Raw genomic sequence first — 1,044,770 nt, 5'->3', positions numbered from 1 at the left:
ATGGAAAGCTAAAGGGGAATTTACAATGGTTCGATACAGCATAAAAGGAATCTACACATTTCTTACTTGGACTTGTTTATTTAAAGACATATTGGTATTATTTACCAAAAAGTATTTAACAAAAATTGTTGCTTGTGGTAGACTCAAGGGAGATCTCCTTAAAAAAACAAAATCAAAGGTCAGCTAAGTTTAGTACCAGGAAGTGGGTACTCAAAATGGGTGGGATGGGGCCAAAGGCAAAGAGGTAGATGAATGAAGAGGAGACGGGTGACAACAATGAAGTTTATATCCTATGAAATTAAGAAGCATGAAAGAAGGATGGAGGGATGGGTGAGAATGTTGAAAGGGGTGACTCCAATTAAGATATATTGTATTCAGGCTGGGAGTTTTGCCTAGTGGTAGAGTGCTTGCCTAGCATGCACGAAGACCCGGGTTCAATTCCACAGTACCACATACATAGAAAAAAGCCAGAAGTGGTGCTGAGGCTCAAGTGGTAGAGCTCTAGCCTTGAGAAAGTCCAAGGACAGTGCTCAGGCCCTGAGCTCAAGCCCAGGACTGGCAAAAAAAAAAAAAGATATATTGTATTCACTCGTTTGTACAACTACTTAAAGATAATAAAAAAATTAACATTCTGCTCTTCATACTTTCAGGGAGCTACAGGGTTTAGAAGCTGTTTTTCCCTTTGAAATGTACTAAATTTCCCTTCAGTCTTCTTCCAAGAATTTTTTCATCATTTATTTTCACATCCATCTAATAAAAGCAGAGCTAGACTTTTGTGATATCCTGGTCAATAAAGGTTTCAATTTCTGTAAATACGTCTTCTTGGGGAGAGATGAAAAGAGAGTCATCAAACATACTTTAGCAAAATTCCCTGCCACACTGCTGCCTGGTGGAGGGTGTTGGGGTCGGGTGGTCCCTAAGTATGGCTGTCCCCGCAGGATCACGAGTTGTCTTACCCTTACAGTCCCACAAGCCAGATCTAGGCCTTGACATAAGTGTGTGTGTGTGTGTGTGTGTGTGTGTGTGTGTGTGTGTGTGTGTATAATGTATAGACATCAGTGCTTATGATTGTGTAGTAAGTTAGGAACTTTAAACTGACGGCATGAGAGCTGAAACAATCTAGACACGTTTTAATCCACTTGAAAATGTCATATGTAATTTTTTTCCAGTCTTGGGGCTAGAACTCAAGGCCTGGGCACTGTCCTTGGACTTTCGCAAGGCTAGTGCTCTGCCAATTGAGCCATAGCTCCACTTCTGGCTTTTTCTATGTATGGGGTACTGAGGAATCAAACCCAGGGCTTCATGCATGCTAGGCAAGCACTCTACCACTAAGCCATACTCCTGGCCCCATAATTTTTTTAATAGGTGTGCCAGTAGCAGGTTTGAATCAAGAGCCTTCCATTCTCACAAGGGGTGCTTGCTCATGACTGGTGTTCTGCAGCTGCCTCTTCTCATGTAGGGAAGGGTGGGGGCTGCTGGTTTCCCTGGACACTAAGTGTCCACCTCAAGTAAAGGAGGGTTGTGTGCACATGTCCCCCACATCCAGCCAGAATTCACAGTATCCCAGAGGAAAGATGGTGGTCATGAGCTATTGTGTCCCTCTGTGAAGGGTTGAACTAGTGACCCTGAGAAAGAGGAGGTTACTTTTTTCCAGTCCCACAGCAAAAACTTGAATTGTTTTTTTTAAATATTTAATACTTTATGATCTTTAAGTGACAAAAGAGTTGCCATTCAACAAGGCTGTTGATGAAGATGGCATTCCTTGACCAATGTCATAACTTTTAACATTCTTACCCACCCCTTCCCTCACTTTTCTTGATTTTTGTAGGCTATGCATTGAAATTTTGACTGTTGCCCCCCCACCTTACCTTGCATTGAGATAGACAGATTTTATAGGTGGTACTGGAAGGAAGTGGGGTGGGCAAGGAGGAAGGGGGGAATGGAGCCCCACCCCCAGGCAAACAAGGATCATACCAGGCACCCAGAGTGGCCTTGTTCCACAGGGCTTAGGTTCATAACGGCATGTATAAAGTTACACAAACCAAGCCAGAAGCTGGTGGTTCACAGCTGTCATTGTGTTTTGCAGTCAGGCTGCAATAAATGAAGAGAAGTGGTGTGTATGATGTGTGGGGGGGAGCAGGGGAGGGAGATGCAGTCAAAAACTCTATGAATTCTCTTACAAAATTTAGAGAAATGAGGGAAGGGTGGGTTGGGAGGGGGGGTAGGAATGATGAGGTGACATTGATACAGACACAACTGTATTTATAAACTGCTTTGTTAGATGTCCACCTCCTTTGGACAACTACTTAAAGATGGTAAAAACATTTTTATAGGAAAGTCTGAGATTCTGTTTTCAATGAACCAGTAAACATGAATCATTGAGATTCCCATACCTCCAGTGTATCATGTCTTTCATGTTGAAGAAACGTGGATCCAATACAGTAGATTCCTAGCCTGGGGAAATGGGAGATGGAGGAGGGGAAATGGCCCTGGAGGGGAAATGACAGGGAAGGGGAGAAAATTAAGGTGAAGTAGGGAAGTGGGAAAGACTCCACTAGAAACACATGTTCCTTGTGGCTCTTTTTTCTTTCTTATTTTTCCCCCTCAAACAAGTCTGGCAAAATTATTAATAAACCACTTCACTCTTCTTTGCTGTAACATACAACACCAAGCTAAATGGTGTTCCAATCTTCTTGGAAATAACACTAATGCCAAGCTAAATGGTAGGTGCCATCTTAGTTTAGGTTCCTAATATTCAATGATCAGAAGCAATGACATCATCTGGATCTAGGTAAGAAAAACACACTTTTGTTCCCCGGCACCTGGGTCTTAGAATCACCCCACACTGGAATCTGCACGGCCATCAAATGTGCAGCCTTCAGACCACAGCACACTGTCATGCACTAGCTTTGAGTTTATAACTCCTCCCCTCTCCCTTTCCTCTTGTTCTCTCTCCCTTGCTTCTTTCCTCCTTTTCTTTTTAAAATTTGGATAGTAGTTAAATTATACATGGACCCAAGTCTCCTAACTCTTATTCAGTATTGGCAGTAGAGTTTTAAATCCTCTCCCACAGGATTCAGAAGTTCAGAAATGCAGAAAAAGGAAAGTTCCTTCCTACCCTGTGTCCCTTAGACGGAGGGAGGAGGATGCCCAGCCAAGAAGTTCGCAGCAGGAAGAGTGACCAGCCTTTTGAAAGGGAAGCATATTTATCCTTTTTATAACACAACAAAATGGATGCCAGGTCTAGCCCAATCCCATTGCGCTGTGATTTATGGCAATTTTCCTGCCCACTTGCTCTTCCCTAGCCATATCTTTACCTCTCCATTTGTGAGGATCCATGAAGATTAGAGTCTGTCCCATCCAGTACACTTATTTGCTCTCAGAACACCACATCCTTTGCAAAAGTAGTCAGAGAACCACTTTAAAAAAAAGAGAGAATGAAAATGTTCAATCCCTTAAAGCGGAAATAAAACTGCATTTCTGCAAAGATACTCCAAAAGGGTAGCATTTGCAATCACTCTTGCGTGCGACTCTAGATTGGGGAAAGTGGGGTCATTTGGAACTCAGAAAAGGACAGGAAGGAAATACCCCCAGAGGAATTACATTGCATGAAATTGTAGCATCACACCTAGTTAGCAGCCCCTTACAGTAATGGAGCCCCTATAACAGCAGGACAACACAAAATTACTCAGGAGGAAAGGAAGTCGTTCAATACCCTAAGAACAAATCAAAGATCTACAAAACCTTCTTTGGAGAGGTCGGAACAAAATGTTGCATCCTTAACAAGATTAAGTAGGTCTCACATTTGAAAACTCAGATTAATAGTCTATCAGCATACTGTTGGTGAGATTCTTTTTCTTTTTCCATCCTGAGAGTTGGTTATAAAAATCCAAACTGGAAAAGAACTAGGCCAATTCATGTCTCTGACCATTTTTCTCTCCCTCAGTCTATTTATTGCTAAGCATCACTGTAATTGAAAAAGTATCTATTGCTAAAAGATGCTATTAACTAGAGTGCATTCATAGAGTGTTATAGCACTAATAGACTGAGGTCATATTCTTTAATCCTTTTAGCAAAGCATTATTTTGTGGTCCTCTTGTTCTGTAGATTTTGTTCCACTTAAAGTCAAATAGAACGAAAGCACCACAGAACTTGTTCAGACTATTTTTATTACTATTTTAACTCTATTACATGGCACTTGCAAATGCATAGCAATTTCCATTTGTTTTATTTGATTATTTGGGGGTCTATATCAGAGGATATATAAATATTCCACAAGGCATGGCTTGGGATGTAAATAAAACTTAGATATTCTAAGTCCAAATATTTTTTAAAAAATCTTTTGTTTTTCCTTTTGGTGTTACTGGAGATTAGCATTACTAGGGTCTTTGGCTTGTAAGACGGGCATTCTACCACTCGATCCATGCTCCCAGACCTTTCTGTGCTCGCTCTCTCGTGCGCGTGCTCCCTCTCCCCCCCCTCTCTCTCTTTCTCTCTCTGTGTATTTGTGCCCACCCTGGGCTTGAACTCCAGGCCTGGGTACTGTTTCTGAGCTTTTGTGCTCAAGGCTGGAGATCTAAACTTGAGATACAGCTCAACTTCCAACTTTCACTGACTGACTGATTAACAGAATCTCACACTTTCCTATGCATGCTGGCTTTGAATTGTAACTCTCAGATCTCCATCTTCTAAGCAGATAGGATTACAGACATGAGCCACTGGTACCTGTCCTAAAGTCTACTTGACTCTACATTTGTGTAGACTTTAGTTTGGGAATTAAAATAAGAAATATAGACAACTCTTAAATAGAATGGAGAAAGAGTAAAAACTGTTGGTGCAAAACTATTGAATATTTGATGTTGTACTAAGAGAAGAAAGGCTACCCATGCCACTGCCATTATGCTAAGACACATACCAAGTATGATATTCCACTCTTCCCTTTAAGATGTCATATTTGGGGGCCAGGAGTTTGGCCTAGTGGTAGAGTGCTTGCCTAGCATGCACAAAGACCTGGGTTTGATTGCTCAGTACACATACACAGAAAAAAAGCCATTAAGTGGTGCTGAGGCTCAAGTGGTAGAGCTCTAGCCTTGAGAAAGTCCAAGGACAGTGCTCAGGCCCTGAGTTCAAACCCAGGACTGGCCAACAAAGATGTCATATTTGGACCTGTGCATATTAAGAAGGATAAATAATATACCCAGTACCTGACGAATGTAACTGTAGCCCCTTTACACATTACCCCAACAATAATATATAATTTTAAGAAAAAGCTATCCAATCCTGTCTGACTACTTATCTCAAAGCCAAGCTTTGAAATGAAAAAGGTGGCACAAGATGGCAGAGATGGACTGAAGTGTTGTCTTCCTTTAGCATGTCTTTTCTTTTCTAATAAACTTTGCTACCACCTTAAAACAAGCAGATAAAGCTAATTCTGCTCTCAGCACTCACTGGCCTCCACATATCAATTCTTATGTCACATAAAACAACAGTAGAACAAACTGGGACAATTACATAAAAATTCGTAACATCTTCAAGTTTTGGTGAGTTAGCATTTGGGACTAGTTTACAGTAGTTGGACAAGTTATCCTACTTATTCGGAAGAAATACACTGAAAAAAAAAAGAAGACAGAGAAAAGCATTGAAAGCTAAGAGGCCCAAGTTGAGAGTCTGGTAACGTAACTGTGATCTTACTTAATCTTCATATCAACACCATGTCATCAGAACTCAAGTTCAGAAAAGTTAAAATAACTAACCTAGATCCCTAACTTTCTCCTCTCTCCTTTCCTCCCTCCCTCCCTCCCTTCCTCCCTCCCTCCCCCCCTCCCCCCTCCCTCCCTCCTTCCAAAAGAAAGAGGAAGAGAAACTGGAGTATACATCTAAATGCAGACAACTATTTGTGAGGGGCAATGTCAACTCTCAACTGTATCACATGTCAACCTGTGGGTTGTATTTGAACCCATGGCTGTATGTTTATGTATAGTATGCACTGCAGCCACAGACCAATGTGAAGTTGATCCAGGTTTGTGTTACAGATTCAGTGAAGGAGAGAGAATACACGTCACTCATCTCATTAAGGAAGAGATGGAAGGGAGGAGGCTTCCGATGGAAGATTTAAGAATCCTTCTATGAAAGAATTATTAGGAAGGACAAAGCAAGGATAAGGCTGTAATCGCTGTAAGACCCACGTCCACTACTATGCAGGCTGGGTGACCATGTGGCCACTCTTGGAGTTGGAGATGCTCTTGTTTCTGTCACCACAGAGGGCCCTGGCTTTGTCCTGATGTACCTTGCTGAGCAGGCTCTGGCTAGTGCCCGTGTTCCACAAAATCCTCCCTACTCCACAAGATAGGATCAGGGTCTTTCTGCTGGTACTTTTTTTTCTTTATTAGTTACAAAGGTCAAATCTCATTTTGAGGGCTCTAAGCCAGATGGGAGAGGTGGACAGTGATGTAATCTTATAACATTTTGTCCAGAAAGAAACATTTGCTAACTAGGAACTTGGCCTGGCAGGTGCTAACTGCAGAATATTTGGTGTGTTTCTGGGAGCCTGTCTGACAGCTCTCCCTCTCAGGTTTAGGATGCAGAGAGCAGCACTGGGTACATACCCTTCTCATCACTTTGGGCCATGTTGTAAAGGATTCTTGGATAATAAGACCACAAGTTCCTCTGTGGAATACAGTCAGATGCATATAGACTTTAGAAAATCAGAACCTCAGATCAAGGAAGTTATATACATGATACTATTACCAACATTGAAGGAGAGGGAGAGGGAGAGGGAGAGGGAGAAGGAGAGGGGAGAGAGAGAGAGAGAGAGAGAGAGAGAGAGAGAGAGAGAGAGAGAGAGAGAGAGAGAGAGAGAGGTGTAAGAGGAAGAAAAAGCACAACAATAATAAGGAAAATAAGAACAGCATAAAAAAAGAAAGAAGAGGAAAAGAGTCTTAGCAGAGCAGGTGTCTGCAAAGATCATACTCTAAAACTGGGCATGGTGTCACCTCTAATCCCAGCATGAAGGAGGCTGACACAATTTTGAGGATCACAATTTTGAGCCCAGTCTGAGCTACTTAACGAGCTCCACATCAGCTTGGGCTGCACAGTTTAACTCTACCTAAACCACTATCATCCCAGAAAATCATGTTCTAACACCACAGCGTGGAGTTGGGCTGTGTTTTCATCTAGACTTCATATGAGCTATCTGTGTGGCTTTGGATAAATCCTTAACCTCTCTGAGCTTAAGTTTCTCCACTTTTAAAATGAGACAATAATATATATACAGTATAGTTTGGAGGTTTAAACTGATATGCTTGATGAATGTTGGCTGTTGCAATCAGATATTTATTAGTGTGCTATCAGAAATAGCACTGACATACAACCAGTTATGAATTATTTTGGTAAGGAAGGCAAGAGGGAAGGGTGAAGGAATTCTCTGGTCACAGGAATCTGTGAAATCAAACTCTTGTGGTCAATGTCTAGACATGCAAATGGAAAGACAATCAGGCAGAGCTCAGTGGGCTTCCACCCAGTTTTTCTAGAGAGAGAATCTCTGGGCCAGGAGTGTAGCCTAGTGGTAGAGTACTCACCTAGCATGCATGAAGCCCTGGGCTCCATTTAGTTCTGTGGCCCAAGTGGTAGAATACTAGCCTTGAGCAAAAAGTATCCAAGGACAGTACCCAGGCCCTGATTTCAAGCCCTAGGACTGGGGTGGGGGAGTGAGAGGTGGGGGGAGGAAGAGAGAGAGAGAGACTCCCACCAGTCTCCAAACTTTCTGTTTTCTCCCACGTATGGATCTTAGATCCAAAACACAACTTCCCACCTGACCACGCACAGAGACACATGCTTATCTACACAGTTTGATCCACTGAGGCACAGAACACACAGGAGTGAATCTCCATGAAGTGAACCTAACAATTAATGGACAATTTAACAAAATGAATGTCAGAACCGGAAATACGATTAGAAGGAGAGGGACTCATGGGAGGGGGTGGAAGAGTAAAACAGACAAATGCAGTGTGCACATGTGATCCAGAAAGTGGGAAATGTGAGATGAGCTGGGATGCAGGAGGAGGTGATGGCAGGAAGAGGATGATAGAAGGGGGTGATTCTGAGCAGGGAACACCGGACACTTAGATGGTCACAGGCCCTCACTGGGACTTCTACTTTGTACTGCCTCCCCTCTGCCCTGCAGACTCTCAGAGGCACCATGTTCATCTCCTGGTCCAGCACAGGCCTCACCTCTCAGATGGAAACCAAGTCAGGACATGGGAATGCCAGGACGCCCATGGGTGATAAAAGCCAGCCCAGGGGAGAAAGATCTAGAAGGACATTGGAGGCTTAGGGGGAGGCCTTCCCTCAACTGGAACTGCTTCTCTTTAGTACTTCCTCCATGTGTGACCTCCAGCAAGCTGCTTAATCTTTCTCCACTCACACAGTTTTGTCATCTGTAAAATTGAAATGAAAATGGCACCTCCTTCCTTAGGCTGAAGATTAAGTTTCCTAATCCATGTAACTAAATTGCATGATGGCAGTTTCTGGCACATAATAAACATTCAATGTATTCAGTCTTTTTTATATCTTTGGAGGAAGGTGGAGGCCACATTGGTGGTTTCAGGTGATGTCTCGTACGACAAGGGGCTGAGATTCTGAGCCTTAGCCAGGAGCATTTCCATGTCTGGGGCAAGAAGAAGTGCAGTGTCCAAAAGAAATGTCCGAAAGGCAGAATCAGAGGTGGAGCCATGCTGACAACATCTCCACCCGTGTCTGCTAGGGCTCTGTGGATGGAGGTTGGAATGGGGATAATGCCTCCAGCTGTGCCTGGCTCTCACCTGAGGGAGACAGAACCTGGCACTGACAAATATGCAGGCATGGGTGAGCTGTAGTGCATTAAAAAAAACATTAAAGAAGAATGAGAGAATCTGTATTTCCAGACTGGGAAGCAGAACTTCCAGGAAAGTGCTTGGTCAAGATGATGTTACCCAGGAAGGAGATCCACGGCTATGTGGGAATTTGCCTACGTGGTGTGGTGGAGATAAGTGGGGATGAGCCTCCAGACGAATTTGAGGTTTGAGTCAGGTCCAGATGCCTCACACTCAATGCTTTGGCTTAAATGGTAGTGTAACAGCTTGAGCAAAAAACAAAAGCTAAGGAACAAGGCCTTGAGTTCAAGCCCCAGTTCAGCACCAAACACAAAACAAAACAACCAAAAAAGTTTTGGTGAGTTTTAAGTAAATAGATGTAGACAAATGAACTGTAAAAATACAGACTATGTGTTTGCAGACAGAGACACGAGAGAGGAGTGATCTAGCCTTCGGGGTTCACAAGTAGCAAATGACTATTCAGTGAGCAGTCTGGATTTTATGTCTTTTCTTGCAGCTTCCAATGATCTGAGCTGGCTTCCTAGCAGATCTCTGGGCCTTGCCCCAAGGAAACCTATGCTAGCAGATGCTGGTCCTAAGAGCTGGGATTTGAGTTCGACCTACTACTAACTGTGCGTGCTGGCCCTCCTCTTCTGAAAATAGTTTATTCATTATTTGTTCATTCCTTCCACTTATGCATTAAATTCTCACTGTGGGGGCTAGGAGTTTGGCCTAGTGGTAGAGTGCTCTCCTAACATGCACAAAGACCTGGATTTGATTCCTCAGTACCACATACATAGAAAAGCCAGAAGTGGTGCGGTGGCTCAAGTGGCAGAGTGCTAGCCTTGAGGAAAGCACAAGGACAGTGCTCAGGTCCTGAGTTCAAGCCCCAGGACTAGCAAAAACGAATAAATAAATAATAAATAAATTCTCACTGTTAAATTTCACCTATTGTCTAACTAATTCACTCATTCTCTGAAGCTAGTTATTGAGACCAGATATGGGCACTGAGTCCCTTGGGTGTACAGCCTAGCGAAGAAGATCTGTCTATTAAACCAAGTGTTTAAACAATGAATTGTTTCAGAAGATCCACTCAAGAAAGCTCTGAGGAACTTACAGGAAGTGGGACTCTTATTTTTTTTTTCCTGTCCTACTTCCCTTAGTTGCCCCATTCAAGAGGTGATGTTTGTAAATACTTGGTCCTACTCTTCCAAAACCACTTTTAAGGCATATCCTTCATACTGAGCAAAACAAAAGGAGATCCAACCAAGATGTAGTCCATGATTAATGGCTTGGAGATTGGAGGCTAGTTGTGGTCATGAGCAGTCGCTATGGGAGGAGAGAGGACAATCAGTGCTGATTAGCCTGGGGTTCTGATACTCTGAATCCTGGCTGGACTGTTCAGGACTATCCTTACCCACTTTGTCTCTTGGCCTATTCGGATCCTGCCCTAATGACTTTGTGCCCAGGTTCCCAGCGGCCATCACAACTTCCTTAGGTAACAATGGATAAATATCAGCTTGAGAAATCCCAGCTCTGTATTATTTATGAAGCTGCAATTCTCCTGTAAATAACCCAGTTGTTAAAATGATATGTATCTATGTAATTGAGTCTTCTGTATACAAATAAATAAGACTTTATTGCAATGTCAGAAGTTAACAGACCAGTCAATAAAATCAATAACTCACTTTTTCTTGCTTATATATCTAACTTTTCTCCACCTTTCCCATGTCCTCTGTTTGTTCTGGTTACATATGATGGCTCAAAAGAAAATACAGCTCTTATATTACTGTTTATGAAGTGCTAGCTGAAGAGGAAGTCAGCAAACAAAGACAAAAAAGAAAAACACAAGAGCTTCTACCTATGGGGTGCCTCAGATTGCACACACACTTAAGGAAACTGAAGACAAGAGCAGTATCTGCTTTTTATAAGCAAGACACTTTTATTTTCCCTAAGAATGAGCCATTGACGGCACAAAAATCAGATGAGAGCCATGCACTTAATTATATAAATTACACACACACACACACACACACACACACACACACACACACACGGTTAGGATGGTGTTAGTATTTCCCTTGCGGATCCTCAGGTTTCAGGGTCAGAGGAGAACAGCTCAGCTAGAAAAATGTGCTCTATGTACACCTTGATGTATAATATCTCTGAGGTAGGGAAGAGATTTAGATAGAGTTGGTAGACTTGGTTTTTTAAAGTCATTTGTTCAATGGAGTTTGAACCTTGTTGAGCTCTCTAAAAAACAATTCAAAGGGGCTTTAAAAATATATTTCCCCTTACTAGGAAAATTCAATTAAATAAACTGATGTTGATTCAAATTTTTCTGTACCTTAGCAGGGAAAAACAACAAAGTAGAGGAAAAGAACAATTAACAGGTTAGGTCATGCTATTCTGCACAGTGATCTGGTTGCTGTACAAATATACCCGGGATTTATTACAACAGAGATTAGCCTGTTCTTTATCAGACACATGCATGAACTTGTTTCTCTTCACTATCTATCAAAACATAGAGGCCCCTAACATCTACAAGCTGTGATAGGGAATTCAAGGGTCAGCCTGGACTTACAGGACTTTAATCAGGTAGTTGGAGTACTCAATTCTGGGCTTTGTTGTTGCTGCTGTGGTTTTATCTTATGTAGCAATACTAGAGTTTGAACTCTGTGTTCTTCCTTAGCTTTTTTTTTTTTTTTTTGCTCAAGGCTGGCACTCTACCGTGTAAGCCACATCTCCACTTTGGGCCTTTTGGTGTTTCGTTGGAAATAAGAGACTCACAGGCTTTTCCTACCTGGGCTGGCTTTGAACTCAGATCTCCTGAGTGGCTAGGATTGCAGGCGTGAACCACCAGGACTCTGCTTGCAGTATTAGATTCTAATCCCATGGCAGTGTTTCTCCTTATGTGTGAAGCATTGCATCATAATTCATATTTTTATACCACATTATATAGTATAATAATAAATTCTAGCCCTAATTGGGGATTATGACCTCTTTGACAAATGGATGCTACAGGAGATAATTCCCTGTAAGAATTCTTGGTATCATCAAGACTAAGAAAACAGGAGAATTAATGGTTTAAAAGAGACATAGACTGCTACTATTCAAAGTTTCAGAAGTAATTATTTTATCTCTATATTTTTGCTGGGATAAGCTTCAGGCTTGGACATATGTGTTAAGTACCACCTAAGAGACTGCTAAGGAGCTGTTGAGACTAATTGATGTTCAGGGACGCAAAGGTAAGTAGAGACATAGTCAGAACAATGAGAGAACGCATGATCCACAGAGTGGATGAACTCCAGGAAAAGGAGGGTTAATAGAACAATGACTTAAAAGACTTACTGTTGGAGAAGCCCCACAGTTTACAATTATCTTAGAATGGAGAAGGCCAGGACTGAAGCCGAGGAGAAGCTTTCAATGAGATCAACTAAGAATGTCAAGTTCACGGTCATCAAATGGCCTTGCCAGGAAAGATTTTTGGAGAATAGCTTATCTGCTCATTTCAATTGCTTTCTTAAGGTCAAATGAAAGGACAGAAAGATGTGCTAATATGTTTACATATACTAAGAACTTAAACATTATTTGGATGAATAAATGATTGCATGGGCAGTTTCATTGGAATAATGGGAACTGTGGAAGAACAATGAGTGGAGGTGAAGAAGCATCCATCTTGAGTGGCAATAGGCAGGATCTTTCTCATCCTTGATTTTCAAATGTTGGGTGAGAGGTGGAAGTTGTTTTGTGAACGGTTCTGTTTAAAAGAATAGAATAATAACGTTACAGCAGCATGGAGCAAGCTAAGGTAGAAAGTAAGAGAGTACTTAAGCACATTAAGGACAAAAAGTATTTCAACAGATTTTCATTTTTGTTATGTGGTTATTGTTTATGGGTGGGCCAAATTCTGATGCAAAATGCATTCTGTAGTGTAAGTTGAAGTCACCAAGTCTGTAATCCTCTGCATTCTACAGCAGAAATAGGAGAGTGCAGAATTAAGCATTTTGTTTTTAAGGAGTTATAATCTAAGGTCTTAAGAGATAGTTAAGAAGAAGTTAAAACATCATTGAGAAAGCAGTAGTTCAGTAAAGAGAGAAGGGAAATCACAACTAGGACTGGAAGGAAGTCAGTGCAAAATAAAAATACAACATCTCTCTCTCTCTCTCTTTATTTTTATTTTTTTAATGGATTGGCTGGTAGTGTGACCTAGTGGTAGAGTGCTTGCCTAGCATGCACAAAGCCCTGGATTTGATTCCTTGGTACCACATACACAGAGATGGGCTATATACTCTGTAGAAATGTTTTATTACATAGATTAATATGTATCTATAATATACAAACCCTCAGCTTAATTTTAACTATGCTCTAATATGTATGTGTCAGTGATTGCTAAACATGACATTTGAAATATGATGTAAAAATCAATGTTAATAAATTTTAAAAAAATAAATAAAGAAGAGAAAAAGCCTGAAGTGGCACTATGGCTCAAGTGGTAGAGCTCTAGCCTTAAGAAAGTTCAGGGATACCTTGGTTATCTCATATTGTTACAGTATTTTTTTAGGTAAATTTTTTAAATATTTGTTATTGTAATTAATAAAAGGGTTACATGATATTTGCCAGATAGAAGGTGCATTAATTCACATATATTGATACCCTTTCACATGTCTTGGTTCCCATTACCCTCCCCTCAACCCCCCCCCCCCCCCCCGTCTTGGTCTTCCCCCCTTCCCTATTGTTACAGTATTTTTACCTTGTTATCTGATATATTGTATATATGTGTATTTGGTTATTTGCAATAGGATAGGGAAGCGGGGGAAACAAGATGAGGGGCAGGAGGGGGGAAATGGGGACCAAGACATGAGAAAGGGTATCAATGTTTGTGAAGTAATGCACCTTTCTATCTGGTGAATATAATGTAACCCTTCTATTAATTACAATAAAATTATATGAAAAAAGAAAGCCCAGGGACAGTGCCCAGGCCCTGAATTCAAGCCCCATGACTCCCTCCCCCCCAAAAAGGGATTAATATTTCCAGACAGTGATAGAGGATTATTAAACTAAGTGTGGAGCTCTTCTGATCTCCAGACCCTGGCAATTATATTAATGACATCTTTGTGGTGCAGCCCTGACCCAGGAATGCTGATACAACCAGATACAACCAATACTCAAGTCGTGTTTCCTTTCAGTCCTAGGGGCAAGATGTCAGTACAAACCTAAGCTAAGCCCTAAAATCATGGAGGCCTGGTGGAGGCAAAAACTAGTACATAAGTATACTGCAATGTTAGCTGCCTGCTTGCTAAGCATGTAGACTGCAAAAGAATTCCTCTATGGTGTTTTGGTTGCTTTGAGATGGAGCTTGGCTCAGGCTTGTCTCAACATCATTACTCTTGCCTTGGCCTCCCATGGGCTGGGATTACAGGTATGCATGACCATTCACAGCTTCTCCTCCATTGTGTCCATATTGGATTGAAATTGAGGGGTTGGATGGGGTTGGGAAAGCTGGGGGAACATGACAGAAGGGATGACACTGATCAAAATGCACTGTACTCATAAACAGACACGTTCAATGGAAACCCCTTTGGACAACTACTTAATAGCAATAAAATTATAATTAAAAAATTTTAAGGAAGGGGAGGAAAATAAAAAGACGATTCAAGAAGGGGCTATTCTCCCTCCATTATATGCTTATTTTCTCTGACTACATTTTGCATAACAAAACTAATTATCTCATTATCTACATAGCCTTGCCATTGAGAATGCATGCTAGCTTCCCTTAGCTCTTTTGTCCATGTATTTTTAAAAAAATCATTTATTATGAAGGTGATGTAGTGGGGTTACAGTTACATAAGTCAGGCAAAGGGTATATTTTGGGGACAATATCACCCCTTCTCTTGCTCTCTCCCAGTTCTTCCCTCCCATATATACCCACAAGTTGTATAGTTAATTTTTAACAGTGTCCAGTGAGTACCACTGCTGCTTTGGCTTTAGCTCTTTTTTTTTTAGCACACGCACAGGTGCACACATGTATGTGCACACACACACACACATTCATGTGGGATTATTTACCTTGGTCTTTGTGCTGCCCTCCAGTAGCAACAACTTACCTATTGGAATTATAGCCATTTTGCCTCTCCAGTGTCCTCTAAATCTCAGGCTCGGATTTTATCCTTCTGGGGAGTTCTCCATTACTAGGCTAGCCTCCCCCAGGCCACCCCTCCTTCTGCTACTATTGATCTCTTTACAATTGGGCAGCACTTTTAATTTTTCAAAGAGCTTTCACATACATTTTCTCATTTGACCCTTACAACTATCCTGTGAAGTAGTGGAGCAAGTATCATCCCCATTTGGAAGATGGGTGGAGTGAAATACAATGCACTTAAGTGGCTGGCCTTAAGTGATAGGATGTGCAGCCAGACAGGGCCCAAGGGACCACCCACTCCCTGTCAGTTCTGCCAACTGTCCAGGAGACAAAGAGTGATTCTAACTGAGGCCGTGTTAATTTTTCACTCTTGAGATTTCCTGTAAAGAGCTCTCTTCATTAGCTCTCTCTGTATCCTAATCACAGTATGTGACCTGTAGGTAGCCACTCAGGAGGCTGAGATCTGAGATCTGAGGATCACAATTCTAAATCATTCTGGGCAAGAAAGTCTGTGAGACTCTTATCTCCAGTTAACCACTCAAAGCCCCAAGCTGTGGCTCAGGTGTTAGCGCATTGTTTGCAGCTGAAAAAGCTCAAGGGCAGCACCCAGGCCCCAACTTCAAGCCCAGGACTGACAAAAAAAAAAAATAAAAAGGAAAAGAAAAGAAAAGAGTGGACTCTTAGACCAGCCAACTGCAATTGCAAGATCCTAGATAACCCAGAATCTTCCAAGTGAAAAATCTGTGTTTTAGAAACTCCGTGTGGTCTCTGTGTATTCAAGATTGTGAATTGGTGTTATAGATCACACACATATGTGGAGTGTGTGCATGCACATGTGTTTATGCATATGTATGTGCATACACGTGTGTATATGTGGCTATACATGTATGTGCAATCTCTCTTGGCCCCAAATATCTTCAGTATCACATCAAAGATTCACATTGGCTTCTCACTGCTAGATTCTTCTAAATACTTCCCAGATGCTACTCACTGAGACCTCGCCACAACCTGAGCTAGGAGAAGGGAAGAGGAGCACACTGTTTATATTTTACAAAGGAGGGAAGCCCTAGATGAGAGGTCATTTTGCCTTAGCAAGGCATAGTGGCAGAATTGGGACTTGAATTGGAGCAATATGACATCAGCACACATATTCAAGGTGTCATGCTAATTCTCTTTAGTGATGGAACTAGGGACTCCCTTTGCCCTGAAGACAATCATCCCAGCACAGCAGCCATGGCTTTAGTTTGTCTTCATTGACCCATACAGCTATGATAACATGGAATAAAATTATATTATCAGCGTGTAATTATAAATGCAGCTGTCTGTCTGGAGGTCAGTGCCCCAAAAATACAAGCATCCAGAAAGACAGCAATTGAAGATCTACCACTGATTTAAAACAAAAACAACCAAAAAACCCCTCATCTTTTTCATTGAGGACAAGTACCTTTTACTCACCTAATATAACTCAGATGAGAATATTCAAGATAGATGCTTGATCAGCTGATCTTGGGCATTTCTGACATGCTATGGTGGGACAGAGCTAGCTGGTAAGGGCAACTTTTCTTTGATCACAGTTGTAATCAGAAAGGAAATGAGCAGCAGGCAGGGCACGCAGATGGGTGTCCTCTGTCCAGAGAGGCCTGGGAAAGGGAGGGCACCCCAGAGAAGGGAAGCAGCTTCAGCTGCCCACTCCCCTCAGAGACCTGACATTGGATGGGGTCATGCTCGTTAGTGGTCTGTTTGCTGGCCATGGTGGCTCTGAACTTGGCTGCTGTGATTCTATGGGCTCATAGGATGGACTTTTCTGACTCACCTCACTCTTGCCAAAATCACCAACTCTGTAGACCTCCAAAGTGACAATCTGTGACATTAAAATTTAAAACAGCACATTTTCCAGGTTATCGGTTTCCCTATCTTTGGTTTAGCTTTCAAAGTATATTTAACGGGAGACTTCTTCATATAATTTTCATTACACTACAAAATACTGTAATGTTTAGAAAGGACTAGTTCTTTTGAGACAGAGTCTTGCTATGTAGTTCACACTAGCCTGAAACTCATTATGTAGACCAGGCTGGCCTCAGAACTCACAATTGTCCTCCTGTCATAGCTCCCCTAGTGTGCTGCGATTGGAAGCTCTACCAATCCTGATCACTACTGATCAATAATGACTACTTTCTGAATCACAATACCGAATGTAAAAATTAATACATATTTATTTTATAGGGATGTGTAGAAGAGAGAGAGTCTTGTGGAAAATGACTGAAATGGTAGAGGAATTTTCTAGCAAATAGGACCTTGGGTTCAAGCCCTGATACAGCAACCCACACAATGTATTTATAAACAAAAGCAGGAGGATGATAAAATGGTTACAGTTACAGTAGATAGAGTTGTAAACCCTGAAAAGAAATGGATCAGGTAAAGCTGTAACAGAATACACTTTACAGTTTCAATTTATGTTTGCTAATGCAGATTTCTAGGTACTGAAGTATGATAACATATTATGTCTTTTCTAATTAGAGAAATCAAATTTTAAAGTATAGCCTCAATGTAGTAACTTTTTAGATAAAATGTTGTATCAAAATTATTACCAATTCAGAGATACCTCTCTCTCAATTGGAGAATGTTAAAAATCTGAGAAGAAAGAAAAACAGAATTTTATACTTGATGACATCAGACTACTGGAATCTGGTTGAATGTAAAGCAAGCTACTGGCATCTTTATATAAAGGTCCCCACCTCCCCACCATGGAAAGAGGTGGTGGGTTAGTTAGACACTGTCAATTTTCTCTCTCTCCCCCTCTCTCACCTTCTCTTTCCCTCTCCTTCTTCCTCTCCCTCTCACTTTTCCTCTCCCTCTTCCCCTCCTTCTTTCCTGCCTCCCTCTCTCTCTCTCTCTGGTGGTACTAGGGCTTAAACTCTAAGCCTTGATCTGGCTTTTGGCCTTTCTTCCTGGCATACCTTCAAACTATGATTGTCAGATTTTCTTTCTTTTCTTTCTTTTCTTTTCTTTTCTTTTCTTTCTTTCCTTTCTTTCTTTCTTTCTTTCTTTCTTTCTTTCTTTCTTTCTTTCTTTCTTTCTTTCTTTCTTTCTTTCTTTCTTTCTTTCTTTCTTTCTTTCTTTCTTTCTTTCTTGTCCTGGGGCTTATACTCAAGGCCTGGGCACTATCCTTGAGTTTTCTCAAGGGTAGAGTTCTATCCCTTGATCCATAGCACCACTTCTGGCTTTTTCTGTGTATGTGGTACTGAGGAATCGAACCCAGGGCTTCATGGATGCTAGGCAAGCACTCTACTACTAAGCTACACTCTCACTCCAGTTTTGTGGTTTTTCTGGAATCTTTTTATTTTTAAATAAATTCCATTCTTTACATTGATGAAAATGGTGCATTTTAACTGTACTTTTTGACTTTTATTCTGTAGTACAACAATGTCTTCCCAAGTTTTAACAAACAGAGCATGTTGATTTAACTTCTTCATGCTTAATGTTAGGAATCCTAGTATATTGAGTTTTTGATGGTATTCAGAAAACTTTGATGCTTCAGAATTTGAAAATGTGTTATTTGTTGCTAATGTAAGCTGTAGGGTGTGTGTTTTTATGTATGTGTTTTCTTTTTAACTTTTCTTGGGTTCTGTGCTCATTCATGAATGAAAGAACATTTCAAAACCAGGACATCAAAGTTACCATCAGTCAGACAGCTATAGAGCAGAGATGATCAAAGAAGTATATTTTGGAAAGAAAAAGCTTCCCCTGTCTTCTTTCTCCACCATTGATTGTCCTACTGGTCTAATCTGCGGAGCAAGCAGCCATTCTCCAGATACAGTTCACTACAGGGGGCTTTGTGAGTACACTAAGGAACCTTCCATTCAGGCAATGTCAACAGCATTCCCATTGTCATTAAATTAACATGTCTAAGACCTAAGGTTTTCCTCAAAACCAAACTTTGGGATATAGGGGGAACCAAAATAGAGCTGCTCTGGGAATGTAGGCAAGCATTCTCTCTGAATAAAACCCTATTGCTTAAGTCTTGCAATACTGTGAGCCACTCTTTTATCTGTCCAGAACAAGTGGATGCTTTTCCTGAGCATGTGAGAAATAATAATTATCTTCTAAATCATTCATCGTTAGGAAAAATAGGGATATGTTCAAAGGACAAGGGCATGAGATACTGGAAATAGCTGGGTACGTTAAAGTGAGATCATTAGCTCTATGTCTAAAGGTATTTATCAAATATTGATTGCATGGATTATCTCATCAACTTCTACATCAACTTTCCCCAGTATTACTGCTACCACCACCACTGTTACTATTTAATGATTTCAAGTTCATGGATAGTTAAACAATCGAGAAGTTAAGCAACTTGCCTGAGGTTATCTAGTCAGTGGAAAAGCTAGGTCAAACTCTAGACACAATCTACTTTATCTACTGCCCACACTATCTGTTTATAGCTGAGTTTTCCACTATGAAAGCAGTCAGCTTTGTGTGCCTACTGAGCCCTGGAAATGTAGCGGGCTGAATAGAGATGCACTTTGTATACAGACACATATACACACACGAGATTTATAGCCCTTAGAATGAATATATATATATACACATATATACATATACATATATACATATATGTTGCCTGCTATTAGCACTGGTCATTCTTGGTATATAATAGGTTAATTAAAAGGGTTTTTTTAACCTCCTCATGGTGGATATTAGGAAATTTGAAGTCACAGCTGTGATTTGCTTTTGTGGCTCCTATCATGTGTTTAGTGGACAGCTTTCCTCTGTAGCACTGACAAGGGACATGAGCCACAGGCACACTGGGATTTTCCAGCTTCACTTCTCTGAAACATGGCAACAGCAACTCAACCTCAGATATAATATGCCTAAGTTTCCTGGATTACAAATGCTTGAAAAAGAATGATATGCTAATTATGAATCACTTTTTCTATATTAGATTCTGCAGACTAATGCAGCTTATATATGTATAACATTAGATAGGTACATAGACAGACAGATAGATTTAGCCACTCAATTGACAATGGTATTGAACTCTTAGAGAAGTTTAGGCTCAAAACAATGTTTCATGGATAGTTGACGACAACCTGTAGAAGATGAAATGTTAAAAGTAAAATATTAAAAATAATGCATCTGCTGGGTGCTGGTTCTCACATCTATAATCCTAGCTATTCAGGAGGCTGAGATCTGAGGACTGAGGTTTAAAGCCAAGATAGTCCCTGAGTCGCTGGTCTTCAATTAACTATGAAAAATCTAGACGTGGCATGGTGGTAGGTAGAGCATTAGGATTGAGCACAAAAGCTCAGAATAATGCCCAGGCCCTGAGTCCAAGCTCTGGGACCTGCACAAAATAGGAAACAAGGAAAGATGCATCCCCAAATTAACAGTATTATTGTAAAATGTTTATACCAATTATTTGAACTATGTGAACACATAGGTATAAAGAGAAAGGGAAGATAAGTCATCAAAATGTTAACTGTCTCTTGGCATGATAAGGTCCTGATGACTTTCTAATATTTCTGATATTTCCCCCCGAGTGGAAAATGTTTCATTTATAAAAATGTTTTCTAGGAGCTGGTGGTTCATATGTATAATCCTAGCTACTCATGAGGTTGAGATCTGAGGACTGAAGTTCAAAGCCAGCCTGGGCAAGAAAGTCCAATTAATCACCAGAAAACAGGAAGTTTCACTGTGGCTCAAAATAGTAAAGCACTAGCCTTAAGGGAAAAAAAAAAAAGCTCAGGGGAAAATGCCCAGATCCTGCATTCAAACCCTACCACTGATTCCGCCCTCCCCGGCCACCCCCCCAAAAAATGTTTTAGCAAACCCAATTTCATCTGCTTTTTCAGAAACTCTCTGTTCTCTTCTCTCACTCTAAAACAAATAAAAACCCCAAACGAACCAACCAACAAGCAAACAATAAGGTGATTGTGAAAGTTGCCTGATGACCTTGGTAAAAGCATGAAGGATGGTCAGTTCAATATAAGGAAGTTTCTCTTGACTTGAAAACTTTTTAACACTTAAGTGTGTTGAAAGGTGCGTGATTTTCAGAGAGAAAATTGAGTTGATAGTGCTGTTGTTTCAAGCAGGGCAGAGGCCAGGTAACATCTCTACTCATATAAGAATGCACAGAGATGGACAGACATGGTATCCCACAGCTAAACACTCTTAAACTTGGATTTCTTGCTGGTTACTGCTCTAAGCACAGCCATTAACCAATTGAAGGATTATTTTTGTTGTTTTATAGTTGAACATCTTTTAAAAAAAACCTAACAGCTTTTTTTTTCGTTTATTTTTTGATTCATCTTTTTTTAAAAATTCACTGTGAGATATTTGCCAGGAATGTTTAAGAAAAATCTAGATCTAAGTAACAGACAGCTTGCAACTTGCAGGTTGATTCCCAAATTAAGATTGGCCTATGCTTTCAAAATGGGAAATTCTGCCCTTAAATGTAACTCCTAAACCACTGTGATTGAAGAAAAGTGCTTCATTTTAGTTATTTTCTATGAGAACTCAGAGGAGCATTTTAGAGCAGAACTTATAGGCTAACTACATACACTGTGAAATTCTTCTTGGGTCTATGTAAACTCCACTTAAATTCATTCAGCTTTTGTGTTTATATTTGTTGAAAAGTCATCAAAATAGTCAAGAGAAAAGATGTTTAATGAGGATTCAGGTCTTCACTGTCTGCTTGTACTAATACAAGTTTATAATTAAATAATAATACTACAACATGGAAATGCTATGGCCATGCTTGCAAAGCCAAGAAATTGGGAAATTTTTAGTTTGCCTAGCTATACAATTTCATTCATTCATCATAGGCCTAACAAATTTAATTAAATGACTAATACATTTTATATATAGCAAATAGTTTGCAAGGACCTTGGGCATATTTTTTTCTGTACTTTTTTCCTTTGAAAAAGATGCACAAAATATAACAATATACATTGCAGCCAACATACCCCTCCAAAGTCATAAGCAGTCAAAACATATAGAAACTAAACAAAAATCGAAAACTAATAGAATATTTTACCCTGAAACCTAGCTTTATCTTCACAAAATGGGATGTAACATTTAAAAAAATGTTATTATGATTAATAGAAGGGTTACATTATATTCCCCAGATAGAAGGTACATTTCTTAAAAATCATTGCTACCCCTTCTCATGTTTTTGTCCCCATTTCCCTTCCCTACTCCTTCCTTTCATCTTGTTTTCCCCCTTCTGTATCCTATTTCAAATAAACAAATAAACATATATACAATATATCAGATAACAAGATAAGATGAGAAATAGCATAGTACATTAAGAACAACAGTCACATCTTATATGGCTCTTGTTTTTATATCCTGGAGGTCCTTTCATTTAGCCTCATCCTATGAGGCCTTATGTATCTAGGTTTTGCCCTATTGTAAACCTCTGCTAGGAGAAACTAAGGTCTATACTAATTATGACAAATGAGATAAACCATTGAAAATGGGATGTAACATTTTAAGAGTAGTTTTTTGTTTTTAATTTTTGCTAGTCCTGACGCTTGAGTTCAGGGCCCGAGCACCGTCCTTGGGCTTTCCTCAAGGCTAGTGCTTTATCACTTGAGCCACAGTATCACTTCGGTACAGTATGTGGTACTGAGGTATTGAACCTGGGTCTTTGTGCATGGTAGATAAGCACTTTACCACTAGACCAAACTTCCAGCCCGGAGAAGTAGTTTTTATCACAAACTATATGGCTATTCTGTTTAACTATGTCTCAGCTCATACATCTACTTAGCAAGCCTAACAATTCTCTTCTGAAACCAGTTATCAATGCAAAATAGCATTAAAATGTTAAGGTAATAAAGAAAAAAATAAAAGAAGTTTCAAGTCATGTAAGAACAGTTTTCTCAGTGAATAAAAAATCAGGGCAGGGAGTTTAGCTTAGTGGTAAAATGTTTGCTTAACATGCATGAAAACCCAGGTTCGACTCCTCAGTATCATATACATAAAAAAAAAAAAAACAGCTGGAAGTGGTGCTATAGCTCAAATGGTAGAGCTCTAGCCTTGAGAAAGCCCTAAGACAGTGCTCAGGCCCAGAGCTTATGCCCCAGGACTGGAAAAAATAAATCAGCAGTAAACATTAAGTCAATAACAGTGTAAAAAGTAGACATTATGTTGAACATGAACTGTACAACTTGTGGGCTGGGACAGGAAGAAAAAAACTGGGAATGAGCTAAGGAAGAGGTAACATTGCCCCAAAAGAAATGTGCTCATTACCTGATCACCTTAACAATAACAATTCAATTAAATGCTGGATCGAATCAGATCTGAGCACAGTTGCTGGGAGCCAGATCAAACTCTTCTGCTGTTCAAACTGCCTCTCTCATAATTTGCATTCATTTCAGTCTACATTTGGTCTTAGGATACTGTTCTAATGCACAACTCAATTAATTTCACCATGCAGGATGGAGAAACATAAAATGATGTTCTGAGGTAGGGCAGCCTGTCATCCATCATAGGAGACAACTCTGGGATACAGAAAAGCATTGCATTCTCAGGGCAAAATGCAATATAATGACCATTGCTTTGAAATGGATCAATCTGGCGGGCTTGGCACAGCTGCCCGCATTCAAAGCAGCAATCACCCTAGCTCTGGTGTGGTAGTTTTCATTCCCACTGTCTTCTCATTTTATCCCCTCAGAAAATGGCAGTGGGGACAAAAAAAAATGCAAGAGAGACACGTCAGGTTTCCCTCCATCGTCCTTTCTATTGTGTTAACAACTCTCAATTGGGCTAGCAATTTTCCACTGTCTTGTATTAGGAATTACATTGGCACAATTTGCTCTTCTCCAGTTAAGCCTTCACTGGGCATTCACCCCAGACCCATTTCCAACAGGTCTGCAACTCAGTCACCACCATTTACTTTAGGCCAGAAATGGGAAGAAAGAGCTCGTGACCAGTCGGTTTTATATATTGCTTCACTTATTGAAGTCTTGTTCCTTTATTAGAGTCAGGATTTTCTGTCTTATTTTTTTGTTTTGTTTTGTTTTGGGCATGCAGAATAATGGCTGGTATGAAGGTTGTGATTGTTGGGATAGTAGAAGGAATATTGAAATATAAAGCTGGCTTATCAAATCTATAGAAACATTTGATTATCTTAGGGACTGTAGACAAGCCATTTAAAACATAATAAGGTCTGTTCCAAACCTCCTTAGGCCAAGATGGGGCTGGAAAAGAGAGCGCAGAGATCCCAATGTGTATACAAGTTGAAGGTTGTTATACAAATGTCTCCATGACAGATAATAAGAAGACCTTCTCCACCTTTAGACGGGACATCTAAGCTTGGTGAGATCACGGGTGTAGGCCAGCCCACAATAACATTCTCCATCCCAGGCAGAAAAGTTCCATAGGACTCTGTTTCCAAATAGAGAAGTTGGATGTGATGATTTATGCCTGTGATCTCCGGATAGGAGACCTGAAAGTAGATGGAACACACACCATGGGTGCATGCCTGGACAGGAAGGGAGACCCTGTCCTAAAATAACTGGTTGAATGACACAACCTCAGGCATAGCTCAGTGGTTTCATGGCAGCCTAGCCAGAACAATGACCTGAGGCCAAACTCCTAATACTGCTAGAGGAGGAGGAGGAGGAAGAGGAGGAGGAGGAGGAGGAGGAGGAGGAGGAGGAGGAGGAGGAGGAACTGAAGTGAGAACTTCCCTAGACAGATATATAGATATTCCTGATGTTTTGTGGAAGAAAAGGAAGATTTAAAATAATATACATAGGTTAAACCTAGTATAGAGCAAAGATTATATTAATATACACTACATCTTTATATCATAGGTATTATAGATACTATAAATTACCTATTCACTCAAGTTTGAATATGTACAAAAAGGCTTAAGTATTTCAAACCAACATATTCCAACTGTTCATTGGCAAATTGACATGAAGTTTGAAGGGAAGCATGAGGGAAGATATCTATACTATTTGGATATGTTACAAAGACCATGTATTATTTTGGAATAGTTTAACAAAAATTGCCAAGATTTTAAGTTTCTCTCTTAGTAAAGGAAACTAATTAACTATCATTAGTCTGCAGGGAAGTCCCATTTGAGGTTGGGATACTGCTAGCCATTCAGATGTCTCCTCCTAGAAGTGGCCTCTCTGTCTTCCTAGGGGGAATTGAGCATTCCAGAACTAGTCTGGTGTGCCTAACAGGTCAGCAGTCATAAGCATATCTAGAGTAAACAAGGACCAATGAGGGTTACAGAGTACAGAAAAGCTTCTGAGGATCTTGGAGGTGAAAATGGTAGGCACAGGCTTCTGGTGTCCTCGGCACATGGTTTTTCTAATGACCAGTGAGACATCCAGCTTTCACAGACAATAAGAGTTAGGTCAGGCTGACACTTTGGCTCTGTCAAAATTGATACCCAACTAGCCTCTTCCTCAGCACATCTGCTGTCTCCAAAGGACCATTTTGCAATGAGTGTCTTACAGAACATGATTTCCATGGAAACAACCATATGTGGAAGAATAGTTTCCAGAATCAAATAAGTTTGGAAGATAGCAGGTCAAGTCACGCTGGACTTGTTGGGGAAGTCTCCCTTTATTATGTAAAATTTCCTGAAGACATTCGTTAAGAGATCCAAGTAACTCTTTCCAAAGTTAATTTTAATTGTGGAGCCAACCAAGTTTTCCACAGTGGAATAATAGTTTAGAAACTTGGATCTAAACATGGTAAAATGTCTCAGGTATCTGCAGACAGGCTCATCTGTTCATTTACCACTTTGACTAGCACTGATGACAAACTCATTGGTGTCAGACATTGTGCTAGGCATGAAAGATGTGATGATAGAACAATCTGGTGGATAAATAAATACAAACCATTTAGGGTGGGGAGGTACAGTGTCAAAGTTATAATAGACATATGGCAGAAACACAGAGAGTGATACAAAATAAAACCCAGTGGTTGAGAAAGGGGGAGAGAAAGACTAGACAGAGGATTTCTGTAAGCTCAGATTTGTCATCACCAAGCAAGAATTGTCACAAGAAGCATTAAGCAAGGTTGATATTGAGAAAAGCTACACTCATTTATACTTTTTCAGTTCAATAGTCGGCTATAATCATCACTCAGTTAGTATGTTTTTCCTTTGGACTTTTATTTCCCCTTGGGCCTCTATTTAGAATGTTTTCTTTCCTTCCTTTTTTTTTGTAGGTTCCCAGGCTTCTTTTCTATATCAGCACGAGTGTCTTTCTCTCACAGGAATCAGAGCCTTGAGAATCCTTATCACAGTTTTATTAACAGTTCTTAATCATCAGATATTTGTGCTTCAATTTTCTTTATCCAAACATTATACAACCACATTTTATGGTTACAGATCAGCATATTAACCCACAAAAGAACATCAACCTGACAAATGATATTTGATATTTCAACTGTTCAGTGGGAGTAAATTCTTCTTTGGCCTTTGAAACAATGAAAACTATTAAAGAAGTGTCAGTCTGGCCTCTTGGAATCCTTAGGGGCCCTAGGCCCCTTGCAAAACATCGTTCTTTTAAAGCAATTAATTTTGTAACTGGTTTAACTTTCATGTAGTGGGAATAGTTTTTCTCACATAATCTTCTGTTGAGACTGAGGGCAAAAAATAGGCAACTTTGGAATGTTGAACATGGTTATTATATTAGAAACCTGCCCTTTTGTAACTTACTTTATAGCTTTCTCTTCTCTATACCTAACAATGTTGGGGGGGGGGGACAGAAACACAGAAGATTTTGTAGATGTGGACCAAATGTTTTATTAATTTATTGTTTTGTTTTCTGGCATTATGATTAAGTTCAAAGCTTTTCACTTGCTTAGCAAGCATTCTACTATTTGAGCCAATCTTGGTATTAAAAAAATATGTATTTAAGCTGGGTGCGGTGACTCACACCTATAATCCTAGCTACTCAGGAGGCTGAGATCTGAGGATCAAAGTTCAAAGCCAGCCTGGGCACATAAGACCTTGAGACTCTTATCTCCAATTAATCACCAGAGAATGAGAAGTGGGGCTGTGGCTCAAGGGGTAGGGTAGTAGATTTGAGCTGAAGAGCTCAGGGACAGTGCCCAAGCCCAGCGTTCAAGCCCCATGACCCACAAAAGAAAAACACTGTATTTGATAATCACTAATATTACTAAAAATTCACTTCATGATGAAGACGCCATGGTATGAAGTTCATAGTTTTTGCTCCAAACTGTTATCATTTCCTGAATTACATTAAAAAATTTTGCAGAAATTCAGTGAAATCCATCCAGTCCTTAAAGCTAGACTACTTATTTAAGCTATGTGGCTCCCTACTTTCTCACTTCCAAAAGAAGCTGCACACCCTTTCCCAGTGGGTGTGATTAGGAAATTACACACAAACACAAAACACTCATGTATGAACACAAAGTTCTCATGTGCTTGACGTACTCCAAAGGTGTACAGATGTTAGGGGATCACTGCTCTGCCTGAAGTGGAATGGGGGTAGATTAGCTAATCCCCAGGTCGCTAGGCCCTCATGTTCAATGAGTTTTCATCTCATCAGCCACATTCTGATGTACCAAGGGTTAGTTAACGATGGATGGTAAGTCCCATGTGGAGTGGCCCTCCATGAGAGGTTCTGGGGGGAAGAATTTGTATTTTAATCAAGTACATTAGATTACAGCCAGGATGAAAAAGCCTTATTAAAACATTGAATGGTGCCTGGGGGTCATTCTGGGCTGTGATCTCCCAGAAGAAGGTGGGGTGGGGTGGAGGGGGAAAACACCATTCTCATAGATCCTAGTGAAGTTGTAACCTTAGGCAATATAAGCCCTTTGCACAATGTAAATACCTAAGCCAAGGATAAATTCATGGTGTTAAGATTAATGAGAAGAGCAAGATACCAATCTGGCAAACAAATCTCCACAAAGAGGTAAGATGCTATCCAGTGCTAGTGGCTCATGCCTATAATCCTAGTTACTCAGGAGACTGAGATCTGTTAATCATGGTTCAAAGCCAGCCTAGGCAGTAAGTCCATGAGACTCTATTTTTTCATATATTTTTATTGTAATTAATAGAAGGGTTACATTATATTTGCCAGATAGAAGGTGCATTAATTCACATACATTGATATCCTTTTTCATGTCTTGGTCCCCATTTCCCTCCCCCCCACCCCCAGTCCATGAGACTCGTATATCTCCAACTGACCACCAAAAAGTGGAGCTGTGGCTCAAATGGTAGAATACTAGCATTGAGAACAAAAGCTCAGAGAAGCACCCAGGCCCTGAGTTCAAGCTCCAGGACTAGCATGCATGCCAGTCCATTTAGATGCACATGCATGCACACACATAACACACACACACACACACACACACACACACACACACACACACACACACACGTAGATAGGCTTTAGCTCTCTTTCTCATGTTCATCTGCCTTCTTTGTATATCGGGTCAGATCAATGTCCTGTCCCCTGCTCCCCTATGCTGAACCCACTTATGTAGGAACAGTTTTTGTGAACTGCTGGTCTGATTCAGTTCAAGCTCTGATGGCCACCAACAGCCTCGGACTGTGTCTGTTTTCTCAGCCTCCAATCTCACCTTGCATTGTGCCCAGTAGGAATCTGGACTTGACAGGCACAGAGCCGCATTGCTAATGGGGACCTAAGAAACCAATGGCTTCATATGTTGATCCATATTTTTCAGCTCATAGCCTCCAAGGGGTGAAACACAGTCAAATAGACGGGACTTGGAGCTCCAGGTCCATTCCAACAAATATACTCTTATTCACTCGTCAGAAATAAGTTTGCTGAAAACATATGCATGTGGGTAAAAAAAATCAGTGTTTTACGCTACTTAACATTATTATTTACTATTTATTTTTAAATTGACACAGATTATAAATATTTATGGGACACAATGAGGTTTGAAAATATGCATGCATCATAGGATTGCTAAATCATGCTCATTAACATGTGCTTTAGCTTGTGTACTTTTTGATGGTGAAATCTACCTGGTATCTATTTTCAGGTGTGCAGTATATTGTTTTCAATTATGTTCACCATATTGCATGATGGATCTCTTGAACTTATGTATGCTTCCTGAGATTGAGAATCCTTTCAACAACATCTCCCCAGTTCTCACTCCAAGCCCCATTCATTCCTGCCTCTTCTTCTGGTAACCTGTGCCTGATTTAGTTGTTTTAACATAATTTCCTCTTGATTCATTTATGTTGTCACATATAAAGTTATGTTCTTCCTTTGAAGGACTAGACAGTGTTCCATTATGTATATATGGCCCATTTTAATTCATTCACCTCTCAACAGATATTTAGTTTGTTTCTATTTCTTGGCTATTGTAGATTGAATACTGCAACTAACATGGCAGCATACTGGTTTCATTTTCTTTGGGTACATATTCAGTAGTAAGACTTCTTTAGCAAATACATATATATATATATATATATATATATATATATATATATATATATATATTGGTCAGTTGTGGAGCTTGAACTCTGGGTCTGGATGCTGTCCCTGAGCTCTTCAGCTCAAGGGTTGCGCTCAACCACTTGAACCACAGAGCCACTTCTGGTTTTTTTTTTAGTTAATTGTCGATTAGAATCCCATGGACTTCTGTGCCCAGGCTGGCTTTGAACCATGATCCTCAGATCTCAGCCTCCTGAGTAGCTGGGATTATAGGCCACTGGCTCCCACTAACCATTATATTTTTTCCATATATTTTTATTGTAATTAATAGAAGGGTTACATAGAGTATGTTTGATCACATCCTCATTAACACATCATATTTATACAATGTCCCTGATTAAGAAACAGGGGTTAAAGTAGAGGGAAATAGTGAGACACAGGAGTCCTAGGGGTTACTTTATCCACTCTCAGTTTCCCATCCACCAATGTAGATGGTGACCCGGAGGCCAGGTTCTATAGCAGAATTTACTCAATGCTTAGATTTTTTTTTTTAACATTAGTGTATGTTTTAGAGGAAATGCTTTGTTTCTTAGAAAGTCTGAGACATACTAAATGCTGTCCCCCTTTACAGATGTACCAGCAAAAATGATACATTAAAAAAATCCCATTTTAAGAAAAATCAGACCACTCAATTTCATATCTACCCAGCTTCTTGGACCCCAGAAACATAGCTCTGAATGTTGGCTATGCAGAGCCTGCTGAAATGTTGGGCCATAAAGCACGTTTTAGGCAAGCTGGCTCCATGGAACATGCCAGTAACTTACTATGTTAGATTAATACATTTAGTCTAACTTGTTAAATGAAGAGAATCTGAACTTGGAAAAAAACAAAACTCAGACATGACAAAACCTCATTGTGTGAACAAATTGGAAGACTTATTCTCTTCAAAATTAGCTACTATTTTGGAATAAATAAAACAATCATGTTTGTTGGCCCAGAACAAGTAGAAGTAATGAGACCTTCTCAAGTTGGCATACAATAAGGCTTGAATGCTCAACAAATATTGCATTTATTTAACTTATTTAATTTATTTTGTCAGTCCTGGAGCTTAAACCCAGGTCCTGAGCCCTGTCCCTGGACCTCTTTATACTACTTGAGCCACATCTCCACTTCTGCATTTTTTCTGAGTAGCTAGTTTATTGTACATAAGAGCCTCATGAATTTTCCTGCCCATGCTGGCTTTGAAGCACAATCCTCAGATGTCAGCCATCTGGGTACCTAAAATTACAGGTGTGAGCCACTGATGCCTGGAATATGCTACTTTTTTATACATTCTTTATTGTTACATATTTAGATGTAAAGAAAGTCCTATTTTAATGCAATGCACTAAATCTTATTTGCACTATAATCTTCCCTTGACTGCTTTCCATATTATTACATGGCTTCATTCACCCTATTTCTCTCTTGCTGCATGCTTATCTATGGTCTGTAGCAGCTGCAGATTTTCACCAATAGTCTCAGACCATGTGTCTTATAAAACTGACTGCTGGTTACCATGGGAACTATGAGAGATTATAGTTGGATTAGCAAAAACACAGAGAGCAAAACTACCCCACACGTGTGTCGGGATGGTGGTGAGCCAGGAGGCAACATTACTAGACCATGTTAAGTGACAGTTGGAGAAGGTAACTTGGGTACTAAGCTGGATGACCAAGCATAAGAAGAAAAGCCAACCATTTAGTCCCTCTCTCTCAAAGTGAAATTGACCTAAGCAGGTGTGCTGTGTGTCTTGGATTATCTATTCATCTTTTCCCTTGTGGTACTAACTTGTTATCATGATACTCTGGGAAGTAAAACACCATCAATGGCAACATGAGCCAAATAGTATGCACATAGCTTTGCTCTATGTACTTCGAAGATATGTCACTAGTCTACATGGGCCAGTCTGAAATTAGCTACTTGAGCAAATCACTCATCCTCTCTGGGTTCCAATTTTGTGAATTTACATCTGTAGCAGTAAATCTGTCATATAGCAATCTGTCTTTGGCAGATTGTAGAAATACCTTCAGTTCTATGACTCTACTAGGACCCTAGCAGATATGAAACTGAGAGCTTTAGGCCCTTTAGGCTACCCTCTTTCTCCACTTTGGGGACGTTGTCCTATCCTGCATTTTCTGAGAATTTTGACTTCTACTTCCCAGTCTCCTTGCTTAGTCCAATTCTGTCCACACAAACAGAGTCATTAGATCAATATGGCAGCACTGTCATGAAAGAACTGGAAGGAATGGAAGAGAGATAGAGGAGAGGAGAGGAGAGGACAGCTGTACGATCAGTCATTTTAGCTGTACAAGCCATTTGTCAAAGAAATATATTGAAAACATGCATTGTATTGGATGGATGAAAGGGCAAAATCTTGAAGAGGTTTCATTTACCAAGTGAGTATAACTATAAATTAGTTTCTTGCAATCATTGTTTATTAATATTTAATATATTTATATGAAGGATGCTACTTCACAATTCCCTATACATTCAGCATTTAATAATCCCGAAACAGCTTATCTTCTTTAACTCATGGAGACTAGATTTGCAATAACTGGTAATGTTAAATGTATTTTTTTAAAAATCAATAATAAATAAATGCATAAGCACTTCCCTCTAGAATGCTTCTGATGTTATTTACGAAATTAAAAAAAAGATGACAGATCCACAAGGGACTTTATAACCATTTCATTACCAGCTCCCTAATTGCATATGGTAGACCTCTGTAATCTGTTTATTGAAATTGAAATCTTTGGAACGGATCCTCCCCACAGACATTAACAATAAGCATCTCAAGCAATAACATAGTACTTAATGCAATATTAACATTATATGCACCAGGCCTTTACCGCTCTCTGGGTCTCCCACTGGAATTAACACATTTTTAACACTCTTTGCTCTGCCTTGGCTTTCAGTTTTATATCCAGTTTACAAGCTGTAAAACACAATCTGCACAGATTACAATAACTACAAAGAAGTTCTAAGGATATGCCTGGTGATACTGGAATAAGAGAGACTTACTTTGAACCAGATACGAAAGAAACTGCTTGGAATTTTGCATTTGTAAAACTAAACTGGTGCATTAGATTGTGTCTGGACAGGTGAAACAAAACCATCACTTGGACATCAAGTGAAGCTCCAGGCCTAAAATCATGTCCTTCCTCAACTTCCCTTTCCTGGAAAGGTCAGCAGAGAGGAGGAGACAGCACTAGATGGGGACTTGAGAGAAATATTTTAGTCTTGAATCTTCATGAATGATCTTTCATCATGATGAGCAGGTTATCCAAACTTCTCTGTACCTTGAGCTTCTCATCTTTCAGTACAGAAGATGGACTAGCTCACCTTGAAGATTTCTTCCAGCTATGAAACTCCAAAATCCCAGGACTAATCCTTCATGTGTAACAAGTACGTTGTAAAGCTCATTATCCTTGAATCAGTAACACTCTGTGCTAGCTCCTTTCTCAGTATCTGAGCAATTATAGCAACATTCATTTCCTGCTATATAATTTCTTAATCTCTTCTTACATATTTCCCCAATTAATCCAAGCAAGCACTAGATATAAACTATGAAGATGTGATAAAGACTACAGACAGAGCTAAGAGAGTAAAATCACATGAAATTGCTAAGTAACTAAGTAACTATTGAATAATAGAAAAGCATCAAAAGTCAATAAACACTCAGCTAATTCTTCCATAATCAGTCAGCTAACTAAATAATTGAATGTGGGTCTATGGTTATTAATGGCCTTTGTGGGGGGGAATATATCTTTAACTATGATACTACAATCTTCGAAACTCACACACAGCATTCAATTAAATTTTTAAAAAAGTATTTTAGCTCCAAGACCAAACTTGGTACCTAACCAACATGTATGTATGATTTGGTATGTCTATATTAGGCAAGAAACTTCTAGTCTGGATTTTATTTGGTAATTTGTAGCAATGATAGGGATATTTCCTGAGATCATTCTGTCCTTAGAAGCTAAAATGTATGTTTAATCTCTATTTTAGACAAATATCTAATTGCTAATAAATAAGAGAAACAATATTACCTATCAAATTTGTGGTGAGCGTCATATTTTAGAAGTAGAGATGAGTCCTCTCAGAAACTTGCATTGTTTCATTTTATAGGGGGTTGGTAGACTAGGGCTTGCTATATTTTTATTTAAACTTTTTATTTGACATAAACTAGCTAAATATTCACATGGGAAATGAAAGAATAGGTTAGATCTTTGTACTTTCCTTTATCAAGTATATCCTTCAGAAAGAATAGGTGACAAAAATTAAAATCACTGAATTACATTGTGAATTACTAAGTTGGATTCTGTCCTTTCTTCAATTCAGCTTCAGCTAAAACATCAAGTTACCTAAAAAAAGCAAATCTCAGCACCCAGTAATCATGAAAAATAGTTTAAGATAAATACTGGATGGCACATGTGATGCAGATTTGTTAGTAAAGGTTTTAAAAAAAAAACAAAAACAAAAAAACCCAACCCTTCTGTTGTCTCAGAGCTTGCAATTTACAAGTTGAGCTCTCCTAAGTGAAAATTATACTCTTCCAGAATAACCTTCAGAAAAAGCATCTTTTTATTCTCCTTTTCTTCCTGAAAATGAAAACTATTCACCCTGGCTCCGCCCCTATTTTCATAGAAATTTAGAAAGCCATACATTTTGGTTTAGAGGAAACACATTTGTTTATAATGTCCTTCCTACCTCAACCTTCTTTTTCCCCTTCCTCTCACAAAACTTTGTTCTCTCTACTAAAAGGAATCTTCTGTACTGAACTAGAAGAAAAATCAATAATAGCCAGAGAAATACACTGGTTTAGAATGATCATTTCTTTTCCAAAGTTGCTCACTTCCTTTGAAACCTCCAAATACTTTTACTTTGGTCAGATCTTGTTTTGTCTAGGTGGGTCTGAGGCCAGTTTATCATTTACTGTATTACATTGCTTATTTAGGGAAGTCAGCATTTGATTTTACATTCAGAGGCAGGATTTTTTCTTCAGGGGCAAGAAAGAACCTGTATACTAGGGTCATTTTATCACACATGGCCCCCTCTCTCACACAACTCCAAGTGTCCTGCCAACTGAAGCACAAACAAGCACAGGACATCATTTAGACAGGGGATGTTGAATGACTTCCTTGTTTCGTTGCCCTGAGATCATTATAGAAACAGACCAATGCCTTCATTCTTGTGGTTCTACTTGGTTTCACAGCAAATAGATGGAGTGACAGCCACACAGTGAATCAGGACAGCCACCAAGTACCTCATTCAGCAGAAGTACTCTCTTCCCTCGTCATCACCTGCTTTCCAACTTGACCAGGATCCCCACCACCATGCCCAGAACCTTCCTCCTAAGCCTTGAATTGTAGCTCACCCAGCCATCAACACTGGAAAACAGTTCTACCCAGAATTTCTAACCAAATTAATTATAATAAAAGATCTCAGCTATTAGCAAACTACCAAGTCCTTTAGAAGAGACCTAGATTTAAAGGCCCATAGGGTCTTTCAGAGGATGCGACAGTAGTAATAGTCGGTTCAGTAACACTTCATGTAGCAGTAACCAAGCCAAAAAAACTGTATATACTTTGGCACATTAGATTCTATGAAAATTTTATGGGGCTTTATTATTCTGGGCTCAAGAGAGCTGATATTCCAAAGTTGTAAAGCGAGGTAGAAACTGGATATGAACTCAGGCTGATCTTTGCCTGAACCCCACTCTCTAACAACTCTCTTACTCACTTTGTGTAATTAAGGGACCATCTTGAGAATATTGGGGTGACTGGGGAGAGTAGGAAAAAGGTCTGATTTTTAACAATTTCACTCTGGTGACAGAGCTCACAAATACTGTGTGATATTCAAAAAGAAATGTACTCTTTACCTGACTTGTGTGACTCTAAGCCTTCTCTGTAAGTGACCTTTATAATAATAATAAAAAACCTAAATGTGTGATATTTGCATCTTTTGTGTTCAAACAAGCCACCCAGATCAAAATAATCTGCCTTTTTACTTGAAGTCCGTGATCCCCATAGAATACTCAGATTTCTAACAGGTATTATTCCCATTTATGTATACTCTCTTCCTTCTTGAGAACACTGGACAAGGAAGGGTAGGTGAAATTTGTTTTCACTTTTCTTACTTCCATGGCAAGGGTTCCCTTGTGGTCTCTTGCCTTCTTGACAACCTGGCTGAAGACATTCGTCAAAGTGAGATCCCTGGTCCCAACAGCCAATCATGGTATAGCTTTCTCTTTTCAAGATAAGGGACTCAACCACTGACTTTGATGTTCACTTTTACCCTACAAAAGCAAGCAGCACATAAAGATGAAGGGGAAAAAGGGAACTATACAAATAGTAGGGGAAGTTGATTTGACTTGGGGAAAACAAAACAAAAACCTCATCACCTTGATTGCTGCATCTACTCCTTTTTTGTAGCAAATTTTCAAATACGGCAGCTATGAGGAAAACGTTGATTTTCTTTCACTGACTTAACCAGAAATACAAATGCCTCAAAACCCTTTGTTGCACCAGGCGCTGGTGGCTTATAGCTATTATCCTAAAAGGATCACAATTCAATGCCAGCCTGGGAATTTACCACTAAAATACAACAAATAGAGATGTGGTTCAAGTAGGAGAGAGCTACCTGTGAGCAAAAAAGCTCAGGGACAGAACCCAATTCCAGAGTTCAAGCCCCAAGACTGGCACACACAAGCAAAGCAACAACAATTACAAAATCTTTGTTGGCATACGGAATCAAAAGATACAAAAAAAGATGTTTTGAAATGATTCCTTACATGGCTCCCTTATTGTCCCCAAAGGATGGGACACAAATATCCCATAGCAAAAACATTGAACCTACTGTGTGATCAGGAGCTTTGATCAGCAAACCAGCACAAGAGACGGTGCTAGGTGTGTCACATTTAATCTCAGCTCGCCTTCCTTAAAGAAATGCCATATCAGTTCAGATACAGATCAATCTATATTTAAAACAATAGAAACAGACATTATTGCGGTCTAATGCTCAGAATTTCTCTTCAGCCCTCTAATCCTCATCATATACATATGTATACATATACATCACATATCATATATATCATACACACACACACACACACACACACACACACACACACACATCTTCAATGGCCTTATATTGGATGCTAGTTTTGACATGAATTCCTTCCAAATCACTTTTGTCCACTGCCCATCACTGGAGAAAACATTTCTTATTGGCTAAAAGCAGATAAACCTGCCAAAAGGCAATGCTTATTGCTTTCCCAAGAGAACACACATGAGTAAGCGTAAGAGACTATAACTGTGTGTATTTTCTTACCCAAAGTGACAGGCAGCTGTGAACACCAGACCTCTGCTTCTTCACTCAGCATTGTGGATTTGGACCATTTAAGTATATAGAAAGGTAGCACTTGGTAGATATGGGAGCTACATTTTATCAAGTTGTCACATTTCCAGGGTTAACTCTTTCACCATCAATTCTAGGTAAACTTGAAAATGATTCTGATGGTAAGACATGCAAACCTTACTTTCTCAGAATGTTGTAGCAAGTCACTGGAAAAATAGCTGTAGAGTCAAAATCAGATATTGAAGTGTGCTGAGTGAGTCTCCCAGGCAGGGAGGGGCTTTGTGGTGGAGAGCAGAATCTAGTAAGGGGGAATCAGCATGATTTCTGTTCTGCCAGAAAATCCTTACATGATCTTGGGGAAAGAGATCTCAGCCTTCCCAGCCACAGAGCAGATTACACCTCTGGGGTTCTCACCTCTCACGGATTTGCCCCCCACCACTCCTTGGGGTGCTCTGACTACTGGAATGGAAATGAGGACTAGGGATAGGAGGGCTGGACTCAGTACAGCACTGTACTTTTGTGATTCTCTCACACCTGTCCAGGGCTCAGGAGATGCAGGAACTCTGGCGGATAATGACATAAGCAGTTGTCATCATGTCGTGATGAACCCCTAGAAGTCAGATGGGGCTACCTTTAACCCCCCACCATCCCATGTGGCTATATTGCCCCTTGGTTGACTCAAGGAATGTCTGAGAACTATTGGACATTGTATTGTTTGGGACCTGGTTTTTGACTCCAAACATCCAGTCATAGGAATATCTCTGAAAGTTTTGACTTCAATTTCAGACAGAGCACTTCCCGACTGAAAGCCATAGTTAGATGCATTTTCTAACAGTGCATTAGTACCACATTTTGTGTGTAGGTGTGTGTGTGTTGATCTTGAACTCTGGGCCTGTGTATCGTCACTGAGCTACTTAGCCCAAGGCTAGCACTGGACCACTTGAGCTCCACTTCTGGCTGTATTTTTTCTTTGATTTGTAAGTAGTTGTACAAAGGAAGTTCCATTTAACAAAGCAGTTTATAAGCACAATATATCTTGACCAGTATCATCCCTTTCAACCTTCTCATCTATCCCCGCTTTCCCACACTTTCCTCACTCTTCTTAGTTTTGTAGTATATACGGGGGATTCTTGATTCATCCACCCCTCTCTGACTCCACCCCACCTTTTTCAAGTGTCTGCTTCCTGATTTTTGGTGGTTAATTGGAGATAAGAGTCTCATGAACTTCTCTGCCTGGGCTGGTTTTGAACCGTGAGCCCAAGAACCTAGGAAACCCCTTCAGCATTTGGGTGCCCCATTTTTAAATAAACATGGCAGCCAAAAGCCTTTCTCTATCATGTATTCTCCTGCTTCCTGAAAGAAGAGAAACACTCAAGTCTAACTCCCTCAGGACAATCGAACCAGCCAGAAGGTATGAGGAGAAAACTTCCTTTGAGAAACCTTGTTGCTGTATGTTAAGATGATCACTCACAGTCTCATTTCTTATCTATTCCAGACTCCCAAGTGTCTGATTGGGAAGCAGTGGAATTGAAATGCTTTCTCTTCTCTTCCATACCCGCACAATGTTCATATGGTGAAGGATGTGAGATTGCTGACAGAATACATCATTATCATAGCATTGCATTGTAAGGGATGAAATGAATGAGGCCATTTCAAAACCCATTGTCTTGTCTTACTTGAGAATGAGGAAAAAGTATAATCACAACAATGGCCAAAGATATGATTCTGTTGCCAGACAAGTGATACATCCTAGATATTGCTGTACAACAAACTCTCTAAAGCTGCATGTATTTACTTCCAGAGGAACAAGAAATACGTCAGCTCAACAAGGGTTTGAACTCGCAGTCTCAAGGATTTCTGGCCTAATGAAGTTGACAAGATGACCAAGTTGTCACCAGCAGCTAATGGGTCCCCAGAGAAGATACATGTGATCTGAATGATTTATTGATTAATGCTGACCTCTAAAACTACTTTAGAATGGGCCTTGGAAACATAAAACCACTTTTATTATGCAAGGGCTCAGCCTGCCTTTACTCCAACTTTGTAAAATGCCATGATGGACTGAGATCAATCACTGCTCCATCTGTGGTTTACAGACTTCCATCTGGAAAAGAACTTTCCAGAAGAAGCAGAAAACTCATGTTCAGTAGCAGAGAAAGCAATGCCACATTAGCAGGTATTTGGAATCACAGTGAGAACCTGAAAAGGCAGAGCTTCTCATGTCCCAGAGAAGGGAACATGCCTCATATGGACATAGAAAGAGTTGGCCCTACGAAGTCTTGGTGGAATTGAAATGCCATCAAATTTCCAGCCACTAGACAGACAGACAGACATAGAGACTCAACTTTGGGCTGATCAATGAGGATTGCATAATCAGTAATCCATGGTAAAGCCCATTTATGTCTGAAGATGATTGCCTTGCTTGGAACCTGAGATAGGCAGGAATGGAATAAAGCAAATACATCACAATATATGGACTGGCAACTAGAGAATGATCCAGCAAGAACCCAGATACTCCTCAAGTCCCTTCTCAGCCTCTAGCTGGTGGTAAACTCCTTCATCATGAATCCCCTCTCTCATTCAAGACTCATTCAAGACTCATTCAAGACTCTACTATCTAAAACATAAGATTTCATTCTTCCCAAAGGCTCCTTCCCCATGTACCCCTTCTATTTGTTACTGAAACACCTTCAATATTAGCAGCTACAGGAGCTCCATCAAATTCCAGGTGGTATTGTGTTCTTAGTGATTTCGATGAAACAGGATCTCTGGAGTAAGATGCAACCTTAGAATGCCAAGGTGTGCGTTTCATTGGCTATGTTAAGTTAGGCCAATATCTTACCCTCTTCTATTTCTCTTGTAAGCTTGGATTGAGGACATTGCTCCCTCATATAATTGCTAGGTGTCTCCTATGATTTAGTGATGTGTCTGTGGAGAGCACTCGGAGGTGGCAACTGTTATCTTCACCATTGTTATAATTCAAAATACTCCTGGGACAGACAGATCGATGACCAGTGCTGACCAAGGAGTATACAGCAGGGCAAGCCACAGGTCATGCCAGAGAATTACCACAAGAAATGTGTGTATTGTTAGGGATTCCATGACCTTCCATGTCCTGGAGAAATTATATTAGCATCTGGCTTTCTACCTCTGTTCCCATCCCCTAGCAGCTAGTTATTATTCTGAGATTTTTTTGGATCCACTGTGGCTATAAAGACTCAAATGTCTTTAAAGCTGGCACAGAGGTGCCAAGAGCAGTAAAAGTGAAAATGAAAAATGCCGCCAAGAAGCTGGGCACCTGTGGCTCATGCCAGTAATCCTAGCTATTCAGGAAGCTGAGATCTGAGGATTGTGATTCAAAACCAGTCCAGGTACTAAAAGTCTGTGAGACTCTTATCTCCAATTAACCACCAGAAAACTGGAAGTAGAGCTGTGGCTCAAGGTGTAGAGCACTGGCCTTGAGCTGAAGAGCTCAGGGACAGCACCCAGGCACAGAGTTCAAGCCCCATGAAAGACAAAAAAAAAAGCCATGAAGAGTAGACAGTGTAGATCTGTCTGTCTGTCTATCTATCTATCTATTTATCTATCTATTAATGTCTATATAGGTATAGGCAGACATAGAGTATAGGCATAGATAGATATATAGACAGATAGATATAGTTATAGTTACACACACACACACACACACACATATATATAGTATTTGCATGTATAAGTATGTATACACACACACAGATAGCCTGGCACGTAGGTTTTGTGTCCAAAGAATATGTGCAGTGAGGGTAGCAGACAGCATGAGCACAGCAGAGGTATAGATATAAACCAGGATTCATAAAATCAGTGCCCTCTGCTTCTTGTATTACACATGAGCAAACACAGTGCATGGAAACATCCCTAGTGCCTCGACTGTCTAGTGCTTTCATCCTGTCTGTGAACTTAACCTTCAGCCATTGCTAAGGGGACCAGGAAAATGGGATGGCTTCTCAAACAGAACTGGCTACAGACTTCTCGATGCCCAGTGCACAATAACAATGCAAGCCCACTGTTCAAAATGTATTAAGCAGTTTAAGATGAGGACTACAGGGTACTAAATCAAGCAGGAGCCCTTGTGTGCACAGGCCTGTGTGACTGACAGTGGTTGCCTGTGCATAGAGCTGAACCGGAAGTGAATGACAGCTCCCAGTCTTGACAGGTGATAAATGATAGGTTCACTGGGTTGGTCAAAAGGAATCACAGTAGGGAGACACTCAGACTATGACTGTGACTATGACATGAGAAAGAAAGATGGTGTACCAGTCAGAGTACTGCAAATAAGAGAATTCTCTCAGTGAGGTGTACATATGCCTAGCATAGACCTCACACTGCTGCAAACTTGTATTAGCTCATTAAATTCTTACTCGTCTGCTCTCCTTAGGAAAGAGGAGGAAATTAGGTCTTAGGGCTAAGTTTTTCTAAGGATTTCAAATACCTAAACGTCCTGTTCGACTTCTTTTTCATACTGCTCCCTTCCATTTCATAAACATGCAGATAAGTATGTTGCTTACATTAATAGCAAACTATTACAGAGCATCTATTCTTATGACATGTGCTGGTGAAGAAAGCCCGTGGCACTCACCCACGCTGGCTGTGGCTTCTCTTCATGTGATGGTGGGTTTATGGATTTCCCAGGGCTTTCCATGCCTCTCACAGGAACTTCTGAGTCAAAGGCGGCACCATATCCTCCTACCACATTTAGCAGCATGACATTAAAACAGTGGAGACTGATGTGCAAACGCTGTAGTGTAAGTTACCCAGAGAATGTTACATAACACAGTGTTAGAAAGAGACACACATGGAGTTTCTAAAGCTGACATTCATTGAGGAATTCCCCAATCATTTACAGAAGTGAGCATTGAGTTAGGCATAAAACCACATAAAGAATCTTGGTTAGCTATCTTTGTGACAGTTACTAAAGTGAGTTTTGTGATAATTAGGCAGAAATATTCAAAACTTAAAAAGTTTAAACTATTTTCTACGGGCTCACCCAAAAGAAAACATTCCTAATAAATCAGTGTGTTTCTATCTGATTTTGAGTGTGCACACTGATTAAAGATGGATCTATATATGTGACCTTTTAAATCCTATAAGTTAACTATGTTAACAATATGTTATTATACTTTTTAATAATTGCTAAAAATATTTTGGTTTAGAATAAAGTCATAATTTATTTGATATGTTCCTTGATTTGTTTTTTTAATTTATTGTCAAGGTGATGTACAGAAGGGTTACAGTTACGTAAGTAAGGTAATGAGTACATTTCTTGTCAAATCTTGTTACCCACTCCCTCATTTTCTCCCAATCACTTCCTCCCCAATCATTTTCTCCCAATCATTTCCTCCCCAATCACGCCCCCAAATTATAACGTTCATGTCTGTGAGTATTATTGCTGCATTAGTTTGCTCCTTCTCCTTTATCTTACCATCTTGTTTTCTTCCCTTTCCCAATTCAGATAAACATATATATAAGACACAGGATACCAGAATCAAATACAGTGACAAAGGGGGATAAACAAAAGGAAAAAATGAAAGAAAAAAGGATTAACTTCACACAGTACATTAAAACAACGAGAAAAACTTCTTGTTTTCATATCTTGGCGTTCACTTAGCATCATCTTATATAGTCACTTGCTCATAGTTATTGAGCTATTGTAATCCTCTTCTAGAACTATCCTAGACACATACTAATTATTACAAATGAGGGAAACCATGGGGTCTGTGTTTCTTTGAATCTGGCTTACTTCACTTAGTATGATTTTTTTCAAGTCTTTCCATTTCTTTATGAGTGTGGTAGTGTCATTCTTTCTGATGGAAGCATACTGTTCCATTGCGTATCTCCTTGATCCATTCATCTACTGAGGAGCATCTGGCTTGGTGCCATACCTTAGCTGTGGTAAATAATGCTTCAATGAGCATGGTCATGCTGGTAGCTTTAGTGTGCCTTGTTTGTGGTCATTTGGGTAAATGCCCAGAACTGAGACTTGAACTTCAGGTCTCAAGCTCCTGCTCAACTTTTTTGCTTTACCACTTGAGCTCCACTTCTTGGGGCTGAACTCTGGGCCTAGGTGCTGTCCCTGAGCTCTTCAGCTCAAGGCTACCATCCTACCACTGAGCCACAGCCCCACTTACCATTTTCTAGTGATTAATTAGAGATAAGAGTCTCTCAGTTTTTAGTGCCTGGCCTGGCTTTGAACCTCGATCCTCAGATCTCAGGCTCCTACGTAGCTAGGATTACAGGTGTGAGCCACCACTCCTGGCCTATTTCTGGATTTTTGCTGGTTAATTACAAATAAAAATCTCATAGATCTGCCTGACTGAGCTGTTGCCAGACAGATCTCAGCCTCCTGAGTAAGCAGGATTACAGGCATGAAGCATCTGCACCACACTTCACATGTCTCTTAATTACCATCACTTATGTTGGTTTGAATTGCAATGCTCCCATTAGCCAAGTTACACTCTTACAAACTCACATTCACTCTTAAGATCCACACCTCTGAGTATTGCCTCGTAAGATTCTTTGGGGAAGAAATAGTTGAGAGTCAAGAAAAGATCCTTCATTAGATATTTTAAATTGATTGGTTTTTTTCATATAATTTTTATTTTAATTAATAGAAGGGTTACATTATATTCACCAGATAGAAGGTGCATTACTTCACATACATTGATACCCTTTCTCATGCCTTGGTCCCCATTTCCCTCCCCCCTCCCCAGCCCCTCATCTTGTTTTTCCCTCTTCCCTATCCTATTTCAAATAACCAGATAAACATATACAATATATCAGTTAACAAGGCAAAATGCTGTAACAATATGCGCTAACCAAGGGACAGCAAAAGAGATGAGAGATAACCTAGTACATTAAGGACAACAATCACTCATTATATTTAAATGGATTATTTTGCTAGCATATTAAACTGGCTTTTTAAAAACTTTTGTTGTTGTTCCAGTTCCAAGGATTGAACTCAGGGCCACAAGCTCTTGCTCAGCTTTTTCACTTATCGCTGGCTCTCTACCATGCCTGTCATTCTGTACATTTGCCTTCTTAAAATGTCCGGCCAATTTGTGCCCAATTTATCAACATACTGGCCACGTTAGCCTCCAGTTCTTCCATGTGGCCATAACTTTCCACTGCAGGACTTTGGTATATACTTGTTCTAATCATACTGCCTGAAATTTTCACATTATTCTAGGACCTGTTTCAGAATCATTTGTAAATGTTCTTTGATTTGACCATTAGCTCTAGTTTTTAAACCAGCATAACACAATTTAGTATCTGGCAGAACAAAAGCTACTCCATTATCCCCAAATCTTCACACTATTTTAAATTTTATATTTATTATTCTAGGTTTTGCCAAGCCAACCAGGCTGTCTCAGATTGATCTTGAATGGAATTACAAAAAATATTAATTCAGGAAAAAGAAACATTTTATTTTATGGCACTGCCATCTAAGAATGTAATATGCATTTATTCAAGTCTTCTTTTATATTGCTCAATAAAACTTTGTAGTTTTTTTTACACTGATGTCACACATTCCTTGACAATTCATAGCTTTATATTTTCTCATGAATTCATTGTTGTCATATAGAAATGCCACTGATTCTTGCATATTTATCCTGCAGGCATTCATTTGTGATGAAGTTGCTTATTAGTTCAAAAGATTATTTAGTTGTTCCCTTGGATTTCCAAGGTGTGTCTAATAATACTGTCATGATAAAACCATCATTTTCTCTTCTCTTTCTCTAGTTGTTCTTATTATATGGTTTATTTTATTTGCCTGAACTCTCAGACAATGCTAAATAACTATGAAGAATAGTTACACATCTTTTGTCTCTGTTTTAAGTGGGAATACCTCTACTGTATTATAGTGAAGTATGATGTTTGTTCTGGGTTTCAGCCATCCTTTTTCACAGTAAGTACATGGCCTCCTGTTCTTAGCATTCCAACACATTATTTTACTGAGAATGGATATTTACTCTTATTGGCTGCCATCTCAGCATCTAATGAGAGTCACAGACTTAGAATTAATGACCTTGCTAATTTTGAGGGAGTAGATCATGATCATCTTAGAATTAAGTACAGAAAAAAAGGGAAAAATAGAATTAAGTATAGAAAAATAATTTGCTTAATGGGCTGTTGGTCATAACTTTCTAATCTCATTCTTACTTTCTTATATCTTTATTTATAGATGTAGTTTGTCTCTTCCAAGCAAGTTATTTTCCTGCTTGGACTCATAGCAGATAATCTCCATAGGATCTGGATATTGCATCTGTTTTGAATATTTTACACTACTATTTTCACTACCTATCACAGTGTCTGGTGCCTTGTAAGCCTTGATAAAATATTTTCTAAGTTACAGAATATTATCATCTATAAATCAATGATCATAATTACTTTCTGGTATGATGTCTATCATTAAGATTTTCCTATTTCATGGCATGTATATATTTGTTCAGATACTTACCAGAAAAACTACACAATCTTATTCATGTTCTCTCGATCTATTTTCTGAATTGAATTTTTCTTCCTATTTACTTTTAGTTCACAACTGAATTTTATTCTTGTCTCCATTTTTATTTCAGTCTATACATTTTCTTTTATCATTTCCTTTATAACTTTAAGCTTTTTTGCCTACCTCATTTATTTTATTCATCCTTCTTTTATTATGAAAGATTAAACAATTATGAACTTGTCTTTGGTGATTATCTTGCCTGCATCTCATAAATTGGGAACTTAGTGTAATCGCGAATCTTGCACAATCCATGAAGATTTACCCAGAATCTATCAATCTGGTGCTTGTGAAACAGATGAACAGATGTGGTATTTTCTGAGATCCCCCTGGGTGATTCTAATGTGAGCCAAGATCGAGGGGCATGAGTCTGATGTACCAGGCTCCTACACACAATGTGGGGATGGGTAATGCTTATAGCTTAAAGGTAATAGCTAACAGCACTCTATGAGTAGAGTTGGATCTTGAGTTATGAATACAAGGAATCATTAGAAGTCTGTAATAAGGAGGCTGGGAGCATGGCTTTGGTGGTAGAGCATGTATCTAGCAAGTATAAAGTTCAAACCCCATCGCTAAGGAAGGAAGAAAGGAAGGAAAGAAAGAAGTGTGGGAGGAAAGAAGGGAGGGAGGGGAAGATCTGTAGCAAGATTCACATTTAGATCTAACCTTTAAAACTTGGAAGCTTCCTATGGAAGAATAAAGAAGGACTGAGAAACTGACACCCACATCACCTCTCTTTATCATTAATAGCATTATGATCATGGGTCTCACAGCTATGACCCTCAAAATCCAGTCCCAGAAGCATCATCTGAGAAAGAATTAGAGCGATTTTGAGCCTCACTAACTCCAGACCTTCTAAACCAGGGACCAGGTGAGTAGAACTCAATGGTTCGTTATTACAGGCCTACCAGAAGGTTCTTGTGCATGCCTTCTATTTATTCATCCGTTGGCAATCATGTGTGTGGTATTTTCTGTCACTGTAACATAAGAAAAATCCACACCTTTATTTCAAAACGTATGCTGAATATCTTCTATGTTCCAGCTCTTTTGGGGAGGTCACACAGAACTAACACAAGCTGCACATGGTAGATATGTGAAAATATCACCCTCACTCCTGGTAGTTGTGCACTATTTGCCAAACCACACCTAAGACTCTGCCCCTGGGTGGGCATTAGGTTGAGAGTGCAAAGAACAAGACAGGTAATGTCTATTAGGGAGAGAGGGATTAAACAGCAATTACACACATACTTAAATGTAGGAGTGCATCAGAGAAACCAAATAGATAAACCATAGGAAAAGAAATTTCATGTTCAAATCCTAGAGTGCATTCATCAATGCCTCCAATATTGGGAGGTGAGTGAGTAAAGAGATGGAACCTTTGTTATATATTCCTCTCTTGACTATTCATCACACATGCAATGCCCTGAGACAGCCTGGTTCCCTGTCCTACAGCACATCAGCAACCACGTGGCCACCCTTGACTCCAACCACAGCACACGGGCTCCTTGGCATGGGGGAATTCCATATGTGCTAGAGGCAGATCCTCCAACATTTGCCAATATGCTTTGGAGCCATCATGAGAAATGGCATGGCCAGGCTCTCCTGGCCTCAAGAGTTAGAGATGTGATTTGATTGGATGCAAATGTAGAAAACCTCCTCAGAATGTGTATTTAACAAGCAGACCCCTCTTTACAAGCATTGGGATAGATGAATGGCATGTTTTATGAGTTTGATTGACTTATTTCTCTTCCCACAAGAAAAGATAACATATCTGTCAAAGAGATAATCTCACACACAGTGGAGATGCACAGAACACAGAAGGATGTAAGTATGGCATCCGATTTTAACTCTAAATGAGATAATTAGTTTCTCTTCTTCCCTGACAGCAGTGGAAAAGCAAGGTGAAGATTCCCAAACTGTGTTGCGTCAGAGTGAAGGACTGAATGGTAAAATGGGTTTACCTTGGGGGAGGAGCCAGAGAACAAGGTAAGAGGGTGAGAGAAGCTGAAAATGCTCAATATACCTTACAGGCAGAGGTGTACATGGAACAATGAAACTTGTTGAGATTTGTTTAGAAAGCAGGAGGCAGGGTGAGGGTGGGGGTGGAAGGGGTGAGTCTGTCAAGATACCTGGAGTGTATATACACACATATCCAAATGAACTCCCTTGTACAAGTAATTGGTGCTAATAAAAATATGAGGAATATGAAAACAAACAGAACAAAGCAAACCACCACAACAAAAATAAACCCAAATCATGCATTAAGGAGACTAAAACATGCATTAAGTAAGTAAACAGCAAAAAAAAATCATATTTTCTTTTCCCTCTTTCCCCGTCCTCACTTCATGAGCTCATCTGAACGCTTCAGGCTACTTTTACCCTTAACTCCATTTTTGTCAGATCAATGACAAGTCACATTAACAGTGGTGTTTAATTCTATCAATATGTGACCAATTGTGTTAGATTGTTTGGCTATTGATTTCACTTAGTACTACAGTTGAGTCTGAAAGGAACCACTTTTTCCTTTGGTCTACCCCACACAGTGACAAATGCCCAGCTCTTTTGCACTGCAGGCTCATCTATCAAAGGTCAACAGCATGATATGCATATCAGTTCTGAAATCATCTTCCACTTTGATTAGCCTCAAAAGAGAACAGGGCCCCAAATAAACAAGAAAAGAGATATGAGAACGTATTTGAATAATAACAAAACGAAACGCTTTTAAAAACCAAAACAAACCTCAAATCTGAGGGCGTCAAAGGCCAGCTGGACATCCATACAAAAACAGTCATGAACAAAACAAAGTTCAGATTGTGATACTCTCCCATTTCCTCATGCCTACAGATTTCTAACACAGTCAGCCTGATTATCTATGAGGTAGAAATATATGATCATTTACTGCTTCTCCAAATGCTCTAAGTCCCCATTCCTATATTACAACTTGGATTCCAAAATGGCTGTCACACCTAGGTGGAAGAGCAAGTCTGACTTCCTGTTGTTCCAGTCAGAAGAGAAAACCAGAGGATGACAGCAATTTCCTAAACAGTAACCGAATCCTCCTGCATTAGTGTATTTCTTATAATGCATTTATAGCAGTTAAGATGCCTCTTCCAGGGGCCAGAAGTCTGGCCTAGTGGTAGAGTGCTTGCCTAGCATGCATGAAGACCTAGGTTTGATTCCTTGGTACCACATACATAGAAAAGAGCCTGAAGTGGTACTGTGGCTCAAGTGATGGAGCTCTAGCCTTGAGAAAGCCCAAGAACAGTGCCTAGGCCCTGAGTTCAAGCCCCAGGACTGGCAAAAAAAAGATGCCCCTTCTTTCTATCCTTGTGGACAATGAGAACAGACCTTTAAGAGTCAGGACATCTCAGTTGTTCAAGGTGACCTGAGATTTAGTCTCTCTCTCTTCTGTACCACCCAAGTCACAAGCCAGGGCTCTTCAAGGTGGTGTTCGGAACCAAGAAAATGTAGTAGATGTAGACAATAGTGTTTTACTCATCCATCAGTTAGAATAATAGCATGCCATTTGCAGGGAATTGAATGGACCTGGAAAAAAAATATGTTAAGTGAAGGAAGTCAGACTTGGACAAAGAGCTCATGTTTTCTCTCCAGTGAATAAGTTAGATCTAAACTATAAACATAAAAATCTACTCATGAAATCCCCTACAGGGTCACACACACACCTTCTCAAACAAATGGATTACCGTGTGGTGTACACTGGGAAGAATTCCATGGGTGCAATCCCTACGAACAACTAACTTACAGTGCAACAAAATGAACCCCAAGGAGCTGAGGCTCAGGAGAGGGGTCCCAGGTGAATGGAGGGAGAAAGGATGGGCCAAACAGTCCCAAGGAAATCAGCATGAGTGGAGTTAGGAGAGGTGGCAGAGAACAGCGGAGAGCATGACATCCATCAAAATGCATTGTATTCCCAACGTAAGGTTGGATTGAAACCCTTCGGTACAACTGCTTAAAGACAATTAAAAAAGGAATAATTAAAAAGGAAACAAATGGGTGGCCCTGATGAGTTTGGATGGACAGAGCAGGCGCTACCAGGCCCCAGTGAGCAGCTAGCGTTCTGCAGGCCCACCCGCAACCCTCTGCTTATCAATTTACTTGCAAATGGCTCCCTGAAGTATTAACCCAGGTTAATTATTCGTCAAATATGATTATGCAATGGTAATGTAAAAAATCGGAAATGCAGGATGGAATTTTTCACTCCAGCGGTTTGGCAATCGTGGCAGCTGGTGGAGGAGCTGGAGTGATTACCAGGCCACCGGGTAGATCAGAACTGGGGCTGAGAAGGGGAAGGGGGGGGCAGGAAGCAATAAAAGAGCTGAAGAGCGGGAATCTGAGCCGTGCCAATCGACGTGGGGAAAATTTCACAGCTGCTGGTGGTGATAAATGAGAAATGGAGGCCCTGCTTCTAATCAATACATGTAAATGCTCCTCATTACAGCCCTTCTACACACTTCTCAATTAGCCTTTCCTCCCACCGGTAACAAGGAATGTCATGCTTTCTGGACTGTGAAAGTGGCTGGGCGCCGGCTTCACCTGCAGCCCAGAGGCGCAGCCCCCATGCGCGGGGCGCCAGGCAGCAGGTGGGAAGGGAGCCAGGGCTGCGGCTCCAGGCCCACGCGGGAATCCCAAGCGGGGGTCCTTTTCATTAAACACGGCCTTTCCATGGGCCGCTGGCTCCCTGGGCGTGACTGGAGCCCGCCCGGGGCTCACCCAACTTGAGAAGCAGTTGAAGACATGGTCCAGCAGAGATGGGTTTGCCAGACATTATTTTGGCCCTATGAGCAACAAATGCTGGGGGGGTGGGGGGGCGTGGGGAGGAGGAGACCCCACTGCAGTGGAGGCCTCCCTGGAAGGCAGTTTGGAGATGCCGCCGCAAAGCCAACGTTTCTCCGTCTTTGGAAGGGTGAGGTAGGGGATGCGAAAGAGTGGACCAGGGGTGAATGAATACACGCTGCGGAAAACGAACGACCGAACTTGTGCATGGGGACGCGAGGGAAAACGGGAGGATGCAGATGGTTAGGTGTTTTGTTTTTGTTTTGACCGATTGACATGCTTTCCCTAATGATCCAGCCATACCACACTTGGGCATTTACCCAAAAGATCGAAATAAGGACACAGTGAAAACATGTGTACATACACGCTTACTTGTTGCACTATTTGAGATAGCCAAGTTATGGAAACAGATCAGAGGGCCTTCGAGGAATGAGTGCATCAATTGTGTGCGTGTGTGTGTGTGTGTGTGTGTGTGTGTGTGTGTGTATTACTGATCCATCTTTATTACATCACTTTCAAGGGACCGGATGGATAGAAAAATTATTAAAGCATTTACAGGATGATATGCACATAGACATAAACATATTGTCTAAAACATGGCATACAGAGGCAGCATGTTTAATGGTGTAAGTAACTCCTTCAGAAGCTTATAGTTTAACAAAATAAATGGCAGGAAGAGAAACTCATCTTGTGGAGGTCACGCAGAGCAGGGAGTAGACAAGGGAGAGAGGAGGGGTGAGTGAATACAGACATTCTTACATACATTGTACACACACAATAATGGAATTGAGCACTGGAGGGATGGATGGGGTTGGATGAGATGGGGCAGAATGATGAGATGGTGACATTGATCGAGATGCTTTGTGCTCATAGACTGACGTGTTGAATGAAAACCCCTTTAAATTACTACTTAAATATAATAAGACACTATCTTCTTTATTTTTCTTTAGTGGATTTTCTGAGGAATAATATTCAATGTGACTTAGCAATTTTCCCATATGTATATGTAGAATTACCAGCCTAGGCAATAAAGTCTGTGAGACTCTGTGAGACTCCAATTAATCAGCAAAAAGCCACACGTGGTTATGTGGCTCAAATGGTAGAGCCCCAGCCTTTAAGGGACAGCACCCACACACCAAAAACTAAAGCACAAAAAGTCAGATGTTTATTAATTTACCCTTCTCCTCGCTGTCTATATATTATCTCTCATCCGGATACCTAAATTTGGGGCACAAGTTTGAGAATGTTTTTCCAAACAACCTATTAGCATTATATAACACAGAATTGCCATTAAAATCAAATTTCTAGTCCAATCAAGTCCAATCCTAACTGGAACTGGTCAGCAGGCCAAAGACAGTGGTAGACAAGACAAACACAATTTCTGCTCTCCCAGAACATGGCATTGTCACTGGCTTCCTTGAGATGCCTTCCAAGGAAAAAACAAGTTACCCATTCTCCAAAGAAAGCTGAGATGTGATGTCCAGATACAACTTAGACAGTTTTTGAGCCTGTGTTAAGAAATGACCCCTTACCATGATAAGGAGATTCTCCTTTGAATCTCCCAGAGCCTTTGATTCCGCCTGCACTCCTGAGTCTGCATGCTGCCTTTGCAGATATATTTATTTTCACCGTGATATTCCACAAGCAATATTGCCTCTTATCGTGACCTGGATTTTCTCCTAACCACATTTAGAGAGTCTTTTACTAAACAAGGATGTGGCAAGAGATTTGTTCTTAGACGCCAATCGACTTCTACAGAATTTCATTCGAATTTCTTTTCAGAAGTAAACATACTTCTTCACTGGGCAGAAAACTGAAATCAGAGAGCAGGAATAACTTGTGATTCTAATAGGAGATAAGAAAAAGCTTATTTTTATATCTAGCTGCCAGGCTGCCTGAAAACACATGACAATCATAGATCCCAGCCACCAGATGGTTTTAGTTTTCTTTCTTGCTTCCTAGTAAGACAGGCATTCAATAAGAATAAAACACTACCAGTTTCATCCCTGTGCACATGTGACACTGGGGATAATCAGATTTCTGTGGAATAACAGCCAGTGGGCTGGAATAGTATGTATATCTACACACCAAGGAGTCTAAACCAACAGACTATATGTATAAATATCTCCTGAGAACAAATCTTTAAGACAGACATTCATTGTCTGTGTATTATTACCACTTTAGGTGTAACAATCTAGATGTCATAGCTCTTGCTATGTTCACACTAGCTGCTTCATCTTGGTACTTGACCACAGTTCAGCTCCCCAAGGTCTAGGAGCAAATGTCATGCTGAGTTTCTTGGAATTACAGTCTTATTAATGGGGAGTTCAGAAATGTCATTTTATCTCAACTTGAATTTAATCCTGGCGAGATCATATACAGGGTTCAAAAAGGAAATGAATTCATGGAAAAAGAAAGAAAGTTATAAATGATGTTGCCTAGAATAGTTCTTCTCAATGGGACATTCCCATAGGTCACCTCCCACATTGCCTTAGAACTTTCCAGTAACTTTCCATCCTGTTTATAAGTCTTTCTAATGGCCCACTGGGCTTGTTCAGACAGCTAAGTGATGCGTCCTCTCTGTTCAATCCCAGCATCCCTTTCTCACACACCTATGAAGCCACTTCCAATCTAGCCACGTTGTCCCCATTACTCTCTTGTGTTTTCTTCTGCTCTCTTTTTCCTCACAATCCTTGTCTCCTTTTCAGGGATTGCATATTTATGTGTCCCTCCCTCTCCCCCTTCCTTCCTTCCTTCTTTCCTTCCCTCACCTCCCACTGGAAAATTATCTCCATAGCTCATCTGTCCATTTCTATACAATGTCCCTGTTGCTTACTGACATTTCTAGAACATGATACACTTTAAATTCTGGTTGAATGAATGAATAAATATTGTTTGCTTAAGCCAAGAAACTATGAAGATCTCTTTGTATTATTTTAAAATCTCTTCTGGGTAAGGAACCAAAGTTTTCTATGAGTCACTATGTCTGTTCATCCTCTGTGGTCTGTTAAAGCAGCCACAACCACATATGGTCAATGGATACTTAAAATGTACCCAATTCAGGTAGACACCTGTGGTTTATGTCAATAATACCAGCTGTGTCCTGGAAGATTGTGACCTAAGGCCAGCCTGACTAGAAAAGTCTAGACACTCCATCTGCAAAATAACCAGCAAAAAGCTTGGCTGTAATCATGGCACAAGTGGTATAGCACCAGCCAAGCAAGCAAGCCAAGCATGCAAAGCAAGTGGGCAACAAACCCTGAATTCAGCTCGCCCATAAGACACCAAATCCCAATGAGATGTACTATCAGTGTGTACATAAAAGAAGATTCTTGGATGAGTGTCTCAGGTGGCAGAACTACAACCTTCCATCTATTTCTCTAGCTTCCTGGTCTAGCCTTCAGGTCCTCCGGGTCAGCCCATGTGGGGATGGAGGATACATATCTATGTGTATTTTTATATTCATTTAAGGGAAGCCGCCCATGTAGTTGATCTTGATTTTCTCATATGAGTGGTAGCATTGAAGTGAAGGACTCTGCATCACCAGGCCTTTCCTTTCTTTTGCTTTGTTTCTCTCTGACCCTTTTATTTTTTTTCTGCATGAATAAAATGATATTTTATTGTAATTAATAGAGGGGTTACACATATTCACCAGATAGAGGGTGCATTACTTCATACACATTGATACCCCTTCTCATGTTTTTGTCCCCATTTTTCTCCCCCACCCCTCCCCTCATCTTGTTTTCCCTCTTCTCTTTCCTATTTCAAAGAAACAAATAAACGTATATGCAATATTCAGATAACAAGGTAAGATACTGTAACAATATGAGAATAACCAAGGAACAACAAAAGAGATGAGAAATAATATAGTAGAATCTCACATTTTCTTACATCAATTTATTGAACAGTATTGACATGGGTGGAAAAGTCCCACACAAATTCTGTATTTCTTTCATGAATTCACTCAAGCCCCGTTTTCCTAATGCCTATAGACAAATATAACATATGAAGTTGTAAATTGTGGAAGTGTTATTTTCATATGTATACATACACATATACACACGCATACACATGCATACATTCACACACATGTATATGCATGTGTATGTTCTAGGTGTGTATATGTATATAAAAACACAGCCATGAGAAAATGTTTACCTGCGAGTTTCATCCATTGGAGCAGCTTAGCCTACAGTAAGCAGTGCCTACTGGCATTGTGCTGGTAGAGCAGTTCTGAGATGAGACTTGGAGTCTGTGTTACTATAATTTCTAGGTGATCTCCATAGAACTTGATCCACTTACATTTAAGACCCAGGTTAGGTATGTTAGAAGCTGGATTAACACTCTTGGGGCCATATAGTATTATACCAAGGTGGTGTCTTTGGAACCAGGAAGCTGTAGTTTGCTCCTGATTCTGTGCTTTCCCAACGATGTGGCCTTGAGCAAACTACTTAACTATTTAGTGCTTCAGTTCTGAACATACTTACATGAGGTCATTAAGAGTGTCTGGAAGAATTTTGGGGATGTTAATAAAGGTGCTGTGTAAACAAAAGTGGTCTCTGCTTGCACATACTGCAATTATCATGCTGAAAAGAAGGTAAAATTGACTTATGGTAAAATTTTCTAAAAGATAATACAGAATTCTCTCATCTCTCCCTGTCCCATCCCCAAGGTTTTATGCCATTCCGAGAAACCTAGGATGAGGCTCTCTGTCCTCAGTTAAAGAAAATAGGTGCTGAGATAATTCCTGAAAAAGAAGCTAAGATCTAACCTAAATTTAAGGATTCATATATTAGATGCTCTCTCAAATCTTGAATCTTTCTTGAGGTTCAGAATGAACTAAAATCCTGGTCATTTGAATTATCATCAAACCTCATCCTCCCCCATATATCAAGGTTCTGAATTTACACCAGCTATTTTAGGTTGTTTGGATGCTGAAGCCTTTAAAAGCTCGGCTGGTCCATACCACTCCTGGGCATCCACCTTGAGCATCATCACCCTCCCTGACCCTTTTAGATGTGAGAAAGTTTGCGGTCTCCCCCACTGTACTAACCCCTGCATTACTGGATTACTGTTACTACCTTACAGCTTAGCCAAGGCTGGCTTTGGGGTACATTGCTGCAAAGGTGAGCCCTCCTGCACAGATAAAGATGTGTACACTTGCTGGCTCGTGTTAGAGCTGATAATGAGCCAGGCAGAAAGGCAAGCTGTCACTTTGCATCGCATCAGAGTGACTGGAGCGATGTAAAGAAATTAAAAGCTCCCGGTGGTGGTGGCTCCAGTTTCTGTCATTAGCTGTGTGGGAGCGCCTGGCCCCATTCAAGAGGCTGGAAGCAATGAGAGCATCTGGTCCTCAGGGAATTTGCTATGAGTGCTGCCTTATGCCCCACTTCCTTTTACTACACAAATTGATACTCTTTGTTTTCCTAAAAATCATTATTTAGGTCCAGCTACCACTATATATGGACAGGGAGAAGAAGAGGGAACACGACAAAAATAAGGAAAGAAAAATTCAATGCATTAATCCAGTCATCAAGCTTAGAATCCAAAGTAATACTCCCAGTGAACGTACATGCAAGAGTATATTTGTGTGTCCATATGAGAGACCTTATAACAAAATGAATACAAAAATGTGATTTCTTTATAATTTTTTCTTTTTCTTGCTCTCTCTGTCTTTTATTTTTTGAAGCTGGCCTGCTGAAAATGAATAAGACTAGCAAACTCAGGACTGATTCTTATTTCAGGCTCAGAAATATGAAAAAAAATGTAATATATTTTTTAACAGAAAGTCTCAGAATATATGCTTCAATCTTGGAGTTTCAAAAAAAAGGCAGTGAATCAGGCAGAAGGACAGAAGGTTACAGATTAGTACTGGTCATCGCTCACAGTATGGGTTATAAATAATAAAAAAGGAAAGGGGCAAGGACACTCGAATATAACTGGCACCCACAATGGAATAATCAAAGCAGCGAATCTAATTTCAGCTTTAAAAAATACCATCTAGTATGGGATGCTCCACATAGATACAAAACAGGCTCAAGCTTCAGGATTTTAAGATCACTACTGAACTACTGCCAGACTTTGAGTTTTACCCATGTGGAATTTTCTTCATTTGTAGAGAAAATAAGAATATTTTCAATGGAAGTCAAGATATGATTAGAAAGAAGGAAAGGGAAAGGAAAAAGGAGTAGAGGAAGTCTTCATTTTTTTCTATCAAGATCCAAGATCTATCCTTTTTCATATTGTGTAAATTCATAACACAGACATTTTAGAAGACATATAACACAGAAAGCCTTCTACATATGGGAATTATTTTGTACAATTTATCAACATTTCCACAGGCAATAAAATTGTTGTGTTCTGCCAAACACCATCTGCAAAGAAAATACAGAGAAAGGAAGAGAGGAAAACTTAAGCCTGATCAAAGTGTCAAGATCCATTTATACCCAGCTAATTGTCTCAAATAAGCAAATGCGACTTCCAAAAGTACGACTTGCAGTGAATTTCAGAGACAGAATAATTGTACAATACATGTCTGTTACAAAGGGGTTGTATGTGAGTCACATGATGTAAACTCTCTGAATGTGGTTACAAGTACGTTGCTGTAAGATTCAGCCTAGGCCAAAGAAATTTAATATTCGTGAATGTTGCTATTATTTGGGTTAAACCTACATTTCTAAAATGAGGGCTTAGTGTGAGCCCCTTATAGTATAGAAGCCTCAAGTAGGAAGAGAATCACTTGGAAAATTAAAGTCAACTGCTTCTTACTGAGTGACAATAGCTAAAATAACAAAAAGCAGTTTTGTATGCACTGTCTAGGAAGTTACTCTTATTTATTTCAGAACACAATTGACAATTTCCTAAAAGAAAAGTTGCTGATCACTTTTTCTTGCTACAATTCTGTTATGGAAAATGCTCAAAGGTAAATAGAATTTGTGTTATCAGAAAAAGATCGAGTACCGTAGCAAACTAACCAGAAATATAAAATGGTCTTCGTTTCAACTACCCTTCATTCCTAGAGTGGGAAACAGGATTTAATTCATGAATCTGTACTATGTGCTCATGTTCATGACTCAAGACTAGCCTATGCTCGTGAACTCATAGCATAAGCCTGTAATCCTAGCTACTCAGGAAGCTGAGATATGAGGACTGTGGTTTGAAACCAGTCTGGGCAGGAAAGTCCATAAGACTCATTGCCAAAGAACCATAAAAAGCCAGAAGTGAAACTGTGGCTCAAGTAGTAGAGCACTATATTTGTGACCAAAAAACCCAAAAAACAAAAAACCGAGAGACAATGACCTTGCCCTGAGTTCAAACACCAGTACTGTCATTAAGAAAAAGATTAGCCTAGTCAAGTTGAAGCATGGAAAGCTGGAGCACATTTTTGCTTCTTTAGGCTTATGTAATCAATGTGTAGAGACAATTTACAACTAACTACTTCTTTTTGTTGTTGTTTTTGTTGTTGTTGTTGTTATTGTTGTTGTCGTCATCTTCAGTCGTGAGGCTTGAACTCTGGGCCTGAGTGCCGTCCCTGAGCTCTTCAGCTCAAGGCTACCACTCTACCCCTGGGCCTGGGCATTGTCCCTGAGCTCTTCCGCTCAAGGCTACCACCCTACCCCTTGAGTCACAGCACTACCTGTTTTCTAGTGATTAATTGGAGAGAAGAGTCTCATAGACTTTAGTGCCTGGGCTGGCTTTGAACCTCGATCATCAGGTCTCAGCCTCGTGAGTAGCTAGGAATACAGGCATGAGCCACTGCACCCAACTTCTAACTGCTTCTTAATTTCTACATTTCAGTTATTTGACTTTTTTTTCCTTGACATATGTGAAGCTGCTGAAATGTCAGTGTGTACAACTGTAATAAAAGAATAAAACATAAAACAAAGGTCAGGTCGATGAAAACTAGACCTTCTCCAAGCAACTGGGAGAGGCCTCAATAATAGAGGTCTTAAGAATGTCCACAAATTTCTGAAAATGAGGAAGAGGTAATAAAGCTATTATTAATTCATTTTAAATCTTGCCCATACGTTCAAAGACAGTATTTTGAAAATATCCCACATTAGAAGGAAGTGATTCTCTGATAGTTCAGCAAATTATGTTTAACAATCTGGGATTACAAATTAAGAGGGATATTTTGTTGATTACTACACAGGAGGCTGAGGATCATAGTTTAAAGCCAGCTGGGCAGAAAAGTCCACGAGATTCTTATGTCCAATAAACTACATCTGCTGCAATGGATCTGTGGCACAAGTAGAGTGGTATCCTGAGTAAAAGAAGCCCAGAGACAGTGACCAGGCCCTGAGATCAAGGACTAGTACACACACACACACACACACACACACACACACACACACACACACACAGAAGATGTTTTAATTCAGGTCTAAGTCAAAGGCAATGGAAAGTATTATTTTCATAAGCATTCAATCAAACAAATGTGGTCTTTACTCTCCCTGTGTATGTCTGCTTCTTTTTCTCTGAGGAAGCAGATAACCTTCTGGTTTCCTAGGGGGCGGGGCATGGGTCCTCATTTCTTGAGGACTATGTGCCCATTACATATCCCACAATGAAGCGACAGCTTCTGCGGCCGGGATAATGAATCCATCTGCATCACTTGAACTTTGACTGAGGATCTATTACTCTTGTCAACCATGGTAGCCACTGATGTACACACAGCATCTCTCATCAGCTCCATCCCTGGATGTGGGTCAGTATTTACATATGAGGAAACTGGAAGTTCAGAGAAGTTAAGGAGCTCACTTAGATCACCCAGCTTGCCTGTATGGATGATTCTCTCAGTGTGGGTTCTTCATCAAACCCCAAGCAGATTGGCCTAAGAAGCAACTTATTTAAAATAGAAGGGAAAAGAAAGGAAAGCATGAGGGGAAGGCAGCTGTCTTGCAATTATATGCATCCACAAGCTCTCTTTTTTATATTTTAAATTTTAATGTATACTTTTTGCATGTTTTTATGGTCTGTAATGATGGTATTCAGAGATGTTATAGTTTTTTATAAGTCAGATAAGAGTATACTTCTTTTTGAACCATGTCTACAAGCTCTCTTTAAATGTATTTTCAACTACTTATTCTGTATGAGACCAATGCTAAATACCTTATAAAACTGATCACACACAGAGGCCTGTGAATATGCTCTATCAACCTAAAGGACTTTCTAAGTTTCTTTAGAAGTCAGTTTGCCTAAGATTTCCCAGAGAAGCTAGGCATTGGTAGGTGTCAGGGCTGCTTCAAACCACACATTATATTTTTTTAATTGTCGGGTAAGATATAGAGGGGTTACAGTTACATTAGTCCAGGTAGCAGGTACATTACTTCTCACACATTGATACCTTTTCTCATGTTTTTGTCCCCTTATCCCTCTCCCACCCCTCCCAATCATCTTGTTTTTACCCCCTTTCCTTCCCTATTTCAAATAAACAAATAAATGTATATACAATATACCAGGTAACAAAATCAGATATGGTAACAACATGAGATTAGCCATAGGGGGGGAAAAGAAAAAAGAAATAACATAGTACCTTAAGAACAACAGTCACAAAGATAAACCTCTTTCCCACCACATATTATGTTCCCTGCACTGTCTGCCAGTCATGTGACTTCTGGAAATCACTCACATTCTCTATCCCTTCAAAGTAGGTTATGGAACAACTTTCAAGAAGTGCTGAATCCTTATGCAAATTTCTAAACACAGATAGGCCAACCAAATGAATAAATTAACTAAGAAAGTGGCCAACCTATCGTGTGCATATTATAAGATAATGAATGAAGAAAAAGAATGAAAAGTATGTGTTCTGGCAGAGAAATACTAGCCAATCTTGTCTCATCATTTGAGCAAAACATTTAGAAATGATGAGTCTTAACTACGTTCACTGAGTGAGAGATAAAACTTTCACTAGAAAATATTTGGTACTTCATATCTAGGATTCTCTAGCAGAGAATCACTATACCTCAAAATCTATTTACACATGGTTATACAGGGTGAGACTAAACGAAATGGACTCTAGGTTAATGAAACAAGAGGTTTATCCTTATTATTGCTGTTCTTAATTTGGTATGTGAAGTTATTTCTTTTCTCTTTTGTTTCCAATTATGGTTAATCTCATGTGGTTACTGTATCTGACTTTGTTACACTTATTTGTTTATTTGAAATAGGGAAGGGAAGGGGGAAAACAAGATGACTGGGAGAGGGTACAGGGAGGGGAAGGGGGACAAAAACCTGAAAAGGGGTATCAAGGTTCAAGAAGTAATGTACCCGTTACTTGACAAATGTAACTATAACCCTTCTATACATTATCCCGACAATAAAATATAATAAAAAAAAGAAAATATTTGGTACCAAAACCAATGCTGAAGACTTGTTAAACCTACTTAATAGAAAGTAGTACCTAATCCAACACTGAAAATATTTGGTACCAAACCAAACATCATTGAAGACTTGTCTTCTTGAACATCAACTGGCTAAGAAGGGAGACATAGATGGTTGCTCACTAGAAAGACCCACAGAAAGGGGATCTTAACCTGGCCATTGAACACATGAGCAAATTGAAAGTGGTTTGCATCCATGGACACAGTTGACTGGTACAGCTAAAGTCAAAGTTGGGGCTGGCATGAGTCAAAGCGGTGGTCTTCACTAGTGTCACTGTGATTTTTTCAACCCTTCTGATGGCAATCTCTCTCATATATACATATAATCCACACATAATATTTATATCCTAAATAATATTTACATATATAAACTAAAAGCAGTTTTACAGGATAGCATCCTTATGTCTTATTCATGTACTATGCTATATGCTGACCCTTTTTTTCCACTGTGGAAGTGATGGGGTTATATCTGTGTTGGAATATCTAGCAGCCTACTAGAAGTTGAGCAGGGAAAGGGAATGGAGTTCTAACTTTTATACACCCAACTCCTTCTCAGAGCCTTTATGTTCAACCCTGTGGGCTTCTCTCGCTGGAACCAAAACATCTCTGTCTCAGTTCCTTTAATCTGGGAGAATCACACACCATCCAAGAGAGAAATTGAAAATGTCTAGGGGTCCCAAGTGTTCCTTGGAAGTTCTTCAACCTATCTTCTTGCCTTGAGCAGGACTCTAAGGATCCCTACCCCAGGGTACCTGGCTCCTTCTTTCCGGCTTCACCAGCAGGGAGAAAGGAGGCTCACCTGTTCTCTGCATCCGTCACTGATTGCTCATCCCTCCCCTATTCCAAAAACTGTGTCTACACGTGGTGTTCAAGGTCATTTCCTCCCTTTCCCTCTCTTTCCTTGTAGATGTCTATTTTTCCAGATCCCATTATGGATATGTTTATTGGCTTTCAGTAGGGATTGGAGAGAAAGGGCATCTATTCAGTATCCTATATTTAACTCAAAGCCTACTTTTGTGAGTTTTTTTGGGGGGGTTTCTGTTTGTTTGATTTTTTTCTAACTCTGGATGGTATCAGTACAGGAATTGATTTCCTGGGGAGGATAAGGCTGGAACTCAAGTTTGCATTTCCTTTGGGAGCATTCATATTTACTGTTTCCCTCCAGCTCTGTTCCCCCATCTCTAGCCCAAGCTTTCAGCAACCACAGGGAAGATTTATTATCATAATGATTTACTGTGTAATGTGGAAGCAATAATTCATTTCCTATTAAGTAATTTTCTGGGTACATACTGCTGAATTCTTTTGAAACATACCTATCTTTCAAAATGTATAAAATTGATATGCAACACAACCCATGGGGCTCTTGTCTATAATTCACTTCAAAATAGGAGCTTTCTTAGGCTCACCATGCAGAGAAGGTGCCCAGCACAGAGAATCATTACAGAGAAATTGGAACAGGTTTTTAATTCACTTCTGAACTTCTCCAGAACCTACCTACCTGACACATTGCCTAAAATTCAACTCATTTTAAATGATCTTTTCCTTGAGAGTTTCTCTCCTTCGTGTGTATGCCCTGTTGGGAGATGTTAACATAAAACATCTCAATGTAATCCAGAAAATTAAAGACTTCTGTTTGGAGGGAGGATGGGTGTCAGAGAGACTGACACTGGAGAAAAGAGGGAATTGTTTCCCAAATAAAGGAAGGAGGCTGGTAAAAGAGTAAGAAGTCATTCCATACCCAAAGAGCGAGGTTAGCACTTCAATGGCTAAGAGAAAAGGGTTTGAGGAAATCTTGAGATCAAATCCTGATTCTCTCATGGATTGGCTGTGTAATGTTAAACAGTCTCTTTTTCTGGTCTCTTCATCTGCAAATGGGTATGAGAAGACCTATTTCAAAGGATTGTAAGAATTCAATGAGATATATAAAAAGTGCTCAGCAGCGTGTTGGGCTACTTATGGCAACTTACAAAACACTCAGCAGATAGTCAATAATAAGAGCAATCTTGGCAAGGATAACCTGTTTCTGAATTTCAAAAAATGATGCCCAAAGTACACACCCACAGACCTACAGAGCAGTCTGTTCTCGACCCCTACAGGATGAAAAGTGGTTTGTTTCATCTCTGAGCAGTCTCACCAGGAGATGAGAACATACATACACACACACACACACAACACACACACACACACACACACACACACACACACAATTGAACCTGATGAATTATAAAATAAATAATTCCTTAACTTAGGTATGAACAGTCACTTCTGGAGCAACTTATCTACATACAAGGTGATTTCTTAAAATATCCTATTTCGCGTTATTCTTCCCAAGAGCTATCATTCTTCTCTGTTAAAAAAATGGTTACATTCAGCTGCATGGGTAGTAGAGGGAGGAAGACATTAAGTTCAAGACCAGCCTGGACCATGTAAAAAACATCAAAAAATTGGTAGCCTACTAAAATACCAGGCTTGATACCAGACTTAAAGAAATTTTGAGGTGACTGATTTTTACTTTTGGCTGCCAGATCACAGATGCCCCAACTTGAAGTGTCTATGATTTTTTTTTTTACTTCAGCAAATACAGAAATGTTTCTGTTTTCTTCTGTGGAACCCAAGGAATCTTTATGCATCAGTACGTCCTGGCTTGACTTACAAAGCCATGAAGAAGTTTTCTGTGTGAGGAAAGTGGTAGGCTCTGCACCCACACAGGAACCATGGCAAGATGGGGAGATTGGAAGATCCCTTGCTTGGAGCCCAATGTATGGAAAGAAAGGCGCAGAGGAGGACTGAGATGAAATGTAATTTGTCAGTACCTACAAAACAGCTTGGAAAGTGTTCAGGAAAGCTGTGCTAACTATTAAGACAAAGAATACAGTTTTACCTCACACCTTGAGGACATGGCCTACACTGTAGCTGGTCAGACACCAGAAGACCTGGCCAGCTCTGGTTCTCCTCAGCATCTGCAGTGTCCTGAGTACTAATCCAGCCCATGTAGTTCCTGTCTGTTAATGAATCATTGGCTCGCAAGCTCAAATATTTGCTTATCCTGCCTGTCTAATGGAGAATTATCTCTTCTGTCTTTTTATAACTGTGAATGTCAGTTATAAATGGTATTTTAGCTATCTAAACCACTGTGATTTAAACATATGTAATTCAAAATATATGTGTGCATATCCTCTCAGCATGCACACACATGTAAGTACATGAATATTTTTTGTGCTCCAAATTTTAAAATAAAATTTGTAACTCCTCTTCAACAAATGTATATTGGATAATTTCTCCAATGAGCAGCACCAAAATTATTATTCAACATCAAAAGGCAATAATCTTCCTTTGGTATGAGATTTAACACCTTCATTTTTTTTTTTTTTGCCAGTCCTGGGCTTGGGCTCAGGGCCTGAGCACTGTCCCTGGATTTTTCTCAAGGCTAGGGCTCTACCACTTGAGCCACAGCACCACTTCTGGCTTTTTGCTATGTATGTGGTACCTAGGAATCAAACCTGGGTCTTCGTGCATGCTAGGCAAGCACTCTACCACTAGGCCAAACTCCCGGCCCCAACACCTTCATTTTTATGGTATTAAAAACTATAATTCTGTACCTTACCAATGGCAACTCGTGAAATGATATTCTTTGTCTCTAATCCTATCAAAAACCAGTTTCACCTCTTTTTTTTAAAGAAAAATCAACTTTTCAATAACTTGAAGCAATGATTTCCATGTGAATGATACTGTTTATCTGTATGTTTCCCATATTTGACCTTATTTCTCTTAAGAACTATGGAATATTGCTTTAGGCTTTTGAAAGAAAAAGGAACTGAAGGAGGATTCTATTTGAATAATCTCCACCTAGGGAGGTTTTGAGACTCATGCACCCATTGACCCATGAAGGGTAAATGCTAAATTCCTTATAGTGCAATGTTCTTTCTAACCCTGCAAGGGGATGGATGCGCTTGCCTCTTATTTAAATTATTGAAAAGTAGATAAGATTTTTCCTCTTAGTTGGAAGGTGGCGGTCATGATGGTCATTACTTGGCTGTGAATAATGACAAAAATACCAAACATTTTGAGTCACTGAATCATTCCCTTCCCAATCTTTATCTGTATATGGCACTTTTTCCATGCCATTTCACATCCATGTTCAATGTATGTTTCTGTGTACTATAAATACACTGGCACATTCATCTTTTCTTTCTTTTTGGTTATAAACTTTAGAGTATAGCAGGCTAAAAGCCCTCCCCTCCCCCACAAAGCCAAACAGCCTCAATTCTTTATTTTTCTATCTCTTATGAGACACACCCACTGAGCTCTGAATATTGAAAGTACGCTTGGGCCTAGCCAGCAGGCATCTTTCTTGACATTTTCCCCTCAATAGTGACAATGCACTTATTCCTTTTTCTCTACCCTGGCTTCCCCTCAATGAACCCCTGTGGCCTACAGTACTTACCCATGTGGGAAACAGATGTTTTGCACAGTGCTTTGAAAAAATGCCTCCATGTGGTGTGCATGTAAGTAAGTTTGGTGTGGAGTATACTGTGTGGAAATGAGGCACTTTCCCAGTTCACAGAAAGTTGAGATCAAGTATTTCTAAGACTGTCCAGGAAGGACTGTCCAGGAAATGTTAAGGGGCCAGGAGCATGGCCTAGTGGTAGAGTGCTTGCCTAGCATGCATGAAGGCCTGGATTGGATTCCTTGGTACCATATACACAGGAAAAGCCAGAAGTGGTGCTGTGGCTCAAGTGCTAGAGCTCTAGCCTTGAGAAAGCACAAGGACACTTTCTAGTCCCTGTGTTCAAGAAGGAGGAGGAGGAGGAAGAGGAGGAGGAGAGGAAGCAGCAGCAGTAGCAGCAGAGGAAGGAGAAGAAGAAGAAGAAGAAGAAGAAGAAGAAGAAGAAGAAGAAGAAGAAGAAGAAGAAGAAGAAGAAGAAGAAGAAGAGGAGGAGGAAGTGGAAGAGGAAGAGGAAGAAGAAGAGGAGGAGGAGGAGGAAGAGGAAGTTAAACTTCAAAAATGTTAACTGTCATATAAAAATCAAGAATAGTTGATTAGGGGGTTAAAAATACCTAATCCATAAACATCTAATCCATAATGGCTGAGAATGGTAGAATCTTTTCTCAGGGGAACAGAAACTTTAGAAATCTGATTAGCATTGCTAATCAACACAAACCCTTTAAACACATACTTATTACATAGCTACATAGTCAAGTCTCATTAATATTCCAGGATGCCAGTCAAGTTTCATTTTTATGCATTTGATCTATGAACTTTTCAAGTAAAAACAGTGATTGGGTGACTATAATTGGTCTCAAGGGGGGTGGGTATATTTTTTAAAGTAGCGGGGAAAAAAACTCAATTCTTACAGTCTAAGTAATTTCATGTAGGTATTTATGAGGTCACTTGACACGATAACAGAGCCTAAATACCTTTTTTTTTAAAGAAATAAAATTTCCTCCCTGTCTTGCCCTTATCTTTGCCTATAGAATAACTGTATTGAAAAATGAGTCAACGAAAGGAATTTGTGACAACATACACCAAAATACTACCTACATTTAATTCAGAGAAGAGGTTTTGTGCTGTGTGCTTCTTCAGGTATAGAGGAACTTGTTGGATGTACAATCACTTCTTTGACCTGGACACCTGTGATTCATGTCTGAATCCCAGCTACTTTCTAAGGAAACAAAGGGGTGGGGGAGAGCTAGAAGGGAGGGGAGACTGGCGAAAGGGGTGACATCCACCAAGATGCATTGCCCTTAAAGCTGACTTGTTGAGGGGTAACCTCTTGGTACAGCTACTCAGAGATAATGAAAAAATACATATCACTAAGGAGAGATCTACCTGGATTGGCAAGATTCCTCTCTGAGCTCTCTGGAATCATCAATTCATATTGGAAACATCTATCAAAATGCCTTCATCTAGCTCAGGGACAGTGCCCAGGCCCTGAGTTCGAGCCCCACATCTGACAAAAAGTTGCTTCCATCTGTGCTGTCACCTGTATCATGGACATTTGCTACTCCATAAGAGATGTACTCGGTCTATCGTGCTAACATTTACCCTAGGTCATTAAAATTCAAGATGGACTAAGCAATTCTACAAAAAAGAGGAAACTGAAATGTTCGGTTTGCCGGGGGAAGGACTGTCTCATTGTATGTGTGGTTACATCATATTAATATCCATCAGAACTATTTTCTTCCTTTACAGATAGCATCTTAAACTAGAGAATAGCATCTTGGATCAATATTAAGAAACATAAACGTAGTAATTTTGTATTTATTAGTATCAATTGGTAATCATAATTCTTCATTCATAAAATCATAATTAGTGCAAAACTAGGAATTCCAATAGAGGGTAACTAAAGATGTCCAGAAAATCATTTTTAACCAATTATTCATTTGACATCATCTTCTGGTTTTGACTAAAATCCTCTTACACTAGTGACCCAAAAGTAGATATCTTTTTGCTTTCATTGCAAATTTCTAGAAAGTGTAGATAAATCTATGTATTAGCCAAGCTCTAGTGGTTCATGCCTGTAATCCTAGCAACTCAGGATTCTCAGATCTGAGGATCATGGTTCAAACCCAGCCCAAGCAGGAAAGTTCATGTGACTCTTATCTCCAATTGGCCACCAGAAAACTGGAAGTGATACTGTGGCTCAAAATGGTAGAGCACTAGCCTTGAGCACAAAACCTCAGCTACAGTGTCCAGGCCCCAAGTTCAAGTTGCATGATCAACCAAAGAAACAACAGTTATGTATTATCCCATCTACAATACACAAATCTCTCCACCTATTTATTTTGTTGGGTTAATGATTTGGCATTAGGTTTCTTTAGAAAACAAACAATGAAATGAAAGTATGTGAATAGATACGAGAGTAATCTCATGCAGTTATTACTGCAAGAACAAGGGAATGAGGATGCATCTGTTATATCTGATCATTCCTCTGAACAAATAGAGGAACTGCTAGGAAAACTCCCTGGGTGACACATTCCCCAATGCCAGAGTTGGAACACTGCTAGGCCAAAGCAATAGGAATCTCAGCGATGACTCGGGTCAGAGGTCAAAGGTAAGAGGTAATGGACACACAGGGCAGCATGCTTCTATCCTGATGCATGATGGCAACTCTCTCCATGAACTCTCCAGCCGAGGATTGAGAAAAAGGATAGGGTTTGGCCCCTGTTAATTTATAGTGTGGGTGTCCAGTCATATCTCCAGTAGCATCCAGGGTCTAAGTGGGAACTATTAAAGTAGTAGGGCAAAAGAAAAGAGAAAGAACACATCTGAGCTTCTTTAGACATCTCTTGCATCACAAGTGCATACAAGCTAACTATGCTGCATGCCAAGTTTCTCCAAGTGCTTTAGTTCAATCATCACCACAGGCTGATGAGATGAGTCCTAACCTCATGTTCCAGATTTCAAGATTAAGCACTAAGGAACTGTCAAGTGGCAAGCTGGGGCATTGAGATTGATTTTTAGATCATGCCTTTATTCCATTGTGCGGAAGCCATTTGTCCCTACAGGTTATATTCCAGACTTTATCCCATTGCTCTGTCTTCCAGGAGGTTTGCCTACATGGATTATTTCAAAGCTGTTTCCAGCCCTCCATTACCAGTGGGTTTTTTGAGGAGTGGACCATGCTTTTCATTTTTACTTTTCCCATAAGGGCTTTTTTGGATGACTGCAGCTCTCAAAGGTGATCCCTTATATACAAAGGTGAAAATGAGGGCTCATGGGTAATACGGAAATTGTGTCATACATTTGGGGTGAGATTTCACTAGTGTTTGTGATTGATTCTCTATACTCAAACTTCATAAATGTCACTAGTAAGCAAATATCCCTTGCTTTACCCAATTTTAGTATTCCAGCTCTTCTCTTTCAGGACGCTGCCTGACTGAAACCATTACTGAGCTAGAGAGGTAGCTCAGGGGCAGAATACAGGCTTTGGGTTCACAAGGTCCTGGGTTTGATTCCCAGGACCCATACTTAAATGTTTTGCCATATATAAATATGTTGTTTGTCTTTGAAAACTATTTATTAAGAAACAAACATTTTCCCACTATCCTTTTGGCAATGTGCCTTAGCAGTGCTTATCTAACAGAAGGCAAAAGTATTGAAAAAAATCAAAACAAGTAATAAAGATCATGAAAATAAAGAGCAAAACAGATTCCCTAAGAATAGAAATCAAGAATAGGCAATCCATAGAACAAGTAACATTCACACAGAAGTTATTTAAATCTCATTCATAACGGACGATAAAGCATTATTTATCATCTTTTAAGAATAAAAATAATGATAAGAATCTGATTTGAGAAGGAATAGAAGATAAATAATCTCACTCAGCACTGATAACTCACATGTATAATCTAAGCAACTTGCTGAAGTATGAGGGGTCCACAGTTGATGGCTACTGGAAGAAAAGTTGGTGAGATCTTTACTTAATAAGAGCTGGGTGGTGGCATGTACCTGTTATCTATAACACAAAATCTAAAAACAAGTATATGATGGCCCAGTATGAGAGTTCAGGCAGAAAAAGAGATTCTATTTTCAAAATAACCAATGCAAAAAAAGGGCTCAAGGCAGGATACAGGCTACAGCCTCCACTTAGCAAACACAAAGCCTTGAGTTTAAACTCCAGTATTATTAAAAAGACAAGCCCTTTCAAACATTGTTTATGAGTATTTAAATTTGAATTCACACTTTTCTGGAAAGCCTTAAAACATGCAATGTAATTGATCTACTGATTTGCCTTCCATTAATTTGTCCTAAGGAAAGAATTAAGGATGTAAATTAAGTTCTGGCTACAAAAATGTTCAATTCAAAAAGTTAGTAGCAGTCTAACTGTCCAATTATGCTACATTCATATGATAAAATACTTCATAATTATCTTAGGTATTGCTATAAACTAGGCTTTTGGCATAGAAAAAATGTTTTCCATGCATAGTTTCCATATAAACATTGTAAGCACAGATAAGCAAGCTATAAAACTGCTTTATTATAGCATGGCTATAGATTATTCTTACTAATAATTATTATTCTAGATAATAATCCATGGCTATAACTTTAGGTTTTAGCATCATCTGTGTCATACAAATTGTAGTTTGGAATTTGAAGTTTATTCTATAGTCACCAAAAGTTACCGTAAGGTTTTAAGCCCTGGAGAAAATCAATTGCTGTTAATTCTATACACTCTATGGCACAGATCTGGCGGGCAAATATTGATGTGTCTACCTTATGAGATGTCTATGAAGAATTATGCTTTGAAAATTCTAATCCATGCAATCACCATCACTCTGTGAAGAATTATGCTTTGAATATTCTAATCCATGCAATCACCATCATCAGCTTGGAGAAAAGAATTCAAAGCTCAGTTCATGAGCCTTCCAGTCTGGCCACTATTTGAATAACACATAGCAAGTGAGTAACTTGTACTTTGCTGAGTTCTAAAACCAAAAAGAACCTCAGATTGCTTGTGTATCCCTCGCTCTAAAGTCCCAAGAGTATTTCACTCTTCCTTGTGATGACTCCCTCTTTGTAGAAATTCTATTACATTAGGGGAAGTAAAATCAACTTGTCTAAAAATTCAGGGGACTTAAAGAGCAAATCTTCTGGATATGACCCAACAAAAAGCATTTTCAGTTAAAACAATCTTCAGATGTGGAGTTTATTTAATTTTTTAAAATACTTTTTTTTTCAAAAAATGTGTTATAGGTATTCTTCTAAGATAACAATCGTTACTTGAACTACCTTCAAACATCCCAACCTGCTTTGGCTGGTTTATTCTTCTCTAGGCTGCCTAGTGGTGGACATAAAGTCTCAGAAATGGTTTATTATAACTGAAATTTCTGCCTGTTATTACCAAAGAGAAATGCACTGAACTTAATATGTTCGGTTTGGGAAATCTACTTTCATTGACTATAACCAATGGTCTGTCATAAACGTGAAGAGATTGAATTCCACCTTCCTTCCTCCATCTGCTCCAGATATCCTAGAACTAGACTGTCTTTTTTCATGATTATTGAGGAAACACCCAGTTCCCCAAATCTAAACTATTTCTCTTGATCCATAGGAAGAAAATGTAACAGATGAAAAAGAAAGGTAATTTTCAGTAGAACTAAACACCCAAATATCTAGATGATATTAAGCTCTGTTCATTACTGAGCAAACGTCCTCCATTTAACTTTGCCTCAAACAATATCCATTGCATTATCACTGCAATAATAAGAGGATACTCCCCAACACATGTACTCATTTTAATCAGAGAGAAAAGGGATAGAAGGGTAGGTGATGTAGTGATAATACTACCTCTGTGGTGATGTAAAAACTTGCCCATGAATTTGTTGACACTGCTCTAGTCAAAATGCCAGAGGATAATTTCTCTCAGTCTGGAACAGCCTTAAAGATTTGATTTCAATGAATAGAAACTAAACTTGCTATTCCAAGGTAAACTCTAGTTTCTGAAAGCCGGATTCCATTTTCTGTTCTATGCTCCTTTCTGCCCTCTTTCCTCTGCCCTCTCCTCTCTCATCTCTTCTCTCCTTTCCTGCTTCTCTCTTTTTTTTCAATGCTCATCCTTGCAACCCATAGTTTCCACAGTGAGGAAGCCCAGCTTCCATGCAGAAGCACCCTGTGGCACACCCATCTAACTAAGGTTCCAGCCAATCCACAGTATCAACCCTCAGAAACAGCCTTCATGTGGTTGGGTATTTGACCTAGTGGTAAGAGTGCTTGACTAGCATGCACAAAGACCTAGGGTCAATTCCTTAATACCACATACATACAGAAAGCTAGAAGTGGTGCTGTGGTTCAAATGGTAGAGCTCTAGCCTTGAGCACCCAAGGACAGTGCTTAGGCCCTGAGTTCAAGTCCCAGGACTGGCAAAAAAAAATTAACAGCCCCTATGCAATTCTAGCCCCTGACTTTGAACAACTTGCACTGACACCAAGTAGAAGAAAAGTGAATTTAGCCTACCAAGCCCTCACGAAGTAGCAACCAATTCACAAGGTTAACAATCTTGTGTATGTCTCTAAGTGAGAGTGTGAGTTGGCTCAGCAATACATTAGGACAACAACTAACTGGAACCAGAGTATTGGTAGATCAAGAGTCAGCAGAATCTCAAAGGACATTTAGTAGAGAACACTTGGTATTGGGGAGGAGGGGGCTCAGGTTGGGAAGGAGGGCGAGCACAAGCATGATGAGAGGTAGCTCTCAAATTTTAAGTCTACATCATTTCCTTCCAGCTTGTGCCAACTTGGCAAATTGAGATGGCAGACATCACCGTTTGCCAGTAATACTGCTGGCCTCAAGCCCCTTTCCTCCCTGGAAGGGTTAAATCTTTCATCACCATTAGGGAAAGTTGTGGCTGACCACAGCTCTTCTCACCGTGTACATGCCAAGGTCTTGCTCCATGAAGATCTTCTTGCACCATTTTCTGAATAGCTCGGATTATACATGTGCATCACAACACCAGCTTATATCCACTCTGCTTGGCGTGTCTCAACACATCCCAGAGATCATAAACATGGCAGCATAGGAATCTTCCCTTGCAAGTGACATGAGTCTACTGTAGCATAGTAGTAAAGCACAAAAGAGTATGCTGCAAGGACTTGGAGTAACTCACAGAATCAAGGAAAAGAATTTGGTTCTCTGTCTCAAGCATGAAAGTCTTGGAAGCAACACCATAGCCACCTGTTCTTGCCATTCTTCAACCATTGAACCACCAAGTTCAAGAATTACCCTTCTAGGACAGACTACACATTTGTCTCTGTACAAAGTTGTGGTTTTCCCTCTGTTGCTCATTCCTACAGTATCTGGACCTTCTCATGGAAGTGGAGGTGTGGCCCAAGTGGTGCAATGCCAGTCTTGGGTGAAAGTAACTGAACCCTGAGTTCAAGTCCTAGGACTGGCACCCAAATCCATCCATCCATCCATCCATCCATTCATCCATCCATCCATCCATCCATCCATCCATCCACGTGTTTCTTTTCAAAACATGTTTTATAATGGTAAGTTTCTCCATTTCTACACAATCACGAGTTAGTATTTGAATTCCATGTTATCTATAAAGTCCATGGAAACAGGGATCAGTTCTGTCAGACTTAGGATCATAGTCTCACAACCTTGCATAATATTTCATACGGATATATCCAATCAAGACTTTTGGCCCATGTTAAATACTTCTTTGTGCTTGTTTTGTTATTAATATTTGCTTACACACGCACACATGCATTCTTCCTTCTGTCCTGAGGTGGATAGTAGACTCCTGTGGGTAGAGTATATTTTCCTTTAATATTCAGTAAGTATTTACCAAGTGTGGATGATGTCCAGAAACATCCAATTCAAAAGCAGTTCAATTCAAAAAACATTTATCTGGCACTTAATATATGCGAGATCCATTATCTGTCCTCTAGGGGCCTGCTTCCCAGCCCAGGAAGCAGACAAATGTGCAAGTCATTATAATACCAGGCAAACACTGGAAGTGACTGCAAAAGAGGTGGGGGAAAAATGAGAGAATAGTTGGAACCCAAGGGAAGACAAGATTCATTGCAATGTAGGAAATCAAGGAGCTTAGCCCAACATTTTGGCTACAAGAAGGAGGCAGAGGAGGGCAGGCTGTGATAAGCTGGTGTGTGTTCATTATGGAAAAAATTAACATCTCAATGCATTTGTTATAAGTGACTCTGAGAACAACTAGAGATATTAAATGATGACTCACAGCTGGTCCCTTTCACTTCATTGTAATTGGGATGATATTGGCTAACAATGTACTGCTATATAGATCCTATAGATTTTTCTCTAAAAGGTTGCCAGTTGATAGGGGGGAACACATCTCAGCAAGAGCAAAGGAGGAAGACCCAGATGTCCTTGAAAAGGTAGCATACAATTTTTGCTAGTTTCATGGGAAAATGTGCTTAATGAAAACTGTAGCAGGAACAAGACTGTTTGCATGCTTCAAGTAAAGAGGGGAATGGTACAAACTCTTCAGATTTTATTTTAAATTGCTAAATAATCAAATGCATGCATTTATGGAATGCAATATATTGCTCTGACACACACATACACACCTTCATATATATATATATGTATATATATATGTACATATATATAATGGAAAGATTAGATTAAGCAAATTAACACATTCATCACCTCCATTAAGGCTCTTGTGGTAAGAACACTGAATGTCTCTTTGGTAATTCTGAAATATACAATTGGGTTTAATCTTCAATTAACCACCAGAAATCTGGACGTGGGGCTGTGACTCAACATGATAAAGCACTAGCCTTGAGCGGAAGAGTTCAGGGACAGCGCCCAGACTCAGAAGTCAAGCCCCTAAAATACATAGCTAGACCAAATGACAGAGGGAAAGGAACCCTATACATTCAGATGAAAAGTTAAAACAGTATATGAAATGAGTGGGTTTTGCCATGGCTTAATGAAAAATTGGTCTCTTCTACTTAATATTAATATACACATTTACATTAATTAAAAGTGACAGCATGGATTAAGTTTTCAACAACACTTACTAGTTATTGAAATGGATTGACATACATTATATAAGTTGTTTTTGAAATGACAATACTTTCTAAGTAATATGCATGGAGCATGAATCTATCATTTAAACATCGCCATCATAATAACAACAGAAATGTTTTTCTCTTGACAGAAAGGACCCTGAATACTCTGGTATATATAAACGGAAGTAAGTTTTCATAATCTTAATCTGAACTGCTAAATGTCCCCATAAAAGTAATGACATGCCTCCTTCCGAGTATGGTTTCCAGTATAATTAAGCAACTTAAATATTCAAAGCCATGTTCAACTCTTAGAAGTGTGACATTGATAGATACATTTTTAAGACTGTAATCTTTTTGTTTGTTCTTTAAAAATATGAAGTATTCATTCATAAAGATTAGAAAAATTCTAATTGATCATTAATTATAAAATTTTCCTAAGGAGATAATACTCCTAATGCCTAACAAGGAACTAAGCCAGGGAGAGAAACAGAAAGGAGATCTAGCTGCTCTGGGTTGAAAGAAAACTCACAACCTAGTGAAATTCTCTTCATTGAAGCAAAAAAATATTTTCTCCATCTTGCTTCTGATGTGGCTTTTATGGGGGACACATGGGGAAAACAGTTATTATCATTCAAAATGTCATCCTTGTCTGAGCACTGATATCTCTCTGATTCCCATTTCCTAGAGGGTCCTCACCAGAGAAACTGGAAGCTCCAAAGCTGTCAGAGTAACTGGAAAAGATACATAGATCTAACAGTTAGGGGAGGCACTTCCTGTGTGTGGCTGCCTCCCTTCCGCCTATCATCTTCAACACCTAGCAACTCTGCTATTACAGAGGAAGAAAGCTGGAACAGGCTTGGGCAGAGAGCAATGGCTTCTATACCTGAACAAGAACAACGAAAGTACTGTCATTCAGAGGAAAGTATCTCCAGAATTTTCTTTCCTTTAGCCAAGAGATCCCTGAGATTGGAGATCCTTTATGGGTGTAAACAATGACTTTTGAACTTTTGGTGTTGGTTTTCTGCTTCCTGTTGCTATAGATAAATTAATTTGTTTCTCAATATGATAAATTAATATTTAATTGTTAATAATGTGTGGGTTTTGTTCAATTCCAAGCACTTTGCTTCCACCTTTCAACCTAGAAACTATTCTACACCATAATGTCATCCATCAAGAAGTTGAGAAGCTGAGGCTTTGTTGCATTATAGACTTTGCCCAGACAAGAGAAGGAGCAAGGCTCAAATCCATGTAGTCTGAACTCCAAAACATTGATGCACTAAGTTGCATTATGAGATGACCAGCAGTTTGGGAAGAAGACTAGGGGTAGGTGAAACAGGGAGGGAAAAGATCACTGTATTTTGTGCTTTCTTTGGACAGGATAAAGAATCAGTGACGAAAGCATGGCAGATACGTTTCACAATAGATGTACTAACTCTATGGTAAAAAATGTTGTGAATGTGATTGGCCACAGATTACTTAATAATCTTTTCTTCTCTCCTTTTTGGGGGTGAGTGGCTTATTTGTTTTCACTTTTTTCTCCAGTTGAGGCTTCTGAGCAATGAACAACTTCTGATATGGATAGCTTTGAAGATTAAGATTTCCTGAAGAGGGCTAGGTATGGTATCACCTCAGCTATAGAACAAGTAGAAATAAGAGGATCGCAATCCAAGCCAACCTTGGCCATACGTATGAGACCCAGCCTGAAAAGAATAATTGAAAAAGCAAAAAGATCTGGGGAGTGGCTCAAGTGATAGAAACCAAGCAAACAGGGGGCCCTGAGTTCTAATCCCAGCTCCCACTCCACAAAAGAAAGGAAAAGGCAAAGTTTTCCTGGAAAGATACTAAAAGCAATAAAGTAAAATGAAATATCAGTAGTCAGTACGTGATGTTGATTGTGGGCTATTGAATATTGGGGTGACCGATTACGTCCAGGTGCATTTTTCTTTCTTGGCTCCTGTCGCAGTGGGAGAGGAGCACTACACACACTGTGTGATGAGTCTCATGTGGAATTCCTCAGGAAACAACAGAACACCAAGCCAGAACAGGTATTCCACTGGAATCTGTTGGATGGGTGAATTCATTGTTGAATGTTGCGTACATGGAATGGATCAAACAGAAGAGAAACATGAACAGGGCAAACAACTGGTTTCCATTTCTATTACATACCATAATTTCACTGGACAACACTATAATTCCATGAGTGCAACTGACCTAGGAGTAACAAAGCTGGTTTTCCAAAGCAAAGATGAGAAAAATGAGAAGTAGAGACACTGAGAGTTGATGAAAATTCCAAAGAAAAGTAATTTCAAAGATGCAATATAGACACATTCCCAAGATATCTTTGTCTTGTTTTCATCAATTGTTTTATTTTGAGAGGAAGTTTATTCTTCTGACTTCTGTAAGTATGTCTCCAGTCTCCCCCTACCCCCCAAAAAGAATGTTTCTTTTGCAGCTTTGTGACTATTAGAGAATAAAAGAGGAAGTAAGATGAATTGTGACAATGAATAAAAGCAATAATAATAATAGCATTTTCCTTATTTAATCTTTAGAACCCTCTCTGGGTACTAAAAATGGTATATGCTGAGAAATACAATGGCATCGTAATTTCAAAGAGTGCAAATTTGATAACCATTGTAAGAGAGTCTCATAATTGAATTTATATTGAAAATGTCGTCACCATTCATCTATATATTTAATATGTGAAATCAATTTTTAAAGTATTTTAAAATAATCTTACATCCTCCGTATGTTTATTTCACCTGGTAGGCATTAGTGCTTTTTTTTGCTGTTTACATTGCATTGAACATTTCCATTTACTTAAGTGCTAATTGCAAATATTGTTAAGCTAAAAGCTTTAAATTAAATTTTTTATGTTCACTGGCTAAATGTTCAGATATGGCCACATTAAAACAAACAATGTCAGCTTTCAGTCCTCTTATTATTTTTTTTCTGGGCTGCAAAAGTGTATTACCAAATAAACTGACAAGCCATCTCAGCAACTAACATAAACGTGCAATTTTAATGCCTTCTAATCACACAAATCAATATGAGATTTTTGTACTTGTGTGCATGACCTTCCACAAATTATCCCCCCCATTTTGGCTGAATGGGAGCGAGTGTGAGCTATTTGATAAAACATCCTAAGTACATGAAATAAGGGGCCTGGCTCCTTCTGCCAGAATCGGCTTGTCAGAATGATGATAGAAGCGTTACATCCCTGTGAGAGTAAATGTAAACTGACAAGAGATGAGCCTTTAGATGTTGAATATAATCTTGAATTGTGCTTGAAGTGTCTTATTATCTTGTCTTTTGATGTCTGAAGGGGTGGCTCATTGTTAGAAAAAGGAAAAAACCCAGCTCATCTTTGCCATCTTTAAAAAATTGTTTGGCCTTTAACAACTGCTTTTCCAACTACTAATGTCCATTTCTCCTGACAATAAATATGGCAGGTCGTCAGCAAAGTGACAAACGATTTACTTTACATGCCACACTTTTATGGCTTTTGAGAGTTCATGTGGAAGTGTATTTTTAAAAGCCCATAGAAATTAGCAGTATTACAAATGGTAAGGGGCCTAGATGCCAACTTGCTCTTCCTGGCTCTTCCCTGCAGTTTCTGGTGTGCTGTCTCACTGGTGCCAGATTCACAATTCAAGTTCTTTATCTACCATTGACTAAAAATAGCCAGAGAAAATGAAAAGAGCAACAATCAATTCTGACAGATTCCAAGGAAGGAGATACAGGAATACAGATTTTCCATGGGTCTTAAAATATTCAGAAGCTTCTATAAACAAAATCCTGCTTCTAAGGAGGATGGGAGATGGAGTTGGTCAATCGACTGGCTGAATTGTACCTCCTATCCCAGACCCTTCCACCTTTCTTAATTTCTGCCATCACTCTGGGCATCCCTTACCTCTGGCATCTACCATTTGCCCTATGCTTTTTGTTTTTAACTTAAAAGTTTAATGACGTGCTCAGTCCATCGGATCCCTTAGCAGCTAAATCACAGTCTGTCTAGTGTGCTGTCACCCAGCCAGATTTGGTGAAAGCTTTCACGGTCTTTTCCTAGACCTCCCTCACTCTAAGAATCCATAAGAATTCTCAGAAGGCCCATAAACCGTTCCAAGGTTCAGGTTATTGTATCATTATAAAAACAGATTGATACACTATAGATGACAAGACTTGGGACTTCTGCTGTGGGGCAGTAGCAGACCATCCTAATGCCACAAGGCAGCTCCAATCCAACCAGCTCTTAAGCAGGCAACAATAGACATGAATCCCTTTAAAACAGGATATATAATTTTTAAGGCTTCTCTGATTGCCTGAAGATTACAATGAGCTCAACCAACATAAGTATGAATACACCGTATAAGGAGAAAAGTAAAGATTTCAAACTAGAGACAAGAAATGAACCAGTGTACCTGAAAGACTTCTTAGGTTCAGCTTAACAGGAAACCCTACCTGAATCTTAGGAATTGAGAACAAAACGAGCCAATCAATGCTTAAAAAGGAATATGGACTGCCTCTCAAGAGTTTGTGAAAGTTATCTCACAAAGACAGTTTTTGTCACAAATGCTTATCCATCCCAGACTATGTTGTCCTGTACCGATCTAATTAAATACAGCAATTAAAATGATAACTTTAGGTAATTTTTCTTTCTGCTTCTCCTTTTGCAAATTGTGTATTTCCTCACCTAGATAAAATTCCTAGTTCTTTAAATATTTAATAAATTTTATTTATCTCTTTGGAAAAAAATTGTGTTTCCTTTTTGATACATTCCCATTCTGGGATTGTTTTTTAGGAAATGAAATAGATATTTTGAAGAAAAATACTCCAGTTTGGAAAGAGTACAGTTCAATCTGTGCATTAGTACTGTATTTTGCCTATTTCAATACAAGAAAGTATTGTTGCTTGATTTTTAAAATTCTTTTCTACCTTCAGTTGGTTTTGGCACAAAAGAGTCACTCTGCAATAATAATCTTTCATACATTTTAAATGGCTTCAAATGTTTGCATTTAAAAATCAAATTAATCCCTTTATTCTACTCAAACCATGATTCTTTCTCCTACCGAGTTACCCAAATCATTAATTTATAAAAATAAATCTTGTCATATCAGTATCAAAACATAAACTGTCCCCTACATGGCCACCAAGAATTGCAAGAGAAGATTAATTATGCCACACTAATCTAATAGTAAATGATTAAAAAACATTATTTCTTCATTAAGTATTCCATACCATGTCACCTTGACTTAAATATGTGTAATATGGTCTTCAGGCACATATAATTCTTGTAATAATATCTAGCAAAAATTGTGCTTATTAGTAAATAAATACCTTTTAATGAAGGATAGATGTTTCAAATATTATATATATACATACATATGTTATGTATATACATAAATGTATGTATCCTATACCCATAGATACATATTTAGACTTAAGTTTAGGTCAGGTAACTTTTATATGTTTAAATATGTATGTTTATTTTCTGTAAATGAAAAAGTACAGAAAGAAAAAAATCTAAAAGTTTTACTGAGTTACATTAAATAAATTCTGAGAAATACAGAATTTCTGTCACTGTGTTGTAAGAGAATCAGAGAAGGTTCTGGAACTTCTACTCCACACATAACTAAAGAAGCAATACTATCATATAACTTATTGTCCTTTATGGGCAAACTGTATAATTTTGATAAATTTATCTAGGAACTATTTTTTCAAATGAACAAAAATAGAGGTGAAGAATATTTAAATGATATATGGATAGCATAAACTACTTAGCTTACTGTTATGTTAGCCCTTATTACTTTTGTGTTAAAGGAAATGTACACAGCCTACAAATTTAGAAAGACAACTTGAAACATCCTATAAGAGAAGACAAGAAGAAAAACATACTATCAAACTCACAAATAATTTTCCAGGATAACACTACTCACATCCATGGTATATTTACAGTACCTGAGAGATATATTATGGGGAGCAAAAATAAAGGATAAAAGTCAAAAGAATATATCGGATATAATTGTATTTGGTTATCTGAAATTGGATAGGGAACGAGGGAAAACAAAATGAGGGGTGGGGGAGGGGGGAGGGAAATGGGGACCATGACATGTGAAAGGGTATCAATGTGTGGGAATTAAGGCACCATTTATCTGGCAAATATCATGTAACCCTTCTATTAATTACAATAAAAAATATATTAAAAAAAGTCAAAAGAAATCAGACATCAGCCATTAATATTTTAAAATTCTAAGTGGGATATTAGTTTTTAAATACAGATTTCTTCACATTCACAAACTTGTCCCAGCCCAGGGACTTTTCTTCTCATTACTAGAATTAAATTAATTTGATACAAGGTGTTTAGAAAGTCACATTAAAAAAACCCTGGTTATTTGTTAAGTAATTTCTTGTCAGCTCATTGGTAAATTAGAAGTGTCTCAGTTTTAACCATTTTAACAAATGCAGATTTCCTAATTAAATCTATTTCTAGTGTTGGTCAGTAAACAGAGCTTGTAAGTATTTCATTTGTTTACAGTGGCATTAGTTTCCCTAACTGGAATTCAATGATTTTTCCTCATATTTTCAAGTTGTTTTGGTGGAAGTCCTCCAAAAAAACTGATTTGGTCAAATTAGTTACATTTTTCTAGGTAGCCAATTTTAATATAAAGAATTATTGTCTTATTACATATACAACCTTAAAAGCACTTAACAAGGAAAGACTGTTAGAAAAGTGTGAGTGTGGAATTTCTTTCAGGAATTGCCATAAACTATAAACATACATAGGATACCCCAGGAATAAAAGGGAATTTACCCCTGCTAGCTACTGGTGGCTCCTACCTGTAATCCCAGCTACTCAGGGGGCTGAGATCTGAGGATCACAGTTCCAAGCCAGCCTGGTCATTATTATCTACAATTAACAAGCAAAAAGCTGCAAGTGGAACTATGACTCAAGAGGTAGAGTGATAGCCTTGAGTTTAAAAAAAAAAAAAAACAAAACTTAGGTCAAAGGGTAAACAAAGTCAGCAGTCATAGTCACTAGACACCGTGTAGGAAATGAACTGTACAACTTGTGGGGGAGGGGGTTCGAGATGAGAAAAACAGGAGAAAATGAGTGATATTGTTCAAAACGAAATGCACTCGTAGCCTGATGTAGGTCACTGTAATCCCTTATACATCACATTAAAAAATTAAAAATTTTAAAAATCAGGGACAGTCCCCAGGCCTGAGTTCAAGACCCAGGAAACACACGCACGCACACACACACACACACACACACACACACACACACACACACACACACCAGTAGCCCCTAACTATTAAAAAGAGATCGCAGGGCTATGCATCTTGAGTGGTGGTTTAAAATCTTTACCTCTGACTGTTTACAAAAAAAAATATGTTTCTTTCCATTTCTCTGAGAATGACAAACTTTCTTTGCCAAAAGAAATAGAATGCTATTTTTTTTCCTGACTTGTATTTCAAACTGACCAGATTTAGTTCACTTCACTTAGGTCATGATAGTGTCTGGACATAGGTTACTGTAAGTCACCAGACAAGACAACCCATGCTTCATAGTGTTGTTAAATCGGACTCAGATAATCTATATTTCCAAGATTAAGAGTGGGATCAGCATGCTTAATCATCACGTGCACATATTGCCAATACAAATAGTCCTTTATGAATAAACCTGTAATACAAATATTACTTGAAGGTGTTCCAAAAGAGAAGTCCAGCCTTGAGAGATTTACAACCTCATATCTTGTTAAGGTGTAAATAGCATGGAAAAATGAAATATCATAGACAAATGAAAACAAAGTTTGCTCATTGGTTTTCTTCCCAAGAGGGAAAAAAAAGTGTTTTAAATCTAAGACAGAAATGGCATACAAGCAAAACCAAACCAAACAAAACACCAGCAAAATTCAAAACCTAGGAAAAGCCTAAATAAGAGAACTCCAGAGATGATGGATATTGAAGAGAAACCATCCACGAGAGAATTGGCAGTTGCCACGGGAGGCTTTCATAGCTACTTCTGCCTTTGGATATTCCTTAAAAATTTATTAACCTGACAGCAGGATACTTTACAGAGGTTGCCCCCTGACAGGGTACCCAGTTTGGTATAAACACTTTGCTATCTTTCTCTTTAGCATAAAAAATATCAAACCCATGTTAAGTGGAACCAGGTGCCTAGCTAGAGAAATGATGTGCTTTCTATTCCTCAGGCCCAGGGAATGTCTGCTCATCAGTAGCCCAGTAGCAGAGCTGAACTCTACCCTGCCTCTTCACCTCTACTTTCTTTTTAATGTGGGAATGTCTGATGTATTATTAATTCCCAAACATAAAGCAGCAAGGTCGTCAATCAAAGAGAGTACTAGTTTTCTCACAAATTGTCTGTTTACTGTAATAACAAACAAGTGAAATGGTCCACTTCAATCTTATTTCTGAAGTGGGTGAAAAATTTCACTTGGTCAGTTTTTTGAAAAGAATCATGCTAACTCTATAGTTAAACTGGTTAATTAAGAAAGAAAGGAGGACTAAACCCGTCAGCTGGAGGCTGTCATGCACCTCTATTTATTAATTATGATATAAACCACAGTAGTTCCAGGTAACCTTTCATTCAGAAACATCCAAGACATTCAAAAGACTAAGATGGATCCTTTAAAAAGTGATGGTGTACAGATGAATTTCAAATTCTTTGTCTTACTTCTTACTGCTTATGAAGCCACAACAACACTTTTTGACTTGGTACCACATGACCCACCACTTAGCCTCCCTGGGCACTTGAGTAAGAAACTTTCTTCCTTAAGCTGAGGCCAGCCCTGAGCTCCCCCAACATAAGGCAGAGAATAGGGATGGAAAATACCCTCAACCTCCCCACTGAATCTTCAATCTTCTTCTGCCGCCCGCGGAGCACTGGTCTCTCTGAAGTGCCTCTTAGAAATGAGCATGGCTTAAAGATGGATCTGATGAGAACTCAGAACACCACTGCCTTTCTAGCTAGATTTATTTGTATTCCAAAGTTTTTACTTGCATGCTATTTGAAGTCAGTTTCTTTACAATACAGCATTACAATGATTTTCTGGGAGTAGGGAAGCCTTCCACTGAATCAAATTTGTCTAAAAACAGACCCTCAGTATACTTAGACTTCCTTAATATAAGGAACACATTCCCCCCGAAGAGGTCAGATAACGGTACACGAAGGGCTTGTTTGACTATTAAACCACAATTGGTATCTGACAACTATCTTACCATACATCTCACTTTCTTGCATAAATACAGGTTTGTACTCTTCTCTGTCAAATAACTGTTGGGCACACAGTCTATCACTCATATTAATTGATTGATCTTAAAAACCGGCTGTTTTAATATTGTCTTCTAGAAAAAAATACACATAAAAGGCACGTGTTTTTTAACTGACATAGAAGAAACTTTCACAAATGTCAGCGCATGGTCTCTATTTTAAATAAAGACTTCTCTCCATAAAGTTTCCTCTCATCTTCCAGCTCAGTCCCTCTGGGGCTTCAGCCCTCTGCACTGATTATTGGTTCCAGCATATTTTATCAGAATGTTCTGAACAGCTAAGGTATTGAAACCTGGAGAGACATGTTTAAATAAAGTAACGAAGACAGTGATCTCACAATGAAGGGCTCTACTTATGCTCCGCGTCTCCCCAGAGAGCCCTCTCACGCGGCCTGCTGTGACCTCCTTGCTAACCTGCAGAGACCACTGTCTCAAGGGGTGACAGACAATTTAGTCCTGTATTCTTTTTGTCATTGAAAGTGACTACACTGCCATAAATTCTAATCAAGTCAAACTGGATGGCAATTTGGGAGGGGGGAATCTTATCATGTATATTTCTGTGAGAAAGATCAGCTAACGGAAGAGAAAAACAATAGAGTATATTTTCTAAGATGAAGAGTCACTGGCCTAACATTCAGCCCTTTTCTATTAGTTCACACATAAATGACATTAAAAGCACCCATTCTCACAAATATCATTGTATGCAATTTCTTCTAACCTAGAAAAAAGCAATAGCATAGGAAAAAAAAAAACCTAACCGTGACTATTTTTTTTAAAATTCCAGGTACAATGTTTATAAATACTTGTTGTCTTCTCCTCTCAGTTCAAGCTTTTGAGCTCTGTGTCCAGTACCTATACAGGGCCAGTACACTAAACCCCTCAGTCACCCAAGATAGGCGGAACTTGAAGAAAAGCAATTGTGAGATTTAACTTGAAACAATAAAAATTCTCCCAGGAGAAATACTGTTCATAATTCAGCCTTCACATCTCAAATATATACGGGGGAAAATATTTAGGGTGTGTTTTATGAGGCCTCACTTCTTTGGCAGGGAGTGCATGGACAAACTTTACTGCAGACATCTTTCCAGGGATTATATATTACTTTTAAAAAAATCACTCCAGTCAGCAGCCATCTTTGGTGCTACTATTTGAATTTTAGCATCCAACTTGCCTGAATGTGGAACACTGAATTCTTGATGGGCATAACTAAAAGTGAAACACCACATTGACATGAGTGTCATAAATGTCACTAGAAAAACACAGCAACGTCTGCTGGCGATGGTTTGCCAAAGGCCAGTTTGGAAAATAGTTCCCAACAGGTACATCACCAGTGCGGCATTAACTCATTAGATCCCATGCTATGGCACCCTGAGACCCAACTCCTGATTCCCCAAGAATTTCCCCTCCCTAATATTTTAGCTGGGCTTCTCCACAGCATTTCTTGTGGCTCAGACCTTAGCACAGTGCATGTATGAGCTGAAAACCAAGCTAGTTAGCTTTCCAAGAATAAATAATGTACCACTTGATGTTATCCTGGGCAACTACCACATGCTTCTCAATGAAATGTGGATTTATCTCTCTTAAGTGTACTTTAGATTCCTTGGCTGTACAAGTTAAGCAAAATGTTACCTCTGATGTAATTACTTCATAGAAACACAAGGTCCCATTTCCCTGAACTTTCTACTTAAGCTGGCATATAGCTTTCTTCTTCCTCCTTCTGGTATTCTGAGCAGCTCAGAGCACTGAAACACTGGTCTCAGTATGTTTCCCTTTGGATGCTGTTAAGTGCAGAGGTGCAATTTAAGGAGAGACATAAAATGCCCAATGGTTTCTGGAATTTCCTTTTGTTTATCCATAGAGGGCATCAGTATTAGCCTTTCTCCTGCAGTGTTAGGCTGAAGGTGTCATACTGTGAGAGAAACAGGTTTGTACCCTAGACTGCTAATTTGAACAAGACACAGATAGGTGAATAGGCTGCAAAGAAATCTATTTGTTCTGAACTTTTAGGTGCAATGGGAAATCTGGGCTCTTCTTACGGCTTGTTGTTGAGTAAGTCCTCCCCAGGAAACTGAACAAATCAAGATGCACACAACTGGCATAATCTAAACCTTTCATTAGAGCAGTATCCTTGTCAATAAGCCAGCGTGGAAGCTATAGGAAGGAAGGCTCATTATAGTATACATTATAGGGGAAATCCTACATTCTCTCACTAATTCAGGAAGAACACAAATTCTCCTTTACAATCACAATTCTATCTAGCAGCAAAAGGTAAAGGCCTGCGCAGATATACATCAAATAAAAGAACACAGGTAAGAAGTTACATCACCCAAATGGCTACAAGTTCAAAGAGAATTATTCTAGAAAGTTTTAGTCAATTACCTAAACGAGAAATATCATAGCTCAGTTAGGAAATTCGAAGTAAGAGCACAACAGACCCTGTGCCGAAATCCTACAAAAGCACTGGGGTGATGCCTCACTGTTCTTCCTACCATCTCACTCTAACACTAGCTCCAGGTTCTCCCTCAAGTTTCTGAACATTGTCAATCAGCTGACTTGTTCTCTACCTATTTGGAAACTGGGTAAGATTTTCCCTGGTGTTTAGAAAGTGGGGCAATCAAGTCAATATCAATACAACAACTCTGACATGTAAGGCCAGTTTTGCTGGTTTCAGAATCTCAAAATGAAGTTTAATACCTTCTAAACCCAGCTATAATTTTTAAAATTAGCAACCCAAAGGATATGGCATCCTACGAACTATATTATCAACGAACTTTTGATTCAGATTTCTCAGACCCTGTCAGATTTCTCAAAGATGATTTTTCTATACATGTAAATTAATAAGAGTAGAATACCAAACACAGTCTAGAATGGTTTTCCACATACAAAAATCTAAATATAGGCTAAGAAGTCAAACGAATCATTCTTCAGTTGTTTTACTATAAAGAAAACAAGCTGAGGATACAATAAAGCCCAAGTTTACAAAATGTATTTCCTTATTTTTAGAAGTGCACGCAAAGTTTGCAACAAATAGTTTAGTAATTGAAGCTCTGTGCAACTCACAATTGATTACTTTCTTAAAGTCGAAGTGTTAACTTGCTACACGCAACATCAGAAACTGGGCTCAAGCCCGGTCTTCATATAATTCACTATTTTATCTGATTTATCTCACTAGCCTCCAAAAGCAAAATGTGTGTTTTAGGGTATTCTTCCTATATAGATAACTTATACAAGAAGAAAATATTTCTTGGGAATGGAAATGCTCCAAAATTAATACCTATGTTTAGGAAATTTACATCAGAGCAATCTGGCATTTAAAGAAAAAAGAAAGCTTGCAGAATTTCTTGATATGGGAGACAGTCTACCCTCCAGTATAAATCCTGATTTTTACCAATGGCAAATGTAAAGAATATCAACTCTCTGCCACACTTCTCCGATATTTGGCTAAATCAACATTTTAAAATTAGCGAGATTCTCCCCTGTTGAAAGTGACCAAGAGTTACCCAGCTGCAAGGCAGCTTTCTAAAGGCAGTTGGGTTTTTTTTTTTTTTAAAGGAATAAATCCCATTTCTTACATTAAATTAGCAACTTTCTTATGAATGCAGTGATGTTGTTAATCTGAAGTTCAAGCCCTTGGCTGTCTTCAAACATTTACATCAGGTTCGTGTGTGTATACAGATAGGTGTAAATATGCACCGAGAAAGGCACACTTGAAAGTAATTAAAAGCCAGTGTTTCCTGGGCAATTGAAGTGCTTGCCCAGCAGAGAATCCTATCAGCAGCTATCACTCCACCACTGGCCCTTCTGGACTAGTGTCATGAGTTTGAATGACAGATGTCTTTGCTGGAGTGGCACTCTGCTTGTTCTTGTTTTGTTTATGAAACAAAGCATCCTGAAAGGTCCTGGAGCTGCTTCTGCATTTAGCAGGCGATTCTTAACATAATGGGAAAGGGAAGGGGGCTGAGGGCGGGCGGGCTGGGGGAGAGCTGCCAAGAGACCCACTCTCTACTCGTCCCCTCTTGAAGGAAGAAACATGCCTGTGGCTCGTGATGACACTGTGTTCTTTCTCTGAGCAATTCTCGGTCACCACCTTTGTTTACCTGGCGTAGCCTGACTTCCATGGACACTTTTCCGTTTTCTTTTCCCCTCTCTGTCTTTTGACTGCAGATAATAACTCTTTCTGCTCTGTCCCCTTAACAAAAGGCTGCGAAGCAACCCGAAAACGAGTCGATAGTTATTCAATAAATGTTAACCAATTCTCACAATGCAACTGATTTCCTGATTATTATTTCCTCTCTTCTCTCTCTCTCTCTCTCTCTCTCTCTCTCTCTCTCTCTCTCTCTCTCTCTCTCTCTCTCTCTCTCTCTCTCTCTCTCTCTCTCTCTCTCTCTTCTTCCTTCAAATCCTTTGCATTCTGGGGCAATTGCCTCCAAATATTTGCCAAGTCAAAAAAGAAAGGGGGGGCAATGAGTTAAGTTCCTTGCTGCTAAAAGTTTTGGAGGACAGCCTCAGACCTGCCACCTGCCACCGACCGGGATGGCTCAGCCCCCACACCATGCCAAGCTCCTTTTCAGCACTTAGAAGAAAACTGAATGAGCCACAGAAGGAGGATAACGAGGCCGGTGGTAGAGGAGGGACCGACCCGGACACCACTATAGGACTGAAATAAAATACCTAGACAGACTTACCGAAAAGCTTGCTGGGAGTGTCCTCGCTGTCATTTGATTCCACAGGCGCAAGCAGGGGCTCATTGAGCTCGCTTTCTGGAGTAGCAGCCTGCTCCTCACCTCTCAACTCCGCATTCATTTCACTCTGAACTGACAGCACCGGCTTACTGACTTGTCCACCAGCTATCATTGGATCCTAGGATGGGTGGGGGGGAAAGGGTGAAAGGGAGGGGGAAAAAAAAGTAGCAGCTTTAGAGTGTATGTCCTCTCTCTCTCTCTCTCTCTCTCTCTCTCTCTCTCTCTCTCTCTCTCTCTCTCTCTCTCTCTCTCTCTCTCTCTCTCTCTCTCTCTCTCTCTCTCTCTCTTATCTCTGGCTGCTCCTGCTGTTATTGCTCGCTGCAGTCAAGTGAAGAGCTATTACAGATCGGAGGAGTTCTCCATTACTCCCTACCCTATTAAAGCTCAACTAGCATGTGAGAGATTCAGGAGGCTTCCGAGCATAGACGGAAAAAAATAAAAAATAAAGAAGAAGAAGAAGAAAGAAGACAGAAGAACTTCTTTGAGAGAGCAACCTAAGCAACACGGCTTTAATTGTGGGCTAAGCTTTTGTGAGGATGTTTTTACACCTTGTTCTGTCTCTAATGCAGTAAGGTGGGGGGGAAGGAAGTGCAGTGTTTGTACCTTAGCAAAGTACCTCTTCAGAAAGAGCCCCTATAGAGGAGCCACGGGCTATTTTAAGAAGCCTTCTCCCTGGGGGAGAAGTAATTAAGCCCTATCCCCAAAGCCCAAAGAGACCATGAGACAAGAGTTTTAAAAAAAAATCCCTCTTTCAAATGGAATAAAAGATAGATCTTATGTAAATTCTATAAGCACATTTAGAAGTTGACTTTACTGGTATCATATTGGTGACTAAAGCTGACCCCTAAATCAAATGAATATTTGAAAGCAAACAACACACAATAAAATACACAAATATTGCTTTTTTCAAACCAAAAACACGTAAAAAGGAAGTAGGCAAATACTTACAAACTGTTCAATAATTCGGATACCTAAAGCCTCATACGCCCACAGCATTAAAGATAAAGAGCACAAAAATCACTTCCAAAATAGAAATCAAAATACAAGGCCATCTCCCTCCTCCCTCAGAAATTGAGATCAGATTTATCTTCAGCTTGGTAAGATGAGCATGTGAGGCTGAGAAGTGTTAGTTTTCAAGAATAATCTTTCATTCCATTTGCAAACTAAGATACATACTAATGCTTTGGCACAAACATCGAATTCAAAAGGGAAGAAAATACAAAGAGTGCCCTTTCCCCCGTGATCTGGGAGCTATTTATTGCCAAGTTCATGCTTAAATGGTTCCTGAGCAGGAAACAGGTGACCAGCGGAGGAGCAGGTGAGTAGCCTGAATCACCACTGTTGGCTGCGCTATGCCTGTGGGCTTTTTTCTTTTTAATGTATTCATGCCTGAAAAGTGAATTTGATATGACACATGATAATCTATGAAAATGTTAATCAATACAAATAGTTTAAGCTGTCATCAAATGCACTTCTTTAGTCAATACTCATAGCACTGAAAACAATGTCACTGTCACCAGGGCTTAATTTGCACAGCACTTAAATATTGGAGTCTGTGCATCAATGCACTTCTTCTTCAAATACTGTAGGTAAACACATTTTCTCCCTATTTAAGGCTGAGGCACTCAGCACGCATTTAGCTGAGCCGAATCCTCCCTTTTGAATACCTTGATAGGTCCACTGGAGGGCAAAATTAATACTTAATTGAATCTCACAGTCATCAAAATAATCAATACTTTTTTATTATTTATTCTTTACAGTCTGTTGACTGTTTCAAACCTCGAAGGGAATGGTGGAAAGGATTCATGGCTTTGAAACACTGTCATTTAACAAGGTAATTTTCAGTGGGGTATTAGGGGTTGTGAAACATATAATAAAACAAAAATGGTGGCTTATAATAGGAAGAAAGAAAAGAATTATATTTCTGCCATCTAACAAAACAGGATAAATAAAAAAAGAAGCATGTGGGGAGAGAGAGAGGGAGAGAGAGAGAGAGAGAGAGAGAGAGAGAGAGAGAGAGAGAGAGAGGGGGGGGGGGATAAGGGAGAGAGAAAGACTGGCTTTTGAAGGGTTTTATCATATCAAGAGCAGAGCTGAGCTTTCATAATGCTGACATTTCTCATCCTGACAAACCTAAACAAGAGGAAAGGATGGGATCGCAGATATCATCTTTCATCACATTCCCCAGCTTAGGAACCAACATGACAGCTTCTCTCCCCTTTACACTGTTAATTACTAAATAAAATACTACTCTCTGTCAACATCAGATTATTGCAGATAGCAGCCACAAACATTTCTCCATTGTTTCCCCTTCGGTAACCCGTGGTACCTACCTTGAACTCTTTAGAAAATACATTAGGCTTGTCTCACTCTATTGTAAATATTTGAAATACAATCAATGTAATCAATGCAGTCAATTCACAGCATTGTCAGCCTAAATTTGCTGGTGATAGATTAGCATCTCCTTTACTGGATTTGATAGCAGGGATTTTTTGGGGGGAGGTGGGAGGTTGGTGATAGGAGTGGGGGGGAGTAGATGAGGGAATGGGAAGAAAACAGAGAGGAAGAGGATGCACAATTCTCAAATTTTCCCCTAGTTTCTTTCCTACCTATTTAAGAAAGACGGCAGCTTTTAATCCTTTTGATTCAGCAAGTGGGCTGGATATAGAAGGAAGTAGATTTTTTTTAATCTGGTTGTGTCTTGAGTTACACACATGACATGGTGCAAAAGCTGGGTTTTAATTCTAGAATATTCTTTCCTTTTTTTTTCTTTCTAAAAGCTTGCTTTTGAAACACACAGTCTGGCTGCACTGCTCATTGGAGCTTTTGTTTTAGGGCAAAGTGAATGGTAAACTTCTGTTAGAGAATTACCATTCCCAGGATAAGCCACACATGATTATTCCTGTGTCATTGAATATCTGGGTAGTAGACTCACAAAGGAATATTCTCTAGCTTTTTTTTTAATTTGTGAAGGGCCAAAAGGAAAAAAAAACAACGAAATCTCGCATCACACAGAGGAGCAGAAATGAACCTGCTAAGTTCAAGAGCACTTAGATCTTTAAGATGTTCAATCGGGCTGACGTGTGCAAAGCGTGGACTGGCATATGGGATATATTTACTGACCATTAGCTTTTCTTTTTAAAATTCCTTTTATGTACCTCCTGCCTGGTTCCAGTTCCTCCCAATGACTTAAGCTTAGAAAATCTAGAATCTTGTCATTCAAGTGTTTGTTTGATTTTTCATTTTTACAAAACACTTTCTGGTTTTCATGAGGCAGTTGTAGCATGTGAGTGTGTGTGTGTGTGTGTGTGTGTGTGTGTGTGTGTGTGTGTGACATGTTTAAACAGCAAAGCCCCCAGTGAGGCAAAGAATAGACAGCTTTTAATCACAGCTGTAACCACTGGGGGTCCATTTTGAAAATGTGTCCCGGGCAGTGACCATGGAGTGCAGTGTTGAGTGACAGAAGAGCATCTTTTTTGGAGCATCAGCTTGGAAAAGGCTCACTCCCTGCAAAGAGTGATGGCAGTCTGTGAAATCCCTTCTTGCTGGGAAGAAGACAAGCTTTTCCCAATGTACACTGGCAGAAATGTAAAGAGAGCTGCAATTTCCTCTTGCACATGGATCTAGGCAGCCACAAACAGAAGCAGAAATTGCTAAATCAAGTTGATGAAGACTTTTTATTTTTTTTAAAAAAACAATCTGAAATTGTTAATACAAAGTAGAAGAAAACGAGATTTCTTTGCCATATGCATATGAACTTTGGTAGGAGGCAGTGACTGATCCAATGAAAGAACAGAATAAAAGCTCACACCTGCCAATGCAAGACACTCTCAGGAATCAGCAAAGACTCGAGAACCCAGGACAGCAGAAGGAGAAAAGAGGTCCATTCCATTACCAAAATCTTAAGAAAAAATGTCACCATCTGTGATTGTGAACAAGAGGACAGAAACCAACATGGAAATAACACATTTTTTAATGTCCTTTAGGCAATTAAAGAATTAAAATTATCTCAGTCATTAGATTCCTCTATCAGACAAAGACATCAGAAGTCTCTAATGTCACCCAAATTGAGTAAAATTATGATCGTTTAAGAGACTGAGGCTTGGCCGAGAGTTTGGCCTAGTGGTAGAGTGCTTGCCTAGCATGCACAAAGACCCGGGTTCAATTCCTCGGTACCACATACATAGAAAAAAACCAGGAGTGGTGCTGAGGCTCAAGTGGTAGAGTGCTAGCCTTGAGAAAGTCCAAGGACAGTGCTCAGGCCCTGAGCCCAAGCCCAGGACCGGCAAAAAAAAAAAAAAAAAAAAAAAAGAGAGACTGAGGCTCAGACTTGACCCAAAGATAAATAAGTGGCAAAGCTATATTTTGAATCCTAGTAAATTTAGCTCAAAGATCTTTTTATACTGCACAGTAGGCATTGAGTGAAACAAACAAACAAAAAAAAACTCATGCACTTTCTAACTCCTGGCATTTGAATTATGGACCAATGACCCAGCCTGGCTGTGGTTAAAGCCTGAATAACCAATTCACAGAGCGGGCTGTGTATCTTCTTTCCTACACAATGGAAGATAGAACATGTCTCTAGCTGACTCTGCCTGGGTCAAATCTGTGTGAAATATCCACAGGCTACAGGATATATCAGATATTACCCAGTACCTAGCACACACTGCATTCAGCTTACCCCTCTAGATAAACATAACAAGTCACTTAATGGCTGTTGGCCTAAGTTTTCTCATCCGCAGGATGAAAGGTTGGGATAAAACTGTATTTCCTAAAGGGTATGTTATAAAACACTTGTCCCAGAAAGCTATTTCAGAATAAGAGTTGTGTATTTGTCCTCATGTGAACAACGGCAGGGAAATAAACCTATCTGGGAGGAAAAAGGTTTTCACATTGCTCAACATTATGATTCACCAAATCACCTGATTAGGGGAGGTCTCCTTACAAACATGTATCCTAGCATTATCTGATAGGTCTGGACCATGCCAGTCTAGATTCTCTATAAATCACAGCAGTCCTGTTTAATGATTCTACAACAGATGAGAAGATTTCTGTCTGCCCAGGGCTTTTCACATCTCTAACAATTTTATGTAACTAACATTCCTTAAAACTTCATTAATGATTAAGTGCCCGTAGTTCACATTTGTAAACCTAGCTACTCAAGAGGCAAGATCACCAGATCACAGTGAAGATCTCAGTTCAAAGGCAGCCTGTGTGGGAAAGTCTGTGAGACTCTTACCTCCAATCAAATACCAAAAAAGCCAGAAGTGGAGCTGCGGCTCAAGTGGTAAGGGTGCGGGAGTAGAGAGGAAGCCAAGTATCAGACCTTGAGTTAAAACATCAGGACTGACACTCACACACAGAAGAGATCATTGATGAACTGTATTTATATTCGGCTTATACTAACTATGCATGTTCTCATATGAATTTCTGAGACCCTTTAATACAATTTGAAATTAGAAATGTCCCACTGTATTCGTGTGCAGACCCTTCACTGGAAGAGTAGACACAAGGCACAGTATCAAAGTACCAAATTCCACATATGAGGCTAAAAATAATTCCAGATAAACAAAGGTATAATTTAGTTTAAGGCTTTCAATAATTTAGCCAACATGGATTTGTAAGCATAAGCATTCTCATTTTGTAGTCAGAGAAGCTAGAGATATCGAAATTTTAACTCAACAAAGCATCCATGTCCCCTGGCAGTCACATGATAGAACTATCTACACACCTCTCAGTGGAACTTGAACTTGGTCCAGCATATTTTTGTAGACAAATCAAATATGAAACTGGTTAATAGAACAGCATTGGAGTCAAATGGAAATAAGATAGGCAGACTTTAAAGATCCAAGAAAATAAGGCATTCAGTTATGGGCAATAAGAAAGTTAAACAATTGCTTCTACGTTTAGGATCAAATAATAAATTGATATTTATTATAAGAGGAAGAAAAAAGCCAGAGGCTAGTAGCTCATACCTGTAATCCTAGCTTTTCAAAGGACTGAGATCTAAGGATCCCGGTTTGCAACCAGACTGGCTAAAAAAATTCCTGAGACTTTATCTCCAATTATCCACAAATAATAATAATAATAATAATAATAATAATAATAATAGGCTAGAAATGGAGGTGTAACCTAACTGACAGAGCTCAGCCTTGACCAAAAAAGCTGGAGCAGGCCCTGAGTTCAAGTACCAACACACACACACACACTCGAATTGTGTCATTTCTTAAAATGCTACCTTTCCATTTTGTATAAAGAAAAAAGTATAAACAAATGACAAGAGCCAATTTAAGATTAAAACACAGCATTCTATTTAATATTTAATTTCCTCCACTGACAAGAAGTAAAATGAAAATTGTAGAAAATTAAGAGAAAGAAACTATACCATCAGATTAAAAGTGAATTTTGTTACCTTCATTGTAATCAGCTTATTTTTCTTTTATCAATTGCCAAATGTTAGGTAGTTTCCTTACCAATATACTTTTTTGTACTAGTGACTATTTCCACCACATGGGGGCCCTGTTTAAGAGTCTCATGTCCCCTCTTAGTAGAACCTCAGGTAAATACCTCACCCACCCACTGGTATTCATCAATGTCTTTATTCTCCTCAATTAGACCCAGTTGTTTGTAAACACACACACGCAAATAAACAAGCCTAACAGTTCAACGCAAACCTGTCAATTGGGATAAGAAAACAGCAATCCATAAATCAGGAGTCTGTCTGCTGTCAACTGTTACTATCTAGCATGTATGCATGCAAATACTTTGCTTGACACATCTCCTGGAACCTCTACAGCTTCTTTGCTCCCAAGAGGCTAAAATGACTGCATGGACATTGTGTCACATCTACTTATCGGGGAAGAAAGGGAGACACTGGTATTGGCAACCTAATAGCATCACCAATTCAATTTCTTCTGCCTTTGTGTAAAAGCATCAATAAGAGTTCAATCCAGGCTCATCTAGATCTAGTCTTTGGATAATGGGGTTACACCGCAATATTGACACTGCATATACATACCCTGTATTCAGACATTCTTCATAATCTGATGGCTTCAAATAGGTATCAGGACTCAACAAACTATAACTCAGATTAGAGTGAATTTATATCGTACACGTGGAATGTACACTTGCTCAGGAATTTCTAAGAGAGATCACCTAATTTCTGCCCTAAATAGTGCTTGTTTCTGGCATTTTAAAATGCTAGCAGAGGATCTCTAGTAATAGGGCTCGTGAATGCACGTGTGTGTGTGTGTGTGTGTGTGTGTGTGTGTGTGTGTGTTCTCAATATTGGTAAACTTTTGCAAAAGCGAATGAGATGGGCAATTCTCAGAGTGGGAAGAATCTGTCTCAAGTGACAAGGTTTCTAAATTTAGCACTAAGAAGCCTTAAGGTTTACACAGAGTTGCCTCTAGGACCTCAAAGGGAAGCAGGGAAAGCCCAAAGTGCATAGTCTTGTCATAGTCTTGGTCTTTTAAAACCATCCTGGTACTTCTCTTCTATTTTATATGGATCCATCAGCATAGGTGATAAAAGGGGTTTCACAGTTGGCTTATATTGGGATTTCCAGTGCATTACAGATTGAGTAAAATCATAATCATCTTCTATATTAGTTAATCATTTACCAGTTCAAAACATATTGGTGTTAGACCTTACAGCTGGGATGTTTGAATGTTTAGGATGCAACTACATTCCAGAATCTCCAACAATGGGGCAGGCACTGTATCTAGTACAAAACAGGCTGTCAATCAGTCTGACTGATTGGTGGTGAAGAAATGAAAGGAGGGAGGGAGGGAGGGTCTCCATCTTACCAATGGGAGCCAACCACACAGTGAGTTCCTCTCCAGCCTTCTCCTGTACAATCTAGAAGTACATCATCAAACACACATGGCATATGTGAAGTATGATGCTATTACAAATGTTCTAGTTCTGTCGTTTAAATACTATGTATGCCTCTAATTCTATCCTGAGTGAGAAAGGATGTACAGTTGGGGACAAAGATATTTTCCTCACAGAATATGTGGTTACTTGTAGTTTCAGATTTCAATAAATAAGCAAATAAGTCAAAAACTGCCACCCTGCCTGCTGCTGATAGACTAATATTGCTAAAATGCCAGTTTGAAACTTGACTGGGTCTTCAAAATCTTTTTTGTTGAGTCCAAATTCCCAACTAATACCGTAGGCCCTGTACATTCAGGCCCAGGTTTAGCTTTCCTTAGCCCTAAATACCCACTTGGGCACTGCACAAATGTAGAGTTCAGGCTAATGATTGTAAAATTGCTAACATGATTTTTTTTCCTGGAAGATGGCACTTATGTATCTGGAAGATACTCTGTCTAACTTATGCACAGATACCCTTTGACCTCTTGTGGGCTGTCTGCAATCAGTCTTTCCCTGGATCTTGTGAGTCTCTACTTCCCAATCTCTGGGTGCGAGGGGTGAGTACTTAGGCCCTGGTGCCTGAGAGTCTGTGCTTAAGCCTGGTGTGCTTTCAACTCTCAGAGTGGCCTGGAGCAATGGAGTCCCATCACTCTGAGCCTCCAATTCTCCAAGAGGAAAATGGGGTTAATAACCTGGGCCTCCAGGGATGGGTTTGCAAATGAAATAAAAAATTCACAAATAATGCTCAGAGCACACTGGCTGTGGAGCAGGAGAGCAATCTATATTTCTTGGTCCTCTCTCTTTGTCTATGATGCTACAATAGTGTGGATGATATTTAGCTTTATCAGATTTTCAGAGGCATTCACAACGCACTTCCCTGTCCTCCCTCCAAACTCAAGACAAAATATAAACCACTGCTAAGGAGCCCTGGCTTGTCCCTCTGTGGGCCTAGTCTAACGTTTAGGACAATGCGTAACACATCATAATCCCTCACTACATAATTATTGATTTTATTTGAAAAACAAAAACAAGAATCAAGGTTTATAAAAGATGAAAGGTTAAAAAGAAACTCTCCATTGAGAAGGAATTTAGCCATAAATCACAAAGCCTTATTATTATAAGGAATAAGTAACTGTCAAAGGGCCATAAATCCCATCGAATTTTTATCTCCGAATTAAAACAGAGTCTGGCTTTTAATTTCATTTTACATTCTGTAAAGGAGCCATCCCACTCTGTGCAAAGGCCGTTGCCTAATTGATTTCTGTAATACATGTTTTTTCTTCCCTCAACTTCCAGGTTCCAACAGCATGGCTGGAGCGCTATTCTTGCAATGGCTCTGGGAAGCATCCTCCTCTCTTGCAGGCCTGAGGTCTCCTGTCTTTCTCTGCATTAGGTCTGCCCTTGTTCTGTACGTGGCAACACCCAACCTTACCTGGCTGCTTCTTGCTTCCTGTAATCCACTCACCTTTAATATTCCAAGAGTGACCCTTCACTGCCCCTTGAAAGCTGCCCCAATTCAAAAGGCTTCTGGGCTTTAAAGATGAACAGATAACATCATTCCAAGGAGATTGTGATGAGGAGGGAGGAAGTATGTGAATGGAAAGATGAGCTAACGTTTCTCATTCCCACTACATGACATGAGAACTTTAATGCTACAGATTCTCTTCTCTCGCCTCAACTACTTTTTATTTCTTTACTTCCCTTCAAAATATTTCGCAGATTTCTTTGTGACCTGAGCTATAAACAGGCTTATCTAAATATCTCTTTAAATATCTGGTCTTTGAAACAGACTTTGGAATCAGGCCAGACTTTATTAATATTTATTTAGGTCTTCTTTAGTTTACACAGATTGAGGATGGTTCTGAATCCAAGCCTGTTGTGAGATTCTTCTCTCCAATTAACCACCAGAAAAACCATAAGTGGTGTTGAGGCTTAAGGGGTAGGGTAGTAGCCTTGAGCTGAAGAGCTCAAGGACAATGCCCAGACCCAGAGTTCAAGCCCCACAACCGACAAAAAAAAAAAATATTTGCCATCATTAACAATGTCACCAGTAGGATGTCAAAGGCTCATGCCTGTAAGCTACCCAGGAAGGATGTAATCAGCAACTGGTGACCCATAAGCCCTCACTCTGAAAAATCACACCTAAACAAGTTGTTATGGTGGTCCCCTGTGGGGGTGGGGTCTAGCCATCAAGAGCTAGAATGACCATGGTGTTAATGAAATATTTGAGGGACTATCGTCAATAATAGGTCTTTAGCAGGAACTGGTTGCTTAATACCCTGACATAGCTACCATATGTAAAATGGCTAATGTGTTGTCAAATGGAACACAGGCCTACTTTTAGGAACATGTCAGAACCATGTTCCTAATAGAATATCCATGCACTAAAGGTTTTATTAACTATTGGCTCTTTTAAGTGGATTTAGAGGGTTTGACCCATCCATACCATTCCTGCTACTCTACTGCCTTCGCTCATTCTACTCCATTGAACTTCTGCTCTGTTTCCATGTGTGTCTTTGTGAAAAGTTTTCTGCTTCCTCTTCTAGATAGATGAAAAATGTGATCATATTGGGTTTTCCTGCTTTTTCATATACTCCAATGACCAGGGCCCATGTATCTGCTCTCCCGGGTGTTGCCTAAGATGAATCCCTACAACTCACCCTGTGGGATTCTGCTTTGGCTGTGAGACTTGAACTTGGATTTCTGATTTTATGGAGGGGGGGCACCTGTGTGAACTATTTCTTTACTGGGTTAAAAGAATCTCTAATCAAACATGCAGAATACTGTAAAAAAAAACTAGCAAGAAATCTTTTGAGTAGAAGTATATAGGAAAGTAAATTCAGATAAATAGAGAGATAAACTAGGGAGCAAATTCCTAAGTTTTTGATATAAAACTATGGAGTCCATTATAGGCTATTTTTAAATGTTTGGAAAACATTTTTCATAATTCAGCTCAATTTATTGTTGCAGAAAGGTGAGTAGGATTTTTTCTTTCTTGTTTAATTTTGGTATTCATAGTGGTTTTAATTTTTTTCTATTTTATTCTTTTATTCAACAAATAAATAAGTGGTACATTCACCCACTCTTTTAGATGATAGAAGTATATTATTGAGAAAGACACATTTACCTCACGACTCTTTCATAGCTGAAATTATAGTGAAGATGACTAACTTAAAAACAAGTTAAATAATGAAGGAAATATCTCAATGTGTTAGTGATAAATGCCATGAACTATAAACTCCCCTGCTATAAAAAAGGATATAAGTTATACTGTGGGATTTGAATGTCTAACATATGCAGTGGTTCCTCTGAAGCTACAACGGATTAGTTCCTAGATCCAAATCCACAGATGCTCAAATCCTTTCTGCAAAACCCTTTGTGTAGAACCCACTCGGGCTTTAAATTATCTCCAGATTAGTTAGGATGATTCATGGGTTGTAAATGCTATTTAAATAGTTGTTATTCTCCATTGTTTATAAAATAATGATATAGAAGAAAATTTGTGCAGGTGCTTTTTTATTTTAAAAAATTCAAACCTGCAGCTGCTTAAATGGAGAATATAGAATTTCATTCCAATATGGGAGTCTAACTATATCAGGTGACCAGAGTCCAACTATATAAGGTGACCAGAGTGGTCTTGAAGAGCGGGAACACGGGGGCAGAGACTACAGTGACAGTCATCATACTGACATAACAGGAACAAGAGAAAAAAGCAGTCCCCTGGGAACCTCTGGGGGACTCTCTAGGGACCAGAGGCCCAAAAGAGGCTGAGGAGTGATTTGGCCTGTGTGTCTGAAAAGTGGCCAGGAACCCCTAAGATTCTCAGCACGTCCATGTCTGGGCAGGCTTGCCTCTCCTGGGCCTGCTTTGTAGAGAAAGCAGAAATGGAAACACTTGGCCATTTAGGCAGTAGATGACGTTTTAATTAAAAATACATGGTTGCAGAAGTTCTCCTGGGCCACAGAAGAGTTATTCTTCCAGAATCATTGAAACAAATCTCACCACAATGTAAGCCATGCTGGTTTTTATTTATCATCTTACCCCACAGACTTGAAAAAACAACTTAATTTCTTCTGAGAAGTGAATCAGATGAAGCATCTTTCATCCCTACGTACCTTTCCAAAGCCACCACTGGTTGCTTCCTTCTTGCCTGTTAAGCTTAGTTGGCTAATTGCCAACAGGCCCTGGGCACAGGCAACTGGTTAGGAGAAGGGAGCAAATCTCTTAACTCACTAAAGCCCATTCTTATTGACACTTGACAGGCTCTGGATGCCGTCTTAGAAAAGTCATTTAGCTTCTTCAAGTATTTCCTCCGGCTGAAATCCTGCCTGTCAGTTCCCTGTGGGCTTAAGACTCATACACAACTCGGTGCAGGGCAGGACTCTCCAGAGAGGATGATTTCCCATAGCTGGGCCTTGTCTCAGCAGGGCTCTCTGCTGGGCTTCTCGGAGAAAGTCTCCTCTTGAACTTGCATTCTGGCCATTTTGACCTTGTCTCCCATGATGAAAGGCCCTGTTCAGCTGTTCCTCGCTTGTCCTGACCTTGGTTTAGGGTCTGCTGCTTTTAAGAGCCCCCATCTCCATGCAGCTATGGACTAGCAGTCACTTCTGGCAGAAAGAATGTGGCTATTTTAAGCCCCAACTTCAGAACTCGTCTGTCTAGTGTGATTCATTCTAGCCACTCAGACCTGCAGTGGCCAATGTCAAGTATGCTTGGTGTTCTGTACTATACTTCTCTCTGTGATCTTCAGATCTTTTAAGATCAGAGCCACCTGTGGGGAGGGAGTTAAGTCATAGATTCCTGAACCCTTCCTCAAAGCTGCTCCCTCAGAATTTCAGAAGAAAAGTCTCCATGATCTATTCTTTATACACATGTTTCCACAGTGCTTATGAACACTGACGTGTGAGAAATCCCATAGCAAGATTAAGAAGGAAAAGTCAGCCAACCTTCCCCAGAACCTAGCGGCACCTAATGGCAACACATAGATTCGAATTTACATAATAATTTAAATAAGAGAAAAGTTTACAACTTCCTCTGATTGCTCAGAGTTACAAAATTTGGGTTCTTGATATATATTTGCATTTTCTCTGTATTTCAGGCTTAATTTTCAAAACTGCCATTTGATAAATGTATTACATTCAAACTCCTTTCTAAAACTCATATGTGCCGGGGTGGGGGGGAGGGTAATGGGTACCAAGACATGTGAAAGGGTATCAATGTATGTGAATTAATGCACCTTCTATCTGGCAAATATCATGTAACCCTTTTATTAATTACAATAAAAAATTAAAAAAAACTCATATGTGCCTTGATTTTAGTTTAGGATTGGAAACTATGTAGAAATTCCTGAAACATACACATAGATAATGTATATATATACATGTATGTATATTCCCATATAGTACACACATACACATATGATCTTTACCTTAGTGTTTACAAAATTAAGTTGCATGTGTAAATTAGTATTTATATTGTATTATGTTATTTCTCTTAAAGCAGGTCTCCCTAGTAGCCCAGGATGGCCTCACACTTACAATCCTACTGCTTCAGCCTCCTGAGGGGTAGGATTTCAATTTGTTTTTCTAATTCTTTGTTATTTGCATTTTAAGAAGTAAAAATGCAGGGTGCAAAAAGCCCTACAATTTTTGAAATATACATACATTAAGAGCACATGGTAAAAGAACTACAAAGGCATAAATATACATATGCTAAGAATACATGACAAAAGTTATTTCCATTGGTGAGTGTGGATGATCAGAAAACTATGGTGTCTCTTGATTTAAGATGTGTCTAATTAGCCACACAAATATAAAATTGTGACAGTCTTAAATACATTCTCAGGAATTAAGTTATAGGTTAAAAGGATCATTATCAGGTTATAAGTTATGGGACTATTACCAAATTGTCTTCAAGATCACATCATGGAAAATTTATGCTCTTAGTTCTGGAAAAGCCTTTCTTATGTACTGTATTCCTATTTTTTCTAATTTATTACATGGAAAGTGAAATTTTATTAATGTATTAATTTACATCTCATTAGCAAGGTTAAAATCTCCGAATTCATTGGCTAAGTTTCTTTTTCCATAAATCACTCAACTCATTTGCCTGTCTTTTTACTGTGAGATCTAAGTATTTCTCATTGAGTTTGGTAGAGATAAAGAAAAGAAGTTATTTTGAAATACAGTAATTGACAAATATTGTGTGGACCACTGAGTTGTGGTAGGAATACATATTTTATTTTCAGGTTGCTCAACACCCATCTGAGTTGTTTCTCCCATTTCACTGCTGATGACATTTAGAATAATGGAGTAGTTTTATTATTATATCCAGTGTAATTTTAACATAATTTTTGATTATTGTGCTTAGTTGGGTGAAGTTGTTTACTTGTGTCAGTTGAATGTTGTGTTTGTGTTTATAATGATCTTTGTCAGAAATTTGGAAGCATTAGATCTCCCATTTAGTTCTTCAGTTGGTAAACCTCTTAACACATAGACTTAAATGCTGATCTGTGCATGCCAGATTTTCGGTTTTCATTATTAGAGCCAAGAATAGAACACTTAAATACATCTATGATGTTTCCAAAGCATTGGATTTATATAGCTTTACACAACCGCCAGCACACACATTGCTCTAAATCTCCAGATTGTACCCCAAATGTATTATTACTATGAAAATACTATATTACCCTGAAACCTTCCTTTCAGCGCTACCCATTCCTTAGCTAGTTACCCATTACATAGTCTACTCGAGGTTTCTATTTGATGACTTCCAGAAACCGTGGTTTACTTCATACTTGTCCTTTCTACAGTCTTCCTTCACTCATTTGCTTGTGTGGCAGATTATGTAGCTGATGGGGAATTGAATCCTTGTCTATATGATTATGCATTTCTGTTTCCCTCACACATCAAATGCTACATTTCTCATTTGTGTTTTTTGATTACAAACTTTACAGATGCTTTAATGTCGACTGGCATTTGTTTATAAGTAGGAATGTTTTGGAATTAAGCTTGATTGTTGTTCCTTTGCAAATAACATTCTTTTGATTCTGGCTTCATGCTTATAAAACAAATGGTTTTCAAAATATAAATATATACATTAGCATGTACAGGATCATATGTATGCATATATATAATAAATCTGACTCAATTGTGGATGTATAGACATGTGTGAGACACCCTGATGAAACACCTTTGCATAATTAATGTGTATTAACAAAAAAAGAATATTAGTAAGTTGAAACAGGTCTGGGGTTTGGCATTCACAGGAGGGGGCAGAAAAATGAGGAGGTAAAAGGAAGGCAAATACAGACAAAATACTTTGGGAAAGGGGAGACTGGTTTGAGAATGGTAAAGAGGTAGTTATAATTTTTACAAAAGCATTATATACATCAGCTGACTTGTTAAAATAATCCCCCCTTGTATAACTAATTGATGTCAATTAGAAAATGCTTAAGATATCTCTAAGGTGAATCTCTTCATTAATTTTCTTAAAAATAAGAACTCTCACACTCTGAAGTTCTCAAGGATCTACCCCACACCTTCTCTATCATCCTCTCACTGCTACCCAACCTCTCAACGGAACATGTTTTACATTCCTGTCATTAGTGTTTTCAATGTGTATTAATTGCACAGAACAGTTTCATGAAGGTGTTTCACGGTACTTTAAACATGTATATTGTTTTCTATAGTTAGATTAACGCCCCCCTCCTTGCTCTTGCTTTGTCACTGCCCCAACCAAATATTCAATTGCTTTCAGTGAGAATCTTTATGTCATCTTCACATATATACTGCAATGCATCTATAAAATTATCTTTAAATAGTTGTACGAAGGGGTTTCAATTTGACATGTCAGTTGATGCACACAATGAGATGCAATGTATTTCAGAATTATTTACCTCCCCTCATTTTCCCATCTGTCTTCTCCCTCTCCCTTGACTCTCAAATTATCCCACAACCACAGTTACAACGATGTACTCTCCCTACCTTTCACTGTTCCTATTAACATTTCTAATTCTGTGACCACAGGCTTGTGTTCTTCCAAGTAGGCCAAGGAATTGGCCTAGAACCTTCTTCTGAGCTGTAGTGTAAATTATATTGCGAGGTTTCCTGTTCTCTTCTTTGTTTACTCTTTTTTTTCTGTAGCAACGCTGTAAAGGTCCAACAATTTTTTCCCAATTTATCCATCAGAAGAAAACCATCCAGACTGTGTTTGACTAAGCTAAAAGGGAATCCTAACCCTTTTATAGCAGAAGCATGCATAAGTGGTTCACTAAATCTCATTCTCAGATCCATAGTGACAACCTGTTAGTTTGCTCTGTATTCCTCTTAGTTTTATGCCCAATGTCTCTCCCCATTTTTCTCTTCCAATGAGTTTTCCCTTCCAGAACACCATCACACTAAAGAGTAAGCATCAGGTAAAGTCTTATCATGTGTGATTTCATAGAACTAGCATCCGTTCCTTTTTTTTTCTCATTCTGTCACCTGACTTGTTGACATTCTGATATTGTATTGAGAAAGTACAGTATGCAGGAAGCTAATTGTAGCTTTCCACTTGCACACACACACACTCACACACACACACACAGTGCCTTTGTGACGACTGACTTCTTATGTCAGGATAGGATGGATAAGTGATTTCTGCATTCTACTCTCTATGTAGCAATAACAAAGTTGAAGAATAGGAGTGCAGAAGAGAAATGAAAACTAGATGTGTTCAAGCTGCTTCCAGATACATTGCTCCATGAGAAAAAGCAGAGCTTATAATGTTTTTCATTCAACAGTCCTCAAAGCATGCTTTTGCATATTCATGAAATCCTTCAGACTTCCAGGGAAGTCTGAGGGTCAAAATTGCTCTCATTGCAATAGTAAAATAATACAATGCTGAGCGTTTCATAATAAAACTTAAGCATTATTTGCTTTTTTACTGTGTTAATATTTGTACTCATGATACAAAAGCAACGGTGGATAAAATTGCTAAGGTCTTGATGTCAATCATAACAATGACATCAAATGACACTTGTCATACTCATGAACTCATAGTTAAATTTAGAAAGAACAAGCAGTCGGTTTTACTTTACAAATCTGTAGTGGAGTGCCACAAATATTAATTTTATTGAATCGCATCCTTGAGTACATTTTCAAAAATGTTCTGAACTGGGAAATGCACATGAAGGCCCTGGCTGCATGCCAAGATGCCAGGATTGTTTCAAGAAAAGAACCTTTGAAATTGTTCAAGTTACACATAGGGGAAAAGAAATTGCAGCCAGTTTCTCATCTGTAATCCTAAAGACTCAGAAAGGCTGAGATCAGGAGGATTATAGTTTAAATCCAGCTAGGAGATAAAAATCTAAGAGACTTCATCTCTAAAATAACCAACAAAAAGCTAGGTTGGAGGCACGGTTCAAGTAGTAGAGCACCAGCAAAACATGCATGTGCAAAGGCCTAAGTTCAAACCTCAGTACCAGCAAAACAAATGAGCAAACAAAACTCAAGAGAATAGTAAACACCTATTTATGCCTCTAATCATAAGAATAACTTATTCTCTTAATACTTTGTCAATATTGGAATCATCTAAATCTACTACATGTAATTCCAACTTTATCTCTAATTTCTGATTAAAGTAACTATTAATAACCTTAAATGACTATAAACACTAGAAACAGAATGAAGACTAATAAAAATTTTCAAAATGTCAGCAGGAATGTACAGCCATGAAAATATCAGTGACTAATCATAAACTGGAATTACTGGGAAAGAAAGGTTTTCCATGGTCATACCGGGAAATGGACTTCCACCCACTGAAAAGCTTCATATGTAATATGGGAATAAATTCAAATAGAATTAAGAGCTATTTCTAACCCCCACCCCTCCCCACCACCCTGAAAGAAAAAGACTGCAAAAAGTAGAACTAAAATGTGAAAACTAAATTGTGGAAGAGGGAACTACTTTCCAAGCATGGGAACTATTTTTCTAAGGAAGTAGAAGATTATAAAGAAAAACACCAATATATACAAAATTAGTGACCTTCTATGTGTCAAGCCACAATAAACAGTAAGAATGCCAATAGTGGTACAATGGCAGCCAAGCAGACACACTGTAAAAAAAATAGAAACAGCACACTTAAAGATAAGCTGAGCACCCAGGTCTCATACCTGTAATCCTAACTACAGAGAAGGCTGCTATCTGAAGATCATGGTTCGAAGCCAGCCCAGGCAGGCAAGTCTGTGAGACTCTTATCTCCAATTACCTACCAGAAAACTGGAAGTGGCACTATGGTACAAACTGGTAGAGTACTAGCCTTGAGTATAGAAGCTCAGAAGACAGTGCTCAGGCCCTAACTTCAAGTTCCCGAATATTCACACAAATAAATAAAGATAAGAAGGAGAGCAGAGAAAAAGTTTTTTTTTTAAACCAAGGAAATCTTAAAGAAAATGTAATTTCAATTGAAACTACAATCTTCCTTTTTATTTCTAATCAAATAAAAACTCAATTATGCTTGATCTTAGAATGCTGCTATAAACAGACATGAAAGTGCCATTTTCAGCCACAGACAAACCACAAAAAAATCAGCAGTGACACAAAGGGAGCAAGAAGGCCTTCCAACAGGGGGAGCCACAACTGCAGAACCCCGCAATATTACCAACACTCCTATTTAAGGTCAAAACCAATCATCGTTAGTTTTCACCAGTGGATCAAGAAGGCTACAGCTGACAGAGATATGAATCTTCTCTGAGTCTTGTTTGATTCCAATGAGAAGAAAAGATCACAGAGGCACGTTAGATTTTTTTCAATCAGTCTATTAGTAAGACAACAAAAGAAAAAGTACCTATAGTGTCAGCTTGTGATCTATCCTGAAGTACCAGTCTTCATTGATTGGTTGGGAATGTGTGGTCTAAATGATCATCTTTATAGAAGGAACCACCTCTATATAAAAATAGTATAAGAAAAATGAAAAAAAGACAACTAAGAAGAAGGATCGTAAGAACAAACTTTTGCCATGAGGCAGTTTCAAGAACTCTGTTATTGCGCATCTTTAAATGTAATGACACAATACCTCTCTAAGCAAGAACACAAAGCAGAGATTTAAGAGAGAGAAGACCACAGAGATGAACCAGGAGTGAACTGAGCACACGAGTAAAGACAGTAAAGACAAAATTAAAGCAGCAACTAGATAGACAGACCTTAATGAAGCTATGACGGGCTAGATGAACAAAACTCAAATGAAAGTAAATGCCAGTAAAGAGAAGGGGTTGTGTGAATATCGATAAGTAAGGGATTGAGGCAATAAAAAGCATTCAAAGTGAATACTTTAAAAGAACCCAAATACCTGGAAACAAATAAAACACAAACATCCTAAGAGCCACATTTTCCTCTTAGTCTCTACCCACACTTTATTCTCCAGTCAAATCCACTCATTCTCCTGGCTGTCTTTAGTCTCTACCTTCCTCTGGGCCCCCACTACCTACTACTTGGAGTTCAAGTCCCTTGCAATTCACTTCATCCTTGATGGTACTCTCTGAAGGCCTAAGTAGAGGAATAGGATCATCTCTCCAATATCCCAAAGTTTTCCTAAACGAGACAACACAGAGCACAGGCATCCTTCCTAACAGTTAGATCTGGAGCAAAAAATGGGGTGTGGACTGTTGGTGTTGAGTGACATCACTGTTATAGATGAGTGACTCTACTCTCCTGGATGTCTTCCCTCACCTGTAGGATTTAGCCCCAAATCCTGGGGCTTCTTTTGTGTTTGAATACAGAAGAATAAAAACAAATTATGTTTCCTAACTTCTGGACATCTGAGGGCCATCACAGAGCTCTAGGTTGGGCTCGCATAGCTTGAGCTTGGCTTTGGGGAGTAAATGAGTCACCCAAGATGCTGCTGCTTATAGGAAGGGGAAAGTCAAAGGGGAAATCTGAGATCTGAGGAGAGGGCAGGGAAGAAAAGTCTGGGAGACTCTTATCTCCATTTAACCAACAAAAAGCCAACAGTGTGGCTCAACTCTTAGCAAGTCTTGAATGAAAAAGCTAAGGGGGAGCATCAGGCTCTGAGTTCGAGTCCCAATACCAGCAAAGGGAAAAAGAGAGAGGGGGGTAAGGGAAATATCAAATTTATAGGACAGATCTCCAGCTGCTGGGACTAGAGGTAGGAATGGCAACTAGATGCAAATGGACAAAAGGAAACATTCTTGAGTGAAGGAATGTCCTGACACAGGTAATGGTCAGCCACTCTAACAAATTTACATTTACAATGAATGCAATTAGAACCTGAAAATGTGCCTCCATAAGGATTTTTTTAATGTAAAGGCTATTTCCAAAGTGAGAATACAGCTAATAATGTAAAGGTATTCACAAGAGACCAAGATGCTTTTCAGCCAATAAGCAGGAAGCAGCCAGTGCCACGAAGCATACACCATTCCCTGTGCCTGGCATCTTGGCAGGAAGAGAACATAGACCTCTAACGAGGCCTGGACACTCTGCCTTTTTCATCCTTGGCCAAATGAAGCCTTAATGCTATGCAGAATTCAAGGACAGGAAGAGAAAGCCCAAGGAACCTCCTCTGTCTCCCATTGGGTCCTTAGCTGACCAGAGTACTGACACTGTCTCAAGAAGCATGGACAGGTGTGAGCTTGTGATAAGTATTGCTGTAGGGAATTGAGGAGTGTATGATATCTGGAATGTAGCCCCCATGGAAGATGAGAACCATTGTATTGGAATCATCCAAAGTATCTTCCAAGTTGTTTGCTTAGTTTAGTTCTCTTCATACCTTGTCTCCAGGCAGAAGCTCATGAAGTACAGCCCTCCTGAGCCATCTGTGCAGTGTACAGAGCTGGACAGCTTTCAAGTGCCTTATGGAATGTCACTGGAACTGGGGAGCAGTAGAATAAAAATTCCCTGAATGAGAGTTCAGAAAGAGCACAAACCATTGTGCCTGGAATCATAGTAGAAACTCACTTTCTGAGTCTTCAAATACAATGGAAGGGTGCCATGCAAAGTGGTTCAAACATGTAATCTTAACTATCTGGGAAATAGCATATAGAAGATGACATGTTCAAGGCCAGCTGAGAAAAGCCCATTTGCTAGAGTACAGCTTGATCATTGAATGGCTAGTTGCAGTGATTGTTTGAGGCATAGACAGGAGACTCACAGTGCAGACCATCCCAGAAATAAAGCAAGACACTATCTTGAAAATAACTGACATGAGACTGGGGGAGTGGCTCAAATGATAGAGCACTTGCATACAAAGACTGGGCTTTAAGCCCCAGAATTATTTTTTCTAAGTAACAAGAACTGATGGTAACAGGTTACTAGACACTCTTGGCCGAATGAGTGTTACTATCTACCAGCCAGACATAATTACCAAAAATATCATACCATCCATGAAACATTATATGTTTTCTTTCTGAATGCTGACTTGAGAAAGCCTTTTTTCTGCAGAAAAAGACTCATTTACCAACTTACACATGGGCTCCATCAGTAATTTGTAGCCTGTGAGAAATGGCATTCTATAATGGTCAAAACAACTTGTAAGAGGAGAAACAGATTTCTTATTTAATTGTTTGCAATATCAGTCAATCTGAGGAAACATTTATTATTGCATGATACAAAAGGAAGTATTTCAAAAGTAGTTTTGTTCATTTATATTTGTTTCAGAAAAAACTAACATCTTTTTTAAAAATTCATATGAGGCATAGGCTTTCTTTTTTCTTTTCCTTCCTTCCTTCCTTTCTTTCTTTCTTTCTTTCTTTCTTTCTTTCTTTCTTTCTTTCTTTCTTCCTTTCTTTCTTTCTTTTTTCGACAGTCCCAGGGCTTGAACTCAGAGCCTGAACACTGTCCTTGACCTTTCTCAAGGCTACAGCTCTAACCCTTTGAGCCACACCACCATTTCCTGGCTTTTTCTGTGTATGTGGATACAAAGACTTGAACCCAGGGCTTCGTGCATGCTAAGTGAGCATTCCACCACTAGGCCAAATTCCTGGTCCTTAGGCCTTTTTCCTTTACTCCCAAGTTGCTAGGGTTTACTACACACAATAATCTGCAGGAATGTTTGTTTGGAATGCAATTTTCATGTCTCTGCCCCGCCTGGACCCATGCAGGGCCCACCAAGCCAGTGGTTCCCACATAGAGGGAGGAAATCACTGCTTCTGACTTCACTGACTACTGTGCTTCATGAGCTTCTGCAGGTAGGCAGGGTATGAGAACAGAAAGGCTCTCAACTAAACCAAGCAAACAACTTGGAAGATACTTTGGATGATTCAAGCACAATAGTTCTCATCTTCCATTAAGGCTACATTCCAGTAGACTCATCATAAACCGAAAATATTCTGAACATATATTTAGTATATCCAAGCTATCAATCGAACAACGAAACTTAACCTGGCCTAACAATAACATGCTCAAAGCATTTATGTTAGCTACAACTGGGCAAAATCATCTAACACCAAGTGTTTAACATTTCATGTCATTTAGTGAATACCTCTACACAAACACCATTGGCAAAACAGTATGCTATGATCATATGCCTGGGAACTGTGGCTCTGTCATCTCTCATATTGAAGATGAAATGGTTCTGGCATATTGCTATCCCAGATCAAAATCCAGACATTGATGTATGGATTCTACTGAATAGTGGTTACTTTCACCTCATTGTAAAGTAATGATTGGAGCATACTAAATCAGGGAGCATGTATAAGCAAACTCAAACTAAAGCTAAATCAGCTAGCATCTGCACCTTTTTTTGAGTACTCAAGCAGGACAATTGCTAATAATAACTCCCTGATGACTGAACCACCATAAATGCTAGGCAGACAGAGGAAGCTGTGTGGGCACTGCCATGTTCTTTTCTGGTCATAAAATCCAGTTGGTCTGCAATTACTTCAATGTGACACCTTGTATAAGCTAGAAATCATGTCTTCACTTTAAACATTGTAAATCAATAAAATTACATTGTAGCCATTGACAACATGTACAATTTTGCCTGTTTGATGCCCTATTACTGCAATAGCACTCGCCTTGGTTTGGAAAGGAGTCCCTTACTTCCCTGAGGGGGTATTACAGGGTACTGCTCCCCTCCCCACTCTTCTTGCATCCAGGGCATATTTATAGACAGAGAAATAATGTCACACCAATTGCACTCACAAATAGTTCTTGATATTTTGCAGCACTGAAGCCCATTTTTAAGCAAGATGGTGAAATTTCCAAGAATTTTCTACTTTTTTCCCTCCCAAAGTGTTTTCTCGCCATTTAAAAAATACAAAATGGCAATGGAGTTCAGAACTAAATATGTCACATTCAACACAGGAATGCACAAAATACACTTGAAACATTGCTCCTATGAAACATGTCAAAAATTCCTACAAGAAACGCTATCAAGGAAAGGTGTTTGGTTTTTTTTTGAAAGGTGTTTTTTTTGTGGGACACTAGGAAGCTTCCATCTCCAGTGATTATAGAAAATGTGCATTGTGGATTCCAACTTACAGAGAACATGCATGTATCAGGACCCATTTGTCCTGGTATGTACAAACACCATGGAGTTTTACTCAGCCATGAGGAAAAATAGAATTATGTCATGTTAAGAAAATGGGTAGACCTAGAGGTAATCAATCATGTGAAGTGAACTAGGCTGGTCCCTGTTTTCTCCTATGAGTTGGGAGAAGTACGAGGACACTGCTGGAACTGTGGAAGAGGAAGGGGAAATGGCAGAGAAAACTGAGGATAAGATGATCAAAGCACGTTTTCTAGATTTCCACATTTTCTAGATGACCCAAGTATATTACATGCATATATGGGGTATGCCCTAATGAAATGTCTTTGTATAATATATACATACACTAATTTTAAAAGCCATAGGGCTTGAACTCTGGGCCTGGGCACTGTCCCTGAGCTCTTCAGCTCAAGGCTAGTGCTCTACCACTTCAACCCACGGCACCACTTCCAGTTTTCTGATGGTTCAGAAAGAGTAAGAGTCTCAGGGACATTTGTGCCTGGGCTGTCTTTGAACTGCGATCCTTAGATCTCAGCCTCCTGAGTAGCTAGGATCACAGGTGTGAATCACTGATGCCCAGTCTGGAAACAATAGTATTTCCTGCTCATGTTACATGTGCAACACATGCTGTTCCACACAGTGCCTCAAGAGAGTGTGCTAACAGCAGCTGCACTGTCATACTGCCCAGGATCACTGCAGCTGAAGGTCTCACAGGCTCAGCCAGGTAGAAACACACATTATTGCTCCTTACAATCAGCTGTCCCAAACTCATCAACCAGCTCTTCCCAGCTTCCAAGGATGGAGAGATGCCAGCCTCCCATGAATCAGACAATGACCAATATCGCGAGTGGTATATGGCTTCCATGTTTCTCACTGCCGAGTACTCACAATATAACCGCTCATTTCCTTCCTCATCTTCTACTGTCTATTCCTCCTCTATAACAGGTATTAGAAGATTCTTCTACAGAAATGGCCATAGGGAGAATGTGTTCTCTCCATTCTCCCACACCTACTCCTCAAATTCTCTCTCATAACTCAGAGTCTATGTCCCAGAAGCCAAAAGCTGGTGGCATAGGAAACTATAGCATTCAATATTATGCCTACACACTTGAAAATCTGGCCGATTATATAAGTACTCAAGATTCTTACAGTTCAAATTAGTCAGTCTTTTTCCCATGGGGAACAGTAAAGATTAGATGATTTCAATGCTAGGTCACTGAATGGGAATGGAGTTCCTCTTTTAAAAAAATAGTGGAGGGAGCTGAGCACAGTGGCTCACACCTGTAATCCTAGCTGCTCAGAAGGCTGAGATCTGAAGATCAAGGTTCAAAGTCAGCCCAGGCACAAAAAGACTTGAGACTCTTATTTCCAATTAACCTCTAGAAAATGGGAAGTGGGGCTTGGCTCAAGGGTAGGGTGGTAGCTTTGAGCTGAAGAGCTCAGGGACAGGGCCCAGGCCGAGTTCAAGTCCCATGACCCTCCAAAAAAAGTGCAGGAAATGTGAAAACATCACCTAACGACTTCATAGAAACTTAGATCTCACTAAGCAAAATTTTAACCCTTATTAGAAAAGAGTAGCCTTATATTAGGAAAGTGTCCAATAGACATTAGAAGTCTGTATGATTAGCCTTACTGGTACAGAAACAATATTGTGATTATTTTGCCTTTAAGACTCAGAAAAAAAAAACAGCTAACTTACAATTTAACAAAATAAATACCCAGAAGCTGGAACTTGAGGTGTCAAGTGGAGAGACAAGGTGAAGGGAAGGGAAGTAGATGAATGGAGAGAAGAAGAGTAGGGTAAATGCAGTCATAATATTCAATGTGCATATGTGGAAATTGAATGAAGAAGATTGAGAGCATGGGTGGGGTTGGGAGAGATGGGAGAGAATGATGGACAAGGGGTGAGTGAGGAAGAAGCATTGTGCTTTCAATGTGCGAGAAATAATGTACCCACTACCTGACGAATGTAACCCTGACCCCTCTATAATTACCCCAACATAAAAAAAAGATGTGTGTTTAGTCAAGTATGGCTCATGGCTGTAATCCTAGCTATTCAGGAGGCTAAGATCTGAGGCAGAAAAGTCCCCTCTCGAGACTCATCTCCAATTAATCACTCAAAAACTGGGAGCTGCAATTGTGGCTTAAATGGAGCACTAGCACTGAGCACAAAGAGATTCAGGGACAGCACCCAGACCCTTAGGCCCAGAACCAATCCCCAAAAATACACGTGTGTGTTTTTTGTGTGGGAAAGTGGAAACACTGGAAAATATGCCAGAAAGAATAAAGAGAAAGTAGCCCAGGAATGGGGTGGGTAAGAGATAAAGAATCGGAATTCAAATCGAATACTGGCATAAGAAATTTTTTCTTATGTTAAGATTGAAGTGCCTATTATTATGAAAGAAGTATGTGATTAGTATAGAAGAATAGCAATGAATAGTATAGAAGAACGCAAATGAAAACTTTCCCATAAGAATTGGATGTTGGTGGCTCTCACCTGTAATCCTATTTAAGTGCCTAAACTCTACAGGTTTGAAGTTTAAAGACAGCCAGGGAACAAAAGTCTGAGAAAATCCATCACCAAAATAACCAGAAAAGTCAGTGCTGTTGATATGGCTCAAGTGGTAGAATGCCACTTACGCAAGCAAGCTGAGCCAGGACAAGGCCCTGATTTCAAGCTTCTAAATATTCAACTTTAGAATAACCATTTTTACTATTTTGCTGCAGTATCTTCTATGTATTTTCCTTAGGAAAATGTAACTGAGGATTTGTAGAATCAAGTTTACATTTTATGAGCAATTTCTTTTCTTTGTATAAATATTCCATTTCTGTTATTTTTCTAGGAAATGATATTTATTGCCTTAGAAGAACCATTAATTATTAATGAAAAGTAAAGTTTCAAAATAGGTCTTAATGAATAGGAAAGTAGATTATATTAAGGGCAAATCAGGTTAGTAGAGTGCCACTAAATTCTGAATTAGATTTAAGTTCTTTTGTGTGTTTTTTTGTTGTTGTTGTTATGGTTTCTGTTTTGTTTTTGTTGGTCATGGGGCTTGAACTCAGGGCCTGGGCCCTGTCCCTGAAATTTTTTGCTCAAGGCTAGTGCTCTACTACTTTGAGCAACAGTGCCACGTCCAGATTTCTGGTGGTTAATTGGAGATGAATCTCACAGATTTTCCTGCCTGGGCTGGCTTTGAACCACAATCCTAAAATCTCAGACTCTTAAGTAACTATGATTACAGGCATGAGCCACCAGCACCAGCTTATAGATCATTTCTATGGCAGTAGAGATAAAGGTATGCTAAGATATTCCTTGTATTTGTTTATTTGAAATAGGGTAGGGAAGATGGAAAACAAGATGACTGGAGAGGGTCGGGGGAGGGAAAGGGGGACAAAAACATGAGAAGGGGTATCAAGGTTTGAGAAGTAATATACCCACTACCTGACAAACTGTAATCCCTCTATACTTTATCCCAACAATAAAATACAATCTCAAAAAGATATTCCTTGGGCTGGGAGTTTGGCCTAGTGGTAGAATGCTTGCCTAGCATGCACAAAGACCAGGGTTCAATTCCTTGGTACCACATACATAGAAAAAAGCTGAAAGTGGTGCTGAGGCTCAAATGGAAGAGCTATAGCCTTGAGAAAGTCCAGATACAGCACTCAGGCCCTCAGCTCAAGCCCAGGACTGAAAAAAAAAGATATTCATTGTATATTTTCCTACATATATATTACTTTCCATGTAGAAAACTATTTTCCCTGTGAAGCTTGTAACAGAAACAAAAGAGTGGAAATTGGCAGAGTTAATTTCAGATAAAGGAGTTAGAGGTAAATAAAGAGGTCTTCAAGGATAAGTCAGGATGAAAAGCGATATTAGAAAGAAGTAAGGTCATTAATAAATAGAAAGAATAACAGAGTTGGTAGTGATTAAAAATAGCAGTGTTACCAGTGGCCTACCATGGAATATATGTATATAAATATCAAACTTTAACAACAAAAATAAAGCAAGCCAGTGCAGACATCAGGAAGTAATAGAGATCTTGTCGAAACAGCAAGTGATAAAACAGCAGGTGAGGACATTTACTATAGCCCACTTAAGCCTGGGATTGCAGACCCCTGAGTATATGAGGATGTGGAGTCACCTCATTGAGCTGTCTCTAATCCTGTATCTCACCAAGTTGAGCCACAATCAAACTTCTAATTTCCTAATGCATTCCCTACCTAACCCTCACCCATTGCTCAAAAACTGCAAATGTAAAGTTTTAGTCCTCTTTTTCATGAAGTTCTATTCAGAGATGTCTCAGAACCCAAATCTTGGGCAGGTTTTATATCTCAAGGCATTGCTTTTTACCTTGGGCTATGCTAACTTGCATGCTGATGAATTTTTCCCAACATATCCCCGAGTCTAAGCTATTTAAGTGATTGATAGAACTCCAGTATCCATTGAAGTAATTAGGATTTCTTGGGATTGCTATTGTGCCTTTCTTTTCATTTTGCAATTGTAAAGAATGTCTATAGTGAATGACAAAGAAAAAAGTATAGTCTTTTCTTTTTGCCTTAACCAAATGCAATTAGTTGATGTATCCTCTATAAAAGGGCTTATTTATACTTAATAAAATTAAAGATATACTCATTAGAGGACATAGATGACTAGGGGAAAAAAGTCATTTCAATGGCAATTAACTAAATAAAGTTTCTCCATTATTGATTCCTTTTCTTTTAATAAATTCCGGAGCACAAGAATCAAATGAATCAAATGTGGCTAGTATCCCGGAACTTCTTCTACCTACCATACTCAAACAGAACTTTGGATACTGGTAAAACAGTAAGAGAAATGTCAAGAAAACCAGGTAGAGAGTAATGGAATCATGGAACCAATAAACTGCAAATCAGTAGAGAAAGAGACAACCCAGAGGCCCTAATCTGGACTTGAGTCAATATTGTGATACAATTGTCCGACAAAACTTATGTGAATTCAAACTGGCTTGAATCCCTGCCCTTTTATCCACGTATTCTTCCCAAAGAACTAAAAGCATTTTACAAGCAGCTTTGTCTTCCATTTTCACCAAGTCCCCAAAGTTCCCCTCTTGTTGTGTCATATGCTGACATGCTTTCCCCATTAACAGAAAGGAAATTTTCTTCATCTGTCCAACATGAGCCACAAAGATGTAAATGTTACTTTCAAGGAGGCATGCTATAGCCATCAAAATTTGAGCATAGAACTGAGTTAATTGAAGTTACAAGGAAAATGAAAGCAAATATAATTCATAAAAACAAAGATGTTTTAAAAGGCATTTAGCTGCACTGCTAAGGAGGTTTTAAAGGGATCCACCAGAAAGAATAAACATTGCTCTTAATTTCAAGGTTAAAATAAAGTTGTCTCATTGAAAAATAGGAAGACATTTCTCCAAGATTCAATTACCTCAAGGCTAAAGTTTTAGAGATGTGTGGTTTTTTTTTTTTGTGCGGATGAGGAAAAAACCTTCTGGTTGCTTCTCTTCTTTAAAACTAATTCAGACTTTTTAGGAATTTAGATACATTGAATTTGGCAAAAAGAAACAATCACCTTCTATGAAATATAAAAGTCTTCAGATTTCCCCAGGAATATTCAAATTGCTTAGTAGTAGCCAACCATATTTTTCATGAAAATAAAGGCAAATTTTCATAGGCAGAGGGAGCTCAGTGACCCACCTGACTTACATACAAATGTAATACAATCAGCCATTCATCTCTATAACCTCATCTCAGCCAGGCTTAGATCAAAAGTCATCTGGCTGGCTCAAGAGACAGAGTGTTTTCCTAGCATATACTAGGCCTAGAGATTACCACCAGGTCCAGGATACCAGTACAAGATTCCCAGATTACCAAAAGTAATTGTAATGAGCATGTGCCACACTTTTCTTGTCATTGTTCCCTGAAGGTCATAATATAAACTACTACTTATATAATATTTACAGTATATTTAGTACTATAATGCATGGAGAGATTATTTAAGTATTTGAGAGCCTGAACATCTGTTATGTGCAAAGACCATGACATTTTATCAAAGAAACTTGAGCATTTTGGTCTTCTTATCTGGAGGGGGCCTTGAACCTAACCCTTGCCAGACCACAGAATAACTATGCAAAAGAACATGGTGTATTGAGTTTTACCCACCTTAGGGTGGGGCAGAGTAAGTCCTTCAGACAGTTCTTTCTAGAAAAGTCTGATCTGATGCTGCAGAAGAGGGTCTGTAGCACTGGTAAGTACTTGTTCCTGTAACTCATGAATGCTTAGGGAGAGATAACTAATCCCTGCAATAAGTTACCTGGGAATGTTAAATATTCCAGAACGGGCTCGACTCTAAAAGACCATCAATGCAAATCTACTGAAAGGTTGAGCAGCTAGACATGAGAAGTGGGGCAATGCAGAAGGAACTGAAAGAAAAACGGGGGATGTGATCACAAGGTCTCAGAATATATTCTTAGGAAACTTCCTGACTCACAGGTAGCCTCCATCTGGATTTAGGGGCAGGCCTTCCTCACAGACAATCTCAACCCCAAAGACCACTGCTGCCCTCACCCTAGTGACACATGCTTTCAGTCTAACATGTATTTGTGATGAGTACTTCAATTGTCGGGCCTGGTTTCTCTGTGGCCATTGTGTGCTTGTCATTGTTCTAAGCCATTCTCTCCCAATCATCTTGAGTTCCAGCAAAGACAGATCTGGTGGATAGTACCTTCATGACAAAGGACTAGAATTGTCCTTTAAAGCAACAGCAGAGCCTTGCAGAACACATCACCCTCAAATGAGAATAGCTACCTGTGAAGACCAGCCTCCACCTTAGGGCCAGATTGCTCTCATTGAGAAATGCCAGGGATCACAGCTTCTCTGGAGACCCAGAATTAAAATGATGACTGTCCAGGGGCAGGGCAGAGACTCTTAAGCTGTGTGTGCTTCTGTGCTTTGACTCTGCTCTCTCCTCGACTCAACCTAAACACTCATGTCTGCATTCCAGAGGTGGGTGAAGATGAACTGAAGTGCTATCCTCCTCCACAGTATCATATTGTGCAATCTCCTTTGTGCATGCACAAAGACTTGAGTTTGAGTCCTCGGTACCACATACATAGAAAAGGCTGGTGTTGTGGCTCAAGTGGAGAGCTCTAGCCTTGAAAAGGCCCAAGGACAGTGCTTAGGCCCTGAGTTCAAGCCCCAGGAAAGAAAAAAGAAAACACAACTAACCAGAAACTTGCCCCCAAAATGCTAAGGGGGGGGCAGTGTAGGGAAATGGACAAGCATGGGTTGGTACTAGAAACATAGCTAAGGTCCCTAAATGAAATAGAAAACAAGTGAGAGCAGAAAGAATGCTTATAACTACCTCATTCATTCATCTTGCACGTGGCTAGACATACAAAAGACAAAGCAAACATAACTAGGAAAGAGAATTTTTCTCAGAAAGAGCCCCCAACAGATGTCTTTTCCAAAGAGAAAATGAAGACAAAGCAGAGGGCAGCTGTCATCTCCACAATTAAAGAAACATCATTTGGGGACTAAGGTAGAAAACCTGGCTCATGAGCAGCACACCTGGATAGCAATATGAGTGTGGTGATGTGGCCAAGGTCCAGAGACCCCGGGTCTGCTGTTGAGTACATGAGCATGGCATAAGTTAGAGCAGCAAAGGGGACACTTTAATTTATGTGCTCAATTTTTCTGAGATCTCAAAAAAAGAAAAGAAAAAATGAAAGTGGGGGAAAGGGATGAATGAGGTTAATTTTCTGGGTGGCACGTTCAGGGATGCTTTGGAGATTAAGGGTTTTTCCATTACCTCCGTGTCCTGATCGGAAGGGAAAGTGATTTTTGTAGCCAGAGCATCACTCTGACAGTCTTAATTCACACTCCACCAAAAGGCCCCCAGGTCTTTCTTTTAAGAGGAACTAATTTTCCAAATTCATTTTTTGCAGATGAGGAATATGTAAGGGAGATTTCAAAATCATAACCAATGACAGATACTCTGTCATTTTATCATGGACCTCACACGTAAATGTATTGAGTTAAATGGATAAAGTATCATAATCTATAAATAACAGAAAAAGAAAAACAAGAGATTCAAATACAAAATATTGCAAAATGTAATGATATATAAGGTAAGGTCCACTTTGCTAAGTATACCATTTTTTTTTTCTATTTACCAGGATTTTTTTCATGGAGCACTGACCCTGAGTTTCCAAAAGAAAATGGATGTCAGGAAAAATTTAAGCATCCAATTCTTTTCACAAATAAAAGTACTCCATAAAGTAAGAACCACAATCAAAAATTTTCAAGTTCTCCCTTCCTCTAATTACGTTGTCTTAGTATCATGGAGAATTCCTCTCCCCAAAGTCAAATTATGTATTTGTACAATGTAACAGAAATGTATATGGAATGATTCATGTTAACTAATTATAAACAATCCATCCTTTGCATACATTGCAGATATTTACATGTTATTTCAGATTCCTAGGGGTTAAAGTTCTACGTAATAGAAATAGATTTAAAATGTTATTTTGTGGCTTACTTTTTAGTTGTTTGGAGATTATTTGTTAAATAAAACTCAGATAACAGAGTGAAGAAGAGCTGTAATTACTTCTAAAGATAGATGTTTGGAAGAAACTTCTTGAGTAAGGTTGACAAACCAATCCCAAACTTTACAACTTGTCACACACCCATGTTTGGGGTAGGGAGACAGCCTATCCCAGCTTCAAGCGTCCTGCACACAAGGTCTCACAGACAGAAGCCTTTGGCTTGTTTCAGAACACTCTCTTCTCTATCGCACACTTCTTATGCTCTGGGGTTTCTTCCAGTTCAGTAAGTAAATTTAAACCTTTTTTGGACCTGTCCTCCTGTCTTCTTTTATTTAATTGAAATCCTGGCAGTTCAAATTAAATGAACTTTGAATGAACAGGTAGGCTGTAATTTAAAGAAGAGAGAGGGGGAGGAAAAACAGTAATAATTCAGTGGTAAATATGTTTCAACTTAATGAAAGGTTAAATATAAACTTCTCTAGCTTTCTCTTATTTAACAAGGATATGTTTTCTTCATCTAGTTTCCTTAGTTGATAAGAAGCCTGATTTCCAGGAAGAAATGAAGTTTGACTCTAAGCCAAAAGTAGAATCTAGCCACAGCCTTGAGGCCCTTCCCATGGTACCAAAAGAAGAGGAACTGACATGTTCCCTTCAAGCCTTTCTCTAGCTCTCACTACCTTCTGTCCAAACAGAGCGTAGCAGTAGATTCGCTCTGTAATATTTCCTAAATAGCCTTCCAGCATTTCGGTAGCCCTATGACATGATAGAGAGACCCCAGAGAAGAGCCTTTGTCAGCTCTGGAGCTTTGATTCTGGTAGAGAAACTGCACTTACAATTGATCCTTTTAAATAGATTCAGCTTGCCACAACAGAGAAGAAGACTTAAAGCATCAACAAGAAATCAGAACATACACACACACACCTTCCAGTCATTTTCCAACTATAATCAGCTTTCAAAAATTATTTTAGAAATTGATTTAAAAACATACATTAGCCAATCCTTCTATCAACCTTCCAAATGGCAAAGCTGGATGTATGTGTCTGTGAGAGAGAGAGAGAAAGAAACTAGAGCAACAAATTAGAAAGATTGTGGTTTTAATAACTCTTTTGTTTCACTTACAAACATTTCCTTTTGTTTGATTGACTGAAAATAGCAAACATAACAGAAACAGACACAGAAAACATGCAATCACCAGATGACTCCAAATTTGGTTGTCCAAATAAAAGGATGGCACACTTGAAAGTAGCACTGGCAGACAGATATTCTGTAACCCCTCTCCCATCTCAGATATGAACATAAACAACCCATATGCCTAGCAGTCTACATGTGCTCTAAAACACAGACCAACGAAAATTGAAGCTTTGGACTCACCTCGCAGTGTCCACTTTAAATAGAAAAAGCGCACATTGATTGCATGAAACTCAAGGCTCATTTTGGTCCATCGATTCCCCTAGTGACCTTCAGTAGCATCAAAGCTCAGAGCGAACCCAATCTGACCCCGACTTTATGTGCATTATTATATCAACAGACAAGAGCTACTTACGGTCCAGGCCATTGTCTCCAGAGACATGTTATAAAGTATTCTAGAGCTGCCTGTGCCCAGAACACCTCTGGTGCATGTCATTTTCTTCTCTCTCTTCCTTTCTCCCTTTTCTCTCTCTTGCTCTTGCAAAGAAACGTACACACACTGTATAAAATTTCAGTATATAAATTCTCCCTTCACTGAGTGTCTCTTCCTTCTTGATTCAGAACTCAAAAAGCAACTTCACACTTTGACTAATACTCACATAACTCACCATAAACAACAGCCTTCCCCCACATCCATAACTAATAATAATGCTCTTTATTAGAAGCTCTTCTGTGAAATAATATGTGATACGAAGCTCCTCTCTGCACTGTTTTAATTATAATAAATCACCTTCATTATCAATATAACATGTCGGCTGTTTAGCTACCTTGGTTACTCCATAATGAGATGACAAGAGACATGTATGCCTCAACGAAAGTTATTTACACCTACACTGAAAAATTCCATAGCATCTCCTGGCCTCACTAAAATGAAGAACAACAACAACTTTTATCTTACCTTGCTGTTCAAATATCACAGGTTTGAAGACAAGGGGAGGAAAGAAAAAAAAACCCACCACGTCTGAAAAAAACTGTTTACACAAATAACAGTACCCTGACTATATCCACCAGCATGGTGAAATAAGTCCCTGCTGCAAACCCCTTCTGTAGAAATGTATGAAAGTATTTTACTGCCCAGTGCAACAAATCTGCAATGAGACGGCAGGCTGTCGTGTGCAAGTTCCAAGGGACTGTGTGTCAGTCAACTTCCTGGGTAGTCCCCTGAGAATGCACTAGGCACATTCTCATGAAAGGTGTGAAAATCTGATTTTCAAAAATGGATCAGTAATTCTCTATGAAGGGGGAGAGGATCGATAAATCTTTGCTAAGTAGATTGTAAAGGAAAAATTATTCTTTCAGTGACAGTACATTAGGCTCCTCCAAACAATCTCAATAAACTAAAGACATCCCATTTCTCCACCAGCTCCTTTTGACTTCTGATATATTTTTGTAATCTCGGATCATTCCGCAATGCACACACATTGATATTTGCTAAGCAATGTTCCGCATTGATGTTGATTTATGGTTTGTGCCATTATAATGTTTGCCTGTGACTAGAAAAAGAAAATTATGAGCTGCTTGTAACCCAATAGATCTGATACAAGGAAATGTCATTATAGCTGTACACACATAGGTGTATCTAGTTTGAAAGTAGCCACACGATGTGATTCTGGTATTTCTCAGTCACATGTGTGTGTTGTTTTGGGGTTCATCAATATGTAGCAGAAATGTTCCCAGTGCCTGAAAACACTCAGCGTGGGCTCTGCCTGGAATCACGGGATGTTGATGGTCCTTCTAGGAATTTCACTCCCCCAAGGCAAAGACCAGGAGAACCTCACATTCTTTCAATGACATTGAACGAGTGTCACTCTCAGCTCTTCCACACAAACATATTCACTACATGTTTCACCACTGGGGATTCAGGGGGTCTCACTGCTCTGAGGCTGGAGAAGCCTTGCTAAAGAATTTACACAGAAGATATGTGTCAGGAGAAAACAAGCCCAGGAATGGACTGGGAAGTCCCACGAGGCTCTGCGGTTATAGCATCTCGAGCTGTGTGTGGCTGAGATCTCCCCTGCTCTGTGTTAAAGGGGTTATTAAAAAATATGGCCTGTGTGCTAGCGAGGAATTTCAGGGGTTTGAGAACAAGCTTAACAGCGGTGTCCTGTAATACTGGGTCAAACAAAGCAGCAGCTCCACACTGGATTTCTCTGTGCTTATGCAAGCAGAGATCAGAATTTACTCTAGGAAAGGAAAGCTCTGCCATTGGAGGTAGTATTTGAATGTATTGCTTTCTGAATTTAAAAAAAAAAAAAGGAAAGAGGATTGGTATGTTAAATTAGAACAAAATCGATATAATGAATACCTGTAAACCCTGTTCTCCTGAAGGCCCAAGGTAGGTTACAGTAACTACATTCACCACTGTTTTTACAGAAATACAGGTCACATGTCAAAGTTTTTATAAAATGTTTTCATTCCCACTTTTTTTTTGGTGCCACTACAGGGGCAGGGGGTTTCACTCTTGCTTGACATTTTTGTTCAAGGCTGGTGTTCTATCCCTTGAGCCCAAACCTCTACTTCTGGGTTTTTACTGGGAAACTGGAGATAAGGGACACAAATTTGTCTGCCTTGGATAGCCTCATATCAGGACCCTCAGATCTCAGCCTCCTGAGTAAGTAGGATTACAGGCATGAGCCACCAGCAACCAGTGAACTATAATATATACAATAAAATATAAATGCCAGGAGGTAAATATAATCTAGGGAACATGAAGAAAAAATCACTATGACTCTAGTCTCACAACATTTGCTTTTGTGATTCCTTCTGGCTAGAGAATACAAGAACTCTAACACACTCAAGTTTCTATAAATCCAAAGAAAATGCTCTGGGGATAGTTGTGAGCACAGCAACCCAGAAAAGAGTTCTTGGCATCTGTAAACATTTGGAGAAATGAGCCTTCTCTTGACCATCTAGAACAGAGCATTGTTTTACAAATAGTAAGTGGCATATTTGTTGGTTCACAGGTCAGGGTCCCTGAGATGCAATCATTGAAATATGAAAATTCAGATTCCTCCAAGCCAGAATTTATAATAGCATAAAGTACATGGACTACCCATCAAAAGATGAGCACAATTCTAAGAAAGCTTAATGATGGGAGGGAAGAAGTAAATCAGCTGAGGGGGGAATGGATAGATAAATAAATGAATGACAAGGAAGATGAAAGGAATATAAGACTCTATCGCATAAACAGTTTTAACTTGATATTATCAGGCATTTGCAAAATAGGTATTTGTTGTTTATAAAAGACACACAAAATCATAAAGCTATAACAATTAAGAAGGTTTGCAAAAGTATATGCCAGACATGTACTAATAAAACAATCAAGGCAAAACTTACCAGTTAAGACAAAAAAAAAATCCTTAGGAGGACAAACTGTATTATGGGAGATAGAGATTACCTTTAAAAATAAAGGATTCACTCATTTAAAAGCATTTCTAGTCAAAATAGCTTAATATATTATATATCTATATATACTATATAGTATATGTATTATATATTATATGTAGCAATTGAAAAGTTTATACTGTACAGTTATGCACATGCAATATTATCCTATTACTCCATTGGTAAACATTAATGGACAACCCTCAATGTTTACTAGATATATGAGAATAACTATGGCAAAAATTCAAAAGAATCGAAAAGAACAAATGAGTGAAAAAAAATTCAGGGATGAGAAGAAAACCTTAAAATTAACTTAATTAGTTTTATGGGAATTTTTTAGCAGTTGTTCTTATCTGTTGAATGAAGTACAATAAGAAAATAAATAAGGATTTGTGAAATACCAACATGTCCTTTTTGACATTTGAAAGCCTGATAGAATGGTAGATGGAAAAAAATAAAGAACTTTCTAGAATCTGGAGGGAATGGCAACTAGAAAATGTAAAATTTTTCAACAAAATCAATCCACAAGAATCAATATCTGTCTCTGTCAATTCCAGGAATAAGTCAGTAAGAATAGAATGTGAGAAATTTGTCAAAGGAATAAGAGAATGAAATTATCCAAAGTTTAAACATACCAAGCAAAAGAAGGCAAGTCCTGATTTTAAGATTTCCATCTGATGCTGAGCTGAAAGAATAAAGACACAAAAACACATTTTTTTTCTGAAATTTCAGAGCATCCAGATTCTACAGAAGATCCTAAAAGCTTCCAAAGAAATTACATGTGTCTTTAAAGAAAGAAAGGCTAAATTGGTTTCAGACAGATCGTGAGAAATGCTGGGTGCCAGAAAATGTCAGCCTTCAGAACTTCCGAGTAAAAAATATATTTTGAACCTCAAATTCTACTCAAATTCTACCCTCAATCAAGAGTAAAGGCAAATGAAAGTCACTTTGAGACATTCAGGGACTTGAAACTTTATCATCTGAAGATGTGATCTTAAAGAATTATTTGGAAATGTATCTGAATCACGACAACAAAAATAAAATCTGAGAGTAAGGGACACTTAAGACTCAGAAACTATAGATCAAACAGGCCCTAGAAATAACAGGAAGCTAGGCATTTCTGATGGCTTGACCTGTCATCTTAGCTTAGGCTAGGATTTGTAGGCTTAGATTTGTAGGTCAAAGGTTCAAAGCCAGCCCAGGCATAAAAGTCCACAAAATCTCATCTTAACTGATTGGGAGACAAGAGGAGGGGGACAGGGAGAGTCCCCACCTGCCATCCAAACTATTATGAGAATCTCATCTCACAAATAGTCAGAACAGCAAAGGGCTAGAGCTGTGGCTCAGTGGTAGGAGTGACTGCCTTGTAAGCACAAGGCCCTGAGTTCAATCCCCAGCACTGCCAAAAGGAAAAAAAAAAAAGGAAAGAGAAGAAGGAAATGCTAGAAAGACAATTGTGAGTGGCTAGCCTTGTGAAGAATAATCTCAAGAGACATAGTTATAGAACTAAATTGTGTGTGTGTGTGTGTGTGTGTGTGTGTGTGTGTGTGTGTGTGTGTGAAAATAGCATAATGGAACCAACCATAATCTTAAAAGAGGGCTGAGGAGGGGAGGTGGTTAAGAAAGAATAAAATACATGAATAAAATGAATGTGGTGAACTTGATCAAAGTACAAACTGTAACTATCACAATGAAACCACTTTTGAGCGATAATTTATGCTAAGTAATTAACCATAAGAAGAGAAAAAATACTTAAAATTAAAATGTTCTCTTTTCCCTTCCCACTTTGAACTTTTACTGTCTCTACTTTCAGGGGTACTGACTTAATGATAACCAGATTGAATGTCTTAACATGAATGGCTACTTTATTTCACAGAGAATATTTCATGTCCCGTACTTTTTCCATTTAACTAACAGATAATTAGAGACAAATTTTTAGGCTCATGATCTCCCAGGAAAGTTCAGAAGACATGAATCAGAACTCAAAATTTAGAGACTTCACAAAAGCAATACAATGCTTATGTTATGTATGAAATGACACCTCTAACACATTCAGGACCATCAAGCTGTTTAATATGTCCTTCTCCAAAAAAAAGACATTTGACTTTATATCAGATCAGGTCAAGTTTTATAACCAATTAATGAATTTCAGATGGTTACTGGAAGTATAGACCATTTGAGAACCTGATCTAGAAAACTAGTTGAAGAGTAAGTTTGTAGCTTCAGCAATATCCGTTGTTCCAGAGAACCTTTCTGATCTTAAACAGATACAAATAAAGGTGAGAGACAGAAACAAAGAAACAAACCAGATTGAATTACTAGAATCTCCAACTTTGCCTCTGCTTTAGACAGTCCACCATGGACAAGGCTAGGTGAACTAGTCACTTCTTCACAGAGCCTGATTCCCATTTCTGTCACTTGCAACTGAAAGAATAAGACTAATTCTTCATGAAGCACAAATTACTACAAGACTTCTCAACAGACTGGGAAGAAAGCCACGATGTCTGCTACCTCCAAGAGTTTCTTATATTGATTCAAGAATGTTAGCCTGAGAGGGCCACAAAGGCACAATGCCATATAAAATAAAATTTATCAAAATGAACTCCAAGAAATTGAGACAACAGGCTTTTGCCTTTGTTGTTGTTGTTGCTTACTTTTTGTATTTTTGTTTGTCTGTCTTGGGAGGGTAAGAGAGGCACAGAAATGGAGAGACAAAGACTGAATAAATGTAGCAATAGTACTCACTAGACACTATGTGGAAAATAAACTATAAACTTGTAGGTACAAATAGGAGGGAAAAACTGGAGACAGGGAGAGAAGAGAAATCTACTCTTTTACCTGATTTATGTAGCAGTAACCCTTCTATAACCTTCCTACAGCTCTAGCCCTTCTGTAACCTTTATAAGAAAAATAAAAAATAAAAAAGAATGTTAGCCAATTCAATAAGAACAGAAATAGAAATTAGGTAAAACAAAATATCAAACCCATTAGAAACATCTAAGAATAAACTGAAAGTGTAACACTTCCAGTTTAGGAAAGTACTTGGGGAGAGAGAAGAGAAAATTTAAAGTCTCTGAGGTAAGAATCTATGTGTCAAGTTTGCTATCTACAAGACTGTTCACTGTGACCACCAGAGATGACAAGAGAACTTGATATAAAAGAAGGAGAGAAGACTAGTTGTAGAGAGGTAGAAGGTTATATAGGTTCTTATTGGCAATTGTAAAAGTTTGGACTTACTCTGGGTGTAGCCCCTGAGGGTTTCAAGTCAGTACTAAAACAATCTTCTTTAGGTTACCATAATATTGCTTCGGCTACTGCCTGGTTGACAAGAAACAATGTAATGACAAAGAATAGTTTAAAACAAAACCAAACCAAAAAAGCTTGTAATGACTCACCTAACAATAACTCCAGCAAAAGATGACAACTCAGGCCAAAGTAATAGCCATGGAATTAATACAGAATATCAGATCCTACATTGATAGCATGAATTAAACAGTTAATAAGTATACTAGTTAAGGTCCAAAGATCCCTGGAATATACCACAAAATAATGTTTTATTTCTCCTCACAAAGAAAAAAACAGATCCTGGGAACTTTATACTTGTTTCAAAAACAAAATCCTGTCAGAAGGGAACAAAATGTTCTACTTCCATACCTCAAGTTTTGTATTTTCAGCCCAGTTAATCTTGAATGACCCTAGAGGTGGGAATATATGGGGTAGATTCTGACTGAGGACTACAGCTCAAGCTTATAGTGACTTCACAGATCTATGATTGGTTAGTTGTCTGAGGCCTTATTTGCATAGGGTACAACCCATCAGAGTTCAGCATAAAGTGCTAAGGGCAGGGCCAGCTCTGGGCATCTGCACCCTTCCCTGCTCCCATGGTAATCATAAATTCAGTGCTTTCCACCACCCCTTGGACTGAGTCAGAATCTCCTCATGGCTGAATCTGGGCCAGACTCAACTTCAAAATTGGTACTGTCTGGCTCAGTTTTATTGCTCTCTGTGTCTGCTTCAATGGCTCAGTCTTCTTCACATCCCCATCAGTTAGATTCCCTCCGGCCTCAAGAGCAATATTTAGGCTGTGCAGTAGTTGAGAGAATCTGTCATCATCTTGGTCCATCCAGCTCCTGCTCCTCTTCATCCTTGACTCCCAGGTTTTAGTCATCAAAAACAGCCCTGCTCCCCAGGATGTATGGTCATACCTCCACCTTCGCAGGATATAGATTCCTTTTGCTATTGATTAGCTAGACTTTTTTCTACTGTTAGAGGACAGAATCATACTAGTTTTAACTCTCATAAAATCCCTAGAACCATGCTTAGCACACCATAGGGATTTGATAAATATTTGTTAATGAGATGAATTAAGCTAATGGTCATTATATTAATATTACTTATTTACTTTAAAAAATACTGCACTGGACGCGGAGTTTGGCCTAGTGGTAGAGTGCTTGTCTAGTATGCATGAAGACCCGGGTTTGATTCCTCAGTACCACATATATAGAAAAAGCCAGAAATGGTGCTGTGGCTCAAGTGGTAGAGCTTTAACCTTGAAGAAGCCCAAGGACAGTGCTGAGGCCCTGAGTTCAAGCCCGAGGACTGTCAAAAAAGTACTAAGCCCTAAGCCTCCTAAGGAGAAAATCATGCGTGGTTCATTTTTATCTTTTATCTTCAGCATCCAACAAAATGCCTGCTTCATAGCAAAGGCTGAACAAACACCTGTTGATTAATGAAAACATAAGCCAATGAATGAATCAAAGAGAAAATGAACTTTATAAAAGTCTTTCTAAAACTAAGTTCTGCTTGTAAACTGAAACTTTTCCTACTTTATATCACATTATCATCATCATCATCATCATTTGGGTTTTGCTAGTACTGGGATTTAAACTTGGGGCCTTAACCTTGAGGCTGGTACCCTATCACTTTAGCCATGCCTGGCTTGTTACAAGTTAATTGGAATTAAGAGTCTTATGATTTTGTCTGTCTGGGCTGACACTGAACCATGATCCTCAGATCTCAACTTCCTAAGTAGCTAACATTACATGTGTGAGCCACTAGTTCTTCTCTCTCTCTCTCTCTCTCTCTCTCTCTCTCTCTCTCTCTCTCTCTCTCTCTCTCTCTCTCTCTCTCTCTCTCTCTCTCCCTCTCCCTCCCTCCCTCCCTCCCTCCATCCCTCCCTCCTCCCCTTCCTCTTTTCTTGGCTCTCATTTCTTGCTAAGCACATAGGCTACTGTTAACGTATACCCCAGCCCTCTGCCACAATCATATTTTGTTTTTTAAAAAAAGAAAGGAAAAAAATCCTAAAATAAGACATTGTTGAGCAATAATCCTTTTGTTAATTCCATTCTTGAACCACAGAGATTATTTTGACATAATTCCTAACATAATTGAAAGAAATGTAATAGTGTTTTCTTTTTAATTTACAAGTAAGTGCTAAATATTCTTAGTGGTCACCTAAACAGAAACCATACTAGGGAAACAATGTTCATAATATTGCATCCTTTCTTCAAAGGCTCTTGAAGTCAAATAGGAGAAAAGAAGTGTCAATAGTCCTGGAAAAAGGAGGTAGCAGCTCCAAGGACATAGTATGTCTTTTGCCAAAAGGAATGTATGAAAGAGGAGCATCACTGTCTAAAACAGGGGCATATTTCTACTGTCTCCTGTGAAAAAGGAGCTCATCAACATTTGTAAAAGGATTTTCCAAGTCCTTCCAGAGAGGAAAAAGTCAGAAAAAGAACAGCAGACGAGGCAGGAGAGAGAGATTCCTTCCCAGGTCTGAGCAATGAGTACACTTGGCGAATGATAGCCTAGGGAAGTGCAATGCCTCTGTCATTCAGCTTTATCTGAATCCATGAGTCCGTATTCTGCTGGAATACATCAGGTGAGTTCACACTTGTCCTTCTCCCTGACTGCTCATTCCACTCAACAATGCCTTTGTGATTTCCAAAACATGCCATAAAGGTTTTCTTGACATTCAAAATCGCCAAAGAGTGCACTATGAATGGCTATCAATAGTCAATCTCCCATACAATAGGTCCCCAGTACAAAGATGTAGAATTTTATGTGACAATATTTTTTAAAGAGCATGAAAAGGAGACGAGGGTAAAAAAAAATAAGTTGCTGAACAACATCTGAAATTTTATCATTTCTATAAAAAAAATCGATTGTATCTACATGCTTTTCCAGTTAGCAGGCAAAGAACTCCATCCACCTGCCAGTTAACACAGACCCATCTGGAATCATCTCCAGTAGGAAGTGTTTGCTTATAACTGAGTTCCAGAACTGCCAACATTGGATGCTGCTGCTCTCAAAGTTCCACAGCTCAACCTGAGCTTTCAACCAAGTGTTTACGTACACTCCCAGGAGATGCATAGCTAACAGCTCCATAATGAGTTGTTTTTGTTTTTTTTTTTTTCCTGGCCAGAACACACATTCCCACTGCATTTATATTTGATTTTCTGGACAACACATACTTGCCTGAACTTGAGCCAGTATTTGCTGATTCTATGCTTATATTTTTGTAATTCATTCAGACAGCTCAGGGAGGAAATTTTCAAAAACAAAGTAATCTGACAAGCTGAGTACTTGAATTAAGTGCATAAATTCTTCACAAATAGGGCTCCAATTAAAGTACAGAAAGTCATTCTATAGCACATGCAAGGTGTTCTCTTTTTTAAATAAATGAAATGATGTTGGAAAAATGATATTTCAGAATTCTTTTCCCCAAAGAAGTGAGGAGAAAGATGTATTCAATGTAACTATGCAATAAAATGTCACCCACAGAGATACAACTAACCAGGAATGAACTAAGTAGAAAAACTGGCATCCAATAAGCTTAACCTTTAGGAAAAAGCAGCAAATTAGACCAAAAGGAGATTCCTTCACTAAACCAGAAGGTGCATGGCAATGTTTCCCTTTGATTTTGTACAACTCAGAGATTTTACACTTGGGCAATTTCTTATTGGTAGGCATTCTGAAAAGTTATAATATCTAAAGAAGAACGCTCACCACTTTCCTCTGAGTCATCGCAAGAACATCCATTTTTTTCCAGTAAACAACAAACAGGATAACACAAGTCAAAACTGTCCATGCCTAGAAGAAAAATCTCAATACTTTTATGTAAATTATATCATTGCGAGGAAATCTCAGCTGAACGGATACAAACTTTTTGTAGAACTTGGGAGATGGAACACTGGGCCATAGGGTTCTAACTCCAATGCAACTGAAGCTATCTGTAGAGCCACAAGATTAAAAATAAATAAATTTAAAGTGAGTTCTCTGACATTCTCTCTAGATAAATAATTTAGAAGATGTGACTCACTTGGTTGATGTTCAAATCAAAATGAAGGAAAAGAATCCTGGAAGTCTCTGTTAATAATCAGAGTGCAGGACTTAGAAGTGTGATCAGATATAACATACTTGCACAGACCTTGACTCTGGCTGTTTTATGTCTTTACTTATTATTTTCATTTGTTTGTGTCAGTACTGGGGCTTGAACTTGGGTCCTCATGGGTTTTCTTGCATTTTTTCTCAAGTCTGGCTCTCTACCACTTGATCCACACTTCTACTTAGTTGAAGACAAGAATCTTACAGACTTTTCTAGCCAAGCTGGCTTCGAACTATGAGCCTCAAATCTCAGCCTCCTGGGTGGCAAAATTATAGTGTGAGCCCCAGTGACCCTGGCTCTTTTAGACTCAACTTTCCCTTATCACATTACAACAGCATACTATGCCTTGTGAATGCATATGAATGTTGGTGAGAATGGCTCCTTTCTGTGATGTTTCTTTTACCAATTGATGCCAAAATATAATGAGATCTGCGTGCTTCTGAACAGAAACAAAATTGGCTAAGTTTGGATGAATTTTTAACATAAAGCATTCCTGGCATTATGACCAATGACTTGTATTAGGAAAATGTAGAGCCACACACAAAAAAAATTTCAGACAAAACCAAAGCAAAAAATAGTCCATTTTCTTCCATTTATTCTCTTATATCATCAGATCAGACTCACTTGAGGGGCAAAATAACACAAATCAAAACAAAACAAACCTATCATGCAGATCAAGATTACATCTATCAACCAAATCACACACACACACACACACACACACACACACACACACACACACACACACACACACTTGCTCCCCATTCTTGGCCTCCAAAAACATTTCTAGTAGATATCCATCAATACAAAAGCCTCCATTTTTCCTACTGCTTTTGTGAGCTGTGGCAGGAAGCAGTTGTCAGCTGCTTTGGGGAAAAAATAACATCAGCAGACACTGACACACCAGCCACAATGTTTCTGTGGAAATCAAACTCTGAGAAATTTTTTAAATGTTTTCAACACATCAGCATGAAGCATCGACCTAGTTGGAGTCACTTAGATCTAAGGCAAATGCACTGATTGTTTTCACAGCAGGCTTTTCTTCTCCCAGCCGAAACAGGCACACAAGCCAGGGTTGCATGGCAAGGTTTGCAGCCCCCTGCCTTGGTCTGCTATAGCCTGTGACACAATCAATATGGGGTGAGTAGTGCAGGAAGCTCAAAGAAGATTATGAAGATGAGGCGAGTGACAGAATTACCTTATAGGATTTGTTCTTTCTCTCACCTTGAAATGACATCAACCTTGGGCAGCAGAGGTGGGGAACAGACCCAAGAGGAGGCAGGGAGAGGAGGGATGTAGGGAACTAGAGGACATCTATGACAGGAGCCAGAACACCGCCTCTCTGCCTGTGATCTGCAGGAGGAGAAGGCCAGTCCTGTGGATAGCAAATCACGGTTGGGGGTGGGGGACACGGGACACCCTGATGAATGAGAAGACAAACACCAGCGTCTCTCACAGGCCTGGAGTACAGCAGGTACACGGTGTTGCTAGCCTTGGTGTTTGGTAGATTTTTATTGAAATTAATATGGGTTCTGCTTGTCTTTTCAGTCCCAGAAAACTACTATACCTATGAATAGCATGCACAAAGGACCAGCTTGCCAGGTACAGCTGTGGAATGGAGGATGGAGAGAATTAAATGTGCCCTAGAGTGCCATCATTTACCTCCTCGGTGTTTCCAGCCAGGCACTGTAAGAACACAGTTCAATTCCCCCTACTCCATCCATGGTCCAGCAATGCCTTAGCAAATGGGTTGTTTTATCTACTGAGGCTGATCTTGAAGCTTAATTTGGGCATCTTCAAATGTCCAGAATGGAAACAAGCAAGCAAACCTTTCAGGAAGCTCTTCTGCTCACTCTTAGCCTGATTGCACTGTTCTAGAACTTGAGCACAATGGTCAATGTGTCTAATTATCCTATTAGCAATCACAGGCCCTGATAGGCAAAACATGACAACTTCTTTCCCAGGAACATTCCATAACCATGTGTGGGTCATACTTATTCAGAGAAGAGAGAGATGACTGTGTCTGTTTATCAATGTCTAAATCTGCTTTCAACTCCAAAACACCTGGAACTTTATATTTCCAGGACCTAGAAATTTGCTGAACAAATACTCATAAGCATTTGTTGAAGGGATAATTTTCTCACTGTCCAAACAAAATTGACTATTCTGAGTCTAGGCTCAAGACTATATGCTTGTGCTTACAGGAGATCGATGGCAATGGAGGAACTCATAGAGGAACACTAGAGGCCATTGGCAAGGACAAATAGAGGAAAGTTTACAATACTCTTCCTTCCAAGCACAGTATGAATGCTGACAAGAGTTGAGCCATGCTCTGAGCATTCAGAGGAAGCCATCTATATTCAAGAATGCAGGAGTGGATAAAAAGTAAGATCTTTTACTTATTTGCTGTCCCTTAAAACTCCAATAAGAATAAAACAAATGCATGTGAGAGGTACCTTCTTATTTTTTTTATTAATGTAATAATTAAATAATAGGTGGTGCTCCAATGATATACTCTTCTATTTCAACCTCATGGCTGTGATCTATAAACAATAACCCAGCCCAAAACATCAAGAGGCAAAACATTAGATGTTTAACATTTCCTTTAAAACTCTATTTCAGAAAATATTTTGATCCTACTGAGAAGAAAAACCCATCAAGAATATTGGAGGAGAGATCCTGAACCGCTTTTCTTATCATGAAAACATGAGGAAAGATTCGAAGACCCTAAGGTACAAAAACACCTCATGACTGTGTCTACTATGGTGGACTCAGCATGCTTTTCATGTTCTCCCACCAGGATCAAACCAGTTCCTCACACTGCTGGGCCTTGGTCAGAAAGTACTGGAACTCAGCCTGGCCATGTGATCAATGACCACGTGTCCTCCCTTTGATTCAGAATGGTCTCTGAGAGGAGGGTGGTAGGCATGGAGAAGTTGGGAGAACATGACATTAAAAACCTGACTAAAGGATTGTTGCCAAAAACAAAGCCGAAAAAATACAATTCACTCTCATTACCAAGCATTCCCTTCCAATATTCCACAACAGTAAGTACTCCTCTGTGAAAGGATATGGCTGTTCATTTTACTAAGAGTATTTACCAAATTATTTCCCAGCCATACATCCAATGAGCTCTGATATAACTAAATTCCTTCTGATAGCTGGAGGACATAATTAAGAGTAAAGTTTGGTTGGAGCTCCATCCATAACACATACACAAACAAAATTAACATCTGGTGAAAATTTCAAACTTTTGGGTGGAGAAAAGAATTTTTTCCATTTTGCATATAGTTAAAGAAACAGTAGAGCAGAATAAAAAATTAATCTCAAAAGAAACAAAATTGAAACAGAATTGCTGCAAGATGAATATTAAAAATTTCCCATGTTTGAGTTAGGAAGTATGTCTTTTTCTTGTAGAATCCCTGACTTCTCATTGACATATCCTTCAACTGGATCAAAGATTATAATTAGTGCCTAAAATGGACTGGCTGGAATAGAGCTGAGATTTTGGTTAAGAATGGAAAGAAAAAGCAAACTTCAGGCAAATGTAATAATCTGATTGCAGGTTCAGTTCAAACTCTACAATTTGGGGGTAAAGGGAGTAAGCATGAGAAAATGAGGGATGGGGTAACAGTGTGTAAAAACCAATGTGCTCCTTACCTTACTTATGCAATTGTAATCACTGTTCATCACCTTTTCTTTTTTTTTTTTTTTTTTTTTTTTGCCAGTCCTGGGCTTGAGCTCAGGGCCTGAGCACTGTCCTTGGACTTTCTCAAGGCTAGAGCTCTACCACTTGAGCCTCAGCACCACTTCCAGCTTTTTTCTATGTATGTGGTACCGAGGAATCGAACCCGGGTCTTCATGCATACTAGGCAAGCACTTTAACCACTAGGCCAAACTCCCGGCCTGTTCATCACCTTTTCAATTATAATTTTTTTTAAAAAGTTAATCAGTTGAAAGACATACTGTGTGGGTGCACGGCCCATAGGTAAAAAAAGAAAAAAACTGTTGGTCAGTTAAAAGTTAAGTGGACTGGGGCCAGGAGTTTGGCCTAGTGGTAGAGTGCTTGCTTGCCTAGCATGCACAAAAACCCGGGTTCGATTCCTCGGTACCACATACATAGAAAAAAGCCGGAAGTGGTGCTGAGGCTCAAGTGGTAGATTGCTAGCCTTGAGAAAGTCCAAGGACCATGCTCAGGCCCTGAGCCTAACCCCAAGACTGGCAAAAAAAAGAAAGTTAAGTGGACAAAAGTGTGTCTGAGATTATTGAACTCAACTAGTGAAGCGCCATCAGAATCATGCTAATGTGACTACTTTCAAAATGTCTCTGAAATTCTTTGTGGGAATGTTATTTCACCCACCCACAGATCTTGTTTTAGGTTTGCTCTGGCTGAAGGCACAGAGGAACCACCCCTCTGAGGACAGTGTGACTCTTGCTCAGTTAGGAGCAGATCTTCTGATGTCACTCACATGTCTGTTTAGTTTACATGTGCAGTGTCTATTTTAATATCTTTCATTTTATAAAAGAGACACCTTAATCGAGCATGGTGGCTCACACCTGTAATCCTAGCTACTCAGGAGGCTGAGATCTGAGGATGAAGCTTCAAAACCAGCCTGGTCACAAAAGGATCTGAGACTCTTATCTCCAATTAACTTCCAGAAAATGGGAAGTGGGGCTTGGCTCAAGGGTAGGGTGGTAGACTAGAGATGAAGAGCTCAAGGACAGCGCCCAAGCCGAGTTCAAGCCCCATACCCACAAAGAAAAAAAAAAAAGAAACATCTTTCAGGCTGCCTTGACACATATATATTGATGGTAACAATACATTTCTAGTGTACAAGAAAGGAAATAAATGGGTCATAATCTCTTAAAACAATGGGTGGGGCTGGGCACAGTGGCTCTGGCCTGTAATTCTAGCTACTCAGGAGGCTGAGATCCGAAGACCAAGCTTCAAAGCCAGTCTGGGCACAAAAGGACCAGAGACTCTTTAACCTCCAGAAAATGGGAAGTGGGGCTTGGCTCAAAAGTAGGGTGGTGGCTCAGCTCAAGGACAGTGCCCAGGCCAAGTTTAAGCCCTAAGACCCACCAAAAAAAAAGTGGGGGAAGAGGAGGAAAAAGAGTAAAGGAAGGAAGAAAAGAGGGGAATCACTGAGATGTTTTGTAAGACATTTTATTAATTGAAGATTATTACTAAGTGTGATTTTGTTCCTTTGAATATTTTTTGTGTGGTTCTTGGACTTAGAGCCTGGCACTCTTGTTTAACTGTCTTGCTCAAGGCTGGGGCTCTAATGTGTGAGCCACTCCTCAAGCCAATCTAGCTTTTTGCTGGATAATTGGAGATGGAGTGTCACAGACATTTCTTTTATTATTTTTTTAAATGTGGCTACAGTTACATTCATGATGTAGAGAGTACATTACTTCTTGAACATTATTACCCCTTCCCATGATTTTCTCCTACTTCTCCCAATCCCCCACAAATTGTAGTTATACCCAATCTCTTGTTCTGTGAGCATCACTGTTATATTGGTTCATCCTTTGTCATTTATCACAGCATCTAGTTTTTCCCCTCCCTTCCCTGATTCACATAAACAAATAGATGTACATACAGTTCACCAGGTACCAAAGTCAGATACAACAACAACAAGGGATAACTTCACTTAGTATGCTGAGAACAACAAACAAAAAATAAATTTCTTGTTCCCCTGCCCTGCAGATCATTTTGCTTAGGCTCATTCTATATGGCCATTTATACATAGCTTGCAGCTATTGCATTCCTCTTCTAGGAGAATTCTAGATGTATACTAATGATTACAAATGAGGGAAACAATGGAGCCTATGTTCCTTTGGGTCTGGCTTGCTTCACTTAATATGATTTTTTCCAAGCCTTTTCATTTCCTTACAAATAGGGCAATGTCATTCTCTATGATGGCAGCATAGAATTCCATTATGTATAAATACCGCCATCTTCTTGATCCATTCATCTACTGAGGGGCATCTAGGTTGGTTCCATCTTAGCTATGGTAAATAAAGCTGCAGTGAATATAGTTGTTCTGGTAGGTTTAGTATGACCTTGCTTGTGGAAATTGGGGTAAATGCTCAGGAGTGGGATTGCTTGGTCATAGGGGAGCTCTATGTTCAGTCTGTTGAGGAACTGCTGCTGTACTGCTTTCCAAAGTGGCTGAACAAGTTTACATTCCCACCAACAGCCTAACAGCATTCCCTTCTGCCACAGATTTTTCTATCTAGATTGACTTCAAATCAGCATCCTACAAGTTTCAGTCTCGTAAGTAGCTAGGGTGACACCAGCACATCTGTGTGGCAATTTCACTATATCCATATATGTATAGAAGCTATGCTGTTCAGTCATCATTGCTTTTGTGTTCAATCTACATGGCCTTAATAGTAACTATTTTTTTGTTTTTTTGCTAATCCTGGGCTTGAGCTCAGGGCCTCAACACTGTCCTTGGACTTTCTCAAGGCTAGAGCTCTACCACTTGAGACTCAACACCACCTCCAGATTTTTTTTTCTATGTATGTGGTACCGAGGAATCAAACCCGGGTCTTGGTGCATGCTAGGCAAGCACTCTACGACTAGGCCAAACTCCCAGACCAATTGTATCTATTTTAACTTTGCTTACTTTTTATTTGTATGGGTACTGGGAAATAAAGCCAAAGCTTATGTATACTTTGAATGACTAAGTTTTACCCCCAGCTCTTGGAAAGCTTTTTCAAAAGCTGCTACTGGGGCCAGGAATTTGGCATAGTGGTAGAGTGCTTGGCTAGCCTGCACAAAGGCCCTGGTTCAATTCCTGGGTATCACATACATAGAAAAAAGCTGGAAGTGGTATCATGGCACAAGTGGTAGAGTGCTAGCCTTGAGAAAGCCCAAGGACAGTGCTCAGCCCCAGAGTACAAGCCCTGGCAAAAAAAACAAACAAAAGGCTACTACTATTCCGATCCCACCTAGAGAATATGAGTCAGACTTTCTAGAGATAGGTCCTGTACCTAGTACATTTTCAAATGTTGCCCCTGATAGTGAGCCAGCACTGGTGGCTCACACCTGTAATCCTAGCTACTCAGGAGGTTGAGACTTGAGGATCACGGCTCCAAAGCCAGACCTGGGCAGGAAAATCTATGAACTGCCAGGAAACCAGAAACAGCACAGTGGCTCAGGAGGTAGAGCAATACTCCTTGAACAAAATAGCTCAGGGACGGAGCTCAGGCTCCGAGTTTAATCCCTATTACCCACAAAAGAAGAAGAAAAAAGTGCAGCCAGGTAGGCAATGTGATTGAGAGAAACCATGTACTTTTGAAAGGACTCTTTGAGTTCAAATCTTTCATCTTCCACTCACTAGTAATATGACTGTGATGTGGGGCCAGACTCTACTTCCAGGAAATGGGAACAATTTCCACTTACTAGGAGAGCTACAACAATGTGTTCTTGGTCCTGGGGCTTGAATTCAGGACCTGGGTGCTACCCCTGAGTCTCTGTGTACTCAAGGCTAGTGCTGAGGCACAGCACCACTTCCAGCTTTTTCTGAAGATAATAGTCCTACAGGCTTTCCTATCTTGGCTGGCTTCAAAATACAATCCTCAGCTCTCAGCCTCCTGAGTAGCTAGGATTTGAGACTTGAGCCACAGCTGCTTATCAGCAATTTGCTCTTGACAGACAGTTTCAAGGTTCAAGAAAGAAGCCAGCTACCCCTAATACACGGGCATGTAAACAGAAGAAAAGAAAACATTTTACCCCCACCTAGTAGGCAGATCCATGTAGCTCAGTCTGGAAATTTGCACAGTGAAACATTTGCAATCATCTCACCCTCCTCCATCTCAAATGTAAGATTTCTGCACCTACTTCATTTTCTTCTTCACTTATGTGAGGTAATTTGATTGGGATAAATGAGCAGAGACATATCCTAAAAGAAATATAAAACATAACTTCTAACACTTTCTCTTCAATATTCAGTATATGTTTTGTCTTCCCTCTAAAAACACCAAAGTTAGTAAAAATTGAAGAGCGATATCTGATCCATTTTTATTTAGCCCTTCTCCAGGCTGCATTATTTAACCTATGAATCAGAATTGAAACATTAGCCTGACAACATGAAATATGGAAAATAGAAATTTAACTGACATTAATTACCATAAATTTTTTCTGGTTTCTTTTTCACTAATCTATGGAGACTGGCAGAATGGTGTATTGGAATCATAGATCTATGTCAATTATCCAAATAAATATTATTGAAGCCCATGAAGCCAAAGAGGTTATGTATTTTGTTCAGTTTAGTTGTTGGCTTGAAACAATATAGAGGTTTCAAAGTCAAAATGTATATGGCTGAGATCTGCCCTTTTATGTAATTCTCTCTTCTTCTTCCCTCTTTACTATTAAAGAGGATAAGGTGATCTCCATTGTGATTTTAATTAGCTTGAGTGTTCAACATATCCATATCTCTACTCTGTCATAAAGCTGTCCTTTACTCTAACTTTACTTTCTCTTATTTGTGAGTTCTTCAGGAAAAGCAAATTCTATTTGAAGATTCTCCAATCTATTGTGCCGAAAAAAGTGGAGGAAAAAAATCTCTACTTCTTAGACTAATGACTGAGGTAAATTTATCTTTTCTTAATGAGATGCTCATCAAAAAAGAAAGAGTTAAATGTGAATACTGACTATAAATAAAAACAGAATACTACAGAGAAGAATGCACATTTAGAGCTGGGCACACACTCCTCTAACCCCAGCTAATCTGGAGGCTGAGACAGGAGTATCTCTCTAAATCAAGGAGTTTCAGGTGAGCCTGTGGAAAATATTAAAACCTTGACTTTAAGAGAAAGTAATGTTTTCAAAAAAGAGAGAGAAGGGGCCGGGAGTTTGGCCTAGTGGTTAAAGTGCTTGCCTAGCATGCATGAAGACCGGGTTCGATTCCTCGGTACCACATACATAGAAAAAGGCCAGAAGTGGTGCTGAGGCTCAAGTGGAAGAGTTCTAGCCTTGAGAAAATCCAAGGACAGTGCTCAGGCCCTGAGCTCAAGCCCAGGACTGGCAAAAAAAAAAGAGAAAGAAAACAAAAGTAAATGAGGGAGGAGGTAATATTGTTCGAAAATACATGTACTCATTATCTTACTTATGTAACTGTAACCCCTCTGTTCATCACCTTTACAATCCAAACGAAAAAAAAACAAAATAAATAAAATATGAAAAAGGAAAGTCATGCAATACATTTAGAGTAATAAGAGAAGACATTCAACACTGACCCTTTAAATACACCAGTAAGTTGCAAAACCCTATGGTGAACATGAATTGTGTAAGTATTTTCCAAGTGTATACATAGAACAAATGTCTTGGCATAGTCCAAAAAGTAGGGAATGGTCTAGCACATTGTTGTTGTCTGCCAGTAACATGCAAACCTGGTTTTGTAATTTTTTCAAAGTGTACCTTGTAGCTTTCCTAAATCATAAATTGTGTCTGTGTTCTGTGAACCTGAAATTTTCTCTGGACTTTATTCAGTTACTCTGCTCTCTTAACTGAACTGTCTGTTTCCATTCTATTTGACAGGGAATTGAAGAAAGGAAGGAAACTACCTCAGGTGATATGTTTTAGCATGTGGCCATACATTGAATGTACACCATAAACCAACGCTTCCCTCCCCCCTGGTTTTGTAAGGAAATATTCACAACTTACCCTTTGCAGAATACTGATTCATGATGGACTCAAATTCCTACAATAATTTTGATGAGGAATTTTTCTATTCTCTTTGACAATTTAGTTGGTAAGAATACTTTCAGTCAGCTGGATACAGGTGGCTCATGCCTGTAATTCTAGATATTTAGGAGGCTGAAATCTGAGGATTGCAATTCGAAGCCAGCGTAGGAAGGAAAGTTTGTAAGTCTCTTACCTCCAATTAAGCACCAAAAGAGCCAGAAATGGCACAGTGGCTCAAGTGGTAGAGTGCTAGCCTTGAGCACAAAAAATGAAAGACAGACAGCATCCAGCCCCTGAATTCAAGTGATGATGTGTTTGCCTAGCATTCACAAAGCCAGAAGTGGTGCTATGGCTCAAGTGGCAGAGTGTTAGCCTTGAGCAAAAAGTGTCCAAGGACATTGTCCAGGCCCTGGATTCAAGCCCCAGGACTGGCACACACACCAAAAAATACTTTCAATCATTTGCCATTAAACTTTTCATAGATTAAATTTACAAAAACTTAGAAATATCTTTAGGGTATTAGCAATTACATAATCAAGTGGTTTTTAAATATGCTTCAAGAGTGCCTGTGTATGGTATGTACATTTGAACTACTTTAGCCTCCTTTTAATACTTACTCTGAATCCTTTAGTCTCTGAAAATTTAAATATTAGTTTGTTTACAAGTGAAAAAAAGTTTGCAAATAAAATCATGAATTTAGCTCATAAATGTTCTACTAAAGAGCAAAGAATGACTGTTTTGGGTTTAAGCAACAATGTCCTTCGCTTAGAAAAACCTTTGCATTTTACTGTCAACATCGCTTGTATCAACAATGCTAGGCACATACCAAGACATGCACCCTGAAATATGTAAAAGATTAATCTACAAAAGATTTCAAATAGAAACGAGTAAAATTCAAAGATCTAAGACACAGAAAATGATTCGGGCAGAAATTTCCCACTTAAAGACATTTCGGGCCGGGAGTTTGGCCTAGTGGTTAAAGTGCTTGCCTAGCATGCACGAAGATCCGGGTTCGATTCCTTGGTACCACATACATAGAAAAAAGCCGGAAGTGGTGCTGAGGCTCAAGTGGTAGAGCTCTAGCCTTGAGAAAGTCCAAGGACAGTGCTCAGGCCCTGAGCTCAAGCCCAGGACTGGCAAAAAAAAAAAAAAGACATTTAAACACTATCTGTGGATGTGGAGAGAGGAGATTTTTCAAATGTGGGGTATCTTTATTACAGCCAAATTCCCACAAAATCTCCTATTTTCCCCCAAATTCTGACCTGGAGCATTTCATCTTAAAATTACCACCTCTGCCTTCCATTCAACCAGCATCTTGTCAAATCTGGCTGCAAGATTAAGTTCCCCAATTCAGAATTCAATATTGTAACCCCAAGGATATAAGATCCAAGCTGGAACATTCTGACTTTTTTTTTAAGGGATAAAATTGTTTCAGCCCAGAGACCACAGTTTTCCCTGACCACAAAGATGAATCACCAGGGCTGACACTAAGTGAAATGCGTTTGGTGTTCTCGGCTTTATTCATTCACATTAGGTTGCATTTTACATCTGTCCCATCTCCCAACCTTTTGAAGAAAAGGTTGAAAAGTCTTGTTTTCTTGTATTATTCAGGGTGGACAAAATTAACTAGCTCTCTTAGAAACAAGCAGAGTGGGCTGCAGCCTCGTTGGCTCCATCCCTATCCATGGAGCCTTCAATTCTGGAGAAATGGTGCTGACATTCTAAGAAATTATCATTTTTATGTCTGTATATCTTCAATAATAATTAGGATTTCTGATAGACAAGCTTCTGTGTTAGAACAATATTTACCTCTCTCGGCAGTAAAACATTTTATTTAAAAATTGCATACAAGCAAGACACTGATGGCTCATCCCTATAATCCTAGCTACTCAGGAGGCTGAGACATGAACATTGCAGTTCAAAACCGACCCAGGCAAGTAAGTCCATGAGACTCTTATCTCCAAGTACCACCAGAAAACTGAAGTGGTGCTGTGGCTTAAGTGATAGAGCAGTAGCCTTGAGCTGAAGAGCTCAGGGACAACACCGAGGCCCAGAGTTCAAGCCCCACAACTGACCAAAAAGAAAAGAAAAAAATCCCATGGGAATTCTGCACTAAGATCTAAATTTGGTATAAATGATTTCATTGTATTCTTTTAAAGAATATAATTATTATAAATGCTAGAACACCTAACATAGACATTTAATCTTTAAAAAGTATACTTAAAAAAATTCTTAATATTAGCAATAGATGTTTTTTAGTATTCCATGTTTTTATTAGATTTGAGAATAAGTAAAGTTAATCAATTGGGACAAAAGTATTTTAGAACCACCCTGATCTCTGGAGTGGCAGCAAGACACTGCCTGAGGACCAATCTTCAGGATAATAATAAAATTCTATTATCTAACTCCACATGATATCCTGTGAGTTACACACACTTAGACATTCCATTTTACATATAGTTTACCTCAAGAAAGGACCTATGATAGTGTAATTTCTTGATACAGAATTTTGAGGAAAAAATAATCACTCTACCTCATTTTTAACCAAATATCAATTTGCTTTACTTTTGATGAAGGCCAACTTGTAAAGTTCTTTCCAATCCTGAAGATCACTCCAATATTGACAGAGCTCACATGATACTCAAAAAGTGAGAGACAGTTCTGATTCCAACAGATTTACCATAATTATTTTGGGTCACTTATTGGCCTGAAATCTGGTCCTGCATTTTCACATGGATTCCAGGCTCTATGTGACTGTAGGAATTCACCCTCAAAGATTCACTCTCATGCCTGTAATCCTAGCTACTCAGGAGGCTGAGATCTGAGGATCAAGGTTCAAAGCCAGCCTGGACACAAAAGGACCTGAGACTCTTATCTCCATCTAACCTCCAGAAAATGGGAAGTAGGGCTTGGCTCAAGGGTAAGGGTACTACCTTACCCTTGAGCCAAAGAACTCAGGGAAAAACACCCAGGCCTAGGGGTAGGGTGGTAGCCTTGAGCTGAAGAGTTCAAGGACAGCACCCAGGCTGAGCTCAAGCCCCATTACACACACACACACACACACACACACACACACACACACACACACACAATTCACTCTCAGTGGGTTCAGTTGTCAAGGTGAAGCAGGAACAAAACCTAAAACAATTGCTAGGGATGGGCAATATACACACAGTCTCAACTACTTGGGAAGTTGAGAAAAAAGGTCACTTGAGCCTGAGAATTTAATACTAAATCCACCAGCACAACAATATTCATTGCAGCACTATTTACCATAGCAAAGATATGGAACCAACCTAGATGTCCCTCAGTTGATGAGTGGATCAACAAGATGTGGTTTTTGTACACAATGGAATTCTATGCTGCTGTCAGAAAGAATGACATCGCCCCATTTGTTAGGAAATGGAAAGACTTAGAAAAGATCATATTAAGTGAAGTAAGCCAGACTCAAGAACATAGGCTCAATGGTTTCCCTCATTTGTCATAATCAGTAGAAACCTTGGGCTCTCCTAGCAGAGATTTGCAATAGAGCAAAACCTTGATACAAAAGGCCATATAGTAGGACACTAAATGAAAGGATCTCTAGGATATAGAAACATAAGCCATATAATGAATGATTGTTGTTCTTAAGGTACTATGTTATCGCTCTTCTCTTCTGCTGTCCCTTGGTTATCTCATATTGTTACAGTATCTCACTTTGTTACCTGATATATCGGATATATTTGTCTTTGGTTATTTGGAATTGGATAGGGAACAGGGGAAAACAAGATGGGGGTGGGGGGATGGAAATGGGGACCAAGACATGTGAAAGGGTATCAATGTATGGGAATTAATGCACCATCTATCTGGCAAATATCATGTAACCCTTCTATTAATTACAATAAAAAATATATGAAAAAAAGAGATATGGCTCAAGTGAAAGAGTGGTAGCCTTGAGCAAAGAAGTTCAGAGACAGCACTCAAGACCTGAGTTCAAGCCCTTTTTAGAATTTATTAACATTGACTTTTATATCATATTTCAAATGACGTGTTTAACAAACAAGTATTCAAGAAGGGAATCTCTATATACAATCACAGGCACTTAGTTTTTAGAACATAATCAAAATTAGGCTAAGGGTTTGTATATCATAGATACATATTAATCAATGTAATAAAACATTATGTTTATAGGAATAGATGTTTTCTTTAAAAGTTTTTCTTATCATCAGAACTTAAACTTCTGTGGCAGGGAACCAATGGTTTATTCCCATAATTCTAGCTACTCAGGAGGCTGAGATGTGAACATCACAGCTAGATTCCAGTCTAAGCAGATAAACTCAAGAAACTTTTATATCCAACTAACTAGCAAAAAGCAGAAAGTAGGGGTATGGCTCAAACAGTAGAGCTCCATGGGTCACGAAGATGTGGTATTTATAAACAATGGAATTATATGTTGCCATCAGAAAGAATGACATTGTCCCATTTGTAAGGAAATGGAAATATTTGGAAAAATTCATATTAAGTGAAGTAAACCAGTCCCAAAGGAACATAGGCTCAATGGTTTCCCTCATTTGTAACAATTAGTACAAACCTAGGACTCTCCTAGCAAAAACTACAATAGCTCAAAACCTAGATACATAAGGCCATATAGGATGAGGCTAAATGAAAGGATCTTCAGGATGTGGAAACAAGAGCTTTGTACTATGTGATTGTTGTTCTTAATGTGCTATGTTATTTTTCTTCTCTTTTGTTGCCCTGTGGTTAATCTCATATTGTTACAGTATCCGACTTTGTTACCTATGGTATATTGTATATTTATTTATTTGCAATAGAAAAGGAAAGGGGGGAAACAAGATGATTGGAAGGGGTGGGGGCGGGAAATGGGGACAAGAACATGGGAGGGGGTGTCAAAGTATGAGACGTGATGTACCCTCTGTCTGGCAAATGTAACTGCGACCCCTCTATACATTACAATGAAAAAAAAATAGTAGAACTTAAGACTTGAGTGAAAAAGCTAGGCAAGAGCACAAGGCATTGAGTTAAAGCCACAGCACTGGCACACACATGCATACACACACATGTGCACACACACACACACACACACACATTGTAAAATATACAGATCTTGTGAAACAATTCTTTGTTATTGTCTGTTTGTTTTGCCAATCCTGGGACATGAACTCAAGGCCTGGGTGCTGTCCCTGAGCTTCATTGTGTTCAAGGCTAGCACTCTACCACTTGAACAACAGCACCACTTCCAGCTTTTTTTCTGAGCGGTTTATTGGAGAGAAGAGTCCCATGAACGTTTTTGCACAGGTTGGCTTTGACCCCCAATCCTCAGATCGCAGCCTCCTGAGTAACCAGAATTACACCGCCACTAGCTCCAAGCTTTGTTAAATTCATATTGGGGGGGGGAAGAATATTGATTCCTTGAATTTTGAAATTAGTCTTTGATGTAAACACTGAGGATTTTCGTTGGGGCTTTATTTCCTATTGTCCTGGAGTACAAATAATCTTACCCTTTATTTGTATAATATCAATTGAGAGGCAAGATGAAGTATGCCTAGAAATTAGCATAAGTTCAAACTAAAGAAACAAACGAGTTGGTCAATGGTCAGCTACATTTTTGCTGCAGGTTCTTAAGGTTGTGTCTTTTACTCTAGTGTCCTTTCTTCCCTGGGTATTCTACGTTCATTCACTTTTCACTTCTTACTCCTCATACCAGTGCTGAGTGACAGAGAAAACCAAAAAATAAGCTGATGGGGAAATGACAGTGAAGGAAGGAAGAGCAGAGAATACCAGAGGCAAGGCCTTCCAGAGATTCAAATCTCTCTATTAGTGATGTCAGTGCAGTCATTTGTATCTTTGAATCCCTGAAAAGAAAGCTAGGAACTGTTGGGCTTCCCTTCCCACTACAATAATTGACCTCCTAAGATGGAATACATGTGTAGAATTTAGACTATGCGGTTGCTCCTATTTCTTCTTCCCCTTGATCTTATGGGTAGCAAAATGGCTGCATAAAGAGAAGAGTTCTGTGGCTCACTGAAAACAAAACCAAGCACCCTCAAGAGCTAATCCCTGGTGGAAAGAGTCCTTCATATTACAGGAGTTTTAAAGCTAGTGAAAAAACAAAAGCTGTTCTGTGGAGACCAGCTGACTTGAAGAATGAAGTGTTCAAAAAACTAGAAAATATCATTAAATATAAATCATCACAGATATTTTTCAATTATTTTGCCACTACTTATAAACCATGATTTTATATTTATAAAGTTAGCTCTGAAGTAACAATATAGCTGTTTGTTTGCACACAGGAAAATGAAAATAACACAATCACTGGACAACCTGAGAAGGAAATGTATGAAGTAAAAAAAATTAAGGAATTTTCACCATAATTGACTTTCTTTATAGGACTGGGATGAACAAGAAAATGATGGAAAGGAAAATGAATCCTTACTGAAATGTGACGACAGTGTCTTACAATATTCCTACAAACTGAGATTCAGAAGAAATGCATAAATAGCAAAACAGGTCAAAATCTTGAGTATAAGATTGGATCCGATTAAGAAAATAAGGTCCCACAGAGTAATTTGCTTGAAAGTGGAGGGGAGAGAAAGGTTTGACCCAGTAATTTGTTTCAGAAGGAGAAAGAGAAGGGAGGTAGGGAGGGAGAGGGGGGAAAAATATAACTGAAGGAAAAGAGGGAGGGAGGGAAGAAGGGAGGAAGGGAGGAAGGGAAAGGAGAAAGGGGAGGAGGAAAAAGGTAATGGTTGGTTTGATTTTATATTTACAACTGGTTTATCACCCAAGTAAATGCTTGGCCATAAATATAAGATAATTTAGAAGTTGTATAATTTGTATTGTCTTCCACAATTCATATTTTAGCCTTGTTTTAATATTCTTTTAGTCATACCTTTTTAATATTTAAATTTGAATTCCAACTTTGCTCTTGATCAAATGCCAGATAAAAGGCTTTATATGCCATAAGGAGATTGAAAACTAGAGTCATGTTAAATTCTCATTCTGATCAATGTTGAACTGTTTGGGAATTTGCAGATTACAAACCCAGGAAAGCACCAGTGAGGAAATGCCTTCTTCTGCAAACTTCCAGTAGATGCTTTAGTTTCTACATACTGGAAGCAAACTGCCTTCAAAAATACTTAAAAATCAAAGCAAGGGCCTGGAGTTTGGCCTAGTGGTAGAGTGCTAGCATGCACAAGGACCTGGGTTCGATACCACATACATAGGAAAAAAAGCCGGAAGTGGTGCTGAGGCTCAAGTGGTAGAGCTCTAGCCTTGAGAGAGTCCAAGGACAGTGCTCAGGCCCTGAGCTCAAGCCCAGGATTGACAAAATAAATAAATAAATAAATAAATAAATAAATAAATAAATAAATAAATAAATAAAATGAAAGCTATCTTCCTATGTACACAAGAGAGAAGAATCCAGAACCTTTTTACATTCTTGACACTATGGAAACAAGATGGGGTTTTTTTGGTACTGTTTGCCCTTATTTATTTCTTTTTTCCTTTGGTTTATTCACTGATTTTGATTTCTGTATCCTTTCTCTTAGATTAAAGTTTATCTGACCTGGGGAAGGGAAAAGGAAGCTGAGAAATGGAGGGACAAAAGAGTGAACTAATTCAGCAGTACTCACTAGACACTATGTTGTAAATGAACTTTAAAACTTGCAGGGGGAGGGGCAGGGTGGGGTAGGAAAAAAACAAAAAAATTAGTAATAATAAAAATTAAAAGAAAACTTGAACGGGGAAGGGGCAGGAGGGAGAAAAGTGGTAGAAAATGAGGGAGGGGTGATACTTCAAAAAGAAATGTACTCATTACCTTACTTATGTAACTGGAGTCCCTCTGTTCATCACCTTTACCTTTTCTAAATTAAAAAAAAAGAGAACCTGACCTTTGAATTCCATGGAGAGCTTAGAAAACTTTGTTTTAAAACCTGATTCCAGAAAGGAGTGACATAAATCAAGATACTTATAGACTGATTTGTTGAATGGTATGTTGAACAACTACTTAAAGACAAAAATACAATTTTTTACAAAACCTGATTTCATGTACTGCTTGTATAGTATTTATTAGCAACATTATTGCATAGTATTATTACTTGATACCATATAGATAATTTTACTTTAATTGACAAAAATTGCTTTTTAAAATTTAAATGCATACTTCAATTAAAGAATCCTACAAAAAATAAAGATAGCCTAAAGGTAATAAAAATGGAGTAGATTTGATAAAACATAAAAGCTAACATCAGACACTTGTAAATCTAAATGAATTCTTAAGTGAAGTACTGGAGACTAGTAAGAAATACACAGAATAAATTTAAATTTGATGAATCCAGCACTTACAAAATTACTACTGGAACAATTTTCTATTCAGAAAGGATAAACCTTAATTATTTTTTTTGTATACTGATCATCTCATGCCACGCACCAAAAAGTATTCTATGATTAAAATCCAGCCTGGCCAGAAAAAGAAACACTTATCTCCAATTCACCACTCAAAAATCAAAAATGGCACTGTGGCTCAAGTGGTAGAGCTCTAGCCTTGAGCACATTAGAGGCTCAGGAACAGCACCCAAACCGTGAGTTCAAGCCCCACGACCAACAATAAAGAAGTATTCTCAATTAAATTCAAGCAGTTATAAATCTCTATTCCCAAAATATATAAATGTATTATATGAAAGTCACTTATCAGGTTCAAAAAATACACACCCAAACTCATAACCATGACTTTTCTTAGCGTATGTAGGACTTACACATCCATAAAGAAGGAATGGTTGTTCCTAAAATGTATTTCTTATGTAAAGACATGAACATCCAGCTAAATGGACTGAGGGTTTTAGTTACTTCCAGGGCCCCCTTTTTCCTGGGCAGCTTCCATTTTTCATCAGTTTGAATATATTCTTGGTAAGTAAATTATTCTTAGAGTCACATTGCAGAAAACAATGGAGAATATAATCTATAACATGCAAAATTAATTATTTTGGTAGAACAGTAGATTTGGGGGGAGGGGTTCACACCAGAGCAGGAAAGTGAAATCTCTCTCTCCCCCACCTTTCACACACACACACACACACACACACACACACACACACACGCGCGCGCGCACGCGCGCGCGCATAAATTATTACAAGCCAAATGCACCTGAAGAAGGAACCTATGGCCTCTGCTGAGCCAGTCCCAACACATAGACTAAGCACTGTCTTAGTCACCTGTTTGGCTTTGACTATACATTGTCTATATCTACTTGGGGAAAGGCCCATTGTACAGGTAAGTAAAATTGAAAACAGCTTTCAATTACTCTTGTGATGCTACTGGAACATACAATGCTTAGTCTGTTTGTGCTTCTACTAATACTTTAGCAATGTGTACTTATTTTCAGCCATGGCTCTCCTACACCTGGCAAACTCTTAGATAAGCTTCATAAATATTTTAATTGAATGTCCCTTATCTATTGTTTTGATTAACACCTAATGTAATATCCTCTGTTCTGTCATGTTTACAAGAGATGGTCTGTAGATATACATATCTAGCCAGGACCCCTCAGGCTTGAATGTCAAAATGGTTAGCCTAGCCAGGTCCTCTGGGGACCAAAGCTCTAAGAGTGGACAGGATGACCTATCTGTATAAAATGAGAAACAATAATAATAATAAAACAGAATGCCTGCAAAACTGATGAACTAATCTGTCATTCACAAGCTCAGATCTAAAAAAAAAAAGCTAGAAACATTTAATCACCCCGAGAAGTGCAAACACAAACCTTTCGTTTTAAATGATATCAAACCCCTACCTCCTCTAATGATCAGCTTGGATGGATTTGGAAATCAACTGAAGGGTAAAGATAATCCTTCCTAGAGTTAGGGATGGCTATAGAGAACCCTCAAAATCCATTCTGATTTCCAGAAACTGGAGGAAGAACCAGGTTTCTTTATCGTGATAAACTAGGCAGGGAATTTGTTCCTTCAAGTATTTGACTGCCTAATTGCTTGCTTGAGAGAGAAAAAAATCCTAGGGCAAAGGCAAATATGAGCAATCTCTGTCCCATGAAGCCAGTGAGCTTCCAGACTCGATCTTGCCCAGCAGCACAGACGAGTCTGCTCTTTATTCCAGTGACACAACTGTAGATATTTGATCCTAGAGGTGAATGAAAAAGAAAATCCTACAAATCCTGTTTCATGGGAATCTTCCAGCATTCTGAATGGGAGCTGGTTATTTGCTATGCAACTTAAAGCCATAGAGAAACAGGAATAAGAACAGGAAGGCAAGTACAAAAGTAAGTGTTATCGTAATATGCATTAAGGGGGAAGAGAGAAAGCCTTCTCAATACCAAATGGGGCTGTTCACGCACACTGAAGAGATTTATGATATCTAAATCAACACCTGGAAATTATACCACGTCTCTCAGGTTAGGAGTAGCTGAAAAGCAATAACAATTATATTCCCTTTATTTTTCCCTTAGTTAGAACTAGTCCATTGAGTGAATGTTCTTACCTATGTTCCATCAAATAAAATTAATTCACTTCAAATGTGCACTCCTCTTTTATTTTTATATTCATCCATGTAGATCAAATTTAGATTTTCTGATTTTTATGGTAAACACTTAGTACTACATCCTGTTTTTTTCCCTTTTAAATACTTAATGTTTCTACTTCAAATAAAACTAACCTTTCTAGAATGTGTATTTTTAGCACTGACACTTTTACAATCTTCAGAACCGTTGCTTTTATAATTTCTGTATTGACAATGGGCTTTTAAAACAAATAATTTATTTAAAAAAAAGATCAGAAACCATGTGACTACTTAGATAAAACTATTTACAAAGTGTTTATAACATGTCATCAATATGTATAGTTTCTGGACATATGGAATCTTGTCAAATGGTTTAAGAGTCATATTGAACTATGTAATAATAAGAATTAATTTCAAAGGCTGACAAATTAAAAAGCTAGTTATGTCAACTATATAGTGAGTCCTTTTAAAACTATATCCCTGAACTTTTAGAATTGATTTCCAATGAACAATTTTGAATAACAAACTAAAAGCATTTTCTTTGATTTTTCACCAGAAATGTATATAAAAGGAAATTCTCTTCTGTGGAAGAGAGGTGTAGTAATTTTGCATAATTTTGAATACCATCACCAAAACATAGAGAGAGGAAAAACATAAAGGTGGAAAAAAGTTTTATTAAACTGAACAAGACAGTTATCGAGGATTCAAGCTTGATTTACATACTAAAAGGCCACCTGCTTGATCAGGTATTTTTTAATACTATATACCACCATCATCTGAGCTCAATGTGATATATTTGTTCATCAGTGAACACTTACATGGAAGCAGGCATTAACAGTATATCAAATCAGTTTGTATATTTTTGCCTGAAAATGTGCTCACAGACTTGACTTTCTGTCAATAGAACCAACTTGTGAGTTCTAAAACACATTTTTTTCTGTTGAAGCAAACATCTACTTCTTTTAAAATAGTGTGAGCCTGTGAAAACACCATATTATATATCTGACATTTTCCATCTAAAAATACATTATGAGGCAAGCTGGTATTAATAAACCATGTGCTTCCAGCACCCTGAAGTGATTTGCTATAATTTTGTAGAAAACAGAGCAAGATGGTATACTCTCCACTATGTTATTAACATACAGCAAATACATTTTATGCCAGCATCTTGGCAGCTTGTCTTGATTAGAAAGTGGGCAAAAAGAAAAAAAAATAACTTTTAAGAGTTCATAAATATTCGTAACCATATTCTGATTTATGAGTTAACAATTCTTAAGTGAGTATAATTGTGAAATTTCCCATAAAACATATTGTAGAAAACAATAAAATCTCCAAACCTATATATATATATATATATATATATATATATATATATATATATATATTCCCTTTCTCTTCACCCCACCCCCATCACAGTCAGAAAAAAAAATCACCTTCCTGCTGCAGCCACTACTATCATTCTTCTCACCAGTTCAGTTATTGGAAGGCAAATGAAAATACCACGATCCTTTCCTCTTCTCCTTTAGCTTACAAGGCAAACATTTAAACACAATCGCAAAGTACCGATTTCACGGAAAGCAGGAGAGAGAGAGAGAGAGAGAGAGAGAGAGAGAGAGAGAGAGAGAGAGAGAGAGAGAGAGAGAGAGAGAGAGAGAGAGAGAGAGAGAGAGAGAGAGAGGACTCACTGACCCATTTGGAAGACAAAGACGATAGACCAGGAAAGCTCTAAAAATCAGCTGGGGAGGCCTCTGAGAGATATTCTCCTGGCATTTCATCACTGCAGTCCAGACGAGTTCACCTCCCTGGATACAAGGAGGAGGAACTACATAGAGCTGTTTATTAAAGCTGTTGTGCTGGATTGCATTAGGAACTGCGAGCAGACCACCTGGACCTTCAGATTCTGACAGTCTTTAATTTGCAGCCTGCCCCTCTCAGCAGCCAAGAACATGACTAGTACTCAGACTCAGCCACACATTGCCAGGACCAAAAGTAAATATACTTGTATTTGCATATTTAGATTTTCTATTGGGAGAGACAGAAGAATATAATCCAAATTTTTAATTACTGAATAACACTTTAAAAATTTTAAACTACCTAGGAAGCATAATCACTGGATTCTCTTCTCGCACTTTTATTGTTTTTACCAGAGATCACAATCTAAACAGGAAAAATATTCTTAATATGCACTTAAAGAAAAAAAATACATTCAGGCTAAATGCGTGATTAGACAGATTCTTGGATTTTTTTTTGTAGTTGTTGATGTTGATTTTGTTGTTTAGTTTTTGTTTAAGAGCATTGAGTTGAAGTTCTAATCTGAGCTCTCGTGGCTGGACTTAATGGGTGGCTTCTGTCTTCTGCCCTTTCAGCACTACCCTGGCAGGTAACTGAAGATACAGATAGAAAGATGGTACAGTAAATATGAATTATGTGAATCATATGGTGAGACCCTCGTGGAAAAAAAAAAAAGAAGCAGGGAGTTGAGAAATGGCTGACTCCATACCTGACCAATTACAGCATGCATGGTCCCAGGGTCCTGCCGAGCTGGGAGATCGAAATCCATCATATGCTGGCTTTGAAAAGGAGAATGGGGGTTTCTGGCATGCATCTGTCAATCAACTTCTGCACTCACAACCATCACCAAAAGCAAGGGGAAAAAAGTCAAGCTGCTTCACCAAATCCGATGAAACCATCATGTGACCTCCGGCAGACACGCACACACAGTCACTACCTCCATAAAGCGTAAGAATTTTCTGTAGATACGAAATGACATTGACAAATATCCAATACCAACTAAATAAAGTGAGACAAACAGCTATTCACCAAGATGAGCGTTGGCTGTAATCTTCTGCTAAAGGTTTAACAAAACTAGGAGGATTTTTTTTTCTTTAATGCCCCAGAAATATATGTTCAAAACAAAAACAATTAACTATTTCATGTGAGTGGTGATTGATATTGTGGTTTTCACAATCCAATAATTTTTTTAAAAAAATTACAATAAGCCTACTTCTTTTAAACCATCTCTTAATGTTTTTTTGTTGTTGTTTTCCAAATGTCTAAATGACCTTTTGACAATAACAGTCAGCTCCTCGGCTTTCTATAAAAATCACCTTTAGAGCAAAGCTTGAAATGTTAACCAGGCCCTAACACTGAGGCTTTAATATTTGTTGGTTGGAAATGGATATATACAATCATTTGTGTAAACCGTGATGACCATTCAAGTATAAAATATTCAAAGTGTGTAAATACTACTCACTAAACTTTTCGTCTTCTAAAAGGTTAGGAGATGATTTACTCCCAGCTTATCCAAACTGCTGCACCGTGATGACAAATATTTTTTACTTTTTTTTTCATTTATTTTGAGCAATTTGATCTCACATACTGCAGGACAGCCTTGTTGGTGTATTATGGCCACTTATTCTAAGCCATGAGCCTAGCATGTTTTTAACCCTTTCAAGATTAACCGGCTTCCAAAGCAACTTTACAAATTGCGAAGTCAAACCCAAAGCCATGAACAGTATCCATTCATTGAGAGATTTACCATTGTAAATGCAAGCTCATTAGTGTATGGTCTGTAACTGTTCAAAAATACTTATGAGAAAATGTCGTGCTTCCTGAATGGGGATCCTTTTCCCTCCAAGAATCAAGCTGGAGGTAGGGGGGAAAAATCAAGAGAAATATGCCATACAGAACATGCATTCATATCTATTATAATGCTGTGCAAGATCACTGCTTGAATTAAAAACGAATGCAAATAAGAAAAAAAAACCCAATAGCGTACTGTTTGTAACATTTCTAGAAAAAAAAATAAAAGATTGAAGTCTCACAGATTTAACTCATTAAGAGTCGTTGCGTAATAAGAAAACTGCGCGCGCAGCCCGCAGGGAGACTGGACCCCCATCCTGGAAGATGACCACCCCCCAGTGCTCGGGTCGCCCCGAGGACACTCCGTGCCAGCCTGGCCACCCACACACCCCGCGCTGTCGCCGTGGTCGCCCCTGGTCCAGCCCACCGCCTTCCGGCCAGGGCGGCCGGATCTCTTCCTGGGACCCGGGCCCCGCAGACCCCGGACACACCCGCACTGCGTGTCCGCAGCCAGTCGCGGGGAGGGCGCAGAGCCGAGGGCGGCGGGGACCCGGCCAGCCCAGGCACGGCCCGGGGGCCTGAAGGAACGTGGGGACCCGGCGGGCGCCCAGCGGCGGGCGCCCAGTGGCCTGCTGCCCCAGGCTGTTGGAGAACCGGGGCGGGCTCAGCCTGGCAGCCCAGTTCCCCCAGCTCTGGGGCACCCCACCCCTCCAGAGGCCCTGTGACGCCACCGGAGCTAATCTCCAGGGACGTCACAGGTGGGGGGTGCGACAGGAGGAGGCAGCCTGGGGGCAGGAGGGGAGGGGAGGGGAGGGAAGGTCACGGATGGGGTGTAAGAAGGGAAGAAGGGAGCTGCAGTGATTCAAGGACAATGTTCTTTGCGTGTGTTGTGTTTGTGGAGAGGGTTATCTGGCTTATATTCATTATAGCTGTTTTTGAATCCAAATCTCTAGCACAGGTGAGAGTCTGTGCTAGGCACTGCTGTTCAACACAGCCATCACTTTAGCTCACTAAATCCACAGAAGAACTCGAGAAGGGGGACCATTACTTGCATTTTACAAACCAAACCAACAACAAACCTGCTCAAAGTGATCAAGGATGTGATTTGAACCTGCTTTGAAGCTAAAGGAGACTTTCCCTATAAAATCAGGTAACATATTCAAAATAACTGTTACCCTGTTTTAACTCATTTAACAAATAGGTGGGGGGTTCTGTTCTTAGGTAGATTAATGTTGCCAGAGGTCTAGTCAAAGCAGTTCACATCGCTTTAAAAGGCATAATGGGAATAAACTAAGCACTTAAAAGATTCATCTTTGGGGACTGTGTGCTTGAGGCTGGTGAGAAGCAGCAGCCAAGGTGCAGGCACTGTGTGGTGAGGTTGCCTCCTAGGTCGTTGCCCAAGATTGAGCAAGGATCCACCTTTCTGAGCTTGGAGTTTCTGTTTTACAGGAGAGAGGATTCCTTGAGGATTCTGGGAGATGATGGTAATAAAAGCTTACTGAGTTACATACTTGGTTTATACCCCCACAACTATTAATTACTCTTCTATATGAGAGGCCTGGAAAGAGAGAGAGAGAGAGACAGAGACAGACAGAGACAGAGACAGAGAGACAGACAGAGAGAGAGGGAGACAGAGACAGAGAGAGAGAGACAGAGAGAAACAGAGACACAGAGACAGAGACACAGAGAGAGAGACAGAGACAGAGATGAGACAGATGAATTCTGCTAAGGAAATGAGGACCAGCCCATGCAGATGGCAAGGATTTGAGTTGTGATATAAAGAAAGCAGCCATCTGCTCTCCATCAGTGTGGGTGAAAGACGATTTCAGAATTTGAGCCATGGCAAACAAATAGGATAGAATTTGGAAAGTCTACAATAGAATTTAGCAAAGGAAATTCCTTAAGTGGAAGAAAAAACCTCCATAGCCATCATCCCTGCTGCTCTCCTGTCTCCATCCTAGTTACATACAATTGGATATTTTCATGTGTTCTAAGTCTTCTTCCTGAAGAAGCTAGACATACCTTGAACTCACCCTAGACCATCTGGTACACAAGACAGCAATGTCAGCCAGAGCGCACCATAAATTAGACCAGAGGGCCTCATCATTGTCCCTAACTCAAGCCACGACTTCTCAAGAAAGGATTGTCCTGCATTTATGAACACTTAACCCCAAAGGACACTGGGAGATAAAGGTGACACAGATATATCAAAAGTCTAGGTCATGTCTGTCTTTGCATGGGTTCAATGAATGCTTTGCAATCTTTGGAGCTAAGAAGGTGTAATAGCTTCTGGATGCTTCTTCCATGTGAAGACCAAAAATGTAAGACGGTAGAAGAAGGTTTTAACCATAGTTAGATGAATATTTCAACCAAAGTCACTAAGGAGAATTCCCTGACCAGCACATTTCTACTTACATGATCATCTTGTGTGTGTGTGTGTGTGTGTGTGTGCATGCGTGTGTGTGTGTGTCTGTGTGTTTATTTCAGCTCTGTGTCATCTGTCCTTCTGTCTGCTGAAACCTATTTCTTCTTTCTGCTGTAGTTTCTTCATTTACAGGTTTTCTCTATTTTGTTCATTTTCTGTTCTAGTCCTTGCCTTTTCAAACAAAACAAACCATACTTTTCCTTCTCTGTAAAAGATTAATTTCATCACTTCTTTGATTTGGGTATTGTTTCCACCAGATCCTTTAACTCTGTAGTCCATTTGTTCTTTATTTCTTTTTCTTGACCATGTACCAAGGCAGAGCACTTTCTCCACTGTAATTTGTCACCTGGCTGGCTGGCGCTGACTGTATGAGTTTTGGGGGATCCATGAGGACAAGACACCACGTAATGGGAACGGATCGACACCTCTAGCATCCTCATTGACCATGGACTATTCTGCTTACAGTCTTTACTTTAAGCTCTTTTCTTCTGCCCTCTTATCCAAAGTCAGTTTTTCCAAGTTTGTTTTTGCCTTATCCCCACCTCTGGAATGATTCATTGCTTTCTCTGTTTTCTTACCACTTTTCTGCTTCCCACCAATGCTACCTTTTTGTTTAGACTTCCATGTTTTGTAATTTCCCTAGAATGACCTTTTCAATCACTAGCAATATTAGATGGCTATGACCTCCATAGGACATTGATGAGCATAATGAAGCTGTACCATGGGATCTTTTGTTGTTCTTAGTTTTGTATTTCTAGAGAGACAGAAAAGATAGCAAGCAAAAGCAGAATGATTGTTTTTTTAAAAAAGTAGAAAAAGAGGAAGAAAGGAAGGAAGGAATACCAACACATTAAGTCTTTGGGATTGCAGAATTGTGAACGGCTTGATAATGTTCAGACACTGTTAACTGGGAGGATCTGTGCTTTACAATGTGATTTAGGAGCGCCGGGTGTCCCCCTGAGAAATAGTAATACAACGCCTTCACAATGATCATCGGAAAAGTTCAATAGCTTCATGACTAACAGTTTTCACTATCCTAATGCACTACCTGATCTCCGACCATGATCTTTCCTACCACATTGACTGAAACTAGTCAAAACAGAAAAATGGGAGTGTGAGAAACTAATTCGTTGTCATCGTTGTTGTTTTCATTTCCACTGGACTCTTCCATGAAATGTTTTCTTTAGTCACAGTTAGGCATTTTATATCCTAGGATATAATTTTTTCTGCCAGAGTATGTTCAGGAAAAACATAGAAATAAAATAAATACTAATAAAATGAATAGTCCTAAGTGTCACTGTACTTATAGGAGTTTTGGAGTCTCAACTTTAACGCTAACAAATAACTCCTCGTGGTGGTATAGATACACAGACTGCTTCCTTCCAGGCACAGTACACGAGGGAGATTTTTGTCTTCTTTATTTCATGGTTATTTCTTCATGTACCTGAGAAAGCAAAGTAACACTGTCATTTTATTCCTGTGTTCCTGGCACATATACCCAGTCCCAGCATTGTGAAGACAAACGTTTTTCAAAAGATGTCTGAAGGGAACCAGAGCATATCACCATTTCCAGCTCTGATTTTGGAAAATCCATATAATTGTAATCCTTCTGTGTATCACCTTTATAATAACAATGAAGTAAATTATTTTTTTAAAAAAACATTGCTGTTTGACCATTATCTGCAATCACCACCAACATCAGAATCATCAGTAATAATTATTACTGTAAGAGTGGTTCTCAAGGTGTATTAGGGACTCACAGAATGTAACAAGGCCCAACTTCTTTCAAAATAGTAAAAAACTAAGCTAGCTTCCAGTGGTTCATGCCTATAATCCTAGATACTCAGGAGGTAGAGATTTGAGGATCATAGTTCAAAGCCAACCTAAGGAGGAAAGTCTGTGAAATTCTCCTCTCCAGTTAACCACCAAGAAGCTGGAAGTACAGGCATAGTTCAAGTAGTAAAGCACCAGCCTTGAGCAGAAATAGCTCTAGAGAGCAACTAGGACATGAGGTCAACTCTAGTACATATTCTCTCTCTCCCCCCCCCTCACACACACACACACACACACACACAAATAAATAAATAAATAAAAAGCATAAATCTTCTCCAATCCTAAGTACTACTGTTGCCTCTCTGAGGATTTTAACAAATAATTGTAAGTTACTATTTGATTATTTATTCAAAGAATAATTTATGTCCATTACTGAGTAAACACTATGTTAAATGTTGAGTACAAACTATAACAAAGATTAAAAACACTTGATCCCTGCTCTCAACCAGACACAAGGTGGAATCAGATCTTAAACCAACAAGCTCGCAGAGAAATCTTTAAATTAGCAATTTTAAGAAATGTTCTACAGGGAAATAAGAGAATCTGAGAGAATATTAGGCTATTCTAGCCATAACTTGACAAAATCACCCCAGGTAAGGTATTCCTGAGGTTGTAAATAAGTTTAAAATAAAGAATAAGAATAGGTTTTCCTTGATGTTAGAGAGAAAAAAAGAAATCTGTCAGCATTTAGAGTCATCCTGTCCATTAGCTTACGTTGTACACTGCACAAGTGCAGAGAACACGACTTAACATAGATTATCATAGGAACAGAACTCCCAGAGAGGCCCAAGATAGTGACCCTGCAATGTCAAGCAAAAGGAACCCTCTGATCCCCAGTGATACTCTGAACAAAGGTATATACATATAAGTGTGTATCACTTATATAATACTGTTGCACTAAGGTATTAGTACATAATATAAACAAAGTAGAACTTAGTAACTTTTTATTGGTTCAAGAAATGGATGCTTCTTTGATATGTTTTACTGTTTTGTGAACACACACACACACACACACACACACACACACATCACAATCAAAAGAATAGAATTTGCCAGTATCTTGTCACTAATTTTTTGATTAGAATTAGATTCATCTGCAAATAAGTGACATTATTACTACAGTCAGTCACCGGTGTAAGATCTACCCATTAAGCACTTTTCTTGCTTTGTGTTTCTGTAACATTTCAATAGAAAATTCTAATTTCCCTTTCATGATGCCTTTGCAGCTCTTCCTGAAGTTTCTTCCAGGTGGGTTTTGCTTTAGGTTCTGATTGGATCTTTTTTTGAGATATGTAAATCTTGACCTTTCAGCTGTATCATGCTCCTGTGAACTCTCCAAAATACAGGATGGAAGCTGTTCTAGTCTTCATCCTTTGATTCTCTGCTCCTTAACTCTGACTAATCTACATTGCTCAGTTCCTATCTAGAGACCTTATATCAAAACAAAACCTTTGATAGTTTCTGATTTTTTTGAATTGCATTCCAAGAAACAAGTTACACTGTGTTTGAAGTTGCTGATACGATGCTGAAATAAAAAAAAAACTCTGATCCAAGACATCTCTTGCTGTCTGTATTTATTCACTTATTGATATAAAAAGCACATTCACTTATAAATAGCCCATCATTATCATGTTCCTCCAACTAAGGCCTTGTTAAGAATCCCTGGAACAAACATTTCACTGGGCTTTCACTTTGAATAACATAATTGCATTCGACTTCAGCTTCTTTAAGTAGATCCTGCCACGAGTATTTCTAACCCCTCTTCCTCTGTGCGCACAGTGGTGTCTCACAGAGCAGCAGGCTGAGTGCTTCAAAGAAAAGTACTGTTTAAACAGTCCAATCCAGTGAATTGAATGTCAAGAAATCTTAGTCTAGCAATAGCTAGACAGAGAAAATACCTTTTTTTTCTAACTATATATGAGATTGTGAAGGTGAATATTTTCTATGAGAGAAAAATATTTGCAGTTTCAAGTAGCTTGTACCCTGAATGTTGAACATGAGAAAGAGTAAATAAAAAAATAATTGGGGGGAGGCAGGGGAAGAAGTCAAGATGGTGAAGTAATGACAGGACCTGAGCTCTTTATGATCAGAGGAACAGGGCCTCTAGTATAGAACTCCACTTGATCAGACCACACCATTTTGGAGGCAAATCAACTCCACGAGTTGGGGAGGTGAGAGGTGTGGGGGGGGGTGGGAAGGGTGTGTCTAACACCATAAACAGTTTCAGCAGGGTCAGAAGACAATCCGTGGGTCTCCGCCTACAGCAAGCAGATACAGTAGGGCCTCTAACACACTTGGGGCCTCTAACACTGGAAAAGACCAGTGGATCTCTAATGCATTGTATATCCAACCAGTTCTCCCTGTCCACCCCAGCCCCAAAACTGTCCATCTCAGAAACAGCAATCCCAAGGTCCTACAATTCGATGGAACTGAAAACATCAGATCGGAATCTCTGGGATGCAGCAAAAGCAGTGTTGTGAGGAAAGTTCATAGCTCTAAGTACACACATAAAGAAAAGAGGGAAGGGTAATAAAAAACTGGTGAGATAAGGGGCAAAGGTGAACCAGTGCCACAGTGATACTCACAGACATTATGTTGGAAATGAACTTTACAACTTGTCGGGGAAGGGAGTTGGGGGACTGAAAGTAGAAGACAATAAGGGAGGGGTGACAGCTCATTACTTTAGTTTTGTAACTGTAACCCCTCTGACATCACCCTTACAATTAAATTAAATTAATAATCATATTAAAAACAAAACAAAAAAGAAAATAGACACCACTCAAGTAAATAACTTCATGATGCAGCTAAAGCTGCTAGATAAACAGGAACAAACCAACCCCAAACAGTCAGACAAAGAAATAGTAAAGATTAGAGCAAGAAAGCAATGAACTAGAGAATTAAAAAACAAATTGATAGATAAAATAAAACAAAAAGCTGGTTCCTTAAAAGGAATTGAGGTCTAAGAATATGGCTTAGTGGTAGAGTGTTTTGCCTAGCATGTATGAAGCCCTGGGCTCTATTCCTCTGTCCCACATACAGAGAAAAAGATGGAAGTGATGCTGTGGCTCAAGTGGTGTGCTAGCCTTGAGCAAAAGAAGCTCAAGGACAGTGCCCAGACCCTGAGCTCAAGCCCCAGGGCCAGCAAAAACAACAACAACAAAAAGAGGAATTGATAAAATTAACAGACTACTAACTAACTTGACGCCCCCCCAAAAGTAAAGAGACTCAAAATCAACAAAATTAGAGAAAAGGAAACATTACAACAAACATCCAGGAAATCAAAAAAATGAAGGACTGACTGCTTTCCAATCCTTTCTTCAAATAAGATAGAAAATCTTATGGATACATTTCTAGAGACAAACGAACTGCACAAGCTGAACCAAGAAGATATAAATCACTGAAACAGTCCCTTAACACACAAGGAGATTGAGGAAGAATAAAGAATCTTCCAACAAGGAAAAGTCACAGTCCAGATTCAGAGATAATTCTATACAACTTTTAAAGTTGAAGTAATACTGGCACTCTTCAAACTTTTCTGTGAAATAGAAATAGAAGAATCAACTCTAAACTTATTTTATGAAGCCAGCATCCCATTCATCCCCAAACCAGGTAGGCATCCAGCCAGAAAACTAGATCAATCTCGCTCACATAGATACAAAGCTCCTCAATAGCCTACTACTAGCCAACAGAACTCAGCAACTAGTAAAAAAAAAATCATACATTATGATCCAGTGGTCTGGAAGTTCAAAGCATGAGCAGTCATTGTTTTCTCTGGGGGCTTCTCTCCTTGGCTATTGTTTGTGATTTCACATGGCCTTCCAGAATATGTGTCTATGCCTAATCATAGGTGACTAAGGTCCTGTCATATCCTATTCTTTAATTTAATTAACTTCTTAAAACCCTATCTCTAAATATACATTTTAAGAAATTTCAACATTTAGTTTGAAGAGGGGGAGAATGACACAATTCAATCCATAACAGTTTCCTTTCATTTTAATGCTCCCACTTCCCAGGTACCTGAGGTACTCTCAGGGGCTATGATGTGCTTTGCCCTCAATTCATCCCTCTTCTAGAATGTTCTGCCTTCATGGCATTGTCATACTCCTTACCATTCTTGAGCTATTAACTCTTTTCCAAAGAGCAAAAACCAAATTAGACCCTCTTCTTTCACAGGCCATATTACCATTTGTACAGATATACCATCATTCAATAATATTTCTTTTTATAAAGTCACCATTCAGTAGCATTTCTAAAAAGACTTTTGAGGCTTTTTGCTAGCACATAGTTCAAAAAAGGGAGATTTTACTGGGCCATTTTCATATAGGCATAAAATACACATCAAATGTTATTTGAATTTACATTTCCTTTATAGCTAAGGATGTTAAGCCTTTCTTTGTGTATTTGTTAGCTAATGGTATTTCTTCTAAAAACTGTTCGATTGGTTTTGTCCACTTATTAACTGGGTTATTTGGGGTTTTTTTGCTCTTTATCTTTGTGGGATCTCTCTTGTACATTTAGAAGAGGTTTTTTAGCTATTGAATAACTGGCAAAGATTTTGTTCCATTTTGTGAGTTGCATGTTGGTTCTGGTAAATGTTTCTTTTCCTCTGTAGGAACTTTTTGATTTTATGTAATCCCACATGTTAATATCCTGAGAACATATGGTCTTATTCAGAAGAACATTACCTGTGTCTAGATCTTCCAGCATTGTCTCAGTTTTTCCTTAATAGTTTCAACATTTCAGGCTTTACATTAAGATTTTCAATCCATCTGAAACTGATTTCTGTTCAAAGTGAGAGACAGGGGTCTAGTTTCAGTGTGTTGTACATAGATAATGAATTTCTCCAGCACTATTTTGTGAAGAAACTATTTTCCTGGGTCTTTTGTCCAAACTTAGATGATCGTCTGGTTGTGGCTTTATTTCTGGGTCATTGAGTACATGAAGCACATCTTAGCAAATGTGAGACAATTGAAATAACTCTTTGTATTTTATCAGACCATAATAAAATTAGAATAGAACTTAAAAGGAACCACAGAATATATTCAACACATGGAGACTGAACAGCACATTGTTGTTACGTGACCAGTGGGTCATTGAAGAAACAATGAAGGCAGGGAATCCAAGAATTCGAAGAATCTACTGAAAGTGGAAACACAGCCTATCAGATATTGGGGATGCAACAAAAGGAAAGGAAAGCATATAGCTAAAAACATCTATACCACAAAAACAGAAAAATCTCAATACCTCATGCTTCTAAAACAAAATGAAAAAAAAAGCAAACCCAATATGAAGGCTCAAAGTAATGAAATAGAGGCTAAGAAAACTCTAGATTTTAGAATCAATGAAAAAATTGTTAAAACATCGTTACACTGGACAACATAAAGGAATGGACAGCTATACAACTATACACAGCCTTTGAGAAGAATTCATCAAGATTACAAGAAAAAGTAACACTCTTTAGCAGAAGAATTTTAAGAGAAAAAGTTAAACTGTCCAAGCAGTAGAGATGACAGATAAGCCAGAAATAAAGTGAAAAATTAGCAAGTCCCTTAAACAGGTATTCTGCTGGATAATTATTTAAAGCATGAAGGTGATAATTTAGGCCTAAAATGTCACCACCATTAATTCTAAGTTTTATTGTAGTCTGTTAGGGACAGACTCTCTAGAGAGTCTGCACAAGTGCTTCTTGAACTAGAAACTCTGCAAAAAACAACTCATATTTCTACAAGCCTTGAAGAGTAGAGTTTGGAGAAAAACGGCTTTTGAGGAGCATTCTGTGCATGGGTATCTGAAGAGCTAATATCCATCCTTGCTTCATGTCTTGCTCATTAATCAACTCCCACTAAAGATAATGCCACATGTGTAATTATGTGGCATTGCATTCTGTTAGATATTTAAGACTGTGATATTACACCATACATTAGCTATAGTAATAGATTGCCCCAATTTGAGTACATCTCAATTTTTCATTGACTTTCATGTAGATTCATGGCTCAAGAGCCTGTAGCAAATTAATAACCAAAAGAATATATGAAATATATGCTATTTTTTGCCAGTCTTGGGGCTTGAACTCAGGGCCTGAGAATTGTTCTTGAGCTTTCCTCAAGGCCAGCTTTCTACCACTTGAGCCACAGAACCACTTCTGGCTTTTTTTTTCTATGTATATGGTACCCAGGAATCAAACCTGGGTTTTCATGCTTGCTAGGCAAGCACTCTACCACTAGGCCAAATTCCCAGCCCAGATTCTGCTATATTTAAGTTCATGCTTCTTATTAGTCTAAATATTCTGTAAAAACATACCCAGCCTTCTAAAATTGTGCCTAACTGGTTTTCTAATTGCCCTATTTTAAAAATTAGATATGTAATCTAATTACATATGATATTCAAATCATAATTGTCATCTAAATAAACAATAAAAGAATTAAAAAACAAAAAACATTGCTTCACTGGGGCCAGGAGTTTGGCCTAGTGGTAGAGTGCTTGCCTAGCATGCATGAAGACCTGGGCTCAAATTCTTGGTACCACATACATAGAAAAGCAGGAAGTGGTCTGTACTAAAGTGGTAGAGTGCTAACCTTGAGGAAAAAGCCCAAGGACAGTGCTCAGGTCCTAAGTTCAAGGCCTAGGACTGGCAAAAAAAAAAAAAAGAGTTGCTTCACTGAGAAATAAACAAGATTGATAATTTTCTAGACATTGTGATCAAAAAAAGGAGGGAGGAGACTCAAAAAAATACCAATAAGGGTCCAGGAGTTTGGCCTAGTGGTAGAGCACTTACCTAGCATGCACAAAGATCCGGGTTTGATTCCTCGGCACCACATCCAAAGAAAAAAGCAGGAAATGGTGTTGTAGCTCAAGCGATAGAGCTCTAGCCCTGAGAAAGCTTCCAAGGACAGCGCTCAGGCCCTGAGTTCAGGCCCCAGGGCTGGCCAAAAAAATATCAATAAACCTAAGGATCATGACAGAATACCTTTTGGTTATTGTGTCAGTATTGGGGCATGAACTTCTGGTCTTCTGCTCCCTCTTGGCTTTTGCACAAAGAACTAGTGCTTTACCGTTTGAGCCACATTTCCACTTCCAGCATTATTTTTGCTAGTTAATTAGAGATGAGTCTCATGGTTTTGTCTGCCTGGGTTGCAACTGAACCTTTATCCTCAAATCTTAAACTCTTGAGCAGTAAAGATTATAGACATGTGCTACCAACTCTCGGCTTGTAATGAAATACTTAGAAAACCTATCCTCAAATAAACTGGAAATCTAGGAGAAAAGCTTAACTTTCCAGATACATTTGGCCTATCAAAATTGAATCAAGAGGCTATAAACCACTTAACACAGACCTATAACAGCCAATGAGATGGAAGCAGTAATCAACCAAAAAAAAAAAAAATACGGGATTTAATGGATTAACTGCTGAACTCTACAAAACCTATCAAAAAGAACTAACACCAATACTCTACAAACTTTTCCATGAAATAGAAAAGAAAAAAATACTACCAAGCCTATTCAATGAAGCCATTATAACACTATACTAAAACCCTAAAAAAACAATAAAAAAATTAAAGACCAATTTTCTTTAATGAATATAGATGTAAAGTCTTTTAACATAATAATTGCAAACCAATTTCAATAAAACACTAGAAGATGTGACTATTAAATCCAAAGAGTACAAGAGCAAGGACTCAATACCTGCATACCTAATGCTATGGACATGGTAATGGAAACATACCTGTATAGATATAAAAACCTATGACTCCATAGACATAATGTTTTATTTCATAAATTAATATGTTTCTATGATATACAAACCCTTAGCCTAATTTTGATTAAGTTTTAAATACTAAGTCCCAGTGATTGTAAATAGACATTCCCTTCTTAAACCCTCGTTTGTTAAACCTGTCATTTAAAATATGATGTAAAAATCGTTAATAAATTCTTTAAAAAAACAAAAAAAATACTAGAAGAATCCTACTTTATGATCAAGTTCATTTTATCCCAGGAAAGGTTCAATGTATCTAAATTAACAAATATATGGGGGTGGGGGAGGGAAATGTGGACAAAAACATGAGAATGTATATCAATGTGTATGAAGTACTGCACCTACTATCTGGTAAATATAACTATAACCCTTCTATTAATTACAATAAAAATATAATAAAAAAAACAAATATAATACAGCACGTAAACAGAATCAAAAACAGAAAAATCACATGATCAACTCAATTGACACAAATACACTTCTGACAAAAATTCAACATCTTTTCATGGTAAGCTCTCTGAGGAAAATAATAGAAGGAATATATCAACATAAAAATGGCTATATATCGAAAACTTAAAGCCAAAAATACTAAGTATGGAAAAACTGAAAGTATTTTCTCTAAAATTTAGCACCAAGACAAGAACATTTGTTCTTCATTTCTTACTCAATATAATACTAGAATTCCTAGCCAGAGCAATGAGGCAAGTAAAAGAAATGAAAGTGATTCAAAAAAAGGTAAGAAGTCAACTTGTCTTTGTTTATTGATGGTATAATCTTGTCATGAAAGACTCTAAAAATTCTACACGCACACACACACAAGTATGGATTTATTAAACACTTTTGGCAATATTGTAACATAAACATATAAAATTCAGTAGTTTTTCTGTATACCAACAATAAACAGGCTGAGAAATAAATCAATAAAACAATCCATTTCACAATAGGTTCAAAACAATAAAATAGCTCAGTAACCAAGAAGGGGGAAAAAAAAAACCTCTGCAATGAAAACTATAAAATCTGAGTCAGGAAACTGAAGATTGAAGTTGAAGCAGACACCAGAGGATGGAAAGACCTACCAAGTTCTTGGATTGGCAGAAGATCGTCAGCTATACTACCAAAAGCACTCTAAGATCCAGTGAAATGCCCATCAAAATCCCTACATCATTCTTCACAGGAATAGGAAAACTAGTTCTAAAATGCATAGGGAAATCATAAAAACTAAAATAATTCTGAGTGCAAAGAGCAGCATATCAGAAGAGAGATGTTTTACTGAATTAAGACCATATAGATTAAAAATAACAGTGGCTCATGCCTATAATCCTAGATAAATGGGAGGCTGAGATTTGAGAATCAAAGTTCAGGACTAGCCCCTGCAGATAAAAGTAAGAGATTCTTATCTCCAATTAACCAACAGAAATTCCAAAGTAGAAGCATGCTTCAAGTGGTAGAACACTAGCCATGAGTCAAAAAGGGGAGTGAGATCATGAGGCCCTCAGTTGAAACTCTAATACCAATTCAAAAATATTTACAATATTAAGATATTCAAAAATATTTTGCTTCTGCCTAAAACCCTTCCTTTAGGACTTCTTATGATACTGGTCTCATGGTAATAGTCTCTCAAATTTTATATGTCTGAAAAGTCTTACAAGTTTTTATAAGGGCACTAATCATAATGAGTTAAGGTCTTGTGTTTTGTGGATAACCAATTCTAGATTTATCCCATTTTTAGTACTCTTTTATTCTAATATCTATAGATATGTCTTTCATTCATTCCTTCCTGATGATAATATTTTTAAATTTTTCATTCTTTTTCTTAATCTATTTAGAAATGCATCCAGTTTGGTTCTTTCAGTGAACCAACTTTGGTTTCCACTGATTGCATTTATTCACTTTTTCGTATATTTGTGGTTCACATCAGTTTCTGTTTATTTTGATAGTTAATTTGTCTCCTTTGAAACTTCTGATAATGGGGACTTTTCTTCTTTCTCAAGATACAAACATTCAGAAACAGAATTTTTTCTGTCTCCAAACTTGTGTTGTATATATCTCATAGTAGTTAGTATGTTGGATTTCAATTTCATGCAAATTATTTTCTGATTTCCCTGTTTCTTCATTGAGCTATGAGTTATCTCAAATGTGTTGCTTAATTTCTAAACTGTTAAAAGATTGTCCAGAATTCTGGAAGGAGGTTGGGGGGAGGGATTCCTGACTTAATGTTGTTGTTGTGAAAGATCATACCTCATATAATTTCAGTCTTCAATATATTCAGAATTTTTATGGCCTAGTAGACTTGTACCTTGATAAGCCTTCCATGTGCCCAAAACACCAACACTCATTGTGCAATTGTTGAATGTAGTGTTCAAATGTCAAGTTAATTTGGATATAGTTTTGCTCAAGTCTTCTATATCCTTCCTGATCTTTTTGGACTACTTACATTTTCAAGAGACGATAATTAAAATCAACATTTACAATTGTGGGTTTGGCACTCACTGCAATATTTTATGTACCTTGAAGTTCCATTAAGAACATACAAAAGTCTTAACACCAGTAAGAATATTTCTTCTCTAATGTTATTCCATACCCACTCATCAGGGAAGAATGATTTTTGAAAAAGAAACTATATAAGCAATAATAGTTCCCTCAATATAAAGAATTTTGAAAAAAAATATAGAACAAAATGTTAAAGCCCCTCAACTTTCACCTTCTTCTCCTTTCTCTGCTTAGATACAACCTTGTCAACTTTTTGATGAAAAAAAAAATAGTCTTTAAAGGGAGCTTTCTGAAGTTCCCATCTTCAAGTCATACTTTTGATCCAGGGGCAATTTGAGACAGAGATGTGTGTCTTTGTGTGATGCTCAAAGTGCTTACTTTCTGTGTCCAACCATGGACAGAGATGTAAAGAGGAGATGTGTCACTTTTAGGGTCACAGAAAAGAAACTAAAGAGGTCCTAAATCTAATGGGCCAAGATTTCAAAATATGTTTTAGCTATTGGGTGATATGTAGGCCTAAAAAAATATCCTGGCTGTCATATGTGAAAGAAAATATACATGAATTTTTCTATTAAAAGACACTTAGTACCACACTTCTCTTATGCTTCTCTTATGAGTAAACATGACCTGGATTTGGATATTCTATCAATGGACTCAATATTTCTCCAATGATGAAGGCATTAGAAATACATACATATTTTAAAAGACCAAGGGAAAGTTTGCTAAGTATTTTATATTCTACCTTAAAAATTTATTTTCTAATGCTTTTTCTATCCACATTTCAACCAAAATTAGTCCAAACATATAAATTAATCATTATTGAAAATAGATTTCTTAGATGGTTATAGCTCATCTTCACTTCTACTCTGTAATTTCACCAATATAATTTATTTTCCTCTTCTCATAGCAAAACAAATGGTGTAAAATATTTCCCACAAGAACCTAGATACAAGTTCTGAGGCACACACACACACACACACACACACACACACACACACAAATAATGTAAAAGGTTGCTTTGCACTCCTAAAGACTGAATGCAGTTCTAACCTGTGGTTTAATCTGACCTCTTCTTTTCTTTAAAATGGTTGGGGGAGGGGTGCTGTAAGAGAATGGTATGGCCTTATAATTATCAGACCTCAGAAATTTTAGCTTCCATTGTTTCATATATGGGCTCTAGAAGAATACATTTATCTTTTGAATCTGTGGTCCATTTTTATGAGACAAATGTCAAGTTTCAAAAAGAAAACTTCTGATTCGCATGGACCAGAGTTTGGTAAGACTAGTATTTTTGTATATCCACCAGCCTTGAGTTACTATCTGCTTTAGTACACAAATAATAAAAATTGATATTTATATACTACTATTTCATTTGTGATATCTAATTGTTTCTACATTTCAGTATATTCAAAATCAGGATGCATCTTATTGCTGATGGTGTTGTATTTTCATGGACTATATGTATAGCATTTTTTTCTTTCCTTGACATTCAATATTTGATGAAACTTCCTCCATAATTCAGTGGTATTGATTATGTAAAACAAAATGAAACTGGGCTGGGGGTTTGGCCTAGTGGTAAGAGTGCTTACCTAGGTTTGATTCCTTGGTACCACATTCATAGAAAAAGCTGGAAGTGATGCTGTGGTTCAAGTGGTAGAGCTATCGACTTTGAGAAATCCCAACGACGATGCTCAAGCCCTGAGTTCAAGCCCCAGGACTGGCCAAAAAAAAAAAAAAAAAGAAACAAATATCAAGAAATACACTGGTAGGTTTCAATCTACATTTATTTATTTATTTATTTATTTATTTATTTATTTAGTGGGTCATGGGGCTTGAACCCCGCCTAGATGCTGCCCCTGAGCTCTTGGCTCAAGGTTGCTACTCTACCCTTGAGCCAAGCCCCACATCCTGTTTCTAGAGGTTAAATGGAGATAAGAGTCTCAGGTCCTTTTGTGCCTGGGCAGGCTTTGAACCTTGATCCTCAAATCTCAGCCTCCTGAATAGCTAGGATTACAGGTGTGAGCCACCCACCACCCAGTTCAATCTACTTTTAATCACTATTCACTTCTAACTAGTTCTGTGTCCTTCTATCCTTCAGACTTCTGAGGTCTTTCTTTAATATCTGAAATAAAATTGTAACAGTCTTTCTGACATGTCTCATATCAGAAGGAAGTTCAAGCCTTCCTCAAGATTTTCAAGGGTTCCCAGAGGAAGCTTCCCGATTCAGGTGCCTCTCCCATTCTGGATTTACACTCCTGAATCCTTCACTGGACATTCACTGGACAATGCCTGGGCTGCTGTCATTTCTAAAGGATTTACCCCATCCTCAGTGCCATCTCTCTCCCCTTATTTTCTCAGAGGGCCACTAAACACCACATTCTCTATAGCAGACATTTTAAGGAAGGCTTAGACTAACAGCAGTGAATTATGTACAGACAGGTTAAAATCAGCAACCCACATAAAATCGAATATTAGACATCTCTATGCTAGGATCCAAACGCCATCTCTATGCAGATTATTTTGTGTGATCTTTTCTCCTTTGCTTATAAATGCCACTTTCTTCCATTTCTCTGGCTCTCTGCTCTCAACCATAAAAAATCTCCATCCTTCCTATTTTTTTTTCTTTTTTGCCCTGGATTTCAGACTCTAAGCTTGGGGCATCAAAAAGACTCCCTTGATTCAATAGGGGGCACATTTCTTTTACTTTATAATGCAAAGTAATTCATTTTTTATTGTCCTGGATTTTTTTCAGAGTGTGCCCTACAGACTACTTCAGTAAAATAGACTATTATACTGTATGAATGAGAAGTTGTTAACCTAGGGAAAAGTCTCCCCTTTCTCTTACTTCAATCAGTCTGTTTAGGTAGAGAAAGAAAGAAGGGAAGGAAGAGAAGGAAAGGAGGAAGGAAGGAAGGGAGGGAGGACTACATTTTTCTTCTTCTAAGTAAGAGTATATTTAACCAGGTATGGATGTACATTCCTGTAATCTTGGTACTGAGGAGATTGAGGTACACTGGTCAATTTTGAAGAGGAAAATATATTTAACACAGAAAAATACTCTAATTTATTTTTTTCATTTTCTCTCATTTGGCTTAATTGCTCACATCAGGCACTTTACCACTTGTGTCATACCTCCAGTTCAGCTTTTTGCAAGTTAATAGGAGACTTTTGCTTAGGCTGGCTTTGAACTATGATCCCCTCATCTCAGCTTCCTAAGTAGCTAAGGAGTACAGATTTGACTTACCAGCACCTGATTGTGAACTCATTCTAAAATTCTTCCTGGATATTATTTGGCGGAACCAGAAATGTTATAAAACTGTATAATCTTATAGTCCTGTGTTATGATTGCTATAATTTGTTTAAAAATACTTCAGCAGAGACAGCATGATACAAATGGATGCATGTGTGTTGGTTTTACTCTACACTCTAGGGGATGCCACTTATCTAAGTCAGAAATTTACTCTCAAAGTGGAATTGGCTAGCATTTAATTTGGAAAGCCCATAGCTTTGAGGTGATGGCTATTTTTATCTTCATGCAATTATGTAGTTTCCATATTGAGTATTGAGCAGATTTGTGTTTGTCAGATTACTAGTGTAGTAATTAATGGAAAGAATAGTAGAAATGACAAACATTGGTTAATGAGTGAAATTATTCTATTATTTTTGGATTGAGTAAATTATCTTACCTCTATTTTTGTCCTTAACTCTGTCTGCAAGCTTCTAACATGGTGCCTAGGACAAGATTTCAGTCTAAAATTTATAGGCTAGCGGTTGTTGGTTGCCAGTGGAAGTCTTTCTCTGGACTGTTGTTATACTTGCTTGAAGTGAACCTTTCATTCAAGGTGTTTATACATCATACAAAAGGAACAAGAGCTCAGCTTTCCTGAAACCTACAGAATGAGTCAAATGACAATCTATGAACTTGCCTACAAAAATGATCATCTAATAATTAAATGTATAGGCTGTAGAATTTGTTCTGTAACTTTGTTTTCTTAGGTTTGATTCCTTGGTACCACATACATAGAAAAAGCCAGTAGTGGTGCTATGGCTCAAGGTGTAGAACTCTAGCCTTGAAAAAGCCCAAGGACAGTGCCCAGTCCCTGAGTTCAAGCTCCAAGACCAGGGGGAACAAAAAGATTACAGAGGATTAGCTAACAGTAGAAGTGTTGATTTTTTATTCTTTGCCAGTCCTGGAACTTGAACTCAGGGCCTAGGCACTATCCCTGAGTCTCTCTCAGCTCATGAATCGTACTCTCTCACTTGAGCCACAGCACCATTTCCAGCTTTTTCTATTTATGTGATACTGAGGACTTGAATTCAGGGCTTCATGCATGCTAGGCAAGCACTCTACCACTAAGCCATATTCCCATCCTCTGAAGTACTGATTTTAATGGCTAAATATCTGCCTAAAAGGACCTAATAGTTGTGTATGGTTAATCTGATTCCGATGAGATCAAAGCCATTTGGCAGCCAGACCACAGCTATGACAGCATCAACATATGTTCCCACAGCATCCTGTGCTGGAATGGACATGTAGTATTGCTTGATAAATGAAATGAATAATTAGGGTATACCATAAGTCTAGCTAGGCTTCTTGGGAGATAGGAAGTCATCTTCCTATGTGGGTCATATGACCCATATGACCATGGGCCTCATTCATTCACACAGTCACAGAAATCTGCATGTGAATGATCAGGCACATAAAACTATTTTATAAAACTGAATGTTTGAAAGCCGGGCAGGCACCACAACTATGGGATTTTGCTTTTTTTTTTTTTTTACTGGGAAGTAAAAATCATATGAGCCACCATGTGACATCCCAAGAAAAGATCTAAAAATGTATCTTAAGAGAAAAACAAGCCAAACTAAGAAAATCACGAGTAGTAAGGAAATAAACAAGTCAAATGTTTGGCAGACAGGTTACATCCTTTCATTTTATCTATCTCTACATTAACGACACTATTAGCAACAGAACACAAAGATAATAGTTGTTATGGCTTAGCTATAAAATGCCCCCAAAGGCTCATGTATTGAGGGTTTGGTCCCCTAAGCAAGCAGTGTTGGGAGCTGTTTGCAGACAAAACTGATCACTGAAGAATGATCTTAATTTGAAAGTCTGCCTTCATCAATGAGTGAATCCATTGACAGACTCAACATTTTGAGTAGCTGACTGGGAGGTGGTGGAGGTGAGAGGTAAGGAAGTATCTTGGAGGAAGTAATTTACTAAGGATATATCTTTGATAGCTGTCTTCCTCAGATCCCTTCTTGCTTCTATCTCTGCCTCTGTCTCAGCCTCTCCCTCCCTCCCTCCCTCCCTCCCTCCCTCCCTCCCTCTCTCTCTCTCTCTCTCTCTCTCTCTCTCTCTCTCTCTCTCTCTCTCTCTCTCTCTCTCTCTCTTTCTCATCTGTCTCTCTGTCATTCTTTTCTGTCTCTGTCTCTCTCTTTCTGGCTGCCATGAAGTGATCAACTCTGCTCTGCTTCTTGCCACCTCCCATGTTCTGGATCTCACCAAGGGCCCAGAGACAATGAAGACAAGTGACCGTGAACCTAAATCTCTTCAACTGTCAGGCTGAATGTATCTTTTCGCCTTTTGAGTTGTTTTCTCAGCTGTTAGTCACAGCAATAAAATGGCTGACTAACAAATTTCCAATTGTGTTAAAAAAAATGTCTTTCTCTAGAAAAATTATAACCTAAATCTTGGTACTGTTATATTTTGCCAGCCGGAATGTAGAATGTCAATTTAGGGTAGTGTGTGTATGTGTGTGTGTGTGTGTGTGTGTGTGTGTGTGTGTGTGTGTGTGTTTTATTATTCTTTCTCTAAAGACCTACTAAAATGTCATACATTTGTTGGTCAAGAAGCCGAACTCTCATTGCAATGTCCTTTACAGATAATCTGCTGTACTTTGTACATATTTTTTGTGCCTGTTCTAAGCACTGTCCCTTAGCTTTTGTGCTCAAGACTAGCACTCTGCCCTTTGAGACACAGCTCCACTTCTGGCTTTTTAGTGGTTAACTAAAGATAACTATTTCACCAACTTTCTTACCTGGGCTGACTTCAAATCCCAATCCTCAGACTTCAACTTTCTAAGTAGGTAAGATTCCGTGTATGAGCCACTCAAGCCTAGCAGTATATGATGATCTGAGTCATAAATCTTGATATTTAAGGTTTGTTCTAAATTATCTCATCTCATATCTATGTTTAAATGATTCTGTGCAGTATTGTTTCTCAGAGCTCTTATTATGAGCACATTATGTTAAACCTGATGGACATTTTTAAGCATCCAAAGTGTACCTCTACACAAGAAAAGTCTTAAACTTACCAGAGAAAACTTGGTTCAGTTACACAGCACGTAGTTATTAGGAAATAATCTAGTTGGTAGATAATCTTGTGTTGAACTCCAAACCTTCATTCATTGAATCAAGAGTTTAATAAATGCTCCTTTGGGATCAGAACTGCAATTGGGAATGAAAAAATAGTGTAAATTTTAGAGATGGGCTGGCTGGAGTAAGACAAGGAAGGGACTTTTTTTTTTTTTTTTTTGCCAGTTCTGGGCTTGAGCTCAGGGCCTGAGCACTGTCCTTGGACTTTTCTCAAGGCTAGAGCTCTACCACTTGCGCCTCAGCACCATTTCTGGCTTTTTTCTATGTATATAGTACTGAGGAATCGAACCCAGGTCTTCATGCATGCTAGGCAAGGACTCTACCACTAGGCCAAACTCCTGGCCCCAAGGAAGGGACTTTCTTGAGGATGCAGGTGTGTTGGATCTTGTAGAACATGTAGAACATGTAGAACTTGTAGAACACATAGAACATAAGAAGGTGAGAAGGTCATTCTCCGTTCAGGCCATTGCAAGAGAAAAGGCAGAGGGTAATAATGAAATGAAGACTGTGATGGGATGAAATGAAAGTAGGGACACAGGAACCAAATGATGAATGAACCCAACCACAGAGAAGAGAAATCACACTTCAGGTCGATATATTCCTGACCCATTGAGGTATCATAAACATTTAGATGTTAATACCCTCATTTACTGAAGAGTCTAAAGATCATATGTAGTTTCTCCCATAACAGGAATTGCTGAAACTTCTCATTCAGGGAAGACATAACTCTTGCTTCAGTTTGCAGAAAAGTAAACTGTTCTCTTTCAGAACAAGGCACCACAGAGGACTGATACAAAGGAGCTATGTGTCTTGTCAGCATGCTCTCTTTGGCTCACAAATTCTACTTCTGTTTTTAAATTCCGTAGTTGCCCCCATTCAAATCACAGGACATTGGATATACAAATTCCATTTGCATGGTCACCTTAGATCTGCATTCCAGTGACACTGGCCTCAGAAAAGAAGGGCAGCAGTCATTTCTGGGGAGGCAAATCCTCTCCAGTCATCACAGTGGTGAAATCACATCACCATTTTTTGCCAACAGCCTGGGACCTTTGGGTATTTGAATTTGCAAGTACTACATTAAGATAATCATTTTGAGGGAAGGAAATTAAAGAAGAAAAGTAAAAGAAGTAACTTTTCATATACGTATATATACTTTTACATATATACATGTATATATATATATGTCATATATACATATGTATAGTCTCCCCCCAAGGGTCTTTTGTCCTCAAAATCCCTTCTAGTCCTCAAAATTCATACTCTACAGAAATAATCCCTGAATATAAAAGAAGCCCAGCCCTCTGGTCCAATGTGGTCCTCTCCCTGCAAAATTAATCTTAAAATAGCTGCCCTAGAAACAGATCAATTGGACAGATGTCTATAAAGACAGTGCACGTGAACATGAGCTAGAGTTGTCTCATTTCTAGCTTGCATATGTTGGACTCACAGTCTACAAGGGGACAAAATAGCTGGGCCACAATCACAGCTGTACCGTAGAGACAGCGCTGGAGACCTGGCACGTGTATAATTGTACTGTTGTTGTAATGGCATTTTCAGCCTTAGAACAGAAGAGATTGTGATTTTTTTATTTAGAAATGATATAAAATTGTTCCATGGATCTTCAAAGTGACTTCAAAAGGCATGTGATATTACATTTTATTCCTAAAACAGCTAGTGTAAAATGCAGAAATTGTCACATACAACAGTTTCCTAAAAGCTTTGAGTGCATGCTCTAGTCAAAAAGACATGTATTTTTGTACATAGAATCGTTCATTTTCTCTTCATCACTAAAAAGCATGTTTTAGCATCTGATTAACTCTATGCAAGGCACTTTACAAAGTGAACTGCCTATACTGGGCAAGGCACTAAGGAAAAGCTCATACCCATAATCTTATGCCGTGAGAAAAAGAAGAGTACAATTTTGATAGCACTGAAATTTTTGTATGGACAGATATTGTCACGATTATAATCTAAGACAGACATTTATTCACTAACTCACATGTATTAGAAATGAATTCAGCAGTGTACTCAATAGATTATTTTGAAAATGAACAATATACAAATTGTCAGTAGGAATATGAGGGAAAAACTGGGAGAGAGCAAGGGAAAGGGTGACATTGTCCAAAAAGAAATGTATTCTTTACCTGACTTATGTCACTGTAACCCCTCCGTACATCAGCTTTATAACAATAAAAAATAAAAGGAAAAAATAAATGATGTGTTTTATAAAATAAATAAATGATAAATAAGTAAATGTGCTTTATATATATATATTTTAAATCTCTGCTTTTAGAGCCTTGATGGCAGCCAGTTACAGATGCCCTGGCATTGTTTTTAGCTCTTCTCCTGCCATTTAAATCTCACCCAGTGATTGCAAATCTTAGTTAACCTCAGTCCCCTTGCTCAAAATGATATTCTGCACTGGTCTTCTCTACAATGAACCTGACTAGATTCTACACAATAAGTACTACTTGGCCATTCCCTAGAGAATGTGTTCAAATACTTACCAGTGTTTGTTGGATGTTCACATTTCAAATGACATTTACGGATAGCTCACACCTATAATCCAACCTACTCAGGAAGCTGAGATCTGAGGATTGTGATTCAAAGCCAACCTGGCCCACACCCCCAGAAAAAAATCCCGAGACTATTATTTCCAATTAACCAGCAAAAAGCCCAAAGTAGAAGTGGAACTCAACTGCTAGCATCAGCTTTGAATAAAGAAGCCAAATGAGAGTATTATACCCTTAGTTCAAGCCCCAGTATCAGCACACACACACACACACACACACACACACACACACACACACACACACACACACAAATAAATAAACCAAGGCAGAAAAAGTGAATGTTGGTCAACAAGAGTCTTATTTCATTAACGGTTAATTCTATTCTTGTGCTCCTATCCCCACTCCAATTAAGTATAAAATACACATTTCAACATTTGATGCCAAACCATAAAGGCTGGAGACAAGACCTGCCACCAGCAGTAAATATTAAGGGAAAGATTTAATGTAAACGGCAGTGTATGGCAGTGTTGATGATTTCTCATAAACTACATGGACTAATTTAGAAAGAAAAAAAAGGCAGAGAAGCCTTCAAGGAAGTAATAACCCAGAGGTAAAAAATATTGATTAGGGAAAAATATTATCTTAATCAAAATATGTCTCTTAGCTGGAAGTTGTTTAGACTCCAGAAAGAGAAAACAAAGTAGATTTCTGTGATGCCTATTTTTCCTTATGGTAGCTGCCCAATAATAAGCATAGCCATCACTCTTTCTGAGGCCTTTGGCTGTGTAAATCAAAATAAAGGCTTTACAAATTCTCTAGGAAACCTTATTTATTAGTCTGATAAACACTCAGCAATAGTAACTATTTTAAATATCTCAATAAAAACCTTTGACTTCTGGTTATTTCTTCATGATATATTCTGATAAAGTTTACAAGGCCAGCCAAAAACTATATTTTCTTCTAATGAGAACTTGTTACCCCTGATCTTTTTCATATGCCTTCCACAAAAAGTGTTTTATCTTCATCATTTAAATACATTCTTTCTAATTTCCTTCCAAACTCAAATTCGACTTTTTACACATGACAATTACACAGTGTTAGAATATGTCACATTTTGGTTTGTATTTTAGGATTTATCAACTCAAACTGAATCTGAATCAAGTAAGTAAAAGCAGCCTCAAATGCAGACACCTCCTCTACTTCCCCTAAGTATTTTAATGCATGACTGTTCTTAATTTTTTATATAAGAAAATATGGATGTGGTATTAGGTGGCTTTCTGGAAACCAGGGAACTTCCAGGTGTTACATTCATATGGTAAATCTCAGGTCATTTATACAGAATAAGGCCAGAAAACAATAAGACAATAAAGCCATTGTCTGATGCAAATCAAGGTACAGTTTGATTTCACTCTGTCTCCCAACAAGAAACTATCTTCCCATTCTGCCCTCCAAGCCTGAAGTAGCCCAAGCTATGAGATGTGGGAAAAGCAAAATTAGAGCCTGGTTTTCTGACTATTCACTCTGTGTCCACATACACAAAGTGAGAAATTGATAAATTGCCCAATAAATTTACCCATTAGAGCCCAGAAAAGTTCGGTGTAATTGATGATCAATGACCCAAATCCTTCAGGGACCGAAGTCCCTTGGAACATCAAATATCCATTTTATATATAAATACTGATGCTCCCCCAGGCCTACTTCCCTGACCTCTGCAGTTGCTGACTTCAGTTCGGAACGCATTTGTGTGTGGGGGGGGAACCTTTTGTACGTGAGAACTACAGCCTTTTGCACCTGAAGTAAAAGAAAAATGAAACTGAAGATTTCTCCTCTCTTTTTTCCCCCTCATCAAAATATGTAGAGAGCACCCCCTATTGGCAGCCTAGAACCAAACACCACACTGCTGGGGAGCCTTGTCCTTAGCACACAAAGAAGCCATTGCAATTTGGACTCGTGTATCAAGGGGAGAGGAGGAAATCAATATTTGCTTAATGGAAAAAGGCAACATTGTTAGGGAAGGAAGTTTTACTCACAGGCTTTTAATAGGGGATCGCAAGCAAGCATTGGGAAGGAAAAGAATTCTTTTCCTTTCTCTTTTGAAAGCTTCAGACTGCTTGCATTTTCCCTGCTAGATGAATAAGAGGTTTTGAACAGAACTGTCAACAGAAAAACCTGAATTTTACTTTCTTTTTCTTAGTTTCGTTAGGTTGTGCCTTTCTTCTACTCAAATAAGGGCTAAAAAAGTGCATGGTAAATTCCAGACTCCTTTTCATATTTTCAAGTGACCCATAAAACGGGAGAAATGATTAGGAAAATAATGTACACATACATATGCGTGTACATATGTATAGGCCTATATGTACACAAATGTATACACACATGTGTATATGCAGAATGAAATCCTGCCTTCCTGACATATGTACGTATTGCATAAATATAAATATACATGTATGTATATTTATAAATTTATGTATATTTATAAAATATGTCACTACTACACTGTTGGTGGGAGTGCAAACTCATTCAACCACTATGGAAAGCAGTGTGGCAGTGCCTCAAAAGGCTAAACATAGAGCTCCCCTATGACCCAGCAATCCCACTACTTGGCATTTACCCAACCATCCAGAATCTAGGGCATACTAAATTCACTAGCACAACAATGTTCATTGCAGCATTATTCACCATAGCAAAGATATGGAACCAACCTAGATGTCCCTCAGTTGATGAGTGGATCAACAAGTTGTGGTATTTGTACACAATGGAATTCTATGCTGCTGTCAGAAAAAACGACATCGACCCATTTGTTAGGAAATGGAAAGACTTAGAAAAAATCATATTAAGTGAAGTAAGCCAGACTCAAAGGAACTTAGGCTCAATGGTTTCCCTCATTTGTCATAATCAGTAGAAACCTTGGGCTCTACTAGCAGAGATCTGCAATAGAGCAAAACCTTGATACATAAGGCCATATAGTATGAAGCTAATTGAAAGGACCTCCAGGATATTGAAACAAAAGCCATATAACGAATGATTGTTGTCCTTAATGTACTATGTTATCTCTCATCTCCTTTGCTGTTCCTTGGGTATCTCATATTGTTACAGTATCTCACTTTGTTATCTGATATATTGAATTTATTTGTATTTGGTTATTTGAAATTTGATAGGGAAGGGGGGAAAACCAAGACGGGTGGGGGGTGTGGGAGGGAGGGTAATGGGTACCAAGACATGTGAAAGGGTATCAATGTATGTGAATTAATGCACCTTCTATCTGGCAAATATCATGTAACCCTTTTATTAATTACAATAAAAATATTAAAAATATGTATATGTATAAATATACATGTATGTATATCTATGTATATGTATGTATGCATAGATAGTTTCATTTTGATATCTGGTATATCCTTACAGAATAAAAACAATATCCTTTATGTATTTTTGCCAGTCCTGGAGCTTGAACTCAGGGCCCGGGCACTGAACTTGGGTTTTCTCAAGGCTAGTGCTTTGAGAAACATAAAGCCACAACATCACTTCCAGCTTTTTCTGTGTATGTGGTACTGAGGAATCGAGCCCAGGGATTCATGCATGCCATGCAAACACTGTACCACTAGGCAACACTTCTGGTCCAATATCCTTTATATTTACCACAGGGGTTGTATGTCTCCAATCCCATCTAACCTCCCTGCTAGAAAACTTAAAATCTGGTTTTATTTGTCTATTGGGGAGCATAGATTTTGAAATAAAAATCTATTTTGAAACAAAATCTATGTTTCCCTATAGATGAGTCATAGAAAGGAACAGATGGATTGGAAAATATTGTAAACATGTATGGAACTGGAGGAATGAAATCTCTCTTGGTGTAGAACTAATGTGAACTAATAATTTAAAAACTACAATAGTATTTTTGTTCAAGTAACTGATATTTTGTCTCAATTTTTCTCCCCAGAAAATATCTTAGAGCATTTAAATATTTGTACTTTTATTCTTAATGATATCACAGTATAACCTTAAATTTTAAATCTTTGATTAGTGGTTACATGGAAAGAAAACTAGACTAGCCATCAAAGGAGACCTCGAGCAAGCATCTTCTATCCCTGTAACTGTGTAGGCCTCTTAAACTCCCTACATTCGGTTTCCTCATCTGAGCACTGGAAGTCAATTCTTGAATCATCAACTCAAGATGCATGGGATGTTGCTTGTGTGTGATTCAGTTCTGGATGTTCTTCTAAAGAGGGAGTTATAGTAGTAACTGCAAACTCGGATTGGTTTTCCTTATGTCCTTGCTGCTGTGACATGATCTTCAGTGATGTGTAGGAGCTAGCTCTGGTATCAAATAGACTATGTCCCATCATGGCAGCCATTCTCCATGCTAGTAACTTTGGAGAAAGTAACGAGTGTCTCTGAAACTCAGTTTCCTTGTATGGAAGCATTGGGGACTAGACAGGACAAGCATGCACTCAGAAAGGGGAATAGTACAAGTGAATGTATTGACATGCTACTCACATTTATTCCTTTATGTTCCATTCTACTTTTAGAGGGCCTAGGATGGCACACTGAACAGTTTGGACTTTATTTCAAGGATAAAGGAGCAATAATGCAGCACTTTCTGTTGAAATAGAACACGGTTTGCTGTAAATAAACATATAACACACTTTTATACATCCTTACAGTTATATTTATCAACAGTGGTTATATAGAGTCAAATGCTTTATGTATATCTGTGAAAATGAACCAATGAAGTGTGTGATTGGTTTAGGAAAGAGGGGATTGTAGAAAATGACGTAGTGGTGTGACTGATTACAGTACAGTTTAGGCACACACGGACATGGCAAAGATGAAAGCCCTGTTTTTACAAATAATTTATGCTAATAAAAATATGGGACAGAAAAAAATTTAAATAAAAATTAAAAAGTTATCCAAGAGACTGAGGAAGAAAAAAAAAAGAATAAGAACGAATACTTTCTGATACCAGAATTGTGGATGAGGATTTTGTGTAGGTCTTGTTTCCATTCATTGTCAGTATCCAGTTAAAAATGGTACTGTAATATTTTTATTATTATTATATTTTGAAGTTGATCTTTTTTGTCCATAGGGTTGTGGGAATTGAACTCTTGGCCTGGACACTGTTCCTGAGCTCTTCAGCTCAAGGCTACTGCCCTACCCTTTGAGCCACAGAGCCACTTTCAGTTTTCTGGTGGTTAATTGGAGGTAAGAGTCGCCCAGACTTTAGTGCTCAGGCTGGGTTTGAAGCATGATCCTCAGATCTCAGTCTCCTGAAGAGCTAGGATTACAGGTGTGAGCCACCAGTAACCACACCTGGTTGAAGCTGAAATTTTTACAAAGTGATTCTTCAGGTTTTTTTCCTTGTTTTCATAGGATCCATGTATTCAACTCTAACAATTTTAATATTTGTGTGCCATATTCTTTAGAATTCTTTTCTCAGTCATTCAGATCACTGGCTCTTTTGGGGGGTTCATTATTCTTGCAACTTGCACTTTAAGGAGAAAGTTTTGCTATATAATATCTGTGGGTGTTTTTTCTTCATATATATTTAGTCTGTGTTTGTGGAATTGGATAAAAAAAACCAATAATGTATTAAAAAAGTGTAGAAGACTCACATGATGTCTCTAACTCTAATGGTAAGCCATTGTGTTCTAATGTGATGTCCTTAGGGGCTAAAAGGAGATGAAGTCCCTACAAAAGATCAGACATTGGAAAGTGAACTAATGAATTAGTGGCCATAAGTAAACCTTTGTTATTTCCAGCCACTTCTCTTCTCTCTTTTTAGGCCTCTCTCTCTCTCTCTCTCTCTCTCTCTCTCTCTCTCTCTCTCTCTCTCTCTCTCGCTCTCGCTCTCTCTCTCTCTCGCTCTCGCTCTCTCTCGCTCTCTCTCTCGCTCTCTCTCGCTCTCTCGCTCTCTCGCTCTCTCTCTCATCTCTTTCTCTCCCTCAGTCTATCTGTCTCTGTGTGTATGTGTGTCTGTTGGTCTGTTTCATTATCTCTCTGTCTCTTCTGTCTCTCTCTTGTTTTCCTAGATTCTAAGAAAAGCCTGACAATTGTGTACATCGACGTGGAAAAATAGTCTCTGCTCTCAGAGGCACTAAGGTTGAGAAGCCAGATTTTTCCAGTTGAAAATTCTTCCTCCAAATTCAGCCTGAGAATAGGCCCCATGTCACTGCCAGATGTGTGAAGCAAGTAGTCAGGTTGTAACATTGATGTCTTAAAAGAGAACTGTACGTTCAAGGTAGCCATAATGCAAATACACATTTACAGTGGCATTTTAAATTCAATATCCTTTTCTTGACAATCAACAGAAAAAGTCTCACTTAATATAACATCTGATGTGTTAATATATTACCAAACATTGTGCCAGACTTCAGGCACAATTCCTGGTGCATTTAGCTCTGAAATGTATCCTTTAGTTCGCTTTGGGGCTAGGAGGCAGGAGGGAGGGAAGCTGTGGCTGCTATGGGAGCTCAGTGCAGCAATTGAAGCTTTTCTTAGTCTGGGTCAGAGGTTCATAAAGGCTTAAGATCCATCAAAAGAGCTTTCTGAATCCACAGAAGGAAAAGAAAGAATGTAGAAGACCATTGTTCAGGGGACTACTCTGCCTGTGATTAAGACGCCATCATTTCAATTAGTAACTTTTCTGTAGTGTAATTACCTAAACTACAATTGTCTTCTTAAGTCTTTAGAATGCTATGCAATCTTTTCAGAGTAGACTATTTTTCCATTTGTGAAAAATTCATTGCTCATCCATCCCTTCCCTAATAAGGGCAGACCACCTCCTCCAGAAAGCCCTTTGGCTCCATTTTAACTACCTTGGTAGGTGATGGCCTGTTTTTTTCATTCCTCAAAACCTACAAAAATACTCTCTACCTTGGAAGAGGCTCTTGGCTCAAAATTCTATTTCTTTAGAAAGTCTCACTGAGAATAAGTAGAAGGAGGGGGGGGGAGAAGGAAAGAAAGAAAGAAAAAAAACAACCACAAAGCCATGTACTTAAGCAGTCTCTTTCAAGCACCACTTAATGGTGTTGAGCTGAGGCAAGGAGATCAGGATTTGACGTCGGACGTTGTCACAGTGCAGCTCCTTAATTACCAGTTGCCCAAGGGTAATACGGGGACTGGGGCGCTAGGTTAGCCTCAATTATTGAAGACATTTGGAGAGGAAGAGAGGAAATCAGAAGGGCAGGTTATTTCTGTAAAGAGGAGAAAATTAATGCTGCCACTGGAGTGGAAATTGTGAGGAAGGAAACTGCCATCTGGATGGTAAAGTCAAGTGTGAGAGGAGAGAGACCCCGTGGGAAAGAGGAGAAATGACCAGATACTTGCAGTAGAATTTATTTATCAATGGAGGAAGCAGTGCTGGGATGATCTATAGACTTACACAAGTTATAGACTGAAAATAGAAAAGCTAAGAGAGAAGGTAGTAGAAAAGTTAGTAGAAAAGCAAGCACAGGAATGTGGCCTGTAAACTGATATAGTTGGCAGGATAGGCTGATATACCTAAAACCGCCTAATCATGAAATGGGGACAGGGGCTATCAAAGAATGAGGAAGCAGCTGAGCACCCGTGGTTCAATAAACTGAGTAGCCTCATTACTGGATGGTAGAAATCCTTTACCTTTTAGTGGGTGTCCATATTAGATTTCCTCAGTGTAGTAGGTAATATTAAAACAAACAACAACAACAACAAAAACAAAAAAAACCATTGAGCCTGGGTCTAGTGGCTCACAACTGTAATCATGGCTAATCAGGATGCTGAGATCTGAGGATCATGGTTCAAAGCCAGCCCAGCAAAAAACTCCATAAGCTTCTTATTTCCAATTAACCAGAGAAAACCAAAAGTGGCGCTGTGGCTTCAGGGGTAGGGTGGTAGTCATGAGATGAAGAGCTCAGGGACAACACCTAGTCCCAGAGTTCAAGCCCCATGAGTTCAAGCCCCATGACTGACCAAAAAAAAAAAAAATAAGAATGGAGAAATAAGACAGAACACTCAATCTTTGGTCTTTGGCATCACAGTTGTACGGGAAACAGAAAGGAGACCCAATAGTCAGAAAGCCATCTTCAAGATCTCCAATTCTCACTGTTTAACCTAAGGTCAATCTCTGTAACAAGAAAGATGACACAAGATAGCTGAGATGGGTTGCAGTCCTGTGCTATAGGACCACATCTGTGCCTTGTGCTCTCTTTTCTCCAGCTTAATTCTTTCTGATCACTTTTACTGTGTTTGGGTCTTGCCTAAATTCTTCTCTTTCCAAGGGTCAAGGTTGTTTAGCTGCCCTAAACTTTTTGAGAACATAATTTGGTGCAAGGTTCAAAAAGTGGGGATTAAGTATGTCTTTTCTTCACTTGGCCTTACCAAAATGTAACAAGATGTTCTTGTTTATATGATTTCTTTTCTTTTCCTTTTTACATTTTTAATCATTATTTATTAGGTGTCTGTCAAAGACTTTTTCGTTGAGGCATTTTTAAAATTCTTCTGATATTTATAGTCAAAGAGCTCTAACGGATACACACACACACACACACACACACACACACACACACACACACACACAGTGGATTTCTCCTGGAAGCAATATTTGTGTTGTGTCTTCCCTGCCCTTTGTCCTGTTATAAGTGGGCTCTGGTAACCAGGGAAACCATCTTGGATCTCCTCCCTAAGGGATTAAGGAAAGGTATCACAGAACAGATAGAAATGGGGCAAAGTCTCTATGCTTTGGGTTATGCATATACTTTCCACTTCATCTACCCCCTTCTCCCACCCCTGACATGTTTCTCTGTGGTAGTCACAGTTAACCATTCTTCTGATGATGGCTGAGTTATAAAGCAGCTGATTTAATTAGACCTTCTTTGGGGAGGTACTGGGACAAAAAGACTATGGAAGAAGCTTGGAGTGGTGTCACATGCTCACCATCTCATCTGTGACACCAAGTGTAAATAGGCAGATCTGGATCCAGACAAGAGCCTGGGGCAAGTGAGACATGATCTCACAGATACCCAGTGCACATAGCAGGGGGATAGTGTGGCTAGAGACACATATGGGGGCAAAGCATTTGCTTAACAAGCATGAGACCCTGAATTCAAGCCCTAGGAAATATGTTGTGCTATGATATCTAGCAGGGAATAGTTTGACCTCTTTCTCTCTAAATTTCAAGTCTCAGACAAAGCATAAGATTGATACAGCATATTCAGAAGTGGAGGGGATTCAGAGTCAGCATGATGAGCTGGGAGGGAGATAGAGCCTAGGAAAAGGGTATTGGACTGATAATCCAATAAAAGTTGACAGCCACATACCAGAACTACATAAAATGGGATTTCCCTGTGAGTCAGCTTGTAAGAATGATATGTCTGGTGGGGTAGTCTGTAGGCTCCCGACTACAGACTACCCCATGAAAGGAAGAGTGTTTCACATGATCTTGGAAGCAACAGAGAGAAGAAATGGTAGGAAGAGAAACTTAGGTGGCAGAGAAGACCATGATTTCTCAGCTGGAGTTGCTAGGCCTTTGGTTTGGGTACATGTCTCCGGTAACTGTGAAACCATATAAAAATATTGATATCTCTTAGCACTCACAGAAGATTTGTTCTAGGGCACTGATAGATGCTCAAATGTCTAGATGCACAATTTCTTTATATAAAATAGTCTAGTTTTGGATGGAATCTGGACACTTCACATCATTTAAATTACTTCTACATTATTTGTAATAGCTAATACGATGAAAATGCTATGCTACATAATGAAAATACATTGCAATTACACTATATTTTGGGAACAGTAATGACAAGGAAAATTCTATGTGCTCAGAACTCTTGGAATTACTTGATATGAGCCTGGTGGAGCCTGCAAATGCAGAACCCAAACTGGGCCACATTCGAGTCTTGTAGGGCTTATCTATGCAACTTCTTACTCTTGGCTTCATTCTCCAGTGTGGTATTAGCTTGTGTGCTCATTTTATGACCGATTTTCTTATGTTCTTGGGTCACTCCCTTTTTCAAGAGACACAACTTCTCTAGGATTGGTCAAACATTTCTTCCTTAAAGCAACCATCAAAAGGCTCTACACTTTATTTCTCAGTCACTGTCTTGTAACTAAGGTTCTGTTTTCTTATAACATTGTCAGAAATGACAGATAAGCTTCTTGGTGGTCATAGTCAACCCTTGCTAGTCCAAGAGATGTCAGAGATACTCCCAGAAACACAATAAGATTAAAAACTGAGTTCAATGACTCTCATTTGTAATCCCAGTTACTGGGGAAGGTAAGATTGGACATAGTCCAAAGACAATCTGGGAAAAATAAAAGAAGCTCTAACCAGTGCCATCTTGGCCATATGGTGGATGACAGGGCATGGGGTTTAACTGGTGCCATCTTGTCCTCGTGGTGGAGGCAGGGAAATCCCACCCCAGGTGATGAGTGTGCCTGACTTGTTGGAGGCAGGGGCAGGGACTTTGACAATAGGTTACTGTTCCTGCCAGTCTTGGGTAGTGAACTCTCAAGTTCCCTGTAATCCTGTCTCCTGACCTGACCCTATGACCTCCTGACCTGGCCCAGACCAGCTCAGACTTGGGTCTGCCATACCATATGTCTCCTATTTGCTCATGTTCTGTCTCCTGGTTCTCCTCTGGTCAACAAGGTGTCCCATTTCAACTCTCCATTGGAGCCGATCAGTTGGTATTGTCTTTCTTTCCTCTTCTGCTCTCATGTCTCACTGTATTCACGGGGCTGTAGGTCTTTGTGACAAGAATCCCCCTGCTTTCACTGGCCTTCTAATAAAGATTCCAGATTCTAACTCTCAAAATGGAGCTTCTCTGTTTTTTTACCGTATCATAATGTTAAATCTTAGAACATAATTGAGGATTGCCATTGTTTTCAGCACAGCAAAGTCTTTCCTTTTGTCCCTTCTTCCTCAACTGTATCAACTTTTTGCTGCTGTCTAAAGGATTCAAGATACATGAAACATACCTTGAAATTGAAAAATAGACCTTGCTTCACAAACCATATTTAGATCCAAGGGCAGAAATGCTTAAGTATTTTGTTTCAAAATTTTGATTGAAAATGAAAGATGTGGAGGCTAAGAAATGAGGATCATGGTTCAAAGTTAGCCCGGGCACTAAAGTCCTTGAGACTCATTTTCAGTTAACCACCAGAAAACAAGAAGTGGCGCTGTGGCTCAAGGGGTAAGGCAGTAGCCTTGAGCTGAAGAGCTCAGGCACAGCACCCAGGCCCAGAGTTCAAGTCCGACCACTGCCAAATACAAAAGAAAAAGATAGAAAGATGTACTTTGGAAACAATACATTTTCCTTGATTCTGAAAAGATAAGTTAAAAAATTAGTATTGTGCTTCTCTATCAAAAATATGAGAAAAGATTACAAGCAAGTTGGTTACTCATTTGTCTGAAGAGCAAATAGATGGATTTGAAATACTTGTTAGAAAAACATATAGCATGAATTCAGAAGATGAATAAAATTCAATAGTTCAAAATCACTGCATTACAAAGAACTTTCATGATAACTTCCTTCCAAGGCTACTATGACCAGCTTTTCCATTTCACCATAGTAAGGGGGTGTAGTAATGCTAATTATTTATGCTCAAATCATACAAAAAGAATAATTATATGGATTATAATTTTTTTCATAGAATACAACTATAACCTGTTAAAATAATGGTTTTTTTTTCATAGAATGAAGCTATAACCCTTAAAATGCTGTTTCAGGACATATTTTATAATGTTCTGGGAGGTGATCTTGATATATAACTAAATGAAGAAAGCAGATTAGATAATTTTTGTGTGTATATGCCAGCTTTGGGGCTTGAGCAGGGCCTGGGCACTCTCCTTGGTCATTTTTGCTCAAGGGTAGAGCTCTATCAGTGAGCCACAGCTCCACTTCTAGCTCTTTTGGTTGTTAACTGAAGATAAGAGTCTCAAGAACTTTCCTGCCTGGGCTGGTTTCAAGCTGTGATTATCAGATTTCAGCCTCCTGAATAGCTAGGATTGTAGGTGTGAGCCACTGACACCTGGTTTGGTGATAGAATTTTTGTTGGAAAAAGTAGAAAATCCAGAAGGGTCCAGAGTGAATAGTAAGCATCCAGGGGCTGGGAGTTTGGCCTAGTGGTAGAGTGCTTGCCTAGCATGCGTGAAGACCAGGGTTTGGTTCTTCAGTACCACATACATAGAAAAAAAGCCAGAAGTGGTGCTGTAGCTCAAGTGGCAGAGCATTAGTCTGGAGAAAGCCCAGGGACAGTGCTCAGGCCCTGAGTTTAAGCCCCAGGACTGGCAAAAAAATGGTAACCATCCAATTTAGCTTACATTCTCGTGAGGAAGTTGGGAAGTCACCCAGCAAAATCTGTGTGACAGATGGAAGGGCTACATCCCTTGAAGAATTTTTGGGAATGACCCTACATTTAAACCTAGGGATCTCTGGCTACCAGAGAGGAAAAACAAAAGATAGGAATGTCATCAATGGCCTTGGGAATAGTCACCAGGAGGAGGGGCTGATTTGTAGCCTCAAGGCATCATTTCTTTTAAGGCTTTTGACAGAGCCTTAGCAATGACTGTTTCATAGACACAGAACCAAATTCAGTTCTCTAGCAGAAGATACAGCTTTGTTGGCTTCAGAGGTGACATGAGGCTAATATTCAAGATGCCATCCCACAAGGAGAGATAGAAGCCAGCATCTTCCTCAAAGTGTGAAGGCCTCAAAAGTTTAAAGGGCCATGCACTGTTGGAAAGAAAAAAGAATTATCACAGAAAAAAAGCAAAATCTTGTTTTGGATTTCAGTGGCAATTTCTGCAACATTTAATCACTCTTTTTTTTTTCCTGGAGGTACTGCCTGGTTTTGCCTCTCCAAAATAAAATTGAGCAATAAAACAAAAAATACCTTGGGGCTAGGGAGGGGGAGACACCATAATAATCGCCTATTTTTCTTTTCCTTCCTTATCCTGATCACGTCTGTGTTTCGCCAAAGCAGAGGAAATTGTCAATTTGAAAAAGCTGTAGGCCTAGAAGTTTCTGGGTAGATCTAGCTAGTAATGGAAAAAGGAAATTGACAGTTTGTGGAGAAAGTAGAGAACAGCTAGGCTTATTTCTACTTTTTTTTTGAGACTGCTTAGAGTCTTTCCATAGAATCTTTGCTATACATATGTATCTTTCCAGGGCTTGGGGTTCATCTTAAGCAATGTTTATTCCTTTGTTGCTTCACAACAAATATGAGAAACTCTTAGATTGACAGGCCAAACTTCTGTCTACTGGTGATTTCCTATGCATGCCTAAATGCTTCAGAGTTTGTGTACCTTCTATGTCCTGTGGTTGGGAGATTAGCAGCCTGGAAAAGTGATCCCAGTAGAGTATGGAAATCATTCAAGAGAAGACAAGTGTCAGAAAGACATCAATGATCTGGTTCCTGAACCACAGAGAAATCAGTGGTTCTAGGCCACAGCTAGAGACTTGGAGAAACAGAATCCTGAGTCCATGTAGCATAGGAAGTCAAAACAGGCACAGAGTCATCTGTCATAGGCTGCCCTTTGTGAAGCACTCTGTGAGTAGCCAACTACTCAAGTAATTGTAGAGTAGAAATGTCTGTTTCTGGACAAGACATCACAGATTACTGAGGAATTAGAAAAGAGAGCTCATGATGACAGTGATATAGTGGTTTTACAGATCTTATAAATCATGCTTATATTTTATTTCAATATTTACCTGTAGATGGCAAATAAATAATATAGATTGTTAAAACTTCAATGTTTGTATGTCAAAAGAATGTTTTTATTAAGTAGCCAACAGTATGATTAACTATTATGTTGGCTTTTAAATGTAAAAAAATCACTTTACAGGGTTGGGAGTTTGGCCTAGTGGTAGAGTGCTTGCCTAGCATGCACCAAGACCTGGGTTCGATTCCTTGGTGCCACATACATAGAAAAAAGCCAGAAGTAGTGCTGAGGCTCAAGTGTCTAGCCTTGAGAAAGTCCAAGGACAGTGATCAGGCCCTGAGCTCCAGCCTAGGACTGGCAAAAAAGAAAAATCACTTTACAGTCACTTACTATACTTAGGAAAGGGCTTGGGGTAGGCAGTGGTAAAAATAAGCTGAGCAGCCTTTGATAAAAATGAGTTTTTGCCATCAGACAAGACCAGATTCTGACTCTAGTGTGACTCCTGGGACACGGTGTCCTTTCCTACAAATGGGGATAACGAAAAGGAGTTGTGGAGGGGTCTAAACAAAATAAATCCATAAACGCCACCCATAAATCAGGGGCTTGCTACTAGAGTATGCGCTTAATAAATTCTATTGTGACCACAAAAAGCAGATCAATAACGGGGCAAATCACAGCATCAGCAATGGTTCTGTCTGCATTCTCCAAAGCCATGGTTATTTTTGCCTTCTTCCAAAGCTCAACTACTTCTCCAAGCTAGACGGAGTGGCCGAGGTGGGTGCGGCTGAAACTACATTTCCCAGCAGGCTTCCGGCCAAGTGCCAGGGCTCCTTCACATCCGGGTAGGTCATGTGATTCTCCGGTCTCACCATGGCGGAAGCTGAGGAGCAGGTAAAGGCTGCGGCGCTGGTTCTGAGCATAAGGATAGGGTAGACCCACTGCAGACTGGGCATGGGGCCTCGGGCGGAGGTCAGCTGGAGGACGAGGCCGACCTGGAGCGGGACGGGGGAGGGCGGCAGAAGTTCCTCACCCGGACGGGAAGGGTCTGGGGGAAGCGCCCCGCCTCCCGGTCCGGAACCGGGTCCCCAGGTCCCGAGCGGCCTGCCCGCGGTCCCGTCCTCTCCTCGGCCCCGTCGTCAGAGCCTCTGGTGTCAGTCAGTCGTGGAGCCAGGCCCTGCCATCCCGGGACCTCCTGTCTAGGGGAACAGTCAGGGATGGCAGCAGGTTTGACGCCAGGTGACTGAAGTTGAGTTGCTTTCTACTTCAAGCACCATGACAGAGGGGAGAGGAAGTGCCGAGTGTTGTCTTGTACCTGTTGGCTTTAGGTCTAGCGCCAAGGTGGGTGACGGGAGGCGAAGCAGGGATTAAGTACTGATTCTGGAGCAGAAATGCCTTGGCTTAGAGCTGGTGCCCACTCTTAAGAAGGAGGAAGAAGAAGGTGTGAGTTTGAATTTTTTAGCTTTCAGATAAAAGGTGGAGATAATATTTGCACTGTCTCAGGGAGGATGTTGAGATGGAATCTGTTTATAAAGTGCTTAAAAGGGCTGGGCCCACCGGGCACTGGTGGCTCTTGCCTGTAATCCTAGCTACTCAGGAGGCCGAGATCTGAGGACCCAGGTTTAAAGCCAGCTTGGGCGTGGAAGTCTGTGGGACTCTTATCTCCAATTAACCACCAGAAAACGGGAAGTGGCGCTGTTGCTCAAGGGGTAGGGCCGTAGCCTTGTGCTGAAGAGCTCGCGGACAGCGCCCAGGCTGAGTTCAAGTCCTATGACCGACCCTTCCCCCACCCCCCTCCCCCCAAAAGGGCTAGGATCAGTAAAAGTTACATGAATGTGTTATTGTTGCTATTTTTTACATTAGATACATTTACAACTTATTTCCCCCTTTTCCCTCAAGCAATTTAAAGTTTGTTCCCTTCTTCCTTTATTTTCCCCTCCACAAGCCTCCCACCACCTTCCATTTTCTTCCCTTGCATTATTTGGTGCTTCAGGACATCACATGGCAATGTCCCGTCAACAACTGATGACATAGCACTGGAGATGTTTAATGAAATATTGTGTTGTTTTTGTGCAGTGACAATGGTGGCCACACATTAGATGAAAGGACAAAATGAAATCAAGATGTCAAAAAAAGAGAATACCTAGGCCAGACCTCGGGAGAGATCACTGAAGTTTCCATTTTCAGTATCATTTCACTTTAAAACAGGTTTCCCTCACTCGTCCATTAGTGATTGCTTCTAAAAAGTGATTTGGTGGTAAGCCACTTAGTATCAGACATTTACTTATTTAGTCACTTTTACCATTTGCCTAATACTTTATTTTGTAATGAAAAATGCCATATATACACTTTATATACAGTAATAAGAAATTTAGCCAAGTAAAAGTTTGGTTTGGTTGGTCTTTTTCATAACAAGAAAATCTCAAACATTTTGCTTCCCCTGTTCTATTCTGGGCACATCAAAGGAAAATGCTATGTGCAGGTGTGTGTGTGAGATAGTGTGGTTTGAACTTATAGCCTAGAACTTCCTAGGCAGGCAATCTACCTACCATTTGTCACTCTACGAGTCTGAAGGAAAATTCTGAGAATATACTATATCCTGTTATTGTTTAGTTTGATTAGTGATGAGATTACTTTTCACTTTGTTCTTTTTTTTTTTTTGCCAGTCTTGGGCCTTGAACTCAAGACCTGGGCACTGTCCTTGGGCTTTCTCAAGGCTAGAGCTCTTCCACTTGAGCCACAGCACCATTTCTGGCTTTTTTCTTTGTATGCAGTACCAAGGAATTGAACCTGGTTCTTCGTGCAAGCTAGGCAAGCACTCTACCACTAGGTCAAACTCCCAGCCCCACACGTCATTCTTCTTTATAATCATATTGAGTTGTAATTGTTCATGCTTTTCTATAAAAACACCCCCTCCAATAAAAACAACAAAAAACACAAGTTCCTTAAGTTCTTAAGATATAATGTAGTAGAAATGGAAAGATTTGCCCTTGGTGTTTACCACTCTTAAGCGGATGACAAATTTGCAATGCTGTCTAATGTGAGATATAGCTCTATCACTATCTTTATGTATCCATATAATATTAAGAGAGGATAATGTTTCCCTCATTTATAGCACTTTAAAAGCTTAGAACTCCCTTTCACATTGCATTTGTTTCTGCCCAAATAGAGGCAGATGTTTGCCCTGGTATGTAAATGAGATCCAATACTTCCTGTGCCCAAACCTTTCAGTGCTTTCCCATCCCATGCAGAGTAACTGCCAGTGTTCTTCAAGTAGCATGCTTGGCTGGAGGGCTTTGTCCCTGCCACCTCTTACACCACATTTCTTATTTTTCACTATGTTCCTCCTCCCCTCTTGTCACTGGATCAGCCACACAGTCTTCCTTCAACCAGGCATGTTCCTACATAAGGGCCTTTGCTCATGCTAGTTCTCCTTTAGGAGACGGCCTATCTTCGGGACTTTCTGTCATTTCTTGATTGAGACTACCTGGTCAGTCTTTGAAACCTCCTGCCTGCATTATTTTCCCCATAATAATGCTACTATTTGATATACCATGTTTTAAAATTTCTATTCATTTCTTGTATATTTCTGTAGATTCTGGCAAATTTGGAATTTTACTTGGTACTTAAGTTGTGTTTAAATGGCTACTTTTCACTCAACTTGAAGAATTTATTGAGGCTTACATTTGTAGTAGATTTTAGTCTTCTATCTCCAAAGCTCATGATTTTTTTTTTCCTACTATGGCACCCTGCTTTAAAAGTATGTAAGAATGAAACCTCTTTTGTTTTCACTGTTTATGAAATAGAATTAACTCCTGTGACCTTACTGATTATCCTTCTAGACATTATTTTACCTTTGATGTGTGTATAAGCAGCTGTACATGGCTGGCTAGAGTGAGCACTTGCCTTCTATTTAGTGTCAATGTCTTTCTTAGAAAAGACCAGGTAAATTGCAGAAAGAGACTGACATCCACATATTTTTTTTTTTGGGTGGGAGGGGGCACAGGAGCTTGAACTCTGGGCCTAGCGCTATCCCTGAGCTCTTCAGCTCAATACTGTCCCCCTATTCTTTGAGCCACAGTGCTATTTCCTGTTTCTGGGTGGTTAATTGGAAATAAGAGTCTCACAGACTTTTGTGCCCTGGCTGGCTTTGAACTGTGATCTTCAGATCTCAGTCTCCTGAGTAGCTAGGGTTATAGGCATGAACCACTGGAGCCTGGCTTGTTTTTTTTGTTTTGTTTTGTTTTAAAGGATAGTTAACACTTAAGTGTTCTTATAATGTTAGTCCTTTTAAGGTTAAAAATAGTTTGGCTTTGCTTACTGTGTGGTATGGGTGTATTTTGAATTTCATAGATGAAAGTTATTAAAATCTGATAGTAGGCTTTTGTTAATTTTTTGAAGATTAAAAGTGATGGCAGTGGAATACAGAAATTTGCTAATGGTTCTATTCTGGAAGTCATGACAGTGATACCTTTTTTCCTCCTCCTGACTGTTTCAGGCATTGTGATGTATAGTAAACGAACTCTGATGACAAGATTCCAAGGGCAAAGGAAGCTATTTTCCTTGGTGCCAAACAAAAACAGGACCTGTCAACACTGACTCTCCTGAGTTGTATTTTTTGTGATAGTTTCCTGCTTTTAGTTTTTGAAATGACCCAAACAGTGATATCTGCAGTAAGTTAGCACACTTACAAAAAAAACTCAAAAATGCCGGCCTCATGGCCTGTATATCTACTTAGGAGGTTAAGATCTGAGGATCGAGATTCAAAGTCAGCCGGGCATTAAAAAGTCTTGTGAGAGGCTGGGAGTTTGGCCTAGTGGTAGAGTGCTTGCCTGGCATGCACGAAGACCTGGGTTCAATTCCACATACATAGAAAAAAAAAGCTGGAAGTGGTGCTGAGGCTCAAGTGGTAGAGCTCTAGCCTTGAGAAAGCCCAAGGACAGGGCTCAGGCCCTGAGCTCAAGCCCAGGACTGGAGCACAAAAAAAAAAAAAAAAGTCTGAGACTCTTATCTCCAATTAATCACCAGAAAACCAGAAATGGCACTGTGGCTCAAGGGGTAGGGCAGTAGCCTTGAGCTGAAGAGCTCAGGGATAACACCCAGGCCAAAGGGTAGGTTGGTAACCGTGAGCTGAGGAGCTCAGGGACAGCACCCAAGCCCAGAGTTCAGGTCCCACCCACGACTGACCAAAAACAAAACAAAACAAAAAACCCTCATCGAATCTAAAACTAAAGTAACTGAGTATGAATAGATGTTTTAAAGCCATTGAGGAGTCCTTGCTTTTGCTGAATATATGAGGAAGATTGCAAGTGTTTATATTTTAAAGTCCACAGGAAGAACGAATACACTGCATTATGACAGGAAATCTTCTAACCAGCAGTTTAACTTAGCTCCAAAACGATTTATAGTTGGCCTTCATAATCATGGATGTCCAACAGAATTATTCACTTTTCTCATGAATAACGCTTAGCTTGACGTCTAGCTGTTTGTATATTTGTCTTATCTTTCTCCAGGGATTGCTGAGACCTCAAGAATTAAGGACTAGTGCTTACTCAAGTCTATGTCTCCCACAGAGCTGGTGGCTTTCCAAATTCTAGGTGTCTAAATGCATTCTCATGAATAACTCTTAACTGTCAAATTATAAATTAGGATTAGTTTAATTTAGGTGGAAATATTTTCTCTGACTTGAAACTAGAATATTAATAATTCAAACATAATATAGGTTACATCCTCTACATCGTTTTGCAGCTCTGGGTATCCTTTTTAAATGAGTATCTAATTATTTAATTAATTTAACTTTTAATAGTTGTATGCAGAAGTTTCCTTTCATTTTCTGGGCACAAGGAGCCTTGAATCCAGCCTATTACAGTATTTGTGCAAGCATGTAGTCATGGGCGAGCTTCTACTTTACTTCTCATTTTAGAAATTAATTTAATTCTATGTTTATTATATATACTTAAGGGTAATCCTGGAGCATATCCATGGTCATGCATACTCCCTGTTTATAAAAAATAAAAGTTAGGTTATATGTATTTAAGTGCCTCAGTTTTCTTCCGTCTAAATTAGGAATTTTACTAAGACTTCTAAGTATGAAATATGATAGAGGATGTTAAAATGGTTAGTTTATGGTTTGGACTTGGCTAATATATGTACAGTTATCTCGGCTTATATTTAAGACTTTTAAAATAATTTTACTACTGGGCAACAGTGGCTCATGTCTGTAATTCTAGCTGTTCTGGAGGCTGAGATCTGAGGATTAACTTTCAATGCCACCTTGGGCAGGAAAGACCTGTGAGATTATTATCTCCAATAATCATCAAAAAGCCAGAAGTAGAGTGCTAGTCTTGAGTGAAAAAGCCTAGGGACAGTGACAGTGTTCAGGCCCTGAGTTCAAGCCCTAGGACCAGAAAAATAATTTTTAACAGTAAAGGAAAAAGAAGTTATAAAAGCACAGGATCAGCAAATTTTTCTTTATCCTGTTATTAAAGTGTAGTCTCAAGTTAGTCTGTACTTAATGCTTTGTAAATTTTTCTAGTTCTTGTGGATTAGCTGAAGGCCAAGATTGGTTGGAGGCTCATGTTGTGCTTCTTGGTCTCCCTAGTACCCTCCTATGTTACCACTATGGAGAGGTAGCACCTATCTGATTAGTGCTTCTGTGTCTGGTTCAGGTCCCCTTTCTTGGTGGTTCATTCACACCTGCCTTGATCTGTTCCTGATGTCCTCCTTTGTGGTTTCTGTTAACTAAGCTGGGCTCCTTATTTTAGACACACTGAATCGGAATCTGAAGTATACGAGTGGATATGAATTAGCTTATCCTCCAGGGTGAGTTGATTGTAATGTAGAGTGGCTTGTCCCTTTCCACACTGGGGCAGATCACAAGGTCTTTGTTCCTTTGTACAGTAAGATGCATGAACTAGTGGATTGAGTGCACTGTACTCTTCTGTTTTTTTGTACTTTTGCCAACTCCCCATGTACTCCCATTATCTTTCCTACTCAGCTTGCCTAGTCTTTGTGCACACCAAAAGGCTCCTTTGAGTTTTGAAAAGTAGATCTTATGCTGGGAACTGGAGGCTCATGCCTACAATCCTAGCTACTCAAGAGGCTGAGATCTGAGGATAGCAGTTTGCAACCAGCCTGGGCAGGAATGTCTGTGAGAGTCTTTATCTTTAATTAATCACCAGAAAACCTCAAGTGGGAAACAAAAGTGGCCTGAGCCTTCAGTTTTATTCACAAAATGCATTTAAAATAGTTGTGATGAGAATAAGATTTGATATTAGGTGGTTTTAGCTGAACAGTCAGAAAAAAGAAAGGCCACAGGACACTACAAGCCTTATGCTTGTAGGCTGTACACAATTCACTGTAGGAGGCAAGTTCTAGGTTGGGCTGTGAACGAAGGTGAGCATTTAGAAATAGCTAGTGGTTTTTCAAACTTTAAACCTCAGATTGGTAGCATGAGAACATGAAACAGCTGGCTTGCCTGGCAGCATCCTCCCTGAGAGTTGGATCCATGAGTTAGCACAAGAGCTAAGATGGACCATAGACTGACTGGGTGGAGGGAATGAGGTCAGAGAAGCTTTGGCAAAGATCACAAGTTCAGAACAGCCGGTGGTAATAGTAGGAGTGGATTGTCTCCATATGAAATATTGGGAATGGCGGTGAGGGATAAAATACATTCCATCGCCAGTATAACTGCTAAGTTATAAGTGAAGTACAATGGAAACTGCATAGAGATTTTATTTATATATTTACATGGAGCCAAACACAATACCTGTGCACCAACTCCAGATCCCACCCAGGCTGTCATTTTGCTACCAGGTTGGTATAGAGATACAAGCAGGTGGTATCTCAATGAGAAGGGCACTTATGGCAGGAGGCCCATAGGTTTGTGGAAAGAGTACAGAGAAGAGCCAAAAGTCACTTGTGATCTGGATGCATTTGACCTTAGCCAAAAGGCTGAGGAGCAATTGGGGTCAGACTACCTTGCTGGGAAATCTGAAATCTGTTCTTCAGACTGAAGACTGTGGAGGGCTCTTTGAGGAAAGGCAGCGGTCAGCATAATCTGTGCTTTGGAAAGATAATGCTGGTGGCAGCTGATAAATATGATGGGGAAGTTGTATGTTATAGTACAGAGATGAATAATAGATGATTTGAGTCTGATAAATTACTTTGCAAAAGAAAACATACCTGTTTATACAGGTATGTTTGTTTCACTGGAAACCTTTGGCTTAAGCCTTACTGTCATAACTGGAACGATAGAGTTGCATGCCATTATACCTAGCCTCTTGCATTCAGATGGTCTCTCAGTGACTTTTCTCAGTTTGGGTTTGTACTCTTGTTCTCAGCCTTCTAAGAAGCAGCTAGTTCAATCCTGGGGATTGAATTTAGGCCCTGAGCACTATTCCTTAGCCCTTTTACTGTAGGCTGGTACTCTTCCACTTGAGCCACAGTTCTAGCTTTTTCTAGTGGTTAATTGGAGACAAGAGTCTTACGGACTTTTCTGCCCAACCTGCAATCTTCAGCCTCCTGAGTAGCTAGGATTACAAGTATGAGCCATCAGTGCCCAGTTTTCTCACTGACATTTGATACATGAAATAAACATAATTTTTAACCATTAGAATAGTTCAAGTAAATTGTACTTATCTTGCTGTTCAGTCCTAAGTGAGCAAAAAAAAAAAATGTACCCTTTTAAAAAATTTTTTTTTCGCTTTTTTTTTCCCTCGAAGAAATACTGAATCTAATTTGTCCTTGCCCATTTGTTTTTGTTCCTTCTTCCCTCATCTCATGGATTGTTGTAAAATGCTTACATTCTGTGTCAGCATATTAGCAGTAACCTTTTATTGCTATTGATATCTATAAATACGTTAAGTAAATCTTCATCTTGCTGACCTCTTGGAGGACGCATGGTGTCAGCAGATTCTGTCTTTCAGTGGACAGGTGAGAGATTAGCAAGATCAAGTCCATTTTTCCCTTTTTGCTTTGTTTCTTTCACAGCAGCAAGATTCATTGTCTAGCCAGAGAGGAACTCTGCTAAATGGCAGGATTTGTCTTGGAGCTAATGGTTTAAAGTGTTCATGTAAATTGCTCAGTCCTTTGATGCAGTAGCAGATAGGTGTCAGTGCAGGGAAGTTTCTTTATAAAAACAGTTTAAGCAAGATAGTTATTTGGTTCAACTACATTAACAGCATAATGATGAGTAATTTAAAAACATCTGTATAAAAATGGACTTGTGATAGTCTGTTGAAGGTTTTCTCCTCAAGGTCAGTAAGGCTACTTAGCTAGATGAAATGGTCATCAGGTGTGGAATTTCTGGGGAAATTTGTTTACCTGTTTATAGCTTGAAGAAAATGGAAGACCCTTGAGGCTGAGACAGCCCCAAAGTGTGGGTGATCCAAAGAGGTGTGTAGTAGGCCCGCATGCATGGTCCTCTAAAGTGCAGTTACAGATGCTTTCCAGAAAAGGGCAAGTGGCAGTTAGATGCTGGACACAGGCTTTTTTCGTCTAGGAGATGTGTTTTAGTTTTTCTGTCTTCTGACCATTTTCTTCTCTGTGCTTTATAGGACACTGGATCTCTTGAAGAATCCACAGATGAGTCCGAGGTAAGGTCTTCTGATCTGCCACTAACCTCATAACTGGTCTTGCTTTCCTTTACTAAATTTTGTATTCTCAAGGGCTGGGCTGGACTGGGCTGGGCCGGGTGGGTAAAGTAGGGCTATGTATAGAGAAGAACATGCTAGCTGTTTTTCAAGGTATTATATGGATTTGCTTTAAGAAAGAAAGAAAAAAAGAAAGAAAGAAAGAAGCAAAGAAGCCTGTAAAGAATCAAAACAAAAGTTTAATTTTTTTTTTTTGATCTGTCATAGAGCTTGAACTCTAGGCCTGGGTGTTGTCCCTGAACTCTTCAGCTCAAGGCTACCACCTTACCCCTGGAGCCAGAGCCCCACTTTCTATTTTCTAGTAATTAATTGGAAGTAAGAGTCTTACAGTCTTTAGTGCCCAGGCTTGCTTTGAACCTCTATCCTGACGTCTCAGCCTCCTGAGTAGCTAGGTTACATGTGTTAGCCACTGCACCCAGCTAAGAAACAAAATATTTTGTCTTTATCTTGAGCAATAGTGTAATTTGAATCATGAGGACATATTGGAAATTACTGTAAAGTTTTTTTTTTCTTGGTTAGTCTTGGGGCTTGAACTCTTGGCTTGGGCACTGTCCCTAAGTTCTTCAGCTCAAGGCTAGTGCTTTACTTCTTTTGTTTGTTTGTTTGTTTTTTTCTGTTGGTTAATTGGAGATAAGTGTTTCATGGACTTTTGTGCCCTGGCTGGCTTTGAGCCACTATCCTCACATCTCAGCCTCCTAAATAGCTAGGATTACAGGTGAGAGCCACGGACTACTGCAAAGTTTTAAAAGCAAATCTTGTCACTTTGAAAATGTTTTTTAGTTGTTTGTTTTTAATGTGTCCACTACAAATTTTACAGTATTTATTTCTCCTCTCTTCTACTGGATTGTGGATGCTGGGTAACCATGGTATCATTGGGCTGTGCTTCCAGACCAGCTAATGAAGAATATTAATTCTTCATTCTTGGCATGAAGAGGACATTCTCATATACACTGTATTCATTGTACTCAATAATAATTCCTGAATCACTGCAGTTGTAGTTCCTCCCTCCTTCCCTTCCCCTTCCCTCCCTCCCTCCCTCCCTCCCTCCCTCCCTCCCTCCCTCCCTCCCTCCCTCCCTTCCTGTCTCCCTTCTTCCCTTTTTCCATTCCTCCCTCCCTTCCTTCCTGTCTGTCTGTTTCCACATCTCCCCTCTATTCCCCTCTCTTTCCTTCTCCCCACTTCTCTACTCTTCCTCCTCTCTCTCTACTTTCTTGGTGCTGATAACGGGGGGGGGGGGGGGGGGGGGGGGCTGACCCTTAGCAAACTTAGGCCTAAATGGTGCTGCTTCTGGAGGTCAGGGCAGCACCCCTCAGACTTGGTGGTTCAGGGATGGAACAAAGACCAGGAAACTGGGTGTGACCAGATAAAAATGCCATCATAAGACCAGGAAACTTGCTGTTCCTCTTTCCTGTCACTCAAAGCAGATGCAGCCTAAAAAGGTACACTTCCTTTTAATGACAACATAGAAGCCTGATCTACCACCCAGACACCTGGCTCCATCCTTGTCTATAGTTGTTTCTAGAAAATCTCAGATATTTCAAAATGAATCGAAATGGCAGGAAACTTCTGTACAGAGTTTCTGGACAAAGCATACACAGAGGACCTAGCAGAAAATAATAATAAACATTCTATAAGTAGATGAGTGTCTTCAAGCATTTGCTAGGTAGACCTGGTGGCATATACTTGTGATCTCAGCACTGAGGAAACTGAGGCAGGAGAATCACATAACCTCAGGAATTTGAGACCAGATTAGGAAAATAGTGAGATTCTGTCTCAAGGCACCAAACAAAAGACAAAATTTGTAGTTATGATCAGTTACCTTCAATCTGAAATGCAAAAATTTAGAATAGAAGTGACAAAAATAACAAAGCAAGTAGAGATGTGTATTAACCAATGTCAGTAAAGAAGTTGGAAGAAAAGTTTGTTGTTTTAAAAATTGAAGAGACTTAAGTTCAATAGCTCAATTAACATAGTAGTTGTGACTCAACTACTCAGGAGGTAGCAATCAGGAGGAGATTTATTCGAAGCCAGTCTGGATAAAAAGATGGCAACACCTGTTTCAGTCAAGAAGCCAGTCATGGTGTTGTATACCTGTGATTCCAGCTGTGTAAGCCCACGACTGCCTGGGCAAAAGTATGAGACCCTGCCTGAAAAAAACATAAAAGGGCAGGAAGTATGGCTCTGGTAGTAGAATTCCTGTGTAGCAAGTGGGGGGCCCTAGTTCAAAATCTAGTACCACCCAAAACATAGCTGGATGTGGTGGCTCAAGTTTTTCATCTTAGCTACTTCAGAGGTGGAGATCATGGGTTTCCAGTTTGTGGCCAGCGTGGGTATAAAAGCTTAATGGATCCTACTTTAACTAATAACAGGAGTGTGGCTTGTGCTTTTGTCCTAGTTCCCGGGGAAGCATAATGACTCCTCTATCATCTCCAATGACACTTCGAAGCACAAGTAAAAAGATCAAAGTCCGGGTCATCTGGACATAGATCAAGTCCCAACCCAAAAATGAATGGAAAAAGGGGCTATTGGTGTGGCTCAGTTGGTAGAGCACCTATCTACTAAATTTAGGTTCTAAATTCAATTTCTAGTACTACCAATAATGAGTGAATGAATAAATGATGAAAGGACCAAAGGAAAAAGGAAAGGAAAGGAAAAGAGAAGAAGGGAGAGTAGCGAAGGGGAGGAGAGGAGAGGAGAGAAGAAACTGAGATCGGAGGATGGCCTGACTCTATAGTATGCATGTAGTACATACTAATTAGCAAAAGTGGGTTCCAGTTCTGGGCTTTTCTGTTTTGTTTTATTTTGTTTTTGGTTGCTTTGCCTTCTAGCTCTGATGCATTTTTCAGATGGTGTTCCAGAATGGACCCTGCCCTTGGCTGTCATCTGTACTTTGTGTGTGTGTGTGTGTGTGTGTGTGTGTGTGTGTGTGTGTGTGTAACTTGAACATAACTTGAATATAACCCCCCTGTTCTATAGCTCCTCGTGTGACAAATAGGCTTACAGTCTTGCTGTAGGGTTGCAGTGAGGGTTAGATGTTGATAAGTGATTGTCAACAGCTTATAGATTGCCTTGCACATAGGTAGTATCCCATAAATGGTGGTGGTCTTCAGCTTGTATTGTAGTTGTGGGGTTCTGAGGGACTCCCCCACTCTATGGGAATATTTATTCCCTCAGATGGTGCTGTTTCGAGGGAGTCCTTGTCCCAGCAGTCAGCTGCTGAGAGACCAGGTTCAGGTTGCTAAGTCTGTTCGCATTTGAACCTTGGGAGCCATTTTCTTGGGTTTCTTTTCTCAGTTTGATCACATTTCAGTTCTGAGAGTGAAATTTGGAGGCATCGTTCAGTCTGACCAGGAAATCTGTTATCCTTTTCTCTTCTTCCTCTGTATCTTCTTTCCATTAGCTTTCATAATTTTTTTTCAGGGCAGACATTTCCATTGTATACATCATCCTTATTCAAGTGCTGGGATAATTTCCATTTCTGTGAACAATAATGTATACTGTTTTCAACCATGTGTCTAACAATTTATCATTTCATTTTATGACATCATTTTATGTATCTCATATGAACTGGGCTTTTATATTATATCAGGAGAGTTATAGTTACTTTAGTTTATTTCATGCTGCACTTTTAATGTACATTTCAGAAAAGAATATTGTCCTCAATCGTCCATGTTTTTCACTACTCTTGAAAACTGCAATTAAATTAAGTGAACTAGGCAAGAGAAATAAAATTAATATAACTGAAAGTGCTATATGTGTCAATATGTAAAATATGAGATTTTTTAACTTGCATTTTGTAGTTGAAGTAGAAATTCAGAACTGGTATTCCAACCAAGATAGCTAAGTATGGCGAAGAGACTCCATTGAAGCAGGGTTGATCATATCTGTTATCCTAGCCACTCAGGAGGTTGAGATCTGAGATTCTTGGTTCAAAGCCAATCTCAGCAGAAAAATTTGTGGAACAGTTATCTCCAATTAATCAGAAAAAATAAGAAAATAAAGGCCTAGTTAAGGAGTAGATAGAACACCAGCCTTGAGCAGAAAGAAAGCTGAGCAAGAACATGAGGTCTTCACTTCAGACCCCAATAAGAGCAACAAACAAACAATAGACTTTCTTATTTAGGATCCTGAATTTATGTTAAACTTGGGTTAGTGGTGCCAGATTTGTAAGCTGTAGCTAAACTGGTCCTCCTGTCTGAGTCTTTAAATGCACATGCTGTATTTATTATAGTTTGATGATGTTTTGTTTTTGGAAAGCATAATAAAGAAGTAAATTTATCTTTAAAATGTTTTCTACTTCCACTTTGAAGCAGTAAGATCTTTCTGATACTGACTGTTGTGGTAATGGGTGTTAGCAGGGCCAGAAAATGGAACAGTTTGTCAGGAATGGTTTTAGTCTTGAAATAAATATGTCTGGATCTTTTGAAGATGAATATGTCTGGGTCCTTCGAAGATGATGTCCATTTAAATCTGTTTTAGTTCTTCCAGATACCACAGTTTCAGTTATTAAAACCGAAATACTGACAGCGATGTAAAATAATCCTATGTGCTTTTTATGTTAGCTAAGGAATTAATTTTAAATAAAATGCAATTTCTAGTTCATTAGCCTAAGGAAAATTTCCCCCATTTTGTTAAAATAAACCCAACCCTTTGGTTTGGGTTTTTAAATTAAATTTAAAAAATTTTTGGCAGGATATGTAGCCTAAGCTGGCCTTGAACTTACCATGCTCCTGCTTCTGCCTTCCCAATTCTGGATCACAGGCGTGCACCACCATGCCTGGCCAGAAGATAGCTTTTTAATCAGAAAATATATCACACAAAAATTGTTTCTTTCACCGATGGGCAGAACATTATGAATCATTTATTGGATCTTAAATTGATTCTTTACATGTATTTTAATAAATAAAGTTATAGGAACTAGTAACTAAAATGGTAATTATCTTGTTATGAGATTGATTGCTGAGAAAAATGGAGCATAGGATTAAATATTCTATCTTTCCAGATAGCTTTTAGATTAAAAACTTGCTCTTTTATTTAATGAGCCATTAATATTTACAGGTTCAGCTGATTATTGCATCATTCAGGCATAGATAAACATTCCTTTTGAAGCCTGTATTATAAAGATTATCCCATTGGAAGCTTGGTTGAAACTTTATGGATCCAAGGTGTTTTTGTTTTTGTTTTTGTTTTTGAGATAGAGTCTTGCTATTGCTACATAGTCCTGCCTAGCCTGGAACTTACTATGTAGTTCAGGCTGTGTTTGAACTCACACTCTTCCTGCTTCAACCTTACTAGTACTATTACTAAACATGTGCATTCCACACCTGATGTGGAGCTAGCATTTTAAAATCTCTATTTCTAGCATTCATTAAGAGTGAAAGGATAAACATCTCACTCTTTACAGTGTTTTATAATGTTATTGCCTAGGACAAAATGTTACTTTAGGAGGCTCCAAGATTGATTGTTTTATTCATTCAAGAAATATTATTGACTAGTAAGATGCTAGAATACATTAGCATAGATGAGAAAGGTGGATGATAAACAAAAAGCAGTTAAATATATGACATGAACTAGTAATACACATTGTAGATTTTAAAAAACTACATTGACAATGGGCAGTATGGAATAGGCTGAGGAGCTGTGAGGACTCATTGTGAGTCCTCAGAGAAGGCTTCTCTACTCTGGTGACATTGCAACCTTAGTTTGCAGATGGTGAGTCTACTGCTTTGAGAATGCCCTCTGTCAAACAAAAAAGAACCTCTCTTGGTTTCTGGGCTCAGACTGAGAATTGTGTGATTCTACACTGTGTCCTTAAAGTGAGCATGACTTAATTTTGAAGCCAGCGAGTGAAATTGTGCCTTAGCTTTAGGATTGTCTTTAGGCATCTGACCCAACAGCCCATCAGTCTTACCTCCAAAGATATCTAAGTCCTCATCCCTCAAACTTGTGAATGAGGTGTCATACAAAGGAAGGGACAGTTAAGGTTGCTAGTCGGATAGGTTATCCTGCAGCATCTGGGCAGGAGTCTTTGCAGGTGGATAGGAGGCAGAAGGAAAATGAGTGCTCTGATGGGGGAAGGACGCAACCTGCTGTTGCTTGCTTGGAAAGTGGAGAAAGGGGAGGAGAAGGATTCTTCCTTCACGCTTCCAGAGGTTGCCATCCAGTGCCATCTGTCATCTTCCCTACATAATTATAAGACAACAACAAAGTTTTATTTGTTTCAGGCTGTGAAGTTTATAGTTATTTTTTAGTAGCAATAGGAAACTAATGACAGGAAATTATTTGATTGGATGACCTTATCCCCTTTCAGCTTTTGTTTAGCTTTATTTCTCAGAGTTTGAGGAGTCAGTTTCTGCTGAGGGGGAGGGACTATATGTATAGAGATTGGTGTTTCTGTTTCTGATTATCATTCTCAAATGCTTAAATGATGATTTTATTTGTCAGATGGGGCTCAGTCTATACTGTTAAGGCTTTAGGTCATTCCTCTTTTTGTAGGATAAGAAATGCCACACAGATCTGAATAGCACACAGGCTTATTTTATCCACAGGCTACTTGACTTTTTAATATGACCAGTTTTAAATACAGAGATTCCTGGTCATTCATGGTCTTGCGTTTCTTTACTTTAGAATGTCGCTTTGCTCTAAAGACCTCAGTGGATTAAATAAATCTCTTAGAATGGTATTAGAGAGAGATGAGAGTGGAGAAACCTCTGATAAAGCCTGAGGTTTTAGTCTGTTGACATTGTTTCCATCACCAGGGATTGGGCAGTTGGAGGTATTGGCCTTTTAGTCTTCATAAGCATCTGGAAGTGCACTTGGATTTACCAAGCCAGAAACTGTAATATTTTCCTTCTCTTTCCTAATGAGAAGATTCAAAGATGCTTGAAAGTGTTTTTTAGGGGTGCTGAGAGTTGAACCCCAAGATTATGTATGTATTAAACAAGTCTTTATACCCAAGCTGCACCCTAGCTAATAGCGTTCTTTCTCTCTCTGTCTCTGTCTCCGTTTCTATCTCTGTCATTCCCCCCACCATAGTACTAAGGTTTGAACTCAGGACTAAGTGCATACTAGGCAGGTGCTCTACTACTGAGCAACATCTGGCCTATTTCTTCACTGATTCTTTTAAGGTAAGGTCTTGCTTCTTGTTTAGGCCTGAGGCTGGACTGAGATTCTTCTGTTTTACATTTTCTACCATAGCTGAGATGACAGTCATGTGCCACCACATCCAGCTTCTTCCATTTACATGCTGCCTCCCAAACTATTTTCCTCAGATTGGTCTAGAACTGATATTTTTCTGATCTCAGTCACCTTCTGTATAGCTCCTGCTGGGATGACAGGAGTAAACCACTGCACCCTGCTAAAAGCATTATTTAAATTTTTAATTATTATAAAAATGATGTACAGAGGGGTTACAGTCAGGTAAAGAGCACACTTCTTTTTAGAAAATATCACCTTTACTATCGTTTTCTCCCTAAAAGCATTATTTTTAATTATGTAGTAAAATCAAAATGTTTATCTTCAGTTTTTATAAATATAAAGCAAAAAATTAATTAGAAGTGTTACTATTTATTCAATTTTATGTGCTGGTGGTGTGATAGAAAGTTAACTTGGAAGGAAGACTGCATTCTGACATTTAAACTTGAGGTTGGAACACACACAGGGTAATGTTTTTAGTGACTGACATTCACTGGGTAATACTATATTCTGTGCTTTGCATTTACTTACTACTTTTAATTCTTGCAGAAATCCTCTAGAAGTATGTACCATCTCAGAAAGAGTATCCGAAAAAGTGAGACAACTCAGGTTTTAAATAGCCTGACTAGCATTTGTGGATTATGTATGGTGCTCTGACATCTAAACATTATTTTGTGGCTTTTTTTTTTTCCCAGTCATGGGGCTTGTACTCTGGACCTGGGTGCTGTCCCTGAGCTCTTCTACTCAAGGGTACCTCCCTACTCCTTGGCCTGGGAGTTGTCCCTGAGCTCTACAGCTCAAGGTCACAGTGCCACTTCTGGTGGTTAACTGGAGATAAGAGTCTCAAGAACTTTGAACTGTGATCCTCAGATCTCAGCCTCCTGAATAGCTAGGATTACATGCATGAACCACCATGCCCTGCTATTTTGTGACTTCGAGATGGATTCCAGTTGAACTTTGGATAAAGCAGCCTCCCTCCCTCACTTACCTAGCTGTGGTTTTTAATCTTCATTTCTGCTTCTGCCCTCTTTTGGATTAAATGACAATAGTAGATTTTATTAAGACATTTGACCATTTTTTCTCATGTCTCTTACAACATCTCCTGGATTATTTCTGTTATTTGAGTACTTCCTTGAACATACCTTTATTGTAGGATGAGATATTGGGCCATGGCTCTTCTGGAGCCTTGTGAAGTTCCCTTTAGAGCATTTGCATAGAAGGTGGACCTGGGAGGGAATTTCCTGTTCTGATTGGGCTCATAGGAGCTGAGGAGCAAATGCAGCCAGGCCAGTCCTCACCCTGGCAATTGGGGCTGGAGAACCTCAGGAATCAGGTAAGACTCACAGTGTCATACCTGTTGAACCTGAATCACTTCAGCTATGGCCCCAGGCAAGGTCTTTACTCTTCCTCCTGACTTCAGTTGCATCAAGGGGGCAACTTGGGAAATGTTTTCTACCATCTGATCTCTCCCTTTTCTCATTGAGGGGAAGGGCCAGCTTATTGTCTTTCTTGACAGAACCTGTCTTGCTCTTTCCATATTCATAATGCTTTTACTGGTAGTACTTTGATGGTGTTCATTTTCTCAGTTTATTCTGTGGTTATCTTAACTATTTTTTTGTTAGTTACCTGAGGTAAGCCAGGCACTGGTTCTCAGTCCTATTATCCTAGCTCCTCAAGAAGTTGTGATCTAAGGATCAAGATTCCAAGTTAACCTGGGCATACAAATCTATGAGACATTTACTCCAATTAAACAGACAAAACAAATAAAAAGTAAGCTGGAAGTACAGATGTGATTCAAGTAGTAGAATACCTGGTAAGAATGAAAAAGTCCAGCAAGAGTACAAGCCAAAACAAACCAAACAAATAAAAGAAGCTCTGGGATCATGGAATTAAAAGGAGGAAAGGTGACATTGCTGATGGTTTTAGAAATGTCAGTTGGCTGTGTTCATGGCCCGTGGCTGCACAGTAGTGCCAGTGTATGACAGAGGAGTCTGTTCAGTTAGGAAGTGAAAAGAGTGTTTGGAGTCCTATGTTCTAACTTTAAATCTTCTTAATAATGATTTCAAGAACCTGAACATTTTCCTTATTCATATAACAACATGCAAATTAGAAAGAACTATACGTTTTTCTGAATATGAAATTTGCTAGTACTGCTGGAAGATGCTAGAACCGCATGTTTGTGAACTTTCTATAATTCCCACTTGACTGTTACCCCTTTCTTCTGTCTTGATGCCCTGCCTCCACCCTCACCTCCCACCCCTCTGTGTCCCCTGACAGGGTTTACAGGAGCTTGGAAATTCTTGATGCTAGACTGATTTGGAGTGCAAAGCTAAATGAGAAGGTGTTAGGAGAACTGCTTAGCAAACTTGGTGTGCTGTTACCCCACATGTTTGTTTTCACTGGTCTTATTAGGTACCTACTGTTTTGTTAGGTGAAGTTCTGAACAATGAAAAGGCATAAACCCTGCTTCTTAGGCCCCTGTGATCACCACCAGCTATTGGGAAAAAAGGAAAAGAGGGTTATGTTGGCTTTAGTGGCGGAAATTGTCCACCTGAATGGCATATCTTGGAGATTGGGGAGTTTATTCCATATGGCTGCAAGGAAATGAAAAGCTTATTTGCTTTTCTCATTTTTCCCCCTCTTCTCTATATTCTTATCGCTTTCCCAATATAAAATAAATGATGAGAGTTGATCCTGTTTATGGTATGTGGCTTAGGGCATGGGAACTTTCACCTTATTCTTTTTCCTGCTTGAATTGAACATGAAATTCTAGTACTATGGGCAAAGGAGAGAGCAGGGTTTATGAAGACTGCATATCTTGTGAATCTTAAGTGCAGCTCTCCAATTATTATAGGCTCTACTTTTCCTCACTTTTCTCAGTGTATTACTACAGTGAGGAAAGCAGCTCTGAGAGATAGGGATCTCTTAGTTCAATTGATAGAGTTATGAGAAGGATGTTGAATAGCATTTATTTGGATTTTTATAAAAATAACATTTTTGTAATATGACACATTGGTTTCAGAAAATTTGGGAAATTGGATAATATCTTACTAATATAGTTTATATTTGCTCTGTGATGGTCAGAGTGATCTGTGATCAGGAGCCTGTCATCATCCCTTCCCACTTAGGAATGAAGAAGCTGAAGCTTAGGGAGGTTACTGATTATTGTGCTGTTTATTCTTAGTACTCCATTCCCATTTTTTAACAAAAAATAGGATCATGCTGGGCGCGGTGGCTCACACCTGTAATCATAGCTACTCAGTAGGCTGAGATCTGAGGATCAAGGTTCAAAGCACCCAGGACACAAAAGGACCTGAGACTCTTGCCTCCCATTAACCTCCAGAGAATGGGAAGTGGGGTTTGGCTCAAGGATGGGGCAGTAGCCTTGAGCTGGGACAGCACCCAGGCTGAGTTTAAGCCCCATACCCACCATGCAAAACAGATTTTATGACTTTCTTGGGGCAGGGGACACTCCTGGGGCTTGAACTCAGGGCCTGGGCACTGTCTTTGAGCATTTCTACTCAAGGCCAGCACTCTAGCACCTGAGCCACAGCACTATCTCCTCTTTCTCTGTGTATATGGTACTGGTACCAAGGAATCAAACCCAGGGCTTTATACATGCTAGGCAAGCACTCTACTACTATAGTAATCCACACTCCCAGTGCTATGACTTACTTTTTACCTAATGACATCATGAGCACATTTCCTCTTGCTATTTAGTCATTCTTCAAAACACTTACAAAAATGGGGCCGGGAGTTTGGCCTAGTGGTAGAGTGCTTGCCTAGCATTGCACGAAGACCCAGGATCCATTCCTCGATACCACCTACATAGAAAAAAGCCAGAACTGGTGGTGAGGCTCAAGTGGTAGAGCTCTAGCCTTGAGAAAGTCCAAGGGCATTGCACAGGCCCTGAGCTCAAGCCCAGGACTGGCAAAAAACAAACAAACAAACAAAAACACTTACAAAAATGTTTTCTTTTTTAAGCTGGAACCAGTGGCTCATACCTATAATCCTAGCTACTCAGGAGGCTGAGAGCTAAGAATCCTGATTCAAAGCCATCCTGGGTAGGTAGGAAAGTCTGTGAGACTCTTATCTCAAACTACTCAGAAGAAGTTAGTTCTGTGGTTCTGTGGTTCAAGTGGTAGAGTTCTACCTTGAGCAAAGGGAAGTTCAGAGACAGCACCCAGGCCCAGAGTTCGAGGCCCCAGGACAGGCCAAAAAAAATTTTTGTTTCTCTTTGAAGTTTCATCAAGAATTTATTAACATATCAAGCTTATAAAGTAGGGAAAAGGGCAGAAACATTTCCTGCTCCCTACGTAAGATATGGGAGCATAAGACCTCTCTAACAGACCCAACTGTGCATGTGATATTTTTTCTTAGGAAATTCTGCTTAATTAGGGATTCTAACTTGGGCACTATTGGCATTCTGGGCTGAATAATTGTTTTTGCTGTGGGGATGTCCTGTGCACTGTAGGTTGTTCAGCATCATCACTTGAAAAAATTAATAATTTTTCCTTAATAGCAACATTGCTTGGAAGTTACAAGTTTAATGAGTTCATTTGCATTCATAGAGAATGCAAGAACATAGCTGTCAGCAGTCTCACAAAAGGCAGCCTGGGAGCTTTTACCACTGTAGTTTGAGTGGAGATGAATTCCATTATCTCCATGTCACTTTCTTTAAAAGTTTGGTCATTGAGGCAGCTATAATACCTGTGTTCCTAATGGAAACCAGAAGTTACTCTTTCAGCCTGCTTATGTACTTTTCTTGATATGTTTTGACACTTCAGAAGGATCTGTAAAGCCATCTTTTCCACCAGATACTCATCTTTTCGTATAAATAAAGTGATCTTTTTGTGGTAGAACTGAAGCATACAATTACTAATAGTCACAGCTATCCTCTTAAGGAAGAACACAGTGTGTACTGGGGAGGGGCACTGCTACAGCAACGGAAAGCCACTCAGATCATTAGTCCTTCATCCACACTGAGCCTTACTTGCAGGCCCTTTTTCCCTCATCAGGGTTCTCTTCTACCCTTTCTAGAAAAGTTCAGGTTCAATATCCTGAATTTGAAGCTAACATATTTTGTACATGTACATTTAATGATAACAGTATAGTTTCAAATAATTATGTATACTCCATAATATACTCCATAATAAATAAGTTTCTTCTTCTCATGTTGTCTTTATTGATGAGACCCAGATGAGACCCAGCAGCAGTGGTTAGAGCTATTGCTTTAAATATTGTTATGTTCCTTTTTCTTTTTCTTTTTTGCCAGTCCTGGGGCTTGAACTCCGGGCCTGAGCCTCTCCTTGGGCTTTCCTCAAGGTTAATGCTCTATCACTTGAGCCATAGCGCCACTTCTAGTCTGAGGACTTGAATCCAGGGCTTCATGCATGCTAGATGAGCACTCTACCACTAGGCCACGTTCCTGGCCCTTCATTAAATTTTTGAGTGTCAAAGTATGTGTCTTTAATGACTTACAGGATTCTTTTTATTTATCCATTAAATTTACTTTTGTTTATACTGGAATTATTTTTCATTTTTTCTGTTCTTCCTCTGCCTTCTCTAATAAATGGTAACTGAAAAGAAATATTTTGTTGGAAGGTAGAGATCATGATTTGAGGCCATCCTGAAGAAAATGTTAGTGAGACTTTGTCGTAACCAGCAAGCCTAGTGCTGTGTTTCAAAGCTGCAGTCCCAGCTATTATGGAGGATCTTGGTTCAACGTCAGCCTAACCAAAAACTTACTGAGGTCACAGTCTCAATCAGCTGGATATAGTAGTGCATGTCTGAAGTCCCTCCCTAGGGGAAGCAATAAGTGGAAGGATCTTGATCTGAGGCAGATCCCAGGAAAATATGAAACTCTACCTGAATAATAACTAAAGGAAAAATCAAGTTGGGATGTGGCTCAAGTGGTAGAGCACCTGTAGATATGTGGCTCTGAGTTTAAATCCTCATGATGGATCTCCATTTCCATTAAAAAGGAGAGGAAAAAAGAATTTATATCATAGGGCTTTAATGAAATGGATTACTTGTAGTGAAAGAGAATTTTTAAAATGCAAATTCTCTAAATTTCAAATGCTTAACATTCCATTTTGATAGCTATTTTTTTCTATTGTTTTGTTCTATTAAATGTGTAAGATTGACTGATTTTGAGTATTTCAGTTCTCTTGGAGGTAATTAGACTTTTAGAGAGAATGTCCTAGAGGAAGCAAGCCTTTATTTTATATCTTCAGACCCATGCTTGATTATTGATTTGCTTTTTATTAACAGTTTTTTTTGTGGAAGTTCAAACTGCATGAAAACTTTGTTTTAAAACAACGAGAATTTCTTTTGAGGATGTTATTGTCTCCCTATTGTATGGAGCTTTCAGAACATTGGATATTTATTAAAAGGATTTGCCCCTGGTCAGATGTACTTGATGGCGCAAAAGCAAGCAAACCACTCATGATTAAAATGGCTGATGCTTTAGTCCAGGTGTTTCTTGAATAGGAAGCTGGTTGGGGAAAGGCCATCTCCCCTGAGAGGCGGTGGACTGTCCAGCAGTGGTCACCTCCACTGTTGTCCCTCCCCTGGCCTTGTGTGTTCTTGATATGGTAGCTCTTTTTTTTTTCTTCAGAGCAGCTAGTACCCTTTTATTTTGTCAAAACCAAGCAAAACTGAATTTTAATGAAGAAATGGTATCCAGAAACAAATACTGGATGAATAGTAGCAGCAGTAGTACAGATTAGGGTTTTCCTGTCAGAGCCTCTAGCATTTATGTTGATACTTTGAGTTAAAATTCAAGTTCTTATTGAACTGCAACTTCTGTATCAAAAATGAGAATGTGTGGATGAAAGGTGCTGATAATATTGAAATAGGATGAGGAATGTGAAAACCATTGGCTAAACATACATGTGCACATACAAATTTTAAATGACTTTGTATTTTTGATGGTAGAAAAGCCCACCTTCAGCAGCAGGGTTTCCTGGAAATTTCGTCCAAGGGAACAAATAAACCAAAGTTACAAACTACCGAACAGTTTTTCCACAAAAGTCATTAACTGATACCCCCCCCCCCCCATTAAATTCAAACGAGTGGTCATGATATGACATTTATTTTCAGGTAGTGTTCTAGAATTTTATAGGGCATTTAAAGAATTTGTCTTTAATTAAAAGTGCTATACACTTAGTGAAAATCCATGTTCGTTGAGGAATTGATCTTCTGAAAGGAAAGCTGCAAGGTTTCCTTGCGTGGGTAAATGTCACTCCGCTCATATCTTCTCTTAGCTGCAAGTCAGGACTTGTTCTGTTCCACTGGGTTGTCATAGTAACGCCGTTAGCTGTCATCTCAACTCAGACCGTTGATGGTTTTATTTGTAGGTTTGTAAGATTATTAAAATTTAACAAAAATTATTGATTTGCTTTTTATTAACACTGGGTTGTTTACCATGGTAGTTCAAACTGCATGAAGGTCTTTCTTCTGTTTAAATTTTTTTTAAATTAAAGTGAACCTATATTAAATCTGTCTGATTTTTTAAGTGTTATTTTATATAAAATGTGATATCGAGTCTGCAGCGGCAGAATAACCTCTGCAAATTGTATTTTGGAGCCACTTGCTATTTTCTTTGTTTGTGGCATGGAGGGGAAAAAAAAATCTCAAAAACTCACCTTTAGCCTGCTTTTAACTTAACATAAAAGAAAAGTGTGAAATGGTACATCAGGTGCCTAATATTGGAGTTTTCATTTCATTTATGGTTTTTCAAACCTTGCACGAATGCTTCAGTGAACTGTGTTGTGAAAGTATTTATTTTTGTATATTTATGTGAGAAATTATTTTGCCTTTCACTTATAAATAAGACAGGCAAACCTTATTTCTGGTAACTTTATCTAATGGTCCGTGGATGAGTGCTTTTATGCAAAATAGTCAAGAGGCTAGAATTAACTTCACAATGGATGCACATTTGATGTCCAGACTTGAGCAACATGTGGCATCTTATTATAGAGCCCATTGCTGGGGATTTAATTTGTATTTAACACATTGACTACAGAATGCACACATCTTCTGTGTTACTTACGTTAATTTTGTGGTATTTTCTACTTCTTCCCTGAAGATATATAAGTAAAAGTGTTTTTTTTTTTTTCAGGATTGTTCTCCTCCTCCTCCTCCTCCTCCTCCTCCTCCTCCTCCTCCTTCTCCTTCTTCCTCTTCTTCTTCTCCTTCTCCTCTTCCTCCTCCCCGTCTTCCTCCTCCACTTCCTCCTCCTCCTCTTCTTCCTCCTATTCTCTTCCTCTCTATTTTTGCTTGAACTGAGGGCCTGAGCACTGTCCTTGGGCTTTCTCAAGGCTAGAGCTCTGCCACATGAGCCACAGCACCATTTCTGGCTTTATTATGTATGTGGTACCAAGGAATCAAACCCTGGTCTTCATGCATGATAGGCAAGCACTCAACCACTGGGCCAAACTCCGGCCCTATGAGTGATTCTTATTTTGGTTTGGGATGTAACTGGTTCTTGGGTCATCATATCTTTTAAAAATTGAAACTTAAAGCATCCTTACTTTTGTTGTTATTAGTTCTTAAAATATTACTAGAAAGTTAATATAGATATACTACCTTTGATTGTAATACTATTACTAAGTAGCTAATAGCTTTTGTGTCCTTGGATTTGATTTATCACTGTTTATGGAATAATGATTTATAAAAATTAGGTTTATTGTTTCTAATGTTTTACTACTGTTTTTTTAGCTAGATAACCTATTCATGTCCTTGTGTCCTTCTCTCACATATTGGAATCACGGCTGACCTCTAGGATCAATACATTAACCTAGAAATGAAGTGTGTAGTCTCAGGCTAGAGCATAAGGCTTTTGTTTTGTTCTCTATTGGGTCACTCTTTTGGGTGGTTAGAGGAGGAGAGTCTTGTATGTCTTTGTCTGAGAATACATAAACAAATCTATGGAAAGGCCTACCAGCAGGGAACTAGAGCCTTCACCAACAGCTGGCACTATCTGGCCAGCCTTTTGAGTGTGCATCTTCAGAGAAGATACTTTGACTTGAGTTAAGTCTTCTCATGATTGTATTTTCATCTTACATAGTGCCTACAATACTGTGAGATTTTAAGAGAACTGCCTTTGGCTATAGTTATTGATATCGGTTTGGGTGAAAAACCATTTCTTGTTGCCCTTTAAGAGGTGTCGTTAATGAGTTTTTTAAAACACCACAGTGATAATCATTTTTCTGTGCTTTTCATGCAGGAAGAAGAGAGTGAAGAGGAACCAAAGCTGAAGTATGAAAGGCTGTCCAATGGAGTGACTGAAATTCTTCAGAAAGATGCAGCCAGCTGTATGACCGTCCATGACAAGGCAAGTTGACACTTTCCAAGCATTCTTGTTTTTACTCTGTACTTAAGAGTTTCAGTGCTCCTGATGTTTGTGTGTATATGTGCCATGTTCTATTGTATTTTGAATGAAATTATATTCCCCTGCCCTTTTCCCTCTCCTCCCATTCCAATAAAAATGAAACAGACTATTGAAAATATTTTTTATTGTAATTAATAAAAGGGTTACATGATATTTGCCAGATAGAAGGTGCATTAATTCATATACATTGATACCCTTTCACATGTCTTGGTACCCATTACCCTCCTCCCACCCCCCAGACTATTGAAAATACTTATGCCCATATATTTACCCAAGTACATTCCACACAGTGCATCCTAATGCCATATCAAGTTGACTTTAGGTAGTGATTGTTGTGAAAGATTATCTGAATTTGGGAACCCATCACTTAATTTCTTACATTGTAAGTATTATGTTCAAGACACTGTGGGCCTCAGTGCTTTCATGAGGGTAGGAGAGATTACATTCTTGATCTTGGGACTACATGTTAACTATATATTAAACAATGAATATGTCTACCTATATCTTGGTCCTTCCTTGCTATGGCAACAGTCCCCCTATCAGAATCCAGGCTAGCCTTTTTTAGACCAGAACTGTAGGTGTTGTGGTCATCACAGTGGAGGCTCTGGAGTTTCAGCCATTGCTCTCTGTTTTCCTTCCACAGAAGGCCACTTTCCCCTGGGATCCACCAGCTGGCTTGATGCTGTGTTACATCATTCTGTCCTTCCTCTTTAGATAATCATTCATTTTTACTTCAGATTTTGTTCCATTGTAAGCAGAATCCTTTTCAGAGTACTTCAATCAAAGATCTGGCCTCTCGTTTATCAGAAACCAATCCTGGAGGCTCTGCCCTTTGACTGCAAACAGCACTGTGTCAAGCCCTTCCTATTGCTTCCATACCTGGGTTTCCTGATACTTCCCTTCACTCAATGAAGATTGGCCTTGCAGTTCTTCGGCCTCATTTAATGTCAGTGATCTTCACCTCTTCCCTGTCTGATTTTCTACTCTAAGGCCACTCTGGATGATATCACTTGCCAGATCTTAAGTATCTTCTTTCAAATTCATTTAAACTTTTGTTCAAACTGTCTGTTCACGTCTATGTGAACTACCTTACCTCTCTGTCTTTTCATTGTGCCGGACAACCATACTCAACTCTGAGCTACTGCTGTCATAACCCAGGCAGCCATGTTGTGGTGTGCCAGGTAAATTTCTCCCTTCAAATTTCCCTGGTTTACTCATTCTTTGTCAGTCCTATAAGCCTCAATAACATTCTTTCTCTAAGATAAGGTCTCATTAGGTAGCCCAGTTGGCCTCAGACTTACCACCCTCTTGTCTCAGCTTGAGTGCTGTGCTGGAGTTCCAGCATGTACTCCATTTTCAAAAATGTCATTTCTCTTCATGAATATTGGAACTATGAGTCAGGATCATTTCCTTCCCCCTTTCCATCTGTATAGATCCACACCCATCTTTACCCACAGAAGTTTCCTCCTTCTCCTTCAGGGATAGATTTGTCCAAGTTTGTTTTAAGCTTTATCTCATTTCCTTCCTTCTCTCCTAGAAGTACTTTCTGTGTATGGGATACACCAGACTTAACCAGTTTACTTTCTGTCTCTATAGACTTGCCAATTGGTACATAAAGTTACATGGTATTTGGCCTCTGGTGCCTGGCTTTATTTCTTTTCTTCTTTGCCTTTTTTTTTTTTTTTTTTTTTTTTTTTTTGGAGCTTGAACTCAGGGCCTGGGTGCTGTCCTTGAGAGGTTTTTTTGTTTTGTTTTGTTTGTTTTGTTTTGTTGCTTTGCTCAGGGTGAGTGTTCTACCAACTGAGCAGTAGCTTCACTTCTGGCGTTTGAGATAGTTAATTGGAGATAAGAGTCTCATAGTCTTCCTGCCCAGGTTATTTTTCTATTTTATTATTATTATTTTTTTGCAAGTCGTGGGGACTGAACTCAGGGCCTGAGCACTATCTTTGGGTTTTTCCTGAAAGCTAGAGCTCTACCAGTTGAACCACAGCACCACTTCTGGCTTTTTTTCCTGTGTATGTGGTACTGAGATATCGAATCCAGGTCTTTGTATATGCTAGGCAAGCACTCTACCACCAGGCCAAACTCTCAGCCCCCCAGATTAGTTTTGAACCACAATCCTTAGATCTCAGCCTTCTAAATAATTAGGATTGCAAGTGTGAGCCACTAGCACCTGGCTCATTTCATTTTATTGCTGAAATTGTATTCAGAACTCATAGGATGTACCAATTTTGTCCATCCACTCAGCAGTTGTGGATATCACCACTTTGAAAACTTAATCACCATAACAGTGTCTTTTTTAACTTTCTTGATAATGTCATGTTCCCTGTTTTTCTTTCTTCCCCTCTTTTTTTCCCTCCTTCGTCTCTCACTTTCCTTTACCTCCGCCTTTCCCTGGCATGCTAGATCTGCCATCATCCCACATTTCTTTTTGATTTGCACTTCTTTCACTTCACATTAAACCCCATGATTTTTATCACTACACACATGCTGACCCTCAACAGAATGCTGTGTGTATCTATCCAGATGCCTCCTAAACATTTCTATCTTTTGTTCTCCTCACGTGAGTCTCTGCATGCCTGTATCTGTAATGAGTTCATCTTATTTTCCTCTTCAGTTTGCTTCTACTGCTTAATCTGCATCCATGTGGTAGCTTCGCCATCTCCTTTGTCACCCAACCCAAAGGTGACTCCTTCCTTCCCGTGCAGACTCCTCCATTTTCTTTCTCCTCTGCTCTGATGGTGGCCCTCACCTTCTGTATGTGCTTGGTAAATAGGGACATCTCTTATGATTCTCATTTTTGATCTTTAAACCCATCCCATCTCCTGGTTACCTGTATATGATTTTCGTCATCTACCAAAGTATAACATGGGAAATGGTTGCCTCATTTACACCATACTTAAGTTGGACAGAGAGCCTGAAAAAAGGGAAAATCAGTGTTGACTTTTGGACATGCATTCTTTTGTGTATGTGGGTGGGAGGTGAGGCTTGAACTTGGCCTGGGCACTGTCCTTGAGCTCTTCAGCTCATTTTCTAGAGGTTAATTGGAGATAAGAGTCTCAAGTCCTTTTGTGCCTAGGCTGGCTTTGAACCTCTATCCTCAGATCTCAGCCTCCTGAATAGCTAGGATTATAGGCGTGAGCCACTGTGCCCAGCTTAGCACAAGTATTCTGAATTTCTAAGGTTCATGTTTCTGTTAAGAGGATTCTGATCCAGTTGAAAGTGTTTTAGTTTTTAATTTTATTTTTGCAGTGCTATGGATGAATCTAGGGCGTTGTACATGCAAGGCAAAATGTTCTGCCACCAATGAGCTATACCTCAAGCCTATAGTTCAGTTTTTAATTCTGTCCCTAACCCTGGACTGTCTCCAGGCCAGTCTCATCAATTGCCAGAACTTGTTTCCTCATGTGTAATTGAAGACCATCCCTGTTCTAATACTTGGAATACTGTCACACACTGGGAGGATGGAGATGATGTTATGGGGTTACTACCTCTTCTGTAGTTTTCCTGCATGCAGTCCAGCCTTGCAGAGTGAAAGCATGTTCCTGGAGGCCCAATCTGAGAGTTTATAAAGCAATCAAGTTTCTGTAATCAAACACTTAAGGGACCAATGCAGTTGTATTTATTTGTTGCTCAGCCTAGACTTTTAAGTACATTCAGGATCCACAAAGAAATGCATATGATTCAACAAATGCAAGTTAATGGCTAGAAGAATAAAATCTGAAGGGTTTAAAGTTATAGTCTAAAATAAAGTTAAAATATAAACTGAGGATCTCTAGGATATGAAAACAAAAGTTTTATGTGACTGTTGTTCTTAATGTACTATGTTATTTCTCTTCTCTTTTTTTGCCCTTTGTTTAATCTCATATTGTTACTGTATCTGAGTTTGTTACCTGGTATATTGTGTATATGTTTATTTAAAAAAGGAAAGGGAAGGGGAAAACAAGATGATTGGGAGGGAATGAAAAAGGAATATGGGGACAAAAACATGAGAAGGGGTATCAATGTGTGAGAAGTAATCTGCCACCTACTACCTAGTGAATGTAACTGTAACTCCTCTATATATTATCCCAACAATGAAAAATAAAATAAAAAACAACAAAAAATAATTTATATGCTAAAAAAATATAAACTGAATGTCCTGTCTCTTATGGCCAGTTTGACATTTTCTATTTTCTTCTTGTTTTTAAGGAGTCAGAAGCTTTAGTACATGAATATAACTCAACCATAATTTAAGCTATTACATATGTATGATCATTTCATTTACTTACTTTGAACAGCACCTACTTGCTTATTTCTAAGAGTAGCCGTAACTAATATTTATGATTAAACGTTCTAAATAGAAGGGGACTCATCATAAAAATCATAATGAATTTAAAAGATTCTAAAGTAATTGTACCTTTAGTTTACAAGTATGAAATAAAAATTACTTTGTTTTCCTTCTATCTTAAATATTAAGTAAATAAAATGAGTAATTTGGAGGAGGTTAAAGAGAAGGAATATGTGAGTAAACACCCTACATAGACTCCTTAAATCTCTCATAAGATGAAATGAGATTAATTCAAAGTGTTCTTCACAGTGGTATCCAAGAATGACATAGTGTTAAAGTATTTTAAGGATCCAAGCTCCCTTAGTTTCCTAACAAAGTAAATGCAGTATTTATGAGGAAAATCAATGCTGTGAGATACTTGGGGTGCAGTGAGGTTTTATAACGCATTCTTTTTACCACAGAGAGCCATAGCGTAGCGTATCATGTGTTTTTAGTTAGTATTTTATGTGATGTTTTTCTATTTAAATATTGTGAGAGTGTCACTGTAGAGATAAAATTACAACCTTTTGGGTCCTCTAGTTGTGATTTGCTTTGGAGGAGCCAGTCCTGTTGGATTTACATATCCAGACTAATTTCCCTCCAGATTTACCTCTACCCCTTTCCCTTCCAGGGCCCGAGCATCCTGTTTTGACCAGGCTTGCTGTCTGCCCTGGATGACTAATCGTCATGGCACCCAGTGCATTCAGGCAGGCCTGTGCAGCAGAATCGTCATACCTAGTTATGTCTGCACACCTGATGTTTTATTAACCAGTATTGATTTTCTTCCCCGGGGGACTTTTTTCTTCCTGAAAAAAGGCAACCTTGCAGGAGTGAAAGACATTGCAGGGAGGAATTTCTAATGAGCCCCTTCTTTCCCTTTTTGTGGCTACTCTTTAATGTAGCTTCAGATTTTAAGTGCCTGAACTGAAATTTCATCTTAAGCAATTCCATTTTGATAAATCCTTTTAAATCTTGACTTTTTCTAAGGTTATTATTACTATTTTTTTTTTTTTAGATTGTGCTGCTTGACTGAAATGCTTAGTAGTGCCAGTAATTTTGAGCATTTCATTATAGGTTGCAATGAAGCATGCTCACATGCAATGAAATGCTGCAAATTCTGGACTATTTGAGCAATGCTTCAAGAAATAAAAAGGAAGAAAAAGCTCTTGTCATATTTCAGGTGGTCCTCAAGCTTCTGGTTTAGGATCAGCCTGACGAGTAATGAAACCATGGGAGTTATCTCATAAAATGAATATGTAGCTCAATAGTTATTTAGTGACAGAAAAGGAGGTGTGGTTTTTTTTGCATCAGAATATAACATTTATACTGAGTATTATATGGTAACTTTTATGAAGGTGTCCTAAAGCTAAGTAACAGTACAGGTACATCTGAGGGATTCATTCTTCAATATGGCAGAGCTTATCCACTCAGAAAATAATACTGTGCTGTTTGTATGCATTTTTCTTGTGTTGAACTTACATGATAACATAGATTTATACATTTGCCAAAAATTAGAGGGAGTTTCTTAATCATTCCCCTCTGACTTTTGTTCAACTGTAGGTTGGTTTTGCTTTCCAAGCTGCATTTTTAATTTACTGCCTCAGCCGTCAGGCATTGTGTACAGACTGCATACACACTATTAGCTGTCAGTAGATGAGGGTCCTCATGAGTCATTCTGACAGCTAGCTTGCACTATCACAATAAAATAGGTCCTGTTCTGTCATTTCCCTGAAGCCAGAAACAAGCCTTCTCCAAGGAATGAATATCTCTGAGATACTGCAGATCATTTACACATTAAGTGTCTTCACTTTCAAAGGGATTTTATTAGAGATTCTGTATTCCTAAGGATAGCATTGATTAACTGGCCCCTCTCTTCTTTCCACAGTTTTTGGCACTGGGCACACATTATGGCAAGGTTTATTTACTTGACGTCCAGGGAAACATCACTCAGAAGTTTGATGTGGTAAGTATGTGCTGGAACGCAATGGATGTGTTAAACTACATGTTGAAAATTTGTGCTATACAATACTAGGGTTAGGAGCGGTGGGAGGGAAATGGGGACCAAGACATGAGAAAGGTTATCAATGTATGTGAAGTAATGCACACTCTATCTGGTGAATATAATGTAACCCTTCTATTAATTACAATAAATTTGTTAATATACTGTCTATCAAATAAATGAGAGTGCTGAATATATATGAACACACTTAAAGATGAACTTAAAGGAGCCACACACAATCTATACACATGCACACACACACATAATCTATATATCTGTATAGATTGATACAGTTTAACCAATACCTTGTGTGTGTATGTGTATATATGTAGATTTATAAATTCCATGTAAAATCTAGTTGTATAACTGTTTAATTGAAATTCTTTAATTATAATCATCCATTAGACTTTTAAGTAGCCCATTTACCATGCTATGTGTATTCTTTTAAAATTATAATTCTATAGAATATCTAGGTGAATTGTAATTAAAAGAAAGAAATAATGTTTTTTGTTTGTGATTCATGGTACTGATTTACTATTCTGGGAATTCATTGACTCCCTCGTTTGATGACTAAAATCACTTGAAAGTACATGCCTTGTCATCTTATTGAGATGCCAGATTGTAATTGAAAATTGATTGATCACCTTACTGGATCAGTTGATCCCTTCAAAATATATAAAGCTAATACATTTTGGGTGAATATTTTGATGCTTGGCCTTTTAGGAGATTACATTGATTAAAAGCAAATAATCAGGCTTTTAGTTTTTTAAATTGTGATTTAGAATCATTGAGGAGGAAGGAAATGTTAAATTTAAAGTTGAATTTTGAACTTTAAGATATAAAAGTGTAAAGAGTTTCCATTTTTCTGTGAACATGAACATTTGGGATCATTGAAAACCTCAGCGTGTGTTCCAAGATTCATCATAACTTACTGGTGTAGTTTACAAAGGAAACTGTAGCTTCTAAAGCTGACACATTGTGTATGAAACCTAAGGGATGCCTTGTTTCGCTGGAAAGAAATGGATCCACAGGAAGATGACAGAATCGTTGGAGCAGCCCAGAAAGTGAAGTGTATACTCTAATCACCCTGATCCATCAGAACAGCTGTGGGCACTTCATTTGCTTTAGCATCTCTGTCAGGCAAGAGGAATCGACTTGTGGTCTCCCTTCTTCACCTCCTAGACACTAGAATGCATGTTGGTGACCTAAGCATTTGTTCTTGCAGTTGCCGTCCATTCACCTGTATCCATTAAGTTAGTAAACTGTGCCTGACTCCTGTTGACTTTAAGTAGGACACTTAGATATTCTTGTGTGTATTCTTTTAAAATTATGCTGTTATACGTGTCTCCTCATTTCACTTTGTTTCTTTTCCTTTTCTTTCTTTCTTTTTTTTTCTTTTTTAATACATGGGATGTCATGCTGGCTCAGCTTGCTTTCTTGCTTGTGTTGTTGGCACTCTACCCTTGAGCCATGCCTTTAGCTGGCAGTTTGCTGGGTTTTTGGAGATGAAATTTTGTAGACTTTCATGCTTGGGCTAGCTTTGAACTGTGACCTCTGGGTCTCAGCCTTCTAAGTAGCTAGTATTACAGAGGTATGCTGCCTCAGTCCAGCTGAGAAATGACTTCAGGTAACAAATTTCAGATTGTCACTGTCTTTTTTAAAAAAGAAGTCTCAACCTCATCTCGTCTATGATGAGATATTTTTTCATTATTCTTTCCTGTTTGACATGAGGTGGTCATTTTTGTTAGCTCTGGATCATCCCTCTTCGAAAGGAATTCTGTCAGTGCTAAAAGCATCATTATGTCTTGACTTTGCCAGTTTTCTTAGAATGTAATGACTGCCGCATTGAATCAGAACTTTCATTAGAAACACAATGAGAGAGAAACAGGACTTCACTTTATTTTCATTTATTTTTTGAAACAGGGTCTTGTTGTATAGCCCAGGCTATCCTCAGACTTACTCTGTAGCCTAGCCTGACCTCCAATTTGTTATCCTTGTGTACATTCCTCACAGACTGGATAGTCTGCAAATTTTGGAATGACAGATGAATACCACCATACTCAGCAGAAACAAGAATTTATTTAAGATTATATTAATGCTGATTTTCACATCATATTTCAAATGTCATGTTTAACAAATAAGTATTCAGGAAGGGAATCTGTATACGGTCCCTGGCACATAGATTTTAGAACATAATTAAAATTAAGCTGAGATGAGCTGGGAGTGTAGCCTAGTGGTAGAGTGCTTGCCTAACATGCACGAAGACCTCAATACCACATACATAGAAAAAAGCCAGAAATGGTGCTGTGGCTCAAATGGTAGAGCTCTAGCCTTGAGAAAGTCCAAGGACAGTGCCCAGACCCTGAATTCAAGGCCCAGGACTGGCATGCATAAATAAATAAATAAATAAATAAATAAATAAATAAATAAATAAAATTAAGCTGAGGGTTTGTATATCATAGATACATTACATATTAATATATGTAAGAAAACATTATAGCCCATCATAGATTTTTATGTCTATGTGGTTATGTTTATATCTCCAAGACCATATCCATAGCCTTGGGTGCCCAAATATTGAGTCATCGCTCTTTTGTACTGTTTGGATCTAATATCCACATATTAAGGATACCATGCACCTTTTCTTCCTTTGGTCTTGACTTTTCTCATTCAACATGACTTGCTCTAGATTCATCCACTTCCCTGCAAATGCCATTATTTTATCTTATCTGTTGGCTGTGTAGAATTCCATGGTGTGTGTGTGTGTGTGTGTGTGTGTGTGTGTGTGTGTGTGTGTGTATGTGTGTATATATATATATATATATATACATATATACATATATATCATATTTTTTGTATCCCTTCATCTGCAGGCGGGCATCTAGGTTGTTTCTATCGCTTGTGTATTGTGAATAGTGCAGAGATGAACATGGCAGAGCAGGTATCCTTATCATATCCTGGGTTATGATGCTCAGTGTAGATGTCCAGGAGTGGTATGGTAGGATTGTAGGGAAGGCCTATTTTCAGTTTTTTTAAGAAACCTCCAAACTGCCCTCCAAAGTGGCTGAACTAGTTTACATTCCCATGAGCAGTGCAGTAGTGTTCCTTTTTCTCTACAACCCCACCAGCATTTGTCATCTCAGTTCAGGATATTTGCCGTTCTAATTGTGGTAAGGTAGTATCTTAGGATTGTTTTTATTTGCATTTCCTTTATGACCATGGATGATGAACATTTTCTCATGTTTTTCTGCCATTTTAACCTCTTCTTTTGATAAGTGTCTCTTTAGTTCCCTTGCCCATTTAGTGATTGGTTTGTTGGGCTTGGGGGGGGGATTAGTTTCTTGAGTTCCTTGTAGATATTGGATATTAAGCATTTGTCTGATGTATTATTGGTAAATATTTTCCCCCAGTTGGTTGGATGTCTTTCTACTTGAGTAGCTATGCCTTTGTGCAGAAACTTTTTATTTTTAGGTAGTCCCATTTGTCAAGTCTCTCTCCAATCTGTTGTGACCCTGGGACAGGGACAGAAAGTTTTTGCCTGCGCCTATGAATTCCAGTGTCTTTCCTACTCTATCATGTAGCAGTTTCAGAGTATCGGGTCTGATATTGAGGTCTTTGATCTACTTTGAATTAATGCTTGTGCATGGCAATAGGCTGGGACCCATTTTTAGTTTTCTGCATGTGGCTGCCCAATTTTGCCAGCACCAATCATTGAATAGGCTGTGTTTGTTCCACAGTATATCTCTGGCTCCTTTGTCGAATATAAATTGATTAGAAACAAGAATTTTTAAAATATTAATATTAAAATATTAATCTGATTTTAATTTTCTTCTCAAGAATAATTGAAACAAATTAAGATTGGCTGAATACCTTATAACTGCATAACTTTCCTTATTCTCCCAAGAATTAAATTTTCTCTCCTTTCATTATTGCAGGTAATTCTGATTATAGCAACAGATTTATAAGTTCCTAAGTCTCAGTGATTGGTAGATTTCCTTTGACAAAGGGCAGGGCCATCAAGATTTCCTAGGTGATTCTGATACTTGGGATGAGATAGAATCATTATATCAGAGTCTAACTTTCCTTTAAATATATGTGCTATATGGGAAGAAAAAAATCTCAACAAATGATTCTGCATGTTGATTAAAGTTATTTATTTTCTCAATAATACTTCAGGAGAACTGCTATTTGGTAGAACTTACTATAGCTGAGTATATGCTATCTAATGAACCAGCAGTTGCATTTCTAAGTATATAGTCAAGAAAAATGCATAGACTACATATGTCTATCCAGACTTACAGAAGGTAGACTAGCAGCCAGTGGCTTAATTCACAAGCCCACGCTAGAAGCAACACAAATGTTCATTAGTAGTAGAAAAGACAGATGGATTGTGATGGAGATAAAAGATGATCAGCATATGCATACAGCAGCATCACTGTATTTCACAGACTTAATGTTAAGTCCAAGAAGCCGGATACCACTGTGCAGTTGTGTGATAACTGTTTCTGTGGTGGTTAAGGAAAGATAAAACTAAGCTATGATTAATAATAGATGCCAAATAATAGTCTCACCTGGGTAAGGGCACATGGAAATCTGTATTGCTGAAAATGGTGTTATGATGCTTTCCTAGATATAAAAATATATAAATATGTAATAAATATTTTAGAATCATTGAACTATACATGAGGTTTGTGAACATTATCCTATGAAAGTTGTACATCAATAATCTGTATACACACACCCATACATGTACCTTCAGTTGATTTTGAGCAAAGCTTGTCTATTACAGCAAGCCTTTTCATTAGTCTCATATATACCACACAGTTTTCTGGGTTGGTGTCCTGTGCTGAGATCTTTATATCAATGAATTGTGGGACTGAGGTTAGTCCTCTGACTGGATATTCATCTACAGTTACAGAAAAGGTCGATAAAGCAGATTGTGTGTTATCCAGCTGCCTATTGTGAGCTGCTAAGAGTGTCACTAAAGGTGATGCCTTCTTATGCATCTTGATATTCAAATTCCAGTATTATGTTTGAAAAAAATACCCACATATACATTAATGAAAATGTTGTAATCACAATTGTTTTGGGGATTATGTCTAGACATAGCTGTTAAATAACTTCTTGATAAAGCTCAGTTTTATTTAGTTCAGAGTAACAGAAAAATATGCCTCGCTTATCACATGCAATTCCTGAAGTTACTAAGAGATAATAGTAATAATATCAATCAAGATCTATTCTTCTTGGGGCCGGGAGTTTGGCCTAGTGGTTAAAGTGCTTGCCTAGCATGCATGAAGACCCGGGTTCGATTCCTCGGTACCACATATATAGAAAAAAGTCGGAAGTGGTGCTGAGGCTCAAGTGGTAGAGCTCTAGCCTTGAGAAAGTCCAAGGACAGTGCTCAGGCCCTGAGCTCAAGCCCAGGACTGGCAAAAAAAAAAAAAGATCTATTCTTCTTGAGCTGGGAGTTTGGCCTAGTGATAGAGTGCTTACCTAGCAGGCACAAAGACCCAGGTTCAATTCCTTGGTACCACATTCATAGAAAAAGCTGGAAATGGTGTTGTGGCTCAAATGGTAGAGCTCTAACCTTGAGAAAGCCCAGGGATAGTGCTCAGGCCCTCAGTTTAAGCCCTAGGACTGATAAAGAAGAAGAAGGAGAAGGAGAAGAAGAAGGAGGAGGAGGAGGAGGAGGAGGAGGAGGAGGAGGAGGAGGAGGAGGAGAAGGAGAAGGTGAAGGAGAAGAAGAAGAGGAGGAGGAGGAGAAGAAGCAGAAGAAGCAGAAGAAGCAGCAGCAGCAGCAGCAGCAGCAGCAGCAGCAGCAGCAGCAGCAGAAGAAGAAGAAGAAGAAGAAGAAGAAGAAGAAGAAGAAGAAGAAGAAGAAGAAGAAGAAGAAATTCTTTTAAACAGTGGTTGTCTTGACTTCTAAAGTCCCTTTAACTTCCCATATGGTATTATGCCCAGATAATGTCATTAATTAAGATGGTTAACTTTAATATTATTTATTTTCTTTAAGCAAATTAATTTAAGCTTAACAGAGTACTTACTTTGAGTAATTACCAATGATGAAATTAATGTGCTCTATGTAATGTTTTGGAGCATTGTATCATATGCTTTAAATTGTTTTATGTTATTAGGATTGCAGTGATCAATAGAACTGTACTGAATCAAACCAAAGTGTTGATTGAAATGCTATGGCAGGAGACATTAGGTAGATACTTTTTAAATGAACAGTTGACAAAAGCATAAGAAAAGAAAAAACAACAAAAATCAGCTTTGGGGCATTTTATGTTGGTCATATTCAGTAGTAATCTGTAGAATAAGGGGTGGCTTAAAGACTCTTCATAAATACCAGGGAATTTTTTGTTGTTGTGCCTATTTGTGTTATGATTAAATGTAGCAGTTTCTACTGTAGTCATGATTATATTAAGATAAAAACCCAGATATCTATCAGTTTTCACAAGATTGCTGGAGAGTTCACTCTTCTAGGAGGTGCCTTTGTTTCTGGTCACCCTCCCTACCTTTCAGCCTAATCAATCAGTGTGTTTTCAACATTCTAGGAACCTTCTAGGCCTCATCCTGTCACTTGTAACTGAAGGTGTTACCGCCTATCTTACTCTGCCTCTCTTCTCCCTCTTCTTTCTCTGAGGTTCCTTTTTACCCAGTAGGCATATATGGACATACACTGATAGTTACGCTTTGTTTCTCTTTAACCTTTCTGGAAGCCATTGCTGTCTTGTGTGTCATTTACTTCTCAGTTCTTCATTGTATTAGAACTGCCATTTGTATATCACAATCTGCTATACACTGAATTCTCTTCCTCTTTTCCTTAATTCTTATGTTCAAGTCCTGGGGAGTGACTGTTCTCTGAATGAGCCTTTGGAGCATATATAAAAACTTAAAGCTATCTACCCTTTAACCAAAAAAAATCCCTGCTTCCCTATTTTTCTAATGATTCCTGCTTGTATGCCTTGATGGCATTGGAAGGTACTGGGTTACGATAAGCTCATGAAAGGGGCCAGAGGTCCTAACAGGATTAGTATCCTTATAAGAAGAGACATTCAAGAGCACCCCTTAGGCCTTAGGCCCCAAAACTTTGCAGTCTGTAAGCTAGGAAAAGACTTCCCATCAGAATCTAGCCACACTGGCATTCTCATCTGGTACTTCCAGCCTATAGAATGGTCAAAAAGCAAATTTATGTTTAAGTCCTCATCTCTCCATCTCTTGGTACTAGGATTTGAGTTCAGGGTCTCAAGTGTTCACATTGAGCCATGCCTCCATTTTTCTTTTTTGTTTTCCCCTCTCCTCCCCTCCCCTCCTATACCCTCCCCTCTTCTCTCTTCCCTCCCCTCCCCTCTCCTCTCCTCTTTTTTTGATAGGTGCTATGTTTTTTGCCTATGAAATACTGCTCCTGGTCCCAGAGTGTGGCATATTTTGATGGAGATGATCTAATAGATGATGTGGATCAAATTGCTGTGAGAATTTTACAAAATATGCATAGTTTAGAATCTCATACCTTAAAGGATTGTTGTAGTATAACAGGTGCCAAGTAGTTGTATATCTTTTGAGGGAAAGTCGGCATGAGCTGTTCTGGATAAGGGTGTGTATTTTTTTTTTTTTCCTATCCACTCTCAACCTCCTCTTGTGGTGCACAGAAGCCCTTCCTTATATGTCTAGACATTTTTGCCAGGTCATGTCCCTACTAGGTTTCAAAGGACATTTTTATGTCCAGCTCCTTCTCTGTGAATGATTATGCTTTTATTTCACTCCCTGGACTTTGGGATGTGGTCACCATTTGTTCCGCACTCCTGACCTTTTGTTTCTTCTTTGACATCAAAAAATTATCTCCAATATAAATAGACTTTGCTGTTCCATGTATTGATCTATAAATGTTGTTTGAGGAGTCACCCATCTTTTCATGTTTCAGTAAAGAAAATGCTTATCTTACTTCTTCCTTATCTCTCCTTGATAGTCCCCAAACTCTCATGGTCTTTTTAGCTTCTTAAGTTGCATTTCTAATAGTTACACCTGTTTTATGTTTTAGATATCTTGATCTTTTCTGGCTCCACTTGCACAGTTGGCCCACTGAGGTTATTTCCCTAAATTCACTCTCCCCATAGAGTGCTAGATTGTCGAAGATAGTATCTTTTATACTTTTTCTTCATTTCCACAGTGTGCAGTATAAAACTTGCTGAAAGTGATAGTAATTGATAAAAGTTGTCTGATTTAATGCAGCCATATGCCACATGAGGACAGTTGAGTTAAGGATGGACTTCATAGGCTATTTGGTCCTGTAAGGTTGTATCTCTTGAAGCTATGCTAGCCAACCTAGTTTATCAAAGTGGATTTTGTAATGTTGAAGCTGACATGAAGTTGCCTAACAGAATACCTCTCACAGTGTGCCTCCATTATTAGTGACACGTGAGTGTTCATCTCTGTGAGAGTTAACTGTGTGTGCTCGTTATTTCATAGAGCAGCTCGAGTATTTGTGGCTTCTTCATCATGTGGCTGGTGTCAAATTGAAATGACTTCTCATTGAAAGAATCTTTAGCACACCTAAAAGCCCTCAAGCAAAGAATCCCTTCTTTCCTATGGGTCTGACAGGACCTGCTTAGCAAATACCATCTGTAATGTACTATTATAGATGTGGCATCATTAATTGAGAAGCAATTCATGGATCTTCTGATATGATCAGAGTGGTACATTGTTGGCCCAAATATGCCAGTGCCTGTAATGCTTGTCTAAGGCTGATTGACAGCTCTCAGTTTCTCCTGTGCTTAAAGGACATGTTTTCTATATTTGAGTCCAGTATTTGAGTGATAAGAGATATGTCAAATGAGTTGAGAATTACTTAAATGAGAATTGCTCAGGCTCCTGATAAATGATTCCAGGTAATTCATTCTTCCAATTTTTCTGCATTGAAAAGAATCGCATTTGTGAATTAAGTGTCTTGATATCTTCAGGGGCTTCTATTCATCTAAGTGGCTAAGAAAATGTATACAGTGTTAATGTTTCTCTCATTTGGAGTAAAGTATCACCACAATTGTAAAACTGCATCTAACACTGTTGCGGGGATCATTCTTGAGTAGCTATTCCTTAAATAGCTGACGTTCAATATTTCTTTACAGAAGGAAGTTTCCCTGGCATTCTACTGATTCCCAAGTCAGAGTTAGAGTAATCAGAACTTTGTAAAAAATGACTCTAACCATAGCAGTAGACTGAGACTTTGGTATTCACAGTCTGTAGATTTACTTCCTTCTGCTCTTGAGGGTACCTTGGTACTCTTTGGAGGGTACTACCTTCTGGTGGTTATATTCTGTAGTGCTGCCTAAGAGCTTGAGAGAGATAGTAAGAGGGAGAGTCTGAACACATAGAAGGCGAAACAGATGAGGGCATTTTTGGTAGCTCAGTGATGGAACATGTGGGTCCCACACTAAGACAGAGCTGTCTTCTCAAAGAAAAATGTGGATCTGTTATTGCTCAGTGGCAGAGCTGCTCAACAGCCAAGATTTCTGTGTTCCCGCACCTAAATCCTAGAACAATTTGAGAGTGACATCCTTGGGCAGGGTAGGAGATCTTGTGATAGGTTGTTTTTTTCCCAAATAAAGTCAGTGAGGTCATTTCCCATTGAGACTCTCCGGTAATTAAGGTTCTACCAAGTTATAGTCATACCAGCACCATTTGAAAACAGAGTCCTTTGTCTCATCACCAGCATTAGCTGTTATTTTTCAAAGCTTCATTGCAAATGGAAAATATATTGATTTGGTTTTTCTGGTTACTACTGACACTATTTAGTCTTGAGGGTTGTTTGTGTACTTTGTCACTGTCTGTGTATAGTTCTAATTGATTTGTAATGAACAAGTTCATTATCTACAAGCAGAAATGACAACATTAAAAAGTAGCAACATTGATTAGAATAGCTTATTTGATAACTCAAAATCAGAAAAATTAAGCCACGAGTAACTTAAATTTATCACTCACCCATGTTTTTACTATTGAAGACAATACTCACAATTTACTTCTAAGAAAGTATCTGCATTTACATCAAGTTAATAATCAAAATGTCAACTTTATTATTTTCAATAGTTTATACAAATTAATTTCATTATTTGGGAGGATTAAGTATCTTTAATTACACAATGAAATAGTATTTAAGAACTTGTTTACATAGGTAATTAGGTTTTTACAGTGGGACCAATGTAGATCTTGTTTGTGAGTTAAGAAATTTCTTTTTTTTATGTCTATATAGTTATGTTTATATTTCCATTACCATGTCCATAGCTTTGGGTATGCAGTTATTGAGTCCTCGCTCTTGTAAAGAAATTTCTTTTTAATAGAGACATTATAACTTGGTTTATGAGATGCTTTTCTGGTTCTGGGAATTGAATTCAAGGACTTAGGATCACTTGACTTACTTGCAGGGCTGGTGCTCTACCACCTGAGCCCTGCTTCCAGACTGGCTTTTGCTGGTTGTTTTGCAGATGGAGTATAGCAGATTCTATTGCCTAGGCTGGTCTCAAACCTTGATCCTCCAGATTTCAGCCTCTTGAGTAGCTAGGATTATAGGGGAGAGTATATATAGATTAGATTGCCTGAGAACACCTAGGATACAATAAGCTACTTAAAAAGTGATCTATCTAGAAGTTAGTAATTGTATATAGAGATTCCCTTTTTGAATACTTGTTTGTTAAACACTTTGTTTAAAATATGATGTAAAAATCAATGCTAATAAATTCTTTAATAAAAAAAATCAAAAAGTATAGCTTTGAAAAAAGCCCTTTTTATTCCAGAGAGCATTTATAAGTCATTTTTATGTGAAAGTATAACTAAGTTCTTATGTTAGAAAAACAGGCATTTTTCTCTTTGTTTTACAATTTGGTTTCAGTTATTTAAACTAGTTATCCCAACTCTTTTTAGTTAAGTAGTTTTTTCTAACTTGTAGAAAATAAGGAATTTGCTTTCTTGTAGAGTATGTTAGCATTACTGCTGCTGTTGAGTTCAAAACAGAAGTGAGAAATGTACTCCTAACAGACTTCTTCCTTTATCATTGACAGAATGGTTAACTTGTGGAGTGAGAAATTAAACAGTGGTGCCTGTGGGCATCTGCACTGTTGAAGGTCTGGGGTTGTGTTTGTTAATGAAGTTCATCCTCAGAGGTACCCCTTAGGACATGAGAGCCCAGGGGCCTCTAAGACCTAATTGTAAATTACAGTGATATGTTCATGATTCCTTTTATACTTATCCGGTCTACTTCCCATTGCCTAACTCTCACACACACAAAAAATTATTTTCTAGTTAATGTTCTCTGGAAGAATGAGATTTTTGTTCTGGAACTATAGCATTAGACAGTTTATTCTTTGGGAATCTTGGACCCTGACTGGCTTCAGAAGCCATATATCTGCCATGTCAACCTTTCTCCAATCGTATTTTCATGTTAGAACATTTTGTTACTTTAAATAATTCAAATCAGGTGGGTCATCTGACTCAAAAATGTGTATGTGCTGGGAGTTACTGTTGGGAATGAAGAATGAAGAGACAGTGTTGGGCCTTCTCTGCTTAGTGCCAGTCCACAGGCAAAGAATATAGCTTCTTGCAGGCTCTTTCCAAAGGATAGCCTTTTAATTAGATGAAAAAAAAATTGTGTTTTCCTGTTCATTTCTTTTCTTTCTTTTTATGCAGTCCAGTATACTTGTAAAACAAGGTCTCCTATCCTTTCTTAATCTAATTATGAAAGCCAGGGGAGAAAATAATTCTGCGTAATTGCTAAGACCTGGTCTTTGCAGGCCCCCAGTAACTGCTCTCTCTCCCAAAGACTCCATTCCTTCTGCCTTCTGTGTTTACTTCCAGCTCTGTGGCTTTGATCTTTGTCATCTGCCTCCATTATTCTCTGTATATCTGCCTGATGCTCTTTTAGCTTGTACTTTCCTCCGATGGTTCTGTTTATTGCCACCACCCTTGTTCAAGTCTTTATTGAATCTCACGTGGGTTATTGCAGTAAAACCTGACTGATCTCCCCACTTTATGTCTTTGCCAATCCATCCTTCACATAGCCGCCCCAGTAATCTTCCCCAAGTGGTGCTGGGATTTTGTTCCTTTCCTCACTGAAAATGCTCCAGTGACTCCCTGCCACCGGTGGAATAAAGCAGCTCTCGGGTGCCACTTGCTGGACTTCTGCCGCCGGCCCCAGGCTGCTTTGCACCACAGCGCCCTCTGTAGCCACACTTTGCCCTTCAGCTCTGTGCTTTCCTGTCTGCCTAAAGTCTCATTCGGAGTTTGATTTTCTCTGTGATGTTGTCCTCCTTTTTGACTTCAGCCAGAAAAATCCCCTCTCCCCCCCCTTTTATGTTTAAGAGTTGCTTTTTTCCCATTTAGCAAATAGTCTCAGAACATGTGCTAGGGAGGTAAGAGGAGTAAAACCAAGCTCCTATTCTTGGTTTGCTCATGTGTACATCTAGTCATATGAGGGCCTGGGGTGTAGTATGCTAATCAGAAAATAGAGGGGTCACAGATGGTACCCACAGATTTCTTGGAGGTGGCAGGGTGTTTGTCCACTTTGTTACATTCTCTTCCTGCTACTAAGGGTGTTTGGTGATATTTGCTCCTTTTTCGTTACATGCAGTATTTAGAGAATCTCTTTCCTTCCCTCAAAATAATTTCATGACAGCCTTTCTTTTCCTGTCATTTTCCCTATATATCTTTGATGGATGTGTGCATTTATCTATATATCTATCTGTAAGCTTCATCTCTAGATTTGATATTCATCCATCCACCTAACTGCAGAGGACAGTCATAGAGTTTGTGGTACCCAAATACTATTTATGATTCATGGGCTTAATGAGGTCAAGGTCCACAGGTACTTGATATACCATCAGGTTCCTGGTGTACAGCACAGAACTGTGATGCTTTTTTAGCATTACCTGGTGGTGTACACTGTAAAGAAAAAGTAGTGTGTTATACTAATAGCCCGTTCTTCTCTTTTCTTGAAGAAATTAGTGTCCAGATTGTGAGTAGCTGTCTCCAGGACAGTTATGGTCTTGTGTTGTATACAAGTTACCCTCCTACTGTTGTCCAGAGGGTTGTGGCAGGCAGAAGCAGAGATGAAGTTTAACAAAAGGAAAACTGCTCTGGGAATCAGCAGTGTGCCAGCTTCTTAGGAAGCAATCCTTTCCAAATCCTCCCTGTGCGTTTAAAGGTTGTTAGGATTTAGAAAACGAACATCCATCTAATAAGTCTTCTGCAGGCGGAAAGGCCTCTCTGTGCCCGGCTTCTGCTAAGGTTGTAGTGTCCAGGCAGGGCAAGCAGCGGGTGAATGGCTGAGCCTTCTCCTAGCCAGCCATGCACTCAAGGCTATACTGGTGTTGAGTACAATGTAGTCTCGTGGGGTCTTGGCACAGGGGAGTGAGATGGCTAGTGCCTTTGCTTGTATGTTCTTGGAGGGCAAGAGGTTAAACATTTTTGATTACAGAATACTTTTAAAAGCTAAGAAAAACAAAAACAACCGAGGTGTATCTGAGTGACTAGCAAAAACTGATGTTAAGCATTCTCTTAAATGTAGGACATGTAAACTCAGTCATTAAACAGTGATGACATAATGATTGGGGGAAATGGTTTTATATTCTTTCCTAACAGAATGACCCTTTCTCAAAATTTCTTTCCATTTCTCTTACTTCCAGATAAGTTTATTTGGTTTAAATGCTTTTCAGGATATTAATTTGAATTGAAATGTTTTTCTCATGAGTATTTTGATTTTTAGATCATTACATTTAAGTGGTAAAATAAAGACACCTAACAAAGTTAATTGTTTCTTCAAGCAAGTTAGAATATTTGTTAAGGCTACCTAGAGATCTGTATAAATAATTGCAGTGTGTACATACTTTAACCATCTGTGTTATTCACATTAATTTTGTAGCATCAGGGGACTGCTCTTATGAACCATAAAGCTGCTTTGCTTGAAGCACCTCAGCTTTGAAAGCGCTGGGAGGGAATTGTGTACAGTTGAGTAGTTGTGATATTTGGGAAGCATTTGTGAATTCTTGGATTAGCAGCGTGGCTCACATCTCCCAGTGGAAGACATGTAATGTATTAAAAAGGCAATATTGAGATGCTCAGTTTTTAACTACGATGTACCTTAACGTAAGTACTTCTCATTTAGAAATCAGCTTTCCTTACATATGTAAGAGTGAACTTCTGAAAGGATAAACTGATGGTAGATGATGAGTGCTTGTTCATGAAATAACAGGGCATTTCAGCCACATCACCACACACAATTTTAAAGGTAACGCAACCAGCTATGCCATATTTTACAATTCATTTGTTCAACATGTTGGTGGGAAATAAATGACTATTCTACTCTATGGATTTCCTAGTTATTTCTCAAGTTGGAATGGTGAACTCTTGGTAAAGAAAATACTGTCCGTATCTGCAGAAACAACAGTTTCTGTTAAAAGCCAGATTACCAGTTCAAATTTACATCAGATTACCTCAGATTTACATCCTTATTTAAGTCTTTAAACATGGTCTTGAAAACATCCTAAGAGGACACCTGCCTTGAATATTTGTTTCAGTTAGGAAATTTCCTTGTAGTGGTGTGGTTGGCAGAGTAGACTGGCAAGTTTTCACCAGCTACTTGAGAATCTTGTGGCCCAGGGGGACCAGGGCCATGTCACCCATGGACACTTTTTTGTTGTTGTTCTTGTTGATAGTGGGACTTGAACTCTAGACCTGGGTGTTATCTCTGAGCTCTTCAGCTTAAGGCTACCACCCTACCCCTTAAGCCTCAGTGCCCAACTGGCTTTGAACCTTGATCCTCAGATTTCAGCCTCCTGAGTAGCTTAGGATTATATGGGTGGGCCACCAGGCCTGGCCCATTTACTCTTTGTACTGAACTTACTTTGACGTTTTACTAGTCTTTAATTTTTAATTATAGTTAGGAAAGCATTGCAACAAAATTGTTTCTGTTTTCATCTGTTCTCCTCATTAGTTGTCTTCCAGCTCCCATTTACTTATTTAGCAAGTTGTGGTAAACTGTGAGCTGAACCTCAGAATAAAAGACTCTTTCTTACTCATTCTTTTGATCATCCTCACTGAACTTTTAGATGCAAGCTACCCAGTTTATGTTGACTCTACAGAAAGAACAGGAATTTTCTAGGAGGGAGAAAGGTGGAAGAGGGATGCACCTAGCCTGTTCTAGGCCAAGGACATGGAGCTAAAGAAGATATTTCAAAGAATCAGGGTGGTTCATATCTTTTGCATCTGGCTAGAAATGAGCCTGGAGAGGTAGGTGGAGCCAAATAATGAATGGCCTTGCCAGTAGAATCATCATGTAATCTTTTAAACCAGGACATGAGGGTGAAAGGGGTAGCTCTAAATTATCCATAGAGCCTAGGAGTGTAGCTCAGTGGGAGTGGATCTGCATGGAATGCTGGAAAGTCCTGGGATCAATTCCTAGCACCTATGTGCGTATGTGCAGACGTGTGTACACAGACACACCACACACCACAGTTTGTTTGCTTGTTTGTTTTTTAAGAAAGGTAAGTGATCTTGAGACAATAGCCCCACACAGACACTGCTGAGGAACAGAGAGGTGTGTGGCTGCTTTGTTCAGGAGTTTGTGCTTTATAACTCAATTGCAGAAGGGTGATTTTAGGGTTAGTGGTATAATGAATGGTGTGTTGGAGGTAAAGTTTGGGAATCCAGGTGTGTGTAACTTGTTTAGGAAAGTGACACCTGCTAGGAGACTATCTGCTTCAGGTATATGGCTATATCATAATGTCTCAAAAGAGACATTGAAGGGGCCAAATGATAGGACTTGGTGACTTGTTTTCAAGGTAGAGTATTGCTTTATTGGTGGACTGTGATCCTCCTCCTGTACTTCTCCATGTTGCCAGAAGGGACAGGCACACACCATTGCCCCTAACCATTATGTTTGTCCTGTATCTGGGATAACAGGTGTGTACTACCATGCCCAGCTGTTAGTTGAGCTGGAGTCTTGAGAACTTCTTTTTACCTGGCTATCCTTGAATCTTAAGTGAGAATAGTTTTTTCTTATACATGAAGCAGTGGGCTCATGCTCTCAGAGCCTATTGGGGGAATGGAATTGATGTGTTAGATGAAGATGACTTTATTCAGTTTTGTCATTGCATCATTAATCACAAAATGGTCCATATTGTTTGTTTCTTCCTTATCCAGCAGTGTTTATATCACCTATTTGTGATCAGTTCAACAATGGATAATGGGTTTGTCACTATCAAGAGACGAGAAAGTTGGAAGGAAGCAGTGGTCAGCAATGTCCATTTTCAAAGCAGTCAAAGCTGGAAAGGCTGAATGAGCTTCTTATGCATCTGCCTTAGGAAGGTCTCGGTGACTTTGGCAGGAGCAACTGACTCTTTAGAGGTGTCCTAGTACAACTGAGCAACCCAGGGACACAAACCTAAGGATGTGTAGTCAGCTCTTTTGAGGACCCACCTGGAGTCCTTACACATCTTCTCTTGTAATACTAAGCAAGTAGTAGTTTGGGATGTTCAGGAAAGCTTCACAAAAGTTTTCTGGTTTCAAAAGCCATATAATGAATGATTGTTGTCCTTAATGTAGTATGTTGTCTCTCATCTCCTTTGCTGTCCCTTGATTATCTCATATTGGTATAGTATCTCACTTTGTTATCTGATAAATTGAATTTATTTGAATTTGGATATTTGAAATTTGATAGGGAAGGGGGGAAAACCAAGACGGGCGGGAGGTGTGGGGGGGGAGGGAAACGGGTACCAAGACATGTGAAAGGGTATCAATGTATGTGAATTAATGCACCTTCTATCTGGCAAATATCATGTAACCCTTTTACTAATTACAATAAAAAAAAAAAGTTTTCTGGTTTCCAGATTGCTTGATGGTTGTTTATCCCCCATCTTAAATCGAAGAAGAGTTTAATAGTAGAGATGAACTCTTAGTGAGAGTTTATAGTTAAAGATTGGGCCCTGATGGGTTTTTTAAATTAAGTCAGGGAGAAAATCATCATATTTGTTTTTGTTTGCTGGTTTGTAGAATACCTATGATCCACTTCTCTATCCTCATGGGTTCTTGCCAGCCCTCCAGGGTGTATTCTCAGTAGAGAGTAAAGTATGCTGAAAGATGAGCTTCTTCAAGGACAAAGGGACAGGCATTTGCTTTTCACACTTAGAATGAAAGTGTGGCTTGCTCACTAACTGTGACTAAACAGCATGAAGCTGCATAGGCAGCTGACTTAGGCCTTGAGGTTGCTAACCAGTGGATCTCTGAGAGCAGAAAAATGAAATCCTGTCTCCTGTTTCTTATTCATTCCACTCTTTGTCCATGGGGATGCAGCATTTGTGAAGGAATCAATTATCCATTTGTTAGTCAGAGGAGCCTTACAAATTATACATTAGCAGATTGATTTCTTAGGTCACAGTTGGGGGCCCAATGGCTTAGGTGGGATGAGGGGCAGTGGGGGGGAGGGGGAAGAAGTTGCCACAAAGAACACTATTAAAAGTAGCTTTTCAAATGACCATGAATTTATTCCTAACTGAAGAGTTGGCATAATCCATACTAAGTGTGTTTATTTCAAGCATTTTTTATTAGGTAATTGATTATCACATGAGGTGTACATGTTTCTTTAAGAACTTGAGACCACCTGTAGTGGAGTTGGATTTAGTGGTATGTGCTGGCTCTCACTCCTCCTGCTTCCTCGGACTTCTTTCTTTATTCCATTGAGGAATATGTTCTATAGTGTCAGCTTGACATTATTGATTTTTGAACAGACTCCCTTATATTGTCCAGAATTCCAAACATATCTCCATTAGGAACAAAACTGTAGCTAATGGAAAGTACAGCTGAGACCATTTCTCTCTAGTCTTCTTTGGTCACTTTCCCTTTTCTATATCTGCTGCAATGTTCCACCTTTGCAAATGTGCATTTCAAATTGTGTGTTAGGTGTGACTGTCTGCCCCTCAGCTGTTATAGCAGACAATCAGGATCTCTGTCTGCCAGGTTTATCTTCAAGCTTGTGGGCATCCTGCTTCCTTTCTTGTGTGTGAACCTTTGTTTCCAGATACAGATGAAGCAGATATGTCAGGCAGTTGTTCTTGTGCATGAAAGCAATGATGATGGATGTAGTCTGGTTGCAAGTACCACTGACAGTTATAATTTAAATCTTATTATTTATTAAATCTTATTTATTAAATGTTAGAGAATTTTTATATAAATGGAATATGTATAGTGATGACTCAAAGTAAAAAATATGTGCTGTAGTTCCCTGGAATGATGGCTTTAAAAATTCATCTTGATTTTTGTTTCTTTTTGTTGTGGGAATTAATGAATTTGCTACTTAATCAGGTTTTTGAAATATTTATCTTCTGATTAAAAACACCATATATACTTGTAGAGCACTAGCAGAACATAGGAAGGGGAAACTTTACAATCAGATATAACTGGTGCTAATATTTCAGAGTGTTATAAAGAATACATACATAAGCAAGGTAGTATTTGTAAACATTGGGTCACACACTCAATCTGCATCGATCCTAACTTCATGATTTGAGAGCACTGTTCCTCGGTGATCAGATTCAGGACATGCTGGCCTCATGGAAAGCTCTTACACTTTTGTGAAGGTTGACTTCTGGGCAAGGCTACAGGTCAGAAACCAGCCAAAGAGCATTCTGGATAAATTTTGTCTGAAGAAGCAACAGGAATTGCCTACAGATCCAATGAGCATAGCAAATAAGATTAGGAGTAAGAAATGTCTCCAAAGTTTTTTGTTGTTGTTTTTTGTTTTGTTTTTCCCCTAAAGAAACCAAAAAGATAAAAGGCATTAACTCAGATGCACAACATATTCACAAGTCTCTCAAGGTCCTGGAGGTTGTGGCTTAAATGATAAAAGTGCCTGCTTAGCAAGCATAAGACTCTGAGTTCAAACCGCCATACTAGGGGGAAAAACAAACCAAAACAAAGAACCCCTCTATGAAGGAATGTGAGAATTTTGGTTTTAGGAAACATTTTAATTTCAATGCTTGCTAAGCAAGCATGCAAGACCATAAATAAAATCTCACATGTTGGTCAGGAATATTGAAAGTTCAGTTAGGAGCTAATGGTTTAGGACTCATTTCTGCCCTCAAGAAGAGTACTATTGTTGAGTATAGGTGTAAAATATAAGGAAGATAAAGACTAGACTGCGATAGAGGATCAGAGATAAGGACTATCCAGGAAAATGACTGAGATGGAATGGCCAGAAATTTCAAAGGACAACCTGACCCCTGTGGCATCATGTCATGAGGCAAAGAAGAGGAATTCCCAGCAGTGTTACATGATCTGATTGGATAAAAGAAGTTAGAAATCAGTTTGGACCATCAACTTGAGCAACACTGGGATCATCTTCTCTTAAACTTTCGTAGAGGATTAAAAACTTGAGAAAAGCTGAGGAAACTATGAAAACTGGCCAGGCCTCATCTTACTAAGTGCCATGATGTCTGTATACATATTGTATAATTAATTCACTGCGGAACATGAAAACTAAGAAAGACTAAATTTGGAGCCCCCTGCTTGCTAGGCAGGCATTCTATCTCTTGAGACATGCCTCTAGCCCCTTTTTGCAGATAGGGGTTTTCATAATGCCCAGTGGACCTGGGCTGCAGTTCTTCTATTTGTGCTTCCTGTGTTTTTACCTATCCCTGTAGCTGGGGTAATGGGCGTATGCTATCATGCTCAGTCATTGATTGAGATGGAGTCTCATGAAATTTTATACCTAGTCTGATCTTGAGCCGACCTCTGCCTTCCAAGAAGCTAGTATTATAAGATTGAGCCACTATACCTAGCAGAGAATTATCTCTGTGTATGTAAATATTTATTACATGATAAATGTTTTTAGGAGTAAGATAATTATTAATTAGTGCTAGCCCAAATGCATATCTGTTTACAAGAAAATAAAATGATTTCTGAAAAGGTTTAAGACTTGAATATAAGAAATAAGGTAAACCATGTGACAAAAATATAGAAGACCACATATGTAAATAATGTCTGGGTGAACATAAAACAAGAAACATATTTGTAAGGAAAAATGGGCAAAAGATGTGAATGCGCATTTTATACAAGAACAAATTAATTGGTCAGTAGACATAGAAAAATGTTTATTAGTAGTCAGGGAAATGAATCAATAAATATTGATCACTAACAGAAGAAAGTTTTTTAAAAATCTGTTGCTAGTAGAAATGAGACAAAGAGGATTGTTCTATCCCATAGTTATGATTTGTTTTAGTGTTGCTAGTATGTGCTACAAACTTTTTGTTCCGGGAGCATGGTGGTGTAATGATGTTTGTCCTCAAAATATTGTATGGTATAGCCACAAAGTGTTGCTGTGTTTTTGGACGGGATGTCAGGACATCCTATCTATTCTGTAGTTTCATCTAGATTCATTTGCCTTATTGGGAGGTAGGGATGCCATCCTGAGAGTACCACTGTCTTTAGAAGGTACATGCCAGGTCTTTGGAAAGGATACAGGGTGATTGAGACAAAGTAAGGACAGACTATGAACCTTTTGGTCACAGAGTCCAGGAACAGAGTAATTACATTCTGATACGTGTATGGAAATGAAATATCCAATGTAATCTGGAATGATGAAATACTCAAAAATGTAAGCTGGAATGAAGAACTTTGCACTGAGCATTCGATTTCTTTTTTTTTTTTGGTAGGTCATGGGGCTTGAACTCAGCCTGAGCACTGTCCCTGAGCTCTTCAGCTCAAGGCTATCACCTTACCCCTGGGTCTGGGCGTTGTCTCTTAGTTCTTCTGCTCAAGGCTACTGCCCTACCCTTGAGCCAAGCCCCACTTCCCACTTTCTAGAGGTTAATTGGAGATAAGAGTCTCAGGTCCTTTTGTGCCCAGGCTGTCTTTGAACCTTGATCCTCAGATCTCAGCCTCCTGAAAGCCAGGATTACAGAAGTGAGCCACCGCACCTGTGAGCACTCTATTTTTCTTTTTCTTTTTCATTTTATTTTTTATTATTGAAGTAATGTATAGAGGAGTTACAGTTACATTCATCAGGTAGTAGGTGCATTACTTCTCACACATTGACACCCCTTACCCCATCTTATGTTTTTGTCCCCATTTCCTGCCACCACCCCCTCCCAATCATCTTGTTTCCCCCATTCCCTTTCCTATTTCAACTACACAAATATAAAATACCAGATAACACAGTCAGATACACTAACAATATGAGATTAACCAAAGGACAACAAAGGAGAAGAGAAATAGCATAGTACATTAAAAAACAATCACTCAAGATAAAGCTCTTGTTTCCCTATCCCAGACATCCTTTCATTTAGTCTCATCATATATGACCTTATGTACCTAGGTTTTGCACTATTGTGATCCTCTGATAGTGAGCACTCTATTTTTTTGTCTGTATTCTGTAGCACTGTACAATAGATTTCTCTGCATGGAGAAGATATTCTGGGAATTTTAGCTCCTAGTCACATATGGTTGTTTTAGCTCCTAGTCACATATGGTTGTTGAACTACTGACACATGTATTTCAACTGAAGAACTGACTTTTGAAATTGGCTTAATTGCATTAAGTGTTTTGGCTTACAATTTAAATAGCCATGCCTGTACAATACCCTAATCAAAGGCACAGGAATTCCAGACTATATATACCAAAGCTACATTCATATTTATGTTGAACATAGTCCATGTTTCTATTTCGATTTGCAAAACAAAATATGTCATGAACTCTGGCATGTAAACAAGCCACTGATTCAATCATGTAAATATTACAGAATGAAACAATTATTGTTGGTACATGTTTTTCCTGAGGTTTTACATGTCCATTTGGTTTTTGTGTGTTTTTCAGAGCCCGGTGAAGATAAACCAGATTAGCTTGGATGAGAGTGGAGAGCACATGGGCGTGTGTTCCGAGGATGGCAAGGTATGGTTTGAGGTAGTCCCACTGCTCTAGCAGTGACACCAGTGACCATGCCTGGCCCCAGGTGATCAGAACTGCACTCAGCTTCCTATTCCTCTGCCTCAAGAGAACCTTGATTATTCTCTTCGAGTATCGGACTTGCTTCCGATTGCTCATAATTAAAGTAAAATATATTTTGCACAAATGTGCCTTAGGAAAAGTAATTACAAGAATGTCAATAATCTAACTAGTATTAAGCTGATTAACAGCCATGGCAGCGTGACGTGTCACCTTAATCATTACTGGGGTGCCACTTAGACTTCAGTGACTGGCCTGCAGCTCCTGTAAGACAGTAGTTTAATTCCTCTCTGCCATAAATCCACAAAATTGGATTTTGTGGGCATGATTTCTGTGGGCTGGTGGTTTTCATTTTCGCACTGAAGTTATGAATGTTACTCTTGAATTATAGAATCTTTTGATAAGCAATCATAGTTTATCAGAAGAATAAAGTGTCTTACAATGGCCACATTAAATAAATGTAAAATCAATATATGTACAGTTTTCTAAAATCTTGGCACCTACTTCCATGGCTGAGGACATACATCATTTGCACAGTGTATAACTAACAATTATCAGTGCTTCTTGCTGATGTTGAGTTGTGGCATTTAGTGCTTGTGGTGATTGATTTTCCACTTAGAAGAATGTCTTTTTTGTTTTTAAGTCAATGGAAGTCTTTTGTAATGTTAGTTTGCAATGATAAAATTCTAATGCATAGTGTATTAAGGCTACTTTTGTAGAGTAACTATTTAAGAAGAGATTGCATTAAGTATCATTATAGAGCCTCACATACTCCTTACTGAAGAGAAATTCCCTAATCTAATAAGTATATTTTAATGTACTCCAAAGTCAGTGGACCATTAAGGTAAGTAAATTAAAACAGTATACTCAGTGTAAAAGCGATGCCCATTCCTCTCTGTTCATAAAAGCAACACAGAGTCCTCCTGACACATAAGAAATGTTTTCTATATCTCAGTCTAGTGTAGCCCAGAGAGTCTTCTAAAGAGTACCCAGGGCACCAGCGCTTTTATAAAAGCACATCAGATTGTACAGGACTTTGTAAAATTCTCAGGAGAGCGTGATAATGAGGGAGAACCTGGTTTGTGTAGAAATTGAGAAGAATCAATCACATTCTTAAAACATTTTTTTTTATGTTTCTAGTATTTAACTGCAAGGAAATTTAATCTCAATTTTTTTTTTTAATTTGAGGAACTTCTTTCCAGAATGATACCAGGTTAATTAAAACAATTTAACAAAGGAGAATATTTTTTATGGGGTTAAAAACACATTTTCCTATATAGACTATACCCTCATTAGTCCAGCCCCCTCTCACTGATACTTACCTCCCAACAGAGCCAGTTTCTCTCTCCTTTACCCTAGCTCTTATGGATAACAGCAGTGGTTGAGGTTGTGCATGCTGCTTTCACACGTAGTTGCCGTATAGCTCAAAATTATTCACCCTCTTTCTTCCCTTCCCCTTTCCCTTCTCCTGAGTGGTCCCATAGACTCTTGTTCTGTCTGTCTATCTAACCATGTATAGAGGTATACTACATATATAGGTTCAGGTCCATGAATTCTCTTTTAATTGTTAGCTTCCTCATTGTTTTGTTCAATATGATACCTTCCAGTTCCATCCATTTTCATGTAAATAACAGAATTTCCCTTTTTGTATGGTTACATAATATTCCATACTATTTTTTTTTTTACCACATCATCATCATCCATTCATCTACTGTTGGGCACAATGGCTGATTCCATAGTTTGACTGTCATCAACAGTACTGTGATAAGTATATGTGTATTGGCATCTTTCTTTTGTATTGATTTACTCTTCTTAGGATATTTGCCAGTACTGGAGAGGTCCTAGGGTAGTCTATTGTTAGTTTTGTTTGTTTTTTTTTTTTAAGAATATATTTTGATGGGGCCAGGAGTTTGGCCTAGTGGGAGAGTGATTACCTAACATTCACAAAGACCCGGGTTCGATTCCTTGGTACCACATACATAGAAAAAAGCTAGCAAGTGGTGCTGAGGCTCAGGTGGTAGAGCTCTAGCCTACCAAGGACTGTGGTGAGGCCCTGAGTTAAAGCCCAGGACTGACCAAAAAAAAAAAAAAAAAAGAATATATTTTGAAAAAACAACTCTGTCATATATTTTATTAGCATTAGTAGAGCTGAAAATCTTGCAGTGCACATATTTGTGTAAAGGGTCCTTAACCACAGGTCAGCCATTATTGTGAAAATTGAAGAGCTCATTCAGACAGATGTAGACACAATGGTAGTGAAGATAAAGTCAGAAAGGTCATGGTCTCCTGATCTAATATCCAGAGCTTTCTTTTCTTATTCTTGCTTTCCAATACACCTTTGAGGGGCCATTGTAAGTTGTACTTGTTTGGTATAGTAAGACTCATGAGCAAACAGTTGTCAGTATTCCAACAACTTTTGATGTTTGCATTCATTTGTAGAGTTATAATTCTAGCATTTGATTAAATTATAGTTTACTGAACTGGTGCTCACTTGTGGTCTTTTTCTCTTATAACTTTTCTCTGTTTGAGTTCTAAATTGGGGGATATACAAATGCATACATTGTATACATTGTATACATTGTATGTGTATCTGTGTATCTTCAATTTCACCTAACATATCTTTATAAGTAACCTTTCAAGTTCAACTTACTGACATATAAGTAACCATTCAGATTTACCATCTACCAGATTTATTTCTCATTTTTCACATATACTACTTTTATATATAAAGTAGCCTGTAAAATTCTGGGGCCAGGAGTTTGACATAATGGTAGAGTGCTTGCCTAGCATGCATGAAGACTTGTATCCGTGTATCCATACATGGATACATACATACTCAGTACTACATACATAGAAAAACAAAGCCAGAAGTGGTGCTGAGGCTCAAGTGATAGAGCTCTAGCCTTGAGAAAGTCCAAGGACAGTGCTCAGGCCTTGGCTCAAGCCCAGGCTGGCAAAAGAAATAAAAAATTTTAAAAAAATCTGGTGGGAATGGTTTCAAAGTTTGGGAGATGATGTTCACTTTTTTCTGACCCTTTGGAGACATTTCTAGTGTAGTCTGCTGCTTTAAGAAATCTCAAAAGTCTGTATGCAGCTTACACAGCAGCATTAATAAATTCTCCTTATAATTGTGGTTAAGTTATGACTAGTTTTGGTCTTGTCTCGAATGCAGTGAGTCTTTTTGAATCATATACTGAGATATTGTTTACTTCAGTTACAATTTTGGTTATTATTACTTCAGTTCCATGTGTTCTCATTTCTTCAAAGGAATTCAGTTCAGTAAAGCCAGAGGCAGTTTCGCCCAGAGGCAAGAGTGTAGTCCTGTGGGTTTTTTTTTCCATTTATTTTTTATTGTAATTAATAGAAGGGTTACATTATATTCACTAGATAGAAAATGCATTACTTCACATTGATACCCTTTCTTATGTCTTGGTCCCCATTTCCCTCCCCCCACCCTCGCCCCTCATCTTGTTTTCCTTCCCTATCCGATTTTAAATAACCGAATATGCATATATCCAATATATCAGATAACAAGGTGAAATACTGTAACAATATGAAATAACCAAGGGACATCAAAAGAGATAGGAGATAACATAGTACATTAAGGACAACAATCACTCATTATATGGTTTTTGTTTCTATATCCTGGAAGTCTTTTCATTTGCTTGGCTGGCACCTGCTCAGCTGCCCTCCTTATCTCAGCAGGCAGTGGTTGGCCCACCCAGGAGCATATCAGCTGTTTTTATCACCATGTAAAAATCACCTCCATTCTGATGCTTGTAAGTGTGTGAGGTTTATTTTCCTGTAGTCAAGCAAGGAGAATGTTACTTAAGCAGTCATAGAAGTTAGCTTCCTTGTTTTCTGGTTGGATTTTGTGGTTGGTTGTGTTTTTGTTTTGAGATAGCATCTTGCTGTATAGCCCAGTCTGGCCTCAAATTCTTGATCTTCCTACCTCAGCCTCCAGAGTACTGGATTAAAGAATATAAGCCCAACTTTGAGCTCATTTTGTTCCCATCACCAGATACTCTTTGGGTTTTGTCTGTTCTTTTCATCATTTTTACTTGATTCGACCTGCCTACTGAGAGCGGTTGTGGGGCCATTCTCTTTTCTGTTCCTTCTTCTGTGATTATGTCTTACTCTCTTATTGTCTACTGTTGTGTCTTCCATGTAAACTCATGACTTTTTGTTGTTGTTTTTTGTGGGGCTTGAACTATGTATGGGCTTGGGTTCTGTCCCTGAGCACTTCAGCTCAAGGCTAGCATTCTACCACCTGAACCAAAGCACCAATTTCAGTTTTCTGGTGGTTAATTGAAGATAAGAATTTCATGGACTTTTAGGGGCTGGAAGTTTGGCCTAGTGGTAGAGTGTTTGCCTAGCATGCACAAAGACATGGGTTCAGTTCCTCAGTACCACATACAGAGAAAAGCCGGAAGTGGTGCTGTGGCTCAAGTGGTAGAGTGCTAGCCTTGAGGAAAAAGCCCGAGGCCAGTGCTTAGGCCCTGAGATCAAGCCCCAGGACTAGCACCAAAAAAAAAGAGTCTCATGGACTTTTATGCCTGGGCTGGCTTTTATGATCCTCAGATCTCAGCCTCCTGACTTATTAGGATTACAGATATGAGCCACTGGCACCTAGCTAGACTCATGACTTTTAAAGGGACTTTCATCCCTGGCAGTTTATAATTTAATTTTCTCCACTTGTCTCAGTCCTTTTTTCTAAAAATTACCCTTACTGTCTAGAGGCAGAAGGCAGAATAGCTATATAAATGAGTAATCTGCTTCATTTAGTTTCAAATTCTGTCTTGAAGCTTTAACCTCAGTAGTTTGGCAGACAGTTAAGACTTTTCTTTGTTATTCTTTTCTGCTCTTTTAATCCTTCATGTGGAATGATGTCTTTCTTACTTGTAAATTTTAGGCTGTCTTATATAAAGATCTCTTGTAGAAAAAACAGGCTTTGCTGCTCACATATCTTGTGATTACAGTTTTTCGGACCTTAGGCAAGTGGTTTATTTTCTACAGAATCATCCATTAAGCAAACATGGCAGTGTTTGCTACTGGCCCTCACCATGGCATTGTGAATGTCCTATGAGGACCAAGGTCAGCAGCTCTGGTTGAGCACTAGGGCAAATGAAATCATTTAATTTGTCTAGGGTGGGGTCCAGCCCTTAGTGTTTGAACCATGAATATAATCAGAGGTGGAGCTTGTTGAAGCATTTAGTTAGAGATGTAAATTAGTAGTAGTCTAAGATTTCACCCAAGACCTGTTGTGGCATTATGGATGCTAAGAAAGACAGGTTGTGTTAGCATAGCTGAATTTTTGAATTAAGCGGGAGATCACACTGGGGTCTGTATTGCTCTTGAGTTCTTGTGTCTTGCTGGTAAGAGTATAAATTACTTAAAACCACTTCATGAAATGGTTTGTTCTCTATTCATTTGAAAATCTTCATAAATTCTGATTTAACATTTCTTTCAGTAGTTACAGCCCTGTCATGAGTGTGTATGAGTAAGTAGGCCAAGAAATTGTAAAGAGTGTTTATAGCACTTCTATTCCTAACAGCCCCAATCTGGAAACACGGAGGTAGTTGTCTGTGGAAGGAATACATGAATTGTGATGTAGTAATACATTGAAATACTATGTAGCAATGATAAAGAATGTGCTACTGCTATGTGCAGCAATATTCAAGGAATATGTTCAATACAGGAACCAATGAAATAATATGTGATTCTATTTATATAAAATTCAAAACAGTAGCATGGCTTATTTGTGGTGATAGATTGCATGGCATTGGTTAAGATGAAGGTGTTGTTTCCTGTAGAGACACCAAGGGATTCCTAGAATGTACTTTATATACTGGACTGGCCTTGAATTCACAGTCTTCCTGCCTCAGTGTCCCAGTGCTGGAATGCAGGTGTATGCTACTGCACCCAGTTGGATTTAATTTGGCTGATGATTGAATGGTTATATTTGTATCATAAACATGTGCTAAGATGTATAGAAAATATATCTGAAAAAATAGCCTGAAATAGCTTTAAGGTAGGAATTTGTAAGCAGGAAGTTACATCTTTCACTGATCTACTCTCAGTATTTTCCACAAAAGATTGTAAATGAGTTCATCTCATCTCATACCACATTGATCCAGGTGCCTGAGTTAGATATGTATGACTCAAGAAAGAAGCTCCCTTCTCCTTAAAGGGTGGAAAGAAAAGATTGCTTTGAGGATAACCAATGAAATGTTCATTCAAAGAGTATTAATAAGCTTTGCATGCCTGTGTGATTTTTAAACGCTGGCATCCATTTATTAAACCAGATCTGTAAGGTAGCAGGACCTCCTCTGTCCATGGAATCCTATAAAATCCTAATTGTAGTGACCTGCTCTCTCCCTGATGGGGTTGAGTTCATTGGCTGTGCAGTAGTGGATACAGGAACTCAGAATTATGACATGTCCCACGGTCTTCCTAAAATTATTGGTCGTGTTCTGCTGACTCAGCAGCTTTTACCTTCCTGTTGTGATGAAACACTGTCTGTTTACAGGTACAGGTTTTCGGACTATATTCTGGAGAAGAATTTCATGAGACTTTTGACTGTCCCATCAAAGTAAGTATTTGCAGGCTTTATTTTTTCTAAGAATTTCTCAACTAGGTGATTGAGATTACAGTCATTCTATTACTACTAGTCCACTCATCACTAATACCTTTGACTAGCGTGAGTGCTGCAGGAAGCATGTGATGACACTGTGCTCTCAGGCTGTGCTTGGAGACTTACAGTGGGTGGGGGGTGGGGTTTCACTGAGAAGTAGACTTTCTCCATGGAAGAATAGAAGTGCAGAAGCTGGAAGTTCAAGCTATGTTCAGAAAGTAGCAAATGGTGTTGTTTAGATGTGGCATCAAGCACTGATTTGGCAAGACAACAGTAGAGGAAGGTGGGAGCTGGCTCTGTATCAGCCTGAGAGATTTGGATTCCATCTGAGGGGCATGGAGAAATTGACAAGTGTTTTAAGAACAAAGAGTGACATAAACTGATCTAAGCTTAAGAAAATAATTATAGTGGCTGTATGCAGTATAGATTGCAGAAGACCAGTTTTAAGTAACTGTTACACTGAAGTATTAGACTTGTTAGAGGATAGGGACCTTGTTGTTAGTTTTCACTTGTTTATTCAAACATTTGCTGACCTTATGTAAAGGAGAGATAAGATCTGAGATGTGTGTTAGAAGTCTGGATAGAGGGTGGTTTATATATGAGAGGGATGGGAGAGAAGAGACCATCTAGTACCTGTGAAACTCCACACAAGGTGTTACAGGAGCTCGATTAGAAGAATGATGGCACATGTTCTAAATAGAGTAGAGTGCACCAAGAGAGCCTTGCCTTTGTAAGACTTAGTGATGGCCTGGCTCAGTGTGATCGCAGATGGAGTTGCTGAGGGTGAGGCAGGTGCTTGCCTGTGTGAGGGGATGCCATCCAGTGGAATAATGGACAACTCGTGTGGACTTGAGTTTAGATTAAGTAGTGTATCCAATAGAGATGTTAGAGTTTTAGGACCTCATGATGGAGAGTCTCCCTTAAAGACAAAGTGGATAACCACAGCTGAGTAGGATGGGGACATTTTAAGGATATACCCAGTTTTTGAGTATAGAATGATAAAAAGTTCTGGAGCACTCTGCAGACTCTTAGGTGGAAGAAACAAAAAATGGAAGGGCCAGAAGACATTCAGAGATCAGTGTAAAAAGAGACCAATAGAGAGGTTTCCCATAGAAGCAGCAACAATGCCAAAGACAGTATGGAGGGTAAATGGCAGGAAGACAGTTCAGGGGTACACTATCTGATAATTACCAAGTTACTGACCCTGTAACTGAGGACATCATAGAGTACATTGCAGGTCAGGGAGGTGAAACACCACTGAATATGCTTCCTTCAAAAAGTCTTATTAATGAGGCAGAACAATACCTGGCAGGTGGCAAGGAGAGGAGTGATGTAGAGGTAATTTTTGTACATTGTGTTTGATTGTCAGTAAGAATGAGTAGAGGTGGAGTAAAGGAGAGGGAATACTTCTGGGAGGGAAGTGCTATGCCTCAGAGCTGGAGGGGGGGGGGCAGGGTAGGAGTTGAGGCTCAGCCCATCTCCAGTGCTGCAGAGAGGATCAGGCCCTGAACAGGAACACTCTGAGCATTCTGAGCCAGCTTTTCCTACAGAGGGGAAGGCTGGTGTGCTGAGGCAATGCAGAATGTTGCTACCAGGGCATTGATGATGCACATGGTGCTTCTGCCGGGACTCTCACACCAGGCCCTTGTTGTCTTGTAGATCGTTGCTGTGCACCCCCACTTTGTGAGATCCAGTTGCAAGCAGTTTGTGACCGGAGGAAAGAAGGTAATCTCAGTGTGTCTGTACAAGGGGTGTGTATGTAACCTTTGAGCAGCATTTTGTTTTTTCTCTGATATATCCCCAGTGGTTTTCAGGTCTCAGTCCTCTTCTTATTTTGACAGTAGTAAGGTTTGAACTCAGGACCTCATGCATATATAGGCAGGCACTCTACATGTAGTCTAGCCCTTTTTGCTTTAGCTGTTTTTCAGATAGGATCTTTTGGGGGGTTTTGTTGCATTTTTCTTTTCCAAAGAGCCAGTCTCAGATTGAGCTCCTCCAAACCAGTGGGGTCACACTTAACTGGGCTCACAAGAATACAACAGCATGCACAGTTGTTTGTAGATGTAGGTTCTTACTAATTTCTTTGTGGCCAGTCTGGCTTCAAACCATAATCATCATCCTGCTTCCCAAATAGCTGGGATTACAAATTGTGCTCCACCACAACTGACTATAGTATCTGATTCTTTTCTAGAAGAAAGTTTGAGAAAGTGACAGGTAATGAAACTACAAGACTATCCTATATTGGAATAGTTATAAAAATGTCCGTAGTACTAGTATATGGGACTCAAAGCCTTAACCTTACATTCCTGGTCCTAGATTTACAGCTGATCCTCTTGTGTGAGTGACAGCTGCTCCTCCCTGTGTGTCAGCTGATCCTCATGTGTGAGTGACAGCTGATCCCCTTCTACATAGATGACTGCCTTTCTTTTCTCTGTCTTGGGAAATGATAGCTTTAAAGTTCCTCTTGTATTTCTTTCTTTTTAAAATTTTTTTATATATTTTTTTTTAATTTTTGCCCGTCCTGGGCTTGAACTCTGGGCCTAGCACTGTCCTTGGGCTTTCTCAAGGCTAGAGCTCTACCACTTGAGCCACAGCACCACTTCTATGTATATGGTACCAAGGACTTGAACATGGGTCTTTGTGCATGGTAGGCAGGTACTCTATCACTAGGCCAAACTCCCAGCCCCTCTTCTTGTGTTTCTTCATCAAATAGTTTTTGGTTTGGAAGCATTCATTCACTTGGCTGGAATAGAAATCAATGCATTTTCATTTAAAACTGAGAATAGAGATTGGTGAGGTGTCACCACATGAAAAATAAATGCATTTGTGATACTTTGAAGCAAAGCAAAGTATCATCTGGTTACACATGCCAATGTGATATTAAGTCATCTTTTAGATTATTTTAATATCTTCATTGGTAGATAATTTGTATGCTATAAAGTCTAGTGGTTTTTAGTATATGTTCAATATTGTATGACCATCACTGTCATCTCCTGTTAGAACATTTTCATCACCCCCAAAGAAGTCCTGTGTCTAATAGCCATGACTCCTTCCCTTCCACCCTGCAGCAAGGACTAATCTATCTTCCTTATTTGTGCTGGCTATTTCTTAAAATTCTAAATACTTTCTATAAATGGAAGCATGCAGTATGTGATCTTGAGTCTGGCTTCATCAAAGTTTTCTGGGTACATGTATGTTTTAACATGTATCAGTCTATCATTTCCCTAAGTGGGTGCATATTATTCCATTGTGTGGATCTGCCATAGTTTATTAGTTCAGAGTTTGAGTTCTTTCCAACTTCGGTGACTGAATAAGTTTTCTTTGAACATTTATTCGTAACTTTGATTGTATGTTTTCATTTCTCGGGTGAAATTGTGTTTAGCACTTTGAAATGTTGTCATTTTGAACTTTAGCATATGTAGCTGAGGGTTTGGACACATCCACAGCCCCCACGTTCAATAGATCTGCCTTTTTGCTTCCAGCTGTTGTGGTGCAGGCTCACTGTAACCCAGTGTGGTTCTGACTTGAATTTCCTGCTGACTCACAGTGCCACGCACTCTTCCTTGTCTCACTTGGTCACTTCCTTATCTTTTTAATTTATGTGCTCTGGATTTATATTTCTTATCAGAAAAATGACTTGTTAATATTTTTGCAGCCTATGAATTCCATTTTATTGATAGTATCCTTTAAAACACAAAAGTTTTTAACTTGGACAAAGTTCCATTTATCTTTTTACGCTTACACTGTTGTATAAAGAAATAATTGCTTAATCCAAGGTCATAAAGATTAATGCTGTGTTCTCTTTAAAATATTTGGAACTGGCCCTCCCCTTTACTTTATCTGTGCTAGGGAATGAATTCAGGGACCAATGCTGTGTGTTCTACCATGTAAGCCACGTCTTTTTCTTTAGTTTGTTTTTCAGGTAGGAGCTTGTGCTTTCACCCCTTTGTTGAAAATCACTTGTCATAAATATCAGTTTGTTCCTGGGCTCTCACTTGTATTCTCAGTTCTTATGCATGTTCTTCCTTTAGGCTTTAGGACCACTAAGTGTTTGGTAATTATTTATGGGATGATATGTTACTGTTTTTAAACATTTTTTCACATTTTTCTTTTTATGAGCTATTATAAGGCTGGGCACAATGTCTCAAGATTACATTTGTAATCCCAGCTGCCATGGAAACAGATTGGGAGTCCTACAGTTTGTGGCTAGCCTGATCAAATTTAGATAGACCCATCTCAACAAAAACCTGGCATGGTAGAATATACTGTAATCCCAGTAACTCAAGAGGCTAAATAAGTAGGGCCGAGAGTTTGGCCTAGTGGTAGAGTGCTTGCCTAGCATGTACGAAGACTCAGGTTCAATTCCTCAGTACAACATATATAGAAAAAAGCTGGAAGTGGTGCTGTGGCTCTAGTGGTAGAGCTCTAGCCTTGAGAAAGCCCAAGGACAGTGCTCAGGCCCTGAGTTTAAGTCCCCAGGACTGGCAAAAAAAAAAAAAAAAAGTGGCATAAGTAATAGGAGTTTGGTCTGGGGCCTGCCTGTATAAAAAGTGTGAAACCCTATCTAAAAAATAGCTAAAGCAAAAGGGCCTGGTAGAGCACTTAACCTGTCAAGTGCAGAGCCCTCAGTTCAGACTCTGGTACTCTTACCAATTCGGCCCTCACTTCAAGCCTCAGTACCACTATAAAACATAAAAAGCACTGGGCACTGGTGTCAAATGCCTGTAATTCTAGTTACTCAGAAGACTGAGATCTGAGAATCACATTCAAAGCCAACTAGAGTACTAAAATCTTGGAGATTTTAGCCATCTGAAAGCCAGAAGTGGAGTTGTAGTTCAAGTGGTAGAGCTCAATCCCAGACCCTGAGTTCAAGCCCCAGGACCAGAAGAAAACAAAAGAAAAAGTTGTTATAATTATCCCAACATGTTAGAAGACTTATAAATATGTAAATATAGCCTCTATTTAATGATTGATTTCTTTGGATCCATTGAAGTTTATTATGCAATATGTATATATATATATATATTAAGCACTAAAAGTAGCATTATTTAGTACACTAATGTACACTTAAGTGAGATTTCAGAAATAGGCACTAGGTTGACATGGTTTGAAGAACCTTGAAACTTGTCTCTCTCTGTATTGCATAGTCCTTTTTTTTATATGTATTTTTATTATAATTAATAAAAGGGTTACATGATATTTGCCAGATAGAAGGTGCATTAATTCACATATATTGATACCCTTTCACATGTCTTGGTCCCATTACCCTCTCCTCAACCACCCCCCACCCCGTCTCGGTTTTCCCCCCTTCCCTATCCAATTTCAAATAACCAAATATAAATAAATCCAATATATCAGATAACTAAGTGAGATAGTATAACAATATGAGATAACCAAGGGACAGCAAAAGAGATGAGAGATAACATAGGACATTAAGGACAACAATCATTCATTATATGGCTTTTGTTTCTATATCCTGGGGGTCTTTTCAATTAGCTTCATAATATATATATATATATATATATATATATATATACACATTTTTTTTTTTTTTGCCAGTCCTGGGCTTGAGCTCAGGGCCTGAGCACTGAGCACTGTCCTTGGACTTTCTCAAGGCTAGAGCTCTACCACTTGAGCCTCAGCACCACTTCCAGCTTTTTTCTATATGTGGTACCAAGGAATCGAACCCGGGTCTTCATGCATGCTAGGCAAGCACTTTAATCACTAGGCCAAACTCCTGGCCCTGTATTGCATAGTCTTTTAAAGGTCACTTAGGATAGATGTTTTTGACAATAGTACGTGCTGCATATTTTGAATGGATTTAGTTAAAGATATTTTTAATGTCATAACAAAGAATTTATTTTTGAAATCAAAGATTTGCATTATTATTATAAAGGTGATATACAGGGGGGTTACAGTTATACAAGTCAGGTAAAAATAATAATAATTGTTGTTGTTGTTATTTATCCATCCTAGGGCTTAACTCAGGGTCTGGGCACTGTCTCTGAGCTCTTTTGCTCAAGGTTAGCACTCTACCATTTGAGCCACAGTGCCACTTCAGCTTTTTCTGAGTAGTTAGTTGGAGATAAGAGTCTCAGGGACTTTTCTGCTCCGACTGGCTTCACACCAGGATCCTCAGATTTCAGCCTCCTGAGATGCTAGGATTACAGGCATGAGCCACCAGTGCCCAGCAAGAGTGCATTTCTTTTGGATAATGTCATCCCTTCCTTTTCTTTCTCCCAGCGTTTTTCTCATCCCTTTCCACAAGTTGTATTGTTCATTTTCTAGTTGAAGATATTTTAACAAATGTTTTACTAACATCATTGAGAAAGAGGGCTTTGATTTTCAAAACTAAGAAAATACTTGCAAAAGATTCTACTAAACAAAGGGGATGATGGTGAAACAGTTACTGTTCTTGTAACTCAGCAGTGGACATTTGTACCTCTGAAAGATGAGATTTTAAACAAAGACTACATTGGCCCACTAGCAACTCTCACTATTTCAACTTCAGTTTAAACTAACACCATAAATAAACAGAAGAGTTGGCTCAACATTTCCCTGTAGTAATCCTACGTGGTGAATATAAGACTTTCTCCGCAGAGCACATGGCAGATCAACCACAAGTGACATAGAACTGAGAGGTTCTGACCTTCTGATTCTAAGAAGTAATTTCAGCCACTCTGAGGCTAGAGCAAGGATCACCCAGATGGAGTTGAAATGTGGAGTAGAGGCAGCCTTGCTTTAGTCTTAGGAATACTGATGTATAAGCTGACCTACCTATGATCCTTGAAATTCTACGAAACTTCTGTAAGCACATGTCCAGATAGGGAAGTGGATGAGATAGATACTCATGATGCTCATAAGAATAGCTGGGAGATAGGTATCTCATTTAATGTTTTAGCTACTTTTTCTGTTTGTGAACATTTTGGAGTAAATAGAAGGTAAATTTGAAAATAATGCTACAAACTATAGAAATGCAGCAGAAAAACCATGAAACTTAGACACTTTTTCTTAAGGTTCTAGATTCTTCAGTCTATAGAGAAAGCTTGTTTAGGCTATAGCTGTGTCTGGTGTAAACTTCTGTTTTAGCTTTTCAAGGTAAGTTCTTAAGAGCTGAATGTGACAGTTGGATTTCAGGACTCTAGTGCTTGACACATGAGCATAAAAAGCTTATTCTAAATTCTGTTTTGTTTCTATGTTGAACTTTTTAAAAAGAAGGGAAAAATGAAAATACACATCTCAGAGTTGCCATTGGAAAGAGAGCTTTAAAAACATAGGAACCAGTGCCCTCTCTCTTTTATTTTTTGTAATGTAACCTTGTATAGCAAGAATTCCAGTCATGAGCATAGCCAATGAAGTTTCTGCTTTAGAAATAAACCTGCCAAGTACATCTTGTCTGGAGTGTTGCTTTCTAATTGTACAACTTTCTTTGTCAGCAAGATAAACTTGAGTTTCCTTATGACCTTTACCTTTGACCTTTGCAATATACTTCATAATCACTGAGTGCACTACTGTGAAAATTATTAAATTGTCACAATGCTGTGTATGGTGCAGTTTATTTTAGGAACAAGATAGTCAGCTGTTTGGTGGTAGTATGGAACAGAATAAGGAGGCCTGGCTTCAAAGACGAGTTGCTTTGTAATCTAGGAAACAGCAGACGGCAAACACGGAAGGATCTCGTGAATAAACTGAGGACAGCAGTCATTGTTGAAGGCTGGAGCCATGTTGGAAATTTACCTGGAGGACGGGTCTGGTGACAAAATGCTCGCCTATGTTTCTCTCTATAAGACATTCATTATGTATACTGAACACAAGATATACTCTTGGAAAACTTCAGTTATCCCCTGTGGTATTCCTGTCTATACTCACCATACTGGACATGAGCGCCCCTAGAAGTCAGCCATCTTTCCATTCTCCCACCCCTAGATGAAAAAATTTTTAAATTGAAGTTGTCAAAAAGAAACTTTCCGTCCTCTGTCTGACACTTGCCTCTCCAGGATCTTTCTGTGAGTTGTCAGGTGCTTGTTCCTGGGCAGCTCCTGGTGCATACCATCCTCACTGTCCTGACCTTTGAACCCTTCAACTGAATCCAGTAAACATGTTTTAATAAGTAAAATCACGAAATTGTTCCAGATGTAGGGAAAACTAGCTTGAGGAATGTGTCAGGGCGAGTTTAGTAGGAGAATATTAGCTTTTTTTCCCTCTCATAACTACACTCCAGATAGCTCAGTGAGTGTTTCTAAGAGTTAAAAAAAGCTGGGTATTGGTGGTTTACGCCTATAATCCTAAGTGCTCTGGAGGCAGTTTGAAGCCAGCCCAGATGCACAAAACCTTGAGACTTTAACCTCTAGTTAGCCACCAATGTAAATGGTAAAGCACAAGGTGCCAAGTTCAAGACAACACACGCACACACACACACAAACGTACACATGCATGCATGCAAAAATCTACTTTAAAATGTGATTTCCTAGACAGTTCAATTTTAAATCATAGGCAACCACCAAGTTCATGTTCTAATGGTTGTATGTTGGAGTGACTGTAGAAAAATATCTTCACGGAGCTCCAGTTGCACAATCGGTTACCACACGGTACTTATAACAAAAATATCTTCACATTATTTTTTGGCATACTGTATTAAAAGTTGTTGTTTAGTTCATGCTATCAGTATACCTAAATTTAAATACTACCAACTAATAGCAAGCAAAATGCAAAATAACCCTCAGAAAACCCTTACACTCAAGCCACATCTGGTTATATTCAAAGTTGTACTCTTAGTCAGGGCACTATGAGTAGGTTGCTGGCTGCTTGTTCTAGGCTTCCCATTGTGGCTAGGATAATACACATGCACGGTGTCCAGATCTCCATTGACAGCAACTCTAGAGAACTTTTCTGCTCAGGGTAGCCTTTAACTTTTCAATCCTCCCAACTGTGACCTCCCAAGTAGCTAGGATTATGGGTACCCAGCTAAACTTGGGTATTTTAGTGAATCATATTCTGAAGGACCAAAGACTAAACCTAGGATGAAAGTTGTAATTGGTCAAGAAATAGCAATCTCCCTTTTTAGCTACAGTGTCAGTATTAAAAAGTGTTCTCATGTAATTATGGAATGGTCTTATTTTTGGTTATGGAGTGTTCACATCTGAGTGTTCTGTGAGGTTTGCATTCCTCAAGACAGCACCTTTTCCTGCTGTGAATGTCAGCATAGCTCATGGATATGAGCTTTTCACTTTTTCATTTGGAGCAAGAAGAATGTCCAATATTTGCTAGATTGTTTTTTCTTTTTTTTTAATTGTAATGTATAGAGGCGTTACAATTATATCTGCCAGGTAGTAGGTACATTATTTCCTATACATTGATACCCCTTCTCATGTTTTTGTCCCCATTTCCCTCTCCCACCACCTCCCAATCATCTTGTTTTCCCCCCTTCCCTTTCCTATTTCAAAGAAACATATTTACAATATGTCAGGTAACAAAGTCAGATACTATTACAATATGACATTAACCAAAGGGCAACAAAAAAGAGAAACAGCATAGTACATTAAGAACAACAATCACTCAAAGCTCTTATTTCCATATCCTGGAAATACTTTCATTTAGCCTCATCCTATATGACCTTATGTATCTAGGTTTTGAGCTATAGTATTACTCTGCTAGGAGAGTCCTAGGTGTGTACTAATTATTACAAATGAGGGAAAGGATTGAGCCTTATGTTCCTTTGGGTCTGGCTTACTTCACTTAATATAATTTTTTCCAAGTCTTTCCAGTTCCTTACAAATGGGGTGATGTCATTCTTTCTGATGGCAGCATAGAATTCCCTATTTCAAATTAATAAATAAATGAATATACAGTATACCAGATAACAAGGTAAGATACTATAACAATATGGGAATAACCAAGTGACTACAAAAGAGATGAGAAATAACATAGGACATTAAGAACACCAATCACACATTGTATAGCTCTTGTTTCCATAGGATTATGAATATTCTTTTTATCTTTTTTTTTTTTTGCCAGTTCTGGAGCTTGAACTCAGTGCCTGAGCACTCTCCTTGTATTTTTTTAAGGCTAGAGCTCTACCACTTGAGCCTCAGTACCATTTCTGGCTTTTTTTTTTTCTATGTATGTGGTACTGAGGAATCGAACCCAGGTCTTCGTGAATGCTAGGCAAGCACTCTACCACTAGGCCAAACTCCCGGCCCCAATTTTCTATCTTTTATTAGCATTTGTCTTTATTTTTCTTGTAGTTAGTAGTCACTACTAATGGTAATAGTAAAAGAATGTATAAAACTTCAGCTGTTTTAGGTGTTAGTTATAACTTCACATTGTGCAGCCTAGGAACTGTATTACTGAAGTTGCTAGCTCAGTGTTGTGTAGTAAGTTCAGTGGCTGGCAAACACTATGCTGTGGCTAACTGGAGATTTTTTTTCTTTAAATTCTAATTCATTAATTCATGTTGATTGTACTAGATTTCACAGTTACACGTGCATAAGTGAATATATTGTGCTTTGATCGTGTCTACCCTCCCTTCTCTGCTCTCTTAGCCTTGCCTCTCCCTTTCTCTTCTCTCTGTCCCTTTCTTCCATTTCTGTCTCCTGAATCCTGCTGGCTCATGCATGTGGGACAAACATGCATGCAGTGCATGTATTTCTGTGTTTGTCTTATTTCATTTAACATGACATCCTTCAGTGCTACACATTCACCTAAAAATGCTGAGTTCATTCTTCATTATGGCTTGTTTATATATACTGTACTTTAAAAAAATTATCTCCTTGTGGGCACCAAGGCTTATTCATAGTTTGAAATAAACATGAGTCTATGAGTATTTTGTGTGTGTGTGCTAGCTTTGTTTTTTTTTTTCAGTTATGTATTCAGGTGTGGTATAACTAGATCAAATCCTAGTTCTATTTTTAGTGTTTGAAAGAATTTCCGTAGTGACTTGATTACTTTACATTCCCACCAACAGCCTGTTGGGTTTTGGCTCGCACGTGCTGGGCAGACCTTCTACCATTTGAGCTACACTTCCATCCCCTTTGACTTCCTGTTGGTTATTTTCATGGTGGGTCTCACTTCATGCTTGAGCTGCTGTGGGCTGTGATTCTCCTCTCAGGGTCATAAGGACTGACTGTTCACTTGATATTTATTTCCAGTTTGAGCACAAAAGATTGCTATTTATTGAGTGGTCTGCAATCTTTTCTCCACGTGAGGATAAATCTAAAATGATTATCCTTGTTCCTAGGGAGTCACCATATAGAAGTCTGATTGAAACTTTATGTAGACACTGAAGTGCATAAGGAGAACATGGGAAACAGAACTATTAATAAGTATGTCAGTCATTTATGAAGTCAGGTTTGCAGTTGTAAGTTTACATATGCAGAAATTAAAGAATGAAAGTTTAAATAACCTCAACTACTGGGTATAGCTGATTGTATAACCCGTAAAAGTGACTAAGTAGGTACAGAGACTTATATATGTTGTGTCTAATTGTTTTTCTTAGTGTGTATGAATTGTGCAGACTAGTGGGTTTCATTGAGATGTTTTCATACATTTGTATTGGGTACTTTGATTGTATTCATTCACTGATGGCTGCCTAAGCTGACCCCAAGGCTTATTAGCTCTTGAGACTAGTGTTGGTATGAGCATGGGTGTATAGATAGTACTGGATTTTTAATACAGAAGATAGTGACCCTGGAGTCTAGATCTCTTTTATGCTAATTGACTCTCCTTAGAAATAGTAAAATTATTGGTAATGTGTAAGAGCTATGTTTTAACTTTGTCTTAAGCAGAGAGAGGGCTTTTGCTGGTCCCTTGGGTTCTTGGCCACACTCACCTCTGTCAAGGTCCCAGGCTCCTCTCTGCTGAGAGCCATCCTCCAGGTCTTCTGTATACTTACTCTTGCATACTTCACCTGACTTCTTTGCTCTTTTCAATTTCATGCTGGATTCTCTCCAGTTTTGAATATTTAAACTCCCCCTTCTATGACAAGAATTCATGATGCTCCTTGTCTGCTTTTTCCCTGAGATTGTCTTACTGGGTTCTAATTTGCCTGGGTTTATGCTTCCTTCTTTATTTATTTTTATTAAGTCTAGCAGTATTCTCTTGACTTAGCAGAGGTCATCTTTCATAGATTCTTCCTGCATAACCATGTCCTAGTGTCTAAGACCTTGTGTGGCATTAATGCATCTACCTTATCTTTCCTCCTTCTTCCTTGTTGTCCTCATAACTAGCAGCATTGCTGGTATTGAGGACACCTGGAAGAATCAACTTGAAGTACCACAGATGAACAAAACAGGGCCAGTCATGCTCTTTTCCCGCATCAGGGAAAAGTTGATGATAGGTGATGACAGACACTGGGCTGCCAGAATCAGTGCCTTTATTACACAGGGTAGAAGACTCTTGAGATGTACATCCTGATGCCTTGTGCAGTGTATGAAAGCGCTGGATAGATTTATCAGTACAAAACATAGGAGAATAAAGTATGTTGCTGGATATGAGGGCTCCTATTGAAATATAAGTACTGAGAGTGCTGACTGCCAGAATGTGGATTTATGGGAAATAAAGCCTGAAAATACTTGCTCTAAGAAAAAAAAAATAGTCTTCTTGGAAAGGGCTTTGGTTCTCTATGTACTTAGCTCCCATCGAGCTTAAATTGCTCTCAGTACTGTGATAATGACAATTCAATATTACAGGATGTGGAAGATGAACCAAATAAATTAGCCAACTGCTTTTAAGGGTGGTTCGTTCAATGGCTTACCCCTAAAACGCTTTGTAGGACATTTGTGCTCAGTAGGTCTCTAGGCAGTTTTATATCTAGAAGAAAGAAATGGATTTTATTAAATGTCAGTGAAATAGAGGTAGATAGCTTTGTGGTAGTTAAATTAGTGTAGAATGTTTGTGAGAAAAGTCATTTATCTTTTCTTAAATCACCAAAACACAAGGTTCCTTGGCATTCTTGCTAGAGACTGTGTTTCTGCCTCACTTTTCCATAGGTTAGGATACAGAAGCAAATAGAAAACAGATTGTTGACCAAGATGGGTGGGGGGTATGGGGGGGGAGGGAAACGGGTACCAAGACGTGTGAAAGGGTATCAATGTATGTGAATTAATGCACCTTCTATCTGGCAAATATCATGTAACCCTTTTACTAATTACAATAAAAAAAATAACTTTAAAAAAAAAAAAAGAAAACAGATTGTTGGATCCTTCTGCCTGTTTTGAGAGGCTCTATGTCCCCTGAAGTAAATATCGTATGTCCCCTAGAGTAAAGTATCTCATCTGAGGACATGGAAAACAAGCTAACATTCAAAGCTTCACGTGAGAGTGGGAAAACCGAACTCACAGATGGAGGGTTGGAAGTAGACTGTGGAGGAAAGACAGAGTAAATGTTCACATGATTCACAGTTCCATCCATAATATGAGGTTGTGTCTTTGAAGAAGTGTCAGCTCCTTTGGCTCTATTTCAGAGCAGGGTCTACAAGATGTTTTGAAATCAGCCTTCAGATTGACTGAGTTCAGAACTCATCCCCTTCCTTTTCTTCCTGCCCTCTTCTGGAAGTCTTCCTGGGACCAAGGGCAGGAGACACAGCAAAGCAGAGCCTGGCCTGCCTCAGCTTCCTCCCTTGACCAGAAACATGCTGTTTGCAACACAAGGGCCCTGTGAAGTGAGGCTGGATCTTGTTTGAATTACAAGTGGGTTTTATTGACAATTTTCTAAAGAAATTAATGTTTTATTTTAAAACAGCATATTGTTTATGTAAATTAATGGTTAATATATATACCATATGCCTCAAACATTTCCTTAAGCTCTAGTGTTATTGTTTTATTATTTCGTTTAAACCTTTTACCTAAATCAGCCTGATTGTTAATAAGAGAAGGAATGGATTTTCATCCTCATTCTTGAGAATTGAAAGAGCACATTTGTTCAGTAGAGGATGCTTAGAAATATAGTCATAAAAATACCCTGTCACCCACTTTTAGAATTATGGTCACTTTGCAATGTGTTTTTCATATTTTATTATATTTATATATGGATGTGTATCCATGTTTTATTTAAGAGGCATCACTCTTTATTTAATATGCCCCAAATGTCTTTATACTGATAAATATACATATATAAAAATGGGTGTATACTCTTCACATGTCCAACTCTGTTGCATTGTGTCAATCATCCTCAGTTCATTATAGCTCTTATTCACTGCTCTGATTGTTTCTTAGCTTTATTTTGTAGATATGGTTTTCCTAAGGTCATTTCTTTTTCTTTTTGATAGTACTAGAGTTTGAAGTTAGGGCCTTGTTCTTACTAGTGGGCATCCTACCACTTAAACCATACCCCTTACCCCATAGGTCTTTTTTTATTTTTTTTTTCCAGTCCCAGGGCATGAACTCAGGGCCTAAACACTGTCCTTGGGCTTTCTCAAGGCTAGAGCTCTACCATTTGAGCCACAGTACCACTTCCAGCTTTTTCTATGTATGTGGTGCCAAGGAACTGAACCTGGATCTTCGTGCATGCTAGGCAAGCACTCTACCACTACCTGGTCATACTCCCAAGCTTGTGTTATTTCCTAGCTAGCTTGAACTACCATCTGATTTATGTTTCCTGCCTACGTGGGCTGATATGCTTCATTTTTTTATTAGTTGAGATAGGGTCATGCAAACTATTTTTGCGAGGCTAGCCCTGAAGCACTATTCCCAAGTGACTGGGAGTACAAGCCTGAGCCCATGCCCTTCATGGGGTTATTCTTCAAGTTTCAGGACCAATTGTTAAGTGATCCTCTAGGAAAATAGTCCCAGTGGTTTGAGGGCTGCTGTTTCCTACCTATCCCTCTCTCTACCTCCAGACCTGATGGCACTGTTTTAACTCATCTCTATCTGCTGTTTCTTTTCTTTCTCTTTCATCTGTTAAATCTGATATCTTTGCTGTACTGTTTGACTTGGCTGTTTTATAAAATGTCACGTAAATCCACCCACAAAATGGCTTAATTTGTTAAAAAAAAAAGATTCCTGGTATTTAATATTTTGTTCATATGAAATTTTCACAGTTCTGGATTTTCTTTGCTGCTGATAAAATTCCAGGATAATTTAGTGCAATGTAAGCTCTTCAATCACTTTTGGGTCTTACTACCCAGGAGCATAATGTAGCTTTCTATTTATTTAATTCTCTTTTTACAAACCCCACTGATTTGTTTTTAGGTTTGTCACTGGCCAGCACAGCTGTAGCTGATTCTTCCTCATTGCAGCCTTTGAGATCTGTGGTCTTCCTCTGCGTTTATATCTGTAGTATGTATGGGTGCTCTTGTTCCAGAGTCCTAAGCTTGTACTTTGATTTCCTCTTACAAAGGGTTGAAAGAATTTTTAAACTTCATGATGTTGCTCTCCTTGTCCTTTATTATTTATAAATAATGATGAGTAGATTTTTCTCACTCCTAGAGTGGGAGATTTTCTTCTTTCTGGAGTGGTTTCTGTTTGTTTCAAATAGAGAAGCTTTCCATGGATGCTCTTCTGTTTTCAGTCTGCCTGCTTTCCTTCCCAGCTGGGCTCTGCACCTGGCAGTTCGAGTGCTGGCAGCCCCCACTCTGTCCCCCACTCTCCCCCCCCATTAGTATTCACTTAAGGCTTCTTGCTTTCCAGTGACTTCTCCCATGAACAGTCCTGTTTTGGAGTGTGGGAAGGATTTTGCGTTCTGGCATCTGATTGGCCAGCTGCTTCACAGGCTGGGTATTTCTGAGGCCTTATTTTTAGCTGTTTTTCAGGATTTTTAACTTGAAAATTGGAGTATGTTTAATTTTCTTAATGCATTTGTTGATTATTTCTCCTCCTTGAATGCTGCTTGGTTATTTCTAGGCAAAATTGGTAAGGTAGAGGAGTGTAGTGCCAGGTTCTACCAACCAACCAAGCAACCAATTCCTTGGGATTGATCAGGCTCTTGGGATTTATCAGGCCCTGTCCATTTCTAACAAGCACTTCTTCCAGACTCAGCCCACATTTGAAAGATGTTTTCATCTTAGCACTTCCGTCTCTTTCTTTTAGTATTCATTAGCTGCCTGGTTTTAGTGACTTCTTTTCTATAGCAACACCTGTCCTCAAACCTCAGTTCCTTGCTTATGACATTATGCTGAACACATTCATCATCCCTCTGCATTTACCTGGCCACAGTGACTTCTTGGCCCTTTGCTCTGTGTGATAACAGAAGAGGCTAAATCAAGGCTCTCTGGCTGAATAGCAGATGTAGGGAGTATGACACCTAAGTGGGAGGGCGAGAGAAGTAACAGGCCTTCAGCAGTAGAGGAGGTATCTAAGATCTAATAGGAAGACTGGGCAAAAGGTGGTTGTGAACATCCCTGATTCTAGGGAAGGACTCTTGCCGCTATGGAGATAAGGACATCTTACTCAGGAACAGTGAGAGCTTCAAATATTTATGGCATATTAAGGAGACTAACTGTATTTAGTTGTGAAAGTAGATACTCTGTAATTTTAGGGTTTATTTTCTTTTGTATTCTTTCTGATTGTAGAAGGATAAACTTTGAAAAATATTTATAGGAAGTACAAATAAAATGTGAATTTACTCATCCTGTGTTATGTTTTCTTCTCTACTTTTCTAGAGCCAAGAAAATGTAGAGTATGTTAAGGTCAACCAAATTTATCTCTAAAGATAGGAGTCGAAAAATTCCCTAACGGGATCTATTATTAGTATTTGCTTATAAAGGAAAAGCACATGTTTTGGGGTTATATCCCTTGAGTTATATGTTGTACACATGTATTTTCTTAAAGAACTTAAGTGGGATGTACCAAGAAAAGCATTTTATTGTGTATCTTCATCAGTACTAAGGTTTTGGCCAGTTACATTTGCATTTAAATTTTGCCGTTTTGTGGGTTTTTAATAAATTCTTCCTTTAAAATAAAGACCCTAAGCTGGGTACTAGTGTCTGACACCTATAATCCTAGCGATTTGGGAGCTTAGAATGGGAGGAGCACAGTTCAAGACTAGCCTAGTCAAAAAAGTTGGAGGCTCTTTGAAGCCATATGTGGGCACAGTGGCATGCTTCTGTCATCCCAGTCTGTGTGTATGGGACAGATTGGGAAGACTGTAATGCTAGGTCATTCCAGGCAGGACAGTCCAGGAGACATGCCAACTCCACAGTGATAAACTGCACAGAGTAGTGCATTTCACCTAGAAATAACCAATGTAAAGCAGGCATGGCGCAATGGTGTCATGCCAGCCTAATAAGTGCAGGGTCCTGAGCTCAAATCCCCAATACCATCAGTCTCTCCTCTGGGGGGCGGGGGGAGCAAGTCCCTAGTTATAATGAACTTTTTTTTTTTAATGCTAGACTTGGGTCTTGCATTCCACCTGGCACTGTCCCTGAGCTTTTTGCTCAAGACTAGCATTCTACCACTTTGAGCCACAACACTACTTCCAGTTTGCTAGTGGTTAATTGGAGAGCTGTCTCATGGACTTTCCTTCCCAGATTGGCTTTAAACTTTGATCCTTAGATCTCAGCCTCCTCAGTAGCTAGGATTACCAGTATGAGCCACTGGTGCCTGCCTGTCCTACTATGAACATATTTTTTTTTTTTTTGCCAGTCCTGGAGCTTTAAGGCCTAAGCACTGTCCATGGGCTTTCTCAAGGCTAGAGCTCTACTACTTGAGCCACAGCATCATTTCCAGCTTTTTACTATGTATGTGGTACTGAGGAATTGAATCCTGGTCTTCATGCATGCTAGACAAGCACTCTACCATTAGGCCAAACTCCTAGCCCTTACTATGAACTTTTTAAAGAAGCTTGATCCCAAAGCAAACATCTTTTACTTTGTGATGCAAACAAACTACAGCTCAAAATTCACCGTCAAATTGTTTATTCTAGGTTAAATGTAAAACAGATGCTTCTAATTATTACAATTTAAACTGTGAGTAATAGTGAGTTTCAGAAGCACTGATTTACCAATTTATACAGTGAGTTAGTTTCTAGGCAGTCATCTGAAGAACTTTCTGCAGTCTGACTCTTGTGATCAATGTCTATTCTGTTCTGTGATTCTTGATATTTTGGTGCCATCTTGTGGCTTGGATTTGTAGTAATGTCAACACTCTTGATTTTTAGACCAAATCCTAGACAACTTATGATGTGCTGAGAATTTTTTCCAAAATGCATATGAACCCCATACACAGATGATGACAAATGTATGGTTCTGAATCAGTGTTTATGCTGTTGGTTCCTAGTTGCTGCTGTTTGAGCGGTCCTGGATGAACAGATGGAAGTCTTCAGTTCTGCACGAAGGGGAAGGGAACATCCGGAGTGTGAAATGGAGAGGCCATCTAATTGCATGGGCCAATAATATGGTAAAAGTCCATCTCTGTGCTCCTAATGCTTGTTCAGGGTTAGAAGTGTGGCCAGATCAATAGCTCTTCCATAAAAAAAAGATGAGCCCTGTGGTGCTCATTTCTGAATATGCAGATGTCTGTTCATAATATACCTGGTAGGTTAGAAAAGCTGTATTGATCTTAGTTTTCCTAGTATAGAAATTCCTAACATACTCTTTTTTTTTTTTAATGCCAGCCAGTCTTTAGGCTTGAACTCAGGGCCTGAGTGCCAGCACTAAGCTTTTTTGGCTCAAGGTTAATGCTTTAGCCCTTGGGTCATCGCTCTACTTCAGGCTTCTTGGTGGTTAATTGGAGATAAGATTCTCTTGGACTGGCTTTGGACTGTAATGCTCAGATCTCAGCCTCCTGAGTAGCTGGGATTACAAGCATAAGCCATTAATGCCCAACTCCTAATATATTCTTGACTGTGTGTTATGTTAGGGTTCGAAGCCTGAAGCAGAGGGAATAACCAAACAGACGCAAAGCTTAGTTATTGAATGGCTGCCTGAGAAACAGAGTCTTCCAACACCACTGTCTACTTACTCACTGAGGACCCGTGAAGAGTATTTGTGTTTTTTCTTTATTCCTATTATAATCAGGCAGAAACATAGGTCTCCCTTTTAGAAAGTAGGTAACAAATAATTTTCCATGCTATACTAATTTTAAGATTTATTAAATATGAGTTGGGACCCACAGAAAATTTAAAATCAGGTCTTTTTCATATCTCATATATCCTGAAATTTCAAGATAACACTTTTGCAAATCAATTCCCTCTAGTTTTAAACAGGAAAAACAGCAACAACAACAACAACAAAAACCTCCCCAGAATTCATATTGCAACTAAGAACTTTTCTTCTCCTAGTTACACAAAAAGTAAATAAACCTTTAGTCTTGTAGTTAGCTACTTGCTTCATGCTTCTATTTGAGAACTTTAAAGTGCCAAATTTTTTTTATATAGGTGGGTTTTCAAAATCAAAACTTTTCTGCAAAACAAAGTACATATCTTGGGTGGAACAATACAATTTGAAGTGATACTTGCCTGACATTGTGGAAAAAAATTTTATCTGTACATTTTGCATTTGTATTGGATTTGAATCAGCTGTGCCACGCACTGACTTTGGCTCTCATTAGGTGTATGTGGAGCTGGAGCATTCTTTGCATGTTTGCATGGCTTCTAGCTGTGTCCAGTAAACACTGTCAATATTTTGTAGCTTTGGCTCTTGGTGGCAGGTAGCCAGGTCTGGTCATCCATTTGTCTCTATTTCTTTCCCTCTGAGTAAAGGATGTCTTGTGCTTTTTTTTTTTTTTTGCTTTCTAGGGTGTGAAGATTTTTGACATCATCTCTAAGCAAAGAATCACCAATGTGCCGCGGGATGATATAAGTCTACGCCCAGATATGTATCCTTGCAGCCTCTGCTGGAAGGACAGTGTGACACTGATTATTGGCTGGGGAACCTCTGTCAAGGTGATGTTGCTGATCCTTATAAGTCTGTGTTGTTATAGGTGTGTTGAGAGAAATCTAAAAGAGTGTCAGTTCATATCTGGCTTCCCAGACCCCCAATATTTTAGTCTAAATATTATGTGTTCACTGTTGAGTGCCCAAATTAATTTTCCTTGTGTATGTTTTAAGACACATTTCTTTTTGAGTGACCATATAAATCTGAACTTTCCTATGCTCACAGTGGCACTGTCTCTTTAAATCTTCTGTTGATACTGTTATTTTTAATTTTCCAGAGCCCAGTTGCAATGCCTTAGCTATTTGTAGAACATGTGAATTAGTTCTGTTGGCTAATCAGGTTTCCCACTCTGCTATTCTTTCTATTTCCCTTAGCTTTGACCCTTGGCTTCTTCATCTTGAGTTATTGATGCTGGGGAGAGAAGGTTAAAACTAAATCATCCTGCTTGCTTGGTTAATAACTTGATGGAAGAGAGGCCTGGACTTATTATCAATAATAAGATTTGGGAATCGTTTCTGGCATATAATTATCCAACCCTGTGTGCTTGAGTGAATGAAATTCATTTCTTGTACAAAAGAGGTTTCAGAGCTCTCGTGCCCACCAGTGCTTCAGTTATTGTAAATATATTAGACTAAAAGTTGTTTGCTTCCTTTTATAAATATATTGCTTAAGTTAAATGAAATGAACTGAAAAGTAAGTGAAATAAAAATAGTGTGAAGAGTTTGGAGGTATGGCTTAAGTGGTAGAGCACTAAACTGACAAGTACAATCACAGTACTGCCAAAAAATATGGAACCTATGGAGCCTTACATGAGCTTCTGTTTTCCATCAGGCAAAGTGAGTTCTTTCTCATGCATTTCTTGAGTTGCAGCAATGGTATTTAAACAAACTAATAAGGAAACCTGAAGTGTTTTGCTCACTGGATCTTTATCCTAAGGAAGCAGAAGTCCTGAAAGTTTTGTATTTGAATAGAGTGTGTTTAGACTTATAATGAAAGATAGATTGAAATTAAAAACTAAAGCTCAAAAGGAGATCCATCAAATCACTTGTACTTTCCTATCATAAAACATTAAGGTGAAAGAATATTTAAGTAATGTGCTATTTGAGTAAGTAACAGTAACTACATAGAAAAGAATGCTGGTTGTGATATTGTCTGTGCTGGGACACTAAGTAATGTCTATTTTCCTTTTCAATTTTTATCTTAGAATTTTCTGCGGTGTAGCTGTATTTAGGACAACAGCTATAAAATATCACTAAAAGAAAAATAAAATTGGAGGAACAGGGGAGAGTATGGCCTAGTGGTACAGTGCTTGCCTAGCATACATGAAGACCTGGGTTAGATTCCTTGGTACCACATACACAGTAAACGCTGGAAGTGGTCCTGTGGGTCAAGTGGTAGAGTGCTAGCCTTGAGAAAGCCCAATGACAGGGCTTAGGCCCTGAGTCCAAGGCCAAGGACTGCTCCCCCCCCCCCCCAAGAAAAAAAGGAGAAGAAAAATAAAATCAGCTCACAGACAACTTCTGAGGATTAGTAACTGAGACTCAAGTTCAGTCTTGCTGAACTTAAAATTTTCTTGTTTGTGTTTATAAAATTGAGTAGATTCACTTGAGAAAGTACAGCACAGAAGGTAGAAAATATTCAGTGTTGCCAACCTAAACAAATGTTGCTAACACACATGTGTTATTTGTGTTTGTGTGAAAGAAGTAGGAACAGAGGAAAAGTAGACTTATTGAGCCAGAGATTGGGGTGCTTTATGAATGTACCGTATGTGTTTATTTCTACCCCAGCTTCATACAATGCAATTTAAAACAAATCAGTAAACTTTGCCTGTATTTTTCTGGTAGGAAAAATAGTCTGTAGATCACCTACCATTCTGCTGTTTTCTTCCAAGATATGTAGAAATGATTCTTCCTTATGGGCCATTATAGAAACAGGTTAAAAGCTGGCTGGTAGTTAAATTATGTAGTTCACTGATGATAATATACATGAGCTAGAAGGATGTGTGCCACTTTTGATCTAATGTGGACATGCTTGCTATCTGTAATTCTGCTTGAATGGTGATAGAAGTACTAGCAGGGATAAATTCTGAGAAAAGCATCATGGATGATTTGTCATTGTGTAAACAAAACAGGGACAAAGTTCTATGGCCACAAAATCACTAGACAGTAGAATATGTAGGGACACATTATTTTATGTGCCCTGTTGTTAACCTAAACATTATTATGCTGCACAGAACTGCAGCCCTTAACTTGAACTTCAGAGAATGAGTCAATAGAAACACATCAAAGCTACCCTAAAGTTTCGTTTTTTTCTTTGTCCTTGAAAATGACTGCTAGTTGCCATAATAATTTCTATCATTTAATTCATAGGATAGATTGTGTGTTTTCATGTCTGTGTGGCTAGTTTAGCCACATTCACATTGAAGAATATCCCCTGAGATGCATAGAATAACCTGTGCATTTGTCTTCCAGATCTGCTCAGTGAAGGAACGACATGCTAGTGAAATGAGGGATTTGCCAAGTCGCTATGTTGAAATAGGTATGGCTTCTTTACATGTCCTCTGTGAGTGCAAACTTACAAAGATTGTCCATTTTGTCAAGTAAAAATCTAACCCATGTAGCTCTTCATGGCAGCTTATCTCTGGGTACTTTGATAAAGCAGATCCAGAAACTTTCAAGTTTTGAAACTTCATTCTAGAAACCTCTTTTAATACAAAACTAAAAACAATTGTATTTATTTTCAGACATAAATTTTGTAGTTGTCTTTGAAGTCAGGTAACTTTGAGTTTGAGTTCTGGTTTTATCATTAGTCACCTGGACTTTTAGGACAGGTTTCTTCAAGCATCTGTTTCCTTCATACAATGTGAGAGTGACCATGTCAAAGGGTCATTGTAAGAGGTGAGAAGTACTAATCATCTGACATAATACCATCAACTGAGCCTTGGAAATAGCCTTCTTCGTCAATGTTGGCCTGGACCACTGCGGCCACCTCCTGACCAGTTCCCCGCTTCCTCCACTGTGAATGACTTCTTATTGCAGTCAGAACACAGATCAGATTGTGGCTCATCCTCCAGCTTCTCCCATTGCTCTGAGATGAAGGGAGTAATGTCCCTAGTGTAGACCACTGAGCTCTGAGGTGGTCTCCCTTGTCTATCTGTTACTACCACCAAGCTCCTCCTTGGTCTGTGCACTGTGGCTACATCCACTCTTCTCTACCCACTCATGTTTCTCCTCCTGTCTGCCTAGAACATTCTCCTCCTTTTTAACCTTGCTAACTCTTTATTTGTTACTTTCCTAAGGAATCCCATTGGATCCTCTTGCCTGGGCCTAGCCCTTCATTTAGGCACAGATAACATTGTATCTCCCCATGGCCATGCACTTGCAGCAATCAGGTGGTCATTTGTGCATTTCTCAATCTTCCACCAGACTATCACTTCATTGTAAGCACATGGTCAGTCTGTTTACACTCACTATTTATATCAGCAGTGTCCATCACAATGTTTGTCATGTAGTAGTTACTATTAATTGAACGAGTCAGTGACTTCGGCAAACAACTATTAGGAGACATTTACCAAAGACCATGTACCATTACTCTAATGGAAGTAAAAAAAAGTTTTGACATACTGTAAACTGATTGCTACTTTGAGGATGGACAGTACATCTAAATTTGATAGATCATTATAACAAGGCAAAGCTGAAATCAGTGATTGGTTCTACATTAGCCTCATGACTAGTATAGTTACAGTATTTAAATCTGGGCTGTTTCATACTTGAAGAGCCAAAATTGATATTAAAGTTTTCTTTTTTAATCATTTTAAAAGTGTATATTAATTGTACAAAAAATTTCCTTGTGATTTTCTATGTATTGTAATGTGTTTTGATCACATTAACCCCTTCTAGCAAATCATGTTTCTGATATTTAAAAAAAAAACAAATATGTGTGCTGGGAGTTTGGTTAGTGGTAGAGTGCTTGCCTAGCATGCACGAAGACCCGGGTTCAATTCCTCGGAACCACATATACATAGAAAAAGCCAGAGGCTCAAGTGGTAGAGCTCTAGCCTTGAGGAAGTCCAAGGACGGTGCTCAGGCCCTGAGCTCAAGCCCAGGACTGGCAAAAAAACATACAAAAAACCCCAAATATAGTATCTTTAATTGAAACCACAGTTTTTAAAACATATTTTAAGTTTATAGTACTGACATATATTGGCTTTCAGGAACCCTTTTAATGATGTGTAAATGTTTTCCTTTGGAGAGGGATATCTAAATGTGTGTGTATGTGTTTGTGTGTATACACATCTGATATATATATATATATGTATACATCTGATATACATATATCAGATTAATCAGTATAAACAAAATAGGTCCAGGGACCAGATGATAAAGACTGGTAACAGGAAGATAGAGGTGTTATTTTAGTATCGCTCGTCTTTTTGTCACTCTTGTCTCCCAGGAAAAGAGAGAAGGAGAGAGAGAGACAGACAGACAGACAGACAGAGAGAAAGAGAGCTTTGTATACATCTCAATACCTAGGATCCCAAAAGATAATATACAGATAAGTTAAAAATAGATTTTTAAAAGTATACAATTACCAGGGAAGTATAAGAAGGTCCTGTTGTCTCTTCTAGCTGGTACTTAACTGTATACATTCTGGATTTGTGCCATGTGTCTCCTCCACGTGTGTTCACTTCCGTCTCAGAACATACCTTTCACACGCAGGCTCTGAGCTTCCTCCTCTCTAAATAACAAAATGAGGGTCAGGGAGACAACCATAATCTTACTACCACACTGTTAAAGAGGATGGCTCCACCTTTGCACAACCAGAAAACTTCCAGGGAAGTAAGGTTGTTTGCTGAATCTGTGCTGTCTTGGTGAGGTTACTTAACCTTCCTGAGTTCTTCCCATGTGTTAGGTCACGGTAATCATGTCTGTCTCAGCATGATTGTGAGAATTAGACATGACAAAATTATGTGCCTGACCTAGTGCTTAGCACTGTGAGGTGCTTACTTTCAAACATGCATTTCAACTCCATCACTGCTCATAGCAGTCCCTATGGAAATTCTATTAGCCCTACCTTGAGCCTTATGATCATGGTATCTAAGTAGAGCCCATCTGTTCTATAATTTATGTGAAAGAGACTCTGCATGGGTACCAATAGTATCACAATACTGACACTTTACTGGTATGGTTAGTGGTTAAGTACTATTCCCCTCTTCCTCCTTCAGTCAGAATCTTCCAACAGTGTAAACCATTTTCACAGCAGAAGTTTTGGCAAGAATTCTTGAGTAGGATAAAGAAAAGAAATAATAGTCAGAGGTCTGGATTTTATATTGTAAGCCATTGTCCTTTAATAAATGAACTTAAAGTGGCATTGAAATTGAATAAATATATGTAGTTCTGCATTTTTAGAGATGTTTTTGTTCTTTTCAAATCACAAAAGTAAGACTAAAGCTATTCCTGTTGTTTAGATATTGATACTAGTGAATGAAAAATAGTGATGATAATAAAGAATAAGCCTCTTGGCTGGTCACCCACCCCTGAAGTAATCTCTGAACATAGGTATTTAGATTCTCTGTCCATTGGGTTTTAGTTCTGGATCACATTGCTAGTGGTGTAGGTCTCATGGTCCATATCTACCACATCAACTTGGACCTCACTTGAATATCTTGTATTTGCTCAAGACTTCTGATACTTTCCATCTAAGTCCTTCAGGGTTTCTGGGAAATTGTAGTTGGAGTTGCATTCTTGGTAATTCTCTTGGTGTCATTCTCTGGCTGGCTGTCATCAGCACAGGTGACTTATATGCAAGAAATTAATCATTGACTTCCTTGTTTCCATTTCATATGGTGTGGGGCACATCACATCGGGAAAATGGGCTCATTTCCTGGTCTTGAGATCCAACCTGCCTGTCACCTTGTTGGGAAGCTTGGCTGTGGTTTGTGATGTAAAGTAAGGCTACCTCTAACTCTGGGATTGGCCCTGCCCCCCTCTCGGACAGCACCTACCTCCCCCTGCCATGCCTACCTCTATGCTGATAGGCTCCTGCATCCTATACCTACCCATTGTATTTTCCCAATAAATGAGTCTTACTTTGACAAGTCTCCCTGGTGCATCCTGAGTGTCTTCCCTCCGGTGAGGGAGGGCAGGGTGTGGGCCGCCAGTTGGCCCTAACCTTTCTCGGTCTAGTCTTAGTCCGGGCATGTTCTCTCTGTCCCTCTTGCGGGTCAGGAGGCAAGAAGGACTAAAAACCCTGACAATATGGGAGTTTTTTAATCTTCTTAAAACTTAAATTATGGGCCAGGAGTTTGACTTACTGGTAGAGTGCTTGCCTAGCATGCACGAAGACTTGGGTTCTATTCCTCAGTACCACATACATAGAAAAAAGCCAGAAGTGGTGCTGAGGCTCAAGTGGTAGAGCTCTAGACTTGAGAAAGTGCAAGGACAGTGTTCAGGCCCTGAGCTCAAGCCCAGGACTGGCAAAAAAAAAAAAAAATATATATATATATTTTAATTTTATTATCTGTAAGGAGTTGAGGCATTGCCATTTAACAAAGCAGTTTGTAAAGACAATGTGTCTTGAATGTAATTGTTTTAATTGAGATAAATAACTACATAGGAATCTGTATAGAAGGACAGAGAAGCCAAGGAAGCTGGACTTTTATCATGACATTGTTTGCCTCCTCTTGACTGATGCTGGGAATACAGTGATCTGGAAACTGAACCTAGGTGCAGGAGAGCTGGGAGAAATTCTTAGATCTAAGTATGTCTAATGAGTACATGTTGAATGCATAGTGTTAAGTGTTTCCATCTTAGACTCTTATTAGAAGGGACTGAATCAGTGTTAGCCTCACTCAAGGTGCTTTTATTTCAGAATCTAACTATGTATAACTTCTCTTCTGCTATAGTTTAGCTGGCTCTCTAAAATCTATTACTTGATCAGTATTTCATCATGAATATATTTTAGACATAGAAAAGCAAAGAATTTTTTATTAAAGAATTTATTAACATTGATTTTTACATCATATTTCAAATGACATGTTTAACAAACAAGTATTCAAGAAGGGAATCTCTATATACAATCATTGGCACTTCGTTTTTAGAACATAATCAAAATTAGGCTAAGAGTTTGTATATCATAAATACATATTAATCTATGTAATAAAACATTATGTCTGTAGAATCATATGTTTTTATGTCTATGTAGTTGTGTTTATATTTCCAATACTATGTCCATAGCATTGGGTATAAGTCCTCTCTCTTGTACTTTTGGATCTAATAGCCACATATTAAGGATACAATGCTCCCTTTTTTTCCTTTGGTCTTGACTTGTCTCACTCAACATGATTCGCTCTAGATTCATCCACTTCCCTGCAAATGCCATTATTTTATCTTGTCCGTTGGCTATGTAGAATTCCATTGTGTATATTTATACCACATTTTCTGTATCCATTCATCTGTAGTAGGGCATCTGGATTGTTTCCATCCCCTGGCTATTGTGAATAGTGCAGAGATAAATATAGCTGAGCAGGTGTCCTTATCATATCTTGGGTTATGATGTTCAGGGTAGATGCCCAGAAGTGGTCTGGAGGGATCGTAGGGAAGGTCAATTTTCAGTTCTTTAAGAAACCTCCACACTGCTTTCCAGAGTGGCTGAACTAGTTTACAATCCCACCAGCAGTGCAGTAGGGTTCCTTTTTCTCCACAACCCCGCCAACATTTGACATTGTCTGAGTTCAAAATCTTGGCCATTCTTGTTGAGGTAGGGTTGTTTTATTTGCATTTCCTTTATGACCATGGATGATGAACATTTTCTCATATGCTTTTCTGCCATTTTAATCTCGTCATTTGATAAGTCTTTCTTTAGTTCCCTTGCCCATTTAGTGAATGGTTTGTTGGGTTTGGGGGGGATTAGTTTCTTGAGTTCCCTGTAGATACTGGATATTAAGTATTTATCAGATATATTATTGGTAAATATCTTTTCCTAGTTGGTTGGCTGTCTCTCTACTTTTGTGGCTATGCTTTTATCTGTGCAGAAACTTTTTACTTTTAGGTAGTCCCATTTATCAAGTCTCTCTCCAATCTGTTGTGACCCTGGGAATCTTTTGTCTGTGCCTATGAGTTCCAGTGTCTCTCCTACTCTTATCATGTAGCAGTTTCATGGTCTCCGGTCTGACATTGAGGTCTTTGATCCACTTTGAGTTAATGCTTGTGCACAGCGAAAGGCTAGGGTCAATTTTTAGTTTTCTGCATGTGGCTGCCCAGTTTTGACAGCACCAATAATTGAATAGACTGTGTTTGTTCCACTGTATATCTTTGACTCCTTTGTCAAATACAAGTTGACTATAAGTATGTGGTTCTATTTCTAGATCTTCTATTCTGTTCCATTGATCTTCTGGTCTATTTTTGTGCCAATACCATGCAGTTTTTGTTATTGTCTCTATAGTAGAGTTTGAAGTCTGGTTTTGCAATACCACCAGCATTACTTTTTGCCTAGAATTGTTTTGGCTATTCTAGGTCTAGAAAAGCAAAGAATTTTATAGGAAATAATTTTTCCATATCTGTTAACTCTCCATTCTTCCTCCTATAGGCAGGTGTAGAAACCGCCACATGGTGCTAGAACGAGATGGTTTGTGTTAGAAATAAGGTTTAGCCGGGTGTGGCGGCTAACGTCTTTAATCCTAGATACTCAGGAGGCTGAGATCGGAGGATCAAGATTCAAAGCCAGCCCGGGCACAAAAGGACCTGAGACTTTTATCTCCAATTAACCTCTAGAAAACAGGAAGTGGAACTTGGCTCAGGGTAGGGTGGTGTCCTTGAGCGGTAGAGCCCAGGGACATTGCCCAGGCCCAGGGATAGGGAGGTAGCCTGGAACTATAGAGCTCAGGGACAGCGGCCAGGCCAAGTTCAAGCCCCATGACCCACACCCAGAAAAATAATAATGAGGTTTACAAATATTCTTCATAGAAAGTAGGATTAGAAATCTGGAACTTGCTGAACCCCAATGGCTCACACTCAGCTACTCAGGAGGGCTGAGATTTGAGGATGGTGGGCAAGAAAGTCTGTGACACTGTTACCTCCATCTAATCACTTGGGGAAAATACCGGGAAGTGGCACTGTGGCTCAAGTGGTAGAGCACTGGCCTTGAGCAAAAAAAGAGCTCAGGCACAGTGTCTAAGTTTTGAGCCTCAGTATTGGCCCCCCAAAAAAGGGGGAGGAAGGAAGGGAAGGAGGGAGGGAAGGAACACAGTGTGTTCAGTGTCAGAAAATATGAAACTAAATTGTAAATTCAGCTTGGCCAAAGCTGGCTTCTGCCCTGTGTGCTGCTGGCTTCTATCTGAGTTCAGTTTTTCTGTCACTTTGTCCCTTAGTCAGTCTCTTCAGTTTCCTTCCATATATTAGGTCATTTTACAACTGGTAGAGCAAGTGTCATACTCATTGTTATTGCAGGTCGATTTAATTTTCTTTGTGGTGAAATTTTTGAAGTCTTGAGTTTTCTATACTGATTACTTTGAAACCCAGGGGACATGTGACTACACCTCCTTGATGTTCGTGGTCTTTTAATTGGGATAAAGCACAGCACTGATGGGGTGTAATGTGACAATTCAGTGCCTATATACAAGGTATAGCAATCAAATCAGTGATTTACCTCCCCATGTCCTTTTAAAATGGATCCATCAAGCATGCCCAGTTGATGTAGATTTCTGTTTGGATGCTGTTTTTGCTCCTTTTAATTGTGACTCTCCTTTCCTTTTGCTTACAGTATCTCAGTTTGAAACAGAATTCTACATTAGTGGACTTGCACCTCTTTGTGACCAGCTTGTCGTACTCTCCTATGTCAGGGAAGTTGCAGAAAAAACGGTAATTCTTTTCTCCCCAGTACTAAGGCAGGTGGGGCTCACGTTTTAACGTTACATTCAGAACATGCCAGTGCTTCAGAGCAGTCTGCTGTAATCCCAATGGCACTTTTTGACCTATAACATAAGAGTGACACAGATTGCCCTGTAGACTTAACATATTTACCTTCAGAAAGTCTACTTGTTGCCTGCCTATATTCCTTTAGCTCAACAAGGAAGATAGTTATACATTCCCCCCTCCTCTCCCTTTTTTTTTTCCATTGGCCTCTCAGTCTTTCAGTTGAAAGGCATGAAGGAGTCCTCTTGCTGAAAGGCAAAGCAACTAAGCTGACACAGTGCATTAGCAGAAATGACAGCAGTGATCGGCTGCAACAGCTGGGGTCCCTGCGGTCTGAGGGAACACGGAAAGGGCAGTTCATTATTTCTTGTGGTCTAGGCACTTATGTTTACTTCCCAGTGGCTTGATGATTGCTTCAAAAGAGGTTGTTGCTAACTCTCAGCCATCAGTGCAGATAATGGCACAGTGAAATGTGTGGCTAGTAGAAAGCATCAGATGATTAAATTTTGCTGTGGTGACATTGGAAAGAAGTTTACAGTTCAGATCGATGGAGGGGCATCCACACCCAGTGTCCCTTTGAAGCCTGGGGCAACCTTCTTCCCAGCTCATTTCACTGCTAGAGTCCAGGGGTCCTACCAGGAAGGGTATAGGGACAGCTTTAAGGCAGACACAGAGAGCTTATTATAAAGGGCTTGCCTCCTCTTGGATGTTGTATATAAAAGTAATTGCAATTGATTCTCTAGTCCTTTATAGTAAGTAGACAAGTATGCTCTCCTTGTTTTATCTTCTTTTTTTTCCTTCCAAATGGCAAGGAGTGAAATGGGGAGAGAATCCCTGGGAGCCCTTGTTTTGAAGTGGTAGCTGCACTGGAACATTTCTCTGAGAGAGCACTTGCATTAGGAAGCCATCACTATAGTAACTAAAGCTCTGGGTACCCATGTTGCTAGGCAATGAAATGCCTCAGACTTAAGTGAACACTCAGACCTCCTAAAATCAATAGGGTTGGCTTCTAGCCCTATTGTAGGACATCAGTTTATTATTATTTTATTTATTTTTTGAAAATAAAGAAAAGCAGTGGCTCCTGAGGGAGTAAGTACAATGCTTTTTGATGAGGAATGCGGGAAGATTGAGAATGTGATCAAAAGAAATAAGGAAAGAAGCAGTACATTGAAAAAAGAGAAGCCTAATAAACAACTGATGGTGGGGGGCAGGGGAAGGAAGGAAGGAATCCTTTGTTAATAAAAGGAGAGATTGGAAAGAAATAAAAGCCAAAGAAAGTTCAACCTTATGGGACAAATTAGAAAATGGAGTCTATCCAGAGGAAAAAGCCAGGGTATAGTGCCCAAGACACACACACACACACACACACACACACACACACACACAAATTTCAAAGAGTAATGAGGTCAGCTTCGGGCCATCTTCTTTCTCTCTTCCTTTTTTTCTCATATTGAAAAGGTGTTTAACCACATTAACTAAATTTATTTTGTCATTCCATGTTATATACAAAACATAAGGCCTTTGTTGTTTCACTATGTGTGGTTTCTGTTTTACTATTAGGTTTGTGTTTAGTAACTGTGTATTCTTCCATCCAGTTAACACTCTCTGGCTACTGAGCCGTTCTTTTTTAAATCATTTTCTTTTGGGCTGGGAGTTTGGCCTAGTGGTAGAGTGTTTGCCTAACATGCATGAAGACCCAGGTTCAATGCCTTGGTACCACATACATAGAAAAAAAACCCAGAAGTGGTACTGAGGCTCAAGTGATAGAGCTCAAACCTTGAGAAAGTCCAAGAACAGTGCTCAGGCACTGAGCTCAAGCCCAGGACTAGAAAAAAAAAAAATTGTTTTGCTCTCCCTCATTAATAAAGCACCTACATGTTAAGAACTGTGCCCAGGCGCTACAGATTACAGAGCATCAAAACCAAATTCCTGCTCATGAGAAGTTCATAGTAGGAGAATACTAACCAGTTCTGAGAACATGAGCTTGAAAAGGAAATGAGTCACATTATTGATAACTTGCTTCATCTATACAAAGAATTTTTTATTCCTATGCTGAGGATTGAACCTTTGAATCTAGGGCTTCTGGCATGCTCTGTATCCAGCTTACCACTCATCACCTTCCCAGCCTTGAACAGTTTTTTATATGGTCTTATGAGGTGATTTCAGTTTTATTTTGTGTGAATATTTTTTTCACTTTGCTATTCTGATTTTGATTTTCTGACATTTTTACAGCAGATAACTTTTTAAATAGTCTAATGTTTGCAGTTTCTCATCCATTTTTTTCTGTTTTAAAATTGAGAAATTTCCCATTTCTCTATGTTTTGGCAAATTTCTCTAAATTTGCTATATGTTTGCTAGTTTTTTTCTCTAATCTTTTATGCTGCTGTTTTATTTTTAGAATTCAATCAGAATATTGAATACAAAGAGAATGCAATTGTTTTTTTGAGGACCTAACCAAATCGATTAAAGAAGTTCACATTTACTATTTCCTTTACAAAATTTATATAGCTAGACATAGTTGTAGATTCCCCGCCCTCCGCCCCAGTGTAATTCCTTTCATCTGTATCTTCTCCATACCAATATCAAAATTCTTTAGTTGTTATTAGTTTGCATAAGTGAATTCAAGTGTAGGTCTTAGTCTGTAATATTAAATATTAAAAAGCAGGGCTGGGAGTTTAGCCTAGTGGTAGAGTGCTTGCCTAGCACATACACAGAAAAAAGCCAGAAATGGTACTGTGGCTCAAGTTGTAGAGCTCTAAGCCTTGAGAAAGCCCAAGCACAGTGCCTGGGCCCTGAGTTCAAGGCCCAGTACTGGCAAACAAAAGTCAAAAAAAGGCATGAACTTGAAAAATAGAATAGACTTGACCTACAAATCCAAGGTTTGCTGTTATTCTTAGTTTTCTTATATCCTTTACCACAGTCTGAGTCAACCTTACTCTCAGTTGACTTTTGGATTATCAGTTGCTTTACTTCTAAAAATTAATAAGGCTTACATTGGACTGTTGGTCATTTAAGATCTCAGCCAGAGTAGTTTGCCACATAGTCTCCTGCTGGGTTTGCTGAACTGTCACAGGTCCTCAGCAGGTATTGGCTAATCCCTCTTCGGGCTTGATCTATAGCTTCCGTGTAAAAACCTGTCCACACAAGATGTATATGACTGCTTAAAGTTTAACTAACTAAAATCAAATATAAAGTGGAGGTTTACCATCACAGTAGCCACATATCTTATGCTTGCCAGTCACCTGTGACTAGTACGTGCCATGTCGGAATGTCAGACATCTGCCAGAGTGGCTCTTAACCTGGCTTTTCAGAATTTCTGGGTAATGTACTGGTACCAGCAGTGATAATGACCCAGACTGACATTAACATTCATGTAGAAGAGATATATAAAAATTTTCCTGATTGCTATTGGACTCCCATTCTCCTGACACTGAACAAGAGGTAGAATACCCAAATGACAGGGTCCTATTGATCTTACATAAAATACCAGGAAAATACAGACAGTGTGGGGGGATCAGCTGGTAGAAGGGTTTCTCTATGCTAGCAAGTGTGATAACTTGAGTAAATCTATATAAATTATGGAGATGTGATTAATATGAGTCCTCTCCTGTCTTTTCCTCCCTAGGAAAGAGAGTACTGTGCCAGGCCTAGACTGGACATTATCCAGCCGCTTTCTGAGACCTGTGAGGAGATTTCATCTGATGCTCTGACAGTCAGAGGCTTTCAGGAGAATGAATGTAGAGATTACCATTTAGGTGAGACATATCAGAGAGCTGGCTTCTGTGATTTCTTAGATTTATGCTCTTTTCCCTTCCAAGAGAGAATGGAAATGGAGGTGCTGAAAAGCCTCTTCCATTGCATACCACAGCATCCAGGCCCAGAAATTTTGCAGAACTTGCCTAAGCACCTGTTGCAGAAAGGCTACTATAGCAAAAAACAACAACAACAACAACAACAAAAAGTCCTGATGGAACTGGGACTATGATGAGAAATAGGCTCTTCCTTTTTCAGTGTAATTTTCTGTTGTCTTAACTATGTATGTGACACGTAAGTTGAGGACAAGCTTCATGACTCTGTCATTGTCATATTGCCACCGACTGTATCCCCAGAAGGTTTGCTGCTTTAGGATGATATGAGTTGTCTATGACTAACCAACTGCTTAAAACTGAGAGGAGCCCCACCAAATTACCAGGCCTTAGATGAATATTTATGAAGTGAATATCTTCATTTCTGACTGTTCGGAAACAAAAGAGATCTTTGCTATTGAGTCATGCCAAGGAATATGTGTTTAAATGTTCTCAAATCCTTGTAAAATATATTGAGGAAAATTTAGCAGGTAACCTTCTTAGAGGTTCTCTCTTGCTTTAGAAATACTTGTCTTTTTTTTTTTTTTCAGGACATTTTGAGTTACTATTTTGGCCAAAGTAGTGAGTGAGAAATACTTCGTTTATTTGATGCCTCTACTCAGTTAAAAACCTGCGGGAGTCTGAGAGCATGGCCTAGTGATAGAGTGCTAGCCTTGAGAACACCCAAGGACAGTGCTCAGGCCCGAAGTTCTAGCCTCAGGACTGGCAAAAGAAGGAAAAAAAAATGTGAGAGTCTATCTGGACTTTACAGAAGTGACTGAAAGCATTCAGTCTTGGTACTTTATTCAGAGCAAACTCTGCTGCACACTTAGAAGCCCGTCAGAACAGGTTTTGTAATTGAATTTGGTGGGAAACCCTCACTATTAGCACTGTACACAGCATGCTGAAATGACAGATCATATCCCCAGGGCTCAGGTGGCTGTCATTTATGCTTTAGATGACCTTGACCTTGATGAGAAGGAACCATTTATCACTGTGAGGTAATTGTTCTGTAAAAATAGAACAGTAATGTAGAACATAAATAAAGTTTATATGTAGTAGTGGATTCCAATATGCAGTAGACATGGGAAATTCTGGACACTGTTTCTGTTACCTGAAGTCATAATGTCAGTGTATTAAACAGAAGTTTAAACCTATCTTATAAGTTTTATTTAGTATTTTCTTCCTTTCAGTCTCCTTTTTTTCCCATTCTTTCTCTCTTGTTTCCTTCCTTTATAGGTAATTTTGCACTTAAATATATTTGAAGGCACTGAAATATATTCTGTCATTCTCTACCTTATCTTTCTCCTTTTTTTTCCAGCAGAATCAAGTATACTTGATTGCAAAGGTAGATAGTTTCCACTCCCTCTGAAATAGGAAGGCTCACCAGGTCCCTTGAAAGCATTGCCATGTTGGTCATGCCAAGTCACCCAAGTGCTTCTCTCTTCTCCCCCTGCAGTTTACTCTGAAGGAGAATCACTCTTCTACATTGTGAGCCCAAGAGATGTCGTAGTGGCCAAGGAAAGAGACCAAGATGATCATATCGACTGGCTTCTTGAGAAGAAGAAATATGAAGTAGTTTTGATTTTACATTCTTGAAAGTATTGAATTAGATATAACAGAGAAGATAAAAGATCTTTGCATTATATCTTTTATATAGTTGAGTTAGAGTGCCACAAGCCAAAAACATGTAGGAAACCAGTAACTTTCCAATGTCTATATCAGAAATTTAGAAACAAAAAGACTACAAACAGTTAAGTGGGAGGGTTGGTGGGAAAGGGAGGGAGTAGATAGGATCTGGCCTACTAAACATGTTGTTTGGGGATTTTTTTTTTTTTATAAAGCAAATGAAAATAGAACTAGTATTTTAGAGTGTCTATTTTGGCTCTTTAACTGAAATACAGAGCTAGCAGCTGTCACAGTGGTTTGAATTAGTGGTTTGTATAGAATGATGTCACCAGTGAATCTTACAGAAAAACTTCAATAGGTAATGCTCAAACCTGACTATTTAGGAGGAAAAACAAAATATACGTAGGAGTGGTAGCTAGGCTTTTTTTTTTCTTCTCTTACTTTGTAATTACCTGAACTGACCGGGAGAAATTATTTTTATGTATATTTTATTTAGAGTCAAGTATTTGTACCTGGTTCATGGTCTAATTATTACAACATTCCTTTTTAGATCAAGTAATTTCTTAAATAATTTTATGTATTAAATATTTATGGTATGCTACTACTTGTAAGCTTTCTAAAATAAAAACAATGGGATTTTCAAAAGCTTAATTGTAGATATACCAAAATATATGCATACAATTTACTTTTATTCAAAAAGAAAGGAAAACTCCCCTTATCAATATAAGTAATACAGATTTAAGCCTGGCCAGGTGGCTCATGCTTGTAATCCTAGCTACTCAGGAGGCTGAGATCTGCGGATCAAGATTCAAAGCCAGCCCAGGCACAAAAGGACCTGAGATTCTTATCTCCAATTAACCTCTAGAAAATGGAAATGGGGCTTGGCTCAAGGGTAGGTCGGTAGCCTTGAGCTGAAGAGCTCAGGGACAGCGTCCAGGCCAAGTACAAGCCCCATGACCCACAAAAAAAAAGAAAAATTATATTTATATATATAATATATATACATATATATGTATACGTATATGTACGTATATCTATGTATACGTATATATCAAGTAATACAGATTTAGAACAACAGAAACCTTGTTTTATTGAAATCTTAAGAGCTTTGATTTGTCTGTGAAATGCGATTCCAGTATTCTAATGTATAAATTAATTCACATGGAAATAGCAAAAGTATTCATTTTAGATGCCTACATCTGCTTTAATTCAGTATAACTTTTGAACCAGTGTTTAAACTTCCAGGGCCATGAGCAGAAGCCACAGGAAGGGAGGCTTCATTCATGTAATCCAGATAATGAAATTACCGTCAACATAGTGCTAATAGCTACAGTAACTTTCTCTCCATCTCTCCTTTCTCTCCCTCTCTCCTGCTTGTTTTACCATGTCTGTGTACACATAGGAAGCCTTGATGGCAGCTGAAATTAGCCAAAGGAACATTAAAAGACATAAGATTCTGGTAAGTATGCAGTTTCAATATTTAAACCTTTCTTTAACTAAGTTATAGCTAGACTGAAAGTACTTCGGAAAGTGCAGAATCTTATCTTTTCAGAGAAACATTTCAAATTCTCTCACCTTTGAGGTCAAAGTGTTTATCTTCATCGAATCAGTTTCTGCTTGTAAACAAGAGAATTTTACACCTGCTGGGAGGTAGTTGAAGATAATTTGGAAACTATATTTGTGAAATACACTTTCAATACAAGACTTGCCAGTTATATGTATGGAAGTTTCTTTAAATCATAGGTAAAATCACATTACCACAACACTTATCAAAAGAGGGGTTTCTTCAAACTAGATTGCTCTGATATCTCTGTGATAACAAACTCGGTTGATTTTGTTATGGAGACTAACCTAGGATATCAAATACATTTTTATTACATTTTGAGTTCTGGAAAAATGCAGTGACAGGAAGCCCATTTCATCGCAAACTGTGGCCACGACTGTGCAGATGGAAAACAGACAAGAAATCAATCCTGCTGCGTGCAGGGGCCCCCAGGGTAACATGTGGCCCTCTTCCCTTGTCTGTAGACAAAAACTAGAAACTATTTGTGTTGCATCACAAACTGTTCTGCCCTAGTAAAACTCCATGTTGAAAATACCAAGAAAAAGAGTCAGATGCAGATGGGGGCCAAGAAAGAGGCCAGCTGAGGTGGAGACCAGACCAGACCAGTGAGGAGATGCCTAGTGGTCAAGTGGAAACTGATGGTTGGGTGGAGCTCTGCAGAGGTGGCAGGAATGGGAGACCATCTCATGGGATCTCCTGGTGCAGCTCAGGAAAGAAATTTGAATTTGAAAAACGAAATTGATTCTGTAAAGCTAACAACAAAACGTCAGTCAAATGCTTGAATTTGGGCCAGAGTCTAAGTGAGACAGCAAGAGGGAGTGAATGTTGCTGTCGGGAATGTTACTGCCAGCAGTAGGCTGTTTCCTGGGAAAGGAGAGCATGCAGGGTACAGAGAGTTAAAAGCTGACCTGGTTGAGGTAAGAAGGTAGAAAGTGTAAACAATTTCAGCTCCTCGGGTACACAGGACTTGGTAATATGGATGTACCCAGTGAGTTTTCTGTTGATAGATTTTTTTTTTATTCTCAGTGTATTAAAGGGAATAAAAAAAATGTAGGTGATGATAGAGTTGAATATAGATCATCAGGTTTGCTGTGAATAGAAGAGTATAAAAGCTGGAGCTAAGTGCCATGCAAAGAAGATGCTTAGGCCTGCCTGTACTCAGAGAAAAGAGATAAAAGAGGACTGGCACTCAAGGTGCATAGAGCAGGAAGCGGAGGACACAGTGATTACACAAGGCAGTATCAGGATGGGCCTTGAAACGGGTTACAAAGGTCTGTGCAGAGAAATGGTATGGACACCCTTCCTTCACTCATGTTCCTACAGATATGCAATATGACTTCCCACATAGTCATTACAGAAAACAATGCAATAAACACTATGTCCCTCCACTCTTGAAACAAGCCCATCCTATACACTGACTCTGTGTAGCACTATGCCATTTCACACCAGGTGTGCACAGAGGAATGGGTTTCTTCCATTTCTGTCATCCAGGAAGAAGTTCCATGTACACCTTTGGTACATAGAGACATTTAAAAACCCAAGTTTTGTTTCTTATACCAAAATAATGCTAGAAACACTTCTTTGTACTAAGGATCTGGGGAGATCAGCAAAAATTATCTGCCATGTCTGCAGTGGCACTGCCACCGCAGATATTTCCAGAACCCAGAGGCATGAGTGAAACCACAGGAACACTCAGAAGTAGTCCTCCCCTGCCCTCAGCCCAGCCTCTGCATCCATGAACTTCGAGATCTGAATGGCTTTTTTTTTTTCTGAATCAATTTAGTTTAATACTTAATATTTTCTTTTAATCTGATAGCTGGTCATTGCATTTGTGTTCTTACAAGAGGTATTCAAATCTGGGATAAAGGAGATATCCAGATACAGGCCTATAAACAAAAATTTGTACTGAATGACAACATGGAAATGTTAGACCATGTTTTTAGTGTTAAAGATTTCCTTTGCAGAAAATCTTAGAGGGCAGCAGATTAGATTTCTTTTTAAGGTCATGAGATTTGAATTTTGAACCTGGGTGCTGTCCCTGAGCTCTTCTCCTCAATGATACCCTCTACCCCTTGAGCTACAACACCTCTTCTAGTTTTCTGGTGGTTAAGAGTCCCATAGACTTTCATGCCTGGGCTAGCTTTAGAAGCCTTTAAAATAGTAATACTCTGTGTGTGCGTGTGTGTGTGTGTGTGTGTGTGTGTCTTTTCTCAAACCAAATATTAAAATATATTTTTAAAAGAACAAGTACATTTAAATAAATATGCTACACAATGCAGCAAGCATAATTACATAAAACAGCAAACATGAGCAGGTTCCAGACTAGCAGGACAGGAATCCAGTGTCATACAAGGCTCAATTTTCCAGCTGAATTATGAAATCCTTTCATTTGATTTTTCCTAGGATATCGGTTTGGCATATATAAATCACCTGGTGGAGAGAGGAGACTATGACACAGCAGCACGGTAATGATATTCCCACGATTATTTATTAATATTAATGTGAATAAAAAGAAGCCACTCTTTGCAGCCTACATTTGTTATAGTATGTTAACGGTTCCAGTCACAAAACATATTCCCAAACACACACACACACACACACACACACATACACACTTTCTCCAAAGGAAAACTGATTCTCTGATGTTTTAATGAGAGGTGTGTCAAGAAGAAAGTATGTGACATTTCCTGTTGATAAAGTCACAAGGTAGCAGGTCAGTTTTGTGATTCTGCAGATAACATGACACTGGAGTCAGACCTAAGGGATGTCTTGGAAGCTGACATGGCCAGCACACTCCTGCCCCAAAACTAGTAGCCAGTGGATTGGCCTGAACTCTAGACTCGCATTCCCCACGTCTTATAGCACAGAGTAGTGTCCCGCTGGTCCTGCCTGTTCATGGCTGGTGTTTCTGGATAGGAACCCTGGTTGCAAGACGTCTTTTATCCCATCCAAGTACTAACCAAGCCCGAACCTGCTTAGCTTCCGAGATCAGACAAGATTGGGCGCATTCAGTGTGGTATGGCCGTAGATGCAGGACATCTTTTCTAATGGGCTGCTCTGGAAGAATTCATTACCCTCGTTGCCATTTGCCTGGATGGGGACATTGTGTTCTGGAATGTCTTAGACTGTTTGTATTATGCACACCTGGACAAATCATGTCAGAGTTCCAGGAGAATTACCTCCCAACCAGAGGGTGGCAGTTAGATGGAAGAGCTCAGATCCTCAAGTCCTGAGCTTCAAGGGTCTGGGGTTGGCAGGAAGTATGAATGAGATAGTGTATCCACCGAGAGCCCCTGGAACTGCAGTATGTACCCTGAAAGATGCCTCAGGGCTGCCTCTTCCTAAGGGGATTTTTTTAAAAAACACACGTTCCTTCCTGGAACAAATAAGGTTTCACTCACATCAACAGTTCCTGACGTTTGATTTTGTGGCCCATGCTCAAAACCACTCAGGAAGGAGCTGATTCTTGAGGGAGGGTGAGTTTTCTTCCAGACAAGAAGGGCCCCAGTGATTCTCTGCAGAAGTAGAAGCTACAGAGAGGAAAGTTATTGGAGAAAACTAATTGTAGTCTTCTGAAAGATACTCATCATTATACTAAGTATTTTCTGTAATTTTCATTGTTGCTGTCACCCTCTGGAACCAAAGTGAGAGACAGTGACATTTGTTGATCATGAGTGCTGAAGATAGAAGGTTGTCAAAACTCTTAAAGAGGTTAATCTAAACCACAGTGGAAAATGTCCACTTATTCTGACTCAGTTTTTAAAATATATACTTCCTTTCTCTTGGGGATGTTTTTACTGCCAGCAAATGCCAGAAAATTCTTGGGAAAAATGCAGCACTCTGGGAATATGAAGTCTATAAATTTAAAGAGATTGGACAGCTGAAGGTAAGCACAGCTTTATGTTTAACTCATAATTTTTATATGTAGTCTATTGAGATAGAAATAAAATCAGTAAGCTGGGCACTGATGACTTACACCTATAATCCTAGCTACTCAGGACGCTGAGATCTGAGCATCATGGTTCAAAGCCAGCCTGAGCACAATTCAAAGCACAACCTAGTCTGTCAACTCCAGTTAACTACCAGAAAACTGGAATTGGCACTGTCGCTCAAGGGATAGAGTGGCAGAGTGACAGAAGAGCTCAGAGACAGCACCCAGGCCCAGAGTTCAAGCTCCACGACTGACAAGAAAGAAAAAGAAAGAAAATCAGTAACAGTTTTATACTGTGGAGTATTAGCAAGAAATAAAAACTTTTAGAAATTTGTTTCAGAGTATGAAATAGTTTATATTTGATCTGTAGAAAATACCAGTATCTGCATACTTTTTACTTATATGATATGTTCAATTTCTTGGCTGTTTCCAGCTTTCATTGTATGTGGATGAAGTTTTCATGTTTATTCTAATGACTTGGGGAAATAAACATACTTCCATTTAGTAGATTGTAAAATATAAGATTTCAAATTTGTAGAAAAATTACTGTATTTTTTCCTGTGGTGCTGAGAATTAATTCCAGGCCCTCACATATGTAAGGCGGAATACATTTGTTAGCTCTGTTTTCAACATTCAAATAATATTTACCTACTAGAAGACAAGTGACAAAACTTGACTGCTTGGCTCTAATGAATAAATTGCCTTAGGATGTAACATATCTATCAATCAATAAAATACACCAGGCTGGGCTTTATGGTATACGCCTATGATCTCAGCTAATCAGGAGGCTAAGATTAGGAGGATCGTGATTTGAGGCCAGCCCAGGGAAAATATTAACAAGAGCCTATTTTAATGAAAAAGCTAAATGTAGTGGCAAGCTCCTGTGATCTCATATCCAAAGAAGACATACGTAGGAGGACGCCATGGTCAGAGGCTAACCCTGGCACAACACAAAGCCCTGTCCCCAAAATTAAACAATAAAAAGTAGGAGATAAGGCATATTGGGTAAAGTGCTTGCCTAGCAAACATGAGGTTCTGAGTTCAAATGCCAGTACAACAAAAAGCTTAAAAAGCATATATGTATATGTTTAAAATATAAAAACTTTTTTGATGTTATAGACATGTTAACTTTTTGAATATTCTCTTCTGAAATCATATTTTTTATTGTTTTGATTTTTTTGATTTTTTTTTAATTTTTCCTTGGATAGATTGCTGACTGCTAAGTCAGATTAGAGCAAATCCACATTCTGTGGAGGTTTGATCATTCTCCTGAACTTGTGATTATGACATACTGTATGCTCATTTTCCCACTGTAACAGTCCTAACCACTGTTGTTGATAAGAATGTGTCACTCCTGCCACCAACTCTCCAGTTCTCCATACTCCACATCGGTCCCAATGGGTCCTCCTTTTCCTTCGGGAACCACTGCTCCTACTCTTCTGGGAGCCATTGCAAGAGTCTCCTAAGAAATCTCTGGACAGTCCAGAGTCATTGCTCAGAATGTAAATCCAGACTCTAGCTTCTACTGACTGTTACTTCCCTCCTACCTACAGGGTAAAATTGGAATGTCTCCCTTGACCCCATACCCCTTCCTGACGTCAGTGACCTCATCTAACATCTCTGGGGCACTTGGGCTTCCCGGAGCACATGGCTGCATGCCTGTGCTCCTGTGGCTCCTGCCATGTGCCTTCACCTTCTTTGCTGCCCTGTAGAGTCCATAACCTTGGTCCATAGAATCATCCTATTTAGCCCTATGTCATTGCTCACCACATCATACTGCCACTGTCTCCTTAAGTGTCTGCAAGTCTTCTGGGGCTGGGAGCTCCTGTCCCCAGCACCAAGCATAGCGATGGGTGACATGTAGGGTATGAGAGGGTCATTGGGCAGGATTTGGACATCACATTGGAAATATTTGATGGCACAGATATATTTTTCTTAATTTCAAAAAATAAGATTGAATTGTTAGAGATGGATGCAGTGATCACTAAGGAAAGAAAAAATGGCCTCTCCTCAGATTACTGAATTGTTGGCCCTTGGTCTCCTATTACTGAAGATTTTTCATTCATTATCAGGAAAGAAGAAAAATAGACACTACCTTAGCTATTTTTTTATTCATTGATGTATACTTATGTTCATGTAGGTATCTGTGTATATGTGTATACTTTTGAAAATATATTATAATTTGTTGTTAGAAAATAAAGAGTTCTTTTGGATCTTTTCTGACTAATTTACCAAAGAAATTTCTGGTTAAAAAATGTACTTTTGCTAGGTGTGGTGGCTCACATCTGTAATCTTAGCTACTCAGGAAGCTGAGATCTAGGATCAAGGTTCAAAGCCAGCCCAGGCCCAAAAGGACCCAAGACTCTTATCTCCAATTAACCTCTAGAAAATGGGAAGTGGGGCTTGACTCAGGGTAGGGGTAGCCTTGAGGTGAAGAGTTCAAGGTCAGCCCCCAGGCCAGCCGAGTTCAAGCCCAATGACCTATGCTTGCCTAGCATGCACAAAGACCTGGGTTCAATTCCTTGGCACCACATAGAAAAAGCTGGAAGTGGTTCTGTGGCTCAAGTGGTAGAGTGTTAGCTTTGGGAAAGGCCAAGGACAGTGTTCAGGCCGAGTTCAAGCCCCAGGACTAGCAAAAACAAAAATGCACTTTTATGTTTTCTGCATAATTTGAAAGTTTTGTGGTGGCACTTTTTAAAGGAATTTTTCCTTCCCTTTCTTCCCCTAGGCCATTAGTCCTTATTTGCCCAGAGGAGATCCAGTTCTGAAACCACTCATCTATGAAATGATTTTACATGAATTTTTGGAAAGTGATTATGAGGTATGGCATATGAAAGATGTTTAAAAACATAGAGATTTGACATGTATGATTTTGTCACAGTTCTTTCATATGATTTGACTCAGGCTGTTTAAAATCTCCTGTCACCATTTATACTACAGATTCCTGTCATCTCTGAAAAACTTTAACAAAAGTAAAAGAAATAAGTATAACTCCAATCTGAGGTATATAATCTTTTGCTCCTGAATATTTTAGAGTATCTGTCTGGTTAGCACTGTTAAGAAAGTTACTGATACTTTTTATTGTTTGTCTTGTTATAAATAATTCATCCTTTAGTACCTATTAGTCTGAACTTACAGTTTGATTTTGAATTAAATTACTGCAAGAAATAAAGAAACAATATTCATTCTATTACAATTTTGGTAGTATATAGATGAGAATTTTGTGCTGATAGCATTAAAAAATCAATTTATAAAATATATAAACAACCAGAAAACAAACCAAGCTAGGAGTAGTAGCATGCAACTATAATCCCATATGCTTGGAAGGCTGAGGCAGGAAAAATATGAATTTGAGAGCAAATTAACAAGACCTTATCTTTTTTTTTTTTTTTTTTTTTGGTCAGTCATGGGGCTTGAATTCTGGACTTGGGTGCTGTCTGTGAGCTTGTGCCCGGCTCAAGACCTCATCTTTTCCCAGCCACTCCTCCCAGATCTCCCTGAACCTGCCCACTTCCCCAAAATAAAGAGTCCCAGTTTGTCTTCCTCAAAAGGATAAAAAGCAGCCAGTCGCAGTGGCGTGGCGTATAATCCTAGCTACTCAGGAGACTGAGGTCTGAGGATCACGGTTCAAAGCCAGCCCCGTTACTAAAGAACATGAGACTCATCTCCAGTTAGCCACTAGAAAACTGGAAGTGGGGCTGTGGCTCAAGGGGTAGAGCGGTAGCATTGAGCTACAAAGCAATATGATTTTCTTACAGGCAGTGATGCTTCCTGGTGTGTTTGTATGGTGTTCCCAACCACATAGCTAGCTTCCAGGCTTTGCCTATCAATGTATAACCTAGCAGAATTGTTTTAAATTATTAAGTTTTGTTTTCATAGTATTAGTGATATATGTGTGGAGTTAAGAATGCTCTGCTTTCTGTGGCATTTCTTTTAGTGCACACTTCTTCACCTTTGACTTACTGTGACAGGCATTAAGGTATTCTGTTCCTTGCCTGCTCTGTCTTTACATTTCTTTGGCTGTGTCCTCCAAATACTCGTTATGGCCATCAGTTGATGGTGGCAGTATTTCTTACCTATCACTTATATTCCTTTTATTCTAGGTGCGTGAAGTTAATTAAGCAGGACAGAAGCCTAGTGTGCAATGGTGACCATGGAAATCACACTCCCTCATTATTCATTTTCATTCATTTTGCTTTATTTCCTTCCTTCTTTTTTCTTTCTTTCTCCCTTTCTTTCTTTGAACACAGGATCTGGGTGCTGTCCCTGAGCTTTTGTGCTCAAGGATAGCATTCTACCACTTGAGTCACAGCTCTATATCAAACCTTTTGGTGGTTAGAGATAAAAGTCTCACAGATCCTCCTGCCTGGGCTAGCTTTGAAGTACAATCCTCAGATCTCAGCCTCCTCAGTCGGTAGGATTGTAGGCATGAATCACCAGCCCCTGACTTGTATTAGATGATGAGGTGATATGTGGACGGGAAGAAGAGAAAGCAGAGCCAGACTTTGTTCTTTCCTTGGGCAGTATTGTTTCTAACTTTCTGGACTATTGACAGTTGCCCATTTGGTTTAAGTCTTTACAGACTCTTTCTTCATATGCATTGCAAAATCTTAAGAGAAGATCAATTTCATCTGAAGTAAGAGTTTTGTAAATATTTTATGTTCTGATTGCATTTCCTCCCCAAGGCTGTAGAGTCAAATTACAATCCCGCTAACATGCAGAAAGGTTGTGGTTTAAATGGCAAATGCGTATCTATTACTATTTCTCTCCGTCCTTCTCAGGGGTTATCTTAGTTGAAAAATTTTAGTAGAAACAATCTTCTTTTATTTACCAAATCCTGATTTCTTACAGAAACAGCTTCAGCCACTATGTGTTCATTTTCTAATATCATTTAAATGACTTCACTAGTTACTGACTAAAGAACTAGTAGAATTAGTTAATATTAATGAGATGGTTCTGTTCAGTAACATGGATGTTTTTGCCTTTTTTGCTGACTTTTGAATAAGTCTAATTAAAAAAAAAAGAAAGACTAGTAAATTAACTCCAGAAGTTTTTACCACATGAGCACTTCAGTTGGGAGGCAGGAAGTGGCAGATGCATATAGCCTGCTTGCCAAGACTCAGCCATGGGAGGTAGTATCAAGTCAGCGAAGCTGGGGTTTCTCTCTGAGTCATAAAATTTGGGATCCAAAGACAGAGCTGGGGGTTAAGACTTAAGCCATAGTTGTAAAACCCAACAGAAACCAGAGTTAGAAGTCACAGCAGAAGGAAAGCAAAACCTGTAACTTGTTAAAGGTTTGGGGCCACTGTGGGAAGAATCTGTCCCAAGCAGGACCACCCAGCAGCCCAGACCTAAAGTGCATACAAAGTGGTGGGAGGAAGCTGACTTAGATAATATCTGGAAGATATGAGCAGTATCATCCTGGTGAGGTAGTCCACAGTGAGACTAACCTCTGTGTGGGCAGTGGCACCTGCAGAAGGAACAGGTGCATTTCCTTGTCATGCATTCATCAGGTACAACTGGATGCCTGCCTGCCTCTTAGGAGCAGTAAGTGGAGTTGACTATACAGTGATTCTCCAGGCCTCTTCACGCAAGCTCAGAGTCTAAAAATTAGTGAGCTGTTTATTGACCAAAGTTGTAATTGTACATTTAACAATCCATCACATGAGCACTTCTAAGCATTATTTATTTGGGTTGTATCCTGTTTTTGTGTTGGAAAAATACTATTTTGGTCTGTTCTCACACCATCTCAGCATAGAAGACTAGTGGAACTCAGAAGTGTGAGGAGGTTTCTCCAGAAAGCAGGCCATCAGTTTTGCAGCAAACAGTAGCCGGACATCTGCACTACACTTTAGTTCTGGCACAATCGATCTGGATTAATGTTTCATTCCACAGATTAACCACCAGCCTCTCCCCTGCCAGGTCAAGCTCCCGGCTGTTTACCTGTGCTTCTTGATTGGCTTTACATTGAGTTTTCCACAACCTTCCCCAGGTTTGATTAACTCAGGCCAGTATGTTCAACACCACAGATATGAAAAGGAGATGCAGAGAGCAAGGCATGTACATGGGGCACAGTGCTCCTGCGCCCTCTGTAAGGGCACTGCCCTCTGAGAATGTACCCATCTTTGCTGACCCAAAAGCTCTGATGGGCCCTGCTGTATATGGGGTTTTTCATTGAACCTTCTTTGCCTGAATATACCAGACTGCAAAGGGAAACCTTAGGCCTACCGGGTAAGACTTCTCAGCATACCATAATGCCCTCTTCTAGGTGCTGATAATCTCGCACCCTGGAATGAGGAGGACTTACTCTGAATTTCTTTACTTTTTCTTTTCTTTTTTTTTTTTTTGCCAGTCCTGGGCCTTGAACTCAAGACCTGAGCACTGTCCTTGGGTTTTATCAAGGCTAGAGCTCTACCACTAGAGCCACAGTACCACTTCTGGCCTTTTCTATGTCTGTGGTACTGAGGAATCCAATCCAGGCCTTTGTGCATGCTAGGCAAGCACTCTACCACTAGGCCAAACTGTGACTGAGTTTCTATATATATCCTGTCCTGACAAGGTATTACAGGTGAAAACCAAAGTGTGTGCATCCTCCCGTCAGACCTGAATGTAGTATTCTTTTCTTCTGTTGTTTCCTTTGGTTAGGGTTTTGCCACACTCATCCGAGAATGGCCTGGAGATCTGTATAACAATTCCGTCATAGTCCAGGCAGTGCGGGATCATCTGAAGAAAGACAGTCAGAACAAAACATTACTTAAAACTCTGGCAGAATTGTGAGTATAATTTCCTGCTGCTTTTCTCAGATCAATCTACAGTGAAAGGTTTCTGAAGAACGAAAGTATCTTTTGTTACCATTTTCCTACATTCACTCTTAATTTAAAAAACCTTCTATAAATCTCAGTTGACTAGAAGGTAAGGACAGTGGGTGAACTGTTTCCCCAGGAAATAGTTGGTTTCTTGGCCTTCTCCATTGGAGCACTCAGCATTTCTCTTGGAAAGGTTGCTCTAGATGCCCTGTGTTCTATAGCACTGCTAATAAGGAGCTAAGGGTACAATTTCTGTTCCCTTGACTTCCAGGAGCTGGCTTAGGAACTTAATGTGAAAAACATCAATGGAAAAACCACATTTCAACGTTTTATAATTCCCTTGCAGATCAGCCTTTGGAATACAACCCATTTGTCAGCTGAACAGTGCTGACAAATAGCAATTGATTTTTTCTATTTCCTAAAATGAATATTTTTGTCATTCTGATTTGTAGCTTCATTTTTTGGTATGTGGATATATAGAAAATCAATATAGAAACCAAGCACTGGTGGCTTATGCCTGTAATCCTAGCTACTCAGGAGGCTGAGATCTGAGGATCAGAGTTTAAAACCAGCCAAGGCATGAAAGTCCATGAGACTCTTATCTCCAGTTAACCACCAGAAAACCAGAAGTGGCACTGTGGCTCAAGTTGTAGAGCACTAGCCTTGAGCTGAAGAACTCAAGGACAGTGTCCAGGCCTAGAGTTCAAGCCCTACAACTGACAAAACAAAAACAAAAAACATGTATATGGTCAAGCCTCCAGTAAAGAAAATTTTTAACATTGAGTATTATAAATGTTCTGAAATTTTGATCCAAAAAAGGCAAAGTTCTGAGAAAAATTAAATCTCAAGGAATATTTTTCAAGATCTATTTAACTTTTCTCAAAGCAACTTTCACTTTTCTATGTATAAAACATAGGGTATGCATGATTTAATTAGAATTGTTGAGTATTAATGAAAAAAAATTCTATTGCCAGGTATACTTATGATAAAAACTACGGCAATGCTCTGGAAATATACTTAACATTAAGACATAAAGATGTTTTCCAGTTGATACACAAACATAATCTCTTCAGTTCTATCAAGGACAAAATTGTCTTATTAATGGACTTTGACTCAGAGGTAAGTTGCTTGTTATTAGTACTGACAATCTCTGTTTCCTTATTAGACATCTCTGGACCAGATGGGTCCCTCCCTATGCTCACTGACCATGGCTAGACATGCCTTCCCTTGCTGAATATTGATAAGTTACTTTTTTCCTTGCATTCAGGAATCCTTTCTTTGATTATTCTTTAAAAGCAATATCTTTTGACGTGGAACTTACCAAAGGTATGGCTGTCTCTATCTAAGTTTTAGCTAGCGATATGCTTCGACAGGAAAGTCCCTACTTAGCAAGCATTGCACCCTGAGTTTGAAGCCCCAGTGCCCTCCAAAATTTCTCAAAGTAATTTTTAGTAGAAAATTCCATATATTTCATAGAATCCAAGAAACTTTGTGTATGTTTTGGGTCATTTTGCCCTCTCGTTTCATGTCCCAGAATTTATATTTAAGTGAACCTCCATCCATGTAGATCCTCATGTTGCTGCTTTGTTTCATGGCACTCACAGATCCAGCATATGTTATTTCCATTAGTCTTGGTGATACTAGAACCTAGGAAATACAGGATGGTATTTTGTCATAGTTTAGATTTGAATAGTGGGACCCCACTCCACCCTTCATAGTTCAGTGGTTCTTACAGAGTGATACTCTCTCTCATTCTCTCTCTGTCCTTCTCATTTCCTTTATCCCTCTTCTCTCCCCCGCTTCTCCCTCATAGATAGTCTATCTTATTCAGGAACTAGAAGTTTTAAAGTTAGAAGCAGAAGCCCCAAAGCTCCTAGAGGCTTACTGCATGTTTCAGTTGCACCGCACATTCTAGGACTGTGATGTCCAGTAGTAGTCATCTGTTTAGGCAGCTCAGTGAAGGTTCAGGAGGAGAAGCTCATTTTGTGTTTATGGTGATGAGATACTATTGAGAGACACAGAAGAACTGACAAAGGTACCTGAGGAGGCTAGACTATGGCGCTGTTTTGAATGTTATGATATTTTCTATTTAGCAAGTTACAGCCAAACATCATCTTAGTATATGCAAATTGTGCAGACCTCAGAGTGAAACACATTTGGAAATACATATTTCTGTAAATGTCACAAGAGCCATCATAAAGCTAAGTGTTCCTCCAGTATAGAAACCAAGCATTTGCCATTAACTGCCATTGTACGTGCACTGTATTATGTTAGTTTGTTTTATGTAGCAGTTTTCAGTGACTATTTTCTTATATTTCAGAAAGCTGTCGACATGCTTTTGGACAATGAAGATAAAATTTCTGTATGTATCTTGACATACATTTTTATATCTATAAGTCCATTTTTTTTTGTTGCTACTTAAACTGTAACACATGCTGGGTAACTTTGAAAGACAAGTTGTTTATCTTGAATTAATCCACTGATCCAAGGTCAAGGGGATGCATCTGGCAATGGCCTTCTTGCTGTCACAAGGCCCTGCAGGATGGCCCTTGGCAAGAAATGTGGGGCAGGGGTGGGAGGAGGAGACAGAAGAGGCCCAGCAGTACTCTTGTAGAAGAGAGAAGTCTTACTGAAGATAGCTGGGAGGGACAACTATGCATCTTTTATCTTTAAAAGAGCTATAGTCTTTTTATAACTATCCCTCTTGTGGCACCTACTTCACTTAGAGATTACCATTAATCCTTTTCCCACCTCTGAAAGATTCTACCACCTTTCAAGACCGTTATACTAGGGAAGCCTCCACATGAGCTTTGATGGTAATAAATGACACTTAAGCCATTGCTTGTACTCCTGAATGAGCATGTGAAACCACTTGCACTGGATTGAAGAGAATTGTTCACTGGGTAATTTTTCTACTGTAACTGTATCTTGACAACTCTGTATTTAATTTATGTCTTCCTTTTTGTTTTCTTCAGATTAAAAAGGTGGTAGAAGAATTAGAAGACAGGCCAGAGTTGCAACATGTAGTAAGTATTACTGTCTTCTTTGCCTTGGTTTTAAAGATTTTTTTCTATTTTAAATTACTATATATTAATTGCACAGAAGTATTGGTGAGAATGCAGGGAATGGGGAGAAAATAACCTTTATATATTGCTATGGGGACATAATATGGCCTCTATTTAAGTCAGTGAAGTCTACAGTAGAACTAGCACTCTTGAGGATCTATCTGAAGGAATGTAAGTGTGCAAACGATAGGGGAACTTGCATAACCACATATACTCAGTACTGTCTTTCTCTCTTTTCATGGAACAGTAGACCAAAGTGCCTTTCAGTATTGGTGAGAGAACTCTTTATGATGTGAACTTCTCATAAAGGTCACTGCCCAGATGGGTGGTCTGATTGCAAACAATATGCTGAAATTGCTAAACCATGGCAAATACTAAGAATCCAAGGCTTAATTGCAGAACAGGCACACAAACTTTGATTTATAATTGAATAGAGTCATTTTAGTGTTCCATACTAAGAATCTAGAAGTAGGCTCATTCCCCCATAGATGGCTGTTAACTATAACCAGGTCAAGAGTTAAAATAGAAGCCACCAAGCATACACTGTGGATACAAGTCATCCAGCCGAGGAGACCCACACAGCCTTTCTGCACTCAGTGCCACAAAGTGGTCAAAGAGCAGATCCTCGTTTCTTCCTCACATACATGGCAGTGGCTAACCTTTGTCCCAGGCAGTCTTGGGGGCTCTGTTGTGGAGGCTCATCAGTCTCAATATCTTTATGACCACTTAGATTCCATATGGTGTGCCATGAGGAACTAGAGCAGAAGCAGCTATTTTCTGTGTCCTTAAAACTAGTATGAGAAGAGCTTCCAGTGGCCATGGAAATCTAATGTCAGCCACCTGGCACACTCCTGGCTTTCCCCCGTTTCCTTTCTTTCCAGGAGTAGGGTGGGATGGGGGAATAATATTTAGTCAGAAGTCAGTTTCTTTTCTTTTTTCTCACATTTATATTTAGAGCTTATCTTTGTCCTTGTAGTATTTGCATAAGCTCTTCAAGAGAGACCATCATAAGGGTCAGCGCTACCATGAAAAACAGATCAGTCTTTACGCCGAATACGATCGACCAAACTTACTTCCATTTCTTCGAGATAGTACCCACTGCCCACTGGAAAAGGTAAGACACAGACATTCCCATGTGTAAACTTTACAAGTATTTGTCATCATGGATGTGTCATTTGTCATCCTTGGCTTTCTCTCCCTTTTCCATCCCTGTTCAAGAGGGAGACTGCTGCTCATGCTCTGAGCTGGTTCTCTGCCAGGCTTACCTGAGCCATTCTGATGAGAATGGATTTGATGTTGATGAAGAGCCCAGGAATAATGTTTTCATCTCCAGGATACAGACCTTGGTAACCCTAAACTGAAGTGACAGCAGAGTTGGATCTGTCATCCAGGGTTTGGGAGGTGTCTCCAGCAGAGCTTGGAGCAAGACAGACTGTCCACAGCAAGCAGCAGTTAAGCCAGCCAGGCACTGATTTGCTAAGCTAGAGCCAATGACCTCAGTTCCGTACAGTGTCTGCTCTAACATTCCAACAGTTGCATTATGATTGTCTACTTACTAGTCCCTTTCCCACTCACCTGTACATTCTTCAGAGGAAAGCAGTTTGTCTTACCTTTTCTGGTTAGAGAATGAGTCAAAAATCCACATTTCTACAATTCTGTATAAGGTCACTGATTTCTTCATTAGAAAATGTTTTCTGTCATTGTCCTCCATGGGAAGTCTGTACATATCAAAAACATGTTACTCCCTGCTTCTGCAAATACCCAGAGATGTTCAGGACTTGCTGACTCTTAAAAGAATTCCATTTTTTTTAATTTATGTTTTATTTTTTATTTTTTTGCCAGTCCTGGGCTTGAGCTCAGGGCCTGAGCCTTGTTCTTAGACTTTCTCAAGGCTAGAGCTCTACTACTGGAGTCTCAGCACCACTTCTGGCTTTTTTCTATGTATGTGGTACTGAGGAATTGAACCTGGGTCTTCGTGCATGCTAGGCAAGCACTCTACCACTAGGCCAAACTCCCAGCCCCTCCATTTTTTTTCTTAAAAGAATTCTCTCTATATGTATTTAATCATCTTAGAAACTATTTCCATTTGGGTTTAGTTGTAACAATAGGAAACTACCCTTGTAAGCAATTCATAAATGACAAAGTAGATTGGCTAGCAGATAGCATCCCACACATCCCAGCAAAAGTCTAGAGTAGAAGTCTATCTAAAGATAGATGACAGCAAATGTAATAACCTGTACATTAGAAAATTCTCTGTCTTTCTCTTCATTGGATATTTGCCTTTGCTGGAGTTGGGCAGTGGTTAAAAGGAGGAGTGATTTAAATAGGCAACTGGTTGAAATCTTCAATAACCAGATTGAGGCCAGGAGTGTGGTCTAGTAGTAGAGTGCTTGCCTAGCATACACAAAGCCCTGAGTTCAATTCCTCACTGCTATGTATACAGATAAGGCTAGAAGTAGTGCTGTGGCTCAAGTGGTAGAGCTCTAGCCTTGAGCAAGCCCTAGGACTGACCAAAAAAAGAAAATAAAAAGGAACCAGATTGACCTGACTTTGAACTGATGAAACTCCAGAGTCTTGAGAATTAAAATCACCACAATTCTTAAATTTAAAACCAATCCCAAGTTTTGTGTTATTTTTAAGTGAGTGTAATTTTGTTGTTTTATTTTTTCCATTTTTTTAAATTTTTGAACATTTTTTTATTATTAAGCCAGGCACAGTGGCTCGTGCCTATAATCCTAACTACTCAGGAAGCTGACATCTGAGGATCGCAGTTCAAAGCCAGCCTGGGGACTACAGACCCTGAGACTCTTATCTCCAATTAATCACTAGAAAAGGGAAGGGGGTCTATGGCTCTAGGGGTAGGGTGATAGCCTTGAGCTGAAGAACTCAAGGACAGTGCCCAGGTCCAGAGTTTAAGCCCCATGACCCACAAAAAAAAAATGTTACTAATATTAAGTAATTGTACAAAGAAATTACAATCCTATAAGTAAGGTTATGAGTACATCGCTTCTTACTCAATGTCACCCCTCCCATCTTTATCCTACATGGTGCTCACTGAATACAACAACTGCATTTAACCAAGTATGTCTTTATTTATTAAGTAGTATACAAAGGGTTTCAGCCTATAGGTGCAGAAAGTCTTTTTCCCTGTCACTCCTTTGCGTTACCTTCCCCCATCTCTCCCAGCCCCATATATCCCCTCAAGTTACTTGTCTTGTTCATTTGAGAATGATCCAGAATTTGTGGGAATTTCTAACAACTACAGCAGTCTTTAAAAGACAATAAAAATCCTTCAAATTACATGTACTCTTTCATGTACATGGTTTCATTTAATTTCTACAAAAGCACAGACAGGCAAATGTTGGGTTGCTGACTGAAGCAGCCTTTGGCCTAAAACTGAGAAGTCAAGGGCCCAAGACATGGATCTTTGATCTTATAAAGTGAGATCTTATCTTTCCAGTAAAAAGAATTCTCTTTTTTTTTCCGAGCTTGAAATTTAAGTAGAAAGTAGGAGCTAAAGCATTCCTTAGTACTGCAAACACTGTAGGAAATGCATTACTGTCCTTTTTCCTGCAGTGTAGACATGGCCCTCGGGGACAAGTCCTACATTTGTAAATCTGATTTGATTGTGCCTCTGAATCATCAACAGCAGAGTACTGCTTCCTAGCCTTGGCAGATTTATTCCTGAAAGTCTGACCTCTCTGGATCTAGTCACATTCTCAGGGTGGCAGCTCTTATGAATTTGGAGAAACATTCTGGAAAATACTATTCAAAGATTTTTTTTCTCTCTTTTTTTTAAGTTTAAACAAGAATTTATCTTAGATGAACAAGATTAAAGTAGGAAGGAAAGGAGAAAGAAACACTTCCTCCTCCACTTGCAGAGGAAGTTAAAAATTCCTGTTCACAGATTTTCACTGAAGAATTTTAAAAGATTTTTGACTAAGAGTCAAAGCTAGTTTGAAGTAACTTGAAATTACACTTGATAAGGTTATTACTCAGACTTCCAAGTCTCGTTCCTACCTTTATTAATTAGAGAAAAGAGAATTAAAATATTTCTTTTATATAACTTTTTACTCAGTTTGTCATGATTCTACTCTTTTGCTTTTTTTTTCCTTTGCATATAGGTTTGCTGTAGGAACTTGAGGTTCCCTTCTATTGCCACTAGAGGGAGCACCAGATCCCGGGAACACTCCAGCATGCTCACAGGTCTCACTGATTCATAGCAGAAAAACTGGACTCTAGAAATTCCTTCTTTACTATAATATTTCTAGAAATTTCTACAGTCTAAATTACTTATAATCATTTCAGATACAATTAGCAGCTATTCATAAACATTTAATAATCTAGGAAATTCTAATTTATTTCTTTTGTTTGTTTGTTTTTGCTGGTCCTGTGGTTTAAACTTAAAGCCTGGGTGCTGTCCCTGATCCTCTTGTGATATAAGGCTAGTACTTTACCACTTGAGCTACAGCGCCACTCCCAGCTTTTTTGAGTAGTTTATTGGAGATAAAGTCTCATGGGAACTTTTCTGCCTAGGCTGGCTTTGACCCACAATCCTCAGATCTCAGCCTCCTGAGCTAGGAATACAGTCATGAGCCATCAGCACCTGGCTGGAAATTCTAATTTCTGAGGTTACCCTTAAATGTGACATATTTCCCTTTAGGTGTGTTACAGCAGTAACTCACCACACCCATGTTCTGTAGGTATACAGGGAGGTGAATGTGTACGAACCTGCTGCTCCTACTGTGGCTGAGTGCTTCCCTGTGCCTAGAACTTGAAGTGTTATTTCACTTCCATCTGGTTGAATTTGTCTAGACACGTAGAGCATGTAGCCACTGTGTCAGACACCTCAGACAAGGCTGCAGACTGCAAACACTCCTGAGTGTCAAGCATGTCTTCAAGCAGTCACATGTCCTTGCCAAGGAAAAGGAAGTATTCTTCTGGGTACTTTTGAGTTGCCCTTTAAACTCTTAGCAGAGGCAGATCGTCCATCCACAGAAGGTTGGGATACAGGGAGGGTAATGGAGACATGATCACATGCAACCCCATGACTGGCAGACTGTGAGATGTCTCATGGGGAAGACATTGACTCGAGTGGACCTTTGCACCAAGCTCCCAAAAGAGACAACCCCTGAATATAGTGCAGGTCCTTGAGGCAATCTGTCTTCTAGCTTCCCAGATCCCCTTCTCCTCTCATTTCTCTCAGGTCATCATGTAGGGGTACTCTTGTCATCACCTTTGCCCCCCCTGTCAACCTCACCCTCCAGCACCCAGCACAGGGTAGAGTGATGCATTCCCATGCAGTTAGCATTACTGGCCTGTCTTCACCACAGGATATGCTGTATCATGCAGCCCTGCCTCTCTGTACTCAATCTCCTCTTTTATCCTCCTTCATCATCGCATGTGTGTGTTCCTCTCATGCGCTCTGAGCTGGACATAGAAGTATGCCCCCTCCCTCCCTTCTTCTTTTTCTCCCCCACCCTCTCTCTTCCTCCAACAAGTGCATCTGGTGTCGCTCAGTACTGGGAAAATACAGCAGTGAGTAACATCCCTTTACTAGAATGTCAGAGAAGGCAGTTTAAACAAATGACTATAGTCTGAGTGAAAAGAAACAAGGTAGTGGTGCATGCCTTTAATTCCAGATGTGTGGGAAACAGAGAATGGGAGGTTCATAGCTTGAGGTCAGACTTATTACTGAACAAGCCAGGTGAGGGTGATCCCTCTTGTAAGTCCAGCTACTTTAGAGACACAGGTAGGAGGATTGTAGTCCAAGGTCAGACCCTATCCAAACTATCACTACAAATACGAGAAGAAAAGGAGGGGCTAGGGGAGGAGTCAAATGATGAAACAACAGGCTAGCAAGCATGCCCTGAGCAAAGTCAAAAAAAAAAAAAAAGAAAGAAAGAAAAAAGACGCCTAACCTAGCATAAAGAGAGCTTCATGGAAAGAGCTTACTTCACTCATGGTTCAGAGCCTTCACTCACAGGGTTCTGAACACCCCACATCTGCTCCAGGGAAACTGTGGGTGCAGTGACTTTCCAGGGAAGTCCAGGGTGGTTGCTAGCAAGATGCAAAATTGCCTTTTGATTGCCCACTTTGTCATGTTGGTAAAGAAAAGCCATGGAAACATTCTTCCTAGTTGGTAAGTTTTGGTGTGCTCTTGTTTGATGGCCCCTGCTGATGTTTTTAACCTGCTTTCATTGAAGGCACTGGAGATCTGTCAACAGAGAAACTTTGTAGAAGAGACAGTTTATCTTCTGAGTAAGTACTTTCGTTACTTTTCATCCCCATAAACAAATGGAATGGCATTGTGATATAAAACTGTTTAAGTATGGGTGTTGGTTCCAAAGCAAAAAATAAAAAATCACTCACACCAGATTGTATAAAAATTTAAGATGTAAAGAAAGAAATTTTGTAGCACAATACAAAAGGAAGAGTTACTGAAAGAATACTGTTGAAAAAACATACAAGTAATGTGGACTAAACAAAAGAAACAGCCAGACACTATGTCACATCTCAATTCAAAGCCAGCTCAGGAAAAGTCCAATTAACCAGAAAAGGCCAGTAGAGCACCAACATTGAATGAAAAAATGAAAAAGCCAAGTGAGAGTGTAAGGCTCTGAGATCAAGCTCTAGTACCAGCACAATGACCACAAAAAGAAATGAGACACACAAAACTCTCACACCTTACCACATAGATTAAAATTATAGGTGGAGTAATCATTTCTTTAAAATTATAATCAGCCACAGGAAGACTGTACTTCAGTACATCTTCAACTAGCTTCCAGGATCACAGACATGAGACTCCTTAGGGAGAATGGGGTTGCGGGGACAGGGAGAGAGAAAGTGAGAAAGATGCATAATCAAACAGTCCCAAGGCCCAGACCAGTCAGAGGAGCCCAGAGCTTGGGTCCAGTGATCTCATAATTAGGCATATGGGGATTTGTTATAGTAGGGGTTGACAGCTAGCATGTTGTCTCATACTTACCATATCCCAAGATGGCTACAAAATGACTGCAGGAGAGAATAACCCAGGATAAAGGTTCTAGGGACAAAATGGAGAAGTCTAGATGCCTAGTCATTCTCTGGTTCTAATTAACTCATGGGCCCAAGTCAAGTCTGTGTTGCTTTGCAAAATAAAAAGTAGTTTTTAAGTTGTTCTTACATTACAGATAGATAATAATGCTGGCTAACAGTAGGAACGTTCATAACCCCTAGACCTTGTTTAAGACAAGGGACAAGGATGAGGTGAAGCCCACATCCAGCCCTCTCCTACATAAGGCCTTCAGTATAAACTGTACTGACAGCTGACGGGAATGATTAAAACCATTGAAATGCCAGTAGATCCATAAGAATAGTGTATACAAGCTAATAGAAGCATAGTTAATAAATACTTTTATCTCATCAAGGTTGTTGAACTTGGAGGAGGAAGGAATTAGGGGGCTTCTTATAGGTCAGTCTACAGTTAGATTAGAAGAGTGATAGGCAGGGCAGGGAGTTTGGCCTAGTGGTAGTGTGCTTGCCTAGCTTGCACGAAGACCCAGGTTCGATTCCTCTGTACTACATACATAGAAAAAAGCCGGAAATGGTGCTGAGGCTCAAGTGGTAGAGCTCTAGCCTTGAGAAAGTCCAAGGACAGTGCTCAGGCCCTGAGCTCAAGCCCAGGACTGGCCACAAAAAAAAAAAAAAAAAAAAAGAAGAGTGACAGGCAAAGACACCTTCAAGGGGCAGAATGATTCCCAGGGCCCTTAAGACTGAATTATATCTGAATAGGAAGGGATTAAAGTCTAAAAGAAATAGAAATCTTAAAAAAAAAAAAAAAAAAAAACACAGGTGCAGTGGCCTGTAATCCTAGCTACTCATGAGGCTAAGATCTGAGGAACCAGGTTCAAAGCCAGCCCAGACACTAAAGACTGTGAGACTCTTATCTCCAATTACCACTAGAAAACTGGAAGTTGTGCTTGTGACTTAAGGTATAGGGCAGTAGTCTTCAGCTGAAGAGCTCAGGGATGGTGCTCAGGCTCATAGTTCAAGCCCTAGGACCAACAAAAAAAGAAAGAAAAAGGAAGGAGAGAGAGAGAGAGAGAGAGAGAGAGAGAGAGAGAGAGAGAGAGAGAGAGAGAGAGAGAGAGAGGGAGAGAAAGAAAGAAAGAAAGAGAGAGAACGCGCATGCGCGCACGCTTTCAGACAACAATCCAGTAGGCCTAGGCTCAGATTCAACTTGTATTATTCAGTCACTGCGTGATCTAGTTACTACCATTTCTGTTTGCCCTCGGTAACTTAGGAACATTGATAGATGGTCTCACTTCAGGCTAGAACGCCACTTAAGTGGTACTTTGGCAAGAGACACCAAATGACATCTCTGCACCCACTAAACAGGGGAAGTTCTCATGCTGTGTTACAGGGGGAAGGAGGGAGTAAATGTGAGTGTCACGGTTGTAAACAAAGATAGGCTCTTTCTTTTTATAAACATGGTGTCTTTCTCACTTCCTCCCCCTCCCAGGCCGGATGGGTAACAGCCGAAGTGCCCTGAAGATGATTATGGAGGAATTGCACGATGTTGATAAAGCTATTGAATTTGCCAAGGAGCAAGATGATGCAGAACTGTGGGAAGATCTGATTTTATATTCCATCGATAAACCACGTAAGCAGAGAGAGAAGTCAGCTTTGAATCAGCTTTTCTTTCAACACAGCCACTTGTGGCTGGAGTGAGAATTATCTAGGGATGTGCTAGATTGAAAATGTGGCAATATGTGTGCAGTAAAAGACCAGTTCCCTCATAGAGAGAGGACTGGAACTTCTCCCCTTCATGTTGCCTGAGAGAGATAAAGAACAAGTGGCCAAACAGTGTATTTGTTCGGACCCCAGGAAGCATATGTTTTACCTTCTGTAACCACACTAGATAAGGGGTGTCTGGGTAGGTTGGAGTGGGGTTAGTTTCATTTGTATACTGAGGCCTTTATTGTAAAAATATAAAGTCCTTGTCATTCTCCTTTCTTGAAAACATATAACTGTTCCATGATGACCATGGCTAGATATTCTCATTGTAGTGTTTAAGTTCTTTTCTGGCAAAGTTTTACTGTCACAGTCCCAGAAGTATTTGTTGCCTTCAGGTTGACATTTCCATTAGGTCTCCTTTTTGGAGAAACAAACTAAAGGAATAATCTTAAAGCCACCCAAGTTCTCTTTGGCAGACCCAGAAATAATTCAGAGACTAGCAGCCATGGTTTAAAGTCTTCTGTAAGTTAAGAGGGCTTGATCTGACATTGACGCTGACTTTTTCCTCTTCAGTAACAAAGAATGTAAATTACAATGATAAAGTCATGTGAGAATAGCCAGTGCAAATATTAAAATACATTGGGAACTTGATCTGGCCTGAGTCTGGATTACCTACTTCTGGCTTTGTGGCTCTGGCTAAATTAAACACCCTGTTTCCTGGTCTGTAAAATATAAATACCTCACATTCCAGCCTTGCACAGTGTTGAGAAGTATTCGATAGCTGAACCACTGGAAGCTCTTGGCTATATTAAACCCATTCCACAGTATAAATGATATTTTGAAGGTAGGAGTAATATAGTGCTTTCTTTAAATTGTCTCCCCTCTCTTACCTGGAAATTGAGTCAAGGGCCTGCACCTCTCTAGCCAAGCACTCTTCCACTTGATCATCACTCCAGTCCTGGGAAAATTGTTCTGCAGAATTGAGATGCAACTGAAAAAACGATTGGTTCTTCAGAGCTCAGAAATCCAATGGTTTTTAACACTTAGCTGAAAGAAATAATGTTTTTACATCCTTTTGGTCTAAAATTGCATTACATGCAAATATAATACATTCTAACATCACCTTCACATTCACTGTTTTCTGTGATATTTGACAGCGTTTATCACTGGATTATTAAACAACATTGGCACACATGTTGACCCCATTCTCCTGATTCACCGCATTAAGGAAGGAATGGAGATTCCCAGTCTGAGAGATTCCTTGGTTAAAATTCTGCAAGACTACAATTTGCAAGTAAGTGTCCTTCCTTAGTCAAATGAGAATGCTGAGCAAGAGTACTTGCTGTATATAAACACTTCTCAGATGGATGTTAGGTGTCTGTCAGACATTTTTAATGTGGTAGCTCTATTTCCTTTGGAAAAGCATTGCAAGAGAGCATGGAAACGTTCCTGCTTATTGCAACACACCGTTTCCCGCATTTTCTGTGCATGTTGAGAAGGCATGTTAACGTTTGAGGAATGTATGTAGCAAGTGTGGTACGGAGGAGGTGAGAGGAATTGGCTAGTTGTTAGGTCTGGCCACTCACCTGTTTATAGGGAAAATCAATCCTGTGTCCACCTGGAGGTAATATACACTGTGTCTCAACAAGTTTAGTAATTTTTGTTGAAGTCATTCAGTCATGCCTGAATCATGTTCAGTTTTGAGGCTTTCTGTTCAGCCTTTGATTGCTAAAGTAATAGAACCTTTGTTATCTGATTTAATGTAGAATTTGTGATATGAAAAAGGAAGTCATTATTGTCATAAATAATAAGCTAATTATCAGGCATCTTAATTTTTTTTAAAAGACCTGAGCAATTGCTGTTTTTCATAATGTTGATATCTTGTCCTTGAAACTATTTGACACACATTATCTTAAGTATTCAGACTAGCTTCCTTGAAAATGATTTTTGCTTATAATAGAAGCAGTTGCTTTCTGGAAACAGTTCAGTTTTACAGGTAAAATGAAAAGGTAGCTTCTTAGGAGGAGAATTCCAAAGCATGGTTTTTGGGCCCTCTGTCAGTATGAAGAGTGCAAAGAGAAGCCAGCCTGCCTCAGGGCCTCAGCCTGAGAGGCTGCATGATAAGCAGGTGCAGAAGGAAGATTCATGGCATGTGACGGAGGCCAGAGCTCAAAGTTGAGAGGTTGTTGCCAGGGAGTGTAAGACTCACTTTAAACATGTTCGGGAATGGGGTACATGTTGGAATTGGTCAGGAAACTGGAGGCCACAGCCAAATTGACCTTCAGCATAGTCAGGCTCCAGCATCCTCGGGGAAATGGAATGTTAGCAATGTCCAATCCACATAGACCTGTGGGGAGCTGGGTGACCACACTTGGAATGAGACGCTTTCCCTGCCTGCCAGGTGAATGGTTTTGGAGTCTTCGCTGAGGAGGGTTTGTGGGAAATGGGCTTTGTGAGAAGCACTTAAGCCAAAGATAGGGAGGATCTGTTCTGTGAAGAGCAGGTGGACAGGTGTTTTTTGTTGTTGTTGTTTCCCCCCCACACCCTGTGGGACTTGGAGATCTACAGATGACCCAGGAGAAAACATTACTGAGCTCCTAAGGCCTTCTAGCCTTAGGAGCCTGAGGGCAGAGTCACAGGTGAGGTAGAAGCCCCTGCTCTGAGAGCCTCCACTCACTGGGGCTTGAATCGACTTCAGTGTGAGTGTTACAAAGCTCAGAGCATGAGTGACCTGAGCAGTGACCAGCACTTTGGTCCTTACCTCCTGGGGCAGGCAGGGTGTGCTCAGAGAGCCACATTGAGAAGTCATTCCATCCTCTCCAACAAGTCAGCACACAGCTTCCACAGTGTCTGCACACACACCAGCAGAGCCAGGCCCTAAAATTAGTAGATGCAAAATGAATGCATAAGCATAAAAATGAGCCACTACAAATACTGTTTAATAAGTATTTTATCCTCTTAACTATATTTAAAAATATACCAAGAACTTCTCCTTGCACTGTGGAAGCTGTTGCTTGATGATTAAAGAGGCCCAGAATTACTTAGCCATCAGGCCAGTGATCCACTGCTGCCTATAAACTCTCAACCAAGGTGTAGTTTTGCAAGGGACAGGAGGGGCTCAGAGGACAGGTGGCAGAGATTGAGGACTCCTCACTGGAATCTATTGTGAAGCCTCCTCAGAAAATTCCCTGGACTGCTTCCCTCTTGTAAATAAAAGAAAGGGTTTGGGATTTTTTTTTTTTTCCTGTGAGAAAGGCTGCTCTTTCACACTGGTGGCTGTTTATTCTCTTTCTCAAAACTCCTTTTAGAGACCATAAGAAAAATTAACTTAGAGCCAGGCGCAGTGGCCCACATCTGTAATCCTACTGATATCTGAGAATCTAGGTTCAAAGCTGAGGTTCAAAGCCAGCCTGGGTACTACAAAGCCATGAGACTCTTATCTCCAATTAATCACTAGAAAATGGGAAGTGGGGCTGTGGCTCTAGGGGTAACCTTGAGCTGAAGAGCTCAGGGACAGTTCCCAGGCCCAGGGGTAGGGCAGTAGCCTTGAGCTAAAGAGCTCAAGGACAGCTCCTAGACTCAGAGTTCAAGCTCTATGATCCCCCCCGCCACTCCAAAATTAACTTAGGATTCACTGTAAAGACTTACACAGTTCCCAGGGGCTCCATGTACATGTTTCTATTTGATTTTGTTTTGTCCTTGTTTATGTTTCATGAAATCACACAAAGTCAACATATTCATTTATGGGTAAATAGCATTTAGATCAGTGTCACCTCTTTATCACTTGCCCACCTCCTCCTCTCCTTTCCCCAGCCTTTCACGTTGTGCTTGCTTGTTCCATTTTCAGATGTGTATATGGATTCTTAGGACTGTATTTCCCTCCACTCCTCTTACCACCCACCCAATGCTTTCCCCACCCCAATCCAGACATGTTTCAACTTCTTAATGTTATTGTCACATTGCTTGTTCATTGTTGTAACAAAGAGTACCATGTTTTAGTCAGGTTCATTGTGAATGTGTGTGTGTGAATGTGTGTACTTAGCTCGAAGGAAGCTTGGGCTACACAGTTAAGACTGTATCATTGAAAAGTAGGGAAAGAAGGAAGCACTTTTCCATATGCAATTTCTCAAATACAAGAATTCTCAAATCATGTAATCTCTTGATTGTCAGGACTAGAGAAGGCTGGTGTAGAACTATATTATAGACATCATGTATATTTCCTGAATGTTTGCCTTGATGTACTTAGGATGTGGTACTGCTCTGGCTAGATTCTCCCAAAGCCAGTGTTCTCAGGGATTTAAAGAAATAAAACTGCTGTACATGACTGCCCTAGACAACTAAGATTGGTTACTCCCTCCCTTCCCCTTCCCAGGGTGTGACTTCACACCTGCACAAGCAAATGGCTCTTATAGGTATACTGTGGAGAGTGATGTCACTAAAGAAAGTGAAAGTGAAGCCCAGATGCACAGCCACTCACAGGCACATGCATGTCTGTTCAGCTTCCCAGCCACACAGTGTGTCGTGCCATGTGGACCTGGCACACATGTGTGTGGCAAGGAGATGAGTATAAGAGATTCATGGATAGGGCCGGGAGTTTGGCCTAGTGGTTAAAGTGCTTGCCTAGCATGCATGAAGACCCGGGTTGGATTCCTCGGTACCACATACATAGAGAAAAGTTGGAAGTGGTGCTGAGGCTCAAGTGGTAGAGCTCTAGCCTTGAGAAAGTCCAAGGACAGTGCCCAGGCCCTGAGCTCAAGCCCAGGACTGGCAAAAAAAAAAAAAAAAAAGATTCATGGATAATGTAGGAGGTGTAGGGGTGACAGCTTTTCTATTCTGGACAAAAATCTTTGGCCAAATTTCAGAATTCGTACTCGGTTTTACAAGTAGCACAAGAGACATAGTGCAGTAATAAAAGCTAAGTAAATCGCAGCAAGAAATGACTGAGTCAGGCCTGCAGAGGTGTGTCTGGTAACCGTAAAGAAGGAAGAGGATACTGAGCCAGGGGAACCAGAGAGGCTTAGGGAGTATTTCAAACATACAACTTCTCCAGTTCCTCTACAAGACTCCAAGACTCCCTTCTCCCCTATTTAAAATGGCTTCTTTTTTTTTTTAAATATGTGCATTAGATTCTGCTTCGTGAAGGCTGCAAGAAGATTCTTGTAGCTGACTCTTTGTCATTGTTGAAGAAAATGCACCGAACTCAAATGAAAGGCGTCCTGGTTGATGGTAGGTAAGGTTAAAGGACTCAATATGGCACAGTATGCCTGGCTTTCAGAAGACACTGAGCCGATATGGACCCTGCTTAATCCCAGGCCTGTGTATTTTCTTGCAGAGGAGAATATCTGTGAATCATGCTTATCCCCGATCCTTCCCACAGGTAAGGAAGCTCCCTTCTCAGATGTCAGTGATGGCTGCCCTTCAGATTTTGAAATTAACTAGTTCCCATATATGGAATGGTATTGCTTCCATAATAACTCAGCTTCAAGAAGGCTCTGCTCATAGTCCAGTGCACCCCAGTGGGCCAGGCCAGACAGTAGTGTACAGTGAACAGTGTGCACAGTGCAGAGCCTGGGTGAGCCACAGTGCAGGTCCACTTAGGGTCTTCTGTGAGTCCAGGCAGCACCTGAGAATACACCTTACTTACAGGTTTCTGGCCATGCTGGTGTGCTGGCTTAAAGGCTGTTATTTAAGAAAGGTAGTTTTAGGGCCAGGAGTTTGGCCTAGTGGTAGAGAGTTTGCCTAGCATGCACAAAGACCCAGGTTCGATTCCTCGGTACCATATACATAGAAAAAAGCCGGAAGTGGTGCTGAGGCTCAAGTAGTAGAGCTCTAGCCTTGAGAAAGTCCAAGGACAGTGCTCAGGACCAGAGCTCAAGCCCAGGACTGGCCAAAAAAAAAAAAAAAAGGTAGTTTCACAGCAAAACAAGCTCAGAGGAACAGTTCACTATCCACAGCTTATGCCCTGGGTGGAAGAGCCATAAAACCATGCATGTGTCTGGGAAACATCTCATGGGAGCTTTTCCTTAATTGCCTTGAAGCTGTGTGGGGACAGGGCACAGATGGCACACAGCTTAGGACTGTGCGTGACCCTCCTGTTGGTGGATTTATTTATTTATTTTTACCAGTCCTGGGCCTTGATCTCAGGGCCTGAGCATTGTTCTTTGGACTTTCTCAAGGCTAGAGCTCTACCACTTGAGCCACAAACCACTTCTGGCTTTTTTCTATGCATGTGGTACCGAGGAACTGGGTCTTCATGCATGCTAGGCAAGCACTCTACCACTAGGGCCAAATACCCAGCTGGATTTATTACTCTTAGTTTTGACCAAGAGTGGTCAAAAAAAATTTACACATTTTTTTTTAAGTTCACAAATGTTAATTTCCACACGTACTTTAGTATATAGAAATAACTGTGATCCACTTCACCTAACTTCTTATAGATAGGATTTTCCTCATAGTCATAAAAGAAAAAAAAAAAGTAAAGAACAGAGCACTTCACTGCTGTGCTGCACTCAGTGGTGTCTCATCATTGTGATTTGTTGGGTCCCCTCCATCTTTGATTTTGTGAAAATATGCTTTCCACAAAGCAGACAGTAATCCGAGGTAAGTAAGTGATGTCAGTCCTTCCAAACCAGAAAGAACCTGGAACGTGATGTGCTAATTGAAGTGATAAGTCATTGAGATTTGTTGGAAGACACTAAGCATGTCCATTGCCGAAGCTGGACAGGTGAGGGAAAAGAATAGCCCACAAGTCAGTGGTAGAGCACTTCCTCTGCATCCTGCGTCTCTGTGGTTGTCCTCATCAAGGGCCTCCTTACAGCTTTCTACCCACCAATATCAAGAAGCTACTGAACTCAATGGCTAACTAGACAACAACACTTTTTTTTTTAATGTATAGAGGGGTTACAGCTATATTCGCCACATAGAAGGTACATTATTTCTCACACATTGATACCCCTTCTCATAGACAACAACTCTTTAAAAGATAGAAGCTGGCCAAGAGTTTGGCCTAGTGGTAAGAGTGCTTGCCTATCATGCATGAAGACCTGGGTTCGATTCCTCAGTACCATCTACATAGAAAAATCCGGAAATGGTGTTATGGCTTAAGTAGTAGAGCTCTAGCCTTGAGAAAGTCTAAGGACAGTGCTCAGACCCTGAGTTCAAGCCCCAGGACTGACAAAAAAAGTTAAAAGATAAAAGCTGTTGTTTGCTTATTTGTATCATGCATAATTTTTTAAAAGCCTCTTAAGAACCATTAGAATGTGAGAACAGGAACTTACATAATTAGAAACTGAAGAATAATTGTTGCATTAAAATGCTGTCTTTCTAAATGCAAACTTGGCATGGAGATGTGCTAACTATTCAGCTGAGCTATAGGCCATCAGTTCACACCTGCAGTTCTCACAACTCAGAAGGCCGGATCAGAAGAGTCACAGTTCTAAGCCAGCCTGGGCAGAAGAGTCCATGAAACTCCATCTCCAGAGCAACCAGCCAAATGCTAGTGGTATGGCTTTAATGATAGACACTGGCAGCATAGCAAACAAGCCTACCAATCTCAAGTCTCTGAGTTCAAACCTCCGTGCCACCAAAAGTAAAGCAAAGAAGACTCCACTGACCTACATTGACTTAGCATTACAAGATTCTTTACTAATGGCACAAAAAGTAATTCTGCTTAGTTTTTCTAGAGGAAGCAGACTTGAATTTTCACTGCTTTAGGGAAAGATGTGGGCTCTTATAGGTCATGTTCTAAGACATCGACCCTGTGTATCCCTCAGCCCTGTGTGTTTGATTACCCAGGCCAGGGCACAAAGCAGGGGCAGGGCAGGGCGAGTGCTGTTCAAGCAGGGGTGCAGTAAAACACAGACTCACAGCCTGGGCTTCGGACCCTGCCCTGGCAGTCCCAGGTGACCTGGGAGACATTTTTATGAACCACAGGCTAGACTTCAGCGTAGGGTATGTTGGGTCGAGTTGGGATGCACAGAGGTGCATGCACATACTGATTATGAGTGGGTTCTGTTTGTTGTTTTTAATGATTACTGCTGCATTTGCTCTGAAATTGTCTCCTCTCCTCATTTTGGCGAGTGACACAGAGGCCAAGCAGGTGGCCTCTGACTCCAGATCATGCAGCACAACTGCAGTGCCTGCTCTGCATCAGGTCACCTCCCCCAAAGGCTAGACCTATGAGCCAGGGCTTCCCTTAGTCAGGTTTGCATGACCCGTGTATTTGCTGATTGCACTGACCTGCCCTTTCTTCTGCCCACTCCCACCCCTCCCAGATGCAGCCCGGCCTTTCAGTGTGGTGGTCTTCCACTGCCGGCACATGTTCCACAGAGAGTGTCTGCCCGTGCCCACCATGGTGAGTGGCCGCTGGCACCTGCCAGCCAGAGACAGGCAGGGAAGGAAGACAGGGCAGTGTTTGCCAGTGGATGTCTGAATGTGGTGCCATTTTCCATAAGGTTCTCAGCATCTCTGGATTAGGGTGTCACTGAGAGGTCCTGGAACTGCCTGCTTCAAATACCACAGGATGGCTGTGCTGTCACATTCCGTGACAGACGTTAATTCATTGGTGTTTAGGTGCTAGTGTGTGTCACACACTGTAGGAAGCATAAAAGCGTACCCAATTAAGTGAATTCACCAGGAGACATTGGTGGCTCAGGCGGCGCTTCAGTCCCGTGCAAAAAACTATTTTAGCTCCTGCTATTATCCTTCCCCATGAAGTCCCAGGCCCAGGCCACACAGCATGCCGGTCCTGCCAAGGGAAGGGGCGGGGGAGGCCCCTTGAGTCACAGGGTGAACCCAGCCTAACCTCCACAGGAGTGACATCTCACTTTCAGAGCCTCCCCCACTCCCAGCCAGCGCTATAGTAATACTGCGATTGGGACAGGAGAGATAAGACACATTTCTAAGCTGTGTTTTAAATTCCATTCCAGAACTCTCCAACTCAGCACTGCAGCATCTGCAGCGCTAAGAACCGTGGGCCAGCTGGAGTGGCTCTGGAGATAAAGAAGTAGCTGGTGCCCATCCATCTCACCCCCACATGTTCACAGCCGTCTGTTCAGAGCCATATCTGTGTCCTCTTGCACTGGGCTCTGAGCAGTTTCCCCTCTGCTCCTACCTTCTCCAGGTTCTTCCATGCTGGTGAATGAAGTGGGGGCATTCTCTAGATTTTGAGCTCAGGGCCAAGATGACTCCTTGCCATTGAGCAAGCAACACACATAAGAGTTGGAGTTAGATATAAGCATTGTAGACCTTGTTGATCCTGGTAACTGAAGTGGACTGCTGAGAATTGCCCCAGCCAGCCGAGAGCATAATCTACTACAGGAGCCCCGCAAGCTCCTGCCACAGCTCTCACCTCATTTCCACACGCTCTGCCAGGATCATTTCTGGCATTCTGGCCTGGCTGTTTTGTATCAGGAACTGTGGTTATCTTCCTAATAGGCTTTTTATGAAACACTGCACATGGTCACCATTCAGCGACATGTGGGAACAACCAGCAGGCTTACGTCCGCAACTTGCTGTGTATTGATCCTGGGTCCTGTACATTCTGACTGGTCAGCGTCTGGCCCTGCCCAGTTCTCTGTTTATCGTTTTAATAAATATTTGTCCTTCTCATTGTAAAAGACATGGACTGCGATCAACATCTGTCATGAAGTCTGTGAGGCACTGAAGGGAATTGTCTGATGGCTTGTGAGTAGATTTTCCCCGCAAGCAGCACAGGAGTACCCTGTCAATCCAAGCGTGGTTCCCAGAAGGGATGGCCTGATGGCAAAAGTAGCAGAGGATGGGCCTCCCCAGGAGCCTTTTCATACAGCACGAAATTCAAGCGTGTCTTCCAGTCATTGGCGGGTCACACGGCCACACTGGCTTGATGACTCACACTCATTCCTGCTGTTGGTCGCATGGATGGGAACCGAGTGGTGGTGTGCTCTCTGGAGGAAGGACGGGATGCAGATGAGCATTGGGCACCTGCAGACCCAGCCTGCATTTGCCACTCCCCCAAGCTGCTTCTCGCTAGCACACCCATACCCATGAAGACGGTACTCGTTCATTTAAGATAAAGGAACAGAACACAGAGGTGTGACTAGTGTCCCAGAGGAGACTGCCTTAAATCTAGGGCATGGTGCCGAGGGTGGCACCATGTGTCTCCTCACAATTTGTTAGATTTGTTAGTCATGAAAATTGACTGTCTTCTGTTACTGCTGAGTTGACCCTTCTGCCTTCTGATCCCAAGACCGCATTTTTATGCTTCACTGCCAGATTTTGTTATAGGAACCCATCCTTCACAATAAGCACAGTTGTTTTTTTTTCTGTATAGCGAGACCACTCCTATCACAGCTTGCACGCACACACGCATACTCTAGAGGCAGGAGAGAAAAGAGTCCCTGGGCCCATCAAGAAGAGCCTGATTTATCCAGGTTTACAATGAACTCAGATTAATGTCATGCCACTAGAAAGTAGTGAAAAAGAGGCTGGCAGTGGTTAGTATGGGAAACCCACTCCTGCCAGCTGATTTGCATTGTCTCTTTCGTTATACTAAAACATGTACTTTAACACCATCACAACCAAATTAAAAACTTACTGAAAACTTTTCAATATCAATAGGTTGAGAATTCCCATAGCCAAAAAATAAAAGCAATCTAAAACTAAGCTGCCCAGGCACCAATGGCTCACACCTGTAATCCTAGCTACTCAGGAGGCTGAGATTTGAAGATTGAGGTTCAAAGTCAGCCAAGCAGAAAAGATCATGAGACTCTTCAAGTATTATTAGTCACCAAAAAAGCTTCTGTGGCTCGGGTGGTAGAGTGCTAGCCTTGGGCACAAAAGCTCAGAAACAGTGCCCAGGCCCTGATGAGTTCATGTTCCAAGACCAACACACAAACATGCTATTCTCTCTTTTTCCCTCCCCCCTCTCTCATACACACACACACACACACACACACACACACACACACACACACACACACACAAACACACACAGCTGGCACCATGGCTCACATCTTTAATCTTAGCTACTCAGGAAGCTGAGGTGGGTTAATCATCCAGTGAAGAGAGACCTTGCACAAGAAAGCAAGAGCCCTTGGCTCTGACATTACAGCAGTATCATGTATCTGCTCTGTCCTTTAACTGAGCAACAGTTCTGGCAAATTACTTACCCAGCCTTGCAGCCTTTGCTCTCTATATAGAACTGGTAAATGGTCATAGTACCTCCTTGAGACAGTGGTGACATCACTCAGTGAGGTGGTACAGGAAGAAAGCATGGTGCAAGCATGTACAAGATCTGCATCCAAGAATGTCTGACTGATGATCCTGCACCTCTACAAGTGTCTGCCCGTGAACAGCAGGGTGCAACAACAAAATTAGTGCTACATGATTCCCAAGATTAGATAATAAGGGGTAGCCAGGTGGTAGATGGAGAATGCCCTTGGTGAGGAGCTGACACCCCACAGACAGACATGTGAGAGGGTCTAGGAGCAATCCTTTCAGGACCTACTGCAACTTTATGAGAGACTAAGCTAGAACCACCAAGTTACTCCTGGACTGCTGAAACCATATGAGATAAAAGTATCATGTTTGGGGCCAGGAGGGGCCTAGTAGTAGAGTGCTTGTCTAGCATGGACGAAGCTCTGGGTCAATTCCTTGGTACTGCATACACGGAAAAAAGCTGGAAGTGGTGTGGCTCAAGTGGTAGAGTGCTAGCCTTGAGAAAGCTGTGCTGAGACCATGGATTCAAGCCCCAGGACTGGCAAAAAAAAAAAAAAGTGTCATGTTTCAGAAGGGGTGCTGTGTTTCAAAGTGGTAATCACTAACGTTGACCTCAGGGACAGTTCCCAGGCCCTGAGTTCAAGCCCCATGACCAACTTAAAAATAAAGTTTCTTGTGGCCCGGAGTTTGGCCTAGTGGTAGAGTGCTTGCCCAGCATGCACCAAGACCTGGGTTCAATTCCTTGGTACCACATATATAGAAAAAAGGCAGAAATGGTGCTGAGGCTCAAGTGGTAGAGCTCTAGCCTTGAGAAAGTCCAAGGACAGTGCTCAGTCCCTGAGCTCAAGCCCACGACTGGCAGGAAAAAAAAATAATAATAATAAAGTTTCTTTTTTTTTTTTTTTTCTTGCCAGCTCTGGGGTTTGAACTCAGGGCCTGGGCACTATCCTTGAACACTTTTTGCTCAAGGTTAGTGCTCTACCGCTTGAGCCACAGCACCACTTCTGGCTTTTTCTGAGTAAGTGTACTAAGGAATCAAACCTAGGGCTTTGTGTATGCTAGATGAGCACTTTACCACTAGGTTTCGCTCCCGGTTCCAAGTATCATGTTTTAAGTTGCTACGTTTGAGGGTACTTAGTTATATACTTACAATTCATACAAGTGCCTAGTAACAACAACTATCCTGCTTGTTATTATTCAGCCAAAATATGGAATGGACCATCAGTGAAATATCTAGAAACATCTGTGTGATTGTAGGGATTCTTTTTCCTATTTATACCAAGTTACTTCATATGAGGGTGCTTTCCTTAGTGCATTTTTAAAACTCATTTTGACCAATAGCCAGATGAAGGATAGTTTGCCATCCCATCATTAAGGAGCAAGTGAAGAATAGGATAATGCAGAATTTCCAAGTTGTGGCAGCATGCCAAGTCCCCTTGGTTGAACTGTAGGTGATGTGAAGTGGAAAGGGGAGGCCAGAGGGGAGGCAGCTCTTGTTGAGGTTCCAGAAGAGCAGCTGCTGAGATTCCCCAGTGCAAGCTGTTATAAGAGGAGTACAGGCCCCACATGAAGGAATGACAACTGGACGTGTCCACCTATACATGAGTAGACTCTCTTGGTTTGGGGGCCCCAGGAGGAGAGGGATGGCTTGAGCTAGGTTTGGGGGGACCATCTCTCAGGCTACTGACCTCTGGGCCGCCTGAGAAAGTCTGTCCAGCTCCTTTCCACTCCAGTTATGCCTAAATCCCAGTGGAAATGGCGGTTTCATCAGCCCTGGCCAAATTAACCAGTTACTTCATACTCTTGTTATTTTTGTACTTAGATCCTGTGCCCATCTGTCATGTGTTGGAATAGAACCAGCTCATTAATTCACTGTCACTCTGTGCACTTCTTTTCCCATTCCCCACCCCTAGATAAGAGCTATTTGTCTCTTCCATCCAACCACTTTGAATTTCCCACTCAATGCTACTTATAAGGTACTGATAACTCCCTAAGATCATTTTTTCTAGATGTTATCTTGAAAAAAAAGTGAATTGTTGGGCCAGGAGTTGGCCTAATAGGAGAGTGCTTGCCTAGTATGTAGGAAGACGGGGGTTTGACTCCTTGGTACCACATACATAGAAAAACTGATGCTATGGCTCAAGTGGTAGAGCTCTAGCCTTGAGAAAGCCCAAGGACAGTGCTCAGGCCCTGAGTTCAAGCCCCAGGACTGGCCAAAAAAAAAAGTTTACTAAAAGGAAAATGAGAATGATTATGTTTCCATATATGTTGTTAGTGGAATTGTGCCTTCTAAAAGTTCCTTTGGTGAAGTCCTAACTCTCCTAGGTCAGAATGGGACGATATTTAAAAATCAGACCTTCAAATAAGGTAATGATGGGAAAGTGAGTTCTTATGAGTGCGCCCTACTCCAACAGACTGGTGCAGGTGCAGGTAAACAGCATGCATGTGCTTGGAGGCAGGATTTTATAAGGACACCAAAAGAAGCCAGTCGTCTGCAAAGACCTCAGAAGAAAGCAAACCTGTCAAAACCCTGATCCTAAACTGCTACCCTCCGGCATGTTGAGAATCCACATTCGTATCACTTAAGACATCCAGTCACGACACGATATGCTGCCCTGTAGAGAATAATTCCATACAATAACTCCTTTTTCTGCAAATGGAGTGCTATTGTCTGCTCCAAGCATCAGTGCTTGAACTTCTTGCACTGCAGGTGCCATTGAGCCCACTAGAAGCAGCCTGGAGACAGAGGGGCTGCCGGGAACTGGCTCTGTGCTGTCTGTTTCTAGATGACTCTTCAAGCCCAAGTTCCCCATGCAGAGTTAGAATATAGTGCTCCCTCCCACACACCCCTCCCTTCAGGTGCACAGATAATGTCACATTGTCATTACAATAGTCTGGTTTCATTGTTACAATTACAAACTGATGAGAGAAGTACTAGTGTTCTCATTTTTCAAAGACAGGAAATGATGAAGTCAGAATCAGGAGTGATAAGCATAAATGGATACAGGATTCTAGATACATACTCTTTTTGAGACTTTGAAGAGGTTACTCTTAGAGGAATACAAAGGCGTCCATGCCTATGTGCATTCCTCATATTTATATAAAATAATATGCATATGTCAATTTGAATTCCAAGACACAGAAATGTGATCACTCCTTTTTATAAATTATTTTTTGATGAATCTTCTTGATGGTATGTCCATGCATATATCTTCGAGAGGATGGAGGAAGGGTACAGAATTCAGGGGAAAATAGTGGAGCTCACTGGACTTCAATGGAAGAATAAGTGAAGATGGGAAGGAGGGACTGCGAGAGAGGGAGGGAGCCGAAGAAACTGTCCAAAAGCAAATACACTAATGGTCCGACTCATAATTGTGACCTGCACTTCACCTTTATAATAATAAAGCAAATTAATTATAAAAAGATGTGTGACTTTTGTTGTTTTTCTTAATCATTTTAGTCCCTCCATTTTCATACAGTATTCCATCCTATCATAGGAATATGAATAAAAGCTAAAAATAGTCAGGTGCTGGCAGTTCATGCTTGCCATCCTGGCTACTCAGGAGGCTGAGATCTGAGGATCACAGTTCGAAGCCAGCCCCAGAAAGGAAAATCCATGAGACTCTGGATTCAATTAGCTACTAACACAAACAATGTAATCCTAGCTACTCAGAAGGCTGAGATCTGAGGATCCAGGTTCAGAGCCAGCCCGGGCACTAATCACTAGAAAATGAGAATGGGAAGTGGGGCTGTGGCTCAAGGGGTAGGGAAGTAGCCTTGAGCTGAGGAGCTCCTGGACAGCACCCAGACCCAGATTTCAAGCCCCATGACCCACAACAAACAACACCACAACGCTGGAAGTGGGGCTGTTGCTCAAGTAGTAGAGCACTAGCTTTGGGCACAAAAGCTCAGAGACAGAGCCTAGATCCTGAGTTAAAGCCCCTGGACTGGCACACATACACACAGCTTAAAGGTGCTTTGTTGTTTGACTCCTAACCAAGTTTGTTTTTGTTTTTGTTTGTTTGTTGTAGACAATAGGCTCTTAATATGTGTTCATTTAATGTTCTGAAAAAGACATGATACGACTTGGCTAAATGCTGGTCATTCCTAGTCCTTCATTTTTTTCATCCAAGCTCAAGAGTAGTACAGTGAAAGATTCCGTCTCATAATCAGCGACAGCTACCCAGGGCACTGGCTGTGTCCCAAGGGAAGCCATTTTATTTGATGCAGTATAGCCGATCCACAAAGGAAAGGAATTATTACTTGCGATTTTGCCCTATTTCTTTCTTCCACTCCAATAACCCACCTCAGTCCTATATGAAATATCTTTGATTTTCTGCTACAAAACCTTTAGATGACCTGAGATTCAAGGTTGTACCCATAATACATACTTAGACCACTCCTTCCCAATGACTGAGAACATATTAGATTATAGTTTCCTGTCCCAAGTGCCTACAATTTCCTCTATTCATTTAATACAGAAAAATGACTTCAATAACCTCAGCAGGCCGCTCACTGGCCAGATCCACAACTAAGATTTTAGAAATATAATTCTTAGTAACCTCAAAAATAATGGAAGCCTTTCCTTTTTCCTCCCTACCTTCCTCCCTCCCTCCCTCCTCCCTCTCTCTCTCTCTCTCTTTCTTTTCTTTCTTTCTTCCTTTTTGTGTTTGGTAACAAGTAGTGGAGTTCTTGAATGGAAAAGACTTAGTAGTCTCAAGGCTTTGCCTAGACATGCATTTACAACTTATTCCAGGCCTTGATGGTGGACCCAGACGGGTGTGGAGCAGGCTGGAAGTGTGGGGGTAGACAGGAAGCAAATTGCAAATCGGCCTAAGTTCCAGAAAGTTCTGTACATTTACTGTGAATGAATCAACTTGCCAGCTTTGTTCACCTGCACACACCTGAAGACATTAACTTTCACCACAGACTACACAATGAGTAAAAAGGCTGAAATGTAAGCGGGAAGCAAGGTATCCACATAGGCCTAGACCACATGTCCCATGCAGGGCTTATCCTGAGCAGTTAGGTGAAAAGAAGTGCCCGGATTCGGACATTTTGTTACAGGAATGGAAAGTGGATTGATAGAGATGTCAGAGGAAGGAAGAGAGGGAAGGAGGGAGGGAGGGATTCGGAGAGATGGACAATTGGAGAGTTGCCTTGTTCAGGGCCAGGAAGGAGAATCTGGAGATGTCTGTGGACTCTGTAATCTTGGATTTTTGAATAGGGAGACAGGAAAAATCCAACAGAGACCTTTGTAAGCTGTGGGAGGGTGAGAACAGTTGAAGACTTCTGCTGACACCGTCTGGTGGGACTGTTGTCTTGACTACCATGAGTGAGAGTCCTCCCAGAGGACTCAAGTTTCCTAAGCCAAGAACCTTTTGGGTGGCACAAATCAATCTGTTTGTATCTTTGAACACAAATATCTTTCAAGGTTTTCTCCTTGCCCCTGCAAGAAGGTCTAATTTTAAAAAGATGTGCCAATACCTTAAGGAATCTATAAATCTTTTCATTACTGGTCAAAAAGGAAAATGACATTGATTTCTGTAGCACTGTAGTTCTTACAAGGGTGAGTGTCATCATTTCACCTGCTTATTGTATCTGTTCTGTGTATGTGTCTATTCGCACTCTCACATGTAGACGAAGCTTAACCAAATGTAGTCTTTAATTTTGTAAATTTCACCACAATGTTAATACACTATAAAGTTTGAAGAAGAAATACAAAAGGAAAGGGAGGAACCAAGGGAGGAAGGAAGGAAGGAAGGAAGGAAGGAAGGAAGGAAGGAAGGAAGGAAGGAAGGAAGGAAAGAAGGGAGGGAGGGAGGGAGGGAGGGAGGGAAGGAAAAGGTAAAGTTAAGCGTGACACCTACCTTCTTGAAGTTTAAACATTTCTCCAAATAGAATACACAAGCAAACACGATCATCTTTAAAAAGAAAAAAAATTGTGCTGGGAACAGCAAGAGAGTTAAATAATCCAAGTAATATGTGGGAAAAAGCAATTACTGAAAAGCACAAACAAATGGCCAAGTAACAAAAAATTCAGCCACACTAAGAAATACCTCTAAATATGCTTCAGCAGTGAGCAGGAGAGAGCACAGATACAGTTCTATGATGTAAGTTAGAAGTGTAAATTGGTCACAGCTTTGCAAAGTATTTGGCAGTTTTAATTAAAATTTGAAAAACAAACAAAAAACATACCCTTACCCCAGGAATTCTGCTTGTGGAGATCTACCTGCGAAAAGTTTTCCCACTTGTACAGAGAAGCCTGGCCAGCAATGAGCCTTCAGAGCCAGGATTCTCCTAGGATATTCTAAAGTACTAAAATGGATCAACATTGTTAAGTGTGAAGTAGCAAGTTGTTTAATAGTATATTGAAAATGGTTCATATCAATACCATAACATACCAAATTGGACTGACGTACAATTTATCAAAACCATCATGTTTGGTTATGGATATAACCTAGTTGATGCTTTAAGTGGGGATACGCTGATTAAAATTAACAAGAATAAGTTACTTATGAAATGAAAAAAGGCAAAGAGAAAAGAGGAATGAGTTTTATTTGCTTCTGCCTATATTTTCTTTAATGGAATTTCCTAACCCAGATGCCTAGCTACTGAGTTCTGAAGATCAGTTTGAAGCAGACCAGGAAGACAAATGCTTGAGGTTCTTGTCTCCAATTAACCAGCAAAAAGCCAGAAATGGAGGCATGTCTTAAGTGTTCATGTGCCAGCCATACTGAAAAAGCTGAGGGAAAAAAGAATATATTTCTGTATTATTTCTATTGTTATTGATATATGAATAGATATATTAAAAGGAACATCCATAGAAAGGTTGAGTTATCAAGGTCCTCTCAGTAAGGAGGTTCTGTCTAGACTCACTCTTTCCTTCTTGGAAGTAAATATTCTTACAGCTTTCAATCCTGGGGACTGAACTCAGGGCTGGAGCACTGTCCTTGAGCTTTTCTCAAGGCTAGGGCTCTACCACTTGAGCCACAGCACCACTTCTGGCTTTTCTATGTGGTACTGAGGAATCGAATCTGGGTCTTTGTGCATGCTAGGCAAGCACTCTACCACTAGGCCAAACTCCTGGCCCTGTTGGGGCATTTCTTAATGACATCAAAGGCAAGCACTCAGACTAGCAACTGTATTTATGTCTTAGTTGCTTTCATGACTGGGTGTTCCTGTACAAGAAGGTCATGATACCATGATACATCCATCTATAGATAGATAGATAGATAGATAGATAGATAGATAGATAGATAGATAGATGATTGATAGATAGATAGACTCTGTTCCTGAGCTTTTGTTTTTGGTCAAGCCTGCCAGTCTTCCCCTTGATTCATACCTTCTCCACTTCCAGATTTTTGGTAGTAAATTGGAGATAAGAGTCTCACGGACTTTATTGCCCCGGCTGGCTTTGAATCACCATCCTCAGATCTCAGCTTCCTAAATAGCTAGGATTAGAGCCATGAGCCACTGGCACTTGGCGTATAACTCATATTTAGAATGGCTCTTCTAAAGTATTTTTTTCAGAGCCAACCCAAAGCGGTGCATGTTATCCATTATTAAGCTTGTGGGTGATGTGCTTTTTTCCAAGAAGGTGGCAAAATTTGGCTTGCTTTCTTTGGAGAGGCGTGATTTTTTTCTTTCAATCTGTGCATCTTGTGACCAGTGTGGGGATGTTGGAAAGTAGGTAACACCAATGTTTTATTTTAAACATCTATTTTCATTTAAAGCTAAATGAAGACAGAAGGTAAAAACCATGTTTCAATTAAAGAAGATACTTTAGAACATTTCATCATTAGTCAGGATCTAAGATCATAATATAAACCATGGTCTTATTTTTCTTTTTTGGAGGGGGAAGGGGGGTTGTGGAGCTTGAACTCGGGGCCTGGGTGCTGTCCCTGAGCACTTTTGCTCTACCACTTTCAGTTTCCTGAGCTGGTTTTGAACTGCCATCTTCAGATCTTGGCCTCTTGAATAACTAGGATTACTGGCATGAGCTATCTTCTTTTCTTTTTTCTCCTCTCTCTCTCTCTCTCCCCCAGTCCTGGGGCTTGAACTCAGGGGCTGGGCACTGTCCTTGGGCTTTCTCAAGGCTAGAGCTCTACCACTCTCAAGTAGTAGAGCACTATTTCCAGCTTTTTCTATGTATATGGTACTGAGGAATCAAACCCGGGTCTTCAAGCCTACTAAGCAAGTACTCTACCACTAGGCCCAACTCCTGGCCCCTGATCTTATCTTCTTAAAAGAGACCTACTAAGAATCTGAACAGTCTGATAAAAGTAGAAGAGGAGCTGGGTGCCAGAGTCTCAAGCCTATCATTCTAGCTGCTCAGGAGGCTGAGATCTGAGGATTGCAATTCAAAGCCTGTTGAGGCAGAAAAGCCTGTGAGACTCTTATTGCCAATAAACTAGAGGGATCCTAGAGGTGCATGGGAGCTATGACTGGGTGGAGGCAGTGTAACTGGATAATACGTGTAGAGAAAGCTGATACTAACAGAAAACTACTGATTTGTGTGTTTGCCTTATCTTGTGTCTGAATCAACACACAAGATTCTGAGTGTTGACATTCCACACTCCACAGACACGAGTGTGAGTACTTACCTTACTGTCTCCTCATGTCCTGTTATCCATCTCTGGATTGTGTCCTCACGCTGAAACTGCCTCAATCTAACATTAGTCTCTGACTCATTAAAAGCAGAGAACCAAGGAGATTCTACAGTTTAATGAAATGTGTCTAACTCATTTCTTTGCTTTAGGACATATGACTATATATACATATATATTGTATACCATTGCAATAGACATTAAGACAGAATTGGCATTAACCAACAAATAGCTGGAAGAGAAAATGTGGCTCAAGAGGTAGAGCAAGAAGCCCAAGGTCAAGCCTTGGCATGGAAGGAAGGAAGGAAGCCAGAGAGGGAGGAAAAGAGTGAGGTAGGAAAAAAGGGGAGGAAGGGAGGAGAAAAAGAAAAGAAAAGAGACAGGAAAGGAAAATCGAAAAGGTATGGGAGAAGAGGCAGTTGTTTGTTGTTCCAGATATGTAGAGATGCATGATGTATGGAAGGACATTTTGCATTGTTTGTGGAGGGTAAATCTCTGTGACAAGCCCTGGTCTTGTAATAAGACAAATGTATGATTAATTCTTTCAGTCATTATTTAAAGCACACAGCTTGACTATCTTGGAAAAAAAATAAAGACTAGCTTGTGAGGAATTTATGAAAAGTCCAGAAAAATCTGCTTTCTCGTTTTAAAATCTCAAGGTTTATTGAGAGTTTGAAAAAGCTACTCAGCCAATTATAACTACCTCCTGGCAGGCCTTCCTTTTGTTTTTGCCACAGTCTGGGTTTTGTTCTACCCAACTCTCAGAAAGATCCACCAGATGTCCAAAATCATCCAGATTAATTTCTTATGCACAACTTCTCAATGGCACACTCTGTCTACAAAAAAAAAAAGTTTTAGACTCTACCCTCACGTACGTATGTTGCCATAATATACACAAATGTACTACTATGCGAATTGCCAGTTCTGTGCCAGGTGTGTGCCATGCTGTCTATCTCCACAGCAACTCACCAGGATTATTTGTAGTCTGTGATCATTTGGGATGAAGCTCTAAGGCTCAGCCTGCCCAGCTCTGGCACCCAAGAGCAAAGCGTAGTGATCTCTAGTGACTTTTTTTTCATGGACTTTTCCTCAGTGAAGTAAGCATTTATTTCCTTTTTCTTTTTCTTTTTGTCAGTCATGGGGCTTGAACTCTGGGCCTGGGTGATGTCCCTGAGCTCTTCAGCTCAAGGCTAATGCTCTACCACTTGAGTCACAGCACCACTTTTCTGATTTTTCTGGTGATTAATTGAAGATAAGAGTCTCATGAACTTTCCTGCCCAGGCTGGTTTTGAACCATGATCCTCAGATCTCAGCCTCATGAGTAGCTAGGGTTGTAGCATTTAATTTCACATGTGTGCCTCTTAGTAGCCATGGGTGTGGAAACTTGGGGCTCCTAAAGTCACATTTGCATTCATGATGCCCGGCATTACTCTGATTTGAGACAGTGCCCTCTGGGCTCCCAGGTGGTAAGGGTGCCCTTGTCTGGTGGTACTTTGTGGGAGGCGGTAGAACCTATGCAAGATAGTCTTGTGGGAGGTTCTGAATTTATTTCTGTTACCAATTCTGTCCATAGATAAAAGTTATTCTACAAATTTCGAAGTTCTTCTAAGCCTGAATACCCTCTCTCCTTCTCTGTGAAGCCATGGTAGTGTGGGATATGGTTCAATGAGGAGAGTTGAGAGTGCTGTAATCTAAGACCCTTTTTGCTTAGCGACAGCTTTGCCAAAGTGATAGTGCTGCAGTGAGCCCCAGCATCCTCCCCACCAACCCCCACCCAGAAATGGGATCACTGATAATAACTACACAGTGAGAGCGGCCGAGAGTGTTTGGCGCCATTTAGAGCAAGGCTGGCCCATGCTATTGCTCATTTGTTAGTTATTTTGGTCTTTAGATATTTAGAAGTTAGGGGAACTCGCCTTCTCACTTCTTTCTACACCCAGCCCTGGGCAATCACCTCTACTCCTGCAGCACTGATGGCCTAACTATGAGCCATATCCACTTTAAACTCACAATACTAAAGACAAAGAATAAAATGATGCCAAGCACTGGGGGCTCACGCCTGTAATCCTAGCTATTCAGGAGGCTGAGATCTGAGGAAAGAGGTTCAAATCCAGCCTGGGCATGAAAGTCCATGAGACTCTTATCTTCAATTAACCACTAGAAAACCAGAAGTGGTGCTGTGGCTCAAAGTGGTAGAGCTCTAGCCTTGAGCTGAAGAACTCAAGGACAGTGCCCAGGCTCAGAGTTCAAGCCCCATGACCAACAAAAACAAATGGAAGATTTATGAAGGCAATGTTTTCTGGTTCCAGCTCTGCACACCCGAGATGTGTGGAGGAACTACAGTATATATACACTGAGAAGCACTTCACTGACAGTTCTTCCCTTATTTGTTGACACTTACTGCGAGACCCCTAATTTTTCTTTTTGGTTTGGGGTGATTTTTGGTTGTTGTTGTTTGTTTATTTATACGGTCTTATGTGGGGACTGGGATTGAACCCAAGACTTTCTGTATGCTAGGCAAGTTCTTTACCACTGAGCCACACCCCCCATCCAACCCTCAGATTTTAAGCTCAGTGATATAAATATTTATAAAACTATAGATTTAATCTTATAGCTTAGTATTATTACTCAGAATACTGTTGCACCTGTATGGATCATAGCTGATGAGTTCTAAGACGTCCCCAAAATAACAAAATCTATAGATGCCCAAATCCTCCATGAGTAGGGAAGGCAGATCACACAGTACCCTCTGCCAATTTTCTTCTTGATGTGACAATAACTCACTTTTTTTGTTGTAGAGGAAATCTCATTTTTTTTCCTTCTGCAAATATGCTTAAGTATGTCTATTTATATTTCATTTGCTCTGTTGGGGACAAGAGTTCCCCAAATATGGGCCTTTGCTGTGGGCCCTTGATACATGGCAGTTCTGCTATATTTACACACCAGGGCTGACACTCTCCTTGGGCCCACTTTTCAAGTGGTAGATTGGGAATAAAATCTGATAATTTTGTTCTTACAAGTTTTTCTTATTCACCCAGTGAAACCCACTTATACTGTCATGAGTCAGGCCATTCATAGAAGGTAAAGAGTAACTAGCAGTGTCATTCTGTGATGAAGGCCATTAAAAGGAACCCAAATTATAGTTGTTTGAACAAATAGTGTTCAAAGACATCAAAGGCTAAATTAAATGTAGTGTAACATGAAATTTAGAGAGATGAGGAGAAATGTCAAGTGAGTTTAATCCTTACCTTAGAAGATAGCCAGACATCCAGGGACCATGGCACAGGATGCCTGGCTCCTGTACAGAAAGGTTGCCATGGAAACCCCTTTGTTATCTCACTCTACCACTTGGCACTTTCGATCCCACAGTCTTATCTATACTCAGACCACAGAACCTTTTTCCCAGCTCCTGCCATGTAACAGAGAGAGCCACCTGAACAATTCCAAGAGCATACTACCCTAAACTGTGATTTCTTTCATCATCTAAGTTTTACCAAGGTAGTATCACTGCCTGGGAAAACTAGGTTACATGTGGGTTTCCAGATGCAAGTGAATCTGGGAAACAGATTTTTTTCCCCCAAATGCTTCCACTCTTCTGTAGTACCAAAAAAAAAAAGAGTTATTGAAATGTATGTCAAGTGAGACATTTGCAGTATTTGTTGTAATCTGTCAACCTAAATAATACCCACTGGCAGTATTTTAAAGAGTAACTTTAATATATATACATTTCAAAATTCATATAGTATGAAAGGTATAAAAGATGAAATCTGCTTTTTGACAATCTTTCTGCAGCCTTTCTTCTCATATTACTTACTGATTCTTGGGTAACAAATTACCCCCCAAACTGACCTAACCAAACAATTCATATATCACCATTTCTGTAGGTCCGAAGGCAAGGCAGTGCATGGCTGACTGTTTCTGACTCCATGTCCCTCATGAAGTTACAGCCAAGCTTCTGCCTGGGATTGAAGTCTCACCTCAATACTACAGGATGAACCAATCTCTCTCAAGCATGTTCAGCTGTGGGTGGGGCTTAGCCCTCACAGGCTGCTGTCAGCAGATTTTCTTTAGGTCCCCTTGCCACACAGACCTCTGCAGAGGGCAGCTCACAAACGGCCACTTGCTTCTCTGGGAGTGGGCAGATGGAGAGAGGCACCAAGAGACGCCTTGCATAAGCTAATATCAGCAAGGGTGTCTAGCACACTTCCTGGGCTCTGTTCTTGAAAGGCAAAGCAGCATGTTAGGCCTATACTAGGGACAAAGAGCATACATAGTGGTGTGAAAATCAGGATATCCAGGCTTGGGGTCAAGGTAGAGGCTCTCTGCCTCATCTCCTCTCCATCCTCATCCTTCTCACCCACTGCTCATTTGTTGCTTATGATTCCTTTCAAGAGGCTCAAAAACATTGGATTTCAATCAAATGTCTAAGATTATCCTGGATGTGCTCCATTAGCTACTGCTAGGATTTGAATGTCACCTCTTCTGGGTGGTGAAAGTGCCGTCGTTGTCACCAAGTGGACCAGATGAGCCTTGAAACTCACAGCTGGTGTTCCAGTGAGAAAGGTAAACAGAACAGCAATAGTAGCATAGAGATGGCCTACATGTGTGTTTATACTTTCACAAATGGAGGAAGAAAAACTATAGAACATATGGGCAATGCCTACGAAGGACTTTCTGAAAAAATGAATTTGTGGAGAAGACACTTCCTCCCTGTCTCACTGATAGAGGAACATCGATGCTTCTCCATAACACTGATGGAGGTTTAGCCTGTGGAACCAACCTGGCCTCGCCCAGTGCAGTCAACACTAAGAAGGCAAGAGTATTAGACGGCCCTGGTGCCTCATGCCTGTCATCCTAGTTACTCAGGAGTTGGAGAGCTGAGGGATTGTAGTTTCAAGCCAGCCTCAGCAAGATATCAACCCCAACCCTGGGACTCAGTGCTGCCAAGATGGAGCCCTCCCTGTTGTGGGTTTTTTTTTGTCAGCCTGGGCTTGAGCTCAGAGTTTGAGCATTGTCCTTGGACTTTCTCAAGGCTAGAGCTCTACCACTTGAGCTTCAGCACCACTTCTGGCTTTTTTTTTCTATGTATGTGGTACCAAGGAATCGAACCCGGGTCTTCATGCATGCTAGGCAAGCACTCAACCACTAAGCCAAACTCCCGGCCCCCTCCCTGTTGTTTTTAAACAGCAGTTAATCTGATCTAGAATAACCTTCACTGTGTGGTGGGACAAGAAGTTTGTATTTCATCCTGCCAGTTCTAGAAAGCCAATAGAGGGAGCAGGCTTCCTCTATGCCTTCAGAAGGCCAACACGGATGGTCGTGGAAGGGCAACAACACAGTGAGTAGTCTGTTGCAGGAATCGGGCTTTAGGAGATGAAGTCACAAGCAACCATCTGGATTCTCTTTTGTTTTCCTTTGTACAAAGCACTGGGGGCCAGATAGGTGCACTACTGCTTGAGCCATTCCACAACCCTTTTTGTTGTAGTTATTTATATATATTTTTTAGATGCTCTCTCACAAAATGAATTTGCCCAGGCAGGCCTGGATCACTATCTTCTATTTATATTTCGCACCTTAGCTGGGTTGACAGATGTGTGCCAACATGTCCAGCTTTTTCTGTTGAAATGAGATCTTGTAAACTGTTTTTCCCAGGCTGGCCTGGAGACTGTGGTTCTTCCCAATCTCAGCCTCCAGAATATGAGAGATGACAGGCAATAACCATTGTACCAGCTACCTACTGAAGAGGGGTCTCCCGGACTTTTGTGCCATCCGATTCTCTCAGTTTCAAATTGGCTAGGGTTACAGCCATGGAACCCCAGTACCCTGCTGAAAACTATTTTTTAAAAATCAAAGACAGGGCCAGGAGTGTGTTCTAGTGGTAGAATGCTTGCCTAGCATGCACGAAGCCTGGATTCGATTCCTCACTACTACATACCTAGAAAAATCTGGAAGTTGTGCTGTGGCTCATGTGGTAGGGTGCTAGCCTTGAGAAAACCTAAGGACAGTGCCCAGACCCTGTGTTCAGGCCTCAAGACTGCCAAAAAAAATATCAAATAGGCCTGGACTGTAGGTAGGCCTAATGGTAGAGTGCCTTCCTAGCACACCCAAAGCCCTGAGTTTGATATCCTGGTACCACATACACAGAAAAGCCATGCTGAGTCCATTTTTTGCCAGGATTGGCAAAAAAAATCAAATACATTAAAAAAAAACCATTCCCATGTATATTAAAGAACTCCCCCCCATTTCTTCATATTAATTATTTGAAATATGTTTCTAAGCCATATCTATTTCTCAGTCACTGATACTTTACGAGCAGTTTTTTTTATTGTCAGGGTATTGTATAGAGGGGTTACAGCTACATTTGACAGATAGTAGGTGCATTACTTCTCACACATTGATACCCCTTCTCATGTTTTTGTCCCCATTTCCCTCCCCCCACAAGCAGCTCTTTACAATGATTTTTTCCAAAATCCCACTAATCTTTTTAAAATATGTATTTTATAATTAATAAACTAGAAACTGTTCATACATTGATGAAACTCCTATCTATGTACTGTAGTATGCATTTGACTTGAAACAGTATTTTCTTTGTAGGTACTGAAGTATGAAGTATCCAGAATGAATTCGGCTAGAAGGACTTATTCAATTCTGATTATTTTTTGTATATTTTATAAAATATGTAACTACTTTAGCCTACATGCCCTCATTCCATTCAATATATCTTTCTGCATATTTATTTTGCATTCTTTTTTTTTTTTTTGCCAGTCCTGGGCATGAGCTCAGGGCCTGAGCACTGTCCTTGGACTTTCTCAAGGCTAGAGCTCTACCACTTGAGCCTCAGCACCACTTCCGGCTTTTTTCTATGTATGTGGTACCAAGGAATTGAACCCGGGTCTTCGTGCATGCTAGGCAAGCACTTTAACCACTAGGCCAAACTCCCAGCCCCTTATTTTGCATTCTTATTTGGGATAAAATATCATAATATAAAATCTATCGTGTTAATCACTGATGAAGGGTAGAGGTCTGTGACAAGATGTGCGTTCACCTTGTGCAATCAACCAAGTGTGTGAGACCTCATTTCATCTCACAAAGCTAAAACTATGCTCATCAACAATAGCTTCCCATTTGATCTCTTCCACCCTCAGCTTTCTGTCTGTGTGAATTTATCTGTCTTCATGCTCCTTACAAGTAAGATTTTACAATATATGCCTTTTAGGTTTTGGCTAACCCCCTAATGTTACATCCTCTAGTCTGTTTATGTGGTACCATGTATCAGATTGCCTTCCTTTTACCATTAAATAATGTGTAATTGTGTGTTCACACCACATTGTGTTTATCCATTCATCCATCAATGGACATATTTCTATTCTGAATAATGTTGCACTGGATGTGAGTGTGCAAGTACTGCCTTGAATTTCTAATTTCAGGTCTTATGCTTACATAGAAGTACTGACACATGGCAATTCTATCGTGAACTCTTTGAGTAACTGTCATTCTGCTTTAAACTAAGAACACCCAAAGACTCCTGCTTGTTCACAGCCTATCAGTGCCTATTGTTGAAGTTGAACTTGCCTCCATCTGGGTCAATCAAGAGACAGAACCTATACAGTTATTTTAAAAAAGGACATTTGTCATAAGCATCAGAAAACTTGCCCAGGGGCCAAGCTCAGGCTTGCTATTATAAATAAAGCTTGCAACCCAACTATAAACACTCTGACCAATTCTCTATTTTTTTTTATTACAACAGCAGATATGAGTAACTGTGACAGAGAGGTAATACCCCAGACACTCTAAAATATTTATGATTTTGCCATTTAGAGAAAAATATTTGCTTCCCCATGATTTAACATAAAGAAATTTATTAGTCCAAGAGAGCAGGGTAACCATGGAGACAAAAAGAGCTGAGGGGAATTATATGTGTATATGTACATCTATATAAAGAGCAGACCCTTCAAAGTTGAGCTCAGAATTAATTGATGGAGGGATGGCTAGTGAAGTTGCTGGGTTTTCTAAACTAGAGCTGAGCTGCTTTGCTGGGTGAAGAATGGTTCCAACTGTGGATATCACAATAGGAACAGCAGAATCAACTCTACAAGCCAGAGGAGAACCAGGCCTAGTGTATAGGCTCAGGGAAGCCACCTGGAGTCAAGGCACAACCACAATTGCTGCTGGATTTAGAACCGAAAGGACCGCAGGACTTCCTGCAGTGTGATTTGAAATGGAGCTCATAGCTCCATAGAGAAGGCCCAGATCCATTATCATACAGCAGGCACAAAGGGTGAAGCTAATACTAAGAGGATATAAACTTACATGGAGCCACAGGCTACCCCCAAAGTGGTTCCCTCAGCTTCATGCATCATGCACCCAAAAACATAGGTCTTGAAGAGCTCATATGGATAGTAGAATTAACTATTTCTTTATTGTTCCAGAGCAATGGAGGAAGCTGTTGTTAGCTTGATGAGTGATACTTGACGAGTTGTGTCTCTAGAATGATGCAATGATACTGTGTTTTTGTACACTTGGTGAAAGAGGAACAGGTTGATTCTTTCCACTTGTGAATGTGAAAACTTTGCTCCCTGGGCAGGCAAGTCTTCATACCTGGCATACTCCTGGCTGTTATGGGAACTCTTCCTTCTCTTTCTTTAAGTAATGGCAGGCACTCTTTACACATCAACCATCACTTCCTCAGATGAATCTCACACACCCTGAAAGTCTACATCAGCTTTCTCTACTATATTCCTTTTCCATGAGGTCCAAGCATTTCTTAGTCAGTGTGATTATTCAGTCAATTTCAGGGGCTCCCTCTCTCCAGGCTATCTTAGCATCCTCCCCACAGGACCAGCTCCACGGTTTTTCTAGAACATGCGTGATATAGGTCTCACCTTCACATGAAGTCATCACATAAAAAGGAATGCACAGGAAGATGGATCATTTTTTGACAGAAATTTTAACACAATGAAAATATGAATTTTTCCCATTTATATAGAAATTGAAGGCAATCTAAAAAGCAGCCCAGGACACATGCTTAAGTTCTATTAAATGAGCTGACACATATGTGGATGATAAATGCTTCAGAATAGTGAAGAAAATGATGAGAAAGAGCCTCAAGAGCTATGAAAAGAGGCAAAGGCTCTGTTAACAAAAGCAGCATAATGTTATCATCGCAGGGCTGGACAAAAAGATAAATGGCATTTTATAGAATAGAATGCCCCCAAATAGATTTTGCTGCCTATGGGAATTTAATATGTAGAAAAATGTATTTTAGCTCAGCAGAGAATGGTAGCTCATTTAATAAATAATACTGGTAAAATTGGCTACACATTGGGGAAGAATTAACTTGATTTCTGCTTCTGTACTCAACTATATTCCAGATGGATTAAAAACTTAGATCATGAATAAAAAGTAAAATCTTAAAATGTGAAAGCCTATGTGTGCATATGGGAGGATGGCAAGGCAGAAACTCCATAAACTCTTATGAATTTTAGCCATATTTGATTCCATAAGTACTGATGTTTTACAAAGGTAAAATTCTAACCCATACAAATAATAGCATGATGGGAAAATTATGAAACAACCGCTAGCTGCTTGTGTTACAAATCACCAATTTCTTACTTGGAACCAGGAATTAACAGAGAGCAGAGGAGAAAGCCTAGCACTTCTTTCTTTTCTTTTTTTCTGATTTTTTTAATTGTGATTAATACAAGGGTTACATTACATTCACCAGATAGAAGGTGCATTACTTCACGAATATTGATACCCTTTCTTATGACATGGTCCCCATTTCCCCCCCATCCTCTACCCACTTATCTTGATTTCCCCCTTCCCTATCCAATTTCAAATAACCAATTAAGCACATATAAAATATATCAGATAACAAGGTGAAATATTGTAACAATATGAGATAACCAAGGGATGGCAAAAGAGATGAGAGATAACAGTACATTAAGGACAAGAGTCACTCATTATATGAAAGCCTAGCATTTCTGCCCCCACTTTGTGGGCGTCTGTCAAATGGATGAAGAGATTTGCACTGCTCGGAGAGGCTTGTTCTGAGAACTTCTATCCATAGCGCGGTGTTTCGAGGTGTCTAGAGCAAGGCCCAGCATGCAGTAAGCACTGGATGTGTTTGTAACTAAATGCTTACACGCTGCATTATTTTGTTTCAACCAGAAGGTATCGTTTATATAACCAGAAAAATCTAAAGGAACAGCCTCAGGCATAGCTGTGATAGATTTCTCTGATATAAGCAACTACAACAACAATTTAAAACAAAAGCCATACTATTTTTCAATGTTTTCTCTTTGAGTTTTGTGATGTCTGAGTGAAAAAGTAACAACTCTGGAAGTAAGAAAGGCTACCTGGGAATAAGGAAAGAAGAAAAAGATAGGTGAAGGATCCTGGTTACACATTTTTTTATTAAAGAATTTATTAACATTGATTTTTACATCATATTTCAAATGGCATGTTTAACAAACAAGTGTTCAAGAAGGGAATCTCTATATACGATCACTGGCACTTAGTCTGGTTACACTTTTTTTGTGGGCGACAGAACTGGGGTATGTTCTAAGGAGTTTAAGCCACTCTACTGTGTGGGTCATGGCACCAACTTTACTTACTTTCCAGATAGGGGAAGTATTTGTGGACCATGATCCTCCCATTTATAATCTAAGTATCGAAGGATAACAGATTTGTTCCATAATGCTTAATGTGTTAGTTATGATGGGATGTTGAGATAATTTTTGACCAACTTGACTTCAGAATGCTAACTCTACCTCCTAAGTGGCTAGCTTAGGAGTACAGGTGTGAGCTACTCCACACAATTTCATTTGTGAAGGTGTTAGAATCAAAGCAGAATTATTTGGGTCAAACCCTCACAAAGACACCAGTCTGAGGCAGCTTGCCCTCAGTATGGGCTCAACAGAAGGCAACGCCCGAGCCATGTTTTTACCATTACTTGGGCCACCTGCCTCTGGGAACTGGTGGGCTAGGATATCAAGGCTATGGGCTGTTCTGAGAACAGAGCTTGGCCACATGGGCCAAGTCTTTATCAGGACTGTCTGAAGCAAAACCATATTTTTCCCTGACTCCCAATAAACTTGTATCCCAATTGTATTCCAGCCTCTGCTTCTAGACAACTGAACTTGCAAAGCTCCTGAGTGTTCAGCTCAATTAAGAAGGAAAATAAGGACAAATCGTTTACTTACAAAAATAAGTTGTTTTGCAAGAAAGCAACAGATGAACTCAGGCTGTTTCAGCTAATGAAGATCTGGTAAGAGAAATCTGATTGGTAGATCTTTGGACTGGGGATGAATTTTCTGAGATGCAGTGTTTTGAGAGAAGCAGGTGGGATGCTGTGTTAAGTTGCAAGGGCTGCCATATAAAAGTAGTGCCAACCAGGGAGCTAGAAAGAACAGACATTGATTCTGTTCTTTTGGCTGGAAGTGAAAGTTCAAAATGGCAGCAGGGACAGTCTCACTCCTGGCTTCTGTGGTTGTTGACAGTCCTTATGAAGCAGCTTCATAAATTCAATCTCTGCCTCTGTCATCCCTGTATTCCCACTTGTCTGTTTCTGCATCTTTTCTTCTTATTGGCAAATTCATCCTACTGGATGGACTTCCCCTTATATCAGTGTGACCCTACCTTAATTTTTCTTTTCATCTTATTGTGGTGATTCAATTTCCAAGAACTTCTATTTCCATTTCCATGTTCCCAACTACCAAGAGGTCAGATTTCCACAACTCACTAGGTCAGAGGTAGGATAGTTGTGAATTGGAGACTAGTGTGGGCAACAAGGTAGCCAGAGGCCTGATCTCAGAAACAAAATACTGAAGGAAGCTGGGTGCTGGCGGCTCACACCTGTAACCCTAGCTACTCAGGTAGGATCCGAGCATCCTGCTTCAAAGCCAGGCTAGGCAGAAAAGTTCCCTTGAAACTCTTATCTCTAAGTAACTACCATAAAACCAGAGGTGGCATTGATGGTTGAACACTAACATCGAGTAAAATCGTTCAGAGACGATTCTGAGGTTATGAGTTCAAGCCCCATGACACTCTCTCTGTCTCTGTCTCTGTCTCTGTCTCTCTGTCTCTGTCTCTCTCTCTGTCTCTCTGTCTTTGTCTTTGTCTGTCTGTCTGTCTGTCTGTCTGTCTCTCTCTCTCTCTCTCTGTTAAACATATACACTGAAGTAAAGGCCTGGAAGAGTGTGTGTGTGTGTGTGTGTGTGTGTGTGTGTGTGTGTGTGTGAGAGAGAGAGAGAGAGAGAGAGAGAGAGAGAGAGAGAGAGAGAGAGAGAGCGAGAAAGTGGAGGAAAAGAGATGTATTTCAACATACCTTTTCCTCCCCTTCTATTTATTTATTTGGTGCCAGTCCTGGGAGCTCAGTGCCTAGGCACTCACCCTGAGTTTTTGCGCTAAAGGCTAGCACTCTGCCACTTTGAGCCACAACTCTGATTTCCTGGGGGTTAATTGGGGATAAGAGTCTCAAGGACTTTCCTGCCTGGGTTGACTTCAAACCATGATCTTCAGATATCAGCCTCTTGAGTAGTTGAGTAGCTAGGATTACAGGTGTGAGCCATTGGCACCTGGCCCCACATACCTTTTTAGAAGACGTGAATCTATTCAGGACAGGCTCTGTTGAGGATGAGCTCAGCTTTGGGGCTGGTCCTGATCTAGCACTCAGCCACACAGAGTGTGATTAAGTACAGGGCTGGTTCCACCTTCCACATTCAACTCTCTTACCTCCTGGAGCTGACCTCCTGCAGCAGTAGCAGCAGCAGCAGCAGCAGCAGCAGCAGGAGGTATCTCCAGAGGGGCAGTGGGGGGGGGGTAGGAAAGGCTGGGGGTGACAGGATCTCACATGATGGTCCAGTGGTCCCTGGAGGTACGATGCCTTCCTGGGCATGCTTTGGAAAGACCATAGGCTGAACACCAGAATGAGTGCAGACTTCCTAAACAGAGCTACCACACTATAAGCAGTGGTAAGTCAGCTTTTGAAACAGCTCCGAGACCCGTGGAGACACAGCCTTATACTAGAAGGGATGTAAGACAGAGGCAAGGAGTCAGGGAAAGGCACAGCCATACAAAGATGTGTAATTCCATCCTATATCAATATGTACCAGCTACTGGGGAGGCTGAGATCTGAGGATCCTGGTTTAAAAACATCCTGGGTAGAAAAGTTCTTGAGCTCTTATTGCCCATTAACTAGCCAAAAGCCAGAAGTGGAGGTGTGGCTCAAATGGCAAATTGACAGCTGCAGGTTCTGTGTTTAAGTCCCAGTAGTATCATGAACGTGTGTGTGTGTGTGTGTGTGTGTGTGTGTGTGTGTGTGTATGTAAAAGCTTCTGAACTGAAAAACTCTCTGTTACTCAGAGATCACTCCTGTCTTCAGAGGGTTTGTCTTAGAAGTTTTGATTTCAGGAAGGTGCCATAGCTTGAACTCTGATTTTGGGTGTCCTCCCAAGCTAAGGAGATGTGCTTGGATCTGCTGTGGACATGCTAGCTGGAGACTGGAAGTCACAGCAGTCTGTCAGTCTCTCCTTCAAAATAGGAGACAAACAACACTCTGTGTGTATTGTGCTGCTAATTTAGAGTTTAATAGGAGACAGATTAAATACAATTGTGGCTTAACTTGTTATCGCTCTGATATATATGCAAATTATGATGGATTTATTGGTAAGCTAGGGATCCATATCTGAGAAATTCAGTATTTGTTAAGATGTTTTGAAATAGAGCATTTAAAAAAAAACTAAGATTTTTTCTAAGCTGGAAGAACTGCATATATATACATAGATACATACATATACATATTTTTTACATTTGGAAAACTATTATAAAAGCAATTGATTGTTCAATTGATTGAGAAATTGGTGCTCAGTCCAAATGTCCTGATTCTCACATTGCACATGGAATTTTATAGCTTATTTATAGATAGAAAGTAGTATGAAACGCTTGCAGGAACTTCACTCTTCTTTCAGAAAGATTTGCAGTGAATTAAAATTTCTTTTGTCTTGCTCTTTGCCCTCTCAGTTGGAGTACAAACGATTCAATGATATTCAAGTAATTTGTTTGATGTAGAAAAACTTGTTTTGCCTCCACTTCACAGAAAATCATCAGAGAGTACTGATATGCAGTTATGTTCTTAGGCAATTTAATACATTGTCATTTTTTCTTAAGTGGCCAGTGGCTCTGTGGAATGCAACCTTTCTGCCTCCTATTAGCATTTCTGAATACATTAGTGATGCACCATTAATACAGATAGGAAATTATTATTTTTAGACTTGGATAAGTTAGAAAAGCAAAAGAGTAGTTATGTAAGGAAAATTTAGTACAAATGTATTCAGAACTAAATTGTAGATAGTTGGCCTAATTTAAAGAGCTGACTGTATGCAAATGTTTGAGTGTTTCCACTTGAACTGGCATAAGATACTCAGACAAAATATATTTTAACAGGGTATCCTGATTTTACAATTGTTTTCATTCATGTAACACTTATGGGAGAAAATAAAAATGTTATTCAGTTCTTCCAACAAAGAGGTAATTATAAGAAAGGGAGAGCATACCATAAAAGAAATACAAATCAAAACAACTCTAAGATCCCACCTCACTCCAGTTACAATGGCCAGGATCAGAAAGCTAATAACAACAAATGCTGGAGGGGATGTAGCCAGGAGGGATCACTGCTACACTGTTGGTGGGAGTGCAAACTCATTCAACCACTCTGGAAAGCAGTATGGCAGTTTTTCAAAAGACTAAGCATAGAGCTCCCCTATGACCCAGCAATTCCTCTACTTGGCATTTACCCAATCGTCCAGAAACAAGGACATACTAAAAAATCCACTAGCACAATGATGTTCATTGCAGCACTATTTACTATAGCAAAGATATGGAACCAACCCAGATGCCCCTCAGTTGATGAGTGGATCAACAAGATTTATGACATCACCCCAGTTGTAAGGAACTGGAAAGACTTAGAAAAAAATCATATTAAGTGAAGTAAGCTAGACTCAAAGGAACATAGGCTCAATGGTTTCCCTCATTTGTCATAATCAATAGAAACTTTGGGTTCTCCTAGCAGAGATTTACAATAGAACAAAGCCTAGATACATAGGCCATATAGAATGATGTTAAATGAAAGGACCTCTAGGATATGGAAACAAAAGCCATATAATGAGTGATGGTTGTCCTTAATGTACTATGTTATCTCTCATCTCTTTTGCTATTCTTTGGTTATCTCATATTGTTACAGTATTTCATCTGGTCATCTGATATATTGTAATATGCATATTTGGTTATTTGAAGTTGGATAGGGAAGGGAGGAAAACAAGATGAGGGGCCGGGGTGGGGGGAGGGAAATGGGGACCAAGACATGAGAAAGGGTATCAATGTATGTGAAGTAATACACCTTCTATCTGGTGAATATAATGTAACCCTTCTATTAATTACAATTAAAAATATATGAAAAAAGAAAGGGAGAGCATAATTTGCTGGAAACAAAAATTTCAGTTAAGCTCAAAATTTTTACTGAAATATCTCCTTGATCATCTGTAACATTGCATGAAGGCCTCTATAATTAAAAATAAGTAACAACTTAGATACTTTAGGATATAAAAACAGTGTACATATATGGCATTATATGTACTGCAATTATATACACATATTATACCTGGTATGAGTACTAGCATGAAGGTAGGGGTCTTCAAACACATGCAGTCATCTTCCCAGAAGGTCTAAATTAGATTAAAGTGACACAGATGACAGAAGGTAAAATTCTGTGCTGTGAAAACCTGTGGGAAATGGGGTTGGAGATCACACAGGGAGTAATTCTGGGCTTATTTCAGTCATTATCAAAACCTATCGTAATTCACAGTTTGACTCATCAACCAATTTGAAATGTAATTTGGAAGATAGAAAGATGAATGAGAAGTAAAAGTCGATTCAGGAATTTTGCCTTGCATAGGTGAAGATAGAATTATGATGATTTTGTAAGCCCTACTAAGTAAATGATTTTGCAAGCCCTACTAATAATCACAGTATGTCAGGGCCAGTACAGTGGCTCAGCCATTGCATCTTACTTATTTGGAAAGTGAAGAGTGGAGGACTCCAGACTTGAAGCTAGACAGAGTAGAAAGTTAAAAAGACCCTCCCTCTATATCAACCAAAAAGGCTGGCTGATTGTGGTAGTATATCATCCGATATGCCCAGGAAGTTTAAATAGGAGAATCATGGTTTGCCAGATTTGGAGAAAAAAAAATCAGACTTCTATTTAAAAAGCAAGTAAAGCTAACAGGGCTGGAGATGTGGCCGGAGAGGTGTTAGATATGCTCGGGATGATGGGTGGCAAGTAGGAATAAGGCCAGCAACTCAAAAGGAACTAAAGCAAAGTTCACTTCTGCCAAAGGGGGTGCCATCAACCAAAACTACAGCAAGCAAGCACACATAGCAGACAGGCGGCTCCCTTTTAATCCCTGACCCAGAAGGCCCAGCCCCTCTGCTCACACTGGCTGAGTCCAGGTTCACAATCTGCCCCAGAATATGCCTTAATTGGCAGGATGTAATTAAAGCGCAAGTTGCTTCTAACAGGGTGTCTGAATTTAAGTGCTGTAGAAAAGGATGCAGCTACAACGTCATTATCAAGGACCAAGACACCTTGTCAGAGAAGGACTAGGACAGCTATTGTTGGGTTGGCTTGCCAGTGTGCCCCGAGGGCCTGGCTGACTCCGGTCCTCCCGGTCTGGCTGCTGGATCTTTGTAGGGTTGCATTCACCCAGAGCCTTGGGTAGGGTCTGGGGTTCCTGGGCTTCTTTCCTTCCCCAAGTAACCTCAGCGCCTCTCCCTTCCCACATGACCTGTTCATGGCTTTTTAATAATCTTATTTTCAAGAGGCAGGAATCCCTCGGACACAAAACCAGTCCGATTGCTCAAGGATGTGGTCTGTAACTGGCAGTCAACCCTTCCTTCTGATCATCGCGGAGCCTAACACTGCCGGCCGCAGCCTTGTAAAATCCCGCAGTGAGAGGGAGCCACCGGCTGCGGGCTCGCGAAGAGACTGTCGCCCAGCCCATCTGCCGGTGCCACCGGCCTCCCTGTAAACTCTGCAAGCGGGGTGCTCTGGGGGGCGGGGTGGGGAATTGTAGGACAAGCCTTCCATCCTCCCAGGGCCTCTGGATGGCAAGGAGCTGACATGGGACCCCTCCTGTCCCCCAAACGCGGCCTTGTGTCGTCTGTGGTCTCTCCAGACCTCCCCCGTGCAATCCCCCCACACCTGTCTGTGAGCTTCCTGCGTGCAGTGGGCTCTGGCCAGGCCAGGCGGTCACCTCCATCTGAACAGCTGCGGAGGCTCCGGCGCCCACCCCTGGGCTCCCCTTTCCCTTCCCCCCCTGCTCGTCCTGCCAGGGGGCAGAGGGGGAACTAGGTGGTCTGGCTCTGCCTCCAGCCCAGAACACTTTCGAGCCCTAGGCTGCCAGGCCTGCTTCCCTCCGGCCTCCCGGCTCCCGGCCCATCTTTGTGCACACCTGGGGCCCGCCCGCTCCGGCCACCGCGTGCGTTCCCCACCCACACCCGCCCACCGCGGGCCCCCTGTACCGCGGGCGCGCTGCGAGGTGGTGGCCCTCACCCCGCTCCGGCTCCGCAGCTCGGCTCCTCCCCCTCCTCCGCCCCACGCCCCTCCTCCAGCCCCGCCTTCGCGTCCCCCCCGCCGCTCGGCGCCTCCGCCGGCCCCGCCGCGCGCAGTGCTCGGCTCCGCAGCCCCGCAGCCATGGCGGACATCAAGACTGGCATCTTCGCTAAGAACGTGCAGAAGCGGCTCAACCGCGCCCAGGAAAAGGTTAGCGGAGGGCGGCGAGGCCGGGGCGGAGGGTACGGGACGCCCTCGGCCGGGCTCCGGGGGCGGCGGTGCGGGGCCGCCTGGGGATCCGGGCGCGGGGTGCGCCGTCCTCACCCCCCCCCCCCGCAACCCCGGCGCGCCGCAGCAGCCAAGCCGGACTGAGCTGGGACCGCGGGTCGTGGCCCCGGGGAACCGAGCAGGCCCGACCCCGGACCGGCCTGGGGTGGCGGCCGTGCTGAGCGCGCGCCGGGGACCGGCGGCCGAGGCTTGCAGGTGCGGTGGCTCCGGGGGCTGTGGCGGAGAGGACAGCGCCTGCGCCCGCACCCCGCGTCCGCACCCCGCGCCCGCACCCCGCGCTTGTAGCCCGTACCCCGCACCCCGTACCCCGCGTCCTGCGTCCGCGCCCCGCGTCTGCACCCCGCGCCCGCACCCCGTACCCGCGCTCCGCGTCCGCACCCCTGGCCCGCACCGCGGGCAGCTCGCAGCGGCGAGGGCCGCAGATCCTCGTGGAGATGGCTGCAGCCCTCCTTCCCCGGGTGATTTCGTGGTTTTCCGTGGGGCGACGTGAATGCGGTGGAGACGCCCTCCCCCGCCCCGAGTCTTCAAGGGCCCGTAGGGCCCCCCCGGGACGGGGTGGCAAGCCTTTATTCAGTGCTGGGGCTGTGAACCCTGAACTTCCCGACCTGGCACCCCATTTTCTCCGTCCCGGTTGAAGCCAGTGTCCTTCTGCGGTCAAAGCCACGTGACCCGGACCCAACATTTCTTCTCTGCATTTCTGTGCAAAAGGGATCTTCACTGCCACACACGCACACACACACACACACACACACACGCACACACACGCACACACACGCGCGCGCGCACACACACAGACACACACACAGACACACACGCACACAGACACACACACAGACACACACACACGCACAGACACACACACACGCACACACGCACACACACACGCACACACACACAGACTCACACGCACACACACGCGCACGCGCGTACTCATACCGTGTTCCCCGCTCCCCTGGCGTTGCCCGCTTCTCGCCCTGTCCTGTGTGTTGCCCGTGGCCTGGGAAGCTGTGTGCGGTGGCGGCGGCCGCCCAGGCTCCGGGCTAAGGACGCGATGTGTGTGTGGTGTTCACTGAGCACGGTCCTGGAACGTGAAGCCCTGGATTGGTGCCCACCGGCAGGGCCGTGTCTCACGTGGCGGGGTTTTTTTTCCCCCTTCCATACTGGGATCCTGGGTGTTTGATGTGTTCATGGTTTGCTGGAAGTCAGGTGTTGCTCACAATGACAGGACATTTCTCTCTTCAGAGCCACCCTCCAGTTCCTGTCTACCTCTCCAGAGGCTGGGCAACACCCCTCCTCCTTTGCCAAGCCCCCAAGCCCCGGGGGCTCCCCTGCCTGGAGCTGGCCCCTCCCTGGCTCCCTGCACACAGGCAACTCTCAGGCAGTAAGAGGATTGTATTTCTTTTAATATCCATCCAAGCTCCTCCTGAAGTCAGGAATCCGCCTCCTGCGGTTACCTGAGCAGCCCAAGCCAGCAAGGTTTACTCTCCTCCTCCCATCCCTGCCTGTGTGTACAAGCCTTGAGATGTGGATCAGACTTGGCATCATTGTTCCAGTCTTCATTTCACCCTGGGTGGTTATTCCACCCCTCACCCCTTTGGAAAAAAAAAAGTAATTACTTGAATTTTCTGAGTGCAGCTTTTTACTAATTCTGTTCCCATCTGTGAAGGAATTTAGTGATAGGGTCAGCCCTTTTTGTACATATTGAATGATTTCCTAATCTAGGTCACCAGCTGTTAATATGCCCAGAATAAATGAAGAGTAAATGTAATCTCTCTGACAGAGCATTCAAGCATGGAGAGATTGTGGACAACAGTTTTTCCCATGATGACTGGTCAAAGTGTGGTAGGACTAATTGAGGGTGGGGCTTGATTGGTTTATGGGTGTGAGCTTCCCAGATGTGCTTTCATGGGCACTAGGTGCCTCCTCTCCTTCCCTATAGTAGCAAAATGTGCCAGTTATACCTGGAAGGGGGTAAGACACACAGCCGAGAATAGAGGTTCTGTGGCTTGTAAGTCCAGCCCTGCTTTTGAACCCTTGTGGCGTTGAGCTATGGCTGGCACAGGGCAAACTGCAGGCCAGCCAGGCTGGAAGGTGTGAAGAATGAAAGCTACCACGAGGTAATGCTTGAGTCTCATTCAACATCTCTCCATTTTCTCCTTTCCCACTACTTCAGCTTCTTCCTCTTTACCACAGCAGGCTTTCTCTACTCAGTAAGTGCACAAACCAGAGCTCCAGACCCCCTTGCTCTCAGGTTGGATAAACACATCCTCAGCTACACCTAACAGTTAGTGTGCATTTTGGTTTTGAATATGTGACTGGAATTAACTTTTGAGAGATGACTTAAAATATCTTCTCCTTCCCTCCTTCCCTCCTTCCTTCCCTCCTTCCTTCCTTCCTTCCTTCCTTCCTTCCTTTCTTCTCCTGCCTGTCTGCTTGCCTGCCTGCCTCCCTTTCACCCTTCCCTTTTCCTTCTCCTCCTCCCTCTCTGTTTTGTCCAGCCGTCCATCCATCCATCCATCCATCCATCCCTCCATCCATCCATCCATCTATCGGTCTGTCTTTCTAAGAAAGGAAACCATTTTGTTAAATGTACGTGTGTTTTGTTAATGCCAACTTGCCTTCCAGAAAGGTTATAGTGATTTCTGTTCTCACCAGCATTCCATGAAGTCCTTGCCAAATCTAAATAATAAAATGTAAAATAATTGTTACCTATGTCATTGGAAGAAAATGACATCTCAGTTCCTTTATTTGAGTTTTAAAGACCAAACTTTTCCCCCCATTTTTGTTTCTTCATTAATGAAGTGTGTGTTTATATATTTTTACTCCTTTCTTGTCACATGTCTGTTTTCTTACCTATAAGGAAAAAACTTTATCAGCTTAATCCTAAACATGACAGATACTTTTCTTCCATTTCTAGTTACTTTTTCAAAATATTTTTTTTTCTTTTGCAGTACTAGGGTTTGAAGTCATGGGTTTGAGCTTGCTAGGCAGGGGCTCTAACAAGTAGCCATGTTTCTAGCCCAAGATTTCTGTGCTTTGAGCTATATCCTTACCTGTTTGATCAAGATAAGTAGACGTTTTGTTGTCTCAAATGGATATCTTTATTTCCCTGTACCCAAGATATGTTATAAAAATATTATTGATTGCTAATGATTACATTTTAAAAGATGGAATTATAGTTCTTTTAAATTTTCTATGATTGTACACCAGTACCGTTTAAAGAATTGAGTTGAGAGCTGGGACTATGGCCTAGTGGTAGAATGCTTGACTAGCATGCACAAAGCCCTGGGTTCGATTCCTCAGTACCACATACACAGAAAAGGCCAGTTGTGATGTTGTGGCTTAAGTGGTAGAGATCTAGCCTTGAGATAGCCCAGGGACAGTGCTCAGGCTCTGAGTTCTAGCTCCATGATGTCAAAAAAGAAAAGAAAAAAGAGAGTTGAGTTGATAAACCTTTGTGTATATGGCTATCTGCGTAGGTGTCATATTCCTATGAGAACACTTCTGTTGATCCAGATACATATCTTTTTTTCTTGCCTCTTAGTTTTTACCCTTTTATGTTCAAACCTTTAAAAACTTGGCTGCTGTTTCCATGGTAGGTGCCTTTTCTTGTATTCATTGGTGTGGTGGTGGTGGTGGTGGTCTCCTCCTCCTCCTCCTCCTCCTCCTCCTCCTCCTCCTCCTCCTCCTCCTCCTCCTTCCTCTTCCTCTTCCTCTTCCTCTCCTTCTCCTTCTCCTTCTCCTTCTTCTTCAAGTGAGTGTCTCTCAAAATCTTTTTCCTGTAGTAGTCATTTGGCTCACTCCTGTTTCTCTGGCTGTTGTTTGGTGTTTTTTTTTTTTTTCTTTAGAACTTGTTTATATATAGTCAAACCATGAGTCCTTTCTCAGACACTTTGTGAGTATTTTCTCATAGTCAGTTGCTTTATTTTATACTTTGTTAATGGTGCCTTAGAGTAGCAATTTTAACTTTATGAAATCTTATGTGTACATTAAGTTCTCCTTCCCTCCCTCCCTCCTTCCCTCCCTCCCTCCCTCCCTTCCTTCCCTCCTTTCCCCACTTCTCCTTCCCTTCCCCTTTCTTTTTAAAACTTCTGAGATAGGATCCTGCTCGACTGCCTATGGTGGTCTCTGTATCATGTCTGAAGTGACTTCCTGCCTCAGCTTTCTAAGTAGCTGGGACTACAGAAGTGAGCTATCTCTCCTTATTGCGCTTCTTTCTCTGAAGTTATTAATTGCCTTATTGGACTTGCTTCTTCTTGCTTCATGATGCCTGTCAAATGATTATCACTGTTATCGTCTGAGGTTTAATGTGTCAGAAATGTAATTATTCTGACTTTTCACCTTGGAGAAGTCCTGCTTTGGGTCCTCTGTATGCTTGCTGTCTTCTGTAATAACATTTTCCCCCCAGGAATGACTTGCTGTGTAGCTATGGTCCTGGATCTTTCCTTACCATGTCTGGGGAACTTAGAATGTCATCTTTCCTGTAACCTCTACCTATGTTTTGTCCTTACGTATAGTACTTGAGGGAGCTAGGTCCTAAACTGTGTGTGTGTGTGTGTGTGTGTGTGTGTGTGTGTGTGTGTGTGTTAGCATGTGCATGTGTTAGTGCATGCATACATGTGTGAGAGCGAAACAGACTGCCAGACTGCATTGATAATTGTTTGCTTTTTCATTGGTTCCACCCGTATAGGTTCTTGTTCTTTTTTGATAGTTTCCTTTTTTACTTTTTTTTTTTGCCAGTCCTGGCGCTTGAACTCAGGGCCTGAGCACTGTCCTTGGACTTTCTCAAGGCTGGTACTCTACCACATGAGCCACAGCACCACTTCTGGCCTTTTCTGTGTATGTGATACTGAGGAATCGAACGCGGGTCTTCATACATGCTAGGCAAGCACTCTACCACAAGGCCAAACAACCAGCTCCTCCTTTCTATTTCATTTTACAAACACCTTCTTTTGAGTTCCACATGTGCTCACCCTGTCTCTGAGCACATGCAGGAAACTCCATCCATCCATCAGTTTTGGGAGATCTTTAGGTCATTGGGCTCTACCCCATGCACGGGTCAGTGCTGATTTAAAGTTTACAGGTAGCCAGTCTGTTCTCTTGCTCTGTCCATCCCTTTCCATGGGATGAAGCAGCATGAGGGCTCTGGCCATTTTCTCATATCTCCATCTTTGACTTCCTACAACCATAATAAACAAGTCTCCAGGCTCACAAGTTATCCACTCAGAGGTATTCTTTCACAGTTGGACCAATGAGGCTAGGATAACTTCTTTTTGGGCAAGATAATTTTCCTAGTTTTATTAGAAACTGCCAAAATTTAATATAATAGCTATGAAGGCATTCAGAGTTAGGTTTCCTTCCTTCCTTTTCTCTCCCCCCTTTACACACACACCAGGAACCCTTCTTTCTCTAGAATGAGTACACTAGAGAATTATAACTATAAGACTTCATATTTTCATATTGTAAAAGTTACCCTAATCCTGTACAATATACAACATATTATGTATGTGTGTATGTGTATGTATATGTACATATATATGCTTACAGATGTGACTGCATTTCAAATAAAAGAATATTGTGAAGTACTCGGGGAAGAATTGAGTAGAGGACCGAAATAGTATTTTTTAAAATGATGTATCTTTCTCACTTTTCTTTTTTGACAATACTGGGGTTTGAACTTGTCATTACACTTGCTGGGGGGGGGTGGGGCTCAACCACTGAACCATGCCTCCTGTCCCTGCTCTAGTTACTTTGAGACAAGGTATCACTTTTTGCCTACTGCAGCTAAGATGACAGATATCTCTCACCATGCCTAGCTTCCTTCCAATGTGAGTGAGCCTTAATCAACATTTTTGCCCAAGCTGGCCTGGAATAATAATTCTCTATCCCCCTCTTGAGTAGCCGGGGTTACAGGTGTGAGCTGCTGTGCCTAGCTCACTCTCACTGTTAAAGTCTTGAAATTTCTATTTTACTGTTCAAACATAGTTGAAAAAATTATCAAGACATTTACAGTGGAGACCAGTTGAAAGTTACTAATAAAGTGAGTCAGGGGATTCCTATAAGGAGAATGGCAGATTCCTTAGGTTGCAGTGATAGTTTTCTGACCTTCATAATAGTGACCGTTTACAGAATGGGAACTCTGTCGTCTCGTGTTGAAGGTGAGGCTGTGTGGAAGCTTCAGAATGCTAGGCACAGCAGTCGTGGCCTCCCGAGAACAGGTTTCCTCACAGAAGTGCTGAGACACCATTCTGGTTGATCCCAGGGCTGTATGACTATTGTTGTGCTTGCTGAGCACATACTGAGCAAATCCCTCAGTTGGAATGAGGTTTGAAGCCTAGGGAAGTGCCCCCTTTGGAAATATTTGTCATACCATCCTTATAGATAAATCTTGATTATTCTGAGGCTACTCAGAACAGATGTACAAAATCCTCTGCCATTTTGGTGATTCAGTTGAAAGCTGGAATATATAGTAATTGCATATATATATATATATATATATATATATATATATATATAGTCTTTCCCCTATCTTCTATGCCTGTAATGATTTAATGAGATCCATGGACTCACAAATATATTTAGTCACAGCACCTGATACGGAGTAAAATACTTTACATACTCAATTTTCATAGTTACTCTAATGTCAAGACAGCTTGATAGAATTCACTCAACTAGTGACATTGATCGAGAATCTACTATGTGCAAAATAGTTATTAGACACAGTTTGTGGATTGCACTCCACAGACACTGTCTTTCCAGAGGTTAAAGATTTATGATAGCCTTTGTAAGTAAATCTGTCAGTCCCTTTGTTCAACAGCTCTGATAATTGTTTAACTCTAAAGTACTTTTTTGTTTGCTGGTATATATCCAGTGTCATAGAGGGAGGAGGATAAAAAATAGTAGAAGATGCTTAAAAAATACTTTATGTTGCCAGGTACCACCAGTTTATGCCTGTATTCCTAGCTACTCAGGAAGTGCAGATCTGAGGATCACAGTTCAAAGCCATCGTGGGTAGGAAAGTCCATCATTTATCTCCAATTAACCACCAAACAAGTGGAAATAAAGCTGTAGTCCAAGTGGTGGAGCTCCAGCCTTGAGCAAAAGAAAGCTCAGGAACAACACCGAGGCCCTGAGGTTAAGTCCCAGGGCCAGCACAAAACAAAAACAAAAACACTGTTTTGCTTAAAACTTCACAGAAATTGCTGTTTTGGAAGCTAAATTGGAGATGTTTTGAAGGCCATATGGTTTCTTGTTTTAATGACATATAGTACAGCACATGGACTAGTAGTGTACATTTTGTATAATCTGATTCTGTACAAGGCATTGTATATATTTTTATTTATTTATTTTTGCCAGTCCTAGACTTGAGCTCAGGGCCTGAGTCTGTCCTTGGCCTCTTTCAAGGCTAGAGCTCTACCACTTGAGCCTCAGCACCATTCCCAGCTTTTTTCTATGTATGTGGTACCGAGAAATCAAACCTGGGTCTTCGTGCATGCCAGGCAAGCACTGTACCACTAGGCCAAACTCCCGGCTCTGTATATATTTTTCATGAAGGACTGGTACTTGGATTTGAACTCAAAGGCTTCACTCTTGCTTGGGTTTCTTGCTCATGCCTAGTGCTCTATGATTTGAGCTATGCCTCCAGCCCAGCCTTTTGCTGATTAATTGGAGATGGAGTCTCACCCTTACCTTACCTGAGTTAGAGTTGAACTGTGATTTTGACAAATCTTGGCCTTCTTGTAGTGAGATTGGGATTGTGATTGACATCTGTCTGACTCAGGTAAATGTACATTTCATGCAAACATTTAATCTTCTGTATCTCTGTTTGCTTTTCTTCCTTTGTGTTACTTGTCAGTCATTTTCTTTCTGAATTGTGTTTCCATCAACACCGTCTATGACATTTTCTGCAGTGGAATAAAATTGAGCTTCAAACACAGGTACATGACAGTTGCTTACATTAACCTTTGTATTTCAAACCTATATTTTTCTTATGCAATTATGTCTCCTAGGTAGCATTTAGCTCATTTACCCATTAAAATGGTGAAGCAAGATCATCAGAGGGGTCATAATTATATATAACTCCAGCTAAAATAAAAATATAAGGATTTAGGGCCGGGAGTTTGGCCTAGTGGTAGAGTGCTTGCCTAGCATGCACGAAGACCCAGGTTTGATTCCTCGGTACCACATACATAGAAAAAAGCCACAAGTGGTGCTGAGCCTCAAGTGATAGAGCTCTAGCCTTGAGAAAGTCCAAGGACAGTGCTCAGACCCTAAGCCCAAGCCCAGGACTGGAAAAAAAAATATATGTATATGGATTTAATTCAAATTTACAGTTATGTTAAACAACTTAGATTATTGAGAGATTATTTTATACTCCTTAATAGTTTTATAGTTCTTTAGTTAGGGGCCATCTCAACCTATATGGAGTGTTTTATACATTTTCTACATCTCAATAGCTGTTATTCCTGTGACCTTCAGATACTTAGAGGTCAGAAAGTGTGAGGCACCCATGGGACTCTTGACTTCAGCATTTCCACAAAGCACCTTGAGGAGCAAGAAGAAGAGAAGTATAAGTTCTTGATAGGTGTTAGATGTGCCTGTATAGTCACACACACACATACACGCGCGCGCACACACACACACACAAGCCACACACATTACAAAAACTGTGTACACACACACATAAAACACATACACATACATCGCAGGTATGGTTTGCTCCATTGTGGATGGGTCAGTATTCCTTGAGGCTCAGGTTCCTGGGCTTCCTAGAGTTTCTCTAGGTGTGTGTCTGTTCACCATGGATAAATGTGTCCACTACAGCATACTTTTAGAATGTTTAACCATATACCTTTAGAATAATTATATCGATCTGTTACTTAAAGGAGAGCAATTTTTCTGGAGAGGTATCCCAGGTAAAGAGGAGGATGCTTTTATCAGGGTTGACCGGAGAGAACTCTCCATTCATCTCCAGAGTGTGTTAGATGAGATCCCATGCAGTATAGGTATATAATAGCCTCTTTAGGAGTAAGGTTTTAGAATAAGATGTGATGTGTGTGTGTGTGTGTGTGTGTGTGTGTGCGTGTGTGATCCAGTCTTTCTATCTTGATATTTGTTATCCCACTGCTTTTCATATGAGGTCACAAAATACTGCCAGAATGCAGTTCGCTTTCTTCATGCCTCATCTCTTGCACTCCTCCCTTTCCTTTGTGGCCACCCTCTGCATTCTCACCCCATCGATTACTTCACTTGTGCTTGAACACAATACGAAGGGAACTTGGCATTCATAGGCTTTTGAGTCTTCTTTAACTCTTGCTGAGATTTGCTCATGTTGCTGTTGCTAGGAGTAGCTCATTCTTTTTTTCTACAAAACACCCTCCAAAACTAAAAACCTAAATCTAAAACAAAACCCAATAGAATACTGTAATACCTTCCACGATTTATTGATCAGTTCTGTGTATTTTGTACATGTTATGGTCTCAATTATGATATTTAATACAAGTATACAATGCACTTTATTTATATCCACTCCTGAATTCCCTTACTTTCTCTCCTCTTCTCTTCTCAAATAGTATTCTTTCTACTGTTATCTTGCGTGGCCTATGTCTGCTCTTAGCAACACATGTGTGTCAGTATTTCTGATTTCTACTGAATTTAAAGCTCATTTCAATCACTCTTATTTTTATCCCTCCAGATGTTTCCCCCAGAACTCTGCAATTGAGTCAATTTTATGGTATTCTAGAAACTATGTACCATTGTTTGGCAATTACAATTATTTTCCTTGTGATGAGGCAGAGATTGCAAATTACTTCATAGCAATACCTTCCTTTAGCAACCTAGTGCTGATTTTTGCTAGGATTTGGTAATCTAGTTACAAATAACATTTCCCAGCTTCCTTTGCAGCTAGACAGTGACTGAGCCATGAACCCAGGGAGATGAATAGAAGATGCAATCACTTGTAGGCCTTGATATTCTTTCTTCCTCATTGAATGTAAACTAGATGTATAGCTAGCTGGGAGGTGAATCTGTGGCCTTAGACAAGGGCATGGATTCAAGCTAGCCAGGTGTAAAGTTTGCATCAGAAAATTGCTGAATCACCTTTATATGTAGTTACTAAAGGATGATTAAAAACTAAAATAAAATCAAGACAGTAAAGGCCAACTATTTAAAATTATACGTTTTAAAAAGTTCTCCCTTGTATGTTATTCCTGTTACATGGGTTTACATAGTGTGGAGTTAGAATGACTGATGGACTGCTCAGAGATGACCCAGGTCCAGTGAAGAGTCATTCTCAGCTAAGAATGGGAGCTAGTGGGAGATGCTGGATTCCGTAGAAGATATTCAGATCAGTGGTTGCAAAGCCACATCCTCCTGGACAGCACTGGGTAAGTATGTTTATTTGAATTAGCTGGAAGACAGATAGCTCTGCAGTGGAGTCCATCAGTGGTTGTCTTTGGGATTCACCCCTGCGGAGTGTTGAACTTGAACTGTGTGAACATGGTCTACAGTTGGGTCATTCACCAAGAATAGGCTCAGATGGCACCTGTCTGGGGTTGATTTGGAGTTAAGGGTCTTTAGTGAAAGGTCAGCTGTAACTTGTGTTGCTAGATTGACTGGGGGAAAGATTTTGCTAGCACTTAGGGGCAGCTCAGGATGTTAAGGAAGAGCACTAGAGTTGGTCCAACCCGGATCTGAATTCTGACTTTCTCCACTTTCCAGCTGGGGGGCAGGAGGGATTGGGCAAGGCTTTCTGAATGTATAACCACCCATACCATGCAGAATAGGATGCTAAGTTTTTTCATCCTACAGCTAGGATCACAGCTAATTATTTTAACTCTTGGAACAGTTATGTAGTATTTCCACAGATGATGTATGGTGGGTATTTTTACTTCCTTTAGTTTTTGGTGTCCTTCTCAAGGTGGCAGATTCATGCTATCTTTGTGTATTTTTTACCTTCCTTTACACTAAATGGGAAACAAAAGAGGTTGTAAGTAAGTACCTCATACAGGGCCATGTATTGAAGCTCTTTGTCTGAGCTGAGAAAGCTTGCTTCATGACACATCTTTCTTTTGACCACACTCAAGTGCACTTAGGAGATGCCCTAGACCACAGGTGAGTGCCCACCATAGGGTGTTGACTGCTCTCCTCAGGGATTTTGCAGGCAGGTAGGTATGTGGCACTTGTCCCTAGCCCTAGGATGAGAGTCCTCCATCTTTCTAACAATCTTAGATTCTCCTTAGTGCAGAGATCTAACTTCAGTAAGACCAAGGCAAAAGGACATTCTCCTCTCGCTTTTCTTTCCCAAGCTATGTATATACCAATACTTCTAAAGCTCTTGAAGAACACTATTCAGATGGCAGGAAGTAGCACAACTCTGTGGGTAGGATCTAAAGGACATCAGATGCTTTGCCTTTGGCTCAAGTTCCAAAGTCCATTTTGAAGTCCTCTCGGTCTTCTCACAGTGGTAGTATTTAAAACAAATCAATCAGATTAGATGGCTTATTGAACTGTGGTTCTGAATTTTAGAGGTGGAAGGGAAGCAGTAAATCAGAGGCTTATGCTTAGGCCTGGGGGGTCATTTTCTCAGCAGGCTTTATTACTGATTCCTAACAGAATATATTTTGTTTCCAGTACCAGGGTTTACTTCTTTTCTTGCAATCCATCTCTCTAGCTTTTTGCTGGCTAATTGGAGATAAGTGTCTTGAGAATTTGTCTACTGGGCTGTCTTTGAACTATGATCCTCAGATCTCAGCTTCCTGAATAGCTAAGATGACAGGTGTAAGCCAGCAGTGCCTTGATTTGGGTTTTCTTTACATTCTTTTTCATAGAGCATAGAGTAAGTTTTTAAAAATGATTATCAAATGGATGAATACATGATAGTAGAGTTGTTTTCAAGGTAAGATTCAAGATGCCTTAATATTATGAATGGAAATCATACGCATTGAAGAAATGCTCTGACATGTTCCATAACCAGTTTTCATTGTCTGCTTTATTCCATGTGATCTCTACTTTATCCAAAGAAGAAGTGTCAGGAGGCAAGACCATAACCTTAGAGCCAGGTCTTTTTGCTTAGCACCATGTTCTTGGTTCAGTCCATATGGAGGACTTCTTATCTGTACTGAGAATGGACTATAGTTTGCACCTGAATCATTATCCACTGTCCTTAGTGAGTTCCAGGCCCAGCCCCAGGCCCTCTGCAGGGACTGACTATTCTGGCAAGTTGGAAGCTTTCTGAGCCAGCACTCCCACAGCAGAGCTGGAGTAGTGGGATTTCTAGGTTTAATGAAATCTAATAGGAGCCTAAGCAGATGTGTGTGTAAAGATGGCTTATGAGGGGGTTTATGGGCACCTGTGTCAAGAAGAAGGCCCTCCATTCTTTTTCCATCCACATCCAGCAGCGCCAGTGCCCTAGCTTGAACTGTACGCACAGTCCCACTTTTGTTACTGTCCAGTGGCACTGGAAATACTTTGAGCCAAGCCTGAAAGTGGAGAGGTGATGTCAGCAGAGAAGTGACATCAGCCAAGTGATATAGGTCTTCCCTTTTGTGTGGTCATGGAAAGCAAGGATCTGGCAAATGTAAGACTCATCTACAGTTATAGGAACCAGCTCTCATGGGTTCTCTTCTGCCCTTTCCCACTTCCACCCTCTGTGGCTCTGCCTTGCTCTATTGATTCCTTCTCACACCCCTCTGTGACCAGTGTAGGTCACAGTGGTGGCAGTGACACATACCACATAAATACACTTTACTTCCAAAAATTGGAATGTACACTTGCCTCGTACCCCAATATACACTTGACTATGGTTTAGCATTGTGCACGTTTGCTTTGAAAATTTAAAGGCTTAGTTTGTAATGAAGAAAATCAGTGAGGTGATTTCAAGTGCTAATTGGTTGCTTTGAGAGTGAGTGCAGTGTCACTTTGGGGAAACCTTCAGAAATTGGTAATGACATGGAGAACGCTTCAGTTGACATCATTGGGTTATTTCCCAGTCCTCATGAACAAACATTGGCTGAGCTTCTTTGGGGACCACAAAATGGCTTGGCTACCATGGGAATTGATCCCATTTTCAAGAGCCTGACACGGACTGTCCCAGAGGAACTGAAAAATAGATGTCTAAATAAACCTGTGCCCCCTGCTCCAGATATCTGCAGACTCAACCAATTGTAGATTACAACTGAACAAAACACACAGACTTTGTTTTTCTTGTCACACTTCCCTAAACAGTACACTAGAACAATTTCTTGCATAGCATTGATAGTTTGTTAGGAATTATATATGTAAGTACTGTGCAATTTATATAAGGGACACGAGTGTCTACAGCTTTGGGGGGGATCCTTATATCCAGTCCTCTACCTATACCAATTGGTAACTGTATTTGAATATTCATAACTGCATTATTCATAGTTACAAATTATATTTAGATCCATGCTACACCATGGATAAACTTGGGAGAAACAGCTAAGGGAGACGAGCCAAGCACATGTCCAGCCATGCCCTTCATGACTGCATTGCTGTGACATGTCTGGAGTATACACAGAAAGTAGGTTGCTTTGCTAGGTGTTGAGGGAGGAGGAGGGAAGGAACCTGGCTGCACAATGGGTAGAATGTTCAGGATCTAGGCACTGGGAATGATCACACAACAATGTGAACACATTCATTCCACAGAACTGCACATTTTTACATGGTGTTGGATTCTGTTACAATTTAAGAAAAAAAATAAAAAATTAGATCAAATTTTTTAAAAAAGAAAGAAACCCTCCAAAATCCCCAAACATAGGGGATACAGTGGATTGATTTCCACTTCCTGCTCTTTCTCCTCCTCTTCCTCCTCCTCTTTCTTCTCTTCTTCTTCCTCCTTTGATTTTTCTTTATTTCCTTTTGTGTTCTTTTTAGGCAGAACTGAGGTTTGAATTTAGGGCTTCATAATTGCTAGGAAGGTCCTCTACTATTTGAGCCATGCTCCATCCCCTTTTGCTTAGTTGTTTAGAGTGTCATATTTTTGCCCAGGTCTACTTGGACCGAGATCCTCCTAGTTATGTCTCTCAAGGGGTACATGCTACTACACAGAGCTGTTGGCGAGATGGAGTCTTGCTAACTTTCTGCTTGGGCTGTCCTTGACTTGTAAGCCTCTTGATTTCTGCTTTCCAAGTACCTGGTATTTTATAGACATGAGCCACCAGAGCTAAGCTGACACCCTGGCCCATGTTATAAGGTCAAGTTCATGACCTCCTGAGTTTAGTACTTCATTACAACCCTATTCCTATTCCTCCTTGGGGAGAAAACTCAGTAGATGTAAATTAGTTAACATTATAGAATAAACTTCTGTGCACATTGCTTGTTTCCCAGGTGTGTAGGATTTTCACATGAATGTAGTATATGTAAGAAAAGATTTGGGTTGTTTACGGAGGACTGACTCACTAATTAGCATTTCAGAGCTTGGTGTGCTTCAAGTATGACTCACTATCTAGAGCAGTTTGGAAATGGAAGGGATGCTTTGGATTGGAGATGCAAGACAAGAAGACGGAAAGAAAGATTGATTATTGCCCCTTCATGTCCTGCAATTGCAAAGTACAAAATTCCAGTTAAGCTGGGTACCTGTGGCTCACACCTGTAATCCTAGCTCCTCAGGAGGCTGAGATCTGAGAATTACATTCCAAAGCCAGCTGTGGCATGAAAGTCCCTGAGACTCTTATCTTCAGAACCACTGGAAAACTGGAAATGGTGCTGTGGATCAAAGTGGTGGAGCACTAGCCTTGAGCTGAAGAGCTCAAGGACAGTGCCCAGGGCTAGAGTTCAAGCCCCATGACTGACAAAAAAAAATTTCCAGGGGCCAGGAGTTTGGCCTAGTGGTAGAGTGCTTGCCTAGCATGCACGAAGACCCGGGTTCAATTCCTCGGTAGCACATACACAGAAAAAGCCAGAAGTGGTGCTGTAGCTCAGGTGGTAGAGCTCTAGCCTTGAGAAAACCCAAGGACAGTGTTCAGGCCCTGAGTTCAAGCCCAGGAATGGCAAAAAAAAAATTTCCACATAACCCTACCATTCTAGTGTAGATGTTTTCATCCAGCAAATACTCTTTACAAACTTCTGATGTAATAGGGTATGATTATATGCTTTTAATCCCAGTGTTTAGGAAACGGAGTTAAGAGAATGGTGAGTTCAGAGTTAACCTGAGATACATGTGATACAGTGTCTCAAAGAAGAAAATGTGCCAGGTATCCAGTGGCTCACTCCTACAATCCTAACAACTCAGGAGACTGAGAATAATGGTTCAAAGCCTGCTTGGGGTGTGTGTGTGTGTGTGTGTGTGTGTGTGTGTGTGTGTGTGTGTGTGTGTGTGTGTGTGTGCTGGCTCTTACATTACTTTGCACCAAAGTGTATTGTGGGGAAAAGAAAGCCAGCTTTGAACACAGGAGGACCAGGATTGATCTAGATTCTGTTGAAGAGGTCAGAAGTCATGTCTATAGGCTTTCCTGCAGCCACAGAAAAAGAACTGTAAGTGGAACTGTGGTTCTAGCCTTGAATACCAGCCATGAGAGTGCCCAGGCCCTAAGTTCAAGCACAAGTACCAGCTACAAAGAAAGAATGACTGCTTTAAAAAGAAAATGAGGACTGAGTTTGGCCTACTGGTAGAGTGCTTGCCTAGCATGCACGAAGACCCAGGTTTGATTCCTTGGTACCACATGCATAAAAAAAGCTGGAAGTGTTGCTATGGCTCAAGTGGTAGAGCTCTAGCCTTGAGAAAGTCCAAGGACAGTGCTCTGGCCCTGAGTTCAAGGCCCAGGACTGGCAAAAATAAAATAAAAGAAATAAATGAATCAATAAATGAGAATTCTGGTGAGATTGAGATGAACATATGATACCAGAATGATAGAATATTGAATGTGGCTCAAGAGACAAGTGATAATTGTATAGTTGTTCTCGATACTTATGTGGTAAATGCCACAATATAAAAACAATCTATATTTAAGCATATTTGAGGATATTGTTTTCCTATTGACATCTTTGGAAATGAGACTTGTGTATTAGTTCCTTGTCTTGAAGTCATGCAGTCACTTTAAGTGTTGGCTAATATATAGTGCCATTATGCCTAGGATGGTATTATTTAAAAGGGTAAAAAGAGTTGAAAGTTATACTGCAAAGAAACAGGAGGAAATGATCACAGTGTGAGCTTAGGGAACAAATCTCTGAGTAGACCTGAAGTACCACCCCACTGGGTGTGTTTCTGGTTTAAGCACTAGGCAAGTAAAATCCTGTGGATATCTACAGTTCTGCATACATTTATATTTAATGTGGCTATCAGAAGGAATCGGCATGGAAACATTCCTAAAACCTAAAAATTCTACCATATTCTGCACTTAAATGATGAAAGATGTTTCAAAAATAGCTTTTGCTACATTTAAAAAGCCTATTAGTGTTGACAGCAAAATTCCACTTGGCCACGAGACTATTTAGCAAGCCCGTGCATTAAATGCATGGGCTAAATCTGGGTCTTGGTGCTGTGTAAAATGCAGAACCTAGCGGAAAGCATTTCTGCAGCATTGCTTCCTCTAAGGTCTGAGTGTCAGAGGGATGCTGTTCTAAGCCAGGAGCTATCCCCAAATGTGCTACCATAACAGCCCCTCTTGATTGTCCATTGATCCCTCTTGATTCGCGAGAGACCCTTTGAGGGTCTTGCAATAGTTAAGAGTTTGTCTCCTCTCTCTCCCTCTCTCCCTCTCTCCCTCTCTCCCTCTCTCCCTCCCTCCCTCCCTCCCTCTCCCTCCCTCCCTCTCTCCCTCTCTTCCTCTCCCTCTCTCCGTCTCTCCCTCTCTCCCTTTCTCCCTCCCTCCCTGCCTCCCTCCCTCCCTCCCTCCCTCCTTAGAACTAGTGGCAACATAGCATCCTCTACTCTTGTCCTGCTATCTAAGCAAATTATTGTTTTGTTCTTTCTTAAAGAATATGGTTAATGAGTTAGGCCGACCTTGGCTGACATGATCTCTTAATTGCTGTTGATACTCAGCCTCCCAGATGCTCAGAATCCTCCTCATCAAATGGGAATGACAGTGGTATTCAGCCACAGAGTTGTTCTATGGGGAGACAAAGGCGCCTTCTTAACTGGTCCCCACACTGTAAGAATTTGTGTGAATTATTTTTGGTAGGAATTGGAATCATTGACCTAATGTATATTTTGAGCATGTAGCTTTCTGCTTCCCCATGTGGAGCACTGCCATCTTTCTTGGTTGGTTGTCATGGAGAATTCCAGAGTATTCATCTCTGGAATTCTTGGAATGGACCAAGAAACTCAAAATTTGATCAAAGTACATACCCCTCCTGCAGGCTGAAGTCAAGTCCAGGGCATTCTGCCACGGTTATTTGGCTCTGGGAGAAGTCATAAGGACGCCTCTCCCTCTGCTCACATCTCTGCTGCGGTGGTAGAAAATGCAGGACATTCTCCCAAAAGAGGACTCGAAGTGCTTGTCAGAATGCTGATTTCCCAGGTGTCTCTTCAGGAAATAGTCTTCCTCATCTCAAGGAGGGCTCTGGCTTGAGATTGAAGAAAAGAATTTAGCCAGAGAAGAAGCAGCACGTTCCTGTGGGATCTTTCATTTGGGTGAATAATTGCCTTTGGGAGATACTTGCTTGTGATGGCATTGCTTGGAAAGGAAGGTGCCAGATGAACTAAATGCACATATTCCCTGCACAAGACCCACATGAGTCTTACGTTGGAGGGGCCCAAAGTTAGTGACAACAGTGGAACAATGTGCATTTTCTATAAAAAGCCATTTTCCTGCTATAAACATATCCTGCTGGTGGAATGATTGGCTCTGTGTGGTGATTGAAAATGTACAAGAGGAGTTTGGACTGTCTCATGATCTTCTAAAGCAAGAAGTTATTAAAAACTACCTGAGGTCATTTCAAAAGGACACAGAGGTCACCTTGAAGGGGCTTCTAGTGGCCTGGGATATCATACAAGCATTAAGAAGATGATGGCTAAAATGGATTAAAATATGTGACAGATATAAAAAAATGAGTTCTTAATGACCCTAAGTTCCTAAAAAAGAAATGCACATGGCAATAACACTGCTTGTGATGTGAGCATGATGATTCACACCTGTGAACGCAGCAATTTAGGAGGCAGAGATGGGAGGCCTGCCACTGAAGGGCAGTCTGGGCCAAAAAGAACAAGCTGGTAATAAAGATTCAACCGCACACCCTGCCAGGCAGGAGGCACAAATGGTGTGGGTCCAAAGTGAGAGCCTCTCTCTGAAACATAAATAAGCAAAAAGGGCTGGAAGTGTGGTTCAAGTGGTTGATTGCCTACCTAGCGAGTGCAAGACCCTAAGTCTAAACATCAGCATCACCAGCCAACAAATAAGTAGCTTGGTTGTAACCAAGGCTTCTTTACAAGTATAGGCAGAGGGGATGAAATCCCAAGCTCCAGATGAGCACCCAGTGACCATGGTGTGTGTTGGCAGAGGGGGGGGTGGTGGTACAATCTCAGTATTCTTTTTTTGATGTTGTTGGTTGCAGGGCTTGGACTCTGGGCCTGGGTGCTGTCCCTGAGCTCTTCAGCTCAAGGCTACCCCCTTACCCCTTGAGCCTCAGTGCCACCTCTGGTTTTCTAGAGGTTAATTGGAGATAAGACTCTCAACTGTCTTTATTCCCAGACTGGCTCTGAACCACGATCCTCAGATTTCAACCTCCTGAAAAGCTGGAATTACAGGCATGAGCCACCGCCCCGGCAGTCTCAGTATTCTTGATTCCCTTAAAGGACTTTGAAGACAGTAGGACTGGGTAGGCAGTGAGCCCCACCGCTCTTTCCTCCTCACCTTGAATGTGGCCCTCAAATCTCCTTCCTTGCACTGTGGTTTTGCTCAGGATTGATTCCCACAGACACTGTACTGTGAGCCTGTCCATGTGGGGCTCTGCTTTATTCCCTTCAGAATTCTGATTATTTGGGACTTCCTGGCATGCTGTGTACGGGGTAAGGGTCCCGTAGAGCAGGCCTAATCTCCTCAGACAATTACTCTTGAATGGATACAAGGGCACAAAGATGAATATCGTTTTGCATATATTGTTCCCAGAAATCTATAGTATGTTCTCTTGCTCATTACAAGTGTTTTAATATTATTAACTCATCTGAACCTATTTAAAGGTATATTGCTTATGTTCAGTTATTAAAATAGTAAAATAAAAATATGAATCTACTATTTATTTGGTAGCTACCATTTGGCAGGTTGTATATTTGATTCTTCGTGTGGCTGGTTTTCTGTGATCCACACAAACCTATGATTTTAAGAAGCTTTAGCTAGGAAATGATGAGGTCCATTCTTTTTACTACTGGGATACAGAAATGCATCTTTGCCACATCAGAAATTTTGACTAAAGAGGAAATTTGATGACTATCATCTTTGAGATTGAATAAACAGGATGGGGGTAATTCTTTTAACTTTGACTCTTTTATATAAAGGTAATTCCCTATTCCCATTAGTAATAAACTATGAGGTTGTCTGTGTGCAATGTGTAAGGCAAACTGACTTAAGTTCAATTTCCCCTTAGATAAAACCTAATGAAGATAAGGAGAATTTGAATCGGTGGGCCAAATTGTGCCAGTGTATGGGGTAATCATATGCATTTTAAAATCCAGCCTTGAATAAGATTGTTTCAGCATAGATTTTTGTATTTCATGGATTACACTGAATGGGGTCTGCTCTTGACTGGGCCTTGTGTATCCTTGACACATCTCTGGGAGCTGAATTCTGGCCATATACCAACTCTAGCGTCATGTTGAGCTCATGGTTGAATAGTGGTTTAGGATGTGTGCAGGAGTGACTTTAACCTAGGCAGTGAGGCTGGAGAAGATACAGCATGGAAACCCTCTCATAGGGGAGCAGGCTATCCCTTCCTGTCTCAGTGTTCAGCATTTTGCTATCTATCTATCCATCTATCTGTCTGTCTAATCTGTTAGCTATCATCTATATCTAGTATTTACTCTCCATTTTCTGTCATCTATATCTATTATCTATCTCCTGTCTAGCTATGATCTACTCTCATTCATCTATCTATTTTTCAACCTGCTTCTCTATTATGTAGCTTCTGCCATTCATGTATCTCATCTTACTGCCACCAGTACCACCAACATTATCATTACAATCGTCATCACCATCATCACATCATTATCACCATTATCATCCCTCCATCTACCTTATAGCAGGTAATAACACTGACTGATATGGAGAGACTGGCCCAGGTCCTTTAGGCTCTTGGCTAAGGGAGAATAACTGCCTACAGCTCTGGCCCGTTGTCCAGGGCATCATGTCTAATGCCAGGAGGACTTGCTGACCTCAGGTTTGATATGCAGGCTCTCTAGAGTATGAGCATAGGGACCAGGTGGTATTGGTAGGTGTTGTGAAGAAAGGGATTGAAGTTTAGGAGAAAACCATTTAAAGTAAAGGGCTACTATTTTGCTTTTGTGCACTGTGAATTTTTAAGGGGCAGATATAGAATGTGAGAGTTCACACAGTTATGGAAGCACAAAGACTTATTGTTGTAGATCTCACTGTGGGAATCCAGGATTAGAGAAATGAGCCTTTTACTATTCATATATGCTAAGTATTGTTTAAATCTTTTGGTTTTTCTGGCCCCTGATATGGGAAGGAAAAGAAAGGCATGAACAATTAACAACAAAGATCTTGTTAGGGGCCGGGAGTTTGGCCTAGTGGTTAAAGTGCTTGCCCAGCATGCATGAAGACCCGGGTTCGATTCCTCGGTACCACATACATAGAAAAAAGCTGGAAATGGTGCTGAGGCTCAAGTGGTAGAGCTCTAGCCTTGAGAAAATTCCAAGGACAGTGCTCAGGCCCTGAGCTCAAGCCCAGGACTGGCAAAAAAAAAAAAAAAAAAAAAGATCTTGTTATTAAGCATTGCTTTTTAGACTGGGAAGCAAGTCCAGAGGGCATTTTATGTGCATAGAATTTGGAGCAGTACTCTAATGAAAATTTGTAAATATATTTGAACAGAAAAAGTCACACCAATAATGCAGGCTACACAGGAGGCAGATAATTGAGGATTTTCTTTTGAAGCCAGCTAGGGCAGCAACGTCAGCAAGACTCTATTTCTAATGAATGAGCAAAATGCTTACCTAGAGGTAGGGTTCAAATGGTAGAGTGACTAATGTGAGGAAGAAAACTAAGCAAGAGCAATAGTAGGCCCTGAATTTTCAAGCTCTAATTACCAGTACATATGCCCCAAAAGTCAGATGGACGTGATGGAGATTCACATGTAGTGAATTTGAGGCACACTGTTTCTTTGGAAGTGAGGTGCTGATCGTATATACTGTCCGTCTTTTTGCTCTTGTTTAGCTGTAGAGGTCTTCACATGATCAATTTCAATGATTCCTTTCTTCTCTAAGGAATTATTCACAATATACCCTAATAATGGTAGCCACCACATAGAATTCAGCCTGTACTTATTATGTATGTTGAATTACTGAACAACAAAGGAATTGTGGACTCAAAGTGGTTGGTTTGTCATCTGTACTTTGAAGCTTTTGAGTGCCATTCTCTAAGAATGGTGCTGGAAGGGGAAGCAGAGCTAGGAGTTAGTGGCAGGGGGAATTCGGGTTTCTGGTGGACCAGTGGGCCAGTGGAGTGGCCCTGAGAAGACCCCTATCTGGGGGCCAAGAGTGGCTTTTCCCGTGTGTGGGACTGTGTGTGGGAGCAGATGTGACTGCTCCTCTTCCTCTGGTGGCCACTGTACCTTCTAGAACACTTAGGACCAGCAAGGGAAAGCAGTACAGTGGAGTTGGGTCAATAATCAGAGTTAACAGTGAGAAATCATCGTTTACAGCTGTTTCCTGTCCTCCCTCAGTTTTTACTTTTTTTCTTGTAGGTTTAGAGTTATCATTCTCAAACTACAAACTTCCACGCATGTTGTGTGTGTCTCCGAGGGCTGCGTAATATGATGGATGTCTCAACAGATTGGCTGCAGGTGACATGAGACTTCATTTGACTTCTATCAAATTAGGCAAAAAGGAGATCTTAAAATGAAAAAAAAATAAAAAGCCATTAAAAATCATAAAGTGTGGGCTGGGAGTGTGGCCTGGTGGTAGAGTATTTGCTAACATGCACGAAGCCCTGGGTTTGATTCTTCAGTACCACATACACAGAAAAAGCCAGACAGAAGTGGTGCTGTGGCTCAAGTGGTAGAGCACTAGCCTGGAGCAAAATAAAATAAAATAAAAAGCGCAAGGACAGTGTCCAGGTCCTGAGTTCAAGCCCCAGGACCGGCAAAATAAGTCAGTAAAATCAAAATCATAAACTGTTACTTATATTGACATAGAATAGATTTATGATTTTGAATGGCTTAATAAATACTTGAACTACTTTTTCTCTTATACTGTCACAGTATATTACTTACATGAACTCAAACTCTTGGGGAATTTATTTCAGTATGAAAATGTCCCCGTATTGTACACACTTTTATTACGTCTGCTCATCTCTTTTATCTGCAGAGAGCTTGTTTTAGTTTGTATGCTTTGGGAAGAAGGTAACAATCCCCTTTGCAACCCTCCTCCCCCGCCCTCCCTCCTCCCCCTGCCCCAATCCCAAATCCTGCAGCTCTTCTTACTTGTGTAGCTAGTAGGCTTTAATGACTCCAGGCACAGTGGGTTCTTGCTGAGCTTTCTGACTTTGTCCAGTTGGATATGACGTCCTTCTGGGAGAATGTGAGCTGGCTTGAAGGAGGGGCATCCCCAGGGAAGATAAAGGGTGCCCTTGGTTACAGGCAGAAGTGCCAGCAACTGATCTGGGCTCAATCTCCATCATTAATTACCAGCCCCAGCATGCATATACCTGTGGTCACTCAGTGACGTCTGCAGTGGAGGCACAGTCGTGTTTGTTTCAAACATTGTTTGTTACATCAAGAGAAGGCAATTTGGCTAGCTCACAAGAGACTTCACTGATATTCTCATCCATTCATTCATTTCTTCACCTTCCTTTTCCTCTATTTCTTTCATTCTCTCCTTCTTGCATTCCTCTTCCTCATTTCCCTTTTTATTTTGCACTCTTCTTCCCTCCTTCCCTCCCTCCCTCCCTCCCTCTCTCTCCCTGCCTTTTCCTCTCTCTGCCCCTTTCTCTCTTATCTCCTTTGTCTCACAAGTGTTGGCTGTATTCTGCAGTAAGTGAACAGAGTGCTGTGTTTAGTGCTGGTTTGCAGGAGAAAAATTAAATTCCCTTCAGAAAGCTTGTTGACATCCCAGAATTCTTTGCAGCTGTCTCCTGCTAAGAGAATTCTTGCAAGAGAATGAAGTACAGTAGCCAGAATGTAAAGGCATTGCAGTGAGGAGATTGTACTTTTTAAAAAATTTTTTACTAGGAGATTGTATTTCTAAACATTTGTGTATGGAGAAAAGAAGAGTAGAACTGGAGAAGAGAAGACTGGAATGGACAGAGCCAGGCTGAACGAGGACAGAAGCTCCGGGAGCCAGTGAATTTCTTCCCTACAGGCTATTTGAAAAAGTGTATGCCAAACCAAAGAGTCTGTGTACTCATCTACATATGCCTAGCTCTTGTTTTTGTTTTCTTTTTTTATAGTTTGGGGGTATGATTTTCTTAGTAGCATTTCAAACACAATAAAATCTAGTGATTTTAAATGTTTTATTGGAATAAATTAATTGCACAGAGGTTTCACTGTGACATTTACGTACCTGCATATTGCTCAAATTCATACCACTTATATTACTCTTAGTGCTTTCTCCCTCTCCCTTGCCCTCCTCCCCCCAGCCCCTCCCCCTCTGTTCTCCCCCCCTCCCCTGTTCCCTCCCTCTCCCTCTCTCTCTCTTTGTGGTGCCAGTCTTGAGCTTGAACTGATCTTCTTTTGCTCAAGACTAGTGCTCTACTGCTTTAACCACAGCTCTGTTTCCAGATTTTTTGGTGATTAATTACAGGAAAGTGTCTCATGGATATTTCTACCTGGGCTGGCGTTGAACCTTGGTCCTCAGCTCTTAGCCTCTTGAGTAGCTAGGATCATAGGCTTGAGCTCCTGGTACCCAGCCCCTTCTTTTATTTTTTCTTTGCTTTATTAGCTTCCATTATATTACTTTCATTCATATATGTTTATATATTCATTAATATATTCATTCATACATATATATTCATATGTATTCACATATGTAATGTATTTCTAGCATATTCACATACTAACTTACCTTTTCCCTTTCAAGTTTTGTACTGAAAATAATAATCATCTGCTTATTCCAGCTACATAAAAATCCTGTTTTTGCATTTCTTCCTATTGATATATATATAGACCAGGAAATAAAAGGAAAAGGAGGCAGATGATCATAATTCCAAATGGGTCATCTTTAAGGTACAGTAGTAGCTCCTGCTATCACTGGGAACACATCATGGGCCTTGGAGGGGATACGTCATTAGACTTTTCTGTTTTATGCATGAGGAAACGAATTCCACAAAGGCCGAGAGGGAATAGAGTCCAGATCTGTCATCATCTGCCCAATATTTCCCTTGCATTAGACACAGTAAAGCATTAAGTAGGAATTTCTGAGTGTTGTGTCCTATTTCTTCAGCCTTTCCTTTTGAAATACGAGTGGAAAAGAACAGTGAGTCACCCCCACATCCCTTCCTCCTTTTGTCATGGGCATCCCCAGTTGGTAAATAAGAGAGAACTCAGGATTATCTGGGTGTGTAATTTATCATTTCCTGGAAGGCCTCAGATGGTTCATTCCAGGGATGCCCAGGTGGATAAATATGAAAACAAGAAAAATAATGAATAAAGAACAGCAGCATATTTATCAAAAAATTGCCATAATTTAATATCTGAGGCTATTAAATCAGACCTGGGAAGGGCTGCTGTGTGGAGAAGGGATTAGCTTCGCTCTGGGGAGATGGACAAGACAAACCAATAAAGAGAAATTATAATCACGGTTCTACGAGGTCAGTAGGAGGAACTTGTCTTATTCTATCTTTTTTTTTTCTTTTTCTTTCTATAAATGAGACTTTTCCAAAGTGGTATGTGCTCTTTTGGAGGGTTTTGTGTTTCCTCAGTGTTGGATGGCCACTTCAGGGGTTTGGTTCTGAGTTCTGCTCTCACAGTAGCAGTCTAGCCCTGAGGCTTACAAAGTATTGGTTAATCTAGAAGGAATGAGAGGGAAAGTGACACTGGTGCTGGTGAGTATGCAGAAAGAGAGAGTCGTGGACACGGCATTCCTTCTAGGTTAAGGAGGATAGGCCAGGTGGCCACTTCCTTTTGCCTTTGACCTCAGACAAATGTTCTGTATGATTGATGAGGGGGAGAACAGAAGGTGACTGATGGGTGAGGAGAGGATAGGAGTTCACTGCCTTCTGAAGACTTCTCTTGGAATCTTGGCATTGGCACATATTTTATGGGATCATCATAATTTTCCAAGTTAGTATTTAATGGTATGAATGATAGAGTCTAAAACTACAGAGTAGACTTAAGTATTTTTTGGTTCTGTATCTTCAGTGCTTTTGAAAGGTTCAGAGATGAAGGATACAACAGGAACCTGGAAATATTAGGATCACTTATTCTCTCCAATTACAATGAATTGTCTACCTATGTATCTATCTGTTTATCAATGTATGCCTGGATCTATCTATCTATCTATCTATCTATCTATCTATCTATCTATCTACGTCATCATCATCATCATCATCATCATCATCATCATCATCTATCATTGTTTATCCATCAACTTTCTACTCATCCATCTATTCTGTATTTTCTATCTATCAATCATTCCCTCTATCTATCCTCCATTGTCCGTCATCTGTCTACCCATCTATCTTCTATTTTTATGTGTGTGTGTGTGTGTGTGTGTGTGTGTGTGTGTGTGCCTGTCTGTCTGTCTGTCTGTCTGTCTGTCTGTCTGTCTGTATCCATCCATCCATCCATCCATCCATCTCTACCAGGACAGAAGTTTGAACCCAGGGCCTCCAGGTTGCTTAGCTAGTACACTGCTACTTAAGCCACAGCTTCTGCCCTCCGAGCTTTTTTCTGGTTATTTCGGAGATTATTGTGGACTTTTCTGCTCTTTTGAACAGTGATCTTTTGCATCTCAGCCTCCTGAGTAGCTAGAATTACAAGTGTGAACTACAATGCCTGGTTGTGAAATGTATTTTTATAAAATGTTTTTATTCAGGTAAGAGCAGTGAATGAAAAATTTGGAAACATTAGAAAGAAGAATTAAAAAAATTACCTATTTTGAATGCTAGTGTTGGTTCATACCTCTAATGATAGCTACTCAAAAGGCTGTGTTTCAACTAGCCAGGACAGAAAAGTCTGTAATACTCTTCTTCCCAACTAACCACCAAAAACCCAGAAGTGGGGCTGGGCTCAAGTGGTAAAGCCCTAGCTAGCCTTGTGCAAATAAATAAATTAATTAATACATTAATAAATTAATTAATTAAAAAAATCTCAAGTATAGCACCCAGGCTCTGAGTTCATGCCCCAGGAGCAGCGCGCGCATGTCCATGCCACACACACCCACACCCACACACACACACACACACCACATACACACCCAATTATACATATGAAGGTGAGCCAACCATTTCTGTTCTGTGGGGTTTTAGTTTGTTTCTGTCATACAGTTTTTTCTGCATAGCAAAAGCTATATGAATATCAACTGTAGCTGTGACTCTGACTCCCTCTCTCCCTCTTTCCCTCTCTTCCTTCTTCCCCCCCTCCCTTTCTAGCTCACATTTGGCTGAAATTCCAGTTTTCGATGTTTAAAACGTTGGTTTGGTTCTGTTGTTTGAGTGGGGCCACGAGAGGCTGCCGGCCAGATGGAGTGGGACCAGCGCCTCTGGGGGTGGGATTTTGTTAAATCACCTTCTCAGTTGTCTTACTCGTTGAGGCTGTAAGTATGCAGTGGCAGCCACTAAGCCGAGAGATGCCAAGGGAAATAGGGAGATATGTGGTGGAAGTAACATCACTTATTGTGGGAGATAAGATGAGTCTACTCTTAACTGTTGCTTGATTTATTCGTTCTTTAACGATCTGTTAACCACCAAAGCGAAGATGCTGTAACTCTGGGACTCAAATTGACCATCAAATTCAACCCAGATGGATTCGAGACATGATTCAAGTGGTAGAGAGCTTGCTTTGCAAGCCCAGAGTTCAAACCCCAGTAATGTGAACAAGAAACATAATGGAATCTATAGGCAGTCCAGTGTTGCGCTTGAAGTTGAGAGGCTAGGACCTGGATTTAGATCCTGGCTCTGCTACCTCACTGGCTTGGGGACTGTGGTGGTTATTTTACCCCTGAGCATTCATATTTCATGCTAACATGTAGGGCTTTTCCAAGCCTGACAGTGGAAACACTTGAACTAGTTTTTATGCAATGGATCTTCCTGGGTTGTGTAGGGTACTATATCACTTTACTCATCAACGGAATAAAGTACATGTGTGGACTGCCTGCCAATCAAATCTGTTGTAATGTGGCATGCATCGCTTTCAAATTGCCCTCCCCATGCCTGTGGTTCACACCTGTAATCCTAGCTACTCAGGAGGCTGAGATGCTAGGATTGTGCTTTAAAGTCAGCCCAGGTAGGTAAGTCTATGAGACTTTCACCCCTAATTAACCAGAAAAATAAGCCAGAAGTACAACTGTGGCTCAAGTGATAGAGCGATATCCTTGACCAATAAAGCTCAAGAAGAGGGCTCAGACCCTGAGTTCAAGCCCCAGGATCAACACAAAGAATAAAAAATAAAGTGAAGCCAGGTGCGCTACTCAGGAGACTGAGATCTCAAGATCAAGGTTCAAAGCCAGCCTGGGCACAAAAGGAGATTCATCTTCAATTAATCTCTAGAAAACGGGAAGTGGGGCTTGGCTCAAGGGTAGGGCAGTACTTGAGCTGTAGAGTTCAGGGACAACACCCAGGCCCAGGGGTAGGGCAATAGCCTTGAGCTGAAGAGCTGAGGAACAGTGGTAAGGCCAAGTTCAAGTCTCATGACCCACAAAAGAGAGAGAGGCCGGGGGCGGGGGGAGGGAGAGAGAGAGAAAGAAAGAAATGAAATTGTCTTTTTGGGTGCATTCTGAACATCCTTCCTTCACCCAGAGGCTGTTTGGGGGTTGAGAATGAGCCTTGCCATCAGAGTTCTGGGCTCCAATTTCTACGCAGGCCACTTGAACACTATTTGTGTCGAGCGCTATTATGTAAAATCTGTACTGTCATGGAGAATTACCATTTAGATTGAAGAAATGTAATTCATTTGTTTCAGTAATTTATTTCCAAGAAACTTATGGCCTGACAAATGTAACATCATTGGAACATTTTGGTTTTCTGTTTCATGAAAATTGCTTCTTCTGCTATATTAATAAAAGAAAACCAAATAAATAATACCACAAAGGGCAGAAGTGCTGCTTTTCTGACACCTTTTGTTCCATGGCCGGAAGCAACCTCTCGGTGATTATTTTGCTTATGGCTCTTTATCTGTCACAGCCCTGAGCCCAGAGTTGCCTTTCAGCTCAGGACTTTCTGAATTTTAACCTCTTTATATCCCTTCCCTTCCCTTCCCTGCCCTGCCCTGCCCTCTCTTCCTTTTTTTTTTTTGGTTCTATTTTGGTGGGATTAGGGTTTGAACCCCAGGGTTTTGTGCTTGACAGTTGCTCTCTTACTTGAGACAGATTGGCTGCCAACTATGATCCTATCTCTGCCTACCAAACAGTTGGGATTACAGACTTGTATCACTATGCCCAGTTTTACTCAGGATTTCTTGATTTAAGAGGGGGAAGACAGAGTTTGCTATGAGAGGAGCCAGGCCTTGATCATTAGCTGGGAATGTGGCTGCCCAGTCCCGAGTCATATGTTCAGAGCTGGCAGGGGCTCTCATGGTTCATTGCTCAGCCCTAGCATTGCTCCAGATGGTACAGACCAATGCGGGGCTGTGAAATGACTGTGGGGCTAGCACGTGCCTGCTGATGGCCCTGGTTGCAGATACCATCCAGGCTTTCGTGTGTGACGCTTCAGAGATAACATTTCCTAGCCAGAGGGTTCACTTTAATGAATGTGCGGATTTCTAAACTTTCTAAAGTCATGTAACCAGCTGCACTAATGCACTAATGCACTCCTCACTAATGACACTGAACTTTTGAAGGCAGCTCTGAGGTGGTAATAATATATATATTTAATTTTTTAAAATTAGAAGCCAGCCATGTGGGAGAGCACTGAATTCAAAGCTTAGGTGCCAGGTGGGGAACCAGAGCAGGCTGCACACAGCACAAAACAAAATCAAGCAAATGTGTTACGCTTACTGTCATAGATTAAGAGCAAGTTCTCTTGAAGAGGGAAGACCTACTGAGGGGAGCATCCCGGCTGAGGGGAACATGGCCCTAAGTCACATTATGTGGCTAATAGCCCTGCAGGAGTCCCCTGTGGTCCTTTTGAAACACTGTAACAGCTAGCTTATGCCGTATAACAGACCACCCCAAAATGTAGTAGCTTTTCTCTGAAGTAGAACTATGAGTGCCTGTTTATAGGCTTAAAATTTGAGTCACTTGAAACGTTGGTCCTGAAATCTAAAATCAGACACTGCTCATCGGGCTTTAGTACTTACTTCCACACAAAAGGGCAGACTCAGCGGTCAGGGGACTCTAGGGAAACAGTGTTTATCGTTTTGGGTAATGGCCAGAAAACGCTTCATGGACATGAGAATCTCATTGATGCAAAATTGCTGAATGTCACTGAGCCAAAAATTTGAGATTAATGCACATATTTTGGGCCAAAAAAATATGACAAATCACATTGATTTCTCTCCTGTGAAGTGGTTTGCAGTAGCATCATTTTACTAAAGCATTTAATTATGATGGCCTCATTAAAATGCAAATGAAACAACCAGTCACCAGAACCCAATCAACAATCCATAGCACTTAAGCGTTTGGAAAGTTCGTAGCCCTCTGCTGTAAGAGAATTGGGGAATACTAAAAGGTATCACACATTTCTTTGAATAACCAGTACCCAGGGCTTTTCTGCATCTACCTCCAAGGAACAGATTAATGACTTTAGTTTTTGCACTTACCTGAGATGAGATATCCCTGTCTCAGTATAGAACTGGCATCCCAATTCAGCGCACAGATGAACTGTAGATTCCACCCTGGGAGAGGGCCCGAGATTCTGCATGTATAGTGAGCTCCTAGAGAGGAAGCTGCTGCTGCTGGAATAGGGACTCATGTTCTGGAACATGGATTTGAGGAGAAAAGGAGAGTGCAGTCTGGAGACAGGTGTTGTCCCTGACCCTTGATCCAGTCCTGTATCTTTACATTGTTTTCTATTTTCTGTCCTTGGTCCTAAGCACCAAGGTCCCTGTGGAATTTGATTTCTCTATGGACACAGGAAGTTAGTTGTTTTGCTTATTTGAGCTATGCTGAGGGTTTACAGAGGAAATCATCTAACTATTTCCATATAAATTTTAGAGCGTGTATGTCAGATCCTGCTGGGATTTTTTGATGTTTATTTTGCCTGTGTGTGTGTGTGTGTGTGTGTGTGTGTGTGTGTGTGTGTGTGTGTTTGAATTTAGAGTCTGGATACTGGTTCTTAGCTTTTGTTCATTCAAGGCTGGTGTTTAACCACTTGAGCCACATCTCCACTTCTAGCTTTTTGGTGGTTGACTGGAGAGAAAGACTCACAATCTTTCCTGTTTGTGCTGGCTTCAAATTTAGATCTCAGGTTTCTGGCATGAGCCACTGGTGTTCAGCCAGATTTTGGTATTGAGTGCCTTGAGTTTTCAAAGAAGGTGTCTTCTTCATCATTTCAGTTACATTGATGGGGGGCTGTTGTATGAACCTCATAGGCAGTCAGTTCATGCTCTTTCTAATGCCTTCAATCAGACACCACAGCATCCCACTAAACATTTTTCATCAGACAGTGAACCTATTGATTACCCAACAACGGGGCTTCTGTTTCTGAAAAGTGCTGTCATTGACAAAATCTCCTCATTGTGGGATTACTATTTTCAGGCTTGCTTATCCTGCACACTGGCTAGCTTAAAGAGAGTGTTGCTATACAGTAACATAATTAGCACAGTGTTTCTTCACATTTCTAGTTTTATTTTTAAAAAGCATACAGATTTTATTGAACAATATAAGATGCCCCAACTCAATCTAAAGAACAGCCTGTGCACAAAAATGTGTTTAACAACAGAATTGTACTCGTGCATCAGAAGGTGCACTATTTGTAAAAAAATAGGACTTGGAAAAAAATTATGTGAAGTGAAGTAAGTCAGAGATAAAGGAACTTTTATACATGGAAGCTAGAGTTAGCTTACAAACTCATAAGTAAATATGTTGAGTGGAATGCTTTTATATATAAATGTCTTAATTAAAATATGAATTTAAGGGAGATCTCAAATAATGTAATTCCTCAGAAAGGCAAAAAATCAAAGTTCAGCAAAACAAACACCAAGAAATGGGCCCTTAAAAGGGGTGGGATATAGGGGGGAGGGAAATGGGGACCAAGACATAAGAAAGGGTATCAATGTATGTGAAGTAATGTGCCTTCTATCTGGTGAATATAATCTAACTCTTCTATTAATTACAATAAAAATATATGAAAAAAGAAAGGGGTGGCATAGAGTCAACAGGAAAGGAATAGATGAAAGAAGAGGAGAAGATGGGGAGAATGCAGTGAAGAATCCAATGTACATCCCACAAAATTAAGAAGAGTGAAGGAAGGGTGCATAGGGGAGGGCTGGATGAGAGAGTTGAGGGGTGATCAAGATATATTTTAGTCATAAACTGCTTTATTAAGTGGTAACTTCTTTGTACAATGACCTAAAGATAATCATAAAAGAAAAAAGAAAAAAAACGTGTTTAATAGTTTCTCCTCTTTAATAATTTACTTCATGCTGATCTTCATGCTAAAAAAATACCCTCAGCTTTGAAGTCACTCCGAATGTCTAGTGAAAAGTAGAACCGACGCCAGTAAAGATGATGGCAAGAAACGAGGGCTGGCTGGCCCTCCTGCTTGTACTGGCCATGCTGCTGGCACCTGAGTTATTCTGGGAGTTATCCCATTACCGGGTGATATTTGTGGATCTACAAAAAGAGAATTGCTTACAAATAATGTTCTTAGTTAAGATTGTTCCCAATTTTATTTTTCAATTTTTTTGTCATTGTTCCTTTACTGGGGCTTGAACTCAATGCCTTATGTTCTTGCTTGGCTTCTTTTTTTTCCCTCAAAATTGGCATTTTAGCACTTTGGGATTTTGCTCTGGTTACATGGAGATAAATATCTCATAGATTTTCTGCCTAGGCTAGCTACAAATTTCCATCCTTAGATCTGAGCTTCCAAAGTAGCTAAGATTTACAGTAGTGAGCCTTGAGGGCCAAGCAGGTGGTTTTATTTTTATTTTTATTATCATCATTATCATCATCAGCAGCAGCATCATCATCATCTTGATTATATTGGTATTCTTGATCATGGGATACAGGAATATAAACAAGAGGAAAAAACATGACAGTCAGGGGAAGAGTGAAACTTTGTTTTTGTTTGCATTGGGAGCAGGGTAGCCTCTGGGTTAGGAGCCAGCTCTGATACCAGCTTGTCTGCTTTGCCTCCAGGCTGGCTCACACAGTAGCTGTTCAGTACGATATAGTGACTTCATCTCTGATGTCCTCACAGCTAGTTCCACCCTCTGAGCTGCGTGGCTTCCTAAATAAAAAGAGACACATCACCGTAACCAAACTCACAGGAGTGCTGGGGTCATTTAATACATTGACCACTGTCTGATGTGTCTTCCAAGTTTCTGTAGGTGAGAGCTCCTAAGTGAAGGAATACTAGAGAAAAAAAAACAACAATAACAACAACACCAAAAAAACCCTTCCTTTCTTCTTAGAAGTATCCCTCAACTGATGACTCATGGAGCTATCTCATGGCTGAGGCAACCTGCCTCTGACATCATTCGCATGGATTTATAGACAGGCTTGCTTTGCGCTCTCTCTCTCTCTCTCTCTCTCTCTCTCTCTCTCTCTCTCTCTCTCTCTCTCTCTCTGTCTCTGTCTCTCTGTCTCTCTCTCTGTCTCTCTCTCTGTCTCTCTCTCTGTCTCTCTCTCTGTCTCTCTCCCTGTCTCTCTGTCTCTGTCTCTGTCTCTCTCTCTCTCTGTCTCTCTCTCTCTTTCTTCCTCTCTTCTCCTCCTTCCCTCCTGATCTCAAGCACTATCCCTGAAATTTTGTGCTCAAGGTGAGCATTCTACCACATGAGCCACCACTCCACTTTTTACTTTTTTTTTTTTGGCAGTTTAGTGGAGTCGGAGCTGGCTTCAAACTACAATCCTTAGATCTCAGCCTCCTGAGTAGTTAGGATTACAGGCGAGGGCTATTGGTGCCTAGCTTGAACTTTCATCCTACCAGAATCAACAGCTTCCCTAACACTTGTGCTGCAGGGCCACATTTTTTTTTTCCAGTTGCCCATTCACCTTCTCTTGGTTCAATGTGTAACTGACACCCCAAAATCAGCCTGAAAACCTGTGGGAGGTGGAAGCAACGAGGAACAGGGTTGCTCTCTGGTGAATTGATGGGTGGGAAACTTCCCCGACATCTGTGGCTATACGCATTTGCGGAAACTTTAAAAAATGTAATTTAATTTGATTGTAAAGATGATGTACTGAGGGGTTACAGTTATATAAGTAATGTTATAAGTACATTTTTTTTTGCCAAACATTTTTACCCCCTCCCTTGTTTTTCCACACTTTCCCTACCCACCCCGCCTCCCCCCAAGTTCTGAGCCTCATTTCCAAATAGTGTCTTGTGGGTATCGCTGTGGCGCTGCTTCACCCTTTGTCCTTCGTCTCACCATTTTGTTATTTCCCTTCCCTTCCCTCAGTCAGATAAACATACCTGTAAGACACAGGGTACCAAGATCGAAAACTGTGACAACAGGGAATAAACCAAAGGGTGTGTGTGGGGGGGGGGGAACGAAAGAAAAAAAAAAACAACTTCACATAGTACATTAAATTTAAAACAAAAAACAAAAAAGACCCCCTTGTTACCATATCTTGGCTGTGGATTAATTGAAATGAACTAAGGAGGTTGGGGGACTATTGTATCATCTTTTTTTTTTTTTGCCAGTCCTGGGGCTTGAACTCAGGGCCTAAGCACTGTCCTTGGGGCTTTATGAAGACTAGAGCTCTACCACTTGAGCCACTGCACCACTTCCAGCTTTTTCTATGTATGTGGTAATGGAGGAATCAAACCTGGGGGGTCTTCATTCATGCTAGGCAGGCATTCTACCACTAGGCCAAACTCCCGGCCCCTTCCATTGTATCATCTTGTGCAGTCTTGATATAAGGCAAATTTCTTTGAAGGAGCCATTGGACAAGGCAGTCCTAGTCCACCTCTGAACCTCACGCAAAGGGAGGAGAATCAGAAAGCTTCCTCTGAATTCTGGTGGACACCTTGGACCCTGGCACCTGGACTTTAAAGGTTTCAGATTTCGTGGAGGAGTTCTGAGAAAAGGTGGCCCAGACCAGGGAGAGGAGAGCCAAGGTGCCAGGAGTGCAAATCCGCTCATGTCTAAGAGACCAATGTCCACTCATATTTTCCCACTGAGAGTTTGTGAATGTTGGAGTGTGTAAATTCTCTTGGTTGTATGTTATTCTCAGAATTTTAATGTCGAAAGGCTCTGAAATGAGACAGAGGCTGTGAGACTTCCCTCTGTCTATTCTGCTAATTCTTTCCCAGAATTAGCAGTGAGGCTTATGTCAGCCTGTGAGGCTTTTGAGGACACGAAGGCTATTGTATTGTTGAAAATCTGGGCAAAGGCTGTTATAATTGTACAGAAATAAATCTCCCAGAAGACAGTGCGTGGACTCAGGAACCACACTAAATGATCCAGGTTTGGTGATTTGTCTCATTCCTTCCCAGTGAAGAAGCACGTGGATTAACTTGAATTATCTTATGAGTCTGGAGGTTTATGGCACCCAAGCCACTTGCTTGGTTCCTGAAACACAACCAGGAAGTGGGCCAAGCATCACTACCCTGAGACAAGGAAACCACACAGTGCATTTATAATGCAGCTGGACATGGTGAGGTTGTACTGACAACCCTCCTCTGACTGTCTCCTTGATTTTTATTGAGTCTGGCTCAGGGAAGCAGGAATCCCCCAGGGGGATAGCTGGTCTTGTCTGAACCCTCATCTCCTGCATGAACCTCCCTAAGACAACCCAGGAACCAAGCCTGCCATGTCCTTGTAATTATTCCTTTTGTCACCATGTTGGGCTATGCATGGACCTGAGCCTCTGTCTTCCCCGTGGCCTCATCTTGAACTTTTTCCTTGTCTTCATCCTTTGCCCTTGCCAGTCACCCCATTGTTTGCCTTATTGGACTGTTTTTTTGTGGATTGGGGTCTCACTTCACCAAGGTTTGACCTATTTTATTTTTTCTCCTTTAGTTAACAGGAGTTACTTTCCTGAGAAGTGGAAGATAGTGAATTTTTCCTTCTAATTTCTAATACCAACTACTGTTTTGAAATCAGCCAACTTAGTATTCCATTTCTCACTTCAAATTAAATGCTATGGACTCAGTATTTAATTGTTCCCATGTCATTTTTATTTAATTTTATTATTGTGCCAATACTGGGTTTTGGACTCAAGTCCCTGAGTTATTTTCTTGTTCAAGGCTGGCCCTCTATCACTTGAGCCATGGTTCTATTTCTGGCTTTTTTGTTGATTAGTTGGAAAGAAGAGTCTCTTGGACTTTACTGCCTTGGCTGGCTTTGAACTACAACCCTTAAATCACAGCTGTCTGAATAGCTAAGAATAGCCTTATGATAATTTTTCCTCTTATCTATCCTTCCTCATTTTCATCTCATAAGCTGTTTAGCACATCTTGTATTTCTTAAAGATTTGTCTTATCTGTTCTTTAGTAGGTTCAGTCAATTATTGCCTGGCCTTTAAAAATATCTCTTTAGCTGGGCCTCAGCATGCCAGTCTCCATCTCTTCTAATTTGTCTTTAAAACTGCAGACATTGTCACATGTCTCCCTCAGTATTATCAATTCCTTAGGCCTCCGTGATCTACACAAGAAAATTAATGTCTGTCATTAACCACAACCACCACCACCACCACCACCATAATCTCCTCCTGCCTGTCACACTAGCCTTGTATTCTACAGTTCCAGATCAGGTCACACACTAATCCCATCACTCCTCCCAGCCCCTAATGCAGCTGGGGTTTCCTGAGCCCCTTGCATGTGCAAGTCTTTTGCAAATCTGATAAAAACCCTTTCCTCTGATTCCTTTCACTAGCACTTGCATCTATCTCAAGGGACAATGCCTAGTATGAGGAATTAGGTCCCAGAGTTAGAAAGTATTTGAAGTGTTACTATTCCTTTTGCCTGTTGGATGGGTCTCTTTCTTGTTTGCCTCCATAACTACTGGGTAAGCTCCAACACCTTCTAAGCAGTGTGTCCCTTATCTCTGCCAAGCAATGAGCTCCTTACCTCTACCAATAAACTGAATTCCAAAAAATCAGGATGGCAATATTTAGGGAAAACACATTTTTTTTTGGCAGTACTGAAGTCTGAACTCAGGACCTCAAGCGGGCTTGGCCCCACCACTGAAGCCACATCCTCATCCCCATTTATTTATTCTTTAGGTAAGGTCTTATGTTTTGCCTGGGGCTGGCCTTGGACCTTGATCCTTCTACTTGCGCCTTCTGAATAGCTTGGATTACAAGTGTGCACAGCTAGCCCTGATAAGTTTTAATGCTCACCTATTTATTTGTTGGCCAACAGATGTTTGATGATGTTATAGGGAAGTGTGCATTTCTAGGTAGCAGTGTTTTGGGAATTTGTTTTATTGAATGCGTTGGTGTTTTAGATACAAGATATGAAGATACCAAACCCATTCACGGCCCTCAGGATTCTTTTCCATCCTCAGTTGACTTTCTGATTGTTTCCAGAAGTTGGTTTTTAGTACTGCCTCTGATATCCCAGGCAAACAAAACTATTCAAATCCCATGCCACCTCCTAGGAAGGAAGGAGGGAGGGAAAGAAGGAAGGAAGGAAAGAAGGAACTGTGACACATTCCTGTTCATTAGAATATGTAAATACAATATGTAAATAACCCCCACGAAGTATTCTGGGAAGATTTCACTTCTAAAGAATATGACTAAAAGCACACACAGAATTTGTTTTGTGGACCTATTTTGCCTGTTCTAGTTTATGTATATTTTTTAGGATCAATGCCCGAGCTATATTTGATCCTCTTTCTTTGTGTTTTGGGATGACAAGTGGTAGCAGAGACCTGTGTATCCCACAGTCTCTTTTGAGTGTGTATTGAAGAGAATGCTGGAATGGGAGCATATAATACTATCCGTAGAGGAATATTTGTATGAAATAGCTTTGATTTACTGTTTTAGCACACCATCGAGTACCTGGCATGCATCAAACATTGTGCCACCTGCATTGTGCCACCTGCTTTGCATTCAAAGACAAATAAGGCAGAGCCTCAGTCTGTATACCTTGCTTCCTGGAGGGAGCAGGTATATGAATGAATACTCCATAATGCAACCCTTACTCAGAATCTTACACACCCTATGGGTTGGTGAGTCTCTGATGAAAATCCAAGTCTATCCAGCTCCAAAGCCCCCAAACCAGGAAGCTTGCAGAACAGAAAAGCTACCCCTGTAGACACTGTTCAGAGTCTCAGTCTGCCGTCAGTGACAAGTGCATTTTCCTCAAAAGACATCATTCACTCCAATGGTTTTGTTTTCTTCACACACTAGGTCCTCCAGAAGCTGGGAAAAGCTGATGAGACAAAAGATGAACAGTTTGAAGAATATGTCCAGAACTTCAAGAGGCAGGAGGTGAGTCCCTTTGAGCTAGTGTCCGGAGTGGAAAGTAATTTCACTGAATGTGTGTTTTTAGGATATGGTATGGATTTGAAAGTATCCCCAAAGGCAAATATGGAAAAGTGTAATCTTATTGTGGGGAGCACTGGGAAGGGAAAAACTTAATCCAACTTCTGACGAGGCCTTTTTGGGAAATTGTGTGTGTGTGTGTGTGTGTGTGTGTGTGTGTGTGTGTTGAACTCAGGGTCTTGAGCTTTCACTGTACCAGTTAGCCACATCTCCACTTCTGGGTTTTTCCCTGGTTAATTGGAGATAAGAATCTCTTCGATTTATCTGCCCATGCCTCTCAGACTCCTGCATAGCTGTGATTATAGTCACGAATAACCAGTACCTGGCAAGTGACTGGTTTTTATAAAATATCAGTATAGTCCTCACAATTGAATACTAGTGCCTTTGTAAGAAGAGGACAGTGACAAGGGACAATATGCTCCTCTCCTTCTTGTCATTTGATGCCTTGATCTGCCTAAGGCTACTGCCAGCAAGAAGACCATGATGAGATAGATGCAGCCCTCATCTTTCACTCCCTAAACCAAAATTAATTGCTTTGTTTGTGGTCTTGTGCTACTAGCAACAGACAATGGACCAGCATACCTTATAGCCAGAAAACATTACAACTAAAGAAAGAACAGATGGGGTTGGTTTAACCTGAGGGGAACAATTGTTAATGCTGGAGATGCTTTTCTTTTCCTGTGGAAAGACAAAGCAGGAAGTGGGACTTTGGGGAGTGGGACTTGAGGAAAATGAGTAAGGACTTACGGAAGTGAATGAAGACTTCCAGAAGATAGCAGGGAACGTGAGCCTTAGGAGAGAAAGCCATACTTTGCTGCTCAGGACCTTTTCAGTTTAAAGGAAAGATGAGTTTTTGTTTGTTTGTTTGTTTTTTGCCAGTCCTGGGGCTTGAACTTGGGGCCTGGGCATTGTCCTTGGACACTTTTTGCTCAAGACTAGTGTCCTGTCACTTGAGCCACAGCACCACTTGCTGCTTTTTCTGAGTATGTGGTACTGAGGAATCGAACCCAGGGCTTCATGCAGGCTAGGAGAGCCCTCTACCCCTAAGCTATACTCCTGACCCAAAAGATGAGGCTTTTGAGCATTGGTCTCTCACTAGAGAGACGGTAAGCACTTTGGGCAAAATGATTTCGATTAGGGTGTGCTCCAATACCATGGGTTGAAAAAATTATCATTGAATAGCTGTACAAAGGAGGTTCCTTTTATGAATGTAGTTCATCTTGATCAGTGCCACCACTTTCAACATTAGCTTTATTATTTTAACAGTTTACATCTTCCTCAGGGGGTGACATTTTACTTATTTTAGCTAGTTAGCAAATCATTGTGCTGGTACTGGGGCTTGAACTCAGGGCCTGGGTGTGTGCTGTCCCTTAGCTTTTCAAACTCACAGCTGGCAGTCAACTACTTGAGCTGCAGCTCTACTTCCAGCTGTTGGACTTTCGTGCTTGGGCTGTCTTCAAACTGCAGTCCTCAGATCTCAGCCTCTTGAGTGGCTAGGATTGTAGCCGTGAGCCCCTGGCATCCAGCTGGAATTTAATCCGTGGAAGGTGAAAAGTAGCTTACTCATTTACTGTATTAAAGCATGGGTGAACATGTATTAGTCACCCAGTTGTGTGGCATGTCTGAGATCTTAAGTCTTTTGCATAATTTATAGTATTAAATGTTCCTGGGAAAACATGGCTATGATTCTATTGTTATGCTCTGCATTGTCTACAACCTGTGCAAATAAATTGACCAGTGGATCCAATCTCACCCGCTGTGATTTGGGGTGTAAGAATGGAGTCTCCTTCCTCCTAAGACTGTCAGGCTGGAAGCTGGATGTTCTGTTAGCCTGGGAGTGCTGCTGATACCATCATGAGGAGGAATTTACTGAAGCTTTTCCTAGATCGTGGTTTAAGAGGGGAAAGGACAGGGAGTGTTAGAACCCTAGAGGCAGGGGCCTGGAACAAAATGGACAAGGTTTTATCTGTGAAGTCAGGTCTGTTCACCAAAGTCAAGGTTTTGAAAATGAATGCATTGTATTTCAAGGCAACTGGGCCCTCATTCCAAGGGAAAAAAATCAGGGTATCAAAGCCCTTGAGTCAGTTATCTAGTTCTTAAGAAACTAGAAAAAAGAAATGCAAAATCAAATTGTAAGCAAGCAAAATGGATGCAAGAAAATAAGAGCAGAAAAATCAATTAATGTGAAAATAGAAGAACAACAGTGAAGAGAAAGGAAGCTAAAAGCTGATTCCTTGAAGAAAATCAATAAAATTGATTAACCTCTAGGTAAGACAACAAAAGGACAGAGGATCTCCAATGATAGAAAGGAAATAAAGGATAACATTTTGGACCCTTTGGTCATTTAGAGGATAATAAGGGAATATTACCATCAACTCTGCACTTAAAAATTTGACAACCACCGTGAACTGAGTTCCCTACAACCACAAACTCACCAAGGTGAAACAGGAGATCTGAATAGTCCTGTAACCATTAACGACGGAGAGCTTTCTGTTTAAAACCTGAGAAATTGGATCTTGAGGGCCAGATGGTTTCCCTAGAGAATTAGGCCATTTGCAGAATCATTTTCAGTTTTCCACATTCTTTTCCAGAAAAATAAGAGGTGGGTAAGTCTCATGTCCTAATTCTAACAGAACCTATTACACGTCTCTAGTTTCAAATCTGTGTTTATTGTTTTCTTGGGGTCTTTTATTCAGTACAATTCTGTCTTCTTCCTTGAGCGTGAAAAGCGTGCCTGCCACTGTCCTCTCCATTTTGCCCTTATATAACCAGCCCTGGCATGTGAGTCACTTCATCTCCTATGTGGCATGTGTCCAGTGGGTCTCCTGCTTTCTATCTGTGGGCTGACTCATATCCACAGCTCTTCTTCTTTTCTCTCCACGCAGGCCTTCTGCCCAGTGATTCCTTCCCACTCACCCACCAATCGACAGTTGCCTGGTACTCTGCCAGCTGAGTCCCCTCTGTATCACTTCCAGTTCTGTGCCTCCAAAGCCTTTCTCTCACCTTACTTCCACTAACTAACTCTGTGCACCAGGGAAATATGCTGCTTTTACGAGTTGTCACCTAATTGTGTGTGTGTGTGTGTGTGTGTGTGTGTGTGTGTGTGTGTGTGTGTGTTTAAGGTGACTTCTGTTCCTTTATACAATCCTATTTCCAGCTAGACTTCTCATGCCCAAAGATCTATTATTTCACTGGATCAAATTTCAGTTTGATTTAAAGCTTTGGATTTATATGAGCTGCATACATTCTGTTGATGAGTAAAGGGTTTAATGATGGTTGGTCCAGTTCTGCAATAAATAGAACAAGGTTTTGTTTTCTTTCTCCCATTTGGTGCCACAGATGAATTAGGCTGACTTATTTTATCAGTGAGGACAGATTTAATGGATGTGTTAGAAATGAAATAAATATTAAGACTATAGACAAGTGCAGAAAAGATCTAAGAGCCAGAGCTATTATATTATACCCACTGCCAGGCCCTCTCACAGAAGTCTACTGTATTAATCATGGTGGATTAGACTTGGGTTTTTTTTTGCCAGTCCTGGGCTTGAACCCAGGGCCTGAGCCTATCCTTGGGCTTTCTCAAGGCTAGAGCTCTACCACTTCAGCCACAGCACCGCTTCACGCTTTTTCTCTGTATGTGGTACCAAGGAATTAAACCCAGGTCTTCATGTATGCTAGGCAAGCTCCCAGCCCTAAACTTGTTTTTTTTTAAGGATATCAAATCAATATTATACATACAAAGCACGTCTTCCCATAAAAACACAATTACAAACCATGGGGCTTGTACCTGTAATCCTAGTTACTTAGGAGGCTGCGTGCCCAAGGATAGTGGTTTGAGTCTAGCATTGGTTGAAAATCTACTGGATTTATCTTCAGAATAACCAGCAAAAAGCTAGGCTGAAGGTATGGCTCAAAGCAGTAGAATACCAGTCTATTCAAGAAGCTAAACGAATGCTGAATTCAAATCCAAGCCTCATAAATACAAAAGAAAGAAGGAAGGAAGTGAGAGATGGAGGGAGACAGAGAGAAAAGAAGACAAGGAAAGAAGGAAGGAAGGAAACACTATTATAAAGGAGTGATAGTCCTTAGTGAAAACCTACTGGCCAAATGCCTTCACTATGTTTTACTAAATAATATATGTGACTTCTCATAAATTAGTTAAATTAAGGGTCTTATAGCCACTTACACAATATTTTTTTCCTACTTACTATACAACACCAGAAGCTTCAGGGGTCTTTAGAATAACTTGTAATAGATACGCATTAAACCCGGATAGTCCAGCCTCCGTTCTGAGACCAGGTCCATACACCTTCTTCCCCTTGTGAGGAAAGCCCATTGTGTAGTTTGTAAGATCTTCTTCAAATGAGTCCCTGATTGGCTGTTGCCATTCCAGTGCTGGGATACAGAGAATTCAGCTTCTCTCCTCACATCTGATAAGATGGTAAGCTTTTGCATCAGAGGTTTGCAGCTGGATTGTAGATTTGCATCTTCTGGTTTTACTGGTTTCTACCAAGATTTTCTCTCCTAAGTCACCCTGCAGTCTTGTAGCTGCTGTTGCTCTTGGAGTAGCAAACCTACAGAAACAGGAAGCCATGCATGTGTTTCTGGCATTTTATAAGGAGATTTGCACTAGAGCTGTGTGCTAGACTATGCACCAGCGCATTAAGGATTCATAAGTGACAGACACAGCGAAAATTTATAGTAGCTGTTACTGGCTCCTACTCTAGACTTTCACATCTGGTCATATAATTTGTTCTGTCCCTTGAGTGTCATCTTGGAATGTTAACAACTTACATATAAACCTGAGATTACACAGAGCCGGTAAAGGGAATCGTTTTCTTATTGCATGTCAGTTTGGATATTCACCTATACCTGATTTTTTTAAAAAGAAATAAGAATTATCCCAGCATTGCCCTTGGGCTTACTCAAGGCTAGAGCTCCATTATTTGAGCCACAGTCCACTTCCGCTATGTGGCACCAAGGATTCAAACCTATGGCTTCATGCACGCTAGGCAAGCACTCTACCATTAAGTTACACTCACAGTCCTGCACCAGGTATAGTCTGCTGAGACTTTTGGGGATTTTCTGTGTCTACCATTATGATTGTTCAGGGATATGGTTTGGGGACCATCTTCATTTTGTAAAAGGTAATTAGAAAGTCCACAAGGCTGTATGCACAGTTAGAAGTAGAAGAGCTCATATTTTAACGCCAGGCAGTGAGATCCCAGCACCCACTGCCTCCTCCACTGTGTGATAAGAATCACATAAAATAAAGCTGTGGAATCGTGCACTCTGGAGAAAAACAACCGGACAAATTTGGCATCGTTATTTATAGGCAGAGCTTATACCATGAGAGCACAGGGTGTCGTCATGAGTGAACCTGTCCCCTTTGGTTTTCTTGCATGCCTCCCTCTCATCATTGGCATCCCATCTCTGCACCTTAGGGCACAGAAGTGGCAGGAACAGGACTAAGCACAGAGGCTCTTGAGACAGACATAGGGATTCGGTAACCTAGCCTGCCTGGATTGGAACTCTGGGCAACATCTTAGCCTCTGTGCTCCAGTTTCTCATTTGGAGCAGCACAGCTTGAGACAGACTCCAGGGATGTAGGCCACAGTGTTCGATGCTATGATTGAATTGGTGTATTGAAAACTTCTATGGAAGGCATTGCTCAGTCATGAAGGAACCATTTCCCCAAACTCTTTTACTGGGGGCCAATCTCAAGTACCTGTGAAAGAGATCGAATCTTTAGAGAGGTAATTAACTTTAAATAAGCCCACCCTCCCACACAAACAGGAGAGAGTTGGAAAGAGGGGGAGGGGGGAAGGAGAGAGAGGGAGAGGGAAGGGGAGAGAGAGGGAGAAAGAAGGAGAGAGAGGGGGGGAAATATAGAATGTACAAAACAAAGTGCAACATATCTTTGAATTCCATGCAACTTGTATTCTGTGATGAGCTTACTAGCTCTGGAACGATGCGAATTTCTCTGGTTGCACACACAACAGCTTACCTTTTCCAAAAGATCTGCGCAGGTCAGTATAAACTCAAGGTGGTTGGCCTACAAGAACTGAAGAGAGAGGTTGTACGAGTATTAGTGTTCAGATTTTGTTTTGTTGACAGGAAGTACATTTGGTTTTTTGGTGGTTTTGTTTTCTGACTATAGATATTCCTTGGGACTTGATGTAAAAATTGATCCATAGATCTAAAATAAAATGGTGGAAAGTGAAAGACACTCTTCGTTGCTTCTCTCCCTGCCATCTATACCATCTCACTATAAGCCCAGAATGGTGATTTCCAACGTGTACTATCATTTCTTCTTTCTTGTTTGCATGCATTGATATCTACTAAAAAGACATTCCAAAAACTGCTGAAATTGTTTCATGAAATCAGTTGTTAACGACAGCTTCTTCTCCTACTATGAAGAGAGCCAAGCTACGAGACAGAAATGTCCATTTCAGACTTATTATTGCTTTTACCTTTGCAACACCAATTTCACAGCACCTGAAGTTATTCTAGGGAGAACTCTGAACAGCCACAGGGCTCAGATGCATAGCACCTTTGCTCATAAGTGGGTTCAGATATTATGCTTCATTAGTCATCTGTTAGCTGGGGTGCTGATGACGGCCTCATTAAGTCTCAACACTTCCATCATCTAATTTCCTTATAAGCTTCAAAAATGAACGGCACATTTATTCACACTGCTCTTGCTCTTGTGTTTTCCTGTCTGAACTCTGGGAAAAAAAAAGAGATCATAGCCAGTTTTAATTTTGATGTCTCACTTTGTCCGTTTTCAAGAGAAAAAAATGTCAGCAGAGGCCAAACATAGTCATATAACAAGGGGGAGGGTCATATGTTTCCAGCTGTAGATTAGATGAGAGGCATGAGATTGGGAAATCACAGTGTGGTGATGTTAGTCTTCTCAGATCCTCGCTTTATGTCTCTGGTGCTGCTGGCATTCCACCCGAGCCTCCTTCTAAATGCCAGCTCACCATGTCTGAATGAGAGAGACCATATAATGAAAAACATTTTCAAACAGGGACAAAAACATGAGAAGGTGTATCAATGAGCAAGAAGTAATGCATCTCCTACACGATGAATATGACTGTAACCTCTGTATACATTATCCTGACAATTAAAAAAAAACATATTTTCTACTGTGTGATTTTTTTCACCTGCTGTCTTTGTTTCTCTTTTCATAACCAAAGTTACCTGTAGTGATAACATAAGTTATACTTACCATATTTGGATAAGATGATTCAATAAGCTCTTGCTTAATACATGTTATACATCTAGTGCCTTAAATTGATTAGCCAAATCTACATTGCTGACTAATGATATGTCCTGGTTTTGGTTTTGCCACAGGGACAGGTGTCTTCCCCGGGGGTGCCTCACATATGCTGGGGGTTGTGTCCTATGAGTGGCTTATTTGAAATCATTTATTCTTTCTATATAATTTGTTCACAGTCCTATCAAACTCATACTTCAATTATGGCTTCTTTCTTCTAAGAAGTGGTTACTGGGATTCAAGTAAGGTATGAAAATTCTGCTTCTTTCTTGACCCTTGAGGCCTGAGGCAGAAGTATGTCTCAATATTGATGCATTGAAATGCTTCAGAATTTTATCTAAACAGTTTAGTCAATTTTCAAATGTCATTTGGCATACCTTAATGCAATCCTGGTTTTAAAGTAAGCTCAACACCTAGAGAATCTTGAAGCCCGTAGTAGCCCCTCAGCGACATGGTTCACTGTGAAGAAAGCCTTCCTTACCCTCTCCTCTGCTCTCACAGGGGAGTCATGAAAGTAGCTTTTGTAGCTATTAGTTTGAGTAAAGCAGCATATAAGAACCCAATAGGTGACTGAGGGCTGTCCAAGGTGCTGAAAAATAATCTACAAACCAGAGCTGCCTGGGAGCAGAGGTGGTGTGGGAGTTTTTCTCCTTCCATGCCTCGTTCTCTACATGTGTGCAAATAGCCAAGGAACCCTTGTTACTGAAGATCTTTCCAGTTTTATACAACATGGAAATACACTGAATGGAGCATGCAGTCTTTGCAGTGAATAGCAAAGATCTCTGAAATATTCCTTTGTGGATGTGCCGGGTGCATAGTTTCTCTTAATTTGGTTTTTAACTTGAGTCAAATCCTTCGAGGGTGAGGCAGTGAGAGGATGTACAGGAGCAAGGAAATAAAACAACAGCTTTGAAGTCCCACTCAGCAAGGAAATAAGAGGATTTTCTCCCGACTAGATGCAACAATTCTCAGACCTATATAGAGTTTTTCTTTCTCTTTTTTAATAAAAGTGTACTTTATGGGTGTGTTTGGTTAATTTTTGATACCTCCGTGATGGATTCTGAAAAGAATCTGAGTTCTTTTCCAGGCAGATAACTGGAGAGTTTGCATCCTGCTTTCCAACCCTGGGAGAGAGGCCCCATAGGATCAAGTGGGTGAGAGGAGCTGTAATGAGGAAGGAAAAACACTCCCTGTCCCTCAGGCTGTGTGGGAGGAAAGCATGGCCTGAGGGACCAGCTGGGTCTGAGAAAGCTGCAGCTCCTGACACACAGATAAATGATTCAGCGGCAACAATAAAAGACCTCTGGCCCAGTGGTGCAGTGGTGTTCTTCCACCACCATAGATACATAAGCAAAGAATTTTGTAGGTGGAAGATCCTTGGATCTTATCCCAAAACAAGTATTGCTAGGCAATTTAGACAACTTAATTATAATAGATTCTCTTGCTCTCCAGTTATCCAGGAGCTCTTGTGTGAGCAAGAAGTAGAATCATCCTTTTATCTTGTAGAAGAAACAGAAGGAAAGACGCAGGCATGTCTCCCTTGTATATAGAACCTGGAGTGATTCCCACCTACCCCCACCCCACACATAGATAAAAAAATACATGAAGCATACTTGTACCCTGGTAATTTTCAGAGGAATTTAGGTGAACTGCATATTCATTGAGCAGTGTGATAAGACTTTGTTGATTTAAAGCAACAGAAGCCAATGTGGGGACATAGGTTATGGGAAAGGGATGGAGAAAACAATAAAGAGAATGCAGGAGGCATTAGAAAATGATACAGAAATCACCCATCAGCATACTGGGCTATTCTGAACACAAACCAAGAAATAGCCTTTTCCAGAAACAGTGGCAATTTCCTGAAGTATGTGGAAATGGTACAAAGACAAGATGGAGGAGGGAAAAGCCACAGGAATAATGATACAGAATAATGTACGATAATGCTAAATAAAACTGTAATGTTGTTCTTTCCTGACAAGAAAATACTCTAAGCCTTAGAGATACTTGGTGATTTTCCCTAGATCCAACAACTAAACAATGACAGAGTTCCAGACACATTGTAGGTGAATATCCAGCAAAAATAGAGACCTACACAGAATTTTGTAACTGAAAACATCTTTGGTTCCCACCAGATATGTTAAGAAAGCTTAATGCATTTTTCTTTTGTGCTAGGACCTGGACTTGAACTCAGGGTCTCACACTCTTGTTTACTTTTTAAATTTTAACTCAAGGCTGGAACTCTGCCACTTCAACCACAGCTCTACTTCTGGCTTTTTGGTGGTTAATTGTAGACACGTGTCTCAGAAGCTTTTCTGCCTGGCCTAGCTTCAAATCCTCAGATTTCAGCCCCTGAGAATTTTGTGCTGAAGAAATGACTTTTGCATGCTGCATGAGAAGAATGTCTAGTCAGTCTTTTAGCTTTCTTATTTAGGTGAATTTCAGATGACAGTCATTATGGTTATTACTTAATGATTTATGATATCTTAATATCTTAAGGGAACATAAAATACTTTAATAACTGGAAAAAATAGAATGCCACTTAAATTAACCTCCAATTTTTCTGCTCAAGTTGAATTCATCTATTTTAGCCATTGTTGTACAATTTGAACTTCCTTCTACTCTTATATAAAAATGTATTTAAAATACCTTCAGAGATGCTCATTTTATTTTTTAAATACCCTTATTGTGTCCTTTTGGCAAGATAAAATCAGGGCATGGATTGGAATCTGAATTTTTTCATTTTCTTTCGTCTGGAAGAAAGGGCATGCATTAATTATGGGCTTCATTTGACTTTGTCCTGTGAATGTTTGCGCAAAGACTGCCCTTCTCTGCTACTCTCTTGCTATTTCTAGACATCGAACGAGCCAGGTGACTCAGGGCCATCAGCTTTCCTGGCAACCTTCTCATGTCTTTCTGGGGGCAAATATCCTGCTGAGCAAGACTGGGGCTTTGTCGTTGGCATGGCACCTCTGCCCTTTCCCATGGATGAACCCTGAATGACAGAGCAAATTTGTGAAAGCCAAAGCCATCTGTAAGACCTTGGGGGTCCCACCTCTGCTCACTGTCTCATTCTGTTTCATAACAGAGTTGTCGTAAAAGAATGACTTCTCTTCCTCCCTCAGTTGGCATCCAGAGATGCTTTAGGATTCTTTTATGGCTGCATTTGACAAATTGTGAAGTGCCCCAAGATTCTATAATTGCCAAATTTCAGAAATATGGTTCAGGGGATCCAAATTGTTTTAATTGCACCTTTAGGCGTCAGTTCAAGTTGTGTCTAGATCTGCCCAGGAAAATCACATGTCTGTTTTCAACTGTGATTGAGTAAAACTTAACTGATCATACTGATGAGTCTGGGGCCCGGGTTTTATGTCTCAGTTCTGTTCCATCTCTTCTCACCAGTTGGGTATCCATTGTCTGACCATCCAGTTTGCCCTCAGTCTTGAATTTGCTTCTTTTCTGACATGTACCTGTTGATTCCAAACGTGGTTTTTTTTTTTCTGGCTAGACTCATTCTTTATTTTGCTACTGCTAGATTTCCATGTTCCTGTTCCAGCATTTCCTGGCTTGGTTAGGGACCTATGTCATCAGGCCCTTTAGACTGAGTTCTGCTGAGGTTGTACTGTCTCGGTGGGCATCCGTGCTGATGGGCTAGTCATTGGCCTGAAAAAAAAAATAAACAGCCAGTATCCAGAACATTCCAGGGCTGTGGCAATGTGGCAAAAGAAGAAGTAGTAGGGACAAAGAAGTGGTAGGGACAGGGTACTAGTAGCGTATGCTTATAAACTTAACTACTTAGGAGGTAGAGATCCAGAAGAAAATGGTTCAAGGTCAGCCCAAGAATAGATCTCATGAGTTCACAGCTCACCAGTAGCTTGGTATAATACCGTGAACCTGTCAGCCTAGCCACCAACAGGATGTCTTAAGTAGGGAAATCACCATCCAGGTAAAAGGCCTGGCAGGCAAACAGCAGAAAAAAAGGGCTTAGAGGTGTGGTCCAAGCAGGAGAGTATTTGCTTAGTGTGAGACCTTAAGTTCAAACCCAGTACATACACACACTAAAATGGAGGGGAGGAGGAACGAGGGTAAGTAAAGTCCTCTGCAACCAAGTCTGATGTTGCTGGGACAGGAAGTAGAATTTTCACCTCATATATCTAATAGAGAGGTGCATGCAATGCAGGTTGAACATAATGAAGTCTCCTTTAATATATGTTTTCTTTTCAGCTTTTCATACACAGTAGTTCCTCTTTTTCTGAAATGGATATATCCGCAAGACCGCTAGTGGATGCCTAAGGCCCTGAGTCCCAAACCCTACGTGTACTATGATTCTTCTCATATACATAGACCAGTGACGAAGTTCAATTCATAAATTAGGCAAGGGATCAACAACAGTAACTTAGTATAGATCTTAGCGGGCTCAGCAAACGATTTTCATTCTTTCTTTATGTTGAGAACTTCCCCCTTTTCTCTTAACGGAAGCACTTTCTAGTCTTTCTTTGGCTGCTGGAATCACTGCTCTTGTTGGGGTTATTATTAAGGACAGGGAAGGTCATTGGAACACACAGACGATGGTAAAGTGACAAGCTGGTTAGATAACCTAGACAAACTGCAGGGTGTGGAGGCTTCACTGGGTGGATCCATTGGAATAAGTGATGGTTTACATTCCAGGGAGGGGTAGAGGGGTTCAGCATAAAGTTTCATCAGACAGTACTAAGGTTTGAACTCAGGGTTTTGTGCTTGCTAGGCAGGTGCTCTAGCAAGTGAGCCATACTGCTAGATCCTTTTGCATTGCCAGTTTCCAACATGAAGTTCACTTTGAGCCCTCGCTGGGCCTAGGCTACAGTCATCCTACTTGTGTTTCACACATGGGCAGGGCAACAGGGTCATGTGACTACACTCACACACTGGTTGAGATGAAATGTCTCTTGAATTTTGTATGCCTGGGCAGGCCTCGAACTACCATCCCCAAATCTCTGCCTCCCAAGTCATTAAGATTACAGGCTTGATAGAAAACTTAGTTATATTTCAAAATGAGTATTTATTAGCATCTATTAATGATACAAAGAGATTTTCATTGTAGCATTTCTATGCATGCAATGCAATGTACCCAGATCAAGCCAGGGTCCTCTGTCGATTTTCTTACCTACCCTCATCATGTCATACGACAGTTTCAGCAGTTTTCATTCTATTTACATACTTACAGGCACAGAGGTACTTGGACTATTCACTCTCTGGCAATCTACCTCCCACTGACACCCACACCAGTTTTGCTTTTTGTTCATTTTTTTTTTTTTTACCAGTCCTGGGCTTGAGCTCAGGGACTAGCTCTGTCCTTGGATTTTCTCAAGGCTAGAGCTCTACCACTTGAGCCTCAGCACCACTTCCGGCTTTTTCCTATGTATGTGGTACCGAGGAATCAAACCCGGGTCTTCATGCATGCTAGGCAGGCACTCTACCACTAGGCCAAACTCCCGGCCCCTATTCATGTATTTTTTATTGTAATTAATAGAAGGGTTACATTATATTCACCAGATAGAAGGTGCATTACTTCACATACCTTGGTACTCTTTCTCATGTCTTGGTCCCCATTTCCCTCCCCTCTACCCCCACCCCCATCTTGTTTTCCCGCCTTCCCTTTCCAACTTCAAATAACCAAATAAGCATATATACAATATATCAGATAACAAGGTGAAATACTGTAATAATATGAGATAACCAAGGGACAGCAAAAGAGATGAGAGATAAAATAGTACATTAAGGACAACAATCACTCATTATATGGCTTTTGTTTCTATATCCTGGAGGTCCTTTCATTTAGCATCATACTATATGGCCTTATGTATCTAGGTTTTGTTCTATTGTAAATCTCTGCCAGGAGAGCCCAAAGTTTCTACTGATTATGACAAATGAGGGAAACCATTGAGCCTATGTTCCTTTGAGTCTGGCTTACTTCACTTAATATGATTTTTTTGAAGTCTTTCCATTTCCTTACAAATGGGGCTAGTTGTTCTTTCTGACAGCAGCATAGAATTCCACTGTGTATAAATACCACATCTTGTTGATCCACTCATTAACTGAGGGACATCTGGGTTGGTTCCATATTGCTATGGTAAATAGTGCTGCAGTGAACATTGTTGTGCTAGTGGATTTAGTACCAGTTTTACTTTCTTGTCATTCACTTTCCATCATTTACTGTGGATATTGTACAAAGGAATTTCATCTAATATGCTTGGGTAAATGAATTGTATAGCCAGAAGAAGGAACACACATGGCTCATGCATCCAAGAAGAAATAGTCAATAACATGAAGGCAATGTAAATCAGCACTGCTACCACTCCATCCCATCCTAGTCAGAAGAGCAATCATAAAGAAAACAAACAGCAAGAAACTCTGGTGAGGATTCAGGGGTGAGGGGGAGTCCTCATTTTCTGCTGGGGCAATGTAAACTAGAGCACCATTAGGGAACTACATATAATATAATATAATTAATATAAACTTATTTTTGACCCCAGTTGACTTCAGGAACCGAGCCTATGGAAGTGGAACAGGAACAGGAGTATTGAGGATACCAGGTGTTTCTTCTCCGAATCTTCTTTACCTTCTACATTTTTTTCTCAAATGTTTACCATTAGCATTTTTTTGGTTCTCATCTCTGTGAAAATAACTTTCTACTATACTGTGTCAGAGATCTACTTAAATTTGTCTTAGCTTATAGCAGGATGGGTTCACAGTAAATAAGAAACTAGAACCTGTCATTTTTCAACCACAGTGAGACACTAGTGAACGTTAGAAGTGTGATGATTTGTTTTGTTTTGGTTTGGCTTGTCATGCTGGATAGAACCATTGTGGAGGAAATTCATTCAATGAACAGACCCTAATCTTGTATCTGATACTAGCTGAGTTTACAGGGCTGTAAAAATAGCTTATTCTTCATTCAGATACAGACTACCCTACCTGAACATTACATAGATTTTATAGGAGTAATGTCACTATATCAGTGCTTTGCAAGGGCTGTCTGGAATGTTATAAATGGCTTGAGATGCTGGGGTGTCAAGTAGGAACAGACATGAAAGGAACTCAGCCCAAACTGGGGCAGGCAAAGGAGCACACAAGGCTGTCAGGCATCACCCTTCTTATCTCTAACCCACAGGCTCCACCCTCTGTTCCAATTGGTTGATCGTAGGTTCACAATCTGCAAAAGGATATGGCTTAATGAACCTGATGCAACACAAATTCAAGGAGCTTCTAACAGGAGATGGTGATTACTGTGCAACAGGAAAGGAATGTAACTAAAATGTAATTAGCCAAGCCACCTGGCCAAAGCAGGAACTTTTCAGAACAATTACCGCAAGATTAACAGAAAGGACACAAACCACTTGGATAGAAAAGATATACAGTGAATACTAATTTTCAGCTGTTCCCCTCCTATCAGTCCCCAAGTATCATTAAATATGATGGAGATTTTATGATTGTTCTGCTTCTCCAAAATACTTGGAGTAGCTGGTTCAGAGCCCAATACTATGCATTTCACAATGCAACATTTCGGCTTAGATATTTGGTTCTTCTTCTAGATTCTGATTTATTAAAGTAGCAAGCTCCCCTTCCTCACCTTTGAGGCCAAATCCTAACAAGTATTTGTTGAACTGGATATGACTGTGGAGCCATTTTCTCTACAGCTATTAAATGGTTACACAATTGAAATGCATGTATACTTGATGTTTTTGGTGACAGTGTCTTAGGAGATCCTGTAGTGCCTGGCAGTGTATCCGAATGCTCACCTTCCCAAGCCCATGTGATTGACATATATCTGTCAGAACTGACATCTGTTTTCCTGACAACTTGCTCTGGCTACTGCATAGCTCTGCTGTGAAAGGACATACAGTACTGAGAACTCATATCACTTGTGTAGTAGCCCTGGACCAACAGGCAAGAGCAGTTGATGGATACATGCCCTGCTCCTGCAGCCCTCATTTGTACAATCCACAGAGTGTTAGATTTGCCTTGTAACTCTGAGTTCCTCAGTGGGACTGAGGCATAGCTGCACAGAGTGGCTAACTTACTGGATAATACAGGCCTTTGCATCTCTTCTCTTCCCAGCCTCATCCTTTCTCTCTCCATTTGACATTGCCTGATTCACTCCACATTAAATGACTTGCAGTTAAATCTCCTCTTTGAGTTTCTTTTTTTTTTCCTTTTCTTTTTCTTTTTTTGTCAGTCATGGGACTTACTTCTTCGAGTTTCTAAGAGGAATCGAAATTGAAACAGGCACTCATATGTCAAAATTTGTGACTCCACAATTTCCCTGTTCCAGCGCCATCCAACAGAAATGTCATACAAGTAATATACATAATTTAAAATGCCCTAGGGCTTATGTTGAGAAAGGTGCAGAGAAACAGGAAAAAATGTTAATATGATTTTCCTACCTATATTAATTAAAAAATAACCATTTAAAGACTTTTACAAAGGAGCTGCCATTCACCAACACAGTTTATGAGTACAGTCTATCCTGATCCATGCCACCCCATTATATTAATTTTTTAAAAGAATTTTTTAACATTGATTTTTACATCTTATTTCCAATGATGAGTTTCACAAACAAGTATTCAAGAAGGGAATCTCTATATACAATCACTGGCACTTATATATTAATTTTTAAAATCATTTTACAATGCTATCAGTGTAACATTTTTATGAACTGCCTTTCTGATATCTGTTTTGCCAAATGCACTAATATGATCAGCACATATATACCCTGCCTCTCTCTGGACTGGTTGCATTGTACCTGTAGCATGTGGCTGTTGTATTGAACAGTGGCAATCAGTTCAGTATTGGTGTTCTTTGTACATCAAAGTTACAAATGCAACCCAGTGTTGGTGGTCCATGCCTATAATCCTAGCATCCGTAGGATCCGTGAGATGTGAGACTTGCAGTTTGAAGCTCAATACAGGTAGGAAAGTCCTGAGACTCTTATCTCTAATTAAGGACCAAAAAGTCAGAAAAAAGGCCATGGATCAACATGTAGAATGCTAGCCATGAGCAAAAAGAAGTTCAGAGACAGTGCTCAGGCCCTGAAGCCCTAGCACCAGTATAAAAAAGAATAAATCACAAATGTGGTAGCTTCGAATAGATAGGAGACAGCATGGTGAATCATATTTCCTACTCTAAGCAGAACCTTATTTGCTTTCTTTTCCTTTTGGTTAAATAAAAACTATAAATAAATCTATCTGATGGGTATTATTGTCACGCTTTATTTTGTGACTATGTATTTCTGTTCTTTGAAGAATGAGCTTCTGGCAGTAAGAGTATTGGGTTATTTCTTGTTTTGTGTTTGCATGCAGCAGGATGTAGACAAGATTTTTAGCATCCCTGTGCCTGTGTGTTTTTCAGGCGGAGGGCACCAGACTCCAGCGAGAACTCAGAGGATACTTAGCAGCAATCAAAGGTAATGTGGATATGTTGTTTACTGCATGTTACTAAGCACAAGTTGTTCTTGGGATTTGCCAAGAGACAAGATTGAGAGCTAATTACAAAGCTAGTTGGCTTCCTGGTGAGTTAGGGTACTTGAACACAGGTGCTTCATTCCACCCACCTCCACATACCCACTGAAATGGTAATCAGAATATACAAAGACAAATATATATCTGCCCTTCTGCTGGGAGCTAAGAATAAATGCCACCCACATGCCTGAGCTTTCTAGGAAGACTTACTGGATAGGGTGAACTTGGGATTTGTTTAAGCAGCACTGTCGCTTGCTTATAGCCTGAGAGTACGCTGGTCCTAGGAGGAGAACTCATAAAGACTCACTCTTAGGCCCTCTGGTTGGAAGGGGCAAGGAATGTGTGTGAGCACTGTGCCTAGGACCTTGGCTGGCCTCAAACTGTGATCCTCATATTCACAGCCTCCTAGGGAGTTAGGGTTACAGATGTTAGACACTGGCACTGGCTATAGCTGCTATCCTCTTAAACAGCTATCTGATGCTAGATACTAGCAATTCATTCAACATCCTCTTAATGGTCTATTGCTGCTCCTGGCTTCTGCTATACTATGTTTAAACTGAGGCTGTTTTGAACTACAACCTATTCTCAGGCTATGCAAGCAAAGATTATACGTGTTGCCAACCTTGCCATCTCTGCAACCCATCTCTGGAGATGGAAGAGAGCTCACACAGTGGGCTCCCACGTGGAAATCGACCTTGGGTTCTATTAATGCAAAAATGTTGAACAGAAGGGGCAGGAGTGTGGCCTGGTGGTAGAGTGCTTGGATTCTTCAGTACTACATTACACAGAGAAAAAAAGCTGGAAGTGGTGCTGTGGCTCAAGTGATAGAGTGTTAGCCTTGAGAAAGCTCAAGGACAAGCCTTGGCCCCGAGTTCAAGCTTCAGGGCTGGACTTCCCTCTGTTGAATAGAGGGAAGCGGTTGCATCCAAGAGAAAGAAATTAATCTCCATAATGCTGGGAAGTTGCTTTGCTGTTTGTAAATTGCTAATCTTTTAAGAGGCTGAGCACCAGTGGCTCATGCTTATAATCCAAGCTATTCAGGTGGCTGAGATCTGAGGATCATGGTTTGAAGCCAGCCAGGGCAGGAAAGTCTGTGAGATGTTTATCTCCAGTTAACCACCAAAAAGCCAGTGGAAGCCTTGAGCAAAGAAGCTCAGGAAGAATGACTGGGCCTTAAATTCAAATCCTAGGACCAGCATAAACAAAAGAGAAGGAAAATATTTGGTACTGAATGTAACCAAATACCAGAGGCAACATTTTGTATGCCCTCTGTTTTGTTTTTTTTTGGTCAGTCCTGGGGCTTAAACTGAGGGCCTAGACACTATCCTTGGACACTTTTTGCTCAAGGCTGGCACTCTGCCACTTGAGTCATAGCACCACTTTCAGCTTTTTCTGTGTGTGTGGTACCAAGGATTCGAACCCAGGGCTTCGTGCATGCTAGGCAAGCATTCTACTATCAGGCCACACTTCTGGTTCTATTTTTTAAAATATCTTTATTGTAACAGTGATGAGCAGAGGAGTTATAGTTACATAAGTAAGGCAATGAAGTTCATTTTTTAAAAACAGTGTTACCCTCTCCCTTATATTCTTTGGCTCATTCCTTCCTACTTCCTTTCCTCAAATTTTATAGTTCATTTCCAACATAATGTCTAGTGAATATCATTATTTATTGATTCAGCCTTTCTCCTGTTTCTGTGATTCCCTTTTCCTTCCACAGATTGGTCTGACAAAGGGTCAGAAAACCAAACTAAAACAGAAAAAAAAGAAATAACTATAAAGGAAGTAATAAAAAAAACCCTCTTGTTTCCAATTCTTGGAGTTCATGTTGATACACTTCATTATATATGATCCTATGCACTTAGCAATTGGGATATTGAGATCCTCTGTTAAGAATATCATAGACATATTCTAGGTCTTACAAAGAGTGAAATCATGCAACCTACTTCTCTGTGGGTCTTGCTTAATTTGCTTAATATATTTTTTCCAGGTATTTCCATTTCCTTACAAATGTGGGAATGTCATTCTTTCTCACAAAAGCATAAAGCTCAATTGTGTATATATACCATATCTTCATGATCCATTCATCTACTGAGGGGTTGGTTCTGTATACCAACTATGGTAAATAATGCTATAATGAACATGGTTGTTCTGGTAGCTTTAGTATGGCCTTGATTATGGTAATTTGGGTTCCCTTTATTTTTTTATTTTATTTTATTTTTTATTGTAATTAATAGAAGGGTTACATGATATTTGCCAGATCGAAGGTGCATTAATTCACATACATTGATACCCTTTCACATGTGTTGGTACCCATTACCCTCCCCCCCACACCCCCATCCGTCTTGGTTTTCCCCCCTTCCCTATCAAATTTCAAATAACCAAATACAAATAAATTCAATATATCAGATAACAAAGTGAGATACTGTAACAATATGAGATAACCAAGGGACAGCAAAGGAGAGGAGAGACAACAGTACATTAAGGAAAACAATCATTCGTTATATGGCTTTTGTTTCAATATCCTGCAGGTCCTTTTCATACTGTATGGCCTTATGTATCAAGATTTTGCTCTATTGCAGATCTCTGCTAGTAGAGCCCAAGGTTTCTACTGATTATGACGAATGAGGGAAACCATTGAGCCTAAGTTCCTTTGAGTCTGGCTTACTTCACTTACTATGATTTTTCTAAGTCTTTCCATTTCCTAACAAATGGGCGATGTCATTCTTTCTGACAGCAGCATAGAATTCCGTTGTGTACAAATACCACAACTTGTTGATCCACTCATCAACTGAGGGACATCTAGGTTGGTTCCATATCTTTGTTGTGCTGCAATGAACATTGTTGTGCTAGTGGATTTAGTATGCCCTTGTTTCTGGATGGTTGGGTAAATGCCAAGTAGTGGAATTGCTGGGTCATAGGGGAGTTCTATGTTTAGCCTTTTGAGGCACTGCCACACTGCTTTCCATAGTGGTTGAACGAGTTTGCACTCCCACCAACAGTGTAGTAGGGATCCCTCCTGGCCACATCCCCTCCAGCATCTGTTATTATTCGTTTTCCTGATCCTGGCCATTCTAATTGGAGTGAGGTAGAATCTTAGAGTTGTTTTGATTTGCATTTCTTTTATGACCAGAGATGTTGAGCATTTCTTCATGTGTCTATAGGCCATTTTTGTTTCTTCTTCAGAGAAGACCCATTTTTTAATGGGATGGTTGTTACTTTGGAGATTAGTTTTGGAGTGATTCAATTTTTTGAGTTGTTGATATATTTTAGATATGAGGCCTTTGTCTGTTGTTTGGTTGGTGAAGATCTTCTCCCACTCTGTAGGCTTCCTAATTAATTTACTAGCTATGTCCTTTGCCATACAAAAGCTCCGCAGTTTAATGCAGTTTGGGTTCCCTTTAGATAAAGGTCTCAGAAACAATTTGTCTGTGCAAATGGCTTTCTGCCCATTGTTTTGTTTTGTTGTTGGTTTTTTTTTTGCCAGTCCTGGGGCTTGACCTCAGGGCCTGGGCACTGTCTTTAGGTTTTCTCAAGGCTATAGCCCTTCCACTTAAGCCACAGCACCACTTCCAGCTTTTTTCTATGTATGTGGCACCAAGAAATTGACCCTAGGTCTTTGTGCATGCTAGGCAAGCACTCGACCACAGGCCAAACTCCTGGCCCTGCCCATTTTTCTTATCCACAGAGGGGATGGGCAGCTATTTGGGGCTGTTAATGCATGCATTTACATTGCAGCATTATTTTTTTACTCTAGTGAGTAAAGTCTTATGAATTTTATTTTAAGATTATGTCCAGTGTTTATTTTTCTCCCTGAATGTCACTATTCTTCGTTCTCTGACAAGACATTGTCTATAATTTCCATCAGAGTCTGGTAAAGATTTAATGAACATCACAGGAGCCCTTTGACACCTGACTTATTGGAGGAGGATTAGCTTTGGCATAAATCAGAAAGATGTGTTTCTTGGTCCACAGTTATTTGTGTCTCTTAGGTCATTGGTGACCCTGTCATAGAGACATGGCTACTGGGAGCCAGGAACAGGGTTTTGCATCCATTTTGGTTATATGTTCCTGAATAATTGTTTGTTTCAACAGGGTCTCCAGACACTTGAGTCATCACTGTTTTCCTACCTTGACTTTGTCTGAATAGCCAAGTCTTAGATCAGCCAATGTCTAGAGCATCCTTCTTCATGGTCTGTGAAGAGCCCTTGGTGGAGAGAAGATTATGCACTTCCACACATCATTCAAACTTCTAGGATGCAAGGACCCAGTATCTACCCACAGTTATCAAAGGGGCAACAAAGGGGGATTTTCTCTTCCTACATAGTGAAAATAAAGTGTACCAACTCACCTGCTGACCTCTCTGCACTCTCTAGTGCTACATTTTTATTATTCCAGGCATGTTTTAATTTGTTCTTTTGTGATCATCATTGAACCCAGAATCAACTTCTTTCTAGCCAACAACCATATGATTGGCTTTCCAGTTTGGAAGTGGCTTACTTCTGCCTTTGATTCATCGGGGTTATCTGTCTCTCCTCTCCCTTTGTTCAGCATCTTTGGCTTCCTGAGAGAGGGCAAGATACCTGCTTGGCTAGGTTGTACCATTTATAGATTAAGAGTCTGATACCACAAATGGACTAATGTAGTCCCCAGCCAGTCCTTGTCATCAAAGATGAGCTTTGTGGAAACTCAATACTTATTCTTTAGCCACCATGGAAAAGGCTTGACAGTTCTTTTTTTCTTTTCTGAAATAATAAATATTGATTTGTTTAAATTTCAAGCATACATTTAATAAACATTTCCATATAATTAGTGAGTATATGAAATAGAAATTTTGTATAAAGTTATAGTTGATGCAAAAAAACTCATTCACAATCCCAACATCTAGGTAAAATGTTCAACATTTGTATCTCCTTTAAATTTCTTATAAGACAAATTGACATGAGGGTACTTTACATGAGGGTACTTTAAATTGCCATGCTGCACTCAGAAACTTTATTCCTTTGCTATTATTATAATAACTACATCTTATAGCATATCAGGTGTATTTCTAATGAAAATGTTGACCTACAGGCTTATGAACCCAAATCTTACTGAAAGTTTTTATATAATACTGTGCAGATGGTTATTATGAATGTTGGAAAAATAGAACCTTTTTTTTTCTTCTTTTAATTTTTAAACTTTAGACCACTTTTCAAGGATTTCTTTATTCTTTCAAACCACTTAACCATCTTTAATTGTTATATCTTAGAATTTGATTTTGTTTTTATGTGTTTCAAAAGTGCTTTGTTTAAAAGTTAAAGCACTTGCATTAAGTCATTTCAGATTCTTACTTTTAGAGCTTTAAAAGTAACAGACTCTTCTTAGTGTTCTAGACATTCATGGCTTCGTACTGTTTCTTGAAACAGCCCAGGTAATACAACTCTTTATTGTTGATGGTGTTGTTTTCAGAATAAGAATGTGTTTATTTTCCCCAAGACTCATGTATTCTATCACCCTGTAAAGAGTATGAGACGTTAGGTGTGATAATTCTCAGGGATCCTCAAGGAAAATCATGGCTGTAGATTGAAATGGCAGTTGTGCCTGCACAACTTTTTCCTTAAGTATGTAATAGGTCCTCAAGATTTTTTCAGTAAGCAAAACAGGGGAAGAAGAAGGACTCTACTTATTTACTTCCTTACAGGACTTGTTTTTCTCCAATACCAGGCATGCAAGAGGCCTCCATGAAACTCACCGAGTCTCTGCATGAGGTGTATGAGCCTGATTGGTATGGTCGGGAAGACGTGAAGATGGTTGGAGAGGTAAGAGCTGTGCAGCTGTGCACAGGAGGCCTGGAGAAGCTTCCAGGAGGTTCTCACCAAGCTGTGCTTGATCTGCCTCCCCTGCTCAATTCAGAGCCTTCGTGGAGAGGGGAGCTCAGCTACCCAGAAGACAACATATAGTTCTGGATTATTCCAAACTCAAAGATGAAAGGGATTATAAAATCATTTGGGTGGAAAATTGTGTGTTCATGATTGTTTTTCTTCCAAATAACAGTAATGTTCTTCATACCATTTCTCAGAGAATTAGATGATGGGGTGATTTCATGTAAGAACATCCCCTCTTTGCTCTCATTTCCCTTTTAACCACATCGCCCTGAGTTCAGGGACAGGAAGTCTGAACAACATCCATTCTATAGTGACCCTGGACCATTCATAAGCCAGTCTGAAGAGCATGAAGACATGCACTATGTCATCCAGTAATTATTCCAGTAATTGAACTTGAGAAAACCTTTGGCTCTAGATGTGCTGGACCATATAGGTCCTTGTGGCATGGAGAAGGTAGACAAGTGGATGAGGATCATTGGCTTCCTTGAAGCAGAGTGAATTGGGGAGGAAGCATAGCTGTAGGTGAGCTTGGGCCAGTTCTTTAATTTCCTTCAACTTTTTCAGTCTCCTTGTATAAAAAATGAGAGTAATCATTGGGTCTGCGAATAACAAAGTTGAAGTTGCTCCAAGACAGCTCTGACAAGCTGATGTTGAGCTTTATAATCTCATTAGTACTGAGATTAGTACTGAGGAGAGCTATTGTTGGCTTTGTTATATCCTCCCAAAACTTTTAAGATCTGGAGGTCACAAACTTTTCCAAGCATTATTATCTATCGCACAACTTACTCTTTTTACAAATGTAAAGAGACTTTTGACAGGGAAGTGCTGAAAATGCCATCTGACTAGATTTTTGACTAATGGTGTATTCTTAATTATCATGAATGTAGTCCCTTTAAGGGAAAAGTGGAAACTTGGATGAACATTTTTAGACATGTCCTCACTATATTCTTGGCCTGAAAAGTACCATTTTGATGTGGATTTCTCAAGTTCATGGCTGCTTTCCCACTTGGATCTCCATGGTTGACAAGTGTTTTGGAATCCTCAGTTGCAAATGAAAATAGGGGCTCTTTGGCTGGTGAAGGAACTCATGAGTTCTTGTTCATAGTGTCTGCTGACATCGGAAGACGAGCTGTTTTACACAGAGGGCTTAAGGAAAGAAAGATTGAAACCATGGCCTTACATATAGTAAGCCATGCACTCTTGCCCTGAGTCATATTCATTTTTCTCTGTATAAAACTCTTATCCTGACATCTAGTATTATTTTTGAAGTGTGTAGAAAAAATATTAAATGGTTTTTTTTCTTTCCAAAAAAAGAAAAAAGACCTGTCTCTCACATGGCAGAATTTGGGGATCAAGAACCCAAGTCTGGCATTGTGGACTCAAAAGTATGTTCCTTCTTTCCCATCTTTAGCCAGCCTCATTCAGACACAAGTGAACTCTTTGGGAACTGGCCATGACCTCTCATTTCCATACTTCAGTCAATAAGAAGAATGAAGTCTGAAGACAAAGGCATTCCTTGCTCTTTGAGCTATTTCCTGAAATGGTTTCTCATGGGCTAGAACTTAAGTCACATGGCATCAGCTAGCTGCAAAGGAAGCTAGGAAATAGAAACCTTATCTTGGCTAGCCATGCAACTCTATTAAAATTAGATCTTCAACTGCAAAAGAGCACAAAAGTGTAGACTGGTAAATAAGCAGCAGACTGACTGTTTGAGAAGATCCAAATATAATCATCATAGCTATGTGGATGTGCCTGGGATTTTGTGAAGTGCTTTGTCCTTATTTATTCATTTAACCAGAGGACTTGAAATCTAAGAAGATTCAATGTCCAGATATCAGTCTTATTGTTTAGATAAATCAGTCCGGTGTTAAAGACAGATGGAGGCTTGGAGTGCAAGGAGATGGACTTGAATGGAAAGGTCTTTCCTTTATACTACCATATGACCTTGGCCAGTATGACCTGGACCTCATGTGACATCCATGAATTTCAGTGTCCTCTTCTCTATATTTTGGAAGTCTGTTTTCATAAACCATTGTGAGAATTTTAGGGATCCTCTGTTTAGCTCAATAATTGACATAGGTATTATAAAAATAACATGATAACTAGCACTCATTGTCTGTTTACAGTAGCTTCTTCATAAATATTAAGTCTTTTCCGACCATGGCAGTGACTTTCCTGCTCACTCTGTGACTGCTTCTGGTGTTATTCATGTGGGTTGCTTATTTATTTTTTCCTTTTGCTAGCACTGAGGCTTGAAGTCGGGGCTTGGGCACTATCCCTGAAATGATTTTGCTCAAGGCTAGATAGACTCTCCCACTTGAGCCATAGCTCCACTTCTGGTCTTTGGTTCGTTAATTGGAGACAAGAGTCTCACCGACTTTCCTGCCAGGTTAGCTTCAAACCGTAACCCTCAGATCTCAGCCACCAGTGCCTGGAGGGATGGGCTAGGGAGGGATGGGGAGAACAATGAAGAGATGGCATTGACCCAGATGCCCTGTACTCATCAACTGCATTGTTAAATGGAAACTCCTTTGCACAACTATGTAAAGAAAATAAAAATATTAAAAAGTTTCTTTGTGTGCTCTACTGTGGCTTGAACTCAGGACTTTACATTCTCACTCAGTTTTTTTTTTCTGGGATCATGGCTGGTATTCTACAACTTGAGCCATGTCTCCAGTGAAGCATTTTTACTTGTTAGTTGAAGATGAAATCTCTTGGGCTTTTCCCCCAGGCTAGCTTGAAATCACTATCCTCAGATCTCAGCCTCTTAAATAGCTAATGGGTTGATTTCTGATTTCCTGAATTGTTTAGGTAAGCTGGCTGTATCTGGACTTCTATGTTTTAGATTCAAAATCCATGTATAGGCAATTGGAAATCTTTGAAGCTTACATTGATTAATAATGTAGAACCAGAAATAGGTCTTTTTAAAGTGAGTTGGACTCTTTGTCTAGATGGTTAGTCAAAAAAATGAGATCCAGCTGTCGTAACTTTTAAATCGTATCCTTCTGTAATCTACATTCTTTTTGGCATCTTCTATCTGGAAAATATGACTTACCTACTTCTATAGTTGGAGATGTTTTAGAAGCTCATTGAAATGTATCCAATTAAAATAACATGGTGCCTGTCTGTTTCTCTTTTTCCTTTTAGAAATGTGATGTTCTGTGGGAAGACTTCCATCAAAAACTAGTGGATGGGTCCTTGCTGACTCTGGACACCTACCTGGGCCAGTTTCCTGACATAAAGGTGATTTTAATCCTGTGTGCATAAAGGAAGAATTTGAATGGTCTGAAATCTGCACAAGATAAGAGGAATTAAATGTCCTCAAATAGACATCAAAGCCATGCAGTAACTTTTCCATTATTTGAGCATAGGATTTTTGTTCTATGCCTATCACTTTGACATGAAATCCAGTTACAGAAATCACACTGTCCTCTTTGGTGACTTGCTTCAGCTTTCATTGCTTTCCAGAAGCCTTTTAGAAGCCTGAAATTTTTTTAAAAAAATCATAAATTCAGAAGCACCAAAAACCTTTTATATTAAAATTTTTATCATAACGTTTTGAGTAAGGCTTTTCATGAGAATACATCATGGTAACAAGGAAAGAAGAAACTTCATTATGGACAGCGAGGAAATCATGACCTTCCCTTTCTTTCTATTTATTTCTCATGTAGTGATAATGTACTCATCTATTTTCCTTCAAAATCTCAAGTTCAGATTTAAGTATTAAGGCAAAAGCATTCCAAATGCTTTCTCTTCCAGACCTGGAAACACCTTTACAAAAGATAATATATCTTATTTGACACTCAGATTCGCTGCTGGGGTAGATATACAGAGACAGACTGATTGCAGAAGAAGATTGATGCTGGAAATAAATATGGCTTTCAAGCCATCATCTGCATTGTATCCCCTTTTCCTGCTACTTGTTTTCCTTGCTTAAAAATATGTTTCCTGGTAAGTAGGCATGTCCAATCTCACTGGCAGTGCAAGAAGCCCCTGACCCAACATCATCAGGTATCTGCAGTGAGCAGCTCGTTATGTGTCTTCTGACATGCAGTCCAGCTTTTACCTGGCCTTCTGTGTCACCCTAATCAAACACCAGGAGACTGTGCAAATGTACACCAGCCTCGGCTCTGAGACATAGATTAAACTAGCCCTCATAATTGCAATGATTCCCTGCCCCTATAAAGTAGGGCTGGGTGTAGTTGGTGCCTATACAGAGTGTTTGGGGGTAAGAGGAGCCCTTGAATCTACTCTAGATGCATTATTTTGTTGGAAAATGCAGCAGGGAGCAGATCCACTATGGCATCCCGATGATGTTAGCGACAGAGAGTGGGTGTTACTGGGTGCTTTCTCTGTGTGCTTCACTCTCTGTGTTTTATGTGCACATTCCACAAAACACTCACACCTCTGTCTCCACAAGTCAGACATTTTTTGAGGCTTCTACACTCTGTGTTAATCTGGCCAACCCTTCTGTGTTTTTAGCAGTCTCCAAGTAGCTTGAGAATGCCAGGGCTGCTGGTTTTCTGAGACAAGCGACTTAGCCAGTGATGCATACAGTGCCCCCAAAAGTTGGAATATCATATACTTCTTCAGTATTTCCCCTGAGATAAGATGGAATGTGGATTTTGGGGGAAAAAAATCTGTTTGCATTGCTTTTGGGAAAGGTGCTGGGATGACTAGTTTGTGATAAATCAAACTACCATTTTAGTTCCTATTGGCTACCAGTGGTTGTTAGAGTATGCTGGTTATATTATGTAAGTGATTAGAGTGTTTTGGGGTAAAACTAGTGTAGTCTTATCTTTGGGAAACCTCTGGAAAAGATAGGTTGCTGGACAGGAGCAGCATCTCAAGTACACTCTGGGAGTTGGGGTTTGTTTTCCATTTATATTAGGTGGAAGCCAGGGAAGGAACTGTTGTATGTGGTTATATGATGGATGACACCATTCCAACCACAGATCTGTCTTGCTCTTACCCTTGAATGTTAGTGAATTGACATTTACCTATTGCATGACAGTGTCATCTCTACAAAAACCAACAAAATAAATCAGAAGATGATGAGGAAAATGATATTTTACTACCTAAAAATTAAAGGAAGCCTGTAATTATTTGTGTACTATATACTCATAATATGACTTGGCTAGGCAAAGGAAGACTGTGATTGCAGGAGAAGTAGAAATTTGGAGGTAAGGAACGAAGACAGTATCATCAATAAAATGTGAGGCTCTCAGCTGTTGCAAGACTGCCTGATGACAACTATTGGATAATTGGATGTACTCGTTAGTCGTAGAGATTTTTAGAGGAAAAACACATACAGTAACCTCTGGTGTGACACAGATTAAAGTCACGATGGATTATTATTATTATTTGCTTTTTGTTCCATGTCAGAAAGACAGGGAACTCAACTGGAGTTTTTAAGAAGTTCTTTTTCTTGGAATCCATGGTCAGTTTCAAATGCAGAGACGATGCTTCTGTTCCTGAACATGTAGTGACATGGAAGTGATGATAGGTAGGCCTTTGGGAGGTGCTCTGAAGATTAATGCATGTCAGGGTTTTACATAGATCATGATAAAGAGGTTCAGTCTGTCTGTCTTGCTCTGTCTTGAACTCCTTCGGTCTCTTTGTCTCAAGCCATGTTTAGAAAATTGGAGAGCACACAGACTGTCAGGCAATGTAGAGAATTGGGTAACCCTGGAATCTAACACACATGGAGGGCGGAGCATAAATCACTTGGAAAAGAGATACTTTATAAGTGGGAAATGGGAGGATACTCGTATTGAATGTTTTAAAGATTTTTCTTGGGTGATAATGGGTTTAAATTATTCTCCGTGTCTTTTCTCAATGAAGGGAATTGAGAGGTAGTTCCTAAAATGAAGGCTAAGCAATTACATAATGAATGGGGTTTTTGATAGAAAGGAAAATGATGATGAAAAATACCAAGTGGAGAATTTTCAAAGCATGCCACGTAATTAACTTCCTTGACTCCCACTGAAACTCCACAGGCTGTGTGCAGTTAAAACCTCAGGCTCATTTCCAAATATTTACTGCAGCATATCAGTGAGAGGTATGAAGTGCCATTCACAAGGACATGGTGTCTGGCTTTTCCTGCGGTGACTGGCAGGCTATCCGCTGTTATTGTTCTAGTCTTCAGCATCCACATGTGAATTCAATGCCATAATAAGAGCCTGTTTGTCACCAGTTCTGGTGGGCTCATGATGGTGAGCAGTTACAGAAGGGCATATTTTAGATTCCAACTCAGCAGGCATTTGTAGCTACGGTATGCCAAGGGAATCATAAACTGGTGTTATTATTGAGGCTTTCTTTTTTTCTTTTTTTTTTGCCAGTCCTGGGCTTGAGCTCAGGGCCTGAACACTGTCCTTGGACTTTCTTAAGGCTAGAAGAACTCTGCCACTTCAGTCATAGCACCACTTCCAGCTTTTTCTTATGTATGTGGTACCGAGAAATCGAACCCGGGTCTTTGTTCATGCTAGGCAAGCACTCTACCAATAAGCCACACTCCTGGCCCTCGAGGTTTTCTTTTAAAAAGGGTAAAAAATTCACTTCTGGTCTGCACAAATTTAGCGCACAGTGGAAAGTTTTAATTAAATCCATTACTTAATTGAAATGTATTGTTAGTTAAATTGACCTATTTATAATTACGTTTATCATTGGAGGACTGAATAAAAATTTTATCATATTTTATATTTAAAAAAATCTCAGCAGTAGGGGCCAGGAGGGTGGCCTAGTGATAGAGTGCTTGCATCCACTAAGCCCTGGGTTCATTTCCTTGGATCCAGGTACACAGAAAAAGCCAGAAGTGTTGCTGTGGTTTAAGTAGTAGAAAGCACTAACCTTGAGCACTGGCCCAAGGAGTGCCCAGGTACTGAGTTCAAACCCCAGAGCTGGAAAAAAAAAAAAAGTAGAAAAAAAATCGTAGCAGTATTAACTCTGTCCTCCTGAGATTGTTTTCCACCAAATTTCCCAAATGTTATATAGGAAAGCAAAGGAGACTGATTTACTTTTTCCAAAACAAAAATTGATTTATCAAGAGAGGGGCTTCAGAATAATCCCTTCCATGTTAGGTGCCAGTGGTTCATGCCTGTTATCCTAGTTACCCAGGAGGCTGAGATCTGAAGATCATGGTTAGAAACCAGCTTGGGCAAGAAAACCTGTCAGAAGCAGAGCTGTGGCTCAAATGGTAGAGCACTAACCTTGAGCAAAAAAAGCTCAGGGACAATACCCAGGCCCTGAATTCAAGCCCCAGGACTGGCACATACATACAAAGAAATAGTTCCTTTCACTTTGGTCAGGTCTCTCTTTAGAACGGACATGTCAATTATGTAAGAAACTGGACCATGTCGCTTACTTCAATCAATTTTTCCCAGTCTTAGAAGGAAACAAATTTTGAATATTTTCCAAACTGAAATCCATCTGGGCACCAGTGACTCATGCCTGTAATCTTAGCTACTCCAGAGGCTGAGATCTTGAGGAGCAAGTTTCGGGAAAGCCCTGGAGACTCCCATCTCCAGAATAATCAGCAAAAACACTGGCATGGAAGTGAAATGGTGGAGCACCAGCTAAGCAAGCAACTCAAGTGAGAGTTTCAAACCCTAGTGCTGTCAAGAAGAAGAGGAGAGAGATAGTAAGAGTATCTGCCCACAGCTACCTGTCCTGGGTCTTGCTGGGACTAAGGAGGAAGGCTGGGGTAACAGGTGGTCCCTCACTTACTCTTCACATATGTAGCAGTAGCTGTTGGAAGTGACTCAAGTGCAGATGAGGCCGAGTGAGCCATCCAGTGATGCCCTTACTGGGAGATGCTCACCATGCATGAAGACAACTTTGGGTGGACGTAGCCTTCTCACATCTTGTTTCCTTCCTACTTAGTAGTTCTCTGTTCAATCCAGCCTATTCTTCAGCACTTATTGTGCCCAAAGTTCCCAATCGCCCCGAAGATCACCAGAGTTCATGACCAATGCAAGCAGCAAAGAGACATTTATTAGTGAGCTCGAGCTTGATCCTCTGCCCCTTAGAAATCAGTAACACTTGGAGGCCCTGACTACAGAATTAGCACAGCTTTTATAGTACAGAATAAACAAGTTTTACTTTTCATTTTCACAGCCTCAGGTTTTAGTTAACTTTTACATAGAGACATTCCTCAGTTGTTTTTTTTTTTTCGGTTCTGATGTTATGGTGTCCCACAGAACTTTAGTTTTAGGTGTCCTTGCTAGCTGTGGAACACAGCTGCAGTCCTAGAGATGACCTTTGAATGTCCTTGCTAGCTCTCTGGGAAACAACTGATGGAGCATCTTACAGTTCTCCTGAGAAGAGGTGGTTAGGGGATTTCTCCGAGCTTTACAAAATGGAGACTGCTTAGAAATAACTTTTTCCTGAAGTTCATCAAACTTGAAAATGAATCTCTGAGCCAGCTTGCATTTCTTCTACTGTACTGTAAGGAAGAAGGTACGGTATCTCTTTCCTAAGTATCTTCAGACATTTGGGGTAGTAAGAAAAAATGGTCCCTGTAGGTGAGCAGGACTTTTTTGGCCTATTGTTTACAGCCAAAGATCTCTTGGTTCTTCTTCTTTTCCCTACAAGGGGTCTTGTCACAGACTTCCTCACAGGGACAGTTGGAGACCGGTGGGGCCTACCTCGCCTGTTAGGCTCTCTGTGTGTCAGACACCAGCAAGGTGATGCATTAGCTCAGGTGGCTGCACTGAACAGAGGACAGAGAGCATCTTGTCTGAGAAAGGATTTCTTCGGAAGGAAATGTGTCTGATTGTATTGTTGCTAGTGTGTTACTAAAAACCACAGAATCAACTCTTAACATAGTTTTCTACTAGGATATTTTAAGATCTAGAGTACAGGTTTGACTCTATGCTAGAATTTCTGAAATTCTTGAATTTTCCCCCTCTGTGACTGCAACCTGTGCTTTGAGCTCCCATTTTTTTTTAAGCAAAAGGGAAATTTTTTTGCCTGATCATTTCCATAGAAAGAAGGGGACGCTGTATTCTGATCTCCAGGGGTCTTTTGGTACTGAAACCCCTGAACCTCTCTACTTTCTGTCAAAACCTTCTGCTTCTTGAGATGAAGAGAGCTTTTGTGCCTTTTGTGCCATTTTGTGCCAGGGTGCTCTCCTTGTCTCAGTCTTCTATTTCCTTATTGGCAGAATCGCATTGCCAAGCGCAGCAGGAAGCTGGTGGACTACGACAGTGCTCGCCACCACCTGGAGGCTTTGCAGAGCTCCAAGAGGAAGGATGAGAGCCGGATCTCTAAGGTAGGGCTGTCGATCCTACAGTGGACCCCAATGCTGACCCCACATTTCGTTCCTCATTGAATCCCACACTTGACCCCCAGGGTGGATCCCATTGTGGTTTGCCCAGCAGATCCCATAGTTGATCCTACAGTGGATCCCACAGTTTGACTCCTACAATGCTCTTGCAATGGATCACATAGTAGATCCAGCCGTGGATCCCACAGTTGACCCCCACAGTGGATCCCACCGAAGTTCTCACCATGGATCACATGGCAGATCCCACACTGAATCCCAGTTGATTGTGAAGTGGATCCCTGTTAATTCACCATGTCATCTGCTCTGTTGCCTCTTTGCTTTCCACTGTTTATTTCCTTGTAAAGGAAGATGGGAGTCAGGCCAGAACTACTGAAACTGGAACGTGGTGCTCTGGCCTCCTTCCTATTATTTTTATTAAAGGAGAGACTTTGGTGTAATTGCAGAGTTTACCGGAGTGAACTCTGCGACTCACACTTTTCCATCTGTGTAAATTCTGCTCTGCTGCTCTGTGTCAGGACTACAAATGAGTCCTACTTTGTGTCAGAACTCCCCTGTGTGCGGTGTGATCTGTGATCCATGCTTTAGTGTAGAATCTGCTGGGGGACCAAGTAAAATTCTCAGACAAATAATTGCAGATTGTGTAAGAATATAGGCATTATTTATCTTTTAGAACATCCTTCTCAATCACTTTGGTCCTATATGCAAGCCATGTACAAATACCAGCAAACTGATGTCACCTCCCCACTCACCTCCTCAGTGCTCCCTGTGGGCTCAATATTGCCTTCTCTGCTGAGTGGTCTTTCTGTGTCACATGTCTAGCTGTGTTTCTCTATCACTAAACTCTTGTGGTGGCTGTCATTGCCTGTCAAGGAATACAAGGATCAAAATTTTTTGCATGGTATGCAGGACCTTTGCAGTTTGGTTATGACATGGCTGCCATTTATCCTTACCAGCATTCAGTTACTTCTGTAATCCTTACTTTAACACTCACATACAACACACACACACACACACACACACACACACAAATATCCCAGATCCTATATGACCTGCACGTAATCCTGAGTATTCCCAGTAATTAGTCCATTTATAAGAGCCCTCCCAGTTGCCAGAAACTCTGTTGAACCCCTTGTCTGCATTGCCTTTCCTTCATATTCAGCCATTGAGGTGCAGATTAGAAAAGAAAACCAAATCCACATGATGAGAAGCTCGAGTTTTATCCCGAGGACCACCTCCACCTCCTTTATGTATTGTGACACTTCAGTGCCTCTTTCTTTTATTTTTCTTTACTTTTATTGTCAGGATGATGTATAGAGGGGTTGCAATTACATTTGTAAGGTAGTGAATGCATTACTTCTTGAACATTGTTACTCATTTCCATGTTTTTCTCCCACTTTCCTTCCTCCACCCCCTCCTTAGTTGTAAAGTTCATTTACAACTTGTGAATATCGCTGTTACACTGGTTCATATCTCTTTCTTTACCACGTGGTTGCTAGGTCTTCAAGGTTCAGTTAAAATATGACCTCTCTGTGGAGCCTTCTCTCTGCCCTTTCGCTTACAGACGGTTACAGAATAGATTGCTTGTCCTTTCTGAGGATGCATCAGGCAATCATTTAGTCATTCCAGCAGACTGGGACTTTCTAGGGGGCAGCATTCACATCTGGTGCCCAGAATAAAACTTTCCATAACAGGAAGCAACCCCATTTTTTAAATTAACTATTTTTATTGTTATTATAAAGGTGATGTACAGACAGGTTACCATTTCATAAGTCAGGTAAGCAACCACGATTTTGTAGAATAAATGGTGACCAGCACAGGGTAAAGCATTGTTCTCAATCTAGTTCCTTGTTTTAGAAAACTCTTCCTGTTTCTCATTCATTGAAAAAAAAGTATGTATTTTAACAAATTGTCCCTCTTTTCCCTGATCTTTCCGGGATACATAAAGCAATTTATGTTTCATATCAGATATGTATTGTGCACCCTTTCTAGGCAGAAGAGGAATTTCAGAAAGCGCAGAAAGTGTTTGAAGAGTTTAATGTTGACTTACAAGAGGAGTTGCCATCACTGTGGTCAAGGTAAATGTGTTTCTGCATGTCTGTCCACATCTCTTCTGGCAGTTGGAGAAGAACAGTTTGTCTCCATTACCTGTGACATTTCCAATGATACTCAGGAGATGGGCTCTGGGCCTGCACTTCCCAGCATGACACTTAATCCCCACACCTGGATGTATTGGGTGACACCAAGGTACTGAATTTTAAATTTATTTATTTAGGCACATAGGGTTAGCAGCTGCCTGTTTTGGATACTACAGTCATGTCTCAGTTCTTCTGCTTGCAATTTCTTTTCCTAGTAGTGTCTTAAGCTATCTTTGGCTGGACTGGCTTCAGACAGAAATCCTCCACTTCCACTTCTATACGCAGTCCCATTGCTTTTTAAACTGAATTTAAAAAAAAATGCTTGACCACTTCAATTAAAAAATTTTTCAGTGGTGAGATTAATATTCTTGGAGATTGCTAGTAGATAATTATGAAATAATACCCTTGGGAAAATTGCCAACAGACAAGTATATGCTATTTGATTTAGACTATAAGTGAGTTCTATAACTGGTTCTATAACTGAGTTTTTATATATCTGGTGTATAACTGAGGGGTTTTGTGTAGTTATTTGTAAAAGCATCCCAAATTAGCACTGACATAGTTTGGACTTCTGTATTCTTTCCTTAAAGGTATTTAGTTATTAAAAAATGAAGCACTTTTCAGTATGTCTTGTAACATGAAAGACTTTGTAGAAATGAAATATCTGAACGCACTGGAAAGAATCCTTTCCTCTTCTTAGTTCATGTACAAAATACATGTTACAGTACTTTTTAACTGAGTCAAATTTATCATTTTGAAATTAATTCTTCAGAACAGTCAAGCTCAAACCTACCCTTTGGTCAAAATTTGGCTTAGTCTTTCTTTTCTGTGCTGTTTCTTACCTAAATCCAGATCTGCAATATTATGGTGCATGTGTGCGTGCGTGTGTGTGTGTGTGTGTGTGTGTGTGTGTGTGTGTGTGTGTGTGTGTATTGTAGAAGGAAAAGTTATTTTTGCCAATTATCATTTTATGTACCTCATGTGCATTGCCTCTAATTAGCTTAATTATGATGTCTCCATCTTACAGATGAGGCATGTCAGGATCATATTAGTGAAATATCTCGACTAAGATTGTGAAGTTTGTATATTCTACAGCTGATAGTAAAATATTTTTGTGTTTTATTTCCATGAACTCTGCAGCCTTTATCAAGGATGTCTTTTTATCTAAAAGGAGTTTGCATTCAGTCATAAATGTTCAAGTTATGTTATAAATACAATGTCTTTCCCACTTATATTACTAAAACTTGAAGTTAGTATTTTGAGTTTCCTGTGCCTCCTATGGGGGAAATGTAAAACACTAAGCACACCAGAATGGGCATGTATTAAATGACTAGTGTGGAATTCTGTGTCACACCGTTCATGACCACAGTGCAAGTGCAGTGTTTTCTGTCTGTTACATCCTTTGGGGCTATAGTGTTTTCAACTTTTTCCTTCATTTCCTTACTAATCTTGCATCATGATGAAAAATGAGATATTGCTATTTCCAACTGAGTTTAGGTATATTTTTCTCATAAATTCTGTCAGCTTTTGCTTTCTTTGTATTTGAGCCGCATTGTTAAGTGTGCATGTTTTTTTAATTGATGTGCTTCTTAGCAGTTGAGCAATTCATCTTGATAAGTAAAATATCTGCTTTTGTTCCTACTGATAAATTTTGCCTATTTTATCTGATACAACTATAGCTACTTCAGCTTTTTTCTCTGTTTCTCTCTGTGTCTGTCTCTGTCTCTTTTTTCCCTCTTTGTGTGTTATATCTTTTACTTTCAACTTCTTTAGTTTGAATATGCAATAAGCCATTTTTGGGGCAATATTAAGGTGGATCATTTATGTTTATATGTACGTGTGCGTAGGGGATTATGTGTTTGATGTATGTGGGGGTGTATATGTGTGTGTGTGTGGGAGGTTATCCATTCTACCAACTTCTGCCTTTTGGTATGTGTGCTAACTCCATTTATCTTTAGTATAGTTATTAATAGTGTAAGGCTTCTAATATTTAATGCAGACATAATATAGTCTGATAATATAAGACATGTCTTAATTGCCTTTTTAGTATGCCTTTTTTGTCTTTCTACTCCACCATCATTTCTATAACATTAACTTGTTTTGGAAGTATTTGTATAATGAAAAATAATGAATTACTACTTAGGGGACTTAGTGGAGGTGTAGGTTTAATTTCAGAAAAGGAAATGCTTGTCTGTTTTATTTATTTCTGAATTTTACTGTCTTGCTCAGTATTGAGCCCACACATTAAACAGTAATCTATCACCGAATAACACTCCCATCCCTGTCTACATTTTACAAAGGAACTTGTAATTCATCAGAGATGATGATGACGTATTGTTGTCAAGAAGGAAGTACCCCAAAGGGAATTCTTGAGCTAAACAGTTTTAAATGAGTGAAGTCAGCCTTTGTGAAGGAATATTCTAGGCTGTAGAAGATTACCATGAGTAGAGTAATGGGACTGGGGGTTTGGGGAACTTTAATTAATTTAATGCATCTTGAGGTTGAGGTAGAGGTCAGATTCATTTCTCCTTCAATCATTAAACATTTATTGACTGCTCAACCCAATGCATGTCAGGCCCTCTTTGAGATGCTATAGGTCTTGTCCTATAAGTTTTTGTTTTCTTGGAGCCTAAATGGGAAAAACAGAGAAAAGTAGTTCTCAAGAAAAGAAATAACAAATACACTTTGAGCAGTAAGTTTGAAGTAGAATGTCATACCAGATAATGCAATAGAGAATGACACAGGATGGGTGACCAGAGTAGGGTGAGTGGTTAGAAAAAGTTTCTGTCAAGGGTTTAGGGAACATATAAAGGAAAGAACATTTTTAGTAAAACTCTGAGTTCTGTTTTCTATACGTTGAATTTGAAGACTGTTCAAATGTCCAAAGGCACAGGCCTGTTGTAACAGCTAGGTGTGGAACTCATGAGAGGGTTGGGACTGTTACATAGGTGGTAAGATGAGGGCCAGAGGAGCCTGTGGTCCTGTGACCTACTCCTCCTATGCAGTATGGATCGCAAAAGAACAACCACAGGGGACCTGTTCTTCAAGCCTGGTGTTAAACTGGGATCATCATATCTCTGCCTCCCATGTAGCTGGGAAAGGTCACACCCAGCTTTTCCCTAGTATTTTTGAATCAGTGGTTGAATCAGAAGACACAGCAACTGTATATGTGGAGAGCTGTGTAGGCCCAGATGTGTGAATAAGCACTTAATTTAATGTCCATTAAAATTCAGGAATAGGAAAGGGCTAGATAGGATGGTGTATTCTTAGGATCCCAGTCATCTGGGAGGTAGAGATGGGCAAGATTGAAGTTTGAAGTCAGCTGATCTCATCTCAACCCATAAAGTGAGTGTGGAGATTCATGCCCCTGCTCTCAGCCATGTGGTAGGAAGAGAGTGGTCTATTGAAAAAATAACTAAAGCAAACAAGGTTGGAGTCTGTGCTTCAAGTTGTAGAACACCTGCTTAGCAAGCACAAGGCTCTGAGTTCAAACCCCTGTACTACCAAAAAATAATAAAATCTACATAATGCGGGTCATATAGTCACCGTGGGTATATAAAACACAGGATTAAGGGACAATGTAAGGCACAAGATTGCCCACAACAGAAGCCAGCCTTATTGGAGAAATGGATTTGTTGTTTCTCTGAATTGAACTTCCAAGCTTCTATTTCACTTAAAAGTTCTAACTCCTTAACTTGTGCAAAATAACGAAATTCAGGCTTCAACAACAGTTCTAAGTATGTCATGATTTTCTTTTTCTTTTGCCAGGGGATGTTGATTCTTGGCATGTTAACTATGTGGTTTGAGCAGCCTGTGCCTTGGCTTGCCTGGTAAAAGGGGGTGATGGCTTTCAGGGCAGCTATGAGAATGCAGGGAGGGAGCCATATGAAGTATTGGAAACCTGCTGGTCCCGTCAGCTGTGGTGGTGATGGAACATTTGTCTGTCTGTCTTCATTAGAAACCCGTGCACTGCAAGGTGCAACTAGAACCCTGAAAGCTCTTTTACCTTCTCTCCATAAAGTTCATCCTTCTTACTCTGCAAGTATGTTGTAAACTCTCAGGATATATGCTATCACACATATCAGATCCACTCAATATTTCTGACATATCAGTCCCTATTTGGTTCTTAATTGAGATTTAAAAATCTAATAAAGCTGTTGGGGTGCTGGCGTTCTTTTTGAGACATCATACGAATAAGACCATGAATTTAATTAAGACAGCAATTTTCTCAGATGCATTAAGAAGGATTAAGTTAATATAAAGTCCCAAGATTCCTCATTTAGAAGCAGAGGGAACTTACCCTCAGGGAGGTACTAGACAGAATCCACATCTGCTGTGTACTTAATATTTAAGAGCAAAAAATGAGGACAGGAAGACTCTTGATAATGTACCAGAATACCCTTCAAACATGTTTGAGCAGGCAGCTCGCCCAATGATAATATACTCTTAATTTTGCCCAACCACTGGAGTTATCTTAGGGGTTTTGTATTTACCTCTGTCACATGCGTTGAAGAGTCCAAATATTTAATACTGAAGCTAGATCCTTTATATGTAGTAAAAATGAAAAATAATCTTATTGACCTCAAGACCTGTGAAGATCCATACCTAAAACAGAAGTCACTTCTCAAGACAATGGCTAGCACAGTGTGGTTTCTAGAAACTCATCTTAGATGTGCCACCTTGGTCAGTCCCTGGGGTCTACTAAGTGAGAATGAACACTCTAGGTGCTCTGGTGTTTACACAGAATGATGACCGCTGTCTACAGGGGAGCCTGGATTTCAAGGAGAGACATAATCCCCAAATTTCTGTTTATTAGCAGGTGAGGGAAAGTCTGGAAGACTCTGGTTTCATGATTTTTATTCAATCCAGTGTTGTTCAAAATTGTGTAGAGGAAACCTGATTTAGCCAGGCATCAGTGGTACATACCTGTAATCCTAGCTACTTAGGAGGCTGAGATCTGAGAATCACAGTTCAAAGCCAGCCCAGACAGGAAAGCCCAAGAGATTCTTTTTCTCCAATTAAATCATCAAAAAGCTGGAAGTGGAGCTGTGGCACAAGTGGTAGAGTGCAAAATTTGCTCAGGGACAGTATCCAGGGTCAGAGTTCAAACCTTACAACTGGCACAAGAAAAAGAAAGAGAGAGAGAGAGAGAGAGAGAGAGAGAGAGAGAGAGAGAGAGAGAGAGAGAGAGAGAGAGAGAGAGGAAGAGAGAGAGAGAAAGAGAGAAAGAGAGAGAGGGGGAGGGAGGGAGGGAGGGAGGGAGAGAGAAAGAAAGAAAGAAAGAAAGAAAGAAAGAAAGAAAGAAAAAAGATAAAGAAGAAAGGAAGGAAGGAAGGATGGGAGGAAGGCAGGCAAGGCAGGCAGGCTGGCACTGGTGAGTCGTGCTTGTAACCCTAGTTCTTCAGGAGGCTGAAATCTGAGGATTGTGATTCAAAACCAGCGTAGGAAAAGGTGATGAGATTCTTATCTCCAGTTAGCCAGCAAAAAGCCAGAAGTGGAGTTTTGGCCCAAATGTCAGAGTGCCAACTTTGAGTGGAAAAGCCCAGTGAAAGCATGTGGATATGAGTTCAGGCTCCAGTACCAGCACTTAAAAAGTCCATTTTTTTGTTAATCTCTCAATATCACTCCCCCCCTCTCTCTCCCTCGCCCTCTCCCTCTCCCTCTCCCTCTCCTTCTCCCTCTCCCTCTCCTCTCTCCCTTTCTCTCTCCCTTCCTCCTTCCCTTCCTCTATTCTCTTTCCACATGGCAGACGAGTTGGATTTTATGTCAATACTTTCAAAAATGTATCCAGCTTGGAAGCCAAGTTCCATAAGGAAATTGCTGTGGTGAGTAGTGGAGTAATTACAGAACACTGTTCTTTTGGAAGAAAATGAAATCATAGCATAGCATTTTCCAGACTATTCTCCTGGCTTCCCATGTCTCATATATTTATTTTCTGTAATTTTTTGTGGTTTTGTTTTTCTTTCCTTTTCCTTTTTTTGTAGTGTACCCACATAGTTCTCTACTTTTGTTGTGCTGTTTATGTTGGTCTTGGGGCTTGAACTCAGGGCCTGGTGCTTTCCCTGAGCTTCTTTTGCTCAAGGTGAGTACTCTATCACTGGAGCCACAGCTCTGCTTCTGGGATTTTCGATGGCTAATTGGAAATAAGAGTCTCGTAGACTTTATTGCTCTGGCTGGCTTTGAACTGTGATCCTCAGATCTCAGCCTCCTGCGTAGCTGGGAGTACAGGTGTGAGCCTCAACACCTGAATAATTCTCTAAATCTTTTAAAGGGGTTTGACTGTAACTTCACGGTTTCCATTCAGTATATAAATTCAGAATTTCAAGTCATGCTTGTATCTGATAAAAAAAATCTCAAAATAGTCAGATATCAGCAGCCCTGTTATTGACGGATATTTTCTTAGTTCCAGAGAGTAGTAATGTAACCATTTCCAGCAGAGTCAAAGTCACATATTGACTCTAATGACTCAATATGTCTAATTTCAAGTGATATTGTCTAGTTCCTGTGTAACTTACGTGAGTTTTGCTGTGGATTGTAAATTGGGCTCATACAGACTTCCAAGTATCAAGGCAACTGTGCATCTCATTGTATCCTTAGCTTTTCTGGGGAGAGGGCACAGTGGTGATGAGCTGGGCTAATGATGACCTGTGGCTCCTCTGCCCTTAGCTCTGCCACAAGCTGTTTGAAGTGATGTCGAAACTGGGCGACCAGCACGCAGACAAGGCCTTCACCATTCAAGGAGCTCCCAGGTGAGCTACGGGTCGGAGGCACTTCATTCTATACACCTGGGACTCTGCAATCCATTTCATGCCATACTGCTCAGGCGCATGTGCTCAGAACACACGGGGTGCGCAGCTGAAACTAACTTGTTTGTTTTCTTTCACTCAGTCTAGTAACCTCTCTGGCTAATGAGCTCAGTTTTGAAATCGATTGTAATCATAACTATTTGACCTCATGGCTTCTAAAGAAATGGCAGTCTAGACCTGTAATAATATCAAGCAGTGCAAAATGCTCATACAACTGCATTCATAGAAACGTCCATACGTATGGTATGTTAGCATCTACTTAATATTATCTGTTACCTATCTAGGTTAATGTCTGGACCTTTTTAGGGAGTGTTGGTCCCTTTACTGCTTGCTCTTTGGTTTTGCTATACCTGTAGTCCCCATTATAGCTGCTACTCTTAACTGGGCAGTAAATACCTTTTCTCACTCTGAAGGAATGAATATGGCCTTAAAGAACAGTGGATTGTAGGCATGGTCGTGATTCACCTCTGCATCCCAGCTAGTTAGGAGGCAGAGATTGGGCGGATCATAGTTTGAGGCTAGCCTCGGCAAAAGTTAATCACTAAGATGAGTTGAGGTAAACAACTGCCCTCCCTGTTACAAATGGGGATGCCTAGGCAAAAAAAAAAGTGAGGCCCTGTTCAAAGCAAACAAGAGCTGGAAGCCTCAAAAAACACTAGACCTTCCTTCAAGTCTTTTTTGGCTTTTGGATCCGGTCTCACATTTTAGCCTCGGTTGGCCTGGACTGGGCTCCTCCTACTGAGAGCTAAAATACAGCCTCCCCCAGGATCATAAACTGAGGCATGCCCTACAGACACAAGCTGGCTGAGCGAAGTACTATAGATAGAGGAGTAAACTTTCAAACAAGTCACAGTTTACCACAGTAAACATCAGAAGGTGAAATGAGCGTGAAAGGGAGTGTTGTGGGAACGGGTAGATGAATAAAATGGAACAGAGGATGAAATGGCTAGAATATTCCTTGGACATATGTAATAAAGTGGGAAATCTAAAATGAGTCTGGGGAAGGAATGATGGGATTGAGAGGGAATGACGATGACAACAATGATGACGACAACGACGACAATGATGGAAGCAGGCACTGATTAAGAAGCACTGAACACTTATATGGACACATTAACATGTACATGGGCCACATCCTTTTGAAATTCTGAAAAAAAATCAAGTTCACCAAGGGGATATGGCGGATATGGCTCAAGTGGTAGAGCCACCTCCCCGACAAATGCAAGTCCTGAAGTTCAAACCCCAGACCCACTAAAATAAGTGAACGAATGAACAAACAGTAACACATCAGAGCAATAGAGTTCATTTCAAAATGATGATTTCAATATGAGGAACAAATGAAAAATAATAGGAATTTCAGAATGACTGTTGAATGTCACACTAAACCCATTAAGCTGTGAAGACTCGCTCCTTTACTTTGGAACATGAAGAGGCACGTGCATCTAGAATTTTCAGAGTAACTTAGTTTTGACTAGAGTGAGGAGAAGGCAGGGTGGCTGCCATGTAACAAGTGTTCTTTTCATTTCCCCCACCTCCATTCCTCTGCAGAGCAAGGTGGTGAGTGAAACATGTGCAGTCCCTTAGACTCTAGACCAGGGCTATGTTTCCCATCAGAGCCATGGTTGCCAGCTTGAGGCCTGACTGTGTGGTTTCTGTTCTGTGAAGGATGCAGTTTCTTCACCATTGACTCTGCAGACCATGCGGCTGTGTTTGTGTCCTCTTACTTTACCAGTGCACACTTGCTTCCCTTCTGGCTGTAGTCCTTAGACATTCTTAGAATAGAATGTGTCCAGAGTGTCATGTTAGTCTCCTGTTTAGTTGTCCCCACACATCTGGTCCAGTGCTGGGACCAAGCTTGGCTCTCAGGGACATTTTATTAGCCTCATCTGTCACGTGATTGGTTTGTACACTGCAAAGTGTCTGGCTTGAGTCATTTTTTTCAGAAGGTGAAGAAAGAAGAAAGTGGATTTATTCAAGTTGGTATAAATCTCCTACAAGAGATGTATTCACCCTTTCCTAAGAGTCCCTTGAATGCAAGCTTCACAGTTTTCTCAGTAGGGTTTTCTATAAGATTTTCTTGGAGGTCAAATGTGACACTGGTTCAAGGAGTCCAGTTTAATATTGGGGAGAATCTTTCTTTTAAAGCTTGTTGGGTGTTGTGGAAAGACTAAGAGCTGAATTCAGATCCACCTTAGGGTTTTGCCTTAACCTGTCTGTGCTCCACTTTCTTGCATGTCTAGTGGAGACAGTAGTGTCTCACTTAGGTGAGAAATACATGCATAGGATCTGGTTCTCAGGAGGAATAGCCCTCACTATCGCTGATTCTAATAATCAGAATTAACCCGCACAGGGGTACAGGATAGAGAACCCCCAATTGAGTGAGGCCTTTTAATCCCCTGTGTTTCTCCAGTGATTCGGGCCCTCTCCGTATTGCAAAGACACCATCACCACCAGAAGAGCCTTCACCCCCGCCGAGCCCCACCGCTGGCCCCAATCATACTCTGGTGCCTGCGTCCCCCGCACCTGTGAGGCCCAGGTCACCATCACAGGTGGGAAGAGAGCAACCATGGGGGAAGTGGGAGAGCTGGTGGGTGAGGTGACCCCTGGGAGATATCCTGTGGTCCAGTGCATTGATTGAAGTTTCCATTGGACTTAGATTACCATGGAGGAATCCATCTATTGGTTTTTGTCTTTATTTAGCAACTACTTCCCCCCTCTGACCTGTGTTTGAATGTCTAGGACCTCTGGCATCCTCATCTTCCTCAGGCTAGTTTGTGTTCCTACTCAACTGTGACTGGCTCTCAGAGTTCTCTCTTAATAACTGAGAGTCTAGCTCAGTGCTAGAGCACTTGCCTAGTATGCAACAGGTTATGAGTTCTATCCCCAGCAAGTCATAAAAAAAGAGAAAGAGAGAGAGCAGCCAGGCAATGGTGGCTCACGCCTGTCATCTCAGCTACTCAGCAGGCTGAGAGCTGAGGATCATGGTACGAGCCAATCTGAGCAGGAAAGTCCATGAGACTATCTCCAGTTAATAGTTAAAAGCCAAAAGTGTAGCTATGACTCAAGAAGTAGAACACTAGCCTTGAGCCAAAAACCTGAGGGTGAAGCTGACATCAAAACAAACAAACAAAAGAAAAAACCCAGCAACAACAGCAACAAAAACACACACACACAAAAGAAATGTTATCTGGTCTTCCCAAGCTTATCCAAATGGCTCTTCAAGTACTGTTTGTATTGGGGCAAGGGAGTGGTTAAATGTTACTTTATACATGTTCTGCTATTTCTCACAGTGCATTGCACTTAAATAGCCACTCAACAAAACTGCATAGATCACATGGCTGGACAGAATCAGTAGGGTCAGGCAAAGCTAATTACGGAGAAAAATTGCCACTCTTACATTCTCTCTTTGAGGGTAAATGAAGATTTCTTGTTGGAAAACTTGAAGTTGCAGTCTAGTTCAAACTTTCAAGTTTCATAGTTGAAATTAAGGAAAATTGTAGGACTACATATTTAAGATGTTCCTTAAAATCAGAGTAGAAAATGAAATGAAAGTTGCATATGGTAAAACTTATTTGAAAGATTTTAGTTTCACAATTCTGATTTTTTTCATTTTTGTCGAAGTGATAAATCATTTTCAGAGAAAACATTGCCTCCATTGGGCCTGAGTTTGGCCTCTCGCAGGGGCCTTGAAGCCCCATTGTGTGTAGGCCTTGAGTTCAGATGAACATACTCATCTTGTGGCCTGAGTGTTTCCTTTCGGGTCATGGAGGCTCCGGGGTAGACAGCATGCTGACCTGAATCAAGCAGACATGTCTACACAGGTCTGAGTTTAGATCAGACATCAGTTTGTCCACAGCTCATTTGCATCTTGCCTATATCTTTGACTGCTTTAATGTTTGTATTTGACGGTGTCTAGACAAGGAAAGGTCCTCCTGTTCCACCTCTGCCGAAAGTCACTCCAACCAAGGAACTACAACAGGAGAACATCATCAATTTCTTTGAAGACAACTTTGTTCCGGAAATCAATGTGACCACGCCTTCCCAGGTGGGTGTCTGCCGAGGATCTGGGGTTCCAGTGAACTGTATTTATGTTGGTGGAGTGAATCTCAGGGGTCAGCCCTTAGAGAAAGTGGCAGCATTATAATTCTAAGAGGATTGTATTGATTACTTTGCACGTTGAAAACATTCTGAAATGGATGACACTCTTATTTTTTATTCTGAGTAGAACAATTATAGTAGAAGATTAGAAAAATACTGAAAGGCATAAACTGAAGAATTTTTAAGAATCTCTTAAATCATCCTTCTGTGACATAACCATTAATGCATGTGTGTCTGTTTTCTTTAGCTTTTTCCTCAGTTTGTATTGATTTGGTATCTTCAAATCAGATGTATTTTCACATAGTCTTGACTTTACTCCTTTACTTTATTGGGCATTTTTTCATATCACTCTATTGTCCTCTCAAAAACTTATTTAATCTCAATATTTTATCATTTTGGTGTCAAAGAAATAATAGGTTCAAGATACTTATTGTCGTGTTGATGAAGTAATAGAGTGAACGTCCCCCGAGATGCCATTGGTATCACTTCTCAGACTCCATAAGCAATATTTGCATTGCATAAGAAGTGGTATGCCACAATTGTAGTGGGATGTAACTGTAAACACATCAATAAGGATATTGTGTTTAATATCCATTTATGGTCACAACTCCTTGATAATGGCAGAGGCAGTGAACTGATAACAAGAAACTGTGAAAGCCAATATTTGGGTGCAATGAGGTAATGAATCCTGATTTCTTATGCCTTGTGAGGACATTGATGGACAGGCACCATGCTTTGAGGTATTGTCTTCTTCCTTCTGTAATTTGGATTGGATATTGTGTTTGCTAAGCTCCAAGTTTGCAGTGACTTAGCAACTCCTCTGAGCCAGGAGAATTTTGTGTTAGTTCTTGTGTGGACAGATTGTGTGTTGGTGGATGTACAAGTGCCCCCGGGATGGTCGTCTGAGAGTCACATGACCTTACCTAGCCCCTGCCTGTGGCCCTGACACCAAATGTGGGCTGTTTTAAGTTCTAACATTTGCTGTCCATTGTCTTTGTCCCTGCCTTCTTTCATTTTCTTGTTTGCTATGTGAATTTCCAGTGAGAGCATTTTAAGGTTAAGAAAGCCCTGGCTCAGTTGATTTCTCCAGGGTTAGCTTCTCAGTTCCATCAAAAGCAAGGACTTGTGTACTTGGCTGAGGACAGTCAAGTGACAAGAGCATGACACGGAAGCTCTGAAGCCAAGAAGAGGTTGTGAGTGTTCTTTGTCTTTTGGTGTGCAGTCTGTGGACTCTCAGGGAAGGCCCCTTCGTGGGGGTATATGTAGAGAGCCAAATGCTAGGAGAGGCCCCTGTGTATGGTAGCATTCACTTTTGCTGGTACTGTGGAGCCTGGCTAATGGAATTACTGCCGAGCAGGGGGAAGGGAAAAGAGTCCTTTCAAAATAGAAGCCCTCTTCTGCAGCTCTGGCTGTGATCACAGATAAGTGGTGAAGCCCTCACCCAGGCCCCTTCCATGCCAGCACTTTTTACCACCTGCTTGGCTGTGTGTCATGTCCTTTATTCTGCCAGCTGAATTTAAAACAGCTAGTCTCCGGAGACTATTAGGAAGATGCATTTGGGGAGTTCTGGTTTGTTTTATTTATAGTTTCCTTTTAATCTGGGGGGAGGAGAGGAGGGGGTGCAGAAGGGACTTATTCTGTTACTCTTCTGAATCTCAGAAGCAACATGCTCCTAGCTGGTGTGATAGAAGTTGACTTCATCACTCATGGCCACTTGTCTCTCTTGTCAGGATGTGGGGAGAGGACACGGGGGATATCTCTGTCGAGGTTCCTGAGTGAGACTATCTAACTTCATCTAAACATAGACAAGTGCCACCTCTCACTGAAGTGTGTTACTGGTTTCTGCAGTTGTTTGTTCCTCTGTGGATATAAGTAGACCAGATGTGGTATTTCGGCCTGGGCAGCAGACGTCCTGATCCAGCAGCTATGGGGTCAGATAATTTGCATGTTTAAGGGGATCCTTCACCCGTTATGGTGGGAGCATTGTTGAAGGCCTTTTGGTACAGACTTGGGCCCATTGACCAAGTTGCTCTATGAATGAGCAGGTTTTTTTCCATGGAAATGTGTGGTCTGACTCCTTATCACTGCCTCCTTGACAATTATATGGCTTAAAGTGCCCCATATTTGGTATTACGGGATCCAGACATGTTAGAAGTGGTGACTTGGTGTGTATGTCAAGACAGGGTAGAAGTGAGTGAATGTGTCCTGATCCTGTGTCTCATGGGGCACAGAGGGATGATTAAAAAAAATAGCAACTCTTGGAGCAAATGAGATGTTAACTACAAGGAAACATTGAAAATTAGAGCGTTTAGGGGTATATGAGAAGTTTATCTCCAGCTACATTAACATCTAATGATCCATCAAAATACTGTTTTAATTTTGTTTCTTGAATGACTCATCTTGCATCAACAAGATCAGTTTTTGTTTCTAGTTTGATATTTTTAATATGTGTTTAATGAGGGAGAAAAGCAATCCTGCCCAGATGACTGGATATAATGGGTGACACACCCCCAGTCTGCCTTGGATTTTTGTGTCTTGACCTCTGACCCTTGTCCTCACAGCAGGGATCCTGTTCACTTGGACAGAATCTATCTGGCCAGAGATAGAAATCTGTCAGCCCGACAGAGCCCTCTAATGGCACAAGCCTTAAGAGCACAGTTTTCTCTGGGAAATATATTTGCCTTCTAGGAAGAGAATGCATTGGCTGTATAGCAGGCTTATCCTGCTTATCTGTTTTATTTTTGTTGTTGTTCTTTTGGCCTTTTTTTGCCTTAAAAATAAATCTTAATTTTATTATCTTTAAGTAGTTTTCCAATGGACTTACCATCCAACAAATCAACCTAGAAGTACAATGCATCTTTATCTAACCTTCATTATCCTTCCCATCCCCATTACCTCCCCTCAGTTTTCTTAGTTTCCTAGGATAGTCATTGAATATTACAACTGAATTCCCCCTCTTCATTCCTCTACCCCAATCCCTTCTCCCCTGCTCCTGCCACTTTTCAAGAGCCAGTTTCCTTGTAATCCTTTTCGTGGACTGTGAATTTGTTTTTCTGAGGTATTCTCCTGGAAATACCATATTTCAGTAAATACATTTGAGTGTACTTGTACATGAGGTGTTTACTTGTACATTTGTATCTTAGTTCTGGTATTTACCTGTGAGTGAAAGCATTAGCCTTTGTCTCTCTGGGCCTGATTTTACCTGACATATTTTTTTTCCAGGTCCATACATGTCTTTGCAAATGATGTAATATCATTTTACTTAATGAATGAATAAAATTCCATTATATATATATGTATATATATATCTCACACTTTCTTGATCTGTTTGTCCACTGAGGGGCATCTGGGCTGATTTCATACCTTAGCTAGAGTGACTAGTGCAGCAGCGAACATGGTTGTACACAGACGTCACTGTATCTTGATTTGTAATTATTTTTACTAAATGCCCAAGAGTGGTGTTGCTGGATCATAGGGTAGTTCTATGTTTAGGGTTTTTTTTCTTTGAAAAATCTCCCAACTGCTTTTCAGAATGGTTGAACAAGTGTACATTCTCACTAGCAGTATATTAGAGTACTTTTTCCCTCATATTTGCATCTGTTGTTTGTATTCTTGATGATGACTATTCTAACTGGAGAGAGATAGAATCTCAATGTTGTTTTGATTTATGTTGCCGTTATGGCCAGGGATGTTGAGCATTTCTTCATGTGTCTGTTTGCCACTTTAACTTCTTCTGAGAAGACTCTGTTTAGCTCAGTTGTCCATTTATTAATTGGATTGTTAGTTTGAGGGTTTAGTTTCCTGAGCTCTGTGTACGTTGTCAATATTTGGCTACTGACTGTATGGAGAGTTCTCCAGGGACAGTGCCCAGGCCCAGAGTTCAAGCCCCATGACCCACAAAAAAAAAACCCAAAAAGATTTCTCTTTGAAATGTGTGTTACCTGGAATTGGAACAGAATGAAGATACAAAAGGTATCCTGGACATGTTCCAGGTTTTTTTTTTAAATCTATATTTGATCAGAATTAGTCATCTCTCCCCCTATAACTTTTATCTAAGTACATGAGTAAACCATCAAAGGGTAAACTGAACCTAATTCAATTCCCTTCACTGTGGTGTAGTTTACAGAGAGGATGTCAAACAGTGATATTACTGAGGTTCCACATGGGTGATCCAACGAATGTGTTAAGTCAGATCAGAACCCAGCTAATGCCTGGTTTGTTTATCTGTGGTTAACAGAATGAAGTCGCGGAGGTAAAGAAGGAGGAGACGCTGCTGGATCTAGATTTTGATCCCTTCAAGCCTGAGGTGGCACCTCCTGGTTCTGCTGGAGTGACCCACTCACCCATGTCTCAGGTATCAAGCTGACTTTTGGATATTTTGGAAAGACATTTTATATAACCATCGCCATTAAGTTCAAGAAGGCAAACAATGACCCTTAGTCCCTTTCAAATAATGATCACCTGCTTTCCTTTGTGGTTTTAAAAAAATGCTTAATAGGAAAGAGGAGCAGGAGGAAAATTTATCAATAGTTATGATTCTGAATCTCCAGATATCATTCTGAATCTCCAGATATCATTAGCTGTCTGTTCCCACAGAAGTGTCACACCTTGCATTCCTGTTTGCCCTGGACTGCTACTTGCAGATGGATTAACAGGGCTCCTGTATACTCTCAAATGACTTCTCGTATGGCTTCCTAAAATAAAGCAGCAGAAGCTGCTGTTGCTGTTGCTGTTGCTGTTGCTGTTGCTGTTCCTCCTCCTCTTCTTCCTTCTCCTCTTCCTCGTCTTCCTCCTCCTCTTCCTCCTCTTCCTCCGACTCCTTCTTCATTTTGTTGGCCATGGGGCTTGAACTCTGGGCCTGGGTGCTGTCCCTGAGCTCTTCAGCTTAAGCTAGCATTCTATCGCTTGAGCCACAGCACTTCTGGCTTTCTGGTGGTTAATTGGAAATAAAAGTCTCATGGATTTTTGTTTCTGATTGTTGTCCTTAATGTACTATGTTGTCTCTCATCTCCTTTGCTGTCCCTTGGTTATCTCATATTGGTATAGTATCTCACTTTGTTATCTGATATATTGAACTTATTTGTATTTGGATATTTGAAATTTGATAGGGAAGGGGGGAAAACCAAGACGGGTGGGGGGTGTGGGGGGGGAGGGAAACGGGTACCAAGACATGTGAAAGGGTATCAATGGATGTGAATTAATGCACTTCTATCTGGCAAATATCATGTAACCCTTTTACTAATTACAATAAAAAAAATAAAAAAAAATTTACTCTATTAAAAAAAAAAAGTCTCATGGACTTTTCTGCCCAGGCTAGCAATTGAACCATGATCTTTAGATCTCAGTCTCCTGAGTAGCTGGATTTACAGGCATAAACCATTGGCCTCCAACTTAAAGCTTCTTTTGTCTTTAGGTTTATTCTTCTTCCTATTTGAGATTCTATCCCAACAGAAATCTGTTTTTTTTTTTTTTTGTGGTTGTTGTTGTTGTTGTTGTTTTTTTTTTTGTTTTTTTTTTTTGCCAGTCCCAGGGCTTGAACTCAGGGCCTGACATTATCCTTGTGTTTTCTCAAGGCTAGAGCTCTACCAGTTGAGCCATAGCAGTACTTTCAGCTTTTTCTATGTATGTGCTACAGAGGAATTGAACCCGAGTCTTCGTGCGTGCTAGGCAAGCACTCTACCACTAGGCCACACAAAACAGCCTCTCACTAGATATTTACTTAGATGTGGAACTGACCTTGTTCCCCACGCGTTCCCTTAATCAGCATGTTTCCACCCTCATTTTTTCTCTTCTTCTACTGGTTACTGAAATAAAATTCTGTGTCACAGCAATAGTGGTATTAGTGGCTCTCTTGGAAAAATCATTTACAGTTGTCTGTGATATTGGGAATCTGTTGACCCAAAATTTAGGCTAGTAATTTTGGTGTTTTTAGGAAACACACACTTGACTTCGGGGAAAATCTAAACATGCTGGAGTATGCTGGAAGTTAAATTAATGAAAGCGTATTGCAAAACTCCACTTAGAAATTGAGGCCTACCTCAGTTGAGGTACTTCTTTGTACTTCAGAGGAAACCCTGGGGAGATGACTAAATCTGATCAAGTAGAACCTAAATATCTCCAGAATGTGATGCCAGTATAACCCATGAAGGTGGTTGGATTTCTGAAAGCCTCTCTTGTAATAAATATGAACGAACACGTCTAATATGTCAGTAGGCACAAGAGTTCAGAAAGTCTGTCTCTGCTGCTACAACTTTATAAAAATAATTGATCTCTTAAATGAATGGCTCAGGAAATTATCTTTATACTCTCCTAGGAGATTAGACTAGTAGAGACCCTGTAAATTCATACATTTAAAAAAACTAATTAAGTTTCCCAAATATGTTTGGTTGCATGAATCTATTGTAGGGAAGCTTTTCTTACAGTTCATTAAATTGTTCTCTGCACTGTATTTTGGAAGATAGGAAAGTGCACATTGTCAACAAGCATGAGATATCCTCTGGTGGCAGTGAAATGTGGACCGTGAATGTCTGAGTAGCTGGGAAAGAGTCCTTCTCAGAGCTCTGTCACTGCAGAAACAGTCAGGAAAAAGGAGCCATCTGCCTTATCCTTCATAGTTCATTACTTTGGTGGCAGAAGAAAAATTTCTATGGTGAATGATGCTGAAAGGAATGAGTGAAAGTCTATCACATTTTTCTGTATGGAAATTTGAACCAAGAGAGAAACGACTTTTATATCAACTCATGATTAAATCAGTCCACAGATGATAGGAATTTGTGTGGATTTAGGATTAAATGATTTATCTTTTTTTTTCCAACATAGATCTCATTTTTGTTGTTCAAATGATCCTTCAACCTCTTAAATGGCCAAGGCGGTAGACACACACCATAGCACTTGGTTTGATTCTTGCAGAATTGAACAATAATTTGGATTAATGTCTTCACAAGTCTTTGTACTACTATGGGAAGCTGATTACCTGCCAAGGCAAGCTCTTTGAGCTGTGTAGGTTTCCTTTGGAGCCATCTAGTAAATTCCTTTGCCTCCAGTGGGTGTAAGGGAGTCACCTAAGACCCATGGCCATTCCCCTCTCTCTTCCTTCACTGGGGATAAGATCTGAGCTGAGGGAACAGAAGCACAGCACTGTTCTATTCCATGGGTCTTTCCATTTCACTCACTGTGATCTTTACCCATCATTCAGCCTTTGTCCTTTGACTCTCTTGCTGCCTGTAGATCTTGTGATGTTCACAGTGTTTATGTGAGCTCTCACTTTCACCATCCTGAAGAGTGATCGACCCAGCATTCCACATTGTTACCTTCCTTTGGAGAAAGTGCTGTGCTGTCTGCATCCTGCGAACCTACTATCACACTTATCTGCATTTATTTTGTTAAATCTCTAATAGTTACACAAAGGGGGTTTCAATTCAACATGTCAGCTTCTGAGCACAATGTATCTTGATCAGTGTCATCCCTTCCATCCTTCTCCCTCATCTCTCCCAACCCTACCCCTTCCCTCAACGTTCCTGGTTCCATTTTGTCATCTGCACCTTGCTAAATACAAGTTACAGAAACAGCTCAGATGCCCTGTAATCGATAGGTGAATCAAATTGTGGTAAATCTATATAATGGAATTTTACTCTGCCATCGGAAAGAATAATTCTATATCATTTGCAGGGGAAGGGATGGTTGTGAAAAAAATCAGGTTAGGTGAAAGAAGTCAGGCTCAGAGAGTCAACGGTTACATATTTTCCTGTGTGGAAGTTAGATGTAAAAGATAAACGTATATGAAAACATATGTGGGGTGCTATGCAAACATGCACAAATGAATTGTATAAGTATTATTTGCATGTCTTAAGGGTCTGTGAAGCAAGAGAACAGAAATCCTGTGGATAATGAGAAAATGCATGTTAGATGCAGCAGTAGTTTGTGTACACAGAAGTGTGCGTTTCTGTCTTTGATACTCTCTGAGAGCTTGCTAAGCAGGAAACAAACCAAGTTGTACAGAGATGCAGGGTGAGAAGCTGAGTAAATTTGGAACAGGCTTAGATGGGGCAGGTGTGGGGGGAAGGGGAAATGGGACTGGGGGGTACTCTTTGCAGCCAGGGGGTCACACTTTCAGTGGTACAGATTCTCAGCAAGGCATCTGTCCTGGCCTCTGGAAATGTCGGCATGTAAAATGGAAGTGCTGGGCTCCAGTGATGCAAAACAAGTTGGCAAATGTGGGTCCCTCTCCAAAACAGGCACATTGAAGGGATGTGACTGTAATTCTCAATTTCAGAAGAAGAAAGGGAGTCCTCCCGGACCATTCCCACCCATGGTGGAGGTCATTTGCACCATCTGGGTTCCTTCCTGCGAACCAATAAACTTTATAATGAAAACCCTCATAGCGAGTGTAATTTGTTCATATGTCTTAATGGGCACCCTGCTAATGTGTGTGATTACCAATTAATGGCACTGCATGCTTTGTAACTGCACACTCTGAAGAACCACTTTGGGGGGATTCATTTACCATCAAAATGGTCACCCTCTGTCCGCTCAAATGTGATGGGTGGGGGCAGTGGGGATAGTCACCTAATTAAAATATGCCCCTCCTCTGTGAGATGAAACACTCTAAGATCTGGTTATTGCCCTGATTTAACAATGTATGTATCCATTTAACCTCTTTTCAGATGTGGGATGCATTTCAAATGTAGGATCATTTTCCATTTGTGGAACACAAGGCAGATGGTTGACACCTGTGTTTTCCAACTTGGTGTACACTAGCCACGGGTAGTGCACTCACAAGCTAATGTGCTGAACTGTAATCTACATGAAGCTCTACAAATGTTCTGTCTTTGACCCTGTAGAGTATCAAAGACTACAACTACTTACTAAAAGATTACAAAACTGCACATATATATACATATATATACGTATATATATGTATATATATATATATATATATATCTTAACCTTAAAATTTTGGTTCTGTCAAACTGGAGTAGCCACATGGGACAAGTATCTGCCAGATTAGATAACACATCAATTTCCATCACTGATGCTTAAACAATGTTGTATTTAATGCTTAAACAATGTTACTGCTATCAAGCCATTTCTCTCCTCATATTTATCACCACGTATGCATTTTCTTCCATACTTTGGATTTATAGCATAATGATATTTTTGTTCATTTCCTTTTCAGACATTGCCCTGGGACTTATGGACGGTAAGAGCTCTACTCTCATGTATCTTGAGCTGTGACTATGCAGAGGCTTCGTTATGTTTTATTTCCCTTACGAGGGAAAGAAGATGACCGACACATTTTATCGAATCCCCTCATGTCCACAACCTCAACATCTTGGTAGGGAAGAGTGGGCCAGGAGTCCAGATTGCCAGATGGCTGGGGTTCAAGACTGTGGCATTGTGACCTTTGCTTCTGCCCATGAGGTAGTAACGACTGTAGGGAAAGGTACCTATGTGGTTGCTTTTCAGTAGAATGAAACAAGTGTGGGTGAGAGCATTGGCAGATGATCGTAACTACTCTGTCATTATTAAAAGCAACAAAGCTTGTTTAGTAACAAGCTGGGTTTAAATCCAGATTTTAATTCTAATAATGTTAGGACTTTGAGCCATCTCTAAAATTGTCTAAGCTTCAGTTTTTCTTATCTATAGAATAAAGATGATGACAGTGACCTGAGAGGATAATAGAGGGATTTCATTAGATATTTGTAGCCCAATGTGTAGGACGTATCAATAATAGATAGGTATTATTGCCTGTGTTATTTATTCCATGAACCTGACAAGTATTTCCAAAATGTAGAGTTCAGTGGGCAATGTGAACAGAGATGTATGGTATTATATTACCATGGAGAAAATAGCAAAGATGTTCCTATTTCTCAGAGGTAAGGCTTTTGTCTTAGAAATGTTCTGGTCATGTAGTCTTAAGAACCTTACATGAATTCATGCATTTTTCTTTTTCTAATGTGTGCCCCCCTTTTTTATACTGATCCTGGGGTTTGAACTCAGGACGTTCTCCCCAAGTTTCCTGTTCAAGGTTGGCACTCTGCCACTTGAACCACAGCTCCACTTCCAGATTTTTTTTGCTAGATAATTGCTGGTGAAGAGTCTCATGGGCTTTTTTTTGTTTTTTTAACCATGACTGGCTTTGAACCTCAATCTTCAGATCTCAGCCTCCTGGGTCACTAAGGATTGCAGGTGTGAGCCACCAGTGCCCAGTGTGTCTGTGTCTTCTGAAAAGATACTATAACTTTCTCCCCTTAAAAACGAAAGGACTGTCTACTTATCTTCTGCAGAATCATGGTCACACTAAATTCTTTGAGATCTGTGAAACACCAAGACAGCTTTCAAGGGAAGAGCTAATAATGTTCTTTGAAACCACCTGTGATTAAGTTGTCATTTATAGTGAATTTTTTTTACTTATGTGTTCCCCCAAAAGAAATGAATGAATTGGCTTTCCAAGCATTTGAATTCTAGCCTCAACTCTGGCATTTTTCTTGATGTCTAAAGGATAATGTTAGTTATTTTTTATTTGGGGGTTTTCTATCCTTTGTTGGAGCTATAACATAATTTTCTTTCCTATCTGGAGAGGGTCTGATGTGGTAAAGGTATTATCTAGAAGGAGTTTCTGACTGTTTTAGAAGGCAAACCTATTAGGAATATTAAGGATAATTAATAGTTAAATGATGGATTTCTGGACATAATTATTATTGTTTTAATTCTTCCCAACCAACCAAAGAATTTTGCTTCCATATAGAAAATGGCTCCTAGGTTGAAGAAAGATAATTCTCAAGGCAGAGTGGTTAATATCAAATTATTCCTTCATCTATGCCCCACCTCAAATTTAGAATCCAAGTGAAGGAATATTGTTTCATCTTTTCTGATGCTTTGTCAGATTAAAGCACATGAGACTGAGTGACTACTATACTCATAGAGGTTTGATCTCATTTAGTATTTATTCTCATACTTGCTTGCTTCTTTGAATAAATAAGCATTTCATAGTCTGCTAAAGCAGACTATGTATAGTAGCCATAAAACAATCTTTTCTGATGTTAGAAAATGGCACAGGTTTTTAATGAGTTTCAATTATGATTTCTACATAGTAGTTTTAAAAAAATGATTCCATCACAAATAAAGTGCAGAATATAATCTCAAACAAGTAAAAAGCCCTTGACTCTAACAGATTGTTTTCTGTGGATAGTATGAAAATTTGTAATCTATCAATGAATTTCCCTTCCTTGCCTCATTATTCTCTCTCTCTTTTTTTAAACCCATACAGACAAGCACTGATTTGGCCCAACCGGTAGGTAAACACCTAGAAAACTCTGGATTTTTAGAATATTTAATATGCATTTGGTATATGTTGTTTATTGTAGATTGAACTTTTCCCCTATTGTGTTGCTAGTCATAGATTTATTCAATCAATTTAAAAGCTTTCTACCATTGTTTAACTGGTATTATTCTACGAAAGAGCTTTATGTTTTCTCATCATCTGTTTCATCTTATTAATTTTTTTCCTTTGCTTTTCTGCACATTCTAAAGACTGACTCTTCAAAAAGTCTTTCTCTGTGTAACCTGATCATGGAGGAAACTCCTGACAGTGGGTTGGCTGAAGAAATTCAAAGATCTCAAATTGATATAGGTGCATTTACTTGGGACCCTGATGCTAGTACAGAGAGTGTACAGAAAATGACCCCAAGTGAGTCTCAAGAAGATTTTGCATGTGTGTCTGAGGCACGGCAAGACAGATTTCCCACCAGAATGCTGTCTTCCACTGACGCATCCACTGTAGCTGCACAGAGCAAGTGTGTGCTAGAGCCAGGTGGAAATGAACAAATGTCCCCAAAGCCTATGCCTGAGGCTGGAGTTGCCATTACTGCTTGTGTGGAGATAAACCAACCTTGTGATTCAGAGGTGCCAGGCATGAACACAGCTGGGCTGCCTAACGAAGGCCATGAAGATACTGAAAGATCAGACAAAGAAGGAGAGAAGCAGAAGACAGAAGATTCGGTGTGGGCAGGTGTGGAGACTTGTCAAAAGGTAGATGCTAGAGCAGTTGATGTCCAGGAACTACAGGGCAGTAAGGAATTTGCAGAGGAGGTGTGTGGACATGTAGAGAACAGGATAGTAGTTTGTCTTAAAGCAGTCACAAAGCAAGCCCAGGATGCCCACAAAATCAGTGACCAAGGAATGAGATGTAAGCAAAGTATGGAAACGCATGGACCTTACTTTGAAGAAGCCCATCTATTCGAAAAAGATGACGTAGGAAGCGTAGCTATGGTAGGTGAGCCTTGTGATGGAGGCCAAAGGCTGCATGATAGGGTTGAAATAATAATTAATGGTTGTAAAAATATGGAAGGCTCTGGAGCTCAACCTGACAATTACATAGATGCCTTGAGTCCTTGTCTCCAGACTGACTCTGTGTTTGATAATAAAGATGCCTGTGCTGGGGGATGTGATTTACCCAGAAAAGACATAAAGGAAAATGTAATAGACGCTGCCAACTGTGCTTTAGTATGTCCCGCAGCACAGGGCAGTGCTGATGCTGAAGAAATTCAGTGTGGCATTATATTAAGTACCAGTGAAGGTGCCCAAGATAAAAATCAGGCCATTTTTGTGTCAATGAAATATGCAGTGGCAGTCCAGTGTAAGACTAGCTTTAATTATTCTCTGGAAATGAACGATAGCACACGACATCGGTGCTTACTTGAGGGGGGAGACTCCTTAGAAGAGTGGTTGGAAAGCACAGCAACTGAGAACTGTAGTCAGATCATGAACATGTCAGGAGTTGCAAAGACAGACTGTCAGGGAGTAAATGCAGATCAAATCAGGCAGCTCAACTTGAATTTATCCATGAGTAATGTAGGTACATCAGGATGCTCTGATATTCCCCATGGTCAAGCCAGTGGATTTGCTAATTGGCTAGGTTCTAATCACTGCTGGCCTATCAGAGATGGGGAAGGCTTTGATCATTCCTGTGCACATTTAGATGTAGTTGGAAATCAGAAAGGACTGACAGATACCCAGGAGGAGCAAGCCACTGCTAGCTGCTCAGAGCAAAGCCAGGAGATAGTTAGACCACTGGCTCTGGGAACCTTCTGGAATATTAGCACTGAGAGTTCTGATAGTTCTCGAGACAGTGACACCAACAACTCAGAGTTATCTGAAGATGAAATTGCTAACCAGAGATATGGATTGTTGTATCAAGAAATAGAAGCTGATAAAGACGAGGTACCTACCCCAATATGTAGCCTAGTCTGACCAGAGACTTCTGTAGGTTTTGTTTTTCCTAATGTCTTTTACCTCCTTCATTATCCATCCATTTATCTCCCTGGCAGATAATCATGTACTTCTCAAAATCTGTGCAACCCAAATGCAAATAGGTTGACAAAAAAAATTCTCACCAAAGCCCCAAAACAGTTAGGATACATGGTGCTGGTTTCTCATACCTGTAAGCCTGGCGACTTGGGAGACTGTAAGAGGAAGGATCATGGTTTGCAAAAAAGGCAGAAAAGCTCATGGAATCTTGTTCTGAAAAATCTTTCAAAAATAAAAATAAATTTTTAAAAAATGAAAAAAACAAAAACAAAAACAGGCCTGGGGGTGTGGCTACCTGGTAGAGCACCAGCCTAGCAAATTGGAAGTCCTGAGTTGAAACTAAAAATGTGCCAAACCACAAACAATACAGATTTATATACTGGTCCCAAAGTTTGTCCATTTTATTAAGAATGAGTGAAATGAGTCAGATGTGCTGGTGGCTCACGCCTGTAATCCTAGTTACTCAGGAGACTGAGATCTGAGGATCACAGTCCAAAGCCAGCCCAGGCAGGAAAGTCTGTGAGACTCTTATCTCCAGTTAATCACCAGAAAACCAGAAGTGGTGCTGTGGCTCAAGTGGTAAAATGCTAGCTTTGAGCTTAAATGCTTAGGAACAGTGCTTAGGCCTAGAGTTCAAGCCACACAACCAGCAGAAAAGAAAAAAGAAATGTGAAATGCTCTCAGCATGCCATCAGAAACTGCTGTGATTCACCAAAATGACAGGTTGCAGAAATGATGGCAAAGCTTTTTGTAGAATTTACCAAGAGCCTGAAAAAAGAGCTGTTAGCTTCTCCTGGCTTTTCTCTGGAACCATTTTCTCATTAATGAGAAAGTTGATTGGGATTAGCATTGAGTCACTTAGCAGTAATAAATGTAGAATTGATCTTTCTTTTTTTTGTCAGCCTATTTAAAATAATACAGCATGGCCTTTTGCTTTTCTTAATGGCGTTCATGCTCCGTGGCCTTTTGTATTATTTTGAAGTCTGGTAGTCAGTACTCTTCGGGTTGTCTTGTGAATATTCACTTACTCCTATAAAAGTGATGGGAAAGAAAGTAATGGGCTCCATTTTCCATTTCTGTTCAGGCTCCTGGTGGTTCTTTCAATGGATTTACCCAGGTAAGGTTTCAAGTTTCCAGCAAGATCCTCTGCTAAGAATAGAGTTTGGCCTAGTGGTAGAGTGCTTGCCTAGCATGCACAAAGACCAGGATTTGATTCCTCGGTACCACATACATAGAAAAAAGCCCAAAGTGGTGCTGTGGCTCAAGTGGTAGAGCTCTAGTCTTGAGAAAGCCCAAGGACAGTGCTCAGGCCCTGAGTTCAAGCCCAGGACTGGCCAAAAAAAAAAAGAATACTGAATGTTTTTCTCAATGTGGGTGCTACTGGAATAATGATTAACAGTATGAGTACAGAATTTGTCCCTATTACTCAGACTAAATTCTACTCTCTGCTGGTTTCTCTACTGGTAAGTAGGAGTTATGTTGATGTGATTCTCTAAATTTGTCTGTCCCAATGAGGTGAGAGGATTGATTGGAAGTAGAGAGGGGATTTAGAGAAAATATGAGATTTGGAGGATCTTGTTTTCTTTATTCACAATTCAATGGTGTTTCAGGAAGCAGCCCCTGGGAGATCAGAGGCCCTGTGATACTGACTGTGCACATTAAGTCATTTTCCCTTGGCAGTCTAAGGTAGACTGTCGTATTGTGTATTTCCAACAGACAGAAAAGAAAAACCCATTTCAAACTTAGGCCATGTGATTATCCAACTCCGACAGTCCCTTCACAAGAGACCTCAAGCTCAAGATTGTCTCTGATATAATGCTTTCCATCTGAATGCCAGATATGCAGACCTTTCAACCGTGTTCACAGTAGGAATTCACTAAATAGATATTCACCATGCATTCAGAATTAGAATTTATTAACTGTTATTTTTCCACATGGGATTGCTTCCCTTGTTTTCCTTATCCTAATGTTTTCTAATGCTTCTCTTTTATAGATCTTGGCCTTTTCCTTTTTCCAGCCATTTTTCTCTGCTTTCTGTGCTTTTCATCTTTTCCAAAAGGTCTTTTACTCCTAGAATACTTCCTGTCATGAATGTGACATCTGTCGTTAATATTTTTACCTTCTACTTGCAGTACCTAAGTATACCATTTTCCCTTTTGTAGGTGAGCCTTTTCTCAGTGCCTGGTGAAAGATTAAAAGTAATATGTTAAAGATCTGAATAGAAACATCTAGAAAGGCCTCCTTGGCTATATACATCGTTGTAGGTTTCCCAGGATATCTTTTCTGTCCAGGAGCATCTGCTGTGAGATGCTTCTCTCTCCCTCCTTCCCTCATCTCCCCCCCCACCAACCCCCCGCTCTGTATCTGTCTCTGTCTCTCCCTTTTTTGCCTTTTACTTGAGCTGGTCACTGTTCTTAGGCTGGACTCCTGTGGTTCTGGTGTGAGGGGTTGAAGCTTAGCTGTACTGTAAGAGTGATGAACAGGACACTATGGGACACAGATGGGGAGACAGAGGCATTTGTTCTTATCCTTAACATGTAAGTGATTGTTGATCCTTCTACTTTCCTAATGTGCCTGTGTGTCCCAGCCCAAAGCCCAACTTCTTCAGCTTCAGTGGAATTCATTTTGTGTTTCATGCTGAGAAGGAAAGGACATAGACTGGTTTTCAGGGTAGACGGCATTATCTCAAGATCTTGAGTTGGCCATTCTCCTGTCTTTCACACACCTAGCTTGTATGTCTCATGGTTAGTTATGCTTCTTGTTGTGGGCCCATTGGGCTACCTAAGCAGCTGCTTGGGTTGGTTCTTGGTAGTAACTGCTTTCATCGCTGTCAGATACAGAGGGTTTTGGAACTTCCAAATGCTTCATGGCATGTTTTTGGCCATCTTCAGTTACCCAGTGTCCTGTGCTTTTCCAAATAGATGTAACCAAATTTGAAGTTCACTGTTTACAGCTCAGGCCATTCAGAGTGTGTAGCTTGCTTTTTTTCCCCCCAGTCCTGGGCTTGAGCTCAGGGTCTAAGCGCTGTCCTTGGACTTTCTTAAGGCTGAAGCTCTCTACCACTTGAGCCTCAGAACCACTTCTGGCTTTTATTTTCTGTATATGTGGTACGGAGGAATCGAACCCGGGTCTTCATGCATGCTAGGCAAGCACTCTCATTAGGCCAAACTCCTGGCCTGTAGTTTGCTTACGTTGTGGCTGCTATTTCTAAGTTACCAATGAGTGTGGGAATGTAAGTTGGTTCCTCTGTCTACAGGTTGAATGTATGGAATGCAGTTTTTGAAATCCCCTTTTTCCCCCCAGGAAATGGGAGGGGGTAATAAAATCTCAGTGTGAATTTGAATTTGGTGACTTCTATTTGGAAAAGCACAGGGACACCAAGGATTACCTACTTCTTTTGCCTGTGGCCCAGTGGAGTACCAGAAATCTTTCAAATCTTGTATAACTACTTCAAGGGACAGGATTGAAAATGAAATTACCTTGACAGGCATGACAAAGAGATTTCAACCCAACAGGTTTGATGGTGAGTGAAAGGCATTGCGATCCATGTCACCACTTTCAACATGCACCCCTTCTCTCCCCATCCCATTCCGCTTCTGTTTTTGCATATGCACATTGAATACAATGTCTACATTCACCTGCCCTTACTTTCTCCATTTTTGTCCTTCCTCTGCCCTCTCCCTCAAGAAAGTATTTTTTAGCTTCCTGCTATTCATTTTTAGGTATGATTTTAATGAGGTTAGCGTTTTATATTCATGAGGTAGTGAGTACATTATTTCTTGGCCATCGTTTCCCCTTCCCATGATTTTTTTCCCACTTTCCCTCCTCTACCCCCTCCCAAGTTGTAAAGTTCATTTCCAACATATTGAACTGTTCATTAGTGGTTCAGATGAGTTATGTCATTGTAATCCTCCAAGGATAATACCTTAATAGAGTCTTGTGTGGGCTTTGCTTTTTATTTATTTTGCATAGCCAAGCAAAAAAAAAAAAGAGAGAATCCCTGTGGCCTACAAATAAATATTTAAATGCTCAAGATGCATTCTTTATGTTCATGTTGAGTCTCAGCCTGGGCAATAGAGTTGCTTTATAATTACCAATAGTGATTGGGTTTAGAAAATGAAGAAATACTGTTACAAAAGGAAAGGCAATGCTCATAATTAAATTCATACTTACAACTTTGATATAAAACATCTAGACTCAGAATTATGTGTTTCTTTTAACTTATTTTTATATATTTTCAATTTCTAAATTGTCTTTAGGGAGTTGTGCAGAGGAAGTGCCATATAACAAAGCAATTTATGAATGTAAAGCATCTTAATCAGTGTCACCTCTTCAACATTCTCATTCCTCTTTGACCTACTCCTTCCCTTACTCTTCTTAGCTTTGTGGCATATGTTAGGTCCGCCTAGAAGAAATGACTTCTTCTCTTGGCTCTCTCCCCCTGCAGCCTGGAAATCCCCACGCAGCACCTGTAACCCTGGCAACTGGCATGCCTGGGGGCAATGCGAGGTCCCCCATTCTGAGGTATTTCCCCATCCTCTGAGGTCACATCCACTTCTGCTGTGGCTATACTCCTCCCCCTATACAATCTCTCACTTCCCACCGTAAACTCTCTTGCTTGCCTGACTCCATCTTGGGTGGCAGGAGTCTGCTCTTTCCTCATGCAATAAACCCTCTTCTCCTGAACTGCGTGGAGTTTCCTTTCGGCAGAACTTACAGCATATATAATAAATTCTCGATTGTAATCCCCCCTTCCCCTCTTCCTTCATCTTTCCTTTTCCCCTTCCCCCTCACCTTGGATGTACTCAACTTGTGTTATTGATTTTGTTGGGCTTTGACCTAGTCTTTCTAAAAGATTATACTATTGGAGATATCTGTAGAGTCCATTATACTTCAGTTAATTCATTTGTAACCATTTGCATACCACCCAGTGTGTTTACATATAGGTTTATACTCACATCCTAGCTACCCCAGATGAAGGAAATCATGCAACCTTTGTTTTTTTAGGTCAGGCTTACTTCACTGAATATAATTTTTCCAAGTTTTTCCTTTTTCTTTCTTTTTTTTTTTGTGGGCCATGGGGTTTGAACTCTGGGCCTAGGTGGTGTCCCTGAGCTCTTCAGCTCAGGGCTCCACGCCCTACCCTTGAGCCACAGTCCCACTTCGCATTTTCTAATGATTAATTGGTGATAAGAATCTTACATTCTTTAGTGCCCTGGTTGGCTTTGAACCTTGATCCTCAGAACTCAGCCTCCTGAATAAGTAGGATTACAGCCAAGTTTTTCTATAGCCTTATGAATGGTACAATATATCACTCTAATAGATGAGTAAAATTCTATTGTGTATATGTGCTACATTTTCTTCATACATTTGTCCATTGAGGGACATCCAAGCTGATGGCATAGCTATGGGGAATAATGCTGCAGTGATCATGGTTATGCAGATATCTTTACTGTAACCTTGTTTGTGTTCTATTATATAAACACCCAGGAGTATCATTTCTGGGTCATAGAGTAATTCTGTATTTGATGTTTATAAACATCTCCCTGTGCTCCAGAGCTACTAGTAACAACATGCATGCCTTCCCTTCCTTTCTATCAGTTTGCACAGTTAGAGTCAGGTATCTCTTCTTTCTGCTGTGAAAGTTAGTTTGTTGCGCCCTCTGTTAAGTACTGCTGCACGCAGTGAGGGACCAGGAAATCACACTGGGTGTATCTGTCAGTGAGTCATCATTGCAGCATCTCTTTCTAGGAATATGCAACAGCCCAGTATTTGGTTAATTGACCATACTGAACAAAACAGGAGTTGAAGTTGGCAATTACCTGGACCTCTCCCTGATGGTTTTATATAGCTCCTAAGAGCATCCTAGTGTATAAGTTGCAATCTTTTTGAATCTGTAGACCTTACTTAGGGCTCTGAGTTGTTTCCAGGGCTGCAGAAGCAGGACTAGAAGGCAGGCACCATATTGGATTGTGAATAGAATCCTTCAATATCCCAGCCCATCTGGCTGTATTTTACAAAACAGGATTCCAGAATATGTGTTTCAAGGCTGCACTGTTCCTTTATCATAAAGGAACATCTCTTTCTGAGTCTTAGAGTAAAATCATTGCACTATCCTGCATGTGAAGGCTCCCCGTGTGTTCTTTGAATATGTAGTGGTTTTTGCCATTCCAGCAAACAAAAGAAAATATTTTCCAGCATTCATAAAAGATAGGACATGATATCAACAGTTGGGGAAGAGCACAATTCCTGTAGAACTCTTTTAGGTGAGCCTTTTGTAACATGATACACAATATAACAAGTTATCTTTTGTTTACTCTTCTCACAAAATAGTTAATGATTTTACACTATCTCAGAAGGAGTGAAAGAGTAAATGACTTCCATATATTACCTTGAGACAAGGTGGGGAGTTGAATATTGGGCCTGCACTTAATATGCAGATGCCCTGGGATTTCAGTCAATAGTTTCTAGAAGAGACAGCTCATATATAAAATCATGCTTCACCCTTACTTTCCATTCTTTGAGTTACATTTATCTCCTGAGAATGTAAGTTGTAATTCCATTCCAGAAGAGTTGGTGTTTTCCTGTGGGACTGTCTAACATCTGAGACAGATTGTGCTTGGAAGGAGGAAAAAATCCTGTATTTTCTGTTACTAATTTCAGTAGCAAATGCTATTAAACTCAGGTAGCAAGGCTCCCTAGGTATTCTTACCTTACTGAAACTTCAAACTTTCATGGACTTCAAAGGAACACAGAATCTGGGTTGCATCTTAAATTATCTTCGCATTTAAAACATCTACAAACAGGGGTTGGAGGCGTGGCTCAGTGGAGTGCTAGCCAGTGTGTGAAAGCCATCAGTAGTGAGTTCAAGTCCCCATCTCAGAACATAAAGAAAAATGTACAAGGATATGTATGTGTTTTGTATTTTGAAACTTCTCTTGGTTCCTTGTGTGGCTTCAGACTGTAGCATAAGCTCATCCTTCCAGGGATTGCTCACAGATTGTTTCCTCCTTTTCCAACTAGACCTTTTGTGTGCTCTGTTGATTGTATAGGCCACTTGATAACTTTCTCTTCTAACAAATCACTTTGATATCCCAAATGAGGAGATTACTGGAGTACTTGGAATATTTACAGTACTTGGAATACTTATAGAATTGACTGTTATGAAAATTTATTCCATTATATCAATCCTTCTTGAATAAGAAAGTAGTATCCTTTCCTTCTAACAATTATAGATCCTCTCTTCTTTCTTCCTTTTTTGATATGTCTCTTTTCTCTCTTTTTTCTCACCCTCTCTGTCGCTCCTGTCTCATTTTGCTATCTCTTTATCTACCTCTTTCTCTTTTCTCTTGCTCTCTCTTTCTTTCTCTCTGCTAAATAGAAGGAAGTACCATTTTTCACATCTTTTATAGACATCACAGAGAAATAAGTAGTAAAATGTTGCAAGTAGGTAAAATGAGGTGGCTGACTTCAAGTTCTTAGTAATGGGAATCAAGGAGTGTAACAGTACTTTATTCTGGGACTTTACAGTTCTGAAAAGACACAAGATGTCAAAGATGGAATTCTTCTTATGGTACAGATGTAACAAAGCTCCTTGCCTTTCAGATAACAAAGACGCTTGGTGCCATCTTAAATGTCCTGTATTCTACAGTATTACCTATTCACTTTGTCGATCTGTTTTCTCTAAACCCCAAACAACCAACCCAAGGCTGAAACTGAACAGGCTGCACCCACAGAGCTGAAAGCAGAGGAGCCTCCTGTCACTGTGGCCCCCCCTGCCGGGCTAGACCTAGGACTGGAAACCAAGGAGCCGCCCCCCATGGAGGAGTCAGTGGTGAGTGTCACCCCATCCACCCACCTATGCTGCCACCATGCTTATCTCCTGACCCAGTGTGTTGCTGCTCACAAGCACTATCGTGCCACATCAGTCACATCTCCCCTGTTCCAGTGGCACTCACCATAAAACTCCATTCCTGCTCATGCCTTCAAAAGAGCTATCCAGAACAGTGATCATACCATCTAGAGAAAACTCGTGTAACCATAGCCAGAGTGCTAGATTCTCTCCCTTTCATTCTACAAGTAGGTTGTAGAATGTGTAAAGAGTTGGACCTTTATTCTTTATTTTACATTTTATAAAATGTTTATATATAAATATATACATATAAAGACAATGAATTTAAATATAGGTATATTTATATAATAAATATATGTGGCATGCAATAAATATAAATATATTTAATGTATTACATTTATATATATTTCTGTATATGTTACACACACTCACACACATGCATGCACACATTTTTGTTCCCTAAAGTGGGGGCATAACTTCTTTCTTATAATAACATATAGTGGTATCATTCTTTTTTCTAAGGAAAAGCCTCTCTGTTTCAAGATGTGTGGTATGTAACTGGAAAAGCATAAAACCCCACCTTGTGTCCTTGGAGTTAATGAATAGGTTGCTGTGCCGTGCATCACCTTCAGAGAGTACCTCTTTTCCTACTAAAATGTACCATAATGAGTTCACATTTTGTCAAGATGAGTTTCATCTGAGGTGAATGTCATTGTGATCTGGTTAAAACAAAAACAAAATTACAATAAAAAGTATATGGGAAAAAAACAAACCAAAAAAACCTCAAGTGCAATTTCAAAAACAGGAAATGCTAGACATGGTTTCCAAAGAAACCTAAAGTTTTCAAGGTAAGATGAATTACTGTTTTGATTCCCCACATAGCTGATGCTGTCCCTGGAATTACTTTCCCTCACAAAGGCTAATGTAATTTTTTTTAACAGTATGCCTTTAGGATGCATTTTTATAAACCTGCACTCCATCTCACTTTCTCCCAATGCTTTTATATTGTATAAATAAATATTTGGAAACAGATCATTTCAGTGTTGCTTTTAGTATATAAATCTGAGACTTAGGTTGAACAACAGAGAAAGATGAATATAGAATCTCTACATCATGTGTTCTTTGATTATTGTCAGTCATTTATCATGTGTGACATTTCCTTGCAGAAAATAAAGTCATATTGATTTCACTTTTTTTGTTTTTTTGTCCGTTATGGGGCTTGACCTCTGGGTCTGGGTGCTGTCCTTAAACTCTTCAGTTCAAGGCTAGCTCTCTAACACTTAAGCCATAGCACCACTTCTTTGATTTCACTTTCTTAAAGACAAGAGACAAGATTGGCAATTTTTTCTAAATACCTGTCCACTTCTATACTTTGTTTAATTGATGTGAAATAGATGAATATCCAATTTTTTGGCCTGTTATTTCAAAAAAAGTCGGTTGTAGTTAAATTTAAGGTTAGCATGACTTTCAAGACATTTGCAAAACAGCAAATAGTCATGTATCATTGTGTTTTATCCAACAGCAAAGCTTGGAAAATATTTTCTTCTTGTAGATCTAAAAATAACCAACAAACTGGAATGTACAATAGTAATAAAAGAGGAATATAGTAGGAATGAAAAACTTTTCCATCATTTGTTTTATACATATATATATGGTATATAAGTGTGTGTATATATATTTATATAGGTAGGTACAGTATTATTTAATAAATATACATGTATACAAATATATGTATGTACAAAAATGTATGATTATCCACATATATGGTTCTAGGGATATATACACATACGTGTTGTATACATGGGTGTATATGTGTGTGTAGAGTGGTGGGAATTGAGCTCAGGATTTCACACTTGCTTTTAGTTTATTTTCAGATAGGGTCTGTGCCATTACACAGCACTGCACTCATCACCTCCCTGCCTCCCAAGTAGCTGAAATTTGAGCAAATGATTTCCAGTGTTCCATAGAAGTTTCGTATGGTTCTCTGGCAGTTAGTGACCACCACTGCATTGGAAAACTCTTAGCAAGAGCAAAAATCATAGAAGAGACTGCAGATAGGGAAGAAGGAGGGAAGCATTCCTTAAAACCAGGCCAGTGTTGGAGCCTGATGTTCATTCTGGGCTCATCCTTCTGTTGCATACTGTAAAGTCTAAATGTTAATGAGACATCAGCTAGAGAAATGGAATTTATTAGCAGTAGCCCTGGAAAAAGAAGAGAAGAGCGTGCCATTTCTCTTCACTTTTCTAAGTAGGTCATGCAAGTTGTTTGTGTTTCCTCTGTAAATCCAAATGCCAGTTCCCTTGGCCTCTTGCCTTTGGCAGAATTGTTGATGTCAGTATTCTAGTGACTTTTATTTGTAGCGTTCTTATCAACACTTATGGAGCGCTCCATTTCTTTCTCTGTGGCTGAGATCAGTGCCTTGCTGGATGCTGGGACGAGAATTGGTGTCACTCAGCACAGGCAGAGTGAAAGTACCTTGGTCTGTCAACCACTGCTCTCTATTGTCACATCCATTCTGCTGTCAGCACCCAGGCATTTCCAGACAACAATGCCTCTTTAATTATTTAGCAAAAGAAAGGCAGTAGCAAGTACAGCATTTGAGAGGAAAATCTGGCACAACCTGATTTGCAGACATGTAGAAAATAGACATCAATCTGAGGCTAGTGATTAACACTGTGTGGAACATAATTTTAAAATTATGCTTTACAAAAACTCACACCTGGAATCCTAGCTCTAAGAAGCTCAATGAGATCTAAGAATCACAAGTTTGAAACCAGCCCGGGCAGGAAAGTCCATTGAGATTCTTTATCTACAAATCAATCACCAAAAAGCCCAAATTGGAGCTGTGGCTCAAGTGGTAGAGTGCTAGCAATGAGCCAGGACAGTCCTCAGGCCCTGAGTTCAAGCCCCAGGACTAACACAGAAAATACACAAAAAGATTACCTTTTTACAACACCATGAATCCACCATCAAAATAGACCCTGTTCCTACGATGTAGTATTGCTTTCCTTAAGAGAAAAATCCAGCTGCTAATCCCAAGTATGGTACTTGGAAAATGTAGCTATGGAGAGATCAGTGTATACACAGGAGTGACAGAGCTGTATTTGTTTCATGCTTTGCAGCATGTACATGTACATGCATGCATGGGTGCCTCTGTGTGTGTGCATGTTGTGTGTGTGTGTGCATGTAGAGTAGTGTATTTGCTGTCCTTTCACATTCTGTCTGAAACCAGTGGATATTTATAGATGTCATTTTCCAGGCAGATAGAATCCCCAAATAACTCAAGAATCATGACCACTCCCTTGCCTTCTGCATTTTATTCTGTGTACATCGATTGCATGCACACTGGGCTTTTTAAGTATATAATGAGTGCTTTTCTATGTATTCTTCTTTAATTATTATTATAAAGGTGATGCACAGAGGGGTTGTAGTTACTCAATTCAGGTAAAGAGTGCATGTATTTTTTCTAGTACTAGATTTAAACTCAGAGCCTCACATTTTCTAGCCTCGTGTTCTACCACTTAACCCACTCCTCTAGTCCAGTTTTCACCTTTTATTTTTAAGATAGGCTCTCCTTTCCCACACAGGTTCATGCTTGAGCCATGGTCAACTGTAGGTGTCCTATGGTTGCTGGAATTATAGGCACAACCCATGGACTTGCACGGATTTTGTAGGCTAGGTCGGCCTGGAACAGTAAGTCTCTCAGGCTGAGCCTCCATGTAGTTTGAGGTTACAGATACTAACTAGTCACTGCTCTGAGTTACATGTTAAAAGAAGAATCTCACAATCCTTTCTACATAGGCGGGCCTTGAACCATAATCCTCCGAATTTCAGCTTCCCAGGTAGCTAGGATTGCTGGCATGAGCCACTGGTAGTGGGATCAGTTCTCTTAATTTTTTTTTTTTTTGCCAGTCCTGGGCTTGAGCTCAGAGCCTGAGCACTATCCTTGGACTTTCTCAAAGCTAGAGTTGTACCACTTGAGCCTCAGCACCATTTCCAGCTTTTTTCTATGTATGTGGTACCAAGGAATCGAACCCAGGTCTTCCTGCATGCTAGGCAAGCACTCTACCACTAGGCCAAACTCCCGGCCCCAGTTCTCTTAAATTTTTAATCAAGTTTTTTTTTTTTCCCCAGGTTGATGAGATATTTATTACCAGGGAACAGGTATTGGAGCACATGGTGCTTGAAAAGTTCAGTGCTGTTATAGATGACATTCCAAGCTGTAAAATCATGAGTATGTTAATCAAGTTTTTATTGGGGGAACTTTCAGTCATTCACCACATAACTGTTACCCTACTATAATGATGGATGTTCATCCATAAGTACCTGTCACAAACCATGGGAAGGGATAGCTTTTCTAAACTCATACCTTAACTGCTGAATAGAAAAAGATAAATAAGGCGAGGTGCCGTGGCTCACGCCTGTAATCCTCGCTACTCAGGAGGCTGAGATTTGAGAAACACAGTTCAAAGCCAGCCCTGGTACTCACGTCTGTGAGACTCATCGCCAGTTAACCACTAGAAAACTGGAAGTGGTGCTGAGGCTGAAGGTGTAGGGCGGTAGCCTTGAGCTGAAGAGCTCAGGGACAACACCCAGGCCCAGAGGTCAAGCCCCATGACTGATAAAAAATAAAAAAATAAGCAAGGACATTATTGTAGCTCGTGGCTATGTTTTGGATCATTGTACATGTTCTATGAAGAGCCAGAATGGCGTTGTGTTTGCTAGGCAGGTGACAGACCATACCTCAGCCTGTTTTTGCTCTGGTCATTTTCAAGCTAGTCTCTTACTTTTTGTTCCAATAAATCCTGAACTGTGGTCCCCTGTTGATGCTTCACACATAGTTAGAATGGCTGACCCTTGCTCGGCTACTGCTGGAGGTGGGAGCCTAAAGAACTGTTTGCCAATGCTGGCCTCAAAGCTCACTTCTCCTAATCTCTGTCTCCCAAGTAGCTGAGATGACTGGCATGAGGCACTGTGCACAGCCACATCTCCCATTTCTGATGCCCACGTGCCTCTGTTTATTTCAGTATTCAGTTGGAGAATTTGTATTTTCATGGTTAGGAGTTGGCAAACACTCAATAAGTGTTGTACAAAATTAAGAAAAGTAAGGGAAGGGGTGAGTAAGAGTATTGAAAGGGATGAGCTGCTTTGCTAAATGTCAACTGCTTTATACAACTCCTTAAAGATAATTTAAAAAAAAATTAAAAAGCCAAAAAGAAAAGTTTAGGACTTTGCTAACCCAATAGAACGAACTAACTGGAAGCTGTTCAGTAAAAAAAAAAAAAAAAAAAAAAAAAAAAAAAAAAAAAAAAAAAAAAAAAAGAACAGCTACTGTTAAGCCTATCAGAAGCAAGAACAGCTTTTGGAATCCATTTCCTGAGTGTATTAAGCAACATCAGTTTAAAATTCTTTGTCCCCTGTCTTTCTAGTTTGAACTGCTCATATCAGGCCTGCCAAGCTGATGTTCTTAGAATTCTACTAAGCTAACCAGTTAGCTAAAATTTAAATTTTTCAGTGGATTCCTTTTATTATAGCAAGTTTTGAATACTGCACAAAACTCCCCTTTTCCTATCATGTTTCTCCCAGAAAAGATGTGAAATCTGGTTTGGTATTTTCTAAGCTGCCTTCAACTCTACAGATATTTAGAATTTTAGCCCCCATACACTGACAGTAGGAATAGAAATTAGTCTAGCCACTATGAAAATCAATGAGTTAGAAATAACTCCCCCAAGAACCATCAGTAACTCTTTTCCTTAGATTCCTTTTGGGGAAATTAAAGTCTTCTGTAGAAACACCTGCATTTGCTTTTCTTTTAATTCTCTTTCATTCATTTGAAAGAGTTCTCATTTAGAAAGCTAGCCCCTCTTTGTCTGTCCTGAAAGCAATTAAGCTTCTGCAAACTTCATCACAAAGATGAAGAGATGTCTACACAGTGATTTTGCATGATGAGGATATCTTATAGGCCTGGCTTCCTCAAGGTCTCGGGTTCTGAGCTCAGGCTCTTTCCATCTTGGTGGTGCCCTAAAGCCTCAATCATTATCATCTGACTTTAGCCAACAAAAATGGTCCTCGCTTGTGCAGGAGAACCAGGAATGTCATGCCAGTAACAGCTGAGGAATGTAGTCTGTCATTTCTTTTTTTTTTTAAATATTTTTTATAGTAATTAATAAAAGGGTCACATGATATTTGCCAGATAGAAGGTTCATTAATTCACATACATTGATACCCTTTCACATGTCTGTCATTTCTGTTCATATTGTATTTGCTAGCCCTGCCTGCTGGGAAAGCTGAGTGATGGAGAATTGTTAGGAGCTCAGGATAGAGAGTTCTGATGAACAGATGGTGAATGCTGCTGTTCCTGACCCGAGGCCTGGGGCTGAGCCGAGGGCAAGCCAGCGTTGTGATTTGATGAGCTTTGGTGGGAGGCTTGGAATCTGAGTCACAGGCATGGCTTGTTTGGTGTCTTCCTTATAGATCCTACCTGGAACGGATGCTGCAGAGACTGTGGAACCCCCAGTGCCCACCGAGGGGGCTCTGGTGGAGGAAACAGAGGCAGAGAAGGCAGCCCTTCCTGCTGGGGAAGGAGGAAGTTTAGAGGAGACCAGAACAGAGGCAGAAATCACCGAGTGTGTAGACAGTGACAGACCTCCATCTGCAGAGACAGAACCAGCAGCCACTCAGGTGAGTCTCCCAAGAAGGTGGGAATCCCAAGAAGATGGAGGGCTAGAGTAACTGCAGGATGAGAATGGTAACTTCCTGTATGTGGAATAAGTTTACTGACATTTTGTGTCTCCTTATCATATGTGTGTGGTTAGATTTTACATACATAATCATTTCATGTTACACAATATGTAATGATTTCATATAGTATATAGTATGTTATGCAATATAAACTATATAATTATATATAATGAGGCTATAATATATGCTATATATAAAATGTTTATGTATTATGATATAATAATGTTATATAAGCATATATGTTATATAATATGTAAGTGTATTTTATATATTATAGTATATAATATGTGTTTATATAGTATACATGTATATATGCATGTATTATATACACATATGTGTACAACACATCATTGGTAGATTCAGAGTGATCCCAGAATTCACTCCATATCAACACCATGGCGTTCCATGTGGCTAATGCAGTCGAAGCCCAGGAAGAGGAAGAGGAAGCCAGGGAATGAGGAATGAGTCACAGATAATGAAAGAGATGAAAATGGAGGGTAAAGAGAATACCATGACAGGACTGAGGGAGGAAATACCCATAAAACCCTAGGCTAGGGCCAGGCACGTGGTGAGAAATGAACATTACCTATGACTTCATATTACTGTCCTCACGGTTTTGAGAGCGCCACCACCAGGCTTCCTCCAGCAAAGGCCAGTGCCTGGCTTCCCCTCTCGATAGGGAAGGTGTGCAATGGGGTTGTGCATGCAGCTGGAGCAAAGTGCCAGCTGTTGCCACTGCCTCAATTTAGCACTTAGAAGCCATAAGGCACACATTCTGTGACTGGGCAACAGGAATGGAAGATTGCAGAGATCATACACGTCAACATGGAACCCTCCCTTGAATTTCCATTTCAGCATGGTTTCCCTGACCACTGGTGGCCCCCTTGTGTCCCCCTTCAGTGTCCTCCCTCCCCACTAGTCTCAGAAATCAGAGAGACTGCCAAAGGCTCCAGACCTGAACCCACTAGGAGTGGTGAGTTAACCACTACATGGCACAGACCCAACCTCTGAGAGGCTGCAGGATTTGGAGAACAATTGTTGGGGTCCAGGAGGGGTAGAGGTAGGTTCTGGAAGATGCGGATGTTTTGTTTCTCACTCCTACTGAGCACCACTGTCGTCGTCTTTCTCTAGGAGAAGGTCATCCCTTCCGTGGTCATTGAACCCGCCTCCAACCATGAAGGAGAAGGAGAACATGAAACAGCCCTGGGTGCAGAACCCAAGGAGGCCACAGCAGATGGGGCTCCTGGGGCCCCCACAGGGGAACCTGCAGAGCTGACCAGGGAGCAGGAGCCCCTGCAAGACACCCAGGCTGCACCTCTTGATCAGCTCCCCTCTGGAGGGGACGCCTCCCCAGATCAGCCACCTGGCTTTCTCTACAAGGTCTCTGTACTGTGGTGCCTGTCCTGACCATTTGTGTTTTCTTTAAGTCTCATTTGCTGTAGCTGTGTGAGTGTGTGTGTGTGTGTGTGTGTGTGTGTGTGTGTGTGTGTGTGTGGTAGGGGGAGTGTTTTGAGGCTTAAACTCAGGGCCTGGGCACTGTCCTTGATCTCTTTTTGCTCAAGGCTAGTGCTCTACCACTTGGAATCAGCTCCATTTCTGGTTTTCTGGGTTTGTTGTTGTTGTTGTTGTTGTTGTTGTTTGTTTTTTTACCATGTATATCTTCTCCTCTTCCTGTTACTTTCCTGTCATCCCTAGAATTCTTTGCTGTGAACCAGCAAGTAGTACCTTACCTATTTTAACAAAGAACTAATGGAGGGCACCAAGTCTGTTTCGAGGGTAGGAGTGGGATAACTCCTTCCAGCCCCTGTGAGTTCTCCAAAGAACCCTGCGCCTGGCATAGAACCCCATACAGCTGTCAAAGAGAAAGCAGAAATTACCCAGTCCTATGAATATTCCCTAAAACAAACAGAACAAGAATCATCCATTGAATGAATTAATCAAGAAAGATTTCAGCTTCTATGAAAAGGAAGATACAAAAAACACCTGCAGTCCCAGGAGAGGAAGATTCCCAGCAGGATATTTAGAACCTTTATAAATCAGTATCCTTCCCAAAGTAATAAGTAAGGACCAGAAAACACTGGCTTTATCTGAAGGCAGATAATGTTCACTTAAGATCTAGCTAGGAATGTTCCATTCTGTAATTTGATTTGTATTTCAAAATTTATCTACCATACACTTGGCAATATTTTAAAAAACTGTTCATGGGACAGATTGAACAATGAATGTCATATGGTCTCTTTCTCCTTCCTCTCCTCTTCCTCCTTCCCATCCCTTCCCCTCTCTTTCTTTTCCCTCTTCCCTCCTCATTACTCTCCTCTTGTCCTCTCCTCTTCTTCCCCTCTCTATATTATAGAAAATAACAGCTACCTTGATACTTTGAATCGAGGTTGAGCATATAGTCAATTTGTAAATGAATTAAATGGGAGACAAGCTGAATATAGGATTGGAGGCTGTGTGTAGCTATGTTTTAATTGGTTCATTTGAAGTCAAAGAAGCCATGTGCCTTGCAAGCCCTAGACTTGAGATCCTGTCCTTGCCTTTCCCACTGTCTTAGTGTGACTCAGTCCCATAGCTTAACCCATGTCTCTGAGCATCAGAGACTTCTCATTTGAGAAGCCAAGGGGAATGGCAGTCATCTCTAGCTCTGACATTCTGTGATTCTGTATGCAACGTAACACCTTTGAAAAGCATTGCTTAGTCTCTGTGGAATTGAGGCCAACAATTGGACAGCTAGAACTGATCGGGACTATATAGTTATTCAAGCTGGGAGATAGGCTTGTGGGTGGTCCTTGTGTCCTTTCTCCTTTTAGTCGTAATACAATTTTAGAGATTTGGTTTCTGGTACTAGGGCTTCATGCTTGCTAGGCCGGCACTCTACCACTGGAGCCACATCTCTAGCCCTGTTTTACACTTGTTAATTTTGAGATAGGACCTCCCTCCCAATGTGGGCATGTGCCTGAGCCATGGTGCCCTTACTCTAGGCTTCCTGTCATTGCTGAAATCACAAGCATGTGCCACTCCACCCAGCTGCTCTGTGTGACAGTAGAGTCACTCCGATTTTTCTGCCTGGACAGGCTTAGTGCTACAGCCCTCCCAATCTCAGCCTCCCACATAGCTTGGGATAACAAGGCATATACTACAGTACCCAGCTGGGGCTTGAGAAGGAGTTTCTTGAACATTTCAGCCGGAGCTCAGCCACCCCAAAAGCTAAGGTTATTGGCATGATCCACCAGCACTCAGCTTAAAGAATGTTTTTTAAGGGGGCAATAAAAACAGACTGACATGGAATAAAGGGTAAACTAAGGAAGGGAGAAAGTATATGTGCAAGGCAAGTGATCTCAAAATTTAGAACTAATTCTCATGTAAGATTCAAGTAATAGATTTCCTGATTCTTAGTTATTTGGACAAAGCTGGGGTTAGAAGACCTTCCAGCTAGGCATGTTTCTTTCTTTCTTTTTTTTTTCTTTCTCTCTTCTATTTTGCCAGTCCTGGGGCTTGAACTCAGAGTCTGAGCACTGTTCCTGGACTTTCTCAAGGCTAGCACTCTACCACTTGAGCCACAGCATAATTTCCGGCTTTTTCTATGTATATGGTACCAAGAAATCAAACCCGGGTCTTTGTGCATGCTAGGTAAGCACTCTACCACTAGGCCAAACTCCTGGCCCCACATGTTTCTTTTTTTTAGTTCACGTTCCAATGATAAGCAATAATAAAGTATCAGTATCTATAAATACAAATGATGAATTAAAATTTAATAAATTGGAATGTAAATCTATATTGAGCACATTGCCCTAATAAGAAATAAGAATCAAGGATACATAATATACAGAGAATAGTATTCACTTATTTTGGGCTCTAGAGGCCTTCTTTGTCTCTGGGGTGTGTACAAGTCTGTTTCCTGTTATAATGGAACACCTAAGGTGGGATACTTTATCAAGTAAAAAGTTTTATGTAGTTCAAAGGTCCAGAGGCTCAGAGGTCAGTGCGGGCACTGGCTGAGTTTAGGCAAGGACCCTTCCTGTATCACATGACACAAGGTACCATGCAGCCGGAACCCATCACATGACAGACAGGAAACCAGAGTACAAGCAAGGGCTCCATAGTGTCCCCTTTTAAGGCACCCCTAGGGCCTTCTGGTAGAATCTGCCTCTTAAAGGTTCCCCTGCCACAATGGGGACCAAGTCATCAACCAAAACGTAAACTTCCCCATGCCCGGTACAATGTAGATATCTCACTTGGAACATGCGTCTAAGAATGTCTTTTTTTTTTTTTTGGACAAGGCAACTATGATTTTCTTTCTTTAACATCTTTCTTTGCTTTCCAGAGTTAACCTGGTCCTTTAAAACCTTGCAGGTGGAAACACTGCATGATTTCGAGGCTGCAAATTCTGATGAGCTTAACCTACAAAGGGGTGACGTGGTGCTGGTGGTCCCCTCAGACTCAGAAGCTGACCAGGTAAAACTCAAGATTTGGGCCAGAAGCATGGCTTAGTGGTAGCATGCTCGCCTAGTATGCACGAAGTCCTGAGTTCGATTCCCTGGTACCACATATTCATAAAAAGCTGCAAGTGGTGTTGTGGCTCAAGTGGCAGAGCAAAAAGTGTCTAAGGACAGTGCTCAGGCCCTGAGTTCAAGCCTCAGGAGTGGCCAAAAAAAAAAAAAAAACATAGAAAAAGACAAGATTTGGAAGATACTTCTGGTTGAGTTGGTTCCCTGCCCTGCCCTCGCCTTCCCGCCACCTCCACCCAGTTCTGGTTGAGTATAGGAAGTTCTTGAAAGCCAACTCTGAGAGTTGCTGAGGTGGTTGTGACCATAGCACAATACTTGCTTCATTTTCAGTGCCTTTGGGGGATGCTGTGCCATCACTCCCTCTTTATATAAAAGATGATCTTTTATTATCCCATAATAGCACTTCCTAGGAATGTTTATCTGTTGCTCCATCTCCAGGAGATGCTGATACTAGCCATGAGAAACTCAAAATCCCCTTCAGAGAGTTGCCTCTGGGGAAGGGGAAGTTGGCTGGCAAAGAACATGGGAGAATTTTCTAGAGCAAGAAATGGCCATCCAGGACTGGGAGCATGGCCTAGTGGTAGAGTGTTTGCCTAGTATGCAGGAAGAGCCAGGTTCGAGTCCTCTGTACCACATACATAGAAAAAGCTGGAAGTGGGGCTGTGACTCAAGTTGTAACCTTGAGAAAGCCAAGGACAGTGCCCAAGCCCTGAGTTCAAGCCCTGGGACTGACAAAAACAAAAAGAAATGGCCATCCATCTCCATAGGAGTATGTATGTGTTTGTGTGTGTGTCTGTGTCTGCATTTTTCATTGAATTGTACCCCTAACAACAGCCTTTAAATTTAAGAGACTCTTATAAACATGCCTCCAGGCACAGTTCTGTGATCTCCCAATTTGTTTCTGTTCTTGATTTGTGAACTAAAAGCTTTTGGTGCCAGTCCTGGAGCTTGAACTCAGGGGCTAGGTGTTGTCCCTGAGCTTTTCTACTCATGACTAGTGCTCATAACTTGAACCACAGCTCCACCTCTGGTAGCTATATGGAGATGAGGGTCTCATGGACTTTCCTGCCCACGCTAGCTTCAAACTGCAATCCTTAGATCTCAGCCTGCTGAATAGCTAGGATTGTGGATGTCAGCCACCTGCCCCGGCTCCTGGTTTGTGAACTTTTAGAATGATATAAAACATGGGAATAAATGAGTCTATGAGCATTTTCTTTCTGGAAAGAAGAGCTGTAATTTACGTTATTTTAAAAAGATTTATGATTTTCTCTTAAAAAATTAAATGAAGCGTCACAACTTTCAACTCCATACCCAACATTTTGCTCTTCCTTTTGATGATAACAAGTATTAACATACCTCAGATGTAACTTCTATTGCTATAAACTCAGATTAGAAATAAATAGAACTATTTCTTTTTTATTTTTTTTTATTGTCAGGGTAATGTATAGAGGGGTTACAGTTACATTCATCAGGTAGTAGGTGCATGACTTCTTGAACATTGATACCCCTTCTCATGTTTTTGTCTCCCTTCCCCTCCTCCACCCCTCCCAGTCATCTTGTTTTCCCCCCTTCTCTTCCCTATTTCAAATAAAGATATATACGACACACCAGGTAACAAAGTCAGATACAGTATCCACATGAGATTAAGGGGAATAAAAGAGAAAAGAAATAACTGCACATAGTACATTGAGAACAACGAGATAAACCTCTTGTTTCCATAAGAATTCATAACAAAAATATTTCAAAAGCACTAAATACTTTAAAAATACACATAGAAAATAATCCATTTGTCATAGAAGTCATAGAATAAGTTGACAAGTTTCTTAATGATCATTAACTTAAATGCTAAGTGTAAGAATATAAAAAGAATATTAAATAGAAAGTACATAGAAGGACGGAAATAATAAAAATAATTTCACATCCTGAACTGTATTGTGACTTGAATAATGAATGGTACCAGGTAGAATGAAGCCTATGTGTGATTAATAAATGATTAAATTCTCCTGGACCAAAAGGAATACAGTTATAAACACACAATTTAGCAAGTCAGTATAGCCAAAAGTTGGTTCCTTGTAAGGTTTAATAAAATTAATACTATTAAAATCTTAGACTTTTAAAGGAAAGAGCAAGAAGGCATACATTTCATAAATAGGCAAAAATATTCACATCTCTACATAGCTCAAAAAACATTAAAAATCCATTGCATGTTTGAATAGTTGTAGTAATCATCATCTTTTAGAAGAAAAAAGTAGCCTTTTATATTTATTATTTCCAATGTCTTCATTGCTTTCTACAAATATGAGTATCTGTGCTTAAAATTTCTGCTTAAAGTTTCCTTTCTTTTTCAGTTTTTTTTTTCACAATTACTATAATACAGATCAGTTGGCAACAGATCCTCTCAGCTTTTGTCTGTGTGAAGGTCTCTTCATTCATAGACATTTGAATTTTTTTAACATGTAAAGAATTCTGTGTTGTCTTTATTTCTCTCTTCCAGATATTTTTCCATTGTTTTCTGGATTTTTTGTTTATAAATGGAAGTCAATGTCATTTTTAAATAATATTTCTCCATATACCACTTTAACTTTTTTTTTTTTTTTTTGCCAGTCCTGGGGCTGCCAGGCCTGAGGCTTGAACTCAGGGCCTGAGCTCTGTCCTTGGGCTTTTTCCTCAAGGCTAGCACTCTGCCACTTGAGCCATAGCATCATTCCTGGATTTTTCTATGTATGTGGTACCAAGGAATGGAACCTGGGACATCGTGCATACTAGGCAAGCACTCTACCACTAGGCTAAACTCCCGGCCCCATGTTAACATTTTTAATGCAGAGAATTCCTCTGTATTTATGGTTGTAGATTATTTTGAGTAAAATGTATTTGGTTTTAAAACTTATTTTGTGGAATTTCATATTTCATTGCTCACTATACTTTTCACATGCAGTTAATATTTTTTATTCATTTGGAATTTTTTTAGCTATCACTTCCTTCATTTTTTCCCCACATTAATGTTCTATCTTTTCTTTTTGTGGATTTTCCTGGATATTACATATATCTTTTAATGCCTAAGATTCTATCCTTTATTGATCAATATTAAATTCACTATGGAAGTTAGCCTGGAAACTTTCTATTGATCTGTCTTCTTAGTCCGTGATTCTCTCATCTGCTACTTCTAATTCGTTGTAATCCTCTGTATTGAGAGGCTGAGAACAGGAGGATTCTTGTTGGAGGCCAGCCCAAGCCACTGAGATTAGACTTAAACAATACTTGTTCTTTTATATAGTTTCTTTTTCTTTGCTGGCATTTCGTACCTCTTTTCTCAGTATTGCTATCTCCAGAGTAAGTTCTTGAATGTACTGTTGTACATTTCTTACTGCTACTTCTAAGAAGTAGAGCACTTTGGGACATATTTCTATTTGTTGCCTTTTGTCCTGTTTTGCACCTGTGGCATTTCTGTCAAGGCTGGGCATAGAGAATAAACAATATAATGTGGAGTCTTCTTTTCTTCTTTCTTTCTTTCTTTCTTTCTTTCTTTCTTTCTTTCTTTCTTTCTTTCTTTCTTTCTTGTTTTGGTCAGTTGTGAGACTTGAATTCTGAGCCTGAGCATTGTCCCTTAGTGCTGTCCCTGAGCTCTTCAGCTCAAGGCTGTTGCCCTACCCCTTGAGCCACAGCACCATTTCTGGTTTTCTGGTGGTTAACTGGAGATAAGACTCTCATGGACTTTAGCACCTGGGCTGGCTTTGAACTGTGATCCTCAGATCTCAACCTCCTGAGTAGCTAGGATTATAGGCATGAGCCACTGAGCCCGGCTTAGAATCTTCTTTTCTGAAGGGTCTCTTTTCTGTACAGAATTTGTAGACATTTGTTTTTTTTAATATATTTTTATTGTAATTGATAGAAGGGTTACATTATATTCACCAGATAGAAGATGCATTACTTCAAAAACATTGCTACCCTTTCTCATGTTGTTGTCCCCATTTCCCTCCCCTTCCTTCCCTCATCTTGTTTTCCTCCTTCCCTATCCTATTTCAAATAAACAAATAAACACATATACAATAATCAGATAGCAGGGTAAGATACGATAACAATATTACATTTGGTTTATATTTTGTTCCAGCAGGTAGCTTTGGTCCTTACATAATATTTTTTTTCTGGGCCATTGTCTCTACATCTAAAGCAGGAAGAAATTGAAGTAGAATGCAGTAGGAAACACCTGCAGTGCTTGTTAAGATTCAAACTCTAAACCTGGCCCAACTCTACCAGTAGCGCTTACGTCTAAATTAAGCTTTGTCAGCCTTCCTGATATTGCTTCATCCCTAGGATCTAGAGGCAAGGTCAGAGGTCAGAACTAGTATCTAGGGAAGTTTCTCTGCATAGTTGGAGCTGACCCCTGGATGTCCCTTCTTTTTGAGATATCCCCCCATTGGTGTGCAGCTTCCGGGCTCCCTTAAGTTCTATCTGTGGAATGCTCTGTATCATATGGACTGAGAACATGGCTTAGGGAAATTACGTTAGCTTGATCTCATCCATTGTAGTTCCCTACATGCAGAGGGGTTAAGTAATCCCTGGTCTCAGTGCACTCATAACCCTTGTTGGTGCCTTCAAATAGTTTTCATCCAGGTTTAGCCCTACCTCATGTACATAAGCTTGCATCTTACATTGCAGATTTTATAACAAACAGATGATCATATATAGATTCTTATTAACCTATAGATGTAGAGATATATAGTCATTTTAGTATTTCTAATTATTATGCATAGATGCATTTGTATGACATGAGGTTAATGGAAATATTTGTCTGGTATTTATTTTAAGCTGTTAAAATTTAATTCTGCACAGTTCAAGATTTATACTGGCTATTTTATCCTGCTTTATGAATTATGTGATATTTTAGGGTGTGTTGGAGTAGATCTTGAATATGAGTTTGTGGGAGTCCTTGTTTGTCTATATTGAAACAATTTTAAAATGTTTGACCCATTAGATTTTTTTTTGTCAGTTATGGACCTTGAACTCTGGGCACTGTCCCTGAGTTCTTCAGCTCAAGGATAGCACTCTACCCCTTGAGCCACAGTGCCACTTCTGGTTTTCTGATGATTAATTGGAGATAAGAGTCTCACAGAGTTTAGTGGCCGGGCTGGCTTTGAACCATGATCCTCAGATCTTGGCCTCCTGAGTAGTTAGGATTACAGATATGAGCCACTGTGCCCAGCTTAGATTTTTTTTTTTACTCACTTTAAATGGAGTCAAATAAGCATAATTATTAGGAGGAAGAAATGACTTTTTATATACGTACTAGAGGTTCAGAAAATAGAGATCATCTTTTATTATATAAATATAAATTTATCCTTCATGCATGTGACCTTGTAATTGTAAAGGATTTTTTTTCCTCATCAAAGATTTCATCAGTTATCTTATTGGGTCATTTTCTCTCAATTCATTTTTACCCTATTTCTTTTCAAAGAATTGTCCTATCTAGCTCTTATATTTCTTATTTATATGACAATGGCAATTTTTGGTTTCAGATTCTGTCAAAAGGAAATGTATTTAATTTTTAAAAATTTTTTTATTGTAATTAATAAAAGGGTTACATGATATTTGCCAGATAGAAGGTGCATTAATTCACATTGTATTTAATTTTTGAGAGTCCGTTTTATCTGATGTACTTGAGCTTTGGTTCAGATAAAATCTGACCATCCTTCATGCTAGGTGGGGTCTTTCTCTTGCACTGTAACATCAAAAGCCAGTCATTTCCCACTGGTTTGACTTGGTTCATTTTTCCATGCATCCAAATATACCTTCCAACTCACCTATTTCCAGCTCAATGCTGCCTTTTTTTTTTTTTTTAAAGAAAAGAACAGACAGACAGCTGGGAAGAATGGTGCTTGCTTGTCATTCACAGATACATGGGAGGCTGAGATTAGGAGAATTGAGAATCCAGCCCATTCTGGGCATAAAAATTAGTCAATGAGACTTGATTCCCATTGAAGGAAGTGACATAGTCATGGCACACACCTGGAATCCCAGCGACTAAGGGAAATCTAACGTAGGTAGATCCAGGCTCAAGTTTATGCCTGAGTGGGAAGTAAGACCCGATCTCAAAAAGAATCAGCAAAAGGGGCTGGGAGTTTGGCCTAGTGGTAGAGTGCTTGCCTAGCATGCACGAAGACCCGGGTTCAATTCCTCGGTACCACATACATAGAAAAAAGCTGGAAGTGGTGCTGAGGCTCAAGTGGTAGAGCTCTAGCCTTGAGAAAGTCCAAGGACAGTGCTCAGGCCCTGAGCCCAAGCCCAAGACTGGCAAAAAAAAACAAAAACAAAAACAAAACAAAAAGAATCAGCAAAAACCAAGGCCAAAAGCACAGTTAAAGTGGTAGGGTGTCTACCTAAGTGGATGTGAATCCCTAAGTTCAAACCCCTATTGTTTACTAAAAAGAAAAAGGAAATGGGATGTGGCTCTGTAGCTCAAGTAGTAGTGCCTTGAGCTGAGGAATACAGGAACAAGGGCCAGGCCCAGAGTTCAATCCCCACAACTGCCCTGAAATTAAAAAAAAAAGGAAGAATAAGTTATTAATAACAAGAGAAACCACAACAGTTTCAAGAAGTACAAATCTAGTTTTTTAATACTTGATAAATGCAAGAAGGTGGTTTGTTGAGTTGATGAGTGAGCCAGAGGCCAATTTCTGTCTCATATACTTGAGCTTCTTCAGCACTGTATTCTAACCTTGGAACTCTTAAAGCGCATTTTGCTGTGACTCACAAGATGACAGGCTATGCTTTGCATGCCATGCTTTCACATAGAATTTCTTTTACTTAAGAACGAGTATCACTCAATGTACATAGATGAAATCGAGCTAGCAAACTAGATGAGATGGGTGAGAAGTATACTAATCAAGATGCGCAGTATTTTGAAACCTCTGTGTACACACTAACAAATTTTTTTCAGTCATGAAGCTTGAACTCTGAACCTGGGCCCTGTCTCTGAGCTCTTCAGCTCAAGGCTAGAGCTCTACCATGAGCCACAGTGCCACTTCTGGTTTTCTGGTGGTTAATTAGAGATAAGAGTCTCGCAGACTTTCTTGCTCAGGCTGGCTTTAAACCATGATCCTCAGATCTCAGCCTCCTGAGTAGCTAGGATTACAGGCATGAGCCACCAGCGCCCGACTTTAAAGATATTTATTTATTTAATTTATTTATTTATTGCCAGTCCTGGGGCTTGAACTCAGGGTCTGAGCTCTGTCCTTGGGGTTTTTTTCTCCAGGCCAGTGATCTGCCACTTGAGCCAAAGCACCACTTCCAGCTTTTTTCTATGTATGTGGTACCAAAGAATCAAACCCTGGTCTTCATACATGCTAGACAAGCAGTCTACCACTAGGCTATGCTCGTGGCCCCTAAAATTTTTAATAATTTAAAATAAATTCATTGTACTCATAAACTGATATGTTGCATTGAATCTCCCTTGAACAGCTCTTTAATAGAATAGTTAAATAAAATATTTAATAAAATACCATTTAAATAAAATGTTTAATTAAAATAAATTTATGACTAAATTAAAAAGAACTCATAATCCCATTAAACATCCATTATGCTTTCTATAAAATTAGAATGATAATATTCAAGGAACTATTTAGAGTAAATAAATTGTTGCAGATGGCTATGGTTTAATTTTGTTTTTTTTATTTTGGTCAGTCTTGGGGCTTGAACTCTGGGCCTGGGCAATGTCCCTGAGTTCTTCAGCTCAAGGCTAGTGTTCTATCACTTTGAGCCACAGCACCAATTGAAATTTTCTCATGGTTGGTTGGAGAGAAGAGTCTTACGGACTTTTGTGCCCAGTCTGGCTTTGAATCTCAGTCTTCAGATCTCAGCTACTGAGTAGCTAGGATTACAGGTGTGAGCCACCAGCAACCAGCTAGTTATAAATATTTTTTTAAATACTAAATTATTTGTGACAGGCTATGTGGATGCATCCAGTACTTCCTTGTACAGTATACCTGTGTTACTGTCTTGCAGGATGCAGGCTGGCTCGTGGGGGTGAAGGAATCCGATTGGCTTCAGTACAGAGACCTGGCCACTTACAAAGGTCTCTTTCCTGAAAACTTCACCAGGCGCTTGGAGTAGGGCTGCAGGTACTATAGAAGGAGCTTCGTGACTGGGTTTGGAACCTTCTGTGAAACCTTGAAGAGTTCACTTCTGCTATCACACGCAGAATAACTTCCACAGTGACACCAGACAAAGCTTGAGAAAACCTATCTGCAGAGCATGCGTGGAAAAAAATTATATATATATATATATATATATATATAAGAGGAAAAGAGAAAAAAGGCAAATTTGTTCCTATGTGGTCAGTAAGAGGTCTGTGATTGTCTGAGCTGTGGATACTTGTACTTGATCCCCTGTCCAGTTCTCTACTAGCTTTTTCCAGGCCAATCCTTCATTCCTCTGCACCGACAGTGTGGTATCCAGTGGCCACCCCAGAAGATGTATTGACACGTTCTGTAGTGCAAGATTATCTTACCTTGCCCAGATGTGAGCATGTGTGCTCTCTCCCTCCCTCCCCCACCCCCCTTTTCAGGTCTACTGTGTCTCAAACTATATTGCTGAAGATGTTTTTAATGGTCTTTTCCAACCTGCCTCTCTATACATAGATATGGACACACAATCACACAAGCTAGCCCTGTGGAATTACACCTATGTGTATGCACAAGACAAATATACATAGGTCCTTCCTTCCTTCCTTCCTTTCCCCTTCCATTGTAGCTTTCTGCCTCTAAGTGTCATTGAGACATGCATTGCTCTTACTCTGTCTGGCATTACAGTTGTGGTTTTGTCTGAAGGCAAAACCAGCCATCTCATTGCCAAAACAGTGGACAGTATCTGTATGTGTTGTGTGCAGTTTCCAGGATGATGGCAGCTGCGAGCTGCTGCCCCTCTGGACAGAGCAGAGCCTGGTTGGGCAGCTTGTCCAGCTGTTAGGGCTGAAACAAGGTTAGCCCTGGACCAGCAGCGATGTGATCTTTGCTTCAGCCTTTATGAGATTGGCTAGAAGATGGGGCATATGACTCTCCCCTCTCCCCCTACAAAAAGAACTTATTTTAAAAAAAAGCTCCTATATGATTTCCACTTCTTTATATTTATGCAAACTCATCTCCATAGAACATCCTAAGAGAAGTAAGTGATCTACACTGTATTCATGAATCATCTGTAAAGATTACGTTTCAGTGCTGTGTCATTCCAAATAAACCTTTGGTCAATGTCAGACAGTTACCCTAATTCCTTTGGATGAGTCTTTTGTGATTCGTTTTTTTCAAGCAATTGATACTGGAGTTGTTATTTGTGCAGAATTCTGCTTGTTCTTTCACTGGGTTGTGTTCCACCACCATGCCTTGCTCTCCCCGCCTCGCCCCATTCCAGCCATTGCTGGTGGCTTTGTGTCCTCTGAGCACCAGAAATGACTAGAGCACAAATAACAGCTATGGAGGGAAACCCCTTACAGGTGCTGGCTTATGGGGTCCTGATCTGTGGCTCACACTGAAAATCTTACAGCGTTCATCATCAGCAATTTCTTCCCATGCCAGCCTCATTTAGTTTTGGTCACTTTTCTTTCTCTCATGCTGTGTTTGTAGATATAGAAAAAAATTAGATGATGTGGTATAGAAAAGTCAGTTCATTGGACCCCTGTTGCCAAAAGGTAATTCTTGAAACAAAAATGTTTTATGTTGGTATAGACCTTTTTCTGCTGATAGAATTCTTTATAAACAGTGTGGGTTGGTCAAGAATGCATTGGGCAGGCTGTGCTATGTCTTTCTGGTTCATGGTTCAAACTCTCTTGGTGGATTACTGAGTTTGATGTTTTAAATGTTAATAATGAAATCTATATATTGACCTATAGATTTGCCAAGGACTAAGTGACAAGAACATCTAGCAAAGGAAATTACAAACCACTGCCCAACCCAAAACAAGCAATACGAGATTTATAATAGAAAACCATTCCGAATACTGAAGCTACACATGGAATACCAAAACCCAGAACAGAAACATTAGTTTAATAACCCACCAGAGGTTCTGAAAACCCTTTTTTTCATTTAGTATTGCATCCTGATTACTGAGAATGCCCATGAATTTTAAGATAATAAATATAGGCAACCAGTTTCTTTGTTTCAGGAATTACCAATATATTGGAAAAATGACCACATTAGTAATGAGGCTATGTTGCTAAAGTGCCCTCTGATATGGAGTTAGTGTTCTTTTCCATTCCATTGGTTTTTCCAAAGTTATATAATTCCAGGGACTTGTGGAAGCTTCCATTTCCCCATCTCAGTATAATTCTAGTTTCCACACCCCTAACCCATCCTAGGCACACCATTCTGTCATATATTGGGAAATTGCTCCTTTCAAATGATACGGACCCAGGAAGCCTTCTTCTGAGGTCTCCACTCCAGATTCTAAGCTGCTTCTCACAGAGCCAAATGTGCACATAGCCCTGAGTCAACGAAAGCCAGCAGTTCTTATGAAGCACTTGCCTACCTGGCTTTCTTCCCAACACCAGCTGCAGTCCCTCGACACCTATGTCCTGTGGCCATCTCTGAGCAATTAAATTTATAGCGATGTCTCAGGTTAGCCCAAACTCCCAGAACTGGAGAAGCTCCATGTAGCATTCTGCTATAGCATTTCTACCAAGGCGCTTGCTCCTACAGTTAGGATGGTGCAGTCACTCAGTAAACCACATCCATCACATTTTGGACTTCCCAGGTAGGGTATGCAGGCTCTCGGAACTCTGTTGTGCCAGGAAGAAGCCAGTTATCAAACCTTGAGGAAAATCTCATCATCGGTCTGAGGCCAAATCCCTTGGAAGGAAACACCTTTAGGGACAACAAGAATCATGGGAAAACAATGAATTTAAACACGACAGAGGCTCAGTGCCTTATCCCTCACCAACTGCATGGAGGAGCATCTTGAAACCTTCTTAAGACTTTGCTAGTGTTCTTTCATGGAACAGAATAAAATTCTTATCAACACTGTGCCCTAGACTTTGGCAATGATTGAATCTCACCGTTCCCCTGGGTGGGCAAAGTTACTGTCCTCCCCAGCAGGGCACCGATGCCAAGGCACTGGCAGGATAGAGTCACACCATGAGCAGGACTCTGGTAGACAAGAGCTCGGTGCTTATGTTCATCCTCTTGGGTCCATCCCAGACCCCATTGAAAATGACCCTGTCCTATAACTTCAAGCTAAGACTGATCTTATTCCAATAGCATTCCTCAAGCTACACAGGGAGGGTTTGATGAGTTAGTCATAGGGTCATGTAAACTGTGTTTGAATAAACTGAATGCTCCTCTTAAACACTTGATGGCTCATTGGTGACAGTTTGGTTTGTGTACTGGTACTGGAGCTTCAACTTGAGACCTAACACTGTTGCTTGGTTTGTTTTCTGCCCACAGCTAGTTACTGTACCACTTGAATCACAGTTCCAATTCTGCCTTGGGGATTTTCATGGATTTGTCTGGCTTTGAACCTCAGTCCTCAGATCTCAGCCTCCTGAGTAGCTAGGATTACAGGCATAAATCCCTGGTGCCTGGTCTAATTTTATACTTTTCAAAGATTACTTAATGGTGGTCTACAGTCATTTTTTTTCAGCTTAAATCAAAGGCAATTGTGACATAACTCTTAAATCTGTAAGTTGAAACAAAAACTGTATAAGAATCTTGAAGTTTTTATTTTTGCATTTTATTATGCCCTCCCCCCCTGAAAATCTAAACTTTTCTTTGGTTTCCTAAAATCCAGTGAATTCCCAGCCCTTGGTGATCTCAGGTTAAATCCTCAGGTTGTCTGGTTCCTACAGCTGGAGCTGGAGTTCGAGGCTCACATTTCCTGTCATCAGTCTCCAGTGGTGTCTCTGCAGTTAGCTCACCTCCTGTCGAGTTCTAAAGCTGTGCAAATCCATTCCTGTGGAGAAGCGCCTTGTCCATACAGATGCCACTCTCTGTCTTGTTCCTATCAATAAATGTTATTAAACTCTTTGATCAGTTCCCCCCCTCTTTCCACATATCTGCACATGACTATCAAGTGAGTTGTGGCATTTGGTGCTACCACAACTGTCTCTAAACTCTCCCTAAGATGACTGAACATTAAATCCTTCCTCTCTGCTCACCTTCTGTAATGTTATTGTCATTGCTCATGCTTTTGTTATAATCTTTTTTATAGTAATACCTATTGTAATTGGAGGTTTTGGTAATTAATTAGTTCCTCTAATAATTGGAGCCCCTCACCTTTCTCTGTGTCATTTTCTTCTTCCTGTAGGCATTGGTGGGTATGGAGTGATGGGGAGGCTACTACTCTCTGTATTACAGTTCAAATCTCAGCTGTCCAAGGAATGTTCCCTTCAGAGACTCCAGACATTGCTCCAAAGTTCATGTTTAATGATTCTTTGCTCATTGAAGGGTTGCCAGGCTCTGGCTAAGGGTGAGTTCTTATACCCAAGGCAAGATTTGATGAGTCTTAGACCTTGTGCACTGCTCCATTGAGGGCCTCTTGTCTTTCACACCCCAAGTCCCAAGACTTGGGAGCATGCGCTCTGGTGATGTCTTCCAGATGATCCACACCAGCCATTTGGTACCAACGCCTGTATTAGACTCCTTGACTTTCGGTTCACTGATCTAGGAGGAATCTTTTCCATTATGAGTGAAAAGGATGAGGGTATTTCCTATTTGTATCCTCCCTTCCCAGTTTGCTTTTTCTTCACACACTGTATATGTTTCCTCTGATGAGCAAGCCAAGGACTAATTTCCTTTAGCCCAGTCCTGGGGCTGGGGCTGGAGCTACATGGCTGATAGAAAATTCCTTCTCTAGGGGAGAGAGGGAGGGGTGATGGTGGCAGGCCATGGTGGAACATGGACAGCAGAGCAGAGCCATGAGCCAGGATGCCAAGATTATAGACAGGATTACAGACAGGTGCTCAGTGGATAGATGGCTTGATATTCTCTTTATGGAAATGAACATGATGCTCTACTATTTTTACTGATTGAACACCCATGAGCAAAAGGGAATGAAGTAAGACAAACTCAATATGTAAAGTTCTTAAATAATACATACAACTGACATATATCAGTGATGAGACTGCACCAGGCACTCAGAAACACAACAGAAAAATATGAGAATTAAGCTTGCAAAAATGGCAAATAAAAACCAAAAGGAATGCATGCTCTAATACCTGGACAACCTATCAAAATCTTGTGTTTAAGCTCCAAGGTTTACTTTAGACAATCCATAACTGATCAGCCATCACAGGCAGTGGTTTCAAGTAGCACATCGAAATCAGGGGGATCCTGAGGGAATCTGGTGGTTTTCTTCAGTGGTCTGTGCACATGAGACATGGTCCTTCAGGGCAAACAGTGTGTCCGCTGGCTGTCCACCACTGATTATCTGGCACAGGCTGCCAAGCACTGTCTAAGGGCAGTGCTTCTTTCTTCAGGATCTCCTTCTCTCCAGTGATGGAAGCAACCTGGAATGAAGACGCTGCCCATGCAATAATGGTGGGTCCAGCCAAGTGTGGTGGCTCATGCTTATAATCTTTGCCACTTGGGAGGTAGAAAGCTGGAGAGTCACAGTTCCATGGCAGCCTGTCCACAAATGTCAAAAGACTAATAGAAAGCTGAACATGGTAGCTTGCCCCGGTCATTCCAGCTGTATGGGAATCATAAACAGAAGGACTGAAGTCAACAGCGGTACATGTATTATTACTAGACCCAATTTGAAAATGAAGCCAGAAAGGAGTAGGAATATAGCTCATGTGGTAGAATGCATGCCTAGCAAGAACAAGGCCCTGAGTTCAAATCCAGTTATGACAAAAACAAAAGCAAAAGAACTGTCAGTTAAGAGATTGGTCCAAGAGCCAGGAGTGTGGCCTAGGGTAGAGTGCTTGCCTAGCATGCATGAAGCCCTGGATTCAATTCCTTGGATCCACACACACAGAAAAATCCACTAATGGTGTTGTGACTCAAGTGGAAGAGCACTAGCCTTGAGAAAGCCCAACCACAGTGCCTGGGCCCTGAGTTCAAGCCCTAGGACTGGGAAGAGGTGGGGGATGGAGGGTGGGGAGTGGAGGTCCAAGTCCTAGTAGAGCACAATCATATGAAATGAAAACAAAAACCAGAATTTGACCAGGTATTTTTCAAGCTGTAGATAACCACCATGTCTTTCAACAATAGGGTATATTTAGTTGTTCTTAGTTGAAAGTCCTTGTGACTCTTCTATCTAGTTCTTATTTTTGTGATCATGGGGTTTGAACACTAGGTTTCATCCCCATCAGGCTTGTCCTGACTCCTTGTTGCTGCAATGCCACCACTTCTTGGACATTAGGCCTCTTAAGTGGTGGATTATTCAGACCTAGGAGCCCAGGACTTCATCCCATAGTAAGAGATGGGAAATAAAACAGAAATACAGAATGGTGCACCAAGAAGGGACAGAGAGCCAGGGCCTCTCTGGGGTCAAATTCTCTCCCAGTCCCTGGCTCATTGTGGTGACCAGGAAATGGGTGGCTGGGGGACTGAACTGTAAAGGAAGGGATCTTCTTTCTCACTGGAAATCAGTGGTTCCTGAGGGAATGCTTTTTTTGTCAGTCCTGGGCTTGAGCTCAGGGCCTGAGCACTGTCCTTGGACTTTCTCAAGGCTAGAGCTCTACCATGTGAGCCACAATGCCACTTCCAGCTTTTTGCTATGTATGTGGTACTGAGGAATCGAACCCGGGTCTTCGTGCATGCTAGGCATGCACTTTACCACTAGGCCACACTCCCAGCCCACCCTGAGGGAATTCTGGTGGCTTCTGCTCTCTCCACCCTCTCACTGACTGTTGCTAAAGGCACACACATGGTGGCAGGTACAGAGTAGCAATCTATAAAAGCTGACCTGTTTGATTCAAGGCCTTCAAGGGGAATCTGCAGATCAGAGAGTATAGTAGGGATGGAACAGTAGAAAGATAACAAGAAATCTCATTTCATAGTGTTTGGATAACTGAGTTCATGCTTGAAGATGACTTTAAACATGACTGCAAGCTTTGAAGCCTAAGTACCAGTCACTTCCTTGCACACTCCTAGAGTGTCCACTAGATGGCGCCCGATGTAAGGAATTCAGCAAAACCTAGAAAGCCAAAGAATTCACACCACCATATTGGGCCAGGTGACTGTAAAAATGTTCACATGCTGCACAGCATTAAGATAATGCCTTATGCCCTATAACATGCCATTCATTGGTGCAGAATTCCTCAGCCCAGACAGAAAGAATCAGAAAACTCTACATCTCATCATTCAAATACCACCTCACCAATCCTAATTCTAAGAAGATGAGAGAGAGAGAGAGAGAGAGAGAGAGAGAGAGAGAGAGAGAGAGAGAGAGAGAGAGAGGAGAGAGAGAGGAGAGAGAGGAGAGAGAGGAGAGAGAGGAGAGAGAGAGGAGAGAGAGAGAGAAAAAACTGATAGTGGAGGAGAACTGGAAGACAGATATAGAGAGAAAAGGATAAAAGGATACATGAGCCACAGTACCCAGCCAATAATCACAATTTGTAAAAGAAATTGATTTGCGCAATCATTATATTCAATGTATATTATGTGAAAAATGAACTCTGATCCAGATGCCAGTAGCTCATAGCTGTCATCCTAGATACTCAGGAGGGTGAGATCTGAGGATTGTAGGTCAAAGCCAGTTTTAACAGTAAAGCCTGTGAGACTCATCTCCAGTTAACTACTGAAAACTCAGAAGCAGAGCTGTGGTTTAAGTGGTAGAGCACTAGCCTTGAAAATGAAAGCCTAACGGTGACACCTAGACCCCGTGTTCAAGCTCCAGGAAAGGCACAAATTAAATAAGTAAACGGAAACTTGACAGTAGGAATAGAAAGGAAAATGAGGGAGAGAAAAGGAAGGGCTATGTGAGATATTATACTCATACACTGATGCATGAAATCGTAACCTTTTGTACAACAACTTTATAATAATAAGAGTAACAATGATTTGTGTGTAGGGGAGAGAGAAGAGGGGAAGAAAGAGGAGGAAAAGAGGGGAGGGAAAGAGAAGGAAAAGGGGGGAAGGGAAGAGGAGAGGAGAAAGAGACAGAAGGAAGGAAATCTATGGAGGATTATGTGGCCAATATAAGCATCCTACCTTCATTTAAGTGGGTGGATTCAAATCTAACCAGGTTTACTGTGGGTAGCTTGCCGAAAATCTGTTTACAGATGTAGATGAAGGTAGTTGAGACAGAAACCAAGAGGCTACATCTCAGAACAGGACTATGGCTATGGCCAGTTTTAACATAGGAACCCTGAATTAAAATGTGCAGCCTGTTTCCACAGGAGGGAGACAATTTCCCCACAGAGATCTGCTTCCCAGACTCTTCACTCAGCCTGTTGCAGCTGTGAGTTCTAAGTGCTCCTGGCTCCCCTTCCCCTGCCCAGGACCTGCCCTCAGCTCCACAGGCAGCTCTACAGGAGGCACTGAGCAGGCTGGGGAGGAGGGGCTCAGCCCCACCCCACCTTTCCCCACCATCCCCTTGCTCACCACAGACTGGCTGACTTGGAAGGTGGAGCCCCACTGACTGCTCTCCCTCAGGGTGACCAGTTCTCTGTGGTAAGGGCCCTTGACATTTGGTCAGAATTTCCAGGGGAGTTTCTGCTCCACTTAACCCTCCGGTAACTTCCTTTGGAAGACTCAAAAGAAGGTGGCAAGATGTGGGCTGAAGCCTTCTTTCTAGCTTTCCTGCTCCCTGGTAAGTACCTGACATAAATAAATGTTCATGGAAGTTTCCTTTCATTTCTGTGGGGGAGGGAGGACTGAAGAATTCTGGTTTCTCCTCCCTCATCACTGTTTTGTGGATGTTTGCTGTCACTGCAGGCAGTCAAATGACTTCCAACTGGAAAGGGAGAATGTACTCAGTCACCAAAACAACAGGGTCCTCTGTGTCATTCAGATGTGATATTCACCGGGACCAGGGCAATTTCAACTATGTCCACTGGTATCAGGTGGTGGAGGGTAAGGCCCCTCGACACCTCCTTTTTTATAGCTTCATTAGATCCAATGTCATCGTGGATTCGGGACTCAATCCTGCAAAATACCATGCTTATGAAGGGACAGAAAGAAGCTGTAATTTGGTGTTACGAAGTCTGGAGAGAAGCGATTCTGGCATATATTACTGTGCAGTCTGGGCTGGCACAGTGATGCAGCTCTGTCTCCATCTATGCGGAAATTGTTGCTGGTGGCTGCTCGGCCAATTCACTTCCTGCCTTTTATGTCCTTGGATTCAGAACAAAAGAAAACCCTGAGCCCCACCCTCCACCCATATCTCACTTCCCCCTCCATACTGCAGCTGCTCCTGCCCCTCACAGCCCCCAGCAAGTTCCTAGAGAATAAACTACCTGTTGCACACACAGTATGGCTGGAAGAAACTTTACAGGCATCAGGGAAGGCCTATTCACTCTGTTTCCTGGACCAAGTTACTCAGGGTTGATCCATCTTGGGAAAAGACAAGGAGAGTATTAAGTTGGAGAAATGCAATGGAAAATAAGAAATCTGAACAGAGAATTCTGAGGCAAAGATTCAATATTGACCTTGAGGATCTTTTCAATGCTTTCATTAATTGAAGAAACCTCATATGATGAACATTTCTATTTCTTTTTAATATTCCTATTACTCATAAGAGGGGGGTTCCTGAAAGAAAGCTGACAATGCACTCCCAAACTGAATGGCCTTGCACAGTTGAACACAATGCACATGTATTTGTACCAGGTTAAGAAACTCTCAACTTGAATTTGTTTATCAAATTAAGGATGATGGTTACAATTACTTCCCTTTTGGCAGACTTCAAGATGATGCTATCCTTGCATGTTAGCAATCACGTGTTGAATCGTACAGTATATTTCTCAGTTATTGAATTCATTTTTACCATCCTGATGGATCACTCTGTCGGCCTTTCTGGACAGTAGCTGGGTAAGGAGGATCAGAGGCCTGGCCTGGGAAAGAAAATCTTGTTGATAGACAAAGTAATTCTTCCTTCATGGAGTTTCTGGGTATGGTTAATATGTACTGGAAGACAGACATGCATAGAAAGAATCTCATGGATACTAGACAGTCAGTGTCAGGGAATGTCTTCACTGACCAAGCAGAGTTCATGATAACAGCTCCTTTCAGCATTCTAGCAAGAGAACCTGGCTCTGGTGCTGATGCAGCCCAGGGTTAGCTCTTTGGGAGCACGGAGAGAAAGAATCCTTGCCTGTATTTTATAACATGGTGTATCAGAGCTGCCCTGGAAGTTAGTTTGAAGAAGGAATAACAAGTGTGAGAGGGAGGGATACTGGAGTGGACTTTCAAAGGCCATAACAGCTCATGGATAACTTATTCCTGAGCATTGGCAGAGAACTCCCTATGTCAGGACAACCAGCTAAATGATCCCCTAGTATCCTGGAGCACCCCATAGTGGAGCATGTTCTAAAGGAGATGCTGCTACAGAATTACTCCCCAGTGTCACAGGAGATAACTAAATGTCTCACAGTCCCAGATGCATTAAACCTGGAAAGTTAATCAGTGATCTCTGATTTCTAGAAGTCTGTAGCAATGCAGATGCATCATCTTTTTAGGGGTCATGCCTGAAATCCAAGATGCTGCTTCCCACCCCCCCGGGAAAAGTGGGAGAATCTTGGCAGAATGGAGGTGATGTTTTCTTACCAAGCTTCATTGATTTCATTCTGTCTGGATACCATGAGTTTGTTGATCTGAATCGTCATAGCCAACCTGAGGCTGAGAGGACACACCCTGGCTCTTTCTGTCCGCTGTCCTTCTTGACACATATTCCCTAACACATGAGTCTCATGACCCACAGAGTTGTACAGTGACAATGGCAAATGCCATTGAAGACTGTGGCTACAGATTTGAGGCTGTTAAAATGCTTATTATCAACAGTGGTCAAGTTGCTAAGAGACAAAAGTTGAATACAAATGACACATTAGGGACCAGCAGTGTGGCCTAGTGGTAGAGTGTTTGCTGAACATGCACAAAACCCTGGGTTGATTCCTTGGTATAGCATACACAGAAAAAGCCGGATATGGCACTGTGCCACTTGAGAGTGGTAGACTGCTAGCTTTGAGAGAGTTCAAGGATGGTAAATGATCAAGCCCTGAATTGTAGCCCCAGGAATAGCCAAAAACTAAAATAAAAAATTTAAAAAGTCACACTAATAACTGATGAAACACTATAAAAATGCTGAGAACGGGGCCGGGAGTTTGGCCTAGTGGTAGCATGCTTGCCTAGCATGCATGAAAACCCGGGTTCGATTTCTCGAACATACATAGAAAAAAAATGCAAATGCTGAAAATGGTGCTGACGCTCAAGTGGTAGAGCTCTAGCCTTGAGAAAGTCCAAGGACAGTGCTCAGGCCCAGAGCTTAAGCCCAGGACTGGCAATAAAAAAAAATGCTGAGAATGACAATGGAAAAATTCATGACATAATACACTGATGGATTTTTTATCCTTCCAAAATAATATTTTCTTATTAGTAAAAATCTGATAGTAGGCCTGGGAGTGGGATTTGTGCCTGAACTTCGAGTTTCCTGGACCCTGTACACTGAGGGTCATGCTTCTGTGTTCAGCATAGGCAGGTATTTCCATGAGACCCTTGCCTCCAAGTAACCCACAAAAATGATGCTCACGGGGTAGAGCTCTATCCTCGAGGAAAAATACTCAAGGACAATACCCAGGCTCTGAATTCAAGCCCTACGACTGACAGAATGATTTCGATGTGGAAAATCAATGCAACACAAAAGCACAGTGGAATATCCTGTTCCTCATTGCTCCCCATTTATACTATGGGTCTTTGCACACTTTGTTTCCCACTGATGATGGTGGTGGAACTGTCATTTTCTAATGCTGATCAAGGCTCAGCATCCACAGAGTTGTGAATGACAGTGTTGGAAGAGCCCAGGTCACAAAAACAGCCCAGCCCAAGCAAGTATCCAAGAAGTCAGGAAACATGGACTTAGCTCACAAGGAAGCCTGCCTGAGGCTAAGGTTCGCCAGAAAGAGCAGCTGAGGGTCTATGTCAGACCTGGGACCTTAGGACCCCAGCTGCCCCCTCCATTTGCCCCTTAACATGCTGTAACCACTACCCTCCCCTCCTGGCCCTCTACCTGAGGACTTAGAAAGTCCTAGATGGCATTAGCATAACTGAGCAGTGTAGTCAAAGCACTGTCCATGTCTCCAGGCCTCACTGCAGGTGTGTTCCTCACCTGGGCCTTCTCTACTCCTGAGCTCCTAATGAGATGCAGATGCTGGCCCCAAGTGATCTGGCTCTGCCTCCAGGTTGTCTCTGTGCCTTGCTTTCACTCAGATTTCTTATACACACACACACACACACACACACACACACACACACACACACACACAGAGTCAATTCTCTACAACTGTATCATCTCTAATTTCTTCATTTTTGGGGTCCCCAGAAGTCCTCAGCAGACTCAGTCTGGTAGAGCGGGAACAGAAACACCCCTCATGTGTTAAAATCAACTTCCACAGTTAGCAGAGTTTAGTTAAGACTCCAAATCTACACCTGGGTGTTAGCTAAATGATTTGCAGCTTAGGGAGCTCTTTAACCCATGAGATCCTGTCTTATAGAAGAGGAAAAAAAAACTGTGGCTAGGACTACCCAGAAGGATCTGCCCATTGAAGGACATACCCAAGACCTGTGTGTCACAGGCTCCAGGATCGGGAGAGAGCTTCCATGAGAAGCTTGCACTTGTGCAGGAACTGCTTTCCTGATTGTCCCTTTGCCCCTAGCAAACAGAATACACATATACAGACACTATGAAGTGTCTTATATTGTATAGTAGGATTAATTTTCTATGTGAAGCAAAAGGGAAGATGCCAGTCACATCTGATCTTTGGCAATTTCCTATGAAGGACAGTCATACTGTACATGTTTCTCAACTGAGTTTATAGTATACGGCACACACACTAGTTTTTAATAAGCAAGTTTTTGGTGGAGATAATGGGCTTGCTCGTGCTGGGGCTTGAACTCAAGTCTAAGGTGATATCCCTGAGGATTATTGCTCAATAAGAGTGCTTTATGAGGGGCCAGGAGTTTGTCCTAGTGGTTAAAGTGCTTGCCTAGCATGCATGAGGACCTGGGTTCGATTCCTTGGTACCACATACATAGAAAAAAGCCGGAAGTGGTGCTGAGGCTCAAGTGGTAGAGCTCTAGCCTTGAGAAAGTCCAAGGACAGTGCTCAGGCCCTGAGCTCAAGCCTAGGACTGGCAAAAAAAAAAAAAAAGAGTGCTTTATGACTTGAGCTGCCTCTCCACTTCTGGCCCTTTGGGCCTTTATTTGGAGATAAGAATCTTGGGGATTTTTCTGGCCAAGATTTGATTTAAATCTTAATCATTAGATCTTAGTCTCCTAAGTAGCTAGGATTATAGACATGAGCCACTGGCATTCAGCAATCCCCGATTTGTATGATGGTAGAGTTCAGAACTATCCAACCAGCCATGTCTACATTTGCTGTTATCATTTTATTTTACTTTATGTATGTATTTATTTTTTATTCTTGGCAGTCCTGGGGCTTGAACTCAGTGCCTGGGAAACATCCTTGAGCTTTCTTATGGCAGCGCTCTACCACTGGAGCCACAGCACCACTTCCGGCTTTTTCTGTGTATGAAATATTGAGGAATCCAACCCACAGCTCTGCGCATGCTAAGTAATCAGTGTGCCGCTAGGTCATATTCCCCAGGCCCCTATTTAGCCACAATGTTTTAAAAGACTTTGTGAGAACTCTCAGCATGTCTGTCTCTTTCCTTTTGTGGGCTCTCCTCTCTCTTGCTTCTTTCTGTCTCCTTCCTCCAGGCTTCTCACCAGTCAGTCACCCCCTGGTATCAGGAAGCAGACTTTTGGGCCCTAAGGAACCTGTCCTCCCCATCAAGTTGTGGCTGTTTGAGCCTGTCTCTTTCAGGACAGGACACAGCTATGCTGGGTAGCTCCACTCTCCTTTGTGCCCTCCTGTGTCCTGGTAAGTCTCTGATCTCCCTGCATGATGAAAATCTATAGAGAAACCCAGGGCAGCTCTGCCTCACTGCTTTCTCCCTTTTAGTTATGCATTCTGTCAGCATCAGCCTGGAGCAGCCAGCCAGAGTCCTGGGGCACAAGGGTGGCTCAGCCATCCTGTGGTGCCGGGTCTCCACCAGGCTCAGGTACATCTACTGGTACCGGCAGCAGGAGCGCCAGGCCCCTAAGAGGTTCCTTGTGGCAGCCATGTTCCAGAGGATTGTGTATTGGGATGCAGACCTGAGAGGGGATAAAATCACATTGAAGGCCACCGAGAATGGGAGCATCTGCATCCTGCAATTTCTGCAGCTGGAACAGGAGGATGAGGGTGTATACCATTGTGCAGCTGGGACTCTCACAGCTCTGTGTACCAGCCCAGAGCCACATCAAAAATTCGTCCTCCCTGATCCAAGCCAGCTTCACACTAGCTCTTGGTTCCATAGTTTTCCTAGTGGCATGAAAGAAAGGTGTATCCTTTTCAGCCTGCTGCAGCTTCAGTGAGAAACCCAGTCAGCAGAGTGTTTTGGGCTTTAAATGGGTTCAATCTAACATGTCCATTGGGTGTGCAGCGCATCTTGCTCAGTCACAATTCGTGTTTTCACTCTTATTCAGTACAGATCTAGAGTTCCTATCTGGAGCAGTGAGTCCAGGCAAAGAAACAAGAGGGAGAATAAAGAAGGAGAAGCATTTTAAAGGCCCCAGGCTCGGGGTTTTTGGGGGCATGGATAGGATAAACCAATTGCTGGGATTACCAGCGTGAGTCTCCATGCCTGGCTTTTTCAACGCCTTCTTGATGAAAGCTTCAACTTTTTATGTGTGACTTCATCATCATAAATCAATTTGATAAATAACTATTGGATGAGTGAAAAGTGAAATGAAACCCTTGGCTAGCTTAGCTTATGATCTCTCTCAACTTACATTTTCCTGGATGAAGATTATTAATACAACTTTCTAAGTCCCCAAAGAGATCCCTACATCTCCTCTTGCTATTGAAGTTTGTGCTAAGCCTTTGTGAGGATGCATGATGGGGACAAAGTATAAGAAACTTATTTCATGCTGTTGCCTTTGTGCCCTCTTAGCAATTTGCTGGTGGGGCAGAATAGGCTCAGAGAGGGGTCCTGGGTTCTTCCAGTTCCTCTCCCAGTGCCTGGCTGCATACAGGAATGAGTTCTGTGAGCCAGTGATGACAACGTGAGGCCACCAAGAGGTCCAAGTTCCCCAACCACCTCTTCCTGGGACAGAGGCCCTTCAGTGCTTTCATGGGAGATTGCCAGAGATATGGAGCTTCCCTCTTGCATAAAGCTGCTCCCGCATTGATGAAAATGTATCTCCCCTTGAACCACAACACTCGATTTCTGTGTCAAACATTGGAGTGAAAAAATGTCTTGCTAACTGCAGTCAAATTTTTCTCTTTTCTCAGTGATCTTCTCTTTAAGGTAATCATGACAGCCAGGCGTGGTGGCTCATGCCTCTAATCCTAGCTACTCAGGAGGCTGAGATCTGAGGATCAAGGTTCAAAGCCAGCCTGGGCACAAAAGGACCTGAGACTCTTATCTCCAATTAACCTCTAGAAAATGGGTACCCTTGAGCTGAAGAGCTAGCTCAGGGACAGTGCTCAGGCCCATGGGTAGGGTGGTAGCCTTGAGATGAAGAGCCAAACTTGGCTCCATGACTCACACACACACACACAAAAGATAATCATGACAACTGTACCATATTCTTGCCAGTCCTGGGGCTCGAGCTCAGAGCCTGGGCACTGTCCTTGGACACTTTTTACTCAAACCTAGCGCCTTGCCACTTGAGCCACAGCACCACTTCCAGCTTTTTCTGTGTATGTGGTTCCAAGGAATCGAACCCAGGGCTTCATACATGCTAGACGAGCATTCTACCACTAGGCTATGCTCCTGGCCACCATTTTTATTCCTAAAGCATGGATAGAAGTGTGTGTGTGTGTGTGTGTGTGTGTGTGTGTGTGTGTGTGTGTGTTTATACTGCTTTTAGGCCTTGGTCTCAGGGCCTGAGCACTGTCCCTGAGCTTATTTTGCTCAAGGCTTTCACTCTATCAGTTCGAGCCACAATATCATTTCTGATTTCCTCATGGCTCATTGGAAAATATTGTGTCCTGGGCTTTCAGGTCCAGGGAGGCTTTGAACTATGATCCTCAGCTCTTATCCTCCTGAGTAGCTAGGATTATACCCGTGAGCCACTGGATCTGAGCCAATCTGACTCTTTGAGTAAACAATCATAGAACTAGAAATTTATAGTTCACACTATGTCTCCATGAAGATACAGATAAGGTAACAATTCATTGATTTCATGATGTATCTCAGTGCACTGAGAAAACTGCAATGCATGGATTATTGGGTTAGGGCTGTGCCAGTAGAGTCCTATAAAAGGATTACAGAATAAAAATGGGGTAAAAGCCATGTTCATCACACATTTGGGTGGAAATAATAAGGAAGCTTGCTTCAGCAGATTTTGCTATCTAATTCTCAAATACTGAAAACATATAGCTTGGGAAAATAACATCCCAAGTTTTTCAAGCATGCAGTTAGTTATAGGTCCTTTGTATTTAACATTAAACCCTCATTGGAATTATGTTTCACCACCTACTCCACTAGTTCATGGTGATTATCCCCTCTCCAGCCCATCACTGCTGTGAGCTGGTGTCTGGAGGAGGGAGTTCTTGCCTGCTTCAAGATCTTAAATTCGAGGTTTTACCACCCATTGTCAGGGAGGAAGAGGGCAAGGCTGTGGGTCTTCTCCTTCTGGAGATGCTATTGATGTCCCTGGAGTGAAGGAAATTCACTGTCACCCCAAATCCACACTGGGCCTCCCAACAGTATCTTTAGGCTAAGACTGCTTCAAAGAGGAGGTAGAGGGGAGGAGAAGGGAAGGACACACAATTCATGGAGTTTTACTTCCTTGCCAGGTGCCCTTCTTACACTCTTACTCTTTCTTGAATGGTGACTGGGAAGTCAGGGTTTCTGTCTTATTTTCAAAATAATATGCCATGGTGCCCCCCACCAAACTAACAACAGGGAGAAATGCATTGAAAAGCAGGACAGAGTTATCTTCATGCTCTCCTCTGCCTAATACTGTACTGTGAAGACTTGGTATTAGAGATACAGGATGGAGTTCAAGCTCTACCATTTCCTAGTTCATTCCAGGCTCAAGAGATGGCCGATTACACAAAATGAATCAGTGCATGTCATTATTTTTACGTATCTCATTCATTCCCATTATGATCTCTAATGAGAATTATCTTCTAATGAGAGTCAGTATTTACTTATGGAGCTCTCATCACAGGAAAACTATACTACTTAATTCAGTGGAAGAATTTAACCCTCACGAAAACATGGTCTCAAGTATGAGAAAGGGATTTAGTAGGAAACAACTGTCCAATCAGTCAGCAGGGCTATATGCTTGTGTGGGGCTGGGTTATCATTAGGAGCATTTCCACCCATGTCTCAAGTATAGAAATGGAGGTAAGGTTAAGTGGTATTGGTTTTGAGGGGGTAGCAGTGTTACATGCTGGATAATTAGTGAGAGTTTCATTTTATTCCCTTCTTGGTTAATTCAGAACAATCGTAGAAGGCCTTTTGTGCTTCTTAAAAAGGAGCTAAACCAGTAGCTCTTAATTTTCCCCTTCATGGGACGTTGCCAGTTGGGGTGTCACAACAGGATGGGAGCTCTCCTGCCTTGTACTGAATAGAGGCTGCCAGGTACAGATAAGCCTTCTTCTTCCAGCCTTATGTCCATGAACTCCATAACCAGTTGCTAGAAATCCATAGTCCAAAAACCCTGGACAAGACATAGAGCCCCCAACACTTACTCAGATATGAACACATTGTTAATTCTATATTGGTTCACAAGTTATATTAATACTAGAGTGTCCCTGAAGATGTAATCTTCAGCCTTGTGGTAAAAAGAGAGCTATGAAGTGATCTGACTATGATCTCCTGGCCCAGGAGGAAGAAGAAGAAGAAGAAGAAGAAGAAGAAGAAGAAGAAGAAGAAGAAGAAGAAGAAGAAGAAGGAGGAGGAGGAGGAGGAGGAGGAGGAGGAGGAGGAGGAGGAGGAGGAGGAGGAGGAGGAGGAGGAGGAGGAGGAGGAGGAGGGGAGGGGAGAGGGGGAGGGGGAGGGGGGGAGAGCAGCAGCGGGGGCAGCTTTCCTTCTCTCAGAAAAGAACTCACTCATTTCCAGTTCTGGTGACTCATGCCTGTAATCCTGGTAACTCAACTTGCTTAGGAGGCTGAGATCTGAGGATTGTGGTTCAAAGCCAGTCCAGGCTGGAACATCTTATCTCCCATTAACCACCAAAACACCAGAAGTGGCACTGTTGCTTAAAGTGGTAGAATGCTAGTTTTGAGCAGATAAATTTAGGGACAGCGTCTAGGCTTTCAGTTTGATCCCCCCCAAACACGAAAGAAAGAGAGAGAGAGAGAGAGAGAGAGAGAGAGAGAGAGAGAGAGAGAGAGAGAGAGAGAGGGAGGGAGGGAGGGAGGGAGGGAGGGAGGGAGGGAGGGAGGGAGGGAGGGAGAGAGAGAGAGAGAGAGAGAGAGAGAGAGAGAGAGAGAGAGAGAGAGAGAGAGAGAGAGAGAGAGAGAGACAGGCAGACAGAGACAGAGACAGACAGAGAGACAGACAGAGATGGAGACAGAGACAGAGAGAGACAGAGATCTCATAGGTCCTGGGTCCTCCACAGAGCCACTTGGCACCTGGAAACAGCCTGCATAGTGAGGGTTTGATAGGCCCAGACATGGGGGATTGCTCTCACCTACTGGTGGTTTTTGATGATAGCAGACTTGATAACTTAGACCAATTCTCCTTTGAAATCAATGAAAATCATCTTGATAAAATAATAAATGATAAGGAAGAATTACCTTGAAGCTTTCTAAGCATGAACAGGATTAATAAGTTGTAACATATCCACCTTGGTAAATGGAAGCATTATTTTTGGTTTCATAATAAGATAGATAAAGTCCCCACAGGATAAGACCAGTAAGCAGCCTCAGAAAACAAGGACTGCAATATAACTATGCTTTTGGCTGGCACTAGAGCAGCCTCCCAATCTCTGCTTGCATGGCAGCCTCTGCCTGGCTTTATCTCCTCAGCCTTCTCCCTGCATATACATCTTGTTCTGACTTGTTTGAAGGATGCTTATTCAGAGAAGGACGTACTTATATACAATCACTATTCTCTTTAAACAAATAGTTCAAGATATTTTTGCTGTATTCTGTGTGAGTGTGTGTGTGAGTGAGTGAGTGTGTGTGTGTGTGTGTGTGTGTGTGTGTGTGTGTGTGTGTGTGTGTGTGTGATTCCTGAGGCTTGAACTCAGGGCCTGGGCACTGTCCCTGAGATTTTTTTGTTCGAGGTTAGTATGAGCACAGCTTCTAGTTGCATTCCTGAGTCACTTTGAATAATTTTAGTATTTATATACTTTTCTTTACAATTATGGGCAAATGTGGGCTGTCCCAGACTTACTGCTCAGTTCAGCAAAGTCTGGTCTTGGCCAGAATGAGTTTGACTCAAGAAACATGGCCAAGGATCATTGTGTCCTTATTTCACATTCTGACTGCCCATTTCCTTGTAAGACAGGGAAGACTAAATAATTCATCTTCTCTATTCTTGTGAAATTGCTTTAGTTAGAAATTCCATGGGTAGTATCTGTGGAGAAGGGTTAAAACACTATAATTTGAATTTCAGGGGATTTAAGTAAATGACTACATAGTTGGCAAATGTGTAGTGAGTCTATTTTTTGTTCTCCTATATAAGCCATATAGTCTATAGTCCTTTTTATTTTAGGCTGAATCATTGGGTTTAAGACACTCAGAAAGAGATGGTAGACTTTCCCAAATCCACTTAGTGTTTACATCTACTGTATGAGAGCAGGCAACAAAGTTGGAGAAAGTGTAAAAGATGAAAGGGTTTTCCAAAGTGTAACTCTTCCATTTATAGGGAATAAGGCAAAGCTGGCAACCCAAGAGTACAAAATCTCACTAGGGGAGCTAGATGGTGAGGACTCTGTGTATGAGGCTGGGGGGTGGGCGGGGAGTGTCCACCCAGACAGAAGGGTTCTACTTCTGTTTGGGGAGTCCTTATGCATGATGGAGAGAACAACAACAGCAAACAAGGCAAATGAAGCTCTCTCTCTCTCCTCTCTCTTTCTCTCCCCTCCCTCTCCCCCTCTCTTCTCTCCTTATCCCTCCCCCTGCTCCTCCTCCCTGTTCTCAGAGAAAACAGAAACTCCAGTAGAAGCCAAGATGGATAAAGGGAGAATATAGGACATCAATTAATGTTGTTTCCCTAATATAGTCATAGTGCTTTAGCATCAGCGGAAAATAGTGGCAAAAAGGTGAGACTTTTAGCCCCAGTTTCCTTTGCAGATCTCATGTGCTGCTGATCCAAATCCCCCCTGGAGTCTCTGAGCAGATACAGAAGTGTGAGGGGGATCCAGCGCTATATAGAAACTACAGAGAGACTTTTGTATCCCAAGGGCATGGTTCTGTGACTCGTGGCCCCTTCAGGTCTAGTTATTATACCAGAGAGAAGCCAAAATCCAGACAACAGACAGCAAATGTATAGAAGCTGTCAAGGAATCAGAAGGTAGCAAAAGATACCTATAAGGACTCGCCTCCAGTGCACTTCTCTCAGGTGTTAAGCTCCAAATTCATTTGTGTTGATTGCCTTCTGTTCAAGGCTCTGTCTGAGAATGGCAGAAGCAATCTGAGTGTGGCAGGCATCATTATTTCTTTTTCTTGAGATGTCTAGGAAGGTGGCTGACACTGAGTCATACAACCAAAGTAGCAAGGAAGGGAGGCAGCTGTTGTCACTGACAACAAAGGTGCTGCACCCAGTGCATCAAGAAAAATCTGTATGCAGAGAGAAGGAAAGCACTGTGTAAGGAGGAGCCTCAGTCGAGATCTGCGTTCTGCAGATCTGCACGGTATCTGTGAGGGATCCTTGATAAACATTTCCTGCAAGCAATGAGGTTTTCATTGAGGAGGTACTGAGCATTTCCTATAGTGACTACCAGAACATGTCTTTTAGACCCTTGAAAAGACACCAGTGGCATAGCTACAGAACCGGGAGAAGTAAAAGTTCTCATGAAGATCATGGGCTTTAAATGGCACATGACTGTAATCTCAGCCACTCAGGTAGTAGAGATAGGAGGATCACAGTCCAAGTGACCCAAAGGACAACAATATATTTTGAAGACAACAGCAATAAAATCAAAGCAAAACTGACTTAGGGCTTGAGTGTGGCAGAATGCCTTCCTGAGAAGCATGAAGCACTGAGTTCAAATCTCCACACTGCTAAAAAGAACAGGAACTCTAGAACTGGAATCCAGGATGCAAATTATTCTTCTGCTACTTACTCTTAGCAGATCTTGCTCAAGATGCCTGCACTGTGAAAGGCTCTGTATCCATATCTAAAATATGGGAACAATAGACACTGGACAATAGACAAAAGTTTGAAGCCAATGCCTGTCACAATGTTTACAAGAAATAAACAATATGAAACTAAAATCTTGCCAGTGTTTGTAGTCATATAAAAATTCATAAAGAACAAAATTATGAGCTGGATGCCAGAGGCTCAAGCCTGTAAACCTAGCTGCTCAAGAAGCTGAGATCTGAAGATTATGGTGGAAAGCCAGCCTGGCAAGAAAGTCCTTGAGATTCTTACTGCAATTAATTATCTACTCAAGGAGTAGAGCACTAGCCTTGTGCAAATATGTTCAGGAACAGTGCCCAACCCCTGAGATCAAGCTTCAGGACTATTTCACAAGAAATAAACACTAAAAAAGGGAAAGATACAACATGATAATATAATGTATCTAAAATGGCCATTAGGGTTTTTTTTTGCCTCTTAGCACTCCTGTCCCAAGTTTACGACATTCTTCATCTTAGGATCATTGGTACAAAAACAGATTCATATTCTAGAATATGTACTGTGCATCTTATCTATCTTGATTTTTACAAAGTCCAGTATATAGTTGGGCTCTATCAGTTAGACATATGTCCTCTAAAGAGCCACCCACTGTAGTAGGTACACACACCGTTCAGACACTTCTGGCCCCAGTGCTGGATGGAGGAGGTACTGTGGTTCATCCAGGATGGGACTGAGAAGGCAGTGGGTTCCAGTGTAGCCATGGCCGTCCCAAGTCCACACTCACATATGACAGGCAGTGGCACCTACACAGGACTCTTTCTTCCTCTTCCACCTCAGCACCCAGCCTGTGTGAGGACAGAGGAAGTCTTTTCAGCAGCAAACCCTGGGCCTTCTGGCATACCACAGTCTACTTTCTCAACATTCATCTCACGTTTGTTGGGCATTTTAGAAATGAAATTTATGGCGAAGCAAGAAGTCAGGAAGGCTAACAGGGTAAGGAAAATGGAGCCATCGGAGCCAGCTACTTTCTCACCATTGTCTAAGGACCCAAACTGCTCTGAGTTCACATCACTCCTACTTGGGGTAGTGGGGAGGAGCGGACCAGCTCCAGGATGATTAGAGTCAAGGAAGAAAACCATGTGGAAATCACAGACTGGAGTGTAAAAGCTTAGCTTAAGAAAGAGCAGAGCGAACTAGATGCCAGTGGCTCAGGCATGTAATCCTAGCTACTCAGATGGCTGAGATCTGAGGATCACAATTCAAAGCCAGCCCCAGCAAGAATGTCTGTGAGACCCTTATCTCCAATTAATCTCCAGAAAACCAGAAGTGATGCTGTGGCTCAAAGTGGGTGAGTGTTATCCTTGAGCAAAAGAGCTCAGAGAAAGTACCCAGGCCCAGTATTCAAGCCCCTTGGTCAACAAAACAAGTCAAACAAAAAAAGAGCAAAGGGAAAGAACAGTTTTCTCAAGTGGGAAAAGTAAACACTAACACTTGACTAACTTTCCTCAAGATACCCTGGTCACTATGTCCAAATAGTTACCAAAGCAATAGGGGTGATTGGATATTTAATAATTGTTACAAGTTTACAATGTGATCATAGATATATTATTGAATCTATACAGCATTTTTATTTAGGTACAATAATTGCACTCACTTTCAGAATAATGAATTGAGGCAGGAAAAGAAGATAACAAATATCCCCTCGAGGTCAGGAAGCTCAGATTCCCACATAGTACTTGATGTCAACCACAGCCCCATTTTGAGACCCATGGAGCAGGCATATGGCACACAGAGCTGACTCCACAGCCAGCTCTCAAGAGGGCCAAGAATCAGCTAGCCACTACTTCCTTCCCATGCCAGCTCCAGACGCAACTTCCTGCCTCTCACCTGCGGAGTCTAGCCACCTGGTCCTGTCCTCATTTTCCTGCCTTCAAGACACTGCCTAGCACTGCCTAGCACTGCTTCAAGCAGTCACCATCCTTTTCCGGCCTTGTGAGTCACCTCTATCTGCTTCAGTTTGGAGGCATGACCAAAGGCATTCTATCATGCTTCCCTTTTCTGTTTTCAAGCAGTTGAAGGCATCTGCTTCTGCAACATAAAGGAAATGTGTTGTCATATAATGCAGCAACAGTTTTGACAATGACATCCTTCACTGGTACTGTCGGAAATAAAATCAGAACACCTGGCTCAAGTTACCTCACTGGAGGATAACAAGAATGAAGCAAGAAAGAATCCTCAATGGTTCTCTTCATCCCTTGTGTCATAGAAGAAGAGGTGGCCATTTGCTAGTGTGCTATACCCCCAATATCTGAACTGTTGACATAACTTCTACAAGATCCCTTCCGTGGGGTTTGCCTACCAAAAGAGACACCCATTACCCCCCACTCCCAGGCTGGCTCCTCTGCAGCTCTTTTGGGCTTCTCAAATAGCGAGGCCCTCATGAGCTGAGCCTATAAAGGGGTGTCCAGTACCCTGGTTATGGTGCTTTCAAAGCCACACCTTGACCTTCCTTCCCAGTGAGTTCAGCTGGAAGCTGAGGGGGCACAGCCATGCCTCATCCTAACAGCGTCCAAAGACTTTCCATGGGGAATAAGATGTGGGCTGAGAGTGAGAATCACAATGAGCCATTGTTATCAACAATCCACCTGCAGCGCCCCTGTCTTTGTCCATTATATAACTGAAAAAAAAAAAAAGCTTAGAAGATTGAAGTCTATGAACAACCCAAAACAAGAAGGAGCCCTGAGTTTTGAACTAGACTGGCAAGTGTAGGGATTCTCTAAGTGGACGCGGTGAGACAGAGCAAGGATTCTTTCTCTGCAAGGGATGGGGAAAGCGGTTCTTCCTGGAAGATGTCAACAATCAGACAAAATCTGGAGCCAGGCAGGCAATAATATGAGCCTATGATATGGAGATAACCCTGGCATTTGTGTGTGTGTGTGTGTGTGTGTGTGTGTGTGTGTGTTCTCCGTTCGAGCTCTGTGTTCTTTGTATCTCAGCTCTTTAGCACACACCACACTGTTTTTCCTGTCAGCCACATCTGAGCCATGAGGTAGAGGAAGAAGGAAGAGGTAGGTCTAGGTGCTGCTCCAAGTCACACAGCTGTTCAGCGTGCACCGCTAGAGGAGACCCGGGGCCTCTCTTGTCTAGTATCTTCAACTGTTTCTTCATCTCAAGGGGATAAACGAATCAGCGCGCAGTTTCCATTCCACGGAGAAGGGGTGGGACGAGCCCACAGTGGCACCAATTTCTAAAGTGGCTGAAACCCGCGATCAGGATTTGAGAAAACTGAGAAATTTTAGCAGATAAATAAAATGCCAATGCATTCCCATTTGATTTCTCTAAATGAAGCAATCCAAAGTCCTGGTTTGCCTATTTTTTTAAATTTAATTTTATTGTTCAGGTGATGCACAGAAGGCAGTGAGTACATTACTTGTTGGACCTTACTACCCCCACCCATGTTTTTCTCCCATTTTCCCTTCCCCCACCCCACCCCCAAGTTGCAGAGTTCATGCCCAACATATTGTTTTGCGCGTATTGCTGTTACATTTGGTTCCCCCTTCATCCTTTGTCTCACTATTTTGTTCTTCTCCTTCCCTTCCCCAGTTCAAATACATGCATGTACAAGACACCAGGCACCAAAATCAGAAACAGTGACAACAAGGAATAAACCATAGGAGGAAAAACAAAAAAAAAACCCACATAGTACATTAAAAACAAAGAAAAACCTCTTGTTTCCATATCCTGGAGTTCATTTTTGGTTGCCTGTTTTTAATACTAATGCTTAAGGAAACTTCTGAAGAGCATTCAGATTCCTTGACATGGCTCCTGTGCATATTGTTCAGATCAAACATTCTCAAATCAGAATTTGTGTGTTCATCTGTATGGTTCCCTGTTTCAAGGATCTATGGCTAATTATTGAATTTTGAGATGAATGAAAAAAAGATGTTTTGTTGGTTTTGCAAGTGAACCCAGGAAATGGAGTTAGATATATAATCCATTAGGGTTTTTTCCTATATTTTTGTGGGATATTGATTTTCATTCCCCATCTGTATTACTTCTGGCAAGTGTGTGTGTGTGTGTGTGTGTGTGTGTGTTACTGGAAATTGAACTCAGGACCTTATGCATGGTAGGCAGATATGCTACCACTTGACCATACCCCTGGTGTATTTTTGAGGGAGGATCTTGCTTTATGCCCAGGCTAGCCTGGGTTTTGTCCTTCCTACTCTTACTTGTCAGTGTAGCTGGAGACGACATGCCATGCCATCGTGCCCCAGCTCTTGTGTTTCCCCTATAGCTGGGACTGCAAGCATGTACCATTGCACCCACCCATTGGTTCAGATGGAAAAATGCAGTCTAGAATGTCTCTCTTACTACCTCTACTCAGCTCTCGTGGGGCAGGAAACCACAGAACAGACCATGAAGAAGCCCAGGAAATCACCTAACCTCATGTTGGAGTCACCAGACAGCTCTGACACTCCCTCTTGTCTCAGAGTCGAGGCTGCCCTTCCACACTCCCAGCCCCCCAACCCCCCCTCACCACTGGTCATGAGTGCTTACTTTGTCTGTTTGTTCAGCCTGGCAGACATGGCATCACTTCTGAAAGTCGCCATCTTCTCCTCCCTCTGGGCGTGTGAGTTTTCCCATCACTTCCAGCTAAACGGGGAGGAGGAAAGAAGGGGATGAAGTCATTTCATTACCACTGTTTCTTGGGGCATCATTTGTTGATAGGAATTTCTCTTCTTTGCTTGCAGTTGGACTTGGGAGGTTGGTGCAACCTAAAATATCAATCTCCAGAGCCACAGATGGCATCGCCCAGGTGTCTTGTAAGGTATCCATCAGTAGCTTCCCAAGTGTGCCCATACACTGGTACCGACAGAAACCCGGCCAAGGCTTAGAACATCTAACGTATGTCGCCTCCATTTCCAGTCAGCGCTCTTTAAATGGAAAGCACAAGAAATTTCAGGCAAGTAAAAACTTTAGTGCTTCCACATCAACTTTGACAATACATTTCTTGAAGATAGAAGATGAAGCTACATACTATTGTTCCCATGGCTACCGCACAGTGTGAGAGTTTCCAGGGTAACCCACACAAGAACCATCCCCAGGTCTGTTACTCAACACGAAGAACCACAGAGGCTGCTCAGCTGCTTAGTCTGAGCCTCCATGCCTCCATGCCTTGGACTTTCCAGGGAGGCAGTTCAGCTCTGCTGGCCCAGTGAGCACTATGGAGTCAGTGATTAGGCACAACCGATAAATTGTTATTATTTCTACTAACCTGGTGTTTTGGTCCCCACAAATCATAGTATCATCCAGGTATTTATGAATCGACTATACAGGGACTTGCAATACCTGAATGGCTTCCAAAGAAGGCAAGAAAGGGTCGTATTCTACATGTACATATGGCAGAAGTATGGATTGTTTATTGTTATTTTTCCCTCTGTGTGTATGTGTGTGTGCGTGTGTGTGCATGTGTGTGTGTGTGTGTGTGTGTGTGTGTGTGTGTGTCTATCTTAGGATTTGAACTCAGAGCCTGGGCATTGTCCCTGAGATTTTTTTACCTTAGTACTAGTCCTCTACCATTTAAGTCCAGTCCTACCTTCAGATTCTTTCTGGTTAGAGACAAGAGTCTTACAGACCTTCCTGCTTCAGCTGGCTCTGAACCAAAATCCTCATATCTCAGCTTCCTGAGTAGCTAGTATTACAGGTACTGGCACCTAGCTGTATTTTCCAATTCTTTTTTTTAAAAAAATATACTTTATGGTTATTGTAGAGGTGATGTGTGTGGGGGGATTACAGTTACATAAGTCATGTAAAGATTTCTTTTTTGTCTTTTTTCTTTCTTACAGTCCTTTTAAACCATGTTACCCCTTCCCTCCCTCTCTCCAGTTTTCCCCTCCCATCTCCATTCACAAGTTGTATAGGTCGTTTTCTCCATATTTTTATTGTAACTAATAGAAGGGTTACATTATATTCACCAGATAGAAGGTACATTACTTCACAAACATTGATACCCTTTCTCATGTCTTGGCATTCCCCCCCCACCCTCTGTATAACTCATTTTCTACACAGTGTCTAATGCTCACCAATGTTGTTCACCCTTTGTCCCCTTTTATGTGCCCCCTTACCCTCCTCAAAACAAACTTTGTACTGAAAAAACTATTTTTTTCAGTCATATTACTGTCAGACATAGTGATACCTGCCTACAATCTCAGCTACTCAGAAGGGAGGGGCAGTAAGCTCTTGAATTTGAAGCCAGTTCAAGCAAGGGTAGTAATGAAACCCTATCTCAAGAACAAAATAAAGACAAAAGAGTTGGGAGCATGACATAAGTGGCAAAGTACTTTTAGCAAGGCTTGGTGTATTATTATTTTAACAAGATTTGAAATCTGTTTGAGGATTGGTCAAATTGTGGGCTACATAACCATGTGCATACACACACACACACACACACACACACACACACACAGAGGATAACATCACATTACCATCGGATTATGAGGTACCAAGGAATCGAACCTGGGTCTTCGTGCATGCTAGGCAAGCACTCTACCACTAAGCCAAACTCCCGGCCCAATACAGTGTCATTTTATAATCTGTAAACAACACCACAAGGTGAGGAACGAGTCTGGGAGACTTGGTTAAACTGAAAATATCTTTCCCATCCTCCACTATTTTAGGATCAGATTATCCTGGGGCTAGCTTAAAGGAAATAAGAGACAAGAAACAAAAAGGCATATTCCAAGAGGTAGATAACAAGAAATCAGGAAGCTCTAAGATAAGTATATACAAGGAATCCCCCAGGCTTTTGACAAGATTACTGCAGAAGGGAAGATATTCTAATCCTGTGTCTTTCCTTGGACATATTTTAAGGACTCACACACCAGTTTTCTGCAGTTTTCAGCCATTCTCATGCATTCAAACATCCTGCACCCAGTCCTGCACTCAACCGGGCTCTGGAGTTCCCACATATTCTGGGCTAAGGTCTGTTTTTGTTGTTGTTGTTTGTTTGTTTCCTTTCAGCCCTACTACAGACACTTAGAATCTATACTTCAACTAAAATTTCTCTATTAAAATCCATAAATCTGAATTCAAGAGGGTATGAGATGCACCAGCAAACTTACTACTTCTAGAATCACCCATCTTAGGGAAAGATTACTAAATGAAACATAAACAATCAGATCCTTCATCCAATCATCTTCTGGATTTATAATAAAATTCGTCAGTTCTAACATCTGCCAAGACAGAGAAGAGAAGGGTTAAATAGTCAATTCAGTTCAGCCCTGTGTGATAATGCAGGGATAATGCAGTGTACCACTTTATCTCCTATGAATCATCATTCAATGTCTGCCCACCTTCTTTATGATGAAGCCACAACACTTGCATGTGTGTGTGTGAGAGTGTGTGTGTGTGTGTACATGCATGCACCTGTGTGCCAGTACTGGATCTTGAACTCAGGCCTGGTGTTCTCACTTAGCTCTTTTGCTAATGCTCTACCACTTGAGCCACACCCTTCCCTTTGGTCATTTTACTTAAAAATAATGGAACGCTTCACAAATTTGCGTGTCATCGTTGTGCAGGGGCCATGCTAATCTTCTCTGTATCATTCCAATTTTAGTATATGTGTTGCTGAAGTGAGCACTTTTCCCATTCTTTTTTATAAACATCAATTAGTTGTGCAAGGCACTTTGATTTTGACATGTCCAGACAGGCATAAAATTTATCTTGATCAGACTCATTCCCTTAATCTCTCTCTCCTCACTCTTTCTCCCCTGGGCTGTGATGCTCCATTTTCACTGTGTACTCAGAGCATTTGCCTTCCTTCACTCTTTTCATTCGCTGACTCGACTCCCACTGCTAACTACACCACAGAGAGACACGGTTTCATCTTCCTGTCAGTCATTTTTAAAAATTGTGCATTAACTATTCAAAGGAGCTCCATCAAGGTACATCTCACATGCATATACAGAATTTAATTTGATTGACACCTCTCTACTCTCCCTTTTCCCAACCTCACCTCTCACAATTATTCAACAGCTCTTGGTTAGTTTGGCTTGGCCATCTTTACTCATAGACAGGGTATATTTTTAAGTGTCTGGAGCATGGTAATGTTTGGTAGTTGAGCAGGGCACTAGAGGATTATATAGAATCTAAGTGCCTATCAGAGCATAAATTATTTAGAACACTGCTCTAAATTCTTGGCAGTAAAAGCTTGGCTTGTGAATTGGCAGGCCCTGTTTCTCAGCTGACATGCAGAAAATCAAGCTTCTGCCCAGGATTGCTGAGTTTGAGCCTTACTTCACCAGATTCCAAGGCTGTTCTGATAATCAAAGCAGGAGGGGCCCGTGTGCCAGCCTCCCACAGATGGACTGACAGCCAAGACAATTAGAATCATATTTTATTTCCATGAAATAGTTTATCTAGCTGTATCTCTGATATCTCAGTGGTGATATTTGGTTTCTCTAAAATTACAATGCATGGTAACTTCAAAGTTAATTTATAAAATGTTACACTCCACATCTGTGCATATGCATTTTAAATCTTATTCATGAGATCAGTGCAAATTGTCAGCAAGCATGGTATTTCCAGAAAGTCTTCTTTCATTAACTTGATTTTTTGGCACAAAGAAGAGTAATTTTTGAATAGAATATAAAATGTATGCCTTACTGGGCACTGGTGACTCATGCCTGGAATTGTAGCTACTCAAGAATCTGAAACTTGAAGAGTGTGGTTCAAAGCCAGCCAGGGCAGGAAAAATCTATGAGATTCTTATCTCCATATAACCACCAAAAAAAGCACCAAAAGTGGAATTGTAGCTCAAGGGGTAGAGCACTAGCCTTGAACACAAAAGTTCAGGAGCAGAACTCAGGCCCTGAGGTTAAGCCCTAAGACCAGCATACATAAAATAAAAGAGACAGAAGAGAGCTGTTGTTCAAAGTGGCAGAGCACTAGCCTTAAGTGTAAAGGAGAATGTTCAAATTTCAGTACTGGCTCCCAAAACAAATAAATAAGCAAATTAATAAGATACATTTCTTCTTACACGCAGGACAATATTGCTCCGAAAAATTAGTCTGAAACAGAGTTGGAGACAGAAGACGTAACTTATTGTCACTCACACACCTCCCCCAAATATAAGCTTCCTAGGAGAACGATACCCTGCTCTGAACTCTAGAGAATGGAGTGGACCTCTCTCCCTCTCTTCCTCTCTCCCTGATGGAGAGAAATACCCGTTAAAACTAGGCTACAGCCCCAGTAGCTGGCTTCCTTCTGTTCAGATCTCAGCATCTCCTAGGTCTTGTTGGAGAGAGTCAAATAATCATCCATCAAGTTGGCTACCACTCTCAGGGTCCTTTCCCCTGGAATTTTGCATACACACCAGCTCAGGGTTACAGCAGACATGGATCCCTGGCCACCATGTCCTGAATCACTTACACCTAGCTCTTCTCATATTTGGATAATCTTCTGACATTGGTGATAGTCCAGTTAACTCTTCTTTTATAGATAAGGAGATTCTTTTTTTTTCTAGAACTCTGGCAACTATTTTGTGAGGAGATCATAAAAAAATCATTTCAAAAAAATCTCTCATGATTAAAAAAATGTAATATTAATGAGAGAAATCTGTTGATAAGTTGAGTTAGAAAGCCAGCTTCCGTGGGAGTTCTTGGAGGCATGTGGCGGCCCCTTTCCTGTCTGTAGGCCTGAGGTCTGTGTTCACAATGCTGCTGACTCTTTCTCAGTCAGGCCCCAGATTTGAATGAGATAGCCCTGAGTTTCGTTTTCTGGCTGGGTCCCCTCACAAGCCCCATTTGGTCAGTCTCTTCCTGGGACACGAGCTGGCAAGATGCAGCTCCTGCTAGGGCTGGTCTGGGCAGCCTCTGCGTGGACCTGTGAGTGATTTCAGCCAAGGGCTTTCTTCTCATTGATGGAAGGGTGGCATAGAAAGCAGAGACAGTGGACTTGGAATTTGGCCTAGTGGTAGAGTGCTTGCCTAGCATGCATGACGGCCCAGGTTTGATTCCTGGGTACCACAGACATAGAAAAAGCTGAAAGTGGTGCTGTGGTTCTCAAGGCCCTAGCCTTGGGAAAGCCCAAGGACAGAGCTCAGGCCCTGAGTACAAACCCCAGGACTGGCAAAAATAAATAATAAAAGAAAGCAGAGACAGTCTCTTCCTTCCCATCCAGGTGAAGGACAGATACCTGTCACTCATCTATGCTGACAAAACCCACCTTGTCCTAAAATTCTTCAAGAAAGAAGATGCAAACCTATGTGTGGCACAAAGAAAGAGCCAATAAGTGCCACTGTCACGAACTGCACAATTTTACCAATCTCCAAATGTTCCCATTTTTCCTTGTTTTCTCTTTTTCTTTTAGATACAAGTAGAGACCTGGTCTTGCCACAGCTCGCACCCCATATCACTAAGAAAGAGGGAACTACAGCATTGCTAGAATGCCAAGTGAAGACAGCTAGGGCCAAGAAGAATGTGTATATCCACTGGTACCGGCAGCAGCCAGGGCAGCCTCCAAGGAGGCTCCTCTGCATTTCCTCCAATGACAATGTCATCTATGAGGAAGGCATTAGTGAGGAAAGATATGAAGTGATGAAGTGGCGGAGAGATTTGTCTTCTAGCCTCAGGATCCATCACCTGGTGGAGGAGGATACCGGCGTATACTTCTGTGCGTGCTGGGATACACTCTAGAAAACACAGCCTTATCGCTGAGCAAAAACTCTTCAGGTGGGTCTAACCTGTGCAGACCACCAGCCTCCTTCTTCCACCTTCTCTCATAGATCTGGCTACAGAGCCCTGTTCTCCTAAACCTGTGTCCCAGGAAAGGTTCTCGGTGGAAAGCGGAGGGCTCATGTGCAGTTCTTCCTTCATTAGGAGCTGCATTACTTCTCTTCTCCCTCTGCTCCTGCAGTGCCTTTGCTAAACAATCTGAGTGGTCTCTGCTTCCTCTCCATAGGAAGCATCCTGGGACAATGTCATCATCCATTGTGCTTTGTTGACTCTGAGCAAATGAGTGAGTGAAGAAACAATGGCACAGGTAAGGCCTTTTGGATAAGACAGGTCTGGTTTTCTTCTTCCTGCTGGCACACTCACCAGCTGGAAAGTTAGTAGAATTTTCTTCTTGAGCACAGTGTGAATAGGCAGAGTTGCTGAGATTTCCCTGAAGTCCATATGAACATTCTTAATCTTGTGTTTAACGTATCTTGTTGTCTTTCCTGTGAGGACTTAATCATATCTCTGAGCCACCTCTGCTCAAATAGGATCTTAGCAACTCAGTGAACTCCATCTACCTTGTCGTCCTCTCATATTTTGAAACATGAATTAAGTCTGGGACAAGGTCGGAAGATAATGGAAGGAAAAATACTGTTCTTCTAACACTGCTTCATTTGCAACAGAAAATAATCCTACGATGTCTAAAACCACATGGGTTCTTTTAAGGGCACAAACTATGCACTTAAGGCAAATTACTAGTAAAACTACCTATAAAATGCACATGGTACCATTGAAGAATTTGGAATGAATCAATTTTTTTTTTACAGTAAATGGTATACTACCTTAGTCATTTCATGATTGGTGTGCCTGGATATAGCACTCATGAAAAATGAGACAAAATATTAAATTCAGGGATGAAAAAGACATCTTAGAGTCAATATCTGAATGTTAAAAGGAAGTCAATGATTCCCAAGAGGATAAGTCTTGTGATGTTGACAAACAAGAGTTTTTTGTTTTGTTTTGTTTTCCAGTGCTGGGCCTTGAACTCAGTGCCTGGGAACTGTCTTGGACTTTCTCAAGGCTAGAGCTCTACCACTTGAGCTACAGCACCTTTTCTGGCTTTTTTCTTTTTTCTTTTTTTTTATTTTTATTTTTTATTTTTTTATTGTAATTAGTAAAAGGGTTACATGATATTTGCCAGATAGAAGGTTCATTAATTCACATACATTGATACCCTTTCACATGTCTTGGTACCCGTATCCCTCCCCCCCCACACCCCCCACCCGTCTTGGTTTTCCCCCCTTCCCTATCAAATTTCAAATATCCAAATACAAATAAATTCAATAAATCAGATAACAAAGTGAGATACTATACCAATATGAGATAACCAAGGGACAGCAAAGGAGATGAGAGACAACATAGTACATTAAGGACAACAATCATTCATTATATGGCTTTTGTTTCACTATCCTGGAGGTCCTTTCAATTAGCTTCACATTATATGTCCTTATGTATCAAGATTTTGCTCTATTGCAAATCTCTGCTAGTAGAGCCCAAGGTTTCTACTGATTATGACGAATGAGGGAAACCATTGAGCCTAAGTTCCTTTGAGTCTGGCTTACTTCACTTAATATGATTTTTTCTAAGTCTTTCCATTTCCTAACAAATGGGGCGATGTCATTCTTTCTGACAGCAGCATAGAATTCCATTGTGTACAAATACCACAACTTGTTGATCCACTCATCAACTGAGGGACATCTAGGTTGGTTCCATATCTTTGCTATGGTGAATAGTGCTCAATGAACATGGTTGTGCTAGTGGGTTTAGTATGTCCTTGTTTCTGGATCTGGCTTTTTTCTATATATGTGCTACTGAGGAATTGAACCCAGGTCTTGGTGCATGCTAAGCAAGCACTCTACCACTAGGCCAAACACCTGGCTGACAAAGAGGAGTTTTAATGAAGTCTTCCAGGATCAGATAGTTTCTTCATACCGGGACATGGTAGAATGACTTTATGACACATTTTTCTCTCCAGGATCTTCCATTGGCTTAAAAGCCAAGTTTTGTTTCTCCTGCCCTCTGGAAGTTCAAGATTGCCACTCTAAGTCCTTTTTTTCCCATATATTTTTTATTGTAATCAATAGAAGGGTTACATGATATTTGCCAGATGGATGGTGCATTAATTCCCATACATTGATACACATGTCTTGGTCCCCATTTCCCTCCCCCACCATCCCCACCCCATATCTTGTTTTCCCCCGTTCCCTATCCAATTTCAAATAACCAAATACAAATATATCCGATATATTAGGTAACAAAGTGAGATACTGTAACAATATGAGATAACCAAGGGACAGCAAAAGAGATGAGAGATAACATAGTATCTGAAGAACAACAATCATTCATTATATGGCTTATGTTTCTATATCCTAGAGATCCTTTCATTTAGCATCATACTATATGGCCTTTTGTATTAAGGTTTTGCTCTATTGCAAATCTCTGCTAGGAGATTATGACAAATGAAGGAAACCATTGAGCCTAAGTTCCTTTGAGTCTGGCTTACTCCACTTAATATGATTTTTTCTAAGTCTTTCCATTTCCTAACAAATGGGGCGATGCCATTCTTTCTGACAGCAGCATAGAATTCCATTGTGTACAAATACCACATCTTGTTGATCCACTCATCAACTGAGGGACATCTAGGTTGGTTCCATATCTTTGCTATGGTAAATAATGCTGCAATGAACATTGTTGTGCTAGTGGATTTAGTATGCCCTAGATTCTGGATGATTGGGTAAATGCCAAAAAAGCTAAAGCCATTCCCTCTAAAATCAAGAACGAGACAAGGATGCCCACTCTCTCCACTACTCTTTAACATAGTACTAGAATTCCTAGCCAGTGCAATAAGGCAAGAAGCAAGCATAAAGGGGATACAAGTAGGGAAAGAGGAAATAAAACTATCCCTCTTTGCAGATGACATGATTCTGTATTTAAAGAATCCTATAGACTCTACTCCCAAGTTCCTTGAGCTGATTCAAAACGTTGGAAGAGTAGCAGGCTATAAAATTAACCCTCAAAAGTCAACTGCCTTCCTCTATGCCAACAGTGAGAGAAATGAGGCAATAATCAGGAAAGCAACTCCTTTTGCAATAGCCTCAAAGAAAATAAAGTACCTAGGAATTACATTAACTAAGAATGTAAAGGACCTTTTTGATGAAAACTTTAAAATCCTGAAAAAGGAAATTAAAGCAGAACTGAGGAAATGGTAAAACCTCCCATGCTCCTGGATTGGAAGAATCAATATCGTGAAAATGAAAAACTTGCCAAGGGCTATCTACAAATTCAACGCAATGCCCATCACTATCCCAATGTCATTCTTTAAAGAAATAGAAGAGGCAATCCAAAATTTCATATGGAATAATAAAAGACCCCGTATAGCAAAAACACTTCTTAGCAGAAAGAACAGCGCCGGAGGAATTTCAATACCAAACTTTAGACTCTATTACAGAGCTATAATTATCAAAACAGCTTGGTACTGGCACAAGAACAGGCCTGAAGACCAATGGAATAGAACTGAGGACCCAGATATTAAACCACAGACCTATGGCCACCTAATCTTTGACAAGGGAGCCAAAAAAATAGACTGGAAGAAAGATAGACTCTTCAACAAGTGGTGCTGGCAGAGCTGGTTAAGCACATGCAGAAAACTAAAGTTGGATCCTTCTTTGTCACCCTGCACTAACCCCTTTTTCTAACCCCTGTGGTGACAGATCAACCAGACACAGGAAATCCAAACCCATGGATGTTGGGGCCTGACCTCCATCTCTGAGGCCTGATTCTGGCTCAGCGGCAATTAAAGGGCTTTGGCCAGGCATTCACTCCTTGCATACCTCTCTTAAGGCATCTCTGTGTAGTGACTCAATTGATCCCCCCGCAGCTTCGTGGGTATCGAAGCAGTGCAGGTGTTGCGTGCTTTCCTGCACCTGTCCCGCCCAGTACCTGAAAGCCCCACCCAGACCCTTAGTGGTTGCACGGTGGCCCTCTTCCTATTGGCTAGCTTCCCAGTGCCCACCTTCTCCTACCCCAACAGTATATAACTAATTGTCTGACGCCATAAAGAGATGAGAACAGCAGATCAGATCAGCAGAGATCAGCAGAGAGATCGGATGCGCTTTCGTGGTTAACACTGCTTCTGACTCAGCGTGGTTTTTTTCTTCCCCAGTATTTGGGGGAGGGCTGGGTCATTGATACTTACTATCTCGCTCGGCTCCTGGGGGACTACAGGCTGGCCCTGTGTGTCCCCCCCATTCCTGAGTTGCTCCCCAGAGAAGCAACACATGGATTTTTCTTCTGTCCTTGGCTTGAGTTGGTAGGTGGAGTTCAATCTTTTCTTACCTCTTTCATGATCAGCATTCCTCGTATGACTGTATTGATATCCCAGCTTTATCTTCCCTGCTTTTCAAATGGAGACTCGAACACCAGACTATTTCAGGGTCAGCTTTCCTTTCCCTTAGGTGTGTCAAGGTGACACACAGAAGTTGTAAGCTCTCTGGGGTTACCTTTCAGAATGCCATTGTGCACTGGTACCCATGGGAAGAAGGTGAACTTGTGAGAAGAGTCAATGAAGAATTCCAAATTAGACAAACCCTACTCCAGCCTGCTGAGATGGGAAAGACAACGTTATCTTTCACCTGATCATTAAGAAAGTTTTGATGGCAGGTGAAGCTGCCCATTACTGAGCCTGCTGAGGTACCATGGTGTTACAGTGTCACAAAGTACTGTAAGAAAAGCTTCCTCAAGGCTGGGAGTTTGGCCTAGTGGTAGAGTGCTTGCCTAGCATTCACAAAGACCCGGGATCAATTCCTCGATACCACATACAGAGAAAAAGCTGGAAGTGGCACTTTGGCCCAAGTGGTAGAGCGCTAGCCTTGGGGGAAAACAAAGAAAGCTTCCTCTCACAACCTCTTATCCGTGGCCAGAGCCAAGCAACCACACTGGAAATTTCTATTCTCTTGCTCCTGTATTCATGGATGTTAGAGTGAAGTTGGGATAGGATGGGTTCCGTGAGACCAAGTTAGCCCAGGGTTCTCACTTGGAAGGAGAGAAGCAGGTTCTAATGTGGGCAAGTGGCTTGTCCCAACTTAGTGACCACGCAGGTAGACTACAGTCCTATGTGTCAGCCTTCACCTAGGCCTCTTGGTGCCTCTCTGGTGGTCTTTTAGTCACATCACGTTTTACTAAAAAGGTCTTATTTGTGATTATTTGGGTAAATGCCCAGGAGTGATATTGCTGGGTCATAGGGGAGCCTATGCTTAGTCTTTTGAGGAACCTTCATGCTGCTCTCCATAGTGGTTGAACAAGTTTGCACTCACACCAACAGTGTAGTAGTGATCCGTCTTGGCCAGATCCTCACAGCATCTGTTATTATTAGTTGTCTTGCAAATAGCCATTCTAACTGGGTTGAGGTAGAATCTCAATGTTGCTTTGACTTGCATTTCTTTTATGGCCAGAGATGTCGAGCATTTCTTCATGTGTCTATTGGCCTTTCTTCTTTCTTCTTAAAGAGAAGAGTCTCTCTTTAAGTGTTTAGCCCATTTATCAAATGGGTTGTTATTTCTTTGAGGATTTGTTTTTTTGGGGGGTTATTTTTTTGAGTTCTGTAAGTATATTTTAGATATGAGTCCCTTGTCTTTTGTATGGCTAGTAAAGATCTCCCAACATATGGGCTTTCTAGCTTGCTAGCTATGATCTTTTCCATTCAGAGGCTACAGTTTAATGCAATCCCATTTATCCAGCCATTCTTTGATTTGTTGTATTTCTGGATCTTTATTTAGTAAATATCAACCTCTGCCAAGAAGCCCTAGTGTTTCACCTAAAGCTACCGGCACAACCATGCTCATTGTAGCACATACACACACACACACACACACACACAGTGGAATTCTATGCTTCCATTAGAAACAATGATTTCCATTTAAGGAAATGCAAAGACTTGTAAAAACTGTATTCAGTGAAGCAAGCTAAACCCAAAGAAACACAGGCTACAAGGCTTCCTTCATTTGGAATAGCTAGCTAGAATATGTTTATTGTATTCTGAGCAGAGGATCCTAATAGTTCAATAGCTAAGTGTGTATGACCACATAAAGCAAAGGTTATCAAAATGAACTGCACGAAATGAAAACAAGAATCTTTTTGTAATGTACTGTTTTCCAGTATTCCTTTTTCCTTTCAGTTTATGCCCTGTTGTTACTGTACTCTTTGGCCTGTGTATATGTTTATCAGATTTGTGGAAGGGAAGGGAATCACAGAAATGGCAAGACAAAAGGTGAATCAGTGCAACAGAGATACTCACTAGTTACTAAGGTGGAAATGAACTTGGAAGGGAAGGGAGTTGTTGGTAGGGGGAGTAGGAGAAAATTAAGGAGGGAATAACACTGCTCACAAACAAATGTACTCATTACCTTACTTCTGTAGCTGTAACCTTCTATACATCACCTCTTATAATAAAAAGAGAGAGAGAACGATGGGAAGGATGCTGTGCTTTCCAGAGACTCTCTGAGGACCAGTCACATCTGCTGTGGACTAACATGACTACTGCACTGTTGGGAAAAGGATGAAGGCTGATAGCATAAGAAGTCCATGCCTCATCTCCCTTGTACCTACACCACTAAGAGGGAAATCTGCCATCTGATCTCCTACAGCTACCTATTACTCTTCATTTTGGGAGCTTCTTCTCTTCTAAAATGTCAGTACTTAAAAGAATTTCCATGGCACATACACCAAGCATGAGGGAATGTAGAAGACTGTAACTTCTTCATGAATATAAATGGCTTTAAGTAAGGACTCTAGTGTGGGGTGTGTGTGTGTGTGTGTGTGTGTGTGTGTGTGTGTGTGTGTGTCTGTGTGTGTGTGCTGTTCCTGAGGCTTGACCTCAGGGTCTGGGTGTTGTCTCTGAGCTTATTTATATATTTATTTTACTAAGCCTAGCATTCTATCACTTGAGCTACAGTTTCATTTTTGCTTCTGGCTTTTTTGGTTGTTAATTGGAGATGAAAAAATCAAATGGGCTTTCCTTCCGAGGCTGCCTTCAAATGACAATCCTCAGATCTCAGCTAGAATAACTGACATGATCCACTAGTTCCTAGTGAGAATCTACGCTTTTATAGGAGATAGAATTCTATAATTTTATTCTCTCAATCCACGAAAAAATTATAATAGTGTATATGTTTCCTCATTTGACATCATTCTGAAAATGACTCATGATGTAAAATGATAAATTTGTCCTTACTGAAAAATAAAGACCTTTGTCCCATATTCCTTCAATGTGTTGACATATTTGGATTTTTGGTTACTGCAGAGCTCCCCTTCCCCCTTTAATTGTGAAGAAGGATGTATTGGTTTTTATGAGAATTAGAGACATGTTTCTTTGATGCAATCGCTAAGTAGGTTTAATACAACTGAACACCTGGAAACTTAAAACTGAAATTCTCAGAATCCTTTTCCTGAAATTGAGGCATTTACTTGGTAGGCCAGTTTTCTTAGCTCTCTTCTTTCTGGATCTTACCCTTTCCATCTACTGCTGTTGTTTTCTGATTGCTGCCTCATTGGAAAACAAAGTATTCAGTTTATGAGAAAATTTACAGACTCTAAGATATCTTAACATCTATATTCAAGGACTTGACAAGGACCCTAGAAGTTCAAGTTGCCAAGACAAAATTGTTAAACTGATGATCAATCCCATGGTGAAGTTGAAGAGATGCCTGAGATTTTTGTAGAGGCCATGAGCAGAGTGTGCTAAATCAGGCTGGATCATGGAGTTTGGAGAAGGCACTAAACTGATAGTAACTTCTGGTAAGTAAATTTTTTTCTTCTGCTTTTACTGTATTGATGAAAAATGAATAGGTGCTTTTTAGGAAAAAAAACAATTACAAAGAAACTTATCTAATTCTGCCATGAGTTTGACCTGAGAATATGAATAGTTATTTGCAGGTACTAGTTATGAGATAGAGAATGAAAACTACTTTCTACTTGGTTTCCTTCCCTCCCTCTCAGTAATCAGAGTGCAATTCTACATTTAAAATGCATATGTAGAAGAGAACCTAGGCTAGAAATGAAAACACTACAAGGACCAGATTATGGGCATAATTAATTACTTTCAAGATACTATTGTGTAGAGAGACTTCTGCATGAGAAGAAATTTTATTGATTGCCTCTTCTCTGTACCCTGAGATGTGGCACAGTGCTGCTTTATCAAGATAATAAAAAAAACCCTGTATTTTTGATAGAGATCTTTTGTCCAAGATCAGTGAAAAATTGTTACAATAATAATTTACTATAGAACATAAATGAATCCCACTTCTTTCTCTAACTCCTCAGATGGCAGGCTGAAATAGTAAAATTTTGTGCTGTGGTTCTTGCTATATTACCTCAAGATTTCTCGGTTCACTGGGATTTGAAAGTTGCAGAACACTGAAGTTGGCCTGGTCTGTAGAAAAGGTTCATGAAAAGGCACTTCATGGTCTTGTACCCTCATTCACTCACTCATTCTTTCAATAAATATTTACCAAATGAGTTTCTGTGTTATATACAAGTTATCAAAAGGCCAGTGAAAGCATAATGCAGTACTTGGGTTCATGTTCTAAATTTGGAGTGGTTACACCTCTCTGTTTTATAGCTTCTAGCTACTGATGAGGCATCAGGTCCAGATTCATGAGCTCTTTCCCTTGCTTAATTTTTGTAGTAGCTATAGCTTATAAAATTCAAGTACAAGCTCAATGTCTTTACTTCAAATCTCTGAAACACCAAGCTCTTTACTATTTCTACACTTAAGGATTTGGGGGTGAGTTGAATGTGTGTAGCTCTCACCTATAACCCTAGCTACTCAGGAGACTGAGATCTGAAGATTAGGGTTCAAAGCCAGTATGGGCAATAAAATATGTGAGACTCTTATCTCCAATTAACCACCCCCCAAAAATCCAGAAATGGAGCTATAATTCAAGTGGTTGAGCCCTAGTCTTGAGCAAAAAAAGCTCAAGGACAGTGCCTAGATCCTGAGTGCAAGCCCTAAGACTGGCAGGAAAAAATAATTTGGATGAGTGATATTCAATATGCATTGTATATGGCAAAAGAATTTAACAAAATGGCACAATGTTATCACATTAAAAAGAAAAATAAGGGGCCGGGAGTTTGGCCTAGTGGTTAAAGTGCTTGCCTAGCATGCATGAAGACTCGGGTTCGATTCCTCGGTACCACATACATAGAAAAAAGCCGGAAGTGGTGCTGAGGCTCAAGTGGTAGAGCTCTAGCCTTGAGAAAGTCCAAGGACAGTGCTCAGGACCTGAGCTCAAGCCCAGGACTGGCAAAAAAAAAAAAAGAAAAATAATATTAGCTAAGCTTTTGCAGGTCAGATACAATACCAAATAGTTTCCAAAGCATTCTCCAATTACTTAACTATCCAACATGATAGAGCTCATAGTCTCATCTTGCAGACAAGGCACGAAGTTCCCAGTGCATCCTTTACTTTCTCACCACAGACGACCTTTGCAGTTGAGGCAGTTTGGTATCCAGTGAAGACTTGGCAATTCCAAAGTACTTAGTATGTAACTAATCTGGCATTTTCAGAATTAAATCACATTTTTATGTTCTGAATATTTCCTCTTCAGAATCCTGATCTTCAATATGCACTCTTTCTCCAACTAATTAACAGCTGCTTCTTGCAGTGTATATTCTTATTCATGCCTGAACACAATGCTTATGCATGCAGCTGTGATATTAAACTTATTCATATCTCCTGTTAAGATCATAGATGTCATGTTAATAAGCATTTATTAATCACTCAACATAAACTCCATAAGGTTTAATAGAACAAGTCACACGGTGACAACATTCTCTTCAATTTTATTCTCAACATATTTGCATTATTTTTGCACCTTATTTACATCATATTTGACAGGAATATTAAAGTGGTAAAAGCTCTGTAGCATTTAAATAAAATTGCATTTCTTAGTTGCATAACTCAGAACTGCCTACCAAATTCATAAATAAGATGAACATGCATAACTCTAAACCCTGATATCCAAAAACCGCTGAGATATATTACTTTATTATTGTCTCACATCCTCATCATTCATCTATATAAAATGTTTCAGGCCTTAAGATGTGTGTATCTGATCTCAATTCATGATTGGGTTGTTACAGAAATGCTCATAGGTTAGGATCCTTTAATAATTTCCATGGGATTAAAAATCAATGTTTTGGAAAGTGTCACAGAGTTTTCAAGAAACCCCATCTCCAAGAAACAAATATCTTAAGCGATCATTCATACTTCACATTCAAAAACAACTCAAGTTTACATTAATGAGAACTAGAGCCTCAAAAGAAGTCTCTTTGAAATCTATCTAGATCCTGCCACAGGAACAAGTCATAAAATACCTACAATCACATTGAATATTCATCTTCAAATGTTGACTATTATTATTTCTATTTGAAAATAGAGAAATATTAATTCTTTTTTTTTGCCAGTCCTGGGTTTGAGCTCAGGGCCTGAGCCCTGTCCATGGGATTCTCAAGGCTAGAGCTCTACCACTTGAGCCTCAACACCACTTCCAGCTTTTTTCTATGTATGTGGTACCGAGGAATCAAATCTGGGTCTTCGTGCATGCTAGGCAGGCACTCTACCACTAGGCCAACTCCCGGCCCCGAGAAATATTAATTCTAAATTATATTCTTTGCCAAACAGTGGTTTGTAAATGAAAACTGTTGGTGGTACGAGAGTTAGACCCAGGGCCTTGAGTTTGCTGATGAGTGCCCTAACATTGTGCTATACAAGGCTAGATAGGGAAGGGGATTCAGAAAACAAAACAATGGAAGAGAACAGACAGAATCCAAGCTGTCAGGGAGAGATGGCTCAGTTCTTAACTTCTTGATTACATTCAAACCTAATGTGATACTTTGGAGCTTTGTTTTAAGTTTAACCTAAGTAGAGTCTGTTTGTATGTACTAGTATCAGAATACTGATATAATTCTAAAACAAAAAATGCTTTGAGATAGTGAGGAATGGATGGATATGCAATAAAAGTGTTTGGAATAGCACAAATCCCATCATTTAAGTGGTCAGGGAAGTCAAGCAACTGGACAGGCGCTGGCTTCAAGTCTCAAAATACCTCTGGCTTGCTCACTTCTCACAGTAGAATATCCAGAAAGACCATGTCACTTGATCTAGGTTCTAGAAGGCTATTTTCTATGCTTTTTTTTTCTTGGCACAAGAGACATTAATCAGGAGTTTAGAAGACTCTGGATCCATCAGTGACCAAGGTGTGAAATGTTATCCCAAAAGGCAAAAACATCTAGTGGAGTAAAGTTGAATATGTTTTATTAACTAATGAAAGAAGAATATCAATTTGTTTTTCAGTTGTGGGCTTGAACTCTGGGCAGGGGCACTGTCCCTGAGCTTTTCAGCTCAAAGCTAGCACTCTACCACTTTGTGCCACAATGCCAGGTAGTTTATTGGTGATAAGAGTCTCATGGTCTTTCATGCCTGGACTGGCTTTGAACCACGATCCTCAGATCTCAGCCTCTTAAGTAGCTAGGATTACAGGCCTGAGCCACCAGGGCCCATCAAACTTTGAACTCTGATCTTTTCCCATTTTAAACTGAAAATGCTCTGTAATACACAAGTGCTTTTGCATGATAACATACAATGGCCATTGCCTATAACATCCAGTTTTAGAAATGCACAAACTAATTTTTCAACATGCATACTACCACGGTCTCTACACTCTGGGAATTATAATGCTCTTCCACACACGGGATCTTCAGCAGGGAGGGACTGGCAGATAACACTGTGTGACCCAAGCTGGCTTTGAGGACCAGACCTCCTGTCATTTCTCCAGTCATTGTGCCTATAAGGGCCAGACAAGTCAGCCATTGTAGGCTAGGCTTCACATGAGCTGAAGGATCACTATGAAGCTCAGCTTTCTAGGTTAGGCTGGAAATTCACACTTGCTGCAGTGCTGATTGGAAAAAAGAGCCAGTATTTCTGCAGCAGAAATGAACTGTTTCCAGGCACTGATTCTGTGCTGACTTGATCTGGGCTCCCTTGATTGTCTTGTTTTACAGCTTAGACCAATGGGAGCCTAATGAAGCTCAGTGAATGTAAGGCAGGCTTCTTGACTGGCTTAGGGAATTCCAGGCAAATTAGAGCAAAGTAGAAGACAGAAGGAAGACAGATAGGAGCTTGTCCCCTGAAATGGTATGATCTAAATGCACTCTCCGAAAGCCGAATTTGTGTGTACAAAGTGCAGGGCTTGATTATAGAAGATTGTAACAACATATCCAAGCACACAGCTTTCGCTCTTAATAGCAATGTTGATGATAATAAAACATTCTATGAAAGTTTACTCAAATTGTTTTTTTCCCATATATTGTCCACTTTGTCTCACTTCATTGTTTCTAGTGTTATTGAATTGATTTACATTACCATTGTTTTAGGGTAAATAAAGCACACACAAAAAATTCAGTCATCTGATTTGATTTTGCCACTTGTTATAAGAAAAATAAACCAAGGACCAGAACTCTAGTCTATTAAGAATGCTAGACCTTCTGGATTCCAATATATAAAATTTGAATTCAGAATCACTAACCTAGTATGTTTTTGCTATGAGTCAAATCACTGTGGAGATATTACCAGAAAATCTTCGGTGAAGGAAAAAATCTGGTGGTCAAAGGTGGGTGTCTGAGAAATATTAAACATCCGAGATCATAGAGAGAAAGGACAAATGACCTTATTGTCAATGTAGTATAAATTATGTTTAGCAAAAGGGAGCATGATGTAAGAGAAGTAAGATTTGATAGAAAAATGCTATGAGAGATTTGAATACAAGTCTTTGTACTGAAGGCAGCTAAGAAGACTAATGGGCCACTGTTGCAAGAAGCTTTGGGGTTTGTATGCTCATATACCATGTATGGAATGATATCATAAAAGTGACTGGACCAGGACTAAACTTTATTATTTCACATAATCCTGTAAAACAATCAAAAGAAGAGTCACATTCCCTTTTCACAAGGTCAGATGGGGTGTACAAGAATTTGGGCTTTGCAGATCAGGAAAGCTAGAGTTCTGGATCCTTTACTCGTTGCTTAGTCAATCTGGAAGAAAATTATTCGACTTCAGTTTCTTAATCTATAAAATGGAGTAAGAGTTTGATCTCAACAAGATTATAGGAAAATTGAATGAGATAATATGAATAATAAAAGCTCTTAGGGGCACTTTCCAAGCATTAATAGCTACTCAACAAATAGTCTTCTAATTCAAATGTATAAAGGAATCTTCCCTACTCTGAAGTAGTGTTTGTGGTGAGGAATATTTCCACAAGCAAGCTTTGCAGAATGTACAGCTCTCCCTCTAGCTGCTCAAACTTAAGTTTATCTTAACATTAACTCACACAACAAATTCTGTTTGGAGATATTTTTTTTTTTTTGCCAGTCCTGGGGACTACACTCAGGGCTTGAGCACTGTCCTTGGGCTTTCTCAAGGCTAGCACTCTGTCACTTGAGCTTTTTTTGTTTGTTTGTTTGTTTTATGTATGTGGTACTGTGGAATTGAACCTCGGTCTTCATGCATGCTAGCCAAGCACTCTACCACTAGGCCAAACTCCCAGATCCAGGTATTTTTTTTTTTTACTTCAGGAGACTTTTGTTCTTCTACTTACCAAGAAAAAATATACAAAAATGTGTTTAAAAGCTTTGTTATGCTGGGCCATGGCTCACGTCTGTAATCCTTGCTACACAGGAAGCTGAGATCTGAGGATCAAAGTTCAAAGCCAGCTGGGGGCACAAAAGGATCTCACACTCTTATGTCCAATTAATCTCTAGAAAACAGGAAGTGGGACTTGGCTCCAGGGTAGGTCTGTAGTCTTGAGCTGAAGAGCTCAGGGACAGCGCCCAGTCCAAGTTCAAGCCCCATGACCCACAAAAAAAAAAACCAAAAAGCTTTGTTGTTTCACATGCTTTGAATTTTAATCTTCAGTCTTAACAGATAATATCTCTAATGTCAATACTTATCGCCAGACAATTTATATTAGATTAGACTTTTGTCTATATTTATCAAAAAAACTGTAAAACCACAGGGAAAATGATCAAGTTATAAATCTCATTGTAATTTGATATATCTTAAATGTGGCTATATATTTAAATATAAATAACTGTACGGTTTATTTGACAATATGAAAACATGGAGAACAAATTCTCATGTCAGTTTGAAATATACTTCTTTTTTCCAGTCCTGGGCTTGAGCTCAGGGCCTGAGCACTGTCCTTGGACTTTCTCAAGGCTAGAGCTCTACCACTTGAGCCTCAACACCACTTCCAGCTTTTTTCTATGTATGTAGTACCAAGGTATCAAACCCGTGTCTTCGTGCACATTAGCCAAGCACTCTACCACTAGGCCAAACTCCCAGCCCAGAAAAATACTTTTAATAGAAAATACACTTGCTATATGATAGATATATGCAGAATTGATTTTCTACATCTTAAAACGCATACAACTTTGTTTAACTCATAAAGTGTTTATTTATCCAAATGACTGCACATAAATTTATTAGAAAATATATGGCAAGTTCTCAATTTGTTGTTTTAATAAAGTAGGACAGCTAGTACTATACTTATAAAAATATTGGTCACGAAAACACTGTTAAAAGTACATTTCATATATTTTTATTGTAATTAATAGAAGGGTTACATGATATTTGCCAGATAGAAGGTGCATTAATTCACATACATTGATACCCTTTCACATGTCTTGGTCCCCATTTCCCTCCCCCCCACTCCCACCCCTCATCTTGTTTTCCCCCCTTCCCTATCCGATTTCAAATAACCAAATACTCATATATACAATATATCAGATAATAAAGTGAGATACTGTAACAATATGAGATAACCAAAGGACAGCAAAAGAGATGAGCGATAACATAGTACATTAAGGACAACAATCATTCATTATATGGCTTTTGTTTCTATATCCTAGAGGTCCTTTCATTTAGCGACATACTATATGGCCTTATGTATCAAGGTTTTGAAAAAATAAAGAAAACTTAGATAAAGATGTGTGAAAATATAAAGAGATTACATTGATAAAGATACACAGTACTCATAAACTTCTTTGTTAAATGACAACTCTTTGTACAACAGCATAAAGATAATAATGAAAAATAAAGAAAAATGAAACAAAAAAGTACATTTCAATAAAAGATTGCATACAATTATATATTCAGACAGATTAAAGGTAGTTGCCACTTAATAAAATGTGCTACTTACTATTTACATAAAATATGTAGGTAAGAAGTCCAAGATTTATTCCATCCTCAACTAATCACAAAATTTAAGGAATCTGTCTAATGAAAGATACAGGCAACAATGAATAATGTGATGCCACAACAACATGTAATAAGTTTATATACTAATTTTCAATTTCTGATTGTAATATTTGAGAAGTAAACTGGTGAAAGAACACAAGTTCCTAAGATGAAAAATAGACGTATGAATATGCAGAATCAAGAAACAAATTATATAAATATAATGAAGAATTGACAATTTAATACTCTCTGGTACAATATGCTTTTAAAAATAAAGTACAGTGCCAGGAGTTTGGCCTAGTGGTAGAGTGCTTGCCTAGCATGCACGAAGACCCAGGTTCGATTTCTTGGTACCACATACATAGAAAAAAAAAAGCTGAAAGTAGTGCTGAGGCTCAACTGGTAGAGCTCTAGCCTTAAGAAATCCCAAGGACAGTGCTCAGGCCCTGAGCTCAAGCCCAGGACTGGCAAAAAAAAAAAGTACATGGTTGGAAATATATAGAGATATAGTATTTTGTTTTGCTCATGGAAAACAAAAATGTAAAATTTAAATTAGTGTATAATGACTCACTTATTATTAGCATGCTCAATATATTAATGTTACATGCTTTCTCCTTTTACAAAAAAATCAAAATGTTTGCTATAAGGACAGAAACTAAAGACTTTATTATTTTTTTTCTGATCAAATGAGAAACCCAATTCTTTTTCTAAGAAAATGCCTGTCAAATTAGTATAAGTGCTTCAGACTAGCCTAAAGAAGGTTAGCAAAGCATTTGAGTTTCAGTAGGAAAAAGAATTAAAAAGCACTCTCCTGCTTTTGGTCATTAAACTAAATTACATTTATAAATTGTATATTCCAAATACAAGTGGTATGTCTTTATAGGTACTTAATGCTTGCTTATATATTTTGTTATTATGTTTGAGAGAAACTCTGGAACCATAAATGTTATTAGAGTACACACAGACTTTTAACTAACAGGTTAAGATGAGAAGCATTAAGGAGTTCCAAGACAGTTAAGACCATATAAGTATAATTACTAATTTTGGAACACACACTGAGAGGCGAAAGTGGATATAGAGATACAAAAGAACTCCAGCTTTAACAAAAATCAACTCATATTAAAATACATACAATAAGATACCCAGTTTTATTCTTAGTCATCCTTGAACTTCAAATAAGAGTCCAAAAGAAAAATGTGGACATACAAATTCCTTGGTCAGAGAGCATGTGGGATCAAAGGAATACAGGGAAAGGAGTTAGAATGGACCAAGAATCCTCATCGGTAGAGAAACTTGGTCTCTCTCTCTCTCCCTTCCCTTGCTAGCCACCATGCTAGCACTATTCTCAGAAAAGGGGATTTTTAAAAGATGAAAGGGTTCATGAGGGTTGGGACTATTGGTTTAAAATCAAACTCCACTTTAGTGTGGAAAGGAAAAGCAAAGTCAAGTTTTGCGACAAGGGGTTGCATCGTACAAGCTGAGAATTTTGGAATTTATTTAATTTTGTGACACTCCTGGCACATTTATAATGTAGGGACAATAATAATTAGGGATGCCATACCTTGGGGTACACTAGTTCAAGTACAACTTCTCTTTCTAGTTTTATGTGCTAGGTTGTTCCAGAACACACATTGTTTGGGTTTATCTGATAATTCTTTTTGCTAATACTCCATTTCCTTCACAGAGAAAACTCTTCAAGGAGACATTTCCCCCAAGCCAACCATTTTTCTTCCTTCGATTGCTGAAATAAATCACCATAAGGCTGGCACATATCTTTGTCTTCTCGAGAAGTTTTTTCCTGATGTTATCAATGTGTATTGGAAAAAAAAAGATGACAATAAAATTCTGGAATCACAGCAAGGAACTACAGTGAGGACAAATGATACATACATGAAGTTTAGCTGGCTAACTGTGAGTGGAAAGGCAATGAATAAAGAACACAGATGTATCGTTGAACATGAGAAGAACATAAAAGAGGATGATCAAGAGATTCTGTTTCCTCCAATAAAGAAAGGTATGTTAGGCTAACATAATAGAACCTTGCAGAACACTTGTTTGAGAGAGAACACTTTATATTTTCTATTATATGCTAATGAAAAAGAATATAAATCATTTGGATTGCATTAAGAGGTAGGTTAATGACTGTGATATTTTCCCTAAACTGTTCAAATATCAGAAGGTTTGGAGAAAATAAAAAGTTGAAAGATTTAAAATTTCTCATTTTCACTTATCTTATATAGGATTATAATATTTTTGCAGGGCAGGGGAGGGGAGTTATTGTATGGACAAAATGTGAAAGTAGCCAGCAAGTTAGTTATTCTCTTGGTCTCTCTGTCTCTTTCTGTCCGTCCCTCCCTCCTTCCCTCCCTCCTTCCCTCCCTCTCTCCCTTCCTGCCTTCCTTCCTTCCTTCCTTCCTTCCTTCCTTCCTTCCTTCCTTTCTTCCTTCCTTCCTTCCTTCCTTCCTCCCTTCCTTCCCTACCTCCCTCCCCCCCCCTCTCTCGTAGGTGATAGGGCTTGAAGTCTGGGCCTGAGTGCTGTCCCTAGATATTTTTGCTCAAGGCTAGCTCTCTACCACTTTGTACCATAGCTCTGCTTCCAGTTTTCTGGTGATTAAGTCAAGAAAGGAGCCTCATGGACTTTCCTGTCTGGGCTGGCTTTGAACTCTGATACTTAGTTCTCAGCCTCCTGGGCAGCTAGAATTATAGGCATGAGCCACCAGCACCTGGCCAGTTTATGATGAACAAATGATACAAACCAATCCAATGGTCGCATAGAATGTGTTAACAGGAAAATAAAAACAATTCTAGGCCTTTATGGAATGTCCTACAAATCAAGCAAAGTGACCTATTACAATATTGCTATGTGAACATAACCTATAAAGAAGGATTTCCAAGTTAACAAAATATTCAGGTGAAGCAGCCAAAGTATGGTGTGCAAATCGTGGTCAGTGCAATGTTATATGGCATCCTTGAACTTTTTTGTTTTTAAAAAATGTCATGCATCACTGTTGCACGGAATTTCATAATAAGATTGAGTGAGGCTCATGTTTGCGTACCTGCTTCCTTGCTCCATAATTCATGTATTATTTCAACTCAACAAAGCACAGATGACTCAAACCTGTCACCTTAGCTACTCAGGAGGCTGAGGGCCAGCTCTACTCAGCCTGGACAGAGGACTTTGAGAGAGCCCTCCTTGAAAACTAGCCAGCCCAGGTTGGAGGGCAGCCTCAATTATTCTAATGCTAGTCAAACAGGCAAGCCGATCAAGTGTGAGGCCCTAAGTTCAAACCTCAGTAGTGGCAAAAATACAAAAACAAATAACACCATTTTTTTTGCCAGTCCTGGGCCTTGAACTCGGGGCCTAATCAATGTCCTTGGACTTTCTCAAGGCTAGAGCTCTACCACTTGAGCCACAGCACCACTTCCAGCTTCCTTTTTTTTTTTTCCTATGTATGTGGTACCGAGGTGGTTGTGCACATTAGGCAAGCACTCTACCATTAGGCCAAACTCCCAGCCCCAACACCAGTTTTTCAAAACCTCAATTATTGTGATAGTGGACTTCAGGCTTGAGCTAGTAGACCAAGCTGGAAGGGTTTTGGTGAAGGGAACATGTTTTTCCACTAATCACTCAGGGCCAACAGAATGAAGCACCACTTCTAGAAGAAACTTTTGATACAATGAGATGCCTGTCAAGACACTGTGGCAGAGGATGTACAAAGGGGTGAATGTGCAAAGGGCCGAATGTGCAAAGGGCCTGGCTATTTTCTTTCCCATTCACTCATTATGTGTGTCAGTCCTAATTGTGAAGCAAAGTGGCCATGAAGGGGGAAGGAAATTTTTGTGCATCACCATCTAGCTTTCCTGTGGGAGGCTTTGCTCACTAGCTTCCTGATGAATGCTCAGCTCTGCCCAGGAATTTGAAGGATTTAGCTGCTTTACGTTGCCTGGACATGACACTACAATTGGGTCAATAAGATAAAATTGGTATATCCTTCATGAACTTCTACCTCTCCAAGTGTAGAAATGTAATGCACAAGTGATATTTTCTGAATTCTCTTGCCTCTCTAGGGACTATGTACTTACAGGTATGGGCAAGTGTTCACACACACACACCCTGTCAAATACGAAGTGTGAATAATTGACCAGTATTTGCTTTCATTTCTTCTAGCTTCCACCACGTATGTGAAAAATGAAAATGGTAAGTTTTGTTGCCTGCTGATCTCGATGTCACACTCCAGCATATTTCCTCCTCCCGATCATCTCCCTGTCAAATACTAAGTGTGAATAATTGACCAGTATTTGCTTTCATTTCTTCTAGCTTCCACCACGTATGTGAAAAATGAAAACGGTAAGTTTTGTTGCCTGCTGATCTCGATGTCACACTCCAGCATATTTCCTCCTCCCGATCATCTTAATGTTTGGATTTCCTTGGCTAAGTTAAAAAAAATCAACATAGCTCAGTATTATAGAACAGACTGAGATTATTTTAACTAAATGTATCACCATCTGGGTAAAAGATTGGTTTGGGTCTGGGATGACTTTAATAATAGTGGACAATTATGGATCTTAAACCAATTCAATGGAAGCACTCCATTTATTCATGTGACAATTGTTTCTATGGACTGAAGAAAGTGTAAGATCAATTTAATTCTTGATTTAAAAATTCACAAAAGAGATTCTTTTAGCTAATTGGTACTATCATGGAATAGCAGTGAGTGAATGCTTCTAATGGAGAAATTTTAGGACTTAGTTCTGCATGCAATTACTTTCTCTTCCTTCCTTCCTTCCTTCCTTCCTTCCTTCCTTCCTTCCTTCCTTCAAGTCCTGGGGCTTGAACTCAGAGCCTTGGCACTGTCCTTGAGCTTGCTCAAGCACCTTAACACTTGAGCCACAGCTCCAATTCTGGCTTTTTCTGTGTATATGATTCCAAGGAATCAAACCCAGAGCTTAGTTTATGCTAGGTAAGCACTCTACCACTAGGCCACTCTCCCAGTCCCTGCATCCAATCACTTTCTTAATCCTACTCATATGATGACCACATGGCATCATCATTTTTTCTATTCTTTCATTTCTTATTCTATTTCTGATTCTTTTTATTTATTTTATTTTTAAGCTATTTTAAAGATTGTAGAAAGGAATTGTCATTCAACAAAGCAATTTATGAATACAGTGCATCTTGACTAGTGTCCCCCATTATGATTCTATTGTAAGACATGGCCATAGAGCCAGATTCTCAAGTCAAGGCTCTTGGCTGTTTGGGGTGGGGAAGTGCATCAGTTGAAGAGAAACACATAATAGACTGTAGGTCAGGGTTCTTAATGATCAGAATGTATCAATGGGTGACTGAGTTCCGTTTTGCAATACTTCTGCCATCTGCACACCAAGCAGACCTGAAACTCACAGTCACTGAAGAGACGGGGCACAGACGAGATGTGTCCAGTAGTAGGTCTTCCTTGGCATGGTGGAAATACTCATCTCTTGCCCTCTCTTCCTAGACACACACCAAGTATGTATCTTGAAATATTAGCTTTCACCAGGCTGCTATTTGCCCTGTTTTCTGTGTCCCTGAGCCTGTGAGCCTCAGGCTCAATTCCCCGGGAAGAAGGGAGATAAAGCTGCTGCGACCAGTGACAGGAGTTATGACTGCATCTCGTGAGAGCCTTTTGTACCCAAAGGACCATTTTTTGTCCATCTTAGAGTTTGAACTCAAGGCTTGGGAGCTGTCCCTGAGCAGTTTTGCTCAAGGCTAGTATTCTTATCACTTTAAGCAACAGCTCCACTTCTGTTTTGCTGTTGGCTTTGAACGGATATCTTCAGATTTCATCCTGTGTCCAGTACCAAGGGGCCATTTTTCTTTGAGTTTTGACTCTATAAAGGCAGACAATGGCTGGGCACCCATGGCTCATGCTTCTAATCTTAGCTAGTCAGGTGGGAGATCTGAGCACTGTGATTAAAATCCACCCCATGCAGCAAAGTTCACAAGAATTTTACCTCCAATAAACTACTCAGAGAAAGCCATAAGTGGTGCTGTGGCTCAAGTGGTAGAGCACTAGTTTTTGTTTTGTTTTTTTTTTTTGCCAGTCCTGGGCTTGAGCTCAGGGCCTGAGCACTGGCCTTGGACTTTCTCAAGGCTAGAGCTCTACCACTTGAGCCTCAGCACCACTTCCAGGTTTTTTCCATGTGTGTGGTACCGAGGAATCGAACCCGGGTCTTCATGCATGCTAGGCAAGCACTTTAACCACTAGGCCAAACTCCTGGCCGAGCACTAGTTTTGAATACAAAGAGGCTCAGGGACAAAGACCAGGCCCCTGAAATGGCAAATAAATAAATATTAAAAATAAATAAATATTTCACCCTAATGAGCATCAAAACTTTACCTACAAAGGTCTCACATTTGCATAAATACCGATTACTTATTAGAGACATATTGTGAGTGAAGGAATTTTAAAACCTAGTTATTCCCAATGAATTTTCCCCAAGATGGAATATCTCATTACTATTTGGTCAGTTGTGGGACTTGCACTCAGGGCCTGGATGCTGTCCCTAAGCTCTTTTGCTCAAAGCTAGTTCTCTACAGCCTGGCACAGTGGCTCATGCAATCTGAGGACCTTAGTTCAAAGCCGTCCCTGAGCTGAAGAGCTCAGGGACGGCGCTCAGGCCCAGAGTTCAAGCCCCACAGCCACCACCACCAACAACAACAAAAAAATTAGTGCTGTACAGTGTCACTTCTCTCATTTTTTTTTTTACAAAATAGTTAAGGTTCTGAATTAATTGTACAGAGGTTGTAATCACGTTCTCTTGGGAGCTGAACTGTCTCTCCTCATGTTGAGGTTTCAGACTGGGTGCAGGTATCATCCAGAATCGGATGCCAGGACGACCCCCCACCCCCAGAACTGTGTCCAGGGATGTCAAGGCCTGTGAAAATAATTCATGGCTTTTCTTAGATGTGTTTCAGCAGCAGCTCACAAACACCTATGCCTACTACACCTACCTTCTCCTGCTCGTCAAGAGCGCCATCCACTTGGCTATTGTTGCCTTCTGTTTGATTAGAAGAACAGCTGTCTGTGATAATGGGAAGACATCGTGAAGGATTAGCAGTCGTGTTCTCACAGTGTATTCTGAGGACTTAGCTGAACTTGCTGGCTCTTAAGGTAGCATGCCTGTCACTTTGTCATTATTGAATGGGTTTTCAAATCAGTAGACAAACCAGGCAACTTCACTCTGCCACAAGAAGTAGTCCACGTGGCACTTGACTCCATATCCTCCAGTATTCCAGGCCACCCCCAAATCCTCCTGGGCACAGCTTGTAGCTTCTAGAACTGGCTCTAGCTGCCTTCTGGCCAGATGACATCCTCAAAACTTCTGCTTGAATTCAATGCTTTGTTCTGCAAGAGGCACAATAAATAAGAGAATCAAAAGTCTGCTTTTTGTCCATGTGTGCTTTTAATGAAGTACATGTATGCTTTTCATGGGCTGTAACTAAATCGTTGAGTCTGAGTGATACACTTCATGACAACTGAGGCCCAGCTAGTGTTGTTAGCCAGGGTCTAACACCACATTCTAATTCTGTCCCTGAAATGGTGTTTACCACATTTTCCGGGGTGCTGCTTGGTAGGGGAGCCACAGATAACTGCAGGTAGCCACAATGCCATTCTTTCAAAGGTCACCAATTCAAGGCAATTTGGGTTGAGCTATTCTGATAACAACAGGAAATCCTTTAGTGTGATGCTTCCTGTGTCTGTTCTACTCTGCACTGGTGTTTCACAGCATTATGTCTCCTGATCATCACAGTATCCCCCTAGCCAGACTAATCTTGGAGATGCAGAGTTGCAGCTGGTTGGAGATGCTAAGTACATGCATTCTGGGCTCACAGGACTTGGCTTTCAGTGGTTTAGTGTCTGGGGGACCTCAAATACTCAAACTTCCTGCATTAGATTTACTCTGGAAAATGAAGGTAGAATGCCTACCCCTGGAGAGTAACCCCTATAATGCTGGATGGGGGTGCATCCATGACACTGACATGTGCTCCTGACTTGTTGGTATTAGCAGTGGGTACCTTAGTCCCATAAGCCAGAAGCACCATGACGACACCTGTGCTGGGTTCTCTGTGACAGGGACTTAGCTCTACACGGTCTTCAGGGAGCCTTTGCAAGCAGGTGAAATAATCACCCATGGTTTACTGAGATCAGTATTGTTTAGGTAACAAACATAACTTAAAGCTAGAACCTTCCCTCTTCTCATACACTCAAATATGTCCATCCACCATAAAATTACATTGAGCCACCTGAACTTAGCCAAAATACTCAGTAAAAAATAAAGCAGATGTGGATATTTTTCATGTAAGTTTGATGGTACCTGAAGCAACTCTTATTTAGTCATTTCATCTTTGTAAACAAGATAGGATACAATCTACATTATTTGCTTGTCATTTATAAATTGCAGCACTAAGGTGTTGCTCTACAGGGGCTTTGAAACAACTAAGTGGTTATATTCCTGATGAACTGAAAATATTTTATTAATTTTCTTCTAGTAAATCCTTGATGTATTTCTAGTTTCTGTTACTATAAAGGTATTTAAATTGTTACGCTATTAGAGTTCTGAGGTATACATAGCTCATGTTCATAAGCAATGTCAACAGGCCAAGTCCTTCACAGGTGCCCAATTTTGTTCTTCCATTTTGATACAAGTATATTCCCAGAGTGGGGTTTAAATGTCAGGGTTTTGGTAATCTTACCAGTGAAAAATAGCAACTCACTGTAGATTTAATTTGCATTTCTTTTAATATGAAGTCACATGTTCAAAATATACTTCTATTTCCTTAGGCTATTTGCTCATCTCCTGTGAACATTTTCCTTGAATAATAATAGAAAAGGGAATGACAGTTGTTTGTCAGCATTTCTGCAGGCAGATTGGCAATGCACTGTTCCAAATACAATAGGAACACCAATACACGTGTAGAATTGAGCTGTGCACCGGTGGCTCACATCTATAATCCTTGATACTCAGGAGGCTGAGATTTGAGAATCCTGGTTTGAAGTCAGTCTGGGCAGAAAAGTTCCCATGAGACGCTTATCTCTAACAACTCAAAAACTAGAGGCGGCACTGTGGTGAGCACAAAGAGGCTCAGGGACAGCATCCAGGTGCTGACTTCAAGTCCCACAACTGACAAAAAAAAATATGTAGAATTGACCAGGCATGATAATCCTAGTCACTCAGGACTCTGAGATCTAAGGATAGAGGTTCAAAGCCAGTCCGTCCACTAAAGACTATGAGACAATTATCTCCAATTAACTACTCGAAAGCGGAAATTGGGACTGTGGCTCCAGAGGTAGGGTGGTAGCCTTGAGCTGAAGAACCCAGGGACAATGCCCAGGCTCAGGGGTAGGGTGGTGGCCTTGAGCTGCAGAGCTCAGGGACAGCATCCAGGCCCAGTGTTCAAGCCCCAGGACCACCACCAACAAAAATAAATAAATAAAAATAAAAATAAAGTGTAGAATTTTTCACTCAGTGAATCTTGTAAAGCGCTTTGATATAGGACAATTTAAAAAATCTTGTTTAACACTGAGAAGGTTTTATCTGTTTGTTTCTTTACAGTTAGCTTCCTCAGCTTTTGTGAGATGAGCTCTTTTAGTATCCCAGAAAAGAAAACTATGGATAGTCAAGAGCTATGTGAGGATGTTATTAACTGCCAGGACTGTAAGAAAAAAGTCACATGTGCTTTCAAACCTTCTGGTACCTTCTTGTGTCCCGTTCACTAGGGCTAAAATTTAGTACCAGAAGAGAGAGAGAGAGAGAGAGAGAGAGAGAGAGAGAGAGAGAGAGAGAGAGAGAGAGAGAGAGAGAGACAGACAGACAGACAGACAGACAGACACAGAGACAAGAAACAGGTGTGGGGAGATAAAGACTGGCAGACACAGACAGAGGCAAGAGGGGAGTAGAAATAGTGGGGGGGCAGAGGAAGGGGACAAACTGCTGTGTTTTATCTTAGTCTCATACAAATGTGGTTCCTTCCTGGAAAATGTTCACATTCAAACCAGCCCCTACTGGTTAAGGCAGCACAGGAAGACTGGGGGTGTGAGAAGAGAGAAAAATAGCAGTTAAACCACAGGTGACCACAGCCAATGCTGTTCACTTTGGGAAGGCCACAACTAATGGAAAGTAGGCCCCATCTCCAGACAGGGGAAGAGGCATCTTGCTGCTCTCCTGCTGGAGCAGCGGTTCCCTGCCCCCACTGAGTACACGAGTTGCTGTGGAAGTTGGAGTCGGCACCCAGGAAGGTGGAGATGCCATGTCTTTGCTCATCTCTGACTCTGTTTTGAAAGACTTGGCATCTTGAGAAAAGGTCTCTTGAATTATATCTCCTCTCACCATGATATTAAAATCAAAATTGAGTGCTGGGTGCTGGTGGCTCATACTCATAATTCTAGTGACTCAGAAGGCTGAGATCCTGAGGATGATATTTGATGCCAGCTTGGACACAAATGTGTGTAAGACTCTTTATTTTCAATTAACCAGCCAAAAGGGGGATGTGTGGGTGTGGATCAAGTGGCAGAGTACCAGTTTTGAGTGAAAGAGTCAAGTGAGAGCTTGAGTTCAAGTGCAAATTTGAGCACAAACATGAAAACAGACAATAATTCGAGGAAGAACTCTATTTGAATTGCTAGAAAAACCGAAGTCCTCATGGCTTATAAATAATAGACATTTATTTCTCACTTCTGGAGGCTGGGCCCTAGGAGAATCAGCATCTGATGAAGATCCAGTGCCTTCTTTATGGGCTTTTCCCTGCTATGACCATACAATTGGAGGGGCAATTCAGGGCTGGGTTCTCTGGTCTTCATTTTGTTTTGTGTCAGTACTAGGGCTTGAACTCAGAGTCCTGGCTTTCAGTCTGCTTTCTTTTTTAACCCACAGAGAGGTGGCCCTCTATCAATCTAGCCACACCTCCAGTTTGGCATCTTGGGGCTCATTGGAGATGGAACCTCTCAGACTTTCCTGCCCAGGTTGATTTTGAACTTCAAAAGAACTTCTCAGTCCTTGGTCTGCTGAATAGCTAGGAATGCAGACGTCACTGGTGCCCCACCTGGGAATTGTTTTTCTATAAGTGCATTAATCCTGTTCACGAGGACTTGACTTTCTGTCACGTACCCACATCCAGAAACTGCAAAAGCCCTCCTTGCCTTGGGGACTGAGTAGGATTTGAAAATCCAAGTTAGAGACATGCATTCATTCCAGAACACTGTTTAGATCCCATATAAAATTACTACAGAACAAAACAAGGGACAGAATAACACACTTATGAACTTGAAAATACTCTGGAAGGATTTGCTCAAGACCTGGGACACAATGAAACCTAACAGTGCCGCAGTGATAGAGGATAAGCAGCTTGGTCAGAAGTTGGCTCTAGTGAAGGTAGCTTTAGGATGCATGGAGTTTAGGATACTCGGCTTACAAACACTGACTTAATAAAGAACTAAGCACTGATGATTACCTACATGGAGGAGTGCCAGGCAATGAAGAAAATAATAAAAGGTGAAACATTTATATGATCTAATGAGAAACCAGAGAATATTCCATTTGGGGGGGGGGTTGTGTTGTTGGTCATGGGACTTGAACTCTAGGCCTGGGCCCTGAGCTCTTCAGTTCAAGGTTATCACCCTTGAGCCACAGTGCCACTCCCCAATGAAGAAAACAGTAAGGATTAGAAGACATACTTCTGAGAAGATGTTCAAAGATTCCTGGGTATTTCCAACACTTCTTAGAGCTTTGGTATGTTTTCTTCAGGGTTTGCACGTAAATTGATCATTTAAAAGAGCATTCATTCATTCATTCAATTACTTTTGTTCTGGTACTGGAGCTTGAACTCGGGCCTTGAACTCTCACTTGGCTTTTTATTTTCTTCAGGATGGCAATCTACTACTTGAGCCCCACCTCCACTTGTAGTTTGTTATCTGCCCCAGCTGGCTTTGCAGGATGATCGTCCTATCTCATTCTCCTAAGTTGTTAGGATTGCGAGTTGTGATGCATCCTGGTCTTTTCTCCCTGATCTGTGCTGTGCCCTGCCTGAGCCTCCAGCACAGCTGTGAACATCTGCTTCTTCACCAAGTCTGGAGCCTGGCGCCGTGGTCATTACCAGGCAGGCAGTGGATGCCTGCTTCAAGCTGGAGTTTGAGCAGCTTGTCCTGGGGAAACGGGTCATTCGAAGTACCAACCTGGATGAGCAGCTGGTGCAGAAGCTACGGAAGTGTGCTGCAGACCTGAGCAAGGGGACTATATAGATGTGATACCGGCTTGCTGGCCAGTAAGGTGCCCTGAGCCTGCCAATGGCTTGGCCTTCAGTGCTCTCTGGCCTTTGAATGTGGAGTTCTTCTAGAACAGCTTCCCTCCCAGAATTCCCTTGGTCAAATCACCTTAGCCTTCTAGGCTGTACAGAACAGGTGAGAGCCTGCCTTGGAATTGGCTCAGGCATGAACTTATTTCCTTGTGATAGGCTAAGGTATGTACTCAGAGTTTCATGCCTTATCTTGCCATGTAGGGGCACTGCCAAGTGAGCCATGCTCCCGTCCTTTTTCTTGCTGTGTGTATATTTCAGATAGAGTCTGCAGTTTGGCCAGGCCACTTTGCATTGCCATCTCTACCTATCTTGTAACTGGGAGTGTAGCCGTGAAACCCCACAACTTGTTGGTTGAGATGAGATCTTGTAACTCTACCCTGTTGGCTCTGAACCATTTTTCTCCTCATCTCCATCTCCCAAGTAGCTAGGATGACAGGTGTAAGCCACTGCCCCAGGCCTAGTAGGACTTTTCTGTTAGAAGTGAGGAAAGAGGTGGGTGAGACCTAGGGCAAGGTGCTCTTTGTAAGGGCAGAGCTTCTAGAGTTCCTGAGCCAACCATGCTGCTTTCCCTGCTTGCTTCATCCCCCATCCTCTCCTGAGTCAGAGTGGACAGAGCAGACTTGCCTAGGGCATGCACAGGCTGAGGCTCCCTGCTCCCTGCTTGGTCTGATTCTTGTGAATGAAGCTAGAGATCTGGCACTTGGGGTTGACATGGTCTTTGTGTTTGGCAGCTGCAGTGGTGTGTGTCACCCTCCTGGACCGCCTGCAGGGGGACCAGATCAGCAGCCCTCAGGAGGGGCTTGCTGAGTACCAGCAGAGGCCACAGCAGCTGGTGAGCTACTTCATCAAGAAGAGTCTGGGAAAAGCCTGAGGCTCAGAGACAAGCTGTCCCCAGATCTGTCCATCCAAACGGATGTGCAAAGTCTCCTTTTGTGTGGTTTGGAGTGTGGGCTGGTGGCCCATGCTTTAGGAGGCTGAGATCACATTCTACCCTCAGAGCAGACATCCAAGACCCTACTCAACTTGGTTTTTCATGGAGACAAGGTCTCACTACAGTTTTTTTTCCAGGCTCCCTCAAAGTGTGATCCTTCAGGTCTCCAAATCCCTCATTCTCTGGTTCCAAATTACTGTCTCCGTACATGGGATTACCTGACTGTTCAATTTCTATTTCATATCCTACTTTGATTAATTTGGGAGAACATATACCACAAAGAAAATGACTTCCATGTCAGATGGATGGACTTATGTGTTCATTTATTCCCACTGATGGCTTACTATGGAGCAAGATTCCATGAGATACTAGACATGAATGGAGAGGATTTCCTTTCCCTTCTTCCCTTCAGAGCAGTTCCATTCAGTTCATGACCTCCCAGTGAAACAGGAGACGGAGACCCAAATGTTATGGAAGGCAATCGACTAAGTTCTTGTGTCCCAGACACAAGACCTCTCAGCTCTCATGTGTGGGGTCCTATTGAAAGATGGGTGGACATCTGACAAATGCTGGAAGGTCACTTTGTGAAGGGGAAGATGTATGAGCAGCAAACATGGGACAGTGACAGCCAGAGTGCAGAGAGGGCCACCCCAGTACCAAGAGTGAGAGCATGGTCGTCTAAGATACATCCTCTGTGGGCAGGCTGAATATACTCTCCCAGACTATGCAAGAATCAAATGCAACCGCTATTCAAATTTAGCTTGTGTCTGGTGCCTGTGTCACGCCTGTCACCCTAGCAGTTCAGTAGGCTGAGTTGTGAGGATCTTGGTTTCCAGCCAGCCTGGCAGGTGAGACATTTCCAATTAGCCACCCAAAAACCCCTGAACTTTGAGCTGTGTGTCAAGAGGAACAGTGCTAGCCTTGAGCAAAAGGAACAGTGCCTTGGGGCCGGGGGTTGGGCTAGTGGTAGAGTGCTTGCCTAGCATGCACAAAGACCCGGGTTCAATTCCTCGGTACCACATACATAGAAAAAAGCTGGAAGTGGTGCTGAGGCTCAAGTGGTAGAGCTCTAGCCTTGAGAAAGTCCAAGGACAGTGTTCAGGCCCTGAGCCCAAGCCCAGTTCTGGAAAAAGAAAAAAGGAACACTGCCTAGGCTCTGAGTTCAAGTCCAAGACCAACACACACATACACACACAGAACTCAAACCAAAAGTTTGACTAGATCCTTGATTTCTCATTACTTTATTATAGTTCATGTACAGGCCTCTACAATGATTCACTCATACTGATAATGGGGGAACAAGGATACAACGTGGAGGTAAGGCAACTTGTCTGGGCTTTAGTACACTATGTGCAGACGGCAGAGCCACAGTGTGAATGGGAAGGAAGGGCTGTGCAGGAAGTTCCCTCAGCCTTTGCAACACTTCCCTCCTTGGCCTGACAAATGAATGGGTCATCAGCTAAAGCACTTCAGCTCCTGGAAAGGTGTGTGAGCTGGCAGGGACACACAAGATGAAGACACCAATGGCCACCTCACCAGAGTATAGGGAAGACCTCAAGAAAGGTGTGAAAGGTTGGTAGGGACTGTAGCCCACAGTAGCATCTCCTAGATGAAGACAGCAGCATTTGCATCCTGGCCTGGTTGCCGTGTCCTTATTCAGAAGGCTCTGCTACATTTCCCCCTTTATTTGTACCTCTAGGATCTTTAGCTTCTACTGATAGAACTATTAAGGGAATGCATCTCCTTATCCCCTACAGCACACAAATCAAAACAAAAACCAGTAGCTTTATTTGCTATATGAATATTTTCAGATAGGATATTTTCCAAGAGGAAAAAAAGTCTTAAGCCAAATCAGTGCCTATCCTGAGTAAATGAATATGTGGAGTTGAGGAACTCTTTTATTCTACACCTGGGCTCTAATTAGAAATAAAGTTTGTCCTGAATGTGGTAACGTAAGAATGTTCATTGGCAGCTAAGGGTCCAGATGGCACTCTTTTAATATAAATATAATTACAGTGGTGAATATAGTATAGTACTGTCAGGACAAAGGAAGATTATGTTCAGAATCAAAGATTGGCAAGGCTTTGTCTTCCTTGTGATTTGATTTCTCTTCCCTTTAAATACAAGGTCATTTTTATTTAACTCCTGAGGAAAATTTGCATCCGTAGACAAAATACATTGTCTTCAGTGAGGATCTAGAAAGGATCTAGAATGAAAGAGGCTGGATGTGTTCTGTGACCAGGTAGTAGGAGGGGTAATGTTGTAAGGTTAATCCAGTAGGCAAGATGCAGAGAAGCCACTTTCTCTTTGTCCTATTTTTTGTCAGTCCTTGGGCTTGAACTCAGGGCCTAAGCCCTGTTCCTGAGCAGCATGTGCTCAAGGGTAGCACTTCCAGCCTTTTCTGTTAATGTGGTGCATTATGTGGGGCATCATGCATGCTAGGTAAGCACTCTATCATGCTAAGCCATATTCCCAGCTTACAAATCACACTTTTGGCTTGGGCTTTCTTAAGGCTAGAGCTCTACCACTTGAGCCACAGAGCCACTTCTGGCTTTTTTCTTTGTATGTGGTACGAAGGCATTAAACCCAGTCTTTGGGCATGATCTGCAAGCACTCTACCACTAGGCCAAACCCCCAGCCCTACACACGACATTTGGAGAGATCAAATTGAGAGTCTTTAATGAAAAAGCTGGCATCTGCAGGCAGATTCCTGTCAAAATGAACAGCAGCTTTGCTAGCTGGTATACTTAACACTGTATGAAAACCGTGCCATAAAAGAGGAAAGAGCAGAAAACCAATAGCAACCACGCACATCAACCCAGTAGAGAGTTGAAGTGGGACACCTTGTTGATTTGAGGAGAGCCAGGAGGTGGGGTACAGTACATGAGACCTGGCTTAATGGCTGCTGAGCTGTCTGATCAAGAAATAGGTTCAGGTCAGAGGACAAGGTCACAGGACCCTGGAGAGTCCCAAGTTCAAGACACAAGACTGACAGGTCCGGTAACCTACCATCCAGGTCCCTACCCCTGACTCTCAGACATCAGGGAGGCCCATCACTTGGGGGGTGGGGTGGGACTTCCCCTTCTTCCACTATGCAGTCAGGATGTGGCTCGAGGCTAGAGCTCGGCCACCTGAGCCACAGCACCACTTCTGGCTTTTTCAAATGTATGTGGTACTGAGGACTGGAACCCATGCCAGACAGGCACTGTACCACTAAGCCAAACTCCCAGCCCTGCAAAGAGAATGTTTAATAACCTAAAGAACCTACTGAGTGGCACGGGCATGTGACTTTATGCTCTCTCTGTGCTCTGTCGGCTCATCTGCATGGTGCCTTGTATTTTCCTACATCAGTGTGCTTAGGGTTTGAGGAATATACCTGATTTGGAAGAAGTGTGATTTTGGATTGGGTGAATTTACCTCTTCTTGCATTTGAGCAGTGTGTCCCTCGCTGCTGCACTGCCCTGGCTCTGCTGTGGTCTCCCTTTTCCTGCAGATGCACATTGTGATATCCAGCTTCTCCCTGCACCTGAGGGTGGCTTCCTTGCCTGCACAGAAGGAACTCAGGGGCTGCAGCAAAGATATTTCAACACTCAGATTTCATAGATCCTGGAATGGCCCATGATAACACCTGAAAGTCTGGCCCAAGGTGATGAGAGACACAGGCTCAAGGCCTCAACCTTGGATTCAGACTCTGTGCAAGGTCAGCATGCCTGACATGGGCCGGGGAAAAATGATCTTCCCCATTCTACAATAAATGACCTCTCAAAGGCAGAAAAGACTTCATCATAAAATAGAATATGTGCAAGGGTCTACCATGAACTCAGGCAAAGACAAATAACCACAGCAAACTTGCTCTCCTAGAGAAATGGCTTTTATAGACTCACAGTGTTTCCACTTAAAAGTTTTAATTAGAATAAACCACAACCCACCCCCTCAATCCCGAAAAGGGAAAATTTGCAATTTTCCAAGAATGCATCAGATAATGCTACTAGCTTGGTTGAAGTCCACAGCAAAGTTTGAGCTGGCAACTTGGATGTAGAGAGTGCAAACTAATGTTATCCTTCATGCCCAGCTCTCCTAGAGAGCTGAGGGATCATGAACCACCAGATCTCCTCATATTGGGAGTCAATCTTAGGGCTGGTTATGTCGGATACAGAATGGTATCCACGATAAAGTATGCAAGCCTAAATGTCCAGAGATTTCGTGGCTGACATTTCTGATGCTGACTTCTTCACTGGTCTTCACTGGGAGCTGCCATGGCTGTTGAACTCTTTGGATGAAGCCTGGTGACTGAATGGAGGGCCTACCTAAATCCCAGGGCCTCCCCGGGCAGCCATGTTGGCCCCAGACCCTAGTGTGCCCTGAGCCTGAGGCAGCTTTCATGATTCTTCTCAGTTCCAGGTAGCCCATTAGCCCATTCTCTGGGAACCACCATGGGAACCAAGGAAGAAAGGGATGTGGGCAGAGCTGAGGCCACACAGCTCAGTCCCAAGGTGGCTGTGTGGAAGAGGGCGGGATGCAGCCCCAGCTTCTGGGGCTCACTCTCCCACCACTCACAGCCGGGGAGTCCCTTGCCCTGTGGGTCCCTCTGCTTACTCTTTTGAGGGCTTCCTCTGGACCAAGCTCTTCTTACTCTTCCTGCGCAGGAAACTGGCTTGCTGGGAGGCTCCAGCTCCTGGCACAGCTTGCAGCTAAGAAAGGAAGGAGTTGTGAGCAAAGCAGGGCCAACACTGGGGCTCCATCCCAGGTCCCCTGGGAACTTGGGGTTCCATAGGCCCCATGTGTGCTGCCCCCTCTGTGTGCCCCAGCTCACCTTTCAGATGGGCTCAGGCGTTTCAGATTCGTGAACCATGACAAAATGTTCCCCTCAGGAACTACGTGGAGCTCCTGACACGCGCCCTGCGGTTCCCTAAGCAGTGCCATTACCTTGAAGTCCTGGGGGAAGGAGAACAGGATGCTCACTGGCGTGCACAGTGGAGGGGGCACCATGCTAAATATGTGGTTCCTTACCTGGGTCGCTCTTCTCTCTCTAACTCAGTCTCTTGCTCATTCCCTGCTGTGATCCAGGGCCCAACCCATAGCTCCCCCCACAGGCCCCCTTCTCTTGTCCTCTGTCCAAATATTGCCACCTTCAGAGAAAAAGAAGGACCAAGGGCCTGCACAGCTGGCCTCCCTGTGCTGGGAGGCTTCATCTCCTCACCTCTCTTCTTCTTTGCATGTGTATCCACTTGCCCTGCAAACCAGAGAGCCACCATGCTTAGCAAATGGTGCTTGCAGCTCAAGGCTGCCTTGCCACTTTGCACCTACCGAGGTAGGTCAGCAGAGGGCAGCATGGGTCCATACTTGGACTAGGGTTGCTCTCAGTCTAGGGCAGGGACAGGGGGCCTGAGGACAGGGATCTGACTGTTCTTCTCAACTCTCAATGCACCCTGCAGAGACTCAGGCTCCTAGGGACAAGCACGGGCTCTTCCCACATGCTAGGTCACCTTGAGGACCTGCTGTCACACTCCCACCCTGCCCCACTACCCACGGAGAAATGGGCCCAAGTCATGAGCAGCACTGAAGGCTGGCAGTTTGCCAGGGGCAAACTGCTTGGATGCCTGAAGCTGGGGAGAACTCGGCCTCTTGCTGGAGCTCCAGGGGCATCCAGAGGCTCTTCTTCTCCTATCTGATTCCCCATGCCTGGTCCCCTGGCTCACTCACATTCTTGGAGTCCTTGTCCTTATGGTGGTGTAGTGAGGCCAAGTGGTTGAGGATGGTGCCGAGGTAAGGGACTGTGCCCTCGGAGTAGTCCTATGGTATTGGGTGGTGAAAAATAAGAGTTCACTTAGGCTCCTGCTTAGTCCCACCGGACTTACCCCAGTGCCATGGTGCCAGCCAGGAGAACTTCTTAGGGCATAACAGGCTCCTTCCCCAAGGATCCACCCTCCACTCCTACCCAAGCCCTCAGCCCTGCAAGTGGGGATCAGTCTGGGTCTGGTGCAATCCTAGGCTGGCACACTTGACAGATGGGCAAGATTTATTTCTCAGCTCCATGAGAGACATCTGTTGGATGCAGCTCCTTCCTGCAATATGCAGGAATGGGCAGAGGTCAGGAATGAAGGGGGTTCATCACTGTGTGTGGCTGTGGGAGCCCTGTCCTCTCCTGCTGGGGAGTCTCTTGCCTCAGGCATGCACACTCACCAGTTCCTTCTGCGTTCCTAGGCCTCTCTTGAGTTTGCTCCAGAAGGCCATCCGTGTGGACTGTGGGCCCTGGTAGGATATAGCATGCAGTTAGAAGACTGTCAGCTCACTCAACCCTCCACCTTCCCTGCTTTCCTGGGGTCGTGGGATGTCAGGTTCCCAGTGACCATCATCACTCTTCCTGGGCATATCAGAGCACATGGGAAGGCCTGTCTGCAAGGTTGAGTGTGGACATTTGCAGCAGCCCAAGGGGATGCTGCTATTTGGTCTGGTGCTGAGATTCTGGGTGTGAGGCTGGCTGGGTGGAGAGGAGGCAGCCCCATCACAGACCTGCCACAAGGACGAAGCTGGAGATTCCCCATCCTGACAGTTCCTCCCCTCCTCACACACCCAGGATGCCTCCTGGCCTGCACTCACTCCACTGCACTGCCAAGCAAGGGGGAGTCACTGGTTCTCCACCTAATCTGCCCTTTACCCCAGCACAGAACCCATGCTTCCAGCCTTCCCATGACTCATCCTAAATTCCCACATGATGCCTACTAGAACTTTTGGAAACCCCATCAGGGAGGATTTCCTCGCCCTCCCTCCTCTGGAGTAAACTTCTTCCTGCGCTCATACCACCTTGTAGTGTTTCTCCATCGAATAGATCTTCCTCAGCTCCTGCCATACCTCAAGGCTCCCCCTGGAGGAGGGGCAGAGACAAGGTGAGAGATGGTAGAGGGAGGGAGAGGAAGAGAGGCAGTGGATTTTCAAGTTGAGGCAGATTTCATCCTAATGGAGAAGAGCTTTGCATGTGGCTCCACCATGACACTTAGGTCACCTGGAGTTGAGCAGAGCATTGTGAGGCTAGGGGCCAAAGACCAGAGTGGTTTCCTTTGGAAGAGCTTCTAAAGACTGGATGGCCTCAGTGTGTCAAGAGTCCCCTGTGGCCTTGGGCCTTGTGTGCCTGGAGAGGAAGCTGATCCTAGCAGGCAAGTCCTATCAAGTTCCCACATATCTGAGTTGTGCAGCTGCAGTGTCCCGGGGCTCCTGGAGGAGGGGTGTTAGGCTGACCAAACTTCACTTGCCCAGGAACAAGGCACACCCACCTGGAAACAGCTCTCCATGTTTGCTTCAGGCCTTGCAGGGCACTGCTCTGCAGGGCAGATAAGATGGCACACACGGAGATGGCGTTTTTGAGGTGGTGGCTCTCCTAGAGATGAGGAATGTGTGAGGTGAGCCCTGGAGCAGCCCCCGGGGTCCTGCTTTGACCCTAGGGCTCCACCTTGGTTACTGGGATGAATGCTAGGGAGCCTGGGGAGATGACTCCATCCTAGAGGAAGCAGAGCAGGAGGCCACATGGCAGGAAGCTGGGCAGAGCCTGAGGAGGGGTTTGGGGACTCAGGCAGCAGCTGTGAGTGAGCAGGCAGCCTGCTGGTCGGGATGGGAGAGGGAAGAAGGGTCCCAGGCCCCTCCTGCAGCATACCAATGCCACCTCAATCCAGTGCTCCAAGACTTCTGCCCTGTCTGCTGCCTCAGCGCTGTGGTCCAAGAAGGATTTTGTAATGACACATGTTTCAATTTGTTCACAAAGCTGTAAAATGGCCAGCACTGTAGGTGCCAGGAGCTCCTGACACTTCTTATCCAGATAGGAATACACGTAGTTCAAACAATGGTAAGGTTTGAGCTCTTTGAAGAGCCTCTGGAAAGGGAAAAGAAATGGTCAGTGGGACTCTGCCTGAGGCCTCCAGAGGCTCTGCCTGGCATGTGAGGCAGGTCTAGACACTGGGTCTCAGGAAGCAGAGGTGCATGTCTAGGTGTGTCTCCATGCTCCTTCCTGGACCTCTGAGAGCCCCTGGCATATATCTCTCTATAAAAACAGCTTGAGTGCATAGGGAGAAGCGCAGGGATTTACCAATTTCATTGAGCCCTGAATGACAAAAATGTTTCTAAGTTACATAGTAATGTAAAGAAATGGAAACCCTGTCAACTAAAATCAAATAGTAAGAGGTTGATATTTGTGAGGAACTTGAAAGTATGGGTAAATATGTGGATGCTAAGGAATTATGGGAATATATCCATGGCTTATTCCTATAGAATATCTTGTGAGAGTTTTTTTTGTCACAATAGAAGATTTAAGGAAAAAGGGGAGAAATACAAAGTGTGCTTACAAAATCCTCATTGTATATTGTCAAAAAGTGGGATGGGACAAGGAGGCACACAAATAAGGCGCACACGAGAGCCTTCTAATCAGAATAGGGACAAGAGAAATGGCGGGCACCTCTGTTCATGAGGGACAGGGAAGGCCAGAGGAGGGAGAATCGTCCAGGAGATTAGGTAAAAATGAAGTGAGAAGCTGAGGAGCAGGATGAATGAAACATCAGAAATAAACAGATTTGAGATGGAATTATATGACTGCCATGATCACCATTGTTCCAGAAATTAAAGTGCCCTATCAGTCATGCTGTTAACCATAAAAGCCTCCAAGTCCATCTAGAACAACACAGAGGTTAGAGTGATTCAAATTTTCCGAGTGGTGAACTCAGGGAGATAGTAGGAATGTCAGCATCTGGTAAGTTCCTGTTGGGGAGAGGTCCCTGAGCAGCCCACTTGGGACTGCTGACACACTGAGACCAGATTGTGCTGTCATGAGGTGTGGGACCCTATGGAAACAGTGGCTGAGGATGGGCACCCAGCTGCTGGCTCTGGGTGGAAAGACCTGCTCAACACAATCGCTCAGGTCTTCTTTAAACACATAGCCCAGAATGATAAGGGTTCAATGGATGAGTGCATAGGTTGTGGGGAGGCCAAGAAGTTTTTATGGAAATAGAGACTTAAGTAAAGGGAGACAAGGAACCTAGGAGAGAGCTAAAGGAGGGAGCAGGGCACAGACCCAGCCCTGATGCACAGAGCACCAGTGCACACACAAGAAGCAGGTGGTCATTGTAGTTCATTGGCAGCATTCCCACACTACAGCAAATAGCTGAGAGAACCCAGGCCTATGGAAGAAAGGCTTGCAGGGCCTCATTGTTGTGGGACTTCTCCCCCAGGGTCAGTTGGTCCTTGTTGCCTGAGCCACCCTCAGCTCTGGAAGGTCCTTTCAGGATTAGCTGTCATGGAAAAGTCTGAATCCACTTGAGGCTGAATGGACACAGATAAGAACCCAGAGGGGCCTCATTCTTCCTCCACTGCTCAGAAACCTTGTACACCGGTAGATGACCGACGTTTGGTCGTTTTGGCTGGTGAATCTGAAAGTTGTGCAGGGGGAGGGAATCCCTGTCCTTAGCTAGAGAATTGATTGGGCCTGGGCCCTGGAGGACCCGCCCCGGAAGTCCACTCTGCTCCTCCGGGATCTCCCCGCCCCTTCCCCTGAGGAGCCAGAAATAACGACTCAGCAGGCCCAGTGTCTCCATGGCTGACAGCGGGGGTCCCCACCGCCCTGGACTCCCCTTCCTCCCTCTGGAGCCGTCCACGCGGTCCTCCTGTGCTAGGATGTGGAATAGACTGGAGAGGAGGTGATCCCTGTCCCGTCCTCCCCACCCCTCCTGCCTGGCCTCTCCATCCTCCTCCGCCGACCAGGTCACCTCACCTCCTCAACTGGGTTTCACCTCTGAACCGTCCCACGACCTCTTCGTGGACCAGGCCCGGGCCCCGAACCTCCACTTGGCCTGTGGATGTGAGGAACATGAACTGAAACCACACCCCTTGATATCTATGGCCATGGTTGACTAGGATGCAATGAATGCTCAGAATCATGTTGGCCGCCTACATCTAAGACATTGTGCTCATTTACCAAGTGTGTTTATTTTTCTTTAAGAGATGAATACTTCCTTGAAACAAAATTTCTAAGCACAGTTTCATTTTCTTCGCGTGTGTTTATTTTATTTACATTTCTCTTTCACAGCATAATGAAATTCTACTCTTGTACACATTTGGAGAGGAAGGTTGGGGATGAAATTAAGAAAATACTGGTAAGTGTCTACAACAACTACTAGAGATTACTTAACTGCAGTGTTCATTATTGCATGACTTGTTACAACCAAAGCTGCTCACATCTTCTGGACTAGTGGGACAGAGTGGCTCATGACTGAAATCCCAGCTAGTCAGGAGGCTGAGATCTGAGAATCGTGGATCAAACCTAGGCCAGGCACTTAAGCCCATGAGAATCTTATCTCTCCTTAATCACTAGAATAAACAATGGGCAGTGTGCCTGTGGCTCAGTGATAGGGCAGTAGTCTTGAGCTGAAGAGCTCAGGGACATTGCTCAGGCCCAGGGATAGGGTGGTAACCTTGAGCTGAAGAGCTCAGGGACAGCACCCAGGTCCAGAATTGTAGCCACACGACCAACAAAAAAGAAAAAGGAAAGAAAAGAAAGAAAACCAAAACTTCTCCCCTTTTCCATGTCTCATCTCTAGCAGATACCTTTCTTTGCTACCCTCATCTCATAGCTCGCTCTCTAGCTCAAGATTTTTCAGCTGTCACCACAAAGCTTGAACTAATGACACTTCCAACTACTGTGGGCAATTGACTTTTCAGTCCATCCATCATCCACTAAACGTAAACGTAACCAAATGTCCACTTGCCAAGCATATAGTTATTTGTTGACCATCTTTTATTTCAAGTCAAACCTCACAGGAAAGGAAAAGCTTTCTGCAATCTGCTCACAGCATGGGAAGTTTTCTTGAAAGCATCACATTTTATCTTCAGCTTTGTTTACTCATTCATCACATCTTCATCACATCGTGCACAGATGGAAATAGATAATTCATTTGTATAGTCACTACATAAGATGTTGGATTAAATGTCCTGTTATTTCACATACTGTACTATTCCAGCAATTCAGCTTTAATTCCAAGGGCTGTTCTCCACCTAATTTGTGATTGTTTAAGCAGTTACTCTTTGTCACACATATGAAGCTTTAAGATTTGTCCATCTGAAATACTTTGTTTTCATGCCAACAGCCTGGAAGACTATCTGGAACAACAGCTTGTATCTTATTTATGTGAGGATGAAATTTTTGGCCCCTGAGTCACTAAATTTACTGAAGTGAGTCACAGGCACCTAAAAGGAGGTTTCCATTTTAATACTGAAACAGAATTCCCTGTTCGATTATGAGATGTTCCAGGAGAGTGCATTATCCTCAGTGGCTATCTTGGAGGATTCCAGGGGCAGAGGCTCTGCTGTCCTTCCTTATCATGTTTGTGTCCCTGCCACAGTGAACATATTGCCCACAGGAACTCTGGCTTTGTGAAGTAAAAAGAATGGAAACAGCCCTTTTATGGCTGCTTCTTAAAACTGCTTAATTGAGGCACAATAATAAAACTTGTTCCCGTAAGTTGCATAAAATCCAAGGTGGAGAACTATTGATGTATTATTAGAACTCAGAGAAATTAGGGGTGATTAAGGCCATGATCTTGGAGAAATAAACATAACTTCATAGACACAAAAATATATGATGGGCTATATACTCTATACACATAATGTTTTACTACATATATTAATATGTATCTATGATATACAAATCTGTTTAATTTTAATTATGTTCTAAAATCTATGTGCCAGTGATTGCATATAGAGATTCCCTTCCCAAATATATGTTTGTTAAACACGACATTTGAAATATGATGTAATAAACAATGTTAATAAATTCTTTAATAAAAAAGAAATTATGGGTGAAAAGGACTTATATATCTTATGAATCTGTGATGGATGTGGGAAATGAGTAATCCTCTTTCGAGGCTCTGTGTCTCCTCATTTGATATTACCTCATGATTTCTTCATTGCTGTGCTAGGGCAGAGGAATAACGTAGTTGGAAGAAGTGTGCTTTGGGACTGAGTTTACTTCTTCTTGCAGCTGAGCCGTGTGTCCCTCGATGCAGCACTGCGCTGGTTCTGGTGTGGCCTCCCTGTTCCTGCAGATGCGCATGGTGATATCCAGCCCTCCAACACCTGAGGGTGTCTTCCCTGTCTGCACAGAAGGAACCCAGGAGTTGCCCACTCAGCCAATGGCCACAGCAAAGGTGATTTACAGCACTCAGATTTCAGAGATTGTGGAACGAATCATGGTAACATCTGATCATCTAGCCCCAGGTGTGGTGAGCAAATGATCAGAGCAGCACCTGCAAATCAGGCTGTGTGCAAGGTCAGGATTTCTCACATGGGATTGTGCCAACCTCCTCTTCCTCATTCTGCAGTGAATCACCTCAGAGCCTGAAAAGCTTTCCTTTAGAAATGCATATGTGGGAGTGTCTGCCATGAACTCAGGCAAAGAGAAAGTCCCACAACCAACTTGCTGTCCTAGAGAAATGGTTTTAATGGACTCCCAGTGCATCCACTTAGCATGTTAATGTAAATCACCTACTAACCCACGCATCCTCCCTCTCCAAATTGTCAAACTTATCCTTTCAGGCTTCATGCATGGTGCACTGTTTTTCCAAGCATGCATCCTTCAGTGCGTGGTTCTTTCTTGGGTTGAGTCCACAGCATTTATTGTGTGGATCCAGACATCTGTGGGGAAGCAAGTGCAGCCTAGTATATAGCCTCACACTCAGCTCTGTTGGAGGGCTATGGGCTGAGGAAAGAACAAGATTCGCTTGTGTCTGGTCATAATTTGGACTCACAGATGTTGGGAGCAGAGGGATATGAACGGTAAAAGTGTGAGGAAGGTGTGGGTGAGCAGCCTAACTGCACGGTAGGTGGTGGCAGACATTCCCACTGCCCAGCTGCTCACTTGTCTCCACCTGGTACTTGCCACTGCTGCTGAACTCTCTGATTGAAGCCTGGGGACTGAATGGAGGGCCTGTCTGAATTCCAGAGCCTCCCTGAGCACACATCATAGCCACAGCCCTCCACTGACTCCTGTGCCTGGGGCAGGCTCCATTGTTATGCTCAATTCCAAGTGTCCCATGTGCCCTGGTCTCTAAGGACAGCATGGGAACCCAGTGAAGGAGTTGGTGTCTGTAGAGCTGAGTCCAAAGAGCCCAGCCACAAGGCTTCTGTGGAAAAGAGTCAGGCAGTGGCTGTGAGTGAGTAGGCAGCCTGGTCAGGATGGGAAAGGGGAGAAATTTCCCAGGGCCCTCCTGCAGCAGGCAGGGCCACCTCAATCCAGTGTTGCAACAACTTGGCTCTGTCTGCTGCCTCTCTGCTGTGGTCCAGTAGGCAGGTAGTAATTACACACATTGCCTCCTGTACACAGTGGTTTAAGGGGGCAACCACAGTTGGTGCTAGGATCTACTGAAACTTTACGGGGTTTCCACTTAAACAGAGCTCAAAGACTGGAAAGGGGTTAAGGGCATAAAGAGCCTCCCAAGAGATGAAAGAAATGACCAATTGAACTCTGCCCCGAGGCCTCCAGCCAAGTCATTCTCAGGAAGTGTGTGCTATGGTATGGCAAGGACAGGATGGGCTTCACCTCTGAGACTTTTGGAACTGTGTCCATGTTTGCAGATGGTGTGGGCACTCTATCCAGGTTGTGTGGCAAAGGCTGCTGGGCACATGGCTCAGGATCCTCATCTGGTAGTTAAAAGCTGTCAGGATCTTCTGCAAGGTGGCAAGATGACTCCTTCCACACAAGGACGGACATCAGACATGAATCTTCAGTTTCCTCGGGCCTCTAGCTCTTGTTCTGGGCTGTCTGCTGCAATGCACTTAGGAGCCTGGGTCAATACTGCACAAATGGCTGGTGCTTGGAAAGATTGTAGAATCGGTTCATTCATGCGTTGTGGCTGCTAGGATTCTGGAGTGGACACTGTCCTGGTCTTTTGTCTTCCAGGAATGCATGGTTCTATTCCTGGGTCTAGGATTGTTGGTGCAATCTTTGGACTAAGTGTCCCAGGTTACATGGTGGCTCCATCTACTCCTACATCTGCGGAAGAAAGAAGTGTTGGATATCAGTCTTAAGACCTAGGACTGAGAATGATGGAAGGGATCACCTGGAGATTACTTCATGGCTTTGGTCAAAGGATGTGAACATAAGAGAGGAAGTCAATTTTCAGAGGATCACCCTGGATTTCCGCAGCTGGTCCTGGAGTTGATGGGGGATCTGAGGCTGCCCTAGGTTCCAGCTCTGCCTGAGATGCTAGGATTTCTTCCATGCTTGATCCTGGACCCAGTTTCAAGTGATCCTTGTTTGACACTTGGTTTCTCAACAATAATTGCAGATGCTGGGACAACTTCAAGAAAAGACCTTCTACAGGGCTGCCTGCCTGAAAAGCCTCAGTCCCATTATTCAGCCACAGGAAGTTTTACCAGGGTTTCTTCAAAGGCCTCTGAATTGCCAGGGTCCCCTTCTATGGTGCCATAGAAGCCTTGGAACTTTCTTCCAACTCAGACAACTCCGAATTCCCCATCTGTTCACTCTCAAGCTATGGTTGTTTGGAACCCAATTGCTGCAGCTGTGTGAGCAGAGAGCAGGCCTGGCCCTCCTCGTAGGACCCAGGCATGTTGCAGTGTAGACATATGACAAGGTCTCTCAAGCACTATGGACCCAGTTCTTCAAGAAAATCGTCTGGGGACTCTCTCCTCCAGTAACCCAAGATGAATGAGAAGACTCTGGGTGCAGAGAGAGAAGCAGCAGATTCAGGAGCTGGGCCTCTCCTCTCCTCCTCTCTGATGCCCTCAAGCACATGTGTGGAGCTGTGGTCCTGAGATTCCTCATGTCCGTAGTGCACGGCAGGCCTGGTCACCTGGCTGGGCTACAGGCAGTGTGTGCAGGAGGGATGACAGGTGGACTTAGATAACAGGGGTGAGCACCACTCTCCTCTTTGTAGGAGTGCCACCTCTACCTCCTTGTGCCCCTGGGCAGCCTTCCCAAACAATGCACTAGAGGGTGCTTGATCTTGTTACTTGGTTCCTCGAAATTGCTGTGTGACCTCAACGGCTCGGGCTCTCCTTGTCCTGGAGCCATGTATGAACTCTCTTTCCTGACTCCCACTCCAACAGCTCCCCTTGAGCTCCTTGCGCACACAGTGAGTGCTCAGGAAACCTACTGAATGCCCATGATGGGGAGATGCGAGCTGCCCTATACTCTGTAGCCCTGATGTTTCCCAGGGCAGGCAAAAGTGACTGGGCTGTCATGGTCCCAGAGGCTTTTCCCAGCCTTCTCAGACCTAGAGGAACCCAAATTTCCTATCCAGCAGGACGTCAACCAGGGCAGGGGCCTAGAGAGAGGAATTACAGAGACAGGTTAAGAAAGGCTTTAGAAACTTCCACAAAATAATGTTGTAGAACTGACCTGTCCTGAGCCGTCAACAAAATACATAATCCAAAATATAAATGTGTGGCCAGCATAAACAAATTGGATCCACTGCCTGTGCAACAAATTTTTGACAAAGGGTTGGGCTATTGGCCATTCCTTGAGGCAAGAATTTCCAATGAAATCTTTGCGTAAGTCCCTGAAAATTAACACGAGAGAGACTGAAGGCAAAATGAATGCGATCATCAGGATGTAGGAGAATTGCAAACAGGCAATCTTTAAGATCCACGATCATTTTATCCACGTAAAAACAATTAAGCCAATCACATCAAGTAAATCATGGCATTTTCTTTACTGTAATTCACTAAGTGATTTTAATTATGGTCCTTGTCAAACACATTTGGTAAAGGCTATTTACAGTGTACATGGCCACGCATGCACTATTTATAATTACAAAGATACCTGCCAGTTTATTCCAATCGAATTACACAGTGCCTGGAAATGGTGAACATCTCACACATCATTTAAATCAATACCATTTCAAGCAGAAAATGTTCCTTATTTGCCCACAATTGCAATAATTACATGAAAATTCTTATAAACACATGAATCATCTTAATCATTTAAACAGTCCCCAACTCTTTGCCATTTAACCTCATTAATCGTTCCCTCCTTGGGGAACCAAGGACATAATTCTTTTACATAATCGAAGAATGCCTTTAAATCTTTATTTCTAACCCGAGTTCCTCGTGTCTTTTTTTTATTGTAATTAGTAAAAGAGTTACATGATATTTGCCAGATAGAAGGTGCATTAATTCACATACATTGATACCCTTTCACATGTCTTGGTACCCGTTTCTCTCCCCCCCCACACCCCTCACCCATCTTGGTTTTCCCCCCTTCCCTATCAAATTTCAAATATCCAAATACAAATAACTTCAATATATCAGATAACAAAGTGAGATACTGTAACAATATGAGATAACCAAGGGACAGCAAAGGAGATGAGAGACAACATAGTACATTAAGGACAACAATCATTCATTATATGGCTTTTGTTTCACTATCCAGGAGGTCCTTTCAATTAGCTTCACATTATATATCCTTATGTATCAAGATTTTGCTCTATTGCAAATCTCTGCTAGTAGAGCCCAAGGTTTCTACTGATTATGACGAATGAGGGAAACCATTGAGCCTAAGTTCCTTTGAGTCTGGCTTACTTCACTTAATATGATTTTTTCTAAGTCTTTCCATTTCCTAACAAATGGGGCGATGTTATTCTTTCTGACAGCAGCATAGAATTCTATTGTGTGCAAATACCACAACTTGTTGATCCACTCATCAACTGAGGGACATCTAGGTTGGTTCCATATCTTTGCTATGGTGAATAGTGCTGCAATGAACAGATTTTGCAATAGAGCAAAATCTTGATACATAAGGACATATAATGTGAAGCTAATTGATAGGACCTCCAGGATAGTGAAACAAAAGCCATATAATGAATGATTGTTGTCCTTAATGTACTATGTTGTCTCTCATCTCCTTTGCTGTCCCTTGGTTATCTCATATTGGTATAGTATCTCACTTTGTTATCTGATTTATTGAATTTATTTGTATTTGGATATTTGAAATTTGATAGGGAAGGGGGGAAAACCAAGACGGGTGGGGGGAGTGGGGGGGGAGGGATACGGGTACCAAGACATGTGAAAGGGTATCAATGTATGTGAATTAATGCACCTTCTATCTGGCAAATATCATGTAACCCTTTTACTAATTACAATAAAAAAAAAAAAAAAACAAAGAAAAACATTCACCTTAACATAGCTAGTAAATTAATTAGGAAGCCTACACAATGGGAGAAGATCTTCACTAACCATACAAAGGACAAAGGCCTCATATCTAAAATATATCAACAGCTCAAAAAATTGAATTACTCCAAAACTAATCTCCAAAGTAACAACCATCCTATTAAAAAATATTAAACACAGTCTTTTCTGAAGAAGAAATAAAAATGGCCTATAGACACATGAAGAAATGTTCAACATCTCTGGTCATAAAAGAAATGAAAATCAAAACAACTCTAAGATTCCACCTCACTCCAGTTAGAATGGCCAGGATTAAGTAAACTAATAACAGCAGATGCTGGAGGGGATGTGGCCAGGAGGGATCACTACTACACTATTGGTGGGAGTGCAAACTCATTCAACCACTGTGGAAAGCAGTATGGCAGTTCCTCCCCTATGACCCAGCAATTCCACTACTTGGCATTTACACAATAGTCCAGAAACAAGAGCATACTAAATCCACCAGCAAAACGATGTTCATTGTAGCACTATTTACCATACCAAAGATATGGAACCAACCCAGATGTCCCTCAGTTGATGAGTGGACCAACAAGATGTGGTATTTGCACACAATGGAATTCTATGCTGCTCTCAGAAAGAATGACATCACCCCATTTGTAAGGAAATGGAAAGACTTAGGAAAAAATCATGTTAAGAGAAGTAAGCCAGACTCAAAGGAACGTAGGCCCAATAGTCTCCCTCATTTGTCAAAATCAGTAGAAACCTTGCACTCTCCTAGCAGAGATTTACAGAGACATTAGGCCAAATAGTATGACACCAAATGAAAGGAACACCAGGATAAGGAAACAAAACACATATAATGAATGACTGTTGTTCTTAATATACTATATTATCTCTCATCTCTTTTGCCATCCCTTGGTTATCTCATACTGTTACAATAGTTCACATTGTTATCTGAAATATTTTATATGGGCTTACTTGGTTATTTGAAATGGGATAGGGAAGAAGGAAATCAAGATAAGTGCAGGGAGGGTGGGAGGCAAAGGGGACCATGTCATAAGAAAGGGTATCAATGTTTGTGAAGTTATGCACCTTCTATCTGGTGAATATAATGTAACCCTTCTATTAATCACAATAGAAAAGAAAAAGAAATATGCACCTTAGTATCAGCCACTTCTGCTACTTCCTTTTTACATTAGAATTAAGGTAATCTAATGGAATATCTAGCCTTGAAAATATAGCAGGCAAGGGACAGCCATATGATGCTATTAAACATTGCAAATGTGGTGAGGTCTTCTGGGAAAAATATTTAAGAGAGCTGAGATGGCTGGGATTGGGTGGGAAAAAAGAACACTACCATCCTCACTGGGTATCAGAAAGCCTTGACAGTTTCAGGTCAGTTCTGCCTCAGTCCGGAGAAGAACCTCAGGAGAAAGGCTGGTTGGATCCATCTTGCCTCTGAGTAGACAGGGCAGCAGGGGAGAGGAGGAACAGCAGCAGCTGGAAAGCAGAGGACCAGGACTGGATTATGCTGTCAGAAGGTAGACAGTCAGCCAGGAGAAGAGTCCTTGGGAAAAACATTTATGAAACAGATTGTGGAAATGGGACAAGCTGGAAGAAAGAATGGGGTCCACTGGAGGGATTTCTAAACTGTGAAGGAATGGAAACAGGGCTGCGGAGGAGCAAAAGGCACTGGGAAGTACACCGTGCCTTGCAGCTTGCTCATCTATTTCCAAATCCCTGGCATCGGAGTTGACTGTTAATGATAATGTGCAACGCAGGAATGTCAAGGCCAGGAGCCTGGCAAAACCCACATAAGTTCTCCAAGTGACCCCAGTTGTGTGAGTGAGGCCAGGGAGGCTGACTTGTAAACCCGTGCACCTGTCCAGGGAGAGCAGGTCCCCAGCCAAAGTGGCTAGAGCCCCATGGGGGAGGGGCTGCCAGTGCAGCTCTCAGGTGACCCCACCCATTCTGCCTGAGTCACAAGAGTCTGCCACACCCCCCATTTATCTCTGACCAATGGGATACAAGCATTGAGGCCCCGCCCACCATTCTATGCTGCCTATTACCCCTGGTATCCCCTCTATGGGCTCACACCACTAGAGCGGTCGAGGGAGGTAGAGGTGGTGAGTGGTGAGAGAGCGAATCGAGGTGACGTTGGAGACAGAGTTGGAGGTAGACAGAGTTATTGTTGATTGTGAGAAGTGAGTGGAGTTTAGAGCCTGGGAATGTGGCCCCCCCACCTTCGCCGTCCCAGTGCTGGGATGTCTGAGCAGACAAGAAGAAAAAAGGTAGCCGCAGGAAGGAAAATACTGCAGGAATACCAGCAGAGAAATCATCCTGATAGACCTGCAGCATCCAAGAACAAGAAGAACACTAGAGAGGGAGGTAACCCCAAGACCAACACCGCTGGGGACTGTCCTGTTCTCAAGGGGGTGGCCCAAGACCACGCACACCCTGAGCCTCCCCCTCCAATGGGCACTGTCACAGCTGCCACGGGCAAGGGGGTCACAGGTTCCAGTAATATCGAGGACCTAGAAAGGCGCTGCCAGCATCTGGTGCTCGCCCTGGACTCCAGCAGAACACAAATCCAGCAGCTGCGCAGTGACATCCAACAAATGAAGCACGAGAAGGAAGACCTGCAGGACCAACAGAGGGAGGAGAACCAGAAGATGGCCTGTGTGCAGGAAGCGCTGAGAGTAGAGCTGGAGCAGCACAAGCTGTGCATACAGGTGCTGAGTTCAGAGAAGTGGGATTTGCAGTCTGCCCTGGCCCACATGCAGCAGGTGGCCAGTGAAAGAGCACTAGAGCAGGAGAGTCTCACCCGCCGCCTGCAGGCTGCAGAGCAGCGCGTGGCAGAGCTAGAGATGACCTCGTCTGCAGACTCCACCAAGCAGACAGAGGCCGAGCAGAACAACATAGAGCTGCTGAAGGCCCTGAACCGTGTGAAGCTGCAGCTCCAGGCAAAGGCCAGGTGCTGTGAAGACCTGGAGGATGAGAACACAGAGCTACAGGAGAGGCTGGAAGAGCTCCTGACCCAGAAGGCCGCCATGAAGATCCAAATGCAGGAGGGCCAGCAGGCACTAGAGGAGCGGGCAGGGTTGGAAAGTCAGGTCAACCACATGAGAGAGGTGGTGAGAGCATTGCAGTTGGAGAGAGACAGCTTTGCCGAGGACCTGAGGGTGGAGAGGTGCACAGGGCAGGAGAAGGTCCAGCAGCTGGCAGAGCAGGTGAGCCAGCTAAGAGAAGAGAAGGAGCAGGGGCTGGGGCAGGTTGGAGAGCTGGAGAGCAGGCTGGTGGAGCTGAGAAAGCAGCTGTCAGAGCTGCAGCCCCCGCAGCCCCCCGCAGGCCCATGTGAGGCTGAGCAGCAGCTGCAGGCCCAGGCCCTGCAGTGGCAGCAGGAGCTCAAGAACGTGCAGGAGCAGCTTCACATGCAGGTGGAGGAGAACCAGAGCCTCGGTCTCCAGCTGCTGGAGCAGCAGCAGCGGCTGTGGATCCTGCAGAAGAGGGCGGAGGAGTGGGATCAGAACGCCGAGGACCGGCGCAAGATCCTGGAGACGATGGAAAAGGAGCACGAGACCATGAGATGCACCCTGGTGCTCAACCGACAGCTCAAGGAGCAGCTGGGCCAGCTGCAGGATGCCTTGCAGAGGCTGAGCGCTGAGAAGGAGGAGCTGGCCAGCCAGCTCCTCTCAGAGCAGCAGGAGAAGACAACCCTGCAGGAGAAGCTGGCCGAGCTGGAGAACTTAGAGGGCAAAAAGACGACTGAGTTCAAGAGTCAAGCCACTGAGCATCTGCAGGAGCTGCACGACCAGTACGTGGCGCAGCTGCAGGAACTCAGAGCCACGAGTGAAGAGCCCGTGTCCTGCAGCCAGCAGCTGAGCTCAGAGAAGGAGGCCCTGCAGCAGCACCTGCTGAGGCAGACCCACCTGCTGAAGCGGCTGCAGCAGGAGCAGGTGCAGCGCAAGTTGCTGGCCCAGATGGAGAGGGAGAAGTTCCAGGGCACTCTGCAGTGCCTGGAAGCCACCAGACATGAGAATGCGCAGCTGCGGGCCCAGCTGAGCTCCCTGGCTTTTCCTCCCAGGGAAGGAGGAGGCCTGGGCACAGAAGAGAAGGATGAGGAGGCAACTGCCTCTGAAGGGTCTGTCCCGGAGGATGTGGACAACCCCCAAAGCATGTGTGATTTTTACGAGGAAGCACTGTCCATTGCGGAGTGCAAGAAGGCGAGGCTCAGCCGTCAGCTGCAGGAGCAGCAGGCCCGCTGTGGATGCCTGAGTCAGCTGGCAGCCCAGTGGCAGAGAAAGCTGGAGGGCCAGGCCCCCTTCGCCAAGGGCTGGATACATGGCCTGTTTGGGAAGAGGAAGCAGGAAGCGCAGGCGCCCAAGAAGCTGAAGATCTGCTTCCACGAAGACCTGGCCGCCCAGGTGGATGGCCAGAGTGCAGTGGATGACCTCCAGCACCGCTGCAGCCAGCTGGCACAGCACGTGAGCGCCCTGGAAGAGACCATCGTTTCCTACAAAGAGCAGATGGACGTCCTGGAGAAGCTGTGTCAGGAGAAGGACGAGTGTGTCAGCCAACTGTCCCAGGAGAAGAGGAGGAAGAGGAAGGAGCTGCAGGAGCTGCTGCTGTGCCTTGCAGGGGAGGGCACAGAGTGCCAGGACGTGATGCTGGCAGCTACCCAGGCCCCTGCTGCCCAGGCCCCCTCACACCTCGCAGGGCCCCTGAAGATGGAAGTCAGGAAGGACCAGCAAGAGTTGGAAGGCGTGTGTCTTGAAGAAAACTTGGAGCCTGGCCCTGGAGAGGCTCGCGCGCTTGGGCCCCTTGAGAGCCCCACTTCAGAGCCTCCTGTTCTGCTGCTGCCTGCTGTCAAACCCCACCAAGATCCTGCAAGCTTGAGCCGAGAGTCCTGCCTCCCTTTCTTCTATAAGGCTGAAGCAAAGGATGTGTTCGACATCATCACCATCTGAAGATTGGGGCTACTATAAAAGTTACTTTGGGCATGAGTTTAATTATAACACTGGTGGGAGTATTATGTAGGGATTAATCTAGGCCGACAGATCAGCCACCAATGAGAGGTGGCCAAACTTTGTGAATGTCCATTGGCTGCTAGTGAAGAGCCCCACGTGATATTTGTAACAAAATTCTTTCCAAGAAGATGGGAAGTTATGGTGTACTTTTTGCTTAGCATATTGTCTTAGAGATGTCATCTTTTGAACTACTTTACCTTAGCATACTGGCATTTTGTGAGATAATCCTATGCTGATTTATGAAGTAGTTTTCATAATTCTTTAATTCGTTGAAGAGAAGATTGTATTTCCCTTCAAATGAATTATTTCATGTTATTTAACTTTATAGTTGTTACATTCATGCATTTTTAATATTGTGCACCAGCCACGCAAATTCTTTTTCTATAATAAGATGATTCAAAAATAGTACATGGAGGTAATAAGTTGTCCAAACTGTGAGAAATAAGAAAATTTTATTAAGCCTGACAGTTTGCAAAAAAGTAACAGTAATACCCAAATATGTGGAGATTTCTTATAGTGGAAAAATATATAACAAAGTGCTGAACTGTAATGCAGAATCATAACGCACAATTGTAGAGTGTCTATAATGAGAATGTCAAGCATCTCAATATTCCACTTATGAATTGTTCAAGTGATAAATGTGCCATATTGTTCATTGAATCAAATAAAATATTAAAATTAATTTTTGTGTGTGTGTGTGTGTATGTGTGTGTGTTTATTGGTCTGCCAGCTTAACCTTAGGGGCTAGGCAGCTGTCCCTGGGCTTGTGTGTCTCTTGTGTCTTTTTAGTGGATAGAGGTAAGACTCTCACAGACTTTCCTGTCCGGCTTCATTTTCACCAATTACAAAAAAGATTTTGACTTTTCACCCTCCTCCATTCTCACTCGTCCTTTCCCTGCCATTACTACTCACACCCTACAAAGTATGTTCCACTTTCCTAACATCCATTCTTGTTAAAGTGCACATTAATTATTCTGAGATGATTACTATAGTTTATACTTGTATTTACTGTACTTTATGTGATGAATCCCTTTATCTACTCTTGCTTTTTCCACCCTCTATTACTCATAGCTTTCAGTCAGTTTGGTTTTATTAACTCTACTAACAGATGCAATTGTAACTTGGTAGTTGTATCTTCTTTTCTCCTCACTTTTAACATAGTTTTGCAATTATTACAACATGGTGATTTATACATATATGCTCATGCACACACATGGATATGTTAAGTTTTTTTTTTTTCCTGTCTTGTACTGGGCCTTGTACTCAGCCTGCATGCTATACCTGAGCTTTTATATGTGTGTGTGTGGGGGGGGCGGGTCATGGAGCTTGAACTCTGCCTGGGTGCTGTCCCTGAACTCTTCAGCTCAGGGTTACTGCCCTACCAAAGCCCATTTCCCCTTTTCTAGTGGTCATTTGGTGCTATGAGTCTTAAGTCCTGCTGGCTTTGAATCTTAATCCTTAGATCTCCGTCTCCTGAGTAGCTAGGATTACAAGTGTGAGCTACTATACCCGTGTTGTAACTGAGCTTTTTGCTTAGAGATAGCACTGTATCAATCACCTGTATTATAGCTACACTTCCAGCCTTAAAGTTAATTATAAACAAGAGGCTTTTTACCTGGTATGCTGGTCGCTCACTCCTGTAATCCAAGCAACTCAAGAGGCTGATATCTGAGTGTTACAGCTCAAATCCAGCCCAGCATGAAAATCCATGGGACTCTTACTTCATATTAAGCACCAAAAAACTGAAAGTGGCACTGCGGCTGAAGTGGTAGAGGTCAAGTGGTTGAGCTGAAGAGCTGAGGGATAGTACCCAGGCCCAGAGTTCTTGCCCCATGACAAAAGAAAAGAAAGGCTTCTTTCCTGCTTGAGCTGTCTTCGAATCATGATCCTCAGATCTCAGTCATCTGAGCAGTAATCAGGTATGAACCACTAGTGCTTGGCTAAGGAAAAGATTTTTAAAAAATTAAACTTGTGAAAAAATAGAGAGGAAATTTATCTATTTAAACTCACTTTAGGTTGTTTTCACTTATTTTCTCTGGAGCAATTTTATTTTCAACCAGGAGCCATGTTTTATTTATATCTATTCAGAAGGCCAGTGATGTGTTCTGATAGCTTATTCTTAAAGTAAGAATAGTGAAGGTAGTCTCAAATTTCAATGTTCATTTGAATGGAGCTGAACTTTGCTTCGAACCATCTAATGTAAACCAGGCCTCCAAATGCTGCACTTTTCCTTTTAATTTTTTTTCATTTGTTACGTTTCTGTTTCCCTTTCTGGGATTGTCTATTGCAGTGGGCTGCCTCACTTCACCAGGCCTAAACTCCAAAGTGTTAGAGGTGGTTAGTTCTGCCTTCTGTCTCTAAATCACACAGGAAACAACATAAAGTCTGCCAAAGTGTGCCTTCCAAAGTTGCTCATCTTCTTAGTTAGTTTTTAAAAATCTTTACCTTACCAGATAAGTTGAATGCCCCAGATAAATTTCTGCCTGGATTTCTAATATATACCACTTGTGGGACTTTTTTGGAGAAGCTTTTGTAAAACCAATATTTGGAGCTCTGTGTGTAGTACTCCAAATCTCCTGTGAGGTGATGCCGTGAGTGGTTCTTCAGGCTTTCTGGTTGTTGAAAGTCATTAGCTATTGATTGGCATGTTTCAGGTGGTATTGACTTTAAAAACTTATACACAACCTCAAGGGACCAGGAGTTTTCCTTTGTAAAGTAGCCCAAAGTTTTCAGACAGTGATAAAGCATCCAAAGGGATTAGCAGGTTTGAAAAGCAACATTTATTAGCTACCAGGACTATTTGTTTTTCCACCCAGATTGCCTCTCTGAGAAAATTTATAGTCATGTCTCTCTGACTGAAATATCTCCTATAAAACAGCTTGATCGAATATGCAGTCAATCCATTGCTTTTGCCTTCTTAACTAAATTGGATTGACTGGGTTGTTGATCTCATTGATTGTGTAGAAATTTTACGTTGGCTGGGAAGAGAAAAACAATTAGGTTAGAGATTATCTGGGTTTGTGATCACAGGAAGACATGGATTGTGTTCTTTGTAGACTAAGTGTGTCTTTATTAATGTGCCTAACTGGAGAAGTTATTCCCTCCTCCCTCCCCCCCCCCCCGCCCCGAGAAGAGTAATTACATTACTGACAACAAACTACTTTATTTCTCTGAAAGGTTTTGTAGTCTTCTAGATCTGGAATCTCAGTCACAATAAATCATCAGTTTCACACTTTCCTTTCAGACTAAAAAGAACAGAGTCATTATTGACTAGGGAAAATGAAAAAGCAATTCCCAATTACTTTGGTCTTTAGCATAGGAATAGCACAAATCCATTCTTAGAATTTTAAATCATTGAATTGCACTTTGCTGGAGTGTGAAGATATCGTTCTAGCCATTATTGTTGGTGTAGGTAGAGTTTTAATCTTCCTGGTTTAGGAAAATTTCTGGGGAATTAAGCAAATCAAATGATAGATCTCTTTGACATTTCTGTCTCAAGATAAGAAATGGAGGCAAAATTATTACTGAGTAAACCAAGGAAAGATTTTAAAACCAGTTAAGTGTCCTTTGAATCAGTCATATTTCCCTTTGGCCCTTGAGACTCAATCCAGGGCCTGGTACATGCCTGTGAGCAAGCCCTCCTCCACTGTGCTGCACCTTCAGCCTGGGAGAGATTTAATGAAGAGCTCCATTCCACTTTTACCATTTGACCATGGATGCCACTCATGCCCCATTCTCTTCTTGTCCCATATCTGGGAAAGTCAGTAAGATAAGCCATGCATTCTTCCCCTTGGTACCAGTAGGAAGCTTTCATCCTGGTTCAGTGAAGAGCCAAAGCAATTCACATTTCCCTTCACTCAAGCCATCTGACTAGTGTGTGTACGCCTCCCTTGCTTTTCCCGAAAGCTGCATTCCCTGACCAGCCAGTGTTTCCATCTCCTTCATATGTTTGTGTTTCATTGCCAGTCTTAACCTCTGGTTCAGCGTGTGTGTGTGTGTGTGTGTGTGTGTGTGTGTGTGTGTGTGTGTGTGTGTGTGTGTCTTAGTGCTGGGACCTTAAAGTTAGAGCCTTGCACTCTCTCTTGTCATTTCTCATTCGAGGCTGGCACTCTCCCATTTGAGCCATACCTCTAATTCTTGCACTGTTGATTAAGTGAAGGTAAGAGTTTGATGGGCTCTTCTGTCCTGGGACTTGAATTCAGGGGTTTGCCTGATTGCTTAGCTTTTTCATTACAGTGGTGTCACTCCACCACTGGAAACATGTTTCTAGCTCTGAATCTGTTTTGGGCAGGGAATTGGTCCCATTGTTGGAGGGCAGGCACAAAATGATTATGATGTAAGAGGGTGCGGGCTACCACCTCCTGGACCACTCCTATTCCTTCCAGGGTCTTCTCGTGCTTTTGATTTCATAGCTGCTTTTGATGCCTGCTGGTGAGCATGTGCAACTTTACACTACATTTGCTAATGGCTACAAAGCTTCTCTTATATATTTCACTAATTAAAGCTGGAAGTTTTGAGAACATTTAGGGACAGGAGTACAAAGTTGTCACCTTCCTTCCATTGGCCTTGGCTATAAATATTTCGATCTCCCCAGGAGTCTTGGATCGTGCTGTGTTTGAATCCCAGCACAAGAAGTGAGTGATGCTCGGTGACTCTTACCATAGGACTGTTGGTTATGTGTCTCATGGAGTCATTGGTCCTTATTCAACCAGGAGAAAACCATATCCTCGGTACTGTAGGGACTCCTCAGGTGATCACCCTTGTAGAGAAGATGTCCTGGCATGCAGTACTAAGCTCTACTTTCCAAAAGCTGATGACTGACTAAGGTTCTGTTTGCTTCCACTGCTGCTGCCTGTCCCTCTGTGAGAAAGAACAATCATGGCTTTAGGGGAATACTGCTCTTATACCAGCTCTCTTGAAAGCAGCCCCAAGAGCTCTACTCCATAACCTATAAAAGTACCTGGAGGGACCACTGCCCTGTCGGATATCTGTAAAATGGACTAGGTGAGAGACTAGGTTCAATTGAATGTACAACTAAACAATATGAGTTCATTCAAGCAACTCAAGCTTGGAGTCTCTGGGTTAGTTATTTTGAAACTGATGAATATAGGAAAGGATCATTTTATATGATCCTTTGTCATATAGCTTCAGAAGTTTCTGTTCATGGTCAGCTTTGGCACTGAGGTGAGGCAAATCATCAGATATTAGTAGCGTGTAGTAAAGAGTTTGCAAAACTCTAGCTCAATGGAAAGAACCTGGGTGTGTTAGTACACTTCTATCATTCCACCTATAACTTAGAAGACTAAAGTAGATCACAGATTAGGAATGTGCTTGGATAGGAAGCAAGATTAGATGTAAAAACTAATGAGTACAAGCAAAGAACTGAGTTATCACCTAGTAGAGTACTTGCCTAGCAAGCTCCAGATCAAGTTCAACTCCAGTATACTGCCAGACAAAAAAATCCCTAATAAACAGGAAAGCAATAAATAAGCCAGTTAATGGGAAAAGACCTGAACAAATGAAGTAGAAATTAATGTATGAAAAATATATTACATTTGTACCCACAAGAGAAAAGCAAGTTATACCACATTGAGATTCCATCTCATTCCAGTCAGAAAGGTGCTCATCAAGAAACAGACAAAAATACCGAGGACACTGGGGGTGGGGGGTGTGGGATTAGGGTTAGAGGAACCTCTTACACCATGAGTGGGGATGTAAATTAGTGTAGCCACTATGGAAATGGAAATGGAGGTTCCTCAAACATAGAAGCAATATATGACTCAACTATACCACTGTTGGGCATATACCTAAAGGAATGTAAGTCTGCATACAATAGAGATACCTGCACTATTCACAAGCTATGGAATCAGCCTAGGTAACAGTAAGCCAATGAATGGATAAAGGAGCTCTAATATATTCAAATACAATTTTGTTCAGCCATAAAACAAGTCTTTTTTTGCAGGAAAATGGTTGAAGCTGGAGATGATTATGTTTAAGCAAAATAAGCCACACTCAGAAAGACATATATCACATTTTCTGTTGTATGTGGAATCAAAATTAAGAACACAAAACAAAACAAAAACCCAAATGGATTATTAGGAAAGAGGAAGGGGGAAGAGGAAGACAGGGCAAGGGAACAATATAAAATATATTTAATATATACATCTATAGTATATGCACATGTATGCATATCTTAATATGTAACGAGAAGCCTATTTTTTTTCCTATGTATGTGGTACCGAGGAATTGAACCCGGGTCTTCATGCATGCTAGGCAAGCATTCTACCACTAGGCCAAACTCCCGGTCCTAAGAAGCTTACACTAAGAAATTTTTTCTCAGAAGGGTTGTAAGTGCAAGGTTTTGTATTCAAACCCTAGTACTGCCCACATATATTATTTTTTTTTCTCGAGTGCTAAAAGAGCTGATGTCAGAGTGTCAGGTTTGGGAAGGATATGTAAAGGTAAAAGTGGAAGCCAGAACGTGAGAGAGATTTGCAGGTATTAAAACTGCTGGCATTGAAGATAGAGTAAGGGGCCCTAAGCCAAAGAATGCAAGCAGCTTCTAGAAGCTGGGAACTTCAAGGAAACAGGTTTCTATAAAATCTCCAGAAAGAATGAACTCTTTAGACATCTTGATTTTCAATCCAGTGAGACTGATTTTGGACTTTAGACTTCAGAACTGCATGCTAACAGATTTGTGGAGGTTTAGAGCTACCAACTGTGTGGTAATTTGTTACAGTAGCAATAGGGAATGGATCAGGAAAGGAAAAGCCACTGGATTGGGCTCCTACTGGCTTCCTGCTACAGCTTCATAGAGCATCCCACTCACACAACCAGTGTAATTCAGTGAAAGGAGAAATGTCCCATTTCCATTGTCCTCCAATCAACAGTTGGAACAAAAATGAAGAGTCGCTCTTTCTATATTTGATTACTCACATCTTTTATCCTTACTGCACATTTTTCTCCCCTGCTTGAAGTCTGACAAAGGTAACAAAAAGAGACCCCATTCTCCCTTGGACCAGTCAGCTCTGTGGGCTCAAAACTCATACTCATTCCACTCTGAAGCACAATAAAAACTCCAACCACTCACCTTTTCCTTTGCTGAAGCTAGTTTGGATGAGCAGCTGCTTTGTTTGCCCAGAAGGTCTCATCATGTCTAATCAGCTTTTCATGTTCAACCATAAGTTGAGGAGGCGTCTATTTCAACATCCTCACACATTCCCCTTTCCAACATCCTCACACATCCCCCATTCCAGCATCCTCACTCATCCCCTATTCCAACATCCTCACACATCCCTCTGCACCAGAGAACACTAGAGCACCTCAGCTTGCCAAGCTAGCTGCTAAAATCATGTGGCACTTCGTTAGGAGTATTTTGCAAAATAATTTTTCAAGGGCATGGAGATTTATATTAAGCAAACCCAGGATTGGATAGTCAAGGAGGATCAGAATGTTCCAGGGATGACATCAAGGAGCCTGCTTCAGGAAAACTGGCCTAGATTCGTTGGGCCACAAGGGCCATCTTGAACGATACCCATAAAGTTCAACATAAACTTTAAATGTCAAGTAGCATGTATACAGGGCTCAAAATATTTTTTAAGTTTATCATCCTAAAAGGAGAAGAAAAATTTCCTGCCACTTTTTCTGTATCATCAGAATTAATTAAAATAGTAGAAAGGTTACAAGTGTTTCAGGAAATCTGTGTGGGTATTTGTGGGACTGTGATAGTGATGTGTGTGTGTGTGTGGATGTGTGTGTGTGTGTGTGTGTGTGTGTGTGTGTGTGTAAGAGAGAGGGTGAGCAGAAGGCTGTGGAAATAGGAGAGAGAAATTATGCTTAAATAAAAATAAAAATTGTGTACTTTAATTGTAGGACATAAAGGGTCTGAATATACCTGCCACGATGCCTTTACCAATGATAAGCAAACATTTTCATAATACATTTTATGTTCTTTAAGTCTTAGAGGTGGTGTTTGCCTTTTTTTGGAAGCTCGGTTGAAAGCACAACTTGTGTTAGAAATACAGATGTTAGAAAACCTGGTTCAGGGCTCTTCTGCAGGCTGCTGGCCCTGCAAAGCCTGCAGCCTTGTAGGGAGCTTGTCTGCAAGGGGTACATGGAACCCCTCACACTTGAGCTAAGACAATCCAGACAAAGAGAAGACATGTGTTCTCCCCTCCCCCTAACAAAACTCACCCTTGCCTTAACATACTCTGCCACAGTTTCCATGTCAGTCCTGGCTGGAATGGAGATAAAGCAGAGAGGGAGGTGGATATAAAATCCTTTCAAATTGCTCATCACTTTTTTAGGACTTTCCCCCACTTTGTGATCTATATCTTTGTGATCTTATATTTGCTTTTTTGAGTGTCTTAATTTTGAAGAAATGTCTCATTCTCTATGCTCCTTGGTAATTTTTACCTGTCCTGCTCATATACCAGTTACTTATGCATTCCTGTGTTCATCATTAATTGTTTTAGATTTAAGCATTATATAATCATTTAAAATACTTTGTGTGTGTGTGTGTGTGTGTGTGTGTGTGTGTGTGTGTGTGTGTGTGTATGTGATGGTACAGTGACTCATGCTTGGCATTTTCTGCTCACAGCTGGCACTCTACCACTTGAGCCATACCTCTAGCCCCAGCTTTTTGCCAACTAATTAGAGGTAAAAAGCATTTCTGATTTGTCTGTGTAGGGTTGGCTTTGAACCACAATCCTCAGATCTCAGCCTCTTAAATAGCTAGGATTATAGACATGAGCCACCTGTACTCATATACTTTAAAAATGATTTTGACAAAGCTTCTATTGACTTCCAGTGAGTTTGACTCCTAAAGAGTCAGAGATACTCACACGCACACTTTATTCAATATACAATATGCTTATTGAATGCCAGGTACTGTGTTGTGTTTGGAGAATGCCCAGATCACTAAGCAATGTTCACAATGTCCAAGATGTCATAAAGTAATAGAACTGAGGTGCATATAGATGACCTTACATAAATTCTAGGATAGACTGAGCTATGGAGAGATTACAAGTAAAATCAAACTCTGAAGCAAGTTAGTGTTATCAATATCATTAAAGCCATAGGAATTGCCTGGAAGATAAAAAGTTTTTTATTTGATTTTATTTTTTATTGTTGGGGTAATGTGTAGAGGAGTTACAATTACAATCGCCAGATAGTAGGTGTATTACTTCTCACACATTGATACCCCTTCTCATGTTTTTGTCCCCATTTCCTTCCACCCACCCCTTCCCAATCATATTGTTTTCCCCCCTTCCCTTTCTTATTTCAAATAAACAAACACATACAATATATCAGGTTACAAAGTCAGATACAGTAACAATATGAGATTAACCAAAGGGCAACAAAAGAGAAGAGAAATAACATAGTACATCAAGAACAAAAACCAAGTAAGATAAAGCTCTTGTTTCAATATCTTGGAGATCTTTCATTTAGTCTCATCCTATATGACCTTATGTACCTAGGTTTTGAGCTATTGTAATCATCTGCTAGGAGAGGCCTAGCAGTGTACTAATTATTACAAATGAGGGAAACCATGTTGCTTCACTGAACATGATTTTTTTTCCAAGTCTTTCCATTTCCTTAAGAATGTGGCGATATCATTCTTTCTGATGGCAGCCTAGAATTCCATTGTGTATAAATACCGAATCTTCTTGATCCAGTCAGCTACTGAGGGGCATTGGGTCATAGGGGAGCTCTATGTTTAGTCTTTTGAGGAACCGCCATACTGCTTTCCATAATGGTTGAACGAGTTTACACTCGCACCAACAGTGTAGTAGTGATTCCTCCTGGCCACATCCCAGCTAGCATCTGTTGTTATTAGATTTCTTAATCATGGCCTTTCTAATTGGAGTGAGTTGTAATCTCAAAGTTGTTTTGATTGTATTTCTTTTATGGCCTAAGATGTGGAATATTTCTTCATGTGTCTATAGGCCATTCTTATTTCCTTTTCAGAGAAGTCTCTCTTTAAGTCTTTGGCCCATTTTTTAGCGGGATGGTTGTTTCTTTGAATATTTGTTTTGGAGAGATTGAATTTTTTTAGCTGTAGATGTATTTCAGATATGAAGCCTTTGTCTGTTGTATGGCTAGTGAAGATCTGCTCCCACTCTGTGAGCTTTCTACTTAACTTGCTAGCTATGTTCTTTGCCATAGAGAAGTTCTTTATTATCATACAGAAGCTCTGTACAAGATAAAAGATGTTGCAATCTACTCTTGAGTTTTTTCATTTTATCCTAGTTTTTAACTGCTATATATAGATTCAACCGGACTCAACTTCTGGGTAGGATAAAGTTTCATATGCAAAAATCTTTTTCAAATGCCTTGTTCTGTTGGAACTTTGCATGCCTCATTTATTTCTCCTTAGTAATTTCAGTTAATTGCTTATGGAATGTCTTGAAAAATCAAAACAACAGGGCTGAGGCTCAAGCACATTGTAGCCCTTCTCCCCCCTTTATTATTATTATTATTGTTATTAATTTGCCAATTCCAGTGGAGAGTGTATACAATTTCCCAGAAATTCTGTTCTAATAAGGAAGGACATTTATTTATTTATTTATTTGTTCACAATTTTTTTTATTGTGATTAATAGAAGGATTACGTTATATTCACCAGATAAAAGGTGCAAAACTTCACAAACATTGATACTCTTTCTCATGACATGGCCCCCATTTCCCTCCCATCCTCCCCCCCACTTATCTTGACTTCTCCCTTCCCTATCCAATTTCAAATAACCAATTAAGCACATATAAAATATATCAGATAACAAGGTGAAATATTGTAATGATAGGAGATAACCAAGGGATGGCAAAAGAGATGAGAGATAACATAGTGCATTAAGGACAACAGTCATTCATTATATGGCTTTTGTTTCCTTATTCTGGAGTTCCTTACATTTAGTGTCATACTAATGTCTCTAGATTTTGTTCTATTGTAAATCTCTGCTAGGAGAGCCCAAGATTTCAACTGATAATGACAAATGAGGGAAATGATTGAGCCTATGTTCTTTTGAGACTGGCTTACTTCACTTAATATGATTTTTTTCTAAGTCTTTCCATTTCCTTACAAATGGGGAGATGTCCTTCTTTCTGACAGCAGCATAGAACTCCATTGTGTATAAATACCACATCTTGTTGATCTATTCATTAACTGAGGGACATCTGGGTTGGTTCCATATCTTTGCTATGGTAAATAGTGCTGCAATGAACATCATTGTGCTAGTAGATTTAGTATGCTCTTGTTTCTGGACTATTGGATAAATGCCGAGTAGTGGAATTGTTGGGTCATAGGGGAGTTCTATGTTTAGTTTTTTGAGGAACTGCCATACTGCTTTCCATAGTGGCTGAATGAGTTTGTACTCCCACCAACAGTGTAGTAGTGATCCCTCTTGGCCACATCCCTTCCAGTATCTGTTGTTATTGGTTTTCTTGATCTTGGCCATTCTAACTGGAGTGAGGTGGAATCTTAGAGTTGTTTTGATTTGCATTTCTTTTATTACCAGAGATGTTGAGCATTTCTTCATGTGTATATAGGCCATTCTTATTTCTTCTTCAGAGAAGACTCTCTTTAAGTCTTTGGCCCATCTTTTAATAGGATGGTTGTTTCTTTGGAGATAAGTTTTGGAGTGATTCAATTTTTTGAGCTGTTGATATATTTTAGATATGAGGCCTTGGTCTGTTATAAGTTTAGTGAAGATCTTCTCCCATTCTGTAGGCTTCCTAATTCATTTACTAGCTATCTCCTTTGCCTTACAGAAGCTCTGCAGTTTAATGCCTTCCCACCTATCCAGCCTTTCTCTGATTTGTTGTGTTTCTTGGTCCTTATTGAGAAAGTTTCGACCTGTGCCAAGGAGGTCTAGTGTAGCTCCTATTCCTTCTTGTAAAGTTTTCAGGAGTGTCGGCTTTTACCTTGAGGTCTTTGATCCATTTGGAGTTAATTCTAGTGCAGGATGACAAAGAAGGATCCAACTTTAGTTTTCTGCAGCTGCTTAACCAGTTCTGCCAGCACCACTTGTTGAAGAGGCTGTCTTTCTTCCATTCTATTTTTTTGGCTCCCTTATCAAAAATTAGGTGGCCATAAGTCTGTGGTTTAATATCTGGGTCCAAGGAAGGACATTTTTATAGAGTTTTCCTAGCTTGGCTTAGTCTAGTGGAGGTAACATTTAGATGGACTGTTTTGGGAATTTCCTTGACATGTGACTCTGGTAATTAAGTCCGACATGCTAGCCCTCCAAAGATCAGCTTCATTGTGGGGATGTTAACATAAGACCTCACCAATTGGAAAGTCCATTTATTGATAGCATTGGCTTCTATACAGACTAATACCATTTGCATTGGGAATGAGATGAATGTAGCTCAATCAGAACAAAGCGTACACAGGTGTGCCAGTGATGAATTTTTCAGATATCTAGTCATTTGCTGCCAATATTGCTTTTATGGGAGAGGCAATACTTGTTTTCCCTTCCTTGCCTTTGTTTTGTTTATTAAACTGGATATTCCTATAACTAAGAATATTTATGCAGAGGAACTGCTGGCTTGTTGGTTGACAGAACATGCATTCTTTTTCTATTAAAAATACTGCAGCTGGGAATCCTGAGCAAGACACCACCGAGGCCCCCCCCCCACAGTCACAGACTCTGACAAAGCAGTGGAAACACAGCAGGGATCTGAAGGGCCGACCAGCAGCCAAGCTCCCCCTCTGAGAACCAAAAAGGCGCGGCTCCGCCCTTGGAGTCCACGTCCCCAGCTGGGCCCCGCCCCTGGGAACAGAGGGGCCTCCTGCTGGTCCTGCTGAGAGCTCTGAAACTCTCAATCCCCAGACCCTTGGCTTGGGGCCGCCCCTGGAAGCAGCACAGGAAAACGTCCACCAACCCGCGCTCAGATGGAAGCTCGCAGATCCATCCCATGGTCCACTGTGAGGCCACTGTTTGGGCTAAGAGCTAGTCGCGCAGCAACACATAAGTTTTATTCTAATACTTTCCAAACTTTGTACTCAAATACTCTACCTACTTACCCCCTGACCTCTCTCATTCTATTTTTCTATCTCTGGACCTCTGCTCCTCTTTCAACCCTTATACTGCATGGATCTACACTTGATGGCTGTTGAGCAACATTGTATATCTAAGTGTTTAATTATTCTCTAGGCTCAGAGGGACTTAAAGACAATAGAGATTGGATTGAGAGGCTTATTGTTTTGGATATAAATTGCTTATCAGTGAATAATTAGACTAATCGGTAACTGCACAAAAAGAAAGAGTGATAACACCAATCAAAACTTGTGAACATCTAGAGTCTGCCAGCTACAGAGGTCTAGGTTGGTTATATCTGAAAAACTATAATCGTGTTTAGTATTAATCTTGCTCCCATTTTCAAATGGGCAGAACAAGAAACTCAAGAAAAATGTCAAATCAAGAAACAACATCTCCCACCTCCCCCACCCAATGTAAACAGCCAATGGAACAGTCACTGGCAAACCTAGAGGAGAGTCTTCCAAGTGCTGTACAAATGCAATTGATAAACATCATTAATGAAAAAATGTGAAAATATAAAGAGATAAGGGAGGAAGCCATAGCTGAACAAGAGGAAACCGTAAACAAGGTAATAAGTAAAAAAGAAGAAGCCATAAAGGAAGCCATAATAAAGGCTGTTCAAAGAAAGATGGATGAATTCATAGAATCCACAAATAAAAAGGTGACCGAACTCCAGCAAATGTTCAAAGAAAATAAAGCTACTGAGCTAACCACTCAAATGGAAATCAAGGAGCTAAAGAAATCCATACATGATCTAAAAGAAGAGATGCAAGGCATCAAAAATGAGCAATTAGTAGCAAGGGAGATGAAAAATAAAGTAGATAGCTTTGATAGCAGGTTAGACAATGCAGAGGAGAGAATTTCCGGGGCTTAAGATAATTTAGTTATTATAGAGAACAGAAAATGAGTCAATCCAAATCTAGGAAAAATGAGAGAGCGCTTCAGGAGGTCCAAGATACAATTAGGAAGCCTAATTTAAGGCTAATTGGTATTGAGGAGGGTCTGGAGAAAGAGGTCAATGGTATTGGACATATACTTCAGGGAATCATCTCAGAGAATTTTCCAAATATCCAGAAGGGCAGACCCATCCAGATACAAGAAGCTTTTAGAACCCCAAACAGACCTGACCAGAAAAGAACATCTCACCGCCACATCGTAATTCGAACTGGATCAGTAGAAACAAAAAAAAAAAGGATCCTAAAGGCAGCCAGGGAAAAGGGTTCAGTAACCTATAAAGGAAAACCAATCAGAATAACCCCAGATTACTCAGCAGAGACCATGCAAGCAAGAAGTGACTGGAAGCATATATGTCATGCCCTTAAGTCAAATAACTACCAACCAAGAATACTGTACCCAGCTAAGCTCTCATTCATAACTGAGGGAACAATAAAAACATTCCATTCCAGGGAAAAGCTGCAACAATATGTCGCAACAAAACCAACACTACAGAGAATTCTGAAAGATGTTCTATACATAGAAATCCTCATGTCTTTAGGGCCTCTTTTAGGCCTGAAATGAACAACTCCTGTGAGGATAATGCCTGTCCCATGGCCAGTCACTTACTTTGCGCTGTCTTCCCTCCTCTGTTGACCGGAACTGATGTCTTGGGTGGGCATCTCTGAGGTGGTCACACTATCACATGGTACCAAGGGTTTCCTGGAAGACAGCATTCCTCAGGCTGGCAGGCACTCGTGCCCCACGTTGGGCAGCAGTTGTCTCGTCAAGTGGGACATCAACTAGGGACAAAGAACCTAGAGGGGGGAATTAGACAGAAGAAGGCAGGAAGACAAGAGTTCTGATCAAGCTGCAGATTTTATTTTTCACACATGGGTTTATATGCTCCTTCAGGGAAGACAGGAGTGGGTAAGGTAGAGGAGTAAATCCAGAACTGCTTAGATAAGGGCCAGGTGGCAGGATGTCTGCACCAGATAAAGAAAAGAATCTGTGTAAGCATGGAAATTGCTGCTATGTTTGTTTAGACACAAGTTTCTATCAGACTGTGTTTCCTGGGGTGTGGGACCCATGTAGGCACATTCTTGAGCCGACGGTTCAGGGAGAGGAGAGTGAGCTCCGGACAGCCAAAGCCAGCTCCTTGTGTGGACACTTTCCTAGAAGGACTCAAGCTCTCCTTCAGGACTCTATAGTCAAGTGGCGGCCATTTCCCTTTCCCAGGCCTCTCCTAGCCAGCTGTCCAATGAATTGGTCTGAAGACAAAGGTTCTCCCTCTTCCCCCAAGCTGGCTTTCTGCTGCAATTCTTCCTGTACTCCTGCATTGTCTTCCTGCAGGTCCTGAAATGCTCCTTGCATAGGGAATATCATGAGGAAGTCACAGGCACTGAGTGTGCATGTGATGTGTACAGTTCCTGGTGGTCCCTGAGCACAGGATGGAGCTCAGGATGACAAGAATGACCCGTTCTTTTCACTGAATGCTGTCTGGAAATGTGTCTCCATGCCATGTGACCCTCCCACTGACTTCCTCCCACATACCTCAATGTGTATGGACTCTGTCCTTCACCGCTAGGGTATCTACTGGGATTTGGAGTGTTCAGGACCCTCAGGGGTAACGTAAACAATCTTTGTGAATTTGGTAAAATGTTGTGTTTGTAGTCTTAGTGAGGCCTCAATGTACAAAACGTGTGTTGATGAAAGAGTGGGCATCTCCCGGCAGTGCCATCAGTCCATGGCACCCATGTGTGTAGGTCAGGGTCGGTCCAGGCATGTTCATGGCCTCTCCCAGTGTTCCAGCCTCAGGCAGTCTGGTGTTGATCCTAGCATGCTATGTCCCAGGATGCAAGCAGATGCACATTACTGCAGCACAGGCAGAGCCTAGCCAGTGGGCCTGTATCTGGACTCTGGGGTGGAGCTCACTTGCTCAACAGCAGAGTCAATGCATTTTGGGTTGCTGTGAACGTTCTGAAGGGCCCAAGAAATCCTGGTACAAAGGGGACTTCAGTGAAGGGCAGGGCAGCTGCCAAATGGTCTACTAACCTCTCCAATTTGCTTCCCCAACGGTATCCTGCCTTGCCGGGTTCATCGAGATTTGGGGCAAACATGCCGCATACTGCTTCTGAAGCCTGAGAGCTGGTGTCAGTCATTTTCACTGAACTCATGTACAGATGAGATCTGTGCACATTGTGTCTTGACAGAGAACAAAGTGTACTGCATGTGTCCTTGGGTCAGCCTTTCGTCCCTGTGGCAGGGAGCCTGTGGAAGGAAGATTAAATTCAAGGCTAGTTTGCTCTGTGCACCATCTTCTGTCTCAATTATGTGCAATTGCACAATGAACTAAAATGGGAAAAGGACAACTGAGCTCCACATGGGTGTCAGAAATTCCCAAGTGTACACACTGACAAAGTCACCCAGACAAAAGGTCACCTATGAATACATACCTATGAAGTTCAGTGTACATGACCTCATGTACACATGTACACAACATGGATACACACTTACCCATATGAAGATACAGTGGCATACATCCTTGCTCACCCATCCATGTCCTCACATAAATCAACAGGCAGAAGGTAAAGAATTCAACTTTGCTACAAGTTGTGGGATGATAGGTAGGAAGCAGAAATGAGCAGGACCTTTATTCAGTGTCCTGTCTCCTCAGCTCTCCCCCAGGCTGGATGAGGGAAATGGTGGCCTCTGTGTTAACATGGGCATGTGGACCTCCTCAGGGTTCATGTGGAGGTCTGGTGAAGTGCAGGACAAAGGGGATTCCAGGCTCAGCCCTGTAATCCTAGCTACTCAGGGGGCTGGGACCTGAGATCAGTGTGCAAGTCCATCCAGGTAGGAAACACCTAGAGATGCTTTTCATCAATGAATCAGTCAGCTCTGGCTCAAGTGGTAGAGCTCTAGCTCTAGCTTTGAAAGAGAAACCTGAGGGAAACCACTCAGGTCTTGAGTTCTATCATTGGTACATGTGGAGCCATAAATATGAGTGAAAAGGCATAAGGAGAATACCTGACATAGTAAAAATAGAAATGAAACATCTGATATATGAAATAAAAATACAAATTTTAATAAAAGTATCCCATATCGAAAGCAGCATGGCAGTTCCTCAAAAGACTAAACATAGAGCTCCCCTGTGACCTAGCAATTCTACTACTAGGCATTTACCCAATTGTCCAGAAACAAGGACATACTAAATGCATTAGCACAATGATGTTCATTGCAGCACTATTTACCATAGAAAAGATATGGATCCAATGCAGATGTCCCTCAGTTGATGAGTGGATCAACAAGATGTGGTATTTGTACACAATGGAATTCTAGGCGGCTGTCAGAAAGATTGACATCGCCCCATTTGTTAGGAAATGGAAAGACTTAGAAAAAATCATATTAAGTGAAGTAAGCCAGACTCAAAGGAATATAGGCTCAATGGTTTCCCTCATTTGCCAGAATCAGTAGAAACTTTGGGCTCTCCTAGCATAGATTAGCAATAGAGCAAAACCTTGATACATAAGGCCATATAGTATGACACTAAATGAAAGGACCTCTAGGACATAGAAACAAAAGCCATATAATGAGTGATTTTTGCCCTTAATGTACTATGTTATCTCTCATCTCTTTTGCTATCCCTTGGTAATCTCATATTGTTACAGTAACTCACTTTGTTATCTGATATATTGGATATATTTGTATTTGAAATTGGATAGGGAAGGGGGAAAACAAGATGAGGGTCGGGGGTTGGGGAGGGAAATGGGGCCAAGATATGAGAAAGGGTATCAATGTATGTGAATTGATGTACCTCCTATCTGCCAAATATAATGTAACCCTTCTATTACAATAAAAATATATGAAAAACTATCCCATATCTACAAATTAATTAATTATGAAGTCCTTTGTTTCAGGTACAGCAGAGAGTCGTTCTTCACTCATTAACAAAGATATCATCCTGATTTCCAATGGACTGAGGAAAGACCACGAGAAGCCCTGATGGCCAAGGGGACCAAATGAGGGGATGCGGGATGGGGTGCTGGAGGCATCTCCACACAGGCAAAATCCTTCATGAGCTCTTCCAGGCCAGCAGTGGATGTTCCCATGTCGCCGGTTGATGGCAGACCTTCTCCTCTTGTGTGCTCAGATGACCTGCAGCACCATTCTTCACACTCAAGAAAAGTAGACACACACACTGAGCTGTGGAGTTGAGGCCATGCTACCTACCCTGACACTGCCTTCCCAGAGTGTGCACTGAAGGTAAGGTGGTTGGAGAGGCAGAAAGCCAGGGTGTCCACCAATCCAGTGGAGGGGCCTGGGGCCTGAGGGCCTTGCTAATGCTCATGCTCATGGGAAGCTGACTCAGGGCTTGTCTGTCATACTCTTGGCAGGCCGATGGGCCCATCTCCTCTGCCGTGCTTCCCAGTACACTCATTCGCTCAGGTCCTGCTTCCTTGTGTGTCAGGGAATGAGGCAGCATGGCTGTGACCACGGTTTCCTTGCACTGTGTTTCTTGCTCATGAGGGTAAAATGCTTGCATTTCCGGAGGTGAAGGAATCCTGACAGGCCTGCAAGCATATTTCTGGACACCCGTAATGTATAAGGAAAGCACTCTGAAAGCTGGTTGAAGCAGGTGATTGAAGGGATGTGAAGGCTCCTGGTGCTGACGATGAAGCCACATGGTTGTCCTCTGCTGTGCCAGTGACCATTGTCTAACCATCCCACCGATTGCTTGAAAGAGGACAAGGCATCTGTGAGCTTTGCCTGGCTTACAGGCAGGAAGAAAGCTCTGCATGGGAAAAATGCTCAAGAATCTTCAGATTATGTCCCCTATCTTCATAAATGTCAAGAAGTTCTAGTTGAAGTTGATGAAGCAGGGATGACACTGATGTCCCGCCCATTGACCTGCCTTGAACCATGGAGAGCAGTGTGCTTCAGCTGCTTTCTAGCCCTGAGGAGTCCATTATACAGAGCAAGAAGGCACACCAGGCTCTCCTGTTCCTAATCTCCCTTTCCACCTGTAAGGTAAAAGCAAGGCAACCACGTGAGCAGAATGTAATCAGGCTATCATGATCATTCTAAAAAGGAAATAGAGCTGGTGAAACAGAGCACATCTTGAGAGTTTCCAAATACTGCAAGGTTGAGGAATGTGAGGAGTTAGGCTTCTTCCCCCCTTTCACTTGTCTGCCTTCCACTCCTGCTGCTTTTTTTCACATCGTGCTGTGCTTAATGTGCACTCAGTGTACAAGGAAGTAGGAATAGTGGTGGCAGCAGTGGCACGGGTGGCAGTGGGTGCTGGCCCAGAAGCAACAGTGACAAATGGCAGTAGTTGAAGACCTGTAGAGAGACAGGGTGAATGCAGAAATGCCAGGGAGCAAAGGGAGTGGAGACAGAGGGCTGTGGTGAGTAGAAGAAGGGCAGCTGTGGGCTGTGCTCACTGGAAGAGTCCCAGACAGCTGCCAGGCCTTAAGGCCCAGGTCTCAGACACCTGAGGCCCATAGCACTGGATGCTGCCTATGGCCGAGAAAGCCAGCATTCTCCCCTTACTGATATGGTGCTGACCATCCATCCTAGAGGCCTGTGAGAGCATTGCCACACTCATAGAAGCCATGTCTTGCTGCTCCCTGCTGTCTGCTGTCTCCTCCTACTGCTGCTGGCTACCCAGAATGACAAGAGCTGCCACATGCCAAGGCTTCTCAGGGTGAAAGCCCTGACCAAGAAGCCTCAAAAGTACCCCACAGTCCCAGTGTGCCACAAGGTCTCAGGGTTTGAGCTGTTGCTCTCTAGGTCTGCCAGCAGAGATCCTTGGCCTTCGAGGTCTATGGAATTTTAAAGAAAAACAAGTTGCATTGTAGAAGATGGTGTCCAACAAAAATTCTTCCCAAAGAAATGGAGAAGTGGAAAGGATCGGTGGAGAATATGTAGAGACTCAAGACTTGCTTCTTTTCAGTAGAAAACTGACGCCCAGGAAGTGGTAGGTGACAAGGTAGATTCACTTTAGTGTATGGATACACTCCCACATAGTCAGGGCATTCCAGTGTCAGCGGGTTACCCAAAATGGATGTCATTGGTGTACCTGAGAGACACCAAGGATAGAGATGCACCTTTGCATTTTATCCATTCTCTGGAAAGTTTACTTACAGGAAAGTACAGCCCCTCTTTGAGATTCCACTTAGAAAATGAAAAGGAGGAGATGATGAAATCAGAAACAGTGTTGCATTCACTGTAAGAACCATGCTTTTGGAGAAGAATGCAGAATTTATTGCAACTGGTTTCTGAAAGAAGTAGGTCCAATATGAAGAATCAATATTGAGCTTTGATTCAGTTTGGATTTTTCTGAAGCAATCTGAAAATGAGTAGAGGAAGTAATGCCTTTAGATTTGTCATGGTAAATAGATATTCACTTAGAATTCCCACCTTAGAAGGAATGTCCATGGCCACATTAAGGCCACATGTTACATTAAGGCCAGGTTACAACAAAGATACTTTCAGACATGCAGGGTATTCAAAAATTTTTTTCTCTTGATGCCCTCATTGAAAGCTAAAAGCCACCATGGGTCGGTGTTAAGCCTGTAAATCTATCTATTCTGGAGACTGAGGTCTGAAAGTTTGACATGTGGATAGTGCTCCAAAGAGAAATTTGATGAGACTCCATCTTTGCTATAAGGAGCAGAAAGTCAGCTGTAGGCTTGGATGAAATGGAGAGCAAGAACCATGAAGAAGAGATTTAATTACCACAGGCCCTTGAGCAAGAGCTCTGGTAACAGGAAGCAAAAGACAGAAAGCAGGGAAAAAGGGAGAAAAGGCAAAAGAAAGAAAGAAAGAAAGAAAGAAAGAAAGAAAGAAAGAAAGAAAGAAAGAAAGAAAGAAAGCAAGCAAGCAAGCAAGCAAGCAAGCAGGAAAGGAAGGAAGCAGGAAAGGAAGGAAGAAAGGAAAAAAGGAAGGAAGATATGGAGGGAAGAGGGAGAGGGGATGTGTGGAGGGAGCGGGAAAGAGAAAAGGAAAAAGGAAGGGGAAAAGGCAGCTGGAAAAATCCACTCAATTAGGGAAGATTCTTCCAGAAATGGTGCTGAAAAGCAACAGCAACTGAAACTAGAGCCTTGTCTCACCATGTACAAGAAAGAACTCAAAAACCCTCAAAGAATGAAATATACCATCTGAAATTCTGAGTCACCTACAAGCAAATATTTAGGAATTTCAAGAAGAATTATTCTCTGAATAGAATTTCCAGTGGCCACGAAGTGATAACAGGGAACAACTTATGTCCATGCATCAAAATAGTGTTTCCAAATAAGAAGAAAATACAGGAAACCACGTGATGAATGGGAGAAAAGCTTTGCCAGTGACTTCAAACAAATAAAGGATCAATATCTACAACATACCAAGAGCTCAAAGATTTAAACAACAAGAAACAAGAAGGACAAGTGAATTGAAGCCTTCTTTCTCAGAAGAACAAACACAAGAGCCTAAGAGATACTTGAAGACACAGTAGGTTTTGTAGAAGGGAAGGCGCCTCTGGCACATGCCTGCAATCCTAGCCACTCAGGAGGCTCAGATCTCAGGACAGATCTGAGGTTTGAGCCAGCATGGGATGGAAAGTCTATGAGACTCTTATGTCCAAATATCCACCAAAGAGATGCAAGTGGAAAAGCAGTGGAGCTCCAGCCTTGAACAAATATGTCAATCCAGTCAAATTTAGGGTTACAAGAAATCTGCAATAAATACTGCCAGGAAGGGAAGTGAGGGAGGAACTGTCAAGCTCTTGGTGGCAATAGAAACTATTGCAACCACTATGGAATCAATAGGAAGATTCCCCAAAACTAAATGTATACTCACCTATAATCCTACCACTACAGGGTATATAAAAGAAATTGTGTAAGTACACAGGACAGTCATACACTCAAGTTCATTGAAGTACTGTACAAAACAGCAAATTGGTAGAGTCAACCTAAGAGCCCAACAACTGATGAGTGGAGGAAGAAAACATAGGACATACCTGCCAAGGACCATCAGTAACAGGGTACATATATACCATGAAGGGTTATACTCATACTACACGTCTACAATATGCTAGTAGTGAAAAAGAGACATCATGTCACTTGCAGCTAAGTGAATGGAGCTTGTAATTGTCCTTTGGAATGGTTTTCATTGCTTTCCTTAAGCGCAGCAAAAGGCACGTGTTGTGCTCTCAGGAGGTCCAATGGCTCTGCTGCAGAGATGGTCCATGATCCCGAAACAAGAAAGACTTTTTGTAAGAAGTGTGGTAAGCATCTGCCTCACAGGGTGACCAGCGCAAGAAGGACAAAGCTTTCCTGTATGCCCAAGGGAAAAGGTGCTATGATGGGAAGCACAGCAGCAACAGAGGACAGACCAAGCCAATATCCCCAAAGAAGGTCAAAGCCACTAAGAGGATCTTGCTAAGGTGTGAATGTGCTGAGGCAAATTGCAGATCCCAGAGGATGCTGCCATCAGGAGATGCAAGGATTTTCGACTAGGAGGTGATTAGGAGCTAAAGGGCCTAGTTATCCAGTTCTAAGGTTGCTTTTTCTCTTCTTTCCTTCCTTCCTTCCTTCCTTCCTCCTTCCTTCCTTCTTTCTTCTTTTTTCTTCTTTCTTTCTTTCTTTCTTTTCTTGTTTCTCTTTTGACTTAATATTCAAAGGAGAAGATCTTCAAGCTGTCCAGTTTCTTGATGGAAAATAATAAATCACAGATAATACGCACCCCGAAAAAGAAAAGTTTTCCACTGAGTTTACTTAATAACAGTGATGTCTAGAAAATCCCTCTAACTCTTTTACTGGTCAAGAGTTGGCTACTCACAAGAAGATTGTTTTGTCTGGAGAGAAGTGTCTTCTGAAGTAAGAACTTACTATATATTTCATGAATAATGATTGGGCCCAAGAATTTAGCTTAGTGGTAGAGTGTTTGTCTAGCATGCACAAAGTCTTGGGTTTGATTCCTCAGTGCCACACATAGAGCAAATGCCAGATGTGGTCCTGTGACTTGAGAAAGCCCACGGAGAGTGCTCAGCTCCTGAGTTCAACCCCCAAACTGGCAAAAAAAATTGAATAAGCATATATAATATCGCTCTGATTGCCCTCATGATGTGTAATACACACATGCCTTGATTGATTCCAGCTTTGTTTTAGTGACTGGCTCTTCAGAAACCTTGAGTGGACCAAGGTGATATTAGGGGACAGATCCTGACTACATTTTCCCAGGTCAGAAGAATGACCCCCCAGCTGGGACCATGGCCTTGTAGGAAAAGTGCTTGCCAAGCATGCACAGAGGCCTGGATTCAAGTCCTAGGTCCCACATACACAGAAAAATGCTGGTAGACCTGTGGTAGCTGAAGTGGTAGAGTGTTAGTGTGGAGAATGTCAAATGACAGTACTCAAGCCTGGAGTTCAAGCCCCAGGATGGGCAAAAAACCCCCCAAATCAATGCTGACCCCACTGAGATGGTATCTGGAGGCTCTGGAAGGCAATCAGTAAAGAGCCAAAGCCTCTGTACAATGTGAAGCTTAGCCAGGCAGCAGTGCTCAGTCCTGTAATCCTAGCCACATAGGAGGCTAAGCTGTGAAAAACTGAAGGTCAAAACCACCAATGGCAGCAAGGTTGGTCTTCCTTGTCTTTCTTTGGCTGTCAGGTTAGTTTCTTCTTTTAGTTTCACTGCATCATTTCTAATATATAATTTCCCTGGGGGTCTGCTGGAAGTATTTGCATGGCTGCCTTGTCTTTCATTTGTGGAACTGCTCCTCCAGTTACTTTTCCTCTTCCTCAATGCTGGAATCAGGTGTGGACCTTGATCATGTGAGTTGAGTGTTCTCATCTCCAACCTCAGTCTAGATTGGAGAAACGGCCCTGGCACCTTGCAACTACCGACTCTTAGCCCTAACCTAGGCAATTACTTCAACAACAGAAATAGACGTGATGAAGAATCTCAGCTAGAAACTTGTCCCTGATTGTGCCAATAGAAAAGCTGGACTACATCCTCACATGCACACAAATGCACTTTCACACACACACATATAAGCACACACAAACCCACTCACTGATGTGTATGCATGCACACCCTTAGAAGACAAATGGGACTCTTCCAAAAGTTAACCACTTCACAGCAACGTACTGCCCTGATTAAATTGGAGGAAATTCCTTTCAAGAAAACCTTCTAACTATGAACACAATGCCCCCACCTAAGTCTGTCAAACAGTCTGGATTTCTGGTGTGTCCCAGCAGGACCTGTTTCCCAAGGGATATGGTGGGGTCTTTAAGTCATATGCCTGTAAACCGGGGTGACTAGTTCATGCCTATCCATAACCATTGTTTGTGTTCCATGTAATCTCACAGCACATCTATACCTCTTTTGACTCTATAAATGAAGATTACCAATGCATGTTTTGATATTGAAGCAGAGGAGGCAAGGATACTCACCAGAGATTTTCTCTAGTCAAATGACAGAGAGGGGGAGAGGCTTTGAAATGACCTACTGTGTATTCATGAATGTCCGGGGTTTCTTATGAGCATCCAGGCTTTGGGACAGAAAAGCAAAGGAGGAGGGCCAAGGAAATGGGCCTCAGGTGTTCCTGAAACTGTCCATGCTGTGATGTGCAGAAGCAGCAGCTCGGGAGAGATGTTCACTAGAAATAGGGACACCCAGACAAAAGTGAATGTTTGGGATGGGGTTTTGTTTTACAGCTCTTGTCCTGTGCAAGGGAGGAGTCAGTCATTTCCAATAATCATTTGGCCTGGAGGAAAGGCTCTCTATTCAATGACCCGGGAATCCTTCAACACAGGTTTGACTGCAGACCTATCTCAGGTAGGTTAAAAAAATTGAATTTCCTAAAATCCATTGTTAACTATTCATATTCTCCGTTGCTCTAGTCACCTTTGAATTATTCATAAAGCCCCTGTGACTATGGTGTTGCAGAGTGTTGGGGACTATTTCTCACGACACAATGTCCTACTAGACAGCAGTGTGCAGGTAGAGTTGGCCAGTCTACTCAAGGATGTTTTCTGTCTCCAGTTTCCACATGCAGGGGACAAAGTCTTAGACCCTCTGCAGAGCACCAGCTGTGATCCCTCGGTCAAAGATTCCAGCCACAAATTAGTACATACCTCACCTGTGGCAACATACCTGACCTGAGCACATGAGCTTCGAAGTACATTTCAATTGTAGATATTCCCCGATGGAGCTCAGAAGGTTGCGCGCTAACATTCCCTCATGTTAGAAAAGCAGTTGGTAGCCTACCTGGAGGCCCAGTGCCTGCCAGGTGTGAGCTTGCATCTCTGAGGGACTAGGCAAAGCAGGAGAGTGTGTAAAGACAAAACAGTGTGTAAGGATAAAAACTGTTTGCATGACCCAAACCCAAGATGTGTGCTGTGTGTTGGCAGGCCCCTAGAGTGTACCTCCATGGATGACTGTAGGCTAAGAAGGTCAGGGTTCAACCTGAAGTGGGAGAAAGGGGAGGGGAAAGGATAGATTTGCCCTAGAGAAACTATGAGTAAATTACTGGTGTGCCGTCTCCAGCAATCATCAAAACTGACACCATGCAAGCCACTGCTAGCTTGTATACTAGCAATGAGATCTGAGGAGATGGATCCAAAGTCAGTCTGGGTAGGAAGCTCCAAGAGACTCTTATCTACATTACCACCCAAATCCATACTTGGAGCTGCCTTAAGGGTTTTTTTTATTTTTTATTTTTTGCCAGTCCTGGGCTTAAGCCTGAGCACTGTCCTTGGATTTTTCTCAAGGCTAGAGCTCTACCACTTGAGCCTCAGCGCCACTTCCGGCTTTTTCTAAGTATGTGGTACCAAGGAATTGAACCCGGGCCTTCATGCATGCTAGGCAAGTACTCTACCACTAGGCCAACCTCCCACCCCCCCCCTTTTTATTGAAATAGAGGGGTTGCAGTTTTATTAGCCAGATAGAAGGTGCATTACTTCACACACATTGATACACCTTCTCATGTTTTTGTCCCCATTTCCTTCCCCCAACCCCTCCCCTAATCTTGTTTTTCCCTTGTCTCCTTTCCTATTTCAAATACACAAATAAACATATATAAAATATATCAGTTAAAAACTAAGATACTGTAACAATAAGAGAATAACCACAGGACAAAAAAAAAGAGATGACAAATAATAGTGCATTAAGAACAACACTCACACAATATATAGCTCTTGTTTCCATATCCTGGAGGTCATTTAGCCTCATCCTATGTGGCCTTATGTATCTTGGTTTGGAGCTATTGTAATCTGCTACTAGGAAAATCCAAGGTTTGTACTAATTATTACAAATAGGGAAACCATGATCAAGAGTTATAGTAATAGTCTTGAGCATAAAGTTCAGGGCCAATGCCTACACACTATGTTCAAGCTACAGGGTGTACACACACACACACACACACACACACACACACACACACACACACAGTGACTCAATCTCATAGCTAAGTATTTAAGAACTGGACAGTTAAACATACTGTAGTAATTCCAGGAAAGCTGTAGAAGATTAAAATAAGCAATGTCAAATTTACATTCCATAGACAGTGGATACAAACATAGAAGGACAAGAACACTGGTGATCTCAAAGACATTTTCTCTATTTACAAAGGAAACATTAGCAAAGTATTTTAAGCTGTGCGATGTATTTGTTGCTTATAGTCCAATAAAGCCTGAAATCCACGGTAGACTGGTGATCGATATTTCCACTTGCAAAGAAGACACTTATTTCTCACTCTTCTTTGGAGACAACATGGCAAGGCAAGGAGAAGCTATCTGAATGCTCCTCACAGCAGGGGAAATTTTCTTGAAAACATATTTTATCTTCAGCTTTGTTTACAATCCCATCACATCTAGCACTGACACGGTTAGATAATTCATTTGTGCAAAAATTCCATACGAAGTTGGGTTACATGTGCTATTTCTCCATTTGATATACTTTTCCATTTCAAGAAATGATTTATCTACATTGCTAAGCTCCAATTTCTTTTAGAACTGTGTAGTCAGTTCTTATCATGCCATGGATATGACGCTTTAAGTTTTGACCATCTTAAATTCTACACTTGCATTTCAACAGTCTACAATTATTGGTAAGACTGAAGAATTATTTCACTGAATGAAATAATGGAAGAGGATGGTCGCTGACGAATCTGTGACTGACATGTGACTGGTGTTCTTTCTCTGCTCTGTGTCTGCTCATGTGCATGTTACCTTATGTTTTGTTCATCAGTGTGCTTAGGGTTAAGGAATGTACCTAGCTGGAAGAAGTGTGATTTTGGATTGACTTAGTTTACCACTTCATGCAGCTCAGCAGTGTTCCCCTCGCTGGAGCACTGCGCTGGTTCTGGTGTGGCCTCCCTTTTCCTGCAGATGTGCATGGTGATATCCAGCCCTCCCAGCACCTGAGGGTGGCTTCCCTGCCAGCACAGAAGGAACTCAGGAGTTTCCCACATACCCTATGGCCAGAGAAAATGTGATTTACACCAGTGAGACTTCAAGGGATTTGAAACGGTCAACAATGACACCTGGAACTCATGCCCAAGATTGGGGAGTCACAGGCTCAGGGCATCACCTTGAACACAGGATTTGTGCAAGGTCAGTATGGCTGACATGGAGTGGAGGGAACTGCTCTTTCTCATTCCACAATAAATGACCTTAAAGCCTGAAAAGGTTTCAGCTTAGAATAGGGTATGTGCCAGTGTCTGCCATGAACTCGGGCAAAGACAAATACCCACACCGAACTTGTGCTCCTAGAGAAATGGCTTTCATGGACTCGCAGTTTTTCCAATCGACGATTTAACTGGAGTAAACCACCCACTCACAACACTCAATCCCCAAAAGGGAAACCTTGCAATTTTTCCCAGAATGCATCAAATAATGGTCCTTTCATGGTTGCACTCCACACAAACGTTTGAGCAGGCACTTCAGATTAAGCCAGTATAACCTAATATATTACTTCACGCCCATCTCTCCTGGAGGGCTGGGGGCTCAAGAACCCCAAGATCCCCTCATATTAGGAGTCCATCTTAGAGTTGCTGATGTTTGGTGTAGAATGGTATCCGTGATACAGTGTGTAAGGCCTGGGTGAGAAGCCCACATGTCCAGAGGTTTCGTGGCTGACATTTCCGATGTTGACTTCTTCATTGGTCTCCAATTGGGAGCGGCCATGACTGCTAGACTCTTTGATTGAAGCCTGGTGACTGAATGGAGGGCCTGCCTTAATCCCAAGGCCTCCCATGGGGGCACCCATGCTGGCTCCAGACCCCAATGTGCCCTGAGCCTGAGGCAGCTTTCATGATTCTGCTCAGTTCCAGGTAGCCCATCTGCCCATCCCCTGGGAACCACCTTCCTCTGGGAACCACCATGGGAACCAAGGAAGAAAGGGATGTGGGCAGAGCTGAGGCCATATAGCCCAGTCAGAAGGTGGCTGTGTGGAAGAGGGCGGGATGCAGCCCCAGCTTCTGGGGCTCACTATCCCACCACTGAATGCCTGTGAGTACCATGCCCTGTGAGTCCTCTTTTTTTTTTTTTTGATTTCAAATAAACATTTAATGTAAAAACAAATGTTCTTTAAACTGAATTTCTTTTACATCTACTGTACCATTCAAATGCTTTATCATCTTACATGATTTCTTCAAAATCTGTTATCAAGGGTACATATAGAAAAGCATTTTTTATAAATAGAAACAAAGGCTTTTTTCAGCTTTTATTATAAGATGACATAAAAAGTTTACTCAACAGAAGTAATTTCATTACTATTTGGGAGAGGGAATCACCAACTTTTTGTGCAAACAATGCTAGCCTTCTTTTAAGCATTAAGAGCATTAACTGCTTAAGAAATGACATAAGCAATAATTCTACACCTACATCTCCCCTACAATAATCTATTTTTTCTTTTTTTACATATGTGCACAGCTTTAGCAAATTAAAGCCCGAGAGAAATGCTGAAAACCCACTACCCAGAGGCAAAATGGGAGTTTACTGTAACTCCACAGGGAGTCAAGGAGTCTGTAATGAAAGCTGCAGTTTCCCTCTTTTCTATTATTTTTTAACACAGAAATCAATGACTAAGAACTTAATACTGGATGACAAATCACATCCACATTATTAAATAGCCTCACAGTTAAACACATCTTAAAGACCAACCAAATCAGTATTTACACATTTTATAAATTTCTGAAGACACCATTAGAAAGCTTATATATCCCTTCATGAAAGAAAATAGGGAACTGCATCTGATGGTGGTGGAATGAAATAAAAAGAAAAACCTGTATTTACAGCAGCATTGATCCTTTATAAATAAAGAATATGAAAATGCAACATCTTTAAAGGACAATAAAAAAATTGAGGTGATGTTACTCAACCACAGTGCTTGGAGTTGGAATAAAACCTATTGGTGCTTACTCATTAATGTGCCAGTAGTGAAACCGCTTTCTGTTGGAAAAAAAATCCAACCATATACAGGTGCGTAAACCACACAACACAGGGCAAAACTGCTCCAAACAATTCAAGTCAGCTTATCTGTATCGGATATTCTGATCAGAAAATACATTACAAAGACATCCTTGCAAAGAAAAAAAAAGTGTAACATTTTCTGGTTCATTTTTATAATGTCCCTACGCCCTCCTGAAAGTGGCATATTAAAAATCTCAAACGACCTCCCTTCCTTTATACACCTAATGTAAAAATGTGTACAGCAAAATTTTCCATGTGATTACCCAACTGATAAAAAAATGAAAGGAGAAAATGTTCAAGTTTTTTTTTCCTTTTTAAAAATAGATTGGGTATGCAAAGCAAAAAATTACCAACCTGAAAGCCAATGCCAGTCATCCTTATAAGCTCGGACAAGGCCCGGGACCCGGGTCAAAGGTGTGGAAGGCAATACCTTCTCCAACAGGCCAAGATGAACAAGTGCTACTTTGCAATGGAAACATCAAATACCTTGCGTTGTGATTTTTCATTCTAAATCATTTACATGATTTCAACATCAAGGATCAAGGTTTGGCTGCACGTAGTAATGCAACCTCAGTTCTTCCTTTTGTAAAAGGGTTTTACAAAAATTGTTTTGAAAAAAGGAAAAAAAAAAGCAAATCACAGCCCGATTTTCCCTCCTCAAAACACCTCATGATTACAAAGTAGAAACATACCCAGTCCCAGATGCCGAAGCATCATCATTTAAGTGTAGGACATTTCTAGATTCGTTCAATATATCTCTTAAGACCATGTTGCAGGTATAACACTTCCTTTGAAGTACTGCTCGTCGTGCTCAAGAAAGTTTCAGTGTCGTCAATCCAGTGGGCAAGCGCGCACTGCCGCATGGTGAAGTGGAGCAGAGCCTTGACTCACGTCCTTGTGGGATCCTTTACTTCATGGCATGCGCCTGTCTGGAGCCCAGGGTCTACACATACAACAGCTCCTCCCAGAGGCTGAATCCCTCCAGTGCAATCGTGTCTGTCCATACACGTGGTCAGATCTGCTGTTTTCAGAGTTGTTGTGTTTGCTCTGTTTGGAACCCTGAGACGCCGTCCTGTCCAAAGCTTTCTCTTTGGAGTTCATTCACTACACCCATTTGCTGCCCCATCCTGTTCCTCAGCTTCCTCTCCATCTGCAGGGGAAGCTCCTTCCCTCCTCTCCTCCTCCCTCCCCTCCCCTCTCCTCCCCTCTCTCCTCCTTCCCCCCTCCGTCCGCCGGAGGCTGCTGGGGCGAGCGGGCGGCGGTGCGGGCGCTCACGCTCCGGGGCCGCCCGGCGGGTAGCTGGGGGGGAGGAGGCACCGCGACGGCGCCGCAGAACACGGCGGTGGGGGAGGGGGCGGCTCGGGGCCCAGCGCGGGGTCCGGGGGAGGCGGCTTCGGGGGTTCGGCGGCAGTTACTGGGCCTCCTCCTCCTCCTCCTCCACGGCCGCGGCGGCGGGGGCGGCGGTGTGGCCGGTGAAGAAGCCGAACAGGGAGCTCGTCCAGGCTGACCACGAGCTCTCCCTCCAGGCCTTGGAGAAACCAACACAGATCCATAGATGTCTCCCAACTCGAAATCTCACAGCACCAATCTTTCTGCACAGAACTCTTCCTCACACGTCTCATGGAAACTCCAGAACAAACATCAAAAGGAGAGCATGTGAGGTGGATGATAGGTTACCAAAAGTAGAGAAAATGAAAGGAGAGCAAGAACCTCATAGCTTGTCTGCTCATCTGCAGCTGACATGTACTGGTTTCCTCCACAAACATGAGAAGCCATCACAAAACTCAGAAAACGAACAAAATTCCGTTACCCTACAAGTCCTGCTTGTGAACGTTTGCCATAAAAAAAGAAAGGATGAAAGTTGTCCAATAAGGCAAGTTCCCACAGGTTAAAAGCAGGTGCCTTTGAATCCCGACCTCAATCACACAGAACCTGGGAATGTTCCGTCCCTTGCAGTTTCCAGTAATGAATTTGAACCTAGTAACAGCCATATGGTGAAGTCTTACTCATTACTATTTAGAGTGACTCGTCCAGGAAGAAGAGAATTTAATGGAATGATTAATGGAGAAACCAATGAAAATATTGATGTCAATGAAGAACTTCCAGCCAGAAGAAAACGAAATCGAGAAGATGGGGAAAAAGACATTTGTTGCACAAATGACAGTATTTGATAAAAACAGGCGCTTACAGCTTTTAGATGGGGAATATGAAGTAGCCATGCAGGAAATGGAAGAATGTCCCATAAGCAAGAAAAGAGCAACATGGGAGACTATTCTTGATGGGAAGAGGCTGCCTCCATTTGAAACATTTTCTCAGGGTCCTACATGGCAATTCACTCTTCGCTGGACAGGAGAAACCAATGATAAACCTACAGCTCCTATTGCTAAGCCTCTTGCTACTAGAAATTCAGAGAGTCTCCATCAAGAAAACAAGCCTGGATCAGTTAAACCTACGCAAACTATTGCTCTGAAGGAAACATTGACTACAGGCAAGAAAAGAAAAAGATACTTCAAATGAGAACCGACAGAAATTGAGACTATTTTATCAGTTTCTTTATAACAACAACACACGGCAACAAACGGAAGCAAGAGATGACTTGCATTGTCCTTGGTGCACGCTGAACTGTCGCAAACTTTACAGTTTACTCAAGCATCTCAAACTCTGCCACAGCCGGTTTATCTTCAATTACGTTGATCATCCAAAAGGTGCTAGGATAGATGTGTCCATCAATGAGTGTTGTGATGCTCCTATGCCGGAAATCCACAGGATATTCATCGCCAACCTGGATTTGCTTTTAGTCACAATGGACCAGTCAAAAGAACACCTATCACACACATTCTTGTGTGCAGGCCAAAACGAACAAAAGCAAGCATGTCTGAATTTCTTGAATCTGAAGATGGAGAACAACAAAGAACATACAGTAGTGGCCACAACCGTCTGTATTTCCACAGTGACACCTGCTTACCGCTCCGTCCACAAGAGATGGAAGTCGATAGTGAGGATGAGAAAGACCCCGAGTGGTTGAGAGAGAAAACCATTACACAAATTGAAGAATTTTCTGATGTCAATGAAGGAGAGAAAGAAGTCATGAAACTATGGAATCTCCATGTCATGAAGCATGGGTTTATTGCTGACAATCAAATGAATCATGCCTGTATGCTCTTTGTAGAAAATGATGGACAGAAAATAATTAAGAAGAATTTATGTCGAAACTTCATGCTTCATCTGGTCAGCATGCATGACTTTAATCTTATTAGCATAATGTCAATAGATAAAGCTGTTACCAAGCTCCGTGAAATGCAACAAAAGCTAGAAAAAGGAGAATCTGTGAGTCCTCTTTTGAGGGCTTCCTCAGGACAATGCTGTTCTTACTCTTCCTGGACAAGAAACTGGCCGGGTGGGAGGCTCTAGCTCCTTGCACAGCCTGGAGCTAAGACCAGAAAGAGTTGTGACCACAGCAGGGCCAACCCTGGAGGCGTCCCAGGACCCCTGGGAACTTTGGGGCCAATAGGCCCCACCTTTAGATGGTCCATGGACTCAGACTGGAGCTGTCAGGAAGTGGTTCTGGGGTTGCCCATGTGTGCTGCCCACAATGCGTGCCCCAGCTCACATTTCAGATGGGCTCAGCTGTTTCATATTTGTAAACCAGGGACAAAGTTCCCCTCAGGAGCTAAATAGAGGTCCTGATTCGTGCCCTGCAGTTCCCTGAGCACTGCCATGACCTTGAATTCCAGGTCGAAAGAGAACAGGATGCTCACTGGTCTTCACAGTGGAGGGGGCACCAGGCAACTCATGTGGGTTCTTCCCTGGGGTCACACCACTGTCTAGATGAATCTCTTGCACCCACCAAGTTGAGACAGCAGAGGGCAGGATGGGTCTATACCTGGACTAGGGTTGTGCTCAGTCTAGGGCAGGGACAGGAGGCCTGAGGACAGGGATCTGACTGTTCCTCTCAACTCTCCCTGTGCCCTGCAGAGACTGAGGCTTCTAGGGCCAAGCACAGGCTTTTCCCTCATGCTAGGTCACCTTGAGGACCTGCTGTCACACTCCCACCCTGCCCCTCTACCCACGGAGAAATGGCCCCAAGTCATCAGCAGCACTGAAGGCTGGCAGTTTGCCAGGGGCATCAGAAGATAGCTGTGCTGCTTGGATGCCTGAGGCTGGGGAGAACTTGGCCTCTTGCTGGAGCTCAAGGGGCATCCAGAGGCGGCTCTTCTCCTATCTGATTTCCCATGCTTTGTCCCCTGGCTCACTCATATTCTTGGAGTCCTTGTCCTTATCCCGATGTAGAGATGCCAAGTGGGTGAGGATGGTTCTGAAGTAAGAGGCTCTGGAAAGGGAAAAGAAATGGTCAGTGGGACTCTGCCTGAGGCCTCCAGAGTCTCTGCCTGGCATGTGAGGCAGGTCTAGGCACTGGGTCTCAGGAAGCAGAGGTGCATGTCTAGGTGTGTCTCCATGCTCCTTCCTGGACCTCTGAGAGCCCCTGGCATATGTGTGTCCCTAAAAAGGGCATGAGGGCCTAGGGAGGAGGGCAGGGATGGACCAATTTCATTCTGCCAATCATGAGGTGCCTCAGCCTGCATGTCCCAGGCAGAGCACATTTGCTTTCCCCACCACACTTCCTTTCTGTCTGCAGTCCACAGGCATTGGCCTTCACCCTGTGGCATGTCCTGTGAATGCCATGGGATCTCAACAGTCCCCAGGCCCCCACTGAGGGTTAAGGAAGCAAGGCCAGTGGACAGATCAAGGCACCTGGGCTTCTGTCTGCTTGTCCTTGTTACTCCCTGAGCCATCAGGATCCCTGGACCCTCAGTGATTCCAATTGTCCCTCAAGAAATCAAGATGGCTTGACTTGGTGAACCCAGACCTGGTCCTGGGTTTTGCACTCACCAAGCTGGAATGTGCAGTAGAAATGTCCTCTGCCCAGGGAAATGGTGGTGTGGGCAATAGAGGAGAGAGGGAAAGACTGCATGCCAAGCTACTCACCACAGCCATGATTGCGAACTGTTCGGCCTTCTGGTCAGGCAGCCACTCTATCAAGTGTGCTGTACTCATTTCTTCTAACTTCAACAAAGAAATCCTGGATGGCCCCCTGGAGGAAATCTGAAAATCCCCCACTGCCAGTGACTCCCAGGGAGCTGGGTCTGTCTCAGTTGCCATGTCTGCCTCTCTAGCCAAGGGGACAGAGTCTGGCTCTAGCTCTGCAGCACTGAGCAGTGTAGACCTGGTATCCTCAAAGAATGACAGGCCATAGCCTTGATCGTTGCCAGGTACTGGATAAACAACCTCCCTGAAACCTTCGCCATTCATTTCCAGAGGTGAAGATGGCCTGGGGGCTTCCTCCTCAATGGGGGGCACAGGTTCCTGTGCAGATGGCTCAGGCTCTTCCACTGCTGGGGGGAGACAGGCCACCTCTTCAGCAAGGAGGCATGCTGCCTGTTCCTCCAGCAAAGGACCCACAGCTGATAAAAATCTTCTTTCTGCAGCAGCTACCTCTGGCACACAGGTCTCTGCCACAGTGCTCATGGGAGCCTCTGCTTGATCTGCACCAGCCACTGGTGTTGGGGCTGATGGGGGATTTGCTTCAGCCTTGCCTTGAGGCAGCTGGGTTTCTGGAGTGGACACTGGAACTTCCTCATCATTTCCTGGCTCTAGAGTACTTGGTTCCAGTGGATTAGGTCCTCCAGGCTCAGAGATGGCTGCCAGTGCTCCTAAATCAGAGGGAGCAGCTCAGTCTGGGACTACTCCCTCCACACTTGTACTTGGGGCAGGTGGAAGGCTGGGAGTCATGAGCTTACCTGCACAAGGCTTTATGTCTTCTATGCCAGCTGGTAAAGGCAAGTAGGAATAGGCATCTCTCAGAGTCTCACTGTGGAGCTCGCCAGCAGAGCTGGGAGCTGAAGGGGACTCTGAGGCAGCCCTTAGATCCAGCTCTGCCCAAGATGCTCTGATTCCTTCCTGGGGGGTTGTTGCCTCCAGGGCTCCATGCGTGGCATGCAATACTGTAGAATCACCAAGGATTGCAGCTGCAGCGAACATTTTAGGACAAGATCCCTCCAGGACTGTCTTCCCCCAAGTCTGCCCTAATGTCAGGAGACCCCTGCCTGCCTGAGAAGCCCCAGTGCTTTGACTCCACCACAGGAAGTGTTCCAGACAGCCCTCCAAGGCCTCTGGACTTCTGGCTCCCTTTGCCTTTGGCTTCCTTCAATTGGAAACAGCTCAGAATCTCCCAGCTATTGTCTCCTTCCCATCCCCTGCTACTCACCTTCAAGCTCTGGCTGTTTGGGATTCCTGAGTTCCAGATGGGTGAGCAGAAGGCAGGCCTGGTGCTCCTCAATGGAGCCGGGCATATTCAGGTGGAGGTATGCCACAAGTTGTTGCAGGCAGGACGAGTCCGGCGCTTCTAGGAAATCTTCAGGGTACTCCCTCATCCACGAACCGAGGATGAAGGCAAAAGCTCTGGGAGCAGAGGGAGAAGCAGCAGAGTCATAGGCTGGGCCTCCCCTCCACTCAGATCCCCTCAAGCTCGTGTATAGAGTGGTCATGAGACTGCTCATGTCCAAGTCCCTGGCAAGCCAGGTCACCTGGCTGGGCTACAGGCAATATGTTCAGGAGGGATGAGATTAGACTTAGATCACAATTGTGAGCACCACCCTCCTCTTTCCACATGCCCCACACCTACCTTCATTTGTCCCTGGAAGCCTCCCCAGACTATCCACTCTATCTACTCTGGGATGGTCATCCTGTCCCTTGGTCCCTCTCGAGACCTGCGTGTGCTCATTGAGGTAACCTGTCCTCACCTCCATGTCCTTAAGCCCTTTGTGAAGCGTCTTTCCCTGATTTCAACCCACAGGGCAAGGCCTGATCCTTGAGCCCTCGCGGAGTCCTCAGGAAACCCACTGAATGTCCATGATGGGGAGGTGTGGCCGTCCTAGTCTCCCTAGTCCTGATTTTCCCAGGGTAGGCAAAGGTGACTGGGCTGGCATGGTCCCAGAGCTTCTCTCACCCTCCTCAGGAATAGAGGAACTCACCCCAGCTCCCCATGTGGACACAGTCTCCTGGCAGGTCTCAAGCTCTCCTTCAGAACTCTCAAGCCAGGTGGGTACCATTTCACTTTTCCCAGGCCTCCCGCAAAGCAGCTCCCTAATGCCCCGCTCTGAAAACAGATTCCCTCCTCTTCCCCAACACACTCACTGCTGTAGTGGTCCTTTTGCTCCTGCCTTCTCCCCCTCAAGTTGTTGGAATGAGCTGTACCTAGGGAATAACATGAGGAAGTCACCTGCACTGTCCCTGAGTGTGATGTGTGCAGTTCTTGGTGGCTTCTGAGCACAGGATGGAGCTTGGGATGACAAGAATCACCCCATTCTTTACACTGAGTGGAGCCTGACATACCTCCCGACATAAGGTGAAGAGGCTTCTACCTGCCTCCTACATATCTGAGTGGGCATGGGTTCTCTGTGTCCCTCTAGTGCTTCCTAGTGAGGTTCAGTTAGTTCAGGACCCCAGAGAGAAGGTCACTCACCTTCAGAATTTGGAAAAGGCTTTGCTTAAGGTCTCAGACAGTGAGGGCACCATGGAGAGCAGGGGGTGTTGATGAGAGGGGAGCTTCTCCACGCACCACCCACAATTCTGCCCACCCAGCTGTTGGAGGCATGGGCCATGACAGGCATTTTCACAGCTCAGGCCTCTGCTCCAGCCTCAGGCAGTGTGGGTGTTGTCCCTAGCATGCTACTTCCCAGGCTTCAAGCAGATTCATGTTGGGGCACCAACTTGGGCCAGAGCCTAGCCATTCGGTCTAGCCTAGATTCCCAGGAGCTGCTTATCTGCTGAACAGCAGGGTCAGTATGTGCTGTGTGGTAGTGAAGGTGCGGTAGGTTCCCAGGAAGACTGGGATGAAGGAGGCATCTCCGAAGAGCAGGGCAGGCACCAGGTGCTCTACCAGTTGCTTCACTTTGCCTCCCCACAGGTATCCTGCCTTGCAGGGATCAGCAAGGCTTGGGGCTAAAATCTCCCCATACTGGGGTGAAGAAGGAGAAGCAATGGGAAAAGGCTCCTGGCCATCCAACAGCTTGGGGCTCACCTTCCTTTCCTCCCTCACACGCACACTCATATACCCACCACCGACCAGAATACAAACAGGCATCGGCGCTGAGGCTGTCAGACAGTAATAGGTTTTGGGACTCCAGTCCTTTCTCAGCATGTGCTTCCTCAATTTACCTATGGGATATATGGTGATGTCATCACACCCCTCCCCTAGAACTTGTGCTTCAGACCTGATCTCTCCAAATGTCAACTGGCTGCTCCCTGGGATCTCTTGCCGGTCAGGAGGAAAGCCAGACACAGTCCCATGCACATACCTTCCTACTCTCCTTTGTCCAGCAAATGTCCTGGTTTGAGGACATACTTACTGTCTCTGGACCTGGTACATCCAGTCATCTCAAATGGGTTCTACACTACTGTCAGTGCTTTGCTTCAGTCCCCCAGTCACCTCACTTTGGAGTGATTCCACTTAGCGTCTGCTGGTGAGGGTGAGGCTGTCAGCCACTGGACAGTACCCTGTTTCCATCCTATGTTTGTGAACCCTGAGAGCTGCTGTCAACCATTTCACTGCAGCACTCATGTAGAGATGAGGTTCATGCACATTTTGTCTTGACAGAGAATAAAGTTCATTCATACCTGTCAGGACAAAAGGAGTTAGAAAAGCTACGCAGGTCTACGTCTTGAGACAGGATATGCCACAGGACTCACACACATTGTCCTTATCCAGGTGCCAATGGCTCACACGTTCAATTCTCACTGCTCAGGACACTGAAATCTGAAGAACATGTTTCAAAGTTAACCTTGGCAGGAAAGTCTATAAGGGTGTCATCTTCAATTACTCAGTAGAAGCAGGAAATTGATCCATGGCCCCATGTCTTAGATTAGAAGCATTAAGCATAAAGACTAAAGGCCCGTTTTCCTGGTCAAATGGAAGAACAGCACAGGAACAAATACTACTATGACCAAGTGTCTTAAATGCCTCCATCACTTCTTGCCACAAGGCAGATGAAGCTGAGTCCATGTAGAAGTGTCAAACTGAAATGAAATTGTAAAATAGTTAAAGGGTATCTATATGACTCCATGCAGTGCTGAACACACACACACACACACACACACACACACACACACACACACACACACACCCCAAGGGTTAAGAAAGCAATGATGGAAATGATGAGAGGGCAATGATTCCTCCGGAGAGTGAGATCTGTGCAATACCATCACCCAGAGGAAATGGCAAGACAACTGGATGTACAGAATTAGCTGGACTGGAATGAAAAAATACAGTCTTCCTTGTCTCTAAATTAACATCTCCTTAAAGCAACTTCTATAACAATCTTCCACAATAAACATAGGACAGCAGAATCTTGGTCACCACCCTGTTGATGGGAACAAATACAAACACAATTTGGTGGCCTGTGTAGTCCTTAAGTGTATTTTTTACCTTTGGATTCATCCCTGAATGAAAAAAGCCATGGAAAGTGACCTAGTAATATTAAGAAAAGGAAAGAATGACAGCTAAGCAAATAGTACAGTGGTTGACATTTGTGAGGAACTTGGGAAAATTGTGGGTAAATGTGTGGATGCTCTGGAGTATTGGGAATACATACATGGCTTCTTCCAATAGAAGATATTGGGATTCTTTTTTGTCACCATGGAACATTTAAGGAAAAAAACTGAGTAATATAAATAATGTTTATAAATTTCTTTGGGTGAAAAGTGGGATGGGTCAAGGAGGGACAAAAATAGACACACATGAGAGCCTGCTATACACACATGGACAGGACAGGAGGAGGGGGCCTCTGTGCTGGGAGGACATGGAAGGTCAGAGTAAGGAGAATGGTACAGGAGATTGTGTAAGGATGAAGTGAGAAACTGAGGAGCAGGCAGAATAAAACATCAGATATAAACAGACTTGAGATGGTATTATGACCTCAATGATCAACAGTGTTCCAGGGACTAAAGTGCCATATCTGTAATGCTTTTTACCAGAAAGCCCTACAAGTCCATCTAGAACAACACAGTGCATAGAGTGATTCAAATTTCCTGACTGGTGAATTCAGGGCGATAGTAGGAATGTCAGCATCTGGTAAGTTCCTGTTGGGGAGAGGTCCCTGAGCAGCCCACTTGGGACTGCTGACACACTGAGACCAGATTGTGCTGTCATGAGGTGTGGGACCCTATGGGAACAGTGGGACACAGACCCAGCCCTGATGCACAGAGCACCAGTGCACACACAAGAAGCAGGTGGTCATTGTAGTTCATTGGCAGCATTCCCACACTACAGCAAATAGCTGAGAGAACCCAGGCCTATGGAAGAAAGGCTTGCAGGGCCTCATTGTTGTGGGACTTCTCCCCCAGGGGCAGTTGGTCCTTGTTGCCTGAGCCACCCTCAGCTCTGGAAGGTCCTTTCAGGATTAGCTGTCATGGAAAAGTCTGAATCCACTTGAGGCTGAATGGACACAGATAAGAACCCAGAGGGGCCTCATTCTTCCTCCACTGCTCAGAAACCTTCTACACTGGTAGATGACCCACGTTTGGTCGTTTTGGCTGGTGAATCTGAAAGTTGTGCAGGGGGAGGGAATCCCTGTCCTTAGCTAGAGAATTGATTGGGCCTGGGCCCTGGAGGACCCGCCCCGGAAGTCCACTCTGCTCCTCCGGGATCTCCCCGCCCCTTCCCCTGAGGAGCCAGATATAATGACTCAGCAGGCCCGGTGTCTCCATGGCTGACAGCGGGGGTCCCCACCGCCCTGGACTCCCCTTCCTCCCTCTGGAGCCGTCCACGCGGTCCTCCTGTGCTAGGATGTGGAATAGACTGGAGAGGAGGTGATCCCTGTCCCGTCCTCCCCACCCCTCCTGCCTGTCCTCTCCATCCTCCTCCGCCGACCAGGTCACCTCACCTCCTCAACTGGGTTTCACCTCTGAACCGTCCCACGACCTCTTCGTGGACCAGGCCCGGGCCCCGAACCTCCACTTGGCCCGTGGATGTGAGGAACATCACCTGAAACCACACCCCTTGATATCTATGGCCATGGTTGACTAGGATGCAATGAATGCTCAGAATCATGTTGGCCGCCTACATCTAAGACATTGTGCTCATTTACCAAGTGTGTTTATTTTTCTTTAAGAGATGAATACTTCCTTGAAACAAAATTTCTAAGCACAGTTTCATTTTCTTCACGTGTGTTTATTTTATTTACATTTCTCTTTCACAGCATAATGCAATTGTACTCTTGTACACATTTGGAGAGGATGGTGGGGATGAAATATTTGTATCTTCAACAATGACTCGAGTTTACTTAACTGCAGTGTTCATTATTGCATGACTTGCTCACATCTTCTGGACTATTGGACAGAGTGGCTCATGCGGAAAAATCTCAGCTAGTCAGGAGGCTGAGATCTGAGAATCCTGGCTGAAAGCTAGTCCAGGCACTTAAGCCCATGACATTCTTATCTCCAGTTAATCAGTAGAAAAAACAATGGGCAGTGGGGCTTTGGTTCAGTGGCAGGGCAGTGGGCTTGAGCTGAAGAGCTCAAGGACTTTGCCCAGGCCCCGGGATAAGGTGGTAACCTTGAGCTGAAGAGCTCAGGGTCAGCACATATGTACAGAGTTCAAACCCCAACCAAAACAAAGAAGAAAAGAAAAGAAAGAAAACCAAAAACTGCTCACTCTTTGCATGTCTCATCTCTAGAAGACAACCTAATTTGTTATTCCCATCTCATAGCTTACTCTCTAGTTCAAGATTTTTCTGCTGTGACCAAAACCATGCTCCAATGACCCTTCCAACTAATGTGGGCAATAGATTTTCAGTTCATCGAGCTTCCATTTCCAAAACCAAAGAAATTCAATTCTTTGATGACAGCAATTTTGTGTCCTCACTGGATATCAGTGGCTGTTGTCATATCAAGCTTTCTGTCTGTGTGTCTGTGCATGTGTGTTCATTCTCAAAGACAACAGAGAGAAAAAGCCACACACACCAACTCTTTGGCATAGAGTGTATCTTGTGGACAGACATGAAGTCACCGATGGTCCCTTTGTCAATTAAATTTTGTCTAGTGTGTGGTTGAAGTTTCTCTTCCTTGTCATTCTGATGTATATGACCATGAATGTCACTTGCCATCCGTGTGAATCAGATGAAAAGCACGCATGCTGAACTGCGGACTCCTTTTGCTTCCTTCATATCTTGGCCACTGCTCTTCCTGTAGAGATCTATGAGAAGGTTGCTTTATTTCTAAAGAGAAGCATTTGGGATGGCAATTCCATGGAAGACACAATGCACCAGACATTAGCAAATGGTCATTTCTTCTCACCACATCACCCACGATCATGTCTTTGAGCCCAAATAGTGAAATTCTATTGTCCCATCCTCTGGGGAAATGTACAAGACTGCTGTGATCAAATGTAATGCTGTGAAGACCAGAGAATTTCCTCTATATCAAAACAAATCAATTTTACTACCATAGTATAGTTGAGAAATGACACAGGGAGCTACAACCAGGAATTCTTGTATCCTTTATTATATGGAAAGTGGGAATGAAGTGCCAGCCCCACACAGGTCTCAAACTTGAACACCTGTATTTCTGTGTTGAAACCCCAAGTATTTCTTCCAGTCCATCTCAAGTTGTGTGTGGCCTCAAAGGACATCTGAGAGGAAACACACACACACACACACACACACACACACACACATACACACGATGATTGAAGTTATCTCAAATCTAAGTGTATGAGAATTAATGTGATAAAAATACTCCAGTGGTTCAAGGAAACTCATAGGAGACAAAAGTAAAAATTTGTGTTTTATAGTTTGTGGATGAAAGGTCACTATAGTAGATGCATTGAAAATATACAGGAAGATTACTGATTACAAAAACATTCTCTGATTACTAGGAAAAAAATCTACCAAGATATTTTATTTTATTTTTTTTCTTCATCTAAACAATTGCTTTTATATTTTTATTTTCAAATAAATGCCTTTTTGAGTAAGAACAATTGTAGAAAAAGTTATTTGTTATCAAGTGATAAGAAGAATAATACAAGCTTAATAATAAAAACTAACATTATTAAATACTTTGATCTAGATACTGTGTAAAGATACACACACACACTGATTTAGGTTAATCTTTCCCAGAAAATACATGCATTTTCAATTGATTCCAATGTATCAGTCAAGTTCAATCAGTTATTTTTGGTTGTGGGGCTTGAACTCTGGGCCTGGGTGCTGTCCCTTAGCTCTTCAGCTCAAGGCTACCGCCCTATCTCATGCGCCATAGCCCTACTTCCCGTTTTCTAGTGGTTAAGTGGAGATAAGAGTCTCATAGTCTTTAGTGCTCAGGCTGGATTTGAACCATGATCCTCACATCTCAGCCTCCTGAATAACTAGGATTATAGGCGTGAGCCACCGCACCTGGCTAAGACTTTGCTTTTTTTGAAAGGAGTTTTTCCATATTACTGGGTGTTCATGGACTGAGAAAGTCAGTACTTCACTGATTACCATACAATGACACCATGAGAGAATAAGTGGCTGGGCTATTAGTGAGTGATAATCAGAGTCTTGATTCTCCACCAGACCTCTTCTGGACACCAGCCCAGCTAGGATTGGAGAGAGTTATCACATGATCTCTAGGTGAGGGTGGATGTCCTGGTTCCTTCTAGGTTTTCTTTAGGTAATTCGAGTACCTTGTTATATTTTGGTGAGAGTAAAGACTCCTGACTCTTTATTTGACCTTGCTGGAGGAGGTGAAGATGGAAGCTGCAGTCATGTCTGTGTCATTGGGCTAGAGAAGAATGCTACTATGTATAAACTTACTATACAAAGCTGCCGCTTTCCAGGTCCTCTGCTTAAAGACAGAAGTATTTCCTAGTAATTTTCCCTTCCATCTGTCCCATTGGTGTATTCAGGTTCTTGGCTTCATTCCACATGAATGGGTCCCTTGTTCTTGGGTCCCCTGTTCCTCTCCCACGTTGAGTCTTCTTCGTTTTGTTCTTTTTTTTTTTTTGCCAGTCCTGGGCTTAAGCTCAGGGCCTGAGCAATGTCCTTGGACTTTCTCAAGGCTAGAGCTCTACCACTTGAGCCTCAGCACCAGTTCCGGCTTTTTTTTTTTTATATCTTTGCTTTCTTTTTTTTTTTAATTGTAATTAGTAAAAGGGTTACATGATATTTGCCAGATAGAAGGTGCATTAATTCACATACATTGATACCCTTTCACACGTCTTACCAAGATATTTTAAACTGTGGTACAGATTTGCTGCTTATAATCCTATAAAACTGCAACTCAGGATGAAAAGGAAACCAGAATATCCACTTGAAAAGCATATACTTATTTGTGAATCCTCTGTTTTTAAGTCAAAATGGACAGGAATAGAAAAGCTTTCTGAAATCTTCTCACAGCATGGGAAGTTTTCTTGAAAGCATCACACTTTATCCTCATCTTTGTTTGTCCACTCATCACATCCAACACAGATGGAAAGAGGTCACATGATGTGGAGCAAACCATAGCCTGGAACCTGGGATTCCCCCAACATCCACAGTGCCTGTGTCTGGAGGAACCCTGCTCATACTGATGTAGCTAGAATATTAAAAAGTACAAAATTCCCCCGTATCCTTGTGGAATGAGCTCTAGGATAGGAAGGCTAGCAGGCAAGTCCTGAGCAAGGCCCCATGGATCTGAGTTGTGCATGTCAGTCCTGGAAATTGCCCTGGAGCACCTAGAGGAGTAATGTTAGGCTGACAAACTAATATTTGCCCTGGAGGAAGGCACACCCACCTGCACACTGCTCACCATGTCTCCTATAGGCGTTGCTCCGAACTACTCTGCAGAGCAGATGGATGAAACAGAGGGATCCTATGTACTTCAGAAGGTTGCACTCTGAGGGATGAGGACTGTAGGGGGGGGCTGTCGGAGGTGTTCTTGGGGTCCTACTTTGGCCCTAGGGCTGACCTTGGTTACTGGCTGAATGCTGGGGGGCCTGGGGACATGACCCAATTCCAGTGGAAGCAAAGCAGGAGCCAGGGTAGAGCACCAAGAGGGGTTTGCTGACTCAGGCAGTGGCTGGGAGTGAACAAGTAGCCAGGTTGGGATGGGAAAGGGAAAATGTGTCCCAGGGCAATCCTACAGCGAGCAAATCCACCTCAATTCAGTGCTACAAAACGTCTGACTTCTCTGCTGCCTCTCTGCTGTTGTCCATTAGGCAGGTAGTAATTACACACATTGCCTACTTGTCAGAGTGCTTTAAGATGGCAAACAAAGTTGGTGCTAGGGTCTACGGAGAGTGCTCAGCTTCTGAGTTCAACCCCCCAAAGTGGCAAAAAATTTAAATGAGCATTTGTAATATCACTCTGATTGCCTTCATGATGTGTAATACACACATGCCTAGATGGATTCCAGCATTGTTTTAGTGACTGGACCTTCAGAAACCTTGCATGGACCATCATGATCTTAGGTGACAGAGCCTAACTACATTTCCCAGGTCAGAAGCATGACCCCTAGCTGGGACCATGATCTAGTAGGAAAAGTGCTTGCCTAGCATGCACAGAGGCCTAGATTCAAGTCCTAGTTCCCACTTACATAGAAAAAAAGTTGGAAGGGCTGCTCTGGATGAAGTGGCAGAGTGCTAGTGTGGAGAATGTCCAAGGACAGTACTCAAGCCCTGTGTTCAAGCCCAGGATTGGCAAAAAAAACAAAAATCAATGCTGACCCCACTGAGATGGTGTCTGGAGCCTCTGGAAGGCAATCAGTAAAGAGCCAAAACCTTTGTACAATGTGAAGCTTAGCCAGGCAGCAGTGCTCAGTCCTGTAATCCTAGCCACATAGGAGACTAAGCTGTGAGAAACTGAAGGTCAAAACCACCAAGGGCAGCAAGGTTTGTCTACCTTGTTTTCTTAATCTCCCGTGAACACTTTTCATTCTGGCAACATTGCGGATGGACGGAGTCTTATGACTGCACTGCTTCTTCATCTTTCATTCTTCTAAAATTCTTCATCATGACTTTGCTATTGCTGTCTGTCAGATGAGTTTCTTCTTTTAACTTCACTGCATCTTTTCTAATACTTGTCTTCTTTCTCACTCTGCTTTCTAACAACTTTACTGCTTCTCCTGCTGCCTGCTTCCTTAGTCTCACTTACTAAAGGTTTCAATTAATTTCCCTCCTAGTCTTACTAAATAATTTCTACATAGATCAGGGAATATATGCTCAGCTCCCTTTTTTCACCTCCCTTGTTGGAATTGTGGCACAGTTGTTTTCCCTGGGGGTCTGCTGGGATTATTTATATGGCTGCCTGAAAATGTCCATGCTGCAATGTGGAGAAGCAGCTGCTTGGGAAAGATGAGTTCACTAGAAACAGGGACACCCAGACAAAACTGAATACTTGGGATGGTGTTTTATTGTAGACCTCTTGTCCTGTACAAGGGAGGAGTCAATCATTTCCTATAATCATGAGCCCTGGATGAGAGGCTCTCTATTGGATGACTCGGGAACCCTTCAACACATGTTTGACTGCAGTCCTATCTGAGGTAGGTTGATAAGAACAAAGTTTGCATCTCTGGCCCCAGTATTTGTGAAGTACAGGGCCAAGCAATGTGATTTATAACACTCAGATTTCAGGGGATGTGAAATGGTCCATGATGAAGCCTGGAACTCGTGCTTCCGGATTGGGAAGGCACAGACTCGGCATCCCCTGGAACCCGGGATTTGTACAAGGTCAGCATGGCTGCCTTGGAGTGGGGAGAACTGCTCCTTCTCATTGTAGAAGAAATGACCTCGAAGCCTGAGAAGGTTTCAGCTTAGAATAGGACAAATACCCACATCAAACTTGCTCTCCTAGAGAAATGGCTTTCACAGACACACAGTGTTTCCACTTGAAGATTAAATTTGAGTAAAACTCCCACCCACCTCTCTCCCTCCCCAAAGGGGGAAACATGCCCTTTGCCCAGAAAGCATCAGTTACACTTTCTTGGTTGGACTCCACCCCCAAGGTTGAGCCAGCATCTTGGATGAAGAGAGTGTAACCTAATATATTACTTCATGCCCATCTCTCCTGGAGTGCTGGGGACTCATAATCCCTAGATATCCTCTTGGTGGGAGTCCATCTAAGAGTTGCTGATGTTTGGTGTAAAATTGTATCAGTGATACAGTGTGTAAGACCTGGGTGTGAAGCCCAAATGTCCAGAGGTTTCATTGCTGACATTTCTGATGCTGTCTTCCTCATCGGTCTTCAATTGGGAGCGACCATGACTGCTGAACTATTTGGTTGAAGCCTGGTGACTAAATGGAGCGCCTGCCTTAATGCCAGGGCATCCCTGGACTCGCTTGCTGGCCCCAGGGCCCAGTGTGCCCCGAGCCTGAGGCAGCTTTCATGATTCTGCTCAGTTCCATGGAGCCCATTTGCCCATCCTCTGGGAATCACCATGGGAACAAAGGAAGAAAGGGATGTGGGCAGAGCTGAGGCCAACAGCCCCATCGCAAGGTGGCTGTGTGGACGAGGGTGGGATGCAGCCCCAGCTTCTGGGACTAGTGAAATGGCTCAAATAGTAGAGTTCCTGCTTAGCCATGCCAGAGCCCCGATTCAAAGCCCAGTACTGCCCCCTCAAAAAGGTATGCGAATGTAGCCTCATTTCGATCTCTCGCTTATATGCAATATAATTGGTCATATGGAACTGGTCCTTCTTTTTGACTGTGGGCATAGAGGTCATCTCCTGATGAAAGATGACATCTGTGTGTGTGTGTGTGTGTGTGTGTGTGTGTGTGTGTGTGTGTGTGTGATAATATCCCAATAAGTAGCCCAGGCTCTTGCCTCTGCCTCCAGGGTGCTGAGATTACTGGTGTTTTGCATCTTGTCTGGTCAAGGAGTGACATGTGTGTGTGTATGCACTAAGGTACCACCCTGGACTCAGCTTTGGCATTTTTCTCTGGTTTTAGCATGGCATGGGCATTCCCTCCATCTCCATCATGCTGCATGAGCTCATCAAGCTGCTCTAGCATGCCAGGTGTTCCAATGTCACCATCATAGGAATCGTCACTTCTGGGGCTCAGGTAAGGACGATAGAGGGGGTTTTAGCTCTGGGGAGGTCACAGAGCTCCATGTAGTGGCATCATCGATCTACCCAGCATCGAGTCCCACCTTGGCTTTGTTGAAGAGTGTTAATGGAGCATGGATAGAAATCTTCTGTCACGTTTGTCTAGCCTGTCCTCCTGGCTGGTGTGCAGAGATTGGTACCAGAAAGGACACACTCTTTGCACACACAGAAGTGTGTCTTGTGGAGCTCACACTTGGTGCCTTATTTGCCTGGTTCCTTTTTTTCATGTTCTACACAGTGTCTCTTGAGTACCACTGCTGCATTTATTTACCCTTGGTCCCTCATCTGGTTCCCTTTTTATTTTCTCCAGTCCTCCACACATTTCCCTTGCTTTTCCCTGTTCCTGCAAGATTTGGAACCCACGATGAAAAAGCCACAAAGCAACCCAGGAAGGAAAGACAGAAGGATACAATCTAAGAGAAATATCCTTAAATGAGCCCCCCAAAACTTGGCAAGTAGACATGGGTACCATATATGTGTACTTCTTGTTACTCAGGATTCTGAGATCTGAAGACTTCATGTGAAGCCAATCCAAGCAGGAAAGTCCATGTGACTCATACCTCCAATTAAACAGCATGAGACTGGAAGTAGAGCTTGGCCAAAGTGGTACAGAGCTAGCCTTGATGAAAAATTTCAGGGACAGCATCCAGGCCTTGAGTTCAAGCCTTATACTCCTCTCCCCCCACCTCTCTGTTTCTCTATCTCTTTCACACACACACACACACACACACACACACACACACACACACACACACACACATACACACACAGACAGAATTCCACCACTTAGTGTTTTTCGTTTTCTTTTTAAAAACAAAAGAAGGTAGCCAGGCACTGGAGGCTTATGCATGTAATCCTAGATACTTAAGAGGCTCAGATCTGAGGCTTGTAGTTTGAAACCAGCCCAGATAACAAAGTCCATGAGACACTTATGTCCAATAAACTACTCAGAGAAATCTGCAAGTGGCACTGTGGCTCAAGTGGTAGAGTACTTTCCTTGAGCATAAATTGACGCAGGGACAGCATGCAGGCTCTGAGTTCAAGCGTCAGAAATGGTAAAACAATAACAGCAACAAAGAAGGTGAAGGAGTTAATGAAAAAGCAAATGGCTGAAGATGCTGTATTGTGTCTCTGACACTAATTACAGATCTGAGACTGGGTAAGATATAAAGAGAAGCTTTCGATTTGGTCTCATGGTTATGGCCCAGGCTTGAGAAGTGGCATTTGATAATGCCATCCTGCTGGCCAAAGCACAACATGACACAGGACCCTCAAGTGATGAGAGACTTGGAGGTAAAGCAATATAAACTGACTTACTTCAGTCTTGTCCCACCATGCCTTATATGAGGTACAGGTGGTGTAGTTAGGCTTTGTTCTTTAGGCAAATGTATTTTTTATTTATTTTTATTTCATTATATAAAGGGGTTACAGTTAAATTCTGCAGATCGAAGTTGCTTTACTTGTCACACATTGATACCCCTTCTTATGTTTTTGTCCCCATTTCCCTCCCCCACCTCCTCACCTCATTTTTCCCCTCCTATTTCAAATAAACAAGTAAACATCTATATAATGCACCAGGTACCAAAGTGGGATAATGGAACAATAAGAGATTAACCAAAGGGCAACACCTGAGAGAAAACCATAATACATGAATAATAACGGTCACTTATGTTAAGCTCTTGAGAAAAATGTATTTTTTTATTTTCCCTGTTTTTAAAAATTGTAATTAGTAAAAGGGTTACATGATATTTGCCAAGTAGAAGGTGCATTAATTCACATACTTTGATACCCTTTCACATGTCTTGGTACCCATTAAAAATGTATTTTTTAAAAGAAAGTCTGTATATGCTTAATAATCTTAATTCCACCTGTGACCCATTGAATTCTCACATGTGAAACTTGGGCAGAAATGTCTGTAGGACTCTTGATTTTCAATTAACCAGCAAAAAAGAGGAAGTGTGGGTGTGGATCGAGTGACAGAGTACCAGTTTTGAGTGAAGGGGGCAAGTGGGAGCAAAAAGCAAAAATGGGGCCAGGTGCTGGTGGCTGGCTCTTTCCTGTGATCCTATAATCCTAGCTACTCAGGGGCTGAGATCTGACGATCAAGGTTGAAAGGCAGCTGGGGCACGAAAGACCATGAGAGGCTCTTATTTCTAATTAACCACCAGAAAACCAGAAGTGGTGCTGTGGGTGAAGTGGTAGAGTGCTAGCCTTGACAGAAGAGCTCAAGGACACCATCCAGGTGCAGAATTCAAGCCTCAGGATCCACAAAAAAAAAATACAATCAAACCAGGCACAATGGCTATAGTCCTATCTCCTCAAGAAGCTGAGATCTGAGGATCATGGTTCAAAGCTACCGGGGCACTAAGGCTGTGAGACTCGATGGAAAGTAGAACGTCTTGGCACTCATCTATGTTTTTAATGTTTCATATCATATGTGGACTTGTTTTAATGATTCAGGGGAAATAACTGGCATATCCCTAGATCTTGAGAAAAGGTCTCTTGAATTATATCTCCTCTCACCATGATATTAAAATCAAAATTGAGTGCTGGGTGCTGGTGGCTCATACCCATAATTCTAGTGACTCAGAAGGCTGAGATCCTGAGGATGATATTTGATGCCAGCTTGGACACAAATGTGTGTAAGATTCTTTATTTTCAATTAACCAGCCAAAAGGGGGATGTGTGGGTGTGGATCAAGTGGCAGAGTAGGAATTTTGAGTGGAAGAGTCAAGTGAGAGCTTGAGTTCAAGTGCAACTTTGAGCACAAAAGATGAAAACAGACAATAATTCGAGGAAGAACTCTATTCGAATTGCTATGAAAACTGAAGTCCTCATGGCTTATAAATAATAGACATTTATTTCTCGCTTCTGGAGGCTGGGCCCTAGGAGAATCAGCATCTGATGAAGATCCAGTGCCTTCTCTATGGGCTTTTCCCTGCTATGACCACACAATTGGAGGGGCAATTCAGGGCTGGGTTCTCTGGTCTTCATTTGGTTTTGTGTCAGTACTAGGGCTTGAACTCAGAGTCCTGGCTTTCAGTCTGCTTTCTTTTTTAACCCACAGAGAGGTGGCCCTCTATCAATCTAGCCACACCTCCAGTTTGGCATCTTGGGGCTCATTGGAGATGGAACCTCTCAGACTTTCCTGCTCAGGTTGATTTTGAACTTCAAAAGAACTTCTCAGTCCTTGGTCTCCTGAATAGCTAGGAATGCAGACGTCACTGGAGCCCTACCTGGGAGTTGTTTTTCTATAAGTGCATTAATCCTGTTCATGAGGACTTGATTTTCTGTCACTTACCCACATCCAGAAACTGTAAAAGCCCTCCTTGCCTTGGGGACTGAGTAGGATTTGAAAATCCAAGTTAGAGACATGCATTCATTCCAGAACACTGTTTAGATCCCATATAAAATTACTACAGAACAAAACAAGGGACAGAATAACACACTTATGAACTTGAAAATACTCTGGAAGGATTTGCTCAAAACCTGGGACACAATGAAACCTAACAGTGCCGCAGTGATAGAGGATAAGCAGCTTGGTCAGAAGTTGGCTCTAGTGAAGTAGCTTTAGGATGCATGGAGTTTAGGATACTCGGCTTACAAACACTGACTTAATAAAGAACTAAGCACTGATGATTACCTACATGGAGGAGTGCCAGGCAATGAAGAAAATAATAAAAGGTGAAACATTTACATGACCTAATGAGAAACCAGAGTATATTCCATTTGTGTGTGTGTGTGTGTGTGTATGTGTGTGTGTGTGTGTGTGTGTGTGTGTGTTGTTGGTCCTGGGACTTGAACTCTGGGCCTGGGCCCTGAGCTCTTCAGCTCAAGGTTATCACCCTTGAGCCACAGTGCCACTCCCCAATGAAGAAAACAGTAAGGATTAGAAGACATACTTCTGAGAAGATGTTCAAAGATTCCTGGGTATTTCCAACACTTCTTAGAGCTTTGGTATGTTTTCTTCAGGGTTTGCACGTAAATTGATCATTTAAAAGAGCATTTATTCATTCATTCATTCATTCAATTACTTTTGTTCTGGTACTGGAGCTTGAACTCGGGCCTTGAACTCTCACTTGGCTTTTTATTTTCTTCAGGATGGCAATCTACTACTTGAGCCCCACCTCCACTTGTAGTTTGTTATCTGCCCCAGCTGGCTTTGCAGGATGATCGTCCTATCTCATTCTCCTAAGTTGTTAGGATTGCGAGTTGTGATGCATCCTGGTCTTTTCTCCCTGATCTGTGCTGTGCCCTGCCTGAGCCTCCAGCACAGCTGTGAACATCTGCTTCTTCACCAAGTCTGGAGCCTGGCGCCGTGGTCATTACCAGGCAGGCAGTGGATGCCTGCTTCAAGCTGGAGTTTGAGCAGCTTGTCCTGGGGAAACGGGTCATTCGAAGTACCAACCTGGATGAGCAGCTGGTGCAGAAGCTACGGAAGTGTGCTGCAGACCTGAGCAAGGGGACTATATAGATGTGATATCGGCTTGCTGGCCAGTAAGGTGCCCTGAGCCTGCCAATGGCTTGGGTTTCAGTGCTCTCTGGCCTTTGAATGTGGAGTTCTTCTAGAACAGCTTCCCTCCCAGAATTCCCTTGGTCAAATCACCTTTGCCTTCTAGGCTGTACAGAACAGGTGAGAGCCTGCCTTGGAATTGGCTCAGGCATGAACTTATTTCCTTGTGATAGGCTAAGGTATGAACTCAGAGTTTCATGCCTTATCTTGCCATGTAGGGGCACTGCCAAGTGAGCCATGCTCCCGTCCTTTTTCTTGCTGTGTGGCCAGGCCACTTTGCATTGCCATCTCTACCTATCTTGTAACTGGAAGTGTAGCCGTGAAACCCCACAACTTGTTGGTTGAGATGGGATCTTGTAATGTACCCTGTTGGCTCTGAACCATTTTTTCCTCATCTCCATCTCCCACGTAGCTCGGATGACAGGTGTAAGCCACTGCCCCAGGCCTAGTAGGACTTTTCTGTTAGAAGTGAGTAAAGAGGTGGGCGAGACCTAGGGCAAGGTGCTGTTTGTAAGGGCAGAGCTTCTAGAGTTCCTGAGCCAACCATGCTGCTTTCCCTGCTTGCTTCATCCCCCATCCTCTCCTGAGTCAGAGTGGACAGAGCAGACTTGCCTAGGGCATGCACAGGCTGAGGCTCCCTGCTCCCTGCTTGGTCTGATTCTTGTGAATGAAGCTAGAGATCTGGCACTTGGGGTTGACATGATCTTTGTGTTTGGCAGGTGCGGTGGTGTGCATCACCCTCCTGGACTGCCTGCGGGGGGACCAGATCAGCAGCCCTCAGGAGGGGCTTGCTGAGTACCAGCAGAGGCCACAGCAGCTGGTGAGCTACTTCATCAAGAAGAGTCTGGGAAAAGCCTGAGGCTCAGAGACAAGCTGTCCCCAGGTCTGTCCATCCAAACGGATGTGCAAAGTCTCCTTTTGTGTGGTTTGGAGTGTGGGCTGGTGGCCCATGCTTTAGGAGGCTGAGATCACATTCTACCCTCAGAGCAGACATCCAAGACCCTACGCAACTTGGTTTTTCATGGAGACAAGGTCTCACTACAGTTTTTTTCCAGGCTCCCTCAAAGTGTGATCCTTCAGGTCTCCAAATCCCTCATTCTCTGGTTCCAAATTACTGTCTCCGTACATGGGATTACCTGACTGTTCAATTTCTATTTCATATCCTACTTTGATTAATTTGGGAGAACATATACCACAAAGAAAATGACTTCCATGTCAGATGGATGGATTTATGTGTTCATTTATTCCCACTGATGGCTTACTATGGAGCAAGATTCCATGAGATACTAGACATGAATGGAGAGGATTTCCTTTCCCTTCTTCCCTTCAGAGCAGTTCCATTCAGTTCATGACCTCCCAGTGAAACAGGAGACGGAGACCCAAATGTTATGGAAGGCAATCGACTAATTTCTTGTGTCCCAGACACTAGTGGTAGAGTGTTTGCCTAGCATATACGAAAACCCGGGTTCAATTCCTTGGTACCACATACATAGGGGGGAAAAGCCGGAAGTGGTGCTGAGGCTCAAGTGGTAAAGCTCTAAACATGAGAAAGTCCAAGGACAGTGCTCAGACCCTGAGCTCAAGCCCAGGACTGGCAAAATAAATAGATAAATAAATTTAATTAATTAAAAAAATAAAGGAATCAGTTCTAAGTCCTCTTCCACACTCTCCCTGCATCTTCTCTTTCCTTCCACATTATCATTAAGCACATCATGCCCATAAACAAAGACAGGGTTATTTGAAGATTAAAATTAAATCGGAAAATACTTAGAATAGTAATTGGCCTTTAAACCCTGCCATTTGATCACTAATAATGAATGAGATTTGTTTTACATGATGATTTTTTTGAAATGTGGCCAAATGTGCTATGCTTAAAATATTTTCTGCCTTCCCAACTTCATTGCTGCCTCTGAACTTTCTTGGTTCTCACTGAAGACAACAACAAAATTGCAGGTTTTCTCTTCTCTGAAATTTGCATTCAAAATACAATCAAGATATCCATTTCTAGTTGAGTTCTGTTGGCTCAGCCTGTAATCCTGGCTACTCAGGAGGCTGAAATCTTTGGATAGTGGTTTGAAGCTAGCTCAGGCAGCGAAGTCTTCTCTTTCCATTTAACAAGCAAAAAGCAGCAAGTGGAGGTGTGGCTCAAGTGGTAGAGTGAAAAAACTAAGGTAGAGTGAAAAAACCCAGGCCTGAGTTAATGTCCCAGTACAGACAGACAGACAGACACACAAACACACACCACTGCTGCCAGCAACATCAACCTTGTGTAAATTCTTTGTCACCTAGATTTAGTAAGTTTGCTCCTCTGGGGACCCTATGAAGAATCAGGAATCATGGTTTCCTAATAAACATTGTAAGCCACATTGAAGTGCTCTTTCTGAAATGTGTTTTGCCAGTCTCATTTCTCCATACTCACCAGCCGACTTCAGCGCGTAATCAGCCATCTGCACCTGGTCCTCTCTCAGCTTTTTAAGCACATAATGTACCAAGTTTGACATTTCCTGCAATAATTGCCAGAATAGTTTTCAGTTAACAATTTCCAACCACTTCTTGGGATTTTCAACACTCACATTATTGACTTGGACTTAGGCCCCAATGCAAGTGGCAAAGTAACAGTGTGGGTGCTTCCCCTGGGAGCCCTGGCCTGGTTCTCCAGCTGGGTTTGCAATGTCCCCTTCACAGCAGTGTGGGAACACAGGAGGAGCCAAAGCTCTCTCCAGCACCCCCCACACTGCCAGAAGCATGGCGATCATTGCTGCCTCTTCCAAATCACCACACTGATTATCTAGAGCAAACACAGGCCCTGAGTTCAACCTCTAGTGTCATAAAAGAGAAAGAAAGAGAGGGAGAGAGAAAAGAAAGGAAAGCAAGGAAGAGAGGATGAAGGAAAGAAGGAAGGAAGGGAGGAAGGGAGGGAGGGAGGGAGGAAGAAAGGAAAGGAAGGAGAGAAAAAGGGAAGGCGGGAAGAAGGAATGAAAGTAGAAGGTTGGTTTTCAACCATTTAAGTTAATGTCAGGTTCTTTTATTGTGTGTATTTAGTGATATTGAGACTTGAATTCAGAGGTGTCTTCTCTTTCTTAGCTATTTTTGCTCATATTTGGTACTCTACCTGCTGAGAAACACCTTCACAGCCAGCTTTTTTGCTGGATAGTGAGAGATAAGAGTTTCACAGACTTTTCGGCCTGGACTGGCTTTGAACAGCAATCTTTGAACTTCATGTGTTCCTTGTATGATTTCCTGGGGCCGGTACTGGTGTGTGTGTGTGTGTGTGTGTGTGTGTGTGTGTGTGTGTGTGTGTGTGTGTATGCCAGTCCTAGAGCTGGAACTCATGGCCTGGGCACTGTCCCTGAGCTTTTCAAGGCTTGAGCCACAGCCCCATTTCCAGCATTTTGATAGTTATTTGGAGATAAGAGTTTCTCGTCCAGGCTGGCTTTGAACCATGCTTCTCAGATCTCACCTCCTTAGTAGTTAAGCTTACAGGTGGGAGCCACTGATGCTCAGCTGTATTAATAATTTTTATGGCTGTCAAGTAATATATATCCAAATGACCCTTGGAAGAAAGGTTCTTTATTAATTTAAGTTTAACCTAATGAATGTCCCTTGCTTTTCTCTGTCCTGAAAAAAACTTGATTCCACAACCTAACTCTCCTCTTCCACTGCGGGTGCCAAAGCTGGGGACAGAGCCTCACACCTTTGGTGGGGAGTAGGTCCTTTTGTGATATAAAGTCATCTTTGGGGCACAGTTCTGAAGAAGTGAGTTTCCAGGGCAAGCTTCAGTAAGAGAAAGGAAGCATTCCAAAGAAACCCAGTGCTTCTCACCAGTGACTACTCAGTTTTGCACACAGACAACAGAATAAGACTGGCACACAAGACCACCCTATCCCAGTGCCATCCCACCTCCCACAGCCAGGCCTGCTTGCCTCATCCAGCACTTCTGGGCTGTCCTGTTCTTCTAAGATATCTCCAACAGTGGTCCAGCTGTAATTGTGTGAGCTATCCCTCATGTCTCTAAGCAATGCCTTCAGAACACCAATTTGGTCAATTAAAGACAGAATCTCACGGAAATTGTTCTCCAAAGTCTGGCTTTCCTTTCTGTTTGTAAAGAATCACAAGATAAAAGAAAATGGTTTCTGTGTATTTCAAAACATAAAGAATAAAGATAAAACAATATGGCCAAAGAAGAGAAGCAAAGGAACACAGAGCTGGTCCTAACTATGCTGTATAACACACACACACACACACACACACACACACACAACATTCTAATGTGTATGTATACATGTCTATGTTATTTTACTTAAATCAAGTAATTAATTAATTTGAGCTTTGAGACAGAATCTTACATGTTGCCTGGCACTTGCTAGCCAATCCTCAAACTTAAGATCCTCTTGCCTCAGCATCATGGCATTATAGGTACATACTATCATGCCCAGGTATAGGTACTTTAAGTAGATTTGCTTTTTTAAGGAGGGCAAGAGAAAATGCCCAGAAAGACTCTTAAGTGACATGAAAAAGCGAGCAAACGCTATTACAGAGAAATCGCTTAAGTTTTATATTTTTATCAAACCGTTGCAGCATTTTGACAGTACCACAAGATGATACAGCAGAAAGTCTCACTCACTTTAAAAGTTCCAGTTGCTCCTTAGGCATACGAAATCTGGCCTGGGAAGAAAAAATGAAATAAAAAAGATAAATCCTTCTGAATTCAGGAATATTGTCCTTAGAGGACCTATACTCACTGTATCTGAAAACGCAGAGGTAAGCCCTGATCTTTGGAATAGAGAAGGATATTCAAAGTGAACTCTAAGATGACAACCTCCTTCCTTCTTTATCAAGATGCTAAAGCCACCAGAGTCTGAGGCTGAAGGAATAAAAGGAGGGAAGAACCACAGGAGATGGGCATTGAAACAGATTGATTTCATCTTAAGATCCTAATTATGCCCAGTAATCCTAGCTACTCAGAAAGCTGAGATCTGAGGATCAGAGTTCAAAGCCAGCCTGGGCAAGAAGGTCCCTGACACTCATCTCCAATCTACCAGCATAAGCTGGAAGTGGAGGTGTGTCTCAAGTAGTTAGCACTAGCTTTGAACAAAGAAAATATCAGGGACAGTACCCAGGCCCAGAGTTCAAGCCTCAGGATTCCAGTACAACAAACAAACAAACAATGTCAGCTCCTTGTAAGCTCATTCTGCCCTGAACAGAATAGCACAAAGGGGTATTTTACAGAAACTGTTTTCTAATGTGTGCTAATGTCATAATGGAAACAGGGTGAAATACAAGAGAAAAATCTCCTATCTTTTCTCCAGCTAAGCAATTTAATATCTTCTAATTTAATGTAATTTTTTGTGTGCTAGTACACAGGGCCTTTCACTCATTCTCCCTTAGGTTTTTTTTTTTCTTTGCCAGTCCTGGGCCAGGGTCTGAGCTCTGTCCTTGGGTTTTCTCAAGGCTAGAGCTCTACCACTTGAGCCTCAGCACCACTTCTAGCTTTTTCTATGTATGTGGTACCGAGGAATTGAACCTGGGTCTTTGTGCATGCTAGGCAAGCACTCTACCACTAGGCTAAACTCCTGGCCCCTCCCTTAATTTTTTACTCAAGTTTTTTTTTTTCCTACTTGAGCAAGCCATACTTCCACTTCTGACTTGTTAATGAGAGGTGTATGTCTAAGTTTGTCTGCCTAGGCTGGCTTCAAGCCTTGATCCTTGGATCTCAGTTTGTTGAGTAGCAAGCATTATAGGTGTGAGCCACCATTCCCTAGCTCAGTGAGATGCGATTTGACCACACAGCTATTAACTGCTTTCCTCTCAGCAAAACTCAAGAAACAAACTCATCTTAAAGGTAATACTGGTTGTGTTCTGTTCATCTGGGTGAATAAATTATGTTTGTTGCATAAGATAGGATTTTAGGTGTAAATCCATTCAATACTGGAGCAAGAAATTGGAAACCTTTGGATTTAAACTCTTCATTGGTATGGTCTATGACCACGGAGGCTAAGCTGTATGTTCTTGGGACACAGCAGGATGTGAACTCAGCCAAGTCTGGGTTTAGATTTCAGCTTCTACCAATTATAGTTGGGAAACTAGCCCCAGGCTGCTGTATTGGTCACTATAAGTGGATTTGAGCTGAGATGGATGTCAGAAAAGAGCTATCTTTTTCTGTTACGGCCTAGGGCGGATCATGTGGCCTTCGGTGTCTTTAGGAGTGGGATGACCAACACCCAGGGCTGTTCCTCACTGGGCTGGAATCCTGCAGGGAATGTATTTGTGCAGTCTTCTCCCTTTAGAGAGTCCATGTGGCAAGAGATTTTGGAATGTAGCAGTTTCTGGCTGTTCTGGGAAATAGAAATTTCAGAGGCCCTAAGGGAACGGGCATGAAGTATTATGCAACCAAGAATGGAGCCACTGAGTGTTGAAAGGTCAATGTGTGGATTCCATCTGGTCCTTCTGTCTGTCTCACCTTCCTCTGGAGCCATGGTGACCTTGGCCGCTGCTCCTTCATCCTCTGCCCCTAACTTCCAGAAGCCTAGCATGAAATGGACAAGGCTGGAATGCTGGGTGGGCCACAAGGGGATATTAAATGATATCTTCAGTCTGAGCTCCCTGAGACCTAACTAGTTTTGCTGTGAAGAGGAAGATCACACTGAGTAGAGTGGTGGTGTACAGATACATTTAATGGTTTCCTTTTGCTGGAGTTTCTTGTGGGGTGCCTGCTGGGATCAGAGGCTATGGAGAATGTTTATAGAGCTTCTACCCATAAATTATTTCTGTTTAGATATTCTCAATATACAACCAAGATAATATACTGCTAGCTGGAAAGATATGCTATAAGCTTCCAGGAGTCACAGTGAAATATCACCTGGTAGTGATGCAGCCGTGAACTGTATTCTGCAATCATGGCATCTAATTGTTTGAATTTTTGAGGAAATTCTGTTTCTTTAAACCACTCATGATGTCTAAATCCTGTCAAACAAAAAAGGCCAAAGTTGATTAAAAAGCTTAACTGTAAAGAGGAAACAGGTCTGTTTTCAGGGGAAAAACTGTAGGAAAAAGTTGTGCTAATGAGAAATTGCCCAAATCAATTGTCAGCAAATATAAAAATAAAACAATGGACTAAGATCACACTTAGATTCAAAGCTAGTTAGAAGGTTGAGATCTGAGAATCACAGTTTGGAGCCAGCAGGGCAGAAAAATCTGAGAGACTCTTATCTCCAGTAAACCAGCAAAATGCTGGAGGTGGTACTGTGGCTTAGGTGGTAAACCACCACCTGGAATTCCTTACTTAGTTCTTTTGCTCAAGGCCAGCACATTACTACTTGAGTCACAACTCACTTTGCTGTTTGATAAGACCATGGAGAAGCTGTCTGCCCAGGTTGTCTTTGAACCACAAACCTTAGATCTCAGCCTCCTGAGAATCTAGGATTACAAGAACCTAGCTGAAGTCAGTTTGCTATTTTGTTTTATTATTATTATTAATTAATATTTTGTTGTTCATGGGACTTGAACTCTGGTCCTGGGCATTGTCCCTGAGCTATTCAGCTCAAGGCTTAGCACTCTACTGCTTTGACCCATAGTACCACTTCCAGTTTTCTAATGATTACTTGGAGATAAGAGTCTCACAAACTGTAGTGCCTGGGCTGGCTTTGAATTGCAATCCTCAGATCTCAGCCTCCTAAGTAACTAGGATTACAGGTATGAGCCACTGGCACCTGGCTCCAGAATACTTTTTTGAAAGTACTGACAGAATAGAAAAGCACTTCTGAAAACTAACAAGTTGAAACTCTGGGCACCTAGGCCCAGAGTTCAAGCCCCACAACTGACAAAAAAATTTTTTTTGATTAATTTTTAAAAATGTATTCTATCAGGGACGGGAGTTTGGCCTAGTGGTAGAGTGCTTGCCTAGCATGCACGAAGGCCTGGGTTCAATTTCTCAGCATCACATACATAGAAAAAAGCTGGAAGTGGTGCTGAGGCTCAATTGGTAGAGCTCCAGCCTTGAGAAAGTCCAAGGACAGTGCTTAGGCCCTGAGCTTAAGCCCAGGACTGGCAAAAAAAAAAATAATAATAAAATAACAAATATTTTCTATCAGAAACAATCACAGGAGATCCTCTCTGAACAATGTGGCTGTGGATGGACTGTTAGTATCCCCCATAATTAATATTGGGACCTCATACCCAATGTTACAAGAGGTGAGGTCTTTGGGGGTATAAGTAGGTCCCAAAGTCTGCCTCCATGAATGAGATTGTCACTCTTAGAAAAGTTACTGAAGGAAGTTGCCTTGCTCCTTCCACCTTGTAATTATGCTGTAAGTTGGTGTTGTCCAGGTAGAGAGTAAACTCTCCCCAGAAACTGAATCTGCCTTGATCTTGGATGTCTAGCTTTCAGACTGGGGAGTAATGAATTTCTGTTGCTTATAAATTACCCTGCCTAAGGCATTTTGACACAGTATCTTGACCCAGCAAAGACTGTATGTAACTCCTATTCACATTCTAAAGCCTTGAGAAGTTGCAAAATAAAGAAAAAAATCATTTGTAAATATTTATAAAATATGTTACACGGAGACAGATGACATTCCTAAAAGTAGTATGTCCTCCAGTGACGTCATGGAGGATAAAGATGGTTGAGGTGGGACACTCAAGAATAATCCTCTATTCAAAGGCCAACAGAAAAAGACTAACAAGATCCTCAGTTTTCCTATTCTGAAACTCTGGACCACAACAGCTCAGAAGCTATGTGCATATGGCTGTATAGGATGAGGGTAAGTGAAATGAACTCCAGGATATGGAAAGAGGTTTTATCTTTGTGATTGTTGTTCTTAAGGTACTATGTGAAGTTACTTCTCTTATTTCTCCCCTGATGGCTTATCGCATGCTGTTACTGTATCTGACTTTGCTACCTGGTATATTGTTCATTTGAAATAGGGAAGGGAAGAGGGAAAACAAGATGATTGGGAGGGGTGGGGGAGGGGAAATTAGGAGAAAAACACGGGAAGGGGTATGAATGTTCAAGAAGTAATGTACCCACTACTTGATAAATATAACTGCAACCCTTCTATACATACCATAACAATGAAATACAAGTAAAAAAAATTCTGGGCTGGGAGCATGGCCTAGTGGTAGAGTGCTCATCTTGCATAAACAAAGCCCTGGGTTCAATTCCTCCATAGCCACACACACGGAAAAGGCTGGAAGGGGCACTGTGGCTCAAGTGGCAGAGTGCTAGCCTTGAGCAAGGACAGTGTCCAGGCTCTGAGTTCAAGCCCAACTGGCAAAAAATAATCTGAAACTCTGGTCAACAGCAGATTTGAAATGAAAGGGTCCATGAACTTGAGGAAGGAACTATTAATTTTTTTAAGTCTGAGGAACAGAAAGAAGAAAGCCAAGCCAAGGCTAAGAGACCTGTGGTCCATCACAAGTGCTGTAGCCTGAGGTGACACACATGTCCTCTAGAAGAAAGAGAGAAAACACAAAAGCAATGGACTAAATAATTAGACTGAACTCTCTCAAAACTATGAGCCCCAAAATAAACTTGTTATTTACAGTAATGTAAAAGTGACTAACATGGATGTCAAGGGAATTTGAGGTCTAATTACCAGAATAAGAAAAGTCCTAGCCAGATACTGATGGCTCATGCCTGTAATCCTAGCTGATCAGGAGGCTGAGATCTGAGGATTGTAGTTCAAAGCCAGCCCAGGCAGGAAAGTCTGTGAGACTCTTTTCTCCAATCAACTACCAAAAGAGCCAGAAGTAGAGCTGTGGCTCAAGTGATAGGGCACTAGCCTTGAGTAAAAGAAGCTTAGGGTCAGAGCCTAGGACTTGAGTTCAAGCCCTGTGACCGGCAAACATTTTTAAAAAAGAAAAGTCCTGAACATGAACAGATCTACTGCCAATGCATGGTCCTCCTGAACAAGTCACTAAAGTGGACAGCGGGACAGCAGGATCATGTCACTATACTCAGGTCAGAAGTCATAAACAGGACATTCAGCAGTGAATGCGGACACTAGCTCACACCTGTAATCCTGGCTACTTGGGAGGTAGAGATTAAGGACTAGGTTAAGGTGATTAGAGACTAGTCTGGATAATAAAGTTTAGGAGACCTCATCTCTATCAATGGCTGGATACAGTGGTGGGAGCCTGTCATTTCCAGTGTCACAAGGATAACAGTCCAGGTTGATCCTGGTGTTAAGTGGGACCTCGCCTTGAAAATAAACAGTGGAAAACAAAGAACAGTACAGCAAACAAAAAGAAAAACAATGGCCAAATAGATTGGAGGCATGGCTCAGGTAGTAGAGCATTGGCCCTGAAAAATGTGGGTCCTGAGTTCAACCATTAAAAAAAGGTTTCAATTTTCAAAATCTCCCTGTCTGAGCCACTCAAATTTATACGAAGTAACAGAGTTCAAGTCCCATGACCAACAAAAAAAATTTTAGAGGGTAAAATGTGATATATTAGGGATTCTTAAGTTTAATGCAACTTCTGTGATTTCAATGTACAATTCAGAGAAAGGAACACTTTAAAATTTTTCTAAAGAAAGCTTGTACTGATTTCATAACAGATAAATGATGAAAATACTTTGAGAATATGCAATTCTACTTTTGGTGCTTTCTGTAGTCCTCTTATCCCCAACTGGAAGCATTGTTATAATCTCTTTTGTCATTAGTGGGAAAACTTACCAAAAAGAAGAAAAGTCAATGTAAACACGAGAGTTAAGATAGTCTTCCATGATCGAGCTAACCTAGCAAGAGCAAAAACCATAAAAAGAAATTAAACATTTTAATCCATTACTATTAACCTTTAACTTGGACTTTATTATTGCACTCAAGTCCACAAACTTGCTTATTCTTGCTCTTGATTATTCTAGATTGAGTCTATAAATTCACTTAATTTCTAACCTATTATCTTCAAAATTGAGAGAAAAGTTTTCATGGTTGTACAGAGAGAGAAAAAAGGGAGAGAGAGAACTCTGAAACTATAGATGCTTAATATATATTGCTTAAATATTTATAAGAAGAAAATGGAAGTACATAATCTGGAAGTCTCAAACATAGATTGAGCAAAAGGGAAAAAAAAGGTTTTGGTAGAAATTAAGTATCAAGCTAAAGAACTATGGCAAAAGCAAGGAGCTGGTGGCTCATGTTTATAATCCTAACTACTCGGGAGGCTGAGATTTGAGGCTCTCAGTTTGAAACCAGACCAGGTAGAAAAGCCGGTGAGACTCATCTCCAATGAACTAGCAAAATGCTAGAAGTGAAGGTATCATTCATATGGTAGACCACCAGACTTGAGTGAAAAATCAAAACAAGCGTGAGGGGCCCTGGCCCTGAGTTTAAGCCCTATCCTTTGAGCCTCAGCCCCACTTCCCATTTTCTAGAGGTTAATTGGCGATAAGAGTCTCATGGACATTTGTGCCCAGGCTGGCTTTGAATGGAAATCCTCAGATCTCAGCCTCCAGAGCAGCTACGATTACAAGCATGAGCCACCATGACCAGCTACAAAAATAACTTAAAAATAAAATGATGTAAAACTATCAGTAAAGAGATGACTTCCATAGATGTTTGTAACTAACTTACTTGGGTAGATGTATGGATTTAACTTTCTTCATGTCTCAAATTGTAATGGCAAAGAAATCTTGGAAAAACTCCAGCTCAGCGTCACCGGGACACTTCAGTGATCTCATATTGAGCCTAATGTATCCTGCATAAAGCAACCTTGGGCACGACCAGCCAGGATAATGGGCCATTACTACAGCAGAGACTTCCCTAACCCACTTACCTACCTATGGAAGTACTGCTTGAAACCGCACTCCATTTCAACAGTAGTGGTCACGTGGAGCGTGGTGGAAGGTTCACTGTCTAAAGAATCTCATTTAGAAATTATTGCAGACTCTTTGTGTTTGGGTGCTGGTACTGGGTCTTAAAACTCACAGCCTATCCAAGCTCTCACTTGGCTTTTTTTACTCAAGGCTGGTGCTCTACCACTAGAAACACACCTCCATTTCTGGTTTGGGATTTTTTTGTTGTTGTTGTTGTTTGCTGGTTAACTGGAGATCATTTCTTACAGTTTTCTGCCCAGGCTGGCTTCAAACTGTAACAATCAGATCTCAGCTGCTTGAATAGCTAGCATTACAGGTGTGAGCCACCAGCACCTAGATATGGCCTTTCTTGGTGGGCTGAATTAAATGAACATGATTAATGATTATATTACTTTATCTACTAAAGGTTAGTTTCTGTCTTTTCACTCTCTGTACCTCTACTTATCATTGTCTGTCTCTCTCTACCCTCCCCCATCTCCCCCCCCCCCCAAAAAAAACCTCATGGGCCTTCACCCAGTCTCAAGACTCTGCCTTTTAAGGGTGAACATGATTATTCCAACAACTCTACAGCAACCTTAATTTTTCTTGATATTTTTGTGTCTACACAAGTGCTTCACTGTTACTATTGAGATGGCTATGCTATTATTTTCCAATGATCTCCTTGGTAAAGTGGTCGATAGCTAAGTCAACAATTAGCCCTGTCTGCTTTCAGGTAACACCTTGTCAAGGCAAATTTAGTTATTAGCTCAAAATGCGTATTCATTATGAGGCCGTTTATACAATTCCTATGCAATTGTATAATACAGGTGCTAAGAATCTAATATCAAGCGCCACTCCTCAAAGTGCATCTGCTGGCCCTTTGAAGAAAACTTGAATGATCCCTCAGGTTTTCAATACTGCTCTTTAAGAAGGATGCTATGTATGCACTGGTGGCTCTTATCTATAATCTTAGCAATTTAGGAGGCTAAGGGCTGAAGATTAAGGTTTGAAACTAGCTCAGGAAAGGAAAATCTGTGAGACTCCAAGTAACCAACAAAAAAGCTGGAAGATGTGACTCAAGTATAAGAGTGCCAGCTTTGATGAAAAAAGCTAAGGGATAAGCTCTTAATTCAAGCACCGGTACCAGCACAGAAACAAAAACCAAAGGAGGGTTTCTTTTTTATACTCTGTCCCCAGTCTACTGTAATTAACCTAAACATCAGTGACATAGAAAGAAGAAGGTATGCCACCGGAAGTGCTGTAATTAGAAAGAATCCAAGGGAAGTGTTAGGAAATTTTCTTTTCTCATCATTTTACAGAGACCTGTCTTAATGATGGGATCCTTCTAACCAACTACAGCTGTTTCAGAAGACCATACCCGTTTGCATCAGGGAGTTCCTGCTCTGACAGCAAGTTGTCAATACTGGAAGTGCTGCTGGGTTCTTCTGAGCAACTCGGGAAAAAACGGGTAACCCTCCTGAGCTTTGGCCTTCCACTCATTTTGTCCTGGCCAGAGTAAAGAGCTAGTGGAATGCTCTTCCCCTATTTCATGGAAGACTTGAAGCTGCGCGTAACCATTTTTTATTTGTATCTTATTGTGTGGGTGTTTCTCCTACAAGAGAGAGTGTGGGAATGGGAAGATTCTGAAAAGCCTCAGACCTTTCTGTTGCATCACTCTTGGTGACACCTCATAATGACAGATTCCCCCACCAGGCCCAGCAGGGGATATACACAAACCCACCTCTCAGCTCCTTCCCTTCAAGTTATTTTAAACCCACTGGGCCTGCTGCTTTTCTATAGCTACGCTGGGTATATTTTATCTGTGTGCTTGCTCCAATGCTATTTTGGAAAATAGCAATAATAAAGCATCAGAAATATACCCCAGTACTTCCCAGTGTCACATCCTCCCCCCCCCTGCTTTTTTTTCCAGTTGTGGGGCTTGAACTCAGGGCCTGAGCACTGTTCTTGGGCTTTCTTAAGGCTAGAGCTCTACCACTTGAGCTACAGTACCACTTCCAGCTTTTTCTATGTATGTGGTACCAAGGGATTGAACCCAGGTGTTTGTGCATGCTAGGTAAGCACTCTACCACTAGGTCACACTCCCCGCCCACATCTCCCTTTTTTCCTAGAAAATTACAACCTGAAAATCGATACATTACACTTCCATCATTTGAAAAATATTTTACCACTCATAAATATGTATTCAGTGTAATACTTTTCATGCTTCAAACATGATATGCTATTTTTGACATATCAAGATATATTAATCTAATTTAGTCATTTTCCTTGCTCTATAGTATTTTATTATATATTACACACATATGTAAACATTGTATTTTATGTGTTTTGCACATACAATATATGCAATATAATACTATATAGTATATATATTTCATGTATTGTCTATTTACATATATATAAACCTATTTGTCCATCTATGTACAAAGGTTGTTCCTAGGTGACTAAAAACAGAATGACAAGATTGAAGGAATAGCTGGGTTGTTTGGGGTGTAAAATTGGAGGGTGATATAAACATATATATTTTTTGTGGGTCATGGGGCTTGAACTCTGGGCCTGGGCGCTGTCCCTGAGCTCTGCCCCTCAAGGATACCGCCCTACCCTTAAGCCAAGAACCACTTCCTATTTTCTGGAGGTTAACTGGAGATAAGAGTCTTTGGTCCTTTTGTGCCTAGGCTGGCTTTGAAGCTTGATCTTCAGATCTCAGCCTCCTGAGTAGCTAGGATTACAGGTGTGAGCCACCTCCACCTGCCCAATTTTTTTTGTTTTTGTTTTGGGTTTGTTGGTTGTAGGGCTTGAAATCTGGACCTGGGTGCTGTCCCTGAGCTCTTCAGCTCAAGGCTAGTGTTCTACCATGTTAAACAGTGCCACTTTCAAGTTTTCTGGTGTTATTTGGAGATAAGTCTCCTGGACTTTTGTACCTGGGCAGACTTTGAACCAAAATCCTCAGATCTCAGCCTCCTGAGTAGCTAGGATTACAGCACCCTGCTGGTAATTATTTTATCTTAGCACCTGATGTCATCTTACTTTGATCTGTTTTAAAGTGTGCAACATTTGGAGGGACATTAGAAAGACAGTAATAGAGGGTCCTCATCTCAAATCCTCCCCACTTCCAGAAACAGTAATTAGTAGACATCATGGGGAAAAGTACCTTTGGGGAGCTTTAGGATCCAGGTAGAAAGTTGTAAAATTCCAGTGAAAAATGAACCAATCACAAATCTTTGAACAAAAGGATACATTGATGGGCTGAGAGATTCCACAGAGCACTACAACAACAGACTGAAATTGCAAATGTGAATACAAAAGAAAGTCAATGAACTCAGAGAGAAGTCATTAGAGCTAGCCAGTTAGAAGAGAAAAAAGTAACAAAAAGAAAAGTGTGAAGAAAGAATACAGGACCTGAAGACCCCAATAGAATTAATGAACAAATGTATACATTACTATATTGTGAAAATTCTAAGCAAAAGAAGTGACAGATACATTATTTTTTTAAAAAAAATGGCTGAAAACCTCTCATGTTTGTGAAAATTAGGCTGAGGAGATGAAAAGCCATCAACTAAGATTAACTCTACCGAGATTACACAGAGATATCAAATTTTCAAAACAGGAAATTTTGAAAGCAGGAAGAGAAGTGACATCACATACAGTCACTGTGATAAGTCACAGGACCATGTGAGACATCAGCAGATTTCTCTGCAGAAAGTTTACAGGCTTAGGGATAGTGAGATCATACATTCAAAGTAGTAAAAAAGAAAAATAGTGATTAACCCAGAACACTTTACCAGGCAAAGTTGTCCTTCAGAATAATGTGTGTTTCTTTGAAAATTATAATAAGGTATCCCTCACTCTCACAGGGGGTTAGCAGAGAGTAATTGTGCCCACTATTTAGCCAGGATGATATGAAGCTTTCTGGGTGACAAAAGTGTCTCCTACTGAATGAATTCTGCCAAAGCTCTTATTGCATATTCACCCTATCAAGCACGTGCGCGACTCTAATTAATATTTTCAGGTACTAGCAGTTTTCTTTTTTAAGGTGGGACTGTGTCTTGGAGAACGAGGTGGTAGACGCTCCCAGCTTTTCCGGATTGCTTTGCCAGTGCGGGATGGCGGGGAAGAGTGGCGGAAGCTAGCCCTGCATCCCCCACCGCACACACACACCCACCGCGCCCCTCCCCTGGGCCCCGCCTCCTGAGCCTCGCCGGGCCCGCCCCCGTACCCGCCCCTTCAGGCCTCGCCACGCCCCCAGCACCGCCCTGGGCTGGCCAGGGCGCCCGGCAGTTGACTGGTTGCGCCTGCGCGCTATGCCCCGGCTCTGATTGGCTTACTGGCTTGCCTAAGGCTGCCCCTATTGGCTGACAGAACTCCCGCCGCGCCCTTGGTCGCACCCCGGAGACCCTCGGCGAGCCGGAGATCCCTGGCACTGCTGAATCGGTGGAGACCTCAGGCTGTACCTCGGTACACATGCTGCCTACTCCGCGTGCACGGCCCCAGCTATTTGCCCATCGTGCCCCGTCCCCTGCCGTGTACCCGGCGTGCATGTGACCCAGCCAGCAGTGTGTCCGGCTGAGCGCGCGTCCCGCGCCCCTGCCCGCTGCGCCCCTGCCTGCTGTGCTCCTGCCCTCTGTGTCTGTCCGCTGTCCGCTGCTCCCCGGCCTGCTGTGCCCGCTGCGCCCTTGCTTCCTGTGCACGCTGTGCCCCTGCCCGCTGCGCCCCTGCCCGCTGCGCCCCTGCCCGCTGTGCCCCTGCCCGCTGTGCCCCCTGCCCTCTGTGTCTGTCCGCTGTCCACTGCCCGCTGCGCCCCGGCCTGATGTCCCCGTGCCCGCTGCGCCCCCTCCCCGCCGCGCCCGCTGCGCCCCCGGCCTGATGTGCCCCTGCTGTGCCTCCAGAGTGTGCCGTGCGTGGATGTGCCCGCGCTCGAGGGCGGGAGGCGCGTGCAGGTGTGTCAGGTGCAGGCGGGAAGACCGGGAGGGGGCGCGGACTTCGCCTCTGTGGCTGCAGCTACCAGCTAACCCTAGCACCCTGGGCTCCTCTGAAAGTGCTCACAGCGCCCGGCCATGAGGAATACCAGCAAGGAAGTACAGAGCACCGCTCACCGCTACGCTCCCTGCGGTGAGTGCGGATTGCCTGAGGATTGCGGGGTTGTTGGGGCGTGACACCCTGGGAACGATCACGGCCGCCCCCCTCTCTTTTTGGTGCGGTGTTGTGGATAGGAACCTTCCGGAAATGTTTGGTCATGAATTAACCCAGTGTATTCTGAATATTGAATAAGGAACTTTCTCAGTCGCACAGCCCCGCTGGCTCCCTAGCTTTTGCTTCTAAGTTAGGACTCCACCAAATGTTTCTTGCTTGAAACAGCAGGGTATGAGAAAAGCTAATTCAGCGGAAGTTCATGACTTCTTATGTACCCAATGTGTAGGTGAGAAGAAGAGAAAGGAAAGAGTCTCCATATGCCGTTTTTTTATTGGTTGCTTTTGTTTTTATTCTGTGTGGTGAGAAGGGTTGCAGATGGAGAGTAGGGAAGAGGGCTAAGCTGAGAGGGATCAGTTGGAGCCAATCACATCCGCCCAGTGTGTTCAGAAATAAAATGAAGTGTGGCCCGTCCATACTTAACTGCACAGTCAGCCTCTGTCAGGGTGTTGCCATGGCTGTGCTGGAAATCCAGTTGTGGGTAGTGCATTGTTCATCAGGTCTGGCCTGTTCCACATCTCCTGCTCTAACCTTTGGGCCTTCCTGTGATTCTCATTCTCTCCCCCCCCCCCCACCGCCTCTCTCTCTGTCTTTCTCCTAGGGCTTGAAGTCAAAGCCTTTTCTTGTTTTGCCTAGGTTGACTTCAAACTGGGATGTCCAGAATTCAGTTGCTAGGATTATAGGTGTGAGCCACCTGATGTCATAGGTCGAGGCCTCATCTACAGGAATGCCATTGATGGATTCTAACAAGTGCCAGGCACTGTGCCCAGTACTTTATACACACTCCCACATCTAACCTCATTAGGAGCTGTCAGGAATCATCACCCCATTTTTACTTTTGCCAGTCCTGGGACTTGAACTCAGGGACTGGGCACTGTCCTTGAGCTTTCTCAAGGCTAGCACTCTACCACTTGAGCCACAATACCACTTCTGGTTAAGGAATCGAACCCAGGGCTGCTTGCATGCTAGGCAAGCACTCTACCACTAGGCCACACTCTCAGCCCCATCACCCCACTTTTTCACTAGGAAACTGAAGCATTTGGTTTGGAGCATTCTACACCAAGCAAGTAGCTTATTAGTTGAGGCTTCACAGACTAGAAACAGCAGCCTGGTCCCCTTTGAGCACCTGACGAGCTAGGTGATCTCAAGTTTGACTTTCATTCTCAACAGTCTGTATTTCTTCCTTGATAAGATCAGGGAAGCCAGGCACTGGCGGCTCACATCTGTAATTCTAACTACTCAGGAGGCTGAGATCTGAGGATCACAGGCAGGTGTGTGACTCTTAACTCCAATTAGCCAGCACAAAGAGGAAGTAGAGGTGTGTATGAACTGGTAAAGTGCCAACCCTAAGCAAAAGAGCTAAAGATAGCACCTAGACTGCAAATTCAGGCTCCAGTACACACACACACACACACACACACACACACACACACACACACACACACACATACACATAAAGGAAAATGAAACTACTACTACAGCCTATGAGCATGCAGGGAAAAATCATAGAAAGAAAAACAGTCATATAGTAAATGATCTAATGTTAAACAAATTTTGAGATAAAAGCTAAAAGATCCTTTTAACCATCTCATCTCTCTGTTTCTTTGACTCTTTGTCTCTCTGTCTCTGTCTCTTTCTGTTTCTGTCTTTCTGTCTGTTAGGTGGTGAGAGCTGGTTCATTCAAACCAGAACCCTCACTTTCTGAGCTCTTCTACTGCATGCATTTAGCAATAGATTAGAATTCAGTGCCTGTCCAAATCTTCCAGTAATGAGCGGGTAGAAGCACACTGTTCTCTATGGATTAATTAGTAAGCAAAACAGAGAGAGGAAAAATAAAGTACAAACTGAATGCCCTTCTAAAGGAAGAAATAGTTGAGCTGCTGAACCCTGATTCCTAATCCTTAAATTGATTCTCTGTGATCTTTTGTGCCATTGTCTAAACTTTCCTCTTCTTTTTTCTTCCTTCCTGTTTTTTTTTTTTTTAAGGAAAGGTGATGATTTAGCTGGTTAATATTCTTCAGTCATTTAAAATATTTTCTGGGTTAAAACTTCATGCAGTTGAAGTTCCAAGTACAAATTGGATGTCTAAAACTTTCACAGAATGACTTGTTTTGTGCTATGGTGACTTAGTGCATTTAATACGCTGCTTCCAAAGAACTCTGGTCAGCCAGCACATGCATACATGTGCACACACACACACACACACACACACACACACACACACACACAGAATTTATTTTAAGGACTTGGTTTACATGGCTAGGGGATAACAAATATGAAGTCTGGTGAGCTAGAGGCCAGAGGAAGAGATCAGGTTTCATTTCAAATCTGAAGTCCATCTGGAGGGAGAATTCACTCTCTCCTGGAGGACTGCATTCTTTAATCATTAGACCTTCAACTGATTACAGGAGGCTCATGCCTATTTTGAGGCCATCTGAGTTAAGTGCAAATCTCATCTCAAAATCATCTTCACAAAAGCATCTAGAATAATGTCTATTACGTAGGTACTGTGGTCCAGCCAAATAACACACACACACACACACACACACACACACACACACACACAAACGTATAATCTCATCTACCACAAACCGGGCATTGCATCAGACTGTAAATGTTATGAATCTGTGTTTGTACATACTGATAGGTGCTATTAACTATGCCCAATAATTATGTTATGAAGCTGTACCTTTTGCATTTTGTTTTCCGTAGATTGTATGTCGTAAAACAGTATGTGTGTGGTTCTTATTTTGAGTATCTTCCTAATTTCAGATGGAAAGAATTACCTAAAACACTCATAGCCTAAGTGCCCACCTCTCTTCTCCCTATGGGGTCATAAATAAGTACTAATAACTCTAGGCCTCTGGATTTTTTCCAACACATCTAGCTCTTTTTTTTTTTTCCAGCTGTGGGGTTTGAACTGAGGGCCTGGGCACTGTTCCTGTGCTTTCTTTTTTTTTTTTTTTTTGCCAGTCCTGGGTTTAAGCTCAGGGCCTGTGCACTGTCTTTGGACTTTCTCAAGGCTAGAGCTCTACCCTTGAGCCTCAGCACCATTTTCGGCTTTTTTTCTATGTATGTGGTACTGAGGAATCGAACCCAGGTCTTTGTGCATGCTAGGCAAGCACGTTACCACTAGGCCAAACTCCCGGCCCCTCCTGTGCTCTTTTGCTCAAGGTTAGTGCTCTATGGCTTCAGCCACAGTAGCGCCTCCAGTTTCCTGGTGGCTGCCTGGAGATGAGTCTCATAGGGACTTTGAACTACAATCCTCAGATCTCAACCTCCTGAGCAGCTAGGGTTACAGGCATAAGCCACCAGTGCCCGGCTCTCCCTAGCTCTTGATATAAGCTCCCTAGCCTGTGACTAAATACCTCCAGGGAATTTTGTTGCTGGTCCCCAGGTGGGCTGCGACATCTATCCTAAGCACCTTTTGGGGAGCTGCCTTACCTCATCAGTCCCATGCTCAGCTTCTTCTCTCAGCATGGGGCCCATACTTGCCTCCATTTCCTGTCTTTTGTGTTTCCTCTGAGCTATTGCACCCAGTTTCTTCTAGATGAGAGAAATCCTACCATTCACAATTATCATGCTTCGACTCAATCTTTTCCATAAACCAGTCCTTTGGAATCTTTAAAATGTTATTCCTAACCTGTGGGGAGTTCGGGCAAGTAAATGCCTCACCCTCTCTCCTTGCTTTCTTCAGTAAACACTGAGGCCCTGGCACCTTTCACCTCTCACTGTGGCCTCCACAGTATAGTAAAGCCACTGATGGGAGCTGGTGTGGGAGCTGGCCAGCATGGGAGGTGGGCTGGCTGGTGCCTTCCCAGTACAGGTGAGGAGTTGTGGCTCTCTCCCTGACCTGCTTTCTGCTGCTCTCATAAAACAGGTACATCTGTTAAAGCAGGTTGTTGTTTCTGTACCATAATTTATATCTCAGGGGTTTCCTCCTCCTCTTCCTCCTTTTCGTGTTCTTTTTTGTACCAGTAATGAGGCTTGCGTTCAGGGTCATCCCATTTTTTGCTCAAGGCTAACTCTCTACCACTTGAGCCACAGAGCCATCTCCTGCTTATTTGGTAGTTAATTGGAGATGAGAGTCTCACAAGCCTCCCTGCCTGGGCTGGCTTTGAACTATGATCCTCAGATCTCAGCCTCATGAGTTGCTAGAATTACAAGTGTGAGCCACCAGTACCTGGCTTATCTCAGTGTTTCAATGTTGTAAGTTTGTCAAATCATGGCTGGGTATCAGTGGCTTTCATCCATAATCATACCTATTCAAGAGACTGATATCTAAGGACCAGTTTGAAGCCAGTCTGGGCAGGAAAGTATCCAGTTAACCAGAAAAGCCAGAAGTACAGCTGTGGCTCAGATAGTAGAACTCCACCCTCCTTGAGTGAAAAAGCTAAGGGATAGCACCCTGGCTCTGAGTTCCAGCCCCAATAGCAGCACATACAAAAATTGCAGCTCACACAAAAATTGCAGGTCACATTTATCCATCTGTTCCATTGGTTTATCTGTCATATTTTAAATAACGTGGGATTTTTCCTATTTCCCAGAATGACAAGAAAAACAGTTAAGAATTTTATTTTAAGATGGAAAGACATAGGGCTTGGAGAGTTCCCTGAAGCTCACACTGGTGGATGAGGCTGGTTTTGGTTTTGGAGAAGAAGCCAGCTGCAGCAAAGCTGACAGGGTGGGGCCAGGGTTGCTGTTCCTCACATTGGCATTGATGGCTGGTATACTCAGGGGGTTTGGAGACTCTTTGCCCTGCAATGGTGCCATGCTTTGTCTTGGGCATTCAGGGGCTTCCTGCCTGGCTCAGGTGCTGTGTGGCTTGCCTGGTGACGTCCACAGCAGATAGACTGGGAAGCACCTAGGTTCTCCCCATGTGGCCAATCCTGCAGCCCAGCATGGCAGTGAACTGGCCTTGCTTCTATCTAGAATGGTATTACCATCTCCCCGTGAAGCGCTCTGAGAAGGCTGTGGATGCCCCTCCAGCATCTCAGATTCCAGGGCTCAGCAAATTGGACGACTCACACAATGAGTACTTGCCTGGGATGTGAAGGTACTTGATAAAAGAAACCGACTCAGACTATGTGAAGCTTGCAAAGCAAGGCGGCAGACCTGGTAAGCCCCATGTGCTCCATCATCTCATCTGTATAAAAATATTGCTCTAGCAGTTGGGGGTGTGGCTCAGGTGGTAGAGCACCTGCCTCAAAAGTGCCCAGCTCCTAAATTCAAACCCCAGTCCTTCTAAGAATCTTTGATAAAACATTCTTAACATTTGCCTAAGGCCATTGGGAATTGAGGCTCATAAATATAGGGGGATGTGTGTGATCACTGATGAGAATCAAATTTTATACAAGATCTATTTTTTCACAAAGCATTTGACAATCTTAAAAATGGGAGCATACTGAGTTCAATAGATATCATCATTCAGAGAGGTAAGGGACAGTACCCCTGAAATCTCATAGCCTGCCTTTGGGGTAGATGACATCCAGACAATTATCCCTCCTCTGGTTGCCATTACCTGTGTTGGCAATGCCACAGGGGAGACAAGCTGGCCATCATTTTCCCTTCTTGCCAGTCGGGCTTTCTCAAAGCTAGAGCTCTATCACAGCACCACTTCTGGGTTTTTTTTTTTTTAAATGTATGTGGGTACTAAGGAATCGAACCTGGGTCTTTGTGTGTGCTAGGCAAGCACTTTACCACTAGGCCAAACTCCCAGCCCCATGGTCATCGTTTTAACATTAAAAAAAAATCTAGACCAAGCGGGGTGCTAGTGGCTCATGATTGTATTCCTATCTGAAGATCATGGTTCAAAGCCAGTCTGAGCAGACAAATCTGAGACTCTTAATTCCAATTAACCATCACAAAGCCAGAAGTGGAGGTATAGCTCAAAACAGTAAAGTGGCAGCCCTAAACAACAATGTGAGCCCTGAGTTCAAGCACCAGTAGTGACACAAAAATAAAATACCCATATCAATCCTCTTGAGGCCTATAATAGGTGGGACAAGGGCTAGATCTCACTTTCTAAGATCCACTTTCCCCTGCTATTGGAAAAAAAAAAGTGGAAAGATTGGCCAAATTTGGTAAGATCTAAACTGAAATGGGGGCATTACATCCTGCCCAAGTTTTGATTTGTGTCATCACAGTGTGATGGCATGAAGCCCAGAGGTGGAAGTGTGGCCTTCTGCAACACATGTCCAGCAGTGTGAAGTATAATAAGTGACAGTAATGAGAGACAGAGACAGGGAGGGAGAGAAGAAACCAAGTGTCATGAAATATCATCAAGAGAGAGTCTGGTTGGAAGGTGTAGAAGAATTCATATTATTCTTCTATGTTTTCTCTAAGTTTAAAGTATTTAACCATGAAAAAGGTTTTCAAGCTGCAAAATGGGAGATTAAACATCTGTGGTACTGGGGTTTTGAATCCGGGGTCTTGTATTTGTGAAGCAGGCACTCTTACCACTGAGCCATACCTCCAGCTTTACTAGCTGCCCTTTGACATCTAGGGGGGAAGGGATCGGGGTCAGAAAGCTGGGCATGTGTGTTGTGGCGCTGGCCTGAGTTTGTAGAACAGAGCCTGTGCGCTATGCCTCTCAGATTAGCTCCAAACTAAATGATTAAATCCCTCCTGGGGACTCACCATTTGGGATCCTGGAGAGAGCAGATTTTCCTGGAAGCAGGCTGGAGAAGGAGGACAGTGAGTTGTGGGGAATGGCCTGGAGGAGTGGCCAAAGGTAGGGGAGCAGTAAGAACTGGAGGAATGGAAGGATGGGCCCCCAGAAGTGATGATGTCTGGTGGAGACCCCATGACAGATCCATGCTAGAGAGGGAGGGAGGGAGGTTCATGAACCATGGCCCTGTCTGAGGCCCAACCAGGACCCTCAGTTGTCTACCTGTGCCTAGGCATGGGAGTATCAGAGATGCTGGGGTAGTGCCGGGCCCAGAGGCCACCCAGGGCAATGGCACAGTTCCCCTTGATGTGGGCTAGTGATGCCACACAGGACATTTGGGTCACACACAGCTCTGTCCCTTTCTTTTCGAGATTTGCTGACACACCTGGGTCCTGGGAGCACGACAGGTTCTCCAGTGGCCTATTCCCTGCCAGACTGGTATATCCACCACAGCAAACCTGCTACTGCCCAGCAGCGAGAGTGAGTATCTGGAAGCAGCTATGCGTTGTTCTTTTGGGGGACAAAATAGCTCAAGTTGAAATTCATTAAATTAAGCGAGAGTGCTGTTCCAGAGCAGCATCACTCAAGGCTGGTGCTTTACCACTTGAGCCACAGCTCTACTTCCAGTTTTTTGGGTAGTTAATTTGGCATAAATTGAAAATTCATTTCAGGCACTTTTCTGGCTTTTATTAATTTATTTTTTGCCTGTAAGATAAAACCACAGTAAATGTCATTTTAAGCCTCAAGTAGCTAAGAGTGTATGCCTCAATGCTCAGCTTTTGTTTCTCTTTATTTCCTTCCCCCCCTCTTTTTTTTTTAAAGGTCCTCGACTGGTACTTTAACTTGGTACTTGATGCTTTCACTCATTGGCCGGCACTCCACCAACTGAGCCAGGGCTTCAACCCTTTTGTTTTCATTTCTGGCTGGAAAATGAACATAAATTTTTTACATGCCTGAGGCATGTAATATTAGACTTTTCCCTTGCTTTTTTTTTTTTTTAAGGTCCAAGACCGAGACTTGAACTTGGTACCTGATGCTCTTGCTCATTGTCTAGTGCTCTACCAACAGAGCCATTCCTCCAACCTTTTCTTAAAAAAGTTCTTTGTGCTAAGTTCAGAAAGAAAGAAAAAGAAGCTGAGTGGATTAGAACCTGGTAGAAAGGGGGCCAGAGACTATGGGGTTGACCCCTTCCTGTCACTGGTCCCAAAGCTCAGTTGGAAGTTCAAGTGCCCACACTGTAAATGGCCATGTCATAGAAAACAAGCAGACTGAAACGATCATTGTAAATGATACATATTTAGGGGAGCATTTAACTCATTGAAGAAGATGAAGGAGTAGATGATGTTCTGGTGATGATCTGCAAGGCTGGCACTGGAAAGGGGTGGAGCTTTTTGCTTCCCATGGCAGGGCCTACCAGTGTCTTCAGGGAAGCCAAGAGAAATTGGGGAGAGGGGGAAGGGGGCCCCACTAGTGCAGGCTGTAACTGACACCACTGTTCTTGCAGAGTCCCCATGGTCTCCATGCCAGATTACATGGTGTATGAAGAATTCAATCCCAATCACACCAATGGAAGCTATGAATCTAGAAGAGGCCCCTTCGATTTTGACATGAAAACGGTTTGGCAAAGAGAGGCCGAGGAACTAGAAGAGAAAAAAAAGGTGACAGAAGCTCATCCGTCTGTCATCCAGGGTTGTTTTCCTTCCGTGGCTTCCTGAATGACCGTGCAGTGTGTCTGTTGGCTGTTGCTGGTGTGTCTCTTTGATGCCCATGACATTGCTGGATATGGTCTGTATTTTAAATGTGGATCTCCTACAATGTGAGCAGGCACAGTCTGGTTGTCTGTTTCTTTTTCTGATTAGTGGTTTTATAGGGAAGAGCACAGGTTTGTTTGTTTCATTTTTTTTGTACAGGCTATTTTATTGGATAAGTTATATAATAAGCAGAATCTAGTTGTTGTTGTTGTCGTCAATCACAGAGCTTGAACTCAGAGCCTAGGTGCTGTCCCTGAGCTCTTTTGCTCAAGGCTAGTGCTCTACTACTTTGAGCCATAGCTCCTCTTCCATTTCTTGAGTGGTTAATTGTAGATAAGAGTTTCACAAGGACTTTTCTGCTCAGGCTGGCTTTGAACAGAGATCCTCAGATCTCAGCCTCCTGAATAGCTAGGATTACATGTGTGAATCACTGGCTCCTGACTATTTTTGCGCCTTTTTTTTTCCAGACTTGGGACTTGAACTCAGGCCTGAGCACTTTTCCAGAGCTTCGTTGTGCTCAAGACTAGCACTCTACCAGTTGAGCCAGCTTTTTTCTAAGTAGCTTATTGGAGATAAAAGTCTTAACAACTTTCCTGCCTTGTTGGCATTGAACTACAATCCTCAGATCTCAGCTTACTGAGTAGCTAGGATTACAGGCATGAACTACCAGTGCCTGGCTTGTTTTTGCATTTTAAGGTGGTTTTAACGAGTGAATGCTTACCTAGAAGAAACTGGCATAACATGTGTCACCCAGCGCTTATAGAAAGGGAATTTCATATACATTTATTATCTTTTTCTTTTTGTGCCCATACTGGGGCTTGAACTCAGGCCTGTGTTCTCTCTTAGCTTTTTCATTCAAGACCTACATGCTATTACTTGAGCCACAGCTCCAGTTCTTACTTTTTGCTGGTTAATTGAAGGTAAGACTCTTACCAGCTTTTCTGTTGGGCCTGGCTTCAAACTGTGATCCTCAAATCTCAGTCTCCTGAGAGCTATGGTTTCAAGTGTGAGTTTCCAGTGCCAGGTTTTGTATTCTATCTTCACATGTTTTAGTTATAGTTAAATTGAGATGTCTCTGTGATAAAAGACCCATTCCAAGGGTGCATTTGTCCCTCCAAAGTGAACCCCCAAAACACTTTGATTGGTAGATGAGTGTGATTTCTTGATTAAAAGTCTTTTCATCCCCCGGCCTCCTCTTAGCAGCTCCCAGGACTTTGAGGGCTCTGTACCACTGGGTGTGGCATGGTCTGAAATTCGTCTTGTTGCCTCACCCAGTCAGATCTGTGAAACGATGACATGTGTATTAAAAATAGCGATGATGCTTTTGAGAGTGAGAATGAGAGTGAATACTATCCTCTACTTGAATTGTGAAGAGAGATGTATACGTCCCCAGCTCCCATGCCTGGCATCTCTGTGTCCTGGTGTGGAAAGGAACCTCCCTGTTGACACTTGGGGGCGGGGGTGAGTGCCAAGGTCAGCATCTCTTGGCTGGAACAAGCCATTTGCTTATCAAGCTATCCTCCATGGCAAGTGGTGACTTGGGCTTTGGGTCACTTGTGTAAGTACTGTAAATGGACTAAAGCCCAGGCCTGTTTCTTAGCGTAAGGGGTAAGCTATAAATAATTGGGGGCAGAGGGGAGATGCTAACTACCATTACAGCCCAAAGCTAGAGAGATGTAAAAGTGTTAAATGCTGTATCACCCCCAAATCAAATGAATGACCCACTTAGTAGCCAGCCTGTCTACTTCCACCCTGTCGAGGAGACAGGATGACAGTCTTGGGGACATCAACATTGTCTAGCAGAAGGAACACAGTGTTGGGCTGTGTCTGCAAGGCATCTTGGCCTAGATAGTGAGAACCTGAACAAGAGAATCAAATCACCCAGCTAACCGGCTGCTGCCTCTGAGGGAGGAACGGGAGCCAGCACTTCCCTGTCACACCCAGGCTGTCTTTGGGGTGTGGTACACACTGGCCTGTTCTTAGGAAAGACTCCTCACCCAGCATTCCTGGGTTTCTTGCTCACTTGTAGGGTGAGTGGGAGTTGGGAGGGATCTTTTATTTTACTAAAAACACTATTTCTTGTGACAGTAATAGGGCATGAACTCAGGACCTAGGCACTATCCCTTAAGCTTACTTTGCTTGACTGGCATTCCACCACTTAAGCCACACTTCTGATGTTTTGCTAGTTAACTGGAGATGAAAGTCTCACAGAATGGTTTTGTCTTGGCTGGCTTTGAACTTTGATTCTCAGATTTCAGTCTCCTGAGTAGCTAGGATTACAGGTGTGAACCATGGATGCCAGGCTCCTACTACTTATTTCTGTTTTTCTTTTATTGCTGTTATAAAAGCGATAGTCTTTTTCTTTGTAAATAAGATATAATTTAAATAAAATGCAATTTTTTTCTTTTAAAATATCATAATATATTTAAAGCTCACCTGCTTTACAAGTGGTACAAGGCATACATTACAAAGCTACCACAGCCACTGAGGTACAGAGACATTCCATTTATTTTTTCCCTCAGCTCCTTTGGTGTTAACTCCTCCTAACTCACAGCTCCTGCAAGTACCTGTCTGCTTTTCTTCCTTTTTTTTTTTTTTGCCAGTTGTGGGGCTTGAACTCAGGGTCTGAACACTGTCCTTGGAATTTTTTTTTTCTACTTGAGCCACAGCACAACTTCCAGCTTTTTTCTATGTATGTGGTACCAAGGAATTGAACCCAGGTCTTTGTGCATGCTAGGCAAGCACTCTACCACTAATCCAAACTCCCTGTAGTCATTCCAGAGTGTCAAATTATGGTATCCCTGAGTTATGGTCCTTTCTTCCCTGGTGCATTTTAGACATAGCCAGCTGCTGGGGAGTCAGAACTCCATTCCTTTGTATTGGTGGATTGTATTTCATTGTGGATCAAGGTGTAGCCTGCTTCTCCATTCATCTGATGTTCATAATTGTCTATATGGAGAGAGTAACTTCGTGTGTGTGTGTGTGTGTGTGTGTGTGTGTGTGTGTGTGTGTGTGTGTGTGTTTTACGGGGGCTTGAACTCAGGACATTATGCTCTCACCAGATTTTGTGTGTAAGGATGGCACTCCATTATTGAAGCACCGCTCCACTTCTGGCTGTTCACGGTTAACTGGAGATAGGATTGCCTCTGATTTGTTGGCCCAGGCTGGTTTTCCCCTTTGATCCTCAGATCTCAGCCTCCTTAAGGGCTGGGATCTCAGCTGTGAGCTGCAGGTGCCTGGTTTGCCAGGGGCCCATGTTTAGAAGTTCTCTTTACAAAGCTTTTCTACTGAATGGGAGGATTGTTGACTTACACGTGTTGTGGCTGTTTGTTTTCCCAGCAGAGGTCCTACATTTGTTGTGTAGTCTTCTCACTCCGCATATGTGATGTATTTTGCCACACAGGTGAAGCTGCCCGCCATCCACTCAAAATACCCCAGCAAAGCGGGGACGCCAACGGGCTCCAAAGACTCCGCGGGAAGCAGACTGTCCTTCCCTCCCATGTATGTTCCAGAGTGGCCTGAGCTGGCCAGGAGGCAAACTGCTGCTCCCTTTCTTCCTTGAGTGACAGTCCCCACCCACAGCCCGCCCTCCCAGCCACCAGGCCTACCTGGCCCCCTTGCTCCAGGAGGAGGCCTCATCCTGTCCTTTCCCCCAACACACACATCTCCCCCCAACCCACACGTCCCCGCTGAAGAGAACCCTAAGGACTCCTTTATCTCCTTATGCACAGAATACTGGTTTAGTGGGAGAATAAATATCATGAATTGCCTAATTCTTCAGATAGCTTCTCATCTAATGGGCAATAAACAATGATTACATTGTCATGAATGCCTTGAGAACACTGAGCTAGACTGAATGAGAGGGAGAAAACCAAGAAAGAAAAATGATTGGCAGGTAGATGATGGATGGATAGATGGAAAGATAAATCCAGGGAAGGAGAACAGTATAGCTGTCTTGTATTTAAGACAGCTGTGCATCCAACTTTGTTCCCTGAATACTGTTCTGTTTCTGATCTGTGTGTGTTTGTGTGTGTGTGTGTGTGTGCGCACGCACACGTGCACATCACATCTCCATCTCTGGCTTTTTACTGGCTATTGGAGATGAGTCTAGAAGGTTTTTCTGCCTCTACTGGCTTTGAGTCTCAGTCCTCAGCTCTCAGCCTCCTGATTAGCCAGGATTATAAGTGTAAGCCATTAGAACCCAGCTATCAGGGTTTGTGTTAATATTTAATATTCACTTTTATCTTTTTTGAGGCCTGGTCAAAAAACCAATTCACCGACAAACTTCTCCAAGCTTATCAGCAATGGCTATAGGGATGAGTGGTTGCAGCAACAGAGAACAGACACGGACATGAGGACCTCAAAGACCTCCAGGGAATCCACATCCTCCCAGTCCACACAGGACTCGGAAGAGCTCAAGGATGCAGACGCAGCACAGGGCCCAGAGGCTCCTGAAGGCTCTGAGAAAGCTCATGGTGAGGAGCACTCTGAATTGAGCCTCCCTTAACACAAGATTTTGCCTTTTACTCTTTATCAGAAAGCAAAAGTCATGATTTTTGAGGCTTCTCATTTTTGCTTGTCCAAAGTCTTGATACTTCATTTAATACAAAGAATATATCCAGCAATATCAGTTTTAGTCTTCTGCACAGAGTTCTTACCCTGCTGGACTTCCACAGACTTCCACAGAAGCAGTTGGGCCTATCTCCTCATACAGACTGCATTCAAACTTAAAATTGCTCGAGTATAAACATTTCTGAAGTTTGAATATGTTCCATTATAACTTTCTTTATATTAGATATTCAAGATAATACATTGGTATGTATTTATTTATGCAAGCCCTAGGGCTTGAACTCAAGGCCTGGGTGCTGTTCTTGAGCTGCTTTTGCTCAACGCCAGCACTGGGCCACTTGAGCCACAGTTCCACTTCTGGCTCTTCTCAGTGCTAACTTACAGATAAGTCTCATGGACTTTTCTGCCCAAGCTGTCTTCAAACAGCAATCCCCAGGTCTCAGCCTCCTGAGCAGCTGGGGTTACAGGGATGAGGCATGAGGGCCAGTCACAGTATACATTTTTTTGGGTGCAGGGTAGAGAGTTACTAGAGTTTGAACTCAGGGCCTTGCACTCACAGGCAGATGCTTTACTACTTAAGTCACAACCTAGTCCTTTGTGCTTTAGCTAGTGTCTATCCGATAGTGTGTTGAATTTTTGTATAGGGCTCTGCTGACCCCTCGTTCCTTCTGCCTATACTTCCCTCTATTGGGATTACAGCCACCAGGCCTGGCTTGTTGGCCTCAAACCACCATCCTCTGGATCTCTGACTCCTGGGTAGCTGGGAGTATAGGCACATGCATATGTTTCATGTATGCATATATTTAGTGTTTAGTTTTTATAGTTGCATTAATTTCTGGGCAACTTATTTTACTCATGGGGCTTCATTTCTTTGATGAGAATTTTTTTGTTTGCTTGTTTGTTTCCTTTCTTGTGAGTAGATCTCTACTCCAGCTGCTTGCTGTTTTGGTGAATAAAATCTGCCATTATTACCCTGTCCTTTTAGCCAGCCACAGTGGTAGATACCTGTCATCCCAGCCCTCAGGAAGTTGAGGTAGGAGAATCAAAAGTTCCAAGCAGCTTTGGACTATATAGTGAAACCCTATCTCAAACAACATCAACAACAACAAACCCACCAAGAACATTGGTGACCCATGTCGCCGACCCCTGGCTCCTCAGGAGGCTGAGATATGAGTACTGCAGGTTGAAGCTAACAAGAATAGGGCAGGAAAGTTGGTAAGACTCTTATCTCCAGTGAAACACACACACACACACACACACACACACACACACACAGAAGTGGAGCTGTGGCTCAAGTGGTAGAGTGCCTTTTGGGTGAAAAAAGTCAAGGGATAGCTCCCAGCCCCTGAATGCAAGCTGCAGCACAGGCACAAGAAAAACGCCGAACAACATTAGGAAAATGGCCTTTTGAATTTTAGGTTCAAAGTGCTTTATGATTTCTTTTGTTTTGAGTGTTGTGGATTTAGTTCTTATTATGTTAAGTAATTTCACATTCTTCGAATTTTTAGTCTATTTCATGAAACTGAAAAACCAATGTCCTTATTCTTTATTTCAGAATCTGCTCTTCCAAGTGAGTATTTGTAGAGAAAATGAGCTGCTTGGGAGTTTAAAGAGTCTAAATGACACAAAGAGACTCGGTGGACCTGGTCCTTCCGTCTGGAGACTCACTCCAGCCCTGCCACGCACACTGGGGAAATGTGCAGCGTCCAGTCACTCTCTGTACTCACCCTGCTGGACCACTCATCCTCTGTTAGATCTTTTTTTTTTTTTTGGCCAGTCCTGGGCTTGATCTCAGGGCCTGAGCACTGTCCTTGGACTTTTTCTCAAGGCTAGAGCTCTACCACTTGAGCCTCAGCACCACTTCTGGCTTTTTTCTATGTATGTGGTACCGAGGAATCGAACCTGGGTCTTCATGCATGCTAGGCAAGCACTTTAACCACTAGGCCAAACTCCTGGCCATCCTCCGTTAGATCTTTCTGACCTCTACCCCCAACCCTGTTCTTCTCTCTGCTGCTTATTTGGCCTTTTCTGATCTCACTTAGGAGAAGGTCCTGCAGGATTTGTCCTTCTCAGCCTGGTTGATTTCACTTTACCTAATGCCTTTCTGGTTCATCCATGTTGCCCAAAAGTGCCTTCTTTCATTGCTGAGTAGTATTCCGCTGTAGGAACATTCACTCCATTGTCTCTGTTCATGTGTCGATTGACACTTGAGTGGATTCCATGGTTTGTCTACTATGCATGACACTGCATAGTGCATTTCTCTCTACAGCTACAGACATCCAGGTCCTTTGGGAGATACTTAGTTGAGGAGTATCTGGATCATGTTGGTGATCTATTTTTACTTTGGGGTGGGGTTTTGTTTAGGTAGTACTGTTGCTTGAATCTGGGGCCTTGCCCTTGTTTGACAGGAACTCTACCACTTGAGCCATGCCACCAGTCCTTTTTTGTGATTTAGGTATTTTTTTCCCAAAAGGGTCTTGTGCTTGTTCCTTGGCCACTATGGACTGCCATCTTCTTGTTTAGCTGGAACAACAAGCTCTTACCACGGTACTCAGCTTTTTATTGGTTGAAATGGGGGTTGCACTAATTTTTTCCATTGGGACTGGCCTCCAACTATGATCTTCCAAGCTCTGCCTCTCAAGTAACTAGGATTAAAGGACTGAGCCATCAAGCCTAGCTTAATTGGTTGTTTGTTTTGTGCTAGTACTGAGGCTTGAGCTCAGGGTCTTACTGTCACTGTTTTTATCACTCACAGCTAGCCCTTTGCTGCTTGAGCCATGCCCCCTATACTTCTAGCATTTTACTGGTTAATTACAGATAAGATTCTCTCAGATTTGGCTGCCTGGGCTATCTCCAACCCGGATCCTCAGAGCTTAGCCTCCTGACTAGCTAGGACTGTAGGTGTGAGCAGCTGGTGCTCAGCTGGATTCAGTTTGTGCTTCTCTGGGGGTCCACATTAGTGAAGGGGAGGCGTCGTGGGGGAAGACAAGTGAGATGCTGGTCACTCAGGCTGAGTGGGCTGGTGGGGGTGCTTCACTGCTTAGTTCGCTTGGGTCTCTGTGTCAGCTGAGACCTTTTCAGCCTGGGCCAGTGAAGCACAGAAACTCCCCAAGAGAGCGCTCTGTCCTTGCCTCCCAAAGTCAAAGGTGAGTCACAGGCTTTCCCATTCGATGGGACTCCCATTCTGTGCAGACTTCAGTTTTAATCCTCAGGCATAATGTCAGAAATACGTTCACTCTTATATTTAAAATGAGTAAGTTAAAACTTTCTATTCAAAATTGTCATGCTTATCTATCTGTTCTGTGTGTACTTAACATTGCAGGCCCAGGAGCATCTCCATCTGACTGGACTCCCGCGGAGCTCAAATAAGCCCAGATGTCCCATCAGGATAGCCCTTTTAGTAGTTCACGGTGGTGTGACTAGGTCGCAGCTGTATCTATAAGGCACCGGTTATATTTTATTAGTATAGACTCTTACAGAACCGCATATCTCACAGTGTAGTTACTATCACTGAGGCACAGGTAGGGAAAACACTGTTTTTTATTTTCCCTCCCATCTCTCTGGGGTACAACACAGGGTTAGTAGGTGGTCCCACCACGGTCTCTGGGACCTGGCAACCTCTGGGGACAGTCACTTCCCTGGCCATTCTTGGATGAGCGCCTCTTGGGTTCACCACCATATGGGGGCCTTGTCTGAGGTTCTGAACAGGAAGAAACTCACAGAACAAGCCTCAGCATTTTTTTTCCTGTTGTTTGGCCCTATGGTCTTTGTAGAAAGATTTTTCAGTTTTAAACCAATTAAAACATGATGATATAGTTTGTATTACAAATATTATGCCTTGGAATTTTCAACGCTTACTAGAAAATGTAACACTGGTTTAAATTTTTTGCCAATTCTGTGAGCATAACAGAAGTCTAGACTAGGAAAGATTTGTTATTTTATATCCTTTCAGTGAAGATATACTTCATAGACTTGAACAAAGCTTAGAAATGATCAGCTGAATGCTCTAGTTTTAGAAAGGCTATTGTTTATGTATTAGACATTTGCATTAAAATATATTTAAACATTTTATACCTTTAATTCATTAATAATTTTTTGGACAGATAATTTTTTTTTAGGGAGCCAGAGAAGGTCACAGACATTTGTACCTTCTTTCTTGGAATGAACTTATCATGCACTTGCTCAGCTAACACTTAAGTTTCATATTCGAACTCCAACTGAGCTAGTTAATGGAATGTTTACATGTCCATTGTATGATCACATGAGACTACCGTGGAGGAATATGTATGCAACATGTAAAGAATGGGAATGGCTGTACATGTGAAATAAAAAATGATATACCACACAATATATTTCCTCTCCTTTCTCTATTCTCTCCTTTGTCCTCCTTGGTTGAAATGTTACCTCATTCCCAAATACTCCTTCCTTGTTAAATTTTATAGGAAGAGATATCATTAATGTTCAGTTCTTTATTTTTTAAAGGTTATTATAGCAATAGAAATCTATAATTTGTGGAGAGGACAAAATTTAAAGTTAGAACTAGTGATCGAATCTTCACTGGTAGCTACTAGCTCACACCTGCAATCCTAGTTATTCAGGAAGTTGAGGTTATGAAGATGGCAGTTCCAAGGCAGTCCAGGCAGAAAAGTCTATGTAACTCTTACCTACAGTTAACCAGAAAAAAGCAGAAGTGAAGGTGGAGCTGAAGTGATAGAGATCTAGCCATGAAGGAAAAAGCTAAGCAAGAATGTGAATCCAAGCACCACTATTGGCACCAATAAATAAATACAAACAAAAATAATCTTGGCCTCAACTAAAGTAGCCATAGTTGTTTTTCTTTTCTTTAAATCTTTTGTGTAGATCCTGAGGTTTGATCTGAGAGTATAGTTGCTGTTCTTTAGATTTTCCACTCAAGGCTGGTATTTTATTCCTTAAGCCACACCTCCACTTCTGGCTTTTTGCTGGTTAATTGGAGAGTCTCTTAGATTTGTCTATCTGGGCTACCTTTGAACTGTGATCCTTATTTCTCAGCCTCCTGAGTAAAATTAGGCCATTAGAGTAGATTTAGAACCACTAGCACCCAGCTAACATTCTCAATGGTAAAGATCGAATGCTGTGTTTTCCTATCATTAAGAGCAAGGGAAGGATTACCAATTACAACCATTCTCACCACTCTTACTCAGCATAGTACTTGAAGGCCTAGTCACTGCAACATGTCAAGAAAACAACTGTACAAATGGGAAAGACAGAACTGTTTGTTTGCAAATGACATTATTGTCTTGGTACAAAATCTGTAAGAATCTACAAGAGGAACCAAATCCAAACCTTTGGAATCAGTTCATCAAGACTGTAGAGTAGAAGCTTTGCATTACTCAGCTTTCCAAACCTTAAAAAATGCCTGAGATGATCAACTTATAAGAGCCAAAGTTTTACTAAGGGCTTGGCTAATGGTAGAGCTTCTCCCTAACAAGCTTGAGAGCTGAGTTCAGTACTGCAGAGAGAGAGAGAGAGAGAGAGAGAGAGAGAGAGAGAGAGAGAGAGAGACAGAGAGAGAGAGACAGAGAGAGAGAGACAGAGACAGAGACAGACAGAGACAGACAGAGACAGAGAGACAGAGACAGACAGATAAACAGAGACAGACAGCGAGAGCGAGCATGTGTTGTGGCCTATTGCTTCTGGGCATGTGACAGAAGTGTGTGGTGGAGCATGTGCAAGAAGCAGAGCAAGAACAGAGAGGGGCTGATGTCCCACTACTACTCTTACCAGGACATCTCCAATGACTATGTTTTTCTATGGTACTGGGGCTTGAACTCTAGCCCTTGCCTGGCTTTTCATGCTCACAATTAGTGCTCACAATTTAGTTGAGCCAAAGCTGCACTTCTGCATTTGAGCTGAATAATTGAAGCTAAGAGTCTCCTGGATTTTTCTGCCTGGGATTTAAACTATGATCAAATCTCAACCTCCTGTGTAGCCAGAATGCAAGTATGAGCCAGAACTGGTCTTGTATGCCAGGTGCTGGTGGCTATAGGATTACACCTATAAACCTAGCTAATCAGAAGGCCGAGATCTATGGTTGGTTGTTCAAAGCCAGCCTGGGCAATAAAGACTGTGAGATACTCATCTCCAATAAACTACTCAGAAAAAGCCTGTTAGTGATTTTGTGGCTCAAGTGGTAGAGCACCAGCATGGAGCCAAAGAAGCTTGGGGACAGTACTCAGACCCTGAGTTCAAGCCTTAGGACCAGGACCAAAACCAAATAAAACCTAACCAAAAACCCCCCCAAAACCTTGATGTGCTTTACTTCTTATAACTTCATGTTGTACAATTTTGACATGGCACCATGAACTAGTTTCAAGGATGAGCAGTGGCTATTATTAGGAGCAGGGAAGATAACTCTTGGAGATGACCTTCAAGTTGTACCTAATGAGGAAGGAAAAGGCATTTGCATAGTCAGCAAAACTTCAGTAAGAGTGCTTTGTGGATACTTGGTGTGTGCGGAGAACAAGACCAGGAGGCAGAGAGTGCTGAGAGGACCTGGTATGACTTTCTCATTGACCATCAATGCCCTCATCAAATACTTTTTCCTTAGCTGGCTTTCAGCACTTATCCCTGAATGGTAGTTTATCTCACCATACCTTCCAGGAATATCTATGACAATACAGATGTAAGATTGAATTAATCTATATTAGGACTGAGTGACGGGGAAGGTGTAATTTGACAAGAACTCACTGATAACATTTTAAACATCACATCTTGAAATAGTGTGATCGAGTCTGGCCAGTGCCATCTTGGCCACATAGTGCATGGTAAAGTCTGGAATCTTGTCTTCATGGTGGGGAAAGGTGAAGCCCTCTACCTCCAGGCATACTTGAGTTCCTGGAGGCAGGGCAGGCACATGGCTGAGACGTTACTAAACCTGGAGTTTCCTGTGAACCTGCCCCCTGACCTGACCCTATTTAGGCCTAGACCAGCATTTCACAATGCCATGTGTCTCCATGTTCCTGTCCTGTCTCCTGGCTCCTTCTGTAGTCACCATGACGTCCCACTTAAGCTCTCCACTGGAGCTGAATTGATTTGTTGGTATTGTTGTTCTTTCTTTTACTTCTGACCTTTATGGTTCAGTTTCCTAAATGTTAAGTGCATTTACTGGCTGCTGGTTTTTTGAAACAGAAGTCCACCGTGCAGTTACTGGCCTTTTAATAAAGACTCCAAGATTTGACTTCTCAAAATGTGGCTTCCAGCTGGGAGTTTGGCCTAGTAGTAGAGTGTATGCCTTGCATGCACGAAGACCGGGGTTCAATTCCTCGGTACCATATACATAAGAAAAAAGCCAGAAGTAGTGCTGGCTCTACCTCCAGAAGTGGAGTACAAGGAGAGCTCCAGCCTTGAAAAAATCCAAGGACAGTGCTTAGGCCCTGAACCTAAGCCTAGGACTGGCAAAAAAAAAATGTGGCTTCTCTGTTTTACCACCTTATAGCAATCTGAACTGGACACTAGTGGATCATGCTTGAAATCTTACATGCTGAGGAGGCTGCGATCTGAGGATCCTAGTTTGAAGCTAGTCTGGAGAGACAACTCTCCAAGACTTTTATCCTCAATTAACTAGCAAAAAGCCAGAAGTGGAAATGCTAGAGTTAAAAAGCCAAGCTACGAATGTGAGGCCCTAATTTCAGGACCCAGGAAAAAGTAAAGCCCTATCTGACCATAACTATCCTTTGTAACAGCATTGTCTCCCTCTAGTAGAACAGAAGGCTGAGCTCAGGGCTGTGGGAACTTGTCAAGGTCTTAGATCACCGAAGGACACCAGTGTCCTCACACAAGGAAAAGTTCCCTTAGGAAATGAACTCCCATTTTTCCTGAAGTCATGAAGACTTTTAGCTTGAGAGAGTATTTAGGATAAAAACACTCCAGTAGAAGAGTATGTGGAAAGCTGAAGTAAAGGAAGAGCCTGGGTCAGCAAAGGGTGAAAAGCAGGTGAGGGTGAACCCTGGATCTTAAGCCCTAGGCTTAACTATAGGAATGCACAGGTTAGGTCCAGACACTTGCCCCAAGATACTAAATAGACAATCTTGGTGAAGCACAGAGAAAATTTTAGGTAGAAGCTAAGGGAGCATGTCAGCCCATTTTCCCAGGTTCAAACTTGAGCTTTACATTGAAATAGAGAATTAGGGCAAGGGGATGAAAGATGCTTCATTATTAAGCAATCCTAGCCAGAGCAGAGGCTGCTGGATCATTATCTCAGCTCTGGTTTAGGGAAGAGTTCCCAGGGAGCAGTTATTTCCTGAATGAGGGAAGAAACCTCCAGAGTAGTAAGTCTCTGTGGCTTGGTCGGTGCTCTGTCCTGGGTGGCTCAGCTGTGTCAGGCACTTAGGAAGTACCTTTGCTAAAAGTTAATAAACAACAAAAATTTCTTTTCTAAAAAGCACTATTTGCCTGGGCCAACAAAGTAACTAGAAGCTGTATTTTCCTGTCTATAAGCTATTTCCTTTACAATCAGTTTTCAACTCTCTTGGAATCCAGGAAGGAAGCATAGAGTTTTGTTTGTTTTCTTGCTTGTTTTTGTTTTGTTTTGTGCCAGTTCTGTGACTTCAACTCAGGGCCCCATTTAATCTATCTATCTATCTATCTATCTATCTATCTATCTATCTACCTATTTATCTGTTTGCTCAGGGCTGGCACTCTGCCACTTGAGCCAAAGCTCTACTTCTTCCTTTTTGTTAGTTAATTGGAGAGCCTCACAGACTCTTCTTTCTCAAGCTGGCCTTCACCCTCAGTTTAGCCTTCTAGGAATACAGGCATAACCCACCAGCACTAGACTGAGAACTAATACTTTATATCTTGTCTAATTATTGGTGGCGGAGGCCTAACCAACAAACAAGTCACCTTGAAGGCTTTCTTTTGCCAATCAGTGTAGCCTCTTTATTCTCTTACCTAAAGAATCTACAAATTCCTCCTTCTTTATTCCCCTTAACATTTCAAAGGAAAAGGTAGATTTAGATGGCTCCTCAAAGTCTCTATCCTTGCAATTTTACATCAAAAAGGAAATAAGATTGGTTGTACTTTTTCCAGGCTTTAATTTCTGAGTCTTGCCCTTTAGATGCTTGGTAAAAATAGTATAATTTCCCCATTGCCTTATCTTGCTACCCAGCCTAGTTCTGGGGCTGTTTTTACCTAACTTGCAAGGGAGTGTTATTTCCCGATGTGACCAGGCTTGGATGGGCCTGGAGGGCTCTTGCCCTCCGTGTGTGTCAGAGCTTGGGCCTAACCAGGCAGAGTGGCAGCCTCAGTGATCTGACTTTGATCTCTCTGGAAGTTAAGACAGTGTAGGATTTTCAGGTGAGGCATAAAAATGGCCTGATAAAATACATTTCTTGTTTGTGACATCTGAAAACAATTTTTTTTGGGGGGGGCAGGAATTCAGGGCCTAGGTGCTGTCCCTGAGCTCTTTTGCTCTAGGTTGGTGCTTTACTATTTTGAGCCACAGTGCCACTTCTCATTTTTTTGGTGCTTAATTGGAGACTTTGCTGTCCTGCATGGCTTTGAGCCATGATCCTCAGATCTCAGCTTCCTGAGTAGCTAGGATTACAGGTGTGAGCCACCAGTGCCCAGGTATATCTGCAAAATTTTACCTGACAAATAAATCTTGATCTTGTTTCACTCCAGAATTCACTTGCAGCTTCTTAGGGGAAAAACAAATCCTTTAGGCCAGTTGGTGACAGCTTATACCTGTAATCCTAGCTTCTTGGGAGGTTAAGATCCGAGGATCCATGCTCAAAATCAGCACAAGGCAGAATGATCCTACCACTTTTATCTCCAATTAACTAGCAAAAGTTGGGAAGTAGATCTCTGGTTCAGGTGGTAAGAGTGCCAGCCTTGAGGGAAAAAGGTCAGGGACAGTGTCCAGGGCCTCAGGACATCCCCCCCCTCCTCCTCTGCAAGACACACACACACACACACACACACACACACAATCGCTATAGGCAGCTAGAGGCTGAAAGGCTATTCTCAGAACCCCAGATCAAGAGCAAAGCAAGTAAGTTTGCACCTGGCAGCTCCCCAGGCTGCCTGCTTCTTTCTTCGACTTCTTGGTTGTCCTCAGGCCAATGCCAGCTAGGAAAGCTGGCAAAGGAAACCAGAGAGAGGAAGCAGGTGCTGGGAAGGCCCCGGGTGTGTGGGGGGCGGTGGAGCGGGTGGTACCCCTCAGGGCTGGAGGGACAGTTTGGCATGGTAGGTGACTGACTGAGTCACTTCCCCTTATCCTACAAGCTCTCTCCTGAGTTTCTTCCAACGACTGGGGAACTTCCAGGGTCAGGAAGGAGAATCTAGAAACTGACCCACGACTGACCATGGTCCAGCCTCGCGTTCCTAATCCGTTCACACTGTCCTCCCTTTGTGCGGGTCCCCCCCTGAGAAGGCCACCTCCAGAGAGTCAGACAGGACAAGCCGGACAGACAAGACAGAGGGACAGCCTGGGGCCCGGTCAGTGGCGGGTGACCTTGGGAAGCAAAAGAACACGGTCCAGACCAGTTTTCCGTGGGTAGGACCCGCGGGCACGCTGTCCCCCGAAGTACCGGTGGTTCCGTGAGTAACGGGGTGGCAGAACAGCCCACCTGACCTGGGAGAGGAAACCAGCGGCGCACAGCACTCCAGCAACCTTTCCGGGGGTGTCCGGGGACCGGAGGTGGGGCGGGCGCGTCCTGCGGGGCGGGCCGGGCGCGGTCAGCGGAGCCCGCAGGCGGCCGGGGTGGGGCCGGGCCCCAGTCTGCGCGGGGTGACTGTCCTCGGGCGGGGTCAACGGGCCGGGCGGGGCGCCGGGCTGGGATCGGAGATTCCGGTCTTGCGGTGACCGCGCGCGGCTCCGGGCGGAACCACCCGGCTCCACGCGCCGCCCCTCCGGACCCGGGCGCCGCCTCTCGGGACCCCGGCACCGCCCCGCCAGGCCCGGGCCCCGCCCCTCCGGACCCCCGCGCCGCCCCTGCCTCGCCCCTGCCTCGCCCCCGGAGCCAGTTCCCGCGGCGCGTCCTGGTGCGGACTTGCGGTGTAGCAGATCCCCCCGCGGGCGGCGGCCAGGTCTGAGCGGTGAGCAGTCGGGGCTCGGGCCCAGCCTTTAGTGCGGACATCCCGGCCTGTCGCTGGCCCGGACAAGGCGCCGGTTGGCTGTAAGTGAGCTGTGGTTCAAGTTCACCAGATGGAGCTGGAGTGGAGGATGTGCTGGGAGCGGGGCCCGGGAGGGTGGAGCGGGGCCGGGCTAGGTGGTGCGTGGTCAGGGAGGTGGTGCGGGGCTGGGCTGGGTACAGCTTCAGGGGAGCGGATGAGCTGGCTGGTGTTGCACTCCGTGGTGGGTGCACAGTTCAGGACCAGGTCGCCCAGAGTCCACAGGTGCTTCTCACTCACGTGGGGGGGCGAGTTCAACACCCCCCTTCATGCTAGCAGGTCCCCTCTCACAAAGATTTTGCAACCCTTCTCTGCCTCTCTTTCTCCCCGTAATCTTAGTTACTCAGTAGACTGAGATCTGAGGACAGTGGTTTGAAGGCAGCTCAAGGCATCAAAGTCTGTAAGATTCACCTGCAGTAAACCCCCTCCTCCCCTCAAAAAAGCTGAAGTGGTTGAATTAAAAAGCCTTAGGGCCAGGAATGTGGCCTAGTGATAGAGTGCTTTCCTAACATGCATTAAGTCCTGGTTTCAATTCCTCCATACCATATATACAGAAAAAGTTGGAAGTGGGGCTGTGGCTCAAAGGGTAGAGTGGTAGCCTTGAGCTGAAAAGCTCAGTGACAGCGTCCAGCAGCAGAGTTCAAGCCCCATGACCCACAGAAAAGCAAGCAAGCAAGCTTGCTCAAGGACAGGGCTGTGAATTTGGCCTAGAGGTAGCATGCTTGCCAAGCATTCACAAAAACCTGGGTTTGATTCCTTGGTACCACATACATAGAAAAAGCCGAAGTGGTGTTGTGGCTCAAATAGTAGGGTTCTAGCCTTGAGAAAACCCAAGGACTGTGCTCAGTCCCTGAGCTCAAGCCCAGGACTGGCAAAACAACAAAAAACAAAAAGCCAGGCAGCACGATGGCTCACTCCTGTAATCCTCACTACTCAGGAGGCTAAGATCTGAGGATGATGGTTCAAAGCCAGTCCAGGCACAAAAAGAGCTGAATCTCTTATCTCCAATTAACCTCTAGAAAACAGCAAGTGGGGCTTGGTTCAAGACTGGGCGGTAGTCTTGAGCTTTAGAGCTCAGGGACAGTGCCCAGGCCCAATTCAAGCCCCATTACCCACAGAAAAAAAAACAAAAAACCCAAGGACAGTGCCCAGGTTCTGAGTTCAAGCTCCAGGACTGGCAAAAAAAAAAGTATAAAATGCAAGCCAAATAAAAAACAGAAAGTGAAACTTCCAAGTTTTTCTATGCCATAAAAGGAAACACTGATACCTGCTCTTCCTTCCTATCCTCCACCCTTCCTCTTTTTTTTTGGTCAGTTGTGGGTCTTGAACTTGGGGCCTGGGTTCTGTCCCTGAGCTCTTCAGCTCAAGGCTAGCATTCTACCACTTGAGCCACAGCATCACTTTTGTGTTTTTCGTGTAATGTTAATTGGAGATTAGAGTCTCACAGACTTCTGTGCCTGGGCTGGCTTTGAATCCTGTTCCTCAGATCTCAGGTTCTTGAGTAGCTAGGTTTACAGGTGTGAGCCACCAGTGACAAACTCTCTTCCTTTCTTCCTCTTTCACAGATTTACTTCAGTCACAAGTCACAGCTCCACTTCTGGCCTTTTGGTGGTTAATTGGAGATAAGAGTTTTCTGTCTAGGTTGGATTTTAACTGAGTTTCTCATATCTCAGTCTCCTGATTAGCCAGGTTTATTGTTGCTAGCCATTGGGGTTCAGCTCTTTATTGGGATTTGAGTTTGCCCATAGAAAGATTAGCCTGCAGCTTATTGTTCAAAAGTTACTGCTCATTGTAATTGAGTGTCAGCATAGGCTAATTAGTTTGGTGATTGTCCAGTGGTCATGTACATGGTTTCCAAAGATGTTCCTTCTTGTGCACAAGCATGCTGCCTTGAGGTTTGCACACGAACAATGCTTTATCTAGGGAATTGCTGAATTACTCATAGTTGTATGTAATTTCCTGACTTCCTGGTTTGGCCGGGGCTTGTGAGAACTTAACTGTTCAGAAAGCTCAGGGTGTGGTAGAAGAAACAGAGTAGCTCCAACAGGCAATAGTGTCAGGGTCTGGGAGCATGGCCTAGTAGTAGTGCTTGCCTAGCAGGCACAAAGCCCTGGGTTCATTCCTTGGTATCACATACAGAGAAAAAGCCAGAAATGGTGCTGTGGCTCAAGTGGTAGAGTGCTAGCCTTGAGAAAGTCTAAGGAAAGTGCCCAGGCCCAGAGTTGCCTAGAGTCCCAGAAGTGGCAAAAAAAAAAACTGACATGAAATATTGTACAAAATGATCAATGTGTCTACATATACTACTGAATAGGATCTGCTTCACAGGTCAGTGGGCAAACGGTTAGAATGAGATGGGGATTTCAAGGCTTTTCTACCAGCTTTCACTATCCATCCCATAGCCATCACTTCCAGTCAAGAACCGGTATTTTAAGCTAAGTAGCCTTCAGAAGTTTTTGAAGAAAGCCAGGCAACTGTGATTATAACCCACATTATCAGGGATGTCTTCTTCATTAAGCCAGTGGGAAGCTAATAATATGTTGCTCAGCTGTGTGACTTTCAAAAGTGATAGCCTTGGAGAGATAAACCAAGAGAAGATGCTAAGGTTTCAGTCTGCCAGGTAATCTGACATCTGGGTGGATGCTAGGTAGGTACCAAGGGCTTGTTATGGAATAAGATCTTTCCATGGTGACAGTTCGTGGTTTTCCATTTGTAGAGTCACCTCAAACCTCATTAGTTTTAGTTTAGTTTTGTCATAAGGGGCTTCAAGCTTGGTGTTTTTGGCAAAGCAATTGGAAATGTTATTTATTTATCTATTGTGTCATTGATTTTATTTGTTTATTTTGCTCAACCTTGAGGCTTGAACTCAGCCTTTGTTTTTGTCTTTCTCAAAGCTAAACCCTCTACCCTTTTGAGCCATTGCCCACTTCTGGTTCTCTGGTTGTTAATTAGACATAAGAGTCTCACAGACTTTCCTATCCTGGCTGGGCTGGAACTGTGGATCCTCAGATCTCAGCCTCTTGAATAGCAAGGATTGCAGGCATGAGCCCCCAGTACCTGGTTGAAAGTATAATTTGAATCAGAATTTCAAGTAAGGCCCAAAGTATAGTTACATTTTCATCTCCTTGTACTAGACCTTAGCTCTGCCACCCCCACCATCTCTTTTCCAGTCTGGTTTCTAGGCAGGAATCATGAAGGGTCCATTCCTCCTTCACGACAACATGCTAAGATCCCACTGGTGTGTGTGTGGGTGTACATGCATGTGCACGCCTATGGCAATACTGAATTAAAGGACCAGGGTACTGTACCTAAGCTTTTTCTTCCCAAGGCTAGCTCTCTATCACTTGCACCCCAGCTCCACTTTAAGCTTTTTGCTGGTTAAAAATGGAGGTAAGAATCTTTTAGATTGGTATGCCTTTGAACTGAGACTCTTAGACCTCAGTTTCCTGGGTAGCTAATATTACAAGCACGAGATGCGAGTGCTCAGAAAAATCAAGACTTTAAAGGTGGGGGGGGGGCAGTGGATATTTGTTTTTCCTGAGCAGCATATTCTCAGCTTGCAAATGGACAGGTAGGCAGGGCTCTTGTTACTACCTCATTCTCGCTTGCACAAGAGGGTTCTTACACTACTGGCCCTATTCTACCTGGACTATGAACTCAGAGAGTACCAGGTAGCCTCTGGGGATAGGTGAGTTCACTGGGTGTGTTAATCAGTTCACGGTTGTCATCCCTTGAGGCTCCAGTTGGCCTAAGAGGTGACATCTTTCTTTTCTTTCCTCTGGTTTTTATATTTCTTAAAAGCCCCCACCGGTAAAGCCAGACCATCATCCCTACCTCCTCCAGTGCACGTAGTCACCCTTCGTCCTTTTTCAACCAAGATTTCAGAAGTCTTCAACTGTCCTTGCCTGTGAAGTTGTTAAATAAAGCCTGTCTGGGGCTGGGAATGTGGTAGAGTGCTTGCCTAGCATGCATGAAGCCCTGGGTTCCATACCGCAGTACCACATACACAGAAAAAGCCCAAAATGGTACTATGGCTCAAGTGGTAGAGGGTTAGCCTTGAACAAGAGAAGCTCAGGGACAGTGCCCAGGTCCTGAGTTCAAACCCCAGGACTGGCAAGATAATAATAATAATAATAATAAAGTATGGCTAAGCACAGGGCTGAGATAAAGGGAGGAAGGTCAGAAGGAGAAGCCTTCAAGTCCTATGAATACCAGGGGAAGGAGGAAGTAGACTCAGGAAAGCACCAGCAGCCTTGAGGCCAGGACCAAGAAATTAGCTTCTCTGACCACCTGTCTGTCTTGGGGATCCCTTCGGACTATCACTCTCCAGAGTTCCCAAACCCTTCTTTTCTCAGTGAATAGAAATTGACAGAGATGGCTCAACACCAGCACAGGCAGTTTGGGGGGAACACCAGCCAAAGCTAGTGATGCCCTCTCTCACTCACAGATTAGGAGATGTGTAGTGATCGATGAGAATGCTGGTTGTATCTGGTGGAGATTGGTAGGAAAGTAACTGACAGAGGTAATGTGCAAAATGGCGGGGCCACAGATTAGAGGTAGGGAGGAAACTAGCAAGAGAGCAGGTGGTGTTTGCTCAAGGCCCTCACCTGTTAAAATGCTAGTAAATTTTGGCCTGGCGCTAGCTGCATGACGGGTTTCGAAGGTAGGGCAGGGAGTGGCGAGAAATCAGCTCAGCGATCACTAACAGAGACCAGTTTGTATAGCCCAAGTCTCAGCCATAGGAGTGGCAGGACATAGAGACACCCAGTCCATCTGACCATGTGGACTGCATAATGGTTCCTGGGAGCCAGAGTCTCTGTGCATCTGATCAGTGGGTAATGGAGAAAGCTTGAAGGTACAACTTTGGTCACTTTCTTTTATTTTTTGCAAGTTATGGGCCTTGAACTCAGAGCCTGAGCACTGTCCTTGGGCTTTCTCAAGGCTAGGGCTCTACCACTGGAGCCATAGCACCATTTCTAGCCTTTTTCTATATTATGTGGTACTGAGGAATCGAACCCTGGTCTTCGTGCATGCTAGACAAGCACTCTACCACTAGGCCAAACTCCAGGTTGGGACACTTTCTTGAGGGTCAGCACAGGGCCTCTGCCCCCACCCACTGCCTCCAGTACCCTCCTTCCCTCAACAGTAGCAAAAGCTGCTTCTTTTGCTCTTCTGAGTGATCATAAATGGTCTTTCTCTGCGCTGTGCTTGGCTGTTGTTCCCTGATGTTACAGGATGAAGGGCTGTGCTTCTAGAAGTTATTCTCAGGCTGGGGATGTAGTCCAGAGAGAGAACAGCTGCCTAGCAGGGTGAGGCCTGGGCTCAATACTCAGCACTGCCGCAACAACAATTACAACAAACTCTGCTTTTGAAAGTTCCCCTGGCAGGGTTTTAATGGCTGACATGTTCAGAGAAGTGTTTTACAAGTGCCAGGAGTATCAAGAACCAGATGAAGATAGGCGAGTAGTGATTGCTAGGGAAATTTTCCTCTGGACCCAAACAACGATCATTTCTCTGGTTTTCAGAATTTACTGAAAATGGCCAACGTAATATGATTCATAACTATTAAAAATCAAACTCACTCAATAGGACTTTCTGACGTTAAGACAGCGGTGAGATACAAGGGGTGAACTGGATTATGGGACTATTGGCTGAGATCCAGGAACAAAGCTTTGGCCTACGATGAGTGATCTTGTCTTTTCTCTTCTCTTCTATCTTCCTTTTTTTCCTTTCTGTCTCTATTTCTTTCCCTCTTTCTCTTCTTCCTTCCCTTTTCCTCCTTCCAGTATTAGAGCTGGAACTCAAGGACTCAGTACAGTCTTCCTTAGCTTTTCCCCTCAAGGCTGGCATGTATTATTTGAGCCACAGGTCCACTTCAGGATTTTTAGTGATTAATTGGAGATAAAAGTTTCACGGACCTTCTTTCCCCGAGCTGGCTTTCAATCACAGCCCACACAGGTCTCAGCCTCCTGAGTAGCTAGAATTACAGGTGTGAGCCACTGGTGTCCAACTGTATCAATGTTTTAGGTATTGGCTTGGCTGCACACAATCCTGGTGGCTTAACTATTCTGTGCAATGCTTTTCTTTCAGGTTTTCCTGGGAGAGATGGCGGCTGCAAAAGTTGAAGAAAAGAAACTTGAAAATCATCACAAGTAGGATTGATCCTTGTTGGCTGGACATATGGAGGGTCTTTAAGATTGCAATGCTTTAAGCCATTTGCTTCACTGAGAACTTGACCTATGTTAATTCATTGAAGTCAAATGACAGAGGCTAAGGGATTAAGGAACTGGAGGCCGAAGACCTCTAGCGTGGATCTTGGCACCTCTGCCCTCTACTTTCAGGACTTGTGGTCTCAGAAGATGAGGCGTTCAGTGCCTAAATATGTGTGTTCTGCTATGAGTAGCCACTTTACTGAAACAACCCTCTCCCTCCCCCCCCCGAGGTAGCTAGGATGACAGGTGTGAACTTCTTCACACTGGGCTTTGAGCACACTATGCATGTGCTGTATGCTGGCCCGTACTCCTAGACTCCCTACCTAGACCTGAGTCTATTGACCTTTTTACTTTTCTTCCTTCTCTAGTTGTCCATCACTTCTGATGGGTGTGTGAGGTGGCGCCCTGCCTTGCTTCTGGGGCTTAAACAGGAGATTCTCAGTGAATATTTGTTAAATGAGTATAGAGATAAATTCCCTGAAATTGTGTATAGATGGGGAAAATTTTGTCTCTTGCCTCATCATCTTGAAATCCTTCCAAAAGTATTTGACAGCTGGGCACCCAAGGCTCACATCTGTAATTGTAGATAATCAAGAAGTTACTAGCCCAGGCAGAAAAGTCTATGAGACTCTTATCTCCATTAAGCAGCAAAAAGGCAGAAGTGGAGGTGTGGCTTAACTGGTGGAATGCCAGCCTTGAGCAGAAAAAGGCCGGTGAGAGGGCCTAAGCCCTGGGTTCAAGCTCCAGCACTGGAACACACACATAAAACAGTATGTGAGAGCCTAGTACAATTCCTTATGGTAAGGGTCAAAATTGCATAGTTAGAAACTGTGGTGATCTCATAGTTACACTGTTTCCTTCTGTGCTTGCAGTGAAGAAAGGTTTTCTGTTTTGAAAGATGTGGCTGAGTTGTCTTCATGGCATCCTGTTGCACCATTTCCGGGCACATCCATCAACTGTTTGGTTTTGGATTTTGTTCCTGAAATTCTGAGAGAAACTAGAGTACCACCTCCATATCAAAGCCAGTTGTCATGAAAAGAACTATTCTCTGCACAGGTTGTTTTATAATGGTCAACATTTCAGAATTCTCTAGAGATCAAAAAAGCTTTCTGGACTGGTCCTAACAACATATACTTTTGGACTTGGGCCCTTAAAAACAAATGTTCCATTCCCTTACCCCTTATTAAAATGAGTTTGGAGTGGTCACTGTGGGTATTTTAATCCATCAGCTCATGCTTCAGTATCTCTTCACACTTATCTAGGAGCAGTCGCCAACCCTGCATGCTTTGTATAAATCTTTAGTCTCTTTAGTTCTGTTTGTTTGCCAGAGTTGGGGCCTGCACTTGGTGGCTTGTACCCTCACTTAGCTTTTTCACTCAAGGTTAGTGCTCTATTATTTGAACCATACCTCTGCTTCTGACTTTTTGCTGGTTAATTGTGGATAAGAGTTTCTCAGATTTATCTGCCCTGGCTGACTTGAAACTGTAATAGATCTCAAGAACTATAATTACCGGTGTGAGCAACTGGGTCCCACTGTCTCTCTAGTTTTTTATACTTTCTATTCTGTAGCTGCCTCGACAATGTTAACATGGTTGAATTAATCTGGACACCACTCTGGTGGGTGAGGGTCAGAAGGGAAACTTGAGAAATAGGAGAGAAAGCAACTCGATGTAGGCAGAAGGAGCAAGAAGGGCCCTTAGCGTTTGCTGTTAATGCTGACTGAAATAACCCAAGAATAGATGAAATAGTCTAGAAAACTGAGCAGAGCCAATTCAGTGTTGTTTTGCATATTTGCAGATAAAATAAAATGTAGCCTCTGATGCCAATACTAGGGCTTGCACTCAGGGACTGGGTTCTGCCCCTTTAGCTTTTTCTCAAGGCTGGCATCCTATTATTTGAGCCACCTCTTCACTGGATGTTTACTGTTAATTGGTGATGAGAGTTTCATGGACTTTCCTGTTCAGGCTGGCTTTAATCTGTAATCCTAAATTCTCAGCTTCCCGAGTAGCTAGGATTCCAGCCCTGAGCAGAGCACCCACCTTTTGCATTGTTGTGGTTGTGATAAAATGTACATAGGGGATAGATAACAAGCATCCTCGGGAGAGAAGGAGCTGGATCTCTGAGGAAAGTCACTTTGTGTAATAGTCCAGGTACTCCTTGACTTAGGACTGGGTTACACTCCCACAAACGTAGTGCAGACTGAAAATATCATAAACTGCAGTTCTGTCTACGTTAACAAACAGCAGATTGTTCAGTGTCATAGAGTTCCCCTTGTGATGGTGTCCTTGACCAAGAGCTGTGGAGGCTGCATAGCCTTGCTAGGAAGGATTGCAGTCTGTATAATTGCCTTCAGAAAAGATCCAAGTTCAAATTCAAAGTATTGCTCTCCTGAATGCCTCGCACTTTCACACCACTGTCTAGTGAAACCGAGTCTGGATTATTTATTTCCAATCACAGGCAGCAGAGACATTTGCTCTCTGCTTTTTCTTTTCTCATGAGTGGTCTTTAGTTCTACGTATAAAGTTAGATGGAGGAGTATAAAGAAAACTCTCATTCTTCTGCGTTCAGAGACTAAGTTTCAGAGACTCTGGTAATCAGAAGACAGGCATTGTTGATGAAGCCATGTCAACTCTGGTTCTCAGGGAGCTTGACAGGCTGGTAATGGAATTGCCTACACCTGAGGTACCTGGTTTTGTAACGAGAATTCATCAGCGCATGATTACATAGTCATTGTTTGTGTTGCTTTCCTGAGTGGATAGCTGACTGGAATGATTTGTGGCAGAAACTTAATGGCCGGTAAAGGTATAAGCCACATTAAAGTTTGTCAGCTCTTATTAAAGCAATGCATTGTAAGCCACAGCGATAAAAAGTAAATGAAGAGACATCTTCTCTCACCATTCCCAGTCGACTGAGAAGTGCTAGCAATAAGACAAGAAAAAGGAGTTAGAGCTATGTGAACTAGAAAGGTTATCCTTTGGGTGGTAGGGGTGATTTTTTTTCTATTCCTGTTTGCTAATGGTAGCACCAAAATATCATCAGGTTTATGTATTAAATGCACTTGATTTGGATAGCAACCAGCTATATACAGCAACTGTGTATGGATGATTCAACACTGTGATGTCTGTCGTGTGGTGGGATCTTCTGAACTTTTGCTGGTTTCCTTTGAACAGGGGCTGTCAGAGCAAAGAGGAGTTAAAAGAGGGAGGAGATGGGCTAGTGGAGACCTTGACAGCTTAGGAGTGTCTTATCGCTGGGTTCTGATTGTGCCTTACAAGGAACAATAATAATCAGCCAATATCACCACAATCTCTAAACTCAATTTCTTGTTTCTAACAGTGACAGTGACTGCCTCATTCAGCTTTCCAATCCAAACCTAGCAACCATGAAGGAAGATGTTCTGTACCATTTCAGCCTCAGCACCAGCACACACGACTTCCCAGCTATGTTTGGCGATGTAAAGGTAAAAATCCAGGCTTTAATTCTAGGAATTTGCTGTACAGTAACCTCCTATGTGATGCAGACAGGCCTGCTTAGGGTAGTAGAGAGGGGGCAGGCACCTGTCATTGTGTGTTTATTAGATTTTTACAAATTTCCAAGTATATGAACTAACAGGTAAAGGAAACTAAGTAGTGTTGCATTGACTTGCTTGATCTTTTATATCTTTGGTATACAATGGTAACTGTACAGGCAGGAAATTTCCTGAATCAAGCCGAAAGACTTACACTGCAGGGCCAGTTACTTTGGGGTTCTCATTGCTTGAGCCAGGAGTGTAGAGCCAACCTAGGGAACATTAGGATACTGTCATCTCAAATATAAATGAATGAATGAAAGTAACATGCCTGGTACTGATGCCTCATGCCTATAATCCTGGCTACTCAGGAGGCTGAGATCTAAGGATTGAGGTTCAAAGGCAGTCCGGGAAGGAAACTCTGTGAGATTCTTATCGCCAATTAACCACTAGAAAAGCGAAGTGGGGCTGTGACTTCAAGGGGTAGGTTGGTAGCCTTGAGCTGAGGAGCTCAGGGACAGCGCCTAAGTCCAGAGTTCAAGCCCCACACAATCAACAACAACAAAAATTCCAGGAAAAGCAGGGATAGTTATTTAGACAATTTGTATTACAATGATAATTTAAGATATATATTCATATTTTGTTATTTTAATGATCTCTCAGGACTTACATCGCAAAGTATAGCATTGAGTCTATACTTTTCTACAAAATCTTAAGTTCCTTATGGTTGATTTAGTCTAATAGGCTTAAAAATATTCTTAAATATATTTATTTGTTGGGGGGAGTTCTGTGGCTTGAAACTCAGGGCTTTGTGCTCTTGCTTGTATTTTCCACTCAAGACTGAGGCTCTACCATTTGAGCCACAGTTTCACGTATAGCCTTTTTTCTGGATAATTGGAGATGATAAATCTCACAGACTTTTCTGCCTGCGTTGGCTTCAAACTTCTATCATCAGATGTCAGCCTTATAAGTAGGAAAGAGTACAAGTATGAACTACCAGAACCCAGCTAAGTTTATTTTTACTTGACACATGAAGATAGTATGTATTTATGGGGTACAGTGTAGTACTACAGTATAATTCTACAATGTATAATGATTGGATCAAGGTAGTATATCTGTAACTTTTTTTTAAATTGTTTTTTGGTTTGGGAACATTCATAATCTTGTCTTCTAGCTACTGGGAAATGTGCATTGAATTGTGGTTAGCCATGAATACTTTCCTGCTCACGTAGAACTTTGCAAATCTCTAGTCCCCATGGGGAAAGCTGACTTAATGCATGGAATTGCAAATCAGAAGAATGCCAAGCCATCCAACTTATAGTTGCATCCAGAGGTGCTGACCCAGGGCTAGGTCACTTGTAACGTTGAGTACTGTTCCAGGTACCGTGTTGGTGTCCAACTCCAGGAAACTTTCCAGGTGCTCTAATTAGTGTTTTGTTTTCTGTTCACTATTGGGGCTTGAACTCAGGGGCTTGTGCTCTGTTTTGCTGAAGGCCGATGTTGTATTATTTGAGTCACAGCTCTACTTCTAGATCTTCGTTGTTTAAAGAGTCTCTTGGATTTTTCTGCCTAAGGCTGGCTTCAAACCGCCGTCGTCAGGTCTCATCCTCTTTGAGGGTCTAGGATTACAGGCATGAGCCACTGGCACATGGCTTCTGAGTCTTCATTCATTAACATCATCTATAATGATTACATTCCAGCCTGTGGAGATCTCATGTTTAAAGAATAATCCCTTTCTTTCATCTTCAGATTCTCTAAAACTACTGCTCTCTCTTTTTATTACACATATATGTGTATATGTGTGTTTGTGTATGTATATATATATATATATATTTAAAGCATATCCCATCTTATTTATTTATTTATTTATTTATTTATTTTGCCAGTCCTGGGCTTGAGCTCAGGGCATGAACCCTGTCCTTGGACTTTCTCAAGGCTAGAGCTCTACCACTCGAGCCTCAGCACCACTTCCAGCTTTTTTCTATGTATGTGGTACCGAGGAATTGAACCCGGGTCTTCGTGCATGCTAGGCAAGCACTCTACCACTAGGCCAAACTCCCGGCCCCTATATATATATTTTTTTTTTCAAATGTTTTCTTGCTCGATATATCACAAGTTGAAGCTTTTACTTCTCTGATGGAGCCACCCACAGTAACCTAAACCTCCCCAACTCTTTCCATGAATTGGCCTTTTGGCACTCAGGTGACCAGTGGCTCATTTTGCAGATGTGGTATGGGACCCTAGTCACAGGAGGAGTTGGAGGTGAGTGAAGACTTCCCATTCTCAGCCCAATCCCAGGCTTTCTGCAGTCTTTGGCATGGTGCAGGAGGCCAAGCACACATGGTGCCTGGAATTGCCTTCACAAAGGCAGCAGAGGCCTGGATCTCTGCATGTGGAGAGCTAGTTGCATTGTTTTGTGTTACCCCGAAATGAGCAATGAGTCCCAGACCAGAGCTTCTGAATCTCACCAGGAAATTCAGTAAAGCCAGTTATCCCTCCTTTCTCCTCAATATGGTAGGTGAGGCAGAACCATGGAATTTGCATTTTGATCAGGTTCTTGAATAAGCCAGATATTCCTGGTGAGGAGTCTTGGTCTTGAAGACCTCTGCTGACAGCAGTGTGCTGAGGGGGGTCCTTGTTCTCTGGTTGCAGTTTGTGTGTGTTGGTGGAAGCCCCTCCAGGATGAGTGCCTTCATCAGGTATGTGGCCACAGAGCTGGGCCTTGACCATCCAGGAGAAGACTTTCCCAACATTTGTGCAGGGACTGACCGCTACGCCATGTACAAAGTTGGACCAGTGCTGTCTGTGAGCGTGAGTACTGGCTGTGTCCTTGGGCTGGGTCTCTAGGCTCTGGGGTCCCAGCCCCCACCCCCTGTACCCACAGACATCTGGCACCCTAACACCTGCTGACTGTTAGTAGTGGGAGCCAGGTGAGCTGGGAGCAGCTGGGGTGGGGGTGAGGGGGATAGATGAGACCAGGATTGTGACTTTAAGATTCTGTCTCCTGGAGCACCTAAGCATACAGATACAAATACTATGCAAATACTGCACAGCTGTGCACATAGTGCTTGTGTGATAGGGGCTGGGGCAGGCAGCCTGGGAGCCCAGCAAAACAAAGGAGAAACTGCCTTGCATGGACCAGGGTGTAAGGGGAGCTAAGGTACCAGGTCTCCAGTCTTCTCTTCCATCACACAGTGAGTGAGTGAGTGACTTACTTCATAACAACTGTGTGTGTGTGTGTGTGTGTGTGTGTGTGTGTGTGTGTGTGTGTGTGTTTATGTTTATGTGTATGTGTTGGGGTGGGGAGACAGTACTAGGTCTAAACTTGGAGCCTGTGTCCCTTAGCTTTTCTGTTCAAGGCTAACACTCTACAGCTTGATCCATAGTTTCACTCTTTTATAGAGCTTCCTGCTCTGACTAACTTTGAACTGTGATCTCAGCCTCCTGAGTAGTTCATGTTACAGGTATAAACCACTACTGCCCAGCTGAGACAAATTTTTTTTGCCAGCCCTGGGGCTTGAACTCTGGAATTGGGCACTGTTCCGGAGCTTTTTAGACCTCAGGGCCTGAGCACTTGAGCTTTCTCAAGGCTAGAGCTCTATGACTTGAGCCACAGCACCGTTTCTGGCTTTTTTTTTTTTTTTTTTTTTTGCCAGTCTTGGGCTTGGGCTCAGGGCCTGAGCACTGTTCTTGGACTTTCTCAAGGCTAGCATTCTACCACTTGAGCCTCAGCACCACTTCTGGCTTTTTCCTATGTATGTGGTACCGAGGAATCAAACACGGGTCTTCGTGCATGCTAGGCAAGCACTCTACCACTAGGCCAAACTCCCGGCCCCTGGCTTTTTTTTTTTTTTTTTTTATGTATATATGGTACTGAGGAATTGAACCCCAGTTTTTGTGCATGCTAGGCAAGTACTCTACCACCAGGCTAAACTCCCAGCCCCCTGGCTGGAATTCTTAAAAGGGGACCTTTTCCCCTAGGGCTCTGCTACACAGCCTCTGGGAGTAGCTAGGTCATTCTGCAGGAAGGAGATGGTCATCTTTGAAAGATGGGAGAGAGGATGTACAGAGACCTCAAGGTGCGAAAATGGCAGATGTGAATTCAGTACCAGTTCTTTTTACGATATGATACATAACCTAGGCACAGAAAGAGCTGACCAAAAAAATAGAGTAATTAAAGCAATATACTGTAGCAAAAATCATGTGAAGCCGGGCACAGTGTCTCAAGTCTGTATGTAGTCCTTGCTTCTTGGAGATGGGGAGCGATGTGTCACAGTTCAAGTTCAGACCAGCCTTGCTGACCTCTCCCCGGCCTCCCGCTCCACATCCCCAGTTTTGAAGACTACATATCTACCAGTAGTAGCCAAGTGTGGTGGTGCGCAGTTGGTCATACCTGTAAGGCCAGGAAGCCCAATAGGAGGATCACAGTGCAGGCTGGGTCAGGCATATGGCAAGACCTATAACCAATGGCTAGTGAAATGACTTAACAAGTATAGTTTCTGCTTAGCTATGCAAGACCCCTAGTTCAATCCATAGTACTGCCCCCTCAAAAAGGTATGTGAATATGGCCTTAATTTGATCTCTTGCTTATCTGCTATATATTTGGTGATATGGAACTGGTCCTTCTTGTTGACTATGAACACAGAGCTTATCTTCTGTTGAAGGATGACGTGTGTGTGTGTGTGTGTGTGTGTGTGTGTGTGTGTGTGTGTGTGTGTGTGTGTGATAGTATCTCACTAAGTAGCCCAGGCTCCTGCCTCTGCCTCCAGGGTGCTGAGATTACTGGTGTTTTGCATCTTGTCTGGCCAAGGAGTGACATGTGTGTGTGTATACACTAAGGTACCACCCTGGACTCAGCTTTGGCATTTTTCTCTGGTTTTAGCATGGCATGGGCATTCCCTCCATCTCCATCATGCTGCACGAGCTCATCAAGCTGCTCTACCATGCCAGGTGTTCCAATGTCACCATCATACGAATCGGCACTTCTGGGGGGATAGGTAAGGACGATAGAGGGGGCCTTAGCTCTGGGGAGGTCACAGAGCTCCCTGTAGTGGCATCATTGATCTACCCAGCATCGAGTCCCACCTTGGCTTTGTTGAAGAGTGTTAATGGAGCATGGATAGGAATCTTCTGTCACGTTTGTCTAGCCTGTCCTCCTGGCTGGTGTGCAGAGATTGGTACCAGAAAGGACACACTCCTTGCACACACAGAAGTGTGTCTTGTGGAGCTCACACTTGGTGCCTTATTTGCCTGGTTCCTTTTTTTCATGTTCTACACAGTGTCTCTTGAGTGCCACTGCTGCATTTATTCACCCTTGGTCCCTCATCTGGTTCCCCTTTTATTTTCTCCAGTCCTCCACACATTTCCCTTGCTTTTCCCTTTTCCTGCAAGATTTGGAACCCAATGAAAAAGCCACAGAGCAACCCAGGAAGGAAAGACAGAAGGTTACAAACTAAGGGAAAGATCCTCCAATGAGCCCCCAAAACTTGCCAAGTAGACATGGGGAGTGTATATCTATAATTCTTGCTACTCAGGATTCTGAGATCTGAAGACTTCATGTGAAGCCAATGCAACAGGAAAGTCCATGTGACTCGTACCTCCAATTAAACAGCACAAGACTGGAAGTAGAGCTGTGGCCAAAGTAGTAGAGAGCTAGCCTCGAGTGAAAAATTTCAGGGACAGCATCCAGGCCTTGAGTTCAGGCCTTATACTCCTCTCTCTCTCTCTCTCTCTCTCTCTCTCTCTCTCTCTCTCTCTCTCTCTCTCTCTCTCTCTCTCTCTCTCTCTCACACACACACACACACACACACACACACACAGTTCACACTATTTAGTGTTTTTGTTTTCCTTTTAAAAACAAAAGAAGGTAGCCAGGCACTGTAGGCTTATGCATGTAATCCTAGATACTTAAGAGGCTCGGATCTGAAGCTTGTAGTTTGAAGCCAGCCCAGATAACAAAGTCCATGAGACACTTATGTCCAATAAACTACTCAGAGAAATCTGCAAGTGGCACTGTAGCTCAAGTGGTAGAGTACTTTCCTTGAGCATAAAGAGACCCAGGGACAGCATCCAGGCTCTGAGTTCAAGCCTCAGGAATGGTAAAACAATAACAGCAACAAAGAAGATGAAGGATTTAATGAAAAAGAAAATTGCTGAAGATGCTGTATTGTGTCTCTGATCACAGATCAGACACTGGGTAAGATATAAAGAGAAGCTTTCGAGTTGATCTCATGGTTATGGCCCAGTCTTGAGAGGTGGCATTTGATAATGCCGTCCTGCTGGCAGAGGCACAACATGGCACAGGACCCTCCAATAGTGAGAGACTTGGTGTTAGAGCGATAGAAACTGACTTACTTCAGTCTTGTCCCACCATACCTTATATGAGGTACGGGTGGTGTAGATTGTTATGCTTTGTTCTTTAGGCAAATGTATTTTTTATTTTATATTTATTTTTGATTTCATTGTATAGAGGGATTAAAGTTATATTCTCCAGGTGCTTTACTTGTCACACATTGATACCCCTTCTCATGTTTTTGTCCCCATTTCCTTCCCCCACCTCCTCACCTCATTTTTCCCCTGCTATTTCAGATAAACAAGTAAACATCTATATAATGCACCAGGTACCAAAGTGGGATAATGTAACAATAAGAGATTAACCAAAGGGCAACACAAGAGAGAAAACCATAATATATAAATAATAAGAGTCACTTATATTTAAGCTCTTGAGAAAAACATATTTTTTAAAAAGAATGTCTGTATATGTTTAACAATCTTAATTCTACCTGTGACCCAATGAATTCTCACATGTGAAACTTGGGCAGAAATGTCTGTAGGACTCTTGATTTTCAATTAACCAGCAAAAAAGAGGAAGTAGGTGTGGATCGAGTGACAGAGACCAGTTTTGACTGAAGGGGTCCAGTGGGAGCAAAAAGCAAAAATGGGGCCAGGTGCTGGTGGCTCTTTCCTGTGATCCTATAATCCTAGCTACTCAGGGGCTCAGATCTGAGGATCAAGGTTCAAAGGCAGCTGGGGCACGAAAGACCATGAGAGGCTCTTATTTGTAATTAAACCACCAGAAAACCAGAAGTGGTGCTGTGGATGAAGTGGTAGAGTGCTAGCCTTGACAGACGAGCTCAAGGACACCCTCCAGGTGCAGAATTCAAGCCTCAGGATCCACAAAAAAAAAAAAAACAAAAAACAAAAGACAATCAAACCAGGCACAATGGCTGTAATCCTATCTCCTCAGGAAGCTGAGATCTGAGGATCATGGTTCAAAGCCATCCGGGGCACTAAGGCTGTGAGACTCGATGGAAAGTAGAAGGTCTTGGCACTCATCTATGTTTTTAATGTTTCATATCATATGTGGACTTGTTTTAATGATTCAGGGGAAATAACTGGCATATCCCTGGATCTTGAGAAAGGTCTCTTGAATTATATCTCCTCTCACCATGATATTAAAATCAAAATTGAGTGCTGGGTGCTGGTGGCTCATACCCATAATTCTAGTGACTCAGAAGGCTGAGATCCTGAGGATTACATTTAATGCCAGCTTGGACACAAATGTGTGTAAGACTCTTTATTTTCAATTAACCAGCCAAAAGGGGGATGTGTGGGTGTGGATCAAGTGGCAGAGTACGAATTTTGAGTGGAAGAGTCAAGTGAGAGCTTGAGTTCAAGTGCAACTTTGAGCACAAACATGAAAACAGACAATAATTCGAGGAAGAACTCTATTTGAATTGCTATGAAAAAAGAAGTCCGCATGGCTTATAAATAATAGACATTTATTTCTCACTTCTGGAGGCTGGGCCCTAGGAGAATCAGCATCTGATGAAGATCCAGTGCCTTCTCTATGGGCTTTTCCCTGCTATGACCACACAATTGGAGGGGCAATTCAGGGCTGGGTTCTCTGGTCTTCATTTGGTTTTGTGTCAGTACTAGGGTTAATAAAGAACTAAAGCAAGAACTAAGCAGTGATGATTCCCTACATGGTGGATTGCCAGGAAATGAAGAAAATATTAAAAGGTGAAAGATTTACAAAATCTAAAGAGAAACCAGAGTAAATTCAATTTTATTACTGTTGCTGGTCATGGGATTTTAACTCTTGGCCTGGGCCCTGAGCTCTTCAGCTCAAGGTTATCACCCTTGAGCAACAGTGCCACTCCCTAATGAAGAAAATAGTAAGGATTAGAAGACATACTTCTGAGAAGGGGGTTCAAAGATTCCTGGGTATTTCCAACACTTCTTAGAGGTTTGGTACGTTTTCTTCAGGGTTTGCACGTAAATTGATCATTTAAAAGAGCATTCATTCATTCATTCATTCAATTACTTTTGTTCTGGTACTGGAGCTTGAACTCGGGCCTTGAACTCTCACTTGGCTTTTTATTTTCTTCAGGATGGCAATCTACTACTTGAGCCCCACCTCCACTTGTAGTTTGTTATCTGCCCCAGCTGGCTTTGCAGGATGATCGTCCTATCTCATTCTCCTAAGTTGTTAGGATTGCGAGTTGTGATGCATCCTGGTCTTTTCTCCCTGATCTGTGCTGTGCCCTGCCTGAGCCTCCAGCACAGCTGTGAACATCTGCTTCTTCACCAGGTCTGGAGCCTGGCGCCGTGGTCATTACCAGGCAGCAGTGGATGCCTGCTTCCAGCCAGAGTTTGAGCAGCTTGTCCTGGGGAAACGGGTCATTCGAAGTACCAACCTGGATGCGCAGCTGGTGCAGGAGCTAATGAAGTGTGCTGCAGACCTGAGCGAGTTCAATACTGTGGTGGGAAACACCATGTGCACTTTGGACTTCTATGAAGGTGCGTGGTGTGTGTGGGGGGGGTGTGAAATCTAGACTCAAGAGCCCCTCCTTGCCCTGATTCTGCTTCTAAGGATGTCCAGGGTGGGCTTTCAGCACCTTGGCTGTCACCCCATCTCAGCCTTTTCCTGGTGGTGATAGCAGTGGCTGGGAGCCATGCTAGGAGCAGGCTGCTGGGGAGCCGCCCCTGCATCCATGCTGGGTGTGGGCAGAGCGCCACCATGTGGTCACAGCTGACAATACAGAGTCCCCATGTCTGTGCTGCAGGACCAGGCCGCCTGGATGGTGCCCTCTGCTCCTACACGGAAAAGGACAAGCAGGCCTACCTTCAAGCTGCCCACGCAGCTGGCATCCGAAACATCGAGATGGAATCTTCAGTGTTTGCAGCCATGTGCAGTATGTGTGGCCTACGAGGTAAGCAGGCACAGGATGGCCTCTGGGCATCCTTCTTCCTCCATCTCTGCTCTCCTGGCCAATCCTGATGTCCAGGCCACCACTTCCTACCCCACCACAACCTATGCTTTTGGCTTTTATCACTGGGCTCACAGGTCAGTGTCACACCCAGCTGATACCCTTGCACCCTTGGGGAAAACGCTGTGTGATCTAGACAGCATCGTTGGTTTCCCCGTAGTCTCCACATAGCGCAGTGAATGTCCGATGGAAAGGGGATCATACAGCTTCCATACTGGCTTGCTGGCCAGTAAGGTGCCCTGAGCCTGCCAATGGCTTGGGTTTCAGTGCTCTCTGGCCTTTGAATGTGGAGTTCTTCTAGAACAGCTTCCCTCCCAGAATTCCCTTGGTCAAATCACCTTAGCCTTCTAGGCTGTACAGAACAGGTGAGAGCCTGCCTTGGAATTGGCTCAGGCATGAACTTATTTCCTTGTGATAGGCTAAGGTATGAACTCAGAGTTTCATGCCTTATCTTGCCAGGTAGGGGCACTGCCAAGTGAGCCATGCTCCCGTCCTTTTTCTTGCTGTGTGTATATTTCAGATAGGGTCTGCAGTTTGGCCAGGCCACTTTGCATTGCCATCTCTACCTATCTTGTAACTGGGAGTGTAGCCGAGAAACCCCACAACTTGTTGGTTGAGATGGGATCTTGTAACTGTACCCTGTTGGCTCTGAACCATTTTTCTCCTCATCTCCATCTCCCAAGTAGCTAGGATGACAGGTGTAAGCCACTGCCCCAGGCCTAGTGGGACTTTTCTGTTAGAAGTGAGGAAAGAGGTGGGTGAGACCTAGGACAAGGTGCTGTTTGTAAGGGCAGAGCTTCTAGAGTTCCTGAGCAAACCATGCTGCTTTCCCTGCTTGCTTCATCCCCCATCCTCTCCTGAGTCAGAGTGGACAGAGCAGACTTGCCTAGGGCATGCACAGGCTGAGGCTCCCTGCTCCCTGCTTGGTCTGATTCTTGTGAATGAAGCTAGAGATCTGGCACTTGGGGTTGACATGGTCTTTGTGTTTGGCAGGTGCAGTGGTGTGTGTCACCCTCCTGGACCGCCTGCGGGGGGACCAGATCAGCAGCCCTCACGAGGTGCTTGCTGAGTACCAGCAGAGGCCACAGCAGCTGGTGAGCTACTTCATCAAGAAGAGTCTGGGAAAAGCCTGAGGCTCAGAGACAAGCTGTCCCCAGGTCTGTCCATCCAAACGGATGTGCAAAGTCTCCTTTTGTGTGATTTGGAGTGTGGGCTGGTGGCCCATGCTTTAGGAGGCTGAGATCACATTCTACCCTCAGAGCAGACATCCAAGACCCTACGCAACTTTTTTTTTCATGGAGACAAGGTCTCACTACAGTTTTTTTTCAGGCTCCCTCAAAGTGTGATTCTTCAGGTCTCCAAATCCCTCATTCTCTGGTTCCAAATTGCTGTCTCCGTACATGGGATTACCTGACTGTTCAATTTCTATTTCATATCCTACTTTGATTAATGATTATGGTATGTAACATAAAGAAAATGATTTACATGTCAGATGGATGGCTTTATGTACTCATTTATTCCCCACTGATGACTTGCTCCATAGATTACATGAGATATTAGACACGAATAAACAGGATTTCCTTTCCCTTCTTCCCTGTAGAGCAGTTGCATTCAATTCATGATCTCCCAGTGAAATAGGAGACAGAGACCCAAATGTTATGGAAGGCAATCGTCTTAAATTCTTGCGTCCCAGACACAAGACCTCTCAGCTCTCATGTCTGGCCTCAAGAAAGAAGTTCCTGTGTGGGGTCCTATTGAAAGATGGGTGGACATCTGACAAATGCTGGAAGGTCACTTTGTGAAGGGGAAGATGTATGAGCAGCAAACATGGGACAGTGACAGCCAGAGTGCAGAGAGGGCCACCCCAGTACCAAGAGTGAGGGCATCGTCGTCTAAGATACATCCTCTGTGGGCTGGCTGAATATACTCTCCCAGACAATGCAAGAATAAAATGCACCTGCTAGCTTGTGTCTGGTGCCTCTTTCACATGTGTCACTCTAACAACTCAGGAGGCTGACTTAGTTGTGAGGATCTTGGTTTCCAGCCAGCCTGGGCAGGTGAGACATTTCCAATTAGCCACCAAGAAAACCCGGAACTTTGAGCTGTGTTTCAAAAAAAGGAACAGTGCCTAGGCTCTGAGTTCAAGGCTAAGACCAGCACATAAAAACACACACACACATACACACACACACACACACACACACACACACACACATACCTCAAACAAAGACTAGATCCTTGATTTTTCCAATTTGTACAGGCCTCTACAATGATTCACTCATACTGCTAATGGGGAACAAGGATACAACGTGGAGGTAAGGCAACTTGTCTGGGCTTTAGTACACTATGTGCAGATGGCAGAGCCACAGTGTGAATGGGAAGGAAGGGCTGTGCAGGAAGTTCCCTCAGCCTTTGCAACACTTCCCTCCTTGGCCTGACAAATGAATGGGTCATCAGCTAAAGCACTTCAGCTCCTGGAAAGGTGTGTGAGCTGGCAGGGACACACAAGATGAAGATACCAATGGCCACCTCACCAGAGTATAGGGAGGACCTCAAGAAAGGTGTGAAAGGTTGATAGGGACTGTAGCCCACAGTAGCATCTCCTAGATGAAGACAGCAGCATTTGCATCCTGGCCTGGTTGCCGTGTCCTTATTCAGAAGGCTCTGCTACATTTCCCCCTTTATTTGTATCTCCAGGATCTTTAGCTTCTACTGATAGAACTATTAAGGGAATGCATCTCCTTATCCCCTGCAGCACACTAATCAAAACAAAAGCCAGTAGCTTTATTTCCTATATGAATATTTTCAGATAGGATATTTTCCAAGAGGAAAAAAAGTCTTAAGCCAAATCAGTGCCTATCCTGAGTAAATGAATATGTGGAGTTGAGGAACTCTTTTATTCTACACCTGGGCTCTAATTAGAAATAAAGTTTGTCCTGAATGTGGTAACCTGAGAATGTTCATTGGCAGCTAAGGGTCCAGATGGCACTCTTTTAATATAAATATACTTACAGTGGTGAACAGTGGTGAATATAGTATCGTACTGTCAGGACAAAGGAAGATTATGTTCAGAATCAAAGATTGGTAAGGCTTTGTCTTTCTTGTGATTTGATTTCTGTTCCCTTTAAATACAAAGTCATTTTTATTTAACTCCCGAGGAAAATTTGCATCCATAGACAAAATACATTGTCTTCAGTGAAGATCTAGAAAGGATCTAGAATGAAAGAGGCTGGATGTGTTCTGTGACCAGGTAGTAGGAGGTGCTAATGTTGTAAGGTTAATCCAGTAGGCAAGATGCAGAGAAGCTACTTTCTCTTTGTCCTATTTTTTGTCAGTCCTGGGGCTTGAACTCAGGGCCTAAGCCCTGTTCCTGAGCAGCATGTGCTCAAGGGTAGGACTTCCAGCCTTTTCTGTTAATGTGGTGCATTATGTGGGGCATCATGCATGCTAGGTAAGCACTCTATCATGCTAAGCCACATTCCCAGCTTACAAATCACATTTTTGGCTTGGGCTTTCTTAAGGCTAGAGCTCTCCCACTTGAGCCACAGAACCACTTCTGGCTTTTTTCTATGTATGTGGTACGAAGGCATTAAACCCGGTCTTCGGGCATGATCTGCAAGCACTCTACCACCAGGCCAAACCCCCAGCCCTACACACGACATTTGGAGAGATCAAACTGAGAGTCTAATGAAAAAGCTGGCATCTGCAGGCAGATTCCTGTCAAAATGAACAGCAGCTTTGCTAGCTGGTATACTGTATGAAAACTGTGCCATAAAAGAGGAAAGAGCAGAAAACCAATAGCAACCACGCACATCAACCCAGTAGAGAGTTGAAGTGGGACACCTTGTTGATTTGAGGAGAGCCAGGAGGTGGGGTACAGTACATGAGACCTGGCTTAATGGCTGCTGAGCTGTCTGATCAAGAAATAGGTTCAGGTCAGAGGACAAGGTCACAGGACCCTGGAGAGTCCCAGGTTCAAGACATAAGACTGACAGGTCCAGTAACCTACCATCCAGGTCCCTACCCCTGACTCTTAGACATCAGGGAGGCCCATCACCTGGGGGGTGGGGTGGGACTTCCCCTTCTTCCACTATGCAGTCAGGATGTGGCTCGAGGCTAGAGCTCAGCCACCTGAGCCACAGCACCACTTCCGGCTTTTTTAATGTATGTGGTACTGAAGAACGGCATGCCAGACAAGCATCCTACCACTAAGCCAAACTCCCAGCCCTGCAAAGAGAATGTTTGAGTGGCACGGGCATGTGACTTTATGCTCTCTCTGTGCTCTATCGGCTCATTTTCCTACATCGGTGTGCTTAGTGTTTGAGGAATAGACCTGGTTTGGAAAAATTGTGATTTTGAATTGTCTTAGTTTACCACTTCTTGCAGCTCAGCAGTGGGCCCCTTGCTGGAGCACTGCCCCGGTTCTAGTGTGGACTCCTTTTTCCTGCAGAGGGGCATGGTGCTATCCAGCCTCTCCCAACACCTGAGGGTGGCCTCCCTGCCTGCACAGAAGGAACTCAGGGGCTTCCCACACAGCCAGTGACTGCAGCAAAGATGATATTTCAACACTCAGATTTCATAGATCCTGGAATGGTCCATGAGAACACCTGAAAGTCTGGCCCAAGGCGGTGAGAGACACAGGCTCAAGGCATCACCTTGGATTCAGACTCTGTGCAAGGTCAGCATGCCTGACATGGGCCGGGGAAAAGTGATCTTCCCCATTCTACAATAAATGACCTCTCAAAGGCAGAAAAGACTTCCTCATAAAATACATCTTCCGAATAACCACAACAAACTTGCTCTCCTAGAGAAATGGTATTCATGGACTCAGTGTTTCCACTTAAAGTTTTAATTGTAATAACCCAGAAACCCGCCCCCCTCAATCCCGAAAAGTTGGCAATTTTCCCCAAAGCATCAGATAGTGCTACTAGCTTGGTTGAAGTCCACTCCAAAGGTTGAACTGGCAACAACCTAATGAATTCCTTCGTGCCCTGTTCTCCTGGAGGGCTGAGGGCTCAAGAACCCCAAGATCCCCTCATATTGGAAGTCAATCTTAGTGTTGCTGATGTTGGGAGTAGAATGGTATCCACGACGATAAAGTATGGAAGGCCTGGTTGAGAAGCCCAAATGTCCAGAGGTTTCGTGGCTAATACTTCTGATGCTAACTTCTTCGCTGGTATTCAATTGGGAGCTGCTATGGCTGCTGAATGTCTTGCTTGAAGTCTGGTGACTGAATGGAGGGCCTGCCTTAATCCTAGGGCCTCCCTGGGCACTCATGCTGGCCCCAGACCACAGTGTGCCCTGAGCCTGAGGCAGTTTTCATGATTCTGCTCTGGGAATGGGAACCACCATGGGAACCAAGGAAGAAAGGGATGTGGGCAGAGCTGAGGCCACACAGCTCAGTCCCAAGGTGGCTGTGTGGAAGAGGGCGGGATGCAGCCCCAGCTTCTGGGGCTCACTCTCCCACCACTCACAGCCTGGGAGTCCCTTGCCCTGTGGGTCCCTCTGCTTACTCTTTTGAGGGCTTCCTCTGGACCAAGCTCTTCTTACTCTTCCTGCTCTTCCTGCGCAGGAAACCGGCCCACCTGGGAGGCTCCAGCTCCTGGCACAGCTTGTCGCTAAGACAGGTAGGAGTTGTGAGCACAGCAGGGCCAACACTGGGGCTCCATCCCAGGTCCCCTGGGAACTTGGGGTTCCATAGGCCCCATGTGTGCTGCCCCCTCTGTGTGCCCCAGCTCACCATTCAGATGGACTCAGGCGCTTCAGGTTTGTGAACCATGTCACAAACTTCTCCTCAGGAACTACGTGGAGCTCCTGACACGCGCCCTGGAGTTCTTTGATCAAGGCCAGGACTTTATATTCCTGGGGGAAAGAGAACAGGATGCTCACTGGCCTGCACAGTGGAGGGGCACCAGGCTACCTATGTGGGGCCTTACCTGGGTCGCTCTTCTCTCTGGCTCTGTCTCTTGCTCATTGCCTGCTATGATCCAGGGCCCATCCCACAGCTCCCCCCACATGCCCCCTTCTCCGGTCCTCCACCTTCAGAGAAAAAGAAGGACCCAAGGGCCCTGCACAGCTGGCCTCCCTGTGCTGGGAGGCTTCATCTCCTCACCTCTCTTCTTCTTTGCATGTGTATCCACTTGCCCTGCAAACCAGAGAGCCACTGTGCTTAGCAAATGGTGCTTGCAGCTCAAGGCTGCCTTGCCACGTTGCACCTACCGAGGTAGATCAGTAGAGGGCAGCATGGGTCCATACCTGGACTAGGGTTGCTCTCAGTCTAGGGCAGGGACAGGGGGCCTGAGGACAGGGATCTGACTGTTCTTCTCAACTCTCAATGCGCCCTGCAGAGGACTGAGGCTCCTAGGGACAGTCTAGGGCAGGGACAGGGGGCCTGAGGACAGGGATCTGACTGTTCTTCTCAACTCTCAATGCGCCCTGCAGAGGACTGAGGCTCCTAGGGACAAGCACGGGCTCTTCCCACATGCTAGGTCACCTTGAGGACCTGCTGTCACACTCCCACCCTGCCCCACTACCCACGGAGAAATGGGCCCAAGTCATGAGCAGCACTGAAGGCTGGCAGTTTGCCAGGAGCATCAGAAGGTAGCACTGCTGTGCTGCTTGGATGCCTGAAGCTGGGGAGAACTCGGCCTCTTGCTGGAGCTCCAGGGGCATCCAGAGGCTCTTCTTCTCCTATCTGATTCCCCATGCCTGGTCCCCTGGCTCACTCACATTCTTGGAGTCCTTGTCCTTATGGTGGTGTAGTGAGGCCAAGTGGTTGAGGATGGTGCCGAGGTAAGGGACTGTGCCCTCGGAGTAGTCCTATGGTATTGGGTGGTGAAAAATAAGAGCACACTTAGGCTCCTGCTTAGTCCCAGCGGACTTACCCCAGTGCCATGATGCCAGCCAGGAGAACTTCTTAGGGCATAACAGGCTCCTTCCCCAAGGATCCACCCTCCACTCCTACCCAAGCCCTCAGCCCTGCAAGTGGAGATCAGTCTGGGTCTGGTTCAATCCTAGGCTGGCACACTTGACAGATGGGCAAGATTTATTTCTCAGCTCCATGCGAGACAGTCTGTTGGATGCAGCTCCTTCCTGCAATATGCAGGAATGGGCAGAGGTCAGGAATGAAGGGGGTTCATCACTGTGTGTGGCTGTGGGAGCCCTGTCCTCTCCTGCTGGGGAGTCTCTTGCCTCAGGCATGCACACTCACCAGTTCCTTCTGCGTTCCTAGGCCTCTCTTGAGTTTGCTCCAGAAGGCCATCCGTGTGGACTGTGGGCCCTGGTAGGATATAGCATGCAGTTAGAAGACTGTCAGCTCACTCAACCCTCCACCTTCCCTGCTTTCCTGGGGTCGTGGGATGTCAGGTTCCCAGTGACCATCATCACTCTTCCTGGGCATATCAGAGCACATGGGAAGGCCTGTCTGCAAGGTTGAGTGTGGACATTTGCAGCAGCCCAAGGGGATGCTGCTATTTGGTCTGGTGCTGAGATTCTGGGTGTGAGGCTGGCTGGGTGGAGAGGAGGCAGCCCCATCACAGACCTGCCACAAGGACGAAGCTGGAGATTCCCCATCCTGACAGTTCCTCCCCTCCTCACACACCCAGGATGCCTCCTGGCCTGCACTCACTCCACTGCACTGCCAAGCAAGGGGGAGTCACTGGTTCTCCACCTAATCTGCCCTTTACCCCAGCACAGAACCCATGCTTCCAGCCTTCCCATGACTCATCCTAAATTCCCACATGATGCCTACTAGAACTTTTGGAAACCCCATCAGGGAGGATTTCCTCGCCCTCCCTCCTCTGGAGTAAACTTCTTCCTGCGCTCATACCACCTTGTAGTGTTTCTCCATCGAATAGATCTTCCTCAGCTCCTGCCATACCTCAAGGCTCCCCCTGGAGGAGGGGCAGAGACAAGGTGAGAGATGGTAGAGGGAGGGAGAGGAAGAGAGGCAGTGGATTTTCAAGTTGAGGCAGATTTCATCCTAATGGAGAAGAGCTTTGCATGTGGCTCCACCATGACACTTAGGTCACCTGGAGTTGAGCAGAGCATTGTGAGGCTAGGGGCCAAAGACCAGAGTGGTTTCCTTTGGAAGAGCTTCTAAAGACTGGATGCCCTCAATGTGTCAGGAGTCCCCTGTGGCCTTGGGTCTTGTGTGCCTGGAGAGGAAGCTGATCCTAGCAGGCAAGTCCTATCAAGTCCCCACATATCTGAGTTGTGCAGCTGCAGTGTCCCGGGGCTCCTGGAGGAGGGGTGTTAGGCTGACCAAACTTCACTTGCCCAGGAACAAGGCACACCCACCTGGAAACAGCTCTCCATGTTTGCTTCAGGCCTTGCAGGGCACTGCTCTGCAGGGCAGATAAGATGGCACACACGGAGATGGCGTTTTTGAGGTGGTGGCTCTCCTAGAGATGAGGAATGTGTGAGGTGAGCCCTGGAGCAGCCCCCGGGGTCCTGCTTTGACCCTAGGGCTCCACCTTGGTTACTGGGATGAATGCTAGGGAGCCTGGGGAGATGACTCCATCCTAGAGGAAGCAGAGCAGGAGGCCACATGGCAGGAAGCTGGGCAGAGCCTGAGGAGGGGTTTGGGGACTCAGGCAGCAGCTGTGAGTGAGCAGGCAGCCTGCTGGTCGGGATGGGAGAGGGAAGAAGGGTCCCAGGCCCCTCCTGCAGCATACCAATGCCACCTCAATCCAGTGCTCCAAGACCTCTGCCCTGTCTGCTGCCTCAGCGCTGTGGTCCAATATGGAAGTTGTTATTATACATGTTTCTATTTGTTGATAAAAGTGTAAAATTGCCAGCACTGTAGGTGCCAGGAGCTCCTGACGCTTCTTATCCGGGTCGAAATAAACATAGCTCAAACACTCATACGGTTTCAGCTCTTTGAAGAGCCTCTGGAAAGGGAAAAGAAATGGTCAGTGGGACTCTGCCTGAGGCCTCCAGAGTCTCTGCCTGGCATGTGAGGCAGGTCTAGGCACTGGGTCTCAGGAAGCAGAGGTGCATGTCTAGGTGTGTCTCCATGCTCCTTCCTGGACCTCTGAGAGGCCCTGGCATATGTGTGTCCCTAAAAAGAGCATGAGGGCCTAGGGAGGAGGGCAGGAATGGACCAATTTCATTCTGCCAATCATGAGGTGCCTCAGCCTGCATGTCCCAGGCAGGGCACATTTGCTTTCCCCACCACACTTCCTTTCTGTCTGCAGTCCACAGGCATTGGCCTTCACCCTGTGGCATGTCCTGTGAATGCCATGGGATCTCAACAGTCCCCAGGCCCCCACTGAGGGTTAAGGATGCAAAGGCCAGTGGACAAATCAAGGCGCCTGGCCTTCTGTCTGCTTGTCCTTGTTACTCCCTGAGCCATCAGGATCCCTGGACCCTCAGTGGTTCCAATTGTCCCTCAAGAAATCAAGATGGCTTGACTTGGTGAACCCAGACCTGGTCCTGGGTTTTGCACCCACCAAGCTGGAATGTGCAGTAGAAATGTCCTCTGCCCAGGGAAATGGTGGGTGTGGGCAGTAGAGGAGAGAGGGAAAGACTGCATGCCAAGCTACTCACCACAGCCATGATTGCGAACTGTTCGGCCTTCTGGTCAGGCAGCCACTCTATCAAGTGTGCTGTACTTATTTCTTCTAACTTCAACAAAGAAATCCTGGATGGCCCCCTGGAGGAAACCTGAAAATCCCCCACTGTGAGGGATTCCCAGGGAGCTGGCTCTGTCTCAGTTGCCATGTGTGCCTCTCTAGCCAGGGGTACAGACTCTGGCTCTAGCTCTGCAGCACTGAGCAGTGTAGCCCTGGTATCCTCAGAGATCGACAGGCCATGGCCTTGATCGTTGCCAGGTAGTGGATAAACAACCTCCCTGAAACCTTCGGCATCCTTTTGCAGAGATGAAGATGGCCCGGGTGCTTCCTCCTCAATGGGGGGCACAGGTTCCTGTGCAGATGGCTCAGGCTCTTCATAGGCTGTGGGGGGAGAGGCCGCCTGGGGTACAGGTGGCCCGGGGGCTTCCTCCACAATGGGTGGCACAGGTTCCTGTGCAGATGGCTCAGACTCTTCATTGGCTGTGGGGAGACAGGCCGCCTGGGGTACAGATGGCCAGGGGGCTTCCTCCTCAATTGGGGGCACAGGTTCCTGTGCAGATGGCTCAGGCTCTTCATTGGCTGTGGGGAGACAGGCCACCTGGGGTACAGATGGCCCGGGGGCTTCCTCCTCAATGGGGGGCACAGGTTCCTGTGCAGATGGCTCAGGCTCTTCATAGGCTGTGGGGAGACAGGCCGCCTGGGGTACAGATGGCCCGGGGGCTTCCTCCTCAATGGGGGGCACAGGTTCCTGTGCAGTTGGCTCAGGCTCTTCCACTGCTGGGGGGAGACAGGCCACCTCTCCAGCAAGGAGGCATGCTGCCACACAGGTCTCTGCGACAGTGCTCATGGGAGCCTCTGCTTGATCTGCACCAGCCGCTGGTATTGGGGCTGATGGGGGATTTGCTTCAGCCTTGCCTTGAGGCAGCTGGGTTTCTGGAGTGGACACTGGAACTTCCTCATCATTTCCTGGCTCTAGAGTACTTGGTTCCAGTGGATTAGGTCCTCCAGGCTCAGAGATGGCTGCCAGTGCTCCTAAATCAGAGGGAGCAGCTCAGTCTGGGACTACTCCCTGCACACTTGTACTTGGGGCAGGTGGAAGGCTGGGAGTCATGAGCTTACCTGCACAAGGCTTTATGTCTTCTATGCCAGCTGGTAAAGGCAAGTAGGAATAGGCATCTCTCAGAGTCTTACTCTGGAGCTCGCCAGCAGAGCTGGGAGCTGAAGGGGACTCAGCCCAAGATGCTCTGATTCCTTCCTGGGGGGTTGTTGCCTCCAGGGCTTCATGCATGGCATGCAATACTGCAGAATCACCAAGGATTGCAGCTGCAGCGAACATTTTAGGACAAGATCCCTACAGGACTGTCTTCCCCTAAGTCTGCCCTAATGTCAGGAGACCCCTGCCTGCCTGAGAAGCCCCAGTGCTTTGACTCCACCACAGGAAGTGTTCCAGACAGCCCTCCAAGGCCTCTGGACTTCTGGCTCCCTTTGCCTTTGGCTTCCTTCAATTGGAAACAGCTCAGAATCTCCCAGCTATTGTCTCCTTCCCATCCCCTGCTACTCACCTTCAAGCTCTGGCTGTTTGGGATTCCTGAGTTCCAGATGGGTGAGCAGAAGGCAGGCCTGGTGCTCCTCAATGGAGCCGGGCATATTCAGGTGGAGGTATGCCACAAGTTGTTGCAGGCAGGACGAGTCCGGCGCTTCTAGGAAATCTTCAGGGTACTCCCTCATCCAAGAACCGAGGATGAAGGCGAAAGCTCTGGGAGCAGAGGGAGAAGCAGCAGAGTCACAGGCTGGGCCTTCCCTCCACTCAGATCCCCTCAAGCTCGTGTATAGAGTGGTCATGAGACTGCTCATGTCCAAGTCCCTGGCAAGCCAGGTCACCTGGCTGGGCTACAGGCAATATGTTCAGGAGGGATGAGATTAGACTTAGATCACAATTGTGAGCACCACCCTCCTCTTTCCACATGCCCCACACCTACCTTCATTTGTCCCTGGAAGCCTCCCCAGACTATCCACTCTATCTACTCTGGGATGGTCATCCTGTCCCTTGGTCCCTCTCGAGACCTGCGTGTGCTCATTGAGGTAACCTGTCCTCACCTCCATGTCCTTAAGCCCTTTGTGAAGCGTCTTTCCCTGATTTCAACCCACAGGGCAAGGCCTGATCCTTGAGCCCTCGCGGAGTCCTCCGGAAACCCACTGAATGTCCATGATGGGGAGGTGTGGCCGTCCTAGTCTCCCTAGTCCTGATTTTCCCAGGGTAGGCAAAGGTGACTGGGCTGGCATGGTCCCAGAGCTTCTCTCACCCTCCTCAGGAATAGAGGAACTCACCCCAGCTCCCCATGTGGACACAGTCTCCTGGCAGGTCTCAAGCTCTCCTTCAGAACTGTCAAGCCAGGTGGGTACCATTTCACTTTTCCCAGGCCTCCCACAAAGCAGCTCCCTAATGCCCCGCTCTGAAAACAGATTCCCTCCTCTTCCCCAACACACTCACTGCTGTAGTTGTCCTTTTGCTCCTGCCTTCTCCCCCTCAAGTTGTTGGAATGAGCTGTACCTAGGGAATAACATGAGGAAGTCACCTGCACTGTCCCTGAGTGTGACGTGTGCAGTTCTTGGTGGCTTCTGAGCACAGGATGGAGCTTGGGATGACAAGAATCACCCCATTCTTTACACTGAGTGGAGCCTGACATACCTCCCGACATAAGGTGAAGAGGCCTCTACCTGCCTCCTACATATCTGAGTGGGCATGGGTTCTCTGTGTCCCTCTAGTGCTTCCTAGTGAGGTTCAATTAGTTCAGGACCCCAGAGAGAAGGTCACTCACCTTTAGAATTTGGAAAAGGCTTTGCTTAAGGTCTCAGTGAGGGCACCATGGAGAGCAGGGGGTGTTGAGGAGAGGGGAGCTTCTCCACGCACCACCCACAATTCTGCCCACCCAGCTGTTGGAGGCATGGGCCAGGACAGGCATTTTCACAGCTCAGGCCTCTGCTCCAGCCTCAGGCAGTGTGGGTGTTGTAGGTCCCTAGCATGCTACTTCCCAGGCTTCAAGCAGATTCATGTTGGGGCACCAACTTGGGCCAGAGCCTGGCCATTCGGTCTAGCCTAGGTTCCCAGGAGCTGCTTACCTGCTGAACAGCAGGGTCAGTATGTGCTGTGTGGTAGTGAAGGTGCGGTAGGTTCCCAGGAAGACTGGGACGAAGGAGGCATCTCCGAAGAGCAGGGCAGGTACCAGGTGCTCTACCAGCTGCTTTACTTTGCCTCCCCGCATGTATCCTGCCTTGCAGGGATCAGCAAGGCTTGGAGCTAAAATATCCCCATACTGGGGTGAAGAAGAAGCAGCAATGGGAAAAGGCTCCTGGCCATCCAACAGCTTGGGGCTCCACTTCCTTCCCTCCCTCACACACACTCATGTACCCACATCCCACCCAGAATGCAGACACCTATGCCACACAGTACTAGATGTGATGACTCCCCCGTTCCTGGCCCATGCTCCCTCCATTCACCTGTGGGATGTAGCGTGGGTTTCTGCGCAGGCAACCAGGCCAAGGGATGAGCCATTGTCTGCGAATGAGATCGAACTCTCCATTTTGATTCTTTCTGTGGAATAGAGGACAGCAGCAGGAAAACATCCTGCTGCCTTCAAAGTTTCCACACAAATGAGCTGGCTCAGCTGCAGCGCAATATATGAGCTGCTAAGCAGTGCCCCCATTGTTGCCTAGCCCTCTGTCATGTCATCTCTTTAGGTGATGTCATCACACCCCGCCCCCCAGAGCCTGAGCCTCACACCTGACCCCTGCACATGTCCACTGGCTGCTCCCTCGGACCTCCTGCAGGTCAGGAGGAAAACTAGACCCATTCCCCTCCACATACCTTCCCACTGTCCTCTGTCCAGCAAATGTCCTGGTATTGAGGACATACTTACTGGCTTCACACCTGGCACAGCCAATCATCTCAAATGTGTTCTACACTACTAGTGTTAGTGCTTGTTGGCTTTAGTCCCCCAGTCAGTCCACGTTGCAGTGAGTCCACTTAGGGTCTGCTGGTGAGGGGGAGGCTGTCTTCCACTGAATAGTAGTACCCTGTGTCCATCGTAGGCTGTGAACCTTGACAGCTGCTGTCAGCCATTTTACTGCCCTCATGTAGAGATGAGGTCCCTGCGCATTCTGTCTTGACAGAGAATAAATTTCGTTCGTACATGTTGGGACAAAAAGGAGATAGAGAAGCTACTCACATCCATGTCCTGAGACAGGACATGCCACAGGAATCACACACATTGTCCTTTGCCAGATGCCAATGGCTCACACAATCCTAACTGCTCAGGAAGCTGACCTCTGAAGAACATGTTTCAAAGTCAACCTAGGCAGGAAAGCCTATGAGAGTCTCATCTTCAATTAATCAGCAAGAAGTAGGAAATTTGATTCATGGCCAATGTGTTGGATTAGCAGGCTTGAGCATAAAGATTCAAGGCCCAGTCTCCTATTCAAGTGGCAGAACCAGCACAGCAAGAACTACTACCGTGGGCATGTGTCTGTGATGTCTGCATCACTTCTTGTCATAAGGCAGATGAAGGTGACCCTAGGTCGAAGTGTCAAATAGAAATGGAACTCTAAGACAGATATTAGGTACCCAAATGAATCCATTCAGTGGTACATTTGGTAAGGATAGAAGAATATTGAAAATGATGAGAGGGCAATGTTCCCTCCAAAGGGTGACCCCTTGGCAATCCCTTCACCCAGAAGTCACGGCTGGACAACTGGATGGACACAATTAGCTGGATCTAGAATGAAAGCAATGCCATCATCCCTCTCTGTACCTTAGCATCTCCTCCTGTTCCTTATAGCAATTTATCTAAAAACCAATTCCGTATGCCACAAAACACAGATGACAACAGCATCCTGGTAACCCCTTATAGATGGTAGCAAATACAAACAAAATTTGGTGGATTGCATAGTGTTTCACTGTATCCATTACCTTGGGATTCAGCCCTGAATGGGAAAGTGATTCAAAGTGACACAGCAATGTTAAGAAAAGAAAACACTATCAACTAAAAGCAAATAGTAAGATGGTTGACATTTGGGAGGAACTTGAAACTGTGGGTAAATTTGTGGATGCTCTGCAGTTGTGAGAATACATATATGGCTTGTTCCAATAGAAGATCTTGGGAGAATCTTATGCCATATTAGAATATTTCAGGAAAAAACGGAGTAATTTCATTATGTGTACAATTTTCTTTTTCTGAAGGCACCTGTGTTTGTCAAGGGGCGAAGTGGGATGGGCAACGAGGGGCACCAATAGAAACTCATGAGAGCCCTCCATACACAAGATGGACAAGAAAGGAGGAGGGCACCTCTGTGCTTGGGAGGTCAGGGGAGGCCAGAGGAGGGAGAATCGTCCAGGAGATTAGGTAAGGATGAAGTGAGAACCTGAGGAGCAGGCAGAATAAAACATCAAGTAAACAGATTGAGGTGGAATTATGACCGCAATGATCAACAGTGTTCCAGGCACTAAAGTGCCATATCTGTAATGCTTTTTACCAGAAATCCCTCCAAGTCCATCTAGAACAACACATAGCTTAGAGTGATTTAAATTTCCCGACTGGTGAACTCAGGGAGATAGTAGGAAGGTCAGCATCTGGTAAGTTCCTGTTGGGGAGAGGTCCCTGAGCAGCCCACTTGGGACTGCTGACACACTGAGACCAGATTGTGCTGTCATGAGGTGTGGGACCCTATGGGAACAGTGGCTGAGGATGGGCAACCAGCTGCTGGCTCTGGGTGGAAAGACCTGCTCAACACCATCACTCAGGTCTTCTTTAAACACATAGCCCAGAATGATAAGGGTTCAATGGATGAGTGCATAGGTTGTGGGTAGGCCAAAAAGGTTTTATGGAAATAGAGACTTAAGTAAAGGGAGACAAGGAACCTAGGAGAGCGCTAAAGGAGGGAGTAGGACACAGACCCAGCCCTGATGCACAGAGCACCAGTGCACACACAAGAAGCAGGTGGTCATTGTAGTTCATTGGCAGCATTCCCACACTACAGCAAATAGCTGAGAGAACCCAGGCCTATGGAAGAAAGGCTTGCAGGGCCTCATTGTTGTGGGACTTCTCCCCCAGGGTCAGTTGGTCCTTGTTACCTGAGCCACCCTCAGCTCTGGAAGGTCCTTTCAGGATTAGCTGTCATGGAAAAGTCTGAATCCACTTGAGGCTGAATGGACACAGATAAGAACCCAGAGGGGCCTCATTCTTCCTCCACTGCTCAGAAACCTTCTACACCGGTAGATGACCGACGTTTGGTCGTTTTGGCTGGTGAATCTGAAAGTTGTGCAGGGGGAGGGAATCCCTGTCCTTAGCTAGAGAATTGATTGGGCCTGGGCCCTGGAGGACCCGCCCCGGAAGTCCACTCTGCTCCTCCGGGATCTCCCCGCCCCTTCCCCTGAGGAGCCAGAAATAACGACTCAGCAGGCCCAGTGTCTCCATGGCTGACAGCGGGGGTCCCCACCGCCCTGGACTCCCCTTCCTCCCTCTGGAGCCGTCCACGCGGTCCTCCTGTGCTAGGATGTGGAATAGACTGGAGAGGAGGTGATCCCTGTCCCGTCCTCCCCACCCCTCCTGCCTGTCCTCTCCATCCTCCTCCGCCGACCAGGTCACCTCACCTCCTCAACTGGGTTTCACCTCTGAACCGTCCCACGACCTCTTCGTGGACCAGGCCCGGGCCCCGAACCTCCACTTGGCCTGTGGATGTGAGGAACATGAACTGAAACCACACCCCTTGATATCTATGGCCATGGTTGACTAGGATGCAATGAATGCTCAGAATCATGTTGGCCGCCTACATCTAAGACATTGTGCTCATTTACCAAGTGTGTTTATTTTTCTTTAAGAGATGAATACTTCCTTGAAACAAAATTTCTAAGCACAGTTTCATTTTCTTCACGTGTGTTTATTTTATTTACATTTCTCTTTCACAGCATAATGAAATTCTACTCTTGTACACATTTGGAGAGGAAGGTTGGGGATGAAATTAAGAAAATACTGGTAAGTGTCTACAACAACTACTAGAGATTACTTAACTGCAGTGTTCATTATTGCATGACTTGTTACAACCAAAGCTGCTCACATCTTCTGGACTAGTGGGACAGAGTGGCTCATGACTGAAATCCCAGCTAGTCAGGAGGCTGAGATCCTATGCTGCTTCCTCACACAAGACCAACTGGAGGCTGACATCTCCCCTCCCACATCACAATGTGCACATGGAGACACAGTCCACAGCACAGTTCTCCTTGTCTGTCCAATCCCTACATCCTCTGCTAGCCCTAGGTACCAGCATGTCTCAGCTTCCAGGAGCCATTCCTAGGTCAGATTCATGCCTTATCTGTTACCATTCCTCTCATCCTGCAAAATCCATTCTGTTTCCCAGGGCCCTTTGTGCACCTAAACCCTCAGTTCAAGCCCCAGATTTGGTACATCTCTGGCCATAAAAGATGCAAATCAAAACAACTCTGAGATTCTACCTCACTCCAATTAGAATGGCCATAATCAAGAAATCTGATAACAACAGATGCTGGCAGGGATGTGGCCAGGGGATGTGGTGGGAGAGCCCTGATTTTTTTTTTTGGTACCAAATCTAGGGCTTGAACTCAGGGCTTAGGTGCTATACCTTAGCTTATTAAGTTGCCTAATCCAAGTTATGAACTTTATGTAACTCTCTTTTCAAGGTACACTCTTCAACAACCTACTGGCTATATCTCTTGTGTAGGCATCCTAATAAAAAGAATTCTTCATATTACTCTTTGGTCTGGATAAACTCATTTGACAATCTATCCAGTTATCCCATTTAGCAAGACATAGGAACATTTCCTGCTATCACTCTGTAACCACGCCTTCAGTAGGTGTTAGCTGGGTGATTATAAACTCTAGCTAATACCTATATATGACCAAATTTAAAATATAAATATATATGTATTTAGTTATGTATAAAAATTATACACAAAAATTCCCACATATGTATATATATTAAAAGTCTGAGACTACATAGGAGGCTTGGGTAATGGAAGACAGAAAATGAAAGATGGGAGACAATTTCAAACTACAGGGCAACTATGTGTGATCAGAATACGAAAAATCTCAATGACAGCAGTTGACCAATAGTAGATTGGGGTTGTAGGAAAAGAAAGCATCAGAGAAGATTTCTCTGAGCAAAAGATAATATATGTAACTCGGAAATACTATAGTGAAACTTCTCAGTGCAGTTCATACGCACCAAAAAAAAATTTACCAGAATGCAAAACAGGCTCAGATGGGCACAAGTGTGAAAGGAAGAGAGATGGTCGTGTAATTTATTTTCATATATGGAAGCAACAATGAAAACTGCTGAAATTTTTCCAAGACGGGAATTAGATCTCATGGGAAGAGAGTTCTTGAAGGGCTGAGATTGATTGGGGTATATTTTCTACATATGTGGAAATTTCGCAATAAAATCTCCCTTGTGCAACTAGCATTTGCTAATGAAAAATTGAACTATTTGATCTAGGCACACAGGGCTCAAGCCTGTGTTCTTGCTACTCAGGATATTAAGATTTTCAGAAACAAGCTTGATAGCCAGGCAGAAAATTTTATGAAAGAAACAGTCACCAAAACAGAAAAAAAAATCAAGACTACAGATGTGGCTCAATGATAGCTGGGTAAGATGAGTAAGTAAAGCAAGAAAGGGCATGGCTCAGATTTTAAAAACTGGTACTTACAGGGAAAATGATATCTTTTTTGAATTGAGAAAATTGTCTGTATTCAGTGGGTATACTTTCATAAAAGATTTACAATTTAAAGTTCTATTTTATCCAGTACTATTCGCTCTATTTTACCAGGCAGGACCACTTATAACACAAAAATATAATCAATCGATCTATTTTCCTATCAGTCTATCTATGTGACTGTCTGTCTGTCATCTATCTATTTTTCCAGCACTTGAAATCAGGGAATGAACTCACATTCCTTAGGATTAACTTGCTTGCTCATGGCTGACATTTGACCTATTGAGCTAGGCCTCCATTCTGTCTTTTAGCTAGTTGACTTCATATAGAATCCTATGGGCTTTTCTTTCAAGAGTAGCTTCCAAACAATTATTTTCCAGTTCTCTTTCTTCTGAGCAGCTAGGCACGGGACATTGATGGGAGGCAAAAGGATTTCTTTCTAATGAGGTCTGATTTGTCTTTAATGTCAGTTATGTACTTCCTATTCTTTATTTTTATTTTTATTTTTGCCAGTCCTGGGCTTGAGCTCAGGGCCTGAGCACTGTCATTGGGCTTTCTCAAGGCTAGAGCTCTACCACTTGAGCCACAGCACCACTTCCAGCTTTTTCTATGTATGTGGTATCAAAGAATCAAACTCAGGTCTTCGTGCATGCTAGGCAAGCACTCTACCACTAGGTTAAACTCCTAGACCCATATTTCCTATTCTGTTTTGAAAAAGAGTAATTACCTAGTGCAAGATCATAGTAATGGAGGCTTAAGCAGCAAGTTCAGGGATAGCACCTTGGCTGATCTGGACCGTGATAGAGCTTCTTCCATTCAATTTCAAGTTGCAGGAGCCAGCAGCACCTATTATATGGGCAGCAAGTCCATAGTGCCATCTAGCGTTTGGAAATAGAAAAAATACATATAAAGTTAGCAATCTGCTAAAATTTCATTGACTTATTCATTCATTTATTCATTCATTTATTCCACAATCTTGTTTTTCATTTTTGCCAGTCCTGGGGCTTGAACTCAGGGCACTGTCCTTGGGCCTTCTCAAGGCTAGTGCTTTACCACTTAAACCATAGCACCACTTCTGGCTTTTTCTGTGTATGTGGTACTGAGGACTTGAACCCATATTCCACAATCTTACATTGATTAATTAGTATTCATCATACACTGAACTTATTGTCCTTTTCCAACGCCGAACTGGGGATTTTTAATCCCCACATATTCCCCTCTCAATTATCCTTCCCGTATAGATGAGTTAACCAAAACAATCATTTCCTGAAGGACACACATTAGATCTTATTTACATGATACATTCCAATATGTACAAAATTGATAATAACTATAACATATACCAAACTCTCTCCTTGCCATTTTATAAATATTAATACCCTTGATCCTTGTAACCATGGGGGTACTACTGTTACCCCCATGAAAAATATGAGAAAGCAGATCAGGTGCTGGTAGCTCATTCCTGTAATCCTAGCAACTCAGGAGGTTGAGATCTGAAGGATCATGGTTCAAAGTCAATCCATCAGAAAAGGTTGAATAAACTCCATCTCCAAACTAGCATAAAGTTGAGCTAAGAGACATGGCTTATGTTGTAGAGCATTAAAGGCTGAGGCTTTGGGTTCAAATTCAATTACCAAGACTGAAAGAAAAATGTGGAGCCTACAGTAGTTAAGTAACATGTTCCAAAAGCAAAGTGGTGAAGGCACGCCTTAACCAAGCAGTCTTTCTCCAGAGCCTGTGTTTCTCATCACAACTCAAGCCTTTCACTGGAGAGGGGTAGAGAGAGGCGCTAACATGCAGTATTACTAGTTGACATTTTCTTCAGCTTTGAATGGACCCTTTTTGTACTTATCCTCAGGAGTCAGTTGTCATTGGTCTTGTTCTATAATTATTGAAATTTATATAAAAGCTACTGAAGCCAGGCACTGGTGGCTCATGAATGTAATCCTAACTACCCAGGAGGCTGAGATCTGAGAATTGCAGTTTAAAGCCTGGGAAGGGAAGTCTATTAGACTCTTATCTCCAATAAACTACTCAAAAAAGTTGAAAGTGGTGATGTGACTCAATTGGTAGAGTGCTAGCCTGAAGGACAAAGAGGCTCATAGACAGCGCCCAGGCCCTGAGTTCAACCCTCAGGAACAGAAAAAAAAAAAAATGCTGGGGCATGTCTGTAACTGCAAAGTTCAAACTGTAGTATTGTCATCCCCACTTCCACTCACAAAGCAAACAAGGAAAAACATACTTTTCTAATGAGGAAGTACAAATTGTCTATAAAAACATGGAAGCTCAGAGAAACAAACAGCACTTCTTTTCTCTCATATGCAGAGACTAGGTATAAAATCCACAGGCATAATAAATTATACAGAACTCTAGTATTTACACACAGGAAGAACAAAGGAGGATACTTTCAGGAGAGGAACATAAAGGCACAATGCTTTGTACATTTGATCATACAAAATAATATTCGTCAAAAAGAACTCCAAGAAATGGAGATTTTTTTTTCCTTTTTGCTGTTGTGTTGTTTTATTTCCTTTTGGTCTTGTTTGTCTATGTCTTTGGGATTGTAAGGAAGGCACAGAAATAGAAGATAAAGGGTAAAAAGGAATACAACAGTGGTACTCACTGGACACTGATGAAAATGAACTAAATTTTGTGGGTGGGATGGGAAGCAAAAACTGAGAGGGAAGGGGTGACGTTCAAAAGGAAACGTTCCCTTTGCCTGACTTAGGTAACTGTAACCCCTCTGTTTTTAGCATTTTCAAGTTTAAAAAAAAGCTCATAGAAGAACATTCAACATCTGTAATGATTAAGGAAGTACAACTTGAAGCCACATTCAAATCCTCGCTTAACACTGTCACAACAACTATCCTTAAAAACAATAAAACAGCCAGGCACTGGAGGCTCATGCCAGTAATCTTAGCTACTCAGGAGATTGAGAACTGAGGATCATGGTTCAATGACAGCCCCAGCAGGAAATAAGGTGAGACTCTGTTCAATTAACCACTGAAAAACTGGAAGTAGAGCTGTGGCTCAAAGTAGTAGAATGCTAGCCTTGGGCAAAAAAATCCCAGGGAAAGTGCTCAGGCTCTGATTTAAAAAAGAGAAAAGAAAAGAGAAAAGGGAAGAAATATAAAACAATAAATGTTATCTAGGACTTAGAGAAGAATTTTTAAACACTGATAATAAGAACTTAAATTAGCACAAACAATGTGAAAATAAGAATGGAGTCTTTTCAAATTAAAAATAGAACTTCCATCTGATCAAGCTATAACACACCAAAGCATATTTATTACAGTAGCATTCATATTTGATCATGTAGAAACAGCCTAGATGCCTAGATGTCATCATTCTTCTCTGATTGGATTATCTTTCAAAATTGTATCACATTTTATAGATTTTTCTAATTTATTTTTCTGACTTCTTATTGTAGAAATTCTATGTTAGATTTCTGGAATAAGTGGGCAAGTGTTTAATAAATATCACCAGAATGTAATATGGAAATGTTTAGCTTAGTGAACTATGACACAATTTCAAAGCTTCATGAATGCTATATTCATGAAGAGACAGTTTTGGTTTTTGTAAGTTTGCTAATAAGAAATCTCTTGCTTGACTCTTCAATGAAATTGAAAATGAAGGCTCTTTACCAAACTTATGCTATGAAGCCAGTATAATCCTCATCCCCAAACCAGACAGAGATTCATCAAAGAAAGAGAACTATAGACCTATTTCTTTGATGAACACCGATGCAAAACTTCTCAACAAAATACTGGCCAAACGTCTACAACAACTCATCAAAAAAATTATACACTATGATCAAACTGGATTCATCACAGGGAGGCAAAGCTGGTTCAACATACGCAAATCAATCAATATAATTCAACACATCAACAGGAGCAAGGACAAAAATCACATGATTGTCTCAATAGATGCAGAAAAGGCATTTGACAAGATCCAACACCCCTTTATGTTAAAAGCTCTGAAGAAACTAGGAATCCATGGAACATTCCTCAATATAATAAAGGCTGTGTACGACAAACCCACTGCTAGTATTACACTTAATGGCGAAAAGCTAAAGCCATTCCCTCTAAAAATCAGGAACGAGACAAGGATGCCCACTCTCTTCACTCCTCTTTAACATAGTATTAGAATTCCTAGCCAGTGCAATAAGGCAAGAAGCAAGCATAAAGGGGATCCAAATAGGGAAAGAGGAAGTAAAACTTTCCCTCTTTGCAGATGACATGATTCTGTATTTAAAGAATCCTATAGACTCCACTCCCAAGCTCCTTGAGCTGATTCAAAACTTTGGAAGGGTAGCAGGGTATAAAATTAACCCTCAAAAATCAACCACCTTCCTCTACGCCAACAGTGAGAGGAATGAGGCAACAATCAGGAAAGCAACTCCTTTTGCAATAGCTTCAAAGAAAATAAAGTACCTAGGAATTACCTTAACTAAGAATGTAACGGACCTTTTTGATCAAAACTTTAAAACCCTGAAAAAGGAAATTAAAGCAGAACTGAGGAAATGGAAAACCCTCCCATGCTCCTGGATTGGAAGAATCAACATCGTGAAAATGACAATCTTGCCAAGGACTATCTACAAATTCAATGCAATACTCATCAATATCCCAATGTCATTCTTTAAAGAAATAGAACAGGCAATCCAAAAGTTCATATGGAATAATAAAAGACCTCATATAGAAAAAACAATTCTTAGCAGAAAGAACAGCGCAGGAGGAATTTCAATACCAAACTTTAGACTCTATTACAGAGCTATAATCATCAAAACAGCTTGATACTGGCACAAGAACAGGCCTGAAGACCAATGGAATAGAACTGAGGACCCAGATATTAAACCACAGACCTATGGCCACCTAATCTTTGACAAGGGAGCCAAAAAAATAGAATGGAAGAAAGACAGCCTCTTCAACAAGTGGTGCTGGCAGAACTGGTTAAGCACCTGCAGAAAACTAAAGTTGGATCCTTCTTTGTCACCCTGCACTAGAATTAACTCCAAATGGATCAAAGACCTCGAGGTTAAAGCTGACACACTGAAAACTTTACAAGAAGGAATAGGAGATACACTAGGCCTCCTTGGCACAAGTCAAAACTTTCTTAATGAGGACCAAGAATCACAACAAATCAGAGAAAGGCTGGATAAGTGAGACTGCATTAAACTGCAGAGCTTTTGCATGGCAAAGGACATAGCTAGTAAATTAATTAGGAAGCCTACAGAATGGGAGAAGATCTTCACCAACCACACAACGGATAAAGGCCTTATATCTAAAATATATGAACAGCTCAAAAAATTGAATCACCCCAAAACTAATCTCCAAAGAAACAACCATCCCATTAAAAGATGGGCCAAAGACTTAAAGAGAGTCTTCTCTGAAGAAGAAACAAAAATGGCCTATAGACACATGAAGAAATGCTCAACATCTCTGGCCATAAAAGAAATGCAAATCAAAACAACTCTAAAGATTCCACCTCACTCCAGTTAGAATGGCTAGGATCAAGAAAACTAGTAACAACAGATGTTGGAGGGGATGTAGCCAGGAGGGACCACTACTACACTGTTGGTGGGAGTGCAAACTCGTTCAACCACTATGGAAAGCAGTATGGCAGTTCCTCAAAAGACTAAACATAGAGCTCCCCTATGACCCAGCACTTCCACTACTAGGCATTTACCCAATTGTCCAGAAACAGGGTCAGACTAAATCCACTAGCACAACGATGTTCAATGCAGTACTATTTACCATAGCAAAGATATGGCACCAACCCAGATGCCCCTCAGTTGATGAGTGGATCAACAAGATGTGGTATTTGCACACAATGGAATTCTATGCTGCTGTCAGAAAGAACTACATCGCCCCATTTGTTAGGAAATGGAAAGACTTAGAAAAAATCATATTAAGTGAAGTAAGCCAGACTCAAATGAACTTAGGCTCAATGGTTTCCCTCATTTGTCATAATCAGTAGAAACCTTGGTCTTGCAATAGAGCAAAACCTAGATACATAAGGCCATATAGTATGATGCTAAATGAAAGGACCTCTAGGATATAGAAACAAAAGCCATATAATGAGTGATTGTTGTCCTTAATGTACTATGTTATCTCTCATCTCTTTTGCTATCCCTTGATTATCTCATATTGTTACAGTATCTTACTTTGTTATCTGATATATTGGATATATTTGTATTTGGTTATTTGAAATTGAATATGGAAGTGGGGAAAACAAGATGAGAGGTGGGGGTGGGCGGGAAGGAAATGGGGACCAAGACATGAGAAAGGGTATTAATGTACGTGAATTAATGTACCTTCTATCTGGCAAATATAATGTAACCCTTCAATTAATTACAATAAAAAATACATGAAAAAAAGAAATGTCTTGCTTGAACAGGGCTTGTATGTTTGCTGTTATTTCTATGAGAAGAATATACCTTCATGAAAGTCACCTCTCTCATTTTTAACCCCATTTTCAATTTTTTTCAATAGAATTTATCTTATTTCTATAGCATAAAAAGGTACATCAACCATATTCTTTCTCATTTATGTTCTCCATTTTATCCTACCATCCTCTTTGCCCTGCAGATATAGCTTAATTAATTCTGTAGGTTAGGAGAAATGTAAATTTCTTTAGTTTGGAAGCATACTGTAGAACTCTAGAACATCTCCTGGTAAATAAAAAACCATTAATAGGTGCAGCTAGGATATATATATATATATATATGCATATACACACATATGCGGCATGTATATACAAGTGTGTGTGTGTGTGTGTGTGTGTGTGTGGCTTAACTGCCTGGTAATCCTGTCACTGAATATCTGAAGCACCTATCTTGGAAACTTGCATTAAAATATTTTCATATTGAATCAAGTTTATATACATGAAAAGCCACATCTAGGAAATGAAATGAGATCATAACCCTGAGATATGGAATCTCCTTGAAGATTTTTTTTTTAATCAGACATCCAAAATTAAAATATAGACAGGAAGAAGTTAAAACCTTTATATGGTAGAATGAATATGCAGCCATCCTATGCAAACTTTCTTGTCTTTTTGGGGGGGGTAGTAGGGGTGTTGTTGCTGTTGGTTTTGTTTTGTTCTTTTTTAGATAGAGTTTTGCTATTTACTCTAGAGAAGCCTAGAACATTGCAAAGTCCTCCTGCCTCACCCTCTGAAGAGCTGTGATTACAGGTATTTCCCACCACACCCAGCTATTGAGACTCTTTACAGTTTACTTGCTGGCTGCTCTATTTTGACTCTGCAAACAGTGTTTTCATTGGCTGGTCTTGCCCTCCTTTTAAGGAGTGTGCCCAGATCAATTAACTGCATCATCAAGTGTTCTCTGCAGGAGAACATAAAATAGTTCCCAATCCTCACTCCAGGGGTATTTTAGAGGTACTTAATGGCCCAGGGCTATACGGGTAGCCAGATCTGCTCTGTCAATGGATTTACATCATGGGATCCATTGAATCCTACAGGGGCTGAGTGTGTGGTTTAGTGGTAGAGTGCTTGTCTAGCATATGTGAAGCCCTGGGTTCAATTCCTCCATACCACACACAGAAAAAGCCAGAAGTGGCACTGTGGCTCAAGTGGTAGAGTGCTAGTCTTGAGCAAAAAAAGCTCCAGGACAGTGCCCAGGCTCTGAGTTCACACTCCAGATGTCATTATTACCACATGCTGCAGACATCTATTGATAGGTTCCTGTGGAAACATGGAGACCACAATTCCCAGAGACTTGGTAATCACTTTCCATTCAGTGCATGTTCCTTGTTTCCTGTTTGTCCATTGGTCTGTGTGATGAGATGCCTTGAGTGCTCAGTAACTCTTCCTTCCCAGTTACTTCCCTCCATTATTTGAAGCAATGTTTCTATTTTCTGAAAATGTGTGTACTTCAGCTTTTACCATGGCATCCTTTGGAACAGCCAATTGTCATTCCCTTTCTGGTACATGCAACCCCTAGAAACCAGAATTTTGAAGTTGGAAGGGACTAAGTAATCATCCCCTGAGGAAACTGGGATTTGTATGTGTTTATATTAGTATGCTCCCAGAGCGCTCAGACAATTAACTGCAGAAGCAGGATTGACATTTGATACCAGTTTTTAAATATATGCTCTAATTGCTTCAGGATCATTTCCTTTGGAAGTGAAACCCTTTTCTCTTGCCCCAGAGAGGACTGTGGCCTGATCTCCTGTCCCCTCAGTAGTAAGGTTTAGTGTGGCCAGCATGGGGACAGCTAAACCCTATGCTTTTTTTCTTTCTTTTTTTGGTAGGGCTCAAACTCAGGGACTGGGTACTGACACTAATCATTTTTACTCAAGGATAGTGTTTTACCACCTCAGCCACAGCTCCACTTTCAGCTTTCTTGCTGCTTAGAGGTAATACTCTCTCAGACTTTTCTGCCCAGGCTAGCTTTGAATCATGATCCTCAGATCTCAGCCTCATGAGTAGCTAAGGATTGCAGATGTGAACCACCAGCACCAGCCCAAAATTGATCTTTTAAGCATTAATATCTATCTACTTCAAATGGCACCAGCAAGGACTCTTTGCTCCCATCCTGAGGGCTGTCCTGAGTTCACGGAGGCTCACTCAGAAACTCCCTTCCATCTCAAAAAGATAACAAATCCATGTTTCCTTTGCAGAAAGCCAGACAGCAAAAATAAATGGCTAAATCAAAGACTCTGAACAAGATGCTATCAAGTTCTCTTACTTGAGGACTCGTTAATGTTTATCTTGAAAACTAGTACATAACGAGCATGTCTGCTTTGCCAAATTGCAGGGGAGAGATTTTTTTTTTCTATGTTCCCAATCTCTTGATGGAATGCCTATAATTCATGTTACATTCTTGGTGAATGCTTATTCAAATAATGAAATCTGTTGTCTGTTCCACATTGTAGAGAGCTCCTCTGGGTAGGTGGGAGTCTATTTTTTAATATGGATATGTGCCACCAGTCTAGGCCCATTACTTTTCAAAGCTTCTTAAACAATACTACTGCAGGCTACACTAGTTTCTTCTCGTTTCTAGTGGTCTTTCCTGAAGTCTATTTTGAAGTTCAGTCTGCAGTTCCAAATGCATTCACTCAAATGTTCACTTTGCAACTCTTATTCTTCCTTTCATTGCACTTAAGGTCTCTGACAAAATATTAGGAAATCAGAAAACTTAGTTTGATAATAGTCCAGGCTGGAATACTTCCACTGATGCTTTTAATATTTGGAGCAGTTTGCTCCTACTATCAAATTGAATGGGATAAGATTCATGTACCTGTTACAGATAAAAGGCAATTGAGCTACTCAATTAGGGTCTTCCTTTTTCTGACAGACCTCTACTCACAATTCTGTATGTATGTTTGTGTGTGTGTGTGTGTGTGTGTGTGCACGCGCGCGCGTGCATGCAGGTTTCTCTCTGTAATCCAGGCGGTCCTGAAACCTTGGCTTTGTGTCTCAGCATGATTGCTGAGATCACAAGTATGAAGATCCATGCCCATTCTCAATTGTAGGCTCTTTCATTACATTCAGGTACCCGTAAGAGAATAAAAGATATAGTCAGTGAGAATGTAAACTGTTCAACCACTCTGGAAAGCAGTATAGAGATTCCTCAAAAGACTAAACAAAGAACTGCCCTATGGCCTAACAATCTCATTCCTGGGCATTTACCCAAGTGACCACGAGCAAGGCCACACTAAGGCTACCAGCACAACCAGGTTCATTGCAGCATTATTTACTATAGCTAAAATATGGAACCAACCCAGATGCCACTCAGTAGATGTAGGGATCAAGAAAATGTGGTATATATACATAATGGAATTCTTTCATTAAAGATCCATCAGAAAGAATGACATTGCTTTCATTCATAAGTATATGGAAACACTTGGAAAAAAATGAACTAAGCTAAGTAAGCCAGACCCAAAGAAATATAGGCTACATGGTTTCCTTGATTTGTAATAGCTAGAATATGTCTAGGGTATTCTTAACCGAGGACTACAGCAGCTCAAGAGCTATGTGCATATGACCACATAAGATGATGCTTATTAAAATGAACTCCCAGAAATGGAAACAAGAGGTTTTTTGTTTATTAGTGTACTATTTACAGTTATTTTTCTTTCATTTTCCCTTTGGTTTATTCCCTGATGTCATTTTTTGTTTTTAATTTTTGTACTCTTTGTCTTGTATATAAGTTTATCTGAATTGGGGAAGGGAAAGGTAATCACAGAAACCATCAGATGATATGACAAAGGATGAACCAATGCAGCAGTGATACTATGCTGGACATGAACTTTACAACTTGTGGGGAGAGAGGACTTGGGGAGGAAAGTGGGAGAAAATGAGGGTGGGGGAAATACTGTTTAAAAAGAAATGCATACATTATCTTACTTATCTAATTGTAACCCCGCGGTACATCACTTTTACAATATTTTTTTAAAAAAAGATACAGTCAGATTCCTTCATGTAAGGATAAAGGCTTTGTCCCCCATAATTTTGAAAAGCCATTTTGGAAAGAAACTGACAACACATTGTGCATTCATATATGCATTGTCAACATTATTTTTAGACATCTATGATTTAGGTTGTGGATAGATTTGGTATAAAAATACCTTTAAAATGGTGTTCAGAGCCAGGTATTGGGGGCTTATGCCTATAAATCGTAGCTACTAAGGAGACTAAGATCCCAGGAGACTAAGATCTGAGGATTGCAGTTCAAAGTCAGCTGGGATAGAAAAGTCCGTGAGAATCCTACCTCCAATTAACCACCAGAAAACTAGAAGTGGAGAAGTGGTAGAGTGCCAGCCTTGTGACTGAAAAGCTAAGAAAGAATGTGAGGCCCTGAGTTCAGGCCAGTAAGCTGCCTGTGCATCTTTGCCCCCATCTATCTAGAGCTTTTTTTCTTGAATCTTCAAAGAGTTATATACATTTTGTTACATTTTAACAACTTAATGTACAAAGGGATTACAATTTAACAATTGAATCCGTGTGTAGAGAGAATCTCCATTAGACCCCTTGCATCATTTTCTTCTTCTCACCCACCATATTTCCCACTTCCTTTTTTCCTGTACTAGTATTGTAAATTGTGTTCTTGTTAGAATCGTGATACACTGCACTTTTTTTTTTTTAAATAGTGCTGGAGGATTGAACCTAGGCTCTTTCTAAAACCAGCCTTAGTTGTATCAACCCATTTCATTTCCACATGTCCATCTAGGCAATGTACTTTGATCAGATTGGTCCCTCTCACACTTCTCTACCCCTATATCAAGAAGCTTCAGGGTCATTTTCTTATGCCTATGTAAACTTTGACTTTACCCTTTTCCTTCTCCCTTCATCCCCATTTCCAACCTCCCAGACTGGACATATTTCATATGTCCAGTCATTATCGCAGGCTGCTTGATCAAAGGGGCTTCATTCATCACGGTGTTTCGCATATGCGTGTAGAATATTTTAATCAAATAGACCCCCCTCCTTCCTGCCATTTCCCTCTCTCCACTAATTCTCTATTAACCAACAGCTATCAGTGAATTTCATCTTCACAGATGTATTTCAGTACTGTCCAACTTTTCCTCCCCATACTTAATCCCCTACTGTGGTAATTACAAACACTCAACTTCTACTAGAGTTACAACCTCAGTTAACCTAACATTCCGTCTACGCTATGTTTCCCTTAACCAATGGATTACTGAGATGTGTGGTGTTTCATTCCCGGGTGTCTGGAGATGATGTTCTGGTGGGTTTATAGTTTAATTCTATCTGGATCCTGTAAAGAATTAAAAATTAAAGAAAACATTAAGAATTTTTTTTTTAAAGTTGGGCTCACGCCGGTCGTGGTAGCGATGCCTGTTCGAAGGCAGCTGGGCCAGAGGAAGTCCCTGAAGAGTCTTAAATCCAATTCACCACCGCGAAGCCGAAAGCAGAGCTGTGGCTCAAGTGGTCGCGCGCCGGGCCGGTGGGGAAAAGCTAAGGGGCAGTGCCACACACAAGTATGGCGACTCGCTCCGTGGTTCCTGGAGGCCGGGGGAAGCCTCCGGAGTGGAGATGGCTTCCCGCGGTGTGTCATCCCCGGGGAAGTCAGACCTGCCACCCACCAGCCCAGCAGCAGACCCGGGAGAGCTTGGAAGAGAGACCGGCTACCCGGCGAGTCTGGCTGCCTCGCTTGCGAGCGTGCGTGCGTGCGTACGTGGGGGGAAATCCCGCCTCCCAGCACCTCCGATTGGTCCTTGGACACAGAGGCTGAGCTCCCAGAAAGGAAGATGAGAGGTTTAGAAGGAAGCAGGAAAGCTGGGAGGAGCGAAGGAGGGATCCTGTTTCCTATTGGCTGGACTTGGGGAGCAGCCTCATTGTGATTGGTTGAACAGCAGTTTCCCCCTCCCCTCCCTCAAGTAGCCAGCCCCTAAGGCCCAGAGAGGCACCGGGATCGCTGGCGGCGGCTGGAGCCGGCAGCGGCTGGAGTCTGTTCCCGCACGCTGGCGGGGCGAGGCTGCGGGGCCGCTGCGCGTCGGGTGCTGGAGTCTAAGCCGCCGGGATTGCGGGCGGGGAGGAGGTGAGGGGTGCGGGCCCCGGAGCTGGGGGCTGCGGAGCGGGGGGCGGTGGGCGTTGGCGCGGCGGCGGGCCCGGGGCCTGCGCGGCCCGCCCGAGGCGCCGTCTCGCTTGTCTGTGTCTCCCACGGCGAAGTGATTCTTGTTAGGGGCTGTCTCCGCAGCGGTGACTGTTCGGAGGGAGGGTAGGGGGGAGGATTTGTTTCCCGCCCGGCGCGGGGATCCAGGGCAGGGTCGATCGGCAGGTGCAGAGCTGGTGTCATTTGTGGTTGAAGTGCTGGGCGGCCGGCTTTCCAGACGCGCTTGTGGAGGTCCCTCTGGGGATGTCAGGGAAGGGGGTCACATTGTGCTTCGGTCTCCGGGGACCGTCCAGTCGCCAGGGCTCATCGCTGTGTTGGCAAAAAAAAAAAACCGGGCGAATCTTCATCTCTTGAAAGGGGCTTTTCCTTTTTTTTTTCCCCTCTTTTTTTGCTCGCTCTCATCTTTTCCTGTATTCTGCTCTTCTCACTCCCCTCCCCCAGCCCTCCACTCCACTTCTCTCCCCCCCCACCCTCCTGCATCAAACCGTGCAGGAGGGTCTGTGGGGAAAAAAAAAAAGTTTTAAAAAGCTATGGACCTTTAACATTTTTGTTTTACTTGCAGGCCCTTAACGAAGAGGACGCTAAACGAAAATGCCCTCTGAGTCGTTCTGTCTGGCTGCCCAGGCTCGACTTGACTCCAAATGGTTGAAAACAGATATACAGGAGGTGGGGTTTGCGGTTTTTTTTTTTATTTTTTATTTTTCCTTTGTGTATTCCTACCTCCATATTTAAGTTGTTTAGTTAGGGCTATTCTCCCCCCCTCATCCCCCCCCCCCCGAGATTTATAAGCAGATGCAAATTCGATTTTGCAATATTAGAGAAGCAGGTTTATTTTTCTTTTCTTTGGGTGGTGTGTGGGGGGGGGAGTAAATGTCCTGATCTTGGGGTTTGAACTCAGAGCCTGGGAGTTGTCCTTGATCTTTATTGCTTAAGGCTAGTGTTCTACCACCTGAGCCAATGTACCACTTCTGGCTTTTTGTTTGCTTGGGTTGTTTGTTTGTTGTAGTTTATTGGAGAAAAGAGTCTCCGGGACTTTCTGGAGACTGGCTTTGAACTGCAACACTCAGATCTCAGCCTCCTAAATTGCTAGAATTAGACTTAGGTGCCCAGCAGGTTTATTTCTTTTAAAGTCAAGTATACCAGTGATGCTAGCTCCCTTTTTGTAGATTGCCTTGCATTCTAAGTTATTTTTAAATATATGAAACTTGCAATCTAGTTATGCAAAATGTTTCATCTTTTCTATGATAAGTGTGTATCCCTCATAAAGGTGACTAAGTAACTATTGTTTGTTTCTTGTTTACTTTTTTGTTCTTTTTCGGTACTGTGGTTTGAACCCAGGGTCTTGAGGTTGCTGAGATTGTTAGGCATACATTATGCCGTTTGAGCCACACCTCCAGCCTTGTCTTACAGATAGTTTTTGAGATGATCTGCCAACCATGCTTGAGGTGATTATGATGTGCTTATGTGCTTGAAGTGCTTATGATGCTTGAAGTGTTTATGATGAGTGCTTGTGTTTGTTTCTGGAGAGATGACTTAGCTCAGTTGAACTGTTGGGAGATTGTCTCTATCATGTCTGTCTGTCTATCTACTATCTATCTCATCCATCTACTCTATCTATACTATGTGCCAGTTCTGGGGCTTGAACTCAGGACCTGAGCATTGTCCTTAGCTTTTTCACATAAGGCTGGTGCTCTACCCCTGGAGTCACACCTTGACTCTGTCAGCTTTTTTCAGGTTAACTGAATATAACAGTCACACAGACTGCTTTCCTGTCCTGGCTGGCTTCAAACTCTGATCCTCAGATCCTCAGATTTCAGCCCCTTGAGTAGCTAGGAACCATTGATGGCTGGCTTATTTTTGTGACAGATGTTAAGAAGATTGCTTAGATTTTTTTACATCAGGAACATGAGTAAATGTTTTAGACTCAAATGTTTTATAAGATAATTGCAAGTTCTTCAGGAAATGATCAAATAAAAATGAGTTATATTTTTCTGTATGACTCTTTTGTCTCTAAGCTAGTTTCATATGTGAAAGGCTTTGGAAAACTGCTTTTGGAATTCCATATTACTAGGGAAAAGGAGTGTCTGAAATATTTTGTAGAATGTATGTGTTTAAATATTTGTGAAATAATCTACCTTTTATAATAGTCTTACGTAGTTCTTCAGGAGTCTGTGGAATAGTTGATCAGAGATATGTTATTGTCAGATGCTATTACCTCCTAATTATACTTTGATTTTTAAAATAGGTGTTAAGTGCCAGTAGTTATAAGAGCCAAGTGTTGTTTATCTGTCACTGATTTTATCTTTTCTACAAGAGTAAGAGATGAGTAATTATTTCTGAAATCTTGAAATGCAAGCAAACTTTTTTAGACTTTTTTGTTGTTGTTGTGCTGGTCCCTGGTACTTGAATTCAAGACCTGGGCACTTTCTTTGAGTTTTTTTGCTCAAGACTAGCACTCTGCTACTTGAGCCACAGTTCTACTTCTGGCTTTTTGATGTCTAATTGGAGATGAGTCTCGTGCTTGTACGATGATCCTCAGATCCCAGCCTCTTGAGTAGCTAGGATTACAGGAATGAGCTGCTACCTTCTGGCTTGACTTATTTTTATATTGATATCTATATTTTAGTGAACTTGTTTGTTGAAGTTTTTATCAGTATTCAATAAGGAATAATTGTTAATAGGTCTTCTAGTGTCTTGATCTAAAACCAGTTTAATCATGAACTTACTATCTCTGATAAAACATCATAGAACCCTTGCTTTTTTAAAGACTTATTTGTGATACCAATATTTGATTCTTCTTAGACGTTTTAGTTATGATTCAGAAGTCTTCCAAATGATAAAGAAACTAGATTATGAATAGAGTAGGTATACCAGAGGAAAATATGTTACAAATAATTGCAGTTGTTTAGTATGGGAAAACAAAAGATTTATTTTATATAGTTTCTCCAACCTTGCTTTTTGAATGTGTGAAATGAATGTTGTTTTATCCTACAGAATTAGATGTCGTTTTTTAGGCTTTGGGTTTTTGCAGACACACATTACAGCAACTAACCTTGTGCTGATAGGTTTTACTCTTATCTTGTTAAGTTAGGTCTCCTGGAGTATTGTATTGGAAACAGAAATGACATCTGCTAAATAAATATGTGACAAATGTGTGAATACATAGAAAGATATGAGTGTGTGTGTGTCTAGTATAAGTGTATATGCATATGTATATGTTCTTTATGTAAAGACCCATTAAGTCTAGGATCCTGCAACTAAGTTCTAGTGGAGTGCCTATTGTATTCTAGACATCTCTTACTTTGTAGTATACATTCTCTCTCAATCTTCAACACTTTTTTTTTTCTAATTTCTATGTGGATCAGCATGTTTTCCTCCACTATTTTGAATGCAATGAAACAGAGCTAAAGAGTTGTTAGCCACAGACTATTTTTATTCATAGAGCAAAAGCACCACCTGATATGGTTGGATCCAAAAGTTCAGTTAAAGAAGGGGAACTATAAAAAAAAGTAGTACATAATGCCTTAAAATCTTTTTATTCATAAAACTTATTTATTCACCAATCTTGGGGCAAGTGGAAGGGTGTGTCTTTGAGCATGGATCCAAAACGGGAGTTACCCTAATCTTTCTTGCATAAGCTAAGCTCAGATGAATTTCTTACAGTTTCTATTTTCGGGTTCTTTGAAGTGGCCTATGAAATCAGATAGGCACAAAGCAATATTTTTAACATTTTATTTTGAAATAATAGATTCACAGGAAGTTGGCAAAGAAAGTAGAAAGTTCATGGTGTACTCTTTGACCAGCCCCCAGAATGGTTGTATTTTAACTTTGATAGAATATGAAGACCAATCAGTTGATATCAGAATGGCACAATGCTGTGCCATTCTGCCACACATGGCTATTCTTATAACACCACCACCAAGAGTTACAAAACTGTTTCATCACTGAAACATCTCCCTGGTGTTTCCCTCTTCACTCACACACACTGCCTCCTCATTAGTATGTAACCCTGGCAACTCTGATGTGTTCTCCATCCCTACACTTTTGTTACTGTGAGAGGATTGATCATATGGTTGGCAACCTTGTGAGTTTAGCTTTGTTTGCTCATCATCATGTCTTCAAGGTCCCTTTGAACTCCTTGAGTATATCAGTAGTCATACTTTTTGAGAACCATTTATTTGCCTTATTTATTTATTTTCCTAATTACCAATTTAAAATGATTAAGCATGAAAGTAAGCTTTTAAAATTGGCTCCTTAGTTTTACAAATATAAGTAGATTTCAAAGGTTTAAGCATGAACATTTGGTAAATTGTCTTGAGTGGACTGGATAATGTTGAAATAAAATGTGAGAAACTTGAATTTAGGATTAGATTCTAAAATGTGCTATTCCCGTATGCAGGTATAGAATTTTTGTTGTTGTTGTTGTTTGTAAAAATTCCATGATTAAAGGTTTGGAATTACTATCTGTGACACTTTGTAAGGTTAGTTCAGAACATTATGTGGCATTATTAATTTGGATGTCCCTGTTCTGATATTAAAAATATCTTCAGATGAAACTTAACTCTGCCTTTTCAGTTTAAGAAGCAAACCCAAAGACAGAAACCTTTACTGTGCTTGCTCAGTAATCATATCTCTTCAGCTGAAGCCATTTTTTCAGCACCAAACTTTGCAGCATGGGAAATAAGAGCAATTGATAGCTTTGTGTAACTTTTATCATGAGGTTCATTAGCATGCCATAATCGAATCGATAGTGAAATAGTGATGGCTAGACATGTTTGTTCAGACCTGTAATCCTAGCTACTTGAGAGGCAGAGATGGAGTCATCAAGGTTCAAGGCCAGCCTAGGCAAAAAGTTGATAAGATTCCATTTCAACTAATGGCTGAGCACACTGGCACGTACCTTGTCACTCCAAGCTGCATGAGAAGTACACTGGTTGGATACAGCTGTGCCCGCCTGTCATCCTTGCATCAAAGGGATGCACACATAGGAGGCTCCCAGTCCAGGTTGGCCTGGTGAAAAGCCAGATCCTATCTTAAAAATAAACAACACTAAAAGGACCTGGCATAGTGATTCAAGAGATAAAGTACCTGTTTAGCAAGCTTGAGGCCCTGAGTCCAAACCCCAATATTCTGCTCCCTAAAAGACAATGTTTTCCAATTCAGAATTAGCACTTTCTAGCTGTCCATTTACAATATTGTAATTTTATAGTCCTCTCTGTAGTGGATATTCTTTCTATATATCCTATTTCTTCTTTCTGATTTCCACCATTGTACTTTAATTAGTTTTCAGTTAGTTTTTCTCTTGGTAGTATTGGGGTTTAAACTTGATAGACCAGAGTTGTTCTACTTGAGACACACCCTGAATACTTCTTTGCTTTAAATATTTCAGGTAGGATATTATGTTTTTGTATAGAGCTGACCTTATGCCTCTTTTTTCCTATTTATGTCCTCCTGTGTATTTGGAATCACAGACATGTACCACACACTTGCCAGCTGATTAAAGATAGTCTTGCCTGGGCTGACCTTGAACTGCTATCCTTCCATCAAAGGGAATTTTAAGTGTCCTTGAGTGTGTATTCATTTCTTCAATTGAGAGCCTCTAGTTTTCCCTTCTTAAAAACATTTTGCCCCAGGCAAATACCTGAGACCCTCTTTACACCAATAGCTCCTCACAGTTGTGTGTGTCTGCCATCTTAGCTACACAGAAGCTGTGATCGGGAGCATGATGGCTCTGGGAGATTTCAGGCAAGACTCCATCTCATTGGATGAAACTGGGGGTCACTCCAGTTAAGGTAGAAAACATAAAATTAGGAGGATTATAGTCCAGGTATCAGAGGCAAGGAATGCTAGATCCTATCCAAAAGTTTACTAAGTAAAAAGAGCTGGAGGCAAGATTCAGCAGTAGGGCACATGCTTAGTAAGTGTAAGCCCTTGAGTTCAGTTCCCAGTACCACTGGGTACTGGATCATACCTATCTTCCTAGCTACTCAGGACATAAGATGATTTCTGGCTGTTCATGTCTTCTCTTTGGTTTGGAACAGCCTTGCAGAGTTGAGTCAACCTTGTTTGTCTTTTTCAAAGAACTTTTAGCTTTTGGTGTTTGGAAAACCCCTAATAATAGTTACAAGGGGAAGGAAGTGAATTTTGCATCAGATTTCGACAACAATGCTTTATTTATGTGGAAGAAAACTGAATTACATACTTCATGCATCCAAGAAAAGGAAAATAGTTAAGGAAGTTGTGTTCCAACCAAAGAGACTTTTCAGGGGAAAAACAAAACTCATCATGAGTAACAACTTAGGAGATATTGTTACCTTTCTGAGGAATCGAGTAGAGAAAGATACTTGGGCAGCTGAATGGCTATCAATCACATAGGACTAAGACTATCATTAAACATAAAGTTAAACCTAAGTTTAGACTACAGTTGGTTGCTAGTGGATCATGCCTGTAATCCTAGCTTCTCAGGAGGCTGAGATATGAGGATCCATGTTGAAAGCCGCCCCATGCAGGAAAGTCTGTGAGACTCATCTCCGACTAGCCACCAGAAAATGGGAAATGGAGCTATGGCTGAAGTGAAAGAGCACTATCCTTGAACAAAAAGGAGCTCAGAGACAGCGCCAAGCTCAGATCTCAAGCCCCAGAACTGTCAAAAAAAAAAAAAAAAAGTTAGATTCCACAAGTGCTTAAAGGGTCAGAACATAAAGTGTCATTGAATTATACTCAGGCCTCGTTAATTATCAGTATTAGGATTATCATCAGTAAGACCAATTAAAAAGTTTGATTTTTTTTTCCTTTACAATATAGTCTCCTAATATGTGGTTCAGAAGAGGCTTCTTTTTGATAAATAGAGATTTTTTGCTTGTTGACTACTTTTTGGTTTGCTTTTTTTGAGTGTGTACTGGTACTTGGTCTTTAATTGGTGGGGCCTGGGCACTCTCCCTGAGATTCTTTTATTCAAGTCTAGCACTCTCCCCTTGAGTCACAGCTCCACTTCTGGCTTCTGCTATTTCGAGATAAGAGTCTCAATAACTTTCCTGACTGGGCTGATTTCAAACCTTGATCCTCAGATCTCAACCTCCTGAGGAAGATTATAAGCCTGAGCCATGGTGCCTAGCTAGATTTGCCTTTTTATGATATAATTTTCATAATCTTGCTTCCCTCCATGTCCTCTCAATGTCATTGTGCAGGTAGTTACTGGTATTCATTTTTAGTTGTTTTTTTTTTCTTGTATATTTCATAAAAGGAGGCATAGAGAATAGCAAATAGCCAAGCAGTTTGCACACACACACAATCAATACTGGGGGTCTGGGAATATAGCAGTTACCCTACTTCAGATTATATCTCAGAATCATAGTAATAAAAACAGGATAGTACTTGTAAAAGCAACAGATGCGTGGACCAATGGAGGGGAATAAAACATCCAGAGGTAAATGCATATATCCATAGCTGTCTGATTTTCCACAAAGGTTAAAAAAAAATCCTATTTTGAAGACATACATTGATAAAAAGATCATCTCTTTTTATAAGTAGTGCTGGGAAAACTGGATACCCACATTCAGATAACTGACACTAAATCACTATCTCTGATCCTACATAAGAATAATTTGAACATGGATCAAATACCTTGGTGAGACTTTTTTGAAACTGCTCTAAGACAACATGGAAAAAACCTTCAAGATGAAAGCAGAGGCAAGTAGGTTTTACTTGGATTCTAATAGAAATAGTTCCTGTACCACAAAGGGAATAATAGAGACAGCTTACTGAATAGGAAATAAGCTTTGCCAGCAATGGTCTGACACAACATTAATTTTCAGAATATGTAAACAATGAAAACGTTAAACACCAAGAAAATCAATAATCTAATAAACAATGGGCAAATGAATGGGACAGATACTTTTCTTATGAAGAAAGACAAATAGTTAAAAAAAATTGTCATCTTTAGCGATTAAGGAAATGGAAATAAAAATTGAATTAAGCTAGGCACTGGTAGTGCATGCCTATAATCCTAGATATTCAGGAGGCTCAGATCTGAGGATCATAGTTTGAAGCCAGCCTAGGCAGGAAAGTCTGTGAGACTCTTAGGGCCAATTAACCTCCCCCAAAAAGGCTCCAAAGTAGAGCTATGACTCAAGTAGTAGAGCTAGCCTAGAGAAGAAAAGCTCAGGGATAGAACCCATGCTTCAAGGTCAAGCCCCAGGATGGACAGAAAATGAAAACAAAACTAAATTGAGTTGAACATGACAATTCCTCTTATCCTAGCTTCTTGGGAGGCAAGAAGCAGGAAAACTGAAGTTTGAAGCTGGCCTTTGTGAAAAGTTAAATTTTTTTTTGCTTTATAAAAAGTTAAAAATTTTTTTTTGCTTTACAAATAAGCTGGGTCTGGTGGTTCATGCCAGTATTCTCAGCTACCTGGCAGGTGATGGTAGAAGGGTCATAGTCCAAGACTGATTCCTGGCAATATCCTTTCAGATAGGGAGGCCCAATCTGGAAGATAAACTACAGCAAAGAGATTGGGGGTGTTACTGAAGTGGCAGAGTGCTTCCCTAGTGAACAAAAACATCTGCCTTGAGATTTGCCCACTTTGGTCATTGTGAAAGAAAAAAAGAAACCCTTACATACTTGGGTTGGAATATAAATTAATCCACCACTATGGAAAGATGTATGGAGGTTCCACAAAACACTAAAAATCTAAAAGTAAACCTACGATAGGATCTAGCTATACTAATCCTGGGTATATGTCTAAAGGAATCAAAGGCAACATTCAATAGTTACTGCACAGCCATGTGTCATTGTACTAGTCACGAAAGCCTAGTTATCTACTCAGGCTTGTGACTATCCATACATGAATGGAAGAAAGTGTGTGAATGTGAGCTTGGTTATATATACCTATATTATTTATACACACATATAGTATTAGCTTTGAGGAAGATCTCAAGTCATGTCATTGACATGAAAATGGGTGAAAGTGGAAGTCATTATAATAAGGAAAATAAGCCTGAAAAACAAGTATTGTGTGTTATGTGTCATGTGGAATCTTAGAAGACAGGGAGAGCTCTCATCTGGTGTTACTCAGGAAGCTGAGATCTGGAAGAGGACAAGTTCTAGACCAGAAAATTTTGCTATGCTCTCATCTCCAAATAACCAGCCCCAAACACCCCCAAACAGGCCTGAAGGAGTGGTTTAAGTAGTAGAGTTTTGCCCAGAAATGAGAAGCCCTGAGTTCTAATCTCTGTACTCCCCCTTGCCTCCCAACTGTGTATACAATGTTACTCACTTTACCCTTTTTACCTTTCTGTGTTGGATGACCTTCGTTGAATGTTATTTATTTTTGAATAAATCTTTGGATGAATAGTTACTGAATAATTGAATAAAACAAGAGGAAGCAGGAATTTTCCTCATGTCTTCCTTTGAGAGTTCAAATGTAAGTATGAGCACTCTGTGAGTTTATCTATTTGTCATTGCCAGCTTGCATTCACGAGAGATGGGCTCTGTGGCCTGTGGAATGAAATGGTTAAAGATGGAGAAATTGTGTATACTGGGACAGAATTAGCCCAAAATGGAGAGCTCCCTCCTAGAAAAGGTAAGCACTTTTAAACTAGTATTTTTTTAATAGAAATTTTGTGAAATGCTATACAAATAGGACTTTTGAGCAGTACAGTTCTCTGAAGTTTTGTATTTTGTTTAGTGATGGTTATCTAAGATGTTACTTGATATTCCACATTGCCCAGATTTCATTGCTTATGCGCACTGATGCATTTTCATTATAAAATCAGCCCCTTGCATTTGTAGTGGTCCATTTTCTACCTAGTGTACAGCTTAAAGGAAGTTATTACTTTCCTCCTTTAAGTTTTGAAGCAGATCTTGTTTTGCCTTTTTTTATTTTTATTTTTTGACACATAGTCTTTTTATGTAGCTCAGGCTAGCTTGGAATTCACTATGTAGACTATCCTGACCTTGAATTCATGATCTTTGTCCCTTTACCTCCCAAGTGCTAGATTTATAGACATGTGCTAAGTATTGACTATTGTTATGTGAAAGCGTGCTGGCTTCTGGGTGCTAGGCACCATGGCTCATGCCTATACTCTTTGATTGAAGCCAGCCTGAAGCAGGGAAGTCTGTGATACTTTATCTCCATTTAACTACCAAGAGAGCCAGGAACAGAGCTGTGGCTTAGGTGATACACCCCAGTATTGGTACACACACGAAAAAGGAAATATATACAATACACAAGAAAAAGTATTAATGTATCTCTTTGGTTACAATGTCTAGCAAAGTGAATTGTTTTTTCCTTTTGTATTTATGTGGCAGTGTGTGTATAAATACAGAATAGCAGAGATGAATACAGTTAGTGATTGTGAGACCCTCCCCAACCACTGTGGGGGTCTGTTCATTACAGGGTTCCACAGTTTTTTGTGTCCATTCTATGAATTCAAAAGTATGGATATGCAGTTATTTATTTATGTACTTATTCAATTAATGCTGGTACTAAGTCTTGAACTCAAGGCCAAGGCACTATCCAGCTTTTTTGCTCAAGTTTTTGATTTGCAATTTGAGGCACACCTCCACATCCAGTGTTTGGTAGATAATTGGAGATAAAAGACTTTCTTCCAAGTGCTGGTGGTTCATGCCTGTAATCCTGACTACTCAAGAGGCTGAGATCTGAGGATTGTAATTCAAAGCCAGCTCAGACATGAGACTCTTATATCCATTTAATCACTGATGCTGTGGCTCAAGTGATAGAGCACTAGCCTAGAGCCAAAAGCACTCAGAGACAGTGCCCAGGCCCAGAATTCTAGCCCCAAGACTGGGTCCAAACCTAAAAGTCTCTCAGACTTTGCTCCCTATCCTGGCTTCAATACAGTCTTCAGATCTCAGCCTCCTGAGTAAGCAGGGTTATAGGTGTGAGCCAATTATACTCAGCAGCCTTTTATAAATTACATTTGATAAATGCTTCTTGGTCTTTGTTCTTTTAAAAATCATGTGACTAGAAAACAAAAGACATTGTTAATTATTTTTTGACATTCAGTTAAAAGTTTCTATTGGGTGTATGTGTGTGTGTAGGCACATACTCACTGGTACCAGGGATTGAATTCAGAGGCTTTCGCTTAGCTTTGTAGCTCACAGCCAGCTTTCTACCACTTGACTCATGCCTTCAGTCCAACTATTTTGCCAGTTAATCAGTGGTAGCATATGGAGAACTTTTCTTCCTAGGCTTCTGTGAACCATGATCTTCAGATCTCATCCTCCTGAGTAGTTAGGATTACAGATGTGAGCCCCTGGTGTCCAGAAAAGTTTCTATTTTAAGTGTGACATAATAGGTATTTTTTATTATTAGAAAATGCTTTTTAATAATAGGTTCATTCATTTGTGGTGCTTGGGTTTGAACTCAGGGGCTTTAGTTCTGGAACTCAGTTGAGCCCAGCCCTGGACCCCTTTTGTTTTAGGTGTATTTTAACAGAGTCAAAAATTTTTGACTCAAACCTTGACCTTCTTATCTCCATCTCTTGATCTTTTTACCTTAGTTTCCCTTGCAGCTGGGATTATAGGCTTATACTATCACACCTGCCTGGCTTCTTGGTTGAGTGAGATTAAGCCTGGTAACTTTTTGTCTGGGTCAGCCTCAAACTGTAATAGTCCTGATCACCTCCTGGGTAGCTGGGTTTACAAGTATGAGCCATTGGATCTAGCCTTAAAGAGTTCTGATTCATGTTCCTCAGTTGATGAATGGATCAACAAGATGTGGTATTTGTACACAATGGAATTCTATGCTGCTGTCACAAAGAATGACATTGCCCCATTTGTTAGGAAATGGAAAGACTTAGAAAAGATCATAGTAAGTGAAGTAAGCCAGACTCAAAGGAACTTAGGCTCAATGGTTTCCTTCATTTGTCATAATCAGTAGAAACCTTGGGCTCTCCTAGCAGAGATTTGCAATAGAGCAAAACCTTGATATATAAGGCCATATAGTATGACATTAAATGAAAGGACCTCTAGGATATAGAAACAAAAGCCATATAATGAGTGATTGTTGTCCTTAAGGTACTACGTTATCTCTCATCTCTTTTGCTGTCCCTTGGTTATCTCATATTGTTACAGTATCTCACTTTGTTACCTGATATATCGGATATATTTGTATTTGGTTATTTGAAATTGGATAGGGAAGGGGAGAAAACAAGATGAGGGGTGGGAGTGGAGGGAGGGAAATGGGGACCAAGACATGTGAAAGGGTATCAGTGTATGTGAATTAATGCACCTTCTATCTGGCAAATATCATGTAACCCTTCTATTAATTACAATAAAAAATATATAAAAAAAAGAAAGGAAAGTTGCTTCCTGCACATAAAATAAATAATTTCAAAAAAAAAAAAAAAGAATTTGGGGGTGAGCTTTGCATTTGCCTTTTGAACATGTTTCCAAGTTGTGCCGATGCTATGCACTCGAAGAATGCCTTGCTTCTCTTGCACGGGCCTGGTCTATTGCTTTGAGAGAGACCAAAAGAAAGGAAAAGAGTTTTCTTGTGCACTGATTAGAAAACAGAATAATGAAAATGTATTTACTGTATTCTAAAACAAGCACAGTTGCATTTTCTTCATCTACTTTTTGTCCTCCATAATGTTTTTTCACTGTTTTGCATCTTGAGAACTTTCTGGAAAGTTTTAGTAGTCTACCTTTTGTAGTCCACCTTCCGTCCTTCTTGTGTCAGCTATAAGTAGTGATGTCAGCTTCCGCTAGATCCCTTGCTTGTCTCTGGAGTCAGTTCCCTACAGGATTAACAGTCCCTCTGTGGCTCTGAAATTGGTGCTGTTTGTGTGTGGCCTTTAGCTTACACCCCAAGGCCTCTGGTGTGTAAGTATTGGAAGGAAGCAGGTAACACTGAAGTCTGGCAAAGTGGTGGTGTCCCAATACTATCCAAACAAACACAATAAAATCTTCAGCAAGGTTGAATTCTTAGCTCTTCTGAGCACTTGTTCAGAGCCCACTGAGGCAATTAGGACCTATGGAAGGGGTCAGGACCCACTATGTGAGAAGAATTTGGCAAGACATTAATGTCTGAACCTGTCTCCAAGCTGCTACTGCCATCTGGAAAACTCACTTGTTTGCTTAAGTAGATTATACACATGCAAAGATCATTTGGGGAAGATTGATTTTTCCCCGTTTTGATTTTACAGTTCTTCCTCTATTGTGGTCTTGAGTCATAGGCCAATTCAAAGGACAGCCACAACAGTAAGCTGATGAGGAAATAATGCACATCTCACCATACCTGATTTAAGTTTTAGGCCTTCTTTCTTGTGAGCATGAAGGCATGAATTCTATGATGTAGGAGCCAGTGTTATCCTAAAGACCATTCAAGTCTAAAGATACCATGGCAGAATTTTCACTCTGATCCTGGGAAAATAGAATCCAGAAGCTGCTAGAAGAGGCTGACGCAGCCAAGACCAGGCTGGATGATGTCTAGAGACATCTAAGATGTCTCCTTGCCTTTTGGATAGAAGGGACAGGCTTACTATCCTTTTGAAAACTGATCAGTGTTATCATTTTTAACATACCTTTGCAAGTGTTGTAAATCAAAGCAATGGTTTTTAACAGTTTCCTATTTCTGCTCGTTTTTATTTCTTACCATCTTATTTCGTCACGGTTAGTCAGACATTTTTGTCTAAAGCTAACATTACTGACTTGCATTCATATTTGTATTTCTCTGCTATCATTCTTTTTATAACTTAATCTCAGCCATCCATTCTTGCTGAGTTAATCCCAGCCATCAATATTAATTACAACTCTTTATTTAAATGAAAGATAATGGCCCACCCACCAAATCTGCTTTTTCCCCACAGACCAGTTTTGTAGGCATATACAGTTCAATCTGCGTTTAGACATTCACACTCTCAGTGAGCACAGACCCCAGAGAGCATGCTTCCCACAATGTGTCCTCCTGCAAGACTACATTCACTTTAGGAAATAGCTGCAAAGGGCTTCCCAAACCATTCCCTTCTCCCTGACCCAAAGACTTGCCAGGTTTTCTGAACACGACCTTCAGGTTTGGCAACCAGCTAAAATGACTCTGAGGAAAGACACATGTGTTTATTCTACCTTTAGAATATGCAGGTAGGAACAGACAGATGAAGACATACACGGAGTGTGAGGATGGAGAAAGTTGCACAGTCTGTGCCCTCTCTGGGCACGCTACACTTTCCACACCCACGTGTTCATCAGGCATTTTGTAACCAAGTCTTTACCCTTGCTCCTCTGCTTGACAGTCAGGAGCAAATTCCCCTCCTCTAATGACCTCTGTGTTTGTTCTGATGACTAGCTCTCATACTGAGCTATTTACATCTATAATCTCATGTCTATAGTCCTAACTGTGAAGGAGAAACAGATTGGAGTCTCATGGGCCAAGATCAGCCCAAGCCAAAGAAAACCATGCAAAAAACAAAAAATATAGAACCAACAAAAACAGTAGGAGGTCAAGGTGTGGCTCAAGTGATAAGAGTGCCTGTCTACCTTAGCAAGCCTGAGACTTGAGTTCTCACTCTACTACTACTAAAAAACCAAAATTAAGAAAAAAAAATTAGGGCCAGAGACGTGGCCTAATGGTAGAGTGCTTGCCTAGCATGCATGAAGCCCTGGTTTCAATTCCTCAGTATCTCATATACAGAAAAAGCTGGAAGTGGTGCTTTGGCTCCAATGTTAGATGTGCTAGCCTTGAGGAAGGCTCAAGTGCCAATGTCCAAGCCCTGAGCTCAAGCCCCAGGAGTGGAAAAAAAAAAATTAAAGATCTAAATGGGAGTATAGTTGTGAGCACTCATGTTTAGCCTGTTTGCTGTAGGAGCGAAGATTTAGAGCAAAGATAAGACAGATAGATGATATGTAAATATTTAATATATAATATATATTTAATCTGTGTTTGTATATTTAATCTAAATATGTAAGTGCATATTTATAAAAGTATAAGTATATATATTTATAGTTCAAAAAGATGGAGCATATTGTAGTTGGGCTCTTGGGTCTACATTCTTTTAACCTAGATAAGGAGTCTCCTGCCATTATAGTTGCAGTGAAACAAAGGTATATGTGTGTGTGTCGCATATGTGCAAGAGTATGTGTTTTTTTCAGTGGACCTGGTGGCAGGTGTGTTTGTATTCTTGCTCAAGAAACCACAGATTAACTAATGACTCAGTTTAATATTGCATCAGTGTCATCAGGCTAACAAGGGACTGAAACATGGCTTTTAAGTAGATAGACTACAGAATAATAGCATGATCTTTGGTGATACAAAAAAAAAGTTTGTTAAAATTTTATAATTCATTGAGGGGGAATCTGTGATCTTACACTTTTCACAATCTTAAACATGATGTAGAAGTTATATCAATTTACCTGATGGGTAAAATTAGGAAATTTAGAAAATTCAAGTCTGTCATTGGAGCAAACACAAGACATACAAATGTTCTTATATTACACACTATTAGCACCAAGGAGATGAGTGCTTATTATTTGAACCATACCCTTTTTGCTTGGGTGGGTCTTTAACTATGATTCTTCTATCTGTACATCCTTCATAGCTGGGGTAGTAGGTTTGAGCAGTCCTGTCTAGATTATTTGCTGAGATGTAACGTGCCCCTAACTTATTGCCCAGACTGCCCTTGAACTATTGATCATTCTGATCTCCATTTTCCAAGTAGCTCAACTTACAGGTGTGACCTACTGCACTTGGCTTCTCTTTCCTGATTATAGAGGAATTGTTATTGGCAGTTGTTATTAACTGAACATTGGTCATGATCTGAGGTCTTGTTCTCAACTTTTTTTTGATCTTGGACCTCATTGCATAGCCATTGTTTTTACTTGTCAATGGAGGAGGTATTGTACAGTTAAAAATGATTTTTGAATCATTTCCTCTCATGTACACAATTGACAACAAGTGGAGTAAAGCAATTAGTATGAAATTCAAGCAAGCAAATACTAAATGCTAACTTTCAGAGTTGGGAAATCTAGTAACCAATGGATGAAATATTTTGTAAGATATCTTTTGGATTTGAGTGATGTTAGTTTCTTTGCCTCCCTCCTCTCCTTTGGCAGTATTGAGCTCAGAGTAGGTGATCTAACACTTGAGGCCAGCAATATCCCCACCCACTCATCCACTTTCCCCTGTAGTTAGTTTTTGCCTGGGCTCAGCCTCCTATCTTGATCTTTCTAGGCTTCCCACTTAGCTGGGGTTATAGGCATGTACCACCCTGGCCATCTTATATTGGCCCTTTTAATAAAACCATATAGTCACTAATTACTAAATAGATCACCCCAAAGCCGTTAAACTTATAATTCATATTTTTCAAAATGTTCCATTAATAATGTGTGCATAACTTTGGGAAAAACAGTTGCAAAGAGACCCAGAGGGCCAAGAGTTTGGCCTAATTGGTTGAGTGCTTGCCTAGCATGCTTCAAGCCCTGGGATCTATTCCTCAGTACCACGTAGACACAAAAAGGTGGAAGTGGTAGGTATTGTGGGTCAAGTGGTAGAGCTGTAGCCTTGAGAAAGCCAAAGGACAGTGCTCAGGTCCTGGTTTTAAGCCCCAGGACTCGCAAAAGAGGTGGGGGGGAGGGTCGCCAAGAAATGACTTTTTGTGTTGATAAAAACTATGATAAAAATAAATAAAAATTTAAAAAGCAATGATAGATGAAACATTTTTAATTTTTCAGATGATGGTGTTGAAGCCCAAAGTGGAACCAAGAAAGAAGATCTAAATGACAAAGAGAAAAAGGATGAAGAAGAAACCCCCATACCTACATTTAGGGCCAAATCAATCCTAGAGAGCTGGGTATGGGGCAAGCAACCAGGTATGATGGCCTTTTGACTAACATAGATGGACTTTTTGTTAATGGAATTTTCTGGAATTAACTTTTTTGTATTGTGGTAATATAATATATATATATTGTTTGTATTATACATATATATAACAAAACTTGCCATTGTAAACATTTTAAGAATTCAATTTATTTACATTAGTAATACATTTACATTGTGATTCAACGATGTCACTACATTTGTTTCTAGAACTCTTCATCTTACCAAACTGCCACCAATGCTACCACTATTCCACTTTTGTGACAGCATTTGACTGTCCCAGGAATCATGCAATATTTGTCCCCTTGCATCTGACTTCCTTCACTTACCATGTCTTCCGGGTTCATCCGTATTGTGGCCTGTTGCAGAATTTCCTCTTAAAGCTAAATTGCAGGCTAATGTTCCTCACTAGTGGATAGCCACTTGGGTCTTTGGTGAATAATGCTGCCACAAACACTGGTTTACTAGTGTCTATTTGTGTCTCTGCTTATAATTATTTGTATGTATTACAGAGGAGAGGAGTTGTTAACGAATATGATTCTATTTTTAACTTTTCAAAGGAGAGTTGAGCTGTTTCTCACGTAGGCCACATCATTTTTCATTCTGACAGAACGGCACAAGAGTTCCAATTTCTCCATATCCTAGATAGTACTTGTTATTTCCTTTTTAAAAATAACTATCCTATGAGTGTGAAGTGATATCTCATTGTTTTGGTCTATATTTCCCTAATTGATTTAATGATACTGAGTATTTTCTGGTGTGTATCTGCCATATGTAAATGTTCTTTATCTACTTAAGTCTTATCCTCCCCATAATTATTTTTGGAGTAGCACAGATTCTTTATTATTATTTCTTCTGTTATTCACCTTTTACATTTTTGCTTTTTATTTTACCTTACTTAGTATTTTTAAAATGTGTGATATATTTAAAACAGTACAAAACTGGGGTTTTTTTGTGTGTGCTATGGATTGAACCCAGTGCCTTGGCACATGCTAAGCATATACTACACGGGTGAGCTCCCCCATCCCTTTTTTATTTCAATAAATATCTTCTATGATCAGACGCATATAGGCATTGCATCTTGGTGTTCCTCTCCTAAGAATACCCTCCTTTGCACAGTGTATGAATGCTTAGAGTCCTGCATTATTGATCATATTCTGGCTATTTTGAGTGTGTGTGTGTGCGGGGAAGGGGGGCGGGTCATGGGGCTTGAACTCTGGGCCTGGTCTAGTATACTTTGTTGATACCTTTATGTAGCTGAGTTCTCTAAATACCTTCAAAGATCTCTGCTTTCCCTTGTTATATGTGTCTATGTATGTGTACATACGTATATATGTACATACACACACACAAACATAAAATAAATTGATGGGTGGTCAGAAAACTAATGATTTCATCTAAGGGAAGTTGGATGTTATGGTTGTCTGTAAGAGTCTAAAGCTTTGAGGCTGATCTGTTGGCCTCATCACCAATAATCATTGGAGACAGAATACAAATAGAAGGGAAGGAAACTGTCTTCTCACCACTGGGTCCACTGCTAGTGTAGAAAGTAATTCACTTTCCAACTGTAATTATATTTGTAGATAACTCATGTTACCTTCATTTGGATTATTTTCATTCTGTTGTCTTCTGACTGGTTAAAAAAATAATCTTTACTGTGGAAAATTTCAAACACACATTGGCATAGAGAGAATAAGCCTAATGAAATATCACTTAGTCCTTAAACAGTCTTACTACTTACTTTTCTGTTTGGGGACCGAGTATGGGGTCAGTGACCTTGGACCTGCACGATTGAGTACACAAGGAAGTAAACTGTTACCATGATGACTTTGGGCTATGTCAGTCGCTTCTCAGTTAAACTATTTGAGACTTGATTGCTGTTTTGTATGAATGAAACCCCTGGCAGTTTCCTGGTTTTACGAAAAGTATTAAGATTGGAACTTGAAATAAACCGCCCGTGCTACAGTCTTAAGCTCACGGCTTAGGCTGGAGTCTTGGGCTGCTGAGTTGGGCTGTAGTCCTCCCGTCCCCATTTTTTTCTTGTCTTCTTTTTGTCTTCTTCTTCTTTTCCCAGGCTTCACCCCCAAGGTCAGAATCCTGGTTCACTGCTGGCTGGCTCCAGCACTTTTCCTCTTCTGTAATATTCCCAACAAATGTATTTCCTTTGATGCATCATGCTGGGTCATTTTATTGGAACTTTGTGTTTTATTTGTTTGTTGTTTGTTTCCAGTTGGTACTTGAACCAAGGCCCTCGCCCTGTCCCTGAGTTGTTGGGGGGTTTTTTGTTTGTTTGTTTTTTGGTTTTTGGTTTTCTTGCTCAATGCACTTAGAGCCACAGAACCACTTTTGGTTTTCTGGAAGCTAATTGGAAATAAAATCTCACCGACTTTCCTGCCCCGACTAGCTTCAAACTGCAATCCTTACTCAGCCTCCTGAGTAGCTAGGATTACAGATATGAGCCCGTGTCCGACTTGTTTACATTTTTAATTTAGATCATAACAACATGTTGGCTAGAGTTTTTCTCAGTGTCTAGAAAATGCCCTGCTGAGAAGTTAAACTTTATAGTTTTTGTGTATGTTCATTTTTTTACTTACCTTTTATAGGAGTGGGGATCAAACCCAGGGCCTTATGCATATTAAAGCAACTCTCTACCTTAGCTATGCCCACAGTCCTATAGGTTTGTGTAAACAACTTGTATATGTTTACAGAGTGGCAGCATGCCACTGAGGCTGAGTAAACTGTATCATATACTGTATTTGTTTTGTTTTGGGGTTTTTTTGCTAGTTGTGGGGCTTGAACTCAGGGCCTAAGCACTATCCTTGACCTTTTCTCAAGGCCAGAACTCTATCCTTGAGCCACAGCACCACTTCCAGCTTTTTTCCATGTATGTGGAGCCGAGAAATCAAACGTGGGTCTTCGTGCATGCTAGCAAGCACTCTATCACTAGGCCAAACTCCCGGTCCCATATGCTGTATTTCTTTGTGTGTTTGCTTAATCACTCTGTGACTCTGATCTCTCACTCACAAATTGTATATGTAGTCTGACTTCTGATTCTGGCTGTGCCAATTGCCTCAGCAAGATGCTTAGAACTGGGGGCAGGTATGAGGCTCCTGGGTCTTGCCTGCTATCATTATCTATTTTCTTAGCATTACAACAAACCATGGCCACAGTATGGACACGTTCTCTTCTCATCTTACCTTGTTTTCCAGATGTGAATGAACTGAAGGAATGTCTTTCTGTACTGGTTAAAGAACAGCAAGCCCTGGCTGTCCAATCAGCCACCACCACCCTGTCAGCCCTGAGACTCAAGCAGAGGCTAGTCATCCTAGAACGCTACTTCATTGCCTTGAATAGAACCGTTTTTCAAGAGAATGTTAAAGTGAAGTGGAAAAGCAGCAACATTTCTCTGCCTCCTGTGGACAAAAAGAGGTAATCATAAAACGAGGAACGAATACTGTTGATGGTTCCTTGTAAGATTCAGACTCTTGGGCTCCAGGAGTGGTGTTGGTGGCTCGACACCAGCTGAGCAGCACGAGGCCCTGAGTACAAATCCCACTACCACACACACACCCATAAAATCGGGCTCTTGCCAAGTGTGGAGATACATACCTGTAATTCTACCTCCTTGACTGGTAGAGATGAGATTGTGGTTTCAGGCCAGACTGGGCCAAAGGTTAGTGAGACCTGATCTTAAAAAGCTGAATGTAGGGTTGGGAGTTTGGCCTAGTGGTAGAGTGCTTGCCTAGCATGCACGAAGACCCAGGTTCAATTCCTAGGTACCACATATATAGGGGAAAAAAAGCCAGAAGTGGTGCTGAGGCTCAAGTGGTAGAGCTCTAGCCTTGAGAAAGTCCAAGGACAGTGCTCAGGCCCTGAGCTCAAAAATCATGACTGGCAAAAAAAAAAAAAAAAAATGCTGAATGTAGTGACATATGTCTGTAATCTCAGCTATGCTGGAAGCCAAAGCCAAATAGGAAGATTGCCATCTGAGGCCACCTTTAGGTAACAAAGCACAAGGTCCTATCTGAAAAATAAACTAAAGCTCTAGTAGTAGAGTACCTGCCTAATAGGCAAGGTTCTAAGTTCAAAACCCCAGCACCAGAAAAAAACAAAAATAAGTTCTTTAGCTTAGAAAAGTTTTTATTTTTTTTCAGTTTAGTCTCATTATTTTGTGAATTAATTTTTTTTTTTTGCCAGTCCTGGGCTCCCTCTGGAGCCGTCCACGCGGTCCTCCTGTGCTAGGATGTGGAATAGACTGGAGAGGAGGTGATCCCTGTCCCGTCCTCCCCACCCCTCCTGCCTGTCCTCTCCATCCTCCTCCGCCGACCAGGTCACCTAACCTCCTCAACTGGGTTTCACCTCTGAACCGTCCCACGACCTCTTCGTGGACCAGGCCCGGGCCCCGAACCTCCACTTGGCCTGTGGATGTGAGGAACATCACCTGAAACCACACCCCTTGATATCTATGGCCATGGTTGACTAGGATGCAATGAATGCTCAGAATCATGTTGGCCGCCTACATCTAAGACATTGTGCTCATTTACCAAGTGTGTTTATTTTTCTTTAAGAGATGAATACCTCCTTGAAACAAAATTTCTAAGCACAGTTTCATTTTCTTCACGTGTGTTTATTTTATTTACATTTCTCTTTCACAGCATAATGAAATTCTACTCTTGTACACATTTGGAGAGGAAGGTTGGGGATGAAATTAAGAAAATACTGGTAAGTGTCTACAACAACTACTAGAGATTACTTAACTGCAGTGTTCATTATTGCATGACTTGTTACAACCAAAGCTGCTCACATCTTCTGGACTAGTGGGACAGAGTGGCTCATGACTGAAATCCCAGCTAGTCAGGAGGCTGAGATCTGAGAATCGTGGATCAAACCTAGCCCAGGCACTTAAGCCCATGAGACTCTTATCTCTCCTTAATCACTAGAATAAACAATGGGCAGTGGGCCTGTGGCTCAGTGATAGGGCAGTAGTCTTGAGCTGAAGAGCTCAGGGACCTTGCTCAGGCCCAGGGGTAGGGTGGTAACCTTGAGCTGAAGAGCTCAGGGACAGCACCCAGGTCCAGAATTGAAGCCACACGACCAACTGAAAAGAAAAAGAAAAGAAAGAAAACCAAAACTTCTCCCCTCTTCCATGTCTCATCTCTAGCATATACCTTTCTTTGCTACCCTCATCTCATAGCTCGCTCTCTAGTTCAAGATGTTTCAGCTGTCACCACAAAGCTTGAACTAATGACACTTCCAACTACTGTGGGCAATTGACTTTTCAGTCCATCCATCATCCACTTCCAAGAACAAAATCAATTGTTCTGTGATGACAATGAACAATTTTGTGTCCTCACTGGATATCAGTGCCTGTTGTCATATCAAGCTTTCTGTTTGTGTGTCTGTGCATGTGTGTTCATTCTCAAAGACAACAGAAAGAAAAATTTGCCACACACACCAACTCTTTGACATAGAGTGTATCTTGTGGGCAAAGATGAAGTCACCTATGGTCCCTTTGTCAATTGAATTTTGTCCAGTGTGAGGTTGAAGTTTCTCTTCCTTGTCATTCTGATGTATATGACCATGAATGTCACTTGCCATCCGTGTGAATCAGATCAAAAGCACGCATGCTGAGCTGTGGCTACTTTTGCTTCCTTCTTCCTATCTAGGATACTGCCCTTCTTGTGGGTTATAGAAGAAGGTTGCTTTTTTTCTAAAGAGAAACATTTGGGATGGCAATTTCATGGAAGACACAATGCACCAGACATTACCAAATGGTCATTTTTTCTCACCACATCTCCCATGATCACGACTGTGAGCCAAGACAGTGAAATTCCCGTCCTCTGGGGGAAATGTACAAGACTGCTGTGATCAAATGTAATGCTGTGAAGACCAGAGAATTTCCTGTATATCAAAACAAAACAATTTTACTACCATAGTGTAGTTGAGAAATGACACAGGGAGCTGCAACCAGGAATTCCTGTATCCTTTACTAGATGGAAAGTGGGAATGAAATGCCAGACCCATACAGGTCTCAAACTTGAACACCTATATTTGTGTGTATTTCTTCCAGTCCATCTCAAGTTGTGTGTTGAGAAAACCTGGTGTTACCCCCAAGGACATCTGACAGAATAGAGGGTTTTGGGTTTCTCCTTGTGAACATTAGATTCAGGCATTCCTTCTCATGACCTTTCTCCTATGGCACAGAGTGGAGCCATGCATTATCCCACCCAACCCAGACTCTTGCCCACCTCACCACATTCTCCTTGCACCCATCTTGTGCTTTCAGTGCATTAGAGGAGGGTGGACACATCTCATTCTGAAGATGAGACACAGACATTCAGTCTCATGGCCTTGGTCCTACGGTTTAGATTGGAGCCTGGTATTATCCCTCCCAACCCAATCTCTACTTCACCACGTGCGGGTTCAATCTTCCTTTTGTCTTCAAAACATTAAATGAGCTTGGATACATGACTCATTCTTGAAATCCCAGATACCATAGAGGCAGAAATTTGGAGGATCTCAGTTCTGGGCCATCCTGAAAAAATTATAAGCTGGCTGCAGTGCAAGTACCTAGAGTTTAGCTGGTTTGTTGTATCTCTGGAAATCATACAAACTGATATCATACAGGGCAGTAGCTATACACAAGGCTGAGACCAGAGGATCACTGTTCAAAGTCAGTTTGTGAATTTGCAAGAGACTCTTATCTACCACTGAGCAACAAAGAACTCTGAAGTAGAGCTTGCCTGAAGTGGTAGAGCAGTACTTTTGTGCTTAAAGTTCAGGGACAGTGCCTAGGCCCTGAGTTCCTGCCATAGGACCAGCACAAACACCCCCCCCCACAAACACACACTCACACACACACACACACACACACACACACACACACACACAGAAACATTCAAGTAATCTCACACCTAAGTATATGAGAAGTAAACTGGCAAAAATACTCTAGTGACTTAAGGAAACTCTTAGTAGACAAAAGTAAGTAAAAATTTATATTTCATTGATGGTGGATATCAGGTCACCCATAGTAGATGCAATAAAAATACACAGGAAGGACAACAATCATTCATTATATGGCTTTTGTTTCCTTATCCCAGAGGTTGATTAAAAAAATTCACAGGAAGATCCCTGAACATAAAATTTCTCTGATTTCAAGGAAAACACTAACAAGATATTTTAAACTATGATACAGATTTGGTGCTTATAATCCAATAAAAGTAGGAATGCATTGCTAAAAACGTAACCAAATGTCCACTTGCCAAGCATATAGTTATTTGTTGACCATCTTTTATTTCAAGTCAAACCTCACAGGAAAGGAAAAGCTTTCTGCAATCTGCTCACAGCATGGGAAGTTTTCTTGAAAGCATCACATTTTATCTTCAGCTTTGTTTACTCATTCATCACATCTTCATCACATCGTGCACAGATGGAAATAGATAATTCATTTGTATAGTCATTACATAAGATGTTGGATTAAATGTCCTGTTATTTCCCATACTGTACTATTCCAGCAATTCAGCTTTAATTCCAAGGGCTGTTCTCCACCTAATTTGTGATTGTTTAAGCAGTTACTCTTTGTCACACATACGAAGCTTTAAGATTTGTCCATCTGAAATACTTTGTTTTCATGCCAACAGCCTGGAAGACTATCTGGAACAACAGCTTGTATCTTATTTATGTGAGGATGAAATTTTTGGCCCCTGAGTCACTAAACTTACTGAAGTGAGTCACAGGCACCTAAAAGGAGGTTTCCATTTTAATACTGAAACAGAATTCCCTGTTCGATTATGAGATGTTCCAGGAGAGTGCATTATCCTCAGTGGCTATCTTGGAGGATTCCAGGGGCAGAGGCTCTGCTGTCCTTCCTTATCATGTTTGTGTCCCTGCCACAGTGAACATATTGCCCACAGGAACTCTGGCTTTGTGAAGTAAAAAGAATGGAAACAGCCCTTTTATGGCTGCTTCTTAAAACTGCTTAATTGAGGCACAATAATAAAACTTCTTCCCGTAAGTTGCATAAAATCCAAGGTGGAGAACTATTGATGTAATATTAGAATTCAGAGAAATTAGGGGTGATTAAGGCCATGATCTTGGAGAAATAAACATAACTTCATAGACACAAAAATATATGATGGGCTATATACTCTATACACATAATGTTTTACTACATGTATTAATATGTATCTATGATACACAAATGCTCAGTTTAATCCATTCAATACTGGAGCAAGAAATTGGAAACCTTTGGATTTAAACTCTTCATTGGTATGGTCTATGACCACGGAGGCTAAGCTGTATGTTCTTGGGACACAGCAGGATGTGAACTCAGCCAAGTCTGGGTTTAGATTTCAGCTTCTACCAATTATAGTTGGGAAACTAGCCCCAGGCTGCTGTATTGGTCACTATAAGTGGATTTGAGCTGAGATGGATGTCAGAAAAGAGCTATCTTTTTCTGTTACGGCCTAGGGCGGATCATGTGGCCTTCGGTGTCTTTAGGAGTGGGATGACCAACACCCAGGGCTGTTCCTCACTGGGCTGGAATCCTGCAGGGAATGTATTTGTGCAGTCTTCTCCCTTTAGAGAGTCCATGTGGCAAGAGATTTTGGAATGTAGCAGTTTCTGGCTGTTCTGGGAAATAGAAATTTCAGAGGCCCTAAGGGAACGGGCATGAAGTATTATGCAACCAAGAATGGAGCCACTGAGTGTTGAAAGGTCAATGTGTGGATTCCATCTGGTCCTTCTGTCTGTCTCACCTTCCTCTGGAGCCATGGTGACCTTGGCCGCTGCTCCTTCATCCTCTGCCCCTAACTTCCAGAGGCCTAGCATGAAATGGACAAGGCTGGAATGCTGGGTGGGCCACAAGGGGATATTAAATGATATCTTCAGTCTGAGCTCCCTGAGACCTAACTAGTTTTGCTGTGAAGAGGAAGATCACACTGAGTAGAGTGGTGGTGTACAGATACATTTAATGGTTTCCTTTTGCTGGAGTTTCTTGTGGGGTGCCTGCTGGGATCAGAGGCTATGGAGAATGTTTATAGAGCTTCTACCCATAAATTATTTCTGTTTAGATATTCTCAATATACAACAAGATAATATACTGCTAGCTGGAAAGATATGCTAATAAGCTTCCAGGAGTCACAGTGAAATATCACCTGGTAGTGATGCAGCCGTGAACTGTATTCTGCAATCATGGCATGTAATTGTTTGGATTTTTGAGGAAATTCTGTTTCTTTAAACCACTCATGATGTCTAAATCCTGTCAAAAAAAAAAGGCCAAAGTTGATTAAAAAGCTTAACTGTAAAGAGGAAACAGGTCTGTTTTCAGGGGAAAAACTGTAGGAAAAAGTTGTGCTAATGAGAAATTGCCCAAATCAATTGTCAGCAAATATAAAAATAAAACAATGGACTAAGATCACACTTAGATTCAAAGCTAGTTAGAAGGTTGAGATCTGAGAATCACAGTTTGGAGCCAGCAGGGCAGAAAAATCTGAGAGACTCTTATCTCCAGTAAACCAGCAAAATGCTGGAGGTGGTACTGTGGCTTAGGTGGTAAACCACCACCTGGAATTCCTTACTTAGTTCTTTTGCTCAAGGCCAGCACATTACTACTTGAGTCACAACTCACTTTGCTGTTTGATAAGACCATGGAGAAGCTGTCTGCCCAGGTTGTCTTTGAACCACAAACCTTAGATCTCAGCCTCCTGAGAATCTAGGATTACAGGAACCTAGCTGAAGTCAGTTTGCTATTTTGTTTTATTATTATTATTAATTAATATTTTGTTGTTCATGGGACTTGAACTCTGGTCCTGGGCATTGTCCCTGAGCTATTCAGCTCAAGGCTTAGCACTCTACTGCTTTGACCCACAGTACCACTTCCAGTTTTCTAATGGTTACTTGGAGATAAGAGTCTCACAAACTGTAGTGCCTGGGCTGGCTTTGAATTGCAATCCTCAGATCTCAGCCTCCTAAGTAACTAGGATTACAGGTATGAGCCACTGGCACCTGGCTCCAGAATACTTTTTTGAAAGTACTGACAGAATAGAAAAGCACTTCTGAAAACTAACAAGTTGAAACTCTGGGCACCTAGGCCCAGAGTTCAAGCCCCACAACTGACAAAAAAATTTTTTTTGATTAATTTTTAAAAATGTATTCTATCAGGGACGGGAGTTTGGCCTAGTGGTAGAGTGCTTGCCTAGCATGCACGAAGGCCTGGGTTCAATTTCTCAGCATCACATACATAGAAAAAAGCTGGAAGTGGTGCTGAGGCTCAATTGGTAGAGCTCCAGCCTTGAGAAAGTCCAAGGACAGTGCTTAGGCCCTGAGCTTAAGCCCAGGACTGGCAAAAAAAAAAAATAATAATAAAATAACAAATATTTTCTATCAGAAACAATCACAGGAGATCCTCTCTGAACAATGTGGCTGTGGATGGACTGTTAGTATCCCCCATAATTAATATTGGGACCTCATACCCAATGTTACAAGAGGTGAGGTCTTTGGGGGTATAAGTAGGTCCCAAAGTCTGCCTCCATGAATGAGATTGTCACTCTTAGAAAAGTTACTGAAGGAAGTTGCCTTGCTCCTTCCACCTTGTAATTATGCTGTAAGTTGGTGTTGTCCAGGTAGAGAGTAAACTCTCCCCAGAAACTGAATCTGCCTTGATCTTGGATGTCTAGCTTTCAGACTGGGGAGTAATGAATTTCTGTTGCTTATAAATTACCCTGCCTAAGGCATTTTGACACAGTATCTTGACCCAGCAAAGACTGTATGTAACTCCTATTCACATTCTAAAGCCTTGAGAAGTTGCAAAATAAAGAAAAAAATCATTTGTAAATATTTATAAAATATGTTACACGGAGACAGATGACATTCCTAAAAGTAGTATGTCCTCCAGTGACGTCATGGAGGATAAAGATGGTTGAGGTGGGACACTCAAGAATAATCCTCTATTCAAAGGCCAACAGAAAAAGACTAACAAGATCCTCAGTTTTCCTATTCTGAAACTCTGGACCACAACAGCTCAGAAGCTATGTGCATATGGCTGTATAGGATGAGGGTAAGTGAAATGAACTCCAGGATATGGAAAGAGGTTTTATCTTTGTGATTGTTGTTCTTAAGGTACTATGTGAAGTTACTTCTCTTATTTCTCCCCTGATGGCTTATCGCATGCTGTTACTGTATCTGACTTTGCTACCTGGTATATTGTTCATTTGAAATAGGGAAGGGAAGAGGGAAAACAAGATGATTGGGAGGGGTGGGGGAGGGGAAATTAGGAGAAAAACACGGGAAGGGGTATGAATGTTCAAGAAGTAATGTACCCACTACTTGATAAATATAACTGCAACCCTTCTATACATACCATAACAATGAAATACAAGTAAAAAAAATTCTGGGCTGGGAGCATGGCCTAGTGGTAGAGTGCTCATCTTGCATAAACAAAGCCCTGGGTTCAATTCCTCCATAGCCACACACACGGAAAAGGCTGGAAGGGGCACTGTGGCTCAAGTGGCAGAGTGCTAGCCTTGAGCAAGGACAGTGTCCAGGCTCTGAGTTCAAGCCCAACTGGCAAAAAATAATCTGAAACTCTGGTCAACAGCAGATTTGAAATGAAAGGGTCCATGAACTTGAGGAAGGAACTATTAATTTTTTTAAGTCTGAGGAACAGAAAGAAGAAAGCCAAGCCAAGGCTAAGAGACCTGTGGTCCATCACAAGTGCTGTAGCCTGAGGTGACACACATGTCCTCTAGAAGAAAGAGAGAAAACACAAAAGCAATGGACTAAATAATTAGACTGAACTCTCTCAAAACTATGAGCCCCCAAATAAACTTGTTATTTACAGTAATGTAAAAGTGACTAACATGGATGTCAAGGGAATTTGAGGTCTAATTACCAGAATAAGAAAAGTCCTAGCCAGATACTGATGGCTCATGCCTGTAATCCTAGCTGATCAGGAGGCTGAGATCTGAGGATTGTAGTTCAAAGCCAGCCCAGGCAGGAAAGTCTGTGAGACTCTTTTCTCCAATCAACTACCAAAAGAGCCAGAAGTAGAGCTGTGGCTCAAGTGATAGGGCACTAGCCTTGAGTAAAAGAAGCTTAGGGTCAGAGCCTAGGACTTGAGTTCAAGCCCTGTGACCGGCAAACATTTTTAAAAAAGAAAAGTCCTGAACATGAACAGATCTACTGCCAATGCATGGTCCTCCTGAACAAGTCACTAAAGTGGACAGCGGGACAGCAGGATCATGTCACTATACTCAGGTCAGAAGTCATAAACAGGACATTCAGCAGTGAATGCGGACACTAGCTCACACCTGTAATCCTGGCTACTTGGGAGGTAGAGATTAAGGACTAGGTTAAGGTGATTAGAGACTAGTCTGGATAATAAAGTTTAGGAGACCTCATCTCTATCAATGGCTGGATACAGTGGTGGGAGCCTGTCATTTCCAGTGTCACAAGGATAACAGTCCAGGTTGATCCTGGTGTTAAGTGGGACCTCGCCTTGAAAATAAACAGTGGAAAACAAAGAACAGTACAGCAAACAAAAAGAAAAACAATGGCCAAATAGATTGGAGGCATGGCTCAGGTAGTAGAGCATTGGCCCTGAAAAATGTGGGTCCTGAGTTCAACCATTAAAAAAAGGTTTCAATTTTCAAAATCTCCCTGTCTGAGCCACTCAAATTTATACGAAGTAACAGAGTTCAAGTCCCATGACCAACAAAAAAAATTTTAGAGGGTAAAATGTGATATATTAGGGATTCTTAAGTTTAATGCAACTTCTGTGATTTCAATGTACAATTCAGAGAAAGGAACACTTTAAAATTTTTCTAAAGAAAGCTTGTACTGATTTCATAACAGATAAATGATGAAAATACTTTGAGAATATGCAATTCTACTTTTGGTGCTTTCTGTAGTCCTCTTATCCCCAACTGGAAGCATTGTTATAATCTCTTTTGTCATTAGTGGGAAAACTTACCAAAAAGAAGAAAAGTCAATGTAAACACGAGAGTTAAGATAGTCTTCCATGATCGAGCTAACCTAGCAAGAGCAAAAACCATAAAAAGAAATTAAACATTTTAATCCATTACTATTAACCTTTAACTTGGACTTTATTATTGCACTCAAGTCCACAAACTTGCTTATTCTTGCTCTTGATTATTCTAGATTGAGTCTATAAATTCACTTAATTTCTAACCTATTATCTTCAAAATTGAGAGAAAAGTTTTCATGGTTGTACAGAGAGAGAAAAAAGGGAGAGAGAGAACTCTGAAACTATAGATGCTTAATATATATTGCTTAAATATTTATAAGAAGAAAATGGAAGTACATAATCTGGAAGTCTCAAACATAGATTGAGCAAAAGGGAAAAAAAAGGTTTTGGTAGAAATTAAGTATCAAGCTAAAGAACTATGGCAAAAGCAAGGAGCTGGTGGCTCATGTTTATAATCCTAACTACTCGGGAGGCTGAGATTTGAGGCTCTCAGTTTGAAACCAGACCAGGTAGAAAAGCCGGTGAGACTCATCTCCAATGAACTAGCAAAATGCTAGAAGTGAAGGTATCATTCATATGGTAGACCACCAGACTTGAGTGAAAAATCAAAACAAGCGTGAGGGGCCCTGGCCCTGAGTTTAAGCCCTATCCTTTGAGCCTCAGCCCCACTTCCCATTTTCTAGAGGTTAATTGGCGATAAGAGTCTCATGGACATTTGTGCCCAGGCTGGCTTTGAATGGAAATCCTCAGATCTCAGCCTCCAGAGCAGCTACGATTACAAGCATGAGCCACCATGACCAGCTACAAAAATAACTTAAAAATAAAATGATGTAAAACTATCAGTAAAGAGATGACTTCCATAGATGTTTGTAACTAACTTACTTGGGTAGATGTATGGATTTAACTTTCTTCATGTCTCAAATTGTAATGGCAAAGAAATCTTGGAAAAACTCCAGCTCAGCGTCACCGGGACACTTCAGTGATCTCATATTGAGCCTAATGTATCCTGCATAAAGCAACCTTGGGCACAACCAGCCAGGATAATGGGCCATTACTACAGCAGAGACTTCCCTAACCCACTTACCTACCTATGGAAGTACTGCTTGAAACCGCACTCCATTTCAACAGTAGTGGTCACGTGGAGCGTGGTGGAAGGTTCACTGTCTAAAGAATCTCATTTAGAAATTATTGCAGACTCTTTGTGTTTGGGTGCTGGTACTGGGTCTTAAAACTCACAGCCTATCCAAGCTCTCACTTGGCTTTTTTTACTCAAGGCTGGTGCTCTACCACTAGAAACACACCTCCATTTCTGGTTTGGGATTTTTTTGTTGTTGTTGTTGTTGTTTGCTGGTTAACTGGAGATCATTTCTTACAGTTTTCTGCCCAGGCTGGCTTCAAACTGTAACAATCAGATCTCAGCTGCTTGAATAGCTAGCATTACAGGTGTGAGCCACCAGCACCTAGATATGGCCTTTCTTGGTGGGCTGAATTAAATGAACATGATTAATGATTATATTACTTTATCTACTAAAGGTTAGTTTCTGTCTTTTCACTCTCTGTACCTCTACTTATCATTGTCTGTCTCTCTCTACCCTCCCCCATCTCCCCCCCCAAAAAAAAACCTCATGGGCCTTCACCCAGTCTCAAGACTCTGCCTTTTAAGGGTGAACATGATTATTCCAACAACTCTACAGCAACCTTAATTTTTCTTGATATTTTTGTGTCTACACAAGTGCTTCACTGTTACTATTGAGATGGCTATGCTATTATTTTCCAATGATCTCCTTGGTAAAGTGGTCGATAGCTAAGTCAACAATTAGCCCTGTCTGCTTTCAGGTAACACCTTGTCAAGGCAAATTTAGTTATTAGCTCAAAATGCGTATTCATTATGAGGCCGTTTATACAATTCCTATGCAATTGTATAATACAGGTGCTAAGAATCTAATATCAAGCGCCACTCCTCAAAGTGCATCTGCTGGCCCTTTGAAGAAAACTTGAATGATCCCTCAGGCTTTCAATACTGCTCTTTAAGAAGGATGCTATGTATGCACTGGTGGCTCTTATCTATAATCTTAGCAATTTAGGAGGCTAAGGGCTGAAGATTAAGGTTTGAAACTAGCTCAGGAAAGGAAAATCTGTGAGACTCCAAGTAACCAACAAAAAAGCTGGAAGATGTGACTCAAGTATAAGAGTGCCAGCTTTGATGAAAAAAGCTAAGGGATAAGCTCTTAATTCAAGCACCGGTACCAGCACAGAAACAAAAACCAAAGGAGGGTTTCTTTTTTATACTCTGTCCCCAGTCTACTGTAATTAACCTAAACATCAGTGACATAGAAAGAAGAAGGTATGCCACCGGAAGTGCTGTAATTAGAAAGAATCCAAGGGAAGTGTTAGGAAATTTTCTTTTCTCATCATTTTACAGAGACCTGTCTTAATGATGGGATCCTTCTAACCAACTACAGCTGTTTCAGAAGACCATACCCGTTTGCATCAGGGAGTTCCTGCTCTGACAGCAAGTTGTCAATACTGGAAGTGCTGCTGGGTTCTTCTGAGCAACTCGGGAAAAAACGGGTAACCCTCCTGAGCTTTGGCCTTCCACTCATTTTGTCCTGGCCAGAGTAAAGAGCTAGTGGAATGCTCTTCCCCTATTTCATGGAAGACTTGAAGCTGCGCGTAACCATTTTTTATTTGTATCTTATTGTGTGGGTGTTTCTCCTACAAGAGAGAGTGTGGGAATGGGAAGATTCTGAAAAGCCTCAGACCTTTCTGTTGCATCACTCTTGGTGACACCTCATAATGACAGATTCCCCCACCAGGCCCAGCAGGGGATATACACAAACCCACCTCTCAGCTCCTTCCCTTCAAGTTATTTTAAACCCACTGGGCCTGCTGCTTTTCTATAGCTACGCTGGGTATATTTTATCTGTGTGCTTGCTCCAATGCTATTTTGGAAAATAGCAATAATAAAGCATCAGAAATATACCCCAGTACTTCCCAGTGTCACATCCCCCCCCCCCTGCTTTTTTTTCCAGTTGTGGGGCTTGAACTCAGGGCCTGAGCACTGTTCTTGGGCTTTCTTAAGGCTAGAGCTCTACCACTTGAGCTACAGTACCACTTCCAGCTTTTTCTATGTATTTGGTACCAAGGGATTGAACCCAGGTGTTTGTGCATGCTAGGTAAGCACTCTACCACTAGGTCACACTCCCCGCCCACATCTCCCTTTTTTCCTAGAAAATTACAACCTGAAAATCGATACATTACACTTCCATCATTTGAAAAATATTTTACCACTCATAAATATGTATTCAGTGTAATACTTTTCATGCTTCAAACATGATATGCTATTTTTGACATATCAAGATATATTAATCTAATTTAGTCATTTTCCTTGCTCTATAGTATTTTATTATATATTACACACATATGTAAACATTGTATTTTATGTGTTTTGCACATACAATATATGCAATATAATACTATATAGTATATATATTTCATGTATTGTCTATTTACATATATATAAACCTATTTGTCCATCTATGTACAAAGGTTGTTCCTAGGTGACTAAAAACAGAATGACAAGATTGAAGGAATAGCTGGGTTGTTTGGGGTGTAAAATTGGAGGGTGATATAAACATATATATTTTTTGTGGGTCATGGGGCTTGAACTCTGGGCCTGGGCGCTGTCCCTGAGCTCTGCCCCTCAAGGATACCGCCCTACCCTTAAGCCAAGAACCACTTCCTATTTTCTGGAGGTTAACTGGAGATAAGAGTCTTTGGTCCTTTTGTGCCTAGGCTGGCTTTGAAGCTTGATCTTCAGATCTCAGCCTCCTGAGTAGCTAGGATTACAGGTGTGAGCCACCTCCACCTGCCCAATTTTTTTTGTTTTTGTTTTTGGTTTGTTGGTTGTAGGGCTTGAAATCTGGACCTGGGTGCTGTCCCTGAGCTCTTCAGCTCAAGGCTAGTGTTCTACCATGTTAAACAGTGCCACTTTCAAGTTTTCTGGTGTTATTTGGAGATAAGTCTCCTGGACTTTTGTACCTGGGCAGACTTTGAACCAAAATCCTCAGATCTCAGCCTCCTGAGTAGCTAGGATTACAGCACCCTGCTGGTAATTATTTTATCTTAGCACCTGATGTCATCTTACTTTGATCTGTTTTAAAGTGTGCAACATTTGGAGGGACATTAGAAAGACAGTAATAGAGGGTCCTCATCTCAAATCCTCCCCACTTCCAGAAACAGTAATTAGTAGACATCATGGGGAAAAGTACCTTTGGGGAGCTTTAGGATCCAGGTAGAAAGTTGTAAAATTCCAGTGAAAAATGAACCAATCACAAATCTTTGAACAAAAGGATACATTGATGGGCTGAGAGATTCCACAGAGCACTACAACAACAGACTGAAATTGCAAATGTGAATACAAAAGAAAGTCAATGAACTCAGAGAGAAGTCATTAGAGCTAGCCAGTTAGAAAAGAAAAAAGTAACAAAAAGAAAAGTGTGAAGAAAGAATACAGGACCTGAAGACCCCAATAGAATTAATGAACAAATGTATACATTACTATATTGTGAAAATTCTAAGCAAAAGAAGTGACAGATACATTATTTTTTTTAAAAAAATGGCTGAAAACCTCTCATGTTTGTGAAAATTAGGCTGAGGAGATGAAAAGCCATCAACTAAGATTAACTCTACCGAGATTACACAGAGATATCAAATTTTCAAAACAGGAAATTTTGAAAGCAGGAAGAGAAGTGACATCACATACAGTCACTGTGATAAGTCACAGGACCATGTGAGACATCAGCAGATTTCTCTGCAGAAAGTTTACAGGCTTAGGGATAGTGAGATCATACATTCAAAGTAGTAAAAAAGAAAAATAGTGATTAACCCAGAACACTTTACCAGGCAAAGTTGTCCTTCAGAATAATGAGATAAAAACATTCTGGCCAGGAGTTTGGCCTAGTGGTAGAGTGCTTGCCTAGCATGCCCAAAGACCCGAGTTCAGTTCCTCGATACCATATACATAGAAAGAAGCTGGAAGTGGTGCTGTGGTTCAATTGGTAGAGCGCTAGCCTTGAGAAAGCCCAAGGAGAGTGTCCAGGCCTTGAATTCAAGGCCCAGGACTGGCAAAAAAAAACATTCTTGGACATGAAAAGCTAAAGATGTCACCATGTGTAATAGCTTGTTATGATTTGCCTTATAGGAGAGGAAAAGGAAGCTAGCCACTCACACCTGTAATCCAAGCTGCTTTGGAGGCTGAGATCTTAGGATCATGGTTTGAAGTCAGTACAGGAAGACAAAGACAAGAGACTCTTATCTCTAATTAAGTAGCAAAAAACTAGAAGTAGAAGTGGATCAAGTAGAGCACTAGCTTTCAACAAAAAAAAGAACATGAGACCCTGAATTTAAACCCTACTGCCATAACAAAAAAAAAGTGATACAAAAGACCATGTGCCATGGCTCACACCTATAATCCTAAAGTTGGTAGATAAACTACTTTTAACTCTAGCATACAAGTTAGAAGATAAAAGGATGAAAATACTTAAATCTACAACAATTTTGTCAGTGGATATACAATATGAAAAGATATACTACAATATTCATGTACACATGTAAAAATGCAACCAGATATCTTGAGTGGATGGATGGGATTGGAAGAAATGGGGGCTTGGAAGATGCATTGTACTCATAAATCAACCTGTCAAATTGGAACTCTTTTTTATGTTTTTTTTTAACCCACCCTGGGGCTTGACCTCAGGCCCTGCGCACTATCCTTGGACTTTCTCAAGGCTAGTGCTCTACCACTTGAGCCATAGCACCACTTCTGCCTTTTTCTATATATGTGATACCAAGGAATAGAACTTGGATCTTCATGCATGTTAGGCAAGCACTCTGCCGCTAGGCCACACTCCTGGCCCCTGGAACTCTTTTGTATAATTATTTAAAGATAAAAACTTAATAAAGCATGACATCAATAGTATAAAAAGATGAAAGAAGTATAAGTTATCAGCGAGCCAGGCATCAGTGGTTCACACCTGTAATTCCTAGCTACTTAAGAGACTGAGATTAAGAAATATATATAGTTCAAAGCCATCCTAGACAGATAAACCCAAGAGACTCTTATTTATCAAATCTCAGAAAGACATTGAGGGGGGTGTGTGTGTGTGTGTGTGTGTGTGTGTGTCTCCTGAGTCTTGAACTCAGGGCCTGGGTACTATCCCTGAACTTTTTTGCTTGAGGCTAGCACTCTACTGCTTAAGCCACAGCCCTCCTTAATGCTTTTTGGTGATTATTTGGAAATAAAAGACTCATGGACTTTACTGCCTGGACTGGCTTCAAACTGCAATCCTCAGATCTCAGCCTTCTGAGTAAGTAGGATTACAGGCCTAAGCCATCAGTGCCAGATAAGAAACTGAGATTTTCTCATCATAACTAGATTGTCCTTGTGTCCTATTTTCATTATGGCCCGTTACTTAAATTCTTATTTGATCTACAAATTCTTATAATTCAATAGCCTTCAAAAGTCAAATGTTTCTAGTAAGTAATGCTTTTTTCTCAGGATTTCAATTAGTATGGAAGCTGATCAGCTTGGGTGAATCCTGCATTCCCAGTTACTTTGATCAACTGTTTTCAAATACACTAAACTGCTCATCAGGTGATACAAAGCACTCTGTTGTGTGAGTGATAACCTAAGTGTTTCTCTGTATAGAAAGAAACAAATACATTGCGTTGCTGTATGAAGTTCTGATGACATACATAACTGGGCCAGCTAGATCCTTGGAATTCCTCACCATATTATATTACAGCTGAATCAAATAAGGCAGTATTCATTTTTGTTATACAAAAATCTGCTTGTTTTAGTTATGTGCATAAGTATTGCATATGTTGTTTTACACACCACTGCATTTACTGGAACTGCTGAGAGGACTGTATATATGATTTCAAACCTAAGTTGATTCTTTTTCTCACTCTTGAAAGGAGTACTTCTTTGTGAAAGCAGTTCTTACAGCTTTGTTTTCAACCCATTAAAATGTTTTATATATTACTCTAACCTGTTGTCCTCCATATTCTATTGTCCTAATTGTACTGTTTTCTGATTTGTATTGATTCCTTGAGACAGTAACGTTTTGAATAAAAATAAACCTACAGTAAAAAAAAATCTGCTTGTTTTAGTATTATTTGCATTTCCAAAGTGGTACTTGCATAACTGAAGCAGCACTTCATATAGCTTATGTGGTCAAATATCTATGTAAGCTAAAAAGTCATTTTGTTGTCTGATACTGGGTCATGAACTCACAGCAGAGCCTATATAATGTGAATCATACCACCAGCTTTGCGGTTTTGTTTTGTTTTGTGCTTAGGTGGAGACTTGTGTGTCTGGACGAGATTTGAATCACCTCGGTAACTAATATTATAGGTGCACACCACAGGTGCCTGGCTAAGATGTCTTTATGAAAAAAAGAAAAAAATTTAGAAAGAGAAATCTCAATGGTTGGAAATGAATTGATGTCCTATTCTCTTTCACAAACACACGCGCACACACTGCAGTACCACGAATTGAAGACAAGGTCTTGTGTGTTTCTTTGAAAATTATAATAAGGTATCCCTCACTCTCACAGGGGGTTAGCAGAGAGTAATTGTGCCCACTATTTAGCCAGGATGATATGAAGCTTTCTGGGTGACAAAAGTGTCTCCTACTGAATGAATTCTGCCAAAGCTCTTATTGCATATTCACCCTATCAAGCACGTGCGCGACTCTAATTAATATTTTCAGGTACTAGCAGTTTTCTTTTTTAAGGTGGGACTGTGTCTTGGAGAACGAGGTGGTAGACGCTCCCAGCTTTTCCGGATTGCTTTGCCAGTGCGGGACGGCGGGGAAGAGTGGCGGAAGCTAGCCCTGCATCCCCCACCGCACACACACACCCACCGCGCCCCTCCCCTGGGCCCCGCCTCCTGAGCCTCGCCGGGCCCGCCCCCGTACCCGCCCCTTCAGGCCTCGCCACGCCCCCAGCACCGCCCTGGGCTGGCCAGGGCGCCTGGCAGTTGACTGGTTGCGCCTGCGCGCTATGCCCCGGCTCTGATTGGCTTACTGGCTTGCCTAAGGCTGCCCCTATTGGCTGACAGAACTCCCGCCGCGCCCTTGGTCGCACCCCGGAGACCCTCGGCGAGCAGGAGATCCCTGGCACTGCTGAATCGGTGGAGACCTCAGGCTGTACCTCGGTACACCTGCTGCCTACTCCGCGTGCACGGCCCCAGCTATTTGCCCATCGTGCCCCGTCCCCTGCCGTGTACCTGGCGTGCATGTGACCCAGCCAGCAGTGTGTCCGGCTGAGCGTACGTCCCGCGCCCCTGCCCGCTGCGCCCCTGCCTGCTGTGCCCCTGCCCTCTGTGTCTGTCCGCTGTCCGCTGCTCCCCGGCCTGCTGTGCCCGCTGCGCCCTTGCTTCCTGTGCACGCTGTGCCCCTGCCCGCTGCGCCCCTGCCCGCTGCGCCCCTGCCCGCTGGGCCCCTGCCCGCTGTGCCCCCTGCCCTCTGTGTCTGTCCGCTGTCCACTGCCCGCTGCGCCCCGGCCTGATGTCCCCGTGCCCGCTGCGCCCCCTCCCCGCCGCGCCCGCTGCGCCCCCGGCCTGATGTGCCCCTGCTGTGCCTCCAGAGTGTGCCGTGCGTGGATGTGCCCGCGCTCGAGGGCGGGAGGCGCGTGCAGGTGTGTCAGGTGCAGGCGGGAAGACCGGGAGGGGGCGCGGACTTCGCCTCTGTGGCTGCAGCTACCAGCTAACCCTAGCACCCTGGGCTCCTCTGAAAGTGCTCACAGCGCCCGGCCATGAGGAATACCAGCAAGGAAGTACAGAGCACCGCTCACCGCTACGCTCCCTGCGGTGAGTGCGGATTGCCTGAGGATTGCGGGGTTGTTGGGGCGTGACACCCTGGGAAAGATCACGGCGGCCCCCCTCTCTTTTTGGTGCGGTGTTGTGGATAGGAACCTTCCGGAAATGTTTGGTCATGAATTAACCCAGTGTATTCTGAATATTGAATAAGGAACTTTCTCAGTCGCACAGCCCCGCTGGCTCCCTAGCTTTTGCTTCTAAGTTAGGACTCCACCAAATGTTTCTTGCTTGAAACAGCAGGGTATGAGAAAAGCTAATTCAGCGGAAGTTCATGACTTCTTATGTACCCAATGTGTAGGTGAGAAGAAGAGAAAGGAAAGAGTCTCCATATGCCGTTTTTTTATTGGTTGCTTTTGTTTTTATTCTGTGTGGTGAGAAGGGTTGCAGATGGAGAGTAGGGAAGAGGGCTAAGCTGAGAGGGATCAGTTGGAGCCAATCACATCCGCCCAGTGTGTTCAGAAATAAAATGAAGTGTGGCCCGTCCATACTTAACTGCACAGTCAGCCTCTGTCAGGGTGGTGCCATGGCTGTGCTGGAAATCCAGTTGTGGGTAGTGCATTGTTCATCAGGTCTGGCCTGTTCCACATCTCCTGCTCTAACCTTTGGGCCTTCCTGTGATTCTCATTCTCTCTCCCCCCCCCACCCCCTCTCTCTGTCTTTCTCCTAGGGCTTGAAGTCAAAGCCTTTTCTTGTTTTGCCTAGGTTGACTTCAAACTGGGATGTCCAGAATTCAGTTGCTAGGATTATAGGTGTGAGCCACCTGATGTCATAGGTCGAGGCCTCATCTACAGGAATGCCATTGATGGATTCTAACAAGTGCCAGGCACTGTGCCCAGTACTTTATACACACTCCCACATCTAACCTCATTAGGAGCTGTCAGGAATCATCACCCCATTTTTACTTTTGCCAGTCCTGGGACTTGAACTCAGGGACTGGGCACTGTCCTTGAGCTTTCTCAAGGCTAGCACTCTACCACTTGAGCCACAATACCACTTCTGGTTAAGGAATCGAACCCAGGGCTGCTTGCATGCTAGGCAAGCACTCTACCACTAGGCCACACTCTCAGCCCCATCACCCCACTTTTTCACTAGGAAACTGAAGCATTTGGTTTGGAGCATTCTACACCAAGCAAGTAGCTTATTAGTTGAGGCTTCACAGACTAGAAACAGCAGCCTGGTCCCCTTTGAGCACCTGACGAGCTAGGTGATCTCAAGTTTGACTTTCATTCTCAACAGTCTGTATTTCTTCCTTGATAAGATCAGGGAAGCCAGGCACTGGCGGCTCACATCTGTAATTCTAACTACTCAGGAGGCTGAGATCTGAGGATCACAGGCAGGTGTGTGACTCTTAACTCCAATTAGCCAGCACAAAGAGGAAGTAGAGGTGTGTATGAACTGGTAAAGTGCCAACCCTAAGCAAAAGAGCTAAAGATAGCACCTAGACTGCAAATTCAGGCTCCAGTACACACACACACACACACACACACACACACACACACACACACACACACACACACACATAAAGGAAAATGAAACTACTACTACAGCCTATGAGCATGCAGGGAAAAATCATAGAAAGAAAAACAGTCATATAGTAAATGATCTAATGTTAAACAAATTTTGAGATAAAAGCTAAAAGATCCTTTTAACCATCTCTCTGTTTCTTTGACTCTTTGTCTCTCTGTCTCTGTCTCTTTCTGTTTCTGTCTTTCTGTCTGTTAGGTGGTGAGAGCTGGTTCATTCAAACCAGAACCCTCACTTTCTGAGCTCTTCTACTGCATACATTTAGCAATAGATTAGAATTCAGTGCCTGTCCAAATCTTCCAGTAATGAGCGGGTAGAAGCACACTGTTCTCTGTGGATTAATTAGTAAGCAAAACAGAGAGAGGAAAAATAAAGTACAAACTGAATGCCCTTCTAAAGGAAGAAATAGTTGAGCTGCTAAACCCTGATTCCTAATCCTTAAATTGATTCTCTGTGATCTTTTGTGCCATTGTCTAAACTTTCTTCTTCTTTTTTCTTCCTTCTTTTTTTTAAGGGAAGGCGATGATTTAGCTGGTTAATATTCTTCAGTCATTTAAATATTTTCTGGGTTAAAACTTCATGCAGTTGAAGTTCCAAGTACAAATTGGATGTCTAAAACTTTCACAGAATGACTTGTTTTGTGCTATGGTGACTTAGTGCATTTAATACGCTGCTTCCAAAGAACTCTGGTCAGCCAGCACATGCATACATGTGCACACACACACACACACACACACACACACACACACACACACACAGAATTTATTTTAAGGACTTGGTTTACATGGCTAGGGGATAACAAATATGAAGTCTGGTGAGCTAGAGGCCAGAGGAGGAGATCAGGTTTCATTTCAAATCTGAAGTCCATCTGGAGGGAGAATTCACTCTTTCCTGGAGGACTGCATTCTTTATTCATTAGACCTTCAACTGATTACATGAGGCTCATGCCTATTTTGAGGCCATCTGAGTTAAGTGCAAATCTCATCTCAAAATCATCTTCACAAAAGCATCTAGAATAATGTCTATTATGTAGGTACTGTGGTCCAGCCGAATAACACACACACACACACACACACAAACGTATAATCTCTTCTACCACAAACCGGGCATTGCATCAGACTAAAAATGTTATGAATCTGTGTTTGTACATGCTAATAGGTGCTATTAACTATGCCCAATAATTATGTTATGAAGCTGTACCTTTTGCATTTTGTTTTCCGTAGATTTTAAGTCGTAAAACAGTGTGTGTGTGGTTCTTATTTTGAGTATCTTCCTAATTTCAGATGGAAAGAATTACCTAAAACACTCATAGCCTAAGTGCCCACCTCTCTTCTCCCTATGGGGTCATAAATAAGTACTAATAACTCTAGGCCTCTGGATTTTTTCCAACACATCTAGCTCTTTTTTTTTTTTTTTTCAGCTGTGGGGTTTGAACTGAGGGCCTGGGCACTGTTCCTGTGCTTTCTTTTTTTTTTTTTTTTGCCAGTCCTGGGTTTAAGCTCAGGGCCTGTGCACTGTCTTTGGACTTTCTCAAGGCTAGAGCTCTACCTTTGAGCCTCAGCACCATTTTCGGCTTTTTTTCTATGTATGTGGTACTGAGGAATCGAACCCAGGTCTTTGTGCATGCTAGGCAAGCACGTTACCACTAGGCCAAACTCCCGGCCCCTCCTGTGCTCTTTTGCTCAAGGTTAGTGCTCTACGGCTTCAGCCACAGTAGCGCCTCCAGTTTCCTGGTGGCTGCCTGGAGATGAGTCTCATAGGGACTTTGAACTACAATCCTCAGATCTCAACCTCCTGAGCAGCTAGGGTTACAGGCATAAGCCACCAGTGCCCGGCTCTCCCTAGCTCTTGATATAAGCTCCCTAGCCTGTGACTAAATACCTCCAGGGAATCTTGTTGCTGGTCCCCAGGTGGGCTGCAACATCTATCCTAAGCACCTTTTGGGGAGCTGCCTCACCTCATCAGTCTCATGCTCAGCTTCTTCTCTCAGCATGGGGCCCATACTTGCCTCCATTTCCTGTCTTTTGTGTTTCCTCTGAGCTATTGCACCCAGTTTCTTCTAGATGAGAGAAATCCTTCCATTCACAATTATCATGCTTCAACTCAATCTTTTCCATAAAACAGTCCTTTGGAATCTTTAAAATGTTATTCCTAACCTGTGAGGAGTTCGGGCAAGTAAATGCCTCACCCTCTCTCCTTGCTTTCTTCAGTAAACACTGAGGCCCTGGCACCTTTCACCTCTCACTGTGGCCTCTACAGTATAGTAAAGCCACTGATGGGAGCTGGTGTGGGAGCTGGCCAGCATGGGAGGTGGGCTGGCTGGTGCTTTCCCAGTACAGGTGAGGAGTTGTGGCTCTCTCCCTGACCTGCTTCCTGCTGCTCTCATAAAACGGGTACATCTGTTAAAGCAGGTTGTGGTTTCTGTACCATAATTTATATCTCAGGGGTTTCCTCCTCCTCTTCCTCCTTTTCTTGTTCTTTTTTGTACCAGTAATGAGGCTTGCGTTCAGGGTCATCCCGCTTTTTGCTCAAGGCTAACTCTCTACCAGTTGAGCCACAGAGCCATCTCCTGCTTATTTGGTAGTTAATTGGAGATGAGAGTCTCACAAGCCTCCCTGCCTGGGCTGGCTTTGAACTATGATCCTCAGATCTCAGCCTCGTGAGTTGCTAGAATTACAAGTGTGAGCCACCAGTACCTGGCTTATCTCAGTGTTTCAATGTTGTAAGTTTGTCAAATCATAGCCCATGGCTGGGTATGGGTGGCTTTCATCCGTAATCATACCTATTCAAGAGACTGACATCTAAGGACCAGTTTGAAGCCAGCCTGGGCAGGAAAGTATCCAGTTAACCAGAAAAGCCAGAAGTACAGGTGTGGCTCAGATAGTAGAAAACCACCCTCCTTGAGTGAAAAAGCTAAGGGATAGCACCCTGGCTCTGAGTTCCAGCCCCAATAGCAGCACACACAAAAATTGCAGCTCACACAAAAATTGCAGGTCACATTTATCCATCTGTTCCATTGGTTTATCTGTCATGTTTTAAATAACGTGGGATTTTTCCTATTTCCCAGAATGACAAGAAAAACAGTTAAGAATTTTATTTTAAGATGAAAAGACATAGGGCTTGGAGAGTTCCCTGAAGCTCACACTGGTGGATGAGGCTGGTTTCCGTTTTGTGCTGTGTGGCTTGCCTGGTGACGTCCACAGCAGATAGACTGGGAAGCACTTAGGTTCTCCCCATGTGGCCAATCCTGCAGCCCAGCATGGCAGTGAACTGGCCTTGCTTCTATCTAGAATGGTATTACCATCTCCCCGTGAAGCGCTCTGAGAAGGCTGTGGATGCCCCTCCAGCATCTCAGATTCCAGGGCTCAGCAAATTGGACGACTCACACAATGAGTACTTGCCTGGGATGTGAAGGTACTTGATAAAAGAAACCGACTCAGAATATGTGAAGCTTGCAAAGCAAGGCGGCAGACCTGGTAAGCCCCATGTGCTCCATCATCTCATCTGTATAAAAATATTGCTCTAGCAGTTGGGGGTGTGGCTCAGGTGGTAGAGCACCTGCCTCAAAAGTGCCCAGCTCCTAAATTCAAACCCCAATCCTTCCAAGAATCTTTGATAAAACATTCTTAACATTTGCCTAAGGCCATTGGGAATTGAGGCTCATAAGTATAGGGGGATGTGTGTGATCACTGATGAGAATCAATTTTATACAAGATCTATTTTTTCACAAAGCATTTGACAATCTTAAAAGTGGGAACATACTGAGTTCAATACATATCATCATTCAGAGAGGTAAGGGACAGTACCCCTGAAATCTCATAGCCTGCCTTTGGGGTAGATGACATCCAGACAATTATCTCTCCTCGGGTTGCCATTACCTGTGTTGGCAATGCCACAGGGGAGACAAGCTGGCCATCATTTTCCCTTTTTGCCAGTCGGGCTTTCTCAAAGCTAGAGCTCTATCACAGCACCACTTCTGGCTTTTTTTTTTTAAATGTATGTGGGTACTAAGGAATCGAACCTGGGTCTTTGTGTGTGCTAGGCAAGCACTTTACCACTAGGCCAAACTCCCAGCCCCATGGTCATCGTTTTAACATTAAAAAAAAATCTAGACCAAGCGGGGTGCTAGTGGCTCATGATTGTATTCCTATCTGAAGATCATGGTTCAAAGCCAGTCTGAGCAGACAAACCTGAGACTCTTAATTCCAATTAACCATCACAAAGCCAGAAGTGGAGGTATAGCTCAAAACAGTAAAGTGGCAGCCCTTCAAGCACCAGTAGTGACACAAAAATAAAATGCCCATATCAATCCTCTTGAGGCCTATAATAGGTGGGACAAGGGCTAGATCTCACTTTCTAAGATCCACTTTCCCCTGCTATTGGTAAAAAAAAAAAAGTGGAAAGATTGGCCAAATTTGGTAAGATCTAAACTGAAATGGGGGCATTACATCACTGCCCAAGTTTTGATTTGTGTCATCACAGTGTGATGGCATGAAGCCCAGAGGTGGAAGTGTGGCCTTCTGCAACACATGTCCAGCAGTGTGAAGTATAATAAGTGACAGTAATGAGAGACAGAGACAGGGAGGGAGAGAAGAAACCAAGCGTCATGAAATATCATCAAGAGAGAGTCTGGTTGGAACTCATATTATTCTTCTATGTTTTCTCTAAGTTTAAAGTATTTAACCATGAAAAAGGTTTTCAAGCTGCAAAATGGGAGATTAAACATCTGTGGTACTGGGGTTTTGAATCCGGGGTCTTGTATTTGTGAAGCAGGCACTCTTACCACTGAGCCATACCTCCAGCTTTACTAGCTGCCCTTTGACATCTAGGAGGGAAGGGATCGGGGTCAGAAAGCTGGGCATGTGTGTTGTGGCGCTGGCCTGAGTTTGTAGAACAGAGCCTGTGCACCTCTCAGATTAGCTCCAAACTAAATGATTAAATCCCTCCTGGGGACTCACCATTTGGGATCCTGGAGAGAGCAGATTTTCCTGGAAGCAGGCTGGAGAAGGAGGACAGTGAGTTGTGGGGAATGGCCTGGAGGAGTGGCCAAAGGTAGGGGAGCAGTAAGAACTGGAGGAATGGAAGGATGGGCCCCCAGAAGTGATGATGTCTGGTGGAGACCCCATGACAGATCCATGCTAGAGAGGGAGGGAGGGAGGTTCATGAACCATGGCGCTGTCTGAGGCCCAACCAGGACCCTCAGTTGTCTACCTGTGCCTAGGCATGGGAGTATCAGAGATGCTGGGGTAGTGCCGGGCCCAGAGGCCACCCAGGGCAATGGCACAGTTCCCCTTGATGTGGGCTAGTGATGCCACACAGGACATTTGGGTCACACACAGCTCTGTCCCTTTCTTTTCGAGATTTGCTGACACACCTGGGTCCTGGGAGCACGACAGGTTCTCCAGTGGCCTATTCCCTGCCAGACTGGTATATCCACCACAGCAAACCTGCTACTGCTCAGCAGCGAGAGTGAGTATCTGGAAGCAGCTATGCGTTGTTCTTTTGGGGGACAAAATAGCTCAAGTTGAAATTCATTAAATTAAGCGAGAGTGCTGTTCCAGAGCAGCATCACTCAAGGCTGGTGCTTTACCACTTGAGCCACAGCTCTACTTCCAGTTTTTTGGGTAGTTAATTTGGCATAAATTGAAAATTCATTTCAGGCACTTTTCTGGCTTTTATTAATTTATTTTTTGCCTGTAAGATAAAACCACAGTAAATGTCATTTTAAGCCTCAAGTAGCTAAGAGTGTATGCCTCAATGCTCAGCTTTTGTTTCTCTTTATTTCCTTCCCCCCCTCTTTTTTTTTTAAAGGTCCTCGACTGGTACTTTAACTTGGTACTTGATGCTTTCACTCATTGGCCGGCACTCCACCAACTGAGCCAGGGCTTCAACCCTTTTGTTTTCATTTCTGGCTGGAAAATGAACATAAATTTTTTACATGCCTGAGGCATGTAATATTAGACTTTTCCCTTGCTTTTTTTTTTTTTTAAGGTCCAAGACCGAGACTTGAACTTGGTACCTGATGCTCTTGCTCATTGTCTAGTGCTCTACCAACAGAGCCATTCCTCCAACCTTTTCTTAAAAAAGTTCTTTGTGCTAAGTTCAGAAAGAAAGAAAAAGAAGCTGAGTGGATTAGAACCTGGTAGAAAGGGGGCCAGAGACTCTGGGGTTGACCCCTTCCTGTCACTGGTCCCAAAGCTCAGTTGGAAGTTCAAGTGCCCACACTGTAAATGGCCATGTCATAGAAAACAAGCAGACTGAAACGATCATTGTAAATGATACATATTTAGGGGAGCATTTAGCTCATTGAAGAAGATGAAGGAGTAGATGATGTTCTGGTGATGATCTGCAAGGCTGGCACTGGAAAGGGGTGGAGCTTTTTGCTTCCCATGGCAGGGCCTACCAGTGTCTTCAGGGAAGCCAAGAGAAATTGGGGAGAGGGGGGAAGGGGGCCCCACTAGTGCAGGCTGTAACTGACACCACTGTTCTTGCAGAGTCCCCATGGTCTCCATGCCAGATTACATGGTGTATGAAGAATTCAATCCCAATTACACCAATGGAAGCTATGAATCTAGAAGAGGCCCCTTCGATTTTGACATGAAAACGGTTTGGCAAAGAGAGGCCGAGGAACTAGAAGAGAAAAAAAAGGTGACAGAAGCTCATCCGTCTGTCATCCAGGGTTGTTTTCCTTCCGTGGCTTCCTGAATGACCGTGCAGTGTGTCTGTTGGCTGTTGCTGGTGTGTCTCTTTGATGCCCATGACATTGCTGGATATGGTCTGTATTTTAAATGTGGATCTCCTACAATGTGAGCAGGCACAGTCTGGTTGTCTGTTTCTTTTTCTGATTAGTGGTTTTATAGGGAAGAGCACAGGTTTGTTTGTTTCATTTTTTTTGTACAGGCTATTTTATTGGATAAGTTATATAATAAGCAGAATCTAGTTGTTGTTGTTGTCGTCAATCACAGAGCTTGAACTCAGAGCCTAGGTGCTGTCCCTGAGCTCTTTTGCTCAAGGCTAGTGCTCTACTACTTTGAGCCATAGCTCCTCTTCCATTTCTTGAGTGGTTAATTGTAGATAAGAGTTTCACAAGGACTTTTCTGCTCAGGCTGGCTTTGAACAGAGATCCTCAGATCTCAGCCTCCTGAATAGCTAGGATTACATGTGTGAGTCACTGGCTCCTGACTATTTTTGCGCCTTTTTTTTCCAGACTTGGGACTTGAACTCAGGCCTGAGCACTTTTCCAGAGCTTCGTTGTGCTCAAGACTAGCACTCTACCACTTGAGCCAGCTTTTTTCTAAGTAGCTTATTGGAGATAAAAGTCTTAACAACTTTCCTGCCTTGTTGGCATTGAACTACAATCCTCAGATCTCAGCTTACTGAGTAGCTAGGATTACAGGCATGAACTACCAGTGCCTGGCTTGTTTTTGCATTTTAAGGTGGTTTTAACGAGTGAATGCTTACCTAGAAGAAACTGGCATAACATGTGTCACCCAGCGCTTATAGAAAGGGAATTTCATATACATTTATTATCTTTTTCTTTTTGTGCCCATACTGGGGCTTGAACTCAGGCCTGTGTTCTCTCTTAGCTTTTTCATTCAAGACCTACATGCTATTACTTGAGCCACAGCTCCAGTTCTTGCTTTTTGCTGGTTAATTGAAGGTAAGAGTCTTACCAGCTTTTCTGTTGGGCCTGGCTTCAAACTGTGATCCTCAAATCTCAGTCTCCTGAGAGCTATGGTTTCAAGTGTGAGTTTCCAGTGCCAGGTTTTGTATTCTATCTTCACATGTTTTAGTTATAGTTAAATTGAGATGTCTCTGTGATAAAAGACCCATTCCAAGGGTGCATTTGTCCCTCCAAAGTGAACCCCCAAAACACTTTGATTGGTAGATGAGTGTGATTTCTTGATTAAAAGTCTTTTCATCCCCCGGCCTCCTCTTAGCAGCTCCCAGGACTTTGAGGGCTCTGTACCACTGGGTGTGGCAAGGTCTGAAATTCGTCTCGTTGCCTCACCCAGTCAGATCTGTGAAACGATGACATGTGTATTAAAAATAGCGATGATGCTTTTGAGAGTGAGAATGAGAGTGAATACTATCCTCTACTTGAATTGTGAAGAGAGATGTATACGTCCCCAGCTCCCATGCCTGGCATCTCTGTGTCCTGGTGTGGAAAGGAACCTCCCTGTTGACACTTGGGGGCTGGGGTGAGTGCCAAGGTCAGCATCTCTTGGCTGGAACAAGCCATTTGCTTATCAAGCTATCCTCCATGGCAAGTGGTGACTTGGGCTTTGGGTCACTTGTGTAAGTACTCTAAATGGACTAAAGCCCAGGCCTGTTTCTTAGCGTAAGGGGTAAGCTATAAATAATTGGGGGCAGAGGGGAGATGCTAACTACCATTACAGCACAAAGCTAGAGAGATGTAAAAGTGTTAAATGCTGTATCACCCCCAAATCAAATGAATGACCCACTTAGTAGCCAGCCTGTCTACTTCCACCCTGTCGAGGAGACAGGATGACAGTCTTGGGGACATCAACATTGTCTAGCAGAAGGAACACAGTGTTGGGCTGTGTCTGCAAGGCATCTTGGCCTAGATAGTGAGAACCTGAACAAGAGAATCAAATCACCCAGCTAACCGGCTGCTGCCTCTGAGGGAGGAACGGGAGCCAGCACTTCCCTGTCACACCCAGGGTGTCTTTGGGGTGTGGTACACACTGGCCTGTTCTTAAGGAAGACTCCTCACGCAGCATTCCTGGGTTTCTTGCTCACTTGCAGGGTGAGTGGGAGTTGGGAGGGATCTTTTATTTTACTAAAAACATTATTTCTTGTGACAGTAATAGGGCATGAACTCAGGACCTAGGCACTATCCCTTAAGCTTACTTTGCTTGACTGGCATTCCACCACTTAAGCCACACTTCTGATGTTTTGCTAGTTAACTGGAGATGAAAGTCTCACAGAATGGTTTTGTCTTGGCTGGCTTTGAACTTTGATTCTCAGATTTCAGTCTCCTGAGTAGCTAGGATTACAGGTGTGAACCATGGATGCCAGGCTCCTACTACTTATTTCTGTTTTTCTTTTATTGCTGTTATAAAAGCGATAGTCTTTTTCTTTGTAAATAAGATATAATTTAAATAAAATGCAATTTTTTTCTTTTAAAATATCATAATATATTTAAAGCTCACCTGCTTTACAAGTGGTACAAGGCATACATTACAAAGCTACCACAGCCACTGAGGTACAGAGACATTCCATTTATTTTTTCCCTCAGCTCCTTTGGTGTTAACTCCTCCTAACTCACAGCTCCTGCAAGTACCTGTCTGCTTTTCTTCCTTTTTTTTTTTTTTTTGCCAGTTGTGGGGCTTGAACTCAGGGTCTGAACACTGTCCTTGGACTTTTTTTTTTCTACTTGAGCCACAGCACAACTTCCAGCTTTTTTCTATGTATGTGGTACCAAGGAATTGAACCCAGGTCTTTGTGCATGCTAGGCAAGCACTCTACCACTAATCCAAACTCCCTGTAGTCATTCCAGAGTGTCAAATTATGGTATCCCTGAGTTATGGTCCTTTCTTCCCTGGTGCATTTTAGACATAGCCAGCTGCTGGGGAGTCAGAACTCCATTCCTTTGTATTGGTGGATTGTATTTCATTGTGGATCAAGGTGTAGCCTGCTTCTCCATTCATCTGATGTTCATAATTGTCTATATGGAGAGAGTAACTTCGTGTGTGTGTGTGTGTGTGTGTGTGTGTGTGTGTGTGTGTGTGTGTGTTTTACGGGGGCTTGAACTCAGGACATTATGCTCTCACCAGATTTTGTGTGTAAGGATGGCACTCCATTATTGAAGCACCGCTCCACTTCTGGCTGTTCACGGTTAACTGGAGATAGGATTGCCTCTGATTTGTTGGCCCAGGCTGGTTTTCCCCTTTGATCCTCAGATCTCAGCCTCCTTAAGGGCTGGGATCTCAGCTGTGAGCTGCAGGTGCCTGGTTTGCCAGGGGCCCATGTTTAGAAGTTCTCTTTACAAAGCTTTTCTACTGAATGGGAGGATTGTTGACTTACACGTGTTGTGTCTGTTTGTTTCCCAGCAGAGGTCCTACATTTGTTGTGTAGTCTTCTCACTCCGCATATGTGTTGTATTTTGCCACACAGGTGAAGCTGCCCGCCATCCACTCAAAATACCCCAGCAAAGCGGGGACGCCAACGGGCTCCAAAGACTCCGCGGGAAGCAGACTGTCCTTCCCTCCCATGTATGTTCCAGAGTGGCCTGAGCTGGCCAGGAGGCAAACTGCTGCTCCCTTTCTTCCTTGAGTGACAGTCCCCACCCACAGCCCGCCCTCCCAGCCACCAGGCCTACCTGGCCCCCTTGCTCCAGGAGGAGGCCTCATCCTGTCCTTTCCCCCAACACACACATCTCCCCCCCACCCCACACGTCCCCGCTGAAGAGAACCCTAAGGACTCCTTTATCTCCTTATGCACAGAATACTGGTTTAGTGCGAGAATAAATATCATGAATTGCCTAATTCTTCAGATAGCCTCTCATCTAATGGGCAATAAACAATGATTACATTGTCATGAATGCCTTGAGAACACTGAGCTAGACTGAATGAGAGGGAGAAAACCAAGAAAGAAAAATGATTGGCAGGTAGATGATGGATGGATAGATGGAAAGATAAATCCAGGGAAGGAGAACAGTATAGCTGTCTTGTATTTAAGACAGCTGTGCATCCAACTTTGTTCCCTGAATACTGTTCTGTTTCTGATCTGTGTGTGTTTGTGTGTGTGTGTGTGTGTGCGCACGCACACGTGCACATCACATCTCCATCTCTGGCTTTTTACTGGCTATTGGAGATGAGTCTAGAAGGTTTTTCTGCCTCTACTGGCTTTGAGTCTCAGTCCTCAGCTCTCAGCCTCCTGATTAGCCAGGATTATAAGTGTAAGCCATTAGAACCCAGCTATCAGGGTTTGTGTTAATATTTAATATTCACTTTTATCTTTTTTGAGGCCTGGTCAAAAAACCAATTCACCGACAAACTTCTCCAAGCTTATCAGCAATGGCTATAGGGATGAGTGGTTGCAGCAACAGAGAACAGACACGGACATGAGGACCTCAAAGACCTCCAGGGAATCCACATCCTCCCAGTCCACACAGGACTCGGAAGAGCTCAAGGATGCAGATGCAGCACAGGACCCAGAGGCTCCTGAAGGCTCTGAGAAAGCTCATGGTGAGGAGCACTCTGAATTGAGCCTCCCTTAACATAAGATTTTGCCTTTTACTCTTTATCAGAAAGCAAAAGTCATGATTTTTGAGGCTTCTCATTTTTGCTTGTCCAAAGTCTTGATACTTCATTTAGTACAAAGAATATATCCAGCAATATCAGTTTTAGTCTTCTGCACAGAGTTCTTACCCTGCTGGACTTCCACAGACTTCCACAGAAGCAGTTGGGCCTATCTCCTCATACAGACTGCATTCAAACTTAAAATTGCTCGAGTATAAACATTTCTGAAGTTTGAATATGTTCCATTATAACTTTCTTTATATTAGATATTAAAGATAATACATTGGTATGTATTTATTTATGCAAGCCCTGGGGCTTGAACTGAAGGCCTGGGTGCTGTTCTTGAGCTGCTTTTGCTCAACGCCAGCACTGGGCCACTTGAGCCATAGTTCCACTTCTGGCTCTTCTCAGTGCTAACTTACAGATAAGTCTCATGGACTTTTCTGCCCAAGCTGTCTTCAAACAGCAATCCCCAGGTCTCAGCCTCCTGAGTAGCTGGGGTTACAGGGATGAGGCATGAGGGCCAGTCACAGTATACATTTTTTTGGGTGCAGGGTAGAGAGTTACTAGAGTTTGAACTCAGGGCCTTGCACTCACAGGCAGATGCTTTACTACTTAAGTCACAACCTAGTCCTTTGTGCTTTAGCTAGTGTCTATACGATAGTGTGTTGAATTTTTGTATAGGGCTCTGCTGACCCCTCGTTCCTTCTGCCTATGCTTCCCTCTATTGGGATTACAGCCACCAGGCCTGGCTTGTTGGCCTCAAACCACCATCCTCTGGATCTCTGACTCCTGGGTAGCTGGGAGTATAGGCACATGCATATGTTTCATGTATGCATATATTTAGTGTTTAGTTTTTATAGTTGCATTAATTGCTGGGCAACTTATTTTACTCATGGGGCTTCATTTCTTTGATGAGAATTTTTTTGTTTGCTTGTTTGTTTCCTTTCTTGTGAGTAGATCTCTACTCCAGCTGCTTGCTGTTTTGGTGAATAAAATCTGCCATTATTACCCTGTCCTTTTAGCCAGCCACAGTGGTAGATACCTGTCATCCCAGCCCTCAGGAAGTTGAGGTAGGAGAATCAAAAGTTCCAAGCAGCTTTGGACTATATAGTGAAACCCTATCTCAAACAACATCAACAACAACAAACCCACCAAGAACATTGGTGACCCATGTCGCCGACCCCTGGCTCCTCAGGAGGCTGAGATATGAGTACTGCAGGTTGAAGCTAACAAGAATAGGGCAGGAAAGTTGGTAAGACTCTTATCTCCAGTGAAACACACACACACACACACACACACACACACACACACACACACACACACAGAAGTGGAGCTGTGGCTCAAGTGGTAGAGTGCCTTTTGGGTGAAAAAAGTCAAGGGATAGCTCCCAGCCCCTGAATGCAAGCTGCAGCACAGGCACAACAAAAACCCAGAACAACATTAGGAAAATGGCCTTTTGAATTTTAGGTTCAAAGTGCTTTATGACTTCTTTTGTTTTGAGTGTTGTGGATTTAGTTCTTATTATGTTAAGTAATTTCACATTCTTCGAATTTTTAGTCTATTTCATGAAACTGAAAAACCAATGTCCTTATTCTTTATTTCAGAATCTGCTCTTCCAAGTGAGTATTTGTAGAGAAAATGAGCTGCTTGGGAGTTTAAAGAGTCTAAATGACACAAAGAGACTCGGTGGACCTGGTCCTTCCGTCTGGAGACTCACTCCAGCCCTGCCACGCACACTGGGGAAATGTGCAGCGTCCAGTCACTCTCTGTACTCACCCTGCTGGACCACTCATCCTCTGTTAGATCTTTTTTTTTTTTTTGGCCAGTCCTGGGCTTGATCTCAGGGCCTGAGCACTGTCCTTGGACTTTTTCTCAAGGCTAGAGCTCTACCACTTGAGCCTCAGCACCACTTCTGGCTTTTTTCTATGTATGTGGTACCGAGGAATCGAACCTGGTTCTTCATGCATGCTAGGCAAGCACTTTAACCACTAGGCCAAACTCCTGGCCATCCTCCGTTAGATCTTTCTGACCTCTACCCCCAACCCTGTTCTTCTCTCTGCTGCTTATTTGGCCTTTTCTGATCTCACTTAGGAGAAGGTCCTGCAGGATTTGTCCTTCTCAGCCTGGTTGATTTCACTTTACCTAATGCCTTTCTGGTTCATCCATGTTGCCCAAAAGTGCCTTCTTTCATTGCTGAGTAGTATTCCACTGTAGGAACATTCACTCCATTGTCTCTGTTCATGTGTCGATTGACACTTGAGTGGATTCCATGGTTTGTCTACTATGCATGACACTGCATAGTGCATTTCTCTCTACAGCTACAGACATCCAGGTCCTTTGGGAGATACTTAGTTGAGGAGTATCTGGATCATGTTGGTGATCTATTTTTACTTTGGGGTGGGGTTTTGTTTAGGTAGTACTGTTGCTTGAATCTGGGGCCTTGCCCTTGTTTGACAGGAACTCTACCACTTGAGCCATGCCACCAGTCCTTTTTTGTGATTTAGGTATTTTTTCCCAAAAGGGTCTTGTGCTTGTTCCTTGGCCACTATGGACTGCCATCTTCTTGTTTAGCTGGAACAACAAGCTCTTACCACGGTACTCAGCTTTTTATTGGTTGAAATGGGGGTTGCACTAATTTTTTCCATTGGGACTGGCCTCCAACTATGATCTTCCAAGCTCTGCCTCTCAAGTAACTAGGATTAAAGGACTGAGCCATCAAGCCTAGCTTAATTGGTTGTTTGTTTTATGCTAGTACTGAGGCTTGAGCTCAGGGTCTTACTGTCACTGTTTTTATCACTCACAGCTAGCCCTTTGCTGCTTGAGCCCTGCCCCCTATACTTCTAGCATTTTACTGGTTAATTACAGATAAGATTCTCTCAGATTTGGCTGCCTGGGCTATCTCCAACCCGGATCCTCAGAGCTTAGCCTCCTGACTAGCTAGGACTGTAGGTGTGAGCAGCTGGTGCTCAGCTGGATTCAGTTTTGCTTCTCTGGGGGTCCACATTAGTGAAGGGGAGGCGTCGTGGGGGAAGACAGTGAGATGCTGGTCACTCAGGCTGAGTGGGCTGGTGGGGGTGCTTCACTGCTTAGTTCGCTTGGGTCTCTGTGTCAGCTGAGACCTTTTCAGCCTGGGCCAGTGAAGCACAGAAACTCCCCAAGAGAGCGCTCTGTCCTTGCCTCCCAAAGTCAAAGGTGAGTCACAGGCTTTCCCATTCGATGGGACTCCCATTCTGTGCAGACTTCAGTTTTAATCCTCAGGCATAATGTCAGAAATACATTCACTCTTATATTTAAAATGAGTAAGTTAAAACTTTCTGTTCAAAATTGTCATGCTTACCTATCTGTTCTGTGTGTACTTAACATTGCAGGCCCAGCAGCATCTCCATCTGACTGGACTCCCGCGGAGCTCAAATAAGCCCAGATGTCCCATCAGGATCGCCCTTTTAGTAGTAGTTCACGGAGGTGTGACTAGGTCGCAGCTGTATCTATAAGGCACCGGTTATATTTTATTAGTATAGACTCTTACAGAACCGCATATCTCACAGTGTAGTTACTATCACTGAGGCACAGGTAGGGAAAACACTGTTTTTTATTTTTCCCTCCCATCTCTCTGGGGTACAACACGGGGTCAGTAGGTGGTCCCACCACGGTCTCTGGGACCTGGCAACCTCTGGGGACAGTCACTTCCCTGGCCATTCTTGGATGAGCGCCTCTTGGGTTCACCACCATATGGGGGCCTTGTCTGAGGTTCTGAACGGGAAGAAACTCACAGAACAAGCCTCAGCATTTTTTTTTTCCTGTTGTTTGGCCCTATGGTCTTTGTAGAAAGATTTTTCAGTTTTAAACCAATTAAAACATGATGATATAGTTTGTATTACAAATATTATGCCTTGGAATTTTCAACGCTTACTAGAAAATGTAACACTTACTGGTTTAAATTTTTTGCCAATTCTGTGAGCATAACAGAAGTCTAGACTAGGAAAGATTTGTTATTTTATATCCTTTCAGTGAAGATATACTTCATAGACTTGAACAAAGCTTAGAAATGATCAGCTGAATGCTCTAGTTTTAGAAAGGCTATTGTTTATGTATTAGACATTTGCATTAAAATATATTTAAACATTTTATACCTTTAATTCATTAATAAGTTTTTGGACAGATAATTTTTTTTTAGGGAGCCAGAGAAGGTCACAGACATTTGTACCTTCTTTCTTGGAATGAACTTATCATGCACTTGCTCAGCTAACACTTAAGTTTCATATTAGAACTCCAACTGAGCTAGTTAATGGAATGTTTACATGTCCATTGTATGATCACATGAGACTACCGTGGAGGAATATGTATGCAACATGTAAAGAATGGGAATGGCTGTACATGTGAAATAAAAAATGATATACCACACAATATATTTCCTCTCCTTTCTCTATTCTCTCCTTTGTCCTCCTTGGTTGAAATGTTACCTCATTCCCAAATACTCCTTCCTTGTTAAATTTTATAGGAAGAGATATCATTAATGTTCAGTTCTTTATTTTTTAAAGGTTATTATAGCAATAGAAATCTATAATTTGTGGAGAGGACAAAATTTAAAGTTAGAACTAGTGATCGAATCTTCACTGGTAGCTACTAGCTCACACCTGCAATCCTAGTTATTCAGGAAGTTGAGGTTATGAAGATGGCAGTTCCAAGGCAGTCCAGGCAGAAAAGTCTATGTAACTCTTACCTACAGTTAACCAGAAAAAAGCAGAAGTGAAGGTGGAGCTGAAGTGATAGAGATCTAGCCATGAAGGAAAAAGCTAAGCAAGAATGTGAATCCAAGCACCACTATTGGCACCAATAAATAAATACAAACAAAAATAATCTTGGCCTCAACTAAAGTAGCCATAGTTGTTTTTCTTTTCTTTAAATCTTTTGTGTAGATCCTGAGGTTTGATCTGAGAGTATAGTTGCTGTTCTTTAGATTTTCCACTCAAGGCTGGTATTTTATTCCTTAAGCCACACCTCCACTTCTGGCTTTTTGCTGGTTAATTGGAGAGTCTCTTAGATTTGTCTATCTGGGCTACCTTTGAACTGTGATCCTTATTTCTCAGCCTCCTGAGTAAAATTAGGCCATTAGAGTAGATTTAGCACCACTAGCACCCAGCTAACATTCTCAATGGTAAAGATCGAATGCTGTGTTTTCCTATCATTAAGAGCAAGGGAAGGATTACCAATTACAACCATTCTCACCACTCTTACTCAGCATAGTACTTGAAGGCCTAGTCACTGCAACATGTCAAGAAAACAACTGTACAAATGGGAAAGACAGAACTGTTTGTTTGCAAATGACATTATTGTCTTGGTACAAAATCTGTAAGAATCTACAAGAGGAACCAAATCCAAACCTTTGGAATCAGTTCATCAAGACTGTAGAGTAGAAGCTTTGCATTACTCAGCTTTCCAAACCTTAAAAAATGCCTGAGATGATCAACTTATAAGAGCCAAAGTTTTACTAAGGGCTTGGCTAATGGTAGAGCTTCTCCCTAACAAGCTTGAGAGCTGAGTTCAGTACTGCAGAGAGAGAGAGAGAGAGAGAGAGAGAGAGAGAGAGAGAGAGAGAGAGAGAGACAGAGAGAGAGAGACAGAGAGAGAGAGAGACAGAGAGAGACAGAGAGAGAGAGAGAGAGAGACAGACAGACAGACAGACACAGACAGACAGAGACAGAGAGAGACAGAGAGACAGCGAGAGCGAGCATGTGTTGTGGCCTATTGCTTCTGGGCATGTGACAGAAGTGTGTGGTGGAGCATGTGCAAGAAGCAGAGCAAGAACAGAGAGGGGCTGATGTCCCACTACTACTCTTACCAGGACATCTCCAATGACTATGTTTTTCTATGGTACTGGGGCTTGAACTCTAGCCCTTGCCTGGCTTTTCATGCTCACAATTAGTGCTCACAATTTAGTTGAGCCAAAGCTGCACTTCTGCATTTGAGCTGAATAATTGAAGCTAAGAGTCTCCTGGATTTTTCTGCCTGGGATTTAAACTATGATCAAATCTCAACCTCCTGTGTAGGCAGAATGCAGGTATGAGCCAGAACTGGTCTTGTATGCCAGGTGCTGGTGGCTATAGGATTACACCTATAAACCTAGCTAATCAGAAGGCCGAGATCTATGGTTGGTTGTTCAAAGCCAGCCTGGGCAATAAAGACTGTGAGATACTCATCTCCAATAAACTACTCAGAAAAAGCCTGTTAGTGATTTTGTGGCTCAAGTGGTAGAGCACCAGCATGGAGCCAAAGAAGCTTGGGGACAGCACTCAGACCCTGAGTTCAAGCCCTGGGACCAGGACCAAAAACAAATAAAACCTAACCAAAAAACCCCCCAAAACCTTGATGTGCTTTACTTCTTATAACTTCATGTTGTACAATTTTGACATGGCACCATGAACTAGTTTCAAGGATGAGCAGTGGCTATTCTTAGGAGCAGGGAAGATAACTCTTGGAGATGACCTTCAAGTTGTACCTAATGAGGAAGGAAAAGGCATTTGCATAGTCAGCAAAACTTCAGTAAGAGTGCTTTGTGGATACTTGGTGTGTGCGGAGAAGAAGACCAGGAGGCAGAGAGTGCTGAGAGGACCTGGTATGACTTTCTCATTGACCATCAATGCCCTCATCAAATACTTTTTCCTTAGCTGGCTTTCAGCACTTATCCCTGAATGGTAGTTTATCTCACCATACCTTCCAGGAATATCTATGACAATACAGATGTAAGATTGAATTAATCTATATTAGGACTGAGTGACGGGGAAGGTGTAATTTGACAAGAACTCACTGATAACATTTTAAACATCACATCTTGAAATAGTGTGATCGAGTCTGGCCAGTGCCATCTTGGCCACATAGTGCATGGTAAAGTCTGGAATCTTGTCTTCATGGTGGGGAAAGGTGAAGCCCTCTACCTCCAGGCATACTTGAGTTCCTGGAGGCAGGGCAGGCACATGGCTGAGACGTTACTAAACCTGGAGTTTCCTGTGAACCTGCCCCCTGACCTGACCCTATTTAGGCCTAGACCAGCATTTCACAATGCCATGTGTCTCCATGTTCCTGTCCTGTCTCCTGGCTCCTTCTGTAGTCACCATGACGTCCCACTTAAGCTCTCCACTGGAGCCGAATTGATTTGTTGGTATTGTTGTTCTTTCTTTTACTTCTGACCTTTATGGTTCAGTTTCCTAAATGTTAAGTGCATTTACTGGCTGCTGGTTTTTTGAAACAGAAGTCCACCGTGCAGTTACTGGCCTTTTAATAAAGACTCCAAGATTTGACTTCTCAAAATGTGGCTTCCAGCTGGGAGTTTGGCCTAGTAGTAGAGTGTATGCCTTGCATGCACGAAGACCGGGGTTCAATTCCTCGGTACCATATACATAAGAAAAAAGCCAGAAGTAGTGCTGGCTCTACCTCCAGAAGTGGAGTACAAGGAGAGCTCCAGCCTTGAAAAAATCCAAGGACAGTGCTTAGGCCCTGAACCTAAGCCTAGGACTGGCAAAAAAAAAAATGTGGCTTCTCTGTTTTACCACCTTATAGCAATCTGAACTGGACACTAGTGGATCATGCTTGAAATCTTACATGCTGAGGAGGCTGCGATCTGAGGATCCTAGTTTGAAGCTAGTCTGGAGAGACAACTCTCCAAGACTTTTATCCTCAATTAACTAGCAAAAAGCCAGAAGTGGAAATGCTAGAGTTAAAAAGCCAAGCTACGAATGTGAGGCCCTAATTTCAGGACCCAGGAAAAAGTAAAGCCCTATCTGACCATAACTATCCTTTGTAACAGCATTGTCTCCCTCTAGTAGAACAGAAGGCTGAGCTCAGGGCTGTGGGAACTTGTCAAGGTCTTAGATCACCGAAGGACACCAGTGTCCTCACACAAGGAAAAGTTCCCTTAGGAAATGAACTCCCATTTTTCCTGAAGTCATGAAGACTTTTAGCTTGAGAGAGTATTTAGGATAAAAACACTCCAGTAGAAGAGTATGTGGAAAGCTGAAGTAAAGGAAGAGCCTGGGTCAGCAAAGGGTGAAAAGTAGTTGAGGGTGAACCCTGGATCTTAAGCCCTAGGCTTAACTATAGGAATGCACAGGTTAGGTCCAGACACTTGCCCCAAGATACTAAATAGACAATCTTGGTGAAGCACAGAGAAAATTTTAGGTAGAAGCTAAGGGAGCATGTCAGCCCATTTTCCCAGGTTCAAACTTGAGCTTTACATTGAAATAGAGAATTAGGGCAAGGGGATGAAAGATGCTTCATTATTAAGCAATCCTAGCCAGAGCAGAGGCTGCTGGCTCATTATCTCAGCTCTGGTTTAGGGAAGAGTTCCCAGGGAGCAGTTATTTCCTGAATGAGGGAAGAAACCTCCAGAGTAGTAAGTCTCTGTGGCTTGGTGGGTGCTCTGTCCTGGGTGGCTCAGCTGTGTCAGGCACTTAGGAAGTACCTTTGCTAAAAGTTAATAAACAACAAAAATTTCTTTTCTAAAAAGCACTATTTGCCTGGGCCAACAAAGTAACTAGAAGCTGTATTTTCCTGTCTTTAAGCTATTTCCTTTACAATCAGTTTTCAACTCTCTTGGAATCCAGGAAGGAAGCATAGAGTTTTGTTTGTTTGCTTGCTTGTTTTTGTTTTGTTTTGTGCCAGTTCTGTGACTTCAACTCAGGGCCCCATTTAATCTATCTATCTATCTATCTATCTATCTATCTATCTATCTATCTATCTACCTATTTATCTGTTTGCTCAGGGCTGGCACTCTGCCACTTGAGCCAAAGCTCTACTTCTTCCTTTTTGTTAGTTAATTGGAGAGCCTCACAGACTCTTCTTTCTCAAGCTGGCCTTCACCCTCAGTTTAGCCTTCTAGGAATACAGGCATAACCCACCAGCACTAGACTGAGAACTAATACTTTATATCTTGTCTAATTATTGGTGGCGGAGGCCTAACCAACAAACAAGTCACCTTGAAGGCTTTCTTTTGCCAATCAGTGTAGCCTCTTTATTCTCTTACCTAAAGAATCTACAAATTCCTCCTTCTTTATTCCCCTTAACATTTCAAAGGAAAAGGTAGATTTAGATGGCTCCTCAAAGTCTCTATCCTTGCAATTTTACATCAAAAAGGAAATAAGATTGGTTGTACTTTTTCCAGGCTTTAATTTCTGAGTCTTGCCCTTTAGATGCTTGGTAAAAATAGTATAATTTCCCCATTGCCTTATCTTGCTACCCAGCCTAGTTCTGGGGCTGTTTTTACCTAACTTGCAAGGGAGTGTTATTTCCCGATGTGACCAGGCTTGGATGGGCCTGGAGGGCTCTTGCCCTCCGTGTGTGTCAGAGCTTGGGCCTAACCAGGCAGAGTGGCAGCCTCAGTGATCTGACTTTGATCTCTCTGGAAGTTAAGACAGTGTAGGATTTTCAGGTGAGGCATAAAAATGGCCTGATAAAATACATTTCTTGTTTGTGACATCTGAAAACAATTTTTTTTGGGGGGGGCAGGAATTCAGGGCCTAGGTGCTGTCCCTGAGCTCTTTTGCTCTAGGTTGGTGCTTTACTATTTTGAGCCACAGTGCCACTTCTCATTTTTTTGGTGCTTAATTGGAGACTTTGCTGTCCTGCATGGCTTTGAGCCATGATCCTCAGATCTCAGCTTCCTGAGTAGCTAGGATTACAGGTGTGAGCCACCAGTGCCCAGGTATATCTGCAAAATTTTACCTGACAAATAAATCTTGATCTTGTTTCACTCCAGAATTCACTTGCAGCTTCTTAGGGGAAAAACAAATCCTTTAGGCCAGTTGGTGACAGCTTATACCTGTAATCCTAGCTTCTTGGGAGGTTAAGATCCGAGGATCCATGCTCAAAATCAGCACAAGGCAGAATGATCCTACCACTTTTATCTCCAATTAACTAGCAAAAGTTGGGAAGTAGATCTCTGGTTCAGGTGGTAAGAGTGCCAGCCTTGAGGGAAAAAGGTCAGGGACAGTGTCCAGGGCCTCAGGACATCCCCCCCCTCCTCCTCTGCAAGACACACACACACACACACACACACACACACACACACACACACACACACACACACACACACACACAATCGCTATAGGCAGCTAGAGGCTGAAAGGCTATTCTCAGAACCCCAGATCAAGAGCAAAGCAAGTAAGTTTGCACCTGGCAGCTCCCCAGGCTGCCTGCTTCTTTCTTCGACTTCTTGGTTGTCCTCAGGCCAATGCCAGCTAGGAAAGCTGGCAAAGGAAACCAGAGAGAGGAAGCAGGTGCTGGGAAGGCCCCGGGTGTGTGTGGGGGGGGGGGGGTGGAGCGGGTGGTGCCCCTCAGGGCTGGAGGGACAGTTTGGCATGGTAGGTGACTGACTGAGTCACTTCCCCTTATCCTACAAGCTCTCTCCTGAGTTTCTTCCAACGACTGGGGAACTTCCAGGGTCAGGAAGGAGAATCTAGAAACTGACCCACGACTGACCATGGTCCAGCCTCGCGTTCCTAATCCGTTCACACTGTCCTCCCTTTGTGCGGGTCCCCCCCTGAGAAGGCCACCTCCAGAGAGTCAGACAGGACAAGCCGGACAGACAAGACAGAGGGACAGCCTGGGGCCCGGTCAGTGGCGGGTGACCTTGGGAAGCAAAAGAACACGGTCCAGACCAGTTTTCCGTGGGTAGGACCTGCGGGCACGCTGTCCCCCGAAGTACCGGTGGTTCCGTGAGTAACGGGGTGGCAGAACAGCCCACCTGACCTGGGAGAGGAAACCAGCGGCGCACAGCACTCCAGCAACCTTTCCGGGGGTGTCCGGGGACCGGAGGTGGGGCGGGCGCGTCCTGCGGGGCGGGCCGGGCGCGGTCAGCGGAGCCCGCAGGCCGCCGGGGTGGGGCCGGGCCCCAGTCTGCGCGGGGTGACTGTCCTCGGGCGGGGTCACCGGGCCGGGCGGGGCGCCGGGCTGGGATCGGAGATTCCGGTCTTGCGGTGACCGCGCGCGGCTCCGGGCGGAACCACCCGGCTCCACGCACCGCCCCTCCGGACCCGGGCGCCGCCTCTCGGGACCCCGGCGCCGCCCCGCCAGGCCCGGGCCCCGCCCCTCCGGACCCCCGCGCCGCCCCTGCCTCGCCCCTGCCTCGCCCCCGGAGCCAGTTCCCGCGGCGCGTCCTGGTGCGGACGTGCGGTGTAGCAGATCCCCCCGCGGGCGGCGGCCAGGTCTGAGCGGTGAGCGGTCGGGGCTCGGGCCCAGCCTTTAGTGCGGACATCCCGGCCTGTCGCTGGCCCGGACAAGGCGCCGGTTGGCTGTAAGTGAGCTGTGGTTCAAGTTCACCAGATGGAGCTGGAGTGGAGGATGTGCTGGGAGCGGGGCCCGGGAGGGTGGAGCGGGGTCGGGCTGGGTGGTGCGGGGCCGGGCTGGGTGGTGCGTGGTCGGGGAGGTGGTGCGGGGCCGGGGAGGTGGTGCGGGGCCGGGCTGGGTGGTGCGTGGTCGGGGAGGTGGTGCGTGGTCGGGGAGGTGGTGCGGGGCCGGGCTGGGTGGTGCGTGGTCGGGGAGGTGGTGCAGGGCCGGGGAGGTGGTGCGGGGCTGGGCTGGGTACAGCTTCAGGGGAGCGGATGAGCTGGCTGGTGTTGCACTCCGTGGTGGGTGCACAGTTCAGGACCAGGTCGCCCAGAGTCCACAGGTGCTTCTCACTCAGGTGGGGGGGCGAGTTCAACACCCCCCTTCATGCTAGCAGGTCCCCCCTCACAAGGATTTTGCAACCCTTCTCTGCCTCTCTTTCTCCCCGTAATCTTAGTTACTCAGTAGACTGAGATCTGAGGACAGTGGTTTGAAGGCAGCTCAAGGCATCAAAGTCTGTAAGATTCACCTGCAGTAAACCCCCTCCTCCCCTCAAAAAAGCTGAAGTGGTTGAATTAAAAAGCCTTAGGGCCAGGAATGTGGCCTAGTGATAGAGTGCTTTCCTAACATGCATTAAGTCCTGGTTTCAATTCCTCCATACCATATATACAGAAAAAGTTGGAAGTGGGGCTGTGGCTCAAAGGGTAGAGTGGTAGCCTTGAGCTGAAAAGCTCAGTGACAGCGTCCAGTTCAAGCCCCATGACCCACAGAAAAGCAAGCAAGCAAGCTTGCTCAAGGACAGGGCTGTGAATTTGGACTAGAGGTAGCATGCTTGCCAAGCATTCACAAAAACCTGGGTTTGATTCCTTGGTACCACATACATAGAAAAAGCCGAAGTGGTGTTGTGGCTCAAATAGTAGGGTTCTAGCCTTGAGAAAACCCAAGGACTGTGCTCAGTCCCTGAGCTCAAGCCCAGGACTGGCAAAACAACAAAAAACAAAAAGCCAGGCAGCACGATGGCTCACTCCTGTAATCCTCACTACTCAGGAGGCTAAGATCTGAGGATGATGGTTCAAAGCCAGTCCAGGCACAAAAAGAGCTGAATCTCTTATCTCCAATTAACCTCTAGAAAACAGCAAGTGGGGCTTGGTTCAAGACTGGGCGGTAGTCTTGAGCTTTAGAGCTCAGGGACAGTGCCCAGGCCCAATTCAAGCCCCATTACCCACAGAAAAAAAAAACAAAAAACCCAAGGACAGTGCCCAGGTTCTGAGTTCAAGCTCCAGGACTGGCAAAAAAAAAAGTATAAAATGCAAGCCAAATAAAAAACAGAAAGTGAAACTTCCAAGTTTTTCTATGCCATAAAAGGAAACACTGATACCTGCTCTTCCTTCCTATCCTCCACCCTTCCTCTTTTTTTTTGGTCAGTTGTGGGTCTTGAACTTGGGGCCTGGGTTCTGTCCCTGAGCTCTTCAGCTCAAGGCTAGCATTCTACCACTTGAGCCACAGCATCACTTTTGTGTTTTTCGTGTAATGTTAATTGGAGATTAGAGTCTCACAGACTTCTGTGCCTGGGCTGGCTTTGAATCCTGTTCCTCAGATCTCAGGTTCTTGAGTAGCTAGGTTTACAGGTGTGAGCCACCAGTGACAAACTCTCTTCCTTTCTTCCTCTTTCACCGATTTACTTCAGTCACAAGTCACAGCTCCACTTCTGGCCTTTTGGTGGTTAATTGGAGATAAGAGTTTTCTGTCTAGGTTGGATTTTAACTGAGTTTCTCATATCTCAGTCTCCTGATTAGCCAGGTTTATTGTTGCTAGCCATTGGGGTTCAGCTCTTTATTGGGATTTGAGTTTGCCCATAGAAAGATTAGCCTGCAGCTTATTGTTCAAAAGTTACTGCTCATTGTAATTGAGTGTCAGCATAGGCTAATTAGTTTGGTGATTGTCCAGTGGTCATGTACATGGTTTCCAAAGATGTTCCTTCTTGTGCACAAGCATGCTGCCTTGAGGTTTGCACACGAACAATGCTTTAACTAGGGAATTGCTGAATTACTCATAGTTGTATGTAATTTCCTGACTTCCTGGTTTGGCCGGGGCTTGTGAGAACTTAACTGTTCAGAAAGCTCAGGGTGTGGTAGAAGAAACAGAGTAGCTCCAACAGGCAATAGTGTCAGGGTCTGGGAGCATGGCCTAGTAGCAGTGCTTGCCTAGCAGGCACAAAGCCCTGGGTTCATTCCTTGGTATCACATACAGAGAAAATGGTGCTGTGGCTCAAGTGGTAGAGTGCTAGCCTTGAGAAAGTCTAAGGAAAGTGCCCAGGCCCAGAGTTGCCTAGAGTCCCAGAAGTGGCAAAAAAAAAAAAACTGACATGAAATATTGTACAAAATGATCAATGTGTCTACATATACTACTGAATAGGATCTGCTTCACAGGTCAGTGGGCAAACGGTTAGAATGAGATGGGGATTTCAAGGCTTTTCTACCAGCTTTCACTATCCATCCCATAGCCATCACTTCCAGTCAAGAACCAGTATTTTAAGCTAAGTAGCCTTCAGAAGTTTTTGAAGAAAGCCAGGCAACTGTGATTATAACCCACATTATCAGGGATGTCTTCTTCATTAAGCCAGTGGGAAGCTAATAATATGTTGCTCAGCTGTGTGACATTCAAAAGTGATAGCCTTGAAGAGATAAACCAAGAGAAGATACTAAGGTTTCAGTCTGCCAGGTAATCTGACATCTGGGTGGATGCTAGGTAGGTACCAAGGGCTTGTTATGGAATAAGATCTTTCCATGGTGACAGTTCGTGGTTTTCCATTTGTAGAGTCACCTCAAACCTCATTAGTTTTAGTTTAGTTTTGTCATAAGGGGCTTCAAGCTTGGTGTTTTTGGCAAAGCAATTGGAAATGTTATTTATTTATCTATTGTGTCATTGATTTTATTTGTTTATTTTGCTCAACCTTGAGGCTTGAACTCAGCCTTTGTTTTTGTCTTTCTCAAAGCTAAACCCTCTACCCTTTTGAGCCATTGCCCACTTCTGGTTCTCTGGTTGTTAATTAGACAGAAGAGTCTCACAGACTTTCCTATCCTGGCTGGGCTGGAACTGTGGATCCTCAGATCTCAGCCTCTTGAATAGCAAGGATTGCAGGCATGAGCCCCCAGTACCTGGTTGAAAGTATAATTTGAATCAGAATTTCAAGTAAGGCCCAAAGTATAGTTACATTTTCATCTCCTTGTACTAGACCTTAGCTCTGCCACCCCCACCATCTCTTTTCCAGTCTGGTTTCTAGGCAGGAATCATGAAGGGTCCATTCCTCCTTCACGACAACATGCTAAGATCCCACTGGTGTGTGTGTGGGTGTACATGCATGTGCAGGCCTATGGCAATACTGAATTAAAGGACCAGGGAACTGTACCTAAGCTTTTTCTTCCCAAGGCTAGCTCTCTATCACTTGCACCCCAGCTCCACTTTAAGCTTTTTGCTGGTTAAAAATGGAGGTAAGAATCTTTTAGATTGGTATGCCTTTGAACTGAGACTCTTAGACCTCAGTTTCCTGAGTAGCTAATATTACAAGCACGAGAAGCGAGTGCTCAGAAAAATCAAGACTTTAAAGGTCGGGGGGGGGGCAGTGGATATTTGTTTTTCCTGAGCAGCATATTCTCAGCTTGCAAATGGACAGGTAGGCAGGGCTCTTGTTACTACCTCATTCTCGCTTGCACAAGAGGGTTCTTACACTACTGGCCCTATTCTACCTGGACTATGAACTCAGAGAGTACCAGGTAGCCTCTGGGGATAGGTGAGTTCACTGGGTGTGTTAATCAGTTCACGGTTGTCATCCCTTGAGGCTCCAGTTGGCCTAAGAGGTGACATCTTTCTTCTCTTTCCTCTGGTTTTTATATTTCTTAAAAGCCCCCACCGGTAAAGCCAGACCATCATCCCTACCTCCTCCAGTGCACGTAGTCACCCTTCGTCCTTTTTCAACCAAGATTTCAGAAGTCTTCAACTGTCCTTGCCTGTGAAGTTGTTAAATAAAGCCTGTCTGGGGCTGGGAATGTGGTAGAGTGCTTGCCTAGCATGCATGAAGCCCTGGGTTCCATACCGCAGTACCACATACACAGAAAAAGCCCAAAATGGTACTATGGCTCAAGTGGTAGAGGGTTAGCCTTGAACAAGAGAAGCTCAGGGACAGTGCCCAGGTCCTGAGTTCAAACCCCAGGACTGGCAAGATAATAATAATAATAATAATAAAGTATGGCTAAGCACAGGGCTGAGATAAAGGGAGGAAGGTCAGAAGGAGAAGCCTTCAAGTCCTATGAATACCAAGGGAAGGAGGAAGTAGACTCAGGAAAGCACCAGCAGCCTTGAGGCCAGGACCAAGAAATTAGCTTCTCTGACCACCTGTCTGTCTTGGGGATCCCTTCAGACTATCACTCTCCAGAGTTCCCAAACCCTTCTTTTCTCAGTGAATAGAAATTGACAGAGATGGCTCAACACCAGCACAGGCAGTTTGGGGGGAACACCAGCCAAAGCTAGTGATGCCCTCTCTCACTCACAGATTAGGAGATGTGTAGTGATCGATGAGAATGCTGGTTGTATCTGGTGGAGATTGGTAGGAAAGTAACTGACAGAGGTAATGTGCAAAATGGCGGGGCCACAGATTAGAGGTAGGGAGGAAACTAGCAAGAGAGCAGGTGGTGTTTGCTCAAGGCCCTCACCTGTTAAAATGCTAGTAAATTTTGGCCTGGCGCTAGCTGCATGACGGGTTTCGAAGGTAGGGCAGGGAGTGGCGAGAAATCAGCTCAGCGATCACTAACAGAGACCAGTTTGTGTAGCCCAAGTCTCAGCCATAGGAGTGGCAGGACATAGAGACACCCAGTCCATCTGACCATGTGGACTGCATAATGGTTCCTGGGAGCCAGAGTCTCTGTGCATCTGATCAGTGGGTAATGGAGAAAGCTTGAAGGTACAACTTTGGTCACTTTCTTTTCTTTTTTGCAAGTTATGGGCCTTGAACTCAGAGCCTGAGCACTGTCCTTGGGCTTTCTCAAGGCTAGGGCTCTACCACTGGAGCCATAGCACCATTTCTAGCCTTTTTCTATATTATGTGGTACTGAGTAATCGAACCCTGGTCTTCGTGCATGCTAGACAAGCACTCTACCAGTAGGCCAAACTCCAGGTCGGGACACTTTCTTGAGGGTCAGCACAGGGCCTCTGCCCCCACCCACTGCCTCCAGTACCCTCCTTCCCTCAACAGTAGCAAAAGCTGCTTCTTTTGCTCTTCTGAGTGATCATAAATGGTCTTTCTCTGCGCTGTGCTTGGCTGTTGTTCCCTGATGTTACAGGATGAAGGGCTGTGCTTCTAGAAGTTATTCTCAGGCTGGGGATGTAGTCCAGAGAGAGAACAGCTGCCTAGCAGGGTGAGGCCTGGGCTCAATCCTCAGCACTGCCACAACAACAATTACAACAAACTCTGCTTTTGAAAGTTCCCCTGGCAGGGTTTTAATGGCTGACATGTTCAGAGAAGTGTTTTACAAGTGCCAGGAGTATCAAGAACCAGATGAAGATAGGCGAGTAGTGATTGCTAGGGAAATTTTCCTCTGGACCCAAACAACGATCATTTCTCTGGTTTTCAGAATTTACTGAAAATGGCCAACATAATATGATTCATAACTATTAAAAATCAAACTCACTCAATAGGACTTTCTGACGTTAAGACAGCGGTGAGATACAAGGGGTGAACTGGATTATGGGACTATTGGCTGAGATCCAGGAACAAAGCTTTGGCCTACGATGAGTGATCTTGTCTTTTCTCTTCTCTTCTATCTTCCTTTTTTTTCTTTCTGTCTCTATTTCTTTCCCTCTTTCTCTTCTTCCTTCCCTTTTCCTCCTTCCGGTATTAGAGCTGGAACTCAAGGACTCAGTACAGTCTTCCTTAGCTTTTCCCCTCAAGGCTGGCATGTATTATTTGAGCCACAGGTCCACTTCAGGATTTTTAGTGATTAATTGGAGATAAAAGTTTCACAGACCTTCTTTCCCCAAGCTGGCTTTCAATCACAGCCCACACGGGTCTCAGCCTCCTGAGTAGCTAGAATTACAGGTGTGAGCCACTGGTGTCCAACTGTATGAATGTTTTAGGTATTAGCTTGGCTGCACACAATCCTGGTGGCTTAACTATTCTGTGCAATGCTTTTCTTTCAGGTTTTCCTGGGAGAGATGGCGGCTGCAAAAGTTGAAGAAAAGAAACTTGAAAATCATCACAAGTAGGATTGATCCTTGTTGGCTGGACATATGGAGGGTCTTTAAGATTGCAATGCTTTAAGCCATTTGCTTCACTGACAACTTGACCTATGTTAACTCATTGAAGTCAAATGACAGAGGCTAAGGGATTAAGGAACTGGAGGCCGAAGACCTCTAGCTTAGATCTTGGCACCTCTGCCCTCTACTTTCAGGACTTGTGGTCTCAGAAGATGAGGCAGTTCAGTGCCTAAATATGTGTGTTCTGCTATGAGTAGCCACTTTACTGAAACAACCCTCTCCCTCCCCCCCTCCCCCAGGTAGCTAGGATTACAGGTGTGAACTTCTTCACACTGGGCTTTGAGCATGCTATGCATGTGCTGTATGCTGGCCCGTACTCCTAGATTCCCTACCTAGACCTGAGTCTATTGACCTTTTTACTTTTCTTCCTTCTCTAGTTGTCCATCACTTCTGATGGGTGTGTGAGGTGGCGCCCTGCCTTGCTTCTGGGGCTTAAATAGGAGATTCTCAGTGAATATTTGTTAAATGAGTATAGAGATAAATTCCCTGAAATTGTGTATACATGGGGAAAATTTTGTCTCTTGCCTCATCATCTTGAAATCCTTCCAAAAGTATTTGACAGCTGGGCACCCAAGGCTCACATCTGTAATTGTAGATAATCAAGAAGTTACTAGCCCAGGCAGAAAAGTCTATGAGACTCTTATCTCCATTAAGCAGCAAAAAGGCAGAAGTGGAGGTGTGGCTTAACTGGTAGAATGCCAGCCTTGAGCAGAAAAAGGCCGGTGAGAGGGCCTAAGCCCTGGGTTCAAGCTCCAGTACTGGAACACACACATAAAACAGTATGTGAGAGCCTAGTACAATTCCTTATGGTAAGGGTCAAAATTGCATAGTTAGAAACTGTGGTGATCTCATAGTTACACTGTTTTCTTCTGTGCTTGCAGTGAAGAAAGGTTTTCTGTTTTGAAAGATGTGGCTGAGTTGTCTTCATGGCATCCTGTTGCACCATTTCCGGGCACATCCATCAACTGTTTGGTTTTGGGTTTTGTTCCTGAAATTCTGAGAGAAACTAGAGTACCACCTCCATATCAAAACCAGTTGTCATGAAAAGAACTATTCTCTGCACAGGTTGTTTTATAATGGTCAGCATTTCAGAATTCTCTAGAGATCAAAAAAGCTTTCTGGACTGGTCCTAACAACATATACTTTTGGACTTGGGCCCTTAAAAACAAATGTTCCATTCCCTTACCCCTTATTAAAATGAGTTTGGAGTGGTCACTGTGGGTATTTTAATCCATCAGCTCATGCTGCAGTATCTCTTCACACTTATCTGGGAGCAGTCGCCAACCCTGCATGCTTTGTATAAATCTTTAGTCTCTTTAGTTCTGTTTGTTTGCCAGAGTTGGGCCCTGCACTTGGTGGCTTGTACCCTCACTTAGCTTTTTCACTCAAGGTTAGTGCTCTATTATTTGAACCATACCTCTGCTTCTGACTTTTTGCTGGTTAATTGTGGATAAGAGTTTCTCAGATTTATCTGCCCTGGCTGACTTGAAACTGTAATAGTCAGATCTCAAGAACTATAATTACCGGTGTGAGCCACTGGGTCCCACTGTCTCTCTAGGTTTTTATACTTTCTATTCTGTAGCTGCCTCGACAATGTTAACATGGTTGAATTAATCTGGACACCACTCTGGTGGGTGAGGGTCAGAAGGGAAACTTGAGAAATAGGAGAGAAAGCAACTCGATGTAGGCAGAAGGAGCAAGAAGGGCCCTTAGCGTTTGCTGTTAATGCTGACTGAAATAACCCAAGAATAGATGAAATAGTCTAGAAAACTGAGCAGAGCCAATTCAGTGTTGTTTTGCATATTTGCAGATAAAATAAAATGTAGCCTTGACCTCTGATGCCAATACTAGGGCTTGCACTCAGGGACTGGGTTCTGCCCCTTTAGCTTTTTCTCAAGGCTGGCATCCTATTATTTGAGCCACCTCTTCACTGGATGTTTACTGTTAATTGGTGATGAGAGTTTCATGGACTTTCCTGTTCAGGCTGGCTTTAATCTGTAATCCTAAATTCTCAGCTTCCCGAGTAGCTAGGATTCCAGCCCTGAGCAGAGCACCCACCTTTTGCATTGTTGTGGTTGTGATAAAATGTACATAGGGGATAACAAGCATCCTCGGGAGAGAAGGAGCTGGATCTCTGAGGAAAGTCACTTTGTGTAATAGTCCAGGTACTCCTTGACTTAGGACTGGGTTACACTCCCACAAATGTAGTGCAGACTGAAAATATCATAAACTGCAGTTCTGTCTAAGTTAACAAACAGCAGATTGTTCAGTGTCATAGAGTTCCCCTTGTGATGGTGTCCTTGACCAAGAGCTGTGGAGGCTGCATAGCCTTGCTAGGAAGGGTTGCAGTCTGTATAATTGCCTTCAGAAAAGATCCAAGTTCAAATTCAAAGTATTGCTTTACTGAATGCCTAGCACTTTCACACCACTGTCTAGTGAAACCGAGTCTGGATTATTTATTTCCAATCACAGGCAGCAGAGACATTTGCTCTCTGCTTTTTCTTTTCTCATGAGTGGTCTTTAGTTCTACGTATAAAGTTAGATGGAGGAGTATAAAGAAAACTCTCATTCTTCTGCGTTCAGAGACTAAGTTTCAGAGACTCTGGTAATCAGAAGACAGGCATTGTTGATGAAGCCATGTCAACTCTGGTTCTCAGGGAGCTTGACAGGCTGGTAATGGAATTGCCTACACCTGAGGTACCTGGTTTTGTAACTAGAATTCATCAGCGCATGATTACATAGTCATTGTTTGTGTTGCTTTCCTGAGTGGATAGCTGACTGGAATGATTTGTGGCAGAAACTTAATGGCCGGTAAAGGTATAAGCCACATTAAAGTTTGTCAGCTCTTATTAAAGCAATGCATTGTAAGCCACAGCGATAAAAAGTAAATGAAGAGACATCTTCTCTCACCATTCCCAGTCGACTGAGAAGTGCTAGCAATAAGACAAGAAAAAGGAGTTAGAGCTATGTGAACTAGAAAGGTTATCCTTTGGGTGGTAGGGGTGATTTTTTTTCTATTCCTGTTTGCTAATGGTAGCACCAAAATATCATCAGGTTTATGTATTAAATGCACTTGATTTGGATAGCAACCAGCTATATACAGCAACTGTGTATGGATGATTCAACACTGTGATGTCTGTCGTGTGGTGGGATCTTCTGAACTTTTGCTGGTTTCCTTTGAACAGGGGCTGTCAGAGCAAAGAGGAGTTAAAAGAGGGAGGAGATGGGCTAGTGGAGACCTTCACAGCTTAGGAGTGTCTTATCGCTGGGTTCTGATTGTGCCTTACAAGGAACAATAATAATCAGCCAATATCACCACAATCTCTAAACTCAATTTCTTGTTTCTAACAGTGACAGTGACTGCCTCATTCAGCTTTCCAATCCAAACCTAGCAACCATGAAGGAAGATGTTCTGTACCATTTCAGCCTCAGCACCAGCACACACGACTTCCCAGCTATGTTTGGCGATGTAAAGGTAAAAATCCAGGCTTTAATTCTAGGAATTTGCTGTACAGTAACCTCCTATGTGATGCAGACAGGCCTGCTTAGGGTAGTAGAGAGGGGGCAGGCACCTGTCATTATGTGTTTATTAGATTTTTACAAATTTCCAAGTATATGAACTAACAGGTAAAGGAAACTAAGTAGTGTTGCATTGACTTGCTTGATCTTTTATGTCTTTGGTATACAATGGTAGCTGTACAGACAGGAAATTTCCTGAATCAAGCCAAAAGACTTACACTGCAGGGCCAGTTACTTTGGGGTTCTCATTGCTTGAGCCAGGAGTGTAGAGCCAACCTAGGGAACATTAGGATACTGTCATCTCAAATATAAATGAATGAATGAAAGTAACATGCCTGGTACTGATGCCTCATGCCTATAATCCTGGCTACTCAGGAGGCTGAGATCTAAGGATTGAGGTTCAAAGGCAGTCCGGGAAGGAAACCTGTGAGATTCTTATCGCCAATTAACCACTAGAAAAGCGAAGTGGGGCTGTGACTTCAAGGGGTAGGTTGGTAGCCTTGAGCTGAGGAGCTCAGGGACAGCGCCTAAGTCCAGAGTTCAAGCCCCACACAATCAACAACAACAAAAATTCCAGGAAAAGCAGGGATAGTTATTTAGACAATTTGTATTACAATGATAATTTAAGATATATATTCATATTTTGTTAATTTAATGATCTCTCAGGACTTACATCGCAAAGTATAGCATTGAGTCTATATTTTTCTACAAAATCTTCAGTTCCTTATGGTTGATTTAGTCTAATAGGCTTAAAAATATTCTTAAATTTATTTATTTGTTGGGGGGGAGTTCTGTGGCTTGAAACTCAGGGCTTTGTGCTCTTGCTTGTATTTTCCACTCAAGACTGAGGCTCTACCATTTGAGCCACAGTTTCACGTATAGCCTTTTTTCTGGATAATTGGAGATGATAAATCTCACAGACTTTTCTGCCTGCGTTGGCTTCAAACTTCTATCATCAGATGTCAGCCTTATAAGTAGGAAAGAGTACAGGTATGAACTACCAGCACCCAGCTAAGTTTATTTTTACTTGATACATGAAGACAGTATGTATTTATGGGGTACAGTGTAGTACTACAGTATAATTCTACAATGTATAATGATTGGATCAAGGTAGTATATCTGTAACTTTTTTTTTTTTTTGCCAGTCCTGGGCTTGAGCTCAGGGCCTGAGCACTGTCCTTGGACTTTCTCAAGGCTAGAGCTCTACCACTTGAGCCTCAGCACCACTTCTGGCTTTTTTCTATGTATGTGGTACCGAGGAATCGAACCCGGGTCTTCATGCATGCTAGGCAAGCACTTTAACCACTAGGCCAAACTCCCGGCCCTATCTGTAACTTTTTTTAAAATTGTTTTTTGGTTTGGGAACATTCACAATCTTGTCTTCTAGCTACTGGGAAATGTGCATTGAATTGTGGTTAGCCATGAATACTTTCCTGCTCACATAGAACTTTGCAAATCTCTAGTCCCCATGGGGAAAGCTGACTTAATGCATGGAATTGCAAATCAGAAGAATGCCAAGCCATCCAACTTATAGTTGCATCCAGAGGTGCTGACCCAGGGCTAGGTCACTTCTAACGTTGAGTACTGTTCCAGGTACCGTGTTGGTGTCCAACTCCAGGAAACTTTCCAGGTGCTCTAATTAGTGTTTTGTTTTCTGTTCACTATTGGGGCTTGAACTCAGGGGCTTGTGCTCTGTTTTGCTGAAGGCCGATGTTGTATTATTTGAGTCACAGCTCTACTTCTAGATCTTCGTTGTTTAAAGAGTCTCTTGGATTTTTCTGCCTAAGGCTGGCTTCAAACCGCAGTCGTCAGGTCTCATCCTCTTTGAGGGTCTAGGATTACAGGCATGAGCCACTGGCACATGGCTTCTGGGTCTTCATTCATTAACATCATCTATAATGATTACATTCCAGCCTGTGGAGATCTCATGTTTAAAGAATAATCCCTTTCTTTCATCTTCAGATTCTCTAAAACTACTGCTCTTTTTATTACACACATATGTGTATATGTGTGTTTGTGTATGTATATATATATTTTTTAAAGCATATCCCATCTTATTTATTTATTTATCTATCTATTTATTTATTTATTTATTTTGCCAGTCCTGGGCTTGAGCTCAGGGCACGAACCCTGTCCTTGGACTTTCTCAAGGCTAGAGCTCTACCACTCGAGCCTCAGCACCACTTCCAGCTTTTTTCTATGTATGTGGTACCGAGGAATTGAACCCGGATCTTCGTGCATGCTAGGCAAGCACTCTACCACTAGGCCAAACTCCCGGCCCCTATATATATATTTTTTTTTTCAAATGTTTTCTTGCTCGATACATCACAAGTTGAAGCTTTTACTTCTCTGATGGAGCCACCCACAGTAACCTAAACCTCCCCAAGTCTTTCGGTGAATTGGCCTTTTGGCACTCAGGTGACCAGTGGCTCATTTTGCAGATGTGGTATGGGACCCTAGTCACAGGAGGAGTTGGAGGTGAGTGAAGACTTCCCATTCTCAGCCCAATCCCAGGCTTTCTGCAGTCATTGGCATGGTGCAGGAGGCCAAGCACACATGGTGCCTGGAATTGCCCTCACAAAGGCAGCAGAGGCCTGGAACTCTGCATGTGGAGAGCTAGTTGCATTGTTTTGTGTTACCCCGAAATGAGCAATGAGTCCCAGACCAGAGCTTCTGAATCTCACCAGGAAATTCAGTAAAGCCAGTTAGAGCTTCCTGCTCTGACTAACTTTGAACTGTGATCTCAGCCTCCTGAGTAGTTCATGTTACAGGTATAAACCACTACTGCCCAGCTGAGACAAATTTTTTTTACCAGCCCTGGGACTTGAACTCTGGAATTGGGCACTGTTCCGGAGCTTTTTTGACCTCAGGGCCTGAGCACTTGGGCTTTCTCAAGGCTAGAGCTCTATGACTTGAGCCACAGCACCGTTTCTGGCTTTTTTTTTTTTTTTTGCCAGTCTTGGGCTTGGGCTCAGGGCCTGAGCACTGTTCTTGGACTTTCTCAAGGCTAGCATTCTACTACTTGAGCCTCAGCACCACTTCTGGCTTTTTTCTATATATGTGGTACCGAGGAATCAAACACGGGTATTCGTGCATGCTAGGCAAGCACTCTACCACTAGGCCAAACTCCCGGCCCCTGGCTTTTTTTTTTTTTTTTAATGTATATATGGTACTGAGGAATTGAACCCCAGTTTTTGTGCATGCTAGGCAAGTACTCTACCACCAGGCTAAACTCCCAGCCCCCTGGCTGGAATTCTTAAAAGGGGACCTTTTCCCCTAGGGCTCTGCTACACAGCCTCTGGGAGTAGCTAGGTCATTCTGCAGGAAGGAGATGGTCATCTTTGAAAGATGGGAGAGAGGATGTACAGAGACCTCAAGGTGCGAAAATGGCAGATGTGAATTCAGTACCAGTTCTTTTTACGATATGATACATAACCTAGGCACAGAAAGAGCTGACCAAAAAAATAGAGTAATTAAAGCAATATACTGTGGCAAAAATCATGTGAAGCCGGGCACAGTGTCTCAAGTCTGTATGTAGTCCTTGCTTCTTGGAGATGGGGAGCGATGTGTCACAGTTCAAGTTCAGACCAGTCTTGCTGACCTCTCCCCGGCCTCCCGCTCCACATCCCCAGTTTTGAAGACTACATATCTACCAGTAGTAGCCAAGTGTGGTGGTGCGCAGTTGGTCATACCTGTAAGGCCAGGAAGCCCAATAGGAGGATCACAGTGCAGGCTGGGTCAGGCATATGGCAAGACCTATAACCAATGGCTAGTGAAATGACTTAACAAGTATAGTTTCTGCTTAGCTATGCAAGACCCCTGGTTCAATCCATAGTACTGCCCCCTCAAAAAGGTATGTGAATATGGCCTTAATTTGATCTCTTGCTTATCTGCTATATATTTGGTGATATGGAACTGGTCCTTCTTGTTGACTATGAACACAGAGCTTATCTTCTGTTGAAGGATGACATCTGTGTGTGTGTGTGTGTGTGTGTGTGTGTGTGTGTGATAGTATCTCACTAAGTAGCCCAGGCTCCTGCCTCTGCCTCCAGGGTGCTGAGATTACTGGTGTTTTGCATCTTGTCTGGCCAAGGAGTGACATGTGTGTGTGTATACACTAAGGTACCACCCTGGACTCAGCTTTGGCATTTTTCTCTGGTTTTAGCATGGCATGGGCATTCCCTCCATCTCCATCATGCTGCACGAGCTCATCAAGCTGCTCTACCATGCCAGGTGTTCCAATGTCACCATCATACGAATCGGCACTTCTGGGGGGATAGGTAAGGACGATAGAGGGGGCCTTAGCTCTGGGGAGGTCACAGAGCTCCCTATAGTGGCATCATTGATCTACCCAGCATCGAGTCCCACCTTGGCTTTGTTGAAGAGTGTTAATGGAGCATGGATAGGAATCTTCTGTCACGTTTGTCTAGCCTGTCCTCCTGGCTGGTGTGCAGAGATTGGTACCAGAAAGGACACACTCCTTGCACACACAGAAGTGTGTCTTGTGGAGCTCACACTTGGTGCCTTATTTGCCTGGTTCCTTTTTTTCATGTTCTACACAGTGTCTCTTGAGTGCCACTGCTGCATTTATTCACCCTTGGTCCCTCATCTGGTTCCCCTTTTATTTTCTCCAGTCCTCCACACATTTCCCTTGCTTTTCCCTTTTCCTGCAAGATTTGGAACCCAATGAAAAAGCCACAGAGCAACCCAGGAAGGAAAGACAGAAGGTTACAAACTAAGGGAAAGATCCTCCAATGAGCCCCCAAAACTTGCCAAGTAGACATGGGGAGTGTATATCTATAATTCTTGCTACTCAGGATTCTGAGATCTGAAGACTTCATGTGAAGCCAATGCAACAGGAAAGTCCATGTGACTCGTACCTCCAATTAAACAGCACAAGACTGGAAGTAGAGCTGTGGCCAAAGTAGTAGAGAGCTAGCCTCGAGTGAAAAATTTCAGGGACAGCATCCAGGCCTTGAGTTCAGGCCTTATACTCCTCTCTCTCTCTCTCTCTCTCTCTCTCTCTCTCTCTCTCTCTCTCTCTCTCTCTCTCTCTCTCTCTCTCTCACACACACACACACACACACACACACACACACAGTTCACACTATTTAGTGTTTTTGTTTTCCTTTTAAAAACAAAAGAAGGTAGCCAGGCACTGTAGGCTTATGCATGTAATCCTAGATACTTAAGAGGCTCGGATCTGAAGCTTGTAGTTTGAAGCCAGCCCAGATAACAAAGTCCATGAGACACTTATGTCCAATAAACTACTCAGAGAAATCTGCAAGTGGCACTGTGGCTCAAGTGGTAGAGTACTTTCCTTGAGCATAAAGAGACCCAGGGACAGCATCCAGGCTCTGAGTTCAAGCCTCAGGAATGGTAAAACAATAACAGCAACAAAGAAGATGAAGGATTTAATGAAAAAGAAAATTGCTGAAGATGCTGTATTGTGTCTCTGATCACAGATCAGACACTGGGTAAGATATAAAGAGAAGCTTTCGAGTTGATCTCATGGTTATGGCCCAGTCTTGAGAGGTGGCATTTGATAATGCCGTCCTGCTGGCAGAGGCACAACATGGCACAGGACCCTCCAATAGTGAGAGACTTGGTGTTAGAGCGATAGAAACTGACTTACTTCAGTCTTGTCCCACCATACCTTATATGAGGTACGGGTGGTGTAGATTGTTATGCTTTGTTCTTTAGGCAAATGTATTTTTTATTTTATATTTATTTTTGATTTCATTGTATAGAGGGATTAAAGTTATATTCTCCAGGTGCTTTACTTGTCACACATTGATATCCCTTCTCATGTTTTTGTCCCCATTTCCTTCCCCCACCTCCTCACCTCATTTTTCCCCTGCTATTTCAGATAAACAAGTAAACATCTATATAATGCACCAGGTACCAAAGTGGGATAATGTAACAATAAGAGATTAACCAAAGGGCAACACAAGAGAGAAAACCATAATATATAAATAATAACAGTCACTTATATTTAAGCTCTTGAGAAAAACATATTTTTTAAAAAGAATGTCTGTATATGTTTAACAATCTTAATTCCACCTGTGACCCAATGAATTCTCACATGTGAAACTTGGGCAGAAATGTCTGTAGGACTCTTGATTTTCAATTAACCAGCAAAAAAGAGGAAGTGTGGGTGTGGATCGAGTGACAGAGTACCAGTTTTGAGTGAAGGGGGCAAGTGAGAGCAAAAAGCAAAAATGGGGCCAGGTGCTGGTGGCTCTTTCCTGTGATCCTATAATTCTAGCTACTCAGGGGGCTGAGATCTGAGGATCACGGTTCAAAGGCAGCTGGGGCACGAAAGACCATGAGAGGCTCTTATTTCTAATCAACCACCAGAAAACCAGAAGTGGTGCTGTGGATGAAGTGGTAGAGTGCTAGCCTTGACAGAAGAGCTCAAGGACACCATCCAGGTACAGAATTCAAGCCTCAGGATCCACAAAAAAAAAAAAGACAATCAAACCAGGCACAATGGCTATAGTCCTATCTCCTCAAGAAGCTGAGATCTGAGGATCATGGTTCAAAGCTACCGGGGCACTAAGGCTGTGAGACTCGATGGAAAGTAGAAGGTCTTGGCACTCATCTATGTTTTTAATGTTTCATATCATATGTGGACTTGTTTTAATGATTCAGGGGAAATAACTGGCATATCCCTGGATCTTGAGAAAGGTTTCTGGAATTATATCTCCTCTCACCATGATATTAAAATCAAAATTGAGTGCTGGGTGCTGGTGGCTCATACCCATAATTCTAGTGACTCAGAAGGCTGAGATCCTAAGGATTACATTTGATGCCAGCTTGGACACAAATGTGTGTAAGACTCTTTATTTTCAATTAACCAGCCAAAAGGGGGATGTGTGGGTGTGGATCAAGTGGCAGAGTACGAATTTTGAGTGGAAGAGTCAAGTGAGAGCTTGAGTTCAAGTGCGACTTTGAGCACAAAAGATGAAAACAAACAATAATTCGAGGAAGAACTCTATTTGAATTGCTAGAAAAACCGAAGTCCTCATGGCTTATAAATAATAGACATTTATTTCTCACTTCTGGAGGCTGGGCCCTAGGAGAATCAGCATCTGATGAAGATCCAGTGCCTTCTCTATGGGCTTTTCCCTGCTATGACCACACAATTGGAGGGGCAATTCAGGGCTGGGTTCTCTGGTCTTCATTTGGTTTTGTGTCAGTACTAGGGTTAATAAAGAACTAAAGCAAGAACTAAGCAGTGATGATTCCCTACATGGTGGATTGCCAGGAAATGAAGAAAATATTAAAAGGTGAAAGATTTACAAAATCTAAAGAGAAACCAGAGTAAATTCAATTTTATTACTGTTGCTGGTCATGGGATTTTAACTCTTGGCCTGGGCCCTGAGCTCTTCAGCTCAAGGTTATCACCCTTGAGCCACAGTGCCACTCCCCAATGAAGAAAATAGTAAGGATTAGAAGACATACTTCTGAGAAGGGGGTTCAAAGATTCCTGGGTATTTCCAACACTTCTTAGAGGTTTGGTACGTTTTCTTCAGGGTTTGCACGTAAATTGATCATTTAAAAGAGCATTCATTCATTCATTCAATTACTTTTGTTCTGGTACTGGAGGTTGAACTCGGGCCTTGAACTCTCACTTGGCTTTTTATTTTCTTCAGGATGGCAATCTACTACTTGAGCCCCACCTCCACTTGTAGTTTGTTATCTGCCCCAGCTGGCTTTGCAGGATGATCGTCCTATCTCATTCTCCTAAGTTGTTAGGATTGCGAGTTGTGATGCATCCTGGTCTTTTCTCCCTGATCTGTGCTGTGCCCTGCCTGAGCCTCCAGCACAGCTGTGAACATCTGCTTCTTCACCATGTCTGGAGCCTGGCGCCGTGGTCATTACCAGGCAGGCAGTGGATGCCTGCTTCCAGCCAGAGTTTGAGCAGCTTGTCCTGGGGAAACGGGTCATTCGAAGTACCAACCTGGATGAGCAGCTGGTGCAGGAGCTAATGAAGTATGCTGCAGACCTGAGCGAGTTCAATACTGTGGTGGGAAACACCATGTGCACTTTGGACTTCTATGAAGGTGCGTGGTGTGTGTGGGGGTGTGTGAAATCTAGACTCAAGAGCCCCTCCTTGCCCTGATTCTGCTTCTAAGGATGTCCAGGGTGGGCTTTCAGCACCTTGGCTGTCACCCCATCTCAGCCTTTTCCTGGTGGTGATAGCAGTGGCTAGGAGCCATGCTAGGAGCAGGCTGCTGGGGAGCCGCCCCTGCATCCATGCTGGGTGTGGGCAGAGCGCCTCCATGTGGTCACAGCTGACAATACAGAGTCCCCATGTCTGTGCTGCAGGACAAGGCCGCCTGGATGGTGCCCTCTGCTCCTACACGGAAAAGGACAAGCAGGCCTACCTTCAAGCTGCCCACGCAGCTGGCATCTGAAACATCGAGATGGAATCTTCAGTGTTTGCAGCCATGTGCAGTATGTGTGGCCTACGAGGTAAGCAGGCACAGGATGGCCTCTGGGCATCCTTCTTCCTCCATCTCTGCTCTCCTGGCCAATCCTGATGTCCAGGCCACCACTTCCTACCCCACCACAACCTTTGCTTTTGGTTTTTATCACTGGGCTCACAGGTCAGTGTCACACCCAGCTGATACCCTTGCACCCTTGGGGAAAACGCTGTGTGATCTAGACAGCATCGTTGGTTTCCCCGTAGTCTCCACATAGCGCAGTGAATGTCCGATGGAAAGGGGATCATACAGCTTCGATACTGGCTGGCTGGCCAGTAAGGTGCCCTGAGCCTGCCAATGGCTTGGCCTTCAGTGCTCTCTGGCCTTTGAATGTGGAGTTCTTCTAGAACAGTTTCCCTCCCAGAATTCCCTTGGTCAAATCACCTTAGCCTTCTAGGCTGTACAGAACAGGTGAGAGCCTGCCTTGGAATTGGCTCAGGCATGAACTTATTTCCTTGTGATAGGCTAAGGTATGAACTCAGAGTTTCATGCCTTATCTTGCCAGGTAGGGGCACTGCCAAGTGAGCCATGCTCCCGTCCTTTTTCTTGCTGTATGTATATTTCAGATAGAGTCTGGAGTTTGGCCAGGCCACTTTGCATTGCCATCTCTACCTATCTTGTAACTGGGAGTGTAGCCGAGAAACCCCACAACTTGTTGGTTGAGATGGGATCTTGTAACTGTACCCTGTTGGCTCTGAACCATTTTTCTCCTCATCTCCATCTCCCAAGTAGCTAGGATGACAGGTGTAAGCCACTGCCCCAGGCCTAGTGAGACTTGTCTGTTGGAAGTGAGGAAAGAGGTGGGTGAGACCTAGGACAAGGTGCTGTTTGTAAGGGCAGAGCTTCTAGAGTTCCTGAGCAAACCATGCTGCTTTCCCTGCTTGCTTCATCCCCCATCCTCTCCTGAGTCAGAGTGGACAGAGCAGACTTGCCTAGGGCATGCACAGGCTGAGGCTCCCTGCTCCCTGCTTGGTCTGATTCTTGTGAATGAAGCTAGAGATCTGGCACTTGGGGTTGACATGGTCTTTGTGTTTGGCAGGTGCAGTGGTGTGCATCACCCTCCTGGACCGCCTGCAGGGGGACCAGATCAGCAGCCCTCAGGAGGGGCTTGCTGAGTACCAGCAGAGGCCACAGCAGCTGGTGAGCTACTTCATCAAGAAGAGTCTGGGAAAAGCCTGAGGCTCAGAGACAAGCTGTCCCCAGGTCTGTCCCTCCAAACGGATGTGCAAAGTCTCCTTTTGTGTGATTTGGAGTGTGGGCTGGTGGCCCATGCTTTAGGAGGCTGAGATCACATTCTACCCTCAGAGCAGACATCCAAGACCCTACGCAACTTGTTTTTTCATGGAGACAAGGTCTCACTACAGTTTTTTCCCAGGCTCCCTCAAAGTGTGATCCTCCAGGTCTCCAAATCCCTCATTCTCTGGTTCCAAATTACTGTCTCCGTACATGGGATTACCTGACTGTTCAATTTCTATTTCATATCCTACTTTGATTAATTTGGGAGAACATATACCACAAAGAAAATGACTTCCATGTCAGATGGATGGATTTATGTGTTCATTTATTCCCACTGATGGCTTACTATGGAGCAAGATTCCATGAGATACTAGACATGAATGTAGAGGATTTCCTTTCCCTTCTTCCCTTCAGAGCAGTTCCATTCAGTTCATGACCTCCCAGTGAAACAGGAGACGGAGACCCAAATGTTATGGAAGGCAATCGTCTTAAATTCTTGCGTCCCAGACACAAGACCTCTCAGCTCTCATGTCTGGCCTCAAGAAAGAAGTTCCTGTGTGGGGTCCTATTGAAAGATGGGTGGACATCTGACAAATGCTGGAAGGTCACTTTGTGAAGGGGAAGATGTATGAGCAGCAAACACGGGACAGTGACAGCCAGAGTGCAGAGAGGGCCACCCCAGTACCAAGAGTGAGAGCATGGTCGTCTAAGATACATCCTCTGTGGGCTGGCTGAATATACTCTCCCAGACTATGCAAGAATAAAATGCAACCGCTATTCAAATTTAGCTTGTGTCTGGTGCCTGTGTCATGCCTGTCACCCTAGCAGCTCAATAGGCTGAGTTGTGAGGATCTTGGTTTGCAGCCAGCCTGGCAGGTGAGACATTTCCAATTAGCCACCAAAAAACCCCTGAACTTTGAGCTGTGTTTCAAGAGGAACAGTGCTAGCCTTGAGCAAAAGGAACAGTGCCTTGGGGCCGGGAGTTTGGCCTAGTGGTAGAGTGCTTGCCTAGCATGCACAAAGACCCGGGTTCAATTCCTCGGTACCACATACATAGAAAAAAGCTGGAAGTGGTGCTGAGGCTCAAGTGGTAGTGCTCTAGCTTTGAGAAAGTCCAAGGACAGTGCTCAGGCCCTGAGCCCAAGCCCAGTTCTGGCAAAAAAAAAAGGAACAGTGCCTAGGCTCTGAGTTCAAGTCCAAGATCAACACACACATACACACACACAACTCAAACGAAAAGTTTGACTAGATCCTTGATTTCTCATTACTTTATTATAGTTCACTGTACAGGCCTCTACACTGATTCACTCATACTGCTAATGGGGAACAAGGATACAACGTGGAGGTAAGGCAACTTGTCTGGGCTTTAGTACACTATGTGCAGATGGCAGAGCCACAGTGTGAATGGGAAGGGCGGGCTGTGCAGGAAGTTCCCTCAGCCTTTGCAACACTTCCCTCCTTGGCCTGACAAATGGGTCATCTGTTAAAGCACTTCAGCCCCTGGAAAGGTGTGTGAGCTGGCAGGGACACACAAGATGAAGATACCAATGGCCACCTCACCAGAGTATAGGGAAGACCTCAAGAAAGGTGTGAAAGGTTGGTAGGGACTGTAGCCCACAGTAGCATCTCCTAGATGAAGACAGCAGCATTTGCATCCTGGCCTGGTTGCCGTGTCCTTATTCAGAAGGCTCTGCTACATTTCCCCCTTTATTTGTATCTCCAGGATCTTTAGCTTCTACTGATAGAACTATTAAGGGAATGCATCTCCTTATCCCCTACAGCACACAAATCAAAACAAAAGCCAGTAGCTTTATTTCCTATATGAATATTTTCAGATAGGATATTTTCCTAGAGGAAAAAAAGTCTTAAGCCAAATCAGTGCCTATCCTGAGTAAATGAATATGTGGAGTTGAGGAACTCTTTTATTCTACACCTGGGCTCTAATTAGAAATAAAGTTTGTCCTGAATGTGGTAACCTAAGAATGTTCATTGGCAGCTAAGGGTCCAGATGGCACTCTTTTAATATAAATATAATTACAGTGGTGAACAGTGGTGAATATAGTATAATACTGTCAGGACAAAGGAAGATTATGTTCAGAATCAAAGATTGGCAAGGCTTTGTCTTCCTTGTGATTTGATTTCTGTTCCCTTTAAATACAAGGTCATTTTTATTTAACTCCCGAGGAAAATTTGCATCCATAGACAGAATACATTGTCTTCAGTGAGGATCTAGAAAGGATCTACAATGAAAGAGGCTGGATGTGTTCTGTGACCAGGCAGTAGGAGGGGCTAATGTTGTAAGGTTAATCCAGTAGACAAGATGCAGAGAAGCCACTTTCTCTTTGTCCTATTTTTTTGTCAGTCCTGGGGCTTGAACTCAGGGCCTAAGCCCTGTTCCTGAGCAGCATGTGCTCAAGGGTAGGACTTCCAGCCTTTTCTGTTAATGTGGTGCATTATGTGGCGCATCATGCATGCTAGGTAAGCACTCTATCATGCTAAGCCACATTCCCAGCTTACAAATCACATTTTTGGCTTGGGCTTTCTTAAGGCTAGAGCTCTCCCACTTGAGCCACAGAACCACTTCTGGCTTTTTTCTATGTATGTGGTACGAAGGCATTAAACCCAGTCTTTGGGCATGATCTGCAAGCACTCTACCACCAGGCCAAACCCCCAGCCCTACACACGACATTTGGAGAGATCAAATTGAGAGTCTTTAATGAAAAAGCTGACATCTGCAGGCAGATTCCTGTCAAAATGAACAGCAGCTTTGCTAGCTGGTATACTTAACACTGTATGAAAACTGTGCCATAAAAGAGGAAAGAGCAGAAAACCAATAGCAACCACGCACATCAACCCAGTAGAGAGTTGAAGTGGGACACCTTGTTAATTTGAGGAGAGCCAGGAGGTGGGGTACAGTACATGAGACCTGGCTTAATGGCTGCTGAGCTGTCTGATCAAGAAATAGGTTCAGGTCAGAGGACAAGGTCACAAGACCCTGGAGAGTCTCAGGTTCAAGACACAAGACTGACAGGTCCAGTAACCTACCATCCAGGTCCCTACCCCTGACTCTCAGACATCAGGGAGGCCCATCACCTGGGGGGTGGGGTGGGACTTCCCCTTCTTCCACTATGCAGTCAGGATGTGGCTCAAGGCTAGAGCTCAGCCACCTGAGCCACAGCACCACTTCCGGCTTTTTTAATGTATGTGGTACTGAAGAACAGCATGCCAGACAAGCACTCTACCACTAAGCCAAACTCCCAGCCCTGCAAAGAGAATGTTTGAGTGGCACGGGCATGTGATTTTATGCTCTCTCTGTGCTCTACCGGCTCATTTTCCTACATCAGTGTGCTTAGGGTTTGAGGAATAGACCTGGTTTGGAAGAAGTGTGATTTTGGATTGGGTGAATTTACCTCTTCTTGCATTTGAGCAGTGTGTCCCTCGCTGCTGCACTGCCCTGGCTCTGCTGTGGTCTCCCTTTTCCTGCAGATGCACATTGTGATATCCAGCTCCTCCCTGCACCTGAGGGTGGCTTCCTTGCCTGCACAGAAGGAACTCAGAGACTGCAGCAAAGATGATATTTCAACACTCAGATTTCATAGATCCTGGAATGGTCCATGAGAACACCTGAAAGTCTGGCCCAAGGCGGTGAGAGACACAGGCTCAAGGCATCACCTTGGATTCAGACTCTGTGCAAGGTCAGCATGCCTGACATGGGTCGGGGAAAAATGATCTTCCCCATTCGACAATAAATGACCTCTCAAAGGCAGAAAAGACTTCATCATAGAATATGTGCAAGGGTCTACCATGAACTCAGGCAAAGACAAATAACCACAGCAAACTTGCTCTCCTAGAGAAATGGCTTTTATAGACTCACAGTGTTTCCACTTAAAAGTTTTAATTAGAATATACCACAACCCACCCCCTCAATCCCGAAAAGGGAAAATTTGCAATTTTCCAAGAATGCATCAGATAATGCTACTAGCTTGGTTGAAGTCCACAGCAAAGTTTGAGCTGGCAACTTGGATGTAGAGAGTGCAAACTAATGTATTCCTTCATGCCCAGCTCTCCTAGAGAGCTGAGGGATCATGAACCACCAGATCTCCTCATATTGGGAGTCAATCTTAGGGCTGGTTATGTCGGATGCAGAATGCTATCCACGATAAAGTATGTAAGCCTAAATGTCCAGAGATTCGTGGCTGATATTTCTGATGCTGACTTCTTCACTGGTCTTCACTGGGAGCTGCCATGGCTGTTGAACTCTTTGGATGAAGCCTGGTGACTGAATGGAGGGCCTACCTAAATCCCAGGGCCTCCCCGGGCAGCCATGTTGGCCCCAGACCCTAGTGTGCCCTGAGCCTGAGGCAGCTTTCATGATTCTTCTCAGTTCCAGGTAGCCCATTAGCCCATTCTCTGGGAACCACCATGGGAACCAAGGAAGAAAGGGATGTGGGCAGAGCTGAGGCCACACAGCTCAGTCCCAAGGTGGCTGTGTGGAAGAGGGCAGGATGCAGCCCCAGCTTCTGGGGCTCACTCTCCCACCACTCACAGCCTGGGAGTCCCTTGCCCTGTGGGTCCCTCTGCTTACTCTTTTGAGCGCTTCCTCTGGACCAAGCTCTTCTTACTCTTCCTGCTCTTCCTGCGCAGGAAACTGGCTTGCTGGGAGGCTCCAGCTCCTTGCACAGCTTGCAGCTAAGAAAGGAAGGAGTTGTGAGCAAAGCAGGGCCAACACTGGGGCTCCATCCCAGGTCCCTTGGGAACTTCGGGTTTCATGGGCCCCATGTGTGCTGCCCCCACTGCGTGCCCCAGCTCACCTTTCAGATGGGCTCAGGCGTTTCAAATTCGTGAACCATGACAAAATGTTCCCCTCAGGAACTACGTGGAGCTCCTGACACGCGCCCTGCGGTTCCCTAAGCAGTGCCATTACCTTGAAGTCCTGGGGGAAGGAGAACAGGATGCTCACTGGCGTGCACAGTGGAGGGGGCACCATGCTAAATATGTGGTTCCTTACCTGGGTCACTCTTCTCTCTCTAACCCAGTCTCTTGCTCATTCCCTGCTGTGATCCAGGGCCCAACCCATAGCTCCCCCCACAGGCCCCCTTCTCTTGTCCTCTGTCCAAATATTGCCACCTTCAGAGAAAAAGAAGGACCCAAGGGCCCTGCACAGCTGGCCTCCCTGTGCTGGGAGGCTTCATCTCCTCACCTCTCTTCTTCTTTGCATATGGATCCAGGTGCCCTGCAAACCAGAGAGCCACTGTGCTTAGCAAATGGTGCTTGCAGCTCAAGGCTGCCTTGCCACTTTGCACCTACCGAGGTAGGTCAGTAGAGGGCAGCATGGGTCCATACCTGGACTAGGGTTGCTCTCAGTCTAGGGCAGGGACAGGGGGCCTGAGGACAGGGATCTGACTGTTCTTCTCAACTCTCAATGCGCCCTGCAGAGACTGAGGCTTCTAGGGCCAAGCACGGGCTCTTCCCACATGCTAGGTCACCTTGAGGACCTGCTGTCACACTCCCACCCTGCCCCACTACCCACGGAGAAATGGGCCCAAGTCATCAGCAGCACTGAAGGCTGGCAGTTTGCCAGGAGCATCAGAAGGTAGCACTGCTGTGCTGCTTGGATGTCTGAGGCTGGGGAGAACTCGGCCTCTTGCTGGAGCTCCAGGGGCATCCAGAGGCTCTTCTTCTCCTATCTGATTCCCCATGCCTGGTCCCCTGGCTCACTCACATTCTTGGAGTCCTTGTCCTTATGGTGGTGTAGTGAGGCCAAGTGGTTGAGGATGGTGCCGAGGTAAGGGACTGTGCCCTCGGAGTAGTCCTATGGTATTGGGTGGTGAAAAATAAGAGCACACTTAGGCTCCTGCTTAGTCCCACCGGACTTACCCCAGTGCCATGGTGCCAGCCAGGAGAACTTCTTAGGGCATAACAGGCTCCTTCCCCAAGGATCCACCCTCCACTCCTACCCAAGCCCTCAGCCCTGCAAGTGGAGATCAGTCTGGGTCTGGTTCAATCCTAGGCTGGCACACTTGACAGATGGGCAAGATTTATTTCTCAGCTCCATGCGAGACAGTCTGTTGGATGCAGCTCCTTCCTGCAATATGCAGGAATGGGCAGAGGTCAGGAATGAAGGGGGTTCATCACTGTGTGTGGCTGTGGGAGCCCTGCCCTCTCCTGCTGGGGGGTCCCTTGCCTCAGGCATGCACACTCACCAGTTCCTTCTGCGTTCCTAGGCCTCTCTTGAGTTTGCTCCAGAAGGCCATCCGTGTGGACTGTGGGCCCTGGTAGGATATAGCATGCAGTTAGAAGACTGTCAGCTCACTCAACCCTCCACCTTCCCTGCTTTCCTGGGGTCGTGGGATGTCAGGTTCCCAGTGACCATCATCACTCTTCCTGGGCATATCAGAGCACATGGGAAGGCCTGTCTGCAAGGTTGAGTGTGGACATTTGCAGCAGCCCAAGGGGATGCTGCTATTTGGTCTGGTGCTGAGATTCTGGGTGTGAGGCTGGCTGGGTGGAGAGGAGGCAGCCCCATCACAGACCTGCCACAAGGACGAAGCTGGAGATTCCCCATCCTGACAGTTCCTCCCCTCCTCACACACCCAGGATGCCTCCTGGCCTGCACTCACTCCACTGCACTGCCAAGCAAGGGGGAGTCACTGGTTCTCCACCTAATCTGCCCTTTACCCCAGCACAGAACCCATGCTTCCAGCCTTCCCATGACTCATCCTAAATTCCCACATGATGCCTACTAGAACTTTTGGAAACCCCATCAGGGAGGATTTCCTCGCCCTCCCTCCTCTGGAGTAAACTTCTTCCTGCGCTCAAACCACCTTGTAGGTTTTCTCTGCAGAATAGATCTTCCTCAGCTCCTGCCATACCTCAAGGCTCCCCCTGGAGGAGGGGCAGAGACAAGGTGAGAGATGGTAGAGGGAGGGAGAGGAAGAGAGGCAGTGGATTTTCAAGTTGAGGCAGATTTCATCCTAATGGAGAAGAGCTTTGCATGTGGCTCCACCATGACACTTAGGTCACCTGGAGTTGAGCAGAGCATTGTGAGGCTAGGGGCCAAAGACCAGAGTGGTTTCCTTTGGAAGAGCTTCTAAAGACTGGATGGCCTCAGTGTGTCAAGAGTCCCCTGTGGCCTTGGGCCTTGTGTGCCTGGAGAGGAAGCTGATCCTAGCAGGCAAGTCCTATCAAGTCCCCACATATCTGAGTTGTGCAGCTGCAGTGTCCCGGGGCTCCTGGAGGAGGGGTGTTAGGCTGACCAAACTTCACTTGCCCAGGAACAAGGCACACCCACCTGGAAACAGCTCTCCATGTTTGCTTCAGGCCTGGCAGGGTACTGCTCTGCAGGACTGATGAGATGGCACACACAGAGATGGCGTTTTTGAGGTGGTGGCTCTCCTAGAGATGAGGAATGTGTGAGGTGAGCCCTGGAGCAGCCCCCGGGGTCCTGCTTTGACCCTAGGGCTCCACCTTGGTTACTGGGATGAATGCTAGGGAGCCTGGGGAGATGACTCCATCCTAGTGGAAGCAGAGCAGGAGGCCACATGGCAGGAAGCTGGGCAGAGGAGGGGTTTGGGGACTCAGGCAGCAGCTGTGAGTGAGCAGGCAGCCTGCTGGTCGGGATGGGAGAGGGAAGAAGGGTCCCAGGCCCCTCCTGCAGCATACCAATGCCACCTCAATCCAGTGCTCCAAGACCTCTGCCCTGTCTGCTGCCTCAGCGCTGTGGTCCAACACCGATGTGGTTATTACAGATGTTTCTATTTGATTATAAAAGTGTAAAATTGCCAGCACTGTAGGTGCCAGGAGCTCCTGACGCTTCTTATCCAGATAGGAATACACTTAGCTCAAACAATGATAAGGTTTGAGCTCTTTGAAGAGGCTCTGGAAAGGAAAAAGAAATGGTCAGTGGGACTCTGCCTGAGGCCTCCAGAGTCTCTGCCTGGCATGTGAGGCAGGTCTAGACACTGGGTCTCAGGAAGCAGAGGTACATGTCTAGGTGTGTCTCCATGCTCCTTCCTGGACCTCTGAGAGCCCCTGGCATATATCTCTCTATAAAAAGCTTGAGGGCATAGGGAGAAGCGCAGGGATTTACCAATTTCATTGAGCCCTGAATGACAAAAATGTTTCTAAGTTACATAGTAATATAAAGAAATGGAAACCCTGTCAACTAAAATCAAATAGTAAGAGGTTATTTGTGAGGAACTTGAAAGTATGGGTAAATATGTGGATGCTAAGGAATTATGGGAATATATCCATGGCTTATTCCTATAGAATATCTTGTGAGAGTTTTTTTTTGTCACAATAGAAGATTTAAGGAAAAAGGAGAGAAATACAAAGTGTGCTTACAAAATCCTCATTGTATAGTCAAAAAGTGGGATGGGACAAGGAGGCACACAAATAGACACACACGAGAGCCTTCTATACAGAATAGGGACAACAGAAATGGAGGGCACCTCTGTTCACGGGGGACAGGGAAGGCCAGAGGAGGGAGAATCGTCCAGGAGATTAGGTAAAAATGAAGTGAGAAACTGAGGAACAGGATGAATGAAACATCAGAAATAAACAGATTTGAGATGGAATTATATGACTGCCATGATCACCATTGTTCCAGAAATTAAAGTGCCCTATCAGTCATGCTGTTAACCATAGAAGCCTCCAAGTCCATCTAGAACAACACAGAGCTTAGAGTGATTTAAATTTCCCGACTGGTGAACTCAGGGAGATAGTAGGAAGGTCAGCATCTGGTAAGTTCCTGTTGGGGAGAGGTCCCTGAGCAGCCCACTTGGGACTGCTGACACACTGAGACCAGATTGTGCTGTCATGAGGTGTGGGACCCTATGGGAACAGTGGCTGAGGATGGGCAACCAGCTGCTGGCTCTGGGTGGAAAGACCTGCTCAACACCATCACTCAGGTCTTCTTTAAACACATAGCCCAGAATGATAAGGGTTCAATGGATGAGTGCATAGGTTGTGGGTAGGCCAAAAAGGTTTTATGGAAATAGAGACTTAAGTAAAGGGAGACAAGGAACCTAGGAGAGCGCTAAAGGAGGGAGCAGGACACAGACCCAGCCCTGATGCACAGAGCACCAGTGCACACACAAGAAGCAGGTGGTCATTGTAGTTCATTGGCAGCATTCCCACATACAGCAAATAGCTGAGAGAACCCAGGCCTATGGAAGAAAGGCTTGCAGGGCCTCATTGTTGTGGGACTTCTCCCCCAGGGTCAGTTGGTCCTTGTTACCTGAGGCACCCTCAGCTCTGGAAGGTCCTTTCAGGATTAGCTGTCATGGAAAAGTCTGAATCCACTTGAGGCTGAATGGACACAGATAAGAACCCAGAGGGGCCTCATTCTTCCTCCACTGCTCAGAAACCTTGTACACCGGTAGATGACCGACGTTTGGTCGTTTTGGCTGTTGAATCTGAAAGTTCTGCAGGGGGGAAGGGAATCCCTGTCCTTAGGTAGAGAATTGATTGGGCCTGGACCCTGGAGGACCCGCCCCGGAAGTCCACTCTGCTCCTCCCGGATCTCCCCGCCCCTTCCCCTGAGGAGCCAGAAATAAGGACTCAGCAGGCCCAGTGTCTCCATGGCTGACAGCGGGGGTCCCCACCGCCCTGGACTCCCCTTCCTCCCTCTGGAGCCGTCCACGCGGTCCTCCTGTGCTAGGATGTGGAATAGACTGGAGAGGAGGTGATCCCTGTCCCGTCCTCCCCACCCCTCCTGCCTGTCCTCTCCTTCCTCCTCCGCCGACCAGGTCACCTCACCTCCTCAACTGGGTTTCACCTCTGAACCGTCCCACGACCTCTTCGTGGACCAGGCCCGGGCCCCGAACCTCCACTTGGCCTGTGGATGTGAGGAACATCACCTGAAACCACACCCCTTGATATCTATGGCCATGGTTGACTAGGATGCAATGAATGCTCAGAATCATGCTGGCCGCCTACATCTAAGACATTGTGCTCATTTACCAAGTGTGTTTATTTTTCTTTAAGAGATGAATACCTCCTTGAAACAAAATTTCTAAGCACAGTTTCATTTTCTTCACGTGTGTTTATTTTATTTACATTTCTCTTTCACAGCATAATGAAATTCTACTCTTGTACACATTTGGAGAGGATGGTGGGGATGAAATATTTGTATCTACAACAATGACTTGAGTTTACTTAACTGCAGTGTTCATTATTGCATGACTTGTTACAACCAAAGCTGCTCACATCTTCTGGACTATTGGACAGAGTGGCTCATGCCGAAAAATCCCAGCTAGTTAGGAGGCTGAGATCTGAGAATCGTGGCTCAAGGCTAGCCCAGGCACTTAAGCCCATGACATTCTTATCTCCAGTTAATCACTAGAAAAAACAATGGGCAGTGGGGCTGTGGTTCAGTGGCAGGGCAGTGGGCTTGAGCTGAAGAGCTCAGGGACATTGCCCAGGCCCCGGGATAAGGTGGTAACCTTGAGCTGAAGAGCTCAGGGTCAGCACATATGTACAGAGTTCAAACTCCAACCAAAACAAAGAAGAAAAGAAAAGAAAGAAAACCAAAAACTGCTCACTCTTTGCATGTCTCATCTCTAGAAGATCCTCTGGACAGGAGCACAGCTGGAGCATTATGGGAAAATAAGAACAGCACCCCTTCCCCTCATCAGTCATGGAGGCAAATCACTCTGTGCCCCAACTGTGAGTCCCAAACAAGAGAGGGGAGATCACCCAGGGCAAGGCTAGGCACCACAGACAGACAGGATGGGAGCCAGTTTCATCCTCCCCCCCAACCCTCAGGGTCCTCAGCTCTCAACACTCCAACATATTTGTCTAACTGGGCTCACTCCTGTAACCTAGCTACTCAGGAGACTGAGATCTGAAGATCATGGTTCAAAGCCAGCTTAGGTAGAAAAGTCCATGGGACTCTTATCTCCAATTAACCACCAAAAAACAGGAAATAGAGGTATGGTTCAAGTGATAAAGCACTGTCCTTGAGTGAGAAAAACTAAAGGACAGCACCCAGGCCCTAAGTTCCAGTGCCAGAACACATGCACATGCACGCGCGCACACACATACACGCACATGCGCGCCCCCCCCCACACACACACTTTTCATCATCTGTAGGTATTTAAGCTTCAAAATGAAATTTTTTTGATCTCTCTTGTGACCACTGTGCACCCAGAAGTGAGAGAGTATAGGAAGTTAAAGCCCAGTCTGTGGGTGGGACACATGTGACATGACGATTGTCCTTTCTTTACCTGTCAGCCAGGTTCCGAGTTCAAGTTACACACACACACACACACACACACTCACACACACACACATACACACGCGCACGCACACTCAAAACGTATTGCTGCATGCATTACATTCCCAATATTTTTCCCAGATCAGAAACAGAACTGAGCATATGCTGCAAACAAAACTTGCAGCATGCAAGTGTTGGGAATTCTCAAAGGGGCTGGAAAATTTTCCTTTGATTCTCCTGTGCCAACTGGCACTGGAGTGTGTCTCAGAGCCAGAGGAGACAGGAAATCCAGTGACCTGCTGGACACTCAGCATATGGTTCAAAAAGCTGAGGTATCTTGAGAGGGAAGGTCTATTCAAAAGATAGAGCTGAATGTGGTAGTGCATGCTTGTAATCCCAGATACTGGGGTATTGAGAGGCCAGCTCAGGCAACATTAGCAATACAGTATCTCAATAAAAGGAAAGGTAAGGGCTGGGAGAGATATCAAGTGGTAGAGCTCTTGTTTAGCATGGGTAAGGTCCTGGGTTCAATCCCAAGTAGGAGAAGGGAAAGAGGAAGGAAAGAGAAGTATGGGAAGAGGGAAAGGGGCATAACCCCCACCATTAGTTAAGACCAGAGTCAGGGTCTGTAAGATCTTAGGACAATATTTAATAGATTCTCATATCTTATCTTTCTAAAACAAAACAAAACAAAAAACCCAAAGATTGCACAATGAGGGATGAATGCTAATGGCTTTCTAAAGAATGAGGGGGGGGAGCCACAAATCCCACTTGCCTTAAGTCTTTTTAAAAGCCTTTTCTTTGGGTGAGGGTGTAGAGCACTAAGTAACTACATCAAGTAACTACATCAGAATGATTGACTCTATTTCTACAAGGAAGATGCAGCTCTCAAAACTCATTATCATAGGCTGCAAATGTGACTTAGAGGTCGAGTGCTAGCCTAGCACACATGAGGCCCTGGATTCCCTTCCTCAGTGCCACATAAACAAAAAAGACCAGAAATGGTGCTGTAGCTCAAGTGGTAGAGTGCTAGCCTTGAGCAAAAGAAACCCAGGGACAGCAGCCGGTCCTGGGTTCAAGCCCCAGGATGGCAAAAACAAACAAACAAAACAGTGGCTCACATCTGTAATTTTAGCTACTAAAATTAGGTGTTAGGGGCTATCACCTAAATCATGGTTCAAAGCCACCTAATTAACTGCTAGAAAGCCAGAAACGGTGCTGTGGTTAAAAGAGCTCAGGGACAGCACACAGGCACGGAGTTCAAGCTCCAGAACCTGCACTCAAAAAAAAAAAAAGTGGTGTCACATAGTGTCTCTCTGACTCATCTTTGCCACTTCCCACCTATTCCTCCCTGTTGAATATGGACATGCTCCAGGTTTGCCTGGTGACCTTTTGTAAAAAACTGAACACAATAGAACTTCAGAAGCTGGGCCCTAGAATGCTTGGGAGGTGTTGGGGGAGGGTGCGGGGGGAGAGGTACAGGCACAGCTGCTGCTTTTGCCTGAGGGATCCATAAAGGATCAGTAAATCCAGCTACCATGATGAAGGAAAGCTCGGTGCCCATGTAAGAAGCACAGAGACATTCACCAATCACTGCCAGCTGGCAGAAATGGGAGAGAGGGCCCTTGGAATCGTATGCCCTCCTCTACTCTCCCCTCCCTGGATTATCCTCCTTATGCCTCATCTCTAGTAATGGCACGCATGCTCACACACACTACATGCCCAGACATCTCTGCCCTGGGGGAGACAGGGACAGGTGCCGCTGTTACCTCTCAATTTATATGAGTCCTAAATAAGCAGGACTGTGCTGAGGACCATGGGAAGGGAAACACAAAAGGCTGCCCACAGTCCCAAAGCTAAAGAAATCATGTGGAAAGGCCATGATTCCAAACCTGTGAGTTTTTCTCCTCCTTCTCAATACCAAGAAAAGTTGAAGGAGGTGATAACTTTTTCAATAAAGCACTGTTTTATTTTTCCCTGGAAGTGATAAGAGTAACAGACATAATTTTCCCCATGGAGCACTTGTGTAGTTCCTGCCACAGTAGCTTCACACTCAGAAACTGTGGCTTCCCATCACAGGGCTTCGGACAGAAGCTATGAAGCCTCAGGCTAAAGCTTGGTCAACAGGCGCTCTGAGAAAGCAGCCACCACTGAGATTAGGGCAAAGAACAATGGAATCAGACATTTCTGGGTCCCTGACTTCCAAGTCATCTTATTAATTGTTTTTAAGTGCCATAATTCAGGATCTCAGGCTCTTCCTTTAAGGCTTTTTCTGCTCAAGGATGATCCTATAACCCTGGAGCCACAGCTCCACTTTCAGTATTTTGCTTGTAAATTGGTAAAAGTCTCCTGGACTTTTCTGTCTGGGTTGGCTTTAAACTCCAATCCTCACATCTCAGCCTCCTGAAGAGCTGGAATTACAGGCATGAGCCACAAACACCTGGCACACTGGTCTTCTAAAGGCAGGACAGAGGCAGAGACCAGTGTGCCCTTGCTTATAAGGAAATCACATTATAAACACCAGACCATGAAGGTGATGGTGAACAAAGCAGTTATCCGGGCTACATCATCAATGGGCCAGAATCAGTGCAGTCCTTCCTGACAGGCTAGAGCCATGCCAAGTGGTACAAATGCAGGATTCTGGGGAGGGATGGGCAGGCAGGCAGGCAGGCAGACAAGCAGGCAGGCAGGCAGGCAGGCAGACAGACAGACAGGCAGGCAGACAGACAGACAGACAGACAGACAGATGGGACGCTGGAGGACCAAGGTGGGAGGATACTGGAAGGAAAACATGGAGGAGGCTAGCAGATGAAGGGACAAACAGGTGCAGATTTGTTCCAAGGATGTACTGAAGCATACCTTATTTTCTGGCACATAGTCCACAGATTGCCAAGCGAGAACTTAGCATACGTGAAAAGGCAGGATCTTCTCAGTATAGTATTGACTTAAAGCTAATGTGTAATCCACGCAGATGATTATGCAGCCACCCATGGCTGCACGACGGAGATGCGTTCTGAGAATTGCAGGCTGTCCACTTGGTCACTGTGGGAACATCAGACAGTGTGCTCCCACAACTCACGTCACTATCACCAGGCAGGGTGCTCCAACAAATCAGTCACCACGTCACCACCATGTGATGCCACCTTGCAGCCACCGTCACAGATACAGTCACTGCGTGGGGTGATGGCTGTCACCCCCTCTGGACACTTGTTGGGGTGGGCTTAGTAAATCCTATGCAAACACAGCTTCGACCCAAGCCATCCTAAAGAACAAATATGTGACCACGAAGTGACATTTACATTGTTAACTAGACAAGATGACATGCTCCTGCCAGTCTGGCCACCAGCTTTCAAGGACTGTAAGAAACCTGTGCTTCTTGCTGGGCGGTGGTGGCTCACAGCTACAATCCTAGCTACTCAGGAGGCTGAGATCTGAGAGTCACATTTCAAAACCAGACTGGGCACAAAAGTCCTTGTGACTTTCATCACCAATTAACCACCAGAATGTGGTACTGTGGCTCAAAGTGGTAGTGCACTAGCTTTGAGCTGAAGAGTTCAGGGACAGTGCCCAGGCCCACAGCTCAAGGTCCATGACCGACCAAAAAAGAAGAAAAAAAAAGAAAAGAAAAAAAAAGGAACCTATGCTCCTCAGAACAAAGATGCTTGAAGCCAGCCGCAGTTACGTCCTGGAACAGAAGCTGTAACATATGCTAGACCATACCTTAAGCTGAAAATGCTTTAAGCAAGCAACTGCACATTACTTTGAAATCCACCCAAAAAGCTAACAAGAATCTATCTATCTATCCATCCAGGTATTTATATGCACTCCAGCTTAGCTAACACAGACATCTTAGATGGAAATAAAAGATATCTTCCCCAAATCTGCTGTTTCTCATATTTCTTTTTTATGCCAGTACTGGAGGCTTGAACTCAGGGCCACGGCACAATCCCTAAGCTTCTTTTTGCTTAAGGCTAGCACTCTACCACTGGGGACACAACACCACTTCTGGCTTTTTCTGTGTATCTGGTACTGAGGAATTGAACCTAGGACATCATACATGTTAGGCAAGCACTCTACCACTGAACCACATTCCCACCTTCCTACTTCTTCCATCCCTTGTGTCAATGAGTCAACCAATGGCGAGAAAACAGCCAAGTCACTCAAGCCACTTGACTCAAGCTGTTCATATATTCAAACAGATACACCCAGCATTCCAGGGAGTGAAACACTTGGGATTTCTAAATGTGTACATAAGTTTATATAGAACATTGCACTTCCCCGGAATTTACACAATATTATACCAATCCATAGTTGAGAAAGGGACTATTTTGTTTTTGCAGAGATGATAATGGAACTCAGGACCTTGTCAGGCAAGTGCTCTTCCACTGAACTAAATCCCTAATCCCCCAAAAGGGTGTGTGTGTGTGTGTGTGTACATTCATACATCTATATTATAGGAGAGGACTGTCACTCTCACACATACAAGAGTATCGATTTAGGCTGTCTTGACAAAACAGCTTAGCCTGGGAGTCTAAGTTCTAAGTAGGTAATATCTAGAGGCTGAAGGTCCTGAGATCAAGCCACCAGCATATGTGGTGCCAGTTGGGAACCTGTGTTCTGATTCACACATGGTGCCTTCTCACTGTCTTTTCATGATATAAATGGTAGGCAAGGAAACTGGCTGGGGTCTTTTTTAGGAGGGCATTAATCCCATTCATGTAGTCCCTAGCCACCTGACCTAAGCACCTCCCAGAGGCCCTGCCTCCTAATCACCAACACTTTGGAGATTGGGTTTCAAAATATGAACTTGAGCCAATGGCACTAGGAGCTCAAGTTTGTAATCTTAGCTACTCAGGATGCTGACATCTAAAGATCAAGGTTCAGAGCGAGCACAGAGAGACAAATATAAGAGACCCTTCTCTCAAATCAACAACGAAAATAAATCAGAAGTGGAGATGTGGCTCAAATGGTAGCTCACTAGCTTTGAATGAAAAAGCTGAGAGTCAGTGCTCAGACACTGAATTCACCATGCACACACACACACAAAAATTCAAAGATATGCAGAACATTCAGAGCAGAGTAGATGAGTTGAACAACCTTCAGCCAAAATGCACCAAGGAGATCAAATCTCAAGTCCTGCCTCTAGCTGCCCACTGAGCCCATAGCCTGCCCTGAGCAACAGATTTCCCAGTAGCTAATGATCCCATCATGAACCCATCCTCAGTCCATCAGGGCTTCTAAGTGCTGCGCTCCCATCAGCTTACTCAATGCTCTTTGCAGAACAATCTCTCAAAGTCCTCAGCATTACCAGAGCCTGAAGGTCTGGACAGGAGCCTGTGCCCATGGGCTTGGCAGAACCCACTGTGGTTATATCGTGGTCATCAAGTCTACCACAGCAGCCACATGCCCCAGGGATGTGGGCAGCCCTCCCAGGACACCGAATGACACACGCAGAGCACATATCATCACCTGGGCCACAGCAGGTAGCACTGGTCCAAAGAAATACCCTAATCTGTTTGGCACCAGAGGCTCCTTCCTGTATTCTTAGCTACTTAGGAGGCTGAGATCTGAGAATCAAGATTCAAAGGCAGGCAGGAAAGTCCATGACATTATTATCGCCAATTAATCAGGAAAAAAAAAAGAATGAATTTGGAAATATGACTCAGATGGTAAAATACCAACCTTGAGTGAAAAAGAAGCTCAGACCCTAAGCTCAGACCCAGAACTAGCACAAAAGACAAACAAAAAGACCCAAGTGTCAAACGGGCATGGTGGCTCATGCCTGTAATCCTAGCTATTCAGGAGGGTGAGGTCTGAGGATCAAGGCTGCCTGGGTACTAAAGGACCTGAAACTCTTATCTCCAATTAACCTCAAGAAAACAGCAAGTGGGGCTTGGCTCAAGGGTAGGGAGGCAGCCTTGAGCTGAAAAGCTCAGGGACACTGCCCAGGCCGAGTTCAAGCCCCATGAGCCACCAAAATATATTTATGTCTATAGTGTTAGATTAGGGGACCTTTCTGGTAGCCCATACACCACAAAGCGCCATAAAGAGCCCAAAAGCCAAATGTGATTTATAATACACAGTGTAGCAATGTGAACAGGAAAAAAATCTTCCAATGGTAGTGAGGCTGTACTGCCTGCAGGCCATGAAGCCCCACCCCACCACATCTGAGCCATGAGAATTCACAGCCTTCACATCCCCAACAAGGACGGCATTATCGTTTTGGAATGAGAAGGTGCTTTGTTACTACTGGTGACATTTTCTCCTGCTATTCAATGCCATGTTATTAAAAAAAATGCAGATACATTTCTTCCTGGCAAGAGCTGATAGGAGTAAAAGCTGATCTAACCAATTGCTGTTAGAAATACCATCATCAGTGATACTTTTGCAATATTCTTTGAACCCAAGAAATCAACATCTCCCTCCCCTCACCCCCTAAGCTGCCAGAAATGGAAAAAACAAGGGGGCAGGCTCATTTCTGCAGCTCAGCCAGAGGAGGCAGGGAGGCGACAGGACAAGCACTGGAGCCCATCTCTCCTACCCACACCAGTGACAGGATTGGTGGTCAAGAGAAGCCTCGGGGGTGAGGGGAACATTTGTGTCCTGTGACAGGGAGGAACCTCTTTCAAATGTGAACCACATCATCCCCTAGAGGAAACCAGAAGCCATCTGTGACCCGAAGACCTAAAGAAAGCCCCAGGATCAGACTTCAGTGCCTCCTCCACTGGGTATGCATGCCCCTGCCAGGAGAAGGAAGTCTTCTCCAGAGAGAGGGGAAAGCAGGGGACTGGAAATGTGGCTTAGTGGTAGAGTGCTTGCCTGGCATGCATGAAAAGCCCTAGCTTGATTCCTTAGTATCACATAAACAGAAAAAGCCAGAAGTGGTGCTGGGCCCGAATGGTAGAGTGCTAGCTTACCACCATCACAGTGCGCCATGGGAATTCTGGGAAAGGGAGGTACAGGGTGGAGGGGGCAGGGACAGGGGCTGTGGGTTTGGGGCCAGGTAGCAATTGCACCAACAGCCCGGGGCCATTGCTTTCTGCTTCTGTCTGTTCTGAAACTTGATTGACATTTCCAAAGAAAACTTATTTCTCAGACACATGGGCTTGTGTGTGCATAGCTGCATGTGTACATGTGTGTAAGCACGTGTGCGCATGCCTATGTATGAATGTATGTGCATGCAAGCACGCGTGTGCACATGCTATACTCACAATGGTGAGTGAAGGATACATGGCCTCTCTCGTCCTCATATGGAAAGCACTAGCTAGTCATAGCACCATGAAATCTGGTTCTAGCACAATCTTCAGCTCCGAAACTGAAGATAAGCTAGGAGCCTGGAGGGATGACCACCCACGAGCTTTCTAACAGGACCAAAATCTCATCTCCCCAGATTTTACAGCTGCAGTACCCTGCCAGAACCCCAGAGACAGCTGGTAATAGGTGTGACGCACTGAAGCCCCCATAATACAGCCAGAAACCCAGAGGTGCAGACATTAAAACAGGAAAGAAACTTCAAACTCCTCCCTGAGCACTCCCTACCACAAATTCAACAAGGCACAGCCAGGCCACAGCCATTGAGGGCCTGTCAAAAATGTTCTCTCTCTCTTAAGGATGTGCAAAATCAGCCTAACCAGGCCAGGAATAGTGGCTCACGCCTGTAATTCTAGTTACTCAGGAAGCTGAAACCTAAGGATCACAGTTCAAAGCCAGCCCAGGTACCAAAGTCCATGAGACTCTTATCTCCAATTAACCACCAGAAAACCAGAAGTGGCGCTGTAGCTCAAGTGGTAAGAGCTCAGAGACAATACCCAGGATCAGTGTTCAAGTCCCGTAACCAACAAAAAGAAAAGGAAAAAAAAAAAAATCAGCCTAAACAGCCTTATGCCAGGGTTCCAGGACCTTTGTGGCAGCTAAAATTCCCAACCCTTCTGTATACAACTATCTTCAAAGCAAGGCCTCCCAGCCAAGCGTGGGCCCTGACCCCCTCCCCGCCCCCATCCATGGAACAGGTGCCAATGCAAGGAGAAAGCAGGGATCGTCTGTCACTGAGAAAGAGCTGGTGGTGGCACAGCCAGGAGAAAATTACTATAAATTCTTATCTGAAATCAAATTCTTAAGAATTATTTTCTATAACCCAATACATGGGTTACAAACATCTTCAGTTTATTCTTAAGATGAAAAGTATACACTGCATACTGAGAAAGCCAGTATCCACCAGCGGTCTCTTTTTCCTAACAATTCTCTTTCTGTGGCAGGGATCCAAAGAGCCCCTTCCCCCACCTCCTCCACATATCACCCAGCCAAGGCCAGCTTGGCAGCAAGAAGTCCCATAGGAAAGCCACATACTGCTTACCTGGCCTTCACATTTCTTGTGGCAGGAATATTTGCAGGCTGGGGGGGGAAAAAAAGGAGAACATGAATGTATGTCAAGCAGTCTCAGCAGCAACATCCAACCTCTCCGAAATCACTTGCTTCTTCAAAAAGTCCAAAAGAGGAGCTGAGACTGTGGCCTAGTAATATTGCTTTCCTAGCATACACAGACAAAGCCAGAAGTGATGCTGTGGCTCAAGTAGTAGAGCTCTAGCCTTGAGAAAGCTCAAGGACAGTACCGAGGCCCTGAGGTCAACCCCAGGACTGGCAAAAAAAAAAAAAAGTCCAAAAGGAGCTGGGCGCTGCTGACCCCCATCTGTGTGTAATACTAGCTCTTCAGGTGGCTAAGATCTGATGATCAAGGTTCAAAGCCAGCCCAAGCAGGAAAGTCCATGAGACTCTTATCCCCAATTAACCACCAAAAAGCCAAAAAGGAAGCTGCAAGTGACTCAAAGTGAGAGAGTGCTAGCTTTGAGTGAGAAAGCTCTAAGAGATAGCACTCAGACTCCAAGTTCAAGCCCTAGTCCCAGCAACACAGTTTGGTTTTTTTTTTTAAGTCCAAGAGAAACATTAAAAGTTTCATGTCTCCCTCTCCCTTCCTGAGCACAGTTGTGCCATTAGGACACGAGGCAGAGTTGGAACTGGAGGTGACTAAGGACACAGAATTTGAGGGGACAAGGGGTTTCAGAACTAGAGGTCTGAGCATCACAGCATGAATGAGCTAGAACCACTCTCCATAGGCACTCTCAATTGGCTCAAATGTAAAATTTGTCATAAACTGATCCTGTTTGTCAAAGGAATATGTCAAAGCAGGGTGGACCTCTAAAGAGGAAAAGGCAGTAAGGTTAGGTAATAAAAAAGCATTCTTACATGCCTACAAATGATAGCCCATTCCAAGAAGAAAGACCAGAGAGGAAAGACAATGCCCACTAAATGTCCCCGCTGCAGGCTTTACAGGAGTGAGCAGGTCATGCATTTGATTTCTACACTGTACTGCTTCCGGACTAGCTAAGAAGGGGTTGTCAGAATAAATTCATGTCTAAATTCCTGCAAGGGAATCCTTCCACAGGGGTCATTGTGCGAACTGAGCTAGTTCTGTGTCATGGGAGACCCTAACAATGCAGAGGTGGGGGCTGGAACCAATGAGATTTCACAGGCCCCTCCCTCTGCCCCAGAGACCATAGCTGTGCCTCCCAAAGGCATAAAGCAGCCACCATGGGGTGCCAGAGCAGGTCCTGCCCCAGCTGAGGGCTGAGGGCAGGAGAGGGGACACTAGGGAAAAAAACAACTGCATAAGAAAACCCACCACAGTTGCTTATGAGAGCCCCGAAGGGAGGGTGTGTATCTTCCCTCACTTCTACCAACTGGTAGACCAGCAGGAACACCTGACTGGGACTTCCTATTTGGACTCTGTGTACAGGTTCCAGGACCTCTATTTCCTCTCACCACTTACGGTGGCGTTGGGCATGGGTGGCTCACACCTGTAATCCCAGCTACTCAAAAGGCTGAGACCGAAGGATGGAAGTTCAAAGCAAGCCTAAGCAGAAAAATTCACGAGACTCCTATCTCCAATTAACCACAAACAGTCAAAAGTAGAATTGTGGCTCAAATGGTAGAGCACCAGCCTTAAGCATCAAAGCTATGGGAGTTTGGGGCAGGGAGTTTGGCCTAGTGACAGAGTGCTTGCCTAGCATTCAGGAAGACCCGGATTCGATTCCTCAGTACCACATATGTAGAAAAAAGCCAGATGTGGTGCTGAGGCTCAAGTGGTAGAGCTCTAGCTTTGAGAAAGTCCAAGGATAGTGCTCAGGTCCTGAGCTCAAGCCCAGGACTAGCAAAAAAAAATATATATAGTTTGGTTGAGAGGGGAGGCCCTGGAATTCAGGAATCTTTCCTCTGAGTCCTGACACTCTCTCCGTCTTAGATGGATGAAGTCACAAAAGGCTCTTACAGGGTTGAATGAGGATAAAACAGATTAAATGTGCCCAGAGTCTGAGAGTTAGGGCACAGTAGTTGCTACTTAGAAAATTTTTATCTTTGCAAGATCTGATTTTTCAACACTCTGTCTCTGTCTCTCTCACTACTTCAGAGAACTGTTAGATCATACACCCAGGCAAATATTTAGTCCTTGTTCTCTCACATGAATAATACACAAAGATGGCCAGTGGCTTGAGAATCAAAATAGTCTTCCATTGAGGGGGGTAAAAAGGGATGGGGGGGCGGAATTTCCATAATATTAAAACCCAGACACAGCCATTCTGGCAAGAGAATGGCAGGAAGCCCCCAAATCAGTGAGAAACAGAGGTGCAAGTGATGAATCCTGTAACCGCAGCCCCCAGTTTCAAGTACCAGTCTTGGAGATAGCTCCCACAATTCCTGAGTGATGGTTGGCCTGCAAGACACTGAAGCCTGGGACAGGGACGGGATCGATGAGGGGAGATGTAGGCCAGGCTCCCTAGCTCCAGCCAGAACAGAGTCTTCAGATGACCCTGAGCCAGAACTGACCCCTAATTCCTGAACTACACAACAGGTTGGAATTAACAGATGCTCCGGTTGTATGAAGGTATTAACATGTGGGGTAAATTGTAATACACTGTGGCAGACAGCACAATAGATCAGCTCAGTACAAAATGAGCTGGCTAGTAAGCCACATCCACAATGCTAGCCTACTCTGCCTTGCAGGAGGCCACCTGCCAGGGGGAGGGAGGGGCAAAATCATGAAATTCACTAAGTACAGGAGTACAGACTGAGATTCTGCAAGGATCGCTCAGAGTTTATGCCTTCTAGAGACTAACTTCCTAGTGGTAGAATGCTTGCCTAACATGCACAAAGCCCTGGGTTAGATTCCCTGGTAACATACACAGAAAAAGCCAAAAGCACCTGTGTGCTGTTCCTGAGCTCTTCAGCTCAAGGTTATCACCCTACCCCTTGAACCACAGTGCCACTTCCGGTTTTCTAGTGGTTAAATGGAAATAAGAGTCTCATTGACTTTAGTGCCCAGGTTGGCTTTGAACCACAATCCTCAGATCTCAGCCTCTTGAATAGCAAGGATTATAGGTATGAGCTACTGCACCCTGCTCTTTCAGGTAATTTTTTTTAAAGTATATTAAACAGGACATGGTCTTGGAGATAAACATAACTACATAGACATAAAAATCTATGATGGGATATATATTCTATGGACATAATGTTTTATTATATAGATTGATATGTATCTATGACATATAAACCCTCACAGCTTAATTTTAATTATCTTCTAAAATCTATGTGCCAGTGATTGCAAATAGAGATACCCTTCTTGAATACTTGTTTGTTAAACATGGCATTTGAAATATGATGTAAAAATCAGTATATTAAACTGGGAGAGAATAAAGGAAGAGTGACAGAGTGACATTGTCCAAAAAGAAATGTACTCTTTATCTAACTTATATAACTGTCACCCCTTATATATCACCTTTATAATAAAAAATTTGAAAAATTATATTAAAAATGAAATGTACATTCAATGACTGTATACACTGAAGTTTGTGCAGTATATTAACTTATTATGAGAAAATAATCTAGCTCATATATAGATGTAGTGTTCCTTAACCAAAGGCTTGTAATTAAAATGTTTCAGATGTCAGCTTTTCTAATTATGGAAGGTTGACACAAATTTCGCTGATTAACTGTCCTTAATCCAGAAGGCTAAAATCTGGAACACTCCAATATGGGAAATTTGCAGATTCCTATCTGATTAGAGATTCTCAGATTTGAAATGATCAATGTATATGTCCCTTTCATTAGAAAGAGAGGTAGGCACAGTGCCTCACAGCCTGTAATCCTAGCTACTCAGCAGGCCGAGAACTAAGGGCTACTTTTTAAAGCCATCCAGGCAGGAAAGTTCATGGGATGCCTATCTCCAATTAACTACAAAAAGTCGGAAGTAGAGCTGTGGGTCAAGTGGTAAAGTACCAGCCTTGAGCAAAAAAAAAATAAATAAATAATAATAATAATAACAATGCAAGACCTCCTGTGTTCAAGCTCCAGTACCAGCACATACATGTGCACACACACTCCTGGGGAGAAGCATGGCGTCAATTGTTAAAGAGCACCTGCCTTGCAAGGGCAAGGCCCTGAATTCATATCCCAGTATTGCCAAGCAAGCACAAACTTACACTAAATTAAAAAGTAGGCAGATCCAAAACAAACCAGACCTTACAACATCTGAATGATGCGTAACAAACACAACGTAGAAAGTGAGACAAAAAGCAAATGGCTGTCGAGGGCAGGGAGTTTGGCCTAGTGGCAGAGTGCTTGCCTAGCCTGCACCAAGACTCGGTTTCAATTCCTCAGTACCGCATACATCAAAAAAAAAAAAAAAAAAGAAAAGCTGGAAGTAGTGCTGAGGCTCAAGTGGTAGAGTGCTGGTCTGGAGGAAAGCCCAAGGACAGTGCTCAGGCGCTGAGCTCAAGCCCTAGGACTGGCAAAAAAAAAAAAAAAAGGAAATGACTGTAATACATAAGGTAGAAAGATAAGAAATGTCTTAAATATTAAAGATACATATTATCAGAAATTGTCAGAATGTGCCCAATATAGCATTTTTTCAGTGAGTCCTTTTTTTAAAAAAATGTTTTAGCATTAATGATTCAAAGGAAAATTCACTGTGACATTTCCATACATGCACACAGTGTTTTCTGTCCAACTCACTACTTGCCTACAAATAATCTCTGCAGGGTACTGGTAGCTCACACTTGTAATCCTCAGGAGGCTGAGATCTGAAGATCCTGGCTAAAAGCTAGCTAGGACAGCAAAGTCCTTGAGACTCTTATCTCCCATTAACTACCAGAAAACCACAAGTGGAGCTGTGGCTCAAAGTGGTAGAGCACTCAGGGACAGTACCTAAGCCCTGAGTTCAAATCCCATGACTGACAATATACATGCATCAACAGGTTCCTCACGTAATATTAAGAGATTTAGCATCCCTGCCACTTAGAAATCACGATGAAAAAAAAAAAAAGTCACCTGATTTTCCCACAAGCAAAGGCCAGTCTATTCAAGTAAAAAGAACTGAGATCATATAATGACCAAATAAATAAAAACATACCACTTTCCATCCAACTATTTGCAAACGTGAGGTGCTGAGAAGTCTTCAATGTAAGGGCTGATGGTACCCAAAACTTGTAGGCAGCAATCACAGAATTCACCTGGAGAAATCTGTTCCTAGTCCAGGCCAGCCCAGCCTCTGGTATCTGTGCGGAGGGCCATCTTCTTGGGGGTGTTTCTGACTCCACAGGCTGCAGAACCCATCTGCCTGCCCACTGGGCTCTGCAGCTGAAGCACTCACTGAAGGCTTCATATCAGCCCCCTCACCAGAGCGAAGCTACCAAAGAAAGCCATGTTTAAGAATCCTGGCTCCCCCCAGCCCCTGTCAGCATCACAGCTGCCTGGCTCCAAAAGGCCCCAACATTGTTAGATGTTGTCTTGGAATTGGCTATTCTTCAAAATGTCTCCGCAAGCCTTTGGAATCCTGGCTGGGGCCTGATGAGGTTGTTAGAATCTTTTATACAGCACTCTATACATATTTACCTAGTGAGAAGTGAGCCCCAGAGCAAGCCAACCTTGGCTTCTCACGTTCTGAAGCATCCATGGGTCCTGGGAATGCTGTGGGCTGTGTCCACAGCCCCTTCACCTCAACCCAGCTCTGCTGCTGCCCCTTCTAGAAATGAGCCAGAGAAAGGACATATGGGATGGGTCTACAAAATGGCTATGCATGTCCTATCTGAGTAACATGTACACACAGACCAGCAGGCAAATGCACAAGACACAGAGATACAGTGTAAAGACACAGCACTCTGAATTATGTCTTGTTTTTCTTTGGTGACATAGTGTATTAAGAAAAACAGATCTTAGAGATGAAGTATTTCAGCCTAAAGACAGTAATAATTGAAACCCTGAGGAACAGAAACAGGATCCTACAGGGCAGGCCTCAGCTTCCTGGGAAATAAGCCAGTATTTGATCAATGGGCTCCTGCCTTTACCCCCCACAGTGCCTGCCTGGACCCAGATTCCAGCTCAATAAGCAGCTGGCTTTGCTGTTATAGACTGACATGGAAATCACCATGGCCAAGGAGGAAGCAGGCCGAGCTTGCAGTGAAGATGATTTCCTGTGAAGACACACAAATCAAACCCCACCTATTCACATGGCATGGTCTGCTTCTGCGGGTCTTTTTCCCTCCAAGTGTCACCAGCTGTGACAGTTCTGTCCTACAGCTCCTATCCCCATAATACTAGCCCAGTTCTAGTGTTGTCCTGGATGTCCCCAGAGGCCTATTCGTGAGAGCCCATGACAACTCAGGAACCGTGACTCAAGGTGACCCTGCAGCCCTACTGTGGACAGAGGTTTCATTGTATAAATCTCCACTAGTGAAATCTATTCACAGGATAGGAAGGCCTTTCATAGTTAAAGAGTCTTGCTGCTTATACCAGAATGGCTAAGGAAAGGCTTACTGAGGGTACCTTCTCCCTCCCCAACAAAGCAGACGTTTTTCAAGCACAAAATTAGGGCCTGGGCCCATAGCTCAATGACAGAGCTCTTGCCTGGTAAGAGAGAGGCCCAGAGTTCTACCCCCAGCCCTGCAAAAACAAATACAAAGTAAACCCCAACCAAGGAAAAGAAGACACAGTCAACGTTTTCTACCTGCTCCCTTCTTAATTCAACAGATATGCACTGACCCAACAAATGAAGCATTCTTTCTACAAGTTCTAGGAAGCTATATACTATGTGACATAAGGGAGCTGGGTCTGAGAATCAAGCAGGAATGCAAGCCAGGCACAGGTAGCTGGAGCCTATAATCTTAGCTATTCAAGAGGCTGAAATCTGAGGATCAAAGCTCAAAGTCAGCCCAAGCAGGAAAACCCACGAAACTCTTATCTCCAATAAATGAGTAAAAAGCCAGAAATGGGGCTGGGACTCAAGTGGTAGAACACCAGCCTTGAGTGAAAATGCTAAAGAAAAGCTCAAGGCTTTGAGTTCAAGCACGCACACACACACACACACACACACACACACACACACACACACACACACACACACACACGGTATCCCCCCTCAGGTGATCATAGTTCTAAGTGCTGACACTCCAGAGTGATCCTCCTCAAAGTTGCCAAATGCAGGGAAGTTGTTATTTTCCTGCTACAGGATGAGAAAACTAAGACCAGAGTCTGGGATAAAGCTAGAGACCTGAGCTCACATCTGCCTGGCAGCAGTGACCACAGCAGAGCCTCTAGGCCTCCAGGAAATAAATAAACTAATGGCTGGAAGGCAGCTTCATCTTCACAAGCAGGCCTGGGTACCAGCTGCTCAATAACTATCCTTTACCCAGCATCACAGAACTGAGCAGTGCCTGCAGCCACACTGTGTGACGCACACCCACTTCTTACAGGTCCCACTGTCTCTCGGCCCTCATCATGGTCTAGAGAATGAGATTGAGTCAGGGTGGCCAGAGGGCCCATACCCCCGCTGAGGGCAATGCTGTCGCAGGTTGTTTCTCTCTGACTTCACAGACTCCCTATTCAAAGCATCTCCACCCAGTACAGGACACTGGTGGCTCACACCTGGAATCCTCACTACTCAGGAAGTAGAGATGTGAGATCATGGTTTGAAGCCAGCCTGGGCAGAAAAGGTTTTGAAACTTTTACCTCCAATTAGCCACAAAAAAAATCAGAAGTAGAGGTGCGGCTCAAGTGGTAGAGCACCAACTTTGAGTGGAAAAGCCACGTGAAGTCACAACTGTCTAGCACAAAACAAAACAAAAAAACATCAACAAAAACAAAATGGTGGTGTCCATCCACCAAAGCCTGGTGGCAAATGTCCTTCTATGCATAGCACCCAGGACACTTGCTGGCCACGGGAGCCATGTGGGCCATAACCACATGTGGTAGTTTATCCAAGATATCTCCCAAAGGCTTATACATTTGGAAGCTTTTGAGAAAAATGGCCATAAGGGCACTGACCTAATCAATGGAATGATGAGAGATTCATAATATGGTCTTGAGAGGGGGTAAAAATGAAGACATTGATGTGGGGTCCCAGTAGGAGGTAGACCCCTGGGGACATGCTCTAGGGAAATGATGCCTTGTCCCCTGACTTCTGTCTGCTTCCTGCCCACCAAGAAGTAGGCAACTTTGCTCTACCATGCCCATCCATTATGATATCTAGCCATATTCTGCCTCAAAAACAACACAGCCAGCAGACCAGGGATTGAAAGTGCATCATCCTTCATTTTTTTTGGTCAGTCACTTTAACTCAGGGCCTGAGCACTGTCCCTGAGTTCTTTTTGCTCAAAGTTAGTGTTCTTCTACTTTGAGCCTCAGCACCACTTTCAGGTTTCTGGAAGTTAATTAGACCTAAGAGCCTCTTTGGAGTTTCCTGCCTGGGCTGGCTTTGAACCACAATCCTCAGATCTCAGCCTTCTGAGAAGCCGGGATTACAGGTGTAATCTACAAATATACAGCTCCCAAAAGGTTTTAAAAGTTCAAATCGGCCTACAAAGTAAACTAATGGAACCCAGATGTCCCTCAGATGCAGAAACCCCAAACTTTAACCACCCAGACCTTTAAAACCCAACTGGAAGGGGCCCAAGCCTTCTTCCTAGCCTCAAGATTCTGAAAACAGCTGAGGAATGCATGGAGGTGGCTGTGGGAGGCACTAGTCAGGACTGGAAATATCAGATGGAATTTATCCAGTTGCTTGGTCTCCCTTCTGTGCTCCTGGAAGATTGTGTTTCCTTACTCTCTGGAGACGGTAGAGTCTGACTAGAAGGACAGAGCCAGCAGGGAGGACTGGGGGTGGGGGGTGGAGAAATACAGGGGAACTGGTCACTCTAATTGCTTCGAGAAGAAGTGAGGCAAAAACACCTGTAGTTATTTCACATGAACTAGCCTGAAAGCAGAAGCCGATGAGCCAGGTATAGAATACTGGGGAGAGAAGACTTAGAACAACAAGTGAGACAGCACAGCACAAGGCCTCAGCTGGGCCAGCACTCAGGCTGCCCAAGAGCCAATCAGAGGTCATCTGTACCACCCACCTTCCTGGAGTCACGGCCTCTTTGCTGTGCCATACCTCTGCTAATGCAAGCATAGCAGAGGATGCCTCCCGCCTACTCTACACAGCCTGGGAAGTTATGAAGAAGTTTATTTTGGCTCATGGTTCCCAGCCAAGGTCAAAGGTCCACCTAAGATGACAGCCATCTCCTCTTTCCTTTTCTTCTCCTTCCCTCTCTCCTTCCCCCACCCCCTCTTGAAAGCCCTGGAGCTTGAACTCCAAACCTGAGCACTGTTTCCAAGCTCTTTTCCCAAGGCTAATGCTTTACCACTTGAGCCACAGCCCCACTTCTGCTTTCTGGTGATTAACTGGAGGTAAGAGTCTCATACGGACTTTTCTGCTCAGGCACATTCCATGCACACAGACAGGCAGACACACAGACAGACAAACAGACACACACACACACACACACACACACACACACACACAGCCCTCTGCACTCATAGATTCTGAATTTAAAACCAAAAATTTTGAAGGATGAGCCACAGAGCCATCACATCGTACTGTTCTTGGTCTTTGCTCTTCAGAATGCCTGGGTGCTGAGACATATATGTGATCTGAAGTTGGTACGTCTTGGCATACCTTCTTTAACAAATGAGTGACCGATAGCAAGAATATCCTTGCACGGAATACTGTCCAATCTCTCTTTTCTCTTTCAAGAACTAAAAGCTTCTCCAGGAACTCGGTCTCCAAATAACAGATTTTGTGAGGCAGAAGAAGTTAACCAAGTTCCCTGTGCTCTAGTTACTTGTGCATGGACACGTGTACACTCGTGCATATGCACAAGCAACCAGTAATGCATGCATGCATCCAACATTTATGAACACACAATTATGCACAATGCACTCCACACATACAACCATGGATGCATACTAATACATACACATTCACACCTGCACACACTCACCTGTGCAAAAACACAGATGCTGGGGCCGGGAGTTTGGCCTTGTGGTTAAGGTGCTTGCCTAGCATGCATGAGGACCCGGGTTCGATTCCTCGGTACCACATACATAGAGAAAAGCCGGAAGTGGTGCTGAGGCCCAAGTGGTAGAGCTCTAGCCTTGAGGAAATCCAAGGACTGTGCTCAGGCCCTGAGCTCAAGCCCAGGACTGGCAAAAAAAAACCACAGATGCACACACGCTATCGCCTGTGTGTACTCACAACCACTCCCAAGCACCTACAACCACATATCAACCTGACAAAGCTCCCCAACCCAGTCTAACATTTCACATCCCACCTATTAAAAATACCCTAAGACAGCTGGGGGAAACCAAAGGAGCAGTGTGGTGCGATTGCATAGCCGTGCACAGGACAGAAAGCAACACAGGCCCAGCTAGAGAAGGTGCCGTGACCATATGCCTCTGCCAGAACAAGAAAAGAGGCGGCTCCCAAATACCCCTGGATCCAACAGCAAGGCTCTTCCAAAAAGCTATTTTACCAGCTCTGCTCAACTTGAAACTTGTACGCACTGCTTTTAGGATATTTGGGGTAGCCCATAGGTAAATCAGAGCCTCGTTTATACAAAGACAAGAAAGAATGGCTACTTTTTCCGTGGAATAATCAACACAGTTAAAGTCAGGCACTGGGGCGGCTACTGACAAGCAAAGCCCACCCCTCCCCCACAGCCACATTACCTGTGGTGTCTATTTATAATTTGTGCACACAAAAGCATACGCATGTCTCCCAAGTCACACGGAGCACAACATTTCACACGGGAGTCCGCGTTTCTCTCAAACATGACGTTCCTTCTCTTTCTCACCCACAGGTCACATTTATAGACTCAAATCCTAAAACAGGGACTTCCTCTTTTTTTTTTTTTTTTTTTTTTAGGGCTGATTAGAGCTAAAAGTCTCACAGACTTTCCTGGGGGCTGACTTTGAAGCAAAATCTTCAGAGCTCAGCCTCCTGAATACTATGAATACAGGCCTGGTTCTGGGGCACCTCACAAAATAGGAACATTTTTTGAAAGCAGGGATTCCAACACCCACATATGGCGGGCCTTGGCCTCTGTGTATTCCTGGAGGAGCTCGGGGCTCCTGCAGTCCCAGAGGGTGGATATAGACACATTGCACACAGGAATGTCTGATGAGAGAAACACTGTCTTTCCTATTAAAGTGTGTTGCTTTGGCTTGGTGGGTTGGCTCTTGTTAACAAGCAAAATAGAAACTGCCTCGGGATAAGAAAAGATTTGTATAGTGTAAGCTTTTATCTTAAACTAGTTTCTTTTCCAAATTAAGACATGCCCCTAGTCTGTTCAAGAACTAGCAGTGGGTGTAGTTTGAGATTACTTGTAAACCATTAATCTTATTTCAAAATCACATTTAAGTACATTTTACCCTACTCAAACTAGCCAATCACAAGCAGAATTTAACCAATCAGAGCAGAGAAGCAGGATCTGCTGTGTTGGGATAAATACTGAAGCAGCTTGCCTGCTTGGTATGGTTGCCAGTGCCAGATTTTTAAATTTTATGTATTTTTTTATTATTTTATGTTTTTATTTTTATCATTCATGGGGCTTGAACTCTGGGCCTGGGTACTGTCCCTGAGCTCTTCAGCTCAAGGCTACTTCCTACCCCCTGGAGCCACAGTGCCACTTCCAGTTTTCTGGTGGTTAATTAGAGGTAAGAGTCTCACAGACTTTAATGCCAAGGCTGGCTTTGAACCATGATCTTCAGGTCTCAGCCTCCTGAGTAGTTAGGATTATAGGCATGAGCTACCACATCCAGCAGTGTCAAATTTTTGACTGAAGGTACTTTGCCTTGCTGAGACAATCCCTTATTTTTAAGTTTATCATTGTGGCTCCAATGGTTCTTAGGGAACGTATTTGTGACACAGACCTCACAGTCACCAGGTTCTCATGCAGAATCATTTGAAAACAAAGGCCAGAAAGGTCTGAATCATCCAATGTCATAACAGTTGTCTAGGATTTGACAAAGAGATCTAGACGTGGACCTGTGTGGATTCCTCAGACCGCTCCCACATATAATTTCCAGATGGAATCAGACCGGGGTACCCCAGAGGTCACAGCCACAAAGGTCAGTGAGGCTGGACAGACTGAATCAGCCACACTTGTACTCCTCGATGTAAGATCAAAACCAACTCACAGGCCCGGCACGGTGGCTCACGCCTGTCATCCTAGCTACTCAGGAGGCTGGGATCTGAGGATTGTGATTCAGAGCCAGCCCAGGCACAAAAGTCTGCCAGACTCATCTCCAATTAACCACCAGAAAACGGGAACTGACACTGTGGATCAAGTGGTTGAGCGGTAGTCTTGAGCTGAAGAGCTCAGGGACAGTGCCCAGGCCGAGAGTTCAAGCCCCACAATCAAAACAACAACAACAAACTCAGACAGGAAAGCAGGAGAGCCTCTTACTGTCCAATCACCAAAAGGCTAGAAGAGAAGCTGTGGGCCAAGTGGTAGAGTTTGCTACCCTTGCACAAAAGAGCTAAAGGAAAGAGCCGAGGCCCGAGTTCGAGCTATAGGGCTGGCATATACATGCCCTCCAGTGGAGGTCCCCATCCTCACAGGGTCACCACTACTGACCAGCCAACCAAAGGTCCCTGTTCTGGATGTCAACCCTCCTGTGCTCCTTTCTTCTTCATCAGATCTGGAGAGGGTAACTGGCTGGTTCTCTTCACAGCACATTCCACCTCTCAAATCAACCCCCTCAGGCCCTGACCACTGAGTGAGGACAGCCCACCTCTGGGGAGGAGTCCCTTGAGTCCACCTCATCATCAGGGCTGAATTTGCCAAAGCAGGAAATGGACCAGCCTGTACCCTAGCCCTGCAGGACTCAAGATAAAGATGGGTGCTTAGCTGGGTGCTGGTGGGTCTGGCCTTAAGCCCAGCTATTCTGGAAGCTAAGATCTCAGAATTAATAGTTCAAGCCAGCCCTGTGCAAATCCATGAGCTTCTTTATCTCCAATTAACCAGCAAAAAGACAGAAATGGAGATGTGATTCATGTGGTAGAATGCCAGCCAGGAATGAAAAAGCTGAGTGAGAGTGTGAGGCCCTGAGTTCAAGTGTACACACACACACACACACACACACACACACGCACACACACACAGGCATGTAGTAGGCTGAGAGTGGAAGGAAACACCTGAAGGTTCAGGAAGAGGGGTACATGCCTTGGCATCCTAGTTGGGGGTACCCAGAGGGCTGGAAGTAGGGGGAGACAACTGGGAACTTAGACTGAAATGTGTTAGCTATAGGAAGCAGAGGGAAAGAGAAGCAGGAGTAGAAACGGTGCCACCGGCTCACAAGCAAGTTCTTCAACATTGAGTGATACTTTCAGAGAGGAGAGAGGCAGGCAGCTTTCCAGCCCAGCACATCTTCCTACACTGAAAGGGCTCCAGGAGAGCCTGAGAGAACTAAGGCTGAATCTCCAGCCCACTGAAACCTGACACTGTATAGCACACCCTCTACTCCAAAGCAACGTGGTAGTCCAAGGAAGAAACCAATAAGTCCCAATGCTGCAGAAGCCCACCAGCTAAGACTTCAGGTTTTCACAAAAGCACTGCTGGGCATGGTGGTACATGCCTGGTATCACAGCCCTGGAGAAGCTGAGACAGGAAAACTACATGTTCAGTATCAGCCTGGGATAGACACAGCAAGATCCTGTCTCAAAAGATTAAGAAGGGTCTGGGAGGGTGGCCTGGCGGTAGAGTGCTTGCCTAGCATGCACCAAGCCCTGGGTTTGATTCCTCAGTACCCCATACACAGAAAAAGCCAGAAGTGGTGCTGTGGCTCACGTGGTAGAGCTCTAGCCTTGAGAAAGCTGAAAGACAATGCCAAGGCCCTGAGTTCAAGCCCCAGGACTGGCAAAAAAAAAAAAAACTTAAAAGATCAAGAAAGAGTTGGATTCCAATGGTCCACACTCATAATCCTAGCTACTCAGGAGACTGAGACCTAAGGAACTTCATTCAAAAGCCAGCCTGGGCAGGAAAGTCCACGACATCCTAATCTTCCAATTAACCAGGAAAAGGCTGGAAATGGAGGGATGGCTCAAGTGTACAGAGTGCCAACCATGAAGAAAACAATCTAAGCAACAGTGCAAGGACCTGAGTTCAAGCCCTAGTTACAGCACACACACACACACACACACACACACACACACACACACACACACACAGATAATAATAAGTAAATTCCACAAATGGACTGTTAAATCCCATAGGGAGTGGATAACAGCTTTCATTGTGTGCCACCCCCAAGGACCCATATGCACCCTCAATCTGTAATGTACAGTACAACATAATTGAAAGTTGCATTAAATCCAAGGTGGTGGCTTTAAGCACAGTAGTAGTGCCTTAGAAAACAGGCTGAAGAACAAATAACTTCATCAATACATCAGAAAGTCCAACTGAATTAAATGAAGGAAGGACACGATGGAGAAACCAGAGAGGGCCAGACTCTGGTGGCTCACACCTGAAATCCTAGCTACTTGGGAAGCTGAGATCTAAGGGCCACTGTTCAAAGCCACCCTGGACAGAAAAGTCCTTATGAGACTCTTACCTCCAATTAGCCACTCAAAAACTAGAAGTGATACCATAGCTCAAGCAGTAGAGCACTAGCCTTGAGGCTCAGGGAAAGTACCCAGGCCCTGAGCTCAAACACCAGGAGTAAAAAAAAAAAAAAAACAAAAAACAAAAAACAAGGGGGGCAGCAACCACAATCACAAATTGCCAACAGCTATTTCCTCTCCCATCAGAGTAGCTCTGCTACTGGAAAAATCTTGTGGGCATATTATCTCTGTAAATATGGTAGATTCCTACAAGTACAGGTTGAGGGATAGATACACAGAGGCAAAAAGAGGGAAATTCCACTATTTAATTTTTGGCAACTCCCAAAAGAGTGTTTTCACTTTTGCTATTTGTTTGTTTGGCTCCAGTTTAGTCAGGAAATCACAAGCATGGACTTACCTCGGCATGAAATCCCTGGACCATCAATGATTTGTTTGCAAACACCACAGGGTTTGGATTTCTTAAAGGCCTTCTTCTTAAAACTGTGCAGACTTTCAGTCAGTTCTTCAGGCTGTGAAAGTCAAGGAAGAAACTGTCAACACTTCAAATCCAAGTGGGTTTTCTTTTCTCTTTCCTTTTTTCCCTCTCAGGAGATAACAGATCAGGTGCAAGTTGCACGCACGCCATCACTCACCTAACCAGAATAACTGAACATGAAAAAAACAGCAAGCTACCAAAACATACAACTTTGACAAATGGCTTGTAAGTGCAAACATACACCTAACCCGTGATCCAGCAATGCCACTCTAACACACGACAAGGATGTGACATTTTTATTTTTAATGCCCACACCAGATGCTGGTGACTCACACATATAATCCTGCCTACTCTGGAGGCTGAGCTTGACAATCAAAGTGCAAAATCAGTCAAAGAAGACAAATCTTTTAGACAGCTATCTCCAATTAGCCAGTAAAAAGCCAGGTTATGGGAGTAGTTCAATGGTCAAGAACACAAGGTCCTGAGTTTAAGCTCCAGTATTGGGAAAAAGAAAATAAAAAATAAGATGCAGGAACATCTATCTAGTGGTTCTGCTTAAGAAGCTCATGAACAGGCAAATTCATCTCTATTAACACATTAACAGCTGTCCCCTCTGGGGCACGTACTCACTGCAAAGAGTGGAAGGTAAAGGTCTGGTAAAAAAAAAAAGGAGGGGGGTTACTGAGGATAATGTCTATGTGGGGGACACATACTTAGCATCATTATCCTGAGTGCTGCATGCTTTTCCATTTTAGTCACTAAAAACCTATAGAGGAATGGGTAAAAATTAATAAAATAGGAGCCAGGAGTTTGTCCTAGTGATTGAATGCTTGCCTAGCATGCACAAAGGCCTGGGTTCTATTCCTTGGTATCACATACATAGAAAAAGCTGTTAGTAGAGCTGTGACTCAAGTGGTAGAGTGATGGCCTTGAAAAAGCCCAAGGATAGTGCTCAGATCCTGAGTTCAGGCCCCGGGACTGGATCAAAGAAAAAAATTATTAAAATGGCGATCCTGAAAAGATGTCAGTTTGGTCTGGAAGATGAGTTAAAATGATGATAAGCACTGTGAGGAGGAAGGAGAAAGAGAGACAGAGACAGAAAGAGAGAGCATGTGTGTGTCCATAGACATGTGTGGTACTTGCACACGTGTGTATGGTATGTGTATGCGTTGTATGTGTATGTGTGCGTAAGGTGTGTATTCATCAATAGGACCTTCAAATTGATCTTGTTCCTAAAATGATCAAAACGGTGACCCAAATGTGAATTTTATACAACGTGTTTGACATGCTGGATAGAAAGAGTAGTGATGAAAATTCCTTGTCCAACAGCTCAACTCACAGAGGGTCTCCTGATAAGATTGTAATGGAGCTAAAAATTTTCCCCCACCTAGCAACATCATGGTGCCCTCAGTCTGTGCCTAGAGGAAAGGAGGAAGCAGGCAGAGCCCAGTGTACTTACTACCTGGGTTGAGGAAAGCAAGGTGAATTTACTTGACAGAATTGGCACAGGCCCAAGGATTCTTAAAATCTGCACAACGGGCTGGGAGTTTGGCCTAGTGGTTAAAGTGCTTGCCTAGCATGCACGAAGACCCGGGTTCAATTCCTCGGTACCACATACATAACAAAAAGCCAGAAGTGGTGCTGAGGCTCAAGTGGTAGAGTGCTAGCCTTGAGAAAGTCCAAGGACAGTGCTCAGGCCCTGAGCCCAAGCCCAGGACTGGCAAAAAAAAAAAAAAAAAAAAAAATCTGCACAAAAGCCAGGTACTGGTGGCTCAGGCTTTGCTACTCAGAAGGCTAAGATCTCCATTCCAAGACTGTGAGACTTCAGTTAACCACCAGTAAACCAGAAGTGGTACTGTGGCTCAAAGTGGTAGAGTGCTACCCTTGAACACAAAAAGTCAATGACATTGCCCGGCCCCTGAGTTTAAGCTCCAGGGTCAACAACAACAGAAGATCTGCAGAAAGACCTGTTAAAATGTTCTCTGAGTTGAAAGGGGGAAAATGGATACAGAGAGACAGAAGAGGTAAGAGGAAGGGTAGGAAAAGAACCACCAAATAGGATCAAAGGTGACAATGACCACATATGCACAGATCTGGGGATGGGGCCTGCTTTCACAGCCAGACTAGAACATGGCAAAACACGAGCAGTTCTCAGAAAACCCAGGAGTTCATCTAGGCCATAGGAAAGAATTGCCCTGGGGCTGGGAGTGTGGCCTAGTGGTAGAGTGCTTGCCTAGCAAGAATGAAATCCTGAGTTCAATTTCTCAATTTCACATACACAGAAAAGACCAGAAGCCGGGTTGTAGCTCAAGTGGCAGAGTGCTTGCCTTGAACAAAAGAAGCTCAAGACAGTGTCCAAGCCCTGAGTTCAAGCACCAGGACTGGGGCGGGGGGGGGGGGGAAGAAAAAAAGGAAAGAATATCCCTAGATGGGAGCCAGGAGTTTGACCTAGTGGTAGAGTGCTTGCCTTGCCTAGTACACACAAAGCCCTGGGTTCTATTCCTCAGTACCACATACACAGAAAATGCCAGAAGTGGTGCTGTGTCTTAAGTGATAGAGCTCTAGCCTTGAGAAAGCTCAAGGACAGTGCTCAGGCCCTGAGTTCAAGTCCTGCAAAAAAAAATAAGAAAAAGAATGTCCCTACTGAGAATACTGTTCTTGCCTTACCCTCCCTATCTGAAAAGCTCTATCTGAAAGGAACTGTTAACTGTTTCCAAGTAACAAAACTGCATTCCAGAATAAAGCTCAAGAGAGTACCAGTAGCAACAAAAAATTTTTCAGCATCCAAACACAGTCAAATACATGTCTGGCAGCCAGTCAAAAATTATCAGGCACTCAAGGAGACAAGCAAACAAAATCCACATGAAGAACAATCCACTGAAACTAATCCAGAAACGACTGGGATCTGAGAATGAGCAGACAAAAATAGTACTCACAGAGTAAGTACAACTATATTGTATATGCCCAAAAAGCAGACCCTAGAAAATACAAAAACATCCACATCAAATATCACAGAAGGAAAGCAAAAATCTTAGGTTACACAAAAATAAAATAAAAATAGCCGGGTACAGTGGCTCATACCTGTAATCCTAGCTAAGCTAATCAGGAGGCTGAGATCTGAGGATCATGGTTCAAAGCCAGCATGGGCACTAAAGTATGTGAGACTCTTATCTCCAATTAACCACTAGAAAACCAGAAGTGACACTGTGGCTCAAGGGATATGGTGGTAAGCCTTGAGCTGAAGAGCTCAGAGACAGCACCCAGGCCCAGAGTTCAAGTCCCCAAAAACTAAAACTAAAATAATAATAATAATAATAATAATACACTAGACATGATGCCAGACATCCTGGAAAACAAAAGAATGTGCAGGGCACCAGTGGTTTACTGCTATAATCCTGGGTGCTCAAGAGGCTGAGATCTAAGAATCGTGGTTCAAAACAGCCCAGGCAAGAAAGTTCGTGACACCCTGCTTCTAGATAGCCAGCAAAACACTGGGATTAGAAATATGGCTTAAGTGGTAGAGTTCAAGTACCAGTACAGAGAGATAGAGACAGAGAAAGAGAATGGAATCAAACGATATCACATTACAAACTTCCAAAAAACAAACCACAAATAAGCACAGGCATATTAGAGCATCAGGAACTGAGGGAGGATTTTAAGAACACAATATCCATGCAGTCTGGGTCTCTAAAGAGGAAGACAGTAAAAATAGTTTAAAAACTGATGGCCAAAAGTTCTCCAAAATAGGGGAAGAACTTGTAAGTATATAAGGCCAAGAATTGCACCAAATTGCTAAAATAAGAAGTTGACAGTAACTACACCAAAGCACAAATTACTCCAACCTAATACTAAAATTTTTATTTGGGTTTAAAAAAAAACTGTATTTTTTTGTCTTTTCTCTTTTGGTACTGGGGATCGAACCAGGACATTGCACTTACTAGCCAAAGCTTTGCCATTGAGATATATACTAGCCCTAATAATGAAATTATTTAAAAGGAAAAATATGAAACATCACATCCAGGAGACCAAATATTAGAATGAAGTTGGTCATGAGGCCGGGCGCTGTCCTTGAGCTCTTCAGCCCTACCCTGGAGCCACAGCCCCACTTCTGGTTTTCTAGTGGTTAACTAGAGATAAGAGTCTCACAGAATTTAGTGCCTGGGCTGGCTTTGAACCACCCCAGCTGGATGAGCTGGATGAGCCACCACATCCAGCTACATGCATGAAGCCCTGGGGTCGATTCCTCAGTACATATACATACCAAAAAAAAAAAGTCTGAAGTGGTGCTGTGACTCAAGTGATAGAGCACTAACCTTGGGAAAAATGAGCTCAGGGACAGTGCCCTGAGTTCCAGCTCCAGAACTGGCAAAAAAAAAAAAAAAAACTGTCAATCGAGTCAAAATAACTATCTTTCAAAATGAAAAAGTATCATACATGCATTAAGATATTCAAAATCAGAACACTGAAAGAATGCCTCACTAGCTGACATACAAGATGTGCCATTATGCTGTGGCTCAAGTGGTAAAGTGGTGATATGCTAGCCTTAAGCATAAGAAGTTCAGGGAGCCAGGTACCAGTAGCTCACACCTGTAATCCTAGCAACTCAGGAGGCTGAGATCTGAGGATAGTGGTTCAAAGCCAAAATGGGCACAAAAATCCGTGAGACTCTCCAATTAACACCAAAAAAAAAACCCCAAAAACCAAAAAACAAAAACAGAAGTAGCTCTGTGGCAAATGTGGTAGAGCGCTAGCACTGAGCTTGAGCTGAAGAGCTCAAGGACAATGCGTAGAGCCACAGTTCAAGCCCTACCACCAAAAAAATAAATAAATAAATAAATAAAGACTAGCAAAAGCCAGAAATAAAGATATGGCTCAAGAGACAGAAGCGCCAACCTTGATAGAAATGAAATACTACCCAGACCTTGAGTTCAAGCCCCAGTACTGACACAAAAAATAGACTTTTTTGAGGGGGGGGCACTTCTGGGGTTTGAACTCTGGGCCTGGGCACTGTCCCTGGGCTTTCTTGAGCCACAGAACCACTTTTGGCTTTTTCTGTGTATACAGTACCAAGGAATCAAACTCAGGGCTTCGTGGATGGTAGGCAAGCACTCTATACCACTAGGCTATGATCCCAGCCCAATTTTTTAATGATATAATGTGATGTCTGACATAGAACTGATGCAGTAGAACAAAAATCAGGAAAGAGAGCCAAACACAGTGGCTCACGCCTGTAATCCTAGCTACTCAAGAGGCTGAGATCTTAGACTCAAGTTTCAAAGCCAGTCAAGGCAACTAAAGAACCTGAGACTCCAATCCTCAGTTAATCACCAGAAAACGGGAAATGGGCTCAAGAGGTAGGGTGGTACCCTTGAGCTAAAGAGCTCAGGGACAATGCCCAGGCCCAGGGGTAGGGTGGTAGCCTTGAGCTAAAGAGGCTCAGGGTCAGCACCGAGGTCCAGAGTTCAATCCCCATGACAAATAAATAAGTAAATAGAAAAGGAAAAAACAGAAATATACTACTATGAGCTCCTGGTGTTGTTAAATGATCTAAGATTACTGAAAATAGACTGTGTAAGTAAGAAATACTGCAAACTCCAAAGTAACCAGTAAAAAAATGAACTAGAATTAGTAAGCCAACAAAGGAAATAAAATGAAACTAAGTTTCACTAGGTGACTTATACCTGTACTCCTAGACTAATTTCTGAGGATAACAAATTAAAGATGGCCCAGGTAGGAAAATCCATGAGACTCTTACTCCAATTAACCAACAAAATACAGAAGTGGAGCTGTGGCTAAAGTGGTAGAGTACTAGAATTGACCAAAACAGCTCAGTGATAGCGCCAAGGCTCTGAGTTCAAACCTCAGAACCGGCACTCCCCCACCCCCCGGCCCCCCGCCAAAAAAAGTTTCAAATGTTGTAAATTTGTTCAGAAGAAAAATTGATAACTACCAAAGATATCACACATCACTCTAATAATCACATTCTGTAGTTGAAATAACCCAGTTAAAAGGCAGGAGCCAGACACCAGGGACTCATGCCTGTAATCCTAGCTACTCAAGAAACTAAGATCTGAGCATCATAGTTAGAACCTGACCCTGCCAGGAAAGTCCATTTGTCTCTTATCTCCAATTAATCACCAAAAAGTAGAAAGTAGAGCCATGACTATAGTGGTGGTAGACTACTTGTCTTGAAACAAAAACTCAAAGACAGGACCCAGGCCCTGAGTTCAGGCCCTAGAACCAGCATCAAAAAAAGAAAGAAAGACAGAGATTGTCAGATCAGGTATATATTGCCAGAAAAGGTATATATTACAAAACAATATATTATAGTGATAGCAACTAAACGGAAGTTGCAATAATTAGATTAATATAAGGCAAAAAACACTTTAGAATAAATATTATGAAGGATAATAGAAAAACATTTTCAATGACCGAGGGGTTAATTCCTCAAGAAAAAATGTCCATACCATGGCTTTGGGCTTCCTGCCAACATTGTAAGAAAATGAATTTCTGTTAAGTCACCTTGCCTCTGGCATTTTATTATAGCAGCCTGAAAACCTAAAGCACCCCTCCCTAAGAACCTGGTCAGAAAATAGAGATATAAATGATTTAAACAACATTGTGAAACACATTAACTTAATAAACATTTCTAGAACACTTGACTCAATAGCAACAGAGTACGAATTCTTTTCAAGTACAGAGTGTTTACCAATGTAAACCACACTGAGAACATTATTAGTCAAAATAAACCCTCAAGGAATTCAAATCCTACTAAAAATACATTCCCTGGCCAAGATCAGATTAAATTAGGAAACAGAGAAATATCTAGGCTATTATTACTTGCAAACTAAATAACACATTTCTATATAACCCGTGACTTATCCTATATAACTCATGGTGTAATATATCATGAGAAAGTGGATTTATCCCAGGAATGCAAGGTTGGTTTGACATCAAAAAGACGTGAAAAAGCTGGGCACTGGTGGCTCACACCTGTAATCCTAACTACTCAGGAGGCTGAGACCTGAGGATCTCAGTTCAAAGCCAACCTAGGAAGAAAAATCTCTGAGATTCTGATCTCCAATTAAGTACAAAACAGCTGGATGTGGAGCTATGTCTCCACTGGCAGTGCACTAGCCTTGAGGAAAAAAAAAAACAAAAAACAAAAAACTTAGGGACAGTGCCTGGGTACTCAGTTCAAGCCCTAGGATTATTATCAAAAACAAAAAAGAAATTCATACTCCAGTTCATGCTCCTAAAGCAATACAGAACAACTACTAACAAAATCCATGTCTAATAAGAACTTAAGAGTCAAGCAAGAATATAAAGGCCTCCCTGCTATGGAGAGAATACATCTCTGTGAACCCCACAGCCAATACCCTTAATGATGAATGCATAAATACTTTCCCTTTAACAGCTGGAACAAGGCAGAGATATCTGCAATTAACATTGCTATTCAACATTGTTGCTGAAATCCTGAACAGTACAATGAGGCATGAAAAAGCAATAAGAACCATTACAACAAGTACTATGACTATCCTGTTACTGACAGCATGATTGTCTAGGTAGTAAAATCTGATAATCTGATTAAATCTACAAAAGGCTTCTTGCATCAACAACTGAGAATAATAGCAAAGGACTCAGGATGGACTTCAGAAAATGAATTTCAAAAAAAATTACCAATATCAATACTATGAAAATAATGGACTTAAAAATAAATCTCTGAAGCAGGCATGGTGGCTCACACCTGTACTCCTAGCTAATCAGGAAGCTGAGATCTGAGGATCAAGGTTCAAAGCCAGCCAGGGCACTAAAGAACCTAAGACTTTTAGCTCTAATTAATCATTAGGAAAAGGGAAGTGGTGTTGTGGCTCAAGAGTAAGGCAGTAGCCTTGAGCTGAAGAGCTCAGGGACAGCGCCCAGGCCCAGAGTTCCAGCCCCATGACCCACAAAAATCAATCAATCAATCAATCTCTGAGCTAGGTGCCAGTGGCTCATGCCTGGAATCCTAGTTACTTAGAAGGCTGAGATATAAAGATCACAGTTTGAAGCCAGCTCAGGAAGGAAAATATGTGAGATTCTTATCTTCAATAAAGGACAGGAAAGAGGGGGGGGGAAGAAAGAAAGAAAGAAAGAAAGAAAGAAAGAAAGAAAGAAAGAAAGAAAGAAAGAAAGAAAGAAAAAATGGAAGTGGAACTATGGCTCTTGTGGTAAAACACTAGACTTGAGTGAAAAGCTCAGGGACAGCACACAGCCCACAGACCAGCAAGGAGGAGGAGGAAAAGGAGGAAGAAGAGGAAGAAGAAGGAGGAGGAGGAGGAGGAGGAGGAGGAGGAGGAGGAGGAGGAGGAGGAGAAGAACGAGAAGGAGGAGGAGGAGAAGAAGGAGAAAGAGGAGGAGGAGGAGGAGGAATGAATCTCTGACAAAGGGTATGAGAAACTTACAAACTAAAAAGCATAAAACATTCCTGAAAAAGAGAAAACGTGAATACCTGCGGGGGTCTAACATGTTCACAGGCTGGAAGATTCAATATAAAGCGCAATTCTTCCCCAATAGTTTATCCATCTCACTCAAAATCCCAGCATTTCTATAGAAGGTGGGAGAATGAAATGTATGTATCAAGACAAAGCACTTAGAATTGCCAAAACACGTAGCATTGCCAAAGCAATGGCAAAGATCTCACACAATTAAGCTTACAATTCAATATTTTATCTACTGTACATTGTACACAGATGTTCTCTAAAAATACTCAACCAAGGCAGATGCTAGTGGCTGCTATCTATTCAGGAAGCTAAGATCTGAGGATCAATATTCAAACACTGCCAAGGTAGAAAATCTCTGAGACTACCATTAAGTGGTAGAGCCTCAGCTTTGAACAAAAAGGCTAAGCAAGAATGGGAGGCCATGAGTTCAAGGCCCGGTACCAACACACACACACACACACACAAAGTAAAATAAATAAACTGAAAGCAAAGTATGGTTGTGTGTGCCTGTAATCCTAGCACTTGGGACCTTGAGGCAACAGAATCCCCAGTTGGGAGCCCACCCTGGGCTACATACTAAGAACCTATCTCAAATAACCTAACTTGAATTAAATGATTGTATTTCAATTCACATATATTCTTTGGGGTTCTACAAAACGAACAAATACAAGATCCTGACCAAATGCCATGAATTCTGATTTTGCTTGTAGTTGTAGCATATTTAGCCCTTAAATTCTCATTTTCAACAGAACCAATCATCTCCTGAGATGTGTCTCTGTCTAAAGGAACATAGGTACTTAATACAGATATTACTCCTTCACCCTTGGTAGACAAAATCAATCAATCACAATCATAGTTCCCCGCTGTCCTTGGGACTCCAGGAAAACTACTAAAAGATAGGATATGCAGAGGGGACAAATCCCAAGGTGCCGTTCTACTCCTAAAGCATGCTTCGGGATCATCTCTGTCTTTCCCTGCTACTCTAGCTGTCTAATAACTTGTTTAATAATTTTTGCCAGTCCAGGGGCTTAACTCACAGCCTGAGCACCGTTCTTGGGGCTTTCTCAAGGCTAGAGCTCTGCCACTTGAGCCACAGCACCACTTCTGGCTTTTTCTGTGTATATGATATCAATGACTCTAACCCAGATCTTTGTGTGTGCTAGCCAGGCAGTAGGCCAAACTCTTGGCGATAACATGTTTTTCTCCTTGCTCTTTTCTTTTTTATTTTCTTTCTGTGTGTCCCACTACTAGGGCTTAAATTGAAGACTTGAGCACTTTCCCTTAGCTTTTTCCCTCAAGGTTGGTGCTGTACCACTTGGGCAATACCTCTATTTCTAGCTTTTTGGTGGATAACTGAAGATAAGAGTCTCACAAACCTTCCTGCCCAGGCTGGCTTCGACCCAGCTCCTTAGATCTTAAACTCCTGAGTAGCTAGGATTACAGGTGTGAGTCACTGGTGCCTGATTACTTGTAGTTTTCTACTGTGACCATTTCTCTTCCTAGCCTCCCCCCAGGTACTTCTCAGCCACACAAGATCCCCAGCAATCTTGATACTTAGTCACATTATCTACTTGTGTGTGTGATGGTGCAATCAAACTGATGTTTTAAAAGGGGGAAAGTGTCTTACAAGCAGTACACCTGAATGGCAAGCCACATCCACTCAGAAATGGAAAGGATACCCTCCTCTCCCCATACCAGTCACAACATAGTATCAGCACTGAGGAATATCTAGAGCAGGGTTTTAGAGAGAGGTTGGCTCACCAGTGGGTTCTAGCAGCTGAGAAACCCCAGTGTGTGTGGCTGTGGGATGTACTGCTAGGGTCTACAGTTGTATATCATACTGCATTACAGACTCATTCCTCTGCTGGTCTTGATTGTTGAAAAGAGAATGCCTTACTGCTTTCAGTATGGGTCCAACATCCTTCAAAAGGGCCACCATACCATACCATACCATACCATATTGCTACTAAAAAGAAACTGGGAAAACGAAAGGGATGGATAGGGTAAGGAGAGATGAGGAAGAATGATGAAAAAGGTGACATTAAGATGTACTGTACTCATCACCTGACATGTTGATTTGAAACCTTTTCATGCAACTACTTGAAGATAATAAACAATAAACAAAATAATTTTAAAAATAAAATTCCTGGGCCAGGAGTTTGGCCTAGTGGTTAAAGTGCTTGCCTAGCATGCATGAAGACCCGGGTTCAATTCCTCGGTACCACATATAGAAAAAAGCCGGAAGTGGTGCTGAGGCTCAAGTGGTAGAGCTCTAGCCTTGAGAAAGTCCAAGGACAGTGCTCAGGCCCTGAGCTCAAGCCCAGGACTGGCAAAAAATAAATAAATAAATAAAAATAAAATAAAATAAAATTCCTATTTTAAGTGAGAAAAGAAAAGTAATTTACCTCAAAATGAATTCACCACCAGGCATAATACACCCCTGTGTTATTACCGTGGTCAACAACAGCAGCTAGGATGGTAGCTCAGAATATCTAAACAATCAGTGACTGAAGGGCAAGGAACCTGACTAGTGGCAGGCTCAGAGAGGGGCACGATGGCACCAGTGGCAAACGCCTAGTAAGTGTAGCTACTCTGGAAGCCGAGATTTGAGGATTGGGCATGTTTCGGAGCCAACCCATTTAGGAAAGTCCATGAGATTCTTTTCTCTAATTAAGCAGAAAAAAAAAAAAGACGTAAGTGAAACTACAGTCCAACCTTGAGCAAAAAAACACTGCCACACAAAAGCAGGAGATCCTGAGTTAAAACCCCAGTATCCCAGTGCTGGTACCAAAAAGGAAAAAGTCTGACAAATATTCTAGCAATGCCCCAGGCTGGGACACTTGTGGCTGAGAGTCAGAGCCATGCCCCATATTTGTTTACTTGCCTTCTCTCCTGTGCTAGATGGCCATTTCCTAGATGCAGAACAGCCACTCTTCCCCCTCTCTCCCCTGTGGCCCTGCCCAGCTGGCAGACAGTGGGCCATGGATTCCGCAGTTCATGTTTGTGCACCAAATGAATTGACCATAGTCTGCTAGCCAAGGAGGGATACTGTGACCTTTCATTCCTTACAAACACCTTTATTCCAAGCAAGGAGAAAGAAGCAGTATTTCGCTGCAGCTTTCTTACCCTTAGGTCTACTGCAAGAGCCACAGAGATGGAAACTAAGGTGCAACCTCCCCCTCTTCCTTCCATTGCTGCCCCCCGCCCCCCCCCCCCCCCCCCCGCAGAGTCTGCTTAAAGATAATGTAATAACACAAACTCCCAGACACAATACTTAACATCTCTTGTGAAAGGAGACCAGACAGAATTAAAACTGCCCTGGTCTTCACCTGATACAGTGTTTTCATTTCTCCCACCAGTGTGGGGGGAGCCGGGGTCCGTGGGGGAGGGGGAAAGGACACATCAATGTGAAGGCACTTAGCAAGCTCATACTGAAGAATGTAAATTGCATTTAATAGTTAAAGAGTCCAACTCTGGAAGTGTAGCAAGCCAGGCTGCTGGTTCCACAAGGATTCCCTGAGGGCAACTCAGGTAATTAGTTTTGATTATGAGTTCTTTTTTGAAGGGGGGAAATCTCCAAAATTAGACAAGGAGGTGGCGCTTAAACACGCATGCTCCATTCTGTCCAAAAGCCAAACCCTCCCAGGCAGGGGCCGCCCGGGGAAGGGCTCCCCCACTAAAGGTCGACAGTGGCAAAAAAGTTACAAACCCAACAACACAACGGAGTTCCAGCTGCACAGACCCAGCTACGTTTTCCTTTCAGGAAATATTCACCCACCACAGGAAGAGGACTTAGGGGCACTGGGGTAGCTGAGGCCCCTGCCTAGAATTCTGGGAGGCAGACCCTGATCAAAAACACATTTTTCAGCTCAACTTGACTCTGAAATTAAACAGACACGAACACTTCCCACATCCTTGAGTTGATCCCACATCTCAGAGAAGTTTCCTACTCCACAGGAGCCCCCATCCCCACCCCAGTACCTGGGGCAAAAGGAGGGGAGGGGGGGGGGCTCTGCATTTATTTGTTCCCTACACATTTCAGTGCAAGGGTTTGGCTGCTGCCCTGAAAATCTAAATGCAGCTGCAGTTCAGATCAAGTAAACTAGCTGGCATGTTGACAACCTTTCCCTCTCCGGAATTTTACGAAAGTTTCCAGGAACACAAATGCAATTATGCAGGGATCCTTGGACTGTGAGAACATCCCCCGTCGCCCCCTCCCCGGGAGCAGTCAAGGCACTACGGTTTAATGCCAACTGCAGGGCTGATCTGTGCGGCATGGGGTGCCCGGGGTCCCCCAGGCCGACGCGGCGACTCACTCTCGGCCTGTGTTAGCACAGCCCCAGGGCTAAGACGCCCTTTGCTTTTGCAAAAACTAGATAAGCAATAAACGCACTGAGCATCCCTAGCGCCCTTGGCTGGCGGTGTTCCACTTGCACTCCGGAGGCGGGAAGGCTTGTCAGCGAACCCGCGCCGCCTCCCATCTCGACGGGGGCTCACCACGGGCTCCCCCCATCCCAACTCGGCAAAGCCCGGCGAGCTGCTCCAGAGAAGGGAGCAGAGCAGGCTGGGGCGCACGGACCTGGAGACGCGCATGCTGCCCCGGACGCGCACCCACCCACGCGCGAACATTCCACATGGCCCACGTGGGTGCCGCTCGAAGGAATCCCGGGCCCCACGCCGCCCTCGCCCCCACCCCCGCCGACTCCGCAGCCCTGGTGACCCCTCTCCCCGCTCAGCGTGCACTCACCTGGCGCCGGCGCCCACGCGCCCCGCTGTCGCGCGCGAACCTGGCCGTTGGCCCCGGGGTCAGAGCGCGCAACCTCATGGTTGTCCCTGCGGTCTGGGGGGGGGGTGGCGGTGTAAGGATCTGCTCCCCACCCGAGAGTGGCACCGGGACGTCTCCTGGGCCTCCTCCCTCTGCAAGTCCCAGGAAATGGGCGACGCGGAAAGGTTCCAGAAGACTCCCGGGGGCTCAGCCGGTCCGAGCCGCGCCGCCTCCACGGCCACTCCTGCCCGTCACAAGTCCGACTCCGGGAACAAAAGCCAGGCGCGAGCGCCTGGCCCCGCGGGCGTACCGGCATCTGACACGAATTAGCCCTCCCTCTCTCCTTCCCTCCCTCCCCCCTTCCCTCCCCCGCCCAGACCGCAGCGCGGAGGCCCGCGCAGGCTGCTGCCAGACATGGGGGGGGGGAGTGGGCGAAGAAACTCCTTCCAGGCAGGGGGGCCGCGCCTTCCCGCCGCCATCAGACTGGAGTTACATGGCTGGGGTTCTCCTTTACTAAGATTTCAAACTTAGTGCGCTGACCAAGAGGCGGCAAAGAACCCAAACCCGGATCCTGGTCTCAGCCCTGAGCTGTGACAGGCAGGGTCTCCCCAGATCCGAAGCCCTGCATTTGGAATAGAAGGAAGGAAAATGCTCAGACAGGCAGGAGTGGTGGTTGACAGTTTTCCAGTGTTCCTCTTCAACCAAACAGAGTGACCTTGCCGGAGAAGACCTATGGGCATCTCGTGCAAAGCCCCAAGCAAATGTCTGTCCTGACACACCCCAGAGGGTTCCCCTCCCCATCCGCACCCCAGAACCAAGACAATCCAGTTCCATCCTGGCTTTCATTGCACACCTGAAATTTTAGAAGGAAATTAGAAACCAGAATGAGGGAGGCTAAAGTTACAAAAGTGGAGGAAAAGCAAATTGGGAAACAAGTGTGAAAGTCGAAAAAGCCAGGAGAGGTGGCAGGCGCTGGTGGCACACACCTATAATCCTAGCTACTCAGAACTGAAACCAGCCCCAAAGTCCAAGAGACTCTTACATCCAGCTAATCACCAAAAGCTAGCAGTGAAGCTATGGCTCAAGAGGTAGAGATCTAGCCTTGAGCAAAAAAAAAAAAAAAAAGCTCAGAGACAGTGCCCACCCAGGCCCTAAATTCAAGCATAGCAAAAAGAAAACAAAAGAAAAGTCAGGAGGGGAGTGTGGGCAGGATAGCAAGATTGCACAGCCACTCTCAGATGCCAGTGTGATTTCCACAGAATTGTGTTCTCAGGGGCCTTTGTGGCAAACAGCAGACAGAGAGTGAGTCCCTGCAAGAAGCAGCTCAATGACAAGTCTAATTTCTGAGACAACTTGAAAGGCCGCTTTGAAGATAGATGGTTTCAAGCCAAAGCCACTGTCTTGCATCTATGAGGAGCAGTAAAGACCTCTGCACAGGAGCCTGAGGCTGGCTTTGGCACACAGCTCTAGCAGTTGGGGGCCTGCGAGCCTTGGCTCCAGCCCCAGCCCCCATGTACAGTCCTACTGACCTGAGCTGTCCCAGAGCTCAGTCTCTGAGGGTCTAACACTAACTTCAGGTCTGCAAGCCCAGATGCCTTCAAAAGTAGAACAGTCTGGGTGGGCTTGCAGAGCCTTTATGGCTACCACATGTGTAAATTCCAGTCATCAATTCAATCTCTCAGGTTCTGGCACTAAATATCCATCTTTCCATGTCTACAGTGGAGTGGCAAAGGCTGCTCTTCAACTTTCAACCAGAAAGGGTTGGGAGGGGGAGGCAAAGCAAAGCATATTTCCTTGGCTAGAATGGGCCAGCCAATACCTCACTCGGTGATCACGTGTTTTTCCCATCAATCAAGTGAGGCCATTATTCATGCTAGTCTGCATCCAGCCTTCATTCACTTTTCCAAATTCCTCAACTTTTTAACAGAAGTCTCTTGGTTGTATTCCTACATACACATTTTTGTCCTCCAGATTTCTGACAGACCCCTGAGAACGCATCTGTGTTGGTCATTCTGTATTCCTCACTTCTAACCCTAGAAGCACACGGCACTGTCTACAAGCTATGCTACTGTCTTGTCTATCAGGAGAAAATACCGAACAAGGCCTAGCTAGGAGCTACTGCATGGCTGTTTAATTCAAACAGCCGTGGAGCATGGTCCTGTGACCCACAAGGCAGCAGGTGTACACATGCTGACAGAGATGCTTGTATTCCTGCATCTCAGCACATCCCACACATTAGCACGGAGCTAAGAAGCCCTTAGCTCTGCAGAGAAGTCTGTGAAATGGCCAGCATTTCACTTCATTCCAGAGGACGGAAGAGAAGACCTGCAGGAGTCCACAGGCTTTGCCATTCCCACTGCCACAGGGTACATGGGAACCAGCCAAAGGAAATCTGGGTTTAAGTAGACAGTCCTCAAAAATGATGATGAGAATGTACCATGAATGACAGCCCAAGGTCCACTACAACCACACTTGAGCCGGGCACAGTGGCTTCCCTCTGTGTCCCAGCCTTCCCTCCAGGACCCTAGGTTTCTGGCCCTTCTCCTTGTTGGCTAAAAACCCAAATCCTGAAGATCCCATCCGACAAGCTCCTCACTTCCACTCGAGCTTATTAATCACCGCTCATCCCAGAGTTAAATATGGCTGCAACCATAGTCACAACCCCTTCATGTGGTCATCTATCTCACACCTCCCATCTGCAAGACTGAACCTTCCTCTGGGATTTTCCACACACACCATATGCAGCTCTGCTGGCAGCCCCTTTTCCTTCTTTCTTTTCCTTTTTTTTTTTCTTTTTTTTTGTACCAGTATTAGAGGAGCTTTAACTAGAACCTGAGTGCTATACCTGAGCTCTCTTTTTCTTTTTCACTCAAGATTAGCACTCTATCATCACTTGATTCATGTCCCTCTTTACAACTTTTGGGGGGTTGTTGAACTGGAGATTAGAGTCTCAGGGACTTTCCTACCCTGATAGCTTCAAACTGTGACCCTCAGATCTCGAGTTCTATCCAATAACCAATTTGTCTTGATTGTGTCTCTGATGACAACATCTGTCCAGTTCCCACCCACCTTTGCCATAGCAAAGCTCTAAGCTGCCATAATGGCTTCTCCCTGGCTTTTGACACCTGGGATCCCCCAATGACGGGGCACAAATAGTAAGGTGCACATCAGCAAAGCGAGCATGAGGATGGGAAGCTGAACAATACAGGGGTAAGCCACTCTTGAATAACAAATCCTCAAATCTGTCACCAGAAACTAGGACACATCCATTCTGCCACAGGCTCTCTCATTTATCTGCAAAATGAGCAATCAGTTGAGTCCTTAGAGAAGAAGGAGCAAGGACTGGCTTACCCCACAGAGATCGAAGGTCACTGAGAAGAACTTGACTTCGATGGTGCCTAGAAGGGAGGGCAGAGGTTTCCCAGGCAAGAAGAGGAAACAAGACACCTGAGACCAGGTGAGTCACTGCGTGGTGTTTTGAGATTAGCCAAACAAGACTGGCTAACTAACATACAAGGTGTATTAGAATACAGAAAAGCAGAAAGAGCTCAAGAACAGGGCTCAAGGCCAAGTGTCTCATGGCTGCAATTGCAGCTACTCAGAAGGCTGAGATACAAGGATGGTATTAGCCTGAGTAGGAATGTCCATGAGATTCTTACCTGCAGTTAACCTCCAAAAATCCAGAAGTGGAGCTGTGGCTCATGTGATAGAGCACCAGCCTTGATAGAAAGAGCTTATGGACAGCACTCAAGCCCTAAATTCAAGCCCCAATACCAGTGCACATGCGCGCGCATGTGCGCGCGCGCGCGCGCACACACAGTAACAACAGACATAAATGTGTGTATATATACTTATTGCACAGACATTCCCAGCTAGCAAGGACCACTTTTCCTTCCTTTTGCTTTTGCCTCAATTGTAAAGGAACAGGAACACTCAATGATACAAGGATCCAGGGCTGAGGAGAGCCTACTACAGACAGCTTTAACATAAAAGAAATAGTGAAAGGTTGGGAGTTTGGTCTAATGGTAGAGTGCTTGTGTAGCATGCACAAAGATGTGGGTTCGATTCCTCAGTACTACATACATAGATAAAGCCAGAAATGGTGCTGTGGCTCAAGTAGTAGAGCTCTAGCATTGGGAAAGCCCAAGGACTGTGCTCGGAAGCCAGGAGTGTAGAGGAGAGAAAAGAAATAGTGATCAGATCAACCAGGGTCAGAATGCAAGAATCCTTGAGTCTGTTGCTAGAAACATGCAAATGAACACAGTGAAAGTCTACATGTTGTCATGGTCCTCACTGCCTGAGATGACAGAGATGAGGAAGCAGCAGATTCCCCAAAGAGAGTGTGTGTCAGGAGGGCAATGTAGGGCTCAGAAGGCAGAGTAAAGGGGTGACAGACAGAGAAAGGCAGACTGTGACTTCTCTCTATGTAGAAAATGCCCCATTACCTTCCATCATTCATTAGAAAAGGGAAAAGAAAGAGGGCACTGGTTGCTCACACCTGTAATCCTAGCTACTTAGGAGCCTGAGATCGCTATTCAATACCAGCCCAGGCCTGAAGAAAGAAAAGCCCCAAGAAAGTTCATGAGACTATTATCTTCAGTCATGCAGCAAGGGCCAGAAATGGAGCTGTGGATTCAGTGATAGTCACTGAGTGAAAAAGCTAAGGGACAGTGTCCTTGTGATGAGTTCAAGCCCCAGGACACACACACACACACACACACACACACACACACACACACACACGGAGTCTCTACTGACTTGGAAGTTCAGGCACACAATCACATCTTAGGGCTTTTCTTCATCCATGTTTTTTTTCTTTGTCTGTTATGGGGCTTGAACTCAAGGCCTGGGGCCCTATCCCTGAGCTGTTTTTACTAAAGGCTAGTACTCTACCACTTTGAATACCACTTCTTGTTTTCTGGTGGTTAACTAGAGATAAGAATCTCACACACCTTCTTACTCAGGCTGGTTTCGAACCCTGATCCTCAGATCTCAGCCTCCTGAGTAACTAGGATTACAAGTGGAACACCAGTGCCCAGCTATCTTGGGGCTTCTCTGAAGGAACAGATGGCGTTGTTTGTCCCCTTAGTAGGGTGCAAGAGCCTGAGGGCCTGAGGAAGTACATTTGCTTTCATTCCCCTCTTCTGGCCCTCTGTGTATTTCCTTCCCCCTTGTCCTCAGAAATAAAGATAAACTGCTTAAGTCTACAAATTTGCTTCCTCTACCTGCTTCTTCCCCTCTCTATTCACAACAGCCATTCTCCACCACAGATGAGCAAATGAAACCGAATAAAGAATGAGTCAGGCATTTCTGACTCTAAAACTGAAGGCCCTGAATCTGGAAGAAGAGGAGATAGAATGGTACTACATATGTCACCTTCTCCTGGGTTGGGGGTAACAGGATGGGACAGGCCAGTGAGGTAAACCAGGGAGGCAGGGTCTTTTTAGGGTCTCCTTCAATCCAGGGTCTTGGGGTTCTTCTCCACTAGGCTTTTCAAACTGGCCTGGATTGCTAGGCATCGGTGGCTCACATCTGTCATCCTAGCTACTCAGAAGGCTAAGATCTGAGGATCACAGTTTAATGCCAGTTCAATCAGGAAAATCCATGGAATTCTTATCTCCAACACCAAACACCTAGAAACAGAATTGTGGCTCAAGTAGTAGAGTGCTAGCCTTGAGCAAAAAAGCTAAAAGATAGCACATAGGCTCTGCAAGACACCCACACCCACACTCACACCCACACACACACACACACACATACACATACACAAACACACATACACACTCACATACACACACATACACATACACATACACATACCTAGCCTGGACTACATGGAAGCTACCCTGTCTAAGCCCCATCTCCCTCCCAATCAAAGCTCAACCTGAAAAAGAACACAAACCCTCTTACTGCCTCTTACAATCATCTTAAGTGCAGAGCACAGCCTTGTTCAAGTGAAACAGCCCCACTGGAATGATCCAAGTCTCTGTGTGCCTCCCCCCAAAAAGAATTCCTGGACTAAATGCTTCTTCGCATCCCACTTGTGATAGTAGGAGGTGGTGCCTGGGTAGGTAAGCAGGTCATGGAACCTTCTTGAAAGAATCAGACTCTACTCCCCAAAGACCACGGAGCCTTCCAAAGTGAGAACACAGCACAGGACACAAACTCGCCACACATCAAATCTGTCAAACTCTGACTCCCCAGATGCCTCTGTGTGAGTGTGTGTGTGTGTGTGTGTGTGTGTGTGTGTGTGTGTGGTTCCACAAGCCACCTTGGAGACCTGATCACACCTAGGAACTCAGGTAGGGGGGCTGGTTAGGAACATTGCACCCTGGGGGTTTATTGCCCCCCCTGTATTCACAACAGCAGCCAACATTTATGTCAGGTCTCCCAGTGCGGTTCTCATTTGCAGCTGGGTTATAAGACAAGGGTGAGGGACTGGGAGGCAGAGCAAGGGAAGGGGCTGAGAGAACAATGTGGGGACAGACTCCCCAGATACTCCAACCCACCAGTCTGTCCACAGGTTTCTGATTTGTTTCTCTGAGCTATAGTTTCTTCCTCTTTTCGTGGGGAAGGTCAAATCCCAATTAAACTCCAGGACTTCGTGGGGGGCAGGAGGGCTCTGCTGTGTGGTTCTGTCCCCAGAAGAGCTGGGAGCAGGGGGCTTCAAGAGCAAGAAGATAAACGGAATCTGCTCTCTGTTTTCATGTATAGTAACAAGTTTTAGCTAATCAATCTCCAAGTTCATTTGGTTTTGTTCTTTTTTTGGTTGTTCTTTTAAGCCCACTGTGAATCAGCATTTGTAGTCTCGGGACAGAGGTGACATTGGCACTCTCATGGAGAAGCTGACACTCCTACTCTGGTCACCTTCCCACATAGGTTCAAGCTGTAAAACGGTTTAGGACACACTCTGTGCTGGCTCTGGTCCCCTACATGAGGCCTTAAGGCACTAAGGACTTGAAGTTCACTGGAAGTCTTGCCCTGGGGACTTTGAATCTCCCGGCAAACACCACACTCTGGCCTTGAACCCACCCCTACTTTACAAAAAAAAAAAAAAAAAAAAAGCCAGTGATCCCTGATGCTGAGCTTCCCTTAGTCCCAACAAAATTAGGACCTCTGAGCCAGGTACCATGGCTCATGCCTGTAATCCTAGTTGCTCAGGAGGCTGAGACCTGAGGATCAAGGTTCGAAGCCAGTCCAGGCACTAAAGAACGTGAGACTCTTATCTCCAATTAATCACTAGAAAATGGGAAGTGGGGCTATAGCTCAAGGGGTAGGGTGGTAGCCTTGAGCTGAAGAACTTAGGAACAGTGCCCAGGCCCAGAATTCAACCCCTACGACCCACCAAAAAGAAAAAACATGACCTTTGTTCTATGGAGAGAATCTTAAATCTTTGCAAATGTGTTCATTTTGTGCCTTAAGACCATGAAGTAACGCTTCTGATCTAAAAAAAAAAACAAAAAACAAAAAAACATGCCCCTTGCTGGCCTCTGGTGGCTCAGGAAACTGAAGTCAGCCCAGAAAAGAAAGTCCAGGAAGTTCTTATTTCCAATTAACTACCAAAAAGTGGGGAGTGCAGAGGTAGCTCAAGGTAGCTCAAGAGGTAGAGCATCAGTCTTAAAAAAACTTAAGTGGACGGAGGGAGGGAGGGAGGGAAGCGAAGGAGGGAGGGAAGCATCAAGGGAGAGAGGAAAAAGGAAGGAAGGAAGGAAGGAAGGAAGGAAACACTGAAACAGGCACTGGAAATCAGAGCCACTGTCACTTTGCAGTGGAGTCACTGTCACTTTGCACACTCACCGTCATGTACCCCCAACCTATCACATTCTCCTGAAACATCTAGTTTTTCTTCAGTTTTTTCTTCAGTTTTTTTCCCCTGAGGCTATTTTGGCTGCAAGATAGACTCTTAGTAAAATAACAAGGACTTGACAAATAAAAGGAATGCTTAAGGATGCCTTCAGAGTAATCTTGCCAAGCCAGGAAGCTGTCTAGATTTCAGTGCCTCAGTCAGGTAAGAAACAATTTGCCTGGAGAACAAAAGAGAAACAATAATAACAAAAGCCACTGTCTATCTCCTTTCAAGAAAGCAAGACACATACACACATGCACACTGTATGCATTCTTGTGTGTGTCTGCAGGTACATTGATGTGCATGCACACACATAAATGCATGCATGCATTGCACTGCATGCTCCCATATGCACACATACACATTCATACAGCCAACCATGGCCAGGTGAAGGCTATGTGTAGATTGTATGTTATACTATCCTTAAATCCTTGGGTGATCTTTTTCTTTCTGGGGGGGAGGGGGTGGCCAGTCCTGAGGCTTGAATTCAGGATCTGGGCACTGTTCCTGAGCTGCTTTTGCTCATGTATAGGGCTCTGCCACTTGAGCCCAAGCACTACTCCCAGCTTTTTCTGCTTATGTGGTACTGTGGAATCGAACCCAGAGCTCCATGTATGGTAGGCAAGCACTGTACCACTAAGCTACATTCCCAGTCCAAGACAGTTTTTTAAGAGACAATTTTCTTTTGCTTTTTTTTTTTATGCCAGGGGGCTGAGATCGGAAGGTCGTGGTTTGTCTCCAGCCCAGACAAATCTGAGAGACTGTTAGCTCCAACTAACCAGCAAAAGGCCAGAAATCCACTGGCTCAAATTGTAGAGTACCATCCTTGAATGGGAAAAATCTAAGGGAGAGCTCTCAGGCCCTGAGTTCAAGCCATAGGGCTGGCATACATACAAATAAAAACTGTGTGGGTGGGAGTTTGGCCTAGTGGTAGAGTGCTTGCCTAGCATCAGCAAAGGCCCAGATTCGATTCTTTGGTACTACATGTATGGAAAAAGCTGGAAGTGGTGGTGTGACTCCAGTGGTAAAGCACTAGTCTTGAGAAAGCCCAAGGACAGTGATCAGGCCCTGAGTTTAAGCGCCAGGACAAGAAAGAAGAAAGAAGGAAAGGAAGGAAGGAAGGAAGGAAGGAAGGAAGGAAGGAAGGAAGGAAGGAAGGAAGGAAGGAAGGAAGGAAGGAAGGAAGGAAGGAAAAAGAAAGAAAGAAAGAAAGAGAAAGGAAGAAAAGAAAACTGTGTCATGGAATCCCCCAGAGGACCGGAAGGACGCTGTATTTAGGGCAGGGCTGGCGTCGCAGGTAGGTAGGTAGGTAGGTAGGTAGGAAGCAGACATCCCCATTTACCCACCCAGCCCTCTGTCCACCTGTCCATCCATCACCCCTCAGGATCCTCTGGCTCAGCCCCCCACCCCTTGGCGGGCGTGTGGGCGTGGCTGCCGGGGAGCGGGGCGGGGCTCCCGGCCGAGGAGGCGGAGCCCCGCCCCGTGTGGGCTCCCCACATAAAAGGAAACGCAGCCTGTGCGGTCCCAATAGGAGGAGCAAGCTTCAGCAAGCCAGGTGCCCCGCAGGATCAAAGCGGCAGGGCCACCTCCCGGGGAATCCCCGCCAGCCAGGAATGCGTGCCCCTCGGCACTGTCTTTTCTTTTCTGACCCACAGGCTACAGGTACAGTTCCCAGCCTGGCAGAAGGTCCCACGCCCTCCGCCTGGCAGACATCACACCGCCTACCCCACACTGTCCATCAATGGCCTTCAAAGGAGCCGCCTCACCCGCTGCCCGCCCCGCAGTGCCCGCGGCGGGGACCAGCACAGGACACCCGCTCTCCACTGGGCTGGGGGCAGACGCCCACCGCTGTCTACACCGACCGATTCCAGCAGGCTCTTGTTTCCTTATCGAAGAAACTGAAAAGACGAGGTGAGCCAGGTACCTAGGACTCACCCCTAGCTACTCAGGAGGCTGAGATCTAACGAGCGTGGCTGGAAGCCAGCCCAGGGTGTGAGATTCTTATCTCCGATCAACCGGCAAAACACAGGGGAGTGGAGACACAGTTCACCTGTTGGGGCACTAGTCTCATGTGGGGAAAAAAAACAAGAGCTCAAGGCCCTAAATTAAAGACCCAACACCACCACCCCCCCAAAAAAAAGAGGGGGCAGGAAGTGAAGCAAGAGAATGTGGTAGAGGGGGTGAATTTGATTAGGTTCTATTATATTCATACATGGAAACGTCAGGATGAAACCCTCCTTGTACAATTAAAGTATGCTATTAAGTATTAAAATGGGGCTGGGAATGTGGCTTAGTGAGAGAGTGCTTGCCTACCATGCATGAAGCCCCTGGGTTCCATTCCTCAGTACCACATAGACACAGAAAAGCAGGAACTGGTGCCGTGGCTCAAGTGGTAGAGTGCTAGCCTTGAGAAAGTTCAAGTTCAAGGCCATTTGGGGAAGAAAAGTCTGAGAGACTCCATCTCCAAAATAATCAGCAATAAAGCAGGCTGTAGGTGTGACTCAAATGGTAGAACACCAGTCTGGTATTCTGCCACAAGGACCTGAGCTAGAACCCCAATACAGAAGAGGGGGAAGTCACCAGAAAAAAAAAAAAGATAAGCAAGTAGGCGGGGCTGAGATCTGAGGATCAGGATTCTAAGACACTCTTATCTCCAATTAACCACCAAAAAGCCAGAAGTGGAACAGTGGCTCAAGTGGTAGTAGAGTGCTAGCCTTGAGCACAAAAGCTCAGGGACAGTGTCTAAGACCTGGGTTCAAGCCCTAGGAACCAGCACATATACAAAAAAAGACAAGCCAGTTACAGGGAAACCTAAGACTTGGGATGCAGAGAGCCCAGGGTGACCTGAATGTCAGGAAAGGGAAGGCAGAGTAATCAGCCAGCCGTGGGCTACAGCCTGGGGACAACTGCAGTCACCTGGCCCAGTTAGACAGGAAATGCAGGAACTAAGTTTCTGGAGGTCATGGGTGGAGGAAGGAAGGCCCTGGAAGGCTCAACACTGAGGGTGTGTGCAGCTAGACAAACCAGAGCCTCGGGGAACCCAGTGAGTGTTTGAAACTCAGTGTGTACTGTATAAAGCTGTCTGGAGGAACGAGAGATGGAGTGAATGGACAGAGGACCAGATGAAGCACCCCACTCTGGGTGTCACACAGTCAATAATTCATGCTACCAGGGCCCTGCCCATACCTCCACCCTGGGGTGGGTCCTTTCCATTCTGGAGACCAGCCTGAGGTTTATTAACCCCTGCTTTTCCCAGCATTATCTCACACAAATGGTGACAGAATCGTGCTAGGTGCAAATCCAGACAGAGCAGATGTGGGTACTGCACCCACATGCCACCGGCTCTGGGTTTCACAAAGGGCCAAGGCCAAGCACCAGCTGTTGGATACAATGGCCCTGAAGCCAGCTGCTGCCTCAAGAGAAAAGACAGTGCCCCAGCTGATATGGGGTCACAAACACCAGACCCAGCATCTCCCACCCAGGCCAGCCACTCAGCCACATGCTTCCACACACAATGATATTTAATACACACATCCAAACATCTCTCCTAGAGCTGTGCATTCTGTCCCCAAATTATAGAATCCTCAACCCACAACCCAGAATCCTCATGAGATCAAGGACAAGTAAGATCACAGCTTTGTGTTACCACATTGAGGGGCCTTCAGAGGTTCTAACAGGTACTTAACTCTCAGTAAGATGCAAACTGGGAACATGGCTACTTTCAAAGAAAACAAAACTATTCACCAAGCAAAGTAGCTCATGCCTGTAATTCTGACCATCCCACACAAACAGTTCGTAAGAGATCATGTCTACCAATAAAAAGCTAGGTATGGCAATTCATGTCTGTCATTGAAGGGATGGAGGTAGGGAATATAAATAGAATTGTGGCCAAGACCAGCTTGGGCATAAATGCAAGACCCTATCTCAAAAGCAACCAGAAGCCAGGCACCAATGGCTCATATCTGTAATCCTAGCTACTCAGGAGGCTGAGATCTGAGGACTGTTATAGAAACCCAGCCTAGGCTGGAAATTCCATAAGTGAGATACTTATCTTCCATAAACTACCAAAAAGCTGAAAATGGAGCTGTGGCTCACATAGTAGAGTTAGCCTTGAGCACAAAAGCTCAGAGGCAAGTACTTAGGACACAAGGCGGGGAAAAAAGTATCTCAGGAAACAGTAGCAAAAGCACATGCAAGCAGATCTCTTTCAAAGTAAGAAGATAAACTAGGAAGTTCCCAGTGGGGTGCAGAAGCTAGGGCTGAGATAGAGGCTAGAGATACCCAGGGGTGGAAACAAGGAGTAAGGCATGCCTGGTCCAAGGACACAATGCTATCTGCCAGAAACTTCCAAAACTTATCAGGCTGACACAAAAGTATTCGCAGCCTTGTCCTTGTCCTTGTAAGTTCAGATCACTAGATACAAAAGAACATGACACAATCACTACAAATTGTGTCAGGGGGAGGAAGGACCCCCACTAACAGTGTAGAGGTGATGCCAGCGCCCCCTCAAACTGTTAGACTCCCGACTCAGCGGGACGTCTTTCAGACGGAGCCCCCTTCCCAAGGAACAGCGAGTCCACACAGTCGGATGCAATTAGCAAGAGGTTTATTTGGGAACCTGGGCGTCCGAGGGCAACAAGGTCTCCTAGGAGACTTGCGCACCTAGGCTGGGGAGAGGGGGATATTTATGGGTGGCTGAAGCAGGTTACAGAAGCAGAAGCATAGTTACAGGGTAATGATTGATTATAAACATATTAGGTAAGACTCAGCTAGGGGTTTATTGAAGTTTCCACTTGGTTAAACAGGCAGTTGACTGCATGTCTTGTTTCTGGCCATATTATTGTTTAATTCTGGGAATTTCCTCCTCTTATTCAAGTTCATAAGGTATACAGTTTTACTGACTCGAACCAACTCAAACTGCACATCCTGTTGGCTGTTTTTCAGCCCATTGTATAAACTGCAGCTACTTGCACTATTCCAAAGACCATTCTTTTAAGACTTTGGATTTCTTAAGATGTTTGTTGTGTGGTTACTATTAGTTACTATTACATTATGGAGAGATTTCATATTTCTCATCATTATGGGGAGATTTCATATTTTTCATCCCCCATTTTCTTATTGCTCAAATGAAATCTTTCATTTAATGAGTGTGGTCTCTCTTTCCTTAAGTTGCTGATACTGTTGAGTGAGCACTAAGGCTTGTACTACAGTTAATCGATCTTTTACAAATTGGACTAGTCTATTTAGGATACAGGGACCCAAGGTGAGAATTAGAATGAGTATAATGAGTGGTCCTGCTATAGTGGATAACAGAGTTGCACACCAGGGGGATTGATTAAACCAGTTTTCAAACCAACCTTGTTGGGAATGGAATTCCTTTTCTCTTTCTGCTAGTCTTTCCCTAAGTTTACTCATAGTTTCCCGTACAATTCCTGTCTGGTCTGCATAAAAAACAGCATTCCTCTTTCAAAGTAGCACACAAACCACCATTCTGGTGTCTGATCGGCAGAGTTGTCGGTGGTAGCCGCTTTTATGAATAAAATATTTGTAGCCATATTGTCCAGGTTTAATTTCTGTAAAGTCAATTTCCCAATGAACACCTGGGCGGTGTCCTCTCACTCTGGTTCCAAGTCCAATTTTAGTCCGTCCTGCATTTACCCGAACACATGCAGAACATTGATTGGCCACTTGCTGTAGGGCTTCATCCTTTCCCAGGAGATAGCCAGAATTTTCTTCCCGGTCTAAGAGGGTTTTCATTTTATTTTTACTTAAGTGTGTGAGGGTATGCAAGTTAGTTATAAGTTCAAGAGTCCACCTTTTGGGCCATACTGTTTTTCCATCAAAAATCCATAGTTTCTGCTTGGAATTATAGGCCGCCCCCATTTTCTTAAGGCACTCAATGTCCTCCGGGCTATACGGGAGTGGAGGAGGACTGCGGGGCGATTTCTCCGCCATTGGGAGGATTCGTGCTTGTGGGGTCTCCTGTGATGCTGCCTCCCGGGCCGCCCTGTCAGCTAGGCGGTTGCCTCGTGCCTCCAGTGACTCTCCCTTCTGGTGGCCCAGGCAATGTATAATGCTCAGTCTTTTTGGTAAAAATATTGCAGCCAACAGGGCTACAATTTCTGCCTTTTCCTCTGAGGTCAATAGGCCTCTTCTTTTATAGATTTCTTCATGTATGTGAGCAGTAGCAAAGGCATATCGACTATCAGTGTAGACATTAAGTCTCTTACCTTCTGCCATTTGGAGGGCCTTGGTTAGGGCAATAAGTTCTGCTCTCTGGGCCGATGTTCCAGGGGGCAGTCCTCCAGCCCAAATTACCTCAGTCTCCGTAGTAACAGCTGCCCCTGCCTTCCGCTCTCCATTTTCCAGAAAGCTACTGCCATCCGTGAGCTAGGTGAGCTCAGCATCCTGAAGGGGGTGTCTGTCAAATCAGGTCGGGTCCCATCACCAAGAGTTTAGTTCCAGTCCTCTCAGGAAACAACTGTGAAGTGGTGGTTGAATTCGGCAGCACAGCAGCTCCAATGGAATGTCACACCTTCTGCTGGGTCGCCTGCAAAATTTCTAAAGAAGCTTAACCTAAGGCCTGACTCTGGTGAATTCTCCCAATGCTTTTCTAGTTGCTTTACCCGAGCATACTCATTTTTGCAGGCTGGCACCCGTTGGTTTTTAAGACAGTATAGGGTTGAGAATCCAAAGTAATACCAGGGTGACAACTTTTAGTAACCAGATTGAACAAGGCTTAGCACTCTCTAGACAGGCACAGAAGACTCGAAACTGTAGCCATTCCCCACAAGTGCAGTCTCCACTCTTGCACATTTGTTAATTTGTTACTACTATTTTTCCATGCCTCTAACTTATGCTGTCTTAATTTTTAAGAAACAACTTTTTTTGGTCCCTTTATCTAAAGAGGACTGATGGGCGACGATCCATCTTCTATAACTTCTTCAGGCTGACTCAGGGGCGTTGTCTCTATACCTAGCCAGGGACCCTAAAAACTTAGCCTATTTTACCAAGAGGTTGCCAAGATTACATATCAGGAGTGATATTCTACTCCAAATTGGAGGTCATATAAAGCATTTAACAACTGCACAAACTTTTTCTTTGGCTATAACAGTGTAGCTTACTTAGCACCCATTTGCAAAGGCATTTTCCTGATTGTCTGGGGAACTTAATCCCTGCGACTCTAACTATGCTTCAGTTGCCAGATCTAAACAGATAATAGGGACGCAAGCATTACATCCACCCTGAATTTGTGGCTGGTGTCAAATCAAACTTCACTCAGTTAGGACTTTAAACCATCCTCTATCACAGATGATTGACAAGTTCCTGCCCAGGTATGAAAGGCATGGGCATTAGTAAGGCATGCTTACAAACTATTCTATGACCTCCCGGCTCTGATTAATTTTGAATGGCCAAGCACAAATGACTCTAGGATCTGACACCACCTCTGCCATCCAAGCTGTAGCTTACTGCATCTGGATGCTTCATTGTCCCAGTAGGGTCTCTCCACACAGAAATAAATGTCCCATTGGCATTTCACTTTGTTGGTTTCTAGACTTGAACTCAGGGTCTGGGTGCTGTCTCTCAGCTCTCCAGCTCAAGGCTAGCACCCTGCCACTTTTAAGTCCCAAACTCAGGGCCTGAGTGCCGCTCCTCAGCTCTGCAGCTCAAGGCTTGCACTCTGCCACTTTAAGCTCCAAAGCAACTCTCAATAGCACTCTGACAGATTAGACACCACAGTCTCACAGGGACTTTGCTTTGCCAGGGCTGGCTCAAAACTGCGGCTTTCAGATCAGTGAGTCCTACAGAGGCCACTTTACTCCAATTAGAAGCAACAAGGTGGTCAACTCAGAAATAGTCTCTAAGCATGATCTTACCTGGAACTTGGTGAGGGCCAAATTTACATCTGAATGAGGATCTGCTGTCCTTCTCCATGGGCCTGCTGGAGATTGCTATAGAGTAACTTACAAGAATAAGCTGAAATAGCAATTAAGCAACCATTTTGGTAGTCCTGATTTTTCTTGTTTTCTTTTTTTTTCTTGATACAAACATTTAGGACAACTTCAATTTCAAACTTTGTTCAGAAACCCATTTCCAATATTCTTTAAAACTTTTACTGATATTTGCTTAAACAATTAACACTTTAGCCTTTATTTGCATTTGAAAAATCTTTAAGGGCTCAAGGAACTCCCTTTGCCCCCAGACCCCCTAGGGGTCAAGGCACTCCCTTTGCTTCCAGGTTTCAAAACTCCAGCAACAGTTTAAACTCAAATAAGTTTTTCCTCAATGCAAGAACTGTAAACATCATCACTGCACCAAAGGTCTAAATCTGGACTTAGTTTCCTTCTTTTTCTAGAATACATCCAATTGCAATGCAGTAACATGAACCCAAATCATACAGAGATAAACTTTTAAACATTCATTCTTTTTGAAATGCTAATCAGATTACCCAGATTTTACCATCAGATTTTCAGTGTCAGTCTGCAAAGAAAAAGAGCGAAGATGTGGATCTCAGTCCACCTGACCAGGTTAAGTGAACAGCCTTCATTCCAGCTTATTTACCCAGAGCTGCACCTTTGCCAGTTCACCTCTCACCCCCAAAGATGGTCACACAGGACTATCCTAAGTTTTCCCATCCTTTCTCTTAGCATTCGATTATCTAGACAGTTTTGAAAGATAGGTAAAGTCTCTGACATTAATAAATAAATTTACATTTTAATTCCTAATATTTATCTCCAAATTTCAACTTAAGGAAATAGATTCCAAATTCCCTAATACCTCTGGGTTAAACAGGATACAATGTTTACAATGTAAACAGCTCTATGCACTTCAATATCAAATTATTAATGCAAATTTCATTTAGAAAATACTTTTTCTACTTTAGAAAAATACTTTTTACCAGTTTCTCTTTAAAACAATGCAATAACCCTTTGAGACATTGTAAAACATTTTAACCTAATAATTTTCTTGAAGTTTAGACTTAGATTTACCCAATTGCCTTTTTTTATTTCAAGTATAAGTTTATCCATTGTTTTATACAGCATTCTGATAATTTAACCTTGAACATGTTCACTCACTCATTCACACACATTCATACTCAAAGATCTCAAAGCGCGCAAAATTAATATCGGCCGTTCAATTTCTGGAAGTTTGTGTCAAGAGAGCTTTGCCAATTTTACTCTTGCAGGTGAGAACCAGGTTTAAAACAAAACTTTTTACAAGGCAACTTAGCTGTGATTTATTTTTCCAGGGCTTGTTACAACTGCCCAAAAATACACACACAAAGATTGCAAGGATCCATATTTAAGACTGGTACCAATTTTGAAAACAAAACCAGACAACAAAAAAACACCTCACAAAACAAGACAGAAGCAGAGACCTTTAAGTACCCCAAATTTTGATGGCGTATATGATAGCAGTCACAGACTGTCCCATGTTAGTATTCAGTCCAAGTCCAAGTCCCGTCACAACAAACACAAGAAACAAAAATACACAACAGACAAAAAACTTCACAATACGGCTTCTTTCCAAAACCGAAAGTAAACTGGTGTTTGGAAGAAACCCAGACGTTTCCCTTATCAGCTGGACTGAAGAGTCCTCAGACTGAGGCGAAGCCCCAAAAGGGGAAACCAGACGGGTCAGAAATCTGACCCCAGATGCCCCAGGGACGTCTCCCAGGGGCTGCGGTCGGGAGTACGAGCTTGTCAGCTCCTCCACGAGTCCGCCAGATACAGATTGACACGGCCGAGTCACAGATTCCAGAAATACTCTTAACATAAGACAAGACATACAGAAGACAACAAAAATTTGCTGGCCAGCTTACCTCCCGGAGGTGGGTCGGTGGTCCCTGGGTGGGGGGTCTCCTATCTCGCTGGGGCCTCCAAATGTTAGACCCCCGACTCAGCGGGACGTCTTCCAGACGGAGCCCCCTTCCCAAGGAACAGCGAGTCCACGCAGTCGGATGCAAACAGCAAGAGGTTTATTTGGGAACACGGGCGCCCGGGGCAACAAGGTCTCTTAGGAGACTTGCGCGCCTAGGCTGGGGAGAGGGGGATATTTATGGGTGGCTGAAGCAGGTTACAGAAGCAGAAGCATAGTTACAGGGTAATGATTGGTTATAATCAAATTAGGTAAGACTCAGCTAGGGGTTTATTGGATTTTCCACTTGGTTAAACAGGTAGTTGACTGCATGTCTTGTTTCTGGCCATATTTTATTGTTTTATTCCTGGAATTTCCTCCTCTTATTCAGGTTCATAAGGTATACAGTTTTATTGACTCGAACCAACTCAAACCGCAATCATTCAATCATCCTGTTGGCTGTTTTCTAGCCCATTGTATAAACTGCAGCTACTTGCACTATTCTAAAGGCCATTCTTTTTAAGACTTTGGATTTCTTAAGTAAGATGTTTGTGTTGTGTGGTTACTATTGGTTACTATTACATTATGGGGAGATTTTATATTTCTCAACATTATGGGGAGATTTTATATTTCTCATGTGGTCAAATATCTATGTAAGCTAAAAAGTCATTTTGTTGTCCTGATACTGGGTCATGAACTCACAGCAGAGCCTATATAATGTGAATCATACCACCAGCTTTGCGGTTTTGTTTTGTTTTGTGCTTAGGTGGAGACTTGTGTGTCTGGACGAGATTTGAATCACCTCGGTAACTAATATTATAGGTGCACACCACAGGTGCCTGGCTAAGATGTCTTTATGAAAAAAAGAAAAAAATTTAGAAAGAGAAATTTCAATGGTTGGAAATGAATTGATGTCCTATTCTCTTTCACAAACACACGCACACACACATACTGCAGTACCAAGAATTGAAGACAAGGTCTTGTGTGTTTCTTTGAAAATTATAATAAGGTATCCCTCACTCTCACAGGGGGTTAGCAGAGAGTAATTGTGCCCACTATTTAGCCAGGATGATATGAAGCTTTCTGGGTGACAAAAGTGTCTCCTACTGAATGAATTCTGCCAAAGCTCTTATTGCATATTCACCCTATCAAGCACGTGCGCGACTCTAATTAATATTTTCAGGTACTAGCAGTTTTCTTTTTTAAGGTGGGACTGTGTCTTGGAGAACGAGGTGGTAGACACTCCCAGCTTTTCCGGATTGCTTTGCCTGTGCGGGACGGCGGGGAAGAGTGGCGGGAGCTAGCCCTGCATCCCCCACCGCACACACACACCCACCGCGCCCCTCCCCTGGGCCCTGCCTCCTGAGCCTCGCCGGGCCCGCCCCCGTACCCGCCCCTTCAGGCCTCGCCACGCCCCCAGCACCCACCTGGGCTCGCCAGGGCGCCTGGCAGTTGACTGGTTGCGCCTGCGCGCTATGCCCCAGCTCTGATTGGCTTACTGGCTTGCCTAAGGCTGCCCCTATTGGCTGACAGAACTCCCGCCGCGCCCTTGGTCGCACCCCGGAGACCCTCGGCGAGCAGGAGATCCCTGGCACTGCTGAATCGGTGGAGACCTCAGGCTGTACCTCGGTACACTTGCTGCCTACTCCGCGTGCACGGCCCCAGCTATTTGCCCATCGTGCCCCGTCCCCTGCCGTGTACCCGGCGTGCATGTGACCCAGCCAGCAGTGTGTCCGGCTGAGCGTGCGTCCCGCGCCCCTGCCCGCTGCGCCCCTGCCTGCTGTGCCCCTGCCCTCTGTGTCTGTCCGCTGTCCGCTGCTCCCTGGCCTGCTGTGCCCGCTGCGCCCTTGCTTCCTGTGCACGCTGTGCCCCTGCCCGCTGCGCCCCTGCCCGCTGCGCCCCTGCCCGCTGTGCCCCCTGCCCTCTGTGTCTGTCCGCTGTCCACTGCCCGCTGCGCCCCGGCCTGATGTCCCCGTGCCCGCTGCGCCCCCTCCCCGCCGCGCCCGCTGCGCCCCCGGCCTGATGTGCCCCTGCTGTGCCTCCAGAGTGTGCCGTGCATGGATGTGCCCGCGCTCGAGGGCGGGAGGCGCGTGCAGGTGTGTCAGGTGCAGGCGGGAAGACCGGGAGGGGGCGCGGACTTCGCCTCTGTGGCTGCAGCTACCAGCTAACCCTAGCACCCTGGGCTCCTCTGAAAGTGCTCACAGCGCCCGGCCATGAGGAATACCAGCAAGGAAGTACAGAGCACCGCTCACCGCTACGCTCCCTGCGGTGAGTGCGGATTGCCTGAGGATTGCGGGGTTGTTGGGGCGTGACACCCTGGGAACGATCACGGCCGCCCCCCTCTCCTTTTGGTGCGGTGTTGTGGATAGGAACCTTCCGGAAATGTTTGGTCATGAATTAACCCAGTGTATTCTGAATATTGAATAAGGAACTTTCTCAGTCGCACAGCCCCGCTGGCTCCCTAGCTTTTGCTTCTAAGTTAGACTCCACCAAATGTTTCTTGCTTGAAACAGCAGGGTATGAGAAAAGCTAATTCAGCGGAAGTTCATGACTTCTTATGTACCCAATGTGTAGGTGAGAAGAAGAGAAAGAAAGGAAAGAGTCTCCATATGCCGTTTTTTTATTGGTTGCTTTTGTTTTTATTCTGTGTGGTGAGAAGGGTTGCAGATGGAGAGTAGGGAAGAGGGCTAAGCTGAGAGGGATCAGTTGGAGCCAATCACATCCGCCCAGTGTGTTCAGAAATAAAATGAAGTGTGGCCCGTCCATACTTAACTGCACAGTCAGCCTCTGTCAGGGTGGTGCCATGGCTGTGCTGGAAATCCAGTTGTGGGTAGTGCATTGTTCATCAGGTCTGGCCTGTTCCACATCTCCTGCTCTAACCTTTGGGCCTTCCTGTGATTCTCATTCTCTCTCCCCCCCACCCCCTCTCTCTGTCTTTCTCCTAGGGCTTGAAGTCAAAGCCTTTTCTTGTTTTGCCTAGGTTGACTTCAAACTGGGATGTCCAGAATTCAGTTGCTAGGATTATAGGTGTGAGCCACCTGATGTCATAGGTCGAGGCCTCATCTACAGGAATGCCATTGATGGATTCTAACAAGTGCCAGGCACTGTGCCCACTACTTTATACACACTCCCACATCTAACCTCATTAGGAGCTGTCAGGAATCATCACCCCATTTTTACTTTTGCCAGTCCTGGGACTTGAACTCAGGGACTGGGCACTGTCCTTGAGCTTTCTCAAGGCTAGCACTCTACCACTTGAGCCACAATACCACTTCTGGTTAAGGAATCGAACCCAGGGCTGCTTGCATGCTAGGCAAGCACTCTACCACTAGGCCACACTCTCAGCCCCATCACCCCACTTTTTCACTAGGAAACTGAAGCATTTGGTTTGGAGCATTCTACACCAAGCAAGTAGCTTATTAGTTGAGGCTTCACAGACTAGAAACAGCAGCCTGGTCCCCTTTGAGCACCTGACGAGCTAGGTGATCTCAAGTTTGACTTTCATTCTCAACAGTCTGTATTTCTTCCTTGATAAGATCAGGGAAGCCAGGCACTGGCGGCTCACATCTGTAATTCTAACTACTCAGGAGGCTGAGATCTGAGGATCACAGGCAGGTGTGTGACTCTTAACTCCAATTAGCCAGCACAAAGAGGAAGTAGAGGTGTGTATGAACTGGTAAAGTGCCAACCCTAAGCAAAAGAGCTAAAGATAGCACCTAGACTGCAAATTCAGGCTCCAGTACACACACACACACACACACACACACACACATAAAGGAAAATGAAACTACTACTACAGCCTATGAGCATGCAGGGAAAAATCATAGAAAGAAAAACAGTCATATAGTAAATGATCTAATGTTAAACAAATTTTGAGATAAAAGCTAAAAGATCCTTTTAACCATCTCTCTGTTTCTTTGACTCTTTGTCTCTCTGTCTCTGTCTCTTTCTGTTTCTGTCTTTCTCTCTGTTAGGTGGTGAGAGCTGGTTCATTCAAACCAGAACCCTCACTTTCTGAGCTCTTCTACTGCATACATTTAGCAATAGATTAGAATTCAGTGCCTGTCCAAATCTTCCAGTAATGAGCGGGTAGAAGCACACTGTTCTCTGTGGATTAATTAGTAAGCAAAACAGAGAGAGGAAAAATAAAGTACAAACTGAATGCCCTTCTAAAGGAAGAAATAGTTGAGCTGCTAAACCCTGATTCCTAATCCTTAAATTGATTCTCTGTGATCTTTTGTGCCATTGTCTAAACTTTCTTCTTCTTTTTTCTTCCTTCTTTTTTTTAAGGGAAGGCGATGATTTAGCTGGTTAATATTCTTCAGTCATTTAAATATTTTCTGGGTTAAAACTTCATGCAGTTGAAGTTCCAAGTACAAATTGGATGTCTAAAACTTTCACAGAATGACTTGTTTTGTGCTATGGTGACTTAGTGCATTTAATACGCTGCTTCCAAAGAACTCTGGTCAGCCAGCACATGCATACATGTGCACACACACACACACACACACACACACACACACAGAATTTATTTTAAGGACTTGGTTTACATGGCTAGGGGATAACAAATATGAAGTCTGGTGAGCTAGAGGCCAGAGGAGGAGATCAGGTTTCATTTCAAATCTGAAGTCCATCTGGAGGGAGAATTCACTCTTTCCTGGAGGACTGCATTCTTTATTCATTAGACCTTCAACTGATTACATGAGGCTCATGCCTATTTTGAGGCCATCTGAGTTAAGTGCAAATCTCATCTCAAAATCATCTTCACAAAAGCATCTAGAATAATGTCTATTATGTAGGTACTGTGGTCCAGCCGAATAACACACACACACACACACACACAAACATATAATCTCTTCTACCACCAACCGGGCATTGCATCAGACTGTAAATGTTATGAATCTGTGTTTGTACATGCTAATAGGTGCTATTAACTATGCCCAATAATTATGTTATGAAGCTGTACCTTTTGCATTTTGTTTTCCGTAGATTTTAAGTCGTAAAACAGTGTGTGTGTGGTTCTTATTTTGAGTATCTTCCTAATTTCAGATGGAAAGAATTACCTAAAACACTCATAGCCTAAGTGCCCACCTCTCTTCTCCCTATGGGGTCATAAATAAGTACTAATAACTCTAGGCCTCTGGATTTTTTCCAACACATCTAGCTCTTTTTTTTTTTTTTTTCAGCTGTGGGGTTTGAACTGAGGGCCTGGGCACTGTTCCTGTGCTTTCTTTTTTTTTTTTTTTTGCCAGTCCTGGGTTTAAGCTCAGGGCCTGTGCACTGTCTTTGGACTTTCTCAAGGCTAGAGCTCTACCTTTGAGCCTCAGCACCATTTTCGGCTTTTTTTCTATGTATGTGGTACTGAGGAATCGAACCCAGGTCTTTGTGCATGCTAGGCAAGCACGTTACCACTAGGCCAAACTCCCGGCCCCTCCTGTGCTCTTTTGCTCAAGGTTAGTGCTCTACGGCTTCAGCCACAGTAGCGCCTCCAGTTTCCTGGTGGCTGCCTGGAGATGAGTCTCATAGGGACTTTGAACTACAATCCTCAGATCTCAACCTCCTGAGCAGCTAGGGTTACAGGCATAAGCCACCAGTGCCCGGCTCTCCCTAGCTCTTGATATAAGCTCCCTAGCCTGTGACTAAATACCTCCAGGGAATCTTGTTGCTGGTCCCCAGGTGGGCTGCAACATCTATCCTAAGCACCTTTTGGGGAGCTGCCTCACCTCATCAGTCTCATGCTCAGCTTCTTCTCTCAGCATGGGGCCCATACTTGCCTCCATTTCCTGTCTTTTGTGTTTCCTCTGAGCTATTGCACCCAGTTTCTTCTAGATGAGAGAAATCCTTCCATTCACAATTATCATGCTTCAACTCAATCTTTTCCATAAAACAGTCCTTTGGAATCTTTAAAATGTTATTCCTAACCTGTGGGGAGTTCGGGCAAGTAAATGCCTCACCCTCTCTCCTTGCTTTCTTCAGTAAACACTGAGGCCCTGGCACCTTTCACCTCTCACTGTGGCCTCTACAGTATAGTAAAGCCACTGATGGGAGCTGGTGTGGGAGCTGGCCAGCATGGGAAGTGGGCTGGCTGGTGCCTTCCCAGTACAGGTGAGGAGTTGTGGCTCTCTCCCTGACCTGCTTCCTGCTGCTCTCATAAAACGGGTACATCTGTTAAAGCAGGTTGTGGTTTCTGTACCATAATTTATATCTCAGGGGTTTCCTCCTCCTCTTCCTCCTTTTCTTGTTCTTTTTTGTACCAGTAATGAGGCTTGCGTTCAGGGTCATCCCGCTTTTTGCTCAAGGCTAACTCTCTACCAGTTGAGCCACAAATAAGCAGAGCCATCTCCTGCTTATTTGGTAGTTAATTGGAGATGAGAGTCTCACAAGCCTCCCTGCCTGGGCTGGCTTTGAACTATGATCCTCAGATCTCAGCCTCGTGAGTTGCTAGAATTACAAGTGTGAGCCACCAGTACCTGGCTTATCTCAGTGTTTCAATGTTGTAAGTTTGTCAAATCGTAGCCCATGGCTGGGTATCGGTGGCTTTCATCCGTAATCATACCTATTCAAGAGACTGACATCTAAGGACCAGTTTGAAGCCAGCCTGGGCAGGAAAGTATCCAGTTAACCAGAAAAGCCAGAAATACAGCTGTGGCTCAGATGGTAGAACACCACCCTCCTTGAGTGAAAAAGCTAAGGGATAGCACCCTGGCTCTGAGTTCCAGCCCCAATAGCAGCACACACAAAAATTGCAGCTCACACAAAAATTGCAGGTCACATTTATCCATCTGTTCCATTGGTTTATCTGTCATGTTTTAAATAACGTGGGATTTTTCCTATTTCCCAGAATGACAAGAAAAACAGTTAAGAATTTTATTTTAAGATGGAAAGACATAGGGCTTGGAGAGTTCCCTGAAGCTCACACTGGTGGATGAGGCTGGTTTCCGTTTTGTGCTGTGTGACTTGCCTGGTGACGTCCACAGCAGATAGACTGGGAAGCACCTAGGTTCTCCCGATGTGGCCAATCCTGCAGCCCAGCATGGCAGTGAACTGGCCTTGCTTCTATCTAGAATGGTATTACCATCTCCCCGTGAAGCGCTCTGAGAAGGCTGTGGATGCCCCTCCAGCATCTCAGATTCCAGGGCTCAGCAAATTGGACGACTCACACAATGAGTACTTGCCTGGGATGTGAAGGTACTTGATAAAAGAAACCGACTCAGAATATGTGAAGCTTGCAAAGCAAGGCGGCAGACCTGGTAAGCCCCACGTGCTTCATCATCTCATCTGTATAAAAATATTGCTCTAGCAGTTGGGGGTGTGGCTCAGGTGGTAGAGCACCTGCCTCAAAAGTGCCCAGCTCCTAAATTCAAACCCCAATCCTTCCAAGAATCTTTGATAAAACATTCTTAACATTTGCCTAAGGCCATTGGGAATTGAGGCTCATAAGTATAGGGGGATGTGTGTGATCACTGATGAGAATCAATTTTATACAAGATCTATTTTTTCACAAAGCATTTGACAATCTTAAAAGTGGGAACATACTGAGTTCAATAGATATCATCATTCAGAGAGGTAAGGGACAGCACCCCTGAAATCTCATAGCCTGCCTTTGGGGTAGATGACATCCAGACAATTATCCCTCCTCTGGTTGCCATTACCTGTGTTGGCAATGCCACAGGGGAGACAAGCTGGCCATCATTTTCCCTTTTTGCCAGTCGGGCTTTCTCAAAGCTAGAGCTCTATCACAGCACCACTTCTGGCTTTTTTTTTTTTAAATGTATGTGGGTACTAAGGAATCGAACCTGGGTCTTTGTGTGTGCTAGGCAAGCACTTTACCACTAGGCCAAACTCCCAGCCCCATGGTCATTGTTTTAACATTAAAAAAAATCTAGACCAAGTGGAGTGCTATTGGCTCATGATTGTATTCCTATCTGAAGATCATGGTTCAAAGCCAGTCTGAGCAGACAAATCTGAGACTCCTAATTCCAATTAACCATCACAAAACCAGAAGTGGAGGTATAGCTCAAAACAGTAAAGTGGCAGCCCTAAACAACAATGTGAGCCCTGACTTCAAGCAGCAGTAGTGACACAAAAATAAAATACCCATATCAAACCTCTTGAGGCCTATAATAGGTGGGACAAGGACTAGATCTCACTTTTTTTTTTTTTGCCAGTCTTGGGCATGGGCTCAGGGCTTGAGCACTGTCCTTGGACTTTCTCAAGGCTAGAGCTCTACCACTTGAGCCTCAGCACCACTTCCGGCTTTTTTTTCTATGTATGTGGTACCAAGGAATCGAACCCGGGTCTTCGTGCATGCTAGGCAAGCACTTTAACCACTAGGCCAAAATCCCGGCCCCTAGATCTCACTTTCTAAGATCCACTTTCCCCTGCTATTGGTAAAAAAAAAAGTGGAAAGATTGGCCAAATTTGGTAAGATCTAAACTGAAATGGGGGCATTACATCATTGTCCAAGTTTTGATTTGTGTCATCACAGTGTGATGGCATGAAGCCCAGAGGTGGAAGTGTGGCCTTCTGCAACACATGCCCAGCAGTGTGAAGTATAATAAGTGACAGTAATGAGAGACAGAGACAGGGAGGGAGAGAAGAAACCAAGCGTCATGAAATATCATCAAGAGAGAGTCTGGTTGGAAGGTGTAGAAGAACTCATATTATTCTTCTATGTTTTCTCTAAGTTTAAAGTATTTAACCATGAAAAAGGTTTTCAAGCTGCAAAATGGGAGATTAAACATCTGTGGTACTGGGGTTTTGAATCCGGGGCCTTGTATTTGTGAAGCAGGCACTCTTACCACTGAGCCATACCTCCAGCTCTACTAGCTGCCCTTGGACACCTAGGAGGGAAGGGATTGGGGTCAGAAAGCTGGGCATGTGTGTTGTGGCGCTGGCCTGAGTTTGTAGAACAGAGCCTGTGCGCTATGCCTCTCAGATTAGCTCCAAACTAAATGATTAAATCCCTCCTGGGGACTCACCATTTGGGATCCTGGAGAGAGCAGATTTTCCTGGAAGCAGGCTGGAGAAGGAAGACAGTGAGTTGTGGGGAATGGCCTGGAGGAGTGGCCAAAGGTAGGGGAGCAGTAAGAACTGGAGGAATGGAAGGATGGGCCCCCAGAAGTGATGATGTCTGGTGGAGACCCCATGCCAGCAGAAGACTATCCAGATCCATGCTAGAGAGGGAGGTAGGGAGGTTCATGAACCATGGCCCTGTCTGAGGCCCAACCAGGACCCTCAGTTGTCTACCTGTGCCTAGGCAGGGGAGTATCAGAGATGCTGGGGTAGTGCCGGGCCCAGAGGCCACCCAGGGCAATGGCACAGTTCCCCTTGATGTGGGCTAGTGATGCCACACAGGACATTTGGGTCACACACAGCTCTGTCCCTTTCTTTTCGAGATTTGCTGACACACCTGGGTCCTGGGAGCACGACAGGTTCTCCAGTGGCCTATTCCCTGCCAGACTGGTATATCCACCTCAGCAAACCTGCTACTGCCCAGCAGCGAGAGTGAGTATCTGGAAGCAGCTATGCGTTGTTCTTTTGGGGGACAAAATAGCTCAAGTTGAAATTCATTAAATTAAGCGAGAGTGCTGTTCCAGAGCAGCATCACTCAAGGCTGGTGCTTTACCACTTGAGCCACAGCTCTACTTCCAGTTTTTTGGGTAGTTAATTTGGCATAAATTGAAAATTCATTTCAGGCACTTTTCTGGCTTTTTATTAATTTATTTTTTGCCTGTAAGATAAAACCACAGTAAATGTCATTTTAAGCCTCAAGTAGCTAAGAGTATATGCCTCAATGCTCAGCTTTTGTTTCTCTTTATTTCCTCCCCCCCTCTTTTTTTTTTTAAAGGTCTTCGACTGGTACTTTAACTTAGTACTTGATGCTTTCACTCATTGGCCTGCACTCCACCAACTGAGCCAGGGCTTCAACCCTTTGTTTTCATTTCTGGCTGGAAAATGAATATAAGTTTTTTACATGCCCGAGGCATGTAATATTAGACTTTTCCCTTGCTTTTTTTTTTTTAAGGTCCAAGACCGAGACTTGAACTTGGTACCTGATGCTCTTGTTCATTGTCTAGTGCTCTACCAACAGAGCCATTCCTCTAACCTTTCTTAAAAAAATTCTTTGTGCTAAGTTCAGAAAGAAAGAAAAAGAAGCTGAGTGGATTAGAACCTGGTAGAAAGGGGGCCGGAGACTCTGGGGTTGACCCCTTCCTGTCACTGGTCCCAAAGCTCAGTTGGAAGTTCAAGTGCCCACACTATAAATGGCCATGTCATAGAAAACAAGCAGACTGAAACGATCATTGTAAATGATACATATTTAGGGGAGCATTTAGCTCATTGAAGAAGACAAAGGAGTAGATGATGTTCTGGTGATGATCTGCAAGGCTGGCACTGGAAAGGGGTGGAGCTTTTTGCTTCCCATGGCAGGGCCTACCAATGTCTTCAGGGAAGCCAAGAGAAATTGGGGAGAGGGGGAAGGGGGCCCCACGAGCGCAGGCTGTAACTGACACCACTGTTCTCACAGAGTCCCCATGGTCTCCATGCCAGATTACATGGTGTATGAAGAATTCAATCCCAATCACACCAATGGAAGCTATGAATCTAGAAGAGGCCCCTTCGATTTTGACATGAAAACGGTTTGGCAAAGAGAGGCCAACGAACTAGAAGAGAAAAGAAAAGGTGACAGAAGCTCATCCGTCTGTCATCCAGGGTTGTTTTCCTTCCGTGGCTTCCTGAATGACTGTGCAGTGTGTCTGTTGGCTGTTGCTGGTGTGTCTCCTTGATGCCCATGACATTGCCGGATATGGTCTGTATTTTAATTGTGGATCTCCTACAATGTGAGCAGGCACAGTCTGGTTGTCTGTTTCTTTTTCTGATTAGTGGTTTTATAGGGAAGAGCACAGGTTTGTTTGTTTCATTTTTTTTTGTACAGGCTATTTTATTGGATAATAATAAGTTATATAATAAGCAGAATCCACTTGTCCAACAATCCAGAATTTTTGCTCTTTGTTGTTGTTGTCGTCAATCACAGAGCTTGAACTCAGGGCCTAGGTGCTGTCCCTGAGCTCTTTTGCTCAAGGCTAGTGCTCTACTACTTTGAGCCATAGCTCCTCTTCCATTTCTTGAGTGGTTAATTGTAGATAAGAGTTTCACAAGGACTTTTCTGCTCAGGCTGGCTTTGAACAGAGATCCTCAGATCTCAGCCTCCTGAATAGCTAGGATTACATGTGTGAGTCACTGGCTCCTGGCTATTTTTGCGCCTTTTTTTCCCAGACTTGGGACTTGAACTCAGGCCTGAGCACTTTTCCAGAGCTTCGTTGTGCTCAAGACTAGCACTCTACCACTTGAGCCAGCTTTTTTCTAAGTAGCTTATTGGAGATAAAAGTCTTACCAACTTTCCTGCCTTGTTGGCATTGAACTACAATCCTCAGATCTCAGCTTACTGAGTAGCTAGGATTACAGGCATGAACTACCAGTGCCTGGCTTGTTTTTGCATTTTAAGGTGGTTTTAACGAGTGAATGCTTACCTAGAAGAAACTGGCATAACATGTGTCACCCAGCGCTTATAGAAAGGGAATTTCATATACATTTATTATCTTTTTCTTTTTGTGCCCATACTGGGGCTTGAACTCAGGCTGTGTTCTCTCTTAGCTTTTTCATTCAAGACCTACATGCTATTACTTGAGCCACAGCTCCAGTTCTTGTTTTTTGCTGGTTAATTGAAGGTAAGAGTCTTACCAGCTTTTCTGTTGGGCCTGGCTTCAAACTGTGATCCTCAAATCTCAGTCTCCTGAGAGCTATGGTTTCAAGTGTGAGTTTCCAGTGCCAGGTTTTGTATTCTATCTTCACATGTTTTAGTTATAGTTAAATTGAGATGTCTCTGTGATAAAAGACCCATTCCAAGGGTGCATTTGTCCCTCCAAAGTGAACCCCCAAAACACTTTGTTTGGTAGATGAGTGTGATTTCTTGATTAAAAGTCTTTTCATCCCCCGGCCTCCTCTTAGCAGCTCCCAGGACTTTGAGGGCTCTGTACCACTGGGTGTGGCAAGGTCTGAAATTCGTCTTGTTGCCTCACCCAGTCAGATCTGTGAAACGATGACATGTGTATTAAAAATAGCGATGATGCTTTTGAGAGTGAGAATGAAGAGTGAACACTATCCTCTACTTGAATTGTGAAGAGAGAGATATATACGTCCCCGGCTCCCATGCCTGGCATCTCTGTGTCCTGGTGTGGAAAGGAACCTCCCCATTGACACTTGGGGGCTGGGGTGAGTGCCAAGGTCAGCATCTCTTGGCTGGAACAAGCCATTTGCTTATCAAGCTGTCCTCCATGGCAAGTGGTGACTTGGGCTTTGGGTCACTTGTGTAAGTACTGTAAATGGACTAAAGCCCAGGCCTGTTTCTTAGCATAAGGGGTAAGCTATAAATAATTGGGGGCAGGGGAGAGATGCTAACTACCATTACGGCACAAAGCTAGAGAGATGTAAAAGTGTTAAATGCTGTATCACCCCCAAATCAAATGAATGACCCACTTAGTAGCCAGCCTGTCTACTTCCACCCTGTCGAGGAGACAGGATGACAGTCTTGGGGACATCAACATTGTCTAGCAGAAGGAACACAGTGTTGGGCTGTGTCTGCAAGGCATCTTGGCCTAGATAGTGAGAACCTGAACAAGAGAATCAAATCACCCAGCTAACCGGCTGCTGCCTCTGAGGGAGGAACGGGAGCCAGCACTTCCCTGTCACACCCAGGCTGTCTTTGGGGTGTGGTACACACTGGCCTGTTCTTAAGGAAGACTCCTCACGCAGCATTCCTGGGTTTCTTGCTCACTTGCAGGGTGAGTGGGAGTTGGGAGGGATCTTTTATTTTACTAAAAACATTATTTCTTGTGACAGTAATAGGGCATGAACTCAGGACCTAGGCACTATCCCTTAAGCTTACTTTGCTTGACTGGCATTCCACCACTTAAGCCACACTTCTGATGTTTTGCTAGTTAACTGGAGATGAAAGTCTCACAGAATGGTTTTGTCTTGGCTGGCTTTGAACTTTGATTCTCAGATTTCAGTCTCCTGAGTAGCTAGGATTACAGGTGTGAACCATGGATGCCAGGCTCCTACTACTTATTTCTGTTTTTCTTTTATTGCTGTTATAAAAGCGATAGTCTTTTTCTTTGTAAATAAGATATAATTTAAATAAAATGCAATTTTTTTCTTTTAAAATATCATAATATATTTAAAGCTCACCTGCTTTACAAGTGGTACAAGGCATACATTACAAAGCTACCACAGCCACTGAGGTACAGAGACATTCCATTTATTTTTTCCCTCAGCTCCTTTGGTGTTAACTCCTCCTAACTCACAGCTCCTGCAAGTACCTGTCTGCTTTTCTTCCTTTTTTTTTGCCAGTTGTGGGGCTTGAACTCAGGGTCTGAACACTGTCCTTGGACTTTTTTTTTTCTACTTGAGCCACAGCACAACTTCCAGCTTTTTTCTATGTATGTGGTACCAAGGAATTGAACCCAGGTCTTTGTGCATGCTAGGCAAGCACTCTACCACTAATCCAAACTCCCTGTAGTCATTCCAGAGTGTCAAATTATGGTATCCCTGAGTTATGGTCCTTTCTTCCCTGGTGCATTTTAGACATAGCCAGCTGCTGGGGAGTCAGAACTCCATTCCTTTGTATTGGTGGATTGTATTTCATTGTGGATCAAGGTGTAGCCTGCTGCTCCATTCATCTGATGTTCATAATTGTCTATATGGAGAGAGTAACTTCGTGTGTGTGTGTGTGTGTGTGTGTGTGTGTGTGTGTGTTTTACGGGGGCTTGAACTCAGGACATTATGCTCTCACCAGATTTTGTGCGTAAGGATGGCACTCCATTATTGAAGCACCGCTCCACTTCTGGCTGTTCACGGTTAACTGGAGATAGGATTGCCTCTGATTTGTTGGCCCAGGCTGGTTTTCCCCTTTGATCCTCAGATCTCAGCCTCCTTAAGGGCTGGGATCTCAGCTGTGAGCTGCAGGTGCCTGGTTTGCCAGGGGCCCATGTTTAGAAGTTCTCTTTACAAAGCTTTTCTACTGAATGGGAGGATTGTTGACTTACACGTGTTGTGGCTGTTTGTTTCCCAGCAGAGGTCCTACATTTCTTGTGTAGTCTTCTCACTCCGCATATGTGTTGTATTTTGCCACACAGGTGAAGCTGCCCGCCATCCACTCAAAATACCCCAGCAAAGTGGGGACGCCAACGGGCTCCAAAGACTCCGCGGGAAGCAGACTGTCCTTCCCTCCCATGTATGTTCCAGAGTGGCCTGAGCTGGCCAGGAGGCAAACTGCTGCTCCCTTTCTTCCTTGAGTGACAGTCCCCACCCACAGCCCGCCCTCCCAGCCACCAGGCCTACCTGGCCCCCTTGCTCCAGGAGGAGGCCTCATCCTGTCCTTTCCCCCAACACACACATCTCCCCCCAACCCCACACGTCCCCGCTGAAGAGAACCCTAAGGACTCCTTTATCTCCTTATGCACAGAATACTGGTTTAGTGCGAGAATAAATATCATGAATTGCCTAATTCTTCAGATAGCTTCTCATCTAATGGGCAATAAACAATGATTACATTGTCATGAATGCCTTGAGAACACTGAGCTAGACTGAATGAGAGGGAGAAAACCAAGAAAGAAAAATGATTGGCAGGTAGATGATGGATGGATAGATGGAAAGATAAATCCAGGGAAGGAGAACAGTATAGCTGTCTTGTATTTAAGACAGCTGTGCATCCAACTTTGTTCCCTGAATACTGTTCTGTTTCTGATCTGTGTGTGTTTGTGTGTGTGTGTGTGTGTGCGCACGCACACGTGCACATCACATCTCCATCTCTGGCTTTTTACTGGCTATTGGAGATGAGTCTAGAAGGTTTTTCTGCCTCTACTGGCTTTGAGTCTCAGTCCTCAGCTCTCAGCCTCCTGATTAGCCAGGATTATAAGTGTAAGCCATTAGAACCCAGCTATCAGGGTTTGTGTTAATATTTAATATTCACTTTTATCTTTTTTGAGGCCTGGTCAAAAAACCAATTCACCGACAAACTTCTCCAAGCTTATCAGCAATGGCTATAGGGATGAGTGGTTGCAGCAACAGAGAACAGACACGGACATGAGGACCTCAAAGACCTCCAGGGAATCCACATCCTCCCAGTCCACACAGGACTCGGAAGAGCCCAAGGATGCAGACGCAGCACAGGGCCCAGAGGCTCCTGAAGGCTCTGAGAAAGCTCATGGTGAGGAGCACTCTGAATTGAGCCTCCCTTAACACAAGATTTTGCCTTTTACTCTTTATCAGAAAGCAAAAGTCATGATTTTTGAGGGTTCTCATTTTTGCTTGTCCAAAGTCTTGATACTTCATTTAATACAAAGAATATATCCAGCAATATCAGTTTTAGTCTTCTGCACAGAGTTCTTACCCTGCTGGACTTCCACAGACTTCCACAGAAGCAGTTGGGCCTATCTCCTCATACAGACTGCATTCAAACTTAAAATTGCTCGAGTATAAACATTTCTGAAGTTTGAATATGTTCCATTATAACTTTCTTTATATTAGATATTCAAGATAATACATTGGTATGTATTTATTTATGCAAGCCCTGGGGCTTGAACTGAAGGCCTGGGTGCTGTTCTTGAGCTGCTTTTGCTCAACGCCAGCACTGGGCCACTTGAGCCACAGTTCCACTTCTGGCTCTTCTCAATGCTAACTTACAGATAAGTCTCATGGACTTTTCTGCCCAAGCTGTCTTCAAGCAGCAATCCCCAGGTCTCAGCCTCCTGAGTAGCTGGGGTTACAGGGATGAGGCACGAGGGCCAGTCACAGTATACATTTTTTTGGGTGCAGGGTAGAGAGTTACTAGAGTTTGAACTCAGGGCCTTGCACTCACAGGCAGATGCTTTACTACTTAAGTCACAACCTAGTCCTTTGTGCTTTAGCTAGTGTCTTTCCAATAGTGTTTTGAATTTTTGTATAGGGATCTGCTGACCCCTCGTTCCTTCTGCCTATGCTTCTCTCTATTGGCATTACAGCCACCAGGCCTGGCTTGTTGGCCTCAAACCACCATCCTCTGGATCTCTGACTCCTGGGTAGCTGGGAGTATAGGCACATGCATATGTTTCATGTATGCATATATTTAGTGTTTAGTTTTTATAGTTGTATTAATTTCTGGACAACTTGTTTTACTCATGGGGCTTCATTTCTTTGATGAGAATTTTTTGTTTGCTTGTTTGTTTCCTTTCTTGTGAGTAGATCTCTACTCTAGCTGCTTGCTGTTTTGGTGAATAAAATCTGCCATTATAACCCAGTCCTTTTAGCCAGCCACAGTGGTAGATACCTGTCATCCCAGCCCTCAGGAAGGTGAGGTAGGAGAATCAAAAGTTCCAAGCAGCTTTGGACTATATAGTGAGACCCTATCTCAAACAACATCAACAACAACAAACCCACCAAGGACATTGGTGACCCATGTCGCCGACCCCTGGCTCCTCAGGAGGCTGAGATATGAGTACTGCAGGTTGAAGCTAACAAGAATAGGGCAGGAACGTTGGTAAGACTCTTATCTCCAGTGAAACACGCGCACACACACACACACACACACACACACACACACACACACACACACACACACACAGAAGTGGAGCTGTGCCTTTTAGGTGAAAAAAGTCAAGGGATAGCTCCCAGCCCCTGAATGCAAGCTGCAGCACAGGCACAACCAAAACCCAGAACAACATTAGGAAAATGGCCTTTTGAATTTTAGGTTCAAAGTGCTTTATGACTTCTTTTGTTTTGAGTGTTGTGGATTTAGTTCTTATTATGTTAAGTAATTTCACATTCTTTGAATATTTAGTCTATTTCATGAAACTGAAAAACCAATGTCCTTATTCTTTATTTCAGAATCTGCTCTTCCAAGTGAGTATTTGTAGAGAAAATGAGCTGCTTGGGAGTTTAAAGTCTAAATGTCACAAAGAGACTCGGTGGACCTGGTCCTTCCGTCTGGAGACTCACCCCAGCCCTGCCACGCACACTGGGGAAATGTGCAGCGTCCAGTCACTGTCTGTACTCACCACTCATCCTCCATTAGATCTTTGTGACCTCTACCCCCAACCCTGTTCTTCTCTCTGCTGCTTATTTGGCCTTTTCTGATCTCACTTAGGAGAAGGTCCTGCAGGATTTGTCCTTCTCAGCCTGGTTGATTTCACTTTACCTAATGCCTTTCTGGTTCATCCATGTTGCCCAAAAGTGCCTTCTTTCATTGCTGAGTAGTATTCCACTGTAGGAACATTCACTCCATTGTCTCTGTTCATGTGTCGATTGACACTTGAGTGGATTCCATGGTTTGTCTACTATGCATGACACTGCATAGTGCATTTCTCTCTACAGCTACAGACATCCAGGTCCTTTGGGAGATACTTAGTTGAGGAGTATCTGGATCATGTTGGTGATCTATTTTTACTTTGGGGTGGGGTTTTGTTTAGGTAGTACTGTTGCTTGAATCTGGGGCCTTGCCCTTGTTTGACAGGAACTCTACCACTTGAGCCATGCCACCAGTCCTTTTTTGTGATTTAGGTATTTTTTCCCAAAAGGGTCTTGTGCTTGTTCCTTGGCCACTATGGACTGCCATCTTCTTGTTTAGCTGGAACAACAAGCTCTTACCACGGTACTCAGCTTTTTATTGGTTGAAATGGGGGTTGCACTAATTTTTTCCATTGGGACTGGCCTCCAACTATGATCTTCCAAGCTCTGCCTCTCAAGTAACTAGGATTAAAGGACTGAGCCATCAAGCCTAGCTTAATTGGTTGTTTGTTTTGTGCTAGTACTGAGGCTTGAGCTCAGGGTCTTACTGTCACTGTTTTTATCACTCACAGCTAGCCCTTTGCTGCTTGAGCCATGCCCCCTATACTTCTAGCATTTTACTGGTTAATTACAGATAAGATTCTCTCAGATTTGGCTGCCTGGGCTATCTCCAACCCGGATCCTCAGAGCTTAGCCTCCTGACTAGCTAGGACTGTAGGTGTGAGCAGCTGGTGCTCAGCTGGATTCAGTTTGTGCTTCTCTGGGGGTCCACATTAGTGAAGGGGAGGCGTCGTGGGGGAAGACAGTGAGATGCTGGTCACTCAGGCTGAGTGGGCTGGTGGGGGTGCTTCACTGCTTAGTTCGCTTGGGTCTCTGTGTCAGCTGAGACCTTTTCAGCCTGGGCCAGTGAAGCACAGAAACTCCCCAAGAGAGCGCTCTGTCCTTGCCTCCCAAAGTCAAAGGTGAGTCACAGGCTTTCCCATTCGATGGGACTCCCATTCTGTGCAGACTTCAGTTTTAATCCTCAGGCATAATGTCAGAAATACGTTCACTCTTATATTTAAAATGAGTAAGTTAAAACTTTCTGTTCAAAATTGTCATGCTTACCTATCTGTTCTGTGTGTACTTAACATTGCAGGCCCAGCAGCATCTCCATCTGACTGGACTCCCGAGGAGCTCAAATAAGCCCAGATGTCCCATCAGGATCGCCCTTTTAGTAGTAGTTCACGGTGGTGTGACTAGGTCGCAGCTGTATCTATAAGGCACCGGTTATATTTTATTAGTATAGACTCTTACAGAACCGCATATCTCACAGTGTAGTTACTATCACTGAGGCACAGGTAGGGAAAACACTGTTTTTTATTTTTCCCTCCCATCTCTCTGGGGTACAACACGGGGTCAGTAGGTGGTCCCACCATGGTCTCTGGGACCTGGCAACCTCTGGGGACAGTCACTTCCCTGGCCATTCTTGGATGAGCGCCTCTTGGGTTCACCACCATATGGGGGCCTTGTCGGAGGTTCTGAACAGGAAGAAACTCACAGAACAAGCCTCAGCATTTTTTTTTTCCTATTGTTTGGCCCTATGGTCTTTGTAGAAAGATTTTTCAGTTTTAAACCAATTAAAACATGATGATATAGTTTGTATTACAAATATTATGCCTTGGAATTTTCAACGCTTACTAGAAAATGTAACACTGGTTTAAATTTTTTGCCAATTCTGTGAGCATAACAGAAGTCTAGACTAGGAAAGATTTGTTATTTTATATCCTTTCAGTGAAGATATACTTCATAGACTTGAACAAAGCTTAGAAATGATCAGCTGAATGCTCTAGTTTTAGAAAGGCTATTGTTTATGTATTAGACATTTGCATTAAAATATATTTAAACATTTTATACCTTTAATTCATTAATAATTTTTTTGGACAGATAATTTTTTTTTAGGGAGCCAGAGAAGGTCACAGACATTTGTACCTTCTTTCTTGGAATGAACTTATCATGCACTTGCTCAGCTAACACTTAAGTTTCATATTAGAACTCCAACTGAGCTAGTTAATGGAATGTTTACATGTCCATTGTATGATCACATGAGACTACCGTGGAGGAATATGTATGCAACATGTAAAGAATGGGAATGGCTGTACATGTGAAATAAAAAATGATATACCACACAATATATTTCCTCTCCTTTCTCTATTCTCTCCTTTGTCCTCCTTGGTTGAAATGTTACCTCATTCCCAAATACTCCTTCCTTGTTAAATTTTATAGGAAGAGATATCATTAATGTTCAGTTCTTTATTTTTTAAAGGTTACTATAGCAATAGAAATCTATAATTTGTGGAGAGGACAAAATTTAAAGTTAGAACTAGTGATCGAATCTTCACTGGTAGCTACTAGCTCACACCTGCAATCCTAGTTATTCAGGAAGTTGACGTTATGAAGATGGCAGTTCCAAGGCAGTCCAGGCAGAAAAGTCTATGTAACTCTTACCTACAGTTAACCAGAAAAAAGCAGAAGTGAAGGTGGAGCTGAAGTGATAGAGATCTAGCCATGAAGGAAAAAGCTAAGCAAGAATGTGAATCCAAGCACCATTATTGGCACCAATAAATAAATACAAACAAAAATAATCTTGGCCTCAACTAAAGTAGCCATAGTTGTTTTTGTTTTCTTTAAATCTTTTGTGTAGATCCTGAGGTTTGAAGTGAGAGTATAGGTGGTGTTCTTTAGATTTTCCACTCAAGGCTGGTATTTTATTCCTTAAGCCACACCTCCACTTTTGGCTTTTTGCTGGTTAATTGGAGAGTCTCTTAGATTTGTCTATCTGGGCTACCTTTGAACTGTGATCCTTATTTCTCAGCCTCCTGAGTAAAATTAGGCCATTAGAGTAGATTTAGAACCACTAGCACCCAGCTAACATTCTCAATGGTAAAGATTGAATGCTGTGTTTTCCTATCATTAAGAGCAAGGGAAGGATTACCAATTACAACCATTCTTACCACTCTTAGTCAGCATAGTACTTGAAGGCCTAGTCACTGCAACATGTCAAGAAAACAACTGTACAAATGGGAAAGACAGAACTGTTTGTTTGCAAATGACATTATTGTCTTGGTACAAAATCTGTAAGAATCTACAAGAGGAACCAAATCCAAACCTTTGGAATCAGTTCATCAAGACTGTAGAGTAGAAGCTTTGCATTACTCAGCTTTCCAAACCTTAAAAAATGCCTGAGATGATCAACTTATAAGAGCCAAAGTTTTACTAAGGGCTTGGCTAATGGTAGAGCTTCTCCCTAACAAGCTTGAGAGCTGAGTTCAGTACTGCAGAGAGAGAGAGAGAGAGAGAGAGAGAGAGAGAGAGAGAGAGAGAGAGAGAGACAGACAGACAGACAGACAGACAGAGACAGAGAGAGACAGAGACAGAGAGACAGAGACAGACAGCGAGAGCGAGCATGTGTTGTGGCCTATTGCTTCTGGGCATGTGACAGAAGTGTGTGGTGGAGCATGTGCAAGAAGCAGAGCAAGAACAGAGAGGGGCTGATGTCCCACTACTACTCTTACCAGGACATCTCCAATGACTATGTTTTTCTATGGTACTGGGGCTTGAACTCTAGCCCTTGCCTGGCTTTTCATGCTCACAATTAGTGCTCACAATTTAGTTGAGCCAAAGCTGCACTTCTGCATTTGAGCTGAATAATTGAAGCTAAGAGTCTGCCTGGGATTTAAAATATGATCAAATCTCAACCTCCTGTGTAGGCAGAATGCAGGTATGAGCCACCAGTGGCCTTATAAGTTCATACTGTATAATTTTTATTGAATCAGAACTGGTCTTGTATGCCAGGTGCTGGTGGCTATAGGATTACACCTATAAACCTAGCTAATCAGAAGGCCGAGATCTGTGGTTGGTTGTTCAAAGCCAGCCTGGGCAATAAAGACTGTGAGATACTCATCTCCAATAAACTACTCAGAAAAAGCCTGTTAGTGATTTTGTGGCTCAAGTGGTAGAGCACCAGCATGGAGCCAAAGAAGCTTGGGGACAGCACTCAGACCCTGAGTTCAAGCCTTAGGACCAGGACCAAAAACAAATAAAACCTAACCAAAAACCCCCCCAAAACCTTGATGTGCTTTACTTCTTATAACTTCATGTTGTACAATTTTGACATGGCACCATGAACTAGTTTCAAGGATGAGCAGTGGCTATTCTTAGGAGCAGGTAAGATAACTCTTGGAGATGACCTTCAAGTTGTACCTAATGAGGAAGGAAAAGGCATTTGCATAGTCAGCAAAACTTCAGTAAAAGTGCTTTGTGGATACGTGGTGTGTGCGGAGAACAAGACCAGGAGGCAGAGAGTGCTGAGAGGACCTGGTATGACTTTCTCATTGACCATCAATGCCCTCATCAAATACTTTTTCCTTAGCTGGCTTTCAGCACTTATCCCTGAATGGTAGTTTATCTCACCATACCTTCCAGGAATATCTATGACAATACAGATGTAAGATTGAATTAATCTATATTAGGACTGAGTGACGGGGAAGGTGTAATTTGACAAGAACTCACTGATAACATTTTAAACATCACATCTTGAAATAGTGTGATCGAGTCTGGCCAGTGCCATCTTGGCCACATGGTGGATGGTAAAGTCTGGAATCTTGTCTTCATGGTGGGGAAAGGTGAAGCCCTCTACCTCCAGGCATACTTGAATTCCTGGAGGCAGGGCAGGCACATGGCTGAGACGTTACTAAACCTGGAGTTTCCTGTGAACCTGCCCCCTGACCTGACCCTATTTAGGCCTAGACCAGCATTTCACAATGCCATGTGTCTCCATGTTCCTGTCCTGTCTCCTGGCTCCTTCTGTAGTCACCATGACGTCCCACTTAAGCTCTCCACTGGAGCTGAATTGATTTGTTGGTATTGTTGTTCTTTCTTTTACTTCTGACCTTTATGGTTCAGTTTCCTAAATGTTAAGTGCATTTACTGGCTGCTGGTTTTTTGAAACAGAAGTCCACCGTGCAGTTACTGGCCTTTTAATAAAGACTCCAAGATTTGACTTCTCAAAATGTGGCTTCCAGCTGGGAGTTGGGCCTAGTAGTAGAGTGCATGCCTTGCATGCACGAAGACCGGGGTTCAATTCCTCGGTACCACATACGTAGAAAAAAGCCAGAAGTAGTGCTGGCTCTACCTCCAGAAGTGGAGTAGAAGGAGAGCTCCAGCCTTGAAAAAATCCAAGGACAGTGCTTATTAGGCCCTGAACCTAAGCCTAGGACTGGCAAAAAAAAATGTGGCTTCTCTGTTTTACCACCTTATAGCAATCTGAACTGGACACTAGTGGATCATGCTTGAAATCTTACATGCTGAGGAGGCTGCGATCTGAGGATCCTGGTTTGAAGCCAGTCTGGACAGACAACTCTCCAAGACTTTTATCCTCAATTAACTAGCAAAAAGCCAGAAGTGGAAATATGGCTCAAATGCTAGAGTTAAAAAGCCAAGCTACGAATGTGAGGCCCTAATTTCAGGACCCAGGAAAAAGTAAAGCCCTGTCTGACCATAACTATCCTTTGGAACAGCATTGTCTGCCTCTAGTAGAACAGAAGGCTGAGCTCAGGCTGTGGGAACTTGTCAAGGTCTTAGCTCACCGAAGGACACCAGGGTCCTCACACAAGAAAAGTTCCCTTAGGAAATGAACTCCCATTTTTCCTGAAGTCATGAAGACTTTTAGCTTGAGAGAGTATTTAGGATAAAAACACTCCAGTAGAAGAGTATGTGGAAAGCTGAAGTAAAGGAAGAGCCTGGGTCAGCAAAGGGTGAAAAGTAGGTGAGGGTGAACCCTGGATCTTAAGCCCCAGGCTTAACTATAGGAATGCACAGGTTAGGTCCAGACACTTGCCCCAAGATACTAAATAGACAATCTTGGTGAAGCACAGAGAAAATTTTAGGTAGAAGCTAAGGGAGCATGTCAGCCCATTTTCCCAGGTTCAAACTTGAGCTTTACATTGAAATAGAGAATTAGGGCAAGGGGATGAAAGATGCTTCATTATTAAGCAATCCTAGCCAGAGCAGAGGCTGCTGGCTCATTATCTCAGCTCTGGTTTAGGGAAGAGTTCCCAGGGAGCAGTTATTTCCTCAATGAGGGAAGAAACCTCCAGAGTAGTAAGTCTCTGTGGCTTGGTCGGTGCTCTGTCCTGGGTGGCTCAGTTGTGTCAGGCACTTAGGAAGTACCTTTGCTAAAAGTTAATAAACAACAAAAATTTCTTTTCTGAAAAGCACTATTTGCCTGGGCCCACAAAGTAACTAGAAGCTGTATTTTCCTGTCTTTAAGCTATTTCCTTTACAATCAGTTTTCAACTCTCTTGGAATCCAGGAAGGAAGCATAGAGTTTTGTTTGTTTGCTTGCTTGTTTTTGTTTTGTTTTGTGCCAGTTCTGTGACTTCAACTCAGGGCCCCATTTAATCTATCTATCTATTTATCTATCTCTATCTATCTATCTATCTATCTATCTATCTATCTATCTATCTATCTATCTGTTTGCTCAGAGAGTGCTGACACTCTGCCACTTGAGCCAAAGCTCTACTTCTTGCTTTTTGTTGGTTAATTGGAGAGCCTCACAGACTCTTCTTTCTCAAGCTGGCCTCCACCCTCAGTTTAGCCTTCTAGGAATACAGGCATAACCCACCAGCACTAGACTGAGAACTAATACTTTATATCTTGTCTAATTATTGGTGGCGGAGGCCTAACCAACAAACAAGTCACCTTCAATCAAGACTTTCTTTTGCCAAACAGTGTAGCCTCTTTATTCTCTTACCTAAAGAATGTACAAATTCCCCCCTTCTTTATTCCCCTTAACATTTCAAAGGAAAAGGTAGATTTAGATGGCTCCTCAAAGTCTCTATCCTTGCAATTTTACATCAAAAAGGAAATATGATTGGTTGTACTTTTTCCAGGCTTTAATTTCTGAGTCTTGCCCTTTAGATGCTTGGTAAAAATAGTATAATTTCCCCATCGCCTTATCTTGCTACCCAGCCTAGTTCTGGGGCTGTTTTTACCTAACTTGCAAGGGAGTGTTATTTCCCGATGTGACCAGGCTTGGATGGGCCTGGAGGGCTCTTGCCCTCCGTGTGTGTCAGAGCTTGGGCCTAACCAGGCAGAGTGGCAGCCTCAGTGATCTGACTTTGATCTCTCTGGAAGTTAAGACAGTGTAGGATTTTCAGGTGAGGCATAAAAATGGCCTGATAAAATACATTTCTTGTTTGTGACATCTGAAAACAATTTTTTTGGGGGGGGGCAGGAACTCAGGGCCTAGGTGCTGTCCCTGAGCTCTTTTGCTCTAAGTTGGTGCTTTACTATTTTGAGCCACAGTGCCACTTCTCATTTTTTTGGTGCTTAATTGGAGACTTTGCTGTCCTGCATGGCCTTGATCCTCAGATCTCAGCTTCCTGAGTAGCTAGGATTACAGGTGTGAGCCACCAGTGCCCAGGTATATCTGCAAAATTTTACCTGACAAATAAATCTTGATCTTGTTTCACTCCAGAATTCACTTGCAGCTTCTTAGGGGAAAAAAAAAATCCTTTAGGCCAGTTGGTGACAGCTTATACCTGTAATCCTAGCTTCTTGGGAGGTTAAGATCCGAGGATCCATGCTCAAAATCAGCACAAGGCAGAATGATCCTACCACTTTTATCTCCAATTAACCAGCAAAAGTTGGGAAGTAGAGCTCTGGTTCAGGTGGTAGAGTGCCAGCCTTGAGGGAAAAAGGTTAGGGACAATGTCCAGGGCCTCAGGACATCCCCCCCTCCTCCTCTGCAAGACACACACACACACACACACACACACACACACAATTGCCATAGGCAGCTAGAGGCTGAAAGGCTATTCTCAGAACCCCAGATCAAGAGCAAAGCAAGTAAGTTTGCACCTGGCAGCTCCCCAGGCTGCCTGCTTCTTTCTTCGACTTCTTGGTTGTCCTCAGGCCAATGCCATCTAGGAAAGCTGGCAAAGGAAACCAGAGAGAGGAAGCAGGTGCTGGGAAGGCCCCGGGTGTGTGGGGGGGGGGGTGGAGCGGGTGGTGCCCCTCAGGGCTGGAGGGACAGTTTGGCAGGGTAGGTGACTGACTGACTGAGTCACTTCCCCTTATCCTGCAAGCTCTCTCCTGAGTTTCTTCCAACTACTGGGGAACTTCCAGGGTCAGGAAGGAGAATCTAGAAACTGACCCACGCCTGACCATGGTCCAGCCTCGCGTTCCTAATCCGTTCACACTGTCCTCCCTTTGTGCGGGTCCCCCCCTGGGAAGTCCACCTCCAGAGAGTCAGACAGGACAAGCCGGACAGACAAGACAGAGGGACAGCCTGGGGCCCGGTCAGTGGCGGGTGACCTTGGGAAGCAAAAGAACACGGTCCAGACCAGTTTTCCGTGGGTAGGACCCGCGGGCACGCTGTCCCCCGAAGTACCGGTGGTTCCGTGAGTAACGGGGTGGCAGAACAGCCCACCTGACCTGGGAGAGGAAACCAGCGGCGCACAGCACTCCAGCAACCTTTCCGGGGGTGTCCGGGGACCGGAGGTGGGGCGGGCGCGTCCTGCGGGGCGGGCCGGGCGCGGTCAGCGGAGCCCGCAGGCGGCCGGGGTGGGGCCGGGCCCCAGTCTGCGCGGGGTGACTGTCCTCGGGCGGGGTCACCGGGCCGGGCGGGGCGCCGGGCTGGGATCGGAGATTCCGGTCTTGCGGTGACCGCGCGCGGCTCCGGGCGGAACCACCCTGCTCCACGCGCCGCCCCTCCGGACCCGGGCGCCGCCTCTCGGGACCCCGGCGCCGCCCCGCCAGGCCCGGGCCCCGCCCCTCCGGACCCCCGCGCCGCCCCTGCCTCGCCCCCGGAGCCAGTTCCCGCGGCGCGTCCTGGTGCGGACGTGCGGTGTAGCAGATCCCCCCGCGGGCGGCGGCCAGGTCTGAGCGGTGAGCGGTCGGGGCTCGGGCCCAGCCTTTAGTGCGGACATCCCGGCCTGTCGCTGGCCCGGACAAGGCGCCGGTTGGCTGTAAGTGAGCTGTGGTTCAAGTTCACCAGATGGAGCTGGAGTGGAGGATGTGCTGGAAACCGGGCCGGGAGGGTGGAGCGGGTCGGGCTGGGTGGTGCGTGGTCGGGGAGGTGGTGCGGGGCCGGGCTGGGTGGTGCGTGGTCGGGGAGGTGGTGCGGGGCCGGGAGGGTGGAGCGGGGCCGGGCTGGGTGGTGCGTGGTCGGGGAGGTGGAGCGGGGCCGGGCTGGGTGGTGGTCGGGGAGGTGGTGCGGGGCCGGGAGGGTGGAGCGGGGCCGGGCTGGGTGGTGCGTGGTCGGGGAGGTGGTGCGGGGCCGGGAGGGTGGAGCGGGGCCGGGCTGGGTGGTGCGTAGTCGGGGAGGTGGTGCGGGGCCGGGAGGGTGGAGCAGGGCCGGGCTGGGTGGTGCGTGGTCGGGGAGGTGGTGCGGGGCCGGGCTGGGTGGTGCGTGGTCGAGGAGGTGGTGCGGGGCCGGGAGGGTGGAGCTGGGCCGGGCTGGGTGGTGCGGGGCCGGGGAGGTGGTGCGGGGCTGGGCTGGGTACAGCTTCAGGGGAGCGGATGAGCTGGCTGGTGTTGCACTCCGTGGTGGGTGCACAGTTCAGGACCAGGTCGCCCAGAGTCTACAGGTGCTTCTCACCCACGTGGGGGGCGAGTTCAACACCCCCCTTCATGCTAGCAGGTCCCCCCTCACAAAGATTTTGCAACCCTTCTCTGCCTCTCTTTCTCCCCGTAATCTTAGTTACTCAGTAGACTGAGATCTGAGGACAGTGGTTTGAAGGCAGCTCAAGGCATCAAAGTCTGTAAGATTCACCTGCAGTAAACTCCCTCCTCCCCTCAAAAAAGCTGAAGTGGTTGAATTAAAAAGCCTTAGGGCCAGGAATGTGGCCTAGTGATAGAGTGCTTTCCTAACATGCATTAAGTCCTGGTTTCAATTCCTCCATACCATATACACAGAAAAAGTTGGAAGTGGGGCTGTGGCTCAAAGGGTAGAGTGGTAGCCTTGAGCTGAAAAGCTCAGTGACAGCGTCCAGCAGCAGAGTTCAAGCCCCATGACCCACAGAAAAGCAAGCAAGCAAGCTTGCTCAAGGACAGGGCTGTGAATGTGGCCTAGAGGTAGCATGCTTGCCAAGCATTCACAAAAACCTGGGTTTGATTCCTTGGTACCACATACATAGAAAAAGCCGAAGTGGTGTTGTGGCTCAAATGGTAGGGTTCTAGCCTTGAGAAAACCCAAGGACTGTGCTCAGTCCCTGAGCTCAAGCCCAGGACTGGCAAAACAACAAAAAACAAAAAGCCAGGCAGCACGATGGCTCACTCCTGTAATCCTCACTACTCAGGAGGCTAAGATCTGAGGATGATGGTTCAAAGCCAGTCCAGGCACAAAAAGAGCTGAATCTCTTATCTCCAATTAACCTCTAGAAAACAGCAAGTGGGGCTTGGTTCAAGATTGGGCGGTAGTCTTGAGCTTTAGAGCTCAGGGACAGCGCCCAGGCCCAATTCAAGCCCCATTACCCACAGAAAAAAAAAAAACAAAAAACCCAAGGACAGTGCCCAGGTTCTGAGTTCAAGCTTCAGGACTGGCAAAAAAAAAAGTATAAAATGCAAGCCAAATAAAAAACAGAAAGTGAAACTTCCAAGTTTTTCTATGCCATAAAAGGAAACACTGATACCTGCTCTTCCTTCCTATCCTCCACCCTTCCTCTTTTTTTTTTGGTCAGTTGTGGGTCTTGAACTTCGGGCCTGGGTTCTGTCCCTGAGCTCTTCAGCTCAAGGCTAGCATTCTACCACTTGAGCCACAGCATCACTTTTGTGTTTTTCGTGTAATGTTAATTGGAGATTAGAGTCTCACAGACTTCTGTGCCTGGGCTGGCTTTGAATCCTCTTCCTCAGATCTCAGGTTCTTGAGTAGCTAGGTTTACAGGTGTGAGCCACCAGTGACAAACTCTCTTCCTTTCTTCCTCTTTCACAGATTTACTTCAGTCACAAGTCACAGCTCCACTTCTGGCCTTTTGGTGGTTAATTGGAGATAAGAGTTTTCTGTCTAGGTTGGATTTTAACTGAGTTTCTCATATCTCAGTCTCCTGATTAGCCAGGTTTATTGTTGCTAGCCATTGGGGTTCAGCTCTTTATTGGGATTTGAGTTTGCCCATAGAAAGATTAGCCTGCAGCTTATTGTTCAAAAGTTACTGCTCATTGTAATTGAGTGTCAGCATAGGCTAATTAGTTTGGTGATTGTCCAGTGGTCATGTACATGGTTTCCAAAGATGTTCCTTCTTGTGCACAAGCATCCTGCCTTGAGGTTTGCACACGAACAATGCTTTAACTAGGGAATTGCTGAATTACTCATAGTTGTATGTAATTTCCTGACTTCCTGGTTTGGCCTGGGCTTGTGAGAACTTAACTGTTCAGAAAGCTCAGGGTGTGGTAGAAGAAACAGAGTAGCTCCAACAGGCAATAGTGTCAGGGTCTGGGAGCATGGCCTAGTAGCAGTGCTTGCCTAGCAGGCACAAAGCCCTGGGTTCATTCCTTGGTATCACATACAGAGAAAATGGTGCTGTGGCTCAAGTGGTAGAGTGCTAGCCTTGAGAAAGTCTAAGGAAAGTGCCCAGGCCTAGAGTTGCCTAGAGTCCCAGAAGTGGCAAAAAAAAAAAACTGACATGAAATATTGTACAAAATGATCAATGTGTCTACATATACTACTGAATAGGATCTGCTTCACAGGTCAGTGGGCAAACGGTTAGAATGAGATGGGGATTTCAAGGCTTTTCTACCAGCTTTCACTATCCATCCCATAGCCATCACTTCCAGTCAAGAACCAGTATTTTAAGCTAAGTAGCCTTCAGAAGTTTTTGAAGAAAGCCAGGCAACTGTGATTATAACCCACATTATCAGGGATGTCTTCTTCATTAAGCCAGTGGGAAGCTAATAATATGTTGCTCAGCTGTGTGACTTTCAAAAGTGATAGCCTTGGAGAGATAAACCAAGAGAAGATGCTAAGTAATCTGCCAGGTAATCTGACATCTGGGTGGATGCTAGGTAGGTACCAAGGGCTTGTTATGGAATAAGATCTTTCCATGGTGACAGTTCGTGGTTTTCCATTTGTAGAGTCACCTCAAACCTCATTAGTTTTAGTTTAGTTTTGTCATAAGGGGCTTCAAGCTTGGTGTTTTTGGCAAAGCAATTGGAAATGTTATTTATTTATCTATTGTGTCATTGATTTTATTTGTTTATTTTGCTCAACCTTGAGGCTTGAACTCAGCCTTTGTTTTTGTCTTTCTCAAAGCTAAACCCTCTACCCTTTTGAGCCATTGCCCACTTCTGGTTCTCTGGTTGTTAATTAGACATAAGAGTCTCACAGACTTTCCTATCCTGGCTGGGCTGGAACTGTGGATCCTCAGATCTCAGCCTCTTGAATAGCAAGGATTGCAGGCATGAACCCCCAGTACCTGGTTGAAAGTATAATTTGAACCAGAATTTCAAGTAAGGCCCAAAGTATAGTTGCATTTTCATCTCCTTGTACTTGACCTTAGCTCTGCCACCCCCACCATCTCTTTTCCAGTCTGGTTTCTAGGCAGGAATCATGAAGGGTCCATTCCTCCTTCACGACAACATGCTAAGATCCCACTGGTGTGTGTGTGGGTGTACATGCATGTGCAGGCCTATGGCAATACTGAATTAAAGGACCAGGGAACTGTACCTAAGCTTTTTCTTCCCAAGGCTAGCTCTCTATCACTTGCACCCCAGCTCCACTTTAAGCTTTTTGCTGGTTAAAAATGGAGGTAAGAATCTTTTAGATTGGTATGCCTTTGAACTGAGACTCTTAGATCTCAGTTTCCTGAGTAGCTAATATTACAAGCACGAGATGCGAGTGCTCAGAAAAATCAAGACTTTAAAGGTGGGGGGGGGCAGTGGATATTTGTTTTTCCTGAGCAGCATATTCTCAGCTTGCAAATGGACAGGTAGGCAGGGCTCTTGTTACTACCTCATTCTCGCTTGCAAAGAGGGTTCTTACACTACTGGCCCTATTCTACCTGGACTATGAACTCAGAGAGTACCAGGTAGCCTCTGGGGATAGGTGAGTTCACTGGGTGTGTTAATCAGTTCACGGTTGTCATCCCTTGAGGCTCCAGTTGGCCTAAGAGGTGACATCTTTCTTCTCTTTCCTCTGGTTTTTATATTTCTTAAAAGCCCCCACCGGTAAAGCCAGACCATCATCCCTACCTCCTCCAGTGCACGTAGTCACCCTTTGTCCTTTTTCAACCAAGATTTCAGAAGTCTTCAACTGTCCTTGCCTGTGAAGTTGTTAAATAAAGCCTGTCTGGGGCTGGGAATGTGGCTTAGTGGTAGAGTGTTTGCCTAGCATGCATGAAGCCCTGGGTTCCATACCTCAGTACCACATACACAGAAAAAGCCCAAAATGGTACTATGGCTCAAGTGGTAGAGGGTTAGCCTTGAACAAGAGAAGCTCAGGGACAGTGCCCAGGTCCTGAGTTCAAACCCCAGGACTGGCAAGATTAATAATAATAATAATAATAATAATAATAATAATAATAATAAAGTATGGCTAAGCACAGGGCTGAGATAAAGGGAGGAAGGTCAGAAGGAGAAGCCTTCAAGTCCTATGAATACCAGGGGAAGGAGGAAGTAGACTCAGGAAAGCACCAGCAGCCTTGAGGCCAGGACCAAGAAATTAGCTTCTCTGACCACCTGTCTGTCTTGGGGATCCCTTCAGACTATCACTCTCCAGAGTTCCCAAACCCTTCTTTTCTCAGTGAATAGAAATTGACAGAGATGGCTCAACACCAGCACAGGCAGTTTGGGGGGAACACCAGCCAAAGCTAGTGATGCCCTCTCTCACTCACAGATTAGGAGATGTGTAGTGCTCGATGAGAATGCTGGTTGTATCTGGTGGAGATTGGTAGGAAAGTAACTGACAGAGGTAATGTGCAAAATGGCGGGGCCACAGATTAGAGGTAGGGAGGAAACTAGCAAGAGAGCAGGTGGTGTTTGCTCAAGGCCCTCACCTGTTAAAATGCTAGTAAATTTTGGTCTGGCGCTAGCTGCATGACGGGTTTCGAAGGTAGGGCAGGGAGTGGCGAGAAATCAGCTCAGAGATCACTAACAGAGACCAGTTTGTGTAGCCCAAGTCTCAGCCATAGGAGTGGCAGGACATAGAGACACCCAGTCCATCTGACCATGTGGACTGCATAGTTCCTAATGGTTCCTGGGAGCCAGAGTCTCTGTGCATCTGATCAGTGGGTAATGGAGAAAGCTTGAAGGTACAACCTTGGTCACTTTCTTTTCTTTTTTGCAAGTTATGGGCCTTGAACTCAGAGCCTGAGCATTGTCCTTGGGCTTTCTCAAGGCTAGGGCTCTACCACTGGAGCCATAGCACCATTTCTAGCCTTTTTCTATATTATGTGGTACTGAGGAATCGAACCCTTGTCTTCGTGCATGCTAGACAAGCACTCTACCACTAGGCCAAACTCCAGGTTGGGACACTTTCTTGAGGGTCAGCACAGGGCCTCTGCCCCCACCCACTGCCTCCAGTACCCTCCTTCCCTCAACAGTAGCAAAAGCTGCTTCTTTTGCTCTTCTGAGTGATCATAAATGGTCTTTCTCTGCGCTGTGCTTGGCTGTTGTTCCCTGATGTTACAGGATGAAGGGCTGTGCTTCTAGAAGTTATTCTCAGGCTGGGGATGTAGTCCAGAGAGAGAACAGCTGCCTAGCAGGGTGAGGCCTGGGCTCAATCCTCAGCACTGCCACAACAACAATTACAACAAACTCTGCTTTTGAAAGTTCCCCTGGCAGGGTTTTAATGGCTGACATGTTCAGAGAAGTGTTTTACAAGTGCCAGGAGTATCAAGAACCAGATGAAGATAGGCGAGTAGTGATTGCTAGGGAAATTTTCCTCTGGACCCAAACAACGATCATTTCTCTGGTTTTCAGAATTCACTGAAAATGGCCAACATAATATGATTCATAACTATTAAAAATCAAACTCAGTCAAAAGGACTTTCTGACGTTAAGACAGCGGTGAGATACAAGGGGTGAACTGGATTATGGGACTATTGGCTGAGATCCAGGAACAAAGCTTTGGCCTACAATGAGTGATCTTGTCTTTTCTCTTCTCTTCTATCTTCCTTTTTTTCCTTTCTGTCTCTATTTCTTTCCCTCTTTCTCTTCTTCCTTCCCTTTTCCTCCTTCCGGTATTAGAGCTGGAACTCAAGGACTCAGTACAGTCTTCCTTAGCTTTTCCCCTCAAGGCTGGCATGTATTATTTGAGCCACAGGTCCACTTCAGGATTTTTAGTGATTAATTGGAGATAAAAGTTTCACAGACCTTCTTTCCCCAAGCTGGCTTTCAATCACAGCCCACACGGGTCTCAGCCTCCTGAGTAGCTAGAATTACAGGTATGAGCCACTGGTGTCCAACTGTATCAATGTTTTAGGTATTAGCTTGGCTGCACACAATCCTGGTGGCTTAACTATTCTGTGCAATGCTTTTCTTTCAGGTTTTCCTGGGAGAGATGGCGGCTGCAAAAGTTGAAGAAAAGAAACTTGAAAATCATCACAAGTAGGATTGATCCTTGTTGGCTGGACATATGGAGGGTCTTTAAGATTGCAATGCTTTAAGCCATTTGCTTCACTGACAACTTGACCTATGTTAACTCATTGAAGTCAAATGACAGAGGCTAAGGGATTAAGGAACTGGAGGCCGAAGACCTCTAGCTTAGATCTTGGCACCTCTGCCCTCTACTTTCAGGACTTGTGGTCTCAGAAGATGAGGCAGTTCAGTGCCTAAATATGTGTGTTCTGCTATGAGTAGCCACTTTACTGAAACAACCCTCTCCCTCCCCCCTGAGGTAGCTAGGATGACAGGTGTGAACTTCTTCACACTGGGCTTTGAGCACGCTATGCATGTGCTGTATGCTGGCCCGTACTCCTAGACTCCCTACCTAGACCTGAGTCTATTGACCTTTTTACTTTTCTTCCTTCTCTAGTTGTCCATCACTTCTGATGGGTGTGTGAGGTGGCGCCCTGCCTTGCTTCTGGGGCTTAAACAGGAGATTCTCAGTGACTATTTGTTAAATGAGTATAGAGATAAATTCCCTGAAATTGTGTATAGATGGGGAAAATTTTGTCTCTTGCCTCATCATCTTGAAATCTTTCCAAAAGTATTTGACAGCTGGGCACCCAAGGCTCACATCTGTAATTGTAGATAATCAAGAAGTTACTAGCCCAGGCAGAAAAGTCTATGAGACTCTTATCTCCATTAAGCAGCAAAAAGGCAGAAGTGGAGGTGTGGCTTAACTGGTAGAATGCCAGCCTTGAGCAGAAAAAGGCCGGTGAGAGGGCCTAAGCCCTGGGTTCAAGCTCCAGTACTGGAACACACACATAAAACAGTATGTGAGAGCCTAGTACAATTCCTTATGGTAAGGGTCAAAATTGCATAGTTAGAAACTGTGGTGATCTCATAGTTACACTGTTTTCTTCTGTGCTTGCAGTGAAGAAAGGTTTTCTGTTTTGAAAGATGTGGCTGAGTTGTCTTCATGGCATCCTGTTGCACCATTTCCGGGCACATCCATCAACTGTTTGGTTTTGGGTTTTGTTCCTGAAATTCTGAGAGAAACTAGAGTACCACCTCCATATCAAAACCAGTTGTCATGAAAAGAACTATTCTCTGCACAGGTTGTTTTATAATGGTCAGCATTTCAGAATTCTCTAGAGATCAAAAAAGCTTTCTGGACTGGTCCTAACAACATATACTTTTGGACTTGGGCCCTTAAAAACAAATGTTCCATTCCCTTACCCTTTATTAAAATGAGTTTGGAGTGGTCACTGTGGGTATTTTAATCCATCAGCTCATGCTGCAGTATCTCTTCACACTTATCTGGGAGCAGTCGCCAACCCTGCATGCTTTGTATAAATCTTTAGTCTCTTTAGTTCTGTTTTTTTGCCAGAGTTGGGCCCTGCACTTGGTGGCTTGTACCCTCACTTAGCTTTTTCACTCAAGGTTAGTGCTCTATTATTTGAACCATACCTCTGCTTCTGACTTTTTGCTGGTTAATTGTGGATAAGAGTTTCTCAGATTTATCTGCCCTGGCTGACTTGAAACTGTAATAGTCAGATCTCAAGAACTATAATTACCGGTGTGAGCCACTGGGTCCCACTGTCTCTCTAGTTTTTTATACTTTCTATTCTGTAGCTGCCTCGACAATGTTAACATGGTTGAATTAATCTGGACACCACTCTGGTGGGTGAGGGTCAGAAGGGAAACTTGAGAAATAGGAGAGAAAGCAACTCGATGTAGGCAGAAGGAGCAAGAAGGGCCCTTAGCGTTTGCTGTTAATGCTGACTGAAATAACCCAAGAATAGATGAAATAGTCTAGAAAACTGAGCAGAGCCAATTCAATGTTGTTTTGCATATTTGCAGATAAAATAAAATGTAGCCTTGACCTCTGATGCCAATACTAGGGCTTGCACTCAGGGACTGGGTTCTGCCCCTTTAGCTTTTTCTCAAGGCTGGCATCCTATTATTTGAGCCACCTCTTCACTGGATGTTTACTGTTAATTGGTGATGAGAGTTTCATGGACTTTCCTGTTCAGGCTGGCTTTAATCTGTAATCCTAAATTCTCAGCTTCCCGAGTAGCTAGGATTCCAGCCCTGAGCAGAGCACCCACCTTTTGCATTGTTGTGGTTGTGATAAAATGTACATAGGGGATAACAAGCATCCTCGGGAGAGAAGGAGCTGGATCTCTGAGGAAAGTCACTTTGTGTAATAGTCCAGGTACTCCTTGACTTAGGACTGGGTTACACTCCCACAAACGTAGTGCAGACTGAAAATATCATAAACTGCAGTTCTGTCTACGTTAACAAACAGCAGATTGTTCAGTGTCATAGAGTTCCCCTTGTGATGGTGTCCTTGACCAAGAGCTGTGGAGGCTGCATAGCCTTGCTAGGAAGGGTTGCAGTCTGTATAATTGCCTTCAGAAAAGATCCAAGTTCAAATTCAAAGTATTGCTTTACTGAATGCCTAGCACTTTCACACCACTGTCTAGTGAAACCGAGTCTGGATTATTTATTTCCAATCACAGGCAGCAGAGACATTTGCTCTCTGCTTTTTCTTTTCTCATGAGTGGTCTTTAGTTCTACGTATAAAGTTAGATGGAGGAGTATAAAGAAAACTCTCATTCTTCTGCGTTCAGAGACTAAGTTTCAGAGACTCTGGTAATCAGAAGACAGGCATTGTTGATGAAGCCATGTCAACTCTGGTTCTCAGGGAGCTTGACAGGCTGGTAATGGAATTGCCTACACCTGAGGTACCTGGTTTTGTAACGAGAATTCATCAGCGCATGATTACATAGTCATTGTTTGTGTTGCTTTCCTGAGTGGATAGCTGACTGGAATGATTTGTGGCAGAAACTTAATGGCCGGTAAAGGTATAAGCCACATTAAAGTTTGTCAGCTCTTATTAAAGCAATGCATTGTAAGCCACAGCGATAAAAAGTAAATGAAGAGACATCTTCTCTCACCATTCCCAGTCGACCGAGAAGTGCTAGCAATAAGACAAGAAAAAGGAGTTAGAGCTATGTGAACTAGAAAGGTTATCCTTTGGGTGGTAGGGGTGATTTTTTTTTCTATTCCTGTTTGCTAATGGTAGCACCAAAATATCATCAGGTTTATGTATTAAATGCACTTGATTTGGATAGCAACCAGCTATATACAGCAACTGTGTATGGATGATTCAACACTGTGATGTCTGTCGTGTGGTGGGATCTTCTGAACTTTTGCTGGTTTCCTTTGAACAGGGGCTGTCAGAGCAAAGAGGAGTTAAAAGAGGGAGGAGATGGGCTAGTGGAGACCTTGACAGCTTAGAAGTGTCTTATCGCTGGGTTCTGATTGTGCCTTACAAGGAACAATAATAATCAGCCAATATCACCACAATCTCTAAACTCAATTTCTTGTTTCTAACAGTGACAGTGACTGCCTCATTCAGCTTTCCAATCCAAACCTAGCAACCATGAAGGAAGATGTTCTGTACCATTTCAGCCTCAGCACCAGCACACACGACTTCCCAGCTATGTTTGGCGATGTAAAGGTAAAAATCCAGGCTTTAATTCTAGGAATTTGCTGTACAGTAACCTCCTATGTGATGCAGACAGGCCTGCTTAGGATAGTAGAGAGGGGGCAGGCACCTGTCATTATGTGTTTATTAGATTTTTACAAATTTCCAAGTATATGAACTAACAGGTAAAGGAAACTAAGTAGTGTTGCATTGACTTGCTTGATCTTTTATGTCTTTGGTATACAATGGTAACTGTACAGACAGGAAATTTCCTGAATCAAGCCGAAAGACTTACACTGCAGGGCCAGTTACTTTGGGGTTCTCATTGCTTGAGCCAGGAGTGTAGAGCCAACCTAGGGAACATTAGGATACTGTCATCTCAAATATAAATGAATGAATGAAAGTAACATGCCTGGTACTGATGCCTCATGCCTATAATCCTGGCTACTCAGGAGGCTGAGATCTAAGGATTGAGGTTCAAAGGCAGTCCGGGAAGGAAACTCTGTGAGATTCTTATCGCCAATTAACCACTAGAAAACCGAAGTGGGGCTGTGACTTCAAGGGGTAGGTTGGTAGCCTTGAGCTGAGGAGCTCAGGGACAGCGCCTAAGTCCAGAGTTCAAGCCCCACACAATCAACAACAACAAAAATTCCAGGAAAAGCAGGGATAGTTATTTAGACAATTTGTATTACAATGATAATTTAAGATATATATTCATATTTTGTTATTTTAATGATCTCTCAGGACTTACATCGCAAAGTATAGCATTGAGTCTATACTTTTCTACAAAATCTTAAGTTCCTTATGGTTGATTTAGTCTAATAGGCTTAAAAATATTCTTAAATTTATTTATTTGTTGGGGGGAGTTCTGTGGCTTGAAACTCAGGGCTTTGTGCTCTTGCTTGTATTTTCCACTCAAGACTGAGGCTCTACCATTTGAGCCACAGTTTCACGTATAGCCTTTTTTCTGGATAATTGGAGATGATAAATCTCACAGACTTTTCTGCCTGCGTTGGCTTCAAACGTCTATCATCAGATGTCAGCCTTATAAGTAGGAAAGAGTTCAGGTATGAACTACCAGAACCCAGCTAAGTTTATTTTTACTTGACACATGAAGACAGTATGTATTTATGGGGTACAGTGTAGTACTACAGTATAATTCTACAATGTATAATGATTGGATCAAGGTAGTATATCTGTAACTTTTTTTTAAATTGTTTTTTGGTTTGGGAACATTCATAATCTTGTCTTCTAGCTACTGGGAAATGTGCATTGAATTGTGGTTAGCCATGAATACTTTCCTGCTCACGTAGAACTTTGCAAATCTCTAGTCCCCATGGGGAAAGTTGACTTAATGCATGGAATTGCAAATCAGAAGAATGCCAAGCCATCCAACTTATAGTTGCATCCAGAGGTGCTGACCCAGGGCTAGGTCACTTGTAACGTTGAGTACTGTTCCAGGTACCGTGTTGGTGTCCAACTCCAGGAAACTTTCCAGGTGCTCTAATTAGTGTTTTGTTTTCTGTTCACTATTGGGGCTTGAACTCAGGGGCTTGTGCTCTGTTTTGCTGAAGGCCGATGTTGTATTATTTGAGTCACAGCTCTACTTCTAGATCTTCGTTGTTTAAAGAGTCTCTTGGATTTTTCTGCCTAAGGCTGGCTTCAAACCGCAGTCGTCAGGTCTCATCCTCTTTGAGGGTCTAGGATTACAGGCATGAGCCACTGGCACATGGCTTCTGGGTCTTCATTCATTAACATCATCTATAATGATTACATTCCAGCCTGTGGAGATCTCATGTTTAAAGAATAATCCCTTTCTTTCATCTTCAGATTCTCTAAAACTACTGCTCTCTCTTTTTATTACACACATATGTGTATATGTGTGTTTGTGTATGTATATATATATATATTTTTAAAGCATATCCCATCTTTCTTATTTATTTATTTATTTATTTATTTATTTATTTATTTATTTATTTATTTATTTATTTTGCCAGTCCTGGGCTTGAGCTCAGGGCATGAACCCTGTCCTTGGACTTTCTCAAGGCTAGAGCTCTACCACTGGAGCCTCAGCACCACTTCCAGCTTTTTTCTATGTATGTGGTACCGAGGAATTGAACCCGGGTCTTCGTGCATGCTAGGCAAGCACTCTACCACTAGGCCAAACTCCCGGCCCCTATATATATATATTTTTTTTTTTCAAATGTTTTCTTGCTCGATACATCACAAGTTGAAGCTTTTACTTCTCTGATGGAGCCACCCACAGTAACCTAAACCTCCCCAACTCTTTCCGTGAATTGGCCTTTTGGCACTCAGGTGACCAGTGGCTCATTTTGCAGATGTGGTATGGGACCCTAGTCACAGGAGGAGTTGGAGGTGAGTGAAGACTTCCCATTCTCAGCCCAATCCCAGGCTTTCTGCAGTCTTTGGCATGGTGCAGGAAGCCAAGCACACATGGTGCCTGGAATTGCCTTCACAAAGGCAGCAGAGGCCTGGATCTCTGCATGTGGAGAGCTAGTTGTATTGTTTTGTGTTAGCCCATAATGAGCAATGAGTCCCAGACCAGAGCTTCTGAATCTCACCAGGAAATTCAGTAAAGCCAGTTATCCCTCCTTTCTCCTCAATGTGGTAGGTGAGGCAGAACCATGGAATTTGCATTTTGATCAGGTTCTTGAATAAGCCAGATATTCCTGGTGAGGAGTCTTGGTCTTGAAGACCTCTGCTGACAGCAGTGTGCTGAGGGGGGTCCTTGTTCTCTGGTTGCAGTTTGTGTGTGTTGGTGGAAGCCCCTCCAGGATGAGTGCCTTCATCAGGTATGTGGCCACAGAGCTGGGCCTTGACCATCCAGGAGAAGACTTTCCCAACATTTGTGCAGGGACTGACCGCTACGCCATGTACAAAGTTGGACCAGTGCTGTCTGTGAGCGTGAGTACTGGCTGTGTCCTTGGGCTGGGTCTCTAGGCTCTGGGGTCCCAGCCCCCACCCCCTGTACCCACAGACATCTGGCACCCTAACACCTGCTGACTGTTAGTAGTGGGAGCCAGGTGAGCTGGGAGCAGCTGGGGTGGGGGTGAGGGGGATAGATGAGACCAGGATTGTGACTTTAAGATTCTGTCTCCTGGAGCACCTAAGCATACAGATACAAATACTATGCAAATACTGCACAGCTGTGCACATAGTGCTTGTGTGATAGGGGCTGGGGCAGGCAGCCTGGGAGCCCAGCAAAACAAAGGAGAAACTGCCTTGCATGGACCAGGGTGTAAGGGGAGCTAAGGTACCAGGTCTCCAGTCTTCTCTTCCATCACATAGTGAGTGAGTGAGTGACTTACTTCATAACAACTCTGTGTGTGTGTGTGTGTGTGTGTGTGTGTGTGTGTGTGTGTGTTTATGTGTATGTGTTGGGGTGGGGAGACAGTACTAGGTCTTAAACTTGGAGCGTGTGTCCCTTAGCTTTTCTGTTCAAGGCTAACACTCTACAGCTTGATCCATAGTTTCACTCTTTTATAGAGCTTCCTGCTCTGACTAACTTTGAACTGTGATCTCAGCCTCCTGAGTAGTTCATGTTACAGGTATAAACAACTACTGCCCAGCTGAGACAAATTTTTTTTGCCAGCCCTGGGGCTTGAACTCTGGAATTGGGCACTGTTCCGGAGCTTTTTTGACCTCAGGGCCTGAGCACTTGGGCTTTCTCAAGGCTAGAGCTCTATGACTTGAGCCACAGCACCGTTTCTGGCTTTTTTTTTTTTTTTTGCCAGTCTTGGGCTTGGGCTCAGGGCCTGAGCACTGTTCTTGGACTTTCTCAAGGCTAGCATTCTACTACTTGAGCCTCAGCACCACTTCTGGCTTTTTTCTATATATGTGGTACCGAGGAATCAAACACGGGTATTCGTGCATGCTAGGCAAGCACTCTACCACTAGGCCAAACTCCCGGCCCCTGGCTTTTTTTTTTTTTTTTTTATGTATATATGGTACTGAGGAATTGAACCCCAGTTTTTGTGCATGCTAGGCAAGTACTCTACCACCAGGCTAAACTCCCAGCCCCCTGGCTGGAATTCTTAAAAGGGGACCTTTTCCCCTAGGGCTCTGCTACACAGCCTCTGGGAGTAGCTAGGTCATTCTGCAGGAAGGAGATGGTCATCTTTGAAAGATGGGAGAGAGGATGTACAGAGACCTCAAGGTGCGAAAATGGCAGATGTGAATTCAGTACCAGTTCTTTTTACGATATGATACATAACCTAGGCACAGAAAGAGCTGACCAAAAAAATAGAGTAATTAAAGCAATATACTGTGGCAAAAATCATGTGAAGCCGGGCACAGTGTCTCAAGTCTGTATGTAGTCCTTGCTTCTTGGAGATGGGGAGCGATGTATCACAGTTCAAGTTCAGACCAGCCTTGCTGACCTCTCCCCGGCCTCCCGCTCCACATCCCCAGTTTTGAAGACTACATATCTACCAGTAGTAGCCAAGTGTGGTGGTGCACAGTTGGTCATACCTGTAAGGCCAGGAAGCCCAATAGGAGGATCACAGTGCAGGCTGGGTCAGGCATATGGCAAGACCTATAACCAATGGCTAGTGAAATGACTTAACAAGTATAGTTTCTGCTTAGCTATGCAAGACCCCTGGTTCAATCCATAGTACTGCCCCCTCAAAAAGGTATGTGAATATGGCCTTAATTTGATCTCTTGCTTATCTGCTATATATTTGGTGATGTGGAACTGGTCCTTCTTGTTGACTATGAACACAGAGCTTATCTTCTGTTGAAGGATGACATGTGTGTGTGTGTGTGTGTGTGTGTGTGTGTGTGTGTGTGTGTGTGTGATAGTATCTCACTAAGTAGCCCAGGCTCCTGCCTCTGCCTCCAGGGTGCTGAGATTACTGGTGTTTTGCATCTTGTCTGGCCAAGGAGTGACATGTGTGTGTGTATACACTAAGGTACCACCCTGGACTCAGCTTTGGCATTTTTCTCTGGTTTTAGCATGGCATGGGCATTCCCTCCATCTCCATCATGCTGCACGAGCTCATCAAGCTGCTCTACCATGCCAGGTGTTCCAATGTCACCATCATACGAATCGGCACTTCTGGGGGGATAGGTAAGGACGATAGAGGGGGCCTTAGCTCTGGGGAGGTCACAGAGCTCCCTGTAGTGGCATCATTGATCTACCCAGCATCGAGTCCCACCTTGGCTTTGTTGAAGAGTGTTAATGGAGCATGGATAGGAATCTTCTGTCACGTTTGTCTAGCCTGTCCTCCTGGCTGGTGTGCAGAGATTGGTACTAGAAAGGACACACTCCTTGCACACACAGAAGTGTGTCTTGTGGAGCTCACACTTGGTGCCTTATTTGCCTGGTTCCTTTTTTTCATGTTCTACACAGTGTCTCTTGAGTGCCACTGCTGCATTTATTCACCCTTGGTCCCTCATCTGGTTCCCCTTTTATTTTCTCCAGTCCTCCACACATTTCCCTTGCTTTTCCCTTTTCCTGCAAGATTTGGAACCCAATGAAAAAGCCACAGAGCAACCCAGGAAGGAAAGACAGAAGGTTACAAACTAAGGGAAAGATCCTCCAATGAGCCCCCAAAACTTGCCAAGTAGACATGGGGAGTGTATATCTATAATTCTTGCTACTCAGGATTCTGAGATCTGAAGACTTCATGTGAAGCCAATGCAACAGGAAAGTCCATGTGACTCGTACCTCCAATTAAACAGCACAAGACTGGAAGTAGAGCTGTGGCCAAAGTAGTAGAGAGCTAGCCTTGAGTGAAAAATTTCAGGGACAGCATCCAGGCCTTGAGTTCAGGCCTTATACTCCTCTCTCTCTCTCTCTCTCTCTCTCACACACACACACACACACACACACACACAGAGTTCACACTATTTAGTGTTTTTGTTTTCCTTTTAAAACAAAAGAAGGTAGCCAGGCACTGGAGGCTTATGCATGTAATCCTAGATACTTAAGAGGCTCAGATCTGAGGCTTGTAGTTTGAAGCCCCAGCCCAGATAACAAAGTCCATGAGACACTTATGTCCAATAAACTACTCAGAGAAATCTGCAAGTGGCACTGTGGCTCAAGTGGTAGAGTACTTTCCTTGAGCATAAAGAGACCCAGGGACAGCATCCAGGCTCTGAGTTCAAGCCTCAGGAATGGTAAAACAATAACAGCAACAAAGAAGATGAAGGATTTAATGAAAAAGAAAATTGCTGAAGATGCTGTATTGTGTCTCTGATCACAGATCAGACACTGGGTAAGATATAAAGAGAAGCTTTCGAGTTGATCTCATGGTTATGGCCCAGTCTTGAGAGGTGGCATTTGATAATGCCGTCCTGCTGGCAGAGGCACAACATGGCACAGGACCCTCCAATAGTGAGAGACTTGGTGTTAGAGCGATAGAAACTGACTTACTTCAGTCTTGTCCCACCATACCTTATATGAGGTACGGGTGGTGTAGATTGTTATGCTTTGTTCTTTAGGCAAATGTATTTTTTATTTTATATTTATTTTTGATTTCATTGTATAGAGGGATTAAAGTTATATTCTCCAGGTGCTTTACTTGTCACACATTGATATCCCTTCTCATGTTTTTGTCCCCATTTCCTTCCCCCACCTCCTCACCTCATTTTTCCCCTGCTATTTCAGATAAACAAGTAAACATCTATATAATGCACCAGGTACCAAAGTGGGATAATGTAACAATAAGAGATTAACCAAAGGGCAACACAAGAGAGAAAACCATAATATATAAATAATAACAGTCACTTATATTTAAGCTCTTGAGAAAAACATATTTTTTAAAAAGAATGTCTGTATATGTTTAACAATCTTAATTCCACCTGTGACCCAATGAATTCTCACATGTGAAACTTGGGCAGAAATGTCTGTAGGACTCTTGATTTTCAATTAACCAGCAAAAAAGAGGAAGTAGGTGTGGATCGAGTGACAGAGACCAGTTTTGACTGAAGGGGTCCAGTGGGAGCAAAAAGCAAAAATGGGGCCAGGTGCTGGTGGCTCTTTCCTGTGATCCTATAATCCTAGCTACTCAGGGGCTGAGATCTGAGGATCAAGGTTCAAAGGCAGCTGGGGCACGAAAGACCATGAGAGGCTCTTATTTCTAATTAACCACCAGAAAACCAGAAGTGGTGCTGTGGATGAAGTGGTAGAGTGCTAGCCTTGACAGAAGAGCTCAAGGACACCATCCAGGTGCAGAATTCAAGCCTCAGGATCCACAAAAAACAAAAAACAAAAGACAATCAAACCAGGCACAATGGCTGTAATCCTATCTCCTCAGGAAGCTGAGATCTGAGGATCATGGTTCAAAGCCATCCGGGGCACTAAGGCTGTGAGACTCGATGGAAAGTAGAAGGTCTTGGCACTCATCTATGTTTTTAATGTTTCATATCATATGTGGACTTGTTTTAATGATTCAGGGGAAATAACTGGCATATCCCTGGATCTTGAGAAAGGTTTCTGGAATTATATCTCCTCTCACCATGATATTAAAATCAAAATTGAGTGCTGGGTGCTGGTGGCTCATACCCATAATTCTAGTGACTCAGAAGGCTGAGATCCTGAGGATTACATTTAATGCCAGCTTGGACACAAATGTGTGTAAGACTCTTTATTTTCAATTAACCAGCCAAAAGGGGGATGTGTGGGTGTGGATCAAGTGGCAGAGTACGAGTTTTGAGTGAAAGAGTCAAATGAGAGCTTGAGTTCAAGTGCGACTTTGAGCACAAAAGATGAAAACAGACAATAATTCGAGGAAGAGCTCTATTTGAATTGCTAGAAAAACCGAAGTCCGCATGGCTTATAAATAATAGACATTTATTTCTCACTTCTGGAGGCTGGGCCCTAGGAGAATCAGCATCTGATGAAGATCCAGTGCCTTCTCTATGGGCTTTTCCCTGCTATGACCACACAATTGGAGGGGCAATTCAGGGCTGGGTTCTCTGGTCTTCATTTGGTTTTGTGTCAGTACTAGGGTTAATAAAGAACTAAAGCAAGAACTAAGCAGTGATGATTCCCTACATGGTGGATTGCCAGGAAAGGAAGAAAGTATTAAAAGGTGAAAGATTTACAAAATCTAAAGAGAAACCAGAGTAAATTCAATTTTATTACTGTTGCTGGTCATGGGATTTTAACTCTTGGCCTGGGCCCTGAGCTCTTCAGCTCAAGGTTATCGCCCTTGAGCAACAGTGCCACTCCCTAATGAAGAAAATAGTAAGGATTAGAAGACATACTTCTGAGAAGGGGGTTCAAAGATTCCTGGGTATTTCCAACACTTCTTCGAGGTTTGGTACGTTTTCTTCAGGGTTTGCACGTAAATTGATCATTTAAAAGAGCATTCATTCATTCATTCATTCAATTACTTTTGTTCTGGTACTGGAGCTTGAACTCGGGCCTTGAACTCTCACTTGGCTTTTTATTTTCTTCAGGATGGCAATCTACTACTTGAGCCCCACCTCCACTTGTAGTTTGTTATCTGCCCCAGCTGGCTTTGCATGATGATCGTCCTATCTCATTCTCCTAAGTTGTTAGGATTGCGAGTTGTGATGCATCCTGGTCTTTTCTCCCTGATCTGTGCTGTGCCCTGCCTGAGTCTCCAGCACAGCTGTGAACATCTGCTTCTTCACCATGTCTGGAGCCTGGCGCCGTGGTCATTACCAGGCAGGCAGTGGATGCCTGCTTCCAGCCAGAGTTTGAGCAGCTTGTCCTGGGGAAACGGGTCATTCGAAGTACCAACCTGGATGAGCAGCTGGTGCAGGAGCTAATGAAGTGTGCTGCAGACCTGAGCGAGTTCAATACTGTGGTGGGAAACACCATGTGCACTTTGGACTTCTATGAAGGTGCGTGGTGTGTGTGGGGGTGTGTGAAATCTAGACTCAAGAGCCCCTCCTTGCCCTGATTCTGCTTCTAAGGATGTCCAGGGTGGGCTTTCAGCACCTTGGCTGTCACCCCATCTCAGCCTTTTCCTGGTGGTGATAGCAGTGGCTAGGAGCCATGCTAGGAGCAGGCTGCTGGGGAGCCGCCCCTGCATCCATGCTGGGTGTGGGCAGAGCGCCTCCATGTGGTCACAGCTGACAATACAGAGTCCCCATGTCTGTGCTGCAGGACAAGGCCGCCTGGATGGTGCCCTCTGCTCCTACACGGAAAAGGACAAGCAGGCCTACCTTCAAGCTGCCCACGCAGCTGGCATCCGAAACATCGAGATGGAATCTTCAGTGTTTGCAGCCATGTGCAGTATGTGTGGCCTACGAGGTAAGCAGGCACAGGATGGCCTCTGGGCATCCTTCTTCCTCCATCTCTGCTCTCCTGGCCAATCCTGATGTCCAGGCCACCACTTCCTACCCCACCACAACCTATGCTTTTGGTTTTTATCACTGGGCTCACAGGTCAGTGTCACACCCAGCTGATACCCTTGCACCCTTGGGGAAAACGCTGTGTGATCTAGACAGCATCGTTGGTTTCCCCGTAGTCTCCACATAGCGCAGTGAATGTCCAATGGAAAGGGGATCATACAGCTTCGATACTGGCTGGCTGGCCAGTAAGGTGCCCTGAGCCTGCCAATGGCTTGGCCTTCAGTGCTCTCTGGCCTTTGAATGTGGAGTTCTTCTAGAACAGCTTCCCTCCCAGAATTCCCTTGGTCAAATCACCTTAGCCTTCTAGGCTGTACAGAACAGGTGAGAGCCTGCCTTGGAATTGGCTCAGGCATGAACTTATTTCCTTGTGATAGGCTAAGGTATGAACTCAGAGTTTCATGCCTTATCTTGCCAGGTAGGGGCACTGCCAAGTGAGCCATGCTCCCGTCCTTTTTCTTGCTGTATGTATATTTCAGATAGAGTCTGGAGTTTGGCCAGGCCACTTTGCATTGCCATCTCTACCTATCTTGTAACTGGGAGTGTAGCCGAGAAACCCCACAACTTGTTGGTTGAGATGGGATCTTGTAACTGTACCCTGTTGGCTCTGAACCATTTTTCTCCTCATCTCCATCTCCCAAGTAGCTAGGATGACAGGTGTAAGCCACTGCCCCAGGCCTAGTGGGACTTGTCTGTTGGAAGTGAGGAAAGAGGTGGGTGAGACCTAGGACAAGGTGCTGTTTGTAAGGGCAGAGCTTCTAGAGTTCCTGAGCAAACCATGCTGCTTTCCCTGCTTGTTTCATCCCCCATCCTCTCCTGAGTCAGAGTGGACAGAGCAGACTTGCCTAGGGCATGCACAGGCTGAGGCTCCCTGCTCCCTGCTTGGTCTGATTTTTGTGAATGAAGCTAGAGATCTGGCACTTGGGGTTGACATGGTCTTTGTGTTTGGCAGGTGCAGTGGTGTGCATCACCCTCCTGGACCGCCTGCGGGGGGACCAGATCAGCAGCCCTCAGGAGGGGCTTGCTGAGTACCAGCAGAGGCCACAGCAGCTGGTGAGCTACTTCATCAAGAAGAGTCTGGGAAAAGCCTGAGGCTCAGAGACAAGCTGTCCCCAGGTCTGTCCATCCAAACGGATGTGCAAAGTCTCCTTTTGTGTGATTTGGAGTGTGGGCTGGTGGCCCATGCTTTAGGAGGCTGAGATCACATTCTACCCTCAGAGCAGACATCCAAGACCCTACGCAACTTGTTTTTTCATGGAGACAAGGTCTCACTACAGTTTTTTCCCAGGCTCCCTCAAAGTGTGATCCTTCAGGTCTCCAAATCCCTCATTCTCTGGTTCCAAATTACTGTCTCCGTACATGGGATTACCTGACTGTTCAATTTCTATTTCATATCCTACTTTGATTAATGATTATGGTATGTAACATAAAGAAAATGATTTACATGTCAGATGGATGGCTTTATGTACTCATTTATTCCCCACTGATGACTTGCTCCATAGATTACATGAGATATTAGACACGAATGAACAGGATTTCCTTTCCCTTCTTCCCTGTAGAGCAGTTGCATTCAATTCATGATCTCCCAGTGAAATAGGAGACAGAGACCCAAATGTTATGGAAGGCAATCATCTTAAATTCTTGTGTCCCAGACACAAGACCTCTCAGTTCTCATGTCTGGCGTGAAGAAAGAAGTTCATGTGTGGGGTCCTATTGAAAGATGGGTGGACATCTGACAAGGGCTGGAAGGTCACTTTGTGAAGGGGAAGATGTATGAGCAGCAAACACGGGACAGTGACAGCCAGAGTGCAGAGAGGGCCACCCCAGTACCAAGAGTGAGGGCATCGTCGTCTAAGATACATCCTCTGTGGGCAGGCTGAATATACTCTCCCAGACTATGCAAGAATAAAATGCACCTGCTAGCTTGTGTCTGGTGCCTCTTTCACATGTGTCACTCTAACAACTCAGGAGGCTGACTTAGTTGTGATGATCTTGGTTTCCAGCCAGCCTGGGCAGGTGAGACATTTCCAATTAGCCACCAAGAAAACCCGGAACTTTGAGCTATGTTTCAAAAAAAGGAACAGTGCCTAGGCTCTGAGTTCAAGGCTAAGACCAGCACATAAAAAAACACACACACATACACACACACACACACACACACACACACACACACACACCTCAAACAAAGACTAGATCCTTGATTTTTCCAATTTGTACAGGCCTCTACAATGATTCACTCATACTGCTAATGGGGAACAAGGATACAACGTGGAGGTAAGGCAACTTGTCTGGGCTTTAGTACACTATGTGCAGATGGCAGAGCCACAGTGTGAATGGGAAGGAAGGGCTGTGCAGGAAGTTCCCTCAGCCTTTGCAACACTTCCCTCCTTGGCCTGACAAATGAATGGGTCATCAGCTAAAGCACTTCAGCTCCTGGAAAGGTGTGTGAGCTGGCAGGGACACACAAGATGAAGATACCAATGGCCACCTCACCAGAGGATAGGGAGGATCTCAAGAAAGGTGTGAAAGGTTGGTAGGGACTGTAGCCCACAGTAGCATCTCCTAGATGAAGACAGCAGCATTTGCATCCTGGCCTGGTTGCCGTGTCCTTATTCAGAAGGCTCTGCTACATTTTCCCCTTTATTTGTATCTCCAGGATCTTTAGCTTCTACTGATAGAACTATTAAGGGAATGCATCTCCTTATCCCCTGCAGCACACTAATCAAAACAAAAGCCAGTAGCTTTATTTCCTATATGAATATTTTCAGATAGGATATTTTCCAAGAGGAAAAAAAGTCTTAAGCCAAATCAGTGCCTATCCTGAGTAAATGAATATGTGGAGTTGAGGAACTCTTTTATTCTACACCTGGGCTCTAATTAGAAATAAAGTTTGTCCTGAATGTGGTAACCTGAGAATGTTCATTGGCAGCTAAGGGTCCAGATGGCACTCTTTTAATATAAATATACTTACAGTGGTGAACAGTGGTGAATATAGTATCATACTGTCAGGACAAAGGAAGATTATGTTCAGAATCAAAGATTGGTAAGGCTTTGTCTTTCTTGTGATTTGATTTCTGTTCCCTTTAAATACAAAGTCATTTTTATTTAACTCCCGAGGAAAATTTGCATCCATAGACAAAATACATTGTCTTCAGTGAAGATCTAGAAAGGATCTAGAATGAAAGAGGCTGGATGTGTTCTGTGACCAGGTAGTAGGAGGTGCTAATGTTGTAAGGTTAATCCAGTAGGCAAGATGCAGAGAAGCTACTTTCTCTTTGTCCTATTTTTTGTCAGTCCTGGGGCTTGAACTCAGGGCCTAAGCCCTGTTTCTGAGCAGCATGTGCTCAAGGGTAGGACTTCCAGCCTTTTCTGTTAATGTGGTGCATTATGTGGGGCATCATGCATGCTAGGTAAGCACTCTATCATGCTAAGCCACATTCCCAGCTTACAAATCACATTTTTGGCTTGGGCTTTCTTAAGGCTAGAGCTCTCCCACTTGAGCCACAGAACCACTTCTGGCTTTTTTCTATGTATGTGGTACGAAGGCATTAAACCCTATCTTCGGGCATGATCTGCAAGCACTCTACCACCAGGCCAAACCCCCAGCCCTACACACGACATTTGGAGAGATCAAACTGAGAGTCTAATGAAAAAGCTGGCATCTGCAGGCAGATTCCTGTCAAAATGAACAGCAGCTTTGCTAGCTGGTATACTGTATGAAAACTGTGCCATAAAAGAGGAAAGAGCAGAAAACCAATAGCAACCACGCACATCAACCCAGTAGAGAGTTGAAGTGGGACACCTTGTTGATTTGAGGAGAGCCAGGAGGTGGGGTACAGTACATGAGACCTGGCTTAATGGCTGCTGAGCTGTCTGATCAAGAAATAGGTTCAGGTCAGAGGACAAGGTCACAGGACCCTGGAGAGTCCCAGGTTCAAGACACAAGACTGACAGGTCCAGTAACCTACCATCCAGGTCCCTACCCCTGACTCTTAGACATCAGGGAGGCCCATCACCTGGGGGGTGGGGTGGGACTTCCCCTTCTTCCACTATGCAGTCAGGATGTGGCTCAAGGCTAGAGCTCAGCCACCTGAGCCACAGCACCACTTCCGGCTTTTTTAATGTATGTGGTACTGAAGAACGGCATGCCAGACAAGCACCCTACCACTAAGCCAAACTCCCAGCCCTGCAAAGAGAATGTTTGAGTGGCACGGGCATGTGACTTTATGCTCTCTCTGTGCTCTATCGGCTCATTTTCCTACATCGGTGTGCTTAGTGTTTGAGGAATAGACCTGGTTTGGAAAAATTGTGATTTTGAATTGTCTTAGTTTACCACTTCTTGCAGCTCAGCAGTGGGCCCCTTGCTGGAGCACTGCCCCGGTTCTAGTGTGGACTCCTTTTTCCTGCAGAGGGGCATGGTGCTATCCAGCCTCTCCCAACACCTGAGGGTGGCCTCCCTGCCTGCACAGAAGGAACTCAGGGGCTTCCCACACAGCCAGTGACTGCAGCAAAGATGATATTTCAACACTCAGATTTCATAGATCCTGGAATGGTCCATGAGAACACCTGAAAGTCTGGCCCAAGGCGGTGAGAGACACAGGCTCAAGGCATCACCTTGGATTCAGACTCTGTGCAAGGTCAGCATGCCTGACATGGGCCGGGGAAAAGTGATCTTCCCCATTCTACAATAAATGACCTCTCAAAGGCAGAAAAGACTTCCTCATAAAATACATCTTCCGAATAACCACAACAAACTTGCTCTCCTAGAGAAATGGTATTCATGGACTCAGTGTTTCCACTTAAAGTTTTAATTGTGATAACCCAGAAACCCGCCCCCCTCAATCCCGAAAAGTTGGCAATTTTCCCCAAAGCATCAGATAGTGCTACTAGCTTGGTTGAAGTCCACTCCAAAGGTTGAACTGGCAACAACCTAATGAATTCCTTCGTGCCCTGTTCTCCTGGAGGGCTGAGGGCTCAAGAACCCCAAGATCCCCTCATATTGGAAGTCAATCTTAGTGTTGCTGATGTTGGGAGTAGAATGGTATCCACGACGATAAAGTATGGAAGGCCTGGTTGAGAAGCCCAAATGTCCAGAGGTTTCGTGGCTAATACTTCTGATGCTAACTTCTTCGCTGGTATTCAATTGGGAGCTGCTATGGCTGCTGAATGTCTTGCTTGAAGTCTGGTGACTGAATGGAGGGCCTGCCTTAATCCTAGGGCCTCCCTGGGCACTCATGCTGGCCCCAGACCACAGTGTGCCCTGAGCCTGAGGCAGTTTTCATGATTCTGCTCTGGGAATGGGAACCACCATGGGAACCAAGGAAGAAAGGGATGTGGGCAGAGCTGAGGCCACACAGCTCAGTCCCAAGGTGGCTGTGTGGAAGAGGGCGGGATGCAGCCCCAGCTTCTGGGGCTCACTATCCCACCACTCACAGCCTGGGAGTCCCTTGCCCTGTGGGTCCCTCTGCTTACTCTTTTGAGGGCTTCCTCTGGACCAAGCTCTTCTTACTCTTCCTGCTCTTCCTGCGCAGGAAACCGGCCCACCTGGGAGGCTCCAGCTCCTGGCACAGCTTGTCGCTAAGACAGGTAGGAGTTGTGAGCACAGCAGGGCCAACACTGGGGCTCCATCCCAGGTCCCCTGGGAACTTGGGGTTCCATAGGCCCCATGTGTGCTGCCCCCTCTGTGTGCCCCAGCTCACCATTCAGATGGACTCAGGCGCTTCAGGTTTGTGAACCATGTCACAAACTTCTCCTCAGGAACTACGTGGAGCTCCTGACACGCGCCCTGGAGTTCTTTGATCAAGGCCAGGACTTTATATTCCTGGGGGAAAGAGAACAGGATGCTCACTGGCCTGCACAGTGGAGGGGCACCAGGCTACCTATGTGGGGCCTTACCTGGGTCGCTCTTCTCTCTGGCTCTGTCTCTTGCTCATTGCCTGCTATGATCCAGGGCCCATCCCACAGCTCCCCCCACATGCCCCCTTCTCCGGTCCTCCACCTTCAGAGAAAAAGAAGGACCCAAGGGCCCTGCACAGCTGGCCTCCCTGTGCTGGGAGGCTTCATCTCCTCACCTCTCTTCTTCTTTGCATGTGTATCCACTTGCCCTGCAAACCAGAGAGCCACTGTGCTTAGCAAATGGTGCTTGCAGCTCAAGGCTGCCTTGCCACTTTGCACCTACCGAGGTAGGTCAGTAGAGGGCAGCATGGGTCCATACCTGGACTAGGGTTGCTCTCAGTCTAGGGCAGGGACAGGGGGCCTGAGGACAGGGATCTGACTCTTCTTCTCAACTCTCAATGCGCCCTGCAGAGACTGAGGCTCCTAGGGACAAGCACGGGCTCTTCCCACATGCTAGGTCACCTTGAGGACCTGCTGTCACACTCCCACCCTGCCCCACTACCCACGGAGAAATGGGCCCAAGTCATCAGCAGCACTGAAGGCTGGCAGTTTGCCAGGAGCATCAGAAGGTAGCACTGCTGTGCTGCTTGGATGCCTGAAGCTGGGGAGAACTCGGCCTCTTGCTGGAGCTCCAGGGGCATCCAGAGGCTCTTCTTCTCCTATCTGATTCCCCATGCCTGGTCCCCTGGCTCACTCACATTCTTGGAGTCCTTGTCCTTTTGGTGGTGTAGTGAGGCCAAGTGGTTGAGGATGGTGCCGAGGTAAGGGACTGTGCCCTCGGAGTAGTCCTATGGTATTGGGTGGTGAAAAATAAGAGCACACTTAGGCTCCTGCTTAGTCCCACCGGACTTACCCCAGTGCCATGATGCCAGCCAGGAGAACTTCTTAGGGCATAACAGGCTCCTTCCCCAAGGATCCACCCTCCACTCCTACCCAAGCCCTCAGCCCTGCAAGTGGGGATCAGTCTGGGTCTGGTGCAATCCTAGGCTGGCACACTTGACAGATGGGCAAGATTTATTTCTCAGCTCCATGCGAGACAGTCTGTTGGATGCAGCTCCTTCCTGCAATATGCAGGAATGGGCAGAGGTCAGGAATGAAGGGGGTTCATCACTGTGTGTGGCTGTGGGAGCCCATTGCAGGAATGGGCAGAGGTCAGGAATGAAGGGGGTTCATCACTGTGTGTGGCTGTGGGAGCCCTGTCCTCTCCTGCTGGGGAGTCTCTTGCCTCAGGCATGCACACTCACCAGTTCCTTCTGCGTTCCTAGGCCTCTCTTGAGTTTGCTCCAGAAGGCCATCCGTGTGGACTGTGGGCCCTGGTAGGATATAGCATGCAGTTAGAAGACTGTCAGCTCACTCAACCCTCCACCTTCCCTGCTTTCCTGGGGTCGTGGGATGTCAGGTTCCCAGTGACCATCATCACTCTTCCTGGGCATATCAGAGCACATGGGAAGGCCTGTCTGCAAGGTTGAGTGTGGACATTTGCAGCAGCCCAAGGGGATGCTGCTATTTGGTCTGGTGCTGAGATTCTGGGTGTGAGGCTGGCTGGGTGGAGAGGAGGCAGCCCCATCACAGACCTGCCACAAGGACGAAGCTGGAGATTCCCCATCCTGACAGTTCCTCCCCTCCTCACACACCCAGGATGCCTCCTGGCCTGCACTCACTCCACTGCACTGCCAAGCAAGGGGGAGTCACTGGTTCTCCACCTAATCTGCCCTTTACCCCAGCACAGAACCCATGCTTCCAGCCTTCCCATGACTCATCCTAAATTCCCACATGATGCCTACTAGAACTTTTGGAAACCCCATCAGGGAGGATTTCCTCGCCCTCCCTCCTCTGGAGTAAACTTCTTCCTGCGCTCATACCACCTTGTAGTGTTTCTCCATCGAATAGATCTTCCTCAGCTCCTGCCATACCTCAAGGCTCCCCCTGGAGGAGGGGCAGAGACAAGGTGAGAGATGGTAGAGGGAGGGAGAGGAAGAGAGGCAGTGGATTTTCAAGTTGAGGCAGATTTCATCCTAATGGAGAAGAGCTTTGCATGTGGCTCCACCATGACACTTAGGTCACCTGGAGTTGAGCAGAGCATTGTGAGGCTAGGGGCCAAAGACCAGAGTGGTTTCCTTTGGAAGAGCTTCTAAAGACTGGATGCCCTCAATGTGTCAGGAGTCCCCTGTGGCCTTGGGTCTTGTGTGCCTGGAGAGGAAGCTGATCCTAGCAGGCAAGTCCTATCAAGTCCCCACATATCTGAGTTGTGCAGCTGCAGTGTCCCGGGGCTCCTGGAGGAGGGGTGTTAGGCTGACCAAACTTCACTTGCCCAGGAACAAGGCACACCCACCTGGAAACAGCTCTCCATGTTTGCTTCAGGCCTTGCAGGGCACTGCTCTGCAGGGCAGATAAGATGGCACACACGGAGATGGCGTTTTTGAGGTGGTGGCTCTCCTAGAGATGAGGAATGTGTGAGGTGAGCCCTGGAGCAGCCCCCGGGGTCCTGCTTTGACCCTAGGGCTCCACCTTGGTTACTGGGATGAATGCTAGGGAGCCTGGGGAGATGACTCCATCCTAGAGGAAGCAGAGCAGGAGGCCACATGGCAGGAAGCTGGGCAGAGCCTGAGGAGGGGTTTGGGGACTCAGGCAGCAGCTGTGAGTGAGCAGGCAGCCTGCTGGTCGGGATGGGAGAGGGAAGAAGGGTCCCAGGCCCCTCCTGCAGCATACCAATGCCACCTCAATCCAGTGCTCCAAGACCTCTGCCCTGTCTGCTGCCTCAGCGCTGTGGTCCAATATGGAAGTTGTTATTATACATGTTTCTATTTGTTGATAAAAGTGTAAAATTGCCAGCACTGTAGGTGCCAGGAGCTCCTGACGCTTCTTATCCGGGTCGAAATAAACATAGCTCAAACACTCATACGGTTTCAGCTCTTTGAAGAGCCTCTGGAAAGGGAAAAGAAATGGTCAGTGGGACTCTGCCTGAGGCCTCCAGAGTCTCTGCCTGGCATGTGAGGCAGGTCTAGGCACTGGGTCTCAGGAAGCAGAGGTGCATGTCTAGGTGTGTCTCCATGCTCCTTCCTGGACCTCTGAGAGCCCCTGGCATATGTGTGTCCCTAAAAAGAGCATGAAGGCCTAGGGAGGAGGGCAGGGATGGACCAATTTCATTCTGCCAATCATGAGGTGCCTCAGCCTGCATGTCCCAGGCAGGGCACATTTGCTTTCCCCACCACACTTCCTTTCTGTCTGCAGTCCACAGGCATTGGCCTTCACCCTGTGGCATGTCCTGTGAATGCCATGGGATCTCAACAGTCCCCAGGCCCCCACTGAGGGTTAAGGATGCAAAGGCCAGTGGACAAATCAAGGCGCCTGGCCTTCTGTCTGCTTGTCCTTGTTACTCCCTGAGCCATCAGGATCCCTGGACCCTCAGTGGTTCCAATTGTCCCTCAAGAAATCAAGATGGCTTGACTTGGTGAACCCAGACCTGGTCCTGGGTTTTGCACCCACCAAGCTGGAATGTGCAGTAGAAATGTCCTCTGCCCAGGGAAATGGTGGTGTGGGCAGTAGAGGAGAGAGGGAAAGACTGCATGCCAAGCTACTCACCACAGCCATGATTGCGAACTGTTCGGCCTTCTGGTCAGGCAGCCACTCTATCAAGTGTGCTGTACTCATTTCTTCTAACTTCAACAAAGAAATCCTGGATGGCCCCCTGGAGGAAACCTGAAAATCCCCTACTGTGAGGGATTCCCAGGGAGCTGGCTCTGTCTCAGTTGCCATGTGTGCCTCTCTAGCCAGGGGTACAGAGTCTGGCTCTAGCTCTGCAGCACTGAGCAGTGTAGCCCTGGTATCCTCAGAGATCGACAGGCCATGGCCTTGATCGTTGCCAGGTAGTGGATAAACAACCTCCCTGAAACCTTCGGCATCCTTTTGCAGAGGTGAAGATGGCCCGGGTGCTTCCTCCTCAATGGGGGGCACAGGTTCCTGTGCAGATGGCTCAGGCTCTTCATTGGCTGTGAGGAGACAGGCCGCCTGGGGTACAGATGGCCCGGGGGCTTCCTCCTCAATGGGGGGCACAGGTTCCTGTGTAGATGGCTCAGGCTCTTCATAGGCTGTGGGGGGAGAGGCAGCCTGGGGTATAGATGGCCCGGGGGCTTCCTCCTCAATGGGTGGCACAGGTTCCTGTGCAGATGGCTCAGGCTCTTCATAGGCTGTGGGGGGAGAGGCCGCCTGGGGTACAGGTGGCCCGGGGGCTTCCTCCTCAATGGGGGGCACAGGTTCCTGTGCAGATGGCTCAGGCTCTTCATAGGCTGTGGGGAGACAGGCCGCCTGGGGTACAGATGGCCCGGGGGCTTCCTCCTCAATGGGGGGCACAGGTTCCTGTGCAGTTGGCTCAGGCTCTTCCACTGCTGGGGGGAGACAGGCCACCTCTCCAGCAAGGAGGCATGCTGCCACACAGGTCTCTGCCACAGTGCTCATGGGAGCCTCTGCTTGATCTGCACCAGCCGCTGGTGTTGGGGCTGATGAGGGATTTGCTTCAGCCTTGCCTTGAGGCAGCTGGCTTTCTGGAGTGGACACTGGAACTTCCTCATCATTTCCTGGCTCTAGAGTACTTGGTTCCAGTGGATTAGGTCCTCCAGGCTCAGAGATGGCTGCCAGTGCTCCTAAATCAGAGGGAGCAGCTCAGTCTGGGACTACTCCCTGCACACTTGTACTTGGGGCAGGTGGAAGGCTGGGAGTCATGAGCTTACCTGCACAAGGCTTTATGTCTTCTATGCCAGCTGGTAAAGGCAAGTAGGAATAGGCATCTCTCAGAGTCTCACTCTGGAGCTCGCCAGCAGAGCTTGGAGCTGAAGGGGACTCAGCCCAAGATGCTCTGATTCCTTCCTGGGGGGTTGTTGCCTCCAGGGCTTCATGCATGGCATGCAATACTGCAGAATCACCAAGGATTGCAGCTGCAGCGAACATTTTAGGACAAGATCCCTACAGGACTGTCTTCCCCTAAGTCTGCCCTAATGTCAGGAGACCCCTGCCTGCCTGAGAAGCCCCAGTGCTTTGACTCCACCACAGGAATTGTTCCAGACAGCCCTCCAAGGCCTCTGGACTTCTGGCTCCCTTTGCCTTTGGCTTCCTTCAATTGGAAACAGCTCAGAATCTCCCAGCTATTGTCTCCTTCCCATCCCCTGCTACTCACCTTCAAGCTCTGGCTGTTTGGGATTCCTGAGTTCCAGATGGGTGAGCAGAAGGCAGGCCTGGTGCTCCTCAATGGAGCCGGGCATATTCAGGTGGAGGTATGCCACAAGTTGTTGCAGGCAGGACGAGTCCGGCGCTTCTAGGAAATCTTCAGGGTACTCCCTCATCCACGAACCGAGGATGAAGGCGAAAGCTCTGGGAGCAGAGGGAGAAGCAGCAGAGTCACAGGCTGGGCCTTCCCTCCACTCAGATCCCCTCAAGCTCGTGTATAGAGTGGTCATGAGACTGCTCATGTCCAAGTCCCTGGCAAGCCAGGTCACCTGGCTGGGCTACAGGCAATATGTTCAGGAGGGATGAGATTAGACTTAGATCACAATTGTGAGCACCACCCTCCTCTTTCCACATGCCCCACACCTACCTTCATTTGTCCCTGGAAGCCTCCCCAGACTATCCACTCTATCTACTCTGGGATGGTCATCCTGTCCCTTGGTCCCTCTCGAGACCTGCGTGTGCTCATTGAGGTAACCTGTCCTCACCTCCATGTCCTTAAGCCCTTTGTGAAGCGTCTTTCCCTGATTTCAACCCACAGGGCAAGGCCTGATCCTTGAGCCCTCGCGGAGTCCTCCGGAAACCCACTGAATGTCCATGATGGGGAGGTGTGGCCGTCCTAGTCTCCCTAGTCCTGATTTTCCCAGGGTAGGCAAAGGTGACTGGGCTGGCATGGTCCCAGAGCTTCTCTCACCCTCCTCAGGAATAGAGGAACTCACCCCAGCTCCCCATGTGGACACAGTCTCCTGGCAGGTCTCAAGCTCTCCTTCAGAACTGTCAAGCCAGGTGGGTACCATTTCACTTTTCCCAGGCCTCCCACAAAGCAGCTCCCTAATGCCCCGCTCTGAAAACAGATTCCCTCCTCTTCCCCAACACACTCACTGCTGTAGTTGTCCTTTTGCTCCTGCCTTCTCCCCCTCAAGTTGTTGGAATGAGCTGTACCTAGGGAATAACATGAGGAAGTCACCTGCACTGTCCCTGAGTGTGACGTGTGCAGTTCTTGGTGGCTTCTGAGCACAGGATGGAGCTTGGGATGACAAGAATCACCCCATTCTTTACACTGAGTGGAGCCTGACATACCTCCCGACATAAGGTGAAGAGGCCTCTACCTGCCTCCTACATATCTGAGTGGGCATGGGTTCTCTGTGTCCCTCTAGTGCTTCCTAGTGAGGTTCAATTAGTTCAGGACCCCAGAGAGAAGGTCACTCACCTTTAGAATTTGGAAAAGGCTTTGCTTAAGGTCTCAGTGAGGGCACCATGGAGAGCAGGGGGTGTTGAGGAGAGGGGAGCTTCTCCACGCACCACCCACAATTCTGCCCACCCAGCTGTTGGAGGCATGGGCCAGGACAGGCATTTTCACAGCTCAGGCCTCTGCTCCAGCCTCAGGCAGTGTGGGTGTTGTCCCTAGCATGCTACTTCCCAGGCTTCAAGCAGATTCATGTTGGGGCACCAACTTGGGCCAGAGCCTAGCCATTCGGTCTAGCCTAGGTTCCCAGGAGCTGCTTACCTGCTGAACAGCAGGGTCAGTATGTGCTGTGTGGTAGTGAAGGTGCGGTAGGTTCCCAGGAAGACTGGGACGAAGGAGGCATCTCCGAAGAGCAGGGCAGGTACCAGGTGCTCTACCAGCTGCTTTACTTTGCCTCCCCGCATGTATCCTGCCTTGCAGGGATCAGCAAGGCTTGGAGCTAAAATATCCCCATACTGGGGTGAAGAAGAAGCAGCAATGGGAAAAGGCTCCTGGCCATCCAACAGCTTGGGGCTCAACTTCCTTCCCTCCCTCACACACACTCATGTACCCACATCCCACCCAGAATGCAGACACCTATGCCACACAGTACTAGATGTGATGACTCCCCCGTTCCTGGCCCATGCTCCCTCCATTCACCTGTGGGATGTAGCGTGGGTTTCTGCGCAGGCAACCAGGCCAAGGGATGAGCCATTGTCTGCGAATGAGATCGAACTCTCCATTTTGATTCTTTCTGTGGAATAGAGGACAGCAGCAGGAAAACATCCTGCTGCCTTCAAAGTTTCCACACAAATGAGCTGGCTCAGCTGCAGCGCAATATATGAGCTGCTAAGCAGTGCCCCCATTGTTGCCTAGCCCTCTGTCATGTCATCTCTTTAGGTGATGTCATCACACCCCGCCCCCCAGAGCCTGAGCCTCACACCTGACCCCTGCACATGTCCACTGGCTGCTCCCTCGGACCTCCTGCAGGTCAGGAGGAAAACTAGACCCATTCCCCTCCACATACCTTCCCACTGTCCTCTGTCCAGCAAATGTCCTGGTATTGAGGACATACTTACTGGCTTCACACCTGGCACAGCCAATCATCTCAAATGTGTTCTACACTACTAGTGTTAGTGCTTGTTGGCTTTAGTCCCCCAGTCAATCCACGTTGCAGTGAGTCCACTTAGGGTCTGCTGGTGAGGGGGAGGCTGTCTTCCACTGAATAGTAGTACCCTGTGTCCATCGTAGGCTGTGAACCTTGACAGCTGCTGTCAGCCATTTTACTGCCCTCATGTAGAGATGAGGTCCCTGCGCATTGTCTTGACAGAGAATAAATTTCGTTCGTACATGTTGTGACAAAAAGGAGATAGAGAAGCTACTCACATCCATGTCCTGAGACAGGACATGCCACAGGAATCACACACATTGTCCTTTGCCAGATGCCAATGGCTCACACAATTCTAACTGCTCAGGAAGCTGACCTCTGAAGAACATGTTTCAAAGTCAACCTAGGCAGGAAAGCCTATGAGAGTCTCATCTTCAATTAATCAGCAAGAAGTAGGAAATTTGATTCATGGCCAATGTGTTGGATTAGCAGGCTTGAGCATAAAGATTCAAGGCCCAGTCTCCTATTCAAGTGGCAGAACCAGCACAGCAAGAACTACTACCGTGGGCATGTGTCTGTGATGTCTGCATCACTTCTTGTCATAAGGCAGATGAAGGTGACCCTAGGTCGAAGTGTCAAATAGAAATGGAACTCTAAGACAGATATTAGGTACCCAAATGAATCCATTCAGTGGTACATTTGGTAAGGATAGAAGAATATTGAAAATGATGAGAGGGCAATGTTCCCTCCAAAGGGTGACCCCTTGGCAATCCCTTCACCCAGAAGTCACGGCTGGACAACTGGATGGACACAATTAGCTGGATCTAGAATGAAAGCAATGCCATCATCCCTCTCTGTACCTTAGCATCTCCTCCTGTTCCTTATAGCAATTTATCTAAAAACCAATTCCGTATGCCACAAAACACAGATGACAACAGCATCCTGGTAACCCCTTATAGATGGTAGCAAATACAAACAAAATTTGGTGGATTGCATAGTGTTTCACTGTATCCATTACCTTGGGATTCAGCCCTGAATGGGAAAGTGATTCAAAGTGACACAGCAATGTTAAGAAAAGAAAACACTATCAACTAAAAGCAAATAGTAAGATGGTTGACATTTGGGAGGAACTTGAAACTGTGGGTAAATTTGTGGATGCTCTGCAGTTGTGAGAATACATATATGGCTTGTTCCAATAGAAGATCTTGGGAGAATCTTATGCCATATTAGAATATTTCAGGAAAAAACGGAGTAATTTCATTATGTGTACAATTTTCTTTTTCTGAAGGCACCTGTGTTTGTCAAGGGGTGAAGTGGGATGGGCAACGAGGGGCACCAATAGAAACTCATGAGAGCCCTCCATACACAAGATGGACAAGAAAGGAGGAGGGCACCTCTGTGCTTGGGAGGTCAGGGGAGGCCAGAGGAGGGAGAATCGTCCAGGAGATTAGGTAAGGATGAAGTGAGAACCTGAGGAGCAGGCAGAATAAAACATCAGAAGTAAACAGATTGAGGTGGAATTATGACCGCAATGATCAACAGTGTTCCAGGCACTAAAGTGCCATATCTGTAATGCTTTTTACCAGAAATCCCTCCAAGTCCATCTAGAACAACACAGAGCTTAGAGTGATTTAAATTTCCCGACTGGTGAACTCAGGGAGATAGTAGGAATGTCAGCATCTGGTAAGTTCCTGTTGGGGAGAGGTCCCTGAGCAGCCCACTTGGGACTGCTGACACACTGAGACCAGATTGTGCTGTCATGAGGTGTGGGACCCTATGGGAACAGTGGCTGAGGATGGGCAACCAGCTGCTGGCTCTGGGTGGAAAGACCTGCTCAACACCATCACTCAGGTCTTCTTTAAACACATAGCCCAGAATGATAAGGGTTCAATGGATGAGTGCATAGGTTGTGGGTAGGCCAAAAAGGTTTTATGGAAATAGAGACTTAAGTAAAGGGAGACAAGGAACCTAGGAGAGCGCTAAAGGAGGGAGCAGGACACAGACCTAGCCCTGATGCACAGAGCACCAGTGCACACACAAGAAGCAGGTGGTCATTGTAGTTCATTGGCAGCATTCCCACACTACAGCAAATAGCTGAGAGAACCCAGGCCTATGGAAGAAAGGCTTGCAGGGCCTCATTGTTGTGGGACTTCTCCCCCAGGGTCAGTTGGTCCTTGTTACCTGAGCCACCCTCAGCTCTGGAAGGTCCTTTCAGGATTAGCTGTCCTGGAAAAGTCTGAATCCACTTGAGGCTGAATGGACACAGATAAGAACCCAGAGGGGCCTCATTCTTCCTCCACTGCTCAGAAACCTTCTACACCGGTAGATGACCCACGTTTGGTCGTTTTGGCTGGTGAATCTGAAAGTTGTGCAGGGGGAGGGAATCCCTGTCCTTAGCTAGAGAATTGATTGGGCCTGGGCCCTGGAGGACCCGCCCCGGAAGTCCACTCTGCTCCTCCGGGATCTCCCCGCCCCTTCCCCTGAGGAGCCAGAAATAATGACTCAGCAGGCCCAGTGTCTCCATGGCTGACAGCGGGGGTCCCCACCGCCCTGGAGTCCCCTTCCTCCCTCTGGAGCCGTCCACGCGGTCCTCCTGTGCTAGGATGTGGAATAGACTGGAGAGGAGGTGATCCCTGTCCCGTCCTCCCCACCCCTCCTGCCTGTCCTCTCCATCCTCCTCCGCCGACCAGGTCACCTAACCTCCTCAACTGGGTTTCACCTCTGAACCGTCCCACGACCTCTTCGTGGACCAGGCCCGGGCCCCGAACCTCCACTTGGCCTGTGGATGTGAGGAACATGAACTGAAACCACACCCCTTGATATCTATGGCCATGGTTGACTAGGATGCAATGAATGCTCAGAATCATGTTGGCCGCTACATCTAAGACATTGTGCTCATTTACCAAGTGTGTTTATTTTTCTTTAAGAGATGAATACTTCCTTGAAACAAAATTTCTAAGCACAGTTTCATTTTCTTCACGTGTGTTTATTTTATTTACATTTCTCTTTCACAGCATAATGAAATTCTACTCTTGTACACATTTGGAGAGGAAGGTTGGGGATGAAATTAAGAAAATACTGGTAAGTGTCTACAACAACTACTAGAGATTACTTAACTGCAGTGTTCATTATTGCATGACTTGTTACAACCAAAGCTGCTCACATCTTCTGGACTAGTGGGACAGAGTGGCTCATGACTGAAATCCCAGCTAGTCAGGAGGCTGAGATCTGAGAATCGTGGATCAAACCTAGCCCAGGCACTTAAGCCCATGAGACTCTTATCTCTCCTTAATCACTAGAATAAACAATGGGCAGTGGGCCTGTGGCTCAGTGATAGGGCAGTAGTCTTGAGCTGAAGAGCTCAGGGACCTTGCTCAGGCCCAGGGGTAGGGTGGTAACCTTGAGCTGAAGAGCTCAGGGACAGCACCCAGGTCCAGAATTGAAGCCACACGACCAACTGAAAAGAAAAAGAAAAGAAAGAAAACCAAAACTTCTCCCCTCTTCCATGTCTCATCTCTAGCATATACCTTTCTTTGCTACCCTCATCTCATAGCTCGCTCTCTAGTTCAAGATTTTTCAGCTGTCACCACAAAGCTTGAACTAATGACACTTCCAACTACTGTGGGCAATTGACTTTTCAGTCCATCCATCATCCACTTCCAAGAACAAAATCAATTGTTCTGTGATGACAATGAACAATTTTGTGTCCTCACTGGATATCAGTGCCTGTTGTCACATCAAGCTTTCTGTTTGTGTGTCTGTGCATGTGTGTTCATTCTCAAAGACAACAGAAAGAAAAATTTGCCACACACACCAACTCTTTGACATAGAGTGTATCTTGTGGACAAAGATGAAGTCACCTATGGTCCCTTTGTCAATTGAATTTTGTCCAGTGTGAGGTTGAAGTTTCTCTTCCTTGTCATTCTGATGTATATGACCATGAATGTCACTTGCCATCCGTGTGAATCAGATCAAAAGCACGCATGCTGAGCTGTGGCTACTTTTGCTTCCTTCTTCCTATCTAGGATACTGCCCTTCTTGTGGGTTATAGAAGAAGGTTGCTTTTTTTCTAAAGAGAAACATTTGGGATGGCAATTTCATGGAAGACACAATGCACCAGACATTACCAAATGGTCATTTTTTCTCACCACATCTCCCATGATCACGACTGTGAGCCAAGACAGTGAAATTCCCGTCCTCTGGGGGAAATGTACAAGACTGCTGTGATCAAATGTAATGCTGTGAAGACCAGAGAATTTCCTGTATATCAAAACAAAACAATTTTACTACAATAGTATAGTTGAGAAATGAGACAGGGAGCTGCACCCAGGAATTCCTGTATCCTTCACTATATGGAAAGTGGGAATGAAATGCCAGACCCACACAGGTCTCAAAACTTGAACACCTATATTTGTGTGTATTTCTTCCAGTCCATCTCAAGTTGTGTGTTGAGAAAACCTGGTGTTACCCCCAAGGACATCTGACAGAATAGAGAGTTTTGGGTTTCTCCTTGTGTACATTAGATTCAGCCATTGCTTCTCATGACCTTTGTCCTAAGGCACAGAGTGGAGCCATGCATTATCCCACCCAACCCAGACTCTTGCCCACCTCACCACATTCTCCTTGCACCCATCTTGTGCTTTCAATGCATTAGAGGAGGGTGGACACATCTCATTTTGAAGATGAGACACAGACATTTAGTTTCATGGTCTTGGTCCTACGGTTTAGATTGGAGCCTGGTATTATCCCTCCCAACCCAATCTCTACTTCACCACGTGCAGGTTCAATCTTCCTTTTGTCTTCAAAACATTAAATGAGCTTGGATACATGACTCATTCTTGAAATTCCACATACCATAGAGGCAGAAATTTGGAGGATCTCAGTTCAGGGCCATCTTGAAAAAATTATAAGCTGGCTGCAGTGCAAGTACGTAGAGTTTAGCTGGTTTGTTGTATCTCTGGAAATCATACAAACTGATATCATACAGGGCAGTAGCTATACACAAGGCTGAGACCAGAGGATCACTGTTCAAAGTCAGTTTGTGAATTTGTAAGAGACTCTTATCTACCACTGAGCAACAAAAAACTCTGAAGTAGAGCTTGCCTGAAGTGGTAGAGCAGTACCCTTGTGCTTAAAGCTCAGGGACAGTGCCTAGGCCCTGAGTTCCTGCCATAGGACCAGCACAAACACCCCCCCACAAACACACACTCACACACACACACACACACACACACACACACACACACACAGAAACATTCAAGTAATCTCACACCTAAGTATATGAGAAGTAAACTGGCAAAAATACTCTAGTGACTTGAGGAAACTCTTAGTAGACAAAAGTAAGTAAAAATTTATATTTCATCGATGGTGGATATCAGGTCACCCATAGTAGATGCAATAAAAATACACAGGAAGGACAACAATCATTCATTATATGGCTTTTGTTTCCTTATCCCAGAGGTTGATTAAAAAAATTCACAGGAAGATCCCTGAACATAAAATTTCTCTGATTTCAAGGAAAACACTAACAAGATATTTTAAACTATGATACAGATTTGGTGCTTATAATCCAATAAAAGTAGGAATGCATTGCTAAAAACGTAACCAAATGTCCACTTGCCAAGCATATAGTTATTTGTTGACCATCTTTTATTTCAAGTCAAACCTCACAGGAAAGGAAAAGCTTTCTGCAATCTGCTCACAGCATGGGAAGTTTTCTTGAAAGCATCACATTTTATCTTCAGCTTTGTTTACTCATTCATCACATCTTCATCACATCGTGCACAGATGGAAATAGATAATTCATTTGTATAGTCATTACATAAGATGTTGGATTAAATGTCCTGTTATTTCCCATACTGTACTATTCCAGCAATTCAGCTTTAATTCCAAGGGCTGTTCTCCACCTAATTTGTGATTGTTTAAGCAGTTACTCTTTGTCACACATACGAAGCTTTAAGATTTGTCCATCTGAAATACTTTGTTTTCATGCCAACAGCCTGGAAGACTATCTGGAACAACAGCTTGTATCTTATTTATGTGAGGATGAAATTTTTGGCCCCTGAGTCACTAAACTTACTGAAGTGAGTCACAAGCACCTAAAAGGAGGTTTCCATTTTAATACTGAAACAGAATTCCCTGTTCGATTATGAGATGTTCCAGGAGAGTGCATTATCCTCAGTGGCTATCTTGGAGGATTCCAGGGGCAGAGGCTCTGCTGTCCTTCCTTATCATGTTTGTGTCCCTGCCACAGTGAACATATTGCCCACAGGAACTCTGGCTTTGTGAAGTAAAAAGAATGGAAACAGCCCTTGTATGGCTGCTTCTTAAAACTGCTTAATTGAGGCACAATAATAAAACTTCTTCCCGTAAGTTGCATAAAATCCAAGGTGGAGAACTATTGATGTATTATTAGAACTCAGAGAAATTAGGGGTGATTAAGGCCATGATCTTGGAGAAATAAACATAACTTCATAGACACAAAAATATATGATGGGCTATATACTCTATACACATAATGTTTTACTACATGTATTAATATGTATCTATGATATACAAATGCTCAGTTTAATTTTAATTATGTTCTAAAATCTATGTGCCAGTGATTGCATATAGAGATTCCCTTCCCAAATACATGTTTGTTAAACACGACATTTGAAATATGATGTAATAAACAATGTTAATAAATTCTTTAATAAAAAAGAAATTATGGGTGAAAAGGACTTATATATCTTATGAATCTGTGATGGATGTGGGAAATGAGTAATCCTCTTTCTATACTCTGTGTCTCCTCATTTGATATTACCTCATGATTTCTTCATTCCTGTGCTAGGGCAGAGGAATGTACGTAGTTGGAAGAAGTGTGCTTTGGGACTGAGTGAGTTTCCCTCTTCTTGCAGCTGAGCAGTGTGTCCCTCGCTGCAGCACTGCGCTGGTTCTGGTGTGCCCTCCTGTTCCTGCAGATGCGCATGGTGATATCCAGTCCTCCAACACCTGAGGGTGTCTTCCCTGTCTGCACAGAAGGAACCCAGGAGTTGCCCACTCAGCCAATGGCCACAGCAAAGGTGATTTACAGCACTCAGATTTCAGAGATTGTGGAACGCATCATGGTAACATCTGATCATCTAGCCCCAGGTGTTGTGAGCAAATGATCAGAGCAGCACCTGCAAATCAGGCTGTGTGCAAGGTCAGGATTTCTCCCATTGGATTGTGCCAACCTCCTCTTCCTCATTCTGCAGTGAATCACCTCAGAGCCTGAAAAGCTTTCCTTTAGAAATGCATATGTGGGAGTGTCTGCCATGAACTCAGGCAAAGAGAAATTCCCACGACCAACTTGCTGTCCTAGAGAAATGGTTTTAATGGACTCCCAGTGCATCCACTTAGCATGTTAATGTAAATCACCTACTAACCCACGCATCCTCCCTCTCCAAATTGTCAAACTTATCCTTTCAGGCTTCAAGCATGGTGCACTGTTTTTCCAAGCATGCATCCTTCAGTGCGTGGTCCTTTCTTGGGTTGAGTCCACAGCAATCAATTTGTGGATCCAGACATCTGTGGGGAAGCAAGTGCAGCCTAGTATATAGCCTCACACTCAGCTCTGCTGGAGGGCTATGGGCTGAGGAAAGAACAAGATTCGCTTGTGTCTGGTCATAATTTGGACTCACAGATGTTGGGAGCAGAGTGATATGAACGGTAGAAGTGTGAGGAAGGTGTGGGTGAGCAGCCTAACTGCACGGTAGGTGGTGGCAGACATTCCCAGTGCCCAGCTGCTCACTTGTCTCCACCTGGTACTTGCCACTGCTGCTGAACTCTCTGATTGAAGCCTGGGGACTGAATGGAGGGCCTGTCTGAATGCCAGAGCCTCCCTGAGCACACATCATAGCCACAGCCCTCCACTGACTCCTGTGCCTGGGGCAGGCTTCATTGTTATGCTCAATTCCAAGTGTCCCATGTGCCCTGGTCTCTAAGGACACCATGGGAACCCAATGAAGAAGTTGGTGTCTGTAGAGCTGATTCCAAAGAGTCCAATCACAAGGCTTCTGTGTGGAAGAGGGAGGGATGCAGCCCCAGCTTATCTGGCTTGCTATCACACCACTCAGACCCTGTGACTCCCTTGCCCTGTGGGCCCAGCCTCTTACATTATTGAGGGCTTCCTCAGGAGAGCGCTCCTCTTGTTCCTATTCAGAAAACCTGCTCTGTGGAGAGGCTCAGGCTGCAGGATGGTTTTGGTGTAAAGACAGGGAGAGGCTGTGAGGACAGCAGGCTCCACACTGAGGCTCTCTGCAAGCACTGCTGGGGACACAGGAGCCCATGCACCAGCCTGCAGCAGGGCCCAGTTGGAAGCTGACTCAGGCTATAGGCTGTCAGGGTCTGGTTCTGGAATCCCCATGTGTGCTGCCCCACTGCCTGCCACAGCTCACCTTTCACATTGGGGGAAGCACTTCCGATTGTTGACAAAGCTCCCTCAGAAAGGACACTACAGTGTACTGCACTGTAGTTCCTTGATGAATGAAATCCCCTTGAGATCCTGGTTAATACAGGACACAAAGGACATTGGCCATGATTAGTGTAGGGCTGCTGGAGCAGCATACTCTAGGTCTTCAGCTGAGTTCAGTCTTCTCTTTCTCCAACTCAGTCTCCTCCTCCTTTCCTGCTGGGATCCAGGGTCCACCCCAGGAAGCTGTCCTAGATCTGCCAGCAGGGCCCCATATCCTCTCCACTGTACCAAATGTTGTCATCTTCAGAGGCAGCTTTAGAGCCTAAGGGGCCTGCACACCTGCCTCTGAGTGCTGGAAGTCTTCATCTCCTCACCTCTCTCCTTCTTCTTTTCAGGTTAACTCAAGTGCCCTTCAAACCAAAGAGCCAATGTGCTTAGCCAATGGTCCTGCCACACTGAAGGCTTCTTTGCCAGTTTTTGCCTGCCAAGTCAGAGCAGCAGAGGGCAGCACGGGGTCACCCCAGGACTAGGCTTGCTCTCAGTCTAGGCCAGGGTGTCTTGGGGCCTGAGGACAGGGATCAGATTGCTCAATTCTCTCTGCACACTGCAGAGACTGGAGCTCTCAGGGACAAGGTCATGCTAATCCACCAGCTGTGTCAACTTTAGGATCTAGTGTCACCCTCACCCTCACTCACCATCCACTAAGAAATGGCCCCAATTCATGAGCAGCATTGTAATCTGGTGGTTTTGGGCATTAGATCGAGGATTTATGTGGGGCTTGGCACCCTGGGGCTGGAGAGATCTCAGGCTGTTTTTGGAGAGCAAGCAGGCTCAAGAGGCTCCTGTTCTCTAATCTGATATGACTTGCTCACTCTAATTCTTGAGACCTTTGTCTTGTTGCAGTGAGGCCAGGTGTGTAAGGATGTTTCCCAGGTCACATGATGTGGATCAAAGCCATGTGCTGGAAACTGGGATTCCACCCAAGTCTGCTGTGCTTTTGTTTGGAAGGCCTAGCCCGAATTGGTGTGGCTAGAGTATCAAAAAGTACAAAATTCCCCCGTGTCCTTGTGTAGTGAGCTCTAGGACAGGAAACATTGCCTAGCAGGCAAGTCCTGAGCAATGCCCCATGGGTCTGAGTTGTTCAGAGTTGCAATGCCAGTCTGGAAATGGCCCTGGAGCACCTAGAGGAGGGGTGTTAGGTTGACAAACTAATACTGGCCCAGGAGGAAGGCACACCCACCTGCACACTGCTGTCCATGACTTTTAGCCCTAGCTGCGGACGGTTCCCTAGAGCAGATGGATGGCACAGAGGGATCATATGTTCTTCAGAACCTTGCACTCCATGGAAGGAGGAATGTGTGGGAGGAGCTGTCCAAGGTGTTCTTGGGGCCCTGCTTTGGCCCTAGGGCTGGCCTTGGTTACTGAGCTGAATGTTGGGGAGCCTGGGGACATGACCCAATTCCAGTGGAAACAAAGCAGGAGGGCACATGGCAGGAACCAGGGGCAGAGTGCCTGGAGGGTTTGCAGACTCTGGCAGAGGCTGTGATTGAGCAGGCAGCCTGGTCAGGATGTGAAACAGAAGAAGGAGTCCCAGGACCCCTCCTGCATCAACCAAAGCCACCTCAATCAAGTGTTGCAACAGCCTGGCTCTGTGTGATACCTCTCTGCTTTTGTAAATATGGCAGGTACTAATTAAACACATTTCATCCTGGTTCCAGTGCTTTAAGATGGCAACCAAAGTCAGTCCTAGGGTCTACTGACTTTTTTGGGGGAATGCCAAAGAAATGGAGCTCAGAGATTTGTAAGGTATGAGGGTTTTAAAGAGCCTCTCATGTGAGGAAAGAAATGACCGAATAAACTCTGCCCTGAAGCCTCCAAAACCCCTGCCCAATCGTGGAAGGAGGTCTAGTAACTCATTGTCGGGAAGCTGAAGTATGTGTCTAGGGTATGGCAGGGGCAGTATGGGAGTCATCTCAGACTTTTGAAACTGTGTCCATGTTTGCAGATGGTGTGGACACTCTATCCAGGTTGTGTGGCAAAGGCTGCTGGGCACATGGCTCAGGATCCTCATCTGGTGGTTAAAGGCTGTCAGGCTCTCCTGCAAGGTGATAAGATAACTCCTTCCACACAAGGATGGATATCAGACATGAATCTTCAGTTTCCTCGGGCCTCTAGCTCTTGTTCTGGGCTGTCTGCTGCAATGCACTTAGGAGCCTGGGTCAATACTGCACAAATGGCTGGTGCTTGGACAGATGGTAGAATCGGTTCATTCATGCGTTGTGGCTGCTAGGGTTCTGGAGTGGACACTGTCCTGGTCTTTTGTCTTCCAAGAATGCATGGTTCTATTCCTGGGTCTAGGATTGTTGGTGCAATCATTGGGCTAAGTGTCCCAGGTTACATGGTGGCTCCATCTACTCCTACATCTGCGGAAGAAAGAAGTGTTGGGTTTCAGTCTTAAGATATAGGTCTGAGAATGATGGAAGGCTCTGGGTCATGGGATCACCTGGAGATTACTTCATGGCTTTGGTCAAAGGATGTGAACATAAGAGAGGAAGTCAATTTTCAGAGGATCACCCTGGATTTTCACAGCAGTTCCTGGAGATGACTGGGGCTCTGAGGCTGCCCTAGGTTCCAGCTCTGCCTGAGATGCTAGGATTTCTTCCATGATTGGTCCTGGACCCAGAGTTTCAAGTGATCCTTGTTTGACACTTGCGTTGTCACCAAGAATTGGAGTTGCTGCGACAACTTCAAGAAAAGACTCTCTACAGGGCTGCCTGCCTGAGAATCCTCAGTCCCATTATTCAACCACAGGAAATTTTACCAGGGTTTCTTCCAAGGCCTCTGAATTACCAGGGTCCCCTTCTATGGTGCCATAGAAGCCTTGGAACTTTCTTCCAACTCAGACAACTCCGAATTCCCCATCTGTTCTCTCCTTTGCCAGCCCATCTTACTCACTCTCAAGCTATGGTTGTTTGGAACACAATTGCTGCAGCTGTGTGAGCAGAGAGCAGGCCTGGCCCTCCTCGTAGGACCCAGGCACATTGCAGTGTAGACATATGACAAGGTCTCTCAAGCACTATGGACCCAGTTCTTTAAGAAAGTCATCTGGGTACTCTCTCCTCCAGTAACCCAAGATGAATGAGAAGGCTGTTGGTGCAGAGGGAGAAGCAGCAGATTCAGGAGCTGGGCCTCTCCTCTCCTCCTCTCTGATGCCCTCAAGCACATGTGTGGAGCTGTGGTCCTGAGATTCCTCATGTCCATAGTGCACGGCAGGCCTGGACACCTGGCTGGGCTACAGGCAGTGTGTGCAGGAGGGATGACAGGTTGACTCAGATAACAGGGGTGAGCACCACTCTCCTCTTTGTAGGAGTGCCACCCCTACCTCCTTGTGCCCCTGGGCAGCCTCCCCAAACTGTAGCTTGTGGGCCTTGCTGATACTCATGCTTATGTGATGCAGTCTGGGCTTTTCTGTCATGCCCTTGGCTGGCCAATGGGCTCATCTCCTCTGCCTTGGCTTCCCAGAACTCCTGTTCCCTCAGGCTTCTTGCACGTCAGTGAATGAGGCAGCACTGCTGTGACCACTGCTTCCTTGCTGTGTGTTTCTTCTCATGAGGGTAAAATGCTTGTTTTTCCTGATGGGAAGTGATCCTAACAGGTCTTCAAGCTCATTTTGGGCACACATGACGTATAAGTAAAGCACTCTGAAAGCTGACAGAAGCAGGTAATTGCAAGGAAACCACTTGAGCAGATTGTAACCAGGCAAATGTGATCATTCTAAGAATGCAAATCAGAGCATGATGGAAACAGACCTTATTTTGAGAGTTTCCAAATACTGTAGGGGTGAGGAGTCTGAGGAGCTAGGTCTCTTCCCTACTTTCACTTTCACCTGTCTGCATCTGACTCTTCCTACTCAGTTTCACATCATGCTGTGTTTAATGTGCACTCAGTGTACAAAGCAGCAGGAGCAGTGGTGGCAGCATTGACACACCTGGGAGTGGTTGCTGACCCTGAAGCAACAGTGACAAATGGTAATACTTGAAGTCTTGCTGAGAGAGAGGGTTGAAAGTAGAAATGCCAGGGAGGAAAGGGAGTGGAGACAGAGGGCTGTGGTGAGTGGAAGAAGAGCAGCTGTGGGCTGTGCTCACTGGAAGAGTCCCACACAGCTGCCAGGCCTCAAGGCCCAGGTCTCAGGCACCCAAGGCACATAACACTGGCTGCTGCCTAGGGCCAAGAACGCCAGCGTTCTCCACTTACTGATATGGGCTGACCATCCATCCTAGAGGCCTGTAAGAGAATTGCCACCCTCATAGAAGCCATGTCTTGCTGCTCCCTGCTGTCTGCTGTCTCCTCCTACTGCTGCTGGCTACCCAGAATGACAAGAGCTGCCACATGCCAAGGCTTCTCAGGGTGAAAGCCCTGACCAAGAAGCCTCCAATTACCCCACAGTCCAAGTGTGCTACCAGCTCTCAGGGTTTAGAGCTGTTGCTCTCTAGGTCTGCCAGCACAGACCTTAGCCCTTCAATTACTATGGAATCATTACAGAATGAACAAGTCTTGTTAGGGAACATGATAATGAAATTAAAATTCTTCCCCATGAAATGGAGAAGTGGAAAGGATCTCTGAAGAATATTCAGAGACAGAAGACTTATTTCTTCTTAGTATAAAACTGAAGTCCTAGGAAGAGGTAGATGACAACCTTATCTCACTTTAGTGTATGGATACACTCCGACATAGTCAGGGCATTCCAGTGTCAGTTTGTTACACAAAGTGGATGTCATTAATGTACCCAAGAGACACCAAGGCTAGAGATGCACCTTTGTTTTTATCTGTTTTCTGGAAAGTGTGCTTACAGGAAAGCACAGCACCTTATTATTCCATTTAGAAAAAAAATAGGAGGTGATCAAATCAGAAATAGTGTGACTTTCCCTGTATGTTCCATGATCTTGGAAAAGAGACCTTATTCTGGCCAGATTTGGTGACTCAAGCCTGTAATCCTAGCTACTCATGAGGGTGAGATCTGAGGATCAATATTCAAAGCCAGCCTTGGTACAACAGGACCTGAGACTCATCTCCACTTAACCTCTTAAATATGGGAAGTGGGGCTTGGCTCTAGGATTGGGTGGTAGCCTTGAGCTGAAGAGCTCAGGGACTGTGTCCAGGCGAAGCTCAAGCCCCATGACCTAGAAAAAAAATTATTCTAATAAAGTGGGATAAGTAAGCAGGGTTACATCGAAGTTTCAATACTGAATAGAGCAAGTAATCCTGAAAATACAATGAAAACACCTATCCTAATGTTCACGGTACATGACGAGGTGTTTATGAAGCTATAGTTATAGTACCTTTGAGCAGACCAGCCAACACTGCGGCAGCAAGGCCTATATTATCCATCACCAACAGCCTCCCTACATGACAAAATTAATCCTGTGTTATCCAGTGTTGCAAGCCAACTATCTCTGTTGGATCCCTGGCCCCTCCCAAATCCTCACTGAAGCATGAAAGTTGAAGCTACAAGTCAAGGCATCATGGCCCTCTTTTCTGTTGTTTTTGTTTCTGTTTTGGGTTTTATGAGGGCCAAGCTGGTCTGCTGCTTGCTATGCAGTCCAAGCTGATGCATGGGCTGGAACGGGGCCCTCGTCCTTGCCACCACAGCTGAGAGGCGCTCTGCCAGAGGAAGAAGGCATGAGGCTTCTATGGTCTCCATGCAGTGCCTGACCTGCTTGGTATCCTATGATGTGAGGCTTCCCACAGCAGAGACTGCAGTTGGCTTCTCAGTGTGAATCAGGCGGTGCATGCATGCCAGTATCATCTATGTCATTTTCATGACAGGTGTGTAGGTGACATGTGTAATGCATATCCTCATATGTCACACATGTATAGTGAACACATGTGCATAGCATATGTGAATATGGTACCTGGAAAACACATGTAAATTATATATGTGTGTGTGTGTGCATGTGTGTGTGCGTGTGTATGACCAGCTGCCCTCCATCCCATTTGAATATGTAAAGAGAGACTGAAGATCAGGATGGAATGTAAACAGGATGCTGTAGAAAGAATAGGCAGGAAAAAATAGGAGTTTGAAATATTGCCCTCGAAAAGGAAACCCTAGGGAGAGGGCAAGTAACATTTAGGAAAGATCTCAAAGTATAAAAAGAAAGAATACAGGGAGAAGACTTCAAATGCTGGTGTCTCATGCTTAATGAACCTAGCTACTGAGAATGCTTGTTTTGGAGTTTGGGACCAGAGCCAAGCACTGCAGAAATGAAATATCCTCAATATTCCATATTTAATTGATTAGCAAAAAGCTGTCCTGGGGGCTTGACTCAGGAAAGCCAAGGCAGTTGAAATCAAGCACCCTCTCTCCCTGTGGGGGGAAGAGAATGTTTCATCATTTGAAGTTAGACTTTGCAACCTGAATGGGTTCAATAAATGCTTTGTGATATATTCATACATACATTTCTTCACATCTTTATGAGATGTTAGGAGAAAAGGAGGAACAAAGTAAGGGCTCTGAGAAAAAAGAAGTAGGTCTCATATGAAGGATCAAGATTAAGCTTTCATTGAGCTTTGGATTTCTCTGTAGCAACTTGAAAATGAGCAGAGGAAGCAATAACTTCAGAATTCTTATGGAAAGTAGATGTTAACTTAAAATTCACATCTTAAAATTAGTGTATATGGCCAAATTAAGGCCATATGTTACCATTAAGGCCATGTTACAACAGGTTACTACGAAGATACTTCAGATATGCAGGACATCCAAATGTTTATTTCTCCTGATGCCTTTATTAAAAACTAAAAGGCACCTTGAGATCATAGTCAAGCCTGTAAACCTAGCTACTCTGGAAGTGGAGATCTGAAAGACTGTCATGTGGAGTCTGGTCGAAATAGAATGTTCATGAGATCCCATCTTCACTATAAGCAGCAGAATGTCAGGTGAAGGCAAGGCTCAAATGGAGAGGAAGAACCATGAAGAAGAGACTTAATTGAGGACAAGCCCATGAGTTAGAGCTCTGGTAACAGGAAGCAAAAGAAAGAAAACAGGGGAAAAGAAAGGAAGGGGGGGAAGGGTGAGAGGGAGAGAGGGGTATATTGAGGGAGAGGAAGAGGGATAGGGAGAGGGAAAGGAAAAAATGAAAAAAGAAGGGAAGGGAAGGAAGGGATGGAAAAAGGCAGCTGGAAAAATCCACTGGATTAAAGAAGACTTCCACAAATGGCGCTGGGAAAAGTGATAAAATCAACTGAAACTAGAGCCTTGTCTCACCATGTACAAGAAACAACTCAAAAAACATCAAAGAATTAAATATAACATCTGAAATTCACAATTGACCACAAGGAAACATAGAGGAAATCCAAGAAGTTATAGGCCCAAGGAATTCTTTTCTAAATAGAACTCCCAGCGCCACAAAGTAATAACAAGATCGAATGGCCCTGCATCAAAATAGTGTTTCCAAATAAGAAAATCCAGGAAACCATGTGCTGAATGGGAGAAAAGCTCGGTCTGTGACTTCAACACATAAAGGATCAATATCTACAACATACCAAGAGCTCAAAGATTTAAACAAGAAACAAGAAGGACAAGTGAATTGAAGCCTTCTTTCTCAGAAGAACAAACACAAGAGCCTAAGAGATACTTGAAGACACAGTATGTGTTGTAGAAGGGAAGGCGCCTGTGGCACATGCCTGCAATCCTAGCCACTCAGGAGGCTCAGATCTCAGGACAGATCTGAGGTTTGAGCCAGCATGGGATGGAAAGTCTATGAGACTCTTATGTCCAAATATCCACCAAAGAGATGCAAGTGGAAAAGCAATAGAGCTCCAGCCTTGAACAAATATGTCAATCCAGTCAAATTTAGGGTTATAAGAAATCTGCAATAAATACTGCCAGGAAGGGAAGTGAGGGAGGAACTGTCAAGCTCTTGGTGGCAATAGAAACTATTGCAACCACTATGGAATCAATAGGAAGATTCCCCAAAACTAAAAGTATACTCACCTATAATCCTACCAATACAGGGTATATAAAAGAAATTGTGTAAGTACACAGGACAGTCATACACTCAAGTTCATTGAAGTACTGTACAAAACAGCAAATTGGTAGAGTCAACCTAAGAGCCCAACAACTGATGAGTGGAGGAAGAAAACATAGGACATACCTGCCAAGGACCATCAGTAACAGGGTACATATATACCATGAAGTGTTACACTCATACTACACGTCTACAATATGCTATTGGTGAAAAAGAGGCATCATGTCACTTGCAGATAAGTGAATAGAGTTGATGATTGTCCTTTGAAAAGGTTTCTACTATTTTTCCTCAGAACAGCGAGAGGTGTGTGTTGTGTTCTCAGGAGCAAGAGAGATAACATTTCAAGCTATTAAAACTGAAGGACTCTGATTTATAAAATGATTGCATCTTCAGGGTTCCTTGTAAAGCATTCATATTTATAATTACAAATCTTAGGCTCTACAGGTAAGCTGTTAAAAATTTTTGAGGTCATGTGACATTTTCATAGCTAGGTTTGCTGTATCTTCAAACAGTAGAAATATTTAGCCTTGATATGCTAATACAGTTATGATGTATAGTTTCATTAGCAAGGACAGAATCTTGGCTATGGGAGGAGCTTCTGGAACCTCCTACTTTGGTTAATCCAGCTTCCTAGGAAATCCTGGTTAATGCTCTGGGCTTTCCTCAACCCTGTGAGTGAAGAGGTGCTACTCTCTCCCATCTACAATCTGGTATAGGAATCAAGAAAAGGGGATGAGTAGAAGCTATCTGGCACAAAATTGGTAGAAGTGCAAAGTTACAACATGGTTTTAAAAGAGCATGTACACTTGTAGGGAGTTTTGTCCTCACCAAGGCATCTAGGAAGTGGGCCAACAGTTGAGAGTGGCCTTGTCTTCTACAGCACCAAGTCTCTGTGCTTCCATACCTGTGGTTATCAAAGATGTTTTCTGTTTTCCATTCACATGTGAAGCTGTTTTCCTCACATTTTCTGAAAGCTGTATGATGATAAAATTTACATGGTAACCAGAGTATGTTCAGGCACCTGTGTGTGTATGCACACACACAGACACACTGTCTCTCATATATGTGATATTCCTCCATCTGTTCATTGAAAGGGTCCCAGAGAAGAGAGTTCAGGCAATCAGCATATCCAGAATTCAGATGTCAGCACCCAAAGTACTTAGACATGTTTGGATCTAAGCTCTTATTTAAAAAACAAACAGCCAGCTTTAGTATGTCCTTGTTTCTGGGCTTTTAGGTAAATGCCAAGGAGTGGAATTACTGGGTCATATGGAACCATACTGGTTCCCAGAGTGATTGAACACGTTTACACTCCTACCAACAGTGTAGTAGTGATCCTTCCTGGCCACATCCCCGCCAGCATCTGTTATTAGATTTCTTGATAATGGCCATTCTAACTGGAGTGAGGTAGAATCTCAAAGTTGTTTTGATTTGCATTTCTTTTTTTTTTTTCCAGTCCTGGGCCTGAGCTCAGGGCCTGAGCACTGTCCTTGGGCTTTCTCAAGGCTAGAGCTCTACCACTTGAGCCTCAGCACCACTTCTGGCTTTTTTCTATGTATGTGGTACCGAGGAATCGAACCCGGGTCTTCATGCATGCTAGGCAAGCACTTTAACCACTAGGCCAAACTCCCGGCCCGATTTTGCATTTCTTTTATGGCCAGGGATGTCCAGCATTTCTTCATGTGTCTCTAGGCCATTCTTACTTCCTCTTCAGAGAAGTCTCTCTTTAAGTCTTTAGTCCATCTTTTAATGCGATGGTTGTTTCTTTGAAAATTTGTTTTGGAGAGATTCAATTTTTTTTTAGCTGTAGATATAGTTTAGATATGAGACCTTTGTCTGTTGTATGGCTAGTGAAGATCTTCTTCCACTCTGTGAGCTTTCTATTTAACTTGCTAGCTATGTCCTTTGTCATGCAGAAGCTCTGTAGTTTAATGCAGTCCCATTTTTCCAAACTTTCTTTAATTTGTTGTGCTCCTGGTCTTTATTAAGAAGGTTTCGACCTGTTCCAAGGAGACCTAGTGTATCTCCTATTCCTTCCTAAAATGTTTTCAGGGTATCTGCTTTTACCTCAAGGTCTTTGATCCATTTGGAATTAATCCTGGTACAGTGTGACACAGAAGGATCCAACCTTAGTTTTCTACAGGTGTTTAACCAATTCTGCCAGCACCACTTGTTGAAGAGGCTGTCTTTCTTCCATTCTATTTTTTGGCTCTCTTATCAAAGATTAGGTGGCCATAGGTCTGTGAGTTGATTTCTGGATCTTCAGTTCTGTTCCATTGGTCCTCAGGCCTGTTCTTGTGCCAGTACCAAGCTGTTTTGGTTATTGCAGCTATTTATCATAGCAAAGATATGGAACCAACTTCCCTTCAGTAGATGACTGAATCAAGAAGGTGTGGTGTCAGGGTTTTTAGTGCTTCTTGCCTCCTGACCCGCAAGAGGGACAAGGAGAACACGCCCCAACTAAGACAAGACCAAGAAAGGTTAGGGCTGACTGGCGGCCCACACCCAGCCCTCCCTCACCGGAGGACAGACAGACACACCAGGGAGATCTGTCACAGCAGAAAACTCGTTTATTGGGAAAGTACAAAGGGCTAACATAGGATGCAGGAGTGTATCAGAATAAAGGTGGGCAGGGCAGGGGGAGGTAGGTGCTGTTCGAGAGGGCGGTGGGGCCAATCCCAGGGTTCGAGGTAGCCATATTTTACATCACAAACCACAGCCAAATCTCCCAACGAGGTGACAGGGAGGTCAGATCTCAAGACCAGGAAATGAGCCCATTTTCCTGATGTGACATGCCCCACATCTCCTCCCTTTGTTTTATTAAGCAGGTATTTGTCTTACTCGAGAAGTGTGCCTGTCTTAGGTTATCCCCCTCCAGGGATCGTACCCGTCATTGACTACCACTCTAGCACTTCAGGCAATTTACCTGTAGGGTTAGCAGACCCAAACGGAGGTTTGAAATAAGGGGGATGGCCAATGTCAGCAAAGAAAACCCTTTTGTACACCTGCACATCCTGGTAAGGGCCAGGGCCAACCTCATAGGGTTCCCAGTCCTCATCTCATAGCACAGCATATTGTTGTCGGACCACCATTAGCTGAACAGCTTTACCTGATCCTGATCTCTAAGAAACTGAAGGAGCTCATTGATCACACAAGGTCTGAATGTGAATACAAAACCCACTGTAACCAAGGAGCCCTCCCACAAAGGGGAGAAGGTAAGGGAGCCAACCATTTAGTCCAGTCCATAGATAGTTTGCATCAAGTTCATTTTGGTGGCAGTTAAGAGCCTCCTGTAGCCTTTTTAAGCAAATGAAGGCCTCGACTATTTTGGAGGACTACTGCAGTCAGGAAATCAAGCTGATATTGTAGGTATTGTCTTCGTGGACGGTGTAGATAATGATGCTCAGGATGAGGAGAAGGAAGGTGACTGAGGATTCCAACCACAGCTAAGCAGGGCGTCGGGTATGGTCTCCTCATTTCTGTGAACAAGAGGGAGAAAGCATACCTCAAGAGGGGGTGCTCTTGGGTAATTATTTTTTGTTTGCTGACAATATTTTAAATCTCTAGCTGGTACCCAAATTGGGTTTGGTTCTCCCACCGGGAAGACACATCCAAATCCTTTCCCTACATTAATGAGGGGATCAGGGCCTGTCCAGTAAGGGGTCTCTCCAATGGACTTCAACCTTTAAATAAGGTGTCTGATTAGACCAATGTCTCTGAAAGGCAGTCAGAGGCTGATCCTTGCAGAAATTTAAAATAGTTAATGTAAGCATAGCTGTCCTCAATTGATCATTGGGGTTGCCTCCCCCTTTTTGTTTTATTAATTGATTTTTTAAGGTCTTATTGTGTCTCTCAATTATAGCTTGTCCCCTGGGATTATATGGTATCCCACTGGTATGTGTAATATTCCAAGTCTGAAAAAAATCTTGTAATGATTTACTCATAAAACAAGGCCTATTATCCCTTTTAACCTGTAGGGGTAAACCCAAAATAGCAAAGCATTGTAAAAAAAATGGCTTTCCACATGTCAGGCCCTTTCTCTGGAATGCCCAGTAGCCCAACAAGCATGTGAATGAGTATCTATAGACATAAATACGTATTTTAATTTCCCAAAGGGTGCATAGGGGTTACATCAGTCTGCCAGATAACGTTAGGTTTAAGGCCCCGAGGATTGACCCCAGGGGATTGCAGGGATGGGACTTGTAAAAATGGCATACATGATTTACATGTTCTCACAATCTTTTTTTAAGTCCTTTATAGGGACAAGGGGGAATCTCTGATGCAACCCTCTCCAATTTAAGTGAGTCAGTTCATGTAACCCTTGAGCTAATTGAAAGTCCTGGCGAGGCTGAGCAGTAGCTGTAATAATCCCATTGGATGCCAATTGATCAGCCATTTGGTTTCCTCACGTCAGCCTCCCAGGCAAATCCTGGTGTCCTCTGAGATGCTGTAAAAAAATGTGATTAGCTCATTTGTTTAACAGAGATCAGACTTGAATCATTAAAGGAGTAATTGGGTTCCTGTCCAGTTTTATATAAGCAGATACTAAGGTTGGTAGCAAATTGACTATGTGTAGGCTATCAGAAAAGAAGTTCATTGATCCATGGACATGGGTTAAGGCCAAAGCAACTGCATACAACTCCGTAAACTCTGCAGATCCTGTGACCAGCTCAAAATTGTGGGTGCCTTTCCTTTCTTTGGTAGCTAGGGAGGTGGGGCCTATCACTATGGCAGATCCTGCCTTTTCCCCATCTGTGAATACATTTGCTCTTCCAGGGAGGGGCCTGGTGGAGAATAGTATGGGGGGCGTCCATTATAACCTTGAAATTGAGGACACCCATCTTGAAGTACCATAATGGCAGTCCAACTTATCCATGAAACCTTCCAAGGAAGTGGCAACCCAACCATGGTTCCTTCTAACCCACTCCAAGTCCGACAACTGGTAGGGAATCACCAGCACATCTGGATCTCCACCATAATGCCTCAGGGAAATATCTCTACCCTTAATTATTAGGTCAGCCAACTGGTCAAGTTGTGAATAAACTCTAGGAGCCCCTCCTATTGACACATGTATCCATTGAAGGGGCTGGCCTAGCTGAGTAATTGCTGCAAAAAATAGATTAGAGCTGGGAAGAATCCAAAGACAGAGGGAGGACTGGGGATTATAATGAGCCTATTGTGCCGCATTTAAGGCTATCTGAATCTTATTAAATATTGATTGATGTAACGAGGTCATAGTAATAACATCCATAGGGGCCTTATCCTGAAGAGAGTAATTCTACCCAAGGTGTAGGACAATTGGAGGAATAATTAGGGTTTGAGAGGACAGGCTGAGTCCAGTCTAAGTTCAGTCCCCGGAATCTTAAAGGGAGGCAAGTTCTGGACCTTGTCATTAGATATATGCAATCCTCTTTTCTGTAAAAGAATCTGAAGTTCCTTACAGGCAGAGCTTAATGTCTCGTCAGTTGCCCCAATAATAATATCCATGTATACATATATAGTTATATCTGATCTCCTCCAAAGGGGTTGCAGAATTTGTGAGACATAATGTTGACAAAAGGCTGGGCTATTGGCCATGCCTTGGGGCAGCACCACCAACTCATATCTCATCTGGCCCCTGAAATTGATTGAGGGAATGGAGAAAGCGAATTTTTCGCAATCCTGGGGATCCAGAGTAATAGAAAAGAAACAATCCTTGATATCAACTACAATGAGGGTCAAGTCCCGAGGGATGGAAGGAATCCAAGGCAACCTTAGCAAGGGGGTACCAACATGAACCATCTGCTCATTAATTTTTCTTAGGTCCTGTAACATTCTCCATTTTCCAGAGGACTTCTGTATGACAAACACAGGACTATTCCACAGGCTTAGAGAGGGCCTGATATGCCCTAAAGTCAACTGTTCTGATATTATCTCTCTTAGTTTTTGCAATTTATATAAAGGAAGCGGCCACTCTTCCATCCAAACTGGAGGGCCTGGAAGCCATTGGATGGGGGGAACAGTAGGAACAGTGGCCCTTAGGATTGGGGGTGAGGCCTTGCACTGGGTTCAGGAGTGTCCTGCCTTGTAGCAAAAGGCGGGTTCCCCCTACCCTCTAGGGTATCATTACAAAATCTTTCATGGTCTGTAGTGATGAATGCCTCTGCTTCTCCCAAAGTATCTTGTCCCAGTAAGTTGGCTGTTAGGCCAGACACCACTAGGGGGCACACCTCCCCATGGCTACCATCCACATCCTTCCAAGGAAGCCAGTCCCTAGCTTCTTCAGACTTGGTATCACCCCCCCACCCCTAACAACTAGGGTCCAGGAATCAGCTCCTCCTTTCTCAGTACTGTCAGATCTGCTCCGGTGTCAATTAGGCAGCGGAACTTCCCCCCCCCCCCCCCCCCCCCGCTATGAAAATATCCAGTTTTGGCCTAATCCCTGGAATTACTGGGATGGTCCAGTGAGCCCTAGGCAGATCCCTAGATGAGACGCCTCCTTTGGGTGACGGAGCTGGAGGGTGCCCCGTCATTAGTTTAAGGGCTTTCCCTCGATATCAAATTTAGATTTACAAATTCTTTGCCAGTGGAGTCCCTTCCTGCAGCGGGGACAGGGTGTTTTAAGTGGAGTTTGGCCTTTGGTCTGACTTGAAGGATGTCCCTGTGGGGGATCAGGTTTCCATTCCCCAGGGCAATCTCTTTTGAAGTGGCCTTGCTGGCCACACCCAAAACAAACACCTCTTGCCCCATTGAAAGAGGTAAGGGAAGTAGAAAAAGCCTCTGCAAGTGAAGCCCTTTGGGCTTGTAGGGCTGCAGTCAGTGTCTGTGACTGGTGGGCTTGAGTGCCCACATCCTTAGTGGCAACTATCCACCTCCCCATAGATCTTTCCTTCATTCCTGCACAGGCCAGTTTGTGGTCTGCAGTCATCCCCTCCCAGACCAGCATCCTGATAAACTGGTCTCGAAGGGCCCGGAGGGGAACTTTCTCTGCAGGCTCCGTTCTAGTCTGTCTATAAAGGTGGCTAGGTCCTCAGTAGCCTTCTGAGTAATTCCTGGTACTGGAGGCTCTGAGGGGCCTTCGTCAAATTTTTTCCACGCAGATAGTCCCAAAGCCCGCACCTGTTCTTGGTAGGGGGCAGGGATAGCAGCCTTTGGGGGCCTGTAGAAAACGCATCATTGGTTCCTGATAGCATCACATAAGTCACAGGGACCAGGGGATTAGCAGCCTGGTTACTGTTGGCCTGGGCATGGCACTCCTCATAAAAAAAGGCACATCATTTGAGATACAGGGGGCCAGGGAGCACAGCCTTAGTTAAATTTTTCTAGTCTTGGGTGGTGCACTGCTGGTGAGCCAGGCCTTGGAGGATGGTTTTGGCCCAGGGCGAATTAGGCCCATCCTCAGAGACTGCTTTTTTAAGCTCTTTTAAATCTTGGGCTTCCCAGGGATACCATTGGGCTGGTCTATTGCCCCCGGGGTTAGCATTTACAGGAAAAGCCAAGCATGGTGGGGAGGAGCAAAATGGTGGCCACTTCTGGTTCAGAGGAAGAGCTGCCTCTGAATGGCGGGTTAACCTCCTCTTCTGGTGCAGGGGAGGAGCAAAATGGTGGCTTAACCTCCTCTTCCAGTTTAACAGGAGGTGGTGAAGTGCAGGAAGAGGGATAGTAAAATGGCGGAGGTCACTCTGCTCCCCAATCATCTGGAGCAGGAGCACTTGGTAAAGGGCTTAGAGGCCTGACCTCAGGGTCAAAGGGGACCAAAAATCCCTCCTCCTCCTCATAGGAGGGAGGGCCAACTAGCCACAACCTTGAGCACTCCTCAGTAAAGGTTTCCCTGGCTGGGTCGCCCTTGGAGGCTGCCCAGGGGGCATCTCCGCTGTCCCTAAATGTCTCCTTTACTGAGCCAGGATAGAAGCAGGCCTTGAGGGCATACAAAATTAGGTTGACACTGAGGGGAGGATCCTCTCCCACGTCAGTCTTCCTTCTTCTCACCAGGTGGTCCACGTGGTCCCACGTGGTCCAATTGTAAAGATTGGCTGCCATTAACCAGGGAGCGGCACATGTTAAGGCCTCCCAGACCTTCTCAGCCTGGGGATCTGAGATCTCCAAACCTTGGCTTCTAAGAATAAATTTAAATGTTTTAAGTGCCGGGTCCTCATTCTTGGCATAGTATTGCCCCATCTTTTCAAGGAGACCCTTACCTCGTAAACCGCTTGGCTTGGCTCGCAGACAATTCTGCCTCTGATGAACGTTCTTTTCGTGCCCCACGTTGGGCGCCAGAATGTCAGGGTTTTTAGTGCTTCTTGCCTCCTGACCCACAAGAGGGACAAGGAGAACACGCCCCAACTAAGACAAGACCGAGAAAGGTTAGGGCTGACTGGCGGCCCATACCCAGCCCTCCCTCACCGGAGAACAGACAGACATGCCAGGGAGATCCGTCACAGCAGAAAATTCCTTTACTGGGAAAGTACAAAGGGCTAACATAGGATGCAGGAGTCTATCAGCATAAAAGTGGGCAGGGCAGGGGGAAGTAGGTGCTGTTCGAGAGGGCGGCGGGGCCAATCCCAGGGTTCGAGGTAGCCTCATTTTACATTGCAAACCACAGCCAAATCTTCCAACGAAGTGACAGGCAGGTCGGATCTCAAGACCAGGAAATGAGCCCATTTTCCTGATGTGATATGCCCCACAGTGTGGTACTTATAAAAATGGAATTCTATCCTGCCATCAGAAAGAATGAGATCACCCCATTCATAAGGAAATAAAAATTTTTGAAAAAATCATATTAAGTGATGTAAGCCAGACTCAAAGGAACATAGTCTCCATGGTTTCCCTCATTTGTAATAATTAGTATGCATCTAGGACTCTCCTAGCAGAGGATTATAATAGTTCAAAACCTAGATACGTAAGGTTATATAGTATGAGACTAAATGAAAGGAACTCTAGGATATGGAAACAAGAGCTTTATCTTATGTGACTGTTCTTCTCAATGTACTATGTTATTTCTCTCCTCTTTTTTGCCCTTTGTTTAATCTCATACTGTTACTGTATCTGACTTTGTTACCTGGTATATTGTATATATGTTTATTTGTTTATTTGAAATAGGAAAGGGAAGGGAGGGGAAACAAGATGATTGGGAGGGGTGGGGGGAATAAAATGGGGACAAAAATCATGAGAAGGGGTATCAATGCATGAGAAATAATGCACATACTACCTGGTAAATGTAACTGTAACCTTTTTTCATATATTTTTATTGTAATTAATAGAAGTGTTACATTATATTCACCAGATAGAAGGTGCATTACTTCACATACATTGATACCCTTTCTCATGTTAACTCTAACCCTTCTATACATTACCCCGACAATAAAAAAAAAAAGAAAAGAAACAGAAACAAAAACAAAAACAAAAACAAAAAATAGCTGGATGCCAGTAGCTCATGCCTGTAATCCTAGCTACTCAGGAGACCGAGATCAGAGGATCATGATTCAAAGCCAGCCCAGGCACTAAAGTCTGTGAGACTCTTATCTCCAATTAATGACCAAAAAACTGGAAGTGGCACTATGGCTCAAGGGGTAGGGCAGTAGCCTTGAGCTGAAGAGCTCAGGGACAGTTCCCAAACCCAGCATTCAAGGCCCATGACCAACAAACAAACAAACAAACACTATCTTGAAGTCTTATACAGACAGCAGATGAATCATGGATAGAACCTGCTGGGTTTAGGCTAACTCCCCCACAAGTATTTACTCGTTAATGATTAATTCTTCAGAGTGGCGCTATTCGGTGGTAGGGTCAACACAAGGTGTTCTTTGTGATTATTGTTATAATTGCTGACCCAATTCCAGTAAATTTGTAAGGAGAAAGGACTGAAGATTTAAACTTGTTTTAAGTTCTCAATCCCAAGTTTTCTGCTCAATTCTAATTGTCTGCATAGAGAGGCTCCTCCAACATTCCATCAACATGAAACCCTGGGGAGGGCAGCAGGCTTAGGGGAGCAAATATAGACTTTTAAGCACATTGGGCTTTAATGGTTGTGGAGGTCAGTGAGTGATGTTATCTGACAAAAACCATGTAATTGCTCTGGGATGGGACTTTCTACACAGATTCTAGAGAAAAGCATAGAAGGCCTTGCTAGGAGAAGTGGGAGGCAGAAGAAATCTTGAAAGCATTTCTGAAGTACTACAATATTAACATGATAGCTGGGGATGTACCAGTTCAGTAGAAATAAGGGAAAGATATAAACACCTGCATAAGAAAAATCTGTTTACAATGAAAGTAGGCTTTTCCTCCTTCTGTATCTCATGTCCCAGCCTTTGAGTTTGAGTCTTATTTGCCAAAGGACTTTGTCAAGCTGTCTCTCTAGGGATAAACTCTTGTGACTCAAGAGACCAGAGTTGTAGGCCTCCTGGTTGGATATTAATTGGCTATGTGTACCAGGCTCAAGGCATGTGATCTTTGGGTAATTTACTCCCTGAGGCTAGAATAAAGAGATGGGGCAGAAAACACAGACAAATTTCCATCACTCCTCAACTTTCTTTCAATGCTGATACCCTTGCTCTGTTATCCTCCTTTAGCTTAATTTTCTTGGGGGTTTGTCTTAGTCTGATAAAACTGCTTCTCTTCCTTCCTGGTTCCAGGGAGGTTTCAGACAGACAAAGTGAATTAGGTCCAGGACAAGGTATCAGAGATAGAAAGCTGAGGTTATCCAAGTCCCAGGTACAAATTTGCTAAATGGATGGAAATATCCTGGTTCTGCTTTGTCCCTCCAACAAAAGCTACTAGTTCATCCCTTTCCCAGCCCCTCCCCTACCTTTCTTTCATTTGAATGCAAGTCTGTTGGGATTGGTGCAGTCAGCCTGGCCACACTCCCATTCTGGATATACAAACTAGGCTCTTTGGCTCTATTTTCAGTCAGCTGAAAGACAATGCCTTCTGCTGCCCCCTGGTGTTATAAGACTAGGCCAAATACAAGGCTTCTTCCCAGTGGTCTTGCTCTTTCTCCTTAGTAGAGCAGGCTGAGCTACTCTACTAAGAGGCAGCAGAAGAGGTAGCAGGGCTATAGTGCCAGTGAAGGCAACAGCAGCAGGAGTGGCAGTGGCGGCAACAGCAGAGGTGGCAATAGATGCTGACCCAGCAGAGACTGTGGTAACAGTGGTAACAGCTGAAGACCTGCAAAAAGAGTGGTTAAAGCAGAAACCAAAGGGAGCAAAGGAAGTAGAAACAGAGGGCTATGAGAAGCAGAAAATAAGAAGCTGTGGGTAGTGGTCACTGGAAGAGTACCAGTCAAGCTTTAAGGCCAAGGTCTCAGGCAAAGTAGGCCCATGAGCTCTAACACTACTTCCTATCAAGAGCTGAGGATGCCAGCATTCTTCATTTAGGAGCTAGAATACTTACTGATGTAGGCACAAGGGTCCATCCCTGAGACCTGAGATAGAACTGGCACACCAATAGGTGTCATGTCTTGCCGCTTCCTGCCACCTGCTGCCACTTCCCACTCTGGCTGGAGCCCCAGAATAACACAGGTTTCTCTGGGTAAAAGCCCAGAGTAGGAAGCCTCCAAGTCAGTACTCCTTGTGATTAAGATCTGGAGCTATAAATCTCAGGTCTGCCAGCAAAGACCTTAGGCTTTGTGCTACTATACATTCTTTACAAAACAGACTAGTGTAAATGTTGTGTGAGATCATTTCCCAAAAAAATGGAGAAGTGGAATGGAGCTTTCAAAAACGTGTAGAAGCTGGACAGTGATCCTTGTTACTCAGGAGGCTGAGATCTGAAGATCCCAATTCTATGGAGCAAACACAGGTAGAAAAGTCACCATGAGATACTCATCTCCAGTCTCACAACCTGAAAGTGTCTCCAGTGGTAGAATGCAAGCCTTGGGCACAAGGAGCCTCAAGAAGAGTGTCCAGGCACTGTGTTCAAGCCCCACAACAAACAACAGAAAAACAATAACAAAACTAAAAGACGTCACAAGTTGCTTCTCAGAAAAAAGAGAAAACATTATGAGTCACAGGAGAAGGGAGATGATAGAGTAGTTTCACTTCTGAGTGTGGCTATACTTCCACATAGTCATGACATTGCAGTATCAGTGGACTGGGCAACATGTGATGTCATTAATATGCCAGAGAGAGAATGTGACTAGAGATGAAACTATTTTATCCATTATCTGGGAAGGTTGCTTACAGTAAGGTGCAGAAATACTTTAGAGTTCAATAAAAGAAAACAAAAATATGGAGGGATCCTATCATAAATCATTCAGAAGGTGTGAATTTCCCCATAAGACACTTGCTTTTGTTGGAAAAAGAATGCAGGAATTACTCCAATGATACGACATAAGAGAGGATTACTTCAAAGTTTTCACTGTGAAAAGTAGAAACTGATCTTGAAGACATGGTTAATCTCCCCATGTTTATGGGAGATGACTATATTTTTTTTTAAATGTAACTATGGTCCCTGTAACTGGAAGGTCAGTGGATCAGTAAAAAAGAGAGTTGCATGCCAACTGGGTAGTCTACTAAAAGACAAAAAGATCATCTGGACATGGGACACAGAAGTGAAGGAGGAACGAGGGAGAGCAAAGAAGGACAAGGCAGAGGCCAGAGCTTGGGTAAAGGGTAAGAAAGGTACCTGGAAGGAGCAAAGGGGAGAGCAGTACAGGAGGGGAAGAGGGGGGGGGAGAAAGGAGAGAAGGAGAGCGAAGGAGAAGGGCAGGGACGAGAGAGAGGGAAGGTCGCGTGGAGCACTAGAAGTTGAGGGAGGGAGGAGGCCAGCCTTTTCCTCCAGAGAAGGAGAAGCAGAGCCCAGGGCCCAGACGTGACATTGGGTCCTAGGGACACTGAGGGAATGGGCTGCAGGGCGCTGCGGGGGGGGGGGGGGGGGCACGCCGGAAGTCCCGCCTCCCCACTGGGGTCGCCCCTCCCCTTCCGCTGAGGGGCCAGGAATAACGGCTCACCGCGTCCATTTCCAGGAATAACGGCTCACCGCGTCCATTTCCTCCCAATGGCAGACAGGGCGGCCCCCACTGCCCTCGGTTCCCCTTGGGCCTTCCGCGCCCTGGAGCCTTCGACGCGGCTCCTTCGCTGCCCTCTAGCGGCGGTCTCCGGGGAGGACCGCGGCGCCCCCTGACGTGGCTGAGCTCCTGGCGCTCCCGCATGGCAGGTGGGTAGCGGGGCGGCCGCGTCCTCCAGGCTGGAGCTGGGCCTGCGGGCACCCGAGAGGCGCCTGACGGAGGAGGGAAGGCCTGAGGCTTCTGCCTCAAGGGTCCCCACGGCCTGGCCGTCCCCCGTGAGCAGCGGGCTTCGCCGAGGGAGGGTCGTTTGGACGGCGTGCGTGAAGGGGACATGTGGATGGCGGATCCTCCTGTGACACGCGTGGACAGCGAGGGCGTGTGGATGGCGTGCATGGTAGATGGAACCTGGAAAGGACATGCACATTGCATACAGCAAATATATATACATATTATATATATATAATACATATATACATGTGTGGATGGCGTGCATGGTAGATGGAACCTGGAAAGGACATGCACATTGCATACAGCAAATATATATACATATTATATATATATAATACATATATACATGTGTGGATGGCGTGCATGGTAGATGGAACCTGGAAAGGACGTGCACATTGTGTACAGAAAATATATATACATATTATATATATATAATACATATATACATGTGTGGATGGCGTGCATGGTAGATGGAACCTGGAAAGGACATGCACATTGCATACAGCAAATATATATACATATTATATATATATAATACATATATACATGTGCCACCAGCCACCTTCCACCCTATGTTCTAATATGGCGGGAGAGGTAGGTGACTAGGTGACGAGGATGAAGTATAAAGAGGAAGCTATATGAAAGAACAGGGAAAAGTGAGTTTAAAACATTGCCCTTCAAATGAACACCTTAGGACAGTCGCCAAGGTAATGTTTAGGGAATCTCTCAGAAAGTAGAACAAAAAAGATTATAGGAAAAAGAACTCCCATGTTGGTGACTCATGTCACCAGAGTCAACCAGGGCAGAAATGAAATGTCCTCAAAACTCCATGTCCAAATGACTAGCAGAAGGCTGGTCTGGGGCCAGGTACAGTGGCTCACACCTGTAATCCTTGCTACACAGGAGGCTGAGATCTGAGGATCTAAGTTCAAAGCAAGCCTGGGCATAAAAGGACCTGAGAATCTTATCTCCAAATAAACTCTAGAAAATGGGAACTGGGACTTTGCTCAGGGTAGGTTGGTAGCTCAGAGCTGAAGAGCTCAGAGACAGCCCCCAGGCCTAGTTCAATCCCAATGACCCACAAAAAAAAAAGGCTGGTCTGGGAACATGACTCAAGAAGGCCAGCTATGAAAAACACTGGTGAGTGAAATCAAGCACCCTCTCTTCCCAGTGAGGGGAAGAGAACAACGGATAATTCAAAGTTGGAGCCTGAAAACTGGATGGATGGGTTCTGTAAATGCACACATTCAGATACTTCCTTAGGATATTTCAAGGTAAAAGAGGACAAAGTGAGGACTCTGAATAAAGCAAGCTGGTCCCAAGTGAACTATGAGGATTTAGCTTTGGATTTCTCTGTAGCAACTTGAAAATGAACAGAGCAACAATGCCTCCAGAATTCTTATGGAAAATTGAGTGAACTTAGAATTAACATATGTGGCCAAATTAAGGCCACATGTTACCATGAAAGCCAAGTTACAATAAAGATATTTCAGACATGTAAGGCATTCATTTACTACTGATGCCTTTATTAAAAGCTAAGACAGACTTTGTGTTGGGACTCAAGTTTGGAATCCTAGCTACTCTGGAGGTTAGGATCTGGAAGATTGCAGCTTGGAAGCTGGTCCAAATAGTAAGTCTATGAGACTCCGTCTTCAAATAAGCAACAGAAAATCAGCTGAAGGCATGGATCAATTGGGAGAATAAGAGCCATGAAGAAGAAACCTATTGGAGCACAATCCCCTCAGTTCAAGCCTTTGTAACATGACGAAAAAGTAATTAATTAAATGGCAACTCAAAAGATTCACTGGAGTTGTTGTGCCAAGATTGTCCCATGTTTTGGGAATGACCCCCTCCTCCCCTTGCTTAGGGCCCATGTACTTGAACCTCAGGTGGTAACAGCTTGATGCTCAGTGGTTAGACACCTGAGCTCTGATTCGACCAGTGGTTTGAGTTACCAAACAGCCAATCAGGTGATTCTAACTATGGAATTCCCCTATAAAAACTGTGTAAAATCCTTGTCCAGGGCCTTTCAGAATAGCCAGCTGTGGGTACGCGGAGGCCCGAGTCTAGACTCGTAAATAAACAACACTTGCTTTTTTAGCTTTGACTGTGGCCTCTGGTGGTCTTTTCGGGGTTCTAGGAATTCGGATACAACATTTGGTGCATGGGCTGGGAACCCCCAAGCCCACTCAGACGCCTAGTCAACAGGTTGTGGAAAAACCGCGGTAAATTGGCCGGCTTTGTTTGTCTCTGTGTATTGTGTTTTATCTGATAATCTGTTAATCTGGGTTGCCTACAGGTTCTGTATCTGGGTCAATGAAGAATCCTGGCGGACGTGCTATAGGATTGTTGACGGGGCCAGTGGGAGACGTCCCCTGCGCGCTTCTGGGGAGCTATTGTTAGGACGGCAGTGCTGCAACCCTCCCTCTGTCTGATTGTCCCACTCAGGCTGTATTGGGGAACTGCTGTTAGGACGATTTTGCTGCGACCACCCTTCTGTCTAACAATTCCCTTCTGGTTATCAGTTTAGGCACGGGTACGTATGTTGTTTCTGTTGTTTGTTTGTTGATTTGGGTATTTCTGTTCGTTTTTTGATTTGGGTATCTCCCTCTGAGATGGGTACTACTCCGCTTACTCTTCTAATGACGAATTTTAAGGATGTTAGCAGCAGAGGTTTTGATTTGAGTAAAGACAAACTAATTACTCTTTGTAATTCGGAATGGCTGACCTTTGATGTTGGATGACCCCCCAGAGGGCATTTTTAGCCTCCCCATAATATGGAAGGTAAGGGAAGAGATACCAGAATGGTCTGGCCACCCTGATCAAATTCCTTACTGTTAACCTAGACTTGGTCTTGCAACATTTTAAAAAGAAATTTGGGGTTTACTTAAAGGTCTCTGCTTCTGTTAGATGTTTTTGTCTTATCTAGTACCAGCCCTAAATGTTTTGTTAGATGTTTTTATGGATTCTTGTTTTTTGTGTCTTTGTCACTAAGACAACTGGTGGCAGGACACAGGCATCAGTCTTGGTTCCCCCAGGACTGAGGTGTTACTCTTGCCCCCCTGATAGGTAGGATGGCCTTGGCCGGCCGGTTACCAGAGAATGGAAGTCTTCATAGGGAGGAGCCCCCTGAGAGTTTTTCAGGGCCCCAGGTGTCTTCCTCACTCTGACTGCTGCCAGGCATGCCATCAAAATTTGGGGGTACTTAAACGTTTCTGCTTTTGTCTTGTTTTGTGAGGTATTTTAGGTCTCGGGCCTGGTATGGCCGCTTCCCCGTGGCAGCAGTTGTAACAAGCTAAAGTACCTTGTAAAAGAACTTGGTTCTCACCTGCAAGAGTAAGATTGGCAAAACTCTTTTTTTTTTTAATTTTTTTTTATTGTAGTTAGTGAAAGGGTTACATGATATTTGCCAGATAGAAGGTGCATTAATTCACATACATTGATACCCTTTCACATGTCTTGGTACCCATTTCCCTCCCCCCCACACATCCCCCTCCCATCTTGGTTTTCCCCCCTTCCCTATCAAATTTCAAATATCCAAATACAAATAAATTCAATATATCAGATAACAAAGTGAGATACTATACCAATATGAGATAACCAAGGGATAGCAAAGGAGATGAGAGACAACATAGTACATTAAGGACAACAATTATTCATTATATGGCTTTTGTTTCAATATCCTGGAGGCCCTTTCAGTTAGCTTCACATTATATGGCCTTATGTATCAAGATTTTGCTCTATTGCAGATCTCTATTGCAGAGCCCAAGGTTTCTACTGATTATGACGAATGAGGGAAACCATTGAGCCTAAGTTCCTTTGAGTCTGGCTTACTTCACTTAATATGACTTTTTCTAAGTCTTTCCATTTCCTAACAAATGGGGTGATGTCATTCTTTCTGACAGCAGCATAGAATTCCATTGTGTACAAATACCACAACTTGTTGATCCACTCATCAACTGAGGGACATCTGGGTTGGTTCCATATCTTTGCTATGGTGAATAGTGCTGCAATGAACATTGTTGTGCTAGTGGATTTAGTATGTCATTGTTTCTGGATGGTTGGGTAAATGAAGATTGGCAAAACTCTTAAGCTTTCAGAAAATGTACAGCTGATATTAATTTTGTGTGCTTTAAATGCAATTGGGTAGAGCTGTTTACATTGTAAATATTGTATCTTGTTTAGCCCAGAAGTATTAGGGAATTTGGCTATTTCCTTGAGTTAAAGTTTTAGAGATTTAAATGTGAATTTGTTTATCAATGTCACCTGTGTAGAAATCTGAGACTTTTGGTGCATTCTTGCATTTAGAATAAATGGGACTATAACACGACAGAAGGTAGGGGAAGGCTACAGGTGTATCGCCAGACTCTAATGGCAGGTCTCCGGGCTGCTGCCCACAAGCCCACTAATTTGGCTAAGGTGTATTCAGTTTTTCAAGGTGAAGCAGAAACTCCCTCTGAGTATTTAGAGAGACTAATGGAAGCTTTTAGACAGTTCACCCCAATGGACCCCAAGGCCCCTGGAAATCAGGCAGCTGTGGTCATGTCCTTTGTTAACCAGGCGGCTTCAGATATTAAAAGGAAGCTACAAAAATTAGAGGATCTAGAAGGAGTATCCAAGATTTATTCAGGATTGCTCAGAGAGTTTTCAATAATAGGGAGGCCCCAGAGGAGAAAAAGCTGAGAGCAACAGAAAGAATGACTAAAGTACTGGCTGCTGTAGTTCAACAGGGAAGACCACCACAAAGAGGTTCACGTGGCCCACAATCTTCAAGGTCTCCAGGTGGAGATTTGAGCAAAGATCAATGTGCTTACTGCAGAGAGTTTGGTCATTGGGCTAGGGAATGCCCGAAAAATAAAAAGAACAGATTGGACAAGTGGCAACGAAAAATTTCCGTGTTAGTCATCGAGGGCATTCTCTAACAGCCCCCAGACCAATGGCTCAGTAACGCCCAGATACATTATCACGGACTATTGTTAAACCCTCTTAAGATTCTCTTTCAGCCTTCAACTGCCCTTAACTCAGCTTCACTACTGCCCGATCCAGACCTGGAAGCTCCACTTCATGATTGTGCTGAGGTTTTGGCCCAAGTGCATGGAGTAAGAGAGGATTTGCAAGATGAGCCTCTGCCAGATGCGGAGATTGGTTCACTGATGGAAGAAGCTTTATGCACCAAGGACAGAGGTATGCGGGGGTCTGCAGTAGTCTCAGAGACTGAAGTAATCTTAGCTGAGTCCCTGCCTGCAGGAACGTTGGCACAAAGAGCAGAACTGGTGGCTTTAACCCAAGCTCTAAGACTGGGTAAGGATAAAAGACTGACAGTTTATACAGACAGTTGGTATGCTTTTGCCACCGCCCATATACATGGGGCAATATATATAGAGAGGGGCTTCCTCACAGCAAAAGGAAAGACTGGAAAGACTATCAAAAATAAAGAGGAAATATTGGTACTCCTGGCTGCTCTTTGGGAACCAAAGAAACTGGCAATAGTCTATTGCCCAGGACACCAGAAACCTGTAGATCTTGTGTCCAGAGGCAATCATCTGGCTGACCAGACTGCCCAGGAGGTGGCCTTATTTTCAACTCCAGCTCTAGCTCTCCAACTCCCAGGCCCAGGACCCAGAATCTTACCACTGATCCCAGGGTATACGGAGGAAGACTTGCAATGGATTGAGAAACTACCTATGGTACAGCTCCTTGATGAATGGTGGAGAGATTCCAGGAGTCACATAGGGATGAAGGTGCTACAAAAAATTCACCATAGTACTCATCTGGGAGCCAGAAGAATGCAAGACTTAATAAGACAAACTGGACTACAAATTAAGGAGGCAGCCATCAAAATTGACCAGACTATCTCAGGTTGCAGAGTATGTCAGCTAAATAATGTAGGGAGAAATCAGCAAAATTTAGGGGCAAGGCAGCAAAGGGACAAGCCAGGAGCCTATTGGGAGATTGACTTTACTGAAGTAAAACCAGGGACGTATGGATATAAGTATTTGCTAGTTTTTGTAGATACCTTCTCAGGATGGGTCGAGGCCTTCCCCACAAAAAGAGAAACTGCACAGATAGTGGCCAAGAATATACTTGAGGACATCTTACCCAGGTATGGCTTTCCAGTAATGATAGGTTCAGACAATGGACCTGCATTTGTCTCGAAGGTAAGTCAGGGACTGGCTTCCATACGTGGGGCAGATTGGAAATTACATTGTGCCTATAGATCCCAAAGTTCAGGACAGGTAGAGAATGAATAGAACATTAAAAGAGACTCTGACCAAATTGACGGCTCAAACTGGGTGGCTCTTCTCCCCTATGCTCTGTTCAGGGTTTGAAACTCCCCTTTTAAACTAGGACTTACCCCCTATAAAATAATGTTTGGTAAACCTCCCCCTATAGTACCCAATCTTAAAGAAAATCTTGTTAAAAAAGAAGAGGATGGTGATTTTGAACTTTTGTTTTCACTCCAAGCCCTGCAAAGGGCTCACCAAAAAGTCTAGCCCAAGCTGAGGGACCTGTACCACACGGAACCACCTCTGGTGCCTCATTGCTATAGACTGGGTGATTGGGTACTCATGAAACATCACCGGCAAGAAAATCTGGAGGCACGATGGAAAAGACCCTTTCAGGTCATCCTGACAACACCCACCGCCTTCAAAGTAGACAGAGTAGCTTCTTGGATCCATTACACCCATGCCAAGATAGTGGACCCGTTTCCAGACTTCATAGAACCCTTGGCCAAGACAACTTGGAAGATTGATTGGACCAAAAGTAGCCTGTTAAAAATTACGCTGGCAAAATCAATAATAGTTATGGGCAGTATCTGGATAGGGACTTTGTGTGGGTAAATACTCACAGTTGTGCATTCCCACCTAATTGTGTTAAAACGGGAAAGGGAGCAAAGTGAAGGAATTTTTCCTCTTTGTTGACAACCTTGTTTTCTGCCTTAGCTGGACCCTTAGGTCCTTGTGTGATAATGGTATGCAGAGATAGATCCAAGATTGGCTCTAAAAGTATCATGGGAAAGGGGGGAATGTTGTGCCAAGATTGTCACATGTTTTGGGAATGACCCCCTCCTCCCCTTGCTTAGGGCCCATGTACTTGAACCTCGGTGGCAACAGCTTGATGCTCAGTGGTTAGACTGAGCTTGATGCTCAGTGGTTGAGCTCTGATTTGACCAGTGGTTTGAGTTACCAAACAGCCAATCAGGTGATTCTAACTATGGAATTCCCCTATAAAAACTGTGTAAAATCCTTGTCCAGGGCCTTTCAGCGTTGCCGGCTATGGGTACACGGAGGCCAGAGTCTAGACTCGTAAATAAACAACGCTTGCTTTTTTAGCTTTGACTGTGGCCTCTGGTGGTCTTTTCAGGGTTCTAGGAATTCGGGTACAACAGAGTCAAGAAAGCTTCAACAAATAGCACTGAGAAATATAATAGAAGAAACTGAATCTGGAGGCTTATCTCATCATGTACAAGAAAAACTCCAAAAGCATTAAAGAACTAAATATCTTAATTTCTGAAAATAGTATAAGAAAAGATAAAGAAAATTCTAGAATATGTAACCACTTGCAATAATCTTCCGAATAGCACTCTCAGTTGCCCAGAAAGTAATAGTGAGAATGGACTAATGACACTGCATCAATGAAAGTGTTTCTAAGCTGCCAAGGAAACCGAATGACAATTCACTGAATGGGAGAAAGCTTTGCCAGGGACTCAACAGATGAAGGATTAATATACCAAGAATATACCAAGGGATCAAAGATTTAATGGGCAAGAAGACCATTATTGGGCAAGTGAACTGAAGCATTCTCAGAAGAACAAATACAAATGGCTGATACGTGAAGAAATGTTTAGTATATTTTACCATAAATGAAGTGCAAATCACACCTGAATTAAGATCCTTTACTTTTAGATACAGGGGTCTCATGCCTGCAATCCTAGCCAAACCTCAGTATCTCTCAACAATCAACAGATCCCTGAGGTTTGAAGCCAGCAAAGGGAGGAAAGTCCATGAGATTTTTAACTCCAAATAAGCACTAAAAAGATGAAAGTGGCTCCAGTCCCGAGAAAAAAGAAAACCCATGTCAGTCCAGTCAAATTAGCAGTCATAAGAAATCAACAATGTATCCTTCCAGGAAAGGGAATGAGGGAAGAACCATCATGTTATTGGTGGGACTATAAACTAGTGCAACCACAATGGAATCAATATGAAGATTCCTCAAAAAATCTAAAAGTATACTCATCTATAATCATACCACACCACTACTGAGAATATATGTGTAAGTACACAAGAAAGACACCAGCAACCCAAGTTTATTGTAGTACTATACACAAGAGCAATCAACCCAATTGCCCAACAACTAATGAGTATACCTACCAAGGACTATCAGTAATATGATACACATACGCCATGGAACATATAATAGATTATCGATCCTATACTCACTTACACTGAAATGATAATAAAAATAGGGTTGTGGGCCGGGAGTTTGGCCTAGTGGTAGAGTGCTTGCCTCGCACTCTAGGCATGTGGTTCGATTCCTTGGTACCACATACGTAGAAAAAAGCCGAAAGTGGTGCTGAGGCTCAAGTGGTGGAGCTCTAGCCTTGAGAAAGTCCAAGGATAGTGCTCAGGTGCTGAGCTCATGCCCAGGACTGGAAAAAAATAAAAATAGGAGGATGGTGCCTAAGTTTATGTTTAAAGAACTCACTAGAGATTTGTATGATTCCATGTGTGAAACATTTCTTAGATATCTTGCAGGAGAGAATTAGTAATAAGTTTTCATGTATGCCTATATAACAAATATCCATAGGATCCCTGTTGGGCAACACATCACTTTTCTCTTGATGTTTACAAATGCAAAAAATTATACCAGAAGTATATCTACCAAGATGTTATAGAAGTCGTATCTGCCTGGTGGAAGGAAGGGTAATGATTTATCTTGTTTATACTCTATGTTTTCTCCCGTGTTGCAAATGCAACTTTCAATATTCAGAGAAATGTAGTAAGGACTATTTTGTCTCTTCTTTTCCTTTGTCATCCTTTGGTAGTTGTATAATGTCCGTTTATGGATACAGTGCATCTTGATTATTGCCAAGGCATTCATCATTTCCCCTTCTCTCCCAGCCCTGCATGTCCCCTACAGTTACCTGCTTCCAGTTTCATATAAATTCCTAGAGTATTATGACCCCATTTTCCAATCCTTCCTCTCTCCATACATCTGGACTCCTTGACCTAACTCCTCCTAAAGCCCACATACCATCTTCCTGGTATTCAGCCAGCTTATAGTTTATTTCAGTACACCAAAGTGGCTCCATGTGTTTGGTCATGGTTATTAGTAGACAAAAAAAAAACTAATTTAGGAAGTTTCAGCAGGTAAAGGGCTATAAACATATTTTCTTCCATAGGAATTTTTGATTTCTGAAAGATCATTTTTAATGAGAACTAGAGATTAGAATTTTCAGTCCTGTTTAATAATGTCTCACCCAGAATCCTTCTCTTGGACCTTTGGATCTGATAAATAACATTCCCTCTGTGTATTATGATAGTAGGGTTGTGTACTAGTACCACCCATTTCCCTACCACTCACTTCTGAATACCTCTAGGAGATTCCTCCAACTGGGTTTCACCTCTGAAAATTCCCATGACCTCTTTTTGGCCTCAGGGCTGGGCACTAAACAACGATTTTGCACATACCTTGGAGAAGCATCCATTGAAACCACACCCCTTGATAACGAAGTGATGTTTGCAGAAATTGACTTCTCAGACACATTTTGACCTTATAGTTCAGAGACACTTTTCTAATTGACCTAGTCTGGGGTTTTTTGAGAGATGAATATTTAAACAAAATTTCTAAGTACAGTTGCATTATTGTATTCACATGTATTTATATTTATCTACATTTCTCTTTCACAGTATAATGAATTCTACTCTCACATATTTGGAGAGGATGGTAGGGGATGAAATTATGGAAATATTGGTGAGTATAGCAATGACTAGAGTTTCCTTTACAGCAGTGTTCATTACTGCATGACTTATAACAGAAAAAGCTGGTCTCTTCTGGTATACAACCAAGGACTGCTCAGTTTATGTTTCAATCTTTGCATGTCTCAGCTCTCCCTTCTTATACCTTATAGCTTTGGTCTCTAGTTCTGGAGTTTTCAACAGTTATCACAAACCATGAACCAATGACTCTTACAACTAATCTGGACAGATATCTAGTTCACCTATCATCCATTTCCAAAACCAAAGGAAAAATCAGTTCCTCTTTGATGACAGTGAACAATTTTGTGCCTTCACTGGGTATTTGTGCCTATTAGCATGTCTAGGTTAATGTTTCTGTGTCTGTGTGTTTCTTTTCAAGGACACCAGAGACTAATAGCGACACCCAGGGAGAGACTTAGCATAAAGTGTGTTTTATGGACAGACGTGAATTCACAGATGGAAAATTTGTCAGTTGGATCTTGTCCAGAGTGTGTTTGAAGTTTCTCTTCCTGGTGGTTCTGATCTATATGAACCATGAACATCCCTTGCAAAATAAGTGAATTAGATCAAAGTCCCACTATGTACTACTTTTGCATGTAAGATGCCTTTACATACATTTAAATATAAGTAACATGCTTCATTTCTAAGAGCAAGCATTTAGAGTGGAAATACCATAGAAGATACAATGCTTCAATGAGCAGATATTCACCACACATGAAAAAGTGGATATTTCTTTTTTCCATGTATTTTATTGTAATTAATAGAAGAGTTACATTATATTTACCAGATAGAGGATGCATTACTTCACATACATTGATACTCTTTCTTATGTCTTGGTCCCTATTTCCCTCCCCCAACCCCTACCCCTCATCTTGTTTTTCCCCCTTCCCTATCTGATTTCAAATAACCAAATACTTATATATACAATATATCAGATAACAAGGTGAAATACTGTAACAATATGAGATAGCCAAGGGACAGCAAAAGAGATGAGAGATAACATAGTATGTTAAGGACAACAATCACTCATTATATGGCTTTTGTTTCTATATCCTGGAGGTCCTTTCATTTAGCGTCATACTATATGGCCTTATGTGTCTAGGTTTTGTTCTATTGTAAATCTCTGCTAGGAGAGCCCAAGGTTTCTACCGATTATGTCAAATGAATGAAACCATTGAGCCTATGTTCCTTTGAGTCTGGCTTACTTCAAAAGTGGATATTTCTAATAACCATGCCCCTCATTGTTATGATTTTGAGGCAAGACAATGAAATTCTGTAGTTTTCTTCCCTGGATGAAATATATAATACTGCTGTGATCAAACCTAATGCGGTGAAGGGCAAAAAAGTTCCACAATTAAAAAATAAGTCACATTTACCCACAATAAGAAATGGGACAGGGAGCTAGGAATTCCTCTGTCATTAACAACATGGAAGGAGGTATGAAGTACAAGGCCCACACATAAACACCAGTGTTTCTCTGTTGAAACCCCAAGTATTTCTTCCAGCCACATAAAATTGTATATTCAGAAAAGCTGAGGTTCCCTCAAGGACAATTGAGAGGGAAGGGGTTTTTGTGTTTCTCATTCTGGACATGAGACGTAACCATTCATTCTCATGGCCTTGATCCTAAGGCATAGATTAGAGCCATGCATTATCCCTCCCAACCCAGTCTCTTACCTACCTCGCCACATCCTCCTGCACCTTTCTTATACTTTAAATACATTAAAGCAGGTTGGACAAATGACATACATGCAGTCTCCCCCATTGAGGAAGCACAAATTGGAAGGACCACAGTTCAAGGCCAGCCTAAAAAGATCTGTTAGCATGACCCAATCCTAAGCAATAATCTGTGCATGGTTGCAAGCACCTAGAGTATGTAAATCCATGGATTTAAGGTTAAGATCATGATCCACCCTGACCCGGGGCATAACAGGAGGGGATATGATAGAAATTGCCATAGGGAAAATTAGAGAGTAACTTACTGTTGTGGTGTATCACTAGCAATCATAAAAACTGACATTATAGAGGGAACTGGTAGCCTGTAATCCTAGCTACACCATTTGCTGCTTATAATCCAATAAAACTAGAAATCCATGATAAACAGGTAGCCTATAAATCCACTTGCAAAGAGGACCCTTATTTCTCCATCATTCTTGATTTCAAGACAAAATTGCATGAAAAAGAAAAGCTATATAAATTCTCACAGCAGGGAAAATTTTCTTGAAAATGTATCATTTTATCATCTTCTTTGTTTACCCTCTGGTCATATCCAGCCCCAATGACATTTACAACTCATTTGTGCAAGGATTCCATTTAAAGTTGGATTAAATGTTCTTGTCTCCCATTTGATGCACTTTACCATTTCTAGAAATGCAGCTTTGATTCATCCAAGTGGTAAACCCTACCTTCTATGTGACTGTGTAATCAATCACTTGTTGGATTGTGATGGGTATAAAGCTTTAAGTTTTGACCACCTTAAATTCTGTGTTTGCATTTCAACAGTCTGCAAGTCTATCTGGAGTGAAAGCATGTTTCTCAGTTTTGTGAGGTCGAAGATATCAAACTCGTGAGTCACTAAAATTAGAGATATGAGTCATAATCAACTGGCAGGTAATTTACTTTTGTCCAGATGATGAGAGCGCATTATCCTCTTATTGATCCCCTGCTGTTGGGCCGGGAGTTTGGACTAGTGGTAGAGTTCTTGCCTAGCATGCACGAAGACCGTGGTTCAATTCCTTGGTACCACATATATAGAAAAAGCCTGGAAGTGGTGCTGTGGCTCAAGTGGTAGAGCTGTAGCCTTGAGAAAGCCCAAGGACAGTGCTCTGGCCCTGAGTTTAAGCCCCATGACTGGCAAAAAAAAAATAATTGCTCCTTGTCTACTGCTCTGTGGAGGATTCTAGGAGCACAGCCCCTACTGCCTTTCCTTATCATGCTTGCCTTCTTGGCATAGTAGACACACTGACCACAGGAATTCTGGTATTGTGAAGGAAAACAAATGGGAGCTGCTCTTGCCATGGTTGCTTTCTTCAACTGCTTAATGCAACAAAGGTAAGTCTTCTTCCCATAACTGGCTAGGGAGGACAAATATTGAAGAATTAATTGAACTCAATGAAATGATGAGTGAAGAGGATTTATTAGTATCTTATGAATCTGTGAGTGGCTCTGGCATGAGACTAGTGTTCTCTCCGTGCTCTGTGTCTGCTCATGTGCATGCTACCTTATGTTTTGTTCATCAGTGCGCTTACGGTTGAGGAATGTACCTAGCTGGAAGAAGTGTAATCTTGGATTGAGTGAGTTTACCTCTTCATGCAGCTCAGCACTGGGCTCCTCACTGCAGCACTGCCCTGGTTCTGGTGTGGCCTCCCTTTTCCTGCAGATGTGCATGGTGATATCCAGCCCTCCCAGCACCTGAAGGTGGCTTCCCTGCCTGCACAGAGGAATTCAGGGGCTTCCCACATAGCTAGTGGCTGCAGCAAAGATGGTTTTTCAGCACTCAGATTTCAGGGTGTAGAATGTTCTGTGATAATACCATAAACTCTAACCAAGGAGTTTTGAGGCACAGGCTCAGGGCATCACCTTGAACTCAGGCTTTGAGCAAAGTCAGCATGCCTGACATGGAGTTTGTGGATTCGCTAGTCCTTATTCCACAGTGAATCACCTTCAGAACCTGAAAAGATTTCATTTAGAATAGGATATGTGGGAGTGTCTGCCATGAACTCAGGCAAAGAGAAATTCCCACAACCAACTTGTTGTCCTAGAGAAATGGTTTTAATGGATTACCAGTGTATCCACTCAGCATTTTAATCTAAATTACCGACAACACATCCACCCACTCTCTCTCCACTATTAGAAAAACATTTGTTTCAGTCCGTGGTCATGCTGCACTTTTTCTCAGGTTGCATCATTGAGTGCTACTTTCTTTCATTGGAGTCCACACCAAAGCATAAATCCAGTCAGCTGCTTTGAAGAATGTGTACCCTAGTATATAGCTTCACTTCCAGGTTGACTGGTTGGCTAGGGACTCGGGATCACAAGATTCTCTCGTAGTTAGTCATGATCTTTGACTCATAGATGCTGCAGCAATCTGACATAAGCGATAGCAGTGAGATTAGTGTGGGTGAGCAGCCTGGCTGCATGGTGGACAACATTCCCATTGGTGAGCTGCTCACTTGTCTAACTGGAAGCTGCAATTGCTACTGACTGAGCTCTCTGGTTGAAGCCTGCAGACTGAATGGAGGGACTTCCTGAGCACACTTGACTTCTCCAGACCCCACTGCCCCCTGAGCTTGAGGCAGTTCCAAGTAGTCCATTTGCCCATCCTCTGAGAACTACCATGGGAACCAATGAAGAAAGAGATGTGGGCAGAGGAGAGGCCACACAGCCCAGTCACAAGGCTTCTGTGTGGAAGAGAGAGGGATGCAGCCCCAAGTTATCCGGCTTGCTATCACACCACTCAGACACTATGACTCCCTTGCCCTGTGAAACCAGCCACTTATTATTTTGAGGACTTCCTCAGGAGAAAGCTTTTCTTTGTGTACCTAAGCAAAAACTCATCTGATGGGGAGGTTTTGCTCCATGTAGAGTTTGGTGTAAAGACAGGGAGAGGCTGTGAGGACAGCAGGCTCCACACTGAGGCTCTCTGCAAGCACTGCTGGGGACTCAGGAGCCCATGCACCAGCCTGCAGCAGGGCCCAGTTGGAAGCTGACTCAGGCTATAGGCTGTCAGGGGCTGGTTCTGGAATCCCCATGTGTGCTGCCCCACTGCCTGCCAGGGCTCACCTTTCACATTGGGGGAAGCGCTTCCCATTGTTGACAAAGCTCCCTCAGAAAGCACACTACAGTGTACTGCACTGTAGTTCCTTGATGAATGAAATCCCCTTGAGATCCTGGTTAATACAGGACACAAAGGACATTGGCCAGAATGGGTGTAGGGCTGCTGGAGCAGCATACTCTAGGTCTTCAGCTGAGTTCAGTCTTCTCTTTCTCCAACTCAGTCTCCTCCTTTCCTGCTGGGATCCAGTGTCCACCCCAGGAAGCTGTCCTAGATCTGCCAGCAGGGCCCCATCTCCTCTCCACTGTACCAAATGTTGTCATCTTCAGAGGCAGCTTTAGAGCCTAAGGGGCCTGCACACCTGCCTCTGAGTGCTGGAAGTCTTCATCTCCTCACCTCTCTCCTTCTTCTTTTCAGATTAATTCAAGTGCCCTTCAAACCAAAGAGCCAATGTGCTTAGCCAATGGTGCTGCCACACTGAAGGCTTCTTTGCCAGTTTTTGTCTGCCAATTCAGAGCATCAGTTTTCCACCTTGGTCCACACCTGGACTAGACTTGCTCTCAGTCTAGGGCAGGGAGTCCTGGGGTCTGAACACAGGAATCTGGCTCCTCAAGTTCTCTCTCCATATTGTAGATACCAAGGATTCCAGGGAGTAGCCCAAGCTATTCCCACATGCTATGTCATATTTAAGACCTGATGTCACCCTCTCACCCTCATTCACCATGCCCTCAGAAATGTCCCTAAGTCATCATCAGCACTGAAGTCTGGCTGCTTGGGGCATTAGAAGGTAAGCTCGCTTTGGTACTTGTTATCCTGGTGCTACAGAGGACTCAGACTATTGCTGGATCTCAAGGGCCAGCCACAGGCTCTTTCTCTCCAATATGATGTGCCAGCCCTTGGCCCCTCCTGACTCCCATCCTGGGTACTTTTGTCCTGTCTCAATGAGGTCAGCTGTGCAAGGATGGTAGCCAGGTCTAGAGCAAAGCCTATGGGATAAACTTGCACCTTTACCCAAAATTCCAGAATGGTTTTGTTAGGAAAAACTCTGCAGACTGTTTTGGCTACAATGTCAAAAAAGGGGAAAAAATTCCTTGTGTGCTTGTGCCATGTGTGACTGAAAAGGAAGCCAAGCCTAGTCTTGAGTAAGGCCCTCGGTGTCTGAGTTGTGAAGAGTTGTTGCCCCTGAACTAGGGTAAGGTCAAGTGTAGCAGGCTGAACCTGGTCAAGACCCCAGAGGTCTGAGTTGTGCAGCGTTGTAGTGCCTGTTCTAGAAATAGCCATGGGGCACCCAGATGAGGGGTTGCTAGGCTAAAAAACACTTCCCTGGGAGAAAGGTACGCTCAGCTGGTTAGTTCTCTCCACAACTTCTTCAGGCCATGCAGGGGACTACACTGCTGAGCAGATAGGATGACACTGAGGGAGCTGACATTTTTGAGATGGTAGCACTCCTAGAGATGAGGAATGTGTGAGGTGAGCCCTGGAGCAGCCCCCGGGGTCCTGCTTTGACCCTAGGGCTCCACCTTGGTTACTGGGATGAATGCTAGGGAGCCTGGGGAGATGACTCCATCCTAGAGGAAGCAGAGCAGGAGGCCACATGGCAGGAAGCTGGGCAGAGCCTGAGGAGGGGTTTGGGGACTCAGGCAGCAGCTGTGAGTGAGCAGGCAGCCTGCTGGTCGGGATGGGAGAGGGAAGAAGGGTCCCAGGCCCCTCCTGCAGCATACCAATGCTACCTCAATCCAGTGCTCCAAGACCTCTGCCCTGTCTGCTGCCTCAGCGCTGTGGTCCAACACAGATGTTGTTATTACACATGTTTTAATTTGTTTATAAAACTGTAAAATGGCAAACACTGTAGATGCTGGCACTCATCTTTGGGTTCAGAGTACACATACTTCAAACAGTGGTATAGCACTAGGTTTCTGAAGATTTTCTGAAGACAGGAAAGAAACGGGCCACATAACTCTGCCTCCAGAGCCTCTGCCTGGGGTTGGAGACAGGGTTGGGGCGTGATCAGGAAGCTACGGTATTTCTCTAGGCTTGTGGGAATCTCCAGGTTTTCTTCCTGGATCACTGAGATCCCCTGGACTGTGGGTGAATCTAATAAAAGCATGGAGGAATAAGGAGAAGGCACAGATCTACCAAGGTTTCTGCCATTCTTGAGGTGCCCAGCCTGCATGTCCCAGGCAGGGCACATTTGCCTTTCCCCACTGCCCCAACCATTCTGTCTGCACTCCACAGGCATTTGTTGCCACCTTGTGGCAGATGCTGAGTGCCATGGGATCTCAACAGCCCTGAGGCCCCACGTGAGGGTTAAGGATGCAAAGGCCAGTGGACAGACCAAGGGGTCTGGTCTTCTGTCTGCTTCTCCTTGTTATTCCCTGAGCTATCAGGATCCTTGGACACTCAGTGGTTCCAATTGTCCCTGAAGAAATCAAGATGTCTTGACTTGGAGAACCCAGTCCTGGTCTTGGGTTTTGCAACCACAAAGCTAGGATGTGCAGTAGAAATGTCCTCTGCACAGGGAAATGGTGGGTGTGGGCAGTAGAGGGGAGACGGAAAGACTGCATGCTCAGGGCTGCCAAGCTACTCACCACAGCCATGAGTGAGAACTGCTTTGCCTTCAGGTCAGGCAGCTATTCCAGCAAATGTGCAATATTCATTTCCTCATGGAAATCCATCAAAGATATCTGGGATTGCCCCCTTGAGGATATCTGAAAATCCTCCATCACCAGTGACTCGCAGGGAGCTGGGTCTCTTTCAGTTGTCATACCTACTCTCTAGCTGGTGGTCCAGCTGGCTGTTGCTCTGCAGCAGGGTGTATTGCAGAGCTGGTCTCATCAGTCACTGTCAGGTTAATGCTCTTCATCCATGGTAGCAACTGCAAAAGAGTCGCCTCTGAGATCTTCAGCACAGTGTCCAGGTGTACAGATGATATGCTGCATCCAGGTTGGGTGTCATAGACTTTTGTGCAGATGGCTCTGGTCTTCATCTGGTGCTTGAAGCCAGTCAGTCTCTACAGCAAGCAGGCAAGACTCCTCTGTCTCCAGATCAGGGCTGATATCAGACACAAATCTTCCATCCCATGGGACCACTAGCTCTTGCTCTGCTTATCTGCTTCAATGTACTTGTGAGTGTCTGAACTACACATGTTGCTAGTGCTACAATTGTTTCAGCCTTGCCTTGAAGTAGCTGGGATTCTGGAGTGGACACTGCCTTGACCATCTCTCCTCCAAGAATGGGTAGGACTAAAATTGTTGGTACCATTGAGCTAGGTGCCCTGGCTAATAAGAGGTTGCCTCTGCTCCTAAATCAGAGGAGCTGAGTCTTTGAGTTCAATTTTCAGACTTGGCACTGAGGAAGGTGGAAGGCTCTGGATCATGGACTCACCTGCAGCTTGCTTCATCTCTTTAGTCAAAGAATGTGATGATAAACAAGAAATATATCTTTCAGAGGCTCACACTGGAGCTCCTCAGCACGTCCAGGACCTGCGCCAGTTGCTGAGGCTGCATTTATTTCAGCTCTGATTGGGATGCTATGATTGCTTTCAGACTGGATTTTGGATCCAATGCTTTAGATTACCCTTGTTTTACACTTGATTTGTCACCAAGTGTCAGAGCAGCTGGGACACCTTCAAGAAAAGATGCTGTACAGGACTTCCTGCCTGAGAAGCCCTAGTCACTTGGTTCTACCACAAGGAGCCTTCCCAAGCTTCCTTCCAAGGACTTTGGACTCCATGGCTCTCCTACCCATGGCCCAAAGGAAGGCTTGGAGATTCCTTCAACTGGAGACAACTCAGAATCCTCTACCTGTTGTCTCACCAGCCCATCTTATGCACCTTCAAGTTATGGTTGTTTGGAATACGCATGCATCGTCTGTGTGAGTAGAAGCCAGGCCTGGCCTTCCTCCAAGGAACAGCATATATTATAGTATAGATATGTGACAAGATATTCCAAGTAGGACGTGCCCAGTTCTTACCCAGGACACTAGGATGAATGAGAAGGCTCTGGGTGGAGAGGGAGAGGAGCAGATTCAGGAGCTGAGCCTCTCCTCTCCTCCTTTCTGAGGCCCTCAAGCACGTGTGGAGCTGTGGTCCTGAGACTGCTCATGTCCATAGCCCATAGCAGGCCTGGTCACCTGGCTGGGCTACAGGCAATGTGTGTAGGAGGGACAACAGGTTGACTTAGATAACAGGGATGAGCACCAATCTCCTCCTTGTAGGAGTGCCACCTCTACCTTCTTGTGCCCCTGGGCAGCCTTCCCAAACAATGCACTTGTGGGTGCTTGATCTTGTTACTTGGTTCCTCCAAATTGCTGTGTGTCCTCAATGAGTCAGGCTCTCCTTGCCTCCATGTCCTGGAGCCATGTGTGAACTGTCTTTCCCTGAATCTCACCCCATAGAGCACCCCCTGACCCTTGAGCACTCAGTGAGTCCTCAGGAAACCTACTGAATGCCCATGATGAGGAAGTGTGGGCTGCCTTATACTCTGTAGCCCTGATGTTTTCCAGGGCAGGCAAGTGTGGCTGGGCTGTCATGGTCCTAGAAGCTTCTCCCACCCTCCTCATACACAGATTAATCCAATCCTAGCTCCCTTCATAGACACATTTCTTCCTGGACTCAAGCTCTCCTTCAGGAGTCTCTAGTCAAGTGGATGCGATTTCACTTTTCCCAGGCCTCTCCTAGCCAGCTGTCCAATGCATCTGTCTGAAGAAAAAGGTCCTCCCTCCTCCCCCAAGACCAGTCATTGTTATAGCTGTCCTTATGCTCTGGCATTCTCTTCTTGAAGGTCCTGAAATGATCCATATCTAAGGAACACCATGAGAAATGCACGCAGACAGTGCATGTGATGTGTAGTTCTTGGTGGTCCCTGAGCACAGGATGGACATTGGGATGACAAGAATAGCGCCTTCTTTCACTGAGTGCTGTCTGGAAATGTGTCCCCACACTAGGTGACGAGCCCATTGACTTCCTCCCACATACCTGAATGTGTATGTGGTCTCTCTTCCTCCCCTAGGGTTTCTACTGGGGTTTGGTTTGTTCAGGACCCTCAAATGGAATGTATACTATCTTTGTGAATTTGGAAAACCGTTTTGCTTGTGGACTTAGTGAGGCTTCAATGTACCAAAGGGGCGTTGATGAAAGAGAGGGCATCTCCCAGCAATGCCATCTGTCCGTGACACCCATGTGTGTAAGGACAGGGTCAGGCCAGGCATGCTCAAGGCCTATCCCAATGCTGCAGCCTCAGGCAGTCTGGTGGTGTCCCTAGCATGCTATGTCCCAGGATGCAAGCAGATGCACATTACTGCAGCACAGGCCAGACAGAGCCTAGCCAGCGGGCCTGTCCCTAGAGTCAGAAGTAGTGTTCACTGATGAACAACAGGGTCGATACATGGTGTTTCTTTGCAAAAGTAAGGTAGGTCTCAAGCAATTCAGGGAAAGATGGGGCATCCCTGAAGAGCAGGGCAGCTGCCATATGGTCTACTGTCTTCTTCAATTTATCTCCAAAATGGTATCCTGCCTAGCAAGATTAGCAAGTGCTCGGGCTAAAACCCCTCTATACTACTTGTGAATCCTGAAAGCTGGTATTAGCCATTTTCATTGTACTCATGTACAGATGAGATCCATAAACATTGTGTCTAAACAGAGAATAAACTTACCTATATGTGTCCTTGTTTCTGCCTTTCCTCCCTGTGGTGGGGAACCTGAAGTGGGAGGAGCCCAAGTTCAAGGCTAGTGTGACCTTCTTGTCTATATGTTGCTATTCTAAAATATTAAGAGTGATAAGTAACAGAGCCCAAGGAAAACAAAAGTAATTGTTCTGACAAGTTTAATTTTAATTTTACAGAGCACATATATGTGTGAGTTCAAAAACCTAAAGAAAATAAAGAGAGTGATAAGAAATATGAGGGGCCACAAATTTGGCCTAGTGGTAGAGTGCTTGCCTAGCATGCATAAAGACTTGGGTTCAATTCCTTGGTACCACATACATAGAAACAAAGCTGGAAGTGGTGCTGAGGCTCAAGTGGTAGAGCTCTAGCCTTGAGAAAGTCCAAGGACAGTGTTCAGGCCCTGAGCTCAAGCCCAGGACTGGCAAAAAATATTAAAAAGACAGTCATAAAACAAATATGAATTAAAAAAGGTATTCCATGTGTCATAAATTAATTCAATATATTAAGTCATTTGATTCTGATACAGCATGAGACTCAGCCCTGTCACAAAGGAAACATTCTGACATGACCAAGACATGAGAAAGGGTATCAATGTTTGTGAAATAATGCACCTTCTTTCGGGTGAATATAACCCTTTTATTAATTACAATAAAAATATATGGAAAAAAACTAATTCTGATTTCCAATGAACTGAGGAAAGACCACGAGAAGCCCTGATGGCCAAGGGGACCAAATGAGTGGATGAGGGACGGCGTGCAGGAGGCATCTCCACACAGGCAAAATCCTTCATTAGCTCTTCCAGGCCAGCAGTGGATGTCCCAACCTTGCCGGTTGATGGCAGACCTTCTCCTCCTGTGTCCTCAGATGACCTTCAGTTCAGGTTTCTCACACTCAGGAAAAGTGAACCACCCACTGAGCTGTGGAGTTGAGGCCATGCTACCTACCCTGACACTGCCTTTGCAGGGTGTGCACTGAAGGTGAGCTGGACGGAGAGGCAGAAAGACAGGCTATCCACCAGTGCTGTAGAGGGGGATATAGCCTGTGGACCTTGCTGATGCTCATGGGATGCAGACTCAGGGCTTGTCTGTCATGCCCTTGGCAGGCCCATGGGCCCATCTCCTCTGCCCTGGATTCCCAGGACTCATATTCGCTCAGGCCCTGCTTCCAGTGTGTCAGGGAATGAGGCAGCATGGCTGTGACCACTGCTTCCTTGCTGTGTGTTTCTTTCTCAGGATGGTAAAGTGTGTGCATTTCTTGAGGTGAAAGGAATCCTTGGACTTTGCAATGTACAGCTGCTCTCAGCTAAGCTCATCGAAAACTTCCCTGTGTAGGGCCCCTGGGCCATGCATGAACTGGTGTTGGTAATCTCACCCTAGCTCCCACTTCTAATGTGTAACGTGCCCAAAAGTGTGAGGGGAATGCAAAGGCTCCTCTGCTGCTGCTAGTGACCACTGTCTACCCATCCCATCAACCACTCACCAGACCAGGTAATTCCTATATTTCATATAGCCAGGCCATTCCCTAGATTACTTCTCAGAATAATATTTAATATTCGCTATCTTGGTTTCTTTCTCTTAAATTGGAAAACTAAGATAAGCATATTGAGATTAGAAAAAAAAGCAAGTTGATATTTCCATGAAATATCTATAAACCAGGTCATGTTTTATTCATGCTAACATGAAATACACATGTGCATTAGGAAAAGTCAATGCATGATAAATACTATGACAGTTTGAAAGTCAAAGGCCAAATACATATGTGAAAATAAATCTAGAAGAAAATAAATGTATCTTTTACATATTTTATGAATATTGTACAATACCGACAGTAAGCCTTTAATGTCTAATTTTAAATGGGATGTATATGAGGTGGGTAGTAGTGGCAAGGACAGAAAATTGTGCTCACAGTAAGAGAATGCCCACAGCTCTGAACACTGATGCTCTTAAGAGGTGTGAAGCAGAGGAGCTCAGTGGTTCTTTTGAGGTTGTCACAAAATCGCTTATTTCCATATTGAGGGTGGGAAATACCAGTGTGAGAAAACCAAGGCTGCAGGTTCACACAGACAGTGAGCCACCCCAGACCTAACCTGTGGCATGATTCACTGGAAAGTGGGACTGTCTCCAAGCTCTGCCTGGATTACAGGCAAGAAGAAAGCTCTGCATGGGCAAAACATTTAAGGATCTTCAGATCGTGTCCCCTGTCTTCATAAATGTCAAGAAGTTCTAGTTGAATTTGGTGAAATGGTGTGACACTGATTTCTTGCCCATTGACCTGCCTTGAACTATGGAGAGCAGTGAGCTTCAGCTGATTTCTAGCCCTGAGGAGTTCATTATACTCAGCAAGAAGGCACACTAGGCCCTCCTGTTCTTAAATTCCCTCTCCACCTGTGGGGCAAAAGCAAGGAAACCATGTGAGTAGATTGTAATCAGGCTATTATGACCATTCTAAGAAAGAAAAACAGCATGTTGAAAACAGATCATATCTTTGTAATATCCAAGTTTTGGGGGTCCTCCAGCCCCCAGCAATAGAGTCATCAGCACTCAGTGAATGGAGCTCAGTTTAATAGCAGCGCAGCAGCTATTTTCCACCTTACAGCTGATAGAGAGCAAGCAGACCTTGCGTGGGGCTGAGCTTTTAAAAGAGCACCTCATGCAGGTGGTCCTGTTCACAAGGAAAACACCACATGCAGTGGGTCAAGCAGTTTTTTTTTTTTTACGAAAAAACAAAAACAGAATTAGCTAATCCTGACAGGTTATTACAATCTTGAGTGTTTCCAAATATTAGCAACTAAAACATCTGAGCAACTATGATAAATGTATTCCAATAACTCTGTATAATCAAAGAACTAAAATTATAACAGGAAATTAATGTGGATTATAGGCACAAGTGGCCTGTAAGGTTAGCTATTCAGGAGGCTGAGATCTGAGAATCATGGTTCAGAAGCATCCCACACAGATAAATCTATGAGACTCTTTTTTTCTAAGGAACAAGCAAACAGAATTGGGGCAAAGCTTAAGAGTGCTAGAAAAAGTAATACTCTTAGGCCCTGACTTCAAGCCCCAGTATCAGCATGAAAAAGAAATTAAAATCCAGAATTTTTTGTTTTGTTAATTTGTCTTTATTGGGGGTTAGGACATAGGATGAGAAAGATCACTTTGGGGCATGGCCTTGTTCCCAGAAAATGTCTATTCTAATCCTGGGATGCTTTTTTGAGCTGTTTCTTTTTCTCAGCACAACCTAGATTTTCAAGTAGGAAAAAGTTACAAGAATAAACAAATTAAAATTAACACACACACACACACACACACACACACACACACACACACACACACACACACAGAGATTTGGAGTTGGAAAAGCCTGAGATCAAGGAATCATTTGTGAGAAAGAATCAAGAAAAATACTTAAGAGGGCAGAAGTGCCTGTGTCTTAGAAGAAAAACTGACAGAACTTCTCTAATCTTAGGGATACAAAAAAAACCAAAAAAAACAACCCAAAAAGTCAAATGTGAATAAAGGCCAAGCGCTTGTGCATTAACAATGTGCATACCACGTATGCATGTGCAATCCTGCATGAAGTAAAAACAAATGAAGCAATAATGGCCTAAATTTTCCAAATTTGTTAAGATAAACTAATCTCTACCTTTGATAATCTACAAAATCACAAATTTGGATTTATTATTTTTTGGGGGGTCATGGGGGTTGAACTTAGCCTGGGCACTGTCCCTGAGCTCTTCAGCTCAAGGCTATCACTGTACCTCTGGGCCAGAGCATTGTCCCAGAGCTCATCAACTCAGGGCTACTTCTCTACCCTTGAGCCAAGCCCCACTTTCATTTTCTAGAGGTTAATTAGAGATAAGAATCTCAGGTCCTTTTGTGCCTGGGCTGGTTTTGAACCTTGATCCTCAGATCTCAGCCTCCTGAGTAGCTAGGATTACAGGCGTGAGCCACCATGCCTGGCAAATTTGGATTTATATAAACAAATCCTATATCCAAAGAGATGTGTACCATAAACCTGCTGAAAACTAAGAAATACATGAATATAAAAAACCCATTGCCATATTTACGTCATGCTTGGGGCCATCTACAAATATCCTCACAACACATCTTTCTTGTTTTGGAGGGTTTCATTTAATGCAGTCTCCTCAGTGGGGTAGAGGTATGTGTCACCATCCTCCTGATCTGCATCTCTCAGCGATTAGTGACATGAAGTGGTGTGTTCATGCACCATCGGGATTTTCTTTGAATGTTGCTGCTGGGAACACAGTTAGCAGAGTTTTCTGGCAGCTGATTACTAGAAGGCAATACTACAGGCTGGGAGAGAGAAGTCATGACAGATTCTGAAGCAAGGAATGTTGACCTAGGGTTAGAGCTGAGAGGAATTGGCAGGACTGGACTGAGATGAGGGAGGCAGGCAAAGGAAGGAGGATCGATACAGGTGTGTGAGTAATGAGATGTACCTGGGAAGACAGAGCTCCATATTCAGATCTACACAATCCCAGAGGATGTCTGGCTTAGTGGTGAGACACAGTGGAGAGTATCAGGACCCATTCCTCCTCCACCTGTCTCCTAAAGTAGGGATCACAAATCTCAGGAGCTAGACCTCTTCCCTACTTTCAGACTCTGCCTCACACTCTTCCTGCTCACATCCTGATGTGCTTAATGTGTACAAGGCAACTGAGTGGTGGTGGCAGCAGTGGCAAAGGTGGCAATGGCCACTGGCCTAGCAGCAACAGTGACAAATGGCAGTTGCTGAAGATCTGCAGAGAGAGAGAGGGGGGGGGTCAAAGCAGAAACACCAGGGAGCAGTAGAGTGCCAGCTGTGAACAAGCTAAAGTAGATTCAACACCCCTCCCCCATGAGGGGAAGGAAAGAAAAATAAAAAGAGCAAAGCCTTTCGACTGCCTCTTCATGTAGTTCAATGTTCAAAGCCAATTGAGTTTCAGATAGAGGAAAAGAGACTGGTGAAAAGAAGAGACAATTAAAAGAAATGACTCAGTATTCAAAGTTACAATCTGCAAACTGGAAGTGTTCACTAAGTACTAGTAAGCATGCCCATATTTAGGAACTTTCAGCACAAAGGGGACATCATTTTTTAGGGGAGGAAAAAACAAGCAGGTCTCACATGAAGGATCAAGATTCAGCTTTGGGTTTTCTCTGTAGCAACTTGAAATGAGCACAGCGGGCAAAGTCTTCAGAATTCTTATGGAAAATAGATGGTAACTTCAAATTAATATAGCATTATGTGGCCAAATTAAGGCCAATTAGCATAAAGATATTTTCAGATATGCAGTGCATCTAAACATGAGCCCCTGGTGCCTTTATTAACAGGTAAAAAGCACCTAGTATTGGCATATGCCCATAATCTTAGCTACTCTGGAAGTGGCAGTCTGGAAGAATGCAGTTTGGAGCTGGCCTAGACAGAAAATCTCATGAGACCTCATCTCCAAAATAAGCAGCAGAAAGCTGACTGAAGGCATGGCTCAAATAGTAGAGCTAGATTCATGAAGAAACCCAGTTGAGTAAAAAATCCTGAGTTCAAGTCCTGGATCCAGGTAGAAAAGAGAAAAAATAAAGTCTAAAGGAAGAAAAGACAGCTTCTTCTCTTGTGCCCAGAGGAGGGGTCCCCCAAAGAAGACCACCGATATTGAGGCATCCGAAATGCAACAGCAAGGTTTTATTGCAAGATACGAGCCAGGCAAGGAACTCTTCCGCAGGCACTCGGCAGCGAGGCTGGGAGGAGTTGATAGTCAGGTTTTACACAGTCTATTTAAAGGCAAAAATCACAAACAGTTGCTAGGCAAGTTGCGGGGGCAGGGGGGGTATTCTACAGTTGAGAAAACCATGATTGTTAATTAGGGTCCAGAAATTCCTTTCAGATAAGGTGACTTATTAACTGTTCTTTCCTTTTACGTATCCTCTGGGTTCGAAACTCTTATCTTTGAGTCAAGCTGAGTTTCTATTCCACCTACTGGAAGGGGAATAATTTGAGTCTAGGGGTAATTATTTTTCATCCCTACACTAATACAAGAAACTGAAACTGGAGGCTTATTTCTCACCATGTACAAAAATTAACTACAAAAAGAGCAAAGAGCTAAATATACCAGCTGAAATTCTGAAACTACTACAGAAAAACATAGAAAAGTCTCTGGAAGATAAAAGCACATGTAATTATTTTCTGAATAGGACTCTTAACTGTCCAGAAAATAATAGCAAAAATGGATTCATGGGATCACATCAAATTCAAGTTTTCTAAACAGAAAAGGAAACAATTACTAGAACCAAAAGACAATCCACAGGAGAAAAAAGTCTTTGCCAGTGATTCCAATAGATGAAGGATTAATATCTAGAATATACAAAGAGCTCAAAAAGTAATCAGCAAAAAAGCAACTAATAATGTGCTTTGCTATTTCTTTTCTCTCTCTCTCTCTCTCTCTCTTGTTCCCCCCCCCATGGTTAATCTCATGCTGTTACTATATCTGATTTAGTTACCTATATTGTATATAGGTTTGTTTATTTGAAATAGGGAAGGGAAGGGGGAAAACAAGATTATTGTAAGGGGATAAGGGGAGGGAAACAGGGACAAAAACATGAGAAGGGGTATCTGTTGGGGTCCTTCTTGGATGTCTACGGGGGGGGGGGTAAAATGGCGACTGAACCCATGAATAATCCCGGGAACACAGATTTCAGAGACCAGACTCTCGGTGCAGATCTAACTTTATTTTAGAAAATGTGCTCACTAAAATACAGGTCCAGCAGTGGCAGTTGTTGGGTCTTTTCCAAATGCAACTGTCAGTCAGTGGTGTCCTGAGACACACCCCACTTGCCAGGAGTATCCAGGAGCTCCTGCTCCAGGCGGGAAGGGCCAGGCGCCCTCTGGCTCCTAACTGCTTGTGTCACTGACTGTGCTCAGGAGTATATGTGCTTTCCAGCACAAGCAGCAAGCAGCCTGGGCTCCTATGCCACTAGCTAGGAGTCCCCACAGTTCCCCGTTTTTCTTTATTTATGGACACTCATAATGGAATGAAGGATGGGGCCCAAATGGTGTGCAAAGACATTGGCTGGATGGCATCCAGGCAAGCCTGGATAAACTCAACCAACTTAGCTAAAGCAAACATGGTCCTGCTGCTGTGGCAATGAGCTTTGTGGGCCAAAGAGGACTAGGGCTAGGTGGGTTTCAGATGGGATTGGGGTAAACAGGAATCATAATACCCTGTTAAAGGCACAGTCCCCGTGTCCTCCCCAGCATGCTTTGAGGGAAGATAATCGGGTTGCAGTTCTTATGATTGTATTGTTCATAATCGTATCACGGTCCCCTGCTTGGGAGTCAAGTTTATTATTCTGGGCCCTCACACTTCCTATTTCTTCTGGTTTCCATGCCGGGGTAGACACGGACCATGAGGTAGCTTTGAGGAGAGTGTGGAGACAGTATTTGTGGCATCCATATCAGGCAGAGCATATCTGGGGTGGTTTTTCTGGATAGGTTGGTGTCCTAGGCCATACTGGTGAGGTCGCAAAGGTCGAGGCAGAACTCATGCCAGCTGGCTGCAGCTGGTAGCCGTGTTGCTGAGAGGCCATTTCATGGTGGCAGGAACTTGTAGATTGCCTGCTCCTGAAACTTGAGTGTTCGCAGTTATGCAAAGAAGAGGAATCATATGCTGTCCGAGAGGGCAGAAGGGTTTGGGGTCTATCCCAGAGGTGACCTTACTTTATGTCACAAACCATAGCCAGGACTTCTGACCGGGCATCAGGCGCCATCTCAGCCAGGTGTGGTCCCAAGACCGGGAGGTGAGCACTAGGCCATAAGTTAGGCCTCCTTTTCTACAGCATAGGTTTCTATTTTCCTGATGTGACGAGCTCCACATCTCCCCCTTTTTTGTTTCATTAGCGGGTGCTTGTCTTACTCAGGAGTGTGCCTGTCTTAGGTTGCCCCCCTCTGGGGATCTTACCCGTCACTGACTACCACTCTAGCTCTTTAGGCAATTCACCTGTAGGGTTGGCAGACCCACATGGAGATATTAAGTGAGGGAGACGGCCGACATCCACAAAGGAAACCCTTCTATCCTCTGGTCTACATCCTGGTGAGGGCTAGGGCCAACCTCATAGGGTTCCCAATCCATGTTTCATTAGAATGGCACACATGAGTCAAACCCTCAACCCGTTGTTAACAGAGGGGCTGGCTCCAGCCAGGTGTTCAAACAAGGGGCGGGGGGGGGAGGGCTTGGGCGAGATAGCATGGTGTCCCAATGCTTATAAGCAGGCGAAGATCCTTTAGAATCAAAATTTTAAAAGTTTAATGTAAATAAAACATCAATGAGATAATCTTGATGCCTCATGCCTGTATCCCCCCTTTGTATTTGCTTTTAAGGGGGCTTAGGGGGATGCGTGAGCTAGCTAAAGTCCCAGGAGTGGAATCTGGGCGAAGATCCATCTCCTGTAACTTTTTCAAGCTGACTCAGGGGCGTTGTCTCTATACTTGGCCAGGGATGCTAAAAGCTTAGCCTATTTTACAGATTGATACGCACACAGCCTCAGGTTCACAAGGTTCTTTCCTGAATTTGTGGCTGGTGTCAACCCAAAATCTGCTCAGTTAGGGCTTTGAGCAAAATTATGATTGTAAATTACCCATTTACTTTGATAACCTTAAGTTTTAACTGTCCACTATTATACTGACAAGTTCCTGCCCAGTAGACACCGGCATTAGCAAGGCGTGTTTACAAACTATTTTATGATCTCCTGGCTCTGATAATTTTGGATGGCCAAGCACAAGTGACTTTAGGATCTGGCACCATCTCTCACACAGGGATTAATGTCCCATCGACCTTTCACTAGGTTGATTGCTGGACTTAAACTCTTTTTCTCCTTTTGAAACAAACATTTAGGATAACTTCCCTTCCAAATTTTGTCCAGAAGCCCAGTTCTAATTTTCTTAAAACTTTTAATACTTAACACTTTAGTTAAACATTTATCTTAAAACTCTTTTTCCCCAATTTAATACATTTTAGGGGGCAAGTTTAAGATCACATCACCCACTTTACCATCAGATTTCCAGTGTCAGTCTGCAAGGAAGACACAGGATGAAGCCCTGTCCTTTCTAAAAGACAGACAGGCAAAGTTTTTGAAACTGATAAATTCACATTTAAATTTCTGATACTTATGTCCAAATTTAAACTCAAGGAAATAAATTCCAAGTTTCCTGATGCCTTTGTGCTAAATAGAATACAATGTTTACTATGTAAACAGTTCTATGCAATACAATACTAGATTTTAAAGTAGTTCCTCTTTAAAACAATACAATAATCCCTGAGGCATTTGACTTTTCTTGGAGTTTAGAGTTAAATTTAATCAACTACTCCCTTTTACTTTGTTAGTTTCAAGTATAGAATCACCATTGTTTAATCCTGAACATGTTTGCTCACACATTTACACATATTCACACTCAAACATCTTAAAGCACGCAAAATTAATATCAGCCGTACATTCTCTGAAATTTTCAAGAGATTCAAATAGATAACAAAGATGCGCACACACGCACACACACAAAAACCACAAGGATCCATATTAGGACTGGTACCAATTTCAAAGACAAAACCGGACAAGAAAAAATACCCAAGGAAAAACATGTAATATGAACAAGACAGAGAAGCAGAGACTTTCACATAACCCCCAAACTTCTGATGGCATGCCTGGCCTTAAACTATCAGAGTGACAGAAAGACCATGGAGCCCTGAACTCAGGGGGCGTTCTGAAATTTCTGTTCCCTGGTAGCCAGCTGGTGGAGGCCATTCTCAAGCAAGAGGGAAAGCAAAACCAGACATACTCAAAACAAGAAAGTCGGGCTCAGTCAGATACACTTAACACAGAAACATGAACTCAGATGAATAGTCTCACAAAACAGCTTACTTAGATTTAGACATGTCTTACCAGTGAGCCCACACGTCCTCTCAGAAATGCCCTGTTATTGACAAGAACCCCAGAAGGGGGTCAAGGAGTCCCTTGACCACCTAGGCCTTAGAGAGCTTACTGTGTCCAGCTTTTCCTCTCCATTTTAGGCCCATGGTGCACTTTTTAGAAAAAAATATAGACATACGGGGGGGGTCAACCAACTTCTACTTACCCCCGGAGGCCTTTGCTTTTAACCTGGGCATCTTTTCCAAAAAAGGTTGTTAAAGTAGGGGCAGTAAAGACCACTGCTTATAGAAAAAAGCAATCCTTTATCTCAACAGCATAAATATACAGGTTATTAGGAATTGATGAAAGACTTGGGAGCCCTGGTTGAGTGGCCCCCATGGGCATATTTACTGTGGGAAGATCATTAAGAAACCTGTATTTGAAACCTGTATTTGCCTGACCCTTTTGATAACAAAAAAAAAATAAAATGGGGAATTCTGAAGCTGTTCCTGTATTAGTTTTAGTAGCTCCAATTGTTTTTCCCGCCAAATAGGCCACTGCTCCACCCATACGGGGTCATGTGATTTCTAAGATGGGGGAAATGGAGACTGTGGCCCCTAGAATTGGGGGAGCAGTTTTATGACAATTTTCTCATAGATAATGCAGTCATCATAGATGCCGCAACATCCATATTTTGTAAAGTTTCTCCCAAGAGATTATTGGGCAGGTCCTCTAAGACCAGCGGTTGAATGGCTCTCGCCAGGGCAAAGGGCATGCCCTTGAGAAGTTGCTAAGCCACCTAAACCCTGGGGCCGGGCCTGCACTGGAGTTCTAGGAGGCGGAAACTTCCTGCTTCCTAAGGCAAGTTCTTTTAGCTCTAGTATCTATTAAGGCCTGGGTGGAGATCTGAATTCCATTCAAGGCATTGGTGTTGCCCCTGACCTCAGCTTCATCATAAAAGGCAATTTTTTACAAAGAGGGGTGCAAGCCATTCTCAGAAACTGCCTTCCGATATTGAAGCGGTTCTAGGCTGTGTGGTTCCTAAATCCACCAGGGTGGATTGCTGTCTGACTGAGGGTAAAGGAAGCCTGGGGAGTAACAACTACTGGGAACGCTTCCAGAAGGCCATGTTGAGGGTTCAAGTAAAGGAAGCATGGGAGAGGATTAGTGAGGGAAGGGCTCCCCATCCCAGGGGATTTCTGAGGAGGCCAAAGGGCATAAGGGAAACTCTGTAGAGAATCCACCAGGATGTGGGGGAGGTCTGCTTTCATTTTTGAGTTGAGATCAAAGATGGATAAATTTGCTGGCCCACACCTTTATTTACAGTGTCGGGTTGGCAAGGGTCGGGGGTCAGTCCCTTATCTACAGGTACCACAGCCATCGTGAGTGAGGCCATGACTTCCACAGGGGCAGTGGAGCATTCTCCCAGGGAACCCCCAATTATGGCGACAAGCACCAGGACCAAGGTGACTGAATCCCAGTGGCAACTCAGAATGGCGCATGATGGAGAAGAAATAAGGAGGCAAATTCTGACCCTGCCAGGCTACCCTCTCCCACGTGCACTCATCCCACATCCTGCCTGCAATCCCCCGCGAGCAGAGAGAGAACAGTATCATAAAATTGCTCAAGCTTTCTATCAGAAAAGTGAATGTGTCTGCTCGCCAAGATCCCTTTCCACATAATTGCTTGAAGAGGTCCACTTACCTGCTAGTTGTGCCCCGCATCTGGGTGCCAGTTATTGGGGTCCTTCTTGGACATCTATGAGGAGGGTAAAATGGTGACAGAGTCCATGAATAATCCCGGGAACACAGACTCCAGAGACCAGAATCTCGGTGCAGATCTAACTTTATTTTAGAAAATGTGCTCACTAAAATACAGGTCCAGCAGTGGCAGTTGTTGGGTCTTTCCCGAATGCAACTGTCAGTCAATGGGGTCCTGAGACACACCTCACTTGCCAGGAGTATCCAGGAGCTCCTGCTCCAGGCAGGAGGGGCCAGGCGCCCTCTGGCTTCTAACTGCTTGTGTCACTGACTGTGCTCAGGAGTGTATGTGCTTTCCAGCACAAGCGGCAAGCAGCCTGGGCTCCTATGCCACTAGCTAGGACTCCTTACAGGTATCAATGTGGGAGAAATAATGCACCTACGACCTGACAATGTAACCTCTCTATACCTTACCCTGACAATACTAATTTTAAAAAAAGATGGGGAAGTGAATTAAACAGTTCTCAGAAGAACAAATACAAATGGCTAATAGATAGGTGAAGAAATATTCACTACCCCCTGCCATAAAGGAAGTGCAAATCAAAACTACAGTAAGATTCCATCATGCCAACACAAATAGGTCATACCTGTAATTTTAGCTACTCCAGAGGTTGAGGATTGGGTTTTGAAGCCAGCCTAGTTAGTAGAAACTCTGAAACTCTATCCAAATAACCAACAAAAAGCTGAAAGTGGAGCTGTGGTTTAAGTGATAGAGCACCAGCCAATAAAAATGAATCTATCTCACTCCAGTCAAAATAGCTGTCATAAGAATCAACAATAAATAGTGATAATAAATACTACAAGGTGGAAATATAAACACGTACAACCACTGTAGAATCAGTATGAAGATTCCACCTAAACAAAAAGTATACCCATCTATAATCCTGCCATACCACCCTTGGACATATATTACAAATAATGTAAATACACAAGAAAGACATCTGCATATGCAAGTTTTATTGTAATATTGTTCACAGTGGCCAAAGGGTAGAATGATGAATAAATATAATACATATATGCTAAGGAATATCAGTAATATGTGACATATATACCATGGAATGATAGCCACATGGTACATACATACCACAGAATATTAACCATAAAACATGATAGGAGAAAGTAGTGCTGTAGTTCAAGGGGTAGGGTAGTAGCCTTAAGCTGAAGAGCTCAGGGACAACGCCCAGGCCCAGAGTTCAAGCCCTACGACCAAAAAAAGTGATATGGCACTTGCAACAATATGGATGTAGTTGAAGATCATCATATTGAGTGAGATAAGCCAAGCTCAAAAAGCTAAATACCATGATGCCACAAGAATCTAGACTTCAGTGACATGTATGTATTTGTGTGTATACACACAGAAAACTTGATCATAACTATGGGATTATCAATGGAAATGTGGAAAATGAGGGAGAGGGGAAGAGAAGGAAGACAGGATGATCGTGGATGATATGGATAACAAGTTTGAATCACCTCATGTGGCTTGTTTGTTGAAAATGGGAGCCTCACTTTTTGTCTGGTCTGGACTTGAAGTACAATCTTGACCTCCGTCTACCCAGTACCTGTGTTTATAGATATATACCACCATCCTTTGTTATGATATTAAAAATCTTATTGAACACTAAAGATTATTAGGGAAAATGTTATCGTTTCTCTTGAAAGGTCTCATGTTCCAACTGTTTGCAACTCACAAATATCATTTAAAAATTGACAACTGTAATGAAATACTTGTGACTTGTTTATGTGTTTTCTTTAATTTTTTTCTAACTTCCATTCTAAAATAGCTTTCATTTTAATAGTTGAAACTATTATTGTTTGGGAAACTTTTCTATTGCTTCATATTTTTTAAAAAAAAATAGGAGATTTGAGATTTTTATAGACATTACATTCACCATTAAAAGAAATAGAACATTTTCCCAGCTTCAAATGTATACTACTTTGAAAATGATTTCTAGCTAGTTGTTGAGTAAACTCATTGGTTCTCATGGTTTTGAGCAATTTCTTTATTTTGTCTTACCTGGCTTGAACTCAGAGCATGGGTGCTGCCCCTCAGCTTTTTCACTCAAGGCTGGCACTCTGTCACTTGAATCACAGCTCAAGGTCTTTGTTATTTAATTAGAGATAAGAGTGTCACAGATTTTGTTTCCCAGGCTGGCTTTGAACCATGATCCTCAGATTCAGATTCATGAGCTCCTGGCCCCTGGTTTCTCATTTACTCTTCTATATCAACTAGTATTCAACATGAGCACTTAAAATGTGTTTTCTTTTCATGTATTTTTGCATACCAGTAATTCCAAAGATAATTAAAAATCAATTGAAAGCATGTGTATTTGGTCCTAGACTATTCCCCTTCCTTCACAAGAGGTGAAATTTCTTTTCATTGTACCCAGTGAATTTGTAATGCTCCTTTATCCACTTTTCATTAACTATTGAATACCGAAGCGGAATTTAAGTAGACTCAGAGCATAAACCTGAAAGGAAGACTATTCTCAACCCGTCCGCTTTGGAATCAAGGCTGCTCTGAAAGCCAGGCCGTTTCTCAGTGTTAAGAGGGGGCCAGCCAGGGGAGGCAGTGGTGGGGCGGCTGCAGAAACACGAGGCTGTGCCTTCAAGTCTTGCTTGTAGAAGAGGCAGAGCATGGCAGAGACGGAAGGACTCACGGCCCAGTCGGCCCACTTGTCGGACTGGGAGCCTCGAGACAGGGCACAGCCGGCGCAGGTCGGAGCTCACGAGCTGGAAACGTTGGGAGAGGCGCCATCCCGGGTCCCCGGGACCAGTAGGGAAACGGCCCAGCCCAGCTCCCCAGGTACCAGCACCTCATCCAAGGGACCCAGAACTCATACCGAAGCCCATTAAAATCCTTGGCCTCTTCCAGGCCCGGGCCTTCGGGTCGGGCCGTTCTTTTGTCCCATCCTAGATGGGCACTAGCGTCCTGGGGCAGGGAGCAACGGCCGGCCCTCTGGGGCGGCGCCTGGGGCTTTCACTCAGGGGTCTCCAGTCCCCTCCGTTTTCCTGTAGTCAATCTACTTTCTGATGATCTTTTCTTCACAATAGAGAATTTAAAAGTAGAGACCATTTCTGATTTTGCTCTAAAAACAAATATACTTGAAGTGGGAAGATATGGAGAGGGACCAGTACTCATGTTTGTAGATCTTAATCTGAGTGAATAAACATGTAGAAAATTATATTACAGCAGAAAAACATGCCAGACTATTTTAAAGATCAACCCAATATCAACCCTGCTTCCCTTGGCTTTGGGATTGTAAGGAGAAGAATAGCTGTAAGCATTTTGCTATAGTCAACTGGGGCATCAGCTCGCCCTCTCTCTAGCCAGTATGTGAACACCTGCTGTCCCTTGATGTGAGTTTCCAATGGATAATGAGAATACTATTTAAATTCCCTCCTTATGTCTTGCAGCTTTCTCCCTCTTTCCCATACAAGTAGATCAATGGCAGGCAAAAAGCGAGGCGAAATCCAGCTCCAGGTGAGTTTCACACATGAAGAGTGTATCTGACGCCCAGGTCCAGGAGGGTCTTTGACAATGCATTGGTCTCTTGCAGGCGATCATCAACAGTCAGAGCCAATGGGATGACATGTTGCAGAACAAAGGTTTAACAGGTACAGGGGATCCCCTGGGGTCTGGCTGTCTGGGATCTGTGCTCCGATGCTCAGGGAACTCTCCCCGCGGGATCCAGGTCCTTACCTCTGATCCAGCCTGAGGTTATGCTGATACAGGTATTCTTTGGCTGTTCTTTCTTAAATCTTCTAGTGGTTGACGTTTACCAAGCCTGGTGTGGCCCTTGCAAAGCTATGCAGCCTTTATTCCGGAAATTGAAAAATGAGCTGAACGAAGATGACATTCTGCATTTTGTTGTGGTGAGGGTTTTGTACCTGTCCTCTAACTCTGCATTGAAACAACCTGTCTGTTCTTCCAAACAATGTTAAATACTTGACTGCTTTACCATGTATTTAGTTCTATGAGATCTGGGAATCAACGCTGTGCCATTTTGAAGTATACAGATATGTGATATGTGGAAATATGTATTAGTATACATTCACATAATGTCCTCTGTTATCCTCTGCCCTCTCCTTTATCTTCTTCACCACATGCTAGATTCCCACCAGAAAAGAGTTCCCTTAAACATCATGGCATAGTCTTCATTTTTTTTTTAGGTTTAGCTTTTGTTCATTGGTGAAATGTGGCATTTATCTTTCTGAGCTTTCATTTAACATCATCTCCATTTTTGCTGATTCATTTTATTAGAGACCCAGTACTAACTGATTACAAATGATTAAAGGTCACTAAGATACATTCTAAGAAGAAAATGCACACTACATTTAAAAAATATGGGGAAGAGACTGTGATAGATGCCATCAATAATTTTTATATCGATTACATGTTGAGGTGATAATAATTTGGACACATCAGGTTAAGGCAAATGTATTCTTATTTTCATCTATTTTTTTGTTTGTAAATGTGGCTACTAGAGAATTTTGAAGTATATATATGTGGTGTACATATACTACATGTATACTCAACCATATATACATACGTGGTATATATATATATACACACACACTCACATACATATATATACACTTATATATCACATGATTCTGTTAGCCAGAGCATAATTGAACCAAGTAGGCCTGAAGTGTAGAAGCAGAGAAATGACTTGTGTGCTCTTCTTACCTGTAAAGTCCTTAGTGTGTCAGGACCATCAACCTCTGGAAGCTCTCCTGGGCCGTGCTTTCCACAGCCCCACCTGCTGCAGGTCTTGGAATGGTGTTTTCTCACTGACCTCAATTTGGCTTTGACTCCCCATGCCTCCCTGCAGGCACCTTCTTTAACTTCCTTAATTTAAAGTTGTGTTGGACCTGGAAAAAATCTGTTAAGTGAAAAAAGTCAGGCTCAGAAAGTCAGAGGGCACATGCTTCACATCATGCGTAGAAGTTATATCTAAATTATAAATATTTATATATGTCAACATATGTAGTGTCATGTACATGCACATGTACACACACATAGAAACTAAAATGAGGTCTACTCAGGGGAGGATTCCATGGAATAACTCCTTTCAGCAACGAACTTAGAATTCAGTAAACTGAAAACCAGGAAGATGGGGCATGTGCGATTGAGAGAAGGGGTGAGGGCAAAGGGGTGGGGAAGAAAGTAGATGAGGAGTGAGTGAGTGCAGTCGTAATAGTCAATGTGCATTTGTGAAAACGGGGCTAGGTGACTTGAGGGGATGGGTAGAGTTGTGAGAGGTGGGAGACATCAACTCATTGTGCTCACAAATTGTCATGTTGAGTTGAAACCCCTTTGTACAATGGCTTAAGGTTAATTTTGAAAAAGTTATATATAAGATCACTTAAAGTTAATGATGTTTACAAACTCCCTTTTACTACTTTTCTGTTTAAGAGTTGACTATTCACAGGAAAGTTTTTATCCTTAGAAAAATGTCTTCTAAAATGAATGATTACTGTATGTTTTTTTAACTAAAAACACTTACTATTATTAATCAGATGACACTCTGTGTGATGCATATATTCCTTCATTTGCTCCAGCAGAGATTTAGTGACTGGACCTGTGCTGGTACCATACCAAATCTCATTCTTTGTCCCTTAATTCCTTTCTCTTAAATGATGTGGCTTGCCATGCTCCAACCAGCCCAGCTCAGCAGCTGTGTTGTAGACACTAAGAGATCACACAGGTCTTTTCACCCTGCGTGCCTTTGACTCAGGCTGGACCAGATAGGACCAGACAGAATTAGTTCCTCCTGTATGTACACACACACTCAGTGGGGGAAGTGTTAGCACTGTAGTTTTCCTTAAAACTGGCCTATGCACAGTATTTACTATGTGTTGAATTCCACAATATTTGCAGTGTTCCTGGACATTTTCTCTTCTGTTGTGTTTAGATTCATAATCAACCAATTCCCCTAAAATCTCTAGATGGCTAATAGGGACAACAGTGGAGTGCCCTCTTCTGAATATATACATTTATTTATTTATTTATTTATTTAATTATTTTTGCCAGTCCTGGGGCTTGAACTCAGGGCCTGGACATTGCCCATGGACACTTTTTGATCAAGACTAGCACTCTACGACTTGAGCCACAGCAGCACTCCCAGCTTTTTCTGTGTATGTGGTACCAAGGAATTGAACCCAGGGCTTTGTGCATGCTAGACAAGCGCTCTACCACTAGGCTATGCTCCTGGCCACTGAATATTTATTTTTGTGCAGTTAGTCAGCAAATTGGGACCCTTTCTACCAATATTTAAATTCAAACTGGCATGACTGATTGTCTCAAAAACCACCCTGGTTTGATAAATGTCATTATAAATTTTTCTGCTCTGCCCCATTTGGAAAGAATACCATAAAAAATTTTAGAGACAGCTACAGTGGTCTCTTGGAGTCTTGGGTGGAATGAAGGCTGAATTTTCTAGTGAAAAATGAGGGAAGGTTTCAAATATACTGTGTGTATAAATCATCTCTACATTACTGGTAATGCCTAACATGCCAGTGCAATGGGAGCAGTTGAGACATTGCATTTTTAAGATAACAGTGCCAAAGAAAAGTATACAAGTTCAGAGTAGGAGTAAAATTTTCTCTAGTATTTTCTATTTCTCACTGGACTGAATCTGGGTATCCAGACCCCATGAATAGAGAAGGCTCACCACATGTACAATCTGCAAATATGAGCCAAACATTCACATATATTAACTGGAAATATATATATGTATATATATAGCCTAGCATGAAGCCTATATGCAAAAGTCAATAGATCTTGCTTATCACACTTGCTATATTATTTAACTCCTAATGCTCCATTTGTAATAGTAAATATAGCATAATGATGATTCACAGACAACTTGTCAATACAATGTGTATATCTCTCACACTTTGATATTGTAGACTAGTTCTTTTCAGCCCCCTTTGTTCTTTTGAAGGCCTGAGAAAATCTACTTTAAAAGACAATACTCTAGAGCTAGGCTTATAAAGGACTACCCACACCCCTCTTGCTGAGCTGGGTACAAGGGAGCCTTGCACAGCTTCACCAACCTGGTCTGCAGAATCCTCAGAAACCCTGCTTGGACCATGGTGAGCTTAGGTGACAGTGCCTGACTACATTTTCCCAGGTCAAAATCCTGACCACAGAGATGGCTGGTGTCTGGAGCCTCTGGAAGGCCATCAGTAAAGAGGCAAAGCCCTTATCAAATGTGATGCTTAGCTAGGCGCCAGCTCTCAAGTCTGTAATCTTAGCCACATAGGAGGCTGAGCTCTGAGAATCGAAGTTTAAAGCCAACCCCTGGCTACAAGGTCCCTTTATCTCTAACATTCCAAAAGCCAGAAGTAGAGCTGTGGCTCAACTAATAGAATGTAGCCTTGAGCATTCAGACCCTGACTTTAAGTCCCAGGCTTGGCACCAAAATGAGTAAGTAAAGAGAAAAGAAAAAAAAGAGGAAGTTTGGGTATTTCTTCCAAAAAGTGCCTGCCAAGAAGGTGTCCAGTAGAAGCTGACCATGGCAGCATGCTGACCTCCTCTGACTTCAGCCTCTGAAACTGTGAGAAAGAAATACTTGTTGCTATGAGTGTTTGTTATAGCAGCTAGAACTATACTCTTGCTTATATAAAACCCTAACCCGCTCTCCTGTCTGCACCAGCAATGCTGTTAATGTAGAGGAAGCCTCTGCTATTTAGTCAGTGGTTAGTTATCATCAAATTAGGACCACTTGGAGTTTGTCAGATTTTTTCCCAATCCTGGGCCTTAAACCCTGGACTTGGACACTGTCCTTGAGCTCCTTTTGCTCAAGGCTAGCACTCTACCACTTGGGCCACAGTGCCAGTTCAGGCTTATTCTGTGATGAATTAGAGAGCAGAATCTCATGGACTTTTCTTCCCAGGCTAGTTCAAACCCCATCTTCCAACTTAGCCTCCTGAGAAGCTAAGGTTACAGGTGTGATCAGCCAGTACCCAGCTGCCAGAAACATGTAAGAAAATTCCAGACATTAAAAAAATTAAAATTGCAAGATTTGACAAGTAATTGTAACAAGAAGAATTTATGGGCTCCATTTGGTATTTATGCTGAGATAGAGGCCCTAGAATGACTAAGACACGAGGTTGGGGATAGAACACATTCCATCTGCACCCTGGACTCCACTCCTTATGTGAGAGATGAGACAGGCTGACAGGCCCCTAGTATAGCCTAGAAAGAAATAGCAGGAGTCCGGCCCAGTGGCTCATGCCTATAATCCTAGTGATGCTGTGGCTCAAGGGTTAAGGTGGTAGCCTTGTGCTGAAGAGCTCAAGGACAGCACTCAGGCCCAGAGTTCAAGCCCCATGACTGACAAAAAAAATAAATATATGAAAAAGAAACAAAAGGTGTCCTGGAAACCCTGGACAAGTGCCATGTGCAACAACAAAGAAAGATTTGCAGCAAGAGGGATGGAGAGGATCCTGGGAGGAAGGAGCTTGGGCTTGGGCTTGATTGAGAAGAGTGGAAATGAGAAACAAAAAGACAAATAGGTGAGTGTAGCAGGAGGCTGGGTACCAACAGGGGTGGGGACCGTGTGATTAAGTGAACTTGACAGAAATCAAGGCAAGACTTGAGTTTCCAGTTGATCTATAACATGACCATTACACTGAAAATAGTGCTGAAAAATGTAAATATTGCCTCTGTCTCTGTGTTGTTTGACTTAGTGTAACAAGTGACTTGAGTATAGTTTTCTTCATATTATAGAATATGATTGACATGTTGATTCCTGCAGGCAGAAGCTGACAACATTGTAACCCTGCAGTCATTCAGAGATAAGTGTGAGCCTCTCTTTCTCTTCAGTCTGGTGAGTTGTCATTGTTTCATGTTATCATCCAATTGCAGTTTGTAGGAAAAGAGCAGAAGGCTTTGTGGATGTACTGTTTGCTGGTGATCACAACTGAATATTGTTGCCTTATCTCTGCTTTTCTAAGAACAACTCTGTAATTTGAACAATAGGAACATACAATGGATCGCAGACCTTAAACTCTCATACACTGAAATGACAAGAAAAAATGAGATTGTGCTTATGTTTATGTTTAAAGGAATCCCTCGAGGTTTTTATAATTAAGTATGATGGACATTTCTCAGATTTCTTGTGGGAGAGAACTGGGGATAAATATTCATGTATATAGCAAAGTATCTGAATGATCCCTATCAGGTAACACACATCACTTTTCTCTTGGTGTTTACAAGTACACAAAAATAATACCAGAAGTATGTCCACCAAGATGTCATAGAACTTTTATCTGTCTGGGGAATGAAGTGTAGTGATTTTTCTTGTTTATACTCTTCTGTATTTTCTCCCATGTTCTATCTTGCAAATGCAACTTTGAATATTCAAAGAAATAGAATAAGGACTATTTTGGCTCGTCCTTTGTCACCCTTCGACAGTTGTATAATGTCAGTTTATGAGTACAGTGCATCTTTATAATTGTCAAGGCTTTCATTATCTCCTTCTCTCCCAACCTTCCCTGTCCCCTGCAGTTACCTGCTTCCAGTTTCACATATGTATCTACTATATTATGACCGCAATTTCCCATCCTTCCTCTCTCCATACATCTGAACCCCTCGACGTGACTCCTCCTAAAGCCCACACACCATCTTCCTGGTATTCAGCCAGCTTATGGTTTATTTCAGTACACCACAGTGGCTCTTTGTTATCAGTTAGGGTTCTTAGTAGACAAAAAATGTTCTAACAAGTTTCAGCAGCAAGAGGGTTTTAACATTTTTTTCATTGATAAAAATATATGAAAGATTTCTTTCAATGAGAAATAAAAGTTAGAATTTTCAATTTTCTTAATGATTTTACCTGTATCCTTCTCTATGACATTTGAATATGATTAAATCTTCAGTTTTTAAAATACCATTCTTTATTGATATGAAAATATGCTTATTTCTAAGTACCACCCATTTTCCTACTACTCACAGCTAAATAGCTGTAGGAGTTTTAGTATTTGTATTCTATCTCTACCCATCCCATAACCCTGCAGCTCATTCAAGCTGATCTTTGCTTATTCCCACAAATTGGCATTGATAATGTAGCCAGCTACCTGCTGTCTGGTAAGCAACATGGCAATTTTTTAGTTGTTTGTCTTTGTATGCTGCTGATATTCAGTTCAGTGGTGACTCAGCTCTAGATTTAAAGCAGGGATGACTACAGCAAGTCCTGTGATGGTTCCTGTGGGGTGATGATTATCTTCAAGGTGCTAGACGATGCCAGCACACCTTCAGTTGAAGGCAGATAGACATAATGGAAGTAGAAACCAAAGGGTTGGGTTTACAGTCTTTCACACCATTATCATCTTTTTTTTTCATTTTTATTGTAAAGGTGTTATACACAGCAGTTACAGTTACATTAAGTCAGGTCATGAGAACATTTCTTTTTTTGGCCAGTCCTGGGCCTTGAATTCAGGGCCTAAGCACTGTCCTTGGACTTTCTTAAGGCCAGACCTTTAGTATTTGAGCCACAGCACCATTTTTGGCTTTTTCTATGTATATGTGGTACCGAGGAGTTGAACCCAGGTTTTCGAGCAAATGCTAGGCAAGCACTCTACCACTAGGCCAAACTCCTGGCCCCAACTATTATCATCTTACTTTAATATCCTGATGACAATAATATAAACAGGATGTGTGAGGATAAGGAACAGGGAGGGGGAATGGTTTAGATTCAGTGTTAATTCTTGACTTATTCTGAAAACCAAACTCTTTCACATTTTTCTTTCTCCTGTAGAATGGGAAAATCATTGCAAAAGTACAGGGTGCAAATGCACCCCTTGTTAATAGAAAGGTCATTAGTTTGATCAATGAAGAGAGGAAAATATTGGATGGTGAAATGACTCGCCCTCAGGTAATGTAATGTGGTCTACTGTCGCCTGCTTTAATTTTTTTTAATTGCTTGGATGCAGCTTTCCTGAAGCATATTTCCTTCACCTTTTAGTCAGCTCTTTATCACTGTGATAAAAGTAACTGAAGAAAAGGAGTATTTGGGCTTATGGTTTCGGAGGTTTCAGTCCATGGGCTGGCCCTTGGCCATGGTGCTTTAGGACTGTGGTGAGCAGAACATGATGGTGGGTGTCCTAAGGCAACCTAAGCTCATCACCTCGTGGGAGCTAGGATGTGTAAAAGAATGGAGATGAGGAGATCACTGTCCCATTCTCCCCACCCCTCATGCATGTCTTCCACAACCTCCTCCCCTGACCTAGTGACATAACTTCCTCCAGCTGGGTTTCACCTCTGAAAAGTCCCATAAGATCTTCTTGGCACCAAACCTCGATTTTGCACCTGCCTTTGTGAAACATTTTTAAACAACATCCCTTGTTAATGATGTGGATGTGCAAATATTACATACTTTCTTGGAAGTATTTTCATTTTGTAGATCAAAGGCCTGTTTTTACTCTATCTAGTGTTTTTTGAGCTATGAGTATTTACTAGAATCAAAATTTCACTAATATATTCATGTGCATTTAGATTTCATGTGTATGTCTCTTTCACAGTATAATGAAATTCCACTCTCAGACACAGAGGATGGTGGAGGATCAAATTATGAAAATATTGGTAAGTATCTACAACAATGACTAGAGTTTACTTAACTGCAGTGTTCATTACTGCATGACTTGTAGCAACCAAAAGCTGGCCACCCCTTCTATAAGACAACCAAGGATTATTCGGATTATGTTTCACTCTTTGCATGTCTCAGCACTGAAAGACATCCTTTTTGTTCTCCTCATCTTATAGCTTTAGTCTCTAGGTCTGCAGTTTTCAAAGGATAGCAAAGACCATGACTTCCTGACTCTTACAACTAATCTAGACAGCAGTTTTCTACTATGTCCTTCATCCACTTTGAAAACCATAGGAAAATCATTTCCTCTCTGAATAGAATTAACAATTTTATGCCTTCATTGGATTCTCTGTGTCTGTTTGCATGTCTGGGTTTCTGTTTGTGTGTCTGTGGATGTGAGCTCATTCTCAAAGACAACAGAGACAAATATCCACACCCATAAGCTACTTGGCATAAAATGTGTCTTATAGACAGAGATGGAGTCAGAGATGGAAAATTTGTCAGTTGAATCTTGTCCAGGGTGTGGTTGAAGTTTCTCTCCCTGGTCATTCTGATTTACATGAACCATGAATGTCACTTGCAATATGTGTGCACTAGGTCAAAATGCTATACTACATACTACTTTTGCTTCCCTGTGGGGACATATAAGAAGCATGCTTTGTTTCTAAGGACAAACTTTGGGAGTGGAAATGACATAGAAGACACAAAGCTAGCTGAACACAGTAGCTCACGCCTATAATCCTATCTACTCAGGAGGCTGAGATCTGAGGATCAAGGTTCAAAGCCAGCCTGGGCACTAAAGAATGGGAGACTCTTAGCTCCAATTAACCACTAGAAAATGGGAAGTGGGGCTATGGCTCCAGGGGTAGGGTGGTAGCCTTGAACTAAAGAGCTCAGGGACTGTGCCCAGGCCCTGAGTTCAAGCCCCCCTCACACACACACACAGACACACAGACACACAAAAAGCTATCAGCAATTAAATACAGAACATTAGAAAATTGACATTTCTAATCTCCACATCTCTTATGATTTTGAGCCAAGACAGTTAAATTCTATTGTTTTTCCCCTAGGAGAATTGCACAATATTGCTGTAATCAAACCTGATGCTGTGAATAGCAGAAAAGCTCCACAAATTAAGAAAAAAGTAAGTCACGTTTATTTGCAATAGTTAGTTGAGAAGTAACAATAACTTTACTGTTACTGGGAATTAAGCCTATTATTTGGTACAAAATAATGCAAATGAAGTGACATACTGGGTACCTACAAAGGCTTTGATTATTCTGTCTTCACAATCTCCAACCTCCTCACCTCTCTCTCCAGTATTACTAATATTAAACCATTCAGCTAGCATCCTGTGAGTTCTAAAAAATTTAGTCTACACATTGACTTGTAGTAACTGTTATTTATGTTTAATAATTAGAAATGTGGTCTCATTATAAACTCATATCAACTTGTTTTGTTCCATGTACCTATATGTATGTGACTACAAATGGTGATTTCTTTCCTTCCTTCCTCCCTCCCTCCTTCCCACCTTCCGTCCCTCCTTCCCTCTCTCTTTTCCTTCTTGGCAGTACTAGAAATTGAATGGAGAACCTTGTGCCTTATTTCTTCCCCTTCTTTATCATCTGCCAACCTTTTACAATTCCTTATCTTGATTTTGTATATCAGATTCCTTTCTTATTTAACATTAACTAAATCATTTCTGTTACCTCTCTTCTTTCTTACTCTGCTGTCTACCTGCTTACAACTCACCGTTCTTCCTTTGCTTAGTTTTTGCCTCTTTTCTTCCTTTGCTTAGTATTATTCTCTAGTATTATTTTTTCTAAGTGATTTCATTCCTATTCTTAATAAATAATATCTTCTTAGTTCATGAACTATTACTTAGCTTTTTTTCATCTAATCCTACTGGAATTATGGTAGTAATTAGTTTTACTGGGGGATCTGCTTTGATTATGTCCATGGCTGCTTTGTCTATCAGTTATGGACCTGCTACTCCAGTTCATTTTCTCTTTCTCAGTGCTGGAAATCAGACCCAGTACCTTGAGCATGTGAGTTGAATGTTCTAATCCACAACCTCAGTTAGGACTGTCAGGCCACCTTGCTGCAACTTACTTCTTCCCAAAAATCGTGGCAAATTCTTCAACAGAAAGAATATAGGAGATAAAGATTTTCAGCCAAAGACTTGGTTCCAGATGTTCAAATAACAATGCAGAAAACACACACACACACACACACACACACACACACACACCTGCATACACACCCACACCATTGGGAAAGAGCAAGGCAACAATACTCCTCCCAAAGTTAATAATTTCACATCAACTGACTGTCAAATTCGATTTTAAAACAATGGTTAAAAGAATGGTGAACACGTAGACAACAGTGTTGCCTCTCAAGCAGCCTGGATTGTAGGTGTGTGCCATTTGATGGGGTTTTTACGTGATATGACCATAAAACCTGGATGACTTATTCATGCCTGTCCATAACCATCCATGTGATCTTACATTACATCTTCATTCGTCTTTTCTTTAAATGAAGATTACCAAAGCAGGATTTGTCATAGAAGCAGAGGAGAAAAGGATGTTCACTGAAGAAGAAGTAATGAATTTCTTCGGTCAAATGGCAGAGGAGGTGAGAGGCCACTGAAATGACCTACTGCGTATTCACAAATATCCAGGGATTCTTATGAGTCTTCAATCTTTAGGACAGAAAAGTAAATGAGTATAGCCAAGGAAATGGGCCTCCGGCATTCCTGAAACTGTCCATATTGTGGTATTAAGAAGATGGCATCTTGAGAGAAATAGGAGACTCAGACAAAAACTGAATGTTTGGGATGGTGTTTTGTTGTAGACCTCTTGTCCTGTGCAAAGGAGGAGTCAGTCATTTCCTATAATCATGGGCCCTGGAGGAAAGGCTCTCTAGTTAATGACCCGGGAATGCTTCAACACATGTTTGACCACAGTCAGGTAGATTAATGAAAAGTGAATTTGCTAAAATCCAATAATGTTCACTATTCACATTCTCCATTGATCTAGTCACCTTTGAATCATTCATAAGCCCCCTGTGACTATGGTGTTGCAGAGTGTTGGGGGATATTTCTCACGACACAATGTCCTACTGGACAGCAGTGTGCAGATAGAGCTGGCCCGTCTACTCAAGGATGTTTTCTGACTTCACTTTCCACATGCAGCAGACAAAGGCTTAGACCCTCTGCAGAGCACCAGCTGTGATCCCTTGAGGAAAACTCAGTCACAGATTCCAGCCCAAACTATTACGTTCCTAAACTTCCTATGACTGTGACAATACACCTGACCTGAGCACATGCGCTTTGAAGTACATTTCAATTGCAGATATTCCCTGATGGGGCACAGATGATTGTAACATGCTAACAATCCATGCAGATGTAAACCTCATGTTAGAAAAGCAATAGATAGCCTTCCTGGAGGCCCAGTGTCTGGCATCTGGGAGCTTGGATCTCTGAAGGTCTTGGAAAAGTAAGAAAGTGTGTAAGAATAACATCCCTTTGCCCAGTGATTAGGAGGCCAAGTTCTCAGAGACCTTGCATTGTAGCTGCCATTGTAGGCAGCTGCTATCAGGAACCTGGAGTAAGCAGTTTGTCCTTTTATTTTGCAGCCTGACTTTGAAGAGTTTTTGTCCCTGATGACCTCTGGCCTCAGCTACATTCTAGTTATTTCTATGGGAACAGAAAATGAAGATTCCTTGGATGAGAGTACAGATAAGACTATGATGGATGCTAGTGAATCATCTGATTCTCAGAATGAGAGTGAATCTCAGCTGACACCTAATGTGATAAAGAAGAAATGGGACAGGTACTCAAAACAGGAATTCCTGTATCATTGTAAACACTCCAAGTGTTTCTTCCAGTCTATCTAAAGTATATTCAGAAAAGCAGGGATTGTCTCAAGGACAAGTGAAAGGGATGAGGTTTATGTGTTTCTCATTCTGAACATGAGACACAGCCATTCAGTCCCATAGCCTTGATCCTAAGGCACAGATTGGAGCCATGCATTATCCCTCCCAACCCAGTTTCTTTTCCACTTCACGGCATCCTCCTTCCACATTCCTTGTGCCTGAAAAATATTGCATAAGGCTGGACACATGACTGGTACTTGCAACCCCAGCTACAAGAGAGACAGAATTTGGAGGATCCCAGTTCAGAGCTAGGCTGAAAAAAATGTTAGCCCGACCCCATGACACTGTCTCAAACAATAAGCTGTGTGTAGTGGCATGTACTTAGAGTGTAGCTGTAAGTGAAGAAGATCGTGGTCCATCCTGAACTGAGAAAAAACAGGAAGGGTTATGATACATTTACCTTAAAGAAAAGTAGGGGCGTATTACTGGTGTGGTGTCACCAGCAATCAGAAAGCCTGACATCATACAAAACCCTGGTGGCCTGTAAACCTAGCTACGTAGGAGGCTGAAATCTGAGGATTACAGTTCAAAATTAGTCTAGGTAGGAAACTCCAAGAGACTCTTATATCTACAATTAATCACCAGAAAGCCAGAAGTGGAGCTCAAGTGGTAGAGCACTAACCTTGAGCAAAAATATTCAAGGACTGTGCTCAAGACCCAGGTTCAATTCCTCGGTACCCCATACATAGGAAAAGCCAGAAGTGGTACTGTGGCTCAAGTGGTAGAGTGCTAGTCTTGAGAAAGCCCAAGGACAGTGCTTAGGCCCCGAGTTCAAGCCCTAAGACTGGCAAAAAAAATAGGATAACTCAATGAAAATATCCATTAGTAGACCAAAATAAATAAAAACAGAAATTTTTATTCCATATTTAATAGGTCACCTGTAATATATGTAATGTAAATATGTAACAAACCTTATTATCTCAAATAAATTTTATCTGTGTATAAGAAATACTTCAACAAAATATTTTAAATTTGGGTACTTATTTGCTGGCTATAATCCAATAAAACTGGAAATTCACAATACCCCAACTAGCCATTTGAAATGTAATATTTATTTTTAAATAATCTTTGGTTTGAAGACAGAATAGAAAGGAATGGAAAAAGTTATTTAAAATCTCCTCACAGACAAAAGGCAGAGTTTTCTTGGAAACGTTTCATTTTCTGCTTTGTTTACCCTTTTGTGACTCTGGCACAAATGGCATTAGGTCATTCATTTGTGTAGTGAGTCTATAGGAAACTGGGTTAACTGTTCTATTCTTGCCCTGATAGACTTTACCATGTCTAGAAATGCAATTCAGTTCACCCTCATGCTAAACTCCACCTGATTTGTGAGTGTGTGATCACTTGTTGGATTGCAGTGGGCATAAAGCTTTAAGTTTAGACCATCTTAAATTCTATGTTTGTGTTTCAACAGTCTGCAAGAGTATCTGGAGCGACAGCACATATCTCAGTTTTGCGAGATTGAAGATACGCCAACTAATGTGATTAAGTTCCTGGACACCTTCTTCCCCAATTTCAGAGCAATGCAAAACATCAAGTTCCAAAGAACCTTGGCATTACTCCTGCCTGATCTTCTCCAAGGAAAAACAAGTAGGAAATTAATCAGAAAATTAAGTACTTAAGTATCAAATTTTGATATCAAGTTACTAATTTATTGGCTATAATGAAAAAAATTATAGGCAAAAATGCATCGCATCTGTTTACCAAGCATTTTCTAACCTGTGAATTTGCTACAGTCATTTTTTGACCATTTTGGAATGATAATCTACAAAAGTAAGAAGCTATACTTAGGGCAATTGTAATTAATAATGTCGATTATATAAAGTATTTGACTGTTTCTGAATTTGTAAATGTCTGGCCCTTTAAAAACTGGTTTTTAGTTTTTCTCCTTGTTGTCAGTGTTGGAGATTCACCTCAGTGCCTCCCACATACCGGGCAAATACTCCACCACTGAGCTGCATGCCCAGCCCTAAATGAAACTTACTTAAAACTTCACCAGCATTCACATAGCAGGGAGAATGCCTGAAGCAAATAGTAGGAATTATTTTCCATTATTGCTGGTATTCAGAAATACAGTTGAAATTTATCTGTGGACCATTTATTCTCTGACTCATTGAATTATGTTTTAGGAGTTATAAAGGCAGTTACTTTGGGAATGACTATACAAAGCAGGCTTTTGTAACCTTGCATCCACTTAGATTTGGGGTTGAGAACTTCTTTCTTGGCTAAGGGATGAGCAGTGTCATGTGATCAATGCTTAGGAGAAATATTCAAGGAGGGTAAGTTGCATGTTTCCAATGAAACTAGACTTACTGGCAGAATAGATATATTGCTCATTCTTGAGTTTGCACCTTCTGAATGAGATAATGAGAAAAGAAGTATCAGTCAGGGATGTCCGCTCTGAGTGACTATCCGTCCTTCTTTTAAGTAAGGTCATGTAGGGCAGAGAGGTTCTGATGTCTCTCTGAATGATCCTAGTGGATTGTTTTCACATGTTATTGACATTTTCCACTTTTCTGGTTGTTAATTGGAGATAGGAGTCACTGATTTTCCTGCCTGGGCTGGCTTTCAACTGAGATCCTCAGATCTCAGTCTCCAGAGTAGCTAGGATTACAGGCGTGAGCCACCAGCACCTGGCTTAACTGTGCTATTTTCTAGGCTTCCATAGTGGAAAGTGGACAAAGAGAGGAAACTGAGAAATAATTTTCAATTATATAGCCTACTTGTTTCTCCTCAAATAATATGAGAGCTATTGAGTATTACAATTATTTATAATGACTTTTGTAACTGAGTTGTATAAATATGTAGGTTTCTGTACACACACACACACACGGCAATGTACCTGTTCCTCAAAATGAAACATTTCCTGAGGGACCTCTGTGTCTGTGGGTATATTATCCATGTCATGAAAAATTGGAAACCACATTATAATTTGATATCTGTAACCAGTTGATAATTTGATATGTGATGAAGAACTGTCATTGACTGGAAAACTATTTTGCAAACTTCATATTACATATAAAATTTTTTTGTTGTTTTTGTGGATCATGGGGCTTGAACTCGGCCTGGCTGTTGTCCCTGAGCTCTTCAGCTTAAAGCTAGTGCCCTACCCTTGAGCTAAGTTCCATTTCCCATTTTCTACAAGTTAAATGGAGATGAGTCTTAGGTCCTTTTGTGCCTGGGATGGCTTTGAACCTTGATCCTCAGATCTCAGCCTCCTGAGCAGCTAGGATTACAGGCGTGAGCCACTGTGCCCGGTGAAAAATAATTTTTTTGATATTTTACATATAGTGTATATAGCCAGTAATCTACTAGTTTGAAACTATGTGTTAACTTTTTATTTAGATGATGTTTTGAGTATAATTAACAATGAAGGATTTAAAATACTGATGCAAAGACAACTAGTCTTATCAGAAGAAGAAGCAAAAACACTGTGCAAGGAATATGAAAATGAAGACTATTATGAAAAACTTATACCATATATGACCAGGTAAAGTGGAATTAAGGTTTAGAAGGCTCTGTGATTTTATTTTGTTGGTTTGTTTATTTTTGCTAGTCTGGAGCTTAAACTCAGGGCCTGGTCACTGTCCCTGAGGTCTTTTGTCCAAAGCTAGCACTTTACCACTTTGAGCCACAACATCACTTCTAATTTTCTGGTGGTTAATTAGAGATAACTCTCTTGGAGTTTCCTGCCTTGGAAGGCGTTGAACTGTGATCCTCAGATGGCAGTTCCCTGAGTATCTAGGATTGCTAATATGAACCACCCTTGCCTGGATTCTTGTTATTTTTAACTCATTGAAAGCAATTTTTTTTGCTGGTTCAGGAACTTGAAATCAGAGCCTAGGTACTGTTCTTGAGCTTTTGTGCTCAAGGCTAGTGTAATTCTATTTAAGCCACAGCTCATTTTTGATGGTTAATTGGAAGTAAGAGTTTCATGGTCTTTCCTGCCCAGGCTGGCTTCTAACCTGGATCCTGAGATCTTAGCCTACACAGAAGCTAGGATTACAGGGTATGAAAGACCATCACCTGGCCCAAATGTAATTTTCACTCAAATTTAAAAAAAATTTTTTTAATTGTCAATTGGGCTTGAACTCAGAGCTTGGGCTCTTTCCCTGAGCTCTTTTGCTCAAGGCTACTGCTCTACCACTTTGAACCACTCGTCGATCTTCCAGTTTTTGAGTGGTTAATTGGAGATATATGTCTCTTGGGAACTTTTCTGCATGGGCTGGCTTCTCAATTCTCAGCCTCTGTTCACCATTTGTGTTCTTTAGTCTTCTTGGAATAATACTGGAGCGATACAAGAGTCTCAGGGAATGTTGTTGTCTCGGTGAAATAAATGCCAGAAATACAGAATGTATGTAAGACATCATCAAGTCTAAACGGAGAACTAACTATTCTTTGGTTGGTTCTACTTGGCGTTTGGTATTTCATTTGGTCATCTTCCAGTTCCCTAGTTAGTTCTAGCAATTGTTCTGGATTTAGCAAATTGTTCGGGTTCTGCGAGTAACTGAAATGGCAACTGAGGGGAAATCCAATAAGGGCACATACAGCAGTGGGAACATAGGAACAACTCTTAGAGCTCTTCCATTCCTTATCTGTTTCCAACCTCTTATACATATGCTCTTGAAAGGATAGAGGGAGCGAGGAGTGTGGCCTAGTGGTAGAGTGCTTGCCTAGCATACATGAAGCCCTGGGTTTGATTCCTTGGTACCACACAGAAAAAGCCAGAAGTGGCACTGTGGCTTAAAGGATAGAGCTCTCTAGCCTTTAGAGAGCCTAAGGACAGTGCCCAGGTCCCAAGTTCAAGCCCCAGTACTGGCAAAAAAAAAATGAGAGAGAGAGAGAGAGAGAGAGAGAGAGAGAGAGAGAGAGAGAGAGAGAGAGAGAGGAGGGGGAACAGGATACTGATGTACTGATGCAAATTAATTGCAACCCCCCTCATGGACTTTCAAAATATGATTTTAGTCCGTTTAACAATATGAATTTGTATTGTCTATGTGTCATTAGAGCTATGCTTTTCTTAACATGCCTTTTTTCCCTTTTCTGACAGTGGTCCTTCTCTTGCCCTTGTTTTATGGAGAGAAAATGGCTTGGAACACTGGAAATACTTAATAGGACCAAAATCTCTTGATGAAGCCTATGAATATGATTCAGAAAGGTAGGAGCCACACCATAGATTCCTAGCTTTTACTCTGCGATGACCTTCTTAACTTAGGTGTAGGTGTGAGTCACAGGAAACCCATCTGTATTACAAAGAAGCTTCTTGGGAAAGCTGCTTTTCCTAAATAAATTGCTTATGACAGTAGTTTGAAATGCCCATGGCTTAGCATGAAAAGGTTGCAAGATGCTTAATATCTGTCTGAATACTAGAAAGTGAAGGCCCAGCCAGCAGGCTTCAACTTGTGGAAAATACTCATCTCCCACATTTGAGGAGAAATTCTTCTGAACAAGGCTCTTTGATCATGATGGCATCCAGATGTTCAGATTTGCTCCTCTGCCATTTCAAGACTTAAAAGGTCAGAGAATGTTTAAGAGATAAAGCAACTTTATGTGAAAGCAGATATCCACTCTGTAAAGAGGGGTTCCAGAGCTGACAGCCCAGTGGACTTCCCTCGGACAGCCATGATCACAGGGAGCTCCCATATCCACCAATGGGCCTTGTGCTGATTGTGTGTGGACGAGCCCAGCTCTTTTTATTGGTTGAGCAGGAATCCAAGGCATTGTGAATAGGGGAAGTGTTTGAGTGGGATGGAGGGGCATTATGGGATGAAGGGCCATATGTGATGATGTCACACATTATTTGTCACATGATAGGCACACCAAGTTTTATGCCCCTGTCTGTCATATCATGGCTTAACTCTCCCTCGGTCACAGCTGCAGGTCCTTTACTTTATCATACAAGGTTTGAGATGATGACTAACTGGATATATGCTCTAGAATTCTGTGACAACATTTGCTGAATTGATTTACTGATTAATCTTTGAAGTCAACTGGAGTTTGGCATGAATTCACAAGAGGCAGATTGTGGGGCACAGAGAGTGTCCTCTCAATATATTTATCTTAATTTGGGGGCTTGGTAACATCCAAAGGATTGGGAATTTTCTCTAACTTCTCCATACTCGACATGTCACTAAAGGAAGAATGCAGAATTTCAGTTTGCTTAAAATATTTTATGCCATCTTCAAACTAGGACACCATTCAGGGGGAGGCCCCTCTTACTGGTATACAAGAATAAATACCCTCCACAACGCACAACAAACTTGGTCTTCATAGCAACAAAATGAATAATGGTGCATCCAAAATACCATTTATGTAAACAATTTACCTCCTACTCACCCCTACTTGTTTTCTTCTTTCTTCCTGTGCCAGATAGTTCTTGTAAAGGATAACATGGGTTGGTGGTCTTCATATGTGTGAGCAGAATGCTATAGAACCTCTTAAAAAATGAGATGCATGGTTTCCTTCATTTGCGGTAGATAGAATGTACCAATAAATCTCTAAGTAAAGGCATGGCATGGTATGTAAACCATTACAAATGAATTAATGGAAGTGTAATAGACTCTATGGAGAGGTCAAATAGATTAACTCTTTAGAAAGAACTAAGTCAAAGCCCAACAAAATCTGCATCAGTAAGCATACTTGCAAGAGAATTGCAGGGGGAGCTGTAAGAGGATAGAGGTAGATGAATGAAGGAGGGGAAGGGAGAAATGCAGTCAAAACCTTTGAATCGAATGTGTAGGGTAGAGCACCAGAGAACAGAATTATTATCAATACAAGGCCTACTGGGCATCTCGTTCCAAGGGTGGAAGTTGCTCCCCAGGGTAGATTCATTTTCTTTAGCCAAAGGCACTTGCTTCCTCTCTAACCCACTATTACACTAAAAGCTCCACAATTATCTTTATCTGCTCCTTCCTGATCATTTATTTGGCCTTACCTAGCTCTAACGGACTGCTTTAGAAAACCTTTCCTCTCTCTCTCTCTCTCTCTCTCTCTCTCTCTCTCTCTCTCTCTCTCTCTCTCTCTCTCTCTCTCTCTCTCTTCTCTCTCCTTCCCTTCCTTCCTCCCTCCCTCCCTTCCTTTCTCCTTCCTTCCTTCCTTCTTTTTCCCTCCCTCCCTTTCTCCTTCTCTTCTCTTCTCCTCTCTCTCTCTCTCCCCCCTCTCTCTTTCTCTGTCCCCCTCCCTCCCTACCTCCCTCCCTCCCTCCCTCCGTTCCTCCCTTCCATCATTTCTTCTTTCTTTCCTGCCAGTCTGGAGCTTCAATTTAGAGCCCAGGCACTATCCATTAGGTTGTTTGCTCAAGGCTAGTTAGCATTCCACCATTTGAGCCACAAATCCACTTCTGGCATTTTTGGTGGTTAACTGAAGATAAGAGTCTCATGGACTTCCATGTTCAGGCTGGCTTTAAACTGAGATCCACAACTCCCGAATAGCTAGGATTGCAGGTGTGGGCCTACTTTCCAACTCTGCCCCTGTCTTGCACTCAGCTATCAGACTTGAACTCTTCATTGATGTATTTAAAATGTGATCTCTTGCTGGTCCTCCTGCTCAGCCCTAACTTCCACCTCACACTTGGACACCCACCTTTCCCAGACATCATCACAGTTCATGTCCAACCATGGGTATATGGGAGAATTTCTCAGTGCAGAGTCTGTGATGGTTATGGCATGGACTTCTTTTTAGTCATCCACGAGGGAGGAACCCCTAGCTCATAGGGAGGTGGGAAAGAAACCATGTCCAAATTAGAAGTATAGGAACAGCCTCAGACTGAGTAATGAGGGCAAGTGGAATAAAGCAAAGGGACAAATGTAATGATAATGAGCCCCTGAAACTAAAAAGGAAACAGGACATATTGAAGAAAAGCATGTGCAGAGATATAAAGTCAATGTGCAGCCTCCCCAAATGAGGATGATTTTTAAAAATTGCTTTCTTTTTTTTAAAGTTTGTGCATACAGTTTGCAACAGAAGAGTTGCCAATAAATCAGTTATATGGAAGCAAATCCACCAACACTGCTGAACAAGAAATAGAATACTTCTTTCCTGTCACAACCACATTGGTAGTCATTAAACCTCATGTATCAGGTGAACAAAGAGGTAAATACATTAAAATAAAAGTAAATCCTACACTGTCATCCAGAATTGGGTGTAACTTTTCAAAAAGAATAATTGGGTAAAATACCTATACCCCTTTATTTAGATCTAACATTCCATGTTGGTATATTGCATTGAGTATTGTGCTCTGTCTCTGTCTCCTTCTCCCTACCCCCCCCTCTCTCTCTAAGAACAAAGATGATATTGTATTGTAGCTCAACAGTAGAGCATGAGCTTGGTATGAGTTCCATTCCATAAGACTTGTGTGAATGTGTAATCTCCCAAGTTTGGTAGCTTGACTAAAATATTTCTAAATAGTTAGCAATTACTAAATGAGAACTGACTCATTTCTTTTTTCCTTTCAGGAACATATTAATCCATTCAGTGTCTAGGTCACTGTTTTCTTTTTATTCCAGTATTGATTTCTTGGCTTATAACTTAAATGCTAGTTCTGATCCATTGTGTTGCTTTTCTCCCATAAGGACTACACTAGAAATCATAAGAGAGTCTCTGTACTAAAATAATTTATATTTCAAAATATGCTATTCTTAGGGATGGAAGTTTGGCCTAGTGGTAGGGTGCTTGCCTAGCATGCATGAAGACCTAGGTTCACTTCCTAGGTACCACATACATAGAAAAAAGCCAGAAGTGGTGCTGAGGCTCAAGTGGTAGAGCTCTAGCCTTGAGAAAGTCCCAAATACAGTGCTCAGGCCCTGAGCTCAAGCCCGAGACTGGCCAAGAAAAACTATGCTATTCTTTTCGATATGATGAAATCAAAATTTAAAATAAATATATAACATTGATATATATGCACATTCACATATAGACACAGAAAAGTATATATGCTTATATTCACCTGAGCTTTATACCCACTGCTTTCTACATTAGCATTTCTCTTTATTCCCTTTCCTTATTCTTGCTAACTTTATTCTTGTTATCTATTGCTCTATGGTGTTTTAAGTCATAACATCCATGAGGCACCTTTTCATTGCTTTTCTTTAATTTCTTTTTTGAGTAGAGTTGGCTCTTACTGTTCATCTACTTATTGGAATGCTTTTGAGTTTTAAATTTTGGTTCTTGGTGTTTTTAGGATCCAACTGCTTGATTCAGTTTAGAGTTCTGTGTTAACATTTTCTTTTTCCGTTTTATTTTTTGCCAGTCCTAGAGCTTGAACTCAGGGCCTGTGCAATGTCCTTATGCTTTCTCAAGGCTAGCACTCTACTATTTGAGCTACAGTGCCAATTCTGGCTTTTTTGATGTTTGTGGTACCAAGAAATTGAACCCAGGACTTCATGCCATGCTAGGCAAGCACTTTTGGTAAAGCCATGCTCCTGGACTGACATTTTCTTTTGTCTTATCAAACTCCCCCTTCCTTTTCTCCTTCCCTTCTTCCCCATCACCTCTTTTCTCTCCTTTCCCTGACTTCCTTTTTTATCCTTTTTACTAGAAGGGTTTTAGTCCCATTTCATTTAGCTTTTTCGTGAGAATATAGTCCTTAGAAATCTAAGCTGCTGGAAGTATTTTGATAAGATCTGCTTTACTGAATTCCCTTGCATTTTCACTCTCTAATACAGCTCTTATAGGAAATTCTTGAGCATTTGGAACATAGAAGAGAAAATGAGGTTTTGTTTTCAGTGTGATAGTTCTTCCTTGTCCATTCTTCGATAGCCCTATCAACTTGGTGCTTATAAAATCCACCCGAGTTTTTCATAAAGTATATTACACAAATAAAACTATTATTTGCCTCTTTTATTTTAATGGACTTGAATGTGAAAGAAAACCAGATTAAGCTGAAAATGACTGAATTATTGTGTTCCCAGAGGAGATCTTGAAAATCACTAAGGAGTCTGGATTTGACATAATTATGATGAAAGAGATGACCCTAACTAAAGAGGACACAGACAAAATTTATTTCACGATCACAGGAAAAGACTTTTATAAGGACGTGGTGGAAGTATTTGCTGAGTAAGTTTTTTTATACGTACTTATCTAATGTAAAAGTAGTAAATATTCACTTTAGAAACTGGGAAATAGTTGAAAACTTTCCATCTCATCTCATTCATGAGAAGACATTGAATTAGCATTCTTCTGTCTTTATCATCCTTTCACTCTCTGTCTGTTCTGTTCCTCTCTCCTTTCCTTCCTTCTTTCCTTCCATTCTCTCCCATGCTTCCTCTGTCCTTCCCTGATTCTCTCTCTCTCTCCTCCCCACTCTTTCCCCTAGTCTCCTCGCTTACCCTGTGCTCGCTTAACCTTTCTTCTTTATGTAGAGCTGCCTGGGTTTAAATTTCATTGCCATTACAGAGCAGTGCTTGAGTTTCCTGTTCTATAAAATAAAGGAAGAATAGCCTCTCCCGCAGGTAGTTGTTCTAAGTGCTAAGCCACAGCAGAGAGTGCTTGGAACAGTGCATACTATATAAAAAATACTTGGTAAATTCTAGCCACCTTTCCTCATATTTCTTTTTCTTTGACATATATAGATACCTTGATATACTCTGAATGTAAATATAATAGATTATACAAATATCATAGTTATACATAATGCATATACAAATATGATAGTTATACATAATCGTTATATAAATATGATAATGCCAAATAGTTGTTGGGGGTTTCCATCTTCCACATGTTGGCCGAGCTTCAGGCATTGCATCAGAAAGCTAACTCGATGACACGTTCATTTAATTCTATGCCTCCTGCTATTTGCTTACACTTGATCTCATTTGGCTTCACAAAAACTATATGAAGTTAGATTTGATTAGAACTTCCACTTTGACTATGAAGGAAGAGAGTCTCAGAGCAAGAGTTTGTCCACAGGCACAAAGCTAGTCCTTGGCTAGACACACAACCCGGGGATCTGTGTCTCAGTCTGTCTCTATTTACACAAAGTTTATAGTTTTATGACCATCCATGAAAACTTACTTGGAGTTTGAACTTTTGGATATAGTACTCACACATTGATGAAACAAAACAGCAGATGCAATATTTTTAGAGAAGAGACCAAAGTTCACCAGGATAGAAGTAGCATTTCAACACTAGCAATGTGCAGAAGCCTGGAGACAGTACGTAGCACCCTGACAACTTAAAAGCTGTTCTCACATTTGAATATGTGGTGATTCTAATACCTGGGAAGCAGAGCCCAGAGTTGAGGCAAAGTATTATGGGCACTGGTTAGAGAAGAGAGAGGTCAGGCTTCAGTGCAGGACTGATGCTATCCGCTGCTGCCACAGCTGTACTGTCCCCGATATGCTGTGTGAGGCTAAGGTAGTCAGGCCTTGGTCCCCTGGTTGTCATCCACCTTGTGTGTGAGGGGGGACTTCATGAAGGTGGCTTTCTGGTAGTACCAATAACACCCTAAAAGGGGCCATAAACAGAAGAGTCATCATGAGGCTACAAATCCTGAAACCTAATCATGTTTCTACAGTTCCAGTATAGCAAAGGCAAGACTCTACTGACAAATATTCTCTGAAATTAAACTCCAGAATTCATCTAACACAAAAACCCGAGGGAAGAGAGAAAAACAAACACCTTCGCCCGCCCACCCTCACCCCCACACACAATGACACTGAGCAGGCAAAGAATGAAGCAGAATTCCCCAGATGGAGCAGAGGCATTCTCCGTGTTACATTGTATGCAATCTGTACTGCAAGTGTCCTCTGCCTTCTTTAATGTTGACAACTCACTGTCATTTGCAGGGGCCCATCTTTGATCATGGTTCTGGCCAAGTGGAATGCTGTTTCAGAGTGGAGACAAATAATGGGTCCAGTAGATCCAGAAGAAGCACAGCTACTGTCCCCAAATTCCCTCCGAGCTAAATACGGAATTGATATTTTGAGGAATGCTGTCCATGGATCATCAAATGAGTTCGATGCAGCAACGGCCATAGATAAACTATTTGAAATGGATAGTTCTGAGATTCCATAGAGTAACTACGGTATGTAATATGAAATGGTTAGCTCTTTAGCCTGCTTTTCTCCATTGCAAGAACTGAGCATTGAAAAGCCTGCTCTAGAAAGATCGGAAACTTTCCCACAGCAGCCTTGTGGCCACCAGGAAACCAAAAGATGCAATGCCAGTGACCCAGGCATTCTGCTTGTACATAGCCAGGCTGAGGCAGCTGTATTCAGGCTGCAGAGATGAGGCCAGCTGTGAGCAAGCCTTCTCCTGTGTTTGAAAGTGCTGGTCTTAAGATGTCTGTGCCATTTTCTGTAGCTAGCATCATTTGCAAAGGTGAAAATTTGAGAGCTTTTCCCATCAGGAACAATATAGGATTCTACCATTTTTATCTTGATTTCTAACATAGTATGAGAAATTTTCATATGGCAATAGAATGAACAGGAGAAGAAGAAAAGTAGGAGGAGGAAGAGGAGGAGAAAAAGAGAAAGAAGAAAAGAGCATCTAATGGAGAGGAAATAAACTCTATCATATTTAGAAAATAAAAAAATCACATGCATGTTTCCTGCCCCCCCAAGCACATACATATATCTCTCATGAGATAATTTGGCAAATGTGCAGGACACAAAAATCAACACACAGGAGTCATTTAATGAGTCTAGAGAACATCAATGGAAAGAAAGTATTGTGGAAAACCATTTACCATAGCTTCAGAAAGAACAATATATATATATGAATAAATTTAAATTTAATCAAGGATGTAGGTTTGTACACTGAAATATACAAAAATAATACTGGTAGAAAGACAGGAATGAAAAAAAAAAGACACGAGTGACATTTCCCAGAGAAAGGCACATAGATATCCAGGCACCTCAGGAAAAGATCCCCATCAACATTCATCACCACAAATGGAAATCAAAAGAGATATGAATTCATGTCTACAACAATTAGCACAGCTCTAATTTTTCTTTTTTCTTTTCTTTTTTGCCAGTCCTGGGCCTTTAACTCAGGACCTGGGCACTGTCCTTGGGCTTTCTCAAGGCTAGAGCTCTACCACTTGAGCCACAGCGCCATTTCTGGCTTTTTTCTATGTACATGTTGTCAAGGAATCAAATCTGGGTCTTTGTAAATGCTAGCCAACCACTCTACCACTAAGCTAAACTACTGGTCTATAGCTCTAAGATTTCAAAGGAAGAAAATAATGCTTGTTGCTGAGAATGAGTGGCAGTCTTTGAAATATGTCTGATAAACATGTAAGCTGGTACAGTAGCCATGGAAAAATCACATAACTAGCATTTGACTCAATAATTCCACTCCCAGATATGTATCCAAGGAAACTGAGAACGCAAGCATTTGATAATGCATGAATATTCATAAGAAGTTACTCATAGTAGCCAAAAGTTAGAACTCTACCTTGCATCCATCAACAGAATGAAGAAATATGATATGGGCATAAAATGAAGTATTGTCAGCACTAAAAGAAACAAAATATGCTTCATATTTCAACATGGATAAAACTTGAAAACATTTCACTAGATAATTTAAGCTACACACAAAAGGATATGTCTATGTTTATGGACATATATATATAATATATACTATACAAGCCTGTTATAGAAAATATAAGTATATCTTATATAATATGCATTTATTATATATTTCCATTTAATATATTTATATATTTTAAAGTGTGAATATATTAATATATACAAATTAAATGCATACTATATTACTATTAAATAAATGTTATTAAATATAAAATTAGCAATATGATTCCTAGTATTATGCTTTATGATATATACTATTATGATCTATAGAATATATACTAATATATTTTCTGCTACACATATGTAGTATAAAATGTATATTTTATAGTACAGATATATTCTGGATTATAATTTATATATTATATATTTAAATATATAACTTTACTATAGAGAGTATAAAACATATGTAAAATATAAAAATGGCAAATAAGGAATTAAGACCTCTCAAGAAGCACAATTCTTTTAATGCATTTCTCAACCACTTCATTTTACATGCTAGTAAAATACGCCTTACCATATTTTAAAGGAAAATGCAAAAGGATAGATAGCAAATAGACAATATTGTTCTTTCAAAAAAAAGCACCAAATGCAATAAATCCCTGAAACCCTTTGTCGGGCATCTCTGTTCCAGAGTCTTGCTGGGTCCTGAGCAGGAGACGCTTCTCCCAAACATGGCCTTCTTTTCCTCCCCTACCTCTCCATGTCCAGGAAAAAGCTACAGGCCAGTCTTCTTATAGTTCTCAGCTCCTTCCAATTCTCTTCATGACCTTTGTTTTAACCAGAAAATCTAAGTTCTTGAACACAGAGGGTAACAAGATATAATGACTCAAGTTCCTCTTGTAAGGCCACTGCCGAAGTTTGTTCACTCATTGGTGCTGTACATCTGTACTCACTGATGGCTTACTTGCTGAACTGAGATGTGTGCGAGTGGGAACGGGCACAGCTCCCAAGCCACGTGACTGTACCCCATGTTGGGGATTTGTGTAGAAGACTGACAGAAACTCCTAAGTGCCTTCACATCCTACACCACACTTAAGTGTATTCTTTCATTTCCTAGGATTTTGGTAGTACATACGATAAAGTCAACAAAGCTGTGTGGCGTGGCTTTTGGAGGAAGGAATAAGACATAAAGTCTTCAGAGGAAATCTCATCAACTCAAGAGAAAAAAACATGACTACACAAAAATAATAAAAACTAACTGCAAACAGATATGCATACATATGTTCACCTTTCTTCTAAAAAAAAGATCAGGTGGTATACATAAATGGATAGAGCAAGATGCAATGAAAATACAGAATAATTGGGAGCACTGAAGAGGGAGATGGGTAGCAGATGAGATCTTGAAGTCTGGAATGGAATTACATAGAATATGAATATTACAAAACACTGAAGTTTAGATACTCATTAAAAATCCATCTTCACAATGAAATATTTTTCATCCATCAGGAAGAATAATATGTCATTTGCAAGGAAATGGATGAGCCTGGAAATATTTACCTTAAGTCAGTCAGGCTCGAAGTGTTTCTCATAGGTGGCAGTTAGATCTAAATTGTAAACATATATGAAAACATATACAGTATGAATCTATATACAAACATACTACAAAACGGTATACAGGCAGAAGGATTTCAATAGTGTAAATGATTTGAATAACCACCTCCTACTTTAATCAAATGAGTACCTGAAAGCTGAGACATGCTTTGCATAAGAAGGAGGTGTAAAGGGACAGGGCAGACCAAGGAATGGAGAGACAGATGAAGGGTTGGAAAAAAAAAAAAACAAAACAAAACACAATCCTGATATTCCAGGGGAAATGTGAAAGTAGAACCAGGTAACAAGGGAATGAGTAAGTCGGCAGAGAGGTGGGGGAGAAGGGATGAGTCGTATTGTACTCATAGACTGACATATTGAATTGGAACCCTTTTATAACGACTTGAAAGAATTGAACAAAAATGATCTTACATCATATATTCAGAAAATGCCTTCACCAAGAATATTTTGTAGGAGATAAAGGAACTGAGGGCAGCGTCAGTTGAGTATACACAAAGAACTGGGCTCTGAGGCTGGGATGGAAAAACATTAGCCTCTATTTTAGAGCTGAGGAAAGGTTATTGGTGTCTCAGTATCCTGGAGGTATTAGGATGAAAGGTTGGTCAGACATTCATCGTATTCTTTGTGATTTGACTTCTCTATTGGCTTGCCTAGGTTATTTTGGCCACTGTAGACAACTCATACCCAGAGGCAATGATAACAAGAAAAACTGTCTTCACTGGGATTCCAGGTATGGCATTATCAAATGACTTAGTTTCCTACCCTGTCTTCTTGGAAAGAAATGAGAGATGCTGGGTATGTTCATTTGGTGCTTTCACCCTGGTGTCCTCAGGAAAAAAAAAGATGAGAGCTGCTGCATATGGCAAGCCTGGGAAAACAATTCTGGACATATGGCTTCCAGGCAATTTTAACCACAAAGGCAGCAGAAGCTTAGAAGAAATTCTTTCCTATCTTTATGTATGGAATACTTACATCCTGCTGGGATTTGTTTGGCTTATCTTTATAATTGAGATAACAATAGCATTTTTAAGCTTTTGATACAGAAATTATATGCACCTTTAGGAGGCTGGAGGGTGGATGCTGATTCTAGAGCTTGAACTTAAAACCTTGTGCTATCACCTGGCTTTTCTGCTCAAGGTTGGTATTTACCCATGTGAGCCACAACTCCACTTATGGTCCTTGGGCTTGAAATCTAGGCTTGGACACTGTCCCTGAACATGTTTTCCGCAAAGTTAGGAACCAATCACTTAAGCCACAGAACCACTTCTGAATTTTTTTGTGAATAATTGGAGATGAGAATCTCATGGTCTTTCCAGACCAGGCTGGCTTTGAACTGCAAAGCTTAGAGCTCAGATGCTTGAGAAGCTAGGATTACAAGCATAAGCCACCAGTGAGCACTCTCTGAGCTTTCTGATGGTTAAAGATAAGTCCCCCCAATTTCCACCAACTCCTGGGATGAGTTTGAATAAGGATTCTCAGATCTCAGTCTCATGAGAGGCTAAAAGTACAGATGTAAATCAAGTATCTGACAGGTAATTTACATTTGAATATTTAAAGAGCAATCCCTTCCCAGATATGTTCCTGGAGAGTGCATTATCCTCTGTTGATCTCTTGCTGGGATTCTTGGCTACTGCTCTGCGGATGATTCTAGAAGCATAGCCCCTAATGTCCTTCCTTATCTGGTTTGTCTTTCTGGAATGCTGAACACTTTGTCCACAAGAACTCAGGTATTGTGAAGGAAAAAGAATGGGAACTAATCATGTTATGGTTGCATTCTTCAACTGCTTAATTCAGCAAAGATAATAAGTCTTAATCCCATAACTGGCATAAGTGACAAGGAACACAAATATTGAAGAATTAGTTGAACTTGATAAAATGATGGGTGAAGAGGATTTATAGTATCTTATTAATCTGTGAGTGGATCTAGCATCGGCGTGATGCTCTTTCTACGCTGTGTGTCTTCTCATTTGCATGCTACCTTGTGTTTTTCTTCATTGGTGTGCTTAGGGTTGAGGAATATACCTGGTGTGGAAGAAGTGTGATTTTGGATTGAGTTTACCTCTTCTTGCAGCTGAGCAGTGTCTGCTCACTGCAGCACTGCCCTGGTTCTGGTATTGCCTCCTTTTTCCTGCAGATGTGCATGGTGATATCCAGCCCTCCCAGCACCTAAGGGTGGCTTTCCTGCCTGCACAGAAGGAACTCAGGAGCTTCTCACATAGCCAATGGCCACAGCAAAGGTGATTTATAACACTCAGATTTTAGGGCTCCTGAAATAATCCATTATAACCTGAAATTTTACCCCTAAGGGTTGTGAGGCACAGGCTCAGGGTATCACCGTGAATTCAGGCTTTATGCAAGGTCAGCATGCCCGAAATGGTGTGAGGAAAAATATTCTTCCTCATTCTACAATAAATGACCTCAAAGGCAGAAAAGACTTCATGTTACAATAAGATACATGTAAGTCTCTACTATGAACTCAGGCAAAGAAAAATAGCCACAACAAACTTGTTCTCCTACAGAAATGGTTTTAATGGACTCCCAATACTTTCAATCATATTAATCTAAATTAGTTACCCACCTACCAACTATTTCCCCTCCATGGGTAAAATGTAGACTTTCAGGCTTTGTACATGGTGTACTGTTTCCAACCATGCATCAGTGAATGGTACTTTCCTGACTAGAATCCATAGGAATGGGTAGATCCAGGTCTCTGGTGTGAAGAGAGAGTAGCCTACAAATACCTGCATGCCCAGCTCCCTTGGAAGGCTGGGGATGAAGGAACAGTAAGATTTTTTCAATGTAGGTCATATGCTTTGTCACGTATATGTTGGGAACAGACTAATGGGCAGGTATCAGTGTGAGCAGCACAACTGCATAGAGTGTGGGTGGTTGATATTAAAACTTCTGAGTTTCTCACTTGTCTCCAACTAGAAGCAGCATTGCTGCTAAGTTCTCTGGTAAAAGGCTGCCAACTCAGTAGAGGGCCTGCCTTAATTCCAGGGTCTCCCTGGACACCCATGGTTGCCCCAGACCCCAGTGGCCCTGAGCCTGAGGCAGCTTTCATGATTCTTCTCAGTTCCAGGTAGCCCATTAGCCCATCCTCTGGGAACCACCATGGGAACCAAGGAAGAAAGGGATGTGGGCAGAGCTGAGGCCACACAGCTCAGTCCCAAGGTGGCTGTGTGGAAGAGGGCGGGATGCAGCCCCAGCTTCTGGGGCTCACTCTCCCACCACTCACAGCCTGGGAGTCCCTTGCCCTGTGGGTCCCTCTGCTTACTCTTCTGAGGGCTTCCTCTGGACCAAGCTCTTCTTACTCTTCCTGCTCTTCCTGGACAGGAAACTGGCCCACCTGGGAGGCTCCAGCTCCTTGCACAGCTTGGAGCTAAGACAGAAAATAGCTGTGAATACAGCAGGATCGACACTGGGGCTCCATCCCAGGACTGCTGGGAACCTCGGGTCCCAAAGGCCCCAACTTCAGTAGGTCCCACTGGCTCACAGTGCAGGCTGTCAGGGACAAGATCTGGGGCTCCCCATGTGTGCTGCTCCCACTGACTGCCCCAGCTCTCATTTCAGAAGGGCTCAGACGTTTCAGATTCATGAACCCTGAGGAACTACGTGGAGCTCCTGGCTTGTGCCCTGAAGTTCCTTGAACAAGGCTAGAACTTTCTATTCCTGGGGGAAAGAGAACAGGATGCTCACTGGCCTGCACAGTGGAGGGGCACCAGGCTACCTATGTGGGGCCTTACCTGGGTCGCTCTTCTCTCTGGCTCTGTCTCTTGCTCATTGCCTGCTATGATCCAGGGCCCAACCCACAGCTCCCCCCACAGGCCCCCTTCTCCGGTCCTCCACCTTCAGAGAAAAAGAAGGACCCAAGGGCCCTGCACAGCTGGCCTCCCTGTGCTGGGAGGCTTCACCTCTCTTCTTCTTTTCATGTGGATCCAGGTTCCCTGCAAACCAGAGAGCCACTGTGCTTAGCAAATGGTGCATGCAGCTCAAGGCTGCCTTGCCACTTTGCACCTACCGAGGTAGGTCAGTAGAGGGCAGCATGGGTCCATACCTGGACTAGGGTTGCTCTCAGTCTAGGGCAGGGACAGGGGGCCTGAGGATAGGGATCTGACTGTTCTTCTCAACTCTCAATGCGCCCTGCAGAGACTGAGGCTTCTAGGGCCAAGCACGGGCTCTTCCCACATGCTAGGTCACCTTGAGGACCTGCTGTCACACTCCCACCCTGCCCCACTACCCACGGAGAAATGGGCCCAAGTCATCAGCAGCACTGAAGGCTGGCAGTTTGCCAGGAGCATCAGAAGGTAGCACTGCTGTGCTGCTTGGATGCCTGAGGCTGGGGAGAACTCGGCCTCTTGCTGGAGCTCCAGGGGCATCCAGAGGCTCTTCTTCTCCTATCTGATTCCCCATGCCTGGTCCCCTGGCTCACTCACATTTTTGGAGTCCTTCTCCTTATCCTGATGTAGTGAGGTCAGATGGGTTAGGATGGTGACGAGGTAAGGGACCGTGCCCTCAGAATAGTCCTATGGTATTGGGTGGAGAAAAATGAGATGAGCCCTCTTAAGCTCCTGCATAGTCCCACCAGACTTATCCCAGTGCCATGGCACCAACCAGCGAGAACTTCTTAGGGCACAACAAGCTCCTTCCCCAATGATCCACCCTCCAACTCCTACCAAAGCTCTCAGCCCTGTGAGTGGGGATCAGTCTGGGTCTTGTTCAATCCTAGGCTGGCACACTTGACAGATGTGCAAGGACAAAAGCCCAGCTCCATCTGAGCCATTCTGGCAGCTGCAGCATGCCATCTGGGCAGAGGTCAGGAATGAAGGGGGTTCATCACTGTGTGGTTGTGCGAGCCCCGTCCTCTCCAGCTGGGGAGTCTCTTGCCTCAGGCATGCACACTCACCAGTTCCTTCTGCTTTCCCAGGCCTCTCTTGAGTTTGCTCCAGAAGGCCATCCATTTGGACTGTGGGCCCTGGTAGGATATAGCATGCAGTTAGAAGACTGTCAGCTCACTCAACCCTCCACCTTCCCTGCTTTCTGGGGTCGTAGGATGTCAGGTTCCCAGTGACCATCATCACTCTTCCTGGGCATATCAGAGCACATGGGAAGGCCTGTCTGCAAGGTTGAGTGTGGACATTTGCAGCAGCCCAAGGGGATGCTGCTATTTGGTCTGGTGCTGAGATTCTGGGTGTGAGGCTGGCTGGGTGGAGAGGAGGCAGCCCCATCACAGACCTGCCACGAGGACGAAGCTGGAGATTCCCCATCCTGACAGTTCCTCCCCTCCTCACACACCCAGGATGCCTCCTGGCCTGCACTCACTCCACTGCACTGCCAAGCAAGGGGGAGTCACTGGTTCTCCACCTAATCTGCCCTTTACCCCAGCACAGAACCCATGCTTCCAGCCTTCCCATGACTCATCCTAAATTCCCACATGATGCCTACTAGAACTTTTGGAAACCCCATCAGGGAGGATTTCCTCGCCCTCCCTCCTCTGGAGTAAACTTCTTCCTGCGCTCATACCACCTTGTAGTGTTTCTCCATCGAATAGATCTTCCTCAGCTCCTGCCATACCTCAAGGCTCCCCCTGGAGGAGGGGCAGAGACAAGGTGAGAGATGGTAGAGGGAGGGAGAGGAAGAGAGGCAGTGGATTTTCAAGTTGAGGCAGATTTCATCCTAATGGAGAAGAGCTTTGCATGTGGCTCCACCATGACACTTAGGTCACCTGGAGTTGAGCAGAGCATTGTGAGGCTAGGGGCCAAAGACCAGAGTGGTTTCCTTTGGAAGAGCTTCTAAAGACTGGATGGCCTCAGTGTGTCAAGAGTCCCCTGTGGCCTTGGGTCTTGTGTGCCTGGAGAGGAAGCTGATCCTAGCAGGCAAGTCCTATCAAGTCCCCTCATATCTGAGTTGTGCAGCTGCAGTGTCCCGGGGTTCCTGGAGGAGGGATGTTAGGCTGACCAAACTTGACTTGCCCAGGAACAAGGCACACCCACCTGGAAACAGCTCTCCATGTTTGCTTCAGGCCTTGCAGGGCACTGCTCTGCAGGGCAGATAAGATGGCACACACGGAGATGGCGTTTTTCAGATGGTGGCACTACTAGAGATGAGGAATGTGTGAGGTGAGCCCTGGAGCAGCCCCCGGGTTCTGCTTTGACCCTAGGGCTCCACCTTGGTTACTGGGATGAATGCTAGGGAGCCTGGGGAGATGACTCCATCCTAGAGGAAGCAGAGCAGGAGGCCACATGGCAGGAAGCTGGGCAGAGCCTGAGGAGGGGTTTGGGGACTCAGGCAGCAGCTGTGAGTGAGCAGGCAGCCTGCTGTTCGGGATGGGAGAGGGAAGAAGGGTCCCAGGCCCCTCCTGCAGCATACCAAGGCCACCTCAATCCAGTGCTACAAGACCTCTGCCCTGTCTGCTGCCTCAGCGCTGTGGTCCAAGTAGGACGTTTTAATGACACATGTTTCTATTTTTGACAATGCTGTAAAATGGCCAACCTGTGATTTGATGACAATGATTTAAGATTGCAAGCAGGGATGGACCATTTTCATTCTGCATGTCCCAGGCAGGGCACATTTGCTTTCTCCACCACCCTTCCTTTCTGTCTGCAGTCCACAGGCATTGGCCTTCACCCTGTGGCATGTCCTGTGAATGCCATGGGATCTCAACAGCCACCAGGTCCCTAGTGAGAGTTAGGGATCCAAAGGCCAGTGGACAGATCAAGGGGTTTGGGCTTCTGTCTGCTTATTCTTGTTACTCCCTGCGCCTTCATGATCCCTGGACTGTCAGTGGTTCCAGTTGGGCCTGAAGAAATCGAGATTGCTTGACTTGAAGAACCTAGGCCTTGTGTTGGGTTTTACAACCACACAGCTGAGATGTGCAGTAGAAATGTCCTCTGCACAGGGCAATGGTGGGTGTGGGCAGAAGAGGGGAGAGGGAAAGACTGTGTGCCAAGGCCTGCCAAACTACTCTCCACAGCCATGAGTGAGAAGTGCTGGGCCTTCACGTCATGCAGCCACTCTAGCACATGCGCAGTATTCAGCTCCTCATCTAAATCCATCAAAGATATCTGTGATGGCCCCCTGGAGGACACTAGGGACTTCCAGAGAGCTGGGTCTCTTTCAGCAGGGGTTCAGCTTGCTCTTGCTCCGCAGCACTAAGCAGAGTAGAACTGTTCTCATCAGAGACTGGCAGATCATGGTCTTGATCTATTGGAGCTAAGGAATGAACAGCATTTCGCACACATTTCCAGATGTCGGGAGATCTTGGGTGCTTCATCCAGGTTGGGTGACAAAGGCTCCAGTGATGATGGCTCAGCTCTTCATCTGATTGTTGAAGGCAGTCAGCCTGTCCAGCAAGTGGGAAAGACCCCTCTTGCTCCAGAGAATTACCCACATTGGATAATAATTGCCCATCCAATTCAGCCTGCTCCTGCACACCTGTCTGCTGCAATGCACTTGGGAGCCTCTGATTGAACTGCACATCGTTTGGGCCGGTAGGAGATTTGGTTCAGCCTTGCCTTGAGGCAGTTGTGTTTCTTCAGTGGACACTGGCCTGACCTCTTCAATTCCAGGAACTTCTGTTTCTGTTACTGGCTCAATAGTTGTTTGTGACATCGGACTAGGTGCTTTGGACTCAGAGATGGCTGCCAGTGCCCCTAAATCAGAGGGAGCAGCTCAGTCTGGGACTACTCCCTCCACACTTGTACTTGGGGCAGGTGGAAGGCTGGGAGTCATGAGCTTACCTGCACAAGACTTTATCTCTTCTAAGAAAGATGACTTGCAGGCAAGTCAGAATATGTATCAGAATCTCACTCTGGAGCTCACCAGCAGAGCTTGGAGCTGAAGGGGACTCTGAGGCAGCCCTTAGATCCAGCTCTGCCCAAGATGCTCTGATTCCTTCCTGGGTGGTTGTTGCATCCAGGGTTTCATGGGAGGCATGAACTATTGGAGAATCACAAAGGATTGGAGCTACAGCGAATATTGTAAGAAAAGATCCCCTACAGGACTGTCTTCCCCTAAGTCTGCCCTAATGTCAGGAGACCCCTGCCTGCCTGAGAAGCCCCAGTGCTTTGACTCCACCACAGGAAGTGTTCCAGACTGCCCTCCAAGGCCTCTGGTCTCCGTGGCTCCTTTGCCTATGGCTTCCTTCAACTGGAGACAGCTCAGAATCTCCCAGCTGTTTTCTTCTTCGCATCCCCTGCTACTCACCTTCAAGCTCTGGCTGTTTGGGATTCCTGAGCTCCAGGTTGGTGAGAGAAAGGCAGGCCCAAAATCTCTCATTGGCAGTGAGTGTCACTTTTTATCTGACTTGGTATGAAATCAAGCCATCTGGGGAAATTTGTATCTTAATGGTAAGCAATCAGTGAAGTTAAAGTACAGGGAGATGAATTCGAACATATTTTCTTGCAGATATTTTCATTCAGAGTGAAAGAGGGAAAATTTCATTCAAACAAGCACAGTCATTTGTACCAGCTGTTTGGAAAGTTGCCAATATCTTTGCATTGGGGAAACAGGTTCTCATGCATGGCTACCTCTTAACAGTGGTGTGTCTTTCCAGGCACCTCGGACAGAAAGCAAACTATAAATGTTGGCCCAGAGTTTATATTTAATAGATCTATTGAAATAGACATTTTATTTCTGTGTTGACTCACTGGTGGCTCACATCTGTAAACCTAGCTACTTCAAAGACTGGCTATTGAGCATTGTGATTGGAAGCCAAGGCGGCAGGAAAGGCTGTTGAGACTTTTATCTCCAATTAACCACCAGACAGCTAGAAGAGTTGTGACTCAAGTGGTAGAACACTAACCTTGTGTCCAAAAAAAAAAAGCTCAGGAACAACACCAAGGCTGATCTCAAATACTGGCACATGCACACACATATACGCATGTACACACAACAAATTTTTGTATCTATGATCTCAGAGTCCCTTAAGACAGGCTCTTCTCTCCAATTCTAATTCAACATCTTTGCCTTTTAAAAAACATTTTGTGTTCTTCTTGCATTGGTGTTTCTAGTTTCAGGTTTAAGGTGTGTATTCTTTTGTCTTATATATTCCATTTTATACAAGGCATGGCCCTTTCATGTACTAGGTCATTTCTCCCCAGAAAATCAGCAAAGCCATATTACATTGACTAACGTTCCAAACATTCAAAAACTGGGCGGGGGGGGAGGGTAATTGTGAAAGGCCAGTAAAAGCTGCTATTGTTAGAAATCATTCATTTCTTGGAGAAAAACTTGATCCCTTACTCTATTTCTCTAATCGTTTTTGCTTTGAGACATTCATCTTAAGGATGAAGTCTTTCCAAAGATGTATGGAGAACAACAACCATCTAAGAGAGACTAATAACTAGGAACAGGCAAGGACACCTTGAATGTCTGCACACACAAGCTTCGGACAGTGTCTAAATGCAGTTGTGGGAAATGCTCTGTATGCAACTTCAAAAAAGCCATATGGGGGCACTCATTCTCTTTTCTGAGTTGCTGGGAGGCCAGGGCAATTCAACTGCAGGTTCTTGTTACATGAGAAAACTCATAAGCTGAATTGTCACTATTGTAGAAAGTGGTTGGCAAAGTGAGCTCAAGTTTGGGGGAGATAGTTCACATTGACTTTGCAAATAATCATTAAATGTTTTCACTTTTGTCACTTGTCATTTTATTTTGGAAATATTTTGGGAGCTTTAAGATTATTTTTGTAAGATGACAAGTTGGCTCACATTTTTTTAAAGTGTTATTTTGGGACAGTGGTCATTTCCCCAGAAGTTCCACAAATGACAGTTCTAGAATCCTGAGTTCTAAAATAAATTGTTTTGGTTCAAGTAAACTGAAATTTTCATCAAATAGAATACAGTTTCTAGGCTAATACTTGGCTTGTGTTCCTTAGGAAAAAATAGATTTTATTTCAATTCTCCTATCTGGAAAAAAAGCAAATCAATAATCTGCAAAGCTCCTTTAAATTAAGACACCGAGATGCATTTTTAAGTGATGTATAATAAACATTTTTGAGTACTCACTGTAGTTCCTACAGTAACCACTAAGAAAATAACTAAAATATTTGAACAAAAAAGAGCTATAGCTATCTGAATTTTGACAAAAGACATAAAACACACAAGAGTCTCTTTGTTTCTTTGCTGATAAAACTGGATATTATAAATAATATCCAGTCTGATTGAAATCAGACTTCTATCTTTTTCAAAAATCATATGGATCCAAGATCTTAATGTAAGATCTAAAACTTAGAATTAACTACAGCAAAGTACGGGAAAGTAGGGATAATATTTGAATGAACAGGCATAAGAGATTATTTTTTATTATTATTTGCCAGTCCTGGGCTTGAGCTCAGGGCCTGAGCACTGTCCTTGAGCTTTCTCAAGGCTAGAGCTCTACCACTTGAACCTCAGCACCATTTCTGGCTTTTTTTCTATGTGTGTGGTACTGAGGAATTGAACCTGGCCAAGTGTATATATGTACATGTATGTATATGCAAATGTATACATAGATACATGCATACACACGTACCTGTAGCCATGATTTTAAAAATAGCAAACAATGGTAAGGACTCTCAACAGAGTTCTTCAAATTATAATCAAATATATCTAATCTATCTTATATATTTAAAGGAAGATGCATGTAATCCTGATTATAAAGCTCTTATATTTTTTAAATGAGAAGGGCATTTTTCTTTCAAACACATTTCAGTGCCCCTGAAACCCTTTGTTGGGCATCTCTGTCCCAGAGTCCTACTGGCTCCCTGAGCTGGAGGTATCTCCCCCAGACATAGCCTTCCTTTCCTCTCCAGCCTCTCCATGTGTCAATATGAGATAACCAAGGGACAGCAAAAGAGATGAGAGATAACATAGTACATTAAGGACAACAATCACTCATTATATGGCTTTTGTTTCTATATCCTGGAGGTCCTTTCTATTGTTACAGTATTTTACCTTGTTATCTGAGATATTGTATATATGTTTATTTGGTTATTTGAAATAGGATAGGGAAGGGGGAAAACAAGATGAGGGGCAGGGATGGGGGGAGGGAAATGGGGACCAAGACATGAGAAAGGGTATCAATGTTTGTGAAGTAATGCACTTTCTATCTGGTGAATATAATGTAACCCTTCTATTAATTACAATAAAAATATATGAAAAAAGAAATAGACAACTGTGAAATAAAATTATTTCACTTCCAAAAAAAAAGAAATGACCCCAAATGATAGCATTGCAATTCCCTTTAACATACTATCACAAGTCACCAGCAGATGGCAGGCTGCTCTCCATGGTGTATAAGTCTAGACCTAATTCTGCAATGATGTTTGATACAGTAGACTAAGGGTCTTTCTTTTGGATTAAAGCAAAAAGAAATTAATGACCAAGGGACGATATACCCCCCGCTTCAGATGTGATGGCTGTGCCATAGCAGGCTGAGAATCATACTGGATGGTTTAGTCTTTGCACCACAACTCCACAGGCACTGCTGTGAGCTCCTGCAATTAGAGAGAAAAAATTCTTCTGGGAAGTAATGGCTCACACCTGTAATCCTAGCTTCTCAGGAGGCTGAGATCTGAGGATGCTGGTTCAAAACCAGCCGGGGCAGAGAAGTCTTTGAGACTCTTATCTCCAATGAACCACCAAAAAAGCTGGAGATGGGGCTGTAGTTCAATTGGTAGAATGCCAGCATTGAGTAAACAAGCTCAGGGACAGCCCCCACATCTGAGTTCGAACCCTAGGACTGGCACCGAAAGACAGATAAACAGAGACAAAGACAGACAGAAACTCTTTTAGCAATCATAACCCTAACTATGTGCTAGAAAGTGAATGTCATTGAGCCTTTCATTTCCTGTTGTGGGTATATAATACTGGAGAGCTGGCCCATGAGCTGGAATTTGTCATAAGATAAAACTCACTGCTTAGAGACTATTGACAGGGATCTTCATTATCTTGTTTTCTCTAGCCAGAAAACAAGAGCCGAAGATATGTCTATCTCTCTCCTTTTTGTCATTACAATGTTAGCCTTCAGACTTGCAAGCTGAAAGTCTTGCAAACACATTCACTATTGCTTCTCTAGATTTTTTCACTAACCAGGAAACTCTTTCTGCAGAGCTTCACTACATTACTTTTTTTTTTTTTTTTTTTGCCAGTCCTGGCCTTGGTCTCAGGGCCTGGGCACTGTCCTTGGATCTTCTCAAAGCTGGAGCTCTACCACTTGAGCCACAGCATCACTTCTAACTTTTTTTCTATGTATGTGGTAACAAGGAATTGAACCCGGGTCTTTGTGCATGCTAGGCAAGCACTCTACCACTAGGCCAAACTCCTAGCCCCCACTACATTACTTTTAAGCATTCATTTCTCTCCCTTTATTTAGATGATCAGATTTCCAATCACATTTTAAAATATTCCCAGAATTCTAGCTGGAGTTGAATGTATATAAAAATGGTGGAGTTTTCCCCCAATAAAACATTGCTTTGTTTCAAATAGGGCATTAATTATGCACATATTAGGCATAGTGGTAAGAACAGAAGTACATTTCCTCTCATACAAATACCACACAAAGTATGCTCACACACCTGCAAAAGGCCTCTGACCAGCTTTATTTACTCCTTCCAAAGCAAACGGTAACCCATTAACATGACATGAGAGGCTTAAAGAGACAAAGGAAAGCCTATCACTAAGAAAAATCCTGCAAGCTGGCATCTAGAAAGAGCGTGGCACCTTAGGTGTCGCTGTCCAGGGAAACTCCCAGCCTCGTCTTGTGAAGAGCTTCCAATTTGAAAAGCAGTTAGCTTACAGTCTTTTGGGGGTTCATTTTCCTTTGAGCACTTCTAGCTTTAATATTCTTGGAACTGGCTGGTTTGGGAATGGGTGACTTTGTCTTTGGTTTGGGGGGATTGCTACGACTGATGCGTCCAGCTGTGCGTTTCCTGTCTGGAGTTGTTCTCTGCTGTTCCTGCAGCCTCTCTTCCCACTGCTGAGGGGCAATTAGAGAACAATTTCATCAAGTACATTTGAACTAATATCATACCTCACCAGTGCAGCTGTACACCCATGAATTCATCCCCATTCCTAAAACCCTTCATCACTAAATACAGCTAAATCTACACAAGTGAAATTCAAAGGCAAGGGGGCGTTGGTACCCCGGACCAGCCTGACCTCTATAAAATACCCTTTGTGAGTCTCCAGAATCAACTCTATCAGTTTGTTGGAGGAAAATCACAGCATTTGCTCTGACTTAACTTAAAAACAGCTAATTTTGGAAGAAGTCACAGAGCTGAGCAGTAATATTGGAGATAACACTGGCAGAGATTATGTTCCTTTGCAGAAACTTGAAGAACATTTTTCCTAAAACACTGGTGTTTTATAGATTGGAAGAGGGGAACAATATGACATTTCTGTCCCCCATCTGTGTGTTCCTTTGCTGTCTGTAAAGGATTAGATTCTACTCAGTTCTGCATTATCTATCATTAAATGTTTTGTCCAAGATTGAAATACAAAGTTAACATGTCCTGTTGCATGGTGGAGCTTCTGTGTGCTTCTCCTTTCCCATTCTGTGCTTTTACTACAGCGCAGGCACCTGCATCTATCTTACCTGAACAAACCAGGAAGCCAGGGTGTTATATGCCTGAGAATGATTCATTCACCCAGCAGTTTCTGGTCAAGTCAGCTGCCCATTCACCAGAGTCAGAATTCTTGAGCTCAAAAGGAAAACCATTTCTGAAATCCTGCCCCTGGCCAATGGGCAATTATCAAACTTCAGTCCACTCTAGAAAAGTTAGTAAAAGCTTCTGGTCCCTTTGTTGAGAGAGCAACCTGATTGCTCTTTGAATAGTGTTAGTTCTCTTCTTCTCCTAGCTGCGAACCTAAAGAGGGAGATTTGCCTGTCTTGTTCAGAGTACGTGGCTCTGTCTGGTTTCTGTTGTTTTTTGCCATCGCATCACACTCAGGGGCTCACCTACATCCATAGCAACAGAGAAGCCCCATTATGCCTGGCACAGTAACCGTGTGAGGAGATCCCCAATTAATTCTGGGGACCATGATAGAACTATATTGTATTGATACTGTCCTTTATTCTTTGCACACATATACCTATGGTAAGGTCTACCTTATAAATTATTAATATAATGATCTATTAACATAAATAACAAACATACTAAATAATGAATGCTAATGTGAAAGCTGTACTGTGAATGTTAATAATTTATATGAATGATTACTAATTTTATTATAATTATTAATAAATAATTTTACCATGCCTCCTAGGAACAGCAGAATAGTAAGAAAATAAGGCATTATAACACACTGGAATAAAGGTCAGGGAATATGGTTTATCTCTAAGTGTACTGCATTGTATGTAGTTGGGAGCTGAAGCTGATTTTAGGTCACAAACCAAGAAACAGAGGATAAATGAGAAACACTACAATTAACTACAGCGCTGACAATCCAGACCTTGGGGAAACTGAGTCACTCTGGGTGAGAGCAGAGGTGAATTCTTCAAGAAGTTCATGTCAGAAATAAGTGGAAGTTGGCCCACTTGAACAATCACTGGTTTGTATTATGTCTATACCCTGTCTTTTTTAAAATAGTATATTTCATCCAGTAAGAAAACTGAGATGAGGTGAAGGGGCCTACAATCCCAAATATGTAGGAGGCACAGGTAGGAGAGTTGTGGTTCACGTTAGCTCCAGGGAAGGATCTCAAGACAGTGGTTGAAAAAGAACTAGAGCTACAAAGTGTGAGACTCTTAAGTGCATGTCCCAGTATAATCCTCCCTGTCTCAAAAAAATAAAAACAGAAACGCAAAAACAAAGAACTTTGGGAAGAAACATAGGCGGGACACAATTCCAGGCACCATAGATGCAGCGGAAAAGAATGCACGGTCGTGCCCTCCTGGGGCACAATTCCAAACCTTTTGAGTAATAACATCATCACTGTGGGTGGCTCTCCCATGTGGTCTGTTTTCAGATTCTTGCAGAGGTTTGTGAGAATCTTTGTAGCTAGGGAGAATGACCTGACAAGCTATGACTCTTGATAGCTCTGTTTTATCTCAGCCATCTCAGGTCTTTAAGGTCAGCCTGCTTTCTTCATGGATGCCTCTAACCCACTGCAATAGAAAGCAGACAACCAATTCTTCCAGAGTTTCCAGCTAATAACACGGAGCACTTTATGCGCGGTCATGAGGCTTAGGTGTGATTCACTGCAGAAGCATGGGTTCTGCCATGCAGAATGCTGAATCTGGAGAATCTGTGTCGTAAGTCAAATATTAGTATATCCTCTGGCCTTGCCCAATGCTTCCTGTTCTTAACATCTAAGAAAGTGTAGGAAAAACAGACCTTTTCTGAAACCCAAAATACAAATGCCCAGGATGGTTCAGAACTTATTTTTTCAGAAGAAAGAAATGCTTTTACACACTTCAAACAATTACCTCATGTTTTCTCTGATACAATTTCTACTCTTTGAGCAAAAACTATTCCAATTTTTAAGATTAAATTGTTAACATCTGCAGAATGTTACCACTAAGATACATTTAACCACAAAATAGTTTTTCATCTGTTTTTTTTTTCTTCCTTGCAAACAACTTACATTATTTTAAATGTAGGGAAAGATTTTGCTAGATACCATACCAGGATGAATTTTATAAAGAGTATTGGTTGGTTTTAATCCTAGTAAACATAATTCTGCCAATGTCTCTTACTTTTTACTAACAGCAATTAAATTGTAATCCAATAAGGAGATAAAAATTCTAATTTATGAACAACAAGTTGAATGAAAAGTTGACTCATAAGAATTCTGATAAAATTCCAAAAAATTATTATACATATTAGCCATCTATTAATAAAGCAGATACTGTATGGTTTCTGGTTACTTGTGAGTTTAGATGTGAAAATAAGAAGAATCCCCCAATTCCACAGAATGTCCTTACATGAGTTTTTAATAGCATTGTTCATATACTTACTATGGATCTTTTACTAAGTTGATCTCTCCATTTTTCAACTAAACAATTTTCAAGAAGCATCATCCTGAAAGAAGTAATTTATCTTAGTAACCAGCATTTGATTGAAAAATAAAAAGATCAAAAATGAAAAATAAAACATTCAAGAATCCTTCTGTCTATAAGCTGCAAATCTACCATGTGAATTTCATCAGCATGTCTTCTCACTATTCCTATATACATATTTTCAATCATGTTAACTATTTAGATCAATCTGAACATTTCCTTTGTCCATGTCCTTTTTCTGATTAGAAAAGGTTAAAAATGCCTTAAAAATAAGCTGGGTACTGGTAGCTCATGCCAGTGATTCTATCTACTCAGGAGGCTGATATCTGAGGATCCAGTTTCACAGCCAGCCTGGACAGGAAAGTCCATGAGATTCTTATCTTCAACTAAGCACACACACACACACACACACACACACACACACACTTGAAGTACAAGTGTAGCTCAAATGGTAGAGCACTAGTCTGAGTCAAAAATCTCAGGGAAAGCACCCACACTCTGTGTTCAAGCCTCAGGGCCAACACCATAAACAAAATAAAGTAAAATAAGCATGACATTACAACTATGGAATCCAGTTTCCATTTTGCTGAGCTATGATTCATTCCCCACCAATGTTGGACATTCTTGAATATGGTATTGTATACTGGCTCAGAACAGATTTCTAAAAGTTGAATGATTGGGTCAAAGGATTATTGAGGTGGGAGGGAGGGAGTCCTGGGGCTTGAACTCAGGGCCTGACCCATTTTGTTCAAAGCAAGTGTGCCACTGCTGAAGCAACCACTCTACTTATGGCTTTTTGGTGGTTAATTTGAATCTCATGAGCCAGGTGCCAGGAAGCTAGCTACCCAGGAAGCTGAGGTCTGAGGATTGTGGTTCAAAGCCAGCCTGGGAAGTCTTCTAAAACATCTGGAAGTGGAGCTGTGGCTCAAGTGATAGAGCAGTGCTTGAACAGAAAAATGTTCAGGAGCAGCACCCAGGCTCTGAGTTCAAGCCTAGGGATAAGCACAAAACCAAAACCATCAAAAAACATTTTGCAACAGTGAAAAATTATTTTCTAAATCATAGTAATTTTGTGCAATTCACTAGTTCTAAGAATAAAGTAAGAATGGAATCTTTGGATTCCATGTTTTGGGGACTTGAGGCAGTAAATTTTAAAGGTCTGTTTACTATTAGTACTTCTCTTTCTTTCTTTCTTTCTTTCTTTTTTTTTGGGGGGGGGGTCGTGGGGCTACCACCCTACCCTTGAGCCAAGCCCCACTTCCCCTTTTATAAAGGTTAACTGAAGATAAGAGTCTCAGGTCCTTTTGTGCCCAGGCTGGCTTTGAACCTCAATCCTCAAATCTCAGCCTCCTGAGTAGCTAGGATTACAGGTGTGAGTTACCGCTCCCTGACCTGCTTCTTTTCTTTTTAAAAATCATAAAGTAGTTGTATGAAGGAGTTGCCATTTTACAAAGCAGTTCATGAACACAATTCATCTAGATCAATGCCACCTCAGATTTCTTATGGAATTCATTTCTGTGGATTTGCATGCATATTTCTATAATAAATTTTTGACATCTTAGCTATAGATTTTTGTACAAATTTTTCATAAGACAGGATGACCATTCCTTTTCTTTTTTCTTTCTTGTTTTGTTTTGTTTTGTTTTGTGGGTCATGGGGCTTGAACTGGGCCTGGGTCCTGTCCTTGAGCTCTTCAGCTCAAGGCAACCACCCTACCCTGAAGCAAGCCCCATTTCCCATTTTCTAAAGGTTAATTGGAGATAAGAGTCTCAGGTCCTTTTGTGCCCAGGCTGGCATTAAATGTTGATAGTCAGATCTCAGCCTCCTGAGTAGCTAGGATTACAGGCATGAGCCACCACACCCAGTTTGACCATTCCTTTTCCTATGTTCACAATTTCTCAATGATTATTTGTCTTTCTGTGTTTATATGATTTTTATGTGTAAAATACCATGTGGCCAATTCTGTGTAGCGATCTTTTTCCTTTTAATTTCTTGTATTGTTTTTGTGCTAATAAAATACTTTGCCTTCCACATATTTAATTGGTTCCTTCCAGTTAATTTTTTTTTGTGCCAATCCTGGAGCTAGAGCACGGGGTCTGAGCACTGTCCTTAGGCTTTCTCAAGGCTAGTGCTCTACCATAGCACCATTTCCAGTTTTTTCTGTGTATGTGGTACTGGGAATGGAACCCAGATCTATGCTAGGCAAGCACTCTACCAGTAGGCCAAACTCCTGGCCCTGCAGCTAACTTTGAAAATAATTTAATCTATTTGAAATTTATTTTATATTAGACAAGGTAAAAAAATATGATTTTCCCAGACCCCAACTGACATAATCTCTTCCCTTCATAGCTCTGTATTTCTTTGGAATAAAAATTTCTCTTGTAGTCAGGCATGGTGGCTCATGCCTGTAATCCTAGCTACTCAGGAGGCTGAGATCTAAGGATCAAGGTTCAAAGCCAGCCTGGCACTAAAGACCATGATACTCTTATCTCCAATTAATCACTAGAAAATGGGAAGTGGGGCTGTGGCTCCAGGGGTAGGGTGGTAGCCTTGACTGAAGAGTTCAGGGAAAGTGCCCAGGCCAGGAGTTCAAGCCCCATGACCCACAAAAAAAAATTTCTCTAGTGTAGTACAATCTATGTCACACATTTCTCCTATGTTTTACTTATATTAACATCCCTTCTTATATCATTGAGTGTAGCTTTACACCAGTTTTGTGTTTTTCACAAGAAAGATCTCCTCCCTTTACGTGTGTGTGTGTGTGTGTGTGTGTGTGTGTGTGTGTGTGTGTGTTCGTACTGAGGCTTAAATTGAGGGCCTACATGCTGCACCTTAGCTTTGTCACTCGAGGCTAGTACTTTTGGCTTTTTGGTAGTTAATTGGAAAGAACTGTCTCACAGCTTTTCCTGCCTTAGCTGATATCAAACCATGATCCTCAGATGTCAGTCTCCTGAGAAGTGGAGATAACAGGTATAGGCCACTTTAGTCCAGCTCTATTATCTTTATTTTTTACAATCTCTTTCCATCCTTTCCCAGCTTATTTTTCCATACAACCATAAATATCATTTGTGAATACATAAATCCTAATCATCCCCAAATATCTGGACTGGTATGGTTTAAAGTCCATTCATCTGTCCAAATAATCCAGACCATCTCTCTCCCCAACTTCAAGGGATGGCAAATGCCAGCTTCAGGAGAGAGGCATGCATGCCTGCTTCTTGAAAGAGACAAAGCTGTGAGTTGACAGACAGCGTGAGAGCTTAAAACCCAGAGCAGCTATAAGGCTGTGTACAAATATTGTGGGATTGGAGAACAGGAAATGATCTAAGTGAAGTCCTTTTCAAAAGGGACCTGTGTTCTTCTCAGAGGAATGGAGTCTTAACCACACCAAGAAAAGAGATGCACACACTGATGGCAGGGAATTCAAGGGATCACCTGATGTATAAAAACAGTGATTTTTTCTGGAGGAGTGTATTGGCAGCAACTTAGAGGTCATGCATTGGCATCTAGGATAAACCATTTGACTTTTTATTGTAAAAAATGGTATAGGGTGACAATTTTTTTTGCCAGTCCTGGGGCTTGAACTCAGGGTCTGGACACTGTCCTTGGACACTTTTTGTTCAAGGATAGCACTCTGCCACTTGAGTCCTACCACCACTTCCAGCTTTTCTCTGTATATGTGGTACTGAGGAATTGAACCAGGGCTTTATGCATGCTGGGGAGCACTCTACCACTAGGCCATGTTCCAAGCCCCACTTATCTTTTTAAAATGTGCCTGTTGTGGATTTGACAATCACACTTTACTTTTTCCTGTGCTAGTACCAGAGCTTGAACTTAGGGCACCCCCCTCCCTCCCCCATGGATTTTTCACTCATGGCTGACATGCTACCACTTAAGCAACAATTGGCACCTTCATATCAAGCTTTTTAGAGGTTAATTAGAGATATATCAAAGCCGGGCATCAGTGGCTCATGCCTTTAATCCTAGCCACTCAGGAGGCTGAAATCTGAGGACTGAGGTTCAAAGCCAGCCTAGGCACAAAAGTCTGAAAGACTCATCACACATGAACTCTCAGAAAACCAGAAGTGGTGCTGTGGCTCAAGTATTAGAGCACTAGCCTTGATCTGAAGAGCTCAGGGACAGCACTCAGGCAAATGACTGACCCCCCCCCCCAAAAAAGAGCTACATCTCTCCTGACTGGCTTCAAACCTGGATTCTCAGTCAGCAGCTGAGCATCTCCTGGCCATGTACATCCATCATTCCAGCTATGTGGGTGGCTGATATTTTTTTTAAAGGCTCATAGTTCTACCCCAACCTGGGCAAAAAAAAAGTTCATTTCAACAGAAGAAGCTAGCACAGTACGTGTACTGTATCATCCGAGTGACAGCAGAAAACACAAAATACAAGGATCGATGGAGCTCTATGCATGGGCCCAGGATAATAAGTGAGACCTTATCGCCATATTACCAGAGTCAAAAAAACTGAGGCATGGCTCATCAGTGTTTGCTTACCAACTGCACATAATAAATATTATACTTATATGCTACATATAAATAGATATTATATACAATTACATATGTAGAGATGTGCATCTATAATGCATCTATATGTATATAATTATAATACTATATAAAATTTAATATATATTAATATAAGAATATATATAATTTATATATATATATATATATATTATCCTAACAGAGACATCTATGGAACCTGTCTTTATAAAAACAAATTCCTGGCAAGATTTTGCTGCTGCTTTTTTATTTTTTTGTGGGTAATGGGGCTTCAACTCTGGGCCTGGGCACTGTCCCTTAGTTCATCAGCTCAAGGCTACCACCCTACCCCTTGAGCCAAGCCCCACTTCTGTTTTCTAGAGGTTAACTGGAGATAAGAGTCTCAGGTCCTTTTGTGCTTGGGCTGGCTTTGAACCTTGATTCTCAGATCTCAGCCTCCTGAGAAGCTAGGATTACAGGCGTGAGCCACCGTGCTGGGATTTTACTGCTGTTTTTAGAACCAATCCTGCTAAATGAGCTCCCCAGCTTTTGTCAGCAGCAAGCAGCCATGCCTGCCTGCCTGCTTCTCGCTGCTTAGCTTACCGTGAGCGCCACTCGTAACACATGATGAGGACGTCCTGGTGGGGTAGGGTGTGTGGACACTGGCAGGAGGAGTTGGTGATGAGTGGGACTTGGGTTCGGGGAATGGGTGACAAGGACTTGAAGATCTCCTTCACATCTACCACTGTGGTCACTTCATTGCACCCACTCCTTTGCACAGCTTTTATTTTGGCATGGATGACTGCAATTGAAGAGGCAAATGTGTTATTGTTGAAGCCTTGGAAGAAAAATGGGAGTGGTAAATTCAAGCTAAATTTGGGGCCTGTTGTAAAGATTTACTCTTGTCATTGTGCTCATGTCCAAAGTAGTACCAGTGGAGAAAAAGAAAAAAAAAAACTCTGGTAGTTACATGGTCGATGCAAGGCATCTCAGATTGTCAACTTTTTTTTCAAAGTCCTGACTCATACCACAAAGGAAATTTTTTAATGTGGTCTTTACTCTGGGTTTGCCTTTGTAGGTCAGGGAGAGTTTCATAGACACATAGTTATTTATTTCCACTATCTTTGTAATGAGTTAAAGTCCAAGTATAATGTATTCTAAGATACAGAAGTCACTGTAAAGTTTGCCTTGCAACAATCCTCCATCAGATACTTGAACTTCTAGTTCATAGGCAAAATAATTAAATAATCATTAATTCATTAGTTAATTAATTAAAGTTAACATTTTTTTCACTGCACAGTAATCCCTGAGGATGGATGTTGGCAATCCCGACTTTGCCAAAGTGACAAAGCAACATCAGGATGAGTGGAAACAGAATTGTTATTACAGATGGCTGTTAATGTTACTGTCTTTGATCAAATTTCACATTTTGACTTCTTTGGTTTCTTGCTATTATTACTGCCTCCTGTGGAATGGAAAGCAGCCTGAATGTGGGTTGTTCTTGAATTCCAACCTAGGAAGCTGGCTGCTGGAAGAACCAAAGCATTTTTACTCATCAAGGTGGATCCAAGGTATGACACCGCAGGAAACAACACGACAGAGAAACATTCACATCCAAGATGGAACCATGGCACAGAAAGGAGTAAGGCAGAGAAAGGAGTGAGGAGATGAGATTAAGACAATATCTATGCCGGTACTAGTGGCTCACACCTGTAATCCTAGCTACTCAGGCTCAGATATAAGGACTGTGGTTCGAAGCCAGCCTAGGCAGGAAAGGCTATGATTCTCTTATCTCCAAGTAACTACCAAAAAGCTAGAACTGGAGCTGGGGATCAGAAAACTCAGGGACAATGTACAGGCTGAGTTCAAGGCCTAGTGTGTACACATGCTTACATAAATGTGCACACACACACACACACACACACACAATCTACACAGGAAATATTTCAAGTAAAAAGCTACTTGGAAAGATAATGTATAATCATGTATTTTGTTGTTGTTGTCAAATTGCTCCCTTGAGTTGTGTGAAATTCTCAAACCTGATAACTTAAATCTAGGCTACTTTTCCAGATTTCTGAATTTCCATGATCCTCTTACTTTCATTGGTGATAAACAATCCATCATTTCTTATAAAATATGAAAATGAAGTTAGCAAAAGAACTGGCATTTTCCCCCTAAAACACTTTGTTATTCTAGGATAAATAGTACAGGAAATGCAACAACATGCAAATGGGCCAAATTGTAAAGGGCATTTAGTGAAATTTCAGATGATGGTAGTAGAATTAAAATTGCCTAAAACCTTTCAAATTTATCCTGACTGACCATTTGTCTTGGAAGCAAGGGCTAAATGATTCATGCATGGAAGATAGAGGATATGTGAACTATTTTAATACACATCCTCACGATTTTCTGAAGGTGATAAAGCTTTGTAGCTCTTTGTGAGTTTAAAACATACATGAGCAAGACTGAATGCGCTGGGTCTCAGAAATCATACCCTGGTTACTTTCCACCCTTCTTGTAGCAACAGAAGTAGAAGAAGAGATGAAGGATGCTGTAGTCTTTTCTGAGCAAGATATCACACTATACATCTGATCTACCCAAGTGCCTTTACTGGAGACTGAAGTAACTTACTTTGATTCATCTATAAAAGTAAGAAACTTTACAGTTGTTATTATGTCATTGAGAACCCCAAAGAACCCTGTAGAAAAATGAACCAGCAGTGGTGGCTTTCTTTCCTTTGTGATGATTAGACCCAACTTGGCCAAGGACTCAAGTTTTGGTTTTCTACCATGCACTATATGAACAGTCAATAGTTAAGCTGGGAGACTCACCATAGCTGTAGTTTTTGCTCAGATATGTTGCCAAAGTTGGTTTCACCTTCTTACACTTGCACCGATCTAAAAGGGCATAGGAAAAGAGATTTTATTTTAAGCTGGAAGTAGATCCAGAAGTCATTGCAGAGAATAACAGAGAGTCTGAGAAATGTACTGACCAGGGCTCAGGCGTTTGCAGTCAGCATCAAGTGGTTTCTCCTGTGCCACCATGTCTGGCGTGATGTCCATCCACTTCCCATCTGCAACACAAACAGGGCCGGCCACAGGGCTGTGGTCAGTGACTGGCGCTCCTCAAAATAAGGATCTAAAGGGGTGGATCATACAACCTGACAGTAATAAACAGTGACACTAACAGGTAAGAAAAGTGATCTTCCTATCTAATCTCTGCTCATCCAAGCATACGCTGACAAAGATACACACCTGTTTAACCAACTGAATCAATCACATCACTCTCTCTCAAAGCTGTGTCATAAGGTCGATTTTGCCAGTGGCTGCAATCCTACTCAGTCTGGAAGCTTGAGATCTGAGGATCATAGTTTGAAACCAGCCAAGGCAGAAGGGTCCATGGGACACTTGAACCAGAAAAAAAAAAATAAATAAAAACCACAAGTGGAGATGTGGCTTCAGTACTAGAGCACTGACCTTGAGCATAAAAGCTAAGCCTGGTTCTAAGTTCAATCCCTAGTAACTGCACAAACACACATACAAAAGAAATGTATTTTTTCAAGTTAACATTTTCATCAAAAAACTGAGAATATTTCCAAATCCCCTCCTCATGTTTTACAGGATAGGAATAGTTCACATTTATAATATTTATGCCATAATCCAGGCACTGGTGGGTCACATCTGTAATCTTAGCTACTCAAGAGAGCTGAAGTCTGGTGATTGCAGTTCAAAACCTTCCTCGAGAGGAAAGCCTGTGAGACTCTAATCTCCAATTAACTATCAAAAAAGCTAGAAGCAGAGTTGTGGCTCAACTCATAGAATGCTAGCCTTGAGCAAAAGAAACCTCAGCCCTGAGTTCAAACCTCAGGAACAACACACACACCAAAAATTTAAGCTGTAAATGTGTTTTGTAGACACTCACTCTTACTTAGAGATGACTTAACAAGTCATCTTGCCTATTTAGGGCAATGCTCTGAGATGGCGCTTCAGAGATCACACCAAAAGAACACAGCTCTGAGCTCTCATGAAGGAGGATGCAAAGGTAAAAGAATAAGAAACTTCCCCTAGATTTCCTTTCAAGAAGTGAATTTAGATTTGCTCCTCGCAACATCACAAAAAAGAAAATAAATACAAGAAAAAGAAAAAAGAAACTGTAAAAGGACCAAAGAATGGAAGGGAGTGAATCAGTGGTCAGATCCACGGATTCCACAATCACTGGCTCCTAGCCAGTCACCATGGAACAGATGCCACCATTTTCCAGGTCAGCCCCCTTACAAACAACCCACTCTCGAGCTGCACAGTGATGACCACTGCCGCTTTGAACTTTCGAGAAGTCTTATTCAACGACAGAACTTTCCAGAAGCTGGATTAAACGACAGCGCATTCGCCTCCAGCTGGTGGGGCCGGCTTTAGCCTTCTATGAATACGTGCTATGTGCTCCACACACACCCACTAAAACTCAGTCGCTGTCACCCTAAGGGGGGAAAAAACATTGCCGACTGCCTCCTTGTAAGTGGAAACCTTTCTGCACCCCCAGTCCCGGTCCCCCCAGCTCTGCCCGTGGTGAAATCTCCGTGAATAAGCCATCTCCCATTTCAAGTGTGAGAAGTGCGATGCGGGGCCCCTCTGGTGCCCACAGGTGCAGTCCCCTGCTTCTCCACACCACCCCGCAGCACCCTGCCTCGTCCCCGCCTTACCTTCGGGGAGGTCGGTGACTATGGCCTCCGGGGAGATGCACACGCCCCGGTCATAGAGGGGTAGCTCGTCACAGGCCAGGCTCTCGGGCCAACTGTGGTTGTACCTCTTCATGAGTGGTTCGCAGCCGTCGCGGGCGCGCTGGCACACCGACTTGCAGGGCTTGATGGGGTCGTGCAGGAACTCCAGGGCGCAGATGGGCGCGTACATGGCGCACAGGAAGAAGCGGAGCACCGCGCTGCAGTTGGCGTCCACCAGCTCCTCGTACTGCTCGATGGCCAGCACGGCGTTCTCCTGGGTGCTGTGGTGCAGGTGGTTCGGCATCCGCGTCAGGTTCCAGGGCATGTGGCGGCACATGGGGATGCGCACGGCCTCGCAGGGCCCGCCTCGCACGCCCGGCGCCAGGCGCAGCCACAGGCACAGCGCCAGCAGCCCGCAAGCCAGCATGGCCCGGCCCGGAGCGGACGCGGCTTCGACCCGCCCGGAGAACCCCGTCTCGCCCCGCCTCTGCGACTGGCCCTGGCCCTTTCTCCGACGAGCGAGCTGGGGAGGCGCGGGGGATTTTCTCCTAAGTTCCAGGCTGCAGGGGCTGCTCGCCGATCACCCGGCGGCACCGGACCTTGGCCTCCCGGCGTGGCGGAGTCGCCCAGAGAAACCAGCGTAGCCAGCTCCGGCCATTGCGGGACCCTATATATCCAGACCCGTCCCAGGCCCTCGGTGCGGGGCGGCGACTCCGTCTCCGCCCCAAATGGCTGCAGTCCTGGTCCCCTGGAAATCCCTCCTATTCCGTCTGACTAGTCCTACGGATCGAGAAAGGGGGCGTCTGGCAGCCCATCCTTTTGGACACCGGATACAAGAATTGCCAGAGAGAGCGAGAGAAAAAGAGGCACCCTTTGCCCTGGGTCCCCCGCTCAGGTGCGGGGTTGGGGGACGGATGGGGAGCGGTCTGCCATATCGCGCTTCTCCACCAGGGCGCGGACGAGGCGCTGGCCGAGAGGGGCTGCAGAAAGGTGCGGTGCGGGTGCTGGCCCAGGCTGGGTGCTGCCACAGCCCTCCCTTCCCTGGGTTTGTGTTTGTTGTTGTGGCGAGTGGAGATTAGTTCTGCTGGAAGTTTTTTTCTTTTTGCTTTCGGACTGGCACTTGAGATGTTTCCGTTCCAGTAACTTAGAATCACAGATCCGATGGCATCATCTTGATGAGGAAATGGCGCTGTGGCTCAACCTGGCACAGCGCTATCCCTGAGCAAACAGCCCAAGGAAGGGGTGGCGCCCAGGCCCCTAGTTCAAGCCCACGACCGACACCCACCACCACCACAACCAAGTCTTCTTCCCCTGTTTTTGAACTTCCAAGTCCTTCCTGCAACACGAGAACAAACAGTTTGGGACAAGGCTGTGTGAAAGATTTATCCCTTCTCAAGTCATTTTCATCTCAACAACTTAAAATCTTGGTCTTGGATAGACTCCCGGACAGGTGCTTGAACTGGTCAAGAAGCACTGTGCCCTGGAGATAAGTATGCATCTTTTGTTATCTCTTTTCTCATCTACAGAAAAGGGAGGCTTTATTGTTACAAATTCACATCAGATTTCAGGCAGCAAGATTTTTATTGGGTATTTACATAATGCATCACAGTAGGACAATTGTTTTAAAAATCTGATTCAAGCCAGGTGCTAGTGGCACATGCCTATAATCTTCTAAATAGGATGCTGAGATCTGAGGATTGGGTCTCCGAACCAACCAGTGTTAATCTTGAGATGTCTTATCAACCAGATGTCTCATCTAGAGAGCTATTCTGCTTTCCTATAGAACAATTCTCAAGTTCCAAATACACCGAACTGGTGGGGAAAATACCAAGGCCTGTCCTAGGTGTCATGTGCAGACTCTTCCAGGAGTGAAATCCCAGATCTAAAGTCCTCATTGAATGAGTGTGTGCCACTCAAGTCCCTCACCTAGGGAACAGAGAAAGAGCACACACATGAACAGAGCTCAAACTTCTGCAGCCATTCCGAACCTACTACCTTTGCTTTTCACAAGTACCACGTTCATCACCAAGTATCATGAAGTGCCCCCAAATCCTTTCTGATTGCAAGACCTTTAAGCAAGGATGAAGAGAACTTAAAATAGTCTTGCCCAGGGCATGAGGATAGCTCAGGGTCAGAGCACTTGACTAGTCTTGTATGAAGAACTAGTTCCCCCCCCCCAATATCAGAGAAAAAGGAAATAAATCAAGTTGATGTTTTTTAAAATTAAATTACTGTAAATGTGATATGTAATTACATAAGTCAGTAATGAGTATCTTTTGAACAGTGTCAACCCTTCCCTCATCCTTTCACAGTTTTTCCCCTCCCAACTTCCCTCTCTCCAAAGTTGTATAGTTCATTTCCAAAACAGTATCCAGTGGGTTTCACTGTTGAATTGGCTTATTGTTTGTCCCACTGTTTCTGTGCTTCTTCTCCCCTCCCCAAATCAGATAAACTTATATACAAGACAAAGGATACAGAAATAAAAAACAGAGGGAATACCACCCCCTCCCCCTAAAAAGGAAGGGACACAATACAAAAAGCAAAACAAAAACCTCATGCTTCCATTTCTTGGAGTTTGTTTTGATAAACATCATTTTATATGACTACATGTAAGAACTATTGAACCTTTTCAATCCTCGCCTAAGAATATCATTATTTGCTCTGTGTGAATATTTATAGACTGCTTAATCGTGTCCAGGTATAATTATTTGTCCTTTACTATACATTGTGTTTACTTGTAAATTTATAGGCACATTCTAATTATTACAAATGAGAGAAATCATACAGCCTATGTCTCTTTGGATTTGACCTACTTAGCATAGTTTTTCCAAGTCTTTCTCCATTTTCTTATGACTGGGACAATTTCATTCTTTCTGATAGAAGCATAGAATTCCATTGTGTATATATACTACACTTTCTTGATCTATGCATCTACTGAGGGATAACTAGATTTCATATCTTGAGCCAATCATTTTAAATGCTACCCTGTTAGGCCAATTGGTTTCTCATTATTTCTCCTCCACTCCCTCTCTGCAAGTAACCCTCAGCTCTCTTCTTCATCTTCATCCTCCTTTTTATGGCTGTTATGGGGTCTTGGGGTGTGGGCACTCTCCTTGAGCTTCTTTATGCTGGGGACTAGTGATCTCTCACTTGAGCTACAGTGCCACTATCCTCTTTTTACTCTTGACATCCCTTTGATCTAGGGTTTCTTGATCTTGCAGAGCACGTGCTCGAGGAATGATGCTATGGCTTGAAGTCAGGTCGTGGGTGTTGTTCCTGAGCTTTTTCATTTAAGGCTGATGCTCTACCTCTTGTGTTACAGCTTCATTTCCAGCATTGTGGTGGTTAATTGGAGTTAGGAATCTTAAGGCCTTTCCTGCTTGGGATGGCTTCAAATCTTGGTCCTCAAATCTCAGCGTTTTGAGTAGGTAGGTTTACAGGCCTTCGACACCAGTGAAGGCAGTCTCACCACTTGTGATTTTAGGGCTAGAGCATTCCTAGCTTTGTATTCTTGGAAAAAAAGGGGGGGAGGGGAATTGGCCATTGTTCTACCACCAGTGGGCCTATGGTTTCCAAATTCAAAAACCTCGTGGTTTCTGAAAGTTTTAGCTCACTCCTGGGTGAACAGCAGCAACCAACTCAAGGCCAGCCAAGGTTGACCTCTCTTTCTTCCTCTGGCGGTATTGACTCAAAGCAGAACCCTCTCTCTGAATAGGGATCTCCTCTGTGGTTCCAGACCCCATCTCACTGCAGCCCCACACAGAGCATCTTAGCTCAGCCGAGTCCATCTGTTTGCTGCCTGGTCTTTCCAACCTCCCTTTGTCCTAGCCTGGAGAAGCCAGGTCCCTGGACACCCCTGGCCTGGCAGCAAGGCATTGCCAGGGGAGGGTTGGGGACGGGGTCGGCTGGCTCCCTGCCCTGTGACCTTGAGCCCCGATGACCTCGATTTTTGCCTGGCCTGGGATCGAGAACTGTGGAGGGGCCACCCCGCTTCCTCAAGTAGACCTCGAACTCGCTGCCCGTGGCTGCGGTTGGCCGGTGAGCATCGCATCCCGCCCGGGCTCTGCGCCCGCCCCGCCCTCCCCGCGCCGCCCTTCGGGGTGCCAGTGGTACCTAGGCCGCTGCGCTCTCCACTGGCAGCAGTGAGCCAGGAGGGAGGCCCGGCAGACCCCGCTCGGGCCGGAGGGCTGCGCGCCGGATCCGGGCGGCGGGCGGAGCCTCGGCGCGCGCCGACCCCAACGGACGCGCAGGCTCGGGGAAGACCCCGCGCCCGGCCCCGCGTCCCGGCCCCTCGGCGTCCGCCGGGGCTCCTGCTCGCCCCACCCGGCGGCGGACAGAGATGCCAGGGCGCGCCCCTCCTCGCGCGGCCCGCGGGCTCCCGGGCGTCTGGCTGCTGCTGGGCGCCCTGGGCGTCCTGGGGGCCGCGGGCTCCCGGGGCGCGCCGCGCCCCTGCCAGGCACCGCAGCAGTGGGAGGGGCGCCAGGTGGTGTTCGAGCAGCGCAGCGGCCGCAACAGCCGCGCCCTGCTGGCCTACGACGGGCCGGGCCGGCGCGTGCGGGTGCTGGACGAGAGGAAGGCGCTGATCCCCTGCAAGAGGTAGGCGGCGGCGGGTGCGGGCCCGGCCCGGCGCCCCCGCCTCGGCCCCGCGCCCCCGCCCCGGCCCTCCCCACCCCCGAGCGGCCTGCCGCAGCCAGAGCCTCTCCGGGGACCACCGGGCCTGGGGCAGGCCGCAGGCCCGCGGCTTCTCAGGGCCAAGTGAAGAGGGGAACCTGCCAACAAGCCTGGCACCCCAGTCCAAGTTCACCCCAAGTCTGTAAGTTGCTGAGTCAGGTCAGTGGCTTCTGGAGCCTTCAGAAGCCTAAGGCCTGCCTTCTGTGAGGGTCGCATCAGGAGAGCATTCTTTTAAAGCAATATATCTTGTATACTTACTATATATTGCAATTTTTATTATGTAATATGTAATTTTATTGGATAATATTGCTACATAATACATACACATACAATCCATATATTGACATATGATGTGTTTATCATGTACTATATATCATATTTTAAGGGAATATAACAAGAAGAAAATGACACCCAACAAACTCACAGCATGTTGCAACTATTATTTTTTTTATTCCTATTGTTTTGTTCAACGAGTTTTTACATAGCACCATCAAAAGGCCTGTGCTATTGTCTGTATCCCTTTTCACCCTTTTCATTTCTTGTTTCAAATGCCATCTGTAGTTTTAACAACTGCACAATATTCCATAGTCTGCATACACACACATTATTATCTCAGATCATTCTCCTTTCCACTTTGAATTATGATGAGGCTGCCCTTCTCGAAAGGCTGCACTGTGCTTCTGGCCCCTTTAAGAGCTGATTTCTAATTTGGGATGGCCACCTGTCTCTGTGCCCCAGCCCTGCAGCCCTCCAGTCCCTCTCAGGGTCACGCAGGCCACTGGTTTCAGCATTTTATCACTGGAAGTGTGCTAGACTCTAGTAAGGTCAATGGTGAAGGTCCATTGTTTCTACACAGCACATTAAATCTCAATAATCCCTCTTCATCTAAAAGCATTTGTGGGCGCATTAGGCACCCTGGGGAGGACACTGAAGGAACAGAACCTTTCCATCCATCTATCTATTCACAATTCAAACAAGACATTATGGAATGCAGGAGGCCCTCCACACTCGAGGGTTCTTTTGATGAGTCAATCCACCACAGTGTGAAATAGTGTGTCTGTAGTGAACATGTGGAAATTTTTTCTTATCATTATTTCCTAAGCCATACAGTATATGTACAGCTGTTTATAAAACACATTGAATTGACTCTTGTGAATAATCTATTTTAAATAATCCAGAGAGGATTTAAAGCATACAGAAGGATGTGAGAAAGATGAAAAACTCCTTCCCCTGCCCCACACCCATAGTATTTTATGATTTAAGAAATACTGCTTTCAAGTCAGGTGAGCTTAAATTTGAATCCAGGTTCCAAATAGAGTCTTTGGGGGGAAATAAGTACAGTTCTCTGACCCTGCTTCCTCTTTTATACAATGGAGACATTTATGGTGACTAACTTCTTGGATGACTGGGGACTATGGGATGCATGCAGCACATAGTTCACAGTCTGATCACGTGGAGAAGATGCTTTGTGCAAGGTCTGATTTTAGCAGCAGCAGCAGCAGCAGCAACATCCTGGTGGACACTCCACGTACTAGAGAGGCTCTGCCAGCCTCCAGGGCTCTGAACTTGATCCAGCAGTCACATAAGCACTCTTCCTTTGGGAGCAGACACAGCACATGAAGCCTCAATGCCATCTGGTATATTTCTATGAATTTTACAGCTGGCATAGAAAACAGCACTTTCAAATCCACAAGACTAAGTTTTGTTCTCCCTGTTGTCAAAACTAGCTGAGGAGCAAGTTTATAATCAAACTGTTATGAGTAAAGAAAGGAGGTAAGCAATTGTGGCTCACGTCTGTAATCCCAGGTACTCCAGAGTGAGATCTGAGGATCACCACCCAAAGCCGGCCTGGGCAGGAAAATTTGTGAATCTCTTCTCCAGTTAACCAGCAAAAAGCCAGAAGTGGAGATGTAGCTCAAGTGGCAGAGTACCAGCCTGAAGTTCAAGCCCCAGTTCTGGCTCAAAAATGAAAAATAAGGGCCAGGAGTGTGGCCTAGTAGTAGAGTGCTTGCCTAGCATGCATGAAGACTGAGGTTTGATCTTAGCTACCACATACACAGAAAAAAACACAAGTGGTACTGAGGCTCAAGTGGTAGAGCGCTACCCTTGAGAAAGTCCAAGAACAGTGCCTGGGCCCTGAGTTCAAGCCAAGACTGGCAAAAAAATAAAATAAAGAGTTGGAACAAATACATTGAACAAGTATTTGGTGATTATCTTTGTTAAGCCTTTAAACAATATTGTGTTTTCTGTCATGAATAAGACAGGCTGGCAATGCCTAGTGGTAGTCATGTAAAGAGGAAGCGATGCGTGCATTTTTCACCATACATTTTTCTTGTCATTGCTCCTTGCGACCATGTTTTGGGTTATTTAGATGCATTAATGATTTAGTGGATCAAATCTTGAAGGCCAGGAGCTTTTGTGTCCTTTTGGGGGTGACTCCCATTTTTTTCTTCAGGTCTGAATTGAGTGTTGGGCACACAGTTGTATTTTAAGAAGGCATTTTTTTTCTTCTTATCCCAGTTTTTAGCAAGGTTCTGTTTCACAGTTCCATCACTGGTCCTAAGTCAGATGATGAAAAGAATGTGTAGTGTATACATGTCTTTTTAACTTCTTATATGTAGGTTTGTTGGAACGGGCTCAAACATATTTTCAGGTATCAGCAGTGTGGCCAAGCAAATAGATGTTATTTGAACAAAATATTGTTGGATTATATTTTCATATTTATTAGTAAGTTCAGAAGTGAGTTTTCAAATTGGATCAACTTCTTAAGATTTTCATTTCAAATCCAGAAAGCTATGGAAAAACCCACTGATAGTTACTGTGGTATGACTAGGATTTTCCAGGCTCTCTTTTTCCTGAGACGATGGAAAAGATTAAACAACTTTGTAAGCTGAAGATAAACCTGAATGAAGAGCGGGGAATATTAGTAATTTATACTATTTTGTTTCCTGAGTTCAACTCTTTTTTCCCCCCACAAAGTCCTTGATCAAATGCACAAGTATTATGTTTGGAAGGCTGGAGGAAAAACAGGTAATTATTTATATATCTCAGGCCATATGGTGAACTTGATGGGAAAAGCAGTGTCTGATATTGAGTGAAGGCCACAAAGGCACAGATAAATTATTGCTGTTAGTGTAGCTGTGGATGTGGTGTGGTACAGAGGTGTTACATGAATATGTTCAGGGCTCGTGATCACAGAGGAATCTATTTAGTTACCAGTCTTAACATGCTTTACTAGATTCTGTAAATGATGAAAAATATAAAGGGAGTGACAGTGGGCTTTTATTCTGATCAATTAATTCAAGTCTGTTTCTGTTTTGTTACCTAGCATTAGACTACCTCTTATCTTTTCCCTCCTCCTCCTCCTCCTCCTCCTCCTCCACCTCCTCCTCCACCTCCTCTTCCTCCTCTTCTTCCCCCTCCTCCTCCTCCTTCCCCCCCTTCCTCCTCTTCCTTCTTCTTCTTCGTGGGTCATGGGGCTTGAACTCAGAGCCTGGGTTCTATCACTGAGATCTTCAGTTCAAGGCTACCATCCTACCCTTGAGCCACAACCCTACTTCCAGTTTTCTAGTGGTAAATTGGAGATAAGAGTTTAATGTTCCTTAGTGCCCGGGCTGGCTTTGAACTGCAGTCCTCAAATCTCAGCCTCCTGAGTAGCTAGGATTACAGGCATGAGCCACTGCACCTGGCTTATCGTCTTAATTCTTATGGAGGACCAGATGCCTGCACCAGAGAGAGAGCTAGCTCCTGAGTAGCTAGGATTATAGGCATGTAATCCTGGGGACAGGAGCAACCACCTCCACTCTCTTTCTGTTTGGAACCACTCCAAAGGCCTGTTTTTTGCACTCTGGATTTTTTTTTTAAGATTCCAGACCTGTGATTTTATTCCTAGCCTTCCAGTTGTGTTTGTCTTAGGTTTCCTCATAATTAACTTCAAGCTATTTACCTTCCTTTGGCAGAAATATCTCAGATGTATACCACATCTGTTCAGTTCACATGTTTAGTTCATTCCAGTGCCCACTCTAATCACTTGTTTGACTCTCCACTGCGAGGAGACATTATTTTCCATGATCATTAATAAATAAATATTTTGCTTGGGAGATACTTTTAATCCTTATACAGACCCCATTCTTCATTAAACTTTCAACTTACTCATTTACTTCCCTTAGTTCTTGGTGTTTAGTTTGCTGCCACAGATTTGATCAGTGATCATCCACTTGACTTTGATGACTTTTTTTAAGATAAGTCTTGTTTTGTTTTTGTATTGGTACCAGGGCTTAAATTCTAGGCCTGGGAGCTGTCCCTTAGCATTTTCCCTCAAGGTCAGTATGCTACCACTTGAACCACCTCTTCACTTCCAGCTTTTTAGTAGTTAATGGAAGATAAAAATCTTTCAGACTTTTCTATTCAAGATGGTTAGCTCCTTAGATCTCAATGTGCCAGGCATCAGCCACTGGCATGAGGGGCTCTCTTTCATTTTTATAATTCTCTTCTCATACAGTGAGAGAGAAAAAAGAGGTTCCCATATTCAGTAGCAGCAGCAGACTGATTAATTATATGCAGTTACAATGATTTCTCCCCATCTGAACTCACTCTTCACCCCACTTGAGATCAGCATTAGAGGCTAGTCCCTGCAGAAACTTGTCTTGTTTGGCCCTCCCCAAGGGTTTTTGTCTAAATTGTTCAGAGGAAAAGCAAGGCCAGGTTGTGTGTGTGTGTGTGTGTGTGTGTGTGTGTGTGTGTGTGTGTGTGTGTGTGTGTTTTCTCTTGGATTTCTCAGCATATCCTCATTGCAAGCCCACAGAGAGTGTCTGTGTGTTTGGGGAGGTAGATTAGTATGAAGTGTTCAGCAGATTTTATTTGATCATGGGCCTTGTTTTGTAAGGATTGGGCTTTCATGCCTTTGAGGATTTCAGAGGAATGACTCCTTCCTTGGCCTCTCTTTTCCTCTCTTAATCTCTGATATTTAGATGGCTGGAACTAGTGTTTGCTTTTATTAGCTCAGGAAGTCAGAGTACTTGTGTCTCTTGATTCTCAAAGAACAAACTATGCTGATTTGCAACATTGAGTTTTTCTCCAAGAAAGAGATTTTATCTCAAAGAACCAAAGTATTCTTTATGGGACCCAGTTCCCAGGGTCTGATATCCCTGGGATATCAGGGTGGGAAGGAAGAAGTAGGAACGACAAGAAAGAAAATGAGGAAAGGTGCCAACCAGATCATCCACAATTCTGTTAGAAGATAAGGCTAACCTGTACATGGAAGCCAGAGAGGTAGAGGGGGCCACCATCCTGGAAAAAGCTAGAAACACTTTTTCTTCTCTCCAATAACCCTGAGCTGATTCTTCCTGATTATGACCTTAAAGAAGATGGTCAAGGGCAAAATGCCCAAAGATCTGAATATATTCCACCAATTAGTGGTTTGCTTTTCCTGGAAAAAAAATATGCTCGTTTTGTATTCCCTAATTCCCGTAAATGTCTTTTATTTCCCCCTTTATAATTTATTTTATTTTACTCATCTTTAAAGAAAAAAAATACAATTTCTCTTGAAGTCCATCAGCAGAAACCTCCTTCTTCCCCTCTATTGAGAGCAGCTCTGATGCTGACTCCAGTTTCTGTTACCCAAGATTCTCCTGTATTCCTTCCACTCAGACCTCCATCATACAGCTCCATTGAGAAAAGTCTGAGCAAGAATAATAAATGCCCCATAATTAACCAGTTCATCTTTTATCAGTCCTTCTTTTACTGTTGGACATGAACTCCATCCACTTGACTTCTGGTTTTCTTCCTCTTTCAGCCTTCTTGGTTCTTCCTCCTCCAGACCAGTCATGTTGGAAAGTCCTCTTTCCCTTCCTTTACTTTTATCTAAATTTACTTTCTTGGTGATCCCAGCTAAGTTCTGTTTTTTTAAAAAATTTTTTATTAAAGAATTTATTAACATTGATTTTTTACAACATATTTCAAATGTCATGCTAGGTCCTGTTTTTCCCCATATATTTTTATTGTAATTAATAGAAGGGTTACATTATATTTGCCAGATAGAAGGTGCATTAATTCACATACATTGATACCCTTTCTCATGTCTTGGTCCCCATTTCCCTCCCCCCCAGGTCCTGGTTTTTAAATGAACTCTTCTCCATGAAGAACTCCTTCATGTCTAGCTCCAGTCCACAGATCACTACATATAAGCCCAGATTCTTAGTTGACTGCTTCCTTAGGTCTTATAGTCATTGGAAGCTCCACATGTCGAAAAGAAAGTTTTCAAGCAAATAAACAAAACCAATCCAAACCCAAACCAACCAAACTTCCAATTGATTCTGAATTACCAGATTCTAGACATAACTTTCCTATTTTTCTCATCTTCACCTTTGTCCTCTCTTGCTTGGATTTTTGTCATAGCCTCCTGTTAGCCCTGATACCTCCGTTTTTGTCTAGTAACCTAATAGCCTAAGTTATTGTGTTTAAAAATGTATCGTGTCCCTGTCCTCTTTACCACACTCACTTCAGGAATGCTTTCCCATCAGTCTTACAGTCAGTGTCCATACTCTGATCAAGGATATCTTAGAAGGCAGCCTATGGGATCTTGTCCCTCTACCTTAATTTCCTGGACCTTCTAGTCAACTTACAACCTCAGCCTGCTAATGTCATCAGAACTTGTAGTTCTCTTTTATTCTGCCTAAAATGTCTTTTTCCTGAAAAACTGCACAGCCCACTTGCAAGCTTTATGTATCTCCTTCCAACATCTTCCTATAGCTACCTCATATGCTTACGGCACTTCTCAGCATCTAATATGATTCCCATCAAGATCTTCTGGATACACAAAGATACATTTACACTGCATATATTATAGATCTTGTACTACATCCTGTTTCAATTAACAGTTGTGTAAAGCTGTGTGCCACTGTCCAGATGATATGATGAGACAGAGTATGATATGTGGGGTGGTCACAGAGGGCTCTCTCTGGATAACATTCAGAAAGATGTTCCTTTCCTTGGGCTGCATTCTTAAGTAATTTAACTTCCCTTTGCCATATGTGATTGGCATTTATGTGCACAATGACATTGTGTCTAATGGCATTTAGGAGAAATGTTTTCCTTTTGCTGTCTCATAATTACTGGAGGGTGTAACTCAAAGCTGATGTATGCCAGATTGGTGAGTGTTTGCAGCTCAAATTTTCCTCCCCCAGATCTGTGGACTGGAGTCAGAGGGCCAATATGCATTACTAACTTATTATATTGCTTATTAAACAGGTCCAAAGTTTGACCAATATCTTCCATAAAATCCAAAGTCCTTTAGTAATCACAACATAATATCTGTCCACTCCCATTTCTGTAATATAATATGCCTTAGATATCCAAACATTCCTACATGGATGAGAGGAATCATTCATTCCCCTGTGAACCCAGGGCATGCTGTTAAAGGATTAAAATGAGTCTAGTATGAGACCCAACTTGGGTCTAGTCCGAGACACATGATGGAGTATTTATGATCCAGGCCTCACATTCTCTCATCTGTTAAAACAAACCTGTGAATAGCTGAATTTGTTAGTCTGTAAACTTTAGACCTTTTTCTGCCCATCTTTCCCAATTTAGGATCAAGAAATGATGACCTCTTGGCTATCAAGACTGTAACTAATTGGATTCACCCACACCCAGGGCAAAAGCAGATAATAGAATTCAATAAGGTGACTATATAAAGCTAACAGGAACAATCAATAGCTTTCAAATATACAAACTTCCTGCTAGAAGTTCCAGTGGAAGAAAATTTCACCATTAAATAGCACCCTCAAGAAAAAACAAACTCTTTAGGAATAAATTCAAAGGAAATGGGTAAAATAATATGTATAGGGGATTTTTTCAGATATCCTTGAAATATACCCAGTACCACAAAAAATGTTTGTAGAGAAATAAGATAATGACATTACTTTCATAATAATCTATACATTTAAATAATAATAAAAATGCCAAAAAGTTTGTGATTGAGTTTTGGTTTTGGCATGCAAAATAAATTCACTCTAAATTTCATATGAAAAGATTTTAAATCCCTAATTTCTGTTAATGACCTGGAAAAGACGAAAACAACAGAGAATCAGTAAATTTTGACCAGATATTTAAGCACAAATTCCTCTCCCTCCCCCCCTCACCCTCTCCCTCAAAAAAAAAAAAATCAGTGGATTAACAGAAAAACCAGATTGCCCTTGAGAGTCAGTTTCCACATCCTACTTATCAGATGGGCCCAAATCCCAGTTTAACAGCATTCTCTGTTGGCAGGACTATAAAGAAAACAAGCACTCACATATATTTCTGTTCAGAGTGCAAAATAACACAGTCCTATGAGGAAAAATCTGCTAATATTTCACACACAGCTGTGAACAAGAAAGATAAGTCAGGGCTCAAGGCTTGGAGTTCAAGCCTGGTATCAAAAAATGTTAACTTTATAATTTAAAATTTTAACATCAAAACCCAGTATTCCATGAAGATTATCTAAAAGTATGTATGTTTAGACATGTGTAAAAGTCAATTATTTGTATAAGTTGGAATTTCTGGACAACGTTTACTTCTTCCTTTTCCTTTCCTTTCTGTATTATTCAAATTTCTGTACCCTGAACATGGGTCATTTTTACAAGAGCTACAAACTTATTTTCAAAAGAAAATGTGCAGGTTTTCAGTTTTTTAGAAGACATAAGTATGGTAGAGCCTAACGTTGAAGACATTTCAAAAACTGATAATGCAGTTGGAAGTTTTGGTCAGAGAATGATAGCTTTTGTTACGTATGAGAATGGGGACAGGCCGGGGCCACTTCCTGCAGATAGTGGTTGCCTTGGAGATCTCAGTTTTCCAAACCCGTGGGCAGCCTGACCAGCTGTGGCCTAGTTTACAATGAAGCCTTCTGTCAGAGTTGGCCTTTGTGGGAACTCTTACCCACTCCTTGCAGCGGCTGTGCTTTGTCTGGTGTCTGGCCAGCAAAGGGTTGCATTTTGCTTGTTGGTGTTGACCTGTCTGTGTGTTCATCCTCCACGCCGATTCCAGCACCTGTCCTTGTTAGGCTATACACCAGATGCACGGTTTCTGACTTCTATCTTCCTTGTTAGAAGCAGACTTGTTCCTGCCTGAAAGACACCCAGTTTCTGTAAGTCTGTACATTGCTGCCCGTGATGCTTCCTTGTACCTGGGGTAATCTGTGCATTTGACCTTCTGTCTTTCCCTACCCCACTTCAGGTGCTGGATCCTATCTGGAATGGAGAAACTAGCAGCATAGCGACTGCTATGTCCACATGAGCACTGGAGCCACTAGACCATTCATTAAAGTTTGCATTCCTAAAATTTGTGGAACAAGACTAGTCACATTGGATGAATTATAGGTTTTTCATTCTTCCTGTAAAATGATCATTCTCAGTTTTATTTAATGCACTATTAACATAATTTCCCTGTTGATGGTGATATGTTTCTTTATTTGAAATAGGAAGGGGAAGGGGGGAACAAGATGATTGGGAAGGGGTGGAGGGAGGGAAATGGGGACAAAAATCATGAGAAGGGGAATCAATGTGTGAGAAGTAATGCACCTACTACATTACAATAAAAAAACACTTTTAGGTCTGGAAAGTTGGAGAAAGAGCATCATTATAGTCACCTGTATGCAGTCCAGCTGGCCTTAGGAAGGCAGTATAGCAAGCTACTGTCCCCTTCCCTTCAGCGCCAGGTGACTTACCATGTATTGGTGGCCTCATTCCTGCCCACAGCTGTGAACAATTCTCATAGTACAGCTATCAGGAAGCTTGGATCCTAATGTCCTTCAAAGACTCACGTGTTCACCCAGCTCCTGGTTCTCCTACTGAGAGGAGCTGGAGCTTTACCAGGGTGGAGCCTAGCTCCAGGAGTTAGGTAATGGAAGGGAATCTTGGGAGCCTGCCCACCTCCACAAGCTCTCTCTTCTCTCTTCTTCCTAGCTGTCATGAGGTGAGCAGCCCATCCTGTCCTGTGTACTTCCATGATGTCCTGCCTCACCACAGGCCTCAAAGAAGTGGGTTAAGGGATCGTGGCCTGAACCCAGATAAACCTTTCTTCCTTACAAGTTTATTGTCTCAAGTGTGTTGTCACAGCGATAGAAAGCTAACCGATACATAGCTCTTCTTTGGGACTCTGCGTGAAGCTCGGAGTCCTCAACTCTGCAAGAAGAAAGCACAAAGAGATGTGTACCATAAAGCAAGATTTATGAGAACAATGAAAGCTTATTGTAATTCTGCAGGGGCACCTTGGAGGCACCCAGAAACGAATGTATATAGGGAATAGACAGTTGCTGAAGTCTTGGCTTGTAGGATTTATTCTTCATTGTTAGTTTATGTGGTAGAAAACAGCAACCCACGGCCTCTGAATTTAAGTGTGATATGCCTAGTTATATACCAAAAGGTGACTCATAGTTACAATTCCATATATCTAGAGGATGCTCTCATTGAACATTCAGGATCACGGGTCCACTGCAGGCCCATTCCTGGGAATGGCAATGTCTGACATGACCACAGTGGCTTTGGGGTGGTTTTTCTGCTAGCCTCTGGTTATAAGTGATGAGAACAGTGGTCTGTCAAAGGAACTCCCATTTCCTGGTGCACACACCTAGCTGTCAGTCCTACAGAGGACAATCATCACACTTTGGGAAACACACAAGCTGGACTGTCAGAAAACGCTTTCAGGCTGAGATATGTAAGATTGGAGGAAGCACAGGACTATACTAACAATGAAGAGAAAACGAGTGAAGGCTGCACGGTGACTATGGTCTGTGGATGGACTGTTTGTCATTAGAAGCATTTCAGGATAGGATTTGTGTCCTATCCCTCTCCATCCCCGAGACAACAGGGATGTCCATATCTGGGATGTGCTGTGCTCTAAAAGTTGGGATTCAGTATTCAGACTTCTATGGAGTGCTTCAGGGACTTACAGACTGGGAAGACAGTGGCAATTCAATCCTAAAGTCAATCAGATGGCTAACAGATATTTGTTTGTGTGTGCGTGCGTGTGTGTGTGTGTGTTGGTTCTAGAGCTTGAATTCTACCTCAGCTCCACTTCTTGATTTTTGTTGGTTAATTAGAGATCTCCCAGATTTTGAACCACCATCCTCAGATGTGTTTCCTGAATAGGTAGGATGACAGGCATGACCCTCCTCTGCCAAGCTGAGCTGACAGTTTTATGTTTTGTAGAATTTGTGTGTGTGTGTGTGTGTGTGTGTGTGTGTGTAATACTTTGAGCAATATCTCACAAAATGCACATTTACTTTTCTTTCTATATTCATTCTCATTCTAAGAGTTTATATTCCTTTTGTTTGGTTTTGTTTTATTCTTGTATACCATTTCCTATCTTTTTCTGGACTAATCAGGAGATAGGCAGATAGATAGATAGATAGATAGATAGATAGATAGATAGATAGATAGATTGATTGATTTGTATAAAATGAGGTCATGCTAGATGCCATGGATCATTTCTATGATTTTAGCTACTCAGGAGGCTGAGACCTGAGGATCTGGGTTTGAAGTCAGCTTAGACAATTCCTCAAAACTCTTATTTCCAATTAACCAACAAAAAAAGTTAAAAGTGATGCTGTAGCTTAAAGTGGTAGTGATAGCCTTGAGTGGAGAAACTAAGCAATAGCATGAGAGTTCATGCCCCATTCAAGATACCCCTATAATTCTTTGCTTCCTGCTACAAGTAGAGCTTGCTCAAATAAGCCAAGGACAAATCTTCCTTTATTCCTGGTCAAGTGGGAGGTCAGAATTCAGCTGTCAAAGCTAGGCCGTGTTGTCTCCATGTCTGTTTCCTCAGTGCAGGCGCTGGCATGGGACAGGTAATTGTTGAGAATTTTTCAGGAAATATTCAGTTCTAGCCTTTGAATTGTAATTATTTCCCTTCCTGGTTCTTTGGTGTGGCTACTGTTTCTGAATAAATACACAACTGCCTCAATAAGCAAAATGATTTGTCTTCTGTTGTAAAGCCAATTTATACCCAGAGTCCTTTGCATTTATGCTAGTGAGAGATGTAAAAGTCCTATTTTCTTTCCATCTCTCTGTCAGATTATTTGAATATATTCTACTCTATGAGGAAAAAGTGATGTTCCAGATTGAACAAGCCACCAAGCAGTGTGCGAAGCTCTCCCTGACAGAGCCCTGGGATCCTTTGGACATTCCTCTGAACTCTACTTTTGAGGATGAGTACTTTATCGGGGGCCCTCAGGAGCAGATCACAGTCCAGGAATGGTCCAACAGGAAGTCCGCCAGATCCTGTAAGCACTGGAATAGTGGGGCCATTTTATCTCCCAGTGCATGATGGAAACAAAAGATATAAGCTCCTTAAAGAAGGTAGTGGCTAGGAAAGTTGATAAACCCAGATTAATGGCTTAAAACCCATAAAGTCCTTCATGGATTTTCATAATTATGTGATACTAGCATCTAAGCATTTTACTTAAAAGACTTTGGCTCTTCTAGAGTTTTGGCCTTCCATGGTCACCCTGCAGTCTGTGTCCTTGAAGGCATTATTCTAAGGCACACACTGGGGTCAGATGCCACCTCTTCCTTCTGAAGTGGCAGTGACCACTTATATAATTTCATTATTCTGAAAACAATCCAGCCTGCTTAGTTCTAAGATTGTTCTGGACACACAGGCATTCATGCCATAGGAAATCTTACAGTATTTTCTCAGAAAATTGAACAGACTCATCATATAGTTCAGCAATTCCAATTCCCAAATTGATGGTAAGAAATCAAAGAGATATTTGTACAGCTAGGATTATACCAGCATTATACCCAGTGGTCGAAAGCTAGAAAAATCTACAGCTCAAACCAGCAAATGAGTGTGTAAACAAAAATGAAGTCTATTTATTCAATCATATATTATTCAACCTTAAAATAGAAAGAAATTCTGGCATATGCTGCAAGGTAGGTAGTCCTTACTGAGATTACATTAAGGAAAAGAAGTCAGCCAAGCAACAGTAGCTCATGTCTATAATCATAACTATTTAGGAGGCTGAGATTTGAGGACTAGGAACTCAGTCAGCCTGGGAAAGGAAGTTCATGAGACTTGTCTCCAGTCAGTCATCAAAAAGATGAAGGGGAGCTGTGGCTGAAGTGGCATAGTGCACATACGTGTGTGTGTGTGTGTGTGTGTGTGTGTGTGTGTGTGTGTGTGTGTGTGTACCACAATAAGTAAAAGCACAGCTGCTTTGTCTGTCTTCTGAATTAAAAAGTCAACTTTCTCCCACTCCAGATGAAACCTGGATTGGCGTTTACACAGCTAAGGATTGCTACCCTGTCCAGGAAACGTTCATCAGGAATTACAGCGTGGTGCTGTCCACACGGTTTTTTGATGTGCAGCTGGGCATTAAGGACCCCTCTGTGTTTAACCCTCCAAGCACATGCCAGATGGCCCAGCGGGAGAAGATGAGTGAGGACTGTTCCTGGTGAGCCGGCCCAGGCCTAAGGGATGGCCCCCAGTGACCCCAGCTAGGCACAGACTATAGACTTGGATGGATCCGAATCTACACTGGAAATAACGAGACTTTTCAGATCAGCACTAATAGGGTTTTCTCCTGGATTGGATGCTGAGTACTCAGCTCCATTGACAGATGGAAGCTGAATGGGAAACTGAGGACAGTCTGGCTGACACTTCAGGCCTTCCAAAGCTTACATGGGCCTGTGTTTTCCATGCTTAGGTGTGTGCTCAGGGCAGTTCAGAGCATATTAAGAGCTGATGGTAATAAGGAAACAATGATTTTGATCAGTTTTATTATTCATTACGTCTGTATTATGGCAGCAAAGTGGCCCACTGGTTTCAAGGTGACCTTGTTAAATGCTTTCCTGATTTCAAGCTATTATAGCTTGATCCCATGGGTAGAAATATCTTAGAAGGAAATAAAAGTTCTCATGTGAAGCAATAATTCCTCTAAAGAGGAGGGCAGGAATGTGTGAATAGTCTTAAGGTCTGTGTAGTAGGCTGGGAATGTGGCTTAGTGGTAGAATGCTTACCTAGCTTGCACAAAGCCCTGGGTTCAATTCCTCAATACCACATAAATAGAAAAGGCCGGAAGTGGCACTGTGGCTCAAGTGGTAGAGTGCTAGCCTTGAGCAAAAGAAGCTCAGGGACAGTGCCCAGGCCCTGAGTTCAAACCCCAGGACTGGTCAAAAAAATCTATGCGATAAAGCAGGAGCCATGTGTCCTTTCTGTTTTCTATGCAAGAAGATTGATGGATCGACCAATGGTGTCATATAATATAGCACTCAAGTTGCAGTTTGGAGAGTGTCCATCCCCAAGTCGAAGACTAGAATTCCAGTGAGTAGTAGACACTCTGAGCTTGCTCTCTCCTTGGCATCCCTCAGTACCTCGCCTCATGGAGACACAGCCACTGACCCTCTGACTTCAGCTTGTTCTTCCCAGCTCAGTTTGCACATGCCCCTCTCTTCACAGCCTGAAGGAATCGTGCTTTGCAGCACATGCATGTACATCTCAACAATACATAGTATGTAATGTGATAAGTTTTGCTTCCTAAATGCTACCCTCCACTATCCTGGCTCAGGTCCCCCGAGTACAGGTATGGTGTTCTGTTTACCTTTTATATCCCCAGCACCAAGGAAGTGCCTGGCCCATGGTCAGTGCCCTCAACATGTATAGAGGGGAGAACACTGGCTCTGAGGTCCTCAGTTTCCTCATCTGTTAAGTGGGTTTGAGTTCATTGAGGTTGACTTCTAATACAGTAATAACACAAATGCACAATATGATATTACAAAATAATAAGACATTCAACAATTTTCAGTTCTTCTGTTATTGTGTTTCATCTAGCTACCTATTTCTATGTGACGCCTGTATTATGCAGAATTAATCTTCATCATTATAGTTAATCTATACTAATAAACTTAGTGGCATCACAGATACAGATGGCTCTTTGATATATTTTCTTTTATAAAAAGTAAGATTCCCTTCCTCCTTCCCTCCCTCCCTCCCTCCCTCCCTTCCTTCCTTCCTTCCTTCTCCTCCTCCTCCTCCTTCTTCTTCCTCTCTCTCTCTCCCCCCTCTCTCTTTCTCTCTCTCTCTCACTCTCTCTCTCTCGGTCTAGACTGGTACTCAGTACCTGAAACTTTTGCTCAGTGGCTAATGCTCTGTCCAACTGAACCCCAAAATTCCTTTAATATGTAAATAATAAAATGCT

The 1,044,770-nt window shown here is 42.5% G+C and overlaps 15 protein-coding genes, 9 long non-coding RNA genes, 1 other non-coding gene and 5 pseudogenes across 53 annotated transcripts; 20 read left to right on the top strand and 10 right to left on the bottom strand.

The window, feature by feature from the left end:
- Nucleotides 1-211,463: 211,463 nt before the first annotated feature.
- On the top strand, nt 211,464-322,808 carry Vps41 (VPS41 subunit of HOPS complex). The gene is made up of 28 exons (XM_090333141.1): nt 211,464-211,556; nt 218,813-218,920; nt 225,172-225,249; nt 247,135-247,209; nt 253,793-253,855; nt 255,557-255,622; nt 272,107-272,226; nt 273,566-273,712; nt 276,176-276,242; nt 283,464-283,561; nt 287,241-287,370; nt 288,920-289,035; nt 290,492-290,548; nt 293,057-293,118; nt 294,458-294,539; nt 297,313-297,405; nt 301,230-301,357; nt 302,365-302,509; nt 303,711-303,752; nt 304,366-304,416; nt 305,432-305,569; nt 310,662-310,716; nt 312,959-313,099; nt 314,331-314,467; nt 318,300-318,399; nt 318,506-318,550; nt 321,447-321,526; nt 322,101-322,808. Exons 1-28 carry the CDS (start codon nt 211,464-211,466, stop codon nt 322,179-322,181), a joined length of 2,598 nt encoding a protein of 865 aa, XP_090189267.1. The 3' UTR covers nt 322,182-322,808.
- A 27,885-nt stretch (nt 322,809-350,693) lies between these two features.
- On the top strand, nt 350,694-474,400 carry Amph (amphiphysin). Its single transcript, XM_090332602.1, has 20 exons — nt 350,694-350,799; nt 388,619-388,699; nt 405,420-405,474; nt 411,233-411,327; nt 414,541-414,636; nt 420,557-420,664; nt 422,669-422,754; nt 428,564-428,639; nt 429,481-429,563; nt 432,031-432,169; nt 433,537-433,665; nt 437,956-438,072; nt 442,894-442,917; nt 444,988-445,011; nt 448,111-448,143; nt 454,735-454,860; nt 461,353-461,559; nt 462,751-462,999; nt 465,973-466,074; nt 474,126-474,400. The coding sequence occupies exons 1-20, from the start codon at nt 350,731-350,733 to the stop codon at nt 474,231-474,233; spliced, it is 2,007 nt and encodes a 668-aa protein (XP_090188728.1). The 5' UTR covers nt 350,694-350,730; the 3' UTR covers nt 474,234-474,400.
- Nucleotides 474,401-503,105: 28,705 nt separating this feature from the next.
- Nucleotides 503,106-503,212, bottom strand: LOC150062765 (U6 spliceosomal RNA). The gene has a single exon (XR_016535588.1). It is a non-coding gene; the product is annotated as a U6 spliceosomal RNA (small nuclear RNA).
- A 10,873-nt stretch (nt 503,213-514,085) lies between these two features.
- On the top strand, nt 514,086-528,726 carry Tarp (TCR gamma alternate reading frame protein). The gene is made up of 5 exons (XM_090332600.1): nt 514,086-514,139; nt 523,322-523,651; nt 525,806-525,835; nt 525,956-525,985; nt 528,582-528,726. Exons 1-5 carry the CDS (start codon nt 514,100-514,102, stop codon nt 528,722-528,724), a joined length of 573 nt encoding a protein of 190 aa, XP_090188726.1. The 5' UTR covers nt 514,086-514,099; the 3' UTR covers nt 528,725-528,726.
- A 10,655-nt stretch (nt 528,727-539,381) lies between these two features.
- Nucleotides 539,382-542,985, bottom strand: LOC150062763 (ral guanine nucleotide dissociation stimulator-like). Its single transcript, XM_090333091.1, has 9 exons — nt 542,977-542,985; nt 542,548-542,763; nt 542,171-542,274; nt 541,701-541,764; nt 541,083-541,151; nt 540,603-540,692; nt 539,713-539,834; nt 539,533-539,590; nt 539,382-539,396 (listed from the first exon to the last, which is right to left on the bottom strand). Exons 1-9 carry the CDS (start codon nt 542,983-542,985, stop codon nt 539,382-539,384), a joined length of 747 nt encoding a protein of 248 aa, XP_090189217.1.
- A 1,330-nt stretch (nt 542,986-544,315) lies between these two features.
- LOC150062762 (uncharacterized) lies at nt 544,316-546,050 on the top strand. Of its 2 annotated transcripts, none has more exons than XR_016535486.1 (3): nt 544,316-544,576; nt 544,966-545,032; nt 546,023-546,050. It is a non-coding gene; the product is annotated as an uncharacterized LOC150062762 (long non-coding RNA). The 2 variants fall into 2 exon arrangements; XR_016535485.1 differs by lacking the exon at nt 546,023-546,050 and adding an exon at nt 545,684-545,815.
- An 895-nt stretch (nt 546,051-546,945) lies between these two features.
- Nucleotides 546,946-670,554, top strand: LOC150062756 (uridine phosphorylase 1-like; annotated as a pseudogene). The gene is made up of 8 exons (XR_016535482.1): nt 546,946-547,081; nt 656,374-656,435; nt 659,832-659,955; nt 662,656-662,814; nt 664,886-665,000; nt 668,597-668,805; nt 669,072-669,218; nt 670,269-670,554. The product of XR_016535482.1 is annotated as a uridine phosphorylase 1-like (transcript).
- Nucleotides 553,980-557,181, top strand: LOC150062761 (golgin subfamily A member 2 pseudogene; annotated as a pseudogene).
- LOC150062760 (polycomb protein SUZ12 pseudogene) lies at nt 587,284-590,653 on the top strand (annotated as a pseudogene).
- Nucleotides 603,165-605,080, top strand: LOC150062759 (uncharacterized). Its single transcript, XR_016535374.1, has 3 exons — nt 603,165-603,257; nt 604,476-604,589; nt 604,944-605,080. It is a non-coding gene; the product is annotated as an uncharacterized LOC150062759 (long non-coding RNA).
- LOC150062758 (SUN domain-containing protein 3-like) lies at nt 607,910-622,581 on the bottom strand. 5 transcript variants are annotated; one of them, XM_090332588.1, is made up of 7 exons: nt 622,316-622,581; nt 619,820-619,881; nt 616,006-616,109; nt 613,771-613,811; nt 613,070-613,241; nt 611,566-611,650; nt 607,910-607,974 (listed from the first exon to the last, which is right to left on the bottom strand). In XM_090332588.1, exons 1-7 carry the CDS (start codon nt 622,435-622,437, stop codon nt 607,931-607,933), a joined length of 630 nt encoding a protein of 209 aa, XP_090188714.1. In that variant the 5' UTR covers nt 622,438-622,581; the 3' UTR covers nt 607,910-607,930. The 5 variants fall into 5 exon arrangements, with proteins under 5 accessions (XP_090188714.1, XP_090188718.1, XP_090188717.1 ...); XM_090332592.1 differs by lacking the exon at nt 622,316-622,581 and adding an exon at nt 620,717-620,763; XM_090332590.1 differs by having other exon boundaries at nt 607,965-608,049.
- LOC150062757 (uncharacterized protein C7orf57-like) lies at nt 625,347-639,070 on the top strand. The gene is given in 8 exon segments (XM_090332601.1): nt 625,347-625,410; nt 625,842-625,892; nt 625,992-626,064; nt 631,075-631,260; nt 633,184-633,292; nt 634,317-634,470; nt 637,967-638,064; nt 638,818-639,070. Coding segments are annotated over 6 exon segments (855 nt in total). The 5' UTR covers nt 625,347-625,410; nt 625,842-625,892; nt 625,992-626,009.
- A 3,449-nt stretch (nt 670,555-674,003) lies between the features above and the next one.
- On the bottom strand, nt 674,004-830,788 carry LOC150062747 (ral guanine nucleotide dissociation stimulator-like). Of its 8 annotated transcripts, XM_090332580.1 has the most exons (17): nt 830,467-830,780; nt 828,243-828,385; nt 817,159-817,270; nt 681,971-682,164; nt 681,342-681,401; nt 680,413-680,606; nt 679,970-679,999; nt 678,825-679,882; nt 677,951-678,166; nt 677,574-677,677; nt 677,104-677,167; nt 676,486-676,554; nt 676,005-676,094; nt 675,388-675,420; nt 675,016-675,137; nt 674,789-674,893; nt 674,004-674,505 (listed from the first exon to the last, which is right to left on the bottom strand). In XM_090332580.1, the coding sequence occupies exons 3-17, from the start codon at nt 817,180-817,182 to the stop codon at nt 674,247-674,249; spliced, it is 2,622 nt and encodes an 873-aa protein (XP_090188706.1). In that variant the 5' UTR covers nt 817,183-817,270; nt 828,243-828,385; nt 830,467-830,780; the 3' UTR covers nt 674,004-674,246. The 8 variants fall into 8 exon arrangements, with proteins under 8 accessions (XP_090188706.1, XP_090188705.1, XP_090188708.1 ...); XM_090332579.1 differs by lacking the exon at nt 828,243-828,385; XM_090332582.1 differs by lacking the exons at nt 828,243-828,385; nt 830,467-830,780 and adding an exon at nt 825,728-825,823.
- On the top strand, nt 709,675-720,415 carry LOC150062755 (uncharacterized). Its single transcript, XR_016535373.1, has 3 exons — nt 709,675-709,771; nt 716,881-717,018; nt 720,235-720,415. It is a non-coding gene; the product is annotated as an uncharacterized LOC150062755 (long non-coding RNA).
- Nucleotides 721,230-724,744, top strand: LOC150062754 (uncharacterized). Of its 2 annotated transcripts, none has more exons than XR_016535489.1 (3): nt 721,230-721,291; nt 721,681-721,747; nt 724,666-724,744. It is a non-coding gene; the product is annotated as an uncharacterized LOC150062754 (long non-coding RNA). The 2 variants fall into 2 exon arrangements; XR_016535488.1 differs by lacking the exon at nt 724,666-724,744 and adding an exon at nt 722,692-723,916.
- Nucleotides 726,163-732,761, bottom strand: LOC150062753 (uncharacterized). Its single transcript, XR_016535483.1, has 3 exons — nt 732,492-732,761; nt 729,996-730,057; nt 726,163-726,284 (listed from the first exon to the last, which is right to left on the bottom strand). It is a non-coding gene; the product is annotated as an uncharacterized LOC150062753 (long non-coding RNA).
- LOC150062752 (uncharacterized protein C7orf57-like) lies at nt 738,154-751,715 on the top strand. Its single transcript, XM_090332571.1, has 8 exons — nt 738,154-738,230; nt 738,662-738,712; nt 743,708-743,893; nt 745,778-745,886; nt 746,912-747,065; nt 750,558-750,655; nt 751,410-751,630; nt 751,693-751,715. Exons 5-8 carry the CDS (start codon nt 746,919-746,921, stop codon nt 751,713-751,715), a joined length of 489 nt encoding a protein of 162 aa, XP_090188697.1. The 5' UTR covers nt 738,154-738,230; nt 738,662-738,712; nt 743,708-743,893; nt 745,778-745,886; nt 746,912-746,918.
- Nucleotides 752,837-756,091, top strand: LOC150062751 (uncharacterized). The gene is made up of 2 exons (XR_016535487.1): nt 752,837-753,306; nt 755,056-756,091. It is a non-coding gene; the product is annotated as an uncharacterized LOC150062751 (long non-coding RNA).
- LOC150062750 (uncharacterized) lies at nt 762,775-772,783 on the top strand. Its single transcript, XR_016535484.1, has 3 exons — nt 762,775-762,971; nt 769,196-769,257; nt 772,664-772,783. It is a non-coding gene; the product is annotated as an uncharacterized LOC150062750 (long non-coding RNA).
- Nucleotides 776,180-783,248, top strand: LOC150062749 (uridine phosphorylase 1-like; annotated as a pseudogene). The gene is made up of 5 exons (XR_016535476.1): nt 776,180-776,209; nt 776,997-777,111; nt 780,673-780,900; nt 781,166-781,312; nt 782,363-783,248. The product of XR_016535476.1 is annotated as a uridine phosphorylase 1-like (transcript).
- LOC150062748 (ral guanine nucleotide dissociation stimulator-like) lies at nt 786,415-796,804 on the bottom strand. 3 transcript variants are annotated; one of them, XM_090332594.1, is made up of 8 exons: nt 796,637-796,804; nt 790,222-790,437; nt 789,851-789,954; nt 788,763-788,831; nt 788,282-788,371; nt 787,371-787,492; nt 787,145-787,248; nt 786,415-786,838 (listed from the first exon to the last, which is right to left on the bottom strand). In XM_090332594.1, exons 3-8 carry the CDS (start codon nt 789,866-789,868, stop codon nt 786,780-786,782), a joined length of 462 nt encoding a protein of 153 aa, XP_090188720.1. In that variant the 5' UTR covers nt 789,869-789,954; nt 790,222-790,437; nt 796,637-796,804; the 3' UTR covers nt 786,415-786,779. The 3 variants fall into 3 exon arrangements, with proteins under 3 accessions (XP_090188720.1, XP_090188719.1, XP_090188721.1); XM_090332593.1 differs by lacking the exon at nt 796,637-796,804 and adding an exon at nt 791,798-791,972; XM_090332595.1 differs by lacking the exon at nt 790,222-790,437.
- Nucleotides 830,789-850,252: 19,464 nt separating the features above from the next.
- On the top strand, nt 850,253-858,975 carry LOC150062746 (uncharacterized protein C7orf57-like; annotated as a pseudogene).
- A 15,320-nt stretch (nt 858,976-874,295) lies between these two features.
- Nucleotides 874,296-893,919, top strand: LOC150062745 (uridine phosphorylase 1-like). Its single transcript, XM_090332570.1, has 7 exons — nt 874,296-874,521; nt 881,031-881,092; nt 884,495-884,618; nt 887,352-887,510; nt 889,560-889,674; nt 893,214-893,423; nt 893,689-893,919. The coding sequence occupies exons 2-7, from the start codon at nt 881,046-881,048 to the stop codon at nt 893,901-893,903; spliced, it is 870 nt and encodes a 289-aa protein (XP_090188696.1). The 5' UTR covers nt 874,296-874,521; nt 881,031-881,045; the 3' UTR covers nt 893,904-893,919.
- A 4,856-nt stretch (nt 893,920-898,775) lies between these two features.
- LOC150062744 (ral guanine nucleotide dissociation stimulator-like) lies at nt 898,776-907,403 on the bottom strand. 6 transcript variants are annotated; one of them, XM_090332573.1, is made up of 15 exons: nt 906,931-907,394; nt 906,553-906,746; nt 905,928-905,987; nt 904,999-905,192; nt 904,556-904,585; nt 903,411-904,468; nt 902,538-902,753; nt 902,161-902,264; nt 901,691-901,754; nt 901,073-901,141; nt 900,527-900,616; nt 900,005-900,037; nt 899,633-899,754; nt 899,406-899,510; nt 898,776-899,122 (listed from the first exon to the last, which is right to left on the bottom strand). In XM_090332573.1, the coding sequence occupies exons 1-15, from the start codon at nt 907,054-907,056 to the stop codon at nt 898,864-898,866; spliced, it is 2,724 nt and encodes a 907-aa protein (XP_090188699.1). In that variant the 5' UTR covers nt 907,057-907,394; the 3' UTR covers nt 898,776-898,863. The 6 variants fall into 6 exon arrangements, with proteins under 6 accessions (XP_090188699.1, XP_090188700.1, XP_090188701.1 ...); XM_090332574.1 differs by having other exon boundaries at nt 901,694-901,754; nt 906,931-907,393; XM_090332575.1 differs by lacking the exon at nt 904,556-904,585 and having other exon boundaries at nt 906,931-907,393.
- Nucleotides 907,164-957,697, top strand: LOC150062742 (uncharacterized). Of its 6 annotated transcripts, XR_016535477.1 has the most exons (6): nt 909,744-910,004; nt 910,393-910,459; nt 914,278-914,442; nt 946,961-947,024; nt 949,532-949,639; nt 952,221-957,697. XR_016535477.1 is itself a non-coding variant. In XM_090332597.1 (4 exons), exons 1-4 carry the CDS (start codon nt 909,901-909,903, stop codon nt 931,859-931,861), a joined length of 387 nt encoding a protein of 128 aa, XP_090188723.1. In that variant the 5' UTR covers nt 909,744-909,900; the 3' UTR covers nt 931,862-931,869. The 6 variants fall into 6 exon arrangements, 1 of the variants encoding a protein (XP_090188723.1); XR_016535478.1 differs by lacking the exons at nt 909,744-910,004; nt 946,961-947,024; nt 949,532-949,639; nt 952,221-957,697 and adding exons at nt 907,164-907,260; nt 913,377-913,461 and having other exon boundaries at nt 914,278-914,794; XM_090332597.1 differs by lacking the exons at nt 946,961-947,024; nt 949,532-949,639; nt 952,221-957,697 and adding an exon at nt 931,811-931,869.
- On the bottom strand, nt 926,435-936,885 carry LOC150062743 (uncharacterized). The gene is made up of 3 exons (XR_016535490.1): nt 936,765-936,885; nt 932,017-932,161; nt 926,435-928,286 (listed from the first exon to the last, which is right to left on the bottom strand). It is a non-coding gene; the product is annotated as an uncharacterized LOC150062743 (long non-coding RNA).
- Nucleotides 957,698-972,531: 14,834 nt separating the features above from the next.
- On the top strand, nt 972,532-999,387 carry Nme8 (NME/NM23 family member 8). The gene is made up of 16 exons (XM_090332598.1): nt 972,532-972,598; nt 972,675-972,732; nt 972,884-972,990; nt 977,886-977,957; nt 979,884-980,000; nt 980,647-980,707; nt 981,782-981,855; nt 983,253-983,345; nt 984,348-984,544; nt 986,062-986,237; nt 987,993-988,137; nt 989,698-989,805; nt 992,587-992,738; nt 994,556-994,700; nt 996,431-996,669; nt 999,234-999,387. Exons 1-15 carry the CDS (start codon nt 972,563-972,565, stop codon nt 996,657-996,659), a joined length of 1,770 nt encoding a protein of 589 aa, XP_090188724.1. The 5' UTR covers nt 972,532-972,562; the 3' UTR covers nt 996,660-996,669; nt 999,234-999,387.
- Nucleotides 999,388-1,012,272: 12,885 nt separating this feature from the next.
- Nucleotides 1,012,273-1,025,471, bottom strand: Sfrp4 (secreted frizzled related protein 4). Of its 2 annotated transcripts, XR_016535475.1 has the most exons (7): nt 1,024,901-1,025,471; nt 1,023,197-1,023,277; nt 1,023,036-1,023,101; nt 1,020,808-1,021,006; nt 1,015,667-1,015,730; nt 1,014,620-1,014,954; nt 1,012,601-1,012,684 (listed from the first exon to the last, which is right to left on the bottom strand). XR_016535475.1 is itself a non-coding variant. In XM_090332569.1 (6 exons), the coding sequence occupies exons 1-6, from the start codon at nt 1,025,343-1,025,345 to the stop codon at nt 1,012,496-1,012,498; spliced, it is 1,044 nt and encodes a 347-aa protein (XP_090188695.1). In that variant the 5' UTR covers nt 1,025,346-1,025,437; the 3' UTR covers nt 1,012,273-1,012,495. The 2 variants fall into 2 exon arrangements, 1 of the variants encoding a protein (XP_090188695.1); XM_090332569.1 differs by lacking the exon at nt 1,014,620-1,014,954 and having other exon boundaries at nt 1,012,273-1,012,684; nt 1,024,901-1,025,437.
- A 1,008-nt stretch (nt 1,025,472-1,026,479) lies between these two features.
- Nucleotides 1,026,480-1,029,077, bottom strand: LOC150062739 (uncharacterized). The gene is made up of 3 exons (XR_016535474.1): nt 1,029,032-1,029,077; nt 1,027,732-1,028,428; nt 1,026,480-1,026,844 (listed from the first exon to the last, which is right to left on the bottom strand). It is a non-coding gene; the product is annotated as an uncharacterized LOC150062739 (long non-coding RNA).
- Epdr1 (ependymin related 1) lies at nt 1,029,072-1,044,495 on the top strand. The gene is made up of 3 exons (XM_090332568.1): nt 1,029,072-1,029,514; nt 1,041,646-1,041,854; nt 1,042,835-1,044,495. Exons 1-3 carry the CDS (start codon nt 1,029,258-1,029,260, stop codon nt 1,043,029-1,043,031), a joined length of 663 nt encoding a protein of 220 aa, XP_090188694.1. The 5' UTR covers nt 1,029,072-1,029,257; the 3' UTR covers nt 1,043,032-1,044,495.
- Nucleotides 1,044,496-1,044,770: the final 275 nt, after the last annotated feature.

Source organism: Megascapheus bottae, chromosome 5, assembly GCF_031878675.1.
Source record: "Megascapheus bottae isolate mThoBot1 chromosome 5, mThoBot2.hap1, whole genome shotgun sequence".
Classification (NCBI taxonomy): domain Eukaryota; kingdom Metazoa; phylum Chordata; class Mammalia; order Rodentia; family Geomyidae; genus Megascapheus; species Megascapheus bottae.
The sequence above is the reverse complement of the archived record's forward strand: the minus strand, read 5'-3'. Positions and strand labels throughout refer to the sequence as shown.

Excerpts from the sequence above, each read along its gene's own strand:
- Vps41 (XM_090333141.1), top strand. The coding sequence starts at position 211,464 with ATGGAATTAAAAGGAGGAAAGGTGACATTGCTGATGGTTTTAGAAATG. Across the intron at positions 255,623-272,106 it reads TTGTGACCGGAGGAAAGAAG|TTGCTGCTGTTTGAGCGGTC; the intron begins GTAATCTCAGTG and ends GTTGGTTCCTAG. Across the intron at positions 314,468-318,299 it reads TGCAAGACTACAATTTGCAA|ATTCTGCTTCGTGAAGGCTG; the intron begins GTAAGTGTCCTT and ends TATGTGCATTAG.
- Amph (XM_090332602.1), top strand. The coding sequence starts at position 350,731 with ATGGCGGACATCAAGACTGGCATCTTCGCTAAGAACGTGCAGAAGCGG. Across the intron at positions 438,073-442,893 it reads CCCACTCACCCATGTCTCAG|ACATTGCCCTGGGACTTATG; the intron begins GTATCAAGCTGA and ends TTTCCTTTTCAG. Across the intron at positions 445,012-448,110 it reads GCACTGATTTGGCCCAACCG|GCTCCTGGTGGTTCTTTCAA; the intron begins GTAGGTAAACAC and ends ATTTCTGTTCAG.
- Tarp (XM_090332600.1), top strand. The coding sequence starts at position 514,100 with ATGGAGTTTGGAGAAGGCACTAAACTGATAGTAACTTCTG. Across the intron at positions 514,140-523,321 it reads TAAACTGATAGTAACTTCTG|AGAAAACTCTTCAAGGAGAC; the intron begins GTAAGTAAATTT and ends TTTCCTTCACAG. Across the intron at positions 525,836-525,955 it reads GTATGTGAAAAATGAAAATG|CTTCCACCACGTATGTGAAA; the intron begins GTAAGTTTTGTT and ends CATTTCTTCTAG.
- LOC150062763 (XM_090333091.1), bottom strand. Across the intron at positions 540,693-541,082 it reads TAGGAACGCAGAAGGAACTG|GACTACTCCGAGGGCACAGT; the intron begins GTGAGTGTGCAT and ends CCAATACCATAG. Across the intron at positions 539,835-540,602 it reads AGGACAAGGACTCCAAGAAT|GACTTCAAGGTAATGGCACT; the intron begins GTGAGTGAGCCA and ends TCCTTCCCCCAG.
- LOC150062758 (XM_090332588.1), bottom strand. The coding sequence starts at position 622,437 with ATGAGTGGAAGGCCAAAGCTCAGGAGGGTTACCCGTTTTTTCCCGAGT. Across the intron at positions 619,882-622,315 it reads GAACTCCCTGATGCAAACGG|GTTAGCTCGATCATGGAAGA; the intron begins GTATGGTCTTCT and ends TGCTCTTGCTAG. Across the intron at positions 607,975-611,565 it reads TTACGCGCTGAAGTCGGCTG|TCCCCAAGGCAAGGAGGGCT; the intron begins GTGAGTATGGAG and ends AATCCTACTCAG.
- LOC150062752 (XM_090332571.1), top strand. The coding sequence starts at position 746,919 with ATGGTCTCCATGCCAGATTACATGGTGTATGAAGAATTCAATCCCAAT. Across the intron at positions 747,066-750,557 it reads AACTAGAAGAGAAAAAAAAG|GTGAAGCTGCCCGCCATCCA; the intron begins GTGACAGAAGCT and ends TTTGCCACACAG. Across the intron at positions 750,656-751,409 it reads AGACTGTCCTTCCCTCCCAT|GCCTGGTCAAAAAACCAATT; the intron begins GTATGTTCCAGA and ends ATCTTTTTTGAG.
- LOC150062748 (XM_090332594.1), bottom strand. Across the intron at positions 788,372-788,762 it reads TAGGAACGCAGAAGGAACTG|GACTACTCCGAGGGCACAGT; the intron begins GTGAGTGTGCAT and ends CCAATACCATAG. Across the intron at positions 786,839-787,144 it reads CAGAGGAAGCGCTCAAAAGA|TCACCAGGCTTCATCCAAAG; the intron begins GTAAGCAGAGGG and ends CCCTCCATTCAG.
- LOC150062747 (XM_090332580.1), bottom strand. The coding sequence starts at position 817,182 with ATGGTCCAGGGATTTCATGCCGAG. Across the intron at positions 680,000-680,412 it reads CAAACAGCCAGAGCTTGAAG|CTGGCATAGAAGACATAAAG; the intron begins GTGAGTAGCAGG and ends TGCCTTTACCAG. Across the intron at positions 676,095-676,485 it reads TAGGAACGCAGAAGGAACTG|GACTACTCCGAGGGCACAGT; the intron begins GTGAGTGTGCAT and ends CCAATACCATAG.
- LOC150062745 (XM_090332570.1), top strand. The coding sequence starts at position 881,046 with ATGGCGGCTGCAAAAGTTGAAGAAAAGAAACTTGAAAATCATCACAA. Across the intron at positions 884,619-887,351 it reads CTATGTTTGGCGATGTAAAG|TTTGTGTGTGTTGGTGGAAG; the intron begins GTAAAAATCCAG and ends CTCTGGTTGCAG. Across the intron at positions 889,675-893,213 it reads CGGCACTTCTGGGGGGATAG|GTCTGGAGCCTGGCGCCGTG; the intron begins GTAAGGACGATA and ends CTTCTTCACCAT.
- LOC150062744 (XM_090332573.1), bottom strand. The coding sequence starts at position 907,056 with ATGTTTTCCTGCTGCTGTCCTCTATTCCACAGAAAGAATCAAAATGGA. Across the intron at positions 901,755-902,160 it reads ACATGGAGAGCTGTTTCCAG|GGGGAGCCTTGAGGTATGGC; the intron begins GTGGGTGTGCCT and ends CCCCTCCTCCAG. Across the intron at positions 899,755-900,004 it reads ACATGCAAAGAAGAAGAGAG|GAATATAAAGTCCTGGCCTT; the intron begins GTGAGGAGATGA and ends TCTTTCCCCCAG.
- LOC150062742 (XM_090332597.1), top strand. The coding sequence starts at position 909,901 with ATGGCTGACAGCGGGGGTCCCCACCGCCCTGGAGTCCCCTTCCTCCCT. Across the intron at positions 910,005-910,392 it reads TGGAATAGACTGGAGAGGAG|CATAATGAAATTCTACTCTT; the intron begins GTGATCCCTGTC and ends TCTCTTTCACAG. Across the intron at positions 910,460-914,277 it reads ATGAAATTAAGAAAATACTG|CTGAGCAGTGTGTCCCTCGC; the intron begins GTAAGTGTCTAC and ends CTCTTCTTGCAG.
- Nme8 (XM_090332598.1), top strand. The coding sequence starts at position 972,563 with ATGGCAGGCAAAAAGCGAGGCGAAATCCAGCTCCAG. Across the intron at positions 992,739-994,555 it reads TGTATCAGGTGAACAAAGAG|AGGAGATCTTGAAAATCACT; the intron begins GTAAATACATTA and ends TTGTGTTCCCAG. Across the intron at positions 994,701-996,430 it reads GTGGTGGAAGTATTTGCTGA|GGGCCCATCTTTGATCATGG; the intron begins GTAAGTTTTTTT and ends TGTCATTTGCAG.
- Sfrp4 (XM_090332569.1), bottom strand. The coding sequence starts at position 1,025,345 with ATGCTGGCTTGCGGGCTGCTGGCGCTGTGCCTGTGGCTGCGCCTGGCG. Across the intron at positions 1,021,007-1,023,035 it reads GAGCAAAAACTACAGCTATG|TCATCCATGCCAAAATAAAA; the intron begins GTGAGTCTCCCA and ends CTTCAATTGCAG. Across the intron at positions 1,015,731-1,020,807 it reads TGTTACGAGTGGCGCTCACG|GATGATGCTTCTTGAAAATT; the intron begins GTAAGCTAAGCA and ends TACTTCTTTCAG.
- Epdr1 (XM_090332568.1), top strand. The coding sequence starts at position 1,029,258 with ATGCCAGGGCGCGCCCCTCCTCGCGCGGCCCGCGGGCTCCCGGGCGTC. Across the intron at positions 1,029,515-1,041,645 it reads GCGCTGATCCCCTGCAAGAG|ATTATTTGAATATATTCTAC; the intron begins GTAGGCGGCGGC and ends TCTCTCTGTCAG. Across the intron at positions 1,041,855-1,042,834 it reads CAGGAAGTCCGCCAGATCCT|ATGAAACCTGGATTGGCGTT; the intron begins GTAAGCACTGGA and ends CTCCCACTCCAG.